At 37.3% G+C, this 1,033,579-nt stretch overlaps 1 protein-coding gene and 4 long non-coding RNA genes across 12 annotated transcripts; 3 read left to right on the top strand and 2 right to left on the bottom strand.

Annotated features, from left to right (window-relative positions):
- Positions 1 to 15,992: 15,992 nt before the first annotated feature.
- LOC146768324 (uncharacterized) lies at positions 15,993 to 35,848 on the top strand. Its single transcript, XR_014953375.1, has 2 exons — positions 15,993 to 18,026; positions 18,676 to 35,848. It is a non-coding gene; the product is annotated as an uncharacterized LOC146768324 (long non-coding RNA).
- Positions 35,849 to 83,594: 47,746 nt separating this feature from the next.
- Positions 83,595 to 727,659, bottom strand: CTNND2 (catenin delta 2). 8 transcript variants are annotated; one of them, XM_085573606.1, is made up of 24 exons: positions 727,339 to 727,659; positions 611,356 to 611,489; positions 483,809 to 483,921; positions 396,024 to 396,058; positions 395,430 to 395,546; positions 373,162 to 373,334; positions 363,697 to 364,267; positions 338,185 to 338,379; positions 318,828 to 319,080; positions 249,858 to 249,990; positions 230,154 to 230,367; positions 214,334 to 214,517; positions 183,681 to 183,798; positions 180,446 to 180,631; positions 170,437 to 170,610; positions 158,356 to 158,506; positions 122,401 to 122,611; positions 119,081 to 119,165; positions 113,818 to 113,943; positions 99,954 to 100,080; positions 95,785 to 95,916; positions 91,623 to 91,700; positions 88,546 to 88,619; positions 83,595 to 87,164 (listed from the first exon to the last, which is right to left on the bottom strand). In XM_085573606.1, the coding sequence occupies exons 1-24, from the start codon at positions 727,373 to 727,375 to the stop codon at positions 86,904 to 86,906; spliced, it is 3,882 nt and encodes a 1,293-aa protein (XP_085429732.1). In that variant the 5' UTR covers positions 727,376 to 727,659; the 3' UTR covers positions 83,595 to 86,903. The 8 variants fall into 8 exon arrangements, with proteins under 8 accessions (XP_085429732.1, XP_031359827.3, XP_031359825.3 ...); XM_031503967.3 differs by lacking the exons at positions 91,623 to 91,700; positions 113,818 to 113,943 and having other exon boundaries at positions 95,824 to 95,916; positions 727,339 to 727,652; XM_031503965.3 differs by lacking the exons at positions 91,623 to 91,700; positions 113,818 to 113,943 and having other exon boundaries at positions 727,339 to 727,651.
- Positions 515,501 to 529,297, top strand: LOC110469821 (uncharacterized). Its single transcript, XR_002465320.3, has 2 exons — positions 515,501 to 515,675; positions 521,169 to 529,297. It is a non-coding gene; the product is annotated as an uncharacterized LOC110469821 (long non-coding RNA).
- A 36,398-nt stretch (positions 727,660 to 764,057) lies between the features above and the next one.
- On the bottom strand, positions 764,058 to 769,752 carry LOC146768323 (uncharacterized). Its single transcript, XR_014952787.1, has 2 exons — positions 768,975 to 769,752; positions 764,058 to 764,236 (listed from the first exon to the last, which is right to left on the bottom strand). It is a non-coding gene; the product is annotated as an uncharacterized LOC146768323 (long non-coding RNA).
- A 4-nt stretch (positions 769,753 to 769,756) lies between these two features.
- LOC146768322 (uncharacterized) lies at positions 769,757 to 787,470 on the top strand. The gene is made up of 2 exons (XR_014952788.1): positions 769,757 to 778,950; positions 779,529 to 787,470. It is a non-coding gene; the product is annotated as an uncharacterized LOC146768322 (long non-coding RNA).
- Positions 787,471 to 1,033,579: the final 246,109 nt, after the last annotated feature.

The raw sequence follows: 1,033,579 nt of genomic DNA, 5'->3' as shown, positions 1-1,033,579 counted from the left end.
GCATTCATGGCACTTTTGACAGTAATACCAGGTCCTTATTTATCGTCCTTTGCAGCCCAACGTATGTTCTGTAAGTAATTATTTTTAAAAAATAAACAGTCTCTTGACTTATGATTAGGACACAATTTTTGTCAGTTTTAAAAATGCTCACCAGTACTAAACAGATGGCTGTAGTTTTTGGTGCTTTCACGTGGAGCCTGCAGCAAAATTTTGTGTTCTTTCTGAAAATAGTGCCACACATAGAAAAGCAATTTTTGGGTTCAAGTCAACAGGAAATTATAATAGTGCAACCTAGGGTCACTCAGCATTTAAAAGACAGCTACCTGCTTTGCCACATGACTTCTGCTATCATTTCCAGCACACATATGTACATGCACCTGGGAAGTACAATAATCTGCTCTGTTTAGCTACAGGGTAGGCAAAGCTCTTCCAGTGAACAGGATTTTGCCCAATTTATAGACAGGCATCAAGTCAATGAAAACTACCAGCTGATTTTGATAATGCATCCAAGACAGTTTTGCCTGAAAGCAAGTAGTTGTTTATTTCAACAATATGTTTTAAAATTTTGCTATTTTAAACGTTAAAAACCATGGGGAAATGATTTTTTTTTTTTTTGAGCGATATGCGGAATAAATAAATAGACTCCACAAGTTGGGGTAGTTATGAAGTGGGTATGTATTGTCAGCGCCTGGCACAAGTGAGATCGCTCTCCAAGACTTCTGCCCTGAGGCTTAGTCTGACCCGTATCTTTATTCCCAAAGGTGTTCCATACGCAATACATTACACAACTTTTTTATGCATATTCAACCCCTGGCCCTGCCTGTCCTCGCATCTCATGCTAAGTAGGTCCATGCCCTTTTAGGCATGCCTGGTTTGCCGTGGTGATCACACAGGAGTCCCTGGTGGTCTCTGAGGCTGAAGACTGTGGTCTTCCTCATGGTTGAACTTCTGAACTTTTCTCCTTTGTGCGTGTGCTTTTGGTCCTTTGGTGCTTATCTGAGTTCCATCTGTCAGTCTCAGTAGGCTTAGAGATAGAGGTGCCTCTTTATCTGGGTTCTTTTAATCTTTGGTCCTTTCTGGTATTGTTCTTTATGCAAGAAGCTTCAGAAATTTGCATTTTCTTATGCCCTTTTGTACCTTGGCAGAGGTTTCTTAAATAATAGGTTAAAATACAACACAACACTCTACAAGCTAGAATATAAATGCTTAATTCATTTTGTTAAGTGAACTCCAAAAATCTCTGTTTCATTTTTATCTTCTTATTTTTCTTTCTTTTCTCCCCTGTCAGTTATTAAAAATATCAGGTATCCACATAACTGTAGCCCTTTGTGACATTTTTAGGGTGCCTTAATTTCTGAGAAATTATAAAACAAACCAAAGGGTTTACTTAGGAATTTGATCCTTCTCTTTGACTTTTTGAGTTTGCAGATCTTTATTTGTATATGTTGCTGCTCACTACTTAAAAGAATGGGCTTAGTCTGACGCAGTTGGGAAAATTCCTTGCTTTTTTACTTATGTTGAAGTGTGTAAAGCTTTTAGCAAAAGTTAAATAATGTCATTTTAGTTCCATCTCACTTATATGCAAGACTGAGGAAAGAGTGCTGGGTTTAGGACTATGGTTTGTTAGGAAATTTTCAGAGATTGTGTGGAATGCCGCTTAAAAAGGTGATTTTATTTTAATGTGCAGACTTGGGAAAATAATTGTTGTAACAGAACAAGCAAATAAATTTGGTGCAAGGAGTAATTTGCTTTAGTAATAATTTTCTACCCATTTCTTACCAATTGTCATTGCATAGACTCATTAAAATCACTTAGGTTGCAGTGTTTGCTGGTTTCTCTGTATCTTGATGATCTGATTAATTCCATGTTGTTATTCTAATTGTACTCTTATTCTGACAAGGAACTCAAATTAATTTGCTTTCTTGATTTACTAATTCAGTTTTCCAGGAAAACCTATATAGTTAATTATTTTTTTCTTTAGAATTAGAATAAGTTTCCATTGGGTCAAACATAAATTTTTTGAGTGTTAAAAGTTTCTGAATTGAATCACAATGTAATTGTAAGTCTCAAATGCTCTTTTTTTCTTAGTGTTTTATTAGATTTTCTTGGAAATATTTCTGATAAAAAGTATGCTACAGGTTTTCTTCACAAGAAAGGTAGAATGATGATGCTTTCAGAAAGAAATGTTGCAATGTTACATTGCCACTCTTATATTGTCATGGATTTCAGACTTCTAAGCTGTTATCAAATATTAAATCAGCATGAAAAGCAATTTCTCAGTATGATGGATTACTACTGAGATATGAATCAAATTCAGGAGGCTTGTAGCAAATAAAGAAATTGTTCTCTATGCCTTTTTCACAAAAGCAGTCTGTTACTCTGTTAATATCTATCTTAGCTATGACTACTTTTTATATTTGCTCCTCCCCATTCTAAAATATTATTTTAGCTCTTAAGTTCTAGACATGGTGCATGCTTGAGTGACATAATTTGTTGTAGGTTTCTTTTCTTTCAAGAACAGGTTGCTGTTTGCCATATAGCTGAAGTAAACATTTATATTGAGTTCACATGAGAATTCTGCCTTTAAGAAAAACTCAAATGGAAACTGCCGTCACAATACATCCTCATATTAAGCTAAAATTTATTGCTTTTCATTAAATGAAAATAAAATTATGTAAAAATGGCTTTACCAGTATATACTAAAAGGAAAATAAAAATAATAAATGTGTGTGAGTTTCCAGAGGCTTTGCCTTGCAAAATATTAATTCTTCCTCCAATGCAGTGCACTGCAGTTCTGCTTTAAAACGCTGCTCATGATGATCCTACCACAGAATCCTATCACATTCTGATATGGAAAATTACCAAAGAAATTTATAGATTCAATGGAAGAAAGGTAGAAAATGGGGAGGAGGAAGAGGAAAGAAGAAAGACAGTGGTGAAGAGAAGGAAAGTAAGGAGGGATATGTCTGCTTCAACAGCAAAAGTAAATTTCATCTTTTAGGGTTTTTTTTATCCAAAAAGACCAGTGTTCTGCATAAAGGCCATAATTTTCATTATCCACTGCCTCAGAATGCGTAAGCAGAAAAACAGAAAAGTAAGTTGCCAAGACTGACGTAGTGGCAGAAATGAAAACAGAAGGCACTGCCAGTGCCCCTTGGCGCATAGTTCTATCACCATTGTCTCATTAATCTGGGATTTACTAAAGAAAGCGTATTTTATCACGATAGAAAATGGACACATCAGTGCTGCCCACTTAGAGAGGATCTTGTTCTTCTAGCTCTGTGGATGACAAGGCTTCCCTCCACCTAAGATAAATGTGCAGAGCCTCTTGCAGTTTTGGACTTTCATCACAGCCTCAGGATCAGTGTGTGTGGGGACTGTGATTGCTCCTGGGAGTTACTGGTGTTCATATCAAATGAGGCTCAAGAGATTTAGATGTTGCACTCTTAAGTGGGTCTTACCCACTCCTCTCTTCCTTTCTTTCCCATCCCATTCTGTCTTACTGATTTGGACCTCTGCAATCTGTGCTTTTTCAAAAAAGGACAGAATTAATGTTGGTTCAAAAGTGAAAATGAAAAAAAATCAAGCTGTTTTAACTTCTTAGTGTTTACAAACACTTTGGATTTGGTGGGGGTTTTTCTACATTTTATTTCTGAAAACAGTTAACATCAGAATGTGGGGGTTTTGTGGTTGTGATGCAAACTAAGAACCTGGCTAACATAAAGCCTTGCAGAAAGCACTTAGTACAGAACTGATGGTTGCTTACTGTCCATAATTCATATTTAAAGTCAGATACCATGGTAAATAACATCAAACTTCATTGATTTCAGTATCTTCGTGTTCTTTCTAATCTGTGGAGTTGCGTTATTTGTATGTTTTATTATCTCTGTATTATGTATTGGTTTATTCCTTTGTACCCCCATGTACAACTTGGTTTATCCCCAGTTTTCCCACCTTGTCCTCCCTTCCTGCCTTTCCAGTATCTATCCATCACCCTGGAAGAGGCACTTTACCCCTCCCTGGTGCCTTGTCTGTCACTCGGTGTCCCTTCCTATCCATCCAGAAGCTTCCACCTTGGGCACCGGGTGATTGGGCGAGGGCCTGGGGCCCCTCTCATATCCTTCCCCCATTAGACCACGTTGTATCACCCCATCCCGGGGCCACTCCCTACCTCTATCCCCATTGGTTACTGGTCTTCCCCTCCCTTACAGTTTATAAGCCGGTGCAAGCACCTTGTGCTTGTTCCTGTTGGCAGGCACCGTTCTGGAATATTTGGCCCCGTTGGGCTACAATAAACTTGGACTTAGCCCCCAACAGGATCCGCTCTTCATTTACCACCGCGAGGCTTGCCAGTGCTGCTCGGAACCCACAAAGGCACTCTCCAAACCCCAGCTGGGACCAGCGGAGGGTGCCTCAATTGCCCGCCCTCGCCCCAGGACGAGAGCTAGCCGGGGCTGAGAACAGGGATCTGGGGCGGGAGCACGGCAGCTGGCGCCCAACGTGGGGCCCTTTTCGCGCGTTGGACCCCTCGTCTGAGGATTTTTAGGGTCGCGCAGACCCGAAGACTCGTCTTCCTGGCCGTCAGCTACCCTGGCAGGAGCAGACCCACGTTTTAGTGGGTGGCGCTCCCAGGGACAGGACCGGCAGCTCCGGAAGGCACGTCCGGAGTTGGTCCTCTCGTGGTGAGGTTTTACGATTGGGCTTTTCGTTTCTTCCCTACCCTCCCGGACCCCCCGGTTGGTAATTATAGGGGTCCCTGGCGCTTTCCCTGTCCTTTTTGGTTAGGGGTTTGTCCCTTTTCGGTGGGTTTCTTTCTCCCTGGGATTCGGGGAAAAGATCCCGGTTTTTGGTGCTCCCTGGCGAGCTTCCGGTGCTTCCCTTCCCGGGCGGGAAGCTATAAGGACTTGGGAAAGAGCAGGTGGAGCAGTCTTCTGTTTTTCGTTTTCGTTTCCCCAATCGTAAACTTTGCGGCACCTTTTAACATCAGACAGCATGGGTGCAAGGCTGTCCGTGCCGCAGAAGAGCGTCTATTCCCAGGTTGTGGGTATCCTTTTAACGGGGGGTATAAAGGTTAAAAAATCACAAGTTAAACAGTTTGTCCGGTGGCTGTCGCAAACCTTCCCGGACATTTCGACAGCTAAATTATACCAAGTGCCCTTCTGGGACCAGGTAGGGAGGGAGATCCTGCGACAGTCGGATCTCTCTCTCTCCAAATTCACCCATTTGGCTCTCCAAATTCAGGATATTATTAAAAATCATTACGAAAGTCTGCCACAGCCAGCCGCAAACAAACCGATCCCCAGTTCGGCTGTTAGTTCGAATAACCCTACTCCGCTTCCCTCTCCCTCTCTCCCGAAGTCGGGTATTCTCAGACAGGCATCCCGGCGTTGCCCGCAGGCAGATTCTGGCCCCTCTGAGAATATCCTTGACTCCCCGCAGGACGGTGCAGGCACTGTCTCTGCTTCTACCTGTTCCCCTTCTTTCCTGCGCTGTACAGCCCCGTCCCGTGGAAACTCTGTTCGTTTTAAATTGTTCCAGACCCCCGAAGATCCCTCATCCCCCATCCTCCATCCCCAAACCCCACAAAATGGCTCCCCTTCTTCCCCCTTCCCCAGGACACAAGATGGTGGACGCCACATGGCTTTTCCCGCCACTTGTGCTTCTTCTTCCCCTGATCCCTATCCTCCCCCCTCCCAAAACCCCTTCCGGCAGACCAACCCTTTCCAGTCCCACGACTTCTCCGCCCATCTCCCTCCTCCACCCCCTGCAGACTCCTCCTGCCTTGAATTATTCAACATCCCATCCCTCAGCTCCACCCCCGGGGAGGGGAGTCCCCAACATACCACTCCCCCTGCTCCAGACCATGCCTCGTCCCCTGGTTCCCACGACCCCACTTCCAGTTCCCACACTTTCGGTTCCGGGGGGGGGAGCGTGGGAACCCCGATCCACCCCAATCCCTGCCTGCCTTCTCGGCTGTCACCTGTCACCTGTACCCCGCGGCGGGGGGGTAGGCCCCTTGCACAGTGGTCCCCCATCCCCCAGCAGACCATCAAGGAGCTCTGCAAGGCCCAGAAAGAATTTGGTAGGGAAAGCAAATATTTTAGAGGCTTATTGAAGGCAACCCTCTCCTCCAAAGAATATGTCCCCGCGGACATTCGGACTCTCTTCTCCTGCCTTATCACCCCCGGAGAATTTTTAATCTGGGAATCCGAATGGAAGCGGGAGATCAAGGAGGTGTTGCCTGACCTCTGGGCCAATGCAGATAGCTCTAGGGATGAAGATGGGGCAATAATATCCGTAGACCACTTGTGCGGGGAGGGGGATTGGAAAATGGGGACCAAGCAGGCAGAAAAAATACCTCGAGAGGCGCTGCAGGTCGGCACCAGGGCGGCAGAGAAGGCGTTTTTTAAGTTAAGACCCAGCAGTATGGCTATTAACTTCTTGTCCCTAAAGCAGGAACCCCTAGAACCTTTTGTCACGTTCGTGGATCGCTTGCACCACGCGATGGAGGCTCAGGTCCCGGATGAGAAACTGAGAGAGGGGATGCTTGCTATGGTAGCAAGGCAGAATGCAAACGACGCTTGCAGGCAAGCAATCCTCAGTCTGCCCCTGGACCCTGAGCCTACCCTTCAAAGCATGCTGCAGGTCTGTGCGAGGAAAGTGACGGTTCCTGCTAAGGACATTCCAAGGACTCCTAAACCACCAACAAGGAGAGTGGCTTTTGCTGCAGCCGTGACGCCGCCAACCACCCCTTCTCCAGACCGCCACCCCACAGGAGCACCCCCGAGGAGTAACCCGCAACATCAGGCTTGCAATTTGTGTAGGCAGAAGGGACATTGGGCTTCCCAATGCCCGCTGAGGGACGAGTTTTTTAAGTTTAGGCAGCAACATCAGGGGAGGAGTGCCCCCAACCCTGGGGGAAAACAAAAAAACTGAGTCATCAGCGCAGTCCCTCCCTGCACGAGGACATAAATATGGTGGGCTATATAACACCAGAGGAGGGGAGGGACAAACACCTGCAATGCCCACCTGAGGACATTTCACCAGACTGGACACATCAGACTATGGCTGACAAACCAGCCTATATGAGGGAGGACGTGGATTTCATATCCACCGCTTGGCTGGGTCGAGACCCGAACCAGCCCAAGCCGATACTTAACATTGTATCTGATTTCTCCCCATATAGGTTGGCCCTGACCGAGGCTCTACATCTAAGGGACAGCAACTGGCATTCCATCGCCGTCGACACCGAGAACCCAGGAACCTGGAGGAACCTCCACAGTAAGTACATCGTTCTTGGGGACACAAAGTTCACGCCTCTCGAAGTCACCATTGCACCATCCCTGACATCCAAGAACACCGAGCAATTAGTGGTGTGGCTGCACTGCTCCCATCCTCCGGTCTTCCTTCCCAAGGGCCAAGTCATCGCCCAAGCTATTCCAGTACCTGGGCCTCCGACACACCCTGAGGATCTATGGAAGAAATCAGCAAAGAAGAGTTACCAGGTGTGCCAGGCCCAGGTCATAGGGAAGGAAAGACCAAAACTTTCCTGTTACATGTGGAAGGATGGGGAGTACAAACACCTAAGCGGTCTCCTGGATACAGGGGCAGACGTGACAGTCATTCCTTCACGAGATTGGCCGTCACGCTGGGAATTGCAAAATGTGGCGGGAAAAATTCAAGGCGTAGGGGGTTCTCAATTGGCTAAACAATCAAAAAACATTGTAAAATTTGAGGGGCTGAACGGGCAATCAGCCTATTTACGCCCATTCGTATTAGATTACACGGAACCCTTGTGGGGGAGAGACCTGATGGCCCAGTGGGGGGTCACAATTGACATCCCGACCCTCCAGGTTTTTCAGGCAACGGTCACTGAGGAGCATCCTACCCGGAAACTTAATTGGCTCACAGACACACCAGTGTGGGTAGAGCAGTGGCCGCTCAATAAACAAAAATTAAAAGCGCTCCGAGAGCTCGTGAAGGAGCAACTCGCCAAAGGGAATATCCAGGAAACAACATCTCCCTGGAATTCCCCCGTCTTTGTCCTGAAAAAACCTGGCAAAGACGAGTGGCACCTCCTCCACGACCTTTGTGCCATCAACAATGTAATAGAAGACATGGGTCCTCTCCAGCCAGGGATGCCGTCCCCCACGATGTTACCCAAAAATTGGTAATTAGCCATAATTGACATCAAGAATTGTTTCTTTCAAATTCCCCTACACCCTGATGACACGCCACGGTTCGCCTTCTCGGTTCCTTCCATCAACCGAGAAGCCCCAATGAAGAGATACCACTGGAAATGTCTCCCCCAAGGCATGAACAACAGCCCAACCATTTGCCAGTGGTACGTCTCTTCATTGCTGTCCCCTGTGCGTGCAGCCACCGAGGGCGTGATCATCCGGCATTATATGGATGATATTCTTATTTGTGCCCCCAACAACGATTTACTTACACACGCGCTTGAACTGACAACCAGTGCGTTGGTTGCTGTAGGGTTCGAGCTGCGAGAAGATAAGATTCAAAAGATGCCACCTTGGAAGTACCTGGGTTTGGAAATAAACAAGCGGACCATTGTTCTGCAGAAATTGGCCATAAAAAATTCAATTCGGACTCTAGCCGACGTGCAGCAGCTGTGTGGGTCTTTAAACTGGGTGAGACCCTGGTTAGGTATTAACAACGAAGACCTAGCCCCTCTTTTCAATTTATTGAAAGGGGGGGAAGAGCCCAGTTCTCCCAGGGAACTCACTCCAGAGGCCAAAGCCACTTTGCAGAAGGTTCAGGAGGCAATGTCTGCCAGGCAGGCCCACAGGTACGATCCGGGCCTGCCCTTCAGATTTATCATACTGGGCAGACTGCCACACCTCCACAGAGTCATCTTTCAATGGGCAGACCCCCTAGGAAAGGGCAAGGATCAGGACAAAAGGGACCCACTCTCCATCATAGAGTGGGTATTCCTGAGTCATTCACGATCCAAAAGAATGACACTGTCACAAGAGCTGGTGGCAGAGCTAATCCGCAAAGCGAGAACGCGGATTCGGGAGCTGGCGGGGTGTGACTTTGAGTACATCCATATTCCTTTGAAATTGAAATCGGGCCAATTCACAAAGGCAATGTTGGAACACCTGCTGCAAGAAAACGAATCATTGCAGTTTGCACTGGACAGCTACACCGGAAAAATTTCCGTTTTGAGACCGGCCCACAAAATTTTCAATTCAGAAATCCAATTCACTTTGTCAATGAAACAGATTCAGAGCAAAAAACCCTTAAAGGCTCTAACAGTTTTTACGGACACGTCCAGAGGGTCCCACAAGTCAGTAGTGACTTGGAAAGATCCTCAAACTCAGCGGTGGGAGGCAGATGTTGTTGAGGTGGAAGGATCCCCTCAAGTAGCTGAGTTGGCCGCAGTCGTTAGAGCTTTTGAGCGGTTCTCTGAACCTTTTAATTTGGTTACCGATTCGGCCTATGTAGCAGGTGTAGTGTCTAGAGCACAGGATGCAATCCTGCAAGGTGTTTCCAACGATGCCCTCAACAGGTTGCTCTCAAAGCTGATAAGGCTAGTCTCCCACCGAGAGCACCCATTCTACATGATGCACATCAGGTCACACACCGACCTGCCGGGGTTCTTGGCCGAGGGCAATCGGCGTGCCGATTCCCTCGCTGCCGCCCCCGCACAGCTGGCGCCGCTCCCAGACAAGTTCCAGCAAGCGAAGATCAGCCACCAGCTCTACCATCAGAATGCACCCGGCCTGGTGAGACAATTCCACCTCACCCGTGACCAGGCCCGGGCCATTATGGCCACATGCCCGTCCTGTAAGTCGCTCCCACTACCATCGGTGAGCGCAGGGGCTAATCCTAGGGGTCTGAGGTCCTGTGAGGTGTGGCAGATGGATGTTACTCACGTCCCCTCCTTCGGGAGGATGAAGTACGTCCATGTCTCCGTGGACACCTTCTCTGGAGCAGTTTTCGCCTCTGCCCACACGGGGGAGAAGGCCAAGGACGTGGAGAAACACCTGATACAAGCCTTCTCCATGCTGGGCGTCCCAAAACTGATAAAAACAGACAATGCCCCTGGGTACAAGTCCAAAGAATTCGCAGGCTTCCTACAGCAATGGGGAATAGAACATAAAACTGGCATCGCCTATTCCCCATCAGGTCAAGCCGTGGTGGAGAGGACTCATCAGAGCATTAAAAGAATGCTCAAACAACAACAAGTGTCATCCAAGAATGAGTCCCCCCAGGTTCAGCTGGCGCGGGCCCTTTTTACACTAAATTTTTTAAACTGTTCCTTTGAGTGCTTCAACCCCCCCATCGCGAGGCACTTCAATTCATATGAGCCAAGCAAGGTCAGGGAGAAGCCGCTGGTTCTCATTAAAGACCCTGAGACCTGGCGGCAGGAGGGACCCTATGACTTGGTCACCTGGGGACGGGGGTACGCTTGCGTTTCCACGCCCTCAGGCCTGAGATGGGTCCCTTCCAAATTCGTCAGACCATACGTCCCTAAGACCAAGAAGAGAGAACCAGACAGTCCTCAGGTTAGGCACGCCGCCCTCAGATGGCGGAGAAGGTCCCCCTCACCTGATCCCCCCTCTTCCCTCTCTGGCTCCTGGGATTCTCTGTTCCCCTTTGAATTGGACCTCCCCTACCTCGAATATTAATTTATATTTCAGTTGTTTTCTAGAAAAACAGGACTTTTGCTGCTGCTGGGACTCATTGTGTTTATTATAAGCTTTAGCGTAGTGATGAACTGGAACCCTTGAACAAGGAAGGGTTCCAAGAAGAAGAATTTCCAGAAGAAGGAAATATCTGCTTTCAAAATGAGCCCAGAGACTGTGAAGCCCCTGTTTAAATACCTATTTTACCCTCTTCCCCTCTCTTTCTTTTTAAACAAAAAAGGAGGAGATGTGGAGTTGCGTTATTTGTATGTTTTATTATCCCTGTATTATGTATTGGTTTATTCCTTTGTACCCCCATGTACAACTTGGTTTATCCCCAGTTTTCCCGCCTTGTCCTCCCTTCCTGCCTTTCCAGTATCTATCCATCACCCTGGAAGAGGCACTTTACCCCTCCCTGGTGCCTTGTCTGTCACTCGGTGTCCCTTCCCATCCATCCAGAAGCTTCCACCTTGGGCACCGGGTGATTGGGCGAGGGCCTGGGGCCCCTCTCATATCCTTCCCCCATTAGACCACGTTGTATCACCCCATCCCGGAGCCACTCCCTACCTCTATCCCCATTGGTTACCGGTCTTCCCCTCCCTTACAGTTTATAAGCCGGTGCAAGCACCTTGTGCTCGTTCCTGTTGGCAGGCACCGTTCTGGAATATTTGGCCCCGTTGGGCTACAATAAACTTGGACTTAGCCCCCAACAGGATCCGCTCTTCATTTACCACCGCGAGGCTTGCCAGCGCTGCCCGGAACCCACAAAGACACTCTCCAAACCCCAGCTGGGACCAGCGGAGGGTGCCTCAATTGCCCGCCCTCGCCCCAGGACGAGAGCTAGCCAGGGCTGAGAACAGGGATCTGGGGCGGGAGCGCGGCACTAATCTTTCACCAAAACTTTGCTGGCCTTAGGGGCAGTTTTGTACCTACACAAGTAAGTTGCTGCTAGCTTCTAGGAAATAAGATTGTGGGTTTGACTGCTGCTGGTGCTAAAGAGCTGCCATTAACACAGCTCATCACAGAACATCATCTTTCAGTACCTGACAGCATAGTGTCTTTTAGCTTAGATACAAACAGCCACTCCTAAGGCAGGAGTGAAGTGGTACTGTTTCCCACAGCATCGATACCTGACACAGGCTTTGCCTGTCTCTGCTTTATCCTTCTGATACATCCAGATCTATTCTAAAAGACACTTTTTCTTCTGAAAGAACCTTAGTGCCTTGGTTGCAGACCTAAGATTTCTCTTAACTTTGCAGCAAACATATAAATTGCAAAGTTCTGGTCTACACTCTGTTATTTATTTATGTTCCTTCCAGAGAACGTTAAGTAATATACAACAAGAAATTATATATTGTGGTGTATATTTAGTCGAAATGTATCTTTGTCTAGAGTAATGTAGTCATTTTTTAATCTTTGAACTGATCTGAACACATACCTCAATTGTAAATTTACCCAATAATTTTCCTTTAGAAACATTACTTTATGTTTCAGAGAGAACTAATTGCTAAACAACAAAATCCCTTTTCAGTTGAATTCTAGATGCCAGATTTCCAACTATAATTCTTCACTCTTATTAGAATGAGTCTCAGTGTGTCAACATTCTTATTGATGTTTTCTGCTGAATGCTTTGTTATATACTGAACATAATTAAATGTAGTAAACTGGTATTTCATCACAGTTCAAGGGTATAAGGCTAACACTTTTTTTTTTCTGTTATCTCTCCAGTCCTCTTTCTTCTTACATGAAAAGAATGCAAAGTATCAACATTCTTTAAGTTTGGGAAGTTTTATGACCTCTCCTTAGGAAGCTGCAGCATTTGAACAATGGTGGAAGGGCTGTTTTGCTTTTCAGTTGTGTCCCAGAATTATGTCAGTTTTAATGAGTGTATTTTCAAAGTATTTGCTGGCTGAGATATAAAGGCTATAAGATATTTTTAATGTATGTATCTATATTTTATTTTCTCTTTGCACAAAGGTTCAGTTTGTTTAGCAGTTTTCATTTTTTCTTGCTGTCCAGATTAAATCATTTAAATTCTTATTTATTTTTGGATTTGTGAGCAAAGCAGTGTTAACTCTGTCTTGGCTGTTGCTGAGCAGTGCTTGCACCAGCATCAAGGCTTTCTCTATTTCCCGCTCTGTGCCCCTCAGTAAGTGGGGAAAGGGAAGTGAGCGGGTGTGTGGGTGCTCTGCTGTTGTCGTGGGTCATCCCACCAGAGTGCAGCCCGTGGGAAGATGAGTGACAGCTTCACCATGTTTTAGGAGTGGCTGCTTGTGCCAGAGATGATTGCCCTGTCAGGTAATGAAAGGTGCTGGCCTATGATGAGCCTGTGTTCATGGCAGCTCTTTAGCACCTGTAACAGTCAACCCTACAGTCCTAAAAGGCTTCCAGGAAAATTTGTTCCTCAACTTCTCCATAGGGGGCTGAGTGGTCTGTTTTCTCCAGTCTTCCTTCTTGCCCCTCCTGAAGAGGGATGTGAAATTTACTTTCTTCTGTCTTCAGAAACCTACTTGTGAATGCCACACCCTTTCAAATGTGATAAAGAACTTGCAATGACAGCAGACAGCTGTCCCAGTACTATTGAATGCACCCCATCAAGTCTCATATGCTGGTTTAAGTGATTCCTAGCTCTGCTAGTTAACCCCCGTTACCATCAGTAATGCTTAAGTTCCTGGCATACCTGAGAGAAGCACATGTCAGTAAAAACTGACGAAAAAAGAGCATTAAGTGCCTCACCTTCTTTATATCCTTTGTCAGTGCCTTCCACCACATTTTTGTGTAACACAGTTCTTTCTTCTCTCCCTTTCCAGCTAAAACCTGAGGACAGTAAGATGCCAGAGACTTTCCACTTCCCATTTCAGTGCCTGTGTTGTACTGTGATGAATTATCAGAGGCAGTACCAGCCACCAGGCAACACATTGACATTGCTTTCTTGAAGAAATACTATTCCCTGAGTCTTGAATCCCAGCAAAATTGGAATAATGATGTTGGTCTGGTAATAGCTAAAGTACCAGTTTGGTGTTACAATTTGCAAGCCATATTACAAGGCCATGGGGAAAAATGGCTATTACTGCCAGATCAAGGAAAATGTGTATCAACAAGCACTTTGAGGGTCACTACCATCATTTATGGACACTGTGCAAGGGTAAGAGGTGGGCTGAATGGATCATTCTGAATTCATCACATTCTTTTGTCAATATCGGTAATAGAGGACTAAAGGGTCTCATAGTCCTCTTTTCAGAGACCTCATTATTATTTTTATAGGCCATTTCTTTCTAATTCTACTGATTTTAAATTCTTAGCTGTTACAGTATTCCTGGTTCTCCCTGAAGGACAAGTCTGCTAGAAATAGTCTCTTGGAGTCATCCTGAAATAGCCTCAAGTTTACACAGGTTACCTGGGAAAGTTCTGCCTTCCCAAACTACCTCATCCTTCTGTCCAAAGGTTAGTGCTCCTTCCTTGCCCTTATCATCTACTCCTTATCCTGCTTGCCCTCTTTCATGGCACAAACTTATCTTGGTTTCCAAACTTGTGTCTAACACAAGTTTGAGAGTTTATAACCCTAAAAGAGAGTGCTCTGCACTGAAACTGACCTGCACATCTGCTATCATTAGCAGCAGCCATAAATCACGTTCATGTTACCGTCCCCTGTACATCAGTTAATTCCAGTTTAAATTCAATTGCAGGTTAAAAATGCATGCTTCAAAACCATCTATTAGGCATGCCTCTGCTTCTGTAATGCCTGTTGCTGCCTCTGGCCTCTCCTTTCTGTGCTCTGTTGCTATCTGTTTCCAGTGCAACAATGAAAATAGCTCCATGTGGTCCTCTTTCAAATATCTTTATAGAAGATTAGCCAGTCCTCCATGTTGCTACTAGTTCCAAATACCTGATGAAAATCTCTTCACCAACAGGTTGTTCAGGAAGAAATGCCCTATTTCTTTGCCCTCCTCAGCCCCATATGGCACATCGTTTTGCCTGCTTCTGTTCACATAACCTTGGATTTTGTAGACAATCCTGGAATAAAGCTCTGCTGCATCAAACTCACCCTCAGCAAATTAAATATATATTATAACAATACAGCTGCTTTTTAGTCTCATGGACATTTATAATATCTCATTTTCTGTAAGGAAAAATAAAAACCCAATATTAAAAATACCAAACAAAAAGATCTTACACAATCCCCAAATGCTTGCACTCTGTCTCTTGGAGTGGTTTTTATGGCCTGTTACTCATACATCTTGTTCCACATGGGCATTTCTGCTGTCCCTTCAGCTCTGTGAATGCTGAGAATCCAGCAAAGGTAACCTATGCCTGGGGAAGTTTCATCTGTTCCTGCAGTGGCTTTGAGTGCTGTGGCAATGTCTCAAGTGCTGTGTGAGAGCCTACATGCTGCACTGATCACAGTTAGCTGCATCATGGACCTGAAATGAATCAAACCCTGTGCTACAAGTATGTGTCAGCTGGGGAAACTCTTCAGACATCCCATGCCTGACTTACTCTGTGACTTCCCTAAGCACAGTTACATCAGGGATTATATCTGACAGACAGACGTGGCACAGTCCATTGTTATGTTTGTACAAAACATGGGTGAAGTCTTAGGTGAAATGAAACTTTCTTATTAAAGTGTTAATATACACTGACTTCCAGAAGTATTTTCAGTTTTGATCAGGTAGGAAGAGATGTGCATTAGCTGGTGATAAACTCATTAACAGTTTGCTAATACTGAAGCCAATCAGATGACTATGTCATCTGTTTGCCAGAAAGAAAACAGCATTTTCAAAGGGGCATGTGAAGTTAACACTCAAGAAAAAGGTCCAAAGTAAAGGAGCACTTTTCAGTTATGAAGTGAAAGTTAAAAATTTTGTGGGAAGATATGAGAAAATAACTGAGGGTAAAAAGATAATGGCATGGAAGTTTTAGGGAAACGTGCAATTGCTACTCCCCATATGGAATGTGGCCAGCATGTCTGACCTCCCCCACACAATACAATCCAAGGGGGACTAAGGAGATGATGGAGCAGAGCTGTACCTAAATGGAAAGAAATAGTGTAAAAGATAAGAGAGAGAAGTGGCGGAAGACTCCAGCTGGGATCAGCTGAGAAGCTGAACCTGTCTTCTCCCCGATAGAAATGCCTTTCTGGTAAAGAACTGTGTTCTTTTCATGCTGAATGATCATCTTGAGCCAGCTTTTACGGGGGATTAGTGATTCTTACTATGTTGCTTTGAATTACTATATAGCTTTGAGTATATATTTGCAGTCAGATATTATCACCAGCAATTTGAACCTTAAATTCTCACAATTTCATTTATGAAGAGTGTTATTCTGTAAACTGTTAATGTGAGTATTTCAAGGGTTGTGGCAGTCACTGGCAGTGGGTAAAGGTGTGGAGACCCATGAGGGGTTTCTCTGTTTGGTGCGTGACCCTGAACAAGTCAGTCTCTGATCTAGTGAACTGATCACTGAAGGGTGCCCCTAAGGGGAGGCTGGTTGGGCACGAGGGTCTGAGCATTCCTGAGTCTTGGCTTTCCTTGACTAGTCAAACACAAAGAGTTTGGGTAAATCTCTCTTTTTCATCTGGTAGAAAAGAAATTTTGTCCTCAAAATGTGTTTAATGTTATGAAAGGTAATTGTCCTAGGTTGACTGTATGATGCCTTTATCCCCAGTCGTCTGCCCTGTTTATGTTGAATGATAAGTTCCACACCTTTAAGACTTGTTCCAGGAGTGAAAGAGGGGGGAAGAAGCGCGGAGTTTGTTTTCAAGAACTGCACTCCCTCCTCCACATTCCTGCCCCCGGACTGAGTGTCTGCGGACGGACAGACAACGAGACAGAGCTCTCCTTTATTTTTTTCCTAGTTAGTTTTAGCTAGCTGAGGCAAAGAAGTTCCCTGGACTGTGGTTTTTTCCCTTTCTCTGGACCTGCTCTGAACTGAACACCAGGAGAGCAGCAGCAGCTCACACCTGTGGCCCAGCAGCCGGACCTGGGCCATGGCATTTCCAGCGCCGGAGGGACGGATCAGAGACTGAGTGAGCCCAGCTGCAACCCGGGGATTTCTCTGAGTTTGTCTCTCTCTTGGAGTGGCAAGAAGTTTTATTGTTTACTATTGTTTAAGTTTGCTAGTTTAATAAACAGGTTTTTTCCACTTTTTTCTCCAAAGAGGGATCTTTCCTGAACTGGTTGGGGGAGGGGCCAATTGAATCTGCTTTCCTGAAAGAACCCTTTTGGGGCTCTTTCCCCAAATTTGCCCTGAACCAGGACAGTAATATTCTTTCCTGAGCCAAGATCCCCTTCCATGACCTCAGCCTGAGGATGTTTTTAGGTTTTTCAAGACTGAATCCTCTGTCAAGAGGATGTGAATTTCTAGTCTCAGCCGCCTCATGATGGGTGAGAAGAAACTTTAGAGCCAACATAAATAATGACTAAAGATCTGCATGCATTTTCGGTTTCCTTTTAGCACTCAGATGTCAGAAAATTCTGCAAGCACCTATTTTAAATTCTGTAAGCAAGTATTTTTTTGCCTTTTAGTTTAGGCTTCAATTAAGGGCGATTTCAAGGTAAATACCTAATGACTTAATCCCATATGTGCAGCTAACTTTAGAACCAGTTTAGTGTAATATCCTTGCAATACCCAGCAGCCTGTACTTTTTTTTTTTTTTTTTTTTTTTTTTTTTTTTTTTCCATTTTAGAGCTTGTCAGACAGGGATTTAAGTGGAAGAAACATTGTCTGGTGACTTTAGTTAGTCAGAATAGTGGAGGAGAATATTTGACCTAAGAATTCTGTCAGTTTCAGTGTCAAAGCATTTCCTAAAATGGAATGAAAATAATTTTTTAAATGTCGAGTTTCAGAAAGTGAAAGGCATGCAGTACTGGGAGAAGCAGTAGGAAAATGGTCTGTTATAAATATTTGAACTCTTGCTGAGGTACCTTTTCTCCTTTGTCCTCCCTGGTATAGCTAAAACTAACATCTCTATTCAGCTTAAAGAACCAGGTCAATCAACTGTTGAACACAGAGTGTTTGTCATCTAGGGAAATGAATAATTAATGTAGCCTCACTAATCTGATATCAAAGGGATGGAAATGTAATAGCAAATAAGCCTATGTGTAAGGGGAAAAAAAAAAGGAAATAGCAACATTCTATCAGCTCTGCTTAAGTGATTCACACACATGAACCTGAGCTGAGGGTGCAAACTGAAATGCTTAGTGAAAATAGGCTGACTGAAAAACCAGAATAATTTATTTTGCTAGGAAAAAAAAGTGAGATGAAGAAAGAAAATGTTTCTGAGCCTGTTCAGAAGAAAGCAAGGAAAGTATTTTCAGCTGAAGACTTTGGAATTAGAGATGAAATCACTGCTGCTAAGCTTGGCTATTCTCTAAGGTAATGAAAGATTCATCCTGCTTGTATTTCTGTAACTTCTTCAGTATATCCTGCCTCTGAATGTAACTTAATCAAATCTAGAGGTATAAATCCATTTCATTTTCTATTCACTGTCAGGATATTTCTTTTTAATGGTTCTTTCTCTATTAAAAGGTAAGAATGTGTTGGGGGGGTGGTGGGAGGATATTCCGAAAATATTCCTAGAAGCTTGGTTAAATTTTTGAAAGGCGATGCTGTATTCCAAATGTTCAAAATTGTTTTAGTCAGTACAATTCACAGAGAAAGTGTGGAAAAAAAAGGGTAAAAAAGGAAACAGGAGCTGGTGAACAGGAAGTATAACCACAAGAACATTTCTTGAGATCATTGATGTCCCCAAAATCTGCAATGAAATTTATGCAAGTTTCTGTTTTATGAAACAACAGAAAAACTAAGCTTCCAATCAGAAGTGTGGAAAGGATGGGGAACTCAGAGTATAGTGGGAAGAATACTCTAGGGAACTGTATATACTTTTTTCTCATCTTGCTATGTATATTTTAAAACCTTTTCTCCATGAGAAAGTTGCACCAGTCTGTTTGGGTGTGCAGTTTTAAATAAATATTATAGATATTCCTAATTAAGCTGAAACTGATTTCTTCTCTCTTTAATTCAGGACAATGAAAAATATGCATAAGTTATATAGAGTAAGAAGGTCTACACGAGAACCTACATTTGTTAAACAAGGTTGGTTTAAAACCTGATTTACATTGAATTAGTGTATTTTTCTGTTGTGAGGAAGGCTTCCTGCATGTGTATTGTCCCCATCAGAGACCAACCTGATACAAGTATTTCACAGCTGTTGAGAGACACCATTTTTCAGAGAAGTACTTTGAAAAAGAAACAGGAAATAATAAAATTTTTCTGTCTCATAAAAACAATGGCAACAAAAAAAAAGTCAAATATCAGCATCTCAAACAAACAGGAAAGTCCATATACAGCACAAAATTGGATGAAAAAATTAGAAATTAAATATATTGATAGACAGAAAGGCCTGTTTGCCAAACAGCTTTAAGGAAAGCGGGATCATTCATAGAGTCAGAGGAGAATCACATTTAGTTTGGTGAAGGAACCAACTGACAAATTCAGAGAATTCAAAGCATGTCATGTTTATCTCTCTGAAAGGTGAAAGAAGAGTTAGTGGCACATCTTTGTTTTTAACAGGCTGAAGCTAAGTCAGAAAGGCTGCTGTGTTTGCACATCATAGGCAAAGGGCACATGCAAAGTCATGTTCATCCCTGCTCAGTTCAGCACATAAGAGAGCTGCAATCTGGACTTCAAAAAGATCAGTGTTGCATTCTGCTGTGAGGTGGGTGGACCATAGGAAATCTGTTATGAGAGAAGAAAACTGAATTCCTTTCTCAAAATGTTGATATGGAGATTTTCTCTTCTCCAGTGGTTCATATATCTTTGTGAAAGCATAGTAAGCAGTAGAAGGGAATCTGTCTAGAAGATACATTTCTCAGATCTAGGAAATAAAGCAAAATAAAGAATTTGAGAAGAAATAGATGACAAATTTTGCAATATTTTTAACAAAAAATTTCCTCCTTTTACAACCATCTGTATGTAGCAATGAGGTGACCACGAGAGAATTATGAAAAGATAAAGTAGATGAGATTCTTTCAATAACACAGAATGGCAGTGAAGGGAGAAAAGCAATTGTGATAATAAATGTAAGCTAGGGAAAGAAAGAAGGCATAGCTAAGAAATAAAAGAATCCATGAACTAAAAATACCTAGTGGTAGTAGTAGGAGACCATTACATGGCTGACTGCAGACTAATTGCATTTGTTCAGTCATTGTGAAAATGGATACAGATGGGATGCACAAGTTTGGAAATATCCTAGTGCTAAAGAGAAAATAAAGCACATGTTACGTGATAAGCCATTACCTAAGATGATGTTGGAGAGAACTCAGAAGATCATATGACTAAAGTATTCTTTTCTGCTTAGCAGCTCTTTTAATTAAATTTACTAGTTCTTTTTTCTCAACAAAAAGAAATGGAGGATGGTGATTGGGTGAGAAAAAGGAGGCCAGTCTTAACTAGTGAGATAGGTTTTTTAGTCTGCCGCTGAGTAAAGCTTCCTTGCTTGAAACTGAACTTGGTTTTCTTAAAGTGTTAGAATTGTTTGTAGAGATTCAGTGGCTCAATGAGTGTTTTGCATTTTCTTCACTGCTGTGGAATTGCAAGTTCTTAGTGGGATGCCTTTGGAGGCACAGTCCAGATTTTACAAGATTTTCCAAGTAGAAATATCTGGAGAAACAGCTGATATCAAACTTAAAAATTCCTCAGAGGCTTGAATACATTCCAGATTAAAAAGGAGAAAAAAAAAAAAAGCCCAGACCTATCTATCTTTTGTATCTGATTTTCATATATACTGATAATACAGCTAGTGGCAACTGAAACTCACAGCTGTTATTCCTGACTGCTCTGATTTTATTAAATGGTTCCTGGAAAGTTATTTTGAGTCCCAGCAAATTTAGTATTGGTCAGAGGGAAAGCATAAAGTATAAAAAACTCTGTCTCCAGCTGCATAAACAGCACAGTGGAGTCTTAGTTCTCAAAATAGTACGAGACGGCTGATGTATACCAGGGAGGAAATCTGCCTTGCCAGTTAGTGCCCATCATTTCCCACAGTTCAGACAGATTTGCCACTCAGAGATACCAGACAGCCTTTGATCCAGATGGCTGGCACATCATTCTCTGCAGCTGAGGAAGAACACGTGGTACCCTTCTCTGGAGGAATCATGAGAGGCACAGGGCACTGTGTTTCTCTGAGCAGGGTGACTGTGACATTTAGCATGAGTCTCTTGAAGAGCTTCTTCACTCTTCATCACTGCATTGCAGGTAAATCAGCTTTACTGCATGCACTTTTCACTTTATTTGTCTCTTAGAACATCCTAACACAAAACTTGTACATGGGGGTTTTTTGTGGTTTTTTTTTTTTTTTTTTTTTTTTTTTTTTTTTTTTTTTGCAAACTGCTTTGAGGCTGCTGGATAAAAGCAGAAAGAAAATGCTAAAGACATTTTCTGAATAGATTTAAGTCTGAAGACTAAAATACTTCTGTGTGATGAGCAACTCTGAGGTATTTATGGTACTTCTTTAGGCTCTCTCAATTACCCAAATAAAGAGGAAGTGTGAGCCCTTGAGCTCTGGTAATTTAGCACAAATTTTCATTAATTTTGACTAAATTGCTACGAACTTACACAAGCCACATTAAGCCTGAAGAACAGGAAACAGCAGCAGGAAGGACCTGTCAGAGAAGACCTTATGGCCTTTGAAAAAAATCCCAGAAAAGATAGAAAAGATTAAAATTGCATCACAGAAACTCAGAAAATTGAATTCCAGGGGGAAAAGAGCTTCTGAAGAAAGGAACAATAGGGAGGGGAGACTGAGCCTGTGATAGTATTTCAATGTTATTTAGAAGAAAGAGGAGGTCAAACAGAGCAGTATACACCAAAGAATTGTGTCTGGAACTTCACAAATCAGAAGGAAGAGCTCTCATACTTGCTAACAATAATCCACTTTTTACACATTTAGCTGAGAGCAACAAGGAAGACTGAAAAAGCACTCCTGTGGGTACATAACTGAGAAAGTTTAGAGAGCATTGCTATTCACTCTAAGAAAGATGGATATTAAATATTTAAACAAATTTAAATGCAACTGTTCTGTTCTAAGTCAGAGAAAATCCACAAGTGCATCAAAGACGCATATGGGTTTTGGTATCAGGCTTTCCAAGGAAAGGACCTGTAAAGCAATTACCTGAAATGTAATACCTAAGCATCTGTCATGTCTGAAAACCAGGTGCTTAAGCTGGTATGACAAAGCCATTTTCCAAATATGTGGGTTGTGGCTGCAAAGGAGAGGCTCTAATTAATCTTCATTGATGTGTGTCCTATGGACTCGCAGCCTCGGCAGCCTTTGTGTGTTCCTCCATCTGAGCCTATAAAAGACTAAGCAGAGATGCCTTTAACAGGTACATTTCTAACAGTGACTCTAGCATAATGGCTGGCCAGGCCAAACAAGAGCTACACTTGCTGGTTAGACACAGGAGAGGTAGAGCAGGTTAGAGAGGTTAGAGGTTAGAGCAGCTGTGTGGATGGCATATGTGCCTACAAGTCTGGTTCCCTGTACCTTGATATCAGAGGTGGCCCTAAGCAAGTCACTTAAAAATAATAATTTGGAGAGAATCAGATGTATGCTATAATGCCTAATGTCACAGTTCTGAAGTTTGACTTACACAGTTTGATGTATTTACCTGTGTGGAAGCTTTTGCTAGGTAACAGAAATCAAAGATCCCATTTCCTCTGAAAAAAACAAGTGGAAGATTCAAATCTACATCAGTGGTTTTCTAGGAGAACATTCTCAACAATGAATAGATCTTTATCCCAGTGAAAGGGAATAGGACAGACTGCTCCTGTTGGACCATGCCTCTTGGCTATACTGGCTGGAGCACACTTAACCTAAGAGTCCATGTTATATTTAGACACAGTTGTTCACCTGCAGCTATGTCTCTATCAATGCATTAAACAGGGCTAAAGAGTTTTCTGTGGCCATGAACTTTTGTACATCTGGCATGGCTGGCTTGACCTGTGTGTATTCATGACATAGCAATTAACCTTAAGCCTCCTCCCTGGGGTGTTTCTGTGACTCCAGGATGGAAATATCACATTTCTGCCTATTTTTTATTTCACTGTCCAAGGCAAGTAGAGTGCTGAAAGGCAACTGGTTATTGCTGAAACAGAAGCCACGTGCTGCATGCATTATGATGGGGCGTGACAGTGTATAAAAATGGTTTTGATTGCACGGTCTCCTGCAAGTGCACTGAAGGGATAGTGCAGGTCAAACAGGTGTGGTACAGGTATTGTCCATGCTGCCTGGTGTTCTTAGTCTTTGGTTCCACTGTCACAGAGGCTGTGGGTAAGGTGTGGGCAAACCTGTGTTAGGGACTGTGCTAAGCAATGCAGCAGAGTCAGGCACGCACAGAGTGTTCTTGAACAAACCTCCAAATCTTGTTCTAGTAAGGTGCACAAGTACAGTCAAAAAAGGATCAGTCCATGTACAAGAGCAAAACTTCAAACATCTAAGTAGCTTGACTGCTGGAAACAAAAATGCTCAATGAAATAAAAAGGAGCTTTTAAGACTTGGGTGCTTGAATTGTTTTCTGGCCTTTGTGTACCTCAGCATATCAGCAGTGAGGGTAAGCACATGCCCGTCTGCTCAGTGTTGTGAGGATGAAAAACATATTGATTTTACAGGATTCAAATAAAAGAAAAATGAGGGCCAAAAAAGGACTTTGAGAAGATTGGCCATGAAACAGAGTTTGACTGCAGTAATATCCTTCAGTACTGAACATACTCTCAGCTCTGTCAACTGCAATTAACTGTACAATTGTAAATTTGCCATAGTATTGTGTTAAAATTTTCTAATTCCAGATACCCCTGTAGCCATTTGGATAACCACTGAAGAACTAGTACGTGCTTAAGCCAGGTTTCTCTGATCTGCACTGCTGATGAGGATACCAAAAATTGATATATGTAGTTATTCTTGCACTCCCTCTTTTCATGTGACTCTCCTACATCACTCACCAAAGTCCTCAAAGTACTGCATGTCAGCCTCCAAGGTGCATAGAAATCCTAGGTGGGTTGGGCTGTCTCTATTTCATGCTATAAGCACCATAACATCACTAGCATATAAAACCCTGTTCACCCTCCAGAGACTGGAGATTCATTGCAAAGTAGTGTGTCCTTCCCAGGCTAGGCTTAGTTCATGCTATTATATGATGCATAGAAATCTCTCTCATTTGAGTTCTGTCAGAAATCTCAATTAGTTGTTTATCCCTCTGTAGATCAGAGAAAATATTTCAGATGTCCTTTAGTGCTGTTTTTGCAGTGCCTTGAAACCTTCTGAGTTTTATGGACCCCTTCTCCTTCAGGCTTTAATGCAGTTCATGTAATCTGTTACTTGTTCCAACCACCATTCCCTGTGAAGGACACAGAGTAGAAGAACTGGGTCTTTTGCCCAAGCACATACCATGGAAATACCTTTCCCATGAGAACAGGCTGAGCGATCTGGGTCTGCTCAGCCTGGAGAAGAGAAATTTCCAGGGAGACACCTTCAAGTTCCTAAAGGACCTCTAAGAAAGATGGGAAAAACTTTTTAGTAAGGCCTGTTGTGATTGGACACATGATTTTAAGCTAAAAGAGGGTTGGTCTAAACTAGATATAAGGAAAGCATTTTTTTAGAATGGGAGTGATAAAACAGTGGAGCAGGTTGACCAGAAAAGTAGTAGGTACAATATCCTTGGAAATATTCAAGGCCAGGTTGGACATGGCTTTCAGCAACCTGATCTACTTAAAGAAGTCCCTCCCCATTGCTGGGGGCTTGGACTAGATGACCTTTACTGGTCCCTTCCAACTCAAATTATTAAGGGTTAATAACTTCAGTGACTGAACTGGAGTCAGTGGTCTGGGTTGCAGGGAAATGGGAACTCTGTTTTTGAGAGCTACAAGCTCATTTCCAAGGTGTTGTACTTTATACTTCATTTGTAAGAGTACTCTGTCCTGTTCCCTAGGGACCCTGGACCTGTTAGGAAGAACATTGCCAGCAGGTTTCCTTGAGCTCAGCACTAATGAGGCTGTGTCTGGAGTGCTGGATTTCCCAGTATGAGACATTGGCATGCTGGTGCAAAAGTGAAGAGCTACAAAGATGATGAAGGGACTGGAGTGTGTGGTCACGTGGTGAAAGGGTGAGAGAATTGGTATTTTTCACCCTGAAGAAGACAAGGCTCAAAGAGGATGTAGATTAAATGGAGCCAGATTTTTCTCAGTAGTGCCCAGGGACAGGACAAGAGGCAATGGGCAGAAACTGACACACAGGAAATTCTACTTAAACCTGTGAAGAACACTTACTTTACTGTGAAGCTGAGGGAGCACTGGAATGAGTAGTCCAGAAAGATCTTGGGCTGTCCATCCACTGAGATATCTGGACATGACCCTGAGCAACTTGCTGTAGGTGACTTTGTTTTGAGCAGAGGGTTTGGACTGGAAAGTCTTCAGAGGTCCTTCCAGTTTCAGTGATGCTGTGATTCTGTTTTATCTGTTTCCAGGGTATACCAGGGACACTACAAGAGATGATGAAGGCTGCAAAGTGCTTAAATACTTCAGTAATAGTGTGAAAAAATTACCTATAAAAGCAAGTTTTGAAAATATAGTTTTCCCTGGAGAATACTGAAGAAAGGCTGGTGATGTCTTCATGCCTAAATACATTGCTCTCTAAAGCCTGTGTAAGTTCAGGTGTTTTAAGTGCAGTCATTTGCTATTTGCTCAATTACAGAGATACAGTTCAGGCTGCCCAGGCACATTTAAGAGCTGTATCAGGAATTTAAAATGAGTCAGTAACTAAGGGTGTTCCATCTTTGTTTTTGTCTTGTTTTAGCAAACATATTGCAGGCCGCACTGCCTAGACTCAATTCTGGTACAAAGGGAATTTATTTATTGTTTTATTTATTGTAAGAGGAAATTGACTTTGGTGTATATGTTAAATAACACAACAGAAATATTCCACAGTTGGAAAAACCTAATATTAAGATACATTGTTCCATTGTTTTCCTGTCATGGCATATTTAATCGTTGCCAAGCATTCTGGTACATTTTTGTAATGCCAAGGCAGATTCTCAGTGGAATGGAGTTTTTATCTATCATGTTAATGAATGGTTTAATAATACAGTAAGAAAGACTACTCAAATAAAATGCTTTAATGATGGATGTCAGAACAGTTTCTAGAACAGATTTGTTTTAACAAAGGTAAATGTGCTTCCTCAGGCATCTGTGGGATTGCTACTAATAAAAAGAAGAAATGTCATTAAACTGGTAACATTATGTACCTATGCTTTTATCACCCTTACTTTTTTCTTTTATTACATTTTACTAAATGTTTTTGGAACATAAGTTGTAAAATATTTTTTGTCACATTGATCAGTGGAGTTGAAGAACCAGTGCTCATTGCAGTGTTCCCCACAGCATGTTCCTCTTGTAGCATGTCTTTGAATATATCTAAGCCTCACACACACAGAAGTTAGAACACTGCTATTTTGTCTATTATATTGATGTTCCTTGATTATAAATCAATAGTAAATTATGATACTATAAAAAATGAAATCATTGTTCTGTATTTGAGAAAGTGTTATAAGCATTTTTTTCTTTGACTAGCAAGTCATGGCTGCATTTTAAACCTAACAGGAATAAAGTCTCTAACAGGTAATTCAGATTATTACCCTAAAGTGGTAAGCACCTAACATTTATTACCCTAAAATACAAAGCAACAAACCTTTATTCCTAATGTTTCTGTAAAGATATCATTAGAAAAGTTATGTTAATATTTTCTGATCCCAGTAACAGAAAGAAGACAAGTATGAAAAGGAGAAGTCCTGAGTAAAAGTAGAAAAAAAAAGAACAGAATTAAGGACATAACAGATTTCTTTACAATAATGAAACTCCTTATATTATAAAATAGCAATTCTTGTTCAATTCGTTCTCCTGTAATGTCATACTAATCTCTAATATCTTGTAGAAAACTGTTTTATTTAGCAGTCAATACCTGCACAATTTGTTTTGCTTTCTGAAGTAGAAAAAAATGTTGTAGATTACATGTCTCTTTTAAAAAATATTTTTCCATGCTTTTCATGTCTTGTGTATATCCTAGGTAAAACACTGGGGAGACAATCTTTCTTCCATGCATGAAACTCTCATTAAGGAGCATAGTAAACCTCAAATTAAATTATTTACTCAGTCTCTCTGTGTTTTTGCTGCACTGGAACCATAGAGTTGCAAGCTTATATTAAATACATTTCAATTCAAGTTGGAAACTCTGCCAGTGGCCAGCACTTGGTGCATCAGATGGGAGAAGCAAGCAAACAACCTGAAATCTGATTGTGCACTACTAAACACCTAGGGTAGAAATTTCATCTTCACTCTTGTTAAGATCATTATTAGACATGAAGCATGTAACATTAAGTTCTTCTGTTCCTAATATTTGTGTCCTATTTTTGTCCAAAAAGGAATTTTTGGAAAGCTACTACACATAAAAAAATTATCTAATGTAGTATATACATATAACATGTATACATAGGTACACGTATCAGTTAAATATATGTATATATATGTAGATATATCAAGTAATACACAAGCAGAATATGATATCATTTTAGTCAGGCATAACAGATTATTCTGAGAAATTTTCCAAATATTTAGTTTCATTGATGAAAATAACATTTAAAGGTCAATTGCAAATTGTTTGTATTCTTTTTCTGTGTTTGTTGCCTTGACAGCTGTACTCTAAAGCTTTAACAAGTATCCAGGGGAACTAATGTCTGCAAATGTGACTGATAATTGAATTACACAATTTTATTTCCTAATGGTATGAAGCACAATGCACTTTCCTGAAATCTTTGTGTCTTTAAAAAGTGAGTATTTTTTTTTCAATTCTATAAAAAATATATAGTTAGTGTTCATTATTGCACAAGTTATGATTTGTTATTTTTCTACCTCTCTGGAAAGCTGGAAAAATATGTTTACATACTGGCCAACATAACTGTTTGGAAAGGATTTGGATATCTAAGCCCAACATGGCAACCAACATTATAAAGTTACCTTTTTTTTTTTTCCTTTTTTAAATATATTACTGGTGTATTTGCGCCTATGAACAAACTTAGAAGAGTCTAAGTAATTTCAGGGCAAGGCCTCTCCAAACCTATTCATGGATGGTCTCAGGTAGCAGCCATGAGACAGGTACTTGGCCACCTACTTTGCCAGAGGGACCTTGTCACAGGCACTGCCAAAATGTCTTAAATATCTCATTATTTGCTCTGTGGTCAGCACTGGCTGCCATTCTCCTTCACTGCCACTCACTTCTACTCTTCTGCTCTGTGGTTAGTGCATTTGACTCAGCAATTTGAATTTAAGTCCCTGTTTTTACTTTCCAGATGCTGGTTTTAAGAATGCAGCTTTGGCAAGACATACATTGTATGATTTGCATCTTTTCTATATTTAAAGCTTCTCCAAACTGCCTTGTTATTGACTGAATAAATTAAGCATGTCATCTTGGAAATGGGAAACTTTTAGCAGGTTTTATGATTTCCTGTTTGGTATCTTATGTATCCGGAGACTCCGAGGTTTCTTTCATCCACACAGGTTCCCCGAGAGCAGGAACTATTCCCGCTTTACTATGCTAACCTAAAAATGCTGTTTTCCTTGGGGAATGACACCTCAAACCTTGAGCTCTCAGCTACAAATATCATTATGGAGCCCAGAAGTGCTAGTCATTTTTGGAAGGCAACTTCTTAATAATAGACTGGCTGCAGGAAGCACACATATCTGCAGAGCAAACCCATCTGCATCCTCTAGGGAAGGATGGGAAGGGAAGACAGGAGGCCTGTGTTAGACATGAGAAAGCAGCAAGGTCCTAAAAGAAGTCCATAAGCCATAATTGTTGTACAAACCAAAAGCCTCTGGAGGTACAAGAAAGGTCAGTTGGTGGCAAACAAAGAAGGGTAGTGGTTGCTGCTTGGCAACTTAGGAGGCATCAGAAAAATAAGCTGATTGCAAGTTCATACAAACACATGGAGGCAATTTTCCATGCATCCTGTAGCTCACCTTCTAAATGCCTTTTCCTTAGATGGTATGAAAGCTGGAAGTTTCAATGAGTTAAGGGTCAGCTGGCAATTCTGTAGGAAAGAAAATTAACTCAAAGTTAACAAGTACCAAGTCATGAGACCTGGCTCAGGTAGTCACCAAGTCTCAAGCTCTGGAACACTGGGAGAGAATTTGCTGAAACACAGCATATTTTTGCTATCAGCATCTTGATATAGGCATTTATGTAGAATCAAGAATTTATTGCAAGCCTAGCTAATGTTTTAACAGTCTACTTTAACAGTCTACTGCAAAAATTATATAGTTTATCCTCATTAATTATGCCATTAAAATCGTTATTCAAGAAAGTTACTGATAGCTATGTATTTTCTCTGGTGTTGTGTTCATCTTTCTGGTATCACTCTAGATGTCAAAATTGAGATTCAAGTATTCCTCAAGATGAATGGTGAGTCAGAGCAAATCATCAGCATCCTCAGCTCTCAGTTGTGCACAATAATGGGGGTGTCCCTCTTTCACTCCTGGAGTTTTCCTATTATAATCACAACCTGCCTCCTTCGTTCTGCTTCCCAGCCACACAATGTGCCTTCCCACCTCCTCATTGCCCCAGGGGTCCTGTTTGTCCCACAGTGGCGACATAGGAGTGCCAGCCTCCTGTCTTGGGTGCTCTCAGAGTGAAATCAGAGCAGGGGAGGCCACAGGCACGTGGCATTGAATGATTGCTGTCACCGTTAAGAATAGCTCATGCCAAGGCAGGACATGCACATCCTAGGACCCTGCACTGCCAGCTCTAAAGCACAAGCCTCTGGCCATTTGTTTGATGGGAAAACCAAAATTTAGTGAGTTATGATATGCTCATCCTGTTTTGATCAGTTTTTCCCAGTTTTGGTCATGGTCACAGATAAGACACAGATTGCTGGACTTCTGGATAAACCTAGTACAGCTGCTTTTACTTGCCAATGCAAGACTCCTTCAACTTAGGGCTGAATATCTAAAGGAAGGAGTCATGAAGGTGCAATCAGATACAGAAAATTCACACCAGATCATTTTGTTTCTCCATCTCTAGTCAACAGATATTTGACAAATCACTTCCAGTCACTCTTGAGTCTCTGGTAGTCTCCCCCAAACAAGGTAATTTTTCTATGAAAAATGATTTTATTTCCTCAGAATGACAGCAAAATAAGTTTTCACTTCCTCTTTGCCCAGAAAAGTTCAAGTATATCTATATTTCTAAGTTTAAGGCCACATAAACTCCAAGGGGAAATAATCAGTGATCTGCTGCACTGCTTAGAAATACACAGGTCTATAGGGACAGATGGGATCCTCCAAAGGGTACTGAGGGAGTCAGTGGAAGGGCTCAGCAAGGCACTTTCCATCATTTACCAAAAGTCCTGGCTGAGTGGGAAGGTTCCAGATGACTGGAGGTTAGAAAATATGGCAGCCATCTACAAGAAGTGCCAAAAGGAGGATCTGAGGAACTACGGGCCTGTCAGCCTGACCTTGGTGCAGGGAAATGTCATGGAGCCGGGCACCTTGAATGCCATCACATGGCACATACAGGACAGCCAGGGGATCAGGCCCAGCCAGCATGGGTTTAGGAAAGGCAGGTCCTGCTTGACCAATGTGATCCCTTTCTATGGCAGGGTAGCCTGCTTAATGGATGAGGGAAAAGATGTGGGTGTTTCCTGCCTGAACACCGGTACTTTGGCATACTTTGGTACTTTATGCTTCCCGTAGCATTTTCCTGGAGCAACTGGCTGCTCATGGCTTGGATGTGCACTCTTCACTGTGTAAAATTGGCTGGATGGCCACTAGAGAATGGTGGTGAACAGAGTTAAATCAGGTTGTTTGTCAGTCACTAGTGGTGTTTCCCAGGGCTGTGGTTAGGGCCAGACCTATTTAATATCTTTACAAATGATCCGGATGAGGGGATTTAGTGATCCTTCCATCAGTTCTCAGATGACATCAAGCTGGGCTGGAGCATTGTTCTACTGGAGGGTGTCCAGAGAAAGGCAACAAGGCAGGTGGAGGGTCTGGAGCACAATCTGCTGAAGGGTGGTGAAGGAGCTGGGGTTGTTTAGGCTGGAGAAAAGGAGGCTCAAGGGTGACCTTGTTGATCTTTACAACTCCCTGAGGGTGTATGAGGTTGGGGTTGGCCTCTTCTCACAAGTAACAAGTGACAGGATGAGAGGAAACTGCCTCAAGTTATACCAGGGAAGGTTTAGATTGCATGTTAGGAAAAATTTATTCACTGAAAACATGATCAGGTGTAGGGAGGCGCTGGGATGGTTTAGATGAGTGGAGACGAGAGATCTCTGAAGGCTGCTCTTGGGGTATAAGGTTTATTAGGGATAGAGAATGGTCCTGCTTCAAGCTGCCAGATGCAGCACGTGGCGAGGCTTGAGAGGGTGGGGGAGGGGAGAGACAAAAGGATGTTCTAGGGGAGGGTGGAGGTCCTGTGAGGGGGAAGATCCAAGAGGAGGGGAAGTTCCAAGAGGGCGTCTGGCCCCTCAGAGCCCCCTTATAGAGGGGCTTCAAGGTGGGCTGGAACAAGGCTCGGGCCAATGGGGTTACAGGCACTTGATGTTTTAGGGGAGGGTTACAGATGCAGGGTGAACCATACATTTTGGGGGGTGAGATGGAACAGTGCACTTGACCCCTGGACCCATCCATAGGCAAGGGTGTTGTCCGGCTAGCAGGGAGGACCGTTCTCATCCTGGCTGTATTATTTATGAATAATTATATTTATCTATCCTCTCCAACAATCAGGTAATGGAAAAGGCTGCCTAGGGAAGTGTGGAGTCACTATCCATTGAGGTATTTAAAAGATATGTCTATGTGTCTTTTAGGGATATGGTTTTGTGGTAGGCTTAGTAGTGCTGGATTAACAATTGGATTCAATGATCTTTAAGGTCTTTTTCCATCCTAAACTATTCCATGATTTTGTGACTACTTCTGCAAAGCCTCAAGCCAGCTGTGCCTCAGGTTAGAAGTGTGGGATCCACATTATATCTTTAGTCAACAATCATCATTTATTCTACTCAAGCAAATTCCCTCAGAAATCAATGGATTGAAAGCTTTGGAATTTGCAATAGTTGTAATAAAAATTTTGGTTACTAAATAAACCTCCAGGCCATCCACAGTGCTTTCAAAAAAGGTGTGTCTTTCCTCACTATTCTAAACTTGCAGAAATATATTCTAGGGTACAGAGGGGCATATGTCAAAAGAAGACTACCACCTACCAATCTACTTCATGAGTAAAACTTTCAGAATATAAAATTTTACTAGTGCAAGAATTAGAGAAGGTAGGGAAGGGGCATCTGCCTCCTCCAATGTGCATGACAAGTCAAAATTGTCAGTGCTCCAACTTTGCTCCTCTTTAGTGTCTTTTGTCTTTGTTTTTATTCAATCAGCACAGTGTGTCGAATCCTCTAGGTGCAGAGAGATCTATAGCCACATGTCCACTACTGTTCCTGCAGGCCTCCCAGGATTCTAAGCCATGAACAATATAATGCTGCTTTGATACTATGCTTTGACTTCAGTAGTTTGCTACATTTTTCTCCAATATTTGCTATCCTTGTTTAAAATCGAATTTAAATTAAAAGTAAGGAAAAAGAATAGCTCAACTTTCTAGTTATTCCTGGACTGTTGTCTAGAGTTATGTTGTCTGACTCAGATCAATAATCACATCTGACAACTTCAAGTGAAGGTTTATTCTTGATTAAGGAGAAATAAAATAAAAGTTGGTGTAGATGAAGTTTATTTTGTAGACTGACCATTTTTCTCTATTACCCTATAGAGATATCACAGAGGTAGACTGCACAGAAGACTCTGAAGATACTAAAAAGTCCACAACGTGACAAAATGCTTAGTTATAGAGAGTTGAAATACTTCCCAAAGGTCTATCTTAACTGCAGCACCTTTTTCTTCCAGTGTAAACAGACTCTGATTTTAAAGGTAGAGGGCCACTAATATGCATTTAAGTGATCTTCTTGACTTCTCAAAGCATAATAGTTCTCTTTTTCCTTTTTTTTTTTGTTGTTTTGTTTTTAGCGGCCAACAAATACATAATTTTCAACAGACAATGTAGGCAGAAGAAAGGCTTGGGGCACAGTGCACCTGGCAGAAAGGACAGAATTTTGCTATACCATATATTTAACAGTACTGAGAAAATTTCATCAGTGAACTTCCATAAGGACAAAACTCTTTTGTTCTGTCTAGACAATTTTTCAGTCTACAAGGAGTGTGGAGAAATTAAAGTAGAATTTGAAGTGGTCTTTAGATTTTTTTCTTACAGTTAATATGTAAATTTTTCACAATAATATTCCAACAAGTCCTGCATTTTGCTAACTACAAGACATGGGAATGCTACACTTACTATCGCTCCCACTATTCAAATATTTTAACAGTTGACAAATGAAAATAATAATCCATACTCCCCATGGGGATAGTTTTGCAATGAAGAGTAGTGGTTAGGTTAAAGGGATGGTTAATGCATCTCTGGAATCAACATCTTCCTAAATGTTTTGAAAGAGCAAACACAGATACATTTCTTTTAATTATCTTTATATTTGCTGAAATTAATGCCTTGCGAAGGCTGACCTAGAACAGAGGCTAGATGGAGTTAAAGAATAAAGTAGGTATTTATTAGAAGACCTCAATGGATACACCTTGGGCAGCACAAGAGCCCAGCCAAGGCTACACCCAAGATGAACCCAAAATGGTCACAAAATGGATGACTGGCCATGGGGTCTCACCATTTTATAGGTTCTCATCCATTTGCACATTGGTGCTAATTATCCAGTTATAGCTTTAGGTTATAAAGTCCCATCCTTCTTGTTTTTCTCTCTACAGTCCACTGTTGTTTATGCTCTTGGGCCTGAGATTTGGATCATCTGTCCTTGGTCCCCAGCTAGAGAAGGAATTGTTTTGTCTAGCTACACTGTGAAGAGAGCTTACTATCCCCTAATATGAATCTCAGAAGTGTACACTAAAGCAGCACAGAATCTGAAAAATATAAAAGCTAAAACCTGAGGCATCAAAAGCCAGATACCTTTTTATTTTTTTTGAAAGCATTTTAAAGTTTTCCCGTAGTTATTTGATGTTTGTGTAAACATTAATGTTTAAAATCTCTTCCTCATTTCCAATGCATCTATATAAAACCTTTTTTAGAGCAAGTAAAATTTGTGAAATTTCATGCTTTTCCCATTCAACATGGTGAGAACCAGCTACTTTTATCAGGCATTCTGCTTGGTAACTGAGAAGAGCTGTTCCTATATCAAGAAGCAGGCAAGAATTCTTTCTTCTTTGAGGTTATTTAAAAAACAATTTATTTTTCAATCACATGCATGCACTCAAGTTAGAGTGAGGCTCCACTTTAAGGGAAGGCTTATAAAGCAGAAATATATCCTATATTCTAAAAATATTTCTAGTCTAATGCTTTAGCCACATTGAGATTTATGTTTGCACTTTAGGAGGGCCTTAATGTCAAGCAGATGGGGGAGTTCTTGCAGGATTGGACAAAGCTAAGATAAAAGCCAAAAAAACCACATAATGATCAACAGAGAGGTGGGGAAGACAGTCAGAACAAAACTGTAAGCATGTGGTAAAAGAAAACATCTGTGAGAAATAAAATGACTGGGGTTTATTTTCATTATAATTGAAAAATACCAGATATAACTTATAGAAAATGCAACAACAAGGAAAAATAAAACATTATTAATGAAAGGCATATTTCTGCTATGAGTTTTATCAAAACTAGTTACAAATAGCAGTTCTTCCTCTAACATAATTAATACTTTTGTTTTTATTTTCCAGAGTCCTGGCAGGTACACAAAGCAAATCACCACCACACTGAAAATTTATCCATTCAGGAAACCTCTTGCAAAACAGATGACATTGGAGATGCCCCAGCTAAAAGGCAGCCAGTTCAATGACTGCAGCACATTCCAATATTTGAGGCAGTCCAACTGGAAATAAACAAGGTGCTGATCCTCCATCTAAAGAATAGATTCACATCAGAAGAAAATACTTGTGCTGATAATGTCTCACTTTGGTTTACCTGTGGTAGAAAAAATTGAATTCGGTCTGGAACTGATGCTGGAGAGAATGTCTACTAGACTTATGAGAAAAGGAGAGGCTAACATACAGAAGATTATTCAGACCCTTCTTAGGAAAAGGAGTATGAATGTTGTCTAGAGACTTCAGGGTTCAGCATACATTATCAGGAGGGAAGAAGAACTACTTAAAATATTGGCCATGTAGGAGAGATATGCCCTGAAGCGTTTTACCAAGACTCAAAATAGAGCTTCAACTGCATCCCAGCACAATCTGGAGAGTGACCTGCATGTTTTTCTACCCAAGCAGGTATTCAAGTCAGTCAGTTACAGGCATGTTTATTGTCTCTCTAGTAATTTTACATGAAGTAGAGCTACTGTAACAGAAGAAACAGAATCTGCTTCACAATATTGTAAACCAGAATGTTGCAGCCTGGTCTCTTTCAAATTGTGGTATGCCCAAAAAATATGAATGCTCCATCTTCTTCCCAAGAAAAAGGTGCAAAAACATTGCTGCAGCAAAATACATTATTTTACACATCCCTCATCTCCAATGCAACACACTTTGTTTTGGTAAGACTTGTACTTATTTAGGGATTTCTGGAGCCAGATGGTCGAAATATTTTCCTTCATAAGAGGTATATCAAGAGAAAGCTCGACTGGAAGATCCCTTTTTTTTTCCCCCACCTTCCTTTTTGGTTAGGTAAGCTATCTGCCTGGCAGAGCCAGCTGTCTTGTGTGGATTCTTTAGGCATGTATCTCTCTGTCTCCATGGTTTATACAGAGAAACCAAGCCTGAAATAAACTTCTTTATTCTGCCTCATTCATGGTTTCATGACACAAGTGTGCAAGATTTAAGAGTATGAGAAAAAAGTTGTGACACGCAGATGTTAGTGAAATTGCTTCAGGATCTACTGGAAGGTCCTCTGATGACAAAAATGTAGCCTAGATAAAAAATTTCTAGATATTCATGGCAGGAACTATATAAGACTTTGGTTTTCCTTGCTTACATAAATGTACCTGGAAATGTTGCAGTCCAGTTGAGTTTATTGTGCAGAATAAATCTTTATTCTATTTTCCAATCTATCTTATATTTTTAGCATATATATCTTGTAAATTCAGTGCATGATTTTTATTGCATCAGTGTTCAGATGACTAGAGGCTAAGATGTTCTGATCTCAGTATAAACTTTTCATTATTTTGTCACAAAAACCTTGCTAATCTAAAAAGAAGACACTGAATAAGTAACACTAACTTTGCCTCAATGCTTTCTCCCCCATGCTCCATTTTTCCAAAACACATAGCAAAGTTATAAAAAATTTAAAAGTAGAACTATTAATGAGTCTCAACCATCATGAAGGTTTTTTTTCTTTTCTGTTTATCAAAGAACCACTTTTTTTTTTTTTTTTTAGCATAGCACAGTTCTTTAAAGCATCTAATCATTAAAATGTTGACTCCAATCAAGGAAAGGGAATAAAGTGTTTAGCCCAACCTGAGTCAAAACCTATTGAAAAATCTCTGCCAAAAACACAGTCTAATGCTGCACTCTTTGACCATGCTTTTTTTTCTGAGCAGTCAGCCTGTAGAGTTATCATTTCTAGCCAGATCTCACAATTCCCAGAAGATGGCTGCAGGAGCTGGTGAGCAGCTAAAATGAGCATCAAAGATAAAATTACCAACACTATAGTTGAAATGATGTGTGAAAAACTGGAATAAAAAATTATAATTAACTTTGAGACTACTGCCAGAGCAAAGTCTTCATAATGAGCTGTGCAGATTATTCAGAATTGGGGGATTTAGTTTTGTTTCTAAAATAGAATGCAGATTACCTTTTAAGTGTTTTCTTTTTACAGTCTTGTTTGTGAGTAATCCCATGAACAGCTGTTTAGCCCAACACTTTGAGCAAAGAGCCCAAATGACTGACCTGATGTAACCTCTCTCCAGCTACTACTGCTCATCTAGACTATGACCAGAGACTCCCTCTACAATGCAACAACTGCGGTTAATTAATAGATTATTTCTCTCCCCAGTTTTAGGACTTCACTGAAAAAAGATGTAGTGAATAGCTAGGCTGCTGCCAAAAGTGAAAAAGACATTGCTTCCTAAAAGGACAAACAGGAATTGATTCATTATGACTGAGATGTGCAGGACAACATTGCAAATTAAACACAAAGGATTTTACTATATGGAATTTCACATGCGTTTTACTCTTTTATACACGTACTTAAAACCTTTGGATGTTGCAATTGTGTCCTCACAGTTAAGTCAATCTTCTAGATGTTGGATTGCAAGGATATAGGCAGTAGCTACACATGTATATTTCAGAATTAATTCTGCTTTTAGTGATCAAGTCAAGCTGAAATTTGAGAGCTGTTCCAGTTTATATTATTACCAAACTCCATTATTAGATTCATTGATGTCAGGATGTAACAACAAATTTAGGCATCTGAAATGAAGCAAGTTTTAGTCTATTTATGCTACAGGTAAAGGCTTTTGAAGTGTACCAATTTCTGCCACTAAGGTAAATAGGGTATGAATATATAGACAGACGTTTCCTGGTAACCAGACAGTTTTTAGATGGATCTGCCTGGCTCTTGATCATCTTAGCAGTAGAGGGTATATATAGTTGCTCAAGAGACATGAACAGTTATCATGTGAAGACACAGCTCCCTCAGAATCCTCTTCACCTTCTGCATGTGTTTATACTGAGCTCTCGGTCACTGCTGCATGATCTGGTTTTTGTATATGGAAAATTGACACGGAAGTCTGACTTCAGTGCCATCTAATTTCCCCTGACATGCAAAGACCAAAATGAGAATGCTGTGACACTTGTATTAATAAGGACTAGGAAATAATTACTTTGGTTTTGCAGTTATTTAACCTTCTGCCCTGCTCTTCTTGTGAGTGAGTGAGTCAGTCAGTCAGTCAGTCAGTGAATGATTTTAAGGAGCTTACAAACAGCTCCATTTAGCTGAGAACCTGATCCATGAAACAGATTTCTGAATTAGCCCAGGCTAAGAAAGAACAGATGAAAGATGAATGGATGGAACTGAACAGTTGAGAAATTCTCCTTTTCCTTCATTGGCTTAATAATGGGTAATGACTACCCAGTCTGTTTCTGAACCATTTAGTAGGTTAAATATGATGGCATATTTCTAGCTAATCAGTAATCATTATCTTAATATTAATTGCAGTTCATGAAATGTAGTGGAAAACCTCGATGTGTTGATGTGTTGAAGAAACAAGGCTAAACTCTAAGACTTTGAAGCTTCAATTACTTCTTTGTTTATTTGGCATAGTATTTCTGGGCTAGGCATATAAAACAAAAATAATAGCACAGATTGATATGGCTCATCCAGGATTGCAAAGCCCACTGTATAACTGAATTTTGACACTAAATACATAATATCCTAGTAACATCCTCAAGGTGTAAAAAAAGAAAAAAAAAAGGAAAAGTGTCTTGTCAGAAAAGGAAGGAACACAGAGGAATTACTAACTTGTTCTACCCCCAGCATCTAAATGGTTTTTGTTTTCAGCCTCAATCAGTTATTAAGCAAAATCAAGTATATATTTGGTAATTCATTAGTATTGAAATTAAATTATTTTGTAATGTGTCATTAGTTGGATATTCAATATGTTGGGCATACATGAGGTTGAAGGCAGACATATATATACTAGAAGAACAAAACAGATATTAACACTTTCTAGAATCACTCACATGCATCAAAATCATAAAGACGCAAAGTTGAAGTACTCTTGAAGCTAAAATAATTTATTTTATAGATAAAGTAATACTTGAAAGATAAAAATAGTATACTATAGTGACAAAGTCTTCTTTTCTGATAAGAATTCTTTTGAGGGAAGAGTTTGTCATAGGAGATACTGGCCACTTCAACAGCACTGTGTTGACTGCTTCCTTATTTTAGATGAAATAAGTCACTGAGGTCGGACCAAGCCTGCCTGCACTCTCAGGACTCAAAGGGATGAAATATGCTGTTTAGCTGGAGTAGCCCCTGGCATTTACAGTTTTTGAAATCAACAAAGGCTACTTCTGCCAAAAAGATTACTTTCTGTAGTCTAGCTAATGCCTGAGAGCCTGTGTAGAACAATCTACATCCTGCAGTACACAAAGAAGTTGTGACTTCAATAACCCAGAGAAACCCTCTAGCACTCATGACTTAGTGAAATCTTGTTTCAAGCTAATCTGCAACCAGAATGAGATCATCATTTTCACTCTCAGATGCCCTGTTCCTGATAGAGAGTGCTAGGGACCAGACATGCACAGCTGAAGCATCTTTAGACCAATGTGCAAAATTCTCTTCTGCAGAAAATCCCTGTAATGAGAATTTAGAGACTTGCTGGACTTTCTGCTTAGAAGGATATTTTTTCTTGAAAGAATTAATTCCTTCCTTTTGAAACACTAAAGCCTCTATAATGAAGTAATCATCAGAGCTGTAAGTCAAAGTGACAGATGCTTTGACCCTATAAGTTATATATTCAAAGATATCAATGAGCGGTTCTTATTAAAGGAAAAACATAGAAACTGAAAACTTCTCATTGAGTTGATCTATTTGCTGTAGTTTTCAGAGGTTTCAAAATGGAAATTCTACTCTGCTCTTTTGAGACCCCACCTGGAGGGCTACATCCAGCCCTTGTTGCCCAATATAAGAAGGACATGGACCTGCTGGAACAAGTCCAAAGGAAGGCCACAAAGATGATCAGAGGGATGGAGCACCTGTCCTGTGAAGACAGGCTGAGAGAGTTGGGGTTGTTCTACTTGGAGAAGAAAAGATCCAGAGAGAACTTTGAGCACCTTCGAGTAGCTAAAAGTGTCTACAAGAAACTGGAGAGGGACATTTCACAAGGGCAATTTTTATGATCCGATTGTTAAGAGATGCTTCTGCCCAAATCAAGGTGCAAACAAGGTCATATGTCAAAGTCAATAATATGGATTCTATTCAACAGTGAATGTGAAGAGAGATAGAAAGATATAAGAAAATGTGGTTGGGAAAGAAAAAGGGTCAGAGATACAGAATAAGCAGAAAGGTATCACCACCCCATGGATCCAGGCAATATTCTGTTGGTCTTTCTTCTGCCCTTCACCTTCTTACAGTCCAAATTTGGTATCCACAGGATGTAGATGCCATGCCCATAACTTGGCATGGCATGTATATAAGCAGTTGCTTCCTTTCCCACAGTCTGTCACAGTGAGAAGTTTTTCTGGATGCATCAACTAGGAGGTGACAAGCAAAGCTCACCTCTGCCAGACCTGGAATCATTGCCTTCTCGCTGCACATTCCTCTCCTCCGTGCTTATCTGAAGTTCCTGCTGTGGTGGTTTATCCTATAGCAAATTCCTTCTGCAGCCTTGATAGTGTTTAAAGGCAATTGTGATCATTAAGTCTCTTACAGCATGTAGTGACAGGACAAGTGGCAATGGCTTTAAAGAGAAAAAGTGTTGGTTTAGATTTGATTAGATATTGGGAAGAAATTTTTTACTGTAAGAGTGGTGAGGCATTGAAAGAAGCGGCCAGAGAAGCTGTGGGTGTCCCATCCCTGAAGGTATTTAAAGACAGGTTGGTTGGGACTCTGAGTAACCTGGTCTAGTGGTAGATTCCCTGACCACAGCAGTAGAGTTCAAACTAGATGTTCTTTTAAGGTCTTTTCCAACCCAAATCAATCTATGATTATGTTTAAAAATGCCTTCTTACACAGTACATTCTACTTCATCATAACTGAAGAATTGTCTTGTGATTCCAGAAGCTGCAGTATTGGAGGAAGTTCAGCTATGGCACAGGGTCTTTCAAGAGCATCAGTTTGTAGGATTGAGGTTTTTCTGATCTGTCACTAAATAGAAAGATTTGAGCAGTAGTGCAAATGGTATCAGAAAAGTCTCATGTTCTTTGCTAGGATACTGAGGATTTATTTTTGTGCTCATTGCTTGGAGGACACATTTTTAGCACTCTTTGATTTGCCTGGATTTTGTCTTGCTACACAAATCTTCACTCACAAACTCTGGGGAATTCTTTTGGAGAAAAGATCTACCTAGCAAAAAGCCATCAGATCCTTGTTGCAGTTTAACTGTGAATTTATATCCATGTACTGACAGTTTTATTTAGTAGGCATTCATATATGAAGGTCTCAAAGTAACTTAAGAGTAAACCTAAGAGAAACCTAAAGAGAAATAAAAACATAGGAGAATAAACCTAAGAGAATGTGCATACCAAATCAGACAAATCTATTGTAAGGAAAAGAAATATTTTTATCCCTTTAGCTAGAAAACTCCCCCTCCCCTTACTCTTTTTTGGTGTATGTCAATCTTTCTTTTGTAGTTTAGGAATGCTATTTCCCAATTTAATATTCCCACCAAAACACTCCAAACCATGCACTGCTTTGCTCATTTCCCCTTGCCCTGCCCCATTCTCTTTCCCACTGAGGCAGGATGGAGAGGAGAATTAGAGGCACAAAAGGTAAAGATCATGGGTTGAGGTAAGAACAATTTATTGGAAACAGCAATGAGGTAAGAAAGCGAACTATATCAGCTACAACATCAATTACAAAGTGTGCAGATCGGCAAATGATTCACACACAGTTGCTTGGAAACTGTGGTACCCAACCACTCCCTTTGCCACCCTTACACACCCTGCCCCCAGCAATGATGTGAGGGAGTACACAATAACCTCTAAATCCTGGCCATGCTCCTCCTGGCTACTGCAGAAATTAACCCTGCCCTGGTGGGAACCAGGATGCTGTCAATCATAGAAGAGCTCTGCACATAGAGCTTACTGTCTTCCTAACACTTCTTCCAACTTTTCAAATTCAACAGGGCAGAAGATACGTAAGTGTATATCACCCATGTTCCTAACATACCCTTGGGGTGTGATATGTGCCATGAAGGTGCTGTAGGCTCCTTGCTCCCTGACTGTCTGCTCCTGGTGTCTCTTGAGCTGGACGCATCTTGACCCATTACACTTCCTCTGGTCTGGCTCAGTGGCTTCCAGGGAAAGAACAACATTTTGTTCCATCCAGAAGTTTCTTCTGACTCAGCCTGCAGCAGTCAGGGCAAAGCTGTGGGATAATAAAATGAATGTTACGTAGTAAACCACAAACACAGCAGATGTCAACGGCCAAAGCTACTCACTTCCTTCGCTTGTCTCTCTATTGGTTTTGTAGGTCTTTGCACAAGAAATGGCATTCATTAATAGATTTATAGAATCTTTTAGGTTGGAAAATACCTCTAAAATTATGAAGTCCAAACAATATTTTGGCACAGCCAAGTCCACCATTAAACCAGACCACCAAATGTCACATCAAAACGTCTTTTAAATGCCTCCAGGGATGGTACCTACCACTTCCTTGGGCAGTGTGGTCCAATACTAATAAATACTAAGCGTCTGTTAGAAATACTGATACTATGAACAAAGGACATCTATGCTAACACATCTGCAACAGAGACTTCATTCACAGAAAAAGAGAGGAGCAAATGTTCAAGCAAACTGTACGTAAGCATATAGAAGATAATGAAGTGGCACATCCAAAATGTACTACTTAATCCATCCAGAATTACAAATCTTGTGTATATTAAGGAAGCATCAGAATTAATATAGCTTGTGTTTCAATAGGCATTGCCTTCCATTAGTCTATAATTAAGTTAAAGAAACATGAACTGCTACATTAATTAATTTTATGCAGGGAAAAAACTGTCTAGCAAATAAGACACTGTCAGAATGGGAGATATGGAAAGCAGCATTCCAGTAAGGGTTGATCTGTGTACAGTGTTTCATAAAATTTTCATGATTAACCTGAGTCAGGAAGTTTGGGGACAGAAAGTGGGACAGTGGAAGCAACAGAGGGGAAAGTATGACTACTGAATCTGCAGATGATTTCAGACTAAAAATAACCTTAGAGAGCAAGCTTAGGATTCTGGATAATTTTGTTGAATTTGATGAATATTCTTCAAAGACGGCTGCTTACCATTAGGAATAAGAAGTCAGGACACTTAGTCAGGAAAAGTCCTTTATGTTAACATAGCAAGAGTAAGAATTGGCAAGAAATCCTTCTGTGGGGAAAAGAATTATAGTGAAGACTATAAGTCAGCAATGTCATGTTATTGCTAAAAATAAAGCAATCCTAAACCCTCTATACTGAAAGATAATTTATATTTTTATATCACTATATATGGGTAGAGAAAGAAGGGATTATATCTTAAAAGACTGAATTCCACTGCAGTCAGCATTGCCAGGGTCTCAGCAGGACATCTATGTCCACTTTTGATGACATACTTCAAAAAGGCTGAGCAAAAAGGCATTGCAGAGAGAACAATGAGAGCACTATAAAATATCACCTACAGGGAAAAGTTAAGTCAGCTGAGGCTATTTAATCTAGAGAGGAAAACATCAAGGAGAGACTTAATAACAGTCTTCAGATGTTTAAAGACATTGCCGCTAAAAGCAAGTGAATAAGCTCTTCTCTATGTCGGTAATACTCATGGGGATAAAGTACTAGGTTTAAACTCAGGAGGAAAGATTTGGGTTCCACATCTGGATATCAGGCATACTACACATTCCCACTGAAAGAAGAAAATTTAAGAAAATTGAGCTTGATTTATCTCAGCAAGGTGACTGCACATATTAGGGACTCAGGGAATGATCAAAATTTCTGCAACAATTACTGAATTTGATGCTACTCCAAGCTGTGATGTGGAGACGAGAAAGGTGAAGAGTACAGTGTAAATAACGTTGCAGAAGAAAGATTAAATAGGATCATTAGCAGGAAGCAGATGAAAGGAAGCAAAGGGAAATAAATTTAAGTGGTGAGGGGAAAGTAAGAATGCACCCAAAAGATAAAAAGTTGAGGATGGGGATGAGAAAGAGAGAATCATGCACAGAAGGTCCAGTCCTAGATGGATCCATTTAGAGGTCTGGGGTAAAGACATAGAAAAGTGGTCCAAAATATTTATTTTCTCCGAGATTCTTCTAGATAACAGTGCTTTCCAAACACTTCCACAAAGCCCTCTGTTTGCATTCTTCTGTGCTCAGGAATGACCGTAACACCACCTGGCAGTTTCATCACTTTCTTCTTCCTAGTTTTCTCATAGCAGTTCACTGCACAGCCCCAGGATTTCTCAATTCTCAGAGGCTGACACTTCAGCAAACCCAGCCCTTTTTGCGCTTGACTTTGGATACTAGGAAATAATTACTTTGGAAAGTTTAGTAACGAGCATCATGTAGAACCAGTATTCTCCAGTAGGAGTCTGGGGGATAACGTTCCATGGCACCATTCTGCTGGCTCATACCTTCTTTTTATTCTTGCAGGCTTCCTCTTTACTCACCCCATACTTCCCAAAGGCTGCGACATGGGAATCAAGGGAGCTGTAGGAAACAATGTAATTTGATGCTTGGCTACCTCTCCCATCTGCAGCCTTCAGACACCGCGTGGCAACAAAAGCCCAGGAGTTAGGCATCCAAATAATACTTCTGAGGGTCTGGCAGTAGCATCCTGGTATCTTCTACTGTTACTGTAGTATAAATATAAAATAATCATCATAAACCTACAGAGTATAGCTAACACTAGTTGAAGTAAGGATGTATAAACAGCACAGAGATGGTTGCTCCTTTTGGGCAGGTAGTTACATGCTCCCACTATTTCTGAGGCAATGGAAGGGAATCACTAGCCATGATGATTTATTTGTGAATGCTAGTGTCAGTGACAAAATAATAGCGAGAAGAACCATAAAACAGCAGGCAAGAGGGAAAAATATCTGAGCAATTTGTTTCCCATGGCACAAAGTATAATGTTGCATATTTGAACAGCCAAATATTTAAGATCACACAGAGGAGGCATTTAGAGTTGGGAAAAAAACATTCAGGATGGCTTCAGTTCATTTAAAAAATGTGTTTCCCCATTGATGTTTTCAACCACAAGTCTGTAAATCATTTATCAGCTAATTCTCTGCAGGTGCATTGTCTTAGAAGTACAACTTTTTCTCCTCTCAGCAACACTGCTTAATTTGATGAAAAATGTTGTCATGATGAGCTTCAACAAACTCCCCCTAACCAATAATTCATTGAATTACAGACAGACTAGTGTAACTTCATGAAATTAGAAAGAGCCCCCAACAAATTATTCTGTGAGAAAAGGAACTGAACACTCTGGTGATTAATTGCCTGGGAAAGGGGTAATATGGCTATGTCACCAATTTAAGCAAGTCATAGACCTGCTGCAGTTCTTGGGAGGTAGGGAAGTGTTGCTGCAAGCCAGTGTTTTTCACCATCTGAGAAAAAAAGTTATACATGAAAAATTCAGAAGGCTCCAGTTTTTATCAAGCCTTCTTCATCATGCCTGTTTTTCCTTTAAGAAATGTTTTCTAGCTGGGTTATAATTAGGATTAGTATACTTTTTAAATATAGGTGCTTTGTATTGGTAGCCATATTCATAGGGAAAAAAATCCTGATGACATTAAGATCTGTCAAGCTGAAGAGAAAGTAATGAACAAACACCAAACAAGGTAAAAAGGTCAAACTAATAACAAACAAGTAGTTTCCAAATCTTGTGTGCAATAATGTTCTCAAAGACTGAACACAAAGCTCCACTTCTGTCATTTCTGCCCTTTTTGGCCTGCTATATCCTCACTTTTAAAATTATTTTCTCATCACAAGGGAAGAGAAAATTAAACTGGCCAACCCTTAGGTCCCAGGAACCACATCCTGGACTGACACAGAATAGCATCCCTAGTGTACAAAGAAAATGTTCTAATGAACTTTTTTTCTCCCTCACTCAGACATAAAAGATAGTTTTCTTGAAGTGAAGCTGCTGTTAGAAGGTGCCATTGAAGTAAAGCAGCAGCAGGCAGCAGGTGGCCATTATTTCTGGATTCCACTGAGACAAGAGGAAATTATTTTCTTGTTTTGAACAACAGACAAAATTCAGAATTTGAAAACATATTTCAAAAGTCTTACAGTATGAATCTATGCCCCTGCTTTCACTTCATTCAGATGGTTCTCTCTGCTTTCATTTCTCTCCTAAAGAACAAACACTATTTTGATAAGGTTTCCCCACACCGGGATTCTGAAATCTCATCTCACAGTCCTCCGTCACTTTCTCAGAAGAAATTTTCAAAACAGATGAAAGTTATAGAAATTGTTTGTTGGATGTCCCAGAGTATTTCCTTCATGTCAGAAAGTGGGCAGTCTGCAGTGAGAATAAAATGTGTCTTGATTTCAACAGTATCATTGATACGTTCTCCAATGCTAACTTTTCTTTTTTTCTTTATGTTGAAATGATGATTTGTGTTTACTTTACGCAGATTCATCAATCCTTAAAAAACAAGCTATGTCTTCTACCCTTTCCCAGGAATAGAGAACTGTGTTCCATGACTGGACAAAACCAAATTACTCAAGGCTCATTGCACATAGATTGAAAGAGCAGAGTTTGAAATCCCTCAACACACTGCTTTTCATGTAATCAGACAGATTTTTACAGGGAAGATTGTTCTTGAGGGAATAAATGTGAAATAACAGTACATCAGCAACAAAATTCTTGGAAGGATGGCTAAGGGGAGCTGTGCTGCATAACTGGCTACTTAAAAGATGGGAAGCTGAGCAGTGTTGCAAGACTGGACAGTGATAGTGGACAAGAGAGTGCAGTGCTTCTACATGCCAGTGGGAAGAGAAAAGTAGGGGATGGATGAAGTGACCTGAAGTTCTGTGCCCTCTTCTTTGCCTTGGTCTTGCCAGAGGTTTCCCTGGGTAAACAACATCCAAGAGCTCCACCATTTCTCCTGGGTGTTCTGAAAACTGCTGACAAGGATGTGCCCTCAGCATGGCTTCACAATCCCTGCAGTGCACACTGGGACCTGCAATTCCTGTGACTGGATCGGGGTTTGGAATTATATACTTGCAGCTGCTGCAAAAGAGCTTTCTGACATGTGGTGGTATGGATTGCTAATGTACTGTCTTAGTGCTGTAGACCAGTTGGTGCTCTATGTGCTTCTCTTTTGGCAAGAAAAAAGGCGTATCAGGATGGCTTCAGATCACTAAGCCAGTGTTGGAATTGAGTCAGTAATTTCTGTGCATATTTGTATCTGTTATCCCACAGTTCTTTTAGATTTTGTCACTTTTTAACCTATATGACATGGTTGGTTGCCTTCATTGCCTTTTGTTATGTATTGTGTAGATGCTGAATCCTGTATATTTTACACAGTTGTACTGCTGTGCTGGACAGAAATTTGCTGGGTGCACTTAACATGCCAAAAACAATTGAGGCACTATTTCAATACTACTAAAAACCATTAAATGCAAACTGCAGGTACTGTGGAGGTTCTTGTTTGTGCAGAGATGGCTAAAAGTTTAGTATAACATGGTTTTCACGTGAAAACAAGAAATTCCTCCGATTTTGTGTGAGAGATTAAAAATATTTATAGTTTTGTTTTCTGGTTGGATGAGAATTTCTGTTGCATTTTCTTGTTGTTTTTCTCCCCTAGGTTTCACTAGAAGGTAATTTCATTCATTTAGGAGAACCAAACAAAGCAATGGTGCTGACAGCCTTTCACTATCTGGGCTGGTCAGGGGGTCTGCAGTTAGAAGGAATTGAGCTTTTATAGTCTTCAGGAGAAGAAAATAAGGAGTAATGTAATAGCTGCCAACAGTACTCCAGGGAAAGTCACAAAGATGAGGAGACAAATTCTGCATAGCAGTTACAGATGATACAGCAGGGTGAAAGAGTACCAGTTGTATCTTGGTAACTTCAGACGGAGTTTGAGGAAAAGTTTTCCACTAAGTGGTCAGTGCAACACAGGAACCACTTACCTGGGAACATGGGAAACCTTGAAGATTTTCAAGAACTGGCCTAGCAAAGCCAGAAAATGAGTGGCTGATACTTGTGCTTTGAATGACAGCAGAATAAATAATTTTTATAGGTCCCTTCCTGGCAACATGACCATGATGCTTTGATTGCTTACCAACCTGTAGTGCAAATGAAAATTTTTGTACTATTAGCAATTGAAAAAGCCATTCTAGATCACCTATCCACAGGAGGTATAAGCACAATATTAATTTCCTAGAAGAATTATGTAACATTTTGCCTGTTAAGAAACAATCCCAACAGTTCATTTTTCAATTTTACCTTCCACTTTAGACATTTTAGGCACAAGATGTCCAGAATAAGGGTGTTTTCCTGAAAAAAGGACATAATAACATTTCTGCCTTCCCAATATATAAAAGTTAATATTGGCCTTCTGTTAAAGTACTGTTGTTTTTTTGCATAATGCAGTGCCAAAACATCTTTTACCACTGTGTTTGTTGCTACCCATAGTAAGAGTGAATCATTGACATAATGAATAGGCAGCCTAGGGCAAATAATGGAAGAAAGGGAGTATATATAGTGGAAAACAGAGGAAGGAACATAAGCCATGATTCACCAAACATTGCAGAGGATGGGGGAAGATGAGCTATTAGATAAATGATGTTCTCTAAGGTCTAAGTCACTACTACTAGAATGCAAACATCTTCCAATAATTGTTAAAGCTGATGTTGGTTTTGTTTTTTCCACTAATGAACAGAGTGAAATTTTCAGAAAATTATGTTCTTCAGCCTCCCAGGGAAACTAGACACTTTCATAATGCTTTTGATAAAGTGCCCTGGGTCTCTGTCCTTGCTGCTTGCTGCACAGGCAGAGAAATTCCCAGTTCTTTCAGAAAGAACTGCAGACAAGTTTTTGCATCAGTTTTATTTCATTCACTGCCTTTGAGAGTATATACATATTGCTCAGGGCAGACACACAACTCAGTAGCAGGTTACTGAAGTCACAATTCATGTTTGGATTTTCTAACAGCAGAGTCATGCCTGACTCATTTATAAGTGGAGGAAATAATATCAGAAATAATATCAGAAACAAACAAACCTGTGGATGTAAAGCTCTCTTGCAGCATACAAATACAGGAGAGTCCCTAGTGAGTCCTGAACTAGTTTGTTTCTTGGGTTTAGCTGATCTAACAGATTATTTTTCTGCTGTTTTGTAGTTCCTGTCAGCCAAGGGTGAACATCAAGGCCAGATATCTCAAATATTGTTTCCTCCTTTAGGAATTCCAGATTGTGTTCAAAGCTGACCTCTTCACTTCTATATGTTATGGCAAAGTGCTGCCTACAAGGCACTGAAGTAAGAGCACTTCAGCTACCAGTGATAGGTGCTTTACAAATCCATCCCACACAGCTGAAGAACAGCACAGACAAAGAGTTTTGGACATTAGGAAGATCATGGTATGGATGCTGTAATAACATATACAGTCAGGTGTTCTCACACATCTTCACAATTATGGAGAAGTTTCTACAAAACTTAATGAGAATGTGGGAATTTCTCCTTGTCTATAATATGAATCAGAGCAAAATACATTTTACAAAATACACGTGCCCCAAAGCCCTTCTTCAGCTTGCCAGTTCCCATGAGATAACATATAATGTATGTCCAGCTTTGCAAGACAAGTGATCTTCATTGGTCTAAAAAGTGACAGGAAACAAGTAGCCATTCATGGCTACTAACTCCAGAAACAGCTGTTGTTGTTCAGGAAGTCCCTAGAGGGATAGCAATTTAGTTGGATGTGCTTGCACTCAGAATCTATTTACATCAGTGTCCTGATGTATTTGCTATGATCAGTATAAGGATGACCAGGGATCTCCTTCTTCTCAGCCTTGGGTGTCTTTGGAGATACTTTTATATGAAATATTATCACAGCCTGCCTTCTTCCTGTTTCCCAGATAAAGTTTGGAGAAACTGTTTGTCCCACAGTGACTACATCCCACCCTGTGCACACCCAGAACAAAGAAAATGCAGGGATGCAACAGGCACATGGCCACCAGTCAATTTGATGCCACAACTAAAACCTGTATCCTTTTACTTCTTAGTGCGAAAAATCTTATTTACAGAGTCACAACTATGAGAACACCTTAAGAAAATACTGTTATTGTTGGATGTTATCTTAGTTTATAGCCTCTTCTGTGTATGTTTGTTGTTGTCTGCTGCTGAATTGAGGGCCCCAGTGCAGACAGATGCTTGGCTTGCTCCACTGCAGCCTTCTTTATGTGTCTGTAAACAGAAGTGGAGCCAAGAGCCAGTATCCTGTTAGCTGTACATAATGACAGTGCCCCTTAGCCTTCTGAATTTTAAAAACACCACCTAAAAAGCACGTCTTTAACAGGGATGCATTGTAGTTTGTGCTTCCTTGAGTAAGAGAGTCTGACAGAACACAGGACACTGGTATATCTGAAGGAAGAAGGGCAGAATCAGTGAGATGTGAGAGAGAGTTTGCAGAGATGTGGGCATTTTTTGACAGGGTGAGGAGCATGATATGATGCTGAATGTGTGAAGAGAGGCCAGGGAATGTGAGGCTAGCACGTCACCAGGGAAAGTGAGGAGTGCTGGTAGAAAATATGGGAGAGCTGAGAGGGTGTTGAGTCCTCATGCAAACATCATCTGATATCAAGAAGAGATCCATTACACATTTTATTAAAGTCTTCAGTGTATGCCTGATTGACTCATCATAGAGTTCCTGTTTGGGTACCCAACAAGGGTTTACATCTCTCAGCTGTAGATAGATAAATGCAATCATAAATTATGTAATAAAATGATCAACTGAAAAAAGAGACTACATTATGTCCCAAATGAGTCCTTTCTTGGTGCCTGCTGAAACATGAAGGATTTTGATTAGGAGCAATGAATAATTTCAATGGTACAGGTGATGGTTTTCCTTCATTATTTGCACCTTTGCTGTAGTAGTTGTAATGCTCTTTTTAAAGCATACGTTTTAGAAGGTGATGACAACACTTGTTCCAAAACCTGAATATTCTTAGCATCTCTCTCCTTCCTTTTCCTGTGACAACATTACCAGAGTGGCCAGGCATTTTTGTCCTGCTCCATAAACAATAGTAATGTCCTTTATGGAGTAAGTGCTGACAAGTTATTATTTATTCCTTTGCTACTCTAGTAATTTATCCACAGAAAATAATTTTCATGTTGCATTTTTTCCTCTTCTACAATGCATTGTCTGGGGATGCATCCAGCACAAGAATGAGCTGGTGTAGCTCCTGTGAAATCAATTATTCAGATTTTGTGAATTTTTATTAATCTGACCCATACAGACTTTTTGATACATCATATATTAAAATTGTGTATTGAATGCAAACATTTATTTTCACAAAACAGAAAGATAAAAAACTTCTGTCTGAAAGCTTTATATGAAACATGTTATTAGGAACTTGTTGAGGTTATTGATCCAAAAAGAGCAGGGTGATAGGTCTGCATTTTTATATACTGCATATTGGATTCATAAACCAGTTCATCTAAACAATCTGCTTCAACATGGAAGCAGTGTTAACTGTTACTTTTCCTCTGTTATTAAATTACTTTCTAAATGAAGTATGTCTGATTAAATCATTTTAAAGACCAAACAAACAGTTCCAAATTTGATTAATTGCTATTCATGAGCAACACTGAAATGAGATGAGGCTTTGTTTAGCAGTAAATTGATATTAAACAATGCAGGTTCATGTTCCTTCAGTATCACTGAAAAACCAATAGAAAATATGCCTTACTTAAATAGACTGACAAATAGACTAAATAGACTTATTTATACTGACAAAGAATAGACTACCATGTAATTAATAATCACATTTACTAGCTTCTTCTTGCCTGTACTGTAAATAGGGATATTTACAGTGAAATAATTGTTATTGCTGAGATGGAAAATTTTTAATCAATAGAAGAGGGCCCATACCTGTGACAGTGTAATGCACTCAATGGTGATTTCCATGCTCACTTGAACATCTTTGTGTTTGCTTAGTGTTTGCCATAATTTTGTCCTTTTCTCCCTATGTGAATTTAGCAACATTTGGTTTTTATATGTCCATATCTAGGAAAATTATCACCCTTCATTTTATTAACCCTGTAGGGTAAGATGTAAGGTCATGCCTAGTGACTACATTGGCACTGGATAATACTATACATAGTAATGGAATTCACACTTTACCATTCTAAAATACAGATCCTTGGTTCAAGTACAGCTGTTTAAGCTCCCTTCATAGTTAACTGGAAAGAAAATAGGCATCTCCAGAAGTCAATTCATTTGATACCAAGATTAATCCCTCTTTGTTACATGGGAAATTTAAATAACTAAATAACTTAAATAACTACCTTAAATAGATGACTCATAGTAGCTGCAGCTTGATGGGATGTGTATCATCCCTTTGTGTAAAGAAGGAAAAGAGCTACAACCTCTAAAGTTTGAAGTTCAATATGATGCATATTATTCTTAGTGGTGAATACTTGAAAATGCATCACTGATAACTCACCCAGAATTGCAACAACAGGTCACTGAGGTTGCTATTTATAGTGAAGCTTACTATAATTTATCTTCCTCGTGTTGAGCGACCTTGGAATTTTTGCACATCAGACCATTGAAATTTCATTTATTGCTTAGTATCTGACAAGGAAAGGACACCATCTACATGCTCTGGTTGTTAATGTGGGCAGCCACACTGCTTGACCTCTTCATTTGGCTTTTTACCCTCGCCCCGTGACCACAGTAAAGTGTTATGACAGTCCCACTTCATGAAGGGAGGAGTTACTGAGTTTCAACCTTACACAGGTACTGCTGTCTGGAGTGTCTTCTGTCCTCTACCCACCTCTTTGTAGTTCTTCTTGTATCTTTCCATCCCAGGTACCATGAGCAAAACTTTCAAGGGTGTCACATCCCAGAATAAGAATATGAAGATATAAGTATGGAGAACATAAAACTATAGGCAGTGCTGTGAGCTCCCTTTATTCTGATCAAATACTCATAACCTCCCACTCTGTTCCACAGAGATTAACTTTTGTTGTTGTTTTCTATCCAGAAGGGTTCCTTTTCCTGCAAAATCATGCAATTTCGCACTTAGTGGAAAATCAGGTTTCCAGGCAGTTGCACATGTAGACCAACACATTGACACAGTGGTAAGCTAAGGTAACAGGGCTTAGTTGTTCTGGCTGTGGTTGGCTTAGACTGCCATGACCTCGCATGTAGGGGTTTGTAACAGCAACACTCGCAGCTGCAATAACACCTTCCTTGTGAAGGCATTGTGTGTACAACTGCCTATAGTTCTTAAAATGCCAATGCAAAAATAAGAAAACCAACATAAATAGTCCTGCCAGTGAACCACCAGTAGCATCGTAAGGTTAGACCTATTTTATCCTGAAGTTTCCCTACTTTGAGGCAATTTTTAATTTCTGGGCATTCTGTAGTCATTGATGGCTGTAGTCTCAACACACCAGTGCACAAGATGAAGTAATTCAAGCCAATTTCACATTTATATCTGACCTCCAAGTGATATATCACTTTTATACACAACTGCAGCATGCAACTGCAAAATGTCCAATTAATTCTTCTCGGGCTTATGTAGTGCTTATGATTAAAACCTAGGCCTGAAAGCCAGGCTTTACATACAAAGAGTAAGCCTTGGTTCCCAGAAGTGATTCTAATTCTCACAATCAGGGCACAAAAATCACTTTATTCCCCGAATTCTACTGTCTGATTTAAATGCCCCCTGCTTGTGCACTGCTGAGGAGAGCAGTCACTTCTAAGAAAAAAGGACAAACTTCTTCAGGGAAAACCTCAGGCTGTATCTGGCTATTTTTCACAAAGCTTTCTCCAGGATGCACAGCAGAAGACCCTTATGTTAAAAAAAAAAAAAAAAAAAAATATCACAATATACTTCCCAGCTGGCTCTTGGGTATGTGAACCTGAATCCTTACAAATACTCCAGAGAAGTTATCTGAAAACTCACTTGCTGTGAAAGGCCACTATGGTCTTATTGTTCTGTCCTGCAGCTCTGATGTCAGGATATCTGAAAGGACAACCTCGCAGAGGCTCCCCTTCCATCCAGATCACTAGCATTCCTAGGAAGTGATGTTAATATCTACACTTGCTCTCTATTCTTCACACAGATACACAGGTTAGCACACTAGACACTTACAAGTAATACTAAAAGTTTAGATTTAAAAGGGTTTTTAGTCTTTTTCATTTCACATATCACTCTGTTATTTAATACCTCAAAATTATCACTTTGCTTCTTCCCTCTTCTTCAGTTTGAAATAGATAGTGTAAAAGAAAATAAACTCTTGTTGGCTCCAGATCAACTCCTTACATTTTCCTTTGTTTATTTAAATGGAATCCTTTTCTTTGTCTTATGCACTGTGTAAATACACAGTGTCTGTGGACTCCACAAATTATTTTCTGTAATCTCTACTGAAAGGTAAACTGCTCAAAGTGCAGCATAATCTTTCCAAGACAGACTATTTCATTTTAAAAAAGCATATGTATAGATAACCAAATGGTAGGTAGCATGGGGCCTATTCATAATATAATCAGGCAGTTTCAATTTTGAAACACATTATTCCAACAGCAGCTTCCATCATTAATAAAAAAGATATTCCAGTTGCTGCTGGATATTATGCTATCCACGTTCTCTCTTCTTTGTGCATCAGTGGGGAATTCCTGACTACAGGCACTTCTTTCCTGTCCTGTGTAGTTTAGGAAGGTGTCTGTCAGCATCTTGTAGGCTGCACACAGAGAACCAAATCTTCAGATGTTAAAGTTGCTGTGTGTTCTGACGGCAGCCCTCTTGCTTTCTGCCTCTCAGGAGATCCATCCAGGACCTGGGTAGGCTGCTTCATATGTCTAAGTTGAATTAGACAGACAACAAGGTTTCCATATCTCTTGATGCTCTTCAGGTATAATTATATCTAATTCCTCTGATCATTATTTTGAAGACTTCTGTTATTTTCAAACACCCTGCAGTTATGCTCCTCTGCATCTGCAAATATGTTTCATAACAATTTCAAATATGCAGCCATGTTGGGAAGGAGCTGTGACCCTACATGGTTCTCTGTTTTCCAATGTGCCATATTCAATGACAGCTTTGAATTTTCTCACAATGACAGTGAGAGCCCAGATCCTTGATCTTTGAAAAGTCAGGAATCATGATTTGAGATGAAAGGAAATCAGTATTATAGATTGAATTTATAAATGAAGCAGACCATTTGTATTCTGTCTACTATAGTACATATGAAAAGTGTACCCTTGTCCATCTCACATGACAGCAAACATGCACCAAATTGCATAAATGCATAAATACATAAAAACCATTTCTTCACTTCTTTCCTCACTCATTTTAACCTACACTGTTGGAACTCAAAATGTCTCTCAGACATTTTTAGAGGTTCCAGGCCTTGGTCAGAAGCATTTTAGACCCTGGCAGGCAGCTGGAAACAGCTGTGATTTTGAGTTTGAGCCATGGAATGAGTTACCAACTTTGGAGGTGGAACAAGCAGTCACAAAGGCTTAGATAGCATAGTAAAAGTAGTTACAAAGTAGAGGGAAAAAATTTTAGTATTGTAGGGGGGAGTTTTAGCACCTGTACAGGGGGGTTTTTACTTTGTACATGGGGGTCAGAAGTTCTAAGATGGAGGAAAGTGGGCTGATCCTGTTCTTCCTCCTTCTTCTTCCTTGCCTCCATGTTCTTGGTGATGTTGGCACTCACAGATTGGTTTAGAGTAGAAAAGCACTTTGTAATATAGGTAGTAGGTATTGGGGGAAAACTATAAACATGTAATAGGTAATATATCATATAAAAGATAGCAGCAGCCCTGGGTGGGGGGAGAGAAGAAGAAGACAGCAGACAGAGAGGATGTCAGGGTGTGTGTGTGTCTCTGCCTGGGCCGCTGATCAAACAGCCGCAGCCCGAGAAGACAATCTTTTAGATAACTAACAATAAACTGCCTTGAGACTGAACAACAAGAGCCTGCGCAGTTTTTCTTTGGAAGCATGGGTTGCAGGAGAAATTTTACCACCAGATGAGACCCCAGAGCAAGCCTGGGGTTCTAACACTACACTTTACATGTCCTATTTTTACCCAGCTCCCAGTAGTTCACTCTAATCAGAAAAGGTCTGTGCAATTTTGGCATGCATCAACTCATCATGATATTAAGAATCATAAATGGATAGCTATTGTAATATATTAAAATGAATATTAAATATATAAACATATTAAATATATAAGGCTTTGTGTCTGCTGCTGCTGCATGTGAAAGTGAGTTCACAGCAGCAGTGGATAGCATAGATAGAGATAGGTGCTCTTTTGCAAATAAATGTGACTCTGCTACCATAAGAGAAATTACCTTTAAATTTACAGCAGCACATAACTTGTCATGGCTCCATGGCACAGATGCACATTCACATGAGACAGTTTGCAACACCTTTTCAGACCATGTCTAATCTACCTTTCTCATTAGCCAGGTTACTTGCTTGGTCATTGCAGCTCTAGAGTGATATTTTTAACTCTAAAACTTAAAAAAGTTTGATATTACTCATTGGCTTTAAATGTACATCTGATACTATTAAGAGCTGGATGATTACTGCTTGATACATGGCTCTAAAACTTCCTCTGAAGAACAGTGTAGGCATAGTGTGGGAATAGCACGCTCCAGCACGGTGTGGATGGATGGAGGCAGAGATCTCTGAAGTTTGCTCTTGGGAAAAGAGGTTTATTGGGGGTGCAGAAGGTTCTGCCTCGTGCTCCCAGGTGTAGCACGTGGCCGGGTCTGAGAGGGTGGGGGAGGGGAGAGACAAAAGGAGGGTTTAGGAGAGGGGAAGCCCCAGGAGGGGAGGAAGTTCCAAGAGGGGGGAAAAGGTTCCAAGAGGGTGTGTGGCCCCTCGAAGCCTCCTTATCAGGGGCTCTTAGGAGGGCTGGAACAAGGCTCAGGCCAATGGGGTTACAGGTACTTGATGTTTTAGGGGAGGGTACAGAGGTGTGGGATGAACCATATATCTTTTGGGGGGTGGGATGGAACAGTCCATTTCACCCCAGGACCCATCCAAAGGCAGGGGTGTCATCCGGCTAGCTGGGAGAACTGTTCTCATCCCCATGTATTATTTATAAACAATCATATTTATCTATCATCTGCAACAGCATAGTTCCAACATTAAGAGGTAAGAGGGGACATGTTTGAGAGATGTATTAGTCACATCTTGGTGTCTTGGACCATCAGCAAATTTTGTTTGGGGCTTTGGGCTTCTTCATAGCATTATGAAACTAAATTACTTTTTGCACTGCTGAAAGCCATTTTTAACCTTTTTGTTCATTTGTTTTTCTCAAGAAAGGTGTCATCTTTTAACAAGTAGGCCAACGACCACAAAGCACTTTAAAGAGAAGATACGCTACATGTCACCCAGGCAGAATGCTTAGCAGTAACGACAGTAGGTTACTAGCAGCCTGCAGAAACATTCCCATATAATAATCTGTCCAAAGACCACAAAAAAGTGGCATTTCCCTTGGAAGTAGAACTTTCAACTGTAAGTATGTTAATCATTATTCAGGAAGATTGATTGGACTTATTGTGAGTAAACTTACAGACTGACCTAACCAGTTTTCCTGTCCACCAATGTGTTATTGTATAGGTCTAAATCTACAGCAGAGAAGTTTTCAGGAGACAGCAACACAATTTGTACTCTGAGGCATCCATCACATCTGGGTCTGAGCTCTGCCTCTTGAAATATTTGCACCAGTGCCCACAGCTGCCTTCCTCATCATTGGCAACCAAATGAGCCTACCTATCAGAGTTCTGCTGCTCCAGCTGAAGGGAAAATGTGGAGTGGTAGTTAGAAGTCTTAAAATTTGTAAGCCTTCCTTCAAAGCCATCCAATTGCTAGAGAGATGATGGAAGGCACACAGCCCAGGAGCTACCCTAGAAACACTATTAGAAAGAGTTTAATGGTACTGGAGCTGCTACAATCTCAACAAACATCATATGTCATGCCTTGGTCTGTTCTTGAAGAATGAAGACGTGATAAATGAGCAGAAGATCACTGAGATGCAGCAGTGCTATTTGCCTTGCTTTTTCAAGGAACTGCCAGAAAGTTTAGAAAAGTTTCTTCCTTGGAAGTAAATAGATGTGGCTCGAAACATTTACAGAGCTGCTAAGAGCATTGATTTGTGTGTCTATTTGGTTCATGGTTAAGAGGCCTATAAATGGCAGGAATACACATCATTTTTTGGTTCTTCCTCAGAAAACTGATTAAAAACCACCAAACCTTCCTAAAATAGTCTAAAATGTTAATAAAAATATCTTTGTCGTTGTAATAGGACAGGCTATTCTTTAAGAGATTGTGAAGCTTAAAGCCAATCCCCAGTGTGCTCCATGATGTGACTTCTTTAATGTAACAAATGTTTAACAATGCCACAGGCAAGCTAGGGAAGGAAAGCCAACTGCTTATCAAAGAACAGACTCAAAGCAAAATAAAAAAGTCCAACTAACTGGACTAGCAACTACTTTTAGAGAGTTCTTCTGATTTTGGCCATTGCTATTTAGTTAGAAGAAGGCTATCAGTATTACCTCCACTCAGAGACTCCTTCAAACAAAAGAGCAACAGAGGAGTGGAAGTCAATTTGGAGAAAAACAGTGTGATGCAATGTGATTGGTTTACTCCTGAAGCAGATAGAAAATCTCTCTTGCTCAGTACCTCTTGCAAAACTGGTGTCTAAAGAATGACTTTGCATATACTTTTTAGATTTTATGAAATTTACATTTTGAATATATAATTCAAAAATATGGATGCTGAGCTTTATTTATGCTAATAAAAATATATATAGTTAACAAATATGCTATATACCAAATATGCATGATAAGAAATTACAGAGCTCAACAGAAGAACAAAAAAAAACCCCAAAACCAACCAATCAACCCACCAACTCACAAAAAAGTTCCAGCAAAACCCCAAACACATTTGACATACTTTATTTGCTTTCCAGGTTAGCATTTATCAGTGCTTTTATTGCTTTCAACCTTCCTTGGAAAACAATAGTTAAAGTTCATTACAGACCATGATTTCTAAGACTCACATAAATTCTCCTCTCTCTCATTCTCCTGACATTATTCTGTGTGGTTTTGTAATTCCATCTTCCAAAAATTTATATGGGTCCCTAGCCCTTAAAAATGTTCCTTACTTTCTTAGATAAAAAGTTGCTGCTAGGCACACTTTCATTTTTAAAAATCACTTTTTCATATTCCTACTCTGTCTTGACATACATGTTGTAGCTGGGCCAGGCTGGAGCTTCTTGGGGCAATATTTATTGAAACTTACTCATAAATTTAATGTACTTGTTCCAGCACATAATTATTTCAAGAGATACATGCTGTGATGAGTAGTGCAGTGTTTGTGAGAAGCCCTGTAATCTATAAAACCACTTCTACAGGTAAAAAGCACAGTAGAAATACATCCTTTGCTGTGGGATATCATGGAGGCAGACACAGTCAGCAGGTCCAGTGGGGAAGGGCAGTAGTGAAATTCAGGGTTTGCAGGTCCACACACACATGTCAAACAGAACAAGCAGGGCTGGCTGCACACCCTCTGGAATTTCTCACACTGTTGTCATTGATGGAAGGGCATGAGGAGGGTGGGCTGTAGATAAATAGTGGCAGCCATATCCCTCCCTCTGTGAGATTGTTAATCTGCACCCATCAGGTATTTTATATATTCTTAATACATAATGTAGTAAAAGTAATTAGGAGATCTCACCCATCAGTCAGTAAAATGTAGGGAAAGAGACACTTCATTTATTGCATATTCAACAAAGTGTAAACAAAAAAATAGAAATTGTCTTGAATACTCCAAATTAATGGAAATCACAGTGAGTGACACAGATTTAAGTAGGTCATCCAGCTCAGACATGAGCCTATCCACCAATTAGGATAACATCAAGAAGAATACTTGTCAGCTAATCCCTGAAGATAGGAAGAGATTCATTCTGTATATAATTTGTTAATCACAGTATGACTTGGGTTGGTTTGCTTGTTTTCTGGCAATGTTTCTCTTGACCTTGTAGAAGGGAATTAATTCACTGTGTATTTCTATCACTTTCTACAAGGGCAAAGACTTTAAAGAACATGCAGTGGAAGGTAACTTGCATAAATCCAAGTTCTTTTACTTCTGCTTCCATAACTGTGGCAATTAAGAACACAGGAAAGGCTGGTATCTTCAGCTCCTTCAATACACAGACTTTGGCTCACAAAAGAAAGCAGGTATACTCATGAACTTCCTGCATGTAAACGTTTTCTTGTGTGTCTCTCCACTGGTCATGTCTGCCAACTATTGCTGTTTCTTGTTATTGCCTGGCATTGTAGGGAGTAATTTTTCTTTTGCTTTTATATTAGACCAGCTTGAGGACCCAGAGCTGGGCTCTATGCTACTGAGAGACAATGAACCATGACCAGTGAAATCTTCAGTAGCACATGTGAAATCTGCAATCCAGTGATTGGAAAATATTTTATAATTACAAAACAGGAGTGAAACCCCAGGGTGTGACAGTGTATATGGTTTTGTATGAATACACTAAAATTTTCAACTTTTTACCCTGGTAGAAAACCAGGCTTTCAACAGCCAAATTTTTGGGAATTATAGGGATTTATTGCTATTTTCTTTATTATTCTAGATGTTACATTTAACAAGGTAAGGTAAGTTATAAATGGCTCTTCTAGCCACTGCATGAAAGAGAGGTATTTGGGGTGAGTTTGGTTTTTTGTTTGGTTGTCCTTTCCTTTCCTTTCCTTTCCTTTCCTTTCCTTTCCTTTCCTTTCCTTTCCTTTCCTTTCCTTTCCTTTCCTTTCCTTTCCTTTCCTTTCCTTTCCTTTCCTTTCCTTTCCTTTCCTTTCCTTTCCTTTCCTTTCCTTTCCTTTCCTTTCCTTTCCTTTCCTTTCCTTTCCTTTCCTTTCCTTTCCTTTCCCCTCCCCCTTTCCCTTTTCCCTTCCCCTTCCACTTCCTCGTCCCCTTCCCCTCTTTTCTTTTTTTTCTTTTTTTTTTCTTTTTTTTTTCTTTTTTCTTTTTTTTTTTTTTGAATTTCTAATTTAATAAAGTCTTGAAGATTTAAACATGTTTTACTGTTCTGCTTTTCCTCCTCTCTGTGTACTGAGTACTGTTAAATTAACAAGGGTACTGTACTATGAGAGGTTTTTGGTGTGGGCTTTAGAAGTTTTGCACAGTAATGCTGCTGATAGCTATTTCTAGTGCTGAAACTCCACATTGAAAGGGAGTGACTGAAAACTAACTTAACATTACTTCCAAGTGAAGTCACAACTATAAGAAATGTTTTGATGGAACTTTGTACTATAAACCTACTCTCCTACCCTAGTCAGCATCCAAAATTCTTGGGAATGTGACATGCTTTTGTGTCAGATCATGCCTAAATCATGCAACAAGACAGTTCACACATCCTTGCAGACCTTTGTAGATGCAGGTGCCTTGGATTACAGGATTAGCTCATCTATAACATCCTTTTTTTCTGGTGTCTGTGTTTGACCCATACCTCAAGATCTGACTGAGGCAGCAGAACTTAGTGATCTGACAGGGTCAGCAGTAAGTTCAAATTTTAGCATTACTTATAAAACACTGGCTTTCATCCCTATCCAAAAACTGGGGGAAATTAAATTAAACTTTCAGTTTCTCAATGACCTAATCTTCCTCATTTGTGAATGAACTTGCTTTATAAAAGAGCAGAGCATAAAGGAAAAATATCCCCACAGATACGCTTGCACAAGGCATGCTCCATGAATCTCTTTAATTAATCTCTTCTTTCCATCAGATGACAAGAGGAAAGGTTGTTCTACCTTTAAAGACATCAACTTCAAGCTCCTGTGCACAGAATCTGTCTGCATTGACAAGAAAGGGGACTGTAGCTGCAAATGTAAGGAAAAAAGAGTGGTAGCACATTCTTTAAATGGAAATAAATGGGGTTTTATCAGTGTCATACTGTTAACTTTGTCCTGCTGGAAGAAAAGGGAGACAGGAAACTTTCCTGCAAATCCTGTGGTGTATTTGTAGCAGAAAAAAAAGTATCCCTCATAACTCTAGTCTCATCAGCAGGGGAGCAAGTGGTAAATATGCCTGGCCTGGTAATGATGGATGGCTCCTCTGTATAATGCTCAGGTACATCTGAAACCTTTCAGGCAGCTCACCTCTATCAGATCTCTCCAGTGATTGCTGACCCTAGAGTGCAACTAGGGGGAAAAAGCCCAAAACAACACCAAAAAAAACCCCAAAACACCCACCTGGAAAGCATGAATAAGCACTTAAAATCTGAGGAAAACTGAATCCCTCCAGAAGCCAGGAGGACATCTTGGAGACTGAAAGCAGCCCCTTGCTCGGAGTCTGCAAGCAGCACCTGCCAACATGAATGACATAGAGGGTGCCTTCAGTTTTCCATTCTGATGGTTTTACTACTTTTCAGTTAACTAGGTAGGTTTTACTGACATGGGACTGGTATTGTCTGTGTTTACAGGAAGTACCAAAGAAGATGAAAACTAATTTGCGACTGGCTTAAGGCTAAGGGAAATATTCTGCAATGTTGGCAACAATACCAAACAGTGAAAAAAGAAGTTTACCTTGGCATCCCAGTTACTGTCATCAGCCAAGGAAAGCAGCAGAGCATATGAGCAGCACAAGCACTGCAAGGGTTCAGCCCACATGCAGTGAGATAATCACATCAGACAAAGCCATTTCACAATGCCACAATGTCACTTCCAAATTCCTGAAAGAGGGGGCAGTAAAAGTGGCTGGTTTTGCCTGATGATATTTTAGTAAAGGCTGTTGTTTTGAAATTAGAAATCCAGAACCTACTGATGTCAAAGCAGAGACCATGAAGTTCGCAATACACTACTGCACAGATTAGCCATTAGACTCTAGGTAATGCAAATATGTAAGGACATAAATTTTACAGTGTGACAGCTTTTTAATCTTAAATTGATGGATTTGGATTTGTTTCAGAGAAAAAATGAGAAGGTCTTGTCATGACTCAGTTGGAAGTGGTCACTGAGTTTTGGGGCCGCTCATACTCTGGGTGCAATGCTGTCAAAGAGAGAAAGTGCTCTCCTTGATTAACCTTCAATGCAAGTGCAAGGACGGGGACAGGCAGTGGGATGAATGTGCCTGAGAGAAATGCTGGAGACCTCCAGATATGTTTCTTGGAAGCAATGCTGCCCAGAGACACTTACAGAGCAAGGACATGTAAATTGAAGCCTAATGGGACAAAGGCCCTTCAGCATTTACCACCTTATGCTCAAAAATGCATGTGACAGGTCTCCAGATGGTGTACAAATGTGAAGAGGATTTGCCTGGACCTTTTCCTGTAGTGAATTCCCCAAGCAGCTTTTAACCTCAGAAAAGCTCAGGTTCATTACAATACTCCACTGCTCACATTTGTGAATGGAGACAGCACAAAGCTACAGATAGGGCTGCAATCTCAGACAAGGCAGAGCCAGGAAGATAGAGAAGGGTAAAGTCTTGTCAGGATTAGTGAGTATTCAATCAAATTTGTGCTGTTTTTTCAAATACCTGTAAGATTTTAGCTGTCATAATTGAGTTAGGAATATTCCTCCAGCTACTTCTCAATGTATCAGTAGTGGAGTTTATTTTTTTATAGAAAAAATTTTCTTGCTTTAATTAGTCTTGAAATTACTTCATGACTGGTTTTTAACTCCTGCCTTCATTCCATACTGCCTTTCTAACAAGATTTTCCTCCAAGCAGCTTTTATCTCCACATTGTAAGACTGTGGTAATTAGCTGGAGCTTTGCTGAGTTTATGGAGATCTTGTAAAGTGAAGTCATTATAACAGAGTTCAGTGTTTCAACCTTTGCTTTTAATTGCAAAATTATTGACTTGATAAAAGAAACAGATTTTGAGTACATGATGGCTGTGGTTTCTTGAAAATTTCTCTCCAAAATGGTCTCTTAGTTAAGTGTAGAGTACAATCCCTTATTTAAGGGCCACAGTTATATTGTGGATGGGACGTCCAGGGATACGGTGACAAGTAGGTACCATTCAGCTTAAGGAATAAAGCACACACTGATGCTAGTTATCAGGCCCCAACAGTGGCTTGGTACCCAACATGTTTGGTATCTTGTTACCACTTTTTGTGGGCTCAAAATTTCCTTTAGTCTAAAAACACACAAAATATTATTTGCCTTCTCTAGTTTATTCAGTAGTGATTTGGGTGGTGTAAGACAAATGGTATATTTGAAAAAGTGAAGAAATTCAGTGTTATTAATAAAAGCACATGCTTACAGGCCTCTAGAAATTACATCTTCAGCTCTCTCCTACAAAAAATTCTATCTCAGGAAGAAAAATCACTCCAAGGCAAACTGGGAATCTAACAATACAGCCGTCTTCATAGACTGCTTACAGTGAAATTGTTTGATAGAATAGATAATAAAGGAAGGGGCACAATGAAACCAAAGAAAAATTTGGTATGTTTGCAATAACAACCAGCTGATGGAAAAGCCAAACAAGTGCTGAGTGAGTCAGAGTCTGGCTGAGAGGCACAGCAGGTGTTAATGGCTCGTGTGACAGAAGAGACATTTGAACCAAAAGGTATGGAGAAGTCAGGCCAGGATAAGTATGGCTGCCTGCTAAACTTCCACCTTAACAATCAGCTGAAGTGGAAAGAAAAGGAAAGTTCAGCAAAGGCACCATATTGGAACAGGAAATGAAAATTAATATCTTGTAATTCCCAGTAATGCTATCCAAGGATATGTAATGGTGTTTAAATAAGAAAATCTGTAGAGCCAGCTTGTTCATCTGTCTTGCTAAGAGGGTTAATGTTGGGAACCAAAGGCAATTAATCAGTGCATCTTCTAAAACCTGTTTATTTCCCATGGCAATTGATTTCAGACTTGAAAGTCTTAGAGTCCTTATGGCTAAATAAAATAACTCAGTGCAGCATTTGAAGTACGCAAATAGTTTTATGACAATTGTAGCTCTTTTACTTTCAGAAAAGCATTTGCCAACAGGCTATGAATTTGAATTTGTTCCCAAACCAATTTCAACATAATTTTAGCATAATTTTTGTCATCTTGCCATGATGAGTATTCATTGTTTATTTGTGCCATATGAATATTCATTAAAGTTTGCAATGATGTTTCTCTCCACTGATTTGGCAACAATCACATAAGCAAATAATTCATTGAATACATGTAATTTTTAAATACATCTTTGGTCTGAAGTCTACCAAGAGCATTGCAGCACTGAGAAAGTTTTCATCCAGACACTCTCAAAAGTATTTGTGTTAATGCATTTGATGTTTGACTTTTAACAAAACTTCGTGAACCCATCATCCTCAACTTGCCACCTCAGTGCTATGGCACAGACTGCAGTCAGATTTGCATAACTGCTGAAGTTTGAACTACTGATTTAATAGTTTATTCATGGAGTGAATAACCTACAATATGCATAATTTAAGATTTTGTAAACCATTTTATGATGCCTATAGGCATGGCTGTGTCAAGTGTTATGCTTATGTAGTATACAAGTTTTCATCTAAGGCTCTTAAAGGCAAGGTTAGCAAAAGGGATTTTAAGATAATATAGCATAATGAGGATTATTTGTTGGTTATGTTTAATGCTGATTATTTTAACTATCCAATTTCCTCACAGAAAAGAAACTGATTTTCTAATGGAAATAAGAACTTTTTAGTTTTCCATTCACTTATATCTCCTTTTTTACTTCCATATTTCATTTTATATTTTAAAACAAGAGAAAAAACTAATTAAAATAATATTTGGGTGGACTATTTTTTTGGCTGCCATCACATTTTTTTTAATGTTTCCTAAGCCCACAAAAAAATCATGAGGTAATTGTGGCACTTTTCTTCTGACTATAAATTGATAATGACATGCAGAGACTCAGTCTTAAGGCAATCTTTTCAAAAATGTTTTTTGTCTGAAAAACATGCTGATAAAAAGATAATACATGCAATCCATAGGTGCTGTAAAGGGCTAGTGAACTTTCTTTGATAAAATTCTCAGGAAGCATGTTGTGAACTTCTCTGCAGTGATTCATTCCAGAGCTATTTTCCAGTTTACAGTTTCTCTGATTTAGTAGAACAAATCCTGGGAACAGAATAAAAATAAAGGAAAAGTAAAACTTTTCCACCTTGGAGTTTGGAAAATTGAGAAATTTATCATGCAACTGGAATGGCATGTTTCTGTTTTCATTATTGCTCTGTATGAGATATTTCTAAAATAGAACATTTTGGGTGCAAACCAACTTTTACAGTTGGTTTTTACAGCATTACAGTTACTATGTTATCTTTTGTCTTTGGCCCACTTTGGCTGTTTGGTAAAAGGAAAAGTCACTAAGCCTTGTGTCCATGTTCATTGCCATGCTCTGAAGATAAAAAAGGGGCAATGGGCATGGTTTTACTAATTGCTTATCTTGATTTGCCTTTTACTTGGATTAATGGAACACATTGCTTAAATTCCTGCTCAATATCCCACTTTATCCTTAAAACAGGTGGCAACTGGTACTCAAAGTATGCAGTAGGTCTGGAAATGGCAATCAGACATCTGCTGTGTGTGGAAATGAAGGGGGGTGTGTGTCTGTATATACACAAATAGCTAAATATACACACATGCATATAAAATGTGCATTCATATATGCACGTATCTGTGTATGCATGTGTGCACAAGCAAGTATGCATGCATATTTTAGATTTTCAAAATAAACCCACAAATTAACCAGCTAACACATTCTGCTTAAGAGTTTTCTCTGATTTCGCTGCTAATATTTCCATGTGGGGCTTTATGTTTTGAAAATAAACAAGTATTTTTCTGTCTGAACCTCCCCCACTCACATTATCTTCCCAGACAACAGTTTCTCTTCTTTATTTTCCATTTCATGTTCCTTCTCAAAGAAGGACCTCTGACTCCTTCTCCAAAATCACAGGGCTCTGACAGCTGTCTAGTCTTAACTGATTTTTTTTTTTTTTCTTTGAAATACAGCATTCCTGGCAGCCCTACACCCGGTACTGTAGCTGCATTGTAGTTTTAAATTCTTCCCCACCCTCCACACCCATTAGTCACATTCTCTTCCCCATGGTGGATCCCTGTGTTTATGTTATTCACCATGATAAATTTACCCTGTGCTGGTTAATGATGCACTCACAGAGTCAATTCATAAAACTAAATTAAGTATTTAATAAGAGCAGTGATGGAGAGGTGCATTTGCACCTGCCTTTTAGCAATGTGTACACAGACTTCAAATCATGCCTTCCTCAGGCTTGGACTCACCAGTTCCCATGCAGCCTGATAGTAGATTTGAAAAATAGCTTGTAATGGTTTAGATTTCTCAGTTATTCCACTATCAGCTTATCACTGTCATATCTGTATGGCACTGCTATAAAGCCACCTGTGAAGCCATGTCTATTTCATATTTTGCATTGGGGCAGTTGGCCTTGAGACAGCATCTCAAAAACATTTTTTTGGCCTGTGCAACTGGAAGGGTGTTTGCAAGATAATCTTCTAGTTAATTAGCTCTGCTAGAAATCCCATCAATGCTCCTCCTTCCAATAAAGTAAAATGTCTTGGAGGGAAGTCTTTCATCTGCTTTCTAACAGAACCAGTGAACATTTGGGCAGTATTTTATGTATGTGTAGGAAATGTGTCCTGGAGGATTTGATTGTAAAATCTGAGGAAAAACTTGCCTGAAGCGGTGGCCACCCACTTATTTCATTACAGGTACAAATTAATGAGGAAAAATACAACTGCACTTCTGACTTAATTTAGTCAGCAGTGCATGGAGCAATTAGCAATACCCAAACTCTTCCCTTCACCAAAAAGAAAAGGAAAAACCCCATCAATTTGAAATGGTCTGAGACAATTCACTGAGGGTGAGAAGTCAGTGACTTCCCCCAGTTGTCCCACATGGTTGTAACAAAAGAGACAGCAAACTGGCAGCCTGCTCAGATGGATCTTTCAGTTAAAAACCATGTAGGTTCTTTTTCTGAAAATCCAAATTATTCTATTTTACACAGTAGTTCATTCTTAAAATTGTGTGTTCAGAGCAGTTACTAAAATCTATTTCTGTGTAAATTATGTGAGACTTTTGCAAAGTGATGAAAAAATATTTAATTACAAAAGAAATCTGAGAACTCTGTCTTTTTCACAATTATATCAGAGCCTCCAGATTTTCATTTACTTAATTACTGTCAAGAAATGTTTCAACAGTTTTGAGCGGAGGGTAGAAACTAGAGATGATGATTGCCCTGTTTTGCATGTGATACTGAAATAGAGATTTTCGGAGTTCACTTGAGCTAACAAAATGAATGTATCATGAAAGAAACCTCTGCCATGGTACAAGGGACATAGGGAAATGTAAATCTTTGGAGCTTCCTGCATAAAAGAAAATACCCGGGAAAACCAGGGAATGCAAAGAACCCAGCCAAAGGCCCATCTGTCTCTGGGAAGGAAAAGAACCCAGATAAGGAGACCCCTCTGTCTCAAATTATGTCAAGGCTAACAGACATACTCAGATAAGACACCAAAGGACCAAAAGCGCATGCACAGAGGGGAAAAGTTCAAAAGTTCAGTCCAGAGGAAGACCAGGATCTTCAGCCTCAGAGACCACCAGAGACCCCTGCGGGACCACCACAGCAAACCACGCATGCCCAGAAGGGACCTATTTAGCATGAGAGGTGAAGACAGGTGGGGCCAGGGGTTGAATATGCATAGAAAAATTGTGTAATGTATTGCATATGGAACACCTTTGTGAATAAAGATGTGGGACAGACGACAGCTCAGGGCACAAGTTTTTGGAGAGCTATCTCACTTGTGCCGGGCGCTGACATACATACCCACTTCAAAACTACATTGAGTTGTGGAATCTATTTATTTATTCTGCATATCACTTCAGTACCTTGCAATAACTAACAATTTTAAGTTATGGGGAGTAAATGAGCAAGAGAAATTGAGGCTGTATCCTTTGTCAAGCAAAGGCCCTTTCTGGTGCCTGCCTCCCATCTCTTCTTATTGCTCCCATCAGAGTTTGTTCAGAAACTGATGGTGGATTTCCCCTGTCTTTGTGTGGTCCTTGTTTGGAAGGGACATCAGGAGTTGAAGCATCCTCCTGCTGTGAAACAGGAATGTGACCTGGGCCAGCAGGACTGTGGCATAGCGGAGGGTTTGTAGGTAATATTAAATGCTGTGTCCATTATTTTCTTGTTCTAGAATTGATCCTTGAAATCTTTATGGTCCAAATTTCAATCTGTGATGTTATCATGAATTTGTAGATAACATGCTTTAAGATCAAATTGGATTGGTTCATTACCAATATTAGAATTGTGCTAAGCCAGATGCTGAAATAAACACTCATGTACCAAATATGCCTACACAAACACACACACACAAACCACAAATATATATAATATATACAAATGACAATGCACAATGCTCTAATAGCACTCTTACAACATCCTGTTAATTTTATTTTCACTTTATCTCTGCATGCCAGCTTTAACTTTGGATTTCAATGTTTTGCCTTTTCTTGTTTCAAAAAAACGTACAACTTTGTTGTAATATTAACAGAGCTGGGTTTGGGGGTTAGATTTTTTTCTGCTTTTTTTTTTTTCCTTTAGAAAATAACTTTTACATTGAAAGTGAGTTTATTATTTATAGATTCCAAGCTACCAGGTGCTGTAAATAGACATCAAGATGATAATAGAAAATGGAAATAAAATTTGAGAGACCATAAACTGTTTCTGGAGAACATGAACTAAATATTTTAATTTTTTTTTTTTGAGTAATAGTAAACAAAGTTGTATGTTTGTATGTTGGTTATGTAGTCAATTTAGGACTGACTTTATGAGGAACCTGACTAAGTAATCCCCTAATAATGAAAAGTCAGTATTTCTGATCTTTGTGGGTTTTTTATAACCAAAAAACATTAGCTTTGAGACATCATTATTTCTTAAGAAGCTCTTTAATGGTTGTTGCCGAGTCAGGAGTGAAGGTGGCATAAAACCCTCCAGCTGCACAAGAGACCAGACCACAGCAACCTCGCTGCTGAGGCAGAGGTCCTTTAATGGAACTTATTGAGTGGTGCTAATTACACAATACTTACCCAAATCTTATCAGGAAACCATCTTTGGGTGACTGGGCAGAATCAGTTTCCTTCCCTGCAAGTGTCTTATGGCTTTGATTCAGGTGCTGAGTGCAGCTTCTAGTGGAAAAATCAGCAGAGCCATACCTAGAGCTGAGCAAAGTCATTTCTATAATGAATAGAAAACAGGAATGTCAATTGACCCTAACCAGATGAGTCTCACAACCTGTGAATAATTTGGAGCAAAATATTTTATTGAGATCTGTATAAAATAAAATCCCATCCTGTGGTCAAATATGTGAGAAGTCAAAACTTTCAGACGAGCAGAACTTGTGCCAAGAGGATGTTATCTGTTGTCAGTATAATATACATCAGATGTCAGAGAAGGGCCTGCTTGGTGAGCCTGAAAGCTATAAAAGTCTCAACAGAAAAATTACAAGGTGCTTTATGGAACAAGGTCCAGTAGTACAACTAAGGTAATATAGAAGCAACACAGGAAACCTCTGATACATTGATATGCACTCAGCTGAGATGTGGTGCCCTGAATTATTCCAGGCTGCATTTTTGTTGTCTCATCTCATGCTCATGCTCATGTTCATGCTCATACTCATGCTTGCTATTAGTCAGAATATTACAAAATGGGATTGTCATGGAAAAATTTTTCAGGTCTTAAATATAATATCTGGCATTTGGGCTCCAGGGAGTGTACAAAATCAGATCAACTTAAGGGAAAATAAAATAGTTTTAAGCAGAAATTCCACTGATTTATCTGGAAGTGACAGAGGAAACTGAGGCTCCTGTTCACCCTCAGGGCATGGAGGCACATTTTGCACTTCAAAGCCCAAGCAGGAAGTTAGGATTTTGATCCTGAAAATAGTGCACACTCCTGTGCAGCTTAACACCTACAAACAGTCTTGTAAAACCTTGGGTCTATTCATAAAGGTAGTGATACTCACATGCAGAAATATCTGCAGCATCAAGCCCAAATGAGAAGTGGCAGTCCCAGATGTGGTACTTGTAATTCTCATTTCTCAGGCCCAGTTCTAACCATTAGAAGACTTAAAATGAGAAGGCCTGCTGTCCTAATTGTACAGTGAGTTGTGATATTAAATTTTGTAAGATTGTTTAAATCATAATAAAAATAAAACCAGATTTATACAGCTTCCCCTCTGCCACTGAAATCCATCTTATGTTTTTCCTCACTGAAAAATGTTTAATTTTTGCCTTTTATCACAATCACTCTTTTTCAGAGAATAATACGTGTTTCAAATTAGGAAGACTTGGACAGTCCTTTCTTGCTGACTAAAACTGGAAAAGGTCAGTCTTGTCTTGGGTTCTTTAAAATTTAAGCTCTTGTCCATTTCTATTGTTATTGTTGTTAAAATATTGTAAGTATACATCCAAAATCTCCTAGAGGTGAAACAAATATCTGGTGCAGGAACTTCCATGCCAACATTTAGCCTCATGGCAATGCAAATTTAAGCCCAAATTTCAACTCAAAATTAAAAGGTGGAGGGACAGCAGGGATTCAGGATCTGTCAGGTTTTGCTTACCTGTCAGGTTTCTTTCTATCATTTGCCAACTAATTAAAGTATCCTTGTCAAAAAATTAAATTAACACTGAAGTGACATGACAGAGCTTTAGATATTCTGGTTAGAGGTTATCCCATTTCTCTCTTCTTGGCTGCAAGTAGCTGTTGCACACAGCTTTCTTCTACCCCACTGATATTACTTTCCATTGCACCACTAAGATATTGCAGAGATGATTAATCTTTCTTCTTCAGAAAGCCAACTTCTTTTTTTCTCTCTGCTTTCTTATTGAATTTAGCACACAGCAGCTAGACAAAACAACAGCTGCACAGTGGAAGGATTTTAGTCTGTAGAAACACAATATAAAGAGTGAGGATATGGTGCCCAGTTTTGCTGGCATTACTACAAGCATACTGTGCAATCCATCAGCTGTTTGGTAGAAGATGTATTTTATGAAAGAGGGTCAGGGAGAAATTTTTCAAAAGAAACTCATGCTTGCTAATGAGGCCTTCTGAAAAAATATCTGTCAATGAAAATTATGTCTGAAGCTTTAAAGTGCTGAGCATTTTATATTTTTTTTAATGCTTATTAGGTTTATCTGTATGATTTGCATTACCTTGATTCTCCATCCATGTAACTGCATTTTGCCTCTTACAGACATTTGGTGCAAAGGAATTGATTGCTGTCTAGAACACCATCACAACCTGAGAAAAATCACTGAGACAAATCCATTGTGTGGGCAAGAGAGCATCCTAGTGCACACACCTGATCTGCATTTTCCACCTCTGATATTTGTGATCTGTCAAATTCAACCAGCATAAATGGTGCAGAGTTGGAGCTATAGGTCTGTTTTCTTCTGGAAGCCCTCAGTACAAATATCAAAACTGAACTAGATAATAAAGTAGATTGTTTATGAAAAACTCAAGTAAAAGAGCCTGTTGAATTGAAAAGATTGGACCAATCACATTAGTGAAAATATGACAAGCAGAAAAGGAAGCTGAAGCAGCAGTGTCAGCTAAAAGTAGAGTTATCAGTGAATTTCATAGCTCTCCAGGGAGGAGGAAGACTCAAGACACAGAAAACAATTTTTTGCAAGCTCGTTGAGGCAGGAGAACAAATGATAAAGGATACAAACACACTTGCTTATGTAAGACGTAAATAAGGTATATTGGAAATGAATGCTGAATTAATTAGCAATACTTGGAGGAATTATTTTGTAAGAGTACCACATGAAGAGAAGGCAAGAGATCATATAAATCATATAAATCCAACTGGGATGAGATAGGCTGTATTTAGAAGGAGCAAGTCAGAAAAACAGGTAGGAATATCAAAGTAAGGAAAGTCTCTTGATGAAGTACCAATACATTTGCTGAGGTGACTTATTATGGAAGATATGTTTGATTGTTTTCCTAAGTTTAAGAAAGTACTAAACCAGTGCTGTAAAAGCTTTGCAGAGTATCTATTTAAATGTGGAAAAATGTTAAGCTCAGCACAAATTATTCAAGTGAAATGGTGCTGCAGAATATGAAGCCTTGGCATATATTACTGGAAGCATGTGTTGAGAGACTGAAATTTAGATGTGTTAGACAATTTCATGACAGGAGAAAGTGGAAAACTTGCTGTATTTATTTTCTTGAAAATGCAGAGAAAAAAGACAGCTACTGAAATGGTTCTTGTAGAAATGGAAAAGGTACCTGTAAGAGAATGAGAGCAAGCAAGCTGGTTTGGAGAACATTGTATCGGTCACCTTCACCAGAAAAGGTGCTCAAAAGAGAAAAAAATATGAAGGGAACTACCACAGAACATGATATCACATAATGAGATGCAAAAGCTTATGATGGCATTTCAGCTAAATGTTAACTATGGCAACACTTTCTTACTTAGGCATGAGTTAGGGTGATCATTGGCAAAATTGAAGTCTTGGCAGGAAGTAAAAAGCATCCTCCACAAATGACAGCAAAGGACAAGACTTTAGAGGATGCAGTTCTAATACCTCTTTCTGACCACTTTTTCAGTGTGCTTTGTCTCTCTGGTGTAAGTGCAACTCAGATTGTCTTTATTCTTTAAAGCTTGAATAGAAAATCAGTGTGCTATAATTTATGGAAATAATGCCATATAGTTGATCAAATGCTTAGCCACTCTGTGAATGGAAAAAGAAAAAAGGAAAAAAAAAAAAGAAAAAAAAAAAAAAGAAAAAAAAAAGAAGACATAAAATATTTAAGTTCAGCTCCAGACAAGCAGGGGGATTAAAAGAAAAAAAGGTTATAACTTCCTCTGGACTGTATGCACCGCAGGGTTGTATTAGCAGGACAGTCCTAAACAGGCAAAGAGACAACTGAGAGAGAGGCCACAGACTTCATATTCAGACAGGATTTAGAAACAAGAAAATTTTTAAGAGATGGTTACAGGCATGGTAAAGAATCATGCAAATGTTGCTGACTTCAACCAAGGAGAATTGTACAACAGAAGAACAGTTAGGATTTTTGCCTGTTTTCTAAAAATCTGTCATAATTCTAAAATGTTGTATTGGGAATACAAAACACAGGGGAAATGTATTTGGCATCTCGAACACAGGCAAATAACCTGTATTACAGACATGTTCAGTTTCCTATTCTTCTCACAGGACAAATGCAGTCTCTACATATGTGAAGAATATCTCTTGACAGAGAGTAGGGTGTTGGTGTCTGGCTTTCCCACCAGCCTTTGGAAGCCATCAAAAAGCTTTGTTCCAAAACCTTCAGTGCCCAAGCTTATGATCACATTGATATAATTATGGCCATCAATCAGGCTGCATGTTAAATTCTTCATAAGGCTGATTGCCTACTTTAGCACTTTTATGACTGGACAAAAGTGGCTGCAAGCTGGTTGTAAAAGCTGGACTTTGCAAATGAAGAGTCCACAGCACATAACAAATTCTCTACTTATTCTGCATACTGCCACCAAGTATTGGCTTTGGGACTCTTATTTGTTTTGGGATGTGGTTTTGTGTGTGGGTAATCCACGCCCTCCCAGCTCTGCTCTAGATACAGTGTGCTGTTCTCGTAATGATTTTCTTTTACAGACATCTGTAGGCAGATAAAAGCCTTTTGAAGCAGAGCTCTCTCTTCAAGCTGTTAACCCTGTGACTAGCTACCACCTTGTTAGTTCTCTAGTACGTTATATATTATATATTCTGTAATTATTTTCTCTAACATTAATCTAGCTTACAGTTGTCATCAAAAGCCATGGATTTTGCTCACACTGTTTTTCTGCAAGAAGAAACAATTCTTTAATATGCAAATCAGAGCAGCAAAATTAGATGAATGTAGTCAGCATGCCCTTGAAGAAAAGAAAGGCTTTCATGGAAGACTGAAGTTATGTTCCTAAGAGTGATGATAAAGCTACTTAACCCCTTAGAGCAGATAAGGGGGAAATTGTTTTCTCATGAAAAAGAAATTATTCTTGTGTAAAATATAAACAAAAATGGGAGCTAATTAGTGGAAGGGATGATACAAGGAAAAGGAACTGTCATTTTTACAAATGCTAGAGGCTTCTCTTTCTTATTTTACTGGGCGTGATGGACATTTAAGCTCTAGTCAACATCATAAAACAACCTGCCCTCATACACATACTTCAGGAATCCATCTGGAAAATATCTTCACAGAAGAAGTCTTCTTATGCTAACAGGTGTTAGATTAGGCAAATACAATTTATTTTGGTTACATCACTAGAAAAAGATTGTGAGCCATAAGATTTGAAGCTTGTCATGCAATATGGTCATACAGATTCTCTATAGTTTGCTATGCAAACCTAGGCAAGGAAGATTTTTTTAATGAGTGCAGTTTCCCTTCTGGACTGAAAAGTAATATTGACTTATTGAAATATATGAAACCCTCTTCGAGAAGTCCCTGTGCATGTGTTTTTCAGAAAACACATATCTAGATTAAAAGCTCAGCTAAAATGTATGTTTGCCTTTATTCAGAATTTCTCTTTCCTCCAGCCTATGCCACTTCTGTGAAATCCAAACCAAGAGATGTTCCCTGCAAGATAAAATGTTTACTGACTTTGACTGGATTAGTAAGTGAATCCTGGAACTAAACTTGACCCAGGACAAAAAGCTCTAGGCACCCTCTGATGTAAATCCAGTTTTAGGATCTCATTTATGCTTTTATGAAGAACCTTCAGACAGTTTTATAAAGCACAAAACTCCAATGCCTGTTGAACTTTATGACTTGATCACACTTCATTCTTAATGTTTCCTGAAAGCAATAGAAAACCAGTTATGCCTTATCTGATTATCAATGTAAGGGTTCAGTGAATTAATAGAAATTGCAGATAAATAGTCTGTTTCCAGAAAGATCAATAAAATCCATATTGTTCTACTTAGCTCTATCAACATTAAGGAAATTCAATAATAATACAAATCAATTATCAAGCACATAAAAAGAACATTCATCATTTTTTGGAACTCAAAATGTCTCTCAGACATTTTTAGAGGTTCCAGGCCTTGGTCAGAAGTGTTTTAGACCCTGACAGGCAGCTGGAAACAGCTGTGATTTTGAGTTTGAGTCATGGAATGAGTTACCAACTTTGGAGGTGGAACAAGCAGTCACAAAGGCTTAGATAGTATAGTAAAAGTAGTTACAAACTAGAGGGAAATTTTTTTTAGTATTGTACAGGGGGGTTTTAGCACCTGTACAGGGGCGTTTTCACTTTGTACATGGGGGTCAGAAGTTCTAAGATGGAGGAAAGCGGGCTGATCCTGTTCTTCCTCCTTCTTTTTCCTTACCTCCATGTTCTTGGTGATGTTGGCACTCACAGATTGGTTTAGAGTAGAAAAGCACCTTGTAACATAGGTAGTAGGTATTGGGGGAAAACTATAAACATGTAATAGGTAATATATCATATAAAAGATAGCAGCAGCCCTGGGCGGGGAGAGAAGAAGAAGACACCAGACAGTGAGGATGTCAGGGTGTGTGTGTGTCTCTGCCCAGGCCGCTGACCAAACAGCCACAGCCCGAGAAGACAATATTTTAGATAACTCGCAATAAACTGCCTTGAGACTGAACAACAAGAGCCTGCAGAGTTTTTCTTTGGAAGCACGGGTTAGAGGAGAGACTTTACCACCAGATGAGACCCCAGACAAAGCCTGGGGTTCTCACAATCATCCTTTCAGGGGACAATAATAACGACATAAAGAACACAGATGAGAACAACAGTATTTGATTTCTTCTATCTACACTGAATTCTGTCTATATTTTAAAGCATCTGTGATAATCAGAGTCAGCTACATCAGGCCATAGGAAAAGGATATTCCATTCTGCTTTCAGAAAACTGAGCTCAAGAAGAAAGGTTGGATATAGCAAAATCACCACCTGATCAAGTACAATATTTTCATTGTCTTGTGGATGTCCCCTCTGCAGTAATTAGTCTTCAACAGACCTCAACAGGACTTCTGTTCCACATACTACTGAGTCCTTTCCCATCATACTCCAGCAGGAAGGAATGCCATGTGGCATTTTCCTCTCCTGAAAGCTTTTGATTTTTTGATTTGTCCAAGGGAATGTTTCTTTTCCAGCAAAATGAAACAAAACCAGAATTGAGCAGTTCAGTTACTTTGACAGCTGAGTACTGACTGAAGCAGTACCTTATTAGAATAATTTTTGAGGTCCTCACCTATAAATTCACAGTCATAAATGCGCTAGGAAAAAGTAACTCCCCTTCTGGTTTTCATGCTGGGACAGACATGGGTGCTACACTGATTTACAGGTCTTCATGCTGCACAACAACAACTTAGCAACACTTCCTGGCTTTTGATGCAGTTTTAGCATGATCTCACACATGTGAAGAACAGGCATACATTCAGACCTAATCTCATTTTCCCTGCCTAAGCTTTCCAGGCTTGAGAAATTTCAGACTAGAGCTCCTTCTGCCCAGACCATCCTCTTCTGGTACCTCTGCACTGAGGGGAAAATGCACTATCTGCTTTACATATCTACTGCTAGCCAGTTAACATCCAGTTCCTGTTACAGGTTGCTTGGTTTGTGGGCACATCCATGCTCTTTAAGTGGTATTAGCTTGGCCTTGGATGCAGCTCATGTCCTCTTTTCCTCACTCATCACATGCGGCTCATGCCTTAAATCTGCAACTGTTTAATTGGTAATTAATCCAGTATTTGGATGAATATTTTTGCTTACGCTGACTGCTGACACCACACAATTGTGCAAGGCTAAGCAAAACCTCAGCTAAGACATACAAATACTGAGATGGCCAAAGAAAGATGGATAGCAAAAGTTTCTAGGATAATTTTTCCATATACTGCAAAAATAGGTTAAACCTCAGACAAATCTAGACAAGGTCTGGGGCTTAAGCAATTCTGTTTCTGTTATAACAATCAGAATTTACTGTAACTGTACAAATGCATGATTGCCATTAATATAATTTTGTTTGACAGCCTTTCAGACCTTGGCGTGTCTCTGTCCCATTGTCTGAGTTCAGTGAAGCCTTGGTTCACCATAGCTCTCCTTAGCTCTTGTACCTCTGCCAATGCCACCCATGCATGGGACAAGCTCTGTTGCTGTCCTGCTGTGGCCACTCAAACTGTGCCAGAGGACAAGCTGTGTAAAACCTTAAAACCTGTAAAACCCTTGGCAGTCCCATCTCTTCTGGAGAAGAGTGGCTGGTGCCTCCTGTCCTGAGCAAAAGCACTGAAATTCATGTCCAGCAAACTGCATGCCCAGCTCAGCAGGCAGCTGTGCAAGGACCTGGCAGACTCAGTGCACCTCTGCCTCTTCTGCAGGCACGTTGTCTTTCATCCTTTTCTGTGACAAAGGGACCTCTTTTTTCAGGGGGCACTTTAAACCATTTCAGGGTCTTTGCCTTGCAATTCTCCTCCATTACATCAAACTGCTTTGACTTTGTTGAGGCTCAGCTCACTTCACTTCCCAGTGGCCCAGTTTCATATCTTGCTTATTGAACCAGGAACAGGACTAGGCAAGTTTGCAAGGATGTGGGTGGCAGTAAGGGAAGCAGTGGGTACATTTAAGGAGGCTGCTAATAAAATACTGGCTTCAGCACCCTTAGAGGTGCTGAACAGAAGAAAATTAGGCTGAAAGCTTTTCTGCATACAATAAGATTAATTTCTCCCTTTGCCATGGTGCACCCTTTACCATTGCAGTACCTCCACAAAAAAAAAAAAAAAAAAAAAAAAAAAAAAAAAAAAAAAAGAGCTATGGGGCCATAAGACAGTTTTAGATGCTCCTAGTCCCATGTGGTGATTTATTTCAAATAGGCTGGGGCAGTCACATCTCCTTTCTGCTCTTCTAGCCCTGTGTGGTGGACAAAGGTCTTGGAGCAAGGATCAGGAGTTCAATTGTGACAAGATGCAAAGCTGCTGATTTGCTTCCCAAGCACCTACTGCTCTGCTGAGATTTCAGGAAAATATTGTTGGCTTTTCAGCTGGGTTCCAACAGTGCCTTGACAGATGGTCTTGTGAGAGGCAGTAAGTGCCATCAACAAGGAACAGAGTAAATCCCTGAAAGCAAGAGAGGTCACAGTTTTTCTGGGATAATTCATGATCTCTGGACATGGTATTGGAAACACAATAAAAGACAACATAGTTCATTTCCCACTTTTTACATTCCTCAGTCCAGCAGGTCAGGCTTAGTTGTGACCGAAGTTGTTCTGGTTTATAAAACTAATTTTATTTTTAAAATCAAAGTTAATACAGCAGACAAACATCATACTTAAACTATGGCATGTCAGAGGCAAGTTGAAAGACAGCCATCATCTGTCACTTTATGAAGCAGCTACACAATCCTCCTGTGTTTTAAAACCTCTTTAACCTTAATTTTGCTGATTTGAGCAGTCATTAATTAACTATGTATAGTATACACTGCTGATAGACCTGGAATTTCAGAGTGTATTAGAGTACAAAATTTGCATTTACATCACAGTGTTGTTGAACCAAATCACTATCTTAAACTACACATATACATCAAATTTTAGGAAATCAAACCAACTTGTTTACAGCTGTATATTTTCCTATTATCTTTAGTTGTGTCACTTTCATTTTTGCTTATTCAAAACATATTCCAGAGATGGTTGCATCAAAAATGTTATTGTCCTAAACCATATTAATAAAAGCAAAAAAACAAAAAACCAAAAAAAACCCAAAAAAACAACCCCAAAAAGGTCGTCAAGATCCCCAAACTACAGAGCTTAGCAGCGGGAAGGATAGCTCACACTTCATTATGTAAACAACTGTAGAGTTAAATCTCCTAGTCTATGGTTCCTAACTTTACATTCCCCTCTTGGTAACCGAAAAGCCACTACAGATGTCCATGTGCTTTTCTCCTCAGCGGGGACTGTGGTGTAACCCGTGGCGAGGGTGTCCCTGCTCGGGCAGTCTGCCAAACACCCTCCTGTGTGTGCTTGGCCAGCGCTGCGCTCAGGGCTGGGAGCTCTGCCCAGCCTTTAATGCTCCAGCAAGCCATGCATACTTACACACACCTTTATTTTGTTCAGAACATATAATCTAGGAACTAAGATTGTTTGTTTTTTTTTCTTTTTCACTATATTACAGATAAACTGTGAGTGCAAGAGCAGACTGAGCTGCTGACAGGCAAGCATTGGCTCTGCTCCTGGGTTTTGGTAATCAGAGCGGACCATAGCAACTGCTGCATTATTACAAAGACACCAAAGAGAACAAAACAAACCCAATTGGTAAGCTCTTCAACTAATTCTAACTAAAGGCAGATAGTGATGGGACAAGTGGATTGGTATTGAACTAAAAGACAGGAGATTTAGATTAGATGTTAAGAAGAAATTCTTTACCATGAGGCTGGTGAAACACTGGTGCAGGTTGCCCAGAGAAATTGTGGATGTCCCATCCCTGGAAGTGTTTAAGGCCAGGCTCAATGGTGCTCTGAGAAAACTGGCCTAGTGGAAGACATCCCTGCCCACAAGAGGGAATTTGGACTAAATTATCTTTAAGGTCCCTTCAACCATGTCATGATTTTATGAAGTATTGCATTGCTACAAAAAGAACCAGAAGAAAAAAAATCCAAAACAACCAAACAGGTCACCTCTTAAACCATTCTCACTGAAAGTAAAGCAAAAATCTGGACAGGAAAGTCCCTGGTTGAGCTGCAGAGCAGATCAAGGCAGCAGTGCCTGGTCAGCTGAGCCTCTTGAAGCTGCAGAACCCTCAGCACTCTCTGGCCAGCAGCAGCTCCTTGGCCCCAGCACATGTGCCCTGCTGAGATCCAAGACGCTTCTGCCCAATTTTGCCCATTGTGCCTGCCCTTGGGCCCCGTAGGCTGGCACAGCTTGTCCCACCCTGCCCTGTGGTGGAGGGCAGCCCACAGGCTGCTCTGAGCAGCTTTTCACAGCTCACTCCTTTCACTCTCGGCCGCTGCTCTGTGTAACAGCAGGCTGGCACTCTCTTTTTGCTTTCCCGTGATGACAAGCCTGCAGTGACAGCCAGGGTATTGGAAGTGGTGGCTGTCACATTTGGCAATGCAGTTGCTCTTTGGCATATTTTGATTTGCTTAATGCTGCTACTGGACTACAGTGGGTGGTGCTTTTGCCCATATCCACAGACCTTAGGCAGAAACAAAAGCAACACGACATAATGTTCAAATATTGCATATAGTGCAAATTTTCCTCCCTTCCTGTCACCCCAATAAAAAACTCAAACCCAGAGTTGCTTAAGGAAAAGGTTGAGAGGTTTTGGGTGTGTTTTTTTTGTTTGTTTTTGGTGCTGTTTTTCTGAGGGAAAGAGTAGAAATCTTTTTCAAAATGGACTAAAGAAGTGCTAAAGAAGATGTTAAGCTTCAAATGGTGGTAGGGACCTTTTTTCTCTCTCTCTCTCTTGATGACAGAGGTAATAATTGATAGTGTCTGCACATAACAGCCTGAATTCCACAAACTTTCTCTTCAGACTTGATGTTATTAAATAAGTTGCTGTCTTGATGTTTAGTTATCAACATTTTCTGCCTATGTAACATTAATAGAAAATAAATAAATTTTGTAAAAATCAGCCCTCATAGCCAGAGTTACGATTTTAATTGATTTTGTGAGACATAATGAATCAGCAAACCACTGCCATTTTGCTTTCCTAGGTTTAGTGGCAAGTTTCAGATTTTTCCTGCTTGGAAAAGAAAGGTATTTCAGCATTTGAAACTACTCATCCAAATACTGAAATTAACTGCAACTATCAGTCACTTTGAGAAGTTTTTATCTATGTCACTCTCAAAAAACAGTGGAAGTAAAAGTGCAGAAAGGCAAAGGCTCTAGAGTAAATTCTGACAGACAGGTACTAGCAAATAACTTTGTCCTCCTGTTAGCTATTAGAAGGTTGCAGCCTTTGATATGCTGGGAAGAGTGACCTTGATGTGCATATCCTTTGAGAAGGTTGTACCAATTCTTCACCTGTTGTCACTTGGGCCTGGTGAAGCTGATGGAAATCTTTCCAGGGACTTTCATGGGCTTTTAAATTGGATGTAAGCTAAACATTTGCAGGTTGCAAGAGGTTAGCACATGCTTTTTTATGGCAAAACAATACCAATGCTTACAGAGGAAGGAAACTGCTTCTAAAATTGCATTAAAGATACTAAAGCAAGTTTGAGAATTAGGTTTAAGACTAGTGAATTGGTATGGTGTCCTGCTAGAGCAGTGCACCTAACTAGCACCAGTACCCATGCACATGCCTTGCTGGACTTGCAGAGGGCTGAAGTGTGCTGCTCTTTTGACTGATGTGTCCCAGTTGAGATGGTGCAAAACCCAGGGGGAGCACTTGCAAGGAAGAAGTAGAAATGTTTGTGTTATGTGGAGCTGTTTGGTTTGGCCCTCAGAAGAGCAGAGCACGAGCTGGAAGCAAGTGCTCCTAACACAGGTTGTCAGAAGGTGTGTGATAGCCAGCACAGCTCTTCTCTTCTCTTCTTGCATTTCAGAACAGCCTGGAAGGTGGGGATGCCCCTCTCCTTACAGGTATCAACCACAGGCTTCAGATCCCTTGCCTAGGGATACAACTCAAATCTCTCCCTTTCAGCCTAAATGTCTGAAACTGGCTTTAGGCCACTATTTAGAAACTGTATAGTCCCTGGGAAACAGCCAGGACTGCACAGCTCTTTGGCAGATGTTGGTGCCCATCTGTCCTCCAGGGAAAAAGCTGGACATCAAATTGAAAGTGGCTGCAGCTGCTTGACAAGCTCAGCCCTGGCTCTGGCAGCGGTTAGACGCACACCTGCACCAGGTATTTTCCAGCAGAGAGAAAAGAGCCTTTGCAAGCTGGGCCCTTGGTAGGATTGCCCCCCATGTGCACCATGTACCTGCTAGAGGGATCCTCACTCTGCCATTGAGGACGGTGGGGCAAGGGGCAAGCTTGCAAAAAGTGGCTCCTATTTTAGCTGATGTTTTGACTGAGTCTGAAAGGCTTGGAACTGAAGTTCTTCCTCAAGAGTCATCCCTCTCCCATCTCCTTCACAGCAGTAAGCAGTCTCTTCTCATATGCCCAACATCTGCTGGCTGAAGCTGGAAGTGCCCAGTGGTGACCTGTGACTTCTCTCTGTTGCTCCCTCCTACTTTTCTAGAATAAAGCTTTGCATCACACTGCTACTATTAAATGTTCATTACATTAACTTGATGGTAATATTTGAAGCTCTTGCTGCATAAAATCTCGTTGGGTCAATTCTACTGTTAGTAATTATGTTGCGGATCTGTCTTCATGCACACGCTCTAAAGTGTATTTTTAGGCCTTTATGTTTCCTCCCCCTGGTTCAGATTGCCATCTCCATCTCTCCCACTCATGATACAAGCAGTAATTCTAAACTCAGGGATCTTTCTGCTGGCAAGAGAGGATGAGTAACAGTGACAAAGGAGATGAGAAAGCCTCCTGTGCCAATGTATAAAAAAAAGTCAACATTTCTGATTTGAGTTGCAAGTCTCCTGGAGAGATGCTTCTGCAAGCTCATGGAACCCAGGAAACAATTATTCTCCAGACTTTATATGCACTGTGTGCTGGGTCTTTCAGCAACGCACAAGTAAATTAATGTTTTGCTCTTTGTTTTTTGGCTGTGGTCAATGTAACCTGCGGCCAAGATCATATATTTTACAGTGGCACCAGCCTTAAGCTTTTCAGGTTCTTTCTAGGGGTGTACCGGGTGCTTTCAAAAATATCTTTTGCCTTGGCTGGTTGATGCAGTTGTGCTCATCAACCTTGTGGAGAGGGAGGGGACAGTGACTGACTTCAGAGATGAAAGTTAGGTATCCAATGAATATTTAAAATACCCACATCGCAAGGATCATTTTGCTGTGTGAAGCTGCATAGCTTCTATGAAGTCAACTTCTCAGTTTAAACATACTGCACTATGACCAGCAATTCTCCACAATACAGTAGGATTTATTAATAGAAAATACGTCAATATGAGTTTGTCTTTGTACATGTTAGCAACATGTACAGTGAAACATTTTTTTTTCTCAATCTATATTGTTATAGTTCTTTTGTGTTATCTGACATAACCATTTATATTTTGGGCTTAAATATGTTATTTGTCAAAATGAACCTTCAGTGTTAATATACCTTTAAAATCATAGTTTATCTTTCAAATATTGAATTAATATTTTTTTTTCAAATCAATATTGCTCATGTTAGTGCAAATTTGTTAAATCTTGATATAGGTTAACCATTCCTTCCAGACCATAAACATCATTTAATAAAACAGTGAGATTTATATAGCTCTACACAGCTGAACAAGATTCTAATACGAAGCTTGTAAAAAAAAAATCCGACATTTTACAGTACATCAATTGCATTTTATACATTTTTTTGGAACAGTTTTGTTTCTTCTCTATTTCTGTGTGTGATCTAGTACAAGAATGAAGGGAACAGCAATAGGTAATGATACTTTCCTCAGTATTAAAAAGAATGCATCATATATATCTTGCTCAGTTTGGCGGCAGTGTTATATTTCCAAACCTGGAAAAGAAGCCAGGTAATTCAACACCTTCTCAAAACCCAGTACAGCAAGAGTGAACGTTACCAGTCGGAGCACTTGCCACTACAGAAAAATGGAAACAAACCAACACAAAGTATAGACAAAAGGTATTTTATGCCACATCATCAATCCAGAATCTCTCACTTGAGCAATGGTCATCATTTGACTCCAAGTAATTCCTAAGAGGAGCTGAAAGAGGGCAATGTGGGCATTTCAGTAGTTTGAAGAATGGAAATATATCCAATTTACACTAATCTCCTGTCCTAAAAACTTTGAGCAGAATGATGCATCCCCTTGGCCTGTTGGCAAACCTGTGCCTGGAGAGCTGCACCAGCCTGCTGTTTGTCAGGCAGTCAAGAAGAACTTCCAGTTGCAAGTGACACTCTTTATTAAAAAAAAGTTTTTATACTGAAAATGTGCTTTGTTCAAAAGAGCACTGCAAATGTCACTTATTAAAATCAATGTAATAAATAAAATATAAACAACCTGTGTCCAAAACTATGAATAATATTTTTATCTACCTCACTATACATCTGGCCCATTGTGCCCCTCCCACCCACCCTTTCTGAAATGTTTTAAAAATTTTTTTGCATGCTATTGTTCCCCTTGTTTACTACAAAGAGCAAAGGTTACATATTGTACACTGGGAAAAGCTGCCCAAAAGATTAAACTATAGTCCTAGATTACCAATAAACCAATTCTACATCACAATACCCGCCTGCATGAACTACTTGGGCTGCGTCATATAGAGCAGGTGATGACTTGTGAGAGACTTCTCCCCCTGCACGCAGCTAGAAGTGTGCCAGGTGATGTTAAAACTATTACAGTGACTAACCACAGAAATGTCTGCAACCTAAAACAAATTCCTTATTGGCAATTTAAGCAATTTACAACCAGTCCATTAGTATTGGGTCTTATGCTCTGAAAACTGTACGCTGAACTGTTTGTTGCCTGAATCACAGAAATGAAGAAATGCTTATTTTTCTTCCTTCCAGCATTACATGAGCTACGATGAATATGCCAGCTCTTCTGGCCTCCTAGCCTATGTAGCTGTTCTTTACTTTCAGAATAAAAAAAAAAAAATTCTCTGTCCCTTACACTTTTTAGAATTTCACTTTAAATGCAAATAAATGGTCTTCATTATCATATTTGAGGAATGTGTTCTGGGTATTGGGTTTTATTTTTGGTATGGGTTAAAATAAATGATTGTCCTAATGGTTCAAGAATTGGACCCTTGCGTAGTCTAAAGAGTTTGGAGAGTCCAGATTAAAGTCTGATGGGTCTTAGTTTCTCATTCCCTCCGGGAGATGGCAAGATCAAACTCTGCCTTCCTTGAGCACTTACTGGTTGGTGACTGGAGAGTAATGAAATTTCCTCAAGAGGAGATCAAAAGATGTTATTTTAAAGGAAATGGCACCTAAGGGTGATGGCGTTGGTGATAAAAAATCAGCTACCCCTTCTTTTGTGAACATGTGGCCTAGCAGTGTTGAATTGCTGTCGATGGTTACGGAAGTGAGTAAGAGAAAGCACATACTGGAGTTTCCACTGTTTAAAAGAACTGAAAATCAAACAAAAGTTGAAGCTTAACAAGGAGAACATTGGGTGAAAAGAAGTCTTACACCACACAAACACACACACTCAAACACACGCACATGGAATACTATGCATACGTGGACACACACGAGTAAGAATGTGTATTTGTATGGTAGGTTCTTGGAAATAGACATTCTTAGCAAATATGGATGACAGATCAATTGTAATTTATTTTCTTTAAACACTGTATCATCATAAAGAAAACTGGTATAAATGAAAAAAATCTATTTCAAATATCTACATCTAAAATTTTAGGCAGTGAAAAAGCACTTTGTTGACAAGGAGTGTGGAATGATGAATGTTAGTTGTCAGAAACTGCTGAATGCCTTTTTTTTTGAGTTGCCACAAACAAAGTCACATATCAGAACAAACAATACTGCTAAATATTCCTTTTTGTTTTTTGAAATTTTTTTTTGATTTTTTTTTTTGTTAAAACGCACTGGGGAGAAGAAAACAAAAAACTGGAAATTCATACATCTTTCAAAATTTGAAATTGAAGCAATATTTAGAACCATAGATGAAGAAACACTGTGGCATTGGTGTAATATACACAATGCACCTTTTTTTTTATCTGTAATGTACATCAAATACTTTACAACAATGCATTAACAAAAGGCAAGAAACATCTTGCTGTACAGAGGAAACCCCAAATGCAACTTGAAGCCTAGATTCACAATGAATGAGGATATTAAACAAGGTGTGAGAAGCTGTTCCCCATAAAGTATGTACGCTGCTTAGTAACTTGTGCTTAACTCTTGACCCAGATACACTGTCATATTCCTCCTCCTTCCTTCAGCCACATTCAATATACAGCACTGAACTTTAGACTCTACAGGCCAACAGTAAAGTTGCCCCACACTGTAAAATATATATATATATGTGTGTGTGTATATATATATATATATATTTCTTTCTAATTACTCCCAGGTTTAGCTTACGTATCTTTTAGCCTTCTAAAAAAATCTCTTAGTTTTTTCCATACTGGTTATCTGTGCCTTCCTATGGAACAGGCTTTAACAAACTAAATTTGCAGGAAAAAAAATGTCTTGTGGTATGCATGCACATGCACAGTTCCTGGAGCTTTTGTATCTGCCCAAGTCTCAAACCCAGGAGTCGGGAGAGGCTGGATAGTGGCTTGTTTCATAGTTAAGTTCACTATACGGACGAGCAGCTGAGTAGAAGTCAACGTAGTTGCCAGTTGACTTTAGTCCCAGGTGCATGTTGTATTCGCTTGCAGGTGGACGATGATGCACTTGGTCCTCAAAGAAGGACTCGTCATAGTTTCTTGTTGAATTCTGAAATGACTGATATGGTTCATAATCTTTTCTGCTGGGCTCCTGTGGAACTGGCTGTGTTGAAACCTGAAAGACAGTAATATCCACAGCTTGTTAGATACCACTTATTGTAGGCAACCGGATGGAAGGAGTAAATCTCATGTTTCTCATGCTAAAAATAAAAGCTTGTGCATCATCTTAACTTCTGCTCAAAGCGCTGCTTTAACAGTGAATTAGTTCCACAGCTCTGCCTTGTAATATTATTTCTTCAAATTTAGTTAATAGCATTGTTATTTTCAAATATATTTATTATTTAATATTATTGCTGCAAAAGATGCTGCTTTATGTCAAAAGTAGTTCATCCAGCACAGCTTTTACTTCACTATTGTAACTACAATCTGTGTGCAATTTGCAACTGTATAATGCAAATACTGGTGACCAAAACTCAGCCTGGAAGAATTTGAATGTAATCAATTTACACTCCAAAGATGCTAAACATTTTGCAGTTGCCTTTGACTGAAGTGAAATTTAGGGGAAGAGGTGACACCATATCCTTAAAAACCATTTAGAGTCTTCAGGGCACTGACATGAGAAAAGTGCCCTGAAATGGGTTCTTCTGCTGCTGTTAAGCAGAAGCATCTTTTCAACACCTCCTCAACAATTCATAGTGACAATGTTGTGTTGTTGGTACATTCCAGCTTGTTATCTTGAAGCTGGAATGCTTATGATAAGCACAAAAGTAAATCGTAGATGGTTCTCTAACCTAAGGCTGCCATCCTTTTTTTTCAGACATCCCTAGTGAATCTCTGACTTTATAGTTGGGACTTTATTGAAATCTGAAATGTATAAACACATGCTGACTATCCTAGAAGACTATCTTCTGCTTCAGGCCATGTCTGTAAGTTGGGCAGATTTTGTGACTGCAAAGTGACGTAGCCTGTCATTCCTCAGATGGTTATCACTGGGAATACCGATGCTCAGACACCAATGTGAGAACACACTGCGGATCCTGCTCCTCTGTACATGTCAGTAATGTTCCCTCAAGTTGGCAGGAACAGTCACATTGTTATGACCCAAATTCTCGGTGTTTGTTCAGAACAAATAATTGTATTGCACTCCATGAAGGGATTGAAAAAGGCTGCCTAAGTTCACTACTCTCAGTAGTCCTACAGGTGATGTTACAAGTTTCAGCCTGATATTACAACTGCACAAAGGAGTGTAACTACTCCAGTTTCTAGTTTCTATTTCTAGAACTGTTATAGAGGAGTAACTGATCTTCAGTACCTCACTTCATTTCCTGTATTCAAACACAGATGTTTGATTTGGACACAAGAGTAAAATTCTACATGAAGCAATCAGTTTATTTGTCATGTTTTTAAATTTCTGGTGATTTTTTTCCATTTCCATATACAATATTGCACCAGTCTTTGGCCATCTGGAACAGTAACATTTTAGCCTCTGTACTTACCTGGTTATGTTTGATATCTTCAGCAGGCGCACCATATGAATTCCTGTACAAAGTTGAGATTCCAGTGTTCTGAGCTGCAGAGAGAGAAAAAGCAGATTCACCAAACATACCTCTTTGGCCTCAAAGTGGTATTAAATACATCATTAAATACATAATACAAAACCTGTTTCCCACACACCAAAGTCTTTAGAAACACCTGCAGACTTTTCCTTCCACTGAATGGTCATCATCTTTGCTTTGGTGCAAATACATGTCTTTGGTATTCATTTATGCAACAGGCTCCATGTCATGTTCATAACAATCTTGTGCACTTCTTATATGCATCAACAAAATAATTTCATATAAAGCTAGCATTTAATAATAAATTTCAGGTTATAGATGGGCTTATGTAACATGTGCAACAAACAGTAACTGTAAATATTGAGATTAAAAAACATTTCAGTTCTTTCACTTTAGTTGGACAATGTGGAGTATTAATCCTACAGTCATTTTGCTTTCTCATGAAATTATTCAAGCATAAAGTGATTAAATGTAAGTGACTAACAAGTTATGCAAAAAGTAGTATGTAGTTATACTGGAGAGGTCTGGCCAAGATAGTGTCAAATACATGACTGCCGTCACTGCTGTCACTTTCTTCTCAGATGTCTTACTACTCAAATGCACAGACAAAACTGAACTACAAGTTTGAAACTGGAAGTATTTCTAAAGAGAAGGAGGATAATATACAGTCTTGCAAAAATGTATTTCTACCCTCATCTCAAAAAACCCCAAATGAAAAGCAAAGGATTTTCCTTACAAAAATGACTCCACTGATCTGTCTGTTTTGGCAATGTAGCTGAAGCTTAGTTTGCTGGTAGGACTTGAAAAACTGTAGTTATGTCTCATATTTGAAAGACTATGAAGGTAGCATTTTGTGTGGCTGCTGAACTCTTTTCATGCATTATTAACTTTCCAGACATTAACCAATGACTGAATGCTGCTATGATGACTCTCGCTATAAAAGAACAGGCTGGAAAGTAAAAATTGAGTAGCTGTGAATCAGAGTCACGAATGGAACTGAAACATGTGGCTCATGACTACTCTCAGGTCTCTGTGAAATGGCATAAAACCTGGAGGCACCAAGAGTGGCCTTTAATACTTTCACAGCACAAAACTTTGTGATGGCAAGTGCTGAACATCAGAGCTGAAAGCTGGGTAGGGGATCCGTGCTAGGCATATCACTAGGAAGAATCATGTTACCAAAGATGTAAGCACTCTTTCTTCCTTTGGCAATGTGCAAGCACGGGAATCTGCACGTGAAATTTCCTCTACCTTTCTTCTCACCATTGCAACCTTTCTGGAGAAAGGAATGGCATGGCCTTCAGCCAAAGCTGATTGGAATCGTCAATTCTGGTCATCACATCTGCCATGGGTTCCATGCTGAGGCTATTATTTTTGTCAGTTTGATGCACTGCTCCATGTTGCTACTTTACAGATCCCAGATGTTTTTTCTTAAATATCTGAACTATGTTTGTGAAAGCAGGATAAAGCCAGGGGTTACATGGTGGCTTGATGACCTCTAACAACTGACAAAAGAGATTTTTCATTTCATAACCATTAACTGGTAGGGGTGAAACGCCTCTTGTTCCTTGAAGAGCTGGATGCAATAACTCAGAAAGTGCAGAGTCCTGTGTACGAAATGGAGAAGAGCCCTGGAAGTCTCCAAGTGCAGCATGAACCATTTTTTTAAGGTGGCAAGAATATAAACTCTAGTGATGCTGGTTGGGCTCCTCCAGTGGTAGAATTCTACCTGTATGCCTAAAGGCTGTAAAAGATAGGTGAAATGATGGAAAGTAGTGCTTGAGTAGTTTTCTTTGGTTGTCAACATTAATGCCAAAGAGTTGATCTGCAGAGGTTCTCACTGTTCTGGTTACATTTTGTCGCTTAAATGACTTTTGAGACTTGACTGTTATTTCAAGGGGCTTCTTTATATTCCAGCTGCAGCCTCTGTTGTAGTGTTTGAAAATACCCCTCCTCAAGAGTCTCTAGTATTAGAGAAGTTTGCATCAACATTGCTCTTTATGGTGCATCTCATGACAACATGACTCTCAGCAGTACAGGTGAGATATCATCTTTTTAATGCTGTTTTTCTGATTTCCTTTCTTGTCCCACAAAATGCCAGAAGAAGTTTCGTTAACATAAATTCCTCTTCTCAAGATCTAAAGATACTCAAGTGTTTCGATATCCATTTTGTAAAGTCCTAGTTTTTGAAAAAAATATTAAAGTGGCATTCAATGTATCGGACTGTCATAGATGGAGGAAGAACTTCTTGTAACCATTTTGCTTTTATGAATATATGTGCCAAGCTAAGTGGGTTTGAAGTTTCATGCATACAAGTACTGAGTTCAGACAGGTCAATGCTGTTTGTTGTTGTTCGATGTCAAGAGCAAAAGACTGGTACAAGGTGCAACTGTAATCTGAGGGTGTTATGAAGAATCTCATGAAAAATAACAAACTAGACATTTGTATGTATATTTGTACAACAAATTTGTATGTTGTTCCTTCAGGCAATTAGACATTAGGAGGGAGGTCATGACCTTTCCATATTGATATATAAAAAGATATGGTACATATGTGCTGCTATTAGCCATGACTATTATGAACTTAGAAATAGTTCAGGGTTGGTGTGTAGCTGTCCAGTGCACTACTGCAACATTTGCACTGATGTGCTCACATATGTCACATACCAGACTGCAATTTTACGGTCTCTTGCATCATGCATTCCGCAATGGAAAATGGATAGTTTCAGCTTATGAAAATAGTTGCAAATCCTGTGTTGCTGATTTCACTGCAGTGATGGGGATACAAATTCAAAAGTTTAAAATGAAAAAAAAACCAAAAAACCTCAAACCCTTAGTAATATTTTCTTAAAGCAATAAAAACAATGAGACATAAAATGCTTGAAAATAAATGCCAGGAGTTCAAGAATAAGAAATCTTGGCTAAGGCTAGCTTGGATGTTGAGGTAATTCTGATTCTGGAAGAAATGTAAGTCAAGCAATGTAGCTGCTAGCAGTGAATGCAGCCCTGCTTCAGTACCTGCTTCTGAACATGCAGATGGAATCCCTGGGAACTCCATTCCCACTCTGCCATGTTTCAGTGAGCAGTTGACTCTTGCTGTCCAAAAGTAGAGGACAAATATACAAGAAAGGAGAGAATGAGCTAGATGAATGGACAGATATTGTGTGGTTAATATCTAATTGTTCTAATTGTATATTAATGATAATAATAAAACTGTAAAACAATCAGAAAGATAAATAAATGAAATATTTTTAAAAATAAAAATAGCAAGAGAAGGGAAAGGGATGAAAGGAGTAAGAAACAGATATTTCTGCAGCTGCATTTCTTCACAGAGATGTGACAACTAGATGAAAATTAAATTAACAGAGGAGCAATCAGTGTGTGTGTTTATGTGTGTATTTTAAGCAGTCTCTAAACATCACTATATGATAATACTGAAGAGGCACTTTCTGGTAGGAAAAACTGTGAGTATTCTAAAATTAATACTATGATCAACCTGCAGTACTTTATGGTTCAATTCCATACAGGACACTACAGAAAAGCACCTTTCTTTCTCCCTTCTGTTCAGTCTTCTAGGTGATACTGGTTAAAAAAAAAAAAAAAAGTCACATAGTTCCCTATAGCAGTTTTCTTTAATGATGACAAAAACTGAAAATTATGTTATTCAGTGGTTTACGTAACAAAGATGTCATTGACCAAATTCATCCTCATATATCCCAGTCACTTGATTAATGGTTTAACATTCGGCTTTCAGATTTTGGAAGTGCTTATTCTGAACACATTTACAGACACTTTGGAATAACAAACAGGAACACAAACTGATAGTAAGAAAGCACAGCTCAGCTGGACAGGTATTCATCCTCATCTGGTATCACACAATCTGCTTTTCAGATAGCAGACTATTAGCAGCAGGTCTCCATTTAAAATAATTTAGTTCAACACAGTAAAGGAAAATGCTTCTATACCTCACAAATCTTAGATAACAGAGACCATTACCTGTCACTACAACTGCCACCTTCCTGCACAGTGAAAAATGAGGTTGAGGGCACGAGAAAAGATTACAGAGCATTATTGTTTCTGAAAGTAATAATAATAATAATAATAATAATAATAATAATAATAATAATAATAATAATAATAAACCTGAGCACCTTTAACACCTGATGGTGGTTTTTTTTGTGTTCCAAATATGCATGGACTTGCCGGTAATTTTAAATAACAAAAGTATGCTTGATTATTCTCCACAACCAAATGAAAAATAAATTAATCTGAAATTTTTTCTTCTGTTGGAAGAGAAGACACAGTATGTTGACTATGATGTACATATTAGTTCAGTGAGGGAACCAAAAAAAGTAAAAGAAAGAGAAAAAAAAGAAAGAGACCCATGATGGTACAGAGGAATCTTATCTTCCCTGTTCTGAAGGAAAACACCATGCCATAAATAACATTATCTTGTGCACTTACAGTTCCCGTTTTCCTAAATGGAATATAATAGTTTTTGTCTTAAAAATATACTTTAGGTGACAAAATTTTATAATTGGTTATTATTTTCTACAGAGAGGAGAAAAAGGACAGTACATATTAAAGGCATCATAAACCTGTGAAGAGGGCAATGAAAACTTTGATACTGTGCCTCCTTTTTTATCTATCCTCATGAAATCAATGTAAGTTATCATCTTCAGCCAAACTGTTTACTTCATAGATTCTCCATTTTCCCCAGAGGTTTCCTGACAAATCCTCAGGATAGCATGAAGCCAACATTCCTACTTCAAAAATCCATCAAAAAACCTTCATTTCAGTCCCAGCCCAAAGGTCATAAAATTTTTCGACTACAAACTGAGAAGAGCTTTGGAGAAGAGCATGGAGACAGTCATGGATAAATGAGGACTACAGCTGAGGCTCTAAACTCTGTGTAAAATCTGTAAGCCAAAGAAAGCTCTGTGTAATACATCAGCTCGGCACAAAAGTAGAAGAGCAGATCAAAATATGTGTGTGCCAGGTGGGACCTGAGAAAACCTTCATCTAAGTCCCATCCATGTGGATGTATCGGCTACAATGCACTGTCTGATACACAAAATGAAACGCAGGCATCGCAAGAAACTTGCTACATGAACTTATATTAGGCCATTCAAACAAAGTCAAAATGTCTCGCAAAATCACAAATACTGACTTTATATGTTTTTTAAAATAAAATATTTATTATTTAATAAGCTACAATTATGTTACACAAATTCTATATTGAATGTTGATGAGCAAGACTCCTTCTGTCATTTTCTTTTTTTCTTACAATGGTGCTTAATTTGAGCTCAGAGATTTGGTGATCTGAAAGACAGAAAGTTACCTGTTAATTCCATATTTATTTGTACACTGGTCATGTAAGACTGTGAAATATTACACTTTTTGATTTTAATTTGTTTGAATTTTTTCCCCCTCACTGAGCTCAGGAGCTTGACAGACTATTGATAGCTAAGCATGATGCTAAGAGTTTCAAGTTTCCTTACTAAAAGCCCACCCAAATAATTGACAGAAACAGTCAAAATACAAGACAATATTAGAGGAAAACACAATGGAAAAACCGAAGTAGAGTAAAGGTTGCTGAGGCAGTACAAACCTCACAATCTGAAAATTTTACTGTGAGAGAAAGGAAATAAGGGAAGTAGGAATCAGAGAAGAAAAACACCACAGTAAAAAAATAAAATGAAAAGGGGTGTGGAAACAGAAAAGCCCATCTTTTTAATGTGCGGACAAGCACAAGACAAGACTATATGCAAGGAAACCCAAATTTTCAGCATGGAGACACTGTATTTTGGTGAACTTTATGATAAAATTTGCTAATCTGAATTTACATATACAGTTAGAACAAAATACTACTGTTTCTGCTTTTTCCTTTTCAGCCTGATGCTCTTATTCCTGAGATTCACCCCCCTTTATGGATCCCTGACAAAATGGTTAACAAATGGTGCTGTCCTTCACAATCAGCCAAGTAAGGGCCACTGAACTCTTACAGAAAATTAGCTTGTGTAGTGACTGAAACACTCAAAACATTACAGACACATAAAATGCAGTACCTTGACTGAATCTTCTGCATTTTCCCGTAGTACCCCACAGAAGTCATTCAGGAAACTACTAATTTCTGTGGATTCCAAGTGCTCTTGACTGTCATTCTTCTCTTCAGATTTTCACCTTCAGGCAAATTAACATTCTATATTGCATTTTCACACAAGTTCTAAGGCAGCTCTTTAGGTTTTGATTACACAATCACATATAGTAGATAGAGTGTGAGTATCTTCATATCCTGAATACAGACTTGAAAGATGGATCTTATGGATGGACTGATGCTGAGTCACTGTGTTCCTGGTGAGCAACTCATTCTGCCTCTGAGCAAGACTTCTACAGAAGGCATGGGAGAAGGTAACAGGCATTCAGACCTCACTGTGATTTTTTGCCTCCCCTGAGGCAGCATTAGGAGAAGAGAAGGCTGTGATGCTTGGTACTGTATAGAAGTGACAAAAAGTTCAATAATGATTATATCTGCCTGTACAATGGTGATGGAGACCAACATGTATTTTGCAAGAGAATTCAGGAAGAGGTATAGCACTGGGAAAAGCACTCAAAATTTCCTAATTACTGAAATGCTATGAGATTAATAAGCTCACTGGGGAAGAGAGGCCTTCAGAGAAACCTGCAACAGATGCTACAACATACACAGAAAATTACTGCATTTAAATTAGTCCCTCTACAAAAGTAACATAGATAAACTTTACAAAGAGCTACAAATTTCCAGTGAATACTGACATACAAAATAAGGCAACTCATCCTGGAGAACATTCCCTGCAAAAGAGAGATCTTAGGGAGCATTGCACATGCTCAAATAGACCAATTAATTCAAAGTGATCAACCAGCTTCCTTCTGAAATGAAAATAAACATAAAATTTAAAAAGACATGCAAAATTTAATTTAGAACCTTTCTTCTGTGAAGAACCATGCTGTTCACAAACCATTTTCACACAGTCTTGTATTCATTTAAATATATCTTCAGTTGTATTCCTCAAGGTGGCTAAAACTTGGGAATTAACCAAAGCAGTTGACTCTTCCACAGTGCAGCAAGCCCAGACAATCCTATAAAATCTGTGTTCTATCACAGCTGGTTTTTATATAAGCTAAGCAAGCAAAATCTCACCTGTCATGGTGTCTTTCCTAGAAGTGTGTTCTCCCTTACCTCCATGGTAAGTGGCATTAGTTCCAGTTGATTCATAGTCTGTTTTTCTTTCTTTTAAGCTGATCATTTCCCGGGGTGAGGCTGGGGCACTTGCTAGATAACAAAAACGGATTTTTTCTTTTTTTAAACATATAGGACTGAATGTAGTGTTTAACTCTTGAGTAAGCATTTCAGTAAAGTTTGTATCTGTTAGTTTTCTAACAGGAAGCTGACTGAAGAAACCCTAGCATATTATGGAGGAAAAGAAGAGATGTGGTTATTTGAAGGGCAAGGCAAATGTATTCATTGGACAATCAACTGCAAACATAATTTTACTTCTGAATGTTAATTTTTTTTTTACTTACATCCAACATCTAAGATGATCGCTATTAAGAAAAAAAAATACAACAATTTTTTTTTTCTCCTTTTGCTTTTCAGTTTCTTTAACTTGTCAAAACTTTCTAGTATGGGCACTTCCATTTTTTCCTCAAAATAGTTACTGTATTTCCATTGAAAAGACTGTTAACTTTCAACTGTATAGGAAAAACCCTTATAAAATTGTTTTCTTCCCTTTTCTCTTGAAAATAAACAAACAAATTAAATTATTTGAATGGAAAAGGGGAGAAAAGAAAGCCTTTTTTTCCCCTAGAAAACATATATCAAAGAATGCCTAACAATTAAAGGTAACTCAAATAATTCCTCTGTCTTTAAATATCTATATCTGTGAATAACTGCCATTAAAGCAACAACTGCTACTTTAAGCTATTTTTATTAAAACTAAATCCTTCATCCCCTACACTCATGGAACAGCTAAAAGGAAGAAAGTACAGGTAACAAAAAAGAGAACTGGGCTTTATACTCGGGTCTCACACACTGGAGAATGTGGAGGTGATAACTGGCACTGATCATGAAACCTCAGATCTTGCAATGCTTCGGAAAAGGAAAAAAGCAAAGGAAAAAAATAATGGCTTTCAAGTAAACTAACCACAATATATTTACGTGTTGGTAAATAAAGTGCACTTTCCCTGTTGTGGAGGGCAGGAGGAGCACGGGGTGAGTGGCAGAGCTCCCCAGAGCCAGGTAAGGGCACAGTGGTACAAACATTACTAAAGTGCTGGTGCTTACCCCCATTCACTTCCCTGCCACCACCCATGTATTTGATATGTAAAAAGAAGCTCAAAACCAGTTACAATGCCTTTGTTCAAGAACAAGGAAAAGAAAAAAATAAAGTAAAACACTGTGAAGCTTGACCTTGAGGCATATCTTCCATCATCTCTAAATTATGTATGTTATCTTTTAGTTGAGCAACAGTGAAGTACTAGCACTCAACTATGAAATAGGGAAGCACAAGTGATGTTGAATTCTGCTTCAATTGGTTTTGCTGGCCCTGGCCTCTGAATTTACAGAGCAAATGCATGACAGATGTTCTTTCTTATGAAGCCATTAGAATTGGAGATTGTTTTTAAACTGTTTGCCAATAGTGATGTAAATCTAAAGCTGATAATCTGGTAGATATAAAGAAACATGATGTCAAACTACCAAATCAGCTAATGGCAGCTTGAGTCTAACAGGGAGCAGGCCAGAATGCAAACCTTGAAAAAGCTGGTATCAGAAAGACACATTTTGTTTCATGTACTCTGGTAATGGTTATAAACACTCTGATGCTTTGAACAAAATTGACTGATACAGATAAAATTTTCTCTCTGTGTTCCCTGTGGGAATTCCCTTGTTCTTCCCATGAGAGGAAAACTACTTTCTGGGAAGAATTAAAATGCAGAAGCAGCCCCTTTGTGAATTTTTACTGGAAGCAAAGATGAAGACTTTGGTTGATATTAGACTGAAAATTGATGTAATGTTTTTCTGCTCTAATTCTTAAAGGAAACAGAAAAGCCTGTTATCACCCAGTCCTAGGGATGGATGGAATGGTATGAGTTCATTTAGTTCAACTCTTTACCCCAAGGTAGGATCCAGTATACCAAGATCATTCTTGACAGCTTTTAATCTGGAACATAAGATCTCTAATGACAGAGCTCATGTAACTGCTCTGAACAGTGTTCCAGTGATTTTTTTCCTCACTGCTAGGAAATGTCTGACTCCTTGCTGCTCATTATTTCCATTCATCTACTGTGAAAGCAGAAAAAGTTCACACCATACCTCTTTACAGCTGGCTGTTATATGCTTGAAGACTTGGTGCATACCTCTTACCAGTGTCTCCATCTCATATCTCTTTTACTTGAGTTAAACAATTACAGTTCATTCAGTATGTTTTCATATCCTAATTTTTCCACCTTCCAATTCATGTGTGCAACTGACAAAAATCCCCAGATAATTTCTAAATAACTTTAGAAATTAGGAAATATCACCTAGTCAGACATTCTCCTTATAACTTATTTTTAAAGGATTGGTTATTTTTTTTCCTTTGAACATTATCTCCAGTTTCTCAGGATCACTTTGAATTTCAATAATGCCCATCAAAGAACATGAGTTTCTTCCAGGTTTATGTCACCCACAAAGGTAATAGATAACTTTTGCATATTATCTGGGTCATTACTAAAACTACTGAAGAGTACTGGACCCAAGTAAGGCTCTAAGCACAGATATAAACAATACCCTTTTCTTGTGAATGGTTTTCAGTAAGTCTTTTGTTTACCACACAGGGTGTTTTCTGAACTGCTGGATAGCTAGTCTTAGGCTTTTCCATAAAAATGTTGTCTGAAAGACTCTTACTGATCATAGTATATTGTACTTACTGACTTTTCATTCTGCAAATTCTTGTAGCAGGAATTCAGATGGATTTAATAAGAGCAATTGGTGTTGAATCAATGCTTGCATTTGATATGAAGACTACCAGATATACAGCAACATATGTTATTATATAGAAATAGAGTCCTAGAGTTAAGTAATATCTTATGTTCCTACTACCTTTGAGCTGTTCAGGTTCTGATTATTTGTTCCAGCAATTTTCTAGACTGACTTTGAGCTGACTGGTATGTAATGATATGAGCTCTTCTTCCTTCAGAAACAACCACTATTATTTGTGCTTTTCCAGTCTTACAATAACTGAGGATGGCAGTAAAATTTCATCCAAAATTCAGAGTAACAGAAGTGAGAGGATGGTTCTGGCAAGAGACCGAACTAGGATCTCAGGGCCAGACATTTCAAGTACCTTGCATTTACAGTCAAGATGAGATTTTAGAGAAGAAAAAAGGAACAAGAGCCCTTTATGGACTTGAGTAATGGCAGATTTAAAAAACAGAATAGCAGCTTTCACTGTAATTATGGCTACATTTTCGCATCTCCTCAGTTGTTGTTCTGCAGGACTAAGATGCAGCTTCTAGATAATTAACAAAATAATTTTCTTAAAAAACAAACTATGGCATAATGGTAATAATAAATTTGGCAATTTTAATACTAAACTCTTGGTGTACCTATGGAATGACAGCATTTGATTGAACAAGCAGCAGAAAGGCCACTGAAAGACTGACAGTGGACTCTGTTTATCTTGAAAATTTTTCACTGGGAATGGCTTTATCTAATGAAGGTATGTTTTATCTTAAAGTGAGGGAATGATTACCCGATTTCTAGATAGAAAAATTAATTTGCACTATGGCATTTGTTGAGATACTTACATTAGTTTATTGTGCAGATTATATAGAATTGATAATAGCTGGTGTAAATATGCTATCAATGTTAGGAAGATGTGTAGACAAATCTGTGAAATTACATATACATATGTATACACACATACCCAGAATAAAAGCTGACAAAAAATGTAATATGGGTTTTTAAACTTCTGCTAAGTGTGCAAAATGGTTATAAACCACATAGTGCCTTTCATGACTAACAAAGTGAGCAACAGAATTTCCTAATACTACCAATGGATGCCATTGCTCTGAGATCTAGACAGGCAATCCCCATCAAGAAAATATTTTGGGAGAATTTATGACAAAATGTTACAGAATAATCTTTCTTCTGTAAAACTTTACCAGGTGCTAATGAAAAAAAAAAAAATCCTATTTTGAACAGGTAATTTGGTGACAGTAAAGAATACGCTTCGTGCCCTTCCACCAGAGTGAGCAACAAATCCAGACGTCAGGGGAAATGGCGTTGATGGGATTTTTACTTCTGGCTTTACTTTGGCCGGGCCTTACCTGAGCGGTTGTTCGGAGACATGCGCACAGGAGAGATGGAGGGTGTGCGGGAGGAGGAGTACGGTCTTTGCCGATCCCTTTCTATTGTTGAAGATGAGGCTACGAAGTGATACTGTGACCATCCATCCTGCAACACCAAGAATCGAGACAACGGTCAGTGAAAACGCCACTGCTTTAAGCAGAGTATTTTTCTCTGGTGTTTTCACTACGGATACACCAGCAGACTGCTGTCTTCTTCCTGACACTGCATGGTAAATACAGTTAGTGGTACAGGATAGGATGTGCTGACTGTACTGACACAGCAAGATTAAAAATAAATGTAGCAAGTTGTATAAAATAACACATCTCAGAAAGACTCAAATGACTATCACTGTTTTAGGCTGTTTGTTTAAGAGCTCTGCCTTTTTTTCCAAGCCTCTATTTTCACATTGCAAACAGCATTCTGGCTTGAAATATTTTCCATTTTATAGGGAGGTTTTGGAGTAAGTAGATTGGGAAGTTCCAGGATGATCAGATTGCACATCTATTCAGCTTAGTTATACGAACCGCCCTTTTGCTCACACAGGAGAGAAAAAGAATCAATGCATTTTCCTTGTTCCAGTTTTCTTCAAGGCATATAGAATGAAATTCTATTCCTTCTATTTAAAACTATGTTCATGGTGACGTATTAAAAAAATGCAAGAAAACAATACAAATACTAGAAACAGCTAGTTCAAAAATAAAAAAGGAAAGTTTAAATAATTCATGGTTTATTTCTTGAACACAACGTAATGCAATAATCCAAAATAATGTAGTTTGCATTTTTAGAAATGTATTACATATAATCTGAAACTGTCATGAGAGCATAAACTGACTTCTTATAGTGTTCTTATTAGATGACAACATTTAAAATGTCTTCAGTATTGAAAGAGTGCAATTGTCTTTATCAGTGCTTAATGTTAAATCTAAATCAGTAACACTGAGATTTCCCAGTCTTACACAGTTTTAAAAATACCCACTTTCTCTTGGGCTCAGTGAAAATCGAGTCAAGCACCAGGCAAGGTGCTAAACAAAAGTTTTGCAATGAAAAAAAATTAAACACAATAAAACATTACCAAAAACCAGTTGGCATTTTCCTTTTGCTCACAGAAGAATAATTCATGGTTGGGGTAGTAAAGACTATTCTCATCCCCTAACTCAGCTATTCCACACATCCAGCAATGAATCCCACACATCCAGCAAAATGCCTTTGCTCAAGGTATCTGTCTGACTTCATTTTATCCATAAAAACCATGGGCACCTGGCTCTCAGAAGAGAAGATGGGTTGAAAATCCCCTTTCCACAAGACTCTTAGAAAAGAGAACTCAGCAACACTGTGACACAGCAGGAGACAGAAGATACACTTCTTGCAAAGGGAAATTTTATAAACAAATTAGGACAGCCAGAGGTGACACCTAGCTATGGGTGCTGAATGACTGTATTCCTCATGTAATGCATTTGTACAAACAGGGGTGTATCTCAGCTGCAATTTCAAAGGCAAAAATGAGGTCTGGGCTATGGCTTTTACAGTACAGTCAGGATTTCCCTGGAGTCAGCAGTGACTGTTTGTCCTCTATCGCTCATGCTTAGGACACTTCACTGAACTGCACCTCATATTTAATCACAGTCATATAAGAAAATATAAGGGAGAAATCTTGTTAATTAATAAAAAATAGTAGGAGTAACTTGAAAAAAAAAATTGATCTTTGACCACTTCCTTAAACCAAAATTTTCTAGATACAACATTTCCAATCTATATCCTGTCTCCAAACAGAAGTTTCTACACAAACCACATCCTCCAAGCTAGAGGGAGGGTTCATGATAATGGAAGAAAAAAAATCTGTGAAGCCCTAACTTCTTAATCAAATTGGAAATTACTATACATTATATGTACATATATATAAAATACATGTATTTTGAAGAAGACACAATAGTTTATAGTTAGAGCTATTATGAATAGCTTAAGTCCAATAATCTTATCCAAGACTACAAGTAACACATACAGGCTTAAGTTTTTGTCTCTGGTTGGCAGTAACTTGTGAATTCATTTCTCTCTTATGAAACTGAAGGAGCAAACATGTAAACAGCCCATGCCTTTATTCTGATGAAGAAAAATGGTTCTTCTTTCTCCTTCTCTGGGGTTAAGGATTTTTTACAAGAAAGGTGGCTATATCTCCTGCTGTTGTAGTTTTCTACAGTAGAATTTATTTCTCTTAAAAATAAATTTTCTTTTAACCAGACAGAAGAAGGGGAAGCTATGAAGAGGGCGGACTTTAGATCTGACAAAGAGAAAAAGGATGCACTATTCATTACTCTCTGCCTGCAAAAGAAGAGACATTAACCATGCTTTCATAGAGCAGGGTATAATGTTTGTATACTCTCCTTTTGCATTCTTGTTTCCCTCAAGTAAAATGCTGGCATATTGTTCAGAAGAAAGTGACAAGAGTCTTCCCATTTCTTCCTGTTGCCTATTCCACGGGTATTGTATACATTAATACCTGCAGCCTGGTTCTGATGGGAAGTAGATGAAAACAGTCAACAGTCCTTGAGACCTGCACCATCCCACAGACTCTGCAGGAATGGCACATGGCACCAGTTCGGCTGTGCAGGACATCGACAGGTATTTGTCAACATTGCTTCCTCAGACAAGCACTGCGAGCTGCCTGAGCAGCAAGGAGAGCTTCTCTGGGGCACTAGCAATCTTTTTTGCAGTGGAGGTTTTCTCCTCTTCCCTGCAAATTTTCATTTTTCTCTCTGGTAACAATCGTGCGTATAATGAGGTCTTTAAATAAAAACTCTGCTAAAAACTCTCAAGTTGGCAAGCCAAAACAGTTCAATAAGACAAGTGAGGCAAAGACCAAACCCTAAGACAAGTTTAGTACTGACTTGGCATTGCCTTTAACTAAACAAGGCATACTCCTATCACTGTATGACAACTTTCACAGTGTTTTTCAACTATGGGCAGGTCCCAGACCTCACAGTATTTCAAAATCCTAATACTACTTTCAAGTTACTTATCTTTAGCTCCCTTCTGCTGCAAGGAACAAACTACTTTCCTTGTAAAGGTAGACAGTTTGTAACAAATTTGTTAAAACTATACCCATTAACAATTCTAAAAGCTCTTAGTATTAAATATTGCAACTAATTTTTAAGAGCCTAAAGGGGGTATTTTCAATTTAATGGCTAGATAAATATCATCTGACATGATGGCTGCTTTCATTAGTTTGTTTCAGGTCTATTGCCTGTAATGAAATTTAATTAAATTGACTTGGGTACTTAAAGGTACAGTATACATCAGTGTCCTGCAGAGAAGAAAGCTAACTTAAGACCCAAGTATGTGAGGCTGAATTTAAGAAACCAATTTACTAGCCACAAATGTGATCTACAAAAGGAAGAGCAAGACAAAAGGATTTGACAAATTGGAAAGCAATTCAATGCAATTCTGTTACAGAATGGATCTATTTGTTAAATGTAATGTTAAATGTATTTTAAAAATTAATAGGTGGTAACTGCACACTATGGGAGGACAGAGAACAACCAGAGCACAGAATTACTATTATACATCCTTTCAACACATCTTCTCCTGGGCATTTGTTTACATTTTGACTATACTGAATATATCCATTATACTTCATAAATTCCAAATGTTAAAGTTTGATTTAAGTAATGTGTTTCTGACATCATCCTTTTGGACAAGCTGCAGGATTAAAATTGGGATGGGAATTGGATGATCGCTATAGAAAATGGAAGTGATATTGTAGTCTCTCTGAACACTTTTTACTGGGCTTAAGGGGTGAACAGATTCATTATCTCCCTGCTCAATTCTTAGTAATTTTGAAAATAAATCATTTTCATCAGGCCTATGTGAAAATAATTATTTTGTCAGGGTGACTAATCTTATTGCACCAAACACCTGTTGCATACATCTCATGAAAATATAATTTGTTTCCTTGATATTTATTTCCTTTTATTTCCTTGATATTCTCTTTGTTTTTAAAATGTAAGGACGAAATGGGAATCAGATTTCTATTGTGTTTGTAAGAATTTCAAATTTTCAGAAGTCACTGGTAGGGGAGTCTTTGATTTGAGGAGAAGATTTGTGGAGGTGGATGATATCAGACACACCATTTTCTCTCTTGTAGTACAGCAACATTGTGAAGACTGAATTATGTCCTGACGGGAACTGACAACACATTGACCCAACAGGGAACCAGAGCTCCTGCCTGAAGACTTGACTGACAATAGAGGAGTGAGGTGGCCAAGGAACGTCCAGGAGTCAGGAATGGTATGGTGCCTAACCTGGATACCTCACAGCATCCACTCAGAAAGAAATCCCACAAGAGTCCATGTGCTAACAGCCATGCAGCAAAAGTGAAAACAAGTCCTATTCTCTGACTGATTATGCTGATTCTATAAGAAGACACTGACTTGAAAAGCACTGAGTGCTCTAGATAAACTGTACAATATATGATGGCTGTGTGATGGCTCAATATCTTTCAATGCTGAAGAGCACAGTCTGCTCTGACTCCTAGCCACAGGTGTTTGAACGTTGCCAGGAGCAGAGAAGAGCAACTTCCTGTAAATGGAAAATTCCAACTAGAGAGAAAAAATGAAAATGATGCAAAAAATCCAATAAAAAAAGAGCTAAAGCCTGAAAAGCTATAGATGATGTTGTGCCTTGCCTTCCTTAAATTTAAAACCTTGCCAGCATGTTACTTCTTGCTTCAGGTCTGATCCTCTCTGAACCTAATTTAATAAACATTTTATAGACAATTCAAAGCACACAGGACCAGACTTGCTTTGTCATCCTACTTCCTTATACATAAGACACTTTTTACTGGTTCCAGGATATTACTTGAAGTAGTAACTGTTCTTGTAGTAGTTATAAGCTGTAGAAATGTAAAGTTTTGATAGACAACCTTTTGCAGGGATCAGTAACTAGACTCACTCTGGTGTTAGAAGTAGGTGACACAGCAGCAAGGCAAAGTGCCTGTAAGTATGTAAGTAGGGTCTACTCGCTTTGAAACTCAGCCAGACACTGCTCTGAGCTGCTGGTGGTGCTTCCTTCACAAGCCAAAGCACCACTGTCAGGTTAAATGAAACATCCTGACTGGTGTGCACCAGTGCGATGCCGTCTACAGCAAAAGATAAATCTGATGTGAATTAAGTCAAGGCTTATCAGACTTACATAGGTCTGGGCAATTCTTCAGTGGGAATTTGCTGTCACAACTCAAATGTGACAAGAAAAAAGCAGAAATTACAACTGGACCAAATAATCTACATACATTGCCATATGAAAATAACATGTACGACTGGACTGTGGTGAGACATCTGAAACGGTCACAAGGCTGGGGTGATCCATGTAAATATCTCATCGACCTCTCACATAGGATTTCCAAAATAATGTGTTTTTTACGATCACCAACAACCACCCTTACTTATTATTATGGTTTACAACCCGGGATCATATTATTTTGTTTTAATAAAAGAGAAATAATAAATACATTTCCCAATATTTCTCAAAAAAGATACAAAGTCATCCCCGTGGCAGTAAGGGAGGAAGCAAAAGTAGTCCCCACCAACAGGACCTGTGTGGTAGTGGAGGGGGTGAGAAGGAAATGTGAGCTGCTGAGGAAGAGATGGCGAGACAACCGTTCTCTCAAAAAACCCCTGCCTTTAAACTTGAAAAGTATTTACTTCGGAAGAGAGATTTCAACTAAATTCTTACAGCTTCAAAAACTCTAGAAACTCCTGGAAAACAAACTAACTAGTTTTAGATTGACTATCTAATTTAAATCCAAAGGTATTTTTAAATGTTTTCTTTGAATTTACAAATTCAAATTGAATTTACACTGTCAAATCCTATTAATAGTAAATGACTCCTTAAAGTATTGTTCTTTCTGTATTTGCTTGTGTTGTTTCCAGAAAAACTCAAAACGAGAAATGAATTCCTACGCCTTGATGTGATTTACAATGTATTACTTATACACATTATTTTACTGCCATCAGTTGCCCAACAATTCTAATGAGTATTTTTACTAGTAGGATTTTATCTTTCCTTCCAAAGAGGTAAATCAAGATATATTGTTCAAGAGAACAGACTGATCTTGGAAGATCCTGGTGTTTTTCCAGTTTACACATCTGTTTGGTTTAAATCCTTAATTCTGGAGTAATGTCAATGGCTTCAGAATGGCTACGGACTCCAAGTGTCATGTTTCCCCTCCTTTCTCAAACAGTTATGAGCATGCACCCAAAGTCAACAGACTCAAAGTGAATACATGCATCACTGAATCTCATCTTAATTTGATGAGATCACTAAAATCCTTAATTTGAGGATTTTATTATTTGTGCTTATAGTCTTATTTCCACAACTTACAGAAGCCAGAAGATTATTTTTTGTAGAGAAATTCATCAAGTTTCAGGGCTTTACATTATTACATTAATTTGGATAAAAGAGCAGGAGTTGGTGACGGGATGAGAAATTACACAAAATGCTTAAAGGAAAGCACAGCTTGCTTCCCATGCCTTTTCATGATGATGATGAAGCCAGTTGTTTGCTGGTTAAAGGTCATGCTGAGAGTACCACCCTGCTGTGAGCCCCTGAGGAAGGCCACTCCATCCCCCTCTGCACAGACCTAACTGGGGGGAGAGGATGGAGACTGCTGAGCGCCCCATGGAAGCAGTGCCATTGCTTGAGCCAAGGCAAAGCACAGCTGCAGCAAGGCCAGGCAGGGAAGGACCGGGCTGGGCAGGTGGCAGAGCTCCACAGGAGCAGCCAGCTCTCCCAGGCACCCTCAGTCCCCTATCCCAGTGCCAGATGCTGGGGCTGCCGTGTCGCTCCACAGCTGGTGCAGCTGTGTAACACACACAGTGCTTCCATCTCCTGTCCAGTGCAGTGGGCTCAACCTCAGCGCTTCTCATCTTCTTCCTCTGAATTTCAGTGTACAAATGGCTTTTACTTACAAGTGACCGTTTCTGTATCCCAGACCCAGCAGAAGTTCAATTGCTTAAGAAGCCAAAAGACAAATAGATATTGAAATACGTATTTAGGGCAGCAGGAGGCTTAAAAAAGGGCTCCTAGTCAGACAATCATTAACTGCAGCAAAACTGTCTGGCACTGGCTGAGGATTATTAAGTTTTCTGTAGGCTCTTTGAAGTGACATTTTCAGAATCGGTGGTTAAACTAATTTTTTTCAAAATGAGATACATACCTCCTAGCCTCCATCTTGGCTTCTCTGAAAGCAATGGTATTATTCTCCCACTGTCAGCATTCCACCTCAAAATAATCTAAAATATTTTCTCTCCCTGTTTTTCTCTTCCATTGCAGTACAAGGGGTACTATATTATTCTGAGATTATCATCCATTTTTTTCTTTCAAAATAACACTGATAGCCTTGATGACTTTTTATTCAAATGTACTTTTTGATGTGCATTTTTATCATCTTCTAATCACAGATCTTGCACTTTAATTTTACACCTCAACTCTTGATTTTAGCTATGAAGAGATACACGATGAGGGAGAGATAAGTGCTAATTACTTGCCAAATCTATTCAAGTGAGAAACAGCAAGGAATTATCCCTGGTGGTTTGATAAAGTGCAAGTCTTGGATGTTTTAGGCAATCAGTGAGGCATTGCTTTACCTATCCATAATTAATTATTGATTTCCTGTTGTGTGAATTGCAAAGATGACAAGACCTAATCTGATGAATAAAATAGCTGCAAGAAAAGAGAATTGTATGTGAGGCAAAGCATGAAGGACAAGACTTCGGATATGGCAGAGTTTGTTATTCATTTTGTTAAGGTTATATGCAGCCAAAGAAGAAACCTTTCAAAGCACTGCAATAAAAGGAAATAAATTCATTTCTCAAAGCATCATTTTGCCTCTTATGCAGAAAAAAAATTGTTTTAATATACATTAGAGGAAATTAAGGCAGTACTTGGCCCTTCAGCTACAATTTCTGTTCTTCTATTTTCTCCTGAATAATGTCTATAAGCGATAATTTAAACAGTTAGAATCATAAAAGAACTATTCTTGCTTGTATCTTGTATGTACAAAAAAATGAGTACAATGATTTTTGATTTGTATTGTAATTTTCAGTCCAGTAATGCAATTCCACTTATCTTAAGTTTTATATGATCTAGAAATGCAAATTCTGGCTCTTGGCCACAAAATTTCAGGAGAGAGACAGTACTACTATGTGTTTAGGGTCAGTTTCTTAAATCTACTGTCCTTCCAAAGGCTAGAAACAAATCAACACCTCTTACTTTTCATGCATTAAACCACAAAATCAACCACATACAACTCTTCTATTATACCTGTGAGTGTAAAACATGGAAGAGTTTAAGGATATCCTGCTTTGAACATGTAGCTCACCACCACACATGGACATTAATAATGCGAAATGCACATTGTTTTTTAGTGATACACCTTTAACAGTTTCTGATTCACAAAGTAAGTATTGTTAACTCAAAGAGAAACACATGATTTGACCAAAGATTACAACTCTCAATTTAGATGATCCTCAACTTTATCTAAAAGTACTCTGTTCAATTAAAAGTAATAAAACAAATCAGAAACTTCCAGGGAAACTTCTCATTTTTACTTTTTTGCAGGAAGAAGTAGCTACAGTTCTTTCATCACAACAAAAGACAAACTGTATCAGCAAGTAAGGGAGTAAAACACTCAGAACAAAGCACATATACTACAACAGAGACTCCTTTCAAAATATAAGGTTTCTTTCTTTTTTAAAGTCTGAAATTGCAGACATATTTAGGGCATTTTTGAATTCTGTTAGCATTTTTGAATTCTGTTAGCAGTTTTAGGACGAGAAGAAGGAAGAAATGAGAAGGACTTCCTAGTATATTTTCCCCACCCGTTATTAGATCATGTGGAACATCAAAGACCTGAAAGTAGGATACTGATGCAGCAACTTAATATTTCATTGACCTTTGATTGAATGAACATGTACTGGCCATACTGAGCACACATTTTTGACCTCCTTGTACAACCCAGAAGAATGAGGATGGTGATAGTGCAAGTATGGCTACACAGCCAGCATCAGCAAAGACACCAGCTGTTATACATTGACTATCCCAGCTCAACTATTTACCTCTGAGACAGAAATATGCTGTGATAGACACAGGAATTAATCGACTTCCCTCCCCTCTGTGCTCCATGAGTGTGCTATTACTGCAAGTAAGAGTTCTGCTGATTTGACTCATTTGCAAAACTGTAAGCAGCCATCCAACACCATCCAGCAATCCTGTTCAAGTCTGCTGAGAGGAACTGAGTTCCTCACCCACACTCTTAACTGCACATCTACGTTGATCTGTGCCTGATATGCAAATATTAAGCATACAAGTTAATTAAATATGACATTTTGTTCAGAATGGTAGAAATAATATTACTTTTATGAATTTTGGAGAAAAATATTGACATCAATTAAAAATAGTTTCTCTTTGCATGTATCTTTAAAACACCTTTGAAAGTCTTTAGAACAACGTCTGGATTTTTTTCAGTATTGTACATATGAATCCAGGTAAGTATTATTTGCCATTAATTAATGTTTATATTTATTTTAAAATGTTTAATACATTATTTAAAATGACTAAAAATGTTCACAGTACCAAAACATATGTAGTTAATTTTCTTAGGTCTCTATATTCTATTCTAATATTAAAATCCAATTTTATTCTGAGGTGCCATACTTTTGAAAAAACATCTGTAGATGTGACCTATGCATAACCTTCTGGATTCTGGATGCCTCCTCATAACTCTACCCTAAGGATATTTCAGAAACTTCAGTTATACAATTCCCTTTAGAAAGAGGGCTTTAAGTTAAAGATACTGACTCCTGGGCTGCATTTAAAATTTTCTTTTCTTCAGAGAAGTTCAAAGGGAGGAGTACTTTGGGGACAGACTCTACACAAGTATGAGATTAAATTTCTCTCTTCTAAATCTGTACTTAGCAACCTTAGAGTGGACTTGAGTTTATAAGTGAACAACACCTTATGAATCAGCTAGAGTTTACTATGAGACCCAGCATCAATGCTGAGGATGCTTTAGTGTCACAAATATATGGTGCATCCTAGAGAATTATTTGGATAAACTTTCTTTCTTTTCTCATTTGTTTAGCACCTCTTGAATGTAGTAGATTTTGGATGAGAATGGTGTCAGCTTCCATGCACTCCTTAGTGATTATGTGGAAGAATTACTACTTCATTTGGTTGTTGAATTCTTGCTTGCTATAATGCTCAATGCTAGAAGGAAGTACTATCATGCCCTTAGCACCCTCAGGGGAAAAGCAAGAGTCAACCATAGCTGTAGATACTTTCTAAGCACACACCTAAAACCATTAGGGCTTATTTCTTTACGCATTCCCAAAGTCTCTTTCTTTGGACATAGAATCACAGACAGAATCTCTTGATTTAGAAGGGACCTATCAGAATCATCAAGTCCAACTCTTGCACAGGACTACCCCAAAAGTCACACCAAGTGCCTGAGAGCATTGTCCAAACCCTTCTTGAGCTCTGGCAGGCTGGTGCTGTGACCACTTCCTTAATGAGCCTGTTCCAGTGCCTAACCACTCTCTGGGTGAAGAATCTTTACACAGTATCCAACCTACGGGTATTGTGGGCATCCTACTTAAAGACAGTGCCCTCCAAATCTGCTCTGTGGTTGTGTTCAAGTTTTACATCAACACAGCCTGTTTGTGTGCACATATACATAGTGGTATTTAACACCAAACACACAGATACATTGTCCAACAGACACACAAGTATTTGGAAAAAAAAAAAAACCAAAACAAAAACACCCCAAAAAACCCCAACCAACCAACCAAAAAAAAAAACCAAAAAAACCACCCAAAAAACCACCAAAAAGCCCCCCCAAAAAACCCCAAAAAAACCACCTTTAGTTTTTCTCTAATTCTGCTCAGTTATCATACATGACTTACATGACTGTTTTAAAGATGTCATTCATTACTGAAATAGTACAAGTAAGGGCAGGTCAGTCTTCATGAAAAATGACAATTGGTATTTAATTTTCAGTTCAGCCCAGACTATCTTAGATTGCTATTAATATTTTCAATATCATCATAGACATGGAAACTGTTTTAGAGAGAAATATAAATATTGAAACATAACTAATGGAATGGTAGGTGATACTGCATAGTAAAAAATCTTTGTTGAGGGCATCACAAATATTTTGACTATGCTAAATGCAAAATTATTAAAATAGCTTATAATATATAGTATATTTTGGAAATCATAAGGATAAAACATTTGAGAACATCTCCTTCCAACAACTGATGTTGAAACATGTGATTTGATACTGCTCCATGTGTTGCCATTGAGATATAGGTAAGAACATGAACATTTTGCACTGTAAAGTATTTTCTACCCTCTTTAGGCCATGCAAAGCATATTTTTATAATAGCAATCACTTGCTATCTTTCTAGTATTGTTTGAGATTTGTAATAAACTGAAAATTAGAAGGAGTACAAAAAAAATTACTTGAGATGATGAAAAAGCCAAGGAAATCAGAACATATTCACTTGACGACACAAGTAAAATGATAATTATGGGCACTAAAAGGAAATCAAAGTAACATTCAGTTTCACTTAACATTCTGTAATATTTTGGTCTTTTTAAAAATTGTTCTTCTTAAAAATGTAGCTGAAAGATTTCAAATGGTAATGCAGCTAGGTGAAAACAATATGTGTTTTGACAACTTATGAGATTTTTCTCTCTCTATTTTTAAAAATTCAGGAGTGGTTTTTACATCTTTTTTCCTTTGTGAATACTCCTGACTACTTCTGCATAAGCCAAACAGTTTGCTTCTATATGCCAGTTCAATTTATTTGCACAATATCCCCTTTAGGATTCATAATTTTTCTCATGATATGTAAATTCCTATTGTATAGACAAATAGGGTGCTATTCAAGCAGGCAATTGGCCATCAAAAAGCCAGAAATGTTAAAATTTTCTTGTCAAAGGTTTGAATGTTTTTTTTTTTAAAAAAATCCCTGGGAAGGTTTATGCAATCAAAAGAGGAAGTAATTTAAATGGTGAGTTTATATGGTGAAGCTGCCTAGGGAAAATTAGGTTGAAAAACTAACATCAAGGTAAAAATGAAGTTCCAGATTATCATAACATTGCTCACTGAAGAGGTTCTCGTGTCTCTAAGAAATAATGTGAAAAGATGATAATATCATTCTTTGCTCTGCAGAAACTACCTGTTATTTGCTGCAGAATACAAAATATGTCTTTGCTTTAATGATGAAATTCTTTGTACTTTTGCGTGCATTGGGATAGACACACCTATCTGACATAAACACTGGAAAGTAATATTCAGCATAAAATGCAGAATTAAGAATGCACACAACACACACAAATCAGTAATGCCAACTTTTTCTCTAGTAATGAATCCAATGACAATTTCAGGATTCAGTATTTCACAAGACTGCATTTAAAATGCTCAACTAAAGGCAAATCACATGTTCCTTAAGAAAGAAAAAATGAAAGTATACATTTGTAGATGATAACTATTTTGCTATATTTGTTATAGAATCTCTTTCTACTAAAATTAATCAGATGATGCATTAAGAAGGCTTGAGAGTATTTTACTTTAGCAAAAAATTTCCACATTTCCTTTACTTAAAGTCAAATTACGACTTTGCCTAGTTCCTAAATAACAAAAGAAAGTAATGTAATATCTCAGATGATGAAATGCTGGGTGTTTTAACTATATTCCTGTTAGCTAAAGATGAAAAGGATTTACCCTAACCTTGAAAGGTATTTATGTCTGGAGTATTTAAATGAGGTCTTCTCTGATGTCTTTTCTTTTCCAGGCAAACATAGTGCAAAAAACCAAAAAGATGAAAGAAATAGCATAGTTACTATGTTCTGTGGGGCCAGGAAAAACATGTACATTCCAATTTCCTCTAAATATTTTATCAGAGATAATATACAGACATATATACACACGCATAATGCACAGACATAAACACAGTCACTCCATGGGCTTACTAGGATATTGTGTGTATGTAGAAGACATTATGGTTTTGTCATAATGCCACAAAATAATATTTTATTATGGAAAAAATATTAAAAGGAAAAAAAAGAATACACTTGGTTAAGTAAATGGAATTTACTTGGTTAAGTAAATGGAATTTTAGTACCTCAAAATAAAGACTGCCTCTAATTAAAAAAAAAAAAAAAGAGACAGTCTTGCTAATTCTTATCACCTAAAATTCTGCATGAAGGAAATGTAAATTATCACTCTTAATAGAGATTTTGAAAATTAGCATTTTAAGAATTTAATTGACTCCTGGACATACTGACTTTTCTATAAATATGCCAGTTTACCTGGGGTCCTCTTATTGAAATGTCCAGCCATTGCATTTTTTTCTTAAGAGATGCTGTTGTGCCAGAAAACAAAGCAATGTGCTTGACAAATTTAAAATGCTGTTACGACATAGTGCTTATTGGCAAACTTCTTCCCCTTTGAAAGGTTGAGACAATTGGGAAAGAGATCGGAGAAATGATGGAAGGATTGTAAGGGAACTGGATACAATGCACTTATCCCTCTCACTGCTATGTGCTGTCCTCAGGAGAGAATGTGCAAGGAAGGTGTGCAGAGTTCTGCTCTCTCTAAGTGAAGTGAGGCACTTTCCATCTAGAACCTGCAGGGTTCAGTGAATTAAACTGTGCAACTTAAGAACACATTCTCCATTTAGACTTTGTTAATTTTGATTCAAAGCTCTCCTGAAGAACTTCTTTGGGTACAAATCTCAGTATGCATGAAACAACAATTCAAGACTGGCCAGCTGACAGCCAGAATACCTGAGTTGGGGAATAGATTCTGGTTTCTTGGCTCTGGGAGAGAGTATGCTGAGTGTGCCATGACCCAGCGTTGTGGGTTGGTGAAAATCCTCTGTCATCAGTCACACTGAAGCTTGGGGACGCCCACTGCCATAAACCAATCAATCAGTCAATCACTTATTATTCAGGTACTTGCATTTTCACAGTTACTATAAAAATGGACTCTAGACAATGCCTTCTCTATAATGATACTTTAGCTTCATGTTACAGAAGGGGGTTTATCTTAAATTAATTCATCCTTTTTCTAAGAGGGTGACATATTAATCTGAAAAATGCTTTTGCCAATTGTATAGAAATAAATTAAGCCCCGCTGAAAGATCGCACTGCAAAGTACATATGCTCATGAATAATCTGAACACATGAATAGTTCCTTCAAGACAAGTCACTATTTTTGAGGAATTATTATGCTCTGGATTTAGAATTTAGATCTTCAATGTAGGGTTTAAGTTCTGCACAGACCTTTTCACTAGATAAATTTAACCTAAACCAGCTTCCTTTGGTGGGATGTCTGACTGATAATAATAACCTTACCAGAAGAAAATCTAAATGATGTGTCCCAAGTTTACATGATCAGACATTGTAATTAACATTTTTAAAAGGTGAGTAGGTATTTAAGAAAAACTAGATTCTAAAAGTCCTTGAGATTAAGGTTTTGAATTTTAATGCTGTCAATTTTCATGGTGCATTTAGTCATAAAGAACTTCTCATAAAGCCATCTTCTTATTATTCTGAAAGTCACATGAAAAGCAAGTCTTTTTCTATATCCACATGGCCTTAACTGTTAAGAAGACTTCAGCCAATTATATGTGTCTTTTTCTAACCAGTGACAAATGAGGACATCTTCAGAGTGACTCCAATAAATGCCTATCACAAAGGTATTCCTGCTGTAAATGGCACAAATACAAGCTGAAGGACAACTGCCCTCAACAGCCTCCCTGGTTTCCAATATTGGGTGGTATTTTTATTCAGATGCCAGGTGAATAGGACAAACAATTCTAATATTCTGTGCAGAACAGAAATGTACCACAATAAATGGGAAATAAAAATATTTTCTACAAATTCATCATGACCTCTGTTTACATACTGGGAGACAAAGTAAGGGTAAACATAGTGATAGAATTTAAACATATTTTGTTGGAGCCTAAGTGGTTAGGCAAAGCAAACCACTTAACAGAAAGCATACTTTTCCTGACAGTTCCTCCAGCTCTTTAATACTACACACATTTAATGCTAATTAAAGCTTGTTTTTAGCTAATAAATTTTCTTTCATGTTAAACTCATTTAGTACAACACTTTTGCTCAAATTTCTTCATGTAATTTAACAAGCTATCTGTATTTAAGAGTAGTGGGCTATTTTCTTGAATACTGACATAAAGAAGAGTTTACCAGCTAATGGAAATTGGCTCTCTTATAGTCACACAGGTGTCCCCAAACATTCAACCAGTGAATATCCAAGAGATTGGAGCATGGGACAGTGATACTGAGTTAAAAATAGGTGCCTTTAAAGAAGTGACATAGTAGCTTCTTGCACCTTGCTTAAGAAGCTAAACATTAATAGGGCAGGATCTCTCTTTCTGGATGCTATAAGCAGCACTCATTTCCCCTGCTAACTCTATAATACAGGTTGCCAAGACACTTGAAGAGGAGGGATGTACCAGGAGTTTGAAGCATAGGAACAGGCTGTGGTATGGCTCATGTACCTTGTTTTTCTGATATGTTGAGCCATTGACCCACCCATGGTGCCTTGGGCCATGGGAACATTAAAGATGTTTGAAAATCAGATTTTAAGTCAATTGGAACAGACTAATGAAAACAGAGACAGATAAATGATCATTTATGAATATATATCTTGCTTGTAGAAAACAAAGAAGTTTGAAAATTATGATATTGTCTTTGGGAGACCATATTTTCTCCACCAATGTAAAATGTGATCACTTCCTTTCGAGAAATTAATCACACAAAAGAATCTACTCACTGTCTATATGTGACTGAACCTGAACATTGTTTTCCTCTTTGTGGACTTTTTCAGACTGGATTTCTGTACCAGTTATTGCTTGTAAATTAAACAGTATTTGTGATGAGCTCTTGCATGATAAAGGACCTGCAACTGTTGGGGTGGCTGGCAACTCCTTCATTTCAATACTAAATTAATTGCTTCCTCTTTGTCTGTCAGGTCTCAGTTTTTTTTTTTTTTGTTTGTTTGGTTTTTTTTTGTTTTTTTTTTTTGTTTTGATTTGTATATTTGGGGTTTTTTTTATATTTTTTTCCCCTACAGTTTTAGGACCAGAAATATTTATGCATGTTATAACTTTTCCTTGTTGGACTGTGTTAGAAGAGTGCCAACTTAACTACACTAGGGAGCAAAACTGATTTTTTCCCTCAAAGCACAAGCCTACAGACGACTATCTAACACTACTGCCTCACTCACAGATCTAAATGCTGTTTACTTTCTGTGTCTTTTCCATGCCAGCCCAGCCTAAAGAGTCTGTGTGTCCCACTAAAGCCACAACACAGCTATGACCTGGAAATCCCCAGACACTGGATAGAGCCTGCCAGTGGAGCCTACATGTTGTGGCACAGCACTGCAAACACTGCATAAGATATTGTGGACTTAAAGAACATTCACACCAATCCCCAACTCTGGATTTCTGTCAGTGCAATTTATTTCCTGCTGGCTGTAGGATGTTCCTTGCAATGTTGAGCAAAATTAGAAAAATGAAAGAGGTTTTAGTGTTTTTGCTGGTCCAGTCATACTTGGACTAAATATATTGACTGCTACTGTATCAGCAGTAAACATGTATTGCCTTCTTTTCCTATTAATAAAGAATAATGCTTCTATTATTTTTACAACTTCTTACTTTATTGTGAATGTGTAGCTCTAAAATATATCACAATTCAAACTATTTGGTTACATTGTTTCTCAAACAGAAGATAATTGCTGCTGCTTTCACTTAACTATAATGGGATGCTTGAAATTTCCTTGTATTACAATACAAAATTGTGTCTCTGTTGGCCAATTATTTGAAAGCAATTGTATAGATACTTTAGTATATGGGAGCCAATTGCTGATGGTTATGCAATGTGATTTACCTGCACTTCAAAAAAGGCTGTGCAAATGCAAGATACTACGCAGTGCTAATTGTATTACACTCTACGTTCACTTGTTTTTACTGGCACATATATATTTTAATGGGACAAACAAAGATTGCATTGATCCAGTATTTTTATATTACATAAGTAGCTGACTATTAGTATACTGCAAACTTCTCTAATTTTCCTATCATAAAACTATTGACATTGCCTTCCAAACAGTGGTTAAACTCAGACAGCCAGCATAAGAATCAGCCTATTAGAGGCAAGTTTAATAAATATTATAATTTTAGAAAATAATTGTATGTATTTTAACAAAAAAGGAGTATTTAAATTTAACTATCTAAACATTTTGATTAAAAGAAACCTTACTTATACAAGGCTTAACAGCACATATAATGGCATGTAATAAGTATACAAATACATAACAGAGACTGATCTTAATTTCAAGATTTTGTGTAGGAATTAAGTAATATAGACATAAATACAATTCTCTTCCTGTTAATATACATAATCTATCTGCTGTGAGTGTCCTGGAAGCTATGTTTAAAGCTAGCCTGCCCTATATTCCATATCAGAAGTCTGTATTTGTGGCCATGGAAAATGCTTCTGTAAGCATGTAAGGTACTTAGTACCTGAACATGCTTAGTGTGCAAATAAGTCCATCACCAGCAGTCACACCAGCAGCCAACAGTGTCCCTTAAGTAGCGGTAAACTCTGCAGCTACACAGCACAAGCATTATTACCTCCTGCACGGAGCAACCCCAGAAACTGCTTTTCCATCACGGCACATATACACAGACAGAAGGTTGGACATGAGCCAGATATTGTAAGAACCTTGAAGAGATTATGGTGCAGAACAGCTCAGCTTCTACAGTGCAGCCACCCACATACACAGAAGTCAGGCTATGCACACTTCCAGCGTGTTACTGCCTTGGATCAAGAAAAGCCTGTTCATGTTTGTTCCCACTTCTTAATGGGACAGTTGAGGACCAGCTTGTTACTTGGAATGTGTTCACATATGGTATCCCTGAGGCTGCCAAGGATGACTGAAAACACTGGAAGTGAACAATGGGAGAGACTCAATAACCATCTTCCTCACTCCTCAGACTTGACACAAGCAGGGATGAGGCATGCAAAAGAACAGCATTTCACACAGAAGGTCAGCTTCTGCCAGCTTGAGATTTGGTGCATGTATTTCAAGTAACTAAGCTATTTTCTTGTGCAAAATACAACACAGACCATACCACTGTGAACCTCCCCTACTTCACAATCCTTAAAACTCAGCCTTACCTAGGGCCTGAACTGAAGATGCCACATGAAGCCTTAGCTCTCTCTGATGAGATTCCAAATACAAATATCACTTATATAAGATGTGACATTCCAATCAAGAAGACATTGAAGAACTAAATCTGCAGGCTCACACTCACGTGGAACGTAATTAATTTTGGAAATATTGAAAAAGAATTGCTGTAAATGTTTTCATTTACTAAGTAGACACAACTTAAAAAAGATGTATAGAATGTTGTTTCACAGTGTTATATTACTCTACTGCAATTCATTTTCAAGAGGTTAGCAACCCTTTGGGAATGGCATGGTACTATGGACTCAACAGACTGAAAACCAAGTATATGATGCCACTGTATGCTGGCTGATTAGAAACAAAGCTACAGGTTTCTGCCCAGCTCCATATGTAGCTGGTCCCTAAGCACCACTCCTTCAGATACTCTTGTTTACAATCTCATGAGGAAACCTGGGAGCTGAAGGGCTGGAAATCTGATAATCTCCTCATGAAAAGGTGAGGAGGTATAAGGACTGTTCCAGTAGGAGAGCTTACATACATTCAGTGTACAGAGAATTGCACTCTCCAAGGCTGTCAGATCCAGCACCCTTTGTATGAATTTATTTCAAAATCAAATTCACATCCCATTTTCACCATCACACATATTTTCAAAGGGAATTTTTATGTTAAAAGTAGAAATTATGGAAAAAATAAGAACTCCAAGTATCTGAAATTTAAACTCCAAGTGAATTTCCAGTTACATAAACAAATATTTTGGTTTAAAGTCTCTCAGCCCCCAAATTCGGATAACACTAAGAAATATGATAAATCTAGAAAAAACTCAAGCCTTACCTTCTTGTAAAGACTTCTCAGGTCTCTGTACTGCCACATACTATTGAGGACCTGAGATGCTGCTTTCACCACTTTAGGCGAATGCCTGTTACATACATACATTAAAAAAGAAGAGAGAGAGAGAAAAAAAGAGTGAGAAAGAGACTTATATAAAGAACACCACTCATTCCAATTTTCAAATGCACTGCTATGGATTTAAACCCACAAATGAAGTGTGTTTCAAGTATACTGTAAGATCTTTTCTTGGCATCTTGGAGACCAATGTGTTTTTAAGCAAGGGCAATAGATCCTATTTCTATAGTACTAATCAATCAGTGAGGAGAAAAAACTTGTGCATCTCAGTACACACAGGGATTTCTGCTGGAAGCAGAAATAATAGTAAGATTAGGAGGTAGCAATTGGCAAAATTGTTGAGAACCCAATTGACATTATGTATATCTAAGATATGCTACAACTTTTGGCATAAAGGACAAGGAGATAGAGCATAATTTCTTTCTTTGCAAGCTGTTGAACTCTAGCTCAGGACAGTGCACTCAACTCATTTAGCACCTCTCAGCAGTGGCCAAAAGAAACTCTAGATGACTAATGAGCACTGGTTTTGAAATGCAGAGCTAAGTTGCAGAAATACAACTGATTACAAAAAGTTATGATAAATTTCATTAGGAATCCAAATGTGGACTAGGATTTTGCTCACACCATAATCCTTTAATGACAGGAATACAATGTTGTGTTGAAAACCATGTAACTTCACATGGTATTTATCTTCAGACAAGTTTTGAAAGAAGTTCTAAACTATTGTTACAATCAGCTGGTGTCATATATTACTGCTGGAATAGGTAATTAAAAAATAAATTGAGGGCATTCATCTCAGTGAAGAAGGGTCAAATAGAAAAGGACCAGGAAAATAACCCAGCCCATTAAGGAAGCATACACTGTGCAGGATCAAAAATACAAAAAAAGTAGTAGAACGCTAGAAAACCTTGCAAAGGCCAAAGTCCAGACTGAGGATTGATGGAGTTTGGGGCAGTCATTGAGGTGATTTATGTTTTACTCAGAAGAGGCATACAGTTTGAAACATCAAAGGGAAACCAGAAAACTAGCAGCAATCATAAGTTGCTGCTTTGGGCAGGGGCCAGGCTTTGGTTCATTCTGTGATTTCTGAAAAGAATCACTGATAGGCTGACTTGTAAGCTTTTGCTGATATGATACAACTGATTCAATAATACAACATTTCCCTAGTAATTTATTTGGTGCTTTTTTTCCACTTCTATTCCATTTTTCACCCAGAGTAGAGCAGTAGGTGGGTGATTGGTGAGTAAACAGGGTTTTGATAAGCCCTTTCAAGCATAATTGTTTTTATTATACTTCCAGCTGTACTGGCTAGTGGGGTGCTGGTAAGCATGGAGTAACCAGGAAAACAACTGTGCCAACCACTCCATAAGTACTGAGGAGAAGCAGGAGCCATGTGAAGATGATATGGGCTTGGCCAATATAGATAACCTTATAACCTTATGAACACCAGTTGTCTCATGCAGTCATACAGGGAGACTGTTCAAGTCCTGGGCATATTCCAAAGGTTATCAGGCCAGCACCAAACTACTGACAGTGACACATACCAGCATGCATGACCAGTTCAGTATCCTACACATTCAGAAGCAGTTGCTTCATACTGGACTAAATGACTTCATACAGAAGTGATTTACTGTACTAAAGTGAGCATGTCGAAATGTTCTATCAGTCCAACAAACAGCAATTTTGGTTTTCAAACAATGAATTATGTGTAAGAAACCAAACCAAACCAATAGCACACAGTACTGACATTTCTGAAAGATGAAAAATTGAACTTTTACTTAAGATGGGCATTTGCAGCACTGTGTGTTGACAGGTTTTCTTGTTCTAGAACTGTGTAACCTGTAAAAATAATAATACAGGACTGCAGGTCAAAGTACTTGAGAGGAGGGATGCATAATCATGACTTGGAAGGATGTTATGGAATTACTCTGCTCTAGGTTAATTAGAAATAGATGTATTCACAGTTATGAGATTTATTCAGACAGGGAATTATGCCCTTGGATCCTCCTAAAACTGCCCATGATACTTAAAAAATTCCAGACTCAACAGGTATCAGTATTTTTTTACCAGATAATACACATTCAGCTTAAGAGAAATGGATATGAACCTGCTTGCAATGTCAGATCTAGAAAATATAAATAAAAAATTTAGGTAGATTCAATAATAACAAAATACAAATATAAATAAATTGGCAGAGCATGGGGAGCTCCCACAGCTGGAATCACATACTTCGTCACACTACTTTTTACCCCTTACAATTTGAATGCAAGAATGTTTCAGTAATGAATTTGGTATGAAAGGAAAAGGGTGACAGTAGAGGAAGAGAAAGGTGATTAAATTATATTGGCAATGCTCCGATCACATAGGTGAGCATAAGTTCTCATACCAAATGTAGGGTGCATAAATCTTTCCTTCAGGTTGTGGCCTGGCTTTGTGGGGCTCTTTAAGAGCTCTGATGCTGCAGTAGGCTGTGTGATGACAGCTCCGAGTAGATGGACTGATGGGTTTTGTACACTACAGTGAAGGCTTTTTGTTTTCAAACTGCCATAGTCCCATTGCACTATACTTCATCAGGTTGACAAATATGAGAACCAGGCTATCTGTTTTAGGCAAAAGAAGGATAAAGAGTGAACTCTTCATAAAGAGTGTGCACATAGCCAAACAGACAAGATGAAACCATAGCTGTTCTGAAAATGTCATAGTTGTGTGCAAGACATTTTTTGCATCATGAAGCAGCCTAAAGGCTCTCTCAGAGCAACCAGTCAGAAAATCCATGGATTTACAACCAAGCTGGTGGCAGGGAGCTATGAAGAGGGACAGTGACTTTACATTCTTCACTCCTAGATCAAGAGAAGCTGTACCAGAATTGGGATGAGGTCCTTTTTTCAAAGGACCCCTCCACCTGCATGTCACACCTTGTGCAGGGGGCAATCCAACCACTTTGATCCCTAATGTTTATCAGGATCTTCTGCTATTGCTTAGAGGTAGGGGTTACTGTAGATAATTACTCTTCCTTAAAGTGCACATGGAGTGCATGTCCTTCGCTGTGGATGGCACATCAAAAATAAACCAAAGCAGAATTTTGGTATTGGCATTGTCTGTTTCATGTCACCCTTCACACTGGGCACATGATTTCTGTTGAAACAAAAGGATTCAACTCGCGATTGCACAGAGAAGGCAAACACATTCAGGACTAGAAACAACTACTGGGGAGGTTAGAAAGGTGCAAGGTGATTTGCAAAACATACTTGTCTCCTTTACTCTTAGATATGCCAACCAGTTTCTCAATGCCGCCTGCGTCTCGTAAGGCCTTGGCATTCTCCATGTTTTTAGTGATGACTTCATGCAGAGTGCAGCAAATGGCAGTAACGGTGTCATCAGACATGGCCTTGCTCGCTGAGCTGTTGCTGTTGTTAGTGCCTGGCAGTCGGTGGACCAGATCCCTCATGGCATACTTGCCTTTGTTGAAAGAAAACGAAGGGAGAATTCAGAAGATACAGCAATAAAGGGTGACGGAGAAGTACAGGGAAAACACGCAAGACTAATAGCACCATTTGCATCATTGCATGTAATCTGATTAGATACTGATATTAATTTGGAGCAAGCCATATTTACATGATTGCATGTTCAAGCATTTCACACATTACCGACCCTGTTAATACTTCCACACCGCATCAGTCTGAGACTTGGCTACATCACATCCATAAGAGAATGGAACTGTGATGGTAAAGGCCAAGCATATGCACAAAGATAACCTGAATAACACAGTTCACAGAGCTTGGCAAGTCCCCATCTCCCACCAAACAATTCACAGCTTGCTACCATAAATTGAATGTGCATCAATTGTTAAAACCACAACAGTGAACGCAAACCCAATGATGCTGTTACTTGTGAAAAGGTCTTCTCTGAAGACTTCTTCCCTGCATAAGGTTAATTCTATTCTACATGCAGCAATTTAATTGGGTTTAGTAGTGCTAGGTAGTATTGCTCAAGAGGATACCATTTTTTTTGCACAACCTTAGTTGTATGCACAGTTCTGACTAGAAAAGGAGCCTTTCTGACATCTATTCCAATCAGGCATTTTGCAAGAATTTACTGAAAAAACCACTAATCTCCAGAACCTAAAATCTTCCAAAATGAAAAGAATTTTTAAAATGGTCATATCAAACATTTAAATAAAAACAAATTCTGTACATTATGTTTGGGCTAGATGATATTTTTCAGTCTAAGTGATTCTAAGATTTTTATGATTTTTCATGCTTAAATAAACAGATTTCTTTTTCAAAATTGCAACTAAAAGTCATGCAGTGCTTGTGAAAATTATAAAAAAGCATCTTCTGAGAATATATATATATGGCAGGGTTAGCACCAGCACAGATGCACAAGAAGCCTCACATCAGAGGATTGCTATTAAGGCAAATGACTGCTCACTTCTTCAATGTGATAAAGAGAAGATCAGAGAAGGTGAAGGCCTGATGAAGTTATTACTGAGGTCAGTGGAACAACTCTGAATCACCTTCAGTACAGATGTGCTAGGAATTTGCATACAGCAATCACCATGAGTGTATCATGCAGGATGAAAAGGACAGGAAAATTGGGAAATATAAACATAATTAGTAATCTAATCTACATTATGTTTTGTGATGATCAGGTATGATTATTGTATATAATATGGTAATTTAATCAGATTTTTTTATAACTTAAAAATGTTTACACATAGTGTTTATGCACACTTATTAAAAATCTTATTTCTGAATTCATAAATTCAGTTGTTTGTATCCATATTTGAAAGCAGAGGCAAGAGGAACATCACATCTTTTAACTATCAGACATTGAACAATTTTTATTTCTCACAATTTTGCCTGATATGGTGGAATAACAGTCAGTCATTTGAACAGAATATTCATAATACAAATAAAAACTTAAATCTCTGTCGTGAACTGTTAAAGATTATCAAATAGATTTTATGGTAATGTGAAGTGTTAGAAAATACTCACTCTGTATTATGTAAAAATATTCCTGATTATAAAAAGCATTAGACTGCCTACAAAATGTGTACAGTAGGATTTGAATCTTTCCAGTGGGCTGCAATACAAATACAAATCCTGTCCTCAAACATTTTTACTTCTTTGAACTTAATATTTAATTTACTTGCACTGTTACAATTTTAAGCAATATTATTAATATCTGATGTAAAACAGTTGTTAGCACCTCTTTCTCTTTCAGATATGATTTGTTTGAGCAAACTGAAAATAATCTTTTTCCCTACACATTTATGAAACACTGTTGCAGGAAAGTTTGAAATGCTATTTTCACCTGTATCTGTCTGTTCTGTTCAACATGAACACACTAATAGCTGTATATCACTTACATTGAGTACTTCAGTCTGCAATACATATCAAATTAAGCTGGTGTTTCAAAAAATAAATTATGATTTGATGTAGCTTTTACTCCTCTAGTGCAGTGTCTGCCACTGGTCAGGAGTAAGCACAAGTAGATAAATCAGATCAGTGAGACTTTCTGCTTTACTCTGTGCACACATCCAGAATAGACCAACATTGCTTTTTCTTTTTGGACCTCACTTAAATTGCAACAGAGCATCTTAGAACCTCAGTCCTCTGGTGGAATCAGTTCATGATGATCATTTAATTAGCAGTCAAAGATTACAACCCAGAACACAGGGTGTAAGGAAATCTGGATGGCTGCCCCAAGCAGATTTCTTTCCTGGAACTGGTCTAGTATTCCAGGCAGTAGTATTCACACCAGTACACATGCCTAGAAACACAAGATGCTTCTTGCAATAATAAAGGCTTTGGAGTTATCAGGGAAAGCTCAGTTGGAAAACTAAAAAAGATACAGTCAAGCAGGTTATAAGCATTCTGGACATGCCAATGCTCAGCAGTTCTAACATTTCTGCTGTTCACACCCTTCAGCTAGGCATGAGAAAACCAAGTCAGTATTAAATACTTCAAAACATTAAAACAGGCTTTTTATACATAGCGTGTAACACTGGGATAGTACAGCATTCCCTATTCTGAGCAGTTGTAGTAATTCCAGCCCAATATTACCAATCAGTTCTTAATGAGAAGCATATTTAAAGCAAAATCTATTCTGAGTGGGTTTAGTAGGGTTTTTTAATTGCCTTCCCCTTCTTTCTCCCCCAGGAATTGCATCAAATTTATCAAGTATCAGAAAACTCACATTTTGTAGATCTAAAATCTAGTCACTGTACTTCATCTGTGGCAGCAGGGCAAGCTGGTGTCCAGTTTGGAGACCCCCCTACCAGAACCTGTAATGTCAATGCCAGGTGACGTCGCTGTTGAGGCAGGAGGGGAATGAGAAGAAGATTCTGACTCAAGGTCCCCCTGCAGGAGCTGCCTGTTGGGGTACAGGCCTCCCTCCCCGTCCCCAGGAGGCAGTGAAAGACAGAACTGCTGCTTCCAACAAAGCTGCTCACCCATGTGGGTAAAGCAACTGACCACAGTCCAACAGGCATCATGGTCAAGGACATAAAAATGTCCTTCCAGAGGTTCAAACACAGGTGGTGCACCAGCTGGAAGAAGAAGGGAAATGGCTGAGCTACAGAGTTGATCCAAGTCACTGTCTAGGTGGGTCTTAAAACCTATTAACAAGTGTAACTGTTAGCACATTTTCTGTGGTTGAAGTACTTTAAACACTGTGTTAGCTATGTGAAAATATATTGAAAAAGAAGTGAATTTGCTTTAATATAGAATTAAGCCATGGAAGTTGAAAGTCAAGGACTATTCTTTATACCGCAAGATGTTTTTCTAAAACTATACAGTTAGTTAATAAATCACCGTAGGACATTCACAGAAAAAAACTCCATCAGTTATTGGTTAATTTCTCTTATCTCAGTTATGCTCCTACTTCTTTACTACGGACATGAAGAAGAGTCATGCTTTCTAGCATAAGCTATAGAAGAAACTTTGCTCTACAGTGGTGTGAATGTGAAGTTCTCCCACAGGTAGTGTTGCTCAACACAGCTGTGATCCTTGACTTCTGCACTGGTGTGTGTTACATTCCACAGAGCATTTTCACTTTGAATTATGTTTCTCCATGTTAAGAGCCTCTTCTGAAAGCAGATTGAAATGTGTAATGGAAACCAGTGTTGGAATGTCAGCAAAATTTTATCTAGCACTGCTATTATCTAGAACCACTAGTAGGAGAGCTGGGCAATTCAGCTTGCAATACCAGAAGCCTCCCTGAATGGAAGAAGTGAGAAGTGATGAGGATGCTGGGAAGAGAGGCAGATGTGTGTGAGGATTATATTAAAAATAAATACCCTTGTTAATTTTCATTAGGGTCCATGAAGAACTACTTTAACCTACAAACAAATTGATTTTTAAAATTTATTTCCGTAATTGAACATTACACATTGTAAGATCCAAAACAGATTTGAAGCTTTTAAAGAGGATTTACATAATGTGATTAAATATAGCAAACAGCTCAACAAGGAAAAAAGAAAACTTACTTATTTGTCCAATTTTACTCTTAAAGGAAGGAAGAAAGACATAAAATAGACATAACAGGAAAAGGGTTATGTTGTGGGTGCATGGAAGAGCATTTTTCTGATACTATACATTTAAAAGTAATTTTTCTAAGATAAGACATCCATAATTTTCATATTAAGAAGATGATTCATCTAACACTATGCACTGTCTTTGACTGTAAGATGATAGCATCTGCCTATTATTTCAACAGTGAAGATTTAATGTCTTTTTCTTTGCATGATAAAAGTCTCAGCACCTTAATACCTGCCTTCATTACTTAATTCAGGAAACATTTCACATCAGAGGAACTAATAATTGTCCTAACAGAGATTCTGCCTTCAGAGCCAAACAGTAGAGCAACTATTCTTCTTGTAGATTAAACCAGAGCAAAATCATCAACAGATAAGGTTCTACTTCTGGAAATTCTTCCCTACTATTGCCTTGAGACAAATTCGCTGCTGTTGTAACATTGTTGAAACCACTTCCATTTTCACTCATCTCTGAATAATGCCTTTGACACATTGGCAAATTTATTAAATAGCTGTGACATGGTTCCTAGTTTGAGAGTACAAGATTAGGAAAACTGACCTATTAAAGAAACAAGAAACCTCAAACAGATATTAATTCCAACAAAGACCCCTGTCTGAGAGATAGATATTTTCCTATAATTGTCCACTATTTCTCCCCTCCCCAAAGATATCCATTAATTCATATAATGTAGCTAGCTAATATAAAAATGGCAAAATGCCATCATACTTTGTTATAAAGGTACAGATATCCTATTCCAGAACTACTGGTGCCTGTATGTAAGAATATGTGTGAATTTTCTTCTCTTCATGCTAACACGTGTGCTCCACTTAAGACATATTTTGGGCACTTTCACCACCCCAGTGTTTTTAATATTACTCAACATCAGTGTTTCCCACATTTATGAAAAGAATAGGACTGGGAGAGCTTTTATTATTACTTTCAATCATTACTTAATAAGTGCCAAAGCTGTCTACTTAATTTGTATGGAACAGATTTTGGTCTTAAGTCGGTGTATTATTCAACTGGTAGTCTAATAAATTAGAGTGTATTCATCACATGACAGCAGTGGCAGAAACACAGCTATATTTGATGGTTCATTCCTGCACCACGCTTTCCCTGTCAGATACCACTGTTCTAAGCTGTAATGTATTACAACTACTGGCACCTGTGTAGCACCAGGAACTGCCCTCAGGATTCAGATGTCAGTGTACCAGAGGACCGCCCTGTGTACTTTGAACACTGGAAATTTTCTAGTGTGTACTGAGATGCAAGAGGGGTGTTAGAGCCCATAAAAATAGAATGATTATGCTTATTGTAATATGTAGCAGACTCTGAACTTGGACAACACAAGTTATAGTGTAGGCATCAGAGCAGCAGTCAGCCTCATGTCATTTCAGAGGGTAAAGGTGTGTTAGTTTGCATAAGGACAATTTCTTTCACCAGTGAAAGACTCAAGAGGAAAAACCACCCTGAATTTTAAAGGCAAAATAGGCTAAGAGATAAGAAATGCTGTCATAGTGGTTCTTAGAGCCAAACACGTGTTTTTTTGTGGGGCAGAGTAGGAAGCAAGCCCAAGAAGATGAAGCAGGGTAATTCTAGAGCTGCTGAACCAGGAGTAAAGGCAGCAGAGGGAAGAAGACACAAACCTGTATCTTTGAAAGCAAAAAAGACTGCAGTACTGAGGTTGAGACACTTGACCCACTGAGTAAATGATTACTCCTCAGACTTTGGGGAGCAGCAGGAAAGGTGAATGAAGAGTAAGAAAAAATCCACCTTATGAGGTAATGTTTGTTTATAAAGGTTTGTATATGTTGGTTTGTAACCTTTTCAAAGAAGGTTTATAAAAGACAGAGAAGCACAACCTGAAATAAATGTCATCAGCCAGTACAGAGTTTAATGCCCTCTTGCTCACCACTAAATGACATGAGTGCCTCCAGACAGGCTTTCTGCTGCAAACACCGAGCCTGTGACTTTGCTCTCCACCAGACTCCAAAAGATATATTCTGCAGCAGTGCCTACTGCAGGGTACCTTGCATGTGAGGAACTGCAAGTCCCACAGCTTGCATACAGCAATGCTCTCTTCCCTCTTGCTGGGGCCCCTCATTTGACATAACTTCAGCTGTGGACAGAGCAGGTTTGTCATACTCCAAGCTAGTGTCTGCTGTCAAAGCCCCATGGCCTGGCCTGTGCTGGCTCATGGTCTTTGATTTTGCTCATCACAACACATCTGTTTCTTATTCCTAAGACCACTGTGCATGAATTGTTACTAGAAGAAGAAAGTGGAAAAATCCTGGAACTGTAGGACTGAAGAGCATGCCCCAAACAGCATGAGCCCCACCACATCTAGTAAGTGTCAGAAAAATGGATGATTCTGGGTCACTTTGGGATGGAAGTGTAAGAAAAAAAAAAAAAAGATTAAACCATTTTCAGGTAAATAGGGGGAAATTCACCCCAAACAGATGGGGGCAACATGGTTTCAAATTCCCTTGAATACTTGAGATACCTTCACAGTTAGATCTATGGAAGACACACAGGCTTCTGGAAAAGCAGATGTAAACAAAATTGGATATCCTTTGGTCCTTAAAGTTTAATGCTTATCTCTAGGCACCTAGATATCATTCTCAATGTTTGGCCAAAAATGTTGATTAGGTACTCAGGTCCTTTTACTTCTTATGACATGCACAAACATTTGTAACCTCTGGCACTTCAAAATAAAATATGTATTGCACTACATAATGGTAATTGACTATAGTATTGCAATTATCCCTATCCAAAAAAACTCACCTCAGCTCAATCATTTATACAGGAAAGAGTAATGAGTTAACTTAAACTAGTTTTGTAGGCAGCTCAAGCCTCATGGGCTGGAAGTCACTGTGTTAGCTACTTCACATTAAGAATAACTTGCCAATCAAGATGGGATAATGAGTACTTTGAGCAAGAGAACAATACCAGATATAATTTCCTTGCAGTTTTTTTTTAAATTAAATTTTAAGACTCTGTAGAGTAAGTTATTTTTTGAGACTAAAGAAAGAATAAAAACCATTACACACACATGACCTCCTGTGCCCCCAAGGATCCAGGTGCACTTTGCTTATGGCTGCTGAGACTGAACAAAGAATCAGGTGGAGGTCTCAGATTCCCTCTTCACTTCAGATAAATGATACACACTTTCAGTTTTTCATCATCTCTGATGACAGGCAGCAAGATTTCCAGACATAAGATTGGTATTTGGTATGGACCTCAACAAAGAGGAACAGTATCTTCCCTGATGCATTATATGTGATGTGCCAGTCATTGATTTTCTTTTTTAAAAATCTTTTTTATCAAGAATAAATTCAGCCATCAGCAGTGTAGCATATAAAGCCCCACAGGGAGCAGGAACAGTAATCTTTTACAGTTTTACGGAAGAAACCCTTAAACTACCATAGAGTGATGAAAGCATGTAAAATGCCAATAACTGTGTTGCAATGTCAGCTGAGATTTGCTTGTGAAAGAATCAAATATCTAAAAAAGTAACCAATATAGAAGCTTTTATCTTTTGAAAAAGATTAAAGATGTTAGTTCTATATTTTGCAAAAGGTACAAGGAGAACAAGGAATGACAAAGGGCACTTCCATAACAAGGATGAAAGAGCAGTATGTATAGAAACTATTAGCATTACACAAAGACAAAAGAGAAGCATTTTGGTATTTTGAACCTGAACATGTCATGGGAAATCACAACTGGGTGCAATGCAATCACCACTTACCAGCAATATGCTTTCTCAGACCCTTCACACATTTTCTTTCCTGTAACAACACTTTAACCCAGTTACCCTTCTCCTTCAGCCTCTCTGAAGCTTCCCTTTCTGCTTCCAGAAACGTAACTTTTCCATTTCATGTTTCCTGCCTCCCTCTGGCTGATTACTTTCCTTGTGTTCAACTCATCAGGGCTACCCCCTCTCCCCTCTACTACATGACTAATAATTTTTCTTCCTTGAGCTGCATCCCCTCAAACCTTTGGGTATTATTTGTGAAGTTTTCATTGTCCTTTGCCACATCTTGTAAACCTGTGCATCTGCCTTGTTTGCCAAGCTTTTCCAATCACTCCTCATTTTGGTTTAAATACCTACACTTTGATGGCCAGCTAGACACTGCTTTTGTCACACCCTTGCATTCCCAGTTCCACCCCTAACCATCACAGACCCACCTTTTTTAATGTTCTGAATTAAAGGATATTTTAGCTAGTTTGCAAGCACAGATTTTAGACTCAAAAGTACCAGATGCTATTGCTCTTGTACTACTCTTGTTGGACTCCTGTCTATCTTAATTCCACAGACAGCTACTGCTGTTACTTCTAATACTGATTTTTCTCCTCTCTCAATGAAGTCCTTCATATTCTGGTTGTCTTTCATGCAGTGAGACTCCATATATTCAGACTGTATACCAGCAGTTACTGTAAAATCTACAGATGAAGAACTTCAGGGTTCCTGCTAATTCATGTTCTAACACGAGCTTTAAATGCTAGATGCATGTCTGTACTTTGCACCTCTGTTGGAGGTAATGTCAAGGGTAGAAGCACTGTATGGAGACCCTGCTGAGCATCTCTGCATCTTTGTTGCTGTCCTTTTGGCAATTTTCATGGGATGCATGCTGCCTGCCATGTGAATTTCTGGAGAAACCAGATGTTCTTCAGGGGTGTATATGTTTGCAGCAAAACAGTCAGAAGTCTAATACTGAAATGAATTTATGTGCACCATGGCCAAACAGATTATCTATTTCGTAACAACACCTCTCACCCAACACAGTGGATGGTTTCTGCTTTCAATGTTCATCCATGTATCAGCAATCCTCCCTCTCTCATTCTAGAGAAACGAAGCAACCATGAAACACAACCCAACTCAAGGATGTACTCTCTGACTTTCAATCTGGTTTATGAAGATGAATTTGGGAAGAGGTGCAAACATTAATTTGTTGACTGTTTCACCCATGCTGAGACTATAAAAATGATTCAGTTCAAGTTCAGCTTGACCTGCCTAATTATCTGCTGACCTGGTATGTCAAACAACTGCTGGGTCCACAGAAGGAGAAAAATCTACACTAATAAGATTCTATTTGTCACCCTCAGCAGTGAAGAAATCAGCATTTTTAAAGGCAAACATTCAGAGGTATTGCTACTCTTCTGCTGCTTCTGCTCTCTTGGCCAGAAAAAATTATTTGAGTGGTGGTTTTGGCTGTCTCCCTTGCAGACTTAGCTCTGGAGGGCTGTCTGAGAACAAAAATGACAACCTAAGGCTTAATTGCTGCTGGATCCAAGGAATTAATTTTTGCATGTCTGGGTTTTATATCCAGAATGGATAGAGTCCATGTGTGCAGTAACTCAAATAATTTCCTTTATAATTAATTTTGAGTGCATTTCCTGCCAGGTATACAAACTAGAAAGCATGTAGAAAGGAGTTGTGAGCCTACCTATTGATCCAGGTAGTGCGAATATATCCAATAAACCAGCTCCTTTAAAAGTCAACAGATTAGTTTCTTTTTTAGACTGCACTGTCATCTTTCCTTTCATCTTTCCAGTAGCTCAAGGTAAGAAAGATTCTGCAAGGGAAGTGATTCCTCAGTTTAAATGCTGCAGGCCAATTTTTCTGATTACTGGAGTTGGTATTAGTCCCTCGCTATGCTCTTCTCTGCTCCCTGCAGAGAACAGATTTTGGAAGGCTGAATTTTTAAAAAAATATAGTAGTTTAATTAATGCTATGATTAATCAGTGATGCTAAAATGCTTTGAAGAGGAAAAGTGCTATGTGAGTGTTGAGTGGAATTAGGGCATAATGAAGAAATACAAATGCAATCTATTTTTGGAAAAGCAAGTTTAGGATTCCAGATCTATAGCCTGATCCAACACCTACTGAAATTAATGAGCGTGTCTACCAATGTTAAAAGGTATGAAATTGAATGCAGAAAAAAGTAGCTTTTCTTTTTGAATTTGGTTTTTATTTTGTATCCAAAACAGAGCATGATTCTGACAGGGGTAGTCAGAGGAAATTGCAACTAGACATTATCCTGTTTTAAGTGTCCATGAAGGAATTGCAATTTATTTGCTACTCTTTTCTGCTTCTTTACTTGTGCTAGAATATTGCCTGAAACTCAAGAAGAAATTTGTCCCCATAGTATGGTCTGAAAGACTGATTTTGCACGCTTTTATATATAACACCATGGTGAAAACATGAAGATTCTTCTTCTTCATATTAAGAGAAATAAAACAGATCCTCATGATCTACTCTGTTATCAAAGGTCAAATAAAAAGCATAGATGTAAATGCATTAGCTGAATAAAAAAAAAGTCCTGGTAATGTGGTAGTGTGCTTTGAAAACATGTCTTTCAACAGACATCAAAACCACTTCAAGTCATACTGAAATGTTCATCTATTCTGTAATTACTTCAGTGTTCAAATATTTCTTAAGTCATCACCATGAAAAAGCTATATGGAATAGTTAGGATAATTAATCTGTGCATGATAGCTTAATACTGAGGATATGTATCAGCATTTCACATTGCTTTATTGTGCAACATAAAATAATTTATATTTCAGTTACAAAACACTGGTTAGTTACTAAGGCTCACTGAAATCATACACTAACCTTACAGACTTCAGTGGTTGGGAGAAGGACATAAGGGAAAAGAACAAGTAAAAGAACAGCGTCAGAAAAAGTGATGGGTGTTAAAAAATATTTTTGAAAACTTTAAAGACAATTAATCCACAAATGGGTAAGAATATAATACAGTATTTGATTTTTCCCCCCGCTATTTGCAATTGTTAGCAAATATCTCATGGAAACAGTGTTCATCTGTTAAACTACTAATGTATCACTATAACTAAACCAGACCATCCTGGTCTGCTGCAGTAATGAAGCTATAAGTACATTTATTAGAAACATGGCCTCTCACATTAGTCATGCAGAAAGTGGGCATGTAGTTGGTTCTACAGGTAATTTTTAGAGGTCAATTAATTCTGCAAATATTACTAATGTTCTGACTCAGTTAAATTCCTGTTCCCTACAGTGTTTTGTCTTCTTAGCAACACAGCCACTGGAAAAGAGGAAACTATATTGTAGTTCTATATTTTAAATCACCTAAAGCTACTACAATATAAGACCTGAACACAGTAAGTATGTAAGAAAGAGTATGTATGATGCAGAGTCAAAGTAAATTCTATTTTCTCATAGGAAGAGCAAAAATGCATCCAATAACCTTCTTTAACACATGAGTAGTATATTATTGTTTTGACTACAACACTACCAGTTCTTACATTTCTCATAAAAAACTTTCTCAGCTCTTCTAAGGCATATAGCTCATTATTAGATGTCGTTAAAGAAACTGTGTCAAATGAATCCTAGTCCCAGCTGATCCATCAGAGTTCAGATCTACTGGAGCACAGTTCTGTTTGTGTTTCCTCAGGAGGTGGGAGTCAAATAGTCTACAACATGACTTGGTTTTGGGTTGTGCTACTGCTGATCCTTTCAAAGTAGCAGCTCCAGGTGTCACCTTCAGGCTAGTAGCTGATCAAGTCCTCTCCAGTGGCCCTCAAAGAAACCTTGCCTCCAGACATTCATTTGAGGTTGCCCAGTGTCATTAAATTGTTGTTTTTTTTAACCCAAGTCCCAGTTGTTCACCTGTAACTTAGTAACACATGGCAGGAGGAATCTCAGGACTGTGTACCTACTCAGTTTCCTTTTCTTACCTCCATGGAGATGCATGGCAAGAGTCAGAGAATCCATGTGTTAAACTTGTTATGCTGGGCTTCATCTCCTTCTTAGAGATAGGCTGGACAGAGGAGACCAGCTTAAGGCAAAGACCATAACCTCTTAGATCCTTCAAGTTCATTGGCTTCTGCAACATTGGCTGATCTCAGTTACTTCCAAAGAGAGGGGGAGAATTGGGCAAATACTGCAAAAGTTTTCTTCCCCCTCCAGATTTATGGAAAAGACAAATCTGGCAGAGAGCAGCTGGCTCCCAGGCTCCAGTGCCTTATTTTAAATTACCAGATGCTCTGAATGACTAGGGAGGAGTCAGAGTGAAAATTTTACATGTACTCAGCAGCCTCGCTACTTCCCTGAGATGTGGTAGAACATAGACTACACTCTGCATTGCAGGGGAGGGATGGGAGATCAGGCTTGGAGGGCTGGAAAAGATTTGACATAACAACAGAAAAACAAGGCTGAAAAATAAATGCTCTCAGCTAAATAAAACAGGTAACAGGTCAGATACAATACTGACCTCCTAATCACAGGAGATTCAGAGGACAATATTACTAAATGTAAAATATTTCTTGATAGACAGCTCCTCTGAAAACTAAATCTGCAGAATGTCACATTCCCTTTTTGAGAGCAACCTCTGTTGTCAGTGTCACCTTGAAAAACTTTATACACAAATATATGACTTTGCATATTCTCCCTAATAGAAGCATTTTCCTCTAATTAAAATTAGCACTGATGATTTGCTAAAATAATCCTGAGTTATGAAATCCAACTAATGTATAAAACATATCACTTTAAGAGCACCCTGAGTAGCATACAATCTAACAGATCCTGTAACTTTTCTCCTGAGAGGAGTAAGTAATGAGACAATTCATTTTTCTCATATTGCACATTAGATCCACCAAAGAGCCTATGAACTCTGAACACCACCATGGCATATTCTTTTGGTACACAGAGCTTATGCTGCAAAATCTGTAAATTTGGACTAGAAGCATTTTTTTCTTTCTTAAGGTTGCAGTGAACTTCTCAAAATAAAAGGTTACAGCCTCTACCTTGAATAATACAAGAACAGCCATAAAATAGCAGAGTGACTCACTGATTAATTAATTGACTAAGCTTCCTATGTTAGAAAGACTAGCCCATCTCTGTTTATATTCCCCAAAGGACTAAGTGGATAAAACTGAAATGCAACCATGAATGAATGAGACCCCTAGCACAGTCACATTTGATTGTGGACCTTGACACTTCTAGCAAAAATTAAATAAAAATTTATGCAAATAATTTCCTTATGAATATTTTTTGAAATTATTAATAATTTCCTTATGAGTCCTTATGAACAATCAAGGTTGCCAGGACTCTCTAAAGATAATCTAGTTTAACCCCTCTGCTCAATGCAGGTTCAGCTCAGTGTTCTCTTATAACGAGATGGAATTACCCGTATTTCAATTTGTGCTGATGAACTCTTGTCCTGACACTGGGTATCACCAAAAAGAGTCTGGCTCTGTCTTCTTTACACCTGCCCATCAGGCATTTAAACAATGTATAAGATCTCACAGAGCCTCCTCCTCTCTGGGCAACAGAAAGGTACAGTCCCTGACCCCTGAGGCATCTCAGGGGAAATGCTCCAGGCCCATAATTATTCTTAGGGCCCTTTACTGAACTTTCTCCAGTATGTCTGTCTCTCCTCTTGCACAGGTGAGCCCCAGAACAGGACCTGGTGCTCCATGTGTGGCCCACTCTGCTGCTGGGGCATGCTGCTGACTCCAGGACTTTTTTAGATTTGTCTTGATGATGAAAGTGATGGCAATGTAGTGGGCACAGCAAATACAAGAACACACTTTTTAAGCCCTTACCCAACTCTGGCCACTAACACAAAACCCGTGTAACCTGACCCCTAAACCTTACCCCAGCACCCTTCACTAAAGCCTAACCCCAAGCTCTATCACAAAGGCCAACAACCAAACCCGAAACCCTTTCTCTTATCCCTACCCCACATCCTTGTTCTGACAGCAGACCGGCTGTTCCTAATCCTAATCCTAATCCTAGCTCTCACTGTGACTCTCACCTCCAACCTAACCCCAACTGCTTATCAAAAACTCTTCACGGAATTCCAAACTCAGACCCAAAGCCCTTTAGTAACTCTAAAGGCTAATCTCTCTCCCTAAAAAGCAGGCTCAACCCCCAGCTCTAGACCCACACAGGTTGCTAAAGTCTAAACCCTCCTTCTTGACCCTGCACATTCAGCCCCTCTTCTGAGCCCGGCTTTCAGGTGACTGTGCCCAGGAGGTGGGAGATGGGCAGAGGCCAAGGAGGACAGAATGCTTCAGCTGGATCCCTGTTGGTCCTCATGCCTCAGTACTTCAATAGGCAGGACCTAGATGCTGGCATGTGAAGCTCACACAAAGGGTATGAGCTGGGCCAGTGAGGAAGGTTGATTTTGTGGCTGTGAGCGGGCTTTGGATGTTGGACCATGCTTGATAAGCCTTTACACTAACTCTGACCATTAACCCCAAACCTGATTCCTACCTCCTACCCCAATCCCAAAATCTAATCCTTGACTCCAACAGCACAAATATCTTCTGGATCTATAACAAAACCCAAAACGAAGCAAGCCGGTAAAAGTAGAAAATAAGCTGACACAAATGTTTACAATTGTCAAAAAATAAACCAGTTTTTTTGGTATGTTCTTGCTCTCATAAAGTTGGGTAGGAGCAATAAGGTAAGGTTTCATTAATCACTGTCTCAAGCAAACATTAGATTTCACTATGTGAGAAAATTAATGATTTTACTCCTGTTAGCCCTGCTTTGCCTGCAGCTCAAGCTGGTTGCCAGCCTGATTTAACAGAAACACCCAATTAAAATTCCTGCCTATGATGCAATGCGCTAGCAAGTGACAATGGTCTTCCCTTTAACAATTATGCTAAATACTCCATTTAAATGGCACCATTAAACTAAATGGATCTAAATTATCATAGTGCTACTCCCCAAAAAAATCCACTCAGTTAAATGAAACTTTTGTGAAAAAACACAAGAGAAGGAGATATTAGCATTGACATATCAGCTTTTGAGTGAGACACAGTTAACAGCAATATTGTACAGCCATGCATTCATTTAAACACGAGCTCCTTATCTAATATAAACAGCAATACAAAGCACATTTGCAGTCACATTTTTGATACATTTGTATAAAATTTATAACAGACAAAGCATACTGAAAAGTTCTTTAAAGATCATTAATATAAAATACTCTCTTACCGATTATGAGATATTCTACTGGGTAGCTCTTAGCTTCCGGATTTATCAACACACATATTCTTATGTTTGAAAGTGTCTGAAATATATCCTTAGTACATATTTATTTCAAATATTAAAGGTAAATATACTGAAGAATAGCTTGGAATCTGGCCCACTTTTGACCTACGAAAACGTCTTCTGAAAGCAAATTAAAGTAGATAGATCTGTAATTTATGTTCAAGTTCTCTTTATCCTGGAATTACTTCTCCTTTCAGAAACTGAGTCTGATAATGCTGTCCTTACAATTCATAGAAGTATTTTACTTTATGTAGATACACATGAAAAATTATTTTCATTAATATCAAGTAAATTTAAAAATTACATGTAGAACCAGAATAACTGAGGTTGGAAAGGACTTTGGGAGTTTCTCTAACCTAACCTCCCTGCCCAAAAGAAATGCAAAACCAAAATGCAATGCAAAACTATCATGAGACCACTGCAGATCAACAGAAAATTGTTAAAAAAACATGTATTATCTCATATGTTTGACATAATACACTAGATGGCACACATAGCCCCTCTGCTGCTCTCCTGTAAAAAAGATTATTATTCATAATGGAAGAAATGTTTAAATATGATAAATGTGTGTCTTCATGTGTGCACAATTGTTTAGTCTCTTCTCTCAGTACAAATTTTAACCACAATTTTAACTACATAAAGATGACAATGGACTGCATTCTTTTTGATATTAATATATTTTGGGATATGAAGGCAGAAAGAGTATGCAAGAAGAAAGATTAACTAATACAGAGGGGATATTGACAGAATTGGGATGGAAACTAAGATGGAACTGGTGCAAATAGGATGAAAAAAATGTTTGGATAGTGCTACTCAGAATAGGTACTAATGGTTCATCATTGAAATATAAACATTTACCAAAAGAATTCCATAGAAAATGTATGAATTGATTTCTGTAGAGAAACTTCTGTCCTGGGTCTGTATCTATCCTGTGTCGCAGTCAGTTGTATGGGTAGAGACAAGGACAGAGGGTGAAAAATATTTGAGGACTGGTTTAGATTTCAGTTATATTGATTTTGGATGATGGAATTCATTAAAGTCAAATGGATAATATTATTACACAGAAGCAGGAGATGATTATCTGCAGAAATACAGACTGAGGAAGAATTTACTGAGTCGCAATTCTGGAAGAAAGGATCAGGAAGCCAGAGAAGATCATAAGACAGGCATTACATCATAAGACAGGTGCTACAAGATAGGTTGCTGTTGACAAAGGCAGCTATTCAGGAGTATATTAACAACTATTCCTGGCAGACATACAGATGACATGTTCCTCTGTGCAGAGCTTATGGAGAAATACCACAGCTAGTCTGAATGGCAGACTTCAGGAAAGACAGGGACAACCAGAATGACTCCAAATGAAAGCCAAAAGAGTAGCTAAGAAGACAGACTGAACTGACTGCCATCTCAGGTTTAACTGTGTATTCAGCTACTCTGCCCCTTCAACCTGCAAACAAGGAACAAATCTGTGCTCTTTATGGTAATGTACTGCAGTGGCACCATTCTTACTCAGTGTCTTCATACACAACATACATGGCAGAGGAGGCTGCTACTGGAGACTGCAGGTCACCAAGAGATAGCAGAAAAAGAACACTCCGTGGACATATGGCCCTACTGCATGTTTACGGTGAGTTATTTCATATGATATACTTAAAGTACTAGAACAAAGAAAATTGTAAGTCAAATGTCCAAAATGGGAAGAAAGAACTGGTTCATATTATAAATGTTATTGTTACTGAATTTATGTTTGCAAGCTGCTCTCACTGGCCATGAAATAGAGTGGTTCACCTTATATGTGAGGTCAATCTCAGTTTCCCATTTTTTTTTACTGATCTAACTTCATATTTATAAAGGGTCAATTAGGACTGAGAAACAGTTTCCTTTAATGAGATAGTCTGGATCCCCAGGAAGGGACTTGTTCTGGCAGGTTTTGGGGTCACAGGACAACAAGCACAGCTCCACTGATTTTAGGAATGTTAACTCATGAAGCCCTGACATTACTGAGGGGCTAAGAAGCATTTTACTTTTCTCTTTGACCAAGAGTGGAAGGGTTGTTTTTGCAGACTTTGAAACAGATTTCTTGCACTAGTCCATCTGGAATATACCCTGCATTACAAAAATACTAACTCCAACCCCTATTGAGCTGAACACACCACCATAGCTGTTAAATACTCCTCTTGCTTTGGCTGCAACAGCGTGTCTGTGGTCTTCTTTCTCATCCTTTATTGCTGAAGGGCTTATAGGAATGGCTTTATGAACAGCATCAACATTACTGGCTTGATACTTAGGATTGCTGAATCTGTTCACTGAAAGTATTGTATCCATTCCACTGTCAAACTTGGGAAGCTGCAATAAGCTGTGTGCTTTTGAAACTGGTTGTGGGAGAATTGGGAGATTTTGATGGTGACTGACTTATGTTGAACTTCATATATCAAGAGATCGAATTTGGGTTTAGGACTTTCAAACTTGTGCTCACGGGGCCTTGCAGCACCAGGTCAGGTTTTATTGTAAAGCAGTTTTAAGAAGGAGTGAGCGTTTTCTGAATCTGTTAGTTCCTTTAACAGGGCCTTTGTCAGGGAAGCTTTTCTGAGGATAAAAAGTGAACCACACCATGTCCTCTCTAGAGGATGTGAAAATTGCTGGCTTATTTGAGGTGGAGGAGGGTTAGGCACAGAGTTAACTTTAGAAAGTGGAGGCTTGTGATGTGCTGGGAGAGACAGGACAGGACTATCAATTGACTGAGGCTGTGTATGCTGTATTTTGAAGGAGTAAGAGGAGCTGTAGCTTGATGGATTGGCTTATAGTGCTTTGTACTGACAGGTCTATCAACTGATACAGCATCAGTTGTTTTCCCTATAAAATAACTGGTGAATCTCAACTGATTCTGCAAATGAATTGGTTTAGTGGGCTCAGAATGATGGCTGGCAAGAACCTGCACATAGAGCTTGTTTTCAAAACTCCTGCAGTCAAAATATGATATCTGCTTTTGATAATACTCTGCATCTTCTTCAGGGTCATAATGGCTTGAGACCTTTGCTTGAAGGCTCTGTGATTCAGGGCCCTGTAAATATACTTCTTAGATGAAGTATCCTTTTAGCTTGTCAATGAATGCAATACTTGTTGGATAATAATAGGACCTTGCAAAAGGAATGGACCGCTTAACTTCCTGGTATCTGGAAGATAGGGAAAAAAAAGAGATCCAAGACAAAAATCTAGATGAACATATTCAGGTCTCTGAATATTTTCCTTACATTTTGTAATTGCACAATTCCTTGAGTATATTTGACCACCATCCTTCTTTTCTTGCTCGTTGTTGTCTGCTCCCTTTCTTTCAGAATCAGGCAAAACAGAAAGCTGAGACATCTTATCTTCCTCCACTCCTCTTATTAATCCGGGGAATATTCTTTCTCTTTGTTCACAGCCTTCAGGTGACTTGGCTCCTGCGTCAGCTGCTGCCATGGCGAGATGGCCAAGTGCCTAAGTCACCCATCCTGCAAGAGTTATGCACACACTAACGGGCCAATACTCAAAAGCACTACTCTTTCCAGGAATATTAGTGTGAATAGCTCACCTTGGATGCTTTCTCCTGGGTTCCCCCACTGCAACTTAATCTAGGCTGTGCCCCAGGACTTTGTAACTTTGGTTACAAAGCCATCCTAACTTTCAAATTAGTACCACTGCTTTTGGAAATACTTCCATCAGTTTTGTAATATGATGTGCTTTTTAGAATTCCTTTTAGTGGGTGATGTCTAGACATTTTCTGCACACTAATTGTCTCTCCCTATGACAATGCCATATGTGATTATTCACTCACAGTTACAGAAACCAAGGCAAGATAGGCCAATGTACAACTCAAGAAGCCACCTAAGACTTAGAGTTTTTCTCCTCAGGAATGATAGAAGCAAATGAACTCTTCCAGCTTCAAGATTAGGTTTTTTAGTATTTGCTTTATGTTGGAACTCAATATGTCTCTCAGACATTTTTAGAGGTTCCAGGCCTTGGTCAGAAGCATTTTAGACCCTGACAGGCAGCTGGAAATAGCTGTGATTTTGAGTTTGAGCCATGGAATGAGTTACCAACTTTGGAGGTGGAACAAGCAGTCACAAAGGATTAGATAGCATAGTAGTTACAAAACAGAGGGGAAATTTTTTTAGTATTGTACAGGGGGGTTTTAGCACCTGTACAGGGGGTTTTTACTTTGTACATGGGGGTCAGAAGTTCTAAGATGGAGGAAAGTGGGCTGATCCTGTTCTTCCTCCTTCTTCCTTCTTTGTTCTTGGTGATGTTGGCACTCACAGATTGGTTTAGAGTAGAAAAGCACTCTGTACTATAGGTAGTAGGTATTGGGGGAAAACTATAAACATGTAATAGGTAATATATCATATAAAAGATAGCAGCAGCCCTGGGTGGGGAGAGAGAGAAGAAGACAGCAGACAGAGAGGATGTCAGTGTGTGTGTGTGCCTCTGCCTGAGCTGCTGACCAAACAGCCACAGCCCCAGAAGACAATCTTTTAGATAACTAGCAATAAACTGCCTTGAGACTGAACAGCAAGAGCCTGCGGAGTTTTTCTTTGAAAGCACGGGTTGGAGGAGAAATTTCACTACCACATGGGACCTCAGAGCAAGCCTGGGGTTCCCACAGCTTTGTAAATAATTTCCTTCTCTTACTTTGTTTACTTTGGTGGCAACTCTACAACTAATCTTTATCCACAGGGTTCCAAAGTGCAGCTTTTTAATAATATTGCCAGACTAATTGTTAATGATCTCTTAAGTTTTAAGTAGACTTTAGAATAAAATGGGGAAGGAAAGAGACAACATTTAATTTTCATGAGAATGTGGGAAGGGTTGCAGTGAAGCTAATCTCTGACTCAATCGATTTTTGTATCATTTGAAGATTGAACTAGAGGTGCAGTTCTTTTCTCTCTCTTTTAATAACTTTGCCTCAGCTTTGAAGTTTCTGTAAGCTGAGCACAGCTTATCAGAAAAGTCCTAGTGAATGAAAGATGCTTGAACAGGGCCACAACTGAATGAGACGAATTTCAGTCTCCCTAGGAAGAAGCTGAGCCTTTCAGTATAAGGCATATACATATTCAATCCCAAGGAGAAGAATGGATTTAACTACAGTGGATAATGCACAGAAATCCATCCTTAGAACCTCCCGCCTCAAAGGCTTTGCTTATGATTTACTTGGTATTTCAGATTGTTAGTGGCTCACAAGAGAGCAGGAGACATGGCTTTTTCTTTGGAACTTGATTTAGACATTGTGGTACAGAATTGTACAGTACAGCATAACACCTTTAGCTGCTGAAGATTTAATACCAATGTAGAGAAATTATACATGCCAGCTTGTCAACCTATCTGATAACCATTATATTCCAAAGGACCCTCCCTGCTTTTGTCTGTCCAAGGAACACAGCTTATCTGTTTTGCTATTCTAATTTTCCAGTAAGACATGAAGGAATTCCAAAAACTGGTTGTTTTGTTCTGTTTCATTTTGTTTTGGGAGGGAGGGAAGGAGGGAGGGAAGAAGGGGGAAGATGGGTTTTTAGTAAAGCAACAGTTTACAGTGGTGCAATAATACTAAGATAGGCTTTGTAGTAGCTGGATTCTAACAAAATAAAACAACTTTCAGGGTGTGGGAGACCTCCAGTATGCAAGTGTGAAAATTTATCATTTTGAGCTGCATAAAGACTACTGGGGCAAGTCTGAGTTTTTCACATCTCAGGTCAGCTGCTCACCTGACTCATTTGAGTTTGTTGTGTTTAATTAAATTTGCCTGTAAAAGGAAACAGTAATCTTTGTGCTCCCCCACCTAATTTTGATAGATTAGTCAAGCAGTGCTGATTCAATGTAATGAGGTGCTGAATAGAGCCTAGAAACAGGACGATATTGTGGTCACTGACTTCGTCACAAGGAATTACCATGTGTTAGGTTAGGGAACTGTAGTTTCTTAAATATGCTAAGTCAATCAGCTGAGAACCCATAATTTTCAGAGTGAAAAGAAATTCCACTATTAAAAATTGAACTGTATTATATAATATATTTAGCATTAATTTATTTCTATTAAATATACTTAATGGGGTAAGTACAACATTTTCAAAGGATCAAAGTGAATTAATTGGCATACAACTCTGTTTTTCATCATAATGTATTAGTCCTTTAAAACAGTCCATTTAATGCCTATGTCATGACTGAAAACAGGAATTCAGTTCTTAATTTACCATCAGGCACCGAAGAATTTTACCCAGATGTTATTAACATGGCAAGAACCGCTTGCACTTTCACTTTACTCTCATATTCAATTAATTGAGTTAAAGTAGATTTTATCATTGTTTGGCATTATATGGTGATTAGTACCTATGCAGCCTACTCACTCTACCTTAAGGATGCTGCTTTGGTACTCTGAGTTGAATCCTGCTTCTCAGGAACTTGATGGAAAAATTCCTTCTAGCTTCCATGAGATTAGTAAGTTGACAGCAACAAGATTTTTTTCTAGTTGTTGTAATTGTATGCCATAACACAATGTGTGTTTTACATGAAGGGAGTAATTTTCTATATGCACGTGTACTCCTTAGCACAGCTTCTCTTCCTCTTTGGTGCAGGTTAGAGGCTGGAATAAAACCTACCTAAATACATATAGAAACACACTACCACAGACATATAAAATGTTGTAGTGTGTATATATTAATATAAATAAAAATTACATTAAAGGCACTCTACATTGATTTACTATGCGGATACTTTTGCAGGTGATATTCAGAGGTGAATTTGAAGTAAGATATTATAAAAGACAGAATAAAAATGCCTTTGTACATAGAAATGTTCTGATTACATTTCTTACAACCATTTTTTTCCATGAGTCTGAAATATTTTAAGATTCCTGTTATTGCTACACGATTGAATTATGTATCAGATCAGAATCTATTAGTCTACATGTGGTTAGTTTAATAATAGGCATCACTGTTGAAGAGTAGAAAAATTACCCTTATTTTCACTGATTTGAAAGTAATCAATTCCAAAGACAAAGTTAAATGTTAGGAAAAGATTTTTCACCCAGAGGGTGGTTGGGCACTGGAACAGATTCCCCAGAGAAGTGATCACAGCATCAAACTTGACAAAGTTCAAGAAGTGTTTGGATAATGCCCTCAGGCACATGGTGTCTCATGGGGATCATCCTGTTCAGGGCCAGGAGCTGGACTCAAGGATCCTTGCAGGTCTCTTCTAACTCAGGATATTCTATGACATTCCACAGTATTTCCTTTTTAAAATCTGCAAGTACAGTGCCTTACTAAAAATGCAACAAATGGAGCTACTATTACAATTCCCTCTAGTAAATAAAGCAAACGTCTGTGTTTAAGTGAATTTAGTTACAATTATCCTATTAGGGCCCTGATTCCACAATAAGATCGTTATTCCCTGAAGTTTATATACTGTCACAATGAAACTGTGGTTTAAAATTTGGTGAACCTTGTCCTGAAGTACCTTAAGTATCTGCAATGATGTCACTGAGGTTAAAGACATTCAAACTGCATTTATCCACTTCTAATTTAGCAATTACAGATTTTACTCTACACTGCTTGAAATAACAAAAGTGCCAATTTACCCTTACTCTATGTAGTGTCCTTACTGAGATCATCTACATAAAAGTAGATGATATGGTGGGCAGAAAACTGGCCAGACAAAACGGCTTCATTGCCAGTATGAAATCCAACTGGCAGATGGTTACTTAGAGGTGCCCTACAGGTGGTGGTACTGGGGGCAAGACTGTTTTACATCTTCATTAACAGCAGAAGGACAGGACAGAAAGAAAGACTGTGGACAATGTGTTGTTGGGAGGAGTAGTCAATACACTGGAGCACAGGACTGCTATTCAGATGGACAGCTAAGCAGCAAACACAAAATTCAACACAGGCAAATGCACTCAAGATTTAATAAGATCCTGTACCAGCACACAGATGGGTGTCAACTGGTTAGAAAGCAAGTTTTAAAAAAAACTCTGAAACCTAGAAGTGCTGGTAGACAAGTTGAGCACAAGTCCAGAATGTGCCCTTGCAGCACAGAAGGCCAATGACATCCTGGGTTTTATTACATGGAGTCTAGCCAGCCCAACAAAAATATGATTCTTCCTCTCACTCAAACAATTCTGCATCTACACTACACGTAGAGTGTCAGATGCAGGTTTTCTTTTTTCCTGACAAAAAAGGCATTGTAAAATACTGGAACAAGTTCAGTGGAGTACCACAAAGACAGCTGGGGGACTGGAACACATGGCAGACAAGAACTGCATCATCTAGGCCTTAAAGGAAGGTTATGGAGAGATCTTGCTATTGTTTTCTTCTACTTAATGGAATGGTGTGGAGAAGAAGGGGTCAGGATTGTCTTAAAGAGACCCAGAGTCTAAGAAAAATAAGCAAAAGGCATGCTGGAACACAGTAAATTCCAACTGATAAAAAGAAGATTAATTTTGCTATGGTGGTGGTCAAATGACAGAACAGGTTGCTCAGGGAGGTTGATGAATCTCCATCTCATCAGCTGGATAATGTCCCAAGCAACCTTCTGTTACTGGACCAGCTTGACCTTTGGAGGCCCCTTCCAAGCCAGATATAGTAATACCAAATTTTGTCTTTATTGCACCTGCAGACTGAAGCCTTCCCTACAACATGAAAAAGTTACTTTATTTTTAAGTGTATTTTCCAAAATTACCCAGTTTACTTAATTTTCTAGGCTTATGTGGACTAAAGGAAGTAAACTGGAACAGTATCATCTAGTGACCAAAGGAATTTCATAGTATGTGTATCCCAGACTGTTAGCAATTACTTAACAGCTGAGCCCACAAAGACAAGCAATTTTGAAATTCATTGTTGTTTTTTTCCCTACACATTGATCAAGGTTTATAAACCACCAGCAACAAAGTAGGTTTTATTTCCATTTCTTTTTGTAAGGTAGGGCTTATCAATCTACTGACAATTCTCAAAATGATCTCTTTAAAAGTGATGCTCTTATTATGTTTGTTTAAAATCATCATTCTGGAATATTGGAGCAATTCTATCAATTATCTAGTTACTTTTATTAAAAAATAAAAGCCTTCAATTTTAAGTGCTAACAACATGCTGTTTTCTTTTATCTTAACCTGGTCTTTCAAAACTGCACTACTCATATTACATATCTTTACAAAAAACATGGATTTAAGCATTAATGCATCTTAATGCTTTCTTACGTAAATTCCTGAAGTCCAATCCATCATTATAAAATACCATACATTCTACATATATAAAATGACTAACTCTAGGGGGTAGTAATTGAATCTTTTTCATTCTCACACAACCTCTTGCATAACACAGCCACAAGAGGAAGCAAAAGGAAAATGGAAAACACAGTAACACTGAAGATTGTATCAGTAATACCAGATTTCAAGTAATTTTATAGAGATGCAATGGAGAGATCAATGGGACTTTGAAGCTGATTCTGAAGGTTCTCTAGGCTTTCCTTGGGAGGAAAACTACATTTCTTGACTTTTGTTTAATTGAGCCCATTGAGATATTAAGTAGCAATATCACAGTCTTACCTTATGGAATTATGATAATAAGGCCCCTCAGCAAATTGATTATTCCCTCACTTATCTCAGATGATGAGAATTTGTTACCCTTTTAATATTTTGTGTGTATTAAAAAACTGCTGCTGTTCAATCCCATTAGTTACAAGTATGAAACAGCAGATTTTGATTTTTTAAAATACTGCTTGTTAAGTTGGGGTAGAAGTGGATTTTTTCTGAAACTTATTTAACCAATAAAAAAAACAAGAGCCCATTAATGACCAGAAACTAAGACATAGTGACAGTGCTTCCAGCCAGTCCCAGCCAGTACCTTTTGAGAAGCACTACATGTGCATAAAGGTACAATATTCATAGGAAACACAAGCATTCATTTGCAAAGGCTGCAGCAAAAGACCATTATTCTACTTTCTGTAATTAAGAGGATATTGGAAGTTTTTACTAATGTTATCTGAAACAATGGCCTTTAACACCAAAACCTGTAATAAATTATGGAAACAACCAGGGTATAACTTGGTTCTTACAAGCGGAAAAATCCTACATTGAAGTACTTAATGAAGGTCAAACTGTCAGAAAACAGAAGCCTCAACAAGTATTGTGACTGACTGCCTTTTTTATATCTGTCAAAGATTAAACCAACACATGTACATAGGCATTTAGGCACAGAGTGCATATAAGCCAACAAAGAACTACCATCACCTTCTGCCCCTACTGGGCAAGTGCTAAGAATCTGGAATATTGTGTAAGCATCTAATGGTCAGGAATCCAAAGAGTAAAAATTAACTGCACTCAGACATTCACAATCATTCCTAATTCTGCATTCTTTGAACACTAACTTTCTGGTATCTTCTACCTTTGCAGTCCTAGTTTCAGTCAAGGACAGAGTTAATTTTTTATAGTAGCTTAGATGGGGCTGTGTGGGTGTGGCCAAGATATGGTACTATTAGATACTATCACTGTATTGGGCTTGAGGGAAAAAGCAAGCATGGACATGCACAGCCTGTCCACTGTTTTGTTCACTGTCCTGGTTGGACAGCAATTTTTGCCTGTATGACATCTGCTTCTTATATCAATTCTGTATCTTTTTGTTATCAACTTTGTTGTTCCTGTTACTGTCCTCTTCTTATCTCATTGTGGTTTCCAGTAAATTGCTCTTATCTCAGCTTGGTAGGTCTGCCATTTGTCTCTCACTGGAGGGGATGGAGACAGGGAAGCAGCTTGTGGATTTTCAATTTAGTGGGAGCACTAAATTAAGGAATACCATTTCTAAAGCCTGACAGTCACATTTTTATCCACTGAAAATGAGACTTTTTATGGTGCATTTTTTGATCTAATAAATGATGACAAACATACGGGTACCTGCATATTTGCAGGTATTTTATTTCTGTGTTAGCCTACAATTAGTCCTCCTGTGCATGGACATAGCTTAGGTCCCTGCAATCAGAATTTTCTATCAGTGTTACCTTTGTGAACGGTGTTCGGGTTTTGTCCTTAACATTTTTCCTTTTCAAGCACTCTTAAAACATGAAGAAAACAACTTTGGGGACACTAAAATAGAAGTGGAAGTATCTCTCAAAAGCCACATGAGATGAGAGGAACATTCTGTACTGTTCACTTCACCTGCTAACATCTAACTTGGGAACGAGGACTGAATCAGATTTTGCAGGAAAAACTGCACTAATTTAGTGAGTGCAAGGATGTAGATGCACAGAGAAAATTACTGTTAATATGATTGAAAGCCATCTGTAGCTAGTTTAAATTTAATCAATACACATTTATCCTTCCTTTTCTTACTGGTTTAAACCTTTTCCATTTCTCAGATCTACCTTCAACATCTTTTAAAACTACACTGCACCTGACCCATTCTCAGGGTCTTCACACGTGAGAAGAAAACAACATTCCTTTATCAAATGCTAATTTCTGCCATGTTCTACTCTCTTGCACTGATATGTGTCATGAATGGGAATTTGAATTTCTTAAAAGAAAAGGGCTTTTAGTAAAAAAATGCCATATATGCCACTTTTATAATTTAAAAGTCAATTAAGATGGTATGTATTTCGGGGAAAAACACTATTTTGAATCTTACAGAGAATAAAACTAGCTCTCTGATTCATCAATTGAAGTTGATACAGAATAGGCTGGAAACATGTTTTGATACAATTATCTGTTACTGTAAGGCTGTCACAAAACTTGGATTTTCAAAATTGCTTTTCCATTCTCATGGATTTAAAAGTGCTTTTAAAATTACTTTGGCAGTTTCTGAAATTTGCATTTCTACCTTTGTATATTTCATGTGACTAAATTATACGCACTTTTTAGATCAGAACTCCAAATTTTCAAAAGGTAAGTGTCACTTCTCAGCATGAACATACTGAAAAATAGAGACAAAAATTGATATTAAATTGTTTGGAATGTCAATCTTCTGAGTGAGAAAAGCAGATATAGTTACAGTTTAATTGCTTGCTACCATGTGCAGGAGAACAGAAATTGTTTATTTCAAACAAAATGTAAGGCGCAGGTCAGGGCACTTTCTTATGTGTGAAATGCACATCAGTGAAGTGAAAAGGCACATCCCTTGGCTGTTTTTGGAGGTGGTAGTGTTTTTGGCAGTCAGAATTAATCTAGGCTTTCTCGTGCCACCTCTACCAGATTTTGCAACTTTTATGACTTTCACTCAGAATTCAATCTTAAGTAATACTGAATGCGGATACAAAATGATAAAACCTGTAATAAAGACTTCAAGGTTTATAAACCTTAAAGCACTATATGGCATCATTTAGCATTACCATCATCATCTAGAGAAGCTGTCATGGTGCAATAATGAAGATGATACTCTTGATTCCAGCACTTAAAATAGAAATACAGGCATTTTACAGGCATTTCCCCACAGTTTATTCTACTAGAAAGAATAGCTGACCTATGGTTGAGCTGTGGTCACAATTTGTGAAGCATCTTGACCTTACTATGACGGACATAAAATGATTATTTGACTTCGAATTACAAGGAAAAATGATTTGTGAAAGTAGTATCCCCCATTTTTCTAGATTTGAAGCTGCATGCAGTTATTTCTGCTGTTTTGGGTGACAATAAAAACTGTAGAGCTTTTTCACTAATTGCCCTTGTTGAGCCTAATGCCCTAATTAAAGGGGAGCAGGACAGTGTGGAGCTGCGTTATTGCATGCTTTGTTATTCTTTCGCAATATAATGGTTTGTTCTTATGTACCCCCCATATTCAACTTGGTTTGTCCCTAGTTTTCCCTCCTTACCCCATGTGTCAATCCTCCCCTAAAATGCCGAGTCATTCCCTTGTCCCCTCCCAGGCACCCTGTCAGTCACTTGGTGTCCCTTCCCATACATCCAGAAGCTTCCATCCTGGGTGCCGGGTGATTGGGCAAGCGCCTGGGGCCCCTCCCATGTCCATCCCTCATTGGATCCCATATGTGTCTGTCTATACAAGAGCCACTCCTCCTTGTACTCCCATTGGCTGACCAATTCCCCTCCCTCTCAGTATATAAGATGTTGCAAGCACCCTGCTGGTGCTCTTCTTAGCTGACATTATTCAGGTGTTGTTGGGCCCTGCTGGGCTACAATAGACTTTGGATTCAGCCCCTAACAAGAGACTCTCTTCTTTGTTACGCTGTGGGATTCAGCTGCGTCTTTCGGACCTACAAGGCACTCTCCAAAGCCCTGCTGGGCTCAGTGGACAGTGCTTCCATTTGCCCTTCTCACTCCATTGGAGAGATAGCCAGGGCAGAAAGAGATTCGGAACTGAAACTTGGGACGAGAGCGCGGCAGGACAGTGCTTAGTCTGTTATTACCAAAACAACTTCTGATGGGATACTACTTCCCTATCTTCAGTTACACTAAGTGGCCACTGGCCACTTCTCTAGGTTCTCACAGAGGACACATTAGACTGTGAGAGCAAACATTTTATGTGATAGATATAAGTGGGATGAACACCTACAGGTGCCATTTTCTTTCTACTGTTCAGAAGCCCAGTTGACTACTTGAAATACCATTTTTTACAGATATTTCATAGAAGAGAAAAATCCCTACAAATTCAAGTAGGTGTACTTAGGCAATAGGAAAGTTCGGATGCAGAAGAATTGATGTAATTCTGAAAGGGCTTGATCTTGAATTTGATAGTAAAAAAAAAGAATTCAGTTTTACCAATGCTAGTTTTCTTCCTAAATCTCTTCACGCGAGAGTGTTATTTAATAAGAAATGACTGAGGTTGAAAACCTTTTCTGAAAACCTTTTCTAATCTTCATAACTACCAGGTCTACTTGTCAGAAATATATTTGAGGAAACATAGAGCAAAAAGCAACATGCATGTGGCTAAGGCACTTGAAAAGTCAACATCTCCTTGACACAAGGCCTTTACATCGCAATGGAAAAACTACTTTAAATATTTATCAGGTTAAATTCTCAGCGAACTTATTTATACAACACTAGAAACCAGGGAGTCCAGATGTTGCTAAACAGGTGATATGAAACATATTATGTTTTATTATTATTATTAATAGTTTAAGTACTCCTTTACTAAGTTAACTAGTCTCTTTCTCTTCATTGATGCAGAGTAAGGAGCACCAGTTATTAATGTACGACAATACATTTAATTTTGTAAATCAACTTCCTCAACTTCTTGATGACAGCCTGCTCTCATTCAGGTATCTGTTTATTGTTTTGCACAGCTCAATTATCAAACATGAAAAATGAAGTGCAATAAAAACTGATACAAATTTAAAAATTGCAGGATATATTATGTCTTCACCTTCCTCTGAATGCATGCCTGATTAGTGCTTTCTGGAATCTTCTGTATTGCGAATTAATGTCAATTTAACATTCAAGTGACTAAGATACTTTATACGTCAATTAAAAATTCAATAAAAAAATTCAGTTTCTCTCATTGTCAGCAGATGCATGTGTGAGAAATTCAGAAATGCGCACATCTAAAAATAATAGAAAGCTTCATGTAGGCACTCTTAAGAGGGATGAAAGTTGCATGTTTGATTTAATCATCTCCTAACACATCGCCACATTCCCTATGTTCATTACTAGGACTTAGCTGTTGTTCTTTCAACTACAAAATTGGAAACTCTTTTCACTTGGATTTATTACTAATTCTGAAACTAAATGCAACCATGCTCTAAGATAGGAGGATCCCATGTAGCTGTTAATACACCGGAAGAGCCATGTTCTGCTCTGAGAATGCAAATACTTTATTCTGATGCATTTTCAGTCTCACAGCTGAAAAGCAATCTTTCCAAACATTGATAACACACTTTGAAATAACATACCTGACCTTTCTTTGAGTGTAAAGCTGGGCAAGGTGACCTTGTGATGTTCCTTCTAACATTAATTATTCTGCAAATCTAACAATTCATTAGAGTTGTGAACTCCTGATATATCATTCAGTCAAACTTTCTCAAGTTTAGCAGTAAAAATTTGAAACAAAACACCAGGCACTCAAACAGAGTCACAGATTGTAAGACATACACTGACAAGTTACACACTTAGATGGTTTTCATCACTGAACAACAGTGATATGGTAATACAGGGTAACTTCCATCTTATCACATTTTAGACAAAACAAGTCACTTTCTGTGAGTCTCTCAGTCACCTATGAAGGCATCCAATACAGGTACCTTATCTTAGACAATGAACTTCTAGACACTTAGCAAAAGTAAGCAGTTTCCAGCACCCATTAGGTAATAATTTAATTGATGTGCCACTGTTTAATTTTGCATATATAACTGCATTACTGGCAGACAAACAGTGAAAAGAGGATAATTCAGTACTGACACACAGTCCCCAGCTCAGGAATGATTATTTAAAAATGACCCCCACTACAGGCCCTGTTTTGAGGCCTAATTCAAAACCTTGCGAAAGCAGAAGAAATCATACCACTAACTTTACTAATCTGAATCAAGTGTCTACAATGATAGCCACAACAAGAATGTTTTAATTATTACAATGCTTCAATTTATCCCATCAAACTCCATAGAATCTAGAGCCCTGAACAGATGCCTGGATTCTCTAAACATTTTAAGGGCATAGATATGCAAGGACTTCTTTTCTACAGTAGAAGAAATCAACAACCTTTAAGTGGAACTGTCCTCCTTTTTTCCAAGGTTGAGTGATTAAAATACTACCAGTCTCTAAAAAAGGAAAAAAAAAAATTAACTACAAAAGTGAAGACCAAGAGGCTAAGAAAAAGAATAGTGGTGCTTTTCAATTACTAGTACAGTATTCCTCTTAATCAACACTGACCCAGAATGGCATTAGAAACCACTGTCAGGATAAAATGAAAATGACAGGAAGACTTAAAGCACAAAACTGTGCATTTAAGTTTTATACGTTTTACCTCCAGCTCTGCTTTTTCTCCAAAGAGCGTACTCTGTGGGCTTACCACTGAACAGTAGTAATACAAATTCTAAATTTTCCTTCTAGAGGAAAAATCCTGTATTGCCCATAGTTTGCCATACATGAATAGTGACAAATTTCTCATCTGGGGCAGCTAGAAAAATCAGCTTGTTTGAAAGACTGCCTACTGCACTTTAAAATACCACAGCAATTGCCATTTAAAATAAAAGGCAAAAGTTGTACATGCACAAGAACAAGGAAAATCCAGATTTTGGGGATCATCATCCTTCAAAATTTTCAGACAGGGCTGGTCTGTACCTGCTTGTTAAGGCAGAATAACAAGTCACATCATTTTCAATTAACTGTACAATGCATAATCTCTTTTGTTAAAGAGGTCATGGATAGCAGCAGAGAGGAAAATGCCGTCTGTCCTTCAGATAAAAGAAAGATGAATTTGGCTTGTTTGCCAGGACTGAATGGGGAATCCTGAATTGGAAACCTTCTCACATGCAGAGTGGGAAGAGGGAATAGCAGTAAGGGAGGCTGCTGCACCAGTGCTGGCTGGGAGACTCCTAAGGACACAAGTGTACAGTGCAGGTTCAGGTAGCTCACAGAAAGTTCCCTAAAAGTCCAGAGGACTGCGTGGAAGGTGTTTGAACCAGAAAGCCATTGAAGGTTGCTGAGACAGACTGCAAGGAAATAATTCATCCTGCAAAGATGCTGTTTAGAGGACGTGGGTTTACATTCAAGCTTTTCTGTCCCATCCAGCTGATCCAAGTTTCTTCTGATTAAAGAAAATAAATGGCATTGAGTTAGCTATTTATGAACAAAATGTGACTTTAGAGAATGGAAGTTTGTAGGTGCACTCACTGTAGGCAAGACAGTGGGACAGCTTTGGCGTGAGGCACTGGTCTCACTGGCACTGCCAGAAGCAAGAGGTCTGCAGGTAATCCTCAAGTTAAAAACTGCATTTCCAGGAGAAAAAGAGTGTCATATCCTCAAACTAAGACACCAGTATAGTCCTGAGGAACACAGACAGAACAGTGGGTTTGTTATTCTACTTCCCCTTACTCTCCTTTTTCTTGAGTGAAATGGGCAGATGAAGAAGAGGGAAAGAACATGAGGATGACATAACTGCACAGAGGTCATCAACACAGCTTTCAGGGGACCTGAGGGATAAAAGTGATTTTCTTTTGCCCACGTCAAAGTCAAAAGCAAGTCAAAGTGATTTTTGTCAACTTAGTGACATCTACTGGGGCTGGGGGGAGAAGCTAAGGGACCCATGGAGAAGTTTAGCAGAGACAGAACCTGCTTCAAGGAAGGGTTAGGGTTAGGGTTAGGGTTAGGGTTAGGGTTAGGGTTAGGAAAATACTGAACACATGAATAGAAGTGGAAAAATGCACCAGAGGGACACAGGGGTGCTCTGCAGCCTAGATCACTGAAACCAAGGAAGAACAAAACAGGCAATATCAGCAGTGGATCTTTCCCTCAGCTGGGAAAGAGAAAAGGCTGATAAACCTTTCCCATGGGTGCTCTCTTGGGAAGCAACAAAGACTGTGTACTATTTTAAGGGTCCTGGAAGTCAAATGAAAATGAATGTGATCTAACCTGTGACCAGGAATACACCTGGGCAGTGTGTTCAAGGAGAGAAAACTGGGTGTTGTATTATATACTGCAGTACTAAGTAGGCTAGATGTCCTAGGTTAACTATATAATGCCTTTATCCCCAATTGTCTGCCCTGTTTATGTTGAATAATAAGTTCTACACCTTTAAGACTTGTTCCGGGAGTGAAGGGGCGGGGGGGGGGGAGGGAAGGAGCGCGGAGTTTGTTTTCAAGAACTGCACTCCCATCTCCACATTCCTGCTCCTGGACTGAGTTGTCTGCAGACGGACAGACACCAAGACAGAGCTCTCCTTTGTTTTTTTTCCTAGTTAGTTTTAGCTAGCTGAGGCAAAGTTCCCTGGACTGTGGTTTTTTCCCTTTCTCTGGACCTGCTCTGGATGAACACCAGGAGAGCAGCAGCAGCTCACACCTGTGGCCCAGCAGCCGGACCTGGGCCATGGCATTTCCAGCGCCGGAGGGACGGATCAGAGACTGAGTGAGCCCAGCTGCAACCCGGGGATTTCTCTGAGTTTGTCTCTCTCTTGGAGTGGCAAGAAGTTTTATTGTTTAATATTGTTTAAGTTTGCTAGTTTAATAAACAGGTTTTTTTTGACTTTTTCTCCAAAGAAGTATCTTTCCCAAACTGGTTGAGGGGAGGGGCCAATTAAAACTGTTTTCCTGAAAAAATTCTTTTAGGGTTCTTTCCCCAAATTTGCCCTGAACCAAGACACCAGATTTACCATGTTTTTGAGTGCAGTTTAATTTTAGGAAGGAGAAGGATGAATATGTCCGCTGTCTCGGCCAAGGGACACATTGCACAAGCAATGAAAAAGGAGAAAAAAGAAAGTCCTTTTGAAGACATGGAGCATGCCTGAAATGAAACCAGGAAGAAGACCTCACTATAAATAAAGAAAATGTTGTTATGGGGATAAATTATAAGAGAAGCCTCACAGCATTCTTTAGCAATATAACATCATAGTTGATGGATTTGTGTGAAAAACAAAAAAGATTGGTCAATTCAATGAAGTCTAGTATGAAACTTCTGGCCACTGAGAAAACGGTCTTTTTGTTTTTTTTGTAGCACAGAACAGGTAAGTCTGGAATTTAGCAAGCTTTCTAATATATTTTCCAGGTGTCTCAATACTGATTTATGGGCTGCTTGACAGCAGTAGAATTAAATACATTATTCTCTGGCACATTTCTGTAAAAAAAGTCAGCTGGGAATGGAATGACTGTGCCACTGAAAAGAAAGTTTTATAAAGGCTTCAAACCCCCTCAACCAACTCAATTCTAGCTATGTAACTGCATATATATACAGATGGAAAATTCTCCTTAAAAAAAAGGTTATTTTACAGGGAAAATTTCAGCTTGTGAGGCAGAGTGTGTCACCACAAGAACCTGATGCAAAAAAAATCAGAAAGAGAAAAGATAAATAGCATGTTGATTTTGCCTAGGCAGAAGGATGTTTGAGAAACTACACGAGCTCCTTTTGAGGCTTCCTTTGCATAACAACAGCTAAGGCATCCTGCAACACATATAAAATACACAGGAGTTCAATTTCACAAAAATGGATGGACTACAACATGACTTGAAATCCTTGACCACTGCTGATGTTTAGCATTTCTAAAACTCAGCTCTATGATAGGCTCTATTTGCTAAAAAATACTAGAGAACAAGAGCAGTAATGACTGCTATTACTGTTCTTTGAAGTTCAATGATGAAAGCCAAATAAATGAACATACAAAGATCACAGCTAAAATGGTTCAAGAATTATAATCGTAACTCCCCTGTCATATTGGCATGTTTGGACTGTTTTAAAGATGCAACAAATTACTATTGCAATTTCGAAGTACAGTTTCTCAGAATAACCCTACAAATAACATAAAACAGAACAGCATTCTACAACTTTTATTAGCTGGCTACGTAAATAAATGCATTAGGCTGCTATTTTCAACATACAGTTCCCTCAGTTTTTAAATATATCTTTGCTTTTATGATGTGTTATTTAAAAATTTTAAAAAAAATACTAAAATGTTGAGGTTGTGAAAATTTACTATCCATAATTTTACCAGTATTTTGAATGACACATCAGAGTAAGCTTAATTTTAAATGCATAGTGTTACATTCCTAAATGAAATTTGCAGATCTAGGAACATTAGTACAATGAGACACTCCTTCCAGTATGAGAGGACTTATTGCTTTGTTTTAACAAGTTGCAGAGCACTGCTATAAAGAAGCATTAACCCCAAGATAGCACTGGATGCAAATAATAAACATTATGATTATAGTATCTATTTATAAAATTCTGTAATTAAGGGCAGGGAAGAAATATGCTGTAATGATAACAAATTAACAAATTAGAAAAAATTACAGAAAATATGCTCCTAATGTACAGAAGTAAAAATAATTTGGTTATGATTGTTGAAAGTGATTATTTTTCAAAGACAGAACATGAAAATAAAAGCTCAATGACCCACAGTGTTTGGATGAATTTCAGCTAAAAAAACCACCAAATGCCTGAACAAAATAAAACCCCCATATGTGTGCTTACTGTACGATCAGAATTCAGGGGTAATAATGATTTACGTAAATTATTGTCCTTTTCCTTATCAGCGTATTTGTTTGTGAAGCAAGAATCTCCCAGTTCTCTTTCTGGAGATACTAATCTGCCCACTAAATTCCTGTAACCTTCTTAAAATTTTTATGACTTGTTACTTCATGACTCCAAAGTTACTTGCAATAGGTAATCTGAGAATCAGGAGGAGTGTGCTCTGCTTAGATCCTTGATCTGGAAGATGCAAGTGCTACTGCCAGCCTAAGAATGAAACGCTAAAGGAGAACAAAGTCATTGCTTTTCATACAGAGATTACAGCCTGAAAGATCAAGAAACATTGCATGATGTTTAATTAATTTAGCAAGTCCTTGATATATACCAGCAAGCTGTCACATAAAATCTGAATATGACACGCTAGAGAAAGAATTAAAGAAATTGTTCTAGAAACGTGAGAATAATTTTCATTGTGCTCATTCTGCTGCAAACTGGAAAAAGAAATCCCCAAATCCACAGTACATATAGATTGTTTGGAAAGAACATACCTATTAACTCTTTATTTCTGACATCTAAGGCCATGTTTCGTAAAGCTGTAGCAACTGCACATACCACCCGGTCATTGTCTATCCGGAGCAGCTCCACCAGGATGGGCAATCCTTTCTCTTTGCGGACGGCAGCACGGATGTACACTGACCACTGCAAAGACACAGGGGAGAAAGAGTGGGAACAAAGTGAGGAATCCACCACAGGCAGTGAGGCACCTGGGCTCACAACAGAGTAAGGGCTAACAGAAGCATCTGCATGGAAAACTCAAAGGAGTGAAAATAATTGCATAGATGATGCTAGGCAACCACTTGATTTGGCAATCAGCACTCAGTTTTTTTTATTGTGACAGAGAAATTAAATGATGAATTGACTTTTCTCCCAGCACCTGGTTACATTTTCAGGGCCCAAGTCTGCAGACAACTTACTTTTCAGCAGCGTTTTGTATGCAACATCTAATAATACTTGTTTACTGCTAAACTAACAATATTTGTTTTACAAAATACATATCACAAAGCAAGTTCAAGAGGTCTGAGTATTCTTTATTGTTGGCATAAGAATTATTCATTCTACAAACGTGAAAACACTATTATCATTTCTCTTGTGATTGTTAACTTGTTCAGAAGGAAAACTGAGGATAATTACATGCCTGGTTTTGGCAGCTGTAGTGATCTAACTGGAATACTACTGTACATTGAAGTGTTAGCCATTTCCTCAAGAGCTGACCTGAGGGCAGTGTGTGCCTGTGCTGTGCCTGGCTGCAGGTATCACGTGGCTGCAGGATAAAGCCAGTGGATGATTCTAGCATAGAAGCATGTAGATATCTCCCACGTGATAGCTGGTCATGACACCACTGGCACAGCCTTGTCTTTGTATCAAAGCGAGCAGTATGTTCTCATGTAAACATCCTTTTTATTTGACAGCAGAAATGATGAATGGAGTTGTTTACTTCTAAAAAACCCTTTAGGAGCTCTAAAGATTATCATACCAGTGAACAAGGGATCTGTGCAGTGTGCTGTGAGTAGGAGATCCATCCAGAGCTGCACAACTTGGGGTTCCCAGCTCATAAAGGGGTGAAAGATGAGCTATACCACCCTGTTTTCTATTCTGCTGCTATGTCCAGCAGCTGTAAAACATGTAAACAGGACAGCAGATGTGACCTTGTGGGTTTAAAGTATAGGGGTACTGCCAAAGTTAAGTCGTTTGGACACCTATGGATGTACAGATCTCAGCACAGCCCACTTCAAGACAAGCCATCCAAAGGCACACATTCCTTTCACTTCATGATCTCTTCTCTGCAATATTCATAAAGTTCACATTCATGCTTCTTGTAATGACAGTTGAAAGGAAATTATTGAAGCAGAATGTCTCCTTCCTTTCAGCAGTGCCGTGGCATGGACCTTATCTTGCCATTGTACCTGGAAGGTGAAGACAAGTTCTGGAAGGCCTTTGCTTTTGAAGTATTTCAAATATTTCAGAAACTAGGATGATAAGTCTTAGGATTTTCAGATCTAGATGGCTCTTCTCTTTTGACAAATACATCCCACTGTAAAGAATAATTACATTCACTGTCAGCAGACCATGCTTAACCCCTGCATATGGCCTCTACTTGCCGCAGCTGAGCTCACTTTAAAAGCATCTTTATATAAGATACACACCCTTTATATAAGATACATGTCCTGAATAGCAAAAAACAGAATATATATTTATGACAAAAACAGTATATGTGGAGATATACAAGAACTACAGTGCTGCAATGTCTGTAGAGCAAATTCTTTTCAGGTGATATGATTCTGGGGAAATTGGGAAAAAGGAATACAAACCAGAATTTAAAGAGTATTTTTAAATTAATTTTCCTCTGTAGTAACTATGCATAACAAAAGCCAGTTGGTTGGACTTTGCTGAAGATGAAAGTGATAACAGTTATGATAAGCTTTGTAGTCAGTTAAGCTGGACAAGGGGTTCTCAGCTTCCCTGGGCATCATAATGTGTCAAAACATAAATGTGCTGACATTTTGTGCTGCAAAGCAAACAGCTTAGGAGAGATGAGCAAGACTCTTAGTTGATCTTACTCTATGCTCTCTCCTCCTGTGTATTCTCTAGAACCAGTGTACAGGATGATCATCAGATAAAGAACTAAAACAGATCTTAAGGATCAATGAGTTTAACAGGAAGTATTCTGTGAAAAAGTTTCTTTCCTATACATTAATTTTAATGGGATAATAAATATAAAGGATGCTATGGAAACAATAAATGGATATTTCTAACCTTCCTGGCTTAATAAATATTTATTTACCTGCCAGTTAGATGCATTCTCACCTGCAGCTGGGAAATGAGCAATACCTGCTTGCACTTTAAAAATGCTGTATTTTGTACATCTCTCCCAGGGGAAGCATCTGTTGTGTCTGCTGTGATTACAAGGTGACTGCCAGCTTGAGAGTTCAAGACAGCAGTGACAATATTCTGAGAAAGAAGTGAGCCTGTGTGTTTGAGGTGAGAGTTCAGGCTAGTTGAGAGTATTCTGAAAGATGTTGTTGTTCATTGCAGAAGTACATCACAGATGTAGCATTTCCAGAATGGGATACACAGGCAACCAGTGGGAGTTTTGAGAGAAAAAAAAACTTATCTATGTCAATTCAATGCCAAGGAAAATAAAAAATAATCCTTTAGATTATTCTCTATATTTTAAAAACCTCCATACTAAAACCTCAGTAAACAGTTTTCCTTTGATTTTTTTTTAGTCACCTACTAAGAAAAAGCATAACCACTTGTTTCATAATGCCAGGTTTACAACAGACTTCTTGGGATGTAGTATTTTCATAATCCATTCCAACACAAAATTTTAAGAGGAACAAATTAGGGAATGTTTTGCTTTTAAGCCTAGGGAGAGCAGGAGACATTGTAGGAAAAACACTGAAATAACTCAGTATGAAAAAAAAAGAAAAAATATAAACCTCCTTACTAAAAAAATGACATGCAAGCCTTCAGGATCTCTAATTAACTAATTAATTTAATTACAACAGTAAAAAATAGAGCTCCAGAGCTTTCACAGGGCAAATATCCAGATATAATGTTTTACAGATGCACATATGCACACATACATATAAAACAATGGGAGGAGGACTACAGAAAAATTATGTAGGAAACCTCTCCTCTCCCCTGTGTACTCCTCTCCTTGTCTTTTTCCAGAGGATGAAATCCACTTTGGAAAAAGTTCACAGACTCCTCAACATGTGATTTGCTATCATTTCATCTGCTATTTCAAGTCATGAACCTTTGGCAGAAAGAGAGAAATGCTTTTAATTGTTTCAAGGGTCTCTGGAGAACTTTCCACGTGGAAACTGGTATGAACTGCCTGGTTTTCTTTCCTTAAGCTGCCAATTAGGATAAGTCTCTGCAAGCAATTACGCTGTGCTGTGTGGATTTCAGGAAAGCTCAAATTGAGGTACCTCAAAAGGCTATTTCTTTCTTGCAGAGGATGGAAAAATTGATTTAGCCTTGTGTATACTGATGATCCTTCCATTTGCCTAAAGCCATCGTGCAGTGGCTGCATTTCCACATTGTGGGTCAATTGCTAATATGAGCTCAGAGAAGTATAAAAGTGAAGAGATGAAAAATCATAAAAAAGAAAAGAGACAAAGGGTTTGTTGTGTATCAGTAAGAAAATGAGGCACTCTGCTAATATGCTTAATCATCCTGTTACTGCACAAATCAGTGGCAGTGTCAACGATCAAATAGCTGTTCAGTTTGTAAAGCAAAAGCATTCCTGTGGGAACAGCAAACACTTTAGCAGGAACAAGCAACTAGAAAATAAAATAAAATCATTGCTGCTGCATCAGGTTACCAGAGACAAGCACAGGAGCAACAGTCTGTGCATGAATAAATGCACTTTACCAATAATGGAATTTGGGGGCTATAAGTACTACACATCACTTTGAAGGTACACAGTAGAGCTCTATGTCCACTTTCATTAGTAGCACCCTTTTAATTTTTATCACAGTAATTAGGTAGAAAAATAGAGTAAACCTGCAAATTATTTTTTTGTTTGTCTGATACCGTCTGCACAAGTGAATGCCTCTAGGGATTTAGGATTATATTAGGCTGAAATTCAAGGAAAGAATAATTACTCTAGATAAAACTCATTTATATTTTTCAGAAAAATTGAAAAGCACTTATTCACTTAACTCCTTTTTTGATGTTTGATGTAATTTTCTTTATTTCCCTGTGAAGCAGCAACACAGGAGACCAAACTGAACAATGAAGAAATTTCCATCATAAAATGAGAAAGAAAAAAACTACCAAAATCAATTCCCCACTAAAATGCAAGAAATACCAACAACTGTATGCACTTGACATTTTGAATGGGTTCACTTTCCTGCCATTGACATCAGTGTTCCCAAAGTATCTGCAGAATATTTTGTTCCATACTTCAGCTTTGACTAGAATTTGGATTGTACTGGTACATTTCAATACTGGACCCAAAAGACTATTACATTACTGAATACTAAAGGGAACTACTGAGACACAGATTACAACAGGAAAGCTAAATCAGGGGAGCAGTCATGACAAAGCAAACTAAATTATTCAGCAAACTAGAGGACCAGGAAGATTAGAGGGACTTGAGGTCTGCTAGGAAAGGCTTAGAAAGAGTCCATGCTAACAGCAGTAAAATTGCAGACCATGAAAGAGAACTGCATGTTTAATAATCAAAGATCAATGAGCAATTCAAGATTAACATTCCTCTGTCTGATCAGACTCAATGTAATATACCTATCAAGAAAACAAGAAAATATTTTTATGTTTGAAAATTACAGATCTACCTTAGTCAAATAACTCTATTGGGATCCCTAAGAAGTCACATGATGTGACAGAGAGCAAAGCTCTGAAATCTGTGTTAATTTTCTGCAGTTTCTGAAGAGAGCAGAAAGAAACATCCCATGGATTTTCTGACCCCTGATTGCAGTGTTCTGTTCTCAGAAATGATCCTATCTGGTATACTACCAGCAAGTTCTCTATATCTTTGGGCAAGAGAAGAGTATTAACTGGTTACTATTCTCTTGCTCCACAACCTTAGTCAAGCTTAAAGAGAAAGGAAAAAAAATCCAGTGGGTAAAGATACAAAGTTAAATAAATAAACAAGATAAAATAAAACAGTGTTAACAGATGTTATCTTAAACAGGAATGCAAAACTGGTAAGGAACTGCCCTTGCACCTCATCATTCTTGGTTCTGCAGTAGAAGTAGGTATCATGTTTCCAAAATGATCTGAGAACTGTTATGATTAGTTTTCCAAACATTGTAACTAACATAATTTAAAAAGAAAAGATTTGGGACAAAAGTGGGAAGTTCTCACAGGAAGAAAACTGTTTATAATAAGGGATTACCTTGAACACGAAGCCACTATGAACTACTGTGCTCCCATTTTGCACACAGATATGGCCATGCTAATTTCCTCATGGTGTCTGTGATACAAGTGTTTGCAGCAGAAGGTCTTGCTTTTTAAATATCATCCTGTTCCTTCAATTTTGTCTTCTGTCCTCTAGATCTCCCTTTAAGAATTGATACTGCCTCATTTATGAGGTGTTTCTACCCAGGTAAGAATTCCTGACAGAACAAAGCATTGGAATTCCTGACAGAATAAAGCATTGCTTACTTAAAAAGTTGACTTTGTTGATTACATAGTATGTTATAAGTGGTCTTCTGCATTCCATCACATAAAGATTCATAACACTACTATTTTGGAGAAAATGAAAGCAAGCCTTTTCACTGTAATCCAAGAAAACTTTCTCCTGGAACAGTCTGATGAAATTGCAAAGGGTTAATACATAAATAACTGGAGTAATCAAAACGGTCTGGCAAGGAACCCACAATATGTCCTTGCCTGATAAGAGAAGATTGATAACCTAGATGTCTGCTGCTTTAGAAAATAATTACTCATTATCTTCAAGTGTCTGGATGGTAAAGGAGCTTGAAACTCTTTCTTATACTACTCTTTGAAGCAGCTGCACTGACCTTGTGTCTAAAATGGTCCCTTTTATGTTTTCAGTTTCCTTATCTAATAATTTACTTAATGGAGCTCTTGCTCCTATGAGAGTCAGATTTCCCTTGCATGGAATTAACAAAATAAATGTGGTTGCTTGTCTGAGGAACAAAGATCGAGATAGCATCTATCCTATCTCCAAAGATCGTGCCAATAACCCATAAACACCATTCACATGGGTACTGTACCTGTATATTAGGGATCAAAGGCAGGGACATTCAGCAGTCTAACCAAAGAGCCTTCTCATTCCCTGCGGAGTATGATCAAACATGGAACAGAAAGGAGAGGTGCTAGAAAGAACCAGCTAAGGAATGCTATAGTTTCATGAGACTGATACTGACCTCAACAGAGCAGCACTTGCTCCTCACATTACAGGCAAAGGATAAGAAAGGAGGAGGATCAGCAGAACTGCTACCTTGGGCTTGCAGAGGACAAACTTTGGGCTGTGTAGGAGACTGGCTCACAGGGTACCTCGGGAGACAGTACTGAAGGGCAAAGAAGTCCAGGAAGGCTAGACATTGTTTAAGTAGGAAATCTTAAAAGCTTGTTCCAGTTGTTGAGAAGAACAAGTCATTCCTGCATGTTAGAAGATGAGCTGGCAGGGAAAAGCAGCAGCCTGGCTGAACAAAGCTGGAGCTCAGGAAAAAAGTGAGCTGAGTTTTTCCCTCCCCTTCAGAAGAAAGGAGCTCAGGATGTACATATATGTTCTGAAGTTTCAGGGAGAAAATTAGAAGGGCCAAAGTCCAGGTAGAACTTAATCTGGCTACTGCTGTAAAAGACAACAAAAGTGTTTCTATAAAAACAGCACCAACAAAAATAAGGCTAAGGAGAATCTCAATCCTTTACTGGATGCAGGGGGAAACACAGTGATAGGGGATGAGGAAAAGGCTGGGGTATCTAATGCTTCTTGCCCTTGGATCACAACAACCCCAGGCAGTGCTGCAGGCTGAGGCAGAGTGGCTGGAAAGCAGCCCAATGAACAAGGACCTGGGGTTGCTTCTGGAACATGAGCCAGCGTGTGTCCAGGTGGCCAAGAAGGCCAAGGGCATCCTGGCCTGTATCAGCAATAGTGAGGAAAAGGAAGTTGGCCATGCTGTCATTAAACCAGATGAGGGAGTTCATAAAAGTCTGTAAAGCAACTGTGACAGAAAACTGGGTGCACAGAAGGGACTAAGGCCCAGAGAAGCTGTGCTGTCTGTTCCGATGTAAGCCATTGTGTTGCCAGAAGAAATATCTCCTTTCCTGGTTTTAAAAGATAGGTATTGCCTATGTATGTAATGATAGTATTTTTTTTCAAGGCTCATATGAATGAAGAAATTATTTTTAAGGGTTTGACAAAACTAAGGAAATGCCACTTGTGGTGACAACACTGTGTCACCAGCTGCATGTAATAGCAAAGGTAATGTAGGACCAGAGGCAATGGCCAATAACTGAAACACAGAACTTTTGCAGAACAACAGGAATTGCTTTTTATCACTTGTGAAGGGGACTGAGCATTGGCACAGGTTGCCCAGAGAGGTTGTAGAGTCTCCAGCCTTAGAGACATTCAGAAGACCATCTGGACATGGTCCCAGACAACTGCCTCTAGGTGGCCTTGCTTAAGCAGGGGGTTGGACGACATGACCTCCAGAGGTCCCTGCCAACCTAAGATCTTCTGTGATTCTATGAGCTCAGGGCAACAGGTCTTGCAATATTCCAGTAAGGTCTGGTAGATAAACTGACATCAGCCTAAATTCAGCTGTCAGAAACATACATACAGACACAGTAACAAGCAGATATCCTAATACTTTCTTTCTTCCTGAGAGGGTAATTTTATTCAGAAGGGACAGAACCTTGGATGCTTGACACTGTTCACTTGAGGACATTCTGCATATATCTTTTTACAGGCTCAGGAGATTAAATGTGTTAATAGCCAATTGACCAAGGTGAAAACTAAAAAGAACTTGCCACTTTTATTTTCACCATCTAAGGAGAAGTACTAATGCCAGACTACATATAAAAAGATCATCTTTTACAGGATCACTCTTGTAATTTTAAACTATGTAATTTTTTCAATCCAAGGCATTAAAATAAAACATATATATATATATGAGGTTGCAGAAAGAACTTCTGGTTTGAAGAGTTATAGTGGGAGAGAATATTAATAAGCAGGCAAGTGTCTTCAGAATAGAACTGAGAGAGTCAGAAAGTCACCTTTTTTCTTATTCTACATTTTTGCACAAATTTAGTTAAACACAAATTAAGTGGCAAAACAAAATAACAGAGCTCCCAGTGAAAGTTAATACCTAATGGGAAATAAAGAGTTTGCACTGCTTCCAAAGGCATGTCTCAAACCTTATTTGTTCAGGGAAAACTCCAGCTAAGATTGATGAGGAAAGTGTTACCCTAGTTTTATTATTTCATATTTCTAAGCAGCTTTAATATTCAAGTTTGCATCAAGTATAATTACAAAAAGCCTATTTGGAAAAACAAAATCAGAGAGTGCCAGTGAGAGGAAGCAAAGCCTAACCTAACGGCCAGGCTTTTCACATGTTGCTCCTTCTGCCTGCAGGATGTTTAGGATATCATGAGACTACCATGGTTATAATCTGATGAGTTAAAATGCTTTGGGAAGCAATGACATCTCTAAAACAGCAACTCTTCCAGTCCCATGTAGCAGCTGAACTCAGCAGAAGGTGGTAGATGGGTGCAGATCCAGGGCTGACAAACTGCCCCATTGCTGTGCTTGGAGTGTGCATTACTGGCAGGCACCAACCCTGTCAGGAGGTGTCACAGGGGTCACAGGTCATTGTGCAGGGCAGCAGCTGGACCTTAGGCAATGTGACATCCTGGCAGTGATGTGGAAAATCTTAATTTGTCCAGTCTTTCCAAAAGTCTTATGTATTGGCTGTCTCCACAGATATTATTCCAGAAGGGCCAATCCTGTTTTTCATAGATGCATCAAGTAAGCACATGAACAAAAAAGATGTATCTGTGGAGATAATTTTCCATGACAGAGATGGTTCTTTTCCTTCAGATTCCAACACCAGTGTCCTCCTTAAGTGATGACATCCTGATGCAGAACAGTGAGATGAACAAATGTCCATGTTTATTTGAAATAGTCTCTTCCAAAATGAGTTCTGCTTTGTATATAAGCTGTCAATCTTTTTCAAAACCAGAATATACACCACAATCAAGATACACAGTCATAGATTATGCCAGGTTAAATTTTCACATCAAAAATATTCTTCCTCCTACATCAAAATCAGTACCCTGTTTTATTGATAAACCTTCATTTGGATCTTTTAATGTGTTTGGCACCAAGAGACTCCTTTTCTGTTTTTTTACAGACTGTGCTTGGTGTAATAATAATTGCACTGACCAAATATTTTGTTAGTCATTAAAAAAAACTCCCAAGTTTTACTCTGCAGATGGGTAATATATATCAAGACTTTAGTCCTAAGCATTTCATTTTGACATAGAAAAATCGTCTGTAAATATCAGTATGTCCCACTTTTTTCTTTTATGTTAGTACTTATTAGGCTTTAGAAGGAATCCCTGCAACTGAAGCAGTGCTAAAATTGTCCTACAGATGATGTTTCACCATGTGCATGTGTTGATTTTATGTGTATGTATCCCTGAGAAACTATACTCCTTGAAATAATGAAAACTTTCAGCCTTTCTGAGCTATTAATTCTTAAAGCTACATACATACTGCGTTCTTTTTGTGCCTGAAATGCTCCAAAGCAGTCTAGGGGATTTAGACACATATTGTCTGTTAATTCTAGTGGTAGACATTTATCTAAATCCCCTACATAACTTTTTATTTTTTAAAAATTACTCAGGCTTCCTTTTATCTGCTCACTTTCCCTCTGTAATAGCACTGGCTAAGCACTGCCTGTGTTAAAAATATTCCCTATTGGCCACCCAAGAGGATTAGACAGCTTTGTACCAGAGGAACTAAAAGGGTGAAACAGCTAGGAAAGAATTGTCCAAGTGTATCAATTGCATTGATTTTTTTTCCAAAGAGACTGTATCTTCAGTAGTGTGTAAGCACACTTGGTAGGCTGGGTGCTTTATAGAGTCTGTGATTCTTCTGGCATTAAAATAATGCTAATTGGAAAAAGTCCACATCTGCTATTGCTATTAATATTAATAGCAACATCGTTGTTTATCTTTAAACAGTTTACTCTTCTTTCAGTCCATCATAAAGTTCTTCCTGAAAGAATTCAAGTAAAAAAAAATTTCCATTCTGTATACAATTACCATTTGTTGAAGGAACAAAAAAATTAAAATCTCCCTTAGGAATAACCTTTTCTTTTATTTCAGTCATTTTATATCTGGACTGCAGCAGCGGAAAGGAGAGGTCAAAAGGTGGAAACATCAATGCTTATGTAATCCCCAAAGAGGATTACTCCACTCACAAAAATGGCTAGTATGACATGTGAAATTAAGGATATTCATTCTGTCTGCACATCCCTTGTAATAGAATTGGTGAATCTTTAGAAAAATAGAGCAATATGAGAACAACACAGCTTTTCCTGTGGTATCAGCACAGATAGTATTAAAGTCCAAAACCAGTTTTTCTAAGCCAGCATTCATCAAAGAGCTCTGCAGAACCTCCCTTCCTCTCACTGTACACTTCTGCCAACTAAAGGATGACAGGTATACAGATTTATTAGAAATGGGAGAAGGGACACCATTTGGATTTTAGCACTTCTATTAGTAGTGGCAAACGTGCATGCATTGTTTTCTCATTTGGACCAGGGCTACACCCATTCCCACATGGATAGACCACATTTATTGCATTTTGCTGCCAGGATTACACCATCTGAAGCACTCTACAACATGAAAATAATAAAACCATAATGATTTTCAGGCACAGTGCTTACACAGGATAAAAATCACTGAACAGCTACTTTATTAAATCATTTTACATGCCACTGAATGTAACAGTCAATGACATATTATACGTCTGGTGGAACACCATTATAAAAAAACCCCAAAAACAAAATATGCCTTGGAAAAGCTAGCGAGTGTGACAAACCAACTTCCAATAAAACTTTATGTGGAAAAGAAAGCAATTTCTTAGTGTCAGTACTAATATTTCAACATGAATGCCTAATTAAATTGGTATTTACATATCACATATGAATGCCCAACTACTTAAAACCCAACAGGATACCTTCTGAGACATAACTTTGATCAGTGCATTTCCCTGTACATGACTGCTTTCACTGTAAATGAGAAAAATTCCTGCTGAGAGTTAATTTAAAAGCAATGCATTATAGTTACACCATAGGATTACACAGTTAGTACTTTCACCCAATTAAACCAGTTTACCATCAGGAAAGTTGCCCTAATAAGTAAACAAAGTTCAATGTTGAATTTTACCGATCTGTTCTAAATCTGAAAGCATTTTCTTAAATTTTCTACTTGACATACTGCAAGTAATACATAAAAGAAAAATGGTGCTTTTGAATATAATTGAAAAATAAGATTAGCTGTAGAGTGTCTTGATTGCACATTACCTTACTCATTGTATATAATTAATCATATTATGAATGTATTTTAACAATGCCTAATTTTAAAAAAAAACTATATGCAAAGATTACTTGTGTTGGTGTCACATCATTTATATCTTGCTCTGCCGTGCCCTGCCTTCTCCTAACGTACAGAATGTCAACCAGTTTCTGCAGTGACAAAACAAAATGGTTTCATTTGATTGCCACTGGTGGCATCTTTGGCTCATTTTTCATGGCACTGTCGCCCAGGTTCATAAAAAACTGCTTCTCCTCATTCTCCATATTTGGATATTGGTTTTCAGTAGCAATTTTTCATACTTGACTTGGCTGATGTGATCTTTGCTGTTGTATGCTGACATTTGCTATGATATGACTACTTAGGATTTGAAATACTGTCTTAGACTTGACTTCAGATAGTTCTATGAGAACAGAAAGTTATTCAACTACCAGAAGCAATTAGATACATTTATATCACCAACCTGCTGTCAGCTGTAGGGTGGTTTCAGAACTGAAGAGGAAATATTGGGTTAATATTCCTACCTTCCAACTCCCAGCAGCCAAGTTCTGCAGTGCCCCCGCTGCCCCCTCCAGCGTGTCTGGATTTGAGCACTCAGAAAGAAGTGTGAGGTAGGGTTTGACTATTGAAGGGTGCCACAGCATCTGGATTCCTTTGGGTGGTTCTGCACAGTCTGGGAGAGGTCCTACGCCATCCCACTGTTGGAAAGCACAAATCAGATTGTCAGCAAGGAATAGTGAAATAATTTGAGAATTGCCTCAGTTGAAACTATAACATCTGTGAAGGCATCTGCCCATAAGCAGATGCTCTCAATTTTTTGCACATCATGTGATTGTTCATGGAGGAACCAAATTTCCTACTCGGCATTCCATACAAATGAGCTGTAAGATTGGCAGAAATAACACTGTTTTAGCTAGGTGAAATAACAAAACACTTTTCACTATTTGTGAAAAGTATGCATGTATGTATTATTTTTTGTGTGGGAACAGAAGCCCAGTGAATGTTAAGAGGCAAATCTAGAACTTGCATGGGGAACAGAGATTTTCTTTTCACATCTTTCTCAGTTCTCCACATTCTCTCTCTTCCCATGAGAAGAAAAACAACAGAGAATGCCACTATGGAAAATGAAATCATTCAAGGCCATAAGCCCTCCATCCCATGAAAGGTACAAGTGTGATAAGTCTTCCTCAAAGGCACGACTTCTGGCTTCTCACAATGAGAGTGCAGGAGGTATTCAGCCGGCCAGCTGTGTCGTCTGAGACTCCAATGCAATTGGTAGAACCAGCCCTCACAAAACACACTGTTCCTCTCATCACATACAGGTTTTTGCCATGAAAAACAACACAAGTCTGATATTGAAGATGTGAAATATTTAAACCTGAACAACTGGCAAGTTATTGCACAAAACCCACTCTTACCAGAAATAACTACTTTATTTCAGGAGGATAGGGATTCTCCTTTCCAGTGGAGCACACAACAATTGCACCTATGTATGAAATATCTCAAAGGAAAAGAAACAGACTTTCTTTTTTACTTTTAAACAAAAGTAGAATGTGGAATGCACTTTCACTAAAATTTTAAATGGAAATCTACTTGTGTATTTATTGCATATTTTGTTTTGTTCAGATAAAGAGATTTCAATAATTCATGGCACTAGTGCAACTGTTAGGAAGAAGCCTTAACTTTTTAATAAAATATCTTTTCTAACACTTCTGACATGTCCATATTGTGTAACAGAATAAAAAGTAAACCTTTTAGTCCCTTGGGTGAGGGGCTACTTTGTCCATATAAACAAAAAATCTCTACCATAACATTAAATGTCTACTAAACTGATAGTGTACGTCAAATTAACTCTTGGTTCAAATCTGCAACAGTTAATTTAACTAGTTATGTGTGTACAATAATACTTGCACTGAGAAAGACCTAGAACCTCTTGTTTTCAGAAAGTATCAACCATAATTTTATTTACACTAACTGTAAAAATAAAATATATATATTTTAAGGGACAATCAATCAAGTCTTTCCTAATAACAACTAACTGAATTTCAACAAGTTTTTGTGTGATTAATACCTTTAGGAATTCTTTTCTACATTAAATCAGAACAAACACCAAAGTGGAAAGCTAGAGGAACCATTTCATACACATGAGCAGTTATCAGAAAGAAGCTCAGATGTGAAACTCACTACACTGGACAAATGTTATCAGTTTAAAAGAACTGGCATGGCAATGCCCAGTGATCGTTGAGAAAGTAGAGGAAAAATGCCTTTTGGAGAAACAATGCCTTCAAATGACACTATTATGGGGCTGTGTCTTTGAAATTTTTAATGCATTTCTGCCGTTAAACCAATAGATTGTTTTCAGTGCATGTGACTCAGTTCTTCTTTTTCCGCCTTATAAATCACCACCCTTGCTAGAAATGAGTTCTTTTCAGCTCATAAAAATTACATTAAAGTCTGCTTCTTATTTTAACTCTCAGAATTCAATCATTCACACTGTCAGACTTTTTTTGAAAACAAATGAGAGACATATCTTACAGATAAAATCTGACTTCACACCAAGTTTAGGTTTTGCACCTTAGTAAGTTCACTAACGAATGACTTGTGATGTCCAAGGGCACCAGTTCAAGTCTTCACTAGTCTCATTCCAACTTGTACCAATTATACATTATGCAAGTAAAGAGTGTTTGCACAGGGTGTGTTATTTCAAGGACAAAGCACATGAAACACATCAAATGTATCAGATCTACCCATATGAGGGGGTATGATTTTTTTTAATGTACAGCTATTTACCCTCATATGATCCCAAGGAGTACTGAAAATCAGCCAAGTAGACATAAGTAGAGCTCTATATAAATGTTCATGCTGTGCTGGTATATATAAAGCACTAGAAATTATCTAGCAGATAAATTAATATTTAATGTTGTTTTGCCATTCTGCCCAGTAATGAGAAAACATAAAAAAAAAAAAAAAAACCAAAAAAAACCCAAAACTGAGACAAATGACTGCATTTCCTTGCCCTTCTTGCAACTCACTTTCAGCATGATTGCATTAATTTATCATCAACTGTGAGTAAAAAACCTTTTTCCCAAGATGCTGTGATGCCTCAGAGTCCATGCAATAATGATGAAAATCTTTGGTACCACACATACATGTGCAGTGAAAGCACAGGAAATTCATTGACCCTGGAAAATGTCCTGAAGTGTTTGTCACATGTGGTCTATGTGCCCAGAGCAGCAGAGTGGCTGCAAAGGAGGGTGTCACTGTTCACCATACGGTGCTGGTTTTGGCTGGGGTAATTACCTTCACAGTAGTTGGTATGGGGTCATGTTTTGAATTGGTGCTGGAAACAGCACTGAGAACCCAGGGATGTTTTAGTCACAGCTGAGTAACACTGACAAAGCCTTTTCTGCACCTCATCCCACCCCATGAGTGAGGAGAATGGGGATGCACAGAGCTGGGAGGCAATACAGTCAGGACAGCTGACTCCAGCTGACCAAGGGGACATTCCATACCACATGGTGTCATACTCAGAATATAAAGCTATGGGGAAGAAGAAGGAAGGGAAGACATTTGGAGGGATGGGGCTTGTTTACCGAAATAATTGTTATATATCATGGAGCTCTGCTTTCCTGGGGATGGCTGAAGATGGGTAGTGTTCTTGCCTGCCCATGGGAAGCCGTGAATGAATTCCTTTCTTTGCTTTGCTTGCATGTGGGGCTTTTACTTTCCTCATTAAACTGCTTTTACCTCAACACATGCATCTCCTCGCTTTCACTCTTCTTTGCCCCCGCCCCACTGAGTGAAGGCTGTTTGGTTTGGTTGCTGACTGGGGTTAAACCGCAACATCTGCTGAGTCTGTGGCAGCCTCTTCACTGCAGGGCTTAGTGGCTTCTGGTATCTTTTGTGTAGCTGAGACCAGTGCCTGAACCTGTACAGCCCAACTGCTGCAGGGCATGCAGAAGTGAGACAGGAAAGCAAAGAAGCTATTACAAAGGAGATTTGCCTGATCTTCATTCATTTATTTTGTACTTCATAAACATCAATCGCCTGAGCAAAAAAAAAAAAAAAAAAAAACACAACAAAAAACCCCACAAAAAAACCAAACCAAACCAAACCAAACCAAAACCTCCCCAAAAAAACCAAAAAAAAAACCCCACCAAAAAAAATTTCCCCAAGCGGTATTAGAGTCAATATCTAAAATAGTGGTTTAAGCATGGCAGAAGTTGCTTTGCAGTTTGCATTGCTAAATATTAATGAGCTGAGGCAGCATCCTCACCCAGTAAACACCTCCACCCAGTAAATGATTGGAAGAGTTACTGTACTGTTGCAGCCCATCAGGAATGATCACGAAGGTCTATTTGAAACAGAGTGAGGCTGCAGTAGTAGCCTCTGAAAAAGAGGACAACATGCAATTACTCTTCCTAGCTTATACGAAAAAAAGAAAAAAAAGTAATAAATACATATTCCTTCCAGGCTTCCCTCCTTCAGCTGAAATTACCCACATATATTGTGGTTGAAGCTGACAAACTGCTTGTTACGTGGGTGAGATTCAAATCTCTCATTTCCCGAGACTGGTGCAAAAAAAGGATTAAAGTCAAGAAAAATAAAGCCAAATACTAAGATCTTTTAAGAATAACAGACAGATAGTAAGAGTACCCTAATAAAATTTCAAAATTTTCATAATTGTAAAAAACTTTGATAGGAGAAAAATATCACTCATCAAGATGCTTTCCTGTGCTGCACAATAGATTATCTACCACCACCTTTCTCATTTTAATGAAAGTAAATCCATATTTATTGTGCAATTCTACTAAATATGTGGGAAGGCTTCGACTCAGAGAAGTATACTCTGCAGATTTTGGTATTTATACTAAGAACCTCAAATTGGTGGGGTTTGCTTTTAAATAGGTATCACATGACAACAGGTTTTCCTCTGATAACAAAAAACCAGCATTTTATTTTAATCTATTACATATGAAAACTTCCTTTACCCCAGTCTGTACGAAGTATCACTACTAAAATATCCAGGAAAAAATTAAAACAAGCCCCAGCAATGTCTAAAACCATCTAGACCTCTCTCCAATGATCCTAGACATTTGGGAAAGCCTGGTAATACTGTAGCTATGCTCCTTGAAGCAGCAGTGACAAAATTCATATGAGTAATTACATGGTGCTTACTAAAACCATTTCTGAAATGCCAAAGACTTTTAAATTAACATGTCCCCTCAGAAGATCCTGATATCTCATCCTGCATGTCTCAGTAGCTGTGGCAATCTCTGCCAGCTCTCCCTAGACATGCCAGTCCAATAACCTCTTTTGGACACCTTCGTCCAAGAGGTGAATTGGCCAATACTGTCAAGAGTAGAAATCAGAAATTCAGCAACAAAAATCACCCAAGTCAGAGAGCTTAATTTCAGAATCCATGCAGCCGACACTAAGCAGGCAAGAATACCACTGTTTACATCAAGTCGAACTGCAGTTTAGATATTCAGGCCTAAATAAAGATGGTGAATATAAAAGCAGGTGTTAACTGACATAGAGACTACAGGAGCATGGTGGGAGAGAGCAGACCTCATTGCATAAATAATGGTACCTCTCCCAGTTTGATGCAACAACATTTATAATTACAGGAAAAGTGTTTGAAATGCTTTCCAAATATTTCAATGTATTGAATCATTATAGTTAATCTCAGATATTAATAAATCTAAACTGTACTTTACATTGTACATTACACTCTTAAAATAAGTCCTTTATTGAACTTCTGTTGTCAATGCCTTTATTCTACTTTTTAATATTATCCTTAATATTACCTAAGAAAAAAATATTAATTCAATTTGTACATTTCCTCTTTGCTTAAAAACAGACCCTTCCCAAATGAAGGGGGATGGAGTTAAAACTGCATGCCCTTCTCCTCTCCACAGAAGGCTGAAGCTAATTGGCTTTGCAGTATGTTCCACAAATGGACAAATACAAATTGTATTTAATAATCCTGCAGTTTTGACTTTGAAAACAAATTGGCTGTACATGACACTGAGAGGCTCACAGAGTATCTGGGAAGATGCAGTGTTGGCAAACAAGAAAGGAGAAATGGTTTTCAAAATGCTCTGTAAGGAATTGCTCAAGACAGTTGATTCTTGCTACTCAGTATTTGACATAATCACCTGGTGCAAGACAAGGAAGCAACAAGTGGAAATAATATTATTTCTGAGCAAGAATATATTGGTAACACATCCTTTCATCCCTAATTACAGTTCACATTATTGGTTAAACCCAGGACTTGCCACCAATGCTCTGTTTCTGTGCTTATTAGCTTGGTATGGCTTGGTAGAAGATGAACATAATTGGTAAAACACTGGGCTCACCACATGAAAAGACGTATCTGGTGGGTTTATTTATTTTTTATGCTTTTTGAAATATTATTGCCTTAAACCTTCTATTTCACATAGATAGAAGAATTTATAGGCCATTTAGCAAGCATGCTAAAGAGGTGTGCCAGTCAATTCTTAATTATATATAACTTGAAATGTTGCTCTTATACACCTTAAGGCTTCTGACAGAAGGCGAAAAAGAAGGTCAGGCTCATTTCAGAAGTGTCACTTCCAATCAAAAAACAGACTTTGGGCTAGATTCTGGTTTGACAAGAATGATCACAAAAGGGGAACTTGAGATGAGCATGAAGCCAAGAAGTCAACCTGTTTCTCTTAGAGAAGAAAGGAAAATAAATGAAATTGCACCACATGTATACATAATGGGCCATAAGGATTAATAACAACTACCTGGAGTTTTTTTTTTTTTTTTACTGAAGTTGCACCACACACCTGATTTGCCCTAACTGCTTTTTGTCATCATCCTAATTTCTCATACAAGTCAAAGTATAAACCTGTAAGCAGTGCGCATGCCAGCTGCATGAACAGCATTTCCAACAGTGGGAGAATCTGTTTCCATTTGAAGAGTGGCACAATACATGGCAGAAAGGTTGATGTCTACAAGGTCCTAGTCAGAGATGAAGGGGAGTGAGGCTGGAGAGCTTACTGGGGTGAGGGTTCAGTACCAGCTGATCACAGGTAAGCAGCAGAGAAAAACTAACAAAACAGCAAAGAATTACGGTCCTAGAGGTTTGAGACAGAAGCCAAGTGAGTTTCACTTATTTTTTCTGAGGCCTTAACAGAAGTTTTGCTTTCTGTGTTTCCAACCAGTGCTGTACCTATATTTTACCACAAACCTTCAGAAGGTTTGGGCCTCTTCTAACATTTAACTTGTGCGACAAAGCAGATGCCTCAAGAACCTCTCTCAGCTCTGGCAAAACGATTGTGTGTTCTTTTAATACCACCCACCTTTATTCCAAAATGTGAAGAACACTTGTTTCCTGTGATCCTAAGGGAACTCCTTAAGTAAAGCAATTTGAAAGGTGCCATTACACCTATGATCTGAACAAAGACACATCTCCTACTTGATTCCAAGATGCACAGAAGGTGCCATTATAGACAACTGATAGACAACTGATGTCATTAATAAAAAATAAATTCCAGTTGGTTCTTGAAAGGCCTTTGAAAGAAGCCACATTTTATACTATCACTCAACCCTGTTTTTTCTTTCAAGTAATTTACATGTGACTATACCTGAAACATTACTTAGAAAAATTGGGATACTCCCTAAATCATAAAATAAAGAAATTAACTTGTACTTTCACTGTAGGAAAATCCATGAGAAAGTGACTTTAATATCAAGCTTCTCCTGTTTTATGGCTTAAGAAACAAACTCCCCTGATCTGTAAGGATTTTTTTAAATACAGAAAACTGCATCTTCATCCAATCTTTGTTTAAAATTATACATCTGTTTTTCTTTTGCAACTACGATAGTTTTGCTACTTTTTTAGTAACACTTTTATCCAAAAATTAAAGACTACCTCATAAATGCACAAATAGAGTTTAAGAAAATACACACAATAATGAAGAAACTAAGTTACAGCAATAGGGTAATAGGAAAATTTCAAAATTACATTCACTAAAATCTGAACCATTTACCCCCACACTGTTTTGTACATTTTATATTCTGAGAAGGAGTGAAACAGCAATTTTGTTTACCCAAAAATCCCACAGGCTGCCAAAAAAAGGGAAAAAAATCCTATACCCTGAATACATATCTTCTGGAGACGTAAAATGTAGCAACCATAGACTGGATATGACTCCTCTGTACTGAGGTGTTACAACTGACAGAGATGTGCCTGTGCCCTGGGCTTTGCCTGAAAAGACAAAACTCTCAAGTATTAAAGGAACCACAAAGACAAAGAAGCAGAAGGAACATGTCTTTTTACACAATTGGACAATTATGTCCATACTGGACAAGCACCTCTGAACACACTTCTGTACAAATGGACAGAAAAGTAACATTTACCCTTATCACAGTTTGAGTTATTTTATGCTACTAATCTAAATGTGGTTACATAAAAAAATGTTGCTTTTCTTTTCCATTTTTAAGGGTAAGTTGGGAGAGCTGTTTCTGGCACAGTGGATCTTGCTGCTATTGTTTTTAGTGGCACTCCAGTTAATTTGATAATATATTAACTTGATAATATACTTCAAATAATTTGAAATGTTCAACCACAGTTGAGGATTATGGGGTGAAAATAACCTGCAGAAGGCTCGCAAGGCCCCTTTAAAATTCCTGAACTGAATAATATCCACATGTGAGACCCTGAATATGGCAAGATGAAGTAGCATGTCTGGATTTAAAGGAAATTAGATGAAATAAGAAAACACAATTAGAAAAATGTTTCTAATACTTGTAATACAAAGCAGTCCTGTGTACAACAGAATCAGTTCTGGAAAGAGTAAATTTATGTCCTTGACACAGAAAAGCCTAGTGATCATAAACCCGAAAATATGTGTGTAGTTTTATTACTCTTTGGATTTAAAAGATTATATGAAAGTCTTCCATGAGGCCAACACTAACAGTTCTGAGGAGACTTTTACCATGCAACATACCAATAACAAACACTCATTGAAACAGACAAAAAATATCTAAGAGCAGGCAAAAGCATGCACATTGTAAAGGTGATCGGCCAAAAGAGCTCAGCTCTTTGGTCTGGAGGAGCAAAAAAAGTTCTTAAGGGAACCCTTGCAGTACAGAGAGACCCTATGGGAATACTGAAGGAGTCAACAGTACAGAGTTAAAAGTATGACTCTCTGATCCAAAAGTCACAGAAGAAATAGAAGAGGAAGACTTAAAAAAGCCTTTAGATAGTGTGTGCATGTGTTAGTAAACAGAGCATCAAAGAGCAAGCCAAGTTGCAGTGTGATGCATGCATACACCAGACACCCTATTTTTTGCTCCTGCCCTTTGAATAACTGAAAGCACAGTGTGTGAGAATTGTTAATTCAGTAACAGGGATGATGACTACTTCATGGGGTAAAATTAGTTTGCTTCAACACTTCTAATCTCACTGTAGCCTAACACAAGAATCCCAACAAAAGGCTGTAACAAATTCAAGTTATCTGATGGTAGGGTGTTTAACCACAACAGTAAGTGAAATAGAAGTCTTACTAGTAATGAGTGCTGCATTTTTTCAGTATCCAATTTTTAGCTTAGTAATGTTGCTATAACTTTCTACATTAACACAATTTGGCTTTAGGAACTCAGGAATATTTTCAGTACTGGTTGACATAATTTATTCCCCTGTGCACTTAATTGCTTACTCAAAAATATTTTCTTTGAGCAATCTACAACAGAAATAAACTACAATGCAAAAAAAGTGAGTAAGTGTTGGAAGAGGTGGAAAACTACTGCTGCCAGCACAGGTTGTCTGAAAAAGCCCATAAATCAGTAGCCATTCTTATTGCTATTTGCTGTGTGTACAGATACAACAGTGTCTTTCTCTGTAATATAATTTTCAGTATTCTCCAAATTATAAGTTCTTAATGGAATAAAAAAGGAGAAAAATACACTCTAAAAATCAACCCACCCAAAATTATAACCTGTCAAACAACTTGAGGAAGCAATCAAGACTTTGGTTTTCAATTTTTCTTTGGCAACAACATTAAATATATCAAAATACGAATGTTTTTTTAACATTTACTTGTATTACTTGATTCAGTCCTGTACAGCTTTCTCTCAACAGTACAAGACTAACTTTGAAGCAAATGAGTGTATATATACAAGCCTGATGTTTGTTTGCATTAAAGCCTTTTTACAAACTCGTGGTTCTGTGGAAGTACAGTCTAAAGTATATGCAGATTACACTTTTCATTAGAAATGGTCTCCTTTCAAAGAGCATTTTACAGTATTTATGGCATTCATAGTGTACCCATCACTACAGTTTCCAGGTGCACCACATAATGTACAATTTCTCAAGCAAACATATTTTATTACTCCAGAGTCATATTCTACTTTAAGCTCTCAGCTAACTAACAAGGACAACAGTTTTGTATATTATGCGTCATGCATTTAATTTCTAATACAGTGCATTAATTATTTATATTTTAAATTATGGCCACTTCAACTACTCACAACACAGCTGCAAATAACTTTCATTACCTGATCTTGTGATTTCTTTTTCTTCTTTTTCTTTCCCCAGCACCCTGAACTCTCTGCATCTTTTCCATTGGCATCACCACAGAGTAATCCATCAAGTTCATCTGTTCCCATCTGCTGTCCCTGAGATGTTTCTGCAGCTAGCCTGTATGAGAGGTTCCTCAAAATGCACACACAGTTTTCAACGGTCTGAAAAATATGTCAAAAAGAAAAATACAGAAAACAAAACCAGAAAAGTATTAAAATTCTCCCCTTGCTCACTCTGAATACAAAGCAGAAGGAATATAATCTATCTTTGCATGTGCATTTTCTCAGCACACTTCTTATGTGAACATTTCTGAGTGCTCCCCAGTTAATCACAGGTTAAGAGATTCAGAAATGTTTATGGTAACAAATCAGTAGTCTTCTTGACAATACTTTTTGGTGAGTTTTTTTATTGTTCTGAATTCCACACTTGAGCCCCATGTGAAACAGATGTCAAGGTAAAAAGTGATCAAGAGAACCTGAACACTCCAAATGTCAGGAAACTCCCACTTCAGTGAACAGAAAATGCTACAAACAAAAAATGGCCATAGATCCCGGGTTTTGTCCTTTTGAAACCAGAAATAACCTTTTTTTCTGGCAAAAAATCTATGTAAATTGCCATAAAATTGGGATCTGAGCTCCATTTCACAAGTACTTGTGGCATAAATAGATGATGTTTCTCCAGTCCCAGAAGTAGAACTAGAAATCTGTCGTGCAGCTTTTACTGCTTCTAGCCAGGCTGCAGACAGATACCTTGTGTGCAGCCTTTCCCTTTCATCCATTTATCCTCCTAATAGGTTGAGCCTTCTGTAGAAGATGCAAGCAGGAATCCATAAATGGATGAGACCCAGGGGAGGAAAATTCACTTGTAATTCAACCCAATTTCTCCAAGTCTAAAAGAAGTTCAGTTTAGACGTGAAACTTACTCATTTAATTGGTTCAATTTGGTTTGACTATCCCTAATAAGAAGGATATGAGCTTAATTTTCTGCACACAAGGAAAGCATGGTTAAAAAATCCATTCTCTATCTATTTTTATTTATTTCAACTGTTCCTAATGCTCTATGGAGATAAAAAGCAATAGCCACTACATCTCAGCTCTTTTGCTCCATTAACCTAGAATGAAATGACTGTGAGGCTTTCAGCTCTACCATATTCTGCCATATTCACCAGTGAGGCAAACAGATGGGGCTTGGTTTACTTTCACATATGGAATGAGCTTCTGCCAGGTATGCACTCAGCACACATTTTTTGTGATGACACAAAGCTCCAGAGGCGACATCGCATTCAGATTCATCTATACAGGAAAATTTATACATCTGTTTTTTAACATAGATGAAATGTCACAATTTTGCAATACACTTGTACTAATTTGAAATTTCTGCCAAATATATAAACACATCTAGAAATATGTATGTGCGTGTGTCTGTGTCTAGAAAGTGTTCTCAGTGCACCTTTCATAGCTGAAAGCTTTGCAAACATTACAGTGACCAGAATTATTCTTCAAAATTTGCTGCCTCTTTGTTTTTTTTTTTTATCATGAATTTTATTCACTTTTGGTATAGTATGCTGAAGTTGAAGCTTTGCATTTGTTGATTAGAATACTAAACGCTAATTTTCCTTTTAAGAAATCATAGTTTTTGCATTTAAAATGATCATTTTGTGGAAAACATAAGCTGAGCCGTCATGAGGACAATGCTACCTTAAACTAAAAACTGATAAGCAAACTTCCAAGGCTCAAATTCAATCAACATGTTCTCTATTAAGGTGAACTCCTACAAGCCAAGAAAGCTGGTTCTAACCACACAGCTGGACAAACTTCACTCCTCCTTGACTTTCAAGGATCCTTGAATTCCTTATTCTATTCTATGTTTCATCATGAGGGGGCTAAGTATAAGCTCACTAGTTTTTCTACTCTAGCTACTTTTAAGCTATTCTGAAGCTAATGAAGTTAAAAACACCCCTGTGTTTGGGGGCTGCTCTGCAGGAAGTGGGGTAGTGGGGGCTGGCAACAGCCAAGTTTCCCCCAAACCTTGCTGTCAGGCATTGTGCCTGCCTTGTGGGTTGGTATCCTTTTAGCATCCCTCTACTAAACTTCTATTAATGGAAATTTGGTTACAGGGTAATGGGCTGTGAGATTTTTTTGGGTGTTTTGACGATTTTTTTTTTCCTTTACTTAAAAAAAAAAACAAAGCCATGCTGTTAGCCAAGCACCTCATGCTATGAACGTCTCTTAATTCCCCTCTCTGTCCCCAGAATTCACAGGCAAATTTCACCCATTTGAGTCAGATGGTAACCAAAGACTCCTGGAGATTATTCCTCTCAAATCTATAAACCCATGGGGATCCACAGACAACTCTGTGAAGAATTATTTGGAAATACAAGCCCAGTGAGCTTTGAAACCTTGCTGCATAAAAGGCTGCTCTCCTGAAATTCCTAGGGGTTTGCAAATGGACCAAGGTTGCCCTAGAGCAGCAACTGTAATTAATTTAGCACCATATACTGAAAGCAAAAGAAACTGTCCCTTTTCTTCTTCTCTGGAATACTTTAATGCATTACAAATCTTCAATTTGTAAATGCTTGGAGTCTTTATAATTAGGGAGTGCCTTTCACCTCTGGAGAAGCTTGTTCATATCCTAGCATTTTAAAAGAAGCAAAGTTGACATAATGAGGCATCTTAACACAGTTGTTATTGAAAGCATTCATTGATCCTCTTCAAAGAAGAAGTAACGTTGGTTTTACTGCAAAACTGCCTATTAACTGCCCAATAATTCTTTAGCTTGTTTGCCATCTCAGCCTATCTCACTCTCATTAGCTCTCATACTGGATACTAAGAATCAATTTGAAGGTAAAACTGGCAAAGCAATGTAAGGAACTTTACATGGAATATGATGTATTCGCTCTTCTCAAACCAGTATCACATTTTTTCCTCCAATAATTTAATGGAGAGGATGACATGCCTACCTGTGCACAATACACAGGTACAAATACAATGCTTAGCACACTAAAATAATAAAATATTTTTTTTCTACTGAGCACTTCTGCAAAGCTCAGCAGAAAAAAAAAAAAAAAGGGAAAAAATGGGCTATATTATGCTTTGCTAAGACATTCCTCACAATGCATTAAAAAAAGAATATAATGAAAAATTGCCTATTTATAGTCCCCATGTACCCTGAATACCTGTATTTCCTGCTGAAAAGACAAAGACGACAAACCTTACTATCAATTTCACTGCTCCCCAGAGCAGACTGGATCACGTACAGCAATGCATCTGTCAGGCCATCACACTCCCTCATTCTTCTGCGGGCCTCCTCTCCAGCAGAGCTGACATTCCTGCAAGGCAACAGCAAGGGTCACTATCTCCATGGCTCCCTGCCCACTGCCCACCTGAAACCTTCTCACAGACAGATAAAATGTTTTCTTTCTTCCTCTCATCACTTCAGAGCTGTGAATAATGGAGACAGCTGTGAATGAGCTCAGGAAATGTAACACAGAGGGGAACAAATGGAAGACATCAGCTGCTCCACAGGATGGGGCTGAGTGGCCAAGCAGCATGCGCCCACCTGCATAGGGAGACTCATGGCCCACTAAAATTTGGAGAAGGGCTGATAATTGCTTTCCTGCCTGCCTGCCTCTTTCCCTCCCCTCTTTCCCTCCTTTTTAAAATATGCATATCCACATATAAACCAGGATTTAAAGAGTCTAGATGTTTTGCCAAATACATCTCCTAGGAATTGAAGATCCCAGTAGTTAGGGTTCTTAACTTGAGAGAAAATATTATCAGAGCATAATATAAAACACCTGCTGTTCCTTGCTTCTCATTTTACAGGAGTGTTTCCTTTTCTCTTTCATTTTGAGAGAACATTAATGCCTCAATCTTCTCTTTACGTAGTTCATTTTACATTGCAAAACTTAAGGCCTCAGATTATTATAATAATATTGTAATTCTTGTGTTCCTTAGATGGGCCCATATGGCCTTCTGAACACATTTATACAAATCCAATTAAAACAAAATTCACTGCATAACATATTGTGACATAAAGTTTAAAGTACTGATACACAAAGAAACAAATATGTATGAATAAGCATTTACAAACAGAATCTATATTTTTCTCCCAGAGAAAAACTGCATGCAAATTTGCATAGCAAGTTTGATTTGGAAATGGGTGAATTAGCAATCTCAAGAAGGGGTAAAACTTTTCAGAGTCTCCTTCAGTAGGGGAAGATAAGCCTTTGCTGATGTGGCTTGTTTGTAGCTCTTCTCTCCCCAGTACTAAAGTTTATACAAGGAAAGAACATAACAAGCACACACACCAGACCTGCGTATTCAATGCTAATGTGTGGAAATGGAAGGGAGGACATTGGCCCTTGAATTTGGGAAGAAGGTAAGGCACCTTCTATCTTTTATACCATTTTCAATGACCTCTGCATTAGAAGTGGAAAAACCACAGGAATCTTGGGAAGGGGGAAAGAATTTCAGATGGAGGAAGATGAGAGGACTTAGGGCTACATTTCCTGTCGATTCTTTTTCTGCTCTATCTACTTCATCCTGTTCTGTCTCCTGAGAATCTAAAAAAACCCACCATTTTCATTGCCTCAAAGCAACAAGGAGTCTTATAACTGGACAATCCCCCAGCCCTTCCAGTGCAGGTTCCTAATTTACTCTGCCCCCTAAACATATCATATATGATTTACCATCTAGACTTGCATCCCCACACAGTCCTAATTTGGCTGCTCTCCCACACACAAACTGGCCCAATTAATTCAATACTGCTCCCTTCACCCCAGCAGACAGCTTGACAGAAAACATATAGCCCTGGAGCACTAGAATGAATTATTGTATCTCTCTAGCAAACAAATTCACTCTCCTTGAAACCCCTCATTTTTTTGCCACATTACACATCAGAAGCCTGCCCTTCATAACAGCTTGCAAGTTTTGTGTTGTCTGGTTCCTCTGGTCCTTAAACTCCAATGCCTCCTCCTCTCTCTCTGCTGCTGTAAGATCAGCAGGTAAGGGGTTTTCCTCCACTTCAGAGGGAAACTTTCTTCTGTAATCTAGGAAGTAGGGTCTGGACAACATCAATTGGAAAATCTCTCTCCCTTTGAAGTGATGGAAACTTCTGACTTACCTTTGTGTGGCAGAAATAAGAAGGTAAAAATATAGAGTATGTTTTTCCCCAAACAGTGCCTGTGCCCTATATTTGCAGGGCTGGGGACTCCACCTAAAGTAGAACAAACCACCCCCTTTTAAAGGCAAAAGCTCTACTGATATTCCAAAAGGGAAGCACATGTAGGAAAACCAGAATCATGGACTCATGGAAAAGCTCATTGTGGGGTATATAGTGAGGACAAGAAGATTATTTGACTTCTTTCTGAAATTTCATTCTGTTACCCTCTAGGCAGATAAAGTCAGCAGTAGGTAGATAAATATAGATTGAGAGAGGGTATTGAGGCACTGGTGCAGGTTACCCAAAGAAGTTGCAGATGTCCCATTCCTGGCTAGTGCTCAAGGCCAGGCTGGATGGGGGCTTTGAGCAATCTGGTCTAGTGGAAGATGTTGCTGTCCATAGTAAGGTGTTAAAATTCAATAGTTTCTTAGATGCCTTCCAACCCAACCATTTTAGGATCCTATGACTCTATGATGAAGTAAGAAAGCCCTACAAGAGCAACTGCACAAATTTTAATAGAAGGATGCTGAGGAAGAGTTCTCAGCACAGCTTTGCACCTTTCTTTGCACCACTACAAAAAAACCAAAAACAAACAAACAAACAAACAAACAAACAAACCCCAAACAAACAGACAAAAAAAACCCTGAAATATTCCTGAATCCTTTTAAACAGAGATAGCTCTTCAAGTCTGTACTAGAATAATGTGTCCAGGCACTTTTATATACTGAGTGCAAGCTTTCAAAATAGACTGATTTAGACACCAGTAGAAAGACATACAGTCTCCCTGATCTTCTTACTGAGGTGATTTTTCCTTCTCTCTATCACAGCCAACTGCACATCACCTTGACTGTCCAAAGCCTGCAGAGACTGTCAGCCTCTCAGCTCCTCTCCAAGTTCACCAGAAACTCCTCCTCACCAAGACAGCAATGTAGACAACCTTATAGTCCCTGAGCTGTGAACTATCTGCCTCATTCATTTCCAGCAAACAAAGAATATGAGGCCTTTGCACAAAGCAATACAGACACACCAGGGGCACATCTTGCACAGACAATGCATTTCCTGGCTCTGTATGGAGGAGCTGTCAAGTTGGGTTCTTCTTTTTATCATCCTTTCTCATTATGCTCCAATTGCTCCTGTAATCAAGAGATGGATATTTTTAATTCCCATGACTGCCTTTCCTTTTCTTACAAAAGTCAATGTTTTCTTTCTGCACTGACTCGTAGCTACTACAGCCCTCACCAAGATATGGTGCATTTATTTACACGGGAAATAGCTGAAAAACAAGACAAATCTAAAACTTGCATCAGCGTTTTGGCATAAAAAAATCAGTTGATTACTTCACACTAAGTACATCCCAATATCTAGCTAGTCTCATGTCACCTCTACTGAAGTAATCACTGTTAATCATTCACAGATCATTCACAGAGGGTCTTTAATATCACCATGGTCAGGCTATATAGTTCTGCAAAAGAGAAACAAGTTCCAGATTAAATGAGTGGTCAAAGAAAACACGTTGTCATCTTAATTTTACTTCTCATCATTAACTTGGACATGCTGTAGCTGTCAATGTGACAAGAAATAACACATGATTTGTCATTTCTAATTTACAGGTCACTGGGAAGATGTTAAATTGGAACATTAGTAGTATCTACTGATAGTAAGATGTCCCACTAAGTCAGTGCATATTTTTCCACTGTCATTTCTCAAACAGGTGAAATTTTTGTTTTCTGGATGTGTTACAGGATGTGGAGATACGATGCACAAGTTTTCAGGGAAAAAATACTTCTCCATTCTAAATGCAGCCCAGCTTGATCACTCTGTATATTTTAATTCTTTGTGTCAACTCTACTCATGGTATATGTAAGCCATAAACTGTCATTTTGAATCTAACAGGGCAAGGAGTCCTTCAGCCTGCCATAAACCAGTAAAATTAATTTCAAATAGAATCCAGTCACACAGGAATACCAAGAATACAGAGGTGTGAAGAATAACTCTCAGTTTAGTTAGAAGTTCCTGGTTAGACCTCTAAAACCCAGTTAATGTAAACATCTTTTTCTCATGACAGGAACACTAGGAACAGATAGTCAGAGCAAGAGCTCAAACCCATGGCTCATCAAACTGCTTTTCTGAGTAAATGGCAGATTGACTTTGCTAATTACCTAGGAGTGGAATTAAAATAATCCAGCTTCAGCTTCATGGGAAAATGTGCCAACTATCATATAATCACCTGAAAACTATTATCAGGCATGATCCTCCATACCTAGGGCATGTCAATTCAAGGCTCTAGGAATATGAAGGGTGTGTTATAAGGATTGCACTGTGCAGAACACACCTGACTCCTGTCAGTTGTCACTTGTTATTAGTTATTAAATTTAATATTTTTTGATTTTTTTGATTTTGATTTTGATTTATTTATTCAATGCAATTGTCAGGCTTTGAGGTAGGGGAAGATGGGTGTTGCCAAGCAATTTCTTTCTGGTTTAGGGTCATTTTCTATACACTCATACAAACAGTGGCAGGTTCAGAGCAATGTCCTTATGATTCTAGGATAACTAAAATCATCTGCCTTATACAGGGGACAGACATGGATTTCTATGGAAAGATCATCCAGAAGGCAAGCCACCTCTGTCTGGATATGAGAATATTTAGCAAGTTGTTGACACTACTCCCAGTGGCAGTTTTATCCATCTCAAAGACAGAATTAAAGCATCTGCACCTGCCCTCCCTAAGCATGCTCGGGTCTCGCCAAGTAGTATGACCTTCCCTGTAGCAGCTACCAGTCTGCAGATTGCAGATCTCATTGCAGTCATGCCAGATAATGGCTGAAAAAAATAATCTGCACTTAGGAAAGGTGAAATTGAGACAGGTATTCCTCAAAGCCCCATGATAAAAAGAGAAAGTATGTTTAATATCTAGTATATGTAATATTTTTGCGATGGACTGATATAAGAAAGAACAGACACAGGAAGGATAATATCCTAAATTAGCTGGAAAGCACAAGTTACCTTCAGCGTGAAACTTCAGGGGCCTTCCAAGTATATAATTATTCCAAGAAGTTTTGTGTAAGAGGGACTAATCATAAAAGCCTCAATCTTTTTCATCTTTCTACATGTTGTAATAGTCACTATAAAAAGATTTTTCACAGCAAAGGGGAAAGGTTTACATAAATCAAGAACTACACCAACACCATTAAAATTATAGCAACTGTTATTATGTTTACCTGAGGATACCTAGCAAGGGAAAAGCCCTCAGAATACTGAATTACAACTGGCACACTAGATAATTTTCTTTAAATTAAAAACCCAAACAAACAATACCCCACCCTGAAACTGACCTCCTCTAGATGTGCTCTTTTATATGCTGCCTCTTTCTATTTCTGTCTGATTGAGCATTTCTGTTTCAGGGACCAAGCCTTGTCTCTGGGGCAAGCTCCCCAGTCCCATCAGATGGTGCCCTGGTGATGATCCTCTGAGCTGGCCTGCCATGTAACACATGATCCCCTAAGAGCTATTGCTTTTTCTGCACACTCCCAGCTATTTCTGTCAGCATTCAGGCTCTTTGCTGCAAGGGTCTATTACAGTGACACAGACAGCAAAATGAAGCAATTAACACCATGCATATATCCATCAAGTGTGCCTAGTGTTGTCAGCAGACCTGTGGGACCGTACAATTTGAGGGACTTTTTATAGTGGAGTAGACCTCAAGTCACATTGGCTTATCTGTAAGTACTCTGTGCAGCCTTTAGACATAAAATAAATAGGTTGGCTGCAGTAGTTCTGCTTACTACTCTAACTTTTACACAAATTCTGATTATTTATCATTTGTACAGTAAGAGTTTTAAAAATCATCTCTTATTGCTGATAAGACTAGCTATTTCTCAGACAAAATAGAAATTTAAACAAGGCAGTGAGACAAAACCTAAGAAAACACAAGATGATTCATTCTTCATTATTAAGAGTTTTTAAGTGTTAGGTTTTCAGTGATTATAAAATCAGCTTATAGTTTGAAAGTAAAAAATAAATTAAAATAGATTTTTCAGTCACTGCCACAGATATCCCTTTAATTTTTCCTGATTTGAATGACAGGTCAGTGCAGTATCAACAAAATCAGTAAGATTTCTTTTTGCTAAGTATTCTTAGCCCCACTTAAAGATTTCTTTATCTATAAACGGCTGTCAGAATTTAGCAATCCTGCATGTGGACTAAGTATAACATAGGTTTTGGAGCAAACTGTCTTGTATTAATTTAAAATAGCTCAACTGCAGTTAAATAAAACTATTCTATATCAACAAGGAATTTAGCCTAAATGAGATCTCTCTCTCATAGGTATCACTTTCACTTTAAAAGAATACTTTGCAATTAGACAAGCATCTGACAGTCTAATGTGGATACAGTCTTGGTTATTAACCTTTCTTTCAAATGCTATGACAATGTTATTTAGCTTTGGTTATTCAGTTGTACCTGTTGTTTTCAAAGCATCAGAGCAATCAGGCTACCAAGTCATGCACTCAACAGTGCTGCTGTTTACTACTGTGCTTCTGAATGTCCAATCCTAAGGCTAAATGCATTGTTTTTAATGACTGCTCTGTGTGATCTGTCAAACAGTTGAGTCCCAAAATAATTTTTTGCTATTTTTATAGTTTTGAAAGATACACAATAAGAAAACACGTGAACTGCAATAAACATCTGAAAAGAAACTGTCTCTGTAAAACAAACCCAAAACCACCTTGAATTTTCTGGCATGAATAATTTTGATAAGATTTCATGGTATAATCAACCATAGCTTCATCTGAAAAAAAAATTCTAACTACCCCTCTCCTTTTTTGTTGTGTTTTTATGTGATGTGCAATTCTATTTAACTACAATACACAGAATTAGACATAGTGTATTGAGGGAATCTTTTAAATTATGGTATAAAAAAATTCCTCTCTGCATCAAATTTCTGTTTTGCATCAATTTTTTATTTTCTGATATTTAATTTCTCTGACGTAATATTTAGCTTCATAAAAATCACTGCACTCATTAATGCTGATCTGTTTATACAGCTTTTAATAGACTACCCATTCATTCATTATGAGCTGAAATATTGTGTCTCTTACTGCCCTTGCGAAAACCTGCTGTGGTACAGACTCTGACGGTCGTAATGGGAATAGTTTAAATATGTCAGGGTCAAGACACTTTTCTCCATTTACAATTATCTTGTCACTAAATGGGGCTCTAGATGTGTTGAAGACTGCAAGAATGTAAATGCAACAGCATCAGCTTTTGATGATGCAACATTAAATACCAGCATCAGGCACTTCTGTCCTACAGAGGACTCTGCAGCTCTTACTCCTGGCATGGACTGAGGAGCAACAGAACAGGTTTGTGGAGAAGGATGGCACTGAGGCAGACAAATAGACAAATGCAACACTTATGTGGCCAGTGGGAGCATGCCCTGAGGAAGTATTACTGGTCTCATTTAGTATTTATTTCCTGGCTACCTACTCTAGTCACTGTGAAAACTCAAAATTACTGTGTCAGATGCTTCAGCAATGGAAAGTACTCTATTTTCATTTTTCTATTCAGCTTATCTTATTGAGAACAAAACTGATCAGACATAAATGGTTTTCAATTAACCTCATTCTACCTATTGTGTTTCAGGTTATTTTCTTCAAATGCTTATATATTGGTCTATTTTGATGTTCTTAATTGCCTTTCTCTGCATTAACTATTCAAGCAATCTCTGAAGTATTATAATTCAGATTATCTGTACATCATTACTATGTCTACTTTTCTTCGCCACTAAAAGATGAAGCCTCTATTTGTCCTGTTTATGACTGTGGGAAAGTCTTTGACTTGCATGAGCTGCCCTAGCAAAAATACTGCCAAAAGAATAAAATATCCCCTATTTTATTTTTTGTAGGCTACAGTCTCAGGAAAAACTTGGCATTATGACTGCATTCTTAAGAACAATTGAAAAGCAGCAGACGAAATGCTTTAGAGTTCGGAGTAAGCATCAAAGAAATATACTATCTGTAAAAGGCAGTAATTTACTGTGTCTACAATATTATTCTGTGTACCAGCATGCTTTACACTGCTGAGATCTCTTTATAAAATTGTTTGAATGTTATTTCTCTAATATAATTTTAGCTGTAAAGAAAAATCACTCTCCTTCAGTCAAAATTGTAACATGCAACAGCTGGGGAAGGGATTTTCATTTGTACCTGAAACTTGGAAAAGGAATTTAGCCAACTTCTCACAGTGTGTGAAGTTTCCTGTCATCCTTTGATGTATGTAGTTGTGTTTGCACTGTATATCCCTCATAATGGTTTGTCCCTCCATATCCCCTCTCTGTACCTGTTTGGTTCATTCCAGCTTTCCCATCAGAACCTGCATGTCCATCAAACCCCAACCCATCCCCCTGTCTCCTCCCAGGTGATGTGTCCATCACCTGGTGACCCTTCCCCTTTGTCCAGATCCTTTCCCCAGGATCACCAGGTAACTGGACCCTGGCTGGGACTCCTCCCAGACCCCCTCCTCAGTGGTCACTCTGAGGCCTTGCCCCCCGAGAGCCGCTCCCATGTCCTTCCCCACTGGCCGTTCGGTTTTCCCCGCCCCCCCTATATCTGGCAGCTCTGGGCCGGGAGACCCTTTCTCTTGCTCTGGAGGTCCTTCAAAGTCAGATGTGGCCTGGGATCTCTCCAGGCCCTCATTAAACTTTGGAACTAATCCTGAGGGAGAGCACCTCTTTCCTTTGCTTGTGGGACCAGCTCATCTTTGGACTCACGAGGGAGCTTCTCCAAGCCCCCCGGGATCCAAGGAGAAGTTCCTTCCCTCTGCCCGCCTCGCCCCACTGCCCAGCTGGCCGGGCTCCACAGGGGATCTGTTCCCATGGATTTGAGGGGGAGACTATTTGAAGAACAACTAGTACTAACAAACAAACAAACAAAGTCTTAGTTTTGACAGCTCTTTCCCCTTGACTTAATCCCAGTGTAGCTCTAGTGCTTTTCAGGAATACATGCAAGCCTCTTTTCTATGCACTCAGAAATATTTCAGTGCCTGAGTGGTCATGACAAAAGTGCAACTTCAGAAACAAACATACGCCAAAATACATTCCTGACCTGGAATTTCAGGTTTTACCTGCAATTGGTTAGTACTAGTGGGCATGTTCTACCTACAGAAGACATATTTGACTATAGTAATAGAAAAGGACCAGACCACCACATAAAATTAATAGTTAATTAAAAATATAATTATGATCTTTCTCTAGCAGACCAGTTTGCTTATTTAATGAAACTTCTAAACAAAAACAAAAACAAAATCTATGAAATAGTTTCACAAGTATAGTTTCTGTAATCAGAAAAAAACCCACCGAAATCTAAGAGCAAAACCTACGACAAACAGACTTTGGGTTACATTTTTTTAAAGCTTATTTGCTAAATATCTTGCAGTCTTAAAAGACTAATTTGTGCATCCTTTCTCCCCTCTCTCAAGTAATGATGAACTCAGCACTAGAGATTTGGTATCCTCTGGAGCCATCCTCTGCTCTATTCTAATAAGGCATTTAGAACTGGGTCTCCAGCACACTCAAGTCTTTGTGTAAAGAATGTCATTGCACTAGCTCTTAGAAGGAAAAAAAGAAGTGATTTGAAGCCAAATATCTCTGCATTAAAACTTTCTCAGTCATTTGAGTGTCTTGCATTGCAGTGAGTCCTGCTGTCCCTAAATTCTCTTAACTGACTACTATGAACGAAAGAAGTGCTTTAATGCATAAATTGTAGGTCCCTGTCTTTGTCTCCTTTGTGGCTCACACACACAAATGGAACAGTAAGAAGTCAGTTTGTCAGAAAAACCAGCCCATTTAAATATCTAGTGAATGTCTGTTACATGGAAAACAGTCCATATACCACATAGACCCACTGGCCATACAAATTCAGTTTAAGAGCAATCGAACACATGTAGTAAAAAACAAAGTGCCACAACTGTCAAACTCCTTCTATCACATAATGCAAGAAGAGAAATCTATGATTCAGGTATAAACCCAGTAATTTTACATTTCCAAATAAACAGACACTTTGAAAGGATGGGAAGCTGAAATGAGTCCTCCTAGTTTGATGATAAAGGGATGTGAATCTGTTTCTAGACAAACACAAAAGCTAAATCTTGAAAAAAAAGAAAAAAAAATAGAGCTTATTTCAGACATAGCAACTCAGGAGAGCATCTGTATGAGGAAAAACTACTTTAAAACATGGGACGGGATACCATGACACTGTCATTTTGTTTTCTCACTCTGTTAAAATAATTATTCTACTTGGGCTAGATGAGAGCTTAGATGTGACTTTCTAGTTCTATAAATATGAGAATAAATAATGGTATTAGAGATGAATTTTGGATTCCATTTTGACATAAGACTCTACTTTTTATGCTCTGATTTTCATTTTTCCATTGGGTATGCTGATTTTAAAGTTTAAACTGTTGTTACTAAACCAAACCTGAAAGTTTTGGATGAGGTATTACAACATATTTCATATTCTTTTTATATACTTTGGTAGACAAGCTCGGTAAGTCTGTTTGCCTCTGCCCTTAAGTTTGAAACATTAAAAACATTATCAGGAATGCAGTTCTTCTCAGGTCTTATAAATCAAAGTACTGGAAAGTTATTCTACTCTCTTGCTTTGGTTTTAGAACTCAGTGAAAAGGATAATTCCAAAAATAAGACCAGAAACAATGTAAATAGGTATATTTAACAAAGTTACCACTCTAAAAATTCTATGAATAAAGATTAGGTTCCAGAAAAAACACAAGCAATATGCAATCCTATCAAGCTGGAGGAAAAAACAAATAGGATCGTGATTACTCAAGTAAGATGATTCCCTTAACCTACAAAGCAATCTCCCTGGCACATCTGAGTTTCAAGTGCCTTCCTGCATCTATTTTGCAGTCTTGAAAAGCCATTATCAGTGCAGTGCCTTGAGAAGAAAGGAGGGTAAATCAGCTTTGGTTGTTGACTAATCAGATGAGCACAATTATTACAACACAAATCAATTAATAATCTCTTTTTGATCATCTACTTAGAAACTTTAATACAGAGGATAAGAAGTCACAAAGCAGAACACTTATTAGAGTATCAGAAGTATGAAATGCTGCTATGAAACAAATTAAGTTATAGCACAGCACAGCAAAGTAGAAGACATGCTTTTCATTTGTGTGATTGCCCATGTTCTCAGTGAATTGACTTCTATGGACATTTCTCTGGCTGGAGTCTCTCTCCAAATCTGAGAAGTGTCTTTCTCCCCTACCAAACTAAAAATCTTTAGAAATGCTGCTGATTTGCCATTTTCCCCTAGTTCTAAACTAGTTTGTAGTATGTAAGTTCTTTTACTGTCATAATCCTGTCACGTTTACCAGCTCCTCCTTCCGAATTTTCAGTTAGGCACCTCAAAATTAATTTATTATTTGCTCATATTATTTCTTTCTAGTCACATAATTAAACTATACTGTTCCTGTGAAATGACATTTTCTTATTTCTAGAACAATCTCTACCCTCAATTTTGTTTTCTTTATGCTTTAACTTCATTAAAGACATCAAGGTATCTATGCTGCTTCCCAGTAATAGCATCTCAGGGTGCTATGAATTTTTGAGCTAAATACCTGTAAAAAAATCTCATTATCATAAATTGCCTAATTCTAAAAAAAATATAATGTGATGAATAATAAATTACAATTCTTATGCTGTGTCCAAATGCACTGTCAGCATAAGAAATAAATATGTATGTTCGTGTCCTATTTTCATGACACTTAACCTGATATTGCCAGTGAGCATCCTACCTCAAATTATGTCGCATCATCCCATCTCCAAATGGCTTTATGTGTACACTGAGGGATGGTAAAAGAACTGACCCTCTTGAGTGCCCTTCAGCCTAATGAGTCACTGTGCATCACTGCTGCTTAGCACCGTGCTCTAACCAACAGTGCTAATCTCAGGGCCAACCTGTGAAAAAAGAAGGGGATCACTCTACTACACCCTACTTACCCCCACCTAGTTCCATGCCATACAGAACTATGAACAAATTCTGCTGTGAGAGTTACTGTCCATGCTCTGCACCCCTTCAGCTGATATCCCAGGGATGGCATCTGAAAACCTGGATCTTCTGCCTCAACAAACTTCTTACAAGACTCTACAAAAACTGCCCTGTTTTGATGCCTGACTCTCTTTTATGCCACGGGAACTGCTCAGGAGGCAGATATTACTTACAGTAAGAGATTTAATTTTTCCCTTTTCATTTTAACACATACCCTTTGAATCAATTTGCTCATTCCTGTTAAACTAAATGCCAAATTCAAACTTTGCATTGGTGCCTTTAGATGCTTGTGAAACTCTTGCATGTGTAACAGACTCTTTACTTTGTTATTTGCTTGGCCTTGAATTATACTATTCTGGTTCAGATATTTCCCCCTCCCATCTACAAAGACATGCATGTAACACATTACTGTATTTGTCTCATCCTGATTCTTCCTATAAATTGCACCATAACACTTGTATGTCGTGAAAGAAGAGGACACCTCACCCTCAACCTTTCCTCTCCCCCAAAAATATAGTTTGCAGGAGCTGTGTGTATCTGATTGAATGAAGTTTTCTGCAGAATCACCATCTCCTTTCTCTCATGATGCACCTTTGTCCATCCTATTTCCATCAAGTTTAACCTTACATAAGAGGACATGTACATAGATACATGTTTCTTGGGCCAAGAGACAGAATGTATTGTGTTCTAGAAACCCACAATTCACCAACAATAAAAAAAAGAGTGGGGAAAAAATTATGCAAACTGAATAACCAGAAAAAGTTGAGAGCTGGTTTCAAGTACAAAGTTACTGGTGCTGTGACAAACTTCAGCCTCGGTCTGTAGTTAATTATTCCTACGCTGAGGAATTTCTGTTTTTACTTTTCAGTTGACAATAAGAATTCCCTGAGCAAGAGATACTCAGCACCATCCCTACTTGCTGCCATGTGACCTGCTTTTACAACAAACCTCTCCTCTAACAGTGCTCTGACTGCAGCGGTGCTATGCAGGGGAAAAGAATCATCTTCTGTATGATTCATTTGCCAGTCAGACCAAATTAGCAGAAAGATAATTACAGCTTATAAAGGTGCCTGTTCTTTTGTGAATAAACACTCATTCTAATTTTGTAATTATTATTTTACCATTCTCAGTTAATCGTCAGTTACTCGAAAATATAGCTTCCTCTGAAACAGTGCAAACACAATTCCCTGAATTACAGTGAAATTTCCTGTATTAGGTATAAAGATTGCAAATTACTTAATAGAACTTTAGCAAACTTAGTACTTATTTCTCAGCTCAGAGAAGATTTCCATTGCCAAAACCTTGGTGAAATAAATATGTTAGTACCAAATATTTTTTCTTCCTTTCTTAGCAGGTGGCTCTGGTAAAATGACACTCCATCAAGATAGTAAGCGTATGAATCGAGTATTGCAATATTCCTGTTCCTTGTTCTTGATTTATCTTTCTGCCCAGAGCAGATTGTCTCCATGTCCTTCCTCTGGACTTGCTCCAACAGGCCCATGACCATTTTGGGGGCCCCAGAGCTGGATGCAACTTCCAGCTGCTCTCTCAGGAGAGTAGTGCAGGAGAGCCACGTCTCTCCATTTCTTGGCTATGCTGCTTTTGATGCAGCCCAGGATAGCACTGGGCTGTAAGCACACACTCTTGGCTCATGTCCAGCTGCTCACCCACCAGAACTCCCAAGTGTTTCTTGGCAGGGCTGTTCTCAGTGGCTTCTCCCAGTCTGCACTCACCTCTGTGATTTGGCCTGACCCAGGTGTGGCACCTTGCTGTTTTGACTTAACTTCATGAGGTTCTCATGGGCCCACTTCTCAAGTTTGTTCCTGTCTCCTCTGAATGAGGCCCATTCCTTCTGTTGTGTCAACTACACTGCTCAGCTTCACATCATCTTCAAACTTACTGAGGGTGCATTTGATCACTGATATTGAAGAGCCCCAAGACAGAGCCTTGAGTGGCACCACTCATCACCAGTCTCCCTCTAAAGACAGAGCCACTGACCACAACTCTCTGTCTGCATCCATCCAGCCACCATGTGAGGCAGAGGTACTGGAGGGGCCTCTGCTGGGGCTCACCCTCTCCTGCTTACTGCAATCAGAATCAGATAGTGATTGCACTTTGCTGGGCACAAGTGCCACTCCCTGTATCCTTGGGCTCTAGCAGCAGGTATCTCTGATCACAGCTCTGGGAACTTAGCTGTATAAAACCATCAGGGTTTAGGAAGGAAAAAACTGCACACCCATACTTCAGAAACACCCCTGACACCAATGGGTGCCACTGAACACTTCAGGAACATTAATATGGACTCTTCTTTACTGGAGGAAGCTTTGGAAAAGTTATTTGTATTTCATATGCAGTATTTATCCTGCACTAACTTCCTCTGGAGACACAGGATCTATCCTGAGAGTATTCACTGGGAGAATTACTGAGAAACAATGATTCTGTAGTTCTTTGCCTTCTGCTCTTCCACAGTGTAGTCAAATCCCTAAAACAAAACTCTTGGTAGTAATCCATACCCGGCTTCAATTTAATCTGCTTAATCTGCCTGCTTCTCACCAAACATACTTCACTCTTCCCTCACCACTTTACCTAAAATGTTGCTTTCAGTATCATGGTATTAAGCCACACAACATCACTGTCATCCATGTAATTTGTTCTCTTGACAATCTCCATGGAAAGCAGCACCCTGGCAGATGGAAAACACAAACTTCAGTGTTTTCCCACACTTCTGGATATGTGCTGGGCTTCTCCAAATCCTTTGTGGGCTGGGCAGTGGTACTGCTGTGATGGCTGCAGCCAAAGCCACTCACATGCGTGTAAGTGAATGCCTGAAATTCAATCCACACCATGAAATATTTTCTCAAAATACACCTAATTAAACGGAGCTGTTAAACATTCCTAATTCAGGCAGCAAAACCTCATACACCTGTCTTTGCTATCCGTTATAGGGTCCTACAGGAATCTCGTCATGACTATCAATATGCCTCCTGCCCTCTTTCCCCAGATAAAAGTTATACCACTTAGGTCTTCAATTTACACATTTATATCCCAAAGTCCACTTGGAAACTCGCACTATAACCTGTCTCAGAAGATTCAGGCAGTCTGCTAGGCTGTAAATTTGATTTACAAATCTGCCCTGTTAACTGAACAAAACATGACAGCCAAAAAAAAAAAAAAAAAAAAAAGCAATGCCAGAGAAGTTGACCACTACTATAACACCAGAAAGAAAGCAGTAACAAGTATAAACTCTCAAAGTTTACTTTAAAGATTAAGTGCAACCATCTTTATTTATTTAGACCAATGGTGAAGTCACTCTGAACAAACAGCAGAAAGTTCTAGAAATATTTCAGTATAGAAGTTCAGAGAACTCCAAAAAAATATGTTAGTATCAATGAGATTGAAAAATAAGACCTAAATGTCCCAAAACTGTATTAGTTGGGTAAAGTAATTAACAAAAAAAATCTACTGTACTTCGTCTATGTCCAGTTCTTAAAAAATTGTAGTATTAATATTTTGCATAGAATTTTAAAGTTTGGTTGCAATTTCAAGGGCATTTAACTGAATTTAGAGACTTACAAATGGCAAAACACTGTGAATGTAATGGTCAATACTTCTCTGCAATTTCATCTTGATGTAAAGAATACAAAAAGCAGCTTGCACCTGCAATTCTGAAAGTGTCTATTTAAATTAACATTAATTAAAAATATCCAATATTGTAACTGCACATATCAATTTAAAGTACCATCAAAATACCACTTATTTGCTTATTTATTATGAGAACCCAAATTAACACTTACTAGCCTATGTGACCATAATTGAAAACAGATTTTCAGATACAAATCCTTCTCAAGCTGTTTGGCTGACATTTGAAAGTAATCATACTTGCAATTGCTAATCAGCTCATCGTGGTAACATGCTTTACAGACCATTACAGTTAGAAAGTCAAGCACTGAAAGCTCACATAATACCTAAATTAAGTTTGCTTCTGCATCCTTCATACAACCCCCTTTAATAGAATGGTTGTGATATGTTGTTTACAGTAACTTTTCACCCCTGTAGGACTCACTGTGTATGAAGGAATCCACCACACACAATAGATTTATTTGATGTGAATGACAGTTTCGCTTAGAAGGGTTTGTTGGGATTGTTTTCCATTAGCCTGCTCACCTCTGTCAGCAAGTGCTCCATGATCAATGCAAGGAAAGATGAATAATGGCCCTGACATGAGAAAGGAGGCAAGGGAATTTTGTTCTTTTCCAGATTTTGTCTCAGAGCTTGTACTTCCTGTATTCCCAGTTTTCCAGGGGTTTGACGTGAAACTCTGGAGTCATTAGCATAATATTAGAATTGCTGGTTGGAAGAACCATTGGGAAGTAATCAGAGTCCAACCTGCTGCCAATAGAAGGATTATCAAGACCAGATAAGGTCAGCAGTTTTGCTGAAGAGCCTTGAAGTGATCAAGGGATGGACATTCCACCACCTCTCTGTTCCAGTGTTGCACTGCCTACCTGCTAAAGAGCAACATCCAATCTGAACTGTGCTGCTTTTGCCAGGATTTACAGCCTGTGCTAATCAAACAGTAGGAATAGTATATTTCATCAGCGCTCTCCTTTCATCCACATGGACAAACACTTTATCACAGAAGGCAATCATGCTCACTAAACATGATTTGCCAGTGGTAAATCCATGCTGACTGTTCCTCCATCATATGCTTTGAAATGGATTAATAAAAAGTCACAGTTTGTTTTTTTTTCTGTGGTTTCTCAGACTATTTCTGTTCTCCTAAAAGCCAAATTTTTAGCCTTTCTCTAGTTCTCAGTACCTCCCCGAAACACCATGTGATAAATGCGCCACAATTGCACAAATCAGCTTTTTTTGCAATACCCTTGGGTAAATTCCGTCCAGTGTCATGGATCCAAATACATACAAACACACACATATATATGTACATTCTTCAAATAGCCCTTATCCTGTTGATGCCCATGGCTGCTATCTTGATCTTCTTAAAATACACTGAAATGTACAGGAGTCCAGGATTTGACTGATAAAACTGTGGCACAACAGGTGTTGAGTTCTTCAGTCTTTTCCCTTTTATCCACCACTAATTTGTCTTCCCCGTGCATTAATGGACTTCTATTTTCTCAACTTCTTTCTCCTTTTAGGATACATATGCCTGTAAAATCCCCTGCTGTGACCCTTTATATCCCAAGTTACCCCCCACTGGTCTTTGATCTTCTTCATTTTATCTCCAAATGCAGCTTTTCACATTCCTTTGTTGTTCTGGTTTCCATTCTGGTTTCTTCTTGTGCTTCAGGAGACTTTCTGTTTACCACCAAGTGAATGGTTCTGCCATAATTTCCCGTTTTCCTGTATAGCAGCATTATTTGCTCCTAAGTTCCCAGCAAGCTGATTGCTTTTTGTCTGGGGGTTTGGCTGGTTTTGGGGTTTTTTGTTTGTTTGTTTTTGGTTTGGTTTTGTTTTTTTTTAAATTCATGCCCAACTTTTCCCTCTGAAATGGATTCACAAAGGATTCAAAATCCACAGAGTGTGTGACTGCCATGGAATTCTTGATGCTGTGGTCAGGAGGAATGATCAAATACCTATGCAGGTACGTTTAACAACCAAACTTCAACTTGGAAGTATGCCACTAGAGTTGAGAATAAAAACCTAAATGTATAGTACAGGCCCACAGGATGTTGATATCAAATGAAATAGTCTGTACTGCTGGCTGAACGTGCTGATGTGAGCCTGCTGCAGGGCACACATACCCAGTGCTGCAAGTTGCCTTCCACTTGCACTGCCAACATCATTCCTGTTTCCTGCCTGGGTATCAAGGACTGCAACAGGAGTACTGCTTCAGGTGAGGAAGTAGCAGGAACTGTGCTGAGGCCCCTAACTTCATTTCACATTAACTATGAAAAGAAGCAGAGTAAACTTCCAAATGGCATCTGCTGGAAACCATTCTATTTCTCATTGCAGATATTAAACACGAACAAATATTAATTATTGATAAAATAGATTAATAATTTGTTTCTTAGTGAATACATGAACTTGAAAGAATGAACAGCACAAGGACATACCTCCAGCAGAGAGGAGTAAATGTAAAATGATTAAACAGGAAAGGCATAAATAAGCTTAGATGCCTGCCAAGAGACTCATTCCCAATACTGCTGCATGTCTGCAGAATTGAAAATTCCAAGTATTCAGATGTCACTATAAACATGATCAATCTTTTTCTTTCCTTATCTAAGAATAAGAAGTAAGGAAAGAAAGAATGAAAAGTTATTATTAGTCCTATTCTAAACCAAGAAGAAAACAGGTGGGTAGTTTCACTGTTATCCTCATAACACATTCCTGCACTTGATTTAAGAATGAGGGCTATCAGGTTAATTTAGATTACAAGGAACAATAGAAATCAATTACTGTTACTGTATGGCAGCTACCTGCTTTGATAGATTAAGGTCAGTACATGACAGTTACCACAGTATTAAATAAACTACAGTTCCTGCATATTTTTTAAAATCTATTGCATCTGATACAAGCTGTGGTTTGCATTAGAATCCCCCAAACTGTACTAAACGGAAAATACCTGAAGTACCCTCATACAAAGTAAAATATATTTACTTTGCTAAAGTATGATCAGTTGAAGCTCTCCATATTTGTAGGGGAGGAATTATAAATAGTATCTAAGGATTATGCTACTTTCATTTTGTAAACTCTAATCTTTTTAGTTTGTAATATAAAGATAAGTTACTATAATGGTCTACCCGAACTGTTGAAGAATGGCTGACTACATAACACATCCACTAGCAATAAAACATAATGATATGGCTCATGCTATGAAAACCTAACATTTGTTTACATAAATTTGCCCCTATTTAGTAATTATACTGCATGTCTGCCATAAGGTCAGGCAAAATGTAACCCTGGCAGAAGCGACACTGTAAGCATTACAATCTAGACAGAGATATGTTGGAGAATTATGGGGGATAATTAATCAGTTAATGCTTTCCATGGTGTTTCATGATATGTGGAGCCTTGATTCTCAGACAAAATATTTGTGCTAATGCAATCACTTCCCACTGCCTTAAAACAAATTCTACCAACCCCATTATTCAGACCAAAGAGTACCAAAAAAAAAAAAAAAAAAATATAAATACATAAAATCCCCTCTAGAGATGCACGTCTTCCTGTTTTATTAGCAAGTAATTATGCATTTTCATTAAAGATAATAATACTGGCAAAGTGCTTGAAGTACTTACATATTCAGGGGAAAAATTATAAACCAAACTGATTATTTACAAATCATTGTATACACAAATGTGACATACATATATCACTAGTATGTCACTAAACAACCAGTAACTCATTTAGGTCTCTAGTTAAATAAGACACCTAAAACAAGTCCTAAATCACTTTTATAATCAAAGGAAGACAATTTGTTTTCCTGAAGTCTTTCAAGGTGGAAACACTGCCTATTTATGTACTCCAGGTTTTTTGATTACAGCCCAAACAGAATAATAATAATTAAAAAAATCTTGGAAATCTTTGAGTAATTCAGTGCCTAAGGACTCTTTTATCTGACTCTTCTATAACCTAGCTGAAGGCAAAAACAAAACTAACAATTCTCTAAAAGGTAAATGATACAAAAAAGCAAACACATGGTTCTTGTAAAAACAATTAAAAATTCCCATGTCATTTCTGTATAAAATTTCAGTTCCGAAAACGGTATCATTCATGTGAATTTCCCTCTTCCCCGTTTCAGTGCTGGTAATTCCGGTAGCAGCAACATTCCTGCTGATTTTGCAGGTGTATCTTGCGTCTGGACCAGGTGTCCTCTGTAACCTCTGCAACCTAGTGACAGGAAAGGGTGACATGGTTCTATCTAAGAGTGGGCTAAGGAGGACTACATTATTTCCAAACCAGATATCTATAACAGAAGATACTAGCCTAGTTACATCACCATCCTTGATGTTAAATTAATAAAGCTGCACCCTCCTTCTTGAACTTGTCTCAGTTGGTTCTTCTCTTAAATGTCCCAGTTAATCCTTCTATTGTGCACAGCAAATATTCATAATAACTCACAAATGTTTTGTTTTTGGTCATGCTCTTGGTGAATACAAACAGAAACATTACTCTCTGCTCTGCTCCCTTTATCACATCGGCTATAAAAAGGAAAACCTCCCAGTGTGTTTATTAACTAAAAATAAGATTGTCCTTATTTCTGAGGATTTATGAAACTTAAATACTTCTGAGGTCATAAGCTGTGCCCAAGGCCAGGCAGCTGTAGATCTCTCTCCTCACTGACGGCAAGTGCAGACTGCAAGCACAGACAGCTGACTCTAATGCTTAAGTAACTACCATGAGTGCAAACAACATTGTGCATTTTACCATATTGCATTGATTAGGAGACATTCCTTAACATGAAGTCTGGCAACCAAACACAGCAGGTATCAAAATTAACTGAAGTCAATCAATTTGACTAATCAAGTAAAAAACTTCCTCAGCACAAATCAATTATAGAAAGCAAATACATGGAATAAAGTAATATTTTTGTAAATAACTATTTTTATCATCCATCCTAATAAGTGTTTTTACTTCATTATGGTTTTAAAAGAACCCTAAGCTCAAATTTGTGTGGGCACAATACATATATTGTGCCCTTACATGACCATCTTTTTTGAAACACTTTCCAAATATTGTTCGTTTGTACACAGTAAATCCAATACAAAGATGGATTAATGACAGCAGGGGGAAAAGAGGAGGTGTTTCACAATACTACTGTCCTTCAAGAGGAAACACTGAAGCTGGAACCAACTAACTGTAATAAATTACTACCTGACAAAAAGAAATTAGTTGTGAATGTAAAAATGCTACACTAGGACAAATAATTCAAAATTACTTTGTCACAGAAATAGTCTAGCTAAAAATACTATTATAGAATCATAAAATGGTCTGGGTTGGAAGGGGTCTTACAGAACATCTGGCTGCAGTCTCCCTGCCATGGGCAGGGACACTTTCCACTATCCCAGGGTGCTCAAAGTTCCATCCAGCCTGGCCTTGAACACTTCAGGGATGGGGCATACACAACTTCTCTGGACAACCAGTTCCAGTACCTTATCCCCCTCACAGTAAAGAATTTCCTTCTAACATCTAATCTAAATCTACTCTGTTTGAAACCATTTCTCCCTGTCACTATATGCTCTTGTAAAAGGACATCTATCAGGCAGATGTTAAATGTTTCCCCAGCACATGCTTATGCATTTTAAATACTGGATTTTAAATTTTTTTTACTGAATGTACATTCTTTCCCAAGAAAACTTTCCCATCACTAATAAAGATGTTGAAAATACTGTATGTGAAGCTAATATAGGGAAGACAGTAGGAAATAAACAGCTGAAATACAAACCCCCCAGTATCTTTAACTGATTTTTGAAGAGGGCAGTGTGCCACCTTGTTTTTTGTATTAGACTGAAACTTTACACAGACTTTGTGGGCAGAACACACAAAATCCTCTCCTTTTGTGCTGCTGTTGCCTTTCTGAGATAGTGTTTGCAAGGCTGTGTGTGTCTCAGTAAGCTGTAGCTGGAAATCAGCACCACCTTGCCCAAGCTTTACATCATCTCATTTCACTTGTGTGTTAGTTTGTATTATGACTGCGGGGGTTTGTAATTTTCCCTTCTTCTCCCCATTCCCCCTCCCCCCTTCCCGTGTGTTCCCCCTCCCTCCCGCGGTCCTCTGTTCCCCTCGCCATGCGGTCTGCCCCCCCCCCCCCCCCACCTTTCCCATCGCTGTCCCCGGGGTTTCTCTGCCCCTCTCCCCTGCCTCCCATCCCATTAGCCGTGGCTCAGGTTCCCCCCGCCCCGGCACGGGGTATAACCAGCCCCCGGTCGGTGTCCCGGTGTCTCAGGAACACGCTCCCACAATAAACACGTGTCTGCACCCGAGCCCCGTGTGCCATTTTGTCTGTTCCCGTGCTAGAACTGAGCCTCGCAGAGCCGAAGGGGAAAAGCGGCGCCGCCTCTCCCCTCCTCCCGCTGTGTCCCACTGGCCCCTGCCTGGAGCCGGTCTCGCACGGCAACAAATGACCACAGGAATGTTCAAATTAGATAAAATCAATGAAATTTAACTGAATTAGTGAAAAGCATCACTTGCTTTTTACTTCTATTTTTATAGAAGCATAAATTTACCCTCAAATTAACTGTCCACATTACTAATCCTCTCAGAAAGGGGGGAATCCATTCTATTGCTAGTGGTCTTCATTTCTCAATGTGCTCTTACTAGATTTCCCTCTCTTCATCAAAAGAGATCAATGAAAAATCTTCCAAAGTGCTAAAACTCCTCTATGGAGATTTGCAGTGATTATAACAAGAATACTTTCTCAACACTCACTAGGCAATGTTTCACAAAATATGATATTCTGAAATGTCATCTGCTTTTCTGGGTTCAGCTCAGACATACTCAGTGGACTGCAAACTAAGCAGGCCTGGCAGTCTCCAGCCTGTTTCATCACATCCCTCAGGAGCTGTATTTTTATTTATTTACTTACTTCATCAAGAGAGTTCTTGGGAAAATATTTCCCAAAGAGATAAAAGTTGCGAAGCTTGTGAATGTGATTAGTAGGGACAGCAGCTCTTAGGGCTTCAGTGCTACACTTACTGCTGAGAGCATTTCTCACCAGCTCTCAGTAGCTCACCAACTTGCAGACACGGGGAATGCCATGAAAGCCTTCTCTCAGAAAAAGATTTGAGCACTGCTTTAACTTGGGTTGCTGGCATTAATTACTCCTTGTGCCTGAAGTCCACCAGTTCACATGCCCACAACATTTTGAAAGGAGGTGATAAAATGCTAACTCTGTGATGTTAGCTGGCTTATCCAGAAGGCTGAAGCAAGCTCAGCATACTTCAAATACATCTCTCTACTGCAAATCCTCAGACTGAGAAGAGACCAAATGATCTTCCATTCCTAGGCAAAGTTTCTTCAGATTTGAAGCCATTTATCAAGAGACAAAAAGGGAAAGTACACACTGCCTTTCCTTCACTATTCAGAGCCATGTGTTTTCACATGTTCCTTTTTCACATTGCCTAGTAAAGCAAATAGTTTTAGGAGGAGAAAATCTATTCAATATAGAAATCATGCAATAAGCACCAAAGAACCCAAACTTATTGAGTGTTATTTTATTATCTTTGGTGAAATTGAGTGGGCATACAAACTCTGAATGACTGTGTTTCTCATCTTTCTTGGGTAAATAAAACATCATCCTCTATCATCAATCACCGTGACCATGAGTGGTGCCACAAAATAGTCACAATCAGCTTTTCTCTCATGCTGAGATAAATAATATTTTCTGTGGAGCCAGACTAGATGAGTTTTTCAAAGTATCCATTCAAAAAGAACTACTTAGGATTTTTGATGGTCAGCAAAGCCACCACAGAGGTACACCTTGATTCCCAGTGACACTTGTGGTTATTCTTCTCAATGGGCCCAGACAGCCAAGAAAAGATTGGCTCCATCTCTTTATCTTCTCAAACAGTGACGTTATGGATAAGCTCTAAAATACATGTGGTACCACACAGGCTTAGGGGGCTCTTCCCAAAAAGAAAACATCTGTGGCATTGTGATACGCAGCTCTGCAGCGGGACAGAGTCAGCTAGAATCAAGTCAGCAGGACACTGAGACTCAAATCATACTGTATTACAGTGTCTGGCAAGCTAACACTTGTTACTGCATAAATAAAAACTGTTTTGAAATGACAAAAAACTCAACAAAGTTGAAGCCATTTCACAAAATAAACTATTTACTTTCTTCAAAGCATTCACATCCACAAGGCTTAAACCTTTTTGCAGAAGGAAATGTAAATTAACACTACCTAACTATGCAAATAAGAGTGGACATTTAATTTTCACAGTAGGCACTAGTTAACAGTAGGAATTAAAGGAAAGGAATTAAAAGCATCAAAAACTGGAAAAACAGTCAGTCCTTGAAAATATACTTGAGATATTTAACAGCCCCCACATTTAAGGCTAGGGTACATCATAGGCCATTCAGCCTTGGAAATAACATTTATAATTTTGTTATTATTTCTAAGTCTAAGAATATCATAGAATACAAAAGGAATATTCATTATTTTCACATGTAGGTCTATAATTTCCAGAAACAGTAAATTATTTAAATACAGGAAGAACACACTCCTGCCATAGCAATAAGTAAATACTTCTAATTGTATGACACTCAGTTAAGCTGTGGACTTTTTTCCTTGAAATAATCCACATACATTCATATTAAAGAGAATAAAATATGTCAGTTGAAGAATAAGAACTACATTTCAGCTAGGTCCTCAACTCTCAACATACAGGTGCGAGTATTTCTATTTGGTATCCAAACATGAAGCCCCACTGACCTGTAAGTGAGTTTCTTTGTTTGCCCAGGAACAACTTAGTATTTTGAAGAGGTGTGTTGACAGGTCATGCTTAGGCTAACCCTGTGCAAAATCAGCACACTGGGAGTTTGTTCTGTGTTTGAAGGCAGAACAGCCCTCAATTGCAGAGCAGTCCAGCATTTCTTTTGTCAGATACAATGATGCAGGAAGAAGATATACCACCAAAGCTTCTAGGTTTTTAAGTACAGAAAAGTAAAAAGTGGCTGGAATTATGTTGTATTATTTTTCAGACCAAAAAAGAATACAAAGGGCATTCCATAATACCAGTTTAAAAATCAAAATTTATATTCTAGGATTTTTTTTAGCTTGAGTCCAGAATAAACTTCCAGAGCTATATAGAATTTGAAGCATCAATTTGATATGTTGAAATGATGCTTTTACAAAGAATGCTGAAGAAGCATTAAAAGCACTATGCTTGACAGTATTATTTTAATGCCACTGCTATAATTAATACAGTATGACCTTGTATAAACCTTATAAATTACTACATGAATATGCAAATTAGGAATAACTACACTGTGAAGAAAAAGTGGGGTCCTTAAATATCTGACACAACTACACATTTAATTCTGTTGGTACTTTTCCCTTGAGTATCTTCTGAATAAAAATATTACAGTAGTAATCAGAGGACACTGATCTATTCCTACTAAAATCTCTCTCTCTCCCTGAGTCTTAAAATTAGACTTTTATTTCAGCTGCATTTCTGAACAATTGCTGCATTCAGGAAGAAACAATCTCTTTAATATCTTGCAGAAATTCACCTTCAAAACTTTAGGCTTAACTGGGATGCAATTGTTGTGGCCTCTCAATTGATTTGTGACTCTTTTCTAGGCTGGAACCTAGATTCTTGAAAAGGTGAAATGCACATTTTCCTGCAGACTGACTTTTTTTACTTCCCGTGCTTTTTTCCATTTTGGCTTGTGGGAACTGCTTGTAGTAACAGTCTCTCCCTTGAGTAGGTTGTCTGTGGAAATACACAATTCATTTGAGTTTTGTCCTAACTTTCCATTCTGACAGGCTTCTTTCTGACAGAAAACATGAGCTTCCTGATGGGCAAAATTGCATGGTCAGAGCCTGAGAAGAGCTCCTGGGTCCTAGAAAAGCATGGAAAGTACTGAAGTGGGTTGGTGAGTCCAAAATCTCTATATCCACCACAGTTATCAACACAGACAGACAAAACATGACTGCTCTGTTAACAGGAGAAGAATCACAAAATCAGCAACAACAGTCCTCGTCCTGCTGTAAGAAGCCAGCTGCATTTATACTCAACAGCAGATAGTCAGAGCTTGCAGCAGTCAGTAAAGACAGAAAGGTATTACAGCTTCCATAATCATCCTTTCTATATCTGAATGTATAAAACACAAACACACCTACATCTATGCACATACATACTTATATCAATTTAGTTTCAAACATGTTTCACATACATGTATCTACATATATATTTCTCTAGAAACTGAACAGATGACAAATAATACAGTCTGTGTAATTTATTTGATGCTCCCATGATGATGTAATTTATTGATGTTCCCACGTCTTATTTTGTCAGTATGTAGCACAATGTTCTATTGAAAAGAGTACAGCAGTTCCTAAGAACAGGAGTGAACAGACTTTGGATATTTAGAATAGAACTGGAGAAGAAATAAGATAGTGAGACAAATACATTGGATGTAAATATTAGTGAGATACATCACTCATCTGCAAACCAGTTGAAAACATTTGATATTCAGGTTTCACACATAACAAAAATTGTTTTAACAGGGCAATTTGTTCCTTCCAAAAGCTGATCTATCCAAAAAATACTACTGGGTCAGTTAATTCAAGTCATGTTTTAAAAGCACTTTTCCCCTTTACTCTTCTACTTTGAGAGCTTGTTACATGTTTATTCAGTTGAATAATAATTAAAGGTATTTTGTTAAAGGTTTTACAAGTAAGAAAGTATGAAGTATGAAACTTGCAAAGATATGAAGCTTTCTAAATACATAACATCTTGAATGATACTTCCATAAAATTTCTAATGGACTAATGGAGTGAAGATAAATATTTTAACAGGTCTTTGATTTTCACAATTGCCCCTCTACTTTCAGTGTATCATTAAAGATTAAATACAACATGGAAGAAATAAAAATAATTTCATAATTTTGTGTCTAAACCCACATTAGTATTTTAAAACAATAAAGTATTAAAAATCTTTAAAGTCCTCAGCTGTTATTATTTTAACTTAAACTCATTTCAAATTAATAGAAGAACAGGGTTCTAGATTGTACATGAGGCAAAAATTCTTGATTTTTTTTTTCACTGCAATTATTTTTCAAATAAATTTCTGGACAGGGATTTATAGTTTTGTAATAAGTAACCTTGATATTTCAGGTTAAGACAACATTATCCAATGTCCCTGCAGCTGATTTTTAAATTTCAGATTGTGGATTGCAAACCCCCTCCCATTAACAACCAGGATTACAAATTCAGTTTTCACCTGTCTATCCCTAATAAGTTTAAGTGAATCAGAAACTATAAATCAATGATACAGTATTTCCCTAACACAAGTAGAAGAGCTAAAATACAAAAGGAAAAAAAAGAAATCTAACTTTACCAGAGCTTAATGATTTAAGGTACTAGTATCTCAATGGGGAGGCAACTAAATTGGGTGATTACTCCAACATGTCACACTGAGGCAATTTATGAAAGCTGAATATTTAGATTAAATTTGTAAGTGATAGCCATAATGCTATGTTTAGATCTTTGAATTATTGAAACAATTTCAAAGTGTTCCAGTTATTAATTTGTTCCAAAATTAATTTGTACAACATTGCATTAGAAGTACTTTATTTTTTCAAATCAGAAAAGTATTCAAAGTGCAGTTTGTAAATAACTGCACTTAATCTATAAGGAAAAGTGAAAATAGGAGAAGGCCTGATATTGCTGCTGCTCTTTATGCAATTTCAGCTGCATTACTGGGTGACTGGAGTTATAGGCATAAGAATGTGGTTAAGAAAGATATGATTAAGCATGAGTACTAAAAACTGTAGGTAATAACCAACTTTTAAATTGAAAAATCATAAGAAATTATCATCAAAAAACTGAGAAAAGCAAAGATAAGCAGGAAAAAAAATTCATATGCTGCTGTGATAAAAACACAAAAAAAGGATCTGACTATTCCTGTATAATGGCCATTGCAAGATACTTATTAGCATTGTATATGGGATGGATTACATTACATCACCTTTCAGATACTATTGAACGTTTTCAGCAGTGAATACACCAGACAACCAAAGTCATATAAGACTGAAAAAACCCTCAAACCCAAATCCTCCTGTCATATTTGTTAGTATTAAATTATGTAATACAACCTGAAGTCTCTAAAATCTGCCAACATTAGATATTCAGAATTTCTCAAGTATCCTGAACATCACTGCTCTTCCTCTGATACTGAGCACAGTCACTGATAATCCTTATGCAAGTGAGTTTTAACTGTCCTCTCAAAATAAGCTCAAGCAAAAACAGAAAAAGAAAAGAGCAGAGGACAACCAAACCAGAATCTTAGAAGAAATTCTCCCATGGAAGATGACAATGGACTTTCCATTTAGCAGATAAGCACAGCACAACCTCAGGCAGCAACCACATTACATCTTGTTGATTTACCTCCCTTATTCACTGAGATCTTGAAATGAAAATACAGGCCTTGTAACTAGACTCAAGTGGAAAGTGTGAAAGCTGTTCAGTTTATTCAGGGTGGTGGGTATTTCACCTGAACAGAGCAAGACTCCAATCATCTTCACAGAATTTTCTAATCTTTTCATTCTGACACTTGCTGTTTCCTCCAGCCTACAGTCCCAGTATATTACATGACTTCAACAGAAGAAACCAGCTACCTTCTCAGCGGTGAGCTTGCACTTTTCTCTATTGCACAATCTCAGATTTGACATTTTGTATAGAAGAGAGATATTTTCAAAAGTGGGGAAAAGTAAGCAAGAAAAGTTACCACTGGTGTGAAGTAGGTCTCAACCCTCTCCAAATGTTCTTGCTCTGCCAAAGGGCATCCACACAGTCTCAGTGGGATGGAACTATCTAAAGAAGATGGATGGAGGCCAAAAAAATATCTGAAGCCATTAGATAGGATAGAAAGATGCATTTGGGAAATAGTGAGGGTTTGATATCAGAAAGCTATTGTAAAGCTGTACTATGATTGAAGGGCTTAGAAGGAAGACCAAGCTGCTCAGGACAGCAGTTTGAGCTGCTGCTACAGCTACCTGGGAAGGATTCCGGAGTTATAATATGCACAGTCTTTTGCAGGCAGATATGAACTTATTTTGCACGAGCTGACCAGAAGCCATTCTGCTATGACAGCATCCCATCAAGTGCTTGGTAGTAAGCCTTGCTGCAAAGCAGTGTGTATTCCATCAGGCAACATACCCTTCTCACGTGGCCTCAGTCCTCAGGCTGACCCAGAGTGCAGGCTACAGTAAGCTCACATCAGTTTGCAAATGGGCGTGCATACACACTCACAAGAAAAAAAAAAAAAAAAAAAAGAAAGAAGAAAGATTTCAAGACCAGTGTGCAATGAATCCATCAACTAAGAGGTAGGAAAAACTGAAGTTTGCAGGATCAGGATGAGCATTGGTTCCTGAGAAGCAGATGAGAAAAATTAACAGGGAGATGGAGCTTATGGTGAGGGGAGATCAACACCGGACATTCTCACTCAGAGAGGGGACATTGTGAAGCCCCAAATTTGTAACAGAAGTTTCTTTCAGAGGCAGCACTTTAACTGAAACTTTTAATGTAGTGAAGGTCTCACTTAACACCTTCTGTCACCTCCTAGCGATTATGGAAACATTTTACTGCTAGTGATTTGAATGCAATGCAACACAATTATATCATAAACTCTTTTCAAAAGAAGTCAAAACAACTCAGGTACAAACACCTGGCTTCAGTCACGTACCCCAAGATAACTGGTATTCAGAAAATCACACCTGAGTAGAAGTCCAGTACTCCAATACTGCATTTAATTCCATATTTGCAATATAGAAGTTATTATCTCCTATCTTTTATTCTCTTCTGATTTCATATAAACCGTCAATAATATGTATTACTTTTTCCCTTAAACTTTTCAAATATAATTTTGGAAAGGGAGACATTTCATTTGCTGAAAGAGCACAAAGACAAAAAGGTGCTTGCTACAGATACATAAAAATATTGCTATTTTACTTTGCCTCCTATCACTTTCTTTTTTGTTTAGCTCTTTAATGTATATCTGCTTTGGATGCGGCATACAACATAGACTGCCTTACTGACACACACTATTCACTATGTTATTTTCTGTAATGCATGTAAAAATATTAACTAATCTATTTTCATGTCTCTGGGATAAATTACTGATTATTTTCTCCAATATAGCTGGAGGAAAAAAAACCCTGCACGTAAAAGAACCTGCCTATTATCTCAAAACATTTCATGAAAATGATATGCATTGGAATTCAGAAATTGCTATGACTCCATCCTTTAGTAAGAGTTTGTCAGAACTGAACCTCTTCTTACAAGTTCTATTTTCATTCTCACATCTACAATCACTTTTAGGAATGGACAGAACAAATTGCACATATTCATATAAATGCGTCTTTGCATTGCATATACAAGTTTGGCATAGAAACACTTATATAAATAGTTATCATATTTGCTAATGATCTATTTAAGTCTTTTGGTTGAAAAATGTTAAATTGCTTCATTTCTTATTGAAATTCTCATTTTCCCAGAGCATTAAAAAATCTACTTTATATATATATATATTTATCACAACTCCAGCAATGGCTGGAACTTTTAAGACGTATTACTTCTTATGAACATCGTTATTTTATGTACTGATTAAATTGGATATAATAGTGAGAACATAACGACTTTATTTAAGCAATTGAGGAAATAGGACAAATCTACAAGGGAGAAAATATTTGTAATATACAAGCTTGGACGAAAACAGCTAAGACAAGAAAAATAGAAAAACCCCAAAAGATCTTCTAAAGATTGTTTTTTAATGACCTGAAGCTTATATTCTAATTAATTTCCAGCGTTAGGTTTACATCACTGAAAGTCATCATCTTTGCTGACAGACAAACCAATTATTTAGTTTATAGGTGACTAAGAATGAGGAATACCAATTCAAACAAAAGCAAGATGATTAAGGTAAAGCAAAGGTTTGGAAGTACTCACCTTAGGCACCCAGTGGCATTGCGCAGCACCTGTGATGAATGGAGCTGTATTTTATGATCATCCTGGAGTGGAGAGTTTTCCCATCCAGAGTGAGGGATGATCACTGCATTGGTCAACACTGCAAGGGCATCCTGGATGATTGGCATTTTCAGTGCATCACAGGAGGATAGATTCCAGAGAACTCCTACAAAAAGTAAAATGACTAATAATTATTAGTCCTCTAAAATAACTCTTCAAAACAATCCTCCAAAATAAGTTTAAATGTTGTTTTGTCTAAAAAAACCCAATCCAAACCAATGTATTTCACAGCACTGATGTGTTTAATTTATCTGTTTCTGTCAAAAATAAAACAGACTACAGTGTAGATGGGGCTGAATGACACTTGCAAACTTTTGCAGTGGGAATACAGCTTTAAATAGGAAACATGTAGTCACAGCAGCACTGGAAATTTCTCAGAGCTCTGCCTAAAAATCGAGCAGCTGGTTATGATAGAGGCCTACACAGGCTGTAAAGCACACATGGAATGAAGGGGTATTAGCAAGAATATTTTAGGGCTTGGTCTTCAGAGATCTTCCTTCTAAGTAAACGAATAAAAACCAGTAGCAGAAAACAGGATCTGTTTTACACTAAAATTTTCACAGTTGAGAGATACACACTGAGAGAAAAAAACCTCAGCCTTGTGATGTTCACTGCAATGGAAGTAACTGTCTAGGCTTGTTGGTACTACAAGCAAAAATACTTCCTCCACAATCTGATACAGTAGTACTTTCAGCAAGTAATATTATATTTTGTAAATATTCAGCTACACAAAGTTAGAAAATACTGTAATTTTTACATGGAAACAGCAAGCTTAATGGTGCAACTGACAAGGAGATTTACCAGAGTTTAAAAAAACCAAAATCTCTTCCGTTTCAACTCATAATGTGCCAAGGAAAAAGAAGACAAATCAAGAGCCAAAGTTTTCTAAGCACATCTGAAAAGATCAAGGTCACTGCAATTTTGACACACAGAAGGCAGGCAAGAAATCGTTAGGAGCAAAAGACATGCTGCTTTCCATTCCCATATTTACGTATTTGTGGTTTTGCAGGAAAAGCACATGCAACTTTTGTGCTATGCCAAGCATCTGCTGCTGCCAGGCAGCTCTTATTGCTGGGGGAAGCGGGAGGACAATTTGCTGTTCTGAAGAACCAGTGCTCCTTATTTTAGCTCAGTACCCTTCCAGGAGTAGCTGGAAGAGGAAGCTTGCCTCATCATGCCCCTGCCCATGCCAACATGCATCCTCTTCTGTAGAATCCAATCCTACTCCTCCCTACTCTCCTTCCCAAAGGACAGTAGGCCTCACATCTGACCTTGAGTGGCAAAATTGAGTTTTGGTTTCACATCTACCGAAGTTTTCAACCAAAAGAGAGCTACTACCATCTGATCATTGTATATAGGTTACAAATACAAACACCACAAAAAATCCAAGTGAGTGTTGTGGGAAGAAAACGCTGAAGGAAGGCCTTAGGAACACAGACTCAGATATTTATAAATACAAGCAACAAGAACACTACTTGCTCAAGATTTTCCTTAGCATTCTGTGCTTTGACAGAGCAGTGTAATTAACAGCAATCAACTTACATTTTTGGACTTCCCTTTAAAATTAATTACCTCTATGGGGAGACTGTTTCCATTATACCATTTCATGTTTAAATTGTTTTATATGTAACTGTCTGCAAAGATAGTTACACAGTTTAACATAAAATTTTGATCAGTATGCTAGTAAAAAAACCCCATTAACATGATCTGCATGAGGCAGACAAAAAAAAAACCAGAAATAAGAAAAATGTTCATTTTAATAATGTTCATTTTTTCATTAAGAATTGCTACTTCAAAGGGAAAAGAGTCTTTGTTTGAATTCTGTTCTGAATGTCTTTATGAAAAGGAATTCCATTTTTAAAGCAATAAAGACCTTCATAAGGATATTTATATTTGCTTTTCTATGTGTTCTTGTTCTTGGCAAGCTTTAATGGCACACCTACTGTTCTTGAAATACCTAGCATTTTGCTGGGTTTTGTCAGTAAAAACAACAATATGGTTGCTTTTTTTTTTGTTTTACATTTATCTAGACAGGTGTAAATGATGTGCATGGTATAAAAGCAGAGAATCAGAATGCAAATCTTTTCCCCTTTAAGGTTCAATTTTTCTTCTTATTCATGACAGTGCACTGTAACTTTGTGAAGAAGTCCTATTTTAAAAGTGAAGAGAGTGTTTTGATGGCAACAAAACAATACTTTGGGTTTCAAGAAGTAGTCATGAACTGGAAAAGCAAGCAAACGTAAAAGCCCTGTCTAGCAAAATGCTTAAAAACATGTATGTCAAAACTATTTTCTATTCTCTACAACTAGTTTCTTGCTAATTTAAAGTAAACTCATATAACCATAATAGTAGTCAGCAATAGTTGAGCCTAGAAATAGTCTTTAAACCCTCTTTCTCTCTGATTTCTCTAACTGGAAAATTAAACCTTCAGAGCAAGAGGATGATGGGACCACCAGGCTAAAATGGCTTTTACACCTTCTCCTAAAATGATTTTAAACCAAGGCAGAAGCGAGCAAAATTTAAGTCAAGGCAGAAGCATTGCCCAGTAAGTCTGATGCCTTCTTCCAAATTTTTACTCCTCAAAGTCTTAAAGAATGAAATAATCCTCTTCCACCCCAGAACAATGTGTTTTATCTCATTGTGAGACTGAATACTAACAACCACATGAACCAAAAATTTTCTACTGACATGTTAAAATTTATTCTCACAAGCAGTGCAGTCTGCTACATGCTGAGGTTGGCATTTTATACGCCTCCTTGTAACCTTCTTAATTAAGAATTGCAATTATAAAAAGGCACTGGCAATTCATTTCTCACTGTTTTTGCTGAGGATAACCTGGAGCTACATTTATGTGGGGTCTGAGAAGAAGATCCATTGCCTGGACTTCACAAGGGAGAATGACAATAAAATAAATCCTTTACCTGATACACCTTCCATTACAGAGTCACCTTTTCATCACATGATTCCAAACATACTTTCCAAGCGTGTATTCATGACATGACCTTTAGGGCTACTGTAAGAAACTTTCAGAATACTCTGAAAGCCCTGCTTGAACTGGGTTTCTGCCAAGAAGCAACCCTGCAATAGCCTCAGGGGCGCCTTGGCTGACCCCTGGAGAATTTGCATTGTCATCAGCTGCCCACAGGAAGGTAAGGGACTGGACTCACCAGTGGCCGATGCCAAAAAGTGGGATCCACCCAACAACTTAACAGTCCAACTCAACTGTTTACCATCCATTGACTGACTCTTGTGAGAGGTATGAAATAAAGAACTAATCAGTGCTGAACATCTCTTAATCACTTTCATTCATATTTTATCTCATTCTTGCTTTTAAAGCTTGGAGGCATTCAGCTTAATCATTTTGTGTCCCTATTTTCAGATCACTTTTGGTTATATCGGAACACTTGTAGAAAGACAAAAACAGTTACACCAGACTGAACAAGTCTTTTTGCAGGTTGAGGTTTTTCACTCTTACACATAAAAAATGGAAATATGTTGAAAATGTATCTTGCAATCACATTTTAAGTTTAAAACTGAGGAGAAACTGGTATTGAAAATACTCAGTTGATTCCAGTTAGAAGATGAATTTTGGGTCTGAGTATTAGTCTAGCAGACATCAGATGAAGGATTCTTAGAGAAGACTACAGGAATGCTTATTCTGGACAGCTTACTGTATCAAGTTGCATCTTCTGGAGCAGTTTATCAGAGGCCATGCAACTGCTATGGTCAGTGGGTTGCTCAATTTATTTCACTCTGACTGAGTAAAAGCACCATAATCTCTGAATCAGACTGCAGCTCAAACTCATGCTGATTAAACACTTCAGTGCATTTTTGTGCTGGTGTTTCAGTTAGAACTGGTATATGTGTATCTATAGTAAGATATAACTCAAGACCTGATAAGCCACATGCTATCCTTATTCCATTCAAAGTTAAGAAAAAGGACAGCACATGCAAAAAATACCATCATAGCAAAAGAACATATGCAAAACCAGGGAAATCTAATCAACTATTTAGCTCATGATTTAATGAGGCCTCAAATTATGACATATATAAAAAACAAACCTCTCAGAACAACTGAGACTACAAATAAAAATAGAAATCAAGAAACTGGTAGAGTCTTTTCCAAAAAGCATTGCCCCTGCAACTATGTTTTTAAAAATAAATTATATGGTAACAAGATTGTAAGTAAATAAATACTGTTTGGAGAAATGAGACTTTGATTCTTCTCAATATGGGATGTTTAAGTCAACTTGCAATTATATTAAGATTTTGCTTATTTCATATTCTCTGTAAAAATAAAGATTCAAAAGGATTCTAATACATCCAGGTTCTCCTTTTCCATGATAATTTAATAGTTTGGTCATGGAGTGATGCACAAAACCATATGATAGTGCTGAGAGACTGCAACCCACAACTAGAGACCAAAGCATTGGTAGGCATTATTTTTTTATAAGCTGAAGGCTCAGAAATACTACTGGCAGTTTCTCTCATGAACATGACAGTTAAGACTGAAATCTGAGTGCTAAATACCCTGCACAGAAGCCAAGCACAAGGGATCTTTTCCTGGAATCCTTAGGAAAAGCAGTTTCTACCCCAAGCTCCCAAGTGCTAGAAAAGTAATTTGCTGGCTGCTGCTTGGAGCCCCTGCTGTAATTGCAAGGCTACTCTGCAGAGCTGGATCTGCTCCCTGGCAGCAGATGTGGGCTCCTGATAGATTACAGCAGTTCTGCTGCAGAGATGCTGAGTATCAACCACAACATTTCTTAATAAAAAGTGCAGTAAGACTTCACAACTAGCTCAACCATCAAGGTGAGAAACTGGCTTGGTAACAGACTTTCTGCAGGAAAGAAAAAGTGGCTGATTTGAAAAGCTCTGGCACTTGAACAAAGCACAGCTTAGAAGGAATCTCCTTAAAAGCACACTGTGAAAGTCAGTTTAAAATTAGCATAACAGATGAGGAACTTTCAGCAATTTTCTTGAAATATTGATCTGGTTTGTAAATGAGTACCTATGCATACATTGTTGTAATTCACTGGTTGGTGTGCACAGAGGTGGTTTGCTATCTGTGTATAAGCTGATGTAGGAAAAGTCTGCGCTGAGAAATACTGAGTTTCAGTAAAAGCCATGAGCAGGCAGGAGCTTATTGAATGCTAAGCAAAGTTGCAGCAATAATTTTTTTGCCTTAGCATCCACTCATAGCCTTATGAGGGAGAAGCTTCATCAGAGGAGAAGAATTATTATGGTGTGATTTTTTTTTTCTGTGTTATTACAAAAAATACAGCTGATCTTGACTACATAAAAGTACAAAACTACATAGAGTATAAAAAGTATAAATATTTCCTTTGAAAAACTACTTCTTTCTTTCTCAATTGCTTGCTCTTTCCATTCCAAAATTATATATTTTATTAACACAAAATGGAGGGGGCAATTTTAGTATTGATTAAGACCAAATTCCACCCAAATGCAATCACATTAACAAAAGAGTCTGTATTTCTCTCATGGGACTGAATTTTGACATAAGGTTGCTCCTCTTTTTCTGCTGTACACTGCAAATTAACACATAACTGTGGAAGGGAAGAAGTGTCAGCCAAGAATGTTAGAGTTCTTAACCTTCCTGTTAAACAGTAGATGAAATACTAGAAGAGTTGACCAAGACTACTGCAGAAAGATCAGTGGTTTCTGCTTAACTTCCCTTCCTGACTGATGAAATTCAATGAGTGTTAAACACTGAAGCCAAACCAAAACCAATTCATTCTAAGAGACAGAAACACAGAAAAAAAATATATCAACTGCTTTCAAAAAAGTTTTATCCTAACACATGACTATTGGGCAATGTAATTTCAAATTAAATATTTTATTAGAAAATATGGGAATATAACAAGGATGGATATATTTGAATGGCAAGATGTTTTTCAGTGCTTACACCTGTACTAGCACCCACAATCAAAACATATGTTTGATAACAGAACATAATACAGAGAATAAAAATGTTATAACTAAAGCTGAACATTATATTACAGCTCTAAACACCAAACTACTTTCTAAAAAGAACCAGTTAGCAAGTTAGTCCTACCTGTAAAATTGCATCTATGTGCAAAATTAAAGGCTCAGTGTATAGTTGCTAAAAAAAGAAAAAAAGAAGCAAACATTTACTACCGAAATTGTTCTCTGAGAACAAGAGAACACTGGAAATAACATTAAATGTAAATAGCATTTGGGAGGGAAGAAGGGAAATTGGCCTTTGAACTTAAAAACAATAAATAAAATTAAAAAAAAAAGTAAAAAATAATGCAATTACTGGGTATAGTAAAAATACTAATTTGACCACAGAATGAACATGTTTCACCATAACATCAAACTTTCATTTTGTAAGTGAAATATTCTGATTTTTTCTAAACAAAAAACTATTTTCAAACTAAAATTTAACTACTTGGTGTGGCAAATCTCAAGCATTTCAAACTACAAATTAGTTTTAAACTACAAGCATTTTAATACTCCATCATTCAGGCAGGCCCATCAAAATTGTATGTCCAGCTGACTTTTTCAGAAGAATTACTACTTGCTGTAAAAGTTCAATGCAGCTCTTATGTCAAACCCTATGCTGCAACAGATGTCCTCTATTTATCATTCCAGATTACCCTGTTTGATATTTCCTCTTAAACTTAAAATCTGACTGAAGTAAAAAACAAAAAAAAAAAAGAGAAAATTATTTATGTAGTATATCAACAAGCAAATTATGAAATCAGTTTCACTGCTCCATGAATTGAAACATGGGCAAAACATGAATGTATTTTCCATAGAAGATGCATCTCACTGTACAAGAGAAAAACAGCTACTTTCCACTTAGAAGGAAAGGAGAACAAGGGACCACCTTGGGTTTTGTGTTGGTATTGAGGGTAGTAAATGCAGGCCATGTGAGTGTGAATTTGCCTGGGAAGTAGGGAAAAGGAAGCAGGCTCTGACGGGAAAATGGATGAAACCACCCCCAAGCAGACCCATAAGAGAGAGGAGAGCGACTCCCCTACCAGGAGCACTGCACTGTTCCCAGCAAAGACCCCAGCACCCAGTGACTTCTCCTCTGCCACATTCACCTCCAGGGAAACAGGCACTGCAAGCCTGAGGAAGGTTTTGTATTGCTGTGTAACAGTACATTCCCTTCTACCTATAAAAATTCTTTGGATTTAACATCTTACACAATAAAACAATGCCCCAGTCTGTTGCTAAGAAAGCAGGATGGAAGATTTGAGAAAGTATCTATTTAAACACATCTCCTTATTTAACTGAGAGCAGCAGGGGGTGAAGAAGTTAATCTGATGATTCAGAAAAAGTTGAGAATAACTCTTCATGAAGACAACAGATTCTATCAGTGGGTTTTCCCATTTTCAGAGCCAAAATAGTGATAGCATATTGAGAAAGGGGGCAAAGATTGTTTTATAATTAGGCAGTAAAATTGTAATAGATATGGTATAAAATGATCCAGTTGAACTGTCAACATTGTTTGCCTAAGTGTTATTTGTTAAGACAGCATCATTTCTGAAGAAAAATTACACACTTTATTAAATTATTTTTAGATTTGTTGGTACATATGAACTATAAATAGTATGTGTTTTGAATGACTCTGGAATTTCTTGAAGATGTCACAGTCTATAGACTGGAAATCAGTTTCCCAACATCATATGAGTGTAAACTGTAAAACCTTTTACCTTCCTGTTTTGCAAGGAAAATGACTACAAAGATCTGGTATTTTGGTGAGTGGTTCCACACTGGGTTCATATGAAAACTTCATAAAATGCCAATTAATTCCTGCTCTGAATTTGCTCAAAAATCTCTTCCCCATTTCCATAAATGATGACAGTATTTTCTGTAGGTGATACTAAAATCTAAAATTTAAACTCTGCCACACTGTAGAATCATACTGTAAAGTACAACACACAGCTGTGCCTGGCCATAGCACATCCACTGACTATGAAATGTCAGCCTATTAGTCTGGAGAAGTACAAATAGTACAAAATACAAGTTTTAAGTATTTTATGAAAATTATGATGACACAATAGTGATTTTTGGAGACTATCTATAAAACCTTAAAGTAACTGATGACTGGGGTGGAAAAACAGAGTTGCCATGCAGTCCACTAATCCTGCCACAGGTTTTGTACTACCTTGGTGGAGCTGTTTGAAGTTGTGTGGGGCACTTAGACCTTCAGTGAGATTACCCTAAGCAGCTGCTTCTGCAGACCACATGCCTTCATTTATTTTGCTTTTGCTTAGCTTTCATAATGGTCTGTATTTAGCCAAATTTTATCAAGATAGTAGTAAGTACCAAGTAGTAAGTAAGTAGACCAAGTAGTATTTTTGAGTTTAACAAACCTTTGGTTTTCTTTTGTCCCCCCACAAGATTTAGATGTAACAAGATAAAATGATAAACTAGACTGTGCAAAGTTTTGGCTTTGAGATGAAACACATTGTTTCAAAAGCAAGATGAGACTTGCAGGGGATTTGAATGAGTGTGACTTTTTTTTTTAAATTCTCAGTGGTTCACAGAACTCAGGGTGGAGGTTGAAGTGAGGAGGTTTGCTAAAAGTATCTCAAGCAAAGGAGGGAGTCAGATTACTATGTAACCTCTGGGAACTTAAAAGACTCTTGAATAAGGAAATACTGAAGAAACTACAATATGTAATTCCTTATTCAACCACTGGCTTGGATCCAGAGTAAACAGACAGGAATGTTCATTACACAAATAATCTTCTTCTTGTTGAAAACAGCTTTTATTTAAAACACCTAATTAGAAGTAAATTACTCCATAAGCTTTAATCAACTTTTAAAATTGATTGTGGTAGGATATTGTACTTGTAATTACATCCATTTAACACAAGTGTAGGAAAGGTTTGTTATAGCTAATAACCTTTAAATCTCTGTTTTGAATAAAAATAATTTTAAAAATACAATCAAACTTTAGTGCCTAGGCGAGTAGATTTGAAATTCGTTAATCTTATCCTAAATCTGTCATCGGAAAAATAATTCAAGTCTGTAAGGCACCTGCCTTTGTGCTTGGCAGAGTTCCTCAAAACACTTCTTTGAACTTACTAAAGAGAATTAGCTTATGTGCAGAGCAGACACTAAGCAATAAATGAATGAACATATTTTCCTGCCAAAATCAAAATCATCACTTCTGAAAGCAGTGTTCTGTGCTAGCAGTTATATAACTCCATCCTTAACCTTTCTAATTTCCTTGACTTGACAGGACACAGATAATGGAGGCGGAGGAGCTGCATTGTAAGAGGCACTTGTGTACTTTCTGCATTTAGCCCCCATCTCCATATTGTTTTTCTACATAGAGTTATGGGCCTCAAAGAATATGTGGCAGTCTTGCTCTCTTAGCTAAGCATATATTGAACCAGAGCTATGTCAACCTTGTAGCAGCAGTCTTAGTGCATGATTGTGTCATCGTGACAATTTAATCACACATATATGGCTTTTCATGTAATCTGTTTGAAAAGCCTGTGATAGGCAGGATATGTACCTGAACCTAAAACATGTATTTTTATAATCTGATTTTCAGTCTGTGTAATGCTGAAATAATCTCTTTGGTTCCAAGAGCAAGCCACTTTGTACATTTCTCTTCCTACCTATCTTTTTACATTACATATCAAAACCTGCTAATTAATTAGGCCTTTCTCTGGTCAGGCTTCCTTATACTTGCATTGCTCCATTACAGAATTTGAATACAGTTAAGAAATTGTATACTTAATATGAGCAATTCCAGAGCAACACCTAATATAAACCAGCAAAGGAAAAGGGATATAATAGAAAAGGGATATAATAGAGATTTAAGGAACTACATCAAGGTGAAATACTGTAAGAATACAGAACACATAGAAGAGTTTGGTTCTTCTTTACTTGAAGCTGCGGGAAAGTCATCTCAGAATGGGATAAAAGAGACTTTATTCATTTTCAAGTCAAATTTCCGGAGAGCAATAAGGTTACAAATAGGTGCCACCTCCAAATTTCACATCTGTGTTTACACACTCCAGTAACTAAGGTAATGTCAAGGGCACTTTTGCAGAAAACTATTAAATTATTAAATTAAACTGCATCGCATCAAGATCCTAAGTACTAAACAGTCAAATCTTTGCCATAATATTAAATAAGATTTAGTATACAAAAAAATCACAAGTGTAATACCTTACAAAGTCCAATTAGAAAATAACATTTGTAGGATGTGATTTTGACTTTGGGAAACCCCAAAAGAAGAATTGCCATTGTATTAGGAAGTTAAAAATTCTAAATAATTGGCCAGAATTACTTTAAAAAATGAAATCTAATTAAATCTTCCACTGATGTGAGCTAAAAAAGTCCATTTAAATAGAATACTCCCTTAACCATGATTTACATATCATTGCAGGCTCACTAACTTACAGCTGCACAGATTAGTAAAGGCAGATACAGGGCTCAAAGGGGCCTTCTGGAGGGACTGGACCAATCTGCCAATATTTTATGCACATGCTAAGAAGCAGCATGCAATCCAAAGGAGGTTTCACCTGCAGTACTTAACTCAGACCAGATAGATCTACGGTGAACAGTATGTAATTGCTTTCAGTGACACAGAGAGACTATCCATAAGGTTATAAACTCCTCCTTATAAACATATGGCAGCTACTAAAACTGAAACAGGACTATGTAATAATATTGCATAACATGGGGTGAAAATAGGGGACCAACTAGGCCAAAACACAAACTGGCCACAGCTGAAATTAAAGACAACACTAATGAATACTGGAATCCAAAGTCTGGGAAGTAAATGAAATTTCTCCCTGTCCAGCTTGACTAAGTGGGCTAAGGACACTGGGAGACCTAGTGCTTCTTTGAAAGAAACATGTTACACACAGTATCTTGTAATGTTTTGTAAGAATGGAATATATGCCATTTGATTCATGAATAAAAATGTGAACGAAATACACAGAGCCAGTATCTACCTATCAATATTTAGTATATATGTATAGTGTTAGATAGCTTCTGCTTTATAAATTTTTTATGTGATAATTTTTAAAACTTATATATTTTCAGTAGACATTAGTTAAATCTCTGACACTTTACTGTCAACCAAAATAAGCAGGAGACTGTTAGCACAGAAAAAAACAGTTTCTCCTGACTATTTATAGCTGCAGCTCTTTATCATCATGTACTTTCTAAAAGTGGATTATCCACTTTTACCTTTCAATCAGAAATTGTATTTACAGATTGTAAACAGGTGATGCAGTCATACAAGGACCTGCTTTAAAAGGAGTTTTTTTAATCCAGCTACCTTGTTCTTCATAGGCAGAAACTGTCTTTCTAGCTGTGAAGGATCCTTTTTGTTGAAACTGAGAAGAATAGCAGCTTAAATAATTTCATCTGAGACAGGTACCCAGTTAACCCATCAAGATGATGGAAGAAAGAGCAAGCATAAATTGAATCACAGAATCATAGAATGGCCTGAGTTGGAAAGGATCTAGCAACAGCTGCTTGACCTCACCTTTTGCACAAGGCATCCATGGGATTCCTCTGTTATCCTTGCTAAAATGTCAGATTTTTCCATGTTTTTTTTTTTTTTTCCCTGACAGTAAAACAAATAGAAAAAATTATAAAATAGAATTTTGTGGAAGGGTTCATAATTAACTTGTTACAGGTAAGAAAATCAGAAATCAGTTACTCATTGTCATTATTATTAAGTGAAAACATTTCTTTCTACCATCTGCAGGATCTGTGCTAATTTTGTACTGTGTTCCTCTCTATTTATATTTATTAGAAAAGTGTTAACATTTAATTATTTTAAAATAGAAGTGCTGGGGTAAAAGATGGCTAAGTTAAGTGTGCATTCAGCTTACACCTATTTCTTTCATTTACAGATTTACATTGTGACTCAGGTTCTCCTTGAGTCTCTGGAAATTACCAGAGGCTGTAGGCCATGCTAACATCTCTATTTCTATCAGAGTATTTAACTTTTGCACAAATGTATATATTCATGGGTATACCTAATTTTATCCATGTTCTTCTAGTGAAAACCTGTAACTGTGGAAATGTTTCTGTATGAATAATCTTTCCATATCTTAGGAAATATTTCCTGGGCATTAATGCAATTTAATTTCATAACAGCCAGGCAGCACACTTCCCTCAGAGCTTTTTCATGGGAGCCTGCACTGAAACCATTTCCTTGACATAAGACAGCCTTGAAGCTCTAACACTTTGCTACAAGGTCATGTTTGTGCAATCCAAAAATTTGAGCATGGTAAGGTTTTCCAGTATTAGCCCAAGACCTCTACTGCTGAGGAGGAGAAAGAAAAGATAAGGGAAAAAGTGAAAAAAAAATCTGTTTTGGAGAGATTATGGCAGAGAGAAATCTCTAGAAAAGAGGACAAGCCACAAATGGTGCCAAAGGCAATCCTGACAATCAAGGAGTTACTAGGCTAGAAAGCTGGTCTGCAGGTTTAAATACCCTTCCAAAACCAGTCTTGAGATTGCCAGAAATTGAAGTTATAATCTACTTAGAAAAGAGCAACAAGAAGGAAGAGAATGTGCATGTTTGAGGAGGAAACTAATATTAGAACTTTCACTCTGCTGGGCAAGTGCTTCACCGTACTAGGGGCAGGCAATGAATGCTTCACTACTGGCAGACAAACTGAGCTGCTAAAAATCCTCTCCAGGCCATATTTCTCCCCTTGCAGCTGGGTGCTTACTCAAGAGTGATTCACACATTCATCTTGCCAGATTTCTGGACAGGTCATTTACACCTGATAGGCTCAGCTCCCATCTGCAGGACAGAGATAATGTGATACTTCCCCACCTAAGAGAAGTGCTCTGCAGACAAATGTGGATGAGTACTTAGGGGCAGCCATGTCACAGCCTGTATGAATTCCTAGGGCATGAACTTTGTGTCCACTCTATAAGTAGCAAACAAGAGCAGCTTTTATATAGACAGGATGCACAATGAACATGAGCTGGAAAGGCTCAAGGTATTATGTTTACTCCCAAAACAGACATTTATTATGATTTTCTCTGCATGTCCTCCAGTCAGCCCCTAATTAAATAATTACCTTCCTGCCACCTCAGTTCAGGAAGGCTGATGGAAACCATGAGGAACTTTTTATTTTTCCTTATCCTGTCTGTTGGGAAGGATAAGGGTTATATTATAAAAGGGATAAATATAATTATTCATAAATAATACAGCCAGGATGAGAACGGTCCTCCCTGCTAGCCGGACAATGCCCTTGCCTACGGATGGGTCCAGGGGTCAAGTGCACTGTTCCATCTCACCCCCCAAAAGATGTATGGTTCACCCTGCACCTGTAACCCTCCCCTAAAACATCAAGTGCCTGTAACCCCATTGGCCCGAGCCTTGTTCCAGCCCACCTTCCAGCCCCTGAAAAGGGGGCTCCGAGGGGCCACACCCTCTCTTGGATCTTCCCCCCTCTTAGGACCTCCACCCTTTCCTAGAGCATCCTCTTGTCTCTCCCTTCCCCCATCCCCTCAAGCCTCACCACGTGCTGTGTCTGGCAGCTCGAAGCAGGACCTTTCTCCATCCCTAATAAACCTTATATCCCAAGAACAGCCTTCAGAGATCTCTCGTCTCCATTCACCTAAACCGTCCTGGAGCACAGCTCGCCCAACACCTGCCACCAAGTCAAATCTTCTCATTACCAAGGGAGATGCTGCAGGAGCTACCTTTCATTCCCCAGAAAGGACAGAAAGAAGGAATTCAGCTGTCACACTACAAAACTTTACCAAAATAAAAAGGAAAGGAGAACTGATTCAGATGCATTACTTTAGCCTGTTTCCTAAGAGATGCAAGATTAGAGCTGCAGCTACAAGCCTTGCTTGGAAAGGAAGCTTTGCAGAACACTACCACAAAGAAATCTGCATTTAGAAAGCAAGGGCCAGTGATCTATCTGCATTCTGAAAGGCACAAAACATCTGCCTTTCAGAAAACATGGCACTGTGTGCCAGGGCAAGCAGTGGTCTTCTGAGATGTAGTGGCTATTAAAAACAAACAAAAAACTGCAGTACAAAAAAAGGTTCAGGAAAAAAAAAGTAAATATCACTGACTTTGATTCCATTCCTCAGGGTCACCATCTTGGTCTTCTCCCCTTTCATACACGTCCAGTACTCCTGATGCTTACCATCCCTGGGAGCTGCATCTACCTGTACAAAGGCAGGTTACTGCCCACCACTGGTGGTCAATACCTACTCCTCTTGTAATAACACTTTGAGGGCAAATTCTGTGGGAATTTGGGAATATTTAACTGCATACTGTGAAATGGAACCAGTATATATTTTTAAATGACCTAATGACATTGTGTGTTCCATCTACAGATGGCATGGGAAGTGCCACGGTGACTGCTGAGGTGTATTAGCATTTTTCCACTTACTACTCAGAATAAATAGGCAGAATGTTCCCCGGAGCCAGGATACTGACAACATAACCAAGAGACAAACAAGTATGCTGAATATGAAATAGTGGTTACACTTTATTAGATCTGTCAGTAATTCTGTCACTCCACAGGAGGCACGATCCGAGCTCATGTAACCTGTATCTCTGCCCCATTAATCCTGACTAACAAGTAGGAGGTGACAACTGTTGTAACCAAGAAACAAAATCAAATATAAAAAAATCTACATTGAATAAACACCATGCAATTTATTCATACACCCTCAAGGAAGGAACCTGGACCCAACAAAAGGATGATAATCTTATCAACTGTATCCTAAATGAGGCCTGACTGTACAAGGGTAGTAATTTCTGCACATACATAGATGGTAACATGTACTCTGATGATTTGTGACAGAAATGACAAATCTTCTTACATATTTTAGTAGGAAAGTCATAATGAAAATACAACTGAAAACTGGAAAGAAGATAATGAAAATATTTTTGGTTTATAGTGTTAAATAATCACCAAATAGAATGAAATCACAAAGTGAAAAAAAAAATCTACCTCACTTCTTTTTTACATATTAAATACACTAGCTTAAGGGCAAGGTAGGAAAAAACCCTCCAAATATTTAATATCAGTCCTGTTTGACAGCATTCCTGTATTCCTGAACACTACCACCCCTCCCCTCCCTCTTGAATTTCAGAAAGGAAAAAATCCACACAATCTTGAGAAGACCAGATTCTCCTCCATCAAGAAAAGAAATAAACTATCACTACCTGCATGCTCTGTGTAAAACACATCATATAGCATGCTAACAAATTTCAGACAAAAGGCTTCAGAAGATAACATCCACCTCTCCAACACAGTTTTCCACTTTCCTATCAGAACCCCGAGAAAGGCAGAAAACCCCTGAACAAATCCTCCCTCTCACAACATCACTACATGGGATATAAAAGCAATGAGTAACAGTTTGTAAGTAAATTCAGTGAAATATGGCTTCTGCCTGGCCAGCCCTACACCACACAGGAGGGAGAGCAGAGTATTCCTACCACAGCATATCCATGTGTGGAACACATCTCCCACAAGAGCACTCACAGCTAACCAAGAGCAAAGGGAACCAGCAACGACAGGCATAAACCATACCTATATCTGTAAACTGCATGATATTAAAAGCCATTCATACATCACATAAATCCAAAGGGTTTGAAAGCTTTTTGTTATGGCAAATAAGATGGCAATTAAATTGTTACTGACTGAAGCAAGTGGCATGCGGCACAGAACTGTGCTTGCAAGACTGCCAGAGAGTTTGAACAAAAAATATTGAAAAATTCAAACCTGTGACCAGTTCTCTGATTTCCAAATCTGTAGTCTTGCGGAGTAACCGTACTAATGCTGGGATACCACCACAGTTTTTCAGAGCTATTTTGTTGTCATCATTTGCCTTCCCATATACCAAGTTTCTCAAAGCTCCACAGGCACTACGGTGGACTTCTGTCATCCGATGGTCCAATAGGTCCACCAGTAATTGTATTCCGCCTTGTCTTCTTATCTGAAACAGGCCAAAGTTATAATCATACAGTTAGGCAATGAACACTAGTATGAATAAATGCTGTTCAATGTAATTAAGCTGTGTTTTATGCAAGCTGTAGGCCAGCAAAGGTGTGCTGGTAGCACCACAGAGCTGCTACATTTCACTGCCTTGATTACTAGTATTATTTCAGTAGCAACATAACTGTACACTGACAAACTAGATCTTCTGTAAAAGCAGCCAAAATTAGTCAAGAGTGTTGCCTTATTAAGGTTTCTCATGGTTTGTCAAGGTTTGCCTTGGCAAGAGTTTCTTCTGTGCTGGAGAAACGTCGCCTCCTTCAGACTGTAACACATTGCAAGCTGGAGAAAAAAAACACAAGGCTACAGCAAACAAAAAAAAAAGCACTTAATGTCATCAAGTTTTTAGGAGTCCTGCCTTTACATTTAATTACTGGGAATGGGAACAACTACAATAGTCACAGTAAAAATATTATATCAACTAAATTGGGATGAACAATAATGAAAGGAAAAGGAGGAATCACCAGAAACATAAAGATAAGATGAGAAATAACTCGTGGTAAGCTTGTTCTAACAATATTGAGGGAGACCCTTAAGTGATGCAGGAATAGAAGTTTTATGCATACCCAAGGTAGCATAAAAAATAAATTTCTAATGTGGTATCTCATGTAAAAATCATTGTAAAAAACCACAAAAATATTTGAGACAAATGATCAAGAAGGTCAGGAATACCAAGTACAATTTATTATGAAATCACTTCAAACAAATGCTTCTTTATTGTTCTGTGGTACTATTTGTTCCTCATAGAGTAATCAGTCTTGGATCTATTTTTAAGAAACCACACAGGCTCATAACTAACATTTGATCAGTACAATGCTTTAGCTTCAAATTACACAGACAGCTCTGAAAAAGTCAAGAAGTTTCCCTGTATGTGTAGCTCACTAAGGCCCAAAACAAGCCAGGCATTTCAGCTGGCCATTTCACATTTAGGACGACAAAAATTTTGAAATATGTGTGAACCAGTTTTTGCACGGCCATGTGTTCTTGGGGCTCTACAGGGGGAAGTCTTGGAAGAATGCAACAGCTGAAGTACAGTAAAATCAATTAGGAATTCAAGCTTCATTTACTAACTTCAAACCTTTATGTAGAACCAATTTATGGCATTTCATGGATCCAACACAAGCTTAAACAAGGTGAAGTGCTGGGTCTTGTGTTACTGTCACAACAAGCCCATGCAATGCTACAGGCTTTCGGGAGAGTGGTTGGAAAGCTGGCTATTGGAAAAAGAACTGATAGTAAGAGTTTCAAAATCATGGGGATTAAGGGCTAAAAGGAAAAATAAGCTTAGTAGGCCCTGGAAAAATAAACACCCTAAGCACATGGAGAACTAGTACTTGCTAGAACTGCACCTGTGTAGCTAGTACATGATAAATTATATAATTGTTAGATGTGATGATTGTTTAGTAATTAAATATAATTACTGCTTAATCATAAGAATAATCATGAGAAACTGTGGTCAGGGACCTAAGAAAGATCACGAGAAACTCAATGTATACAATAGAACAATATAAGTTTAATAATTAATATGTAAGTTATATAATGATAGAATATAAAATACGTTCAGCTCGAAAGCCATGTTGGGGTCAGATTTGCGTTTGTACCCCTACTCCCAGAGCTCTTAGTAAAAGCACCTGCATATAATCATATCCTGTGATTATGTATGTTCCTGAACACTAACAGAACTGTCTACAGCAAGATGAACATGAGCCAGCAGTGTGCCCAGGTGGCCAAGAAGGCCAATGGCATCCTGGCCTGTATCAGCAGTAGTGTGGCCAGCAGCAATAGGGCAGTGATCCTCCCCCTCTGCTTGGCATTGGTGAGTACTCAAATCCTGTGCTCAGCTCTGGGCCCCTCACTACAAGAAGGACATTGAGGTGCTGGAGCAAGTTCAGAGAAGGGCAATGGATTAGGGAAGGGTCTGGAGCACAAGTCCTGAGAGAAGCAGCTGAAGGAGCTGGGGTTTACCCTGGAAGAAAGAAGGCTCAGGGGAGACTTTATCACTCTCTCCAGCTGTCTGAAACAAGTCTGTAACCAGGTGGGAGTTGGTCTCTTCTCTCAAGCAACAAGTGGTAGGACAATGGCCTCATGTTATGTCAGGGGAGGTTTAGGTTAAGTATTATGAAAAAATTGTTCACCAAAAAGCTTAGCAAGCACTGGAATATGTTCCCCAGGGAAATGCTGGAGTCACCATTCCTGAAGATATTTAAAAAGTTTGCAGATTTGGCACTTATTGGTGGAATTTGCAGTGCTGAGTTAATGGTTGGACTAGATTATCTTGATTGCTTCCAAACTAAATGATTATGTGAATCTATGATTCACTTCAAATAAAGACTGAAAAGTGATTCAGGCCTTAGAGTTCGAAAATTGAGCTATATGAAATTTCTTACTGCTAAACCAGAAGTTCCCCCTTTCTTCTTCAAGTTTATCTGGCATAGTCTTATTCTTTGAATAACAACAAAAGCAAAAAATAGAACAGCTGTGTTATCAAAAATCATATACACCATGATGTTACAGTGTTGAATTAAGATGTTTTAATATCTATACAGTTAGCACACAGCTTTGGTCTAAATGCCAAAGTAATAGTGTTTAAAGATAAACTAGGATATTTTTCCTTAAGTAGGCATTATATCAGTACTCACATGCAACTTTCTGAGTATAATGCAGGTCACCTCAAAGAATACGGCAGCTGGCACTACATTATGCATGAAGAGATATGAATGGACATTAGTAAAATATATGAATTTCAGGCAGAAAAGTTCACCAATTTGTTGAGTTTATGCTTCTGCTGCTCAGAGAAACCATGACATCTTTCAGTTTAGAAATGAGAAAAGCAGGCCAAAGAGAAAATGTGCTGCAAAATATATCACTAGTCAAATATTTTCCATGTGAACACGATGACTTGCAATTGAATAATTAGCTCATTTCTAAGCCATAAAAAAATTTACCAAGTCAATCTGGCAGAGGTGGGGGGTGAAGCTTGTTTGTTTTGTTTGCTTGGGTTTACAATCCATTACCATTTGACCTTCATATAAAAATATATTTGCTTCCCCTACTAACCAGATTTTAAAAACCAAGCATGCTACATGAAGAGCCAACTATATGACAAAACAGATGACATTTACTAAAGAGACTAGGAACAAAAATTTATGCATCAGTTCTACAAAAGGTGAATCAACCACAGAGCTTCACTCTTCAACATCGGAAAAGAAAAAAGATCTGATAGAAGAAAGAATACAGTTAAAAAATACCTGAGTTGCCTGGTGTGATGAGTAATATCAGGAACGACAGAATGAAAACATGCCTGCTGATCTTTATGAATTATATTTTTAAACCACAATATGTTGAATGAATATTTTAATTGCTTTGCTGCTAAAAAAACCACAAAAAACTAAGAATGAGAAAAAGTATTACTTTGTAGAAAAGATCATTCTGTGTGCTACAATTAAGCTAAAGACTCGGAGGGCTCTGTCTCCATTCAAAGGGACTCTGTGCCTATGCTGCTTTTCCCATTCTTTCCCTTGCACACCAACAAGTGGCACTGAATGTTCCTCAGCAATTTATCCTGTGGATGCTCTAAGGTGATAGGTTTTGCTATCTTCTGCTCATTTCTAAAGGGAAATGTGTGGCTCTGCTACACAGAGACAGTATTCCTGAGCTGCACCTTGCCTTTCCAGTCATGGTAGCTGACAGCACAGTAGTGGTCAGCTCATGAAGCTCCTCCAGGAACCTGAAGCCAGCAGCAGACTGAAGTGATTCAAAGATACTTTCTTAAAAGCAAAGGCATTAAATATTAATCTAAAATGCATTTCTGTCAGAAAAAAAAAAAGGGTAATACAACAGAAATGAAACGATTGTTACATAACACTTTACGTAACTTGACAACATTTCTTAAATTTTACTGAAGGAAGAACCTATTCTTACCTGGGAAGTAAAAGATTTTTTTTATGAACTTTCTTTGAATTTCCAAGCTCAGATATTTGGCAGAGTAACTGTCATGCAGAGAGAGGTAGAGCTGATTGTTCCCAACTGGGAGCCCAGTTGCTGATGCTGTTTTTTATCTGGACTACTCTCTTGCTTTGTTGGTGGCTTTTTTTTTTTTTTTACAACAGGCCTTTATTCACCACAAGTCTTACCCCATCTTTGTGCTTCTATCAAACATCTATACAGATGTTTAACACTATACTCCAGCAGGTTTAAGTATGCCTGACAAATTGTGAGACTGAGATGGATGTTATCAGGATCTATTTAAATGTATGGAAATAGAGGCAAAGGAAATGAAATTATTTGTTCAAGTCATTTAGGGAGCTAAAAGCCACAGCCTGGAAGACAATTCAGACCTAGTCTCGTGGGGCAGATCTCAGCTAAGTTAGGCACAGCTCCAGTGAATTCAGTACTGCTACTGTCAAATGTCTTTGTCATGAATGCTGGGATGGATGAATAAGCAACTATTTGCACCAATGGGGAATCAAATCCCAGATCCCAGTTTGAAACTTCTGTCTCTTTCCTAACTTAAGATGAAGAAAACATTCCTTAATATAATATTTATTGACATATCAGTGGCTGCTGCTTTGTTACATCTAGGAGGAAAAGAGAGTATGTCAGAGTCTGTTTGCCTAGTAAAAAAAACAGTGGAAAACAAACTTTTCAGGAGATACAGAGGACCAACTCTATTCTCAAACAGACCAGCCCCAAAGTAGCCAGTTCTGAACTCAAAATAATGAGTTTCAACTCTCCAGCATGACTGAGTATGCACAGTTGCAAATACCTGTGTCTTGAATGCATTGTCTCCTTTTTACACCATCTTTTCTCAAAAGGAGGATCAGAGGAGAAGGATTAACTATATAAACAAAGGCTGAGTGAATCCCTGCTGTGTTGTTTCTCATGACTCTCTTAATCTATGGATACCAGTAATTTCTGTAAGTTATTTTCTTTCCTTTTGCTCACTGGAAATATTTTGTCTTTGGAAGACACTGTTAAGAGAGCTGTTAAATACAGAGCTGCGATTAGAAATCTATGCCAATCAAAGTGAAAACCGAAAGAACAGAGATTACATAAATTTTGAAAAAAAAATTATTTCTATGGAAGAATGCTCAGAGCTTCTTTCATCTGTGGAATCATGTGGGGTTTTTTTAGCAGGGTATTTTCAAACTCTCCTTTAAATTTGGCTCTCTGCCATTAATGTCCCTGTCTACTTGCTGGCCACAAGCACTTGACCATCCCCATTGATGCCAAACACAGGCAGACAGGACAGGAATAGGTGCCAGACTCTCTAGTACAGAGATGGATAAAAGTGCACTCGTGTTAGCTTGATGACAGAGTCTTCTCCTCTGGCATAGTATGAAGTTTTTTTGCATTACATCTGAGAATATGCATTTGTTTCCACACTACGAAAATAAAATTTAGATTCAAGAAGGGCTTCAGGCTGCTACTGGAGGCAGTGAAAGATGTCAGTTATGTTCCTAGTAAGGACAGCTTCTATACCTCATGCCAAGAGCCTATGAGAAATTAATGTACCTGTTTCAATGCTTATCTTTGACTCAGTGGTGTTTATCCCAAGAGTGGACTGTCAGACACTTAATCTACCAGGACTTACATATGACCAGCCTGAAGAATATGTAGTGGTAAAAACAAGTCAATAAGATGTCGATAATATGTCTGAAACTATATCAATATATCTAAATATAGATCATCTATATATATCTGTATATCTTGATTACTGTAAGGTTTTAGCATATGAATTCTTAATAGCTTGCTTCCCCAATTCAATACAACAGATTGTCTGGATGTGTGGAAGAAAATGAAATGTAGGATGTGAAGTGCATGTAGATACTTGGAATGTACAAGCACCTGTTTTGTGAGGGTATCTGCTCAATGGCTGTCCAGCATATAAACAGAGATGAGGCAGGAAAAGTAATAAATCACACTGATGTACACAAACCCTGCAGAGGAAGGGACAATACCAAAGACCAGGTCTGGGAGGTCACTGCTCAATGGGCTGCTGAAGGAACCACTCCAAGGCTTGCAGAGGGGTTCAGCCTGAGCTTCATTAATAGGCAAAGTGGGCACACAGGGAGGAATGAATGGAAAGGTCCTATGGCAAAGAGCATGCTGATGGAATTGTGGCAGTGTGCCAGACTCACAGGATGCTTAGCAGAAGGGCAAGTATAGGAAAAGGGGGATGTTCCAAATGCATGGAGGAGGAAAAACATGAGAAAATAGAAAAGGGCATAATGAAAGGGATTGGTCATCTGTAAATAAATTGTGCTTCAGCATACTTGTCTGGCCACACCCCTCATTTGATCACTGCACCCTGTTTCATCTTTTTATTAATCCTAAGTGTTAACAATGGCATAACACTAGTGAACCTTTAGCTGGAATAGCTAAGAACAGGAGATGAGGGAAAGAGCTATCAGAGACACTGATGGTGGATATTAAGGATAGATACTGGTGAGACCAGAGTGAACAAAATGTAGGTGAGCGACCTCTCTTCATATCAAGCTATGAGAAATCTGGCTCTGGAACCTGGCTATTGCTTATGGCTTTGCAACAACAGAAGCAAAGCTAAAGCAAATAGATACTATCTGTTTTGACTCCCACTAAGGTTTTGAACCCTATTTTGAAATAAATTCTTTGAAATCTGTGGAGTGAAAATTATTCTATTCCTCCCAGCAGCAAAGAGAAGAAGCAAAACCCTTTCTTTCAATCACTACATAATAGAAATCGCCTCTTGCGTCCCTTGAAAGGCTACAGAAAGTAGAGCTAGAGATACAAAAAGAAAGAAAAGTGAAGCTTCAAGTTTTAAACAGTTTAGTCAAAGACTGTTAGATAATGAAGTATTCCAAAACAGCCTAAAAATACTTCTGTGACAGAAACCAAAACACCCTTCCTCTTCTATTTATACTAAGCAAGTGGGTATCTAAGATATTGTTCAAATTTTGCCAATAGGTATAACTGAAACATCCTTTTCTGCATTTAATTCTCAGTACCCTGCCTTACAAAGTAAAATATATTGGAAACAGAAGAAAAGTAGGAATAGGTAAGAAAAACCTGTTAGACTGACAGAGTGATAAAGTGTGCTGCTAAAATAACACAATCTCTTCTTCCCAGTAAGACATTAAATGTTCCACTATTAACAGCTCCACATTCCTAATTAAAAGATTAATTCCTGGTTAGATGCTTACTTTCCACATTTTTCTTAATAATCACTATTGAGTAGCTCTTCATCCAAAGGAGGTGAAAGAAATCTAACAACAATCCATTTTTTTCTACACATGATAGATATTAATTGCCAGTTTAATTGATGTAGAACACTGCATCATCTGCCACTTATTCTGTGACATTTCTGCTATTAAGAAAGCATGTTTTAGTATATCAAAATACAAATATTTAAACACAGAGAATTATTTTTAATGCCAGTCTGTTACACATAGAACAGAACTAAAACACAGCTGGCTGCTAGCACAGGTGATGCTATGTATCCAATAAATACCAAATTAAAAGGACAACTAGTTTTAAGTCTGCTTCTGGAAATAATTAGTAAGAATTGGTTTTAATGTTGTTAGATACTTTTTTTTTTTCAACCAGCAGGGCAAGCGCTAACTACTTCACATGTCAATGGATTTTGAGCAACTCCACTCCACCAGTGTTGGAAGGAGAAACTGCAAGAGCCAAACCAAATTCCCAAGAATTTTTAAATGGCAGCAGGATGTGTAGTGAGACACTCTGACTAAAGCCACCCTGCTCTTCTCAGGCTCATGGTGTGAGCTGGCTGGTTTGCCCACATGGACCAGGGCACTGCAGCAAAGGCCAAGACACAGCAACTTGACTGCACTGACTGTTTATCCACAGTATCCATGAAATTATTGTATTTCTTCACGTTTTTACTGCAGTTACGAATTCTTTCAGTTATTTATCTTTGCCTTGTTTACATTACTAAAATGACTTCCGTCTAAGAGGGAAAGAACCACACTATTTTTTTGGAGAAGGGTTTGCAAGACAAGCAGCCCCACTGCTAGCTAGTTTCAGAGGCCTGACTCCTGGAACTTGAAATGGATATGAAGGGGAGAAAAAAACTCATCATAACAGAATAAGGGAATAATATTTAGTGCAGCACATATCTTAAGACAAATATACTGGTTCAAACTTTAAGTTCTCTCCATTATCTCTTCTGATGTGCCTATGGAACAGCAGGTAGACAATGCAAAATCTGTACATTGCAGATGCACATGAAATTTATTACACACAAATTTACCTGTAACATCAGAAGGTAATTTAGCCTCATTAGTGAAGTAATTTGCTACAAGTTTAAAAAAGTGCTGAGCAATTTCAGCTGAAAATAGAGCAGAATATTATGTAAATTGCTGCATTAACTCCAAGGTCTAATTTGTTTAAGGTATCTAAATCAGGGTGTGGATGTAGGTCCCATTTAAGAATGGCTTTCTCATTAGGACTGTTTAGAGCAAATACAAAGGGTAACTTAAAGCTGTGAACAGGCATAATGTGAATAAATTCAACTACCAGCATATATACATTGTTCTGCTTAAAATTAAATAAGAAATGTTCCCTCTGTGTTAAACTGCACTGCGTGGAGAAGGATGGGGATCTTTTTTTCTGCATCTATAGAAACCAGGTGGGTGTTCGGTGGACAGGTTGTGTGACGTGAGGATGAAAAGCATGGGATCATACTCAGGAGCTTTTTTTTCAGGAGTAGGTATCTTATTTCTGTTACTGAGTACAGATTTTTTTCCCCTGTGTCTCTTAAGTGACCTCTTTAGATCTTGGGATCTATGTCTGGGGTTGACAGAGGGTGAAAACCATTTTCTGAGCAGAAAGAGATTGAAAACCATGTTCTAAAATTGCCCTGAGAAGGAATGAATAAATGTGTTGCTTTCTCAGCCAGTAAGCCTTAATGTATTCTGCTCAGTGACACATTTTGTTTTTCATACTTGGTAGGAAGGCTATACCTATTATAAATCAAAGTTTTCATGTGATCTGAGATTTCACAAAAAAAAAAAAAATCCCTGAGTAGACATGAGTTACCTGTAATTGTAAAGCACTTTAATACTTTCAAAATCCATTACATTTGAAGGACTACACAAGTATCCTACTCTAATAATGAAGGGCTAGTGGGATCTTCCAAATAACTCTTCTAACTGAAAGCACAGAGCTGACCTTTAGTGCTTGTCTGACTGAGAAGGCATCAGAAAAGCAATTTTCAATCCCACTGTTGAAAGCAGTATCTCCTAAAATTAACATATTGTCACTGACCTACATTATAAACTGAGGAACACATAAATATGATAAAATACACACATGTCAAAGCCCTCAATAGGTATTGTAACTACTTGATATTGATTCAGGGTCTTTGTTTTTCAAAAAATGCACAATGCTAAAGAAGGTTCAGCAGTATGTACTTCATAGACAGTGCAATAGCAATATTAATTTAGGATGCAAAGACATTGGCATTACTCAACCAATCTAATGATTTAATACTGTCTGACATTAAATGAAAAATTATGATTAACACCAACAATTTGGATCATTTATTTCCTGGTATTTAAAAATGATTAAGTATCTATTAGAGAATGAAAGTTTACATTTATTATTGATGAAAAGAACTGACATATATACTTCAACTAAAAACATACTGGTATTCTTATAACCAGATGCCTAGTGAAGTTTAACAAGATAAAGAAAATACAATTTTTTAAAATGTGAAGCAAAAGCAAGTTTTTTAGAGATAGCAGTATGTCATTTCTTCAAAGATTTTAACAGCAATAGAGGACATCACCTCAATGATGTACAAAAATTTCTGAAGCTGTTGTTCACTCTATTCAGTTAAGGATATCATAAATGGGATTTAGTCAATGTGAACACAAATATTATCTGATGGTCACCAGTAAGACCAAAGATATTTTTTTTCAGTCATTTAAGCCCAAACAACAAAACAACTCTGACATTTCAGCTCTAATTGGAAATTCACTAAGTTCCTTTTTTGATGCTTGGCTGTAGTTATCTCAGTTTCCCTCACAAAATTAACAAAAGGCCTCTTCTCAGATTAAAACTACATTTACAGTTTGTTACATTGAGCATCATACATGATGATCTCTGTTCACAGGATATTCTGTACTGTGATTTGAATGTGAGGTGTTCTCTTCTTATAAATTATGCATTATCCTTCAAAGAATCTCTCAGTCACATAAGAATTTTCTGTCCTGAAGTCTTTTGGGAGCAAGCTGTTCCCTCAAGAGCTAATGAACACATTCTAACAACATCCCTCCTTGGTAGGAAGTTTTGCTAAAAGGACTCCATGCCCATAGAATTTAAATTCTTGTCTAAGTTCACAAAGGCAGGCTATGACCTGCAGTTTAAGAGTTTCAGTGAAGCAGAAAGCTGCACTGCAGAATGTTTCCCCAATCTCCCCATTTACATGAGTTTTATAAATGAAGTAAAAGTCAGCACAAGTAAACACTTGCCTCATAGCTAACACACTTTGTATTACCCACAGATCAACATGCAAAATTTTATATATATATGTATTAAATAATAAATTAGTGTGTGTGTGTGTGTGCACATAAATACATATCTAAATATGTACTGGTTTCAAGGTGGCAATTCTATTTTAGAGCCTTAGGTCTTCTTATGACTACAAACCCGTGTCTTCCGCTGTCACCATTCTCAGTAGCTTACTAATAGCCATCTCTTTGTATTTTTAAACACATTTTGAAGATTAACTGCTGGTCTTTACCTTAAAAGTTTGGCAGGTCTTTTTGGCAGGACTAGGATTTTCCTTATTGAAATAATTTTTCTGCCAACCTTTTTAGTAGAGAAAGTTGAGAAAGCACCAAATTACAGATATTGATATCAATCTAGGTGATTTTATTTCTATATATAGTGTGCAAAGTCTTACTTTGGCTTGCTGGATGATGAGAACAGTAATAAAAAATATGCTCTACAATAGGAAAGTGATCCTCTGCATTCACATATCAGCCTAATAAATCAGAGAAGTAATTGGCAGGAGAGTTATGAATAGAAAGAAATCCATGGCATACAGAGTAGAGCACTATACTGCTTGAAAAAGCTGCAAATGTATTTATTACCCATTCGAAATGTCATACTGCCTATGTCAAATGGCACTGTCTTTCAGTGAATTACCCTTCTTTCCATACAATTGAATATTTTCAAATACAAAAGATAAAGCTCTTGTAAATGTTTTGATACAGCTACAACATGCTTTCCTCAGACCAGTGGAGAGAGGAACAGTACAGTGTAATGCTCTTTCTGTGTCTGCTGCATAGAGAGGCATTAATCTTGCAGAAATAATACTGCTTTTTTTTTCCTCTTTTAACTGCATGAAAAGCATTTTCACCAGATATTCACATCTGATTTTTTTTGCTTATCAAATTCATTGCCTGAAATTCTCTTCTAGGTGCTTATTCTGGCTGGCCAGAGATGAAAAAGATAGAAACCTTTAGCCAGTATTCCCATCTCCAGAGGATTAGAAGACAAGAACTGGCCCCAGAAATCTGCCACTACTTTGTTATGCAATCTTCAGTTAACTTCAGAACTTAATATCCTAAATCTGCCTTTATCCCTTGTAAGCAAATGTTACTCTTGCGGGGCTTGTCATTAATCCATTTATTGAACAAATGGAACATTTTCCTACTCTTAAATCAAGTGAAATATATGCCAGGTACACAATAAATCATTATTATAATTCAGGCACAGAATCTTGATGATGAAATCAAGAACAACTCTGGTTTAACGATCCCAGAGTATAAAATGCCACTTTAGTGCTACAGAAAGCAGGTATTATGGGGACGCAGCACAGCACTCGGTGACAATCATTAATACTCAATCAGTGTAAGGACTGCACACAAAACAGAGATGCACCCCTCTCTTCAGAAAAGAGAAATATCACTAAATGGTATTGTGTAAGTAAGATGGCAAAACTAAACACAGAAATGCATTCACAATTGCTTTTGAAAGCAAGACTGTCAGCGAAAGATTTAAATACCAGATAGAAGGTACTCTTTTATGCTTTTTTTCTGGGAAAAAGTGAAAAGGCCTACCACTTTATCATTTTTTCTGGAAGTTACTACCAAAATAAAGACAATACATTAGCAAGAAAAAATTAGAGTGATATACTTCCATAAATATTCTTTAGTAACTCACTGTTGGTCTCTAGACTAAGAAACATAATTACAATACTTTAAGTGAAGTGAAACTGGATTTTTATTAGCACTGTAATTAAGAACACTCATATTTAGATGGTCTTAACAGAGTTAGCATAGACTATTGTGTCAAGACCAATGTAGCCATTTCTGCCTCACCTGTTCTAGTCAATATTAAAGAGGAAAAATTTTCAGCCACAGGCTTGTACTATATGTAAAACTGAAAGAGGGGAGAGGGTATCACGGAGATGGCATAAAGGGACATCCAGAGCAGACATATGAGACACTTCAAACTGGCACTGTGGTTGCTGAAATGCTCTCATATAAACTCTCTTGTACACCTGTCAATAGAGAAGAGCTTGAAGTGCAGGTATCACTGCTTTGCTCAGGAGAAACAAATAATTTATATCAGCCTGTTTTAACAGAGAAAGAATTCAAGCTACTGACTACTGGAATGAATAAAATAGAAGGGAGCAGAGTGATCACAAGTGATTATTTAGTGCAGAAGATGGGATCAAAAAAAAAAAAAAAAGAAGAAGAATGTGAAAACCAAGTAGCAGTAGTACAAAACAAGGGCTACTCTACTACTAAATTTTCTAAAAAAATTCTGTGGAAAGAAGTGTGACAAGCCATAGTTAGTGTATCCAAGTGATGGGATTTTGATCATGTGAGAATAAAAGGATATAATTTCTATTTCAAACAAAAAGTGGACTCATTTTTCAGCTGTCTCAGGTGTTTTAGAGATCTTCCAATAGTATAGGGGGAAAGATAACTTCAGCCCTTATATCCCACTTCAAATTAGTGGGAGTGCAAGAATACCACAAGATGCATAATGCCAGGCAAACTGCCTGCTCATACAAAGTGATGGAATAGGAAATTCCTTGTTTTGCTGTGACAAATGAATTCCTTGGTTTGCTTTCCTAGTGTGTGTAGCTTTTGCTCTCCTCATTAAACTGCCTTTATCACATCATTTGAGTTTTTTCACTTTTCACTTTTTTCACTCCTCCGTCCCACTGTGGGGAAGTGAGTGAGTGGCTGCGTGGGGTTTAGCTGCTGGTTGGGGTTAAACCATGACGAAGGAACAGCCCTCACAAATGTTTTCATCCTGAAGCCACGTAGGAGCTGATATTGACATGTTGTTGCCAACTTAGAACCCTTAGGAAGAATAAAAGGAAATAATAATAATTAAAAAAAAAAGAAATAACATCTCCATTTACAAGAGTGCCCATCATCATGCAGGACTAAAAATGGACCACGGGTTTGAAACTTAGTCAAATGCTTTCACTATAAACCCTTTTTATTTCAAGCACATTTATGTGTACAGCTTTTACTTAACATGTTCATTATTTGTGACAGTCTCACACATTTACCCCTTTCTCTTCTCTGTCTGAAGATAATGAAACATAAATATGTGTTTTGTTTTGTTTTTTTTTTTTTTTCATGTCACAGCATAATAGGACTGTATTTGAGTCACAGGTATGCTAGAGAAAGCTACAACAATGGATACTCAAATTAATCGTTCATGTCACAGTTTGGTTTTGCAATTATCAACTGCCCAGTTGACCAAATGTCATTTAGTAATTACAGGTCAGTTATTTTACACTCAAAGTTACTTCTCATGTAAGGCACATACAGTACACCAGAAATACTGTAACAGTGCAGCCTCTCTTGGGTGAAATACATTCTTTAAATAGTTCAAAAGCTGTTTGGAAAGCCAACATTAAAATATAAATAAATTTTGAGGTAGAATGAAAAATGGCATTTCTCATGTAAAGAAAAAAACCCTTGATCACATGGGACAAGAAGTAATCATATATCTATTTGTATGCCTTGTCTTCCTTGTCTTACTGTGAAGAGTGAGATTCCCTAGTGTTGTTGATGGTTCTGAGTGGAAGTTACACCTAACTTTCTCTCAGTGTAAAATCATATCCTTGATAACAAGATGTCAAGAGTGGAAAGCCTTGTTGCAGAAACTATTTCCACAGTACAAACTAAGACAATTTACGAAAGACAAATCAAAGGATCATTTCCAAAAATGCTTTGAGAGTGAAGTATAAAAAACCCCAAACAAGCAGTATTTTGTCTTTGAATATTTGACAGTAAATAATCCATCAATAAAATCTCCTACCTTTTACTGCAAAACTGTATACCATCTGTTGATTGACTTCTTAAAAAACAAACCAGTGATCAGTAAGAACCTGAAAGGTAAGTCTTGTAAAATTGTCAATGAGGCTTTAGAAAAAAAAAAAAAAAAAAAAAAAATTCAAAGATGTTTCTGGGTCTGCCACTGGGTGCTGCTTTACTTCATTTAAGTAATTCCTACCAGTAGAAACTACACAGAAAGTGTATTGAAAATGGATTGCTCGACGTCTGCCTGCAGAGATGAATACAGCTGTCCAGGAGATAGGGGCACAGATCCAAACTGTACTGCAGTAATCCAAACACAGGTAAGCAAAAGCATGAACATCTGTTCATTTTAGTAATCAGGTGCAGGCAAGCATCTTTTAATATAAAAAACCATCACTACAATAAGAAATTCCTTGTGAAGCCATTGGGAGAAGTAATTTCTCAAGTTTTGAGATTTTACCAATGGAGTTATTTTAAAATATGAAAATTATGGTTACCAAAGTACTAAGAAAATGTTTATGACCAAACAGGGAAGTAAAATTTCTCAAAAGGTATACAGGTGTTGTCTGCACTAAAATGCACTCTCAACAAACGCTGCACAGTCTCTCTGCAATTACTATGTTACTTTTCAGTATCACCTGTGAAATACTTCTTTCATTTAAATTAAATACTATGTCTATATCTTCTTGTATGCAGAGATTAAAGGAGTTCTCATAATATGTTCAATGGAAAACTGACCAGTGTACAAGTCTTTAACTGAAGAAATTTTAGAAGTAAAAGGAGAAGAGCAAGGCTATGTACGGGAAGGTGAATCCAGAACTATAATTCTTATGCAAACAGATAGGGAAAAAAAAGAACATAAAGTCATTGTGTTAGAAAAGAGCTTTAAGATCAAGTCGAACCATTAACCCAGCATTGCCAAATCCACCACCAAACTATGTCCCCTAAGTGCCACATCTACATGACCAGCCCCTCAGCAGCTCTGCTGCCCTTCTCTAGACACGCTCCAGCAGTTTGATGTCCTGGCAGTGAAGGGCCCCACATGGACTCAGGTGCAGCCTCACCAGTGCTGAGTACAGGGGGACAATCATTGCCCTGCTCCTGCTGGCCACACTATTGCTGGTACAGGCCAGGATGCCACTGGCCTTCTTGGCCAGCTGGGCACATGCTGGGTCATGTTCAGTTGCTATTGACCAGCACCACGCATATGGGTGCTTTCCTGCTGGGCAGCATTCCAGCTTTTCCAGTAACTCTCTTCCCCAAGCCTTCAGCATGGTAAAATAATCTGTTTTATCTGACTATCCTTATGGAAACAGAGAGGAATCTTGCAGAACACTGTAAAATTCAAATCAAGGTACCCTCTGAGGATGATGTGAGCACTTCCAATCACCCTTCCGGATCCTTCAAATACTATGAAGATTTCTGTCGGTCAGCATGTCTAAAAGCAACCTTATGGACTGTTTCTCCATCACCCCATACTAAGTGCAAGTATTCCCTGGGAGAAAACTATGCTAGAAGCAGGCATGTACGTATCCTTGATTTTCAGGAATCTAATAGTGCAATGGGTGACATCAAAGTTACTACAATGATGCAACTCTGCATATTATAAAGAAGATAAACAAGAGACTAATGAAGTTCATGTCCACTGCCTGATATGTGAACAAGTAGGGTACTGTGCTGAAAGGGTGCTGGGCACAGTCTAAAGAACCCACAGAAGAAGATGTAGAAACACCTTTAGTTTAATGACAAAATGAATGTGAATGATGGGCTTCAGCGAGATGGGAAAATAGATGCTTTCAGCGTGCAGTCACCCAGTTTTTACAACTCCATGTGATAGTGTCTGGACTGATCCTTTTCTTCTGAATGGAGTTTATAGAAATGCTCTCCAAAATAAAGAGGACACTGTCCAATTCAGCAGTATTTATTAAGGATGCAAGGGAAGGCTTCAGGCAGAACAGTGCAGCAGTTGCAGTTCTTTTATTTGGCATCTTTGAATTATTTTCAAGACGAGAATCTCAACTGTTGTGACTTTGCTGGCAAAAATTAATTTCCTAGCTTGAGGAAGGGAATCATTGGTGCCAAAACCCCCGAATGACCTGTTACACCTCTGTAGCTGATGGCAGGCTGCCATTTTCCATAAGAGCAAAATGGTGTTGGCTTGTGAAACTGCACAATTCAATCCTTTTATATGGTGACCTCATACAAAGGAGGAAAATGTCATTATAGGAAGAAAAAAAATGCTGTGGAAGAATGAATCCTGTGTTTAATAGAATGTGCTCTTTTAAAGAAATGTTCTCTGCAGAGTATTTTAAAATGCTTCTCCTTTCCTATATCCCCTGTCTGTTCCTTCTTGGCATCCAGGAGCAGCTACTCTGGCTCTGCTCACAATCTCACCATTGTGGGTGTAAAAGCCTCTCCTGAGGAGAAAAATGCCATCTGAAAGGGTCTTCTTGTGCTCTTCTGCCTGATAGGCTTTTCATTTGCTTTCAAATATCTGATCAAAACTTCTTCCCTCCTTCCCTTCTGCTTTTTTGTTACATTCTTCACTGTCACCAGTGAAAGAATAATTTATATAAGAACTTACTGAAGTATTCTGAGATTCTCAATTTTCTCAGCTATTCTTTACTTACACGTATTTATGTTTGTCCTTTCTCTAGGATTTGAAAGACCACCAAGATAGTTTCTTATCTTTAGCCCAAGTCCTTTGCTATATTAAAGCTAGGTATTTTGTCAAAGAACAGTTTTCTCTGCTTCAAAAGAATTTTTTTGATTTTTTTTTTGCTCTGTAATCTCAATAAGAGATTGTAAGGAAAATATGCTGTATCCTGGTGCTTTTTTCCTTTTATCAGAGCTGGCAAGATTCCTTGCAATTATGTGCAGCAGGACTGGAATGCTGCTATCATGAAGAAGAAATTCAGTATTAAATGTGGTCATTCTCAGACAGAGGAGAACTGGCCACAACACACTTTGCAGAAAAGAGAATTTTGGTATCAGTTTCTATTATTTAGTTGTTAATTCAACTCATAATTCAGACACATCCTTAACAGTTATCACAGGAGTTGTCCTGGGCAGGTTTAAAAGGACTGCTCACGTTCCTCTGTCTAGATATATACCTTATGAAGAACCTGAGCTATCTGTTGTGTTATCTCCTTATCAACAGGATTATGAACTCTCACAAAAAGGCTCCTTGAGAAACTGATTCAATGGAAGGTCGAGCAGGCCCTAGGCACACTACTGAGCCATTTGGGTAGACCCTGATCCCAACAAGAAAACACAGAAACTGTTTCAAGTGCTCTGCTGAGACATGACCTAAACACAGCAGGACTTACAACAGAGGTTGGTATATAGATAGATACAGACAAAGATAAAATAGTTTGATAATGTTGGGTGCTTTAAGCTGAAAAGCTCCACAAAGCATTAGAAAAGTATACAATACGTCCCATTATTTTGTTGTCTCAAAAAAATCCAAAGTACCAGACATTTCAAAGTATATTCTTAGATGAGCTGTTTTAAGAAAGATACTTTGGTTTGCTTCCATAGCAGTTTATGTAATTACATAGTGAGGGGTATATAGAAGTCCTGAATAATAAAAAATGAAATGGGGGAATCCTTGTTTTATCTGCTATCCTTTCTCACAGAAGAAGCTCATTACACTGCCTAGTGCTCTACTGTTGTATTTAGCTCCCTTCACCCTTCCAGCTCATGAGCCTGAAGCTTACAAAGGCTGATGTCCAAAGCCTGCAGGGATGGGTGACATTGACAACCAGACACCTTTTCTCCTATATGGTTAGCAACAGAAATGAAACCATCTCCCTCAAATGGGACAGCTACTTGAGGGGGTCTCAATCTATGGCTAACAGGAGACAACAGAGATTGTGTAATGAGTAAATGGATCTAGTAATTTAACTGCCTGTCTCAGAGATTTATCAGTTCTTTTACTGAAAAACTTATTTCTGAGTACTTATTTCCGAACTTATTTCTCTCGAGTACAGAGAGAGCACACAGTTAAAATTTTCAGTGATACCTGTACCAGAGTTCTCGTCTCCACTGCACAAACATTCCTCACTTTACATTCATGCAAATATTTTTTTTTTTACTATATCTAAGATGTTTGAAGTGTTGTTTACAACCAGTGCAGTTCTGCCAGTACCAGCAGACTATATGCTTACTCACTAAGGAATTTCCTGAGCATGAAAAAGCTGCAAGGGAAGGTTCTATAGTGGGACAGATCCATGGAGTGGGTTGTGCTGAGAGTGAGGAAGATAAAGTACTGGCAAGTCAGCATCACTGCACAGCTCCTGACAAATAAGCAGTAGCAGATCTTGATCTCAGTTTACCTTTACATGCCAGGCTAAAATGGGCCAGTACAGGCACAGATTTATGTGCACACCACATGTCCCTGATTAGCAGTGTCTCTGAGAGGGTGAGGGGAAGCAGCTGGGGCTGGTAACAGCTTCACTCATTCAATTTTAATTGCCTGCTGTGTGTTTGTCAGACCCCTCAGAGCTGCCTCCCTTCTGTTTAACTTGTGCCAAAAGCTGTGCTGGTCCCATTAACCACAGGGAACAAACAAGAAAGAAGTACCTGTCAGCTGCAGGTACAGAACAAGCTCTATACTGATGTCTAAATTACATTTTAGATACAATCTGCACTGAATTCCAAGATCATAGACAAATGAGCACCATTCAAGCTGCAAACACAGCCAAATTAAACCTATTTATACAATTATGCATTAAAGGATGATTTGATTTAGAAATTTCTTAATTTTCATATTCTGTGTTTGTATTTAGTGTCTAGATGCCTCTCAGAGAACCCTAAGGAAATGCTCATGTGTTTCACAGAGATCAAGACTACATCACTAGCTGATTACTGAACAACTATAATACAGTGTTTAAATGGTATGCAATCAATCAAACTATTCCAAAGAAAATAAACAATGGCTTACAACAGTATTTTATGCTTTTTTTCTTTCATTTTGTAACAGTAACAAATTACTTAAGTGAAAGCTTTAGTAAAATGGTCCAGGTCCATCCATGATGACTCTTTTAAGTTTTTTAAAGCACACATAAATAATTGTTGAACATAAATAGCAGACAGCAACAGTGCTAGAAAAAGAGTTTATAAATCTTACCTCTGCTTTTATTTTATTGTCTCCGAAACAGAGGTGTTGTAAGTAGGCTGCAGCATTTGACTGTACTGAGGGAAATTGATGCTGTAACATCTGTATAACTTCTGGAAGCTCTGGATCCCGCCATCCAAACTCTCTGTGCGAAAGCAAATATAAAAGATTCATCAAAAAATCTGCTATTAGTAGATAAATGTGCCAACACTTAGGTCAACAAAGAAGACCTTCATATTTAAAAATGTCTAAATAAAATCTTTTCTGACCCATTATTATCAAAGCGAACATTAAAATCAAATATGAACCTATTTGTCATTTTAAACTGTACTCCTCTGGAAAAAGAATTATAGAAAGTATAACTAGAAGAAGTAACTTTGTGGAATTAGTTCTCTTAACTGATTAAGTTTTCTAAATAAAAAGGCTATATGAAATCTTAGTATAAGAAAAGAAAGAAAATACATGCTCATATCATTTGATATGAGCTATGAAATGTTAATTTGTAAAAAAGTAGTTTATACTTATTGCTATCTCTATGCAATACCAATTGCTATCTTATGTAGAAAGCAATGACCAATTCTGTCTTTTGTTTGGGTTTTTTTTTCCCAGATACAGTCAACGTAAAACTCTTACATATTTCTGGCCCTACTTGAGCACTTAAGTCTTTGCACGTTACTTGAATCCTACAAAATATGAAATGCCATTAGCATCACATAAAAGAATGAATTCAAGGATGCTGAACAAGTCCTGGTATGTATTATCCAGCTTCCAGACCTGAACTTAAAATCAATCTGTCACAATTTTTCCCCTCTGGGTTTACATAGAAAATCATTAATGGAAATGGCTTTGGACTTTGTGTCCCTAAAACCAGAGATACACACAGCCTCTCTACATGATATACTTAGTTATCATATGCCTTTTCCCCAAGAGCTTATATTTTGTGTCATATAAATATTTTGACCATCTTCCATGTAGTGGTACATTTTTAACCTAAAAGAGGGAAATTAGGGAAATTACAAAAAAGAGGTAACTTACAAAAGAGTTCTCTGTTGCTGTTACCATGATAATTGTCAAAAAAAACCCTGGTAGACCTGTTTCACACTCCACCTATAATATTTGGACCAAATAATACTGATCACTAGTCTCCTTCCTAAATTATAAGGACTTTTCTGCACTGAGGACAAGTATATGTCACTAGAGGAATTCACAGCATCTCTCCAATCTGTCCGAAGCACACTTTAAATACTACAATTCTGCATGACAGTTCAGGGAAGGAAGACTTATTTTACAATAATAATGAATTGCTACAGAGCAGAGGGATTGTCTGTTCTCTTCTCATACGTGATGTTTGTCAGACTGAGAGTTGTCACTACAGTTATATCTTTATGGAGATTCAGAATATAAATATGAGATGTAAAAAAAACACTCAGAATTTCATTGGTTATCTGTCCTCTGACAAAATGTAAGTTAATTCACAAATATTAGAATTCACATTAAACATTTAATACAAAGAAACCATAAAGATGTAGTAATAAATCACATATGGACTATTTGAATTAATTTTTAGATAACACAGACTGTTGGAAATCTCTGCAAGAGATATCTTCATAGGTTCAAGAAGATTTTAACATTTAATTGATATTTAGAGATGTTAGAGAACATCGTAAAAGGTATCAGGAAAGGCTACAAACACCAGTAGCCAAAGATTGTGAACATCACACTTCCAGCTTACCATGAGTGTCAACTGGTGAAAAGGAAGGGATTCGCTGGGTGCACTTTTTTTATGTTTGAATTGCTAGAGACCATAGAAGCAATGTTATCTGACAGGATAGCTTCCTCTTACGTTTGCTTTCTTTCGATAAACAATATTAACACTTCTCAACAGGTTCTTCAAACCTATTAGACCTGCATTCCATAGAAACAGCTCTAAACAAACCAAAGACATCTTCCAAATTTTTTGTTTAAACAAAAATAAGAAATGAAAGCAAAATCTAATCACCTAAGTGAAGACAAATTATAACCTAAGTGAAGACAAATTAATTATCCTATCTTCATTTCTAATTTATTCTCATTTTCAATCTTAGATGCCAAATGCAGGTGGTGAGTATTTTGGAGATCACACAAAATATCGGTAGAAAACAGCTTGAATGACAAGACTACACTACATGTTGACATGTGGGAACTTCTACCGATAAATTCTCTTGGAAATTTCCTCCTTTTCAACATGCATGCTACTTAATCCATCCAAAACCAAACTAAACAAAAGGCCCATTATATGCAGTAGTACATTATGGGCTCTAACCATCTGCTCAGGTTTTTCTTCCTCACGTTCTGTGATCCAGAACAGAACAGTCAATGAAGGAGCAAAAGGAAAAAGGTCCCTTCATCAAAGGAATAGTTAATTGTTCCGAGGGACTGAAGTCTCTGCCTGAAGTCTCTACATCTGAAGTCTCTTTGCTTAAGTAAAAACCTTGTTAAGTATGAAAACAAGGCTTTCCCTACTTTTACCCTCTGATCTCCCAAAGCAGTCAGCATGTGAGTGAGGTATGAATAGTTGTTGCAAATGGATATGTGCACATTGGATGCAAGTAGAAAATCCATTCAGAATAGAAGCCCTTAGCACTGAATACTGAGTTTGTTAAGTAACCAGTTTTTAGAGAGATAATGAACAAAGCAGGAAAAGAAGTTTAAAAATTTATCCCTAGTATGCACTGTCATTTTAAGCAGATGGTCTCTAAGATCATTGTATTTTTAGTAGTTTCTAAATGAAATACAGTAGCTACATAAAATAAACAAAAACTTCTGTCAACAGTTAGGGCTGTCTGGATAATTGTGATGATTTCAGCTGCCTTCAGGGCAAGAAAGAGTAGTTTCCAGGAGCCTAAATTTTTGATTTTACTTATATAAGTGCTTTATAGGTGGAAAAAAGTGAGAATGAGAAAGAGGATTTTTCTTTTAAGAACATCAAGTTTGCAGCTCTATTAACATTTATTTAAAAAACTTAAATATGTTGGTTTTTTTTTTTTTTTAAATTTAGCCTTATTATGAAAAGTCAGAAAGGCTACTTAATGAAGTCATCTGGCGGACACCTGGAGAAGGAAGGAGGACTGGTATTCCTTAAAGACAAAGTAACAAAATGTATGTAGAACAATTTGCATAGATGTGGGGGAACATCCAGGCCATGCATCCAAGCATGCATACCTAAATGACAAATAAATATGTATTAAAATACAGAGCCAAACAAAAAGTAACAAGTAGTAGGAAAGAGCTAGAATTAAGTGATCTTTTACTCCCTACCAACAAAAAGCAGTAAAGTCAGTATTTGACACAGATAAGACTAAAAGAAAGTAGAAGGTAAATGAAAATCCAATCTACCTGATTTCTGTGAAACATCTGATACTGTGCCACATGCAAATTGAAAAAACTCACATTTAGTAAAATTATAAAGTGGAATTAAGCGGAATTTGAAATCAGTGAACATCCTAAACAAACACTATCTAAGCCTATGTCCCTAATTAAAACATCACCATGCTTGCAAAATCTGAGTGAGGCAACCCACACAGATGGTGAAACAAGCTGAATGGCTAGAGTAAATCTGAGGAGATGCATGGCATTTTGAGAATGTTAACGAAGTATCTGTGTGGTTGATCCAAAAATGAAGAGTAATGTAGTAGCTGTACATGCAAGATCTTTTGCTAATCTGACACTCGCCTGATTTCCTTGGAATAAAAACACTAATCCACTTAGGTCAGCCAAAGGCTTCAGGTGGCAGTGAGTTTGTTCACAAGAGAATCCCAGCTGTGCAAGAACTTCACAGTTTGTCTGGAAAGCAGCATTTGCTGTGGACTCAAAATACTTTGGCAGGTTCTGAAAGTACATTTTTTTCTAGGAAGTATCCTCATCTGTGGAGACTGACTGGAACACACCAATGTGTTCTAACCTTCCTTCTTTGATGGAAACTGCCCTCTAGGATTGTAGGATTGATCTAATTTTGAATCCTGTAGAAGGTTTTAGCTTGAAGTGGTGACTAAGACAGATGTTCCAAGGATTACACCAGACTACTGCTCCTGCAGTGGAAGAGGATCCAAAGGGGAACTCAAAGCTCTATGCAAACTGGCAATATATATGCCTAGAGTTATCACAAAAGGCTACATCATACTATGAACAATGGAAAACAATCAACAAGGTGTTCTACACAAGACACAACAACTCTGACATAGAAGCAGTAGCACCTAGGAATCCAGGCTGACTTGGGTAGTGCAAGTAAGGCACTGATAACAAGTCCTGCTCCTGCTACCGTATCACACACATGCGCCAGGAAGTAAAAGGGATGCAAACTTAAAAGAGATTGTTTGTAATACATATGGGTGCATTGGCTCTGTGGGTTCACTTAGAGGTGCTGTTGAACACAGAGGATGTACTGCATCTGAATATTTGCTTCAATTATGCCATAATTTTCTTCTTCAGCTACTGAAAATATTGATGGTACAGAGAAAAGCAAAACTAAAAATCCTGTTACGTGTATATCTGCACTGATTTTAAAAAGGCTCCTAAGTGAGTTTTTAAAACACAGGTCTCCAGCTGGTAACTAAGGATACTGATTGCTTCTGCAAAGCATTGGAAGAACAAGTGTGATGGCTCTGTCTACTCTCCAGCCATTGGTCATAGTGAATCTCACGAGAGCTTGGGTTCTTATTTCTGATTTATATTATTAGAGCAGAACATTCACATCTGATCAGCCAGTTGGCATAGGCAAGCACTGACACCCAGAGCTATTCCTGTCTCGGCAGCATTCCCCAAAGGCAGCGCTGTGAAGACGCCCGCTATAAGGAACCATATGCTTGACAGAGACTGAACTACCACCAAGCATTTACCACAGAAAGAGAATGCACAATTTTTTATTACAAGACTGCTTAAACCAAACTCATCTGTGTGTTCCTGGTTGTCTTAATATGCACGTGAAACAGTCTTAAGGAAAGGTTTTCACACATGAAGTGGTGCTCAGAGGCAAAGGCAATTCAATCTGTGCTAAGAATATTTCCTCAATTTTTACCTCACATACATTGTGCATTGCTAACGCCAGTCTAAAAGACTTCCTGTTGAATTTATGCCTACAGGCATAGACCCTTCTCTTTGTTTCTTCCCTCAATTCAATAAATAAAGTCTGAAAGTCTCTTTTCCCTCATTTCAGAAAGGAGATCTGTGAAAATGGTTTTCTAGTAGTACTAAAAGAGAACAAACTACATGTAGCTCAGGATCAAACACAAGGAGAACTAATAAAAAACCCAAGAGAAGATCAAAGAACTAGCTTCTGTGTTTAAAGGGAGAAATTAACTTCTATTAAAATATTTAGAAGGCAATATACCAATACTACAAGAATCTCTGTCTAAGGATTTTTCTTGGTACATTTAAAAAAAAACAAAGATAAGACGTTAAACCCAGCTAGCAGAAGAAATCAAGAATACTTAAACATAATCCACAGAAAATGAATATGATATAAAGAGGAAGGAGCCATCTAACAGCTCATTTCCTCATTTTCTTTCTGTGGTGCTCTGACAGTTGGTCAAACACAAAAGAATGAAGACTTGTTTCACTTAATTTATTGTGAGTTAAATTTGAAGTGATTCCTTGAAGTACTTTCTCTTTTTCAAACAGTTCTCCATATATATGCACACACATAGCCAGAGACTGCCAGCCCGCTCTGAATGATCTCCTACAGTTTAAGAGGAAGCAGAACCACTATACTTGCTTTGAAAATGGAACATATGAATACTGGCTAGCTTCAGCACTCAATTTTAGAAAACAAAATAGATATGTCAATCTCTCTTCCTCTCACCTTGGAAAACCCTCAAACCCTTTAGCATACTCACTTCCCTAATCAAACTTGATCCAAGGAATGTACTATAACAAGCAATTGATCATCATCCTCAGACCCATGGTGACATAAACAACACATAACCAACTACAAGATATAGTACTAGCCTGTTGGGTCTAATGCAAACCCTTTAGGACAGAAATGAACCCTTATCAGCAGACAGCTCCCTATGTTTCTCTTTTTGTCCTTTCAAATTAGATAAACCAAACCTTACTGGAAAAGGAACAAAATAATCTGACATAGTTTAGTCTAAATTTGGAAGCACCAGAAGGATGACAGAGAAAAGGCACTGAAGATGTATCTTCTATGAATAAAAATGTTAAGTTCTTATGAAACAAAGGAATATGTTATTGTTTATTCCAGCCTGAAAACTGTAGCCTGTGTGGTGTGCTCCCTAAGGCTGATCACAGGTAATCCACAATCATACAAACTAATGAACATCTAACCAAACCTGTGATTCTGAAATCATGCAAATCTTTATAATTTTTTTCTTCCTCTAAAAGAGCTCTTTACATTTTCTGAAAAGCTGCTCTTGTTAGAGCTTTTCAAATTTAACATAATTGTATGTAAAACAGCTGTAAAAGTATCTGGCACTCCTGCCAAAAACTTGGATGTTGTTCTTGGGTTATGACATTTTCCTTGGTTTATGCTTTCATGCAGCCTAAACTAAAACTGCCATGCAGTAGTGCTTACACAGATTCAGCACAATGTGGATTTTACAATATATTTGTGTCTGCTACTGAGGTGCAGAGAAGGATGTGATATATCAGATGCACAGGATTCTTGCCCAGCTCTGCCAAGCAGCAGTGGAGATACTCAGCATGTCCCAGGTCCTTTACACAACCATAAACCTGGGGTCTCAGGGTTAATCCAGTACTTCAAAAAATTACATCTTGAATACAGCAAAGGGCTAAACCTGACTTGTACAATGGCAGATATACCCTCCTGCAGTTCTGCCTTTGTAGCCTTTACATTTCCTCTGATAAGGCATCACTCTTCTGCTATTTAGATTTTAGAATTAAAAATACTCTAAGTGAACATGTGAAGAGGCAAGATGAGAACTACTTCAACGTAACAAATGGCCTGGAGCTGAACCGTCTTTAGATTTTGTGAACATTTAATTTATAGGAAAAAAATTTAAATATGATTCAGTTGAGTAAAGATTATCTAATGACAATGGACCATGTGTTACTGTTTATAGCTCCAGGTTACTGCCTTCAATACAACATGATTATATACAGAGGAATAAGTATTATCTACTGAAGGTTCTAATTTCATTTACAAATGTCTTTTTAATGAAAATGTTTTTATGAACATTTATGAAATATTTTTTCACTCTATATTGATACTGATCTATATATAAATTCTATCACACTTGTGAGGGAGCTTTCATTTCTTATTCTTATGAAAAAAGTTGCCTGTACTGTGAGGTAACTATACCCTCAGCACCTGGTACAATGTTATCTCTCCTCTGGACTATGTTTGGAGCAGGGACTTCAGTGCTTTAGACTATCTCTTACTTTCCCATTTGTATTACTTGGTTTGTTTAGTTTGTTTTAGTGGTATTTGTCTTTTGGGGCTGTGGAGCTGAAAGTCTTGAAAAACTTGTTTTCTCTGTTCCTCTGCAGGTATTTGCATATACAGGGACTGCCTCTAGGAAAGCAAGGGGCAAATTAGCTAAGCTATCAAGATGCCTTTAAGCTGCCTAATTTTTCTTCTTCTTCCCTGTGATGAATAACATTTTTCTGACCTCCAACTACCAAAGGGCCTTACAGTAGCTTAATATATTGCAGCTGTGAAAATATGCCATGTTAACCCTTCCCTGGGAGACCAGCTTACACTTGGACTCCCTCCATCTACATGAGTTCACACATCACAGGGCAGATTCCAGGAGATTGTGAAATGTTATTCACTGGCAGCACTGCTGCTACAGATGCACATATGCTTTCCTCATAGATCAGAAAGGTGGAAATATAGGCAGGAGATTAGAACAGTACACAGACCTAGGGGATTCCAGCCTTGACTCTGTCATTGACTTACACTGTCAGACAGAATTATTTACTTTAATGCCTTTCTCTGAGGTTTCAGAGGTTTTCCAACTCCACAGACCCATAACTCAAAGCTGTCTCCTTTTCTGGAACTACTGTTCCCACTCAGAGGCTCCTAAACTGTTCTGTATTTCAACAACAGGAGAAAAAAAGGCTTTTGAGACCCTGCTCCTATAGTCTCATACAGAGAGATACCCATAAAGAACTGTATCCTTTCTAAGGAACAAATGGTAATCCACAAACCCCTGATTTCCCTAGGAAAATGGGAGAAGCATTATAGAGAGGAAGATATTTATTTTATTTCCCTACATGTATGATAACATCTAAACATTGCAGCTACAAAAAGAGAAAGTGACAAAAACCAACAGGAGCATTTAAATATTAGCCTAACAGCACCAGTGTTAATGATTTAAACCACACTCATCTGCAGGAGGGGAAGCTGGCACACATAATATTCCCTGACAGGCTCAAGGCATCTACATTGTTTTTTGAAATAACCAGAACCACAAAGGTTCCTGAAAGGTTTTGAGGCATTCCACCTCTCTCCAGTCAAAGATTTTCAATGTTGTGCTATTAAGCAGAATGAGTTTCACAATAAGGGACGTGACAACACATGGTTTGTCTCTCCCTGCTGCTCTCTTTGCCTGATCAAGCTTCTGGCTCCAGATCACAAGTTCGATGGCAGTGACAGGAAAACTGCTTCTACCCTTTTTCAGCAGGGATGACAAAGTCAAACTTTTTACAGTTTAGGCAAATCAAGAAACAATTAAACTTTCTCTTATGTTTCTCTTATGTTCTCAAATGTAAGGCTTGGACCTACCACTGCCTGGGTAACCTGGAGTCTGCCACAGGGAAAGCAGAGACCACCAATACTAGAAACTGGGTGTTTTCTGTGTGTGCGAACAGCAGAAAACAGGAAATTCCAACAGAGCATACAGTTTAGCACAAACTGGGGTGGGGCACCAGGAAAAGGTGTTAATCTAAACTAACAGAAGGTCTTAATCCTAAATATCATGTTATCTCAGTCCTTAAATGATTACTCCACTGAGTGCACTATTGCCTTGTTTTCTTGTTGCACAATAGAAATCCAAACCATTCTCATCTCCACACATACATACATACATACATACCAGGCATCTTCTTATCTATGCGACATTTACCAGCACTCCCTGTTTCCCTCAGCACAGTCAACTGTTTGTAATAGGCATTCATCTGATGTTTAATAATGAATATTAAACAGTAAAACTTAACAGTGACTCATGATATTGATAAAAAGACTATGACTTGGTAAGGCCAGAATTTGTCCTGAAACACCAACTCTGGAAAGCTAAGGAAAAAAAACTTACATAAATTTCTAATACTGAATTTTAAAAAAGAGAAGCAACAAACAGTATTAATTTTCTTTTCTTACAACTAGACTCCTATTCAGTCTTTTGGAAAAACTGAGGAATTAATTCTGTTCACTAAAGTTGCAAGCTGTAGAATACTATAAATGCACTTGACATTGCTTTTCTTGTCAAAGGGAAATACAGACTAGTGGTTTTCCTGTGCTGCCTTTATTTCAGTTTCCATTACGCATGGAAAAACTGATCTCCTGAATGTACCTTAATGTACAACCACCAAAGCAATGCAATAGTGCAAGACATACTTGACATTCACAAGACAGAAAGTTCATGGAATCTACAACAGAGGAGTTAAATTGTTAAAAAATTGCTCAAATAAAAGCTGTTGGATTGAAGAAAAAATATCCAACAACAATGAGTAGTGATATTCAAATACTATTCCTACTTCCCATCACATGCTTTTAATCTTCAAAACTTTGTAGAAATTCGAGGGAACTCTTCTAATGCACTACATAGGTATCATCATCTTCATGCCAAGCATGGGTAAAGAGAGACAGTGCTTACATGACTTTCTGATAGAGGGGGAAAAAAAAGGCAAAAGCTAAAATGGCTGCTATTAAATCCTCAGTCCTGGTTTTCAACTCCTGGGACCCAGAGAAACTGATACACTTAGCTAACTGCAAAAGGTTTCCAAGTATATAAAAAATGGAGAGAATCTGGACAGTACTTCAGGAGAGTGCAGGACAAGAAGAGACCTTCTGGGCTACAAAAGCCAACCTCTGACTGTGACCCTCCTGCTCTTTGGCATGGATGCTGCCACATCCATTGCTTAAACTAAGGATGGCTTTTTGTAGCCATCAATTGGCTTGAATTTAAATCAGTCTTGGATTCTGTTGATATAAACTAACAACAGTTTCAGTTTACAAATAATAACAACAATGAAAGAAGATCTGTCACATATTCTTTCAGAAAAAGTGCTTTTTTGTTATTGGTATTGCTGTTGCTAACTGGGTATTTCAATTTCGTCCTATTCTACACAAAGCATCAATATGCATAATACATGTCCCACTTTTCTGAATACTGAGAAAACAAGGCTGTACTTCAGCACTTAAAGGGGGAAATAAATGGAGAAAGGATGATTTCTAGCTGCCTATCTAGGGTGGTAGTGTCTTTGATCTCTGTTTGGGCTACAGTATAACCCAGAGTCTTCACAATGACTCAAAAGCCAGCAGAAGAATGATGAGTTTGTCAGTGGTTAAAGTACTACCAAGTGCTTGTCAACACCAGAGAAACCCACAACCCTGAACTTATGTATCAGCAACAAAAGCAGACTAAGAACAATTAATCCCAGCTGAAACCAGGAAGTATCTTACTAAAATTAATGCAAAAGCTGAATCAGAAAAAAAAAATTACAGGGACAATATTCAGAGTTTAGCGCAGAAGTAGGCTGCATCTTTTAAAAGAACCTAAAATAAACATCTCACATGTATATTTGATAGTTTTACCTGAGTAAAATCCAGCTCACAGAAAAACACTCTTTGAATGAGGAAAAGTAGCTCCTCCCTTAATTGCCATCCTGTCAGGATACAATGGGGACGTAACTCTTCTATCCTTGAGTAAAAGAATGAGGCTGCAGAATTTCCTGTACAGCATTTCTACAGAAACGTTTCCAGCTGAACTGTTAAACACTGCATGTATCTAATAAACCCACTGGAGACAATAATAATGGTACTGACTCAAGGCAATTGCCCTTATTAACGAATGACAGATATACTGCCAAGGATCTGTCATTTGGAAATCAGAATCAATATCTTAAAGGGGCCTTTGAAACCTGAATATATTAAAGGAAAATATGTGCCTCAATCTATCAAAAAGCTTTCCTCAGCCAGTGGAAGTACAGCTATTGACAGAAAAAGAATGAGTTACTCATGTTTTACTCAGTTGCTACTTATATGGTGCTTATTTCCATGTAACATGTTTCAGGTGGATTTTTCATCTGCTATACTAAATTCCAGTGCCCATTACTTTCACTGATCCAACAACTTAGTTGGTGAGTGACACCTTGCAATATATTTTGCCAGCAGCAAGAAGTACAGAGTATGAATTGTATGCTGATTTCTTCCAGACTTTGCTAATCTTTGCCTCCACATTTCCTTATTGGAACTGGAAGGACAACACCACTCCTTCAAACTTTGAAACTCTTCCCTCTCTGCTCAACTGATAGCATCAACTGCATCTATAAAATCCTTCAAGCAGAAAAAAAAAAATGTTTTTTACACATATTTCATCCTTCATTTTACATTTTTGGTCATGTTAGGAAAAATATATATGATTTGGAAATTCATATTGCAAATTCTTGTTGCAAATTACAAAGTTAATTTCAAACATGACAAAGTTCACAGATTTTCATCTGTGCTGTTTGTATGAGGGAGACTGGAATTTGGAAAAGTCTGAGATAATTTAGGTTTGTGTCAATACTTGCTGTTCATAAGTTTTGTTCTAACGGCAAATACAAATTCAAATAGGAGTTAGTGTTCTTGATATAACTTGATAAAAATGAAACTGATATCCAGTGTCATTAAAACTCACTGTGGAAAAGCCATGGAACTGTACTGCAACAGAGGATATTATATCTGGTATTATTTATTTATTAGGGGAGAAATCACTATATAGGCTATTGAAATTATTTTTCTCTGTTTCATAAAAATATGGCCCTCTTCTGTGTTTTTTCATTTCAGCATAAAGAAAGATGATCATACATTAAAGCCCTGCAGGCAAGACAGCACATGAAGTTCAGAGCACACCAGACTTCAGTTTGATATTGCATTTTTTAATCACTACTTTAATTTACTGGAGTCTCTTTCACTCTGAAGTCAATGGAAGGAATATTATGCTCAGAGGTGGATTAGAAAAAAAAATATATATAAATTTATATGCACAAATCAAATTACTGTATTAGATTTTCCCAGAAGCTGATACTTATATACATTAAGGAGAATGTTCTGCAGCCTTCATTTCACACTTGTGAACACCTGAGACATACAGATATAAAGAGTATTTTTGGAACAAATAAAATTATATGTTTGTTTGCAAACACCTCAAGGCCTTCAGTCTTTTAGATGGGGGTCAAGTAATTCTGCCTTCTTTGTTCTCAGTACTGTACCATGAATACACATTGCAGTAATATAAGAGGTATTTAGTGGATGTATCTGAGCATGAAAGAACTTTGTTCTTTCCTTCCTAAAGCCGTGCTAAAGACTAATGTGAGCTGGCTGACAAATACAAAAATTAAAGTTAGATATACACAGAAAATATAGTCTCTAGTTTAATTTGCTACACAAATTAAGATTTTCTACACAAATTAAGAGATCCAAAATAACTTAACTTTTGTGGAGAGTACAAGATACTGCTTTAGTATGAGTTGCAGATACATAACTGTCAAACTGGCAACCACTCATTTTGGTTGCATAATATATATCTTAAATAGAAATAAAGTTTGTTAATTAGCTAGTTGTGTCCATTGCAAGTTAAGAATAGGAAAACTAAGAAAAAATTCTAGCAAAACAATAATTAAAGAGAGATTCGGAATATGGTCCCCATTGGCTTTGCAATATATTCATTTCTCAAGCTCTTGTATAACTGATTACATCTTTTTTTTTAATTTTTACAAGTAAATAGCAAAACTAATTAGCTTCACACTATTAAGTTAATGCACATTTATCTACAACAATTCAATTCTGACTGTGAAATAATCTTTCTAGCTCATAATTACACTCCAGCTTAATTAGCATAATTTCTGCAGCACATTCTTTAATAAAGAAGATGACATAAGGGTTGTTCTTAAACACCAAGGATATTCTAGACAAGTAGAAAAAGGGAGACGGGCAGAGCCGCATTAAACACCTATTATGTTGCCAAGCTAGTACATATAAAACAAGAGTATGAATTCAATACTATCTGTACCACCACAAGCATCTCAGGATACTTTCGCTAAAGATAAGCAAAATACTTGAAGGATTTGAGATGTCTCTTGTCCACTTCACTAGAAGTGGTTCCATATCCTTCACAGCTCCTTCCTCCCCCATCACTGCATCTCATTTCCCTCACCAAGGGCAGCTTGCAGATTATTCATTCTCCCATTCTGTGTATTAGTTTCTTTCAGAAAGAAAATGCATACTGTCTGGCATTTCTTACACTAACTTAAGCACAGTCAATCTATATCCACTGATGAGAGTCACTGTAGGTGAAACACAAATCAGTCTCCGGGCTCATTTAATCTTTGGTTTCCTAGTGAGGATTTAGCAACTGGGACTCTTATGGACAGCTACTTCCCTGGTACTACCACACCAAACTCATTTTCTATGGCAAATTCAGACAATACATATGTGGACAATGGTACCCGAGTACTGCTGTGCTTGATATTAACACTGAGTTTGGAGGAGAGGCTCTGCCTCCCTCAGCAACCCTCTGATACAACTTGTTCTTCTCCTGCCAAAGCCCATGATGTGCTGGGTGTCAGTTATATATCTGGGCTGCAAAATGTAATCTTAACCATAACACAAACAGTCATGAAGTCTCTCCTGACAGCAAAGAACTAAAATTAAAAAAAAAAAAAAGAAAACCCAAAGAAACTTTCTTGTGTTTTAACCTGTTTCTAAATAATGGTAATTTTAAATGAATTGTTATCAGAAGTGCTCTTTGGTTCTGTGAAAAATTTGACTAAATATATGCTGCTGGGTGAGGATGTCCTTGTACTCCTCCATAGCTACAAGTGGTGAATTTCACCTGCAAAGGATTGCCATTTATTGTGCGAGATGAGTAAAGAGTCTAAGATTTTCAAAATCAGCAAGATGATTTAAAGCCAAAGGTCTATGTTCATGTAACTTGATAAAGGATTTTAATTTAATCAGGTTTCCAAATGCCTAAGACTCTCCTGAAAAAACATAGACTTCATCTTTTAAATCACACAGGCACTTTTAATAACTTCACTTGCTCTAATTAACTTTTTATTTTGAGGTTAGTACTATTAGGCAAGACCAGGACCAAAATGATCTCTGCATACTAATCAGTCATGGACTGCTGCTGCTGGAACATAGGAGGAGATGTCCTAGAAATTCAACAAAAATTCAGAGCAACTGATAAAACAGGTCTTGGAGAAAAACAAATCAGCAGTATCTATTTCAACTAACTGCTTTCTTCAGAATACATACAACTAGGCAAATTCTGCCTGATTAGAATTTAAGATAAGGAAATACATCCTAAATTAGGATAATAAAAGGATTTTTATTCAGACATATAAATGATGCATCAGCTACTGTCTTGACACTATATAAACACTGCCTGTTCAGGTTTCGAAAGTGCAAGGAAAACGGAAGATGCCCTGCGAAGCTGCCCTGTCTCAGAAATGATGCAGTCCAATACTGAGGGAGCCCTTTCTTTGGCAGAAGCAGGGAGGGAGGGAGGGAGACCATGGCTAACTAGTTCTGAGCCTGCAAAATCTGCTTGACCTTCAGGCCCAGGGCTGCTTAGGAGGATGCTCCTGGGACAGGCTTGGGTCTAATCCAGCACCAGCCAGGTTTGCTTACAGCTGCAGCTGTGCAGCTCCCATCAGTCTGCATTGCAAAGCCAACAACAGCTGAGCCTTCTGTTCTGTTCCCTTTGAACTGGAGTTCCACACAGCAGAAATTAAAAGCTGGCATGTCAGAAGACAAGTATTACCCTTTTTTTGAAGGTAAACTTTTCTTGTTATAATTAAGATTAGAACATATGAACAATAAAAATAGTCATATTTTTCAACAGACTGAATTACCTTTGGTAATAAAATTTTACTTTAGCCAGCTGTTTAAAATCAGGCTATCTATAAAGATAGCATGGTAGCCAAGTTTATTAAAAGATGCTAACGGTTTTGGCTGCCAAATTACAAGGGCCTGGCTGTGAGTCTTTGTTTGTCAACTGCACATCCAAAATGAATGCACCTAAAATTACCAGCCAATTTTGAAAACCTTGATCTGCTAGGTTTGTCTTGTTCTTTCTCTTTGACAGTTATTTACCTCTGCCAAATTTTCTTTGCAGAACATCAGAGCACTGAGAAAAGAAGAAAGCAAATCAGCTTTGCCTTCAGTCCCGCAGCTTTGAGTTAGGAGATAAAGAGTTATGGCTTGAAGACATGAGATAAAAGCAAAGCAATATACTCATAGCCACAAACTCCATGAATTAAACTAGGATAAAACCCCTGTAGGTCAGGCAGAGATCATGCAGAGTAAGCACAGCAAGAGTCAAGGAAATGGGAGGCATAAATATATTGTTATTTTTTCCTTGTCAGTGCATATCTTTATACATCTGGTTTGCTACCTATTAAAAACAGCCCTTCTGAAAGGCTCTTCTGAAATATTTTTGAGACCTTGCCATAAAAATCACTGACTCCAGGGCAAAATGTTATTATCAATGCTTCCACAGAAGTGCAGAGTAGTCACTAGACCGAAATGGTTTTAAAGAGGGTGAAGATATAAGACAAAAAAACCCCATCAAGAGGCAGATTATTGACTACCATTTGTTAAGCAAGCACTGTGCAAAAAGAAAATGAGAGAAACTTAGTAAAATGCAGTTTGTTTCACATGCCTAAAGAAGTTCTGTTTCTCATTTACATTGTTCTGCCCCAAAACTTAAACTTACTTGGAATAGAATCCTCATATCCTAGTTCTGAGAACTGATACTGATTGGAGAATATAGGCACAATATATATCTAAAGAGAAGCTTAAGAAAAAATTCTTCACCGTATTAAAAATAGTCCCAGTGTATGCAGCTGCAAAATGGTAAATTATAAATACTCACTAAGGACAGCCATTAATAAAATCACACCTCAGGTCAGCATTTTACCTCATCTGTTACCACATTGTTGACAAAATGCATGAATGACTCTAACAGCTGCATAATTGAAACTGGGTGGTTTCATGACTGTTTTAGCAAGTTAGACTTACTCTTGATTTTTCCTGTGATAATGGAATTATGCAGCAATACAGAGGCTGAAAACTTGGAGTTTGCTTTACATACACTAAAGAGCAATTTAATGACAAATCTTGAACAGACCTGGGAGACACACACAGTATAGCTGAGTATTTATGTGATACCAATCACCAGACTCGCCAATACATATCAGCCTTTACTGCCATCTGTTCAGCAGTCTCAATCATTTACCAACTGGGAAACATCTAAATACTACTCCCACCCTACCATCTTCCTTAAAAATACTTTCATCATCCACTACAACCAGATAAGAAGCTTACATGTCTAGAGAATGCTGCTGGCCTTGGAACTGATTTCCTTCTGTATCAATAAGGGGTAACATTTTGAAGAGTCAAAATTTTACTTATCAATATGATTTCTCAGCACTAGATTTTCTTTTCAGACATTTTGATTTTTATATTGTAGACATATACTTAGATGGCATCTTTTATTTCATTCTAAGTGAAAGCAAAATTAAAGTATCAAATAGTTTCTTTGTTAAATGATGTTCACTGCTATATATTTTATTAATCGCTATTTATGTGTTAATAGCTTGGCATTGCATTTTATCCAATGTTCTTTTTCTCATAAATGGTATCTACAACCATGCAAAGCACAGCATCAGACTCTCAGGGGGCTGCTTTATGAGGAAAGTCAAACGTGAATGAGATAGAACAAGAAACATGACAAGCAATTTTCCATTATCCTGGAGAAGACTTTTGAGAGTTGGAGATCAAATAAGCTGTGTGACTATTTAATGAGTAATTAACTGACCTTGGAAGGAGGACAAAAGTTTTATACAAATGCCATGGGGTATCAATCGAGAGGTAACACTCACCTAGGAAATAAGAAACTGAACTAATCAAGCCATTTCCAAACTTTTATTTGCAGTCGTGTTGAGTAATCGTTAAGAACACATTTATTACCACATTAAACCTTCTATGTCTTTCCAAGACTATCTTGGGTGCACCGTAAAACTCATGAGCCAAATGTTTCTTTAAGAGTTTATTGACATACTGCAGACCTACTTTCTTCCTCACTTCTACACATTTCAAAATAAGGACTTTAAAGGAAAACCTGCTTGTAACTTCACCGTTTGGGCAGTGAAGGCACGAGCCTTGCCCGTGTAAAACACACCCCCTGGCTGTTCCTTTGGTAGGCAGACAACTGCCCACGAGCTCCAGGTGCGACTGGACTGACTGATGAGCATTTTCTTACACATCCGAGTGTTCTATCAAAGAACTGTATCACAATTCATTGTGATGATTTGGCATGAATCAAAGACTCCAAAGCCCTGTTTAAACTCATGAGCAGGCAACAGTAAGATAAATAATCCTCTGTGACAACCACATATCATATGAACCTCAGAGAAGAGGGTGGCTCAGCCAGGAGCCTGACCAAGCTACTCAGCATTCCTTTGGAAGGAAACCTGTATCTGTCCACTTGGACTGTGACTGGATCAGGCTGTCCAGCCCTTGGAAATGCACTGACTGAAGTAGCTGCTGAAATGACCGGTACTGTTTCAGCAAAACCCACATTGTAGAGGTAATAGCTCATGGATTTTTAAAAAACAAAAGATTTTTAATATTTGCAATGAAATCCAGAAGCTGAAAGTTTGTGATAATTCAAGCACTGCCTAGAGCAGTAATGGACGTAAAAACCAATAATTATCAATATTTTCATGTGATCCATTTTGAACAAGAATGCATAATGATGTTTTAAGCTTCACTATTGCTGAAATTCAGATGGGGCCTCAGAAGTGAGTAAGATCATCCAGCACACAGCTCAGTGACAAGGACAGTGATACAGTTAAAAAAACCTTATGGTTCTCTGTGAGATTCATTTGACAGTGCTGGAAGTTAAGGACCAGCCAAAGGAATATACAGAAAAACGAAATAATTACTTGCTTTCTGCAAAGACTTGGTTTAAGGTATATTCAGAGCAAACTGGCCTTCAAGTATCTGTTGATATCTTAATTTCCATTTCAAAGGTGTGCACAGACATGGTAAGTAGACAAAAGAATTTCCAGCTATTCTCTCTTCCCTAACAGAAAGCAAAACCCTTATATAACTATCTGCTCAAAGAATGTTGTCCTAGCACTGGTAGATAAAGGGACATGGAAAATATAACAATCCATCAGTGCAGAGCAGGGAGTTACCAGATTTAAACTCAGCAAGATCCAGTGAGAGAAGCAGCAATTAGATGTGGAACACTGCAGTCAGGGTACAGCTTTCTGAGCTGAGGATGCACACATGCATCCACAGGATGGCAAGGCTGTACCAGCAGCTCCTAAGACACAAGAAAGTGATGCCATAAAAAACCCACAAGGAGCACTGAAATGTGCAGTCAGGCTTGAAAATGTGTGCTGCTCAAAGCTTTGTTCACTTAATCACTAGGATTTCTGCATTTCCCTATGACCTTATATTCTAGCTTTTATTCTTTAAACAAAATATTCACTTTCCATATAGAAGATCTGCTACTATTTCAGTAAAAGATGTGAAAGTAGCAGGGATGAGTTTTCTTCTCTTTTAAATAGTGATGAATCCTAGGTACCGATCCAGAAATCCTTAGAAGTTACAGACACTTTTCCCTTTCTAAAATTTCTCCATGCACATTAAAACTGACAATTAATAGTGCTAGATCTTGTGGAATACACTAGAAGATAATGAGGTCCAGCTGTCCAGACACAGAAATAGGGGAAAAAATAAACAATCACCAGCTTTAGCATCCATTAACTTCGAAAAAGCAAAAATATATACAATGGAGGTTAAGCAAAAGAAGTACAAAACCAGAAGATGCCTTCTGCACCATTCAACTGGACCCTGAAATCAGGTTTTTCTAGCATATATTTAACATGCCTTTTCTATTTTAGAGGGAAAAAAAAAAAAAAAACATTTCATTTTGTTTATAAATGATACTGATGCTCAAATACTTTGCATATTTTTAAGCTAAATCAAGAACAGAATTATCTGAAGTAGCTGGAAAACTGACAGCTAATACATACAACAGTCTTTACATTTTCAAACACGGCCATTTAAAAAATATTTTTGCAAAAGGAAGGAGGTCAAGCTGACACTGCCACTGCACTGAAGAGCTGTCTCCATACAAAGCCTTCTAACATAGGCTGTTGACATTTGGGAACAAGTGAGCTGTGTCCTGCTCACAAAACAAGTGAGCTAAGAACAGCCAATTTTTAGAAGGACAGCACAGCCTTGTATTTGCACTATCTATTAGAGAGTTTTCTGAATTTTGGAATATATCAACTGCCTGTTGTTGATACCACACGTGCTTATGTGAGTTTTCATTTATCACAAGTGAAACAAGATGGACAGTGTATGCAATTACATCTCTATATGTAAACTTTTGTTTTAGATTTAGATTCACTTACATTCCTGTGACCATGAATTCAAATCAGGTTTAAGAAACTTGCACAAGGAGCTATTTAGCTCTAAAATGCTTCTTAGCCCTGGCTATATATGAATCAAAAATCTGCAAACACTTGCAGTTCTTCACAATAAAATCAAAAATCTGCCCATGAAACTTCTGCTTTCCTTCTCACTGTACCAGAAAATATAGAAAACTGACACAATTAATGCTTTAGTTATTCAGAAAAAAAAAAAAAACCCAAACTTTTAAGGTTTTTAAAACACTGTAATTAAGCATAATACAGAATATATCAACATAATTATTTAAATCTGTGAGATAGCATCAATTAGCCACAGTGAGACAGCCACTGAACTTGGCAGATTCTAAGCTTCTGACAGGTTACCAGGTATTTTTCTTCATTTTCTTCAGTTCAATTGTTTGGCCATACAGCTCTCTGACCACCCAGTGCCACAGAAAAATTGGGATGAGTGTATATATTACACAGAAGCCCCCAGTGGGGTAGCTGCTGGCATTCTGGCTTAATAGGGAAACATGGGTATTTCAACTGCCAGAGCGACTCAACTCTGAGCACATGCCATTCCTGCACAATGACATTCTGTCAGCAAACTGCACCACTGAGCAATCCCAACATTATTAGATTCTTAAATCCTAATTTTTTTCAGGTTGACATGACATAGTATGTTTCAGCTCCTGCTGTTAGTGTTATTGTTGCAATGAAGGAAAAAAACCCATCTGTATCTTCCCACACAGTCAATGACTGTGAGAATCTGTGTGCTAATGGATTTTTTTTCTGCTCTGGAGTGTGAAGACATTAAAATATATCTCTACGACAAATAGCGTGAATGAGTATTTAGATCTTCTAGTAGGCTTGTTGGTGTTTTTTTTTGGTTTTGCTGTTTGGGAAGGCATGGGGTAGCGTACAAATGTACATTTTTTTTTTAAGAAATTATGTTTTTCCAAAATCTTCAGTTTTATCCACAGTTTTAATTTTTGAACAGTGCTTTGGATTGTGTAGCTGAGTCACTGTATTTGTTAATAAATGGTATGTTTTAAATTAGACTGGCATTGTTAGGACAGAACAGAAAATGGCAGTTGGTCGTCGAGACCCACAGACATGATTTAAAAGTCAGTTTGGGTCACACTTCTCAACATCATTTATGACTCACAAAGCAAAAGATGACTGATGTAGGGCTAGCACTTCCTTAGAAGAAAGGACAGCATGTGGTAAATCTGAATAATTATATTTAATAAAAATGGTCTAATTTTATGAGTTGGAGGAAAGATCCTTTAGTAAAAAAAAAGTATTTCACTGGTGGGGTAGATTTTAAGAAGACTGTGAAGAATTGCATGTGGACTAAAACCTTTTACTCCACCAGAAATTAAAGTTTATAGTAGCTCTGACAATAACTGTAGCAGAAGACTGGGCTCTCTCTGAGTCTTGATGCATGATATGAAACCGTAATTTTTCATTTGTATCTAAAAAGTAGTACAGAATGCATAAATTAATTCTCTGCTTATGCTACTTGAAAATGGCAATATCAACCCACATTATGTTTTGAATGGTTCAATGGTTATCATCTGGGTTTTTGGCCTGAAGAACTGTGTTAGTTCATCAAAACCAAGGTCTCTGACTGCTTATTCTTTGAAAGTTTTCAGCAGGAAGTTCTGATGAAGATAAACAGATCTGAAACAGGCAGATGCTACTGGAAAATTTGGGAAGCAATTCAGGACTGACTATCTCAAATGGCAATGAACTTGCAAAGCTAAACCAAAGTTGTCAAAAATGCCACTCTGAGTTATATGCTACAAAGTAGGAAAACCAGTTCTGGTTTGAACTACCAGGTTATCTCAGGCACTTCTTGTCAGCATCTTGTTACTGACCACTAAACAATCATTTCACAGAATTCACAGAATGACTACGTTGGAAGAGAACTTAAAGATCATCAAGTCCAACCCTTGCCCCAACACCTCAACTAAACCATGGTACCGAGTGCCACATCCAGTCTTTTCTTAAACACATCCAGGGATGATGATTCCACCACCTCCCCGGGAAGACCATTCCAGAACTTTACCACCCTTTCTGTAAAAAACTTCTTCCTAATATCCAACCTATATTTCCCTTGATGCAGCTTGAGACTGTGTCCTCTGGCTCTGTCAGTTGTTGGCTGGAGAAAGAGACCAACCCCCACCTGACTACTGCCACCTTTCAGGGAGCTGTAGAGAGTGATAAGCTCACCTCTGAGTCTCCTTTTCTCCAGCCAAACAATGCCAGCTCCCTCAGCCTTTCCTCACAGGGCTTGTGTTCCAAGCCCTCCACCAACCTAGTTGCCCTCCTCTGGATGCGCTCAAGCATCTCATCGTACTTCCCAATTTGAATGGAATGATCCTGTTTTCACCACAAGATCCTCTTCATGCCTCATACTGGCTTACAATGCATCATATGTCTATGTGAAGTCATGATTTTTCCATATACATCACTTCATACTCACCCCAAATCAATTTTAACTGATTTCAGTGTGGTATCACAATTTCTTTCTTAAAAACTCTATGTTTTTTCTCTCACACCACATTGTATTAGTATATGAGCTATCAGTTCTGCTCTTGATTGACTTTTCTATTAGTCTGATGCAAATGTGATACAGATCTGAGCTGCCTAGACCTACTTGGAAGCCCATCTGGAACACATGCATCCTATTAGACATTTTGTGGGGGCTAAAAGAGATACACTATAGCCTTCAGTTTAGCTCTTTTGTTTCTGAGTGTTCTTGCTACTCTCGGATGAACTTTATCTAGTCCTGGCAATCTGTTATTCCTAATTTAGTGTTTGTTCCCCAATTTTGCCATTGATACATTTTGAGATACTTCCTATGATAATTTCTTTTTCTCTTCTCTCAGAAATGCTTCTCAGGAGAGAAAGCCAAAGCTTTTCACTTGCTCTTCAGTGAGCAAGAGCTGGCAGGGAAATTCAGGAAGAAATAAATGTTCCTCTAGTGTAACAAACACTGTGATTCACAGGCTGAACTAACTATTGGCAAAGTCTGCACAAGCAATCTGACACGGAGGGGATTTTCACTGAACTGTTTTATTACATTCTTCTTGCTCCCATGCAAGCTCTTGTCATTTCTATGCTTTGTCTACCATGACTTCAGAATGTCCGACTCCAGAACAGAACAACATTCTACGTGATGACAAGGGGTAGCTTTCCTGGTTAAAAGCTAGCCATCAATTGGGAATGGGCATATACATCTGCACCGTTAAGATTTGCGAGAATCGAATCCAAGGCAGTGCAGGCTAAGGGGATGAGCTGCTCAACAGGTAGCATGTAAAAATGTGTCTCAAAGCTACATGACCAAATGTCTCATCATCTCCTACGCAGCAGAGGAAATCCAGAAATTTCCTTGGCAAACCACAATGACCAAGATTACCCTGTCAATCTTCATAATGAGAAATGGAATAAAATGAGATTGGCAGATGCTGTGAGCAGGCTTGGAAACTTCTATACTGCATTAGGGACGATAGCATGTAAAACCCCACACCAGACTCACTGAATCTAGCAGGTTTAGCACCTTATGTTTTGGACAATCCCTGATTTAAGAACAGCAATTTCATTCATGGCACTGTATATAAGAGAAAAAAAAGATCAAATTTAATGCAGTATCTCAAAAATTAAATTTATCAACATTTTAAATGAAAAATTTAGAACAAAATTTAAGGCTAATTGTTAGATAGTGAAACTTTAAATTCTAAACACAATGAATCAGAACTTCTCACTAAGCCAGAACTCCATACCAACCTTTTTCCTTCTTGTGCTTCTTCATATAAAATTTGTAATAGTTACAGGGAAGGAGGAAAAAATATGCAAGCTGGGTTGACACACTCTCAGCTTTCCATGTTCTTCTGTCTCCTCAAGGAATTATGTAGACACAGATCAAATTCAGCATGCAATTCTTGGCAAACTTTGATGTATTAATAAGAAGCAGATTCTTTCCTGATAGCAGGTATAATTTGAATTAACCACAAGATGGGAAAAAAAAAATAAAAACAACTAGCTATGAGAACACATATACAAGACTAAACACTTTGGTAGTTTCTGGAACAACCTATTAAAAGAAAAAAAATATCTGTTTTTCAGAGGAGCTACAGTCCCAGTGCTGAGCTGTGCATGCATGTGGCACTTCTGGAATGCAATTCCCTTTAAATGTATTGATCATCTCTATTCTGTAGTAGTTGACTTTAATACATTGAACTTTGGCTTTGTTTTTCCTGCTTTTGCTGTTTCATTGAAAAGATGTCATAAACTGGATTGTGACAAGGTAAATTACAAAAGTAATTCCAATTACATATTTTAATATTAATTTTAGGTTAATGAGAAACTTCATAAATTTCTTTTCCCCAGCAATAAAATTTATGTGATCTGCTTCTTCATTATTTTTAGATTTTGCAATTTGCTTCTCCAATGAAGAGTAAAATTTGATTTAGATAAACACAATTATTTACATTTTTTCAGCAAATGCTTCTCAGATGAACTAGAAAACAATTGAAAACAATTACACTCTGCATGCCTAAAGGAATAGCAAAATTCTTGCAAACAGCATCCCATACAGAAAAATTTAATTAGCTTTTTCTTTCCTGTATTAAATTTAACACAGGTGCCTGTCCATCTTCTGACTAATTCTGAAGAAAACCTTCCTGCATGTTATCCTGGTTAGCTTTCAAGTCATAAATTTCTTTGCAGTTAACCATAGAAGAGTCTTGTAAACTACTGTATCTCAAACATCATACTTCTAAAATATCTGATTTGCCATTCACTCTCGTCCTTCATAAGTTTTTCTTAATAATCTTTTTCAAACAAATTATCAGTTTGAATGTAAACACAAGGATTTTATTTATTGACTTTTCTAGGTTTTTCATGTTTCCCTGTTTTTCTGAGGTATTGTAAGGCAGGCTTCTAAATAAGAACTGCTTATGGCTTTTATTGTTATGCTTCCTCACTCCTTCTTTGGCTTTTTTAATATAAACATCTCACTTAGAATGATCAGGCACAGATATTATTTCAAAAAATATACATTTTTCTACAAGCTAAGCCAAAAGATTTAATAATCATGACTAATCTAAAGCCTTTAACAAGCTCTTGGAATAGATGACAACATTCAAACTGAAAATATGCAAATTAATTTGAGACATATTTAATGTGACACAGTATAAAATGCAAACCTAAATCCTAACAAATTTCATATAAACTCCCCAAAATACTAATTAAAATTACTATAAGAAACACCAAAACTACAGATGTCTATTCAGTTTTATGTAGTACAAAAAAAACCCACAACAGGACAATTAAAACGAAACAATGATCATAGAAGATTTATGGCTGCTGGAAATTTATAATTGAAGTTTGAAGCAGACCTTTAGGAAAACATCCAGGCTACAAAAGAATAAATACAGCAAGAGAAAACAGGAATAAGTGAATGAATCAATGCTGTAAGTCTTGTGCACTGGAAAAGCTCATGTCATTTACACATCTATATGTCAAAGCCTGTTCCCTTGGAACACTGCTGAATCACTCAGTGTTAAGCAGCTACGTATCCTCCCTTACGCAAAACTCATTCTGACACAAAGTATCTCTGAAAACACAAGTCATCTATCCTGCATAAACAGAAACAGAATAATGTATTTTTATATTGCAACCAAACACAGATATGCAGTCACAGTAATGAGAAATAAAATATGACTATGTAAGATCAGGAACAGTTTCTGTGAAATACCTGAAGGACCACAATAGCTACTCACAGATTAGGATGCTTCAAGTCAATTGCAGAACAAACTCACAGAACTGCCATTAGATAAACCAGGAATTTCTTGGAATAATGGAGTGTGCATTCACTTTGCTTATTTCTGTTGAGGATGATGCACTTCTGCTCCAGCGGTCCTAAGTGATTAAAGCTATTCAGCCCAGTGAGACTCAGCTCACCATTTCTGGGATCAATCTACTGTCCACACAGAGAGCTAATACAGGAATGCTTTGTTTGGATTTTTGTTGGCATTGGTCCAGTCAACAACATGATGCACTTGCTAACAACTTATTTAAGAATTCTGGTGTCAGTTCAGATAAAATCATGGGAAACGGCTAGGGACCAAATCTGGAGATACCCCAAAGAAGGTGAACACACCCAAGCCTTGCCAACTCCAAGAAAGACCTCAAAAAATGGGGAGACCATGGAACAATACCCACGTTATGCATAAGGGCCACAAGGTAACCTCAAGCTGTGACCCGACTCTCCCTTGAGTATGCCTGATTTCTAATCAAAGGATGTAGCTAGGTTTGGTGTAATTTCCCTAAACTAGGAAAGTCATAGAAAATAGATGAATGGAAAACTTTCTATGTTTTACTATTCTGTGCATTTTATAACTGATGCTCAAAGTCAGGTCCCGAATACAATTCCCCCCAGTAAACTTATTTTTTAAATTGAAATAAAAACTGTCAGAAATTCTGTTTTGATCATGGCATATTGTTTAGTGCTCTTCCTATTTTTCAAAGACAGAATCTAGGTTTTTCTCTGGCAATTTAAAATATTTATATTTATATTTAAAATATTTTGCTTTCTGCAAAAAGTATTTACATGTTTTTGCTTTGGCCCTCTTGCATTAATAAGAAATCAGTCAAATTTTTGTGAGTAAGATCAAGAAGAGATTTTTACTCAGTAATGCACTGCATGTGGCAGGAAGAAGGAAGAGAAGGAAGATGCAGCCAAAAATCTGAAATTAGAAACGGGGCCCTTACTGAAGGTAACATGAGTCCTAGTATATGTTGGAGTCCAGGGCATCCCTCTGGCTGGCCTGGCAGATCTTGAGACTGACTAGCAGGGATCTCAGAGACCCTGGCAAGAAGTCAAAAACATCTGTGGCTTCAATTTTAGCCCATGGAAAACTGCCAGCTTTGTATGACGAATTACAAGTCACAACCGTTTGTGACGACCATTGTAACTTGTAATTCCTCATACAGAGAAATTTGATATTTGAACTAACACAGGGTAAAAAAAATAGAATTTTGGGGTTTTTAAGATAAGGAGTTCAGGGGACAAGATGGAGGGATTTGGGTATGTCCTGACCTTCTTCTTGCTCTTCTTGTCCTCCATGTCTTGCTGTGATAGTGACACTTTTCTATTAGTTTAGGATAGGGACACACTGAGAGCTGAGGTATTGGTAGGGGAACTGTAAACATGGTACACATAATTTTGAGTATATAATGTGGGAGCTGTCCAGGACTCGAGGCCAGACTCCTATGGTTTCTATACTAGGCAGACCTCGGCAGGACAGAGAGAAAATATTATAGATAAGAAGAAATAAACAACCTTGAAAAAGCACAATTGGAAGCATTAAGCTGCGCTTGGGCTAGGGAAGCAAAGACTCTTTTTGGATCCCTCTTGGGGTCACCGTGACACTCAGGAACCCCGAGAGAGAAATCCACAAGTATAGAGTGAGCAGAGCTGCTGGAAACAACAGAGGTGAGCTGAGAAGATAAATGGACACTTGGATCCAGGGGCAATTCAGCAACATCTGGAAATGTGCCAGTCAAGTGAATTGCTGTGATACAGAAACAATTTTAAAGAACTGCTGTTACCCATCCAGAAAGAAAAATAAAGACAGCACTCCAGCAGGTAGATGTCTGTTGAACATCTCATGTGCAAATACCTGAACCATAGGAAAACAGCCTTGATGCATCATGATGAAGACAGATCTCTGGGACCTTTTCTGAGGGGGCTGGACCAAAGGAACTCAAGAGAAACACAATCCATGTGTTAGAGGCAGTATTTACAGAGACACTGGTGAGCAATCTGCTCTCCAAACACAGAAACCAAGTTTTCCGAGAAAGAGGATGATCAGCCTGGTCAGAAGATTTTCAGGAAGTTTAGGAAACAAGATCCAAGTGCAGGCTAAAGCCCATACCATCACATGGCAGGACATGGCAATAGACCACTGATGGCTGTGCTGAGGCCTTTCTATCCAAAGACCAAGTATCCTTCTGTTCTGGAACCAGGGACCTATGATGAAGGGAAAAGTGGGACTGAGGAACTAGAGGTTTTCAAAACCACACAGCAGCACATAGTCTGGGAGCAAAGGTCATATGAGGGGTACAAAGGTTGTGGATCACCAGGGAAGGAGCACTGGGTCTGTGAAGCCTCATGTCTGCTTTCCATGGTTGCCAGTAGCACAGGGAAAAGGCAAAGGAAAAATTTTAGACAGAAAATCTAGGGATCTACAAGGGAAGCTGGAATCAAGGTCTTCCATGTAATTATGTACTTGTATACCATACAGGAGTGCAAATGTACAAATGTGCAAGGATGCTTGGCTAAAAAGGTAGGGTTTCCTATTCATTATGGAGTGAATTCTCCTTTGTATGAGACATTTGAAGCTAGACGCAAGAAGCTCATTTAAATCTTAAGGGAATCAACCTGTTAGCACTTCAAATCCAGAAGGTCATGAATGAGCTAAGTAAGAACTGACTAGCAGGGGCTGGTGGAAGGAGGGGTAAAAGATGGAGGGTATGGAATAACACATGGTCAAGGATGGGTCTTCTCCTGATGAAGACAAACAGTAAAACTCCTGCATAATGAGTCCATAACAGAAAGTGCAATTCTTGCCTCTGATGACGTGTAAGCTCTTGTTTGAGCACCTGAAGATACATTCCATAAGTGACTACAATGTTCTTTGGTTCGCAATCCCAATGAAACATGAAGGCCAAAATATCCTCTAGTCTCACTGAACTTCAGAGGAGGGAGCTACAGAAGAAAGAAAAGTTTGCCTTCATAAAAGGAGTAGTGAAGATACTTAATGCAAGATCAATGTTTCCTTACAACAGCCTAAGAAAAATACAATAGTAGCATGAATCACCCAGAAAAAAGAGCCTGACAATAGGGGGAAAATGAGCAAAAAAGATGAGGAAAGTTCATTTATAAGATGTGCTTCTGAGATCTTGAAAACACAAGCCAGTGAAGTTGAAGAATGAAGATGAATCAATAGCAGGCTTAGCTCTTCAGCTCACTACAGGCATTTTGAAATGATGTTGTTCTATCTACATTGATTGCATCACATCCATGAGATGTGTCAGCAATGAAAGAAGCGTTTGCATAGAGGTCAAGGATAACAGCAATGTAGTAGTGAAACTGTTTTACAATGTGCCAAGTCAAAAAGAACCTATGAATGGAGATTCTGAACGATTTTTGTGCTGTTCTCATTTCATCCCAAGAGGTGAAAGTAAAAATCAATTTACTGAGATGGATAAAATATCTGGTTTAAGAATGAAGTCACATCTGAAATGAGACTTAACAGGTACCTAACACAGTTTCCAAATGCTCAGAAAGAACACATCATTATTTCAGCGTAAGGCTAGAAGAGGAGCTAGGTAACTATCTCACTGGAGGAGTAAATAAGACTAGACTCTGCCAATGAGGAAAGGCCCTTTGATATTCTCTCTTTGCTGGCACTCTCCTACCATCACTCTGGGCTCTGAAGCTGACCCAAAAGGCAAAGCTACCTTGACCTGCTGCCTTCCCAGCATCATTCAAAGGTTGTAATTGAATGTCCTTCTGGCACACACCTCCAAAAGTGATAAAATGTGAAGATACGGAAGCACAAGCTGGAAGGAGGAGGAAGCAAGACTACAAGCTCAGGTAAGAGACACATTTAGAAGTCTTTGCTGAGCTAATAATTACCTTCTGATCTTTGTTGCGTAAGTATATATAGAGAATGACTCTACAGACAGTGATTAATGAATACGTGCTATTTGTTACAAAAGCAGCAATTGTCAAATCTTTAAAACAAATGATTTACAAAAGCTGAAGATTATGAAACCTTTGAAAAATCTTTTCACTGCTGTGAAAAAAAAACAAGGCGAAAGGGACAAATATGGGAAATTAAAAGAATAACAAGAAACTCTAAAGTAGTAAGTAATTTATGGAATTTAGCCTCTGTATACTTTTCCTTTGGAGATTTTTTTATGGCTTGTATGATCTGTAGACTGCTGAACTAGACTTGTTCCTCAAGAGTCTTAGGGCCAAGTAACAGTACCTAAATTCACCCAAATATGTTAAAAATAGCTTGAAACACTTAAAACCTGTAATTGAGATTATTATAGCTAGTGACTGTGTTTAGTAAAATGAGATCAGTGGCATATGTAATTTAGTGAATAGAACTTAGAAAAAGGCTTAAACAAATGTCTACTGACCATCATCAATGACCAGTAGCAATAGCATTTTAGCTACTTTTTCAACCCTCTAGTAACTAGTTTTTATTGAAATCATGCCCGTATATTTTGTGAAACTCAAATATCTGCTTCCATGCAAATTACTAAGCCATTGTGGATTTCCAGCACTGATGATACATCTATCAAGTTGATGTTCACTAACATCAGTTCAAAGCGAGACAAAAAACAGCAAAATGTGTGATTTTGAAACGTGAGTGCCATCTCTCGTACTGCAGCTGAGTTAATTCAGGCAATACCTGGAACCCTCAGTACAGAGCTGGCACACAGTTTCAGAGTAGAAAAGCCTTATTAAGTCAAAAGACTTGGACCTTTTTGATACAGAACTTGATCTTCTGTATTTTAGTCTACTTTAGTGAAGTTTGTGGAAATTAACTGCACATATGTAAGCAAGTAAATCCAAGCTAAATTTTCAAGACTTTCTATTGCACAGAAGCACCATGGCTGCGTGATGCTTGGTTGCCACCCTGGGTGAAACCACATCTTAGCATATTTTTATTTTTACCCCAGGTAAATCACTAGAAACCAGAGAAGTAATTCTAACCTGGGTCATTGTTTGGACTGTTATTACTCCTTTTCTGTTGAATCAAGATGGTATGATCTGATGTCCAACCATACAAACTGTGGAGAGGAGACTCTTGACAACCCCAGAGAAAATATTGCAATACAAAAATTCACTCATTACAATATTAGAGAGAACACTGGGTCCCTGCTATTATTTGAACTGTCTGGACAATCTCATCCTGAAGGGTAAAAATCTTACTGATACTTTAACATTTTCATAGTGACAGAGCAGTACTGGCTTGAGGCATTTTGAGAGACAACTAAAGAGATTACAGAAAAAGTCAAACTAAGAGAGTGAAAGCAAGCATTTTATCAAGGAAGTTTCTTAATTTGACTGGAGAAAAATAATTTTTTAAAGCTGACCTCACAAACTGTAAAACTAATGAAGAGAAATCTCAAGATTATCTGGATAATATTTGAAAAGAAATATTAATATCTTCATTAATCAATGCATGTGAAACTTGTCTTTCCAATAATTATTTGTCTATTGTAATTGAAGCTGATAAATTTCTTTCACTTATTTACCATAGTGCTAGTTTTTTTAGGTACATTTTCCAACTTGCTCATGTATTATCCCCACTTAGATAAAAACACAGCAAGATGCTTTAAGATGCCAAGCAAAAGCTCCTTAAAGAGCAGTTTCATGATTTCAAGCTATGCAGGATTGTATGTAGTGAAAATGAAATCACATCAGAAATTTATTATTAAATCTGTAATTTAAATGTGTTTTCCTAGATATACACTTCTGAACATGTAACTACATGTATTGTGAATTAATTTTTAAGTGAATGGTTATTATTCCAGAGTAATCCCTCTATGCAGTGACTCACATAAATGCTATGTTACATATACTATGTAAACATCTGTACAGCTTACTATGCAGTCACTGTTTATTGAAAAAAAATCTTCAGAAGAAACTGTAACAGGAACACTGTAATGACTGGAATTTTCCTGCATAATTCACTAGAAATAACAGAAACAGTTTGGTATTAACAATGGCATTATATCTTCATTTTCTGAATTTTCTATTTATTACCATTAATTTAACATTTAGTGAATTCATCCTTATAAAATATAAAGCTAGCATTACCTGCTAAATGCTAGAAGTACTTTTTCAGTATGTATTATAGAAGCAAAATTTTAAGATACTGTAGAGACTAAAACCAGCAAGATACACTAGCAAATATCAAGCAAATGTCAAGCATAATCCCATATGCAGCAGAGGACATTACTTAAATATTCTCTTTTTTTGGAGACGGGTTGAACAGAAATTTTAAAAGAAATACATGAAAACACAGGTGAAGAAAATAAATCTCAGTGTTTCAGCTCTGAAATTATTCTACTATTTTTTAAATTGTTATTAAAGCATAAAACACAAACCGCTGTTCCACACCGAATGAAAGCAATAAGGAAGAACGTCAGTCATGAAGATACCTGTTGCTGAAATAAATTTCCCTTCCCAAATAGCAGATGGTAGAGAAATGCTGGTTTATTTTCTATCTATTCATTCACTGTTGGCAGTACTTGCTGAAGGAGTATCAGTGCAAGAAACACACTTGGCATTCTTAGCTGCTGTTAAACAACTCCAGTTTTGCTGCTCCTGTGCTTGTGCTGATGAACTTCTGCATGACAGATTTTTCTGTTTTTCTGATAACTGTTTATGTTTTTGAATGTATTCAGATGGCATTTTCACACTGCAAATGGCCAATTTAATGGCTGCCTGTAGCCTCTGTTCTGCTTAAGAATCCATAATACTTTAACCATGCTCCCAAGCTTTCCAGAACATCCTAGTGACAGATAAAGCCATATGCCAGGTTTCTTTTTTCCCTGTGAAGTTTTAACTCAGCCCTCAACTTGTGATTTATTTAAGTGCAGAACTGATTACTCAATTTACTGATTATAAATGACTAAAAGCAAAAGGTCCACACTTGCTCAACACTGTCACAGATTCTAGTAGTTTTCCTTAAATCCCAATTTGACCTGTTTTCCCTCTCTCTGCCAAATAGCAACACATCTTTGCAGGAAAGGGCAGCTCCTTCTCCCCTCATCCATGAGTGGAAGCCTTTGAAATACAGCTCTCTGCATTCCCATTCTGCTGCCAGGGAGAAGGCATGCCAAGGGTCTCTTGTAGCACCATTATTTCCTACATGAGTGTCTCCTTCTTTAAATAAATAAATAAATAGATCTCATTTCCCATTAATTACATTAGTTTGTAATTTCCAAGTCAAATACTATTCTGATTTTTTTCCCCCCCCAATAAAAAAACCATTGTGCCAAATCACATTGTGCTCTGTCCTGGCTGGTAAGGTGCAAGATTATTAAATTCATAAGGTTCCATTTATGCAAAGAAAAATATAAAATAAAACTTAACATATGTTTGCATTCTTTCCAAATTAATAATGAAGATAGAGAGTGGGAATGTTCCCAGCATCAAGCTCCTGGCACCATATGCTTTGCTGTCTATCCATACATCACTATCTTACCTTCTAAACTGTGTTTAGCTTATTTTTCCTTATGAGATCCAGCTTTTACTTTAGCTGCTTTGAATTTGTGACAGGGAGTATCAATTATTACACAGACACACAAAGGCTACATCTCCTCTGTCCAATTTCTTCCAGAGAGGACATATTTTTCTAATTTTTCTCAGGATTAAAGACTACATTGATAGTCTTCAATTTTACAGTAAATTAATGTTACTTGCATGAACTTTACACTAAGTATGGTTGAATTTCAGTTTCATGGGAAACATAGCTGAAGCTTCTCAGAAAATTCCAGACCTGTATTCTAAATACTGATTTATTTGTAAAACTAATTCAAATGAAGAAAATTAAGGCTAATTAACTGATTCATTTTTAGCATTTTATCCTCAGCTTTTGTCACAGGACAAAGGTTGCATCAATCAGAAAAAAACCCAAGTTTTAGTACTGAACAGACCACAAGCCAAGATTATTTATGTTAGTGTACCAAATAAAAAATTTGAGGAACTCACCACTAAGCTGCAGTATAGCAAGAACGGGTACATGGGATGCAAGTGAGGACAGGATGTGGAAGGAGGAAAGCAGAAATACTGCCTGAACACACATGGGTGCTGTTAAGAAAGCTAAAAATTAGCTTAAATTGAGATGTGCAAGCAATGTCAAAGGCAATGTAAACAGCTCTTACTGAAACATTAACACAAGAAAATGAACAATGGAACCACAAATTTGTTGCTAAACCAGTAATCAGAGGCATGGAGAAGATCAAGATACTTGATACCTTCTGTGTTAGTCTTCCCCAACAAAGTCTCACAGGGTTTTATGTCTGAAGAGTTCCAAGAGAAGAGACACTGTTTGCAAATAGCGAAATACATGACAAATCTGATGCATGTGATGGTGCTGAGAGCCTGCTAGTGACCCTGAAAGTCTGTCATTTGGCATGGAATGGGTATTGGCTGAGGTCCTCAGTAACAGAAGAAAAACTCAACTATACTGGTATTTAAAAATGGCAAGGTGATAGGATAGCAAGTCTTTCTTTGGCACCTGGAGAAATAATGGAGCAAGTTGGCCTGAAAGTCACTTCTAGGTACATGGATCAGAAAAATAAATCTTCGCACTTAATCCAAAATTCCTCTGTCCCAACTAGTGTCTGCTGCCTCTTCTCCTATCTGGGAGCAACTTTGAGAGCTGTGCAGACAAACCTGAGGTCAGACTGGAGGAACAGACCAGCGGGAACCTCATGACATACAAAATAGACAAATGCAAAGTTCTGCTTCTAGGAATAAACACTTGCAATGGTACAGGGTGAAAAATAACTGCCTGGGGAGCAGGACCTAACAGCAACCTTTCTTAATGTAAGAGGAGGTTACACCAAAGGTTGACGTAAGCTCTTTACTGAGATCTGTGGAAGAAGCATAAAAGGCCATGGTCAAAAATTAAAATGAGAGGAGCTCTGACTTGGCATAAAGAAAGGAATGTTCAAAATCAGAATTAAGCACTATAAAACATTGCCTAAGAAGGCAGTATAATCTCTGTTCCTGGAGATTCTCAAGGCACACATAGACAAAGCCTTCAGCCATCCTGTCTAAATTTGGTGTTGACTTTGTCCTGAGAAGACCACTGGATCAGAGTTTCCCAAGAGGTTACAGGGTGAGAGTTTCTGCAATCTAACTAGCTCTTTTCAGGAAAACACTAACCTGGCAACTAAAAACAAAGAAAAAACACACCACACCCCACAAACCAAACTAAACCAAACAAAACCAAAGCAAAGAAAACTCAAGCAAAGCAAAGCAAAGCAAAACAAAACAAACCACAACAATTAAAAAATCACCACCAGTAGCATAGCCACCTTCTATTTGGCTTATATAATGTTTTCCTAGCTAGTTAGAATTAACACCAGATTTACAGTCTTAGTGTTCATACATTGCAGATTTTTCAAAACAGTACTAAGTTGTTTCCACTTTAATGATTCAAGAAGTTAATAATGTTTACTTCATGAGATAGAAAACATTTACTTCTTTCTATGATGGTGCATAATTTCTCCAGCAACATGCAAATAGCAAACTCAGCTCTTAACCTTTTTAGATGTAAATACAGTGGCAATAATGACACTTTTTCTGCTCAAAATGACAGATACAAAACAATGTTTTGGGGTTTTTTTGTGTAAGATAACGGAAGATTTTCTTACTGTAGATGGTCTGTGCAACCATATCACAATGTAACCATATATATGCTTCTAGTTTCTTGGCCAGCACTGGTACAGAAATAAAACTCATTAAATGTGTTTTGTTTACTCTCAGTTTCAGAGAAGCATGTCCACCAATTCCAAAATCATTATTAATGAGCCTTAGCAGAAGCAAATCTCTTGAACTGATAATGACTAGTTGTGTAAGAAAGGACTATTCCCATGAGAAATGAACACCAAATACTTCCCATGTCAAATATTATACCTTAAGTACATTTATTGTGTCTTTACATGGTGACTGAACAGGAAAAGATTTAATTTGAATTCCTCTTTCATAGTTAAGCTACACGCTAAGCAACACAAACTACTTTTTCATACTAAAAATAATTTTAACAATGTAACCAACTTCAACCATAAAGCTAATGAGAAACTCTAATTACAACTACTCATAACTCTTAAGTGACCTGTTGAAAGGGATTAGAGGGGCAAATGAAAACATTAAATAGTTTAAAAATGTTTCTGCCGTAACAAGTACTCCTTTCTGAAGGACTCTCTGACCTCCTAAAAAAAAAATCTGCAGTGATTAATACTTGCCTATTCTCATATAAATAAGAATGAAAACAAGATATATAAGATGATTAAGTCTTTCATTAGGAATATTTAAGTTCTGAAGTATTAATAAAACAGCCTGACTTTATGATGTTTGAGGGGAATAAAATACCAACATGTAAATTTTGCTTCAAATTAGGGCAAAATTCCTATTATGAATGTTCTTTGATTAGTGCCAGCATGAACATACAGGACACAATAAAATTAGAAACAAATTATCTTTCCATAATGAATTGTTGTAAGTGATTTATTTTAGAAACTCATAATGTGCATTAAATATTAACTCAAATAAACAATGCAAACTGATTATTTATTTTTTTTAATTCAACCAGAACGTTACTCAGAGGTTTCATACAACATAGCTACATATTTTTAGCTCCTGAAGCTAAAACATGCATGTAGAGATAGAGATACACACAATACTCTATTTTAAAATTTGTATTTAGTAGTGCTTGTCCTTAAAATTACTTTTTAAATGGTAAAACATTAATTATTTTTATGATATTTACCCTTAACTACTAAATCCCTTATGAAATACTTAGCAGCTTTATGTTAGATGCTTATACAATACTAAAGCCACCAAAGTGCTTTGAACATGTAAACTATGATGAAATAATAATATTCTTCAACTTAATTTTGATTTCTCGCTAGTATCTGTCCCACATTACTGCAATAATAAAGAACCCAAAACAGTTTTCTAAACAGTTTACGAATTTTTATGTCAAAACTGTGACCAATTTCATAATTTATGAATGATGAAGGAATAGAATGTGAATTATGAAATGCCACCATATGACAAACAAGTCTGGGACTGTCAGCTACAGAAACAACTACTTTTTCCTATGTGCCTTACATGTTTTCCCTACTTTGCTCCCTAGAGAGAAAAAGATTATCAAGGATTTGCAGTTCTGTAGATTTACAGAATCAAAGAATATGCTAAGTTGGAAAAGACCTTCAAGGATTATTGAGGCCAACTCCTTGTGCTATGCAGGACATCCCAAAAGTCACACAATGTGCCTAAGAGCATTGTCCAAATTTCTTTTGAACTCTGTTAGGCTCGGTGTTGTGACCATTTCCCTGGGGAGCCTGTTCCAGTGCCCAAGGACCCTGTGGGTGAAGATATCCATCCTAAACCTGCCCTGACTCAGCTTCTTGTAATTTCTTCCAGTCCTACCACTGGTCATGAGAGTGAAAAAGATCAGTGTCTGCCCTTCCACTTCCCATCATGAGGAAGTTCCACACTGCAATGAGGTCTCCCTTCAGTCTTCTCCAGGCTGAACAGACCAAGTGACCTCAGCTGCTCCTCATATGTCTTCCCCTCAAGGCCCCTAACCATCTTTGTGACCTTCCACACCTTGCATACTGTCTGGTAGTTTAATGTCACTTTTATACTGTGGGACCCTAATCTGCACGCAGGATTTGATATTGAGGCTGTCCCAGCTCAGAGCAGAGCAGGACAATCCCCTCCCTTGCCCAGCTGGTGATGCTGTGCCTGATGCCCCCAGGACAGGACTGGCCCTCCTGGCTGCCAGGGCACTGCCTGCTCACGTTCAACTTGCCACTGACCAAGACACCCAGGTCCCTTTCAGCAGCACTGCATTTAGTTGCTGAAAGTTTACTTTAAAGAAACTTGCCTCTCTTCATTCCCTAAATCCCTAAAAATAGTATTTCAGAATAAACAACTAGAAACAGTAAAGCAAACATGAATGGAAGGACAGCAGTTATTTGCTAAATGTGAATACTAACTTCACAGCATGTTTCTCTAGGAAAAACATATATCCTACATATAATAATATATGTGCATATAAATGCATAACTGTATGTATATTAAAATATATGTATTCAACTATATGTTAATATATGAATATATGTAGGCACATACATAAATATACACAACTTCTTGCAGTACTTTGTTTTAAGAGGAGCAGAGTCATCACACCCTGTGGTATTTATGCATCTGTTTACTCTTTTACTATGTAAAAATTGGATTGCTTGACTTGATCCCTTTCCTTTCAAATGCCATTAGGATTCATGCACTAAATTAAATTTGTATAGTTTTTATAAATACAAGATTTTTAACAGGTGATAATTATTTGCCACAGTCCACAAGTAGAAGGGGAAAAAAACCGACACCTCTATAAGGAAAGAAATGTGTTTTGATACTGAGTCCAGAGCATACACCAGATTTTGAAAATTGCTGTGATTTGGCCCCACAATCAGATTAAGTTTGCATTGAATTAAAAGCCCCATTTCTAAGGAAAACCAAATGTTGTGATCCTAGAGGAAGGTAATACATCTCTAGCTGAAACAGCAGAAAGGTTTATTGTATCTTTGTTTGAAGTGCTGATCACAGCTGCTGAGACTTGTCTTGCATTGAACACACAAGAGTCCTTTAGGCTGGACAACAAAAATTGGGTTATCTTCTACAAGACTAAATGCTACAAGAAATAATTATTAATGCCGGCAGAAATGTTTTGCTTGCTATTTTTTTTTTTTTCAGAGGGGTCCACCTACTCTGATTGAGCATTTTTTGATTCATAGTCATATTCTTTCTATTAAAGGAAAACTGTGATTCACATATTGATCCATATATCCACACATTCCTTCACAGATGTTAGACTTCCAATACTTTGATAAACTAGAAGGTGCAATTTCTCTGAAGTGAATACTATGTTGTGAAATAACTACCATACAAACTGTTAGATAAATACTTGAGATGGGCTCTCAAATAGACTGGCCATGACTACATATGAGACCAACAAATCCTGACAAAAACTGCAGTGGAATAAAGACATCTGTAAATGGTGCATTAAATCTCAGTTAATCTTAATTCTGTGGAGACCAAATGGAGATTTGGCTTTTTCAACTGATGTTAATGTCAGCACAGAGTGGAAATTACCTTTCATTCTTAAAAATTACAGCTGATTCCTACCTCTTTTGGTCATCCTGTAGTTCCTGTGACAAATGTCTGAGTGGCAATCCTGAATGGTGACATTCTCACTAAGATGCAGGGGAAAAAGCTGTCTCTGGTCTTCCAAACTTGACCTGGAGGAACCAAATCTACAGCTCAGTGGGCAGTTCAGAAACCACATCCAGTCACCTCTTTTATGTTTTCCTGTCCATTATTTGGAACTGATCACCTATTGTAGGCTCCAAATACAGCTCAAACCATTGGAAAGAAGCTGTGATTCTTGACATTGTGCTAGGCTTCCCATACCATCACCAGCAAGAGAGAGTGGAACATAGCAGTGCTGTGGCCAATTCCCCATCAGTTCAAATGCTCGAGCATAGAGCTGTACATCCAACAAGTCAAAGCACTGGTGGCAATTCTTGTCATGGGACACTGACTCTATATGAAGAAAGTCCTCCCTACCCCTGCCAACATTAAAGATAAACTTTAAGAAATATAACACCAAAAACTATTTCACTGAAAAGCATGACATAGTCTGTATGCAAATAACCAGATGGAGAAAGGAGGCAACTTTCATTTGCATAATGACTTTAATTGGAAATGCTTTACAAACACAGCATTAACAGCGTGTACTCTATCATTGTTATTACAGTGGCATACCCAAATGGCACCAATGGGATCTAGGCCTCGTTAGAAGATGCGCTCTATAAATGTGTATGTAGAGACATAAACCATACTTTTAAAAAACCCTTATTCTATTATGGAACATCATCTACCCCAACTGATTACAATGCAAGGAAAGGCAACAGATGGTTCAGATGGCAACTGTAAACAAATTTTACAGACAACTAAACTGCTCCTAAATATATCAGTTTTGAGATCTCCGGTCGCACCTTCACAATTCATAGTGTGTAGCCCCCTTAACCTCTCTATAAAAGTAACTACAGACTCCCTGCTTCTAGTTCATCACTTTGTCAACTGGAGTTTATCCTTGCTCTCTTTATTATTCCACCAGAAGGAATGGAAAAGGTATGGAAGTTATGGAAAGATATGGAAAAGTGTTTCCCTTAGCTACTGCCTGAACTAGGAAAAGCCTGGACAAAATAGCAGGTCAAGCAAAATTCACACTAGGGGTAAGGCAATGTTTCTATGGGGTTTTGCCTCCTTGTGTAATAGTATCTGGTAGGGTCTTGACCAGCCTCTCAAAGGGCCAAGGAACTGGAGCCTCAGGTCACTGAGACAAGTCTGTTGCCATGGATAAGGGTGGCAGAAAGGCACCAATCTCCTTGTCTCCTCATTTGGATATCACTGCTCCTGATGCCCCATTTTAGTGGACAGTTCCTGGTTAATTATGATAAACTATTTAAGCTCTCATTATTTTCATTGCTTCTCTTTACAAAAGAGTATCTAAAGCTAATTACTATCTTGTAGAGGGAAAAAAAAGGATCTTTTGTTACCTAAAAGAAGTATTTCTAGATGGTCACCATGAGAAAAGTGCAGAAAAGCACCATTCAATTTTGAGAGCTTGAGTTTGTTCTTAGCTTCTAGAAAACTGAATGTCTAACTACTGCCTCATATATTGTGGTTGTAAGCCTAGGATTCATGCTCTTTTTCTCCAGAAAAAAGGAATATGCATGCTAACAGGAAACACACATGTGGATGGAAGGTGTAAATATGCTCCTTTCTGTCCTGAAAGTCACCTCTTCCTTGCAGCATGGAAGCATATCACCAGTTACATGTAAAAAAGAGAAAGAGCACATACACCCTACGTCCAAATGGTGTCCTGAAACAAGATTATGCAGAACTCATTCACTCTTATACCTAAAGGAGGACTGCAACTCAGTTTGGTTAATAATGTTCAGTCTAGTTTAACAATTGAAGGTTTTATTTTATTTATCATTGTGAAAGTGTACACAATTTAAATCCTACTTTTAATTCTGAAATGTTTCATGAAGTAAGAGTTTGTTTCCTTTAAGTTCAAGTTATAGTTGTAATATCTGTAATTTAATTTTCATCCCTGTGTTCTAGCAGTATTTTTAAACTGATATGTTACACTGATGGAAATATTCAACACAGATTCCTTGGGAGAAACACAAGCAGCCCAGCCTAAATTAAACAGGTACATTAGGGAAAAGGTGCTCAACAATCTTAAGGCAAGCAGAACAAAAAAGTGCCATTCCTATACACCAGCACTTGTGTTAGGCTTATTTGATTTCTTAGCAGCCCTATTTGGAATTCTATATACCTGAATTGAGTTTTAAACCTAGTAAATCATTAAAAATTTCATCAAAACCTCAGTAGCTTTGGGCAACATTTTCTTCCAGGGGAAGCATTGTAAAGAGCTGACTCCGCCTCAGGGACTATTTGTCTTCCTGTGCCAGCCTTCCTAATGACTTGGGTTCAGACTGCAGCAAGGTGCATTCAAAGTCACCTGAAATTTAAACTGCTTTAACCTCCAGCTAATTAGAAAAAAACTAAAATAATGGATATAAACCGGGAATTCAGATGGTATTTTAAAAGTGTTGAAAAATAATGATCCAGTGGGGAATAGAATGCTTTCACAAAGATTAATCACAACACCAGGAACTCTGTAAGGACCAAATGACAGCTACTGATGTTCAAAGTGAGCTCTTGGTATGCTTGCCCACCGCTTGCTACTCCCAAGCTTTCCAATTTGTTCTTCTTTTGAAGAAAACATGCCCTGCCTTTGAGTACTCCATATAACAATACAGAATACAGCAAAGACACCTTTGGTCATGGAACAGTAAGTTAGTAACCACTCTTTAGCAACAAATTGTAATATCCAGAAGAAACTGGTCTATTTCATATAACCCACACTACTTTCATTTCTAACTCTAAAAAAACATTAATTAATCTCAAATTCTTCATGTATGTGTATGTGCACAACACACATACACACACAAACTTGTAATTTTTTTCTGAAGGTTTAGTCAGCTGGCAAGAATGAATGGTCATCCTTGGATGAGTTTGTAAACAAACTCAGAAAGTTTAGGTTAGAAGTGACAACCGAAGATCACCTCCTCCCATCTCCTGTTCAGAACAGGGTAAGCTTCAGACTAGATGGCCCAGGGTTTAAACTTGTCAGGTTTCATGTTTTGAAAATCTTAAGGATAAAAACCACTGCACCTCTGAGAGCAACCTCTTCCCAGCTTGAGCCTCCATGTGGTAATAAAGAATTTCTATACAAGGTCTACATCTCTCCTTTTTAGTATTTGCATTCCTCCTGTCCTTTTTTTTTCACAACACTGTGAAAATGCTTCTCAAAAACATCCTGCTATGCACCAGAAAAGACACCACCAAAGCCTTCTCCAAGAGCTCCATTCTCTCAGGCTCTCCTCAGCTCCCTGCTCATCTTTGGGGTTCCCTTCACCAAAGCCACTTTGTTTTGCTGATGTCTCTCCTGTAACAGGTGGGGGGATGTGCACAGTAACTTACATGTGACTTAACAAGGACTGGCCAGGGACAGATCATTACTTCTCTTGCTGTGCTGGCTGTGCCCCTGTTGACACAGCCCAGGGTGCAGCTGGCTGTCCCTGAAGTCAGGATACATTGCTGGCTCCTGCCCAGCTTGTACCTGCCAAGGTCCCATGTCCCTTGCTGCAGCGCTGCTCCCAACCACTCAGGCACCAGCCAGAGTCACTGCATGGCCTTATTCCTTGTCAGATGCAGGACTTGACATCCGTCCACCTGAAATTCCTAAGGTTCCTCTGCAGACCCATTTCCACAGCCTCCCTAAGTCTCTCTGGATGGTGGCCTTGCCCTCAAGAGTATCAACTGGTCACCCTAATCTGGTGTCATCTACAAACTTGAATACAGTGTTCTCTATTATTTCTAGCAGGTATTGATAAAGAAATTAAGCAGGACAGATCCCATGATACTTCACTTGCTACTGCCCTTCAGGTATAGGATGTCCTTCAATTAGCCTCAGAGTGTGATCATAAACGCACCTTTCCATACCCTGAGCTTTTGTCCCATAAACACCATAATATTCTAGTGTGGAAAAACGAATACTGTGGGAGTAAAGCCTTGCTGAAGACAATTACATGAGCTATTCTTCCTGAAATCCTGAAATCTAGTCAGTTTATCAGAGAAGCCAACTGGGCTGGTCAGGCATAATTCACCCTAAGTAAATCTACAGTGACTGTTTCCAATCATCTTTTCTTTCATATGCCCATTAACTTATACCAGAAAAACTTACTACACTGGACATTCACTATACAGTTCCATTTAATTAACTCCATGGGTACATTAATTTTAAAAATGTCTAATCTTAAAAATAAAAATAAATTAATATTTCTGATGTCATTGGATATTCTATATGGTGAACACTCACCCCAAATAAATCTACTGTTAAAATTATTTTTTAGACATTGGTACAGATACTGCATGGAAGGGCTCTAATCTTAACTAATCCATTCAAGGAAAGTAATGCCTGTGCTGGTCCTCACTTGTGCAAAGGTCTAGTTCCCAGCATTGCAGTATATAAACCAGCCTAAGAGATCATAAAGAATACACAGATAAAACATCTTTGTTGGAGCAAAACCCCAAAGAAAATCCTATAGTTGTCTTTGATTTCAAGGAGAGAAATCATATTAGAATGAAGCAGCTTGCTAAAAGGAAGTTGGGTAGGGCAGCTAAATGGTCTCTCTATCATCGGTCAAGGTTTAGCAATATTTAGTACACTATACTTAAATCTGAGAAAAATTAATAAACCCTAAAAAGAAGTTAACATGGCTAAAGAGCAGCAAAAAGGGTATAATTTGGGATTAAGAAAGAAGTTTTCAGAAAATTTGGGATTGTGCTTAAATGAGGAAACTAAAGTATCATGATATGGGAAAATGACTCAGGGTAAATTAGAAAAAAAATGGGAAGTTATATTCACACTCTAACAGAGGTTATAAGAATACAGACCTTATAGGGTGAAATGAAGTTTCCACTCCCTGGATGGGCTGCAGTCAGCATGCCTGACTTCCTGCACACAGTACATGCCACAGGGAACAAAATGAAGGGTGGCGTGGAGTGGAGACACCGTGGCCAGGCTCTGTGGAAATCCTTGCAATGGAGGCAACTTGGTGGTAACTTGTAGCTGGTAATTCACATAGCAGCTGGCAAGCATGAGAGCAAAAATATGTATTGCTGTTGAAACAGCAACCATGGGCTGATCCCAAATGTAATAACCCACCCCAAGCTATCTGCCTCCAAAATACCACCACCCCTCACAGAGCATGTGCTCTATATTTCACTGACTATGCCTTAGAATTTACACCAATCAGTGATAAAATTACATATTACTAGAGTCACTCAAGCTCCACCTGGAACACAAAGTAATAGTAGAAAAGTAATTTGAAAGTGGGGAGAAGTTGGGGAAAACTCCATCCTAACTTCTGGGCTGAACCTATGCTCTCTTCCTTAGGAATGCCTACTGGATAAGAGCCAGTAATTCATGTGCACTGATTGATTATCTTAAGATAGTTTTTGTTAAGAATTAATCTGTGTATTGCTTTGTGTAAGTTTTTGCAGCCAGGTATTATCACTGTCAATCTTCAAACCTTAAGCTGTCCCAATTTTCTATTATATAGAGAGGTACTGTGTAAACTGTTGGTGTGAGTCCTTCAAGGTAAGATACTCAACTGTGGACATCTGGGAGAGGGCTTATTTTATGCTGTTGATGTGTGTGTCCCTGAACAAGACATTTGACCCACCCCCCGACTCAGAGGGACTGTTCAGTGACATGTCCCCATAATGCCACAGGTCAGACATAAAGGTCTTGGCTTTCCTGGGGTGCTGACACACTGATGAAACATAAAGGGCTTGAGAAGATCTCCCCTTTGCACATGACACGTTAAATAAAAGGTAAAACAATGAAAATTAGGTAGGTCAAAGGAATGGCCAAATCAGTAGGTGAAGAAATACCTTCACACATATAAAAGCCAATGCTAAATGTTTTTTAGAAGCACATATCAAGATCTGAAAACATCCCTGAGAAGTATGTGAAGGAATTGGATGTTGCCCAGCCAGTCTCCATGATTTTTGAAAAGTCATAGCAGTCAGATGGAGTCCCAGCTGACTGGAAAAACGGAAACATGACACCCATTCAAAAAAAAAAAGGGTAGAAAGGAGGTCCTTGGGAACTACTGAACTGTCAGTCGCACTTCTGTGTCTGGAAAAATCATGGAACAGAACCTCCTAGAAACTATGCTAAGACAAATTGAAGACAGAGACATGATTTGATAAAATCAGCATGACTTCACCAAAGGCAAGACCTACCTGACCAATTGAATGGCCTTTTATGACGGAGAAAATACATTAATAGACAAGGAAAGGGCTCCAGATGTCATTTATCCGGACTGCTTTAAGGCCTTTGACATGGTCCACCACAACACCCTTTTCTATAACTTAGAGTGATATGGATTTGATCAATGGAGTGTTTAGTGGATGAAGAATTGGCTGGTTGCCAACTGGATGGTTGCCTCCATGTGGCAACAGTCAAGAGCCTGCTGTCCAAATAGAGCTTGATGATGAGTGGTGTCCTTCAGGGGTCCATCTTGAGACCAGTCCTGACTAGTACCTTCATGAACGACACAGACAGTGGAATCGGCTGCATCTTCAGCAAGTTTGCAGATGACACCAAGCTCAGTGGTACAGCTGGCATGCCTGAAGTATGGAGTGCCATCCAGAGGGACCTAGACACCCTTGAGTAGTGCTCCCATGGGAACCTCATGAGGTTTAATAAAGCCAAGAGCAAGAAGTGCTGACCCTGAGTTGGGGCAACCCCAGTATTGATACAGATTAGAGGATGAACGGATTGAGAGCAGTCCTGCCAAGCTGGACTTGGGTATCCTGCTGGATAAAAGGCTGGATATGAGTCAGCAATGTGCACTCCCAGCCCAAGAAGCCAACCGTAACCTGGGCTCCATCCAAATCAGAGTGGTCAGCAGGGTGAAGAAGGGGATTCTGCTTCTCTGCTCTGCTCTGGTGAGACCCCACCTGCAATGCTGCATCCAGCTCTGGGGGCCCAGATGACAGAAAGGAACTGCTGGAATGAGACAAGGGGCACAGGAATGATTAGAGTTCTGGATCACTTCTATGTGGAAATGCTGAGAGAGCTGGAGTTTAGGACCTCTTATTGTGGTCTTTCAGTACTTCAAGTGGGTGTCTCAGAAAGCTGGGGACGAAGATTTTAGCAGCATCTGTGGCAACAGAACAAGGGGAATTGTTTTAAACTGAAGGAGGGTAGTCTGAGACAAGATCAAAGGAAGACATTTTTAGATGTCTTCCAGATGAGGGTGGTGAAACACTGGAACTGGCTGCCCAGGTAGATGCCCCATCCCTGGAAACATTCAAGGTCAGGCTGCATGGGACTCTGAGCAACCTGGTCTATTTGAAGATCCCTGACCATTGCAGGGGAGGTAGATGGCCTTTAAAGGTCCCTTCCAACTCCAACTATTCTGTGATGGCATACACAATGAAAGAAATGCAAGAATGAAATAAGAGAACCTCGAGCTAAATTGTGCAACCTCCTGTTTAAAATTTTATGTGCATTAAGTAATTGGGGGGGGGGAATTTTTAGAAACTATTTTTAAAAACTGAATTAATGAGCACATGCAACCACATGAGCCACTGGAAGCTTGTGGAGAAGCCACGGAGTGCATTGTTTTTCAAAAAATAAAAAAAGAAAACTTGGATTATAACAATTTTAGGAAAGTATCAGCTTCATACTGTGAAACATCTGTGAAATCAATATGTGATTACGAAAACAATGTAAGACAAAGGCACCATTGTCATTATCTTTACTTCCATATCTGTGGTACACACCTTGAATGCCTGGTTCTAACCTCCCTCTTGCAAAAATAATTAAGTAAACTGTAATAGAAATAGAAAAGACTGTAAGGCTACACTAATAATTAATGAGCAGCTTCCATACTATATACTTCTAAATATAGAGAGAATGCTTCAACTTATAAAAGATGTGGTAGAGATCCACACAATTATGACTACTATGGAGAAGAGGAACATGGATCTCTTTTTTAAAGCTGTATTCAGTACAAGAACTGATAGACATCTAATTAAAATATCAAGTGCAAGTTTCCCAAAAGATCTTCAAAGAAGGTGCATAGAATCTGAAAAACTCCTTGAACACAACATGGATGCAAAAACATTTTGCATAGTAACAGCAGGCTTGTTCTGTTGTCTTCCCTGAGTGACAGCCTCTGTCAGAGGGGATACAGAACTCAAAAGCCCTTTGAGCTAACTAAGAATCAGAATTTCGAAATTTCATTGCTCGCTCTTCCAGAATGTGGAGTGTACAGACCTTATTTAAAATCTCAGATCAAAGTCAACAGGAATTTAAGAAAAGGGGAAAAATATTTATATGTCCCCTGCATGCTTAATAGTGGTATTAATAAATAAAAGAGCATGGCGACTTCAGAGCAGAAAATAAGCTAAGACATCTCCATTGAGGTGTGTTATGAATGCCTTTGAAATGCTCCCTCTTAAGTCAAGGGGGGCATTTAGCCAACTTAAGGTAGATGATGATACGACCTTGTTTCAGACAGACTATCAGCCTGCAAGGATAGGCTCACCTCCTGTATTGCTGCAAAATATTATTTTTAGTCAGTAATATCCTTCCTTCAATCAGCTACAAAAGTACAGAAGCATCTGCCTTTGCATAAAAACTGTGTATTTAGGTCAACTATCTCTGTTTCCCTGAACTGAATGAAAAAACAGACACAAAACAAATGCTTTGAAGCACAAATTTCTTTCATTTTTCTTCATTTTTAATAGCACTTAACAAACCTAGGCTTCAACAAGTTGCACCATCCAGCATTTCCTGACCAGACTTTTTTTCTTTAGTGGCAGTAGCATTTCTGTCTGCATCTGAACTCCCTAGGACAAGGAGTGTTTTGGACATTGAATAAAGTATGTTATGCCATTATTCTACTCTTATATTTTACCTGACTAAATCTAACTAAAGGATAGTAATAATTTTAGAAAAAAAAAAAAAAAACCAAAACACCCTCAAGAATGTTTGGCCTAAAGAGTATGGGGTTCATTGCTATTGAATTATGGAATCAAGATAGGCAGTCTAGAAATAAATGACATATTAGAAAAACTGAAGTAACTATAAAAAGGATTTTCTAGCATCATCTTGTAATAAGAAGAGAGGAGGCCACATAGCTAACAAGCTTCATAAGCAATATCAATCTAAAAACCACTTTCCAGGTTGTACAGCTTGATAAAAATAACTGGTGTTTTTGAAGTTTATAAACTACTTTAACCTATATAAGGTAAGAAATGCTCAGAATCTACACAAGCTGTCTCCCTTTTGGATTTTATGTAAGTGAAGTCTGTAAGCAGAGCACAAAAAAATATTATAGTAGGAGGGTGTAAAAAACATGACGGGGAAGCCCCTCCTAGGGAAGTTGATTTTAATACAGATCTTGCATTGTACTCTAGAATATCACAGTGTTAAGAAAAAATAGTGCATTGTTTTATCATCTAAAAGCCCAGATGGCCACCAAGGAGCTGTTATTCAGTTAATCTCTAGCATCCCAGAGGATTTCCAGTTTAGTAATATAAAGTCAATTATGCATCTGAAAAATTTTGGCAACACTTTTTTCCTCTCAAGTCTAGTTCATCTTTTTTAATGTATGGAGAGATATGGGCAGCAGTAAAAATTAGCACAGTACAACTCTCATGGATAATTTCCAATGTGCCAAATCTGTAAGTGTCGTGATGTCTGCTTTTCAAATGAGATTATATTCCCCTGCTCTACAGAAAATGTTCTCAAGCATGTAACAGGAAAACAACGAAAAATGCTAGTTTAGGTTGTGGTTTGTTTTTATTTCTTTTTAAATTCAAATCACTGTGCTTAGCCTTCTTATGTTTAGAATTTTCTTCTAATAGTAAAACAGTACTTGCATCTCTACATTTAACCTCTGGCCAAAATGAGAGGTATATAATGAACCCAAGAGGGTTTTTGTGGAAGCTGGGCAACAAGATATGCATTGCAATTGCTTTTTCACCAGATGATCCTATGATCACACATGGCTGAACAATGAAACTACAATCTGGAAGGCTACTCACAACTCATTTGTAAAAAAGGTGGTATTCTTACTCCCAAACCTTTATGGAGACATAAAGCAGGTATTCAGTCACTATAAAGCAAAGCAGACACAGCTGATAATTAAACTCTGTCAAGTAATCTAGAAAACTCCAAAAACCCAAACAAACACAAAAATTCCCTAAGAAAAAATGTTTAAGAAGCCATGTTCAGTCATTGTAAATGAACCCCAAACAAAATACTCCAGGTCAACCCCCTTATCCCATTTCTCTAAACACTATCTACACAACTACAGTATGAGTTCACCCTTTATTCTCCAGTTAAAGTTCTATACATGAACCAGAAATATGAGATAATATTACTACCTGTTAGAATTAATTAGGAAAACAGTACCTCAAGAAGTTTCCAAGGATTATTTTCAATTAGCAGATAAAAGGATTAAGGAGAGTAAGTAAATACCTCTGGGCCTGAGGCAACTGGCAATACAATAAATACGATCACAGCTTTGCATGCACGGCTGTAGAACAAATACCAAGAGCACATGAAAGGGATCATGTGAAAACCTGATTTCTCTCAAAGTAGTGGAAAACAGAACTACAATCTGTGTCCAAAATTAGTGCTTATAACTGAGAAAAGCAACATTTTGCTTCATGGGTAAGGCTGAAACAATACAGTTTCAATTCAGGAAAATACCTGAACAATTCAGGAAAATACCTGAACAAAAACTATTACATACTAAATCATGACTGTTTCCACAAGCCAAACTGGACCAATATATGCTGGAGCTGCACAGCCACTGTGACAGCCATCCTGTGACATGACACAGCCTGTGTTCTGTACTAGACAGTGTAAATATAAGAGAAGGGATGTCACATACTTTTTTTATTCCCACTTCTCCTTCTCTGTAACTACTATCCATCACACCTTTTATTGGATTTTAAAAGATTAAGCCTGTTTCTGTGATATGCAAGCAGCTACACATGTATCACCTCCCTTAAGACAATCCACGTTCAACTTGAAGATGACAGTGGACAGTAAGGTGGGTAAAATTTGTAGAATCAGAAGCAACCCAAGCTAGAAATGATGTACTCTGTAAACACTGTAATGCATTAAAATACTCTGGAAGTCCCAGGGATGGGTATCTTTTGTTCACATCAACAAACAGATTTTCTTGACAACCTGTGACAATTTTTGTTGGATAATTCAGTTATTTCACTGTATGTACAAGCTAGGCAGAGTTTATGCTGACAATTCAAACTAGCTTTCAGTTATAGCTGCCTCACTCACCCACTGAGATAGCAAAGGATAGCCTCATTTCTTGGATTGCTTTGCAGAATAATCTTGGTTCTGTACATTGTTATCAATACCCAGGCTGCCTGGCTCAGGTTTGCAATATATTATTTATGCTGCCTGTTTAAAACTAACAGTACTGTACATACACCTTTAGAGACAAGGCATCACCTTCAACACTAAGAACTTACAGGGGTTGCAAATAGCGTATTTTAGAAATTTATTGTGAATCATATACTATACCTTCTGTTAGAGATTAGTTAAGACCAAGTGTCCAAACAAAAAAGGTTAATTAAGGTAAATAAAATTAAGAAAGTGCTTCATGTGAGTGCATTGAAAAATTTCCTCCTCTCAGTATTTTATACTCCAGATACTCCTCTGATACTCCCTATACTCAAATTCTATTAAACAAAAACTTAATTCATGTATTTGAAAGCATAACTTTGTATCTTAGAATGCAAAGACTAAAATGCAATTTTATGCCTCCTTTATTGACAGAAAGCTCAAGAAAGGCACTTTCTGAAGGCATCTATATGCTTCTTTAACCACATAAAAATAAAAAGCAAAAATACAGAAAAAATTGAAATCTGTCTGAAATAATTTAGAATATTTAAACTGTTTTGTAAATTCAGAATGAAGGCACAAAGACAATTCACATAAAAACGCATTAAAATAACTAAACCAGCAAACATTTAGTAATGCCATATTTTAGTACTTCACAGGTTCATATTATCATCAACTTCACTAATCTGTTGGAACTAGAACCCTCAGACACCTCAGCCTTTTCTGTGGGGACACCTCAGCCTTTTCTGTGGGGAAAGACAGACTTCATCCCTTGTTCTTGTTTTCTTGCTGCAGTTACTGAGGCCATTGATATTACCTGCAAGTAACTGCACCAAGTCATAGCTTTCAGGTCAGCCTTAATTCTGAAAATACTCATCAGCTATCCAGAAAATTCTTGATCCTTACTTCCCCCCTCATATGGCATTCCATATGGCACACCATAAATTGCACTGCTGCAGTCTAACTACAACGTGTGGAGGAGACAGGGTCATGGAGGAAGGCAAAAAAGGCACACTCCTCTATGTGCCTCCAACTAGCTTGAAAAGCAAGAGGGTAAGTTTTTTCAATTATGCAATACACGTCCAGTAACTTTGAAAAATGAATTCCAGACCTGCTTTCCAGTGTTGTTTCTGGAAGTCCGATGTACACAAAAGGCTCCTACCATTAACTAATTAATATATAATTTCTCAGCAGCAGCTTTCTATCAACTCTCAGAGCATCTTCTACCAACTCCAACCAACACAGTTGTGCTTATTAGACCTGTTCTTATCAGGCATCTTATCTTTATCAGACACTGCCAGCTAGAGAACTGCCAATGACAATCCAAATACAAACTTATTATTTGACTAAACAATAAGTCAAATTGATATAGCCTAGGCATACTGTGTACAGTACAGCAAAGAATAAGCCCCTCAGAGAGTATGTGTCTCTTCCACCACCAAATTTAAGTTGTAATTTGCCCTATAAGTTATTCTGAATGATGAGGCATGAAAGCCTTACATTTCACAGCTGAAGCATCGCCACACTGTCTCTTCTACCCTTCCTAGCATGTAAACAAATAAGAGCTCAGCTTCACTCTCTCAGCTACTCACACCACTTTCTGTAAGCATCATAAAATTCTGCTCTGAATTTTTCCTCATTCAGCAGAGAACTTAGGAGTTATCCCAATAAAAAATTGGCCAGCATCCTGCTCTACGAGGAGAAAAAAGAAAGGTGTGTGCATGAAACAGAATTCCCACTTGCATCAGGGACCACTTTAGAGTCAAAATTCACATGAGATGAGACTGCTGCACACTCTGGCATACAGCACATCACTAGAGGCTCTAAAATTGTTTTTTTGAAAAAAGAGAAATAAGGAAAGAGACCAACTGCCATTCCAAGGGAGTGTTATTTGACAGGACATACGCACACTACATTTCCCAAAAACATTAAGAGAGGAAATCCTGAATGATGTCTTACACATCATACTTCAAATTTGAAGATTCAGAAGCCCAGGAGCCAGAAATGCCTCCTGGGATGAAAATAAGTAGGAAACAAATTCGCAATTAGGATATTGTTCTTGGAGTTCACAAGCAAGTCTACTTTACTGTAGGTCTTAAAAAGTTTTTCTGCTTCACCCTTTGAAAAATTTAGAAGAAACACATCCATGCCAATCTTCTGACCATTTTAATTCATACTAGTTTTATATCTGGAACTCTCCTAAGTATTTTTAGCTACTTGTTAAAAATCCCTCAGCTCTATCTAGTTCAAGTGTCAAACAGAACAAGAAAGGAAGAAAGTACCTATTCTAAGGACTTCAGAGACTCAAATGCTTGGCTTGGAAGTGAGGTAACACATGAGGGGCATTTTTCACTTGACTCTTACTAGATTTGTATTCTTGCAATGTTTCTGAGATGCCCTAGCAATACAAAAATAACTGAACAAAAAACGCAAAAAAAGCCAGACAATTTATTACTTTCCCTAATTTCTTGAGGTTCCATGGAGACCAGTCTTATGTAATAAGCTATAAAAGGTAAAGCTCTATTAAGCACATAGAGAATCTGCTTCTTACCCAAAAGAAGGAAGCATCATCTTATTTAATGTAACATACAATAATTTAAAATTATTTTACAGGTCCTCAGCAAATGCAATTTTGAGTCTGAAAATTAAAACACTATTCAGGGATAAATGTTCTAATAAATTTTTTAATAAAATGCAAACAAATAAACAATACCACATCAGCCAATAATTAAATCTCATTTGAAAACAAACAACTTTGTTGTCCTAAATGGCAAACTTATCTTTTTACAACAAATAATTTGGTCACATATATGTGAAATATGTAATAAATATATATATACTTATTTAATATGAATATTATTATTATAACTCTATAAAAACTAATACCTGTTGGGGAGGATGAATAAATATGATTGCCTAGCAAAAGATTTACAATAGTACAGCCAGGATGAAAACAATCCCCCCTACTGGTTGGATAATGCCCTTACCTACAGGTAGGTCCAAAAGTCAAATGGACTGTTCTATCTCAACCCCCAAAATGTATGGCTCATCCCACACCTGTAACCCTCCCCTGAAGCATCAGGTGTCTGTGACCCCATTGGCCCAAGTCTTGTTCCAGCCCACCTTGAAGCCCCCTGATAAAGGGTCTCCGAGGGGCCAGACGCTCTCTTGGAACTTCCCCTCTCTTAGAACCTCCACCCTCTTAGAACTTCCACCCTCTCCTGTAGCATCCTCCTGTCTCCCTCTACCCCTTGTCTCTCCCCTCCCCCATTCCCTCAAGCCTTGCCACGTGCTGCATCTGGCAGCTCCAAGCAAGACCCTTCACCATCTATAATAAACCTTATATTCTAAGAGCAGCCTTCAGAGATCTCTCGTCTCCATTAATCCAAGCCGTCCTGGAGCACAGTTTCCCCACAAATACCCTTAAATAGTACTAGTACTCTTTACGTTTAGGAAAATACAGGTCTCAGTCATGCATCTTCCAGGAAGAGTAACATCTCCTAGCAAGCAAATAAGCTAGGACTTTATCAAATCCTACTTATTCCTTTACCTCTTTTGAACTGGAAAGCTTCTTTCCATCACAAACTTAGCCATGAAACAGAGAACTTCAGTCTCACAGATTGGTTCCCCTGAAGGAGAGCCTCCAAATATCACACCCCTAGTAAGCCACCAGTCTTTCCTAGACATACCAGCTGATACAAACCAAGTCAGAACTCCTGTCACTTCAGGATTACACTACCTTGTCACATATTTTGGTTCTTCATATAATATGCCTGTAGATGTAATTTGGTGCAGCATGTTTCAGTCTAGTTAACCACTGAACTGGATTTGTGTTATTATCTCAGGTAAAGTTTTAAGCTACAGCAACTCATTAATGTGAAACCCAGGCAATATATTGCTCTTTTTTGAATACTCAGATTATTTTCATTTCTTTTTGACAAAGCATCCATATTAACTCTGTATTACAAACCATGGAAATAAAAGAGATTCTCTGTAACTTGCCTGTAACCTAAACACTGAAAATGACTGTGAATGTTCCTTGAACTGTCAGTGAAAACCATCACAAATATCTGAAATAAAATGATACTGCAGTTTCCACTTTATAATCAAGGATATCCCAAGGAATAAATAAAACTAGCTGCTGCAATTGAATTTGCATATGTAAATTTGTACTTCTTGAGCTTGTAATTTCAGATAACAGAGAAGATACTTTGGACAGACCAGCATGAAGACCATAAAGGATATGGGTTTTGACTCCACCTTAAGTAGAGGACACAATGAACATGCATCCTTTCTAAAAGTGACACAGGACATACCATGTCCTTTAAACGTAAGGGATCTATGTGAAGAATGCTGGAGAGGCTGGGGTCTACATCAGGCCAAACGCTTATCAGCATTTCACAGAATCATAGCATCACTGAATGGTTTGGGTTGGAACAGATCTACCAGTTCCACTCCCCCAGGACCACGGGCTATGACCTTTCATTAGATCATGCTGCTCAAAGCCCCATCTCATCAAGCCTTGGTTTGGGCATCCCCAGCTTCTCCTGGCAACCTGTTCCAGCACCTCACCACCCTCACAATGAAAAACTTCCTTCCTAATGTCTAAGCTGAACATACTCTCTTTAAGTTTGATTACACAAGGAATTTCAGCAGCAGCTAAGGAGATTCCACTTGTGCTGTTCTGATCCTACCATTTCTTATAAACCAAAGTAATCTAACATGTCTTTGAATAAAAATCACACCCTGCTCCTGAGCTCCATATCCCCACCTATACACACATGCTGTTAGCATACAGATTCAAGCCAGACAAACATGGATTATGGTTTCTACATATGCATACCTACATATATAAATTGTATTTATTCTATATACAGAAAAACTGAAGTTTCCACAGGAGATCTTCCACTGTCCTGTTGTTGATAAAATTCCTGTACTCTGTGCTTTTTCTTTTCAAGCCATTCCATTGCCAGCATGTGCTCAAGCTAAAACCCTTACTTAATACTACATACATAGACATATACACAAAAATATATGTATATATAATAAGCTAAGATTAGTAAATACCAATGCGGAGTAGTAAAGAAAACAGATGTTTTTTTTCCAAGTTAGTTAACAAGACTTAATAGTTCTACAGTTAAATTGCTACTCTATTTCAAAGATGTGGGTTTTTCGTTCCAGTAATCAAGCTTTCAAAGCAATTTTGATATTTACAATGGTATCATGAGACTGTTGAATATAGTTGGGTACATTTTCCACATAGTTTTCATAGATGTCCAAGGTTCTTCAGAGTTCTGCCCTTCGCTGCAGTCTTTGAAAAGTTCCTTTAACAACAACCTTGAACATGTATTTGCCCACATTTTCCAAAAATATTTTTGCAATTTTCAGATGGCATCCTTCCTACAGGCTTTCACAGCAGACCTGTCCAGAAAGAAACTACTGATTCTTAATCCTTGGCATAACTAAACAATTTAACTGCTCTTGTTTTTAATCCTGCCTTTCTTTCTGTTGTTCTTCATCAGTCCAGCTTTTCACATCTCATTTCAAATTGAACATAAGCTTTTTGAAACTGAACATGTACAGCAAAATGAAACCACTGGACCATTAAAATGCTAGCAAGACGTGCAGAAACAGTGGCATCAATCCATATTTTTACTTTTGGTTTGCATATTAAAAGGCGACGCTGGCCAGTAATTCTCGAGGCAGTTTTCACAGCCTCCATTCCAACTTGCATCTTCTTAAGAGAGTTGCATTGCTATCACAGGCACATCTTGAGATACATAAATCTTCACACCAGTCTCTTTTTCAATGGGATCCTAAGAGAATTCAGTATTACAAAGCCTAAATTTTACACGGGTGTGGGGAGAATGAGGAAGAAAATGTTCTTTGCCAAAATGTTCTTTCCCTAAGGTAAAAGAAACAAAGGCAGAGATCATATTTTTTACAATATTACAACACTCATGTAAAAGCAGCCATCTTTCTTCCCTCTGAGCTTTCTAAATACTCAATCAGTCTTTAATTTCCAAGAAAACATAAAAGCTGCATTTATTAATTTTAGCTTTTATTCTTTTTTCCTGGCTTTTATTTCAAAAGAGCGTATTTTTTTTCTGTATTTTCTAAATAAAACCAAACACACATGAAAATCTTACTTGCTCTATTAAAAGTTTATTTGCTTTACTTTTTTACCACTGAGAGGTCAATCTTTAGGTCTTACAAGAAAATCTAAAACATGTCTCTCCAGAAATTTAAATTTTTTTAAGCAGGATGCCTGACATCCCAACTGAAACAAAATTCTTACTCTAGAGAGATGCTGACAGTAAAAAATACTTCTCTTCTTACACTGACATCTTACCATTTGAGTGATAAGTTATTAGACAGTTATTATCCAAGAAATGTTATTTTTCTTGTTTAAATAAAGCAGCTTTATTAGTCTGAAAGTATGAAAAAAAACTCCATCCCTGAACTGCTTCTGGTTGTTGTGAACTTGCTGAGAGGCTCAGTTGTTATAAGAGAGCTACAGGGAAACCACATGTAAGAGTATGTAGTAACTACTTACATAAGAGAGGTACAGGGAAACTACAAAACCATTTTAAAGGAAAGAGGATAAAAATGGTTTCTCCACACATTTCTCATTGCACGTATTTTGTGAACTTTACAACAGCGCCTTTTAAACATTTTCTCTCCCACATACAAGGTTCATGAAGTGGAGAAAAATATACTGATAAAACTCCAGACTCTGCTTGTACTGTGAACAAATACTGAGCTTCAAACTATCATCACCAAATTCTCAAACCTCACTAGTTTACACTGTAATCTAACAGAATGTTACATGATAGTTTTATCCTCTTATCCTCTTATTTTTTTCCTCCAAAACAAAAAAATTGCCTCTTAACCACTGATGATCAAAACTCATGGTCAATATTCAAGTAGAATAGAAGTTTCTTTGAATGGTTGCACTTACTCCATTCAAAGTCATGTTACAAGTAAATGAAATTTCCTTTTTAAAAAGACTGCAGGATTTAGCTTATATTATTTATATTCAGCACAACTGGGAGCACTGTAAGTTTAGCTTTCCCAAGAAGCCTGCAACAGAAAGGAACTAAATCAACAACACATGCAGAGAATTGCATTTTCCAAAGAAGTTTAAAATGTTCGAGACATGAGCTCATATATAGTTTTTCTTTCAAATGTTTCTGAAAACTACTTTGTGTATTTAATTATCCTTCAGGCTATGCCGAAGTTCTCAATACAAGTGTAACAGGCTACCTTCACTATTCTGAATGTATCAGCTGTCACTTACCAGCTCTATCATTTCTCTGCCACTAATTCTATTCTTAATGGTAGAGAGGCAAAAGAAAGAAAGAGTGCTCTGAAATAAATTTTAGTAAGATTGATATATTTTTTCCTGACAAACTCTCTTTTGAAGGAAAACAGCTCCATCAGTTCTTCCCTTCACCCTTCCAAAACACCTTTTTTTTTTCCTTTTAGCACTGAAGTGTGCACTGTTTCTCATTACATGTTCTTGGAAAACAGCTGAGAAGCTAATGACTCCTACTCCATTCTTAGTGCTAACTAGAAAAAAAAAAACAAAACAAAAAAAGTCCGCAATACAAACACTGAATTTTAGTTATGTTTAATATTAATAAATAATAAAATCTAAACCAAAATCTGATTTTATTTTAGAACAACAAAAACAAAGAAGATGTAAGGTCAGTATCAGACAGCTTTATGTTGATGAATATGAAATGAAACAGGAACAAGGCTTCTGCATTCACACTGCAGTTATTAAGTTATTCTGAGAAGCTGTCTGCATTATTATTATGAGACAAATCTGGCTTAGTAATAAACCTACTGTGGATTAGGAACTATTAGGCTCAGTTCCACTGCACCCATGTGTACAACTGAAATGATTACAGGCATATAGGAGGTGATAAACAGGCTTCTCAATGAACGTATTTCCACTTAGCTGAGTTGAAAACTGATCAGCTTAAACTGAACTGGAAAGGAAAAGGTGGAGAGGTGTTCAGTGTGCATTTCTCCTGAATTCTTCTGTGGAAGTCATGCACACACACTTTTAAATGAGAAAATTTCATGCACACCATTTCCCCCTATGAAAAAGCCCCTTCCTCCTGTGAAGCATAACCAAATTGCTCAAAGCCTCTCTTATCAGACCCAAGAACTGGTCTCCCACATTTACTGAAGTAATTTATATAATCTTATATACTTCAAACGAAGCTTTTGTGCAAAATTTCTCTATGTTTTTTTGGGGCTTTTTTTTTGTTTTGTTTTGTTTTGTTTTTGTTTGTTTATTTTTTGTTTTTTTCTTTTTTAGGAGGGGAAATTCTGGTGTGTAAATAAGCAGAAAGGTAACAGATGGTTGCTGGAGTCATGCCACAGAAAAAGCAGTGGCTGACAGGATCTGTTATCCCTTCACAGCTGCAGATAAAACCTTGACAGTTTAGGATAAAATTTCATTTTAAAAAATGTAGCTGCTGACAAATGAAAAAAACATCCACTGGAGAAGACTGTGCAAAGAAGATTTCAAGCTGCAGAGATGATTTCACGCATTTAAAAGAATTTCTAAATACATGAGAGAGGAAATGCCTTGCTGAAACAGACATTCTGCAATTTGGCCAACCATGGCAAACTCAGGTAAAGGCACAGGAGAAATCAAATTCCTTTCTCCCATTTTTTTCTGAAAAAGCTAACAACAAAACATCTAAAAGATTCCCCTGTGTGCCCATTTGTGTGCAGCCAGAGCTTTTCAAGACATTTGACAGCTATTCTCATGCAGAAAAATGTCAAGCTTTCTCTATAAAAAGGTATTGGATGGAATCAGAACTATACAGAAACCTAAAAAGCCATAAAAAAGGTAAGCCCTTAAAGGTCAATTTCTTGCAGGATGAAAACAAATTCCTTTTAAGGCCATAAATAGCTATGGTGTAATATAATACAGACTATGTATGTAATTACCAGATCATTTCACCAAAAAAGAGAGGCTGCTTCTCGCTGTGAACCGTTGGACATGAATTACAACTGACTAGAACAGTTCAAATATTTTGTGTCTTCAGCTTCAGTAAACTTCACTGGCAGCAAAGCCCCTGTTGTGAGCGGGCTCTCTGCAAGCAGGGAACTCCTGCTTCAGATCTGCAGCTCCAAGTTCTGAACCAGAACTGGCACAGCAGTAATATCACACAGCTAACAGGAAAGTACCAATACCTCTGAAAAACAAATACCTCTAGATTGCTCCAGGCTCACCCTTTGCCTACTCCTAGCAGCCATCTCCTGGTCAAGAAAAAGGACCACTTTTCACAATAGCAACAAGAGCTGGAGTAAGTGAGCTGATGGATCAGCACAGATTCTGAGTGAGAGTCACAATGAAATATTATGCAGCCCTGGCTAACAGGAGTTGCTTTTACTAAGAAACCTGTTACACCTGTGTTTTCTGTACTCATTCCTCTCACCAACACACACACACACACACACACACACACACACACACACACACACACACACACACACACACACACACACACACGCACACACACACACACGACCACTCTTCTTAAGCTGCAGCGATTAGGCCCAAACTTTCAAACCAAGTTTTTACACTCCAGATGCCCAAATTCAGGTAGGTAGAAAGAAAAACATAGCATCAAACAGAATAAAATCAAAAATCAGCCCTCCTCTTCAAAAAGAAATCTATGAAATAAATACGTCATGTCCTCACATGGAACAAATCAAGTTAACTTCAAACGATTTCTAAAGACTAAAAAACTACATAAAAATACTTTTCTTATGCCTGTGTAGCTTTTGGTCATTTCCTGACAAAAATTATTTGTTTTATTTTGGAACAGAATTTACACAGCTGTTCCTTTCTCCACATGTGCCTTCCTTCTCCACACTTTCACTTTTGGTATGCTCAGGAAACCTAGACATGTCACTCTTAGCCCTCCTTTGGGCTAAGAAAACCTGTCCATTTCATTCCAGATCTTCAGCTATCCAGATCCTTCCACTTCATTAAACAGTGAAGACAAACATGACCACCAAATTATTAATGGTAAATGGCAAGCTAAGCAGCAAGTGGTCCCACTGTTGCTACAATGTCTAAAAGAAACGGACCAAAATCAGACAAGTAAAAACCCCAATTATTTCACAGTAAGTTTAGAGACTAGGAGTTTCCCTGGCAACAACAGCTGCAGTTTTCTATGGGATCAGTGGTATCTTTTGCTTCCTAGGAAACCACTTGCCTAATGCTAAGAACTCAGGTGAATCTGTGAACCTCACTTGTTCACTGAGCTCCTGGAGTGGGGCAGTGGAGTAGGCTGAGAAAGAACAATATAAATGAAGGGTGGTGGAGATTGCCAGGGAAACAGCGATGCACCAGAAAAAATAAAAGCTGGAGGCTGGACTTCTCATCAGGGTCTGATCCCGCAAGAGGGCTATGAAGATGGTGAAGCGCTTTAAGGGGAATCCATATGAGGAGTGGCTGAGGTCACTTGGTCTGTTCAGCCTAAAGAAGAAGAGACTGAGCTGAGACCTCATTGCAGTTACAAATTCTTCATGACAGGCAGAAGAGGGGCAGACTCTGCTCTGCGGTGACCAGGGACAGAACCTGAGGCAATGGCCTGAGTTGCATCAGAGAAGGTTTAGTTTAGATATCAGGAAAAGGTTCTTCATCCAGAGGTTGGGCACTGGAACAGGCTCCACAGGGACCTCCACAGGACACAGCACCAAGCCTGAGAGAGTTCAAGAAGCATTTGAACAATGCACATAGGCAGAGTGTGACTTCTGGTGTATCCTGTGCAGGGACCATTCTACTTCAGTGATCCGTATAGGCCCCTTCTGGCTCAGAATATTCTGAGTTTTTGTGATCTTGAGAGAGCTGGCAGAGATACGTCTTTTACCATCTAACATTTTAAATCTACATAGACCTGAAGTTCTTAAATTCAAGTTTTTAATTTATAAAAGCTAAAAAATTCTGCTAGAAACTAATAAAAGTTGTCGACCATTCTTTCCTTTCAAACATTTTAGTTCTGCTCTACACTAGAGATATTTTTTAGCAAATGCTTGATGTTACTATCTTGCAGAGTGGTATGCACTCTCAATGTTAGCTCTTGTTTCCTGCTTATGAAATACCTATGGTATATGACACTGAGGTCCAGCTTCTGAAATTAACAATATCTGCATGGCAATTTATTTCACAATTGAGGATGACTTTCAGTTGCTTGTTTTCATGAAAAAAATTGAGACTATGCGTCCTGATCTTATATCACTTCCTTAAATTTTCCCCCATTCATCTTCTCCATCTATTTCCCTCTTCTCACTCCTATCATATTTCCCATGAAAGTAAAAGCAAGATTATCCTTTGAACTTCAATGCACCTTAAAAATTTAACTTATTCTCAATGTCTCTGTAAAAAGTGAGATCATGATTATCCATTGGACTGATGAGATGTCCAAGAGCTACGACTGAGAAGCTTCCTATGTCTTTTATCTTGCCAGAAGATCTTAACAGCTTACATGAGCCCAGTAAAGCTTGAAAGTACAATTCTTCTCCTTGTTTTTAATGTCTGGTTGGAAAATACAACATTTCCTGGCTCTTATAGTCTGTCATCACAGAAAGGCACCACACAGATTTTGCATCTGTCAAAGTTTGCAAATGAGCCACACGATGCTGAGCAAAACGTGTGGCAAACAAAGGCAAAAACTGCACTGAAACATATATTTGCTATTAGAAGCTCAGTAGTGCCATGCAAAAACCAGAAATGAGCTATGAACAGTATGAAGTACAGTTTCTTCTTGGATGAATGAGGCCATTAAAATACACAACACATGAAGAGAGAAAGAGAGGTAAGTGCTTTGTTGCTGTTCTTCAAGTGGCAGACCAGCACTGGGGAGGAAGGAAGGTTAGAAATAACAAATCTTCAAAAAGGAAACATCAGTCTAATCTCCCTTGAGCTATCAGAAGTACATTTACCACACTATGTGGCTCTCCTGCCAGAATCCTCCTGAACACCCTGCCTCAGTCAGAAGTACCTAAGGAGCCTTTCACTTCCCTCCCTTCAGCATAATGGAAAGGAATTGCTTTCTGGTAGAGGAAGAGGATTGGAAGAGCTAAACTTGCAGATCAAAACAAGAGACAAGGTATAATCTCTCTCAAAATTATACCCTGCATACTGCTAAACAACCTGACAAATAAAATGACTACACATAATCTCTTCTACTCTGCTCATAGGTTAGGAACTGTAAGCTCTCCTGGACATACTCATCAATCAAACTGCATGGACCAGCACCATCCATGTTACTGTAATATCCTGAAAGTGTGATGTTCCATGAGCACAACAGAGAAGATTTTCTAATGATAGGATTGGATTTCTTGAAAGACAGGATGGCAACATTACAGAGTGGCCTTCTGCACTGTCACTAAAATGGTACCAGTCAAAAGGGAGAGAAAGAGGGTAGTAAGAACTTCATGAGCTAAAAGCAGAGTAATTTCATTCCTGCAGACTACAGTTCTAAAAAGATTTGCTTCAAATTTTCCGTTTCTTTGGTTCAGTTTGGTTGTGGGTTTTTTTTTTACTACCAAGCATTTATCCTAGAGAAAAAAGGTTGCTAAAGAATGTAGGGCAAATTCCAGTGAGAAAAAATAGCAAATACAGGTGGATAATTCTGCACATACAGAATTGCATTTGCTGTGCTGTGAGATGGCTCCAACTGTGCCCAACGCCTCCCCAGCCATTTATAAACCACCTCAATGTAAACAGTGGAAAGACAGGAACTGTTGGCACATAATGCAATGTGCTCAAATACACACAAAAATAAGTTTTACAAGTTCTGGGTATCAATTCTTTACCTCACCATAAGTTGACACATGCAAGGACCTGTTAGATGCTTGTTTATTTTGCCATGCTCAAGCTGGAATGTAATACTCTCTGGGAAAATCTTTTCCAGACAAGGTTTCCAGCTAGGTCCCGAAATCCCAAATTAACAGACTGTAGGATGTCTATGGATTCCATCTTCACCTATTTTAAGGAACCAAGATTTAACCTTAATTATCTTCATCAGGAAAGGAAAACAGATTGCTGTTTATTTTATCATAGCTGCTATGTTTTTTAAAAACTAACTTGTGCACAAAGTAAAAATTTCCACCTTCTGTGTAGAAGACACCTGTATGAAGAATTGCAATGTGCTTTAGACTTGCTATTTTTAAATTGAGCATATTTTTTTGCTATTTAGACTCTTCAAATTTATTCTTCTGGGGTCAGTTTTTCACACTGAGGAGGAGTATAGATTAAATCCTGAGAGACTGTATGATTTTTGTTTAGGGAAAGTAAACCTGGTATTTCCTTTCTGTATGAAAGAAATATATAAACACAGACCATTGGTTCTGCCAACACAAGGGGCATGGCTTGAGTAAATCTGATGAAAAAAAAAAAACCACAAAAAAACAAACAAAAGCAAAAACCCCCCAAAAACTTAGGGTGTTCACAGGACCTAGAAAGTTGAACCATTTACTTCTGGAGATAAGCCCACACTGCCAAAATTTGTATTCTTTAATTCACTAAAAGTGCGTTTCCCATGGCTATCCTTACTACCACCACCTCTGGAGAAACCTTCCCCTTTACCCTTAATTTCAGGTATGGGTAAGAGGGACCAATTAAGAGAAAAGGAGAGCTGCCTATCATGCCTTGTGTCACATAAAACCAGGAAGAGTATCTGTAAACTCTGTTCTGTTTCATCCAGACTGGGAATGTCAAAGTCAGTGTTCTACACCTTGCATTAGAGAGTTAGGCCAGAAACCCATGGATGCCACCATTAGTCCCTCGGGATTCTGAAAATCCCACCCCGTGTCTCAGGCTTGAAAACAGCAGTATTGCACAGTGCTGTCACTAGCTATACCACAGTCACAGCAATGCCTTCCATCTCACCAGAAGTTTCTTTCTGAAGGTGACAACCCTTCCCAAAGAACTACCAGAAACGTTCCCAGCAACGTCCCACCCATGCAGGATTACACTGTTATGTTCTTAATTCTTTAGACTCTAAGAGTGCCTGGCTGCTATTCAGACTTACAGCAGACTAACACTATTAATACCGAGACAATCCTTTAACAAAGTGAGATTAAGTATTTGGAGAAGACTCCTGCAGAAACATTTAATAGGCCATGCTCCAAACTCTGTGTGCTAATCTCATAAGCAGTTTTACATGAGCACATAAATTAAACTAGAGTTTATTTTACTTCTGTCATTTTTCCTACAGAAAAAAGAATATTTTCTACCTTGTATTTTGCAAATGAAATATATTTCTGTGGAAAAAAAAAGAGAAAAAAGATGAGTTTTGAAACTTACAGTTCACACAAAATGTTCTGATCTAGTTTATATCCTCTCATAAGTGAAAAGAAAGCCAGTTTAAAAGTTTAGAAGACAGCACTACTGTTTTCTGCTTAGGAGGAAATTAAGGTCAGCAGAGGTAATGAAATGAGAACTTGATTCTGAAAATGCAAAACTGACCAGAAACGTTTCAGGACATTACAGTTAAATCATGCATTTCCTGAAAAACTTTTGTCCCTGTGCTGACTTACACCCAGACAGTTCTAAAGGTGAGAACTGGTACAGATAACTGGGTTTTATTTCTTTTTTTTTCTTATGAAGTTGCAACATGATTCTCTAATGATAATATTTTTTTCTTTTTAAACAAGAGCCCAATTAGTATTGCAGTCTATTCTATAATGAATAATGGCCCTTTTACAGTTTAATTCACCAAATTATCCCATTTTTTCTGAATAAATAGTTCTAAAGGTTCTGAAACACATGGAAAGTAAAGCCATAATGGAAAGTTTTAAGCGCAGATCAATATAATTGAAGGCAATATGAAAATGGACAGTGAGCTCTGAACATCACTTTGGTACTCATGGTGGTGTGTATTCCACATAATTCTTATTGTTACTTCATCTTTTTGCCAGCTTCTTTGCAGGAGATGACCTGTTTATATGTGTGTAAATAAAAACAGGTGGGAAGTCACACAACAATGAAGAACAACTGGTGACTGGACAAATCAAACCACACAGTTTGAGTTCATAAACCAGCAAAAACACTGCAACCACAAAACCTCATTGGTATGTATTTAAATGGAGGATATGAAAATGTTCTATTTTGCATCTGTTGTGTAACAAAAGTAACTTAGCTGCAGCAGTACATGTACAGGGTTTCTTACTAGGTTAAAACTTCAAAAATTAAGTAATTTGTACACATTTGGCAAGTTCAGAATTTGGAATAAAATCTGGAAGACACACATACTGACAACTGGAGCCCAACATTTCTATTTCTAGGATTCCCCAGTTCTCCTAAAATTTAGAAACAGACAAAACAAAACTGAAGAAAAAACCCCAAAATAATAACAATAATAATAAATATACACAAGCCACAGATAATTTGCTGGTGCCAACAGACACATTAATCTTCCTTCATGAAAATAGGCTGGAAAATATCACATTAACATGTATTTCTGATACTTTAAAATACTCAAGACTTCTCCCATTCACAGTTCAGAAGAAACCAAATAATTTTAAAATAAATATTATGCTCTTTCCCTCCTTATACCACACCTTCATATATGAGATTATGGCATGAAACAGTTGATATCACAGCCCTAGTGCATATTTATTTTCCTTTTTTTTTTAATGGAGTAAACATAAAAGAATGTTCTAAAAAATTGGTCTGTAACGATATGAACTTTTCCATTTCCCATATGCAGAACTTCAGTATTATTTCTGACAGTAATGTGGGACTTATTTCCTTTTTAAACAACGAAGTCTCACTCTCCAACAGTATAGATATGTAAAGTTTTTACTACCTGTATATAAGCTCCTATGAACTAACAGTCTACCTGCATAAATTAAAAATTATCCCCTGCCACAAACTTGATTGTAAACATCTTAATCCCATTTTTTAAAAAGTTTTTGTCCTAAAATTTAAGTTAATGAACATTGAACTGCATTTTATGACAGCTGGATGATGCAGAGCAGATGTTGAGCTAAAATTTCATTCGCCAAATGTCAGCTCAGAACACGTATTTAAAGTTGAGTATCAGTAAGACAAACTACACAATGAAAACAATGGAAAAACAAGTCAATTACATCAGTGCCTGCCAACCATTTTTCTGGGCCTCCAGACAGAAATTGTCTGAATTGAAGATTCCAGAATATTATGTTCAATTTTAGGAATGGCAATTGCTTATTAGGGTGAGTAAAATCTCTTCTAGATAGCTACTTTTTCATCTTGAGCTGAATGACGTATATAGGAAGTACTAATCAAAAGCCTGCAAATAGTGTGCTGTTGTCTTGCGGATTTTCCTCTGCCACTGAGTATTTTTTTGGACCTCCGGTTAGGCAGGTAGGTTTGGTGTCTGAAAATGATGCCTACTATTGCCCCCTACAATTTGTGACAGTCATAAAACAACCAATCGGCCAACAAAAGCAGCAATATGTCTGTAAGGACACTTGTGACATCTCAGTTGACAAAATGCAGCTGCTGTCGAACTTGCGTACTTTTTTCTTGCTGTCTAACATATAACTGGTAAGCCTCTGAGGCATACAGCACAACTCAATACAGCCACTGAAAGTCTACATTGCATTTGGCTAGTTTTCCTTTTCCTCGTTGTATCTCCCACATTCTACCCAAAGTAATTTCTATCCTTCAATATTATTTTTTTAAGTATCTGGAAAGTCGTTCATTTTATCACTTGCACACTTGTAATATATTGGCATTTTTGTAATCTATTCAAATAAATCAACATGTTAAAAGCATTCTGATTGCTTTTGTTACTTTTCTCCAAACTCTTTTCAAATGTTCAATGTCTTTCCAATAGCTGAATGATCAGTAACTGCTGTAGGCCACAGATGGTTTTACAAGTCAGTCTGCCTCAGTGGAGTATGGTTTCTGGGAATTAAGGCATAACATAATCAAGTGTGTTTCTGATATTTCTTTATCAGAAATATTCAAACCAAAATGCAAGGGTGGAAATACTAATATATACCACACACAACCTATGGATCAAATAAATAAAATCAAGAGTAATGCAAATCTATTTACAAAAGTTTTGCACAAATTTCCAATCCTTCGGACAGTAATCAGTAGTAATATTTAATGAACCTCTCTAAAGAGTTTACAAAGTTCATTTTATACTTAGATGTCTCCTTGATCCTATTTTACCTACAGAAATCAACACTCATGAATGTACAAATGGCACTACAAAGAAAGAACAAAAAAGAAGCAAATGCAAATGCAAAATACTAACATATATCCTATACATTAACAGTAGCAAAGTGATAGCAAAGGAATTGAACAGGAATAACATTTTCTTAAAAAGATATTATGTCTAAGACCTGTAGAGATACTGTAAATATGTCTTTCCTGTTTATAGGGAATAGCATTTTCAAAACCATCATGCTTCTTCTACAAACATTTCATATAGATTAGTCATTTCTCAGCTGATCTAGTGCACTCCTAATGTAACTTTCTGTAACTTTCAATGTAACACAATTACAGAGCAAAGCACTTTTTTCTACATGGGCTCATATATTCTGGAATAGAAATGTAATACCACCGTTTCAGAAAAATACTTTTCCCCTCTCGTTACTAATAGTTGCTTTGGCACACGGGGAAGAAGGGGACCAATGAAATAGAATTTTTTTTCAAATTTCTGCAGTTAATGCTAACAGGAACAAAAAAAAAGCTTGAAGACCAAAGTGTTCTCAACAAGTGAAACCCTGAAAGCAGTGATGTTTCTGATGTGCTGTTTAAATATTATCTGCTGTTCTATTCCTGGGTGGAGAGAGAGAAAGAACTGCTATAATGCTAAACAAGTCAAGAATCAGTTTATGAATTAAATTTTTTTGTTAACTTTAGGAATGAAGTTTCTTCAAAGTGTTACTTAAAGACCTCCAGCATTTTTGTTGCAGGAAAAGTTTTTGACTCTCCTATCATGAAATTACACATTACAACCAACAAACAAATAAATCACACCATCTGCAAAAGAAAAACATTGGTATCAACTAACACTTTCAACAACTTTAAACTCAAGTTACCCAAGAGAATTGATTCCTTTTCCCTCAGAAAACTGAACAGAATCACAAAGCGCGTTGAGGATTCCAGGTAGCATTTCTGTTGCTGTTATCATGGAAGTCAAATAATTTCCCAGAAAATTCTCTCTCTAATCAATGTGCCTGCTTGGTCTGTAAAGTTTCCGCCTTGCACCTTCCCTAAGTAGATTAGGATGGTCACTAGCAATCTTAAAAATTGTGCTAAATATATGAAAAGCATACACAGAAATAACCATTTCTGCAAAGCTGTAATCACACATTCTGTTACCACATACGGGCACTGCAAGCCTATACAACACATGGGATGAAACACAACCCTGGTTACATGTTGCTTTCACATTGCTCAGTCTCACTGCACAACACCGAAATAACCTTTTCTGCAGCATTTATAAACATTGCATATAGACAAGCCAAGAACTGCAACAACTTCTGTCCAAAAAGCAACTTGAAAATTCAATGCACAATGGCTAGAGAGTCAACAGACACTCCGCTCCTCCCATTTCCAGAGAAAATTACCATTCTTAAGCTTTTGAGAGGTGGCACTACCGAAAGCAGGCTAAACATACACACAATCAAGGCCACACCTATGATTTCATTGCACATAACAACTCATGAGAGCTTTCCAGGGTGAAGTATTAGGACAATGCTGTCATGCAAATAAAGTCTTCCATGTACCACCACAGGTGTTTTTTTTTTATATCCAACAGCAGAAACATGCAAAGCAAACCTCAATTACAAACCTCAGTGCAAGCAGGAAATAAAAGACAATGAAGAAGGTTTCACCCACCTGGGGTCTTTCTGAATGCTATCAATGGAAGGTGACCTAGCCAAGGTCCCTTCGGGTGGGATGGCTGGCCCAGATTTGCTGTATGGTGATTCAACAGAAGGACAATACTGCAGCTGTCGGTAGGGGTCTGCGTAATTGGAGGCAGGGCCGGCCGCATAGCTGGCCCTCTGGAAGGTCGCGGTTGCGTTCTGTGTGCCGTGTTGACTGCCTGTGCGCTGTAAGGGTACGGAGTCGACACCAGGGGAAGATGGGGCTACGACAGGAAAGTAGGGACAAAGTAAAAAATTGAGGACCTGTTCACAGAAATGGTTAACCAGGTCTAGGCAGAGGAAAAAATAAAACACACACATATAAAACGAGGGTTCAAAAAGAATGAGACAAAAAAAAACCAAACAAAAAGAAACAAGCAATATTGTAATTTTCCAAACCTTAGAAGGAAATAACCATCAAACAAATTTCTAAATGACATGCCAGTTCCGGACTAGAAGATCTTAATTCCAATTAAACAGACCGGAGAAATATTTTCACCTGGGGTTCTAACTGCACTAACACACGAAATGAAGTGCAGAAGCATCATGGGAATATTCAAGCTAAGGTTCACAGCCACCACTAAGTTAGGCTTTTGCAGTTCTTACAGCGCTGGAAGTCAGTCAGATCCACCAACAGAAGGAGGATCAAAGCAGGCTCAAGAGTCCAGACTGAGACAGGTGGGTCTCCAGCAGAAGAAATACCCAGCCATCCCAGATTTGTAGCCCTGGTATCCATTAAGCAGGTAAAACCAGACACCTGCTACTGAGAATCACTGCATATGCTTTGTTAACCCATCTCCTGGAAATTCACCTTATGACTTAGGAGAGTGTTATTGCTAACTCAGTCTGAAAAAGAGCTAAGCACAAGGTGGCTGTGTAGATGTCTTAATGCATGCCAGCAGTGGCTGTGCTCATAAACCACAGCTCAAGATTAATACATTACCAGTTCTGAGCAGCTTAACCAATAGCTTTAAACTGGCTTAATGCTTTTGCGACTCAAAAATCTTATTAATCTCTCTTGTAGCCCATTATCTTTCTGTTATAGCACTGGGTAGTGGAGATCCAGTCCACTGGATTAAACATGCAGTATTTTTGAACCAAAGTCCAGTTAATGGAAAATGGATTATCACTGTAAGGGCAAGAGGACCAATACCCACATGATCTTTGGCCTGGAGACAGATACAAATTAAATGCTGGCTCTACTCAGAAGAAAATTTGGACTGTTTGAAGTGGCACATGAACTCATGGTGGTTGTCATTTCCTCCTGTCCCAAGACAACAAGAATGCATTTGCCAAAAGGAGTGGCCCAAATCCAGAGCTATTTTTAGCTGGGTGAAATTCATATGCTAAACTGCAGACAAAACCACAAACTGAAGAGACAGGTTTTTATAACAGTTTTCTCAATCATTTTTCATTGGCATGCACATTTAAAATAAACATTTAATGCATTATACGTCCATGAAAGGGATTTTAAGCATTTTATCTCAAAGTGTCAGCAAATGAAATACAATAAGCTTTAAATACAATTACCATGGCTTTGTATGACCTTGTACTTGTCAAAATTACAACACCTGAAAATTTTTAATTTATATTGAATTTTTTTACTTATTTTATTTTTTTTTCTTATGGTTCTAAAGTATTTAATTTTACAATAGCAAATATCTACTTCATTCCAAACATAAGAAAGTGGGATCACCCACTTATGTATTATGCCATTGCTGGAAGTGCTCAATGTCAGGTTGAATGGAACTTGAGCAACCTGATATTGTTGAAAGGGTCCCTGCTCACTGCAGGAGGATGAAACTGGATGACCCTAAAGGTCCCTTCCAACCCAAACCACTCTATGATTTTGCAATCACATTTACTCACATATATAGCAACATTTTACATGTATTGTTTTAGTTTAATTACTACTGTATATATATATATATATATATATATATATACACATACAGCTTTTAAGAAATAATTAAGACACACAAACCTTTTCATAAAACTGCATCAGTTCAAATACATTAACAGTATCAGAATATTTATATATCCCATGCACAAATCATGCTAATTTCAGTGTTAGAAAGAAAGACAAACATCACGTTTTAATAGAAAATACAGAGTTCAAAACCAAATCAGGTACCTTGTGAGAAAAAGAGTAACAAAACAAGTTAGAGAAAATACTAGAAATATTTTCAAATGAAAAAGAGAAAATGTATACTGACATAGCATACTATTAAGCACTGTCATTCCCTAGAATATGCTACTACCTTTTAACAATTTGTATGGGGAATTGCAATAAACTCTACAACACCAATACTGCTGAAAACAAGAACTTCATTGTAATGTTTATTGCTTTGCAAAATATTCCACTGTATTTCCTTCATCTTCTTTGCAAAACAGTTCAATGAAAATTGTTTTTGTTTTATAAATTATTTGGAAAGTTTTATTTGTATTTTCTCCTTTGTCTCATTATCAAAATAGGTATTTATATAAACTGAAACTGGCTGTCATCCTAACACCTACAAGCTTATCAAGTCATTCTGATTCATTTCTCAAATTACCTTCCTAGCAGACTGTCACTTCCTTTTGAATTTTATCACAATGAACACAGAAATGTCATATTCAGAATATGAGAATGAGACAAATCTATCACTTAAGCATTCACCATTGTGTTTATTTGGACAGTGTTAGCCAGATAAATTAAAAGAGAAACAAAAACCCAAACAACTACACGTTAGAAAAACTTCTACATCTAACTTGACTACATCCACTGTCATTGGCTGTGAAAGGGTTATACTTTAGCAGACATTTTTACAAAAACAAGTATATGTAAAACTGAAGCAAAGTCATCTTCTACCAACACACTTCCCTTGCTTAAACAATCCCTCTGGCAGCCAAACCTACTGAGTGAACTATGGCTCTTTTAGGCTATGGCAAACTATTGAGATCTCCCCTCTATTTAGCTATTCAAACAGCAAAGACAGAGTGATTATGTCTAATGAAATAGATTTAAAAGTCAATTCCTCATCCAGCATAATAAATCTTCTCTGAGCACAGGGCATCCAGCAGACACATACCTGGACTGAGCCAGAAAGCATTCATGTACAAAGTACATTTGCATATGATCATGTAACCTTTTAACCTGTTTTTCAATTGAAGACACTTAGCCCTTTCTCTAACTTTTGCATTTGACTGTCCTGTTAAATCCAAGCCAGCTACACTTTGACCAGAACCAAATCAATTTAGGCAAGATTACAAGGATAGGGTGTTTGCCCCAGCAAGGGAAGAGAGGAACAAAAAGTAATTGCAACAGAGCTGTTTCTGGAGAAATGGGCTGCTTTTCCCTCTCCCACCAGCCTGAGATCTGTCCTGGTTGAAGCAGAATCATAATCAAGTGACGTTGTTTCCCTGGGTCTACTGCTGACCCTATTCTACCTCTACATAGAGGTAAAACCAAAACCAAAACTCATAACTACACTGTGAAAAACTCATAACCGCACTATTTAGTTTTGTGAAGCTTGAAGGTAAAGTTGTCCACAAAACCAGACCTTCCTCTGGTCTTCAAAGTCCCAAAACTCACAAGGAGGTCAAGATTAAAATCAAATAAGCAGAAGGACTCAAAACCTCATTTATCCTGTATTGTGTCTTACATAAGTGACCACCCATGACAACACTGCTTTCAATAGTGACTGCTCCCCTCACTTTTTAGGAATTTACCTGGATATTCAGTGGATTCTGAATGCCACGTAAATTTCTGAAGCTCTGCTTGCTTCTTCTATATTGGTTGGCCTCCCCACGGTTCCTGCTCAGCACAGTGGCTTTGCAGAGACAAAAGGAGAGGGTGACTGGCACCCAATCTCCCCTCCAAAGTGTCCACTCCAGACACGTAGGAGGGGCTTGCACAGTCCATGACCTGCAGCTGAAGCTGGTTCATGCTGGAGCGAGAGCCATAGCACACACTCTGTGCTGCAGATAGCAAAGACCCAGTATAAAAAATTACACACTCAGTTGTAGGCCAGTAAATCTCTATATATTATCAATATTTTAAACTTCAATGTAATAACTGTCCTTGAAAAGGAGAATTTTAATTTTGGGTTGAGAGAAGGGTTTCACTGAGAATTTCTGTAATTAGAATTTTCCAAGTGAGCATTTCACACTGTGCAAATCAAGCACTACTGTCTCAGGGATCTCAGTCTGTCCCCTAAACATTTAAGATCTTGCTTGAATTTGTCATGCCATTAATACCTAAAAGATACTGTATCATCTCAGCCCCTCACTACTCCAACCAAAATCACATACCCAGCAAATAGAGTTTATGGGGTACCACAAAGACATTTAGTATGTTCTCAGAAATGTTTGTCTAAGAGAAAGAAAGGCCCCTGTTAAATATAATGAAAACTCTCTGAAAACCTGATATATGCCTCTTGATTGCAAAAGTAGCATGTAGAAAAGCTAGTCTTTATAATTTTCTTTGGCTTTTACATATTATTAACAAAGATATCACAACTTTTCTATTAATGTTGATAATTTAGGTGTATCCCTAAATATGCTCATAATGTGATACTCAGAAGCTGAGTAGCTTTTGCATGTTCTTCTCTTATCTAGGGCAGATGTTAGAAATCACTAATGTAAAAAACAAGAATGCCTTGATCTAGGCAGGGATACTATTGCACTATACCCAAGGATCTTAGGGAGATCAAGTTTGTATATGAACTGCCAAAAATGTCAGACTTTCTATAAGCCAGAGGACATTTTGCCAAGTTAACATAAGAAAGATCAGACCTTCAGAAATTATAAACTCATTAGTGAGAACTATCTTGCTATAACCTCTTGCTGAAAATTACCTCACTGATGCTGCTGTTTGATTTGCAGGTATTACCTTGTAAAATCTTCCTCTTATTATTTGATATTAGACATTCAATTCCTGTACTAACCTTCTCCTAGTTTCAAAATTATTTCTTTGTTTTCTCTCTTTGTTTTCTTCACAAATTTACACTTGCAGTTGATTTACATACTGTCATGAAAGTTGAAAATTGGATCCCAGTGAGATATCTTTTCAGTGCAAAGTATGTCCACCATCCTTTCATGAGTTCATGAACTATATAAATATAGTTCGTTCTGTTGGCAACAAATTTATAGGAGGATTTATAAAGAAGATCCTTTTCCAATCTAATATACTATAAAAATAAAACAATGCATTCTCTGTCAATTATGAAAAAAAAATTCATCAAGCTTGGGACATACAAAGACTTTAACTCAAAATGCTGAAATGAGTGTTTTAAGGCATGTACCAGCCTTTTTGCCATAGAAATTTAAGAAAATAGGTGTCAATCAAGCTAGTAGCGAACTGGCAATCCAAAGGAACAAGCATAAACAGTCAATTTTGATACTGTTCAATATGCATAGTATTACATATGAAAATAATAAATATTACTAATAATAATTTGCTTTGATATTACTATTAGAAGCATTTTTCCACATGGGAAGTATAAAATTTTAAAGAAATACATGGTTGAGGAAAACTGAAAATATTTCCTGAAAGAGGAGAAAAATCTCTCCCCGTAATTTGTATTAGCAACTACTTCTAATGCTGTCAAGATCTGATAAAGGCACTATCATATCTTCTGCTCAAAATACACATTCACAAGGAATTTTGTACTTCAGACATGCAAAGTGATAATTGAACAAAACAAAAAAAAAAAGCAAACACTACAGGATTTCAAGGTTCAAAGCTTCAGTTTAGATTTAAAATATTTAGGACCTTCTGCAAATACCAATACCACAAGAATTCTGTGGAGATTGACATCTTTGCTATGTGACTTCTCATACTCAAACCAGAAAAAACACCATGAAAACTACTACAACTTTCTGTTTCTCTCGTTTTCCATTTGCTCTCCCACACTTTTCTGCATTCTTTATTTTGTTCTATCTAGTTTTTCTTGCAATCCAGTCTCCCGATTCTTAGCCAGAAACAAATGAAAAGGACTTTTCAGCAAATCTTCCTTTGCATCCTCATAAGATAGGCTCTTCACCAGCCAGCCAGCCAGCTAGCCTTTGATTTCGAACACATCAACCCTTCAGGGTTTCCAGGATTGTTCTGCCTAATTCATTCTGTGGGCTCCAGTTTTCTCCAGATGCTCCTATTCTGTGTAAATCGGGGGAAATACAACCTCCTTCCCTCCAGTCAGCTTCCCCATGCTCAGCTCTGTTCTTTAAGCAGCTGGTCAAGGCAAAAGGTCTCCCTGCTGTACAAGGCATATCTTTTAAGGGAACACAGCACAATGTAAGGGGAAATGCAAGCAAACTAAAGAAACTGATACAGAACAGGATGGTGCATCACAAAAAAAGCCTCTTTTCCACCCACAAACATCTTAGTCACAATTTCCTCAAGTACTGGTTATACCTAGCTGTCACACCTACTTATAATTACTATGTCTACAAGATGGTGCAAGTAGGTATTCAGTAATATTTTAATCATCAGATGTTTTCATGACATGGTGAGCAGAAAGCCTTTTTATCAAGGCAACATCGCTGTCTACCAGACACCATCACAGGAGATTTATCTTTTTCTCACTTTTCCATCCCGTCTTCAAAACCACAGCTGGCTGTTTAGCTGCTATGCTCCTATGGCTATGGGAAATACTCAGGGCCTCTCAGAATTATTTAATAGGCTCATTGCCATTGCTGGTAGCTGTAAAGTACTACTCCTAATGAAGGTCACAAACATATTTAACGTGCATGTACACTCCAACCAATCATCTCCTTACCACTGCAATATCTACATGCCATTCTTTTGCAGAAGAATTCCTTGTTTCAGAGAAACCAAGAAAACATCACTTGTGCTCTGTATATTGTGTTCAATGAGTCTTTCAATACAAAAACTGACAATCTTTGAAGGCCGAAGAACTGAACTTGTTACTGCACTGAGATGTCCTTTCAGTTCCATTTTCTAAGAGTGCTCTTTAGATCTAACACTAATTGTAACACTAAGGCTGAACATTCCTTTGTTTCAAAACTGATGCTTTTTCTATAATGCAGAGTCAGTAAAAAAAAATACTGCTTCCTTGGTTTCTGAGCTATTCCTCTATTTACATTACAGCTATTACCTGGTCACTTTGAAGGCTTTTGTCTGTCTTGTTCCACTTCAGTTTGCCCACTCTGACATTGTGTCTTAGTTCCTTTTTTTTTCCTATCAGGGAAAGTTGTATAACTGCCACTGCCTAACCCTCAGCATGGAAAATCATGGAATGGTTTTCTTCATCACCGATTTATACTTCACATTTCTTTACTACTAATTATTTTACTTATGGGTTCATTAGGTGATTAGCTTGTGTCAATTTGAAATCACCTGGCGCCATCAGGGTTGGCAATGGTAGCAAATGACTTTATGAATGAAGTAATCTATAAAGATTTTTGTACTTCAAAGCAAATGTTAATGCAGAAACAGGTAGATGAAGTAATTCAGTGAGCACCAATGGTGATAGAATTTGTATTTTAGAAAACTGTATTTCAGTTCAACAGATATAGTGGCTGAGATGAGTGAGTTCTTGCCCAAGCTAATTTTTTAACAGTGCTTAAATCAGTCTTCAGGGAAGCCTAAAGTCCAAACCTGAATGCAGGCTCTTCCACAACCAGGTTTGTCACAGACATCACTGCTGTGCCCCATCTCACCTCCCCACCACACCTATAACCTTCTCCAATTCTACATCCTTCCCTCCACTCATTTACCACCATGAGGTTCCAGAGTTAGTGTCCAACACAGCCTGCATCTCAAAGGCTGTATCTCAAAAGCACATACAGTTAAAGAATAATTTTAAAATCCACCTAGTCCAAGTGGACACCACGGTTTTATGCAGATACTAGAATTTCAACTATATAGTTTCCTTGATTGCAGATTTCCAACTCAAGACTGGAATGACATTCTTCCTTGTTTACAACCAAATAGAGGAGAAGCCTCATTTTTCAAGCTGTCAATATTAAGAAATACAACACTCCTTTCTACGTCCAGGAACTGACTGCATTTTAAATCTGCCAGATTTTAATCTCACTAATATATGCAACTTTCATTCTCAGGTTCGGCTTCTACCATGTTTTAGTGATGCTGCTCTGCAAGTAAAAAATGGTGTGTACACACAATGTGATAATCAGATGCCAACTTTGGCTGCTGAAGATGTTATTGCAAAAATCTTTTCTCAGATTGTGTCTTCTCTCTCTGAGCTGCATCCCTCAGTTTAGGAAGAAAATGCAGTTTAATTCATTTGTTACATGAGCATTTAAACAGTGAAATCAACAACTGCCCTTCCAGAATTTGACATACTAAAATTCATCATGGGAATTTCCTCACTAGAGATAAAATTAAACCCTGATCAATGGCACAATATAGGAGATATATTTATCACTTTGCTCCTCTTTGCAGTAATACATGATTTCACATTCTGTGTGTGGAACAAAATGACCCAATCACAGCAAATCCACACAGACCACACTGCTAAATCTCTGCTTTTGCTCCTAAAACAACCTTCTCTTGAAATTTCTGAAGTTTCCTGTCCATCTGGCAGCATAAAGCTGAACACATGGACAAAAGTCACAGTTAATATATAAAATTATATATAAATAGTATGAGACAATAACAGATTAACAGACTGTTCTGCATCATGCTACAGCCATCAAGCACAGAGACTTCTTCTCCTTCAGATTTTGACTTTTCCTTATTTAGGGCACTATAATCATAAGTAGCAAAGTGGCTACTAAATGGTATTTCTTAGAACACCCTAATAAACTTCAGCTATTTTAATTAGTAGTTTCCACTCTGAATAGACAGTTGTTTTGTTATTAAGGTAATCACCTCATCCGGCACTGGTGCTCCAGTGCCAGACCACATGATAGGGTAGTAACCTTAAACATTAACCTAACCTCTGCAAATGATAGTTTAAAAGTTGTTGAACACATTTAAGTAAAAACTACTCTATTTGTATACTTGTATACTACTCTATTTTGTATACTCATAAAATTCACATGTGAACTGCTGAAATTACAACAAAGGGATGGTTCTAAAAGTAGTCAGTCTTCTATTAAGAAAAAAGGAAGAGTACAGCTTGAGAAAAAAAAATAATGGGCCAGTGATTTTTAAGAGCGCCTTTAAATGCAATACTACAGAAGGAATGATCCTCTAACAAAAGATTTAGTCATCTTAAAGACATGAACTGGGTAGTTACTTGAGGCACAGCAGTGTTTTTGTTCAGCAAAGATTTACAAGAACGAGATTTATGAAAGGTGTTTGAATTGAATTTTTATTTTGTGAATGACAACCTTGCATTTCTTTGCAACACTGAAGCATATAAATTAAAATGGATGTCCTGCATCACTAAAATCTAATGTGATGAATCTTTAAACAGAAAATACACCTGTACAGTAAATAAGTGATAAATACACCTACAGTTTCTGGCACACTGTATTGCCTCAGAAGTGGCAGAGTGGGTGAGATTTACAGAGTTATGTACTGCCCTGAGCAAGATTTTATAATCACAGATCTCCCTCAATAGATGGCAAAAGTCAAGGTGCATCTGAGAAATGCTAAGACATGTTACAAGTCATTTTTCTATTAAAAAAAGAGGACAGAAGAATTAGAAAATATATAGAACAAAACACAACCCTCTGGAGGTATCCTGCTCATAGGACACAGGAAAGAGGTCACGGACACTAACCATTCTAAAAGGTTTCTATTCTGAGTGGTAAAATCTTGACTGTATTCATATGCGTGCAATTCCTCAATGGAACCCAATCATGGGCTCAGTATTTTGAAAGTACAACTATTTTACTTTGAGAAATGCTTCTGCACTATAAGGGAGGATATTGCTTTCAGATTACAAAGTGAATTCTGAAGGGTTTTAGCCTCCAGCCACCTCCCTCTCCATTCCTGTCCACAGGATACTGCTGAAGTTGAAAACAATGTATTTTGTTATTCCCCTGACAATTTTTTAATAGAAAGGAAATAAAACAGAAAATTCTTTCTCACAGAAGAAAAAAAAAAATTCACCTAAAAGCATATATACAAGACTATAACACAAATAAGACTATATGAGTGAACTTGAATCTGACAAATTAAATGGGATTATGACTTTGTATTGCTTTGAAGTGATTTGTTATTCTTTATGCAGATTACTAAGGTATTTTCTGCTCAATTTGCTTTGTACTGAAGATTTGTTCCCTGCTTGCTTCCTATAATTCTCTCTCCCAAAACAATGTTATCAAGTGGATGTCAGTTAGAAGTACAGGTCTATTCAACATTACCAAACTGAAAGAGATGCAGTTGTAGGAATAATTTTTCTTTTTAATTTCTCTGAAAACATTATGTCCTATAGCCAGAACTCCATGCTGTGTGATTTATCAGCATGATCCTCAATTAATCTGCAGCTGTGCCATCACAGCAGATCCATGTACAGCAGCTTGTAACACAACAAAACAACCTGTCCCCCAGCCAGAAAAAAAGCAGAAAGAAGCAACATTTGGTATTTATAATCTAACTCTTGTAGATCAGAAAGAATGAAAAAATAAATAGAGATTTGAGATGCAGCATAAAGGATGAAGTGTTTACTAAATGGGGCAAGTGAAAGTTGATATTTCTGTTGCGCCTCCTTTTCCCCCGAATTGATAATTTTAGAGACAAATAAAGAAAAAAAATATATTTGAAAACAAAGTTCCCTTTTTATTTTAAATCAAATATTTGTAATACAGGAAAGAGCATGTAACAGATAACTTTTCATTAACAGCTAGATGACATTCTGAAATTAATTACTATATCAATGTACTCATTGGTGCTCCCTGTAAGAGCCTGACAATATCTAACTCCATGTATAACTGACTTTTTTTCTCCTCTAAGCCCCTTTAGATTCCTTTTACTCATTAATCTGAGGTCTATGGAATTAGAAGTGATACATCTGGTTAACTAAATTCCAGTTCCCTGCTGAAAAGCTATACTTAACCTGAGAAAGGGTAACTGTCCATTAAGTGGGATATAAAGTGCTCTTTGGGAACTGCCACTGGTGATATGCATGGATCAGACCTCTGATTCCCAAAGCTGAAGTTATGTTTGCACACCTTACAGGTGCACAAAACTATGAACTAAGCTCTCTGTATGTGATTCATCATGACATTAAAATTGCAGTCCCTCAATGTAATTTTACATAGTCTCATTTTATTTCATGCTGTGTTAATTTTTTTCAGCATGTTTAAATTATAAGATGGCTTCAGTGATTTGAAAGAGCTAATAACAAACAAGTTACTAAGGGACCATCAAAAAGATGTATTTCCAAATAAAGTTCAAAAAATCTCACTTGTAATTGTTTCAGATATCATCTGAATGTTGAGTGTCAAATGCAAGGTGCAGAAAACCTGTGGTACCAATACAGGTTGGGAGATGAAGGAGTTAAGAGCAGCCTTGACAAGAAGGACTTGGGGATGGGTAAGAGGCTGGACATGACCCAGCCATGGGCACTCACAGCCCAGAAACCAAACGTATCCTGGGCTGCATCCAAGGCAGTGTGGGCATCAGGGTGAGGGAGGGGATTCTGCCCATCTACACTGCTCTGGTGAGACCCCGACCTAGAGTGCTGCAGCCAGCTCAGCACAAGAAAGACATAGACATGTTAGAGCTGGTCCATAGCAATGGTAAGAGGGCTGGAGCAGCTCCCTATGATGGAAGGCTGAGAGAGTTGGGGTTGTTTAGCCTGGAAAAGAGAAAGCTTCAAGGAGACTTGAAAGGGTACCTGAAGGGGGACTGAAATGAAGCTGGAGAGGAACCTTTTAGCAGGATTGTTGCAACAGAACAAGAGGCAATGGTGTTAAACAGAGAGGTTAGAAAGAAGGAAGTTTTATTTTTACAATGAAGGTGGTAAGGAGCAACTGGAACAGGCTGCCCAGAGAGGTGGTAGATGCCCCATCCCTGGAGGCATTCAAGATCAGGTTGGACAGGACTCTGAGAAATCTGGTCTGGTTGAAGATGTCCCTGTCTACTGCAGAAGGTTTGGACTACAGAATCTTTGTAGGCCCCTTGCAACTCAATCTATTCTATGACTATCATTCTGTTTTAAACTATTTCATAACCATTAAAAAATCCAAACAAATTTCAAAGGTCAAAAGATTAAGGTTTAAAACCTTAAACTTTATTCAAAAACAGTTTATCTGTAAAAGCAGACAGAAAAACACAATCTGTTTGTGATAAAACACAACTACAATAAAGTAGCTTAATTGTTCTTGAAAGAAGAGTAAATCACTTTAAATGATTCGGACATCTAAATTTTTCGTATGTCAAATTTTTGAGTATTGGAGAATTGCTTCACAATAAGTAAAAAATGCACATTGAAATAATGACTTCTAAAAATTTCAAAGATATTCACTACTTTATTACATACCAAGACAAATATTTACAGTCTTGTGAAGATTATGTGCTTTGGCTCATTTCATGCATCCTTTGTATCCTCATTCTCCTTTTGCATGGGACAACAAAGGAGATAAAAGATATGACAAAATGTTGAGAACCAAAGAAAGGTTAAGCTGGACCAGCATAAAAAACATGCAGCAAATCAAGCCCTTTGGTATTTTAAAGCAGCATTAAAAGCCCAGGCAACACCCTCCTCTATCCTTGCTGTAAAAATCTGTTTAAAAAATTCCTTGGACCTACTCAGAAATTACTGTTCCCACAGACCTCTGGCTCCCTTGCTGGCAAGGCAGGGCCATCAGGCAGCAGAGCAGCACTCCCTCCCAGGACAAGGCAAGGTCTCTGCTCCACCATGCCAGCTGCAAAGGGAGGGCAGGACAGAGGCAAGGAGATAGATGGTGGCCCGTGCAGCTTTCCAGAAGCCATTCCACAATGCCAGACTTCTGTCTATCAGGTCAGTGAGATGGAAGTTTGAAGAGGTCAGGCCTTTCATACAGGGAGGGAGCCCCCAGAGAGCAGGGGCAAATGACGTATGAGCCTGGCTCTGAGAGCCTGGACTGCCCCGTTTCACTTGTGCAAAGCAAATGAGAAGAGGAGGAACCATTTGAACACCCCACCCCCAAGAACCAAAAGTAGCAATGTCCCTTCTCCACAAAAAAAAAGCCAAACCCAAAGGAAGAGTACAATTCATTTTGTATGGGCTGTTCCTGCCTGGGGTGGAAGAAAAATGGGCATTTGGCTTCTCCCTCCTACTTCTCCTTTAGGTCATGGGTAAAGATATGATCCTCACCACGGACACCTCATCAGACAGAGCAAAAAGACAGCTCAGTCACACTGTGAGAAAGCCATCAGCCCAGGACAAAAGAAGGACTAGGTTTTCTTGTACACCTTTCTCCTTGAACACTGCTCAAACTCCAGGCCAGCAAAAGCCCAGGCCAAGTGCAGCAGGCATGAAGCAGCAAATGCTGCCACTACCACCTGGCTCCTCTTCCCATCCCTCCAGCAGTGTCTAGTCCATGAACAAAGACTGCACTCCAGAAACAAACACTGCTTCTACCCTACTAAAGCAAACCACACGTCACAGGAGAAATGCAACTGAATACGAGGCAGGAGTGGGACGGAAGGTGGCGAAGAGGACAAGACCATCTGTCCAGATACACAATGACAATTCTCACCTTCGGCAGTTTTTCCTGAGCTACGTCACAGGACAATGAAATATTGTGCTTTTCCCTGCCACTGGCAAATGGCCAGGAGCAACAGATAACTCTTTCCTTTGAAAAGCAGCTGCCTTGGCTGTTAACTGCTCTCCAGTCAGCATTCTTCCTCCACACAGAAACCCAGCTTGCAAATAGACACATTTCTGCTTTGCATCTGCCATCACAAATTCCACAGGCCTCTTCTCTTGGATTGTACTCAGTGCCATGGTGCCCAGGATGTGGTGCAGCCTATGGCAGCACAGCTTTTGGGAAGAGATATCTTCAGAGGTGCTGGTGTACTGGTGGAAGCACTCAAGCATCAGTGGGAGGAATCTCAGGGAGATGGACCTGGCCTGAAGGAATGGAGGCCATCAGAGAAGCCTGAGGGCAGCCTGGCAACTGCCTGCACACACAGAGGCATAGGACAGCTCTGAGGGTAGCAAAGGAAGTGCTGCAGGTGTGCACCTGCCACAAATACATTTCCTGATAGGTAACCCATTGCAAGAGCATGCCGGATAAGCCCTGCATATCCCCCCCCAAGCAACTCTTTGGAGACAATACAAACTTTTACTGCTTAGCCTTCTACTATCCAACCTCCTCTCAATAAATCCTTCCTTTCAGGGTTCTCTTTAAACTTCAGCAGATCAATCACAGACTCCCCATTCTCCTAATGCTCTCAGAATGGTCTTTGCAGTACCTTTCATGCCCAGTCTTCATCAAGGAGGCAGCTCAGCTCCATGCACCCAGCACTCCAACGAGCACCAAGTGGTTGTGCAACGACACAAAGCTGATGGACTTTGAAGTCCATTCAACTACGACTGAAATGCATCACAACACCTTCCCCATGGTGACTTTCTGGAGACTGAGACAGAGATGATTCTCGGGCTGTGCGTTCTAGGACCATTCCTAAGCTTTTATCCAGGCTGCCAAGGTTCCCCTGACACCAGCAAGATGCATGTACCCTTCACAGAGCTGAGGAGGACAGGTTCACTCCTCTAGTGCATCCTTCTCACTTTTTTAAGGTTGGAGTCAAAAGTATTTGCCCGCAGCCCCTGAAACCAGTGAGTGCTCTTAAAGCACGAGTACTCTGCAGGTTTTAGAATCTAAATTCTCACAGTTCACCAGCAGCTCTTACACAGCAACACTTACTTCATCTGATTACTCTTTGCACAGCTCTCCCATTTCTCATCCCTCCTGCCCAGACCACTGTGGACAGTACTCTTTCAAGACTTTTACAAACTTTATCTGGAAATTACATACTTTTTACAGAAGAGGGCTCATCTTTTTCTCTGAGGGATCACAAAAGAAGCATGAGCTTCCAGACAGTGATGCCAGCCTCTGGAGGGTGATGGACAACTGTTCATACAGACCCCAGAGCTGCCAAAACTGTGCTCCTGAGCTGCAGCTCAGCACTGACAGCCCACAACTAGAACAGTGAGGATGCTTTGTCCTCAAGGCAGCTACAGAAATCCAGGCTTGAAAAATAGTGTGAGTTTGCCTGTTTTGCCTGGTTTCATGTTTGATGTGGATTAAATGTCAATAACTATAGACTAAACCTCTAGTTCAAAATTCTAATTCTGCAAATAAGCAAACAATCATTGATTCCATGTGCCACTCTGGCTGAAAGGCAACCCTTCCTCCCTCTTAATTAACAGCCCTCTTCAAATTCCATCAGTGTTCATGTAAACATCCCATCAAATAAGCTTATCTTTACTATATGAATAATTCAAAACCTTTAGGTTTATGAGAAAAATCAGTAACAAACCTGCCTGAACAAAAATTATTAGTGTTATTTAGTTGGGTTACAAATACAAGCTATAAGTTTCTAGTCAGTAAATAAATTAATCTGCTTTTTGTATTGTGTCTGAGTACTCCCTCCAAGCACATCCTTTGAGGGTTCCCATTTCAAAAGGAAAATTTCACACTTAGTGCTTTTAGTGCAAAAGTTTGGGCTGGTACTTTTTATATGAGAGAAAGCATTACCCTTTGAAGAGCAAAAGGGATTGTTAAGTAAAAGCGTAACAACCAAAATAACTTTTACAGCTACTGCTATCAAATTTGACACAATATTTTCAGCTTAGATCGCATGACGGTAACACACCCAGTTATAATTACATCACAGGTACAGGTTGGCTGGAGAAAGGAACAAGACTAGATGTGGGGAGACAAACTTGGGAGTGTTTGTGGTTGAAAAGCTCAGCATGACCTGGCAATTTGTGCAGTCCAGAAATACAACCACATCCTGGGCTGCATCCAAAGCAGCTTGTCCAGGAAGGCCAGGGAGAGGATTCTGTCCCTCTGCTCTGGTGAGACCCCACTTGCAGTGCTGCATCCAGCTTTGGTGTCCTCTGCACAGGAAGGACAGGGAGCAAGTCCAGAGGAGGCTACCAAGATGACCAGAGGGCTGGAACACCTCTCCTGCGAGGCCAGGCTGAGAGTTGCAGCTGTTCAGCCTGGAGAAGGCTCCAGGGAGACCTTAGAGCAGCCTTACAGTACCTGAAGAGGACCTACAAGAGCTGGAGAATGACTTTTCACAAGAGCACTAAGTGATAGGGAATAGACTTAAACTAAAGAAGGACAGGTTTAGAAAAGCATCAGAAAGAAAATCTTTACTGTGAAGGTGGTGAAGCAGCAGAACAGGTTATCTAGAGAAGCTGTGCGCTCCCCATCCATGGAAATGCTCAAGACCAGGTTGGATGGGGCTGTGAGCAACCTGGTCTAGTGAAAGGTTTGCTGGCAGTGACAGAGAAGAAGGAATGTGATGATCTTTAAGGTCCCTTCCTACACAAACCATTCTGTCATTCTATGAAGAATTCATCCTATCTAAAGCTATAAGGGGAAATGTTCAGACATGTTTTGTACCTTCAGCAGTATGTAGTGCAGAACTATCACCATGCATTTCATTCTCAAGTGAAATACAAAGAAAATACTAAAGTTAAGAACAAAAACATCACCCAAAAACCAGTGAGTAGAGCAAACTTAATTTAGTTCACCCCATTGAGAAATTTGAAGTTATTGAATTTTGCTTAGGGAAGATTAATTTACCTAGCAGATAAAAAACTCTTGCGAGGGCTTTATCCTCAGTTGTGTAAACATACTTGAATGTAATATGTATTCAAGGGCTCATAAAAGAGAAAGAGGTGATGCCTATAGTAAGTAACCATTCTTGGTTACTTTTCCAAAGAAGGTGAAATTTTCAAATTTGGGAATAATGTTCTTTAAAACCAAACAAAAACCCCATAAAAATCCCCTCAAACCCCACAAAGTACAACAAAACTAAAAAAAAAAAAAACAAAAACAAAAAAACCCAACAAAAAAACCCCAAAAAACCAAAAAACCCAAACAAAACCAAAAACAAACAACCCACTAAAATTTTTTAAATGGTTTTCAAGTAGAACTAACTTAAATTTTATTTCCAATGGGCAGTGTTAACTGCAGACAAAAAAATTCAGGTGTTGGACAACATCTTTAAGTTTGCATTCCTTTTTCTTTTTGTCACATGTTGAAATGCATGCATCATCTTCATGATTAAAGCTATTTTTGTCGTACATAAAGGGTATGAACTATGGTGTACAAAGGAGTGTACTCAAGTCTTAAAGCTCCTCACTCTGCCATGACTCATGCACATAGAATATACAGGCCATGAATCCTAGGCACGTATCTTCATGGACTACACAGTAATCTACATCCGTCCTATCTTACACTAAATAGAAATCTAATCCTAAAATAAAAAAAACCACAACCAATAAATGCTTAAGAAAGCCCAATAAAGAAAAAGAAGATTTATGTACAAAGTTGAACTCCTTTCCCTCCTTTCTGTTAATTTGAAAAAAAATTGTATGGATATGTTCCTATTGGTATCTGTGCTAGAGGCAAGAGTCTGAGAGCTGATCCAATCCAGCTCAAAATTCCCTCTGAGCACTGACAGCTCTTCAGCCTGGCTGTGTGAAAGGCTGACAGCATCTGTGGCTGATAGCTACCAAGAGAGCAACAGAGTGATTGGACTGGCACACATCCATCTACTTTCATTTCCCCTGACCGTGATGATAGGGATGCAGAGTGGAAGGCATGGCAGGATCAACCCAACACAAAGCTGGACTGACAGGGTCTTTCTTCAGAGTGAGCCTGCACCAACATTCAAATTCACATCCCAAGTGGGAAAATAAAACTCACCTTCACAGGGCATGTTTCTACTACCCATATGACTGTGGGTTTGTTTTTTCTTTTTTTTCCTCTTTCCTTTTGAAAACCCATCTCCATGTGTAACCAACTAACATCCCGTGTCCCAGTTTAATTCACCCTAATTGTTATCTGTGTTGATTAGGTTTCCTTCCTTACTGAGGTGCTTTGAACAGTACAGTCATAAGATAGCCTGCTACTTCAGCACAGAGAACCAAAGGGATATTTTGCAAGCAAAACAAGAAACCCTATTCAGGGCATGTCTGGGAAAGAGAGCATCATATAGTCAATATGATGCAGCTACAGGTGGAACAGAAGGCTTAAAGTTCAATAGAAACAGTAATTTCACTCACTGATTAAGCAGAGGTTTTTCTCCCTTTCATAAAAAGAATAGTAATTTTTCCTCATATCCATGTGCGACTCTATACAAAACATGAGACTGTGATAGTTTCTTTAACAGAAGGGCAATGGTGCAATGGTGCTCTTCAAAAAAGCATAAAGCTGTTACAGGCATTTTGCGAGATAATTCTCTGGCTAAATTTCCTTTTTAAGACCTCCTCTTGTACTCTGAACTCCCAAACTTGCGTAATGTGGTAGGACATGCAAAAACTGCCAGATTTTCCCTTGGGGAAATAGATTTTTTAAAGAAGTTTAAAAAAATATAGTTTTAAAAGAAAGCGAAGTATTTTGCTCTGAAAAGTGCACTTAACTTTTTCTTAATGAAAACAGGCATGATCTGAAAATGGACATAATCTTCCCTCTTTGATCAACGCAGCAAAGATGAAGCACCAGAAATACTTATAATTCCTAAGCCAAGTACATCTACATCTGCTTTAGGCTATTTTGGCTCTAGCATTTATATACTCTAATTATTTTGTGCATTAAATACTATAAATACCCCTGTTGATTTTTGATCTATTTGTGGGTTCCAACATACAGCTGTATTTCATTTCTTCAAGTAGAACTTGTACACCAATGCATTTGCGTACAAGGGACAATCATTATTATGCTACCAGCTTTTCTCTATGTTATCATTCAGTTTTATGTCTGTGTACCTACACCAAAGCATACCTCTGTGGAACAGAGGAAGAAAATTTACTTATAATTTACTCTGAAAGCAAGTGAACAATCACTTAGCTTTATGTAGCAGGAACTTTGCAGTCCATTTGCAACACAAAAAGTACCTTTCTAAGCAAAAGAAATCCTAGCAATTTCTTCAAAGACAACAGATCTTTCTCCAAGACAATACACTTGATTAAAGTAGTATTTTCTCTCTCTTTATCAGTAAGCTCCCTCCCCAAATTAGCTTAATCTACTGTACATGTAGCACAACATTAAGTATTTCTCTTGTATGCATGTATCTGGGATTCTATTGATAGCTGCCATCTGCAAAAGGTATTTTATTTGACTGGCATGCACAGAATACATTTGGTTAAGCACATAAGGAAGATAAGAAGAGTTAGTAGCAGAGAGTAAGTTACATATCTCATAGAAAGACAATAATGCAGGTTACATCCACCTACCTGTACTAGTGCGATATGTGCCTGTGTGTGCTGGTTGCAGAGGGTCCCCCTGACTCTGGCTGAGACTCCTCATAGGGGGTTTCTGATAAACTCTGTCTTCGTAAATAGGATCTATATGGTGTTCTGGAGACTGCAGTGTCCTTAATTCGGAACCCAGGTGGCTGTGCTGGCTGCTGTAAGATGCCCGAGACCCAGCTGCAAACAGATTTACAAGAGACGTTTAAGAGGGAGAAAACAAGAGACAAATACAGGATCTGACTATTAAAATTTTACTTGAAAGTAGCATTTAAACAAAAAAAAAAATCCTCAAAGCTTAGTAGTAAGTGTTTTCAACATACAAATAGAAGTAGCAAACAAGGGCAGCTACAGCCTCACTTAATCTCTTTTAGCTGCATCATTCAGCTGCCTGCATCTACACAAAATATCCCATTTCTTCCAAGGAAACTACGTATTTTGGTGAGATAGGTATCATTATTATCTGTGGGATTTGTAATTTTCTCTTCTTCCCTCCCCATTCCCCCTCCCCCCTTCCTGCATGTTCCCCCTGTGTCCTGTGACCCAGCCCATCCCTCACCCTCCACCCGCAGTCCCTTGTCCTGACCCCTCGTTCCCTTATCACTCCCCCTCCTCCATGGTCCCTTGTCCTGATCTATGTTCCCTTATCACTCCTCCTCACCACGCAGTCTGTTCCTCCCCCCCCCCCCCCCCCCCCGCCTTTCCCATCGCCGTTCCTGCCTCCCCAGGGCCTCTGGGGTTTCCCTGCCCCTCTCCCCTGCCTCCCGTCCCATTGGCCGCTGCTCAGGTTCCCCCCGCCCCTGGTACGGGATATAACCAGCCCCCGGTCGGTGTCCCGGTGTCTCGGGGACACGCTCCCACAATAAACACGTGTCTGCACCCGAGCCCCGTGTCGCCATTTTGTCTGTTCCCGCGCTAGAACTGAGCCTCGCAGAGCCGAAGGGGAAAAGCGGCCGCCACCTCTCCCCTCCTCCTGCCGTGCTCCACAGGTGCCCGCCCGGAGCCGGTCTCACACAGCAACAAATGGTAGCAGAAGATGGTTATTTCCATCAATTTGTGAAAGGGGGGAGAGAGAAAGGCATTCTGCCACCATAAGAACTCTGCAGACGCTAAGAGGAGTTGATGTACCGGGTGGAAAACAAACCTGAAGCTCTGGGGACCCTCTTCCATCCTTGCCAGAGTGCTGTCTATCCTGCCCGGGAGCAGCTGCACTGTGGGCGCAGCTGGACTGCAGGGGCCGGGAGCCGGGTAGACTTACCCAAGGAAAAAGAGGAGAGTTTGGCAGTGGCTCAATGGACTGAGCTCGAAGAGTGGCCTGTCAGAGGACGGCATTTGAATGGAGACCAGAGACTGACAGTGGCCAAACCCAAAGTTACAGGGACAAGCTCTGGTTAATGGGAACACCCAGGTCTCTGGGAGAGCCAAACTACGAAAGAATACGTCCTCAGTTCAGCGTGATTTTCCACCACCGAGGGGAGAGATAGAGATTTCACTGCCCGAGCCCGGAGGGTAAGTTGGGTCAGAGCAGGGTGGGACCCTGGCAGGTGGCTGAGCTACCTTTTTTCTTTTCTGAGTTTTAACCACTGTCCGTATCCAGATGGGGGCTGTAGGCTTGCATGTCCCTGGTGGCCAGGAGGCTTTTTCTTTTCCGATAAGGACGCAGCCTCGCTCAGTCTTTTTTGGGGTAACTCATACTGGAAAGCTCCTTCTCTTTCTCGGAAAGCTGCCTTTTCTACCCTCTCCTCCCCATTCTGGGCTATGGGGGCAGGGGGGCTTGAAAGGACACCAATGGGACAGAATTGTAAATGGTGACACATCAGCTATGGGAGAATTGTTAACATCCTAAGAGAGGCCCTTCACATCCACACATTTTGTCAGCTTCCAGCCGTGTCAGGCTCCTCTCCTGTAGTTTTCCTCTTCAGCTTCTGCTAAGCCCTCCCTTCCCTTTTCCCTACGGACTTCCCCAAACCTTCTCCCTTGGGGATGGCAGCGGCCGAGCCTCCCCAAACACCCTGCCAGACACTGTTATCCTCCCTTAGGGGTGGCATTGGCCGTGCCTCCCCGGGCGAGATGCAGTGCACCCGGCACCCCCTCCCAAGATGGCACTGGCCACGCTACAGGGATCCCATTTTCCTGCCTTGATCCTTCTCTTCCGCCCACGTTTTCCTGCCAGCCCCACCCCTCCCCCAATTGCCCTGCACCATCCTGCAGGGAGGCCAGCCCCTACTGGGGGGGAGGCAAGATTGGATTAATCCCTCAGTCCTTCTTCTGGCCCCCCTCTGATGGGAGAGATTGCCGGAGGGGCCCCTCCGTTAGAGGACCTCCCTTTGTAAGAGAGCTTTCCCCTTTGCTGTGGTGGGGGCCCCCTTTGAAGGGAGTGGAGCTGGAAGCCTGGACCAGAGCTCCACTGTTTTTTTTTCCCCTGAAACAGTGGTGCCCAAGTTCACCCTTTATCCCATCTTCTAAATGTACCTTGCCCAAAGTTCCCTTATTATTTCAATACAAGTTTTCCCCATTGCTTGTGATAATTTGGAAATAACTTCTTGGATTGAGTTATATCTTATAGAAGGAAAGACCATCCTCTCTAATTACTGCCCGCAATGCTATGCCAAATTCGCAATCAAATAATCAAATTGGAGAAACCACGTTGCTGTTCGCTGCCTGATTCTGCCCTGCTAGAATTCAAAAACTACAAGCTTTGAGTCAAGAATCCTGATTTCATCCTTGATACAGAATGTGTTTATGATAATTTTGTACTCTTTATCTTAAATTGTAATGTGGAAAAGATTTTTGCCCCATTCATTGTAACTATGGTTTATCACTTTCTGATGTCTCTCGATTTACGTTTTCTCAGTAATTTGTAACGTTACTAATTTGTTTTTACCCTTTCCTTTATGTAAATTCAAAAGATTGAGTTGCGGGATTTGTAATTTTCTCTTCTTCCCCTCCTCATTCCCCCTCCCCCCTTCCCGCGTGTTCCCCCTTTGTCCTGCGACCCAGCCTGTCCCTCCATCCTCCCCCCGCGGTCCCTTGTCCCGACCCTTTGTTCCCTTATCACTCGCCCTCGCCACGTGGTCTGGTCCCCGCCCCTGCCTGCCTCCCCAGGGCCTCCAGGGTTTCCCTGCCCCTCTCCACTGCCTCCCATCCCATTGGCCGTGGCTCATGTTCCCCGCCCCTGACACGGGGTATAACCAACCCTCGGTCGGTGTCCCGGTGTCTCGGGAACACGCTCCCACAATAAACACGTGTCTGCACCCGAGTCCCGTGTCGCCATTTTGTCTGTTCCCGCGCTAGAACTGAGCCTCGCAGAGCCAAAGGGGAAAAGCGGCCGCTGCTTCTCCCCTCCTCCTGCCGTGCTCCCACAGGCGCCCGCCCGGTGCCCGTCTCACATGGCAACAATTATCATCTCTTCTTAAACAGAGAGCAAAGAACCCACCACTTCCTCTCAAAAAAAAAAAAAAAAAAAAAAAAGGAAAAAAACCCCCACCTCTCCCCCCGTCAAAAAACAAAAAGAAAAATATCCCAAAATCAAATTAAGCCCAAACCCATACCCCCCCAATAAAACAACTCAAAACAAACAAAAACGAACAAACAAGAAAAGGCAAAAGCTCTACAACTCAGGAATGTCCTCCACTCAACAGGTCCAGGACTCGGGGAGGTAGGAGGGTTGGGGAGAAAAAAGCAGCAGCAGTCAGAACGAGTTTCACATGTTATGCCCATATCTGAAGATCTATAGATTAAATAAGCTGGAGCTGATGAATTGATGTAGTCTTACATGAAGGCTGATCTTTTGAATGCTTCTCAAAATTGCAATAGAATGGTGTGCCTTATCAACATTTTTTCTTTAACACTTTGAAAAAAAATCAATTTGCTAAGACTTCTGAGAATGAATAAATTAAACACGCCCCCTAAAAAAACATTTTAAGGATATAGCTTGTTTATTTTTTTGGTAAATAACAAGATCAAATGCGATTTTATAAAAACATCTTATTCTACTATTAAAAACAGATTATATTAGAATATTTAAAAAGGAGACTTGTATATTTCCATCTGTAACTGAAGTTGTCACTTCAACCCTTTTGCCACTCAGGTACTTCATCTCTGTGGTCTGTTTTTAAGATTGGCAAGAAGAGTCATGGGGATGCTGTACAAACATTACACATTTTGAAGGTAAGAATAAAGTAAAGTAGGCAATAAGTATGCAAATGACACTTTGCAAATGTCAGATCTATATCACAAAGTGGTAACATGCTACTTAAGTGTTCAGAAAAGGAACAAAGATACAACTGTTCAGGTCCTTGCTGCTAGTTCTGTGAGGTTGAAATCCTGGATGGAGGGAATGCTCCACTTTCTGATCTTGTACTGCTCAGACTATGGGTATAGCCATTGCTGCTGAAAGCCTCTGCCACAATCATTGTGTTTGCAGTGGTTTTGTTGCATAAACAGACGCTACTTGTAAAATGCAAAGCACAGATATAAAGTAAGGTGAGATAGCAACATCAGATGGAAATAAGGCTGACACATTACTTAAATTTTAATACAAATTGTCTGGAGAAGAGAATAAATTATTCTCTTTCCTTCTTCTAATCAACTTGTGCCATATACATATTTTCTTCTGAATTTTTCAACTCCGTGCATGTTTTTAGTGGAATGCCCTATTTGCATGTTTTTCCCTTCAAACATTTTTCAGTTTGACTTGCCATTAGCACATTGCTGAAAGTAATTCTGTTGCTCCCCTTACAGGAAAGTCTGCCAAGAATCCCAAATATTTTATCTCTAACGACAGCAATTATCCACACAGTTGATATTACTATTACAGAATTGAATTCATCATGGTCTACATTTTTGAAGGGCGCTTTAGCCCTGCACCCTTGAGACCAATTTTCAGAACAGCTGAACTGCTCCCCCCAGGTTCTAGTATCCTTCAGAGTGGCCTGAAAAACAGCCTGTTGTGATTATGTCCAAATTTCAATGCATATTTGGCTCAATCTGTATCAGAGAAAAACATACAGAAAAAATAGAGGAGAGCATTTCAGACATTTAACAGTGCATCAACAAATCAGACTTGCTGCAGAATAAAGAATTACAACCTATTTTAGAAACAGTATGGTTCTTTTGCCCACATACAAATTAATGGTGGTTTTCAAACAATAAATTTTCTTCCTAACTCAGCTTCCTGTAAGCCAAAAGATTTTTCCCATTGAACTCAGTAGCAGTATAACCCAGATAGCAGCATGTTATGATAATCTTCTGGTGAGGTGGGCTTAATTCATACTCTACCAACAGTTCTGCACTTGCAAGTGATGATACTAGTCTAAACAGAAGCTTAATATTAGTTTATTATGATAATATTGAACAGAGATTTATTTGCAAATTATACACCTAATTAAGACTTTAACACTACTGTACTAAACAGTAAGTACATGCATAATCAGAGAAACTTCTTGACCAAAACATTTAACTAACCTGATTTGACTGAAAAGAGTTAAGTGGCAATCTAAAAACAACTTCAACGTACCTGAGTAACAACATTATGACTGAGCATCCCCCCCAGGAATTTCAAGAATTAAAACCCTATCAGGGAGTAACTGTCACTATCCCTCTAACACTTCAGAAAAATGAAGATTTCTACAGGTAACTAAAATATTTCCATCTTAGAAATTAAACCACTCTCAAATCTCAGAAATTAAGGCCATTTTAAAATCATGTCTCTTAAACACTTTAAGTTTTCAGCAAAAATGATACTTTTCTGTATGCAATTTCCAAATTACACTATTTCCAAATTACACTATTTCCAAATTATCACATATCAATATTTAAGCACAAAAACTACCACCCTTGAAGGTTCCTAAATCCAGTTAAAAAGACAATAAATAAGAAGATTTATGAAAAGATTTAACACCATCATACTTTTTAATGTTTCTATTAAGTTGTTATTTAAAAAACTAGAACAGCAAGTTGATTTAAAATTTCTTTTCAGTTGCTCCTAGAAGTTTTCCACGTATTAATTTATTAAAGTCTCAACTGAGGAGCAACACGTTTTTATTGCATATTTTATTTAAATATTAAAATCAACTAGTAGCTGTCATACCAAGAGTTCTATCCAGGAAAGGTCACACAGTTAACTTGGGGTTTTCAGACAACTGAATACCACCTCATCTACACAATCAGCCTTCCACCCTATTCTGCTCCTTAGGAAGGCACTGGACAGACAGTTGAGATAGCTGATCAAAACAAAGACCATGAACTCAAAGAACTGATGTTACTGAGAAGGAGAGGTGTACCCCGGGTTAGCAGCCAACAGCTACATCCTTTTCTACTCAAAGCCGCATGCCAATCTGCATCACTGCCTTCAAAAACTCTTGCATTAAAGCAGTTTGAAGCTCAGAATGGTTGGAAAAGCAACCAGGTCAGAGTGGAAAAGCAGCAACCAATATACTACCAGGATGCAATAGAAGATAAGATCGGCAAGGCCCACAAGCAGTCTCACATTAAGGAGGCTCACCGCTCTCAGAAGTGGTTTCCTCAAACCTAGAGGTTTGAATGTGGGCTCCCCCCAAACTGTACTCGTCAAGGCCAGTTCTTATCCAGCTGCCAGCCCTTCAACCCACTAATAGCACTGCACCTCTCCAGGTTGCCTGAAATCAAACCAGTGATGTGCTTCAAGGACACGCACCTTTCTCCTACATATTCTGAAATGGACTCAGCCCTACTCCCTGACCAGCCCGCCCTGACAGCAGCACTGTGTTCCTTTCAGAGACCTAATCACGCATCAAGCCCATTCGCAGGCAGGTCTGTGCTCAAGTTCAAAGAGTCATTATTAAACTCTCAGTCCTGCTAGTCGTTATTTACAGATGATGTATTCAGCACCAGAGCATAGCTAGAACTCTCATGATCATGGTGGTCAAAAAGTGGGGTAGTAGATTAATTTAAAAAGCCCGAACAAACCGAACCAAACCACCAAGAACTAAACCATTATTTAGAGGCTCAAGAAACCATCCATTAAACAATTTTTCCAATAGTCCAATCTTGTTTGACAAAAGACTAAGAAATTATTTGATTGCAACGCCAGAGATGAATCACAGCAAAAGGTATATAGACTATACAGCTCTAAAATAACTGTGAGAGGCACCAAATTAAGAAAAAAAAAGTTAATTTTTTTTTTTAACAGAAACTGATTAACTATATGAACAACAGCATATAGTAAGGAGAGTCTTCTCTGTCTTCTGAAACCTCCAAGACTGAAACCTGAAAGCAAGTGGAACATCCTATTTTCTGCATCACTGTGGAGCTTTTACGAGTCATCTGTGGCCAGGTTCCACCGGGGTATCACATGAGCACCCAGCCAGCTGAACTGGATTAGGACAACAAGGATAACCTAGAACTGTCCAGATGAAAATACACATTCCTACATGTGGTATTTCCTCTCTTCCCACATTCAAGAGGGGCAATAGAAAGAACACATGAAAAGTGCATTCCTATCAAATTGGATCAAAAAGTCAATCCCCACTCTTTACACTTGAAAAATGCCCACCCTAATAGCTAAATTTTTCCACATTAGTTAGATACATTCCTCAGCAGTATAGAGAAATAATTGTTTCCTAAGAAAATACTCTTTTTTGACAAAGACTCACTTCCCACAGGAAGATAAATACAGTAATCAGATAAGTGTAAAATGAGAGAAATACACCAAATAATCCCTAATTGCTCTTCAGAACTGGTGCAGGCTGTCAAGAAAATAAATACAACTGACATGTCTGAGTGACACTGCTGATCTAATAGTTTAGGTCAATAAAGGAAACCAATATATTGGCATTTGTCATTGCAAGAAATTAAAGACACTAAAATTACTGAAATTAATGGAGCATGGGAATTGCATATGCTCTAATAAATCTTGGACAGTTTTTATTTGTGCCTGCTTTGAAAGGCTTTATAACTTGTCATTCTGCCTTGCTGTAGCTTTAAGAAGTCCTCCAAAGTCATGATACTCTCTAAACATCTCTAATAGCAAGAGCATATGGTACTGTCCTCCTGTCCAGGATTTAAGAGCTCCTTGGAAACACAAAATATGCAAGTGATAATCTCAGTGTTAAAAAAACCCGTTAAGATTTGACCAGATATACCATTCAGCCCTCATTCAGAACCTTGATCATTAAATACATTGATCAAGACTCCTGTTAAACAATTGCCTTATGTATATGATGGAGGAACACCATTAGTGACACACGAGCTGAAGATCAACAACCGTTGTATTACCCCTTATCAGTTACATGTTAACAACTTAATTAATTAAACTTTGTTGCAACCCCACACCTTTCAACACACAGCAGACCTCTGGCTACTTGAGCATCTAAGTACCAAAATCAGACTGAACACACTACAACACTTTGTACTTAGAAGATGCATCTTTTTGACAAGGAAGATTAAAGATGCACAGCTGGCTGCATGAATCTTAATTTTAAATATAATGACAATATGGCTTACACTACAAGTTTAAAAAAACCCAAAACATCAAACAACAAGCAACCCCAGACTATGGTAAAATTGCAATAAGCCCATCATTGAGGTAAGAGCTTGCAGGCACAGAATCTGAAAAAGAATCATAGGAATTTTGTGGCTTTGACATGTTGCATGATTTTCAGAGGACTGAAAGAACTTTTTAATTTAAACAGCACATCATGGCTGAAAACCCTTTTTGATATATGTTTCTCTTAGATGCTTGTCCTGAAATGCTACTATGAAATAAATAGCAGCATAATAATAATGCTACTTAGTAAATAAATATATATATATACAGTAGATCAGGTCATAGCTTCACTGCAATTCTGAAAACGCAACATGTGAGAAGCATATGAACAGTGGGATTTTCACTCTGAACTCATATGTTATGAAACCTGTTTTACAGACACTAACCTATTTTAATTTACATAGTAAAGAAATTGATGTGAACATAAGTGCAGAATTAGAAGTGAACAGGAGGAGAAGTGGAGTCACACATTCACAGCTCAAGTTTTGATACTGACTTTGTTTTGTGCCAGAAATTTAAGCAGAAACATCTCCAAAATGCCTGCCTGAATGTATGCATCTTCTAATCATAACATGGGAAAAGGAAAGTATGATCTACAAATAATATGACTATAAATAAACCTAATAGAACTCAGATAAGGGAAATGTAACAGCAATCTATGATGAAAATTACCAAAAGAGAAGAAAAGTACCAAAGAGAAGAATACCCTTTTAACCTGACTACTGAAAGTGAATACAAATTGTTAAGACATGACAGATGGTTAAATTAACCAGTAAGACATGACAGGCCATATGGCAGTTCCAGCTAATGCACACCTTTGTACATCAGCTTGGGCCCCTAGCACACCAAAATCTGCAGTCACTAGAACCAGGATGGTCCCCAGTGAATTCTTTTTAACTGAGTTTACGGATTTTTAAAACACAGGATTCTCACCTGTTTAGATTTTACTACACACACAAATGTATCAATTTTTTCAGTCCCAAAATACTAGAATGGAAGATTAACTAATGAAAGCTCTGAATTAAAACTTATTTTTGTTTTTACACTTTTTCCATTCTCACTACATCATTCTCTCTCTGATTCAGAACTATTTGTACAGATACAGGAAGAAATAATGCCCTCAGTGAATTGACTAATTACACATGACATCTTTCAACTGATATCAAACTCTGGATGCCTGAAAAAAACCCCACAGATATACTACTTTGGCATCCTCAGCCCACACTACAGAAGCTCACCACCAAACAAAAAATCTGCCTCGATATTCAAGTCCCCAGAACTAAAAGAACAGCCTTGCCTCACCTGTCAGTATCTTAGATTGTTTTTCCTCTGGTTTTCTCCTTAAAATACTGAAGTGCAATATGATGCTTGGTCTGCAGAGCTCCTTGCAAACTCTAACTGCACTGTCAAACCTATTAGCAGTGTCACCGTCAGGATACTGTCACGTTCAGCTCACACTGTGGAACTTCCCAGACATAATTTGTCCATTAACCAGATTAAGTATCTTAGAAAAGTCTCCTCAAAACAGATTGGCTTTGGCTGCTTAAGGGACACCACAAAATCAACATCTGGACTAAGGCCAGCAGTTTTCACATTAGTGCTAAAAATAGAGAAGGGAAGGAGGAAAAAAGGGATTACACTTTTATAAGTGTAATAAACAGGCCCCAAATAAAATTTAAAGATCATTCAAAAAAGTTTATTGTGTCTTATAAGAGTACTCACATTTATCCCATTTAAACTAACCAAATATTAAGTTAATATGGTTTTAACCAAATATTGGCATCCATTATACCTCTCAGAATGTTTAAAAGAAAACTAAAGGTAGAAATATCTTTAAATAGTCTGTGATTTTAGCCATGCAAACTAATTTCACCGTAAAGTATTGTATCAGTTACAATTATTCTAAGAATATACAGAAAACGGAAGGACAACACTATAAATTTGTACCTCATCCCAAGCATTTTCTTCTTTCTGCTACTGCCTTCATTCTGTTGAAAAGCACTCACCTGCTTACAACATTTTATCAAAAATAAATTGCTAGTGGAAAAGAAAGGTTTGACTGGGAGAAAAGATATAAGAGGCAAATGTAGCCAGGAAGAAATAGCAGATTAAATGTGACAGACAAGTTTAGGGAGATAATTCCTATTTCATTTCTCATCTAGGGTACTGTCAATGAAGAAAAAACTAAAAACAGAAACTGCTCCAAAGCAACTACCACTATACATCAACAATATGCCTTCAGCTGGGAAGGAAGTAAAAGATTTTTTTTTTTTTTAAACCATTCAGCAAATGATCATACTGGGTGTTACTTTGTGTTTGGTTTTTTTTCACTCTCCTCTCTTAAGTTCTGCCTCCTCCATGCCCCTCAGCCCTGCCAATTTTACAAGAAAAGGGGAAAGAAGTCCCATGCACAAATGGGAACAGATGCTGCTATATGGTTATACAAATCACTGTTCTTAACTTTTCTGCTTGCTACCCACTTTGAGTGAGGGCTGAGTGCTGAGCAATAGGATGATGTTACTAAGCAACACGGCCAAGCAGCTCTGCAGAAGCTCTTTGGATAGATCACCACAGCTACATGACAATTGAAAAAAGTATTAGGCCTCTGTAGCAGCAGAGATCTTTGAAGTTTTGCTTATCTTGATCTTAGAAAAGATTAAAAAAATATTATTTCAAATTCTAACTCTAATAGTTTGTGTTGCACCATGGGCTCTAGGCTGATGCAGGGGCTGTGGCAATGCATTCAACTCACCAAGCAAAGGAATTAAATACTGGTGTACTTTGATGAGACATGCCCCAAAAGCAAATATCCAGAAAAAAAAACCCTCCATGGGATAGACTATGAAGCCTCACAGTGAATGCTTCAATGACAAGAACTGCAAACCAAAGGGAAGTAACAGTGCATCCTTAATTCCCAAAGGCTGTGTCTTCCTTCTTTCACAAAGCTGTACTTAAGCAAACTTGGAGATCCAATTTCTGCTGATTAAGCAGCAGTATAGGCTAAACATCCAAAACCCCAAAAGTCTTTGGAGGGCTAGAGACCACTTCCAGCATCATGAGTGGTTTGCTAAGAAGCACTGCTGCCTCCAGCAAAACAAATCAGGCACTATTGTACTAATGCTTGCTGGTGAAAATTTAGCTTTCTGATCATGTTTAACACTGTGGAAAAGCACAGCAGCTAAAAACCCCAGCAATTCTGAAACCTTCCCCCAAACCAAGCATCAGCTCAGTCAACCTTAAATGGAGCAAATTCTCACAGCAGCTCTGGTGCAGGGGGAAGGGGAAAACCTTTCCACATCAACTCCTCCCTGCACAGGGAACAGAAAGAATATCTAGAGTTTAAATCCAACTCGAAGTGAAATTCTCAAGATTTTTAGAGAATTTTTTAAGGAAGGTGCTTTTTGGAACAGTGGCTCCCAAACAAAAAAAAAAAAAACAAACAAACAGTCACTGTGCAACACTCTGGAAAATGTAACAAGAGAAAACAAAACTCAAATGGGTAATGAAGTGTCAAGTCTACCCAACTACAGTATTCCTCAACTGGCTTTTGCTGGGCAACCTGAATTCTTTATCTAATTGTAATGTCCTTCCTAGAAGTTCACCGGTCCAAGAGGTTGGGTCGTTTTCCTGCTAACAGGGAAAAGGCAAACATAGTTCTAACGAATCTTGATCACACATGCACCTTTTAAAAAGTTACAGTTAACTTACTGTGAATATTCTCGTTTTGAAAACCTGTGCTCCAGTTTCTGGCAGACACAGCTGAAATTTCAGACACTGCATCTGGAGTTTGCTCACAGAAAAGTGTTGGCAACTTATCTTTTTTAATTCCTCTTACAAGAAGATTACACATTATTAGAGGTCTGAACAATACTAACTTTTGGAAATTTTATCTGTAACTCTTTGTATATTCAAACTTGCCTTTTAGTAAGAGAATAGAGAAAAGTATTGGTAGTATTTGTCCTTTCATGTACGGTCATCTTTGATAGAATGTTAAACACTTTCTCCTCACAGAGGCTTTCTCCTCAGTGAATACTTACTTGAAGTCCGTGGTTTCTAGACTTCACACCAAGACATGAGGTATGTGATGTTCCAGGAGAAAAAAATGGTGTTTATTATATTGATCTTTTTCTCAATGCCAAATTCAAGTAAGGGAAGTTATCACTGGATATTCTGTGAATACTCTATTACTCATCAAGTTTTCACTATCCATTTGAGACTCATTGCATTTAAAATATGAGAGTTAAACATGGACATTTTATTTAAATGTTTACATAATCAATTTGAATACAATCTAACTAAAGAATTTATTTATGCCTGTAAAGAAGTTTAGACCAACAATTACCCACTTTTAGAATTATGCTCAAAAGATTATTGTACCATTATTCAAGATGGTTTTAGGTTGTTTCTATTATGTACCTATTGAGACTTCTGCTAAAAAATTTAAAATAATCTATTACTAAAGACATTATAATTTGAAGCAATTCTAACAGGGATGCTCTAAATAAAAGAAATGCTGAATGTAAAGACAAAGAAAAGGAATACTGTTAACACCAAAACACGAGTAGCTCAAGGACTTAAAATTTATGCTGACATAATCATTGCATCCCATAAAATAAAGTTCTCTTTTATTTCATTATTCTTACTAATGTAAAAATCACTCAATAGCATGCATTTAGTATCCAACTTCCAAAGACTGAGAAAAATACCATAAGTATAACCTTCCACAATAAGCAACAAGCAAAGGAGGAAATGGACAGCTACAGATTTATTTTAGCAGTAACTTATTATAAGGGAAAAAAAAAAAAAAGGAAAAAAGAGATCAGAGAAAAAAAGAAAAAAAAACACAGCAAAACAGACTTTGCAATTAACCTCACAAACTCAGATTACTGCTGAAAAGCATGGCCAGAAAAGGACCTTAGGCTGAAAGAGTGCTGTCACTCCAGCAGAGAGTCCATGATAAAATGAAACGGCCATGACAAATGCTGCAGGTGACAAATGGTGAAAGAAGGTCACTGGCAAAAGGAAAGCAGATCTAAGATACAAAATGTAAGAAATGTGTTCACAGCAGTTTACAATAAACTACTGGGAGTGTTCAGCTTCAAGAACGGCTTTAACAGTAATTTCAATTAGAAGAAGGCGATTCATGTAGTCCAAAGGTGACAAGCACTTGAGGCATTCTGAAGTGTCACACCATTAGTTACTGGTTATTCATAAATGCAAATTGACACTATTTGCATGTCAAATGGTTGCCCTGCCTGTGAAGCCAACACGTCCATGGCCATATGGCTGGCTGAAGACATGTGCATCAAGTTTTGCCTGATTTTACAAAAGTGGTCCAAAATCTACTGCTGACTGAAAAAAGCAGTGACATGCAATCCAACCTTGATAAACTTCAGATAAAAAAGGTTTTTCAGCTAAAACAGTTAATTCTGGATTCACAAGATAAGATCTTAAGTATAGTAGAACACAAACTAGATCACTTTGGAGGAGATGCTCAGTTATGTTCAGCATTAGCTGATTCTTGCCAAAGGCATCTCAAGATGCAACACAGACAAGGATGACATGAGCAACACAGGAACTACAACTTCAGACAGAAAGAAATGCAAAATTTCAATGAATAAACCTTGAAAACTTTGAAGTTTGGTCAGAGACCAGACAAAGTGCAATCATGGCTCGGGGGGTCACTGTATTCACTAGGGCTATTGGGTTCAAATCTTTTGAGGGAAAATGGAGAAGCACTAGTGACAAAGATGCTCCAGTCAAACACATCATGGATAGTTAGTTAAAGCCCTAAAATCAAAGGCTGATGGTAAAAAGCCACTCAGAAGATACCTTTAGCTCTCACTCCCTCCTTGGTCAGATGAATTATAGAAATATAGAAAGACTTGGGTTGGAAGGAACTTTAAAAATCATCTCGTTTCAAACACCCCTCACCATGGGCAGAGATGAACTATCCTACAAGCTGCAGGGACTCAACTAATCATGTCTTTTTTTCAAATAAAGTGACTCCATCAAATTAATTAGTCTTACCAGGATTCAACACTCTTAGCAAATAATCTCTATTTACTGTGAGAAGCTATGTAATCTAGCAGCCTCTTCTCTGTTAAGAAATGGAGGAAACATGTTAAGTCAGGTCTGTGTACAACAACCTTCTTTATTTCTTGATAATCCATGCAGGACAGTTCAGAAGAAATGAAGGCTAGAAAGTGTCTCTTGCCTACAGAGGGTCATAGCTGTGTGCAGTTCACTGGATGAAGTCCTAACCCTGTGTAATGCTCCCAATTTTGCTTGTTATGTGAGGCCGTGAAATATTCTATTATGTTCCTAATACAGGTGGCTGAGATATGTTGTACTCAACCAGGTCACATAGGTATTTTCCTACTCTTCAGCCAAAGATGCCAAACATGTAACTACCTATTAAGTGTATTACTACCTCAGCTCCAATTCAGTTCTTTCCCTTCCATACTTCCAACTTCCATCTTTCTACACAGGATTTATCTTCCTCTCTTCAGAAAATGCCTCCTAATATTCCAATATCAAGAAGTTTCCTTGTTTTATTTTGTGATTTTATGCCAAGATAATAAAATGAAAAAGTATTTTTCAAGTAGACAAGAGTTCTCCCTGTGGAACTTTATTAGGAGTACCCTTCCTTTCCATTACTTCAATCTTCAAAATAACAAACTGAAAATGTTCCTTTACCCAGGTCCCTGCCCAGCTACACTCTTGGAAGAATATCCATCTTCTCTAGCTTAACTAAACATTTCCCAAGTGGCACTACAGAAAATCCACACTCAAAGCCCTGACAGGAAATAGAAAGACATCAAGTATCATCTAAGAAAAGGTCAGTAAGCAGGTCATTCCAGCACAATCTGTTTTTGGAGAACTCCTGTTACAAATTATCCCATTAACCATTTACTACCTTAATGTCTTCTATTTTCCTTTTTATCGGTTGATGTTGTAATGTCCAAAGAGCACTGTGATTAGCAGGTCTGTAATTTTTCTTTCACTCAGTCCTCCCTTTCTCCACAGTATATTAGCCCCAATACAGAGGGATGTCATTTTGTCCCCTTCCACCATCTTTTCCCCCACAACTATCTGAAAGAGTCCATCTCACCCTCCTTTTACAGACCATGCTCCCAGGACTTTGAAGAGCTCACTACACCTTTTGGTGATCAAATGTAAACATGACTGCATTCCCACTGAACCAGGATGCTCAGGAAAGTAGTGGGGTAGGGAAAGACCCCATGGAGAGGTGTCATTTTGCTCTCCAGTGACAGGAAATCTACCCTAGTATCAGAGGGTCACAGCTCCTTCTCCACCCTTACTTTCCTCCCAGGCAACACTCTTTAAACCCAGGGACAGCTTTAGCTGGATGATCAAAAGCTTTTACTGCCTGAGAGCAGCACAGCTGGCTAGCTGACAAAAGGGATGCTTTGCACCTGGATGGACTGAAAGGTTAAGGGGCCATAAGGCAAGACATAGACATACACTGCCAAACCATATGCAAAAATTTCCTCAGTAAAGGGAGGATTGCATGAGATTTCAATCCACTTCTATTCAAACTAATATAGCACTTTCCTATTAGAGCATTGTAGAATGGTTTGGGTTGGAAGGGACTTTAAAGATTAGTTTCAACCCCTGTCATGGGCAGTGTCGTGGTTTGACATGGAAAAAGAATTTTTTCCAGAAGGAAGAGGTCAATTTGGATGTTGACCAATTGAAGGTGGACACGCCTCTGAGAACACAGAGGGGTTAAAAGCAGAATTCCCAGGAGAACTCGCTCTCTTTGGTTCCGGTCAGCGCGCAGTGCAAACCTCCCCTGCCCAGCCGTGGCTGGGTGGGGAGGGGAAGCCCCATGGCCTGACTGAGGTGATCCCAAGGGTGGAGGGGACTGGAACCGGGCTGGCCCCTGCAGATGGAAGGGTGGAGAAATCTGGGATGTCTCCGTTCCCCCCCCCCCCCCCCCAGAGTTTCTCTCCCGAGAGGGAGAGAGAAAGAGACAGCGGCAGTTTTATCAGCAATTCACCACGGGGAAGGAGGAGTAGTGGGGGGCTGCAAGGTGCCCAGTGCGTTGGAGCTAGAGTCTGGTCATCGAGCCATCCGGGGAGTCCAGACTTTTAACCCTTCCTTAAGAAATGAAAGCTTTGTGAATTTTTTTTCCCCCTCCTTGGTTTGAAAGAGAGGAAGAGGGACACCTTGGACCCTGGGATGTTAGAAGGAGGAATTCTAGATGGGAGGGGGACAAGGAGTGGCTTTTGGCTGGACTTTTCCATGTTGGCCACAAACTGAACCAATCTTCTCCTCCAAGAGAGACTGTGTTTTGGGAGGATGCCAGAGCAAAGTCAAGAGACCTGCTTCAGCTGGGAAAAGACAGAAGTGGAGTGAACAGAGGAAAATTAGGGGGTTTGTGGTGGTGTGCCCTGTCCTCAGAGAAGGAGAAGATCTCTGTTCTTGGACCCTTGGCCCCGGGGGGGGGGACTGTGGTCCCAAAAAATGAAAGACTGAACTGTTGTTTTCTCCCCTCTTGGCAGGACATCCTTGAAATGAAAAATCCTAAAAGCAGTCTGTCCATCCATGCATTGGTGGTGAGAGCACTGTGCATGGAAAGGAGAGGGTCACCATGGCAAACTTTTTCTCCGGGCGGTGCCATGTGTGACATGGAAGCACAGGATGTGGCAGCTGTGTTTACTTGGCGGGTCTGTGGCACAGGAGAGACTCTGTTCCCTCGATGGACTGAGTATCAATTGTTTGGAGGGTGGAAACCTGATTGGGGTCCAGGTTGTGTCTCACTGTGGTTTGTTGGAGTTGGGTGGTGGGAGGAGGAATGCTTTGCAAGGTTTTCATTTTGATATCTGTGTGTGGGTTTTTTTTCCTTCCTTTCTTTCTTTTATAGTAGTAGCTTAATAAAGTTTTTTCCTGTTATTAAGCTTGGGCCTGCTTTGCTCTGTTCTCGATTCCATTTCACAGCATTCAATTGAGAGATTACATTTTCATGGGGGCACTGGCATTGTGCCGGTGTCAAACCATGACAGGCAGGGACACTTCTTCACTAACACACTGTAAGTTGCAACTTGATGTACTTATTAAAAATCCCTGTGATCCAACTGGCAGTTTCATATGCTATGCCTTATAATTGTAAGACTAGTCATCCCTTGGTCCTTTTCATTTCAGCATATTGAATTGTGACTTTTGCTTCTAACCACTTAAGATAATGTACAGCTCCATGAATTCATTATCATTAGAAAATATCTCTCTTTCCTCTCCAATATCACTTTTATAAAACCAAAAGGTATTCCACATCTATGTGATCTTCAAATTTGACCCCGTGATTACTGAAAAATTGCCTCATTTATCTCCCATGATTGCTTATAGAGCATTTTTGGCCCAGTGTAGCTTCTGGCAGCTGTTACCACTGACAAGTAACATGTTTCACCCATGAGCATTCTGCATATGGCGCAGGCAGACATGGGCAACCTCTCCAACCAAGCTTTGGCCTTAAATAAGGGGCCTTCCATAACTGCCTATTCGCCACCTTCTTTCTGCCATGATTAATTACTCTTGATCAGAGGCACCTCCACTGCTTTGAAGAGAGTGTGTGCACACAGCAAACACAAAGCCATTAGATATGCCAACAAATGAATGCTTACTTTATTGATGACCTGCATACTGACTTTCTAAATCTCAGCATCTACTCCTAACAGTTTCTGTGCCACAGCAACTAGAAAGGATGATGTTTTCCACCACAGTAAAAACAAAGGGCTTGTTCTCACATCCCTTAAATACCGAAAAACCATGATGAACATCAGATATCTGTAATTTTTTATCAATACTTTTGCAACAAACAATTCCAGGTTACTTGGCCTTGCAACAGGGTTTGAGACTTAGGAAGCTGCAGGTTTCACATGTGTCTTCTTTGCCCAGTGCACAAGAAAGACAAACATTCATCCCATTTTAGACCCTACAGCAGAAATAAATCTTTTCACTGATGCCACATAAGACTGAGTATCAGAAATTTAATAGAAGGGGACCTTGCCTTTGCTTATACTCCCAATCCCATGCAACAGCATTCTCCTCTGCTCTCAAGGAGTGAGTTTGAGGCTGAAGACCTACAGCACAAAATCACGCACCTGGCAACTGAAGAGGACAAGAGGTATCTGAGGTCACCACTGAGACCTGAAGGCAAAAATGGGTTGTAATAGGCAAGGATGAGACTTAGCTTCACTAGCACACCCTTAAGACCCAAAAGTTTGGATGTATAATTGTTTATGAGGCCCTATTATCTTCCTATAATGTCATACTAAAAGAACACAGATCAATATAAGCAAGACAAGCATATGAACTGTAGTGCCAACACTGGTTAATGTATTTCCATTGCTCTAACCTAAGTTCCATAAAGTCAGGTTCCCAAAACACTGCTCTTTGACTTCATACATTCCATTGGATTTCAGTAGCCAATAAAAATAGGCAAATTCCAGCTTCTTTGTTTAACCATCCTTCTGCTAGGGACTGAGACTCTTCTCTGTTAGCTTTTTGTCAACTTCACCTCCTTCTTGTCCTCCTGCTCAGCAGGTATGTAAGCAGAGACATTTCAAATTCTGCTCTGATGCTTAAGAAATTTCTTTTAGTGATTTGCACGCTTAAATTTGAATCCTGGCCTTCTTGGGTACACTGCTAAAGTTCAGGACCAGAGGCCAGAAACCACATTTGTGGTAACCAAGCAACAGCACAGGCCTCAGTAGTCTCTAGAAGCATGTCTGATGTTACATTCATCAAAAATCCCAGAAACAGCCACTGCCATACAGTTTTCCAATCATTTGGTTAAAATACTTGCAGCTTTATATAAGTTGAACCCATTTTCAGCAGTACTGCAGATTGGTGCTCTTTGCCCAAAAAGCTTGTTAGTCTGCAATATTATTTGATTTACCATCCCTCTGAAAGATCATTGGAAGGATCAGCCAAATAATGTCCCTTATCAAGAATGGGAAGCAAAGGGAAAGGTGGTGACCAGTGAAAGAACAGGACCCAAGTTTAGACATATTTATTGTGTTTGCTCACCCTGGGAGCCAACATCAAGTTCATTAGCTCCAAGTTGCATATGGGGCTTCTGTATTTGGCTCTTGTCAATTATTCCTCCCCTACTAACAAATTAATTTAATGTGATCTAAATCTGAAAGATACAGGAGCAAAAATCACGGCATTATGAACATATTTCAAAGTCATCCACCTTATTCCTTCTGCTTTCTTGCTGTATACTGTCTATTGTGGATATACCTTTTCCAAACTGGAATTAAGCATCATTGTAAAGGTTTCAGTTGTAACAATTAGAAACATAACTGTTGCTAGAGAAATAGGTAGAATAAATGACAAATAAAAGCAAAGTGAACATTGAATTGTATATTTTTACCAACTCCAAAGCAACACCAGCATATCTAACCTCCAGGCTGCAATGTGGAAACAAGTAATTTTGTATCAGAAAGACACCAAATTCCATGTTCTGATTAATATCTGAAATATTGCTGGATATTACTCAAAATCATCCACTTCATTTTCTTATCTGAAAGAAAGAGTCTCAAAACAAACAAGAGTAAAAGGAGAAGAAAAATCCCCTAAGACTGCAGTGCCTGTCCCAGAACAAAAGAGCATTAACAGTGTTCTCATGTGTAAAGGCTCTGGCAGTAGATAAACGAATTTTCTAGCTAATAATAACAAAGGAAAAAAAAAACCTTATAAATTCTATGGAAAACTACTTTGGTTTAAATTAATGAAGCAATTTGGTTCTCCCTATAAAAGAGATACTCACAGGATTCTTTAAAAATACAGAATAGTTATGGGAAATGACTGAGTGTCCTTTCTGTTAAGATAAATCATATAGATGGTCCAAGAGCTTATCTTAAAGAAAAAAAAAAAAAAAAATCTAATTTTTTTTCTTCCTTGCCTACCCAAAAAAATACAATGTCATATCACACCTAGACTATGTTATTAGCTCAGCCCTGTGTCTCAGGTGGGGATTTAAATGTACAGGGAACTTTCAATTCTGGGGTGATTTAGATTCACTTTGGCTGTAAATTAACAGTAATGCAGCTCTTCTAGCACAAAAATAAGTACAGTGTGATTTACTGGAGACCTCTAACACTTAACAAGATAATTTTTTAAAGATGGCAATGAACTAGTGATATATAGACGATCCAGTACCTTCATGCAATCGAAAGGAAACATCAATCCATGCTAGTAGTAATGTACATCAGTTATCCCATACCAAGTTGCTTAAGCTGTTCTGTTCCCCTATAATTGCACACTGACATGCTTTAACATGTCAACACTCACCATCAAACAGAAGTCCTGCCATAAGCCCCAACAGGAAACCAAGGTTCAACATGTCATATACAGCGAAAAGCTTACAGAAGGAGAAAGGGTAAAGGAAAATCCTCAGCAAAGAGAGAGATGAGCGAGGCAAAGCATACGAAGGAGCAGAAGGAGCCAATTAAGACTCTGATAAATTTAGAACTCTTTGCTCAATAAGGAGTGGAAAGCATATTTTTTGTATTAACCCATGCCACATTTTTATAAACTCATGTTATTTTTATGTTAGTACTACACTTGCATACAAACAGTCCTACTCAGAAAGGAAAAATTCTTTTCCATTTTGATTTTACTTGAAAGTTGATTGTAAACACCAGGCTGAGCACTGAAGTTTTCAACACTGGTAGGAGCAGGGCTGTCTAGAGGAATGCTGCAGCACTTGTTTCAGTGGAATGTGTCACCACTACATGAAAGAGAGCTGTGTAATCTTTCCATCTAACATTACATCAAGTGATTCACACCAACATTCATTTATTAAACTTAACCTTTTAGTACAGCTTATGAAACATGGTGTGGTCTTCAAGCAGGATTATTATCCTTTGAGTTTTCTGCAATAAAAGGTAATGCATAAAACTACTTTCTATTGCTTTACATGTCCCTAGTCTTTCCTAAACCCTATGTAGAGGCAGGAGTGCCTTTGTAACATTGAAGCTGCTCCCAGCCACATAACCTCAGGCACAAACCACCGAACAACACACTTTGACTGCCTCCTTTCCCTTTGCTCTTAAATAAACTCAGTACTCCTCTAGTACTGTCTGATTCTGCCCACCAGGAGATGCTTCAGAAGAGCATGCAGAGTGGGCACGTGTGCCATGACCTGCCTCCTAAAAGAGTTTTCCCATGTTTCTGCTGCTTGCTGTCCTATACACTCCTTGCAGGCAAAATGGGCTGCTTTGGTGAGTTTGGCTCCCAGCAGCACTCCAAAGCTCAGTCCAGGTGTGGAAAATGCAAGAAGGTATTTACAAACTGTGCTTTCTGGATTTGGATTGCTGCTTAAACAGACGGTTGGATATTCTTTGGAGCACTGCAGAACAGAAACTACTTCTAAAACAGTAATTGCAGATCATAGCAATGAAGCAGCTAGACTAAGAATAAACACAGCAAATGTACACTCACCAGAGCCACTATATACACATGTACACACACACCCATACACACACACACTTGGCAGTGGCAGCAGCTCAAATATAACTAGACTAAAAGCCATTTCTGAAGATGTTTCTAAGGTTACTCGGTTAAAACTGAGTCATTGCACACTGTTGGATGTCTCATTTGAAATTCAGGATGAAGTCTAAGAATTGCCATTTTTAAAATTTCAAGTTGTTTCATAATCAAATTTGTAGGAAATTAATATAAATAATGCCGTATCTTCAGTTAAGTCTCACACAGATTATGTTTTAGGTCATCCATGTAACTTTTTACTTGATTTTTTTTTTTTTTAAATGGATCTTATCTGAATGTGTTCACTTTTAAATATCTAAGTCTGGCACTGATCCAGTTTGGCTTGTTCAGCACACTGAAACCCAGTAGTATTCATGAACTAGATAGCTCCAGGACAAATTTCTAGTATAATGCAAAAATAATTAAAACAAATGCATTATTTGTGTTTCTAGTAATTACTACAAATAGTTATTTTTTATTGCCGGATATAAAAAGATTACTTAGTATAACATCATCCCTGTGATGACACATACATACCAATGCAACTTCACATTAATCACAGCAGGCAAGCCATCAATCAGTGCAATGTGACAACTGTTCTCCATTCCTCCTCCTCCTCTCTCTCTCTCTCTCAAAAACCCCAAAAAACTTCAACGCATCTTTGGATGTTTTGAACAAGAAGTTTTGGATGTTATTGAACATTAGCATTTCAAAATACAATTGCTTGCTCTGCTTCTCAGTGGGTTTGATTTCTAACACAATGACTGAAAAACTCCTACAAAAATACAATATACTTAGAGCTGAAATTCCAAACCTATTCTGAGCAAAAATACAGAAAAAAAGGAAAAAATTAAGATTGCCTTAGTAGTATCTGTAACATCTGATCCTGGCTAACTCTAAAGCATATGCTAATTTTAAGCCTCTGAGTAGTCCCTTAGCTACAATGAATCCAGTGAAAGTCTAGAAGATTAGTCAGGCACTTAACACTGCTAGCAAATGTGTAACTCTGGGATGGCAGTGAGGCCACGGGGAACATGCATAAGAATGGCAGTGGAAAATAAGGGGTAGGAGCACACAACAGGAAACCTCTGCAAAAGAATGGATCATGTGACAGAGCTCCTTTCAAGGACCACTTGAAAGGCATGTCAGCACTGTGGGGAAAAAAAAAGGGTATTTACTAACACACTGTTGCTTACACTGAGTCTTTGAAGTAACAACACTTTCTCTCTCCAAGTCTGACATCTAATACTTACTCAAGTTACACGATTTTCCATTTGTTATAAAATAAGACATATCTTAAAATCAAATCCCTCAGGGATGAGTGACCTGGTAGATTGTTATGTTTGTTCTGATCAGCACAGCACATGGCAAAGTTAGCATTGTTTTATCAATTTTTACAAACTCAACAGCAAACTCAAATGGTCAATCACTACTTCCCTCCCATAGGAAAATCCAAACAAAAATACAACAGCCATTTCTGAAATGCATGTATCACCTATAGGCTTTTTCTTTCACCAAAGTCATAAATCAGTAAATCAGGCAACGCCCTCCAGCAGGCTTTAAACATATGCAGGCTATGCAAGATGCAGAAGTCTTATCAAAAGCTTTTATTTAAAAGTAATCCAAGAAAATTAATGTCAGTTCCTTAACTTTTATTCAAAACAAAGTAGAAAATTCTATTAGGAATGTCTATAAAAGCATTATTGGTCAAGAAGGCCAAAAGAGCCTTAAGGTCTAGCTTAGGACAAACAGCTTCTGTAGGACTTCAGAATTATTATGCTGCACCTTAATCCCTAAATAAAAAAAACGTTTTGGGCTAAACTATCATCATAGATTTGATGCTGCAGTGCTATAGAGATGCCGTCTTAAAAAAAAACAAACCACCAAACCAAAACCAAACCCCTAATACAACACAAATGTCAATGCTAACAGTCCATAAACTGGAAAAAGTACTGTGCCTGTTAGAAACTTCCAAAGCAAAGACTTTTATCCTAGAATAAAGGTAAGAAAAATAAGGTAAATACTAATAGCTCATAGCCACAGGTATGTAAGTTTAAAATCTATTTTTTTCTCCGTTCCCTTGACGCTGACAGTTCCACCCATGCCTCCTTAGACTCAAACTCTTGCTATATAATGAAGTTAGAAAACTCCTAAAACACAAAGTCTGTGGCAATTCTAAATTTCCACTGTACAAAGGTAGTATTTAGTACTTGTAGCCAAAAGTGTGCTGGACTATAGCAGGAAGTTGTATTAATATAAATTGTAAATAAACCGCTTTGTATTGCGAGACTCAGTATTTGACAATAGGTTTAATATAAACATACCAAGATCTTGAATTTCACCTTAATTTAATGATACTGTCACTTTACTCATTCAGAAATTAAAATGTGGTGTTATATATATATATACAAAGATATAAAGTTTTTAAATCCCTGCCCTTTAAATAGGGAAAAAATCCAGCAAATACTTATTACAAGGAGATAGGTCAAAACTGCATTTTATTATTAGTTAATTCCATCTGTGTGTTTAGACACACAGGAATTATATAGGATGCTGACAACAGCTGGAGTGGGGGAGGGGAGGTGGGTGAGAGGAGAAAGGGGGGTGAGGTTTTCACTTCAGTAAGAGACTTGTGTACCTGACTGATAAAATCAGCCTAACTTCTTTATGGATCGTATTTATCTTCAAATCTATTTATGTCACACAAGAGAACATATGAGCATAGCAGCTGTTACTATAGCAATGAAACAGAAAATTTTGAGAACACAAAAAACCCACCCCTGAAGGATGCTCAGTTTAGCAAAGAGATGATTTAGAGAACAGCGCACCAGTATCTCACTTCTTGGATCTACTCAAAGTCTGCACTTACAGAGACATTAAATCAGCTGTAACAGCCTGTTCCCCAAAGAGCACTCGGAGCCAAATCACCGCTGCCTCTTACTCGGCACGACTTGGTACACTAGGCGTTCCTGCTAAGTAACCCCAAACTTGTCAAGTACGCCTGAGCCGCCTGTAAATCCGGGGAAGAGCTATTCCCTGCAAAAGGCTCAGAGGTTCTGATGGCGGCAGAGAAGAGATTCGCCATAGTAACAAACCCCCACCCGCACCGCGGGTCACAGCGGGGAGCGCGGCGAGCCCCGCACCCCGGCAGCTCGCACACCTGCCCGGCGCCGGGAGGGCGGGACGAGCCGGGAGAACTCAGGTACATTGCTGGAGCAGCGGCAGGCAGCATCTCCGGGCACGACTCGGGATGCACCCCACCCGCAATTCTCCCAAGTGCCGTCTTCTGCCAAACGCCCCCCACTCCTTCCCTCTTGTCCCCGACCGGCGGCCCTGCCGCCCACCTCTGGCCGTCCCTCGCCCTCCGCCGCCTCCCTCCGCGGGCGCGGCGGCACCGCGCAGCCCCGTCCCCCGCCGCGGACCCGAGGCGCTGCCGGCCGCGGTCTTACCTGCGAGGGAGCCGGGCCTCTGCAGGGTGGCGGTGGCGTACAGCTCCTGGGAGTGCTTGCTGTACTGATCGGCAGCGTGAACAAGCCGCTTGGTAGGCGACAGGGTGGCGTAAGTGCCGATGGTGGAGCTTAACTGGTGGATAGGAGAGGAGGAAATGTTAGACTGGACGGTGGGCGGGGAGGTCACTCGGATGGGGGACGGCGACAGTCCCGCCGAGGAGACGACGATGTTGATGGGCGAGCTGGTGCTGTAGGACTTGGCCAGGCGGCTGGGGGACTGCTTCGGGGAGGAGAGGCGCTGCGCGGTGGCGTAGGCGGCGCCCTCGGCGGCGGAGCCGGCCCGCGGCAGCTTGGTGGGGGAGCCGCCGGGCTGGGCGGGCAGCGGCGAGCTCACCCGCTGCGCCGGCAGCGTGGAGCTGGCGTAGTAGAGCGCGGCGGCGTGCTGGGGCTCGGGCAGGTGGAAGGCGCTGCCGTGGCTGGGCGCGAAGGGCTCCCGCGGCTGCGGGGCGGCGGGCGGCTGCGGCGGCGGCTCCGGGCCGCCCGGGTGGGCGCCGCGGCCCCCCGGGCCCTGCTGCGGGAAGGAAAGGCAGAGGCGTCAGCGGCGGCGGGCGCCCGGCTCCCCCGGCCCTGCGCGGGGCCGTGCGGGCCCTCCGGCCGCACGCATCCCCCTAACTGACCTCGGACCAGGCATCCGGCGCCCGCGGGATTACGGGAGTTGGCAATCTGCTAAAGCAGTCCCGGCCTTTCAGGGGAAAAACAGCCGCCGGTTCGGGCCGAGAGGCGTCGAAACTCCTCCCGACGGCCGAAGCCGGCGCCCGGCCGTGGGGCACAGCGCTCCGGGGCGCCGCTTCCGCAACGCGCTCGCCTGCCAACCCCTAAACCAGGCAGGCTATAGACTCGCTCAAATACTGTGTGTACATATGTATGTACATATACACAGATAAAGACACCCGCGCCCCTTTATTCTGCACACATCAGAGAACAGCGGCCGAAGCCTCGGAAAAGCCTTTAATCGAGTAACTTTCCTGGGTTTCCAGCAATCTGTGTTCCTACGACGAGAGGCACCGCTCCAGGCGCCGCTGCCCACCGCGGTCCCGAGCTGGGTGACGGGGCGCAGGGAGGGGCGGCCCGGGCCGCGGCACGCCGAGCCCCTGGCAGCACTGCCAGCGGCCGCCTCGGACTCAGTTACGCGGCACGAAGGGGCGGGGGGTACGGGAGGAGCTGCCGGGACCGGGCGCTTCCCTGGGCCGCATCCAGCGGGGAATCTGCACAGAGAAGGAGGGACAGACCTCCCTGCACCGACCCGCTAGCCGCGGGTAAGGCAGCACTGAGTTCCCTCTAAGACCAGTAAATGAGAGGGACTGGGAAGAGGGAGCGAGAGAAAATCCTTGGGAGATGCTGCCTATGAGATATTTCGGTTCTGTGCCTGAGCCGCTTCTGAAGCCGCAGAGGATGGAGCTCGCCCTCACACACAGGCGGCTCCTCTTTTTTTTTTTTTTAATCGGGGATCTTAGTCTCAAGAGATCATCTGTGAGTCTGGCAACGTTAAAAGCCTCTCATAACTGCACCCCACAGTGAGTGAGAGCTCAGCACTCTGTTGGAAGATGCACTGTTGGATTCAGATACTATTTTCTTTCTGGTTAGGCAGGGGATTTACTTGAAACCTCAGAAAGTACTCTGGATCCTCGGAGTTGACAGCATAGTTTGAATCGGTCTGACTGATGCTTTGCCCAAACACAGGCATACGCCTGTCAGCTACTGATTTTCTTATCCAGAAGAAGCTTTAAAATGTGAATAATGAATTTTGTGACTCAATTCAAAGAGGTGTTGTGAATGCCAACAGTAGACATTGTTACAAATCGAATAGCAATGTGGTTTTCCAGTAGTATCCTACAAAAAAAACTAGTGGGCAAAAGAACCATGTTCCTGGTAATAAATTTGATTTATTTGCACAAGGATATTCAAAAAAGGATTTGGTCAGGAGCTGAGGACGATATAACTAATTGAAGCAGAAAATAAACAAGATTCAAAATATCAGAAACCTGTACTTCTTCCTATGTTCGCCCACTGGAAATGTTTGTCTTTTTTTTAGTTTTGGATCCTGCCCTTCATCTTAAATGCTTTGTGTCCGCAGGAAGACTATATACTTTCCTAGACAGAGGCAAGAAACAAAGTTTTGGAGAAGCTCTTCCTGGAGCTTTGCTCCCAGTTGTTAGTAGCATGGAAGAAGCTACCAGCACTGACATTGTTCAGGCTTCTTAAGAAAGCACTGCCAGACCCAAACATTCCTGGCTTTGTGGTTTTGCACCTCACAGAGCAATGGCTTTACACATAAATGAAATGTAAACTGTTCCACTCCAGGTGCTCTGTATGGTGACTGCCAGGTGTGTTCACAGCTGGAAGTAGCTGCTCTCTTTTGAGCTGGACTGTTTGAATTGCAGCAGCAAGTAACAAACACCACAGCTTCAAGTACAAGCACTGACAGTCTCAAAAATGGTCAACAAGCTCAAGTTGCTCATTTGAAAGGCTCCTAAGAAAAACCAGGAAGGATAACTGTGGGAACATCAGTGCACTTTTAAAAGCTACTTTCACGCTGAGCTACTTACCGTATATGCTTTAAAGTGGAAAGAAGGGCTAATCTTCAGCTGACTGTCCAATAATGTATTTGACAGGAGTACAGTTTTCATTTTCCAGGTTTAGACTATATGGTAACAACTTTCATTAAACAAAAACAGGTTGGCATGATTTAAGACAGCATGGACAGAACAAATTTTGCACTTAACACAATGTCATTCAAACTACCTACATTATCAATTGATATTTGTTAATAAATTTTACTTTTTGGACTGTTAAGTAGCATAATAATAATAATAATAATAATAATAATAATAATTGTAATAAACAGTGTTCCAAAATACAGTCTTCTGCAGTATTACCAGTGCACCAGTTACTTCTTCAGTGCACTGGTAATGCACTGGTAACTTTAAGAGTTTGCTGCTGATCCTCAGGGTTTTAGGCAAGCACTGTCATCATGTATACAAAATTTCTTTTTGTAATCTACTTCTACACTGCTTAATGTGTCAAGGATTTAGAGTAATTAATTTAAAGTAAACCAGTATTATCCCATATTCCTAATAAATCTCTATAAAGCTGGGGGCATTCTGCAAGCACTAATTCAAAAAAACCTCAAAAATCCCATTTCATGATGACTTGTGATCAGGAACAAGGTGTAGTGGTGGGACACAATAATTAAATGCTTAATTAAAAATGCAGTATATAGCACTTCCTAAAAAGCTAAGAATTTGCTCTGTGTGAAGGAGAGAACTTATGGATGAACAGATTGCAATGACAACACTAGCATGCAATATTTTCTAGGATGTGACTAAGCTCAGACCTGTCTTAAATGTACCGTGAGGTTCTTAGGTTTTTTCAAAGGGCCAAGTGTGCAGTAACATTCTCCAGACATCTCTTCAGAGACAAATTGTGGTTTTTCATTGTGTTTCTCCCTGTCTGTGGCTTAAGACAGACATAAAGACACGTCATTGTTCACCCTGCAATGTGACATATTTCATACAGAAGAATAAAATATAACGGTATTTTCCCCTTATTTTTTTCCATTTATCCATTATTTTTTGTCAACCTGATAACAAAACTGTGTTTAAGCAAATAAACTAAGAGTAAATTTGCATCTCAGTAATTATATTCTCTATCATCATCCTATTTCATAGGTGTGAATAAAAATCAAGGACTTTCTTACTACAGCCGTATGAATGTCTATTCCAAGAAACTGGGATTTAATTTCCCTGGCATCCCAATGAAAAGTAGCCTTGCTTATTTGGATTCAATATATGGATTCTGGTATATCCTTTTTAGAAACAGGAATGTGTGAAAAAAACATGAGAACATTAACACAGCTATAAAAATATTTTCTTTCCCATTTAATGTTGCTAAGATAACTTTCTACTGATTCCAAACAGTATCCTTAGCACTTCATACAGAAAATTATTGGGGATATACAGTTAGGTTATAGGAGACTAGAGAACAGTCTAACTCTTGTTTGCCTGTTCATTCAAGCATTTAATGCCCTAAATTCCAGGAAATTAGTTTTTTGGGGGTTGGTTTTTTTTGATTTTTTTTTTGTTTGTTTGTTTGCTTGTTATTGTGTGGGGATTTTTTTGATGTTGTTGTTTGGTTGTTTTGGGGGGTTTTTGTTTGTTTGGTTAGTTGGTTTTTTACAATCCAATTGATAGTTTAAATTGGAACTTCAACCAAGAAAGAGTAAATAAAAGACTGCAATATAAAATTTCTGTTCCATAGAGTAGAATTGAGAGGGGCAAATAACTGTGTTGACTTATTTATTCTGCAGAAAATTTTTCATGGATAAGGAAATACAAAATGGCTAGACAACTTTAAGTGAAACGTTGGGGACGGATTTTAATTATCAATCAGTATATTGATTCTTGAAGATTGCTCCCAGAGGTTTGAGTAAGTCTACATGCTCATCTTAGGTCTGGATGAACTTTAGTTTAGCAGTAAATGCCAGTACCAGTTTTCAGCTCATTTTGTTCTCTGGATCTCTCTGCCTTTAGAATCTCAAACAAGTCACATCTGATGAATAATAACATAGTCAAATACAGTACACTGTGGTCCATTAGGAGAGCCTTTCTCTTGATTTTAGGGAGGATTTTTCAAGTTGTGTAGAAAACCTCCCTCCAGGCACCTTTGGCTTTTAAATATTGGTGTGTGCTGGTAGCTTTAGGCAGAAAACTCATTCATCCTGACTAGGGTTTTCTAGAGACATTCCACGAGTGCAGCTCCATTTCAGTCTCAGTGATGTTCTGAGCTTTTTCAGAGACTGCTACACTTGCCAGTCTGTTGAGGGCTACTTTTTTTCCTGTAAGCCCAAAGAACCTTCTATACGGCTTCACTCAAGGCATCACTCTGCTGTGGTCTAACACCTCAATCAACACTTTTACAAAGGGTAGAAGAAGGCATGGAAATTGCATAACATTCTCTAGTCTTGGAATGCACCCTTCAGTCTGTCCAGGACCTATAGAATGGCCTTTCTTCTGCAGGACTGCTTTAATGTAATTTCTAAGTTCCTGACCTGACTAGGAAGATGCTAACTATGTTCATATGCTCTATTACAATAAAAGATGCCCGACTATACCTCTTATTCCCTCAAATATGGCCTATTCCATCTCTTTCTCCTGACGTTTTTCCATTGTTCCATTCCAAAATTCCAATACTTTTAAGAAAATTTGTCAGCCTACCTGATCCTGCCCTCAAAGATCACACATATAGATGAAGTTAGGTAATTGTAGTCTTCTACATCCACAAACAGAATTATGTGAGATCTTTTCAGAGTATCCAAAGATGGATACTGCTGTATCCAGAGATGCAGCAGTGAATGCTACAGTCATTACCTATTGTAGAATCAAAGCAGGATTGCAGATTTCCACTGCCATAATATCTACTAGTGTATTCTCCAAGTGCCATAGTAAGACCAATCCATCTTAAGATTTCATCTTGTTTCCTTTATAAAAAAAAAAAGTTCTTATGTTTATATTTGGAATCTGGCCGTTGTCATTGGCCATACCTACCAGAAAGGAAACCTTTATTTTAACTTTTGTCTGGGTAGGTCATCAAGCAGCCTGTTACCTTGTGGCCAGTATACAGTTTCTGCTTAAAAACTTAACACATTCTAGCACTCATTTGCTAATGAGGTGTGGTGGTCTTATGAATTACAAACTTAAAACTTGTTTATAGGAAAAAGGAGACAAGTTAGAACACTAACTGTAAAATGGGTTTTCAAGACTTTTTAAACACCTTTAATTTCCATTTACTTTTTTGTTTTTAAGGTTTTCCAATTCTGTGCCAACCTATTCAGTCCAAAAGCATCAGGTGCACAGGATAATACACAGTAGGGTTTTACCTGTGTTGCTGCCACAGTCTCTGAAAAGACTGCAACATTACCAACAGCTAAACATGTCCTCACCCAGAATGTAAATTTCCTTTCCTGTCCCCTTGCAAGCACATGGCAGAGCATGCAAAAAATCACTCTTTTTAGTACATGCTATGCTTTATACTCCTTTGATATCATGATACGATGATCATTCTCAAGGTTGCACTAAGTTGGACACTGAGTTTGAAAAGCAGTTTTTAGTGAGGAAGCAGAGTAATTCCCTGCCAGAGGAGCAGTTTTTGCTAAGAAATCCTATCCCAATAGTATTTAGAAGATAAAAGTTCTGTGTTATAAAGTAGGCAAAGCACTGGAAAAACTCTATGATCTATAATGAACTCCACCAAATTGACAAAAATGTTAGATTGCACTTTGCAACACTATACAGGAAGTCCCAAGACTAATTAGTTTCTCTTTTTTATACAATTGCATTTTCACAAATTGTTCTTGCTGTCACAGCTGGCCTTGGGACTATTTACATTTTTTTTTGCAAGCATTTGGACTATAATTCATGTTGAAAGATAGCTATATTTCTTGCACACAAATACCAAAGGAAATTATCACAATCTGAGAAGCTTCAGCTCCTGAGGCTTGTTTTAATTATAATAGGTATACCAAAACAATTCTTAGGATTGACTTTTTCTTTTCTCTGTAATTGTGGGATCAGCAATGGTCATATTCAGAATTTTTTAATTTTGACTTTGGAGTTTCCACTTCCTGTTTACCTCTGTTAAAACCCCTTTTATATACTTCTAATGGTATTAATTAATAGTTTACATGGCATTTTGTTAGTACTTTCAAAATATACTTTAATTCATCTGAAGTTGTCAGGCATCCTTTGCAGCATCATGGCGTAAAAAATGATTAAATTCTCTGAATTATTTTCCTTTGGGAATATCTATCCTACAATGTAGAGGAAAGTAAAAAGAAAATCTATATTCTGTCCTGTCATACCAAGAAAAACAAAGGCTAGGAAATGTTGCCTTTCTAACTTACTAATTACCTTTCTGAAGGAAACCAGTTCTCGCTGAAGTTGATGGTTCATGAGAGCTTCTCAGATCTAAGCAATGTCTGATCAGTGTAATTTCAATGAAAAGTAAATCTAGATCACTAATTTTCCCCCCCCATATATTCATCTTTTTCTGTCGATGAGTATAGTAGAATTTATATTAAGAATATATCTACTTCTAACCTTACAAATCTGCATGATTTTCCTTCCTGCCTTTTAAAAAAAAAAAAAAAAGTTTTTTTTCTCCTTCACCTATCATTTCTACTTTGTTTTTGTTTCTGTTGCTTTTATAACCTGCTCCATTTCTATGATTTTATTTTTCCAGCCTCTTTAAAGACTGTATCACAGTCTTTCAGGCTAACTCCCAGGGTATGTTGCTTTTCAAAAAGCATAATTCCAGATGATGCTATTTTCCACAAGATTCACCTGGAGAAAGTGGTAGTTGACGGCATGGCTAGGTGCACTCTTCTCTAGGTACAATACTGGCTGGGTGACCAGGCCTAGGGGATGGTGGTGAAAGGTTGCATCAAGTGAGTGGCCTGCCACAAGCAAAATTTCCCAGGGATCCGTGCTATTTAATATCTTTATCAATGACCTCGACAAGGGGATGGAGTGCACCCTCAGTGAGTTTCCAGAAAAAAACAAGCTGGCTGGTAGTGTTAATCTGCTTGAGGTTAGGCAGGTTCTGCAGAGAGATCTGGATCAGGCAGGATCAATGGGCCAAGGCCAGCTGGATGAAGTCCAACAAGGTGGAGTGCCAGGCCCTGCACTTTGGCCACAACAGCCTCATGCAGCTCTGCAGGTTGGGGAAAGAGTGGCTGGAAAGTTGCCAATGGAAAAGGACATGGAAGGGCTGTTTGACAGCTGGCGGAACATGATTTAGGAGTGTATCCAGGTGGCCAAGGGCATCCTGGCCTAGACCAGCAATAGTGTGGCCAGCAGGACCAGAGCAGTGATTGCCATCCTGTACTCAACTCTGGTGAGGCTGCATCTCTTATCATGTGTCCAGTTTTGGATCTCTCAATGCAAGAAAGACCTTGAGGTGCAGGAGCAGGTCCAGAGAAGGGCAGCAGAGCTGGTGAAGAGTCTGGAGCACAAGTCCTGTGAGGAGCAGCTGAGGGAGCTGGGGTTGTGTAGCCTGGAGAAAGAGAGGCTCAGGGGAGACCTCATTGCTCTCTACAACTGCCAGAAAGGAGACTGTAGCTGGGTGGAGGTTGGTCTCTTCTCCCAGGCAACCACCAACAGGACAAGAGGAAATGGCCTCAAACTGCACCAGGTGAGGTTCAGCTTGGACATTGGGAAGAATTTTTTTAATTGAAAGAGTTGTCAAGTCACATGTCTAAGGGCATTTAGAAGATATGCAGATGTGGCAGTTGGGGACATGATTCACTGATAGCCAGTGAAAGGTTAATATTTGGACTCTGTTCTTAGAAGTCTTTTTCAGTGTAAAAGAGTCTATTAAAAAGAAAAGGAAAAAAAATACCTACCAAATTTGAAAATTAATTTAACTGTGCTTTATTTCAGTCTCAGAGAATAGGGAGCTTTGCTGAGAAAATTGAGAGAATAGAATATTGTATGTCTCTCAGTATCTCACAAACTGTGCAATGACTCTAATACTTGAAATCTCTTAGCAATTTAAGGCTTTGAAATTCTCTTCCACAGAATCCTGAACTTCAAAATGTCCTGGTATCACACTGAGATGATCTGCTTTGCTAGAATGTTTAGCATCTAAACAGAGAAAATAACCTGTGCTGACCGACACAACCCAGTTTGACTTTGTTTAGGTACAGAGGCATGAACACGTCTTGAAATTTGTGTCTAAACTGAAGCTTAACTTTCTACTGAGAGGCTCTGACACCACAGTGAAAAGTACAGAAGGTGAGAGGGTTACATGTCAGAGCCAGGAGAGATGCTTTAGCCAGGTAGAGGGTTTTACAAAGTTCTCATGAATATCTGAGACAATCTTTCAAAATCTTTCAAATGTAGAGGCGACTTCCTACAATATGTGGTTAAAAACGTATTTCCTACACTTGAGATGAGGCCATAGCACCATGTGATGCATGGCATCCCAGGCAGGTTTCACATCTGATGTCAGCCTGGCTTTGTTTCTTTTTCCTGGCACTTACCACTTTCAGTAATGTGGCAATGCTGGCAGGTCCTAGACTTTAGGATGGACTCCTAATCAGCACAGGCACAGAAATTTGCTTTGAAAATTAAATGCTTGAACATGCTACTACCAAAATATATATGCAAGCAAGTATATTAATCTGGCATGTAGATCTCCTTGTTAATCAGGATTATTTATTACTATGCAAGTCAACCCATCAGAAATTTACAAAAATCAAGATGGTAACTCCACCCTGCTGCAGCTGTGTTGAACAAGACACAAAGTAAAGGCAGAAATTCAGGTGTGGGAAGCACTGAACAGCTCTTTCCTGGGAGCTACTCCACACAATTTCAGGTGTGAGAGACCATGATTGCTTAGGACACATACCTGGTTGTAGCTCTGGATGGCACCTCTGGCCTGATTGCTGCGGGATGCGAGCTGGGCAGATGCTGTTCCACCCAGGGCGAGGGTCTGGTTGCTGTGGTAGTTGGCTGAGTACTGGAAGGATCCTTCAGGTTTGGGACTGAGCTGGAGTGCACTCTGGGAGAGGAGGCTGGGCCCTGTGGGGACAGGATTTGAGAGCAGTCAGAAACCCTCAGTGAAAGAGTATACCTGTATTATCTGTCAAGTGAGTTTTGAAATTATCAGATGTATCTGGCTTCAGATTTTCAGATTTTGACTTTTCAGCAATAAAAATGCATGCATTACTTGGTTTCCTTACCACTCAGTCATCATGTTCAAGCAACAGACCTCATTGTTTTCTTTGCAAGAAATGTATGGTTTTCACTGGTGAAGCAATTCTATGCCTGAACAAATCCAACCATACTATTTGGTAGAGAAGTCCTGCTTTTCAACTCAGAATAGTTGATGAGGGTTTCTTCCCCTTAAGGATAAGCCTTGTTTATTTCTCTTAATTATATCGAGTTGTTCTGCCAGGGAAATGCTAACCTGTCCCTCCCTAAGCCCTCAGCACATTAGATCTATTGATTACTGCCACTGTCCTGTACACAGAGTGATGTAATACTTTGGTGCCTGTAGGGATGGATGGCAGCCTTTGAAATATTAATTGCTCTTCTCATCATGCAGGACACACCCTGATCTCAGTGACTCTTTGACAACTATTTTTCAGCTATCTTATCTTCCCCACCACAGCACTGCACAGCAGGAGAGCCAAGTGCAGGCAGCAAGCCTAAACTGGGCCTGCCAGGCTGAAGGCATGTCAGGACCATGAATACTTTCCACCTCGTTTAGTAGTTCTGTGAAACTGAAACGTTCTAATCTTCATTAGGTTCACATACAAGTGATTTAGCTTACCACATGCACATAGCAAATTTCACAGTTTTTCCACACAGGAATCAAGTACACCTGCAGCAAATTTGCAGGTGACACCAAGCTGAGTGGTGCAGTTGCTACATCTGAAGGATGGGATGGCATCCAGAGGGACCTGGACAAGCTTGAGAAGTCCAGGGAGCATGGGAATTCAACAGGAATCATGAGATTGCCATTCAAGAATGGCAATCTCGTGAGGTTTAACAAGACCAAGTGCAAGATGCTACTCCTGGGTCAGGATAAACTGTGGTATCAACCCAGGCTGGGGGATGAATAGATCAGAGCAGCCCTGCCCAGAAGGACTGGGGGGTGCTGGAATGGCTGGACGTGACCCAGCCATGTGCACTCACAGCCCAGAGAGCCAAACATGTCCTGGGCTGCATCCAAGGCAGCACAAGCAGCAGGGAGAGGGAGGGGATTCTGCCCCACTGCTCTGCTCTTCTGAGACCCCACCTGCAGTGCTGCATCCAGCTCTGAGATCCCAGCACAGGAAGAACATCTGTTAGGACAAGTTCAGAGGAGGGCCACTAAGTTAGATGGAGCACCTCTCCTATGATGAAAGGCTAAAAGAATTTGGATTGTTCATTCTGGAAAAGTAAAAGCTTTAGGGTGACCTAACAGTGGCTTTCCACCACCTGAAGGGAACCTACAAGAAAGACGGAGAAAGACTTTTTATAAAGGCATGTAGTGACAGCACAATGGCTTCACGTTGACATAGTAGCTTTAAATTAGCTGTTAGGAAAAAAAAATCTTCCCTGTGGCGGTGAGACAATGGCACAAGTTGTCCAAAGAAGATGTGGATAATCCATCTCTGTAGGTGCTCAAGGCCAGGCGGGATGGAGTCCTGAGCAACCCAGTCTAGATGAAGATATCCCAATCCACAGCTGGGGGTTTGGAACCAGATCATCCTAAAGATTGTTTCTGACCCAAGCCATTCTGTCATTCCATGATTCTATGATACACAGAGAGCTACATTAAAGAATACACACTTAATCCTCTCTCCGTCTTCACTGGTGTTAGTCTCTTTCAGTGTCTGGGTCCAGGAAGTGAGATACAAGAGGAGGAAAAAGGGTTATACCTTGGCCATTGCATAGGTTACCTTCAACCCAACAGCTGTCATCTGTAGCACACTCAGTGGCTCCACAGGGATGACAGGTTCATCTTCTGGTTAGCACTAACAAGCTCATGAGAGCACAGGTGACACAAGCCTTAAGAGATGTGAAATGATTACAGTGATTTTGCTCCTACAGAACATGTGGTAAGTTCAGTTTTAAACAGACTCACAATGGAAAAATTCCAATGAATTTACCAGAAATAACTTCCAGTACATTCCTGGTACAAAGGCAGTTTTTATGACATTTAAGTCTTTGCTATGAGGATGTAAAGCTGTTCCAAAAAGATTTCCACTTAGAAAACATGCAAACAACCCAACCCCCGAATTACACAGAGAGTATTTTTTCCTCTAGCCTATTTCTCAGAAATGGCAGAACCATGACTGCTATTTTCCAAATCCAACCTGAACTGCTCATATTATAAACAAATCGTAGTAGCCTATGTAAAAAGGAAGTGTTTGCATCTAAATATAGACTGGGATTTTGACACTATTTTACATATCAACACAATTTATAGTGCAAAATCAACTGCATTCATCAGAACTTTTGAGATACAGGACAAATTTAGAACTTAAGTTCTGGTCCCTATATTTTCCTTACAAGTACAGGAGGAGGTAGTGCTCTATGTATGCTGTGAGGCCAGTAAAATGTATCACATCCATAGGAGAGCTGAATTTAATCCTCTATGGGTGCTTATAAATCCAGCCTTTGGTACTTTCTATTCCCTAGCTCTGCAAATAAGGTTTATTTAGCATTTTCCATTTAACTGGTTTTGCTGCAAAATTTCTTCTTTAATGAAAGAAATACTTCCACTTTTTTTTTTTTTTTATTTTAAGAGCATAAAGAAAATACATGCTTAGTTCTAAAGAGATCTGTAGGATTTATTTCAATCTTTTGGATTTTGAATTTTCACTGAGAATTTTTCTGTGATCAAGTGATGAACAAGATCAAGTTCAGAAATTTCACAAAGGCATAACTTTCTCATGAGAAGCAAAAGTTGCAAGAAGAAAGCAATTTTTGTGCATGAAAGTATTTGTACTCATTCTGAAAGTAATTATGCTGTGACATTTCTAAAGCTTAAATAATGATTAAACTATCACATGCTATGAATGCAATATGCTTAAATTTTCATTGCATCTGGCTTTCAAGTGCTGCTTTCATATTACTGTGGCTCACTAGGGGATTTACATTGCCAGCTAGAAACACATACATGGGTTCTCTGCACCATTTAGTTTAAACACTTCCATGCACTTAAAAAAACTTATCCAACCTCTTGAAAAAAAGAATGTAAAAGGTTTGGCATGCATAGTTTGAAGTTCACTAAAATACGTGTTTTAATTAGCAATTTTTATTTTTTACCTTAACATGCAGTAATGAACAATTAAAACATATATATATATATATATATATATATATATATATATCAATAATTACAAAGTAATTTCAGAGATACAGATCTTTTAAATAAGCCTAGAATTTTAAATAAGCCCAAGCAAGTGTAGAATAGAGTAAACAGCAAAGCCCTAAATCAAGCATACAAACTAGAAGATACATTTGAGATCAATCAAAGTGACCATGAAAAAACACGAGTTCGTTTTTCAGGGACTACAAGCAGTCCCGCCTTGTCTGATAGGGAAAAGATGGATTGTTTTTCTCCTTAACATTCTTGATATTTCAATCTGAAGGTAAAACCAAACCTTCTAAAGAGCCTGCAGTTCACTCAGAAGAGGAGTTTGTGTCCTGTACACTGACAGCTCTTGACAATAATCTGTTATTTCTTCCAGCCTAGAATTTAAACTCTGTTCATCCAACAGTTTTTCATTTGCTTTCAGAAGAGTTAAGGCAACTGGAAATTCTCTATTTTCAGCTATGCACTGGAAATCACTAGTTAACTGTTAGCACAATTCAGTCTTAGCAGTTCCCTTAATGAGATATAATTACTGCAATTGTTCCATTTAAAATAAACACTTCAGGCTTCATAAGATTTAGTGTAGCAGATACCGATGATCTGTAGTATTGCTTTAAAATTTTGTATTGTTTGGTTTCTATTTGAGGGTATGTGGAAGATATAAATACCTGTTCTCCCTTACGCTTTCACCACCACATTAAAATAAATACTTGTGAAAGAATATCGATTTTGGATTATTCAGAGTTGATAGTACCAATTTTTTACTCATTCAGTTAGTGCTCAGTAGAGGTAAGAGTGAAAATTCAGGAAATTGAGTCAGAGCCATCATACTGCAAGAGACACCTCTGTAGACTGACTTCAAATGATGGAGCAGGCTAGAGCAATCAACTCTTTAACTTGTCTCCAGTTTGGAGGACAGATACTGCACACAATACCTTCCGCTTCCTCTTAACCTTGAGCAGAGCACTGAGCAAGCCTCCCTGTGTTGCTCACCTTGGCCTCTGTAAGCCAGCTCAGAAAGGAGCTGGAAGGAGAGGGAGAGGGTGGTGTCTTGCTTGGGACACAAAGTGCACTTAAGTGGGGGAAAGCTGCTGGAGCAGAGAAGACCAGGCAAAAAGAGAACAGATGTAGATGGAGGATATGCTTAAATCAGGGAGCCAACCCACAAAGAAACTTCAGAGGTGATGGAAAGCAGAGGACTTTTCTAGGAATCCGAGAAGGGAAACAGGAATTTCTTCTGTGGTTTGGAGGCCCAGGTGCTGGCAGGCATTGACAGGATTAGAGGAAAATTACTCTCTCATTCAGGCAGTGAGGAGAGAGGGCTTTCTCTGAAGGCCTTTCTCTTAGTTTATATTACCCACCCCTCCTACTGCCAGTTATTCTGGTTATTATATGACTACTATTTTTTTGTATTTCAAGACTTACTAGTTTAAGACATATGGTGCCTGAGAGTACCTTGCACACTTCCAGCCAAATGGGGAAGAGGAGCAGAAGCAGTGCTCTCTTACTAAAGAGAGCAGCACTGAAGCAGACACTTGCCGTCTTCCTGCTACACTGCATTTGACCAAACAGTCTGCCATTGCACTGACCAGCCTGGTTCTTGGCACTGAGAACACTGCATGTGGCATCAGTGTAAGCTGGTGAGCTCCAGACTCCAGACAAGCCACAGCAGAGGAGAGCTTCCACAGCATCTGTCTGCTTCTGCCAAGGGGGAACTGAGGGAAGCAGGAGGCCAGGGTTGTAGGGTGAGCCCCATGGCACAGCTGGGGCTGTGCTGTGCCCCCTGGCCTGGGAGGGCAGGGATCTGCCCTGGCAGGATTCCTTCAGGGCCACTGCTTCTCCTTCTGAAAATACAATGCACAATGCTGCAATAAGATGCAGTGTAGCTATTTAAAAACCAAACTAAGGAAGTGAGTGGTCTTAAATTATGAGACTATTATTAATTCAAGGACCTCACAGTAAGAGTTGATTACGGGAAGCAACATGATGCAAAGAATCCAGGCTACTATTATAATTAATGACTGGGTCAAAAGTGAGGAAAAAAAGAAATTATGAAAACATTTGTCTTTTTAATTTTCAAGAGCAATATTGTCTTTGAAAATAAAATATTTTGCATATCATTTCTGCTCTCTTCAGACCATATCCTCTTCCCTTCTTACGTCATTCAGGGTAAAAAAAAAAAAATCAAACCTAGGAAACAACACCACAATCTAAAAATCTAATTTTTAATTTCTATTTTAAATATATTATTCTTGAATGGCAAGTGTTTGCAAGCAAAAATATTTTAAATGCAGAACAGCAAAATAGTATATATATATATACTGTTCTAGCTAAAAAATACAAATCAAACCAAAACCAACAAAGACCAAAGTGCATCAACACATTAAATTTTGATTCAATGAAAAGGCATTAATGCTGACTGAGGCTTCATTGAGAGATTACAAAAATTTAGCATCAGAACCAACAGCAGTTGAAAAGACAGGAATTTTGTTTGGGAGTCAGAGCTGGTGAGTCATCAAATGTTTTCTTCCCTTCCACCTGAGGGTAAGAACTTGTCTAGTGACCACACAAGTAGCAGAGCTGACCTGAATCATAGCCCACGGTGGTTCTTAAGCAGAAGAGTGTCTCATAAGCAGAAAGCCAGTAGGAACCTGGGCTCCAAGGAGCTTTTCAATGTCAGAAGAGAAGCAATTTTCTAAGTGCTGACAAACTGTTTCAGTACACTGACATTGATTAGAGATGGGGGACAATGAAGCTCATCTTATTAAATCTGTAATATTTGTAATACTACCAGATCATGAGTGAGGTTTCAAAAACAAACACATGATAAAATAATAGAATTCTTAAGGTTGAAAAAGACCTCCAGGATCATCGAGTCCAACCTTTGACTGAACACCACTTTGTCAACTAAACCACAGTACTAAATGCCATTTCCAGTAATTTCTTGAATGGTTCCAGGGATCTTGACTCCAACATCTCCCTGGGAAGCTTCTTCCAGCTTAACAACCCCCTCAGTGAAAAAAAATTTCCCAATGTCCAAGCTGAACCTCACCTGGTGCAGTTTGAGGCCATTTCCTCTTGTCCTGTTGGTGGTTGCCTGGGAGAAGAGACCAACCTCCACCCAGCTACAGTCTCCTTTCTGGCAGTTGTAGAGAGCAATGAGGTCTCCCCTGAGCCTCTCTTTCTCCAGGCTACACAACCCCAGCTCCCTCAGCTGCTCCTCACAGGACTTGTGCTCCAGACTCTTCACCAGCTCTGCTGCCCTTCTCTGGACCTGCTCCTGCACCTCAAGGTCTTTCTTGCATTGAGAGATCCAAAACTGGACACATGATAAGAGATGCAGCCTCACCAGAGTTGAGTACAGGATGGCAATCACTGCTCTGGTCCTGCTGGCCACACTATTGCTGGTCTAGGCCAGGATGCCCTTGGCCACCTGGATACACTCCTAAATCATGTTCCGCCAGCTGTCAAACAGCCCCTCCATGTCCTTTTCCATTGGCAACTTTCCAGCCACTCTTTCCCCAGCCTGCAGAGCTGCATGAGGCTGTTGTGGCCAAAGTGCAGGGCCTGGCACTCCACCTTGTTGGACTTCATCCAGCTGGCCTTGGCCCATTGATCCTGCCTGATCCAGATCCCTCTGTAGAGCCTGCATAGTCTCTAGCAAATTAACACTCCTGCCCAAATTGTCAACCATGAACTTGCTGAGGGTGTACTCCATCCCCTTGTCCAGATTGTTGATAAAGATATTAAATAGGACTGGCTCCAATCCTGGCCACAACTGAGTGGCCACCAACTGGATGCAGCAACATTCACCACCACTCTGGTTCTGGCCATTATTCCAGTTTTTAACCCAGGGAAGAGTGCACCAGTCCAAGCCATAGGCTGCCAGTTCTTCCAGGAGAATGCTGAGGGAGAGTGTATCAAAAGTTTTACTGAAGTCCAGGTAGATTAAATCCTCAGTCCTTCCCTCATCATCAAGGTAAGTCACATGGCCATAGAAGGAAATCAGGGTGATGAACAGGACTTGTCTTTCCTAAAACCTGTGGCAGCTGGGCTTGATCCCCTGATTGTCCAGTATGTGCCGTGTGATCACACTCAGGATAATCTGATCCATAATCTTCCCCAGCACCAAGGCTGGGCTGATAGTCCTGCAGCTCCTCCTTCCAACACTTCTTGTAGAGTGGTATCACATCTGCCAACCTCCTTTTGTCTGGGACCTCCCTGGTCAACCATCATGATAACTGATGGTAAATGATGGAGAGTGACTTGGCGAGCTCTTCTGCCAGCTCCCTCAGCACCCTCTGGTGAATCCCATCCTGCCCCACATAGACTTCTGAATGTCTAAGTGGCACAATAGGTCACTCTAAACTTCCTCCTGCATTGCAGAAGGTCTGTTCTGCTCCCCATGACTGTCTACCAGCTCAGGGATCTGCTTTTCCTGAGGATAACTGGTCTTTCTGATAAAGACTCAGGGAAAGAAGACATTAAATACCTCAGCCTTTTCCTCATGCTTGGTGACAAAGTTCCCCATCCTGCCCAAATCCAATAATGGATGGAGATTTTCCTTGGCCCTCCTTTTTTTTTTTTTTTAATACGTATTCATAAAACCAGATTTCATTATCTTTCACAGCAGTTAACAGATTGAGATCTAGCTGAGCTTTTGCCTTTCTCATTTTCTCTCTGCATGACCAAATGACATCTTTGTGGTCTTCCTGAGTTGCCTACCCCTTCTTCCAAAGGTCATAAACTCTCCTTTTCCCCCTCAGTTCCAGCAAAAGCTCCTTCTTCAGCCAGGTTGGTCTTCTTCTTCATCAGCTCATCTTTTGGCATATAGGGATGTCCTACTCCAGAGCCATTAAGATTTCCTTCTTAAAGAGTGTCCAGCTTTGCAGGACCCCTTTTTTCTTAAGGACAGTTTCCCAAGGAAATGTCTGGTAAGATTTAAGTACAATCAGTATTTGTGATACATATTTAAACTACAGGAGAGTAAGTTAAGATTGCAGGAGTGTGGATTAACTCTATTACATACTCACACATCTTTATAGTTTTTCTGTCTCACATTGTAGCACCATTCCTGTGTCACAAAGCTATATAGGTCAGATGAATGGATTTCTTGTAAAGGAGGAACTCCCAAAAAGAAACAACAGAAATTGCTCTCTTGGGGTTACCACTGACAATATCCCTAGTGTCTGCTTGTCAAACATCTGAAAAGTTGCTCCTGTTTCCTAATCCTTAGACCACAGTATCTTAGGGAATACTTGAAACATTTTAGCTTCGCAGTATCTTTTGAATTGTTAATTCAAGATAATACTATAGCAATAGTATGGTCAATCTCCAAAACAAACAAACAAAACAAATAAAAAGGCTGATTTACGAAATAGAATTCATGTATTACACTACAGAGTAGAATTTAGTGTGGAACAAGTATTCAATTATACATTATCTGGTAGTTGTTCCATTAGAAAATAAATATCAGATAATAACAAGTTACGTGCAGTGCTATATTATTGCAAAATAATGATATGATTAATTCAGTATTCCAAATCTATGCAATAATTACCTTTGAATTGGCTAAAATAATTACAGTTCAAACAACAGAAACATCTACCTAGTCACCCTCCATGAGGTAATTGCATGTTTGTTACCTGAGTTTTTCATATGAAATTACAAACAAAAATAGCAGGCAAGTGAAAGGAGAAGGGTTTTTTTCTTCTTGAGATTTAAAGTCAGTTAGCTTCCCATTTGCTTCTCCAAGTAAGTAGTAAAGTGTAGCACTACTTGTGCTATACATCTCCATTTGGTCAGTCATCTATTACAATGCCAGTTCTAATTGACAAAGGAAATAGACCAAAACATGCTCGAACGACCATTTAATTAGCTCCCATACCAATTATAAACAACACTTCACTCACCTTCGATCAACTGACAAAAGTAGTAATGATAAATTATAGAGTAAGTGTAAATAAAGTGTTTTTAATTAGAGTAATTAATCACTTCACACATTCTTCAACCTGCTTTGTTCATTTGGATAACAGTTGAAAGAAAAATAGTGGCAAAACTCCTTTAATATCCTTTAAACATTCATTTACAGAGTTAATAGGTTGAGGTGCCTCACATCCCATCAAGAGGAGCCAACTTCTAACTGTTAGTATATGCCTAATTAAAGATCTCAAATACCAAAAAGTCACCACTTCCTTGTTTCTTCTGCCTCCCAGGTCATTTAGTTTGAATGCAGAATATTGATTCCTACCATACAACCTACTTTTTTGTTAGTTCATTAAAGTGTCTGTACTCCAAGTGAGCAGTTGCCAACCCTTCCTAAACCCGAGTTCTATTTGTTGCCCAGTTTTGCAAAGGAATGGATAATTTAAAAAGAACAGCATAACAAGAGAGAGCTTCTGATGGCAACCTGCTGGTGTCCTTCCACAGTATCTGACATTAGAGAAGAAGTGATGATAGTTGATGACAAGGTGGACAGGCTTATTCCTGGTAATACCAAATTCTTTGGCATCTCATCCTGTTTTCTAAGTCCTGCTCCCAGAATTAAACTACTCCATCTGGAATGAGGAGTAAACTTTCCTTCCAAATCAGAAGGGTAAGGAACATTTATCTGTCTGTTTTAACCCCCTCCATTGCACTATATGCTATTTTTGAGGTAATCTGAAACATTCTTTGAAGAAACTCTTCATCTCTTGCCAAGATGATTTGGGATGGTTTTGGAAAGCAGAGGAATTGAGTGAGCAGAAGGGAGCCCCTGCAAGTACCACAGAGAGCAACAAAAAGCAGCGACAATGCCACATAGGTACAGACCACCTCCATTTTCCGGTCTCCAGGAAAGTTGTGAGAAATGCAGAGGCATGGGACAATAAGGAAAGTCCTTGGGAACTAGATGATGGAACTTTGTGGCAATCATAAAAAGACATTTTCTTAATTAGAAAAGGGAGAGATTAAACCAAGACAAAACTTAAGATCTGCAGTTGAAAACACAACTTGTCAGCTGCAATTGGTCAAACAAATTCTGTAGGAAAAGAAGGGTTTCCAAGGCACCTGCTAGTCTGACCTCAAAGAGAAGATAACAAGCAGCTCTCCTATAACAACAGTAATAACTATGACACCCATTCTCCCTCCAAATCTTAGACTAGAACTAGAATAGGTCTAGGAAAATATTTCAAAATCTACCTTCTAGGAGATATTAAACATTAAATATATCAGTAGCTTTATATTACAAGAAAAAATGCCAAGGCTGCAATATAGCAAAGGAATTCAATACCCCAGAAATGAAGAAAATTGAAGGGCAAAAAAGGCAGGGGGAGGGCAAAAGCAGGGACACCATCTACATGCTTAAAATGAAGAATTAATGGTAATACTTTAAATGCTTAATCACAAGAAGCTCCCTTGTTGTGAACCAAACACATCTCTTTAGATGAGAGGCAGCAAATCTTAAATGGGTACACTGAAAACAAACTTGTTTCACAGAAAAGGAAAGTAATTTATATGCAATGCAATGCTCTACCAGCATTAAGAGGGCTATGTTCTACCTATAAATACAGAAAGGGTCTTTAGTACTGCTATAGAACATATTCTTAGGTACTGGAAAATAGGATTTTCTGGAATGAGTTTACAAGTATGGAATATGTTCATTTTCATCAAAGAATTCTATAAATTATATATATATATATATACATATATACACATGTGTGTGTGTGTGTGTGTGGAGAAATGATGCAAAGAACTAGGTTGATACCATTATATAAGTGAACAATACAACTTTATCCCTTATAACTCCCCTCCTGACCTAATTACTATTGGAAAGAAATATGAAAAACACTTTATTTCAACAGTAAGTGAACTGGAAATAGAAACTAGTTTCATTAGATTCTGATTATCTTATGCTTTATACACAAGGTAACACTTCTGCCAATATTTTAAGAAGAAAACAGAGGCATCTTCTAGGATTTGAAATAATATATCTCTATTCCAAGGGATAGCAAAGCACCATAAATGTCCACAAGAAGTAGTAGAAAAGTGTAATACTTGAAGGGCATAAGAAAAAAAAAAGTTGCATTAGATCGTAACAGTAAATACTTCTTTTTTGATTCCTGGAAGATTTTTTTTTTTTTTAAACCTCATAGAATAAGGTAACATAGCAAAGCTTAAGTAATCCTGACATGATAGGGTAACTTCAGATAGTGTGTATTTGCTTTTTATACTATATAATGCATAGCATTACTTCAGATGTTTGTATGAAATGTAAAACCAGACAGATCTTCTTTCATCAGCAATACTGGGTAATGTTTGACAGCAGGAAAAATCTGGAGTTCCATTACTAATGATAGAAATTCTTGAAGATGCTGCAGATCAGGACTGAAATACATGCACTGAGCAAGAATAGATCTGTACATATTTAAGCTTAGAATACAGAAGCTGGCCTTGTCTTTGTTTTTCTTCTGTTTGTTTGGTTTGGTTTTTTAATAAAAATCTATCCTCAACTGAGTTTAAAATAAGGATAACCCTATTTATGCAAGTTTTTAATTGACCCCAAGATTAAAACAAATTTTTTTGGTAGAAGATTAATCATATTTTATGAAACTATTTGCTAATCCCTGCAGGTATTGAAAACAGGTAGTCTCTGAACAAGATAATTTATCACTGGCCATTAGGACAATGAGCTTTATTTGAGCAATAGATAAATAATACAAGAACAAGTTGGGCAGCAAGGATAACTAAATTACATTTCTGCATTAAAAAAAACCCAAAGAGGAAACATAGTGTCCTCAAGCCTTTCGATGCTGTTTCTGTGAAACTTTGCAACACTAGGAGTGGTGGAACACTTCACTGCAACAGAAGCTTGCTCTCTATTAAAATATCACTGTGGAACCACAGAACAATACTTGAGTGGGGCTCCTTAATGGGATTAGATACATTTGGAATGTGACCAGAATGAGAAATTTGTGTACAGGAGGAGGCACTGCATGTTGCAACACAGACAGGAAACTCCAACTTGGAAGGAACTGCCATGTTTCCATTTGAGAAACACTGGGTTTTGGTATTAAAAATTGCAATTTTTTAATTTGTGTTTTCATTATCAGTCTCCCATTTTTAAAGGAATAACTACATTTAAAATGGTGTGTGGGCTTTGTTTACAGGAAAAAAAGAGCTGACCATATTTTGCATTATTAAATCTTAATTTTTTGAAGTGTTTTCTACCTGTGAAAACCAGCTGCAAGCATCAAGTGTTTCTAGTCACCCTCTGTGCCTAGCACAGCCTAAAATTGCTATCAATAGTACTAAACTAATGTATTCCCTTTTTATTACTAGGAAATAAAATCAGATGTTTATAGATATCACACAAACATGATGCACGTGGAAGCTGAATGCATTATCTGAAAAGAAAATGAACAGACAAATCTCCTCTGATAGACCTAAATTAGACTGCTGAAAAAAAAAAAAGTGCCCAACAACTTCTGATTATAAAAGCCTATAAAAGCCTCACAGATATATGGATCTAATAAAAAAGATATCAGCAGATCTATTACACTATTATGTTGTTCAATGAACTTAATTACTAGCACAAAACAGGTTTCCTCTTCTTGTGCAGAGCAAAACTCCATTTTTTCCAGACCTCTGACAGGCTTAAATCCTGGATCTTTTCTGTCCACAAAAGAAAATTACTATTTGGTCTCTGAGGTGAGGCAGTTCAGAATGTGTTTAGCTCTGCCTCAGAAGTCAATTAAAAAGTAAGTCAAAAAGGTCAACATTTTATTACAATCTTTTTCAAATCTGTCAAAACCTCCTCTGCCATAAACACAAAACTATACCCTTCTGCTTTCTTTCTCTTGTCCACACAAATGTGCACCACTCGCTGCTCTCACACTGTCCTGAGAAAATGCATTTCTCCATCTATAAGGCCAGAATGGAAAAAATGGAAGCAGCTCTCTAATCTACATTACCACAGAAGTCACAAAAATCCTACTTGATTGAGAGCTGTGTAAACTGCATTAAGCACAACAGAAATCAAACCCAAATCCATACCTGCCAAAGTTTTATCTTCCACATACATCATTTTACATAGGCTAACAAGCCAACCACCTCTTTTTTCCAGGGCTGCATCTCCACAATGCTTATGCCCACAAGCTGGCATCAGCAGATCCCAGAATTCGATGGCACTCCTGGCACTCGTGACTGTGCCGAGTATGCAGGCACTGGCATTGCCACTGAGGCAGGAGTAGGGTGAGTGGTTTATCAGTCTCTTGTGGGGATGTGGGTGCATTTGTTTCCTGGCCCATACTATAGGCACAATATTTAATGATGTTCTTTTGCACTGTAGGTTCAGATGCCAAAAGCCTTCCTTTGTTCTGCTCCTACAGATGCTACTATAAGTCACTGTCATTTCCTAACGAGTTTCAGTAGCTGCTTCCTGCAGTAGATGAGGAAACACCTGGTTGCTTGTAGAGGATTTGTGTTTGACACAGACTAAGCATTACAAACTGATCATTACCTCCTATCCATCTTTGATGTTGCTACTAATTGTTCCTGCTTTCCTGGTCTTGACTCTCATCTTTCCATTTCCCCCTTCCATGTATGTTTTACCTGCTGTTACTTCTTTTTTTTTTTCTTCACTATTTTGTACTACAGTACTAAAGCTGGATTGTGAGTGGTTGTTTTCCTTAGGCATGGATTGCAAGTCAGCTGCACAGCATTAAATGACACTAGATACCAAAATCAAATTAATCACAGGACAAGTTCAGAGATTTGAAGTAATATTGTGGTATCAGTATGGAATTTATATATAAACATATATTTCATCTTACAGATATAAGTAAACCATGAAAATCCATGTTACAGGTCAAACCACATTGAAACAAAAATTCAGCATGTAGGCTGCTGTGCAGAAATTGAGGGAAATTAGAAATTCTTTAGTTGCAATGTTCTCATAGTGTTACCTCAGGACTACCAACATGACACAACAATGCACATTCTGGGTTCACTTCTAGTTAGTTAATGGTAAAACATGTGAAAAGTCAGGACAGCAAGGTCACTTATATGCAGAAAATATGTGTGGGTTTTGATGAATTATTTTTTTTTGTCTCTGAAGATGAATGATCATCTGTTTTGGGGACAAGCACTGAGGCTGTATTGCATGCCATGTGAAAAAAAAAAATTAAAAAAATATAAAGGAAGAAAATAAAATAAAATATGGGAATTGAAACAAGAAAGTACACAAAAGAAAAGGATGTGGTAAGACAGAAATGGGTGGTTTAGGGAAAGGAAGTGCATTAAAGAAAGGCAAGACAGCATAGAAAGGGAGAAGGCTGGACGTTAAAATGGTGTGAGTGTCTCAAGCTGGAGAACTTCCTGAGGAGAGGAAATTGCAAGAGGCAGCCTACAGAAGTTTAAGTACAAAAATAAGGGCATGTACTGGGCTATCAGTTCTGAACAGCACTTTTGCCAGTGGCTTCTAGTGCTTTCCCCCTAGAAGCCTATAAACACATGCAGGCATCTACCAATCTACAGAAGGGCTGCAGAAGAATTGAGATGATTGGAGCCCTGCACAGGAGGGTGCCCAGAGCAACTTCTGTGCCACCTCTGAGGAAACCAGGGAAAGCATAAACTGCTTCCCTGAACACTGATGGTTCATTCAGCCTTCACCAGGCTTCCTGCTTGCAACAACTACACATGGACTTGAAGACAGGCAGCAAACCAAAGAGAAACAAGATCAGCTGGACTTGAGTCCATCCCGAAGTAGATACCAAAGTCTGTCAGGAATCCTGGTGGAGAAAGCCCATACTGTGACTCTACTCCTAAGTTTGGTCTCCTCCGGCCTGCATAAGGGAAGCAGCCAAAAAGGGAAACTTCACTCATGCTCTTAAAGTAAGAGCACTGACATGAATTTACCAAGATGTGATATGTCAGGAGCAGATGTGCCTGTTATACCATCATGATACCCAGAAGGGCAGAGGTGACGGAGTACTGCATGACAGCGTTTGAGCTATATCTCTTCTTCTGGTGCTATTCTCAATGCCTTTGAGCTCTGCCTGTGACAGAGAATGAAAACAAGAGTCCAAGCTCAGGATGCTTTGTGCTGATGGAGCATTTCCTGAGGCAGCACTGGCTGTAAACACTTAGGCTGAGATGTAAGAGCCAGCTCTCAGCAGCACTAGAGCCAGCTTTATTTCATCAAATTCTAATGTCTTAGTGGGATGTAGCAATGAATCTACAGAAGCTTTTCATGGTCAGCTATTTTGTAAAGACTTTCATCTCCTGCTGAGGATTGCCCCTGGAAAGCAGGTCTCTGTTTGTGATAAGCCAGTGGTTACTGCAATGTTAAATGCCTTAACAGTTATTTAATGCTCACACTTAGGGTGACTAGGACAGAAAGAGGAGATGGGTAAAGGAAACATCCCCATTTCTAAGAAATCTACATATTTAACAACTACTTCAAAAGGCTGAATTTGACTTGCAGTTGAGACAATTCCTTTCTAACTTTCTATGTGAGAACATACCATGAACAACTGTGAAATCACCCTTTGAAAAATGGTGTCCCCCTTTCAGAGATTTACTCCACTACAAATTAGGCAAAGATGACTTCTAAACCCCAAAGTTTTGAAGTGAAGATTGGCCAAAGGCTTGTTTTAGAAAAGATTAATGGTGTAAAGAGAGGCGCCCAAACTATCCAACCATAAATATTTATCCTAAATTTATTATGACATTGACAAAAGTTTCCACAATAAATCAAAATTTCATCAGACTTCATACTCTGAGAGATTTATCTGGAGCTATGAACTGTTGAGTCAGACACTGCTGGGTTTGCATTAATGCAGCAGACAGAAAGATACCCTGTGTTAGGCACTTATGCCACTTCTACCCTAAAGACTCTGATCCTGAAATGGAGGAGGGGCATGTACACTTCCTAGGGCTTTTTCAGCTTGGAAACATACTCAAAGAGCACATGATTTTATTAGTGTGCATGTTTACCAGGAGATCCCAAAAGAACACCTCTGTTGTGTGCACAGAGAATGACTAAGGTGGATAACCCTGGCTCTCAGAGCAGACGATGAAATGGAAATAACTTCATCTGTCAAAAAATTGTGATGTCCGCTGTTGCCAAATTTCATCTCATTGAGCATGTCCAGCCATCTGACAGGTGGCAATTTCACAAAGCAAGAGCTATGGGATGGAAAAGACATAAACAGACATCCTTTTACAAATTCATTGTGTAAATAGTGCCTATTTGTTTCAATATATTTTCACTATCTATGAAAAAATCAGCTATGATAAAAGTTGAAAATCATACAGGTTGAATAAGGAGTGCTTTTTTCAAGGTGAAATATCTGCTTTCCCACTGGGTAATGAAGATCTCTCTTATTACAAAAAAATTGCTGAAACAAAAGTGAATTAAGAGAATAAAATAAGAGTTTAGCCTACCTTTCCAGCCTCATAATTAGACCAGGGTTTTAAGTGAGATCCACATCTGTCTAATGCAACATCTGTATATAATTTCATGTGGTAAAATATTCTTGTAACATAATTCTTCAGAGGGAAAAAATCCCAGCATCTAAATGATACTGCTATCTATTTGTGCTACATTTGGGGCAAATAGTTTCAAATTACTAAAAGAGTTGATATATTCTGGGATTGAGAGCAGAGTGGTAAACCATTATTTTTCTTCCCCAGAAGAACTTGGACACTCTTAACTGCCTGCATTTCTGTCAATATGTAACATCTGTGAAGTGCATTACAAAATGACCTTAGCTGAGAAGATGACGTTATTAAATCTCCATTGTATTTATTCCCTTATCAGTGCTCTGAATTCTGCAATTAATCCTGAGCACCAGGACAACAGGGTCACAAATATAAATAAAAATATGTATCCAGAAAATGTGGGGGAAAAAAAATCTCCATAAATCTGGAGTACTTGCAGTGTGGTGTGGGAATAACTGCAATCCTAATAGAAACCTCTTTTTCTAAAAATTAAAAACTGAAATTAAAAATTATCAAGACAATTGGGAGAACTATCCAGAAAGTTTTCTGCTCCATGTCAATGAGAGCTCTGTTCCTACAGTCTGTGCTGTTGATTTAGAGAGCAAATGAGGAAGGTTGCCAAATGAAGTGATGAAGCAAGTGAAAAAATAATGAAATTATTCGGTTTCAGTTAGAAATATAAACACTGAAAGTTACATAAATCTGCCCCGTAATCCTTTAAAGACCAGTCCTATGGTCATTTTGTGGAGGATGAAGCAAAGGAAAAAGCTTGGAAGATTTAAGAATAGATAAATTAAAATTAGAGACTTCTGTATTAGCAGATATTAGAGCCTGTGGTTTAAGTTAGGAAGAAAGTGCCAATGGATTTGCTCAGTAATCTTAGAAGTCTTCTAACCCTCCTTTTGCTAATGCCATGACAGAAGGAAAAACCACTGCCTGTCTCCACTGCTGTAGCCTGCAAGGATGCAGTGTATTTTGTAAAGACTCAGTGAGCTTCAGCTAATTGTCTCAGAAATTGTTTTGATGACGGTTGCATGTCAATCCTCTAATATGGCATGCTAATGACCCACAGGAATAGGGTGACAGAGAAACAAATAGAAGGGAAAGAAATATAGAACCAGCTTTTCCACTTGTTCCACTTTTACCTTACACTACCCATCTATAAACTACAAATTTACAATCATCAGGAAGATGTAGTTAGGTCTCAACAACTGCTTAGAGGACTCCAGCTTCTCTTTCACAGAGGATGGATATCTAGGGGCCTCAGGCAGTTCATCAGGATCCTTCCCACTCATCTGCAGGCCAGACTGCAATCTTATTAAACCTTAATGACAAATGTCCTTAGCAACCAATCTTCTTAAATCAGACAGCTAGATATCTGTGTTTACTCTCCTTCCTTCCATGCAGCTTTCCACCTTTTCAACTGTTCTTACATATGATGTGAATGGGGAAAAAAGGAGAAAAACAAAATAAAACCAAAAAAGAAGGTGCATTGACAAGGCAGTAAAAGGAATGGATCTGAAGTAGTTGTGCGATTTTGAGACAGTGGTGCAGTGATGAGGAGAGGAAATAATGTCTTGCTTCTTTTTCCCACATTTTTCCAAGATTTCTAGTCAGAAATACTAATATTTTGTCTCCGCAGTGCATATTCAGCCCTCACAAAATTTATTTTCACATGCCTTTCCTCACTAGATTAAACCATTCTGCCATGAAAATACTTTTCCTGAGCTACATTCACTGACCAGTACTGCTGTGTCTCCTGAAACATTCCTAATGAGATAACTCTGTCCTGAATAAATTTCGTTCCTCTGCATGTTTCCTCACCCAGTGATTTCAGGTCCTGCACTTACTGTGCATTCCCATCCCTCTTCCATGACTCGTTTCCAGCATCTTATATGTGATTACACTGACTTTCACATATCTGGTCTTTCCCCTGACCCTATTTAAGGTGACAGTTACTTATCTTCATTTATGCAAAAGCAGTACTTTTGAGTTCCCATTAGAAAAAGGTAATGGCAGAAGGAAGAAATGTTTTCAGAAAGGAGCAGCCAGGCAAGCTGGGTGTTACAGCAATGTAGAGCAGAGAGGAGGATGGATTGAGTGCCCTCAGGGTGACCCCTGGACCCTCTGTAGTTGATGGCTACTGACACTAGCAGTAGCCTGTATGTGGCTTCCCTCAGGGACTGAGAGGATGTGTGGAACACTGTTGTTCTGCTGATGATCCCCAGGAACACTCAGGACAGGCTGAATGCCCCTGTGAGGCCACAAAACTATGACATGTTTGATGTAAACTGGAGTGACATAGTCTTGACAGATCTAGAGCTACACAGAGATAATGAGAAATCACTGCAGTATGGGGAACTGGGCCATAGAGATGCAGGCTCAGGGTTCCAGTCAGATGCAGTTTCTTGCATAATTCTGGAAATTTCCTGACTTTTTGTCTGTCAATTGTAGCTGGAAGCACATGGTTTGAGGAACACAACAAAAAACTGAGTTGGGACAGAAGAAAGAGGTGGGCAATGGTGCAGGAGCACCCCTTGGCTGCATATAACCTTGTCCCAGGGTCAGCTCCACCATAGGAAGCTTGTATGAGAGCTTGCTGCAGTTACGAATCTGCTTGTCTGATAATAATTACTTTAAAGCCAGTGATCATACTGCTTTCATTTAACCAAAGAAAGAAGTTTTATATACTTAAGGTTTTTCACAGTTGCTGATTCACACTCAATAGAGATAATTAGAGCATCTCTATTAGCAATACAGAGCCCCTCCTGTGTAAAACCCTTTCATGTGACTTGTCCTATTAGCCTTTTTTTCCTGGTTTTTATTTGCTCCTAAGGGAATAGCACATGTGAAGTGATGTTTGGGATTTAGAGTATTATAACAGCTCACTGTGTCACTATGTGACGACTTTTTAAAACTAAGTCTGAGAAAATCAGAGTGTGTGAAACCAAATTGTAAAGATTCTGAGTAGAGACACACTAATCCTCTACAAAGGCAGGGCTACTGATAGATGAAGTCATTAGACTAGATGCACACAGTTCAGAAAAGGAAGCTGTGGTCATATCACTGGGCAGGCTTTCATATGATGATTTAAAAAAATCTGTTTCAAAGGCATGGCAGGCAGGAAATGCTTTCCTCAGAGTCAGTCTTGTTACTTAAAATACAGTTTTGCAGTCAAATTGCAGAGAAGTAAACATAAGTAAAATTGTCAAACTGGGAGCTCAAAAGTTAGAAAATGCCAGACCAAGTCTCCTTTTCTGAGTCATTGCTCTTCCCCTCCTTCTTTGCCTTATGGCCAGTGCACACAATGCAAAATGGTTTTTACTGCATCATGTCAGGTCTCCACTGAAGAATGTTTAATACAAAGGAAAAAAAAAGTAGCACCCTGGTGGATAATTCTACAGCACTCAACGTTTACTTCAGATACATCACAAATGGTGATTTTTGGAATACCTGTAAAGTGAGACATTTATATAGAACTAATTTCCTATTTCAAGATTGAAAGTATTAAGAACTATAGTGTCTAGGAAATGCAAATACTATGTTTGAGACATTACAGAGTGGGCTTTAAACTTCCTTTTTGTATCATGCTTCAAATATTTGAGATTGTGCTCCCACAGGGTTCTGTTACAGCAGTTTCTTCTCAGCACACCTAACTGGGAACACTCAAAACTATGTATCAGCAGAAAATACTTTAAATGATTTCACAACTATAATCGGAAAGCTTTAGAATACAAAGGAGGGACAGAATAAAATTTTACGTAAATATGAGACTTTTGTTTTCGTTGTGCATGTGTGTTCTACTTGTTGCTTACAGATGTCAGAAGCATTCTCCCCTCTAGTGTGCTGTTGCAATTTGAGCCTCTCTTTGGGGTAAATGAGGCATGGACAGAAAATGTACAAAATAGGGCATGATAATAACTGTTTTCTAATGCATTCATAAGAAATTTAAATTATGATGTACAGACAATCTTGATTTTTGTACTTTTGATGTTTAAAACACAGTAACATTTTACCTGTCTGATATGCTTGCAACATTTTACTTGAAATTCAAAAAAGACCCCCCATACCAGAAAAAAAAACAAAAAAAACCCAAAAAAACAGTATATGACATCCTAATTGTATTTATGAGTGATTAGCAGAGCTGCAACTGTTAGCTCTGGCATATAGATCTGATTCTTAATGAAACCCATAAATGGCAAACAGCAATCTAGTTTTATTACAACTAAGCTCAGAGCAGAGGAATAAGGGCACTGTGACAAAAGGCTTTATAAATATTTCCTGACAATGCAGATGATCAAGCATGCAGCTCTGTGGTGAAGCCTGCTTCCTTGTAAGCACATGCACCTGCCTGTTCTCTCCAAACCTATGTTTCTTAGGGACAGCTTCTATCCTGTCCATAATGATACCACTTTTCCTTTTCTTGGCTGTCATTCTCATCACCCTGTTGTTCCCTGTCTTTGCACCTAACTCTTGCTCCCACAAACAGATCATCCAGCCAAGAAAACTCAGCTTTCAATATTCTGTATGGATCTCCTGCTTCAACGAACCTTGGATCCTCTCCTGATGATCCTCTACAAATCTATGTCTATTGCTCCTCTTCTCCATCACTGTTTTCCATTTGCCCATGTTCTTTAGTCTTCGATCTACTTTCTTCTACATTCTTCTTTCTACCTGCATTCCTATTTATATTTTAGATTATTGTGATTCTCCCTAGACATGTCTTTAGTATTAGTTTTCTTCATATACACAGACTTCACTCCATGTACTATCTTTATCTTTCTCTACCATTTTTCTTAGTTTCCATCTCTTAAGCCAATTTCTGGTTGCTTCTAGCCAACAATCTATCCACTCACTGCACAGCTCTGCAGACAGAATGGCTGGTAAGTGACCAGTCAGCCAACCTTGGAGAAAAGACTTCATCTTTTTTGCTCCAGCTGCTATTCTGCGCATCATCTTTAAGTTCACTTATTTCTATCTGTGTATCCACAAGAAAGTTTTAGTTGTAAGGTGTTACCAGCTACCTGGCAAAGTGGTTACAATCAGACATCAGACTTCCCCACAGCCACCCAGTATGTTTCATTTTATTACCTTTGGATAGTGAAAAAGGGCTGTTTGAATGTTGTTTTTATGGAGGTGATGCTGAAGTTTTGTAACATGACCTTATAGTATAGTACAGCAGCATTGCAATTAGAAAATATTTTCCTTTAAAATATATTTCAAGTGCTTGTTTTTTCCCAAAAAAACTAGCAGCACTTACAGACATGCATTCAATTTCAAAGCATAAAAGTTTTGGATTCTAGAAAACATTTCTAGCAACTTACTTTCACTGGCTGAATAGTCCTGTGGGTCGAGTATCCCTGATTCCTGCAACGATCTAATACAGGAGTCCACCAGCTCCAGACCAGTGGTGAGTTCATCTTCTATATCCTTCTGACCATCTGTAATGACATTAACAACATAAAAACATAAAAGAAGGGCAAAAAGGTAAAGCCATTTACAAGACAAAAGCTAAAACCAGTTGTATGCAACTAAGCATTCACAGCTGATGAAGGAATGGAGGCCACACACTCCCAGGACATGGCCATACTAAAAATTGTGCCATCCTTTGAAAGCGTGGCCATGGATTAATACAAGCAAAATGAGACTATTTAGGTCTAGTAGTAAAAAAAGCCAGAGAAATATTTAGCAATGCCCCTTCTCAAAACTCTACATTAGTTTCAGTGTACTTTTTGTCAACCCTAACAACTTTTGCCAAATCTTGTCACTTTTTAAGTACAGTTTTCACACACTAGCAATGAGAAAAAAAACAAAAAAACCTCCACATATATCAATGTGCTTGTCCCTTCCATCTTCTTTAGGTAAAAATTATCTTTCTGGGAGAGAATGTAATACATACATATAGATAGGTATATTACCTTGTGTTTGCCAGTGAAACTGCTCTTCTGTTGAACTGGAAAAAGAAAGAAAAAAGTAATTATTTTTAATCAAACTGGTTTGTACTGTGCCATGAATATTCAGATATAAATCTATTCTTAATGAACTGATTTAAGAGAAGAACACACTTAAGAATAAAACCTTATTTGAGTACATAATTTTATATGTATTTTAAATTAATTACTTAATTACTTAAATTAATTACAGCATTCATCCAGCTGGAGGGTAGCATCTTTATTTCTTCCTCAAGCAATCTGAATCATACATATAGAAATTGGCCTCTTGGTCTTGATATACAAACTACACTATTTCAAAGCAAAAACATAAGCATTCTTCAACTTTTTGGATCCTTCCATTTGTCTGACTCTCCATGTTTATCAAGAAAATTGTAAATTGCTTTCTCAAGTGAATAGTTACATATGATTTCTGCAAGAAATTATGAGTATGAGTCCTGGTTCTACTGATCATCATGTGCATTTTTATATTATTCAAATGTGCAGCTAAGTTAATTCAATTGGCCTACACAGGAGAGAAAATTTAGATGTGTTTGTGCTTCTATGTACAAGCACTCAAGCAACAGAAGGTCTTAATTTTAAAATAATGAGCATGCACACTAGAGGATGGGTTAGGTAGGGTTTGTTGTTTTTTTTTTTTCCCAATAAAATGAAAGATTCATTCAAATGAATGATAAAATAAATTGTATATTCAATTAGGCAATGACTACACTTTACTCCAAGGCATGTTCTGTTTATGCTGCAATATACGTCTTTCTCACATGGCAAGAATATAAAAAGGATTGAAGTTACTTGGTTCTACCTATTCTTTTGATAACAGTGAACTGATTATTACACCCATGACTGAAAGATTGTTCTGTACATTACATGATTTAAATCTCTAATTATTTTCCCTTTTCCCAACAGATCCTTGATCATTTATGAATATATCAGTATACCTCCTACTATCTATGTTCTGAACAACAGTAATGTAAATGAAATCAAGTATTTTCTTGTGGATGTTTATTTTTACAGTAAAGAACTTGTGTAAATTATTTACCAGTTTTTCAAGTGTTTAAAAAAGAAAAAATAATTATTGTCTAACAGTTCTAAAAGGACTTTTAATTTCTACCTGGCATAATAAATGTTAACCTGGAAAGTTCAAATGTATACATCATCATAAATTTCCTTATACAACTTATGGTTTATATTGACTCACTGTAATGAGATGTTATAGATTAAGAAGACAGTCCTTTGATGAGATAGTGAACTAAAACTCTTGCATTCAAGTCCACTGAAATTAAGAATATTGAAGAGAAGTGTTGCCAGAGTCCTCAAACAATAATCATTGCAAAATGCTGAACTGGATGAAATTATTTAAATTACCTTTTGAAAGGAAGTCCTAGTAGTGACTAGGGACAGTGACTCTTTTTGAAATAACACTTTTTCCAATTTTACATTCCTTTTTTCTGATTTTCAGATTTACTAAATAACTGCAGCTTCATCTGAAACACTGGGACTTGAGAGCAATCTTCCTTTCTGTAATTAGCAGAATCCATAATAAGTAATATACTACTTTCCACTCTAGAGTCCTTCCAGTATCCAGATTTCTTAGTGATAGATATCACCTCACCAGCCAGAAAAAAATAATATCTCAGGTGGCATTCTTGCTGGCAGAATGAATTACTAGACATTGGTGGCAAGGACATGATGATGTGAAAGCCTATGCCACCTTATCCAAATAAGTCAGAAAAGAAAATCAAACTCATGCATAAAGAGTGAATAGCCACTTACAGGAATTCAAGCCTAGTCCTTTTTAAGTAGCAAACTTGTACAAAATGTAACAAAGGTCATTATGTTCAATGAATCACTTGTGGCTGATTTGCAGTAATCCCCAATATCACTTATCTGACTTCCACAGAAACAATGTACAGTATACATATAAATCTCAGGATCACAATGAATTTTCACTACATTTTGACTTTTCCAATTTTAGTAATTTTCTCCTCACCAGTACAGTAATAGTCTTTCAATAAATAATGTCACATTTAGAGTCATGATGGCATAGAGTCATGATCCACCATCAGAATTTTTATCCTAATGCTACTGTCTTATTCAACATGTGGAACATGAACCAGGCGGAGCAGGGCAGTGGTGAGTCCCCATCCCTGAAGGTGTTTTAAAACATGCATAGGTGTGACACAAGGGGACATGGTTTAGTAGTTGACTTGGCAGTGCTGGATTAATGCTTGACCTCAATGGTCACAAAGGTCTTTTCCGACATAAAAGATATTATGATTCCCTATTAAAGTTTTATTTGTTCCTACAAAGAAATCAGTATATTCTGGTATAGAAAGAGTGCTGTTTTCTTTAGTTAAATTCATGTTCTTTAGCTTTTAACAATCCAGTATAGCTGGACATTGAAGCTGCCATTTCTTGGGTGCAATCCAGTGCCAGAGCCTTGCAAACAAACATTTAAAAGATTTCACTAGAAAACTTTATTAGAATTTGCCATAGTTTTAATCTAAATACTCTTTATTTTTCCTTTTCCCCCTTTTTTAACTGAGCTTCCCCTGTTTTTGGTCTGAAAAAGATTCCTGACTAAAGCAACCTGACTTGTTTGTGCAGGAAACTTTTAGACTATCACACAACTGCTTGAGTCGTGTGATTTGTCACACAAATCTGCTTGAGTGAATAAAAGGGAACACTTTTCTGTCCTTTTCTTTCAGGTGTTTCCCAGCTGCAAGAGATCAGTTCAATTGACTGTATAGTTACGTCAAATACATGAAAAGACAAAAACCCAATATTTAACAGTAGTATTGTCTTAATAAAATTTTCAGCATGTTCAGCAAAACGTATTTTGCTTCATTTTTCTTTCTAAAGAAAAAAATGCATTAGCAAACCACTTTTCTGAATATTCCTGTGCCTCATTATGTAAGTTTGCAAATGTTAGTGTCTTTGACTGAGGAAGATGAGCAATAAAATTCTTTATGAAGCTGTTCTGAGCTATGGTAACTTGAGCCCCACCTTCAGAGTTTGAGGAAGGGATTTTAACCAGAACTATATCAGTATAGCATTAGAAAATCCTGGCATAAAAAATGACGACCTGAGAACTCAAGCAGATAGAATTACTACACCCCTTCACCAAAACTCATAAGAATAATTGTGATTTATTTATTCTTCTTTTATTTTTGGTAGTCATTGCATCCTGTGTATATTTCAAATGTTCTAGGTACAAATAAGACTACTGCTCTACTTAATTCTACCTGACTTACAGAAAGAATCCTCCATTACTATTCAGCTATGCAAAACTTGATTCTTCTATGCATATATTGTCTTTGGAAAATTCAATGTATTGAAGGAAAATCACAAGGAAGCTGAATAATTTAAGAATGAGAAGACAATGCTAAACCCCAAACAAATGAACAAAAAAACACTTGACTAAACAAATGAAGAATACTGTTATATGTTTAGCTCTTGATGTTAAAGTTTAAGCTAATGAATTTATCTTCTGTAAGGATGCACTAGCTTTAATGGATGTTTTACCTTTAATAACTACCTAGGAAAGGAAATATTCCAGTAAAAATGTTTTACCTCCCTAGGCAAGAATGAACAAAGTAAGTCCACAGAGCAGTCATCTTGATTCCAGCTGAACTCACACGTTCCCATTTCTGCACACATGCCATAAAAGCACCATAGCAGTGAGAACCCTCTGTGTGTGACCTTGCATATGGGGAGGGTGAAAGGCAAATGAGCACAGCATGCTGCAGGGAGCTCACTTTGGGGAGCATCACCTGGGGAGCTCTACCTGCCTCTGCACAGTGAGGGAACAGCAGCAGCACAGAGCATTGCAAAAATGCAATTTTCTGCAGCCAGCTGAGGATGTCTATTACCAGCAGCTCTTACATCAAGTTTATCCCTTTTCAGGCACAAAAAGAAAAATCCCAGACTGACCTACATTTTGTCCATAAACACACAACAAACCAGCCTTTAGGGAACCTTCATTTTTCCCTGTGCCTCAAGTCAAGTTCAACAAGAAGTGGGTGCCCCTTCATGATGGACTTGATAAGAATTCACCATGATAAGATCAGCCAGCACTTGCACAGCAAGGTGAGTTACAGAATTACTCCCAGCAATTTACAGGAGTCAAAACCAGTTTTGGTGGTGTAGCAGTGAATGCTCCATATGACACCAAAATAATACTTTCCTGGACAACATTCACCAGCCATATTTCTATAAAAGCAGCCATATCCTTAAGGGAGGTAACCCAGAGGTGGGGAATGCTATTCAATACTATGGCAGAAGAAAAGCTGCCTGAGACATCCTCAGACTGTGTTGCTATTAGGGCCTATACAAACACCCAAAGATTCACTTCCAAAGCAGGTGCTGGGAAGCAGCAAGGGCACCTTGGTCTCAGCTGAACTCCTAGAAGGTGGATGTGGGCCTGTGGCACTGGCATCAGGAACAATGACAGGCAAAGGTAAGTTACACCAAACTCCAGCCCAAGACACATTTTGCTCATTGCCACAGCAGTACTTGCAGCATCACTTGGGTTTAGTTTTAGATATTACATGGCCTAATGTGAGACCAGGCCTGCTTCAGAGGAATGCGTTGATAGGTTTAGAACCATTCAGTGCAAGGAGGAGCTCCACTGCCCTGTACACACTTCTCCAGCAATAATATTTACTATGAAGCCTGCAGAAATTCATTGTTCTTATCACATGCACCAAAATACACCAGTGCACAGGCACAGCAGGCCAAAGCATTCATTGCCTTGCTGCTACCCAGAAGAACACCACAGCAGTCTCACTTCTTGTTGGGAAGGGAGGTAGGTTTTCATTCATTCACTGTTTCTGGCACATGCCTTGCTTTATCACTGAGCCTGCATACAGGCTGACAGGGCAAATTCACACTTTTGTATTCCTCTAATTATCCAAGAAATGTTTGTGTGCCTCTCCTTTGTGTGAAGTCATTTACTTACAGTTGTCACTCATTTTTTTAAAAAGTGCTGTATCTATCTGCTACACCAAAATATTTTTCTTGTCTTCTAAAACAATTAATGAAATTATATCTAAAACAATTAATGAAATTATATATAACACTGCTGTAGAAAAGCTATGAAAGGATTTTACAAGGAGTTGTACCAGCACCTGATCTTTTAAATTATATCTACAATGGAGCTACAAAAACATTGTAGTATATAATTACAGGCAGATACTGTCTCCCTGATTTTTTAATTGTTTTTTTGTTGTGGAAGGTGGAAGAAAAAATATCCAGAAGCATTTCACAAAAAGCAAAGAGGCTGAAAAATTAATATTCCATCTAAAGCAAAGGAAAAGTAGATTTTAAATCAGCAGAACATTTCAGGTTATCTGCATAATAGTAAACAACTTTTAGTATCAACTATCTGGTGGGGGAAAAAAACCAAACAACATAAGAACAAATTTTATGAAGCTGAAAAAAAGTACTAGCCCTTCAATTAATTGCCATAGCAAAAAACAATCCTCAAGAGCAACTTTTGGGTTTTGAGGCTGATTTAAAAAAAACATTAAAATCTATGATACTGGTAGTCACTCCCTTCACCTCTATAAATGTGACACTGTAGGCTTTCTCAAATATCGAATAGCAGCACTCTATTAGTCAGCTATGGTATCAACTTGGCTACCCTATCAAGAAGTCCTTTTTTTTGATGTTCCAACAAACCTCATACAATTTCCTACAATGATCCTGGAAAATGTAAAAAAAAAAAAGTCCAACAAACCAAAATAAATAAGCAACACCCCCAAAAATTCACACATATTTTACTGATGGCTGCTGTCTTGTACGTTGTAAATTTCAAACTGACTTTTAAAATTATGACAAAGTTCTTAGCTGTAAATGCCAGGAAGCCATTCAGGTGGTTATTTCCCACCTTTATTAGAACAGCCTTGCTTCAAGTTCCTGCAGGGAAAGAAAATGGTCTAATTTTTTTTCACAGAAAAATTATTGTTATTTCCTAGGTTTTATGAAATCAATAGCAGAACTTTGTGGCTGTGCTGGTAAAGTTTTGTCTTTCTTTCCAATGATGCAGGGAAATATTTGCAGGCAAATTTCCAAACAGGTCTCAAAAATCAATGTTTTCCTCTACATTTAGTACTTGCAGAAATTTGCAGACATGATTTGCCTTTAAAAACAAGTTTTAATCTGCTCCAGTCCTATTTATATTCAATTTCCCTATGCTGATTGTCCTTCATAAAATCATTCTGTTTCTTCTTATTTAAATATGATTTAAAGTTCAGGTGCTATAGCACTAAGAACGCTGTTTAAATACACAGCATGCATGGAAAGGCACCAGCAGCCTTGCATTCCATACAGTGCACTGCTTAAAGGCTTGCAAAGCAAGTGCCAGAGGCTGTTATTTAATGGACAAAGAATCACACAAACTGTTTTCTTGTAGCTTTTGATCATCACTCCTGAAATGGTCTACAAGAGCATCAATTATGGTAAATTTTATTTTGTTACTGAATTAATTTCACACAGACCAACCCCGAATACCTATTTACTTCAGTTTTGAATGAACTTGGTCACCTAGGGAGAGAACACTTGGTACTACACTTGCAACTAGCCAGTTTCCTTTAGCTTCAGTTCTGCAGACAGACCTGGCATGACAGTGAACATAGAGAATTCCTTCCTAGTGGAAGCCTTCAAAGCTCTGCTGTTCTAAGGAAAAGAATTTAGAGTGCAATAGGTACTTCGTGTATTTATTTAACTTTAAATTTGGACACAATAACAACATTAGGGAAACAAGTACCATGTGATTGCCCTGTTCTCACTCTTCCCCTGATATCCCTTTCATGCCCTTCTGCATTCCAGACAGGATACTGGGCTAGATAGACCCCAGTTCTGAATCAATACAGCCACTCTTCTGTTCTTATTTAGAGAAGGCAAAATCAAACCAAATTACTTAATTTTGTAATTTCCCATTATTAATTAATTAAGAAAAAGGATGATGGTACACAAAAAGAAGGAATTAACTCAAGGCTGGATTTCTGCTAATACTGTTAGTTATTCTTGTTTTTCTTCAAATCTATTTTTATTTGAGAAAAGAGCTCATTTCCCAAACTGAACATAGCTACACAGGAACACATTTAGACGAGAATAGAATTAGAATATTTCAATTGCAAGGGACTTACAATGACCACTGAGTGCAAATACCTGACCATTTCAGGGCAGACTGAGGGCTATACAGCAGGTTATTAAGGTTGTTGTCCAAAAGCTTCTTAAACACTGACAGTTTTGGGGCCTCAACCACCTCTCTAGGAGCTTGCTCCAGTATTTGGCCACCCTCTTGTTAAAGAAATGCTTCTTCATGCCCAGTCTGAATCTTAAATTTTAAATTTTGCCGCTTCTACACAGCAGAGCAGTTTAGATAGCAGTGTACTGTGATAGTCCTTCAGTCCCAGTGATGGTATTTGGATCTGATCCAAAACCAACAAGCATCTAAAATAGAATTAGAAATGGCAAATTAGAGAAATCAATAGTGGAGAGATAGAATCATCTCTGCCCTAAGGCAACAGAGCAGTCTGGTGCCTAAATCACACCACAGCCTAACAGTACCCATAAAACTGTGTTCTTCAAGCATGCTTTATTGACAACATTGCATAAAAAGTAGGATAGTGGTTGCCATGCTTTAAAGAAAACAGTACCATGACCTAAAAGATAAAGTGAGGTCCAGTTTCTTCATTCCCTTCTCCCTCTTATTCCAAAAGTTCAGCTATTAAAGCACTTATGCACAATGTGATGGATTCAATTATAATATTTTGTGAGAAATCAAAGCAGTGCCTAAGTTCATTGTAACTATCGGACTATTCCCTGTCTTTCCTATTGAAACCTCTGTTCTCTACAGGAAACAATACATTATTTTGGTTAAGAAACTCCATTATAAAAGACACCACCACAGCTACATTTCCTTGACACCAAGTTTTGAAAGATGCCTTCAGGGAAAATGTGCAGACAGTAGCACTGAGGAAAAGGTATTTTCCCAGTAGAGCAGAAAAAGGTATTGAAGAACAAGGACTGAGAGTGAATTTCTTGTAAGGTGCCTGAAACAACCTGTGTTTTGATGCTGGGTAAGAAACATTCAGTGAATATGAGATCGATTTTTTTCTGAGGCACATAGATCCCTTTTCATTGTATGAGCACTGTGGTTTGAGTGTTAACTCAAATCATGGATGCGTGGAGACAATCACCTAAAAATAAGAAATACAACACATTTTTTCAGTGTATTTTTGGTTCTGGCCCTTGGTACTGTAACATTCATATCCAAATAAATATGGTGTAATGTAAATGAAATTCCTTTAAGGAAACCTACTTCTGTAAATGAAGATATTGCAATATTTTTTTTCCTAGGGACAGCTAACTGCTAGAGCAGGTAAAAAAGACACAGCACTAGTAACATGAAGCTCCTCATCTTCTCAAAACCAACAAATTGCACAAAGATATCTCTTCTACAGAAGACATAATCCTTAACATGAAGATCAAGTCGAAAGTCTCATGCTGACCATTGTTTTAGGTAAATTATGTAAAGTATGATCACACTTTATATTACTATTTCAGCTACAATATTTGTTCTGTGTTGTCCTTGGTAAATAATAGAAAGGGATTTTCTCGATGTTTTGAGGGGATGACTCATTTTAAATTCAGTACTTCCTTAGGGAAATAAAGCAGACAGAAGCCAGATGGCCTCTACCTTGAAGAAAGTGTATTCCATGCAGGAAATTCCCAATACACACAGACAAAGCTTGTCACTGTGTGAAATCACACATCACAGCTCTTCCCAGTTCTTCTCCCTTACAGCCTCTTCACATTAGCTTCACTCAGGTGCTTCCAAGAAACCTCCCTTCACAGGGCTCCTCACCTTCTCCTCTTTTGTTGTAAACAATTCTTTCCCTTTTTCTGCATTCCTTTTCTCCTCTACAGAAGAAAATACAGAACCAGGATGTTTCTTCTTTTTATTTAGCTACTTCCTTCCCTGCAGCTTATGCCTGTTGGAGCCAAGAAGCAAACTCCAACTGTGACTCCACAGTGGTCAGAAAGCCCCTGTAACTAACAAAGAATAGTCTCAATGTCAATATAGTGTCTGAATTTGGGACTGAAGAGACTGCATAGTGGTCACCTATACCTTATAGGTTGTCTTTTGTTTCCATATTCTCCACCAGACGTATGAACGTGAAACACTCCCATGAAACAGAAGCAGATTCTGCAGGAAGCAGGAAAGATTTTTGTTGATCTTTTTTTACAGGAGAATTTGGCAACATTTGGTCCAGTCCCCACTTAAAGCTGAGCTACTTTCAAAGTACTGTCCTGGATATAATGTAGCAAGGGATGTGGGAGACCCCATCAGTATTCTGCTGTTCAGCATTTGTTCAGTTAATTATCTTTTTTTAATAGAGAAAATAAAGACTGATAAAAGGTGAAATTAGAAGAGTTTGGTGAATTTAGATGAGTGGAGAACACCTGGCTTTTATAATTTAGCAAGTCTGATGAACAGGAGAAAAAGAAATAGTCATAGGAACCACATATGGGACAAGGCCAAACAAGTTCAAGCTGGTCACTAAAATTTTTGATGGAATTTAAAAAAAGGTATTAAAACATCATGGAAGCAGCCAATCCCATGCAAACTGAGTTGAGGTGTCAAATCTATACTCACTCTGCTCTTAGAAGGTTGGTTGGTAAATTTATTAGAAAGAGCTGGTATTAGTTCCAGCTTCAAGGAACTGAAAGACAACCCAGGATGGTGCCTCCAGTTTTGTATTTGAAATAACCTTAATCTGCGATGCTGGCAAACTGATGATTGTTACAGAGCAGTATCCACACATAACTGATACCACCAAAACTACCAGGCAATGGAGTTTTCTAGAAGCGGCCAGTACCAAGAATAACGTAACAACTGATGAGTGGTACATTTACATTTCAGTAGATGAACATAAAGGCAACAGAAAAATACTTTCTAACCTAAAATGTTAGATGAATGTAAAGGTAATTTGGTCTGTTAGGTGGGTGATAAGCAGCTGGATCAACCCATGAAAAATTGCTATTGGTTTATAATTTTAACAACAGGAGTGAAAGCTCTTATTTGTAAACTGTCTGTTTGTATATAGAGTTGTCAAATTATCCAAATAACTAAAATGGCACATGGTAATAACAGCTATTTAGCTATATGGATAACCTTTAATCACACATTTGTTACTGAAAATGACTAAAATTATATTAATGTAAACTGACAAAAAGCAAATGTAACCTTTAGACAGATTGGGAGCATTGCTGTAAGCACAGAGTCTTTTTATTCTGGCTTTTTCCACCACTAAGGTGCAGAGGGGAAAACAAGAATCAGTTCCCTATGAAAATAATATTTCTTCCATTATTCATTGCCTACCAGAATAAATACAATGCAGGAGACATGACACAAGTAAAACCAGGTTCATAGGTCAAACATTTACCAAAGACATATGTAAGAAGTATGCTGTACTTACTAGACAACTAAACCAATCCTTTGAAATTTTGTTTTGTTGACAAAAGGATGAAATCACTTTTCTACTCATATATTTTTTACATCCATAATGTGAAGTCTCACAAGATAGTTAAATATTGAATCTTTTAATTTTCTATATAACCTACACATTTCAATACTGAACTACTTCTGTTGCAATTGTTTTGCAACAGAACTCTATGTCCTGATCCAGTCCCAAAGGTCTGTCAACCAGGTGAACAATGAAGGGATGTACTCTAGTAGCCAGAGTTGGACTAAAAGTCTGACCAGATCCAAAAACAACTTTGGAAATTCTGCACACAACTTCTTTGTTCTTTTTTGCTTTTTTATAACCCCTCTATTACTCACTGTCTGCATTGAAGCAAGTACCAAATTCCCTGTCTGCACCTATTACCATGCAGCTGATATTACTGCAGCTGAATTACGATTTTTTTCCTAACACTTCTGGCCTGTTTTGGGCAATCTTACCAATACTCATGAAAACAAAAACATACCCTTGAATTCCAAAATATTGTTCCGTCAAGCTGCAAAAAAAGACCATCTTTCTCTCCACAAAATGGGGAGACCAAAGCAGAGTGTAAATTGGACAAGTAGTGAAAGCCGCCTATTACTTATTTATTGCAATTTTTTCCAACGCAAATGTGGCAAATACTAAAAAAGTGATGATATTCCCAAATATTACAGATTCATGTTGCATTGAAAAAAAATACAGGAGGCTTATCTATATGCTTTTATCACTTGTAAATATTTAAGAGACCAATTAGTCTGTCACTTATGGTAGCACTGAGTTCATATCTAAGAACCTTCTAATAAAATAATTCAATTGCTGAGATAGCTTGGTTGATAAAACAAAATTCTACCTTATGCAGTCATCAAAGCACTCCAAATTTGAAAGTTGTAAAATTTTAAAGTATTAAGACAAGGCAGTGGTCCTCATCCTGTGCACAGGACTTTATTTTCTGTAAAGTCTGCACAATTATGCAGAAAAATGTTAAACTGTATTTGGTTAAAAAAAAGCACTATTTTTTTTCTGCTGACTCCACTGAAACAGCAGACATGGGAAATGAAACACAGATCTCAAGTAACTAGCTGAGCTTTACATTGACAGATACAATTCTTTGAAAGTCCTTTGTTTTGGTGAAAAGGTTACTACTGAACAATAAGAAAATTGAGTTCTTGGCTACCTAAGCAAATTTCTCTCTAGGATGCCTCAACATCACTTATTCAAAACAATTAATTACAATTCTTTCTTTCTCATGCCTCTTAGATCCAGAATCCAGTTAGTTTTCACTAAAGCTCATGCCACTAAGTAATATTTTTTTCTTTGTGCTTAGCTAAATCACCATGTTCCATGTTCAGAAATACTACATATACATAGAAGTTACCAGCTTTGTATTTATTTTAGCTTTGTTTTCTTTAATTATCCTAAATTAAATTTCAAGGGATTTTCAACTGAGTTATGCCATCATTCACTAACTCTCTTAGCTTCTTTCTCTTTGAATATCTTAATCTAGACTTAAAAGCTGATTGTAAAATTGAGATTTTCTATTACTTATTCAGCGCATCTTGGAAATAGTCCAATCAAAAAGCTAAATCTTTTCTCACTGCAAAACAGAGCTAATATGAAAAGTAAGGAATATTTTTTTCTCTCTGAATATGAATCACATAAAATCTGTTATAGACTTCAGAAAATTAATTTTTCACAGTGCAGAAATGCTAAAGCTAAGAGTTGAAAACAATAATTTTGCTTTAGAATGCAACGAGTTTTGTGGCCATTTTGAGATAGAACAGTATTTGCAAGTTAGCTTCAGAGCTGTCAGTGTCAAGAGCAGTGACAAATTTTTACTGCCCATCATGTAGCAAAAGCTCTGCTCAAAGCCAGATCAATGAGTGCTGGCTGGGATGTATTCCTAGCCTTCCATTGTTAAAAATTGTATCCAGATCCTAATGCTTTTTTTTTTGTTTGTTTGTTTGGGTTTTTTTTGTTTGTTTGTTTTTTTAAAAAAAAAAACAGTGAGTAAGCAAAAAGTTTATAAAGAAAACATGAAAAGACCCACTGATAAAATTCTAAGAATCTCAATTTCAACAATTTCTTGTGTTGAGAAATATAGTTCAATACAACCCTGTGTGCAACAACTGGATAGTTTTGACTTCAATATAAAACAGCTTTGCTGTTAGGATGGACTAGAATAGAAATGACCTATACAGAGAAGAAAATTATATCTGGCCTGTTTTCAACAAGAATGGTGTTCTACTCAAGGATACTGGTAAGGAGAAATTGAATAATATGGTATACTCTATGTCCCATGATGAACTATATTGTGTCCAGTCCATAAGTGAAATAAGCAGATGTAATCACAGATTTTGTTACTCCATCAAGCTGGGGATGGCAATTTCTAAAGAGACATAACAAAGGACCGTATCTGTTTAAGAAAGGAGGAAAAAATCAAAAGTAACAACTCAAGCCTAGGCTGGCTTCCAAAATTAAAAATTGCTAGTAAGACAAAAGGAAAAGAAAAAAATGCACTTGATTTTATTAAGGTTTCACAGGGCACAATTTCTTTCATGGAGTAAAAAAAAAAAAAAAAAAAAAAAAAAAAAAAAAAAAAAAAAAGCAAAATAGATCTTACACATCTGCATCTGCAATTCCACTGGACATTTAACCCATTATCAGATGACATTGCCAAGTTAATAGCTTCAAAAAGAAAGTGGGAAACAGTACAAGATTCAAACACTGCACATAAAAAGAGCCAGACAAGAGACAATTGGAAGTGTTAAACTGAAGCTGAGCACGTGAGACACAACCCAGCACTCCACAAAAGTCAGTCTTGGGGGAATATAGTTTTCCACAGAAGTATGTAAGACAAATTCAGGCAGTTTGAAAATGAGGCAAGATCAGTACCTGAAATGTATTAAAACAGTCCTTTGGTATTAGATAAGACTGGACTTCTTGACCTCTGTCTAAAATTAAATACTACTAAAAACTGCATGTGAAATGTCAGTGATACATGCTAATAGTGGCCAAAAGTTTTCTGTCCTATTTTTCTAGTCATTGTTTTCACCACTGAAGAAAAGAAAAATTTAAAAACACATTCTTCTGCAGCACTGTGAGCCCATAACACCTTTAAGATTTCCATATTACATGCAAAGGCTGCCTTCTCAAGATTGACATATTCATATGAAGTCCTCTTTACAAGAGCAGAAGTGCTTTTGACAAGTAATACACAAAGAACCTACACAAGAATCCAGGTTGCACTCCATCACCAAGTGACTCCCGTGTGCCAGGTCAGCTCCAAGCAGCTGCAGAGCACAGAGCTGGGGACACTGACAAGAGGTGACCTTGGTGTGACAGCCAGCACCCTCACCTGCCTTTTCACAGGGTGAGCTAACCTGGTGCTGGGCAGAATCTAGAAATACCAAAGTGCATGAGTGAGCACATCACCAGTAGTAGGAGAAAAGGATTGAGGATTACCTGGTATATCTACATGAGGAAACACTCCTATGGCACATGGTGTTTGTACACATGGTGGGTGGCCTGACTGCCTAGTTAATTCCTTTCCATTCCAACACAAAACTTCAATGTTGCTGCTACCCAGCACCTGTACTCAAAGAGCTGTATTTCTGAAAACCTTTAACATTAATTACTTGTGGGTTTTTTTAGATATTGGTGTTTCCTTTTTTTCAGAATTATTCATCTCCTCCCATCTCCTGCCTATTACAATAGCATTAATGGAACCTATGACAAGACCAAGCACAATGGAATCTCAAATACTATTTATCCAGTGAATAAATATATTAATTGAAAACACTTAATGGCTCCTTTTATTTCTTCCTAAGCAGATTTCAGATTCAGATTTTACGCAGATTAGTAGGAGTTGAAGAAGGTAGATTACTCTGCAAGTGAGGTTGTCCATAAAACATGAGATTAAAAATGTTGGTATATTAAGTAACTTGATTCCAAGTATATAAAGCAGGTATATTTGCACATGTCAGTACTTGGATCCAACACATAGATTTTCCTGTAAACTCAGAGCCAATGCTGCTTAGAAAAAGCAGGTGGGTTTGTTCTGGCTTGTACAGTGTGCTTGGTATTCTTGCCAGTGTCCTCCTAATCAGGACATCCTATGTAAGAAGGTCTGGCTGCATTTAAAATCCCATCTCAAATTGCATTGCAGACAGGGAAAAGAGAAGGTGAATGCAATCCCCATGTTTGCTTTGAAACTGTGAAAGTATAACCTGGAGTCACTGGGACAGCAGAAACAGCAGGCCATGATACCATTTTCTCAGGGCTGAGCTACATTTTCAGAAACGTATTTGAAAGTAAAGGATTCTTTCAACAACTTCTTCAGCCAAGGCCAATGAGACATATGTGGCATCACCTGAAAACCAACCGAAACTTGTGACCAGAAGCCTGATATAATGGAAATTCACTCCTTAGAGTGCTGATACAAGATGTGCATGTGACAGATAGGGCCACCTTTCTCACAGCTGCAGAACAACCTGCTAAGTAAGAGTGTGGCATTAACTAAGTGAAGTGCTATCTGACATAAGATGGGCACCTTCCCCTTTCTCCTTCAAGCCCTTTGTAAGCGTGCATTTGAGCAAAGAACAAGCTCTTACTTCTGGAAAAAAAAAAAATAATTCCTTGTCAGTGTATAACTAGTTCAGGATGCTTGACATAATTACTATGTGTGTCAAATTCAGCTTTATGGGAGCAGCTGACCACACAGTTATTCTGTAGTTTTGACTTTCTTCCACGAGGCTCAAGCTTTTCTGTTAATCCAAATAAATTTGCAATATCAGCCCCATTATTTTATGAAAGCCTTAACCACCTGAATGAGTCCTTAAAAAGCCAGGCCCTACGATGATGTGGATTACACCTGCCCTGAACTCAGCCTTCTTTCTCTATATCCCCCAGTGCCGCAGTCTTATTTTATATCTTAAATGCCTCGGCAGGAATGCCCATCATTCAGATTCCATATTGCTCCACTGCAGTGTATGTCACCCATGTATAACTTACTGTATCAGAGCCATCAGCCAAGGGTGACCACAGCTCAGACACTCCACTATTGCCACTATACTTTTTTGAGCCTATCACACTGATTTCAAGTGCATTTCCATTTCCTTCTGTCCTGGTTTGTAAGATAAGCTTGTATTCTATTTGCCATCTGTTGGAGGTTGGGCAGGTTTGTTATCTCTTCCAAGAACAATGGTTTGCTCCGAAGAGGCAATGGTTTGTTAATGGGCCATTGACTGACTCACTGCAGGGCTGGTAAGGTAACACCATCCAATTGTGAGATGCTCCACCCAGAGGGGGAAGCCAAGCACTCTTTTATTGTATAAAGGGGTACCTTTTGGGGAGATGAAGCAGCTCTCTCTTTGCGGGATTTCCCAGAGAAGCAGCTCCTTCGGCAGGACTCCCGAGAGAAGCAGCTCCTTCGGCAGAATTCCCAGAGAAGCGGCTGGAGCGTGGTGAGGCGGCGGCGGCAGAGCTCAGAGGCAACCCCGGCGCAGAGGAAGACCGGCCCCACTGCCACCAGATCTTCAGAGAAAACTATACCCTTCTAAAGATCACCATTTCAGCTGCAATTCATCAGCCACTGCCAGAGGAGCAGCTGTCTTTTCAACCGGACTGCTACCAACACCCCGAATCCTCAGGTTGTGGACTTTATCACTGGTTTTGTTTGTACCAATTGCATTTGCCTTTTTAAATTGTTATCTAGTTTTCTCCTAGTAAAGAATTGCTACTCCCATTCCCATATCTTTACCTGAGAGCCTTTTAATTTAAAAATCCTGGTAATTCGGAGGGAGGGGGTTTACCTTCTCCATTGCACAGGAGGCTTTTGCCCTCCTCCACAGACTCCTGTCTTGTCAAACCAAGACACCTTCCTGCTCAGTGATAAACTAAACGTGGTTAAAATGCTTAGGAGTACAAACTCCTCTCAACTTCTCAGGCAAACAGACTAGTCAGGGTCAGCATACCTTGTTGGTGTCACTCATGCCACCAGCAGGTGATCCACTTGACAGCCACACTGGCTATGGAAGTCGCAGGCTATGAGACCTGTCAGACAGCTACTTCCCCTACAAACTGGCCATGTCTATGTAGCAAGTTCTAGACATACAGCAGCAAAAATATTTGAATAATTCTATAAGACTAGAATATGGCCCAGTCAGTAGCTAAGAGGTTTATTTTTGTCTTATTTATTTATTTAATTAATGAAGCTATGCTCACTCCTCACGTCACAGTGTGAATCACATTTAAAATTAATTTAACCTTATAAATATTCCAGTCATAAACATTTTTTTCTATCCTTCTCTGACTTCCATGTTTAAATCCTATTGCACCATTTTATCAATTTTCAGTTTTAATATTGTGAGTAATACTTTGATTTTTATACAAATGGATTACTTGATCCACAGCTGTCAGTACAATTATGGCCAAGAACTTTGTAGCCTAAACAAAACTACAGAAACATTTAAATATAACCTATTTAAATGAATAACTAATAAACCAATATTCCTGGTAAAAATAACATATTTCAAGGGAGACAGTTATTGTCCATCAAGTATGAACTTTGAAATTGTGAACTAATATGTATAGACATACATAGAATACAGATTAGGTACCACAGCAGTAGTTTCATCATATTATTATGTCCTAAAAATTTGATAAAGCAATACATAAAGAGACGTTTAAACAGAATGAGATAGTGCTTAAGGACTGAATACAGATAACAGTAAATTTAGGAGATGTTACATGTGTAAGGTAGAAGAGGTATATAGTGAAAATCAGAAACATGTGCTAGAGGTTATTTCCCTTTCAGTGAGCCAGACCCAAAATTAATACATTTGGTGCCCAAAATGAAGTCAAAATGAGGCCTTGCATCTGAAAATCCTGAATTTCTATAGTATTCATAACTAGACTTGCCTTAGTTGCCAAGTCCAATATCCTTTGCATTTGAACAGTCGTTTTGTAGCCCCTTGTGAGGCTACAAGAAATTAAGAAATGGTCTTTTGTTGTTTGTATACATATATACATATATCCCTAACATATACTGCCTCTTCAGCAATACAAGGGAAAGGCAGCTGGGTGAAAGTATCACTGAATTCTATCAGAGTGGGGATGAGCATTTTGAGCATCATAATTTAACTGTGTAGATAATAGGACAGAGTGCAGCCTCAGAAAGTTTAGACATGAAGCAAAATTTTGAGAAGTGTTTGGGAGACCAGGGAATCAGAGAGATCTCAACAGACTGAAGAAATGGGCTGACAGAAACATCACAAGATTTGAAAAGGGGTTAAGGAGGAACAATCCCACCAGTGCAGGCTGGCATCTAACCAGCTAGAAAGAATCTTTGCAGAGAAGTCCTCTGGGTAATAAGTAGCACACAAACCAACACTGTGACTGCAGTAAAACGTGGCCAACAGGACCCAGAGCTCTATTAAGACAATCATTGCCAGTGAGCTGAGGGCTGAGGGAGGTGATCCTTCCCCTCTGCTCACATGGGTGAGGCCACACATTGTGCACAGTTCTGGGCTCCCCAGGACATAAGTACAGAAACATGGAGTGAGTCCAGTGAGAGGCCACGATGATGACAACTGCACTTCGGTATCTGCCACGCAAGGAAAGGCTGAGCATGCTGCAAAGCCTTTAAGAAGGAAAGGTTTGAGGGATCTTACCAATTTATGTAAGAACCTGATGGAAGGGAGCAAAGAAGAGCCAGGCCTCTCAGTGGTACTGAGAGGACAAGTGGCAATGAGCGCAAATTAAGACTGAAGAAAATGCATTAAAAACATGATGAAAATTGTTTTACATTTAGTAACCAGAACAGGTTCGTCAAAGAAGTTGTGAAGCCAACCCCCACTGAATGCAAACTTGAGAAACCTGCTCTAGTTGACCCTGCTAGCACCAGATACTTCCACAGGTGCCCTGCAATCTTGACTGTACACTGGTTTTACACCAGAATGTCAAAAAGACGAAGCATATTGGGATCTCAATGTGATTTTAAAAATACTCATGATTTGTAAAGGAACAGGGAGAAAATGAAACCAATTTCTAGATTACCTTAAGACAATGTTTCCAAGATCAGATAAATTACAAACCAGAATTTAAATCCAGACATGATGAAAACTGCAAAATAAGTAAAATAACAAAAATGCTAAAAGATCATTGTCTTCAACCTTTACATGCAACACTGTGGCCTCAGAGAAAGCATGAACTTTCTTGGTTGAGAAAGTAAACCGTGAACTTGAAGTGCAGCCCTCAGCCCTTAACCACAGTGGTTCCCCTGGCTGAAGTGTTGTCTGTTCCACCCAATATGTACCTGGCTTTACATAAGAAGGAATTACTGAAAATAAAATGCACCTGCTTTTGGAATAGAAGGATGACACCAGCAGGTACAGCACTCTCTCACTGCTTAACAATATGGCTTCATTTTAATCTAGACTTGAGGATGCATACATGGGATAAAATGTCATGTAAGTTAATCTTGCATGCCTCCTCCCCTGCAGCTTGCTATCACAATCAGAGACCTAATTAAGGAGACTGTACCATTATTTTTGAAATTAAATTAAAAGTATTTTGAAGACAACATAGACACATTTTTCAGAAGACAGAAAGTGATGTTCCTATTTGCCAAAGAAAGTACAACCACAAACAAATTTTTAAAAAGAATCTTAGCAGAACCCCACTGTCCGGGAACTCAGGTTCTTTTAAGTTTCAGAACTCAAATTGATTATTGTCCCATCATCTTATGGTCAGCTGGAAGGAACTGAGATTTGATATAAAACTGAAAAGACATCCTGAAAATAAGAAATGTTTGCAGCTCCCAAAGCCCCTTGCCAGCACATATCAATTTAGCTGGATCATAGGCAAGCATCGGAAATACCACTTCTATTTTCAGAACCATGCATCCAGGATGAAAGCTGGGTTCCTCCCACATCTAAATGGCTCAGTAAATCTTATATTTCAAGAACAGTCTCATGATAAATGTCAATTTTGTGCTAACTGCATTCTGCAAATATTTAACTTGAGATGTGTACAAAAAAACAGATATGGTTTTTAGAACTCAGGATACACCTTAACCAAGCAAGAAAAACATTTAAGCCATGTTTTTGTATACCCTTAAGATGAGTTATATTTATAACTTTTCATACAAGTGGAATGATTAAATATGAAGGTATGTGATACTACAAAATAATTACAGTTAGAACTTAGGGAAAAAATTAATAGACAGATGGTCTCCACTTACTCTGAAAAGTTAAAAAAATTATTATTCTAATCCCTGCACAGCTAACTATTTTTAAATTCCAGGTTTTTGTGATGTATTAATAAATAATCTGTTCAAATCAGATAGACATGGAAAATGAAAGCCTTGTTCAAATTTTCTGCCAATGTTGATCTCAGTTAAAATTATCATTACCTGACACTTGAACTATTAGAAATCTTTTTTTCATGGAAAGTGTGACACCAGTACTCCTTCTAATTAGAACAGGGATTGCAACTAAATAGCATCTTTTATATATGAGTTATATCAGTATAGGAAAAAAAGAAATTACAACTCTGAGACAAACTAGCTTATTCAAAAGAATCAAAATATTCCATTATTGGGTTCTAAATCTCAGAACTGAATAAATACATACCATTACTACATCTCTAAAACTGCCTGATTTTTTATATTTATGTTCTTCTAAGCACTCAGCAGAGGACAGGCAGATGATAGGATAAAGATCTCTTTTTTATTGTCTAAATTGGATTCCCAATTGGAAAGATGGTGTCCCTGGCTAGCTGGTGGTCTGTGGATTAAAACTGAGTGGATAGTTTCAGTTCAATTTTTCCACAGACAAACCAATAATAACTAAAGAAAGACAGCTTGGTTATCAATCTTAGTGCAGTACAAGGCAGGCCTGGAGATAATCAGTATCTCTATAATATGATATCCTAACAAGTATTCTTGAAAATAGGCCTAAAAATTAATACCTGAATATTCAGAGCATTTTAGTCTTTCCTCTAGTTAAAAACCTCTTTATTAAGTCAATATATTTTACTTGTTTCTGGATATTGGTAATGCATTAAGAGAAATCAGAGCCCCCTTATAGCAGGTACCATCTATGCAAAATTCTGAGGTTGTAGCTGTATCAAATAAATAACAAAGGCTGAAATCTGAGCAGTACAGAGTAAGCATTGCTGCTAGAAAGGCATCTCTAAGAAGTTTGGATGAAGCTACTGAAGATGCAAATACTGACTTTCACTTGCTTGCAAAATATTGTCAAATCATTATGACAGTGCATGCACAGCTGTACATAAATGTTTAGTAATGATGATGGTATCCATGCAAGAAATGAAAGAATATGGAGAGAATAAGTGGCTCCAGAGTCAATTTGACAGAAAAAAAAAGCTTCTTCTGCAGAGATCTATAGATAGTAAATAATATAACTGGTTACTGAAAGCTGTTTTATTTTTAAAATATTTGAAGACATTTTATAGTGTTATCATTATGAAAAGGCCAAAGAAAATTTTGGCTAAAAAAATTCAAACTGCATAATCAAGTAGAGAATAATATACATAGATTGAAGGAATGTTTCTAAACGGAAACATCATGGGAATATATTTTGAATAACATTACTCACTACCCAATATTTCTTAAGCTCCAGCTGCAAAAATCTGTAACATTTTTATTTAATAGCAGAAGCTATTGCATTTTACTTGCTCTACAGAATTCATGTCTCTCCTTGGTTGTCATTTCCAGGAGTAAAAGATTAAGCTAAATATTTGTATTGGAAATAAATGTTTCAACGGGCAATTGTGAACAGAGTATGAATCTTGCACTTCCCTATCAGCTAGAGAGAGCAAACTCCTAAAAGATGCCTGAAGTAGATCAAAATTTTGAAGAGAAGGAGCCAAACTCTGCCAGTGCTCAGAAGTGGCAGAACAGTGAGATATAGTCCCACCGTATGGCACATTGGCAAAAGTCACAAAATTGACATGTAAGAGAAACTTCATGTTTGACCAAGGCAAAAGGCCATTCACTGGACAGTTAAAAGTAAGCAGACACTGAAGGAAGGGAACTGTTTTCTCTTTCTCCTAACTCTGAATATTACATACTTTTGAATTACTCATTATGAATACCATATAACTTAATCAGGCTGATCACCAACGAGTGTTGCCAAGTGCTGTGATGCTTTATTGTTCTTCCTTGTGAGCACATTTGCCAGGAAAAATGAAAGTGATTACATGTAAAGCTCACAGCAATATGAACTATATGCAAGCACAAATACTTTAATTTTCGTATTGTATTTTTGCTAGGACTATAACATTGACACATGCATTATCTACATGCTCCTGGTTCCTTAAGAGTTTTGGACAATTTCACATAAAAATAAGAATGCCACCTCATCCTGTAAAATTGACAAAATTATGATGCAAATTTTTTTGATTCTAGACAAAAGAATTTAATTGAGAAAGGAGAACAAAAAGGTCTTAGCTTTATTATGAATGACTGTAACAACTGTTAATGTCAAATACAGCGTCACTCAGGAGAAGTGGCAAAGACATGTTAATCTTTGTATTTACTATTTGAGGGGATCATCCACCCTGTCAGCAGGCTCCCAGGGCAGTCCAGGTACCCTTTCATCTCTGTATCTTACACTGTGTGGTAATCCAAGCCATATGGCTCCTACCTACATCTCCTCAGTTGAACCCCTGAACAGAACAGTCAAGTAAGGAGTTGCTGAACTCACTGCTGTGGCAAGCACATTTCTCTTACTCTCAGGATTTTTCATAGAGGTGCACAGAGAGAAATGAAAGAGAAAACAATTTCTATTTCTGCTCCTTGTTTTTCCTATGTGGAATGTGTTTGGAGAATTGTTTACCTGGAGTGAGTGCTTGATTGGATTCTGGTGAGAATTGCTTGAGCCTGATGGCCAATCCAATCCACCATGTCTGCACTCTCGAGAGAGGGTCACGAGGTGTGTTAAGAGTTAGAGAAAGTAGTATGTAGTTTTAGTATCTTCCTTTTAATATAGTATATGAATGTATTTTAGCATAGTTATAATAAAGAAATCATTCAGCCTTCTGCATTGAGTCAGACATCATAATTTCTTCCCATTGGGTTCGCCTGCATTTACAATACACTGTTGTGCCTCTGCCAAGACTAGTGTAGAAAGTAAGGTCTGATAATTTGTCTCATGGTTTAAAAAAAAAAAAAAAATGGCAAAAGGCAAGCTGCCCCCCTTTCCCCTCAGAACTGGGTATTGTCACAAACATTTTGACAAACTGCACACCTACAGGCATATTAAAAGCTACAGAAACAGATTTGTTTCAACTGAAAAGTAATCTTGACACTGCTGTGATTCAAATGTGAGAATCTAATATATTATACAGTCTAAACTGCTTAACAATATGAATAATGGAAAAGAGGATTGTGGGTTTTTAATGGGAAAAAAAATTAATACAGAAAACCCTACATTCAGTTAATAAGTTAATTTATTCCTGGATCCTATACAAAGAATGGTGAATTATTTACAACAGATAGCAAATGCAACACCTTACAAAGCACATGAAGGGCAGTTACAACAATTCCAATACCAGTTAATTTGCCCATGATCTCAAATGCTGTTTCCAAAACCCTTCTGTCTCAATGAATTTAAAAAAGGTCAAAGTTAATCTCTTGCACAATTTACACTTAGAAAATGATAAGATTCACAATGAAATTTAAGTCACACATTCTAGTTAGCAACTTGTATTTAAGCCTGTATTCTGGTAAGACAATTGTAAACATACTGACTGGCTGGACTATGCACGAACATTCAGGTACTATTACTACTTATTTTCAAGAATACACTGATTACTAGATTATGTATCTGCTTTCTTCACATGATATGTATCTATCTATTTCATATCACAGCCAAGTTATCAGACTATATGTTGGTTCAAACTGCAAATTGCTTTAGAGAACTCTGGTATATTATTCTAAGCATAAAATAGTAAATTAACCATGCCTGAGTAACAATCATGGAAGCTTAAATTCTTTTGAGGGGTTCTACAGCAAGAGTGAGGAGAAAAAAACTTTATGAAAAGTCTTTTTACGATTTCTGCTTTAGTGTACCTTATTCTTCCACTTGTTGAATCAACTGGTGGGACTATTAAGTCCCACCAATTTTCTCTTTGCAGTGACCAAGAGCTGGTCCCAAATACCAGTCAATAACAGTTTACCAAGAATAGTTATTATCAAACCAATTTGATTGCCTTCCTAGATCTAAAGGTTCACATTTTTAAACTAATGGTAGATACAGTTTTCACAATGCCATTCTGAATAATATTTTCAGATAGAAAATAGGATTGGGCAGAATCAAAGCACACACATAGAAAAATGGCTGACAATTTCTGTAGCAAATGAGGACAGTATGTAGGATAGCTAACACTATTTTCCCTGATGAGCAGGAAGAAAGTATTACAATGACTTTATAAAGCTTGCTGATGACTGGAATTGGCAATATTATTAGATGTGAAGGAAACAAGTGGAAAGAAAAATTGTCATTACTGTCTTAGGTATAAATGTGTTTTATTACAGTCAAAAGAAGAGTAATTCATTAAACAATAAGGAATTATGTTTTTTCCTGAAAAATGGAGAATGTATCTTGGAAAAAACAGTTAATGAGGATTTCTGGTGTCATGGCTAAATATCTATCTAGTTAAGCAATATGCTGTGGCAAGAAGAGCAAATTTAAAAACCTTGGATGTAAAAAGAGCATAAATATAGTGGAGAAAATTATATTTCGGCTAAAGGATTCCAGAAATATTCTTGATATTCAAATATTGCTTAGAGAGATCAAATTCAAAAGGGGTCATTGAAAGAACTGGAGAAAAAATTAAAGAATAATACAAATTAAATGGATGAAAATGCCTCTCTATGACCTATATGATTAATAGGCTTCTTTTGATCAGTTAATCAAGAAGATTGAGAGGGTTTCTGATTATAATATATGAAACTTTCTCCCAGTCAAAGCATTAGACTTTTCTCCTGGTACAGAAAGCATAACAGGAGAACATTACAAGAGCAAATTCTTCCTTTGAATAATCTGATAGAAATATTCATGAAGGTACATAACCACTAGAGCTGCAAACTACCAAGGGCACTTATAGACTCTCCATTCCTTAATGCCTATAAACCAAGAGTTTACATTTATCTGAAAATTATGTGAGGTAAACACATGTTATTCAAATACATATAAACTGGCTGAAATGAAATGGCTTAAGATAAGTGAGAAGTCAGATCTGAACACACACAGGGACATTTCTGTCCATTATACTTTTAAAGACTGCACCCAATTTTTATCTCCGTAACAGGGAAAGTAGTCAAATCCATACACAGAAGATAGTGATTATGTCAAAAACCAGAAAACCAATGGCAAAAGTCAGACATAGTTCTTGAACTCCAGTGGCATCTATAATGTCCTGATAGCCATGGCCTAGACTTCACATTCAACTTTTCTCCAGCTGCTCCTCTACCCTCTCAGAATTCTGCTCCACTTGAAAAACCAAGAGTGTGAAACTCTGTCTTTAGAACCAATTGTATAAGAAAGGCAATTAGTGTGTACAGCATAGTTCCCAAGTGCTCTACGAATGCCAAAACAAGCTAGACTTAGTTTATATGAAAAGCCAATTTCTGCTCTATAAAGTATCCAAATAATATGATGATGGGTGAAGAGGTAGAAGAAAAATGGGTGCCCTGAAGTGGCCTTTCTTATGTCACATGGGCTATCTTCCAGTTCTGACAGCCTTCCAGTTCTCAGTATCAACCTGCTCTGTAACTATCATAGAATGCTTTCAGTTTTATTCAGTGATTGTGACAGAGTATATACCTAACTTTTACAGCCCCCCTCACAAACACGTAAGATATCTGATCCGACAACTAGATGAGCTGAAAATTGACTTTGGACCTTAACAATCAACTCATTCTACTCCTCTGTAAAAGTCTCACACAAACATTTTTAAAGGATGAAAGTGCAACAATGCATGTGTCAGAATAATTTAGGTCTTGTATGCATTTGCTTAAGAGGTTCAGACTATTTACATCAAGTTTTCTTAATTCTCAGCCAGATATAGCATGAATAAATGTTTTCAACTGCCATAGGCAATCATGAATTGATGGGAAATCGGGAAATAATGAACAAATGAGGTCCTGAAATTCATAGCGGCAGATTAAGTGTTTATTCTTTATTTCTGATTTCACCTAAAGCATTATTATAATCACAAACACACATGTATGCTTTCCTTGTTGCTTATGAAATTGCCTGGATGATTACAAAGATATAAAGATGAAGTGCACTACAACAGATTATTCTAACATTTGATAGGTTTCAGATAGCTGCAGGGCTTTGACAGCTGATACTTGGCAGATGTGCTTCCATTTTAATACTGTTTATCTCCAAGTGATCTACTTCAAGGCATTTGATCTTTTATTTGGAATGTGTGTTTGTCTTCAGCAGGATCAGGCTAACCCTATGTAACCACTGGACTGTATGAACTGAACTAGAACTTTTAACTGTACAAAAAAGTGTACACTTAGCTTGTAAAATCTTAGAAACAGGATTCATAAGGATAATTAATCTTTTGACATCTACCTCAAATGCTAAGCTTAATATTTTACTAGCTTTGTTTCTCTCTGTTCATGCTAGAGATTTCTGTGCTGTCACATTAGCAATTAATTGAACTTTGATGTTCTTTCTGTGAGAGCTACTACTAACTTGTGGTTATACCTCTTCTCAATGTAGAAAAAGCTGGTGGGAGAAGGAAATTACCATTCCTACTCATCAGCCTTCTGCCCTCTTAAACAACTGAAATAATTTCTTAGCTAACTTATATTTACAACCAACACAGAGCTAGGTATACTTGCAGCTAATGGGAACAGCTCTTCTGGATTTCAATAGAAGATGTGATTGTCTAAGTTACAGTTCTCTTTTTTTTTTCCTCCCTAAGGTTCACAATACCACTGGGATATTCTCAAAAGAGAAGTACTCAAGTATGACATTTTTGCGTGTCACCAACAGCACAGTAGCAGTGATGTGTAAGAAAGATCATGCCCACCGCTCCATGAGTGCTGATTAAAAAAAAATTTGATGGATACTTCCACCTCCCTGTGACATTCTTACTGAACAACCTTCAACAATTTCAGTTACACAAACTGTTTTCTCACCTTCTCATAACAAAAGATCCACTGCTTTTTTTAACACCAACAAGCAGAGAAATGACATCTTTCTATTTATGCTATTGCATTTGTTTACCTCAAAAAAAAAATCACTCTTAGCAAATGTGGCATGTGGTGGTGATAAAGGGAAAAACTAGAAATAAAAGCTTTATGTTTTAAAGGCTGATATTTCAGTCCATGAAACCACAGCACAGAAATAGTCCTGGAACCACAGATGGAAATGCAGGTACTTCCCCAGCTGCCAGAATAATGTTCTTTGACCTCTTTCCACTCTAATGAATCTTCAGTTCTGTGCATAGTAGAACAGCCATCATAGGAAGTATAAAAATAAATCTCAGCCAAAATAATTTATATTTCTTGTCACTAGAAAATTCTCCCTTTTGGCTGGGGAAATGAATTGAACTTAGTTTTCATACATTTTCTACCTAGAGCATTGAACATTTTTTCTGGGAGTCTTTTGGACATGACTGGAAGATACTTGGTACATTTTTATATATACCAGAAAATATTTAGGCCAGCATGCCTTAGCTGGACAGAGCTGACCTCCTGAAGCTTGCAGTGATGGACTGAAAGCGTGACTAGATGTGTACAGCTGTGTTCTAATATGCTGTTGATTCAGGTGGTGCCACATACAGATGGCTGTTCCACATTACACTGACAAGCTCTTAATGTGGTTGAGCTCACAGAAACAGTAAATTGAAGACAAGTTATGTCTACTGTAGCCAGCATTTAAAATCTTTGGTGCACAGTGCACTTGAGAAAAACTCCAGGCATACCAAAGGACACTCAGCAAATGTCTGGGAGTGCAGTAACTTCACTGCTCTATGCATCTGCCTGTCCAAACCATGAATGCCAGAGATTGGTTCACAAAGCCTTACACACATGAAATTGAAGGTAACAACATAAACATGAGCTACAAGCAAATGTAACCATACTAAAAGCTATGTATCTTTCCAGGATTATCCAAAAGATAGGTTATGATTATTACTATGTTGACCTTAAAACTATTTGGCTACAGGTCTCATGATAATAACTCATCCTTATTTTGAATTACCCTATTTTTCTGGACACCGAGATCCACAAGGAATGTGTTTTAATATCCTTCAAGCATTTCCTGATAAATCTCAAAGCCAAAACTCCATTTCTACAGAGCTAAAATTCCAGTCATTCCCAAAGATTTCATCAAAGCTGTAGGATTTGACTGTGAGATAACAGATGTCAGAAGAGATATATGCACAGATTTTCATCACAGGAAAATAAGACAGGTATGTCCATGTTGGCTAGGCAAGACCAAAAAAAGCGGATTGTCCCTTAATATTTCACAATGAAAAAAGAAAGAAAAAAACTTTTATTTTGCTTTATCCTACAAGTTATTAAACATTATGCTTAACTTTATGAGCACTACACATTCAAGAATCATACATTTTGTCTCAAACTTGTGTGCTCTATCAGTGTGACAGTTCTTACATCTGCTGCTTACTGTTTTTACCTTTCTGTGTCAAAGGAGTATTTAGATACCAGAAGATCGGTCATTCAATTTATGCTAATGGAAATGCTGGGGAGAGTCAGTGCATCTGATTTCATTATTCCAAGCCAGTATTTTGCTATTATTATATATATTTTGGATAACACATTATTTTTTTATCTAAAATTTCTTTACAGGTGGATCCTCTACCATTTTCACTTGATTTTCTAGTGTGGTAGCAATGCTATTTAGATTTAAATCTGTAGCAGCTTTGGCAGTCTAGACTAAAGAACTTTTTTCTTTCTGAAACATAAATGCATGAATATGACATACTGTGATTTTAGTCTTCAGCACACAAGTATCCAAAGGTCCTGCACTTGAAATGGCGTTAAAAACTGCTGTGAATTTCAAATCTCCTGTTGATTACAGATGGTTGAATGTAGATAATGAATATTTGATTCCTATTTAATGCTTTATACTAGGCATTCACCTGATGCTCAGTTATTTTATTTCTGCCAAAATTATGCTTCATAATATTACCCCCAAACTGAAGTAATAGAAACCTTAAAGCAATTACTAAAGCTGCTATAACTTCTGTGTTTGCTATAAAAATTAAAAGTTGTTATTTATCTGTTCTCTTAAGTAAACATGTAGGAAAGTTAATACTAGGAACTAGTGGTTACTTAGTATTAAAATGAACTTATAACTAAGACTTTGCTTTAGTTAAAGATTATTTTTTTTCAAAGAGAGAATAAAAAAATGGATTTGAAATTATAACTTCCAAGGGATGTGCCAGAGGATTTTTTTTTGTGTGTCTTTTTTGTTTTTGTTTTTGTTTGGTTTTCTGTTTGTTTGTTTGTTTTTTTGCTTTGGTCATGAGAAAAGTCACTCAGATGTACTTTAGCTAAATGCAAACAACAACTTCACCTCAAAGAATCCATTATTTGTCTCCTTGCATGTAAGTTTTAGAGAAAAACACTGGACTGGACCTTTGACAAAAAAGAGCAAAAAATACCCATAAGCATATTGCCCTCTATACTTCAGCTGAACTTGAAAGTTTATTTCCAACAAACTTTCTTACATCCTTCCTCATCTTGCATGATTTAGACCCGATCTTATCTCTACATCTATAATTAATGTATAACTGTTGTACCAAATCTTTTTAGGATTAAGACAAAAAGCATCAATATAGACATTTTACTATTTTTTCTTATCTGTAAAGATCTAAATTGTAATAGAATATAATTGCACCTTTCTGCTTCTCACCAATTTACAATACAGAGTAATGTAAGAAAATCATTCAATACGATAAAGTATATCAAGGATAGGGCTTCCATAATTTTCAACATTTGAAAAATGCACCTTTCTATATAATAAATTAATAAGAAAATATTTAAAATTTAAAAACGCTACTATATTGAATAGAGAATTAAGCTTTTTTTTTATGCAGTAGTTTTTGTGTCCTAGATAGCTGGATTTATAGGACCATAGAGCAGGATTGTTGAAATTGGCTTGTAGTAACAGTCAAATAATGCCAACCTGATCCACTTCCCTAAATTAGTTACCATCTTGCCACATTACAAAAGATAAAGGTTTAAAAAAATGTTTATAGCTAATATTTCTCACAGAAAAACAAGACCACAAATAGAAAGCTTGATTGGTATGTACCAGCAAGGTTTTTGTTTTTGTCCCTTCTAATAATAGCACAGTGGCCTAGCATTCTTATGTCTTCTCCTGGAAAGTCACTATTCCCAAAATACTTTAAGCATTTACTCACTCATCAACTGCTGTTCTCATCAATTGAAAATCAGATCTGAGAGCACATCTCCTTTGACTTTAAAAGGACAGCATTCAGACACAGCAGAACACAGTTTCCCATTTATTGGCTTATTCAAAGAATAAGAATAGGTGACAACTGTACCTTAAACCCAGTGCAACATTTTTCATTAGAGAAGCAAAGTAATTTCCAACCAAAAAGCTTTTGGCAGCACAGATTTTGTACTGCGTGCTAGGCGGTGGTTTCTTCTATTAATGCAAGGGACATATACAGGCATAGCCATGAATATGCAGCGTTCAATCTCAACCATTTATATACTTTAAGAAATGGAGATTCCTATCCCATTTGTAAACAAACTACTGTCTGTGGAAGGGAAAACAAGAAATCATAACTTCTTTCCTTCATGCATTTTCCTAACACACATCAGTGCTTGCCTCAGAAAGTGAAGGAGTGACATACACTGCAGCAAAATAGAGCTGGCAAACCTTACAGCAGTAAGCTTTTGTGTTGTGGTGCAACTGTTTTCCCCTCCCCTTTAACAAATGCTTCTTGGTGTCGCATGTCATCAGCCTGGCACTGCCATCACAGTATTAACAAAAGCTGCAGCCCAAGGAAAAAAAGTAACAGAAAGAACAAAAGCTGACAATGCAAAAAAGCCACAAGAAGTGTGGCCTAGATAATTAACTGTTGAAAGTACATGTATGAAATATGGGGTCACAAGGATCAGACAATTAGTAAAATTCAGATCATGTTTAAGTACCAAACAAGGTGGCATCAATTTGAAATACATGTTCATAATTGCAGAGGGAGAGAAAACGCAGTATTGAGGTTCTACAGCTTTTTAAAGTCATTACTCTGACAAATACAGTATTCTGTGACTCAGCAGCCCTGCTAACTGTATGTCTAAGCTTGAAGAAAGAAATTATTCATGGCATATCTCAATATTATGTACCAAGTGATGTACCTACCTAAGTAAAATCTACTAAGAATGGAAAGTATGAATGGAAAGCAGTAGTAGTTCAGGAAGCTTCAGAAATCATATCCTAAGTGAGTAACTATGCAATCATCTTTTAGGGTAAGAGATGAAAAGACTCCCATGGAAGGCATAAGAACATCAGCTTTTGTGTCATTTTTAACCTAAATGTCATCCTCTAAACCATTCAGATCCTACAATGCCTGGTTTTATGCATTGCAGCAAGGCATGCTTTGAGAGGAGGGGCAATTTACCAGGACAGCCATTGCAGATAGCACAGAAGCCCCTTTTTCAAATTCTACACTACCACAACCATTTCTTTTTCTTCAAATAACTTTTCATGTTCCTGGTAGCATTACTAGTTAATGAGTTTTAAAATTGCCAACATAATTTCAGTTGTGGACTGGATGATTTCACTGGCAGAACTTTCAGATCAGAACAGAAGTATACTGTTGGAACTCAAAATGTCTCTCAGACATTTTTAGAGGTTCCAGGCCTTGGTCAGAAGCATTTTAGACCCTGGCAGGCAGCTGGAAACAGCTGTGATTTTGAGTTTGAGCCATGGAATGAGTTACCAACTTTGGAGGTGGAACAAGCAGTTCACAAAGGGTTAGACAGTGTAGTAAAAGTAGTTACAAAGTAGAGGGGAATTTTTTTTAGTATTGTACAGGGGGGTTTTAGCACCTGTACAGGGGGGTTTTACTTTGTACATGGGGGTCAGAAGTTCTAAGATGGAGGAAAGTGGGCTGATCCTGTTCTTCCTCCTTCTTTTTCCTTGCCTCCATGTTCTTTGTGATGTTGGCACTCATAGATTGGTTTAGAGTAGAAAAGCACTTTGTAATATAGGTAGTAGGTATTGGGGGGAAACTATAAACATGTAATAGGTAATATACTATATAAAAGATAGCAGCAGCCCTGGGCGAGGAGAGAGAAGAAGACAGCAGACAGAGAGGATGTCAGGGTGTGTGTGTGTCTCTGCCTGAGCTGCTGACCAAACAGCTGCAGCCTGAGAAGACAATCTTTTAGATAACTAACAATAAACTGCCTTGAGACTGAACAGCTAAAGCCTGCGGAGTTTTCCTTTGGAAGCACGGGTTGGAGGAGAGACTTTACCACCACATGAGACCCCAGACTAAGCCTGGGGTTCTCACAATATACAAGAGATCTTAGATGGTATTCACATTATTTGACATTTCAGCCCTTAAAATTGGATTTAAACAGTAAAATTCTATGGAAAATAATTTTGGGAAAGTCCAAAGTCTTCCACCAGCTTTTTTAGACCAGATAGAAAATTGTTTTTAAGTAAATAAAGACTAGGAACGCTTGAATTTCCATGCCAACTGGCTTTGAAGATATACTAATGTTAATCAGAAAATCAAGACTTAAGACTAAATCACACTTTAATATATAAAAACCAATGAAAAACCCAATAACTTGCTTACTGCTAATCAATGTTCAAATTTCAGAACAATTTTTCCATAGTGTAAGGATGAAATGCAGTTATCTTGAGGGAAGCTGGCAAGGGGTAAATGCACTCCATTGAAACTTGAAATGCACTCTTGTTTATTGAAAGAATATAGTTCTTTAATTTTTAACACAATACACTTCAGTTTGGGAACTGAGTACATCACTAACCATGATTATAACCAGTGATCATCTGTGATTGAGCATGACTGCAACTATTATAAATGGTGATATATTTGCTAAAAGACAAAAAAATATTTGAATAGAAAGTTTGTATTTTCATCTATGGCTGAATAAAAAGTGAAGGAGTATCTGTTGCTCAGTTTACTAATAAATCTGAGACACTGAAATGCAATACTCTGAGGAAGTGATGAGTAGTCATAACAGTATCAAATCATGTAGCAAGCAACTTTACTACTACTAAATTGATTAAGATTAATAATTCTTAATAATACTTAATAATACTGCACTCACATTGACTTATTTAATTAGTTGTACGAGCAACTATTACAGTCAGTAGGATCTCCCAGCCCACTAAAATAATTCCTTTTAAATGTTTCTTTCAGTATTTGCATATAAATTACAGGAAAGAGAACAGATGTTTTCACTTTGTAACAATTTCTGGATATTAAAACTTGTAGAATATCTTGATAGTTGTATTGCAGATACAATGTTACTGATGTTGTGAAGTCTACTTAATTACATGCTTCTTACAGTTTTTTCACTGATTTTAAAGCATTTCTATGCAAACTTAGTGTTTCCTCTATCTTCATTTTCCATAAATTCCTTGTTCTCAAATGATTTTTATTTTCATTATTTTAACAACTTAATAGCCCTGGGATTGATTAGTGCTTCAGGAAGCATCCACACCTGTGGCCAGATACAGGATTTAAAGCCAGTGTCCTTAGCTAAGGACACTGTCCTTTAGACAGTCAATGATGAACTTTCATTAGGAAAGGTAAACTGGATTATGGATTATCTAATCTCCTTCAGGACTAGCCCATTTTATTTCCATAGTGAACAGATCAGCAATGCTTCCTTTAGCCTCACTCCTCCAGTTCAATTAGGCCAAATTAAAAGTGGAAATTACACCATCAAACAATTTGTCACCTAAAGTAATACAGGATTCAAAAAAATTCCTATTGAGAGACTAAAGCTGCGTGAGGTTTAGTGGGCTGTTTGTTCTTCTGCTTTCTATCCTGTTTTCAGAGCAGCAACAGAATGGAAACGGTGTAGCAACACAAACTGCTACCTGCGCCAGAAAGACATTTCCCTTGGTCAGAGGCTTCCAGGAAACTCTAGGGAAAGCCTTACAGGCTGCCACCTTCAATGCTTTAGGGAAATGTGCACAGGTCTTCACATTAAACTAAGGCCTCAAATCTTTGACCAGCTCTTTCCCTGGATGGATAGTACCATTTCAGTATTCATCTTCTGTCTGCCCCAAGAGATGCCTTACATCTCTTTGTGGACATACCGTGTTACAAATAAATCTGCAGCTTATCACTTTCTCCTGTAAGACTCTTAATTTCTACCTTGGCTTGCACCCCCATCCCAGGCTCTCCCCTCAGAAGCTTCCTGTTAGACCAAAACACAAGGATAACTTATTGTATCAACATGACTTTATTCAGGACACCACTTCCTACATCCCTCACTGAATGCAACGCAGGAGAACCCATGGCAGTTGCTATGTCAACTTGAAAGCCAAGTGAGAAAAAAAAAATAGCTTGGGAATTTCAGGTTAAAAATTAATGCAATAATTTTTTAGAATTATTTGGTTACAGATGAATTTCTTACTTTTTTTTTTTTTTTTTTTTTGCAATAAGGAGATGAATTATATATACAATACATGTGCATGTGAGTGTAACTGCATGTTTTCAAGGCCTGCAGTGAAAAATATGCCAAGCAAACACTGCTCCATAAAACACCAAGAACCTATATTCAATTAATTTCACTCTTTGTTAAGGCTTCACAGCTGAGTTACAGTAGATCAGTAGATGTAGGACATCACACAGATCTAATTCAAAGCTACTTAAACAAAAACTTTGATAAGCCAGGAAGGAGTAGACAGAGCTACATAAAAGCCTTAATTTGGTGGAGACATGCTTTCTGCTATTAGCTTTTCCCATTCCTCTCAAAGATGTAGACACACCCACTGAGTCCTGCCTTTGCATCTATCTTGTCCCTACAAAGGTCACAGCTTACAGCTGTAGTGAACAACAGCAATGCCTACTGAAGGATTGCTACTAGACAATCCAAAATAGTGTGCACCCCAGCAACTCTACCTATTTTATGATCATGAAAAAAAGACCAAGACCCTAAAAACATCTTTCATGATGACAGACATCATTCCCTGAATCGGACATGCAGCAGCTCAATACAAGATGCCTCAATTTTTTTTTTTACTGGAGTCAATAACAAGGCTTTTCAAAATGTGCAAGTCTGCATAAAGATAAGGAAATCACAGCACATCTTTGTATTCTGAAAGATTTTGCAACTTACCATATTTTTCTCACAATTATTTCCCTTCAATCATGGCAGCTATTTAACTTAAGATAAATGGACTTTGTGATTCCAAATCAGCAGTATCTAATTTTCACGTAGCTATCTGCCATGAAATTCAAACATTAACTATTTGTGACACCACTGAGGAGAGTGACCGTTTATGTATTTCAGAAATAAAAGACATGCACATGTATCAATTAAAATACTAACTTCTGTATCTCACATCAGAGAATTTTTTCTCTTCACAGTTTAGGTATAATCCATACTGAATTCTTAACTAAGTTCTGCAAAGAAGCCCTAGAGCTGCAAGAGAGAGTATGGTGACTTCTTCCAAATACAACAAATTAAGTGCCTGAAAAGAAAATGTATACACTAGGAATAAAAGGCTGCTTGTAAGAAAAATCCAAGATCATAAATACATAATACAGAGTTCTTTGCATTCACAGAAACTGCACTATTAAGATTTATGCTTTGCAAATAAATACTATTAGAGATTCTGAGTAAGTAGCCATAAACATAAAAAAAAAAGGGGAGCAATCATTCCAACTTATCACTGTTCCTCATATAGGTGACATACAATTTTTGGGACTTGCAGTGAGAAAACATGAATTGGAAATCACACAGTTGGTAAAGAGACACTCGAGAACATGACTTCTCTAAAAAGCATTTGTATTATGGCTGATTTAACACATAAGATTATGTTTAGATATGTTACTATATCTTTGTTTTAATTATAATTATTTATTTTTAGATTGTCTGGCCAAAAATTGCAAGGAGTGCCTGGGAGACAGAAGGAAGTGTGGCAATTCCAAAGGCATCCAATAAGCTTTTTTTCTCTCAAATGGCATAGTTCTGCTAAAGTGAATAGTACAGCACAACTGGATTAATAAAATTTTAATATATCTTACAATTAAATAACATATATTGAAGCTACATTGTGGATAAATATATTTCCCACTGACTTCAGCATCAGTTTATGCTGAAATTTCTTTAGCCTAGTGACATTTGAAAGCAGCAAGTTTTATTTCTAAGAGAAATTGCCTGAGCTTACTCTATTATGACTTGACATTTACATCGCAGTCACAGCCTACAGGTCCAGCCAAGATCAAACCCTCACTGTTCATGCCCATATAAACGTATGGTCCCTGCTCCAGGGAATTTAAATCTGAGGTCATCTGCTAATCCAGCTACAGAAAACCAGAGAATCTAAATAAAAACTACTAACATATCTATTTAGACAACTATAACCCTGAGGTTACAGTTACTGACATACAAAAAGATCTTTGTTACCCAAAGCAAAACTACTTTTTGCATGCAGCCCACATAATCTGGGTAAATATGCTTTCTACGATGGCAACCAAACAACATGGATTTGTGTGGTCTAGTATTTGAATATAGCAGCTTTCCTTGTGCATTAACATCATGCTATGCTTCAAACCACTGAGAAAGAGTCATTAATTTAGAATTCAATTTATTTTACTTGTACATGAAAGGTTTTCCTTACCAATTTTTATTGAAGGGTTTTATTATGCTTGTTCAGATGAAGGCCTACTTCTTAGAGTTTCATTTTCCATTTAAAAAAGCAGACCTTGTTAAAGTCTACATTTGGGTCTTACATTTGATTGTGAAATGTGCATTAATTTGATTTTTATGTTACCAAAACACGACAAATATTGAAGGGCTAGCTGCAAGTCAAAGACCTGGACTTTTCTCTTTATGCAAGGCAACTAAACAATGCACTGTTTAGCTCTACTTCTGTATTAGTTGCTCTTAATCCCTTCTAAGATTCCTTTTTCAACTCCTGCCCTATAATACTCACACCTATATTAAAAAATCAAATTCAAATATAGATCATTAAATACATATCAAACACATAGCTTCTAATGCTTAACCCTTTAAGTTATTTTACCTGGCCTAAAGTCAACTGCTCAATGTAACTGTGCAGCCTGTCAGTGAACTGTGAGCAGTTGGCATCCAAAATTCAATTTTATCCTATTTAGGAAGGTCACACAGCGGGACATTGATGAGATTTCTCAACCCTCTCTCATTCTGTCTCCCCTGCATAGGTGTCTTTAGCTAGAAATTCTCTGGTGTCAGATAAAACACCTTCAGGCACTAATACCATTACAGAGACAGGGCTTTTTCAATCAGTGTTGCAGCAATTGCTGGTGACCCAGCCTGTTGTAATTCTGCAAATAAAGACCCATTCTTTCTTACATGACATTTCCTTAAGTGCGCTCATAAAAGATTTGTTGTCTCAAACACTTTTTTTAGGCAAAACATATAGAATTTATTGCTTCTTTCCTTGAAAACATTCTCCATAGTTCTCTACAGTGTGTTTCCAACTGTTCAAGACCCCAAGAGTGCCACTATAGCCAGTTGCTTCTATGCTCAGCTAGTTGTTTACATGTGAAAGGTAGTGAGCTTTTTTCATAACTGTACTAATCTTTCGTAATTTATTTGCAAACTAATTCTCTGAATACTTAGGAAAAAAAAAAAAACACTTGGTTTTCATGGCTGGAGAGTTTTCAATTTAATTTTTTCTGAGTAACTGCTTTCATATACTGTATTTAACATTCCTTCATCGCTTTGGATTCAATGGAGGAAAATTTAAAAGGCAGATATTTTGCTCAAATATAATTTTGTAGGGGTTTACAATTTTCTGTTGGGAAGAAGTATAAATATTAGAGCTGAATCTTAGTAGCTATAAAGCCTAAAAGACTAAAAACTTTACACAGTAGAATACACAATGTGAATTTCATTATTAGAATTTCTTTTTCCTCAACTAAGTTTTCAGATTTTCTGTTAAAAGTATGCTTTCTTGTTAATCCAAATCTGAGTTACATTCTTGAGTTAACTTTTACTATTACACTTGGAATACTTTTTGCAATGCTATTTAAATTCTTTTACTGCATGACTGCATATCTCTGTTATGAAGAACTTTATTGGTTTGCTGGACATATTTCAAGTCCTGTTAAAGATTACTCAGGATTTTGTTTCACTAGTTATTTTCCCATCAGTGAACACAAACTATTTTGTTGCACCTTTCACCAATCTTGATTTGATCACTTTTATGCTTTCAAGGTTTTTTTCAAGTCATTTGCCAATAAAGTTGCTCAAATACCTTATTTATTAAAAGTGGCTGCATCTTCTGCTTAGTTAGCAATGGTGGATGAACCTATTACAAATACTTAATGAATTAAAACAATGACTGAGGTTTTAACTATTATTATAATTTTCTCTGTTTGGGATTATATCAACATTAATATTATTCATAGTGGTATCCTTTGAACTCTGAAGGTGATGAAGAAACTGAGATACCACTTTCAAGTTAATGAAGTTCTGAAAGTTTTTAGGCTTCATGAGGAATTTAAAATCCAGTATTACTGTTACAAAGCTCTTTTACTATATGGTTTGGATACATTTCAAACAGAGCCACTGACAGAACACGTCTCTGTCCCTGGCCCAGCCTATAGACAGACCTGTTCACCATCATTCAGATAAACACTTTCCAGTGTGCTCCCACTTGTCTTCATTTGTCAAAGTCTGCTGGACTGTGAAGTCCTTCAAAAGGTTGGAATTCTGCCAGGGCTTCTACTTCATTAATGACAGCACCCTCCCAGTCACAGAAGAGGAAAGGGGGACTTCAAGAACAAAGTGATGGAAAAGACAGCATCCGTCCATCCCAACTTCAAACAATTATTTTTTTGAAAATACATCCATTTTGAAAAAAGAAAATACAGGTCAATAAGGAAACCAAAGTTGCTCACTTCAGCTGGCTAATGCTATCCCTGTGATTTACTCCACTGGACTCAACACAAATCCATAGAAATGCTAAGTCACAGTGATCTTTCTTTAGTGTTGCCACTTACCACTACTGATTGCATAATAAAGTTTTTGCTTCATTTTCTCCTGTAGCTTTTGAAGGTATGTCTAAGGTGTACAAACATTTGATTGCAAAGACTGTAATATCTACTTGCAGCTGTTTGGGATGTCCATTTTGTTTTCCCTCCCCTACAAGTTGCTGCCAATAAAGACTCCTATTATCATGAGTGGTCAATTCATGAGCTGCCCAGACATGTCAGGAACTCATCAGGCCTTGCAGTCCTTGCCCAGTCTTCCTTGGTGCTCCCCAAACCTAGTCACAGCTCAGGACCCCATGTCAGTCACCTAGGGCTGTCCAGTCTCTGCATCAGGGCCTGTCTCCAGCTCCCCCAGCCCTGCACAGCCCAGGCATGGGCCCAAGTCCCAACCTGACCTTACCTCATCCCAAGGGAGGTGCCCAATGCCAGGGCTGGAGCTCCTCCTGTGCCTCCCTCAGCTGCCCTGCTTGATCTGACAACTTCTAAGTTCAACAGCAGCCCTAAACCATTGCCTTTTTTGCTCCCAGCACAAATCCAAGCCTGCCACAAGCAGCTCATGCACACTGTGCCTCTCCTCACAGTTTGTGTCAATGGAAACACCCACAATGCAGCAAGGCACAGGCGCTAGCAATCAGTTATTCAAAAAACAACCCAAAACTTGATAATTTATGTGCTTTGCCTGGTGTAACACTCCCACACACACACAGATTTCACACAGAGCATGGCCAGTTGTTGCCTGAGTGGCAGCAGCAGCCTCTGCATGCACCCCTGCCGCAGTGGCCATGCAACCTGGGCAAGATCTCCAGACTCTTCTGCTGGATTCCCACCACCTATCTGTCCCTGAACCATGTCTCCTAACTGTCTTACCTCCTGGCATCACCATTTCTGAATCCAAAGAAACAGCTTACAATGGATCATTTAAAATTACCCACATGCAGTTTGGAAAATTTGCTGCTTGAAGACTCCTGGTGATGGCCACTTCCAGAGCAGCTGCAAAGAGAAATGCTGAAATAACACAACTCTAATTCTGAATATGGATAATTATTTTGGGTTATATAGTTTCCATAAAAGAAAAAAACCAAAGTGCTTGTTTTAAAATAATGATGGTCTATTCCATTCAGCAGCACTACTGTAAGAGCAACCCAGGTGAATACTGGAAGATTAGCAATGCCAGAAATAGTATCATTTTCTCATGACAACACTGATTTCTTAGCAGAAACATAGCAAGCTATTTTATCAAATATTGCAAAAAACCCGCAAAGTTCAGGCCCATCAGCTTTTGCCTTTTTTTCTGAATGTTTAGGCACATATGCATAAGAAATTCTAGATCACTCTGAATCATCTAATGGTTTTGGGCTGGAAGATATATGTAGTCTACATGTTATGGAGTCTTTCTTGGCACAACCGAAGGCTTTAAAATGCTAATCACAACCCACAAAACTCAAATATCAAGCAGCACATTACCAACTAACAATAAGAGGTGATCTGAAAGTCAGTTTGCTAGAAACAGATGTTGATTCTAGGAGGGTCAAACTAAATTTTCTTGCTTTTCAACATGACCAAATCATTTTGATACTGCAGCCATATACATGTTATTGACTTCTTTAAATACAAAATGAAAAATGCTCACATTTATATGCGGTGTATCAAACCTCATATTGTATCACAACCTATTTCATTTAATATTCAAATACTCAATTTGTAGTTTCAATCACCACATTTATACTCTGTCATCTTGTAGAGATGTTTAGTTCCTCAAAAAATCTTTTAAAATACAGTATGAAAAGAAAAATAGTTCATTACATTTTTTTGAGTCTTTGTATACACGTAGTGACATAATGTGACCATCACAGTGCAAGAAACAAAGTGACTCTATATAGCCTATGAACAATTACTGAAATGCTAATAATCTCCTGACAATGTTAACAATTCTTTGATGGCTATGTCCCCTTGAGGCTTTCTTTGGATTAAAATGAAGCGACTGATGTTCACTTGAGAAGGGTAGAAGGGATTTAAGCATACTGGCAAGAAGAAACCACTAAACATGGGCAGTTAAGTTCAGTTTCCTATATTCCGAAACACCTGGCCTGATGAAAATAATTATTTTCTGGAATAAAAAATGAAACAGAAATCATTGCAAGGCAAAATGAAAATGATGAAGCAAGATTGTTCAGCCACACTGACCAAAGCCCTTAAATATTCCCTGGAGTTCCTGTGTCTGTTAGGCTTTTCCTGCCAAAGAGGTGAGACAGCATTATGCAAATTTGCAGTGGGAAAAGACAATAGCAGTAAGGCCACTAATTTTAACAGGTCTTCTGTAAAGAAAGAACTACTCACTAAGTGGTGAAAGCATGTGCCAGGTACAAAGGGAAAAGTTCAAAAGTGTTACTGACAGATGTACCACTTAGTGCAGATGGCGCGCACAGAATATTAAAAGCAGTGCTGCCATCTCTTGGTTGCTTTTGGCTGTAGTAAATACTGTATTCCGCACACATGAACAAAACAGTGAAAATGCAGAAATGAATGCCACAAAGCAACACTGTTAAGCAATGTTCAAATGACAGGACATGAAAGAGTGACATTCAAATATTTCAGTAAATGGGGCTACCCCTACAGATTAAGCTTGTGCCTCCATATTTGCCACACAGGAGACATATATACAGTGGTGGATGTTTTTCCCCTTTCTCTTTTTGCCTTTGCGGTAATTAGAGTTCTTGAGAAAAGATCATATTTGGGTTAGACAGAAGCAACATATCTCAGGGAATATTTGGGAAGTTACCTGTTAAATCGTAAGCCTATAAGTGTATGAATCCTACAGGGAAGCTTTCTCCTGGGTTTCATTTTTTAGTCAAGAGAACACGTGTTCTATTTTTTTATATGTATGCATATAGATTTTTGCATATATACAAGAATATATACGCAATACAGTGGCCTTGTTACCTTGGAGGAATTAAAATCCATTTATCAATACTGCACAGATGTTTGGTCTTGCCCTTCTGGCAGAACCCAAAAGGCAAAAATTCCCAATGAAACATCAGAGTCATAGCCCTGTTTTCTCTTTCTATCCACATGTCAACTCCCTTGATTTGCAAACAAGGATTGTATTATATTTCTTTCTATAGGGAAAAATACAATAAATCATGGCACAAGAGAAATCTACATCCTGTCTCTCTTATGAAGTAACACTCCTAATATTCTTATTATTCCTAATATGCTTATTGCCATGACCCTATTCACCTAAGTTTTGCTTGGATATCAATTTTTGAGACCCTGAAAATAGTCCTGTCTAACCTACTTTTTAAGACACTCCAATGAAACAGAACTTGTGTATATATAATACTGATGTGGAGTATTTCCTTCCTACAACTCCAGCCTTTCATAAGGCCCCAGCTGAAAATCTAAAACTTGAGTCAATCACTAGCTATCCTAAAAACCAGGTTAAAATGTTGTCCAGAGTAAATTCACTAGACATAGTGAAAGTAACAAAATTCAAAAGGACTTCCTGAAAAATTTGTCTCGTTTGACTTTATTTAGATTGAAAATTATATACATGAAAGAAAAAAATCATTTGTTATTCCAAATTCAACAATGAAGTTGTTTCATTAGGTACTTTCCGTTACCCTTGCAGGGCTCACCCTGGCTTATCATGAAACTATAGAGAAATTAGGGTTACAAAGGACCTCTGAAGACCATTTAGCCCAGCTCTCTGCCCAGAGCAATTCCAAGTAGATCAGGTTCTCAGGGCTATATTTGTGTGAGGATTCAATATAGATGAGGATGAAATTCCACAACCAAAGTGTGCACCTGTTCCCAAACCTGACTGCTCTTGTGGTGAAAATAAAAAAATCCACAATATTTAATCAGAATTGGCTGTGCTGCAGTTTGTGACTGTTGTCTTTCATTCTGTCAATGCTGGCTCATATCTGCTGTACACCAGGACCCCTGAGCTGTTTCCACCCAGGCAGCCCCAGCCCTGCTTTTGGATGGGATTATTCCATTTCAGATGCACAACTTAAATTGTGTGTAAAATGGAGAGAACTGGAGGACATGAGACAATTGTCATAAGTGATTAAATTAAGTAGAGGGTTGAAAGATAATAATGAAAAGTATTTTTTTAATAAGTATCCACCTCTGGGGTTAGTTTTGTTTTGGGATTTTTAGCTTGTTTTCTGTTTGTTTTGGTTTGGTTTTGTTTTGTTTTACAGCAGCTATTTGGCAGCTAATTTCTTTGTCACCAGGGTACAGGTGCAGGATGGGAAAGGCATCAGATTATCAATTATCTGATGTAGCAGGACAGCCAAGTAGGGAATTGCAATTTATAATAGAACTCTGTCACACACAGCTTCCTGCTGCTTTGTTCCTGCATGGGTAACACATGACAATTCAGCTGCCTTTCGATTTGAATGCAGGTAAGCACTCTGTGGCATTGGGGCCCCTCTGTAAGTAGTATGGGAAGAAAAGAAGAAAAATGAGAAGCCAAAACATAGAAATGAAAAAAACCTAACCATGATAAATAGAATTTAAAATCTGCCATAGATCAAACTAAGACATTCTGCCTAGAGCTGCAAAAGTATGCTAGTAATTAATATGTCAGGTAACACAAGAGAAGAAGAGAAATGCTCTGGTACTAAGCTGAATGGAAACAAAACCAAAGAGTACACTGTACAAACTTCAATACACTGTACAAACTTAACTGACTAAAATTATCTCAGTATCAGGAAATCCTGTATTATATATCAATATTGATAGAGGCAAACAATTCAAATGCTGCACTCAGACATTTATATTTTTTTTCTTTCAATATCCCAGCATTATATCTAAGGGGATATAAGCAAAAAAAACTTTTACATGAAGAAACTTATACTTAAGACTAAATGTATATCCTCATCTACTTAGCTGCAGTTTTGACCTGATGTGTCAAAAACAAAAGAGAATCCTTAAATCCAAAGTGTGCTTAATTATTTAAAATTGGAGAAGTTGCAATAAAAATCAAGAACCACTAGGATATACCATTCTGAGCCTTCTTTCCTTATATTGCTGAAACAAATTTTCAACACTAAAAATTATAAATGGTCTTTCATCAGATTATATTGACTAGTCACACACATGACGAGAAACAGACAAGCGGTGGGAGATGTAATATTATATTAAGCTACAAACAAATTTTAGGTCTCAGTGATACTAAGAATACAGAATCACCTTTTGTACTCAAATAATGCTGGTTAGAATTGTTTAAAATAATTTCTAAAGAAACCACAAATAATGTTAAAGAGATATGCCTCTTGCAGTATTTTACCATATAATTCAAGCATCATTTGCCTTGCAAACAGTGTTTCAAATTGACTAGAGGCATCCAAAGTGCATCTTGCAGCATGGAAGTCATCAGATGTAAGAGCTGGGACTGCTCAGCCTGGGGAAGAGAACACTCAGAGGGGATTCTTATTAATGGCTATAAATGCCTGAAGGGAGGTGCAAAAAAGATGGAGCCAGACTATTTGCAAGTGGTGACCAGGGACAGAACAAAAGCCAATGGACACAAGGTGAAACACAGAAAGTACAGCATGAACATCAGGAGACACTTTTGTACTGGTCAAGTAATGACACAGCTTGCCCATGGAGTTTGCAGCATTTCCATCCCTGAAGACATTCAAGAGCTGCCTGGACGTAGTTATGAACAAGTAGATTTAGGTGGTTCTGCTTGAGAAGTCTCTTCCAACACCAACTCTTCCATGAGACCAAGTAGGCATGAGAATAACTGTCACATAATACAGCACTGCTGTCACAGTACCAAAAGCAATCATCCTGTACCAACTGTAGGAGCCAACAATCACTTATATCTATCAAAATATTTGAAGACATTCTTCGAGGTCTAAAGCATTATTTCTGTATGACAGTTGCTTAAGTAGTTTTCCAGGGCATTGTGTTTATTACTTTCAATAGCATTTAGGTAATAAATTAACCACTTTTCTGCAGACAATGTATTAACAGGAATGGTAATTATTACAGTGTTTTATGCACTATTGACCTTCCATAAGTATATAATCTACATAACTATGAATTTTTATAACGGCATCAGTCTCTGACAAGACTTTTGTCACTTCTTTAGTTACAGTATCTAACCCTGGTAGTTTATCTGATGGATCCAACAATAATCTGGAACCAGGTTATCTACTTTTTCATGAGACACCTTTACTCTCATCAGTGCAGCAATGTACTGTCTTTATTGTGACTGATGGACATTATATGGGTGGGACAGTGGAACAGAGGCTAATGCCATAATCACCTGTAACTTTTTTTCAGTACCATTCCTATGGATTTTCCAGGCTGCACTATAGGAATGCTTGGTAGTTAGTATTAATTACTATTTTCACTGAACCTTGTTTCTTTTTAAGTATTTTCTTAGGAATCTTACTGACACCATTTCCTACTTAAATTAGAAAAAATAAGAAAAATTAGGACCGACCCTAACTCGAGGGATATTTTCAGAAACTAAATAAGCAGATTTATTTATATAAGGCAAACAATAATACAGGCTGGGGGCAGAACTGTTAAGAATGAAATTAAACTCTTTTACTGCTGTTTATTTCACAACAGGTACTACCTCAGTGCTCTTTACTAATATACATGCATGGTTTTCTTATCTACTTGAACTCTAATTGCCTTGAACAACATATAAAGTTTAATTAATGATGGTTTTGTCTCATATATGCTCAGAGAGAATATTGCTCTTCCTAAATAAATATGTCAATAGCAGTGAGTTTAAAGGCTTAAAGACAGCAGCACTTTAATCATTCACAAAGTGGCCAATAATAGTGGCTTAGTTATTGAATTTATTAACACATATGAGAGAAGAGACAGAATGTTATCTTCATGAAAAACATCCTTAGTGCAGCCCTTTTCTCACCTTAAATTCACAAAATGTCCTATTTCAGAAAACTAGCATGACTTCCAGCATTCAACACAGCTCTTGGCTATCCACACGCAGCCTCTGAAACCTCTGCATCCTCCAGTGTCATGTCACACAGGAATTCAGGTACTATCAGTTCCTCCTAACTGTCTGTTAACTGTAAGACTTGCCTTAAAAAGAAATCAGTTGGTGTGGAAACAGCTATTGAAAGGAAAAATCTCAAATTTGTATCCTTTCATATTGCCAGTAAAAAGATAATAGACAGCAGTACATTCTGCACTATTTATCTTCTTCTATTAATTTCTCACAAGAGAGCTCCCTAGCTATAATGAAGAAAAAAATAAAAGAGGTGCTCCTAGAAATTCCAAGATCAAGGAGTTTGTTATTAAATTTCCTTCAGTTTCCAATGTTAACCCATTGAAATGTACTATGTGAGGTCAATTCACTTTCCTAGAATATCTGTGAAGCACATTCCACAGTTAGAAACCTTTTACAGACAAGTTTCCACAGGCTCACCACCTTTAGGGATGAGCCATAAGCTTAAGGGCTCATGTTATCCACAGCTGTGATAAGGATAAAAGCAAACTTTCTAACAGACAGGTACCAGTCTTTGATAGTGGCCTAGTGGCAGATTTTCTCCTAGGGCCTCATTTGAAAAAAGATCTGAGTCGGTCTCAGACAAGGTTGTTAGCTGAAAGCCAAAGAAGAAAACCTACAAGGAGGGAACTGAAAACATTTTCAGGAGGGTAAATGAGTCTCATTTTATGGCAACATGTGCATCCTTCATCCTCCAGGACAGAGAGAAGTGTTTGCCATGGATGTGGCAGTGATTTCAACATATCAATGCATTTTCAATGTTTTTCTTCTACATCTGTCCTATACTACTTTCTTACAATGCTAATGTAGGATGTGCATTTTTCAGGAAGGAATATGTGTCCAGATATATGAAGCTTAAATTCTGTCATGGCTGGGTATCAGGGATTTATGTGTGCACATCCAGGATGTCAACCTTCAGTTCCCTGGGTGGACCAAGACCTGCCCATGCTTGGGTGAACACAAGTGGAACCCTGGACTGATCTGAGCCACTGGACTAAGTGATCTCCACACTGGCTGTTTTTCAATAAACAGCCTATCAATGAGCACACACTCTGTGCAACAAATATATCCAGCTGATCAGACTCTTTGAAATCAAGGAGAAATGTTTCTCAGTTAGGGTGAAAATTGATAAAGGTTATTTTCCCTGCCCTTACACCACCTTTCCTAAAGAGCAGAATGTGATTAAGATTACTTAACAGAGATATATTACCATGTTCAACCAATGGTTTGTCCCTTACTACTTACACCCTGCACAGAAAAAAAAAATATTTCTCAGATGAAAAGACTGCCCAGGGTATTGCTGAAAGAGCTCTCTGACTATCCAGGGGGAACTTCAAAGCATCACATGGTGGAGACTTTTTCATTAATCAGAAGGAAATTGATCAATAAAACATAGCACAATCACATTAGGTTTGATTTTTAGAAAATCACAGTACTTCTTAAAACATGTGTTTATCTAAGAATTCAAGTCTCCACAAGTCCAATGCAGATTCACATCCTTAAATGTAAATTGGGAGTCGAGGTAGAATCAGGAACAGTTGTTCTTCACTGAGGAACTGGAATGTAAGCTGGTCAATTCAAGTACACTTCAATACAAGAAATCTATAGCAAAACAGCTGTCCACACAGAAGTTAAAGAGCTACTTGAGGAGTCTCAGCCTATAATTTCCTTAAATAGGTTTGTTCAGTCAAAGCAACACTGGTGAAAAATAAAACCTAAACTATAAGACAGCAAATATTATGTGTACACATTTTGTCCAGAAGGAATTGAACTAAGGCTGTTTGACAAGTCGTATCTGCCACCAAAATGGCCAAATAATCAGTGGAGAGATAAAATCATGTCATAGCCATTAATGAGAAGAGGTTAAAAGAACATCTGGACTGGTAAACTTTCCTACATGCAGCTTAAGTTGTGTTTGTAGCATTATTAGGTATTAACCTACAACTTTGTGTAGTTAGTTTGTGTAGTTAGTGTAGTGTAACTAACCTTTGTGTAGGTTAGTGCCTAAGAGATCCTCATTTGTGTCATCCTTCACTGTGTCAAAAGCTATTATATCTTGCATGTCTTTAATAGGTATTGTAATCATAGGAGTCTTCATTTTATTTCTAAAATTCTAAAGGGTGTGTTTATAATAATCTATAGTGAACCTATAATGAAACAACTTTCTTTAAAAAACACTTCCATTTCAATTTCTAATAAACCATATTTCTTTCATGCTTTACTACTTACCCAACATCCTGGATCAGGTGAGATCATTCTACATCAATTGACCTTGGCATAACATCCACCTCAGAAAAAAATTCAGTGAATGAAATTATGTTTAGCTATATGTGAAAGACCTAGACAGTTCTGATGAGAGAGTATACAGTTTAATAGAGGTCCAGGCTTTGGGAATTGCATTACCACTTGCATCAGCCTAAATGATCCTATAACAACCATCTCACATTGACACAGCTTGCAGATTTATACACTATGTAGCAAAGAGCCAGCCTTATCACAGCTCATTCACGAACAAGTGCTTGGAAAAGATAAGAATTCATTTGCGTTTTTAATGATGTTTCAATGTCTTGACTTCTCTGCAGATGCTACACAGACAAATATAAATTATAACTGCAAAAATTTACTTCCTCTAGGCTTACTACATGTGTTTTGGGGATGTATTTCTTCAATAAGGATGAAATACTTGTATAGTACCAACTGACACAGGTAAGTAATTATGCAGTGTTTAAAGCTATATTAATTATTTGATGGAGTATTTTAATATAACCTACAACTTCCTGGATCAGAGGACTGCAAACCTTATTTGCATTCCAAGTCCACCCTTTCAGTAGGAGAAATCACAAAAAAGGGTTGCCAATTGAAATACACAACACAGAAATTTTTTCCATCCCTTTTCTGCCCTCATCAGAAGAATATGCATGGAAGATTGAAATAAATCAGTCAGTCACATTCATTTGCTAAATTACCTAGTTATTAATGATAGGCATTGGGCAGATTTTGATAGAGTTTCTCCTTTGCTTCGTTTTAACAAATATCCTTCGTTTCACCAATGTCCTTCCTCAAAAAAGTATAATAAATGAATGTATGATATCCTGATAGTACAACATTCACAAAAAGACAATCTAAGATACTGTTAATGAGCTATGCACCATCCATTTGACTTTAAGATCAGCATATGACCTTCTTACTACAAAAAGGTTTTAAAAAAGTGATGTAGATCTCTTGAGAAGATATGCTGAGATGAAGAAGAATTAGCAAGCATAACATAAACCACGTTGCAAACCATTTAATTGTTTAGTTCTGATACATTTATAGGAATGTACACTGAGTTTATATGATTTCTTAAGTCTGTATCCATAATTCTGTATACTCTGAATCAAACACTAATCACTCACTTTCAAGATGTTAACTCCTTATACTGTGTGATTATGGCACGTTAACCATCCCTGCTCAAATCTCAATTGATTAACAAAATGGCAGCTTATCTTTTGAGGGATTTGGTAGGCATGGTAGAGAAAGACATTTAGATAAATTCCATGCTGACATACATGATGTACAGCTTCAATGAAGGATTTGTACTTAAATCAGCTGAAGCATCTTGTATCATCATCACATGCATTTTAGAGCAGCTATTTAAAACATTCAACAGCAACTTCCTGGGGGAGCTTTCACAGGAAACAGCAACAGAAGAGGGAGGTTGCAGAGTGCTTCTTCCACAGGGTTCAGTTATTTACAATTCCATCATACACTGGAACATGATATAGCATGTTCCACTGTAGTGACAGTTATATGCAATTTCTCAACTAATGCTTTGGTTATATACAAAAGATAGAAAAAGTGGAAGTAAATCACTGGTGACAGTGAATACACTGTAGGAGACTCAAATATGTTTTACTGTAACAGTGATGGATGGACTGTTCAGTGGATAAGGAATTGCTCAGATGGTCATATCCAGAGAGTAATGGTCAATGGCTCAATAACTGAACAGAGATCAGTGACGAGCAGTGTCCGTCCCTCAGGGGTTTGTACTGGGACCAGAACTGCTTAACGTCTCCATCCAGAACTGCTTAACGTCTCCATCAAGGACACAGACAGAGGAATTGAGAGCACGCCCAGCAGGCCTGCAGGTGACACCAAGCTGCATGGTGCAGTTGACATGCATGAGAAACAAGATGCCATCCAGAGGGACCTGCACAAACCTGAGAAGTGGGTGCATGGGAATCTCATGAGGTTCAACAATGCCAAGTGCAAGGTTGTGTGCCTGAGTCAGGCTAACCCCTGGGATCAAGAGAGGCTGAGAGATGAAGGGACTTGAAAGCAGCCCTGCCAAGAAAGACTTGGGGTTGCTGATGAATGAAAAGCTGGACATGAGTCAACAATGCATACTTGCAGCCCAGAAAGCCAACTGTATCCTGGGCTGTATCCAAAGAAACTTGGGCAGCAGGTTCTGCCCCTCTGCTCCTGCTGCTGGTGAGACCCTGCTTGGAGAACTCCATCCAACTCTGCTATCTTCAGCACAGAATAGACATAAAATGGGTTCACAAGATAGTTACAAAGCTGATTACAGGACAGGCTGAGAAACTTGGGTTTCTCCAGATTGGAGAGGAAAGGGTCCAAGAAGATCTCGTTGTGTCCTTTCAGTACTTACCGGGTGCTTCTAAGAAAAATGAAGACAGACTTTTTAGTAGAGCCTGTTGTAATAGGAGAGGGAATAAAGGTTTCAAAGTGAAAGAGGATAGATTTAGATTAGACGTAAGGATGACATTTTTAATTATGAGGCTGGTGAAACATTAAAGTGATTTCACAGAGAGCTGGTAGATGCCCCATCCCTGGAAATATTAATGGTCAGGTTAGGTGGGTTTCTGAGCAACTTGATCTAGATGAAGATGTCCCTGCTCTTTGCTTGGAGTTTGGACTAATGATCTTTAAAGGTCCCTTCCAACACAAACTATTCTATGATTCCATAACAATGGAAAACTAACAGCTGGATTTAACTCCTGAAATTTAAGAAATTTTCTCAAGATGTGTCTGAAAATACAAGCACATATTACAATTTTATTACAGTATGAAACCACAATATTATTACAGTATGAAACTTCTTCTCAGTATTACCTATTCTGTTATTAAACACAATACTTTCAGCAGCAAATACATAGCCAAATGTAAAACTTGGCAACACACAGTCAGGCTAATCAATGTGTATCCATCAAGAGATGATAAAAACAAGTATGTATTTGTTGGACTGTATATTTAACAATTTTGTTAGCAAACAACACACTTGTTTTCTCAGACTTCTATCTCTTAATTACTAGGTTTTTATTCAGAAGTTAAATATATGACTTCTATTTTATACGCTTTCATCCTACAATGTAATTTCAGTTATGATTTTATTTGCACTCTCAGACATTCATGTTTTACATTAGAAACTTAATATTTGTACAAGTATTTTGATTTATTTTCACATGAAGAAATAATTTGCATTTGGTAAAGCAAATTCTTCCACTTTGAAAGAGATTTAAAGTAATTAGGCCTGCAACTCTTCCTTAAAACCAACAGGAATTCTTAACTTTATCAAGAGTTCTTTGAAAATCTTAACCAGAAGATCAACTAGTTTTACTAGTTTTTAATTTCTTTCTTCATTTACCTAATGTACCTTGTATATACAATTTTAAATTCTTGTTCACATTAGCCATAATATTTTCCCCCATATTTTTACAACTCTTTATTTCTATTTTACATAATTTTCTCTTCGTGCTTTCATATCTTTGCTATGTTCATATTTCACTTAGGCCCAAGACATAAGGGCAAGCGTAGCTGCTACTTGTGTATGCACCACATGTGTGTACCTGTGTGAGGCACAGAATATGCTCATGCCATTTAGGATAACTGAGAGAAGCATTTTTTGGCTCAGTGCTCTCAGCTCCACAACAAATGAAATCACAATCTAAGTCTCTACCCTTCTAAATCTCTACCCTTCTACCTCTTGCAAGCAATTACTGGATATAAAACTTATTGCTGTAATGAAAAATGTTTCATCCACAGGCACCCTGCAAAGAAAAGAAAGAACAATAAAAAGGGAAATACTACCCCAGGCCCATGGTGAGTTACAGACTTGGCATTGCAAAACTGAAGTCAAACTGCAAAGTTAATTCCAAGTTAATTTCAAAGTTAAAATTCAAAAGTTAAGGTAAATTCAAAGTTAATTTCACAAGTTAAATCTTGTGAAACCAATGAAGCAACCTCAGGCATTTTCTTCAGTCTCACACTCAGTCCTCTCACCCTTTAGACATCTATCCTGCTAGTTCATATATTCTTGGTTGCTTTTTATCACCAATGCACTTAATTTTACTAATTTAGTGAAGTCTGAGATTTTTTCTATTGGTAATTTTTGCATCCCTTTAGCCGGATGTTAAACAAAGATTACAGTATAGTACATGTTAATGTATGCATCAGAAAATTTTATCTGTAAGGTAAATTATTCACAATACACTACAGACCATGTAAAATAAATCTGAATCAATGCAGCAATACTAGCTCCTAATTTTGGTGAAAATATTTCCATGCAACATTTGAACTATTTCAAAAATTCCATCAAAGAAGTCTCTCCATGTATGGTGAAAACCCTGGGCTTTTAGCAAAATACAGATGTAGTCATCCACTGCTGCTTATCTGACCTGACAGGCAACAAAATTCCACATAGCTCTGGTGTTCCAGCACCCCTTTATAAGAAAAAGGTTGCCTTCTTCTGCTGAAGACTCCACACCTGACACTTCATTAACTCATAGGTTTAAACAGGATTAGTTCCTACCTTCCAGGAACTCTGAATTAATTCAATTTTCTCCCTTTGACCTCTATAACAGAGCATTAGTAATTCTGCAGGTGGTAAGACAAAATATTAGTATTACTCATTGATTTTTTTTTTTAAAGCAATATTAGATAGGCAACCTTAAGACTGCAGTAGTTCATCTTTTTGCATTCAAATACAAATACTGTACACAAGCACTAACTAAATACATTGATGGGATGGGATAAAATTTGACATTTTGGAATAGAGGAATGCTACTAAATCAAATTTTTAGAGTGGTATAAAATTCTCATTTTATTAGAAGGAATCAATCAACCAGTGCATATTCTGATCTCTGCATGCTGTGCAGCACAGCATCTGCGCACAAACTAGAGTTTTATTGGGAAACAAGGAGCAATTTTCAGTAAACACAAACAGTTGGGAATATGAAAACTGCTCACAGAGAAAGGGAATATACACAACCTCAAACCATTAAAAACGTGATAGAAATGAGGTATCCCTCATAGTTCTTAGCAGTAATCTGATTGACACGGTTTCAAGGTAGCAAACTCAATAGCAGATGTATGGAAGACAACATTCTCTCAGATAAATCATGAATATCAGCTTAAGTTTCCAAGAATTTAAAAGTCCTTGAAAAAAACTTCATCATTTTTCTTGTCATGTTCTTCCCCTACTCCCTGATATAGTATTTCAGAATTTAAACTGAGATGTAAAATAGATATGTACAGTTAACTAGTTTTACTCATGTACATCCTCTAGAAGAAGAGTAAAATTTCAAAAGAGATGCAGATATGACAAAGCAAGGGAAAGGATAAAATAATGAAGTAACAGGATAATAAACAGTCTTCTTTTCTCCACGCTCTTTACAGCCTTTACAAATTTGAGATAGGTTAAGAGTCCACAATGGACCAGTTTTCTATGTCAATCCTTCAGATTCTCAAAAGGAATGTTTGTTACCTGCAAAGCTATGATTTTCAAATAAAAATCCTGGCAGTCAGGGAATTCATGCTGAGCACATACACACCAGTGCTGAAGTTTTGATTAACTGATCCAGAAAAGGGCTCCTAAGCAGGTCAAAATAACTCACCCTGTCTGATGAATTTACCTGAAGGCTATAGATTCAATGACTGTCAACACATTTAATGTCAATATTTCAATGTTTTGGAACAGACTCCCAGATTCACTGTCATCAAATGAAATCCTCAGATTTCCATTCAGTTTTCTGTGATAAATTTGTTACCTAAAAGGAGGAAGTGACTGTTGAAACATGACTGAGTTTTGCAATGTCCATAATTTATGACATTTATGTGCCAGCAAAACCACAAAGTGGGATTACACAGTAAATAACATCACAAAAACTAAATACTGCTCATGGTGGTGGAACCTCTATGTACAGAGAACAGTGACAAACTGAAGTCAAACAGTCGTGTGAAATTTTACTGTAGCTGATTTCTCAGGAATTGAAGTTTTCATCTTTCTTCTCAGCACAAACACATTGCTTCCATTACAGTCCATGCTCACACCTTACACTTGCCTTCTCTTCAGAAGTAGACAGAAAATGTCTTTAATTAGTTTATGGATTAAAAAAAAAAAAAAAAAAAGTGAAAAAAAAGAACCAGGAGATCTAAAAGTCCTTATTCTTAAATGCTTGGCAGTTCTGGAAGTCACTGCTTTCAAATAATTGTTCATTCCACTCAAGGCACATGAGCTGAAGACCGCAACTTTGCCTTGTCATCCTGTAGCCTCCGAAGTTGTTATTGAAAGAGTTCCAACTTTTGTTTGATTGTAATTGCAGGGTTAAACCAGGAAAGGTCCAGTGCAGAAGCAGCAGTGAAAAATATGCTTAACTTGAAACAAATGTTATTAGCTCTTATCTTGAATCAAGGCCTTACTGTTCTGCTCCTCAGTTACAGAAAGGATTAAATTCAAGTCCTTTTCCTGTATCTACAGTCCTGAAATGTTTCTTGTCAGTTACTAGTAACAGAAGAAAAACAAGCAGCAGTTAATCTTTAAAGAAAGCAAAGCTTGTCAAGATCTAAAGGCATTCTCCATAAATACTCATTTCTCCTTCTCTTCCTTCTTTGTGGAAGCACCTCAAGTTGTGTGACTTAGGAAGTTATTCAAGCTGTTTTACAGTATCAATGTCACACATAGAAAAAACATACAGATATAGGAAGCATAACTCAGGGATTTTATCTGATGTTATACTGTAGCTGTTTTCAGTTTTTTCTCCTCCTAACATATAATTGGAGTAGTCATCTATAAATATTAGAGCTATCTGTTTGAACATGAAATACAGACATGCACTACTATCCCAATATTTGTTCTTTTGAACTAGATAATTTTAATGAACTTTTTTTTTCTCTCAAGTCAGAAAAAATACTAAAAAGAACAAGCATAACCTACAAAGTAGATAATTGCAACCCTTGTCACTTGACAAGATGGTTTTCAGTCAAAGATATCATCTTCATGTCATAGAATTGTTTGGGTTGGAAGGCACTTTTAAAAATCTTCTAATTTCAATTATGCAACAATGAGATAGACTAGATGTCCAAACTGATGACAACTACTACTGTCAAAATTATATACCTGGATATTTGAAAATATTTAAAAAAAAAAAAATAAAATTAGTAATATTGCCAAAATAAGAATTCTTTAAAAACTGGCCATCTTTTTTCAAATTTTCCTTTCAATTTTGCTTGTGTACCTCTTTATTTACATATTTTTCCTTTTCTGCCTCAGTTTTGGTTTGAATGTTGGTTTTTTTTTTTTTTTTTCCCTGCATATATAAGTTCCAATACAATTAAATAATGAGGTTTATTGACATACATGACCAGATGAAGTGGTCATCTTGGCAGGTATTGTCAAACAGAAGCCAACCGTTTAAAAAAAAAAAATTACCACTCTTCATAAAGGTGAAATGCTGCAGATTATATGCATGAGAGCCTCCCTGAACCTCTAGAGGCATAGAAGAAAACATCAGCACTGGAATTAAAATGGTAGGTCAAACCTTCTGAACTATTGTCATGGGGTGACACACATTAGTTACTTCTAACAGGACCCTTTTTTTTTCTACATGTCTGTAAGCACTGATGTTTTTCTCTGAAAAAAGGTTCAGAACCCCAGTTTAAGATGATGAATCTGATTTCCTGGATGTTTACAGTAGATGTTTGCTTAAAAATCCAAACGGCTTCACCTGTTCAGGGTCTTTTGAAAAGACAGGCTCCACTACACAAGGCGTAGAGTGCAGACTAGACTTCATGTACTGGGGATAGATACCATGTCTGACCTCCTCTGGATGAAAAGACGATAATGCTAAGTAAACATAGGCTCAGTCACTGAAGCACAAAAACCATGAAATGTGCATTCTGTAAGAAACAGCATTATCTTTTCCAAATTAATGTAGAACTCTTTTTATTCATGAAGTTAAAGAGAGTGTGCAAAAATAATGAAAATTAAAAAGATGCAAAAAGTAGCAAATTTAAATGCTTCAAACCTATCACTGAAACACTTGATAAAACCTCTTCTGCCCTTTGAATTGTAGTATGCCTTAATCTTTGCTTTAATTTAAATATTGGATTTTAATATCTTTGAATCTTAAGTGATTCCTGACCCTACTACAGGGTTACAGTGAATATTTAGTTATTAGTTATTTAAATGTTATTATACCATGGATGACCATTTGTTCAAATAAAAGTGGTACCAAATAACCTTGTTGCACCTTTCCAAATTGGTGACTAAAGTGTAGACATTCCAGTCGACAACTATTTGCCAATGGACTTAATCTATACCAGAGGATGCTGTCATCTCAGAAGACAAAGATTTTCAAAAAGCAAAGACTGCTTTGGTAATAAAGCAGGACAAGGGAAAAAAAAGCTGGGTAGAAGTGGCCTAGTAACCCATGCTATTATGTACAAAGCCCAAGGGCTCAAAGCCGATCTGTACAGTGGGAAAAGGTTAATTTCTTCTGTATATTTTGTATTCCATTTTTTCCTGGTCTAGTTTCAGAAATCACCTCAGAAAATCTGAGCTCTAATTTTTTAAAGTACAGTTGTTACTTTCAAAGAGTTGGTGTCTTAGTTTCCATTTGGCCACTTACAAATACCTGTATACTTTCTTAAATTTCTAGTTAAAAACATTATCAAATAGCTGCTAAAAAAAAAACAACAGAAAAATCTTTCAATCTATCACTTGTTCCAATTATGTAGCTATATATAATTTATCTTGAACTCAAGAAACCCTTTCTCTTGTACCTTGTTTTTAAATAAGCTGGAATTACCTTATTTTCAGCAAGACATTGTAAACTAAATATAAAAAGAGACCATTAGTTTTAATCTGCTTTTGTATTCCTCTATTTTGCTCAAGATTTTATGCATATAAATATTATATTTTAGCAGAGGAAAGAAAAAAAAGTTACAGAAATTTAAACAAAAAAAATTGCATATTTTTCTTATAGTTTTCTACTTAGCTTTGTTCCCCTTTCTTTGCCCATTCTTCTGCACTTGGAGAGTTCAGCTGAAGCTTCTTTTTATCATTTCATACTTTAAACCTTGGTGATGGGAATCCCAAAATATTTTGCCAAGTAAGAAAAAAGTAAATCTACTACTCTGCAGTCCCTACAGCCATTCAGTGTTTCTGCCTGCTCTGGTGTGACACTTGGAAAAGTCACTTAAGCAACCATTTAGTAAAGGGCACATTCTCTGTGCTGTTTTCTTAGTAATCTGGAATTTTTCTGTATTTAAAACTAAGTTTTCTACCTTCTGTTTTTTTCCCTCTGCCCCTTCTGCACTTAAGAACCCTTTTCATCTTCTTTGGGGACATTTGGCTGATATTTTTATATTTTGCTGATATTTTTAGGAGGAAGACTAGGCTTGCTCATCTCACTTGAGATCTTATCATAATCTCTCACATCTAGCAGTAAGGTAACTTCAATAAGGTTCTGGTCTGAGGAATGGTTTTCAAGCCAGCTACCACATAATTTTTGCCTTAGTGCCTTTTCCTCTAAGAAGTCATAGATACAAAGATAGGGTGATGGATTCTTCTGAAACAGAAGTTGGAGTACTGGAATGGTATCATCTCATTGTCAGAAAGACTTAAAAGACTATATTCTGTATATGTATTTCAGATCAATTATCATTGACAAAAAACTACTATGTCTATAAATCATTTTGGTTTCTAACACTTTCAGATTTTGTAGCATTTTTCCAAAGATAATTGAGGCTTCATATCCCTTTTCACAAATTAAATTCCAGACAATGTTCTTTATTAATTGTACTAAACCAGGAATTTGGCAGCATTGCTTGAATGCACTCACCATTTCAAAATAAAACTTTCCAAGTGTACTTAAGTTGAACAGTTTAAAAGACCACACATAGCAAAAATATTTTAATTTTGCATATACCATTCAGAACAACAACCTACAAAACAATTTTACAGCCACAAGTAAGTTTTCCTCATGCTTTTCTTTGTCTCTGGGAAAAAAATGTTTTCCAAATTTTATTCCTGACATGTATTAACTTAAGTACCAAAGTAAATTTTACTTTATAAATATCTTGAAACTATTTTACTACAAAATATCCAGCTTGCTTACTCCTTTCCAGTGCATCATTAATCTAGTCAGAAAAATAAACAAATACAAATGGGTAAACAAAAATTACCGAGCCACCAAATGCAGCCTTCCCTAAACATACAGACAGTTTTGATTTAAAGGACTCTGTGATTTTCCTGAATCACTTTGTGCTGTGTCATTGTTCTGTGCTCCTTTTGGCTGTTTCTCACTACCTTTCTACATGGCAGAAAATAGATCCTGACACCTGTCAGAGTTCCTGTTGATCACAGAAGTTCAACAATGTCCCAGAACATTACCAGAATAACCAGAAATCTCTCATTAAGTTAATTATTTAATTGCAGAGAAACAAAAGCAGAGAAGGTAAGAAAAAAACAAGCCTTAATAGCAGCTGGTGCCTTTAGCTGGGGTGAATGCCAGAGAAACTTTGAAGCACAAAAAACCTTCAGCAGTTCCCTGCAGACTCCCCATTATGCACAGAAATCTCTGCATAGGCTTTACATGAAACACTGTCCTGATTTGAGTAATGAAAACCACAAAAATGTAACACTAAATATCTATCCTGGTATATTCTGCAGGCAGGTCACAGTTGTCAGCAAGTGCCAGAAGAGACAACTTTACACTTCCTAAAGTCCGCCCACTAAATTGTGCCCAGGATCCCATAAATCTTTAGCCAGGAGAGCTAAGAGCATAAGTTCATAGGAACTGTGAGCCCGCTCCATCAGGGAAAAAATACCCCATGCTTCATGGCTATGGAAAGGGGAAAACCCTTCCCAATGGTAGTGAGCAGAAGAAATTGCACAGAAGGCACAGCCTGCTCACAAAACTGCAAGGCATCACAGCTACCTTGCCTTGCTCTAAATAGCCAGGAGACAGTTGCTAAAAAATATTTCCTGGAGCTTTTGCTGCTTCACAAAATTTGACATTACAATGTTGGACGTGAGAGGCTAATCCTAAAAGAAAGAAAATGGAGGGAGCCTTCATTTATCATTTTATTATACTCTTTAAGACCACATGAATGATGCTGTCACTTATGCTGACCATAAGGTTAGTAGCTGTGCCAGGTAAAGTAAATTCAGTATTTGAGCTCCTGTTAATGATTTACAGGAACTTTTTTGTTGGAAGTATGTGGAATGCAAATAAGGAGAAAGCTCCCTAAGCTGAGCTTTCCTGGGTTGACATGACCTCCATGAGTCAGGAAAGTGATGAACAGAGGCCCTCACAGAGACCACCTAGCTTGCCTCCTATCATTCCCCACCCACTACCTTCCTCATGGCAGAAGAGGAAGGAATAGTCTATGGATGTGACTTTCACTTTCTGTAAGAAAATTAGATACTCTTTTGCTGATAAAAGCACATCCAGGGGGCTGAAGATGTTAAAATTATTTTCCTTAGATTTGCTCTGTGGCAGGGGTAAGCTACTCTGCCTACAGGTACTTGAAAGAAAGTGTCAGTCTCTGAAAGCAGACTTTCATGTCTGCCTCATCACTAGTTGACAAGTACGGTCTGCCTCCAACATCATACAGAGCAAAAATTAAATGTCATAGATCTGTAGTATGAACAAGTAGTCCGATACTGTTTAATTTTTTTGATAATTCTTGACCATTCCATGTCCTATGGAAGATATCCCAGTAGGTTGTCCTTGGATGTGTATCAGAAATGTTTTTACTTTGTTAAACATTGATCAAAAGAGTATTTTCATATCACTGTCATACAGGAGACAGAGGTGAGATTTCCCAGTGATTTTCTAGATTCCAACATGCTCCAGCCCAGCTTTGTGTAGCGAAAGCCAGTGCTAAAACATCCTGGCAAGCCTGAAATAGCTTTTCCCTGCCCTTTGTGCAGGAATGGCTGCAGAGCTGAGGTTGCCACACTTGACCACAGACCACATGAGCTATGCTGCCACCATACTGCAGGTGTCTGTGCCTGGCCACCGACCCCATTGACCCAGACCCAGACTGACTTCCCAGTCTGACACAGGAACTGCCTCATCCCTGGGATCCCACCTGGTGATCCCTGCACTGCGGCTGACCCAGCTATGGCGTCTGGGCCTGCCTTGAGCAGGAGTCACTGACTGGTGTTCCGGGCTTCACCTCAGCCCTACCTCATCACCAGGAGCTTGTCTGACCTCTTCACTGAACCTGGGGTGAACTCCTTTCTTCTCTGAACCTTACTTCTGTCTCCAGACCCACCCTGCTTGGATCCTGAGGGAGGGGGGTGAGCCCCCATGCTGCCAGGTTTGTCAGCAGGCTCTGCCCCGACTCCCTGGTGCTGATGGCCACCCACCCCTTGCTGGAGCTGGCGGTCACGCTGGAACTGGGAGTACAGACCGGATGCCCACAAAATAAAGGTCTGGCACCGTGTTAGAGCCCTGCTCAGTTGGAAAGAGAATCCAAGAGCATCCTGTTAAGTAGTAAAAAATACTATTTTGTACTAAACACTGTAGCCTTTGTGAGGGATGCTGGCACAGAAGCAAAGCAAAACCTCTCAAACAGTCATTTCAAAAGCAGAATTTATACTCCTTCAGCCTGACATTGGTCAAAAGAGAACCTCAGATCCCCACAACAGTTTGTGGTGTGGGATGATCCCACACCACAGGAAGAGATTGCCAATGTGCTGACTAGTCTGATCACATGGGAAGTCTTCTGGCCATGAAATTTTAGTGCTGGGCCAGTTAAACAGCAATTGAACATAACCAGTTAATTACAGTATCACACTCTAGTGATATTTAAAGCTAAGTCACATACACGAGAAAACTGTACAAGATTTCTGGTACCGTAACTGAAGTATAACATTAATGAGAAAATACACTATTTTTGAAAAAGAAACAAGTGGTATGCTGTAATACATATACAGACATGAAGACAATCTCCAAAATGCGCAAATGTTCCATTCAATCTACATATTCAGAGCACTATAAGTTCTTAACAGTTTTTTTAGATAGAGTCATCTAGAGTCAGCATGATCCTGAGGATCAACTGAGAACACTCAGTTCTGTGCTGTATCTAACAGTTATTGTAGATTATAACCTATATCTTGACACTGATATTTGACAAGTGAGGAATTTTATAAATTTGCATTGTCTGATCCTGAATTGCCAATTTTAAAGTTGTCCCATACAAGAATAATAGAATACATTCTTTTCTTCCTTCTGTTGGTTCACAAGTTAAAATAATATCATCCATCAAATCCTGATATTTGACCCGGCCATCAAAACTTGCATTTCCCAAAAGTGGTGCACCAAGTTCTAAGAACCATGGCCTGACAAAAGAAGGATAAAATTAAGGAAAATAGAAGCCAACTAATTGTCCTTCATATTTTTCCACTGCAATGCATTTAAGCTCATTAAATGCAATGGTTAAACCACTCCAGCTACATGAAATGAGTCAGAGCCACAGGTGCAGAACCCTGCAGACAGTTGTTGCTGAACTGATTTTGTAACCTGCTTCTATCACTGCCCTCCCAGAATAGTCTGTGTTTTCTCCTCTAGCGCTGCACACAACCGCAAGTACAGCAAAACACAGCACAGAGAAATCCAACCTCGCTGAGTGTCTCTATAGTTAGGAAAGAGATGAGAAAGCCCAGCTAGCTCACATAAAATGCACAGTAGTCACCTGGGTAAGGTGGCCCCTCAGTCCCTAAAACATAAGCAGTTCAAGCTCTTGGGCAGCAGGTCAGCAAAAAGGAATGTCTGCAAACACTGCCACAATAGATTTTGAGTTGTAATTTAAACTCTCTCCTTCCCCCAGTCTTGGCATTGCAATTGCAGCTCAATAGGAACTTTTTTTTCCCTGCAATTCCAGATCTGAATTAGCCTGTCTGTATTTTCCATGCCCAGAGCAAAAAGACCTAGACAGGGGATGACCCAGTATGTGCAATGTATATGCTCTCTTTGGAATTAAGTATTGAGTTTGAGCAGTGATCCCTGAATCACTTACTCTGCCACAATAAGAATCCTTGAGATTAATCAAACCATCGAAAGAAAGCTGTGTATGCACCTGGCTTTCTTCCCAAAAGGCACAGCCATGACCTTTTTCCAAAAAATAAAAATCAAAAATTACAAAGCCTCCCCATTAGTGACACATTTCTTGGTATGTTCAAGAGACCTAAAATATATGTGGGTACTGAGTCGTACTTACTGAGCTCAATTTACCAATAAATTAGATTGATGACTGGGTTGAAAAATGAATCTTTTCTGAAAGATAATCGAAATACATCTAAGCTGAGCACTTACTTTACTGTACTGATATCAAACAAAATTGCTATTGCTTTTGCTTGCCATTTAATACAGTGGGACAAAAATCCCTGCACTATAGCCTCAACCCACAACTTGATTGTCTCATTATAAATATATATTTTGGCTTCATCCTCATCTACTGTTTTTGTTGATAAATTCTTCTGTTCCTAGAAAGGAGAAAGCAGGCTATTGTCAAAGACTGAATATCCAATTCAACTGTGTTCTCTTAAGTGTATCCAAAATATAATAAAAGCACAGATTATGTATGTTTTTCCATTAGACTGCAACTGGCACCTTGACATGATACAACAAAACCATTACTGCAAGTGAACAGAAGTGGAGAAGTCTGCATGCTTTCAGAGGTATATATTGTGTGTGTGTAAATAGATATATGTATATATATATACACATATAATTAGGAACTTATTTTTGAGAATATTGAGTATAATACAACCCATTTAAATATATTTATCTTTACTTTTTAATACCTCAAACTACATAATAATGGTGAACCATTCTGAGAGCTGATTCATCCTGTTTGCAGAATGACACAAATGATTGTAGAAAAATAGTCCTGATCACCCTCTTAAGCATAGTAACTTAAAATGTATAAAATACTATTAACTTAGAGGATCTTCAACACAGATACAACCTATTGCACAGTTTTCTCTATAAATATGGCATCATGCTGAGTTCCATGCAGATCAATAGTTTGATGAGATTTCTGAATTGGTTTTGCATTCTGTATTAAATGAGTAGTTGGCAGATTGGAAGGCTGGTATACTTTGCCTTTAACAAAACTGGACATACTTCCCAATAGACACTTGCTGACAGCAAAGAATGCAAACATGCAGGATCAATTCTGAACTCAAACCCACTTTTCTGGAGGACGTTAGCTCCTACTCCATAAGGCTACCTTTTCTCCAAACTTGAGCTCCTCTGCTTTATAGCCCCAAGCTTTTTTGCCAAGTCCTGTATCCACAAGTACTCCATAAACATAACTCTGGAATCCCTTTCTTGGGTTGGAGGGAGTCAGACTCCATCTCCCTATACAAAGACATGTAGGTTCACTTCCTCCAGTTTGATTAAAACTCCAGCATCTTTTGTCTTTTCCATCAGCCTTTCCCTCTTAGCAATGTAAATACAGTTTTGGCTATCACTACCACAAGGTCAGAGGCTAGTTGTTCAGTCAGCAGCACAGGATCTTTGGATGTGTCTGGCTCTGCTTTGGTGGGAGCTGCTTTTAGCTGTGGCAGCAGCTGTCTGATGGCCACATGCCTGTGCTTCCCTAACAATGGCTTCTGTCTGGGGGCACCCAGGGCAGGGGGCTGGCACTCTTACATAATCATTGTGTAACAAACAGCCCCTCCGGCATAATGGGACTTGAGGAGGCAGTGTGCAGCTCCCCAACTTGGAAAGCAGGGGGAAGACAGGCTGTGGTAATGTTACATAAAAATATCTCCAAAAGAGAGCCAAGACTGAGGAGAAAGGGGCTGCCACCATGAACCTTGCTCAGCAAAGCCCTCACACTGCTGAAAACTTGTTCTAATTGCCCCATTTCCTCTTCAGAAACACTGAAACTTTCAGCTTCAAAATTCAGAGGAACACTGAAAGAAAACGCACAGCAGCAGGGTGAAGGGGCAGCTACTTGAAAGTGTCTCTTGTATTTAAAATTTAAAAGCTATTCCCAACAAGATTTTCCTTTCTTTAAAATTATTTAAACTTTTAGACAATTTAAGTATTTATCTGCATTGTAGAGTTCTTCTTTACATATCTACATGGTGTGTACCTTTTTGTTGATAATAAGATTTTGAGTCTATCATAATTTTGTGCTGAAACAGGTTTTCCTTATCTTAAAACAGCCACTTCCTTTGGCTCCCATCGACCTAGCCTAGTTCCTTTTATAATCTCATGTTACTCTTTTTTAAGTTATAGTACACCATTGCCTTCCTGTGTTTGCTCCTCCAGTCCAGCTAACCACTCACCCTCTCCTGCTCTTAACTTACTCTCCTTATCTTGCTACTAAATTCCTAAGCCTCTCACCATTAAACATCCATTTAAATTTCTCTGCCACCCCCTCATTTTTTAGAGATTTCACTCTGTTCTGTTCCTACCTTCTCCTTTTCTCATAAAATAGTAGCAAAGCACAAGGAGAACCTTATGAATACAAAAGGAAGAGGTCTGTAGGCTTATACTCTGCACAGAGTGGACCCTTCTGAAGGCCAGAAGAGTTAGGGGCTGTATCCACCATCCTCAGATTTCTCAAGGACATGCAGAGAGAAGGCACATTTGCCAGCTTCTTTCAAGATGCCACACCTATTCATGTGGAGGTCAAACAGCTGAGGGAAAAGAGAAACTGACTTGTTTGCTTAGGTGAGATGTACAAAGGACATAGGACCAAGGAATTCACCAATTCTGTCTCATAAGTTTTTAAAAGATGAAATTTAAAGAATCATGGAATATTCTGAGGTGGAAGGGACTCACAAGGATCACCGAGTCCAGTTCTTAGCCCTGCACAATAACTCCCCAGAATCACACTATGTGCCTGAGAGCATTATCCAAAATGCCTCTTAACCTCTTGTGGTTTTGGTGCTGTGACAACTTCCCTGTGGAGCCTGTTCCAGTGCCCAACCACCCTCTGGGTGAAGAATCTTATTCTAATACCAAATCTAAACCTCCCATGACACAACTTCAGGCCATTCCTTTGGGTCCTGCCACTGGTCACCACAGAGAAGGGATCAGTGTTTGCTCCTCCTCTTCATCTCATGAGGAAATTAGAACTGCAATGGGGTCTCCCCTCAGTCTCTTCCAGGCTGAACATACCATGTGACCTCATACAGTCCTCTTGCAGCTTCCCCTCAAGGCCTTTCACCATCCCCGTGGCTCTCCCTTGGATGCTAAGAGCTCAGTGTCTGTTTTATATTGTGGCACCCAAACCTGCCACCAGCACTCGAGGTGAGGCTGCCCCAGAGCAGAGCAGAGCAGGACAGTCCATTCACTTGCCCGGCTGGCGACGCTGTGCCTGATGTCCCCAGCACAGGGTTGGCCTGCTGGCTGCCAGGGAAAATTAACTGAGACTCAACTTGCCATCAACCAAAACCCCCAAGTCCCTTTCCACAGCACTGCTTTCCAGCTTCTCATTCCACAGTCCGACTGAACATCCAGGGTTGTCCTATCCCAGGTGCAGACTCTAGCTAGCACTTGCCCTTATTAAACTTCATATGGTTGTGCCTTAGATTAGTTTTTGTCGTGGACTATTCTTGACTTCCTTATGTTGCTTTTTCAGTTGAATGAAACTCAGAAGTGCAACCAGAAGAGACACAATAGTTTTACCCAACATTACGGGGACAAACAGGTTCCTTGGGGATCATAGGCAGAATTATGAAGGTACCAGGGGTCAGGAGCAGAGAGTACCTGTGAATAATAGATGTGTGTGCCCCTTGAGGTCAGCAAAATTTGTGAAAAAATGTCATGTATGCAAGTTCTCTGTAAATGATGACGCTAAAGCTTGTTCTAGCACAATCCTTAAGCACTCTCCAGAAGCAATACCTTTGTAATTTCTGCCTAAATCTCCAACATACAGACTTACATACTTCAATATATCCTGTTGCAACCTTGCTGGACATACTCACATGTGTATTTTTCTCATCAGAAAAATAATTTTTGTTTAATGACTAGTAACCATGGAATTGTCAGTTCAGCCAAGTTCTCCCAAGCTAGATTTTTTTATCATGCCTCACTTTCCCAAAGCATACTTAATGTAATGGATATAATAATATTCAGATACCTTAAAATTGTTCAACCATTCAGTTGTAGTCATTTGACATACATGTAGTGCTAAATCTAGACTGTCCTAGCTACGGGTTTACAACAACTGCAGGATTTAACTAAGGCCAAAGGATCTTCCTTGGTATCTGCTTCCTTCATAATTTAACAGTGTTGGGCAAATTGTGCTGTTGAATGGGATGTACAAACATTATCTGCTATTATTGCTAAAAGTGTGTGTGGTCAGCTATCTTTCCTGGCTGCTGCACTCAGAACAATTATCCAGAGGGAAGAGGAAGGGCTTCCAGGATGAGGCTGAAAGGCAGAAATGCCCAGAAGGGTGAGGCTCTACTGAGAGCAGAAAGCAGACGTCAGCCATACTGCAGAGGGATCTCTGGGGGAAAAAAATGCCCAGACCCTTAAGAGCCTAGGAGGAGATGTGTGGTACCTACTGAATCCGGAAAAGTCTCTGAAAGCTGCTAGTGTACAAAAACAGAAATAAACAACTTGCAGTACAAGACTACAAAAGTGAGATTTTATTTTAGAACTTCCACCTTAATCTGCCTATACATCAGCACTGAGACTTCCCAATTTCCACAGCTAACATGCTCTAATTAGATAACCTTATTTCTAACAAAATGTATATTTAGGGAACAGAATACTCTGCCACTGTTTCCATTCAGTTTAGTTCAAAGTGAGCTGAGAGTAGTTCCAGCAGGAGGCTCAAAGTTAAATCCTAGACTGAGTGGTATGTTAATATGGCATTTTAAGGAGGGTAGTTGGTGGTGGTTTTTTTCTTAGAAAAAGATAAATAGATTGGAAAGAAAGCAGATGTGAGTTTTGTAAATTATAGGTAGAAAAATAGAATATAAAATTTTTATCTTTATCATCATCCATGTACAGATACACAAAACCATATTAAAATTTGGAAAAATACTGACCCCATATGTAAACAGATTTTGGAAAGATGAATAAAAGAAGCATGATATTAGTGGTGCATTAGGTACTGTATCTGCCTGTGAATATCATACTGATTATAACATTTTGCTATTACTTTCTGCAATTTTTTCATTTTTCTGAGAAGGTCAGAATAAAAGAAGAAAACCAAACACATATCCACTGTTTTTTCATTCATCAAGACCTCCACAAGATATCTGACAATGTTTATTATCTGCTGAAAAAAATCTCAGGGATTTGGGAAATTCCACCACATTTTTTAAACAGTCAATCTTCAGCTGTGTGAATTCTCAACCAGCAGCATCAAACTCACATGCTTCTCCTTCAGGGTGTATTTTCATATTCAACTTAATTCAATCTAACAGCAGGCGGAGGCCAGAGGGGGTAGACCCACTTTCTCCCTGCTTTTCTGACTCTTCCCTTGAGTTAAATTTAGTAATTGTGCAACTCTCTAGTGGCCCTCCTCAGCTTTCCCTCCGAGCAGGGAACATTTAGTGTGACAAGTAGAACTCAGGAAGCAGAAGGAGCATGAGACAACCATTGCTCCTTTCAGCGGCAGTCAGTCATCATAAGATGAACCCATATCCTAAGGTTGCATCTATGGTACTCTTTTCAGTCTTAAGCAGTTGTATCATTTTGAAGCAAACTCATGAAGTAAAGACCCTTTGGAAGGACAGTTCAGTTTGCAGAATTGGTAACAGTGCATGCTAACTACAGCCTTTTAGGAGAAAACTTAGCTGAAAACATTGTTCCAGAGGTACACCAAATACTCACTAATGATTCATATGCCATCCAAAAGGCTCTTGAAACACTTAGGGGCTCAGAGCTACTCTCTAGTGTTTCCTATAATACACTGCAATGTGTGAGCTGACCAGGTGCTGCACTGTCTTCATGAAGATGAAGACCTTAGTCTTGGAAGACCCTAAACCACAACCAGACTTTGAGGGTAGCAAAACAGATGTGTATATTACAGAAATTCTGAGCTCATTTTCACATGGAAACACAGCACTTGAGCTTTGCGCTCATTTGGATACCCCATGCACAGAACCAGGATCATCACATGGGAGAATCCTTCAGGACAGAAATCTTCAAGACCTCAAGTACAGAAGACCCTTGTGAATAAATATCCAGGAACACATCACTGGTCTGCTCAGTGCCCTACACTGTGCTGTGTGGATCAACTCATCATTCCTGCCAAGGAATTGAGCAGACAGGGTGGTGTTATCAGTCTACATACAGCTCCCGAAACAGTGAAGCAACTGATTGGGTCTAGAAGCCATCCAGGGGCTTGAGTCACAAGCATCCAGAGACAGGGCTGGGAACAGACCTGAATACAAGCTGTAGTGCATGTCCAAGAGATCCAGGAGAGAAGTTACCCATAACATATATTCACAGTCCACCCAGGTGACACAGCAATGCACAAGGCTGAAGACACGGCTACTTACAATGGACATTCACTGCTCATCAAGGAAATGGGACTGGAAAACGCACACCTATAAACTGGCTCTGTGCCCTTAGGAAAATGACATTTGGTCTCCATGTCATACATTTCCTGGCTGAAAGCTAGTCCACAGGACACACATGGAAAATTTTCTATAAACTTGAGCATTATTAGTGCACCACTCTGTAAATTCATCTTGCTAGGGAGGCAAGGATTCTCACACTCTTCATTTATTTTCCATTGGCCCCTGAATGCCTTACCAATACTATGTTGACAGCAGACAAAGAATGCTATCACAGATAACTTAAACTGCTCTGGGTAGGGTAATGAAATGGAAATGACATTAAAGATACCAGTGTATAGCAAAGTAATGGTGACACACTCATTTCAAGCATGACCTGCCTATATGTTTATGGAGTAATGTAAGCAAACTGAAAAGCAAGTTCTGTGACACTGTCACTCTCACAGCCAGTCAGCAAGTGCAGTCATCTTGTACATATCTCAGAGAGTGCAAATATATTGCTACTTGGCTGCAATACTTGGTAAAACTGACTTCATCTATCAGAGAAGCAGTATACATTTTCTGTAGGTGAAGCACTGGAATACATTCAGAAAGGATTTTCAGGTATAATCATTTCAGAGAATTCATAAATAGTTCCCATTAAGTAATTCCTGGCCTTTTCATTTGATACAGCTCTTTTCCTTTACAGATACTCTCTAAAAATGTCTGTAAAAGCCCTATGTATATATTTATTTTATAGCTTTCACTGGAATGGGATGGTTCCTTAACACCATTTACATTTTATTACAGTTATCTTGTGTACAGGGGAGCAATGACAGGTGCCTTGCTACAGTACATCAACTGTCCCTGCTATGTCATTACCATGACACAAGAGCAAGCACAAATTTAAAGTTTCAAGTGCAAAACAGATTAAAACAATGAAAAATTCATAAGTGAACTAAGAACCATAAGGCATAGCTGGCTTCCAGTTGAAAAGAACTTGGCTAAACAGACAGCGATAGAGCTAGAACCAGACACGCAGAACTCCATGACTGGACAAGTGGTGGCCAAGTGCACACAGAGCCAGACACTACAGAAACCTTAAAGTTGCCTTTATTCCCTAAGTACCAGTAGAACAACTCATAGTATCCAAAGTATCACAATTCTCTGAATGTATTTGAGCACTATCTTTAATAGTTATAAACTATTTGGAACACTTGAGCTTTTCAGTTTTTTACTTACAACATGTTTAAAATTTCATAGAAAATCTGGAAACCAGTGAAGGACTCACAATAGACTTTTAAAGAATTGCCTGATATTATTTTCATTAATTGGAAACATAATTTTGATTCTGAGAAAAAAACCACAGATATTTACATAAAATATATTTCCTGTAGTAAATATTCTACAGCTCATTAATTTAGATGAAATATGAAAATAATCATATGCTGCAATGTTGAAAAAATTAATCTGAGCAGTAAGGCATTTCTTTTCTATGGTAATAGTTGGAAATCTCTATGGTTGCCATAACTTCTAATAACGTAGTGATCTATCTTGTTTAAACATATTTTACAAAATATATTTTGGGAAAATAATAACACTATATGGAATACCCGGTACAGTTAAAAACTGGCATTTGAAGGCATTTTGAGCTGCATTCAGAAAATAAGCCATTTTAGATGCTATATTTCCCATAGGAGGCTGTGTGTCCTCATGTATTTGAATCTTTTTCTCTTAATGTTAATAGCTTTGCCCCCTAATGCTATCTAAAGGCCGTCATGACGACAGTGGAAAAGATAAGAAAAGTCACACTAACTGTGCTTATTGTTCTATCAAAAAAGTCAAGTAACTTTATACCACATTCACTGCTTCTCCCCTCTGTTGCCATTTCTTTCACTGCAAGTTTTCTGCTCAAAGAGAACGGCCAAGCCTTTCCAGGCAGTAGTTTGTGGTGAATCCTTCCCATCAGGCTTCATGCTATCACACTGCAAAACCACAGACCAAAAAGATTCTAGTTTTAGAAAGTCCTCAACTTTAAAATAAAGGAGGTATCACAGTGTGACAATCTTGGCAGAGTACTGATGCCAGAGAAGAGAATGACTGCCTTGGCAGAACTGAATGCTTCATTCAATCTCTGCCCTTCCTTCATGCAAATAAAGCTCATTTTTCCTTTTTTTTTTTTTTTTTTTTTTTTTTTTAATTATTTTTTTTTCATTTCTTCTTCTTTTCCTTTTCTTTTTTCCCATGTCCCTGCACATGGGAACAAAAGAATTGAAAGAAGGAAATCAACCTGTCTCCACAGGGTACAGCACCTAGGTACCGTCCTTTTAAAAAGAAGCATGACAATTCAGCAGAGAAGTAAAACTTCGATATTTTTATCTGTTCAAATTGTGTTATAAAAAGCCGTGGGAACTCAAAATGTCTCTCAGAAATTTTTAGAGGTTCCAGGCCTTGGTCAGAGGCATTCTAGACTCTGGCAGACAGCTGAAAAACAGCTGTGATTTTGAGTTTGAGCCATGGAATGAGTTACCAACTTTGGAGGTGGAACAAGCAGTCACAAAAGGTTAGATAGTATAGTAAAAGTAGTTACAAAACGGAGGGGAATTTTTTTTACTATTGTACAGGGGGGTTTTAGCACCTGTAAAGGGGGGGTTTTACTTTGTACATGGGGGTCAGAAGTTCTAAGATGGAGGAAAGTGGGCTGATCCTGTTCCTCCTTCTTCTTCCTTGCCTCCATGTTCTTGGTGATGTTGGCACTCACAGATTGGTTTAGAGTAGAAAAGCACTTTGTAATATAGGTAGTAGGTATTGGAGGAAAACTATAAACATGTAATAGGTAATATACTATATAAAAGATAGCAGCAGCCCTGGGTGGGGGGAGAGAAGAAGAAGACAGCAGATAGAGAGGATGCCAGGGTGTGTGTGTGTCTCTGCCTGGGCCGCTGACCAAACAGCCGCAGCCCGAGAACATAATCTGTTAGATAACTAGCAATAAACTGCCTTGAGATGGAACAACAAGAGACTGTGGAGTTTTCCTTTGGAAGCACGGGTTGGAGGAGGAATTTCACCACCACATGGGAACCCAGAATAAGGCCGGGGTTCCCACAAAAAGCAATTAAGATTTCACCTTGGACCATAAAAATGGTCCATTAGAAAATAACCTTGAATTTCTGTCCTGATGCTCTTTATAATCTTATTCCTACAGATATTCAGGGGTCTCAAGTTCCAAAAGCAATCTTGTAATTTAATACATACTGTTTAAATTTAACTGTGACTGTATAGGTTGTTTTGAAGCCTCTGGTTTCTCTTGCAACTCCATCTTGCGAGAAGAACCAATGTCAATGCAGTGCTGTAAGGTGGGGGTTTTATTTGTTTTTTTTCTGTTTTGTTTTTCTTTGAGATTAACCCTTAACTATGATACAGTAAGTTAAAGTAAATACAGAAGCAAATCTACAGAATGTACTTTCAATATGGATTTACTACTTTTTGTTCTACTTCCACAGTTCTTTTCCATAAGAATGATGCAACATTTAAACAAGCAAAATCAAAGGTAATTTTCTAACTTCTTTACCCAAGCAATACCATTGAAACTGATGAACAGTCAATGACTTGAAGACTGTCTGCAAGATTTGTATCTTCCACTAAAAGGCTTGCTGCCTGCTTACAAGTCACATTGCATGGTATCCCGATTTGAGGTTTGTCTACAATAAAATTAAACATCAGTCAAATTAATTTAATGGATTAGTTTTAAATAGATTACTTGAAAACTTTAACAACATTAGTGGAAGACTTTCAAACTGAGCAGTTCAAAGGAACCAAGGCAGGAAGGCAAGCACATTTCATTAAACGTCATAAAATTTTAGCTGCAATAAGTGCATGTGTTTGCATATAATATTCTATTTATAGTGACTATCAAGAAATGTAGCATGTAGTGCTTCTGACAGACCTTCATGAAAGTACGTTTTTTCAGTCACACCGCCAGTATCAATGAAAGCATTACCATTTTTTCCAAACTACACTACCTCTTTGTCTTGTGTCCCCTGATTCTGACCCAGGAACCGTTATTGAATTGACTACATTAGTAAGACATAGAGGGGCCCATCGTTGTCATGAAGTGATGGAAAAGCTTAAGGGGACAAAGCAATTGATTGTTCTTGCAGAAGCAAATTACAAGATACCTCTGAAGCCAAAAGAGGAAGTTGTATGGAGATTCTAAAGAAAGTAGATTGGAAAATCCTGTATCTCCTCCTAGATTAGTTGAGAGCCAGAGATGATCAACAGAGAAAAAAATCTCTGTCCTTTTAGATACACCTTGTTTTTCAGAGTGGGTTAATTGGTAAGGATTTGAGGGCATTAAGACTTCAGGGCCCTTGGGTCTTGAAACTCATGAATATGACACCAGTCCAGTAAAATAAATTGTTTATCTCATCAGACATTTCAGAGAGGCAAAATCATTGAATCATACAGAACAGATCACTGCTCAACAAAAGACCTACACCTTTATAACATCAATAAATGAGAAAAGGAGAGCAAGAAGAAACTTATAAATATGACAAAAAAGCTAAATCGGAACTGAAATGTTAAGAAAAATACAGAAGGGATTGAAAATATGACATTTCAAAAAGTACAAAAATTACATTAAGAATATTGTTGTAGTTTCTTTAATGAGATCTGCTGTATCTCACAAGTTAATTCAAGTCATTTGAACTCTGAACAGCAATAGTAACATCAAAACAACTCATTCCTGTGTATAATTAAAAAAAAAAGCAAAATAAACCTTTAAAATCCTATCTTAATAATTGGATTAGATTAAGAATATTTAGCATTATTACTGCTTAGCATCCCTTAATATAGCTTTAAATCTTAACATGATAGAGTAAAAAAATAATTTAGATCCAAAATACTGTACCCGAGGCCAGCTGCACTCTTAAGTAAGCATGTGTTGCTATCAAAACATTCAGTAAATGTAGTACTGGTTTTCACTAAAGTCAACATTATTGCACAAAGCTGTACAATAACTATAATATCTTTCTAAATGACTAGCCACAATTGCATCTCTTTACTATGTGTATCCTACATTATTTTAAACAAAATAAAAGTAATTCATAACCTACATCTTCAGTAAATGCTTTAAATAATCAAACCTTGACAAGGGTTATATTATACATGTTACCAGGGCCTTCTTTAACGTTTATTCATCAAGGGATAAAAATTATGCTTATTGAAATATCCTTGATGTTAGGCGGTTCCTGTCACAGATTATTTTGATAGCATGAAAAAGGGCATTTACTGTTATTACATCAATATCCTTTTTTTGTTGTTGGGGTCTTTTTTCTAAGCTGAATATAAACTGTCATCTAAATTCACTGCAAAGGAGTAAAGCAACATAGTACCAGTGTCTTGCTGCAGAAAGAGAAATTAATATTGAAACAGTTGTTTATTCCAAAGCCATTAAAATGAATCTATTTTTAGATTTTATTAGTAGAGTTGGCTATAGCAAGAGTTACACGGATTTTAAAAACAGCTCAAAATCAGAACAAGCGACTTGTAGTACAATTAGATTCTTATAGTGGTAAGGAGGGTAGTGCACAATGACCTCTTCAGATTAGTGCCAAAAATAAAGACTCAAAGAAGGTGAAAGTCTCAAAGTCTTTCTCTTCAAGTATAAATACAGTGCCTTCTTAATTATGGCACTAATTGATAACACTATGAGGATGTAAGTTGAGAGGAAAGGGATGGAGAAGAGGTGGATGAGACAATACCCAATAATAAAAGTACGAGCCTTCCAACATCTAAATTGACATATTTTTTAAATTGCAAACAAAAGCTGGGAAACATAAATGCTGCTACAGAAGCTGTTTCAGATTGACTTCTGGAATCTACTGCATGAGGTACACTTCCTTTTTCAAGAGCAGATTTTAAAACACCATTATGTATAGATAAGCTGCATCTCTGGCTAATTTCTTTAACACAGATGAAGGAAATCAGAAAGCTTTTTGCAAAAGCCTTTCATAAATATACAGAGTTCCTTATGCCCTTATGTTTACACATCCCTAGGAAGCAACACGTAATATATTGTGATGCAATATATTTAGCAGGCTAAGAAAGAAAGTGGAGATGATGCTTACTTCAAATTATTAATAGGGTCTTCGGTTCTCATCAGGAATTTGCAATGATTATTTCATCCTAACAGCTACATTTATCCATTTACATACAATATATTTCATTGACAAATTATTTGGCCATGAGCTTCCAAAGATGTGCCAGAGCTTTCAGCGAATCAACAAGAAGGGGAAAATTGGATAGCTGAACTACAAAGCACTGATTATAACTGAATGGGTCCTATGAGTGTAATAAAGAAAATTCTTGTAATGTTCTCTATCTACTAGTCTGGTGTTCTGACTAAAAGTGGCTCCATATAGACTAACACTGCCAGATCAATGTTGCTGAAATGCTGTTACTGTGTTAGCTTCAAGTGGTTGAAATGGATTTAGATTTAAATACTACTTACAAATGGTTTTTAGGATAAACAAATTTCTTCATGAGTGATATAAAAATGAAAAGGCATGGCGTAATAGCACCCCAACTATACATGCCTCAGTTTACAGAAGGGAACTAATCCCAATTCAGGCAATACATACCTTTAAGGCCAAGACCCCTTAAATACTGGGACCTACATGCAAAGGGTGCAATGAAACTACTGTAAATATAACTCTGCGCATATCCATAAACCTAGGCCAAAAATTAAAATATTAATTATATCTCTCTTCAACACTCCAAGAATGGGGTAAAAGGCAGTGGAAGAAGGGGGAGAAGAAGAAAACTACAATTTCAATGTGGTTGCTGTTGCTGCTGCATTCCCTACACAGTGCCTGATACTGTGAAAGGAAGACTGCAGTTCTCACATGGCTTAGGTGAGGGGGAAACTCCCATCTGCCCATCTACAGCTCTCTTGCCAACTTGACTGCTTCTAAAAGGCTTCAGACTCCTCATCAGAAAAGTTATTACCACTCTGAGATTAGTCCTCTATCCCAGCAGTCTCTAAAGTGGGTTGCAGATACTCCAGGCATTCCATGAGACAAGTCACTGGAGTACAAGAAAAATTATTTTTGTACCATTAATACATAAAATAAACATAATTATTTTTTAAAATTGTGTTTAATTAATTTTTATCTCATACTTTTTTTAATTTCTGGGGGTTTTAGGGTTTATAAGGTTCATAATATATTAATAGAATAGTACACAAATTTAATTGGTAAATAAATAACCATATATTGTGGGTGCATGCTCAAAAATGTTTTACTGATAGGGGCTCATGAACAAAAAGGTTTGGAGAGCATTCCTCAAACCCAGAAGAGAGCCTGGAAATACTGGCCAGAATCCATAGAACCAAGTTAATCTTCTTGAAACTGTGGATTCACAGGGGCGAGAAATACCATTGCAGTGAAGCTTGTTGAAGTCCCCCTGAAACTAAAACTTTTCTACCAGCTACTGGTGCCCTGTAATTTTTTAAATGCTTTTTCTGATAAGCTTTGAAGAAAGCATTCTTATCTAAGCTAAAGATATTCCTTTCAGATTAGCCACTGGCTCCTGCTAGCCATTAATGAATACAGTCAAAAAAGTTAGCAGCTCTATTGGGAACATTTAAGGTAATGTTCATAGGATATTAAAAATTAGGCAAACTTCACACTGTACTCAGTTTGATATGAATCCTATTACAGCTGCACTCACAGCTATCTTTGTGATAACATGTATGTTGAAGACTTTCAAGAAAACATTCAGAAAGTAGATTTAAATGAAAATAAAATACAACTATATAATCTTGATCTAGTTGAGATAATAGAACAGACATAAATGCAACATTTGTATTTGTTTTCCTTCTTTTTGCCTGGGGAGTTGGGGTATATTGCTCTATAGAGAGTGAAGAAGCAGTGAGTTGATGTGTGCAAAAGTTTTTGGGTTCTGTTTTGGTTTGGTTTTGGTTCTTTTGGTTGGTTGGTTTTGGTCTTTGGGTTTTTACATCACTTGTTTGTACAAGCAATTAGGGTAGAGAACAATGTAAAAATAGAAAGGGTAAAGGAAAGCCAGCAGGAGGAACAGTATTTATTCACCATTAGTAATAGTTGAGAGTACATCTATGACTTGAAAGCATGAGGGATTTAAAAGCCCCTCTAAATTTAACATATTAAAGTCTATAAAATATTCCTTAGCTGCTGAAGTGGCAACATGCCTAGAAAGTATCTAAAATTAGCCATTCAACTTATGCTGCTATCCAGCTCTGAGATGCCAGTGGAATAGAACTGTGTCCATTCATGCCTTTCATGGAATCCAACTAAATATACTAGTAATACTTCTTGAGCACTTGAGTATCAAAGAATGCATAGCTCAGTTTCCACTACAAAACAATCACAGTTGTAGCAGCACCATTAAAAAGTTCATGTCAATCCAACAGAAAAGTATACAGACAACACAAAGGATAATCGGGATCAATTATCACATATGAGAAAAGAGAGAATACCTAATAATTACGAGCAATAGAACAGTCAATTTCTAAATTTAGGATAAAAGGACAGAAAATAGCCCTCACCCCCAAATTTTTTTCTAAGTGAATTGGTAAGTTTTACATTTTCTGCATCAAACACCACAGCTAAATAGAACAAAATTAATTTTTTTTTTATCAAGACAAATAATGGCAAGATAGAAGATCTACTTTTGCTCTGACTGCAGAAATTAGTACTATAAAGAGGAGTGTATCTTTGAAAGCTATGAACATTGGGAAGCCTGTAACTTCCACCAATACATTTTTATTGAAAATCAGTTTCTTAAGATTGCATTGGAAAAAAACCAATGCTTTTATTAAAATCAAGAATCTAAACAAAGCCACCTCAACAGAAAAATAACTTCATCATTTGCTAGGGATAGATAAAGTAGCCAGGATGAGAGTTTGGCTGGAAACTTAAGTAACTGTTCTCACATCTACACTAAAAGGTAAGCAGGACTTGCCCAAGCAAGGAAGCACTGAGAACATGAGGTAAGAGCTTCATTTTGTCAAATAACAGTGTCTAGTGATTTAGGTGGAACTTAAATTTCGTCAGTGGAGAACAAGAAAGATATCACAAAATTGAATGCTCAATACATAGTTCAAGGTTGTCTACACAAGGTCAAATAGTGAAAAGCAGAAGGTAGGGGTAGTAAACGGAGGGAAATTACCATGCCTAATTGCACCAGTTATATTAAATATTTATTTGAAACTCAACATCAGATTTATTTTTTTTCTTCCTGAAGAAAGCAATAACATAGGCTTTGCTTTCACTGGTGAAACACACACATGGAAAAAAAGGTATCTCTGGAATTCTGGGATGCCTTCAGCTGGCTGCATTTTGACTTAGTCCTTGTACAAATGCATTGCTACACAACTTCTGTTTCATGACCACTTCATTTCTAAACTGCTCGAGGGATAAGTGGAGGGACACTGTTGTTTACAGGACCAATAGATTTCACAATTTCCAAAATGTGCATTAGGAGAAGAACTATCTGTCTGCTTGTAATAGCTGAAGGCAATCCAGTGGAGTTGTACCTGTGGAATTCTTCTGCTGCCTAAAGTTGCTACTGTAAAGATTCATTTGAATCCCTGTCAGATATTCATTGCTTCTTATTCCTCTGTACAGCCTTGCAGACACACAGGGATCTTAATAACCAGATCAGGAACTGATACACGGATGTGATGACTGCTTATAGCAGCAAATGAAGCCAATAAGATCTCTTCATTAATTACTCTGAGATTTCTCAGACTGAGCAGCCAGGATAAATGGCTATTTGCAAGTTTAGTCTTTGATCCTCCAGCTGTAAGGAAAGAACATAGCTCCCTGACTCCTCTGCCCTATCCGCCTCTTCTGCTCATCTCTAGACTTTGCCCTTGTTTTTTCCTCATCCTTCCTCAATCCACTCTTCAGTTCTCAAGTCTCCAATTTTGACCAATCTACACTTTATAGACTGAATCTGCATTCTACCAGATGCCTCATACACATTTTGAACAATGGTTCCTCCCTTCTAACTTTCTACCATACATGCAATTAACTGGGATGTTAAATGCAGCTGGAAATCTGCTTCTTAATCTCTTGCCACTGGACTCAAAGGACACCTCCTTATCCTGACAACATGGAAAGAAGGATGGAGTAACACTGAGGAGACTTCCCTCCAAGCTCCAGTATTCTGCAACATCATCACCATATTAGGTAGAAGGCAAAAAGCACTATAGGAAAATAGGAATTATCTCCATAACTCCGTGCAAGGTATGTTTAATTCCTCTGATAACAGCAATGTGTTTTGGTGCAAATTTATAAAAACAGCAAGATAGTTGCTTAGCTGAAATTCCCTTCAAAACCTCAGTATGTGCATTTTGAACAGGAAATACTAGAAGGTGCAGCTTATCAAAACAAGGAACAACTGAAATCCTAGTTTTATACAAAGCAGCAGGCAACTTTAACAAGAGCACTTTGGTCTCTGTCCACAGTTTCTCAGAACACACTCGTTGAAGCACCTTGGATACTTCTGTTTCAGTGTTTGATGCCAATTGCCCATGGCCATTTTTATTGGCACCATATTGCAGGATTTGTTCTCAGCTGTATTCTACATCTAAGGTATCACAAAATCACTAATACCTTTGACTCACAAGCAGTAAGCACTAAAAATTAATATTCCTGGAGAAGTTTTATCAAACTTGCCTGCAAACACTCTAAATTAATGAACTTTTAATAATAAGGCCCTTTCTCTCAGTATATCCTCAATTTCTTCTTCCTCCTAACCTATCCAAAACCACTTTGACATACAATAAGGAAGGATGGAGACAAAAAGAATGTTGTCGAATTATTAGTGTCCAGCAAGGAGAGCTGGAAGGGCTGTAGAGAAATAGACTTGTCACTCGTGCCCCATTTTTGATAGATATTCTACATATCCTTAAGTTTCAAATGATAGTTTTTATTATTGTGTCGTTGGGCAAGCTACTACAGTGCTTATCAACCTTTTATGACAAACTGAATTGCCCTGACTTTTCAAAAAACAGCTTGTGAACAGCAGGCTGAACACAGAACTTCATTTTGTAAGACATAACCAAATTTTACATTAACAATATGTTTCCTAAGATGAGCAGTTCCATGCCTATTTCAAATTAGCCATACCCAAGTGTCAGGCTTTCAAAAACACATTTAAATTGTAAATGCAAAATTTGGAAACAGTTTTCAAATAACTTAGTAGTATGCCAAAAGTGCACTAAGGTAGAGAATTTACTATTAAGTAGTCTTCATTGGCTCACATATCAGTAAAAGTTGATATGTAAAGTATAAGCTTTTTCTGCTCTCATTCCGCTTTTTTGTGGTTTCTGTTCAAGTTCTTTTTCTTGTGTTATTCCTGTATGTTCTGTATTAATAAAACAGAAGACATAATGAAAAACTTGAGAGAATTTAAGTGACAATTGGCAGCCCCATATAAGGCTTTCAGACTTTACAACCCTTTCTTATGGCAGAAAAACATCCATATCCTTACTGACATAGCTTCTCTTTAATGCGATTAAACTAAAATCTGATATTGATTTCATCAACATGCCAGTGTAATGAGTTTGGCAATGCTGAATATTATCTGTGTTACTCCTCTCATGGAGATGGTCTCTCTGGAGGGTATTCAGCAAGCAGAAAAAGAGGGAGAATATCTTGTAGAAGGGGTATTTTAAAAGTCCTGTTGGAGTTTGAGCTTTCAGAGACATATTCTGGGAATCATACAATCCACACTACTGATGTAAAAGATATGGATGTACTGTAAAAAACAAAATTATACCAAACATGATTGTTTGGACATATGCTGGAAACTTGCCTTACAGAAACAGAAGCTTATCTGCTCCAGAACTATGAAACGAGTGTAGTTTTCGGCAAAGGATAACAGGACTAATCTAATAAATGTTTTCTTGATATGTCTTATTGTGGAGAACCAGCACAAAGAAGCTGCAAATATTCTAGTAATGTAAATACAAAAAAAAAATAAAAAAATTGTACAACCTTTGACTTCATCTCATTTTTTTGCTCTTGTACCTATTTCTTATCTCAGTATTTTTTACACCATTTCCTTCAACACTGGACATACAATAGACTGAGTACAAACAAGCTCAAATTTAATCTGAGATCAGATTGTTTGGAATGATCAGATCACAAGTCTGATACTTTAATCCAATAAAATGTCATTCTTCAGAATATAATTGAGTAGGCCCGTTACTAATATTAATTGTGCCAACTGTTCCAGCCATAATTTATTTCTAGAGTGACATTTTCTTCAAATCTTCTTCTATTGGTGGATCCAAACAAATTTATTGACCAAGTCTAATGTTTATCACATTTCAGGTCTCTAAGTCTCACAATCAAAAGATCAAAAGATACCAAGTACAAAAGTATTGAAAATATTATCCTCAGTATTTCCCTGGGTTCTTAAACCTTTTTTCTGACTCGAACACTCTTACATATGGACAACACCAGGAACATCAACTATTGATGCCAAACTGCAGGAAATTAGGCCTGGTACAATGTAACAGTTATGACAATAAGCAGAATCTGCCCATTCTACTTCTGGACAACCTATTATATTCCAAAAAATCCTGATTTCCAAGATTTCAGAATCAGAGAAACATAGAATATTCTGAGTTGGAAGCGACCCACAAAGATCAAGTCTCCCAATTCCTGGCCCAGAGCAGGACACCTCAATAGTCAAAATATGTGCCTGAGAGCATTGTTCAAACACTTTTTGAACTCTTGGTGATGTGACCACTTCCCTGGGGAGTCTATTCCAGCACCCAACCACACACTGGGTGAAAAGCTTTTTCCTGATATTAAACTTAAACCTCCCTTGGCTCAGCTTCTTGTTTCGAGCCCTATCACTGCTCACAAGAGTGAAAAGATCAGCACCCACCCCTCCAGCTTCCCATCATGAGAAGTGCCTAAATGCTGTGATTGGGCATGGCAATCAGTACCCCAATTTTCAGAAGTGCTCCCAGCTGTTTTCAGAATGATTCCAGCTATTACCAGGCTGGGCACACATTAGCACAGTGACTAGCAACCATCAGGTAGCAATCCTAGCAACCCAACAAAGTCACAAACATTTTTTGTGGTAGCTCAGTCGATTATTGGAAAAAATGAATGGTACAGGGAAGAATCCCTCAATGACTTAGTTAAGCTATAGGCTGAAAGCTGACATGGGAAAAACAAACTAAACAAACATCAAAACAACAAAACAAATAAAATCAACCTTTTAAAAAGTGGCAAGCATTAAACCCACATTGTTAATTCTTAATTATGTTCTGACAAAGGCTGTTTCAATTTCTATTCTTCTGAGATAATACAAATGAACTCCTTCAGGATTCTGAATGTAAGAAAAATACCATCTTTTCAACTTTTTATAAGAAAATCTCTGCGTTTTGCAGTTTTGTTTTGGATTTTTTTTGGCAGTGGTGTTGTTTTTTAAAGGCATTTTTTTGGATTCATGCCTTCCAGAGATAGCAAAGAACTCAAATAATGCAAAGACTTCATTGAAAACCTTCTGGTACAACAAACTCTTGCACATTTTCCCATTGTTTTGTTCTAATTGAATGCTTCCTTCCAGCTAATTTCATTTTCATTCTGTCTTTCATTCTATTTTCATTCTATTTGGTATTATAACCAAAACTAGGTTTCCTAGCAAAGAATGGTAGGATCATTTTAATCTCTTCACCTTGAAACCCACAACATATTTTTACTAGGATGTTTTGCTTTATCACAAACCCACAAATTATAAGCTTTGCACAAGTTCTAGAAATCTATCTGATAGTATCATGCTTAACATTGACAAAACTCTCTTCAGGAGTAGAGCAATCTGCATATTTTTGAAAGGTTCCCCTTGACCTGGTCACTTATAGCAATATATAATCATTTTGAGACAAAGTGGTGGTGGGGGGGAAGACACAACAAAAAATGCCTACAAAATGTTATAACAGCAAATTAATTCTGACTTTTAGAATTTGTGACAAATATTTTCAGAATCTTACATTTTCAAAAATCTGCATGCTTTTATTGCAATTTTTAACTTTATTTCAGTTAAACTTTTTTCTTAATTCAGTTGACAAAAGTTCATCCAGGTATGAATTGTTAAGCTTTACACAATCCACAATGATGAACAACAGTGTGTGAAAAAGCTTATTAGCTTCTGAACTACTAAGCAAACACATTGCAGAATGAGATTAATTTTGAGCTACAGCATATGCTGACAGAAGTTTAGCAAAATCTTCTATTCCCACTGGTGAAATGCCCATCTCTTTAAAGAACATCACTTTAAAATTCTGTTAAAAATAGCCATGCTATTGTCTTGTTTTAAAAAAATAAGTACAAACATTATAATTGGCATTTTCATAGGTAATGATAGAACACTGATCCTTTTTAATTCTGCTCTGCAATAATTGTTGACTGAATTTTTTTTAAAAAAGTTAGCTTTCTAATTTACATTTAATTAAAAGGATTTTTTAATTATTGTTTTCAAGTTAGAAGCTTCCTAGTAGCATTTGGAGGTATTACTGTAAGCAAACCAATGTGAAAAAATTTAACATATAATTTAACTGATAAATCTTGAGTTGACAACGAACCACAATGCAGTCTAAACTATTTTCTAATATGTATCAAAATGTATGTTCTATATGTATGATGGTGTATAAATTTTACTTGAAACTTGCAGTGTATTTTATACAGGACTGTTGATCAAACTCTTTGCATTAAAAAAACCTCTGTCCTGTCCTCATAATATGACAAACATACCTTTGCCTTTTGGCTCATATTTTGCTCCAGAATCCATACTAGCCATGTATTTTTCAACTTCATTTTAATATCTATATTCTTATTTTAATATACACATTCACAGCAAAAGCAAACACATTCACCAGTTCAGATAATAGAGGTTTTTTTTCTGAAATACTTGAGTAGAATCATAGAATATACTGAGTCAAAGAGACCCACAAAGATCATCAACTCCTGGCCCTGCACAGGACAGCCCCAAGAATCTGACCATGTGCCTGACTTATCTAAAGGCTTCTTGCATTCTGGCAGCCTTGATGCTATGACGACTATGGGGAGCCTGTAATTTGATGGGGGAAAAAAAGAATACTAGAATACTAATATAACTCTATTCCCTGGATTTATGAAGAAATACTAATAAAAAACACAGAAAAATTTAGATGGGAACAAAAAGTCATTATTATTTCTACAGATGGAAACTCTAGAATCTACCAGTGCAACCTGTGACAATGTTTAACCAAATTGATTCTGAAAAACACCTTATACCTAATTAGAATGTTCTGTGTTCCAGCTTCCATCTGTCATCTATCATTCCAGCCCAATGCACCTCTGAGAACACTCTTGTCCCATCTTCTGTACATGCTGCCTTTACCTGGTTGCAATCAGAAGCTGGCCCCACCTGACCCTTCTCTTGTTGTAGCTAAATCCCCTTGTTTCCTCAGCCTGTTTTCACACCCCAGGTGTTCTCTAGCTACCTGCCTTCCTGGCAGTCCTGCAAAGAACCAGCTCCAGCATGCTGATGTCTTCCTTGTAGTGGGATGCCCAAAACTGGATAGGGCACTCAAGGTGTATCCCCAAGAGCTTCAAATAGAAGGGATGAATCACTTGCCCTGATCTGTTGGCCACACCTTTGCTACTGCAGCCCAAGTTGCAGGTGGCCTTTGCTGCAAGGGCACACTGCTGACTCAGAGAAGTATCACAGTAATTCAGAGAATCATTTAGGTTGGAAAAGACCTCCAAGGTTCTGAAGGTCTTTTTCTGCAAAGCTGTTTTCTATCCCTGTCTGTGTTGTAAGAAGGGGATACTCCATCCCAGATGCATTTGCAAATCATTTATGAATTTCAACTTGATGTAGTTCCATTCAGCCCATTTCTCTACTCCGTGCAGGTCTAGGCTCCAGCAGCCTCACCTCTTATAAGGCTACTGGATTTGTCAATCCTTAAAATTAAATATCTACAAAGACTACTATATATCCTTTCACAATAAGTCACCTAAATTACATCCAACACCAATAGCTGTACAGGAGAATTGTAATTGCAATTTTATTTACTTGACCAATACAGCAGCAGCAGCTGCCTAACTATGTCACAATGCATCCCAGCTATTTCTTCAATTTTCTTGAAATTAAGGATTTTATAGGTTTATCAATTAGATTTCCTGTACTTTCATTTTCAGTGAATTTGCAAAAATTCTATCTACTTAGGGAAAACATAAGTTTCCTGGTAATAAAGTGTGAATAATATAGGAATTTCTAAGGGAGAGAGCTTTATTGAAAAAAAGTATATACAAAGCAGGTATGTTTTCCACATTATTCAGTTTCTTCGGCTGTATTTTTGCTACTTGTAGGATACAGAAACTTCAGTATTGGTTCAGGCACTCAGGCACAAATGCCAGTCTATTCAAGAGACTTTAATAAATGGCACATCACTTCTACCAATTGCAGTAGCAAGTGGAAATTCAGTTGAGAAAAAGTCTATTGCCTGACCAATTTGCAAATGCTGTGTTCAAAGAAGAAAAGTATGCTAGGCTTGAGCTATGCTCCTCAATTTGAACACGAAGGCTTTTTAAAAAAAAAAATCCCAAAGCAAAAAAAAAAAAAAAACAAACCCAAAGTAACTGCTCAAAACAGTGATAAAGACTATGAAACAGAAACTTAAAAGTTTTAAGGATTTGCTAACAGTGCATTTCTTTAATATGTGCTTAAAATTATCAGAGACTGAAGAACTCTAAAGATATGCTGGCATCTAATTGTCCCCACACCCATACCAAAGGGAGTGACAGACTGATAGGTCTGGCCCAGAAGGAATAAGCACTTCAGCTGGAGGAAGGGAGCAGCATAGAACATGACTTGTCTCCTTATGGAATGTATCATGAAATTTTAATACTAAGCAGGCTAAGTAATGAACTGCTCAGTCTGCCAACAGGGAAACTGGGGAAGGGAAGAGTTTACAAGTTTTGTCCTAACTCTAAGCATTTTATTTGGTTTTATCAGAAGAGGCTGATTCTGCCTTTGGTTCACAGCCAAGTACCTGTTCCTAAAAAGAATGTGCTCAAGTCCTTTTCAGCAAAATTGCTATTGAATACAAACCCAGTCCCCTAAAAATATTACTACAGATCAAGTATATGTCAAAGAATAGAATGCTAAAGAAACTTTCTCAAATCTGGATAACCACTGGAAAGTCAGCACAGCAATCAGAAAGATCCTTGACTTCATTTTGTATTTGTGTTAGTTCTAAGCCCCTCTAATAAGGATTTAGAATTTTTTGGACAGAAGATTACTCATTGAATACATATAGGATAAAAACAACCCAAAAAACCCCAATATTAGATTATTATTTATTTCCTCTTTACATCACTTGCCAAGTCTAAGGACAGTTCTCTAACTTGTAAGCTTTCAATGTTATCATCTGCAAAACAGTATTTCAGGTATTTCCTATGTTTTTAGTTGAAATGCTAGAAACTGCATACGTAAAACATTTCAAGGGCAAATTAAAGATGTCAAAAATTTGCATAAAATTTATTCTGTTATCCTAAGCCATTATTCTTCTGTTATTCACAGACAGATTAGCAGTCCAGTTATTCAACTTGAATAATTGGAGTCTCAGAACCCATTCTGAGTCATCTGACCTTGATATCACTGATAACTCAAAAGTATAAATTATCAATAAGAATAAAGTTCACCAAGGAAACATCTCCTGCCCAACAAGAAATTTCCCAACCTTAATATCACTGACTGGAATAATCCTAAAATAATAGCATTATTTAAACATACCTCAGTATTACTCAAACGTATGTCAGATAACTTTCTTAAAATGCAGTCATAACATATGTAAAATTTAAATTGCTAGAGAAGCACACATGAAATGCCAATATAGGCCATGCTTAAATAATTTTAAGTAACATAGTTTCTTTATCAAGTCTAGATATCTAGTGACAAACATATAAAATATTAGTTTATCTCTAGGAGTTATTTCTCATCTGATGTATTAAGAATGCTTTCATTTAAGTCAATTTCACATACAGCTTCTGCTGAATGAGTGGAAGATTTTTCTGACTTCTGCCATTTTAATTGAACTTGCATTCCATATTTTTGTTACATTTTTGGCATTCTACTGAATAATTATTTCTTACTTATGGAAAAATCATTCACTTGATTGAAGGGTAGTTTGAATTGTTTAAACTGAGGAAGTGATCAATGGTTTTTGTATTTTTGATCAATGCTTTTTGTATTATCACACAAAACTTTGCACTAAGCTTGGCATGTTATACTTAATATTATCTTTTCATACTTCCACTGATAAAAAAACCCACATGCCTATACAACTTATTTTGCTCAATTCTTGAAACTCAAGAACCATTATATTACATTTATTAGGGTCACTGAGAAAACAAAGAAACACACTTATCAAGAAGCTAAAAAATGTAAAGTCATTACTGCCACTAAATTCACCAAGAGATCAGTTTCCTTTTGTTACAATTTCTTAAATAAATTTGTCATCCTCCAAACAACATACCAGAACAATTTCTTAAAGTAAACCAATGTTTACACAAAGAGAGGGACTTATATCTCCTCATGAAGGTATAAGATACACCTGACATTTTGAAGACAGCTCAGCAGCTTTACATAATTCATTCTAAACCTTTTAATACCCTGAATGATAAAATTATGGTTAAACAGGTTCACAAAACTTATCAACACATCTCTGCAATTAGAAACCTAAAAATCTTCAGCTGAAAATTACAGCTGTATTGGTGGTAGAAAAAAGTTATAATAATAATATTATTATTATATTATAATTCTTAATTATAATTATATTATAATTATAATAATATAATATATTATTACATTACAATAATATTATATTAATTTAATATATTTATTTGATAATCCATTCAAACACCAGCAAATCTATGAATTCTAAATGTGACTACTATTTTGTTACTGAACAAAGAAGATACAAAATTGCAATAAATTTTCTTTTTAAAAAGCAGGTCATATTGCAAATTTTCAAACTCTACTGAAATCTCATGCTCCCTAGTATATATTATTTTTACAAAAAAATAAATCAAACTTATTTTTGGTGATAATTCATAACAGCAACAAAATTTACTAACTCTAAAAATATCAGCAATTTGTACATTACCTAATGCTGCTCATGCTTCCAGTTTCTGATCCAAGCTTACATCGCTCCAGCTGGGTTGCCACAATCTGACGTTCAGCCTCAAGTTCTCGAGTTAGTCTCTCAAATTGCAGTTCCTGAAAAAAAGTAAGTTAAACCATTTGCTTTGACTTGTCTTGAGATTAAGAAGGAACTTCAGCACATAAAAATGAAATTTGTGCAATAATTCATTTTTTCCTTTTTTAACACATTCAAAGTCCACATTTTTGTGGTGACACCTACTTGTTCCTTCATTTATTCTAATAATGTATGTTATAGAATAAGACTGTTTATCAGGAAAGGAAATTCTAAATATATTAAATAATTTAGCCTACAGAGTTCATGCAGATCTCTCAGTAACATAGACATCTTAGCAAACTGACCTAAATGTGATCACAAATAAGGACAATTTGTGCTACTTAAAAAAAAAGATACTAAGTTCTGTGTATAATCTAAGTTTCTCCACTTAAAAAGATAACCATCACAGCATACACCAGTGAAATAAACTAAACGGAAGGTGTGTTGATATGCCTTAGCACAGCCTAATTTCTGCAGTTAATGACATGCAGAAGGGAAATTCAAGTAATTTTGGACAAAAGCTGTGCTTAAATTCCTACCACTAATTTAATTTATTTTATTTTATTCTATCAAGGAAACCAAACCAGTCCTACCAGGTGAGATTTATCCACAGAGCTTATAAAGGTACTTACAAATTGAGGGTTTTTTTTAGTACACAAAATATTTATTTTGTAGTTAAAAATTAAAAAAAAAAAAAACAGAAAAACAATATAATTAACATCTCCACCATTTCTCAAAGGGCTACATTCCTCACATATTGTAGCACTAGTTTTACCAAATAAATAAATTAAATACCTTTAGGGAATTATGATTATTGTAAATTTGTCTAGTGTTGCTGCCCTTTCATTTTGATCAGTATCATTGCATCATTTTCACAGGTAAACAAAAACATCTTTCTTGCCCCTTTTATTTAGGTTGTTGAAGGCTCAAGGAGAAACATCCTGAGAATACATTTCTTAAATTATTCCCTTATCCACACAAATGAACCCATTATCTCTTTCTCCCTCTTTTTTCCCCCAAAATGACCTCCCTGTAATGCAGGGGTATGGGAGGGAGTCCCTTGAATAACTCCCCAGCAAGGTCCTGCTAGGCAGAACAGCACTGGAAATCACTGGAGTCATGACTTATGCCCAGTAAGTGACACTGAAGGACTTAGTATTTGAGAGAAATTAAGAAATGGTAGGAGTAGGATTTGTAAGTGTTCATTCAAAGTCCTACCTAAAACTTCTGACAAAGTAATCAAGGGTAAATAAAGGCATTACATTTTTCAGATCTCTGAAATGAGGCCAATGATAACTGAAATGTAAGATGGAAATGGTTAGTCACTGTTCTGCTTAATCCAGCTGGATCACTCCTCTTTGTTTCTCTTGCTATTGTCATGGAGTAACTTCTGCCTTGCAATAGGAGTAAAGGGGGTCATATACATAGGTTATATTCAGCATGAAATAGCCAGTGAATAGGTAAATGGACACTAACTATGTGACAAAGCCTGCTTAACTGGTAATTTATTATTCCAAACAAATCTATACAGAGTACAAGAATACCATTGAAAGTCAGATTGGTGTAAGACCTAAACGTCACTGCTCATTAAGTGTCAACACCGTTGTGTAGTAATCAATAGTTAATAATATTCTCTGCACATTTTTGTAGTGTGCAGAAACATCTTTTTCACCGTTGCCTGAAGATACGATTAACAAAAATCCCCTGACAGTAATCATCTATTTCATATATGCCTCCTTCACAGACAGCATTTCTGTCACCTAGAAGAATCAATTGCCTGAAAAGCTGAAGAGACAGTTTATCGGCTTTCCAAGAGTTATTATTCAAATCTGGGTCTTGTTTGCATCCTTAATGCAGAAAGGATTGTAATGGAAATATTACTAAATTGTTGAAAAATTAAAAATGAAATTGGTACAGTATTTGCCATGCCAGCATGCTTAAATCAAAGTGTGTAAGCCTGGAGAAATGTTGATAGTATAAAATACCCAAGAAAATCTAATTGAGCATTATGTTTACTTTCAAAATACAAGTAGAACTTTTAACAGTTCTTCTGTCCCACTGCATTTTTTAAGCCACTTGATTCTAATGCAACAATGCAAATTTACATGCTTAGCATAGATTTGCAGTCTGTTCAGCTCTCACCATCCCTGGTGAGGCAGGTCAGAAGTGCCCTTTGCCATGTCTCAGCACAGGTACTTGTCTTACCTGCCTAGTGAGAAGGTGCAGCTGTCCCCACAATGCTGCTAAGAGAATGTTAAGCACCAAAAGCTCAGAAACAAATGCTCCTCACTCTCTATGTTGTCCACCTGCCTTTTCCTAGACAAAAAAGTGCCGTTCCTTGTGTTCTTCAAGTCAAGTAGGAGTGCAAACAATGGTTCTCTAGTTTCTCCCTTTTGTCCATGCTATCCCAAGCAAGCTAAATAATTAAATGCCCCAAACCTATTTTACTGAACTACTTCAAAACTAAATATTATTTTGCCTTTTTTTTCTTCAGCTGTCTGGATTGTATATTTTGTCATATCTTTTCTATGCTTTACATTCCTTTGGTTAATCACTCTGGTTGACAGCTTTTCCAGAAACTTCTGCATTTCCTCAACTAATACCCTTTTACTATTACTTTGTCCCCAGAAGGTTTTTTTGCTCATTATTCTAGTCTCCAAAATATACTTTTCTACTCTTCACTCCATCATTTATATTTCTTTCCTACTTACTGCTTTCTATTTTCTTTTGCCTTCCATCTTTCTTTCATTTCCTAGCGCATTTCATGACTCATCTCTTTCAGTCCTATTACACAAAGTGCTACTCCAGCAAATGCCCTAAACTGATTGGTTTAAGGAGTTTCTTTCATTCTCTCTCCCCCTGGTTTCTTACTGAGGAAACTCTTCTGTTCTTAAGATGTACAAATTGATGTTTTCTGATTTAACTGCCCACATAATTTAAGTTGTGCCCTGCAGAGATAATTAGAAAAGGGCAGTTGTATCTTCATTACTTCTCAAGCAGGAAGCAGAGATGTACTTAATAACTTAAGAAAGAAATCATCTTGGGTTTCTAATACACCTAGAAAACGGCTAGAAAAGATGAACAGGAACTTCACCACTAGCTTTTTAATTGCTACTATTTATTTCTTAATTAACTTCTGTCAGGCGCCACCAGAAGTCAGAAATGAAAGAAAGGAAAGAAAGGTGGGGAGGTGGGATATGTGCAGAGCCAAACAATTATAACTTCAAGAACTGTCCTCTATATTGAATTTAATAAGCAGTTTTGTTTGGCATTCCCTCATGCCCATGAAAAAGGTGCAGGCCCACCAGGTTGCCTTTGGATTGAAAAAACAAAAGAAAAATTCAAGTAATATTTGTAAATCTGTTTTCCCTCCATACCAAGAAATCCTGGCAGAAAACAAATTAATAAGCTTCCTTCTGTTTGTTTGGGAAGCAGTGAGAATGACTAATATTTGAATAAATCCATATGTTTAGATTTCAAGCAGCTGTCATATTGCAGGAAGACAGAAACCAGATATAGCATTTGCTTACATTTTATAAAAATGATCACTGAACCTGACTCCATCATTTGTATTATTTGTTGCATTTACAATCATTCTCACCAGTTCACGCCACATTGTGTTATCTTCACAACTTTCTATTATTTATCTGAATCAAGCTAATCAGAACATGAAAATTAAAACCAAATTCCTACTCACTGATTATGCAAACCTGTTGTCAAGACAATTGCAGAATGAAGAACAGCAGACACTACAATGCAACATCAAAATTAATTTACATAATAATATGTTAAGAGTAGCCTCAAGGACTGTGCTGCAAAGGGCAATAATGCCAAAGCAAGTGCCCAAGCAAAGGCACTACAAAGTGCAGTGACCAGCATGGCAGTCCTTAGCACTTGGCACCAAGAGGGGATGTAGGAATGGGAAGCCACCAGAGAACAGAGATAATGATATGAGTAATCCAGAGAAATCACTCAAGAGAGCAACTTGGAAAGGGAAGAACTTCATGACAACCTTATCAAATTATTTTGAAGTGATACAAAGTATCTGCTAGGGATTGAAGTAATTTATGTTTAAAAAATTGTATTTGTCCACAACCATGGTGGCGTTTATTTTGTAAAAATAATTCATTATTCCATAGATGGGAATTCAATGTACTTTCATTATCAGCATGAGTTTTGTATTTTATCTATCCTCCACAGCCACAAAGCTTCAAGCACAATATATGACTTGAGTCAGGTCATAACATTTCACAGTAGTCTGAACAAGAAAGATGGAAATCTTCACAACCATTGGACAAGTTAGGAACTCCTGAGCTCAGGGCACACCAAACCAGAGGGTATTTTTTTTTTTTTTATGCTTTACGTCTTATTGGCTATCTACTGTATTGAGCCATTTGAATGTTGGGAAGGATAAAATAGGGCAAAAGAAGTTTGGCTGGTATTTGGAGTTGATCTCATTTTACTTTGTCCTTTACAATCTTAAAGTAATCCTTTGATCCTTTCATAAAGACATGACTATCAATGCTAAGCAAAAGACATAGCAAAATCAGTAGTGACAGTAAAAAGCAGCTAAAAAAAACCCCTAAAAAAATCTAAATTTAGGCACAAGAGGCTTGCAAAATTATTAGGCTCCTAAGAATCTTTACATCATGACATTTTAAAAGGAGAAGTGTCTAGGTTTTGATTGCAAATATGCTGTACAAAACCTAATTGAGGCACTTGGATCTTCAAATAAAGACAAATAAGGGCACTGATAATCCAGGTTGGGAATACCTGGTGATATGAATACAGGAAACCTGATTACAGCTACACAAACAAATAAATTGTCCCTGGGATTGAAGTCTTTCAGAGGAATATGTTAGAAACCACAGAACTTCAAGAAGTACACAGGTTGTAGAAGTGTACAGCATCGGCACTACCTTTTTGTAACCTGTTAAACAACAAAAAAACTCACCTCAATTAACATCACAAGTATGTGTATATTCGTTGGCACATCCTATAATATCATGCACAATTCCACATACTCCACAACTGTACACTCCACTGAACGCCACTACTCAGAGCAATGTCAGCAACAAACTATTTTTAATCTACTGCACCAAACACATGAGTAGCAAAAACTGGAGCATGTACTTCCTAAAGAAAACTGCAAAACCTAGGAAAGCCTAACTTGGCATAAATACAGGGACAGATATCATCAGACATAAACCAGACCTGACAACCCATCCTGTAAAGAGAAGGAAAACAGAGTGTCTTCATGCTTTCAAAAGAGGAAAAAAGCACCACTAGCAATGCCCTTAAACATCTGACACTAAATATTGTTCAAAAGCTTCAAAACTGGGTTTTAGAATGTACAATAAATACCTTTCACATTCTCTACACTCTCCATTGTTGGACTGCATTTTTTCATTTGTTCTGTTCTTATAATTTTTCACTGGATTGTTTCATGCTTCCATTACACTGAATAACATGGGGGTGAGAGAAAAAGCTCACAGAAAGGTAATTAGATAAGCAGAGAGGTGGCACATTCAAAAACTCAGTGGTGGGTATATACGTTCTTGCAGCATCTTAATGGAGAGATGACTACACCTATAAGCACGTCCAAGTTTCCGGGTGACCAACCTGAAGGAAGAAATTCATACACTGGAGGGCAGGACTACCTTTCAGAGGAACTTCAACAAGCTGGAAGAATAGTCCAGCAAGAGTATAATGAAGCTCATAAAAGAAAAACAAACAGTCCTGCACAGAGGATGGAATGCCATGTAGCAGCACAGCATCTCCCCGGGAAGGACCTGGGGGTGTGGTAGACACAAAGTTATGACTTAGCACATTCCTGTGGTGACAATGGCCAAGCACTCATTTCACTGCACTAACAAGAGAGCCACTAGCAGAACAAGGAAACAATTGAACTAACTATTCCCTTTTATTTGCTACTCCTTAAGCTGCATCTCGAGTACAGTGTTGGCTTTAGGCCACCAGGACAAGACATGACGAGATTCTGAAGCAAGATCACCAGAGTGCCACAAAAATGGTCAGAAGATTAAAGCACACAAGCAGAAGGTCGAGGAATTTGGTTTTAGCATGGAGAAGAGTCCATCTAGGGAGGATATATTTTATAGAATCTCTAAGGCTGGAAAATATCTCCAAGATTAAAAGTCCAATCTTTGACCAAATACTGCCATGTCAATTAGACCATAGAACTAAGTGACACATCCAGTTGTTTCTTGAACACTTCCAGGGATGACTCTGTTCCAATGCTTAACAACCCTGCCAGTGAAAAAATTCTTTCTGATGCCCAACCAAAACCTGCCCTGGCACAGTTTGTGTCTCTTTGCCCTTGTCCTCTCCTCATATAACTGATCCTCCAGAGTCTCCACAATTCTGCTGCCCTCCTCTGGATATGCTACAGCCCCTCAATGTCATTCTTGCAGGGAGTGGCCCAGAACTGATCACAGGATTTGAGGTGTGCTCTCACCAGCAGTGAATACAGGGGGACAATCACTGCCCAGGTCCTGCTGGGCACACTATTGCTGATTCAGGTCAGGATGCCATTGGCCTTCTTGGCCACCTGGGCACCTGGCTCATGTTCAGCTGCTGTCAACCAACACTCCCAGGCCCTTTTCTGCTGGGCAGCTTTCCAGATGCTCTGTCCCTGGCCTGTAGCTTGGTTGTTGCAGACTTTCACTTTAAGGCAGTTACAGTGAACACATTTCCAGGCTCTTGACAGATATATGCAGCAAGCAGACAAAAGCAATAGTGACAAGCTGCAATGAAGTAAACTCTAATTGAACAAAAGGTAAAAGAATAAACACCGACAAAAAAGTAATTTAAAAAAGAATCCAAAATGAAATGATACATCAAGGCTAGAGAAACACTAGAACAGGTTGTACGCGTAGAATCTCCATTATTGGAGATTTCAAAAGTCATCTTCACATCTGATCTAACACTGAAGTTAGACTTGCTTGGAGCAGACCTCCAGAGTATCTTCTAACCTATTTTCTCCATGATCCTAGAACTGATGAGCTCTGAATATTTTTTCAAGTCTTCATACCAAGGTTATTGATTAGATCAGAGGCTCCCAAGCTCTCTGATCATGATGAATACATAAAGACATATTTCACTTGATGTAAATCAGCCTGAATTTCTCTAGCTTATTCTTTCACCTGATTTGACTGTTTTAGTAATCCCATGCTTCTTTACAAGAGATTAGCATGGCATCTAGGCTATTATGCATATGGATTATTTATGTGATAACTAACTAGTTTCACTGATTACAGTGTTTAAAAATAAACCATTCCTTCATTTTCATGTAAGATTACTTCAAAGAAGTCCCTTTTATGCCTTTAAAAACTTTTATAGAAATAAGGCCCTGTTTTATTTTCTATGTTTAGGATCATGATACAAATACGGTGACAATTGCACTTCATGGCATTGTTTTAGCTCTCTAGGCATACTGCCCTGTTCCTCTGTGAATTGCAGGCAGGCCTTGCTTTCTGAAGGCACACTGCCCAACTGCTTGGACTTCCGTTCCTAGGGAAATTGCATTATTTCTTTTCCAATATAATTACCAAAGTTTTTTCAATTTCAAATGGTCCTTTTTTATCCCATTTTTTTTTCTCTCTGTGTTCAGCTTCAGTTTTTAAGCTAACTCTTTTCTTCTTCTCACTAGTTTTTACATCCCTTGCCAACACTCCCAATGGTTCATCATCCACCATGATTGTTGTGCTATTCTACTTCCTCTCATGCAAACTACTTCTGTCCATAAAGCAATAAACAGTTAAGTAAAAACTTTAGTGTGTTAGGACAGGATTAGGACTACTATGAGCTTTCTAATGTAAGTGCTGTGCTTCTCCACCCTCTGCAGCAGCAATTTAAGGAGAATGTAAGATTAAATTGACTTTCTACCTTACTAACTTTGACCTGCTTTAGGGCTGTTATTATTCACAAAGCTCAGTGTGAGAGCAAAACAAATCATCAAAGTGATAGGCCTTCTCCAAGGAGAGCAAAAGAAGTAGAGCTGGAGTTTAGTAACAGACCACCCAGACTCTTCAGTCTTACATTGGCCCGAGCTTGTTATTCTCATTTATTTCTCAGCTGTCCAGGCATATATCTAAGTGGAAAAGGGTAATTCCATTTCCAGTAGCAGCTCTTGAAGCCTGACTTTACATTCTCAGCAAATTTAATAAACCAGACAAAACTGTGGACTGATGGTTTTCTACCTTGATTTTCCAGTACATATCTGCAGAAAAATTTTATTGAAGATGGAAGATGCTTGATTATACATATATTTGTATAGTTTAAAGATGTGAAAAGCAAAGGAAGCTGAACAACATGGTCACAAACTGTGAAACTTCTAAAAATATTCTAGTCTTGGAAGCACTAAGAAAGCCTTTTCCAGTTCTGACAACATCCTCAGGTTCTAGTTTCCCTTTCTTATCTGGTGAGATTTGTGCTCTGTTGGGCAATGTGCCAAGATGCCAGCAATAACGGCAGAGCTGTCAGAGCACACACCAACATAGGTGCACACCACTGACACACACAACTTCTTGACCAGTCTGTCTACATGCTTAGGGATCCGAAGTCTTCTCCGGCATTTTATTCATGGAGTTCTCCAGTTCCCCATCTATATGCCTCTGGACTAGTTCTCCCACCCAAAGCTGTGAGAACACACACCATCCTAGGCACTGGGAACAGATGGAGAGCCAGCATGATAAATCATTAGATTTACACTTGTCCAAAATGGCCTACATGAGCAGCCAACTATTCCCTTTTTCTTCTTCTATTTGAATTGAGGAAATTATTCGGGTGAATAGTTTTTTCTTTTGATTTGCCTCATTTTATAAGAAAGACTTATTCTCAACACAGACATAGACTGTAAGTACAGCATATCCAAGAACACACTCCAGAATTTGCAATAATCCGTGAATTTCTGAATTAGGATTCTAGATCTGATTATTGCCATGAGTAGCTATTAAAAAGCTGGTCATTTGCAAGTTACTAAGAGATTCAAAAGTTATATAACAAAGCAAGATGGGCTTTTTTTTTTAAGACAACCTAGCACATGCAAATGAATACCCATAGGATTTTTTTTTCTTGTCTTGAGACTAACAACTTAAAAGCTTGATTTTCTGCACATTTGAGACATGCAGTTTGTTACACTGAATGTGTATGAACTTTCCAATAAACAAATGATCACATAAAAATTGTAAATTCAGCTCAAATACAGAGATGTTCATAAACAAAAATTCTAGTATTCTAGCTGACAGTACACTGATTAGTCAAATAATTAATTTATTTCTGCTACTAAGTACTATTAAGTGCTAAAGAAAAAAATTCCCAGCATGGGCTATAAAAAATTTGAACTCAAGGACTGCAAACCCTTGAGTTCTGCACATTTTCCCTCACAGATGATTCTATAGCAGTAGCAGTTAACTTTAATAGCTTTTGAATATTTCCTCTTTTATTATATCTTTTATTACAAAGAAGAGAACTAGTAAAATAATTAGGCAATTCTTTCCTTTTCTGGCTACCCTACAGAAATACCACAGTTTCAGGAATTCCCAACAGATTCATATTGTTCCTTATGAAAGAAAAAAGCAATTAGTAATGAAAATGTTAGTTTTAAGAAGTACCATTCTGATCTTAATCTAATTTCTAGTATGAATAGCTCATCTTTTGAACAAAGTAAAAAGGTTCTCATAATAAAATTATAGTCTAAAAGTCACCTGTTTGAAAACAAATAGGTAAGGAACATGTACTTCAGGGTAACACTTGTAGTATGGGCAACGATAGGAAAGAGCTTAGAATCAGTAAAACAAACAATCTCAATTAATAAAAATTCCTTTTATGGGTTGACATATGGGTTGATGCAGTATTGAGCTGGCAGAGATGCAGTTTAAAAGATGGGTACAAAATGCAATAGTTCTGGAAGTCTTTAATTACCCCAATACTTGGTACAAAAAGAAGAAATAAAGTAACATGACGATGTGGAACATAAGCTGAATTTTGGATAGTATCATACACAGATGCTTGAGTCCACAGGAAAAAATTAAATTCTTGACTTTGTCAAGCAAGGTAGTTTCACATCTGGCAGTTGAGAATCCACACTTAATGATCATTCTGTCCTTGAATCCAACATCCCCACAGAAAGCAGAGCATCTGCCAGTTAGGAGCCACATAAAAAGAGAAAATTGTAAGAAAAAATATAAAAAAATTTGCTTAAAGCTAAAAGGAAAGTATTGATAGACAGTAGGGAAACTAATTATTGGAAGTGTATAATGGCACTGTATCAAGAAAAGGTCAAGACACAGAAAGTTAGTGAGGGCAAAGAAAGTTGTTACTAAAAAAACCCTCTATTTCCAAAAGCTGAAATCATCTTCAAGTGAAGAAAATACAATAGCGTAAATGTTGACAGGTTTAACATAAGAAGACAAGACAACACAATATGATTTTAAAGGTCAAACAACCAAAAGCAACCAACAAATATTTCTCCAAATGCATCAGGAGCAAAAATCTGCCTGGAGAGTCTGTAAAACCACTGGTAAGGTTATAAAAAGGTTCACTGAAGAGAAACCAAAGGAATCCCTCATGGAAATGTTTATTATTTTATGGGAAATTCTCATGCTAAAAAATCACTGGGGGAGTCTTATCAGAGGACCTACCTGAAATTGAAGTGAATAAGTCATGAAACGAACTGACAAAACAACCTGTAGCAAATTGAAGATCAGATGGTACTTGCTCAATAGTTCTAAGAAACTAAGAAATACACAGTTTAAAAGTATAAGACATTGAATGCAATGCCAGTTTCAGGGAGATCTAGAAGACTATAGACCAGCAAGCCAGATAGTCTTACTGGGCAAATTATCAGATATGTAACATTGAACAGAATTCGTGGCCTCTAACATACACATTAACAAGTCATTTAGAAGGTTTCTGCATGGATAAGTTCTTTCTTAAATAGGAAGTCATACCAGGAAAGAAATGGTAAATTCTCCCAGCTGAAGGTATTCACCAGTGAAGTTCTGGTGCCATGTTCCACACTGCTTAATACATATAGAATGACTTGAAACAAGAAATGAACAACAGGTCAAAGTTAGGCAACAATAAAAAGTTACAGAATACAGTAGGGCTGAAGGGCAACAACATTTGACCATTCTGTATTATCAGTGGTTTGCCATTTTCTTTGTTGTTTCTTCTTGACACAGAGGCTTGGGGCCTGATATTACCCAAGAAGAGAGGCCAAGTGCCTCAGCCTTTTCTGTGCCATTTTTGATGAACTTGCTGGCCCTTATCAGCAGCAGAGCTCTACCTTTCTTGTACTTCTACTTGCCAACATACTTGCAGAAACTCTTATGTTATTATCTCTTGCTATTTTGAGTTCCAGCTGAGCTTTTGCCTTCCTAATTGCACCTCTGTCTACTGAAGCAGTACCTCTATATTCGTCTTTGGAAGCTCGTCCCCTTTTGCTCTGCTCCAGTGTTCCTTTTCTCATTTCAGCTCTTTTGGTAGCTTGGTGCCTTTCCAGCTGATTTCTTTTTATGTCTGCTCCTTTTCCTGCTTAGGGGGATAGACTGGTCTTTTGTACTTTAAGAAGCAGCTGCACTGGGAAATTGGGAAGTCCCTCAACATTTCTGAGCTTCTTTGCCACCCGAGACAGGTTCCCATTGGATCCTTCTTAGAAGTTCCCTGACTGAATTGAAATCTGCTTTTCTGAAGTTTAGGTCTTTATTTGATCACTTGTCCTCCTCAAGTCTTTGGCCTCTAGGATCTTACAGTCTCTGCAGCTGCTGTTGACATTTTTGTCTTCCAACAGGTCTTTATTGGTAAACATTCAGTCCAGGAAAGCACAGTTCCTAGTTGCTCCATCCACAGCCACATGAAGAAGCCGTTCCCAATACATCCTGGAAATGTTCCAGATTGTTATGCACCACTGTGCTCGTTTCCTGGAATGGTTGAATTCCCTCCTGAGAACCAGAGGCTGAGTCCTCTTGAAAGTGAAGGTTTGATCTACCTCTTCTTCCTCACCTAGGTCCACAGCAAGACACCATGAGATTTCTCTCAATAGCTCTGATTTTTACTCAGAAACACTCTACTGACTTAAAAACAGATGAAAGAAGATGACTATGTAACAGGCATGCTTTTTATAGTTACTAATACATAACTTCACTGGGTCATGGAAACCTGAAAACAGGTCGCTTTTGAGTATTAAAAGACAGTATCACATATTATGGCCCTGTTCTTATTCTTTAGCCAGCATATACTTAAGGTCATCAGTGAAGACAGGTCATCTGACCAACAATGGCTAGTGAAACATACATTTATTGCCACCAAACAGATACCAGAAAACATAATGTACCAGGGTTTTCTACAGAAAAATAGATTTTCATCCTTAAAATATCCATATTGGAAATCCAGGCAATTCTTTCAATAAAACACTAAACAGATTTTGCTACCAAGTTCTCAAACAATCAATCAGAAAGATTCCAGATTTGTACTACTCATTGTAAATAATGCAATGAATAGAACAGAATAGTTAAATATACTGGACTGGATTTGCAGTTATGCCTCTGGGAGATCAAACACAAAAGCAACACTTGCTGCACTCCAGAATTACTATGCCTCACTAAGACAATTGTGCTGCTTCCACAATTAAAGCACAAATTCCAGTTCAAAGACTACTTAGTTGCCACCAAAATGATGTCAAGGAAACTATCAGTAGACAAAAACAGAGAGAAGCATCTCTACAGGGATGCTCCTTACAGAAAGGAATATCAAAATTACTGCTATGATACAATTACAAAATAAGAAAGACACAGGAATCATTGTTACTTTCATTGATTCAGGGGAATGAAAAAAGAGGGAAGAGAGAGTAGAAATAATAAATGAATAAATTTGTTTTATGACTTCAATCAGAATATTTCATTGACAGAATTGTGAATGTCACCTGAAATTCAAGTTTTCATTACAGTAAAAAACAGTCATCAAAACTGCACCTATCCCTGTGGAACTGGGTTCCTGCTAGGAACCTTCTAGCAGCATTGATAACAGGTAGGTTCAAGACCTGTCTCAAACAATGCATATTACTAAAGCCCCTGATTTCAAATGCAGAACAAGCAAGGAGGAGTTGCAGCTTGCTCTTTCTTTCAGGAAAAAAAAAAAGGTTCATGTTGGGCAAAGTAAATGGAAACAAGTCATGCATGCAAAATTTCAAACTCAAAGTTTTAAGTGAACTTAATGGCAGATAGGTAATTCAAATTAATTTCCAGACATGGTTTCTAGGCTATGGTTTAGAGTCATACTGTTCTTAAATCTGACATCTCTTCCCCCACTGAGAACTTGGACTGGGTAAAGGAGACCTCTTTCCTCCCACACCTGGCAGCAGCGGAATGCCACACACATTCCCTCTTCTATGACTCTGGGCACCATTTCCATGATAACAGGAAAGCCATTCCAAACTGGTCTGGAGGGAGGGAATGATAATCACCCCTCCAAGCAAAGCTCCCTTTCACCTCCCTGGACAAGGCATTCTGAGAAACCAGGCACAAGAGTGAAGCTGATTGCACAGCCTGGGAGGGACCGAGGGCCCAGCAGCACCATGCAGCCTGAAAATATCTATTTGTGTCTGGTGAGTTGCTGAGGTTCAAGTTCATGTGATGTGGTGGATTGAAGTGCCCAGTTTTGCTGATATGCGGGAGCAGATCTGGGATGGCCAGAAAGCATTTGGCTCTCCTGCCCTCCAGGAGCACATTGACTGTAAAGCAGATGGACTTCTGGCCATTCCATGGCTGAGGGGAAGTAGAGATATGTACTTGCTATGAACTGAAGCAGCACAAAGGTAACTGTGTTTTTACTTCACAAATCAGTAATACCAAACCCACAGTACCAAAGTTTTAGCCAGATTTTTCAGCATCTCAGAACTGTGCATGTGTTGGGATTACTTCTCAAAGCCATACGATTTGCACAGTCAAACATGTCAAAGACAGAAATGAGATGCGATGTGACACTTCTGAATGATCTTCACTAGCCTGAAATAATGAGAATCTGGAATTGCAATCTCTGCTTACACAACATAACTAAGAAGCAAGGTTACTCTGTCTATTTCCAATCTCCAACCTGCTCACAAACTAGGATGTAATGCATCAGCACTAGACATATGCCCTAACCATGCATGGCAGGCACCTTTAAAAGATCACAGACGTGTGGATGTAGGCAGGGGCCTCTGGAGACCACCTTGTCCAATTCACAGAGAGCCATCCTGAGCAAGCTGTCCAGAACCATGCATAGGTAGCTTTTGAATATCTCTAAGGAAGAAGAACCTACAACCTGCCTGGGAAATCTGTTCCAGTGCTCAGTCTCCCAGTAATGGTGCATCTACTGGTGTTCATACAGCACCTTCCATGTTTCAGTTTGTGTCCACTGGTTCTGGTCCTGTCCCTGGGCACCACTGAAAAGAATCTGACTCCCTCTTCTTTGCACCCTCTGTCCTGGTGTTTGTACATATTGATGACTTCCTTCCTCAAGCCTTTTTTACCCCAGGCTGAACAGTCTCAGCTCTCAGCCTTTCCTCAACGGAGAGATGTTCCTGTCCCTTCATCATCTTAGTGGCTCTTTGCTGGACCCCCTCCAATATGTCTGTGTTCGTCTTGAACTAAGAATCCCAGAACTGGACCCAGTGCTTGAGGTGTGGCCTTACCAGTGCTGAGAAGAGGAGAAAGATCACCTACCTTGACCTGCTGGCCACACTCATCCTCCAGTCAAGGACACTGGTTACTTTCTGTGCCACAAGGGCGCATTTCTGTCTCATGCTCAACTTGGTGTCCACTAGGACCCCTCAGGGCCTTTTTAGGCAAAGCTACTTGTCAACCAGGTAGCTGCCAGCATATACTGGTGCATGGAGTTACTGGGCACAGCCCTGTCTGAAACTAACCTTACCAAGGTTACTGAGGCAAACACATCATCCCAGAAGCAGCAAAAGTTGACCAGACAGTTTTCAGGCACAGTGTACTAGGTAACTTTATTTGTGCCATCAAAATTACTCTCCATCTCAGAATACTGCTGTAGTAAAAGAGAGCTTTTCTAGAATTTTTTTTCTCCATCTAATCAGAGTGAGAGGTGTAGCTTCTTCCTAGTGTGCTAGTAATGGGTAGGATATCCAATACATATCAATATGTGAGAATATTGTTTTATTTTCTGAATTGATCATAGATGGTCCAACTTGTCTCACCTTACAAAGTTTATTCCTCTCATCTCACAGACACTCTAATTTAAACCATAACCTGTGCCATGCAAAACACTAACTTTCTCTATTCTGAGAGCTGCACTAGATACAGTCCTGAGAAGCCTCTTTGCTCAGTAAGTCCGGCTCCTTGGATTCAGACCCTTTCGAGGAGAGTATCACTGCACTGGAATACACAAGTACCAGAAACATTTGCAATGCTAAACTGTAAGAATACAAGAAAAGCTACTTAATTTTCTGGACCTGTTCTGTTGTCTGTTCCTGTGTATTTTACATTACCCAATCATGTGACAAGCAAAATGTGACATCAGACTGATTTAACAAGTGCTAAAAAATTTATATAGCAGAAATTTATTTTTTGGCTTAAAAAGGGTAAGTATATATTTAGTGTACCAAAATCAGGATTTTGAATCAAATCTCGCCTCTATTGAAGCTTTTTTAATATTGTGTTACTTTCCCATCCCTAAAGGTTGATTTCTATTTAGACTGTTTTTTCTTATTACATGGCTGGCAAAGTGTATATCCTTTCCAGAAGCAAAGTCACTGAAATCAGAATGAAAGAAATAATTTAATGGGATGCACTCTACTTCATTTACTCAAACAAAAGACTGCATTGACCAGGAAAGACATTTCTCTGGCTCATGTCCATTGCAAAGAAAAGCCAGAAAGAGAGAGACAGAGAGAAATACAGCATACCCTCCCTTGAATACATTCATGAAAAGTGGGCAGAGACCTTGCAACAATGTTTGGGATGTCTTTGACAGCACCATTGGAATATAAAGTGCCTCTAACCACTTTTTATGTCTTTTTTTGGAAGAACAAAGTCCTCCTACAGTGCAATACCACTTAGAGAGGAGGACTTTGAAAATTAAAGCCTTATAAATCAGTTTTCTTCCTTTTAAGCAGCTTCACAAACACTGCAGACAGTTTCTAACTTTTGATCCTCCAGCTCATGTTTGATACAGGAGCCCTTTTGGATCCAGTACTTGCACAGGGTACAGTCTCTACAGACAATCCTAATTGAACTTTGGCAACTGGATTATTGTCAGGACTGGACAGAGGGGGACGTAACCTGGAGGTAAGCCAAAGTGCATAGGTTTTGGGTTTTTTAGGATTTTACCTTCTTTTCCTGATTTTACAGAACACATCTCTCAAGCCAGTGACACAGGTTTTGTACCTGCTAGCGAATTTTCTGCACACCACTGCTTTGGGCATGTTTGGTGCCATGCTGGACTATCATTTTCCCAGGAAGACAGGATGACAGGTGTCTCCATAGCAACTGAGTATACATGGCTCTGGATACAGTACCTCACATAAATAACTTGCAACTATGGGTTCCCTAAAAGAAAATACTCTACAGTTAGAATTCCACTAAAATGGAAGCTACAAAATTATTTACAGTGAAACAAGCTTAAGCTTGAGAAGCAGTCATGTGAGAAATAACACTCCAAATAATGGTTAGCATAAAAACTAAGTGACCTAAATTACAATTTCAAATATTTCTAAATGAGAAAGCTTTGGATAACTCAGACAACTGCAACCACTGAAAATGCTAACTTTCTAATGACAATGACTGTATGCAAATGATCTAATTACAAACATCAACACACAATGCCTTGTTGAAAAACAGGAAGAAACATTTTGAGCAGCTTAGGAAGAAGAAAAAATTATATTTTGAAAATATTACTATGCACATGAAATAATGAGGCCTCCTAATAAATGCTGCATCTTATTTACTAAAATTTTGCTGTTTGATTCAGATGTTAATTTTGTGCTGCATTAAATGAATACCAGATAAACCATTCTTCCTTTAAATATTCACATCAGCTTCAAAATTATAGTTTAATACATTTTTTGAATTAATATTACAAAGCATAAAATTTAAATCTGCAAGCTGTGTTGATCTAAAATTTTAAGGAGTTCTAGTAGTGGGAATGAAAAGAGACAGGAGCAGATAATAGAGATAAATTGCCTTACCCATGCCAACAGGACTTCCTGATGACAGAACAGCTGGATACATCACCACTTTTAATTATACATAAATGGATCTGAAGAACAATTACTCCTAAGTTAAACATATGTCTAAATATTTTCAATAATTATTGATGCCTTTTATATTCCATAGATCAAGTTGATTCAACATTCTATTTCTGTAATTTCAGGACTAGCCATACTTCTGGCATACACAGTACAGAATATAAAAATCAAAAGTAAAAGTTATTCAGCTAGATAAACCTAGAGACTTTTTTTTTTTTTTTTCCTAAGGGTGACATTTGAAAAGTGTGTAATTTATCTTCTTCTGTCTGTGAAGGTCTGAAGTGTCCAGTCACACTGCAAGAATACCCTGTCGTACGTCAAAACCATAAGGCAATTCATCCCACTGTAGTCAAACCGAGCACTTCAATATATTTGGACAGAAAGAGTAGGGAAAAAAAAAAAAAAAAGGTTAAAAAAGGTAAAAAATTCTGCAGCTAAGGCTGCAAAATATGGCTGCTGCAACAGGTGAACTGTTTTGCAAGATTAGCGGCGTGCCATAAAATCCTTCTTTGTAAGAGAGCAAACCACAACATGACAGTAGATGAACTCCATTACAGTGAATTTAAGTACATGTAACCATGTAGACAGAATAAGCCAAACATCTGCCCACGTTTTTTCCTATACTTTGTTGATGTTGCTATCATCTGGACACATTATCCACATGTCCCCTGAAACCATGTATTGCCAATTTCCATCAAATTGCATTACACCTGCTGAAGAGGGCAGAACTGATGGACTACAGCTTCTCCTGCTGTTGAGCTCAGCCAACAAGCTGTTTCTGAATCCTGCTTATGTTTTGGTAACCTGAGCCAAAATGATGTTGTTTGTAAACCAATTTTAAATTAGTTTTCAAATTATTTATTTTTAAATACTCTTTTTCAAAGTTATATTGTGCCTTACAGGTGCATGCTTCAAAACTTCAACTAAAATCAGTATGAGGTGAATGAAAAAAATCATAATGAAAATTAATTCCTTTATACATTAAAAAAAAAAAAAATCACATCATGAACAAAGATATTCTGAAACAATAAGGATAGTGCTGCCAAACAGTAATGACTGGGCCTCCCATTCCCAAAAAAACTTTCAATCTGTTCACAATGCTTGCATTTAATGTTTTCCAAATGCCCTTTCAAATATACTGATTTTTAGATGGAAGAGTGTTTTGAGATTTTTTTAATAAACCTACTCTGCCATTCAGAAAAATCAATCATAAATGCCAAGTTCCAATGCTGACTGTCTCAAATCTGCATCTGACTTCTCCCTCTAAATAACGAAATGGCTAATTTTCTTTTAAAGCATTCCATGAATATTAACAATAAAAGTTTAAAGGAAGGAAAGACAGCAACCCACAAAAGGAGGTTGTGTAAGAGCGTGGAAAATGCACCTATGTGTAAATAGGAATTTCATTGATTTTATGGACAGCTGTTTTACAAGAGCCAGTACTAATTAAAACTTAGGTTCTCTTTCCTGACTTAAAAATGTTAAAGGATTACATTAGGAGGCCCATGTGCAATAAAAGCCTAATCACAAGGCATTTTAGAGATTGTTTAAACAGATATCCAGAGTTTATCTGAAGGTCACAGCCAGCCAAGCACTTTCTTTATCTGCTCCATCCTGCAGCTTATGCCACCTCCACCCCTATTTGTATTACTTTGTAACCCAAGGCAGTCATTTCCAGAAACAAGTGTCTGGACACTACATTTATCCAAGCTTATTTTCATTTTAAAGTATTATAACACATATTCCAAAGAACTAAAAATAAGAACAGGAAAATAGTTGAGATTATTGCTGCCAGACTTTCTGGGTTGAAGCCCCTGAACACACTACAGAAGGAAGCAGTGTAATTAGATACTAATAGAGAAATAATGTCATAGATTTTAAGTATGCAAAACTGATAGCAGGGCACAAACTAATAGTAGGATTCAATAATACCCAAGATCTTGAAATAAACAAAATAGCAAGTAAATCACATTTTGTCTGGAAAAAGAAAATCAGAAATATGCAAAACCCACTTTAATCTTCATGCATATATAGACAAAGCCTTATTCAGATGGATGCAGGTCCTATTTGTACATGTACTGCTGTTTAGGACTAAATGAGTCCACTCGTACCTAATGCTGCCTTTACCACAGCCATATATGCAATTTCTAACCATTTCAATAACTCAAAAAGAACTCAGAATTTCATTATAAAATAATTTCAGACACACAATTGTGGGAACTCAAAATGTCTCTCAGACATTTTTGGAGGTTCCAGGCCATGGTCAGGGGCAGTCTGGACCCCGGCAGGCAGCTGGATTTAGCTGTGATTTCGAGTTTGAACCATGGAATGAATTACCAACTTTGAAGGTGGAACAAGCAGTCACAAAGTGTTAGATAGTATAGTAAATGTAGTCACAAAGTAGAGGGAAACATTTTTCAGTAGTGTACAGGGGGGTTTTAGTGCATGTACAGGGGGGTTTTTACTTTGTACATGGGGGTGAGAAGTTCTAAGATGGAGGAAAGTGGGCTGAACCCGTCTGTCATGTTTGACACTGGCACAATGCCAGTGCCCCCATGAAAATGTGATCCCTCCCTTGAATGCTGTGAAGTGGAATCTAGAATAGAGCAAAACAGGCCCAAGCTTAATAACAGGGAAAAAAACTTTATTAAGCTACTACTACAAAAGGAAAAAGAAAGGAAAAAAAGGAAAAAAAAAAAAAAAAGACCACACAAAGATCAAATTAAAACCTTGCAAAGCATTCCTCCCCCCCACCACCCAACTCCAACAAACCACAGTGAGACACAATCTGGACCCCAATCAGGTTTCCACCCTCCAAACAATTGATACTCAGTCCATCGAGGGAACAGAGTCTCTCCTGTGCCACAGACCCCCCAAGAAAACACAGCTCCACATCATGTGTTTCCATGTCACACATGGCACCGCCCAGAGAAAAAGTTTGCCATGGTGACCCTTCTCCTTTCCATGCACAGTGCTCTCACCACCAAATGCATGGATGGACAGACTGCTTTTAGGATTTTCCTTTCAAGGATGCCCTGCCAAGAGGGAAGAAAACAACAGTTCAGTTTTTCATTGTTTGGGACCACAGTCCCCCCCATTTTCCCCTGGGGCCGAGGGCTCAAGAACAGAGATCTTCTTCTCTTCTCTTTCCTTTCCAGGACAAGGGGGCGCCACCACAAACCCCCTAACCTTTTCTCTGTTCACTCCACTTTTGTCTTTTTCCCAGCTGAAGCAGGTCTCTTGACTCACTGGCATCCTCCCAAAACACAGTCTCTTTTGGAGGAGAAGATTGGTTCAGGTTGTGGCTAACACGGAAAAGTCCAGCCAAAAGCCACTCCTTGTCCCCCTCCCATCTAGAATTCCTCCTTCTAACATCCCAGGGTCCAAGGTGTCCCTCTTCCTCTCTTTCAAACCAAGGAGGGGAAAGGAAAATTCACAAAGCTTTCATTTCTCAAGGAAGGGTTAAAAGTCCGAACTCCCAGGATGGCTCGATGCCTGGACATCCAGCAACTCCCACGCACTGGGCACCTTGCAGTGTACCCCCCAGCTCCTCCCTCGCGATGGAATTGCTGACAGAACTGCCGCTGTCTCTTTCTCTCTCCCTCTCGGGAGATAAACTCTGGGTGGGGGGGAACGGAGACATCCCAGATTTCTTCCACCCTTCCATCTGCAGGGGCCAGCCTGGTTCTAGTCCCTCCACCCTTCGGCCTTACCTCCATCAGGCCATGGGCCTTCCCCTTCCCCACCCAGCTCGTTGCTGGGCAGGGGAGAGGCTGCACTGCACGCTGACCGGAACCAAAGAGAGCGAGTTCCCCTGGGAATTCTGCTTTTAACCCCTCTGTGTTCTCAGAGGCGTGTCCACCTTCAATTGGTCAATATCTAAATTGACCTCTTCCTTCCGGAAAAAATTCTCTTTCCGTGTCAAACCACGACACCTTCCTTCTTCTTTCTTCTTTCTTACCTCCATGTTCTTGGTGATGTTGACACTCACAGATTGGTTTAGAGTAGAAAACCACTTGGCAACGTAGGTAATAGGTATTGGGGAATAATTGTAAACATGTTATACATAATATATCTTATAAAAGAGAGCAGCAGCCCTGGGCAGGGAGGGAGAAGAAGAAGACACCAGACAGTCAGGGTGTCAGGAGTGTGTGCTTCTCTGCCTGGGCCGCTGACCAAACAGCTGCAGCCCGAGAACATAATCTGTTAGATAACTAGCAATAAATCGTCTTGAGACCGAACAAGAAGAGGCTGCGGAGTTTTTCTTTGGGAACACGGGTTGGAGGAGAAGCTTTACCACCACTCGAGACCCCAAACCAAACCCGGGGTTGTCACACAGAATTCCTAATGAAACACAACAAATAGTTCAATATATAATATCAGACAAGAAAATTACACCCCTAACTCAGAGAATTCTTCAAGAACTTAGCATGACCCCATCATAACACATCAGTACAGAATAACAGGAGTGAACACAGACCAAAAGTTTGGGAGAAGAAAGTGGTACAGCACTGCTAGAATTACTGCTGTATTTGTCTACTCCCAATGCACCAATTATTCCTGGGGAAAAAAGGAAAGAGAAAATAATAACAAAGAAAACGTTCTGTTGCATAAGTGACAGGAGACAACTCTCAGAGCCAGGAGACCCAATGGAAGTAAGGCCATCCTGGAGCCTGCCAGAACATATGCCCTCCCAACTGCTCAAGATTTCCCCAACAGTCTGAGATCAACCAGGGAAACACTTTTAAGCACATAAACACTTAACCCCAATCTGGTTTTAACATCATCTGGCTCCCAGAAACACTGGCTGCTGAGCACACTAACCAAACTTGTCAAGTTGCTTCTGGATTTTACTCCCTAGAAAAGCACAGAAGTGCAAACTCAAGTCAGGGATGTCAATATGTTTCAGGTCAGATGCTGCCAGCTAGTCTGGAACCTGACCATCCAGGTATTAACAAGTTGCAATGTAAGGGACTGTCCTCCACTTGTGAGCCCTTGACAATGATGGGCAGCTGCTTTGTAACGTACTTGTCTACACATCATAGCAAAGTATGTAGAATTTTGCTATTATTTAAAACAGTAAGCATCTTATCCTATAAAACACCTCCACTTCTGTCTTAATGTTAGCAGTGCAGGAACATGGATGGCAAAGGAGTCACAGACAAATTTATTCCCACTATTTTTCCTCAAACATCACCAAGCACATTTACAAGATGCCTTGTGTCTTTCCAGATGGCAAGGCTATAAAATATAATTTCATATACTTGAAGTAGACTCCTGGTATTTCCAGAATATTAGTTCAGGTAACATTTTCTGCAAAGAGATAAATTCACATGTGTAATGCACGTGTTCTGAAGCAATGCTATTGTGTCTGTGTGCAAGTCATCACCAACACATGAACAAACTGGCAACATTTAAAAAAACTCTGTCATGATAGGCTACAGAAGAGAGCTTAAAGACACAAGTGTCAAGAAGCTGTTATCACAAGAGCTTATCCATTAAAGGAAATCCTGTAACTTTTAAGAAATGGTTTCAGTAATCCAGCACATAGTGTATTATCACAGTCCACAGGAAAAAGATGAATTTTGCCCATTCGAGCGTAACCCAGTCCTGAGATGCCTACAGGGACATTGCAAAGATGTTTTGGGTCTCATTCTATGCGACGGATCTAGCAATCCTTTTGCTTTAATCTTTCCTTGAAAATGTCTACACATTTTTACTGCGCTGTTAAAATAATGGCAGCTTTTCTTCTTTAGTTGGAAGGACCAATAGGTCAGCTAGATGTCTAAATGAAAAATATCATCACCTTTTAAGACTTTACTTTTGCTTCCTCTTTCCCCTTACCTGCCTCCCTGAAGCTGTGACCTAGTGTTAGCTCTTCAGCACAGAAATACAGCTACCAAGCAAATGAAGTTCTGACCTATTCCATCAACTGAATCAAGGAGCATGTGACTGATTTACAGCAAGTTCTCACTGTACAAAATTTGCAGTATAACTCATACTATATTAGAAATAACTTATTTACGATGTGCTGCACAGGTTCATTATGATAATTTAACATGAATTTTAAAATATACTTTAAACTACCATTAAACACAGTGAAAACAAAAGATTGTCAAACTAAAATATACTGTGAAAATAACAATTTTAAAAACTAATATTGTGTGAAAGGCCACTCTTCAAAGACAGACAACTTGTGCAAAGAGCACTGAGGGAGTATATAGATGCACATTCCAGGTAAAGTTCTTATTTAAATACAGAGCTAATTTGGACATGGCTAATTTTGATATCACTCTTCATGTAATTCAGTGTGTGTATCTACATGGTGTTATGTGTAGTAGATATGATTTGCGCCATTTCTAATATGATATATGTGATATTGAATATTTGTTAAGAGTATACACGTTTGTATTAGGATTTCTCCCCCACCCTCACAGGCAAGACTGGGTGTATATGAGAAACTAATTTATAAGTAAGAAAGTAGGGCTCCCCAGGAGATGAGATGGGCCATGTCTGGGGAGATACTGAAACCCCAGGTGCTGATCATCGCATAACGACCCGAGATGGATATCATGGAAATCCTCAGACAGATGCATGTGAATGCAGCATTCCCATAAATTCCATCAAGGGATTCAACAAACTCCAGACACTGAATTGTTCTCCCTCATCACCAAAAAAAGAGAATCTTATTAACATATGGACTCTGAATAGAAGAAAAGACTGATTGCTGAAATCTTGGCCTCAGGCGGAATTTTCCCTATAAAAACCGCTTGTGCCAGGATGGAGGTGTGGGCATAGAGGAAAACCTCTGCTGAGGCTGAGCTCTTTGTTGCACACCCAGGGCCGACCCCGGGCTCAGCTCTGTTCATTCCTTGTGGCTGGCTAGATAGAATTTGATTGCAAAATAAATATTTTAATTTTTCATATTAATTTGGCTGGACAAGTTTTCATTTATAACAATGGGCTTTAAAACAACCGCAGAAGCTTCTTTAAGAGGGGCAATGGCACTTGAAAAACCCCACTTATAGGTATATTAAAAAAATTACTTTTTTTGTTGCAAATGTTTATTAGAAACAAAGTACATAGGGTACCCAGAGCAATAATTACTTTACAGTTGAAAAGTGAACAATGTAGTTATTTCATCTATGAAACAAAATTTAAGCAATAGTCATAAAAACACAGACAAAAAAAACTAAACAAAAAATCATAACAACAACAAACAAAACAAACCCAAAAAACACCTACAAACAAACCAAAACAAACAAACAAAACTAAAATCAAACCAAAACCTTGGATTGCCAGCACATTACAAGAGCAGTAATGGGAGAATGGAGATATAGCATGACCTTCTCAAAAGTGGATGCAAGTAACTCATATGACAAAAATGACTGAGAAATCTATATACTCCATTATGCTACTGCAGAAGGAAAATTCTCCATCTCTAAAACTACAATTTCAATACTTTTAATATTTTGGTACTGAATACACAGTCTCTGTTATTTGTGATGAAAATCACAAATCATTGCTGGACCAGAGCATGTATAGTCTTACAGTGAACTGAGGCAGAAAAAAGAATTATTAAGAAGAAATATGATTAATGCTGGGGTTACTCAATACTAATACGTAGTATTAATCTCATACAGGAACAATTATATTAAAATAAAATTGCTCTTACTTCTTTTCTATATGTTTGTTCAATTAATAGATTAGGGAACACAAGTTATTCATCTGAACCTAGCACCAGCAAATCATTTACTGGAAACGACTTTTTAGGCATCTGTGCTTGGTTAAAATTAAACCCAAATGACATCAGTGTTTGAAACTTTATGAATGTCAAGCACACACCCTTCCAGTGCAATATCTACCCTTATGACTGTTTAGAGGGGAACAAATAGGGTGAGGATGCTGTAAAATTATTTAAGAAAGCCCAAGGGTTTTTGCAGTTTATATATTATTTTCTTTCCTCTTTTAATTACATCCTTATGAATGCATGATTCCAAATACAGTTTAAGCAGATAAAGCTGGTGACATTTCACCTCCTCCACGGGATATGCCAAGTTTTTACTATGGCTGAAGTTACTTAAAGCAGTTGTGTAGCAGTTTTAGTAAGAGCACAAAACATATGGATTCTATCAGCTCAGGCAAGTTTTCCATAACTACAAGAGCAACATAAGGGAACCCAACACAGATCCACCCCCTGATAATTAAGTCAATTTCCACTAATTTCAGCAGATCTTGATACCTGATTTTAAACCATCTGAGAACATCTGGCTTTGACTGAATATCATCAAACTCATAAGGAAAAAAAAAAATAGTACTAGAGACAGATCACTAAAAATATTTTCTGATTCAGCAGCCACGAAGTTCCCTCCCTAATGGCTCCGAATTTCACATGAGAACAGAGGAGCATCTCTCTCCCCAGCTAATGGCAGGGACTGGGCTGACAGGAGCTTTTTTGAAGGACTTTACCCACGTGACTGAGTATCAATTAGGTGGGAATTACTTAAAAAGAGCCATAGCTCAGCAGTATAGAGCTGTGAATACATAATGGCTTTGAATGCCACAGAAAGACAATGAAAAACAACAGAGCCACTGTGAAGACTGATGTGGAGAATAGCAGCACAGACCAAAGACAAAGAGGAGAACCTGCTCCTCACAGAAAGCTGTCACAGAGACATTTGCAGGCTTGACTCGAAATTCGAAATTCAACTATTCAATTTTTATCACATAAAAAGGCAACTGAGAGGGTCAACTGTGGAGCCAAAAGAAATCTAACCTGAAACCAGGGCAGGGCAGACGGGTAGCACCATAAATTTAAAAAAAAAAAACAAAAAAAAACCCAAAAAAACAACTGTTTATTTGGATTTGAAGGGTTTTGTTTGTTTGCTTAAAACTTCTGCTGTCCTTCTATTTTAATTCTGTCTTAATTGTCAACCATCTCTTGCATTAGAAGAATGTTTTAGGATTTCTAAGGTAGTTTCCAGCAACAGCCTGACTTTTTTTATTGCTTAAAGGCCATCTTGTGACACTACTTCAAGACTTAAGAAGATAAAAGCATGATTAGATGGTTCATGCTAGACTGGGCTCAGCAATAAAATACTGATCCTTCTGATCATGGCCATTAACTGAAAACAAACTACAAGTGTGTAACATTTCCTCTTCACTTTTATATTGTTTTCTACATTTTAGTAAACAACACCCCTCTGACATTATTGATGATGCAGTCATTTTAATCCTCTGAGCAAAGGATTTGTATCAGGCATGTGCCTTTTGCACATTCATGAACTCTGTCAGTTAAGAAAACTTGAAAGAGTTGGAAACACAGAAAAGCAAACTTATTAGACTTCAGATTTACTAAAATTCCAACTGTGCAGTGGGTTCACAAAACAGAAATGAGCACTGCACAACCTGTAGAGAAATGCTGTTACTTATTTATAGTATGCTGGGCCATTTAGTAAGCTGGACAAGCAGTCTGCCCTTCTCCCAGCACAAGAACTAACATCATCTTCAAGCCACCATCCATGCAAATATCACAAGGAATGGGTACCTGTGCCAGGTGAAATAGCCCTGAGCATATGCCAGAATGAGAGCCAATATATGTTAGAAAGCAAAGGCATCTTCTGTCCCCAGTTTCCAAATTTACTGCTTGGTACCACTCCATATGTAGATATCCTTATACAACACTTGTACAAAGCTAAGAAAATGACAATAATCAGTACTAATTTATTAATTTATTACACAATCAAAATATCTTAAATACAGAGTGTACACCCGCTCAGTGGTAATATTATTTAAAGTAAGTTTTCTTTAAAAAAAAAAAAAAATCAGTTTTCATCACTACCAGGAAAACTGATGCCAGAACTAGGGAAAAAACCCAAAAGTGTGATGACATCTGAGCATTGCTGATCACCAATTTAATGTAATTGCTCAACAGTTCATAAATATAATATTTCTCTGCCTTTAGTTTTAGAAGAAATTGTCAATCAATGTTTATTGCAGTCTCAATAGATTTTTACAGAATTCCTTGGCACAGAAGAGAGACACGCCCCAAGTCTTAGCTTCTCTGACAACTGCTAAATTTGCAAAATTATTAGGTAGGTTCAACATGTTGCATTCCACTGAGAATAAAATTTTTCAAGTTTATATGTATTCTCAACAGGAATTACATACAATGGTGAGAATTCCTTGGCAACATGCTAAATGTATAAATGTTTTCTTATTGACTCCCAAGTTCTGATTTGCTCCACTGTGCTGTGATAAAAGGAAGGACTTTTGCTGAGTAAGATGGCTGTGCACACTGTAATTAGAAAATGTTAGTGTTGAGCCTTACTTCAACTGACTGAAATGAGGGTTGTGCTTCTGCCTACTTTTTCTTTCACACACCTAAAACTGCATATTTTTCTAGCACTCAACACTGACAGAGACATTTTTCATGTGTTCGCAACTGGGAGGACAAAGTTTCTACTTTAATTTTCAGGTTAGCTTTTTCAAAAGCCAGTTACTGGAATGAGCATTCAGAAATTATTCATAATAGCATGAACTCCATGTTAAGGGGTCTTCTGATAAGATCTCTCTGAATCTTAAAATTAAATAGTTTAATTTGATATTAAAATTTCTACATCATCATTGTTATGAACAAAACAGCCTGGCTGGGACACTTGGCTCAAACTAAGTACTGATATTGAAATGTTAATTAGCTAATTGCTCCTGGGAATCACCTACCACCCCACCCTCACTACCATTCCAGGACTGGGATGCAAAATAGGGAGACTAGTGGAATCATGGGAGTAGTTTTGGGGATGAAAACACCCCTAAATGGAAGGCTGGGCACAGTGGAAGGGGCTGGATGGGTGTGCAGGTTGGGGAAAAGGGAACCCCATCCCTAGTCTGTGTTTGACCTGTCACCATAACCTGCAGAGGACCACACTGGACTGGGCTGTGGGAAGAAGGCACAACGAAAAGACACATTTCCTGGTGTTACCAGGAGGGCAGGAGAGGGATAGCTGCTGCTGGACCTTGGCAGCAGGCTCTGCACATCCCATCACCCTTCGACTATCAGTGTACCAGGAGGAAAGGAGAGAGGACGGTCTGCTGGGACTTCAGGTACAGACTGGACACCTCTTCACCTCCAGCTACCAGTGTGCCATGGAGACTCCAGGGACAGACTCTGCACGCCTTCTCACCCTTCGGCTACCGGGAAAGCTACAACAGCGGGGGCGAGCTCCGTGTTGAGCCCCCTGCCGAGCTGACGTTTTAATAAAGAGCTGAACACTGATAAAGACATAGACCCTGTTAATTTCAACCATTATCTACTAAAAGAAAGAAAAGAAAGAAAGAAAGAAAGAAAGAAAGAAAGAAAGCTCCCCCATAGACAATAACCTCTTTCATATACAGTTTTAGATATAGCGATAGTAGCTTCCATCAAATGCATTATATACTCTGCCATATGAATAACGTGCTCAGAATCAGCATTTTAAATCTAGTCCATGCTGACAGATCAAGGCTTTCCATTTTCTGTTACCTCTGCCATTCATTGCAAGTCAAAGCAATCACCTAGTTATTTAAAATAGAGATGTATGTACAGCTTGTGTACACGGAAGGCTGCTTAAAACATGCAGGGAGAGTTTATCATGGTACAAGGTGCGTCAATAACTTCTAAGTTTGTAGGTTATTAGCATGAACTTTTACCAATGACAGAAAGCTGGTTTATCACATCTCTGTCACTTCAGCAACTAAAACACTAACTGTGTTTTTTTTTCTCAGAAAAAGAAGAAAAAATAAATTATATCTTCTGCTTAAAATTGTCTTAATGAAGAAATGCTTAAGCTACCAAACATTAATAATTAGTGTACAAACAACTCTTACCTGTATAATAAAATCACCAAAGTAATTCCAACTTTGCCTTGGACTTCCAAAAAGCAAGAAGTACACATATGGTTGAATTAGCTCAGTTACTCAGAAATCAGTGGAGTAATACCAAGGATAGATTTGGCCCATTATCTACCTACACAGCACAAATGAATAATGCAAATCTGTATGCAAAGGACCATGAAGTATCTCAGCTTAGCAGTGCATTTAAAATGTATCCCTAACTTTCAGCTTCTTGAAATATTTATCAACCCCAGGAGGTTCCACTGAGAGCACACTGTATTAGGAACTTCACTGAATTTTTATTTCTACACCTGACTCAGAGGACTTTGGAAAAGGAGACTGGAATTAGCTGCTGTAACAACTTCAGGTACTGCTCTGACACCACAGGCTTCACGAGCACTTCGTGAGTGTTTCTAAGTCACTTTAATGTTCTTCCCACCGTTGAGACCAATTGAGGCCTTTATGCACCACATCTTAGGAGGGAGAGGAAGGAGGTATCCAGTTCCTGCACAAGACTTAATAAGCCACTGAAATTAAACTGTCTGCAATTAGAAAGCTACTGAAAGAATCCACAGTAAATGAGCACACTTTAAGACACCACAATCAACTGAAAAAGACACAAAGCAAGTTAGATTGCCTTAAAATCAGTCTAGTGGTACAAACTAGTTGAAATGACTAGTTGGATCAAGTGGGAAAAAGTTTGGATCAACTGCACTTAAAACTACTGAGCACTAGTCAAATGTTAAATTTGTTTTAAAAAACTCTTTTTTGAAATAAAATTCGGTCTTGAAGTAATTACAGAAGTTCTATTGGTCTAATAGAGATGGGAACATCTGAAGAAAGATGAATACTCTAGATTATGAGATGAAAAAGGAAAAACAAGCCAAACCCACACCACAAAACACCCCAACACTTAGCTTAACATTGAGTAGCTATACCATTTTGATCTAGAAAATCTTTTGTTTCCTACTTTAACTGATAAAAACTAACTATATCAGAAAAAAAATCCCCCAAAGTCATGTATTTCAGTCCTTGTGGACTTTGGGAGGATAAATGTTTACTCCTTTAATTGCACAAATGCAGTAACCAAGTAAACAGTATTACTCCACATTAAGGCATTCCTGCAGTGTTCTGATTCAGGAAAAATACATAAAAACAACAAACTCTAAACCCTCTCTTTTTTTATTGTTAGTAGAGAGTACTAGACATAAGGAAAGGTGGTTTGTTTTTACATTTTTTGTATTTCATTTATTCAGCCAAAAGATCAAACTTTTGAAGATCAAACTATTGAACTGTTACTTTAACAAGTATAAAGATCTGTGTCAAAGAAGGCTGTCGGGACTTTTTCCACACAACTGACTTCCACATGAAATTCATTTATTTAATCCCTTAAACCGTCAGTCACATTTCCCTGGGACTTGGGCAGCACCAGATGAAATTAGCAAGTCATAACCATGCATTATTTTTACTATCTGTAATGAATTTCAAATTACTTGATGCATCTAAAAAAATCTATCTGAAAAACTCAGCAAAGTCTGAAAGGCTAAATATAATCATAAAATATGCAAATCCCGTTCTCACCTACATAAGACTATAATCTGAAAAGAGGTATCTCTACAGTTGAGTATATGGTATTTTACTGAGAACGTCGTCTAAGTTGAAAGTACAAAGCAACAGGTCTGCAAATTCAAAAGCATGCAAAAGAAATACATTTTTGCACAACAAAGATCGGCTGGTTGAATTATTATAACTCAGTGGAATTACTTACAGCTTTGCTTTAGACGGGTCGCACCAAGAAATAACCTCGGTCAAATCAAGTGTTGATGAATAAGAACATGAGACATTTGGGGAAAATAAGATACTGAAGAGCAATATTTACTTTCTTGCCTTTCCTGTGAACTCTAAAATGTGGCCAATTTTGCTACCTATTTACTTTTGGGTAAGAGACTTGGAGCATTTTGAAGTCGAAAACCATCGGAAAGACATTCAAAAGTGACGTTTTAAGACAAGTCATAAACCTTTCCACGAAAGCTCCCATTCCATCTCACACAAGCGATCCATCTTTCAGGCTTTACCTTTTGTCGCCCACTTCTAAATTAATCGCCTGAATCAGTTCGCTGCGCCCTAGGAAGCCTCCTCGCCGCCGAGCCGACTTTCCCTCCTTTCTGGATCGGCGGCTCAAGCACCTTTACTCTTCACTTCGAACGCCCCTCCTCTCCACGAAGAGAAACTCGGGGACAGCAGCGACCGGCGGTTCCCGGGGCGGGCAGGGAGCGGCCCGACACCCCCGGCAGCCGCGGGGGCGAGCGGGCCGGAGCGCGGCCGGGCCGCCGGCGGCGGCGGCAGCTGCCGGGCCCGGGGCGGCGCGGGCGGGCCGGGGGAGGCGCTCCGCGGGCACAAAGGGCTCCATGGCAACGGCGGGACGAGCCCCCCGCGGCCCCGTCACCGCCGGACCCGCCCACGCCGCCCCCCGCCGCAGCGAGCGCCGCGGCGGCTCGGGAAAGCAGCGCTCGGCGGCACCGGCCAGGGAGCCGGGCGGAGGCTGCAGCCCCTGGCCCGGCACTGGCCAAGACACACGTCTTCAGCAATTTTTGATTTTGCGCCGGAGTGCAGATCAATCTTCACGAGGAGGTATAGTCATTTAGGTTTTCTAATTGAGGGAAGTCGATAAGCTACTAGTGAACAAATTGGAGGGCTGGGCAATCACCAACCCTGGGAAGTTTAACAAGGGGAAGTGCCGGATTTTGCAGCTGCGACGGGGCAATCCTGTGTCTAAGGGCAGACTGAGGAACCAGAGGCTAGAAATCAGCTCCAGGGAAAGGAACCTGGGGATCCTGGTCGATGGCAACTTGCATCTGAGCCAGCAGTGCCCCGGCAGCCAGCAGGGCCAGCCCTGTCCTGGGTGCATCAGGCACAGCATCACCAGCCAGGCAAGGGAGGGGATTGTCCTGCTCTGTTCTGAGCTGGGGCAGCCTCGCCTCGAGTGCTGGGGGCAGCTTTGGGTGACAAAATATAAAAAAGACTTTAAGCTTTTAGAGACCATTCAAAGGAGAGCCACAGGGATGGTGAAAGGCCTTGAGGGGAAGCTGCAAGAGGACTGTATGAGGTCACTTGGTCTATTCAGACTGGAGGAGACTGAGGAGACTCACTGCAGTCACAATTTCCTTGTGAGGGGAAGCAGAGAGGCAGACACTGATCCCTTCTCTGTGGTGACCAGTGGCAGGACCCAAAGGAATGACTTGAGGCTGTGTTAGAGGTTTAGATTGGATACTAGAATAAGGTTTTTCACCCAGAGGATTCTTGGGCACTGGAAGGCTCCTCAGGGAAGTGTCCACAGCAGCAAGCTTGACAGAGTTCAAGAACTGTTCAGACAATGCTCTCAGGCACCTGGTATGGTATCTTGGGGCTGTCCTGTGCAGGATCAGGGGTTGTAGGTCCAATCCAACTCAGATATTCTATAATTCTCTGCATAGCATAACTTCACACTGAATGGATTTAACTCCACATCAGAGTCTGACAGGTCTGACCAGTCTGTTAAATACAGAACATTACATTTTGGGGCATATATTCTTTTTTTAACTTTTCTTTTAAACTTCTGCTTTGCAGAGTGTATGACCTGAAGCTCTCAAATTTTAAAATACACAGTCATCTTTAAAATACACAGTCATCTAGAAAATAAAGCTTACTTTTAGATATGTGCACAGCACACAATTTTTAGATGTATACACAGCAATGGGTGACAAGGTCACAAGCTAAGGGTTAAGTGCCTGGCCCACCTCCAATGGGGACAACTCTGAGGCTCCAAAGCACATTGCTAGGAACAAATCCATGTAAAGCATTACTTGTCACTGAATGCAGCAAGACTTTGTGTGCACCCTGAACTCTGAGAGCTCTTGGGTCAAAAATCAAAATGCCAAAGTTGGAAATGAAACTCAATAATCATGACAAATTTCTACAACCCCAGGCAATACCCCCATAGGTGTAATTATGCCAAAAAAAGATTGGTGGTTTTTTTCTGCATGGTGCAAATGTTAAAGTGGTTCAATTATTCTGCTGAAGCCAAAAAGATTTAACTTGCTCCTAAAAGTTTCTTGGTAAACTGCCTTATTCAGTACACAGATTTCCATTGGTCAACACCTCTGTGATCTGAATGTTGATGGAAAACAACCATTCCATTATTTTGTATAGAAAGATCCTGTCAGGCAAAATAGTTGTCCCTTTCACATAAATATTAAGTTTCATACTCAAATACTTCATGTGAATAAAATGTCAGCTTAGACTCCAAACTGAGCCCTTCCCAAGGTTTTTAATGTAATTTTTATACCTATTTTAATTTTAATCTTAAATAATTCCTTGCACACAGCCTTTGTTATTTGCTGCCAAGGCTGTAGGACTGGACTGGAGGCTTGCATTTAGCCTTTCCTTAAAATTCCATATTCAATACAGATCTTAAAAAACCAGCTCCTCTCTACTTACACAGAGCCATCCCTTTCTCTGAACCAGAATGACCATGTACTTAACATCCCCTATCATTAATGTTTACCACTTTTGATTTGGAATTATAAAATTTCACTGCACACTTCAGTAGCCTTCTCTCAAAGTGTCACTTTTTTCTTGATTCAACAGGACATAGCATACATGTTGAGGAAGGAAAAACAACATATCAGGGTGGGAAGAGACCAAAAATAGCTGACTTGGCTTGGGTTTGTGTGTGCTGCCTGGGGCAGACACAGGTGCAAGGGTTGCCCTCAGCTTCCACCCAGAAGGGAGAGAAGAAACAGCACAAAGCAGGTTTGGAGGTTTAGCATTAGAAACTTATTTTAAACACCTGCTGAGGCTCAAGAAATGACAATAGTAGTAACAACTACAGTAATAATAATAGTAATCATAATAATAATATTAAAGGGCACAATCAGCTACTTATCCCAGGAACTTTTGGAAGGTGAAAATCCAACAGTTAATTGTATTTCTAAAATTTCAAGGAAGTAAAATGTTGCTGGGGGCAACGGGTAAGTCCTTTATTTTAGCTCCTGAATGGCAAACTTACCAGCTCACTTGTAACTCTGCCAAACTGTAAGTGTCATTTAAGGAGAGCAATACAACAGCTTATTGTTGTTCTCCAGCACTGCTTAGGATGTAGAAAGAAGACTGGTTTTGATACATTAAAAGTCACAAATAAATAGGAATTTAATACGAAAAAGATCTACTCTACATGTAAGAATATCTCAAAGGCATAGTTAATTACATAACAGCCTGAGCATGTTCTCTTTTATTAAAATATTGTGAATGGCCATTCTGTTTCATTTCAATGAGCTAATATACATCATGACCTCAGAAAAGCTGTATTAAAAAAAAAAAAAGAAAACAGGTACTATAAAGTTATTGCATCTATTGCAGCATTGCACAACACTCAGGCCATTTTGCAATACATTTAATAGAGAAATTTAACCAATCAATACAATTCAAAGATATTTCACTGTCATTGCCAAAATCAATGATTGGTATTAAAATGGATTGCCACATATTCATTAACGAGTTGTTCAATCATTTGAGATTTGTGCAAATTGCTATCTTAATATAGAGGGATTCTGTTTCATAAAACTGATTGATGAAAGTGGGGGAAAACTATTCCCATTTCAAACCCATATACTGTTACTGTATATGGGTAGAATACCTACTTTTTCTGACTCACAGAAACTCCTACACACTTAAAATTGATCAACTCCTTAAGTGCTCTGTTGATATTTGACTCATTGTATGCTGAAGTTGTGCAAACTTTGAGAGTTTGAACAGAGATAAACCCTATAATTTATTCCTGAACTACTGGAATAAAAGGAAAAATGCATTTTAGCTGAAATGCTGAGAAAAGAAATCAGGCGTATGATTTTTCTTTCATTGATGGAACACATGAGTAGTTATCTCTGAACCACAATTCAGTGTTTTTATGCTAACATCCACACTTCATTTTAATCTACACAAGTGCCCATTCTCCTTTTTTTCATGTTGGCTCATCAAGAATCATTTGAAACATCTCCAAACATCAAGAGTGTGGATTAATTGTAATTTGACTAGGGTGGTAATTTGACCTACATGGATTCATTGTAATTTGACTGAAAAACATCAATACTGAAATCCATGTTTTCAGAAAAGATACATCTGTAAACATTTCAATGCAGTTGTACTAAGGCCAGAGTTAAGGGTTAACTTGTGCTAGCCTTAATGTGTGTAGTGAACCAACACTCATGCACAAAATAAACTGCAGTACCTGCAAGAAATAAGACTATTTCATTTAAATGAAATAAAGTAAATAAAGATATTTACTGAGATCGTTTCTGTGATGAGTTGTAATAGAGTTTTTTTCCTCCTAAAACCTTTCTAGGGGTCTCTTTGCTTTTCTTCTGCTTGACAATCTATGCATATGCAGACAGAGATTACTCCAGAATCTCTCAACTTTCTCTACTAACATTTTCTGGTCTGGGACAGTAAGCTACCGTGAAATAGTCCTGCAAATACTGCAAAACTTCAGATGTTTTTCAGAAGCTCAGGCCTCTCTCAGAATATCTTACTATATTTTACTCATGTTTCTCCCTTGATTTGATAACCTTATGGGGATGACCACTCTAAGAATAAGCAAGGGGTTTGTGTGGTGGCCCTGCAGATCCCTACAATTTTTCTTCCATGACATACCAGGCCTAGGCAAATTGAGTAAACAGGTAATTTTGTTCTTGCATAATAATGAAGAAACCCTTTTTCATAGTCTGAATAGACAGTAATCGATAGCACTTATTTCCACCAATTTTGCTCTTTATGTTCTGTAGCATCAATGAATAGCAAGATTATTTTAAAATAATATTACAGGCTATACAGTCTTTAAGATTTACTGTTTTCCTGTTTGGGGGAATAACCAGTTCAGTAAAAGAAAGCAAGAAGAGAACATGCCTATTTGCTAGCTAGCTTTGTTAAAAGAACTACTAAGTCATTTCCTACTACTTTGTAGTAGCTTTGAGAAAAACATTATTGGTAAATGTTTTTAACACTCATCAGAAACTTCGCAGAATGTGAGCCACTTTTAAGTCATAGAGTAGAAAGCAAAACAATTTCAGAAGGCATGCTGAAGATAATCCCAGTTTTTTGGAGAGAACATGAATGAATCACCTGGGCTATGCAGAGCCTTGTCACAGAAAGCTGCTCTGAGCACTATATTAGAGAAGTGGGATGGGACAAAAAAAGGCAAAAAAGAAGTGGGTTATTCCACAGTGTAATCTGCATGTTTTTTTCCGTTGATGATTTAATCACCATCAGAACCATAGAATCTGATAGATAACCTTATTCTCAAGAAACCCATACCACTCACCTCTCATAGGTGGTGCTCAATGGTCTGTGCTATTTTGTGCTGCTTAGTACTCCTCACTATAGTAAAGATTAAATACAAGCATAAAAAGGGGGCACAGAAGCCATGACGCTGGGGAATTTTTTCCCCTAATTTTCAATTTTTGGTTGTTGACTTAGGAAGAGAATATAGGAGAAACTGAAGAAATTCTCCCTCAAAAGAATATTCTGTTTCTACCATCTATGTGCATTTATGGCTATACTGCAATGAGCACAAATGAGACTAGTTTATAGCCTGCAATTTATTTATAATATTTCATCTTGAACATCTATAGTTAAAACAGAAGAAAATTGGTGCACTGGTAGGCACTACTGCTAGGTAAGTTCCCAGAATAGCTTCATTGCCTGTTCACAACATGAGAAAAATTTACTAGATGCCCAGCAATGCAGAATACAATCCATTAGGATAAGAAGAAAGAATCACAGATTTGTAAAATAGTTTTGGTTGGAAGGGATTTTAAAGATCATGTAGTTTCAACCCTCTCCTCCATGGGCAGGGACACCTTCCACTAGACTAGGTTGCTCAGTGTCCCATCCATGTTGGACTTTGAACACTTTGAGAGATAGGATATCCACAGTCTCTCTGGGCAACCTGTTCCAGTGCTTCACCACCCACATTGTAAAAAAATTTTTCCTAATATCTAAATTAAACCTGCCATCCCTCAGCTAGGGCCATTCCCCCTTGTTCTATGACTACATGCACTTGTAACAAATCCCTCTCTTGCTTTCCTGTAGGTCTCCTTTAGGCACTGGAAGGTGCTGTAAGGTCTCCCTGAAGCCTTCTCTTCTGCAGGCTGAATAGCTCCAATCTCTCAGTCTGTCTTCATAGCAGAGGTTCTCCAGGCCTCTGAGCATCTTCGGGGCCTTCCTCTTGACTCAATCCAACAGGTGCTTGTCTTTCTTTGCGACTCCACAGCTGGATGAAGCACTGCAGCTGGGGTCTCACAAGAGCAGAACAGACAGGCAGAACCACCTCCACTGATCTGCTACTCTTGCTTCCTTTGATGCATCTCAGGATACAGTTGACCTTCTGGGCTACAAGTGCATATTGTTAACTCACCAAACTTCTTGTCCAGCAATGTCCCCAAGTCCTTTTCCACAAGCCAAGTCTCAATCCATTCTCCACACAGCCTGTATTTGTGTTTGGGATTGCCCTGACCCAGATGCAGCACCTTGCGCTTGGCCTTGCTGAACTTCATGAGGTTTGCAAAGGTCCACCTCTCAAGTTGTCCAGGTGCTGCTGGATGGTATCCCTTCCTTAGTTTGTGTTGATCACATCACTCAGTTTGGTGTCATCAGCAAATCTGCTAAGAGTGAACTCTGTCCCTGTGTCCATGTTGCCAACAAAGATGCTGAACATCACCAGTCCCAATACCAATAACCAAGGAACACTACTTGTCACCGGTCTCCACTTGGACTACCAATTCACTTCCCTCATATCAAATTGTTAGTAAAGATTTCCTGTCAAAGTTTGATTTTTTTTGGATGCCAGTTCAGAGTTCATGTTCACATCCTTCTAGGACAACTTTAACAAATGTAGGGAGGGAAGGTGCTTCTGTTACATGTGCATTCTTATTAAACTTCAACAATACAGAATCCTAGCAAACTAAATTAATGAGAAGATGTGCTCAACTGTGTAAAATCTTGGGAGAACTGGGTAATGTGGACTACTTTCACTTGAATGATAGGGTCTTTTTTAATTAGTATTTACTATTACAATAGACAAATCCTCAAAAAGTTGCTGCATTTAACCGCAAAGAAAGTCTTAAGGCTGCAATGGAAAAAGATTGATCAATATTGGAACTAACAAATGGAATGTGAAAATGTGTTATTACAGCCATGTACTCCATTGCTGGCATGGTGATCAGTGGCAGAAACAATTCATCATCACAGCACAAAGCAATGTCTGTAACGCAGCTTCACTTGTTTCGTCTTGTATGATGTATACAAGCGTCAAGGAAAGTTCAACATCTGCGATGCTGAAGCTTTGTGATAGTCAAACATTATGATGGGTTTTCTATCAAACTAAAAAGAGTTCAAGACTCAATACTTTGCACAGAACAAGTGCACAGCAGCAGCATGTGTCATATACAATCTTACACAGTCTCACTTCTTCAGCCTCCAAGTCACTTTGAACAAGTAGAAGGCTTTTGAAGTCTGACTTTGTGTCACAAGGCAAAGAAGAAATATATCCTTTTATCTGAGAATTCATCTCTGACCAGAAATAAAGACTTGCTGCTCACAACGGGTTGTTTTTCTTCTCTTTCTGAATATAAAAATACAGTATGGGTCAGGTAGCATGAGGCTGCTTTCTGCTCTCAAGAATATCTTTAAAATGAAACTACACATTTCAAGCAAACCAGAATATAAACACGTTAGGAGCTGGTAATCAAAGTAACAATGCAATAGAAATCCATAAAGGGAGTGAAGAATATTGACAAACATGCTTTTCATTAGAAAATACTTTTTCACATCAATTTTTGAATTAAGAAAATCAATCAGAAGTGAAGATGTACTGACAGCAGCATGAGGAAGCAGCAAGAGTTCAACAGAGAGTAGTGCAATCAATTTGACCTTTTTTCAGACACTTTACCAACTCCACAGAAACTGGGTATTAAGCAAGTAGCCATAAAATAGGTTGAATTATTTAGCAAGCGTGGAACTTCTAAATCAACTCAGGCCATGATCTACCTGTGTCAGCAAATCCAATTGCTCTGGAAAACTGAGTCTCCCAGGATGCAGACATTATTTGATGGGAGAGCAAGAATAAGGAGTTCTTCAGGAAAGAAAAAGCCAAAATATGTGTTCAATTCAATTAGCTAGCAGATGTAACTAAAATTTTAGATGGAAAGACAGAAGTGTTTTTAAAGTCAAACCTATGGGAGAAAAAAATTGGGGGAGTGTATCCATGAGCGTAAAAGGTATTTCAGGATTCTCTTTTCATAGTTACACAATTCCACTTTTTGGTAATTACTGCATGGTGCTGACTTCTCTTTTTTTCACATATATTTCAAATGGACATTATAAAATCATTGGGGAGAGACATAATCATGTTAACAACTCCTCTTTTTTCATGAAAAATTTCTTTGATAGCTTGGCATATAGTTAATCACTTTTTAAAAACTGAATGCACCCCAATGCAGCAGACCTAATTTTTTAATCTGTCAGCCAGAATTTGCCATTTACAAACTTTAAAATACTGATTAAATACTTTGCTTTTTTTTTTTCCTCAAGCTTGTGCCTTGTCAATGGGCTGAAGAAAATGTGTATTTCCAGCAAGATTAATGAGCAATTATTGGTTGAGATTAAACTGCAATAGAGATTTAATGGATTTCTGTTTTGGATGTAGAAGTACTCAGAATAAACTGATGAATGATTGCCACAAATGAAAACAAGTTAACCTGATCAGAAGGGAGTTGTGGAGGCTGAGGGATAAAAAGAGAACAGATAAAAAGCTGAGGATGAATCTGATGTTCAGAAAGGCGTATGAGCCACTGATACTACCAGAAAAGAGAGAGAAGCACCTGTTAATGACTGCACCCCCTATTTCTTTTGAGGTGACAGCCATACTAACCTTTCCTTGCTACAGCAGTCATATCAGGTAAAAATTAAATCTATTTCAGGGAATTCTTTTGGACAATCATGACTGCTTGACCACTGGAGTTTCAGTTTAGGTTTTTAATCTAATTAGGATAGAGGTGTAGTTTTGGTTTTGGTTTGGTGTGGTTTTGGTGTTTGGGATTTTTCCTCCTAAAAGGACACAGTGCATCTGTTCCATAGGTTTTATTACAGATACAATGATTTTGTAGAGCACGAAGTTATGAAGTATAGTCATATATTACCATAGCAAGTACTAAAGGCCTCACATTCTACCTGTTGAATATTTGTGGCAAAAAACATGAAACAACATTATGTACACCCAAGAGAAAGCAACTTGGACAATGATTAACAGACCAATTAAGTTACTTAAACTTCTGCTAACATTCTCCAGGCAATAAGGCATTCACTCTAATAACTTAACAATGCTACATTTAAATAGCATCATTTTCATACTTTGTCTTAACTCTGCAGCTCTGTATTTTTCTTCTCAGTCACTCCCTTATTCTTTCCTGCCACTTTGCTCTCCCTTACAGTAAATCAAATTCCCTTAAGGAAAGACAAAAAACTCCCAGCAACACTCAAGCACACAATTCCTTCCCTCCGTTGGCATGTTATCTCTCTGCCTGTGTCCTCAAACAGATGGAACAATATTTTGTGAAGAAATAACACCTACTGCCCTTTCAGCACACACTATTGGAGACTGTTGCTAGTTACTTATAGTGCAGTAGGCATGAGCCAGAGTTTTCTATTTTTTTAAATCAAACTTGCTTTCTAATTGCCTCTTTCCACTTCACAATATGGAAGGAGGTTATTAGCACTCCAAAAACTCCAGTGCCCCAAAAACACACAACTGTTTCAATTCAGCCTGGAAGCCAGACCCACCATTTCCTGTGCTACACCAACAGGCTGCAGGGCCAGACCTTCACTGCCCACCAAGAGCACACACCCCTGCCCATGGGTGAAGGGGCTGAATTCGAGCTCTGCTTTGAGCACCAGATGCTGGCTCCAGTGACCATCAGGGAGCAGCAGGGCTGAGCTGCACTAGAAAAGGGAGAGTCATGCCTCCACCATGGACAGGACAGTGTTCTCCGCAAGCAGGGTGCTGTCCTACAGCACCTCTTTTATTCTTTAAGTGTGACAGTCCACATAACTACCTACAATATCCTTCACCCCACCTTTATGTAACTTTGACTTAGTGGATCATTATTTTTCTGTGCACAGAGTTCTGCACCACAATATTTTCTTTTTCCTCATCAGAGATGCCAAGAGATTTTGGTCATTGCCTCTTTCCTTGCTGTGATGCAAATTTATTGTCTCCTTTCTTTTCATGGCAACACATTGTGCAAGAATTTCTGCTTGTGTCTTGGCCCATGCCGAGCTGTCTGTCAGCCTTTACACCTTGCCCACGAGTGTTACATTCAAAATCTGTTTCTAAGCTTTTTGAGTAGCTGCCCTCATGTGATATAAAAGCTAAACTGGGTAAAAAACATTAGTGGAAGCTACCGAGTGAATGTTTGGTCTAAGAACTTATATTTATGAGATGACATTGTCTCTATAAACTGGAAAGTGAAAAGTTACATTGTGTTGACTCACATTAGAGCTCAAACTCCCTACTTTCAAAATATTTGCTAGGAGTGGGCACAGAAAGCAATACATAGCAATACATTACCCAGGATGTCATAGTTGAGTAAGGAATTTAACCCTCCTAATGAGGACCTTTTTCATGGTGTCTATATTTATAAGAATTACTAAAGTCTTCCCTAACTCATGCCTCCTGAAACAACTTATAAATAGCTGACATCACCATGTCTCAGTGAAGTCTGTTTCCTTCCCTTGGCCTCCAGAGTAAAAGGGTTGTCTTTTGGGTTTGTTCAAAAACTGGTGGATAGGGCCTAGTTACTGTAAATGAAGTTGTCTTTATGCTTTGCTAGTTTTGGAATTTCTCCCAGCTAGGATGTTACGGAGATTAAAAGCAAGGGCGTGACAGAGAACAGGGGCTTTCTGCATGAATACAAGCACTTGTATCTGCCTAAAAGAATCTTGAGACCTATTCTGCAGGCATTTTTGTAAATTACAATTGAAACTTCCTTCATGATGAGGAAGGTAATGCCTACTACACTTTTCTAAACTAAAAACATCTAACTGCACAGGCACATGCTGGGTTTCTTCCTCTTAAAGACTGAGTTGTGCTCCCTGTGACCTAGGGAGAACAGTTCTTCTCAGTCACATGCAGACATACCCCATACGTGTCAGCTGGAGCTGTTTTAGAGAACAAAAGAACTGATTCTTGTAGACCTGCACGGCTTAGACAGCATCCAATTTGGCCTTTACTTATTCTAACAATAAAAATAATTGCAAATAAATGCAGAACCATGGAAGGAAGTTGCACTTGCTCATGTTGAAAGGTCTGAAACAGGTAAATGTTTATGCAACACTGGAATATGTTGCATATAGCTGCAACATAGCTGCCATATGCATCCCAGGAGTAAATCTATAAGCAGAAAGTGTTGCACCCATTTAAATAAGCTTTTCCATACTTGAAATATTTATGCAAAGGATACCTAGAGATTAGTCTGCTTAGAACTGGCAGAATATTATATTACTTATAGGTGTAGGTAGTACAGCCTTCTAGCAGGTAATATGTAGCAACCACTATGTTTTTAGAGACTGCATTAATACAGCAAGATGTACAAAATAATAATCGGAAACTTTTGGTTTTTAATGAAGAGGTTTTTCTCATATTCAATAAAACAAGTAGACTTTTCAAGCATCTAGAATTTCAAGTAGATGTAAATAAGTGATAATCATAATTGATAATCTTGTCCACCTTTCTTCTCTTTCATTTTACTGAAGCCAATGAAAAAATGAGGAATGCTTCAGTAAAAAAACAATTCATTTGCCAACTGTTTAGCACTAAGTAGTGAAATAAAGTAAGTCTGGAGATTAATTCATACTACATCATAAGCCTATACCAAATTATTTAGACTGTGGGAAGGCAATTGAAAGCTGCGAGTAAGGAGAGCGTAGAGTAAGGACAGCACAGAGCCCAGTGAGGCGATTTCCCCTGCTCTCACAGCCTGGAGGGATATTCACTTTTAGCAATAAAGCAGGAAATCACGAACAAGAGAGCCTGTGGCAGTGTGCTCATGAGTAGTCTTCCACTGAACTGGCTTGGAAACACCGTGTCAGAAGTCAGCTGTATTCCTTATACCATCCACCAATTCACACAAAACATTCTAGTTTTGGGGTACATTATGGGCTTTGAAACATTCTGGGACCTTGATAAGAAAGAGTGGATCATCCTGGGAAAAAGTATGAGCATGTAAATCTCAGTCATTCAGAAGGGCAAGGCCTTTTATGGGGTGTTTGTCTCTTGTTAACAGCTGGTACTGTTAATGAAGCCAGGAGGTGGTGAAGAGGTAGGAAGCATTTAACACTGAACACAAGGCTTCTTGCAGAAAGTGTCTGCTTGCTTGGTTTTTCTTGACTCTCTGCAACCTAACATTTAGAATTTTTCTTATTCTGCCTTTTCCAGTTTCCTTTATCCATCCCTCACCACTTTTGCTGTTTTTACTGGAGTGTCTCTCTAATTATTTTCCTCCATGCTAAAGTAATGGCAACTATACTTTTCCTTTCCTTAAATTTAAAATTGTATGAAGTTCACATGGAAAATAACCCAATTACCACTCAGTATTTTTCCTTTCAATTAAGATAACTACTTCACAAACCTACTAAATTCTATTTCACCTAAAAATGGCAGGTGATTTTTAATTCAGAATTTGCATACAACAGAGAAACTGCAAGCCTCCTACTGAGTGTTTAATTAAGGAAAAATTGGTAAGGCCTAGAAGACATGAAAAATTCTCTGTGGCCCAGACATTTTGTCATCTGCTGCTCTATCACTGGAGATGTAAGCATCAAGTACCTTCAGAATTTCTCCAATAACAAAGATGTTTTGATCTAGCTAAGTGACATATCCAAAACAAACAAAAAAAAATTATAGGAAGTACCATGTGCCAAATGTGTCATATCTCTCTCAATGTGAAGATATTTTTAGTTTGATAAACTTGCCATGACCAGTCTTATAAAATAGATGCTGTCTGTATCAAGCAATTAAAGATCACTAAGGAATTGTTTACATGTTGACATTATTATATGGCCTTATAATATGCATGACTTGTAGACTCAGTGTCAGTGTAGACACTGACTCTTTTCTGGAAAAACACATTTTAGAAATGTGAATAAGTTCATAAGTCCAGAGCATCCCTATACAGTAAGAATTAATACTTTGTCATGGAAGACTGAAACAAGTCAGAGTTATCCTTATGGGCTAAACAGAATATTGGAATATAAAATTATAAAATTATATGAAGATAAAGGCAACAATAACAAGAACTGAATATCAGCTTGGAGCATTATAAATAAAAGGAATACATAGAATTTACATAAGAAATTTTAAAGTAAAAAGAATAGCTCTTCCTTTCCATTCCACCATGATTTTATATATTTATAACCAAATGTGTGAAAAACAAACAGTATGTAATATTTTATGTAAAACTGCATCAGTGAGAGAGGAGTTAGGACTAAATGGCTGTGTAGAAGATAAGGAGTATTCACTTTTTTTCTGTTATCCAAAGTAATTTACTCCCCAAACACAAAATGCCCATGGTGACTTGGTGTCACTATAGGCATGAGGAGGTACTAACATAATTTCATGGTTTCAGTTGATATCACTAGTGCTACTTAAATGTATTTGTACAGCTCAAAAGTTAGATATCATTGCTAGGAAGAGTTACACATGTCATTGTTTTTACATTAAAGCAGTTAAAACTTTAATTCTTTCAGTGAGAAGGAATTTGGAATGAAATTACAAAATGCCAGTTAAGAAGAATAAAGGCAATAATACCCTTAAATAGCACACAATGTCTTTAACTTTGTTAAACATTTTCAAAATAATTATAGCACAGTACATGTATTATTTTAAAAATGGCTGAGATACAGCACCATAGTACTATGAGAATATGACACATGCCATGTACGGTTTTGTCTGTTAGGAAACAAAATATTTAATTTTTAAAAGAAGGTTATGTGGCTTTAGTTGTGTAATAGCCTTACAGATTGTACCTTTTGCATCAGCACTCAACCAAAATGGTACTGCCACACACTATATTTGAAACCTATTTTGTGGAAGGTTTATGAAACCAACAAACCAGAAAATCTGTTGTTTGATAAAGGAATAAAACTTTACTAGAGTATTAAACCCCCGCAAATGGTAGGTATTTGAGACTTACTCTTGGAAAGGAGAGCAAAGAATTAAAATCCCCTTGTGTATGTATCTCTTGCATAGAAAATTTGTTGCCTGAAGTCCAATGATATGAAATAAATAGAAAGGAAAATTTATTTGTATGATGAAAACAGTACTCAAGCCAACATCAAAAGAAAAGTGTATTCTGAGGCAACCATTTCCTAAAAATTCAGTCTTTCCTTTCTTCCCTTTTTTTCCTCTCACGAACTGACTTCAACATCCTTGAACTCTCTCACTCTCTCACTCTCTCAAAAGCAAACATTATAACACTGTTTATTCATATTTACAGGATCAGTGCTGCTATAAGAGATTAAGTGCTTGGTAAAACTACAGTTAATGAGCAATGTCAAAATTTGTCCTGCACGAGATACAATATTTGCACCCAATCTTTTTTTTTTTTTTTTGAGGGTCTTTGAACCTCTGCTGTTCAATCTATATACACAAATATGTCTGAGGAGGTGAACTCCACAAGGGTGATAGCACATGGCCATTCACCTGATTTGTACAATGTTTTAAAGAATCACAGACCCACAGAATCAACTATGTTGGAAAAGATCTTTGAGATCATCAAGTCCAACCTATGGACCTTGCACCACTGTGTCAACTAGACCATGCTACAGAATGCCACATTCAGTCTTTCCTTAAACACCTCCAGGGACAGTGACTCCACCACTTCCCTGGGCAGCCCATTCCAGTATCAAATCACCCTATCTGTGAAGAACTTCTTCCTACCTAAATGTCCCCTGGCACAGCTCAAGACTTATCTTACTGCTGGTTGCCTGGGAGAAGAGACTGTCCTTCACCTGGATGCATTCTAATTTCCTTGAGAGTTGTAGAGAGTGGTAAGGTCTCCCCTGAGCCTCCTTTTCCCCAGGCTAAACAGCCCCAGCTCCCTCAGTCACTCCATACAGGGTTTGTGTTCCAGACCCTTCACCGGCCTTGTTGTCCTTCTCTGGACATGTTCAAGCACCTTCCTAAGCAGGGGGGCCCAGACCTGGGCACAGCACTCAAGATGTGGCCTCACCAGTGCCAAGGAAAGGGTGGCAATCAGTGCCCTGGTCCTGCTGGCCACACTATTGCTGATACAGTCCAGGATGACATTGGCCACATGGGCACACATTGGCTCATGTTCAGCTGTCTCAACCAGCAGCTCTAGGTTCTTTTTCATTGAGAATTTTCCAGCCAGTCTCCATCCAACCTGTAGTACTGCAGGAGGTTGTTGTGGCCAAAGTGCTGGACCTGGCACTTGGTCTTGTTGACCCTCATATTGTTGGATTTGGCCCATCAATCCAGCCTGTCTGGCTCCTTTGGCAGAGCCCTCATACCATCCAGCAGATAGACACTCCCCCCTACTTGGTGTCATCTGCAACTTTGCTAATGGTAGACTCAATCCCTCATCTAGATCATTAATAAAAGTATTAAACAGGACTGGGCCCAACCCAGATCTCTGGGGGACACCGTTAGTGACTGGCCACCAGCTGGATGTGGCACCATTCACCACAGCTCTCAGGGTCTGGCCATCCAGCCAGGAGTGCTTCTGTCCAAGCTGCAGGCTGCCAGCTTTTCCAGAATTATGCTGTGGGAGACAGTGCCAAAGGTTTTGGTAACATCCAGGTATACAACATTCACAGCCTCTCCCTCACCCACCAGGTGTCTCACCTGGTCATAAAAGGAGATCAGGTTGGTCAGGTAGGACCTGCCTCTCCTAAATCCATGCTGGCTGGGTGTGACCCTAGCAACCACCCTGTAGGTGCCATGTGATGGCTCTCAAGATGATAGCTGTTCAAGTTATGAATGAAAGACTGAGATCATAATGAAGACTAAGGAAACTGGAAAAATCTATGTTCTGTGAATTTCATAAATAAAAAGCTTTATCATGAGAATGATAAGTTCTATGCTGAATAAGGGCCTCTTGCTTTTATGAACTCACATAACAAGAAAGCTGTTATTAACAATCTAATTTCAGGTTTACAGATAAATTTAGAAATTAAAATAGTTACTAGTTACCTTGCAACATTTTATTTATTTGTATCTCATACATTTTTTTTCCTTAATAGTGTTGTTTTCTGCCCTACCTAAGACAGAATGGGAAAACATGTAATATGGACTTTTCATCTCTAATCTCGAGTCCTGGTCTAGTGTCAGCCTGACTTCTCTGTACTTTAATGTATTGGTGCTTTGACTTACAGAGGTGAATAACACTAGGACAGACTCTTCGTGCAGCTTCTGCTAACTTTTTTTGCTTGGTTATTATATTTGCAGTTGAAGATGGAGAATAACACATTATTAATGTTGATGATGCTTCCAACTGGCATTGCAAGCTTTATGACTGGAGATGCTGAGCCAATTTGGACAAAGAGATTGACAGCAGAAAGGCAGTGATGCATGTACTAATCACAGAAACCAAGGGCCACACTGCCTCAAAGGCTAATTTTGCTTCCCAGCATGTCTCAGAACATTTCACTGCACAGGGTCACATAAAGAATTAGTACAGCACTGGGACCATTCCTGATGTAATTCAGCACCCCTTTGTTTTCCCCCAGAAAGGTTTTGCTTCTGTTTTAGGAGAACAAGGATACAGCTGTGGGAAAGAAAAAACATCTGAGTCAGTGTTCTAGCCCTCCATCTTCCTCAGCAGCATACACAGGAGTAGAGAGCCTTGTGATGCTACTGCTCTGTGCTGAGAGATGTTACAATCTTCAGAACTGTCACAAGACCTAGAACAGGCTAGATAGACAGAATTTAAGGCAAAGGCCATTTAAACTAATACCTCCTGAATCCAGTCCCCATAGTCTATATTTAGGTCAGAAGAAGGATTTAAAATATTTTCCATAAGAATTAATAAAACTATGGTAACACTGTGAAAATAATCAGAAAGTCATTGAGTACTGCTTCTTCAGAAGCAAAAGTACACTGGATTCAAAAGACTTTTTCTGTATAGCCCCTGTAGTATTTACTTTTGGTGCCATCTATAGGTATCCCTCACTGTAAAACATTAGTCCACTAAGGCAGTGAAATGTATAATGATCACTGATATACTTTTTTCTACCACAGAAGCTGTTAGGTTCTTAGTAAGAACAATTAAAAATTTGCTTGTTTTAAAATTACATCTAAGCATGATTAATCTAAACTCAAAACTCCAAACCATTCTCATTTATTTTCATTTTTAGAATTCACTCAAATAGCCACTGAATGTCTAAAAATTGAAATTTTCATGTGATATGAGCAGAAAGTCAAGACAGAAATCTCAGTCTAAAATAGCTATAAAAGTTGAAAACCAATTTCTTCATTCAGCATACCATACAGATCTAGTATTTTGTGCAAGCATTTTTAGGCTGATATGAGCACATAACTATTTTGGAGTTATACCTAAAACAGGAAAAGAAAACCTTCTAATATCCCCTTCCAAAACTCTTACACAGATAAAAACATCATCCTCCTCTGACCCAGCAAAATGAAAAGGGGGAAAAATGCTTTATTAGTAGACCATGAAGAAAGGAACCTAGGAAAAGAACTTCAAATGATAAAGAACTTTAATGCACTAATTTAAGATGTAGTATCTTTTTCTTGTCTTGCACACATGTACTATCATTATGGCTTAGCTCTTTTATGATGCAGGAGAGAAGAAATCTATTTTTGTATTCTAAATGCAAAACTTATATTTGCCATAACCTAAAACAAAAAAAATAATGGTTCATATACATGTGGTATGTAGCAGACTTCAATTTGTTTTATTAATTCTAAAACACTTAAAGGTAAAACTAATAATTAAATCCATGGTACTTTTTCAGTTCAGGATCATGCTTGGGTTTGGTCTCTCAGTTGAATTAGAATATTTTATACAAACCATGAACATCACCCAAACAATTTTTTTGAATTGTAACCTTTAGGAATTGCCTAATTTAAATTATTACCAGGAAGAAATAATCTGAAAAGCTTTAGCTATGGTATATAAAAAGAGTCTACATGAGAAACAAAACCTCTTTAGTTGACAGTTTAAGTAGACTTAGGTGAAGAAAAGTAAAAGAAATTGAGAAATAAGATGGAAAGCTTAAACCATAAAGGAAATAAAATTGTGGAGTAACTTTCTAGCATTGTACTGGATTATGCATTACTCTCTTTTTAGACTCTGTCTTTCTAAAACAATTCAATAGATCAGCCACAGCTTTTGAAACAAACACTAGGATTGTTGGCTGAAATCTTATAGCCTACAAAATATATCATGGACTATCAGAATGTCCCCCTTTATCCTTAAAATGTATGAAATAAAAATCTGAATGGATGACAGCAGAGATATCAAATGAAGCCATTGCTCATAATCATAAACGTAAGTATTTTTAACTTCATGTTACACCTTTAGAAGGGTATATCAGCCTTAGAATGTGAATATAGTCAATTATTGCATGTGCTCTGAAAGGTATTGATGGAAACAGTAGTTTTTTCATGTAAATGTGTAATTAATTTCATTCAAATAAAAATAATTCAAGATGTGATAGAAGTGGAAAAAGAAAACAAACCTAATAAGAAAAAGCGAAAAGAAAGGATTTTAATATTACCACCCCAAAAAATCTGAACTGATGTGTTCTTTTATATCATAACCAACAATAAATAACTTCAGTGTTTCATTATTAGAGTTGTAATGTATTTGCAAAAGATAGGCAAAGGTATAAGACATTCTTTTTCTACATGTGACAGTGTCGGCAGTGAATTGTTATTTTTACACAGTGAATGAATACCAACATTTTCATGGCTTCAACAAGCTCCGTCAAGTACCCTCCTCTGACATCCTTTCCACCTGCCATCTATTTCCTGTTTTATACTTACCTTGGAGTCCCGATCATTTAATTAGCTAATAAATGCTATCAGGAAAAGGTCTGCCTGATGCTTTTTTTGACTGTTCAACTGCATGTTATAAACTGATTATTTGTTGCCCAGTGATGCAAACTGATTACCTGAGTTAAAACCCTTAATTAAATAGCCATTCATTAAACTCACAGTTAAACAGAACACATGATACTTTGTAATTAAAACAAATTGTTGCACACAATATCTTTTAATTCAATAGATTTATGACCTGTTAACAGTATATGGAGTTTGAATACAAAAGAAGCCTTATGACTGAAGTGAAAAAAAGCATATACCACATGCTTCATATGGGAAATAACTTTATAGCAAGAAATAGTTATTATTTATTATAGCTTCTATTATTTTGTATCTCATTTAAACTAGCTCACAATTATCTCACTCACTGGGGCCACTTTTTAATACCTGTACATATACTATGCATTTTCCATGAGGTGATTGCTGGTCTCTAAATAGAGCATTTGGCTGGTGCTGCCATCTACTATTATTAGAATATAACAATTCAGGTTCTCTTTAGCAGAATATAAATAAGCACAAAATCATTCTAATTCAACATTTAAGGATTTGAATATATTTCCCTGACCTGGTAAACCAGTGTCTTTCTGAGGCTTTTCCCAATATCAACATTTGTTTTTTGAGCTCCAGCATGGCTTCCTTGCACCTCCTGACAAGACTCAGCTTTCTAACTTCACCCTTGTCCCTGCAATCCTCCTTCCTGAACTATTCCTTTCCCGTATCCTTAGCCATCTGAAGATAGTCAGGTCACCCTGCTCTTTCAGAGAGGAAGCTATTTCTTTTTCATCCTCCCAGGACAGTACAAGGACCACTTGGACTAGACTAAATGAGAGCTGGAAGGGAGGTGATTTTTATCACAGCAGGGCAAAAGGTAAGATAAAAGCAGCTTACGCAACTCCATGCAACAGAGAGAAAACCACTACAAAATATCTGGTTAACTTTGCCAGGCATATGTGTAAAAACCATGGTCTTTTTCAGGGGAAAAGTTATCTTCAAATCACAAGGCTTTTGCTGGTTTATTCTTCAACAGCTCCTTCACTGCCCTGTTGCACATAGGTAGATTTTCACCTGCTTATGGAATAAACCCAAATCAACACTGTGAATTCTGTCAGTTTTCACAGATGAAGTGGCAAAGAAAAAGAGGAGGAAGAAAATATAAGTCATTCTTCACACTCCAAGTCCTCATATAGGGAATAATGACCCAAGAAATTAAAGTATATTCTATGTGAATTTTTTATTAGATGGCCCAGGAAAAAAAAAGAAATTGAATAAAGTTTGCCCAGCATGATCTCTGTATAATACAGAGTACTTGAGTTTTTCTATATTCAAAGTAGACAAATAATTTCCTGGTTGGAAGCTTCTGAATAATGGCACTTCCCTCAATTTTGAGATCCTCTAATTTTTTTTCTTTTGTCAAATAAAAATAACTTGATAAAAATAGCTTTATAAAGAATAACTTAATAAATTGCTTATAGTTTAATCCTTTAATAAGAATCATCACATAGTACCAATTTTATTCAAGTGTATTTAAAAATCTTACCTACTTGCTGCTAAAAACTGCATTATCTGAAAGTCAAGTCAATGTCAAATTAAATCTTGCTTTCATCCTGTAAAAGAAGGCTCATGAAAATCCAAAGAGCTGCAAGATTAAGGCAGCATAACTAATAACTGAAAGCCAAGATTACTCAGTTTTACTTTCAGAGTACAGTGCTCTGTGTGCAGCATGGAATTGGCCTTGCACCTTGTCCTAAAATGTCCAGTTCTTATCAGCATATTATCAGCATATTATCTGTGCTGGGGCAAGGGCCATGACCATGAAGTACAGATCTCAATTAAGTGGTAACCCATATTTGTAACATGACAGTACAGATGAAATGGTTTTCCTCACTTGCATAAAAATGAAGGCAAATCTCAGACAAACAGTTGTAAAGCAAGGCTTACAAGCATTACAAAGTAATATTAATAGAATGGACTATTCACAATCTCTCTTGACTACTGATAACTGCTATTGAGTTGCAGGCATAGTGCAACTCAGCTTCATCAGTCATCATGAAATCTACCCTTTTCTCACCTTTAGCTGCGAACATCAGCTGAAAGGTCTTGCTATGTGCCCTTTATTTACAATATTCCAAAGCAACCTTCCAGTCCTACTGGATTACTCATCAAGGAGATACAGATCTGCAGTGATGAGACATTTGCCTGCCTAGACATCAGAGTCAATGTGAATTGAAAAGATCTGCACTCATTTTAGGAGCCTATATAATATATGTTTCTAAGTTAAAATATTTATTTCCACTGAAGATATAGTTCTCAGAATATACCAATTCTGCTAGTAATGACATATATTACTTAATAACTCCTGAAACTGTGGCCTGTGCTAAAAAAAAAAGTCCACAGTTTCAAATTAATTTGCTCTTGTGTTAGTGCTGTATTAAAAAATGGAACACACAGTACTAGCAAAATCAAACCTTCCCTGAACCCGTTTCTTCACTGTACACCATACTTTTATCACCCTATATTTTTCCTGTCTACCATTATCTCTCTCCCTCTCAGTGTTTGCCTCCATTCCATGGCCTTTCCCACTCAAATAAAACATCATCACAGAATGTCCACAATATTTCTTCTATTATTCTTGTTTGGTGTACCCCTCATGCTATGTATGCAGTGTGTGCCCACTAAACTGTTCAGGGTAAGATGGAAACTCTACAATTTTCTGTTTACCCAGTACCTAGAATGACTATGTTCAGCTTTGATTGCTTAGTCAATGTAACTAGGAAGTCAGGGATTATGATTTATGTGGAGTTAAATTATTTCTGTTACAGTAATATCTGATATCTAACCCTTTTCAATCTTTTTTTCCTCATGTACATCACTAGGCAGGAAAATGTGGAGAACTGGGGAACAAAGAAATTAAGTGTCATAAAAGCAGTAACAAGAGAAAAAAAAAATGTAAGCATCTGGCACCTATTGCCTTGTCAATTGTATCACACCACCAAAATCCATGAGAATCGTTACCTCCTCTCAGGATGAAATTAAACCTCCGTATCACCGATATCCTTTTAAGTGCTCCCATTGGTCTTGCTGTTGATGCCCTAGCATCTAAAACTCTAAATACAGGATAGTGTATCAATAACCACTCTGCCTCCAGCTATTCCAATAAATGTCACAACGAATATGAGGAGCAGCTGAATTGACCTGCATCACTACTCACTCACACAGTTATTTTATTTTCATAGCATTGGAACAAAGGCTTTGTTTGCTGTATTTTAAATCTTTGTTTTGTTAAATAACAGCAACCTTAGCATTGTATTTTCATTTATATATGCATGCAAAAGAAAAAATAAAATTCAAAGGCCTTTGTTATCTACAAACATTTTTAAAAAATTTCACTTCATTCAGTTTCCGGTCTTCTCAGACTCTGAAATATGAGTTGCCGTTCACATCTGAAATATCTCATTGGTTGTAAGTGAAAAATAAATATTATAGTGTATTAATATAGTATTCATTAGGAAAACACAGAAATCAAGCAAAAGTAATGACATAAACATGCCAACATAAAGGGGTGATTAGAGTTTTTTTCATAACATAAAGGAAAAAATACCTAAAGCATGAAAAAATAAAACATAAACATGATTAATGAGAACACTTATCTGTTTTCTTCTGGCCATATGATTCTGAGAGAGATACAAGGCCAAAAGTCCAAGAGTATAGACTAGAACAGGACTTCTTGGTAAGGTAAAAAATGAAATAGCATTCCAATACCATAACTATTCAGTAAAAAATTGTCCAATGTATTTTTAAAAAAGTTAAGGCATCTTGCTTTCCAGAATCTGACCTTTCAGGATACAATATGGACTAGAAACATGACAGCGATACAGATTATTAAAGACTTTCAAAGATGATAAACTGGATTAGGGATTAAATGACAGTTACATCATACCCAAGTCACAATTAAGTGTATTTATATGACTAACACATGTACACTGACTGAATTTTTTCAGGGTCCAAAAAATGGACCTGTAATGGGAACTGATAGTGTATTTTGATACTTAAAAAGGAATTACACCATTTTTACCACTAGATGAACTCGCAGCAGAAAGCAGATGAGAGACAGAAGACAAGAATGACTTAAAAAGTACCCTCCCACCTACACATATAGATTCTCACAAAATGCCTTCTTTGCACATTGAAAAACAAAGTTTTTGAAAGCTCTTAAATAAAGTAGCATAAATAGAACTTGTTTGGGTCCTCTGCTTTGCCCCCATTCACCACCAGAGGAAACAAACTGCTAAGGATGCACTGCTGAATCCTACTCAACTATTTTTGCCAAAACGAATTGGTTTTGTCTAGTAAGCAAAATGTGTAAATTTGCATTCTAGAAGAGCTGAGCATCTTGCCTGTTTGACAATAGATTAAGAAGGGGTGAAAAACTTGTCTTGACCAAGCAGACCTGCATTTTGACAGTCTGCTGACAATAACCTAAGCTTGTTTTTTTGTTCAGGGATTTCTTGCATAACAGTCTAAAATATTAGTAATTGTCAAGAACTAGCTGGAGTCAATTTAGCAAGCAATTTAAATAGCAGATTCTTTAAAATGATCCCAATAAAATTAATTTATAAGTTCAGTGTGATTCTAACCCATAGCAAAGTCTACAGAGCTGCAAGAGGGATGTTGATATAAAAAGTGTAAAGACACCCTAGGAATCAGTAACTGTCCAAGCCAACACACTCTGCCATGGCTGCAAAAGATGACAACAGCAATTAAAGGGATCACTCTGTGCACTCTATTAGATAATTATCCAGATAAGGTCAAGGCTCACATTCTTCTCAAGTGCTCTGATAATGGTTTATTACAGCAGCCCATTTCAAGTCACATTAGGCTGACAGCTGGTGTATGGAATACATTTCAGCACAGCTGCAACAAAACAGTCTGGAGATTAATGGTGGGGGGGACTGGCAGAAGGACAGGAATCTTATCTCCCCTCCTCCTCCCCAAGGGCTGGGAGAGTGGCACATCAGGCTGCACTTTCTGTGTCCAACAGGATACACACCCCCAGCATGTGTTACTTCCATGGTCACTGGAGACCTGGGCACTGAGCAGGCAGCTTCTGCATCCAAGGACCTCTGCTGATGGGCTTTGAAAATAAAATGTCTCTTGTGGTATTAAGAGTCCACCCCTGGGATTCTTGTTATTTGCACAAGCCCTGCAGAGATACCATAGCCAAGCCCTGGAGTAAGGTCTATTTAATTGTTTTAATGAAGTCCTCTTTTCATCTATACTTTATTTTTAAACATGAATTTTCAAAACAATATTGTAATGACTAAAAAGCGCTTTAACACTACTGTTAAAGATATAATTTTAAAATTACCCAAGTATGTATGCTCTTGCAAAGCTCTAGCTAAAATAAAGAACTTAACAAAAATATATTCTTTTTTCTTCTCCTGATGTTAATGAACTTTAAATTATGCCTATTAGTGCCACTCTTTGACTTTCAAACACCTGCTGTAGCTGCAGACTTTATTCATTTGATATTAAGCCCTGCTTACAAGAATTTATTTATGGATGAAGTCTTCAGAGAAGGCACATTATGATTTCCCTATATAATGAAAGTCCTTCTTAAATTTTTTAGTATTCTGAGAAGACAAGATAACCAAAGTTAGCTTCATAATTCCATATTTAAAGCAGCTGTTTCAGTGACCTCATTAAAAAAAAAAAAAGATAAAAAAACCAAAAACTTTGCACATTTCCTCTTAGTTTTACTGAGAGATGCTGAGTGCTCAGAACTGAAAATAAAGTTACATTTTCAGCTTCTTTACTTTGATTTAATTCATCATGCCACTGTTCAGAAAATATGGTCAGAAAGTTTTTAAATCAAATTTTCAAATGCAAGCTACAGAGGTTTTTTCACCTCCTAGATTAGAAAAGGATCTTGGCTCTCTGACATAAATGAGATTGCTCAGAAAAAAACAAATAGATTGTACTCTCTTGTGTCTTAGATTTAACATTGTCCTATTAACTCCTCTTTGAAACTCTCTCTAAATGCCAACTAATTAATCCTTGCGACACAGTGGAAAGCAAATGCTGCATTTTACAACTGGGAGAAGAGAAGCAAGAACCACACCTGCCAAAAGAAGTGTGTAACAGTGGGTAGGAAAGCTCAAAAGTTCTGTCCTCAATCCCCATTACTAGATCTGGGCATCCTGCTGTACTGTGCACACTGACCCCATAGGCTGTCTGGCTCAATCATTTATCAAGAGCAAAAAGTAAGTGGTGGCAGTGCACATGCATCAACAGTCTTGCTGTTACTGCATAATCTGTTGATTACACCACTCTGTCAAGTGACTGAAATAGCTGTCTTGAGACAGCATGCTATCTTGCAGCGCACCTTTTGAGGTCTTGTAGTAATTCCCTTTGTAAAAAGAAGATTACTCTCTCCCTCCAGTGATGGGATACTACCAGAACAGGTGGGCCAATGAAAGGGCTGGCTTCAAATAATTTCATCAGTCAGCCCTTTTCTCCTGTTGGGATTTCATGACAGATCATGACTGTTCGTTAGTTCAAAGTATGCTTTAGGCTTTTGCTCATGTGCCTACAATGCCAGCTGCCTAAACTGTGCTGATTTAAAAAAAAAGGAGTAAATATTCCATCACAAGAAATTAAGCTGCCTGGAAACAGTGGCTCCAACCATGTACAGCAGGATCTCCCCTGGATGGCAGAATGCTTGAGCCTGTCAGGGGCCTCTGGAGCTCATCTGCTCTAACCCACCTTCTCAAGCTGGGACACACAAATAAATCAGGTTGTTCAGGACTGTGTCCAGGCAGCTTTTGAATACCTCCAAAGAGGGAGACTCTGCAGCCTCTCTGGGCACTCTGTGCTAATGCTTATCCACCCTCATAGTAAAAAAGTGTTTCCAGATGTTAACAGGAAACCTTCAATGTTTCAGTTTGTGCCTATGGTCTCTGATCCTGTCACTGGCCATCAATGAAAAGAGCCTGGCTCCCTTCTTGTTCCATCCTCCATTCAGGTATTTACATACATGGACGAGATTCCCTCTGAGCTCTGTCCTTCGTCATGTAATACTTCAGCAAGCAGCAGTAAACAAAAGTAGAGGTTTCAAGTATATACATTCAGAGTGAATGCAGCATGAACGGAGGTTGATGCATGCATATATATCAAGCAGTAACGTTTTTTCTTGAAGCTTAGAAAACCTCACCCATATTTTGACTTTTTAAAAAAAATTTGGTTTCTTCCCTTATATTTATGACTGTTAAGCAATAATTCACTATCTAATTCACTAGTTGTATTTTGAATTTAAAAGCAAGAATACAAAGCTAAGCCCTTCCTGTGTTAAGCAATGCATCCAGCAGCCATGCCCATGAGGCACCATTTTGAAGATCCAATTGCACCAAATTTTTTATGCTTTTAATAAAACCTTTCTAAAATATTTAGACAATTTTTGTCTCAGATCCTACAAATGAAATATTTTGTCCTTACAACAGTGAAAGAGTGTGAAAACCAGTGTTTAAAATAACTCAAACCAAAACCTTAAAACACCTTTTAGACCAAAGTGCTTTGTATTTTCAGGGTCTCTCTCCTCACTCTATCAGCATGTACAACTCAACACATTCTCATTATAGGCACACCTTATAAAGCACACCTGCCTACCCACCAATTATGCAAAAGATGAAATGCTCCTAAGTATAGCTGCTCCCTTTTGCAACCAAGACCTTTTTAAAGAAATGGTGTACAGCAAGCCAGCTTGCCATTTAGACTTCTTATACCTTGCTCTGCATCTCACTTTTATATCTTAGTCTTCCTACAAAGATTTCCTACAAACATACTACTATTTAGTTTCCTTCCACTTCTTTAGAGCAAAACAGTAAAAAATAGTATTTTTTTCTCATATTAAATTATCTTAAGTGAATAGACTTTTATCCTGATAGGAATTCAGCACATTTCAAAGTGTTGGTTTTGTAAAACTTGATCTGTGAAGTGTTTGCAGTAATGATCCACTGTACATATAAAAAAAATTTAGTGAGAAACAAAAGCTAAGCTGCATTTTACATTGAAGATAGGTTTGAAAATACTGTTGAAAACTCCTAGCATTTCACTGTTAAAGTAAAAATTAGGGGGAAATATATGATCCAGCACATCTAATATAACATGATTATTTTTCTCTATGATAAAATTTGCTCCAAATCTTTTGCCAAAGTTAAACTCACCAGGACAGTGTTCCATAATGGTATCTGTGAAGGAAGAAACTGAATTAGGCTAGGACAAGAGTGAAGTTTAGTTTACTTGCTTTTTTATGGACAAAATATATCTTGAAGACATGGTTGCTAGGAAATGGAAGGATGGAAGGATAATGTACTTTCTCTAATTTTTCTCCTGGTAAGAAACAATTCTTTATTTGCATGTCTCCTAGCAGGCAAAATTTCAGACATTCAGTGCTATGTGGACAGAAGCTGAGAGTGAATTTGTTTATAATTATTATTATTATAGTTGTTTATAATTATTATTATTATAATTATTATAATTATTATCAGAACAATCTATTTCATACTAAAATAAATCATCTAACTTTACAGAAAACATTATGTTCAAAACCTCTCCTGATTATCATATCCCTGTATTATGTGGTCATGCTACCAACACTAAGGTTTAAATTTTAATTATTATTTCTAATTCCTGAGATTAAATACTTGCTGTTGAAGCATACACTAACCTACTTTTGTTTTTTGAGAGTCTTACATACAAGAAACTCCCTTTTTACATCACTATAAGGGATAATGTGTATCTTACTTCCCAACAGTGGGATATTGCAGGACGAATAATATCTGGTTATAAAGCTAAACTCTAAGACTGATTTTTAGACAGGAGTCTTGTGTGAGTGTAGAGAGAAGACCAGCAACAAACAAGCAAACAAACACAAAAAAACCCTAAATCCTGAAACTCATCGCTCTCTCATCTATTTTGCTAAAGTAGAAACCACACCAGATTATATGGGACTTGGACAAATGCATCAGCAGCAAGTAGGAAAGACTGCTTTTTTCCAAATTCTTATCATACTTGGAAAAGGAATGAAATTCATTGAAGTCAATTAAATTTTTGACAAGAAAATTAGCTTTGGAAATATTATGGATTATTTTATTTGTATTTAACATGTACCAAGGAAAAATTTTGCATCCCAGTGGAAGACCCTAGTTAAAATATTCTAACAAATAGCTTTTCATCTATAATTTATTACAGTTCAAACATGCTGTAAGGGTTAACTCAATTAGCAGTACCTATGACATTTCCTCACTGTAAATGCACAAAATAGATAATATTGGTTTGAGTTGTAGCAATTATAAATTTGAATGAACTGCTAAAGTGGATTTATTGCATAGATCATTGAAATGTTAAAGCAACTTTTTTCAGAGGATTAATTCAGGAAAAATTACAAGCAACGGTAAAGTAGCTCTTGGAAAATAATTACTAATTCAGTAAATGGTATAATCAATGAAGATGTAAACTTAAAATGAAGCACAGTTTCCTCCTGAATATATGGCATGTCACGTGACCTGTTCTGGTTTGTTTGGTTTTGCTCAGCCTGGTTTTTGGTGGCAGGGGGCCACAGAGGTGGCTGCAGTGAGAAGCTGCTGGAATCTTCCCACATGTCCAGCAGAGCCAATCCCTGATGGCTCTGAAGATGGACATGCTGCTGGCCAAAGCTGGACCAATTAGAGATGATGGTAATGCCCCTATGATAACATATTTAGGAAGAAAATAAAAACAAAAGCAGACACATCTTTTTGCTAGCCAGAGAAGAAGAAGAGGTGAGAACACATGAGGGAAACCACATGGACACACCAAGGTCAGTGAAGAAGGAGGGGGAGGAGGTCCTCCAGGCACCAGAGCCAAGAGTCCCCTGCAGACTGTGGTGAAGACCATGGTGAAGCAGCTGTGCCCCTGCAGCCCATGGGGATCTGTGGAGGATGCAGAGATTCAACCTCAGCCCATGGGGATCCACAGGGGATGCAGAGATCCACCCACAGCCCATGGGGAGGTGTCCATGCCAAAGCGGTGGATGCCTGGCGGAGGCTGTGATCCAGTGAGAGACCCAATGGAGAAAGGGAACATCCTGTCCTTGGAGGACTGCATCCCGTGGACAGAGAGACATGTCACAGCAGTTTTGGGAGGACTGTGTGCGCTTGGGAGGACTCAGTTTTGGGAGGACTGCTGGGCATGAGATGGGAACCACACGGAGAAGTTCACAGAGAACTGTCTCCCGTGGGAGGGGCCCCACAGTCTCACCAGGGAAAGATTCCTCTCCCTGGGCAATGAAAGCAAACCTCGGGGCATGAACTGACCAAAACCCCCACGCCACTGTCTCCCTGTCCTGTCTGTGGGAAGGAGGGTGGGGCTGGGGGGAAAAATATTTTAAAGATTTGTTTTATTTCTCATTATCCTCCTTTGATTCTGTTAGTAATAAATTCACTTTGTACCTTTAAGTTGAGCATCTTTAGCCCTTGAAATGTTTTCTCCAAATCTTTATCTCAACTCATGAACCCTTTTAAAATTATTTTTTCTCTCCACTGCCCAGCTGTGGCAGGGGAGGGTGAGTGAGCAACTTTCCTGGGTGCCTGGCATTTGGACAGCATCAAACCACAACATCACCCTAACCAACCTATGTGCAGCTCACTTGAAATCATATTTTGAGGAAAGTAAACAAACTACTACAGGAATGGTGGTACACACATCACATTTCTGCTGGAACTGCTTTAATTTAGAAAAACTGTAGCTACTCATCACTGAAATGTAGCCTCAAGACAATGAAAGACATAGAAGTAATAGGAAGGAAGAGGACACAATGTTTTAGTCATGGTAGTATCATAACTATAATACTAGCTATGAGGAAACTACTTCACTAACTAGTTCCAAATGCTCATCTATGTAAATGCTCAGACAAACTTTAAACAGCAAGAATTTGGGGCTATTTTGTAGGCTTAAAGCTAGGAGAAGACATACATGGCAGATCACATTAGCTCTTTGAGAAAAACTAGAATTTTTGGATCCATTTTATGTTACATTTAAAATCTATTTTGTTACAGATCACAGATTGCCATAGTTTAAAATCTATAGTGGCATTTTATGTTACCATCTGAATAGAGCTTGGATTCTGCCTTTCAGAATATTGCAGAGAGTTTTGAATCTCTTAACAAATCCAAAAAAGGGCAGCCCAAAGTGCTAAGGCAAAAATGCCACAACTGAAAGGCAGTTTGCAGTATTTGATTCAATACAACTGGGAGGACTAGGGGATATTGAACAGGCTGCAAGTTTATCACTTTCCAGTTGAGAGGGGTTCTGACAGGAAAACCCAGATTGCACTAGGAATCTTCTCTAGTGCCAACTGCTCTTTATCTCAGCTGGATGCCACCATCCATGTCCCTAGCTGCTGTAGCTGGTCATGCTGCAGCGTAGGGGTTACACTCAAAATGTTGTAAGTCTATTTAATGGTTTAAAAGTCTAGAGAAGCCAAGGCAGGAGAGCCACAGGCATGTGGCCACCAGACAGCAGCTACCCCTGATAAAGCCAGCTCTCCCCAAGGCAAGGCCAGACATGTCCTGAAACACTGGTCTGCACCAAGTCTGTGACCTCCTATTGTCAAAGCCAAATTTGTATTTATTTACTGGATTTCAGAGTGGGAGGGATGGAGAATTCAGCACCAGCTCCTGTAATATCTGATTTTGGTCTATTTAGCCAAAACAAGACTTGAAATCTTGTGCAAAACAGAAAAAAACATTAGTCTGATTAGTGGTTTTAATTTGAAGAGAATGCCTGGCAGAAAGTCTTCTCCCACAGCACCTTGGCTCTTGAACAAAGTGCTTAGTAGGGGCAAGGACTACAACAGCTGACTACAACCTCTGAAGGGGAATATTTTTCTGGAGGAGACACTTAAAGGACTTCCTAGGAAAACTGCCTAATGGGACTTGGAACAATCCAGAACTGAGTGCAAACAATAGGGCAGGCACTGGGTTGGGGTTTTTCCTGGCCAGAGGCATAAGACTACAAGGCTCATTTCTTCATGGACAACTCTTCAATAGCATCTCTGTCAATACTTCTTCTCACTGGAGTGAGCAACACATGTTTAGATGGAGACTGTAGCTGCTACAGAGGGGACTTCAGCATGCAGAGGCCACCTAGGCCCTGGCAGATGACAAGAGTCACAAAGAACATACTCTACAATGCCAGATGGCACAAAGGCTGGCCAACAATGACAGAATCTGAACATTGATTTTGCATATTTGGGATCTGTATGGGTCAGTCAGTTTCAGTTAAGAACAAATTTGTTAGGGTTTTTTTGGTTTTGGTTTGGTTTGATTTTTTTTTTTTTTTTTAACTCAGTTGCTCCAGTATGATTTGGCCAAGTAAATTCTGGCAAGGCATTCCTGTTATCCAAACACAATATATTACAATATGGAGCAAAAAAATAATTTGGAAACTCTGGAAAATTTGGCTCCTTTCTTTTGTCATATACAAATATATGAGAAGTTAAATCTTGCCATTTAATGTTTCTCTTTCTTCTAGGAGAAAACCAGAAGCAAAAAATGCCATAGACTTGGAAGAATAAGTGCTTTGGATGCTCTTCTCTGTAATAGGAAAACCTTCATTAATAATTAAATCACTAGATGAATCAATGAAAGACAGTAGGAATAACCTGATTAATAGAATATGGAAGTCTGACAGATTTTGAAAAACCAGAAACAGGATATACATAAAGTACCACTTCACCTAGAATGTAACCTATTTTGGGTTTACTTAGTTTCTTTCCCTGTATCAAATATGAGTATTATTTTTTTGGAACAAAATGTCTGCAGTGAGATTATCCAAAAAAAGTCCTGCTGATTTCATGAAACTTTAATTGGAACAGTATTTGAAAAGGCTTATCATATTTGAAAAGACTATTTGACTGATCCATTTATGCAGAAATTATAAAGTTCATCCTGAATTGTTGTAATAACTATTACTTACCTCTGAATCAAAACCAGGAATAAAGAGCAAGAAATATGGAAATAACTGTAGCTTAATCCATCCCTTTGAAACAGTGAATGAAAAGGTTGGGGTTTTTTAACGGACTGTTATAGCAGGATGAGATGGCACCTGTATGTTCAGCTTCTTGAATGGGTGGAAGGATTATTCATGTTTATTTAAGAAAAGACTCTGTCATCTTCATTTATCAAGGTAATTGCTTTTCTAGGCAAGTAGTCCAACTCTCTCAGCTAGGGCTTTTGTGTGGAATAAAGTATAAGACACTGAATAAAGATGGTAGGAATTGGCACAAAGTCAGCATTTTCATTTCCTTTTGTGAGGAGCCAATTGGTTTACCATATAAATTATCAACCAGTTTTTTAATATGCTTAGAAATTCATCTGATTTTTTCCTTTGAAAATCAATTGCAGCTGAACAATAACGACTGCAATAAAACTAATTTTAAGTGGAAAAGAACTTCATTGACACTTTTGAGTAAAATCTTCACAAAAACACAGTTTTACTGCAAAATACATGTTCTGTGAAACCTAACGACCTTCTAGCATAGTAAGAAGCAAACTTATTATGCATAAATTTGGAATCAATTTTCAGCACAGAATTCTTTCTCATTCTTCTAACTGAAGTTTTTCAAAGATTTAATCTAATGATCAAACACATTCCATAATCTAAATTCATTAGAGGTTTTCATTAATATTCATTCATTACATTTGAAGCACTCAGGTAGAGAACTGCAAGGACACTCAATTAGCAAGTGATCAGAAAGCAAAGAAGTTTCATTTGTGCCACATTTCAAACAGAACTGATATTCTTAAAATGAATAAAATACATTAGCTCAAATTAACCCCTGTCAGCCACTCAGGAACTGGCATTCCTAGGCTTATAGATGTGGGAGGCTGCTGGAGTGGTGACTTCCAGCTGGAGGCCAAGATACAGACTGCAACTTAGGGAGTAACGAAAAAGGCATAATGAAAAATAATTGCTGTTCTTTGAGCATTATCTTCAAAGCTGAGAAGGAAAAGTAGGAATCTTATTTCTGTTTCAGCCCTTGCAAAGTATTTTTCACTCAAGTATCTACTTCATTCTCCTTTAGAAAAGATGGTTGGTATTCACTGCTTCTAATGTACAATCAATATATAAGAAGTTCTGTTTAAAAGACTTACCATTCACTGTTAGGTTGTGCCTTGAGATATTGAAACTCTTAAGTCACTTTACCAATTAGGTGAGAGAGTATTATTTTTGCCAGTCTCTTGCTAGGTAACAAGCCCTAAATAACTCAGGAAATGCCTAATCCTAGAATGGTGTATGAGCTTTCCAGATTACATATTAGCTTGTATGTTATTTTACACATGTACAAAAATGAGTTCAACATATCAGTTGTCACAGCTGAAGTACTACAATTTATGAAAATCTGAAATAAGAATCCCTATACATAGATTTATTCCCCCTTGTTGTGGTCAGTTTACTTAGCAAGTGCATTTGAACAGCCCCACAAAAACTGAGAAATACAACAGACTGTACAGATGCATTATCTCTCTTGAAATTACTTTCTCAGACAAGCAACACTTTGACCACTTCTTACACAAGTAAAGTTATCCATTATTCTTGCTATAAAAAGGCAAGAGGTACAGTATATAATTACTAGAGTAAAAATGCAAGTTGCTAGGCAGGAAACCACTCTCCATGAGCTTCCATTCCTAGGGAAATAAAGGTAAATAAATTCTGGTTACTTTTGTATTTTGGTTTGTATTGCTGAGCCTCATAGCTGAACTTAAACCTCAGAGCTGAACTTGGTATCTCAATGATTAACACATCAAGAATATTGTCTGTTGCCATTACTGGGAAGCCAAATGAGTTTTAGACAATAAAGTGGCCTGTCATGAGGTGGGAAACTGCTTCTCAACACACAGGAAGACATTTCAAGCATGACATTTTTATTTCCATCTCTTTAGAAGTCGATCATATTTACCAAGAAAGCAACAAACATGGCACTAGTTCCACACGCTTTTCAAATACCTTTTATGATACAATTACTTTTTAAAACAAATTAGAAATTATGTTGTTGAAAACACTATTCAGTAATTTTATACCCCTCCAAGTTAATTATAGCCATGTTCCGGCAATTTATGTGATCATGTGTAAGAGGGAAATCACTAGATTTGTATTTGAAAAATATGTATTTTATAATTAGAAGCAACAGCTGAGATAATTCCAACTGAAAGGGATTTGGGGAAGACAATTTACATGAAGATATGTAGTGACTTTACATCTTACAGCTTTTTCCCACCAGGAAGGTGAACCCTCACAACCTATGCTGAAGCCTTTTTATGGAAGCAGAAAAAGAAAAATAGAAGTTATCATTTTTTTCTTTTTTAATTTAAAGAAATTAAAATGTAACTATGAGGGAATACTGTTTCAGGTAAGGACTAGTGAAATCTATGGCTCAAGTCCAACTAACAGTATGAAACAAAATCACTATTTCACAAAAGCTGTTCAAGAAAGGCATTTAAGGATGAAATTTCCTGTTTCATTTTCACAAGATACTCCAATTAAACAAATTCCCCAGGAATACAAATACTGTTACATAACATTTGAAATTATTTCTTTCTGCCCAGGAAAAAAAATGTCTTTGTGACTGACAGGTAACTGATGTCTTCCTGAAGTAGTCAGGCTGTTCATTAACCCGAGACCTATCAGAGGAATGCTACTTTACAGTCTGAGACTGCTACATTTTAAGACTCTTGTTGTGACTTCTCATGTAAGATTACCCAGTATTGCAGTGGATGGTCCAAAGCAGCCCTGTCTTTGCTCCTTGCCCCTGTAACAGGTGTGACTTGTTTATAACAACACTAACTTATTTTTAGATATTCTTGAAACTGCCACTTGTAACACCTGCAGCTGTAAACTTAGAATCCAGATTTTCAGGGGTAGCATGTAAGACTCAGATTCAAGAAAGCACTTCAGTAAATGTTTTACATCTGGTTTGAGCTTTCCTGCAATTCTTAATTGGCCCTGGAGCAGATTTCAAAAACATGTTCTTTACTAAATGAAAAACCCCACCATGTGGACATTAGCTAGCAGAAAATAGAGTTCCCCTGTGGAGTGAGAACTGCTCTTATATTAAGCTCAGCAGGAAAACTCTCAAGTTCCCTGGATTGCTGGTACATTTCTCACTTTTTGCCAATAAAATCCCATTTGAAAAAACACATAAAAATAGATCAACATTTCTAAAATAAAACATGCTAAACTGATTCCCATCATAAAAGCCCTATGACAAGGCTAGCAGTTAGGAAAATTTTGACAAATTTTTGAAGTACTGGCCTTGGTTGCAAGAACCATTCTGTGCACAGAAAATTACTGCAACAACCTATTTCCTCCTGACTACTGAAAAAAAATCACTGGTTTCAGCCACCTTGATATTCAGCAGCTGCCAAAGATTTTCCTTGTAAATAAAAATCAGTTATTCAAGTATCTACAATAAGGCTGAAGTTAACAGAAAACTTTCCTTATTTAAATGCTGGCAATGTTCTTGCACAACACATTTGAAACAAAGAGCAGAAATCTTGAAAAGAAGGTTGCATGGATATAATTTTATTGAACAGCCTCAATGCTCAGATAACAATGGGTTGCAATGACATATAACTAAATAGGTTTGAGCAGGGCCTCTGCTGGAGCCTCTGCTAGAGCACTGGTGTGTGATTACAAGCCAGAGTCTTTAGCTCAGCTCAAGCAATGCACATTGGCAACTTATATTCAGTTGACCACCAAGGGATTGTAAGCTTGTCACACTGGTTGTGCTTGTTACTTCTAAATGACCTCTTGCACATTTGAGTTGTGACATTTGCACGTCTGCTAACTTTAGCAAGCACTCATATCCAAGATGGCTCCATCTTTCTGAGCCATTGTTTACCCTACTGCCTCCCACTTGGTCCAGAGGTACACTTTCCTTCACTATATAAAAGAGGCTTCTAAGCAAGATAGAATCTTTTTACTTGGCCTAGTGACAGGATGAGGGGCACAAGTTTTAATTGAAAGAGGGTAAATTTAGATCAGATAAAAGAAACTTTTTTTTTTCCCTTTAATGATGAGAACATAAAATATGTTATGTGGGACAGGTTGTCATGAGAGGCTGTAGATATCCTGTCCTGGAAGTTCAAGGCCAGGCTGGATGGGGCTTTGAGCGACCTGGTTCATTGAAACATGTCCCTATCGATGGCAGTGGGGTTGGACTGTACAATCTTTAGAGGTCTCTTCCAACTGAAATGAAACTATGATTCTAAAATTTCATTTCTGTCTCCAAGGTATATATGATTGTAGGTCCTTCGCAGATGAAGGTTTTTAACAACACATTTATTAGCTAAGGAAGGATAGAAATGTTGACCTTGAAATGTTTTATTTTCAATTAATTTAAAAAAAAATGCACATTTGTTCAATTAATTACTGTGTGTACTCTGCAATGATGCTGAAGCCAGCTGTGCTGTCTACTCATCCAGCCTTTCTATTCTTGAGGCTTTTTAAGCAAGGGGTCAGTATCAGCTACACCTATTCATACCAATCTTAGTTTTGGTTCTCCCTTGGCATTGATAGTAATAAAGTTCAATGAAACTCTTTCCTAAAAAATATATTTGGAAGTAAATACTGTAATTACATTTTTTCTGAAATACAGCAAAATAATTTGGCTTCTTGCCTCAGGCATGAGCTAATAATTTTCTACAATCAAAATTGGTCCTGATGGGAAAAGTCATCTTCCTTTCTAATATTCCTAAAGACTTTCTCTATTAAAAAATAAAAATCCTCTTATTTTACAAAGACTCCCTAAAGGCAAATTGTCTTCTAAATTTCAAGAGTTTCTTTTATAACGCAAAGATTACATACTCAATAAAATCTTCCTTCTACACTGAGCTTCTATTCAAATAGACATATTCCATCAAGCAGACTCCAAAAATTGACTGGAGAAAAGGCCCTCTCACCTGACTGAGGTTTTCCAGCTACCAATTTCATTGCTAAAACTCATCAGGTATAACCATTTTTCTTATTTATAAAGAAAGGAAAAATACGCTCACTTTTTACAGCTTCATCCTTGAAGAGAGCTTTACTGTTTAAGCTTTAGTGTCTCATCCCCATCGGCTGCCATCATCAACCCATGTAGAAAACAACAATAAAAGGAATTCACCCATAGAGGTCATTCCTTTTGTCCTGTGATAATATGGAGACCCAGAAGCCTAGCAATGAATTCCAGAACTTTAACAACCTGAATAAATTGCAAAGTACAAACCAGAATGAATATAGGATATAACCGTCATTTCACATGAATCAGTGCACAGAGGTGCAGTCTGAAATCTGCAAAAATATCCTCTGGTTTTTATAGAGGAAAAATAAAAATGAAAGGAAATTATTGTTTTTTTAATATACTTCTTTTTCAGTAAGGCAAAATAATTTTTAAAGATGTGAAAAAAGTGCAAAAGAGTAAATGAAATACATCTGAATGAAAGCACTCGAAAATTGAAACTGAGGACCAGTAACTGACCCGAGGCTTCTTTTTATTCCACTTCCTTTCTCTCTTTCTGTCTCTACCCCTCCTCTTCTTTTCTCTTTCTCTTTCTTTGTTCCATTCCCTCCTTCCCTCTTTTCCTTCTTTCCTCCCTGCCTCCTTCCCTCCCTTTTACTTCCTTGTCCATTTTGTGATAAAACCAACAAAGCCAAACCAAATCCCAAAATCCATACCTAAAACTTGTTACTCAGCTAATTCCAGAAATAGACTTGTAATGACTCAAGCTGGATGATTACAGCACAAATACTTATTTAACAGCACTGTCTTTTGACTGAAAAAAGTTTCAGTCAAGCCTGATCATCAAAATGATGATCTGACTGACAATTTTCATTCATGGAGTTTTATCACTCTAAAATACTAGCATTACTTATGTGATAGCACAGAACTCAACATTAAAGAAACATAGAAACAGTCAAACTGTCCAAGTCCCATGATGATCTCTTGATAACTCAGCTTCAAGAACCCAAGCATGATCATCACCTTAAGGTTTTGAGATTCATATAAAGAAGTAAAAACAATGCATTTTGTAGATTCAGTAACTACAGCATGTTCAAGGCTTTCAAGTTGCTATTTCTTCCTCACAATATGACCCTACATCTGTTTTTCTTTTTTTCAAATACCTACAACTGACACCTCTGATTTATGTCTATTTCAGAAATACACATTGTTTTCTGTTTGTTCATTATTGTCAATTTGTAATTTTAGGACTGTTTGGTTGCCTCAGGGAAAAATCCATAGCAAATGTGCCTCAAAGCAAGGGAATACAGTAAATATAAGCAGTCATAATTCTAACATATATCTCAGTAGTTGTATGTTTCCTACAGATTTCTTTTTCCAGAAAATAATGTTTTATGGCTTTTGATTCCTTAGTTTATTTATTAATTCAGTTCCTGTATTAAGTAAGTCAGGTGATACATATGACACACAAATGAAAAAAATCATGCCTTGTTTAGCCTGTTATATATTGCAGTAAAATAGTATTTGGCAGGAAACAATCTCTCTCGTGAAAGAACTCGCTCAATACAGAGACAAAGCACAATTTAAATTGGGCAAATAAAGATTTTACAACAAAAGGCATAAACTAAGTGACAGTCAAGGAATAAGTATTCATGACTTAATCTCTGAAGCTTGAAGAAGAACTGATCTCTTTATTTATACTGTCAAACCCAGTGTTAACCACAACCTACAATCACATGAAATGAGGATTCTAAAGAAGTAAAAACCCCACTTTGGTTAACATGTTTGCATTTCCTGCTCATGCTGTGCTGACATAACAGCAGCAGTGTGATACAACACTTTTAATTTATGAGTTCCAAGGGGTTTCAATTAAAATCTTTGGGTTTACCAGATTCACTTTAAAGACATTTTTCTTCCAGATGTTGCATTCCAATCAGACAAAGTCTACAGACTTACTGGAAGGGACAATTACAAGAAAGTTACAAGATTTCAATCAAGTTAAGCAGAAAGATTTTAACCAACATAATAATGCTAAAAATACTGCGCTCTTCCTGACAGGACTAAACTTCAGAGAGGAAGATGATGATGTAATATCCAATAAGTTTTCCTTTGGAAATAAGAAACAGTAGCACACCCTTATTACAGAAACTGAAAGTGATTACATCACATTACCATGGGACCACTTATGCAAAATGTGCAGGAATAACAGGAGAAACAGCAATCAGAAAATGTGTCATTGAGTTTATAAAACCCAACGTTACCATTTCCTCTCTCCTCAACATGCAAAAAAGCTTGCTCTCAGCAGTGATTTTATGGCTCTTTCTAACTTCAGAATTTTAATACTATGCACTTCAAAAACTGTATCACATTATCCTTTGAAACAGAATGCTGTAAAAATTAAGTACAATAAAAGGTCATGTTGCAGGAACCTCAGACAACAATGCAAAATAAGTAGACAGCTTTGTGTGTAATTGCTCAGTGCCTCATTTCCCCATCACTGAAAGATGGAATCTATATTCTTCCACTGTAATAAGGTCTGTGCTATTAGAAACTTTTATGGAAAAGCCAATGAGGAATTTTAAAAAATCTATCTTATATCACAAGGCAAGTGGTAATAATTAATAGGACACAAGGCTGAAAGAAGGTAAAACAAATCATTAAATAGCCAAGTGAATACTAAACCCTTTATACAGTAAAGAAGGCAAATGCTGTGGACAATTGTGTTGTCATCATGTAATAGACATTCTGAGTGTGAACATAAATAGTTGCCTGACAATTATTAATCCCAATGACTCTAGTTTTGAGCAACTGATTTAATAACCTTAAGTCACTTCTGCTCTCCTGCTGCAACCATTTTAAAAATTAACTGTTGCAATATCGTATTTGGTCCTATTGTCTAAGTTTCATAAAACAGAATAACCAGGAGATTGTAGTTGAACTTCTCTGAAATTCATAAAGCATTTCCTCACTTTCAAATAATTTTTACCAGCACCTGCATTTATTTTCTCCTCCAGAGTTTTTTTCCATAGGCATTTATCTCTGATGTGAAAGCCTGTCAAATTCTTTTTGAAATGTAAGGATCCTCTAAATTTTCCTTATCTTTCCTACCACTAGTATCTTCAAAGAACTCAAACAGATTAGCTCAGCATGACCTCTGCTGCCTGAATTCATGCTGGATGTCCTTTATCAAACTGTTTTTCTAAGTGTTATTCTGTCACATCTTTCTCAAAATAGGGGCTTTGGGATATTGTGTTTTACTCTCCCTTCAGACAACTATTGTGCCATCTAAGAAATCTCAAGCATTGCATCAAATATTTAATTAATCTTCATACCAGCAAGTGAGAGTTGAGCTCAGGGTTTTTTTTTAACATTAGCTACTTTGCAGATAATAAATATATTTAATAAAGGCTGTATCTATTCTCACTGCACTGCATCTCAGGTCTGTGTACAAAATTTCTGTACCTATTTCTTGCTTGTTTTACCAGCACCATCTTGTTTCAGGTAGTAAGGAAAGTAGCCTGTTTTTGATAAATATCTAAGCCCCCTGAGACAGAATTTCTCTACATACACCTTTTAAGCAGCCAAGGATATTTGAGTTAGTGTTAAAATGGAAAAGATCCATACTCAGACAGTACCCAAAATTTTTGAAACTCTTCTCCTGAGCTGCATTTCACTACAATTATATCTGACTGATAACTATTCTTAGCTATTTCTAGCAATAATTTTAGGGCAGGAAAACTTCCTTGATATATCTCCCACCAGATGGAGAAGTACATTAGCACAAAACTGCACACAAGCAGAAAAGGTAGCATAAGCAGGAGCACAGTGAACAGAAACATGACCTCTGATCTTTTCAGAGGAGAGTGTTCCTGTGGAAAGCCAAACAACAGCAACAGATGTGATTGGTATTACGTGATTGGTATTATATAGTTCTAGTTTGCTCTTTCATTGCGTGACTTTTTCTTACATAATTTTAGTTTCTTGCCTCTCAAAACCCTTCTCACTTGCAATACATCCATATTTATCTTCTATAAGGAACAAAGCATCTCACACCATATTTTCAGCCATAATACTATACATTTAGGCCTTTTTCTGTGGTGATTAGATGATTAGGCCTGATTCTGTAGTGATTCTGTTTTTCTTAGCTTCTTCTACCAGTTAGAAATTCTTCTTTTCCTGGTTGCTGTCACCAGTTTACTGGTTCCCTCTATATCATTCTTCGTGCTTGTTCTACAGCATTACTACTAAATAATAGTGTTCAGTCACTTTCTTTACTTTGCATTTTAATATTCTCAGTGCGTTCTTAATTATAACAAGCAACATTGCTTATGTTCCTTTCTCACATATTTTAGGTTCTTGGTATGACTTTCAGGTATGGGTTACTCCACACTTACATATCTCTTTACTTTCCAGTACAGACCTTTCAGATGTTATGAAGCTTTCCTCAAATCATTCTATTTTCTCCTTTCCCTCAGAGTCCATTTTACAGAAGTCAAGTATTTTCTTACTACTGCTTGCATGACCCATTTTTGGCATAGTAAATTCGAGGTGCTCTCACACACAAATGCATTTATCATACTCATAGCCAGTAATTTTCCATGTCCAGTGTAGCTTTTGATTGTATTGATTGTTCAGCTTTCTGCATTTGACTGAAATTGCATTTGCAGCTTAGAGTTATACTGTCAAGATGTCTGGCTCCCATTTTATGAGAGGGATATCCCTACACAGGAGGAAGTAATTCTGGCCTTTTGTGCTCCCCAGGATGTGACTGCCAGAGAATTCTACTTTGATTAGCACAGAGTCGGGAAAGGACATTCATTGGCATAACTGGAGTTGAGTTCCAGACCAAACAGCAAAGCTTGTTTATCCCCCCCATCATGTTATTCTCTCATCTCTCTCTCTCAATCCTCACATTTTCTTTTCATTGCACTGTTCCTTTTGCATGCTCTTGTCTCTTAACTTCCTAGTTCCTTTTATCTATTTAAAATCAAGGAAACACTTTTCCAGCTCTTTCAGTCTGTTGGAAGAGGATGTTGTCCAGCATCCAGTACTGCTTAAGCTACTCAGTGTCCCACCTTGGATATCTTGCAGGAAGTGGAGGAGGCTGACAATGCCCTCGCACAACCCTTGGGCAGCATATTCCTGGTGCCAGCTAGACCCTGCTGTGTGTACTGAGAAGCTCCTGCTAAGCTGCTGTGCTTGTGAGATCATTTGTGGGAACACAGTGAACAAGAGTTGCTTGTCTTTGTCCCTATTCTGTATTTAGATGTCACCAATAACCTCTTTTTGTGCCAGCTGTTCAGTGTTTGAAACTATTGTTCTTTTTTCTGCTTTTGCTTCCTGCCAGATTTTTCTATTACCCTTACAATTACCTACTTGAATGAATCTTTTACTACCATTGTAAAATGGACTGGGTTAAATGAGTAAGTCATTACACAGTCCAAAGATATGGATTAAAGCTACATTTTATAATACCTGTAGTTACATTTGTTGATAATTATAGTTATGTTTCATAACATTAAAAAAAAAAAAAGAACCTTAAGAACCTCATAATAGTATCTAATACTGAAGAATGGAAGTATTATACTATTTTTCCCATCAACTTTACCTAAAACAAGTAAGTCTGGTCAACTAACCTGAATATAATGAACTGTTTTACTTGCAGGTAAAATAGGCCTTTTGGTATTATTCTCTACCCCGCTGTTTGGCAAAAAACTATAATAATAATGCATTCCTTCATTTCTTGCCTTTGTCAGGCACAAGCTCATACATTTATAACTGATAACACTGTCCTAATCCCCAACACTCCCAGTCTCCTAAACACACCTTCTTTACCCATTTAATAAGATGACACAGGCTTCTTACCACCACCACAGTGTTTTCTTCAATCACTTCTTATTTCCTTGTATTTCTGGGTTGGTATGCTGCAAATAAACTGCTGAACTAACTGAATTTATGTTCTATAGCAAAATCCAAAATTGGATCTCCACTGGGGTCAGCCTGATTAAAGGAACAATCATACTCTGATTTCAATGGCAAGCATCAATCCTCAGTTCCATAGAAATCAAAAGTATTAAAAAGCAAGCTCCCTACTATAAATGTAGATTAAATTCCTTTCCTTGTCCTTTCCTGTCCTTTTATTGAGGAATTTGAGATATTTAAACTCCCAAATTAGAAGAAAAACAATGAACCACTAAAGAGAAAACAAAAGCCATCCAACCAACAAACTAATTAAAAAAAAAAAAAAGAACCCAGGAAAAATACAACCAAAAATTCCCTAACCCTGAAAAAATCTTTTGCAGAGTCTATTAAAATTTATTGTTTGGTAATCATATGAGAAGTAAGATTGCAAAAGATAGCAAATCTTTTTAAAAAGGATTTTCTTCCTTTCTAAAGATTTACAATCTTTTTGAATGGAGAGAAACACTGTGGCAATCAGATAATTCTATGTAAAAATAAGAGTTAAAATGTAATTTTTACTAAGGTTTATTGTTTCTCTCGTAATTCATTGCATTCAAATGTAAAATTCCTAATGTACTCACTGGCTCAAACCCAGCAGTGGTTATTTATTTATTTTTCTTGTACAGGCTTGCTTGGATTTCTGTGAATAACTGCAGCAGTTTCTGAATCATACATGTAAAAAACAAAAAAAATCCCTATACTCAGTGAGCATCCACACATTCACACACACACACACACACACACAAAACCCCCCAACAAACTAAAAAACCCTACACACCAGGCTTATCACTTCTCTACCATTTACTGTGGAATGAAAAGATAAAATGTTCACTTCTATCTCAGGCAAGATTACCAATTCAGCTTATAAAATCTAAAAAAAAACTCATGTATATTTGAAGTTCTAAAGAATTATTTAAACTGCCCTTTTAATGTTCCCTCTTAGGCATTCCACATCTTTCAGACACCTTCTTGCATAAATATTGATTGCAGTAAATAAAGATGCTTTTTGTTCTTGTTCATGGTTCTTGGATTTAAATCAAAATGAAATTAAGTCACTAAATTTTAAAAGTCTTTTTCTATTTTTTCCTATTCTTCAAAAAAATTTACTTCCTTCAGTCAGTAATCACTAAGACATATTTCATTTCACTTTTAAATGGCTGAATACTGGATACTACTGCTAACTACATTTCTGCTAACTACAGAAATGAACATGAAAGTTCTTAGTGAGGTTGGGGACAAAATTAAAGGCTATCAATATATGGCTCAAGAAGTAAATGAACAATTCACTCCACTTTTAGAAAGGAAAACTGTTTAAGAAGGAGTAAAGGAGAATGACAAGTGGAATGGAAACAAATAGCAACATCAAAATCAGAAAAAAAGTATTGAAGAAAAAATCATGGAGCTTATCATGTTCAAACCAAGACATAGTAAAATTTAATGATTGAATTTTAATGCAGCTAATATAATATTACTCAATGATGAACAGCAGCCAGTGCATCGAGTGACCATAAAACGCCATAACTGAGTTTCAGAAAGGGAAAAACATCTTCTATATGACTAGAGATACATAAAACACTTGTGTTCATGACACAGACCAAGAGCTATTTTGTGCTTTTGTTGTCTTACTTTTTGAATGGCCTAAAGAGCCCTTCAGCTGTGTCTTGATCCCTTTGCTCAAGCTGAGGGGAGTGCTTTCTAGAGCCTCAGTGGCACCATTTTCTCTGCTGTTCCTATGTAATTGCCCTTGTGGTGTTACCCCTAAGGCCTTCTACCTGCTGCAGACCCCAGCAGTGTTCTCGTGGTGCTTGTCAAGGGAAGGATCTATCAGTGGTCACTCCTTCCCTTCCCTCTTTTCATTGTAGCTCTTGGTTTACATTTGGGCAATCAATATATGCATGCAGAGAGCTTAACAGCATGGGGTTCCCCCAGACTTCTCCTCCTCCTGCCTACTGGGGGACTTTATCCTTTCTCTCTCTCATTCCTCTCCTCTTCTTTTTCATCTCACCCGAAAGTAACTCACCATTAGAGTCAATATATGGCTCATTAGCCACAGATCTCTGCATCAGTATATATGAACTCTCTTGCATTCCTTTTTCTACACACATTATTATTATTATGACTCAAGACAGGACACTCGGGTGGATCTTTGCACTGGCTTAGTGTAACATTGATTATATCAAGTACAAATTGAACTGCTATAAATCAGTGAACCTAATCCTTTTGTATTATGAAGGATTACTGAGTAATAAAATTGTTTTCAACAGTGAAATTTGAGTTATTAATATATTAATTCCCAAGGGCTGGTGAAAAATATTTTGTAGTAAGTAACTATATCCACTTTGGCTTCCAAAACAAAAAGAACTTTGAAGGATTTTCTGAACTAATCATTCATAAAGTTTCTCTGAACTAAGCATTCACAGACAATAGAATAATCCTGATGGTATATATGTGATAATTCTTACAACAGTTTATCAAATCTTATTTGATCTTATTATTAACAATTTATTACCCGAGTCTGAATTTTCATACCTTCAATTTCCAAAGTTTGGATGCTTTACTTCTGGTGGACTACAGATTAACCCTGTTATCAGATATCTTTTTTCTAGGCAGGTACATTTTATCATCGCCTTGATAAACTAATCAGATCAAGTTCTGTAAATCTTGCACAAAAGAAAACTGAAGTTTTCTTCATCTTTGATCATTCTCATTCTGTAAATACTCTTAAGTTTATCAGCATCTTTTTTGAACTATTGACAAATAAAAGCTAGTTAGTAAACTCCTGTAGGACTTAAATTAAAAACAAAGACACTCTTAAAATAATAACTCCAACTAAATAATATGCTTGGCTTTAAAGTCACACTTGGAACTGTCCCATCCTGGCTTCCAATCATTTGTCCAACAAAGCTGACTACTTTAAGTATGGTCTGAAATCTTTGTGCATACAAGATACAAAGATATATCTCCATAATGATATCTATCTATCTATCTATCTATCTATCTATCTATCTATCTATCTATCTTGCATGAAATCTTTGACCCTTCTGCGATAATACTGATTAAACTGTCTGTAAGTTTGCTAGCCATGACTTCCTCCTTTACCAACAATAAGACTTTTCTAATTGTAGCATTCATCCTTAAGGTACATGCAATATCTAGCAGGTAAGCAACAATCTTAGTTTGTTATCTGGGATGCTACAAAAAAGCACTTACAGTAAAAAGAGAGTTTTTTGCTGCTGACTACACATAGCTGCATTTGAAGACTTTTTCCTGATACATCTGAAATTCATCAAAACCCTGGTTTTTATAATCATTTAATGCATGCTATTTTAATTTCTTAGGACAGAGGCAATATTAAATCAAGTATATTAGGAAAACCCATTCTAATATTTCTATAAGGTTTATTAATGTAATTTGAATTTAATTAACAAAAAGTATAATCATCTTGTTTCTTCAGTTCTTAATTAAACAGTTTCCTCTTTGAACACTGTAGTGATAATACTAATAACAATAATAAACCCCTCATTAATTAAAGTAACATTTTGACTGTTGGTATGCTGTGCAATATCAACTCCTGTTATACTTCAAAAACCATTCTTTTGTTGCCTCAACTTTCCTTATTACACTTCTTTTTATAGTTCTCATCAGCTATTTTCTAAATGTTTCAGATTCCATTACATTGTGTTTACATCCAATGGCTTGAACTTTTAATCAATTTGTGCATATATACATATTTTTAAGCTGACCTAGATTGCATTTTTCTTCATGCTGCTCTTTTCTATCCCAGTTTATTTCTAACTAGCATTATGTTCTAGCTATCTTGAAAATTAATTGCTTTCTAATTACTATTTCTTCTTCTTTCATAAATACTTCCTTCTAGATAATATGCCTTATAATGGTGAAAACTATTATAAAATCAGCTATTTAGAAACAGCACCTATAATTCCTATCAACTTACATTTTATTCTATTTCAATGCAATAAACAATAATCTGATATTTTATAGAGGTCATTTCATTAAACTTTATTTAACTGGTCAGATGCAAAAAATATCTTTCAATTATTAACTTAAGCTTAAAAAGTAACCTCTCCACACTTAGGATCTAAGAACTATAAGAATAGTCTCTCTTCCCTTTGCCAGGCACAATTTGCAGTGGCAGGATGGGTTTTTTCAGAAAATCACAACTGAAAGATTCTGGTGTATCCCACCCCATAGACCAGCAGGTTTTCGTGTAAGCAGATTATGAATTATTCACAAGAATAAGAATCACAATGGCATAATTAAGAATTTCCATTCTAGTACACACAGTTGATACAAAATGCTTCCCCATTCTGGGGACTCTACCATTAAAACAAACCCAGCTCCTAGTGGATTACTTTAACATGGAATATGCTGAATTAGAAACACCAAATGTAGAACACGTCTTGGAAACAGGTTTGTCTAAAGCATAAATAGGGAAGATGTATCAGAGAGAAGATATTTTAATATAAGAGCCACAGTCAATGGAATATCACCTCTATAACTCTATTAAAAAGAACCTCATCAAACTGAGTTAAAAATTTTATCAAAAATATAGTAATGAACAAGCGAAGTGTCTTGCTAAGGACACCATGATGGATATTATTAAGCCAACATTTTTAGGAGTATTGCAACAAGAAAAACAAAGAATAGATTATGAGAAAAGAGATGGAAATATTTCTTAAATATTTATTTTTTTCTGTAGAGTGTTGCATTCAAAAGATAGAACTGAACAGTTATTCTTCATGTGACAAATAAAAAGGATTCTTTTTATTTGAACTCTTTCACTTCTGTTTTACCACTGAAAAGAACAAAATACCTCAGGTGGTTTTTGCACTCTTCTTAAATATACTGATAAACTATTGCAATTATTGATTTTACTTCAGTTGATCATCATTATTTAAATCATGTAACTTAATAAGTATGTTTATTTTAATTTCCTGTAGCTGAAAATACTGTAAAAATCTTCCAAATCTGTGGGTAGCTTGAGAAGAGGAGGGGAAGGGAAAGCTAAAATAAGTTTAAGCAATTTTACATTTATTCCTATCTTCTAAAGGGATTTGAGATGAAAAACAGAAAATACAACGTGGGATGAAAGAAGATCAATGAAGGCTGAAAAAGGATTTAATTGATTATCATTATAAGCTGTAGTAAAATAGAGGTCAATTAAATGAATGAGTTGCAAAGAAACATACTTGTAAGATTAATATTAAGCATTTATTTAACATTTACCAGAGAAGTAATTTGCAAACAATTAAGAAGTCTATACAAAGAACAAATTACATGGACTGGGGGAGAGAAAGGTTAAGAAGGCAAGAAAGTTGTTTTAGTTCCATCTTTTCTTTTGTCTTTGCTTTAAGCAGAATTCTTTCCATTGTATTACAAAACAAGTTACCTTAGAATAGGAAGTTAAGAAGACAAGGGGAATTGACTATGGCTCAACAGGTTTGAACTACTATCTCATTTTAAAACACTTTTTGTCTCTTAGTTACTAGCTTACACCCAGCTGATACTATTTTATTTTAAAAATTGAGACATTCAAGTGTCAGAACAAAGATGTCACATATAAATGAAGTAACCTTTTAAGCTTGCAAAGAAATACTTCATGTTTGTACTGTAAACTGTTAGATAAAAAAGAGAAAAAAATTATGTAAATGTAGGTTTTTAGTCAAGCATACTATGATCTGAAACTGTGATTCAAATGTAATTGGAAGCTGTGTAAACCCATTAAACAGCTTAGATTTCTGGAAACAATACACTGAATGCAAGTGTAAAGGAAGTGAATGCAAGGGTGTTGGATGTCCCATGCTTGAACATGTATTTCAGAAAAATGATACCTGGAAAACTTAATTAAACAGAGATGTTTTGTGCTTGTTGAGCGTTTGGATTTTTTTTTTTTTTTGGGGTTTCTTTTTTTTTTTTTTAGAGGAAATGGAATTTCTCCATTATTTTGGTAGAATACAAGCATACAAGCAGAATATGCTTTTTTTGCTATTTTCCCCCCTTTTTTCAGAGAGGCTGTGAGCACATTAGCAATCCCATTTAGATAAACAGTGCACTCTCAACCCAAATTCTCTAGTTCGCTTCACTGCATTTCCTGTGTGTTTGCTCAGTTCTCAGAGTAGTTTTGAGAACAAATTAGATTTTAGAAAAATCAACTAGAAGTACTGCACCGAAGTACTCTACAACTCTGATGGGGATAATTGGGTCCAAACTCCTACAGAGCTGACACTGCCACATGTAACTTTCAGCAACACTAAAAGTTTGTAAAGCCCAGCAAACATGAGGAGGCTCCTTCACTATACCAAGTGACTGAAAGTTCTCAAATTATTCTTAAATTCTGCTATTCCTTCTTCAGTCACACACATTTTCTGCTCTGAAACCTTTATTTTCTTTACCTGTACTTTCTTCTACTGCAATCATGCCTGGTTAAACTAATTTTTGCTACTATTACCAATTATTGCTTTCTACATTTAACTATCTTCTCTGTCTTACAAGTCAATGGCCACTTCTTACCACTCTTGGAAAAAGAGAAATGGCTTTGTGAATATGATATTACCTTAGGTATCTTAACCTCTAAAAGAGGACTACAAGTGTCTTGGGCAGTGGTTCAGCTTGATGACAGCATCAGCAGGTTTGTAATTTACAGCTGTAGTCTAGTGTGAGATAAATATTCCATTAAACAAAAAAAGGTGTTTTCTCGAAAACAAGGAATAATAATCATAATACAAGTAAAACTACTTTAAGTGAGACATTTTCAGACAGGACTACATCAATGAACCCTCCAGTTTATAAAGAATGAGCTGGGCTCTGCAAGTTGTTTGAACCCTAACTTCCAGGCTTTTCATGAGGGAGAACCTGGAAAGACAACACAATCCATCACTGAAGTATTACTGCAACATACATTCCTTACATGCTTGTCCTTGGGGGTGTGGGGACAATGTGAATGACACAGGAAACACAGACCCAGGTGCATCAATGGATCGTCATGAGTTGGGAAGTGCACGGACACTCGATGAATTCCTCCTTTTAACCTAGTGGTAGGTAGGTACACCAGGGCACTTGGTCAGTACCTGCTCCTTGTATAGAACAGACTTTGGAGAATAGAAAGGTTTCTGTGTGAGGTCTGAGGTTCCTCAGACCAGTAGCATGACTTTGCATGGTGATTATCTATCCAAATGTAGAACACCCATATCAGCTCATAGCAGAGAGAGGTGATATCTCCTCAGGGTTGAATATAGTGTGGAAAGAAAGGTGGAAGCTCTTCACTCTCTAGGCAAAGAGAGACAAAAAGACTTCCTTATTGAGAGAGTTCTTTTCCACAGGCACAATTAACTAGTTCTGCCCTTGGTTTAACTCTCACCAAGAAGCTGCCCTCTCTCCCAAGCCATGGACACCACATTCACCACATTCACACCCTTTTTGAGTCCACCTTCCATTCTGTCTCGCAGTGCCTACATGCAGCACATCTGCTGAAAAGTCAGGCCTCTCCTCCTTGCTCCTAAACAGGGACTGCTGCTCCCACAGTTCCTTAGTTCACTTTGCACTCCCACCTCCTTTCCTTAGGCAGTGACTTGCAGAGATCTGAGCTAGGAACCAGCTACCTAGATCCTCTACTGATACACAGAAAGTGTAAACACAGAAACTGGGACTGTGCCAGTGGGTACTGCTGAAGCTTCACGATCTCTGCACTAAGAGGTAGGCTGCAAGGAGGGAAGGAATTGCCATCAGGTAAACGATTACTTATGTGAGCTCATCAAATCTGTAGAATCTGTTGCACTGCATCATCCAAGGCTGCTGCAGAGCTGGCTGAAAACATAAGAAAGCCAGTCAGCTCCACTTCAACCCAAGGGAAAATCATGGAGCAAGTTCTCTTGGAGCAAGTATCTGGGACATGAAGGACAAATATCTATTTCAGTAGGAGGTCAGTGTAAAACCAGTCCTTTCAGCCTGAATATCATCTGGAAAATTTACAGAGATTTATTCCACTGACAGAGTTTCCTATATAGGAAAATAAAAAGGCACTGGAGCAAGTGTCCGGAGAATGGAAGTATGACCTAACATTATAGAAAAGATTTAAATACACAAGATATATGGAGTGCACCAATGACTATAATTGATAAAAAATATTCCATGTATAAGCTCATTTTATGCAATCTTATTATCAATATGCATAAACCAAATCACAACTAGAAAGAACACATCTGCATGTAAAATGTTGGCAGGTAATATGTATGTACTGCCAAGTAATGTTAAAGCTTAGAATTTAAAAAGACCCCCAAGAGTTATAGCTTTTTATTCTTATCTTACAAGTATCAGATATTGTTCCTCATAAGCATAAATAAACCTTTTTGAGTTGAAATTTTCATTAATAGAAATGATAAGCACTGAAATTCTGCACAGGTGAGACCAGATGATAGTAGCAAGGAACACTGAGCACTTGTATAAAGCTAATATCAAGATGCTTTGAGGCTCCTGGAGACTGTGATATGACAGAATGCCACTCCTAATGAGTGTACAGACAGCTGGAGTACCATGATACCAGTCTCTAGAACCACAATTTGCACCACGGACTCTGGATGTCTGAAACAAAATGTGGAACAAAAATAATGAAGGAAGGAGAAATAGTCAGGGGGGACAAAATCCAGTAAATGTCAAACCCCTTTTTAGATTATCCAAAATAATAGCATCATGCATATTAGTAGGCTTCTCATTACCACTTCCCCACAACACTTGAAGTGGAATTACATGAAGATAAAACTGAAAAAGAAATTTTCATCTTCTTCCTTGTCCTTTCTCCAACAGTCCTACTTCGTCTTTTAGCATCCCTGTGATAACATGACTTAGGACAAGACAAAAACTCTTCTACTTTTCAGGGAAATTCCTCCTTGAATCAACAGATAAAGCTCTCTGCTTCAGCAGAATGTTTGCTTCATTTAGCAGCCCTACTCAAGAGCTTCTTATACTAACAACTCTTTTGAAAATATAAAAACTTCAACATGTCAAAATAGTTTGCTTCTTCATTTCTCATTTGGCAGTCTCATGTCATATATTTTTTCCATGTATAACTAACATATTTGCCCTGTTGAGTTTTTGGGGGCCTTCATTGGGTTTTGGGAGGTTTGATTTTTTAAATTTTGTTTTAGGTTTCTCTTCTATATGTTATCATGCCTCTCAATCTATCTTTCTGCAACCACTCTTATTGGGTTTTTTAAAATACTTTATGTTAAAAATACTACCTTTTTCTCCTTGGCATGAATACCTTCCCTTTTTCCTTTTCTTCATTTGCTAAATTCAGAATTTTTGTTTGCCTTGAGTAAATTTACAACATTTGGACAGACATCAAGGTATGTGGTTTTCTTAGTATTTTATGAAGGGTTGGGAACCAGGTGGTACTGAAACAATGGTTATTATAAGAAGCCCTGACTACTTAATTATTATGCCATTAGTAGTATTAGTATTAACATTAGTATTATTATTATCAAAAGAGCAGAACAGAAGAGCTTAGGTGCAGGATTGGAGCCGGTCTCGCACAGCAACACTTAGGTTTGGCCAAGCATCAAAAATATGAATGCTCAGGTGAATTCTGTGTTCCCCTAATAATTTATAGGAAGATATAAAGTGAGATTATATCATTCAGTGTGCTAGATGAAAATACACTTGAGGCAGAATAATTTGAAACTGCAGTACTGCTGACACTTTTACATGTGAGAAAGAGCATGCAAACTGCTTATGATTAAGTTAATCAAACATTTGAAGCAGGGAAAGTTTGAACTGAAAAATGACATTTTACTTAATGGCAACAATAATTTAAAATAACTCTACTCAAAGTAGAATTACTTCGACCTTTGGACTCTAGGGATGAACCAGATGACCTCATAGGTCTCCTCTAGCTTAATTTTTTAATGAGTCCATGAAACAAACCAAATGAAACAATGTGAAATGACAGATTATATTTATCTCTCAATGAAAAATATAAACTCTATCCAATACTGTATGGAATTATGTTACTGCAGAAAAATATATACAAACTAAATACAGTGTGAAAGCTTATAATATTAAACCTTTGCTAACAGCAGCCTCCCATACTAAAAGGAGCTATTGGGATTTCTGATGTCTGGCTATAGCATATCTGCAGGATGGGCTAAAGGAAAAATAATTACCTTCTTTTGAGAACAAGCTATCATACTACATCATATTACTTGGATATTGCAAATGAGTGTTGATGTTGGGTTCTCTAAAGAAATCCAACAAAAATAATCAAGCCTAATGCTGTGGAAATGCAAGACAAGAAAAGCTGGAAAAAAAACTGTGACCCACTGCAGCAGCTTGGGGGAAGCATTTTGACTACGGGGGAAAAAAGTGAGAAGAATTAGCTTTGTTTTAAATCAATCATTTTCCACTATTTGAAAAACCTTCTTCCATTTAAAGTCATTAGCCACAGCTAACAAGGCATCCAACTGATCATCCTCACTCAGTCTTGATGCCTTAAATTGTGATTTTCAAGAGAATAAAGTAAAAGAAAAGCCTTTAATCTACAGTAAAACATTAGTTACTTTTACTCCAGTGAAATAAAATGCATTAACAATTACTATATGCATCTGTTTGGTTCAATGTATTATGCAGAATGAGGAATTTGGGACATGTGCTTAATAATAAAGCCATATTTAAACTATGTAATCAAATGTGTGAGTGACATTTCTGAGTAAAGAATAAGAAGAATATGAGCAGTCTTCTACTGTCAGATGTTGTTTACAAAAAGCAACAATGAATTATTTAAAGAGATAAAATTTGGGTGCACCTGTTGACATTGAACAGGACTGTTTAATTCTGCTACTTGAATGAACTTGAGGGAATCTGACACAAAAGACATTCACCAGGAGAGACAGAACTGCACAGAAAGTCAATAAAAACTACTGAGTGATCAGGCTTTCTGCTGTTTTCCAGCATGGAAAATGCCCTGAAATGCACCTTGGGGAGTTTATTCTCTCATAGAGAGTTTACAAGCAGGTAGTTGAACTGTTAAAAAGAAAATTAGTTTGTGTAATTCATTTCTACATAACTGTTGAGATAAAATGGATTAAAACTATAAGACACAGTCATCAAAATACATTTTAAATTATGTAATCTTCCTAGATAGTTGCCTAGGTGTTATTTTTTATTAAAAAAAATCCATGGCTTTCTTACTCAATTATAAATTGGGTATGGATAATTCAAGTCTCTGCTATACTAATTGTAGATTTCTTCATATTCATTTGATCCTTTTTCTCATGAATTTATATGTGAAGTGCTTATCTATATGGCAGTTAGATTATAAATAGAAAAGCACACTATATGAGAATGCAATAAAGATGACAAAAAGGACAAAAATGTATTTAGTCTGTTAGACACTTGAGCTAAATTCTAGCAAAGCATTTTCTTCAAATTTTTTTTTCTGCAAGAAGCTACTCACATCCTTGTGGTGAAATGCTACATATATGGCTATAATCTCACATGTATAATGTTAATTTTGACTAGGTATTTACATACTGTCTGGAATCCTTGGTATTAAAGTAGAAATTTGGAGACTTAACAGAATTCTAACACAGTGTGCAAAGGGTTTCTTTTTCACAGTTGCCTTCTGATAATGAGTAAGTGAATAAAAAATTATGTTTAGTGTGCAAAACAGCAAGGCTGCCTCTCAGACAACTAGGTCCTAAAAGCTTGCTGGCCCCTGTGGAGGTAAACGCCATAATTATCGTCCTGGCCTTCCCACTGTTACTTAGTAATTCAATAATAGACCATCTGTAGCTCAATGCTAGTGAATCTTGCATCTTAATTTATTTTTTTGAATTATCTTTCAAGCATATGCATATCTTAAAACTGTTCTGAGATTTTTTTTTAATTTCTTTTTCTGCTTCAGGTTATTTAGAGAGGTTGGTTGTTCTTTTTCAGCAGTTCTCATAAATACATTAAAATCTTCAGAATAATAAGAGCATAAATCCTTTTCCCCTAATGATAACACATATTGTTATACTAAGGAAACACCAAAGTCCAGTGGACCCACAATACTTTGGAGAAGCAACATCTGCGGAATATAATCTGTGAAGAGAGAAAAGTCAATTTTGCTAGAGGCTGAAAATATTTAATTGGCATCCTTCTCTACCTTGCTGAACTCAGGGAGCAACTTTGTACTCACACAGGGCACACACCTCCTCTTTCTTTAACTTTTGTTACATTATTCTGGCCCTTCCCAGGGTAACAATTCCTGTGTGATTTAGGAAATCTAAAAAAATCTGGATGTTGTGACTTACCCTGAAAACTCAGTCTTGTATTCTATGTATCTCTTGTGCTTCCTATTCTGTTTCATATGCTGTAGGGATCAGCACTTTTGTCTGCCTCAGCTGTTTTTCTTCAATTCCAAGAACAAAAGGCCTCCTGACATTCATTGGAAACCTCAAAAAAGTAACATAAAATTTTCCAGTATTCACTGGCTAGGGAACAGATGCAAGTGTAAAACCACAGGGAACATGTGTGGAGAAGGCAACAGAGAATTAGTGCTCTCTCCTCCAGTAATACCAGCTTTTTTGTAATTTTTAGAGGTGCTAACAGGTAACAGCAAATGACTAAAGGGGAAAGGAAGGCTATATAGGGGAAATAACACTGCAGAGAAACTCCTGAAACAGAAGCAGCATCCAAATGGACACCAAGATCTGAAGAAGTCCATGAATACCAGGAATAATGCATGGATAATACCAGGAAATAACATGGCTTCAAGCCTTCTTGTGGAGGCTGTACTGACTGCTTACTGGGACACTGAATCTTCCACGAGTAGAAAGTGTCTTCAGCAGTTGCCTAGATTCAAAACAGTCTTCAGCTGGTGAAGCCAATGAAGACAAAAGCTCTTCAGATTCACCTTCAGCTCCAGCAGCTTTCCCACTCAGGCACTGCATGCCATATCCTCCTGCAGAGGAGGCCAGCAGAAAGACATTGGTGACAGTGACTGCCAGAGACGGGCTCAGGCACATCAAAAAGTGGAAAAGGTTAATCTCACTGAAGTAGCTGTCACTTGTATTCCACCAAGGCCAATTTTCCCTCTTGTGTGATGCAGCTCAGTGTCACTCTCAGTACCAGGACTGAACCTCCCTGCCTCCATTAGAAACTGCCACAGAATTAGATGACAAACCAGTACCTCTCTGTCTGAAGCTTCTGCAGCACATACTTTCCCTGGAGTCATACTTAGGCAGATCAGGCACTTGAAGGAATAGAATAGCAAACTGGGCACCAAAAGCAGCTGTAGGCATACTTGAGATAGCTTACCCATCACTTCTAATTTTTGTACTTTTTAAATGGAACTTTTTAAAATTGGTATTGATACACATTGCTTGAGACTTAAAAATCAAAGGTTTTTACCCACAAGATTAAAATAACTTTGCATCAACACAGAAATAAAGCAATTTTTTATGCAATTTGGCCATAGAATTAAGATACAGGCTCTTGAATTTATTGCTTCTTTTCATTATGAAATGAGGAATTAAAATATCATTCTTATCCCTACTGACTAATTATTGGATTGAGTTATGAAAGGAAAAGTAACTTCCCATAAATTTTGCAAAGTTTTAAAAAGTTGGGATTTTTTTTAAACAAAAAGAGCCCCCCACCAGGATTTGCCACTCAACAATGTGCAGGGTGCAAACTGACATATTTTGTTTTTAATCTGGCAGAGTCAATGTACAAACCAGATACTCCTCACTTATACCGTTTTCTTAACTATGGGTCTGAAATAGTAGCAGTTTCTCAAAGCTCTGCTAAGATGACACCAAAAAATTACAGTTAATTTAATGCAGAATTTCTGAAAGGTTTAATAAATTTTACCACATCTAACCTACTTTATGAGGCTTAAACACATATGAGGCTTAAATCCAGGTTTTCTTTTTTTAAAAAGTCATTTTATCAAGCCCTTCTCTTCTAAAGCTGAATTTTAAGCCACCTATAAAGTCACCCACCAAATCTTTATATTTGCATATTTAGAGAATTAAGATTTTCAAGATTGCATAATAGTAGATTTTAATAAATCTGTGGTTCTGAGATATTTTGCCTCCCACTTTGGTTTGACATTTTGCTTAGAGATGATCTGAAAAGGTATGATTTTCTCTATTGTGAAGCCTTTTTATTACCTTGTTCTATCAGTCTACTTTATCTTTTGCAATTGTATTCAGCTCTCTCCTGAATGTGTTAACATTCTTCGATGACACATGTTCCTTGTATTTTTATTAAAATCAACACACCCCATTTCTCACCTTAATACTATGTCAGGTTTTTCTAATAATTTTCATACATAAAAATTGGTAACTTCTCACAAAGTCCCTATTTATTGTTGTTATTCCCATTGTTGTTCATAGGTCAAAAGTTGACTTCAGTGTTTATAATCTGTATTTTATCTGAAGCAGTTATATTTGCAAGGGGAAGCTATATGTTAAATAATCTTGAAGTGTTTAGGATTATAATTAGTACCTAGGACAATTGTTTCTGGCAAATGATGTAAGCCTAACCCAAGAACAGGCATCACAAAGCCTTGTACATCTATGTCAACTGGTGCTCAGAAAATTTGAGGGTAATATTTAAGAAGGAAGTTTGATGGAGTGAAATTTTAGAAGATATGTTGAAGTTGAGCTATGTAAAATGTGTAAGACAAATACATACAATATGAAGTATCTAAGCCAAGATCAAAGAGTATTAAGTCACCTGATCAGAAGTTGAAAAGTGGAAGAAAATTATGACCAACAAACCTAGGTTGGACAGTATAGTCTATCAAACATCTCAAGACAAAATCTGGTTGATGCTTATAAAAAGGCCAAAAGAGAATCAAATGTTATGAAAAGCAGAACAAAAAAAAAAAAAAAAAACAACAACAAAAAAAAAAACCAAAAAAAAAACCACCAAGAATGCAACAGAAAGCTGCCTAATGAAGATGCAAAATCAGGAAAACCTTTGGCAAAATAAAAGATTTTTTTTTTTTTTTTTTAAACAAGTATCAGCAAATTCTACCAACATGAGGCTTCGGGAGAAAAAATAAATCACAGACCACCTAAAAACAAAGTGCCTTGGATTTATGAGAAGAGAATGATATGATCTCTCTGAGAAAAAAATGTTGATGTGTATCAGATTATTGGAGTGTTAAAATTAAAGCACATCTTTCAAAAGTGGAGGCAAAAAAACCAATCATCCCTAAAAACCTCCCTCATTGTTCTACACACTAAGTATTTTAATTTAAATTGAACAGGTGAAGTAGACTGTTCAATGCTGGATTTTTCCATACTTTTCCAGGTACCAGCACTACAGTTATATACATTCTGGACCTATTACAAAATAAGCTTAAGGCAGATACAAATGTTGTATTTTTCTTTCTCATCTGCTATTTTGTTAACTCCAAATTCTATGGATAATTGCTGGCACTTAGGTGTCTATTCTCCTTAACCTTCCATTACAAACAAAATCAATCTATGTTCTATAACTCCCCAGTATAATGTGGGCTACAAAATAGGTCTGCAGCAATCTATTTCTGTTGTTTAACAGACCTTTTATTTTGTTATAGGGGTTAAACATATCTCTTACTTTCCTAAGGTGTTTCACTGGACTGCTACTGGGCAAAATACTGACAAAATACAGAACCCTACACAATCAAGAGTTCTCTCCATAGGTTGTTAGAGCAATTTTTATTTGTTCACTGGGTGGCCTTTTTTTAAGACACAGAATGGCCAAGAGCGATCCTGTCTTGTAGGGTAGAGGCATATGATGTGGCTGCACTGAACATGGCATCCCAACAAAGTACTCCTGTCTCAAGAAGCTCCCTCTGAACTTCTGTTTGAAGCTTGCCAGCTGCCTTACAGCATGGTCAGATAAAAGGGAAGCTTTTCTGTGGGAAGCAACTATGCAGTGAGAATGGGAGCTTCCTTTTTAACTAGTTCTGGAACCAAAGATAGTACCAGTAAAAAAATCCAAGCTATTTGGAGTATTACTATAGAAGTGACAACAAACAGAGGGATCATGAAGACATCTCATTGAAATCAGTCATGAGCAAGATGCTTATGCACAGCACTTTTAACTTGAAAAAATTGTCTACTCCAATGACTTTGACCTATTCTTCTTGTGACGAGTTTATTCTTGTTGTGACTGTAACTGAAAAGAGAGACTATCCAGATGCCTGTACCACACATAACGAATCCCTTAAAGTCAATCAAAACAGGTTGTGCCTATTGTTTGGGTTTTTTGATCCATTTTTCATCATTAATTTAATATCATCAGGTGAGAATAAAAACATTTTGCATATTAGGCATAAACTTTGTCAATGAGAATTAAACTCATCTTACTTTGGTTCAGTAGTGGAATAGATGCACAAAATATAGGGATGTACATCATGTCTTTTTAGTTATTCAAGTAGAAAGAAAATCATATTTCCTGCCTAAAACAAGTTTCAAAGTTTATTTTATTTATTATGCTATGCCTTAGGACACTGGCTTTTTTAATTCACAGCTATTTGACAAGGACAGAGTTCAAGCGATAATTAGAATCTCTTTTATTGATTTTTTTGGCTGGTAAGTAACCAAATTAATCTTGTTGCATTCTCTCCTAACTTTGAGCTCTTTTATGATTAACTACTCTGAACACATATTTGAATTGCATAAACATAACTCATATTCCAGAGTGTAAATTAGTGTTACAATTCAGTCACTCTACTACATATGCTGAAACACTTGCTTCTAGTGTGCACAGCTCTTACAGCTACACAAGAAAGGGCACCTATAACAAAGAACATTCAAAAAGCTTTTGGGACAAAACCATTCTATCTTTCCGCTGCCTTTTACTGTTTTTATTTAAGAGAAGATTCAGACCATGCACAAACTCTTAGGATTCCCAAAAGCAGAAAGAAAAACTTTACCAGATTATTGAAATATTTTGTAAAGTGCATAGTTGACAAGGTGAAGATTGGAGTCTTGCTGCTCCAGATGTGGAGTTGCACTTCGTAACAATCCTGAGTAGAAGGAGATGAAAGATAAGCCACTGACAGCTAATAAACTCTGTTGCATGGGATTCAAACTGATACAGTAAAGGAACTGAAAAACATATCTTCATTCCCAATGAGCATCTCACATGGAAAGATGCAGCCTCTGTTTGTAGGATGGCATAGTTGCACAGAGATGGGACTCTACCAGATGATGCAAGAGCATCTGCCATACCAAACAGCGCCAACAAAAGGCAAAGGCACTGTAAGGCAAAGTCACTGTAGCCCATATGGTAAGCTTGTGTCTGTCTCACACTTGCTGTGCGATGCTCTTGGACTTCAAACCCCCAGTCATTATTTAGAAATATATGTAATCTTATACTTAAGTATAAATGTGTCATAATCTTATTAAAAGCTATCAAAATAAAGAGGGAAGAATTTTCTGAAATTATTGAAGTGCTTTCTGAATCTGCTTAAGAAGCCAGAAAGCTGAAGTGTCTGGCATTCTTGCTTAAATTAGAATGCCTCTCAGGAAAATAGTATTTACCATGCTTACATCATTACAGGCAAACTGTGTCAGCAACTAAAACCCACAACAGATAAAACCAGAAAAATTAAGAATGACACTCCTATGCAAATTTTCAAAGTTGAAAGAATTGCATCTTTTCAATTCTACGACACTGAGAAACCATTTCTAAGATAAGTGAACAAAGCAATGGAAATTACTTTTTCAATACTAACTGTATTACAGCTTACTGGCAGAAATCTTTAGAAAAATACTAAGGCTATTAATTTATCTAGGGAGAACTGACCAAAACAATTTCTGATTAATATAAGATGTATAAATAATTTAAAAATCATTCTTAGGTAGCAAAACAAATCACAGTTCAGCTACACTAAACTTTATATAGCTAGATACTGTGATGACAAAACTTGATGTAATATAAAATACAATGTGTTCTTAAATACAGCATTACTGCTGTTAGTTCGTAACATGAAATCTAAATAATTTTGAGTGGGTATTCAGTGAGGCTTCTAAAAAAATTAATTAACAAAGAAAGAAGATTATATGCCTAACTGAAATACAAAGAGGACAATATAGGTATATGATTTCATTTCCTGGTTCAGATAAATACAGGTCTTTCATAAACAAAAAAACCTAAATAACCCTCATGTTTTCATTATTGCCAAGATGAATACAAAATCTCCCAGAAACCAGATAGCATGAAACTATTTTAAATCTTTAACACAAAGACAGGTAAGACAATTCCCTTAAAAGAAACCCCTACAGAAACATCCAGTATCATCATCACTGGACATACTATTATAGCTGCATATATATTATATCCACTGTTTACCTCAAATAACCTCAGTTTGAAACTTTATATATGAAGGAAATTTATCACATTCAAACAAAGGAACAGAATAAGCCTTCTGCCTCTCAGCATCATCAGGAACTGATGTCTCAGCCTTTAAAGATAATATGTTTTAGGTGCAATACAGAAGCAAAGACCACTTAAACTTTACAGCTGAGAACATTTGTCTCCCTTTTTGGCCACAAAACAAAATATTCCTTAGTAGAAGGAGTTAAGTGATGAGGTAAATTAAACCATATTAAAATATACAATCACAAATCATGACCACTGAGGAGAAACACAATACACCAGATTAACACTTCCTCTTCATTACTGCTTATCTTGTTTCCTCACACTATGAAATCTGTCAGTCAGTGCTATAGAGGTAGGACTTACTCTTTAATCCCATTTTTCTCCAAACAATTACTCAATGCCACTCTGGGGCACATTATTTCATATCCTCCTTCCTCTCACAGAGGGTTGAAATGTTGCTGCTGAGATCCAAGCCTGCTATCCACAATAAGGCTGCAGAAGCATTTACTTAGCATCCTCCAGAATGACTGTATTCCATCTTTCACCAATGGGTAAAGTGAGTGTTCTTTGACAGATTTAAATGACATGGATCAAGACATGAAATTAAAACCTTCCATACAAAATTTTATGTCACATCTTCTTAATAACTAACCTAATTGCTCTGTGAATACTTTCAAAAATGTCTGTTGGAAATGGGAAGATGTATGTAATTACTGTCAAAATAACAAATTGCATGGGTATGCCTTTTTAAAAAAAAACAAATGTTTTTCTTTGGTTTTAACCATCCTTTAGTAAGTTAACTACAAAATCAATATATAAAGCACGAATGTAACCTTTTTCAGCTGATTTTCCCTATCAGAACACTCAGTGACACAGCAGGGATTCAGAAACTGGAAGGAAAGCCAGGAAATACCTCTACAAGAGGTATTTGTTTGTCTCATGAATCTGAAAGGAGCAGGGATCAGTGTGGGATTTAAAGAGTACATTTTATCAGAAGGTGCCTGTAGGTACACAAAGACCACAAGATATGAAAAGAATCAATATTATCTTCATCCAGAATTTTCAGAGTTTGATGTCTGAATTCAGGCTTGTAGATTTTTTTCATTCACCAAGTATATAGTTGCTTTTAAAATGTAGAGCACTTGCTGTATCCACTAATATCAATAACTTTAGAGTGTTCACTAAAAACAATATACCCCTTACTTGATGCAAATATTAAATGTCTACACAGAGGTTTAGGGCTTCAGAAACCAAGTTTTGAAATTCCCTGTTTTCCTTCAGTTTTTGCAAAACTGTATGTTCTCAGTTACATGAACATTTAATTTTGCTTTTATTCATGTAATTATATTACTTTGAATATCCAGGCTACTTCTGACTATTATGGATAACAGTTGTGTTTCTTCACCCCTCACGCAAGCTTCACCTATGTGTAGACTAGACAACAAGTTTTAGCAGAAATATGTAAAAAACATATATTTGGGTGTGCCTAAGAGAGAAATGACCAATTTACAAGCCAACATTATACTTCATGTATTGGGAATCTAAAAGGGAATTTGTGAGGCTAGACCTGTGCTCTACATTTGCACAATATTACAATTATAAATAGTCATTAATAAACTTTGAAAATATCAGAACAATAAATCTGGCTTCTTTTATATTTCAACAAATAAGAATTATTTCCTCAGGCTTTTTAATGGTACAGAGCTTCACAGCACAGAAATGGTCTTGCCTCTCCACAATATGACAGAGTTCAGGTGAATCAATTATCAACTGGATTAAAGGTATTCTACAGCTGACATGTACAGATACTCACACTTCAAGAATATTGGCATATGCACTGCAGCTCTAAAATTACTACAAGTAAATCCAAAGGGAATAGCAAGAATCTACCTACACACTTCCTTGCTTTCATGCCCACTCCTGCAATTAATATTTATAAAAATAGGCTGTGACATCCACTTGTCTGCTCAGCAGTGGAGCTGCTCAAGGCTATCAGCAGGGACACTCAGGATTCTGGAACCATTTGGTGCCATGCTGCCACTCTTCAGGTCATCCATTTCCTCAAATTAACACTTGTGTGACATTTGAGAGACACACCTCAACAAGCTCTTTGCCCTTTCTTTTACAATGTCTGTTCCATTCCTGCAGTACTCTGGTCACGTATCCCAAACCATGCAACACCTAACTCTGATAGCTGCAGATTGAAAGTGCAATCTGACTTCCAAACCTGTATTTAAAAGCATAAAAGCAGGATACCTTTTAAGTAGTATGGATGTCAATGACTTACCAAAATGTTTGCAGTTACGTAACAAGCAACTTCTAAGCCTGACATAAGCTTTGCTATGCAAAAATAGAATTATTTCTCTCTTCAAATATATTCTGCCCTGAAGATTTCAGTGAAATTGAAGTGTGCCTTTGGACAGCAGCTGTGATAAAGCACTTAAGGTTGTGTGGGCATTGGTGATAGGGCTGTTAAAGTTACATGAGTGCCCTAAGTATACATTTCCATATCACAATATGGCTCACCTAATTTTAGAAAAAACATAAATAGCTGAAACTTCATGTATCTAAATAAGGTTTGCACCTTGCCATATGTAATGGGTGTGATCTGATTCACTGAATAATTCTTCTAAATTACTACATTACTTCATAACTCCCCTTAAATTATGAATTTCGGAATATTCAGTAACATTTATTGTCCTCTCTATTTCACAACAGATAAACAACATCCTGTCTCTGTTGTGAGTGGGTAGTAACAAGACACTATCAAAAGAAAACATTTGATCATCACATGGATTATAACTGTAATCATATTGAGTATCACAAGATAGTAATTGAACATTGCTTAGATTATAATAATCATTTGGAACAGAATAACTGGTGATATTTTCAGATAGATGTGTTACTACAGTGGTAGGCAGAGACAGACTAGATAAGTAACTACACAAAAAAGATGCAGAACTGATAGTTTTCAGTGGTTCTTTTTCCTTTTTAGTATAGTCTATATTTAAGATTCAGCAATCATACAATATATAAAAGACTTGAGACTTAGTTCAAAATTGTTTTAAAAATCATATTTTCCATACAGGTTTTTTAATTTATCTCTCCTTCTGAAATCTCTTTATTTTATGTAAAATTTCCAAATAAATATCAATACCTAAAGCATTAACTGGATAAATCATTTTAAAAAATTAATTTTTTTAAAAAAATTGACCTCAAGCCAACTTCCCTGCCCATTAATACAAAACACACATATAGAAGTTTTGCAAACAGAATCCAGAAAAAGATATCTTTTTCTCCAAGATAGTTATCAGTAGACAGTTCCAAAAAGAATAGAACTATGATTCTGAATAGTTTTATTACTGCTTAAAGCACTAGTCAAATGCAACTTTTCTGTACTGCATCTATAAATAAACTGGGCCAAATTACAATCACTCCAGTGGTGCTGAGGATATATGATAACAGAAAGCAAAGATTTCACATTGTGTATATCACATCATTCCTACAGAGGCATTTCATAATGTTTTTCCACCAAGTGACTGTTATGTACAAACTGATGAGATAAAGCCCAAGTAGAAGTCTTCTGTGTACCTCTTAAAATGCAAGCTTCAACTGCTTCTATTTATATGCAGTTTCCCAGTTTTCTTACACATGCAGGGAGCATTCACATGAACTAAATATATATGGAATAAAACTCTTCCTCCGTCAGGAGATGGAAGCAGAGACAAGCTATAAAGAAGGAGTTTGAAAACACTGCCTAGGCATGCAGGGGATGGCATTAGGAAAGGCCAAAGCTGGACTATAGTAAGATTTGCAAAAGAAATGGAAGACAACAAAGAGATTGTTAAATTACTGGTAAATGTGAAACAAGGAAAACATGGGACTACAGCTGAATAGGGTGGATGATTTAATGACAGCAGACATAGATACATGTTGTGATAACTGATACCTCCTCTGCCTCCTTCTGAAGGTAAAACAACAAGGTCTCCCACTTCTTTATTTCTATATTAAAAGATAGGAAAGGAAAAGAATTGGTAGGCATGAGGGAAGATCCAACCAATGATTCCCTGAGAGATCTTGACCCACAGGTTGAACATGCCTGGCTTCACCCAAGCATGCTGAGAGCTCTCTGATATTCAGATCCAGAAGGACAGCTGGACAGTGGACCATAAATTATTGGGAAGGATACAGGGTGGATACAATTCTTGTCTTTGTGTTCATCAGAGGGTGGGGGAAAGGACTGTCTCAGACCTAACTGTGTTTGAAGACTTTTCATTTCTGCTTCAGGATCTGACTTGGATCTGAAACCCCTGCCTTCCAGAGCCATAGGTTCCTTGTTAAGTGTACTGAAAAGGCGAGCTCCTTGCCTTATCCTTCTATATTTCATGGAGCATAGCCCTGTTGTACTGTGGATGTGATTATTTCTGAGATCTGACCCTGCTCCTCTGAGCAGAGCATGAGATGCCTACTGAGGGGCATTCTGATTGGCAACTGGGATGAAACATGGAAAATGGACATGGCTGGTGCCTGAGACGGGTGTTCCCACCACTGGGACAGGTGATGTACAACCATGGAGCTAAACAAGCCTACTTATTTTCTAGGTATCTGATAACACATTCTCATCCATCTGAGAACCTTTTTGCCTCTGCCTTTATTAGAATCAAGATTATATTTAAGGAGGATTTATAAATTTTCTAAAAATTGCATGCTTACTAAAATACAAAAGGCTTGTGCCACTGATCCAAATTTGGGAGGGGTATGGTGAAGGAAGGAAAGGTAAGAGGCAACAAGAGGGGAAAGAGACCAAAAAAATTTTTCTTTGGGTTTGTAATTTTTTTACTTGTTTATTGAATTTGGAGGTCTGTGTTGTTTTATTTTACTTGAAGGCTTAATCAAAGTCTCTCATCATGTTCTAATTACTAGACACATACACTAATATGATACAGGTACTATAAGGAATGAGCATTCAACAAAGAAATATGGCCTACAAACCAGGAGGATGTAGCTATATGCAGATTTGTATTTAAGCTCTACACCGTGTTTTCCTCTCTAAGACTTTAGTATCTACCTCTGCCTTTCTTAACTCTGTTGCCATGACAATCACAATCCTTTGCAGATTTACTGAACTGAAGGAAATGGTTAGAGAGAGGAACAAATCCTAAATTTTGGTTGTGAATGGACAACTGAAGAGAAGTTAAATAAGAGAGCACAATTTAATATACAAGCTGAGCTAAATGACAAACAACTTTTTGTTGTCAACTGATACATTGTTTGCGATACAGAGGACTAAAGAAGCACAAAACAGATAAATGGCAATGTTTGAGCAGTATCAGCTTCTAAAATTATTTTAAAATGTTGTGGGTAAGGGAAAAGGTAAAAGTGATGGCCTATATGTTGAAAGAGATGAGCAATTAGGGAGTGGACCAGACTAGTTAATCAGCTTAAACTTAAGAGTTAGATGCCTAAAATTACTTTTCCCCACTGATGTCTTAAGTTGTTAAGGCTGAAATGAAAACTGTGATTTCATTCACCCGTTTGATTAAGCAGTTAAACTGAAAAAACCCAGCTTCAGCCACTCCCACAGCAGCGCAGAAAAGTGGGGAGAAGCCCTTTGCAATTGTGTATTATCCTTGTAAGTCATGGTGAGAGCAGTGTCACAGCCACTGGCTGCAATCCTCACATCTGCCCTGTGTGCTCATGGCCTTCTGAAAAAAAGTACTTGCACTACACTTTGATTAATTACAAGACACATGGTTAAATTCAAGCACACTTGACTTTGTCAGTGCTATCTGTTGTCTTTGCAAACCAAATTCAATTACTTGAATACTCAGAAATCTAGAATTCGCGACACGTCTGATAGCCAGCACTGTTCCCCTTCTCCAGAGATTGCTTCCAAACTTGCACAGTTTTACTAGAAAGCTACACTGAAATGATGACTGAAATGCCCAGCTTACTCTATATAAAGAAAATAATCTGCTTATGTTTACACTGTTTCCAGCCCACACAATCCTCCCATCATACACACAATGCCATCAACCACTACACTATTTGTACTTCGTTAGCATTTCACTTAAAAATCTAATTTAACTTTCACTTCACTGCGAAGGATCTATAAGGAAAAGGACACCTATGTCAGAATTGTAAAACAATAATTTGAGAGAAAACTTCCATGCACATTTGCTTGCTTTGTTTTTACTCTATTCTGACCAGCACAAATAGAGGTATAGCCATATTGCATTCTCCTACCAAACAAAACAAAGCTAAAAAGTATGAAAATATTGTTTAAGTGAAATAAACCACAGTAAGCAATAGAGCCCAACTATTCTAGATTTAACTCAAAATGTGAGAGTCTGTGGGTTGTGTTTTAAATCCCTGAAAGAGATAAAAGCTGAGTTTTTTTCATTCAGAAGACCTAATATGTAGGATGATATATAATTATGATGTGACAATTTTACAAAGTAAACTGTCAACAGGCTAGAAGGAACAACTTTGTAAATATTCAATGAATGTAATTTTACTAATAATTGTAGCTTTTGCCTTTCTACCACTCCTTCCTACAAAACTGAGTCTCAATAAGTAAATTAAACCTGTATCCATTACAAGTCTAACTATTTGAGTCTAACTTCTTTTACAAAAAATTACTTTTTAATGAAACAATTCAAATTTTATGGAGCTACCACTCACAATTCAATTTTGTAATAGTATTTTAGGTTCAACTCCTTTCCACAAAAAATATTTCAGCAATGTTCCCTTTACTTACAAATCAATGTAATAGGTATAGAGTTAATATCTCATAAACTACAGTGTTTTACAGGCTCAGAGTTATTGCACTAATTTTCTTTATGAGAGGATTAGTGTTTAAAGGTTTACACAGTCTATGAAGCACGGAAGGTTGAAACAAAAGTTTTATCTTTTTAGTACTGTAGTCAAAAAAAAAATCTTCTTTATTAGAAATAAAGAAGTTCAGTGTTCCTTTTTTTTTTTCCCTTTTCAAAAATATTTTTTTTTTAATTAAAACTTAATGATCTCAAGTTGAAATAGAGCCTGGAATAATTTCAGCCCCTGAAACACACTTGAAGCTACAAGCATTTAAAAATCTGTGGGTTAGGTAATGAAAACTGCATTTCAACATGACATTTTCTTATTAGCGCTGTCTTCCAGACTTTCAAAAACTGTTTAAACAGTGTCTGAGGTTTGTAGCTGTAAGCTACAGAAATGCAAATCTTCTCCTGATTCCCAGCAATGCATGAACAACTAGAAACACGGGTGAGATTTGTAGCTGTATTCTTTATGGAGATATGGACAGGTTTAGATTTTTAAAACTGTAAAGATAGGAAGCACCTTACTGAGTAATCTCAGGTATCCATGGCAGGTTTAGCTGTGTCCATCGGCACACAGCACTAAGATAAGCAGCTCTTAGTAGAGATCCACGAGAAACAAGAACAAGGTGTTGACATTCTTTAGGGCCCCTATACAAAGGTTAGCTCTGCTTCAGTGAGGCCAACATTGAAACAGAGCCAACAAAGTGACATACTCAAGCTGAGTCTTATTTAACAAGTTAGGTACTTAAATGATGAACCCATAGCTCATGTCTATAGAGATTTACCAGAAGTCTTGTTGCATGTACAGGGAGCCATTTAAGCTGAAAAGCCATATGTGAGCAAATAGACTTTTCTGCGTCACAGACCATTCATCTGTAGAGCTTTACACACAAACTAAAGAGTAAACTCAGAATTAGCCAACCCTTTTTTGTGCCTTGTTTAACACACACCATTTTGCATATGGGTGACCCTACTCCTGTGCAGCCACCAGGACATGTGTGTGCTTACGATTTCCTTGTATCTATTTCTGCAAGCTGACTTTCCAAGGGTACTGTGACACATGGTATTCCCATTGCATCAGAGGTAACAGAACACTGACTGTGCTACAGAAAACTGCATGCTCCAAAATACTGAAAAAGGCTATAAACTAGAAAAAATAGAAAATGTAACTAGGTTTAACTATATCTCTTTACTGACAGAGCAAAGAGCTGGGGTATTTTTATGGGTTACAGTAACAGGGAACATCCAGAGGTGACAGTAGATACTGATCTGATTTCTATATATACTATGTTCTTGGGGTATTACAGTCATTTGAAAAAGGTTCTAGTATATAAGAACACATAAAAAATGTGAAGCCTGCCCATATATTAAGTGGACTATAAAATTAATATCTAACATATATTTTATTTGAAATATTAGGTGATATGGATTTTCACGCAGGAATGAATTAAGTGAAAAACTGTTGTGAAATCTCAGTGTTTACAGGGATCACATGGGATCAATGCACTAATTAAGAATGAGGTGACAGTGAGAATTTCACATCCTTTCAGTCTCAGCTACCTGCAGAGCTGGCTGTGACTGAGTAAACAAAAATTGCAAACTGAATCATTCATCAAAATAAAATATCAGCTTGCTTGTATAATTTGTGTTCTATTTCAAGAAAATTACTCTTTAATAATCACTTCTAACTATTACATGGCCACAGACTTCAGCTGGAGGTAGTTTTCACTTTACTCCTTATCCTGTCATCAGAAATACTATGTGGCAAAACCATAGTATACTACACTGTTAACTCACTTGCTGAAAGGAATTTGAGACACTCCTATGCATATTGGTGCATTTAACCCACACCAAAATAATTTATTATGTAATTTTTTACAATTAGAAACACTACATTTTGCACCCCCATTTTCACTATTTGTTTCTTTGTCACACAGAAATTTTACAGTGTTATTTTTGTAATCATTTTTTTAAACAACAGAAGTTTTTATACCTCAGTGTAAATCCTAATGACTGTGATGACATGACAAATCAAGTCCTGGGATATTCTACTGCATCATCAAGACTTCTTGACGTTTACATACATTTTCATATGTATAAGTTCAGCTGGAACTAGGTATCTACTCAGCTTTCAATGTGACTTAGTGCAGAACTAGGGTCTAGAGCTGGGATAATTCCAATAACAGCTGGAGTATCCAGTACTACTTGAACACTTCCCTGAGCCAAAGAGAATCTTACACCTTCCTTCTACTCTTACCAAGCACCACCCTTACACATGCCTTGTCACTGGGGTAAAATACCACCCAATGCAATACAAATTGCTTTTAAGATGAATCAAACTGACTTTGGCTTTAACAAGAATTTAAATGCTCTCATTTTGGTGACACTCAAAAAGTGCCGTCTTCCTAATTGTGATTTTGAAGGTTGGACAGGCTGAGGTCTATCATTCCCCATAAACCAATAGCAAAGTGTCATTGGCCAAAACTACCTGTACCCATTTTCAGCTTGTTTAATTATTTTCTAGTCTATGCTGAACATGTGTCAGGTATTTTGATTTTCTGCCCATATAAAGTTCTGCCATTTTACTCAGGTTTTGAGATTTCTGCACAAGTACAATGGTAGCCAGAAAAGTAGATTAAAACCTGTACCTGTGCTGGCCTGTCAGCAATTCAAAGAAGGCTGTTTTTTAAATGCAACTTTGACAGCAAATTAAATATTAGTTTAATTTGAAATTACACTCTAAATCAAATTTTCTGTTATGGGCAGTGAATGTTTGCTACTGAGTGATGGTTTAATTTATTTCTAACAGAGGCTTAAACGATTTCTCTTGTAATTGTTACAGAAAAAAAAAAAAAGGTGGAACAAAGTGAATGAAAACCAAAGGTCTTTTGTAGGTATAGGAATTTTGGGCATTATAAAAATGGCAAGTTAAAATCTTTTAGAGACTCATAGGCCATGAAGTTGAATATCAGAATTATCTTTTGAATTATTTAAACCATTAGGGAAGAGGAAGAGATTGATCAGAAACATTTTGGGGATTGCCTTTATATTTTATTTACATGGTTCCCTGGAAATTGTAAAAAAAAAAAAAAGTTCCTCAACAGTTTCAGTCTCTGCTGCTACATACTGTTACTACAGATATAAAAAAAACTACTGTAGTCACCAAAATATTCACACATGAATTATTGGCTTCTACTGACTGATTGATGCTCAAAACAGCTGGTTTCAATATGTCCCACCACTGGATATTAGGTCATTTATTTACTCACACAAACATGAATTTGGTAGGGCAGTATCAAGATTAAAATGAAAACTAAAGCCAAATCAAAACAACAACATACAGATATACAACTTGATCCAAAAGATTTTATAATAAAGTAATGGAAGCAATAAGGCCTCATTCTTTTCCTTCCCAGAAGCCAAAACCATATTTCAAGTACACACCATTGCTCACTGCTTCTAGCTCCAAGTTTCTGCATCACAGACTCTGCACTTCAAGGATTTACAAGAATGTGATATCACTTTGACCACCTGGCATCTGGAGAATTACCTACTTGCCGCGCTCCCGCCCCTAACGCAACTCCACACCTACTGTGTTTTTAAACAATGGTGTAATTGCCAGTGTTCTGCTGATACAAATATTTAGATCAGTGATAAAAATATGTGAAGAGGGGCTGGAAAGAGTATTCTTTTACCTACTACACTGTTTATAAAAAGCACCAAAAAGTAATGGAGAGACTTGAAAACAGCTTAAAATACCAGTGGCTTCAGTGGCTGTTTTATCTTTTCTGCCCTCAACATTCTGAGAAAATTCAACAAGCAATCATAGTAATGTTGCCTTACATTATTTTTCTATTGTATTTCAAATAATATGTAGTATCCATAAAAATATCCATAACTGAGCTAAGGGTTTGGGTAGACTTGTTTGAAACCAAACTAGGAATTACTTCTTATTAGGTGCTTAATTATGTTATTGTAATACTATGAAAAAATAAGTATTACTTCTGACAAAGATTTAGAAATGCTTTGTCATTTACTCCTCATACTTTAAACTGAAGTAAATGTTAATTTTATCCTTTGTGTTTAATGTAGAGAAACAAAACTTTTCTGTGTCTTTTCCTTTTTTACAATCTATTAGTATTGTGACTCTCAAATGAACCCGAGTGGTTTACTTATAGCTCAACAATGCTTAACTTCTACTTCTAAGAAATAATTTTAATAAACACACACATTAGTGGATTGACTATATAGTATCTGCTTATTTGGTACGTCAATCATCGCAAATGGAGACAGTTATTCAGGAGTTCCAGTACTTGAGAAAGAGTAGCTAAGTTCAGACAACTTTACAGGCTGTTTCTTAGCTTAAGATGCTGTAAAAAGAGTTATTTCCCCTGAAACTTAGAATTCTCTCTGAAAAACTCTCAAGAATAATAAGAAATCCTACCAGTATTGTTCCAGAAGGGATGCAGCAAATTTTTGTTATACTTTGTCCCTACCTACTACAAAAGGTAGGTAATAAATGAAGCCTTCAGTCATTTGTTGTCATATTTCCTGAAATTTCTGCCTTTTACCAAAATATAATAAAAGGATCTTTCTTGGCCTATCTAGGAATAGTCACATGTTTGGTACTAAAAATTGTGTCTGGGGAAGCTGATATTCTCCACCATGATGCAGAAAAAGAAATCTTTACAGTCTTGTTTCTGCAAGGACCACCACAGTGGCACAAGGCAAGAGCCCATCCTGCTTCCCGTTCCTACAATGAATAGCCTTGTAGAAGTCAGAAGTTTCTCTCATTACAAGGTATAATAGTAACTTATCAGTGCCATTGAAAACATGGTCACTTTTTGAAATAAGTTTAAAAAAGTACTTTGACGTTGAAATGTTTGCATTGTCTCCCCAGCATTCTGCTTGATGTAATAGAAGAGAGATATAAAAGTATTTATTGCAACAAAAGATTAAATTAGGTGTTTCCACATGTGAACCATGATGGAAAATACTCGCTTCAACATATGTAAAAAAACTACTACCTGTGAACAATGAACCAAACCATGCAGATTCCTTAGGTATATTTTAAAACTTACTAGGACTAACAAGTTCAAGTCAAAACATTTCAATGCTTCTTATCCTGCAGACAGCCAGCAGCTTATTGATCTCTCTGGATATAGAAGGGTTGTTCCTTACAGGCTGGCCAAAGAAGAGACAGTGTTATAGGTTATGTTGGAAAAACAGGAAATGCAACCCTCAGTGCAACACCAAGTCACCAGCATGTGCCACTGTCTTGCTTCTTCTTAGTTTACTGAGAGTGTGTCAGCAACATCCAGAGGTAATGGATTTAGTGGGCAGTTAAGCATTTTAGCACATATTCCCATAGGACTTGAAGCACTATCCATGCCTTACTCCAAGACTTGAAGCAAAGAATAAAATTACAAATCAAAAAAAAAGAGGTAAAACAATATTTTTCCTCTCTTGAAACTGAAGCACATCATCTGTGTAAACTTCAATTTTTATTTATATATTCATACATTAATATTTTTTCCCCACTCTTCAAGCAAAGGAATACAACATTTTTTTTTCCTACAGTGGAATAATTTCTTATTCTAACAAAACAAACAAATAAAAATGTATTTCAGCACCTGAGAGCTTTCACCTTTTTAAAATCTGACAGGTAAAAGAAAAGAATTTTTAAAAACTGTTGGCAGATTAAGTGGAAGGAACGCAGGCACCTCAGGCAAGAACATAATAAACTGCAATCAGATAAGAAAATATAATTTGAACTTTCCTGTTTTACTAAGAGCAAAGATAAAGTATTTAGATTATTATTACTATTATTTTATTACTATTATTTTTATTATATTTATTTGTTTCACTGAAACTAACACTAAGCAGAGGAAATATAAACACATACAAAACCAAAAAACCCATTAAAAATATTGAAAATATTTGGATGGCAGATTTGTTCCTTCAATCCTCCTTTTCAGTTTCAAATCTGGAAGTGCAAGGAGGAAAGAATAAAAAGCTACTGAACTAGTTGTTTGTTTCTTAAAGTACTAAAGAAATATTCATTTATTAGTAATTTATTTATCTTGGAAATTAAAACCAAAAAGCAAGTAAGAAACTGTAATAGATTCTTTAAAAGTAAATTTATGAATGATCTGTCAGATCTGGTCTTTAATAGCATTCTGGGGAGTCTAATACAGAAATCCAAAATATATGTTAAAAAACTAATTTTAAAGCTATCTTTTACAGATTTCACACTGGCTGTCTGACTGATAAAAGCTGATTATAAAACATTAAAACTATTTTGGAATGAAGGCACGGTATTACAGTTCTGAAAAGCACTGCCCTTTAGCAGCTTTTCATTACTTTCAAGTGAGACTGGCTTTACATTAAAATCATCTTATATCCTTTTGTGCCTGTACAGACCTTTCAGTCCTCCCTGCCTGTATCAGCTAAAAGTCACTGTCCTCCTGACACACAGCCCGTCCCACCACTTCCGTTCATACACTTGCCATATCATATTGGTAGCAGCTCCTTGCAAAGCCTAACCTGCACTGTGCCTTTGTGACTCTTGGAAGAACAAGGCTGGGGCAAAGTCAGGACAGACACAGGGCCCATGTGAACGCACACGCTGCCTCTGGAGCCAGGCATGAGAGCTCCCTAACTGCAGGCTCAGGAGACAGATTGCTGCTCTCTGTTTACAACACTGCCTTGTTCTCAGCTCCTTAGGCCAACCTGCACCATTGGGAAAAATCTCAGGGCAAATCAGCTTGAAACCTTCAAGGCATAGTTTTTGTGAACCTACAGAGTAGGAATGGCAGAAAACAATCTTTAAAAAACAAACACACGCTGCACTAAATATGAATTATAAGCAGCAGTTCAACAGGTACAACCCCACTAGAGAGATGTTCCCTCACTCCAGTCTTTATGCCTGCTGTAATATTGTGAAATTACTGAACTGCAGAGTACGAAAGTGCTCATTCTGGAAGCTTAAAATACATACTTCTATGTACAAAAATTAAATGGTTTTATTTTGATAGTCAAGATCAATATTCAGGCACAGCTGTTTCTGCAACAATTACACACACTCAACTGAGTGCATTAGGATACACTTCAGTGTATCCTAATCCAGTAAGATAACTTAAATATGAGCAAACCTTTTCCATATTGGTCCAACTTTTAGAAGACAGTGGGAGCCCACACTTCTCACTGACTTGAAAAGACAAAGAATGCTAAACATCTGAGAATTAAAGAGATTATATTTCTTTCTTTATTTTTTTGGGTGGGAATTTTTTGTTTGTTTGGCTTTTTTTTGTTTGTTTTGTTATTGGTTTTTTTTAATCTCTTTTCCTTTTTTCCCCCCCAGGTTCTGTTGATTTTTTTTCCCCCCAAGATTCCCAGTGCAAAATGATTCCATTTTGAGAGAATCATTTGTATATTGGTTCTGGCAAAGTTCCTCAGATCTATAATCAAGCTCATTTTGTCCTGTTTTCATATCTGCAAGTAAGGATGATGAGGCAGTTCAGACTCATATCACTGCAGCTGTGCAACTACTTATATTTTATTTAGCTTGCAGTGATAACTAATAAAATTCAATGAACTTGCAAAGGAGTAAATGAAGACAAAATGCAAACATTCAGAGCTCTGAGAAAAAAAGACAGTAAATGCATGAGAACAAAATGGTTCACTCTCACAACTCTACTATACCAGCAGAAATAAAATAGCCTTGCAATTTGCACTAAATGCATCAGATTTTGTGCATTTAATTAATAAGATCTTTAAAAATAGTTCCGTCTTCATGTTAAATAAACAAATGTAAATTCATTTGTATCAGTAGGTTGGTAATACTTATAATCTTCACTGCTTGTCACACTGGAAATGGGTGGTGCAAGTGGTCCAGAATTGCTTTGCACACTGATTAAGTAATATTAAAGTTTTAACTTTATTTTCCTTTAGATTCCCTTTAAAACATTCTGCTGAAATATTTCCTTGTTGGAAAATGATTATTAGTCAGGAACAAGATGTTACCTTGAAAGTTGAGAGACAGGAAGCTGGGGAAAGGAAGAAAGGCAGAATATTTCAACAACTGAAATGTTTCATCTTGAGCATGTTTGGAAAATAACAGTACTTTTTTTTTTTCAGAAGAAAACAAACAAATATGATTTTGGACAATTCTTTTTTGAGACCTTGCAATAGAGAGGACAAAAATGTGCAGAGTGTAGTTCTGTATTACTATATAACAAGACAGAAAAACTAACTTTGCTAAACCAGTTAAATACTCCTCAAAACATTAATTACACTTACACATCACACCACAGTCTCCAAGTCCTCAATTGCACATTATCTAACTTTCTACTGATACAGTTATTTTTATTAATAATCTCCTAAAGATTATTAATACGGTTATATTAAGTTTATATTAACTTAATCATTTGCTTTCAAATATTTCTCTCCAGTTGAAGATATTTATTTCTGGTAATTGAAAAAAACACCAACTAAAAAAAAACACCACCACTACCACCAACCAACCAACAAGAATACCTTGAAAGACATAAAAGCAAATGTGCTTTTTACCAATAAAGAAATAACAAAAATTCTAATGAGGCATTAACTGAATTTCTCAATTTAGACTTTTTCAGCACCAGACTAGACTTTAAACATTCTACTGACCTTTTAGTATTTTAAAACATAAAGAAAATTTCCAAATTCTTGTACAAATACATAGCTCAGATATAGATGTCCTAAATTTTGAAACCTATCTCAAGTTTGAAATTCATGAAAAACTGGACAAAACCCTTCAACAAGACAAATAACTTGTTTGTTATATATTTGTTTATACAAATATATAACAAACAAATATGTCTTTGTTTATACAAATACTATAAGTTGTTAGTATAAAATATTCACATACAGGTTATTTGCTATATTTAAAACTTGTGTAATATAATGCAAATATATCCTGCTTCCTTTTAAAACAGGAAAGTAAGTTCAGACAGTAAAAAATATAGAAAGCTGTTGTAAAAAGTCATAGGATTTGGACATTATATCACTTACATTTGGAAATTTGTATGCTAGAATTGCTTTTGCATTTCCATGTAAGTATTTATTTTCAAGAATTAAACATCATTTGAGTCACAGTTTTCAAAGACATCTCTTCAAAATTAAAACCAGGATTCTACTCAAATCTCTAAGGCCTCTGACTGGCAAACAATTCATACCAGTAACTTCACCAGCTTATGATGAAGCTTATTATGATGTTTAGGTGAGCACAGTTATGCTCAAGGATCTGCAGGATTATTCCCCTTTCATTATAATATTTACCCAGAAATTGCTTGAAAATTTAACTTCTAGCTATTCATATGAATACAGCTACATCAGCACACGAGAAAGGACTTCCCAGATGCCTAAGTACAGCATGAGTATGACAGGGATGTCACATGAAGAAATTAGTAACTCCTTCCTGCCCAAAAAGTAAGATCATTTCATATTTACTATATCCAGACAAATAGATGTGCTTTATGATCTCTTTTGGTATAATTTATTTTTGTACTATTTTGTTTTCTTGTACCCCTGTAGGTGGATACCTTTAGTACCTTTCATAGCTCAGAAGACTGAACACAGCTTGGTCTAACAAAGGCAACTTTGGAGCCTGGAGAAAGTGAAGTTCAGGGAATTGAATCCCAGAAGATAGCATCATAACAAGACAAAAGTCTTGTACCTAGGGAATTGTGAGGAGATGAGAGGTCAAGAAGAGATAGGTAGAGCAGTAGTAGTCTAAAAGCCATTCAGCCCATGCTGGGATCTAGAAGCAATTAATTTATTTAGTTTTGAGACTACAAGTACTCAAAACCATGAGGAATTCTGATCCCATGAACCACTTCAGGTGTTTCTCAGCATATTAACAAATGCAATACTAGCCCTCCCAGATCCTGATGGTCTGTCAAGCCACTGAGAGAGAGCTACACCTGTATTATTTATGTTACTCCATTACACAAGTGTGCAGATAAAAAAAGTATTGTTTAAAAAATCATGCTCCTGGAGATTGTGCTAATTTACTATGAAAGTGTCCAAGATACTGAAGATTAAGGTATTCTAATTCAAAAATTACATGACAGCACCCATAGGTCCTAGCAATAGGAAAGAATTTTACGCTCTTGGGAATAAAATGCTAATGGAAAAAGTAAGCTTTTTATGCACTATGCAAGTCCCTCTTTCAATAAAATACATCACAGTAAAGAAAATTGAGATACAAACATGATAACTGCATAGGAATTCTTGTGCTGCAGAACAACAACTTTATTTGGGCTAAAGTTAACCAGCAGAAATGTAAATCCTACTGAAAAAATAATGCAACCCCAGATGATATCTGTAATCCAAAGCTAGGCAGTATTTTAGTCAGAAAGCATCTTCATTCATGTAAAACCAAGAACACTTTGCAAAATTACTTTAAATGGCCAAAATCATAGAAACTTGCTGTAGACAATAATGCTTTACAAGTTCATGAAAATGCAGAACATTTTTACTGATAGTGATGTAACACAAGGAATTGGAGAAAATAGACTTTTAACTGTGAACAGACTGCTATAGAAAATGCTTGCACATTAGACAATGTACATTAGCTGCAGCAGATTCTGCAGAAAATTTTATTATTATTATATCCCCCTTCTGGGCACTGCTCAAATACATTGGATTACAGAGTATGGCCCAGAATTGAACAACAATACTTCATAAAGAGTAGCACAAAAGGTAAAACAGCACTGTTGAATAGCATCTCAGTAAACAACAAGATGCTCACAAAAGCCCTTAAAGTACAGATTTTCTTTAAAGCACCAAGCATTTCTTAAGATTTAAGGAAGGAAGGTAGGAACAGGTATTGCTATATGTCTACTGTATAAATATCTGATAAATTAGGCAGAAATAGGCCACAATCACAATTCTGTTGCCTGAAATCCTCATCTGACATGCTGACACTGGAACTTCCTCTAAACAACCCCTAAAACAACAAGAACTGTGTCTGACTTGAAACAATAATGTATTTTCATGCCAACCAGTTCAGTATCAGAAACATAACAATCAACATACTATATCCTAAAATCCATCATTACAACAATTACATTGTATTTCTCCCTCAGCTTCAGGGAGAGTTGAACAAACACCAGGAAATATCTTGCTGAATCTGAGGATTAACACAAAGAATAGTCTCCTGCAGAACTGATCATGCATTCAGAAAGTGTTGACTGTGCTCTGTGCCACTGAGACCAAGCAGTCACAGACAGCCAGTTTATTGCAGCAACATGAAATCATTCAGTTTCCTTTATTAGCAATATCTTGTTCTGGTTTCTACCCTAATTATTTATATGCTACACACAGCCTATGAGATGATTAATTTTCCTCCTTAAGGCCTAACTGACTTGCCTGGACTTATTTTCTGTGACCTGAGGTCCAAGTCACATGGGCAGATCAAAAGTCTCTATGAATTACCTCTGAATTTTCTGAAGAGAAAGTTCAGCCCTCATGAGATAGGAATCTTTGCCATATTAAAGTGTGTAATATCATTTTCATACCTGTTTTGCTCTTCTCCAGATATTCAACCTGACATAAGCAAGTGAGAGAAAAGTGCCCTATCTCCCTTATGGGACCTATGCTGTCTTTCGTCTTATACACATACACACAAGCAGTCTGAAAAAAGGTAAATGCTAACTTTCAAAATGAAAAAAAAGAAATAAAAAAGCTAAGGCATTGTGAAAAGACTGGATCAGTCATACAAAGTATCAAATCTGAATGGAGGCTACCTTTACATTTTTGTATTATAACATCAAGAAAACACTATTTATTTCCACATGTTTATCTCTTGCAAATACTAAGTTCTGGTAGAGTTTGAGAATTAATAACTTGGGGTCTAAAACCTATTTAAAAAGATAGATAACATCTCCAGGGTAGAAAAAAACCTAAATTTTATCAAAATCTTGCAGTATTACACTCTGTGTTAGCTAATTTTTCTCTTTATCCACCTGTTCTGTTGGTTGATCTATTTCATTGCTTGCCATTTAATATAAACAGTGAAAAGTAATGAGATTATACTTCAATAATCAGCTGTCTTCAGTTTCTATCCTATTTTTAAAGCATTAAAAGCTGAGTAATGACAATGGGAGAAATGTTAAGCTACAGTGCCCTCACATTTTATTTTCCATGCTCTACATAAAAAAAATTTAAATTATAGTTTCAGTAAAATTGTATGTTATCAGAGAATCACAGAAATTTTGGCTGGAAGTCACTTAGTCTCACGTCCCACTAAAAATATGATCATTTCCAACACTAGATCAGGATTTATGTAGTTGACTGGAAAAGATCAAACTTGCAGTCTTTCCAGTCATCTCTTCCATTACTACAGTAACCTCTTCATGAAGAAAATTTTCCTGTGTCCAATTTGAACTCCACAAGATATAATTTATGGTATTACCCTCTGCTAAACTGTATACCACTAATGAGAAAAGTTTGGTGCCATCGTCTTTGTCCCTCCTTTTGATGATACTGTGAACTAACCTAAACTCACACCCTTAGCCTCTGCTTCACCTGGCCCAGCTACCTGAAAATCACAGCTTCTTAACCACTGCCATTCCATCATGTTGTCTATGCCTCCAACCAGTTTAGAATCTTAGACTCAAGATTTTGCAACATCCATTCTGTATTGGGGATTACCAAAACAAGATACTGTTATGCAATTCTTGCAGCTCCAAGTAGGGATGTGTCTTCGTTTAAAAAGACAGGAGTCTGTGAAGGAAGGCAAGAGCCTCCCGTGAAATGGAAAAGGCAAACCTCCTCCCTCTGAATTACCACAATTTCAAAATTAAAGGGCTCTCAGGCAAAGATATGGGAATGGGAATAACAGTTCTTTACTAGGAAAAAAACTAAATTTAAAAAAAAGTAATTAGTACAAACAAAACTACTGATAGAGTCAGAAACCTGACACCCTGAGGAATCAGGGTGTTGGTAATAGTCCAGTTAAATGGTGGCTTTTCCTCCTGGAGTGGAAGATGAAATGCTGCAGAAGTAGTGATCCGTAGAAGGGGGTGTAGTTTTCTCTGAAGGTCTGGATGGAGTAGATGGGCCTGGTCTTCCTCTGGGGATCCAGCAGGGAAGATGCTGCTCCTCTGGGAATCCAGCAAAGAGACTGTCCTAATGTCCCCAAAAATGCTGATTTTTTGCATGTAGGAATGCTTGGCTCCTCCCTCCGGGTGGACCATCTCACAATGGGATGATGTAATTTCACCAGTCATGCAGTGAGTCATTCAATGGTCCATTAACAGAAGATATCTCCCCGAGGGAAACATTGTTCTTGGAAGAGATAAGAAAACTGCCCAGTTTAACAGAATACACCTGCCGCACCTCCAACAGATGGCAAATAGAATACATGCTTATCTTACAAGCCAGGACTGGATGGTAACAATTTCCTTCAGTGTGCCAGTCATGTTCTTCCTTCTAATGCAGCTCAGTACATGGCGAGTTTTGTCTGCAGTGCTGGCTCCTATTCAGTTTGACATTCTTAATGATCACAGGTCCTTTTCAGCACAGCTGTGACTCAGACAGGTGCTTCCCAGCCATGGTGTTGTTCTGCCTCAGATGCAGAATTTCAATCTGTTCTTTTTTAAAATACATGGGTTTCCTATTTGCTAAGCCCTCAGTTCATTCAAGGTCTCAGAATGATTTAAGACTGAAGCTCAATCTGGCTTTCCAAGCATCACCCTAATTTAGTATCATTCATAAATTTGCTGAGGGTGCATTCTGTTCAATTCTGTCATCCAAGTCACTGCAGAATTGAGTAGCAGGAGTGCCAGAATCACCCCTTGAGGTATATTCACTTCTTACTGTCTGATAGCTGGTCAATCAGTTAGTTGATAATATTGGTTACTACTCTTTCAGTACAGTAGTCCAAACAATTTTCAGCCCACTCAACACCCAGCCCATGCTTCCTCAGCTTACTACTGACAACAGTGTGGGAGAAGGAATCAGAAGCCTTAATAAAGTTGCAGTTTACACCACACCACATGTGCTCCCCTCATTCACAGTCAAACAAAACACTGACTGCACTGCAGAAATCTGTTCTGACTCTTTCTAGGCACATTGGCCCTTCTCATGTCTAGAAAAAAGAGGATAATGATCTCCATGATCCTCCTGGAAACTGATACTGACCTGACATTGCCTGTGCATCCCTGTACCATTCTCCTTACTTTTGTGAAGGCTGCTATAAGATTAGTCTCCTAATTCTCAGGACTTTCCTCACTGACCATGTTTCCTCTTGGATGACAGCTTCCTTGCAGTATTATTACTTAAATGAGCTCTTGTTAGTCTTGGCATAGACCCCCAAGCAGCTGAATATATCCATTTTCTACTAAACAGTCCTGAACTTCTGTCTCTGCCATGGCACTGTCCCTTGTCTGGGAACCACTGAAGAAACAAAGAAAATTTCTGCTTTTTCTATGTTTCTATGTCCAGCATTAGAATGCCTCCAACATTCAACCATGGACCTGCAAATTTCATGAGGTCCTTCTGAAAAATACTTGCTGAATCTTTTCTCATTATTTTATGCATTCACATTCAGCTCCAAGTAGGCTTTAGCCTTCCTGATTTCAATTTCCTTCCTTCAGAAAAAATGAAGGAGAAATTAAAGGCACTATATGAAGCACTACAGCAAACTTGAATTCAACTTGAAGATCATAATAAGTTTGGGAACAAACTATGTATTCTTTGAAGGAATGGTGTAGGCTATATATTCTCTGACACAAGGTATCACATATAGAAACCTTTATCCAGTAGGTAATGCAGGTGAAAAAATTTCTTAGAAGTCTCAGGGAACATTGCAGAAAAAGAAATGAGTTTTTTCTCTATAAATCAACTATTCTGAGAATGTGGGGAGGGAGGAAAGAAAAGCACAGCTCATGATAAAACTGTTTAATTTACCTGTTAAAGTGAATGGAATTGAAGTAATCTTTCCCATATTATACATTTTAGTAATTAATAGAAACGTTTTAAAAATTGCATGGCAATTTTTTATCTAAACCAATTAATCTTGAACTCCAGGGAAAAAAGGCAATATTAAACCACAACTGCAAGGACACCCTGATGCCACTATTTGATGACTTTTTCAAGCACATATGAAGAAAACAAATCTTAAAAATAAACACACCCAGCTATGAAGGTCCATATCAAAAATATTCAAATTAAAATCAGAATTATTTTAATTTGAGCCACTTGTGCATCTTTGTCAATGTTAATACAAACCTTTTTAATGTTAGCCTGAAGATTTTCACTTTTCTTTAGTCTGACCATTCACACCTCACCACAACCACTGATGAAATTTTAAACAATCTGTCTATTTCTCTATTTTCAAGTAAGGAAGATTATTAATGCAGATTATCGATCAAAGAAGTCAATTTAAAAAAATCAAACAGATTTCACAATGTGGAAATCTTCAAGAATATCTAAAATACTGAATAGAACAGACACAAATTAATATTCTTTTTTAAAAGAAGTTACTTCTCTGTATGCATAGCTGTGCACTGCTACATTAAAGAAGCCATTGACTTTATCAAAAAAAACCAAGGTAAACATTGAGATGCATAAATTAGACCACAGTAAAGGGTGCAGTTTTCCTCATAAAAGTTTTTAATTATACCTATAAATCTTGCATTATGGCTACACATTCACAATCTACCTTATTAAATAAAAGGCAAAAACAACAACAAAAAATCAAGGACTCTATGCACCATTCAAATTTAGTGTAAGAAGCTATAAGATAGCTCTTTGCATGACCACAGATTAATTGAGAGGGAGTGGACAAGTTGTCAACACAAGAAAATCAGAAGCAAAACTTTATGTGGTGTGGAAAACTGAGAAGAATAAGCTTCACATGAATCTCACCATAGACAAGATGAAAAGAGGAGGAAATGCACTTGTTTCTTTTCTGACTAAACTGATGACAACCAGCCTGATTTCTTTAAATCCTTTCATTTCCAACACATAAAAGAAACTCAATTAAATATGGCCTTTGCTAACCGAAGTGCACTAAAACTAGTAATAGTGTAAAGGTTCTCTCTTGCACAAAAGCAACCTAGCAAAGACTCTAAGTATTAGACAATTTCTCATGCTAAATATGGAAATACAGCTGCATATCACTCACACAGCACTGGTGCAGAAAGTACTTTTTTACTTGTTTTTATTTTTAAAAAATGTGGAATAAGCTGTAGTTCACTTTCTAAAAATAATGGAAAGCACTTAGTGGACTTCTCATCAGCCTTTAAATATTGATGTATTACTAAATAAGTAATTTATTTAAGTTATTAACTTAGTTCTTCTGCATTTAGATAGGCATCACTGTGGCATATGCTGCCCATTAATTTATATTTCAGTGTCTGACAGTGAATCTGGCAGGTAAAGCACAGCACTGGCAGCAATGCGAATTCACAATCAGCCAACAGGGGCTGCTTCAAACCTCAGTTTTAGCGGCCATCGGATTTACCATGGACAGCTGCTCATGCTCCAGCTGTTCGGTGCCTCATGCAGCCTCAGCGTGACAAACTTCCAGGGTAGATGCTGGTGCTGCCTTTCGGCTGTGGGGGCCATTTTGGCAAATCTCTACTGCCTGTGGTCTGCACCCCTACCTACACCACTCAACTCAGTGTGCACCACAGCGGGACACCCCGTCCACTTCCAGAGACAGAGGCCTCACCTAGTGTTATACCTGGTTCCATAATACATTTGTTGTGTGCATAGGATGAAAATACATTACTAATTTAATCTTAAGAATTTATTTACTGTTTATATAGGCCTTTAAGGACTAGTACAGAATGCGAAAATGATGTAATTTTTGGATTTTTAAAGCTCCAGCTCCACATACAGTGGTCAAAGGTTTCAGAATTATGCCCATTCACTTTGCAGACAGAGCTGCTCCTAACTCCATGCCTGTGGTTGCAGCTGTACACACAACACAACCTATCCCAGGTTCTTCCATGCCTGAAAATTTTTAGCCATAGAACAGCACCTTGGAGCTGTACCATGCCGCTACCTTACTTTCTGGCAAGAATGAGTACAGTTTGGTTGGTCACTGACACAATTTGTGCTAAACTAACAAACAAAAAACTAATCGAAAGAATCATCTATTTTTACAGTACAGGCCACTGAAAGATACAGTAAGAGAAATAGTATCTTCAATTTTCTAAGGTCTGAAACAAACAGAATAGCATAAAATGTGTTGGAACAAGTTTTCTTGTGCAAGCACTGCTTTGTGAAATAAAAAAATAGAATTTTTAAAAATAGAATTAAAAAAGAGATAATTTAAGGAGTCCATTTCACCCTTCTAAAAAAATTAGTAATCCTGTATTAATTCAAGATTACTAAATTTTGGAATGTCATAATTTTGAAGATATTAATTAATTAAACATGATTATGTTACTGGATAACAGAAGAATGCAGTAGATCTTCCATTTCATCAAACCTACTACAAAGCCAAGAATTTCCAAGTGAATCTGCTGACTTATTATGAAGAATCAGTCTTATTTATAGCATCAAATGTACTTACCCTCAAGAGGTCTGCCAACAAAAGATTCAAATAATGACCTAGATTGACAGTGAGTTGAACAAAGGTGGATCTCACTATGTACAGGAAGAAAAAGGAGGGAAAAAACTCTGTAACTACTTTGAAACATTAAAAAAATATTTTCCAGGGGCACCAGCTGTAAAACCTCAAGCACTGAGCTACTTCAGAAAATAACAATACACTAAAAATATAAACATGATTTTACCAAGATGTGTTACTCTGCTAGAATCAGACAGGGAGTGAACAAAATATTTACCACATTCAAGGCAATATACAGTACAATTCTTAAACCTACTTATTTACATCAAGACTCTGAAGATTATGAAATAGATAGAAGTGAACAGATAAAGTTGGGAAATTTTCCCATTCTGCATATGTTTTTTTCTGTAATTTCATTTTTTACTGAAAAAAATCTGTTGAAAATTGCCTAGCTATGTGACTATGAACTACAATTTTTCCTGGATGAAGGGGCTGGTAATGGTATACAAATACCTCAATTTAAATTTATTTACAGTCAGGCATATAACTGCACTGTGTTACTGTTGGGGTAGATGGATAATCATGACCACGGGATAACAGTGCAACATGAATTGAAGGTTAGAGTGATGGAATACCACACTAATCAGCAAAATTTCATTCCAGATTACTCAGATCGTTATGTTGAAGGGCACTAGAAATCCAAGTAGGGAAAGATCAACACAGACAGGAGCTAGTAATGCATAAGACATGGGACTGTCTGAAAAATGTAAAGAATAATGCCTTTTGAGAAATCCAAGAAAAACAAATGTGGCAACTAAAGGAACAGAGATGAAATTTGAGAAGTACAGCTCACATTTTGAAGCAACTAAGGAAACAGACTTAAGAAACTGAGGGAATACTAACAGAAACAAAAGCATACTCTGTATGCTGTTGAGAGATAACCAGTGGCAGGTTTTTGCTTACAAAAGTTGGTGTCACAAATTATTATTATCCAAAAAGTGCATAAATTTCTGCACAGAAGAAAACAAGATTTTCCAATTATGTATTATAAAATAAGGGGCCAAAGAGCTTTGACAGATCAAAGACACCCCCTCCCCACACAGCCCGCTACACACACAGCTTAGACACCCACAATGAAGGAATGCTCTGAGAAGATAAATAGGGGCTACATGACCTGAAGGCTCAGGGGAGAATAATGGCATGATTGATCACAAACCTTGAAAAGGAAGCCAGACTCATCTCCCTGCCAAGGGAAACCCAAGGGTGCCTTTGTTTTAGACAAACTGACTGTATCAGCAAAGAATTTTGACTGTTTGCCTAAGTGACTGTCCCTGAATGAAAGGAATGTAGACCCAGAGCAAAACAAAACTAATTTCAGGGGTTAAGTTAGTTTTAGCTAGTTTTAGCTTCTGGTTGAAATAATGTAACTTCTGTATGTACTGGATCTGCTTATAAATTATGATCCTATAACTCTAATCAAGGGTATCTTTTACTCATAAAACTATAATAGGTGTTTAGATTATTGTTTTATGCTTTTCTGCAGAGCCCAGTCATGCCCTCATGTTTTGTCTGCTGTGATTCCACCTACAGTGAGTGACTGATGAAGTCCCAGTCGAACAGCAGACTCCAGGCAAGTGGGCTGAGCTGGGACATGCCTCCTGGGAGACCTGACTCACTCCCCTGTGGCTGCCAGCCTTGAGCTCCAGAAATGCAGGACAGGTATTGGACTCAGAGGATGGTGGAGGAAGGAATATGGTTCCCACGAGGGAGCTTGCTGGATAGCTTTATGTAAATTATATGGAACTCTTAATGAACCAAATAACTCCTTTCTGAACAGAGTTGAGGCCTTCAGCTGACTTCAAAAAACACATTCCTTTCTGGGGACTGGGGGATGCTCAGCACAATGATGATGAGCTAAATAATTAAATTCCATTTATATCATATCAATTGTATGGTGCAATTGCTGCACTTCACTAACTCAATTGTGATTTGAGTGAATTGTATCACTTTCAAGTCAAAATCCCCTGTAACTTCAAGTAATGTGAAATTAATTAAACTTTTTACTATATATTAAAGAGTCCTCTACATGTATCTAAAGAACATGGTCAAAAAGTATTGCACTATGACAAGGTCTCAACAAGAAAAAAAGTTTTAAGCTGCTATCATCTCATAACTACACCTTAAAAAATACAATGAAAACTCTTAGAAAATAAAAAGGACAAAAACATCTTTGGGCCTCAGGACTTGGATTTGCTCTTTGCATAGAAAAAGAAAACTCATTCATAAAAAGTAGCAAGGAATCCCCACAAAAGTCTGGCTCCACTATTAGGCATGTTAGAGGTTATACATCTAAAGCTTTCCTCCAAAACAAAGTGAGAGAAGTTTTACCTAAAATGCAATGTTAATGCTGAGGAAAAGAATTATGAATTAAGCAATTAATTTGTCTAGAACTTTACTATGAATCTTCAAAGTAATTTTTTTAAAGAATAATGTCCTTTGCTGGACTTTTACCCCTTTACATTGGAAAGATCCTCATCAGAAGCAACTAGAATTCACCAGAAATTTCAGAGATAAACACATTTTCACCTCAGAGAAGGAAAAAGAGAAGTACATGCTCCTCATGTTGAATTTGATTTATTATGTTATTCTAAACTGGTCTATTCTTATAATAACTCTGTAACTCACAGCCTAGGTTAAAGTTATTTTGGTAGTAAAGTACCTTAACTCTGGGGTAGACTTAAGTTTAAACTTAGTTCAGCATTTCCTGGGTTCTAGGTTTCATGTATGGGGATAAACAAAATTGTAGCTTATTTTATCAAAACATAACATGAATAGAATTCAGCCTACCCCTAAAACAGTTTTACCTAGAAATACCAAAGATTTAAACTACCCACATGTAGATACAGTTTCATATAGCAGAAAATGCATCTGGACTACAAAATAATAATGTGAGAGAACACATACAAACAGATGGGGAAGCACAATAGAAGTAGTAAAGTTTTCAAAATTACAAAAGAGGAACAAAAATTGCTAAAATAATTACAAAAGTCAAATCTCCTTCAAAAATCCCATATAAAATTTAAGTTTTAAGAGCAAGCTGCATTAAAAACACTGGCAAGACAACTTAAAGGAAACGGGGTCACTGTGGAATCTGGAAAGTGCTCTTTAGTAGTTCTTTTCATTTCCCAAGAAGACAGAAGAAATAAAAGCAATCACTAACTGAAACCTTCAGAGATTTGCCTTTTACAAGCAATTTTCTCTGTAATATTCTCTGTAGAAGAGGTGTGATGGTTTTGAAAGCCATAGAACTCAAGTCTAAAATATTCTCTATGCAAATGGAAATTATTGTTGATGGATATTGCCTAATTCAAGTGTAGAAAGAGGAAAATGCTGAAATCAGGTTAGATAGCTAAGCCTCATAAAGATTGTCATTTGCTTTTACAGAAGGAAGTGGAGCAGAGCTGTGGGAGACACAGCCAAAACTTCTGTCCCCCTGAAAAACTATATAGGCCTATTATGTTGGGCTTTCTCAAGAATTCCAAATATTACAGCAAAGTTGATTAAATTCATAGCCTGAAGTATGTTTATAACAGCCATGCTAAAAAAGCCCAACACTTGCAAACAAGCTGACACATTGACTCAACTGCCCTTCACCAAAAGGGACAGCAACACACTCGACCTCCAAAAACCCAAAGCTGCAATTTCATTTTTTAATATTTCCAACACACTCACCTCCCCAGCAGCAATCCCCACATGGCTGCAGAATTTTGTGTTTGCCAGTGCAACAAAGGAAGATGTGTTAGAAAGGAAAAGGCGCAACTTGACTTTTAAGCATTTTAAGCTCAGATCTACCTGTCGAGGGACTTTGAGGTGAAATAAAGACTCTCTTCCACTAAAGAAGTTAAAAAAGTTAAAAAAGTCAGGTTTAGGAGTAAAAATATTTTATGTTTAAAGAAGCCCTAATGAATGATACCAGAGAGAAAGTAATCAAAAAGTTATAAATGCAATATATTAAAATGTTAAAAATGTCATATACTAAAATTTAAATTATTTTGCATTGAGATCAATATTATTACTTTCTTAGGGTGTCTTTATTCCAAGTTTGAAATTATTCCACTACTGGCAAAAAATAAGCTAAGGCAGAAGTGCTTTTGGATTACCAAAAGCATGTTCATATACTGGCTGTCTGATAAGAAAGGATACTTTGCCTTTCTTTGTGATGGCCTTTATTAATGCTTTAAATTAGCATTAGACTGAGATGTGGCTAAGTGGTTTTCTAGCCAGCTTCTCTGAAATTCATGGCTTTGAAATATTAATTTTACAACATTACTTCAAGTCAAAATAGTGTCATATTTAACTCTAATTTTATTCTGATAATTAGCATTTTCTTCCCTCTCTTCAAAGATGGTTTTGCTGGGAGGATATGTTGCCTCAATACTATTCGATCATACTAAATCTCTGCAGAAACCTTTCGACTTCCAGCTCATTTAAAACTATCCCAAAAATATTTTGGATTAACATTGCAATCTTTTATCAGTGAAGCAATTTTTAGTTTCTTCATACTGCATCTCCTATGGCTACAGGGCCTTTGGCACAACATAAGAGCTACAGTTCTGAACATTAATAACTCTTGCTTGTTGAGTTCTCCAGTCTTGTTAACTTCTGTTTCCTGAGAAGCACAACACATATACACTCACGGTTTCTCCAAAGAGCTGTATGAAAGCAGTCCCAGACTAAATTAAGAGCCTGAGTATCTTGTGGAGCAGGCTATATTACATGATTTCCTGTCATTTTGAGACTGTTGTAACAAACAGAACAACACCATGTATTTGAGAAGGCTTCTCACTCTTATTTTTGCAGCACACTGTCTTTTTATACCTTCTCACAAAGTTTATGCCTATTTATCAGCTACAATAAATCAACATAATGTTTCTTATGGTGTAAGTTGGTCTCCACCATTGTTTTGCACTAAAATCTAACTGCAAGCCCCTTGTTCATCTCTTCTCCTCTGTTTCCACGCCAATGACCTTGATAGAACTTCTTTCAGGGAAAAAGGCAACTCTTATCAGCTTCTCTCCTTCAACTAACTCTTTCTGACTCACAGACCAGCTGTGAGCCCCCTCCACAATTTCCTTCTTCAACAGACAATGTGATGGTGTTCTTCAAAACTTCTCCACTCACGTTGCCATTTCCAGTAGTGGAGTTGTACATCTCAAAAGCAATTCCCATCAACCTGAAGATGTATCTGGGAAGCACCAGCTGTACTCCAAAGCTTCATATTTCAATAATGTGTTGATCCATTCAGCAACTTAGAAGCATGGGATCCACTGTACAGACCTGTGCTATTCTAGAGCATATCATAAAGCTGGGTCCAGTTCTTGTCTTAAATCAATATATTAATAAAAATAGAAGAGGAATATCTCTCTTGAATACTTTAAAACCCAACTGGAAACAAGGGACTTCTATAACTAAGGAAGTGAATATATTGACATGCCGCTTAAGAGAAACTATGAAAGGAATATCTATTGATTGTCTAGAATTAGCATTGGTTTGAACTTTTAAAGGCAGAAACAGAGCCTGCTGTTTGAGGGCAAGACATGACCATATCATAATTGAACCTACTTAGAAAACCTCCTGAACACTTGATACTACTAGAGTAATTAGTGGTATCCAAAAAGAAAGAATGGGGTTTTATTTTGGTGAATATTTTATATTACAATATAGCATGCATTATATTAGGGAAAACAGTAATTCTGTAATCAGACTGAGGGCCCAAAACTTGAATGACTCTATGAAATATCATGACCTACTGGTCAGACTAGATGATTTAACATCTCCTCTGGACTTAAGGCCATAAAAAAAAATAGTCTGAATTGAAACATTCATCTAGATATGGGTTTTTTTCCCTAAAACTTCAGTCATCATATAAAGACATGAGAAACACAACCTGGCAGACCAAAGAAAAAAAAAATTTTGAACTCCTACAGCCATTTCTATCTGCAGTTTTGCTTACACATACCTATATAAGATGTGCATGGCATACATAACCCTGTTTGCAAAGCATACTAACACCTAATGTAAAAGTTTACTTAAGTCAGATATATTGCACTTATTTAATACTGACATTAATGATAACACTTAGTAGTAATTGTCCTGTATGTGATTTTTAATATAGTTTCAAACCATAATTTTTTGACAAATAGTAGCTTTCTAGTGGAAAAATAGTAAATATTAAAAGCAACATAAGCCATTTTAGGAAAAAAAACCCACATCTTACAAAGACAAAAAACCCCCAAACAACCCAACCCAAAAAACCACAACCAAAAGCCACCAGCAACCATAAAAACCAGACTTCTGTATTCTCTGGAATCAGCAATATAATTTAAAGAACATATCAATCACTACTTATTTGAACAGTGTGAGAAATATTTCAAAAGGATTAGTCTAACCATTTTTCTTGAAAGAGTGAAATTAAGAAAGGTAACTGGAAACAAGTATCTTTATTTGAAATAGGTACATATAAAAAAGATTCAAAATAAATATTAAACATTGGCACAACTTCATCTTTGCATAAGTTTTCTGAAATTGAAAGCTGTTCTCTGAAACAGACTACTACTAAGATGCTAAAGGAATCTAAGCCACAAAGAAAATAAAATAGATGCATGATGATATTTCTAACTTGAAAATAGCTGTTCGTACTTCAAGATGGATCTTACTCCTAGGAAATTAATTTATCTCATCATTTCCAAGTGTTCCTATAAAAATAAAATCTGCCAAAACAAGCCTCTGCTAGGTCACTACAATTCCCCTCAGCTTCCAAGGAAGCAGTTTTCTGTATGCTAAGAACCAAGTACTGTGAATCACATATGCCTGGAGACTTCCAGGAAAAGCATCAGCTTCATTATATATTTACTCAAAAGGTTCCCCAGCAGCCATTTCCACTTTCAAAAGAACATCAACAATAGCTCTCTTCCCAGGATATTTTTTAACAGGTAGGCTCAGAAGTCTCTTTTGCAGGTGGAAATTCCCAATCAGAAGCACACCATACTTCTTGCAGAAGTAGTTGCATCTATCATATAAATTAAGAGTCCTAATATCTCACTTTTTTGTCAAAGTTTTCCCATATTTACTGATACCAAACCAAACGACAAAATGCAAAGAGAAATGGCCTTATGTTTTATAAAACCTGTGAAGCATTAGGCCAAAAGAGTTTGCCAGCATATCATAAAAAAGAAAGAAAAAACCTCCTTCTTCATACATTTCATGGAAAACTGAAATTATACCTTTATTGGTTGATTCCTCTTTAAAGAACTTGATGCTGTCTAAAAAACTCAAACAAAAACCACATGAAAAAAAAACCCAAAACAACAGCTTTCATTTTCACAGAATTATTTACTATTTCTCTTCATAAAACAGCTAAGCCAAAGGTCACTGACTGGCATCTCATGGTTTCTTAGCCATATGGTAAATACTTCTGACCTTGCCTCCAGCAGTGCTGTCTAACCTTAAGAAAGTTCACAGCAAGGGATAAAGAATGGATTCAAGTTCCATATCTATCAGTTCTGAGTAGCATTGATGAAGTCTGAAATCCAAACATGAATCAGCACACTTGACCAGAGTTACAGCACAAATGAAATGGACTATATTTTAAAGCAAGGAGTTCTGCATTTGCATTTCCCAAAATCAACCTAACTCCTCAACAGCAAAATACAGGTTTCTATTTCTCTTTTGACAGATACCCTCAGCTTGAAAAGCATGTGGCTAAATCTTCTTATTGAGTCATGACAATCATGTGTGTCACATTACATCTGACATAGCAAGCACAATTTTTTGCCCCAATAAAATTTTTTGACCAAATAAATCAGTTCTGCAAAATGTGACAGCACAGAAATATGTGTTTTTCAAAGCACAGCAAAACTTTAAATTTTCTGATACATCATATAAGTTTCACATAGGAGATTCAAGTAAAGCAAATAATTACATTTATTACCACTTCTCTGTGCCATTCATGTATCCTGCCCTCTTCAAAGATTGCAAAAGACTTTTTTCAGTATCACAGATACCACAGTTTATTACCATCACTAAGTGACAATGTTCTATTTATTTTATGAGAAGTAACACATGAAGTTACCCCAGGTGTTCCATGGGAAAAATGCAAGGAAACATTTTAAAGCTAAGCATCAGCACAGAAAAAGAAAATGTAATACACTTGATTAGTTGAAAACCATCCTAATTATGACTGATATGTTGAAAAACACCTTAATTTCTCAATATTGACAGTACTTTTGAATAATTGTATATGTGTAACTCTAGTTATAATTTTGGCTACAGTAAAAGAGCATGTAGAGCAAAATCACATACCAGACAGTAAAGTAATTCTTTCCTTCTTCTAAAATGCAGGTGGCTACCCATTTGAACAGCCAGTTAGAAACGTAACTTCATTTACTCCAATAATGGATAATCAGTGCAATGTATTTAATCTGTCTGAAGACCAGGATTGCGGCATTACCTAGAATTTTTTCAACACAGCATTAAATAATGGAAGTGTGTCAAAACGCACAATCTTGTGGGGAAAAAGAAATTTCTGGAAAGGAGGTTTGGTTGGGGGGGGGGGGTGGGGGTTTATTATTATTATTATTAGTCGTAGTAGTAGTAGTAGTACTACTTGTTTTTGAGCTTAGTACAGCCTTCCAGCTTCAAGATAGGTCTGGCTAGAGATACTGGCCAAGAAGCAAATTTCCTTAAGAGAACACCTGTTAAATTTTGATACCTCGTATAACAATAGCTCAAGACATTATCTTTTTAGTCAGCAGTACCTTAGGTTATCTGGCTAGGCTGTTCTTGGTGATAAGTGAATGCAGAACTACTTTATTACAGTCTCCTTTCTGCTGTGGTTCACAGGAATCAGAAATAACTTTGCTAAAATATTACCACTTGAAATCCTTTTCACCAATGGATTCAGCAGCAATTTCCTCTGGTACTCTATTGATTTATAGGGGCAGGAGGTTCATTTGTAAAACACATAACCAGGTATAAACTAGTGAAAATCACAACACCAAACAGAGAAGCTCTTTTCACTATTCCATACTGCAATTCACATTCCAACATGCAGATATATCTTCTTTCTCTGTAACCTCCCTGTACACTTTTTCACCATCAAAGAGTCAAAAAGTAAGGCAGGTATTTTTCTACAAAATATCCAGTGGCACAGGCTGAAACACAGGTACATGCCCAAGAAATATCATTGAGATGGAAGAGAATACAAACATCTCAACCATTGCAATTTTCAATTCCAATGATGTGCCATAAATCTCTGGACAAAACTCCACATTATAATATTTCATTTTTGCACTCCTCTCTTCAGAACAGAAAATATTACTAACTTCTACCATCCAAAAGAGAGAAGTGGCATATAACAAAAAAATTAAGGAAGAGCAATGTTATAATTTTTATAAAACCTCTAAGACTCATGAGCTATTACTCCAGTACTTAGACATATCATAAGCTGAATTAATGCATTAATTTAAATCAAGAACCAGTGAATGTCTTTGGCAGGGAAAGATCAGTACTTGATAAAGGAAGAACCAACTTAAACACCTTCAGCAAGGACAAAGCTGACTAAAAGCAGCTGATTTTAATGTCTCTCATTGGAATTCCTGTTGATGCTGTCGAACCAAAGAAGGTAGCGACAAAGACCAGTTGTTTGCATTAACTGAAATATTAACCATCTCCTAAAGTACAAAAAGGCACTAAAAGCAAAATCTCTGACATTCAGCCCACAAAAATTTACATTAAAATGTCCAAGCTTGTCTTATTAGCATCAAGCAGACCATCGCACTGAAGAACCTCTTCCTTGAAAATGTCTAATATTTTTGTTTTAATCATCCAAAACTGAGTGCCTCTTTCTATACCCAGTTTTGCCCTGAGATAATCTCACAGCAGGTTTTACACAAAACCCCCAAAAACATGTATATAAATTTTTAAATCCTAGGGCTCTTACTAATCCTTTCAAAATTTTATAATAAAACATCTTCTCCACAATCCATTTGTCTATAAGTCTTATATGCCAGTATACTGTAACTCCACATGCAGACTCCCAATAATAAAAGGAGAGATGTCAGAAAACCACCATCCACAGTAAGGTGTGAAAGTGGAGAATAAAATGAGCAATTCAATTAAACTATATTAAATTAACTGTAGGAAAGCTTACAGAAAGTATACTAAGAGATGAAGAAATTGTTAATATTCTTTGTGATAAGCATTATTCAGAAATAAATTATTCAGATATCAGCAATGAAAAATTTGTAAAAACAACCGCAGTAAATCATACTATTGTTTTCCAGCCTACAAGTGCATCACTTGCCTACCTGTTCTTTGACTGAAGCTAGAATGGCAGAGGTTGTCTCAGTTTCAGAGCCATCACCATTGGATGTGTTCAACACAGGACTAAGGGAACTTGTCTTGTCAGAAGACGAGGGCTGGTCTGGAACAGGCATAGTTTCTGCAGATCATGGAAAAATAAAACCATGAATTTGTTATCATAAACCTGATAAATATTCACATAAATACAAGAATCATAACACTCATTTAAAGTAAAATTTATAGAATATGCTTCTGTTCTGTACTGTAGAATATATCACTCATTTAAAACATAAACAGTTTCTGAATTAAAAAAAAAATATGCATTTATCTCCTAGTCTTACTATGAAATAGTTATCATCAGTACATTTGAGAGGATTCAAATAATTTATAGCTGTGATTTTTTTCAGAATTCCAGTGGCAGCTTAGAGCATAAAATTACAGTATCATGAAAGTAATGAATCATGAAACGCTTTGCAAAGAGAAAACCCAAAAATCATACATGAGAGAAATATAAACTATCTAGTGTTTCCTTGCTAACACACATTTTTATTTAATATATATTATATTTTAAGCCTAGATAACTTTCATACACTTTCTTCTAGTCTAGAAGGTGGTTTTGCCAACATTTTATCTGAGTATTTTTATGTAAAACAGCACATCAGTTGTTAAGCCACTGGTAAGATCTCTTACCAATAAAAAAAGAAAAAAAAAAAAGAAGAGTGTTAGCATTTGATGGCATTTCTAGCATTTATTTTCAGAGAGCAAAACAGTAGTGTGGCTGTGGAATGATTTATCTGTCTGATGGATAAGCTATAGTGCAGTATCTCTGTTTAAATGTCACTATAGGCACATCTCCAGAGATAGACATGTTGTGCCACATTCCAGAAGTAACGAAGCAGAGAGGCAGCTTGCATGGTGATGCACAGGCATGATAGGATAAAATTGTGTTCTTGTGGGAGCTGGCCAGAATCATTCTGTGCAAGAGAAGTGGCCCACAGGCTGCCAGCTGGGTGAGCCTCATAAAGAGCAGTGGGGATATTCAGAGTAGTCATCACTTGCATAAGAAGCAAAAGTCCTGCCTTGGCTGTATTCTGCTAAAATATATAATAATAGAGCTTTTTCTAGAAGAAGTGAGAAGACTGAAAACAGTAGAAAAGGGTAGCTGGTAAAAACAAATATAAAATTCAACACCCAGCCCAGGCATCCCTGCATCAGTATGCCATAGAAATTAGAGCTCTAAAAGAAGGGAAAATTACATTCTATAAAGCTTTGTCTCTAAAGCCACAATGCTGCCCAAAAAGACACAGCTGGCCCAGCTGGGTAGCATTTTCCCAAAGCTTCCTGAAGCTCAAGACACTGGCATACATATGCAAGACAAAAACATGAAAACAGATTATTCATAAAATAGACAGCTATTTGTTAGAAGAAAAATCTCTCTAAATCTCAGGCTAGGCTAGTTTATATATTGAAGAATGTGGTTATATATAATTTTACTTAAAGAAGCTACATATTTTCATACAGCTTACTTTTTGTAAGTAAGTCTTGTTGACAATACCAAATCTTTGGCTCTGGTAATGCCCTTGCTTCAGACACAAACATTATTTGAAGTTAAACTAGGAAACCCTGGGGGACATACCTGCCTTCTATCACAAGTGCAAGCAGACCAAACAAGCCTTGTTAATAATTCCGATACCTCAATCTAAAAGGACTTCTTGAATTATATTTTCTTGGTTTCTTTTAACAAAAGTACTGGCTTCTGTTATAGGAATTTAACTAATTTGTGACATACAATTAAACTTGCTGCTGTCTTGTAAAGTACCAGAGAAAAGACATGTAGGCACACACATATAAATCTTTCTCCTGTTATCTTGTTTTCAAACAAACTAGTTCTTTTATTTTCTTAGTAAATTAATAATTACATTATCATAGTAGAAACAAAAGTAGTTTTCTTTTTGGTATGGTAATTTACATACAAAAAAAAATTACAAATGGCTTAATAATTCATTTTATTGCCTGATAGTTAATTTTGTAGAGTGATATTTGCAGAAATCACTGTAATGCAACACTCCTTGCTATCAACTCCATTACCTGTGAAATCTGAAGGAGCCCACGGGATGTAAGCACATGAGCAAGGACCAGCGCAGCAGTCCCACCTCACAAAATGTTTGCCCTAGCATATCTAAAGTGTATTTGAGAGGGACTGCAAGGCTGCATGGCCAACAGGGAAGCCACTCTGTGAGCAAAAAGATCCTACTGGTACAACAACAACAGTTTATGTGAGCTCAAAACAATTACATCCATGAGACACAGGCAGCAACTGTCTGCTGCTATTGTTAACTTCTTTTAGGGTTACATTCAATTTTAGTAAATTTTAATTTTTACACTGTAAGTTTTTTGAAAACTCTGTTTTCACCAAAAAAATGCTTCAATAACTGCTTTAGTAATCTACATTTGCAAACATCAGTTTAAATGGAAAAAAATCTGATTACATAATCAACTACTGTCCTAAATTGTAGTTGCCTCAAATAGGTTCAATATCTGGACAGTAGCTAACATTCTGCAATCACTGCATGTTTCCATAATTTTTTTTTTTTTTTTTTTTTTAATATAGATATTAAAGGAGAAGGAAAGAAAAAGAGAAAAAAAAGGCATGCTGCACATGTCCTCTTCATCTAGAAACAGAGTAATCAAAATAAATGTCTCTGACATTAAATAAATCTTTTGTGCCCCTATTAAAATATTTCTTCTGGACAAAGAATATAATTTCAAGCATCTATCACATGAGTTCATTTATTACTACAGTTCTTCAAGGGGAAAGATTGCAGCCAATAGCATTTAGTAGGCCAGTGTCCCTGGATCTACAGGTTTGTGATATCCAGCTGAACTGTTAATATTATAGACTCTAACAGTCACTTTTTCATTATATAAATTTGTATGAGAAATACCATACAGAAAGGAAACACAGAATGAATTTTCACAAGCAACAGAAACAACTGTACTGAAGGTACAGTAGATTTAAAAAAACATGACTCAGCAACATGAAATAGAGTTTCAACAGCAAACATCAACACTCACATTTGCACACCTGCTCAGAAATGAACTTTTAATTTAGCTCAGTCTTCGGCATAACAAATTTTACATTCTCAGGTTTCAGTGGGACCTAAAACTGCTAGTACTGTGGAATTACAAAAAATATGGTCGAAATGAGTGTCTGCACCCCTAACCCACTACCAAATCTCTAGATAAGGCAGATTTTTTTTCTGTCATTTCACATATTTAACACACAGAACCAGTCCTGCACAGCCTCTCTCACTGCAGCCTCTCTTAGCCACCTCCCTCTGCACCAGGCTCCACTGGCCTTATCAGTAGAAAACTTGCTTTGCTGTTTAATATAATGTGTTGAATCTTCATTCTATCAGTTGTCTTCAGAAAAGCATTTTCCCACATAATGATAATGAACATAGTACCTTTCCTTCCTCTCTGGCTTCCCTTCTCTAAAAAAGCCACCCCAATTCTTTTTATTTTTCATCATAAAGTAAGTTGGCTGATAGCCTTTTAACCCATACTCCTGGGAACTTAGCACCAAAAACAAAGGGAACGTTACAGGGAGTAGAAGAGGAAAAATAAAAGCTGAGCAGCTTAAGAGAGTACACCATAACTGAGTTACTACTATAAATAACTTGGTTACATTTAATCTCCACAATAGCAACACTATTTTCTATCTGTGCCACAAAATCACAGATGAAATTCTGTAAGTCAGAGCATAAACAGACTCCTGAGAGAACTGAATTAAAATCTTAGGCGATCATAGACAGATGAACAGGGAAAATACTACCAGCCTTTTGGGAACATACTGGGAAGTCAGACATAAATAATTCATGGCTTCCCGTATTCCAAAGCGCTGGCAACATTCTGCCTAGAGTTTGACCCTTTAATTTTTTTTTTTTCTTCCTGTCCTTCTGAGAGCATCTAAAAACTTCATCTCACCTTAACGAAAAAAAACCTACAGCGCTGTAAATCCAGACGAGACCATCCTCTCCCCGGCTGGATGCAGCTGTCCTGGTGCCGGCTCTGCCGGGGCTGCCGGGCCGGCCCCAGCGCAGGGCACGGCTGAGCCCCTCAGCCCCGGGGAAAGCCTGGGCAAGGCAGGGCAAAACTCTGCCCGGCAGCCAGGGCTGAGCGAGGAACAGCGAGAGAGAAACAGCCCTGAGAGCCCCGAGGGGACAGCGGAAGCGGGGCCGGGACAGGAGGGAGCCGGCAGGGATGGCCCTGCAGGGATGGGCAGGAGAGATCCGGCAGGGATGGCCCTGCGGCCCCACGTTGGAACAGGGCTCATGTGAGAAGAAGCCCTGTAGAAAGCTGCCTGGCATAAATGGACCTGCCACCTGAACACAATCCCAGGTGGCCAAGAAGGTCAATGACATCCTGGCCTGTATCAGCAATAGTGTGGCCAGCAGGACCTGGGAAGTGATTGCCACACTGTGCTTGGCATCAGTGAGGGCACCACGAATCCTATGTCCAATTCTTGGCCCCTCACAGCAAGATGGACATTGAGGTGCTGGAGTGAGTCCAGAGCAGCTGAGGGGGCTGGGGTTGTTTAGCCTGGAGAAAAGGAGGCTCAGGTGAGACCTTACCGTTCTCTACAACCACCTGAAAAGAGGTTATGGTTGGTCTCTTCTTCCAAGCACCATATGATACAACATGAGGAAACAGCCCCAGGTTCTGCCAGCAGAGGTTTAGACTGGATATTAGAAACAATTCTCCACCAAAAGGGTTGTCAATAATTAGAACAGGCTGCCCAAGGAACTGATGTAATCATCATGCCTGGAAATGTTTAAAACTTACGTAGATGTGGTGCTTAAGGACATGGTTTTGTGGTGGACTCAAAGTGTTAAGGTTAATGGCTGGACTCGATCTCAGAGGACCATCAGCTTGTAACTTTGTGATTCAAATCTTTATCTCTAGATCACACAAATATCTGGCAACAGTAATAGCATGACATTCAGAACTGGAAAAATAAAAGATTGCAAGACAACATTCCTTCTGTGACCCTTGGGATGGCAGTGGATGCTGAATGGCAGACATCCTTCATTGTAGGAAGATTTCATGCCTCTTCTGAGGTAACACATCCAGTGTAGCTAATTCCAAGGTCAAATTGCAAAAGTCTGTTCAGGCTGAACTCAGGCACCTAGGTCCATTCTACACCATAAATAAATATTTAGATAAAACAAAATATTTATAGGATTTAAAAATGCATATGAAAATGGCAATGTCAGATGTTGAGATTTCACTTAAAAGTTTAATTTTGCACACACACTCTGCATAGGTTATGGGCAGAGATTTACTAACAGTGAACTAAATGAAGTATAGCCGTGAGAATGTCATTGGTGAAAGCGGTTTGGTGGCATAGTTCTCTATTTACACATTGCTAGTCTTTCTGCTCTTTCTCAGATGGGGTAGCTATGTCTGTCTTTCACTGATCTTATTCTCCTCCTCCACATCAGAATAAAACAAGCTTTATTCACAGAAAAAAATCTAGAACTGAAGAAGACATAGCATCAATGCTTAAATAAGCAGAATATTGCTTAAAGAGGCAGACTTTCAGGTTTAAATATTAGATTGAAGTTCCTCTAGAAGCAACTTTGGTAATGATGTTTATGTAGTCTAATGTTTTATCACTCTTTCATGTGTAGAAAGTGCATATAGGTTAAAAAAGCTCAAACCAACCAGCTCCACAATGTTTGAGAACACATGGCAAAAGCCAAGTCATCCACTACACTAGCAACTGCATCTAATAATGGAAATCAGAAAATCTAAATATCTTTCTTTAATAAAAAGATATTGCAGTAAGAAACATGTACATGGCAGTGAGCTCTTTCTGTACAACGAACCATTAATCAGTGAGTGCATTTATTATAAAAGTGTAAATCATGCTGTCTTACTGCACAGTAATCAAATCTGGCATATTACTGAGCTCATCTGGAAAGCCACAAATGATACTAAAGTAGCCTTGGATAAGAATCAGTCACTTAAAATAATCCAATATGCAATCATGCATCAAGAAAACTTTTTTCTTTCTTTCCTCTACCTTACACATACTGTATGACTAGAATTTAATAATAGGCATTTCTATTGTTCCTATTAGAATTGCTCCTACCTTTTTACTATTGTTTTAAATATATGAGGACTTACTGTAAAACGAAAATAATTTAATTTTTCAGGTTTTTTTTTACCTAAAACTATTCCTACACTTAAATTTACTGTTTATGATATCTAAATTAATATCATGATGTCAGAAGGGCTAATGTTGATCCTGTTTCTACCTGTTCACTGAGTCATTCTGATAAGCTAAGAATTCAGTGGGTATAAATGATGAATCAGAATGACACAGATTTATATAGGACTGGTTATTCTTGCAAATTATTATATATATCACAAGTCATATTAGGTACAGATATGGATGGGGAAAAATACCCAAAATAATATTTCTCATTATTACATATTGTAAAGTCAATTCAAATATTATCACATACGACAGGTAGACTAACAGATATGTTTATATTAGAATTTTGGAATAATATTCCTACAGGAAGAAGTAGAAATTGGTGCTACTTGAGAATTTAGATATGCAAATTATCCCTCCCAGTAGAAAGATGACCCATTATTCCTTCAGCAATCTCAACCTACGGAGGTGACTGAAGGCTCAGATAGCACTGGCTCTAGACAGCAGGACACATACCTACTACTAATGCTGCATTAAATGTTTCTGCAATGAATCGGAATCATTGTGTGATCAGCAGTTGTGTGACAGTGAAACAGGGTAGAGAGTCTGTAACCGCAGGCCCTCCCTCCTCCTGCACAAAAACCCTTTGAAATCGCAGATTTCTGTTACTGTCCTATCTTAGCTGACAATCCTGGTTCAATTTGTGTCTTGGTAAGTGTTCTTAAAAATAGGTTGATAATCTCTTGAGTCAACTGTAAGATAAGAAAAACTGCTAGAACCTGCCAAATACCTTGAAGGCAAAAATGTCTTCTGATTGCCTAAGTAGTTATCACAACACCCTAAAGCATATATCTCCTATGTTGAAATTACTAAGGCAGGAAAACAGATTAATTAAAGGAGACACGATATCTTAAAGACCTTTGAAAAGGATTAGGCTCAATTAAAGATCAGGGACATGTGGGATCAGTCAGCACTCCTCTTATTCTAGCTAACCCATCACGAGGGCTTTCCAAAGAGCAAGGGCTCTGTTTTCTTTCTGGGATTGTTCTTTGTTAACAGACTCATCCATCTCCCTGCTCACTCGGACAGATGAGCTTGGCTTTTGTCTTCTTTTGTGTCTTCAGCTTGTTGCACTCAGTTATTTCAACCATACTGTGTATGTATTGAGGTCCTCCAAGGGTGTGAAAAAGAATTCTCTGATTTAAAATTTAGTTGAGGTTCAGGTTCGTTAAATCATAAAATTTCTTTTTCTACCCTCCTGCTCTTTGCAGAAGTGTCATAGAAGACATAAAAGATCCCCACTAAAGTTAAGGATAAAGACAACTATATTCTAACACCTGACAGAAGACAACCTATACTGGAAAACTTCCTTCAATATTTTCCTTGACTTAAACTGTTCTGAAGTCTGATACATAAATATGAAATACCTAAAATTTCCTTCTCTTCCATAAATGCCTGATTCAAAAAGGCATTTCCTGAAACATTCCAAAGACTATAGTTCAAGACAAAAAATTTTCTTATCAGGAACACTCTACTTCTGCCCTGAGTCTTGATTAAAATATCTCTATTTTCCTGCTCTGCATAGAAGAAGCAAAATGAAGGGTCTTATGTACACAACAGCCAGAGGCCTCCACAGGCTGTATCAAATATTTTCCTGCCACTGTGTACATTAACCAGTGTAAGAACACTGGAAGCTGTATAAAACCTGAAGTCTTGACTTAAGCACTTGACTTAGGTGCTTAAGCCATCTGCAATGATTCTAAACTTTTTAGTTCTATATGATCCTGCTAATTTTTTTGCTCAAGTAATATGTCATAAAGCATGGCAGTTTTGCTTTTTGCTATAATGTTTACAGTTTCAAATACTTTGAATTACTTATACAGCCAGCCTCCTTAAAATTAAGCAAAAATTCTAAACCATTCCAAATTATTTTAGCAGGATAACTCAGAAGCACTTATGAGAAAAAAAGTACGGCATTTGGCCCAAAGGACCTTGAAAAAAAGGCAAACACAGTCTAATTGTACATTCTTTGTTGTTTCTTTCTTTCAAAATAGAGCCTGAACCACTACTGACCAGTACCTGAAGATTTAAAGATCAGACGCAAATCACAAAGCCAGAGCTGCATCAGTTCACTATCCCCAGCCCCCTTCCATGTCAATTTACTGTAGAAATTGAATAAGTGATTAATCAGAACAGATAAACCACATGCTGCTTCTTCCTGCTTCATTGGTCCTGAAACCACCACCCTAATCGGTAAGGATTTACCCTAACCAGCTAGCACGACCATCTGAAAACTGAGCAACCTCCTCAAATTCTTAGGAAAATATTTCATTTGGAGTTAGTAATGCAATCACATGGAGAAACCAGTATAAAAATTCATCCTTCTCTCAGTATTTTAGAGACCTCAGCATGAGGATTTACAAAAATTGATTTCAGTTTTGCTGAAAAATCTATTCACAAATCAAGCAAATTTGTTTCATTCATGGAATCCAATGAGAGAATATTGTTTGCTGCTCTTACCGAGGGAACAGGAGTTATTACTTCAGCGACAATGCCAATATCCTCAAACATAGAGAGCAAAATGCATATCTACAAACAAAAGCCAGAAACATTGTAAAAGTCCTTACAATGAATCCTTAAAATATTGTATTACGTAGATACTGTATGAGTCGGTGACACTAACATAATATTTTGTTCGGGTTTTTTTCATCAGTTTTATTTCATCAGTTGGTCATTTATTGCCTTGGAGTGAACTGAAAAAAAAAGTGACATTACATTTTGTTTGTGGTGGAATGGAGTTAATTTTCTTTACAGAAGCTCACGTGGTAATACTGTGATTAAAAAACAGTGTTTCAGCTACTGCTGAGTGGTGCTTGCAGAGAATTGTGCCTTGCCTGTTTCTCACTCTGCCCCTCAGCAGTGTAGGGATGGGACATAGCCAGGACAGCTGACCCCAAGAGATCAAAGGCATACTCCATACTGTATAATGTCATACTTAGCATATAAGCTGGGGGCAGTTTCTCCAAAGTAGCTTTTACTTGGGGGCTGTCTGGGCATCAGTCTGATTCTGGTGAGTGCTTTTGCATTGTTACTTTGTTTCCCCTTTTACTTAATTGTCTTTATCTTGACTCACTAGAGGTTTTTTCCTCACTTGTGACTGTCCAGTTCTCTCCCCCATCTTGCTGTAGTGGGTCACCAAGCAAGGGGTGAAGGCTTAGCTGCTGGCCAGAGTCAAACCCCAGCCACATCATGACTAATTCCTCCAAACACCACCATCAGTAATTAGAGGAAAAATAAGTTTGTAATGAAATGGATAGGGTCAATGGTAAAAACACCTGAGAAAACATGTTCATTACAAAAAACAGAAATAGCAAGGCAAAAGCATAGCCTTATGAGTCTGAGGCAAATAATCCACTAAGGTTCTTGCCAAATTAGACTCTTTATTACTACTACTTTAAATTTAAATTGCAGGCTGATTCATGCTGACTACTCTTCATGTCTCCCATGGCTCTGAACCTGAAGGAGCATAGACAGTTCTGGTATTGGTGTAATCTCAGGACTAATCTACTTCCTCACTAATTCCTGCAGTTAAGGAGCTTACTTATATATATCATACTGAATTGCACAATCCTCTTTGCCTCACATCTCTCTTTTATTAGAGCCAGACAGCAGAAGGCATATTTTCAAGCCCCATACCACACTCTGCAGCCTACCTCCAGACTGACCTTCAGAGACACAATATCTGGCAGGTGGGGCCACACTAGGGAACCAAGACAGCAATAACTGGGCAGTTCTTTCCATGGCTGTACCCCTTAAATAAGAGGTTGGCAGATGAGCACAGCATCTCCTCACTTGCTACACAGCATGCTGAATCTGCTGAAGGATCTGCTGATGTATGGACATATGCTTTTTTAAACCTCTGGATGCACCTCCTCAAGGCAAAGATGAGCATGACAATCAAACATTTCCTGAATGTTTCTCTGAAGAGTGCTGTACTCCTAATAGGAACTGTAGGTTCTTGTCTCCTCACTCCTTTTGATATGGACTTATGCACACAACCCAAGCCCCACAAAAAGTAGCAAATCCCAAATTAGATTCCTGTGTGAAGCTGGGATGTCATATTACTCTTGTTCTCCATATATGCATAATTTCAAGTTTATCCACATAATTTTTTTGTCATCCATTATTTTGATTTTTTGGATTCATAAACCCTTTACAATATTTTGAGAGTCTAGAACATCTCGACAAATAACACTGCAGAATAGGAAGCTCCCTAAACAGACTTTATGACAAAGAAAGTTGGAAAAAAAAACCTAAAAGTACCTAATTTAGTTTTTTTTTCCTTCACTCTCTGTAGCAATTAGCATGATTTATGTGCAGAGTGGATAGCTGTTAACATAAGCCAGTAAATGGTAAACAGCTCTGTACTGTGGCAAAAGCAGATGAAATATAGTCAGCTGTCTGTCCTGAAAAAGAGAATTGGTTTTGTGTGCTGAAGAAGACAGGTAGCCAAACTATGCACACTGCCTGATGATCTTCAAAAAGTGGAGAGACTCAGTATTGGGAACAGACTGTGAGCAGCAAGAGCAGCAAATGCAAATCAGGAAAAATCAAGATTATAAAGGATTTATCACCCATGTTATATTCCCTGCCTAGTCCTATAACTAAGGATATTTAACATGGCGGGAAACCAGAGTACAAAAGCGAGAGGTCAGAACCTCATGACTCTACAGCAAGATTAGGGACCACCTCACCAACATGCAGAAGACCTAAGAGCACCAGCGAGTGCTCTGGGGGACCCCATGACTCCACACCAGGTCTGCACACAGTCCAGCTTGAACACTGTGCTGACCCACCTGCATTCTTTCCTTGACTTCACTGTCACTCCTGCAGAAAAGAGACGTATGAAGCCACCATTGCACTAACCTGACCAGATTTTCTCCTGGACCAGATAATCTCTCAGATGGGATATCAAAACCTTGTAGCATTTCTAACTGCATAAAAGACTATAGAGTCACAAAGAGGCAAGGTATCTCACCTAAGATACAGCAGAAATCTAAAGGACATCAGAGTTGAATTCCGCTCTTCCCAGAGTCAAACATTTTCAATCTATATGACAGTATGTACAATTTAATGGAGAAAACAAACCAAAAATTCTATCAGTACAATCCTAGCCATTTTTCTAAACTCTGTACAGAGGAATACTTTATGTGCTCTCAAGTATGAAATCTGGATTTTCATAGAAATAAATACTGACAGAAATTTCTGCTGAAATAAAGTCCATTAGAAACATAGTCATAAAAAAAAAAAATTCAATGGAGTAGAAAACTGTTTCTGGAACTCTACGTGCCAGAAAGCAGAGGCAAAAGTGCTTGCGTTAATGCATAATTTCCTGCTAAGTTTACTTTACACACCCAAACCAAGTTTGAAAGTTTGGATTTAACTGAAATATACTTAAATCAACAATGATAATTTTTATAAGAATAATGATGACAACTTTCTTCAGAGTTTGTCTGAAAGCCTGGAAATTACTATCCCCCTCGCACTTAAATTGAAGCCAGTGTCCCTTCACAGTATGTAACTTCTGTTTGAATTTCTTTCTAGCCAAAAATTATATTATCTTTTATAGATAGTATATTGATAGCTTATTGACAGAAAAGAATAAAAATATGTACGTTTAAGTTGTGTAAGACTGTAACCATTTCAGTCTTCACTCTGTCTCACTAAAGGGGCATCAATTTACAGTGTTATCATCATACACATATGTTGAGAGCATTCTTAAAATATATCAGTTAAGAATACATCATTTGCAAGGCTTATAATAGACTGGCTATGTTAAGTCTGTTTTCTTCCTGTTTTCTATACATCGAGTCAGATAATCTGTTAAATACTAGTAAAAATTGCTGGGGGAGAAGTATGAGCAAACCTAAACCTTTGTAAAACTCTCTCAGAGCTAATTGTTTTACAGTTGTTTTACAGGGCAGAGCAACCAACATCGTCTCCCTGGACTTATTCAAAGTTCTTGACGCTGTCCTGCATGACATTCTTATGCCAAAATAGGAGAGACACGGATTTGATGGATGAACCACTCAGTGGACAATGAACTGTCTGGATGGCAAAGGGTTGAGTTCTGTCTTCTTGTACAAGTGGAGACCAGTTAACAGTTGTGTTCCTCAGGGGTCGGTACTGGGGCTGATTACTGTTCAGCACCTTTGTTGGTGGTATGGACAGTAGGAGCGAGTGTACCCTTAGCAAGTACAACACCAGGCTGGGTAGTGTGTTAGATGCAGGGAGGGAAGGGATGCCTTCCAGAGGAACCTTGACAGGCCAGGAAGATGGGCCAATGCTAACCTCATAAGGATCAAAAAGCCATGTGCAAGTTCCTACACTTGGGTCATGAAAATCCCAGGTACACCAACAGGCTGGGCAGAGAAGTGGTTGAAAGCAGCCCTGTGGAGAAGGAGTAGGGGGTGATGGGTGATGAAAAACTCAACATGATCCAGTAGTGTGGACACAGCCCAGAAAGCCAATGGAATCCTGGGTTGCATCAAAAGAAGCTTGGCCAGCAGGTCAAGGGAGGTGATTCTGCCCCCCTACTCTGATGCTGTGAGACCTGCCTGTAGCCAGAAAAGAGGTAATGAGTTCAAACTGAAAGAGGGGAAATTTAGGTTAGACATTAGGAAGAAATTCTTAACTGTGAGGGCTCCTTTACTGGAACAGGTTGCCCAATAAGATTGTGGATACCTCAACGCTGGCAGTGTTCAAAGCCAGGTTGGATAAGGCCTTCAGCATCTTGGTCCAGTGGGAGGTGACCCTGCTCATGGCGGGGGCATTGGGAATAGGTTCATTCCAACCCTTAACATTCTATGATTCTAAGTGCAGAGCTAGTTAATTCAATATTTTTGTTGCTAAGTGATAAAAGATGGGAAGCAGATAAGGATTCTGCTGTTGCTTAAAAAGAAATTCTCTCCAAACACAGACTGACTAAACTTGATCAGGAAAGAGGCTCAAATTGATGGTTTGAGCTGTATTTGTGAAGCATGTACGTCATGTCTTCCTTATCCATGGCCATTTTGCCTACAAGACCACAAGTGAAAAGCAACCTCACAAGGCATCAGTTTGACTAATAATTCATAAAACAGTAAAGTGTCACCATAACTTGCCCGAAGGAATGGTCCTACAGTACCATCAGAACCTTAATCAAATTCCTTATTTCTGTGCAAGGGATGTGTTGCTTGAAGAACCAAAAACTCTCCTAGAACAGAGATATTGGACCATTTTTCAGTGAGGATAAATAGTTAAATTAACATAGTAACATAAATTGAGCTTTAATTATGATTACATTTTTATTGCACCTACAAGTATTCTAGGCAAGAGAACTTGGAATAATTTTCTTTGCCAGCCTAAAGCTAGGGCCTTCTTTTACAACCCTATCATATCACTGTCTTTTATTTGGGGCCTGTTTACTTTCACAGGAATTGTCAAGAACATGTAGCAGTATAAAATTTAGTTACTAAATAATGGGACCATTATTAAAGGCTTTGCTAAAACATCAGAAACAATAATTAAGTTGCAGTGGCATTAAGCACTGGAAGAAAGCCAGCTCTCGCCTCAATAACTTGAGTTTAAACCAGCTAGCAGCACAGAACTGAAAATTGCCTGTGACTTACTTACGTGTACTTGAATTTTATTATACATTATGTAAATCTGCTTTCCTAAATCAAAGTTATTAATGGTAACAGAAAAGAAATCAATATATTCAATTCAGTACACATCCTCCAGCATCTACTTCTTCCATTTATGTAGCCCTACAAAGATACACTGCTCCTTTTTTTTCCTTAAACACTCTCATGGATTGAGAATGTATCCCAGTCTTCATGCAGATCAACTTCTTTTAATCATTCTTTCAAGAATACTATAATACTATTTTCAAACCTACACTATTGTCCAAGTCTTCAACAGAATTAAAACTAAATTACTGCTATATGTAAGTCCTTAAAATTGCCTTGCTGGGTTAAACTGGAGCTGTGTAATAATTGTTGTCCCCCATTTTCATTGTGAGGTTGATTTAAGATAGCACTGAATTCCTTTGCACTGACTGGAATAGCAGCAACATCCACTCAAAGCAGATACATTTGAGTGCAAAATGAGAGACAGACATACAATTGTTTTAAGTTATACACATTTTCCAGTGCTGATTTTGGCTGTTTACATTACCTATTTTTAATTTCCAGCATACATACTTTGAATGTATATACTGCAATCTACTTATATCCAAAGAATCTCACTTGTCTTTGTGATTCTAATTACACGCTCATCCTGTCAAATTACATCATAACAGAAAATTAAATTTCTTTACCATAAAAAACATTTGCACAAGTTAAACAAACATTATATTCAGGAATATACTGCCAGAGATATATCCCCGAGATATATGATACTGGGGAGGAGGCCAAGGATGTGGGCAGGAAGCCAAGAAAGAAGCTGCCACTCCTCCCTGTACCTTTTCTTCCTTTCCCTTCCCTTGACTGAGAGAAGAGCTGCTTCCCAAAATAAAGCTGGTGAAGAGGGGGAAGGTGAGCAATGCAGACCTGAGACATCACAGCCTCTAGGAAAGCAGTCAGCAACAGCAGGAAGTCACATTTGCTGGGAGCAATTTTTAAAAGCAGTTCTGGTGGAATTCCATGATGTAAAGCTGGTGAGGAAGTTTCATAATTTTCTTTCTGGCTGCAGACAGAGTTAACAGTGTTTAGCGCTTCTCATTTTAAGATCCTATTTTGAGCCACTTACACTTTTCACAAGCTCACTGGGCTGAAATACTCTATCCAAGCAGCTGTCTCGTAATTAAGATCACACACACACACACTCCCCCCTGTCTTTAACTGTTCAGGCAGTTCCAAGACTTGTATTTCTGGAGAGTATCTTTTTCTGTTTTCATTATAAAAAAATCTCTCAAGAAAGTGGAATCTCTCGAAGTGTCTCTGTTCTACAGGTCACAGCAGAAAAATAATAATTTATACTATAGGAATATCTAGAGCCTTCAAGTGAAAATAGAGAACCATTGGTCTGAGGGCTGTACAAATTACAAAAATACTAGAAAAAATATCATAAAAGCATAATATGCAGATCTCTACTGAATTCAATATTGTCAGTCAAGCACGGAATTTAACATATGCAGGTATTTTCTGACTAAAAAATAAATTATTCACAAGGATTATTCTTAAGTTATTTGATACTGTTATTTGATAAGATACTTGGGACTTGTTAATCCAGACATGCATAGTAAAAAAAATTCCACTGGAAGTTTACCTGTCTGCAGTAAAGCCAGCTATGAGAAACTGAGAGATTAAAAGTGACTCAAAGCTGAGGTAATTAGAACTTCATGATTTCTCTAATATAATTAAAGAAGCATTCTAAAACATTTCAAGTAAGTAGAAAATAATTAATTTATGACCAGCAAACATACAAGATTTACTGAATGAAGGTACTAAACATACTGACAGTACAAGGTTAGAAATAGCACTTCACTGGCCGTATTCATGATTATTCATTTCTTTTAATAGGGGTGTCAGAATTTACCAGAGATGTTTCTATGTACAACCCCAAAAGAACAGTCATTCTAATTAATCCACTAGACTCAACACTTATTACAATGTTTCCCACCAAAAAGAAATCTTAACAACACAGACAACTGTTTCCTGTCCTGCACCTTAAACCCTCAGATAAATTCTATATTTTGAGCTGATTTGGCATTGCTTTCATTGTTCAGCTGCAGGCAGCCTCTGAATGCTAAGCATTATTGCTGTCACCTTTAGCCCAGGAGTTCAAGATGGGCTTTTAGAAGTGCTTATCAATTACATGAGTTTTCTATGAAGTACACACAGTTCTGCTGCTAGAAGAATGAACTTGCTTTCAATTACTTTCCAAGAGAAAAGAAAGAAGTAATACTTCAGATTTCATCTGGTTTAATCTGAAGTAGATACAAACTCGTGTCTGACTTGTCCTGAAGAGGATTCATGTATTGCTAAGGGAGAAGAAAAGAGGTATGTATCCAACATCAATCTGCTTTTAAGTCCAGCTAGCAACCAAGAAAAAGAAGTATAAGAATAGGAAATTCCAGTATAGGTTTGGAGTCTTATTTCACTGACACCACTTCTAGAGTTTCCACAGTCTCCCAGTGCTACTGTGGTGGGTTGACCTTGGCTGGATGCCAGGTGACCACCAAGCTGCTCTATTACTCCCTTTCCCAGATGGACAGGGGGGAAAAAATGAGATGGAAAAAAATTCATAGGTTTAGATAAGGCCGTTTACTAAAGCAATAGCAAAAGTTTTCATGAGCACAAGCTAAGACAAAAAAAATTTGTTTTCTACTTCCCTTTAGCAGTTGTTCAGCCACTTCCCAGGAAGCAGGGCTTCAGCACACATAGTAGTTGCTCCAGAAGACAAACATTGCAAATAATAAATGCCACACCTTCCTCCTCCTTTCCTTAGCTTTTATATCTGAGCAGATGTTGCATGGTGTGGAATATCCCTTTGGATATTTTGGGTCAACTGACCTGGTGTCATCCCCTCCCAGGACCTTGCTCACACTTAGCCCCTTGATGTGGGGAATACTGAGAGACAGAGCTAATGCTGTGCCAGTGCTGCTCAGCAGTACCCAAAACACTGGTGTGTTATCAACACCTTTCCAGCCACCAAAGTCTCCATTGAGATACCCAGAGATGGGGGAAAATGAAAAAAAAATGCATACACACACACACACACATGCACAAAACCCCACAACAAGAAAACTACAACCTAAACCAAATCCAAAAACCCCAAACAAATAAGCCCCAAACCAAGCATCACCACTCCATCATGTCCTGCAGTCAACCCACTCTGTGGTACAGATGGTGCTGGCTTCATGTTTCCAATGCCTCATCAGACCAGGTATGTATCTGATCCAGATATGGGCTCCAGCTAAGTTATATTACAAAATTCTAAACCAAAATAAACATTTGCATCAGCTACCAGATGTAAGGATAGCTTAAAGCTTCTTTTCTTTTTAAGTTGGGCTCACTTCTGTTTCTTCCAAGTATTTCTATGATATTTGAGAAACAAAAAGTGACATAGGATGTCTGAATGTAGAGATTTAAAACATAAGCATATTAAACTATTTCTCCTGGAAGAGCTAGATGCCTTAAGTCCCATCCTAGTTAATAGGGTAAAACAGGTGCTTTGCAGACTGATTAATTTTATCACAAGTCAAACCTCTGAGGCAGACAGCATGACTCATGTTTGGGGATAGCAAGAATCATCTCTATTACCTGTAGCATGTGCCTAAGCAACTATTTTAAACTCAGTGACTACCTTTTCAGGTAGCTAAAATTAGGTAGATGAATTGCATCTGAGATGCATAATAAATATACCAATAAACAAGCTCATCAAGGAAACGTTATATAATCAAAAGGTTATTCAAAACTTCTTCTGGAAAGGTAAGTATAATTAGCCGGGACTTAGAAATTGTCCCTGACATAAAAACATCCCAGTCCAAGATTCTCTGTATCTTTTTTTTTTTTTTTCACACATAGAATTAGGCATCATCTGAGATTTTTAGTACAATATTTTCAGCAGAAATATATGCACATGCAGATTCAGTAAAAGATAATTATGCTAAGTACACAGCATTTACTATAGCCTTTTTTCCTTTGGAAAATGAGATAATACTCCTCCAGTGCAGAGGAGGAGATTTTATTTCAAACTAAAATCCCTTCCAAAATTGATATTAATTTTGCCCAGTTTTAAGTTATGTCTGTATATTGAAATGTAAGAACTCAATCATGTGACTGATGAATGACAATATGAACAAATCTGTTTTCCATAGTATAACTATTTTTTAAAAACATTACTTTGCTTTAAGCTAAGAAGCTAGATTTTAATAAGCATGCACGTAAAAAGGTGAATATTAAGAAAGAAGTAAGTATAAAATGAGCAATGATCATACAAAACTAATTATTCATGTTAGAAGGGACCTCAGCAGGCTTTCCAATCCAACATCCCAATTCAAACAGATCAGGAAAATCTGCTTTGGCCAGGTGATCAACATTCAAGACCAGGTTGCTTAGGCTTTGTCCAGTTGGCTCTTGAAACATCCAGGAATGAAGATTTTACAGCTTCTCTGGGAAATCTCTTCAACTGTTTAATTATACCTAGGTGAACTTTTTTTTCCTGTAAGTCAAGCCAAAATATCTCCTCTCAATTAAAGAGTCATCCTCTGTGGGAACTCAAAATGTCTTTCAGACATTTTTAGAGGTTCCAGGCCTTGGTCAGAGGCATTCTAGACCCTGGCAGACAGCTGAAAAACAGCTGTGATTTTGAGTTTGAGCCATGGAATGAATTGCCAACTTTGGAGGTGGAACAAGCAGTCACAAAAGGTTAGATAGTATAGTAAAAGTAGTTACAAAGTAGAGGGGAATTTTTTTTAGTATTGTACAGGGGGGTTTTAGCACATGTACAGGGGGGTTTTCACTTTGTACATGGGGGTCAGAAGTTCTAAGATGGAGGAAAGTGGGCTGATCCTGTTCTTCCTCCTTCTTTTTCCTTACCTCCATGTTCTTGGTGATGTTGGCACTCACAGATTGGTTTAGAGTAGAAAAACACTTGGCAACGTACGTAGTAGGTATTGGGGAATAATTGTAAACATGTTATACGTAATATATCTTATAAAAGATAGTAGCAGCCCTGGGCGGGGAGAGACGAAGAAGACAGCAGACAGAGAGGATGTCAGGGTGTGTGTGTGTCTCTGCCCAGGCCGCTGATCAAATAGCCGCAGTCCAAGAACATAATCTGTTAGATAACTAGCAATAAACTGCCTTGAGACCGAACAGCTAAAGCCTGCGGAGTTTTTCTTTGGAAGCACGGGTTGGAGGAGGAATTTCACCACCACATGAGACCCCAGAGCAAGGCCAGGGTTCTCACAATCCTCCCGCCATACATCTCAGCAGAAGAGCCTGCCTCAGTCTTCTCCATCACTTCCTCACAGATACAAGAAGCTGGCTGCTATGTTTCCCCTATACTATTGCTTTCCCAGTCTTGACAAGTCCCATTTCTGAGCCTCTTCACATAGAGCAAGTACTCCTGCCCCTGGTCATAGTGAAGGCTCTGCTGAGCTTGCCCCAGTGTCGTTCCTGTGCTGGGCTGTCCCCCATACCTAAGCATGGCAGTCTAAGCAGAGTCTAATGAGTGCTGAGTAAAAGTGAACAAACTTCTCCCTCAGTCTCCTGGCTGCGCTGCTATTAGTGAAGCCCAGGATGCAGTTGGCTGCCAAGGCATCCTGCCAGCTTATGCTCAGGCTGCTGGCTACAATGCCCTACAGGTCTGGTCCAGCAGAGCTGCTTGCCAGTGACTGCCCAGGATGTACCAATGGCCAGAGTTGGTCCACCCGAGGCTCAAGACTAAGTTATCTGCCTCATTTCACAAGGTCTCTGCCAGCTCTCTCATTGAGCCTGTGCAGGCTCCTCTGAATGGCAGCCAGGCCTCTGAGTACTTTGAGTGCACCTCACCATTTGTTGTGATCCACAAACTTGTCAACAATGCCTTGCATCTCCACATTCATGCCACTGATGAAGAACTAAAAAAGTCAAGATGCACCTCTGGTCTGATGTTCCACACAGTTTTTCATCCGTCAGTAAGATCACTCACGTGGGATGTAATGTCACAAGCCAGATAAAACAATGCTATGTCAGCCTGTGCCAAAGACTTGCTTAAGTTCTTCACTGAAAGTTTTAGGCAAACTGTAGAGATATTACACAGGATAGAAAGTTCCTTCATGAGTGACTAGTTTCCTGAAGATAAACAAAAGTAGAGAGGGCAAGCTCTTTCAGCAGACACCACAGACAAATTCCAAGAAATAGCTGGGTTGCAAGGTAGGTTTTTATACATGTTCATATTGCTCACTCCTTTTTTTGGATTACAAATGATAATGAAAGTTGCTAGTGATATGAAATTGAAATATTACAGTAAATGGGAGAATTAGGGAGAACAGCAAGGACCCTTGCAAGACCAAATGACTTGACAATAAACAGCAACTTGCATCTTGAATAGTGTGAGCAGGTCTGGCTCCCCTTTGTTAAAAGGATATAGCAGAACTGGAAAGCCAGAGAAGGGTGACAGAGACAATCAGAGGCAAGCAATGGCCCCCACATCAAGAATAAGGATGCATGTCAGAACTCTTTGGTTCAGTGAAGACAGAGTTGAGAAGATGAATGAGAAAACTCTGAAAGCCTGAAGGAAGGGTGGATTAGGAACAAACAGGGATGGCAGATGATGTGAGAGAGTGGTAAATTCCACACAGACAAAAGAAAAGCTTTTTGTACATTGCTGAGCTGTAGAAGTCCTTGTGAAATACTCCTGCAGTTGCTAAACACATACATAGTTTCGGGCGAGAAAAATGCACCGAGATTACTAAATAAACACACCAAACCACACTTTTGCTGGAAAGTGCCTGAGCTTGGCACTGTGCTAAAAAGGTAGGGAACGCACACTTGCCATGTTCAGATCTTTTTTTCCCCTGATCATTTATATTTGGCAATATTGGGGTCAGGACAGTCAGATTTCATAGAGCTGTTCTCATCCCAAAATTCAATTAAAAATAACTATATTAAAGGTAACCAACAACAGGTGTCTACTGCTGCTTGGGAGGCCTTTGGGTAACCCTGCTTGGAGTCCAGGTCACTCTCAGGAGGAGCTTCTTGTAAGCTCTGTATTGTATCTGCGGTACTGGAATGCAAAAACTGGGGCTGGCTCAAATGGCATCAACCATCTATGTTGAGGTAACTGACCTGAGACCTCCATTCCTAGATCACAGCGAAACAAGAGAAAAACACCACACAAAGAACTTAATGCAAGGAAAATGTATGTATTTTTCATGGAAAGCCATTGTTTTTGCAGGGCACACATGATGATTCAGAGAAACCAGAGTTTGCTAGAGAAACAAGACATTTGTTTTTACTCCATGCTGTGGAGCTATGGAACAGGTTTAATTCATAACCAAAGCATCACTGTAACCTCTCAGCAGTTGCAAGTTGCAGAAACTAAAGCACTGAACTATGAAAAGCTGCAAAGGCTCAAAATAAAACCTTATTAATCAATTGTGATAAAAAAGCCACATGAGCTCATGAAACAGAAGTCAAATTGAGCAATATGGATATAGTAAAATAGGAAAGGAAGCAAAACATATTCCCAAACACGCTATGACCCAAGAATCTAAGAAGTGCCAGCAAATTACTCAGAATCACTGGCAGGTAGCAGTGGAATGTGGCCAGAGCACTCACTGAGTAAACCAAAGTTGCTTCCTTCAGATGGGCTGGTGTTCAGGAGTGACAAGGCAAAGTGCCATCAGTCTGTCACATTAGACGAGCTCTCTGACTGCAACAATCACACAATATTAAGCTCGATTTGAGCTGGTGGATGTGAACTGAACTCTTTCTGTACAAAAAGTCTTTGACACAATTTTTCATAACATGTTTTATTTTTGTGTTCAGGTATAACTGTTTTGGAGTCACATATTGCAGGATGATGTATATAATTTTTAAAAAATCAAAATTAGGATAGCATTTGAATTTAGGAGTGAACACCTAGAGACTAAGGTCCAAACCAAGAAATCTCTAGGAAAACAATTGTAATTAATACTCATAATACTTAAAATTCTGCACATTTAGGATAAGCTACATATACAGAGGGTGCAAATAACAAACTGATTACACTATGTTATTGGGAATACAGATTTAATTGGTATTACAACTATAATACCAAAGATTTCCTCAGAAGTGAGGTTTTCCTTGACTATTTGCTTGAAGAATTTTTTTACTAAAAATAATAATTATCTGAGCAGGAAAGCAATGGGGCCCACATAAATTACATGGCAGGTTGTAGAAAAACAGATTCTTCTGTGTTTTACTTTAAAACTCCAGCTATATTTCCAAGCTTCTGGCTATCTGAGATAGCCCACATCCACTACAAAGGAAGTCACAGTATTCACTGGATGTGAAAACTGTGCTGTCTATCGTTAGTGAACCTGTGGCCTCTTGAACAAGATTGTAAGAAAGGTGCATCAGGATCAACAGCAGTGTACAATCTGCTTCCTGCTCTGTACTGTCTTACTCAAGCACTCATCAACATCTGCCAACTGATAAACAATGGTCAGCTGGATCTAAACTGCTGGACTGAAAATAAAACACCATTTCAGCACCATTATCAGCACTTTGAATTATTTTGTTTACAATGGAACTCTTCTCTTGCCCACAGCAGATATCTCAGTATAAAAATAAACCATTTATTGAACTGATACTACAATGATCTTCACAGCTATGGAATTTGCACTGAACAAATTATCTCTTATGGAACTAAAATTTTCCCTTTTACAGTTTAAAGTATGAAATCAGGCACATCAAACAACACATACCCAAGATGATGTACAACAAAGATGAGTAGATGCAATGAAGTTTTATCATAAATCTAGGCTTTACAAACTCGTATGTACATGTTTTGCAAAACATTTACATATTTGGAGTATTATTTTTCTTAAACAAACACAATTTGCAGTGCAACACTATAGTGTTCTGCTTCAAAACACTTTCCTTGTTTTATTGTGACTTGGTTAAGAAAAAGATAAAACACAGGTATTTTACCATGCTTTTACCATGTTTTATCATAAATCTAGACTTTATAAACTCGTGTGTACATGTTTTGCAAAACATTTACACATTTGCAGTATTATTTTTCTTAAACAAACACAATTTGCTTCAATGTTCTGCTTCAAAACACTTTCCTTTTTTTATTGTGACTTGGTTAAGAAAAAGATAAAACACAGGTATTTTACCATGCTTATTGTTTGCTTATTGGCATTAACAGTGTTTCCTTATACTTTACAAACGCAAGCCTTGAGGTCAGCTGGATAGGCAGACTACCTTGAATAGAAAAGAGAATTTCAGCAAAGTCCATACAAAAATTGTTATACTGGAAAAAGAAGGAGTGATTTTTAAATATCTTCTTTAACACTGACCATCAAATGCAACATAAAGTAGCTATTTTAGAAAAACATAAGTACCACAATGTACTGCAAATTGTGCAAAAGCCTTCTGAAGAAATTTTTCCTCAGATATCAGATTTTACTGTAAAACTGACTATAAATTTAATTTTAAATAGAAAATTCTGTGATTCTGTGAACTGACAAAGTACCACACTGAATCCTTCATATAATGTATATTTCTAAAATGCCCTTTGTCTGAAAATTTGCATCTGTAGGGAGCAGCAGTTTTTTCAGACCATTTCCAGTGTTTCTTCAATAGAGACAGGTATTTTTATGTGCAGAGTTAAAATCCCTACAAATATTATCTGAACTTCATCCACGTATTTCTGTACTAATTCTAAACTGTGCATAATATTTATATCACATAATGATTACAAACACTTTGTTGTACATGGCTGTAAGAGTAAAGCTTATGTTTAACATGAGTAACAGCAACTGGAACTCATGGAAATCAGTGTTCTTAGAGCTCAAGAAAAACAATACATAGTTCACTTGAAAACAACTAACTAATATGTATTGGCAAAGATCAGGAGATTATTAATGAAGTCAACACATATAATCACAATTCCTTCAAAAGATATGAAGATAAAAACATTACTGGATAGAAATCCATATCCTTCTGTATCTGAAACTGTACTTCAATAATTTAAAGAAGGTGCTTACTGAGTAAATTTTGGGTGAAAATCTAGCAGTCCAGAGATTGTAGAACTGTAAAGGAGTCTGCTTGGTTTGTCACATCCAGTTGGAAAATATATGCCAAATAAACCATTTACTGGAGTAATGCAGCACTTATTACTGCTGTGAGGTGACTTATGCTTAGTGTGGTCAACAGATTGTCACAAGACACAGAGAAGTAATGAAATTACTAGTGACAGCAGCCAGTCCTTTTGAACAATGCTAACAAGACCAGGCAGAGAGCAGGACTGATTAAGTCAATAAACAAGGCAAGATTTCCACCAGAGCTGACACACAGAGATACAGAAAAGTGCCTCCCTACCGAGGACAGAGCTGAACCAGAATGCTGTTGAGAAATGCAGAGGCAGCATCTGAAATCAATTCATAGATGGTTAGCCAGAGATTGAAAGACAAATCAGAGAAGGAATAGAAGCCATAGAAGATGACCTTGTCACATTGAGTCATATCCTTTCACTGCAAAGGATCCACAGACACCGAAGTTGGAGAAAATCACTGAAGAGTGGGAATTTGTCTCTGTGCCTCCAACAGTGAATAAGATACACTTTCACAAAATCATTTAGACCTTTTGCAATTTCAAAATGGTCAATATGCCAAATATTTTCTCAAGGAAAATTATGTTGGGTAGACAGGCCCCATTTCCATTCACTCTGCACTGAGAACATCATTTTCTTTTACTAAAAGCATGCTAGTTTTCATGTATTCAACTTCAAGGAATATTTAATCTCTAAGTAATGTAATCTCAATGTAAAGTAATCTCAATGAAAATAATTAACAATTGCAAAGTCTAGTGCTTTGATTTAACCTTTTTGAAACATTTAGCACTTGACACAGTTGCAAGGCAGATCTGGTGAAATGCAGTGTACAGTAATTCTATTTCAGATGGCTACAAGGAATTACTTTTCTAGCTTGTTTAATGCAATGCTAATATTTCTCTTCCCTCTATCACTAAAACTGATAAAAAGAAATAATTTTCTCTCCACCTTCTTTCACTCCCTGAGGATATAGATGAGTCATGTCATTTGCACAAAAATCCATTTTCCAAGGCACCTAGTACATACCTTATAAGGAGAGAAGCTTGGCTGGGAAAGAAATATTTTCTGCTTTTTGGGAATTACCACCAAATTATACTTCTGTCTTATGTATGTCCTATGAAATTCACTAATTATTTATTTTATTCCATGCTATCCCATGTTCTGTCTGCTGCAAACCTATGTTTTCGAGCTGCAGTTGTATTTTTACATTTTCATGACTTAGCTGCATCAGTGTCAACAATTTGCTTCATGAAGAAGTCCATTACCATGTTGTGGGCTAATAGTCCCTAATCAGTTGCACAGTGCCCTTTTACTATCTCTCTCTTGCCCTGGTTTTCAGTTTGTGAATTGTGCCTCGTCCTCAAATCTGATACATTTTCCTTGTCTCCAAAGATGACAAAAACATTTTAAATTTACCCTTAACACAAAGGATATCCTTAACACAAATTTATTTGTTTTAATGAATCATTTGTCAGATGCTTCACAGAGACAAGAAAGATCCTCAAAGGCTTTCAGATAAAATTTCCTTCTAGGGTTTTCAACAGTGGGGATGACCAAGCCTATTTATATCTTCACCAAAACAAGCTGATCTACAATGTCCCAGATCCCTGCAGTGTGGAGATTTGGGGCTGCCTTTTAGATCTGCTTCACAGCAGCACTACAATGTCATTTCCTTTTCATTTCAACAAGATTGCTTAAACATAGACCTGTCTACCATATCTTATTTCTATTTTTTTTTTCAGATGTGATGTTTACCTTTGTAATCCTCCTACATTATTTTCAGAATAGTTCTGAAGTATTGAGAACATGCATTGCTTTTCTAAATGCTTTGTTACTTCATTATGCCTTTCTATAATTCAAAGATTTTGTTTACCTTATTTACAAGCCCATGTTCATTTGCCTTTCTTATAAACCTTTCCACATAATTATTCTCAACATTTTAGCAATTAATGCCTCTCCCTTTACTTCTGCACCTTCTTCTACATCAGTTCTCTTTATGCATAAGCTTATCTAACATCTGTAACACCTTACATCTTTAAGTAAAGGCACATCCAGTGACAACACATGAAGTGGTTTCTAAAAAAAGAGAAGTATTAATACAATTTGTACTTATCCCAAGAAATAAATTTCAGCCTGATTAACATTTATTCAGAGCCTGTTTAATTTTTCTCTTGTGAAACTCAAAGGCAAGAAAAAGAGAAGTATTAACACAATTTGTACTTACCCCAAGAAATAAATTTCAGCTTGATTAAAATTTATTCGGAGCCTGTTTAACTTTTCTCCTCAAAGGCAAGAACTATGCTGTTCATTTCATTTGGAATGGCATAAGCAAGGTCTGAAATAATTTCTGCTTTGACTTCAGTATTCTTTTTCCAAAACATTTCACTGGTATTACATGCAGTAGTGTGATGGGTCTTCGCTGGTGGGTGGCTTTAAAATTACTTTGGCACTACTCTCTTATTTTCTGACTACAAGTGGGTAAGAGAATACATGATATCCGTGTCTTATATAACTACAGATACTTTTTATAGGCTAACAACTTTATTATCCTTAGCATAAATTTTATCCATGAGCTGTGGTTCAAGAAAAACAGACATGATGTCCTACTTACGTTAAAATCAACTTGAATATTGCTTATTGGTGCAAGCACAAACAAATATTTCAGGAAGACATTGCATTAAAAAAAACTAACTTCAAAATCAATCAGTATTATGGATCTTAATATACCCAGTACTATCAAACATATTTAAAGGGCAGTGTCTCACATACAATGGATAGCAATGATCCCTTCCAGAGGCATGTGCAAAAGTGGAGAGGAAAGGAAAAGAAAAAAAATCTTTCTTTAGACACACTCTCAATTGAAGTAGAGAATGTCAGAGACTTTGCCTTCATTTTCTACTTTGTGTAACTCCAAGTCTCTTTACTGCCCTTGTCCAAACTCCAATGAACATTAAGTTTTGATTTCTGCATAATTTCCTATTTCTATGCAAATTCTCAAATAATCAGATACATAATTTGCTTTTCTGATGTACATGATGTTCTCTTTCCAGCAAACCCCTAAAATTTGCTTCACTAAGCTAATTTGAATAAATTTGTATTTCAGCCTTTTCCAAAACCATCTATGAATTTATTCCATGAGATTAGAAATACTCTGCTCAGTGCATAACATCCTACACTGGTTCTGCTAGGGAATAAAAATTTTATGAAATTACAGGTAAAAATAAAAATGTGACACATGATAATGCTGCACACAAAGTTGCTTTCTTAATAATACTGAATTTAAGACTCTGACAAAGCATTTTGAACTGCAGGTATTAAGTACACATACCCAAGCAATTTAATTTTTTACAAATTAAAAAAATAACTCACTAATTACTGCAGAAGGCTAAACAACCTTCTTTTCTCTTTTTCTTTTGCATTTCCACTTGCTTCACCTTTCCTTCTCCCAGTTTTAATTTTCCTTCTCTCTTGCTGCCTGATGCTGAATTTACACATTCTCACCCACAACAGAGAAGGTACCTATCAACCTCCATTTGCAAGGGTGGCTCAGAGCTTTGATTTAATGCAGTAATGATTACAATGCTGTAACTCAAAGCACAGTGAGGCAGGCAGCTGACAAGCTGAAGTATCTTGACATCAAGAGAATTACTTGAGCGCTGGTTAAGCTTTTACATCTACAAGGCCATGGTGAGAATCACCTCTAAACAACGGGAGGTTATGACACTTCAGGCAGATAAAGTAATAATTTTCTTTAGATGCAGTGGAAACAGCACTTACTGTTCACATGTAGAATAAACTTTACCATGGCTTTTCAGCAATAGCTCCAGGTAGGTATAAAAATAATGTAAAAAGAAGAATGCCTAAATCTACATTTTGAGACACAAGTGATGAAAAATATTCTTGAATACTCCTGCCCTAAGTTCAAAATAAGGCACTGAAAACCCAGTTCCCAGAAAGAGGACATCTAAGTGAAAACTGGTAGGGGACTGGCATGACACATGGACACGCAGGGACAGGCCACAAAAAAAGCAAAAAAAAATACTGGAACTTCAGAAGATTGGTCATATATATTGCATCCACTGAGGTAAATTATGAACCCACAATTATTCATGAATTAGCACAAGTCTATTTTCTGCAAATCAAAAATACACCTTAAAGCCTGGCACAAAATTCTAACAAACAAAAAGCAAGTATCATCAGATTTTTAACATATCTTAAGAATAATTTGCTTTGTGTATATTTCTGTACCAGTGTGAGAAGAGATGTAGCTACAAATGCTGGACAAAATCATTCCTATCACAAGAGTAGCCAAACTGGGATCTTTAAACTGCCTCTCACTTGGATACTACACAAACATGCAAGACATAGTCAAATTCTCTCTCAGGAACTTGAGCAAGGATAGAAACCAGTATCAAAGGAAATTTCAAAAGCAAAATGAAAAATTCCCCAGCAATCAGGTTTCCTTTCTTACAAAAGCAATTTTTATGTTCTGTATCACTGTGCCAGATGGTAACTGGACTAGATGGACAGCGTTACAAAGGCATCTCATTTCCATAACATTAAAATTCCAGTGGATATATTGGAAGTTTACATCCAGTTCATTTTTAAATTAATTTTGAATTAATTTTGAATTTTCTTCCAGTTGAGAGGCTCAAAATAGATGAAGAAACTATTATCTATGACCACATAAAGAAGAAAGAGGATGTTCTAGGAGGATGGAGAAGGGAAAACACAACTATTACTTAAATAAAAGCAATAAATGGAAGATTTTGCTAAGCAGTTTTTTTTAAAACTCTGTGTAGGTGACTCAGTAAGGGCCCTAACTGGTATGGTTACTTTGCATCAATTTCTGACTGATGATAAAAAAAAAAGCAGTACTCTGATAGATGTCAGAGTCAATCCTAATGAAGAAACTGCAGGTTTATAACAGCACATCTGAAGGCAGAAGAATAGCGTTTAAAATTCAAATTTTGAATTGACAAGCTCAATTCTGAACGAGATGTGTGTACAGAAGGGCACAGTCACTGTCATTCATTTCAAAGGGCGAGAGGGGGAAGAAAAAAAAGGAATATTAAGAGTAACATTCTTTCAATTTCATTTATTCTATTGGTTTAAATGTCATAATGTTATTTTGAAGCTTCCACAAAAAGAATACCTGTTGCAGCATGCACATTTTAGCACAAAATAAAACTGCCTCTCCAAGGCAATTATTTTGAATGAGAACCACAATTTCAACTTTTCATCTGGCACATATATTTACAGAATATAAAAACAGAAACAAATTGGGGGTATGCAGATTCTTTTGCCCCTTTTAGACAGGATATTGTAGCAAAAAACAGTGAACTAAAGCCTACTGTTCCTCTGGCCTTGCCACCTAAGCTGACATTTGCAGTATGCATATGCAGTACTAATAGGATAAAAGCATCACACATGCACCATTAATTCATAAAGGCATCACTTAAAAAAAAGAGAAGTGGAAAAACGAGGGAAATTGTTTCAAAGCAGTGGATAGTCCCAGCCTGATTACAATTTGGCAGGGATTCCCTCCCCAGTTCTGCTTCAGTTACGCAGTAAATTTGCAGTATTTCAACCAGCCATGTCAGTCTGTCAAGAAACAGATGCCTCTCTTTTCAATTACTTCCACAGAGTTTGAAGAACTTTGAGAAAAAAAATATTTTGAAAGTCAGGGTACTTACAGTAAAAAACTGCTGGAGGAGAAAAACTCAACCACTCCTTTTTTTCTCCTGTTTTGACCAGAGAGAATTTCTCAGACATATAAATGCTGGTACAGCAGGACTCTATCGGGAAGCCCAGCATGGCCACCATCCACAGTGTGCAACAGGTTTCACTTAATGTTCAGGCTTCATTTGGCTGCCTGTTCTTTTCTTTCTGCTTCTTCAACTACCAAACTCCATGGCAACATTCAGCAACAGCACAATGATGGCTTGCTAAGTGGAAGAGATTTTAGTATGACGTACAGCAGAATGTTTTCACATAATCAGATTTCCTTCTGATCATGGCCGTAGCTACTATGCTTAATATCATTAATAAATTAAAAGCCATGGGCTTATATACTTTAAATAGATATACATTTACAGTACACTATCAAGCCTTTGCTTTCTCCTTCCAGTTTTTTCTTTTAACAATATAAATTAAAAAGTAAAATTAGCTCTGCAGTTCTTTTCAAATATGTACTCTAGATAATTAGTTCTCTAAAATAAGATCTCCCATTGATATTACTTGAATTTATTGCTTGGCAAGTGTATATTTATTTTTAAAATAAATCTAAAATGCTTTAATTTAAAGAAATGCATATTTAAATTGTGTGTGATTATAGATTTTGTTGCTGTAATAACTGTAAAAAGGAAATTAAACTTAGTACAGTTGATCAACCTACTTCATTCACTATTTGAGGAACAAAAGAATTTTCCAAGATCATTAGCATCCAAAATTTGTCAAATACTGTGATGATGAACAACTTCCCTATGAAGAAGTGCTGAGAGAATTGGTGTGGTTCAGCCCAAACAGGGAAAGGCTCAAAGAAAACCTTACTACAGCCATCCATTATTGAAAAGCTTTTAATAAAAAGGGAGGTAGGACTTTCAGCAATTTCTGAAGGGATTGAAAAAAGATTAAGATTAGATATTAGGATGTAGATTTAGATCCCTCACTGTGAGGGTGGTGAGGCACTGGAACAATTTGTCCAGAGAAGCTGTGAATGCCTCTTCCCTCTAAGTGTTCAAGGCCAAGCTGGATGAAGCTCTGAGCAAGGTATCCCTGCCCCTGGCAGGGGATTGGAACTGGATGATCTTTAAGGTTCCTTTCAACCCAAATCATCCTATGATTCTATGACAACATGACCCTGTTTTTTCTCTGAGCTATAACCTCTGCTGTACAAAAATAAAAAACAAATTATGGACTTACAGCTTTCCACAAGAGCAAGTATTTTTCCTAGCATTTATCCTGAACATATACCTCTCAGTGCACAACAATTTTTGAATTATATTCATACCTTCAGGTAGCAGACAAGCACTCCAACCTTTGCCCTCTCTAGTATTTTTTTTTCTTAAAATTGAAAATGGAACAGTCCATGCTTTAGTTTCAGGAGCTAGCTCTCTCATTCCAGCTTCTGTGTTTTAGTTGAGACAACGTATGGAACGAAGGCGGCTGTTTCCACTCCTCTTGGTGTACAAGAATTTCATAACCATTCAAAGCTAATCCTTCTGCTGGTGGCTCTCTGCCACCTTCGATTACCTGGTCATTCCAATACTCCAGTGGAAGTACTTTATATGCTGAATAAGCTTCATCTAGAATGCACTCTTTTAGGACTAGCTACATCTTAAAACCAAATACCAAATGAATGCCTCATGGTCACAGAACAGCACTAAGAAAGCCACAAGAGAAAACAAGCATTTTCTAATTTGATGCATATCCAAGCTCTTGAATTACCAAGGAAAAAGAAAAAAAGTAGGCAACAAAAGAAACAGAAGGTGAAAATGTATTGTTTTCTAAAAGACAAAGGAGACAAAAGGAGGTGGTATATCTACAGGGATTGCTTAGGTTCTGAGCCTGGGAGCATATGAGGGAAGCCTGCTTCAAGTATTTCAGATTGTGGATTTATGAGTTTTAAGTGTTTTTCAAGAAGCAAATTCCCCACAAGGTCTAGTGTTTCTTCCCTAGATAGTCTAAAACACAGTCAGCCTAGTGACATGGGATCTTCCAGGACAGCCCACCTTGCCACACCCCGTGAAACACATATGGATGATGGCATCAGCAGCACTTCAAACCTCATTCTCCCTGCATGACAGGGAATGCAGTGGAATGCTGAAGTAACTTTCAAGTATGAGACAACTACTAAAGATGGGAGACAAAAAGCATTGACAAAGAACTGAAGAAATACTCTTCACCGGCCCAGCACAACGTTTCACATTCTGCCACGAGCAGAACTCGACCAGTTTTAGCATGAGAACTTCTGGAGACACTGCTGATGAAAAAGATAAACAAACAACATTTTTATAAAAAGTAATCAATCCATAACAGCAAGATGTACGTTAAGTTGCTTCAAAGAACTCTCTGGACAGTCAGAAATAACACAGAGAATAAGAACACAAAGAAGAGTATGCAGTATCACCCACAAGAAATATCTGGCAGCAAGAATAGCTTTCTTTCTGAGTTACTCTATATGAGGGTGAATAAAATGCAGACACAGAAGTGAAACAGGAAGGAGTGTTCGAAGTAGCTCACCAGCTAGCAAATCACAACAGAATTTTGTTTAAAAATGTACTGTAGTATGTCTGGTCAGCTTATATGGGAGGAAAGGGAAGACACTCATAGCTGAAACACATGTAGAAGAACACAAAATTTTGCCAGACCTTTCCAAGACAATTAATTAAGAGAGAAGGATTTTTCCCTATTAGGAAAAGCATCATTCTTTTTCCTGTCTGGAAACAAATGCTCTCAATAAATGAGACTGCTGAGTGCTTTAGATGTACATTATATATATTCTTGCACATAAACATTAAATGAACTGCTAAAATATAGGATGCCAGTTGATCATGCTCAATAATATTTTAATATCTTATAAGGAAGAAAGTTGTTACAAGTAGTTTTATTGGTGGTGCTCTTAAAAGTAAACTCAGTAATGAAGTTATTGATCACTTCCATGTAAAGATAACAGTTGTAAAAAAGTCTTACAGCAGATGGGAGTCTCTCTAAAAACATGTTTCTGATGAAAAATGTGTAAACAAACGTTCTCGTAATATAAGAATTACAGAAATTTGAACCTAACTCCAAAAATAGAATGTGAAGTCCCACTTCTGTTTCTGTCTAAAGTTCAAACTTTTGGTTCCACCAAAGCTTTCCCCTGTTTAAAGAAAAGCTTTTGCCTAGGTTTGAGGCATACTGCAAATACTCACTATTCCAGATGCCTTTCTACTCTTGCCACTCCTATATTCAGAAGTCCTCTACTTTTCCCAGAGTTGCAGAATCAGAGAATGAGCTGAGTTGGAAGGGGCCCATAGGGATCATTGAATCCAACTCCCATAAGCCATCCTGATTGTTGATTTATATCACACTAATTCTTTCAATAGGTAAGAGTATGGAAGGAAGCTGGGCTGACCATGAATGTTATAGACATTGGAATTGTAACATCTATATCATTCAGACTTCCATGATGATTCTGAAAACAATCTTCAGCACAAGTAAATTGCATACTATATAGTATTTACTCAAGATAAGCTAATTTTCTTTTATTTTGTCTTCTTTTTCACTATTTCCTTAGAATTTATATATCAGCAAGCTTAAGGCCATTTTAACACAGGCTCTAAAAATAATACTTGGTATGGGGAGATATTGAAGCACTTCACAAATTATTCCAAGCACACATTAATCACATGCAAAGGCTGTTCAAATATATTCTTTATTCGGTGACTACCCTTGTCCCAAAAGTGAATGATCAATAAAAGAAAGTCAAGACCAGAAAAAATCCACTTCGTAACACTAAATCAACAGTCATTCAACCCACTTTGCATACGTTCATTTATTCAAAATCTTGCTTGCTTGTATAACTTAATGAATTCACATTTTTGGTATCTTCCTCTACAGGTGAACAGCAGTCAATAGCACAGCAGCCCTGCCAGAGCACACACTGAGATGATGCCCTAGACCATGACTTAGAGGAATGGAAACACAATGAACGAAGATTTTGAATGCACAAGAAAGGGGAGTAAAGGCAAGACATGGGGTTTTGGAAAACAAGCAGGAGTTGCTAGGAGTCCCTTGGTGAGGGATGTTCTGCCAGGCAATCTTGAGGAGCAAAGAAAGCAAGCAGATAAAAGAAAGCAACTTAGTGTCGCTGTTCTGAGCCAAATCTCAAAGCAAGAAAATTCACATTGTACCTGAATTTTCTTACGAGGCCTAGAGAGGGCTCTTTTCTTCTTATGAGCTCACCAACTTGCTGCAAGACAGCTTCCATTATTCTATGGAACCAAATCTCCTAGGGTCTGCAGAAGGAAAAGCTTTTTTTTTCTCTTCTAACTCCACTAACAGCTGAGGACTTATGCAGCTTCCCACAGAAAGCACTAATCATCAACAGAGGGAGAAGTTTGAAAGTTTTCCCAAAAGAAGGGTTGGGCACAGCGTAACAACAACCAAAAAAATTTACAAGCCTGTCCAAGCTGAACATAAGATAAAGTTTAGACATCAAATTCAGTGTGTCCTGTTTACTGAAAGAGCACAACACTGATAATTATACTTCCATTTTTTAAATCTTAAATGTCAAGGAATTTAAGTTCTGCTTATCATGCACTACTCACAGCCTCCTTAACTACAGAAGCAACAGATACTGTGGCTTTTAAACTAAATAATATCTGCCATTTTAGAAATATTTCAGGTACTGTTTGAGAAGATAACATTTCTTTGGCAAATGAAGAAATAGAAGCACTATTTAAAGTCAATTTAGTAAAGCAATTATCACTGCCAAATAGACTACCAGTTTTGTTACTACAGAGAGAAGAACAAGTAGTCCAAACTCATATCTACATATAACATTAAGGAGAAAAGTTTTATATTTAGAAGTGTTTTATAAGGCACTTTGAATACTAATAGAATACAGCCAAATTCACAACAAAAATCATTGCCCAAACATAAGAAAAACTTAGAAAATATCAGGATATTGATTCACTGCTCTTGAAAGCTTCCACATACTGCTTTTATAACTGATTTTTTTCCTCTTCTCGCTAAAGCCAAATCTGTCTCCCCTACCTTAAGAAGGAAGGCAGTGGATGAAAAATCAAGCATCACTCCATCCTTGGTGATTATTCTTCAAGTACCTGGAATTTCAAAAATTTCTTATACATTTGAGAAGAGTGTTTGACAGAAATTTGTTGTTTAGAGTGTGAAAATACCGACAGAAAACTGAATTTGTCCAGCCTAGATATATATATATATTTTAAATAGCAAAATATAAAAAACTGCATAATATCAGTAAGTTGTGGATGACATTTTTGTTTGTTTGTATTTTTGGTACACACAGAAGTCAGTGAAATGTTCCAATGTTCTAGACTAGGACTTCACTATAAAAACCTGCATCATACTTTCCATAATATGGTATTGGGTGGGAGGTGAAAGCACTATACATGATTTAGGCTGTGCTGCTGCTCTGTGGCAGCTGGCAATATTCTGTGTGAAATGCCCAGTGCTGGGCAGTCAGTCCAACTGGCAATTCCCTGGATGCGATGCTTTTTTGAAGACTCACTGTCTACCTTTCTGTAACCCAACCACACAAAGTTTGACGGGTTCCAAGCATTCCTGTTTTATGCACCCAGAAGGAAGGAATTCTTGGCAGATGCTACCTATCTCTGGGGTTTGCTACTGGCAGAAATTAAATTAAGAGCAAACTTGGCTATAATTGGAATGAATCACAAGACTTCTCTTCCCTGGGTTTCCTTCTGACTAGAGGCCATGACAAGCTACATTCACTGAACAGATGCTACTCACGTCCCCATACTTCAAGTGTAGGCAATGTGGGCAGTATCTTAATTTTTCTCTTTTTACAGAAACTATTAACACCTCAAATATGTAACACTGAGGGGTTTACACTATTAGTGTGGTGCCTGTAATGTTCTAAACATATCCAGTACACATCACCTTATGAGATATTAACTCTTATGAAATGTCTCCCAAAGATCCAATTATCTACTTACATTATACATCACAGATTGAAATAAGAGAGAAGCATGGTTACTTCCAGAAAAGTACTTCATCTAAATTAAATTCTGCCTCCAAGGAAAAACATTAATGCTTTGCAAAACAATTTCACTGTTCAGAAAAGAAAAACAAACCACAAACAAAACTAGCAGAAAACCAAACACCAAAAAGAAAACACACTAAAAAAATCCTGAACCAAACACAAAAAAAATATCAAAACCAAACACCTCCATCCTCCATAAACCACACTAAAGATTAAAATAGCTAGACTGCATGTTAAACACGTTTCACTTTTTCCTGTTTGGTGTAAGCCAAGACAATTAAGGTAGTTATTTCGGACTATTAAAAGATTCAAAAAATGAACTTCAAAACTTAATTTTATATGGCAATATTGTCCAACAAAACCCCATGGAAATCAAACATATACTGTAAATGTCAATTATAATTCTTTTGAAACATAGAAATGTTGCTCCAAACGGGGTCTTGGGAAGTAATTCATACAGACAGTATTCTTACACAATGGCCTGTAAAACTCTTAACATTCTATTTTTTAAGTTTACCTTGAACTGCAGGAAGGATATCTCTGAGAACACTTAAGTAAACTAATAAGAAACAAAGCTGTTTTGCTAGGACAGGCCTTCCCAAAAAATCATGTTTTATAACACAGACATGTTGTTAAAGATATTTAAGTCACATTATGAAAAAAAGCCCTTTCCCCCTTAAATCTGATTGATCAGATTATGAAATTACTAGAATTTATTTTCAACCAAGAATATCACTATTACTTCAAAACTGTATTTTGTAATGCCTATTAATGGTGAAATATTGTCACAGTGGTTTATAAGCCAAAAGCTTCCAGCTTTTAATCAGACCTTTGACTTTCATGAAAACTGCCAATCCTACACTACCACCTCATTTTCTTCTCAGTTTGGCTGCCAGCAGAGGATGTAAATTTTTATGGAAGACCTGTACTTTTATGATATGTAAGTCTTTTGCCATGTGCACAATGCACTTTAAGCATGATTCAGAGTCTACACAAGTATCAAAATTCTCCCATCACGTTTGTACTGGCAACACCAGGCTGTACTGCCCAGAGAAACCAATGGTCTCACCTGCGTCTGGCAACCACACAGCTTTAGAAGAGAATTTCAGCTTCTTTAATCATGAAGGCAAAAAGAGAAAGTATCTCCAAAATATCCTCCCCTAAGGTGCTTAAGAAATCACCATCCTAACATGCTTTACCTCAAAGCAAAAATAAGCACCTTCCATGCTCCTGACGAAATAATTTTTTGATCAATATGAACATCAGCTGAGGCCTAATATTTGTTTTTTTATAAGTGTTTCATATTCTAATGACATTTATCTGGGAGCATCATTATCTATAGTAGCATCTTTATCAAGCAGGAATCATTATGTTGCTACAACATTCTTTTTTGCAGGTCAGCATTTTGTGTGATAGCCATAGCAAAGAGTACAGCCTGCTAATTTTATATTTGTGGTATTTGAATGTTTATTAAGGGGTTGTTTTAATTTAGATGAAGAAGACTGAAAAACCACAGTAGCTAAAATGACATCAGAGCTTAGGTGAGAGAACCCCCAAAGTAAAAATATTGAGAGAAGAGGTGCTATGTTAGACAAACCCAGACTCTTCTCTTTTTATAAAACCACTTCAGTAATAAGGACATATTTAACTTAGGAAAGGGTTTCAAGTAGTGGAAATACTTAATTACTTAACTACTTGATTTTTCAAAATCCAGCAAACACAGTGCAGCAAAGAGGAAGCATTGCTTGGGAACTCATTGCTAAACCCACCCCAAAGTTTAGCTTCTGCAGAGTTTGTTCCCTTCAGCTCATGCTTGGTAATATCATCATGAGTACCTCCTTTTCAGTTTCACACCCACTAATGAAATCTGAATTCAGTTCAAACAGAGATTGAATTTTTCTAAACTAATTTCTTTTTCCTCTTCTTGGGAAACTGTTTCTTAACTTTGTTTCTATCAGCAGTATATCAGCAGTCCCTCAAGAGTCATATATCAGCAGTCACTCAAGAGCAAACATAAAAGCTATTTAAAACTCTAAGGAAGTAACACTGTCTTACAAGGGCAAAATATAAATGGACATGTTCACAACATCACCTAGAAAGACACACAGTTCAGGAACTGTTTTCATTTGTTCTTGCAATGAATTGCAGGATTTGGCAAGATTCAGGTTTATTTAGCTATACCCTTAAGTGGAACCCTTCATTGTGGAAGGTGTTTTATTATAGCATAGCTTTAACAGAAAAAAAAATCAATTTTTTGTTTCTTCTATAAAAACAAACCTCTCAAGAAAATATCCAAGAACTGCCTACTTGATATCCATGGTGTTGCCAGGAGCTGAAAAAATCCCAAATAAATGAGAAGATAAAAAGTAAAATAAATGCAAAATCACAGTAAGTTCATTATCACTTCTACTAAGAAAAGCTTGTTTTATTTATAATCTGCCATGAAAACAACAGATATTCTCTGTTCTTTTGCTGGTCTCAGAGCAAACGTAGCCTAATTAATGCATTAAAAGCACTATTGTTTGAGGTAAAAAAAAAACTTCATAATTTCATTTCCTATTTTAAATTACATAACAATAAGGTGTCATACCAACATATATGCAGATGACAAATTTGCTACAAGCTGCAATTACTGGATTTCAACATTATGACAATTTTATTTCATATGTAATAAGATGTCATTATAGTATATACATAGAGTTAGTACTTTTAAAATTTTCCTAAGGAAACATAACAGGTTCATCTATCATTGTACAGAGGAAAACTGAGAAAATGAAGAGTATATATTAGTGATTGGACTTTGAATTAAGTATCAAATTTTCAATAAGTGACTCTTTCTTTGGGGCTTGTTTTCAAGCCACGTTAGCTTTTTACTATTACATTTAAAAAATACATAATATTTATTACAGGAAACAAAGAAACAAAAATGCCGTAAAAAATAAAAAAAGCTCCTGAAAAAAAGGAAGGGTAACTGCTGCCAGATTTCAAATAAGCATTTTTAGGAAGTCTGGGCAGGGGAGGAGAAGAGCTTGGCAGGTACACAAAGGCCATTTTTCTCTCTAGCTTTCAAATGAGCAATAAACTAAAAGCTATTCACTTCCATCTCTCATTTAACATAGAACAGTCAAAGCAATGATTTCTTTGCTCAGATGAAATGCCCTTTAAGCATGCCCTAGATTTACAATGAATTCAGTGTGATTTTAGCTATACAACTTCCCCTGACTTAAATGGAAAATGCATGACAAAAAAGCCAAGCAATTGTATATAGAACTCCTTGAGATGATCACTACACTCATAAGTCAGGTTTTGGAAACCTTAAGGAGATCTCTTTTTTTTCCAGTTCATACCACCAGCAAATTTTAACACGTGGCTTTTTAATTTAAGTACATGTAAATTAAAGAATTACAGTAACTGTACTTCATCTACAATAAATACACACATTTAGATGATTAAATAAGACGAGATACTTTTATTAACTAGCCAAGTAGTTTGATCAATTTATTATGTAAAATTAGATCTGAAAAATTAGCTTCCCTTTTTAAAATTTAATTCTATAGAAATACACAATAAAATATGGTATACATAACACAGAAGTGGTTTCTTGCATAGATCCCAAGAAAGAAGCTTTAAAATCCATCCTGAACAGCTAACACCACATTGATGAAATGCCTCTATATTACTTTGTTTTTCTGTTTATTCTTTTCAGGAACTATGATTACTTCAGTGAAAATACAGAAGCTTAAATAAAGGTAAAGGAAAAATAAGTTAAATTTGGGTTGTTTGATTGTCCTTTTTTCTTTTTTTAAGTAACACATGTAGAGAAATTATTTAAAATTAATAATACCATCTGTTTGGTACAGTTCAGCTGAAGTTGAAGAAGACTTTGATGAGAAGCACTGGCAAAGTCAATCAAATTCCATGCATGAATGAGAGCAGTATAATCAGCTAAAGTAGATCCTTTATTATAATTTTTTATACTTTTTCATAAGGTCAAACACTAACTACTACTATTTAATATTTTAAGAAATACATTAAATACAAATTTTTTTTTTCAAAGCTATTGCAGCAGTGGAAGGCAAGCCTTTGTTCACTGCTGAAGCATTAAGAAATCTTAAAACTTCCCCTAACTTCCTTATCTTTTACAAAGTTTCCCATCAGAAATGGACATACTTTAAGACTGAGAGCAAAACCTTAACTGAAGATGAAGAATAATTTTTCATAACTATTATGTAAATGTATATGTCCAATACTATTTTGTCTAACTTTTTTTAAGAGTTAGATTGAAAATAATGAAGATACCATACATCTGCAGATCAACACCTCAGTCTTGCTGTCATGGCTGTCAGTGTTACCTTTGAATTTCTGATGGTAGAAAATCCAATGGGAATTGTACAACTAATGCTTTAGAAGAAAACTATGAAAGCGTCCCTTTATCTGTTAAAAGATGGAACAACATAATGAGAAATATTCCTTCTTTTTTCATCGCTTCAGCTTTGTACTTAGAATACTAAAACACCAGGTTGGAAGAAACCTCAAGGATAATCTGGCCCAGCCTTTCCTGGCAAAAGCACAGTCTAGTCAAGATGGCCCAGCACCCTGTCCAGCTGGCTCTTTTAAATGTTTGACATTTGGGAATCCACCACTTCCCTAGGAAATTATTCCAATGCGTAATTGTTTCCATTGTGAAAAAGTTTCCTTTTATGTTCAACCAGATTCTCCATGGAGAAACTTGGATGCATTACCCCTCATGTTTTCCATGTGATTCCTGGTAAAAATGGAGTCTCCATATTCTTTTTAGCCAGTCTTTAAATACTGGAAGATAGTGATAAGCATCCTTTTCTCCGGGCTGAACAAACCCAGTTCTCTCAACCTTTCCTCACATGGCACACTTCCCAGTCCTTTGATCATATTTGTGGCCCTTCTGTGGATCCTCTCCAGCTTGTGCACACTTTTTTTGTATAGCAGAAATCAAAACTGAACACAGTACACAAGTGTGGGTGCTGAGCAGATATATAGCTTGTTTCTGTAAATACTAGCAAGCATGAAAATATAGTAACTAAGAGACAAATACTAGCAGGTGTAAAAATACAATAACTAAGAGACAAAAAAAGTCTCAGGAAGGACAAGACTGCGTATTCATTAAGCAAGAGGGTTTTCAGTTTAAATGAAAATACATATCTGTAAATACACCCTACATTTTACAGCCATATTTATTTGTGCATACATATGCATACATGCCTGCATATTTACTTTAAAGCACTCATGATATAGTAATCCATATCCTGTGACCCTTATGTGACATAGATTCATGGGAGCCCTTCATTGCAAGCTGCTTCTTTCTGCACAGTGGGACAAATTCAAATAGATATCTATTAATAACTACAAAAATCTTTGAATTTCACTGTTCCACAGAAAGAAGGACACTGTGAGAAAGGACTACTGTGAGAAAGGAGTATCTCTCACAAATGAGTGGGACATCTCATCTAGGTAACTATGGGTTAAGAAAATAGTGGTTTGGAAAACTGCAGTACTGGTGTCCCAAATCTCACAAGCATGTTGACAGGCAGCACTTTGCTCTTCAGAAGCTGTAGGACCACACTTGAATTCCTCAGTAAAAAATGCAGGTCACTGGGAAAATAACTGTGAGGGAATGGTTATCAGAGGCTACATTGCTCCTTTAATCAACATGCTGGCAGATTTACTTTCTTCCTGTATCTACTTTCAGGAATAAAATACTATGAAAACCATAGGGATACTGGTCTTAAAATAATAGCTGTGGAAGTTTTCAAAAGGCATTGGGGCACATGTTCTCTACTAGAACCAGAAATATGGGGAGAACACTGCAAGTGTGTTTCTCTCAGTACAACAATGTAAAGCAAATTACTTTCAGTAGCAAAATATCATTAAATTTAAGAGGTAAGACCCATGCCTATTAAGGTTTTCTCCTGTGTCATGCCAGGTGCTAAACTCACCTGGATGAATTAACTTTTTACAAGTTCTTTGGAAAAAACTTTTCAGTCATAGAAGAGCTGACATCCTGGGCTTTCATATTATGAATATCCTATGGTAGACTGGGTCACTTTTAGTTTCCACTTCATTTTCTAATCATACTGTAGCCCAGTTTTCAGCCTAACACTAAGGACTTCATGTCTCTGCCTAGAGAGCAATGAAGCTGATGAAATCTCTTCCAGAAGGGATCAGATCAAGTGAAACTAACTGGAAGCCTAAGTAAGAGCTCACTCTTTGCCTGCATTAATAGGTCCCTATAGTCAGGCTATAGGGAATCTGTTGATATGAATCTGATTCATTTTGAATGCTGAGTCCGAACAAGCCTAAATTCTAAAACATATGGAGAGAGTTCAAAATAATTTTTGCACTTTCTGAAGTACACAGATTTCTAATTTTTGCACATTTCCTGACTAGTAAAAAGAGTGTGTGGCTGCATCCACAGTGCAGTGTGTACTTCAAACAAGAACACAGCTCGTGCTTGCAAGGCAAATAGAGCACATGTTGTGTGCAAGTGAGAGTTAAATCATTCCATGTCATTTTGGGAGGTTTTTCTCGTACATGTAACAAATGTATATCCTATCTTTAGAGTGAGTAACAAAATAAAGAGGGGAAAGTATTGCTTAAATGCAGCCAACTTGCAGATTCAGAATAAGAAAGGGAAAAATGCAAGGACAACAAAGAAAAGCAAAGGAGAAGAAAAGAAGATACAGTTCATTGAGTAATTTCTTCTTAAAGCATAGTGCTGAGAGAAAATGCTAAAGAAAAATGTGGGTTTTTTTTTTTAATCAATGTACAGTTTACCACAACCATTCTTGGATTTGAACTGCAAGTCCTTCCTTAGTCCCTGGCTCAATTCATTGGTGCTGGAAAACAAGAAGGCCAATTCCTTAGGGCCCAGATTACCAAAGACATAAAAGAAATGCCTCAAAACAAGAGCTCTGCAGATAGCACAAGCAGTGAGCTGAAGAGGATGAAAGCTGTTTGATCCCCTCTAGGATGAGGGAAGGAACTAGCCAGGAATAGGGCATATTGGTGAGACTGCTGGACAAAGATAACACTGGCTGTGGTCTTTCCGCAGAGAAAAACAATACAAACCAAATAAGCAAACCAATGTTCTTTCAAGACACATCCTCTGTCCTCTACCTCTCAGATTATTAAAGTCAGCTGGAAAAACAACTTGAAAAGAAATTAAGGAGACCGCTTTAACTTTATAAATTTCACAGTGACTGCAAGCAATTTTAAATATATGAATTCAGGGCAAAATGCCTGCTCAATGCCCACCTTGCCATTTCCTACTAGCACCTGTACCATTACCTGTAACCATTACTTTAAAAAAAAAGAAGTTACTATTTGAAATGCAGTCTCTGCTCTTGAGAGTGTTGTGAAAACTGAGTGGACATCAATTAGTCATCCCAAACACACAAGCATATGCTGCAAATTTCAAAACAATGTGTAATTAAAGAGTCTGTTTTAAATTTTTCACATATGGTGCTGCAGTTCACCTCTAAGGAAAAGTCAACAATTTTCAGCCTCTTGGTTTTAAACATTATGTTTTCTCCTCTTCCTCCTTGAAGACACGTGTTTCCACAGTCATGTAATTCTCTGACCTGTTTACAAATCCCTAATACAGGATGAAAACCTAAAACTCTGAACTTTATTATGCTTAAATAAAACAGACCCATGCACAATAGAATATCACATAAAGACAGACCTGATTTCAGGATGATAGTAACATTTTAGCATCAAAAGAGAGCATCTGAAAAATTGCTATTTTCTAGTTGTCCCAAATTATTGAATCATAGAATGGCTTCAGTTGGAAGGCACGTTAAAAGTAATTTAATTCCAACTCTTCTGCTGTTAGACTAGTTTATTCGAAGTCCCATCTAATTTGGCCTTGAACACTGTGAGGGATGGGAAATTCAAAGCTGCTCTTAACATCACATTCCAGTGTTTCACCGCCCTTCTTACAAAGAATTTCTTCCTAGTATCTAATCTACATCTACCTTCTCCAGCTTGATGCCATTCCCCCATACATGTCCTTGTAAAAAGTCCTTCTTTGTCTTTCTTGTAACCCTCCTTTAGATACTGGAAGTCTTCTATAAGGTTTTCCCAGAGCCTTCTCCGCCAGAACAAACCAACCTAATTCTCAGCCTTTCCTCACAGGAGAGCTGTTCCATCTCTCTGACCATCTCAGTAGCCTTCTCTAGACTTGCTTCTACAGTTCCCTGTCCTACCTGTGCTGGGGTGCCCAGAGCTGGATGCAGCACTCCAAATGGGGTCCCACCAGACCAGAGTAGAGGTGGCAGAATCCCCTCCCTCCCCTGCTGCCACGTTGCTTTGGGTGCAGCCCAGGACATGTTTGGCTCTCTGGGCTGGGAGTGCACATGGCTGGGTCATGTCCAGCCATTCCAACACCCCCAAATCCTTCTGGGCAGGGCTGCTCTGATCTGTTCATCCTCCAGCCTGGGTTGGTACCAGGGGTTGCCCTGACCCAGGAGCAGCACCTTGCACTTGGTCTTGTTGGACCTCATGAGATTCCCATGATAAAAGCTTCCAACTAGAGACACTTCAGTCACAACTTGTGTGGTTTTCCCCAGGTATCAAGTATTAAATTAAGCAATTTTCCCCCCACAATTAAGGCTGTTTTGTTATCTCCAGACCCCAAAAATTTTTAAGGTGAAATGAATGTATTGACATTTTTTTTTTATAATTTGGAAGCTCCTTTAGAATACAACCAGCATTTTTGCATTTCAGAAGGGTTCAATAGACACCAGTGTCCTTAATGATTAAATAAACTGGAATATGAAATTGCATTATGGTTTAGAAACAGAATTTAAGGCCCTGCTGAAAGGAACTCTGGCATCCTTTTCTCATCTCCCTAGTATCTTAATGATACCTTAATGAAGCTTTGAGATAGGACTAGTTCTATTTAATTAAAACTAACATTGCTTGAAAGAGAATTTGATTAAGAATAAGGAAGGTCATATGGGTGGGACTACAGACACTTGGGTCCTTTAACTAACCACCTTAATTCACCTTGAGTCAATAACATTTTCTTTTCTCTTATCCATTTCCCTGTTTGTAAACCTGGGAATTAAAGAAAAGAAAGAAAAACATATACTGGCCACTGCAACAAAATGAACAATAAAAATATTTTTTTTTCTTTTAAATGATAAAGACATGGACATTTCAGATAACATGGGTCAGAATGGATTTTAGCTACATTAACTTGTATATCTAACTACTAACATATGCATTAACATATGAACATTTAAATCAATGTTATCAACAAGCATAGTGCAAGGTTGAGTTCCATTCAATGTAAGCTTAAAGCCATTCAAACCATTTTGGAGGTGCTCCCCTTATTTTCCTGTTCTGTGCTGAAATCTGCATGTTGTATACCACACAAATCCATTTTCTTTTCTCTGTCTTCAATATTAATTACTTTTTTTTAATTGGAGGTAAAATTTACATTTTCCACAACTGGAAATAAAACTACTGGCTTTGTATTCTCTTCATAATGGATGGAATGTAATGACCTGAAAATAATTTTTTTTTACAGTGACATTAAATACTGCACAAAAATACAGATAGATCAACTTCATTGTCATTGTAAAAAGTGCTATAATTAGAAAGCAAGTTTTATTGAAATAGACAGTAAACTGTAGTACTGAGTCAACTAGTGAAGAGGTCCAAATCCCCACTGGTTTTTTAATTTAAAAGAATTTTATATTTATTTATTTATTTTCTTAATGAAGAAACGTAGTTATTAAAACCTTCTGCAGTGCTGAAAAAGATCTTTCCCCCAGACAGTGCATTCTGCTGGCCTTGCTCTATACAACAACCACAAATCATGATTCAGATGTGAAAATGGTACCCTTGGCAGAAACCTTAAACTTTGCACTAGATGAAATCTGATCATCAAAGTCCGGCTGTTGCCCCTGGAAATCTCACCAGCTGTTTAACCACACTAGTTTCAATATCCAATTTAAAATATCATTTCACTGTCCAGTAGGATCTAGTACATCTACTGAAATCCTCATAGTCCTGGATGACTATATAAGCTAAATACTTCAATTAGCATGTCCTGTAAGTGATAGTGTGCAATCTTGTTATATTTATTCATTTGTTCAAAAGCCATGTCTGAGCAATGCAATGTATCTTTGCCACTAATTAAATGAAAAAGTCTGTTTCATTAAAGGATATTTTGCACAAGCAACTCTTAACTTCATGTAATAAAAATTACAGCAAAATAGTATTGAAATTTCAAACTGGAAAACCTTTACACCTTCTCTATAAGGGCACCTTCACAAAAATAGCACAATGGGCTTGGGTCAGTCCGTATCATTTTCCCATTAAGATTCTGAATTGATTCCATAATCATATAAAACCAAGTTCAATACACAAGTAGAGCAATTGCCCTTGAAACTAAAATGCACACAGTAATTTGTAAAGAAAAAGAAAAAACAATTTTTTCTTTTCTTTTCTGAGGTTCACTTCTTAGAAAGGTATTTTCTACAGTGACATTTCTCAGCATAATTCTGAGAATTAATCAGATTGGTTTCAAGAAAATGTCAAACCATTGCCCGAAGCAATGTTCTGAAAATTAAACATACATTTCATTCCGTTCAAAAGAAATTAACTCCTTTTTTCTAATGAACGCTTTTCTTTATATTAAAAATGAGCATATTTGCTGCTTAATATAAATATGCTTTCAATTACAATCAGCTTTACTGTCTTGGATATCTGCAATGTCATAAACCAGGAACTTTGATTCTAATGTTCCACATAACAGGCAAGCAACAAACATATTTCTCATACTGTTGCATTTAAAGAATAAAAAAAAGGGTCTTTTACTTGATAGACAATTTGGATGAGCTCATTTTCATATGAATTGATAGCTTTGCTATAAATTCTGCTCAGCACTTCAGAAGGACAAGACCAGAGACAAACTTACATGTATTTTGAGCACGCTCAATGAGCTAGAGACCTCAAGTGGCAATATTGTACATCAGAGAAGACAGGGCAAACCAAACAGATATTTTACTCTCCCCTCACAACAAAAATGGAGTTAGCATCAAGTGTGGAATAGGGAGAAAAAAATGGGATGTGACCAGATCCCATGCAGACAACTGTCAGATTCCAGCTGATAAACTAATAATAAAACTAATTTCACAAAAATGAGAAAGAAACAGCAGAAGAGAAATCAGCCCTGCAAAGAAAGGTCAAGTAGCTACCAGGAGAATCTGTGCTCAATTCAGGTATCAGTCTCTTCTCCCATGTCACAAGGAACAGGGCAAGAAGAAATGGCCTAAAGTTGCACCAGGGGAAGTTTAGTTTGCATATTTGGAAAAATTTCTTCACTGAAAGGGTTGTCAAGAATTGGCACAGGCTACTCAGGGAAGTGGTGAATTCACCATCCTTGAAGACATTTAGCAGATGTGTAGATGTGGCACTGAGAGACACAGTTCAGTGGTGAACTTGGCAGTGCTGGGTAATGTTTTGGACTTGATGATCTTAGCAGTCTTTTCTAACCTAATGATTCCATAAAATTCATTCATATGAAAACATCGTGCTGATGTGTACAGGCAACAGTACAGCTACCTCACTTGCTTCTCAGACCAGTAAATTGTCAGCTGGAAACATAAATATTGCCAGCGGCGTTACCCTGTGCACCACTAGCAGGCCAGGATGAAGGTCTACTAGTGGGAAAACCATGCTGTGCAACTCTCCAGTAACTGACCTGACATTCCCAGTCTGCCCTGTCTCTCGCATCTGAATCCTCTTGTCTCCAGTGGGTTTATGCACAGACACTGCCACGCCCCCTGTCTCTCTGGAAGTTTGTCTGGAACCCTCTGGTCACACCAGCAGCCAACTCCTGATGCCTAGCACACCTGCTTCCCAAAGCCCTCAACCTCCTCACCAGCTGGAGTAATCTTGAAATGCCCTTCCATTGTAGCCATTTTTCCCCATATCCTTGGGCAGTGAGTGCACATAGACACTGCAATGGATGCTCACAGAAATGTGTGTTAACCCTAAGCCATTAGGCTGAAATAATAGGGTTTCCCACTCTTACTTCACACACATGAAGATGTGTATTTTCTTATATAAGTTCCTATTTTGAAATAGAGTAATCAGATAAAGAACTGTAAGAATGTATATGAAAAAGTGAAGCATGGAATAACAATTCTTGTGTGTCTTTACTGGTATGAAGTATTGAATATCTAGAACCAAGTATGAGGTAAAAAACACAGTTGCACTTTATTCTGTATTTAAATGTTTCTAAATACTTAATCCATTGTTTCTTCTAGCAAGTCAGTCTACTGAAGAAAATGCAGTTTTCATGGTTTTCAAGTTCAGATTTGCTAGGAACCAAAGGTATTTCTTCCCCCTCTTCATCAGTTCTCAGCCCACCCCATTCCAGACTAAAGTATTGGCAGCTCTCATGTTCTTGTTTTTTATTTTTTTTTTTTTTGTTTCATTTGTTTATTTTGTTTAGGGAAGGGAAGGAAAGATCAGTGCCCAGAGACATGTGTTACTCTAGCAGAACCTTTATTTGCTCCGTTTTTCTGGGGCTCTAAAGCATAGGTCTGAAATATTTTCAATGACAAATAGGAAGTAAGAAATGTAAGATGCCTGCTAAGTTGTAGCCTCCAACATTTTCATGTCAGGGCTGAATTCACTTCCCAAAAGGAATTGCAATGGAATGAAGAATACTCCAAGAATTTTTATGTCACTATCCAAGGCTTAGCTACATAAGCAAACAATTCATTTCCATACACAGACTTCCTCTCTTCTAGTACTTAGACTCAAATATTCTGGCCATTCAGTTTTAAACACCTTAGTGTTTAAAAAGTTAAAATTCTTCTCAATCCACCAAAGATAACTCTTATTACTTGACATGGAATTCCACAAACTGAAATACTTCAATATCTCTCATTAATGTGCTCTAAATTAAAAACAAAAATTTAAAATATCATTGTGTTGTTTTACAAGAAGCTTGAAAGTCCTTTCACACAACTGCTAGGGAAATCCAACTAGGGCTTATGAGAAGCATGACACTATATACAAATATGCATCTTTTTTTATCCTAGCCAGTTGCATATTACTCTTTTTAATATGCAACAAAAAACGATCAAATATTTTCTCATCTGAGCAATGAAAAACTTTATCCAAATTGCAAATATGAAGAGACTATTTTCTCTTCTCTGATAAAGGACAGCATATTAGGAACCACACCAGGAGTTTCTAGCAAATAGGTTAGACAGCTCATTACCTTGAGAAGCTAAATGAAGTACACAGTTGCTAGATTACCTTATCCTATTTGATTGATCTCACTACTTCAGGTAGTAAAATATTCTGAAAATCCTCTGGTGGTTCTATATTGTGCAATAAATATAAAGGCCCTTAAGAAGTATACACACAGACTGATAGGAACTGTCAAAAGTGAAGCCTGAGTTAAGACTGAGACTAGACATCAGGATTTATCCTCTGAGAACTTAGAAGTTCTATGGTAATTTGCTCAGAAATACACAGCATTCTGCTGGCAAGCACAAAAGTACCTTCACATTCCCAAGGAACACAAGCACCAGAGTTATGGGATGGAGCAAGACAAGGGGCTATGTACCACTCTGTGCACAGCAGCAGCTGGCACCCCCCAGACTGTGAGGGGAAAAGAAAACAGGACAGCTTTTGGGTTATGGGGATTTCTTAGCACCCTTCCTACTCACAAAATTCTTCAAGTGTCCCAATAGCTGTTGGGGGGCAGGGTGAAGGGAAGAATGTGGAGAAATAAAAAAACCCAGTATGTCCTGTTTTTCTCCTGTCATTCTATACCCTACCAGACCAAGGCTACCACAAACACTATATTAAGAGCAGTAATGATTTTACTAAAAACAAAGGCAATTATGATCAACAAAAAGCAAAAACACACATTCAAACCACTGGAAACTCTTCATTGCCTATGCAAATGGCCTTAAAAATTTAAATAAAAGAATGTGAAGTCATTTGTTTTAAAGACCTATTATGCATATTGGCATTCATGCCAAGGAAAATTAAGTAAAGTTTTACACTATTCTAAATATTCTTTAGCCCAAGATCCAACTGCTCTCCTGTTTGTAAGAGAAAGGCTTGGTGCTAGACTGCAAGGCCAGTAAAAGTAACCTGTAAACAGTGCACATAAGGAAAATTAAACAAGAATTGCTAAAAACAGTATTTAAAGATCTCAGAAAGTAACTCCATTCATACCAAATAGTCAAGTGATTTTCCAGGCCTTTTCTGGACATCATTCTGCAGCAAGCCCTTTGAGTCCAGTACATCTCTTCTTAATATATAAAAACCCATCACCTTCCTTCACCTATATCTCAATTCCTATCTGTTTCGAGTACAGAACACATTTTTTCACTAGAGATCTGCAAAGACAAACCATGACCACCTATGACCAGCTATCCTTTCAGAAACTGGGAATCAATAAACTCCATATATTTGCCTAATATAATGCAACATTTTGGGGCTATCAAACTTTCTTGATATCAAAAGGCAATGAAAAAAATCTAAACATTCAGGCATTCGTGTTTTCCTGCACTAAGCATTAAATCTTGTTTCTTTCACTATCTTTATACAAAGTATGACTGATTAAAGGAGACCTTTAAGTGCTACAACACAGCTATTTCACTTTCAGTAGCAGCAGTTGACTTCAACTGTTTTTCATAGAATCAAAGACTAAATGATGTTGGAGAGTGTCTCAGAAAATCATCCAAGCAAACCTCCTCAAACAACATCAGCCACGAAATCTGACCAAGTTGCTCATGGCTTCATCCATCTGGGTCTGGAATACCCCCAGGGTTAGGAGGCTGCCTAACCTCTCTGGGCAACCTGATCCAGCCCCTGTCTGTTCTCACGGTCAATTTCTTTTTCACCAGAAATAAAATTTCCCTAAACTGTGTAAAGCTGGATTTAATATTTGTGTTCACAGTGTATAATGCCAATTATTTTTCAGTAAGATTTTTATAAAATAGTTCATTTTAAAAATTTTCTTTTATCTGATTTCAAAGAGTATTAAACTTCATTATTCAAGCTATTCATCTTTAGGTGACCAAAAATAATACCTTGTTTAGAAGCTCTTGTTGAGAAAACAAATCTGTCACTATCATGGGATAATTTTATGGAAAGTTCTAAAAATGCCAAATGTAAGATAAGTTGGAAGACAGAGAGATATCTTAGTAATGCTTTAGCACATGCATTCCTCTGTGCAAGGTACCATCATACAAATGAGCTTGAAAACAGTGTTTAATGTACAGCTCAAGAAGAACCTCCAAGAGCAGCCTAAACCAAGCAAAGGCTGGAAAGGAATCAGTAAAAAATGAAATTTCTACAGCTACAGAGGCAGGGGAAACACTTAGAAAGCATCAGTTTTAAAGGTTGTGTCTCATGCTTGTAACCATCTGGACTCATAACATCCTATAACAGAAATCACCCACAGGAGAAAGGAAATACTGAAAAAAATTATGTATGCAGCTTGAGAACAGGACAGCCGTTCACTAACACAGGTCTGTCATTCCACAAGTTTATCTGAATTCTTCACTCCTACCAGCCAAATGAAAAACCAAAATCAAACAGAATCAGAATAATCCAAAATACAATATCTCATCTATCTTGCTAAAAATACATTACTTCAGTGTTAGCCACTAGATTTGTGCACCTGAATAAAAAATGCAGCAAATAAAATTAAAGAGCAAATCCTTCTATTTATTAAAATGTTTTCATTGGATTATGTATTGTAACTAGTAAAAAATAAAAATCAGAAAATATTAGGTCATTTATTTTGAGTAATTTATTCACAAGGACAGAAAAAGCACCTGCAAAAAAAGACTAGAAAAAAAAATATAAGTCCCATCACTGTGAAAATGTTTGCTGCTGCATTTATTACTCTCTACCCTCGTTTATTTGTGGCAAGGTCAAATGTCACTTTGTGGCTGTGGTAGTGATCTCTTCACACTAAATAATTGCTGAGAAGATTTCTACTGCCATAGCAAAAAAAGGTCAGTGAATGACCAAAATCTGAAAAAAAAAAAAAAAAAAAAATCATTCATTAGGAAGAAAAAAGTAAATGAAAAAGGGCACTTTGTGTTTGGAAGATTCATAGATTTCATTGTAGACTACAAATCGGCCACAGAATGATTAAACATCATGTCTGATATCATTAAAAAAGTTTAAGGGACAAAGGTTAGAAGAATGCATAGTGTCACGATTTCCCCCCTCCCAAAAAGTGGGTAGAAAAATATATGCTAAAAATACGTGCTTCAGCTGTAATTTTGGCTAGCCATTTAAACAGAATGTGCAGTAAAATTCTCAGAGACCTGAAGACCTTTATGCTACGAATATTTGTCAAAATGAGGATTTCTTTGATTTAAAAAGGTAGTTCAGGAAAGCTAAGATACATCCAGGAAAATTTATTAAAAATTCATAACCTGGAATGAGAACATACATATCTAAGAATATACAAATGCTCTGAAGAAAAAAAAATATTATAAATCACATTATGCATGCAGATATGAATAGGTATATGTCCTGATCTATGGAAACAGATTTTTCTTCCAAATTATATAATGACTATTGTTTGTCTCATTTATAACCAAATAAAATGAGAAATATGGCCTTAACTAGCACATTTTTTGCCTTTTTTGTTTTTCCCTATAGCCATTCAGAATATAGATTGGCACACAGTCAGGGTCCCATTTAGGATATGGATTTGGAACTCTCTCAGTTTAAATTATGGAATAAGGTTGACACCCACAATTTGATTTCAGTGATTTTAGTGTCTTTTCATTTGAATGTCCTCCAGAATACTGATGTGGACAATTTAATTATACTTAGACCTAAACACCTTGCAAAGAGGGGATTACTTTTCATACTTACAAAATGTGACTAGCAATGTGAGTAGTAATAACTAGCGATATGAGTAGCAATAACCATAATTAGCAGTCTCAGTTTACAAATGAAACATTGTACAAAACTTCCAGGTTATAACCTTCACTACAAACTGTATTGATTTAAACCTTGCAGATGTAAGCAGCCAACTTAAATATGTGCAGGACTGAGGTACATCACAGGCAAGGGGGAGCATGCCAGATTTACAGAAGCATTTACATACCTTAATTACTAGCATGGGAAGAATTATGTACAATTTTAACCCCTCCAAAGCCAGGACAGATCACCTCTCATAGTGGAGGCTGCCTGCCTTCATACCCTGAGGTAACTCTGAACACAGACCCAAATCTCTACCTGCAATTGTAATGCAGAGTGATCTTAGTGCAGCATACCTGTTCCATATAATAGATCAATCCATAAAAAAAACAAGAATAGCTGAGTAAGTTGATATGCACAAGTTAAAATGCCACTTAGAATTCTTCCCTGATAGCAGATTATATTTTACTTTGCAAGAGAACTGTTCTTAAAATATTAAGTAGGCTGAATAAAAAGAATACCCCCTGTAAATGCTCTATTGATAAAATAATTAAAGCAATTATGTGTCTATCAAGATAACACTTTATATTAAACAAGAAACAGAACAAGGAAGGACAATTTTCCTCTGATGAAAGCAGTAGTAATGTTGGCCTTCTTCTCTTAGGGCACGTCTTTATGTACATTTAAATATTCCATAAATGGATCCCCATGGTACACACTGAATTGATATATACAGGTATGTACAAATGAGAAATTTTCTGTTCAGTGGGAAAGAACACAGATGGCACCCATGAACTGAAATGACAGTGGAAAGACAGTTAATAAATCCAAACACATGATAACTATGTTAGGTTCTGATATCCATAATACAAAGAAGGTACACTGAGAGAGAACCAAGACAACACTTCCATACTGGGAAAAAAAAACAACCCTTATGTTTAAGATCAATTATCAATAACCTGGTAGGTTACAGAAAAAACTTGATTTCTGTAAATATATGGGAAGATATAAACTAGACAGAAATATTACCCTTATGTGCTAGACCAAGATGTGGATCTCAAGGACTGCTAGATTGATATTCTGAATGCATTTCAAGTCTTTAATGAAAAAGCTAATCATCTACAGCAGCAGTTTAGCAAGGATATTTATTTACAGTGGACATCTTGCTTTACAGGTAAAATACTGCCTAATTTTTCTGAAAATGAAAGTTTTCAGAATTTTTTTTTTCAGGGAAAAGGACAGTTATACTGAAAGACAAGTGAACTTAGTTTTCCTTCACTGGATTGAATTCATTTCCTGAAAATATTTCCTGCAAAAGATTTTTCCAGTTTCTTTAGTCTACTGCTGCACTTCAAAATAAGAAGGGGAGTTTAAATTAATGAATTTTTTAAAAAAATCTAGACTACCAAATGTCCCAGATATTCACTTTATTTAAAGAATTTTATAAAAAATAATAAGAAATAAAAAAGCCAAAACAAAACAAACAAACAAACAAAAAAAACACCAAAAAGACACAAAACAAACAAAACCAACAACAACAAAAAAACCCAAACCCAAACAAACAAAATTGAGGACCAAGTGAGACTATGCCCAAAGATACAAAAATTTGGGTCTGTGCAGTGCCCTTGGAGGAATTAGAACATAAGTATCAAAATTTTGTGAGCAGGACACACAGCTTCCTGGGCAAAATAAATGCATTTTAATGAAGGATTACACTATTACTCAAGCTGAAAATATTTCCCCCTCAAGGTACATCAAATAGTCGTTGCTTTAATAAAAAACAAAAGTTCCCTCTTTTGTAATTATAATATTTCAGTTGATCTTAGGGCTGACCAATAAAAGTTAAGATATCCACACAGCCTTAAAAAAATCAGCAAGAGCCAAGAAAGTGAAATGATTACATTGAAGTCTATTTCATTCTCTCTCTGCATTTCTAATGTGGTGTGCAATCCCATTAAGGCATATTCTTGGAAGAGATCTGAGGTACTGATTAAATGAGATCAAGGATAAAAAGAAGGATAAAATGTAGGCCTTTTTGAGGTGTGGTTCCAGGGTTTTTTCATTCCCGCTATTGAGCTTATTTGTTTGGTTTTTAAAGCAAGCATGCATCATATTGTTTCATCTATACCTACCACCTGAATGAACAATTCATTTTCCCAAAACCAAGTATTTTAGGATTATTATCAATGCAAACATACATTAAAATAATTTTTGCACCACAAAAAGCAGATTATGGAAAACCGTTATACTCTACTATTGAACAGAAAGAAATTTGTGCAAATTCTTTTGGGTCTTTATTACTCAGAGGCCACTGATTCAGTGCAGGTGTTTCAGATATTTATCCATTTATTCACTCTTTGAATAATATAGTTTACATTTTAATTTTTATTTTCTGAGAAATTACAGTGATTTACTCTATTTAGCTGGATTCAAGTTCACCTAGTGCAACAACAAACAAGACATGTTTATCTTAGAGACACTAGAGTAAAAAAATGTTTGTTGGTTGGTTGATTTAAGGAAAAAAGGGCTACCTAGTAACACTTTTGTTTCCTTCAACCATAAATTCTAAGTTAAACCATCTACAAGGTGCCAGGCAACATTCCAAGAAATCCTCTGAAGTACAAAGCATAGTATCTTTCTCGTAGCTGTTAAGTCACAGGCCATTCTGAAAGTTTAGAACAGATCACATCCTGGTCAAGCAATCTATGTTTCTGGTCTAGTCTGTTCCTTCATTTAACCAGTAATTATAAAAATCCTATGTCGTGGTCAAGAACATTTAACTTCATGTTTCTCTCAGAGCAAGGGTATATGCCTGAAGCCATCATATAAGACAACTGAAATCTTACATAAACTGCTTAACATGCAAAAAGACAAACCAGAATCCCCATCACTCCATTTTCCAAGGATCTCTTAGTACTATTTTGTTTTTTTCTTTCCCTGTAAACACCAGCTAATACAATTGTGATGTTTTCATATTGTGTTCAGTCTCAGGAAAGGATAGCATAATTCCAGATGCTTTGTTCTGGTGCTTAATGCATTTTGTATCATCCTCTAACTGCTACCTTTGATTTTTCACATTCAGTGCATCCAGTCTTGAAAAGAAAAACAAAAACCCACACAACCACAGTTTGGAAATTTGGAATAACAGCTATGATTTTTTATAGACCATAAGGCTGCTGAAACAGTGAAAACACAGATACTCCTTAAAATACATTCTGACATTTTTGTGTACACACTCATAAAAAGAATGAATAATTTTTCTAACTTGAAATTCTTCTGTGTTTTTAAAGTAGAAAACACAATTGTTTTCGAGGGTGAATCAAGGGGAAGAGGGAACAAATCAACCTCTTTCCATACTAATATTTGAGAATATTATCCTGAAATTTAAACTAAATTGAGCATGAATACTATTCAGCCCACTATCACACAAATTTGATGAAAGCACTGATTCAATATGAGTGTTGTGTTTTCTCCTAAAAAGGTATCTGTATTTGGTACTCATTCTTCTGAAACTTGTCATCAATAGGGAAGGAGAGTAAAATTTTGAAACCAAGTCCATGCTGCAATAGGAGAAGAAATAAGAAGAGAAAAAAATTGGACAAGATGATGTTCACTATATCAGCAACATTCACTTTGAATTTGAATCTTCATCACATAAAAGCAAAGTCTGGAAAGTTTTACTTTTAATACAGAGTTATTCCTGTCATCTTGTAATTAGCCTTTGAGCTGCTTTTATGCATCCAAGATCCTTAAACTGACATTAGATAGAAGTAAAGAATGAAATTATCTCCATCACCCCTATACCCAATTCTTTTGACATCCCTTGCTCCCTCCTCCAATAACAGTTCTGAAAACATTGAAGCAAGCGTTGTCCTGAAAACCATCATAGAGAAAGATTTGCAAGGGCATCCTTTTAAAAATGGAATCCCTATTACTTCCTTTTTTAGAGCTAGAAAGCCTTCAATACTGCATTGTCTGGCATCCTCTTCTTCCCCCTTTTGTTATCTATTATCACTTTGACTGATACTCCTGCATCTTGTCCCCTTTGCTCTTGATTTATTTGCTCATGGTCAACACAGTGTCCACTAGAACCCCATGTCCTTTCCAGAAAAGCTTTTTTTGAGCTGGGTGTCCCCCAACATGTACTGGTGCTTATGGCTGCCTTTCCTGTGAGTTACTTAGCCAGGAGACATTTGTGAAGTCACACAACAGCCTGCTCAAAACATGACTCAAGCTAACTGTAATGGTCTTCAGGCAGTAACTGTGGAGTGATGAACCAGAGATTAACTGCATTGTTCTTGATTAATATCTCAGCTTCTGTTATAGCTTAGCAAGTCCTATTTCATTTTCATCTAATAAATAGGGTGCCTACAGTAACAGGTAGCCCTAGCTATGCATTCCTCAATGAATTCCTCTTTCTACTTGCCCTTGATGCTTTCCTTCTTAATACTTCCACCCTTCCACTGCATTTATGCTGGCACTTAAGGTAATGTAAGCATCTTGTCCTCCATTAGAATAACTTTTCAGTTGGAGGGAAATGTTATTACTATGAAACAGGACATAGAAAAATAGACATGCCACTAAACCCAAAACACAATCTGTGGAGAATGCATCAATGTTCAAAGCAGAGCAGCTTTCCACTTCCCCAAAAGAACTCACAGGATTTGTCATAGCAGATCACATTGATGCTCTGTAAAATCCAGCGTGCTGCCTCCAGCATTGACTGATACCTGATGCTACACAGAAAGGTGAGTAGCAGGATAGTGCACCTGGCTAATCTTGAGAGATTAGTTCTTTAATTGCTAAGCAAAGCAGAAAAAAAAAAGATGCGCTGAACTTCCTCTTGGGCTATGTAAGTCATTCTGCTCATTTAAATTTAGCAATATAGACACTTTCAGGTGACACTGCATTAAATGCAGTCAATTAGAATTAGCTTCTTGCATTTCTTTGATAGAGCCAATTTAGATAAATGTTCAAGTAGCTACAAATAATATAGCTCTGTCTCCCATAAAAGCTAACTTACTAATGTGACGTTCCTATTCACTACATGAACAGGTAATGCTCAGGAATTTGTTTCATATTTCTTCTCCCCACAAACAAAAGGAAGGGTGCATTCCACAGGCACCCAGGACTGCTAAAATTGTGATCTGGGCTAGTATAAAATTACTGACCTTAACAGTAAGGAGGTTAGACTAATTCCAAAACTCAAAAAAATATTTCCATGAATAATACTGCAGAAAATAACAACCATAACAAAAAAAATCATTAAGGGTTATCATATCTGGCGGTGCAAAATTTATCTCACCTGTTTATTGTTGCCTTTCTTGCCCCCTCCATCCCCACATTGCCCCCACTCCTTCTTATCTTCTATTTCTGGCTCTACCAGAGAAAACTCTGAACAGATAAATTTCCACAGAAAATATAACTCAGTGAATCCTGAAATAATACTCAGGCAGTGATAAGAAACAATGAGGACAGAGGAGCCACATTTTTGTAGTGAATGGTTACAACAACTATCTCTGACAACACAATATGAAAGTCATTTATTCAACCCAACACCAACATAATGGTTTCATGGAAAAAAAATGAGAACCCTTCATAAATTACTTCTTATGACTAAATTATGCCACATTCAACTCACATTTTTCTCAAGTTATCTCATTTGCTTTACAGATTGATGATGGTCTTCATCCCTAAGCCTCCATATTCTACAGGATAAACATTTTCAACCTACTCATCAATCTGTCACATTCCTCACATTTTATGACCCTCTTCAATTTAGTCAGACTACTTTTGTTGGCAGAGTAGGGTACAGTGCAATTGGTTTTCTCACCATTTGAGATAAACAAGATGGACTTTAGCCTTCTTTTCTCAAGTCTTTCAAACACTTTTGTACAGACATGATTTTGGTCTTGGAAGGCTGCTTGTTTTTGTTTCTTTTCCTATGACAAGCTTTGATAAGTTTTAAATGGGCAATAAATAAATTTGAAGCCAAAGGAAAGCAAATAAAATTTAATATATTTTTTCAGGTCAATGCCACTACATATTTCCTCATACAATTAGCCCCTTACTATAAAAAAATCTGCTTCAGGTGGACCACTTCAGCTGAGATCCTTAGACTCAGGAAAGCAAAATTCAAAGTATTTAAAATACTATGGACTGTCTTTAGTTTTCTGATATTGGCATCAGAAGAGGTTACTGGCATAGAAAACTCTGAGAATGCCTACTAGCTTAGGGCAAAGTTATCATACTATGATCTTCCCCAGCAAGGAAGTAGCAGATAGTAAGTGTCCAGATAAAAAGGGATTACTATTTAGCATTGGTGGGTTTATTCTCCTCACTGGTAACATTGTCTTAGTTGTCAAACTACTTGCTTATTTTTTTCCATCATGTTTCTGAAAAAGCCATTTATTCTTTTATTTGTCATGTAGCAATCACATATTGTCCAACCCTTTTAGATGTTTGCAATCAACTGAGGACTTTATATACAGCCCATTACAGAAACAAGAGCTACTTATTTTATATACAAAAGCTCTCAATTGTAAATGCTTTTATCTACTAAATGTTGCTCTAAGAGACAACAAGATACTTGAATACACAGAGGAAAACTGAAGAAATTTCCAGGAATCTCTCTCATCCCCTCCAATACAGGGAATTTGAAAGGAGGATATGGTACTTAGAAGAATCAGAACATTTTGAATAACCTGAAACACCTTTGGCTCTAGGTTTTTTTTTAACTTTAAAGTGAAGAATTTCAAAAGTTTCATATTCATCTCATTTAGTGAAATAAGAGCTACATGTAAAAATCAAACCAAACTAAGAAGTCACAATGAAATTGCTAAATGTTAATCCTCACATCTTCACAGATGTCAAGATTGTTTGCAGAAATCATACAGTTTGTGCTCTTCACCTTAATAAATTGGTGAGTAGCAATGCTGTACAAGCCAAGGTAACTAACTAGCCTTTCTAAGATGATGTCCATCCAGCATAACTAGAACATGTTTAAGTGCACAAGAGTAGAAACTTAGTAGTATAGTCTAATGGCTAGAGATATATTTGGGTTGGAAATACATTTTTTTTGGCTGACAAAAATCATAGAATCATAGAGTTTTTCAAGTTGGAAGGAATCCATAAGGATCCTTGAATTGAGAATCTCACTGAACTCTGTCAGGCTTGGTGACCCAACTTCTTCCCTGGGAAGCCTGCTCCAGGGGCTGACCACACGTTCAGTAAAGAGCCTTTTCCCAGTGTCCAATCTGAACCTCCCCTGAGAGAGCTCAGATATTATAATGTGATGTGAGTAGACAAATTCTTACACCTGTCTAAAACCCACATGACATGTGGTTTTTGTCATAATCTTGTGTCATCGGGTAGAAATGTATAGACTTTATCTGCCAGGAGTCTATAACACACCACAGTAGTTATACTGACAATCAAATATTCCAAACCAGTGGTGTTTCAATACAGTGCTCAACATGGCTCAGTCTGTCTTCAACAGGCTCAGGCAAATTACAGCTTTACACTGCTGAATTTCCCCTTCTCCTACAGTCCTTCTGACCTGCAGAAAGAAAGACAACTACATTTCAACATTTCCAGCAAACTTCATTCCCCAGCATCATTGTTCTGCTATTTTCCTTTACGGCCATACCCATCTCCTTAAACTGATGTTGTCAGTTTGGCTGTCAGCACTGATCTTGTCAGATGCCCTAGAAATGGGTGCATTCAATAATGGTGAAAAATACAATGTTACAAGATGGGATACTACAAGAAAAGGACTGCATTACATTTATATTCTAGGAAATAGAATCCTGAATGTAAACATTCAAAATTTGCCTCTGAAGCTGTAGTGTATCAGACTTCAAGTAATCCTTGTTTAGAAGTGTGAGGAGATCAGAATTTGGTGGCACAGCTTGATGTCAAGTAGGATCAGCACTGCTAACCAGATGGGAAGCCACATTTATCATGCCTCTGCAGTGGAAAGTTACTAAAGTACAATGCTTTTGAAAATATGTTCACTTTTCAGATTAAAGAGTTGCTTAAAGCATGAGGCTAATTAATATTTTAGAGGGGCAGGGGATGGAGGAGATCAAACACTGTCAGCAGTGTTGTTTACAGGCTTGATTCCAGCAGCCAGGTGACTGGTCCAAGACTGACCACTCTTTTGCACAACAAACCTGAACTAGTTCCAGTGGGACTATGCTATTTATGTTAAGGCTATAGCACAAAAATGCAACACCACATTTTGCAGCAAAGTGTAATTAATCATGACATATTACAAGAAAAATTTAGAAACATGAAATCCAGTGAAAAATTGCCACTGCATTTCTTAACCTGGAGACAGGCAAAGGACAAAGAAAAATCTGATCATGGTTATACAAAATATGATGACAAGATAAACCCTTTTAATGTATCTAATGTTTTCTCCCTATGATGACAAGATAAACCCTTTTAATGTATCTAATGTTTTCTCCCATCTACTGTACTACATAACTAAAATTGTACAGACTTCTACACAGCATTCAGGAAGTTTTTTGCTTTCTAGTTACATATCTTGTCATATTCATTAATTCATATAAAAGGACAAAGAATACTGACAGGGATAAAAAAAAAAACAACCCTAAAATCGTATCCATCCTAAGTTCTTCTGCCAACAGAAGAGAGGAACATGCCATACTTGAGCACCTCTGCAACTGCACAGCTATCAAGGAACGATCACCATGACACAAGCAGCAGGAGCTGTAAGGCCACTCTAAATTAAGCCAAGGACTGAAGATGTCTGTGATACAGATGTGTTACAAAACCATGCAGTACTTTCCCTATTGTCCTTCATCATCATTCTAGAGTTCTCAGCCTTGGAGGCACTCATGTTCAGGATAAGTGAGACACAGGCTTCCTCTCCTCCCATTGGGCTGAAAAAGTAATTATGGGATGCATTTTGAGTAATCAGGATTTCACACTATGCATGGGCAGCTTCTCAGACAACTGATTCTTAATTCTGCTACACATAGTTCAAACTGTCAGACTTGACCTTCACCTTTCACTTTCAAGTTCCCACCCTGTTTTATTCCTCTTGTATATTCTCCTTTTATAGATAGATTTGTAGTTTTCCATATCATGGTTATTCAGCAATTTAACAGCTTCTTAAAAGCTAATTTAGGATTAAATACCTCTTCTGACATGTGTTACATAACATTTCCTATTTAAAGGCAGTATCAGTGCCAAGTAATTTATGATTTCAGATTATTAACACTTCGAAAAAATGTCACCATTAAATTCCAAACTTACAAGCTTCCGATAAACTTGCTACAGATAACCTGGAGTTCTCTTCTGGATGGTAGCAGAAAAGAGTCCTTTTTCCTCATTTTATATGACTGTCTTACATAATTTTTTAGAGGTGGTCCCTGTGTTGGTACTGATGGCATGAAAATGTGAAATTTGACATCAATGCTGTTATCCATGGGATAGAGCCCAGTAGCCAAACTGTTAACAGGAAAAATGTAGTCATTTATGGGGTAAATAATTTTTAATTTACTCTTTTTGGGTAAATAAAACTCAAATAGCCCAAGGCTCCATGAAGGTATGCATGAATAGGCCAATGTTCTGCCACCAGCTACCACACTAACCTCAGCTGACAGATACATGTCACTGCAGCAGACCATATTCAGTAAGTCCTTTACCCTAGATTAATTCCTTTTTCACTGCCATGACATATGTGGACAGTTCCTAAACAGAATCAGAGCCATGTTCACACTAACATCTTTTACAACCACAGGTTATTTCTACTATCTGACAAAACTGTAGCAACAAACTGCTGACAGTGTAGCAGGAGTTACACAGGCAGAGTTGTGGGTTTGACAGTGTTACTTATTCCACAAAGGAATATGAAATAAAACTCCAGCCTATAATAGACTTGCCAGCTATGTTCCACTGCTAGAGTCATATCACAAAGCTTCCTCAGCTTAGACATATCCTTAGGATTTTAGCTCAAAAATCACAATATAGGTGGTAGTCATACCCAAGCCCCTTAGTAATTTTTACTTTTCTTCATCCCAAAATAAGGGCAGTGACTTTGAAACTCAGTTGTTTTCAGAAGGCTTTTTTTGCAGGTGGGCTTTTTTGGGAGGTGGCTGCTTGGGGTTTTTTCGATGTTACTTGTGTCTCATGTAAATTAATTTTGGAAACAACAAAAACAATTTAGCAGAAATGTGTCACTTGATGGTGTAACATGTTCTGGCCGCTTGCTTGTGGTGTGATGGGGAAGTTCGAAGGAGGAAGGAAAAGAAGTATACTGAAAAGTAGACTGAACATGTAACTCCAATAATTTAGGAATAAACATTTTTTAATCAAAACATGATAGTGCTTATATTCAGTTCTGATTTTGGAATTCCGGGAAGTGTGATACTATACTGGAACAAGTTAAAAAAAATATTCACGTTTAGCTTCACCTATCAAGAATAAAGTTTATGCTTAATAAAGGCATGTGCATAATAGGCAAAGACTCAGAATTTCTTAATACCATACTTCAAAGGCATTTAAAATAATCATTCTGGTAACAAGTGTGAGATTCTGGGTGGGAAATGATTTTCCAGCTTATTTAGAGATGTTCATTAACCATCACAATTAACACTTCATTCTGAAGTTGGGTTGGGGTTTTTGTCTTTTAATTGAAGAATTTAAGCCTCAGAGACTCTGCCCAATCCCAGTATTTTTCATTATCTTAATCAGTTCTGGGTTTCAACCTCTGAAAAATATTTATCATTTCAAGCCTTCTATTAGTGTTCCTTAATTTTTCTTTCCTTTGACTGACTGGTTGCAAATATACATTCCATACCTACACTCATGCATCACCATAAAATCCTAAACATAGCAAAATAACTTTTTTTTTTTTTAATTATGTTTAAAGCTTTGCAAAGGTATGGTATTAGAGCAAACTGACTGGAAGGACACACATTCCCTTGGAGGAGTTAGGGTAATGTCAGTTTTCCAAGGTTCTTGACAAAGAAGAGGGAAATGGACTTGATTCTATCTGTGTACTACATAAGGACATTTTTACATACCTTGGGGGGAGTAGATATAAAATTTTGGGTACTTCAATTGGGGGAGGGTAATTTTAAATTAGACATTAGGAAGACCTTGATATTTTGATATTTAAAGAATACCTGTTTGTTATTATTCTGTTTGTTTAAACAAATAGAATCAAAACTGGATCTAAGCTGAAAATCTATTGAGTGCTAGTAAGCTAAGGTAATTATTCCATGTGCATAAAGTAATGCAAATACTCCTTAGATAAGTCTAATTTGGAGCATAAACTTGAAAGTTACTAATTTACAAATTTACTGGCTAATTTGTGGTTAAATGATGAGCCAATTAAATAAAGATCCTTGACTATTTTTTAAAGAGCAATACTTCCAAGTCAGAGTGTTAAAGCAATCTGGGATGGGAACTAATGAGGTTCAGCATCTCAATAATGCTTAAGTGACTTCTGAAGGAAAAAGTACAGCTGTTTTCCTGGTCAGAAAATCAGGCAGACAGCTATAGGCTGTATGTATTAAATGTGTACAGTAACATCTTTGAGCTTTTTTTACACTTTAATTATTGTACAGTTGCATAGGGAAAGATACCCAAAACGTACTGCCTAGTCGGAATGAACAGCTGAAGCAGTACAAACTACATGCAGGGATTTCTGTATTTAACCTTCAACAACATTTAAAGCTTTCCAAGATGTAGAAGAGTTTGCACTCATCCCTCATGACTAACAACTCCATAACTGCTGCAATATGTACCTGAAGCAACACTTGGTCAGATCCACAAGCCTTGGGAGACCCAGCTGTTGGCTGGAAGTCTAGCTATTATTGACAGAGGCTTAAATGATCTTTTTCTCTAATTTTTCCCTGCAAGTGTCAACACACACTGACTGAGATGTCCTGAGAGGTATCTGACCTCGCAGACAAAAAACTGCTATTGAAAGCCTTGCCACTGCAGGGCTGACCAAGTGACACATCAATAGAAAAAAACAGCTTGTTATCAATAAAATTATGCATTTCCCTGAGAAACATCCCATCAACTGTATGCCCATGACAGAACTGAGCTTATCTTTCAAAAGCATTTGTAAAGGCAGCTGTAAGGGGTTACAAATACCACTCTGTATGTCTCACACCTGCAACCAGCAGTACAGTCTGATTACTTGTGAGAACCCCCAGAATGGGCCCTGGGTCTACACCTGAGAGAGATAACTCCTGTCCCAGTAAGATAACAAGGTAATTTCCTTGAAAACTTTAAAATTAAGAAACAGGATAGCTTTGCAGGGAAGACAGAGAATAAGAGCAATAGCAATCCAACCAGCTCATTATACAAGGATTAGAGATTATACATCGAGTAGTGCTTATATGAATTATATGTTGGGCTGCTCTGCAGCAACATCCTGACACCTCTCAACCTCTCATTTTCATAGGTCTCTTAAACGGGAGAGGGCAAATGTTTTCAACTGGGCCCTTTTAAAATAAAATCTTAAAATTAACAGAATACAGCTGATACAGAGACTTATGCAGGCTTTTAAAAGACAGCTTATTTTAAAATTAACAGGCAAAAAAGTGGTATCAGATACTTCAATGAGATATGGAGACTGAAAGAAATAAGACCAGGGAGGGGGTGATTAATATAGTCTACTCACATTAACCTTTATTTAAGACACATTTCATTAGGGATACTGTCTCATTTTCATATTTCAGCTCCATAGACTATTTTTCCCTCAGTAGTGGATCTGAGGAGGAGGGGACAAAAAGATTTAACAGGGTTTTCCAAGATTTGGAAATTCATTAAAGTAGACTATTGTTACAATTTAGAGCTCTAAACTGCTGAATCAAGCTTGCTACACAAGATTAAGTTGACAGATATTTGAAAAAAAAAAATTGTTAATGCCTAAAATGCATTGGGTTAGAGAAATAAAGCTTAGATACAGATTTGGTTGTACTCTCTAAAAAATAGAGAAGGAAGAATATATTTCTCAAAGAACAAATATTAGTCAATATTAAGTCATGGCACTGACAAACATTTTTCCTCTATCACATTTGTACGGAGCTCCAATTAAAGACTTATTTAAAGCAAAAGATCTTATTAATGGGTTGTTACTTTCTATAAAATCAATTTCAGTTCAGTAGACCTGATTAAGTCTCAATTTATAAAAGTGGAAGGAGACCAACACAGAAAATCGGTGTAACTCCCTAACAACATAGATTTTGTTTTAGAGCAATTCTGAAATAGATTACAAAGCCTTCTAATGAAAATCAATGACATTTTAAAGCTAAAGAGCAATCAAAGATTTCAAATGCCAAAAATGGAAACATGTGCTTAAACTCTGATTTTTTTTCTTGTGTGCTGAAATTGGCTTGGTTAATTCATAAGCTTAAGGCAAAATAGACTTTTTGAACTGCCACTATCCAACATAGGGTAAAGCAAGGTCTCCATAGACCCATGTGTGGAGTGATGGGTAGCATCTTCTGATAGACAGTCCATGGCTGATGTGAAGCTGTACTTTGTTTGCACCCACCCTCAAAATCCTCTCCTTGGTTCACATGACATTCATGCCCACCCCACAGTGTTCTTCTCCCCTGGACCTGCAGCACCAGCAATAGGCATCAGAGCCCATCAGGAGCTTCACACTACTGGCCCTGGGGCTTGACCAGAGAATGCTTTAAATGGCTATGGGTCTGCTTTAGCTGTAACTGCAAATATTGATAAAGGTCAGGAAAGGATGGGAATATTGTTTCCTAGAAATGGACAGTGACTCTGGATATTAAGAACAGTCCTGAGGAGAAAGTCTTGGAGGTCTTGGTGGACAAGAAGCTTGACATGAGCCAGCAATATGTACTTGGAATCTAGAAGGCCAATAGTGTCCTAGGCTCCATCCAAAGTAGCGTGGCCAGCAGAGCCAGGGAGGGGATTCTGCCGCTCTGCTCTGCTCTGGTGAGACCCCACCTGCAGAGCTGCACCCAGCTCTGGAGTCCCCAGCACAAGAAGGATGTGGAATTGCTGAAGCAAGACCAGAGGAGGACCACAAAGATGATCAGAGGGATGGAGAACTTCTCCTATGAAGGCAGGCTGAGGGTTTTGGGGTTCTTCAGCCTGGAGATGAGAAAGTTCCAGGGCGAATGTGTAGCAGCATTCCAGTACCTAATGGAGAAAGCTGGACAGGAACATTTTACACAAGGGCATGTAGGGATAGGACATGGGGTAATGGCCCTAAGCTGGGGGAGGGTAAGTTTAAATTAGACATTAGGAAGAAATATTTTATAATGAGGTTGGTGAGACACTGGACCTGGTTTCCCAGAGAAAGCTGTGGATGCCTCATCCCTGGCAGTGTTCAAGATCAGGTTGGATGGTGCTCTGTGCAACCTGGTCTATTGGAAGGTGTCCTTGCCCACATCCGGGAGGTTGGAACTATCTTATTTTTCAGGTATCTTCCAACCCAAACCATTCCATGATACAATGACTCTACAAAGACCTGTTTTCTAGGAGACAGGAAATTGCTTTGTGCTAACTACCATGATGTGCTTTAACCTTGTGTTGTGATAAGGGTTTGAGTGAATCCTTGTGCAACCGCCCTTTGAGTAATTTAGAATAGAAAGTGGCTGAACAGACAGCAAATATATAAAGGCAAACCTAAACAGACCTGAGACCAAGGGGAAAGCTTGCCTGTTATGCAGACAGTATCTCACCACTCCCAGAGAAGGGCCAAGGACATCAGTGCAGCACTGACCCCTGTCCTCAATGCCACTGACCTCAGGACCCAGGCAATGTTACATGAGCGTGACACAAAAGTAGTCGATTCAAGGACACTTATGAACAGCTTTAAATATAATGTTAATGAGGTTTTCCGAGTCCAAGATAACCTGGTATTATTAGTCCAATTAAAATGACACTTCTTGATTAGACTGCTACAATTTCAATTAGACTAACAATAAATTCCTGTCTTTGTGTGTAAGGTGTGCTTCTTTGACCTACAAAAATATATCAGGTGTAGTGCAACACTGTACACTTCTGAGCATGATTGCTTAACTTCTGCTTTCTGTGTTCATGAAGAGCACAAAGCCCTATTCTCCCCAATAGTGCTCCTCTTACCTGCTCTCCCTTCATAGTGGTAGAATGGATGGCTTAAGGTTTTGGCTTTTGTATGTTTCAAATCCTGTACTGCATAAGTGCACAGCTCTAAAACTCCATATAATGTGTAGTTAACTGTCTTCACATTTTGGTTAGACCAAACAATCCCTCTAGGCCTATGATCCAAGGACACACCACAGCATCAGGCCCCAAAAAGTGAATTGGGAGGGGAGGAAGCAAACTGGAGATATATGACTTCATTACCTGAAGCTGTAATTGAAAAATTAACACCTGATATACAAATAAACCAGTCTTATATCTGAAAACCTGACTTATGTCTAAAAAACCCATGACCATTGTCCATCTTGGGTGTAGCCTCTGCAAGGCTTTTGACTGCCCAAGGTATATCTATGAAGGCCTTTAATAAAAACCCACATTACTCTCTTAACTCTGTCTAGTCTCTGCTCTAAGTAGCCAGCCCAAGGCATCAGAATAACTGGCACAGTAGCCACAGTGTCTTCTCTGTGCCTCCCCTCTATCTGTTGGCCAGAAAGACCAACCAATTAAAACAAAAAACTCACACCTCCTCCACCACCATGCATTTTTCCATCCACAGCTAGCACAAGCACTGATCCAACAAGGTGCTGTCCAACAAAACTTTACCGGGGAAGAAGGGATGGGTGCACACTGCATTAAGGCAGCCAAATGCAACACAGGGGTGCAGTGTGTGTTAACAGTCGAGATGCTTTATTGATGCTTCACTGCATGGAAAACATCTGTGCTTGCCTGCTCTGGATAAACACACTAAGTCCATATCATGAGTTCTCATCATTCTGAATGAATAAATGAATGAATGAATACCAAAATGAAGAAAAAATACTAACAGCGCATGGAAAATTAACTTTCAGGAATCACTTTTACATCAATATAGGAAACTTTATGCAGAATGCTGCATTCTTTAGGGCTTCCTTTTCAGAATTACAAATCTGAGGGATCAAGTAAAATGTGTTAGCATAGGAACACCATTCTTCATGTATCATAGGAGATCAGTAACATTAGTCTATCAGCCTGAGATAGAAGCAGTTTTTAATCTCTACGAAATCTCCCACCTGCAGAAATAATTAACATTTTTGAGCTTTATATCACAGATTGAATTCGTATGAATTCAAAGGTACTCTTCTCTGTATAATTTAATAATTTCCTTTTCTTTTTGACAACTTAATGTAAAGCAGTGTTATTTTATACACAATGTATTGTGTCCATTACCAAATGGAATTATGTATCCAATACCACTAAATTAAGTTAAATTTCCTTCTGCTTACTCAACCTGTTCACACACATACATGTCAATGTCTGAAAGTACACTACATGAAATTTCACCTTCCAAAGATGATAATTTATATGTCTACAAAATATTTTAAGTACAAGCTTATGAAAGGGTAACAAATAAAATCCTGAAGCATATAGAAAATGCTTTAGAAAATAAAGACCACAAACACCCTTGCTCTAAGTCCAAAAAATCAAGACAATTCCCAGAACAGAAAGAGGCAGGAGAAAGAGCAGAAGGACAAAGTATATTGAGTAATGACCTCAGCACCTTCTCCACCAAAAAGAGAGGAAAGGAGATGACAGAGGAAGGGAGAGGAAGGGAGGGGAGGATATAGTTCATTTTAAGGGACCTACAGTCCAACTGCCTGACCATGTCAGGGCTGACCAAGAAGTGAAACCCATTATTAAGGGCATAACCAAATGCCAAGTATTTCTTTTTTTAAGGCACTGACAGACATGGGGCATCAATCACCCCTCAGGAAACCTGTTCCAATGTCCAGTCACTGAACTTTGGTCAGCTATAGAGTGATCAGGTGATCACTACAAGTCCCTGGCATCTGGAAGAATTTTATAGTATGGTATGCTATTTGTTGTGTTCATATAGAAGACAACCTTTCAATTTTCCTACAGAGAGAGTTTATCTAAAACTATGGAGTTCATATTCCACAGTCTTCACATGAAGCTGAGCAATTTCAGCACTGTGTATCTGTTTTCAGAATAGAAATTCCTACTGAATTTCTCCACCACTTAGACAAAGAAGTCATGCATATTTGCATTTTCTGAAAAATGTGATCTACTTTAGGCTGAGGAAAAAGCAAAACAATTCAAGAAACTCAATTTGACTAAAATATTTGATAATTAATACTTTGGGATTTTTTTTCCTATGTGTGTCCTTATTTGCAATATTTTCTTGTTCACCAAATAAGTTACTAAATTAAATGGAAATTTCTCATAGATGCTCAACCTGCCAATTGTGCAGCACTGATTTTTCTCTCTACAACTACATTTCACAGAAAAAATGTTTTGTTTTACCATTTAATTTCTATTATAGTAGCAACGAGGAAATATTAATTATACATTCCCATTGCAACTATGAAATTTAAGCTCTTCTATTCTTTCACAGTCAAATGCTCCCTTTTCCAGGTGGATAAAACATTTTTAAAGTATTTTACAAGCTGTTAGTTCTAGAATAAACGCCTCTGTAATGGTTTTTACAAAAGAAAAGCAAGTTTCACAGTCATTGTGTATCTTTCATTGGGCACTGGGAAGTCTGAGTCAGGTAAAAAGGACAGAACAAAACACTAATTACCAAAGCAATCCTTTCTGTTTCCTCAGAAAGGAACTATACAATCTCAGCCAACTATACAATCTCTTCACCTGCTCTTTGTCTCACTATGCCATCTGTCAAACAAAGTAAAAAATTCCACTAAACAACAAGATGGTTTTTGTCATACCTGTGCAGTTATTGGCAACTTAAATCAAGATATTTCTGATTAGGACAAAAGTCCTACAGCAGTATGTGCTAAATATATACAAATGCAAAGCATGATTATCTAATAATGAGGAACAGAAAACCACTTAAAGATGTGATTGTTGACAAAAGAACAAGAATTTTGCCACATCTTTAGTGAGGGAAAGCAGGCAAAAGAGCAAAAAGTGAATTAGTTTCTGAATATAAATTTCCAAGATTTTTATCTATTGTATTATTTAAAGGTCTGTTCCAGCAGGTCGTTCTCATGTCAGCAATCCCACTGTTTCTTTTTAATGCCTCAGTTAATGAAAACAATTCCTCAAATGTGGTTTAACAAAGTAGGAAGCAAAGAAAAAAAACTACAAAGAGAAACAGACTGGAAAATGGAAACTCACTGTATGCAAATTACAGGTAAGTGAATGGAACTAAGAAATTTAACCATTTATATTATTCCTTGATATGAGAAACCAAAGATTCTTGTGTGGTACACCTAAAGTACTCTGCTTATGCCATCAGAACATATCTTACCAGTAAAACAAAAAAGTTGCTGTCAAGATTGAAGGAGTGACAAAAAAAGAGAATAATTTCCAGTTCGCCTGTGACATTTTGAAGATCTTGCATTGAAATCTTGAAGTATTCCTTTAACCATATTTCTGCAATAAGTCACTGTTTTCACAGTCATATTTGACATCAAGGATGGAGCTGAAAAATAAGCTGAAGCCCTGATAAAACAGCAGCTTATGAGGTCAAATATGAATATTCTCATGTAAGTAGCTTTGAAGTTTCATAAAATTATGAAACAACATATTTTCATGTTTAACAGTGAATGCATTTTTAATAATTTTGTTCAGCTGATAGTTGTACATATCCTAAAGAGCTTTTGAAATGACAAAATAAATTGGCATAATCTGATCTAGGCAGGACGTTCTACCTCCACCATTTTCAAATGCAAACCTTTTAGGGGTCCCATTCTAAAACACCTCTAAACAAATCCAGCAGCTGATAGAAGTTCTGATGTAAGCATAGGAGTACCACACACAGTTCTTCTCTCCTTGTGACTGACGTATTCACTGTAACACAAAAATTCAACCCATACCACCAAAGGACTTCAAACCATGTCTGCTTTGCTTTGACCTGAATGGTCTCAGAGAGCCAGTTCTCAGTTCTCACAATTAAAATAATAGGCTCCTGTAAAATGGATATGGCCAGGCAGCTGCATGTACCATGATCATTTTGCAAATTAGGAAAAAAGCTTGCAACACAAATAGAATTTCTGAGTCCTCTAGCAACTAATTTCTAAATGTGAACCAAAATATGTTTAATGAGTGCCCCAGTACCTACTGTTTATCTTGTCTCATTGACTCTTTTCCAGAAATGGGTGTTAAAAAACTCCAAACAACTGCTATGGGCATCCAGAATGACAGTTTTCTTCCAGTATAACAATGACTTTGTCTATGTTATTGAAACTGGTCATGCTTCTGACAATCAGTAAATACAGAATCATTGCACTGACTCATCAACATCATCGTTAAGCAATTGCTTCACCATGCCTTCCCCTGCATTCTAGAGCAGCACTTACGTTATTTGGGACTACTTTAACATAAATTAATAGGCCCTGAAAACAAACTAGATTTGCTTGAGTTAGAAGTCATCTTCCTGCACACAGTGATGCCATTTTTGATCCATGCTAATAAATTATAATAACGATATTTTTGTCACCTGTTAACATACCAGCAACACTCAGGAGTTTGGTAGCTATTTTGCCATTTAGCACATGTACAAAATATGAGCTGGTTTAGAAGTAGTCACTAAGCACATCTGACATTACCTGTCTGTCACAAACATCAACTCCATTCTGATACTATTTCATTATCCCCAGAAATGTTTCAAAACAAGCATTTGATCATTCAACATTAACAGACTGCATATGTGAAACACGACATTGTTCAGAATACTTAATTTTCCTTCTCTAAACAGTTTCAGAGTATTCCCACAAATTCCCATTACATCATTCAGGCTACTTATTAAATTCTTATTTTTGCTGCTTGTGTGTGTGTATATGTGTTTTGTGTTTGCTGGGGGACTTCTGTTTGTTTGGTCTTTTTAATAAAAACAATTCTAATTGATGCAAACAAATAAAACAGGACCATCTGAGTTGAAACACTTGACATTACATGCGGAGGTTAGGGACCACCAATATAGAGACAGATAAAAGTAATCCAAAAACTTTAACACATTCTTTTATCACTCAGCTGCATAAAGGATGCCAAAATTAGAAATGAGTAGAGTGTTTGCCAGTTGATTATTCATAGCTGAACACAAGCATCTGAGCTTACAGATTTAGGAAATAACATTTTTATACCATTTTTTTTTGTTGTTTTAAATAAAAGAGGATACAATGTACATTGAATATTTTGTTTCACTGTGAGTGTTTTCAACTAGCATAAAGTAAACAAAATTAAATAACTGTATTTAGATGTTCTTAATTATATATAAAAATAAAAATTTTTTAGTTATGAACTTCTGTGATAAAGTAATAGACATAATCCATTGTTGCTGACTAGGTCTCTGGGTTTTTAAATGAATGATTAAGTACGTAAGACTAAAACCAGCAGAACAAAAGAGTGTATTTGCTTAATAGCATCACATTTTTGCTTTTATAGTATACACCCCAAGGTACTTGTTTCTTCCAAGTGTTGTTTCTTCTGTTTAAAATACAATATATCATTGCTTTTTGCCATGCCATGTAAAGACTATACTAAGAGTAGTTTTGAGGATAGTTTAAAACTTGCAGATACAGATATGCTTTCTGGCTTTTCCAGATGAGCTCAGTGCAAAGAATGAAGCACGTGGAAACAACAGTCTTCCAACTACAGGCACACTGTGGTGACTATTAACGTTTGTTTCTGCACTGAAGGGAAGATGAGAACTGCGTGTCAAACACCAGCAAAGAGCATGCCACGACATAGCATATGCTCACTTGGAAAAGTTCATATGGAATATAATCCCTGTTTCAAGTTTTTGTTTTATAAAACATGTTCCTGGCAGATGTAGTCAGGGGCATACTTCCCTTTCACTGTCCTCTGCATCCCCCCCACCCACTTCTCCAAGGCTGGATACTGTTCCCACAAAACAGATTCAATGTACATCAAATCTGAAGTGAAAGAGTGCATAAAGCTCTGGAAGTTAATTAGTATTTCTGGAGTTCTGTTCCTACATCTGAAGCAGTTGTCACATATTTGCTATTAACATAAATTTATTCAAATATGAGGAAGCTGTTACAGCAATTCTCTATCTGCAGTTCTTGAAACATGTTGTGATGATTAAAAATCCCACACGCATTGAGAAAAATTTACAGTGCATAAATTTGTTGCAATAGCCTCATACCCTATGCTCATTTGAAGCACCCAAAGCACACTATGTTACATTACACACTCTTGACTCTGTACTGGGTATTTTCTATGGACTATTGCATCTTGCCAGAAACTACACTGGTAAGAAGTTTACTAACTTGAAAAGTTCACCTTCATGGCATTTGGACTTCAGTTGCCTACACGGATTGTCCAGCGAAGTCTGGATTTTGAGTATTATTGAATGTGATTAAACATTGGATACTTTGTATGTGTATGCACACATTCCGTTCCTGCTTGATGTGTTGCCAAAGGAAAAAGTAGTCCAAGTATTATTTTTTTGCTGTCTGAAATAGTTTCCTTCTGACCTTATTATATCAAAGTACCATAAAGTTACCGCTCTAAATACCTCTACATATATGATATGTCTATTGACATCTTCAAAGGACGGGTTTTTTTCTTGACCAGAGGAAAATCAGCTTACAAGAGGATGAAAACTATGTGGAAAATATCCAATGATAAAACACTTTTTCCCAGACTTAATGATGAACAGTTTCTGAATATCAACAAAATCAGCAGCAAGGAGGAAACTCTGTGTCCTCTTTCAGTAAAAAACATTTTCTTAATTTCATGCCTTTATAACCATTCTAGGTTTTCAGACCACTGGTATTAATCAATTATTGATCAGTTGTCAGACTGTGACATGATATAATTTTAAGGTTTCCAAGTATAGGAAATTCTGAGCTGATACAATTCACACTTAGGTAATAGATAATTCCTTAGACTGCTTTGATTAGAGCAAAGCAGCGCTAATATTAAGGTACAGAGTCCTCTCCTGTCTCCATGTTTGTCAAAACTAGGTTTTTTCTCTCACATACTCTTGTCAAGTCTATGGTAGACTACCACAGATTACTGTAACTGATTTTTTTATCTTCCATTATTTTTTCCATTTTTTAAAAACATATTTAAGGTTATTTATTTATTGACTTATTTTTAAAGTTATGGCTGCAGCAAGCAGTCACACCCAACTCCCTTTATTAGGTGCGAACGACTGGCTTGTACTTTCAACCTGTTTCTTGTTTGCTGCATTCGATGACCACATTTGCCTACTAGTGGAAGAGAGACAAGAGCTCTAAATTCATATCCTGCATATATCCTGTGATTTACCTTACACTTGTTCAGTTATCCATTCTCTAGACTGTAGATCCCAAACATACACCACACTCCTCTCAGGGAAGTTGTGCCCTACCCTGATAATTATTTCAACTTTCTGTACTTTCTTGATCACTGCTATACTTTTGGAATACTGCATATTTCTGGGGGTCAGAGGGATGAGTCTCTCAAAAACCTAAAATATGGCCTCTTGAAAAACATTTGAAATCTTTTTCTTGATCAGCTACAAGGAAGTAGGCCTATCTTCTAAAAATCATTATCTTTGACAGCAAATATTCTTCCCAGGATCATCCTTGGTGATCTTCATTACTTTATAAAATCAAATTATAAGTTGGAAAGGAATTAGGTGGTCATCTACAGAAAGCAGAGTCAACTCTGAATTCAGATCAGGTTGCTCAGGGCTTTGTCAGGCAGGACTTGAAAAATCTCAAGGACAGAGATTCCACAGTCTTGCTAGGCAGCCTCTCAGTGCTTAATTATCATCACAGTGAATGGACATTTCTCCTTAAGACTGAGCCTCTCATGTCAATTATGTACACGGTGTCTCATCTTCTGGCCAAGCACCTTACTGAAGAGCCCAGCTCTACTCATTTGATTGCTTCCTTATCTATCATGGAAGGCTGCCATCGGTATCCTCCCTTTGAAACATCTCCTCCAGGCTGAACAAGCTCCATTCTCTCATCTTCGCAAAGGATGTACACTTCAGTTTCCAACTGTTTTGGTCACCCTCCATTGAATATATTCCAGACATTCCATGTCTGTCTTGAACTGGGCTGGCAGAAAGAGGGGAGGTGGTGTTGAAATCTTAACACAGTATCGCAGGTGGGTTCTGACAAGTGCTGACAAAAAGGGGAATCAGTGTACTGTCTAACACAGTCCAGGATGCTGTCAGCTTTCACTGCTGCCAGGGGACGGACACTGCAAGACACTACATTTGTCTACTGAACTTTAAACAAATTTGCTCATCCCTGGTACACCTCTGATGATGCATGTGGTGCAGTTCCATGGAAAAGCTTATCTCTTTCTTATGTGTTTGTAACACTATCCTGAACTTGACCTCCCAGGTGCCATCACAAAATCAATTGCTATTGCAAAAAATGAATTAAAATTTCTCCTATCTCAGTTCATCTTCCACAACCACATCTGAAGTATTGGGGAATGGCTCAACTTGATCATTAAGGAAAGAGAACTCACAGCCATTTTTTAATGGCCGTTTTTTAAAAAACTCCCTCCCTCACCACAAGAGCAATCCTACTTTTTTTCCCTACAATGATGGGGAAGTAATTCTACTGTTCATGAGACTGAGAAAAATTAGATTGTAGAAATTTGATTCTGGCTCTGGCAGGTATTTGATTGGGGTGATTATAGGCTCTAAAATGTTTGGAATAGAGATTGTGCTTCAGCATTGCCTATGCTTAGGGAATATGTTTGCCAGACTGTAAACACTACAGAAGAAGAAAATCATACCTAAATAAAATAATAATTTAAATAGCAGAGATGCTTGTCTGAAATTTTTGTCAAAAATGCAATTGCTCACTATAGTCTGACACGATAGAGGCTAAGTTCTTTTGCTTGAACTGTTCTTGACAGATTTTAATGTTAATTGGTTTGGGGAAGATGCCAGGCAATCTAAGACATTTGCTGCAAAACAAATGTGAAGGAAATATGGCTTGGGTGCAGAGTCTCACAATTCACAACTGCAGACAACAAGCACCATTCTCTACAGAGAATGATGGAGTGAGACAAAGAAAAAACTAATTTTAAGAAGTGGCAAGTAACAAGCAACTGTGCCACAAGATTTACATGCTGTACATTAAGCAGCAATAAAACATTAATTTCACTATAGTAAAAATGCTGACTATAAACTCCAGCAAGGTCTCAGCAAAAGTACAAAGCATTTGCAGTCAGCAGGAACTTTTCTGTACACAAATTACCTTTTATGGCTAGCAAAAAGAAAATACTCATAAAGGTAAAAGTAATGGAAATTGAATTGTGAAGAAGTCCCTCAAAGAGATGGCAACAAAGGTTGTCTCATGCCACATCCTAGCTCAAGGCACTCATCCCCCCTGCTCATTTCCCATGCCACAGCTGCAAATCCTAAGCTAAAACAACTGAACTACAGACCACCCACTTTTATTTTGGGATCTAGCAATGTTATTGTACCTCAGTACAATTAACAATTAACAGAGCAACAGGGCCACTATTTCCAAAAGAAGGGACCTTTGAACTGCATTGGCATGCAATACTTCTTGTGCTGGTTGTGGAGCAAGTGGAACCTCAGATTTCTCAGGGCACATTCAACCAGCAGATTTGAAATTTCAGGAGAACCCCTTCTCAAACAAGACAACCATGTCTTAAACGTTGCAGAAGGACTTAACATCACAACGTGAATTGAAGTGGGGGAGGGTCTTTGAATCACAAAGTAGTCTGGATGCCCAGTTCTGGTAAATTTTCATTAACAGAGTGTACACTTGTCTACTTAACAGTCTTACAAACTGATGAAAAGTTGAAAAAACATCTTTGAGTAAAGCTGCAGAGACATGGAGGTTAGCCAAGCAGATTTGTCCATCTGGATGCAGACCTGCTTCCCAGATCCATTAAGGAAACATGAGCACATGCAGTCTGCTGCCTGTTCTTTGTGTAACAGAATTTTAATTCTGCATAGTCTCCACTTGCTCTTCTGTCTGCTTCTAAACACCAGCAAGAGTGCACTTTTCCTTCAAAATGAATGGGTAAAATACTTCAGTATTTACCAAAGTACCAAAAGTGCCAAAAAAGGGGAAGGAGAGGAGGAGAATGAGAGTCTTCATGTAGTACTTTTGAGTAACAGCTAAACTAACTCTATTTCTCCAATGAGTAATCAATAAATCAACATAAAGAGAGCTCTGGCCAAAAAGAGAAAGAAAATCTCATTTGTGCTGAGTGCAGGAGCAGTGAAACACAGACATAACCAACTGCAAAATACCATCCTTCTCTTTCAGAAGAACAAATAGGCTACAACAACTATCAATCTCTCTACCATTTACAAAGAAACCCCAACTATTTATCCAAACACAAAGGTTCAAAGGCAACCCAATGTCGAGCAGATAAAGGAAACGGAGAGATAACAGAAAAGGAAAAATAATTTTGTAACAGCAGAGAATATAAACAAAAGTGAAAGGCATTATTTCTCTTAACAACAATTAAGGATCCAATGAAAAAACCCAATGAAATTCTTCCATATATCTATTTTTTTTAAATTAATAGATATTCCAGTAAAAGTAGCTTGTAGTAAACATTTGCTGAATTAATTATCTATGTATACAATTCCTACATTTATTTGAAAGCTAAAATTTATCATTAAAAAGTTGCTAATTTTTTATCCTTTGAAGTTATTACCATCTTTAAAATCAGTGTATTTTTTAAGCCATTAAATTAAAATTTAAGTTAAAAAAATAGCAGGTGGAGAATTTTGCACAGAACTACTGACATCATGCCACCTTGTATTTTTAAAAAAAGTTTATTTATGAAATTGCAGTGATGATTTTCTAAAGACTAGTACAGGTCATACTTCTGTAATTTATTCTTTATATAGTACCAATTAAGCATTACTACTTGTCATTATAATGAAATGGCATCTAAGCATTGTAAGATCTTCTTTATCATAGAAAAAAGTTTTACATACAGCTTACTTCATGAGACTGCTACTAATGAGCTATTATGAACTACTGCAAATTCATTAATGCTATTAATTCCCCCTGCCCTTCAACACTGCAGCAGAGACACACCTGACCTTTTCTTCCAGGACCATATCCTCAGAAAAGGCATCTTCCATTTAACAGGGAACTAAATGCCTGGGGCCAAATCAAGAAAATACCAGCTTGGACAACATACTCTTCCATAAAAAATCTCCACTACCACCCATTTCAGGCTGGTCTGCAGGAACTGGTCTGAAATGTTAAGCAAGCTTACCTGTGAGATACAATTATTAAATATAATGGTTATTTAGCTCTACATTTTCATTAGAAGAATGTTTCCAGATAACAGTATCAAGCCAAACAAATCATGTCTTCTAGTGGAGATGTAAAGAGGATCTATTCTGTTCATGATTTTTCAGAAGAGAGACTAGAACACACAAGGATCCTTTTCATTATTTTCCCTTTTCTGGATGCAATTGCTACACAGCTACTACAGAAGCTTGTAAAAGAATTAGCAGGTCTCATATTCTTGAAGACATACACACATATTATATTGTGACAACATTTAACTTTGTGCCCTGACACATGAGGTTGAACAACTGGGCTGGCCCATATGTTGCCAAGCTTGCAAATGTTTCACAAAACCATGCTAGAAAACCAGAAAGCAGCACTTCTAGAATTATGTAGAGACAGCTGCTTCAGACAGGTCTCTGATCAGGTTGGGAATTCAGCCTATTAACCATGGCATTCTTAATGCTCTGATTTGCATGAAAATTATGAAAATCCAGGTGTTCTTTCACCTACAGGAAAAAACCTCTGGACTAGAGAGGCAGAAGCCTGAAAGAATCTAGTCTATCTCTGGAAGGGCAGGTGGGCAGCAATTGTTTCATTTCCTATACCCTGAGACTGCAAACCAATAGAAAATAACCCCCCACACACCTTCAGCAAAGTGACCTAATACCTTTCAGGCCTTTTTAAGAAGCCATTGTAAGAAATACAGCGCCATATTTGAGGCTGCTATAAGAAACCTGACAAAACAATGATTAATACAACCAGCAGCCTAGAGACAAAAGCTATGTCCATTTTAAAGAAATATTCATTGAACATATTGTAAAACCAAATTTTTCAGCAGGTGAAATCTGATTATGATAATAAAGCTCCCTGAAATCTCCTAAACTAGAAGAAATACAAACAAAATACTTCATACCATTGACAAACACAATTTTACAATCCAAAGATTTTACACTCTCAATTCAATGTAGGCTTTTTATTTTTATTTCTTTTTTTTTTATGTCAATTTTTTGTGTTCACTTATTTTCAAAGAAATTAGAAAAACTATACTTAAATGTTGTGACCCTCCCCTGCCCCCAGCACAAGAATCCTCTTAGTATTTATAGGCTTCCACGAAAGCAATACTTCTATCCAAGATTCAGTTCAGATATGCTTTTTCTCAGCCAGCTAGTCTAGTCTGCCAAGGCTAAGCAATTTCTGTCAGCCTTGGGTTTCACTAAGGAAAGTGTTTATTGCATGTGCAGTTAGTCAGTGCCATTCTCTACAATTAGGGTTGACTGCCACAGGGGGACAGGCATGCTTTACATGTCAGTGGTGTATCCACCCTTCTAAAAAGTCTGTACTTGAAGCAATGGAACACCAGTAAAATGTTGTCAGAAATTGTTACCATGCAGACTTCGTCCTAAAAGAGAGTAAGAATTTTTTAGGTATGGTATGGGTATGGTAACAGCAGACTCTCTCCCAGTTAGTATCCATGAAGCTCAAGGAGATACTTGATGTCTGAGGCAGAACAGCTCCTAGCATGTCCCTTGTGAAGGGCAAATAGATGCTTTGCCTAGAATTGGTTTTCATTGTAGTTTTTTCATTGTGGTTTTGGGGTGTTGGTGGGGTTTTTTTGAGTTTTGTAGTTTTGGGAGCTTTTTTGGAGAGGACAGTAGTTTGCTTGCTTTATTTTGGTTTTGAACTTTTAAGTTGTTGAAGTAGGGATCTAACAGAACTGTTTCAACTACTTCACTTGAATAGGACTGATTGGCCCATGGATTTAGATTCTGTTATTTAGCATATGGCCATGTCAGCATAAATCTCTTGTGCCTTGATCTCCCAGATTTTCTGTCTTGGATATGGGCTCCATAATTGATCAGAGGGGAATTCAAGAGCAAAATTAGTTTCAATCAACTACCTCACAAGAAATATTACTGTAATTGACTCCTGTATAGGATATATTCTTGACTGGGCTCTAAAGTTTATTCAACACTAGGCAAGTATATTATTTAATAAACCATGCTGATGCATCACATGTTCAGCATTTCTGTAATTGAGATATTCTACCCAGGTAAGAACCAAAGTTCAAAGCCCCATTGAAGCCAGGCTCAATGGCTCTAATTAGTCTGTATGAAATAAGTCAGCAGTGCTGAATAGCATGAAAGCTACACTGCTTTAGGTAACACACATCATTCATAGAAACTGCCATGCCTTTCCATTCAAAGGTATCACACCATTTTTTAATTTAAGGATTTTGTAGAGGTATAAATTATATTTCATCAATTATTTCAAAACAGCCAAATGGAGGAATTAGAGTAAAAGGATTCTTAGCATTTGTTGTTTATTTTGGATAGCAAAATGCAAAGATAATTGCTTGTGGTTCCTTTTTTTTTTTTAAATACCAACTGTGTTTCAGGCAATTTACAAACATTAGGATTGTTTTAAAATGAAATGACCTAACATTTGCCAGATTTCCACTGCCAGAAAAAATAATTATGAGCAAAAAAGGTTTGAGAGATTATTATTAAAGCCTGTAACAGTCACAGCATTAAAAGAGTCCAAACACTGCTCAATGTTTTGCAACACAGCATTAAATAACAAATGGGAAAAAAAAATACCACACAGTAACAAAGACACTATCACAGCTTTCTGATTCTGAAAACACATCATATACTCAGAGCTTCATAACACTACTTAGCAAAAAAGGTATTCCATAAGAGAGGCGAAACACTAACAAAGAAATGCTAATGAGTTTCACATAAACTATGAGAACAGCTCAACTCACACAGCCACCTAGTACATCCAAGCTCAGCAAGAGTCCAGCTGGACCAAGAGTCCAGCACATAAATAAAATCTCCAGGTCCAAAAAACTGCAATAGCAAGGCAGTATCTGTGCAATGTACAGTCACTGTTCAGCCCCCCAGAACATGAAAAGTAAAGAATATAAAGCATGGAAGAATCACAAGCAAGAGCAAGAATTAAGGACGTTAATACTTCTGTCCATAAACACATATTTGTAATAGAGAGATTTATGTGTTCTAAGAATCAAAAAGACAGGATTTATTTTAAGTAGTATTTCACATAAAACTCCCAATTAATAAGGCCAAATATGCTATTTTCTGCACAAAGCAAGGCCAAGAATTACATTTGTGGAGTCTCTAAAATCCAAAACTATTTTATTTTTCTCCCCACTGTGATGTATCTAGGCTTACATCTTACACCTTTAGCAAAAGTAAACACAATTTAAAAACAGTTTAATTAAATTAAACTAGATTAATTAAATTCAAAAGTGAATGAAATCAAGCGTATCAAAAGTCTGGCAGCACATAATGTTTTCCACCATATTTGGAACTCATTTTGCACATCATTTGATAAGCATCACCACAGAGTAAGATATTTTTCTCATCTGCAGCTTTTACTCAGTATCAGTCAGTGCAGAGAGTCAGACATTTACTTAAGGTCTCCTGCAGGAAGACACAAACCAATAAACACCCTCCCTCCTCACACCCCACTCACACCCACCAGAAAGCACCACTGACACAAGCAGCACTCCAGGACCAATGCACTGAAGATGCATAACAACATCTTGCTGATTGAGTTTCTCGGTGTGTGTTTTTCTGCTTTCATTTGGGTTTCTAAGTGTTTTTCCAGTACTTAACTGCTCACAGATGGGATATTTGCAAAAAACATATGCAACACCCCACTGAGACCCCATAAGACTGCCATAATCTTTAGTTACGTCAGGAGAAATGCATGCAAAGGTTCACTGGCGAGCAGATGCCAGTTGCTATGTAGGGAACATTGCTCCATTATCGCAGTGTTCCTGCAGCAAAACTTACAGGCTAATAAGGTGGGTTTGCTTTTAGCTGCCTTCACTCACTCACACTCTTGCTTTCATACCCAAATATTCACCAGCACCACAAAACACACTGGTCTGAACAGCCTGCCCAGTGGTGAGGCTGCAGGGTCAGAGTGCCACTGGCATCCATCCGCAGCCTCCCAGGATGATCTGGGAGCCAAGGTGCTCGCAGGACAAGTCCTCTTCCTGTTGGGATGGCAACCATAGGCAGCTATCTTTCCATCCTGACAGCCACCAGAGCCTAATCATTGCCCCCTAACCCAGGACTCAGGAAAAGCTGCATTTAGACTTGTCTCTTCCTATAGCCCCCTTCCTGCAGTTTATTCCTCCTGATGCTTTCATACCCATGCAAATAACAGCCAATCACAGGTTTTTCTTCCTAATCCCTTTGTAGTTCACAGACACCCTAAATTATAAGGTCATACTTTCTGTCTTAATCCCATATAAGGAAACTTTTTTTGTACTTACAGTTTTTTAAGGCCTGGTAATCTTTTTACTCTCCTTTTTTTTTACAGAAGTTTATAGCCAATTATTTAATCCTCATATAAATATGTTAATCAGCCTTTTATTATATGAGATGGGACTTAACATTATAAGGTCCATTATTTTTTTCCAGAAAGATATCAGCCAGGGATAAGAGCAGAGAGACTTCCCCAATCCCATGCACACAAATCTGACTCCCGCTGCATTCACTGCTTGCAGCCTACTTACTGCACATTAGGGAGTGGAGGCAGAACAGTGCATTACACTGAAGAGGCAGCAGCTTTATATTGAAAGTTTTATCACCATCTGCAAATTTAGCTATGTATGTATTTTGGCTTACTTGATTCTTTTCCAAGCATTCCTTGATATAATTCAGAATCAGCCTTCCAGCTGAACTGGTTTCTTGTGCAGCAATAAGTGATGCATTTATTCATTAGCTTTGGTAAAGCCCTAGGCGCAGTGACAGCATGAATAATATACAAAGTAAAGCCCAATATGCTCTAGAAACACCACAGTTTATTACAGAAAGCAAATGAAATGGGGATGGGGAAGTTGGGTCTCTTCCCCCTTTCTCTTTTTAATAAATATGTACAATCTACAGTCTCAATAGGCAGAATAAGCAAGTTCCTTACTTTTCCCTAGATGTGTGTACATTGGAATATGAATGAGCTGAAATACGTATGGCATGTTCTATTCAAACACTCCCATAAAACTGCATAGACTTCTATTAACTTAAATTTAGAGAAATAAACTACTTGCATTTTAGTTCTAAAGTTTATTAATTTTCTGTGATCTCCAATAATTTTGCTCATAACTCATACAGAGGAAAGGAGGTCACACAAACCTTGTCAAAATATAATTGGAAGCAATAGTCTAAATTCATTAGTCATATAAAAATTTAATTTAATCCTCCAATACAATACAAGACTCCAATACAAGATAAGAATATACATATTCTTATCAAGCTGAAACACCTCTAAAACTTTCAGCCAAATATCTTTCATGCATAGTGGGGCTTATCCTCTAAACTAAATAAAAAGAATCCTCACCTGTAAGACCTTCTCTACCCACTCCTTTGCCTCATACAGAAGTTTCAGTAAACTTCAGGTTGTATGGTCATTGCAGCAGTATGAATTTGGTGAGGTTAGGGGTAGCAGATGCTTTGGGGTGGATGTTAGTGTGCTAACATTTAACTCTCATTTAAGGGAGAGGAAAAAGGCTGCCAGGCTATTTCATCTTCTCACTAATGCCTCAATAAAATTAAAGATATATTTAATATAAAGAATAATATCTTAATAAAATTTAAATATGCAAAATCCCTTACTAAAACCTAAAACAATATATAAAAGGTTCTGTAAAGTTATAAAGAAACACAGTGTTCTTTCCTTTTATTTTTAAATTAGTAAAGAGAAACATTTTTTACACAGATCATGTAATATGCCAAATAATTCACAGAATTTCCTACTTCCCTTGAGACTTACGTTCATTGTAAAATTACTTTTAAATAAATATTACACCATGATTCTTCACTATTTATATTATGGTGTTACTTTAGTCAGCACTGTATAACATTCAATTTAAGAAGTGCACAGCAGGGTTAAGTACTTAGCAAGAAAATTAAGAATCTTGATGACCTCCTTACCACAGTGTTTCACAGGTCCCCACTGGACACTGAAATCACTGACAAATAAGCATTATATTTTTCTGACGTTCACAATGGGAATAGAATAAAATCAATGCACATAATAAGTGATGAAGCTGGTGATTGAACCAGCTATTTCAAGTTATATTTTAGTATTTTTATGCTAGCTTTTATATATCTGAACATTGTGTAGTCATCTCAATATGCAGGTTTTTTCCTCCATAATATATTATGTAGGTTTTTTTGATTTTTAAAAAACATTTGCAGAGCAAATAGCAACACCCATGATTAAACTGAATTGCCTGAGATCAGTAGGCACGATATACACAGTCACTCCTTCATTAGCTCTCTCTTTGAGTAAATAACAATGCAAGTTATTTTCAGATGCTAAAAATCAGCAGCAGACACTCTTTACTTACTAAAAAGTGGTACCATAAAAATAACCGTACAATTGCAAACAGGAGAAACATTACAAAAAAACTGGAAAGAATGCAGTAAAGAAAAAAAAAAAAAAAACCCAACACAACAGCAAAACCCCACACCAAGCTACTAAAACATCTAGTAGGAAAAAAAATTAAATATGCAATTTTACCACAGATCAAAAAGCTGGTTCCTTATTTGGCCTCATAACATCCTGTCTGAGCTAATCCAGTGCTCAGACATTTAGTAATGACCTATCAGGCATTACCTATCCTATCCTGAAGATCCTTATGACAAACGGTATTTCTTCCAGGATTGTAGAATGGAAAAATCCTCCCCAAATCAAATGGGTCTATGCAGTTTGCTGCCATGACAGCTATGCCCAGCCACAAGGGCTCTCCCTGCCAGGGCACATTTGAACAAAAGTTACTCACAGTCCTCCTCTTATATTCCTGTCTCCCACCCATCACTTAGCTTTTTTTAAGCATGGAAGTATCTTCCCCCCAGTAAAACCTGATGCTTTCTTAATGTAAAAATCATTCAGACTTCTCTGGGGACCTCCTGAGAGGGGAAAGTCCAGAGAGCTGTATGTCAAAACTTCTTGTCACTCAGAGCAAAATGGTCAGAGCAGGCACTTTCACTCAACTTCATGCGTTTTCCTCACTGGTTTCATCCCACATGAACAAAGAGCTAAGGCTCCTGGATTCACTGTAGGTAAAAGCATGCTCACAGCAGATCATGCCTACTTTGGAGGTGCCAGAATTGCAAGGATACATACAGAAACCACTTCCACCATCAGCAACAACCTGGGAGCCTCCAGCAACCAAAATGCTTCCATCTCATACCTGAGTGCTGCCTGCAGTGGAACAGGACATGGAACTGGGAAGCTGGAGACAGAAGCCAGAGAATGTCCAAAATCTGGCAGTAATCTAGTACAACACATGGGTAATTAATAGATAAGACCACCAGCTCAAAGAAAAACTCATTTCATCAAATCCTAAAGAGAGCCCATACCACTGGAACCTAGCACAAGAGGATGACAACCAGCACATTCTTTTCAGCTACAGCATAGTATTATTTCCATAGAATGGTTTAGGTTGGAAGGAATGTTAAAAACTATCTAGTGCCAGCCTCCCCACCATGGGCAGATATACCTTCGAATAGATTAGGCTGCTCAGAGCTCCATCTAACCTGGCCTTGAAGGCTTCCAGGGATGGAACATCCACAGTTTCTTTCAGCAATCTGTTCCAGTGCCTCACCACCCTCATTGTAAAGCATTTAATCCTATATTCTTTCAATTTAAAGACATAATCCCTTGTTCTGTCACTAAAGTACCTTAGAAAAAGTCCCCCTCCAGCTTTCTTGTAGGTCCTCATTGTTATGGAATGCTGTGATAGTATCTGTCTAGAGCCTTCTCCAGGCAGAACAATCCCAATTCTCTCAGCCTGTCTTCATAGGAGAGGTACTCCATCCCTCTGATCATCTTTGCAGTCCTCCTCTGGACTTGTTCCAATGGGTCAATGTCCTTCTTATATTGGGGGCCCCAGAGCTGGGTGCAGCACTGCAGGTGGGGTCCCAGCAGAGTAGAGGTGGCATAATCCCCCCCTGCCCTACTCTGTTGGCCACGCTGCTTTGGATGCAGCCCAGGACACCGTTGGCCTTCTGCGCTGTGACTGCATTTTGCTGGATTATGTCAGATAATGACTCATGTAATTGCTGGCTCTTGTCCTCCCCAAGTCTTTCTCCACAGGGCTGCTCTCAAACCATTCTCCACCCAGCCCATATTTGTGCTTGGGATTGCCCTGACACAGGTGAATTTTGTTTGCAATATTTAAAAATTCAAAGACTCTTGTTTACACCAACTATATACATCCTCCAACACAACCTGAAAAACCATATTACTATTATGACACCTTTCACACTCAAAGTGAAATACACCTCAGCCAACAGGCTCAGTGGAGAGCTGGTACTTCACATCAGCCCTTGTAAAGCCTTAAAATATTAGAAAGTTAGGATCCATACGATCCATGCACTTTCTGCTGAACATATGGAAAGGGCACAGCTAACAGCAGAAATCCAAGCTCCTCACATCAGCAAAAAATGCCCAGCAAAATACAGAAACACAGAGCTGGCCTTAGCTGGAGTCAGCAAGCAAAGATGCCTGGTTGCATAGATGGACCATATAATAGGCTTGAGGCTTTGATGAATATTCACCCTTACGGACCTTTTCTTCCCCTTCTCAGACAGTTTCCAAAATTACCATAGGAAGTTGTTTGCAGCACAGTGCCTTTCCTTGGCCAAAGCTTTCTAAAACACTAAAGCCAAATATAATATTTTGAGTGGGGGAAAATCTAGACAATGGTGAAATATCCCACTCAAGGGAGAAGTGCAGAATAAAACAATGTTTCAATAGGATTTTTTCACCACATTAAAATTCATTCAATATATAAGATGCAATGCCTCTACAATTGAAACAGAATGTTTCATTTAACTTAAATTTTCTATTTTATCAAAATCTAAGCAACTCCACATCTCAAAAGTTTGCCCCTAATATAAATGTTATTCCTTTCCAGCATTTGTGATACTTAAGATTACTAAAAAATAACAAGTTAATATCTGGTAAAGATCATTTTAATTTACAAAAGGTTGAAGGTTGTGAATGAGTAAATTTATTTAAAGATATACTTGAAAATTCACATTGACATTTGAACGTGAGTTTATTCTGTTCACACCAAAATAGCTTGGCTCTTTTACCTAGACACCTGAGAAATCACACACTTCTAAATAACAGCAAGCAGATGGAGTAATTTCTAATTTCCCAAAATTAGCTGCAGAAGCTTATTAAAGCCCTGTAGTAAATGTGCAACTTCATGTTCTTCCTCAAGCTTCAAGATAAATATGACATTAAATGAAAGGACACATTTTAATATAACATTTAGGAACAAATTTTGGCTAATTTTAACTGACTTCTGAACAGTGTCTGAACTGGATGCAAATGACAAATAGTTGGCGTTTATCTGCAAGTGTTGTTCCTGCATCATAGATATACTCATCTGAGCCTGAAAAAATACACTCCATCTCTTCGCAGAGTGGAAGCAGCTGCAATGACAACTCATTTTTGGCAACTTTAGTCCCTATCTACTTGTAGATAGCAGAAGCAACCACATATTAAAACTAATTAACAAACCCACTAAACTACACCACAGCAAATACAGATGCCAGCTTCATCAGCAAGAGCAAATACCTAACATTTACACTGCATTTCCACAACAATTTTGCAGGAATTTTATGGCAGAGGTTAGGAGGCCTGTCTATCTCAGCTCTTCACATGGATTTCTCACCCCATATTTTTAAATTCATTGCAAAGGCAGGTAATCTGGACTGTGTGTATTAGACCATGGTCTTAAAGTAAAACAGAATTAATTATTGCAGAAGGAGCATTACAATTCAGCATATGCCACAATACTGAAAATAAGATTACATATCTGTGCAGTGCTGCACAAGGGAGATTTATGCATTTTCTTCCAAACTTCATGCTAGACAGGAGAATTTTCTGTGTTCATTACAAGAGAGCACACTGTGATTGAGACACCACAATAGGAGCAGAAGAGTGAAGTGCTGTAACAGCAGCACTAGCAGTACAAAGCAAGCCATGGTAAAACAAATCCTTTGCATGTGACTTTATTGCCTCGATAGTGGAGGGACTTAAGAAGAACAGGGTTGAACAAATCCTGGTTCGCAAGGAATAAAAAATTAAAATCTTTTCTAGTGGATCTGAAACTCATTACATCTTGAAATACCCAAAATCAACGAATTTTGGTCAGTCAGCATGGAATGCTCCAAAAGCATGTTAAAAATGAGGCAACCACTGTGCAGTGAGACATCCTTGAAAATCCTGCTCAGACTTTTTCTTTTGTATCCTTTCTCCCACTAAGAAGGGAAATATGGTGCAAGAAAAAGCCAAGATGTCCTGACATGAATGAAACAAGTCCTGAAACCTGAGAGTGCAATAATCTGGAAAGGAAAGACCTTTGCTAAACCACCAGCAGCAGTTCTGAGGATCCCATACAGAGAACAGCAGAGAAGCCAGTGCTGCTACAAAGACACAGCAAAAGCAACCCCTATTCTCAGGAGCGGACTTGAGAAGGACCACAACGTTTTCCTTTACCATGGACCAGCAACAGCATGTATACACTCATTGCTTAAAAAAAGAAACATCCTTTGGAATGTTTAAATTAAACTAATGTGGCTCAGATGCAAAAGGAGCTTTTTCTTGATTCATGCCCTATTGTATTTGGGATTACCATTAGCACCACCACCCTAAACCCTCTTATCCTGGTAGGAATCAGACAAAACACTTACATAGATCAGAATAAACAACAAAAAAATGTTCTTAAATTTATATGTTACGTTGGCAATTATCAAGAGATAAAACCTCACAAAGCAAGCAAAGCAGTCTAGAAGCTTTCCTGTTTCAAATTATTCAATAATAATAATAATAATAATAGTAAAAATAAGAAGTCCTACTACATATAAAATGAATATATAGTAAACCTAAACTTTGTAATGCAAAGTGCTGTAATGCTGTACCAAGCCAGCAGACGAAAAGCTGAATTAATCTCTGCTGTTACACATGGGCTTGTTAAACCGCAGCAGAATGAAAACAAAAAGACCATGTTATTATTGCTCAGCGCTGCCACTGAGAGCCCAGTGGGGAGCCACAACACCTCACATGAACCATGCTTATTTCACAGTGCTGCTGTTGGCAAGACCCTGTGAAGAGCATCTGAAACAAGTGGTGCAGTTATTCATGAGCTAAATGGATGCCAGAAACACCACAAAGAAGATAAAGGCATAGTGAAAGAAATTTGCAGCTCTCTTTTCGTCAGGCAGAACCAGTAGGTGGAAGAGACAGATCTGTTTCTCTCTATCTTAATGTCTACATTGGCACAGAGGTTTTGGCCAAACCAGGAAACAGCCTTGGCTCTCACATTCACTCTAAAACTGGGCTTGAAAATATTCCCAGTGCCAGAAGATAAAGAAGGAAGCTGAGGACTTTTCCTACAGCTCCACAGATCAATGCATGTATCCTCTAAATGATGAAAAACAAGCTGCATAAACTGGAGCAGAGTCATTATACAGGATATATCCTTACAGCAGGGATAGAGTGGAGAGACTTTCTGTAACAGTGACCTAGACAGATATTAAACTAGCAGGTGTCACATACATCTGGGAGACAAAGTACTATTAATCTCAAAGAAAATAATGCAGTGTGATAACATGACATCTGGTCATGCACAATAAACACACTATAAAGCATTTATTCCTCCCTATTTGCTATGTAAGCAATGATTCTTAGTTATCCACATCAAATCCATGTTCAAAAGATGGAAATGAAAACATTTGAAACATCTGGAAAATGCTTACACAAGTATTTTATACTTAGTAAAAAAGGGTGTTAGTGCTTGTGGACCTGATTATGTCCATGTTTATCAAGTTTCCCTCTAGAAGTCAATGGTTATCTGTGCACAGGAGAGAGCACAGTTTTTAAGCAGGATTCTAATTTCAAATCATGTTTGAATCTGCCTTTGTTCTTTTGTTCTTCACTTGAGCATTTCTGTATCCTTTTTGTGAGTTGCCTGGTTTTAGTCCATTCAAAAAAGAGATGGTCTTAAAATGTCTTTAAAAATAAAAAAAATCACAAGATTCAATGACACCTTCCAACTGCACAGAGCAAGTACCAATGTGGAATTAAGCATGTTTGGTCACCAAGAACATAAATATTAATTGTTCCGAGGACAGAAGCAGTTTCTCTTAAAGTATGCTAAAAAAAAAAAAATCAACACCACCTAAACCAAACAAAACAAGCCCACATAAACCCCACCCCAACACTCCCATCCTAGTCAAGTTACAATGCCTTTCTGAACTAGTCTGAACTCTACAAATAGCTAAATATTACACATATAGGTGTTTATTTAGAAGTAGCAATTGGGTTCCTTAGACAGCCTTGAAAATAATTCAAATTATTTTTATAGTGTATCATGCTCTCCTTGCTGAATTTTATACTATATCTCCAAATGCTGACAAAACCCTGCTTAATGTGTTCTGCAAGTCAATGTATTTCACCAGTTTCAGGAACAAGTCTTACTCTCACATTGTTACACACATTCTCACATACTCTCACATTGAAACACATTGTTTCACTCTGAAGTAAAGCTGGTACTATCACATTAGCTGCTAATGACTAAGTCCACTCCTCCTTCTGTTAAAACGGAGTGAAATTTAATTGATTTACCATTTAATTGATTTACCATGGTGGGGGTGGTTTAGAAAGCAAACTGTCAGCAAACTGGACTGAATCTTGTCCTGATTACTTCAGTTTGGAGATGTTTCAAGACCCATTACATAATGCTCTTTTATTTCACCTGACATCGCAATTGCTCTTTCAAGCATGATTTATATAAATCGAGAAAGCATCTTGAGCTCTCCTTTCTGAAAGCCTTATCTTCAACACAGCAGTTCCACCCCCTGCTTCAGAGTGACAGTTCTAGGCCCAGATCATGGTGCAAAGCTGGTCCCTGCAGCTGTCCAAAGACCCAATTCATTTAGAACACACAGCCCAACAGCAGTATAAAACCCATGTTTCTCTTGACAAAGCCCAAAGGAATGGCTCAAGGAAAGGCTCACACACCGTTTGAGTGACTTCACAATTTACCCAGTGCTTAGGAGAGAACCTTTGATGCTTTAGCCAAAGCCTTCAGAGAACACTGTAAGAGGCAACAGAGAGAACAAAAGCTTGGCTTTGACACAACCAGTTGCTGCTCAAGGTCCACCAGTAAAAGTGGTATTTATGAAAGATTGTGAAACTTCACCTCTGCCTCGAGGCACTAGGAGATCATTCTCATAATTTCCTCCAAACTCTCTGAAACAAATACTAATACTAGAAAAAAAAACATCTATTATCTCTGGATTTTAAGAGGCCAACAATCCAACAAAGTGATTACTGGACAGCATTAAAAGGATCCTATGAACAAAGACTGCTTGAGTAACCTAATACAACTGAAGGCAATGCCTCATCTCTCCAGGCAAAAAAGAAGAAGTCATGCACTGAAACATGGAAGAAATAGACCAAAGTGAAAACAGACTCAGAATTTCATTCTTGTGATAAATAGCCTAATGTATTTTTTAAAACCCCAAGAGCAGTAGTGCCTTTTAGCCAGGCTTCTAATTAGCCACACATAATTGAAATATGCAGCTGTTAAAACTCTGAGGATAAAAATAAGCACAAGAATAATTTTCTATTTGCATGTGCATTTCTCTGTCAATTAGTTATGAGAGGCTCTATTTCTGAATGCCTAAGTTCACTAAAGATCTGTTACTACCATGATTGAGGGAAAACAGAAAGAATTCCCATTATAATCTGACCCATTTCAATTTATAAGTGGAAATTTTTTTTTTTTTTTAAAGTGACAGTTTTCATCATTAAACTCTTACAAGAATTACCTTGTTCTGAACTATGCATCATCATATAACAAATAATTTCCAAACCATTTGAAGATGTCTAGGTTGCACTGGTCATCACTCTTCAGAGAAAACATCATCACAAATTGTCATTATATTTTGAGAGAAACCAGGATTTAAAAGACTTATGCGTGTTGTCTTGGAATGAGCTGGACACAGGCAGTCATGGAGCCCATATGTTTCCTTTATTTAGGAAGCAGTAAAACGCAACATGTTACAAAAAATAAGTTGTTTGCCAAACTCCCCATTTTTCATAATGGCAACTATAATTTCCCAATAAACATTCCTAACACATTTTACTAAATGCCCAGAAAAGTAACAAGTCTCACACTTAGCAGGTAACAAAATAACCTGTTCTTGATATAAATACTGGGAAATGGACAAGAGGGTAGATACAAAACATTACATATTAATCAGCACTACCAAGAGAAGGCTGGGATACACTGGGATGCATGCCAGGATATATGGCTTTAACAGTAGACTGATATGACAGAAATGCATGAGAAGGAGTATCACTTTCTGTTGCTAATACATCTAGCTCTGTGAGTAAAAATTGATACAAATTACCCTTAATTATCTATCATTAAGAACAAAAAACCAGTGGTATACTACATAATGCATCAAGGTTCGGAAAAGTGGAACCTTAAAACTCAAAATTGAAAACTAAACTTGTAGGTGTCTGCACTGTTAAAACAAAAAGCTACTCAGTAGTTAGCTGGATTTTATAAAGGTTATCTGTAGTTTTTACTGCAATCTTAGGAAGAGATCTTTTTTTATTTATGCAAGAAATTTGGAGAAGAACAAGCTAGAAATATCAATACCTTTTTTTTCCTCTTTAAAACATAAACAAATGCTCTCTTGCTCTTCATAACACGGTTAAGGCATTTAAAATTGATAAAGTTCAATTAGCACACCTGTGAAGCCTAAATTAAATTTCAGAAGTGCCAGTCAGGTAAGACATCAGCTGCAGGAGAAACATGCTTACTCTCAAATTGCAAACACATTTCAAAGGCGCTGGTAACTTGTGTTCTACACACATAGAAGAGTGTAAGCCTCATAACTCTAGTTCCTTAAAATATTGGTAAGAAACTAACTGGCACATACCTTTTTAAGTATTTGGATATTCAGATATTGTCAAGTGCCAAAATACTCAGTAAGTCTGTTTTGATTGTAGAGTCAGGTTTAGGAACCAGATATGGAGTTATGACTAAGAAGGTTCCCAAAAGGCCAGCACGACCAGGGCAGGACTGACCCTCTGTACTCAGCCCTCGTGAGAGCACATCTCAAATCCTGTGTTCAGTTTTGGGTCCCTCTCTGCAAGAAAGACATTGAGATGCTGGAGCGTATCCAGAGAAGGGCAACTAGGCTGGTGAAAGGTCTGGAACACAAGTCTGATGAGAAGCAGCTGAGAAAACTGAGGTTGTTTAGCCTGGAAGAAAGGAGACTCAAGGGAGACCTTATCATTCTCTACAGTCACCTGAAAGGAGTCTGTAGCCAGGTGGAGGTCGGCCTCTTGTCCCAAGTAACAACCAACAGAACAAGAACAAATGGCCTCAAGTTGCACCAGGGGATGTTTAGCCTGGAAAAAAGTCTTCACAGAAAGACTTATCAAGCATCAGAACAAACTGCACAGGGAAGTGGTGGAGTCACCATCCCTGGAGGTATTTAGAAGATGTCTAGATGTGCTGATGTCTGATGGGGACATGGGTTAGTGCTTCACATGGTTAGGGCTTCACATTGCAGGGCTGACAGCTGGACTCAATGATCCTAAAGGTCTTTTCCAACCTGAATAATTCTATGATTCTGTACCAGAAATGCCCTATACAGAGAAATCCTTATGAAAAATGCAGAGGTATTTGCATTTCTTTCTGAACAGAATGTCATCATTTTAAGGCTACCTCACCAAAGCAGTTCGCTTTAGAAAATTATCATATAACAAAATTAGCAAACAACTGTAGCAGAGACAAAATCAACTCCATCTCCTGCAAATTCTGTTACCAGTTAACACTTTTTTAGTTTGCTTTCTAAAAAACCCACATTCATTATGCAGAAAGTCAATTAGCCAAGATTTGGAACAGACATTTATGACCCTTATTATTCTAAGACAAAGTTCAAACCAAAGAGACAGGCAAACTAAAGACCAACACAGAGAATCATCAATAGCCTACATCCAGTATATTTTACTGTGTATTAACAAGAATCATATTGAAACTAAAATCTCCCTTGTGCTTTTGAGAAGTAGATAGAAGTAAGAACCTGAAAACACTGAAAAAAGGTAATTAAATGCTATTATTTGCCTTCTGGTGCTAGTTTTGTGGACTATTTCAACAGTAAGATGGAAACCAGGTAGTTAATGAATTTCAGATGGTGAAGGAAGCAGGTCCTTAGAACGGCACAAGAGATTTTGTTCATGATTTTTAATTTAATAAGGTTCTTACATTCCACCATCATGAAATGAAAACAAATTAAACCAGGGTTTATTCTACCTATAAATATATTGTTCTCCTGGAATAATCCCAGAACCAATGGTAAAAGAAGCAATAATATCAAAATTTTAACCAGTAGTATTACCTTTGGTGATTTAAGTAGAAATAAATGAGCCTCAAGTGTTCTTTCAAAAGGAAGGATGCAATATGCAACCAGCACACTGGACTAGTGAGAAACTGAGAACAATTTAAAGAATAACTTCTGAAGTGCATTAACTCATTAATGAATTCAGTAGTAAGCCACAATATATATCATTTTATATCCACAACAGAATAGTTTAGCAATCAGACTATTTATGTATTTTAAATATATATATAGCATTCAGGAAATATATCCAGACAACTATGATTTGATGGTTTTATTTCCATTATTAACTACAACAAGTATTAAAAGTCTAAATTAATTTCTAAAATAGATTTGTTCATATTAGCCACCAACGCCAAATCTCATTATTTGCTACAAAATCAAAAAACCATCCAACAGAAACCACTTTCCTGGGAGGTACTAGGAGTCTGCAATAACTTGATTCATCTGGCAAAGGAAAACAGCTTGAGCTTCTTTATCATCTTCTCCAGGTATGCTTTCTCGATCATGATTCACTCCAGAAAGACCCTGTCAATACACTTGCAGTGTCTCATCTGACTGCACTGAAGGGTGAGAGTCCTTAAACTTTTGCTGTTGTTTTTTTTGGTTTGGGTTTTTTTTTTATGAGATTGTTCAATTAATTTTTAAACTAATAAACAGCATGTGATTTTGACTGGGACAGACTCATCACTGCTCCTTTTTTCTTAATCCCCAAGTTTTGCTCTTCCCTAGAAATTATATCAGACTTTCTCTGATGTCTCTCTCCACTATTAACTTCATAAAAACAACCTTTTTGGTAAAACCAATTGATTTTGTCAGTTGTGCCCATTAGCCTTACCATTCTAACAAGTCAATATTTTACTGGGACAATCTTTATCTTAACTAGCCTTTTCATCATATTTTTTCAGCACCCTATTCAAAATGAGCATGTCCAGTTACGAATATACGCTACCCTTTTTTTAAAGATAAGTTCTTTTCAGGCTCCTAAGTCTGCAATGTTCTTAAAGTCCTCTTTAGGCAGGTCATATAATTGATTTACGTGCAGCACAATTTCTGTAGACTAAATATTGTTCTTGATCAAGAACTGTAAATGTTGTTAATACATGCATACTATTAAATTCCTTTGGAGATTATATAATCTGGGGCAAATCCCATTGGTTTTACTCATGTAAAGAGTTCCACTGATGTCAATAGAATTTTGAGAGTAATTATGAACAGGTCTTGCTTGTGTTGACCAAAACACATCTTACATACCTTGAAGGGTGTGGGCAATGGTCCTAGGTCATACACAAATCCCCTAAACAATCATATCTTACAGCAGAACCTTCCAAATCCCTACAAATCTCTTGAGAACATCCTTCCCCAATATTTAGTTTGTGCTGATGGCTGAAAAGGCACATCATTACTGTCTATAACTTCTACTACTGTGGAGGTTGTGTATAAGGCTGCCATCGAGAAGAATTCCTAGCAATATTTCAACCTAAAATACATGAGCACACTCAGGTATTTTTGGCACACCTACACAGAGAGAGACAAGAAACAAAGCATATGTCATGTCTCTTACAAGGTGCAGCAGGCACAAATAAAAGCCAATGGCTTCTGATAGTGTCCTCATTGCCCCTAGCTGCAGATGATTGGCATTGATGCAGCTTGATACATTGTTCAGTTGGCAATACTTTGTCATGTACATATTTAACTGCTAGAAAACAGTGTCTCTTAGGGAAAAAAAACTGATCTAGTTATTCTTAAATTGCAGCTACATGACAGGAAGTCAATTAGAAGTAACTACTAAGAGAATCTGTTCCTGGAGCTTCTACCCTGCACCAATCTCCACTACTGAGCTCCTCCCCTTCCTCCCTGTTCTGTTTTGGACCGAGGGGGAGGTTAGGTTGGTTTTGCTTTTGTTTTGCTTCCCTTTAAAATGCAGTGTGTTCTTAATGCTAGCTGGACCTTTTTAAAGCCTGACAATGGTGAAAGGCAAGATTAAGAGTCACAAAGGAATGGGAAAATTTACAATTTGTAGACATATAGAGCCTGCTGGTACAAGAAACCTTGGTCAAATAAAAACTACTTATCTTAGTGTATGCTCTGTGTGACATTAGAAACATGATGCATGATTCCCATCTGGAGTAATTATAACCAAAGATCAACCAAGCTTTTCTAAAAAAAATTCCAATGCCGGTCCTGTCAATCATACAGTTAGTGCCTAGTAAAAATAAAGCATACAAAAAAGATTATTATCACAGAGAAGAAAGACTTCAGAATCAAATTTAAAGGAGCAGAGATTTTAAAGGTGCCTGAATTACTGGAAGCAGGAAGAGCTTCCAGGGCCTGATCTGTGACCTGCACTTCTCTACTTCTGACCTTAGTAGTGAAGGACCCAACAGCTTCTTTAACCAAAACCAGTTTTTGGCACCCTCTAGAGGTTTTGCTCCCACAAAGAAACAATTCAGAAGATAGATCCTTATAATAAAATCTAGAAGAGCTTACAACACAGAACTCAAGCCTTGAACCAGTGAAGTTTTTTATGAAAAGGTTTTTGCAAGAATGCAAAGCTAATACATCATAAAATCAATTCTAGTTTCATTCTTTGTGATCAGATTTCTCATCTCAGTCCACATGTAGAATAACTAGAAAAACAGATGCCAATTAATTTTCCCCTGTTAAAACATAGGGAATCACCACATAACTGTGTCTTTATAAAAAATAATGTTTCTCTTAGTTTATGAGAAAATTAACCAACCTGGAAGACAGCTAGCAAAACAATTGATCACCCATATATGCAACACTGTAAAATAATATTCCAAACCTCTAATGTCACATGGATATATTTCTAGAAAGTGGAAGTTAAATTTTGTTCATGTTCTCTGAATAAAAGCAGAATTAATAGCCCATTTTGCCAACATTTTTCCAGACACCTTCCTACAAAATCCTGTCCATACAAAATATGAAGGAAAAAGAGCTTTCTATTGCAAAACTGCCTTCTGACTTCTTGACCAAGTTAGTGTTAGGATGCCATTATCTATACAATATAAATAGTATAACTAGTTCTATACTATATAACTGTTCAGATCTCAGTAGATCACACTCTTCAGGTCCAACACAAGTATGATTAGGAATGAAGCATTAATTTTCTTCTATCATCACTTTATATCTAAAAATAAAGAGTATTTCAAGCAGATATACACAAAGCAGAAAGCATTAGCTCATTTTAGATGCTTATGGAAAATAAAAAAAAAATCATTCTGCAATCTGAATATTGAAGAAGCATTTCTCATCATCAATTATATCACAGAAATTCTGAGTGTGAAGTGTCTATTTCTGGAATAATTTGAAATTGCAAGTCATTAATCCAGAGCTTTCCAACCATTGGTCTTTCACTGCAAATATTTCGCCTAGATTTTCTTAAGAAAGTAAATTTTAAAAATCCCAGAACACACATATTAGGGTGTGCAGGGTATCTTAGCAGTAAAAGAAAAAAGGAATGCTATATCCTTGGTCCAGCTCTTTTCAACATGTTCATCAAGCATCTGGACGCAGGATCCAAAAGAATACTAAATAAGCTTGCTGATGACACTAAATGGTGAGGAGCTCTCAACTCCCTTGTTGAGAGATGGCAGAGAAACTCTGCAGAGAGACCTTGACAATCACCAACTGTATTGAAGTTCAACAAGGAAACATGCTGGGTTCTGCACCTGGGATGAGACAACCATGGATGTATGGACAGACTGATTGGAAATGAGGTGCTGGAAAGCAGTGCTGTGGAAAGGGACCTGGGGTTCCTGGTCAGTGGCAAGCTGAACATGAGCCACTAGTGCTGTGACAGCCAGGAGGGCAAACTCTATCCTGGAGTTCATCAGGGACAGCACTGCCAGCCGGGCAAGGGAGGGGATTGTCCCACTCTTCTCCACACTGGAGCAGCCTCACCTTGAGTGCTGGGGGCAGGTTTGGGTGCCACCATATAAGAAAGGCATTAAGCTCTTACAAAGTATCCAAAAGACAGCCACATGGATGGTGAAGGGTTTGGAGGGGAAGCCATAGGAGGAGCAGCTGAAGTCACTTGGTCTTTTAGCTGGGAGAAGAGGAGACTTGAGGGGAAACCTCATTGCAGTCACAACTTCCTCATGAGTGGAAGAATAGGAGCAGGTATCAACCTCTTCACTCTCTTGACTAGTGATATGACTCAAGGAAACAGCATGAAACTGTGTCAGAGAATATTTAGCTCAGATATCAGGAGATAGGTTTTTACCCACGTTGACTGGGCACTAGAAAAGGCTCCCCAGGGAAGTGGTCACAGCATCAAGACAGTCTGAGTTCAAGAAGCACAAGGGAAATGCTCTCAGAAACACGGTGTGATCCTTGTGGTGCCCTCTGCACAGGGCCAGCAGTTGAACTCGATGATCCAGACAGATTCCTTCCAATGTAGCATATGCATTTTCTATGATTCTATGCATATACTTCTTCAGTTCCAGTATCAGACTAATTTGAGATATACTTATCACTTTATTTGAATTAGACTGCTGTATCAGTGACTGGTGAAATGAAATGAAGACCAATTGTTAACAAAAATCATACAGCATCTGCTTCATACAAAATTGTAATGAGACTCTTGAAACATCCTGATGATGGCTCCTAAGGGACACAGGTCTAGCTACTGTGAATTCTGAATTTCAGGAGACTGGCTCTTGAATGCAGAAAAGGCAGTCTCAGACAAGGCTGAATCATTCTGCACAGGCACACCTCCTGCAGTCTTTTGGCTCTGCTGGAAATCATGCAAAGCTCCTTTACATCCTGAAATGTCTAAGTCTTCAGGCAGCATTAGAGTATTTCCTTTACATCTGTCTGTCAAAAATCAAGCCATGGTAATGCAAGTGACATCCTTGGGATGACCACCACATTCAATGAACAATCTGAAGACTGCACAGATTCCCACTTGCAGAGAAACTAGTTGTGTACTGTGTTAAAAGCAAGCATCAATTGAAACACATCTGGCCCACACCCAAAATTCTTCTAAACAGCTTCCATTCCTGATTTAAAGCCTTGTTCTACATCCATTAATATCTGTATTTTTTTGAGACAATGGAGATATCGACGCGTAAGTCAAAGAATGTGAATTATGAAATACAGCAGAACTTTGCACGGTTGTCCAGACATGGCTTCATCAGTAATGATAGAATGAAAATGTCATTTCCCTCTGAAGCCCAGGAAGCTGTTGTATCTTTTCTGCCATGAGAGCACACTGCTGCTATCCACCAGGAATTTTCAGATCCTTCTCTGCAAAGCTGCTTTCCAGCCAGTGGGCCCCAGCATATAACTGGCACAAGAGGTTATTCCATCCCAGGTGCAAAATTTGGCATTTTGGCTTCATTGAACTTCACAAGATTTCCTTCTTCTCTTTTCTCCAACCTGCTAACATGTTTCTGAATAGCAGCACAATCCTCTGGTGTATCAGCCACATACATCATATTAGCAATCTGGTGTTTCCTCTGAAATTTCTATCAGCTGCAAACTTGCTGAATGCAGCTCAGTGTCTCATCACTGACATTGGGAACAAAGATGTTCAACAATACAGGACACAAGAGAAATCCCTGCTGTATACCGGTAGTGCCTCCAGCTGGATGTCATGTTGCTGACAGCAATCCTTGGGCCCAGCAGATCTGACAGTTTTCAGTCCATGTTACTGTTCATTTATTTCTTCCATACTTTTAAAGATTGAGTATGAATAGATTATGGAATACTGTCAAAAGTCTCCCATAAAATAAATTATACTTGTTGTTCTTCCTTCATCCCCCAAGGTCATCATATCTCACCATAAAAGGTCATCAGACTGGCAAAGTTTGCCTTCTCCTTCATAAATCAATTATGACTAATCCCAGTCACCTTCTTGTCCTTCATATGTTTGGAAATTGTTTTCAGGAGGATTTTCTCCATCACTTTCCCAAGGACAAAGGTGGGGCTGACTTGCCTGTAGTTCTCCAGATCATCCTTCTTGACAGCAGGGATGATGTCTGCTTTCCTCCAGTCCTCAGGAAACTCCCATGATAGCCATGACCTTTCAAAGATAATTATTAGAGATTTTAAATCTCATATAATTAGTAGGTAAGAAGGATTTTTAAAGTAGATGATGGGCAGATGCCATGATAAAAACGATTGGTATAAACTCCTCCGCTTTTCAGTGAGCAAATATGACAGAAATGCATGAGAAAGAGAGAAATATCACTTTCCGTTGCTGGAAGAAACTATTGTCTAGAAGATAATTCTGAAGCCCAAATCAGCTGTTTATTAGCCTTTGATCAGATATGTTCTTGCATCTGTAACAGAGTCCACTCCAGAATAAAAGGAAAGGCCCTACTTGAAACATCCTGAGACAGCTTGATAGTCACAGATCAGTAATGAGATGCCAAAGAATTTCATGTTACCACAGTCATGATGAGTGAGCTCAGGTCTTCTGTCACTAACAGCAGCCTGTGCCCTAAGTCAGGAAAAGCAGAATCCAGAACAAGTTAGCTAGTAGCTGAAAACATAGGAAATAAAGCCTAGAGTAAAGCTAATGAGATGAAACACTAAGTGATGTCAGGGAAAGGTGCTGAACTGTGGAACAGTCTATTGGAAGTCGAAAAAAAACAAAGATTTGTGGTCTAACCATTCTCTGAGTACATAAAAAATACCTATACCACGGATAAAGGAGGTAATGTACTCTACTATATTCACAAACAGGGGTAAACAAACTAATGTCATAAGAACTATGGGTTTTACACTGAATTTTCTCTTCAGATTTTATCAGTAGGAAACACTGTTGTCATTCGTGCTGTAGTTACCCTTTTGAAGCATAAGTTGTTTGTTAACTCCACAAGCCTTGCTGAATGTAATCTGACAACCTAGAGGAACAATGGATAAGAAAAACAAAGACATGCTTTGAGCAGCTCCTAGAACAGAAATGCATAAAACCATAAGGAGTAATTGCCTTATGTACATGCTTTTAGGATAGTGATATTTAGAATAATTAGGAGGCAGATGTTCTAAAATTCACTGTGAATTTCAATAGACCATTCTATCAAGGCTGACTACAAGTATATAAATGGATCAGAGTTGAGTAAATTAGATTTCTCCAGTAAATTAAATTAATTTTGCTCAGCAAACCTTCTTTAATTATTACTTTGACTGAAAGAGCAGTAGCTACAAAAGTTACAGCTAAAGTTTCATGGAATTTGTTAGGTTTAACACAAACTGTTTCAAATTAATACCGCATTAATTATGGTTTTGAGAATGTATTATATTGCTACCTGTAAATTATTCCAGAACAATAAATATAATATATAGTATGTCCCAAAATATTATATATTCTTCCAATCAAAGTCATTACCTATATTTTTGAGATATTTTACTTTATTTAAAATTAATGAAGTCATAAAGGCAACTTTTATCTAATAAACCAACTACAAAGAAAAATCTGTGGTTACCTCCTGATCCACTGAGCCAAAGCCTAGAGTGCTTAGCCACCTTGGCCCCTTCCCTTTCTCTTTCCTTTTTGTTTCTTATGTATTTTGTTTATTTCTCCTTACAAAATGAACACCAAGAAATATTGCATCAGAAAAGACCACTTGTGATAAATGATCTTAAAAACACTGAGATCTTTTCAGACAAATATTAGAATAGTATTAATGTTTCATTAAAATGAAGAAAAAGATTGAAAGATTGTTCAAATATGTTAGTGTGATTCTCTTACCTGTGCTAGTTATTTTGCTGAAACAATCTCTAATCACTCCAACATCAACCTGACCCTTGTTAAAAGAAGAAAAACTACAGATGCAGGGAATTCAAACATTTGCTCCCCATCTTCCTCTCTGAAATGGCTCCTTTTTGCTTGAAACAATGAAGGACTGAAAAGACTAAATTGGTACCATAGCAAGGCTTGAGCAGAAGTTGTCTGTCCACTTCTCTCTTAGTACATAATGAAACAATAGCAACCTTTGCCTATAAATGAGTATAATGCCATTCCTTACACACTCTGTTAATACAATAGAAGTAACAGTGTAGTAAGGGACCAGCAGCAGGGTATTTGCTGATGCTTTCTAGGCTTCATTATTCTTGCCAAAGCAAGTTCTGGTTTTGTTCTTTAAAATTCTTTAAAATACAAAGAAGGGATCTAGCGCAATTTACTTCTCCCCACAACCTCCAAATCACTCTCTTTTTGCTTATTTTCATTTTCTTAAAGATATAAAAACAGCTCACTAATGACATTTTCTGTTTTGGAAAAAAAGCCTCTTACATCACATAAAATATGTTGTTTTGGAGAAAAACAGCTGAAGTCAAACAGCTGTTAACTTTTATGCCACCCCTGCATGGGGATCAGTGTAGCAAGAGCTTTTTGCTTAAGCAACATGGAAAGGGCTACATGCTCTAGGAGACAGAGTACATAAGCAACCAGGATCCTATTTCCATGCTTGCTCCTGACCTATTATCAGCCTCTCTTGACTTGTTTTCCCTTCAGCAGTCTCATTAGACAGTTTTTTTAACTTTTCAGCATGAGGACCATCTGCGAGTATGTTTTGGACAGCACAGGTTCAACAGGGCTGTGATCTAAGTATGGTTGTCAAAACACTGATGCAATACAAAATAAGTTTGATTGCTTAGATGAGTCCAGTCTGTTCCTCCATCTGCATTCTTGCATATTGTCTCTCATACATGGTGCAGTTAATGAAGCTGCAGCACACACTTCTCTAAATGTGCCCCGGGAGGGAATTGGTTCACACCACTCTGCAGAGGCAGAGAGTGCTGGAGCACAGTCCAGCCTGTGGTTCTGTTTTTTACTGTAGAGTCACAGATTGAGGAGTGTTGAGCTCACTCTGTATTTCATCATGGGAAACACTGGGATATTTGCAGCTAGCTTCAAGGTCCTGCTCTAATTTAGGGCTAAGGTCCAGTTCCATAACAAAATTAGCCTACTGAAACAGTATCAATAAGAAGCAAATAGTTTTCCACTCAAACACTGGGAAGTTTGGCTTCCTGTAGGCATAATGGTAAGAAAGTTTGAAACAACAGCTGCAAACAGGAATATTGATGGAGTCTCCTGAGGCTTCCACTGTGATCTAGCCTGCATCTAGAAGTAGCAGCTTCAGGCCCTTCACAATATCTTTTTGCACCATAAAATTATTTCAGGGGTAAAGTAGTATCACAGGCTGTAGAGCTTATTAAAATAGCAAAAAAAAAAATTTAAAAGGCAAGAACAGAATTCACAAGGCTGCAGCAATTTCCATTATATTCTATTTAACCCATTAGCGACTGTTTCAAGAAAACCAAATAAAAAAGTCTACTCAAAAGAAGGACACCCGCCTGGCAGAAATAAATAATAAAGAGAAAGTATTGCTTTATATGCCTGTTACATTTTGGGTAATATTTGAATGTCATATTTTGGTACTACTAAAAGCTCTGCATACATCTTCAAACTTCAGAAGCTTTGGATGTATAAATGCTCAGACTTTAAATTGCAAGTCCCTTTTATTCTTCTCTTCTACACATATATGAAAAATGTGAAGATTAAAACATCATAAATATTGAACAATGTTCTATAAATTCATTCAGCAAGGTAAGTCACCTTTTGGAAGGAGCTTCAGAAGGATTCATCTGCAAAAAAGAAAAAGCTTTGTGCTGGCCTTCCTTTCTTCAGCTGTTCCTGTGAAATGCAGATGTATAGCTGTGCCTCTGAAATACACTTTGTATCTAAAACCTGGCATTGTGAAATCAATCACAAGTCTCTAACCCTTTCCTTTCACAGACTATAGACAGAAGCACAAGCTTTGGATACTGATAATACAATCAGAAATAACCATTCATCTCCATGCTTCTTGAATGTATTTATTTCTGGGATATTGCTATTCAAATAAAAGCTTTAGAATAAAAATGAGAGAGAATTTGGACTCTATAAATTTCCCATCATGTTGTTAGGAAGTGTGGTAGCCACATGAAACTCAGATTAGAGGAAGTTCTTTGCTGGTTGTTAAGCAAAAAATGTTTGTTTTCTTACAGTGAAACACCAAGACTCCAACTACTGTACAACCACTTAAGTAGATGGTAAAAGAGAGACAGACATCCATCAGGGTCTGTATCAAGGTGTAGAAACATACTTAAAGGTATAAAAGTCTACATAGAAGTGGTACAAGTTTTCAGTGGCTGTTCCCATTCAAACAAAAAATCAGCCTCAGCAGTAAGTAGTAGTGACAGCAGCTCAGCTCACCTGTAAAATTCATCGAGAACCTTCCATGTTGGAATGATATGACTTGAGATGTGTTTTGGGTCAGCTAATGGAAGCAATATCACTGCAATAAACCTTCTACTATTTCCATGAAGTTAGAGGATGGCTAAAATAATTTTATTTCTGCATCCTATTCCCTTAAATGTGCAACTCACTGTAGCTGATGCAAGTTAGAGAGCCACAATATAATTCACAATACTAGGTTTTAGACACAACATTTATTTCTGAAGCCCAGCTATATATCCACATTTCAAGACCGTGCCACTTTTCCATTTGTCCCATTCCTCCTGGTCATCTTTTTAATACCCACCACTCATTCTCTTTTGTTTAGCAAAAACATGAATGCATTGCACAGTATATACAAATTAGACACTCCCAAACAAAACTATATGACCAAAAATCCCCTTGTTTTTGGCCATCTGCCAATACTATTTACTTATTAAATTCAAGGTGGAACCAAAAGACCATATTTAAGTAAAGATTTATTAGAAAAGTATTTGAAAAACATGGATACTTGAATGTTATGATGAGAATATTAAGCCCTTCAAAAACCAGGAGTCCTTGCTTCCTTATTACAGTATTTTACTGGAGGCATGCTAAATACCTTATGAAAAAGTGAATTTTAAAACTGCAGAAGGGGAAGAATAAATTGCTTTATTCCCAAGAATGTGTAGTTCCATAAACTCAGTCACTTGTTTTAGGAGATCTGTACAATTTCCTAGAGAGCAATTCCATTTGATGACTAGCATACTACACTATCAGGTAAACAAACCTTATACTTCTAGAATTATATTGTTCTACAGATCAGGAAGAATCTTTCAGTAAAATAAGTTAGGTAAACCAACTTATACTCTGATCTTTTTCTTCTCTTTTGCACTTCTCCACCATTTTTGCCCCCTCCTGTAATTCATATATTGAACAAACAGTATATAAACAATTAACTGCTACTGAGTTTACTTGTCATGCCTGTGTTATGATAACAGTGTAATAAGCGTAATTTTCTTTTAAAAAAATCCAAAAACCAACAAAAACCTCCACCAAACAAAGAAAAAGCTCAACCAACAAACCAACCAACCAAAAAACCAAACCAAAACCACAAAAAAAAAAGCGGCTGAAAAAGGTCACCCCAACTGTTACATGAAAAACATTATCTTGTGGAATTACTAGAGTCAAGTGAAAGAAGGTGGATAAATAGATAATATTTTTACTAAGGGACATTTAATAAAACACAGGGGTTCCATGGAATTAGTTAATTTCTGTTACCAAATTCAGCAAGAGTACAGCTCAGTTTTGCCTGGGGGAGATGACATCATTACATTGCTTTTGAGATTAATATGCAAGTTATGTAATGTGCATGCCAAAGAGGAATTTTTACATTTGACAGAGGTGCAACTAATTCCATATGTGTCTAATACACAAAAATAAAATATATGCATGCATACATTTCTTAAACATGTTCAAACTCAATTTTGCTTATCTGTGCAAGGTGTTCTGTTAGAACTGATGCACTTTAGTAAATAAAACACTCTAAAAAATGTATTTCTAAAAGTATTTGCTAGAAATCATAATGGATCAACTACCTGTGTTGAGATTGAATTAGCATCTCCTATTCATTGACAACATAACATGACGACATAGCGGTTATGCCTTCCAGTCTGTCTCTCTGTCCCCACATTCCCATCCAGCCTTTTTTTGGCCTGCTATAATCAGTATCTCAGATCTCCTCCTTTGCTTTGGACACTATGTACAGTAAAAACAAACAAAAAAACCCCCAAATGAAAACGAAACAAAACAAACTCCAAAATGTAAAAGCAATTATATTGCAGACTCTTTGGCTCCTTGACAAACATTGTTGCTCCAAGTCTACTCTGTCAATAGATCACCAACAATCTGTCATTTGCGGACCTGAAATATTTCCATCACCACTGATCAAAAGCCAAGTAGTCCCTCCCTGGATATTTTTAGAGGGAAGAGGGCCTCAGGCAGAGCAATCTATCAGCAATGTCAGCCTGAGGACTCCAGTGGGCAGAACACAGCTGTAAAGAAAAACCTGCTCCCCCTCACTGGCCAGCTCTCTGAGTGAGGGACTCCACACACAAACAGGAAAATCAGGTGCTTTGAAATGGCTTTGTTTAGCCAGCTTTCTAATGAAATGTCACCAGCATGTTCAGGAGTCAGATATGCTCAAAAATCCAAGATGTCCCAAAATCCTAAGAGTAGGTCAAGTTTATGTTGCACTTAAGTGTCACTGTCAGGTATGGCGTATTTCTCAAGTACCAGTGTTGCACTTGCTCACCAAAAAAAAAAAAAAAAAAAAAAAAAAAAAAAAAAAAAAATTATTAAGTACATAAATTTTATTCTGTGTAAAATTTTATCCACTCTAAGCTAAATTGAAGGCATTAAACATGATCAGAACATGGAATTTTGTTTTTACCACACAAAACCAGATGTCTCCTCTGCTGAGTTCAAATATTGTTTTTCTAAGACACATGAAATAGAAGAAATATTTATTACTCACAACAAAAAATTCACATTCTTACTGACTGGAAAAAACCCACAAAACAAAACAGCAAGACCTATACATGCTATCTCCAAGACTTAAGGATATAAAAGTAAGAATTAATAAACAGATTACTCTTGGCTACTTTTAATTATAAGGTATTTGTAGAGAGGGAACACACAAGTCAACTAATCAAAACTCAACCTCAAGAAAAGAAAGAAGAAATGTAAAAGTTACAGTTTACACCATAGCTTTCCACTTCATCCACATACAGCACTTGCTGAACAGATCTATGCTACACAAGATACATAGAATATAAGGAAATTATTGTTCCTTGATGAAATGAGGATTATCAGCCATCCTTTGGGTGCTCATTAGGAGAGTCTGCATTGAGAATTAAGTGCAAAGGATCCCAGTGGAAACACTCAGGGGCTAACGAACTTCCATAGTTTGACCAGAATTGCATGCTTTGGAATTTTTTTATTGAAAAAACTCTATAATGACACATATAAGGAAGGCCTATGCATCTGAGAGTATTAAACAATTGCTTATCAGAATACTGCACTATGCTTCACAAATATACCATGGCTTCATGATAACAAAGATTTTTTGGTGTGAGTCTGTTTTTAATGCCAGTTCTTAAAACTAGTGATTCTAAATTTACCCTTTGATTAGACATGCATGTTTCTAATTAAGCTCAACCTGTCCATTCTTCTTTGAAGAGATTAAAGTCAGAGTCCCCTAAGACTCCTGCGGCTCTGTGCAATAATTTACTTGTTCTTGGTAAAGGCAATAGAAGTCAGAAGTGAAAAATAAGTGCAATAAGCTGCCAAGCTTGTCAGAAACACTTTCAACCAAAAATACATACTACTGAACCTATAAGGGACTATCACGTTTATTATAGCTTTAAAAGAGAAATTGGTGTTGCCTATCTCCTACATATTCAATTGTAGGATGCTGTAAGTCATCAGTAAAACAAATGTATATGTAGTAGCTAATCCTCAAGGTCTGTGGCAGCCCCCTTTTTTTCCCCCAGAATGGGCCAAATTTTATCATCTGAAAATCACACAAGCATAGCTGAGAAGGATCTGGAACTAACCTAGTGAGCTCTAAGCAGGACAGGACTACCAAACCTTTTACTCAAAATCCTTCAGTTGGGAAGGTTAGCACAGTTAAATGTCAGAAATAAAGAAAACAGAAGCCAACAGTCCTCTATTGCTTTAAGGGTAATGAAAATTTTGAGAATGCATTCTATATTTTTGACACTTACAAAGATGTCTGGCAGCAGCTCTCTGACCACAGAGAAAAAGACAACTTTCCTAGGCATGGTTCTGGGAAAAGGCTGTGAGAAGATCAGAGAAAAGAATACGAAACAATTCTTATCTCAACTTGCTGCACCTGGTATTGTGAACATGTGGAATGTGTTATGGAGATTTGTTTACCAATGGGCAGTTTCTTAATTAGCCAATGGTGATGGTGTTTTAATTAAAGGACCAATCAAGTACACCTGTAGTGAACTAAGATATAAAAGAGGAATGGATTTCTTAACAATAATATAATAAAGAGATTAATCAGCTTTCTGTAATACATGGAGTCTATGTGAGCTATTACTCAGCCGGGGGCCCCCTGCAGCAATCGAGATGCACTATCACACTTCCAAGTTTTGCCCTTTGTACCAGCAGATGACATAGATCAGCACTGCAGCAGAAATCCACATGTAAAATCACATTATTCTTGTAACTCAGGCTTCAAAACCATTTGCAGCAAGAATTCTATGACTTATCAATTACTGTCAACCTCCTTCATTAAAACACAAACTTTTTAAAATACCCAGAACTTTTTTGGTTCTAGTCACTGCATTTCTAAGCACACTAGGTCAGACAAGGTTAGACACTGAACTGAAGGTTCACATTACCATCATGTGGCGATCAAGGATACAGGTGTTTTATCAGAAGTACTCAGAAAGTATCAAATATGACTAATAATTTAGTTAAAATTTTTCAAAATGCTCACAGACTAACCTGGATTTTGATTTGTAGGAATTCACAAGATGTACCACTCTATATTTTGTACCTACACTTTTTAGCAGCCCCAACTCCAACTTCCCATGAGACTTCAATTTCTCGATCACACAGAATCTCACCTACTACGGTATTATGCCATGCACAAATTAGATGAAGCCATTAGGCACGTTCAAAACTTGTCCTAAAGCTTGGTTGGCATATGAAATGTGAGGAAGTGATGGTGTAATTAATGTTTCCAAGTACCTGGTTATTCAAAGAAATGACTCTACAAATTCTGGCATACAAGACAACAAGGTTTCTACATGCAAGATTTCCGTGTTTAATCCTGAGGCATTGCTGAAAACCCTTAACTTGCTGTTTCGTTTGATAATAATTCTCTGACCTAGCCTTCTGCCTTCTCACTCTGCTTTTCACTGAATATGAACATCCATATCTAATGTCATGACATTTTTCACACAAACAAAAAGAAGCATGAAAAAGCTTTTGCCTTCTCATATGCCAAACAAGTAAAGCAACAGTCAACCTCTTGTCAAGAACAATTTTTTTTGAACAAGAAAATTTGACTGGGACAACAACAACCCGCTTTTGAAGAAACCTGATTACTACCCAGCCAACATGCCAGGACTTGATTAATTTATGCCATCTTCAGAAAAGTTACACTCTTCACTCACATAAATTTAAAAGAATGTATGCATTAAAAAAAAAAACACCAACAAAAAAACCAAACTGAAACAAACAAAACCCCAAACAAACCCCACCCTAAACAAACAAACAAAAAAACAGAGCCACTTATAGCATTTAGGTGGTAAACTGTTAAGAAGAACTAAAAAGTTCACATGTTCTGTTTATAACATCCAGTGTATGTTTTCTTGCTTTTTAGACACCCAGCTTCAAAAATTGTAGAAGTCTCTTGGGAAGTAGGAACTAAAATACCTTCAAACTCATTGGAGCCTTGAGTTACCTCTCAGACCATCCTTGCCAGTCACCCTTCCAAACTGCTTACTGATTCTGACAGAAAGCACATGCTTTTACAGGATGAAGATTACATCCAATAGCCATCCTAGCAGAGCTAGGTACAACAATTTTCTACCACCAGACTGAAACTTACTCCTAATTATTTTCCCAAGCATATTAGTAATTTGAATGAAACTACATAATAGAAATCTGAAATAAATGAACGTGTAAGGGTTAAGTCTTATTCAGTGGGTTTAAAACAATCAAAAATCCCGTCAGAATATATATTTACACTACCTGTTTATTTCCTTTGGCTCCCTTCAAAAATTCAGCCTTAAAGGGATATCTTGGCTACTTAATTGAATATCAACTGACAGTATTTGAATAGGAGAATGTGCCCATAGCTGAAAAAAGAAGATATTTATGTTACATTAAGCAGGGAAATTTAAGTTACACTGTCAGTAAAAGTAATTATCTTGACCAAAAGGAAGTTGCTCTACTGTGAAGATTTTTGGAAGATGATGAAATCAATTGTAAATTTGACAAGGAAAAAAGAGTGGAAGTCAAAAACATTGAAAACATAGGAGGGGAAAATGCAAAATCCTCTTCTACAGAATGTTTTATATAAAGCCCTTTTGGGTCTCAGATATTCTTGATTTTGGATGCTACAAGTTAGGCTCTACATATTTGTGGCTTCTTAAAATTAATTAAAACAAGTAGTAAATAAAAGTTCATTATATAGTAGAATTGATACAATTAACACAATAAACCAAAACAAAATGCAACATCAAACAGAGTTATTTTACATATTAATTTTAGAGAGTTAATACCATTTTGGCAGCTCTGAGAAGTACAAAGTTTAAAAGCTTCATTAGAAACCTGGAGGGTTTCTTGGGGGAGTTTACATTGGGTGGTTTTTTTGTTTGTTTTTGTTGGGGTTTTTTTCAGAAGCTTCAATTAAATAGGCAGCAACCAAAAGGACAAGACAATTTATTCTGTTCTATGCTTTATGTGTCTTGAAGTTATTGCTTATTACTATACTAGAGTTTTGTAAAGTAGAATAGGCAGATTAAGAGCCAGTAGAATGCACTAGAAGTTACCATGCCGAGAGCAATTTAAATAAATATTAAATGCTTTCTCTCATAGATAATGAAATGTTTCTCTCTTTCTTAGTTCTAGACTAAACTGACAGTTTATATAAGAAAAAAAAAAATGTACTGACATGGCAACTGGCTTACATAGAAACAAATAACATATTTCCTTTTCAATACTATTGAATTTAAATTTGTCCAGCATAACGCCAGACAATCTGGTCGGGCAATCTGCTTTTACAACCCATTTACTACATGAAGTTAGCACATCCCAAGGGGATAGAAGAAATTGTTTCAGTGTATCATGGTCCATTCAGATTTCTTTCCAGGTGAACCTAACTACCAAGAAGCCATTTAGCCAAAGGGTCATGTGGTTCTGCAGTGTGTGAGCAGAGGACTACTTACTTGTCCTGCATGGAGACTTCCTATTCATATGAGAGAAAATACTTTTCCTGATATATTTGCATTAAAAAAGGCCAAAAATGCAATGTTTTTCCTGGTATAATATCTTCTGTCATGACAAAAGCAATATCTTCTTTAAGAGCAAATGTGGTTTAGCCCAATTTGAGAGTCATTCTGTCAAGAAATAAATGTTCTAAATTTAAAACTGCTGCCTCCATTAAGGTATGTTGTTTACTTGTATCTTATTAATAATTCTACTACTAAACTTAATATTGTGCAGGCAAATAAGCATCCAAAATTCATCCTCTAATAGGATCTTAGTGAGAACTTCAAAGAGAAAAAACAATCACTTTCATTTTTGTTAAATCTCAGGTGTAACTTCAAATGTCAAACTCTTAATGACTTACAAGCACAGCCAATGGGCATTAAAACCACAGGTCCTTATTTAAGTGAAGGGTACTGTAATAATGTATTTTCCTTATCTTGCTGATACTCCTGAAAACAGCTGCTTTTGGGATAGAAACATATGCTTGAAATCCAACAAAAATATGCTGAAATTTCCACAAGTAATCAGCTTTAAAAATCGTATCACACTGAACCATGAAATAGAAAATGTACCTGAAATTTAGTGCAAAATTTAACACTTATGAGTTCCACTGATTCTGTTATCTGCTCCATTTACATGCCAATCTACACCCCTACTTAAAAAGGTTTCTCTTAAAACCCTTAAAATAATCTGCTCCAGCACTTCTTTTATAGCACAAGTTGATTTTACACGTGTCTTGAGCAATAATTACTCAACACCAAATCATAGTCATTAAATTGCTACCATCCATCAGCAAAGGTAAATTATACAAATCAGAATTATGCAAAAATCTTTTTTCTAGTTGCTATTATTTCTATATTGTTCAACTCTCTATTAGATTTCATTATGTGAGGATGAAATTATCTTGGTGTTATTATCAAAAAAACCCCACAGCAAAAGACAGTGGCTTGTGTCACTGATGAGCTATTTGTTGCTTTTAACATTTATTAAGGCACCTGAAAAACAGAACGCAAGAATTGTAGCTGGAATCCTCTCTCCCAAAAAAAGCATTTTTCTTACAATCCATGAAAAGTCATGCAACTGGCATTTGGAAATAAATACTTAGCTTCCTACTAGCAGCTTTGGGATGTATTTCCCTCAGTAGGTATACATAGCACAGCCTGCTACTCCTTTTTTTTCCAAGCCTCTCTTATATAAGACTGCAAAAACCATCTCTGAACAACGTGATCAAGATGTGATCTTCTCTTTTGGAACTACAGTATTCAACATAATCACATTCAACCCAGTCCCAAGCTATTAATCAACTTCTTACCAATGACAATGATCAATCGCAAGTTCTCTGCAGTTTTGCAGCTGATAGTCAGTCAAGGCTCCCAAAGGATCATGTCATTCACAGACCCAAATGAGACAGCGTCACCAGCCCTGCTCAGAAATTAGTCTTACAAGGCTATTTGATCATGATATAATGTTTTGCTTAAATATCACAGTCATTCCAGGTGTTTGGGTTTAGTGTTGGGGCTCCTCCCCAGACAACCTGTGTAAAGGCAACAACAAAAGCCCTAAAGCCACTTGAGTCTCAGAGGCCCACAAGTAGGATATACAGCAGCTTTCTTTGGAGACCTGCCCTTAACCCCTTTATGCCATATCATTTTTACATTGCTAACTAGGCTGTCTGAAAAAGATAAGCCCAGCCTACAAAAGTTACATAATCAGTTGATTTTTTAAGACAGGATGAATATATCCTGAAGTACAGAATGATTAAAGATTTTTTTTCCCTCTCTTGATTTTGCAAAAGACACAACAGACTTACATAAACTCCATATAATTCTGGGTTGTCCTCCCTATGTCTTGAGGTACCTAAGTCTTGACGTACCCTATGGAAAGGTTTGCTACAAAGCAAAGCTCAGGTTGACTCACTGTTTTCACCTTACATATAGGCTACCTATAAAGACTTTGAAAATAAACCCACCACGTGAAGTTTTTACCTTGTTATTGCCAATAAAAAGGCATGTTTTAAGGGACCCATATCAGTTACTACAGTCACTAAAGTTAAGAGCTGGGTGCTCAATAAAGGAGCCTCTTCATTTCTAAATATTTCTTCCAAGTTTTGGGTTTTTCTTTTCTGTAAAGCATAGGGTTAACTGTGACACCCTGAATCCAAACAAAGCACACACTAACAAAGTATAAGAAAATGTAACAGCACAAGATACTGTAGCACACTCTTCTGTGTATTCATCCTTCCAGTCCCTCCAGGGGAAATTTACCATGGTTTCCAAAATTATCCCTCTAACGGTTTTTTTTTTTTCGTTTTTTTCAAAGATCCCTGGCCAGATGAATTTGTGTATTACATGTACTGCCTGTGCCACTGCACCTCCTTCCTCTGTGGTGACTTGATTCAGCTGAAGCTACGATTTGACCGATCGATGCAAGCACATTACACACCAGAATAAGAGTAAGGTAAGGGTAAAGGAAAGAAAAGCATCTCTCCTTTCAGCCATTAAATACAGATTAACGAAACATCACAGCGCACATCGCGGCTCCCCTCCCCACCCCCTCCGCCCGCTCCTCGAGCGCAGGATTTCGCAGACGGTGGCTTCAAAAGAGGAGCACACACCCCACACTCCCCTCCGCACACACACACACACAGACACACGCACAGACACACAGACACTCGCAGCAGCGGGCGCAGGCTTCGCGCAGGGCCGGGCGCTGTCCCCGCCCGCGGGTCCCCGAGCCCCTTCATCTTTCTCCTCTTCTTCCTCCTTCTTCTCCCTGGGCCCATGACTTCACCGCCGTAACGAGAACGTTAGTGCAGGGCGTCGGGAGGCACGGTATCGCGGATGCCCTACATAAGAAGCGACTAACGTAGCAAGAAAGGGAGGAAAGCGATGGAGGGGGAGGCCCGGGAGAAAGAGCCATGAGAAAATAACGCACTTTGTTACCTTTCGGCTGAGGGCATAAACACCGCTCCTTGCAGCCCAACCCAGCCCGGCTGCCTCGCCGAGGGGAGCAGCACAGGACCCCGCACCAAGAAGAAATATCACGCAGGCGGGAAGGGTGTGTGGGGGGAGGGGGACGGACCTGGCACCATTACGGTGCCTGTCGTACTCACCGATCGGCGCCGATTCAGCCTGCTTGCTCCCAAACATATACCAAAACCCAACAGCAAATCCTCAGTCCGCCAAGCGAGAATGAAGCGGGGTAGCGGCGGGGGGGGCGGGGGGGGGGGGCGTGCGACGGCTCCGGGCTTCACCGCAAGGTCCTGACCTTGCCCAGCTGCAGCATCTTCGGCTTGCCCCCCCCCAGGGCGTGCATGTGCGCCCGTGTGTCCCCGCGTCCGTGCGAGCGCGCCGATCCGGCTCCGAGGGACTCGGCCGCAGGACAGCTGCCCGCTGGCTGCCGGGGCGAGGAGGGCTCGGCATCCACCGCCCCGCCGCTGGGGCGAGGCGCGGGGCCGCTGCGGCCGCGGCGGTGGCGGCTGGGGCAGGCTGCGCAGCGGCGCCGTAGCGCAGCGCGCCGGGCGGGCACACCGGCCGCGGGATGTGGCCGAAGGAGACACAGCCGCCGCCGCAGCATCTGCCGCCGCCGCGCTCCCGCCCGCCCTGCCTCCCTCCCTCCCGCCTGCCTCCGCCCCTCCCGGCCCGTCCCCTCCCCAGCAGGAGCGCGCCCGCCGCGGCCGAGCAGCCGGCGCTGGGGAGAACAGAGGGGGGCGGGCGGCCCCGCTACCGATGAGGCGCTGCCGCCTGTGCCGGGCGGGGCTGAGGTAGGGCCGGGCCGGGTCGCCCAGCCTCGCCCCAGAGGGGCGCGTCCCCGTGTTTCCTCAAAGCCCCGCGGCCGGGGCGGCTCTGATTTACTGTGGAAGGGGAGGCAGGGCAGAGGGCGCAGGTGTGGGAGCGCACTCTGGGCGGGGGTCGTAGATGGGGAGCAGCCCCTTGGCAGTAACCGCGGTTCCTGCTGTCATGGGTTGGGAACTTGAGGTCGACCTGCCAAAACGGTGACAACAACAGGGAAGCCAGAGCTCGTGCCCTGGCTCGCGCCTACCTCGGGTCTCTCTTCCCATGCTTGGGAAACCTAGGTGGAAATCCTACTGTGTTTTCAGAAATCTTCTTGCGAACAAATAGGGTAAGGAATATGGAAGTCATGTTTTATTCCTGCGCACGCTTAACCCTTCGTTGAGAAACTTGTGTGGAATGCAATTGCAGCACTCACCTGAAAGTTACCACTCCATAGCTCCTTTCAACTCGCCGCTCGGAGTTTTGGTACCTAAACAAAACCACCCAATTTTTGGGGGTTGTTTCCCAGGGTAACCTCTGCTAATTCACTCTTGCAGCAGGCTGAGCCATCAGCACGGCACTGGGGACAACCGCGGCCGAGGCGCCCGGCCAGGGCCTACAGCCGGTCATTTATTGCCCGAAATCGCGGTCCCAGCACCTGCCCCGCAGAGAGGGATCCGCGTGTCCCTGGGCCATGGCCCGGCTCCCGCGGGACACGGCGTTCCCATCCCTCCTCCCCGCGCCCCTCCAGCCCCACACCGCCGGGTAAGTCATGCCGGGCCCCGCAGCGGTACCTGCGGCCGGGCTGAGCCGAGGCGACAGCGGAACGGCCCGAGCGCCGCCACCGGGCTGCACGGCGACTCGCTGCTGCCACCTCTCGCTTGGCGTTCTCGCGGCTTCCCCAAACTGCTGCGAGCAGGAGATTCACCTGACCGGGGGTCCCACTTCTCACCGTTGGGTGGTTGCGGTGACTACCCCTCCCTTAATGTCACGGGAAGGCCGGAGGCTGCGTCTTCTCAGTGCCAGAATGCTTTATTTTAGGCCTGAGGTCACTTTTTGGAGGAACAAGGGGGGTTTATTACCATATGTTTTGGACCATATAGATGACTAGTATGTGTCCTTTCCCTGAGTTGGGTGAAGGTGGCCTACCCACCTGTGACAAAATCAGTAAGTTACAGCTGAGGGTGATTCAGCCTGGCAGCACCCCGCAATGCCAATCCAGATTTTGCCCAACTAATAGGACTTGTAAGAAGTGCACCTCTGGGCTCAAGTCTAGAGTAAACCCAAAACCTCATTGTCAGCTTGCAGTCTGGCATGTCTTGATACCTACTGAGTTGCAACTATAGAGGGGAGCTGGCTGGTGGCAAAACACAGTGGCCAATCCAGTCGTGACTCGATTAGAGAAGCTACCAACTAGCCCATTGTCCGAACTTTTGGTTGGACCAAAAGTTCATTTTTTCTGCAAAGTGCAAGCCCCTGGGTTTGTGATTCCCAGCCTGAGACAGACATGTAACTCTGAACTGAAAGTAGTGGATCACTCAGTAGTTGCCTGGAGTCACTGTCATACAGTTAATCTTCAAGATGTACTTGATAATTAAATTACTGGGTGCTACAGTATCATAGATATGCTATAGCATCATGTGATCCACCTTCTGCAGCCCAGGCTCTTTTTCAGAGCCGAAATGTCTTTCTGTCTATAAAGGTAAAGGAGATTGAAAGACTAGAAGTAGGCTGTGTCCTCCTTCCATTCCCCCTCAAATATTCCCATGTAATACGGACAGTTCATGGCCCTGGGGACTGTACACATCTGACCTAATTGTAGGATAAGCAGTGTGGGCTAGTGAAGAATGAACCTAAGACATCTGATTCTCCCCACACTGCAAAGGTTACCCAGCTGGCTATACTGACCTGACTAGTTAGTATGGAAGCTGAAATGTAGACTCTCTGTAGGGAAAGTGAGGCCTGGAGACAGAAGGGTTTTGCAAGAATCTGGGAAGTGTCTGAAATCGGTTTTTCTCTCACAAAGTTTCCTCCTTTCACATCACAGTTTTGCATGAGAGGGATTTCATCTCAAGATGTTGCAAGATTCAAAAAGCTTCTCCTTTTCCTGTCACTTTCCTCTCTGATTCTCCCTGCTGCATCACATTTCAATGTTCCCTGATACCAGGTGAGGTCAGAGAAGGGGTCAGGACCAAGCCCTGCTTATGGATGTGGAGAAACATAACAAGGGAATTAAATCAGGGTTCAATATTACTTTTTTACTGCTGTTGCTGCTGTCACGGAGGAAGAGTAAGGCAGATCAGTGAGGGTTAAGAATGTGGAAAGCAGTGAGATCCACTTCTGGAAGAGGTTGCATTCCACACAACTTCTGGAAGAGGTCTGCCAACTTTATTCTCAGACTAAACCTCTTCTGACAAGCCAAAAGCTTATGTAGGTGGAAGCTCTTCACTTTTTTGGTCAGTGCCAGACTTCTTGGATATAGACAGTCTGTTTTCTCAGGCTTCTCAGGTCTGTACGTAGAAGTGGGGTATCTGTCCTTATCTTTGGTTAACTTCCCTAAGTGTTTGTTCAAGTTGGAGATTTTTTATTTTTTTCCTTGAAAAAGATGGAAAAATAAAAGGAAATTATCATATCAAGGTGGATATTTTCTAGCATGGGAGCTGTAAAAGCATCTTTGCCATTTATATTTACCTGTTAGATTTACAAAGGTTCTTGAGCCTCCCATTTCTATTTGATCAAAGAAATGGCAAGTAAAAATTTTAGAAAACAGAAAAAAAGAAGTCGTAATATGAATAGAATTAAATGGAGTAGTAGAATTTTCAGATAATTAGTCCTCCAAATGACTGTATTATGAAAAACAATAGCAGTAACCAATTTTTCAAGTTTAGGCTCAAGGGTTCCATCTTGGAATACCTGGTTACCAGTGATAATTTTCCCATCCTGCTAACTAAAAATATGTATTTTTCTTTGTGAAAAAGTTAATCATGAGGTAAAGGATGAAGCTAGCAGTGGAGGTACCCAAGGAGAAGTCCATTAGTCAACAGTTGCGTCAACAGTCAGGACGAGTCCTCTAAAATATGGGATATCTATATACTAGTTGTGTCTGCATGTTCTGTCTTAAATCATATTTAATTTTTGTTTGATTCTTCTTGGAATGGAGTTTGGAAGCTTGAATTTTTGGACAGAAAGGAAAACATTTCTTTTCTGTTTTGACTTTCTTTAAGATTATGTTTGAATCTAAATGTATAATTCATGTGAAGATTGTTGAGGTCCTCTGTCATGGACCAGGTCCAACAACTTCTTTTTTCATGCTGAAGTCAATGGGAACTTTCCATACTAAAATGTAACTGAAGTGAAACTAGGTATATGTAATAGTAGCATGTTTCAGACAATCTTTAGGCAATCTAGAATAAAGTTGGGAAAACTTGGTTTTGCTCTTTTTAATAAACTGAAAAATCAGTCAAGTATAAATAGTTTTTTAGTTTACAGCTATATTTCAAAGAAGTTCTTGCAATTACTGTCTTATCCCTTTCTAAGAATTATTTCAAGGTGAAATTATTAAAAAAATGTTGACAACATCCACTGAAATACATTTCAGATAGGAAAGAACATGTTTCTTGAGTCACACAGTATGGTATCTTAATGAAACTAAGCTGGTAATGAATTAAAATAATTGGTCCAAATTTCTTCTCTTTTATTTGACTTTGATGTTATCTTTAAAAAGTCAAATCGTCCTTGAATGATAGTAATACTATGTGTATTTTCCATTTCTCCTAAATTGTTGCAAAATATTGTATAACAACAAAGTACCTGTAAATCCTGGGATGAAGATGATTTTCTATGCCACAATGATGACATGAAAAGAGAAGGTTTGCATGATTGTATTTGCAAAGCTTGCATTCTTATCTCATGAAAATATTTTTTAAACAGAAGTCTCCTAAATAAATAGAAGGTATTTTCAATTCTGAGGCACAGCTGGCTTTGACTCAGTCTGATTATGAGTAAATTATTGTTGAAGTGCTAAGCTTGACTGGCAATAGGAAGATACAATTGAATTTGTAGTACCTGCAGATTTAGTAAATGAATGTGTACTTGCATTGGAGAGTTGATTTTTTATGTACTGAAGACAATTCACAGCCTTAGGACCCAACTGAGATTTTCTTATTCCCAGCTTCATCCATTGATGACCAAATAGGCAGTAATGAACAGAATCTCTCTGAAACAGCTGTATTAAAATACTTTTGGACCTACCTTACTTAAAAAAATAATTGTAAAAATTATTGTCTAGTGAATAGCTGCCATTGGTTTCCTAAACAATTTAGCATTTTGAGCATGTCAGATTTTCACATGAAATTATACAAAAGGTAAAAATTTCAATTTAATTCAATGGTGTGTGTCAGTCACGATCAATCAGAGCTCCTATTCAAGGTATAGTGAGAGAACTACATTTTTTAATAACAAAACTTCATTTAAGTGTTCCAGATTAAGGAGCTACTTGGAGTTTTACTTAACTTCACAGAAAAACTTAGTGAAAATATTAAGAAGGTAACAGACAATGTAAGTGCTTTTTCCTATCAATTAAAGAGATCTGATTGAAAGAAGACTTGAGGTTTTCAGTTTGTGGAGTTTTTGGGGGTTTTTTGGGTTTTTTTTTTTTTTTGGGGGGGGTGGGTTTGTTTTTGTTTTGGGTTTTTTTTTTATATTGTTATTTGGAAGATTGAAGGCCAGAAGTTAAAATGACAATTAATGTAGTGTAAAAATTGTTCTTTTCAGCATCCAGTAAAACAAAGTTTACTGTAGTAAATTCATATACCCTGTATTAATAGGTTATATAAAGAGCGGGTCTGAAATAATTTGTAAACATTAACCCCATGAAAGAAAGTAATTTCATTCTGCCTTTATGTTGCCTGCTATTACTAGCAGTACAATGTCAACTTGGCTGCAAATTGTAATATATAGATTGTATATCAAGATGTTTATCTCTATTATTGTCAACTGAAATGACAAGCAATTCCCAGGATACATCCTTTAATATATTTAGAGCTATAAAAGCATTAGGATTAAGGTATAACACTTACAAAACTATACTGTATGTTGGATTATTTTTTCTCTTTTCTGTATTTGTATATTGAATAAGTCCATCTCAACAAAAAAGACCATCCTGCAAAAAGTCATGCAGAAATTTTTGACACAGATTCAGAAAATTATGCTGTTTGAATAAAAGTTAGTGAAACCTTGTTACAATTATTATCCTATTATTTAATCAATTTATGCCAGGGTTTTACTTTGTATCTTTCCACTGTGTCAAAGACTGTCAAAGTTCAAGGAACCAGTAGATTGATTATCTAGTTGGACCTCATATTGCATAAGGCTGAGCTATTACCTACCCTGAACTCAAAACTGATGACTTGGCATTATGGAATTATGGAATGCTAGGTCACTTTATAATCTGTGTTCTATTATATTTAGTAAGTATCAGCAAAGATGAAGCTAGTTTTACTTCAGTGTTATACTCCATGAACACCATGCTCCAAAAGTGACACACATTTACCTTTTCCAACAAGTGTGATTTTAATTTTCTGGAGAGTCTTGGTGTGTTTTTTCAGTGCTTAGGAGAGCTTCTTGTCTTGTTTTCAGAACCATACTCTAAATTTAATTTGATAGTTTCACTAACAACTCTTATGAAAACCCACACCTCTGAAGCTCCATGGATATACAATTTTTAGCAAAGATAACTTACAAGAATTGTCTTCTTATGAGGAATGCACAAGTGTTTCAGTGTACAGGAAGACACCTGGTAATAGTCCCCATACCTGAAGTTTCTTGAGTATGCTACGGGTGCATTCAAAATGTTTGCCCCACCAGTGGCACCAAGGCTGAAGTCACAGCAGGGGCTGTCTGGAGAGCACTGATGGCAGTGTGGACACAAGGCTCTCCAGCATATCCTGTACATTGTGAGGCCCACAATACTTCATTTCCTTTTGTTTCTCAGCTGAAATGTTCTGTACTTCATAGCTGTGAAGCAGATCACCTTACACTTTGACCTGATAATTCTCTCTGTCAGGCCTCAATTCACCTCAAAAAAGCTTGGACTGTGTCAGGTGTTTTGATTCATGCCTGCTACCCAGTTTTACCACTTTTTGCTACAGGCTATCTTGCATAATTGCCTATTTCTGGTCCTATACATGGTTTGTAAAGAGGTGTGTTTGTCATCATCCCATAGAATTTTCAGTAGCAAGCTTACCCCTACAAACTTAGTTTAGAAAGAATAAATTTCAGCAACCAGTTGCTGCAGTTTAAATGCAGTTTAAATTCATGTAAGAGTTGAAAGGCTGACTGTGCAATGGATGAGTACAATACTGAATTTTTCCTATGAAAGTTTTCAACATAATGGCTTTCTATCCAGGAAATTAGATTTTCACAATGTTGTTTTAAAAATGGAAATAGTGAATAATCTGTGACACAGCATTTAAACAATTATAAATTGTTCAGCTTGGTACCATTCTTAAAGTCTATTTCTGTCTCATGCAGTTCTTTGAGATAGTTCTCAGCACATCTTTTAAGTGCATCAAGAAAATATGTGGTGCACAAGGGACAGGATGTGTATTTCCTCATTTTCCGTTCTACCCCTGCTCTTTCAATTTCAGGGTAACAGATTTTGAAGGAAAACTTGACTTTCTTACCCTATGCTTTTTCAGCAGAAAAACTAACTGCTTATTTTCATGTAATCCTGTTATGTAAATCTCTGTATTACAGCACACCTGACCTCCCCTGTGGTATTTTTAATTTAGTGGAAAACAGAAAAATATGTTTTATCAGCACCACCCGCTAAAATTACAAAGGAAAAGATAACTGTGTTTAGTATTTTCTTACCTTTTATGAAAAAAGAAATAAATGAAAGTAATAAGCTGTAAAGTAGTACCAAATTCTAAGAGAGAAATAAGATGTTTTATGATTCTAATGTAAAAAAAAATTATTATCACTATTATTATTTATCAAATACTTATTAAAATGTATTTTTATCAATTTATGTAGTCAGTAATTTTTGCTAAATTTTGAAATTTCCACAACTTCTACTGTGGCTATATGTTATGGAATCAACTGTTCAAAGGTAGCATAGTCAGTCCCAGCATAGTCCTTTTGGAGACACTGAAAATATGCTGTGACAGCTCTGATGACTCAACAGCAAGAACCCATTTAAGGGGTAAAGCCCTTTAACTGAGTTAAAAAAGATCTTTGACATTTCCCATGTCAACTCTGTCCCTAAAGTTACTTTTGTCACATACAGAGTTCAGATGGTAAATCTACTTCTTTTTTACTCTAGGATATCAATTTAGAAATTTGTATTAGATTCAGTGACCTTTAGTTATATTTAAGTTATTTGTGATGCCTGTGAGATTATAAAGCAGCTGAGAATGGTACTGTGGTTTTGGAAGTTTGAACATATTCTGTAGGAAAATACAGGTGAGCAATTATCCATATTTGAATTCTTTTTTCCTGTTGTTTATTCTAATGAGTGATTGACAATGTAGTTGCCAATTTAACCTAATACTGCCTCAAGCAATTGTGTGGCACACTGTAGGCTTTGATCTTCATAAACTTAGCATGAATTTTATGGCTAAACTGTACTTGCATTCTGTCAAAGTAGCTGTTTCTTGTAAAAAAATGATTAAACCACAAAATAAAATGTAAGAGATGTCAATATGCTGTTATTTCAGTAGTAGTGGCTAATCTCCCTCACTTTTCAAAAGCTACAGTTTTCGTTTTCGTACACAGAGCTCAAAAAAGAAGAATCATAGAATCGCAGAATGTTAAGAAGTGGAAGGTACATTAAAGATCATCTAGTCCCAGCCCCTCTGCCATTCACCTCCCAGTGAGAGATCAGGTTGCTCAAGGCCTTATCCAGCCTGGCCTTGAACACTTCCAGGGATGACACACCCAAAGTTTCTCTGGGCAACCTGCTCCAATATCTCACCATCCTCACAGTAAAGACTTTCTTCCTAATATCTAGTCTAAATTTCCCCTTTCACTTTGTTCTCATTACTCCTTGCTTCTTTATAGAATGCATTGTGGGCTTATAATGGCAAGCATTAATTTCAACAATTTGTAAATTTTATCCTTTGCTTAGGTTTTATGTGTAGAAGTCAGTGTATTACAGTGAAGAAAAATACTTTTATCTGTAAAACATATTTCATCAGTGGTTATTTAGCAACTTGTTCTTCAGATATAATATTACATTAGTCTATTATAAAAATTGTGATCTGGAATTTTTACAGATGTAATAATCTCAAAATTGCCACAGTCATAGGGATAGCAGACAATTAAATTTAAATTTGTGAATTTAATTTATTTAATTTATATATATATATATATACATATATATATACATACATATATATATATATATTATATATATATATATTATATATATATATATATATATATATATATATATATATATATATATATATATATATATATATATATATCTCATGGTCATTAAAACAGATGGCTGAGGGTCAGGATAATCTGTTACAGATCCTCACTGAGGCAGGGTGGGTCTGTAGCTTCCACACAATGGGTTTCTATAGTTTCACTTATTGAATGGGGGTATCAAACTTGTTAGACTAGACTGAGGTTTTTGGATGAGGAACAACATATAAGCATGATAGAAAAACGGCAGTGTACTCCACAATGGGCAAGTACAAAGAGCCACCACAGAACAAATGTCTGTGAAAGGCAGACTGCCTGACTGTGACTGTTTCACAGGCTTTGCCTCTCCCACTGGTTTGTCAGGGGGGTTCATTTTTCCCCCTTATGAGTAACTGGTAAATAAATATGATGTTACTGGAAGAGGGGAAGCTGCCCACCAGATGCTGCAGATATTTTTTTATGAAGAATGACATGAACTAGGTATTCCTGACTATTTTAGTAAAAGTCCTGATTGCTCTTTCTGCTCAGACAGGCAGTGGGTGTTCATCGTGCTTCCAGAGCAAGGGGGAAGGCTATTCCACTTATACACCAAAGGTGCCTTGTTTGCTCTTAATTTCTTGACTCTATAGATCTATGATCACCTGATTTCACTTCAATGTTGTCTATGTCAGCCAACTCTGTCAACATTTGTTTTGAATCCCCTAGCATTCTATAGTCAGTTTCATCCATTGCTTTAAAGACTCTTAAAGATTCTGAAAACATTTATTCTTTTCTGAGAGACCCTCTCCACATCCCTTCTTATCACTTACAAAAACCTTGAACCTCTTCAAGGCCTTGAGTGATTTGTTCAGTTGTGTTCCCTCAATCTGTGAGCTGAGAGATCTGGTCATAGATATTTGTCTCTGTTATCTCTTTTTTTGGTGGGTGTGTGTATTGAGGTGGGGTTTATTACTTTTTCTGGTCTTCTTTTTGTTTTGTTTTGTTGTTTCTTTTTTTAAATAATATTATAAAAAAATGTCATTAAATTACAAATGTCACATATCCATTATACTTCACACAGCTTTTAACTTCCACCTATCCTTACAGTACTTATCAATATTAACACAAAGTTTGACCAACTGGAGCCCATCTTCTTAGGAGAACTGATCTAGATAAAAAAAAAATAAGTCAGTTGTTTTTGTTCTAATCATTTGTTAAGGGGATTCTGAAAGTAACATCACCTGGTACTCTTTCAAGCAACACACTACACTTTTTGCAGACTCTGAAGAGAGCAACAGCTAGAGAAAATTACTTTGATTTTTACAAAGTATTTTACTGTTAGAAAAAGTGCACTGATATTAAAAGAAAAACACCCCTGGTAATAACAAATAACTAGCCACTTGGATTATATAATAATTTAACATGAAGACTCAAAAACAACTCCAGCACTATAAGCTTTTAAAATACCCAATAATCTTCAGATCTTTTAGTGCTGCTTTGACAGCTTTTTTACAACAGCAGCTGAGACAGTCTGCATATTCTGCACAGAACTCCCAGTATTCAGCAAAAGCTGATAAGCCAAAATATTTTAGCTGCAACCTTCTACTTTTCCCATTGTATTTTCCTGGGCTCTTTCTAGGTAATTTCCCTGCTCTGGTGTGTTATGTGAGAACTTGCTCATGTGACTTCATTTCATTTAATGTTTTTTAGCTGTGAAGCAGAAATTATTGAAAAAGTTTAGTTTTACAATAATTATCTTTCCCTATTGAGAGAGAATACTTGAAGAACATAAACCATTACATGAAGGAAAATGGAAAAAACAAAAGAACTGGACAAATTAATCTAAATTTTGATTGATTGAAAAATTTTGACCTATTGTAGACAACTTGTCAAGATATTCCATGTACCCCAACCCCTTCCCAGAGGAAGTTTACCTTTTCTTCTTGTGTCTCCAAGTGACACAAACCAGAGTTGTACTCACCTTAAGGTGTTCAGACTTTTGAATGAGCCACAAATTTGATAGACTTCTTTGATCTAGAGCTCTACATAGTGAAAGATTTGGGAGGTGGGAGTTAAAGCCATTTTGGCCTTTCCAAGAATTATGTCAGGAAAGCATCCTACATCCTAGATATAGGAAAATACATAGATGAATAAAAATAGTTTCTGAATAACATGGCATAGACTTTTACAGTCTACAAACATTTAAAACTCCTGTGAAAAGAATTGATATTGCATATTACATAGTATAATACAAAAATAATATCTTCCTAGAAGCTGGTGATGATATTATTTATTGCAGATTCCTAAGAATTCACAGACTGAGGTAATTTCCCTCTAAATTTGATCCTCATATGCTGAGCCAGCCAGCTAACCTAGAGACTAAATATCCACCAGGTCTACTGCAGATACATTTCAAAAACTCAGGGAAGGAATGGTTGCTTCTGGAGGCAATAGTAAAGAATTATTGTCTAGATAACTATAGTTTTCTGGCATGGTTTTACCTATAGAGTGGATATCATCCTTTTCTGAAGTGTATTTAAAACCAATAAATTACCCAAATTAGATCTTACCTTACCTAAAATATTCAGTTTACATAGATGATATTAATTTTTCTTCTTTATTATTGGTACATGGACAACAGGACTATGTAACAGGCACAGTGCAAACACATGAATGGCATAAAACTGTTCTGTCTTTCAAAAATGATCCTCTGAGAGTAACCTTTTCATGTTTACATAGTTTATTTCTTCCCATAGGACTGACTTCTGACAGGTTGCTTTTTGCCTTTTACTTGCACAACTGCACACTGCATTTCTAACCATTACATTTTTTAAATTGTGGGATCATCTGCAATTTATCAAAGTAATTTTGAATTCTAAGTTTATGTTTCAACATGCTTGCAGTCTCACTTGATTTTCCGTCATCTGTGCATTTAATAAGCTTGTTTTTATTTTAATATCAAATTCATCCATTACAAGATTGAAGTAAAACCAAATTCTGAGCAGTCCTCTTCTACTGTGGGCAGTAATTCATTGATGGATACTTTTCTAATTACAAATTTACAAAAATATTTACACCCACACTGTAGCAGATTTATCCAGATCATCCTGTAATAAATTTTATCTACATCACGTCTCCCTAACCTGCTTATAGAGTATCACATAGGACACTGACGTTCCCCCCCTCACACAGCCCCCTGAATATCAGGCTAGCCCAGAGATCCGAGGCTGTGAGGGGAGGAATATCAGGAGATGGCAAAGATTTCCAAAAGAGGCTCTTACCCCAATATATGTTGGTTCAGCTCTCTTTATTCTGTGATGCCCATGTGGAGAGCGGGGCAAAAGAGGACGAACAGGAATTGTCAGGGGTCTATATAGACTTTGGACAGGGTGGGCTTCCCTGGCTCTCTGCCAACCCCGCTGGGGCAGGAAGGAGGGGTCCAGGGTTATCTTGATCAGAGTCACAGGGTCTCGGGGAAGGGGGCACAGAGTGCCCATGAGCTCACTGTAACAGGGCACCATTAAAAGTTTTTATTATTCTTGTGATATAAAACATATATCATGTTCCTGTGTTTCCATTCTATCCACAAGTTTCATCATCCCACTGTAGGATTTGACACATTTTATTTTTTTTTGCAAATCCACATTAGCTGCTGTTAATCTTTTAATCTTTCAGTTTCTTGTCTGCCTGGAAATTGTTTAGTTGCTTGCATCAGGGTTACTCAGGGTTCACAACAAAGCTGAAAAATCTGCAAAATCCCCATGAAATTGTCCAGCTAATTTCTTTTTACTGTTCTTAGGGTTAATCTGCACTGAGGCCACCTTTCGTCCCTATACACTTTCAAAAATAACTGTTCAAAAATGTGTTTATTTCAGCAATTTTCTAGAAATATTTTAGAATTAAATGTATCAGGCCCAGCTGACTTCCAAACAGTTACCTTACCTAAATGTATTCACATCTCTTTTCCCTTTGTTCTAGGCTAAGATCTTATCCCATTGATGTAATCAATTGTGAAAGCCAGTGATAATTGATGGGGAAATTTGGAAAGGCAAGTTTCATAAAGGGCATGAAATTCATGGGTTTTCTTCACTGTTGGGTAACGAGCAGGGATTTTTTTTACTACTCTTCTGCTAGCAAGCTGTGCATATGTTATGGGGATATGTCTTGTCAGTTTCATGGGGTTTATACTTTGGTCTTTTGTTTCCATATGCTCATGTATGCTGTTTTGCATTAATCTTTAGCAACATGATTTTGTCTTCACTTCCTGGATTCATCTTTTGTTTGAAGTAAGTGAAGAAGTCATTAGTTACATCGATCGCTTCTTATCCTTCCCCTTCACTGCACTACAAAATTGTGTGAAAATATGACTATGGTTTAAAAGTCATGTGTGACGTGACATTCTTCAGAAGAGGTGATGCCTACTCAGAAGTGAATGTGGTGAATAAAAATTTATCAGAGGGAGATATACAGTTAATAAAGTGCGAATCAGCTTTTTCTAAATCAGACATACATTTAATTTGCATAGCATGCAGAGGCATTGGAATTGTTGTAGTTTACCAGTCATGTATTTTAAGATTATTATAAACATATTGCCTAGGAGAGAATTAATGCCTTTTTTGGTTTTCACCTGTTTTTACAAAGCTTGTTTTATAATCCTACAAGTCTGTTTTGCAAACAATGCTAATACCAGTCAATTATGCTGGCTGGCATTTGACAAGACCTACAAATACCTAACAAATTACCAACTGAGTCACTACACAAGCAGGAATTTACAGCTATGAACAATGCTACTATTTCTATTTATAGGTGTTTCTGACTGATTTTGTTTTGATTACTTACACACACATGCACATAAGTGGAGTTCATCAGCTCATTGTGGCCTCACAGTTGACTCAGTCTGGCAGCTGATGCATCTACAGCAGATCAGCTGCTCCTTTGTCAAAAGCTGTCACTACAGCCTGTAAGAATTATTATAATTCACATTGCAGAATTCAGTATCTCTGGACAAGGGTGGATGCCCTGATACTGAATTTAATGCTTTTATACTGAAAGCATTAAATAGTGTCACTGTTTACATAATAAATTACATCTGACAAGGCACAGTATCTTGGTCCTTTATATTTAAAAATACTAATTATATATATAATACATAGTCTATTATATAATATTAATAATATTTTCAATTAATTCTGGAGAAAATATGACCTCTCACTCTATGAAAATAAATGGTATAAAAATAATATGAAAAGAAAGAAAATATATTTGTGCTGTCATACATGCAATCAGCAACGAACAATGGAATGTCTGCATTACACACCTCAGGCTGTAAAAATATTGCCACTTTTTGGGTTTTTTTGAGAAGAAGGGCTTTTAGGGTTCATTTGACCTCCCATTCTTTTTTTGTGATGTCATCAGAAGAGGACTCATCAAACCTCTGTGTCCTGAGATCCACAGTGAAACACCCAGAGCACCTGCTTGTAGCCAACAATTTCTTTTACTCTATCTTTAGACTCAAAACCTTTTATACCTTTTATTTTTTCTATTGGATTCATCTCTGATGTGCTTGATTCAAGGGGTGCAGTTGCTCTTGTGCAGAGAAATTCTTTACCAATTCAGGACAACATGCCATTGCACTAAACAGCTCTCTACCACACTCCAGCTCCTACTTCATGAAGCTTTTCCCATGCTGAGAAGAACATAAAGTACTGTTATAATACTGAAGGTCGAATATGTGTTTCAAATTCACAGAGCTTAGCTTTATAGAGTGTAATACTCCCACAGGCAGTGACTGAGAGGAATAATGAGCCAAGTTTAACTTCTAGTCTTTTTTACACACCTAAAGGAAATGCAGGGGAAGCTAGTCACTAGCTAGTCCCTGCTTTGCTTTTGGGAGTCAGAGCAGAGGTGGTGCTCCAGGTTGCTGCCTGTAGCACCTACGTTGCCGGCTACTGTCAGAAGCTATTGCTATCACAGGGCAGAGGAAAAGGGTGAGTCAAGGAAGGCTAGAAATGTCCATCCATTGACCTCTTCTGTCCTACTGGTGATGAAGGAAGCCATGAGAAGGGCTCAAAAAGGCAACACATTTCCCCAGGAAAACTGGGGAATGCCCAGCACTTAAAAAGCCCCCATCTCTGTGAGAACTGGACCTCACATGGGCACTCTGACTGTAACTGCAGGAAGATAAATGAGCTATGACTGGCCACCAGAAGAGCTGGGATGGAAAAATTGGCAGCACATGCTTTGGACACAGTCAGATGGTGAGGAGTATGCAGCATTCAAAAGAGCTGCTCTCACCCTTGTTCTAAGGCCTTTCCCCCTCTTGTCTGCCTAATTTTTGAGGTAGTGGCCAGACTTGGCTCTGATTGCATTAGAACAGACATTTTTGTGTTGCAGGATACACTCAGGTATCATTTTGGACACCATTTGGCAGCTCCTAGAAAACAAATACACATTTTCAACCTAGACACAAAAATGAAGCAAGCATTATTTTCAAAGGCAAAAACTGCTGGAAAGGTTTTTCATTTTATGTTTGAAAACCATCTTATCAGAATGTACCAGTGGTTAATTTTCCTAACATTTTTTTGTGTGTAACACGAAGGGAAAATAAAACATTGGGAAAGGTAAAAACAATCAGAGGTTGTAGACCATATGGTGAGGGCAGATCTAGAAGAACAATAAAGTCATCATCCTCTGGCCTTTAATGTTCATTTGTTTTCTCGTTGTTTGTAATGTGCCCTGTGACAGCATTATAAATCTTCTTCCTGTGTAATAGCTCTTACTACTTCTTTTCTTGCAATTACAAAAGGTGTTTTATTTTTATCAGCCATTCCAGACAACACAGATCCTATCTAACGTATATCTGGAGCAGTAAAAAATTGAATGTATAAGTGTCTCATGTAGTGTGATACATAAAATCAAACATTAATAAAGGTTTTTGACAACCTCCATCTGTTTGATCTTCACACTTCTCTCTCTTCTTTTTTAAAAGATAAAGTCTTGAAGTATTTCAGCATTTCCTCTAACTCATCTAGTGCGGTGGTGTGTCTCTTTAATTTGATATTTGTTCAATATCTGTTCCCCCCATCCCTAATCTCCACCTCTTCCCAGTTGTCAATCTTCCCTAGCTCTTCCCTAACCGCCTCATCTCCAACTTGTCAATCCTCCCTTTCCCTACCCCTTTCCCTGGAACCTTCCCTGTCATTCATCCTAGCTCCCTCCTCTGCTTCCAGAGCATTCCCTGTCTATTTAGTGAGGCTCAACACCCTATTGCTTATTCTGTGTTATTCCACTCCCCTGCTTCCCCTGATAGGTTTCTGATGGGTTAATTCTGCCCTAAACTCCTCCCCTGCTATTCCCTTATTGGTTACTGTTCCTACACCCGTCTTCCTGAGTTCTTGTATAAAACCTTTGCCCCCTCTCCTAAGGGGGTCTTGGGGCTCACTGAATAAAACCATCCTGTTCACCCCCAAGTCCTGTGTCGCCTCCGTCTGTTCCCGCACCACCGACTGGGACTGCAGAGCTTCGCAGGGGGAGCGGCCGCCTGTTCTCTTCCCTCTCGCCGCCCAGCACGCTTCCGCTCGGGGAATCGCGGCGAGAGGAGCTTACTGTGATACAGCAATCTAGTCTGCCAATTTTTTGCAGCAACTTCTCAGTTGGTTAGTCCTATGACCAAATCAGAAAACACTGTTTTTGTTGGGGTCATAGGTGTTACTTTTGTGTCTCTGGAAAACGCACAGAAAATATCTTGGTGCACTTCTGAATCTGAGGATGAGCTGCTGCAAAGCGCTGACTGTGGGGTCATGGAAAGTGTGACTACATGTATCGAGATCTAGGAGTAAAAAAGATTGAGAAATTCTTGAATAGAGTTTTATCCAGTTATAAAGATACACTTGAGTTGAAAAAAGACGATTTCCTTGTTTCAAGCATCAACTATCAGGATAAGTTTGCTTGATGCATTTTGGTGAATGTCCATGTCAGTAGCTAAAGCATAGGAAATGCAGATCTTGATCACAAGAATTCTCTTATCACTAGTTCAGTCTTCTTGTGCTCAAGTTAGATCCAGAAAATTAAAAGTACCCAGATTGGTAGTTCTGTCACTATACTTAGACCTTCTGACACTGCAACTATATTTTATAATCCTGTCCTGGAGATCAAGCTAAAATCAAAATTTACCAGGCTTAAAAAAATCCCATCACCAACAATAAAAAAACCAATCTTAAACATAGCCCCAAAATCAGGAAGTATGAATCCATAGGCTGAAAATGAGCAGGTTCTTGCATGTCTTCCACATATGACTTGGTGCTTTCCTGTAAGCACAAACATTAGGCTGCAGTTTCATGCTCTCAATGAGTCTAATGTAGGTGAAATATATCTAAGATTCATACACAAGAAAAAAAATTAAAACTATATATTTTGATGTGTGAGGAAATAGTCTGACAATTAAACACATCTCAAGAATTTTCATATAAACTAGGTAAGTCCTTGAAAAAATTTAACCCTTTCCTTGTGTGTTTTGTTAAATGTAATTATTTTCTTTCATTTGCTAAAAGTGATAACATTCTATTTTGAAAGATGATATAAAAATGAAAAAAAATTATCAAAACTTGTACATATCATACTAGGAGAAACCATTTAGTGATATTATAATGGCCTTATCCTAATTAAAAATTTCTTCTTCATGCAGATGTATTCTCAAGTACCATGGAGATGAAAAAACACTTAAATGATTGTTCTTTGCTGTGCTTTCATAGGTGATATGTTGTAAAGAAAATATTTGTACCAATTTTAATATTTAGTAGATCTTAATTCTAACATATGCAAGCAAGGGGAAATATGTTTTAAGAAGAAATAATAGAAGAAATATGTTTTAAGAAGATAATATAAGAAGTTAAATCTATCTGTAGAATAAATGTATTATGAACTCCTTTTCATATAATCAAATTATTTCCTAAGTTTTCACAATGTAGCACAGCACTTCTTAAGAACATCAAAACCAAGTAGGACCAAAACAAACATCTGCCTGGTACTTAAGAATAAGAATCAAGCAATCTTGTATTTGTTAATTTCCTCAAGGAAGAACTGCTTCAGTAAAATTTTAGCCCATGATTGTACCAATTAAAATGTAAGAAAATACTTACCAGTGGACTTTGAGTTGATGTCAGTGCAGGAATCACATTTTGCTAAAATAGAAGCTATGGATATTTCTGTAATTTCAAAAGGAGCTCCACTAAAGACTCTATAGTTAAAAAAAAAAAGTCAGGTCGAACAGAATGTTTCTCCCACCACACCAATTGTTTAACACTGATACAAAACCAAATATAGTCAGAAGAACCAGTTAAATTATTCTCACTTCCTAGACTGGAACAATATCATTGAAGTTCTGTTAAAATTATATCCTTTGGAAAATTCCTGAGGAATATTCTTGGTGAAGTATCTCTGAGGTAGTCTTTTCCTGAATCAATGCAGAAATAAATGGCCAAGGAGTTTTCACAGGACTTTTACTATATCCCAAATGTCTCAAATAGTTTAAAGAGGTTTTCAAGAGCTGGCTGGACAAAGCAGTCTGGTCTGTGTTGAACACTGACTGTGCTTTAATAGGAGAGTTGGGAATAAATTAACTCCTAGGGTCCTTTCCTAAACTTATTAGTGACTTCAGTGTGATTTTTGAAATGTCTATTTATGATAAACTAAGCTAATACGTGATAAATATTCCATTACTTGTGAAGTAAAATTAGTTTTAGCAGCATTATTCACTTTTATCACATAGTTTAAAAAGTGACTTCTGGACCAGATGTGATGTTGTGACTGATTGCTGGACACCTACAGAAGTGTGAGTAACAAGTGCTCAAAGAAATCAGTGCCATTAAAACACCGAAATACCTCCATATGTATTTGATTTATTTTTCTTCTGTATAGCAGACTGTCTCTTCTCTCTCTCTTATTTTTTTAAATATGATGTATTCTAAGGTCTTTTGTTCTGAGGTGATGTTTCCATATATTCTGCTAGGTCAAATTTAATTTTCTAGTTCTACTGTATTATGATCTTTGAAAGTCTTTCATTTTTTAATGATTGTAAAGAAATTGGAATATTGTCATTCTCTCTTAGAAACTGTATGTCCTAGTTTAGGGCAAATTTGGGGAAAACCCTCTGGAAGGAGCCCCTAGAAAACAGACCCCCACAGCCCCTCCCCACCCACCTGGTTCGGGAAAAACAAATTTCTCTGAGAGAAGTGGAAAAGAACCTGTTTATTTAACAAACAAAGCACTCCCCAGCACCAAAGAAAATAACAACACCAGATGACAACAAAACTCTTTCACCACTCTGAAGAGATGAACAAATCCAGAAAGTCTTTCCTGGGGGTGGTCGCCCGGGTCTGGACGCTGGGGATTGCTCTCCTTCACTGGGGATGGCTGCTGCAGATCACAAAATGCAGGCTCTGGGTGTTCCTCGGTGTTTCCAGATCCCAGTCCGGAGCAGGTTGGATGGTATTAAGGAAAAGGAAAGGAAAGGAAACTGTCCAGGGAAAGAATTGGACTGCTTATCTATACTAACTAGGAAGCAAAGGCAAGACCAAAAGCAAGTAAAGCAAGCAAAGCAAGCAAGCAAGCCAAGCAAGCAAGCAAGCAAGCAAACAAGCAAGCATCAGCCTTTTCTAGGCAGCAGACCATGGTGGGAGGTGAACCAGCTGATAACAAGGCAAAAGAAACCTTCACTTTCAGAGTCAGGTCTGAAAGCACAGAACAGAATATCAAACATAAACAGAACACACAATTGGAGATACAAACACCATAACGTCACCCTAGGACACTTTATTACATTACATTTCCTTTACATTCTAGATCTGCATATTTTTATATCTGCTAGGACAAAAATTTTACAGTAAAATGATGGTTGAAAAATATGTGGAACCATGTGTTACTATAATACAGACAAAAATATTGTTCAAACAGATTTTGCTTGTTTTCATGCACAATTTTGGTTGTAATGTAAAAAATGTAAGCTCTGGGGAGCAGGATTGAGAAAGGGGGAGCTTAAAATTCAGAGGTATTTAATGAGGTCATGTGCTAAAGCCTCAGATAGTATTCTGAGCTCCCATCCTTTTTCCATACATAGACTGGCATTGATCAAACTATTTTTCTTGTGGAGTAAATGATATGTGCTAGCACTTCTATAAAGCCACAAGGAATTCTCGTGGTATCAAGATCATTTCCCCACAAGACGATGGAACTTCATATGCACTTTGTTAATTGTCTTTCTGAATAGTCCTCCCAAATAATAACAAAAAAAAACAAAGTAGAGAAGGACCTTCTTACATTGTCTGGACAGGCTCTTAGTGAGAGTAAATGCATGTGACAACACACAAAAGGGTCCCTATTCTATCATCCTTGGCACTTTTACCATCATGCTTTGGTACAGGGCTCACAAGTGCACTTTGCTGTACAACCCACTCCTTACTGTTACTTATTTCCTTCTGTGTACCTCATTTTCTATGATTTTTAGAAAGACCTCATGGCCACATTCTTCCTCCCAATCCTTTCCTAACAAATAGCACAGGATAACTCTTCTTATTTTTTTTAGACATCTTCAGACTAAGCAAAGAGCCTCTCCAGTCCTTTCTTCCTGTTTTCTTATAATTACTAATTCCATGATTTGTTAGAAGTTCCTTTTTGTACTACCATTCCCAAGAGTGCTTAGAATATGAGTACTCCTGACTTACCTGAAATCAATCTGGAATTATTTGTAAATGGACCAGCATGAACAGATGTGTGAATATTTGTGCATACATACGTATGTCTTTGTGTTAGAGGTATAGAGAAAGAGGAGTTTCCATTCTCGTGGGACCAACAGCACTGCAAAGTTCTTAAAAATGGAGAAAACAGAATTATTGACAATTTTCCTGAGAAAAAATAAAAAGGTACCCTTTTTTATTTTAATTAATACTACGTTTTGTGTAGAATCCCTATCTGCAAAAAGATAATAATCTCCTGCTAATTGCTAATCATTAATCACTTTCTTGTCTTTAAAACAAAAAGAAGACTAGGAATAAAACAAGTAACTATCACAGAAGAGTTTTTCTGTGTGAATGGTATATTTCTGCTCCATCTATACTCTTTTTTCAGATTCAGACAGCCTGTATCACAGTCTGAATTTTATTACAAAAAACTGCATAAATCCCCTCAGTGTTTAAGCAGCTGGTTGCTGCTTTACCTTTTTTCTTACACATGATGCTTTGTCAATTATAATATCCATTTTGGTCAGATGGATGCAAGTCTGAGGATCCCTATCCATGAATGTTTGCCTACAGCACCATCACTTGAGTGAACTGCTGAATCAATAATGATAATTCCTAAGGGGAATCAATATGTTGTTTCATTTGATCTCAGATACCACCTTAGTTTCCATTTATGTAAACCTCAACGGTTTCTGGAGATTACTTTGTACAACTATTTTCTTCAGAATATAATGAAAAATTAATTTAAACTGGCAAGCATTGTTGGGAACAAAAATCTGTAGATTTTTATGTATAGAAGAGAATATTGTAAATAAACTCCAGGTATGAGTGTGGCTGGTCATTCTGCAAAGAATGATTTTTCTTTATTTTCATTCTACTTAATTAATTAGACTCCACCGTATCTTGCAAGTATAGTGTACTGAAGAAAAACAGGTTTAAAATAAAAATTCAGAACCAATATAAAGCATTTAATAAGGAATCTGGTTCTTTAAAGAATATAATACATTTTGAGCATTAGAGGCTAAAAGGGAATATGGAATAATTTCAGTGCAAAAACATTACAAAAGAAACAATTCACAGTTGGCTAGCACTTGCATTTTACAGTACTACATAGCTTCTAACCAAATCACCTTAGTTTCAGCATACAAATATACTAGTAATTAAATGTATTATAGTTCCAGTTGGCAAGAAAATAATTTATATCCAGCTTTGGGAAGGTTTAATAATCAATAAACATCTGTACTATTTCACTGTGATGAACAACCAGCCAATGGAACTCCCTTCAACCATATAGTAAGCCATCACAAAGCAGATACCTTTATTTAAATACTTGCTAACTCAGGATTTAAATAATAAAGAGAAACCTACATTAATATAAACCAGTATGTGATATTATACTGGGTGATATATAAATTACCAAGTGATGCATCTGACTCAAAACTCTCAAACTTTACCTTCTGAAATATAATTACAGTCTTGAGTCGAGTCATATGCCCTAGAATGAATTCTGTCTAAAATGAAGCATAATAAATATTTGAATGAGGTAAGAAATAAGACTGTGGCAAGACCATGGGAAGTGCATGATAGTGCAAAAGAAAGGTGAAATAACCTGAATCATGTAGGCAATAGAGAACATGTCTAAGTAACAGCAAGTTGTAAATAATTAATGGAGAAATTTCCTAAGTGTTAAAAAGATCATATCATTTCAGAATAATTTCATTTTGGGTTGTGCTGGGAATGCAGTCCCACTTCATATGTAAAAAAGAGGAATTTTTCATATTCTGTGATAACATTTCACACTGCAAAATTGGACATCTCCTTTACTCATAGAAGTTATTGTTCAGACATTATCAGGAAGACCCTTGGTGTTTTGCAATAGCAGATATAAAACACATAGTTGTCCACAAGCCTCCCCACCTGTTTATCAAATTAAACTATATTTTAAGCTATCATAGGGCTGTTTAAAGAGAGCTTGTATTTCAAATACATTCTCTATCAATAGCCATGGGGGGAGCATAGTGTCCGTGGTTCACTTACAGCAAAACATGGTTATTCTGAGCAGCATTCATTAATCAGCCGCAGCAGCTATATTCTGGCAAGGAAAGCAAGGACAAAAACTTATCCAGGAATGGATGAATGTGGATTGGACAACATCAGCTGCAGTGTGAACAGTGCTCTTTGTTTCTGTGGTCCAAGGTCCTCTTATTTCTTATCCAGGTCTCAGCTCTTCGGTCCTTCTGCCACAGCCCACAAAAGGGAGTTTGTTTGATGGCATGACTGAGCAGGTCTGGAGTCACTAGGGATTGCTCAGTTATACTTGAGCTTCAGCACAACTACCTTTATTCAAAAAGGATAAATAAGCATAGTGAATTATGAATATTGATATAACAACTCTGTTGTACAACTCCATTGTAACAGTGTGTCAAACAGTAAACAAATTTTAAGTAGATGTACTTACTGTTTCAAAGAATCTAGAAAATACATGTTAAAATAAGAAATAATTATTTACAAGGAAAAAAAAAAGGAAAATAATATCACACCTGATTACAAAACTGAAAACTATGGTCAAAGATCTCCAGAGAGCCTTTTTTAGTGTCAGGATCTGGCAGTAAAAATAATTTGTAGCTGTTGGGACATATTTCATAGGGAAAGCAAGGCTATTTCTGTCTTTCAGTTCTTTGAAAGATGGTAGTTTTCTTCTTATTTTTTTAAAGGAAACAAGCACAAAATAAGGAAAATTATATCTGGTAACAGAGGAGAGCTCTGATCTAATTTTCTTTTTTTTCCCTGTTTTTTTAGTGCATGTTACTGACCGAGGCTGGAGCTCAATCACCTTAAATTCTATCACTAAATTCATTCCCCTGAGTCCTGGGCAGATAACAGGGAAGGAAGACTTCACACTAATCAGGAAGGGGATTTTGTTAACTTTATAATGAGCTAATCTGGGAACGCCCTTAGGGAGATGAGTTCAGCGATCAAAATCAAAGGCTGAAGTTCTGGAGTGAAAAAAAGTTATTTGCATTCTTGATGGTTGGGTTTTGTGTCCACCTGTTCTTTTCAAAGTGCCTCTTTAAAGACCATTAAAAAGGCAGTGATTAAGGGCAGATGTTGAACAGACTGTGTTTCCAGAACAACAGTTTGGGTTAATTCATTTCTTTGCTGCTTTTTTTCTAGCTAAAGATGGTTTCAGTGCAGTCCTTTTATCATATCCACAGACAGATATAATTTGTAATTTTTTATTTTTTTTTCTCTTTTCTCTCTCTTTGGTAACTTTTACCCCTCAGTTTATGTTACTAACAGCTATCAAAACATTTTTTAAACTTCCATTGACTTTGCAACCCTTCTGCTCACAGCCAGAACAGACCTCATGAACCACAGTTATTACAGTAGACAGAAATAGATCCATTATTTTCTCAGTGTAAAGCTGATTCAAACTACAGTTAACAAAATTGAAAAAAATGAAAGTACTCACTGCTGCATCACTGGGCTTGACATTTCTAAATAATCTTAGCGTTTCCCTTGTCATTTCCACCATGGCTCAAAGATCCAGGCTCTGGGAAATTTTTCAGGAAATTGCACCATTTTGCAGGAGACTACATAGAGTGAATAAGGGTAAAACCTTGACCAAAAAAAAACTTCCAATAAAAAGTAAACATTGAAGGTTATCTCTGTGGTATTGCATAAATATAAAACTCAACATTATAACTCATGAATGCAAGTTGTGTTTGCTGATGACTAAACTCTTAAGTTAGAAATAAGACTTTGGTGAAACTCTGGAATAGTGCCTGGCACTGGAATTTTGCTGAGTCTTAGCAAGGTAATGCCCTCATCTCTTTTTGAAACAGAACTGATCCAGTAATGTAGTCATGTTGCTTCTATATGAAACCCTAGAGAATTAACAAGTTGTTTAAGAATGCTTATTGCAGATGGTGTGGGAATCAGTCCAGATACAAAGGAGATGAAACTCAGCTATTACTTCTCTTGAACTCTACAAAGAAAAAGTTGTAGAAAAGTCACTTTGAAAACTCAGCAGGAGGCTTACCTGACTAAAGCCTGCACTCTTAGGCCAGTAATTGCATAAATGTTAATTAAATTAGACAACTAATGAGAACTGACTGACAGGAGCTAAGCAGAAGTAAAGAGGAGCTGCTTTTTGGAATTCTGCCACATGTAGTCTTCATCCCACTCCAGCAACAATTCCCCATATTTCCCTCTCTTCTCTACTGAATACAGGCTCAAACCAATATCCTGCCTGGCTTGGCTAATTCCAAGATAAACAAGTATTTTTGTTCCCTGAGGAACAAGTATAGCTGTGCTGAGGAATAAGGTAAGAGGCAGAGTGACAAGGACAAAGAGAAAGAAGATTCTTTCTATGAGAGCAAAGAGGAAAATGAGAGTGGATGGGGGCAGTAATGTCCCCAAAAGGTGAATGGTGCCAAAGAGACTGTAAGAGAAAACTGAAAGTGTAATATTTGGCAAATACAAGGGGCTGCTACAAATATCACAAATCTGTTTGGATTTTTACTAGTGGGGACTGCTGTTAAAGAACTTCCAGTCCTAAATCCAAAGAAGAACCAGAGAATGGAAAAATGAATTTCCTGCCATATGGAATGAGAAAAGTAGATGCAAGGTTAAAAAAAAAGAGATGCTTATAAAAACAAACAAAAAAAATTGTTATTCTTGAGGAAAAATATTCCCACTGAAATAGCCCAACCATAACTGAGCTATCTGTGGAGGAAGAGAAGAGCAGAGGCACTGAAACAATATATTAATCAATTTCAGGAAAGGATTGTAACCAATTAGTACCACTGCAAAAACATAAATATATTCTAAAGATTCAAAGAACTTTAATCTGTGGGTCTTTATCTTGTAAATAATACAAGTATTTATATTTCTTGCTTACCAGACTTTAAATTTCCTAGATATGGATAACACAAAAAATTATTGCGAAGAATAACAATGCCATTTCTGTTTGAAAAATCCAAACAATTTTGTCATTCAAGAGTGATACAATGTCAAGAAATAAAGTTATTCTGAAGGGCTGATAAGTGCTAAGTACACAAACCAGTATCTTGGAGTTGTTTGGCTTAAATCAAAAAGAAGTTTAAAAATCCAGGCTACTACATAATTCTTTATAGTTCAAAATCACAGATTTGAGTTTTACAAAGGAATTTTGAGGTCAAATTGAGAGGATTAATGTGTCCAAGGCTCTGGAAGGATGTGAGGGAAACATTTACAGTACTTGGAGTTTTTTGCCAAACACAAAAGAAATTCTGTAGGGCTCTAGATTTAGTTGAATACCTGTAGGGAACACTGCTGGCTCCAGGATGGTTTAGGTGAATGGAGACAAGAGATCTCTGATGGCTGCTCTTGGGATATAAGGTTTATTAGGGATGGGGAAAGGTCCTGCCTCGAGCTGCCAGACATAGCACATGGCGAGGTTTGAGAGGATGGGGGAGGGGAGAGACAAAAGGGTGCTCTATGAGAGGGGAAGTTCTAAGAGGAGGGGAAGTTCCAAGAGAGTGTGTGGCCCCTCCAAGACCCCTTATCAGGGGCTTCAAGTTGGGCTGGAACAAGGCTCGGGCCAATGGGGTTACAGGCACTTGATGTCTTAGGGGAGGGTTACAGGTGCGGGGTGAACCATACATCTTTTGGGGGTGAGATGGAACAGTGCACTTGACCCCTGGACCCATCCGTAGGCAAGGGCATTGTCTGGCTAGCAGAGAGGACTGTTCTCATCCTGGCTGTATTATTTATGGATAATTATATTTATCCATCCTTCCTAACAAATACCAAGGCATTGGAAACAAGATGGTAATAAAAACCTGGAAAATTGGATTAGAAAAAATCCTGAGAAAATATTGATCATCAAAGAATCCTATCAGGAAGATCAGAAATTTAAGGAAGAAAATGATTAAACAAAGTTGAGCTCATCCTGGTCAGTGATGAAGGGTCAAAATAACTACAGGGGTGACTAAGTTAAAGCAGCATTCTGCTTCTCTTTGCAAAAGATGGGAAATCACTGTTGAATAAATAGCAGGAGTAAGATGACTATGAGAAGGATGGTATGGAAGTGGAAATTGCGACATATGAAATGCCAGGAGAAATTAAGGAGGTCAGATCCTCCCAATGGGCATCTCCTCAGTGGAGGAAGAGGAGTGGCCTACCTGGTAGGATATTTTGCCCCTAATTTTTAGATTTCTAAGTACAGAAACATAGTAAAGTGTGCAAGTGGGTCTAGTAGAAATGATTTTTACTAAAAACTCAATTTTTTAAGGTATCAAAAACAGTTCTTGAAGCAGTAACTTTTCAAAAGGAATATGTTATCTAGGCAGCTGCAAATAGATGGCTTTGACCTCTACAGTATGTGAGACTTGGAATATATTGTCAAATAAAAAGCAATTAGGACTAGAAAGGCAAATAGGAATTGGTATAAAATGCAAGAACAAGAAGGTCTTGCTACTATGGACGGATAAAAGAATTTTCTTCTATAAATGGAAGGTTCATGAAAAGGAAATGACAGTGGAAAAGAAAAGTTTGAGTTCATCAAGATGAGTCATAAGTTATCAGTGTGATGTGGTCCAGAGAAAGGAAATATAATTAAATATATCAGAAGAATTGGCAGGAGACTAAGAAATATTAATAAAGTCCTAGAAGAAAATTATCATGAAGAGTCCTACATACATTGTGATCATCCACATTCAGGAAAAAGAAATTTGCATTAAAAGGAGTACGGAGACTACTCAGAGAAAGGGCAAAACTTCCTGCAAACAGTGACTAACAGAATTTGGTTTAATAAGCTCACTAAACAAAGACTGAATGACACACATTTAATCCCTCTGTGAGTGACCTTCACTTACCTCTCTACTTTCTGGACCAAAAACCATGGAGGAGTTTGTTAAGCCAGAAGAAAATATTAATACAGGAAAAATAAAAAAGCTCTATGCTGTGCACAAGTAAGTTTAGATTAAAATTAACAATATATTCATTAACAAAATGAGACTTTGAACTATTATTCCAGAAAGAAGTAGGGTGAGAAAATTAAACAGTTGTAAGATAGACTTGGTTGTTTTATGATACAATTAAACCCAAGCTGCTTGGCATAGTTGAAGATTCATGATATTATCCTTGTGATGTTTTTATGACCTGCTTTTTATTGTACAAACAAGTAAATTGTGTGCTATATTTATTAATTAATTGAATTCTCATAGGTCATCAATTAATGAAAAGAAATAGAAAAACATATCCAGCAATATATGTTTATTAAACTGTCTGTTACATACATAGATAGAGGTATACTAATTAATATATGCATCTAGAAAAATTCTTTTGCTGTACCTTGCTATCAGGAGTCACACATTTATCATGAACATTCTGACAGTTATAGAAAAAAGTGTCTAGGTGGCAATGAGATTTTTACTAAGACTTTTTCCTAAGCAGTAATAAAGACTGTCTGTTGTGTCAATGGTGAGCATAAGAAAGATGCATTCCTCGCTCAAAAAAATGAAATGAAGTATGCTATAGCTGTGCTTAACATCTTCCATTCCCCAGAAGGCACTTTCAGTTGTTCCAACAAATCCTGGTGATATTGCTTCTATCAAATAGTGAAAATAAGTTCAGAAGCCAAACTTGACATAATGCACTTCTTATTGTAACCTGTACACATGATGGAGAGAAGCATTTTAGATGCAGTGTGTCTTTCATTTTTTCTTTTGACAACCAAGCACTTGGGCCTCTGCATCTGGTGGCTGGGCTTCTGCCTTGGCCCTCACAGCTCATTAGAAGGAGGTGGCCAGATATGTAAAGAGTCCAACACTAACAGGTCAGTAGCTGTGTGCTCAGCAAGGAGGCTCCTGGAGCAATACCCCTGTCTCAGTGGGGAGCAGATGTATGTACACACAGTATTTACATATGCCCACATATGTACAGACAGTACCCCTGTGGATATAGACACCACCATTCAGCCAGAGGTGGAGAATTGTCTGGAGGTGCTCCAAACCACCAAAATACTCACTGAAAAAGTACTTTCAGATAGTATTGGTGTTACCCAGGGTCTGAAGCAGCCAACTCTTCACTTGCAGCAGTATCCTACACATCTAAACACATTGTGAAGCACTGACTGCTTTTTAAGCACACCTGCAAATGGATTATAAACCATTTTCTTCCTTTCTGAGTTCTTGTTTGCTCAGATCAAGACCTGAGTCATAACTTAAATGTTTAGCCAGACAGGATTAGGTATGTTTTTTGAGAACTTTCAAGTTAAAAACAAGCAGAAAGAAAGCTCCAGCAAGCTTTGCTTGCCTCAAAAGCTATTTGGTCACACGGGTAGCAGACACGTACAAGGGTAAATTCAAATCTGAACTGCATTATGAAAAAGAATACTTAAAAATGAGTGAAAATATATACCTTCCCCCCCCCCCTTTTAACTTGTTGTTAATTTACATCCATCACAAGGAATTTATTACAGAAATCTTGCATTTTTTTTCTCTTCCTGGTTAGTGAAATAAACTATAAAGAAAAATAAGGCAAAAATAATTGAAAATTAGTAGAAATTGGAAGTAAACATCTGAAAAATAAATGTACAATAATTTTTATATATTTTTTTCACAGAATATTATTAATTTAATATACTTCGTAAGAAATATCACAACTGTTTATTGAAACAAAACCAGTCTCAGGGGCAGATGCATTTTTAGATCTGAAAGAATTTATGTCAGCTGGGACTTATACTGTGTTTTTAACATGGGATATGTTGACTCTTCTATCTGTAGTTGTTCTGACATACGAATTCATGGAAAGACCAACTTCATTAAAACTTTCAAGTCTTTCAAGATGACAGATTAGAAACCTCATGGTATTTAGTGTGGAGATGTAGGCAAAAAATGCTCTGCTCTAATTAGGCAGAAGAATTTGTAGCAACTATAAAGTAGAGCGGCTTTTGCATTGCTCAAGCCCTAGATTTTATTTTGTACATGTGTGTTTTTTGGGATTGTATCCCTACCTGACTTCAGTGGCTGGCTAAGATATGTTGGCCACACCTCTTTTAGGGAAGAAGCTATTTTTCAGTGCTTCCAGTAGTCTCTCTCTGCCACATCCATAGATATGCCTTAATGATATATTCTGCCCTGCAGTGCTGCAGCCTTCAAAACCTGAATTTTGACATAATAGTTGTTAATATTAGAATCTGCTCTGTGCTACATTGAATCCTCTTACATTTTACTGCATATCTTTTTCTACGGTATCTCTTATTGGGGTGGCTAATTTTAATTTAACACATTTATCCAAAACAAAGAGTGGCATAAATAAAAATGAAAAACAGAGAGACATATTTATAAAAAAAATTAGATAATGTTTGCAAAGCACTTCAAATGTGGTTTGCTAAATCAGCACTACATTTTATCAACCTGAAATAATTAAATCATAAATAACTAGGTTTTCTTTAATTCTGCTTCACATTTTTTAGCCTGGCAAATTGTCAAGAACCATGACTGATTCCAGCTCTTCACCAAAGCAAGGCATATTCTGTTCAGCAGGAAATTAAGTTTTGTCTATTTTTCACCCTCAAGTGGTACTCTGAATTTCTATAGTCCTTAAAATATTCATATTGTAATATGTCTTTTACTTCATGTGGAAGTTACTTTTAGAGAATCTACTTAGAAATTCAACTTTTTTCTTTTGTTAGCAAATTTAAATTACTATCTACTGAAAGAAAAAAGAATTTAAAAAGGTTCTCATATATATATATATATATATATTTACTCTGAAATATTACCGTTTTGCTGGAATTTTTATGGGTCCTTCAAAGTATTTTTCCCTGCTGCTAAGCACAGCTAGATAATCCATCTGGTTATGATCAGCTGTCCAGTCTTTAATGTCCCCGCTTTTCCCTGGACAATCATATTGTATCTGGTCCAGACTCATACAGATTATGAACCCTCCCTACTTTGTTCAGTTACAGAGTGCCTATTATCTGAAAACAGCATGATATTAAGAACTAAAAGATGTCCAATTCAAAACTTACCATTTATATTCATTAGGTACAGCATGCAGTGGGAAATAACAAATAACAAAGTAGAAACCTGAACTAGAAATCAAAGGTGAGAATAAATGGAATTTCAGTTTTGATGTAAATTGAGAGTAGACAATATGACATTCTGAATGATGATACTCTGGAAAGTGTTCCAACTTTGATGTTACAAACTCAGGAGCATTTGAAAATGCCAACTGAAGTAAAATTATGCAAGGAATGAATGTTTTATACTGACAGGTCACTCATGAGGAAAAATAGTTTAAATGGACCTTGTCCAAAATAAAATTCTTGTAATTCAGGACAGGGGCTCATACTGCTCATCACACTTACATCAAGAAGTTAGTACACTCCCTTGGTTCCATAAATTTCAAGGTTAGGTAGTCAAGAAGGCGTGTGCATTCAGATGGATTTTTTTACTGACCTTTGCTTCCATGAATTTTGGGATTTCAGGTGGAGACAATCATTCATAGGCACAGAATGATGAAGCATACAACATTTTTGCAGTCCTTCAGAACAGATTTTTGTTGAAACTGGATCATATTTTAGAATTGAAAAGAGTAGGATGAATGTAAACTAAAGAAAAAGTAAGCCAAACTTGTAACATTACATGCTTGATTTATTGTTACTTTACAGACCATTCCATGTTTTATAAGTCATTGTATTACTGGGTAAACTAAAGAGATTCTCAATAGTATTCTGTTTATGAGATTTCATCTTTTATTTTAGACAATCATGTGATAGACAATTCATTAATTCTGTCATTAACCCTAATATATAAAGTAGAGATGTTCAAGAAATTTCTTTCTAAGAATATGATGGTCATTATACTTGTGTTCTGCAGTGCAATAATTAAGGTACATGACAAAGCTCTTATACACAAACAGATCCCCTTCTAGCTCTCAAAGTGTCTAAGTCTGAATTTAGAGATCATGGGCTCTATTTTCAGTGTATGTATAATCACTGAGTTAAATGCTTGTGCATTAGGTTGCATCACAATTATTTAACTTTAATATTTGCAGTCTGCTTGTCTAAGTTTGTTGCAGGAGGAGAATCTAGTTCATGCCAGATCTACATGAATCTTTCAGAGATAATGAAGTGTTCGGTGATTCATGGAATCAGGGTAGACTTGGTATATGCTTAAATACTAAAGAAACTGTCTTAAGTTTCAGGCAACCTGGGGCAATCTTTTTTGTTTCTGTTGCATGTGATGTCTAATATGTGATACATAGCATCTTCATACAATGCAGTCTAGAAAAGTGTACTACTTTGAAAAAAACTGTGGGTTTAAAAGCTGAGGATTTGTATTGCTGAATCAGTCTTACTCTTTTTGATCTTTTCGGTACGTTTTCATTTTTCATTGGATAGCAATGTGCATTGCTAAAAAAAGGAAGGAAAACACTGATATCTACAAAAATGTACTCTAGTTTATCTGCAGCTGATCCTTGATATCACATGGCATGGTTACTCGTAATGATTAGAAAACTTTGGGTTCCTGTCAGCAACATCTACTATGTGCTTTCAGATAATATGAATGCATTTTCAGACTTGTACCTACTGTATGCAGCATATAACAGACTATCTGCTTGGAAATCAGATGGTTAGCTGAGTTCTCACCTTGTTTCCAGTCTCCTTTGTTGTCTGTATTGCCAGGTTTCATGAGGATACTGTGATTTTCAAGCTGTTACTTCATTCCTGCTCTCTCAGTCCAAGCTGGAAGACATCTGTTTTAGCGGATGTTTCATAAAGGGAGATCTTTCAAGGCAAACAGCAGCTGAGAATCAAGATTCCCTGTAATGACTAAGATCTCATATGTAGTTTCATGAGGATGGTGTAGAGAACTTCAGAAAGAAAAGGAAAAGCACACTTCAACAGAGTGGTGGCATCTAAATCTCTCACGTACTGAGTGTCAGTACCGAACAATGAAGGGCAAATTAACTGAGGGAAAGGCCTGCTTTGGTTTTCCTGTATTGATTCCAGTTAACTCCAGTAATTTTGGTATCTGTGTCTGTATTTCATTATATCTTAGAATGTGACATTTGATAGATGCGACCAAGTCAAAGCTCTGGTGTATTTTTTTGTTTGGTTGGTGTTTTTTAATCTTTTTTTCTGTCCAGGTTGTCCAATTGATACAATTGCCTTAACTATTCAGCAAGACTTTTTGTAAAATGTCTTTGAAATACTATTTCTGTTAAAATAAACACACATTGAGTTACTACTTTTGGCAGATAGAAGTACCTGCAGCCAACTAACGATGGCTCGTGAAATGAACTTTTATTTTCACTATCTCTTTTTTTGAATTTGAATTTTCCTGAAAAAGTAAAGTTATTTTTCTCTGAGTTTTTAAGTTGCTCTTGGTTCCTCTTCCTTACACATCCCTGAATATCCTTGACAATGCTGCAGCTCTTTTACCAAACTTTTGTTTCTTTTTAAGAAAATATCTTTTGAGAAGCACAATATTTTTTATATTCAGGTGTAATTGTAGTCCATATAGCCAAAAACAATGTTAGATGAATCCTCATGCATTTCCCAAAAATATTTGTATCAACATTAGTCTGAAAATTGTATAATCAAAAATATGCAGGAACCAAGAGGTAATAAAACCTTGAATCCTTGAACATGCAGACTATATCTCTGTTCTGTAACATATATATGCTGTTCTGTAACAAATACCATTTTGTAAGTTCAGTGTTTGACCAGGTTTTCTTGAACTCTTTTTATCAAGTGGATTAAAGAATAACAAAACCAGTCTTGGTTGGTTAGTTGGTGCAGTTTTTGTTTTTTTCTCATGGAGGAAAATCTATTTCAGAACTTGTTGAAGTTTATCAACATATATTCCAGAAAATTTGGAAAATTACCCACCAACAAACTTCTTGATAGTAGACCTAAGTACCAGACATTGTCTTAGAAAAGATCTTGAAGAAAAGTGAAAAGGGAAAAGCGAGAAATGCAATTCCACCTTTTGAGGTTTTTTTAATATTTTCAGTTTCTTAGAGAAGGGATCTAATCCAAAGAATGTCTAGGTTTAGCATCTATATGTGACTTCTGTACATTAAAAAAAGGAGGTATGGATGACAGAGTTTGCTAGGGAATTGTGAGGTGGATAAAAAGAGCTGGAGGAAAAGGGACAGTTTAACAGTTGTCAGAAAGGAGAGGGGTCATTTTTTGGTGACACTTGGGAATGGGATCCTGTTGAATAGATGCAGTAGTGACCACCAAATATGGGCTGCCATGGATTCATTTCATCAGGGAAACAAAAGCTGGAGAGGATTGTCACTATTGTGGAGACATAGGAATAGAATGGTATTAAACAATGAAAACTCAGGCACAGAGGGAGCCATAAACAGCTGCTGTAGTTTGATCACTTGTCCAAAAGGAGACAACAGATGACAAGGGGAATCTCTGTGCACAGTCATCTGGGAGAGGCATCTGAGCTGTCCCCATGAGTCATGTGTGAGAAGTGCTGCTGTTTTTAGATAAGTTTGGCAAAACAGGGCAGCAGAGAATTTTGAGAGAAAACTGTCATCTGATGGGAATATGGAATTATTGGAATTCTTATTTGAGACAATGTCAGGACTTCCTCAGAAATAATATATAATGCTTAGATTAGCCTTTTTCATGTAACAAAATTCTTATCTGAAAGCAGCCTGTGGTTTACTAGATTAATCAAAGGAGAAGACTATCCTAAGAAAGTGGAATTAAAAGTAGTTGACTTGTTTTGATTAGTGGAACAGAGTCTGAAGGGGTTGTTGATCACTTATTAAAATAAACAAGTATATTTCAGGTGAGAAAAATAGCCATAGAAATACAAAAATAAACTCCATTGTCAGCATCATCGTTGTCATTGTCATCGTCACTGTCTTCTTTCTTCTTCCTTCTTTCTTCCTCCTCCTTTCTTCTTTTTTATAGGTTTATGCTCAAAAAAATCTTCCAAAACAGCAAAACAATGAAGAATCATCAGAACATGTCAAGTTCATGGAAAAGATGACAGAATAATTGAAAAGTGAAGCAGAATTTCTGCCTGTCTGATATATTGATATTTTAGGAGAGGATTGTTCTTTTTATGTGCCATAAATGGATAGTTATATTAATATGCTTCAGAAATTTTGTCTGTTGCCAAATAAGACCAGCTTAGTTTTTTATTCCATGAATAATGTGGGGTGCTTTTGTGTTTGTGTTTTGTTGCTTCTTGGGGACTTTTTTCCTCCTGGAAGTATTTTCTTGATTGAACACAGTGGCAGACTGGAAATTTGTGTTCACTAGTACTCTCAGGATCATCAGTTTATCAGGTACTATGTTTTTGAGCCTGGATCACATGCTCAGGGTTGGGCTGGATACCATACTTGAAATCAGCAAGACTGTTTTCTTGCAGATCACATAGAGCATTTATTTTCTTTTTTTTCTTCTTCTTTTCCCCCCTTCTTTTGTACAATGCTGTGTTTTCCTTTTTTTTTTTTTTTCTTTAGTTTGAAATCCTTTTTTTTTTTCTTTTTTTTTTCTGTAGTAGTCATTACAGTTCTGGCTACTGATTATTGAGATCGAGATTATTAGATTCTTCATAGGTTTCTGTGAATTACTGTTTTCTGAGAAACTTGCTGAAATGAATTATTTCATTGCTCAGCTGCTATGGTAGTAGAGTGGAACTGACTACAGAGGTGATTTTCTCCAATTCTGCTTGAAATCTCAGGCAGGGTTGAGGTAGGCACCAAAGTTTTAGACATGTCACAAATTTGTTGTATTTAATAAGTGACACTCGTGTAATAGCACAGTGTTATTTTATAATAGCAAAAGAACTGAGGCTCTTAGAAACATTTCATTGACAGCACTGGAGAATCATCAGAAATTATAGAGACATTTATTTAAATTGGATTCTCAATATCTTGTAAGAAAAGTTAGGTTCCAGGTTTCCAGTACTGAAATTTTATAATATCATAAATTGCCTTTATTGTAAAATGTGTAAAAATTTCTCTAGTGCAAATAGAGAAAAATAACCAAGTCAAAAAAAGTGAAAAATGGGAGCAACAATATCTAGAATATACTCATACTTTCACAAAAACATGGTCGTAGCATTTTAAATTCTTTCCCCTATTCTGTAGTGTTTGGGTATTTGTAGCTGTGGTTTCACATGTCAGTCCTTCAACCCTTTTTGTTATCTTGAACAATCTGGATATTTTTTCTGTGATATGTATTGTTTTTCCATTATTCTACCCTCTCTTTTCTTCCTTGACTCTAATATCATGTTTTGGTTGTGCTTCGTTATTTTTGGCTTTATTAATGTCTTTTTAGTCTGCAGTACACTGATTTTACAGTTTCTGTTTACTCCTTGCTTTTTGGCTAAGGAGAACACTAGTGTCATTTTAATTTTCTTTGCAAGATCTAGGTCCACAGTAGGCTGTTGGCCTTTTCCAAATCTTTAAATTCCCAAGAGGTAGAAAAGTGCTATATTTCAATGTCTATATTTGCATGCTCTGTTTTTACTCCTAATTTCTGTAGGAACTGCTTATTCATCTCAGGAAGTCTGTAACCCTTTCAAGGTTCTAGTTAGTAATGAATTTTTCCCCCTGAACTTCAAGCTAATGTATTGGACTCAACAGGTTTCTGTATATTCTTCAGTTTCAGGTTCTTGAACTTATCATTCTAGGCAAATTTGATAGAAAATTTCCATTATTTCTCAAAGTTTGTTCTTCTGAAATTTTAACTGAATTTATTGACTCAAATTATAAACTAAAGTTTCCTATTACTTTGGTAAGATGTATGTCACTAAAAATAAAACTAGTATCATATTTTATTGCTTTGTCTTCAATATTTAACAAAGAAATATATTTTGGTGGTTTCTTATCATACCAAGTGCGCTGGTTTGAAAGCAAAACCAGTGAGAGACTCCAAGTCAGAAATACAATTTATTGGTAAAAGGGTAAAGAGACATGCAATAATACAAAAGGAAGACCACTGACAAAGCCAGATACAACCTGACACCCCTTTGGCCAGCATGTTGGTAGCAGTCCAAATTGGAGTGGCTGCAGTCCTCTGGGAGTGGCAGATGTGGTTTCTGTTTGTGCAGTGGTCCTGTGGAAAAGGTGTAGTCGGTCTAGTGGAAGACCCCAGTGGTGTCCTCTTGGAAAACTATGGGAAGGTTGCCCCTCTGTCTAAAAATCCCAGGATATATCTAGGTGGGAATGCTTAGCTCCTCCCCCCCGGCAGAGCATCTCACAATGGGCTGATGTCATTCTGAGTCACGAGGTGGGTCCTTGACCATCTGTTAAACAGAAAATGGCTCCTGGAGGGAGTTATCTCTGAGCCATGTGGCAAGACATTGATGGGCCCATTAACAGGAGATAAGGAAAAGTACCCAGAGAGCAACTGCTACACAGATGGCAATCTTGCGTCTCAATCTCGGACACCAAGAAATGTGATATCTGGTAATAGCCTTGCATGAATCTTCTAGAAGTAGGTTTACAGAATTAAAATTACTTAATAGGCTACCATTTAACTGTTTATCTTCTAATTTTATAAACATTTCTAACCCAAGACTCAGTTTTCTATAGCAAATGTTATGAATAAATTTCATGTCTAACCCTTTGTCTGTTTACCTCCTCACAGTTTGGAAGTTCTCTTGTTCATGTATTTGTTAGTTCCACCCCTATGTATTTGCCCCTATACCCAGTTTACGCCCCCAGTTAACTCCCCGAGCCTCTGTACCCCTTCCTGCTGTTGACACCTTTGTTAAAATCCTTTGTAGAAGAAATCCTACCTGTTTGTTTTGCTGTTTCTAGTAGTTTGAAGCCCCTTCTGTCCTTTACACTGTGTCAGGTAGTTCAGAAGCTGCTCCCAGGAAACTGCTCCCAGGGAAGACTTCCTGTTTCCCAGAGGGCCTAGTGTCTACTGTATATTAATTACTGGATCTCAACATAAACCAGAATGGACCCAGACAATGAGCCAAGAGCAGAGACTGCAAAATTATCTACTCCTACGTGCAGGGGAAGTTTCAAGGAGCTGGAGAGGGCCCCCAGCATTTCTGAAGACAATTGTTGTAACCACAGGAGCCAGAGCGAGGTAAACCCCCTAGACCAACGAGCTACAGCAGAGTCTTTTGACATATCCTATGAGGGTGAAGACTCCGATCCTGCCGTGACTGACGGGCTTGTCTACCCCTCCTCTGGGACGTTGACTCACCTGGGAGCAGCGTCGTCGTCGCGAACCCCGAGCCCCCACCCCCATAGGCTATCCTATTAATAAAGGCCTTATCAAGAAAGGAGCACAAGGTCTCCTGGCATGTTTATTTACGTCAGCACACACTAACTTTTGGGAGATTTTTACCATTTCTCATCAAAAAGTACTAATTTTGTACACACCTTAAATTCAAAGGCATTTAAAATCATTTATCATTTACACAAAATATCACTTTGACTCTATTTTCATTTAAACCTATGTCTTTCCATAAAGATGGTACAGGCATAGGTTTGTGTTATACAGATCATAGACCTGCTTTCTGTCTTGGCTGGAAAAGAACTATTTTTATATGCCAGTGTTATTTATTTAGGACATTTTGCATGCATTTAGGACATTGACTTGCATTGTATTGTGGTGTACAAGAGCATGAAATAGACTGCCCGACATATATTAAGAGCTTAGGCTAAAAATGAGATTTAAACAAAATATTACAATTAAATTTTTCTTTCCCTATTTAACTTTTTTTTTTTTTTTTTTTTTTTTTTACTTAGTTGAGGCTGTTACTTCTATGTCTATTAAAACTAGGTGTCAAATACTCAGAAAATCCTGGTTTAGCAATGCTCAGAGATCCCTGATTTTAGCTACTGAAAATAACATTAGTTAAACTCAGTATGATCTCATTAATCTACCAAGTCAGTCAAACCTGTTGCTGTACTCACGTCTCTCTCTCCCTGTAATTTTAATTTCCTTTGCAAGAGCTTTTTCTTTAAATTTCCCTATCTGAAAGCATTAAGAAGGAAGGAATGTTTTGCTGTTTTGCCCCTCTTAAAGTAAAAAATTCTGGCACTGTTGCTGTCACTAAAATTTTATAATTGGCTTGTCTGAAGTAGCAGGGGCTGAGCACTGATATAATTTTCCTTTAGGATTAATGTTCTATGATACATTTGTCTTGTGGGACCTTGAGAACTCAGGCCTGTACCTAAGGAGGGGTAAAAGATAATTATCCAGCAACCTAAACAATATTCTTAGCAGAAATTAAGAATATAAAAGGAAATATTATGTAATTCATTACAGCTTTTTTTTTTTTTAACAAGCAAGATCTTGCCTCTAATGGAGAGTCAGTAAAAGTTCAACTAACAAAAGTCTACCACCACATAGTAATTTATAAGTATTAAATATGTGTATGACTAAGTAAAGATACAGTAGAATACAGAAGATTATAATCCACTGCATATTCTAATATTCTAAGGAAAATGCACAAGAAAAACAAAGCACATATAATGCATAGAGTGAAATCAAGGACCTAATAGAATAATTTTACATAATGCTAATATGAAAGAGAGACTGAAACTGATCATATGGTTAAAACAAGAGATGAGGTGGGCAATATTTTTTTTACCTGCTTGGTGTATGAACCAGGGGAAATGAAATGTATCTTTTATTTTCCAGGTGTTTGAGTTTTCAGTTGCTTTTCAACTTTCAAAATGCAGTGCTCACATCAGTTGAGTTTGTCAAAGGTATTTATATATATTTAAGCTTAATGGAGCTAACATGATAAACCATATTTATCTCCTTCAAATGTTTTATTCTATGTATGTATGGCTGTAGAGTATCATATATACATATATTTGAAGTAATTTGCCAATAGCTTCAGTTATTCCTGGATAGTTACAGTATTTGAAAAGTAGTTTAAATTAAAAATAGAAGTATGAATTTTTAATTTATACTACTATTAAAAATAGTAGTATGAATTAAAAATATTCTTTATTCACATTTGGGAATGGAGTAAGTTCTCTTTTCCTTTTCTTTTTTAAAAATAATTTTTGTCATGGATTCCACCACCATTCATCTGGGATTGCAATAAATCACATATATGTTACCATGGATGCTCAATTACCAGCTTGCATAAGTCAGCTTTATGAAGGAGAATACCAACCTTGCCATTGAACCTAGCAATTTGAAGCCTTTAATTCACTATATATTTGCCTAGTCCTTGTCAATTACATTTAAACAAACAAACAAACAAACAAACAAAAGAAAAATCTGCTCTGTACTGAAACTTGTGGTTCCTGCCTGCCTGCTGTGTCTGCAACCTCTAGCTTTTTTTTCAATACTCTTCCTTAGATCACTGGGGAGTAGAACCCATTTAAAGAATGAAACAACATATTCTTTTGTTTTCCTTTTTCCAAGAGGGGGAAAAGGGAGCCTGAAGTAGGATAAAGGCAGAAGGAAGAATGAGGAGGCCAGATAAACATAGCTGAAAAATTAAGTTTAAGCAGTCTGTATGATGAAAAACGGGAAAAAGTGTGGTTAATCTTTGTGCGTCAGCAGTTGTAAATAACAAATGAGCATTTTAGCTCATGTGATAACAGAATCTGTTATCTTATGCAGGTGATGTCCAACCATCTCATGTGACAGGAGAGGGTAACCTGCTGAAATATGGAGCATTCTTTCAGACAAAATTGCAAATGACAAGATAGTCTCTATCCATTCCATGGAAGACTTTTGTTGGACCTTGAGAGCAGAATCCTTGCTATGCTATATCTCCACAGTGAGGATAATGGAAGGGAATGGGGCAGGAAAGAGCCAAGACTGACACCCATATGAACAGGCTAGAGAGATGTGGGTGTAGTGGAAGGAAAATTGCTGGCAGGCAATTCTCCCTAGGGCAATTGGGCAACACACACTCCCTCCCCCAGTCCCTCACACCCAGACACCCCCGACCAAAGGAAGGCACACGTTGTGCATTTCAGACAGCAATGAGTGCTATATGTTTTATATTGTCAGCACTGGTGGCACTTAAATTACTTTATTTTTTAAAGGTTCAGAATAATACTTTGCCATGTGATCAGTGCTAGTGCTCACAGCCAAAAATTTTATATCTAGTAGTTTACATATTTGGGTTTGCTGAACTGATTTTTTTTGTTCTTGTTTTCTCACAAAGAAATTAGGGAGTTGGTTATTCAGGTACCTGAAGGTGGGTTTCTGTGCCATTTTAGTACAGGGTATGCTGTTGGAGCTGCCACTCTAGAAGAAAAAAAGGCCCTGTACTTACCCCTGTCTGTCTCATCTATATTTTTCAGATACACCATGTCATATTAAAGGGGCTAGATCTCCAGTACAAAAATATCTCCTTATTACCTGTCTCCAGGATAGGCCAAGATTATTTGTCAAGTCCCTTATCAAGCAAATTGTGTATTTATTAAATGCTAATTTTGCTTTTTTCAAGAATCAGAGTTACTATGAGAAAACCAAAATATGTGGTACTGCAGTTCCTTCACAAACCTGTATATATTAGTATACTCAGGCACATGCCCATTTCACCCTGAAGTGACATCCAGCATGGTTAGTCTCCTGTGAAATAAAGGAGTCCAATATCATTTACAGGTCATGTAAATATCAGGCTCAGCAGTTCCCTCTATTATGAAGTAGGCTGGGTTAGATTTACTGCTCCAGTGGGAGACCTCTGCATGCTCTGCTGGTGCAAAATAATCTACTGCAACTGGTTTATAGCAGATAAAATGGAATGGGAGATACACAGCTTGCCCAGTACCAGGAGCTGCAGGCTGCTTTCCCCACTTTTTTGTTATAACACCCATCCATAACACTTTAGGGTTTTTGGAATTAAACAAACCTTTTGTCTGTCTCCTCTGGGCACTGTCTGTATGTCTTTGCCATATGGTGCAATGTGAGGCTGGAAGTGGACATCTGTTCAACCTTGGCTTCCTTCCTCTGCTGGGTGAGTCCAAAGTGATAGAGCATGTATCCACACATTTTTGACTGTTTAGGGCATGCTTTGTTCTGCTAAAGACACAACATGGATAAGATGAGCAACCTGGCTTACAATTTTCTTTTGCTGACAGTTTTTAGTTCTTACTGAGGTTTTTATTTGATGAAGAGTGTGATTTACTTTCTCATTAATGTCTTTATCTGGTCACAAATGGAAACTTTCCCCTTCTAGTGTTGTATTTTCTGAATCTCTGTGCTTCTTTATTCAAAAAATGCCCCTAAATTTGTCTTTCAAGACATTGATCAAAGAATTCAACAGAACTTAGTCATGCCAATACTTCCTAACAAAGATTTCATAATTTCTTCATTCAGAAAGTCACATTCTAATCTGGTTGTTTGCTGTGCAGAAGTGATGAAAATGGCTATCTTTTAACTTTATTCTTGTAAGATCTGACTTATAGTTGTTGTCTATTCCAGGTCATAATGCTTATTTGAGCCCAACAAGTTCCAAGACATTATCAGAGAAGAAAAATTTATTTGAATTACTAGTTGGTGATAAGTAACAGACAAAAACATATCTATAGGCAATACATGCTAATTTATACTGTGAAATGAAAAAAAAAATCCATGAGAAGGTCCTTCTAATCTCATTACATTTCTTCAGTTCAAAAGCTGCAATGAGGCGATTTACTGTGAAATCAGCCTCATGCTCTGCAGATCATAGGATTTTAGTTTCTGAATCTTATTAATGCTAATGCAACATTTTCCATTTGCTTAGTGAGCTTTCAATGAACCCAGAAGCATCAGTTCAACAAATCACTCCAGTACAAGCTTCATTCTGATCAGGCCCAAAGAACATGTTTTTTTGTCCATGCAGTTGGGCTATGTGGAGAATAAGGCCATGCTTCTATGGCCTTTGCTACATCAGAGTCCACACACATTTAGCTGGCCTCCATTTCTGGTCACCTAGTAAAGCTGTTTTCCCTTTGGGAGCTACACAAACGTGGTTTCTGCTCAGTGCTCGACAGAAGTTTTAAAAATGTTAATCCTGCTCTGAGATGTTATTTATGCCCTGGGAAATTTCAACCTGAGATGTACTGGACAGTAGCTCATCTTTCAGCTTAGCCCTTTCCTATCCCATTGTAATTTTGCAGACAGGCTGAAGCCTGGCACAGCTGCAAGTTGGTTGTGTGACTCTGTAGCTTTACAAAGAATGAAATGTAAACCAAAGTGCTGTTCCTTCCCTTCCCTTCCACATACTCCACCCACCCCACCCCAAGTCCTACCAGCTATGGTTTTACTGTGCCAAAAAAAAAAAAAAAAAAAAAAAAAAAAAAACCCCCAAAAAAAAAACAAAACGGAAAAAAAGAGGAAGAACTTTATCCTCTGATTGTAAAATAAAACTAAGAAAACATTGGCAATACAGCCAATACAGAAAATATGTAGTTTTTAAAAGGATTTTCCTTCCATTAGGTGACACACCTGCCATTTAGAATATGCTTTTCATGAAGCATTTTTCAAGAAAAGCAGTCCACACCATGTGACTGAAACCCTCCTGCTCATCTTTGCATCTGCTGGTTTGTAAGAATACTGCACATAAAAGGATAGCAAGCATAGGAACGTTTAGTTCAAACCTGGAGGCTGTTAAACAAAATGTTTGATTTCAGAAATATTTTTGTAAGAAACCCCAGAAGTATTAACATATGAATCAAACATTGAAAGAAGAAAACTCCTTAACAGGGTACCATTCAGAAATCCCATTTCAGAAATAATGGTTACAGAACAAACCAATTTTCCTCTTCCATTTGCTAATAATTTAGATTGTGATTTGCTTAATTTTCCTAATATTTATTTAAATGCTTTTGTTTGCTATCTAAACACTAAATATTATAATTTTAAAGTGAACTATTTTTCCATACTGTTGTCTAATTTTGTGTTTCTATTTCTAGTGTGGACATTTATTATTATTATTATTATTATTATTATTATTATTATTATTATTATTATTTTCTTGTAATGTTACTTGTATAAATGAAAATCTACTTTCCCAGAGAAATTAAGATACACAAATAAAATCAGTATTTGGAGGTATTCCTAAGAAAACAATAATTTAATAAATGCTCATAAAGAATTAACATAGTGTGATATAAAAGGCATCAAAGTTATCACAATAAAGATGCTCTAAAGAACAGTCAAAAATGGGAATTAGGCAGTTATGTCTTCCTAGCCTTAAATATCCAGACATCTTTGCTAATTTTAAAGGTTAGAATATTTTCCATTGCCTAGAACTTTTCCTGAAAACCTATGCTACTGATCTCTGTTGAAATCATATAATACATTTTCCATACGTAATTATTTTATGCTTATCATATTACAGGGACATAATTAGTGCTGTTCATTAACCTCATTTCTTGTGATTATAAATCTGAAATTAATTCTATTTTATTCATTTTGGACATGTATAACATAATTGTGATCCTGCACATTACTTTTAATCTGTTACTGTAATTCTTTATAGATATCACCCTTATTTGTTCTGCATACAGATATCAGAAGGAGAAAGAATTTGTTCGCTGAGAGAAAATGAAGATGAAAAGCACTTGTAATGGAACTGTTAATGCCCAAGAACACACAGACACTTTGCCCTGGAACAGTGGTGCTGTCATGCTTGACAAAAATTTTATTGTGTAGATACATATGTTATAGTAAAGTTTTGCACAAGGTCTTGTGGGGTGGCCATCTGATTTAAGACCTTTTCCATCAGAGATTCTCCTACTTCCTTATGTCAATCTGAATGTCCACAATGTTTCAAGGGTTAGAAATCCTACAAGTGAATTTTAAAATGAATCAAGAATCTCATGGAATAAAGGAATGCAAAAAAAAAAAGGCTTAAAGACCAAAACTGATAAAGTTAGAACTAGTATTTAAGAGTACTATATTTGTCTTGATTTAAAAAAAAAATCTACTGGGTATGATCCATAAAGTCTCCTTTCTTTACTTCCAGAAGCAAAACAACAGTCCTGATTTTCCAACAGAGAGAAGAAAAAGCAATTTTCCATACAGTGCCTTTAAAGACATGGTAGTACAGGAAAGAAAAAGAAGGCATGTGGAGTAAACAGACAAAAAAAGTCATAGACAAAGGAGCTCTACTCTTATGAAAAAAAGCAAAACAACAGTTAAAAATGCATAAAAGGATCTCAGCTTCTATTAGCTAGAAAAGAAACCTAAATTAGAAGAAAAAAGAAAACAGATTTTCCTAATAGCTTCTCAGATGCAAGGCTTTGAGGATTCCTGAGTTACCAGAAGATTATATGCATGTTCAAAAATTTTCATTGACCTCTTCATTTTTGTGGACCTAATTTTTTACCTAACTGTAAAAAATATGAATTTTGTTTTCTAATTTCTGCATTCTTCAGGCTCTTGTTTTTTTAAATACACAAAGGATCTACCTAAGTGGAAATACCATTCACCATTCTGCAGCGGGGTAGGGCACCTTTTGCCCTGTCTGTTTACCTCCCTTCTTTTTGTTTTGTAAGGAAAATGTGTTTTGTCACATTCATGAATTGCAGATCAGTTTCTTGTGAACTGGCAGGACTGATAGCAATAGTTCCTCTTCTCAGCAGTCTAAAATTCCACTTCTTTCTCATTGTTTGTCTTTTATGTTTCCCCCTTATGTATTACTTTCTCCTTTATTTATGGGCAAAGCTGCCTGAAGTACTACTGCAATTACGTTCTGCAGTAGATTTCTGTAAATTGGTTTACTTTTCAAGCACTTATAGGCAAAATTATTTTTGCTGAGAGAACATCAACTTAGGGAAGAAGAAACGTGTATAGTATTTACATGGAAGAATACACAGGCTCAAGATTAGAATGTGCCAATACTATTTACATTTGTTAGATACTGTTATTCATCTTTGCTATTTAAAGGTATTTTTAGCAGTCTTATATTTCAAGGCATAATTTTATAGCTAGTGCTTTTTTTCCACTTAATCTAGTTGTCCTCTTGTTTACTCTGTGTTTAACTATCTTATTTTTCTTCATTTTTAGCTGCAATAAAATATGACAAAAAGATTTCTAAAAATGCTCAATCTAGGTTTGTAATTGGTAAATCTGAAAGAGGTTGTACAAAAGTGAGCATCTTGGGAAATCTCATTTATAAATTTATTGAGGTTTCATCCCAAAGAACCAAAGAGTTCTTGCTTCACTGTAATTGTCACTTAATGGATCATGAAATAATAGAACCATGGAATGTTTATGGAAAGGATCTCTATGGATCATCCAGTCCAGACACCCTGCCATAGGCCAGGACAACTTCTGTCAGATGAGATTACTCAAAGCTCCACACAACTCGACCTTGAACACTTCCAGAAATGAAACATACACAACTCTTCCAGTCTTTGTTCACATTGTAAAAAACGTCTTTCTTATACCCTCTTTCAATTTAAAACCATTGTCCCTGTCCAATTAGTACAGATCTTCATAAAAAGTGTCCCTCCATCTTTCTTGTAAGCCCCATTTTACATAGTGAAAGGCTGCAATAAGATCTTCCATGAGTCTTCTCTTTTCCAGGCTGGACAACTCTGGCTTCAACAACTCTCTCAGCTTTTCTTCACAGGAGAGGTGCTCCAGCCCTCTGGTCATTGGTGTGGCCCTCCTCTGGATCAACTCTAACATGTCCATGTCTTTGTGGAACCCCAGACCTGGACTCAGCACTCCAAATGTGGTCTCACAAGAGCAGAGGAGCAGAATCCCATTCCTCACCCTGATGCCCTGGCTTCTTTGGATGCAGCCCTGGTTACAGCAGGCTTTCTGGGCTGCAAGTGCACATTGCTGGCCCATATGCAATCAGTATTCTGAAGTCTTTCACGGAAGGGCTGCTTTCCATCCATTCTCCACCCAGCCTGTAGTTGTGCTTAGGATTGCCCTGACACAGGAACAGGATCTTGCACTTGGGTTTGTAGGACTTCACAAGGTTCACGTACACTCATTTTGCAAGCCTGTCCAAGCTCCTCTGGTTGGCATCGCTTCCCTGAAGCGCATCAGCAGATAACACCAAGCTCCTCACCACTGGGCTCGGTGTTATCTGCAGACTTGGTGAGAGTGAACTCAAACTCACTGTCTGTGCAACTGGTGAAGATATTAAATAGTATTAATTCCAGTATGGACCATTGAACGACACCACTCATTACTAATTTCCACTTGTCTATTGAGCTGATAACAGTGACTGAACTTCAGGCATAGTCATCCAACAAAGTCCTTATCCAACTAAAAGTGCATTCATCAAACCCATATGTCTCCAATTTATCAAGAAGAATATTGGGCAGGGAGGACATGTCAAAGGCCTTACAGAAGTCCAGACTGATGATGCCCATAGTTCTTCTCTTGTCCACTGATGCAGTCACTCCATCATAAGAGGCCACTATCTTAGTCAGCTAATTGCCTCAAGACCCTGAGATGCATCTCATCAGGTCACATGGGCTTATGTACATTCAAGTTTCTCAGGTGGTCTTGAAACAGATCTTCTAGAACCAGAAAGATTGCTCCCTCATCCCCTCTCTTGAGGTTTAGGGATTTGAGAGGTGTGGGAAGAGAGATTAAAACTGAAAATTGAAAGAGAAAAATATTTTAAGTACCTCAAGTCTTCTTCATGCTTGTTGCCCTGTCTTATTTATCAGTTCAGGTACTTTTCTTTTTATCTTCCTTTTCATATCAACAAACATATAGAAATCCTTATTCTTTTTTGCATTCCTTGTTTAATTAAGCTCTAACTGAACCATATCTTTCCTGATCTCAGCCTTATATATCTAGGCAACTTGCTATATTATAATCAGGAAACCTCCCCTTGTTCTGTTGCTTGTGCTTTTCTTATACTTAATTTGACCAGGAGGTTCTTGCTCAGCCACACTTATCTCCTTGCTTTCTGTACCTGATTTCCTAAAAAGGGAAATTGAAAGTTGTGCTGTGAGAAAAATATTCTTTAAGCTCTGTTCAATCCTTTATCCCTGAGGGCAGTTTCTGGGCGGTCACATCCACTAACTCCTTCAACAGCTGAAAGTTTGCTGACAGCACTCTTGACCTCTCTAATTAGTTAATCTATATTCAGATTACTCACAATACGTAAAACAATCATGAGATATTACAAGAAAATATGCTTCTAGAAGCTCTGAACATCTTAAATAATAGCATACACTCAGAAGCTTTTACCAATAACAGTAGTCAACTAAACTAACAGTATACATGTTAGAAGAATTAATATTTGACATTCCAATTTAAAATTAGCAAAAGTAATAGAGCACCCTTTATTTTTAAAATTATTGAGCAGCTTAATATTTTCTTTAATACCCGAGGCCCATCAAAATGTTGTCCAATATTTACTAATTTATTTGGAGAAAATGAAATTAGATTACTAAAAATAAACAATATTGCAGTTTTAAAGTTTAAACTCCTCTTTTGAAATTTCCAGTATTTCCCCTAGATCAGGTGTTTCTCTGTGGTATCTGCTGGATTTGACAGACAGTCTGAGTTGAAGAACTATCATTCATGACATTGACAAATTCATAAAACTGAAAGATATTTTAAAAGTAAGCTGATTATTTTGGGATGATGGCCTCTACTATTTTTGCATTATATTTCAGGAAATTTATCTAAGTTAGATACTGATAGTTTAGTTCAAGTTTTGCAAAACTATAACTGATGTATTTTTCAGTGAAGAAAAAAAGAGATGAAGCGGTAACTGATAAAAATATTATTTTAATTTTATTTATGACATATATTTATTTTGTCATCTTAAATCAACTTCTCATGTGTCCCCTTTAATAATTATAAATTTTATAAAGGCTGCGAATAAAATTATACAAATTGATAAGACCAATGAAAAGTTGAAGTACTAACATTTTATCATATTAAATGCAAGACAACCAGCCATTTTTTAAGGTTGCAATACCTTAAAACTCTGTGATAGAAGCTTGAAAAGGTACCTGGAGTACTGACATGATGGTCAAACACTCTTAAAGTTGCAAAAACCTTCAAGAGATGCAATTAATTCCATAATCAATTATAGTGAGATTGTCAAAACCTCAAGACTGAATTCAGTGGCCCTGCTAACTTTTCTTAAAATTATTTTATATTACTTATTAATGTTAATGGATGATTCATTTTTTTTATCTGTTTAACTTTTTTTCTCAAGAGCTACAGAAATGATTTTATCACATATAGTCAGACTCAATGACCCTAAAGATCTTTTCCAACCTAATTGATTCTATGATTCTATAAATCTTGATGATTTTAGTGTTTGTAATTTTAAAATAAGAGAAAGTACTGTGTATCTCTGCTACAGATGGGGAACCAGTGTATCCTATGTTTTGTGTATCACCTAAAAATCTGAAAGAGGAGTTAATTAAGAATTACCTAAAATTTATCTACATCTCTGAAGAGAGAGAGGTAAGATTAGAAAAGAAACTAGAGAGGACCAAAAAATCATTATACTACAGCTACTTTGCTACTGGAAACAGGAAAAACACCTGCAACCAATCACATGCATAATGCAGACAAAACTGAAAGGATATAAAAAATAGAAAATGAAAAATTTCTCACTATAAGAAGAGAATCTACTTCTTCTATCAATCCCAGGAAAACAAAACAATAGAAAAATATGCATGAACAACCGTTTCTATGATGTCATATGTCAGGAACAAAGTGCCCTGGGGAAGAATATGTAGAAAAGTTTCTCAGGTTTATCTTTGGGATACTTTTACTTTAGGTTTTGTTCATTACTTTATGATATGTATTAGGTTCTCTAACTCTTGGTCTGGCTTTATAAAGCAGTTGTAATATATTTATTTTAAAAGATCATTAAAAGTTGCAATAGCTTCATAGTAATTGACACATTATTTCTGGATCTTTACATTGGAAACAAATATCAAATGGTTTATCTGCTTGTAAAATAAAATTAAATCATAATATTACATCAGAAGTTTTCATAGATAGATTTTATTTAATAGAACATAAATCAGATGTCTAATTCTCTTCCATTCAGTCTGAAACCTGAAAATCAAGGGAACAATATCCACAAACTCAAAGATGTAATTTATAAATACTGATTTTGAACTGAAACAGTATTTTAGAAAGTTCTCTAAAGCTACTATATTCTTTCTGAAATGGGTTGATGACTTTAGTTTTATATTTACCTTCTGTAAATTTCATTTATCAAAAGATTAATTAAAGCACAATGAAGGTAATAAAGTGGGCTTCTGCTTTCTCCTTTACATTCATCCACCATTGTCACCCAGTCAGTCACTACTAGGAAGTTTTTTTGTGTTTTTCACAGCCACTGGTCATATGTACTGTACCAAATAATTTATTAACTTTGACAGACTTTTCCACCTCACTGCTTAGCATCTTTTCAAGATCATTAAAGACTAAATTAAGAATTATGGAGTCAAGTGCAAATCACTAAGGAATAATTCTGATAATCTTCCTCCCCTGTGAAATCTAACTATTTTTGCCACTTATTTTCTACCTCTTAATAAGGAATTTATTTATTCATTTTAGTCACTTCTCCACAGTCATCTTCATCTGTTTTAGACCTTGTTAGAAGACCTTGTTCAATACCTTTTCAAGGTCAAGGTGCACTTTATCAGCCTTCTTGCGCCATTCTGGAAGTGTGCTGATTACTTTAGAGAACTGTACATTTGTAAAAACCATTATTCATTTGCAAAAGCCATATTGCTCTTCCCTAATTATTCATATTTATGAACCATAATTGTTTGCATTTATTCAGATGCACATTAATCTCATTTTTCAGGCAGTTTCAACTAATTAACATGGTGGATACATTGAGCTGCTGGTCAGTCCTCTGGTTCCCCTGCAGCTTTCTGAAATAATTGATGTCATATGCGTCAGTCCTCTGCTTCCACACTGTATGTGAGACAGAGGTTTGAGATTTTTGTGTTTCATCTTGAAGTCTCCCTAGAGCCTAAAGAGAAATATTAATCAGACTTGCAAATTTTGTATTTTTAATGCTATTACTTCAATAACTTCTGTTGACAGTCAAGAGTATCCTTTAATGAGTCTATAGCTAAAAAACATGCTTCAGCTCAGAAATCTCCCTGAATTCACCCAAGTTAATCAGGGGTATAAACAAGTAATTTTTCTTCTCTGTTGTGGCCTCCTTTCCTCTGCATGCTCTTTTCATGCTTTGATTCATTTCTGTGTGCTGAAGATTCCCTAGAAAGCTTCCCCTTCATCCGTCTTTCACATAAAATTACCCTTAAACCTGCGATTTCCTTTTGTTGAGACAAAACTGCTTTGACTTTTCTTTGGGTGGGGGGGGGGAGGCTATGGTTGTTGTTGTTTTGGGGGTGTTTTGTTTGTTTGTTTGTTTTTTCAGTTACCCATATTGATTCATCTCCTCTTTGATAACAAAAAGTCTACAAAAGCCTAGTAGAACAAAATATAAAATAGTAATCTTGGAATCAAGGGGGAGTTTTAAGGGAAATGCTCCCAATGTCTTACAATTTATGTTTCCATTATATTAAAACTATTTGTGCTTACTAATTTAGTCCCTGCAAAACTTGCAGCTGCCACACTTCCCTTACCTTTGCTATACAGTGCACAAGTACAGAGATATAACGTAGCATCTCTTATAGCATCTCTTATCTCCTATTAACCTTTGAAGAGTTAATAAATTAATTGCTGCTGCAGAGCAAACACTTCTCTTTTTTCCCCTTACAGCTGTGTCTTTCTTCATTCACTGGTTTCAGATGAATAACCTTTCAGCTGAAGTTTCTGTGAAATTTCCAGGGAATTTACAATTCCCAAAGGATGGCTGTAAGAACAATATCAGCTATGCTATTACAATTATTTTCTCACTAACTTTAAAGGTAAGGGTTTTTTTGTTGTTGTTGTTTGTTTAGTTTTGGGGTTTTTTGGGGGGGGTTGGTTTGGGTTTTTTAGGGTTTTTTTTTTGGTGTATGTGGATTTCAATACTTGTTGCTGATTGCTTCAGGTCCCAGAGAGGGCTAAGCTACTTTGTGCTAGATTAATTCCTTGGCAGTTTCTTTTGTCTTAAAGAGAATTATGGCTAAGACAGAGTGCTGCATTGACAGGCACAGCCTTTCCGGAGTTGCATGATGACACAAAGCCCCACCAGAGAGATGCAAACTCTTTTAACAAATGGTTAAAACCACATATGTATACTCTGGGCTATGATTGGAAGAATGATAAATTCATATCATCTCCATAGGAATTTCATGTAGACAATGCTTATCATTATTTCTTGATATTTGTTTACAAGGCCAGTTACTTTTGTAGGGGAACAACACCAAAGATTTTGATGGGAGGGATTATAAAAATATAAATTCACTAAAGAGGAAAAAAATATTTTTTTTCCCCCTTCATTATATTTAATTTTTCCTTCCCTTTTCTTTCAAAACATGATACTGGCCACCTGTGAATGCAGGAAAAATCCCAGAGAAGACAGCATTAGCGTTCAGATGGCATCAGTAAAACCAGTGACTCAAAATGTCAGCTGTATTGTTCTTATGCTGTCCTGGAAGAAATCTGAATCAGATGGATATGAGAACAAAACCACACCACTCAGTGACACAGTTAGATTTATGTAATAAGGTAAAAAAGGTGAGTAATAAGTTCTATTCTAAGATTTCTGTTCCACAGCATCCAAGTAATTTTCACATAATTGAGGCCCTGCAGTGAAGGTCTGACAAACACTACAGGTCTGGGGCAGCATGACACTGGTCTAATTTCTCAACATGTGGCAGGTGTCCTGATCCCTAACACAGTGGTTTCACCTTGGACTTAGTCTTCACAGTGTCTGTGTTTGAGTTCCCCTTGTCTCCCCAGAATTGTCTTCACTATTTAGTGTTTTCTAAAATAGATTTGATAAGCTGCTAATCATGTAGACCAAACCAATTTCCTTGAGTTTCCTTATAGTGAAGGCCTTTTAATGTTCTTTTGTCTTGATTTCTGGGTCTCTTGCCCCCCAGAATGTTAAAAAGTTGTGAATTTGGCAGGAGCAATTTAAAGTTTATCTGGTCTTTTTTGTCTTCTAGTGTCTATAATGGATTGATACAGTCAGTCAGGGCTGTGAAGATACAAACAGGATCTTGTTTCCCTGAGCAATGCTTTCAGGTAAGTTTCATCCCATAAGACAGACTCTGTGAAACAATACTTGCTGGCTTTGAAGTGAGGAAGAACTTTTCTTCCTAGTCAGACTGCCTGAGACTTTGGCTTTTTGTTTACGTTCCTCTGTGGTATTGAGCAGTGGCTGTTGCCAACGCCTGTCAATGAAAGCCTGTTTCTCTAAATGATTTCTGCTGGAGCATAAGCCAGGGATGTGCTCTTGCCCTCCCTCCTTCTAACAGGGCCTCTGGAAAACTCTCTTGTTTGTGCCATGATAGTCTGCACTGCTGAGACTAGAGCAAGATCTGGGATCCTTTCACATTTCTGAAAAATATTAAGCTTAAAGGATTCCAAAGAGCCAGAGGAAATGGTGCAGAAAATGACTAGAACCCTGGGGCAGGAAGGTTTGGCTTGCTTTTTGGGGAAACATAATAATCTCTAGGTATTCTTATTTGCTTTCCCAAGCTGAAATAATTAATTGGAAAATAAATGGCTTTTGCAGAGATGACAGCTCCTCCTTATGGTAAAATATGGCAAATAACCCTGGTAAAAATCAATATGGGAAAGCTATTAAACCCCAAACTATATTTCATATTTTAATATTTTTTTAATTATTATTGAAGCCTTCTCCCTTGACCACACTGTCACTTAAAATATCACTGTAATACAGGAGAAATATGGTTTTTCTATAGTATTGACTGTGCTCTGCATGAGTATAAATGGTATCACCAGATGGAAGGAAGATCAATAGGTCAGAACTTACTGATGATATAAAAATTCTTCCAGGTTTCAAAATAAACACATAAATACTTTCAGGTGTGGTTGTAAAAAACTGCCCATTTTATTTTTAATGTTGTCTTTAAGAATTAGATAACAGTTACTTACCTTGCAGTTTATTCTGCTATGGCAGTTTTATTGTTTTCTTTCTGGTATGTGATGGAAAGGGTATGTATTTTCAGCATGGAAAGGTTTAAGATACGAAAACACTAAGCCCTGAATAGCCCTTCATCAAAAAGAAAATCTCACATGCAAGGTCTTTTAAGCGAAACAAAACACTGAGGTGCCATTGGAGCAAATGGATGCATTCAAGTAAGAGATGAATTAGATATTTAAAAAAAGACACATAACTCTTCTACCTAGTCCAGTAGTGAAAACTGTCTCCACCTCAAGTTCAGCATCTTGCCTCTTATTTGAACTTAGTAGCAAAATCATCCCAAAACATTAGATGAACAGTGTTAGATACAGGCTGCATATCATAGCTCTGTAATCAAGAAAGGCAATGTGATGATAAATACTGAGGGCTGGCTTTAGGCATAAGGTCAGCTCACTGGTAGAGCATTATTTTTAGACTTTGCCCAGAAAGGATCATTATGTTCCAATGATTTAAAAACGTCTTTGTTCAGTATTCTAACTTTCTGTTTGTTATGAGAGAGACTAGACCAGCTCAGGTGACAAGGGCAGAACGTTTGAATCACATATTATTCTAGGCAATGGTTGCCAAGCCATTATATGGGGCATCAGCAAATTAAAAAAAAAAAATCTTTTGAGCTAATGGACAGGCATCAGTAATAAAGAGATGAAAAAACAATCACAAAAAAGTAAGAATAGTAAGTGATAATAAGTAAAAATGGCCAATGCCATTTTAACTAAATGAAGAGCGTGATTAACAAATCTATTTCCTTTTTTTTCACCAGTACTCTCCTCCCAGGTCAGCTGTTCTGTGCCTGACAATTGCAAGAAAAGAGAAAACAGATCAAAAACCTCAAGCATGTATGACTTCTATTGATGAGAATAGATATCTTACCATAAGAGTAAAGAACAAGATTGGACCCCTTTTCTAGTTTATGGCTATATTACTGAAAAACATGAGATACAGAACTCAAAATCATTACTTAGTATTTGATCAAAAACATTAATTTAACGTTAAAGTGTGGCAATGTTTGCCCAAATTGTGCCCAGATTGTAATTTCAATGCCAGTAATGGATTCTAAATCACTATAGCTTAACTTCAAACTTCCAGCAGGGTCTTCATCTCCCTGAAAAAACAAACACTAAGCAAATCCATATTTGGGTAAGTTGTCACAAGCCTTTCTTTTAAAACAGTAAATAATCTAATCAGATCAAGTATCTGTAAGTTTCTAGAAAGGTAACTTGCTTTGTTGAATACTTCATACATCATAATCTTGATAATTTCATCAGAACGGGTTATTTTTACAGGCAAATATTCTTCTGCATCTAGATAAATGCCTATCTGTTTACTGAAAATAACAATTGGAATGCAGCAAAGGTGGATTTTAAAAATTGAAGTGGGTGAAGTAAACCACTTCATGATCTGAATAAATGTTAATTTGAGGGGCACAGTTTACTTCAATGGCTTTTTGTGTTCCATTAAATGACCAAAATGACCTCTAGCTTTTTCTGATATACTTCAGAATCAAGTATTCACTTGATTCTCAAAAAGTGGCATCATAGAATATTTGCAAGTGACTTGTAAAAGAAGAGCAACAAGGCTGGTGAAGTGTCTAAATAAGTCCTATGAGAGTTACAGAGGGAACTGGGGTTCTTTAGCCTAGAGAAAAGAAGGGTCAGAGAGGACTTTTTGCTCTCTTACAGCTACTTGAAAGGTAGGTGTCAGTCTTCTTTCCCAATAAACAAGTGACCATACAAAAGAAAGCAGCCTTAGATTGTGCCAGAGAAGGTTTAATCTGTGTATTAGGGAAAATATTGTCCACCAAAAGAGCTGTCAAGCATTTGAACAGACTGCCTATAGAAGTGGTGGAGTCACTATCTCTGGAAGTATTTAAAATATATGACAATGTCATGCTTGGGGAAACAGTTTAGTCATGGCTGTGGCAATGCTGGGTTAACAGTTGTACTCAATGACCTTAAAGATCTTTTCCAACCTAAACCATTCTAAATAGTTCAGTTCTCTTGGATTGAACTACCCAGCATCACTCATCATGCTCCCAGCTGAATTAATAGCTTTTGTTTACAGACCTAGGTGGAGACAACTCTAAATGAATATTGAGATTTTTGTTTTGTTGTGTTATTTGTTTCTTCCAGCTACAGTCAGTTGGTAGCACATATTCAACAATAAAAATTGTTAAACAGCCATTAGGAATGAGTGGCATGAAGCAATTTTACAGGTAGTCAGACAAGAATAACAGTTATAACCATTACATACCTTCAAACAGCCTTTGAAGTATAGTACTATAATTATGGAAGCTTTCTTAGTGATTCCAGAAGTCTACTGAGTGTTATAATAAAGGGAGTTTATTTTTATCCTGGTTTCCTAAAAAGAAAAGTTTTATGCAATCATGTTGTCCATGGCCATTTATCTGTCTGTCAGTCTGTCCGTCTACCCAACAACGTTCAAACAAGGTATCCAGTTTTAACCAAATTTGAAGGCACAGCTGAGAACTCAAAGTTTTCAAGTTACTATGAGCTTCATAGTAGTAAACTATTGCAGAGAACTGGAAGGTTCATGTTAGTGGTGCCTTGAGTGAAAGATCACAGTCTCAGTACAAGATGCCTGTTTGACAACTGGCCCATTAGCATCTTCATTCAAATCCTCTGTAATGACTGTTACTGCACTTGCTGGCCATATCAAGTTATTTTAGTGAGAAAAAGAGAAATGTCCCTGTCTCTTAAAAAAAAAAAAAAAAAGGAAATAACCTGCTTCCCTGCTTTTGTGTCTTGATTCTAATAAAGAATTAAGAATTTATGTCAGTCAATAGTTCTAGCATGTCATTTATATCAGCCTGTTCCCTATCTTGAAATAAATTAGCCTTTTTTTATTTTTCCCCAAGCTGAAACCTGATCTACAGCTATAACTCATGGAATTGTCTTTTCATTTGCTGCAGATTAATTTCATGTTTATTATGGTAAAAAAGGGGCTGTTGTGATCTGAGATCATCATAGAAATACAGTTCAGAAATTTGAAAAATGCTTGGGAGACAATTATTAATGAACTATAATGATAACCATAGTCTGATAATTCTGTGTTTGATATTTAACAGTGTGAAAGAAAGCTGAATCTAGAAAAACTGGCATGATACAAGCACCTTTGACATTTTGTTCTGAAGTGTCAGTTTACAAACCTTGCTGCTTTAAAATTCTCTCTAGGATTTAACTACAGAAGTATTCACCAACTGTGTCAGCATCAAACTCCCTTCCCCTTTCAGCTTAAAACTTTCTCCTGGTGCTATTTTGTGGCAATGAGTTCTTTCAGTGAATGACACACAGTAGTACCGGATTAGCTACCATTTTTTGTCTCCTAAAAGAAATGGCAAAGGGACTTACTGTTTTCTGCCATTTTCTCTCTCTGGAATTTATTGGGGTGTTTTATACCAAAAGGCATATTTTTATTTTTCTTTTTTATTCTTCTCTAAGATAAACTTAGATATTTCAGAAAAAACCTTATTTTTGGCATTTTCACTGCTTCTGCTTATTCACATTGACTCTTACTAAATCTGATCATTATGTTCTAGTTCTCTTTCTGATTAAGATGACCAAAATTGAACACTGCACTGCAGCTGAGCTGTGTAACTGGTACCCAGTTCCTTTCCCTACATAGGTGTGCCTGAGTAATTGTATCTACACCACAGTGTTCACAAGCAGCTCAGCAATTCATCTTAACTCTTGCATTGCTTTGTGCTTGCTAACTTTATTTTTGCATGAACAATACTGCATAATATATTGTGTTTACATAGTTGCCCTAAAAACCTTTAGAATGTATTCTGCTGCTGCAGGACCAAACTCTTTTTAATCATGTAAGAAGTTACATTTTTCCTGATTATACTCATTTCTACATCATTAATTACTGCACTGAGTTCTTCTAGAGCTGGCTTGAAAATTTGTGCCTTTCCACAGACAGAAGATACTACAAATATTTAACATTTCTTATTTTTCCCAGACTGGAATTTGCGTACATAGTTATTTGATAATTAGTGGTCATTATGTAAATTAGTTATCAGAAAATGACATTCAATCAACTTTAATGGCAAAGCTAATAGGTGTGAGGTGAAACTGGATTACTCTGCAGCTGTATCCAGGACTTCACAGAAACAGAGAAAGTTAAGGCATCAGAACAGACCTGAAAGATCATCAAGTTCCAGCCCCCTGTTATGGGAAGCTGTATGTATGTATGGGAAGCCTCCCAGTAGACTAAGTGGTTTGAGGCCTTATCCAGACTGGCTTTGAACACTGCTAGGGTTGTTGCATCCACAGCCTTCCTGGGCAACCTCTTCTAATCTCTCACCACTCACAGTAAAGAATTTCCTCCTAATATTTAACCCAAATTTTCCCTTTCGGTTTGTACCTATTCTCCCTTGTCCTATCCCTAAAGTTCCTGAAGAGTCCCTGTTCAACTTTCCTGGAGGCTCCCATCTGATACTGGAAGTTTGCTATGAGATTTTCACACAATCTCCTCCAGGATGAGCAGCCACAACTTTCTCAATTTAGGGTAAAATGCTCTAATCCATTTATTGACTTCATGACCCTCCTCGGGACTTCCTCCAACAGTTCCATGTCCTTCTTATGTTTAAGACACCAGAACTGGAAGAAGTACTACAGGTGGGGTCTCACAGAGTGAAGTAGAGGGGCAGAATCACCTTCCTTGACCTGCAGGCCAAGACCCTTTGGATGCGGCCCAGGCTTCCATTGGCTTTTTGGGTTGTGAGTGCACACTGCCGGCTCAGGTTGAATTTTTCATCAGCTATCATCCCTAAGGCCTTCTCCACAGGGCTGCTCTCAATAATTTCTCCTTCCAGCCTGCAGGTATTCCTGGGATTGCCACAAACCACTTGTAGGACCTTGCACTTGGCTTTGTTTCTTGCTCTCACTGCCATTGCAAAGCTCCAGAAGTTTCATTTCTATCCTGCAATGAGGCATAGCAGGCAGAAGAAGTTACCCCAGTACTTTACTCATGGCATGTACCATCAGAAAGTCATCTCTTTGTAGCCTTTACTCCTGTTCAGATGCACCTTGATGGGAGCAATGGAATTACCCTGGAGATCCTGTTCCTGCATGCCTGGACTCATGACCTTGTAATTTGCTTTGAAGTACAAGGATGTGGTGTGAACTCTTCTTTCTCCTACTGTGCTTAATCACAGTTCAATTATTTGAGTTTATATTGATAAAACTTTAGCTAAGTTTCCATAGCAACCATAATGATCAGAACATTGTAATGTGGTATACAAAACAGTTAGTTTTGGAAACTTAAAATGAGATGAAACCAAGTAAAGAGCACAGAATCAGTGGTTTACATTCACTAATTTAGAATTGGATACATCTTCCTGACCTTTACTTCAGCACCAAGTATTCATGGATCTTTAGACTACCTTTACATCTCATGGGAAGAGACAGGACGTTTCAAAGAATGATTCTTTTCTCTCTAAAGTAGCTTAGATCTGATATATGAAGTTAAGCAACATCCAGTCTCAAAAATTTTTCATCTCATTGATAAATATCCTCATTTTTCACACTGCTGCATCCTTTGAATTCTAAATAATACTGCTACCAGACATCTACCTCCTTGAAATTGGACTTCTGTTCTACGACCCATAGCTAATGACATGCAAACAAATATTCAGTTTTCCCATATCGTAAATTATTACAAAGGAAAAAGGAGGGTAATTGCTATATTTGAGGGAAGAGGAACACAAGATCCCAGTAGGATCCTATTTGAGAATAATAATCTCAAATGTTAAGTGATTATATTAACATAGCTTATATAAATATTAAAATTTATGTTAGATCTTCATTAGCTCTTGCCATCTCAGTTTTCCATTCTAGTGGGTTAGACTGGAGGAAGTTGTCAAAGCCACAGTGTCTTTATTTAATATTAGTCTACAAGCCTTTTTCTTAGTTGCCCTTTTCAATTCAGTTAAAACAAAACTACATTTGTAGTTTACTTTAGCATAAATACAACCAAAGAAATTACATTCATAGTTTTATGTACAATTGCTCATCTTTTTGTGTCAATTGAGATTCCTCCCATGTGGATATTCTCAGTTCAGTCAGAGAGAAAGCAGGGGGTTTCTAACCAGGCAGGAGCCTGGGAAACAGTTGGGAAAGAATGTAAATAATTATTTATTTCTCTTGTTGTTCACATTGTTTATAGATAAGTTCTGCCACTGAGCGTCATTCACTGCACACTAATGGTATGAGATGCTTTTACTCTGGGACCAATGGAATTGATCTGGATGATGCTCTCTATAAAAGAGCAATGTATTTGAAATAAATAAGAGTTGTGCTCTCAAGCCTTCTGAACTGGAGTTCTTTCGTACCATCCTGCCTCAACAGTGTCACTCCCATGTTGCTCTTCTCTCTTCATGCACTCTTCATTCATATTTCTGAATTTATGACCATTTATCAACAACAAATTCTATGTTTACTCATAGATTTTCTATTCTCAATCTTTGTACTGTACTCTTTAGAAGCTTTTTATTTCCTTTAAACAAAAACATCTTTAAAGAGCACCTAGGTCTTTCTTCAAAATGCCTGTGGATGTTCAAGTTGAAAACTTGTGAATAAAGAGGAAATTAATGACAAACTTACACCTTTCTCTGTATTTTCTACCTTAGTTATACATATAACCAGTAAAAAGTCAGTCTGAATTTTTTTAATTTGAAAAATTAGAAAGGCTTTGCTAAAAGTGTTTAGCACTTAATTTCTAAAAGAAACTATTGTTTTCCTTGACTGTCCTTTCCTTTCTTAGTTTATTTTATTTTTTTGCTTGAATTGCTTTATGTGAGCATTATTTCTGATGACAAAACTAAGAATGTTTCAGGATTCTTAAGACAGAACCTGGGACTTTTGAGATGTTAGCTAGTGTCACCAGTTTGGACACTATGTTTCATAGACATATGCTCAGAATTTACATGATTTATCAGAGAAGAAAGTAAAACGTGGAAACTAAAAGATTGACATAGTTTATCAGAAAATTGAATAGGAATAAATGGAAAATTGTAGAAATGAAACAATAATTAAAGGGGTTAGAACAGATGAATTATGAACATTTTGGAGAAATTTCTATTCTAGTTTTCTAATAGTTTTGAAAACTTAGTTTGAAAATGGGTTTGAAAAACCCATTGACAATAGTGGAAAAGGATGGAAATGTTAATTGGCAACAGCAACAAGGTGTCCTGGGTTGTAAGATAAGCTTGTATTTTATTTGCCATCTGTCGAAGGTTGGGCAGGTTTGTTATCTCTCCCAAAGACAATGGTTTGCCCCGTAGAGGCAATGGTTTGTTTATGCACTATTGACTGACTCACTGCAGGGCTGGTAAATGTAACACCATCCCATTGTGAGAGGTTCCACCCAGAGGGGGAGGCCAAGCACTCCTTTATGGGATAAGGGGGTACCTTTTTGGGGACAGAGCAGCTCTTTACTTTGGGGCATTGCCAGAGAAGCAGCTCTCTTCGGCGGCACTCGCAGCGAAGCAGCCGGATCGCGCTGAGGCGGCGGCGGCGGAGCTCGGAGGCAACCCCGGCGCAGAGGAAGACCGGCCCCACTGCCACCAGATCTTCAGAGGAAAACTATACCCTTCAAAAGATCACCACTGCAGCTGCAGTTCATCAACCACTGCAAGAGGAGTAATCATCCCAGCAGGACTGCTACTGGCACCCCGAATCCTCAGGTTGTGGACTTTTTCACTAGTTTTGTTTGTACCGATTGCATTTGCCTTTTTAAATTGTTATCTAGTTTTCTCCTAGTAAAGAATTGTTACTCCCATTCCCATATCTTTGCCTGAGAGCCTTTTAATTTAAAACTCCTAGTAATTTGGAGGGAGGGGGTTTACCTTCTCCATTGCACAGGAGGCTTTAGCCCTCCTTCACAGACTCCTGTCTTGTCAAACCAAGACACAAGGCTTGACTACAACAAGGCACATATTTTGTTTAGACAATTGTAAAACATCCTGATTAGGAAATATTAACATCTGGACACTATTTGCTTATAGGAGAATGCCAAACACACAAAAATAATAATCAATAAAATGAAATATCTTGTAATTCTACCTCTCTTGCAAACAATTCCCAGTGAAAATTATGCCAGTTGAATGCTGTTTTATGTTCACTTTAGTGAAAAGAAACTAACACATTCCCTAAACTTATATAATGCAAGTTTAGCTTATAGACTTCCATGCAGAATGTTTCTGTTATAGTCCTTGTTAATTCTGCTGATAGAATGTCTTTTCCCTGTATTTTTTTTAAAGACTGGTAAATGAGATAAGATTTAGGAATGGATGTGGAGGAAGAAGATAAAACTGTATTTTACAATTTGTTCTTCGAGACAGCCAAAGAACACTTGAAAAAACATATTTACACACATATATATTTAGTTTTCCAGCAGAAGAAGAATTGGCACATCAGTCCTGGAAGACTGTCTGACATAATTTCTTCCTTTGAAAAGATGACAAAATATGTTGCTAAAAAAAAGCTAAGCAAAAAAATTAAAAAGGCAATCCATTCCTCCTCCACTAAAAAGTCAAATGAAACCATCCAAAACATGATAAGCGCAGCTGAACATTTGATCTAGCTCTAAAGACTGCTATGTGGGCATTTTGCAACTGTATTCCAAGCAAATAAAGTGTCTAAAAATGAAAGATACAGAATTCACATTTTACTTTCCTATATGATTTACATTTTGTTTCAATATAAAAACAGTTCTTATGACAAAAGCCTAGAAACATGAGGGAGTGTTGAGGCAGATTGATCACTACTATGAATGATTGCATTCTGGTTCATGCAACAACACTGGAAATATATGCACATCCCTTCATCATGGCTTTTGCATATGGTGGGAGTATCACAATTGGTTTCAGGAAGTTTTGCTTTTTTATTTGATGCAGTTCCAGTGAAACTTTGTTAAAATATACCAGAGGCATAGGAACATCAACTATTTTCTAAGCTTCCATTTACATGGTAAATCTTAAGTAAATGCATACAGGTGAAAAAGTAAATGTAAAAGTATAGGTGCAAATAAATGTTTTCACATATTAGCTAAATCTCTGTAATAGCCTTCTCTAGCATATGCAGCAAAGGCATCAACCAATATTTGACAGAATTGCCTGTATATTATATGCATTGTTTATATTTTCTATTCATGCACATTCTACTGGATGTGTTCTGTGACGATAAATCCAATTATATTTAAACTCTTAGTACATGGGGGATGAGAGAAGAAAAAACATGCAGGTTATATTTGAATAGTCTTTCTTTGAAGCACAGCTAACCATAGGAAAAACATGCACATTTTTAAGGTAGAATTAGTTTGCTTCAACAGAAATTAAATAAGTGTTCAGAGAATTAATTACACCTTATTTCTGAACTTAATTAATTGGTAGTATGTTATCCAGATCACCATGAGACTGAATGATGTTGTTGAAAATTGAATATATTCATTTCCTATGCAGGCAATCATAAAGGACTCTGAAAAAGGTACTTAGTGTCAGCACTGAAAGCTATGGTATTATTTTTAAGTAAAATATTTCTCATTTCAGAAATCATGTCATGTCTCTGCCCCTGATGTTTCAACCCTGAGAACAGATTATTGGATTTTACCTTCACCTGTTCACAAAATGTTTTGTTGTTTTGACATCTGGCCCTGGAGAAGGACAGCCATGCTTCACTGACCTCAGGCTAGACATTGGCTACATTAGTTCTGCTTATGTCTAAATGTACTATTTACTGTGGTTTCAAAGTAGTCAGATTAAAATAAGCCAAGTTGCATTTGGCCATTATACTAGAAAAACACACACAAAAATCTGATTTACCTTGATTTTTCTCTTATTAATGGGCAAGTAAGACAAAATTTTTTTACAAGTGTTTGCCTAGATTGTACTTTTGAGGACTGAAACTGTTGCACATTTTAGAATTTGTAAGCTTTTTTTTCAACACCCTTCCATAAGACTAGTTCTTGTTTGTTTTAACTTCGTCTTCAGATTTATAGTTAAGCTATTTTAATGCATTTTTCCTCTCTGAAATGTCTTTTTTGGTTCTATCATGTCTTCTCTAGTCTCACAGACCTTTGGGACCTTTGGGAGAATATTTAGCAGACTATCAAGGGAGAAATGCTCCAAAATGCTTCTTCTTAATTCTTCCTTTAAGCAGAAGAGGAGGACACTGCATGGAATATGAAATATTAGAGTTCATCTTCAAATTCATGGATATGTATGTATACATGACTCTAATATTAACCAGTTCTTCCAAGGAGCCTTCCTGAAAGTCAGGCATCAATGCAAATGTCCTGAGAGACCTTCCCTTGCACCTACTACTAGCTGATCAGACCAGATCAAAAGGCAACCTGACGTTTTCTGGACAGAGTTTGGTAGAGGATGCCTGGTAAAGAATGCAAAACTAATATAAAAACAATATTAAACTGATGCTGAACAAAATGTCCAGCACACAACTGGATAAACACATGATGGGTGATCAACTGGATCACAGGTCGGCACAAAGGTTTACAATGAATAAGGTGATTGACATCAGACTGGGAATCTGTCACCAGTGGGGTTCTGCAGGGCCCCATCCTCAGCCCTGCGCTCTTCAACATCTTCATAAACACCTTGGAGGCAGGACTGGAAAGGAAACTAAGTAAACTGGCAGATTATATAAATCTGGGATGAGCTGTTGACTCCCTCCAAGGAAGGGAGGCACTGCAGAGAGACCTCAACAAATGAGAAGGCTGAGCAATCACCAACCAGACAAAGTTCACTAGGGGAAAGTTGGATTCTACACTTATGACAGGGCAACACTGGATATATGGATGGACTGACTGAGAGTCCTGGTTGGCGGCAAGTTGAACACAAATCAGCAGTGCCCTAGCAGAGCCAAGGGTGTTCTGAGGACATCAGGCACAGCATCAACAGCCAGGCAGGGAAGGGGATTGTCCTGCTCTACTCTGCACCGGGGTGGCCTCACCTCATGTCCTGGGGGAAGTTTTGGGTGTCACAATATAAGAAGGGTATAAAGTTGTTAGAGAGCCTCTGGAGGAGGGCAACAATGGGGAAGCTGTATGAAGAGCAGCTGAGGTTACTTGGTCTGTTCAGCCTGGAGGAGACTGAAGGGAGATCTCATTACAGTTACAACTTCCTCATGAGGGGAAGTAGAGGGACAGGCACAGATCTCTTCTCTGTGGTTACCAGTAGCAGGACCCAAGGGAATGGCCTGGAGTTGTGTCAGGGGAAGTTTAGGTTGGATATTAGGAAAAGTTCTTCATCCAGAGGGTGGCTGGGCACTGGAACAGGGTTCCCAGAGAAGTAGTCAAAACACAAATAATGACAGAATTTGACAAGGATTTGGGCGGTACAGTTGGTATGTCTCCTAGGAAGGGTCCTGTGCAGGGCCAAGAATTGGACTCAATGGTCCTTATGTGTGCCTTCCAACTCAGTTTATTCTGTGACTCTCTGGCTCTCCAGTGTATCATTGTAGACCAAACAGTCTGAAACTCAGTGAAGCAGATGAAAGTTTTCAACGTTACTCTGTGAAGTCTGAAGGGTTTCTTTGTTCATTGCTCTCAAACTGTAAAGTACCAGAACAGAATTAGAAGACTGTTTTTTATGTATAATTTTATGTAATTTTCCTGTTAACCTGTTCTCAGATTTCTAGGGGCTGATGCAGTGTTAATCCAATTTTTACCGACAATAGTGCATTCATCAGAAACAGCCTCAAGTCCATATCTATCCTGGGTTTTTAGTCACATGTTTCCTATAGTTAGACTAGGAGTGTGCTGGGTAGCTGTGTGGAAGGCTGTGGTGTCATGAGACCCAGAAGGGGTGCTGAAAAGGTGACAGTAGCAGGACCGTCTGGACATTTTCCTCTAAGCATATGAAGGCATCTGGATGCCTTTGGTCCACCTAAGAGTAGAAGCACATTCACCACATTATTTATGGGCAGAATAACAGTTCTGTTTCACTGTGCTGCCCAGAGTAATCAAGCACCAAGACCACTAGCTGCTCCTCCTATATAGCTCCCATTCATCCTTGGCTGTTGCTTTCTTTCCCTTTTTTTTTCTCTCTCAGGTTTTTCCCTTTTTACTACTGTGTCCTACAAAATAAACAGTATGTCCCTAATTACTTTTCATATCATGTTATGGTACATTTATCTGTACTCTAATCTGGTATTTCTGCTGCTGTTATGAAGGTATTCTCTGCCATGTGCTACTGCTGATATGATTTTCTCAGTATCTTGGGCCTTGCAAGATTCCCTTTCCCAAAGGTCCTTTTCACCTCCTGTCAAGTTTGCCTGTTTCTTGCATACCTGCTCCTGAGCATTCAGTGAAATCCCACCATCCCCTCATGGCACTTCTGTTACTGTTGTTCGATTCCCATAAATCCATCCCATCAGGTCCAGGAGGTTCTCTTGATCATCTCGACCAGTAGTTTACCATGCCTATTCAAGTAGGTAGGTCAAGACTCAGTCAACCATCACCTTGCAGTCCCAGGAAAGTGGGGATAGCTAGAATGATAAAAAAAAAAAAAAAAAAAAATCAGAAGAAGAGGATATCTCTTCAATAAACACACAGAATATCAAAATGAGTGTCAGAAAAATTGCTTACGGATGCTAATATCTATTTTATCAAGCATGACAATGCATTTTAGACCTCTGTCTTGTTTAGAAGGAAGAATCTAATTTGTACTATGCTCATGAGAACAATTCCCACTGACAGAAAAAACAGCAGGAGGAATGATGCAGGTGTCCTTGTTCACTGAAAGGAGAGTATAAAAGCAATGTGCTCCATTTGCCTTATTCATGATGCATCACTGCCTTCACAAATAATAGCCTATGTGATTTAGTAATTAAATATCTCTACTACTTCCCACCTTATGTAATCACATTTAGTTTTAGTACAACAGTGCTCGAGAAGACCTTGTGACCCATCAAATATACCCAACTGTGAATTACAGCCATCCATTTAATAAATATCTAATCTAGAAAGGACCATGCTGACACAACCTGAATCACAAAGCACTTCAGTGCCTTAGAAATTAAGATCTTTAGTGTAAAAGTTCACAAAAATAGAAGGAAGGCAGGAACAATCAAGTGTATCAGCAATCCCCATGTCGATAGAATGGCAGATAACTTTTTAGGCGAATGGCTCTGATGAGACTGCAAAACCAATGACACATGGTGATAGAGAGGAAGGTAAAAATAACTTGGGCAACACAGCAGCAAAAAATACCACCTCATCAGAATGATGAGTTTTTCCAACAATTTTGTATCCATGTAGTTGAGTACATAGAGGTGGTTCAATAATACCATGGAAAATTATAGTATGTACCTGAAAGAGCAGAAATAAAATGATGCAAGGATTTTTAACTTGCAATTTCTTTCTTTTTAAATTTATTGCATGATCATTTTACTGCTTCTTTTAGATTTTTGCTTTTCTTAAAACTTAAGAAATTTGATGTGTTGAAAGAGATTAGAATGGTAAAGCCTCTGTAAGGGCATATTTATAAAGGCAAACATTATTTTAGAAATTCTTCTTTTTGCAGGGAAGTTTTAAATACTGCAAGCATTTTTTGACAATGTATTTGTATTTTCAAAAGAAATTCAGCACTTTGCTATTTGTAGTGCTTTCACAGCTGATATACAATATAGACATTAGCAAAATTATAAAAATAATATATATTAATTTTTCCTAAATGTTTCTGACCTCTTCTTAATGACAATTTTTTCTGTAAGTAACAATTATATTGTAATTTTGCTTACAGTTATATTTGTTTCAGTATGTCAAGCATGTAGGGGAGAACAAGAGAAGGATATAACTGTCTAAGCAACGTTTTCTGTTTGAATTTGATTTCAATGATGCTTTCATGCACGTCAATTCACGTTATAAACCTGAAGAAAAGCAGTTGCTTTGCTGTAGGTTGTATAATTTAAATGCAAATCTTCTCAATTAATTGTTAATATATAAATTGCTATAAGTAATTAAATATAACTTGTTGGTTTACATAGTGTTTTTTGAAATAGTGAATGTCTTTACAAATATTTATATATAGCAGATATTTCTCTTATCAAGAGAAATATGAATCCTCTAAGGGATCGTTAAGATCAGGAAATTTTCAATACTTTAAAGCAATGCAATTTCTTAATCTTTTTGCATTACATAGAAGATGAATCTTAACCATAAGGAATGGGATCATGGTATATTAATATATAATGGTAATCTCTGCTGTGTATTGTTTAAGGCTTTTTCAAGTGGATCTTTGGGCATTTCAAATACTATCTTGCCATACCTCACTTTAATTGTACATTTCAATTATTCTGAAGAGTTTTTAGTTAAATATATTTTGTGTGGAAAATTATTCAGATCCCTTTTTTTTTCATAAAAATAATCTGCAATTGCTGTCACCATTGTTTAGGCTTATTTTGCAAATATTTACTTAGACATGGCACCAGATGAGGAGTATTTGTTATTTGAGCTTTTACTGCAGCTTTTTGTGTTTCATAATAAGCTTTTAATGCTTCATTTCCTATTCAAGTTGAAAAGTTTTTAAATAGCTCATTTAAGAATGACAGAATCTATAATGAAAAATAAGTAATTTTACATAATTACTTTCAGGGTTACTTATTTGTCATCACTTTAACTTGCATGCTCATGCATCAGTTGACTTTAGGAAGGGAAAAATTAGATGCCTGGATTCTGTGAGTTCCTAAGATATATCCAGGTCTCATATCACAGGGTTTTTATCCAAAATATCTTTGGAAGTGAAATAAGAATTCCATTGTACAGGTTTCCTCTCTGCTCAAAAGGTGGGTTAAAATAACTGCAGTCTCAATGGTTAAATTTCCAAAGAAAAAACCTGAAGAATATGCTAAAGAAGTCTTAATGATGAATCTGAAGGTCACATACATTGCTTCTGTAGCTTTAGCAACATGCCAAAGCAACCTATCTTGTACAATCAATTTCTTCTGAATATTTAATAATGAAAGCATGGAAAAGTCACCAAACCTTACATTCAGAAATGTCTGTGCTCTCTATATCATAATACTTATCTTGCAGCCATGACAAAGTTTGTTGTGGATGAAGAGGCATGCTTTAAGCATGATGCTCTGAGAACAGTGACACCAGAATTCAGATTGGAGGTTGTTTATTCATAGTCATACTGGAAATCAGTAGTGCTGACTGGGAATTGTAGAAAGCAGTGACAAATATTCACAAGGGCGAGGAATTGGATAGTGAATATTTCCTGAACATTATGACTGCATCAAAGGTCAGCTTGTGACTCCCAGAACACGCAGTACAAACATTTAGATTCCAGAGGACTATTTAGCTTTGTCCATCTTTTGAGATATGCTTTGCAAAAACATTATGTCTCTTATGTTTTAGGAACACCTACAGCTATATGTGAGGAATGCTTTTTTAAATATAGTTAATATAGATAACAAGACATTACTTATTTCTTTTGAGAAATGAGATTTATGCAGGAAAAAAAGGAAAACTAAACATTCAAAACCTAAAAAGATTCAAGAAAAGATTTGGTCAGTGAATATCTGTATTTTTCTAAAAATGAGGCTTAGTCATTATGAATGATGAAGACTAAGCAGGTTTGAAATTTCATTTTTTTTTTTTTACTATCAATATTTACTTATAATTAATAGTTTACTAACAAAATTTAAGCATAAGATATTACAGTAAAAATAAAAACTGAACAATTACACTTGCTAAAGCATTCATTCTCTTTGCTCAGATTAGGCAGTTTCATTTCAGTAATAGAATTGGCCAGCTCTGAATGGTTTTGTCTAGGACATAAACAACCCAGACATCTCCATTACAAGATTAATTTTTTTGGCAGGTTTGATCACACTTTCAACACAAATAGAAAGAATGTGAAAATCGTACAACTTGCTCTTTCTAGATCCTCTTCATTCAAATTACTGACATACTGACATTTTGAAGAAGCAGACCTGGAAAAGCAACGTATCTCAGAGCAGAGACCTCAGTATTGTCCTTTCAAAAAAAAAAAAAAAAAGAAATTAACTCATTGCAGTCACTGTAAATAGTCCATATTACTGTATGCTCTTTGTTCTTGATGCTTTCAGGATGACTCTACAGACCTCTTAAACTATGGAACTCCATTCATAACAAACTACAGAGCATCTCCTAATCTTTAAAGTATTAATATCAATTAAGTTTGGTATTATTTAATTTAACCCTGATAATTGTCTATTACATCATATTAGCAAGATCTGTCTTACTGCAAACAAAGAAACTTGTTTTGCTCGCCCATCAAACCTATTTCTCCCTCTGCCTAGACAGGAAACATGTCATATATATACACATATCCACATGCCCCACAAAAAATTTCCTTTGAGATCAAAAGAAGCTTTGGGAAAGTAAGAAGACATATAAAAAGATTATCTATTTTCCTTGATAATGTAGAAAGTTGTTTCTTAGCAGCAGTGAGTAAAAGGAAAGAATGAGAGGGTAGCAAAGTAAACATAGCTAGGAATGAGAAAGGTCAAACAGAAAAGAAAATATTTACTTCCCTGTTTTTTTAAATAAAAGGTATTCTCTCAGTGGGGGACTGTAATGCAGGTACTCAATGCATTGAGTGCTAGAAAGAAGCAGACCAACACATACAATTCAGGCGTCAACAGGCACTAAATTTGAAACAAAAAGGTGCCATTTAGAATACAATGTGAGATGAATGCTGTTTCACTTCGTGATTCTGGTCTAATTCCAAAATAGTATGGGTGCTTAGAATTTCCTCCTCACACTATGCAAAAAGTTGGAAATTTGAAGTTCACTGCAACTGTAAAGCTGTAATCCACACCTGGTTATTACAAGTACACTGAAAAACAGACCAGAGGGAGGTATAAGGAAAACCCTGATAGCCAATAATATGAAAAGCTGCTGGTTGTATGTTTATAGGATAACTCAGGTTGGAAAGAATGTCAGAAAGTTTCTGGTTCAGATCCCTGCTAAAGCAGGGTTGGCTGTGACATCAGCTAGAATACTGACCATTTTTTCTATGATTTTGAAGGTATTCAGCAGCAGAAGTTGCATACAATCTCTGGGCAACCTGTTCCTGTCCTCAATTTTTTTTCATTTATCAGGCTGGATCCTCTCTAGTTCCTGGCTTTGTCTGTGGTCTTGTGTTCTCCTATCATACACCACTGTAAAGTGCCTGACTCCCAGAAGCAGCAAATGTTATGTTGCCAGAAAAAGATCTGTGATGCTTTCATGCTGTATATTGGCTAAAAGACTGAAAGATATTTTCTGTTTCCTCATAGTCTACACTCAACTTGAAATTGCCTTCTCATTCCTGAGAAGCCATTATCCACAGGTACAAACAAAACTTCTGTGCAAAAGCAATTCTTTTAAAAGGTCTTTATATATTTTTTTCTGCTCATCTCAGAAGAGGGATTACAGGTTGCCCATGGCTAGAAAAGTAAAAAACTAAGTTATTTTCCTTCCTAAAATTCACTAACTTTAGTAAGCAGTATATTAAATCTGTATTAATTTCAATTTTTCATTTGTAAAGGATTTGATTAAAAGTCACAGATAATGTTCTAAAGCTGTTCAAGTTGCTGATCTGCAATGACTTCAATTTTTTCTTTTTCTTCCTCTGAGGTTTAGAAGTTTGCAAGAAATGTTGGGCCAAGCCAAAAGGGCCAGAGATTAAGCTAATTCTTTCATTTGAAAGGAGATGGACGCTGTTCATTGGATCAAATTAAGAACTCGCTTTTATTGACCCTATCCAGTAGATCACCTAATTATTGTTTCTGGATTTCACTCTCCTATCCAGTTTGGACCTTCTAAATATTCAGAGCTCCTACTAGATTTAGCTTCGGCATGTTTTCAGTGCTGATATGAAAATTCGATAATTAATTTGCAATTTTTGTTGCTAATAGTTTTTAAAGGTGTTTCAAAATGTATTTTTCTAGTTGTTGTATGAATTTCAAGCCATATGGTACAATCAAAATATTGCTGAAATGAAGTTGTATCATATTTGCCATATCTTCCGTTCAGTAAGCCTCTGTTCTGGTGATGAAGTTTGAGTCTTAGTACATTCATACCTGACATTTGTTACACTTGAATTTATGTATGCACACCCCAATTACTTAAATTGTGCTAAAATCTTTCAACGTTAAATAGCCTCATATTTTCATTTTTATTTCCTCTGCTTGAAATATAGGTGTTGTGCTACAGCCCCCACACCTCCATGACCAGGCCCATCATCCTGGACCTCCCAAAGTTAAACAGCATGAACATTTCCTTGGTCGACTCTTAAACACCTTATCGTAAACCCTGAAATGTGACTATCTATCTATATCTATCCATATCTATCCATAGCTGTCCGTATCTATCTATCTGTATATCTATCTTATCTATCTATAAATGTGATTTATTTATCACATTATCAACCTATTTCCTGATTTTTTCACTGTTTCATATAATTGTCACTACTGATATGTTAAAAGGTTGGGTTGTGAATATCATTCTTCAGCTGAACATTGAAACAAGAAAAAAGACATTACAATTCTTAAGAAAAAAGGCATTAGCCCATGTCATTACAGGAAAAAAAATCAGTATCTCATTGATATAATGAAAAGCTATCTATAATTCTGATTGATAGCTACTGAAAAAGGTTCTTAAATTAGAATCCTGGTTTGAAGTAACACCACATGAAGCACTAAAGAATGAGCTTTTAGCTTACTACATCAATGAATTCAAGAGGTATATCAAATTTTTACTGAGCAACATATATTGGTTTAAAGATGCATGGTTATCATACAGATGAATAAAAAATAGTACCTGGCATATTTAAAATACATTTTTAATTTTCCAGTGTTTCCAGTAAGACATAATTCTTTCCGCTCTTTTGTTGTTGTTGTTATTGTTGTTGTTGTGTTCTGTTTTGCTATTTTTTTCCCAAAATATTCAAATGGTATGCTGGGATCTTATCTCTTAAGGAAATTCAAAAAGATCAAAATAGAATGTCCTTTTAATGAGCTTTGAAGTAAAATTAAAATTGGCTCCTCATTCCTGTGAAGTTTGAAGAAAGAAAGTAGAAATTGAAATATTGTTAACTAGGACTAAAGGATAGCATATATACAATCTTCATTTGAGTTAATACTGAAGAAATGCAAAATGCAATACAGAATAAGATTTTTCTGAAACAATGTAGAAGACTTTGCAAATGGCCTTACCTAGACATGACCAAAACCTCATTCTTTCTCACTACTATATTAAGGATTAATCAATCTGATTAACAATAATCTTCCTTCTACAGATTGTATTAATACAGGAGAATAATGTTCAATGCAAAAATAGCTATCAAATTTGTATATAAAGCTTATTTTATCATTTTCCACCTAATTCCATGCTTCTGCTATGTAATTAAAAATGTGAAGGAAAATGACATAGCTAATAAGACATTTACAGGAAATAAAGCAAATGAGTTCTTCTCTGTGAATGGTATTTAAAAGAATATCTGCTTCCAAAAATATGATAATTAAAAAAATAAGGGAAAAACCTAATGCTTTAAAGGTACCAGAGTTTTCATGTCTTAGCCTTCCCAAGATATCTCTCAGTGGCTGCTTTAGTAGAAGAATACATTTTGGAAATTGATTTTCAACCTTTTGAAAGAGGGCAGTAGCAGAGAAAAAAAAAGAATAAACATTCTATTTTGAAACAGCTTCTACAAATACTCCCCACTTTCAGACTCTGATGTACAACAATAAGGGTGTGGCAAAAATTAGGTTCTCTGGATCCATGTACTTACACAGCTTTCCTGGCTGGTGTAAAGATGGGTAGTTGCCAAGGCAATGTAAATTCCATAGAGATTTCTTATCTGATTTCCTTCTCTTTTTCATCATAAAGAAATGACATCTGGGCCACAGAAAGAATATAAACTATAGTGTTTCTTAGAGTAGATCCTGTTATCTCAGAATATGTGACTTTTTGAAAAAGTTTGTAAAATAAACACACTTTCAATTTATAAGAGAACGCAGTTTCCTTTTTCTTAGTGGAACACAGCATATCCAATTCACCCTCTTATATATGGCAATTTTTATTCCTTTTATTTTTCTAGTCAAGACCTAATTTACTGGACCCTGGAGCTATAGATGTCTCTGAAACCTTCTCTATTTTGTTGGATAGGCTATGAACAAAGAATTCTTTTGTATGTGATGCTCTAATATAATTTGAACTAAAATATTAGAGCATCAATTCAAGACTCAGCAAGCATGCAAACTAAATAACTGTCTGAATACAAAACCAAGTCCATAATTCTAACATAAACAATTGCAGTTGAATAAATAGACATCTGAGCAGTTATCAGAGCACTTCCAATAATGCATTTTTAATACTTAAAGAAAGGAGTGCAGAAAGGAACCAACATAGTCCCTCAGGCTATAAAGGGACTTTATAGTCTCTTTAAGTGGCTTTTATCTTACATCCTGTTAGATTATTACAAGTTTGTAATTATAACTATATTAATATTTCAAGGCTTCTTACTTCACAAAAGCTTCAAACAAGTAAAAATGTAAGAAAAACACATGGTAATCATAAAGAAGATTGAAAATGTTAAATTCCATTTGTAGCTTTCTGATCATACCTTTTTGTATCTTATTTTAAATGGAGACGAAGTTATGATTTTATAGTTCTATGTGCAGCGTATATGTACGGAATACAAAAGTAAAATCTGTTACTGCAGATTCAGTGCAGGCATGAGCAATATATAGGTGGCATTTAAAAATTATCAGCCTTGCTTGAATGGTTTTATGTTTGTGAAATAATCTTGGAAGTATCAATAAAAGTATGGATTAATATGACAAATACACTGTTTTTAATTCTGTTCAAGAACATGAAAAATTTGGTAACACAAGATGAATGATAATTAAAACTTGATATAAAACCCAATATTTTTAATGTGACATCAATACTTTTGAAGTCTTGTGCACATCAAACCATCACTGTCATTCCTCAAAGTTTCCTGCATGTAGCGATTGCTACAATACACAATATGCTATGCAGACAAGTAATTCTTCATTGTCACTAATGTCTTAACACTCTCCTAGAATGAGAGAAATGAATAAGAATTCAATGTCAGCTAAAATTAGTGTCTCTTGATGGCTCAGAGGACAGGGAAACTGGAAAAGATTAGTCCTGTCTCTGTGAATAGAAGGAAAATCTGATGTTAACTCTCAAGTGCTGGAACTGAATTCCCTTAATTTAGAACAAACCTAGATTCTGTTTCACTAGAGTAAAATTCAAAATCAGGCCTAGGTTAGTTCTGAACCCAAAGAGAAAGAACTTACATACGTGAAGAGGAAGAGTTTTTTGATGCTATAGTCTTATTTACATATCCAAACAAATGGTTATATTTCAGAATAGACTAGTACATCACACACTAGGTTGTTTTAAAAAATATGCCATGATGGTCTATGTGGGCACCAAGTATGGGGAAAAAATGATAGTATTTAATTGTCTGAAAGCTTTGCTGTGCTTTTTGAAAATCTGCTTCATCTGTGAGTCTTCAGCACTCTGGAAACAAAGTACTGTTTGAGTCACACTGCACTTCGTCATAGAATTAATAATACAACAAATGTGTGTTTAAAAGCATATGCTGTTCACACTTACTTCCTCGTATGAAAAAAACACTTGCATACATAAAGAGTTAAGCACCAAAGATATGAGCTATCCTTTTTTTTTTTGCCATGCCTCTTTCGCTCTGAGAATTAGTTGAGTGTGTTGTCTAGAAGCTGACATGCAGTGTGCTACATGTAGTACTTAGATTCAATACTTCTGCTGCAGCTTCTGCATATGGATTTGTCCTGCAGATTTCTGATGAACACCATGTTCATGGGAAACTAGATAAAGTATTGGATTGTATGTAGCTGGTTATCTTTTTCTGGCAAAAAATAAGTTATTTACACCTCTTTAAAGAATGTTTTAAAACACAAATGGGAATCTAACTCTGTTTAGTAACTTCCATAGAGGAAATAAAAATTTCTAAAGAAAATATGTTACTGAAAAATAAAAGTAAAATTCAAATAAATGCAAAATAAATGTGAAAATCAAAACATTTAAAAATTTCACAAGAACTTATGCTTAATTCAGCATTCATATCATACCTTAGTCTTATGTACAGGAGTTAAAGAGAATTCTATTCATTTTTAAATATGAGGAAGATGTGAGAAATACAGCGTAAGGTATGGCTAGCTAGAGTGACATTGCTTTTTTCCTTAAATGAATGAAAACTTCAGATATTGAAAATAATGGTCATAACTCAAGGCAAATCAATGACCCTCTTATTAGTATCACCAAACACTAAGAGAACATAGACTCTCTGGTTACACTGAATTCTGATCATTGCTATAGTTCCTGGCTATCCAAACCTCATCCTGGTTTCACAGAGAATTTTAGGTTTCCAAAACTAATCAGTTGTTATCCAAATTTTAATCTTATTATATTTTTATTCTGCTGACATATCAAAGGCAATATATGGTAAAATATTGATATTTACTGTTAACATATGTTAGAAAATAAGTTTTTAGTTAGAGGTGAATACAAACCATGACTTTTTAGAATATTTATTAACTCATTATTCTTTTATTATGTAAAACAGCAGCATAAACCTGACTGCATGACTAAAAATCTGTCTAGAAAGAAAGGAAATTAAAGATAAAACAGTAAATTCCTTCACAAAGTGTTCTCCAGAATTCATGAGGTTAAGAAGAAAATTTCGTGATGCATAATCCTTTGTGTAATCTCTGAGTTAAAGAAGGAGAAACAAGGTGGCTCTATTTTCTTCTGACTGAGCAAATTTACACCACTAACCTTTTTTTAATGGTAGTATTTCTGCTACAATGACAGTTTAGGGATACTGTCAATACAAAGTTTAGAAGTAGCATTAACACTTAATTTGTTACATCCACTGTGAAAAAACAGAAAAGGTTCCAAGGAAACAAATCCTTTAGATCAATGAATAGAGGGAAAAATCTGAAAACAAATCTGGGAGAAGCAATGGGAATTTAACTGGATGCATATCAGTTATACTGTTTCTGAAAGATAGTGCAGCTGCTACCTAAAAAATGGAACAATATTTGGGATGGGGGCAATAACTCCTAATTCTCAAAAAGTTCAGTTTCTAAGAGCTGAAAAAGTACCAATCTCCTAAATCAAGGATTGAGACAAGTAGTTTGTAGTCTTAGTGATCTCTAGTTTTAGACTGTGATTCTTAGTACTTAAGGAAAAAGTGCATACAGCAGGAGGCTACAAAACATATGCTCTAAATTATTGATATACATATTGGTGCTGCTCTAAAACCCTGAACTACTTTCCCTTTCTGCAGTGTAAATACTAACTATAGGACATTCCATGTTAGGTGCTTATAATTGAGATAGTTCTTGATTGTTAATTCAAAGGACTTTCAAAAAAAGGCATTGGCAACATTTTTCATAAACCTAAAAAAAACCCCCAACAAATAAGAGGACCAGTACTAGCAAAAGTATTAGCATGTCCAAAAATTATTTGTAGAGTAAACCCCAGGAAATGAGATAAAGTATTCAGCCCTTAGAATGGAGGCTGGCCAGCAGGGAGGTTCTGCAGGTAACTGTGCTAGTTAGTTTAATCTCAGATGCCCATGAAGACATTAAGCAGTGAAAGACAAAAATCTCCTAATATACTAGGTTACTCAGAACATGAAAAGTAAGGGTTGCTTGTAAAATTGCAGGAAGTAAATTGAGAGGCAAAGAATGTCACCTGAATCTCAGTGTGAATGAATATAAAAGAAAGCACATGAGGAAGGTGGTATGAAAGTGTAACTGGGAAAGGGAAATGCTGAAATGGTTCACTGATTGGCCATATGCTTCCCTCCCAAGGCAGAGGCATATCCTCAGGGAAGTTTTAGCATTGAGAGCCTGGGTGAATGACCTTGGAGAGTCTGTCTCCAAGGAAATGGGCTCTTAGCCTCTGCCAGAATGACCATGCTGAGGAGTCAGTGGGGTAATTGCTTTGGGGAAAGTATCTCCACAATGCATATCTTTATGAGTAATTCTATGGCTTCAGTCAGATACATATGATTTGCCCAATTTCTCAAGGTACTATGAAAGTACTCAACCCACCAGATGAAGTAGATTAGGTAACTTATTTTGCTCCTGCAATACCAAATAATGTCACTAGAAGTAGAGAGAAAAGAATAAAGAACAAAAAAAAAAAAAAGAAAAAAAAAAAAAAGAAAATGCCACTGAAAGTTACTAAGAATCTAAAGTTCCTATGGGATAAAAACATAGGCATAAATTCTTGAGATTGGAGATTGGTAGTATCTCTTCTCATATTTACAGCCAGTGTATTGGGTTGACCCTGGCTAGCAGCTGAGCAAGTCAGTTGTTGGCTTATTTCCTATCCAGTGGGATGGGAAAGAGAATCGGAAGATTAAAACCAAGAAAATCAAGATAAAAAATATTTTAATAGGTAAAACAAAGCTCACATGGAAACAAAGCAAAATAAGGAATATTTTCATTACTTCCCATTGGAAATCTCTTTCTCACAGATGTTATGGTTGATCATAATATCATGTGGTATGTCTCTGTGGTAAGTTTGGGTCAGATGTCCCAGCCATGTTTCCTCCTAGTTTAAACTAAAATAAAATATTCCCCAGTCTCACCATAGAGAAAATATAGAAAACAGTATGGACATTTAATTAATTGCAGGGTAAGATGGGATTTCTCTAGACACAAGGAATGGTGGAGTAACTATCACCAGGAATTTTTAAGAAACCTTGATAGGCATGTGTTAAGAGATGGGTAAGCTTGTATTCATCTTAGGTCATTTACTCTTTCCTCTACCCTCTTAATTTCATTTCTTTTGTTATGGTTCGTGATTTTACTACTGATGACCTATAGGACTGTTTTTGTCTATAGTTCAGATAAAAGAACTGTCATTGTCAGGAGTTAAAAACCAAGACATACACACACAAAAAGCTTTCCACTATCTTTGAAGTACCTACTTATAAAGTAAAATAACCTATGCAAGCACAAAGCTGCATAAGTTTGACACATGTTCTTTCGCTGTATTTCATGCCATTTGCTTTCAGGCTTTCATTCCTACATTTCATGTTCTATGTTACTTCAAATAATTGTAATTTCCCTTTCATAGGATTAATTTATCCATTGAGAGGATAACAGGTGTACTTTGTCAATTACAGCAGTAATGTAAACATGCTTTCTTGACTTTCAAACACGTGTTTGATTTGCAAATGCCAGGAAAAGGTAAAAAGATCATAAACAGTGTGATCCTTTGAGAGCTCATGAACAAGGTGCTCAATAAATCAATACAAATACAATTGTAAGCAATTAAGGTCTGGAACCTTGTTTCCTTAATCTGTTTTTGAGTCCTGGGCTGACAGATGTAAAGTTGAGCATAGCAATGACATGGCTAGGTAAAGTTCACAAGCAATTTTACATCAAAGTAGAAACTGCTGAAGTAGTGACATTATCTCTAATGCCTAGTGCAGTATATATGGTATGTTTTTTAGTACAAGGTTAAATATCTTAGCTTGAATTACTGAGTAGTAGTAACGGATTATTACTTATCACCCTTCTAATTTCTCTTCAGTGTTAAGATCCTCTTCTAACACATGCTCTTGGCATATGTTTTCTTTTTACTGCCAGGTTCAGCTATCTGACAAGCAAAGGCAAAACAGAATACTGAGCAGGAGAAAGGAGGAAACAATTGCTTTTCTTCCAGATTTTTGAGCACACCAGAGGTATAGCAAATATCATGGCACAGCAGAGTCACAGAAGGACACAGAAAAACCACTCAAGGCTCTGTGAGGCTGCTTGGAAACTATCCAAAAATGGTTTCAGCATGCTGAGGGTACATTTTTTGGTATCAACTGATACAATTGCCATTGATGCTTTGGAGACCTTTTTCCTGACAGAGCTCCCTGGGAGTTATATCCATGTTCAGCTGCAGAGTTCTGGGGAATGCCTGGTCCCAGAGATCTCTCAAGTGTGAGATGTGCTTAGTTTGAGGCACAAAGCCACTCAGTGGAGGAGCTGAAGGAATAAGTGTACAGGTTGTGTACAGGGAAAATAAAAAGGAGGTTGAGTGAGTCTGCACTGAAAATTGAACAAGACAGCAGCATGAGCCATAAAAAGCAACAAAGGAGAAACAGTCTGAGGCCATGATCAAACAAGCAGTGGAGGTTCACGCTCAAGATGGAGAAAGCTGGAAGTTTATGAGTTCTGGTTCCTTCTTCACTTGAAGATCTGCAACTTCAGAAGATTTTTTAAAAGTAGCTGTAGAAAGCCTCAGAATCATGGGTCACAATGCTTATGTGTTACTTAAACTGCTAATATATTTTCTGGAAGAGCAATACAGTGAGGTACAAGAGAGCTAGGAGATTTCTAAAATGTATAGAAGACTTTTTGAATGTAAGTAATTAGTGAACCAATTCAAATGCTTTCTTGGACCAGTTATTTACTCCCAAGGAAGTTAAAAATCGTTTAAGATATTAAGGTTAAGGACAACCTTGGCTGCAGTGACTGTGAGACTATAAAGATTAAAATCCTGAGAGAAGTAAGCAACACATATATCTGAATTTCAGCCTTGGACTTGAAAGAGCAGATGTTCAGTTCTTAGTGGACCTGCTTGGCAAGGTTCCCCAGGAATCTTGCCTGGAGTTCAAAGAGCCCGGGAAAGCTGCAACAGACTTCTCTGGGGAGGCTTCATTGACAGCTTACTTAAAGGGAAAAAATGGTCCGTTCCAACATACAGAAATTTGAGCAGTCACAGCAGAAGGCCAGTGTGGAGGAAAAAAGAAATACACAGAAGGTGGAAAGTGTCTTCTCAAAAGGAATAAAAAGTTATTGCCTCTGTGTGTAGTAATTTAGCTAAGAAAGCCAAAGGTCAGCTGGAATTGAATATAGTGATGGAAGTAGCAGAAAACAAGAAAGGGTTTTTAAAATATATTGACAGTTTAAAGAAATGTTAGGAAATGGGTCTGCTGTTCACTGGAGCAGGGGACTTAATGACAAGGGATGTGGAATACATTTTCTTTGCCTCAGCTTTCACTGGTAATATTTACTAGTGAGATATTTATCACAGTTACTCAGGTATCCCAGGTCCCTGAGCCAACTAGCAGAGTCTATAAAAGTGAAGCTCTACTCACAGTAGAGGGAGAGTCTGGAATTGCTTTAAGCCAGTTAGAAATTCAACAGCCTTGGAACCAGATGGAATGCCTCCTCCAGTGCTGATGGAGATGGCTGATGGCACTTAAGGGGTGCTCTGTGTAATTTCCAAATGGTCATGACAGCAGGGAAAAGTTCTTAATGACTGGAGAAAGGCAATAGTCACCTTAAAGATGGGCCAGAAGGGAGATTCAGTTAGCAAGCTGATCAGCCTCACATCAGTCTCATGAAAGATTTTGGAGCAAGTCCTCTTAGAAGCCACTCCCAAATATGTGAAGGACAAGAGAGCAACTAGCAACAGTAAGCTGAGATTTGCAAAGGGTAAGCCATGCTTGAACAACCTCATGATTTTTTTATGATAAGATGCCTAGTGCGACTCCCAGAAGGATGGTAATGTAAGTTTTATACTTTGACTTTATTTAACAAAGCTTCTGACACCGTCTCCCATAGTTTCCTTGTCACCACATTGGTAAAACATGTACTGGCTCTTAAGGTGAGTGGAAAAGCAGCTGGACTGCAAATCTCAGAGTTGTGATCATTGCCTAGTCCATCTGAAGGTCAGTAGCTAGTGGCCATCAGGGAATCAATACTGGAACCAGCATTGTTTAATGTCTCTATTAAATCCTGAAGCATGGGACAGAGTGCACTCTCAGTGAATTTGTGAATGATGCCAAATGAGGGAAGTGATCAGTATGTTAGAGGACATGGGCCCCTAGGCAGACTGGAGGAATGATTTGATAGCAATGTCATTAAGTTCAGTGAAAGAAAATGCAGCCTTATCTCTAGAGTGCATCCTATGCTATAGTACAAGGTGGGAACTGACTAGCAAAGAGCTCGGAAGAAAAGGACCCGTGCTGGATAACAAGCTGAGCAGGAGTCAGTAGTGAACCCTTGCATCATGGACAGTATTAGTAAGAGTGTAGCCAGAATTTTCAAGAAAGTGATTCTTCCAACTTATTCGGTACTTATCAAATTATAATTGGAGTTCTGTGTCTGGTTTTGGGCTCACCAGTGCAAGGAAGATACTGACATCATAAAGAAAATCTAGTGGGTTCCTCTAAGATTGTTAGGATCTTGGGGCACATGATGCACTAGGAAAGATTGAGACAATATTGTTATTGTCAGTTTGATATTGTTATTGTCCAGTTCAGTCTGGAGAAGAGAAGGCTGAGGGGAGACCTTATTGCCAAGTTACTTGTGAGGATACAGAGAAACTAAGCCTGACTCTTCTCAGAGAGTGACAAGTCAGGATGAATGAGGAACAACTTGGAGCATGGAAAATTCTGGTTAGATACAAGGATTATTTTTTGCTTTCCACAAGGTGAGGTAAGATGAAAGAACAACTTGTCCAGAAACTGTCCATGGAATTGTTCAAGACTTGACTAGACACAGCCCTGAGCAACATGATCTAATGAGATTTACTTTGAGCAGTGAGTTGAATGAGATGCCCTCTGCGGCTCCCTTCCAATCTAGACAATGGCATGATTCTACAATTCTACAGTTCTGTTAAAAGTAGATGCAACCAAGAAACAATCTTCAGTTGACTTGTGTAGAGGATGAAGTAGCAAGCACAAAAAGATGAGAACGGGACAACTGAGGAGAAATAAGGTACCTTACTACCAGTGGTGAGTTGTTAACTAATGGTCCTTCTGTACTTTTCAGTTCCTACTTATACACATGATGGAAACGATCATTGAGACACTTGGTGCTACAAGAAAATGTTTAGGCCACAGGCTGTTTTGTTTTTGTTTTGTTTTTTTTTTTTTTTTCCAAAAGGCAGTATGAAGCAGAATTTAAAATTGCAGATGACTGGGAGGTGATAAAATGGTATTTTTTTAAACACAACTTCAATGCAGAAAGAGCTTTGAGGTAAAATGAGAGAAGGTAAATACTGTCAGTTATCACAAACCTAAATTTTCATCTGTGTTTATGCTTAAATGCTATCTTGACTTAGCTTTCAGCTTCAAGCAATTTTTGCTGCTTCATTCTTTTTGCTTCACTTACATTTTTCTCATATATTTGTGTTTTAAAGAAGGAATAAAGGGGCATTGTTTCAATTTCCAGATTAGCTAGAGTCAGAACTTTTTTCTTTAGTAAGGAATTGCATCTTTTGCTTAACTTCTACTCTGAATGTTCATTTTGGAACCTCAAAATCAAACCCTAACTTTCCTCGAATATTAAACTTTGTCAGTGATTTAAAGGAGAAGCTCTTGCTCTGTTTACTCTGTGACCATTGAATGTATTTGCAGAAGTGATTAAGTAACGAACAAAAATTAGAATTTGTATAAAAGTCATCATTAATAAAAAGGAAAATTATTCCTTATTCCTGAGATGTTTTTGTTGAATTATTACTGGAATATGAATGGAAATTAATAATTTTTATCAGTTATTAATGGAATATGAATATGGAAAATGAAGCTGAACACCTGAGTAGACATTTTAGTGCTAAAAATTTGATGAAACTTACTTGCATGTTGAAGCCCAAGCAGATAATCTCTGTCTTTTAGTAATAGAGAATTATAACTTTCCTACCAATAAGCTTTCTATATAATGATCTCTTTCTCATCTGCCTTCTTCCTTTGAATATCTTTGTCTTTTTTCATATACTGTGGTTTTCTAGAAACAGAATAAAAATAGATTTTTTTGATGGAATAAAAATGAATTCTGCAGGGTGTTTACAAACACAGAGCAAATCTGAGCAACTTGCTACAAGCTGGCAAATGTAATCTGAGTGCAAGCCAAGAAAAATTTCAAACATGCTCACAGTGTGATTCAAATTCCTCAGATTGTTCTGATAACACTGCCAGTTGTTCTTCTCTTGCATTTTAAGTCTGCCACTTTGTGGTGCCTTCTACAGCATGATTATGGGTTACCAGAAGGCTTTAATTTTTTGTTTTTATGTAAAGTTTTTGTTCTGGAAAGTTGTACTACTAAAAATCTAAAATTATTCATGCTATCATTACAGGTTATTTTGCCCATCTGAAAGATGGAATCAGTCTGTTAGACTTAAATGACCTCTGCCAGTGGCTCACCAAGCCATTCTTCCCTTGACCTAGGACTTAAGGAGAGGAATAAAAAGGGAAGAGATTCCAGAGTTATTGTGGAGGGCAAGTTAATTTTTTTCAGACCTGTAGTGTAACTTTCCTGTCATTTCTAATCACTGCACTGTCACTGAATTTGTCTTTTCTAATCAACTTAATCAACATGATGCAAGCACTCTTCCCTGGTTCTATTCAGTTCCAGTCTCTTGACTTCCTCTCACCATCATACATATGATCACTGAAAGGATTGTTTTAGACTGCTATGTTGCTCCAGCTGGACAGGTTTCTACAAATTAAATCTAGTTAGCAAAGTCACTATTTCAGTATATCCCCCTCTTCTTCTTAACATACATTTACATTGATAACCTGTACTCTGTACTGACTTTGTTTACAAATTGTATGTTTATGAGCCTTTTTTAGATTTGTACCAACTTGTCTTATGTTGCCCCTAGGTTAAAAAAAATATTTTACTCAGTTTTGATTTACACATTGTTAATTTAAAAATCTTATGCAACTATTGTATGTAGTATCTTCAGATATCTAGAAATATATTTATATATATACAATAGATTTACTAATCCTATATCACACTTTGTAATCCTCCCCTAGGCTTAGAAATCGTACTTGCTATATGTAATTCCTATGATTAATTTACAAATTATCCCAATAATTCCTAAATTAATATGAGTAGATTTGTAAATCCTTTCTTTGCATTTGAAGTACAGAACCAGCAGATGACTTGCAAATGAGGTCTTCAAAGCTTGACAATTACAACTAAATCTATTTTTATTTATCTTCCTTCTTTACTGCCACAGCTTTCCCTGTAAATCCTGGTCATCTGCTTCTTTCATGAAATTAAGTTTTATTTAAACAAGACAAATTGTGAAAATCTTCATTTGCTTCAATTGGCTTAACCACCTTGCTGTAATCACACCACCTTCAAGCCCTCCCAACCTGAGCTGTACTGGAGAATGTGGCTTGAACTAGAGACCAAAGAGAGCATGCAGGATGTGTAAGGAAGTGGTGATGGAAATTCAGTTGAAAGCATTTTCTTCTGAAAAGGAGCACCTGCATCATGCTCCATCATGATGTTTGGTTATTCTATGACATTCCAGATTTTGTTCTAATGGCTCCCAGGGGTGTTATTCCTCCAAAATGTAACAGTTTCTGCACCAGAAATTCTGGTTTTACAGACAAATAAAACTCACATCATTTATAAACTCAAAAGGAAGACTGTCCTACTTCTGCCATACATTACACAGAATCTGAGAAACAGGGAAGAATGTTCATGTCTCTGAATGCCTCAAATGTATTATCCAAATTACTTTCCTGTGTCCTTCGGGTCCACATACATGTATAATATTGCCCACACACTTATAGAATCCCCCAGTGTCCAACTGAAAACCTGGACAGCTTCAGACTGAATGAAAGAAACAACTTTTGTGAAAATCAGGTTTGTTTACCTATCTATGCATTAAGTGGCAAAGATTCCTATGTTATTTTGTCAACATTTTTGCAGTCAAGGTTGTGTTTGAATCTTTCAACTTGTCATGCAGGGAGTGGGGAACATTTATCAACTCATTTGTGCTCTCAAGTTCTCCCTCCAGCCAATACCACCACCATAGTTTGCTAAAAAATTTCTCCCCAGAAGAAGGGTTTTCCATTACCCCTTTCTCTACAACTGCAAAGTTATTAAACACTTTGAATATCACTCAGCCCTATTCCTCTCAAAATTCAACTAACACCCTGCCATTCCATGTTGTCCTGGCTTGTAAGACAAGCATGTATTCTATTTGCCATCTGCTGGAGGTGGGGCAGGTATATTCTGTTAAGTTGGGCAGTTTTCTTATCTTTTCCAAGAACAATGTCTCCCTCTGGAAAGATATCTTCTGTTAATGGACCACTGAATGACTCACTGCATGACTGATAAAGTTACATCATCCCACTGTGAGATGCTCCACCCAGAGGGAGGAGCCAAGCATTCCTACATGCGTAAAATCAGCATTTTTTGAGACATCAGGGCAGCCTCTTTGCTGGATTCCCAGAAGAGCAGCTTATTCCCTGCTGGATCCCCAGAGGAAGGCCAGGCCCATCTACTCCATCACCAGACCTTCAGAGAAAACTACCCCCTTCTACGGATCACTGCTTCAGCAGCATTTCATTTGCCACTCCAGGAGGAGCAGCCACCATTTAACTGGACTATTACCAACACCCTGACTCCTCAGTGTGTCAGGTTTCTGACTCTATCAGTAGTTTTGTTTGTACTAATTACTTTTTTTAAAATTTAGTTTCTTTTCCTAGTAAAGAACTGTTATTCCCATTCCCATATCTTTGCCTGAGAGCCCTTTAATTTTGAAATTGTGGTAATTCAAAGGGAGGGGGTTTACCTTTTCCATTTCACGGGAGGCTCTTGCCTTCCTTCACAGACTCCTGTCTTTTCAAACCAAGACAAACGCCCAAATATCACGTTCATTTTTTGTGACCAGCTCCATGGTGTATCACTGCCTGACTGCAGGCAGCAGCGTGAAATTCCATTTTTTCTTTCTTTTCAAGTCCTATAGCCTGTCCTGCACAGATCCCTTTGTATTCCTCTGCAGGGTTTTCTTGCCTTTATTTCTGATTTCAGAGAAGCAATTCAAGGAGCTCAAGGAGACAGCATGGTCCCTAACAGGCTGGAGAAAAAGTGCTTAGTAAGTTAAGGACTTTCCTAGAAGAAATAAGAGACTTTGAGAAATGTGAAAGTTCTACTTTTCAGCTTTTTTTGAGGAAATATCTATATCTACATCTACCCTTCCATGTGCATTCATATGGACAAAATGTGGCTGGGAAGCTTGTAGAATATTTTCCCTTAAGAATCTCCTTTTTCTGAAGTCCATTTCTAATTCAAGACAAATTAATTTTTAAATGTTTGTTAGGAATCATTTGACTAAAAACTGTTTTAGAAAATTTAGGATGAGTAGGTCTAAATACCAATCTTGAAAATTTATTATATGAAAGAATTATTTCACTTCTACTTTAAATAGCAGGTATCTTGTTTATATAGTCTCCTGGATAGGTTTATAATTCCTAAATTCCAAATAATGAACAGTAGAAATTTTAATATTCAGACTGAGAAATCAATTAAAACAAATGGAAATCTCTAAATTGGTACTGCAAGGCCTGTCTAGCACTTGGGGAAAAGGAATTGTTGAAGGATGTACTTTTCTCTCTTCCCCTTCTACATTAAGATTTAGTCACTTCTGTTTCAGCAACAAGCTGCTGGTGTAGATCATGCATAAAACTTTAATTAGATTAGATTTTTGCACAGGTGATGTCCTTAGACATTCTGATACCTGGAAGTTCAAACTAACTGTTGCTAACTATACTTTCAAAGGCAAAAATGTGCCTATTTCTTTACATATATGTAAAGACATGTCACATGTAACATTTTATAATTATGTTAATATATATATTTTGCATGTGTGTATATTTACACACTAATACAGAAATACTATGCTAGTAGTATAGCTTATGTTATGCTTTACTAACACATACCCTAATATATGAATCTATGTGAGTATATCTATACTCATGCATAGCAATATGTGCTGAAGCTTAATTCTCCCCGGGTGCTAGAAGAAAGTTATTACTATTTCATTGGTAATACAGGCTAGTATTAACAGCTCGTGGGGGACATAGTATTTTCTCTGGGTCTTTGTTCCTTGGATACATATAAGGAGAGGAATAGCTAGACAATATGTTTTAGCCAAGCTGTACTTTTCTGTTATCCCTTGCCTTTTCTAATCAGTTTCTAATCTCCTACATAACTTCTTAATTATACAGCTACACATTTGTATCCCCTTTTACATCTTCTATTCCTCTTCTTGCTGAGCTGTCTTCAAGAACACTTGTGACAGAAGCTTTCTCTGTAAGTAATCAGTCTCTTTGCAACATATACATAGGGATGGAGAGAACTTTTAGCAGGTAGCCAGCTTCTCTGCAAAGGGGGTGGCAACACCATGTCCAAAAAAGTGAAAAAGAAAATAAATCAGTCCTACAAACCTAAGATTAAATCCATTCAGATGTTTTTTTAACAATGGAAGAAGCAGCTAAAAGAGAAACCATAAACTAAGTTTAAAATCTTGCCTGCAGTTTCAGGAAAGAAGCCTTTATTTTCCATAAAGAAAGTTTATCAGGTGAAAAGGAGAGTAATAGATTAAAAGAAAAAAACACTTTTTGTCTTTTTACATAAAAAGGAGAGGAAACAATTTCCTGACAAAGCTACAGAACAATTAAAGAGAATGTTTAGATAGAAGTGTAATGTACAAATACTTAATTATTCAATTAATACTTAATTACTTATATGAAGCAGATTATTTTACATTGATGGCTGCCCCAACATCTTGATCATAGATAAGTGTCCTAGGTTGACTGTATGATGCTTTTATCCCCAGTCGTCTGCCCTGTTTATGTTGAATGATAAGTTTTACACCTTTAAGGCTTGTTCCAGGAGTGAAGGGCTGGGGAGGAAGAAGCGCGGAGTTTGTTTTCAAGAACTGCACTCCCTCCTCCACATTCCTGCTCCTGGACTGTGTTGTCTGCGGATGGACAGACAGTGAGACAGAGCTCTCCTTTGCTTTTCTAGTTAGTTTTAGCTAGCTGAGGCAAAGAAGTTCCCTGGACTGTGGTTTTTTCCCTTTCTCTGGACCTGCTCTGGATGAACACCAGGAGAGCAGCAGCAGCTCACACCTGTGGCCCAGCAGCCGGACCTGGGCCGCGGCATTTCCAGCGCCGGAGGGACGGATCAGAGACTGAGTGAGCCCAGCTGCAACCCGGGGATTTCTCTGAGTTTGTCTCTCTCTTGGAGTGGCAAGAAGTTTTATTGTTTACTATTGTTTAGGTTTGCTTGTTTAATAAACATGTTTTTCCCACTTTTCTCCAAGGAAGTATCTTTCCCAAACTGGTTGGGGGGAGGGGCCAATTAAATCTGCTTCCTAGAGGAACCCTTTGGGAGTTCTTTCTCAAATTTCACCTGAAGCAAGACAATAAGAAAGAATATTAGTATTACAGTATAATTATAGTTCCCAAATAACTGCAAGAATATCCCATTTTGTTTCTTCTATAGTTTTCCATAGTTTTGTTATACAGTTTTCCAAGTAGAAAACCTTAAAACCCAATTCTGACCTGAAAAGAGATGACACCTTCATCATTATATCTGAAATTTTGTATCTGTGGTTTACCAGATCTTTTGAGTGGCATTACACTTAAAAGTGAAAACTTAATTGAATGATGAAAAGTGAAATTCATTTGAATCTAGTGAATTATCCTATTTATAATGCTGCATTGGCCTATGCTAAAATCATCCCAACCTAAAGAAGAAAAAACCTCTGCCCACCATAACGACCAAAGTCACAGTAATTAGTCCAACTCAATTTTATAATGAATTTGCTGTTACTATAACCACAAATTATAGTTTATTGCACCTTTGTCCTTGTTACTGACATTCATAATTGTTAAAATTCTTTCAACTCAGTCAGTAATATTAATCCTGAGGCAGGAGAACCTAATTCCTCTTATTCTAATGATTTTGTAGCTGCTTTGACAAAGGACAGAAAGACACCTTGCTAAGGCAAAAGATATTATGTAATAACCCAATCTATTAAAGGAAAAAATACCTCTGAAAGAGAAAAGACGATTTTTAGAATTCAATTGGAATTCTAGCTATCTTTCTCCATGTTCTTCCTGTCAATATCATTATTTTATACAAACTCATGATTTTAATATTCTAGGGACTGTAAAAATATATCAACCATCCCAGACTTTCTTTTATTTCTGATTTACTAGTTTTCTGTTTATTTCTGATTAACAGAAGCAAGCTCAACATTAAGGATTATTAAAAAAATATTTGAAAACATTCCAAGGAAATGAAAGACATTCATTAGCATGTACAATTTCTAGACAGAAGGTCAAAAATTCATTGTAAACACTAGCAAATGAAGAGAAGATAGTAAAAGTAAGAACCCTGGATTCATCCTCCCTCCTGCAGCCTTGGCTGTTGGAGCTCAGGGCCAGCTCAGAGGTAATGCAGCTGAGGCTTGCCCCCTCCCTGATCAAGTCACTGATGAGAGCATTTCCAGGCCCATTTAACTTCCTACATGCTTCCAACTTGTCCCCAGAGAGTGACCCGGTACTAGAACTAGAACTGGAAATAGAGCTGCCTGTGGTGCCCTCCACCCTTCCCTTGCCATGCTCATTAAACTCTCCAACATGCTTCTGTTTTGGTGTAGAACCATTTCATGACCTATGCTTGGAGAAAAATATTGCACAATTTGAAAGGGAGAGAGGTTAAAGCTAAAAGTAAACAAAGATTATGTCTTAATACCAATGACTGATGTGTGTGAAGGAATTTCCCACTTTTGTACCCATCACATCAAATGTGCTTCCCTCAAATAAATGTATGCATTCATAAGAGGGTCAGACATTATCTTTGTAATTAATAAGCTGCTTAACACAGGAAGCTTATACAGGAAAAAAATCAGATCTTTGTATAAAAAATTCACTTGCAGATGCTATTCTACTTTCCTGGGATGATTGATCAGAAATGTGGAGGAAACTAGATTGAGATCCATGCACCTGGAGAGAGGCTTAACACAACCAGAGACAAAGCACTGAAATCTTCCCTGAAACTTGGAATGAGGCTGTGGTGTTCCCAAGACATTTGGCTTCTCCCACACTCTTTTTAACTGTCTCTTTCTAAATGCTTGTACAGAGAAAGGAAGGTGCATGCGAACCATATGGACTCCACATTTCCCCAGTCTTTTTCAGCTCAATTAGTCCTGTTATCTGCTTAGTCATTTTGTATCTAATTAATCTCAAGCCATTCCTAAATTACATTCCACCCTTCTCGCTTCTAGAGCAGTCTAACCACTGTTATGTTGCCTACTCTGAATGCCCTCTGCAAACCCCTTGGCATTCTGTATTCTCCACCTTGACTGCTGACTTGTTTTCTATATGTACTGATGTCAGTGGAACAAAAGAAAGGTGTTTGAAATGGCAAACTGAGATGGTAGTTCCTTATTACTTTCCTGAGAAACCAAAATATTCTACTTCTTTTATTGAGCAGCAGGAAATATTAGGTATATATTCAGATGGAAAACCTTTGACAGCAAAGCAAAGGTGTCACACCACATTTTTAGCAATTTACATACACTGGAGTGAAAGCTGTCATTGCATCATGTCATGAAACACTAACCATCTTTATGAATCCTTTTGTCATAGTCAAGAGTTTGCATTACTTCAGAATATTATTAATGCTTTTGAATATAAACTACTTGGCAATAAATCACAATTGTTAAGAGTCTCATAAGTATTTGCAATTATCTTTCAAGTCAAGTGGATCTTCAGATTACTTTACACTGCTGCTTAGCTTTCAAAATTGAGTGTCACATAAAAAAGACAACACTTTAGTGTTTCAGTCAACTGTGAATCCATGGGACACAATTGTAGTGTGTATTTATGTTCTCATATAAAAATAAAATGAAGAATCCATTCAGTACTTTTATGCCCCAGTCACAAATGAATAAAAGAGAAATAGAAGTAACTAGTGAATGAACAGTAAATTCAGCTCTTTTTCTCTGGAAGGCAATGCAAATCTATGGATAAACAAGAATTATCACTCTAACAGCACAGTTAACCTGGACATCATGTACCAGTCTTCCTATCTAGGCATTTTAAAAGTCCTAGCTCTAGCTATGAAATTGGTGTGGAATTACTTAAGTTTAAAACAATAAAATATTAGGGAAAGACTACATCTGCATCCATTCTTACTGCTGACCTGGCAGCAGGATATGAAGCAGCCAGTCTCCCTAAACATAAGTTTTTCTCATAAATAGAAATGGTCTTGGGTCATGTCCTGATTGTCTTCATGCACATTTACAGAGATGGTCCTTTCCTATGACTGTCATAGAAAGTATTTCAAATTTTTGAAACCTGAAAACTCAGCTTTTACTTTACTAGCCTGAAGCATTTCAGTATTCAAATTTACTGAGAGTGAGGTTAAATTTGAATCATGGCTAAAACTGCAGTAGTGGGTGTCAAAACTGCTGCTTACTCTAAAATAGGAAGCATATTCTGATGGGCTGGTATTATGCCTTGTACCACATGGGAATAGCACAGCTGAAACTTTTCCTCTCACTTCCATCAGTAGATGGTAACTCTAGGTATATACACCACCAAGAACTGAGATATGGAATTCATGAGTGGAAGAAACACAGTCAGTTATAAACTTTGAGGTCTGGAACCCAGACAAAGGCTTTTGAATAGGCCAGGGACAGTTCTCGGGTTCTGGAGTCAATAAGGAAATCCACACTTCCCAGGTGCCCTTCCTGGGAAGCCTTATACAAAATGTGAACCGGAAAGAGTTCTTGGTTCACACCATGCCATGAACTGGGCATTGACACAGACAATGCTAGCTGACACAAGCCAAAACAATCTCAAGGAATGTGCTAGAAATTAAACAATGAAGGTTATTTCATGCCATTCTTTCACTTTTCCCCTGGAAATTTCTGCTGTAAGTATAGATGGAGGAGTAGGAGTGGGATTTTGAAAGATCTAGAGTTGTCCCATCTTAGAAGAAGAGAGACAAGGACTTCTTATCAAAGTAGACTCACAACATGTCCAATATTTCAAAGAGCAAAGCAGGTCTGTGTTTCACTGCTGGTTATTAATGCCCTCTAGTTCTCCTGATGCCACTCATGCAACTGCAGATAAATTAGTTGGTTCTTTTCCTTAAGTAAAAGGATACAAGTCCACATATCAAATTTTATACAAGAATGCTCTAAGTAAATAATATTATGGTTGTTGTGTTCTGGAGATATTTTCCAGCAATATTATGGGTGATTTGACATTTGTGTAGATAATCCAAGGTCTCTTTGGCCAGAGACCAATCACAAATGGAAAGTCAGACCAAATGTTTTAGAAAAGGGTACTGTTTTCTGATTCAGGAAGTTCATATTCTACCTTTTTACACTTCATTAAACATTCATATTAAATTAATGAATGTTAAGTTTTCCAGTCATGTCCTCCTGAGGTGTTTCAATACACATGAAGTAAAGTATATAAAATATGATGCCTAACTGTGAGAAGAGGCTTCAGAACTTTCAGACAAACCTCGTAGTTGTGAATTCAGATGGACATCCATGAAGGAATTCTGTGTTCCTGTATTTGCAACAATTTGAGAAGGGCTTGAAAAACTCCAGATTTTGGACTTAAATTTTAATAATTTGAATATCTAAATTGTTTTTTGATTCCAATAACCACAGAGAGTTTTATTCTGTGCTAATGTTTTCAGCTGGTGATGCTCTTCGTGTACTTACCCAAGCCCTTGTTGAACTGCCATTCTCTAATACCTTCTATTTCATAAATAAAACAGAATTTTTTGATTTGTCACAAGTAAACCCCAACCAAAACAATCCAAAAAAAGGGTTCATTCCTGTTCCTCCTTCTTCTGGCAGGAATGTGGACAAAATAGAAATCTGTACACTGGTCTGGGCTGTGGCATGCTGCTATAGTAATAAATACAATGCATGGAAAATACTTTATCCTTCAATTCCATTTGTAGCAAAACACTTCTAATAAATAATTTAGACATAAATGAACGTTATTCTAAAATTCTAAAGTAAGCCTATTAAAAATTTTCTAATGAGCTTAAAAAAGTCCTTGTCAGACAACCTGTTTGGTTAACTAATTTGTTAGATTGTGTCCCTTGGTAAGTTATGTATGGATTCCTCAGAAAACTCTGTTTATTCATCTGGTTTACCTCGCGAGAATTCTTACAAGAAGGAAAACAAACACCCAGGAAACAAAGAGACAACTAACAAAAAGTTTCAATTTTTTTCAGAAAGCAAAGATGCCAGAAGCTGCTGCAGTTTAGAGTCTTGCCTGGTAAGATACCTAGATGTTCACCTGACCTTTTGCTTTATACAGCCAACATTGTTCAAGAAATCAGTCTAAGACTGTCTTAATAATGTCACATAGATTTACTTGGTTTGCATTTAGTTTTGCTTCCATTTGAACATTAATTACTCCAGGGAAAACGTTGCTTCGAGAATAAGGTAAAACAGTTCAATTATTTAATTGAATTGCTGATACAGGTGCAGGCACCAGTAGATATCATAATTTTTTATTGCATAAAGTTATTGCCTAACCTTGAAAGAACTCTGTGTTTTAGGGTTCCAACTGGGAATAAATTTTGACTGCCAAGTGTATTCAACTTGAATCTCAGTTTGAAACTCAGATCTTTTTTTTTTCTTGGACTTTCTGTGAGTACAGGAGAAAAGTTAGCTGTGATGAAAAGAGGGAAGGAGCAGCTTTTCAATTTACTTTGGGAGTTTGGCTATAAAATATTTTCAGGGACCTGGAAAGACATTTCAAATATAATTTTTTTAGCTAGAGTTCAATAAATGTCTGGTATCAGAGAATACTATTGTAAGTGTAGGTGATAAAGTCACTTACATGTTTTCCTGATAAGCAACCATTTGCAGTAGGCTACAACTCGATTGAATTCAAGGTTTTGGAGTTAATTTTTATTTCCTGTGTTTTCATCTACCTTTCATTTCCACGTATTTGCTTTAATTTAATTGATGAGATTTCTGCAGCTAAGGAAAACAGGAGCATATGCCATTCAACAGCTGTCATTCCTGAGAGGAAAAGTATCTTATCCTCAGCTGTTATGCTACCACACTGACTGTTGTTTTTAGGTCCTATGATCCTCCCTATAATGTTAGGACTTTCCTGGCAAGTTGTAGGACTCTTACAAGACTAAGTTTCCTCAGACTTAAATGAACTTAAATGTTAGCAGTTAAAATTTTCTGCAACCCATCTTCAGTGGGAAGGTGCTCTATGCCTTTCTACCTAATATTGATGACAAAGGTTATTTAAACTTCCTGGCCTTCACTGAAAAAGTATTTATTAAAAAAGACACTTAGGAAGAAGGGGTTGAATAAGTCTTTTTGTTTGAGTTCTGTAAACAAAGGATAAACTTTTCAATTTGTTAAAAAAAAAAAAGGATATTTCCTTTTTTCCAAGGTCTACCAAGACTTAAGTCTTTCCAAGGCTGTTTGCTTAGCAGTTGTAGCTATTCTTTCTGAATGACATGATTCACTATGTTTACCATATTTAGCAGAGTTATAGCACAGTCAGACTTCTATCAGGTGATTATTTTTCTCAGATAAAGTAAATATTCTTTATGTTCACTTATGTTATTTTTCATTTGAGAAAAAATTACATTCTTGATAAACATTGGAACCTCATTTGAAAAGAAAGATATAACATTCACCTAAGGTATAGGAGACATGAGTGGACAGAAACTGTCTGCTATAATGTAGTCTTGAAGTAAAATTTCATACGCTCTATCATGATAATAAAAAGCTGCTTACAGATAAGAAGCAGACATGTTTTTGTAACAAATTCAAAAGGAAAATTCTTTACTATGCCAACTACTACTGCTGGTTTTCATATCTCACATGGCCTAGTCAAAACTTCATTACAGTGTGATATTTTCTTTCTTAACCCAGATAAAACTAAACCCTCAAAACAAAAACAATTATTCATAATTTAAAAATGTAATTTTGGGACTATTTTCTGTTAACAACAATGCCCAAAATTAAATTGCATCTAGTATTTCCTGGACAGAAACAGAGAGATATTTTGAGACACCTTTCTAGTATACTTCCTTCAGGTTCTGCAACATGTAATGTTTCTGTAAACTGAACTAATAAAATCTGGGGATTTGACAAGATTTTGATACTTCACTATCTGAAAAGCCTTTCCATTATTCCTCTAAAGGTAATACCCTGAAAAATAAAAAATGTTAAATTGAAATGAAATTATACAGTTGTATGGTTTTAAAGAAGAAATTAATAGACTGATCATCTATTCAGGTCCAAATAAGTATGTGATTCGGTTTGTCTTAAAATTATTCACAGCAGTAGTACCGGAAAAAAAAAAATCTTAAATTATGAAAGCACAATTGACTTAAAATTAGATGAAAATCTACTTTATACAATAAAAGAAAATGTATTCCTTAGCCACAAAACAATTATTATTCTATTTGGATCTGACTTCAGTTTGCCACATGGCAATGTGGATTTCTGTCCCATTAAAGTGTGCAATAGAGGATTCTTGCAGCTGAATCCATAGCAATTTTTAGATCTTTAGGCATCCTCAGTAAGATGCAATATGTGATACTATAATTTTTAATTTGTTATCCTAGTACGGAAATAGCATTGAATAAGCATTTGACAGAAACATTTTCTAGTTCTAACTGAGATTTATACTCATTGACTAAATAAAACTCCAGTCTCCATAGACAGAACAGAAAGGAAATGCTTGCTCAGAAATTAATATTACAAGAAGTGCTGGTTTTTCCTGTTGAATTTCAAGGGATGATGTCACTTATAAATAGAGGAACTTAGAAAGTTGACAGTAGGAAAAAGCTATTAAAATGAAAATTTGAGATGGTGTGGATGGCATTCTGTAATACACAAGCCCTATCTACTCGTGAATTATTTAAATGCAACATTATTGAACAGTTGCAGCTTACAGAAAGCAATTAATTATTGTTTTTCAATATTCCTAGTTCTCCGTGGTCAATATCCCATGTAAAAAATCCTGTAAGGCCACAGAACAGCAGAAGGCTACTGTGTTAGGACTATAAATGATATACAAGAAGCCAGGCAATCAGTCAATGGTAAGATCAAAAAGAAGATGGTGAACTAAAGGAGGATCCTAATAGTCTGCAATATATTAGGAGCCTAAAAGACCAAATTATTATGGTGAAACCGTGCAAGTGAAAAAACCTTTTAAGATGTCACTGGCCAAATTTTCTTTCCCCACTAAGGAATACTTTATATAATTGGCCTAATCAGAGAGGCAGAAAAGGAAATCAGACTTTAAAATTAGAAAACTGGCAGTCCTGGATGAAAAAATAGATACTGTTTGCATATTAATGACTTGGGACTGTAGCAGGCATAACAAGCGCTAGGAGTGGTGTCATGGTCTTTTTGAACCTCTTAAATTTAAAGGACAATATACTCTGTAAATTAAACTCTACTTTGTGAGAAAAGGAAAACAAACACTCAACCTTACTTGTTGTATAGGCTAGCCTAATGTGAATTCACTTCAGTAGTTCGTGATCCACAAGTTCTTTAGCTTTGAACTCACATGCCAATGACAAAACCCCTTACCTTGCAAAGGATGGGAGTGCTCATTCTTCCTCCTCCCTAAGAGCAGACGTATCCCCTGTGTCACACAGGAAAGAATGAAAGCCTCAGCAGTCTGGTTGCTATGGGATCTGCTTCAAAATCCCCTGAGGTAAGATGATGTATTTATAACCTCAGGCTTGAAAATTTGGTCTATGTCATTTCCATAAATTAATGGACACAGAAGAAACTTCAGACAATTAATATGCAAGGATGGAAGAGACAATGGCTGGAGGAGACAGCAAGCAGCAGGTGATAACAGCTGCGTGATGACCTTTGTGCTGTCCTATCCATCCTGTCCTGCCTACACGTGGCTCTCTTGCTGACCTAATGGTGCTGCTTCCAGCACACAGCAGGTCTTAGTGTGAACTGTGTACTAGGCCAAAACCCAGGCAGGAGCTGAGTGATCAGTCAGAGGGAAGAGATTTAGATTTATATTTCTTTAGGGAATAGACTACTCCTAAGCAAGACAGGCACTTACATCTCATTTTAATTTTTATTGTAATGTTGCTATCACGAGTAAACAGTGCTTTTCTTGGAGAGATCTCACTGATCATTAACTGAACTTATCAGTGTTCTCTCAAAGGAAAAGTGCAAGTACCAATCTGAAACTAGATTTGTTGAGACGATTATAGCATATTGCAAGAGAAAATTAAATCATGCATTTCCCCATTTTCTCTGCTGAAGGCTGACCCCAGCTATACTACAAAATACAGCTCTATCTGATTCTGAAATCATGAAGCTTATTAAAAACTTATTTTTTCCTATATCTGTGATTTTGCATTGAAATGCTTTGGGTCTTTCTGCCCTTTGATGAGGGTACCATATGCAGTCCTCAGCCTTTCTGGCTGTCAGACTCCATAGAATAATGCAGGGCATCCCTGATTTGCATCTGCACTCCAAAGCCTGTGTTTTAATATGTGAATATGTGGAGCTTGGTCTGAAGAAATGAAACAAGTGCATTTGTTTGTTTGTTTGATCTTTTTTTTTGTTTTGTTTTGTGAGAAGGCTTTGGATTTATGCACTTCGGCTTTTGCTTAGAACTCAGAGAGCATTTATCTGATTACAAAAGCATTCAGATATTCCTGCTGTGACAAAGATCCTGCAGATGGGTAAGGTCTCTATGCCCAAGCAGGCCCAGCCTAGGCAGTCACAGAGAGTCTAAGCTTAAGAGAGACCTCATCCAAGGAACATCAATCACTATGTTGTGCTGTATGCTTTGAATTGCTACAAGTCAGAACTCAGCACTACCTCTCTACTGGTTGAATAATGGAGCATTAACATCTAATATGCCCTAAATCCACATTCTAGTTTTTCATCCAAACATCAGTGAATTGCTTTCACTGAACAATTCCTTTTTTTTTTCTCCAGCCAATTGTCCACAACATGCAAAATTTTCCTTGCATTACTTGTGGTTTAGTCACAGCAATGGCAATACTTTGCAGGATTGCAATAACCATGCTTTTTAGTCTTTGAGTTTTCAGATTTTTTTTCAATGTGCTTATATTTCAAGTGTGCAGACCCTGTGGGCACTGGGGACTTGTAGTATATATATATTTAAAAAAAATTGTCTCTCCTGCTATAAAAATATGCTATATTAATTTTTGTCATACTAACTGGTCCTACAAGTAAGTTTATCTAGGTTAGGTACAAATGAAATACAACAGTATCAAATGAAGCTGTTCTTACAAAATACCAGACATAAATGATTTATTACTATTTTCCTCATTTTAACCAAATGGCTGTGTTGGTGACATTTTGCCTCCTAAAGGACCTCTTAAAATGCCACACACACATTCAAAAGTGACTCCTACATGCTGTTTAGCAACTGATTTTAACATTTAGAGGAAATTAGAAATTTTATGGTGGTAGAGGTTTGAGAAAAAAAATACAGATGTTGTGAAGAGATCTGCATGCCATGCTATGCAGAGAAAGAACCAGATAAGAAAAGGTCAATGATGCAGGAAAACAAAAAGAGGATTGAAAAAGACATTGCTAAAAACAAATATTGGCAAGTAAATATATTAAGACAAAGATACAAAATACTATAAATACTCCTGTAACCAACTTCCAGGAAGTCAGAAAGAGTTGCTGATTGCTGGAAACAGTTAAACATCTTTTAAAACATTTGAATTTGTCAGGTGCAAGAGGTGTAATTTCCAAAGCTTTTGCTAACTCCTAGTATATAGAGCACTCATCTAGATAAAAATCAAGTTTTCATGGCTCTCAGCTTTCACACAAATCATCTATCAAAGTAATTCTTCTTAATTCTGTTATTTTTTTTAATGTAACATATTCTCAGTCTCAGATGGTTTACAGAGAAGTATTAATATGTGCATTGGCAAAAGAGTGAGAGTGTTAGGTAGACTCTGAGACAGGAGTAAGTTAAACTTTCCATCTGGTATTTTTAAAGGTTTAACAATATGCTCCTTCTCATCCCAGTCACTGAATTATGGGACACTGATTATGATGAAGTGTTTTATTTCTTGCATCTAGACTAATCTATCTTCTTTTAAGGGACACCATGAAGTACAGTGCTTGACAAGTACACCTCTACTGGTGATTTTTCTGAATTAAAATTGAAGGCACTAGGCAGAACTTGCTATAGAACCTTACCCTGGTCCCTGCCTAAATAACAGAATGCCAGCCCTGTGGATTTTTTGTTTCAATACTCTTATAGGTTTGCTTTAGTAAGCAGTGGCATTCAGCTATTAAGAACCCTTGGTAGCTCTCAGTTATAAAGAATTCACGGGTTTTGAAGCAGAAAAATAAGGAAAAATATACTCCACACTTGATTTTCTTTTCACTTTGCTTTGCAAAACACTTAATTGGTGTAGGAAATGTCAGTCATTGCAATAACAGGAAGATACAACTTGTGCACTGGCCATCATTCTGTACTGTTATATCTTTTCTGCCTCTATACAGTAGATTTCAAATGGAAAAAAAAAAAATCTGATATACCTACTTTGCCTTTTCTGGGACAAACATTTACCTCAACACTGCACATCAACCTGAGTCATGGAAATATAAGTGCAAAGTTTGCCTTACTAGTTTGTCAGTGCTTCTGTTTTCAAAGGCTCACACAGAATTACAGACCAGTGCTAATGTCATTCAGAATGGTTCTTCTCTCCAAATGTGCCACATCCTTATTTTAAACAGCAATACACTGCTCTGTGGCAACTTTCTTATGGCTGGTGCTTTATGAAATGAATGTACTGGAAGATCAAGAGAGACAGTTCACACTTCAGGACTGGTTCCTGGCTCCTGCAGTTGTAACTGTGTAAGTTTTGAACTACTGGCTGTACAGGTTGAGCAGCCAAGGAAGCTCTGTTATCTGAGGAGTTTTAACTATTGGTAGACCAAACAGGCCTTATTGAATTTAAATTCTGTGTTTATAGTGTATTTTTATGTATAAAATGCATTTCACATCTGAGAGGAGGTGTTATTTTGTCCCTTTTTTTCTCAGATGTGGATCTGAAGACCATTTTCATCATAAAATATAATTAAAGGCTGACTTGAAGCATCCAAATAAGGCATAGGACATTCTTCCTTTGAAAGTTTGTCCCAAACAATAATAAAGTTGTCAAATGGCTTTACGCTGTGAAAAAATGTATGTAAAATATGGAAGCACAGGGGATTCTGGCACATGTGAATGAACATCCTAATGAAATAGATGAATATTGCATAAGTAAATATCGATTTTTATCCTTAAAATTCATAATATACACTAACATAACAAATGCACAATTTTGGGGTTCTTTTTGACCACAGACAGTGAAGGAAGTCAGGATAATCACCTATTAATTCAAAGAGGATAATGCAGAAATGCATACCAAATCTACGAGCAGTAAATTTTATTATGGTGCAATAAAAATATAATGCGTGAATATAAGCAAAATGTAAATGTGCACCCTTGTAAAAATGAAATTTGATGGAAAGCAATAATGCATTTACAGCAGCTGGAAAAACTGAAGAATGTCCTCCCTACTTTAAGAAAGAAAAAAAGTGAGACACTGAGAATTTTCAAGGTATCAGAATGATTAATTTCACTCCAAATGGAATCAGTTGAAGTTGCTCTATTTCATTACAACATTAGGTTGACTGCTTGTAGAAGTATTTTTATCTGCAGCTTCACATTTTTAAATTTTCCAGCAAATAAAAAATAATAGGAGATTATAAAATGTATTCTTTAGAGAGATGGAAAACAAAGCAAGGAAGAAAAAGAAATAGTTTTACAAGAAATGGAGAAGCAATCAACCCACCGAGTAAATAAAAGCAGATAGAAAATCAGCAAAAACTAAATATCCCTAAAGTTAAGTTGTAGTGATTTTGAAGGAAAAAAACAGCAAGGATTAAATCAGATTTAATTATTTAAATGCAAAAAGAAAACAGCAAGACTATTATATATTAAAACTTGCTTCTCCCACACCTTGACTTTTTCATTAGCCCTTGCTGAAGGTAGTTTGTCTTGTGTCTTCTAGAGAAGAAATTAAGAACTGTAAAATCATGTGATAAAAATGACATTCTGATGGATGTATTATGTGCTAAGAGAATGTGATGACTGCTGCTTGTACCTGTCATTATCTTGATGTACTGCATCTGCAATAGTGAGAAAACTGTTCTTTACTATGAAATCAAATAGATTTCCAGAAAAATAATGAATTGAGAGAGGCATAAATTGTAAATAAGGTCTAACTTGCACATATTATGTAAAACAAGTAGTAGCTAAGCAATACTGAAATAAATATGTTTTCAGCATCTATGATTTCCAGATCTTTAAGGTGCATGCTCAGAAGGAAGTTTAAACTTCAGCTTTTGTCTTAGGCCAACAGAACAAGTTTCCAATGAAAAACTCATTTTAAGTCTACTCAAAAATCTGATGTTGTCTTCGCATGCATCTATATAAAATATTAAGGTTTTAAAAAAATGAAAATGTAATTATATTTAAAAGACCAAAGAACACTTTACGCTGCCAAGCACCATCTCTCATTTTCATCAAATTCATTTTGGTAGAAGTTCATTACCAAATTAAACCGTACCTGTCACAGTAAATCTTGAAAAGTTCAAAGCTATGCCACTCCATTATTACTAAGACTCGACCTGTAACTGCAGCCTGACTTCAACATTTAGGAATTGTTGGCTAAAAGTTAAGTCTTCTTCTTGTCTTTCATTTAATGTATATGAACCCCAATAATTAATAAACCCAAGAGCTCTTTGAATGGAAAAAAAAAAAACAAAACAACAAAACCAACACTACTCTGTGTATTATTGAAAAAATACTCACTTTCTTAAGTATCTGGAAGTGTCTATAAGCACGCTGAAGATAAGATACCTGATAGTCACTCAAAAGACATGATTGGATACTTCATGCTCTGTACAACTCAGCAAGTCCTTCTGTCACCACTGAAATGAAAATTTGTTTCCAGACCAAGTCTGTTCTTCAAAATTATGATTGTATATATTCAATGGTGTTTTTATTTAGATATTCCTAATTTCCTGCTGGGTGGAATAGATATTGGTGTACTCCATGGTGGGGTAAATATAACTTTTGCAGCGTGCCATATCCCGAATCACAAGTCATGGTGAACAGAGAGAATTATTGATCATGTAAGAGTGTGCTGAGATGTCTTCATGATGTTTTAGAGGTAATGGTTACAGAAAGTTTGTAATTTAGAAAGAGAAGGTTTCTCCATTGCTTATGGTTGTCAAAATGCCATCAAATTTTCATTGGAGTTTGTGATGCAATACATTAATAGTGCAAACTGTGTAACTAATTTTTTCAAAGCAGTTTGAAACAGTGGCAGGGGGGGGAAGTCCTCAACAGCAATGGTTTTCATTACCAGAAGCAATACTGAGACTGAAATATCCAGATCTTTAGCTCAGTTCTTTCACTTCCTCATGGTGAAGGTGCTGACCTTTCAGGAAAACACAAATCTAATTTAAAGTTTTCACTTAAGCAACAGCAACAAAAGTGTACAAAAATTGACTGTGTGCAGAAATTATAAACTTAATGGTTTAAATCACCAGAAAATTACAAGGAATGGCTTATGTATTTGTGGTTCAAATTATTTAGAATTTTTGAGGTTTAAACATGGCTTGTGGCTGCTAGAAATTATCACCAGTTCTGATCCTGCATAGAGAAATATTTTAATTTCAGAAACAGAATTGTTTAGATAGATATAGTGTTTTAGGAGATTCCTAGAATAATAAAAAGGAAAGAAATTAGTCTTTGCTATTGACTCTATTTAAATAGAAAGATTGGAAAGATACAGCAGTAACAAAAATTGACCTCAAGTATTACTTGTTTGAAATTGATGCCTGATGCACTGTGATCTACTCAAAGGAAATAACATGCTGAGTATCTTTGAAATTAACAAAACCAATCATAAATAAAGGGAAATGAAAACATTCCAGTTTCGTCATATTAAAAGAAAGACAGAATCTATATTCTTGTTGATTTGGGTCTAATAAAATCAGAAACAACTCTGAAAAACTATTAAGAACTCTTTTGTTTGAGGATTTTTTTTGGCCTTGAAAACAATCTTAAAATATCTCTGATTCTGGATTATAAATGTAAGCTATATGCTCCTGCAATACAAAAGAGTCTTAAGATCTGACTTTAAAACAAGTTATTTAATGATGATCTGGGTGTAGCACAACATGGAATTTTCACACAGACTGAGGAAAAAAGAGAAAAATCTAGAGGAATTTCAAATACATTTACATCAAAGACACCTTTAGAAGGTCCACCCAGTCTATCCTATATGAAGGCAAATAATATTTGAAACCCTGTCTTGAAAGGTGTTTGGCTACTTCCCTCTCCCAAAAATCTGCAGTGGAAAGGATTTTATAAACTCACTAAGAAAACCCTTTTTCCTATTTATAATTAGCCTTGCAGGTTATATGCAGGTTACCCGGGGATCTTGTGGATGCCCCATCCCTGGAAGTGTTCAAAGACCCATGGGATAAGGCCTTGAGCAAGCTGGTCTAGTGGGAGATGTCCCTGCTCCACGGCAGGGGGGTTGGAACTAGAGGGTCCTAAAAGTCCCTTCTAGCCCTTAACATTCTATGAAAACTTCTCTTAGTAACCAATCACCTTTGATAAATATCTATTACCAGTCCTCTCTCTAAACAAAACAACCAACCAACAACAGAGAAAAACTGACTGATCACTTTCAGGAATATTTTCTTCTCTCTCTCTTTTTTTTTTTTTTTTTTTTAAGTATAAAACTTGATCTTTTGACACAGACTTTACAAGACAGTGTAGCAAATATTTTACATTGCTGCTTATGCTCTTTTTTATTCTCTTTGCTGTCAGGCTCTATATTCTAACCAATCTAGACATGGTATTTTGGCAAGATGTCAGCATTGAAAAGTAGAGGAAACAGATTATTCCATGCTGTTAATACTTTATGAAAGTCCAGGTGTATTTTTTCCCCAATCTTCTCATTAATCAAACACTTGAGTATATGGGGCAGTGCAGTATGAATATTTCCCAATTTCAACTTGCAGAGTCCCAAGTGCCTAAGAACGTGAAGAAGATGTGGACAAAAATAAACAATATGTGCAGGGATAAAATGTTTAAAATTCCCAGTTACTTTTCCACTTTGAATGCTTGTCTGTGTATGGATTCTTACTGTAGTGGTTATTTTTCTTTTTTCTTTTTCTTTTTTTTTCTTTTTCTTTTTCTTTCTTTTTCTTTTTCTTTTTCTTTTTCTTTTTCTTTTTCTTTTTCTTTTTCTTTTTCTTTTTCATTTTCTTTTTCTTTTTCTTTTTCTTTTTCTTTTTCTTTTTAATTTTTTTTTCTTTCTTTTTATTTTTTTCTTTTCTTTTTCTCTTTTTCCCTTTTCCTTTTCCTTTTCCTTTCATTTTTCTTTTCTATGGAAAATATGCTAGTAGAGATATCACTCATCAAGGCACATGCAATAATATTGGCTTTGTCAGAATATACTTTGATCAATGAAGGCAGATCTACTTGGGTCTTAGATATTTTAACAAAGTCTCTGATCCAGAATCTATTTTTGCAGAGATCTCTAACTATTAATCCAAATGGCCATTGAGGTTTTTCAGAACATTCAACACATTTGCAATAGGAGATAATTCCTACCTTTAATACCTGTAATCAAGCAGATATTTCTTTGTTGGCAATGGAAGAGTAAACAACAGACTTACAAAGGGTTTATTTAAAAAATAATACAGGAACTCTGTGCAGTCAACAGGTTGTAGCTCATCAATCAGCTGATGCTTACAACAGATAGCTAAACCATCTTTGGATGGTTGGGCTTTATGGAATTATTTTCTTATAGCCTCTTCTTGCTGCATTTCAGGCAAATCTTTTTGTCACGCTTCTTAATTAGAAAACTTTTTACCTGGCAGGTAAATACATTTACATTGATCCTCCTTAGCAAGATATGGTCTGCCCTATTGACCTTTACTGATAATTAGTGAAATATACTATTGGACATTGGGTGTACTCTATCCACTCAGTCCAAACAGCATGAGAAAAATATCAGTGTCTTATTTCAATTTTGGAACAAAAAATGTCTCTTGTTGAATTCTACTTCTCACAAGTACAATTTTGGTACAACCTTTTTCACTATCAGCCACTCAAGAAAAAGTGTGGAAATTTGTTGTATTGACACAGAAGACTGAGTCTATGCAGCAAAAAGCAACCCTTGAGCCCATAAATATAAAACTAGGAAAAAAAAAACTGTTTTCAATCATGTTAGTAACAAGTCACTTTTCCACCTTAGGTAGAACCTTAGATAAGCTGTGACAGAGGTCTCATTCATCTAAGAAATAATGTAAGAAGGATTAGTGGATCTCCTACTAACTAGCAGAAAAAATATCCTTAAGTAAAACTGTCCTCACAGATGGAAAGAGTAAAGAGGAATTTGTGACTATATAAAATATCAAGTTTAATTCTGTGCAGAAATAAGTTTTGTGGTTAGTAGGATTAGATTCACAAATCTCTAAAAATACAGTGAGAATAATATTGGAATAAAATGAGGAAAGAAAGGAAAAGGAAATGGCTGACACAGAATTCATACTTCTACCCTGAACTCAATTGTAGCATTTGAAGGCAGATGTCTGTGTCAATTAGAAGGCTATACCAGCTACCAGGTATTAAAAAAATGAGTGGTGCTGATCTTCCCCCTGGCTGGTCCAGTGGATAGTTATTTTGACTAGGATTTAGAACATCTAAATTGGTATTGTGACCCCTTTTATGGTACTACAGGCAGAACCTCTGGAAATGGTCGTGGGTTGTTATTGATAACAAAGGGAGGAACTGAATCAAATCTGCAATTACACTGCTCTACTCCTGAGCCAAATCGACCCTTTCCTCTAGCAACCAAGATCCTCACAATGAAAAAATCTCCAGCATCTTTTCAGAGAGACACAGACAACTCACAGTTACCTTTCTTCAACGAGAGCGGATATTAAAATCAAATAGGAGCATGCATGTAATTATCTCATTTCAGTATAGATAACCATTACTCTGGACCTAACTTTTCAGTGGTTAAGAAGAAATTGGTTGCATACTCAGAAAACTTTGCCTTCTGGGGCCTTTTTCCAACCTCTTACTGCCCTGTGGATATTTCATTCACCCATGCTATTAAGAAAGAAAAAAAGAAACATAGATTGTGCCTGTAAAAGGAGTAAAACCTTCTTATTGTTCTTCCTGCTGTTGCAGGGGTTTGGATGTGCTGGATTGTTAACCTCTTTTTTAAGTAAAAAAAAGGATTATTTTATCTCCAGTAAAAAAATGAAGGCTAGCCATGTAAATGGACTGGCTTTGTAACTTAACCCTCTATTCTAAGGTTGGAGCTGTCTTCAAGTAATTTTGCAAAACTTGGGAGGATTTTTTTCCAGACAAGAGGCACTGAATTTGCAACCCTGAGCAACCTGTGTGGTATAAAGAAAACAAACAGTTCCTTTCTAGGGAAAATATATAAAAGCTTACAAAAACTAACAAATAATGTCCATGTGTTTCTAGTTTTCATTCAGCAGTTGGACTTAGATGCCCAAAAAAGATTCTGTTTGAGACAGTGTAAGATTATTTTTTGACATCTCAGCTGAACAGTGTCTTGTCTTAAAATCTGCCTTCTTCAAAGTTTCAAACAATAAGAACAAATAAACCTTGCCTTTTCAGAGGAGGAGAAACTCTAATAGGAGATAGATTTCTTACTACATCCAGCCCTGGAAAAGCAGAGTGAGATTTTGCAACTCAGAAAGACATAGTAGGAAACAATGAACTTAGTGTCCTGTACTGGAGATGGGAGCCTCTGAGCCTCTGATACCTTATTAACAAGAATCAGAGAAGATTTTCATTTACACTTCCTCTCTTTGACTTTTATAAGCAAGTCACCCTCACTGCACTTGGAGTTGGCACCAGAGTCATTGAAGGGTTCTCCCCGGCATTAACAGGAAAGTGTTCCTGCTGTTTGCATTCATAGGGGTCTCCATCAGCAGAAATGCACAGAGCTCAGTGCCGGCTGGAGATCAGACTCTTGTCTCAGATAGACTGTCTGATGTCTTCTTTTTAGCAAAGTACTGGTTGCTTTTAATTTATTTTGATCTTGTGAACATCAGATGTGTTTTGAATAATTTTGTTCTTTGAACTAGAAATTCCTCTTAGACTGGCACTTTGTGCAAATCTTACAAACATAACCTTGATTATTTCTTTCTTTAAAGCCATTAATGAAAATATCATTTAGAACTTGGCTGAAGCCAGAACCCTACAGTTATCCATCTGGAAAATCTCCTCAGCTCTTTAGTGAACCATCACTATCCACTCTTAAGAGCTCACACCGACATGGGAATTTGGCTTATGCCCAGAGTATATAACCTGGCCTTCATTATTTTCAAAATGCCATGTGACTAGTGCCAGAAAGATTACTGAGGTAATAATATATCTCAAGTATTACGTCATCCTTATCTTCTAGGCCACTCATATTACCAAAAAATAATAGCAGTGATCAGAAACAGTACATGTTTTATGCTGTTTTCATTCAGTTGCTTACAAATTGATAACTCAATGAATTCAGAAGGCAAGTTGACGCCCTAAATCTATAATTTATCAATTATACCTTTTTTCCATTGATACAGTTCCCTTTGAAGAGTAAATTTCCTGATGTAGACACCCTAACTATTTCTTCAAGAATAACTTTGATATGGTGTCTATTACTTTTGAGGTACTCCAGAAAGAATTTTATCATTCTCTGAACATTTGAACCTCTCTAACATACCCTATGCAAAGTTCCCTTCCACACATTTTGTTGGACTGTGCCCTACATACTCCTTTCCAATAAATAATTAAGTACTTAATCCCACACTGTATTCTTCCTTTGGTTGCTGTTGTTGCTTGATCAAAAATTTCATCTGCAACTTCTTTTTGATAGGAGCTTTTGTTTTGTTATTTCTCCTTTTATCTTCACCTAGAGAAATATAACAAATTTGCCTCTCACCTTATTTTCAACTTCAGAGAGTGACTTCAAAGCATTCTTGATCTACAGTATAATATTGGTCTCCTTTTCTCCTGTTCATGCTTCCTGAATAAACTGTTTCTGTTTTACAAGACTTCCAATTCTACTAATTTGTTTTACCAGCTTTCTGTGTTGTTGATTAACCAAGTTTTTTTGGTTACAAAGCAATATTTCAGATCTTTTCTCTACGGTTTCTCTGCTGTTTTGAGTTTCTGCTTATAGTTACATAGAAAATCCCTAGGTCAGCACATCAGGAAGGAGTATGCTTCAAAATAAATGCTGCATGTGAAATGTTTTATAGTGGAAGTAGTTTTGATGATTTCATTGACTGTAGCTGTATATCATCATGCATCCCAGTCTGTTGTGTGTACCTGCATGTGAAAGACACACCTTAAAGATCCAAATGAAAACCATATCTATGGCAAGTCTCTGGAAACATCATGAAGTAGTGAGTGTCTTTAAGTCTCACTAAAATGAGTGCTAAGGATATCAATATATTTTTTTATATCAGATATTTAGTTCTTTGTTTTGTTTATTTCACAGGCAATGGTTTCTGTGAGAGGTTTTACTATATCTTCTAGCTTTTATAAAATGTGAGTTTGAAAGTTTTATTTAGTAGGATAGTGATCACTGGATAAAAGTCCTGAGAGATATCAGAGAAAAGTGTGTCCCTCAGGAGTCCATACTGAGACCTGTGATATTTAATATATTCATTAATGGCATAGAGGGATCAAGTGCACTCTCAGCATATTTGCAGATGACAACAAACTCAGTTGGCGCACCTGAAGAAAGGATGATATCCAGAGGGACCTGGACAATCTCTAGAAGTGGCCCATGGGAATCTCATGAGGTGTAACAAGAACAAGTGAAAGGTGCTGCTGATCAGTACCAACACAGGCTGGGAGATGAAATTATAGGGAGCAGCCCTGCCAAGGACTTCGGGGTGCTGTAGAGGCTGAACATGACTCAGCCATGGGCACTCATAGCCCAGAGAGCGAAATGTATCCAAAGCAGCGTGGCCAGCAGGGCCAGGGAGGGAATTCTACCCCTCTGCTCTGCTCTGGTGAGACCCCACCTGCAGTGCTGCATCCAGCTCTGGGGTGCCCAGAACAGAGCTGTTGGAGTGAGTCAACAGGCACCAGGGTGATTAGAAGGATGGAACACCTCTCCTGTGAGAAAAGGCTGAGACAACTGGGATTGGTCCCACGTGGAAATGAGGCAGCTTTGGGTGACCTAATTGTGGTCTTCCAGAAGCTGAAGGGAGCGTACAAGAAAAATGGAGAGGAACTTTATCCAAAAAGCAGGTAGTAATGGGACTGAGGAATGGATTCAAACAGAAAGAAAAAAGGTTTTAGTTAGCTATTAGGAAAAAAATTCCTTACTCTGAGGGTGGTGAGGCATAGGAACAGCTCCCAGAGAAGCTCTGGTTGCCCCATACTTTGAAGTGATCAAGGCCAGGTTGGACGTGTCCCTGAGCAACCTGGTCCAGTGAAAGGTATCCCTGCCCATGGCAGGGGTTTAGAACTAGATGATTTTTAAGATGCCTTCCAACACAAACCATTCTGTGACTTCGATGTAGAATTGAAAGTGAAGACTTGAGATACATGTCTGTGGTCACAACTCCATGGAAACTCAAAATATGATTTACAACTCCCTGACTTCTGAATATTTGGCACCAGAATTTCAACTGCCACAGGTGAAGCTTTGTTTTTAAGTGCTTAAACCTGCAACTGTGGTGCTAGTGTTACACTTGTTTCAAGTTTATTTTAGATCAGGAAGTTGTGCCATCATTGTGTGAACCCGGACCCTAAATTGGAATTCTCTGTACTGTACAGAGCAATTTTAAGATCTATTTTGACCTCTAAAATTTTTGTAACATATTTCACACCCTTAATATAAATGAAGTGATAGAAATTTTAGACCTAAATGCAATGCAGCTTAAAACATTTCAGTGGCAATCTTTGGTGCCAGAATAGAAACAGAAAACCTAGCATGCCTCAAACAGATGGAGATATCCATCAAGTTGTTTAAATATTTATACTAAAATACATATAAAATCTATGTGTATGTTAGAAAACAGTAGTTAGGGAATGCAGTTTAATTTAAGAGCTGTGTAAGGCAGAGGTTCAGTTTGATAGATCTCTGACTAATGAGTTGTTTTCATATCATTCTGGTTTTCTAGCTTATATACTTAAAAAAACCCCTAAAACCTTATAAAATGAATCTATCTCTATAAATTATATAATTAACTTCAAGCTGATTCTTTTCAGGTGCCACTTTCTTTCAGTGTAAATAGCAGTGAAGATTTTGTGTAGCAGTTTGGAAGGTCAATAACTGATAAAACTACATGTAAATCCTAGTCTAACCTGTGGCACAGACATGCATTTCTTTTTGTCTACAACATAAGCAATTAAAAAAAAAAATCTTAGATTGAGCTAAGAAATCCAGGTATAATCCATAGTTTGGATATTATACCCAATACCACCACTTCACAGGTGTGCCTCTTTTTGCATTGACATTTTGCTCTATTGGTGTGTTTCATTCTACAAGCTGCCTGCTTAAAATTGTTTGTCACATCCTCTTCTTTTCTCAGTCACACAGGAAAGCAGACAGAGATCCACCAAAGCCTTGGGCCACTAGTAAAGCGAAAGCAGATTTTGCCAGCCCACAAGCAGATTTCCCACTAAGTGTGAATATAACAACTCTTTAAATTGCTGGGGAAAAAACCATCAAATGAGCAAAAACATTGTGACTTTAGCATTTGCCCAAGGGCTTATGCTTACCTGAGCTGGAACAAGTTTGAGCTCTCACTTCTAAAGACAAATTCCACTGTTTCTGGGAAGCTCAGAATTTCAGACTGCTTCACAGCAGCAGCTGTGCTACTGCTGGGAACAGGGAGTTTTCAAGATTCATGGCATCAGACAGAATAATGGCCATGAGAGCCTGCATCTCTAAACTAATAATGAAGCAACTTGCTATTGCAATTTGCATTAAGTAGTTACTGACTAAAAATGAAATTAAAATAGAGAATGCTCCTAAGTTACATCTGCTTCAAATTCTTGATGAGAAGAGAGGTTGTTTCCAACATGGTACAAAGGATAGGCAGAGGTAATCAGGTCTTTTTGATTCTTTTTAAGAAGAAAAAAAGTTAACACCATTCAGATATGTTTTCCAGGTTAGAATTTGAACATGATTGTAGTTTAAATTCTTCCCTAGGATTTTAGAATAAGGTATTGAAAACTCCTAACTTGCAAGGATGTGGAAGCCCTTCTCTGTCAGTGATGCTATGTTCATACCAAACGCTACAACATAGTTCTGTATTTTATGTGTATATTATCTTATAATAGAAAAATTATATAAAACCTTATCCTTATTCCTACTGAACATGTGTGTATGTAAGTATTAGTTATATATATATATATATATATATATATATATCTCAGCTAGAGAACCATCATGATGCAACTGTTTTGAAGAGTGGAAAATCAAGCCAACTTTAGAGTTTGTTTATTAGTAGCAGATTTGTTAAGGTCAGATTTTAGTACTAATCATCAACAATATATACACAAAATTCTTTTGAGAATCCCACTCTAAATTAGCTGTCACTATATAATACCATGGCGCACATGCCATATAGTTACTATCAATGGGTGGAGCCCTTGATGGGTTTTAATTGCAGACATCCCACTGATCAGGCTTGGAAGTTATTCAACAAGAGAAGTCAGAAATGAAATGAGCTTGTCTTCCTTCTCTTTCTCCCGTTTTCCAGTTCTAATCACTTGTGTTCCATGTGCTTGTGCTAGTGCTGTCCTATCACAAGACGAAAGGCAGTTTTATCCCATAACTTTTATCTTGCCAGTCATCTGTGAGTATTTGGAAGGATGTGCCTTATGCTTATCTTTTTCTTGCTCTGGCAGCTTTAGTTGTCAAGATGATTTTTATATGCAACCACACCTAGCTTTTTTTGACTATTTGGTGAATATATTACTCAAATATTTTAGCAAAGTTCTATCTGGATATGCTGTCACAGTATTATAATTACATACTACAGTTAATTATAGCATTTAATTGTTTCATATTTTATAGTGTAGTTAATGTTGATTATATCTTCTTTAGTCCATTTATAGTTTATTGGTGTCACAGGCCTCTGCATTGGCTAAAATCTTATTTGTCTTGATTTATTTATTGTCAGGTTTTTTTTTATTTTTTTTATTTTTTTTTTCATTCTACTGTGAAAAGTATGTGGCACAAACCTTTTGGACCAAGACAGCTCTTATGCTGTCACAGTATTATAATTACATACTACAGTTAATTATAGCATTTAATTGTTTCATATTTTATAGTGTAGTTAATGTTGATTATATCTTCTTTAGTCCATTTATAGTTTATTGGTGTCACAGGCCTCTGCATTGGCTAAAATCTTATTTGTCTTGATTTATTTATTGTCAGTTTTTTTTTTTTTTTTTTCATTCTACTGTGAAAAGTATGTGGCACAAATCTTTTGGACCAAGACAGCTCTTATGGAAAAAAAAAATCTACTTTCTGACTGTCTGCAGAGATGACTCAGCCTCTTTTACACAGTGAGCTTGCCATGGCAGAACAGCTTTGCTTCTCCTGTCACTGTGACACCTGAATACAAAGATGCCATTTCCCATCTACTAAGTGATTGTATCATTGTCTGTATAGACAGAAGTATTAAGTTCCCACCAGGATCAGCATGTTCAATATTAATGCCTCTAATGCTGAAGTGGTTTACTTATGTCTTTAATCAAACAGCCAAGAGAAAACATAATTATAATAGTACAAGCGTGAATTGCAAATTAATAAAACCTCTTTAAAGTTCTGATTTTGCAGCTTTAATTTTGCCTGCTGTAGCTTAAAAACCTTTTGCCAAGTACTTAAGGTGCTCAAAATTTACAAACCAAGAAGGATGTGATTTTTTTTGGCAAATGTCCTCTGTATCTACTTCATATATTTCTCTTAACTGTCACTCCAGAGTAGCAGTGCTTTGCTAGTTCTCACAGTACATGTTTTATGACCAGAGAAGAAATGCAGTTAGTAATTTCTCAGTCTAGATGTATTTTCTCCTGACCTGATCTGAGTTGTTAAATTGAAGTGAATAATGAAGGCTATCCTAAGCAAGGACTCAGTAAAAACTGCAAAGTAAATTAAAGTTTGGTTCTGTTTAATAAATGGTTACTCAGCAAGAACAAGGAAACAAGTCCCTTCTGTAAATACTACTCATTTGTTCAAGTGCAGCTTTCTCACTGCAGCCCCCCACCCCTTGATCCTGACACATAGACTGCTCAAATAACAAGTTGTTATGGAGCCATTGATCATGTGTGTGTATTTTATGATAACCCAAAAGCATTTATTTGGACTTTACCCAGTTCACCTCAACAGAAATTTTACATTGGGAGAAAATTAATATCTCCCAGGAGGCTCTTTTTAAAACCAGTCCTAAGTGACATTTTTAAAAAGCAAACTGAGGGAATGTCAACAAAGTAGTCAGTCTGGAATCAACCCACCAACCCTGACTCACCTTCTGTGTCAAGGCAGGAAAGTGAATGTGTCTGCCCCAGAAAGGAGAATTAGCCTTCACTGAGGTTGTTGTAGACACCATTTAAAATTCAAAATAGTTAAAAAATGGCTTGGAAATCTGCCCATTGGTGCCTGCAGAGTGAGACTGCAGGTGACTATTGACTCATCCTCTCCTCTCATCTCCCTCTGGTCCTCATCACTTTCAATATTTAGATTAAAATAGGGAACCTTTTGTCTACAAAGCCTTCCAGGTGCCTTTCTACAAGCAACTCAGTCTTCATTTTGGTATTGCTTTTTTTTTTCTTGTTTTGTCTGTCTCTATGCAAAGACAGACAGAAGAAATTAATAGCAAATCCAATCTAAATTAGCATTAATCTGAATGAAATTAATGCTATTCCTGCTTTCACCATACTCTAAGAAAATAATACAAATTGAAAATTTGAAGTCTGGGTGTTAGGCATAACAGAGTTACCTCAGGGTTCTTTTTCTTCTTTTAGCTCTCTCTGTGCAACAAAAATTATGGAAATGGCATGGAAAGGATACATTAGTAATTTTATTAGTGTAGAACATATATCATTTAGCAAGGGTCAGCACCTTGCACAGGTTAACACCAAAGTACTGAAAAATCAGAGTGATTAGTAGGATAATGCTTTAAAAATGAATCTTTTTATCAAAAATATCCCTAACATTCATCTGTAAAACAAGATTTGAACAATATAGTTTCTATTAGTCTCCAGCAAAAAGTTTCTTGAAATGAGTATTTCAGATAAATAAGCTTCATATAAATGAGGTCAAGCTGAAGTCAACAGGTAACTTATTGCACTACAAATGTCATATCTCATGCTGGGTTGGCAAGAAAAGATGGGACAAGAACAACACACAGTGACTTTTTTTTCCAAAAAACAGAACATTCCCCCATTATTTCAGGGGAAAAGAGTCAACAAGGAGAAACATCCATAAAATTCTCAATAACCTGGTGCTCCATAGTTACACAGCATAGAGCTCAAGTGTGAAGGCAGTCATGGAACAGGTAAAATGAAAGGGTGGTTGCAATATATCAGGGTCCAGAAATGGTATTCATACCAATTTGGAATATACCAGGAATGGAAAGAGACCCAGGTTCACTTCTGTAGTCATGTGAACTGTGGAGACTTCCTTCTACAGTGCTCAGGGGACCTATCCCTGTTTTATCAGGGATAAGAAACAGAATTAAAAACTGTGAGACAGCGAAAGATCCAAATTTCTTTTTAGATGGGCTGCGCCATAACCTACTGTAATAGGTAAAATAAAATATGGAGATGTGAGAAGAGGTCTGTAATGAAAGTGCCTTAGCCTTTCCTCGTGTTGTGATCCTCTTTCAGAAAACCCCAAAGGGAAATGAGACCCAGTACACGTTCTCTGCTAATCTGCTTAATTGTGTACTCATGCATTTCAGTGAGACTGCTATGCTTCACAGGCTTGCTGCAGTTATACAACAAAGCAAACAAATCACTTTAAACTTTTCTCTTTAATATCACCTTTTTTCCTACTCAACTATAACATATAGTGTTTGGCAAGAATAATTTTTCCCTGATGGAACAGCACAACAAATTTTTTGTTCAGGGCTTGCAAATCTGGCACAATACCCACCTTCGCCTTTTGCACTACATTTGTCACTGCAAAGGGACTACTGAAGTGAAACAAAACTAGATCTTCATATCACCTTTTGCAGTCTCATTGAAATAAACCCAATGCTTTCTTCCACAAAAATGTGAATAATTCTTTCTCTCAAGCAGCACAATGTAATATTCATGTGATGAAAACTATCTTAGTCTACTCATCAAAAGTATAACTACAGCAGGGAAAGGGACTTTTCATTATTTACATAACAATGAAGACATTAATTTGTGTCTTTCATTTATCTATTATACTCTACTAATGAATAAATGACTAAATTGAGTACCTCATTCTCTAACTGCAATTAAAAAAAAGAAGTCATCACTCTGGGATACTACCAGAATTAACCTTCTTCTGTGATTAATTTAAACATATGCCGTACAAATAATCTTACTTGAAGCAGATGGACAGCTCAGAAACATTCATTCTGTTTACCAAGAAAGATCTTGAGATACAAATTCACAAATGTATTTATTTCAGGTTCTGCTCTAGCTAAATTGGGAACTTGTACTTCTTTCATATTTTAAAATTATATTTATTTTCTATTTCTGCAATCAATAACAAAGGGTAAATAAATACATTGATCTAAAACACATAGAGGCAAAAAAATATTTTTAGAACATAAAAGGGAAATTTATTTTAAAGTAAAAAATAATATATTTGGGATAAAGCATTAATGAAAAAAACAGAAAAAAATGTAATTCATGTTTTTTTCCTAGAAAATCGTGTTGCAGATCAAAGTTCAATCCCTGCACAGTTCACATTGTTCTTTTCTTGCTCACTGCACAGTAAAAGTCCCAGACCTCACAGTTTGGATTTATATTGGAAACGGAATTCCAATGGCTCAGGTGATGATAAAACCAAGTGACCACTACTGTTCTTCTTGTATAGCAAATCAGTTTATGAAAAGAAATCACTGAGGCCCAAGTAATATCACAGGAAGACCCATGGCAAGCACTAATTTAAATTACTCGATCAGTTACCAAATGTACTTGGAACTAGGGAGCAAGGCTAGGCTTCCTCTCCAAGTGAGGAGTTTAATAAGTAAATATGGCAATGTAGGGTTTTAGATTTCATGAGCACAAACTTTGTGTCCCTGTCTAAGCTGCTGAGTGAGATTCTTTGCTGTGGAAGAGCAGAGCTTTAGCAGGAGCAGAGGGATTCCCTGATGCATTGTGCACCTCAGACACTCCCTCCACCAGCAAAAGAGAGGGGCAAGGCTACTGAAATTAAATAAAAGGGAAGTGAGGAGGGATGATAGTAAACTCACTTCTGTTAGCTCAGCACTGACATATGCTGACTTCAAGTGCACACAACTGTTGTGCAGTATGTCAACATGGATTTAAGGGTTTGAGTCTTTGTCATCAGGTCAGCTAAGGTTTTCACATTCCTACCCTAGTGAAAATATTGTTTTCCAAGTAAGACATATTCCTTGCTGTTTTTTCTTTTTTTTTTTTTTTTTTTTTCCAAGTGATGTGGTTTTGTTTGCTTGCTCTTTAGTTTTGACATCTTTTTAAGGTTTCTTTTTAACTTCCAAAGCACTAATAGATTATTTCTTATTTCATATAAAACACAATATGCATAACAAATTTGATATAGTTGTCAATGTATCTCCCTTTACCCACAGCTGTATCTTTCTAATTTAAGAATGAACAATGAGGGTAACTTTAATCCCCTAGAAATCAATTAGTTTATCATGTGGCATAATGTATTTGAAACTAATAGTGTATCCTCAAACAAGAGAGCTTCTCAAAATTTTATTCTTTTTCCTTCTAGCAAGTGTCTTCAATTCTGTCATTGTCTCTCTGTATCATAATGTCCACATGCTGTATGTTGAATTTGCATTCAGGTCATATTTCAAATTGGAATATGGACTGGCATAAAGTAAGTATAAAAAAAATTACAGTTTAAGCTGACCCAGAATTTCTCCAAGTGAAAGAAAAGATCAGTGCTGACACACAGCAATCTAGTATTTCCCCTTCTTAGAGATTAGATCTGTATAAAGCATAATGCCCACTGATGTCCAGATGAACAAATTTTCTCTCAGTGAAGTATTTTAAGCTTTCATTCAAGATCAAAATGAAATACTTTTTATTTCTGGACCCTGATTCTGGAGTTTTTGATTGTGGACTTTGTAAAAATATTTGAAATTAGCAAATTTAATTGTGCATATATAATAATCTTACAGACAGTAAGGAAAATAAAGGTATTCATGACCCACCAAAGGTAAAGCACAATTCATCTATTAATGAAGTCTTAATAGATATTAACAGATCTTAATAGAAAGATCTTTAATCTTTCTATTAAGTATTTCCCTATCACCTGCAATCTTGCACAAAAAATTCCATACATGACATGTAACATTAACAGAAATATGTCAGTAACTTAAAAAAAATTCCTGTGATAATCTCAATTTTAGCATTTTAATACTGGATTTCTTAAAGAACACAGTGATATAAGCATTGTAATATACTTTTCAGTAATGGATTTTGTCATATTTGAATAAACACCCTTACTGATGCTAAAATCTAATCTACTATCTATAACCTGCAAAGATGGCATTTTCATCAGCAAAAATATTAAAATATCTTTACAGGCCTATAGCTTACATGCATATTACAACTTGTAGAATATAGGCTATATGGTGAGGGAACAATTTCTTTGAACAGGTTTCTCATTCTTAGTTACTAGAGCCTGCATTTTTAATCTGGAAAATACTTACAATTATATAATGTTTTACAATCACTGAGTATGCCACAATATTTTTTAATCAGATGGAAAATGTGGTGCAAATCTGCAACCTCTAAAGCTGTGCAAGAAAAGAGAAGGTGGAAGATTCTGCTGAACTGAATATTGAAACAAGATGTAATGGATGATCAGTGATATATTTCACACACAGCTCTAATTTCTTAGCACCTTTAGATTGACATGACCTGTAGCTTAGAATAAGGACATTACTTTTTTTTTAAACAGGTGTATCAGGGATCAAAGAAGAATGAGATCTTTCAAATCAAAAGATTGTTTTTAAGTTAAGCCAGTGAAGTTACTTTCTCTATAGAGATGCAGCAACTGTGCTTCTTCTTACAGCAGTCTGATGAAGCCTTGTGTCTTCTTATGAACTAATTTAATAGAGACTAAAAAATTGCTTTTCTTAGTTTTCTTTTGTGAGTTTTTTTTTGTTTGGTTGGTTGTTTTTTGGGGGTGGTTGTTTTTGTTTGGGAGGGTGTTTTTTTTGTGTTTTTTAAATGTCCATTTCTTGTTTAAGGATTTATGCAGAAGCCTTGGGAAGGGAGTAATAATGGCAAGCAGGGCAGCTGCTTCTACTTCTAAACAACTAGAAAAGCATTTCATATGACCAGGGGCTGCTACAGCATGCTCTGTCAGACTGCAAAATAATCTGAAATGTATGCACAATCTCCTGAACAAAAGCCTGACAGAGAGGCCTTTCAAATTCTCTGTTGTAAGTGTTCAAAGCTAAGCTTCCAGGAAAGCTATTGCAGTATGCTTTGGTTGAAAAGCATCCTTAAAATATACAAAATTCAGAGGGCTTTAATATACAGCTGGCTGTGACTTAAAACACAACTAAAGGTAAAAAGCAGGTTTAAAAATATTCAATTTTTCTAATAGGTATTACAAAGGGCCGCATATGACCAATGTGTCCTAAAAAGATATTGTTGCTGGTTCTGTAGTCAGAACTGAAGTTTGCATTTCATCTTGGAATTCCGTTGCAGAATATTTTCTCTAAAATTAAATTTCTCACTGTCTATATATAAAATACTTACTGTATTGACATTAATTCTAATTTCTCAGTGACTATCAAAGTATTTTAATTAGACCCTTTAAGAAATAGAGCCTGTTGTAGGAATGCTTTTTTATAAATGATAGTAATTGACTGCCAGAGGCATGTAAACTTGATACAGAGCACAATACAATTATGCAAATTTTAAAAAATCAAGGAAATAATGAGGAGAACAAATATTTTATTGGGGTAAACTAATTTATTGAAAAATATTTTTCAGCTAAGAAAGGATTCTGAAAATAATTGGAGGTTTTCCACCAATTTTGTTAAATTATTCTGAAGAGCTATGATAACTTTGAATAAAGTCATAATTAATACATAATCATATGCTAAAATGCAGTGAAAGGATAGTAACTGTTCTAAACACCTTAGCTAATTAGGATGGAATTATAAGCAGTTTGGGATGAAATTTAAAAATTTTGAATAATTTCTAAACAGGCTTTTATTTTCCTCCAAATCCATTCCAAAAGAACATGTGACAAGTTTTGCTGACCTGAATTTTATTTTTCAGTGACAGTTTTTTGACTGTCTGCAAAATTTAAATGAATTTCTTATGTGCTAGCCACAAATGACATCTTGCTTTTGTAAGAGTGTTTTTTGTGCATTTTTTTTATTTTTCATTTTTATGAAAGGAGTAGGGCATATGAATTTGTTGCTTTTAAAACCTGAAAGATCAAAAATAATTATAAACCTCATTCCTATGAAGTACTTTGCACAGCAAAATACAGAAATATTTTTCTTACCTATTCCTTATTGTGTTTTGCTTTTATACTTATAATTTCTTAGGAATACCCACATAATTCTTGTAAAGTATCCACTCACCAATAAAAAAATCCCATGTTATGACAATCTGAAAAAAACTTCCTTATAATCTAGGAAAAATAAGCATAGGGACAATGTTCTTTTATTTTGTTGTTGGATTTTACACTCAAATATTTTTATGAAAAAAATGAATCAATTAGAAAACAAAAAAAATTTATTATATATGTCATTAAGAAGTACAAAAAAGTTAAAACCCTGAATAATAATACTACTAAATTATACTTCATCACTGTTGGAACTTGTTCCTAATTTTTCTTTTGAAATTCAATTACAAGAAATTTCATCTCAAGGGAAGATGTATGATAGATTGAGCAGTATCTGGCAGGTCTTCATCATCTTTCACCCATCTTTTGGACTTATTTTGGCACAGTTCAGTTGGATTACTTCTGAATTCCCCATGTAAATAACAAGTTATTTCCTTCCTGCTTAACAAGTTTAGAATGTGTTCCATGCTTTTGATTTTACTGACTTTTTCCAGTCCTTTTATATCAGAATAAACAGGACTGTGCACAGCTATGAGAAAAGATGGTACTCATTTTTACTCCATAGTTAATTTACTAATTTCATATTCAGAGAATGAAATTAATTAAATAGTGGCTCTGATAAAAAAGTGCATTTAGGAAACCAGTCTTTAGATTTTTTTGCTACTGTCATTTGCCTAATGTCTTTCTTCCCCCTCTAAAAGCTATTGGCATGTCTGGTGTCTCGGACTGGCATGTCTAATAACTGAATAAGACGTCTGTCTTTCCCAGTAACATCAGCTGAGCTAATAAAAGGTATAACTTTTCTCCACAAATTTTGTTGCATTCAGCTATACTGAGGAAAACACATCACTACAGAAGAAGAAACACATTTAATTTTTTATTTTAAAACATATGTATATGTATTTATAACACTCTTCTGGTTACTATACTTGAAATATTCTATGCAGCAATACATAATTCAAATGATCAGGCTCCTAAACAACCACAGTCTGAGGTCTCTAATATTATGGAAATCCATGCAATTTATGTTTTTAAAAGTACACTGAATTTAAAATCACCTTCATTAATGGCACAATTTCATTCCAACTGCTTTTTATATTTTGCAAGAGTGATTAATATTTCTGCCCACTAGAAAAACTTCTTATAGCCATTCAATGAAACCAATTTGAAATGCAAAGATTCAGTTATACAGGAAGAAGAATTTCACCAAAATGGTAAATACTCAAAGAATAGATTTTTGAATATTAGAGTTTCTATATTATGTCACGTTTTTCTCTGCATAACTGGTTATTCACTTACAATGACTCCTATGTCTTGCAACAAAACACATTGATAAAATGTGTCCATGATGGAAATACACAAAGCCATCTATTGCAACATCAATGGCTGTAGTCTATAGGGAGAAACCTGAGGGGTGCTCAGACAATGGCCTGTAGTGTCGTGGATGGCTTTATTGGGTTTCAAAGCAATAAAACTTACTAGGAAAATGTCTTCATTTGGTAGAAGATCTTATTACTGTTCTGACAAAGACTCATTAGTTCAGAAATAGTGAATTTGGGTAAAAGTAAATAAGGTCTGTGAAAAATTCAGAATTTCTGGCACTTAATGGTACTTTCTTGCTTTAGAGTTTAGGAAAAAAAGAACATAAAACAGCAGAAGACATTTTATTTTTCTTTTTAATTTATTTATGTACTAAATCTCCATGCTTTTGTCCCACACATCTACTTTGTGATATGAATTTGCAAATTACATGAATTTGCCCGAAACATGTCCACTTAAGTGTTCTTAATTAAGGTATTCTTGATTTTACAGCATTTTCACTGTTATACTTATGTTAGAAGAGTTTTCTGAAGTCTACTGTGATCCTTCTGATACAAAAACGTCTACTATGCCACCAAAACTACAATCCTCTTAGCTTTAACTGCAGGTATTGTGAGATAAGACAGCCACTTGCCAACAATCGTCAGACTAAGTCTCTATTTTTCTAGAAACTTCAAAGCAGATATTTGATACCGGCAATGTCCTGGGTTTGTCTCATAACAAATATTGAGGGCCTTACATCAAGTACAGCTGAGTGCCATAATAGGTAATTTTGCCGCTGTGTTTTGCTGATAACCCAGCTGCCACGGTTTCTGGATGAGTATCAAAACTCTGAAATTCTGCATTGTTTTGTCATTATTTTGGCTTGACAGCTGGGATAGTGTCTGAACCAGGTTGATACAGCCCCCTTTCCAGGACTTCAAATACATTTGCTCTTTTATCTGAAAGAAAGCTGCTTCTTTGCCTTATGTATATGAAGTGGATCAAATGGGAGCGCTCAGGGAATGTGGGAGACTCAGGAGAGTTGTGACTCCTTGAAGAGGCACTTCTTCACACATTGATGTGGACAGAAAGGCTGCAGAAGCCTGAATATTGTCAAAAAAGGTAGTGCCAAATCTTGATGCTGCTGCCAGAGCCTCCTGCCAGCACTTGCACTTGCAGTACATCTCTCTGCTCTGACCTGTTTAGAACAAGATTTGAAAACAGCTACAATATTTCCTTTTTCTGAACAGTTTTGAAATACCACAGCTTAGAGGGTGTGATAGCTTCAAACAGCTTCTTGAGTTTTATATAGTAGCTGGCCCCTTGTAACAACTGTGGGTACCAAGGGCTCTGTTCAGCTAAATAAAAATAGCACAAGGAACACCACTGAGGCAATTTTTTAAAATTTTATTTTTATTTTTAAGCCATTTCAGCCCTATCACTTCTGTACGTTGAATATGCCCCAAGAACACCTCTTGCAACTCTTTCAGGGGTCATCATTTTGTGTGATACTATTAAGATATTTGCTGAGAGTTTGATTTCAGGGAGACATCATACATCATGCATCTTACCCAGTCAAACTTAAACTCGCTGTCAGCCACACATTGGTGTCTCCACTGTGTTATCCGATTACCTGTATAATTGAAAAGCTGCAGAAAAGCTACACCTCACTATACTGTCTCCACAGACTACTGCATGAGACATTCTTTGAAACAGACTTTTAATATCAGCGTAAGTGGCTAAATCTTCTAAATGGTCATCTCAGTGAATGCTTTCCTCCTCTATATGCAATTTTGTTTAGACAATCCTCTTAGCCAATTATGGTTCCTCATTTTACTGTTTTATAAAACCCCAATATTATTTCTGTATATCATAGTACAAGAAAACTTTAATTCACAATAAATTGCAGGACCAAATGGCTCATTCTCCACCAGTGAAGTTTCGCGTTTTATTGCAGTAATTCTTTAAAATTTTTGAGAAATCCTAATGGTTCCTACTTTGAAATCTCTTCATATCCAAGGAATGTATCTTCATTTATTAAAATTATCTGCTTCAGAGTTTGTTTCATTTTTTATATATTTATTTCATATATTTGATTTCTCTTTGTACTTTGTGTGATTTTACAATCTTAGTTATTATATGGATTAACATTTTGCAACTTCAGCTGGAACATTAGGAAGTATACTGATGTCCTAGATTGCAAGGCAAGATGTATCCTATTTGCCATCTGTTGGAGGTGTGGCAGTTATCTTCTGTTAATTGGTCAGTTTTCTTTATCTCTTCCACAAACCAATCCTCCCCCACGGAGAGACATCTGCTCTTAATGGCCTATTGAATGTCACTGCATGACTGATAAAAGTTACAGCATTCCATTGTGAGATGCTCTGCCCAGAGGGAGGAGCCAAGCATTCCTAACTGGATATAATCTGAGTTTTTGGGATATCAGACTCAGCCTTTTCAAAAAGGTACAGCTGGGTTTTTCCACTGGATCTTCAAAGGAAAACTACACCCTTCTACAGGATCACTGCTCTGACAGAACCACATCTGCCACTCTAGGAAGACTGCAGCCATTCCAATTTGGACTGCTACCAACACCCTGACCAAAAGGGTGTCAGGTTATATTCTGACTCTGTCAGTGGTTTTTCTTTGGTATTCTTGCATGTGTTTTGTTTCTTTTCCCTTTTCCTAATAAGCTGTATTTCTGACTTGGAGTCTCTCACTGGTTTTGCTTTCAAACCAGAACAACTAAACAAAGATACTTGGGCTGCTTAGAGTATCTTATAACCTATTATCTCTATTGCATGAGTCACATGCTAGGGAAGAAAGTTTCTAATCACATTTCTAGTCACAACCTGAAAAATCATGTAGGAGAGGAAAAGCTGGTTTATCCAGAGTATAATGGACAAACAACCCACAAACTTCAGTCTTCTTTTCCTGCCTGAGCCCCACAACATTTTCTTCTAAAACTTGCTATAACTTAGTGATCCCATGACTTCAAAAAAAGCTGTAAAAACACGTGTCTCTCATGCTGGAAAACAGTCTCCTGCAGAGCACTTTGTTAGTTCTTACACCTCCCACAGAAGAGAAAGAAGATGTTGTAATCCCAGCCCTAAAAACACAGAATGATAACCTGGGGACTGGAATCAATTGAATTTTTAGTCTGATTATGCTGGAAGAAGAGTTGCTGCCTGGAGAATTTCCCAGTAGGAACACCTGGAGAAACATGGTTGAATAACTTTTGACAGAAACATAGATTAGTGCTGTTTCAGGGAAAGGAAAGCTGGTGGAATGAAGGTCAAGACAAAAGCCACTAGCCAGGGAATATTTGTACTCATATTGTAGTGTTGCCTAAAACTTCATCTGAAAAGACACCAATGTGCAGCAATGTTCACAGGTACACTGGGTGTTGTGAGGCAAATGAAGACAGTCTTCAGTCTTGGTCAGCATCAAAATCTGGATCTGAACACAATGAAATGGACAGTGAACCCCATTCCAGTGACAATGTTTTAATTTTTTGCACCTCCCTTCTCTGGCTTCTTGACAGTGTTTGTCAAAGCAACTTATCACAACTTGTCCTTAGCAGCTCAGAGGAAACCTGGCAAAAATAGTCTATGACTGCTTCTGGAGAAAATCAATAATAAGTGGTCCTTAAAAGAAATATGTACCCAGTCTGTATGTGGAAGCACACGTACAGCACTCCTACCCTTTCCAGTATCTTACAGACCTTATGGTACTACAACCAAAAAAAGCCATGTACTGTGCAAGGTGCTGCCACAGTGACATGCCAAACTAACAGATCCTACACATTACGGATAGCAATGATATTGTCAAAACTAATCTCTCAGGTGTAGAAATTCCATTTCAACATGCAGTGATATGTCTCAGCCACAATTCCAACCATAGATCTAAAACTGTGTAGGGTATACCAGCTGCCCACCTGGATAACAGCCTATAGGCCAGCAAACATCTGACTGACAGCCATGATAGCAGTAGGATGTTAATTCCCAGGCTTGTCTGGTGCTCTCTCAGAGGAGGCCCTTACATTTACACAGCAAGAACAGTGTGGTAGGGGACTTGGGAAAAGCCCCCCTGAGTATGCCTTGGGAGGAGGCTGTTGTATAGATTCCCGCCTCCAAGCTGCCCATCAAATCTACCACTCCCCTTATGTTATGTAACTGTCAGTTATGCCCATCTTTATGTCAATCACTTTTGTACTTGCCCTTAGTTCTAGAATGTTCCTAAGTTCTTTGTCTGTAATTGGTTCTTCCCCGGTTACCGCCCCCTTCCCTCATCCCCATTTGCTGTACCCCAATTATTCCATCCCAACTCCTCCTCCGAACCCCATTCCTATTGGACCCTTTGTACCCTCCTACTTGCCCCCTGTTATAAGCCCTACCCCGCCCCTTATTCGGGGCTCTCGGAGCCTGCTCCCTTGCCGAGTGGACGGGTTGCGGATCCTCCCTGACACCCAGCCCTCAGCGAATAAAGCAGCGCCTGAGAGACAACCTGCCGTGGTGCAAGTCTTTTATTACCACCGTGTCGGATGGGCTACCATACCAGAGCCCCGACGACACAGAAGTAATGACGTAATATGCAATAGAGTAAATTGCCTCAGGAGATATGGCAGCAGGACTAAGATTAAGTTTCCAAAGTACAAATTTTATTTATATATAATTCTGCAATGACATGACAGGGTATGTAAACTGGCAATTGTAGAACAGTGTAAAGAGACTTCCATTATGTGATTGCAAGGGCCAACCTAATTAACATGTTTTGAAATGTATGCAATTTAGCAATGATCAGTTGTAGGGCATTGACACTGGCTAGATGCCAGGCACTCACCCGAACTCCTCTATCACTCCACTTCTCAGCCAGGCAATAAAGAGAAAAAATAGCAAAATATTCATGGGTTGAAATAAGGATTGGGAGAGACCACTCACCAGATATCATCATGGGCATAACAGACTCAGCCTGAGGATATTAACTGAATTTATTCCTAACAAGATCAGAGCAGGACAATGAGAAGTAAAATAAATCTTAAAAACACCTTCCCCCCATCTCTCCCTCTTCCCCAGTTCTATCTCCTCTGCTGCAGTGGCACCGGGAGATAGGAAATGGAGGTTATGGTCAGTTCATGAAATATTTTTCCTGACACTTCTCAGGGAGAGGAGCCCTTTCCCTGCTTCAACGTGGTGTCCCCCCGATAAGAGACCGTCCTCCATGAACTTCTCTAGTGTGAGTCCATCCCAAGGGCAATAGTTCTCCATGAACTGTTATACCATGGATCCCTCCTCTGTGGGGTCAGTAGTTCAAGAACAATCTGCTAAAGAGTGGATGCTACACGGCCCCACAAGTCCTACCAGGAAATCTGCTCTGGTGTGGACTCCTCTCTCCATGGGTTTGCAGGTCCCTGCCAGAACTGTGTTCCACCACAGCCTCCACTTAGGCATCCACGTGCTGTGGCTTGGGGTCCTTTATGGGCTGCAGGTAGATCTCTGCATCCTCATGGTCTTCCATGGGCTGCAGAGGCACAGCTTTTTCAATATGGTCTGCACCAGAGTCTGCAGGGAAATCTTGGCTCCAGCATCTGGAGCATCTCCCACTCCTCCTTCTGCACTGACCTTGGTGTCCGCAGAGTGATTTTTCTGACACATTCTCACTCCACTGTTCTCTGGCTGAAATTAGCTTTGCACAATATTTTCTGTTTTTCTTTTTGAAAATTTTATCACAAAGGCAATATTATTCCTGATTGACTCAGCCTTGATAAGAGGTGGTCCATCTCAAAAACTGTTGACAACTGCTCTTTCAAGCATGGGGAAAGTATCTGGCAGCTTCTCACAGAGGTCACCTGTGTAGCCCCTCTGCTATTAAAGCATGGCCACACACCCAATTCACCAATTCAGTCCCCTGTGTTGCTTTAAAACATGAAGAAAAAAATTAAGTATAAACAGCCTAATCTATTTCTCATCCTAATTTCCAGCAACACTCAACAACTTCAAAAGGTCTTATAAACAACTTTGTCTCCAAGTCAAAGGTCAGGAAAAAACATTGTTTAGAATCTCAGTTGTTAACTTCTTCAGTTTTGTGCATTTATTGAAATACTCCCTATAAGAATGCATTTCACACAATTCAGACTATAGATTCCTCTTTCACAGTTTTTCAAATAATAAATCAATAAATAGAGAAATCACACAGGATACACTTAATCTCTCAAATATATTCCCACTTGGAATTCCAAAAAGGGATTTCTTCTTGGTTCTATAAGAGCATATATACTATTATATACTCAATTAGAGATCTAGCAGGTACTTCAGTTTAGCTTAGGGTGGAGTGGGGAGAAATACTTCAAGGCAAAATATATTGTATTGTATTGTGAAAGTAATATTTTTCTGCTAATCACCACAACACCACATGCTTAATCTCTCTAGGCCTTGCCTTGCCCAGAACCTGCTGTCCTTGTGTTAACCTTTCTCCATCTTTGACTTTCCATGGGTCTAGACATATCACTGGAACAGAAGCAGAGTCCTTGGGGAGTGAGAACATTGCAGACCTGGAGTGGGGTTAGAGACACAAAGCTGTTCCCTGTGGCTCACTGAAAATCCTTGAGAAAGCAAAACATCTTTAAAAAGCTTAGACTCTGCCATCCACCAGAGCACTACTGGATTTCGCTGGACAGTAATTAATAGGAGAATTTAACCTTTATTTTATGACACTATAAGTTGTGTCATAAAATAGGTGGAGTCAAAAACAACCATCATGGAAGAACCATGATCTGTAAGTTGACATCTAAGTCACTGCTTCTCTGTAACACACCCAGAAATGTTAAAGTTTAGTGGAATAGGGAAACATCTACTGAATTAGAAGTGGAAAGGTTTTTGTCTTCCCAAAAGAAAAGCAGCAGTGCAAAGTTTTACTGGTTTGCAACATTACCCTGTGTCAGTGCATCACCGTGTTCTGAAAAGTGTTCTGCTGACAGATATCCTTGCTGCAAAACAATGTACCTTGCAGGGAGCTTAAGGGTGTGCAAGTCCACTGTTTGGTCACTAATATTCTCATAGCTCCAGGCTCCATTTCCACAGTCCCTCTTTACCCATCTTGCAATTTAATACAAAAAAAGTCCCATAGTTCATCAGTCCTTTTTTTCTTGCTGTCATTCTGCTGTCAAATCCACAGATCCATCAAGTACTTATCTCAGCCTTTACAGACATGCTCCACAGAAAACATAATAAAAGAGTTATTGAAATAGGTTAGATCTGAGATTTTTAATTATCTTCTCTTCTATGCTTTCAATCCCTGCCTTAAGTAAATTCTTGCACTGTTCCCACTGTCTCCCTCTGGAAGCTTTCCAGAATTTAACTAGACAATGTGTCCTTTCTCTGGAGGGTTTGAGGAGGTCTTTTAACTGTTGTACTCTAGGCACTATGATGAAATTTAGCTTTTTTTATTTTCTTTTTTTTTTTTTTTTCCAGAAGCTCCTAGTGATCCTGCTGGACTTTAGGATGAATGAATAGGGAAGGGAGAGAAAAAAGTTTTAAATAGGGCCAGGTTTATTTTATAGTCTACCTGAAAGGACCAAGCCCGTGAAAAAAGTCATGGAAGATCTGGAAATTACTCAGCAGCTCTCTATCACACATTTGAAGACTATATAATATATTAGTAAATTAGAACCTGTTTATATGATACATTATGAAATGAATATTGAAAAAATTATTTCGTTTTCACAACATTTTATACAAATCTAGATTAATTTTGATTTTCACTAAGCTCTGAAATGTTTGAATCTGCTTTAGGAAAGTATTTGTGTGGATATGTTCTCAGTAGAGATATAAATTATTTTCTGTGTTACTCTAATCTCATGTATTTTTAATGTATTCAACTTCAGGATCTTTTTTGCTAAGTGCATTGTTCATACTCTTTGTAGGAATTAATAAGAATTTTGTAGTTCAAACCAAGTTCTTCCTTTATCCAAAGGAACTTTAAAATTTACCAGCTAGAAGAACTTCCATTGCAGAACAGAAATGTAATTGGAGAACAGTGGATATATAAACAGATGTGTATAGTAACATAAGCATCAGGTTTCAGCAAACAAAAACCTAGGTACCTGAGATAATTCCCAATAGACAGCAATTTTTGAATATCCTTTGGTTTTCTATAACAAGAAATAAACAGCCAATTCTACATTTAAAAAGATTGCTACTAAACACGGTAACAGTTTAGATGATATTGAATAAAAAAAATTAAAGAACTTCAAATTTTGAATTCTCCTGGACTGGGTATAGAACTTGTAAAATTTGAAGAGTGGCACTAAAAACAAAAACACAGGCTTTAGCTCAAACAGACCTCAAAATACAGAAGTTTAACTAAAGAATCATATAATATCCTGAGGAAGGGACCCCCAAGGATCACTGAGTCTCCAAGTCTTTGCCTTATGCAGGACATCCCAAGACACCATGTGCCTGAGAGTGTTGTCCAAATGCTTCTAGAACTCTGTCAGGCTGGTGCTGTGACCACTTCCCTGAGGAACCTGTTTCAGTGCCCAAACAACCTCTGATTTCTGACCTAATCCTCCCCTGGCACAACCTGAGGCTCTCATTCTGTTACTGGGCACTAGAAAGAAAAGTTCTTGCCCCTTTGCTTCCCCTTGCGAGGAAGCTGTAGACTTCTATGGCATCTTCCTTCAGTCTCCTCTTCTCCAGGCTGGATAAGTCAGGTGACCTCAGCCATTCTTTGTATGGCTTCCCCACAAATATTTAGTTTTCAGTCTTAGTCTATGATTTAATGGGCATATATGACCTGAAGTCCCTTCCAGATTGCATTATTCTGTGTTGTCAATCTCCACCTTTGAGAAGATGCCAAATCAGAAAAGTTTGGATTTTCCAGCTCCAGTTGGAGACCCCATAAGCTAAAAGAATTAACACATAACTATGACTTAACTGAATCAGCAAAAAAAATTTTAGAAAAAAATCAAGCATTGGGAATTTTTTTTTGATACAGAAAATTTATCAGAGTTAAAATAAAAGAGACGATTGGTGCTTGAAGTTACACAGCTTATAGCTGCATCTTTGTTAAACTTTTGTAAAAGTAACATAAAAGAGTAGAACTTTCAGAGAATTTGAGGATGAAGCAGGTATTGGAGTCTCAAAACTTTTTCTTCCAAAAATTTTTGAAGAGGCACAAAAGTTATAGTGAAAAAGAGACAACTGTTATCTCTCCAAGGAAAAGTTGGAGAAATCAAGCCTGATAGCATAGGAAAAAGTCAGTCTTTCCTATGTAACAAATATTGGTACCTGTGAGATGGATAAAAGCTGTTATCTTATGATATGTTCTTATGAGATAGAAAATCTGTGTCTTTACTAAATAGCTTCTGAGCATATCATTTTCTTACCATGCAGGGTTAATACAAGTTTTGAAGTTTATCTTCTCTTTGTTTACCTGATAAAAGGTACCTTCTCTCATTTTACCTCTAAATGGTCTCAGTTCTAGCACATAGTGAATATAAAATATTACTTTAGTTTGAGCAAGAAATGTGCTGAAATTGAAATTGTAAATAAAAGAAATGAAAAAAACAAAGGGGACCTGCTCATTATGGTAAAACAAGAAATCACAGCATGTATTTTTCATGTTGCTTTTTCTTGGGATAAGATAGATAAAAGGCTCACTTACTACTGGCAAGATACAAGAAAAGCTCACACTGGGCTGTTCCTGATCATCCAATAGCCACTTAAGACTCTGAGAAGGAAAACACAAAGTGCACAGCTAAAACCCCCCTCTGATTTACATCGGTATTGGAGTTTATATTTTCAGCAAGGGTTCTTCTTTAATTCAGTGTTGCACAACATCAAGAAGATGCTGACTTTCCACCAAAGAGATCTTGATCAGGCTGTTCACTGTTGTAATTTACTAGCTATGGTTGTTACTGGAGAGCTTCATGTAACTGATGGTGGTATTTGAACTAAAAGATTATTGATGTACAATGAGTGATCTTTAAAAAATATCTCTGACTGCAGCGAGCAAGCTCTTCAAAGACAGAAATGTTTTCTCTTTCTCCTTAATACATTATTCATTAATAAATCTGAGTGTATTAATTGGCTTATAATTTTGAAATAACCATAGACTTTATTTTAATTATAGGCCACTGTGATCTTCATATCACTGACATTTATAATTAGTGAAAGGGCTTAGATTTTCTTCTGACTTGTGACTAGTTCTTGAGTATTTAGTTAGTCATCAGACATATCTGCTCTGAAAGAATGAAGGAAACACTGAAGACAAGAAAGGCCAATGAAGTCTTCTGTGTGAATATAACTTTTTATAATTTTTTTTTAAGTTCAGAAAAAATTGAGTGCCATTTTCATAGATGAAAATTATGGCTTAAGAGAAGACTGTTGAAAAAGAATCACGAATTCAGCATAAATCAGCACTCTGGCATTTTTAAAATTGAAAAAATTTGTAAAGATTTAATGCATTTTACAGTGTCAGGTAAAGAATATAATGTCATCAATACTGAGGAAAAAGGTTGAAAAATGATATCTGAATATCTTTTAGCTACTTAATCTGATGTCATTATTACTATATGACATAATTCCTCAATACATAGTGAGATTTTACTTCATCATACTGATGCGAGGGACTATTTGAAAAGAATGTTCTATGTTGCCAAAAAGCTAAAAGTTTTGTGTTAACACAATTACAAAGAAATTAAACAAAAAAGAAATTGAAGAAGGTGGGTACAGCCAAAGCAAGGAGAGAACAGGACAATGATATGTAGCATTTTTAAGGCAGCTTCAATTAATTATGGCTTGCAAAAAGCCAGCTAGGAGATTTCTATATTGACTTACATTATTTGAAACTTGTGAGATATGAACTTTTCAGTCACATAATCCAATGCAAAGGAGGTAAAGTATGTTTTTAAATAGTTTTAACCTCAGATACTTTGGAAGCAAATAATTTTATTGAGTGCAGGTGTCAAGGTTTTGGTGGCAGAGAGTGGCTGCAAGGGTAGTATCAGTGGTGGGGGACAATGAGGGGTGAGAGAAAAAGTGTGATAAATGGCCCTTTGAGACCTGAGGTGAAAGCAATAGGAGCAGAGGAGGTGCTCTGGGTGCCTCAGCAGACATGTCCTTGTGATCCCTGCAGAATCTCTGGTGGAGGAGATGGTGTCTTGTAGCTCCTGGAGAGGCCCCATGATGGACAGGGTATCCACACTGAAGTGTCTGGAAAACCCCAGTGTATGGGTGGACATTCCCTGAAAGAACATGGCTCATGTAGTCCATGCTGGAGGACTTACTAAACCTTCCATGGGTCTTAGTAGAGAACTTGCTAAACTTTTGGATCTATCCTTAAAGCTTGCAGCTGATGAAAAGTATCTTGATTCTCACATCAAAGGCCTAAATAGCACATCATGGTGTTACCAGTGTTTAAGAAAGGAAGAATATAACTCAGTCATACTTTTGGTATGACTGCAGTAGCTTTAAGCAGAAAATGAAAAATCATTCCTTACACACTTTCTCTATATTCATTATTTCATTACAACCATCTGTTTTCAGCTTTTTAAAGAGAAGTACTGCAGTTGCTTACTCATCTTCTGCAGAAAGCACTTCTGACCCCCATTGTCTTCTCTGTAGTCCTGGTCAAAGGGGAAAATAGGTAATCAAGAAGTACAAGCAGTACAAAAGTTGTAGCAGCAATGAATTTACTTAGTGGGATACCATTCTTTCTGTTATTTTCACTGCAATTATTTGAGCATTCTGTGAAGAGTGAGATGAATACAATGATTACAATCTCTTTCTTAAGCAGTGGCAACTACTTCTGAACCATAATAACCTGTGTATGATGTTGTCTATGTTCCCATGTTTCATTTTTCTCATGTGGATATGAAATTCTATTTGCAAATTTATTCTGCATTATAAGATCCTGATGCAGTTCTCCAGAGAGTTTTAGTTTGGACTGACACAAGGTTGATTTTTCTTTACTTCAAACTTCATATCTTTATTACCTACCCTCTTTTTCAAGCACTTGTGGGTATATTGACTGGACAATTTTCTTCTTTTCCCTCACTATCTTTGCTCCTCTATGAGTCAACCTTTCCAGCTTAACCAGGGCCTAAAGACAAGAGTAAATCCTTACTATGGAAGGCACATTAGATTATTTCTGGAAAAGCGTGAATTGCTCCAATGCACTCTGATAAGACAATGAAATATCTACAGATATTTCAGACAGTGAAAAGACTATGGATGTTGTCCTGCACTTCTTAAGACTGTAAGATGTTATGCACACATCAGGATTCCAAATATGCAAGGTATAACATTTTTATGAAGCAATTAAACATTGTTAGAATTTATTCTTTATTCACACTCAGAAAAGTATAAATAATATTTCACTGTTTGGATACAGTGGTGATACAGATAACCATCAAGAGAAATAAAGCAGCATTTTTTATTCATATCTTAGAGGGATCCTTAAGTCAAGTACCACTAGGATGAAAGCTAATAGAATTAAAATACAGAACTTAAACACATATGGTAATGAAGGAAATACTTGAGAGACAGCATTGGAAATCAAAACCTGCCAGACTAAATACAGTTACAATATATGAAATATCTAAAGTAAAAACATTCAGTTACTTTTCTACTGGACTATGATCTATGCAGGGAAAGGATGAGACTTAACAGCTCCCCTTCTTACAAGATTGCCTCTGTCAGTTTAAACCCTGCACTCTGAAATTCACTTAATATCAGCCAGTCTCCAGGAATCCTCCTTCAAAGGAAACCTTAGGGCTTTCTTTAAATCCAAAGAAAACCCCAGGAGATTGCTACATTTCTTTTCCAGGTAGAACCAAAGAGTTGCAAGAAGAATCTGTTTATATTGCAGAATCTCTTTATATAGCAGAAAAGCTCCACATTGTTTTAAAACCCCAAATATTAATAATGTCATAATATGAGCTACTTAATAAACTTATTAATATAGTGTGCCATTCCAAATAATGTTGTGCTCTATCCCTAGATTTAATGGAATAGCATTCAGTGAAGGACACAAAAATACTTCACTCTTTCTTTCCTACTCTCATTCATCCCAGAGATAAATTTGACCAGATAATGAAATGTTTGTCCAACAGTAAGGCAGAATTATTTTGAAGAAAATGAGGTTCTCCAAAGATTAAGGAACCTTTCATATCCAGGGTGATTCTGGATCATGACATTTACCTGACTATATTGCACATAATTTCATTCAGTGTTCTACACAAGGAGAAGATTTCCAGTGTCGTTGCCAATCCTAAACCTAGATGCTTTTTTATCTTCCCTGGTATGCCTTTTTTCTGAATTTCTGTATTAATAATTTATGTAGTATTTCTCTATAACTAAAACAATTAAAAAGACTGAGGGAACACCTAGGAAGAATTTAAATTATTTCAAATTTAAATGCTTGACAGAATAATTTGGACTCCACATGAATGGCACACGCTTTGGTAACTCATGCTACAAGGGGATAATGCAGTTGTGAAAATTTGATTCCAGGTGAGAATCCATGGCTTTGAGCTGTTAATCAAAACAAGATTTCAGTAATTTTAAAGAGCAAGTATTTAAAAGAGAATTTATAAAGACAAGGTTTAGAATTTTAATAAATAACAAAATAAAAAAAGGAGAAAAATAACAGAAGAAATAATGTACATTATAATATACAAAAATACAAGAATATTATGTGGAGCTATCTAGGTAGATAAAAAAACCACACCTGGTCAGTTACAATGTCTTTAAACCCAGTAATTTAGAGATCAAATGAAACAAAAATTCCACTCTTATATTTTACAGTAGGTTATTAATCTCAAGGGACTTTCTGTATGTCAGAGAAACAACCCCAACTGTAAAAGCTTAGTGTTCTAAATCTAAATTATTTTTATAATTCCTGATTTAGGATCTAGCTGTCAGGCTAAATTTTATTTTCCAAAAGAAATCCTATCATATGTTTTTATCTTTAAAGATATATTTTCCCTATCAAAAGATATTCATTCACACCTAACAGAGGACTGGGACTAACAGGCATAACTGAATATATGTATATGATTTACTGAAACATGTTCAGAGTTATTTTTAGAGCTTTATTGAATCACAGTCCAAAGTCCAAGCTGTTGAATTACCCCCTCATATTAGTATCATGTTAAAAAAAATGCAGTATATATCCTACCCTTGGGGCAGAATACTAGCATGAAAGTTAAAAACAAATTTCTGAATTGCTCATCTAAATGCATCCATTTTAAAATACTGATGTAGAAATTTAAAAAAAAAATCACATAATGAAATATATATTCTATTTGAAATCTCCAGGAATGGTGCAATTTTGTTCCACTTGTAAATCACCCCCTAAAATTCCGTAGGGGGGTTAAACCATTCTTTTTGATTCTCTGCATTCTGGACAGACAGTAAGTCATATGATCTCAGGTACTGTTGTGCTGTCATATGACATGATGATGATCTGCCCACAAGAAAATATACCCATCATGCAAGTGACTCTCAGTACCAAGAGTCACTTGTGAGAAATGATTTACAGATATATTCATCTGTATACTAAGAGAATAAGGGGAAAAAGTTCAGACTCTTAAACTGGAGAGGTTTTTTTTTTTTAAATCATGAAAAATGAGCAATTTTTTTTAACATGAACTGAAAATGTTGTGTGAAGATCTGTTATTTTTATCTCCCCTAGACTTAGAAGAAATTGGAATTTTCTTAGAAAAGTTTGATAATTTGACAAGCTAATTGCTTCATAAGAAATCTGATTTTCTCCTCAATGCAATAATGCCTGGTGGAACAATTGATTTCCTTGTTTCTTAAACCTTCTCTTCTCCAGGATGAAGTTTTCTCTTCCTTCCTGTAAACAGGATTCTGAGTCCTGGATACACCACAATCACCTCAGAAATACAAGTACCTTTAATTTAATCTCTTTTGGATAAAAGTTCTTCACAATTCATCAACGTCTGCATGAAAGAAAGAACAGTGCTATTTCAATGGAAAAAAAGTAACAATGATATTATATGACATCTGTATATAGAGTTCTGAAGGTAATAATTGAAAACTGCTGGTGATAAGATATAACCTGCATCATTAGACACTCTCATAAACAGTAAATTTGGGAAATGACATCTATAACAGCATTCAGTTGGGATAATCACTCTAGTTTTGATGATCTGCTTTCAGTAAATTTAAACTTTCATCCTAAGAAGTCTACATTACTTAAGCCAAGGTCATTAGTAAATGTTAAATAAATTAGTATACGGAGTGTGTAAGGATTCCTCAGTGTCTATGATTTCCAGTGAAGCAATTCATAGCTCTGGTTTAGACACTCCAGGACTATCATTGTCAAAAAAATGCTCTCCTGTTTGCAATGGTGAGCAAAGCAAAACTTTTCTAAAATCTCATCAGGTCTCTTTGTCTGTACAGGCTATTTCCTATTAGCATTTTTTTTCCACTAGAATGACAACAGGCATGCTTTTTCCAAGGTGTTCTATGTCCTTCCAGAGTAGCCATCCAAAGACAACCAATATCATCTAACAACTTTGCAAATCCCAAGAATTAATGATGTAAGTTTATTTCACATTTAATTTAGCAACTAAAATAATTGGGGTAGTAAAAGCCTACAAATAAGGAGAGACTTAACATTCTCTTTCCTAGTACTTAGGAAAGCACAAAATGAAAGTAGCAGTGATAGGACTTAATAGACCAGAACTGCTGACACAGATTCATTAAAAAAACCTAAACACAAAAAACCAAAACCAAAACAAAAAACCCCACAAATAAACAAAGCAAACAAACAAAAAAAAAAAACAAAAAACACCATTCCCAAGTAAAAAGTAAAAAACAAACACTAAACATGTTGGTTTACATCACCAAGGTTTGCATGGATTGCTCATGTGTATTATGTTCAGAGAAATATATTTCAGTTGTTAATGTCCATAAGTTTTGGGATAATTTAATCACAAATACTGTCAAAAAAGTTACAGCACCCTAAAGTGGCATGTCCAAAGCAAATAAAATATTTTTTGAAATGCAATAGTTCAGTTCCTTAACATTTTCTTTCTGGCTCCAAAATAAAAGAAATGTATATTTCATAGTTTCAATTATTTCAATGCCACTAAAGCATCAGTATCTGCTTCCACAACTGCTGAATTAACCTAAAACAGAAAACATTTGTTCTAAATATAATGACTGCTAAATTTCCACTCTTTATTACCCATAACAATCACTTGTAACTCCTGTGTTCCACTTTGAGACCTAAATTACCATGCATTTAAACATAGGTTAATAGTTTTTTTCACAGCATCTAATCCTGATGGGTTTATTTTCTTCTGATTTTACTTAGTCAGAAAATACTGTTGATTAAATCCTGAAGTACCACAAAATAAGAGTGAGTCTTATTCAATGTAACTTCTTTGACTTTTAAATTGTTTGCAGCTCTGTTAATGGCTTTATGTTGAACACACTGTTGCTGTGTGGGCAGGCTCAAGAAACAGAACATTTCCAGTAAAAGCTTGGAAGTTTTGCAGGGATTTAAGAGTTTCGTAGCAGAACTAACTTTGCAGTTCCAAGTTTAAGGTGACCAGAAAGGTCAGAGCTGAATGGCACTTACACAATGCACTGGTAACAGCACTGCAATGGGCATTAGCCACTTGCAGGCTCATTGGGAAGAACTGGCTCCTAAGCAGGGAGCCAGTCCTGCTGTCAACAACAGAAACGTCTGGAGAAGGATACCACAGGAGAAGCCTCAGTTAAAAGGTAGGAAAGGGATGAAGACAGTGAAGAAAATGGAAGAGAGTTGCACATCTACAACCATTTAGCAAAGGAAATACCAAGCCACCGATTTTACATATGGGAGCTGGACGTTCTCCCATTATAAAGGGATCATTCCTACTCAGATGGGGGAGTGTGTATGGGGAAGAGGGTGGTGAGATAGAAGGAGGAGAGAAGGAAGGGAGAAAGCTGTCTAATAAACCTTACAAGTTAGCTTCCTAACTCCCAAATTTTGGATAAGTCTGAGAATGCACTGTGGGAAATGGTGACAAACAAGGAGCTGATGGGAAATCCCCCAACTAAGTCTCCAGAAGTGGCACAGTCATGAGTGCAGTAGGTTTTATCATCTCTGTCAAAACCAAACAGCAGGCAAGTGAGAGTGGGAAGTGTTGGGCAGGATGCATTTGAGCAGTGGGTTTATTCTACACATGGTACCCAGATGTCTATTGGTTTTGTTATGTGTTTTTTTGTTTTGTTTTTGTTTGTTTGTTTTTGTTTGTTTGTTTTTCTGAATTGCAGAATCCAAGTAAGAAAAAAAGACAAAGAAAATGTGAAGTTTAACTAATTTCTTTTTTGTGCTGCAGGTGTCCTGATCTTAAAATTGTGTTGTTGACTGTTTTTGCTGCCACATTCTTAATGGTTATATTCTAGGAAAAAAATAAAATCTCCTCAGATTTCCTTTATTAATAATTTTTTAAATTGACTAATGTGAACTGAGAATTTTCATGGATTCAACTATATGTCCTAAATAGTTTGAGGCATAAAGGCTATAATGAGAACATTGCATAATAGCCTAGATGATTATTTTAAAATGTAATGTAAAAGATATTCAAGGCAATGTCTGTGTCTCCAGTCCTATGTGGATATGGGATTATTTTATAAATTGCTGTAATAATTATTAACTGATAGACGGGGAAGATACTTTCATTTCAATTTTACTGGTAACACAAATTTACCAGAAATAAATTTCTCTCAAGGGTTTATCAACAAAAATGCATGATAACTTCTTGAATTTTGCTCATCATATGACTATTTAAAAATTTTTAAAGTAAAAATTGGTACTTTACTGTCATGGTTTGACACTGGCACAATGCCAGTGCCCCCATGAAAATGCAATCTCTCAAGTGAAGGCTGTGAAACGCGATCAAGAACTGAGTAAAGCAGACCCAAGCTTAATAACAGGGAAAAAAACTTTATTAAGCTACTACTACTATACTACTATAAAAGGAAAAAGAAGGAAAAAAAACGCCACACAAAATTCAAAATTAAAACCTTCCAAAGCATTCCTCCTCCCACCACCCAACTCCAACAAACCACAGTGAGACACAACCTGGACCCCAACCAGGTTTCCACCCTCCAGACAATTGATACTCAGTCCATCGAGGGAGAGAGGAGTCTCTCCTGTGCCACAGATCCCCCCAAGAAACACACCTGACATATCCTGTGTTTCCATGTCACACATGGCACTGCCTGGAGAAAAAAGTTTGCCAATGGTGGCCCTCTCCTTTCCATGCTCGGTGCTCTCACCACCAATGCATGGATGGTCAGACTGCTTTTAGGATTTTTTCCTTTCAAGGATGCCCTGCCAAGAGGGGGAAAAAAACAACAGTTCAGTTTTTCATTTTTGGGACCACAGACCCCCACATTTTCTCCTGGGGCCAAGGGTCCAAGAACAGAAATCTTCTTCTCTTCTTCTTCTCTGAAGACAGGGGGCACCACCACAAACCTCCCTAACTTTTCTCTGTTTGCTCCACTTCTGTCTTTTTCCCAGCTGAAGCAGGTCTCTTTGGCTCACCGGCATCCTCCTAAAATACAGTCTCTCTTGAAGGAGAAGATTGGTTCAGTTTGTGGCTACCAAGAAAAAGTCCAGCCAAAAGCCACTCCATCATCTCCTCCCACCTAGAATTTCTCCTTCCAATATCCCAGGGTCCAAGCTGTCTCTCTTTCTTTCAAACCAAGTAGGAGAAAAATTTCACAAAGCTTTCATTTCTCAAGGAAGTGTTAAAAGTCCCGACTCCCAAGGATGGCTCGATGCCCAGGCTCCAGCTCCCACGCACTGGGCACCTTGCGGCCCCCCCGACTCTTCTCCTTCCCCACAGTGGAATTGCTGACAAAACTGCTGCTGTCTCTTTCTCTCTCCCTCTCTCTCTCTCGACTCTGGTGGGGGGGGTGGGGGGGTGGGGAATGGAGACATTCCAGATTTTCTCCACCCTTCCATCTGCAGGGGGGTTCCAGTCCCTCCACCCTTGGGCCCACCTCAGTCAGGCCATGGGGCTTCCCCTCCCCACCCAGCCACGGCCAGGCAGGGGAGGTTTGCACTGCGCGCTGACCGGAACCAAAGAGAGCGAGTTCCCCTGGGAATTCTGCTTTTAACCCCTTTTTGTTCTCAGAGGCGTGTCCACCTTCAATTGGTCAATATCCAAATTGACCTCTTCCTTCCTAGAAAATTCTTTTTCCGCGTCAAACCACGACATTTACGAGACTCTCATATTTAAACATAAGCACAGAAAATATATGTGTTTGTATAAAGAGACCTGTTATATCATATCCATAGGATATAAGTGAGATGTATACAGTTCCTTTGCACATAAATATCACATGCACATATCATTTTGAACATATGTTACACATAATACTTGCAGTATACATAAAGTAAGTACTATTTGTAAAAATGTTTTGGTTATCCATTTAAAAAATCAGAATTTCAAGTTCTTTATACAATGAAAAATACACACATTTAACATGTATATGTTTTATATGGTTTCCAAACTTCCTACTAGTTATGGTTTGCAAACTTCTCCTAGTTACTCATACAATTGCATGCTCTATTTTTTATTCTCCTAAAAGACCTCTATATTTGTTCATGTACAATTATTCATAACTAGAACTTGAGCTTTTAGAAATAGCTATTATAACAAATTTAAACATTAATTGAAAGCTAATATTGCAATTTATGTTCTCATTGCTGTGCTCTCTGGTATCTTGTTTTCTTGTTATTTATTCTAACTGACCATTTCTGATAGCTACTTTAAAGAATTGCAATACAAAATGTATAAAAAATGTAAATCAAAGGGCAATTCTAAGCAATTTTCCACACCAATAAATATTTTATATATATATATAAGTACAAGTACAGTATCTAATACTTGTATAAAAATATTTTGAATTATTTCCTCTCCTCATGTGTGGCATAAGTGAGTAGCTGTCTAATGGGATACAACCCCACTAATTATTCAGGCTTCCTGCAGAGAACATTTCAGTGAAAACTTTGAAAAAAAATATTACAGAAAACTTCTGTCCTACTATTTGTGATGAGACACTCCCCATCAATGAGCCTGAATGCTGGACTCTTTCAGGAGTTTCTTTTTTCAGAAGAATGCCAAACCAGGCAGGTCAGAGCCCTCCAATGCCTTTGGGCACTGGATCTAAGCTGTTCTCTGAGTGATGAGGGGGTTCAGATGATGCCCAGATGTCCCAAGCAACCTGTTGTCCTGTCCCCTTTCATTTTAGCAAGTAGAATCACCAAGGCCTCTATTCAGTGTCTCTTTGGAGAGGCCCCAGAATTAGCTGCTGAGCTGGAGACTGGGAAAAACCTAGCAAATACAGAAAATCTTTACAATTACTGATATAAACTACTTAGAATTGTGAGAGACAAGTCATCAGAAAGGAAACAACTTTGTCAGTGCAGCACTGGCAAAACACAAGCAGCTGCTCATCAGTAAATAGATGTATCCACAATAAATGACTCTGTGTAGTGATAACACATCAACCAACTCTTTTGCCTTTTGTATTTGACATAGCATCAGACTCTCACACAATTATTTTTGTCTGAACAGGAAGCCATCACACACATTGTATATATACTAAAAACAATTGTTTAGTGGTGGACTAGGAAGTGCTGGGTTAATGGTTGAACTTAATGATTTGGATTTTTTTTCCAGCCTAAACAATTTTAGGATTCACTGGGACATAAAAATACAAGATAAAGAGTGCAATGCAAACCTTTTCATACACAGACTGTGTATGAAGCTTTGGCTTTGCAATGCAAGGAACTGAGGTAAAGGCAGATAAGGGAGTACACATCTGCACTCTGTGTACACTCTTCTGTTTCCAGATATTCAGGAAGAACAAACCCCTTTTATGTCTCACCCCAAATATACTCCAAGAAATGCCAGTAGCGTCATTCCCTTTCAGACTAAAAAAGTCTGAACTTGTGCAATATCCTGTGGGCTGGAAAGGAGGAGGAGAAACCTTTGCAGGAGAGTGTAGTTCATCTACTGGAACAAAGTCCATTGCCCAGAGCCTGTGCAGGAATTGAGTGGAATTCTACCCTTGTAGGATTTTTCTAGTGTAACTGTTCTTGAAACACAAAGGAATTTGGGACTGACATCTTCTGTGGAAGGTGTTTATCCCATGATCCTTTTGCAGAACCTTCTGCATTTGCCACACTTGTGATGGTAATGTGCCCACAATAATCAAAAACCTCCCCCTGTGTGACTAGTGAAAAGGCTACTGTCCTGGAGTTCTGACAAGTTCTGACTATTAGATCTTACCTCAGTGCTACAGTGCTACCAGTCACTCTGACCAAGATCAGAAATATGGCCAGGGTCTGGAAAATTGGTGGTGGTACCTTTGTTGTTGATATTTTTGATTTTTTTTTGATTATTTAAATAATTTTACAAGAAAAAGCTGTTGTCTTATTCCCTTTTATTTTAGCAAGTAGAATCTATAATGTGTGAATATTCCATCAAACTCAGCATATGTTTGTGCAGTTCATCAGTCCCAGTGCTAATATTTTGAGTTGAGAAGGCAGTCAGGACTGAATCCCAACTACAAAATTATATGTGAAAAGATGTATGTGCAACAGCTTTGACACTTCTAGTTAGGAAAAGAATTAATGGATTTTTCCAAGCTCCTGGCCTCTGCAGAGTACATACACTGAGATAAAGGACAAAATTCAGAAAACAGCATGACACTGAGAGGAGTGCTTTTAAAAGGCAAACAGTAGGTGTGAAAACAAAGGCATGTGGTCTGTCAGAAGCCTGGAGGGGAGACATAGTAGGGTAATATGCTTTCCAAGCTAGGAGAGAAAAGTTGGAAGTAAAGCAGATTTATTTGTTGATTGGATTTTTTGTTGTTTGGGGTTTGTTTCTTGTTTATTGGTTTGGGTTTTTACCAGATAGCTCAGTTATTACACTGATTGAGGTGTCTGCGCTGAGCAGATGAATGTCATTGAAATTTCATCTTTGCATGGTCTTTGATAGCGTGGCTGAGAGGTCAGTTGTGATTTTTTAAGTATGGACCATTGCTATGTAGAAAAGAATATCCAGGTACCAAATGGGGTAGCAGATTTCAATTTTCTACAAGGTTAAGAAAAAAAAGGTAAAATATCAAAGGAGTCAGTTTTCTGGTTGGACTGACTCAGCTGGATTTATGTTGAATAGTGATAGAAAGGGTTTTGCTTCTTTTGGGAATATCCAGAGGAAAAAAATCTCTGAAAACATGCCTAGGAAAAAAAATTATAAGGAAAATAGAATTTAAAAAAAAAATTATTTTTATTTTCCTCTACATTCTGGACGGCTTCTTAACATGTCCTAAGTTAGAGATTCTGGCTTTAATTAAAAAAAATGCTGAAAGATTGATAGCAGTTTTCTCTGATCGACCAGTTGGGGCTTCCAAAAACTTTCGGTAAATAGCATGATGTACTGCTATTCTTACATAGCACAATTACTATAAAGTGAGTACCGGAAAGTTGTAAAAACTGTTTGAATTCAATAATAGCTAAACCAGAACTTTTTCTATTATTATAACACCACACATAAAGTTTTGCAGAAAGGGCTTATTTTTAATTGATTATGATGAATCTCATTCTTAGTACAATGCAATTTCTTGGAGATAAATTGAAGAGCTGGAAAGTTAGGTGGAAAGAGATGGCTTTCTTAAGGTGCTAAAAGACAATGAAGATAATTTTAAGGTTTAGTAATTGTAATGAAATTGTGTTAGAAAAAAAAATCTATTATTGAATTATTGGATGCTTATGATTTTGAAGGAGTATTAAGATTTCTGCTTTTTCATATACTAATAATTTGTAATTATACCTTCACCTTACTTCATAGAAATATTTCAAGACAGAGTATACTGTCAGAGAAATGTTAGCTCTGAATGAACTTAATTCTTAAGCTATTAAAGTGAGTTGAACTGTGCCATTGACCCTTGTATGTGTTATTTTTTTCCCAAAGAGTGAGTCAAAAAGATTGTTTAGGAATCTTGTTTAAAAAAACATTGAGATAAAAGTTTATAATTTTCTAGTAGACTGTTTAAGAAAAGCCCCTCTTATTTATTAATAAAACAACCTATTGCATCTCATCTGCATTTCAAATTTAGGCTGCCTTTTTAAAAGTTTTACCTTTTTCAGATAATATTTTCTTTTAAAGACCTCCTCTCTTTCATGCTACCTGCCATCAAGGTACTTGCCAAGTATTTCAGTTTTAGAGAATCTTGTAGATACAGAATTGTTTTTAAGGCCCAGATCTAATTTTCACCTTACATTGCAGGTGTCCAGCATGCTGAGAGGAGGGAAGTGACATTTTCATGTAGCTTAAAGGAAAAATATTCTTCTTTCAACAAGTCAATCTTTCCAAAAGTTCACACATTAAGAATAATTTGTCATCTGAGACATAGGATGATATTAAAAAAAAGGTGCTTAACATCAGTTGGCATTGTTGAACAGCTATTTTGTAGAGAAATAATCTGTGTGATACAACTCACTGGAAGAAGCCACACAAAATTTTCTAGCATTATTTTCCTTATGTCTTTAACTGAATTAAAAAGCAGTTAATTAAATTAATAATTAATTTAATAATAAAAAACCAGTTAATTAAATTAATAATTTTCTTTCCTATTACAGTTTATTGTGTAATAATTGTCAGTGAAGTTTCTACATGCTCCTCTGAAGCAGTGATGTAGACAAGGGGCTAGACTGGACAGCTGCCTGGTAACATTTAGAATCACCCCATATATCTGTAAAAAAAAGCCAACTTTCTTGGGAAAAGATCAGGACCAAACACATAACATTACATCATCCCCCCATTCATTTTTCATGTTGCATAAAGAAGTGAGTTGTCACTAAGATCTGTGGCAAACATCTTTTGAGTGGGGGTGATGCAAGGAAGATTTTGAAAAAGTTAAAATTCGAGTGATTTAACTGCAATATAATTTAAAAATTAATTTCAACTGTCTTCAGACTATCCCCAAATTGTGAAATAGCCTGAAGTCTGATCTTATACGGTATTTTTCGATGTGGCTTTACATCATATCTGTAATTGTGCTCTCTTTTCTGTTCTGATGCAGAATTTTGATTCATCTAAAAATTACACCCCACTTAACAGGTAAAATTCTCCCCTCCTCCCTCCAGTCAAGCTATGATATATATGTGAAGTTTTATTTTGAAGCATTACTGCTTCTGAGAATATTGAAGAGAAATTAACTGAAAAAATAGAGTGATTTCACTGGAACACAGATTTATAGCTCTCTTAAATCTGGCTAGTGCACAAAGCATAGTTTTTAAAATTTGCATTTAGATATACAATAAAGTTCTTTGGTTTAAAAAACTTTGACCTTAACTAATCAATTTATTTGTTGTCCAGAAGCATAAATTCAGGAGACATAGAAAGGAATTCTAGAGAAAATAATTAAAAAGATAATATCTTTGAAAGGAAAAGAAAGGTTATTAGCAGGATTAAGAGGCTGGGAAAGCAACTGGCTTGATATAATGGGAAACTGTAAAAGAGAAATGAAGTGTCAGAGATAGATGTGTGATCTGTGGTAGGGTTATGTGGGTGAAAGAAGCAAAAGCATCAGCACTGAATGGCGAGATGTGGATAGTAGAAATATCAAGTTAAAAATAAGGTAGGAAAAAGAACTTCTAAGAACTTTCACCTGAAACAGAGAAGGATAAGAGACTAGTGACTATGGCATGTTGTAATTTATTCCTGAACTCTAAAACTCTACTCTTCCCATGGAAAAATGATTTTATTCTCATATTTTTGTCAACAAACATTCAAACACATTTGACAAAATATTCCAAACATGTATGTTTATCAGTAGCTGACAAAGAAAAATTTTTATTTAACTGTTAAACCTTTTTTGTTTTCTTCTCAAATGGTTCATGAATCTCCACCCACGTTTTTATGACAGGCTACATTATTCTACAATGTATTATTGTTTTGAGCACTACTCTGCTTTATCAACCATGTCAACATTTTCAGAAATTAGTATCTCCAGAGAGTATTCTGAGCTAATATTTATCCTGAAAGTTTTCAAGGAAATACTGAACCCTTTGTAGTTGTTTTCAAAGAGTAGCTCCCTGCAAAGCCAAAAAAAAAAAAAAAACCACCAAAAAAAAGGAGTAAAAAATAAAGAATCAGAAAGACAGTGGCATTGCTCCTAAGGAAGTTAAATGATACTATTTTTAGAACTCCTGTTTGAAACTAACATTTTATATGCTTATATATAGATACACATATATACGTCTGCATGTTTTCAGTAAGTGTGCTTGACAATTGTTACAAAGGTTTAAGTTTTGATTGCAAACTTAAATCTCAGCTGCGATATATGAAAGATAGACACTAACTATTTGATAATCTTTTTTTTTTTTGTTAATAGGAATATAATTTTTTCACCCATGTTTTGGGCATTCATCACATGTGCTGCTATCACATCTGCGTGACTGCTGCACTTAAAGTTAATGAACTAGTTTCAAGGCATGGTGCTTTATAGATATAAATTGGAAACATTTAAATAGGACAGGCAGAAATCATTCTGTTGTGAGAAATAAACCACGACAGAAGCCTAAGGGTCTTGGCTGCAATGAGTCAGCCAATACTGTCAAGGGACACTTGCCACGGCACTACTGGTGGTTCAGAAATTCAGAGTAGCTCAGAAGAAGCAACACATTAGAGATATTATTTTTAATTAAAATAAAATTTAACTTAAGCAGTGCTGAAAGGTTTAATGGCATCTAGAGTAGTTCAGAGCAGCAGATTCCTGTAGTGTGGCATATGATCACTGTGTCTTCTGTCCACTCAGAAATGGTACCATAAAAAGTCCATTTCTTGGAAGTATTTATATTGTATCCTTTTGTTTGGGGAGCTTTCAAAGGTTTCTTACCTATCCTGTGCCTCTGCACTTCTCAGAAGATGTTTATGGTATTGTATTTCAGTCAGTTTTCTGTATTCCCTCTGTTGAAGTTTCAGAACTTGCCTCAACTATTTTACAGAAGCAAGATCTTGAGATGAAATGTTCCTATGACATTTGACTCAGTTCAGGCAGTGAACTCTATGGAAGAGCTGAAAATATATCTGAAAGATTTCATCTTCATATCTGATATGTACATCAATAGGATGTTTGTTGTCTGGAATCTCTGTTTCCTTAGTATTTTTCACCATACTGAACACCAAGAAAGACACACCTGGAGGCTGACCTCCTGTTCTCGTGACCTGTATGTGAAAGATCTAGCACACTCAATTTTAACAACATACATTTCAGTGTATTTGTTAATCCAAGTTTCTAAACAATTCAGAAGATAATCACAGTGTGGATTATTATATTCACTTCAAACATGAGTGAATTTACCTGTGTTTCTTTTCCAAAAGTGGTTGTGATTAGTTGATAAACAAAGAGCACTGGTAAATTAATAAAAACCAAAAATCTTAATGTTATTTGCTAAACATGTGGATTCTTTCTGGTCATTTACATGGCATTCTGCTGACGCTTTGATTATGCAATTGAAAATTATTGGCAGTAGAGAAAACTGTGCAAGTACATACAAATCTGCACATGGTTTGTACTTTAGCATGTAGAATTAAACCATCAGCCACTCACTACAAAACCTAATGATTTCAGTGTAAAATGATGTTTACATGTCACTATCAGAAATGTATTAAGTTTTCATAATCCTACCCATTGGTTGCTATTTGGTTATACATCTTCTGGATTTGAGATTAAAGTCGAACATAGCATTGTTTTTCATAAATAGTGTGTCCACTTGAGAAAGTTCCACACATTTTCTGAAATTTTATGTTCTTTCCATTAGATCAGCATGTGGGCAGAAGGGAACAAAAACCTTCAGGAAAAAGTGGCAGCAAACTAGCATATATTATGAAGTATAAGTGGAATGAGAGTTAAAAAAATGCTGAGCATTGAAAGCAAGTTAAAAGATATTCTTAAATTTCTTCAGAATCAAAGCAGCAAAAAATATATGTGTTGTAAATAAAAAAAGAACCATTACAAATCAGAGCAGCTCAAAAAGAAACACTCAAAACATAACAATAAAACTGAGCATTATTCTGACATTTTAGTTTTTTGTGTGATAGTGGCGTGAATCTGGAAGCATATTTGGCAAAAATTTGGACCAAGATTTCTGATATGAGAGTTTTTTCAGAACTTTGAGCACAGATATTGCAACATGCCTGACTATCAAAATAACAGTTTAATTATAGTCAGTTCATTTCCATGTGTGTTTTTGCCAATATTGATATTTAGCTTTACAGCTTCATTCCTAAGAGCTTCACTTACAACACATACGTCTTTTCAATATTCATTCTGCTCATACAAACAAGTTGTGCTGTTTTACCAGAATCCTCTCCAAGTATGAATTCCCCATTCTCCTGATGTTCCTTGTGCTCTTATATATAGCTCTTCTCTTTTCAATTTCTTTTCTTGAATATGGCTTCCTAGAACAGTTTTCCAGATGAGTTTGGTGTGGGACCTCGAACAACGGCACAAAAATTTCCTTACTTCTTTTGGAAATGTTTGCCCTGGAGCATCTTAGAATTGGATTTGCCTTCTTCACAGATGCATCACATTATTTCAGGAATTTGATTCCACTGAAAAGAAAAATTAAATTAAAATGACATTGAAATAAACTCATTCTCACCCTGTTGTTATATTGACTCAGTAAACAAAGTACATTTTTTGCAGGCATCTTTCCCTCATTATATATCAGATTCCATCTTTTCATCATAAAATCAGACTTTCCAGTTTAATAGTTTTATTTTTCCCAATAGATCTAACATGATAATCCTCCATATGTGAAATTTAAACGTGGTTTGAACAAAAATGTTTAGAAAGCATAAAATAAATTTTTATGGAGCCAATGCAGTCTGTTCCAAAACATTATGCTGGATGTGTCTCCTCTTTGGAAAGTACAGTTTTCAGAAATACACTGCAAATTACTTTAGGCTGATAAGAATATATTGAAAAACCAAAAGAGGTTTCTGTTGATCAATTTTATTATAGGAAACCATAAGAAGAGATCTCCTTTGAAAGTACATAAATACCCTATATAGTTTCTTTAAATCTGTTAAAAATATTAAAATACTTTTTGGACTATATTAACATTTTAAAGTGCATACATATCCATTAAAATCCAGTGAAATTTCACTAATGTGGAAGAGAAATAGTACTGAAATGACTTATTTTAATAAAATGGACAAAAAATACATAAATTTAAATTACATGATGATAGACAAACATATGCAGACAAAACAAAAATGCAAATTGCAGAAGAAATTCCTAGAAACCAATACTATTAAAATAGGACAAGGATTACAGATTTATTAAAATACCAAATATGTTGGGCTATATAACAATATTGGTGTCAGAGAAAACAAAGACTACTTAGACTGCAGACAAATTGAGAGAGGAAAGCAACTACTACATGAGTCTTTAACAAAATAAAGACTACTTTTAATGGTTAATGTCTCCTTCTGAAATATTCAAATTTCTGATAATTTTATTATGATATTGTGATAAAAAACTTCTTATTAAAATGATCATCATCGTAAATTTAGGTATAGCTAATTTGAAAGAATCAGGACAGAGGGAAAAAACTCAACTCAAAGTAGGTAAATACATTTAAATGTACAGTTTAATACATTAATTTGTCGGCAAATAATTTCTCCTTCAACACACTACAGAAAACAGTACTGAATTAAGGAAATCCATCAGACGACTCAATATTTTATTGAAATATTAGGGAATATCACCTCACTGTTTTGATTGTCATTTGTGTCATTGCATCGATGTATCTATACATTATGAAAAATGAAAATCTTGTTAACAGTTCAATATGAAGTGTAATGATATAAAACAGTAGATAGAAATGCAAGAACTTCTAACAGAGCTTTTTGTTCTTGATTTAAACAATAAATAAATGAAAATAAGATCCAGAAGGGTTTGCATTATGGTTAAAATTAATTAACCAAGAGAACTACTAACAAGTAGAAAGAAAAGGAAACATGATTTTTATGGGAGATTGTAACCGGAAAAAGCAACAAGAGGGAAGCAATGACCGAGGGAGTGCAGTACAACATATATTTAAACTATGTCAGCAATTTACTGTGAATAATAGGACAGATGCAGAAAATGGGAAAAAAGAAAAAATGGAAATCAACAGGTAATATATAAATTTGTGTTTATGTATGTTTATTTTCGAACAATTAAATGCACAGTGACTGTCTTGGTTTGAAAAGACAGGTGTCTGTCAAGGAAGGCACAAGCCTTCCCTGAAATAGAAAATGTAAACCCCTCCCTCTGAACGGTTTATAATTTTGAAATTAAGGGTGCTCTCAGGCAAAGGTATGGGAGAAGAAATAACAGTTCTTTATTAAGGAAGAAAATAAAAATAATGCAGTAATACAAAACAACACTGACAGAGTCAGAATATGACCTGACATCCTGTAGATCAGGGGGTGTTGCAGCCAGAATTGCTGCTAGTAAAGTCCAAGGTAAGGAAGCAGAAAGGGCCTTTGCATGTTATCCACGGATGTTGAATTCAGCTGCGTGGTGAGATGTTCAGAGTCCCAGACATACACACATGGAGGTTCCTGGTCTTTCTCCTTCCTGAGGAGCCAGAGGTGACCCTGGTCTTAGGGAAGCACAAAGATAAAAGACAATGAAGGAATAGGGAGGGAGTGGCTCAGGGACATAGGAACAAGGGAAGGAGACAGTGGGGTCTTAACAGCTTAACTCCCACTTTCGATATTATTAGCAAGCTTCTCGGAAGGGTCAACTGAATCAACATAAAATGACAAAAACAATTAAAAGCACCCATAAGACAATTTTCAAAATGCTAACAATTCTGAGTTCCTAATGTCCAAACAGATTTTCCTAGAGCTGGCAGGATGGATGCAGGGTTTTCTTAGTATGGTTTATCAGGAAACCAAGTCAGGAGAAGGTTCCTTCAGCAGGGATTGGTTCTCTGCCACCTGTGGCAGTGCTATTGGCTGCGATTAGCTCTGTAGGAGGTAGTGTAGGTGGTGGTGTGCCTGCTGGAAACTTTAAATAGAAATCATTAACTTTTAAGAAAAAGATGGTTGCTTTAGGGAAACTTTCCTTTCTTTCCTTCTCAGTCACCCTCCCTCTGGTATTACAAAGGAGCTCTGGGGGAAGGGATTAGTGCAGGGAGGCCATGGGAAGGGGGTAAACTGGTAATTATTTGTGGGAACATAAGTAGTAGTAATTTGTGGGAAAATAAAAAAGGGGTAGTAGGACAATGGAAAAGAAAAGGGGAAAGTGGGAGGGGGGCAGGGGGGGCCACAGGAGTTGGTGAAGGGTATTAGAAGAAGTAGGACTTATCGGACTGGAAGGTTCTTTCATTATTAAGGCAGACTTTTGGATGCAGGACAGCTCATTGGCATTCTGTGCTCTTCGTGCTTTTAGGCTGTTACTGAGGCTTGATGGTTGTTTGTTTTGGGTTCTATTTCCTTGGCAGGTGTGTGGAGGATTTATATGACATGGATAGTATTTCGCAGGCTTGCAGTTTCATGTATGTTTACTACTTTGCACTTGGAACTCCACCATGTCCTGTTGCATTACAAGAAAATTAATGTTAAATAGAATACATCTCATTCATGATAAACTTCATTATTGCATGTCTGTTCAGCAAGTAAGAAAATCCATAAGAGTACTTTTACTGCCTGAGTGTATATTTAAAAAGTGTCATCTTTAAAAAGGGCAGTTTGTAGTGACCTAATGATATTCTAGGATCAGGAATATCAATTTTGTAAATTAAAGTGAGGTTTATTAACACCAATGGAATACCCAGCTACAGATTTTTACTATCTTGGCTATTTCACACATTTTCCATAGATGTACATTAAAATGAACTGACCTTTCTGAGTTACTGAACAACTTTTACTTACTGGTCTGTAAAAAACCCAATCAATCAGAAAAGGCCTGAAGATATGTGGCTAGGCATATCAACCACTTGTAACAGGTACCTGCATAACCAGGGAAAATATTTACACATTTGCCTTACTTAGCTTCAGAGTTCTGCCCCTTATTCTCTTTTCTAAGACAGAAGATCCTGTTTAGTGCAGACAAATAAAATCACCTTTCTCAGCACAGCCCATTCAGCCTGCAGGCCTCTCTGTTGAATGTGTCAACACACACACTTTTGTCAATGTAAGTGCTCTCCCACTGGGAGCTGTTCTGAGTTGTACACAGAAAACAGACAGTGCTGTACAATATAAAATCATAAGACACTTCAGCAAGTCACACAGGAATGATTTATATCAAGGATTTCTCCACCTAAGAATCTTCCTTCCAGCCGCGTCCATCAGCCAGCTCCCCAGACTGTTTCCAGGGAGTAGAGGTGCTGCTGGGGTTGTCCCTGTTTTTCAGGTTATCTTCTGGGTTCCTCATTTCTCCACTTCTGAGCCTATGACTTTCAGTTTATTCTGTTCCCCACTCCCACCAAATTTGTGGTCTTGAAGCCTTCTTCCCCCCACCCTTCCAATATCTTTTAGTAACCGCATTCTCAGGGAGGGCTTTAAATACTTATTAGAGATTTAGGTTCTTTCAATGTGCAAAAGAAAACTAGTAAGCAGAATAGGTCTGTGCTAATGATTCAGAAAGAATAAACATTGGGCAAGAGTACAAGATGTTTCCTTTTAATATCTTCCAACCTTTCAAGTGTCATGAACCTAGTGCCCTGATAGGATTTTTCTTCCTGTGAATGACTCTTTAGAACTAATGTAATAGTCTTATTTTCACAACAACCTTTGGAACGGTTGCTAAATGTTGCATGAAGACTCACCTCCTTGCTTGTTTTGACTTGACTCCTAATGGCTTTATTAATTGGATCTGAAAGGATGAGTAACAGCAGGAAAAATTCTTATGCTATTACCTTCAGCTCTTCTTTAAAAGTGAAATGTTTATCACAGGCTTCTTTCCCCGCAAGATAAGTTTTAGTTTGCACTAGTTTAATAGTCATAACAATGTCCTGACTTATCTCCTGAACTTGATTCTTCCTTTTCAATGAACAGCATTTCAATTCTGAGCAATATGTCACATTGCCTGGTTACACCTCTGTTTCATAGTGCTAGACTGGCATAAAAGAAAAGCCAATTTATAGTTAATCATAAATACCAAAAATCAATCAAGGAAAAGCTATATTTATTCTGTTTAGGATTATTTCTAGACCAATTATCAGTAGGAGTGATATGGGATGGTGCACTGATTTTTTTGTCTTGCACATTTACTTGTACAATGCTCATCTATTATACACTTTCAGGTTAATGTCTTTGAAAGAGGTTTCGTTATCTTGAACTGAAAAGAAAGCATGTGTTACTTCTCTATTGAAATGTGTTACTGGTACTTTAAATTGTGGAAATTATTAAAGTATAGTAATGACATTTTATTTTAATTTATTACTGATTTTTTTTTTTAAATTTGTGCTACCTAATTTGGTTATTGTGGAAGCTGTGGTACTACTGTTTAAAATGTACTTCATAATACAGAATGTAAGTAATAACCATTAAAGAAGTAAAAACTTTTTTTGTTTAAGAAAGGAACAACAATTGACATTGGTTTATTGCAATTGTTTTCTGTCTAGAAAAAAATTAAATAATGAACATATTGTCAGAACAACAGTGTGAGAAAATTCATGGTGTTTTAGCTGCATCAGTGGGATTCCTTGAACTGCTTAACTCCTATCCACTCTGGCCCACAATTCTGTGAGACTTCTCAACGTGCATTATTTATTGCTAATAATTTCCTTAAACAATGTACAAAACATCTCCTAACTACTTAGCTGCACAGGGGCCATTTATTTGCACTTCTAGAGCAATATATTCTGACTCTTTACAAGTCTCTAACCTATATGGGGCCAATAGTAACATCAGAAACTGTGAATCTCTGGGTGGGATGTGTATCTCTAGGATGGCCAGATTCTCCACCTAGATGTTAATTTACATGCTGAAATGTGCCCATTGGTTAAGGTACAGCAGGAGCTGCGTGAGATGGATCTCTAGGGCAGTCAGAGAGATCGTAGCAACTGCTCAAGTACATAATTATGGAGGTGGCTAGGGGTTCAATTATTTGGTCTGATTTTTGTCCATTGTGCAAATTACTCCATTGCCTCATATATGCATATGAATAATTGGGAAGTTGCTAACTTGAGGACTTAATGGCTTTAGTGGACTATACGTGAAGATAAGTACAACACTGACACAGCTATGACATAGTTAGACTGAGAGGAAAAATTTTAATTTCATTGTTAAAACTGATTTCCAACTTAAGTTCCTGTTGCACAGGACTAAACCACAATGTATGACTAAATCACTCTGTGCATGTGTGCTTACTATATATGGCACTTGATCTCCTGGCTGTATTTGCAGTCATAATTTGCATACACCATTATGAACCTTCATACACTGCAGCAGTGCAGATGGACCTGTTGAGGTAGCAGGTTTTTTGAGTCCTACAACTAATGAGCTATAATGAGTATAAATAAGAAGATGGAGAAATAGAAAATATCAGAATAGTCAGAATATTTTCTCCACAATAAATAGATCCTCATAATCCAACTGAATTTAACCTTGCTCTAATACCATAGGAAGTAAGAGTGTTATGAGATTTATTTGTACCTTTAATTTCCATCAAACTACTCCTAACGAGTAATGAAAATTGAGCAACTTAGCATGATTGGCAGTCTCACCACTCTCACCATAGCCCAACAAAAGGTCTTTAACTGCATATTGAACCAAGTAGTACATCAGAAAATTTGGCTGAAATTAGTGTTTAAGAAATAAGGTTTATACATACTTAGTCCACTCTCTTGAAAGCAGTTTTGTATCAGCCACTGAACTTTCTGAAAATAAATGATTTATTAATTCACATAAAATGCAGTCAGAAGTGGAAATTAAAATGTGCTTGGCATGTATGAAATACTTTCTTTAGTCACACCTACATATCTTCATGCACGCACATATTATAGTCTGCTTTGACTGATATTCTTATTCATATTGTCTTCTGCCAACAGCCAATGAAATCTCTTCCAATTTTAGAACAGAACTTAAATGCGGAGCTCATGGAACTTAAGAATATCACAGAATGAAAACATAGATGAAAGAGATTCTGAGCAAGGACTTTATTTTTAACTCCCTCTACCTATACACTTGTATCTAAGAGACTCTCATTTTAAACTTAATCAGGCAAAAGATCATGTCAGAACACAAGTGAATATTTCACCTCTAATGTTTTTTAATAAATAAATGGCAACTACAATGAAATTCTCAGGCTGTTTTTTTTTCCACCTGAGCAGTCCATTTGGTATCAATATCTTACACCATCGGTTTCCATGGTGCTTTAAAAATAGGTATAGAAAATTATTCAGAAAGTAATTTATCTCAAAAACAGTGTAGTCAATGTAAAACTCTTCCACTGTAATATTATATGTGATGGGCACTCCTGTATCTGTATCTCCCATAGCATTTTGATTCTGCAGTCTTTTCACAGAGTTTGGGTTCTGATCAATAAACTGATGTAATTTGCCAGTGCATTCTCTCTACTTTAAAGAACATAAAAAAAAAAAAAGAATATGTGTCAGAGAGTTGCATTTTTGCCATCGTAAAATTAATCTGATAAAGGTTAGATACTAGCACAGTCACAATTAAGTGAGTCACATTTGCAACTGACACGAATGAAGGATGGGAGGAAAAGATCAAATACATCCTCATGCCTTCATAGGCAAGCTTTGGTTTAAGTATTTGTTACTTCTTTAAGGTTTATGTGTTTTCTACCACATGAATAGGGACCAGGTCAGAGAATCATAGATTCATAGAATAGTTTGGGCTTGAAGACACCTTAAAGATCACCTAGTTTCACACCCAGTGCCATGAACAGAGACACTTTTTGAAAAGTGTCAAAAGTCCCATTGAGACTGGCCTTGAATGCTTCTAGGAATAAAGCATCCAAAGTTTCTCTGGGAAATCTGTTCCACTGCCTCTCCAAGCTCATAGTAAAGAATTTCTTTCTAATATTTAATCTAAACCTAATGTCCTTCAGTTTAAAGCCATTCCTACTTGTCCCATCACTACATTTCTTTAGGTCCTCTTTCGGTATTGAAAGGTTTTATTAGTTCTCCAAAGAGTTTTCTCTTCTCCAGGCTGAACAACCCCAGTGCTTAAACTTTCTTCACAGTAGAAGTGCTCCAGCACTCAGATCCTTGAGTAAATTAATTTTACAGCCATTTTATGACAGCTACAGCACAGGTATGGGGTTCAGAATTTGCAAAATTGGAAAGTGGATTATGGGAGGTGATTTTCTAATCCATGCTTTGTTATTCCTGCTGCAGGATAGGATTTGGATATTTGAAGGAAGGTAGTTCAGGGATTTTGACTTGAAGTTGTCTACACTGGTTTTCAGCTTCACTTCAGCTCCCAGTAATTTCTTTTTCTGGTTTTTTTTACAGCTGGAAATTGTCTTTACAATCCTGAATATCTTAACAGAATCAGCAACTTTGTCATTTCCCTTTTCCAGAATCCATGTGAATATGATGAGCTCCAAGGAACACAGCATAGATACCTATGGACTTTCTGCACTGAATTGTCTTTCACTGCAAGTGTAGTTATTCATTTATTCATGTCCTATGTTTCCTAAGTTTTTATTAGCCTTTACCCTTAAAAGTACTTCTGTTTAGTTTTTTGGAAGACCTTTGGTGATGTACACAAATGAAAGCACCCTGCAAATTCATAGGAATAGTATTCAGACCTCCTTTATCTAAATGCCTCTTAATATTTTCAAAGAATCCTAGTAGTTTTGTGACTTCTCATTTGCATCCATATGTTCCTTAATTCCAGTTTTTATCCATCTGTGGTTCCTCTGAAGTCCTTTTTCAAAAATTGGCATTGTTGGAGCCACTTTCCTGTCCTTTATCAAGGACTCAGTTTTTTACACAACACGTCTTATAGTTTGGCTATTTCACACTCAGACTCCTTTACAGCTGTGGGGCAGAAGCCACCTGATCCTGGTGATTTCTTACTGCTCACATCATCTCCTTGATCCACTCACCTTTTCTGCCAATACTTCAATTTTAAACAAAACCTCTGACACTCTGTAAAGAAGGGTCTCTGTTTCTACACTTTAAACTCCTCCATAGTTAACACAGATGGGGACAAAAAAAATCAGTGTTATAACACAGATGGGGACAAAAAAATCAATGTTATAACCATTGTTAACTTAGGGTATTCTTTCTATATTTTAGTTATTCTATTAGCTCTTAAGATTCCCCTGGAAAGCTTCTGCTTCCTGTTGTGTGCAAAAAAAAAAAAAAATACAGTAATTTAAAATGCCTTTTTAATGTCTTAGCTTTCATTGCCGTTTACCTATTTCTCCTTATAATTTCTTAAGTCTTTACTGGTATGTGTCATGCTTTTTCTCTGTGGCTCCAATATAATTCTTATACTGCCTCTGAATATTCTTTTTTGCCTGCTCCTCCTAGCTTTATGTTTTTATTGTAGATCCGCTTTGAAAAACTGTGTACAGCTTCTGAATTTCTCTTTTTGTTAACTTAATGAAGAAGTTGCGATGTGCATCTACAACTTCAGCCTTATGATCATGCTTCAGCCTCACACTCCTCCAATTTGTAGCGAGGTAAGTTAACTCCTCAACTGATACTGTGCTTCCTGTTTTCATTTGCCTCTTTGACTTTTTCAGCATGTTATTGGCACTACCATCAGGCTAGAAAGAAACACCTCATATTCCTTTTCTCAGATTTTTGGGTGTGTCTGAGGTAGCTAAGGGTAGAACTCAAAAATCAAGAAACATAATAATCTGTTCAGCTCAGCTGCAACTTTTTGCATATGCTTCATGTTGTTTCTTAAATACACTGACATTTTCACGTGTGGACTCATTACTAAACAGAACCTAGGTCAGATTCTCGTATCTTCTTTCCCTATACAGCAAATGGAAGCTTTCCCTTCCTGTCTCCTTATCCAGCCTTATCCTCCACATCAACACCCATTCCTTTTCTTCCACGACACCCTTCCCCACATATGGTTCCTCTTTCTCAGTCTCATTTTCTTCCCAGCTTTATTGCAGATGTTGTGAAACTATAAATTCAATATACAGAAGTATTCAGATGCCATAGTTGTAATTTGTTGTTCAAACCAATGTGCATGGATGTAAATGTTTAAATATTTGCAAACCCCTTGAGCTGAAATAAATCAGAACATTTCATAATTCTGTGTCAATGGGTTGATATTTATCACTGCAATATTATATTGCAATATTGCAATGATAGGTCATACTGCAGTTTTCTTCCATTTTTAATGCTCTTCTTCAGAGACTTTCATATATGCTCTTTGAATTAATGAGTATGACCCTCACTAACTGCAAGATGTGATATGCAAGATAAAACAATTTTTTTGCACATTTCTTTCACATTTTTCCAAACCAAATACAAGGTCCAAAATAAAGCAATCTGAATGTTTTCCTCTCCTCTTTTATTTATATTAGCTTCATATTCATTAGCCTTCTCAAACACTGTTCCCAAATACGTCCTGTCAAGTTAGAATTGAACACAAAATATACATACAGTCTATAATGCCCAGGTAATTATTACCCAGCAACAAGAATGATACTTTATGCTCCAGATGTAAACAAACTCCTAGTGTGAATGACAGCTGCTGTCCATCTGTCCTAGGAAGACTATCACTTACAAGCCTCAACTACAGTAATTTAATTTTAGGGATGGAATAAAACTCCTGGATTAATCCACTCTAAATTTTTGCAGGAAACAATGATGTAGAAGTTTAATTCACATAAAGCTTCAACCACCAAGATGAAGGAAAAATCAGAGATGCTGCCACAAGGAGCTGGATTACAGGAATTGGACAACATGCTACTGAAAGATTATATGAAACTCTAAGCTCTGTCAACAGAAGAAGCCAATGAAGGGTTTTGCTGGTGGTTGGGATATGTTTTGATGGTGAAACACAACATTTGAGTAGACTTTTGGGGTGACCCTGAAAAGAAACCAAAAACAGTTTGTAAAATCAGCATGCTTCATCAATGAATGCTATTATCTGAGGTGCACACCGTACAGTGCCAGGAATTTGTGAAAACCTTTGTGAATCAAAAACCAGACATCCTAAGCATAGTTTTGTCTTAAAGTGAATAGCAAGGTGTTTCATGTTCTTTGTTTGGTTTTTTTTTTGTTTGTTTGTTCTGGTTTTTTTTTAAATGATCTTATTTTTTTCTTAATGTAGATTTCTAAATTTGATTATTATTGTGGAGGGTTTAGATTAATACCTACACTTATATTTTACCTTATTTAATTTAACTTAAGGATGATTTTCTGGTCAATATCCAGCCATTTGTCACAAATGGATATGTTAAGTAAACATGGAGTATTTAAACAGCTATAGAAATGCTCTAATCCCAGCATGAATTTCCATGAACAGGAAGAAAAACTATGGTTGAGAATGATTTGATATTGTAGAAATCAGATGTATCTTCTTGTGATCATCAGCCTCCCATGTAGGAAGGTAACATGCAGAGTTGATGAGACCCCAACAGTTTTAGCAACACACATTAAAAAACACTTGAGAGACATTCATCTAAGATCCTGGGCCATCATCCAGCTGTCCAATTTTACTACAATTCTAGCACTTCAAATCATGAGATAGAAATGCAAAAATCAAGAAAGGCATCAAGAGAGAGAAGTAGCCCACATCTAATCTCAAAAGGCATGTCAATGCCTGTGGTTGGAGTATTTATTAATTTTTATATTATTTTTGTGACTTGTGTGCTTTTTTTCCATGAATCTTCAAACAGCTTTGCTAGTTTTAATACTTGAAGTTCTGGAAGTTTGGGTTTTCTCACAATAACTTTTAAATCCTTAGAACTGGCATAACACCTGTTTATAAGAAGCAAGTGTAAGTCTTTATTCTGACAAACAGCCAATGATCAGCATGATGTGAATATGCCTCCACAATGGCCATGTCAACAGTCTCTTCTAATATGACAAAGCTATCTGTTATTATATTTTTCATCCTTTCAGTTTAAGTTCATACTGAGCTTCCATTAGTTCATACATTTCTCTTTTTCTGCAAGCAATATTTTTATTAAAAATGGCTCCAACAACTCAATTTCTTTTCCTCATGAACACATTTTAATTGTTATCTTTCGGAATTTACTTGGCCTTAATTATTGCTTCCAAGCATCCCAAAGAGCCTTTTCAGTATATCAACCTCATGAATGCTATTCAATTTCAAATACATTTCCCCAAGATCTGACCTTAGCATTTGCAACGTCTAGCTTTTGATAGCAAAAGGCAGGAGGTAAGCAGGATTAGAAATGGCTGTAGCAGTACTGGCCTATACCTCTACTCTTCTACAATCTTTTCAATTGTGGTGGGCACTAGTCAAGAGGGAAAAACTTTGAGAAAAACAGCTGACAGCCCAGTAGTTCAACAGACATTTCCTTGTCTGCCTTAGGAATCACTTCTCACGTAATGTGACTGAATATTTAAACAGATTTATAAGAGTGGTGCAGCCAGCACAAAATATTAAAGCCAAAGTTGTATTTACTTGCTGTAATTTCTGTATCTTAATAGGCAATTGGTATTTACTTTAAACACCACTCTCTCTTAGGATAAAACATTCCTCAAAAGGATTTATCACCTAGAAAAACAGGGCAGTTTTCACTTTTGTCTAAGTTACCTTATGTTATTGCATACAAATTTTGAAAAGAGAATCTGCATTTCTGTGGAAACTTTGAATAAATCTTGAATAGCTGCTGGGAAGGAGAAAGGCTACTTCTTAGGTTACATTTCTGTCCCAATGTACTGCCTCTTGAGGTGAGGGCATCTGCTTAGGCTTTTTGGCAAGCAGAATAAACTTCAGCTTAGTAGCCAAGGGCAGCTCTTATAAACCTAAGAAAGGGGACTGTGATGAGCCCAGCAGCTCTCCTGATCTATCAATTCACTTTCACTCTGAGGAGATGCTTCCCCCACTCTCCCTGCAGTGCACAGTCTTGGGGGAAGAGAAGTCCTTCTGGTTTCTCCATAAGTGTGTGGAGAATAGTATAAGGAAAAAATGGTCAGGCTAGGCAGAATGTATCAAGACAGGATTGTGAAGCAGATGTGGAATGAAACCCAGTATGAGGCATGAGGCAACAGAAGCGATCTTCATCAGAGAATAGATTGTTGAGGGAGTGAGCTGTTGTAGAACTGATGTTTCAACTCCTTAGGCAAGATGAAAATAATAATGATTATGAAACACATTAAATCTGGGTGAGAATGGAGAGTACCGAAAGAAAAATGAGGAAGACTGAAACTGAAAATATAATCTGCTGAAGAATGTGCAGTATTCCAATCTAGTGATCAAGAGATTAATTTTTCATCTACTAAGAAGGGGCTTCTTATGTCATACATACTGCATTATTGAAGCTTACAAATGTGTGATTAATGAAAATAATTTATGAAGTTCTAATGGAAAAAGTAAGGATTTGTGAATGAAACAAACCAATACTAAAATAAAAATGAAAAGAGTAATGTGAAGGACTGTAAAGATGCAACATCATCCATTTACAGCACAACAAGGTCTTCAGAAATTAGTGCTATCATGAACAGAGCAAATGCAAAATACAAATCTAACGTACATTTTAGGTAGGAAATAATTGTTCCCTTTTCTTCTCTCATATAAACCTTTGATCAGTTAACCTTGGCTGTCTGCCAGATGCTCACCAAACTGTTGCCTCACCTCCTTCCTCAGCAGAAAAGAAAGAAAAGAAATGAAGATCATATTTTAATATAAGGACAGAGAAATCGTTCAACAATTATTCTCATGGGCAAAACGGTTGGATGTGGGGAAGATTAATTTATTTCTAATTAAAAACTGAGTCCTTTCCATGTGGTACTCCATGTATTCCTCCAAGAATGGCTGCAGCATTGTGCCAGAAAAGATGTGTGTGGGCTCTGCTCCATTGAATGCAGTTCCTGCCAGAAATTTGCTCCTGCATGGGATCTCCATGGTCTGCAGCTTCCTTCAGGGCATAACCACCTGCTCCAGCATGGTCTCTCCATTGGATGCAGTGTATTTTCTTCAGTATGGCCTTTCCGTGAACTTCTGAGAAACACCTTTTCCTCCACAACTTCAGGAGTTGTCAGAAAATCTCTGCTCAGGTGCCTGGAGCACTTCCTCTCTCTCTTCCTTCTCTCACCTTGATGTCTGCAGGGCTGCTTTATTTTCCTTATTCCTCTCTCTGTCACAGCAGCTTTGTAGCATTTTTCACCCTTTCCTAAATACATTATCACAAAAGCTATGCTAGAGTTGCTGGTGAGCTCAGATTTAGGCCAGTGGTGGGTCTGGTTTGGAACCAGCTGTAATTGGCTGTTTCTGACAAGGTACAGGAGGCTAAATGGAGGCTCCTTTAAAAAACCTCAACCAAGAAAACAAAAGTTGCAAACAAGAAATCCTGTGTCTTCCAGTAATCATTCATTGTGCATTTTAGGAAGTACATTTTTTATCTGTAACAGCTGGAGTGTTTACAAGAAAGGTAAGAAAATTTGCATTTATTAGAATTTATCAGTCTCTTTGTACTCAAGCTTCACTGGAAAAAATTTAATGTCATAAAATCATAGAATGGTTTGAGTTGGAAAGGATCTTTAAAGATCATCTAATAGTACTTCTCTGCCATGGTTAGGGTCATCTCTAAGATCAGGTGTCGCAGTGCCTCCTTTGGTCTGCGGCTGGCTCAGTGTTCGGCACACTTGACAACAAAGGCCACCCCCTATGATCACTGCGGGTGAGGGGTCTGATCTGTGAGTTCTGCTCTGCCAGACCAGTAAAGGACCCTATGCAATGGTGACAAAGACATGGGAGTCGTCCTTCTTGGCTGCTCCAAGTTTATTGGTAGTCTGAGGGAACAACCTCAGCTTGACCATTCATTTGAGGTATGCCCCAAAAGGCAACTGGGTAGAGCTTGCAGGGGATTATAACCGGGGGTGGCAACATGGGGAGGGAACAACAGGGAACCAATGGGGAATAACCAGGGAGTGGTGAAGGGAATGACAATCAAAGGAGGTATCCAATAAGGTGACAGGGAAGGAGGGGTCCCCAGGGATCAGCCTATCACCTGAGGCCCTGGCTGGAAGGTTCTGGATAGAAGGGAGAGGCCTCAGGGTGACAGACAAGCCCCGGGGTGGGGTCAGGGGAATGACTCATCACAAAGTTATATAACTGGGGTGGGGAGAGGGAAGACTGACAGCTGAAAGGGGAGGAGGATAAGGAGGGAACAGACCGTTTAACATAAAGGGGGAGAGAGGGAGCAGCCATAACATGGGGGAACTTAAAACACACCCCAACAATCAGGTTGCTCAAAGCCCTGTCCAATCTGACCTTGAACACTCCCAGAGGTGATGCCTACAACCTGTTCCACTGTTTCATCCCTCTCATTGCAAAACAAAATTCTTTCATAAGTCTAATGTAAATCCACCCTCTTTCACTTTAAAACCATTACCTTTATCCTGTCACTACCTGCTGTGGTGAAGTCTCTCTACACCTTTCTTATAGACCTGCTTTTTGAAAATACATAGAAAGGCCACAATAAGGTCTCATGGTAGCCTTCTCTTCTCCAGATTGAAGAATCAAGAACTCTCTCAGCCTGTCTTCAAATGAGAGTTTCTCCAGCACTCTTGATCATTTTTGTGGCCGTGAGGGAAAGAAACACAGCAAAGTATGCTTAGCTTGTGGATTAAAAAAAGATAACAATTGTAAATCTTAAACACATTAAAAGTTTAGATTGTGTTTAGGAGGTTTTGAGGGTTCATTTTGCGTGTGGGTATGTTGTTTTTTTGATTGGTTTCCCCTGACCCTTAAATTTTGAACTTCTTTCTAAAAGACTTTAAAAACAATGTGATTTTATGATTCCAAGTTTACAGAGTCTTAGAACATAAGTACCTGGACATCTTTACAGCCCAGGTTTTTATCTGGTTACTTTTGCTTAATTGTGGAATTATCTACTATTTCTCTCCCTATCCTAAATTATTGTTGCTAGGCTTTTAAACTCATTCTTTAATTTGTTTAGAAGTACTTTTAATTTTATAGTCCATCTGAAAAAATAAGCTAGTGAAAATTGTCACATATCAAGAGCAGAGAGCTATCCCATTGGACCGTTTCTTGATCGTATTTGCTTTATCTCCTAGGCTGTTTTTTTTTTTCCTCCTATTTGTTAGTGGAAGAGCTTAAGCCAAATACAGAGGCTGGAGCGATTTTACTTCGCTTTGTTTTTTATTTCAGAGTGATATTGACTAAAGAGAAATTTTAGTATTGTAACAGAGAGAGAAATGAAACTTTCTTGTTTTAACTTCATTTTTTTGTCATGGTATGTATTTCAAGAACCCAATGTTCCTAACTGCGCCTCATACCTAAATCATATATTCTTAGCAAGGCATGAAGACCCAAACATAGAAGTCATATGAGTGGTCATAGTTTTCATGAATTAACTTGATCACTCAATGAAATATTTTATTTCATGCATTTTTTACTTAAAACATACTATTTAAATAGTCATTTCAACTTTAAAAAATTATTTTCCTTAAATAAAGGCTTTATATTAGCAAATTTAAATTATCTATGTAAAATCTCCAGAACAAAATTTTCAGTCAATATGAATTTTAGTTGATTGCTTTTTGATTTTTTTTAAATGAAAATATCCTAGTCACATTAGGACATTTAAATAGCTTCACATTTCTGCCTTACCCTCATAAAGCTGGCTGAATTTTTTTTAGCTACAGGAAAAGAGTCTATTTTTTAACATGCATCTGAAATGTATGTTTGCATTGGGATCTAAAGCTGCTTAATACCTGATGCTGGAGGAACCACATAAAGTATTAAACAAGCATATGCATTCTAGTGATAAAAACCATACTGTTCCTTCCTGAATGACATAATACTTAAGAGAAAAGCCTCTTCTTTTTCTTGACACTTTTACAGAGAGATGAAACTACTGAACAGATTTAAAAACAAGGAGAGCTAGAACTGGATATCAGTGTAACTTGCAGTATAGGTCTATTTTTTCATAGAGTCACTGGAATTACTTTGACAAACATGAGAAACAGAAAGTTTAAAGGGGCCCTGAAGTCCAAGTACAGCTAAAAAATCCTGCTATTGTAATCAAATTTATTTATGATGCATCATAATTGCCATTTGCAGGAGATATATTTGGTGTGTGTTTTCGGGATATACTATGTCTATAACTCTGGAACATGTTGAAGAAGTCCTAGGGAAAAAATGGTAAAATATCAGAAAGTAGAAATAAATAATATATTTTATTTATTTCACCTGTGTCAATTTAGCTGAGATTAGAGGTTATTTCATTACTTCTTTGTAAGGGGAATGTTTATTCACAGCCATAATTTATTTGAGTTATAGGAAAGACAGACAGGTGTTTTAGACAGAATGAGAAAATTAGAATGAAGAAAATGCAAAATATAAACCAAAAAATCAATGGAAAAAATTTAGATACAAGAATGAACTTGAAAAATTAAATAGCATCCCCTCTCCAGTAAAATATAAAAATATGCTGAAACAGTACTCCTTGTCCTTCAGGAGAAAATTGTAATACTTTAGTCAAAAAGTTAATATCACTTGAGGCCCCTAGTTATAGTATACAGGTGTCTGAGGAAATCCCAAGTGTGCCTTATAGTAGTATGTTCCATGAAGAGATCCATTTGCATTAAACATTTTCTTCATTTGAAAGACATAAAGCACTATTTTAAGAGGAACAGATGATACATTTAAAATGTTTCTCTCCTGTGGATTCAGCTAGCTCTGACATAGAAATAAAAAACTCTTAAGTCTTCAGCATAATATCTTCTCCTCCCAAAAGCAAATAGTTGGTATGTTGATAATGTTTAAAGGCTTTAAAGATGCTATAATATAGGCCAGCAGACCGTCAGCAAGTCTGCAGTTAAATTTAATAGAGACTAGAAGCACTGCAATGTTTACCTAATAGCATGCTCCACGCCACGAGAGAGCAGTACTTTCCCTTAGGCAGAGTACAAAGAGCAAAACTGTCTTGTCACAGCTATTACTGAGATAGCTGCAATTTTAACAATAGCTATGTATTGGTTTGTTTATCCTATTTGAGAAGATTTCTGTTAAACTGCAAAATATTTATTATTGTTTGCTTATTAATTATGGTAATAAGTTACAGAAATTTGATCCTCACTAAGAACTCTGGCTAATCACCACTACATCACATATGGAAAATTTCCTAGATGCTCCTTTCCCAGTGCAGGATCAATTTCTTGAAAGGGTAGTAAACAGAATTAAGAAAAAGAACACATGTTTAATGCCTTCTCTGCTCTTTTGTGCACACTTGCACCAGTACTGGTTCATGACCATCATCAGGTGTTTATCTGTGGCAAATGGTCAGACTTCCCACAGTCAGATACTTAAATTTGAGGTTTAAGTCAGAGAAGAATTGATGAGGCTGTTTGAGAAAAATATGAACTAGGTCCCTCATCCTGCATCTGCCTCAAGCAGGACCTAATGACTGAAAAATGTTTGCAATGAAGCAGAGGACTCATGGCCTGATGTTGTTTCAGCAAGAGACAAAAGCCATTAGTCTCAGTCCCCCTTTACTGTGCATACCAAGACTTTCTGTAAATCTGGTCCATTAAGGAGAAAAAGATAAGCTCAAAGACCCTCTGGGGTCAACAGTCTTTACTGCCACCAAAACAGGTGGAGGCAGAACTAAGCCTTTATTTTATCTTTTGAATCAACTGTAAAGTCTGATCGAAAGAAACAAAGAACCTCATGATCACCATTTCTTATTAACTTTCTTACCCATAAGAATGGAAATGAAGAGAATATGCCTTACATGTATGACCATGGTTTCCAAAGCCCCAACTATAAGACACACAATTGTTCCACTCCTTTGGGAAGAGCCAAAAATTATAGTATTAAAAGAAAGCGAATTCCAGAAAAAAAAAGAAGAGCAAAAGGGGAAGCACTTCTGTTTGCTTGAGATGAGAAGACAGACTGTGTATATATATGTATATAGTACTAATGCATCTCTGTTGCTGTACCTTCTGTAGTGGTACATATTAACAGTCACTAATGAGTGAATTTATCACAGGCAGTTCTGAACCTGTTGCCCTGTTGTTTCAATAAAGTGTACTTTTAGTGAATTTGGATTGTGAAAATTCTTACAGAACTCAGCCAGGCTCACAGTATTGGATTGGTTAAACTGTGCTATTTGTGAATCTGAGCTCATGAACACTATTGTTGAACATGGGTGACCAGACTTATTGTGTTGAATTGGTTATAATCAGAAATTAATCCAGACACACCCAGCCCCTTTAATCCCTGAGGCCCATCTGGAAAGCAAGAGGGTTTATTTTCCAAATGTCTGTACCCCTCCTCCCATCAGTGGTCTGGGTAAAGAGATGTTACCCTTTCCTTGGAAGCTACACTTGACTTACTATCAGCCTATGCTTAGACAATTAGCATTTTGAACAGATACTCTTGCTTCCTAAGTGTAAGGTCTGTTGCAGAAAAAACTGGAATTTGTCATACTGTCAGATCAAAAAAGAAATTTATTCCTGTAGCTGAGGGAGAGAGCCTGGGACAGCAGATCCAGGCTCCACTAGGACCAGCTCTGCCTGCATGGAACAGTGATAGAACTTGCACACCTTTAGGTTACACAACACATTCTTCTTCAAACTTCTTCAAAACTGGGTCAGATACACAGGCTATGGTAAGTAACAGCAGATATCAAAGTCTTTCAGACACTGAGGGTCCATACAGAGCATTCTTTTACAAATAATTCACTCCTTTGATAGATTGTGAAGACCATCATCTGCAAATGTTTTTTGGCTAGTGAGGCCTGCAAAAGGTCTAACTAACAAAGGTCTGACTAACAAAGGTCTAACTAACAAAGCTATTCAACTGATAACTGCTTTGCATCCACAGGACATGTGCTGGAAATTACAAGAACAACCCAAAAATGTGTCTTCAGTGAAAGGAACCAGGCTAATTGACATCCATATCTGAATTTTTGTATAGTCTCATTTCTTTGATTAAATGCCAGACAAGAAAATAATCAGTGATGGTTCTATGATTTCATTCTATTGTATAATTAACTGTCATATTAGGGCATCAAAATTCTTAGATACATGACTAGTTACAATTTTATGTCAAAATCCCAAATGAATTAATTATTAGCACTTGTCCACAAAAACTGTTGTTCTTTCAATATGCAAGCACATGATGCATATTTGTATGCTGTCAAGACTCAGGAAAAATAGAAATTTAGAAGAAAGAGGAGACAGTTTGCCATAGAATATGTAAGGATGTTCTTCAGTCTTCCTTCCTAATTTCTAGCCTTAGAAAAGCAAAAGACAGAGAAGATAGAAGTAAATGACTGAAAGTCTTTGCCTGCAGTCCAGGAGCGAATTACATTTGTCCATGCCCTGATGTATAAGGAATTAGGGAAAATTAGCAAGCCAGTCCACCTTCTCTATCAAAGAAGAATAAAACTTGTGCTTGAAAAATTAATGTACTTTCTGTAGAAATTTGCAAATTTCTAATTGTTGTAGTAATTCATGTCTTTACAGTCAAGGAGCAAAAGAATGGAGAAGAAAATGAAAGCCAGTGGTTAATTTAGGAATTACATTTATATATAGATATAGATAGATAGATAGATAGATAGATAGATATGTATATAAATGCCCCTCCATTACAGAATCTAAAATGTACAGTGATCTCAAAGTGTTTTCTCAAAATTTAAAGGTATAAAAAATGTTCCTGCTTACCAAAGAGTATTTTTGATTCCAGAAGAGGAGAGAAAAATTCCTTCCTTTTGCCACTGATTTTTAAAACAGGAATGTAAACTTGTCCAAATTAATTTACAGATTTCATTACATATTTATGTCCTCTTCTTTTGTTTCTTTGAAGGGGAAAGAACATATAGAGGAATTGTTTAGCTGAGTTGCTTTTTAAAAAAGGAAGGTTTCTTTCCCTAATGCTTTCATTTTGAGAGCAAAGAAAAAAAAAGCAAAGCCTTTTCTTTTGTTAGTATTTCAAGATACTATGCTAAAAATGTTTATAAAATATTAAATATATTATTTAAATACATTTTTTCAAATATATTTAACTTTATTTTTGGAAACAAAGAAAATCTCTGAAATATTTGAAGATTCCTAGGTAGTCTGTAATCTAAATATGGAAGAAAAACATATGATGTAACACGGTTCAGGGATGTTCAAGTGTTATCCAAAGAATACGAGCACATAACAGTTTTTTTTTTGTTTTTTTTTTTTTAATAACAACAGACAAACTGGCTTTTTTTAAAGACAGGTACCACCTGCAACAAGTGCTGTAACATCCCTGGTCAGCTTTCAATTCAGGGTCAAGTTAAATTCAGATGTGAAAAGCATTTCTGAAGTAAACCATGTTGTCCCTGTTTGTTCTACTTCAGTTTCAAGTCAGCAAACTCACTTTTTGCAATATTTGGATCGCAACAAAAATAGGACCATGCTCCAGGAGCACACCAACTCTTTTTGTGTAAGCACCTGTTCTTCCACATGATTTGTTAAACTAAACATAATTTGAGAGTCCCATGATTCTGAAAGTCAAAATGTTATGAACAGTCCTTGCCATGACAGTTTCCCAGTCACAGGACTGTGGCAAATCTGCACTGTGTAGCAGAACTCTTCTTCTCACTTGTCTTATTTCTCACCACTTCAAGTTTTGTCCAACAGTTTTCATGAAGATTTTTTCTGGTTTGAGAATGGAAAGGAAGATTCAATTATGGACCTAATGGATGATAAGGAATGGATAGAATATTTGTAATATTTTTCCCCCTAAATTCCTTAAAGATATTACATACAATAAAATCTTCATAGAGTTTGAAGAGAGAGATTTAGGTAAATACTTTTCATGTAGAACATGTTTGCATTTTTTAATGTGCTTGGAAAACATTTGAGAATAATTTGACATAAGAATTTTATAGCCCAATGCAAAAGTGCAGCAAGATGCTAGCTGAGTTTATTAATGTTAATAAATTGTGCCTGAGAAACTCACAGCTACATGCTGAAATGAAGTGTCCCAGGCCCCAGTGGGCCACAGGTGTGAGCTCCTGGTGCTCTTCTGGGTTTTCAGTCCAGAGCAGGTTCAAACAGTTCCAAGAAGATGAAAAACTACAGACTAGGGAACTTCACTGTCTCAGCTAGCAAAAAACTAACTAAAAGTGGAGAGCTCTCTCTTGCTCTCCATTCCACAGACAACACAGTCCAGGAGAAGGATGAAGGGTAGAAAGTGCAGTCCCTGATAACAAGCTCCACTTTCTTCTCTCCTGCTTTGCTCTCAGAACCAGTCTTAAAGGTGCAGAATTTAATATCCAGCATAAACAGAACAGATGACTGGGGATACAAGAATCATAAAGTCACCCCAGGACATTCTAATTATGAGACATTGACAGCCCCAAAATTAGGCAGAATGGGATTTTCTGCCCACCTTTCCTCCAGTTGCAAAGTGTAACTAAATAAACTTAAAAAGAAGTGTTTGCTATATGCCATATGAGAAAGGCTGAGCTGTGGCTATCTCTAACATCCAAATCAAAGTTCTTCCACAGGCAGACATGTCATCAGGAAATTCTCCCTTTTCAGAACATGGATCTGGGTTGTAAATCACATCTCAATCTTTGCTCTTAAAAAGAAATGAAATAAAAAAATATAGCATTTCTGTGATAGTATTGTTAAAGGAAAGCACCCTGTACAGCAATCTCCTCATTTAATAACTACTCACAACTTGCCCCATTCTAGGCCTGCTTGCCTCTAGGTCTAGCGAGAAGAATTAAGTACTATTGCAGACCAGAAATTAGCCCTTCCATTTTCTCTTCTCCACACAAGTAAGGTAATGCCACTCAAAGGCATAAATGCTAGTTGAAGAAGTGTGGCTGCATGTACACAAAAGGGTGCATGGAAAGCCCTTCAGGAAGTGCATTTTCTACAGTGATAGGCACTTATATTGGCACAAAATTGGTTAAGCATGTTAATAACACAACTTGAAATATACTGCAAAACAAAAGCTGTCTCTGTGAACTGACTGGAAAAAACAGTGGAGCAGCACAGACCTGTAATCATCGCAGATCACGCCATACTCCGCTGATCGTTGCCGTGGCAACAGATGGTGTTTCATGACGTCACCGAAATCGAGGGGGGATAAGCAACAAGGGCAGACAGATACTAAACAATTTCTGGAAGGAAAAAATTTGAGCATATGCACTGAGCTACCTGCAATGTGACAAAAACCAAAGGGTAAAGGAAGCAGGAAAACAGAGCACAAGATGCACACAGAGAAATTTCCAATGAACAAACAGGCTTTGTTGTAACCTTACAATTTTACCATGGAAATGGCATTTGTGTTGAGCATCTTTAGTCTTCTCTGATATTTTTCAGTAATGTGATATGGGACAATCTGTAAAACAAGTTCTCCAGGGAAGTTAAGAAAAGAGCAAACCCTTTTTATTTGTTTTACATTAGGGATGAGAAAAAAAGAGGAGAAACACTCTTACAGGGGGAGACATATCTTCAGTGAATAAAGAACAAGTAAATAAATGTTGTGGGGAATTGGAACCAAAACACTGCTGAGACTGTGAGAGTCAGCTGGCATGACAGCTTGCTGCAATCCAAAGAATTATGCTCTTACAGAACTTATCATCATTGAAGTCTAAGTATTTTCATGGAATTCTAATTATTTTGTACCTTCCTAAAAAAATGAGTACTTTGACCTTCAAGATATGCAAAAAAACCCAGCTTATGAAATCATCCAACCTCAGATTTCCCAGGTTACCAGTACTTTTCTGCTGTTCTGTAGGGCTAAATTACATGAGTAAGCCTATATAATAATTTAAGTAGATTCTTATTTTCAAATTTGTTTCCCAAACCAGATATTTTTTTGCTGATTACTTCTTGATAGCTTTTTTCATGTACTGATAGAATTTGACATTGCTGTTTGATGTTATATTTTTGCATAGTCTCGCACAAATTGAATAAAATAACTGACCAGTTATCAATAAAAAGAAGAGTTAAAAGAAAAAGTCCATGAAACAAGAAAGGATGATGAATAAGAACAAAATACCTTCAGTAGCAAGAATTCGGTGGAGAATGAAGTAGCTTTAGTTCATAAAGATGAATACTGTCTCATAGAAACTTACTTGAATTTAGCCATTTAATTTTTTCATTGCTTCTACATCTTCCATAAAGCAAAATATAGGAGTGCAATTCAGCCAAGGCAGAATTAATCAAATAAAGAGAAATATAAAAGAAAACAGGTGAACAAGAGTTTTTAAAAAGTGCTTGAATACTTATATGAATACTTATATGAATAACAACATATAATAATTAGTTGTGGATATACAAAATTTCAAAATATGTCAGTTGTGACAGAAGAAACATGTTTCTTCTTAGTGAAGAAACTTTTTCAACAGTTACTCAGGTTCATAAGCTTTTTTTTAACACATACCTAGATATATATAATCTAAGTTTACTTTTATTTTAAAGCATTTGTACAAAAAGACTACTAATCATGATGAAAAATCAGAGAATACATTATTTCCAAGGTGTAAAAATGCAAAGCTAATGGTCCACCTTTTAAATTAGGCTTCTATAGAGAAACAGGATTAGCATTACCGAGGGAATTCATTTGTGTCAGGCTGACAATATAATAATGTAATGGCATACTAATATGATGACATTCTTCTTTACATAGAAAACTGAAGTTTCATAATTTTAGAAGAAATTAAACTGTGGAATTAGAGATGGAGTAACTTGGTCTCCTCTTACAAAATAAAACGGAAGTTCCAGTTATGCTTAAAATAGGATATAAATTTTCTTTTGATTATGAATCAAGCTTGAAAATATTTATGTACTATAAATAGTCAAAAGTCATATAATTGAGATTTCATATCTATTAATAGTACTTTAATTTAAGACTGATATTGTGCTTCCACTTCAGGGCACTCTCAATATGAATTAATTAAATACAGTGTAGTTCATGCATCAGACATTTTTTATGGAGCTGACAAAGCCTTTTAAATTCAATTGGCATGTGCAAACTATTCATGTGTCCCCTCTTTAATTTCAGAGATACGTTCTTTACAGACTGAAGAAACAATAAAGATGAAAGTACAAAAATAAGATATAAATAATATTCCAAAACCATCTCAAATACTATCATCACAACAGACGCTCATGAAGCCTTATTTTCTTTATTTTAAGGGAGGAAAAAAAACCAATGTCAAGTTTTCTCCAGAGCAAAATAATTTATTTCCTTGTTTTTTTCTGATTATTCCATTACAGTATGCCAGCAGGAAGGATTTTTTTGCTACTTTAGAGCAGTTTTTGTCTCTATGCATGTGTTAGTAAGCTATAGGCAACATTTCTAAGGAATCTTAAAAAGGAAATCTCAAATGATTAGTTATGTACAAATACATAAGTACCAAGTAGACATTAGCAAAACCCATAACAATGGGCTTTAATTAATGTGTCAGCAGTAGCAAATTTCTTATCAAGAAGAAATTATTAATGCTACAGGAGAGGGGAGGTTACTCTTTTACTGCTGTACTGGAAGACCCTAGAACTTCACAGAAGCTCTCTCAAAGTGCTGTGCTCATACTAATCTTGTCACAAATATCCCTACTGAATAATGTCACAGCTCACACGGTTAGCACTTATTCAGAAGGAATGCAACCCAGCTCTAGGAAAACCTCAAAAAAGCAACTCCTGAACATTCAGTCCATACCTCCACAGTGCTCACAGCAATGCCTGCACAGGGCTGAACTTCACTGAAATGAATATAAACAAAGTTGTTTATCAGGTTGCAGCAGTAGTGCACTATCATTTATGTGCTCTGGTTTCTAAAGAAAAAGAAAAATAAATTAAGGTAAATCCATTCAAGTCTAAAGAAATTTCATTTTATTTACTTTGCTTTTACAAAATAGTGTGTTTCCATAAAGAACAAAGCTGCAATTATTAAAGCAAACAACTTATCTTTTAAAATAACCCTACAAGGAAATTACCTGTAAAGAGGATCAATTCTGAGCACCTGCCCACCCATGCGAAGTGGTGAATGAAATCCTTGTTTTGCTTTGCTTGTGTGCATGGCTTTTACTTTCCATATTGAAATGTCTTTATCTCATCCCACAAATTTTCTACTTTTACTCTTCCAATTCTCTCTCTCATCATGTTGTTGGGGGAGTGAGCAAGCAGCTCAGTGGGGCCTACTTGTCAATCTTATTTTTTTAGTATTTTTTTAATAAATTGAAAATTAATTTAATCAATTAAAAAATATCCTGATTTACTGATTGGAGCCCTTAAACATTGTGTCCTTTCTATAAAACTGGAAAACAGAAAAGTATAGATTTTTATTAATGCAACCTGAATACCATATTCTTTCCTTTGAGATTTTTCACACAACAGGAAGAACAGTTTCAGGAAGAACAATAGTCTCCATAAAGTCAGTTGATTCTATTTGGCTATCATGAAAATATTTGTAACTAAAATCCCAAGTATATGACAAGATTGCAACCACTCTTAAGCTGGCTGGTTTCATTCCTTCACCTGAGATATTTAATTACCAATTAGAATGCAAAAGGCAACTGTTGTAAAATGTCTTGATCCCCACTATTTGTTCTCTGCTATCCAGCTTTTAAAATTGTTTTTCAAATTTCCCATATGACCTGAAGGTTTATAAAATTGTCTTTTGTGGTCCAAAATACAACTGAGATTGCTGAGACAAACCAGCCAATCCAATGTGAATTTTTCACCAAGGACTGACCTTGGTGAAGCCATGCTTGGTTAAAATGCCTCTGTTTGTTATCAATACAGTAAAAACTTAATATCTATAAATTTGAATCTGCACTTGAAAGAAGAAAAGCTTCCCATAGGAGGCTCCCAGGGGAAAAAAATCCAAAAGTATTCTGGTCATAGGGAGATCTTAGAAGTGGTTTTTAGAAGTGGGCTGATTGCTTTTGAAGAATATGTGTAGGTGTAGTGCCTCTGGTGTCTCTGATAGAGTTTTCTTAGTGGTGTGGATGCAATTATTTCTTAGAAAAATTTAGACCTCTTTAAAGACTTTAAAGAACCATATCTGCATCTAATGTAGAATTATTAGTATTTCAAATCATGAAAAACTCCAAATAGAAGCAAACAAAAAATACTCTCCCTGCCTGACAGAAGTGAACTTATTTTCCTGTTATGTTAAAACTAAAGGTTTAATCATCTTCAAAAGGGTTTCAAAATCTTGTGTCCATTAAGAGCAGGAGTGATATTTGTACTTACAATTATCTCTGAGTGGTAGCACACAGCAAGGACACAGTGTGCCGCAGACTGACAACATCTAAGCAGAGTAAGTGGAGCCTTCAGTAATGGCCCAGCAATTTGCTTCCTTTTGCTGCTGCCTCATTCTTGCCAACCCATGCTGTGTTTTCACATTTTGTACTCACTCATTCTAGGAGGGGTTTTCTTGTATGGTAGGTCTGTACAATGGCCAAGAAAATTAGATTCTGACAGGTACCTGTGGATACAATCCCTGTGCAAGTTATAAATAACAATGGCCAGTAATCTGAAAGCACAGGTTTATTTGATTGACATACTAAAAACACACTAAATGCTAATTTCCTTATTGGAAGTGTCAGGTAACAGATGTACAATAGCCACATCAAAGCTTTTGGCATGGCATAACAAAGTTTTACAGGTTCTGTACATATAATATTAGGCCACAGAAAGAGATATTCCTGTGAGGACAGAGCTGCAGAGGACATTCTGAGGGATGATTTCAGTTCCATTACCCAACTTCAGGAGGGTACCACTGTTTTTAAGTACTCTAGAGGGCTTGGATTTCTGGGTAGCTCCATATGTTGGTCAGACTTTTCTCCTTCATTCCTTTCCACAGAAGGAAATGGGGGAAGCAGGAGAACCATAGTATCAGCAAGAATGCCTCCTGCCTGGTTGAATCACCATGATGCTGACACCCACTGGGTGTTCACTCACAGGTCAAGGTTAAGCCCTGTCTACAGAATTAGGTGCATCTAACAAACTGAAAGAGCTAAGTTACTGTGTTACAGCAAACAGCTAGGAAATGTGTCATGGCTGAAGGTTTGCACTTTAAAGAGGAACAAAAAGACACCTGAGAGCTAGAAATTAGCTTCCTATATAAAATGTATTGTGTTTTAACCTACCCTGTGTCTCATACCAGCTCATGACTAATTTAATCCTCAGTCTGTTGGAAGTGGATTTTTATTGTAATGAAATGTGCTTAGTAAATGGGGCCATTAGTTTATCTAATGGAGTGTCCACATTCACATCTGCAGGTGCAAGCTGCCTTCATTTTTGTTGCAGGGTAAGGCTATAAGAAAACCTAACAGTACGTAGAAGATTGATGTGTTTCACTAGACAAAGAATGGCTTCTCAGGCTCTGAAATCTTTCAAAAACTGATTTAGACTAAGAAAGGAATAACTGTTCTCAAACTTGCCTGATCAAAATCAGTACCAAATGTTCAGCTGTTAGCTTCAAAAACCTATTTGATGAGTTATTACAGAGAAAACTGAATCAATTTTTACCATTGTGTATTAATGGCTTCCTACTGATTTTTACGTTAATATTTCCTCATCTGTCTGCCTAAACATCAGTTACTTCAAATGCACATTGATTTTTTGTAAAAACAAGTAGATGTTAATCCAACTTCTGTGACTTTTCCTGCCTTATTTAAGAGCCATATGTTCCATAAAATCCAATACAAAGCAGTCATAAAAATACCTTCCTGCCTCCAATAGTGTGAATTGTTTTATGTTTGGTGACAATAACCTACTTCTGAAGGAGTGCTTGGAAGTGCTAATTAAGCACAACTAGGCAAAGATAGCAATATGCTTCAAAAAGTTATAGTACATACAAACACAGATTATCTATTTAAATGTAAAAAAAAAATCATCCAAAAAGACAGAACTGTTTTACATGCTATTTTATGAAATTATAAGCTTTTAGTTTCCTCTATTTCTGTCTGGAAACCACAGGATATCATATCGGGGAAGTGAAGTTAAGGACCACAAGAAATACGGGTCTATGATTAGACCTTATAATTCCCACTCATCTATCATGTTGTTTTTGCCACAGGCAAAATGACAGGAAAATCCTTCCAGAGGTCAGTGTTTAGGCTTTCCTGATAACAGCTATGGGCTACGTTATCCTGGTGTATGTCCTGTTCCATTCCAGGACAGGGTTAATTTTTGCAGTGGCCAGAAGGGGCATGGCCAGGACCCAGAGATTATTTCCTACCACCTCACCTCATTTTCCACATACAGAGGAAGTGGTTTTTATTTTTATCTTATTGAAATTTTAATCAAATTTTTATATGAAAACTAATATCAGCACATGCAATTTACATAGGAAATTAAAAATTATTTATAATGTTTCCTAACATTTACAAGAAAATAAGCCTTAAACAATGCTATGTCTTATTTTGAAAGCCAAAGGTTTATTGTAGGAATCTAATTTTTGGTCAGTGGGATCTGTTACCTACAAAAATAATTACTGAGAGAATGCTAGTTCCTAAATTACAGTCAAAGTCAAGAGGTATTGAACCAGAGGCAGGAGCAAAGTGATAGCTAAAAGTGTGGGAAATGTGCAGATCATCCTGAGAGACTGTACCTATTATTACAAATGAGCATGTTCACAAAAGATAACATATACTTCCCTAGGTGTAGGGTAGGGGAGCCCAGGATTGAGTGTTCACCAAGCACTGCATCTGGAGGCAATAGGGATGGCTGAGAGAAGCAAACAACAGAAACAAATCAAAATTAGAGAGGTGATGAAAAAAAAAAAAATAAACTTTTTATGGAGACTTAAAGAGGGCTTTAAAGAGTTTGCTGAAACCCAAAGCTAAAAAAAAAATTGTAGATGTTCTTGACTAAGAGTAAGCTTGAAAGAAAAGAACTGGCCTTACTCATGTTCCATTTCATTCCGTTTAGTCTATTTACAAAACTTAGGAGGTTTGCCTCACATCGAAATACAAATTGGTTTTACAGGTTTTGATCGAAATATAAAAGTCTACTCATACCCATCTGAAACTCAGGTCAGTTCTGTCTTGTCACACATAGATAGCAGTGAAAGTTACTCTGTAAAAGAGCCAAGTTTGACCAGTCTGTTTGGGTGGCTGCAAAAAAATAACATAAAAAAAGTGACCTCTTCCCTTTCCCTCTTTCAAAACAAATGTCAAAACACAAAATCAGTATTCCTGCTGAAATCCTTTTTTGGCATCCAGTAAACATGACAAATGATATCCTATGACCTATAAATGAAATTTGCCAGACATTCTAGAGATGTAACAAAACTTTCTAATCTTTCTAATTGCTAGCATGACAATATGTACTATTAATTTTCAATTTCATTGACCTCTAATACTCAGAATGATCCAAATTAATTTAAACTCCTCCTGCACCCTAATTTAGTTTCAACAAATATTTTAGTAAATACTGTGACTGAAAGAAGTGAAACAGCTACTATATTGCTTCCCATACTTCATTCCTTTCACAGTTATACTTTGCAATTTAGAATTAAGTGAATTTCACCAAGCAGAAAAATTTTTAATCTGGGGACCAGAATCATCATGGAGGTTCTAGGTCATCACAGAATTACAGAACATGCTGCATTGGAAAGGACCCACAATGATCATGAAGTTCAAGTTCTGGGCCTGCACAGAACACTCCAAGAATCACACCATGTGCCCAAGAGTATTGTCCAAAGGTTTCTGAGTGAAGAAGATTTTTCTAATATCCAACCTAAACCTTCTTCCCTCAGGTCCTGTCACTGATAACCACAGAGAAGAGATCAGTTCCTTCTCTTCCTCTCAGGAAGAAGCTGTAACTGCAATGAAGTCTTCCCTCAGTCTCTCCTTCTCCAGGCTGAACAGACCAAGTAACCTCAGCTGTTCCTCATATGGCTTCCCCTCAAGGCCCTTCACCATCGGTGCTGCCATCCTTTGGATGCTCTCTAATAACTTAATATCTTTCTTATATTGTGGTGATGCCTTAAGTTTTAGCTTTTATATTTTTCAGATCCTGTACTGCATTAGTGCATAACTCTGATCTCCCTATAGAGTGTTAGTAAATTCTCTTCATATTTTGGTCAGACAAAATAACCCTTCTGAGCCTGACAACCAAGGATATCCTTCGCTTCAGGCCCCAAAAAGTATACAAAACAAAAGTGAATTAGGGAGAGGAAGCAAACAGGGGTTATATGACTTCATTACCTGAAGCTGTAGTAGGAAAATTAACCTCTGATATGCAAATAGACCAAACTTATATATGTATGAAAAACTCGTGACTATTGTCCATGCTGACTGTAGCCTATGTGAGGCTTTTGCAGTGCCCAAGGTGTATCTATTGAAAGCATTTAATAAATACCCACTTTAACTCCATCTAGCCTCTGTTTAAGGTACCCAGTCCAAGGCACCCAGTCCAAGGCATCAGTGGAACCCAAAATTGCCCCCAGCATTTGAGGTGAGGCTGCCCCAGTGAAGAGCAGAGCAGAGCAGGACAATCCCCTCCCTTGCCTGGCTGGTGATGCTGTGTCTGATGCCCCACAGGACACTCTCTGCTCCTTGGCTGCCAGGACACTGCAGGCTCATGTTCAACTTTCTGTTGACCGGGACCACCAGGTCCCTTTCTGTGGCACTGCTTTCCAGCTTCTCATTCCCCAGTCTGTCTATACATCCAGGGGCACCCCATCCCAGGTGCAGGATCTGACACTTTATGTTGGTGAGCTTCATGTAGCTGCTGACTGCCCAGCCCTCTAATTTTTCTAGGTCTCTCAGCAGGGCCTCTCTGTCCTCAAGAGAGTCAACAGCTCCTCCCTCCCAGTTTTGTATCATCTATGAACCTGCTTAATATCCCTCCCAGCCCTGCTTCCAAGTCATTTATGAAGATGTTGAAGAGCACAAGGCCGAGGATGGGGCCCTGAGGAACCCCACTTGTGACAGATCCCCAGTCTGATGTCACTCACCCCATTCTCTGTAACCCTCTGTGCCTGACCCGTGAGCCAATTGCTCATCCATTGCATGATGTCTGTATGCAGCTGAATGCTGGGCATTTTGTCCAGAAGGATCTGTGGTGAGACAGTATTGAAAGCTTTACTGAAATCCCAAAATATTACATCAACTGATCAAAATATTACATCAACCTTGATCAACTAGGTGAATTACCATGTTGCAAAAGGAAATCAGGTTTGATAAGCAGGACTTTCCTCTCATGCAGCTGTGCTGGCTGTGACCAACGACTGCATTGCCTTTCAGGTAATTTTCAATACCTCCAAAACAATTTTCTCAATGACTTTCCCAGGCATTGATATGAGACTATGGGCCATTCTCACAGCAATACCAATTGCTGGCCAGGTCACTGCCCTTACTAGTAAGTGCTCACTGGTGTTAGTCAGCTTCATTGTAGAAAGCCTTGCAAACATAGGACAATGTTTAAAGAAATATGAATCAGCTCTTTTTGTGGTAACAAATGAAGAGTAACATTGTTACTATAATAAATTAGACTTCCTTTATAGTACAGGTGCACAGATTCTCCCCACTTGGTATTTTCCCATGACACAAAAAATTCACAAGCTCCAGACTTCTGCCTGCATATATGGTGAGCAAGAAGCTATTGAAAATTTCTTCTTATGTGGGTAGACAGTTGTGGGCTGCATTTCCAAGCCTGCAGTAGGAGAAGGATGAAGAAGGAGAGAAAAAAAGATACAGGCTGAAGTGGTAAATTGAGATAACTGGGACTGATTCAAACAGATAATTGAAGATAATTAAAAAAAAAAAGTAGATAATTCAAATATAAACATCTTCATGTATTTCTGTGTCTCAATTAGGTCAAATAACACAAAGTTATTTAGACTTACTAAAAGGAAATTTTACTTCGGCTGTCAAGAAAATCATGTGAAATTACGTGACACCAATGAGAAAGTCTGAGTTGAGTTGCAATGAAAGTTTCAGTGTAACAGTTGGTCATAGAGAAATAGAAATATAAATAAAACTGTCTTGGTGTCTACCCATGTTGGAGCTGAACACATTAAGATTTAGGTGGAGGAACAGAAAATTGAGTAGATACTCTATCATTCTTTCTAGTGTACAAAACACTGTATGTTTCTCAAGACAGAATTCAGAGCTGCTTAAGCTGCTTAGACCAGAAGCGATGACTTTGTTACTGCTGCATAACTTCACAGGGAGTGCTTAAGTAAAATGCCATGGGGCTGGATGTAAGAGGCAGCATGGCTCAGAAGGTGAAGTATCTGGCATGGGTTAAGTGAGAGCTTTTGGTGTTATCAACGTAGGTTATGAATGTGTCCAGTCATACAAATATAAAGCACCTCTAAAGGAACTTTTCTGATGATGCTTCATGTTTCTGCAGTGCAGTCCAGTATCATAAAACAGATCCTTATTTACTTGCACAGTGCAGGGTTGCATATAGAAACCGTAAGGAAAACAGCTAAATCAGTTCTGTACTGCTTGCAACCTCAGAGATAACCTTTTGGTGTTTGCCTCAGGATCTTTGATCTAGATCATGCTGTACAATACAAGCATGCTCCTGATTCTCTAGGGAATTTAGAAGCAGGGAAGAAGATGGTTTGAGTAGTTATCTTTTCAACTTGCTGCTCATCTTGATTTACGGACCTAGTCTAATGAACAGATTTTTGCCTGACACAAAGTATGTTGTCCCAAAATGTTCATAAATTTTAAAATCAATCAAGATTTTGTGTACTCTTTACATTTCTTCCCTTTTTTTTTTGCTGATGAATAGAAAATGTAAATGTGGATTGCTATGCTTGTTTTGGCTGTACTTTCACTATCATTAAAAAATAAATATGCTTTCTCACTGCAACACGTTCTTTTAGCAGCCAGTAACAAACACAATAAGGTCCAGGAATACTATTCCTCCTCAGACTGCCTTTCTCATCTCCACCTATCTGGAGTATTTTCCACTATTGTCAACTATTACAGGATAAGGCAAGTTCAAACAATCATTATTGCATAAACCTGAATGACTGCCTGATGAATTTTGGAATGATGCCTTTGTGTGAATCCCTATTTACAGTATTGTGACAAAATTAGGGCAATAGTATCTTTCCCAGAAAATCAATTTGCTTCTTTACAAGAAGGGGCGAGTTTGATGTCACAAGAGTTCACAGTTGTGATATGAAATGTATACGATAAATACATAGAAATAAATATACTTAAAATCGCTGCACAAAACACTGCATATAACTCTGAAGTTCATGTCCAGTGTGTGTGATAAGAAATTGCTATGCATGAATTTACATTTTGATTCACAAAAGGTGCTGAGCTAAAAAATATGCCTAAATGTTTGAGAACAGTAAGAAAGGGCAAACACACAGTTAACTAATGTGATAGGTTTTAAGTGTAAACCAAAATCATGTATATCTGAGTAATTCCTTACCTTTTAAACTCCCTATCATTCTTGATCTCAGTGGGATTAATTAAAAGGTTTTTCTATAAAAGTCTTTTATTCAAGGTAAAGATACACTAATATTTTTATATTATATTGGTGTAAAATAATGAAGTCCTAAAAGAAAGAAGTATTTTATCTCTATTGTCTAGAATAGGGACACTTAGTAAGCACAAAATAAATCCATATTGGTTTAATGTCTTCATATTTCCTTAAACATATAAAATGTAAAAAAGATTAGGATTAAGTAGACAATAGTTCATAGGTTATGTAACATAATGCTGACAATTTTTAAAGTATCTATCAAATGAGTCAAAAGCTGTTTCATTAATTAACTCACCAGACTTATTCAGAGAAGGTTTACTACACTTAGCAACAAGTGTAACAAGAATAATTTTCCATGTCAGCTTCCTATGCAAAGACCCAACACTTCTAAATTATTTAAAACAAACAGAACTAACCTACCAGCAGATATAATATTACAGGTCAGGATTTTTTTGCTTTATAAAATCTATAAGAGTATTTTTATTTTGTACAGTTTTCATTTATTACTATGCATAGCAAAGTTTTATTGTTCAACTTTTAAAAAAGATGAGAATATTTGTAAAACTAAAATAATCCAAGCCCCTCATAATGCTTCAGATATTTTGCTGATCAAAAGAACCCAACAGTGAAAAATCCCTTTCAAATAATGACTTTGGGGTTTTATGGTTGTTAATTTTGGTTTCAGTTTGGTGTGGTTTTTTTTAAAATTTTAAATTCTCTGACATTTGTCTTTTTTTAAGTAGTAGTTGGGGAATATGGCTGGGTCAGTTAGGCTGCAATAGTCTTTGTGACAGAAAGTTCAAGAGACATTTAGAACTTCTAACAGTATGGAAACCAAGAAATCTCTAACTGTACAATGAAAGAAAATGACAAGAAACATTAGCAATTTCTAACCTAAATATAGACCTTTTTTATGTACTAAGAGGTTCTCACAGTCTTCAACAATTTGTTTGAGTGATAGACTGTCAAATATTCAAAGCACATGCACTGGTTAGGCCAAAAGAAGTCAATATAAACAGTTATTTACTTAAATCTATGGATTTTACACATTGTTGGTGTTGTTGGAGTAATTGTTTTGTAATCAGTCGTACACCTCTTCAACAGATGCCATTCTCAAAACTGTCACAAACTATCAAAGCCATGCTTGCCAAACTATTAAAATTTTGAGGAGAGAGTAGGAAAATATTTCTAAAATTTATAGCACTAAATGTCTATTGCCTTATGGAATGCAGCTCTTCAAGAAAATTGTGGAAATATACAAATAATTATCAAAGAGTTATGATTGAAAGAAAAAGTACTGCAGATTGCATCACCCTTTATGGAAAGATCTTTGTCGCAGCTAGTTCCACATGAAATAAAGAAAAGCTGGCCTTTCATTGAATGAACAAAACTGAACAGAATGATCTGTGCCCACTCCTGGCTTTGCATGGCAGGCATAGCAGAATGCAGGGGAATAAGTTTTGTCAATATCATGAGACATAATAGCGCCATTTTTAAAATATGCATCAACTTAAAACCAAAATTATATTGTGGCAGTAACAAGATCATTGCAGAGAATACATTTCAGAAAGTACAGCCAGTTAAGAGAAAATTTATGAGACAATAATAACTGCCTCAATAGCAAACCTGTACTTTTATGAGCATGTTTATTCTGCTTTAAATGCCAAGGCTGGTGGATTAATTTAGATAGACAGAAACTACTGTGTTCAATACAACTGATCCACAGCACAATAAAACATTTAAGAAGGCATCCCTTCAGTAGCATGAACATTATTAAAATTGACAAAACTATCTGTTTTCTGGAAGCTGAGTTTCCCCAGCTGTGACAAGGATGTATACAGTAGCAGCACCTATTTTATCCCAGCCTTTAAACTATTTGTTTTTCCTTCTCAAAACAAGACTTATGTCTGTGAATTGCTCTGGTCTTTGAAGAAGTACAATACAGTAGCTCATCTATGCTTCTCCATATTAGGACTGCAATCTTCATACTCAAATTAGTTACCAACAGTCAGGAAGGCAAAATCATTTTAGGAATTTTGCCTGGAAATAATTAATCATTAGACAGATTTTAATTGAACTGTAGACTTCAGAAAACATACATAGGCTTTCCTCTTTGGTTAATTTAAAGATCAGTTATTAATGGTTCAGCTTCTCTGTCCCCAGATTAGACAGACAGCTGATTAATCAGCAGCGTGCCCAGGCATCCAAAAAGGCCGGTAACATTCTGGCTTCCATCAGCAATAGTGTGTCCAGCAGGACCAGGGCAGTGATTGTCTCTCTGTACTCGGCAGTGGTGAGGCCACACCCGGAATCCTGTGTTCAGTTCTGGGCTCCTCATTACAAGAGCAGAGATGCCGAAGTGAAGAGCAACGGAACTGGGAAAGGATCTGAAGCACAAGTCTGATGAGGAGCAGCTGAGGGAACTGGGGTTGTTTAACCTGGAGAAAAGGAGTCTGAAGAGGGGTCTTATCACTCTACAAATACTTGAAAGGAGGCTAGAGCCAGGTGGGAGTCAGCTTATTCTCCTAGGTAACAAGTGACAGAACAAGAGGAAAAGGCTTCCAGTTGTGACAGGGGAGGTTTAGTTTAGATATCAGGAAAAACTTCTTGACTTAAAGGTCATCAAGCATTGGAATAAACCACCCAAGGAACTGGTGAAGTCACTATCCCTGAAGGTATTTAAAAGTATAGATCTGACACCTGGAGACACAGTTTACTGGCAGATTTGTCAGTACTGAGTTAATGGTTGGACTTGATTATCTTAAAGCTCTTTCCCAACCTAAATTGTTCCAACTCTAGCACATAGCTAAAGGAGAGACTCCAGCCTGACTTTGGCCAGACTCCACCTAGAAGTACACAAATCAAGGGTAGTCTTTGGCCTTCCCCAGTTCATGGACACTGATAAAAAGCTCAAGAGCTGGTTGAGAATATTTTTTGCTCAAGAGCCCAATGATGACAGAGCTTCAAGAAGTGTTTATGCCATTAAGTACTTTCATTCTTTTCTTTTCAAAGCTTTATTAGTACTGAAGGCTTGACCCTACAACCCTTGTTCAATCAAAACTCCCATAGCTTTAATCAAAGTAGTGACTAGAATATGAGGTTGTACAGTAGTGAAATCTGTTCATGGTTCTTCAATTTTCAAACATCCTTGAAGAATATCTAGCTCACTTGAACTTGGCATGGGAAAAAGCAATATCTGATCAATTTTAAGGGCTTCACTATGGTCTATTTTTTATTTCTCAGGGTAGGGAAGGTCATGAATATGTCCGATACTATTTAATAGTCTGTCTTAGCCTCAACTTTCCCAAGAGGCATCTGGAATATGCATTTTATACATTGCAAGGCAACCTGATACAAATCTAAACAGTTAGTGGGAAGGCAATATTTCTCATGAAATATGAAATTTGAGTATTACTAAATACTCAAAGGATGATTGCCTACTGATAATTTTTAACTCAGAGCATCACAGACACTAAGGATAAGTCCACCAAGCTTTCAAAGTGCTTTCAAATGATCTTGAAATTGTTTTAATCAGGAGAATACCACAAAAGAATAGTAAAAAAAAACCCCTAGTGAGTAATGAAAAGAGCACAAAAAAAAAATCTTCCAAAGAACTTAGCTGACTTTATAAGAAAGTTGTACATATTCTGTGAAAATTTAGCTATTCAGCTGTGACACAAATGGGGAAAATTTTTACTTATTATACAGTCTATAAAGAGGACTTATTAAAAGATAAGCATAGGTGCAGACTAAGGGATGGCTGTAATCTTGGTGGGAAAAATTTAAAAAAATGAAAAACCAAAACAAACCCACAACCTGAGACATCTAAGAAAAACAAATTAGCCTGAAACATCATCTGAATCATATCAAATACAAGGCTGGAGAAAACTGAAGAAATATCCTCAGAAACTACTGAAAAAAAAAAAAAAAGCTATTTTAATTCCTTTTAATGAAACAGGATTATAAAACCATACTGCTAATCTAAAATCAAACTTTCCCAGATAGTGTAAATTACTATGGTCTTTATTTCCAGATACATGTCAATTATCTGCTACTTGTGTTACCATTTTAGTCAGAGGGTTAAGAGCACCAATACGGAAATATGCTAGATTTTATTTAATTAGCTCAGTCAGATGACAAAATCAACTGAGGTAAACAAGAGTTAGGTTAGGTTTATTTTAACTATAATGGGTCTCTGGAAGAGAATCAAACTCACAATTCTGTAATTAGGCACAGAAAGACACATAACCCTTCAGTGGAGTAAATCTAACTGATTTAGTCACCTTTTCTTTTTGATCTTATAATGCTGGAATAACAGATAATAGCTTTTCCATCAAAAGTGAAGATAACTGTCAATTGAGCTCTACAGTTCTTTGAAAATAAAAAAACAGGCAAGTAAACAGTGAAAGAAACAGGTAATTTTAGTTCATTTCCCATGGAATTACACCTTGCCCCTGAAAAACTCCAAACCCACAAAAAAGCATAGAGCGTTTACACTTGGCAGTCAAATACACATTTGGCGTCTTCTAAGAAAATGTGGCACTGAAGGGAAAGGAAGAGTTTGAGGAATTTAGGGATGTTAAGAAAATAAAGCATTCCACAAGTACTATCCTTCTATTTTTCTGCATGGTTAATGACAGAGTTGTTTTACAGAGTAAGAATTGTTATTCCTTTCTCTAGTCACATTTCACATTGCTCAGAACACAATCAAGACTGAGATCCTATAGGCTGAAAAAAATAAAAGACATTTTCTGGGAGAAATAAACTGAAAGAAGAAAAAAATATGCAAGATAGATCCGTCACAAGGGCAGACTACAAAAAAAAAAAAAAAAAAATTATGTGCACAATATATTACAGGAAAAACCAACATTCCAAAGTAAAATTTTCTGATATGGATTTAAAGTCCAGCGACAATGCTAAAATGAAAATGTGCACCCTGAGAATGAGACTTCTGATGGAATATGTTCCTTCCATTAAAATGAATTTAAAATTCAAACTTGTTTCTTTATTCCCAAAATGATTTTGTGGTGAACAGTTTCTTGGTTTATGTGCTGCCATCTTCTTTTTCAATTCTCAAGAAATTCCCTTTTACTGCAATAAAAATTATCCTGTTCAAATGGAAATCATAAGGACTAGTATTGTCAAATGTGTCAAACTTAATAGCTTTTCTTCTCACAGCATAATCTACCCAGTATTTCTTACACACTACTGGGGTGTTGATTTTTCCTTCCACTTCAGCACTGCAGAAACTTTACTGCCAATTTAACAATTTTCTTTCTAAGAAGTAACCTTGCTTTTGCTGATATTCTCTTCCTGGTTTTGTGGCAAGCTCTTTCTAAAATCACAAATAAATGGGCAACCAATTTGGAAACCACAATGAAAACCCTTCTGAAAACTCAATATTGCTGTAGAAATTCTCCACAGAGGTACACGGCTTATGTCTCATGATTGCTCATTCTTGGAGCATTTATGAATATCTTTATTTCTTTATGTTTTATAATTTTATTACATATTGTTTATAAAATTGTTTAAAGTAAAGAAAAAACCATATTTTTAATGTCTAGCATTGCTGTAAACAACTTATGATGAGGACTTCTAGAGCAGAAAAATAAAATTAAATACGATCCTTGAATCCTTGATTCTACATATTAAAATGCAAATAGAGTTGGTTTATTTCATGTTTGTAAGGCAGATATTGTTTCCAAGGACAGCCCATGTTGGAAGGTTCTAAACCAATAATAATTTAGAAAAATGTTTAGGGTTTCACTTGAATATACTTTATTTTGCTATCCTCTTTTTTTCCTCAATTGAATAATATGAATTTTTTTTCTGAGATGAAAGGTGCTACATAAATTAAAAAGCATTATGAAGTGTTATGTCTAATAATACACTACTTTTTAAAAGCCGAGTGCTCTTACTTCTTGTCACTTGGCATATGTCATTTAAATTAACCCAGCTTTTAGGTTTTCATTTTCCTTCTGGTCTATTGGAAAATGTGTATTACAGTTCGTGAGAGTTGTTTGTTGTGTAAGTCCCAATGTGTAAATGAGGTCTGTAGAAAATTTCAGGCTTCGGCATGGTGTAGGTGGATAGAGGCAAGAGATCTCTGAAGTTTGCTCTTGGGGAAAGAGGTTTATTGAGAGTGCAGAAGGTTCTGCCTCGTGCTCCCAGGTGTAGCACGTGGCCGGCCTGAGAGGGTGGGAGAGGGGAGAGACAAAAGGATGCTCAAGGAGAGGGGAAACTCCAAGAGAGGGGAGAAAGTTCCAAGAGGAGGGAGGAGGTTCCAAGAGAGCATGTGGTCCCTTGAATCCTTTTCAAGGATGTTCAAGGTGGGCTGGAACAAGGCTCGGGCCAATGGGGTTACAGGCACTTGATATTTTAGGGAGGGTTACAGGTGCGGGGTGAACCATACATCTTTTGGGGGTGAGATGGAACAGTCCATTTGACCCCAGGACCCATCCGTAGGCTAGCTGGGAGAACTGTTCTTATCCTGCCTGTATTATTTATGGATAGTTATATTTATCTATTTTCCACAACAGAGGTCTTGAATTTCAATTCCTTACTCTAAAGCAGGGTCAGCTGTACCTACAGATACCACTACGAAACCTCATCTTAAAGATCTTGAATGATGGAGAATTCTCCCTCTCTGCAAACATGATTTTATTTTCTATTCCTCTCTGCTAACATGATTTTATTTTCTATTCCATTCTATTTCCTTTTCTAATTCTTGTTGTGCAAATTGAACTGTGCTTGCTACAATATGAAGAAATTCTTTGTGTTCCTTATGAAGTCAGTTAAATAGTCACAAATAGTAAGTGGATAATTTGTGTAATATGACTATATTTATTTGTCTACCCTGTACATTAAGCGTACCTGAAAGTATTCAACAGAGGAATTAAATACTCTGGGGTCCTGTCTTCTAAACTAAGTTCTGTTGTAAAACTTGTCAACGTCCTTGTATAAATAATAATACAGGATTTTTAAATGCTGGAGAGCTCTCTTGAAGTGCCTTCTTTGCCTAGGGTGAAGACTAACTTCTTATTCCTCACTGGAATAAATTGTAACATTCTCTGGTTTACAGGCTTGCCACGCCCTGGAATATCACGTTGTTCTTAAATTGCCTTAAATCACCATTATGAAGAAAGAGGTGGTTTGGTACACTTTAAATAATCACCTTCAAATGTATTGGCAAAAGCAGGTTTTAATAAGAACTTGTGAGACTTTGAGTTTGATGCCAATGTTCACGCTACCATTTATTACATATATGAAACATACATAAGAAAATTGGGTTAGAATCAATTTAGAACAACTTAATAGAGACTGAGTACAAGCCTTAGATGGCACCATAATTTCTTTTTCTGCTTTTCTATTTTTACCCAGAAGAATATTTTCATCCAGGTGAACATTTTCTTATTTATAATAAACTCTATGTTTTAGAAAATGCTGAAGGGTGGATGTAAATAATTTTCTTCCCTTCTAATTATTTTTAAATACAAAAAAATACTTTATGCCCCATGTAACTTAGTCAGTAACATTTTTCAAACCACTTTTAAATTAATTTTAATTTAAGTTATTCATTTGCTTTTTCTTAACTTGAGTTTAATTTGACTTTTTTTTTTTTTTTGGCAAGGAATTAAAAGATTCAGATTGGACAGGGTATAATGTCTTTAATCAGTAAGGCATGAAGAAAAAATGGCATCCCCCAAACTGAGATATTGCTCTATCAGAGAAATTAAACCTGAATAAGGAAAAAAAATTATTTGGGTAGCATTGAATATTGAAAACTTACTCAATTTTTTTGTTGTAAATGAGAAGTTTAGACATTGAGAAAGCAGAAAAAATTAATTCTGCCAGTAGTGCTCTCATTCCCTAGGAAATTAATCTTGAGAAATCAGGAAGAAAAATACTAAGGTATAGGATGTTTTAAATTAACATTTTTAATTCACATCTTTAGCTATTTAGCACATATATGTATGTGTGTATAAAAATAGTTATGACATTACTAATTATGATTTACTGATATAATTAATTTCAATTTTTTGCAAATGGAACATTAACAGAGAGAAATCAAATGCTTTATAAAGAAATCAGTGTGCCAGAGTCTCATCTTTTCTGGCCATGTGCTTTTGGACATTTGCTGAATGGAAGATACAAAGTTTAGCATCACATTTACTGCATGATAGTTGATATCAAATAGAATTTCTCATTTAGCAGAGTCATACAAAATATACTGGAAAAAATGACACAAATGAAAGTTACACTTACAAAAAAAAAACCCAAAAACCAACAAAAAACCAATTGGGGTAAAGGGTTTAATCACAACACCAATGAAGTCCCAGTTATCAGGTTCTGCAACACACTCATCATCACGATTCTGGGTGTCCCCAGTTGCTGGAAAGGAGAAGATGGGTTAAAAACAGCTCATGCTCGTTGCTCTCTTTGAAATATCTTTGTTAATAATTTAGCTTTCACCTCTGAGTTTGGCTGGGCCAAGTATTTACTTTCTTCACCCTGGTCTGGCTAACACCAGGAGAAATTCAGGGTCATTTAAGGGGAAAAAATATTTATACTGCAGGTTGATGCACTGAGCTGTTAGCAGCTGTTAATCTAAAACTTCCACTGGTCCCCACTTTGTCAAGATACAGAAAACTGTGCAACAGGTATTGTCAGTCATACCCTGCAGTACTCCCTGAGCTTCTTGGGCCTTCTTCCATTGTAGGGTATTATTGGTTAGTGACTCAGTGGTATAAAAGATATTATTTACTAGTAACATTTAAAACTCTGCAAATTAAACATCCCAATGATCTCAACATGGATTCTGGCTTCTAAATTAAATATTTTTGGCTTACACAATACAAAGAAGTTAATAAAATTAAAGGTAAAAAAAACTAGAAAGGCTTTGATGAAAGAAGATCTACATCACATGAACTGCATTTTTATGCATTCATGAAATTATATTTAAATGACAAGCTGGTCTAGAACTTTACCTTTATTTTATTGGTTAGTTCCAGAAAATAATTTTCTGCTACTGTTTACATAACATTTTTGTTGTTATTAAGAGCCAAATCCTAAGATTGTAATGTACTTTTTGAAAAGAGTTGGTTAAATAATTTCTATAAAAGCTGTGAGACATATCTTGCATCCAGTGAATGGTAACATCCATTAAAAACATCATCAATACCATTGACAGTCTATTAAACATTTGCAACTGGTAGATTTTGCCCTTTTTCAGAAGGATATTAGAAGTATTAGAACTGCTGTGCTGCTGCAAGACTATTCAATTCCAGCTCTGAGGATAATGTCTAGAACACTGTTGCAGAATATTAAAGCTCCACTCAGTCTAGTATTCCTTTTAGGAAGAAGAGTTTTCCTTTCTCTTGTTCACCATCCACAGATTTTCTTAAAAAAACTTTGGGTTTTTTGTTCTTTAGCCTAGCTTATGCATTGTCTGACAAATCCTAAAAGTCAGCAATCAATGATTGTGTCTCAGTTTTGAAGCTGAAGCTTTCCTGTTCAGAAAATGGACAAATAATTTGTGAATTGTTTACATCATCCAAAACTGATCTAAATACAGATGTTCAGGAACACAGGTGAATAAAACACATGTAAGTACAGATAGAAATACAATAGCAGTGAAAATCCTAAAGACAGGTTCAGTCTAGGGAGTTTCATTTACCAACAGTTGTGTACAGTCAAAGCTGACCTATGCTTGCATATCTTTCTGCTATTCTTTATCCTCAGCTCGATAAATATCCATCCAATGTACGAGTTCAATCCAGATATAATTAAAACACATTTTAAATACCTGAAAGATATAAACTTCATTTATTTTATTCCCATAGTTCAGCAGTTGCTTTGGCTGCATACATCTCTCCTTACCCCCATGACCAAATTCATGTCACTGTGTCAGATCTAAGACAAAGAAACATATCTAAATACACAGATGTCAAGGGAGTGATTTACCTAGCAACAGTAACTATGTGAAAGTTTTTCAGAAATGTCTGTGCATGTAAAGGTACCTTAATGGCTTGCATTTAAGAGGTTTGAAGAAATGGCTGGGAGGATTCTAGCAAAGCCAAGCATCAAAGACATGCAATGCACATACATTCCAGGAAATATAATGCCATCAGTTGACAAAGAAATTTAGGCTCATGCTTTCAATAAATATTGTAAAGATTTTGCTCATAAATCTACAGTTAGAAAAACATTATTTTACTCTGTGCTACATTGGATAGAAAAAAAATGTGTGAGCAGAGGAATCATGTTAAGATAAATGTTTCTCTGTTCTAATAGCCATCATTTTTTAAAAGCAAACCACCATATAAAGAATTATCTGAAGTGTTACAACAATAACCCTGAGAATAAGGAGAGGTAAAAAGCTGAGATGGCACTGTGATATATCAACTATCTACTGCTGTGTCAGTAATGCACACTGCTGACTGATGGCCCAGGGGATCAAACCCTAATGTACAGTGAACATCTTTCTCTTAAACAAAGAGATTTTATAGATCCCACTAAAAGAAAAGTGTGTTCCCATCAATTCAGCATAGTAACAGATGAGAACAAGTTAAAATATTTCAAATCCAGAATAATCCAACTGAGGTCTTAATCAAAGTCATTGTGCATAAGGATCCATGCTATTTAAATTCTATGTAGAATTTAAAACAGAGTATCCAGGTGAGGTCATAGCTCAGCAAAAAAAAATTCTCTATTTTTTCTTTTCTATTCCTACCTATCCCCTCTCTTCCCACAGACATTTGTCTTCCATTCCTGTAAATGCAGCGTCTTTTTAAAAGACAGTTTAACCTGAGTCACCAAAACTTTAATGTAGATACCCTGTTGTGAGCTCCCAATGAAGACTAGAAAGGTTAAACTCAGAAAAATCAGCTTTTATTATAGAAAAGTAATTAACTTTTTGACTAGGAAAAGTTCAAATTAGATCAGATTGAACAGAAATAATGAAGAGCTTGCATCTTATCCTGACCTCCATGCCTTTGCTTCCAGGTGTGGTTTAGGCAACTTTCCAAACTGTAACAAACTCAGCATGTTTCAGATTGGCCCTCCAGTCATCTCCGAAGGTATGTGATGTTCCTCTGAGGAGGGTCTCCTCTTCTTTCCCTGCTGAAAGCCCTAAACATTTTACAAACTGAAAATGAACCAACTCAGTTTCAAGCAGTGACTCTGTATCTTTCTAAGACAGAAACTCCCAGCTGAGAAAAAAAACAGCATGAAACACCACATGAGTGATGCTAGCCATATTTCTTTGCTTCATCTTCTTCTAAGACACGTTTCTTTTTCTGGCAATATTTATTGTATTTTTCCTCTACTATAGCCTTCTTCAACCTGGCTTCTTAGAACCAATTTTATGCCTTCCTTTCCCACAAATGTATTTCTTAACTTTGAGTCTTTGCATGCAGTCTCATTCCTTCTCTTCCCTAACAATGATTCTAACAACTCATCTTTCCCCTTCCCTTATCTTCAAGACTGAAGAGCTGTTCCTCTACCTCAACTAGTTTCTTCTATCAGACTCTCTCATCCCTTAATGCTCCTTCCATTCATCTTCCCACATCAACAGTCACTTCTTCTCCCTTTTCAGAGTCTTCCACTGATCTTAAAATGACAGAACATTGTAACAATAAAATTATAATATCAGGATCACAGAATTAACTATGTTGGAAAATACCTTTGAGATCATCAAGTCAATCTATGACCTAATACCACCTTACCAAATAAACCATGGCACTGAGTGACACATCCAGGTTTATTTTTAAACCCCTCCAGGAGTGGTGACTCTACCACCTCACTGGGCCATTCTAGTGCCCAAACACTCTTTCAATAAAGTATTTTTTTTGTAATTTCCAGCCTAAACTATCATTCCTACAGCTTAAGACTTTATCCTCTCTTTTTTTCAGTGTTTGCCTGGGAGTAGAGACTGACCCCTACCTGGCTGCAACCACCTTTTAGGAAGTTGTAGAGAATTACAAGGTCTCCCCTGAGCCTCCTTTTTTTCCAGACTAAACACCCCAGCTCCCTCAGCCATTCTTCTTATGGCTTGTGTTCCAAGTTCTTCATCAGCCTTGTTACATTTCTCTGGACATGTCCTTCAATCCTGGTTTGTAAGATAAGCTTGTATTCTATTTGCCATCTGTTGGAGGTTGGGCAGGTTTGTTATCTCTTCCAAGAACAATGGTTTGCTCCGAAGAGGTAATGATTTGTTAATGGGCCATTGACTGACTCACTGCAGGGCTGGTAAGGTAACACCATCCCATTGTGAGATGCTCCACCCAGAGGGGGAAGGCAATCACTCTTTTATTGTATAAAGGGGTACCTTTTGGGAGACAGAGCAGCTCTCTCTTTGCGGGATTCCCAGGGAAGCAGCTCCTTTGGCGGGATTCCCAGAGAAGCGGCTGGAGCACGGTGAGGCGGCTCTGGCGCAGAGGAAGACCGGCCCAACTGCCACCAGATCTTCAGAGAAAACGATGCCCTTCTAAAGATCACCACTTCAGCTGCAATTCATCATCCACTGCAAGAGGAGCAGCTGTCATTTCAACCGGACTGCTACCAACACCCCGAATCCTCAGGTTGTGGACTTTATCACTAGTTTTGTTTGTACCGATTACATTTGCCTTTTTAAGTTGTTATCTAGTTTTCTCCTAGTAAAGAATTGTTACTCCCATTCCCATATATTTGCCTGAGAGCCTTTTAATTTAAAAATCCTGGTAATTTGGAGGGAGGGGGTTTACCTTCTCCATTGCACAGGAGGCTTTTGCCCTCTTTCACAGACTCCTGTCTTGTCAAACCAAGACACCTTCCTAGACTGAGGGTCCTAGAACTGGACACAGCATTCAAGGTGCAGCCTCACCAGTGCCAAGTACAGGCAAAATGTACATATATGACTCAATTCTTGATAATTTTACAAGTGACAGGAGAATGTGACTGTCGCTGTTTTCAAAGGAAATAACTACAGATTGAGAGACTCTCAGAGAAAGAGGCCAATGCCATTGGAAGTTCTATCAAGCAAATCAATCCTAAACACCAAAACAAAAGCATTTTATCTAAATTTAACTATATTCAGTTAGCAAGGTTCTGTGAACAGCTCCAGTAACCTTGTTATTCCATTAAATTCTTCCTGAAGAAATATTTACAACCATGTATTTTAAAGCCATCCAGATTTTCACTTTCCAGAGAATTGGTTGCTTCAAAATTCTGCTTTACCAACTGTAGCTGAAGTGCTGTGATTTGTGTTATTTGGACGTTGACTTATCTTCTTTCCTTGTCCCCTGTGATATATTTTGCTTATTTAGTTCCAGTACGTCTGTGGCTGGTTCTAGCCACAGACTTGCTACTACCATTTGTTTTATTGGCAAGAAGCAGTAAGTGACCATAAATGAGGTCCATGTTATGTGCTAAGAGATCTGTGATTAGGCAGTCTGGATGTAGTCTAGCCTTAGCACTCCCACCATGCAATCTCTTTCTTTTTCCTGCTGGTGTTTTCTACCCTGAGATATTATTCTCTCTATAGAGACAGACTATATATTATAATATATATAATATTCTCTCCCTGTAGCAGGTGTGCAGGCCACATGAACTCACCTTGTTAGCCTGGATACTCCACCTCATCTGACTAGCAGCAGAGGTTAAGTACTAGTTTGACAGGGCGCTTGGGCTCTTATCTGAATAATACTTCCTCTTCTCTTTCTCACACCAAACTAATTAAATCCAGGCTTTTCTCTGTATCTAAACCAAGAAAATCACACACAGTCTTCTTGTTGTTCCTTTAGCTGACAAATGCCTTGACTGGATGTTAACAAGGTGTCTTAGAAAAAAGATACAAACAAAGAAATCCACAGGAAAAAAAAAATACCACCTTTAGGGTCATCTAGTACTATTTCCCATGCTAGCAATGTACTCACCTGTTAGTAAATATTGGTATTTTGGGAAATAACACAGATGTAACACCTACTTTCCTTGTAGTGAAGAAGGCAGGAGGAGAGGCAATAATATGACCTTGGTTCTTAGACAGTTTAGAGAAGATTCTTAACACAATGGACAATTACTTGCTCTTGTTGAGAAATACTCTAATTTCAAATTTCTACCAAGACAGAAATTGATAGCCACAGATGAAATGGATCTCCACTGAACCATGTGTTCATGGGCAACACGAAGTCAGTTTGACGATGTCCCAGATCTTAAAAGTCATAGTACATGTGTTTTGTCAAGGTTAATGGTGTTGTGGTTTGAAACAGAAAAATAATTTTTCTTGGAAGGAAGAGGTCAATTTGGATTTGACCAATTGAAGGTGGACACACCTCAGAGAACACAGAGGGGTTAAAAGCAGAGTTCCCAGGAGAACTCGCTCTCTTTGGTTCCAGTCAGCGTGCAGTGCAGCCTCTCCCCTGCCTGGCGACGAGCTGTGTGGGGGAGGGGAAAAGCCATGTGGCCTTCGGAGGTAGGCTGAAGGGTGGAGGGACTGGAACCGGGCCTGGCCCCTGGCAGATGGAAGGGTGGAGAAATCTGGGATGTCTCCATTCCCCTCCCAGAGTCTCTCTCTCTCTTGAGAGAAAGAGACAGCGGCAGTTTTGTCAGCAACATAATGCAGGGAAGGAGAAGAGCTGGGGGGGCCGCAAGGTGCCCAGCCGCCTGTGGGAGCTGGAGCCTGGGCAGTGAGCCATCCTTGGGAATTGGGACTTTTAACCCTTCCTTGAGAAATGAAAGCTTTGTGAAATTTTTCTCCTCCTCGGTTTGAAAGAGAGGAAGAGAGACAGCTTGGACCCTGGGATGTTAGAAGGAGAAATTCTAGGTGGGAGGAGATGATGGAGTGGCTTTTGGCTGGATTTTTTCTTGGTAGCCACAGACTGAACCAATCTTCTCCTCCAAGAGAGACTGTATTTTAGGAGGATGCCGGTGAGCCAAAGAGACCATGCTTCAGCTGGGAAAAGACAGAAGTGGAGCAAACAGAGAAAAGTTAGGGAGGTTTGTGGTGGTGCCCCTGTCTTCAGAGAAGAAGAAGAGAAGAAGATCTCTGTTCTTGGACCCTTGGCCCCAGAGGAAAATGGGGGGGACTGTGGTCCCAAAAATGAAAAACTGAACTGTTGTTTTTTTTCTCCTCTTGGCAGGGCATCCTTGAAAGGAAAAAATCCTAAAAGCAGTCTGTCCATCCATGCATTGGTGGTGAGAGCACCGAGCATGGAAAGGAGAGGGCCACCAGTGGCAAACTTTTTTCTCCGGGCAGTGCCACGTGTGACATGGAAACACAGAATATGTCAGCTGTGTTGGGGGGTCTGTGGCACAGGAGGGGGTCCTCTTCCCTCGATGGACTGAGTATCAATTGTCTGGAGGGTGGAAACCTGATTTGGGTCAAGATTGTGTCTCGTTGTGGTTTGTTGGAGTTGGGTGGTTGGAGGAGGAATGCTTTGCAAGTTTTGCATTTTGAATTTTGTGTGGTTTTTTTCCTTCTTTTTCCTTTTATAGTAGTATAGTAGTAGTAGCTTAATAAAGTTTTTTTCCCTGTTACTAAGCTTGGGTCTGCTTTACTCAGTTCTCGATCGCGTTTCACAGCCTTCAATTGAGAGATTGCATTTTCATGGGGGCACTGGCATTGTGTCAGTGTCAAACCATGACAAATGGAAAACCCGTTTTTGAAATATTATTTCTGGACTACAGTTTTGAGACCTTGAATAAGAGTATTCTAATTCTCCATGGACCATCTCTTCATAGCACAAATGTATTAAAAAAAAAAAACAAACAAAGAAAACCCAGTAAAATTAAAAATAAAAATAGAGCACTGCAGATCTTCATAGATTTATTTTCTCCATTAAACTTGTATGCTATCTGTGCACTTCATTTTACTTCAATTTTTTGTCAGTCATTGGAAAGTACTGTATATTCCTTTTCATGTACCCATCACTCAATTTATAATAAAAATTTCAGTGCACATTAAAAACTTCAATATTTTATAGAAATTTGTTGTGACAGATTTAAACTGTATGAAATTTTACAGTATTTGTAGAACTCTTAAAGTAATTTATTTTGTTTCCATCAAAACAACTTCTTTCTGAAGTACAAAGAATGCTCTATACATCTCTTCAATAATGTACAGGGTATTTCAACAAAAGTTTTTTGGGAAACAATAGAGTATACAGTCTTGTAAAAATAACATATTTTAAAATGGCATAGCATATATGACACAAGGTTGTGTCATAAATTTAAAGAGAAAAATTAAATGGGCCAGATGGCTCTTTTTATGCTTGGTTACCAATTTTATATGTATAGTTATGGGATTCATAGTAGGGTTTAATCTTTATTGGTAGCTTTTAGTGGTTATACTTTCCAAGAAAAATAATTTTGGCTCAGTGATTAAAATAAGGTTTCCACGTGTTTTTTATTAAATTTATTATGCAAGCTTATCTTTTACAAGTATATTTAGTTGCGATCCCTGGTTGAAATCTATTTCTTGTCTTCAAGTTAGAAACCTCAATACCTGACAGAGGGGGTGAAGATCTGTCCACTACTGCACAAAACCCCCTTCTGCTTGCTAAGATTTAATTATTGCAACAGGAGTCAGCTTTGGCTTCAGCTTTGGTAATGTTTGTAGTTTGAGAAGTTACTCTTTCCTGTGAGAGCATTTGTGGTATGGAAGTTTTGCTTATAGTGGACCACTGATTTAACCAGATATAAATAACAACATAGATTTTTAATAAAATTATTGGTCCTTTTGACTATCATGGCACATCTAGTTTGATAAGCCTTTATATATTTCCTATGAGAATGAAGTTTACTGCTATACATATAGAGTGAGGTGAATGACAAAATTTGACCTTCTTCTTACATGGATGGTAAACCTAACAAGAATTTCTCTTTTCTCATGGTACATGCATTCCTCTGCATGGCTTACAATTTGATTATTTATATTAAAGCTTTCATATAGTAGTTTTCAAATAAGAACATTCTTTTAACATTCAAATAGTTTGGATGATACCTACAGTATTGTGTATTCTGGAAATTCATGTAATAAAAACAATGTCTGTAGATATAACTTCATGACACTCTGAGAATTACTTAACTGGAGCATTTTTTTTTGTTCACAACATGATGTACCATTTAAATAATTTTACAGAACTAAATTTTGAATAACTGGGGAATGGGAATGGTGTGCTCTGTACCTTGATTTTCAAATTTCTGAATGAGAAATAATAATCTTGAAATCTGCATGATCTCTATTGCACAGCATGTGAAACTGACAAAAACATTTTTCTATCTTCTCTAATGGATTATGAAGCACTTGACTTTTTGCCAGAATATTTCCTAATTACTAGTTCAGCTCAGAAAAATCCCTCATCATCCACCCAGCACTTCTGTATAAATTATCAATAGAGGAATCATCAGCATGGAAGTTAAAGTTCTGTAAAGTGTAGAAAACACTAAGATTTTAAAAAATCCTGCTATTTTCACAGAAACTAAAAGAAAAAGCTCCCACTCATTTGTAATAGTATTGGCATCTCTTGTGTTTATGCCATAAGATGACGGTTTCAGTGAAAAAGGTTTATAAGTTTGACTGACAGTTCAGCAGAGATAAAGCCTTGAAGGTGGCACAGCTAGTTATTGTAGGATTGATATTGTAACATGACTTGAATAAATGGAACTGAAGAACAAAAGATAACAAAAAAAGTCACTTTGTTCATCAGTTCATCATTTCCAGTCCAACCTGCTGCAAATAGCACAAAACCAAAACTCTGAAAGCTTGCTTCCTGTAAGAAGCTCAGTCATTGCAGCTCCTCTGGCTGCTAATAAGTGTTTCTCTCCACAAACACTTCCAGTTTAAATGATATGTTGTAATACTTGGGAAAGTGGTTCACCTAAGACATACAGAGACAAAAATAATTTCCAGGCTACAAAGTAAAAACCTAACTAAGAATTAAGAGGTTTGGCTACAAAACAAGAAAGAAATGTACCATGGTTCTGTATTTCAGGTAAGAGAGAGGATCGGTTAGTGCATGAACTATAAAAAAAATCACACAGACCTGATACTTGTAAAATGCCATGTTCTCCCAGACAATCTGGGATCTAAAGCCAAAATGACCAACGAAGTCCTACATCTTCAGAAGGGGCTCAGTATCTAGAATGATTATGGTTAGTGTGGTTAGAAGAAAAAAGCCATGGTAGCTAAACACAAAATAACTTAAATCACTTGTATGTGTGACATTAGAGCATGAATAATTCAGCTGAAATCTAGTGCATGTTAACATTCTGGTAATTTTCACCTGCAATGATTCCTTTCAAAACCTGTAAAATAATTTGATAATCAAAACCAAGCAAACAAAAAAAAAAAAAAAAGGAATTTCACTCAGGCTTTCTGTTTAAATTATCATTACACTGTAATTTTTTCTGTTGAATAAAAGCACCTTTAGTTTCTTGTGCTTTGACCATTTATTAAGTGAGGTACTTTGAATACACAAGGAACCCTTTAATAATGCCATTAAAATCTTGTGCCTTTGCAGTGAGATAATGGATTTATTAAATTGATTCTTTGACATATTTCAGGAAGCTTGTGGTTGGCAGCTGCTTCTGCATCTTCAGGGCAGTGATGGAGCAAAGGACAATATAAAGACTCTACGTTAAGAGATGCACAGCATTATCCTTCATGCAGTTTAACTGGTAATGACTGGAATAAAAAAAATCTTAATATCTATAATGTTTTAGTGGTTGACTCCATTCTGTTGTAAACTTTCTAAGAAACATGAAACACAAAACACGAATAATGGATTGTAATTGAGATCAAGTTATGCCACAGCTAGCATGTTCACGTAAGAGCTAGGAAGCATGAATGTTAGCTGTATTTCCTGCTGTAGTCACTACTTCAAGTGATTTGCAGAATTTTAATAATCTGGTTTGATCTGGTAAGATTCCTACCACTGGAGAAAGGAATAAGCTACTTAATACACTTTAAAACCTACTTGCTGGTATTGTTAGTAGAAGGATCTTCAAAACATTCTTTCTTTGGGAAAGAATGTTTCTGCTGAAACAAAGCAGAAATAAAAATTAGTAATCAATCTGTAATGAAAATTTTTGATGTCTTAGTTTTCTTTTGTCCTGGCAAATTTAACAGGAAGATGTCTGTGTTCCACTTCATGCACAAAAAAACCTGTTATTATGAGGAAGAAAAGTATCATCTACTCATGTGGACTACATGATGAGGGGGTGAATTTGTTTTCAACTACCTTACTCTCTTCTGGTAACAGCTTGAGTTCCACCTTTATGCTATATTACTCCTGAATTTCATTACTTTTTAAAGACCATCTATTCACAGATTAGTCACTGCAGAATTGTATCTCTATTGGGTGTTTCTGGAAAATAGGCTTACAGCTGTTGGGTCCTCAAAGAGAACAATATAGCAGAAAACTTTGGATGGATATTGTGAGATATGGTTCTCTTAATATCATGGATATATCTTATATTACACTGACACTGCAATTCTTGTTTGAATCACAAAGTTGTAGAATTCCATGTGAATTGATTCCAAATGAAGAAGTTTCTGAAAATTCATAGAGAGTACTAGCAAAGTTTTTTCTCTTTTTCTTTCTCTTCTGATCCATCTGGGCAATTCCTTATTTTTCCATCTCCATGTACAGAAAACACCTTGATAGATAATTTGGCATATATTTCAAAGTGTTAAATTTTCTTTAGCTCTTGTTACCTTTCTCTCCATTGTACTGACTAAACAAATTACACAAAAATAAGGATTTCTTGCAATCACAAAAATATTTGGTGCATTGTGGATAACCAAAGTATCTTTAAAAAACAAGTTTATTGAAGTTAGGTGAATGCACCTTTTGCACACTGTAGCTATGAAACGAATACCATTTTCTATAAACAAGCAAGGTTGAGTGACAAGTGTTCACTAAGCTCATGTCTCTCTGCATTTAAGGGTTGGTTTAAGCTTTGTCCTTCAGAGCATTCAAAGCAAAACACACTAAGCTAGAATGCCATGGTTTGACATAGCTTGGTTTTTAGTTAAGGAATAGACATTAAGCACCAAACCCAACACCTAGGGATTCGTCATTTATTTAGTAAGTTGTTTCCTCCTTTCTTCATTTATGAGTACACATGCTGAATATGTGCTTTTTTTCAGAGGTGAGGATGGGCAGTCCATGGCATGCACTGTGACTATTTTGCACATAGAGTTGGAGGGCAGAATGAACCATATAGTCCAGGAGAGAGGGAAAGCCAATTGCTGAAAGAGAGCAGAGCGGGAGGGGCAGCACACCCAAAGATAAAGGACATCGTCCCATGGTACACAAGGGAGAAGAGCAGCTCCAGTGATTTGGTTCAGTGGAACATTCAGATCACCAGGACAACTTACAGCCAGAAGGCAGCTCCAAGACCAAGCTGGAAAGTCATGAAAGTCAAATCCACACATCAGGAACAGTGAGATGCACAGGTGACTACAGGAACAGGCAAAGCTGTAATATAACTCTGGCAAAGACAAGTCTAAGCATCTTGGCCTAAAAACATTTCTTGTACAAAGAGGAATGGGATGCTAAAAAGGCTTCTCACAGCCCTTTCCATCCAAGTTGTTTTCCCAGCATTCCAACTCTCATATCCACAGCTGCACCAAATCAGAGCTGGCCTTGAGCACAGCCAAACCCCAGAGGGGAAGCAGGAGAAAACTCAGGACTCTGACAAATAATTAGAAATGTTAATTTTTGCAACTGCATGCTATACCTGGTGTGAACAGTTACTACCAGCTGTCATAAATTGAATAAATTAATAATGCAGAATTATTTTTATCTCCAGCATGCAGATGTAGTTTGTCTCTGAAAAAGAAATCCTAAACTCAACAGTAATTTGACCTCAATGAATGAGGCCAGAATTTCCTCCAAATAATTCAAATGAGTTTCCAAAGATCACAAATGGTTCCTAAAGTCCCTCTTGTATGTTATTGAAGAAGTTCTCATGACAGTTAATAGGCTTGCATTGCCTTTATTTTTCACTTGTGTTATGAACTCAGTCTACACTTGTAGCAAAAACAAGTATAAGAATGACAATCTATTTACCTGAGGTTTCCAATTTGATTTGAAAATGGTACTTGCTTTTAAAGTACATCCTTTCTAATACAATATATTTTTTACCTTCTTGAACTTGATGGGACAAAGAATGTAGCACGTACATTCTTATCATATAATTTTGGCTGGGGTAGAGTTAAATTTCTTCACAATAGATGGTATGAGCCATGCTCTGTATTTGTGCTGAAAACAGCATTGATAACTCAGAGATTTATTTGTTACTTATGAGTGGCACTTACACAGTGACAAGACCTTTTTCTGCTCCTCACCCCACCAAACCAGCAATGGTACTGGGGATGCAGAAATACTTGGAAGGGGCAAAGCTGGGACAGCTGACCCTCAACTGACCAAAGGGAAATTCCATGTCATGTTATGCTCAGTATGTAAAGCTGGGCAGAGAAGAAGGAAGGGGAGCATGGCATTCATGGTGATGGCATGTGTCACCTAGTCACTTCTACAAGTGAGGGAGCCCTGCTTTCCTGGGAATGGCCTACACATGGGAATGAATGAATGAATGAATGAATGAATGAATGAATGAATGAATGATTTAATTCCTTGTTCTGAATTTTTGTGTGCAGAGGTTTTACTTTCCCTATTTAAGCATCTTTATCTCAATCCATGAGTTTGTTTATACTTTTCTGATTCTCTCTCCCATCCCACAAGGGGACAGTGAGCGAGAAGCTCTACAGGGCTTTGTCACAGACTGAGCTTAAGACATAACAGCATAAACCCAGAGATTTTGTGATTTCTGAAGTATGGATTAAAATATTTCATGGGACTACATCGAGATGAACTTCTGCTTAAGCTGACTCACAGTGTGTCTCTAGTTTTATATCATGTGAGACCCGGCACATTTTTTTCCAAAAGCTTAAGAGCTTTTGACAATGTTTTTCTATCTTTATTGTCAACAGTTTTACTTTTGGTTTTTATTTAGTGTTTAGTCATTTATTCTCAGAATTGCTCTAGACTTTTCCTTCTTGTGCATTTTCAGTTCTTTCACAGAATAGTAGAATGGTTTGTATCGGCAGGGACAGCTTCCGCTAGGCCAGGTTGCTTAAAGCTCCTCCAAATTTACTTTGAATATTTCTAGTGTCCTCAACTTCTCTGGGCAACCTCTTCCAGCGACTTACCATCCTCACCTTTCTTCCTTCTGTCTTATATAAAAGTAACCTTTTTCAGATTAAAATCTGATATAAATCTGCCTTCTTCCTGCTTGTTTGAAACCATTGTCCTGTCAGCCTAAAGTCCTATCAGGCCAAAAGTGTTTTTCCAATTTTCTTTTAAGTTTCTTTTAGATATGGACAGGTTCTATAAGGTCTCCCCAAAGCCTTCTTTATTCTAGGTCAAAGAACCCCAACTCTCTCAGTCTTCCCAAGCATTAAAAATATTCCAGCCTTCTGATCATTTTTTGAAGCCCTTCTCTGGATCTGTTCCAAGAGGTCTATGTCTTTCTTGGTCCAAGGACTTTGTCCAGAGCTGGATGTACCACTCCAGGTGGGGTCTCACAACAGTGAAGTTGAGGCACAGAACCAGTTCCCTTGAACTGCAGGACATGTCTCTGTCTATGCATCAAAGGATACAGTTGGCTCTATGGGCTGTGAGAGCACGTTGTTGGCTCACGTCCAGCTTTTCATCCACCAGCACCCTCAAGCCATTTTCCAAAGGGCTGCTCAGAAACCCTTCATCCATCAGACTATATCAAAGCTGGGGATTATTCTGTTTCAGGTTCAGGGTCTTGCATTTGGACTTGTTGAATTTCATGAGGTTTTCATGGGTCGCTCCTTCAGGCATATCAGGTTCAGCACTCAACTTTTGCATGACATGCAAAGTTGCTGAGGTTGTACTCAATCCTGCATTCTCTGTAACTGATGACTGGTCCCTCTACCCACCTTTGAGGGACACAGCTCAGAAGGGACTTTCATTCTGAATGGTGAAAGCTCAAAGTAAAGTGTTAAAAAGATGTTCCATATGATTCTCACATTTTCTAGGTGGTCTTGATGACACATGCTGTTATGTAAACTGCTGTAACAGCAGGTGTGCTCAAGATCTGTGAACTCAGTACCCGTAATTACTGAGATAACTAGAGACAGTGATTTACCTTAACTACTCCCTACCTTTATGAGGACCCATAATCCCATCAGGCCAGGAACTGACCCTGCTTTTAAGGGTTGTTATTTTATGGTTGGTTGGTTGATTGGGTTTTTGTTTTGCTTTTTTTTGTTAGTTTGTTTGTTTGTTTATTTGTTTTAAATTTATAGATGGCATTTTTTTTTGTGCGTTCTGGGACATAAAACACTTCCATGTTTTCTTCAGCTCTGTTTTCCTGTTTATTTTTTTCTATAATAAATAAGGCAAAATATTATTTAGAAATTAAGTACTGTAAGATGATGAAAATAGAAGAATAGTGATAAGCAAATCAGTAAAGGACCTCACAGAAATTGCTAAGAAACAACTGAAGCAACTGAATTTCCTAGCATAGAGATCAGTCTGAGTAAGAAACCTTTATAAGAAAAGAATAAAACTAGTATTAAACAAGCTATTTATCTGGCCATGTAGTGTTACATTGTGGATTAAAATTGAATGTTGAAAATGAAATTTGCTGTACTATGTTCTTGCTGACCTGTTTGGTCACATGACAGAAATTCAGCAGCTCTCCATGGTGCCCACCTCCAGTCTTCTCAAACAAATAAAATCGAAAGAATCAGATCCTATTATCATTAAGGGAGTGGAGAAGGTTATAAAGGGAAAATAATAAAAGATGGCCAACTGTCCACACTGCAAATTAGAATCACTTCACAACCAGGTCAGGACACAGCAGCACTTTAATCAAATTCTATACAGTTCATGTTTGCAGTATTGACAAATCCTAATTGTTATGAAATACTATTTGTTCCCTGGTGTTGAATGTTTCTGTAATGACTATAGTGTTTTGAGCCAACTGGGCATATAATTCACTTTCTTGGTTGAGACTTAATAGTTAAAAGTGAAAGCAATAGAAGAGAGGTGGAAAAGAGGATAAGTATAGGTCAGATGCAAACAGAGATGTTGAAAAGTCCTTTAAAACATTTCTCTCCATAAAGCCTGTCATTTATTTTAACATCGGATTTTTATCCAAAGGTACTCTTGAAACTGCAATGCAAACTCAAAATGGTACACGCATGATGACATTACTACCTCTTGAAAACATTCATTAATATTTATTTTATTAAGAGAGACTTGTTTTTCTTTATGTAGTCACTATAAGATTACTTGGATCACTGCAAAAATGTGTATCTTGTCTGTTGACCCTTGAACAGTTGCACTTTGGTATTTCGAACTTCGGAGGTTATCTTAGTAGTCATCAGTATGATGCTCCAACAGAAATGCTTGAAAAATTATTCAGTAGCATCATTCAAGTGTTAATAGACTCATAAAAGGTAGTACAATTAGACAATTTTATAAGCTTGCATTCTAAGTTTTTACATGTTCAGAGCTTTTGTTAACATCCTTAGAAAAAAGGTATTCCATGTATAGTTGCAGTCAGGTTAAAGGGATAGGTGTGGGATGAACTACCAGGAAATGGTAGGCTGTAGTCTAATCTTCCACAAGATTAGAAACAACTAAACAATGAAACAATTAAAATACTGTTTAGTCTATGGCAATGATAAAGGATCACAGAAGCATTAATTGTTTTAAAAATTAAAATTTTTTCTCACAACAAATATGAAATTCATATCCCATTTTTGCTTCTGTTTAACTTTTCTATCAAGACCTTTCTTGCCTGGCTCCTTACTTGCCCTTGAAAGTTCTAAAATGTGAAGGTACATTTTAAGAAAAAGAAAACCAGGAAAAGAGTATTTTGTCACATAACAATGAAAGTTTAAAAAAGAAAAATTCATTTAAAAAATAAAAATTTTCAAATGTGTTCTCTAACATCTGGATACAAATAGAAAGTTGTTGAAGGAGTTTGCATTGTTGTTGTTCAGGGCAGAGATCATCTGAGACAAGAAAAATGATCCCACAACAAAATAATTATTAAAAATAAAAATTAAACCTAGAGTAACATAAATAATTGATTATAGATGTCAATAAAATAATGATAAATAAAATTAATGATACATATTTATACAAGAGATACTGAAGAAAAAGAAATCAAGAGCAGAAGGCTGAGGCAGAGGTAACAAAAAGGCAGCAAAATTACTTAAGGATTGACAAGGAAAAATTACTTTCCCAAGACTAAAGAAATGGGAACATGGCCTCTAAAGGAATAAGGCCAGGCCTGGAGTTTCAAAACATGGGAAAGCACAGAGATGCAGGGAAAAAAAAAAAAATACTAACAAACCACCAAAACCACATAGTTCAGAGCTATAGAGCTTTCCTTTACATTTGCCATATACAATATCACTAAAATGAAAAATACCTCCCCTTTACAGGATTTGAACAGTATCCATAGTGCTCACTGCTGTCAAGAGTATGAACACGTTTTCTCACATAGCTCATGAAAATACTCTTTGGACTGTATATTTACTGTAAGAAAGGCATTATACTCAGGAACATTGTTTTATTACACTAGTCTCACAGTTCTTATAGCCAGGTATAAAGTCCTAACAGAAACAGCCACATGAATTTTATTTTGAAGATAGGTTGTAATCTGTATACTTTTTGGTAATACTTAGTCTCAGTTTAGAGAGATGCTATATAGTTCCATGAAATTTGATAGATTTACACCTCACTGGCTGAATAAAAAATAAACACTAGGATCTCTTTTGCTTACTAACTTTTACACATAAAGAAGTTTCAGATTATCATGATAACAGCTGATTTTGTGTACTATTCCTCCTGCTCTCATATCGTCTGCAGGGGAGCAGGACACTCATTCATTGAATTTTGTAGATACACAGTGAAGTAAAGAACTATGTTGTCAAGTGTCAAGGAAAGGAGTATGCTGTGTAGTTCAGAATGGTTCACACTTGACATAGCAACAGTGGCTTGCATTTCCCAGGGATTTTCTGTGTGCATATACAGGAAGGAGTTTGTTTCTCTCTACCTTGTTCTTACCCTATGATTACAATCGTAACCCTAGGCCCTGTGAAGGCATCAGTGCAAAAAGCAGAACAAGAGCTGTTTCTCCTCAACTCCTCAAAGGAAATCTGACAAAAGAAGATGTATTTTGTATGGCAGTCAAAATTTGGAACATTTTGTCACAATCTGGATTCAAGTATAGGAGGAATCCTTTTATACTGTTTTTGGTCTTTAACCTGAACAAACTTGGAAAAGCATAAATGAGTAATACTGAGTGGCAACTATTCACAAAGGAGATCGAGAACAAACTGACATTATATTCTCTCTTTGGGTCACCAACCTCAAATTCTCCTGTGATCTGTAAAACAACATTTACACTGTGAACTTACACATTACTACCAATGATATGATTTTACTTTTTAATGATGAATAGCTCTAAACTAAAAGCTGGGCAAGTTTCAGAGTCGCACAAGAGTTATGAAAGTATATTAATTCAGAGGGTTCAAAATGATAAAAGATTTTGAATCCAACATTATTACATTGAATATTTTTTACATATTTTAGCTGATGCTATGGCTTGATGTGTGGGGCAACCAGAATGATTTCTGAATGCTTGTGCTAGCACTGCAGTATTATGTCATTCATGCTGCTGCCTGTCTAACAGGAAGATCTTTAGGTGAAGACAGGTTTGGCACAAAGTTAGGTTCTCTGGTTTCGTTTTTTCTTTTTTGAGTGTTTTTATCCTTCTTTACTGCCTCTATAGGAAAATTTGCATAGTAGTTAAGCAGAATCCTAGTCTAAGCCTTTACTTCATGCCAATCCTTTCTGTTGCTAAGAACTGTTAGAGACACCCTCATATTTTGCTGACACTTGGGAATAGTCTGTATATGGATCATGCAGCTGTTTAAATAGCACAATGTGTAAGCAGAATTGAGTGAAAAGTTACATAAAATAAGTCAAGAACTGAATTCTGTCTGAAATTTTTTTTAGCTTACCTAAGTGAACAGCTAAGCATAGCAGACTGACTCACAATGTTCTTTGTTCAAACAATTGCAGTCATGTTGAAATTGGGAATTGGCTGTTATCTTCTCAGAAACATCAGAAATTTCCTCTGTCTTCACTTTGAGATACATTAAAAGTTTTCAGATTAACTATGCTTTCTTTCCTACCTTGTTTCTCTTCCCTGCCTCCTCTTGGCTCATTTTCCTGACTTCCAGATCAGGTAATCTTGCAACATCATGAATCTTGTTTGAAATAAGAACATATTTCAGCTGTAGCTCTAACACAGAACAAAATATATGGTTATTGGCTTCTCACTGAATCAGACAGAAAAAGTAGAACATTGATGAAACAATTAAAAATCTGCTGCAAGTGCTGTTGGGAGTCCACACACTTCTAGTAGCTCAGTAAAGCACTTTGTGTTGCACCTATTGCAGGCATTTCTAACATTTTTGATATTGCATGAAGTTTCAGATAGGCAGAAGTGAATGGACAGGTGGAAACCAAGGATCTTCTCTGTTATCAAGCTGTCTCCTTATCATCTGATATAACACAACTGGAGAAATATACAATAGAATATCCCCATACTTGCTTCCAACCTTTACCATAAAGGGAAAAAATGGTTCCTCCTGCCTTACACATAATCTTGGCATAGCCTTAAGGTTAAATATTTCCCCACTGGTTTGTGATCTAGGTGGTTTGTGAATGGTAAAAATTAAGTGAGGAATACAAACTTGACTAGACTGTAAAAATGAACTCTGGATAAAAATTAAGACTTTTGTAGGCTTATTTCCAAACATCATCCAGTATGATGTCACAGATATTGTACAAACCGCAAAAGAAGCACTTTTTATTTTTTTAATGACGAAGGTGCCACTGAAAATTGAAAGGGGATTTATGCTTGTATATAACAGCTAGCATGTTTCTGTAACTTCAGCATGCTTGAAAAGCTAATTTTTCAGCTTCAGCAATAAGTTAATAATGTCCCTGAATGGTGGCAGCAATGAATCTCCAACACACATCACTTGAATTTTGATATGATTGGTTCCAGGCTTTGAGAGCACAATGATGTTTTTCAGTTTTTGTAAAGAAATAGGTGCAGAAATGCTTTTGGATTCCTGCTTTTGTTTACTTTCTTTTGTAATATTGTGGTGCTGTTGTAGCCAGCCTGTGTGACCTTCCAGTAGACTAAGTTTGCTTTAATATCCCAAAGAGCCTGCAAGTTGTAGTTCAGTGTTTGCAAATAGTTTTTCTCACTGAAGCTATATCCTGATGTCAACATTGTTCTATCCCACAGGTTAAAAACATGGCTACCAACATGGCAGATGGGTAGAAATGTGCAGTTGTGAATTTCAGGCATTTTTCTTTGCTTTCCTAACCACATATGCTTGATGAAAAAAAAAGTTGCAACCATCAGCTAATCTTATCCATCACAGAAGGTAACATGAGTCTTCTCTCTCTGTGGATCTTTTTTATTTTTTTAAAACAGATTTTTATGGTCTCCACTCTTGTAAAAGGACTCAGGGCAGCACATACTCAAGGCCCCTCAAGCTCATGTGATTTTTTTTACTATGAGTTAATAAGAGATACACACTTATTACAATCAAGCTTCAGAGACTTCCTTTCCATCCCTCCACTCTAAAAATGAATGTGCTAATTTAACACTGTTAAATCTTTCTTGCTCTTGTGAGGGAGTCTATTGAAACTATTAAGTTGCACTTCTGTTTTCCTATTAGATATATAGTTGCCTTTCACAAGAAGACAGAGGCCAAGGTCATGAAAAATCTTTGGCCTCATGAATGAAACTCATGCTGTTACTCTTGCAGCCTGAGATAATATCCTTCTAGGATAAAAGTGATGTTATCATAGCAATGTATCATTATCAGATAAATAAAAAATAACTCTCTCATTGTTATATAAACTTAATCTAATGGATGACAGTCTATTATCATGAGGTAGAGAGGAAACTATGTGTAGTAAAATAGCTGGTGTCTGGAAAGTGTTGATTTTTCAAATATTTGCTTATGATCTTTCTTATCAAAGCAAATGGACTTTGGAGAATAAGATAAAATGACAATAAATGCTGTCTTAGGGTGATATAACCATGTGTTAACTCAGTGCCTTTGATAAAAATACACACACTCAAAGTAAATGTTTTTGACCATGGAGTAAGAAAACAGGATTATAGATTTATTCTGTCATAAATAGCATCACTCTGTAGATATTTTTGAATTTGTGGCTCACTATACATTGCATTATGTAGTATAAAAGTACCACACTCTCTTCTTTTTCAAGACAAACGAAATCTGATTCTGTTGTGGCTTTAGCTCCTATTCCATACTAAATGAGCACTGGGAGACAGAAAAAAAAGATTTTAAAGGGTAAAACCAAGGGAATACAGGAGTGTTTTTCAGCTCAGCATCCAGAGAATTGTAGCCACTAAAGTCTGTAATATGATTATTTATGATGTTAACAGAGTGCTTGTATCTTTAACTGTTCCAAACATATATCTAAAGTCATTATGTATACTGAAAGAGATAATCTGACATGTAAGATCAGAATCTGTTCTTGCTGTCGCAAGAAAAATGGTCTACATTTTTTTGGGTCTGGTGCAAAACATCACTACTCCTTTATGCAAATCTTTACCATTTCAAGGAAAAATAGTTTTGATGAGTTCTAAATACTCACCAGTAATGGCACCATTTTACTACAAATTATGCTGCAAGTGATTTCCAGAACAAGCCCATAAAGGTTTTACAATCTATTGCGGGACTGAGATTGTTTCAGCAGGAAAATCAAACCTTTGTGTATTCCAGAGAAAATTTTGTCTTCAATCACTATGTTAAATTTTGTCTTCAATCACTATGTTAAAATGAAATTGAGTAAGATTTATTTTTCCAAGAAAGCTTGACCAATAAATAGAAAAAATAATTTTAGCCTATTAATTCAGTGTTGTGGACTTGTAGAGCTATAAATAAATAAATGCCATCTCCCCGCTAACACCATTATGGGTAGGAAATCATATCAAATTTTATGTCTTGAAACACAGGATGGAAAGGAAGGTTTCTGTAACAAAAAACAGACAAAAAATAGTAGAAACTCCACATTTTCATGTGGTTCTAAAGAAGACCTTTTGACACTAAGGGGTCTACTTCTCCAACTGCATTGTATTTCTCAAGTGAACATATGCACCATTTAGAGGAGCACCAAATATCTGTTTTAGTATAAGGCCTTTCTGCATGATGGAAGAAGGCATGATCATTTTTCCTAAATATTTTTACCATTACTTGGGTTCTCTCTTCAAATTTAGTCCCTTACTATGGTTTTGTTTCTTTAATAATACCTGTTCTCACAACCAAATACTGAGTTGCCCCTTTGCTTACTTTAAAAAGCTGATCCTTTGAAAAAATCAAGTAGCTGATATTGCTAGTTGCCTTTCTTCAGCAAACTAAGGTATCTGATTACAGCAATTTCACTTTTTCCATTAGATTAAAAAATTGACTTTCGTTGATCCATTACAGCTTCTTTGGCAGCTATTAGAATTCTTGGTAGTTCTCAGTCCATGTCATAACAAGGACTAATTTTTTTTATATCTGCCTGAACTTCCACCTCCCTAAAAGTGATAGACTGGTTAAATATTCAGAATTATCATTTCATCCCATACAATGTATAGCTCAGTTGCATTTTTCTAATTTGAAAATGAATCCTTTACCTGATTCTCGGAATATATGTGTCAGCAAGTATCAAGTGTTTTTATCGGTATACTGTGGGCATTTATTTGACAGGATTTAAGACCATCAGTTTTCTCAAGCTGAGTCTCAAACAGTTTCATGAAACTTGTGACTACTTAGTAGAAGTTAACCTCTTTTGTATCTGCTAAGCAGCTATCTAGTTTAATCTGAAGTCATAAACCTAAGGTGTCCTTTCAAATTTGAAGTTTCAAAAGGTAGCTTTGATACTTCTTGTCTTTAGATTTTTCAGCACACTGAGAGATATTGCCAGTATGTCCACACCAAGTGGAACAATAGAAATGGTTTTATTTCTGGTTACAATTTCTCTCTACTTCTGTCTCTCTCTTTCCTTCATAACTTCTGTAATCAATGTACTCTGTGGAAGTTTCCATGATAAAAACTAAGGCATTTTATTAATTTCTTCCATCCAGCCTTTGGGGTTTTTCTCTAATTCTTCTTCATCCTTTAATTGCATAAGTTAGAGCAGCTATCAAAATGTAACTCGGCATTAGGAATATGTTACTAACAAGTGGCTTTGTGCCATGTGTATTCAATCATATTAGCCCCTTATTACATCTGTGCTGATTCAAATAAGGTCAGATTTAAACATATCTTTTTTTTTCATAAGAAATGATTCCTACATAAAGGAAGTAATTTTTTTTTTTCAATATTAGATTCAGAAGATAGCATTGTGGGAAACACAAGTGACAGTGTGTTGACTTTCACAATACAGCCCCAACATCAGCCTTGCAGGATCACGGTAGAAGAAGGAATGCAGGCTTTTGTGTTGAGGTCCATGTCAATTTTCCCTACATTGAAGATTATTCTGACAATAACAGTTTTTAAGTATCTCTTGTAAAAGCTAACACATAAGTAGTTTGTATGATGAACAATACCCTCTGTAGACTTCAATGGCTTATAAGAGACTTCTACTATTAAGTCCAAATCTATCAAAATTGATCAGTACGTGTTGGCAGGTGCCCTGAAAAAAAAATATAGATTTTTTTAATATCTAAAAAAAAATATCAAAATAATGTTAATGCATGCATGTAATAATGTAGTAATGGCAGTGAAATGATGAGGAAGATGAACCTTGGTTTACTGCTAGTATACTGAAAATGTAAAATTTGCTTTTTTTTCCTAGTGAATCCTTCTATTTTTTGGGTTGTTCTGGTTGCTTTTGTACTATTTTCTACAATCTTTTCTTAGCAAACTGATAATCCTACTTGAAGCTCTTACAGAGTTTAGGAATTTCTGTGGTTGTCCAGATCTAATAAATTTCTTTTTAAGATCATTTTGGCATTGGAATTAGGTCTTAGCTTTGTTCTTTCTGTAAGGTGTTATAGGGTCTCTTGGGAAGGAGAAGATAAAGAGAGAGTGTGTTAAAGAATTTCTAGCAAAACAGTCAGTGTTAACAGTCAAAATCTCTTGATAAATTCTCTTTTTTTCCTCCTTTTTTGTTTCTTCCACTAACAAGCTGAAAATAGTGGCAATTCATCACACTTAAGAACAAAAGCAATAATCTGTCCTGTTTTTTTTCTGTTTCTCTATCAACTTCTATCAGATCAAATCTCCTAGGATCCTTCTCACCAAAGAATAAAACCGCTTGTGCACTCTTCTTTTGCAGAGAAGCTTGTTTAAATCAGGCAGCTGAGAATTATGGCTCTGGTCTGAGACCCAGTGTATGTGCCTAATTGTCTTGTATACTGGAACAGACCATTACTTTGCATTCCTTGAAAGATTGCATACATGCCTTTATTGCATCTATTGCATCACCAATACACTTAGCTGTTTAGTGATTTCTATCAAATCACATGAACAGTTTTTACTTTCAATATGTTGCTCAATTTTAATGCTCTTGCTAGTAATTTATATTGAATACGTGCTGATAATTTTATCAAAAGATCTCAAAGAATATGGAAAGCACACTTAGGTCTTACTGGCCTTAGTTTAAAGAAGATGGATTCATCTCCAAGCTCCCATGTCCAATATTCATCTTCTCTATATCTATTTACAAAGTTAGTGTTTAGCTTCCCAGAAGTCATGATCTGCCTTAGTATCTGCCTTATGCATGATCTGCCTTAGTATCTATTTCCCCAGTTCCGTACCTTCTTATTTCCACATAAATGTTGAGCTCTATTCAGACTATAATGATAAACAGATAAACCAGACTATAAAATTTTTGTATTTTAAAAAATACATTATATAGTTTTTACTCAACCTGCAAAGGACTCAGATTTTCTTCTGAGTGTTTTGTCTTAGCAGAGCTTTTCAGCTGTGCATTATAGCTATGCTTGATAGCTTATATCTTTTACAAGCACTGCTTCCATCAATATCTAAAGGAATTTTACCCTTCAGACCAAGATTAATAAAATTACCTTTGTTTATATCTTAAATTATAAAAATTATTCAAAACCAAATGACTGTTATCATTCTAAACTAAAACTCCTAAACCAGTGGATTTTCACTATGCCTGTATTTTATGTTCATATCTGTAGGGCACAAGCTGTTGTCTCCTTGAAGTGACAAAGGTGAATTCTTTTAAACTGTGCTCATTTCAAGTTTCCTATCCCCAGCTTCCTGAATGCTTTCAAAGGAATGACTTCTAAAGGTAATAGAGGTTCCACAGGCTGAACAATAGCTCAAATCTGTTTTGACATGATTGAAGGGATTATGGTCTCAGCAAGTTTTTCCTTCTCATTCACTAACTTGACCCTTCTCAGCTTCAAGTTTCTGTTTGACCTTCGATGACAAGGCTCACTGGTTTGAGAGAGGCATCACCTGCCCTGTATTAACATGTGCACAATGACACTCATAAACATAACATGGAGGAAGGCATCAAATTAATTGCTTTTTTCAGCAACCTCTTTGTTTTCCTGTTTCATGCACTAGTTCCTTCTATCAGACATCAAAGGAAGGAAAGTACATTTATTCCCCTGAAACAATTAACACATTGTATTGTCTAATTTACCAAACTGTCTACAAAAGGGTGGCCTTACATTTTGTATAATGATGACATTGACAGAAAAGGTCAGAGGCTCTGGCTGAAGTAGGTAAGGGATTTTAACACATGGTAGAAAGTTCTGGAGAGAAGACTGCAGGCATGAACAGTCTTCTCTGGAAATGACTACAATAACTAAAATTTTTTGGTGCTATCTTATGTGTCAGATATGTCTGTGCCTTAATAATGTCCCATTCTTACTAAGTTTCCATTAGCGTAAAATAATGACATTACATGCATCTAGACTATTCCCTCTACATAAAGGCACATGTACAAACATATTTCATCTTAATATAGTCAAGCCTTCTGTGCAGTAGCAAAATCTTTTCTGAGTAGTAGGCACGGTTACTAGAAATCACAGTTTCTTCTTTTACCCAGCTCTTTGCAATATCAGTCATTCCAGTTAGTGGAGGAGATACTGTACAAAATAAGGACAACTGAGCAAGCAAGACTCCAGTGTTGATTAAGAGTCTTACAGGCATGTAGTTAGATGCAGCCTGAACCAGACTGCAGCCTTCCTGATTCTCTGGTTCTGCCACAAGGGATGACCATAAAATACACTTTAAAGATGCACTGAGGGATGTAGAAAGGCTAAGCAGAGATTGCCTACCTCTGGTTCTGGCCCTATATATTCCTCTTTTTTGCTGTAAGGCCAGGTCTGTTAAATTCATAGTAAATTGATTAGTTGTGTAATTTTTTTGTTGGCTTTTTTTTTTCATAACCTTATGTTGTGTTCTCTGTGTCATGTCTCCTAGAAAAGTGGCCTTAGCACTGTTTACTATTGTATGTACAATGTGTCACAACACATGACTTATGGGACAGCAGAAACAGGCATCTAGTCCTTTTAAATAGAAGTCTGGCTGCCAAACATGAGCTCTTGACTAAGAGATGTTTCCTTCACTGAGCCTTTCTGGGCATCCATTACCATTCTGGTGTCTAAGTTCATATGCCGATATTAGAGCTGCCTGGAAATTTTCAAATGGAAAATATGGCTGCACCTCTAGTTTTCTTATCAAAACATAAAATATAAAACTTTGGCTTCTTCTGTGAAGTGAAAAATTTATTGCTTGTCAGCTCGGATTGCTAGAATGCCTCTCCAAATATCCCTGGAGGAGGTGTGAGTGGGTGATGTATGTCTTATGCTTTTTCTCATTTTTCCACACAAAGGGAATAAAAACTCTCCCCTCAGGAATGTTTGGTCACCTAACTTTATAGAACTGTCATTCTTTGAAAGAAAGCTCTATTTTCATTTTGCTGAACTCAGTTACTAATAATGCATAAAAAAAGTATTTTTAGGAAATAAGCAATCTGACTGCTATATTATCCACTCTGTAGAAAGAATTACATTCTATAATTTCAGAATTATAGAGTGATTTGGGTTGGAAAGGATCTTAAAGATCATATAATCCCCTGCCATGAGCAGGGAGACCTTCCACTAGACCAGGCTTTTTAAAGCCCCATCCAACCTGGCCTTGAATACTTCCAGGGATGAGGCATCCACAGCTTCTCTGGGCAATCTTTCCCAGTGCCTAAGCATCTGCACAGTAAAGAATTTCTTCCTAATACCTGGTTGCAGCCTACTTTCTTTCAGTTTGAAACTTTTCCCCCTTGTCCTGTCACTACATACCCTTCTAAAGAGTCCTTCTCAAGATCTCTTGTAGGCTTCCCTGGAGTTTTCTCTTCTGCAGGCTAAACAATACCAATTCTCTAGCCCATCTTCACAGGAGAGGTGCTTCAGGACTCTGATCATCTTGGTGGCTCTGCTCTGAACTCGCTCCAGCAGGTTCTGTCTTATGTTAGGTGGTCCAAAAATTGATGCAGCACTCCAGGTGGGGTCTCATGAAAGTGAAGTAAAAGTGGAGAACCACATCTCTCAATCTGTTGGCCATGCTTCTTGTGATGCATCCCAGATACGATTTACATATATTGTAATTATTTCCAAAAAAAAGGTTATAATTTTATATTTCTATGTAATTTTCCACTGAATCCCAAAGATTTGCTATAAATGTAGATCAGAATTTAGTCTGTCTCCACTGACAAACAATTTAGGAGAATGTTTGAGGAAATGTCTTGAGCTACAGCACAATGGGGTTGCAAGCAAGTAGAAGTAAAGAAGAGAAGGCATGTGGTTTATATTTGCAATGATAAATTAAGCTATTCAGGAACAGCCTCTGTCACTGATGCCACCAGCATGGAACAATCTTTTCTATGAGATTATAACTTCTTGTATCATAAAACAAATCAGCCTTGATCAGACTGAAAACTAACTGACACAGGTCCTGACACAGAACATATTCCACAGGCTTTAGAGAATGTTTGGAGCTACGATCTTCTAGTACAACATGCCTGCCATGTTCTGCTGTTGTCTGCTGTTATCACACCTTCTTTATTAAGAAACAGCCTTCCCCCACCCTCCCTCTTCCAATCAGATATAGGAAAAAAGTACATTCAGTATAATTAAGAACTGGAGTCAGTTGCCCCAAGAGACTGTACAATCTTCAGCTCTGGAGGCTTCCAAAACCCAACTGGACAAAAAACCAAAGCAAAGCTGTATGTTGAACAGGTTTTGAGCAGGAGGTTGGACTGAATGACTTCTCAAGATCTCTTCTGTGAGGTATTTTCACAGTCTGCCCTTGGCAAATGGTCCAGATAACAGCATCTGCTGTGGATAAGAACATGAAACTATTTAATGCATGTGTTGGGCTGAGCATGCCAAACTGGAAAAAATTTGCCCAGAAAACATTGTACTAAATTGAAAGGCAACTATAAGTTCCCAAATATAAAAGGGAAATACATAAATCGTCTGAAAATGAATAAGCAAGGAATTATACAAGGACTTTTTGAAAAGAAACAGGAATCATGAAAAAGTTATCAAAGAAGCATCACATGCTGTAAGATGTGAGAAGAGACATTGGAGGCAGCACAGCAGTAGTAAAATCCTGTTTTGACACTGCTAGAAGTGATTGCACTGGCACCACACTTGTTCTGTGGCCAGACAAAGCAGCCTGATCAGATACCATAAGCTGGTTCTCTCTGATCAGGAGTACCAGCAGGGATTACTGCAAAGAGAGCCCCACACATCACAGGATGCATGTGAGATCAGGGGTATCACCTCACGAGATGCAGGGAGCATCAAGGGGGCCCACAAGGAGAGAGCACGCACAACTCTTGAAGGATGAGGGTACAAGCAGGGGAGCACATAGCCCCGGACAGGACGGGGTGTACTTGTAATAAACAAGTTGTTAGAGGGTGGGGTGTGTTTGTACCATGTGTGTTTGATTAGAACTATTGGGGATTAGTTATAGAGTTATATTTAGAATTGTGTATGGTTTTATTAATATTTTAGTTTTAACTGTAGGATTAGCAATAATCAACCTTGTTATGGTTTGACACTGCCACAATGCCAGTGCCCTTATGAAAATGTGATCTTTACCTTGAATGCTGTGAAGTGGAATTTAGAATAGAGCAAAGCAGGCTTAAGCTTAATAACAGGAAAAAACTTTTATTAAACTACTACTATAAAAGAAAAGAGAAAACTAAAGAAGGAAAAAAAAAACTACATAAAGATCTAAATGAAAACTTTGCAAAACATTCCTCCCCCCCACCACCCAACTCTAATAAACTACAGTGAGACACAATCTGGACCCCAATCAGGTTTCTACCCTCTAAACAACCGATACTCAGTCTATCGAGGGAACAGAGTCTCTCCTGTGCCACAGACCCCCCAAGAAACACAGCTCCACATCCTGTGTTTCCATGTCACACATGGCACTGCCCGGAGAAAAAGTTTGCCATGGTGACCCTTCTTCTTTCCATGCACAGTGCTCTCACCACTAATGTATGGATGGTCAGACTGCTTTTAGGATTTTTCTTTTTAAGGATGCTCTGCCAAGAGGGGAGAAAACAACAGTTCAGTTTTTCATTGTTTGGGACCACAGTCCCCCCCCATTTTCCCCTGGGGCCGAGGGCTCAAGAACAGAGATCTTCTTCTCTTCTCTTTCCTTTCCAGGGCAAGGGGGCGCCACCACAAACCCCCTAACCTTTTCTCTGTTCACTCCACTTTTTGTCTTTTTCTCAGCTGAAGCAGGTCTCTTGACTCACTGGCATCCTCCCAAAACACAGTCCCTCTTGACGGAGAAGATTTGGTTCAGGTTGTGGCTAACACGGAAAAGTCCAGCCAAAAGCCACTTCTTGTCCCCCTCCCATCCAGAATTCTTCCTTCCAACATCCCATCCCAGGGTCTAAGGTGTCCCTCTTCCTCTCTTTCAAACCGAGGAGGGGAAAGGAAAATTTACAAAGCTTTCATTTCTCAAGGAAGGGTTAAAAGTCCGAACTCCCAGGATGGCTCAATGCCCGGACATCCAGCAACTCCTACACAGCTGGGCACCTTGCAGCTCCCCCCGCTCCTCCTTCCTCGCGGCTTTCTCTCTCCCTCTCGGGAGAGGAACTCTGGGGGGGGGGATATGGAGACATCCCAGATTTCTTCCACCCTTCCATCTGCAGGGGCCAGCCCGGTTCCAGTCCCTCCACCACCCTTGGGGCCTACCTTTCTCAGGCCATGGGGGCTTCCCCTCCCCCACCCGGCTCGTGGCTGGGCAGGGGAGAGGCTGCACTGCACGCTGACCAGAACCAAAGAGAGCGAGTTCCCCTGGGAATTCTGCTTTCAACCCCTCTGTGTTCTCAGAGGCGTGTCTACTTTCAATTGGTCAATATCTAAATTGACCTCTTCCTTCCGGGAAAAATTATCTTTCCGTATCAAACCACGACAAACCTGCATGTATAGATCATTGATTGCTGGTTAATTACATGTTGTTAGCAAACTAATAAACCATTTCAGACCTGTTCTTGGTTTAAACTATGCAAAATGAATTGTCTGTCTTTGTGAGACCTTCTAACATGAATGATTCTCTGATTTTATTCTGTGATAACATTTTAATTGTCAAAATGTTCTTGGGATTTCTATGGTAAGGCAGTAGTTAGCACAGGTCAAATTCATGTCCAAAACCTTTTGTGTGAGTCCTTGAATTCACCAGTACAGAAGCAGGTAGTTACTTGCTTCATGCATCATGCAAATATGGGGAACAATCTGATCTCTTAAGTCTTCCTGGGTATTTTAACCCAGTTTGCCTAGACAGTACTTAGATTTTATAATTTTTTATTTGTTTTGGAATAACAGGACAGGTGAAAGGAAACAAAGGCAGAATTGCAGCCCCACAGGACTTGGCCCTTTCTTAAAAATTCTTAGAAACAAGCCTATCATTACTCCTTAAGGAGCCATGCTACTGTGTTTCTCCTTCATGTTTTTAAGACACAATCCAGCTTTAGTACAAAGTCAAATTGAGATTATTATTGCACCCTCTCATGAGCATATGCATGTCTTTTGGTTGTAAGAGCAGACACATCAGATATATTCTTGAGCTGAAGAGGCTCAGTCTTGCATAACCACTCCTATGCTTATTTGTCTTTACATGGGAAAAAGAGAAGTGTTGTGATAAAATCTGAAGTCTCAATCTCCAGATCGCATTGCTTTTCAAACATCATTACACTTTGCATCTTTATATAGGCTACAGGACACTATATTTTAGACTTGTCAACAGAGCTAAGAATCATAGCCGACACAAGAAAAGATTTAAATTCCTGGCAGTATTGGATGTTGCAGGAGCCAAAAGATTCATGGAGAAATGAAAAGATTAAGTAATCGACTTTTTAGAAAATAGAGATAAAAATTTGGGTCAGGATAAAGACAAACGTAAAATGAAACAAGCATTTAGGGAAAGAAACTGCTATGTTTAGTATAAGGGGAACACATCTTTACACAGACAGGTCACAAGCCCTTATAAGCTGGTTTTTCTACCTTCCCTTCTTGTGAGTTTTTTCTCTTTCTTGTCTTTGACCTTTCCTTGTCTTACAGCATCATATAAGTAAATTCTCACAATTACATCTAATCCCCATTGAAAAGATGTAAAGTATCTAAATGAAAAAGTCCCTGAAAAAGAGAAGATTGGCTGAAGCAGAAACATGACTATTATTTTAGTATCACTGCTACATTTTATCAGCTAGGACAACAGCAGAGGAGATAATCTGACTAAATCTAGCAGTTAAGAAATTTTATGCACTGGAAGAAAAAATCAGTCTTGCACCAGAGACTATGGGAATATATAGTAAATATGGAGACCCAAACTATAGATTAACTCCCACATCTTTAAGCCACTGATACTTCTGGAAAGCCTGTGGACAGTATCACTGGAAAGTAAAGAGCATGAGATGAATTGATAAGCCAAAATAAAGTAGAATTTATGGAGAAAACACTGGACAGTAGTTTAATACTTGCTTCAGGATTCTGAGCAATGCTTTGCAACATCAGTGCAATCAGTATGTAATAAAGGTCATGCAAGATAAGCAGAAGAATCTGTTTCTATATCATAGGTCACAAGTATAAAAGTCCAAATGGTGGTTACCTTGTCATTTGCATCTGAAAAAGAGAATGAAACTCCAAAACAAGATATGTGAAAAATTCAAAAACTTCTTGCTTACTGAAAATTGGTTTGAACTAACCATTATTTTTCCTGTCCCAAAAGGGTTTGCTTTTCAGATTCCATCCCTGAAATTTCCTTATTTTTCTTCTGAAATGTCTTTATCATTCTGAATATAGATACTTTTAGTTCCAGCAGATATTTCTCTAGTAAGCTTCAGTGAGTATGGCTTATGTGCCCTTGGTGAGACAGTTATCTGGTTACATTTCTAAAATTTATTGTTTAAATGTCTACCTATACTGATATATCAGTGAAATTCTTTCCCTCTTTTTCTTATCAACTTGTCCATCAAAACTGAATAAATGTTCCTGGAATTAAAACCTTCAGGGAAACAGTTCTGGTGGTGAATGGACTATAAAATCTAATTCTGCTCTGAGACTAAAAAAATATCTGAATTTTTTCATTTAATGTAATTTTTTTTTTTTAAATACATCAGAAGAAATTTCATCAGTAAGGCACAGTTTCCATTTAAAAAATATTTTGCAAAGATGACTGCTGAGAGGGAACAATCCAGACTATTTCCTTATGGATTCAATTTATTAATGTAGAATGCTATTAGCAGCTATTTCACTACATCAGAAAATCCATCTTGTAGAATGTATGGATATCATCAAATCTGATTGCTCTGTAAGAAAAAAAAAATCTTTAGAAGTGTTTTGTTGAACTCCTCCCAAAATTGTGGAGTCTCCAGAAAGTAATTTAAAAGTAAGTGTATTGTTTTCATTTTTGCATTCTTGAAGGAGTGTTTTTTAATAACAATGAATGACCAGTTTTGATTTTGTCATCTAAATGGAACAGAGACAGCAGTTGTGGCTGTGCTAAAATATTAGTCAGTTGAAAGTCTTTTATTTTTACAGGATTCTGTTTATGTATAAAACACCTAATAATGAAAAAAGAATCCTGTATCTGGCTCTACAAGACTGATTGATTTATGTACCACTAAAAACAGAGAAAAGGCTCTAGCTGCTTTATATGTGTAGGAACATCACTCATTTCAATCACTGCATTGTCACTTTTAAAGACAAGTTTGTTATCCTTTCATTTTTATTGTTAAATTTACTGGCATCAGGGGAAAAAAGCATTTTATAGAGGCTGCTCTCTAGAATAAGTAAGTACTCTAAAGTTCACCTTTAGACTATTTTTTAAAATGTTTTCTGCATGGCTAATTTAGCATTCTTGTTATATCATAGCTTTTGGCACTGACAGTTCAAAAATACAGATCAAAAAGAAGTTGAATAAGACTTTAATGCAACTTATATACTTCTCTTTTCATTCCTTTCTCACTTTTTAAGACCATAAGAATAGAGATATTACCCTAAGTAATGGCAAGCTCTTAGAAAAAAATGCATGTAACTAACGTAAACATCACCACATGTGCCATAATCTTTCCTAATATTCTGCATAAACTGCTTCACTTTTAACTACAGGCAGTATTTAGAGGTGTATATTGACAGTGAAAGGTCAAATTAATAAATTTTATTTTCCTTTCCTATATTTCATAAAAAAAAATTGGACTGATCATCAATATTGCCAGGTAAGGAATATATTATTTAATAAAGTTTTCTCTATATGATCTGTGCTGTCCATAAAGATTTTATATCTACCTATATTTTTTTGTCTGCCTGCCTCCAATAACAGCAAAGTCAGTGTAGATTAATCAAATTATAAAAAATTAGAACAGATCAAAACCTGAACATCACCATAAAAATGGTCTGTAAGCACCTAAATGACTCTCCCCAGGTAGAGATTTTCAGTCAGAATTCCAATTGCAGAGATCCCTTTAGGGATCTGAAAGTAGAAGAATTATTTTTTTCTATATATCTGCTCCTTTCTTTCCTTGGCAAGCACTCTCATTGACAGAAGACAGCTCCTTCTTAAGGCAAATTAAGTAAAGGCAGCTGACAGTGCATGATTCAGACAATCTGGGGTCTTGCAGCGGTTCTGAGAGGTTCTTCTACAGAACAGAATGATGATTTTGGGTAGAGGGTGTATTGATAGGCCCATCATAGTTGGTACACAATATTATCATATTAATAAAAACAGAAACCTTCCCCTCTTTATCTGTTCAATAGCCTACTGCCAAAGAACAGAACACATCAAAAATAGTGACAGTATATAAAGAGAAATAAAATTATTGAGGCAAATAATGACTACACATTTTATGCAAAGGATTGATTAATTATTACCAATTATTAAGATGATAAATATCACATTGCTGGGATTTATAAAAGGGAGATTGTTGTAAACAACAGGGTTTTTATGGCATATCAGAGCTAAATAAGGATATTTTATGAAGAAATAAGGAAAAAAGTGTTTTTCATAGAATTTTACTGTCAGTGCCATTTTTGCACGAAGGATGTTTTCTTCATCATAAACTGAAGAATGTAAGCCATTTTATATGATATATTGTTCTAAAGAGTCAAATATTTTTCCACATCTGTAACTGACTTGGAAGGCCAGAAACTGTGGGAGTAATTTCAGGAACATTTTTCTGAAGATGCATTTTGGAGTGCTTCCTTAAAAGTATTTTTTAAAATTAGATTCTAACATGAATCCTGTCAAATGGACAGTATCTAAAGATAAAAGTCAAAGTACAAATGTAGAAGAGCTTGCCTTGACTTGAAGTTCCTTCTCTCTTGTTCAGTGGATTTTGAGTGAGTACCTGTGCTTTTGATAACCTTTGCTGCTATATTAACTTTACTCACAAGAGAATAGGAATAAATATAAAGGGTTGAAGGGGTCTAATGTGAAATGATAAATGAACATTATTAAATTAGAATGATAACATTCAAGTTGTGGTGTTCTAATAATACAACTAAGACAAAATTTATGGGTAAAACATTGACTATAGCATTTCTTCTCATGCATGGAATATCTATTCACAAGTCATGGTCACAAAAAATCTACATGAACAATCCAAATAAAAGTGACATGCAAGATAGCTGTCAAACACTAAAATAACATACTAATTCTGGGAAACAGCAAACTAGTCACGTTTATTGTGGAAGTTGAGGGAAAAGACCTGTGAATTATTTATTGAGCTCTGTTTCTGGGGAGCAGTGAATCCACTTGACTACCACAGGGTGGCATTATCCTTAACAATTAGTTTAGGATTTAAACTGTTAAGTCAAAATTCCTCCTTTCCCTGAGACAAGAAGGATGGCAAATTTCAGATAGTGTACAGCTTCTATAAATCGATACCACTTAATCAGTGGTATTGACCAAGAAGATGGAAAGTTAAGCCATAACTATGCCCAGTGCCAGTGCCTTGCCAGAGATCCAATCTTAAGTGTGAGTAGCAGGCAGAAATCCAAATTTATTCATGTGTACTTGAAAAAATAAAATAGGGCTTTTGTAGCTCCCTGATTCGTTGCCAAATCAAATTTAAGTCTACTCCCTTTGGTCACTTTGTCACTATCAAAATGAACAACAGCACCCTGTTATATTATTTGCACTAACAGCATTATTTGAAAAATCTCTAAATAAATGTTTCTGTATATCTGTCTGCATTTTGTGAAAACTGAGTTGCAAATCCAGTTGAAATAATTTTCTTGTATGCAATAGTTAATTTTATGCCTTCTTATTTGACACACAAATCTTTACAGTTGTTCTACTCTTCTGCATTCTAACCAGGGCAACCACAAAGGGATATACATGAAAAAAATAATTCTTGAAACCAAAAAAAGAGAGCTTTTTATTTTTCTGTTCAGCAAAATTATGGTTTGATATCAACATGAAAAAAGCAAGAGTCCTTTTAAGAAAATATGTACTACTATTTGCTGACATTTTGTCAGGTAAATAGTAAATGTTATCTTGAAGAAAACAGAAAAAAAAACTACAAATATTTTAAGAGAGAGCACTGTAAATATAAAAGCCAACAATAGACTAGCAAAAACCTAGTTTTCATGGTGGAACACATACTGTACATAAGTGAGATGACGATGGCTGTCAATATCCTTACAGCAAAAGGTCACTTTACAGTACAATAGTGTCACTTAACTTCCTTTTGTCTGAAGATGTCAGCAGAAGATAAATGCTTACATCCACCCCAATCCCAGCATGAGTTTTATCCTGTGATGAAATGCTTGCCAAAAACATTTATTGAAGCTTTACCTAGGTAAAGACGCTGAAAAAAATTACCTGGTTTAGTTTCTAGATGACTTAAACAATGAAAAACTCTTAAATAGAAGCAGTAATTTAGGACCAGAATGGATGTAATTTTGTTTAATTTATTCTTATTTTCAGTCTAAGGGAAACTGAATCATGCCTCTGAATGAAGTTAGGCAAACATACAAGCTACAAGTACTAGTTCTATCCCCACGCCACTGAGTGGCAAAATTTCAGTCAAGTGTAATAGGAATATTAGTTCTTAATGTAAGTTCCATCTTCTAAGTCAAAGTGATGGATCTCTCTTGTGTCATTCAGATCTTTGCAAAACTGCAATCCAAGATGAATCATTAGGTATGGCATCTATGAATTCTCCATGCACTTGGACAAATTAAAGTCACAACCTAATAGACTTATTCTTTTTTATTCATGGCCTAGTGGGAGTCAAGAATACCACCATGCTTTTTAATGTGCTGTCTTCAAAATTCTAAGAACTTAGATGGCCTGTGTGAAGCCTTAGACTGGTATGTCTGAAAGGTTTCTATTGATGGAGCTGGCAGATACCTTTGCCTCATGACACGCTGATGTTTTTTGAAGCAATCTTGGAAGTCTTCAGAGTGCAAGGCCCTTCTGCTGTAAACTGCAGTCACAACTTAGCTATGTAGTTATCCTACTCCACCTCCTACAACAGATCAGGAGATATGATTAATTCTCTCCTTCCCACCAGCACATGATGCCCTGCCACTTTCTAGAAAGTAGAGTATCACTATGACTGGTATTTGTTTTAGAAGACAAACACTTTAATAAGGAATTTCCCACCTCTTCCTCCTTTCTCTTAGCTTTTATTACTGAAGATGATCTCATAAGGTATGGACTAACCCTTTGGTAAATTTGGGTCAAATGTTCTGTCTACATTCCCTCCTAATTTCTTGCCCACCATCAGCATGCTAACGTTTTGGGTGTTTCTGGTGTTGAAAGGTATGGATTTCTCTGATAGGGAACAGAAGTGCAGAAAAGACAATAACATCTCAAAAGTTTCATACAATTTTGAAGTCTCCAGAAGAAAAGCAAGATTGTATGCTTTCACCAAATTCCAATACAATCAAACCTTATGAGGTCATGGCAGTGTGGTTGTCACTGAAGGAAATTCCAATAAATTATAAAAGTTTTCTGGAAACAACAGTTATCTCTGCAGCAGCATTTCAGTTTGAAAGCATTCCCCTCTGTTTCTCTAAAACTGTTGAAATTATTGAGTACCAGCTGTCTAAGGCTGTCCCTCATATTGCAGTATAATTTATTTTTAAAGGATATTATCTTGATGGTGCATGTTGCAGTGAACAGTTACTGTGAAAAAAGTATCCATGCCACAAAAAATTGAAAAAAAATTATGAATATGAACTCCATAGCTCTCATCCTACTGGATATCTGGGTCTGTTTACACCTTAAGATAAAAAAAAGATCTGTTAGCCTTTGGCACCACGTGCATATTTTCTTCATGTAGGGTCCCTCCACATACTACTTCCACAAAATAACAGGTTATATTAACCTGAGGCAGAGAGAAACTTTTACCTGCTACAATAGAGAATAGTAAGTGTCATTTGACAAGAAACCATGAGACTTTTAATTTCCATTTCTCCTGGGTCATGTGATATCTTTTCCATGAAGTTGAGCTATGTAGATTTCACTGTTCAATTAAAAAAAAAAAAAAATCACAGCTAGATGCTGTTATATTTTCCTGGGTTTTGTACAGTACATTGTTAAGTACTGTGGTAAAGAATTTTTGTCATTTGGAGTAAATGTGCATTTCCATGTGAACCTCTATAACAGTACTGAATAATCACATTGTTTCAGCCATCTTCTTTAGTGCTATTTCCCTATATTGTTTCTCTGTCTTTATTTGGACTCTGAAATATGGAGAAGACTTCTTCCAGAAGAAACTGCAATCTTGCTTCTTAAAATTAGTTGCTGAAAAATTGATTTAAAAAGTAAAGGCTTTCCTGGTCAATTGCTATGATAATACTGTCAAAATTCTTCTATTGTTATATCTTGATAGAGGAATTATTTCTTTGTTTTTAGTTATGAAAAATATCTGCTAATATTCGAAGCACAGAAGAGCAGATAAATAAAGATTATCTTCACTTGATTATATCTACATTTTCAAGGCCTGTTTTAATTACCAACATAAAAAGAAAACTTTTAGTATACTGCCTTAACATTCTGAGAACCCTGCTATTGGCATTTTGATTTTTTTTTTCCTAGACTTCAATTTAAATACTTGTAATAGGAACCCTTTTGAACAATTCAAAGCATTTTTCACCCATCTGACAAGGTATATAAATTTCAGACTGTATATTTGTTCACAAAGCAAGCTTATTTGCTCTTTTGGGGCTCAGAAGACAGTAATTGCTCCACTTCAGTTTTCATTTTAAATCCTGGTGGAGGATTGTTTCTTTATGCAAATGGATAGAGAAACCTCCAAATCTACAATAAGAATTACAGCTTTCTATGCAGGAAATCCTATGCAGCAGTACTCAAACTGCTGTTTCACATCTACTTTTTCCATGGTCAAGAAAACCAATAAATAGGTATTAAAATATGGTGTATGGGAAAGGAATCTTAAGTCCTCCATTTGGCTCATTTTCCTTTTTTATCTATTTACTGTGGAATTCAAGAGTGCAGTTGCTTCTAATTCTTTGTCAAAAGGAGAGAAAGTTGTAAAAGCCATCAACAGGACTATGCAAAGATGTAGAAAAATATGTCTGTGTGAAAGAGTAGGATGTATGAGAAAAATCTTGGGTTTGTTTGTTTGTTTCAATCATCTAACCCACCCCCACTCCCATTTTCAATTTAGATAGTCATAGGTTTTGCTTTAAAATCTTAAAAACTTGGAATTTTTTACTTTATTTCAGTTAGATGCAAAATTTATTGATGGTGTCAAGTATCTCAGATGTGATCACAATTATTGATAGACAACTGACAGAGTGATCTGAATAACAGAGAAATCAAATTAGTGTTTTTTTGGTTTTGTATGAGGTTTTTTTCTCCTTTTGTTTCTCTTTCTGGCTTGTAGTAATTCTTCACTGCCCTGTCTCCACTGAAAGGAAGAAAGAGACTTGTAGATGTGGTAAAGTTCCTAACGTGGACAAGTTTACAGCCGGTGGAAGAGGCTGTGTGACAGGTAAAAAGGACAAAACCCACCCAATACTTATTTGAATCTTTCAGGGCATAACCTGACACAAATGCATCGGTATCAGCGTCTGAGATAAAGACAGCCGCCTCCAAAACAGTTCTTAGAACATAACTAGAAATTAAATGGGCCCATTTAAGGTCCTCAGAAAATCTCATTAGAGGGAAACCACCTGCTGTTGGGGGAAATGTAATTTCCTCTAGGTTTTTTTCCTATACCCTTGCTGACTGCTGGAGGCTGATATATCTACATCTGTGCACAAAATGCAGGGAAACTAAAGCAGACAGGGAAATGTATCTAGCACTTCAGCAGGGCAAGTTATGGTCTTCTTGCAGCCATGCTTTACCATTAGCTGTATCTAATTTGCTGCTCACTGTCACCCTTGAGGAAGGTTTGGGATGTTATGTTTTCTTCCTTTCCTCTGACTGTGTATAGTTCAGACTAGCTATTACAACTATAATCAAGTGCTATTTCTTCCTTCAATGCCAAGTATAGGTAATCAGGGTTTTTTCAGACAAAATGTAAATCTTCAAATTCTCATGATGTGAAGAGAGGCAAGATTTCACCTTTAAAAAATTTTATACGAATTATAAAAACATTATTTCAGCAATGTTTTATTATAAAATTAGATTTTCTGTTTTATAAGGAAAAAATAACATAGATGTTTCAAACAATAAAAATATGGTTTCTTTGATCTTCTGGTGCACATAGGTTCTTTTCTCTCAGGCACAAATCAGTAACTCTCCAATCTTGGCTCTCTAATCTAGATAGCACTCAAACCCAAGAAGTATAAATACTGTATTTCATAATCTGTCTTTCTGCAGTTAGCCACAGCTGAAGTAAACTGATGCCTATTCTTTAGAAGACAGAAGAAGATGAGCAACATATAAGTATGTAAGACATGCTGTACTTAGAGCTGTTAAAAATCTGGCATAATGCTAATATGAATGCTGCTACACATTGTCTAGCACTCCTTATATCTGAGGTAGGATGCACTATCATCTCCATCAACTATAAAGTCACTCATTTGGAAAAAAAATGGGTTGTTTCTTGATTTGTTTTAGCTGAGAGATTGTCTAATGTAACAGGCAATTTCTCAAGAAATAGTGTCTGTGTCTGCATTAGAAAGAATTAAAAAAGAAATGGAGCAAATATTACCACTCCAGTTGATACTTATGAATGCAGAAAGAATAAAGATTGATTGTACTAAAGAAAAGAATGCATTGTATTTTGAAAATCCATTGTTGACTGGTATGCTGATAACGTCACCAAACATTTCTGCTATTCCTAAAATCAAATTAAGTGTCCTGGAAAATATAGAGCAGTGAAAACTCTCCTGATAGTATGCTCAACTCCTTAATGTACAACAATGTACATAAAAATGTACTGTACTCTATCTCACATATGAAGGTGTCTTGCCAGCTTGCTGACACAAGTGAAAACAAAGAATCTTTGTTTCCAATTTTAAGCACATTGATCTACTATGAACAGACTAAAGTGCAAAGAAAATAAGTTGGTTAAGAAACAATGATTGTGTTCTTCTTTTGTAATAGGCAGAATAACCTTTAGAGTATCCTATGATTCATTAGTGAATATGTCAAGAACCTATAAATAACACTTGAAGCTTGAGCTTTTTTTTCTCTTAATTAAACTAACAGTGGAACTCTTACCTCTTGAGGCATATGTTGCTGCCCTGAATATTTTAAGCAATATTTCATTCCTTGCAGTTGTTTTCACTCTAAACATGAAGGTGAATTAAACAAGTAATAAAATTCTGTTCAAACTAAAAACTACCAGATTAAACATCTTTAATATATCAAATCTGCTTGGCCTACACCCAAGGATCAGACCTTTCTGATTTTTCTAGAGCATAGTTTATTTTATATTCATTGATATACATAGTCTCATCTACAGTGGTTTAGTAGCTCCAGTCATGGAGCAAAATGAGCTTTTTGCCTTTTTATAAAATAATGAAGCTGTAGTTAAATTTTGATCTGAATTTCAGCACCTCCTTTCCCCTAAAGAGAGATTTACATGACTCTTGATAATTTTGGTGTAGTTCTATTAATTCCTCTTCATGTGACTCATCATTCATCATACAAACATAACTATTGGCATGCAGGATTCCTCCTCCCTTTCCTGCATTTACTTCCACTTTCCATTCTCAATTCCAGCATGCTCTCCATCGTTTATTGACCAAGTTTGTGGAAATTCCAATATTCCAATATTTAGTCTATGCACAAGGTGGGAAGGGAAGCTAACTAAATTCTTCCCCCATCTCCTTACAAATGCAGAATTAACTGGATTAACTATTATTTTATTTTAACTGGCTTTAAAAATTCCAACCAGAGCACTTTGAGTGCAATCAAAAGCTTATTTGAGGAAATTGGAAGATATCAGATGTACATTAAGACCTTGGATCAAGTAATTGTTATTTGGTAATCTCTTATTTTTCTCAGTAACAAAATCAGTTATGACTATCTCCCAACTTTAAACTTCAACCAGTGAGTACTTTGTTATGATAAAGGGAAAAGATCATCAGAGTCCTTAACGTGCCCCATCAGTACACAGATAACTTCATTTTCACCATGAGAAAGCAAGGAGCTACTTTAAATCTCATTGCTTCCTGCAATGGTCATTGCCTGTTCCATGGTGGTCAAGAAACAGCCAAATCAGTGAAACATAATATTTCAGGGTCAGATTTTACTAAGCCCTGTTTAAAGATGCAATGTCTTTCTTATCCTCTCAGACTGCAAGCAAAATACCCTTTCTTGACTTAAATATGCCCTCATGTAATCATAAAAGTAGCAAGACATTTTCCTAAAGAAAATTCATCTTTGCCTTTCTTTTCCACATCAATTATATGCTGACTACTCATTTTATCATGAAAACACAATAGAAAGTGAGAAGCTTTAAAATACTTTGAATTCAGACAGCTACCATATACGCATAATAATAGATTCAAAGGGAAAGTCAAACCAGTAAAACAATTAATAGACATACAAGAGGCCATAATGTGAAAATTTTGAAGTATTTTGAAGCTTTTCATAAAACAGGGGAAGAATTTAATGACAAATATTTTTAAGATATTTTTGAGGAATGTGAGGTACTGGATCAGATTTCCCAGAGAAGCTATAGATGTCCCATCCCGAGCAATGTTCAAGGAAATTTGGTTGAGGCTTTGGGCAATCTAGTGTAGTGAAAGGTGTTCCTCCCCATAACAGAGGGATTGAAACTAGGTGATCTTCAAGGTCCCTTTCAACCAAAGCCATTCTATCATTCTGTAAAGAAAAATACCTTAGCTGGAGTCAAAACCACAACAGTAAGGTATGAACTACTTCAGACAACCCAGAAAGCACAGCCTCATTTATACAAATATAGAAGATGTTGCTGAAGTGTCCCATGTTCCAAACGCACTTTAGAAACCCAAGAGCAATACTAAGAAACAGGTTCCTCTTCACCAGTAAGCTCCTAGCCTTTTCTAAATTATTTCTATAAATGGTACCATCGACAACCTTATTTACATACTACAAGAGCAGACTGAAAAATAACTCATAAGAGTGAATTTTCCTGGTTTCTATATCTATGTAGTAGACGTGTAAGGAAGTTGATCTGAAATATTTTCAGTTTGAACCCCATTGTCACTTGATTTACCATTTGTGTTTGCCATGACTAGACCTGCATAAGCTTTATGAGCATCAGTATCAAAAATTAGAACACAAATTTGTTTTATAATTTACACAAATACAATATAATTGTATTTATACTCCGATTTTCAGTGACTTAAGTGAACCCAATTATTTGTATTTTGTCTTCTTCATGGAACATTCAATCTATCTAATTTACATGTAAAATTTTATTTCAGTTTTGAATCTCTGTAATTCATTAACCTTGTGCATCTTGTCTCTCAAATCACACTGATTTAAACTGTCTCATTTTTTTCTCATTTTTAATACTGACATCAGTGAATAATAGCAGTGCAAAAATCCACAAGTGAATTTGCATCTCTTTCAATCTATATATAGAATGTGAGATATGATACATTACTGTCTCAGAGATGGGATTTGTGACACATTCCCTGTGGTCATTAGCCTTCTTGTGACAGCTGTTAGACAGTGGTAAGATTTTGGAGCAACAAAATATTTAGATGCTGCTGAAACTCTGGTTTTCCTGCAGTAAGCAACCATTCATCCTTTGCTGATGATATTGACCCCCTGCCTGGTAAAGATAAAGCTCATTGTTTTTGGGAAATGTTTAGGCTTTTCTTTAGCACTGAGCCATTGTCTCATGCTGTTCCTCTTCCTGCCTGGCTGATCTTGAGCCTGGGATAATTGCTGGAGAGGTCATAGACTTGCAAATGAAAATAAAATGTCTATTTCTGTGGTCCTAGATAAGCACTGTTTGTTGGCAAAGGAGTTACTAAGCTGATGTATTACATGGTATACCTAAACAGGTATTGCCCTTATTTTATCATGAAATATGGCAGCCTGTAGTACAGCAGAGGAGGGGAAGAATGAGCTGTAAAACATGTAAATAACTTTCACCTGATGAAAGGCCGGAGTATACCTGGCAATGAACACATTTTGTCTTTAGACACCTACATCTATCAAGGACAAGACAAGTTATAGGACAAGGATTCAAAAGACAATGAAGCTAGTGAAGCAAACCTAATTAATACTAATAGGATATTAAATCTATGCTACGTCACTGACTCCTTGTATCCATCTAAAGGTGATATCCAATTGTATTGTGTAGCATGGCCTACACAACCTTTCTAAGTCTGCAGTGCAAATTTTTTAATGTGAATTAGGTATTAAATACATCACCTGAGGTAAGAAATGTTTCAGGGTTCCTTAGGTAGAGACAGATAAAAATTTTTAGATTAAAAATTCACTTTTGTGGTTTCCTTAAATTACAGAAGTCAAAAGAACTATGTATTGTGGCTTAACTATGAGAAGTTTATGATACCTACAAGACAGAGCTACAAGCCAGTATTACCTATAACCTGTTGCAAATGATGGTTAGAATATTCATCCTTAAAAGAGAGTAATGATTTTTTTTTCCTAGCTGAATTATTCTAGGAGCCAAAAATGATTATCACTTGAGTATTTCTGAGTGCTGCTAAGAATATAGCTTGAAAGGCATAACACATGACAGAAAATGGAAATGGAGTGGTTGTAGTTCTCTGTAATTGTCTATTTCCAGAAAAATTAGAAAACAAGAAAAAACTTTTAACTTCTCAAACTGAAAAATAAGAAGAGTGAATGTATCTTTCAGTAAATATGGTGAATTAATATATACAGGAATTTTGTTTATTTCTTTGGGATCTTGAGGGTGTTTTATTTTTTTTTTTTTCACTAAGAAAGTAAGAACTTCTTACAAGTAGTCTATCAAAAAGCAGTGTATTTTGTTATGTTTCAGAAGAAAATGTAGACCATGTTAGTGTTTTTAGCATTAACTCATGGCAGTGCTTTCAATTTATTTTTATATCTGAAATGGTGAGAGACTTGTTTGTCATTGCTTTGATGACAGGTAAACACTCAAACTTGGATGCACAGAGCAGTGGTGCAGTCTCCAGGAGGTATAAAGACATGACTGGATAAATCTCTTAGCAACTAAGCCTGACCTCATAACTTACCCTATTTTGAGTAAGAGCTAAGACAGGATGACCGCCTGAGATACCTTCCAAGCTTGAGCTGCTCTGTGATTGCATAAGTCTTGGAATGTGTCTGCAATTTTTACCATGACGTGCTTTGCTATCTGTGGCAGATGACAATTGTTTTATTTACTGCCTAAAGGAGTTGTAAAAGGAATGTCCCTGTCCTCATATCCAGGCTGCTTCTTCTTCATGTGTGATCACAGAAGACAAGGTAGCAAGAACCTTTTTTCATCATTATAAAGAATGTGGAAGACAGCTGGAATTAGGAGTTAAATCCCAGTTAAACCAGTAAGACTATAGCAAGAGTGTCCTCAGGCACTGATCGCTGAAACTCACTGGAGTTCTACTCTTCTTCCTCTACCCATATGAAGGTACATGCCCCAAAAACCCTTACGCAGTGGAAGCTTTTATTGGAACTTTGACTCCTCATGCTTTAAAGGAACTTTGCTTATATATTTGTTTAAACTCACATTGGCGCAACCTTCTGAGTGCTCTCCCAGCTGCCACTCAAAAAACCACACGATTGGTTTTGGCTTACAGTGTAAAATCAAAGATTTCCCTACATCATGTATACAGACAATGTATTTCAAAGAGCAGCAGTTTTGTGATGTAAGCATCTTTGTTTACTTAGTCATAAAATTTCCAGTTTTGATGACTGAGGAAGTGGCCTCAGGATGTCGTGCACATATCTTGAGAAGAGCTGACAATCAAGTTGAAGATTTTGCAGTCTGACAATCTAAGTATAGGCAAATAACATGACTTCTCAGTAAATACAGCTCATTGGTACCAACTTGAGAAGGTAATATTTCAATTAATCAAGAAACCAAAATTAATTAAGAAACCCTTATTCCAGAAAATCTCTTGATGTCTGAGTAGCACTTTCTGTAAAGCCTAGAATATGTTTTCTAAGCAAAAATGCTTGATTCATAATATTTTATAAGATTAATCTTATTCATAAACAGGTCATAAAAAAATTTCTGCTACAATTTTACAAGAGAATATGTATTACTTGTGTTACAATCAGAAAAAAATATTTATCATGTATCAAAAATACGTTTATTGTATAAAATTAAATATAAACATTAAATATAAACTGCATTTATTTCAGTTGTCATCAGGTCATATAACTTGTACCTTATTTTATCTTTTTAACTACATAGATTATTATAATACACTGTTTTACTTTCTGCTTGGAAGATTATAGAAGATAGTGTCCTATAAGAAGAAAGATAATATTAGCTGAATGAATCATAATTGCCTGCAGCATTCTAAGCAGATGCAATTTGATGTCAAAATCTCTATAAAAATGTCTCCACATTTCAAAATAAGTGTTTCATATTTTGTTCTAAAAAATGATCCTCAACCTTTGTACAAACTAGGAAGGCATTTCTAATTCTATTATTTTGCATTTAAAATATACAATGCTTCTAAACAATGCCATATTTTTCTACAAGGTAGAGGAAAAAAATCTCAAAACCAAGGTCCATAATTTACACTGCAGTTCAGCATGAGATCTCACCTCTCATCTCTTTCTCATCCTCCCTTCCACCTAAGAAAGAGGGTTTCATTCTTCAGGTGGTACCAGCCTGGTTTTTTCACTGTTCCTTATACATCTTAACTTTATTATATTGCTAAGGACTGAGTTTTCCCACTCTACAGCCTTCAAGCTCGGTACCTCTTCATGCAATTGTGACAGTGTTTTACCAAAATTTTTCTCATGCTGTTGTTTTGTTTCTATTATTCCCATGGCCTGGCTCCCACAGGCTCAGTGGTGTTGCTACTTTCGTTACTTTTGGGAAGCTATTGCCATTATTATAAGAAAGATCCTTCTTTACCATTGTTCTGCCTGCTGCCCAAGTTGTGCTAGTGGACACAATAATATGCACCCAGAAAGGTCAGCAGACAGGTAGCGTGCAGCACCTGTCCTGGTACCCTCAGCAACTGAGGCATCACCAGCAGGAGCAACTAGCTGGGAGGTTGAGCAATTTCTGTTGGAAACTGTGTAGCTGCTAAAGTATTACAGGGAAAAACAGCCAGCTGTATCAGAGAAAACATACAGGGAGAATGTTTGTCTAGGAATTCCTGTGCTTTCTTTAAGAACTGTACCCTAGGAAGAGTTTTCCCTTTCCTCTATCTCTCTCTGTCTCTTTCTCTCTCTCCCTCCTCTTTCACTTTTCTTTCATATTTTTTCTTTATGCCTCAAAGCAGCATCTGCCACAGATAGAATGGCTGTTTGCCATCAGCTGCAGACTGTTGTGTTAATTTTTTGTGAATTTAAACCTGTCCCAACATCCTTTTCACAACACTATGTACTTCTGGAATGGGTACTCTAGCTAACCTCTCTGACAACTTTGCTCCTGTGTTATAAGAACACAAAAAAACAGCTTTTACTATGTCTGAATGTGATGCTGCTAATTTTCCTTATAGTACCTTGTATGATGCTGTGCTTTTGATTTTGAGCAGCTGCGTGGGGCTTAGCTGCCTACAGGGTTAGGTCACAACACTGATGAGAGTTTTAGGTGGTCATCATGTTATTATAAAGTATAATATATAAAATATATATTTAATGCATAATATTAAATATAATTACGTGTATATATATATATATATATATATATATATATATAATATAAAGTATTGTACTTTAAAGTCTTGACCTACAGATATATAATTTCAACTATCACAATGAGAAAATTGAGAAGAAACAGAGGCATAGATACTTTCAGATACTAAATATATGTTCCTATGTAAATATGTAAATACAAATTAATAAATAAATGGGAATATATAAATACATAGATATAAATAGATATATAAAAGTTAGAAGGATTCATTAAAAAAAAATTAAAAATTGTTTTCTCTACATCCTTAGAAGTTTCAGGGGGAAAAAAAGCATTCCTATGATATTAGCACAGTATTAGAAAGAAGAGTTGATAGTAAACTCATATAATCTATGAAGTCATTATGCCTTATATAGTCACAGTATTTCAATTGTTGTTGAAAAATTATCCAGGAAAAATACCCTTCTCTGAATAAGTATCATCTCCAAAGAAAAAATTACAAGATGTTTTATGTAAAATTAATGGCTCTACATAAGAGAGAGCGATCTCTTAAAAAAACTTTCAGAGAAGATTAAATTTGAAAAGAAACAATAATTAATAGACTCTTGATAACTTTAAGATCTCTTCCTCAACAGAGTAATAGTTCCTGTTTATCTTTAAGAAAAAGTATTTCCAGAGGGGGGAAAAAAAAAAAAAGGTTTTTGTTATATAGGATAGCAAAGCTAATTTTCAAAAAGCAATTGAGCTACAGCAGCAGGAAACTCAGACAGGAAATCTCCACTGCATTTCCTACACCAAATGGGTCAAGAACTGCAAAGCATTTAGAACAAAAGCACTAAATCTTCAGTTTTTGAAATATAGTATGTTTGAACATAGGCTGTAGTCATTGCATATTTATGAACAATTACCTGAAAGATTGATTCAAGGCATAAAAAGAAGGAGTATGTATGAACAGATAATTCTGGCTCTGTTAAGAGGATGAGAAACTATTTTCCTTTAGAAGTATATGTATGTTATTATCATTTTCATAACTCCCAACATTTTTCGTCCTTATTCAAAAACCTCCTGCTGCTGCTAAAGGTAAGCTTCCAGCCTTCTTTTACTTTTATTTAAAAAAAGCATAAAAAAATGCAGAGTCCTCTGGGAAAGAGGACAGAAATCCCTCATTTCTAGTTAGCCGTCTTCTGTAATCTGGCATTCTAATTCAAATTAATGGAACTTGGCTGTTTTCCATAAACCAAGGAAATATCTTTATTTGCATTTCATAATGTGTGACATTAAATTCTGTGCTCTCATAATTTCAAATTCAGAGAATTTAAATTTCACTAATTTTATTGTGCCCATAAGAGATCATGAGACATCTATTGTTTATATGTGCATCTAGGCAAAAACTTACATGTGGTATTGGAGGTTCTTAGAACCTAGAAGCCTTACTAGTTCTAGAAAGTGTTTTCTAACCTGCAGGATTATGTCTCTGAACACATATTTTGTAAAAAAATGTTCAGTCAAGGCATTCTAGATTCCTTTCCTGAATAGTATCAAATTCTTAGCTTATTTTCAAAGGTGACCTTCAGTTTCTGTCAGTTGCAGACATGTTACTGATAGAAGGTGAATACTGATATTGTATAATTTTCATGCATTAATATAAAAGTGTCTAGTAATAACCAGTGTGAGAACCCCAGCCTTGCTCTGGGGTCTCATAAGGTGGTGAAATTTCTCCTCCAACCCGTGCTTCCAAAGGAAAACTCTGCAGGCTTTAGCTGTTCGGTCTCAAGGCAGTTTATTGCGAGCTATCTAAAAGATTGTCTTCTCGGGCTGTGGCTGCTTGGTCAGCGGCCCAGGCAGAGACACACACACACCCTGACATCCTCTCTGTCTGCTGTCTTCTTCTTCTCTCCCCGCCCAGGGCTGCTGCTATCTTTTATATGATATATTACATATTACATTTTATAGTTTTCCCCCAATACCTACTACCTATATTACAAAGTGCTTTTCTACTCTAAACCAATCTGTGAGTGCCAACATCACCAAGAACATGGAGGCAAGGAAAAAGAAGGAGGAAGAACAGGATCAGCCCACTTTCCTCCATCTTAGAACTTCTGACCCCCATGTACAAAGTAAAACCCACACTGTACATGTGATAAAACCCCACTGTACAATACTAAAAAAATTTCCCCTCTACTTTGTAATTACTTTTACTATACTATCTAACCTTTTGTGACTGTTCCACCTCCAAAGTTGGTAACTCATTCCATGACTCAAACTCAAAATCACAGCTGTTTCTAGCTGTCTGCCAGGGTCTAAAATGCTTCTGACCAAGGCCTGGAACCTCTAAAAATGTCTGAGAGACATTTTGAGTTCCCACAAACTAGATACCATCAATGTCAAAGAACAGAAAGTAGCCTAAGATGACAGATCATGGGATATAATCATTAGTAACTAAGCTATGGAATCATCTGTCTGATACACTCCCTCAAGGCTAAATGGCCAAACCTGAGTCTCTGAGATACGAATCAAGCCAAGAGATTCTCAGGTTTCAAAGACCATAAAGAAATTCAAATTTCTTTTCAGGTGCTTACATAAACATGTAATATTCAGGCAAAGTCAAGATGGTTTTGTTGCTTTAGAAAAAATTGATAGGACGATGTACCAGAAATGTGTAGTGCCATCGAAAAACCAGCTGCTGTCTCCTATTTGAAAAAAAAAAAAGCTATCTAGAATGAGCCTTGACTTTTTCTTCACAATACAATGTGTTTTTAATTAAAATTATCCTGGAAATTTATTGTGATATTAGTAAAAACAGTGTTCTGATGGTTTTGTGGTTGTGCACTGCTTACCTCTTTCAGAAGCAAGGTCTGAGTAGCTCCGAGTAACAGCTATTGACAGAAATACAAAACTAACAACCAAAATAAGCCCAGAAACACCCCAAACAAACAAAACAACAAAAAACCCAGAACAAAACACCACCTCCACATGCACTCAATTGAGCTTTAATGGGTAAAATACCAAGGAATTAAAAAACTATACAATCACAGCTATGCTACAAAAAGTAAAAAAGCTAAGAACTTATGCAACCAGGCTTGACCAATGGTTTATTTTTATGTAAGTTTCCTTTCATTTCACTGCAACAGTGAGCAGCTGCTAGCTGGATTAAAATTATAATAAAATAAAGATTGCATGCTTTTCTCCACTGTCAAAGGAAGAATAGCAGCTCTTTTTATTTTTCATGACAAGCTGTCTTTCTCCTTCTGAAAGGGCAAAAAATTAAATAATCAATGAGTTTCATCTTTATTTAGAAGTGAGCTTGTACATTATCTACAAGTCAGCAATGTATTCACACCTGTTAAGCTGAAATTGAGCAAAAAGGAATGAAATCTAATGAAAATTATTTTTTGGCATTAATCCCTTCATTTCTGTTGGGTTGGTGTTTAACTAAACCTAGGGCCTCAAACCCCTCTAAATCTGTATTTATTTTTGGGTAACTATCTATGCCTTCCTGGGTTAATCTTGTTCAAGTTCAGGTGTAGCTCAAAACAAAAAAAAATTTCTTATGCAGCTAAAATATTCATGTCCTGCAGGAAAGCAGAGCTTTTTCTATTAATAGTACCAATAAAAGAAAAATTACTGCCTATTGGACTTTGCATTGAAATGGAGTGGTTACACTTTGCATCAGTCTCTGTCATCTCTAGCTAGTGGTGTGTGTACTCCTACTCTTTTCATCACTAACTCCAGTGAGTTCAGCTATACTGTTTTGTCAATATTCTGTTTGATTTTGTACTGGAAGGGAAGAGGTAGCCTGACAGAATCACTTACAGTCAAGAGGAATTTCATTTGTTCCTCATCACCTCTCAGTCAATAAATTGAGATTGATAGCTGATATTTTGTTTTGATTCATGAGTGTTATAATGCAGAAATCCATATGGCATTTAGCAAAAAAGTTTCAGTTTGACTTCTGGGGAACATTCCAGACTTAATTAGAATATACAGTAGAGATACCAGCAGGAAACCCAGCAGTTTGGTTGACTCTTAAACTAGGGTTCTATGATGGCAAAATGAATCAGCTCTGTGAACACAGTGATGGAAATTTAGGAAGAACAACAACATCTAGTGAAGTTATTTCCAAAGTTGGAGTATAAAGCCATAGCCAAGCATATGGTTGCATTTATATAGTCTGTCAAATTTTAATGGAGACTACTCTGTTAGTAAAAAGAAATATTCAGTAGTTATTTCCTAAGAGTTTTTTCATGTGAAAAGAACAATACACTTTTTCTAAGTTTCTTTTATTCCTTCCTTCATCAGAAAATTCACAGTAGAGCAGAATACCAGATTTTTCTGTCTTTTTGTTACTCCACACCATAAGGCTTCATTAGATAATTTTAAGAGAGTCTAGAATCTACAAATACATTTATTTTACTCCAGCTAAATTTTGTTGGGAAGCAATAGCTAGATTGGTGTTTTAATATGTTCATTTATTGGAGGCTTTCTACTGTAGACAGAAATTGTTTTCTCTAGTTGCAAGACAGTCTTCCTTCAGAGCTAATAAATCATGTTAAGAAGTGAACTCATCGTAATAGGTATAGTTTTTCAGTTGTTTGCCTTCTGCAAATTCTCCTCAATATATTTTAATTACATATTTATGTTAACATTTATATTATTTAAAACAAACCTACTTTAGCTTTGATTTTCATCCTGTGCAGGAAAGTATTTTTCTGCAGACTGAATCTACCCTTTGTTTTTTATTGAGAACTGACCTTGACAATGGGCCTGATATCATCTTGAATGAGAATTGCTGCCAGGCAACTCATCATTCCTCTCCAGGGTGAGTGAGATGCTACAATATTATGAGTGCTCTACTGACTGCTGTGAACAAGCTAGAACTAAATATATCCATTGGATAATGACAGATAACATTAAGGACCTTCAACAAATGAAAAACAAAGAATGGATAGATGAGATAGAAAGGGAAAAAAATCTCTTGCCTTTCTGGGGACTTCATTTGGCTAATAAAAAAACCTAATAATTCCTTTATAGCAATACATACATACAGATTTACCAAACTATGAGTTAAAATAGTAACAGATATTATAGTTAAAAATTAAGAGATTTTTTCAATCCATAGATCTAACTTATTGGCATAAAAGCAAATTAATACTGAAAAAGTTAATAGAGGTGTCAATTATGAAAAATTGAAAAGCAACATTTGTAAATAGCGCTAAACTAACTGGATGTCTGGAGACTAAAAAACCATACTTTAATTTTGACTATTACAAGTCATATCTGATGTACACAAACAATAGATCATTTGCCCAATGCATCCTATATATATAAACCAGAACAAATGAATATTCTACAAATGAAAGTGCACAATTTAATTACATCTATGTAATCAAATTTCTAGTTTGAATTAGAAAATAATCCATGTGTATATATAATATAGTACATCATTGTACATTTGGTACTACAGCTAAATGACATCTACCTTGTAGACCTTGATTCAGTGTACAGCAGTATGCAAACTCATCTAGACACAAAATCAGCTTCAAACCCCATCTGTTTTCTCTACTCTGAAAGAAGAAATGGAGAAAGAACTCCAGCAAAATAAAGTGGGTATGAATTTTATAGCTAGCATCTTTCTGAAAAGATAGTATACATCTATGCATAATACAAACCACTTATAGCATCAGAGAACATTTTATCTCCTGAGAGCAGAGTAGCTGTACTGAAGAAGTTCACTCACTAAATTTAAGAACACCCTTGAGCAGATTATTCTTAAAAAGCAAACAGTCCTCTCTGCTGAGAAAGGCAGAAGAGCTTTGTAGATATCTTTAAGAATATCACACAGCAGAATGAAAGTATAACCAGCAGTCTTATTTTCTGTGAGGACACCAAACTGAAAGAAAGGGGAGGTATCAGAGTGATTAAAAAAAAAAAAACAACCAAAAAAAACATGGCCATATGGCCATTTAATCTCTTGCACAAAGCAAATCTCTTAGGAATCAGAAACCCAAGCTTTAAAGCAGTACTTTAGTGGTAGAAGATGCTGTTTCAATCCAATCGACAACCTCTTATCCTACTCCCAAAGAATACTGCATAGTGATTTGTCTGTTGATTATAGAAGAGCCTAATCTCTTAGGAAGTCTGGATCCATCCTAGAAATATCTGGAGAAAAGATAACAACCCCATTTTGCATGGATACTGCTGACAGATAAGACCAAGAGAGAATCTGAAAGCAAATTTGGATAATTCAGAAGAAAGATGAAGCACAGCTGTGTCAGTGAAAAGTTCCTAAGAAGTTGAGGAATCTGAGTGTCAGGCTAAGAAAGTGCAAGGAGTAAGAACTTGTATTCATCAGAAACCACGTTTTATTCATCCAACCACAGCTGAGTGAAGAACATCTATTAGGAAGGAAGGGATTTTAACTCAATGATAGAACTAGGTTTCTCATGCTTGAAATAAAGAGCAATAGTTAAGTTATGGAAGAAGACATGCACACTCAAGCAGAGGAATTAGGAATGGTTGGGTGCTCTTCATACAGGATGTTCTCATGGTTTAGGAATGGTAGTCCACAATTAAGGGAAACACTCCAAACCTCTTGACACTCAATCACTTCCCCTGACCTCTTCTTGCAGCAGGCTGGAGAGAAGAATTGGAGGAACAAAAAGTGAAGACCATGGGTTGAGATAAGAACAGTTTACTAGAAAGAAAAATGAAATTAAAAATTAACATCAACAGGTACAATGTTAACAAAAGTGTGTACAAGAGGTGAATGATTCACATGCAAGTGCTCACCACATGGGAAGCATGAATGACTGCTCCACCACCCTACCCGACCACAGGGACCCTTTTCCCCCAACCCCTGCACATGATGAGATGTGGTATAGAATAACTTTAGGGTCCTCAGGGTCCATACCCCTCCCTGGTTACTGATACTATTAACCCTGTCCTGGCCAGAAAAAGGGCAGATGCAAAGACAAGAACAAAAGCAGCAGTATTTATGTTTCTGCATCAAAGTTGGAAGCTTAAGAAATTGTGTGGATGTTCCTAGTCTAGCCCTAAATGAAGACATCTAATAGAATGCAGAATATTTATTTAATCAGTGGGAGACTGTGTCTAGGTTACACAATGTACAAGACTAATGCTGAAATATATACGAAACATTGCTTGCCTCAGAAGTTAACAGAGCCCAAATAGATTGAACTTTCCAGTCTCAGATAGGAAGAGTATATTTTTTGATGTATTTTTCTGATACCACATGATGGCTGTAATCTGTTTATAGAGATTAGAGGCAGGAAATACAGCAAACATGGTAATCTTGATTCCATTTAAACTAGAAAAATATCATATAAGGCTCTAATGCAGAGACAACAATGTTTTATACACTGTCAATGACTAGTACCTGGCTGGAAGCTTCACAAGGAAACTGAAGATGAAAGCATGTTATTCCAGGGGTGCAACAGGTTTCTGGGTTGACCCACTAATAGCAGTCCACCTCAAAATCCTGGGCCAAGAACTGTTCTGCTGCTGATCATGTAGCATCACTACAAGGTTTCTCTCAAACCTTCACACACCCCTAACAGTCATTATGTTCCTTAATATGTTGCTATTGTCTTGCTCTATTTACAGACAGTACTTGTCAACTAGTCAAGCTATTTCTCATCTGATTGTAAACATATTTTATAGTAGTATATCTTATACATGTTGTTTGTTTAGGTAAACTAATCTCCTTTTGGAAACTCACATTTATGGAAATAAAACTGTAGTTTACAATAATGGGAACATCTCTGATCCCTGGAATCCATCCATACTAGCAAATATTTTTATAAATATTGGATATTAGTTCAAAATCAGGAAGGTAACTTCCACCTTAGTTTAATTAGTTGTATAGTCACCAAGTACTACTTCACACAGTAGATCAGAACAGAGGCCTAAGCTACATGGAGACAAATATATATTTAATAATTTAAAATTCTCCATTGAGAAAGAAATTTAATTCAAATATTTTTGAAAAGTGACACTAACTTTATAACAATTTAAAATTCTGTTCCACAAAAGTTGGATTGTCCCCTGATTTCATATAAAATCTATGTACTTCAGCAACAGAAAGAAATGAACTGAAAAATTACAGATGTGTTGACATACGGGAGTGCAATGATAAACCAATGAGAATATATGCTTAGTGTAGATATAATCACTTGAAAGAGTAATCATAATCTCCTGTAAAATTTCTACAATTACTTTTTAACACAATATTTACTCCTTTCCACATCCCACAATGCATATCCCAAAATATCTAAGCATTTTTCCTTTGTTTCAGAAAATGAGCAAACCATGCCTTATCTGTTAAGATTATGATGGTCTAATACCTGAGTTTAAAGAAATCTCTTAAAAGTATGCTTTCATAAGATGCATTTTGATCCTTTCATTTTTTTTTAGAGGAAGTTTATATGTGCCTGCTACAAGAAGTAGTTTCTATTTTTACATTCTACAGTTTTGAAGGTTGTAAAAAATGCATGTTTTAATTACTTGTGTTCTTATAATTCTACGTGAACAACATGGCTTAGACCATTTTCTTGTCAAGACTACTTTGTATATTGCCCTGTTGCTTTGGCTGAAGAAAAGCATGGTTGAAAATTACTGAATTTTTTTGCGAAATTGCACTAATCTGACCAAATGCTGGTCATAAGGTTTAAGAAAAATTTGCTTTCTGCTAACAAAAATATTTTTCCAGAAATGGGCTGGATAAGCTGTTTCTAAATAAGCAACATATTAAGAGAAAAAAATTCTTGAGAAGACCAAGTATCCCATTTAGGTTAAAATTTATTCACTTCTACTCAGGGTTACATAGCATTTACCTAGGTATCTAGTCCTTGTTAAAGAGGAAGACAGATTCTACAGACCTATACATTTGATTTAGTAAATATTCTCATATGAGTATGATTTAATTTGAACTAAATACCTGGTATTAAAAATTATAAATCACTTTATTAAGCTGATGGCTTACTATCAAAAAAGTTGCAAGATTTTGTTTTCTAGACTTAACACCAAAGTTGGTACATGTTGGAGTCTATTCTAAGAAATTTTTTGTGTAAAAGGTACTTTTGTTTTATGTGCTACAAATAAACTAGAGCAAACTCTGCAGCTGCATTTTTGTTGTTGTTATTTTTGGGTTTTTTTTTTGTTTTGTTTAGGCCAGGTATTACTGGCATGGCTGTTAAACCTGATGCATCCTTTTAATTTGAATTTCAAACATCACTCCACAAGGATGTAAAAAGATTCATTTGTTTTCTTTGCTTTCTACTGTAAGTATTTTGAAGCACCCCTATTCTTGCTCAAAACTGGTGTCTCAACCGAAAAATCTACTCTTCATTTCCTAAATAAGGTTCCACACATTGAAGAAAAAGGAAAATGCTAGTTGTAAGTGTGATGTATACATGTTTATAGTTTATAAGTATTTGAAAATCTGGATTCTTTTTGTCAGATTCCTGTGCCACTTAACTGATATCAAACTGAATTCTGCTATTAAGAAAAGGGAATTTCCAGTTTTTACCATAATTAGGCTAAATATATATATATTTAAAAGTGTATTTGTGCACACTTCATTCTTGTTTGAATGTATAAATACCTTTTTATGTTCAGCTCTTAGTCTTAATTCGCTATAATAGTATATAATTCATTGCATGCATACAGAAACATAATTCTCCCATGGGGATTCCATGACAGAAGAGCGAAATACCAGAGCGTGAATAGTATTGTTTTAAATTGTTTGTAATTTGAAGTCACAGTGCCATTTAACAAGTGGAGAAGTGATTCACAGAGCATAAATTGTACTTGTAAAATGAATGGTACAGTAAGGAGAAAGTGTTTTCTATTCATTTTGATGCTGTCTACTGCTAACATCAATATAAAAAACATATTTTAGTAAAAGTTTAAGTCTGGGTAGGATGTTAGTAAGGCAAGTCACCTATGGGACTTTAAAAATTATTCATTAAAATGAATAGCTCTCATACTTTCACTCTATTGATTTCACATCCAATATCCCCATTTATTTTGTGTAAGTCACAATTTCAAGTATGCCACTGAAGAACTGAGCTTAATAACTAGCATTATTTAGATGCATAAATGAGAAGAAAAATGTAAAAAATCATACTGGCAAGTGCCATTTTCAGAGCATTTAAGAAAAAGGCTGTAGCACAAAAAAGGCCAAGAATGAAGTTTGCCGATTGTCTTAGTTGCAATTTTCTGAGTTAGAAAGTACAAGCACACAGTGCTCCTACAAATCTAAAGATCTGAATAGTAGTGATAATGCTTAGATATAATTCATGTTTTGTTCATAAAAAAATCTTACTTTTTTTAAACTTAACAGGTATCCAAAACAAAATTGTATTATGAGCTGGGTTGCACTTAACAGATATTCATCTGACTTGTTCTGAAAATCCCTCCAGAGAGCTCTCAATGTGATATTTTCCTTTTCCCAAGCTTTCTGTAGTGTCTTAGTGTGTGTGCATACACAGGGATATGCAGAAATTGGAGCTTACTACTGACATTTTCTATTCTTATCCAAGAATATCTTATGGTCTTTAGAATTTTTTCCATGAATGTTTTTATTGTTCTTAATCCATTTGTTAAATGAATTTTAAAAGCTTCTTTCATCTACTTTCAGAAAGAATGAAAGGATTTTAGCCATACATGGCATCATGTACACTTAAGTGAACACTTAAGAAATGAGAAGGTTAATATTAAATCTCTGATGTACCCTACTAACTTTGCAACTCCACCCATCACGCCCAACATAATATTTTATAATTCACAATCTTGCAGCTTCTAATACCTGCTCTCTTTTCAAGTAGTCCACCTACTTTTTTTCCCCTAAAGTTACAGAAGTATTAGCTTAAAATTAAAGACAAATTTTGATGTTCTTTAAGTCCATTTTCCAACTTAAAAAAGCATGACATCAACACTGCATCAGGTAAGACATGGCTTTATATAACTGAGTCTTAAAAATCACCCTGGACAGAGAATCTGCAGCCTCTTTTGGTATTGAATTACTCTTTTGGTGAAAAGAGATTTCCTGCTGGCTAAACTGAAGAGCTCTTTCAACTTTCATATTCCTTACTTTAAACTTTCATTATTCCTCAGTATTTTCTTTTGCTAGTACTTCCTCCTTAGACTCTAATTTCTTTCAATTTTAACAAGATCATCTTCCCACCTTAGAGATGTCTCTGTTGTGCCTCAGCTGAACAGGTTTTTTCAGACTCTTAATTTATTTAGTGTATAGTAGTTGAAAGGTGCAGATTTGACAAGCTCATTGGTCTATTCCAAATTCACCAATCCTGATTCTGTAAATTCAAGTAAACTCAAGCTACTGCGAGAAGCTACATATATCTCATTCCTGGAAGGGTTCAACGCCAGGATGGATGGGGCTTTAAGCAACCTAGTCTAGAGGAAAATATCCCTGCCAACAAAAGTGGTGGTTAGAACTAGATTATGTTTAATGTACCTCCCAACTCAAACTATTCAGTGATTCTATGTTTCTATGATTCTATGAGATTTTGAGGGAATTAAAATTCCTAGTAATTTTCTTGTCCACCAAGTGACACAAAAATATTGGTTCTCTCCTTTTTTGTGGGTCTTGAGAATATTGAATGCACATGATTTTCTCTTTGAATAAAAAGTTGTAAAATACTTCAATACCATGTTATCCAAAAGATTTATTACAGTATTAAAAATAAAATTATTAAAACTGTAAGGAAGAAAGCACAGAAAATCATGAGTAAGGAAAAAGAAAATACATTGTCAGCAGTACAACCATGTGACTTTGCTGTCACGAGGCAGGGGTAATGTGTGCTTTAAATTAGATATCTATGTATGTCAAGTTTATGCAGTTAGAAGAAGGATTTCGTGGGTGTTGAAGATTTGCTATGGTTAGAGGCTTTATAACTTTTCCTTGTATATTTAAATATTCAGTTGAATTGGTCTTTGCTTGAGGCTGACTGGGCAGAACACAGACCTGCAGCACATATTAGGCATCTAGAATATTAAAGATTAGGAATTCTCCTGGCATCACGTCATCCAATGAGAATATTAGTTTTCATCTTGTGTCAAAGCAGAAGTATTCCCAAGACAAATGACTTAGTTCATCTAGCTGGCTAGACTGACTTGACAGAATCCTTGTGAAAGTGCTTCAGTTAATTACCTTTGGGATGACAGCAGGACAGAAATCATAGTTTATGAGGCAGACGAGAGAAGACAGAGATCAGACAAATGATTCTGCTTTATTTTTCATAGTCTATGGTTGTTCTAAACAAATATAGTTCATCTTATTCTATCATCTAACTGCAACTGTGGGAATATCAGGGTTTCTGCCCAAAGACATGTCCCAATATTTTCTAAAGATACTTTTTGGTTCACTTTAGAAAGTGTGTTTCCTTACAAAGTGAAGGTAGGAACAAAAAGGTAGTTCACATTCTCATTAACATCTTTAAAGCTTCCTTTATCAAAAAAGAATCTAATCTAATCTGAAGAGTGTTGAGCTAGCAAATTAAGTTCTCTGACTTTCAAGAAAAAACACTCTATAAAGATATAAGATACTCGACTATAGCTCTACTAAAAATTTTACTATAAACTTTGCCAAGGACAGTTTGCACATAGAATGTCCCTACCTTGTACAGAGCAGATGAAGAAGCAAGTTGCAAACCTTGAGAATTATAATCATCACTGTACCTGAGGACTTGACCCTGTTGCTAAGGAACACTGAAGAATTTCTAATATCTTACAAATCCACAATGTTGTACGGGTGGACAAAGCAGTCAAGAAAGAATCTGTCTGATGTGTAGACTCAACTACACATTAGCCACATTTGTTGGCATAAATATCTTTGTCATGTGAAGATCAACAATAAACAAAATCTGTAACTAAATAAACTGCAAAGGGATTTTTAACATGGAGTAAATGAAGCAACAACAGGAGAATGAAGTCTAAAAGGCCTTTTGTAACTTGGGACAGAAATTTAGAAAGGAAAGTCAGCCATCTTAGCTAGGTACCTTAGGCTACTTACAGTAATACCTCTTCATTTGAAATAGGTAAAATGAACACTTAGAAATCTTTCAAGAGGATAGATTTCCAAGTTAACTGAATTAAGTATCAGATGTAGTATTGGTGGGGTAAAAAATGCTACAGACTTGTAAATTATGCAGGCTGCTTATGCTCCCTTGAGGTAACTATCTAAGTTATCTAACCTTAAGACCAGATTACTGCTTGAAGGAGTTTGAGGAAATTGAAATTTTCATGACTCAAAAGTTTGCAGAGATCATTATGCAAGCATCCCTTTAAGATTCCTCTTTAATCTTAAAAACATTATCTTCTTCAAAGGAAAATCCAGACCTAGATAAGAAAAAAAACAATTTTGAGATATTACTGTCTCCTTGGCCACATAGGGGACAATGACAACAATATGCAAAAGAGATCAGGTATTCTTTGAGATTAGGGCATACAAGAGCTATGGCAGACTTGACTTACCTTATTTAAACCAGGGAAAGACCATAGAAGTTCTCATAAGAGGTAGGGTAATGTTTTATTTGGTCCTCACCAGCACAAGAATGTGATTCTAAAACCTGATGCTTGAGGCCAATTCAATTACAATGACTGATTTTTGTAATTCAGTATTTATAGAATTACAGAGTGTCCTTATTTGGAAGAGACAAAAATCATCTAAGAGACAAAAATCACCCTGCAGAGGGCATCCCCAAGAGTTACACTGCGTGCCTCAGAGCATTGTCCAAGTGCTCCTTGAACTCTGGCAGTTTTGTGCCATGACCACTTCCCTGGGGAGCTTTTTCTGGTGCCCAACCACTGTCTGGGTGAAGAAGCGTTTCATAATATCTAAACTAAGCCTCTCCTGACACAGACTGAGACCCTTCCCTCAGTCCTGACACCAATCACCAGTGAGAAGGGATCACTGCTTCCCATGTGAATAAACTGTGGGCCACCAAGAGATCTTTTCTCAGAGTCCTCTTCTCCTGGCTGGATAAGCCAAGAGACCTCAGCTTCAAATGGCTTCCTCTAGGATCGTCAGAATTTCTGTAGTCCTTTTTCTGTAGCAACAAAAGCAAACATTCACTAGAGCTGCAGTCAATTTAAAAAGGTGAGCAACATAGAAATGAACAAATTTCTTGGAAAAAAGGAAGAAGAAAAAGATACAAAGTGAAAGTCTTCTCAGGTAGCATGGAAGTTACTTCTGGACTACATTGGAAACAAAAAATTATTGTGTGCTTCTCAGAAGTAAAAATCTCTTGAATCCTTATTGACAGGGAATTTACACTGTGATAAGCAAAGTGGTTAAAAAAGTAAAGACTTTGTAGATTAGATCAGAAATCTGACTGTAATTCCAAATAAAATGCCTAGCAGTTGAGCATTCACATGTAAGAAATAATTCCTAAATCTCATGTTAAGGACAGATTGCCTCTTCTCCAAGAAAAACAGCAAAGCCACATTAATCACACACAGGTCTACAGTGATACATAAAGAATAATTACTATGTACTCTCTGTCTATCCTTCAAATATTTTTTAAAGATTTTGTAAATATATGCATCTACAAGCATACAAAGTTGTACATATATACACATGCGGATTTTTGGAGAATAAATTGATTTCATTATTTTCTTAATATTTTATACACAGTGTACATTTTACTCTTGAGAAATTTTATCTAAAATCTCTTTCTTTCATGTTATTTCAAAGATAAATTTCCAATAGCTTTGTTGTTTCCACTGTTTTTTTTTTTTTTTAATTTTCTGGAATTGTATTTGCGAATAAGCTTAGTAAGAAAAATGTTCTTAAATTGCAAATTTTAAAAAGAAGGAAGAAAAAGTAATTCTGCATGTAAATACAACATTTTCACAATTAGATTCTAAGTTGCTTTCACCCAAACAAGTAAGCAGGAAAAAAATCCTTATGGTTTATGTTGCCACAGTGATGCTGTTTAGATTTTGCCTTTTTTTTCTAAGTTCTCTATATTCTTCACACATATATTTGTAGCTCTGTAGCCTCTTGTATTAGTGCCTAGTTTTCCCAGTACTTTTCCATTGCCCTTCTCTAGGCAGAAAGACAAACTCCAGAGCTGCAAGCCCCAGGGGGTACAAGGCCCAGTGCTATCTTGGTTCTTCCTGGGAACCAAGGCCAAGAATAACTCTTCAAGATACGTTTCATGGACAAATACTGCTAGTGCCCAGGTGGGAACTCCAGAGAAGGGGCTTGACTTGGGGGTGAATTGCATCAGCACTTGTCCTCCTGATTGGTGCTTTTTACCAATTATGCTGATTTTCTGAAATCTATAAATGTATACTAATCCATTTAGGGGTGGACATCTTTCCATAACTGCTTCTGAAGGCATTCAAATAAAGATCCCCTTTTATATTACCTCCTTATTAAAATTATCTTGAGTTTCATTTCCAGGTTGGGAAAAAAGGCAACAGTAAGAATCAAATAATTCTGCATACAAATGCAGTTAATTACTTTGGAAAGTTGCTTAGACCTGCAAATCACAATACAGAGTATTCCTGAAATTATCTGAGGTAGTAACTAAATCTGAGAGGGGATGTGGAGAAATCAGAGATCATACTCAATTAAAGGGGAAGACCCACTTAGGAGTCACAAAGTGGAAAGACCTGCTGAGGGGTCTCCTTTATGCTGTTGGTGTGTGTCCCTGAACAAGTCAGCCAAATGACTCTCCATTCCAGTGAGCTGCTCAGTGAAGAGTCCCCTTAATAAGATGCTGACAGACTGGTTGAACACAAGGTGTCAGCTTTCCTAGAACACTGACAGACAAACCAAATACTAAGAGTCAAGGAAATCTCCCCTCTTCATGTGATAAGAGAAAAAGGAGTGCATTTAGCTTTCTTGATGGGACAAGCTGCAGTCTGCAGCAAACACCATTAACTTGTTATTTGAATGTTAGAAATTGTGTACAGTTGTCAGTTTAATGAAACCAAACTGACAACTGCTGAAAAATGACAATTGCAACAAGTTTCACTGATGTTGAAGAGTACAAGCATCACTGGTGACAAACTGAAGGTAAACACTAAACTAGCCAAACAGCTTGTAAACTTGCTTGGTCAGATGTATAAATCACACCATTTCTTGTAGTAGCTCTGAATCTGAGAAATTAAATTCTGTCCTGTTAGTGTGATGCATATGGATTACCTACAATGAATCTTTTTTGTTGTTGTTGTTGTTGTTTTTTAACTCATAAACATTACTCAGCCATTATCTGTCCAAACTGGAATGGTACAGAAGGATATGTGGGATCAGATGTCTAGATTCATAATCCATACTGTTCAGAGTACCATCAAAAAGACATTCAGAGGAAGGTCTGTAGAATATAAAATGCCTCTGTATGACTTTCTGTTTGAAATCAAAGTGGCCTTTTCCTATCTTAGAGAAGGTGAAAGTCATGTAATTGCTAGATGACATGAGAGCAGAACATCCAGGGCTCTCCATTGTTTTTTCACTGTATTGCCTTAAAAGCATGCCATTCAGCAGCAACTATTTTTTATAATTATCCTAAGTAGAATTTTTCCTGATTTTTTTAGTTAGTGTGGGTGATATAATCTTAAAATACTAGTTTGGGTTTTCCAATAATTAATATCTATAGATGATGACAGATAACAGCATTTAAAAATCTAAATCTCCAGATTATTGTAGCTTTTTTTCCCTGTGTATATACAATACAAACACACACAGAAACACACACACACACAGAAACACAGGCATGCATTTTGAAACCATGTAGAAATGATACTTGCATATTTTTCTAGCCTGCAGGGAAAATCGTTACAGCTTTTATCATTGAGGGTATGAAAAATTCAACATTAAATCATTTTGAATTAATGGGAATTTTTCTCTTAGGGCAGAAATAATTCTGTGTGGTACCTTCTGGAAGCCAAATAAGATTATTTCAGTGTCTTGGGAGGTGGTATAACAGTTTCACAGAAGAAGCCTTTTGACTGACTTGCATTTAATTCCCAGTAGGTGTTTCATTTTCTCTTAAAGACTTAGTCATTATTTTCCCTTTTTATTCAGAATAAACATCTTTCTCTTCAGTTACAATAAAAAGGATCAAAACTCAAAAAGCTTACTTTTTCATAAAATATAGGACATGCACATTTTATTTCTAGATGTAGTTTTCTGATTCATCTGAATAATGAACTAGTACTGATGAATGAAAGAGAAGAATTAAATGTATATTTCTGCAGGTCAAATGAAAATAGGAAATGTTAAAAGATAAATATATGGATAAGAAAAAAATCAATTTTCAACCCAGCTTATCTATTTTGACATATAACATTCCACAGATTAGAGTACTAACTGAAAAAAAAATAAAATCTAAAGTGTTACAGTGAGCTCATGGGCACTGTGCTCTTCCTCGAGACCCTGTAACTCTGATCAAGATAACCCTGGACCCCTCCTTCCTGCCCCAATGGGGTTGGCAGAGAGCCAGGGAAGCCCACCCTGTCCAAAGTCTATATAGACCCCTGACTATTCCTGTTCATCCTCTTTTGCCCCGCTCTCCACATGGACATCACAGAATAAAGAGAGCTGAACCAACATATATCGGGGTAAGAGCCTCTTTTGGAAATCTTTGCCATCTCCTGATATTCCTCTCCTCACAGCCTCGGAACTCTGGGCTAGCCTGATTATTCAGGGGGCTGTGTGAGGGGGGGAATGTCACTAAAGTGGAAGCAGAATTGTTGCATGTTTATGTTTTCAGAATTGCAAGGAATGTAAAATGCTCCACAGGAGAAATATTAACAACATTATTAAGGGAGTAAGAGAGGGGAGAGAATAAAAAAAAAAAAAAATGGCAAAAACGTGGACTCTACCAGATGCAAGTAGATGCTTGCAGGAGAAAAAGTGGAGATACTTTAGGTAGACATAGACTGAGAAGTTCTAAAACCAGAATTCACCTTCTCTACAACATTAAACACACTAATAAGATTACCACATTTCAGATAATCATATTACAAACTTAAGTTTTAAAAACTGTTCACTCATCGAAATGTTGGTACAAATGTATAGTCATCTTTCATGTCTTCTCCCTCAGCAAAATCTGTACAAGCTATCCTTTCTTTTCCACATATATTAATAATACCAAGTTTATATCCCATTCTGCATTTCTCAAGAAACATTAACATCATATTTTATGTTCTTTCATTGTAAGAATAATAACCTATACAGAAAAGTATTTTAGCATTCTCTGGTTTGTTTTTTTTTTCTTTCAAGCAGAAGGCAAAAAAAATTGATGCAGCTAAGCCAAAGAATAAGAATGCATATGCTCTAGGAAGTGCTGTAAAATTTCTCTATGTCACCTGACATGAACAAAATGCATCTAGGTGGAGAAAGGTGCAAGCAAGTGTGCAATCAGCAACCAGTTCAAACTCATGAAAAGTGGGAAGCAGAACCACAGGAATTTCAAGGGCTGTCATCCCGCCATTGAGAGGAAGCCTTTTAGTGCTATCCAGCTCCTGAGGACCTGACCCTGTGGCATGCCTGGAGGTCATAGGACCCAGGCGCGTCAGGCTGCTGCTGCAAAATCTGAGCTAAAGGGTTAATTATGATGTTTATCATACATATGACTAAACAGAAACTGCAAACTTAAATCTTGTTATAGCTTTTGGTTATTTTTGAGATCACCTCCTGAATCACAAGCCACATTTGTTTCTTAGATAAGTGCCTTTTCCTGAAATATGCAAAATACCTACAGAGTTAATAACAGGCCATAAAAATTTATATTGCAATCAGATATTAGACTGTAGAGTTTGCCATGAAACAAACACAGCAGATAGTCTATTCATTTTATACTGTCTTTTCAGAAATAGAAAAGAAACCAAAGAAGAAAAGAAAACAAAACAAACCCAAACAACAAAAACAGACAAACAAAACCAAAACCAACTAATCAAACAAATCAACACCACCCCCTCATACCTCCTCCCCACAAAAAAAATAAAAAAAAAAAAAAAAAAAAGGACTTGCCAAGTAAGAATATCCTAAAGGACGTGCCAAGTTAGAATACCCCGAACTACAAAATGTTTCTAGTGTGTGTTTTAAACTCTGGAAATTATGATCCCAGCTACCATCACTGATAGTATTTTGCTGTGTTTTTCATATTTTGTCAAATGTAGCTGTTAACCAACTCAGAAATCCCTGTGATTTGAAATGTTTTCTTGTTCATGCTTGTGACAAACTGTATAAGTTGAAAGAAAAAGAAAAAAACTTTTTGGGTGGTTGCTGGTTTTCTTTTTCCCTAAATGGGCTTCTGTTTAACATTTTTTATGTTTGACAGCTTAACATGGCATGGAGAATATTGCAACTCATCTTTCTGCAATTAGATAGCCTGTTTTCTAAATCAAGAATGCCAGCTTCCATGAGCTTATTCCCCTTAATAGATTCTACATTCAGTAAGAAGCGGATGACTACACAAATTTGTAAAACAGGCAGTATTTGTCACCAAATTTCAAGTGGCAGACATGACTAAAAAAGAAAGTAATTAATGGCTGCAATTTCTGATTTAAGAAAGTACTAAGAACATTTTTGCTTATATATTTATTTATTCAGAAATTTGTCTACCCCTTGAAGTCAGAAGGTAATTAATACAACATATCACCAATTCTTATCCAAAAATTAACAGTTATCTCTGTCTTCTCAAAAAAAAAAAAAAAAAGCTATTTAAGAAAACATATTCACTGATTCTCTCACTGTGAATATTCCAGACTGATCCATGCCATGATACATGGATTAAAGTGTTGGTGCTGAGTAAGTATAATCTAACAAGTGCTGCCCTTCTACCAGAGAGTTAATTCAATATCTTCCTTTCTTCAAAGAAAAGTTCAGGGAAAAAACCAAACCAGCAACACAGTCTACCTACACTACCTAAGTTACTTAATAAATTGTAAGAAAATATGTTAGTCTTTGCCTATTAAATTTTTGCCAGCTTCTTGCTATTAGGAAATACTGTATTTGTTTTAAATGCCTCACATAGGGTAAATAACATTTAAACAGCAGATGCATACTATTATATAATAAAGAACGCCTGTTCTTTCCCTTTTTTCAATATAGATACTGTGTTATGACAGCACCCAGTTTTAACACAAGCCCTAACTAAATAAACATTTACATGTTTCTTTCATTCATTCTCACTTTGTAATATTGAAAACCCTTTTTATCACAATGCAACAATCCTCCATAAATTTCTTCTTCTGATCAAAGTCTCGGTTCTATACACAATAATCCACCAAAATGAAGAAGCCTTTTTGTCCCTAAACATGGAATGAAAATCATTTTAAAAACCCTAATACAACAAAACCAAAAAATACCCCAAACTGTAAATGTGACTCACTAGTGAGGAGGGAAATTTTGTGTCTGCTATTTTTTACTTTAGAATCTTACTACCTAAATCTGTTACCAGGAACAATTAGAAAATGTATAATCGGCAGAGTCATTTCCAGTTTTAATCAACATGAAAAATAGAAATTAAATGAATCCATGGCTTCTTATTCCTGGGAAAAAATATACATATAGTCTTTTACAATAAACAATTTCCCAATATATTGAAGAGGAAAACACAAACTTACAAATATATAGATGGTCAAAATAATAACCATATAACCCTACTTGTATTAATGGCCACACAATCCACTAGTCAGTCACTAATAACAGGCTGATTTTATTAGAAGACAAATACTGTTGGGACACATTGTAGTAGAAGAAAATGAATGGCTTCTTACTTCTATATCACTGAACTGATAAATAAATAAAAGTCTAGCCTGTTGTTTCACACACAAAATGCAAAAAATTTGAAGTGTAACTATACAGCATGAAGAGGTTGCATCACTGGGTAGTCATAAGATAAATAAAAGCTAGAGTCCTTCTACTTGGGGTACATTTAAAATGCAGAAGTCTACTGATTTCAGATTGTTCTATGGACACCAAGGAAAATAAATTCTACTTAAATGGTAATTACTGAAAAATTAGGTCTTCAGTACAGAGGATAATAAATTGCCTTTATAACAAAATCTCTACAGATGGATATGATTTAGAAAAATTCCTTCTCCCTAGACAAATAATAGATGAAGTAAATTTTTAGAAATTAGTCCAAGAAAGAAGTTAATTATTTTCCAATAGCTCATCACACAGTATAAACCGAACTTAAATTACAATGCAAAATACAAGCAATGAATTTAAAAAGTAAATATTTGAAGTTGCTAAGCAACAGTCTTTGTTTATGATATTGGTTCTGAAATGAAAGCAATAGAAACATAAAACAAAGAAAACAAATGTACAATAATATAATCTATTTCATACTCAACATAAAAAATCTCTTTTGTTTACAGAATATAAATTAATAAATATTCTTTACAACAACTTGATCTATGGTTCAATGAAATTTTCCTCTATGTATTGTTAATGTTATTTTTACTTCATTTTCAAAACATTAGCAAAAAAGACATAACTAAGAAGTAAAAGGCTGCAGAAAAATTGTTATATTGAACACAATTTCTGGGATATGCTAAAAATAAAATCATTGTATATCTGAGTGTGAACACAGACTGATAGAAACAAGTAATATTAATTTAGAATAAAAATATATCCGCATATAAACTTCATTGTCCAAATGTATTTATTTAATCTCACTTTAAGACATATGTTTATTTCTTAAAAAACAACATTTTTAATGAACATGTCTCCTTATAAAATAGTTGATCAAAACCAGGTTGAATGGGGCTTTGAGAAATCTGGTCTAGAAGATGGTATTCCTGTCCATGGCAGGAGTGTTGGGACTAGGTGAACTTTAAGGTCCCTTGTCATCCAAATTCTTTTATGAATCTACAAAACAAAAGAGGGTTTTATTCTTCCTGTTTCTGAACCACTAAGGCTACAAAATATCATGTTTGCAACTGTGTATTAGGGGACTGTGTTGTGGATCAGTGTAGCCACAATGAAGGAATAGCTGCTTCCCAAATATGTTGATGCAATTGCTGAAGGTTAACCATTCTCCCTCTGAAACACTTTCTTCTTGTGAAAAATCCCTTGCAGTGAGTGGGGAGAAGGGAAGCAAAGTCACTCTGTGAAAAGGAGTGTCCTATCCTCATGATGTTTCTCAGCTGGAGAAGTGCCACTAGACCCTGTCTGACTTAGTGCTTGAAATCTGAAATTGAACTGCCTAATATGTTTGCCCTACAACTACCTGCATTTTCTCTGTTTGTATCATCATTTCAGTTCTTAAAAAGATGTGTGGTTCTCTTTTACAGCTTTCAGGTTTTTTATTAGTGTAAGTAAATGAGGTCAAGGTTTTCTATAAATGAGACAGATGACCAGCTAGGAGAGGTGACATTTGCCATCTTGTAATGTGCCTGACTGCAGCTCTTGGGGCTGAGATTTGATATACTGCTGAAGTGGATGAGGCCTCACTTACCCCACAAAGCAAACTTCAGACTCAATATATAATAGAATTGTAAAATATGCTGAGTTGGAAGGATCCACCAGGACCATCGAACCCTATGCCTGAACTTGTGTAGGACACTCCAAGAGTCACACCATGGACCATGGAGTATTGCCCAAACACTCCTTGAGCTCTGTCAGGCTTGTTGCTGTGACCACCTTCCTGGGGAGCCTGTTCCGGTATCCAGCCACACTGTAGGGGAAGAATCTGTTCCTGATATCCAACCTAAATTTCCCCTGACTCAGCTTCACATTGTTTCCTTGAGTCCTCTCAATGGTCATGAAAGTGAAGAGATCAGTGCCTGCCCTTCGTCTTCCCCTCGTATGGTTGTTGAAGACCTCTATGAGGTCTCCTCTCAGTCTTCTCCAGGCTGAACAGGCCAAGTGCCCTCAGCCAGCCTTCATAAGGCTTCCCCTCCAAACTGTTTACCATCCTCTTGGCCTGCTTTTTGATGTTCTCTTACAGCTTAATGTCTTTTTTATGTTTTAGTTCCCAAAGTGTCAATGTTTCACCTTTCATTATTAGCAGTGCATGTCAGGTTTTTTAGGGTAGCTTTCTGACTGTGTGGAAAAATTCTTGGACTTCTGTCAGTACTTTCAGATCTTTGAGAAGATATTTCTTTGATCTATCCTCCCTTTTCAAGTACAGTTAACTTTTACCTCAGTAAATGTTGCCATATGTAAATAAGCATGGATATGTACCATGGCAATGGAAATGCTGGTATTTTATCTCATGATCCTCAGACGCCTTTATCCCAGATGACCTGGAGTAGTCCTTCAAGATGAACATCTGAAATAATTTATGCTTTTGGGATATATATATATATATGTTTTAGAAAACAGAAAATGTTATGATGAGACTTTTTCCCTTGAATAAACACAAAACCAACACAGCAAGAAAACCAACCCCATTTTTCTATGTACTTTATAATGCCCTATATATTTTATTAAGACAAGAGAAATTCAAGGAACAGTTATCGCTCACATTCAATTCTCTTTAAGTATCCAAAAGTATTGGATTTAAGGTTTGTTTTTTTGTTGTTTTGTTTGGTTTCGGTATTGGGTTTTTTGTGGGGAGGAGTGGTTGTATGTCAGCAAAATTAATAAAGCCAAGTGCTTAAGGTGGCAAATGAAATTTCAAATGCATCATTTTTTAAGTATTAACAAGGTATTTTTTAAGCTTACTCTTATTCTTCTAAGATTGCAAGAAAAACTATCTCTCTTTAGCGTTTTATTTTTCAATAAGGATTTCTCTCTGAATATTTTTTTAAGAAAATAGAGCTTACTTGTCTCAGTCACTCTTTGGCCTCTGGAATAAATTGTTCATTCTGATGCTTTAGCTGCATACTGGGAACAAGGCTCAACCAGCTGAGCAGATATTTCTTAAGATAATCAGTGACTATAAGAAGAAAAATCCAAACTAAATAAAAACAAATAAATGTAAAAATATTTCCATTAAAATAGGAAAATGCACTTACTCTTTAACTTTTTAGTCTTCCTTTGAAAAATGGGGAAATTGTCAATGGTTTGGAAAATACAGAGGAGAAAGGAATAATTTTATATTAATGTCCTCTGTGAAGGTGTGCCATGTATCCAAACACACATCAGCTTTAAAACTCTGGTACTAAAATACAGTACTGATCTGCAAAGAGCTGAGTACCATTAGAGACAACAAGACTGTCCTCTTCTCTAATGAATGTTAGTGAATAGCATGATAAGTACTTGCAAAAACACATCCTTAAGACTGAGCTTTGTTGTATGTGATATGTATCCTTTTCTCATAGAATGTTGAGCTCTCAATGTAAACACACATTTTGATAACCATAAATGCAATGTGATACTATAAAATACCATAAGAAACTGTAGACCTGTCTTCTTACAGCTCCCACGTGCCGTTCAACAACTATTCCTTAAGGTTTAAAGGAATGGCTTAATAAGCACCACCAGGAAAATAAGTTCCTTATTTTAGTAATGATGATCAAAATCACTGCTAAAAATGGAACCAAAAAACCCTCCACCTGAATGCCAAAAAAAAGAGTCTGTAAATCTATAAAGTTTATTTCACAGAACACTTATTGGTTTCTTAATCAACAAGTTAAGTTATTAACCTATGAGTCAATTACAAATTTGGAGGCAGCCAAGCATTAGGAAACGATAAATGGGAAGTGGGTTCAAGGCAATTCTGTTTACAAGTTCTATTTCTATGAACACAGTAGGAAGCTGTCAGCAAGGACACCATGTTTGTTAACAATTAGCAACATTTTTCCAGTTGGTATGGAGCCACAGGTACCATTAACTAATTTCCCTGCTTTTGCAATGGCATTCTTGACTTTTTGCTTGCTTACTGTGTGGATTTTTTGTTGCATAGCTAAAAAAAAAATCTGTCTCCTCCTTCACCTTGTAAAAACCATGATTGCCAGAACACTTCCCCCACCCTGTGTAAATTCTCAGTCATTCTTGAGCAGTGTTATCCACTACCTAGGTTGAGAAGTAGTACACAGTTTTGCCCCTTTTGAAGGTCTCTTCCACTTCAACTGGACAAGACCTTAAAAGTAATAGCAACACAGACACTTAATACTGCCTAACAAAAGATAAAAATATTTGAGGGAAATTGCTTAAGCCTATACTTGATATTCAAAATACTTCCCCAATTCCATTGAAAGGACACAACACAGCTGAACAGGTAGCAAATGTGATGCCTTTTTCTTTCTGCAAGTGTTTTTCAAGCTATTTCCAAGGAAAACTTTTACAACAGTTAGCCATAATGAACAGTGTGTAAACTTATGGTTCCTTGTCTTAATTCCAAATCCTGAGAGGAAAATGTTGACAACAAATTCCTTATCATCACAAGCATCACTTCTTAGGAAAATATATTACCATTAAATTCCCTACACAGAGGGATATGGAACTATATGAATTATACTTTTTATTCATTAAGTTTTTGCCTGTTTCATCAGCAGTGTTTCTGGCTGCCCAGCATAATTCATCTCTCATTATCAGGATGAATATGGAATAAAGCAAACAAACTTTCTACTTTAAAATGGTTGTTGGCAGCATTTAACATTTACATACATGGAATATTAGCACAAGGGATACAAAGTCATTATAAACTAATGCTTTACAAAGTGGAAAGACAATATCCTCAGCATCACTCTGTACTGCATTTCAAATGGCACATTTCAGGCGATTTATGCTAATTTCCATCATTTACAGAACAAAATTATACAAATCTGTTAGATTTCATAACAACAGCCTCTAAGTGTTTAGAACTATGAAGGACATGGTGATGGTCTCATTAACTGTAAGTCGAGAATCAAATTTCCATTTCTAGGCAGAACTGTTTGTTATTGCTTTACTCATGTTCCACAACACTTCATGTTTCACAAGTTATAACAGCACTGGTCAACTCCATTTCTTTCCCTTAGTGGACTCACTGAGTAACCCCAAAGCAATAAAGAGAGAGCAATTTATACTGATCTTACCTGAAGTAACTTGTTGACTACTTTCTGGCTGATATTAGCTTGACAAAGGACAGTGATATCCACTTTCCCTTGGTGCTCTTAGGAGCATTAAGTATATACAGGGTTCATAGCTTAAGCCATTGATATATTGAAAGAAGAAGGCAATAGCCCAGCAAATATTTGCCTTTCAATCTGACATTATAGTGAGAAGGATAATGAAAACTGTGTTCATAAGAAAAAGTATAGCTAAAGCAAGCAAAAAGCCATTATTTCTGAAGTACATGAATACTGGGAGGTATTAGGAGAAAAAGGTCAAGTGAGTCTCCAAAGCCTATAAAAAAGGTTAGTTACATCAAACAGTGCAGCCAAGATATGTCCTGGATCAACAGCGGAAATACTTGTCTATTTATTCCTTCTTCTCATCCTCAAAAATTTTTATCAGTAACTTTGAGTCGAATATTGAAAAGAACAATGATGAGTTGAATAGAAACAAATTTTTCCCAGGTTATATTTAAGCACATTGGATTTATCCCATCACACTGACAAGGCGATGTACAGTTACTGACCCATAACTGTAGATATATCACAATTATATAATTTCCTAAACTTTTATTTGCTAAGGGGAAAAATGTACATAATGAATGTTCACATCAAAGTCAATAATGATAAGCTGTTTTTCAAAGTTTTATCTTCTGAAACATTACTATCCTACAACTGCAGGAATTTGTGTTGTAGCTGTTATAAATATAAAAGCATAACGTAAATTAAGTACTTATATACAATGATCAATCATTATACATAAAAATAGCTTTCCACAGATTTGCATTTGGAGCAGAGAAATGACTCAGCAGCTGTATCAGTGACTTGTCTGATAGTTATTTGATCAGATACACTGTATCTAGAAGAATAACAATCAAAAATAAATTCTTTCAACTTCTTAAATAAGCAAATTCTTAAGCGTTATTTCTACATAAAAGAGGAAAACAGAGAAAATGTTTAGGTTCCCCAAGACTCTAAAGGTAATTTATTATAGTAAGCATCATGTACGAACACACTGTAGAAATTGAAGGTATTGCAGTGTAGCAGAGATTAAATATCCTCCATCATGTCTGTAGCAGATCATTTTCCATTAGTAGCAGTACTGCTACTAGTATTTCCAATAGTATTGGTGTCAATAAGACACCAAAGGTGCAATGCCACAAGATATTACAGACTTAGAAGTGTATAAATGCAACACTTAAAATTTAGAGAAATTGAAAAAGTATGTACTGGGACTCATTTAGGTACTAACACTATACATATTGGTTTACCCAAATTGCAGAAATTTGATCATGAGCAGTATAAACAGTGGGAAAACTATCAATAATTAAATAATTAAAAGATTTTACTTCTCTTCTTACTAGCCCAAAAGACTATGTAGGTACAAGAAAGGCTGTGAAGTGTATTATCCCATAACCCTTGGAACATTCTTTCTCTCTCTTGATTCCTTTTCATTAAATCACTTCTACACAAACAGACACACATACTGGCCTTCTATCTGCCATGTGCACTACTGGTAACCCTACTGAGCTGTGGCAAAGTGTTCTACAGTTTAACTCTGTGTTAGTAAAATCAGTTTTTTTCTTGGAACAGAAAGTGAACAGTTTTTCTATATTCATATTCCACAGCCTGTCATAATCTTAGGGATATCTGCATCAATCCTCCAGCATGACTTCACTGTGACTGGTTTCTACATGAAGTTGAACTATTTATTATCAGCTAGTTCCCTGTCTTTTAACTTGTCTGGTGTACTGCATCTATCCACTAGCTCCGCGGTTTATTTTCGTTTTTACTAACGTGCTCAGTAAATATGTCAGTTTTATTGAGGCATTCACTGTCCAGATTGCACCAGGAATGTGCTGAAAATTAAAGGTAATTGCCAATCAGCTTCCAATTTCTACCTTCTATATCTTAGTTACTATATTTCTTTACGTTTTAGAGTGGAGATCTTCTCATCTGTGACAACAGAGAGAAACTCAAGACTCTTTGTCATTCATTATCTGTACAAACATATTACTGAATCATCTTTTTAACACTGAAGAGAAAGAAACAGAAAGATTATGTTGATTTTAACAATGATGTAATGAATGTAATAAATAATTATGTCTTAATAAGGCTATAAATAAAATAAATGATGCAAAAAGGATATTATGAAGTCAGTAATGACAGATTCTATATTAAAATATTTATAGCTGAAAACTTTCCATTTGAGAGTTTTCAAGTCAATCTGCTATGACTTCTTTGCAATTATTTAGTTAAATCCTTCCCATTGATAGTTTATGTATCAGGATTATTTGACTGAAAAGTACTGTTAATATTTTTTTTTTACCTAATTCACTATGAATTCTGTGTCACCTTTAATTTACTAGATAAAAATATATTAATTTGAAAGACAGGATAAATATAGAAGTAGCGCTTAAAAATATTTTTAAGAGGAAAAGATGCAAAAATGGATTGACTTTTTAAAGGTAGATGCTATCAAAGACTTAGTGAATCTTAGTTACAGTTTTGTAGATACCACAATACTTATGGATTTTTTAAATCTTCAGTGTAATCTAAACTCTGAAATAGGAAATCTCTGAAACAGGAGAACACTGAAAACACTGAAATATAAACACTGAATTTGCAAGAAAAGTCAACTCACAATGTAGCCATTGCAGTATAAAACTGACATTATAAAAACAATATTTTCTGGTGCATAATGCTTACATAAATGAAAGACTTAATTTATTTTTTAATGTTATCCAACTTGCAAGCGTGGGCAAATTATACATTGGAAAGCTGAAAGAGAAGAAAAAGAAAAATATTTTTTGGTATCCTTAAAGTTTCAATCCGACTCCCTTTCAAAATTTAAGAGGATTAAACCTTAATGTCAATAATATCAAGAAGGACAATTCTTCACTTTATTACTTTTTTGAACGCTGGTTTCTTTGTGAGTAAAACTCATGTTTAGGAGAAGCACACTGATAATCAAAGGCATACATGAAAAACAGTCATAACAAGTTAGGAGAGAGAGCACCTGTTTATTATTGTCATCTGCTTTTGGGTACAACTTGCTATCAGCAACCCTTTTGGAATAATAAATTGATTTCTACATACACTTTCAATTTAAACTGATACACTTAAACTTGCATTCAAATACCAAAATATTATTTGTAGTCTTGTAGATTGATGCCTTCAGTTCACACTTAAGCATATGGAAAAAGAAAGCCGAAGGCAAATAACTGCAAATAAGCCTCTTCAGAAAGACTAATATCGCTCTTATGCAGTCTAGACTGTATGAAGTGCAAGGAGTTCACAGGGCAAAGAACTAAACAGTGAGACGAAGAAAATTGCAACTTTTCATGCATCTTGTTTTGTTCTTCCTCTTTACACCACAGCGAATTTTAAGTAAAGTGCAAACCTGCTAAAAGTTGGAAACTCGTGGTGGTAAAAATTTTTGATATATGTTACTTGTTAGGATTGGAAGCAGAACCAGCACTGACTTACAGAAAACTCCAAAAATAAAGACTTCCCAAATTTTAATACTATTCCTTTGTAAGCAATTTTTCAAATTAATATATCAAATATGATATATTAATATATCAAATATAAATTCAACTTATATATTTTTCTAGTTTCACTTTGAGTTGTCATTGACTGTTACAATCAAGATTTTGTTCTTAACTCTGTCATTATTATGCTTAAAAAATTCTCTTTACCTCTGTCTGATGGAACATGTTTATTTATTATGACCTGAAGTAGTAGTCAATAAAAGGATCATGATTTAAAAATAAAAAAGAAGGAAAATCGATTGCTTCCTAGATAATTTAAAAAAAACATTAACAACAAAACCAATTTCTAATTTGCCCATAAAACATTGCTAAATTTTTCGATTTTTTAATTAATGTTGAATTTTTACATTTAGTGTCACCTAACAATCTGAACAGTCACACTACTCCAGCACTTACTCTTTAGAGAGTGATCCCTCCTTCTGCTCTAGTAAATTTCTGAGTCTCTTGCAAGGTGGCTCATTTAATGGCCTATGCTGATTACTTTAGGTGTGCCTTCAAAATGAAAAATCTATCTGAAATGTGGATTTCCTTAAATTTGGTTTGGTGTTGGGGAATCAACACCAGCTGCACTAGCAATGATTTGGGCTTTTCTTCCTTCCTCTGAAACACCTGATCTTGTGAATGGAATGGGACATGTCTGAGACTGTAAAATTGAACTTTGGGAAAGGACTCCTGTGGCACTGAAGGGCATAAAAGGAAGGACAGGGGTGAACTGGAGGAGGCATGATGGCTGATGCTAGAAAAGTGCTTCATGTTAAAAAAGTTCTTTTTCTGGCTCTAAAACAAAAATCCAATAATGTCCTCTGTCTTGCAGCAGTAAAGTAATAAAAATCATTTGTTGAAAACAAACCTAAATAAATGTTAAATTTTAGATGAGAGAGGCCACACCCTGTATTACTATGTACAAACAACAACATAATTAGATTATGAACGATGTATTGGTACAGAAGATTCAGATGCCTTCATCTCAAGTTAGGAGACCTACAGAAAGACTCTCTGTGTAGGAAAAAAGTAATTACTTTAACAAATTAAAGTACAATAAGAAACCAAGCCTATTGAGATGTGAATAGAAAAAAGACTAGTCTGTACCACAGAATGTCATGAAGAGAAAGAGATTGAAACACTTTGTTATTATTTAAACAAAACATGCACAGGCTGCAAAACTGTGCAGCTGGTGACTTAGGCCTCAGTGCATCAGTCAGGGCATCTTGAGAGACCTAAAATGACTGAGATATAAATGATGAATCTAGTGAATAATTGTCCATGGAACCACCCCATCAGGTTCTCCTAAGAACAGTTCATCTTTGGATGTGGTTTTATGAGACAAAGAAGATTTATCCTAATTGATGCAGCAGGCTTAAAGGATTTAAATACAAATTGATTAAATAGAGATAAACCCGGCAATCTAAAAAATGAGAAAAAAATCTTGTACAAAATAAAAGATATATAAATTGATAAGTGCTAAGTGAAAAGTCAGTTTATTTTCTGTCACTAGGAAAAACAACTACCACAAACATTTAAAAATATAGCATAGGAGTAGCAATACCATGTTTCTAGGAAAAAAAAAAGTTTACCTCAGTCCAGGGCAAGGTTATGGAAGAGATCAACCTGAGTGACATTGCATGGCACATGCAAGACAATGAGGCCCTACCGTATGGATTTATGAAAGTCCTTCTTAACCAACCTGATCTTCTTCAACATTGAGATGACCTGCTCAGTAGATGAGGGAAAAGATGTGGATGTTGTCTATCCTGACTTCAGTAAAACATTGGATGCCATCACCCACAGCATGCTCCTAGAGAAAATGGCAGCTCGCAGCTTGGATGGGTGACTGTGGTGGGTAGAAAACTGTCTGGATGGGCAGCCCCAGGGAATTGTGGTGAATGGAGTTAAATCCTCTTGGCACCCAGTCACCAGTGGTATGCTGTGGGTCCCCATGGCTCAATTTTGGGGCTGGTCCAGTTTAGTATCTTTATTGATGATCTGGATGTGGTGATCGAGTGCACCCTCAGTAAATGTGCAGATGATATCAAGTTGATCTGCTCAAGGGTAGAAAGGGTCTACAGAGAGACCTGGACAAACTTGTCCAATGAGTAAGGACAGCAGTATGAAGGTCAATAAGGCAAGGCCCCTGTGCTTGGGTGACAGAATTCTTAGTTGAAGTGGCCTCTGGATATCCTTTAGTGCACACCCTGCCAAGGCAGGGTCGCCTAGAGCAGGGGACACAGGAACACATCCAGGTGGGTTGCAGCAGTCCAGCATAGTCAGGCTTGGAGAGCAGTGGCTAGAAAACTGCTCAGCAAATTGAGCCTGGGGGCAGCTGGCTGGCAGCTGGCTGAAAATGAGCCAGCATATGCCCAGGTGGTCAAGAAGGCCAATGACATCCTGGTGTCCATCAAGAATAGTGTGGCCAGCAGGACCAGGGGAATGATTTTCTCCCTGTACTCAGCACAGATGGGGCTGCACCTTGAGTACTGCATTCAGTTTTGGGCTCTTTGCTTCAAAAAGGACATTGTGGTGCTGGAGCATGTCCAGAACGGGGCAACAAGGTATATGACGGGTTTAGAAAACATGTCTGATGGAAATGGCTGAGGGAGCTGTTTGTTCAGTCTTTAGAAGAGGAGGCTCAGTGGGTACCTCATTGCTCTCTAGAACTGAAAGAATGTTATAGTGTGGTGAGGGCCAACCTCTTCTTCTGTACCCACAGAGAGAAGACCAGAGGAAATGATCATAAAATGAGACAGGGGTGATTCAGATTAGATGCTAATTTTTTTTTTTTACTTTCAAGGTGATCAGGCACTGGAATAGGTTTCCCATTGCCTACTAGAGAGGTGGTGGAGTCACCATCCCTAGAGATGTTTAAGAGGTTTCTGGATCTGGCATTGATGGTTTGGTGGCTTAGGGGTTGTAGTGGTAGAGCTGGATGAATGGTTGGACTAAAGGATCTTGAAGGTCCCTTTCAACCTTGATGATTATAGGATTCTATGATTCTGAGCCTTAGTGTGTCTAGTAACTGGTAGTGCTGGTAACTGGTCAGTACTGGTTTATTTTTGTGTGAATGTGTGCATAAGAAAGCTCATTACTGAGTTATTTTAAGCCACATCAAACCTGGCACAGATAAGAACTCAAGCATTCAGGTTCTCAGGCAGAGAAGTTTACCTTAAGTTCTCTCATATTTGTGCCTGGTTTGCATACTTAGATGAAATGTCCTACTCATTTTTCTCTCATACAGTATAATGAGTCATTAGAACAGCGCTAACTGCTCTGAAATATGTCTGCAGTCACAGATAGCATTTTGCTCACATTGTCCTGCTGCTCACATTCAACTGGGAAATTGCTGTGCACTATCCCTTGGTGTAAGGCTACATATTGTTGTTCTAGTGCAACTGTGCCAGAAGTAGCCCAGTTTCAAATTTCCCAAACTTGCTGGTTTTGACAAAGAATAGACCTTAACACTAACCTTATTTATGTAGGAAATACCTATAGGAAGGACACTGACATTTTAATGAGGGATCATGGGTAATTATCAAAGAAATCACCTTAGTGTATTCAGATATTTCTGAAATCATGACCATTCACTTGGTGTACAGCATGTCTCTTTTGAAACCATTTTGTACCAGCTAATTCCAAGTGCAACTGGCCCTGATGTCACCAGCTATGCTTTGAGAGTATGAAATATCATCATCACCTGAAATTATGACTATAAATTGGTCTAAGAATAAACTGCTATACTGGTAATATATACTGGGAATATATACAGAGCTACAATTTAGTCAAATTTACATTTTACACTTGAAGTGTATATGACTCAAGTTTTCAATCAGAGAAACATGATATGTTAGTACATAGAGAGACAAATTGAACAAGTTTCTACTCCTATAAAAAATTTATAATTAGTATCTCAATGTGATAGGCTTATTTAAAACCAGACACTAGAAATTTCTTGGAAGACATAATGAGCTGCAGAATAGTTTATGGTGAATCCTTGTGGTTACACAGTCAAGAACTTTAGGAGAGAAAATTTCATCATGTTGCCATTTTGTATACCCATGTCTTTCTCTGTTTTGAAGACCATTCTTGTCTTTCCTTGTCAGGACACAGATAATACTGGAAATGGTTCAGAGAAGAGTGTCAAGGATGATGAAAGGTCTACAATGTGTTCTGTATCAACACCACTTCTCTATATAAGTGTCGTCTGTTCATTTGCTTGTTTGCTTCTAAATCTTAAAGGAGACAAAAATAAGAATGCAAAGAGGAAGATGATGGAGACTTGTAAAATTGTGAGCAGCATAGGAAAAACAATTAGGGAATATGTTTTGCTATCTTCCAGTACAGGTAATGGTAACATCAGTTAAAGCTAGGAAGTGAGGGGTTTGAAGCAGTCAGATGGAGGAACTTCCTCTGGTACATTGTAATTAAGCTGAGGAATTCTTTTCTGCAAGATGCTATGATTTTACCAGTCAATTAGATAAATTGATGAAATAAGAGTGCACTGTACAACCCAATAATTTTATAAAAGTAACACCAAAGATGTAATTTCTTATGCATGGCATCTCCAAATATTTTCTCTCTTCAGCTTGGTAAAACCTGAAGATGCATTACTTTATGCATACACTCTTGTCATCTTCATGCTTCTGTATGTGTCCACAAAATAGTTAGGCAAATTTCTTGCTTTCATGAAGTATGGGTGTCCTTATACCCTTACTTCCTCCTTTCTCTACTAGCTATGACAGTCTCCTGACTACCTTTAAGAAAAAGAATAGTTAGAAAAGAAAATAGAAGGCAGCTTTCTTTTACACTATGTTGTTCATATTGCTGTTCTTTCTTTACAGCTGATATTTGGAAATCCAGGTGTGTCCTCATTTTCAGGACTTATAGTGAATGGATAACATCTCTCTTAAGAATTTAAAATATTTTTAAAAAATTTTATTGCAGTGAAATCCAATTATCTCACTGTTATAGAGTGAGAAGGCTCTTTTTTGCATTAAGGGCTTTTGGAAAAAGTATTTTTATACTGGACAGTTTTCATACTGTTGATTTACTGTGCTCAATAGTGTGTGTAATTCCCATTTCTTCTGAAAGTTTCAGCTTTTATCTTGTGCCTTTAGTGTGTTTATGGCATTTTCATTTTATATGTAGATATAGCACATTAAGAGGTCCATTTTTGTAAGACAGTTTCTTACAGAAAAAGAAACATCTTTTGCATAAAATCCACAAAAATAAATATTTCATATTTTCATCTTCTTGCAATGCATTGCTTTAAAACATTAAACAAAACATCTGAAGGCTACTTTACCTTCACAGATTCATTGATAATGAAGTTTTCCATCAACTTCAAAAGAAAACAGGGACATGTGTTATACCACCATTCTTAAAAACCTCAGGTTATTTTTTGGCATTATACATAAAATTGTAGAATTGTTTATGTTGGAAAGTATCATTAGGATAATCATAGAATCAATAAATCATTAAGGTTGGAAAAGAGAGAATTAATTTAGGTTGGAAAAGACCTTAAAGATCAAGTCCAACCATTATCCTCGCATGGCCATGTGCACCAATAAGCTACATCTCTAAGCACACACCCTTTAAATAGCTCCGGGGGTGGTGACTCCACCACTTCCCTGAGTAGCCTGTTCCAGGGCTTAAAGACCCTTTTGGTGAAAACTCTTTTTCCAATATCCAATCTAAAAGTCCCCTGGCACAACTTGAGGCTATTTCATCTTGTCCTATCTTTTGTTACCCAGGAGAAGAGACCAATCCCCACCAGGACACAGCCTCCTGTCAGATCAATGTGAAAAGAGATAGGGATGTGCCTGAGCCTCCTTTTCTTGAGGCTGAAGAACCCCAGCTCCCTCAGCTGCTCCTCACAGGACTTGTTCTTTAAATCCTTCACCTGCTTTATTACCCATAGACAGAAAAATGCATTTCATTGAACTTAAAGAAAAAAAATTACTAAGTAGCACTTAACCCAGGGGATGCTAGTTGGTTTCAGTGGAAGTCTCAATGAGGCATGGCAGATTTGGAATTCTTACAGAGGAGAGGTATTCATAAACTATACATGAGCATAAATATTCAAATATACATAGATGTGAACATTTTCAAAACTAAATCTTTTCCTCTGCTTATAAATTATTTGCAGATAGACATTCTTTCCATTTGCAAGTTAAATGGAATTTTACAGCAAGCTTTAAATACTGGTTCATTTTTCACTATGAAAATTTTCACTATAGAATATTTGCTATTTTCTATTTTAAATTGCTATTAATGATGTGCTATTTGACTGATTGCATTAATTTAATAAAAATTGTTCTTTAAAAGAATTCTCATTCTCATAATTTCTAATGTACTGTGTCAATAATAAGACTTCCTAAAAATATGTCTAAAACCAGAAAAAATGTCATGAATTCACAAGTAATAATTTCATTTTTCCCCACTAATGCTCTTGAAAATAACACATGAGTTAGCCAACCCTTTATAAACTGAGATACTAAAACCCTAATAGATATTAGTAAAACATATTGACATTTTTATATTTCACTGAACTATTTATTAATGTATTGTATTCATTTTTGCTTTGTTTTGGTATTTAACCTACTTTCTCCCATTTTGAAACACGTTATTGCAAAACTCATTTTACAGAAATTTTTGGTCAATAAAGTAAATATTTTGCTAAGGCTACTGCTGTTCTCATACATCTGAGTCTTGACTTGGGAAAATAAAAAATAAAGTCAGTCCTGCAATACCACCTTGCTGGAGAAAAAAAACCACTTTTGCTTGTGTATTTCCACATTCATGAGTTCAATTGTTCTTTCTAACCATTACTTTTCAGCTAATCCTTTTCTTATTATTTTTTTTTAGCCCCAACTGCTAATTAAAAATACCAAAAATTAGGAAAAAAGTGTCATGTTACACAATTCAAAGCTGCAATCCATGAAAATTATAACACAAAAAATTACTGGAAAAAATAGGATTTTTAAAATTAATGCTCTGTATGAGCAGACCTTTCTGCAAATTTAATAGAAACTAAATGCTCCCCAGAAAGGTAATACCATATAATTTGCAGGGAAACCAAAAAGAGATTTCAGAGCAACAATAATGAGGTAACATTGATGCTTCCCAAAAATCACAAAAATCTTTCCTGCTCAGGAATATAGTATTTCAGTATAAATAAATTCAGAGCATGAGTAAATGTTAGAACAATTGATGAGATAACAGGGAGAATAGAGTTCTCTTCTGGGATATAGCTGATAGCAGATAGTGGGGAGCAGCTAGATTTGAAAATCATTCAGAATCAAAGTACAAATTTTTATGTGCAAAATTATTTCTTTAAATAAAGGAAGAAAAATGCAAAGAGCATGAAGGCTGTTATACTCTGAGCTCAACTTTTCCCCTTTGTTACATTGTATTTGCACCCCTACTCAGCAATGGGACCTGTAATTCTTGCTGACAACAACACAGTTAAAAGAATGCTACAGTAAAAGTGTTTCTCTGTTGGAGAAAATAAAGGTTTTTTCTTTGCTGTTTTAGGTTTTAAGAATATTAATCACTCCTATTTACATTAGCAACTGTGAGGCAGCACACGCACCAACTGTTGCATTTTCCTGAAAAATCTTTTTTACTTTATAGGAGAGTATAATTTTACTTTATTCTGGCAGTGCCATGGAAATTGCATATCCAGATGTGAAGGTTTGTCGGCTAATTATTTATGCTCTAAAAAGAGAAAATCACTGAATATGACTCATCAGTTCTCTATTATAGCACATGCAGACAGACAGCCTTTGCTTTAAACAAAACTGTGCAAAATTCAAAATAAAACCAGGAATGACAGGAAAACAGGTAAGACGATAATACTTCAAAAAATAACAGAAATGGAAAGTCCCCTGAAATTTAGGGAATAAAGAAGCAGTAGGAGACAGGCTCATGCAGACACTAGCTGTCCAAAAATAGCCACTAACCTGGGACATAAAAGTAGAAAGATCATTGTAGTAGTTGAGGGCTGAGAACAACCTTTTATTCCAGCTTTGGACTGCTAGAAACATATTCCTTAGCTCTGCATTACAATGAACACCTAAGGAGGGCGTCTCACATACTGAGTCACTTTTTGTAACTTTATTTTAGGTGAGAAACTGGAACCCAAGAGAAGTCACATAATGTCTTTCGAACTTCCACTCACTGCAAATGTCTTTTTGAGAATGACAATTAACTAATTTTCTTGAGTGTTGAATTCTCACAACCTTAAAAAAAATCACTTGAAGCTCAGCTATCCTAAGGAAGTGGAATTATTTCCCTTCATGATAATTCTGAGTAGCTTAGCCCAGATGGAAAATGCATAGCTGACTAACCTACTTGTATGGGGGTTTATTTTACTATTTTGGTTTTGGTTCTGTTTGTGAGTCATGTATAGCATCTTGCTCATTTTTCATCTTGTTCACATAAAATATAGTTGCTTCAGATGTAGAAAAATCACCAGCATGTGTACCTCTTCACAAATTTTACATTTTATCGCAAACATACAGGATAGCGTGTGCCTTTTATGTGTATCATTGAGCACTTTAAGGGCAATCTAAGCCGACAGATGCAGAACCACAGACCTATATTTCCAGTTTCCTTCTCCAATTGTACAAAATGCTTTGATGCAAAGAAGTAAAATGACTATTGACAGAATATATTTCATGCTGTGGTTAGCAGTATGATAAGAGTTATCATAGAATCATATAAAATATAAAAGCTTGTGTTAGAAAGGACCTTAAATATCATATAGTTCCAGCCCCCATACCATGGGCAGGAATGCCACCCACTAGATCATATTGCGTAGGGCCTCATCCAACCTGGCCTCAAACACTTCCAGGGATGGGCTATTCACAGCTTCTCTGGGCAACCTGTCCTAATGCCTCACTACCCAATGAGTAAATAATTTCTTCCTAACATCCAACCAAAATCTCTCATTTAAAAAAAAAACTTTAAAGTATCCCTATGATTGGACAAAATTTTATGCCTTCAGTTTTCTGGCATGTTAAGGCTGGTGTCTTGTTCTTTCTCCATTTGCACTACAATGAGCCTTAAAAAATGAAGCTTTCCTCACATCTGTGAATATAGGACTGTAGAGTTGTGTTTGCACTGTATATCCCCTCATAATGGTTTGTCCGTCCATATCCACTCTCTGTACCTGTTTGGTTCATCCCAGCTTTCCCATGAGTACCTGTATGTCCATCAAACCTCAACCCATCCCCCTGTCTCCTCTTTGGACTCACGAGGGAGCTTCTCCAAGCCCCCGGGGATCCAAGGAGAAGTTCCTTCCCTCTGCCCACCTTGCCCCACTGCCCAGCTGGCTGGGCTCCACAGGGGTTCTATCCCTGTGGATTCGAGGGAGAGATGCAGCAGCCTTGGCGCCCATCATGGAGCCTGAAAAGGCTTTTGCTGGCCCGCAAGTGAAGATTCCAGAGGTCCGAGGGACCGTGGACTTAATCTCTGGCCGTCAAGTCGCCTTCAGAGAGAGCATGTTCTGTTCTAGGAGCTGTACTCGCGGAGGAGAGATCTGGTAGCTCCTAAAGGCACCTTAGGAGTCAGATTTTCCCACAACTCCATACCACCGAGATGTTTTTTTCCCCTGCTCCTGCCTTTCCTTGGACAACTTAAGGGTAAGTGGTTTTCAGGGCGTTTTTTCTTCTGTCCCTTTTTGGTGGTTTTCCTTCTCCCTAAGGGTAGGGGAAGGTTTTCCTAATGGCAGGTCTCCTTTTCCCTAAAGGGAGGGAAAGTTTCCCTTTTAGGTGGGATTTCTTGTTCCCAATTTGGGGGGAAAAGTGTCCCAAATTTTGTGGGCTCCCCTTCCTGGGTTTCAGGGGGGTTCTCAGGACAGCTTGTTTAAAACCAGCAGCAACAGACTTTGAATTTTTTTTTTTTTCGTTTTCTCTGTGGATGGGTTTTATCTGCAGTATATTTTAACACCTTTTAGCATGGGTGCAAAGCTAACAGTACCGCAGAAGAGGCTTTATAAGCAGGTTCTTGGGATTCTCGTTGGGGAGATAAAAGGTTTAGAAAGGAGGATGTTAAAAGGTTTGCTCAGTGGCTATTGCAGTGTTTCCCAGAAATTTTGGCTTCAAAATTGTTTCAGGTCTCGTTTTGGGATCAGGTTGGCAGGGAAATTTTAAAACGGGAGACCCTTTCCTTGCAAAATGTACTTATTTGGCCCTCCAAATTTGTGGTATTATTAAAAATAATTATGAAGCACCGCCACAGCCACTGCTAGATCAAGATAGGACATCTTTGGATGCGCTAAGAGACATAACAAAGTGTTTTACTCTACTTTATGCAAACTGAGAACTGGCTATTGACTACCACCACAGACTCTTCCCTCCATCTTAGTCCAGGAGTTTCAACGAGATATTTTCTTGTATCAAGACAATTAGCTTAAACTGATTCCTTTTCCCTGGTCCCAAAAACTAAGAGCCAGACACAGTTAAGGGATAAAGGGTTTTTACCTTGGTATTTAATAAGAATCCTTATGGTGCACCGCTTTGCCTAGGTGGAATGCGCCAACTTGCACATATGAGATAGATCATGTAGACAATTTTATAGACCTTACAAATCAGCATATCTAGCAAAGATGCCCCAATGAGAGTCTTGAATTAACAGCTTTGATATCTTCCCATCCTGAGGAATTTCCCCCTGGATGGCCAAACCTTACAGGATATATTCTAGAGATGTTTCTTAAGATAGCATAGGGCTTTTTGGCCTCCAGCTGCAAGGTCTCCAGGATGTTTGGTCTCTTAACTTAACAGAATTCTAGGACTATGCTAAAAGTTAACAGACTTCAAGAATTACAAGTATGCATGCTAGGAATACTGAGGATACATAAAAAGTATATAAAAGGCAAAGAATCATCTTGGCATCAATACAATGTCTTAAAAAAGTAATCTTATAATTCAAAGACAAGCATAGATCTGATGGGTATGTCAGCATACAGTTTAAATTCATGCTGTGGCATCAGATCCCATGATGGAGCAAAGTAGGAGGCCTAGATTGTTGGATATAATAACAGATGTCTCAGTCTTAGTAAAACAACACTCCTGTTTTATCTGTGCTAAATTGATTATACAAGAAAAGATTTGCCAAGTTCTACTATAGCACCATTATTTTCTTTGCATTAGTATTTCACATAGGTTTACAGCAAAGTTATATTTACCTTATTCTTAAGCTGGTGTTACAAAAATTTTCATTTCATCTCTGTAAATGTGTGAGTTTCCATATCCACTTACTCTTCACAAACTGAGGCACATATTTATAAGTCTATCATAGGTCCATCAAAAATATTTTAACTTTTACTATTCTTAGTATTAATGACAAGAATATAAATTTATCACTGCTGTAACCTATATAGATTTATCAGATGACAAGTCAAGTCTGGCATACTAAAGCAATTTGTGCTGTTTATCCTTTGTCAAAAATGCCAGTTGTGATAAATTCAACCTAATGTTAAATATTTTATATAAGATTGTCAACTCTGCCCCTCAGTGCTCTTAGGAAGGTTGTAATCTTTCATTTTTGGTAGAGTTAGAAACCAACCACAAGTAAGAAATTGGAACGTAGCTCATTCTCTCTCTCCAGTCTCTTTTTCCTGGGTGAGCTTCCCAGATGTTCTGGCTTGTATGCAAGTATGCAATTTATGTAGGGTCCTGTAGAAACCTATACTTAATAACTAAAAGAACTAAAAAAGAGAGAGGGGGAAAGGTAGAAAGGTTTTGCTTAAACTGTTGAGAATGAATTAATTTGTGACATCAAAAAGCCATCAGTATAACTGCCCAACTAATAATGTTGCAGCTTGCAGAACAAGGCTTTAGATTGAGTCCTAAATTCTGGGAACAATATAGTTTACTATTTCTGAAGTTTTCTGAACTGCTCTGCACAACCACAGTGAAAACCTAATTAAACACTATGTCACTACAAAGTTATGCCTGTTTAACTTCAGTAGTTTCATTGACTTACCCTGATAAATCAGAACCCTGAAGAGTGTAAGCTACTATAAATGCCCATCTGTTGGACCGAATCACACCCTTTGCAGAACAATAACACCTGTTGACTACAGAAAATTAACTTCAAATATTTTGGCATTGTACTGGATTGAGTCCTGTTAAGATGTGTAATAAAGAAAATCAAGGCCTTACAAGGATGACTTTCCTGCATTATTATGTAATTGAAAAAGCAAAACAGAACCTCTGAAGAAATGAAGATGTTTGAGGATCCTGTTTTAAGACAATCGCTAGCACTGAAATTGCTTGAGAGCAAAGCACAATTAAAAAAATAAATTAATTCTTTACTGTCCTAGATGATCTTTAAAGCTCTTTCAAGATGGACTCTTCCATGATTCTATAAGCAGAATAAAATTACTATGTACCAGCATTTTGTTTCCTGGAAGTATGTAAGAAGATATAGAATAAATTAAAAGAAATTACAAATGTCACAAACATGAAAAGTCATATTATTATAGACAATTATATGAGAAACATACTTGTGCTAATGTTATATTGGTGTATGAAAGAGGGCATAAGAATCTTCAAAGCAAATTCAAGGTATTATGTGAAATATTTGTTTACAGAGTAATCACTTGAAATAGTGGCAAATAGAAATGTGCTCATTTTCATTTGAAAAATTCTAGTGGCAAGAAAGTCAAACATAATCATTAAAAAGAGCAAAAGTCTTTTATAGCACTAAATTCCACTACAACTTTAAAGACTAACAAGCGATATATATATATATATATATATATATATAAAGCAAAAGTCATTGCTTCCTTGTGTCCTCATGTGATCCCAATATTTTAGTGAGGCATGTAACAATATTTTACAGGCACATGCTGCATGAAGAAATGGTTTTTAAAATTATATATTAATTCAGGATTTTAATAATGCATAAAAGTAGACCAAATCTTGCTCTAGTTAAGTATGGTCACAAACTATAAATCCACATAACGCTATTTATATCTTTAAGTAAAATCTACAAAAAAGTTGAAATTATCTTAGGAAAAAAATTGCAATAACTGTGTGTTTTTCATCTCTTTCTCAGCATTTCCATTTAGTTCCTTCTGATATCTCTCACCAATGTAATGAGGGAGGAGTGCTAGAGGACCCTTTTAAAAGTCTGGGGCAAAGAACTATTGATATTTTTAATATTACAATATGTAGACCTCATATCAGATCTGTAACAGAAGCACCATGAGAAACCAGCAGCACATACATGGTTCATCTATGACATCAAACACACAGAGAAAACCTGATCTAGTCTTTTTGACTAACCGACTCACAAATTCAACATAAACACAAGCCCTGGAAGAAATAACTTTACAGTAAAATTAAAATAATAAGAAGTATTTCAGTCAGGACCTACAGTAGTAATCTCCAATCTTTCTTCAAGTTTATTGAGCTTTGTCCTAATCTGTACCCTGTATGTTTTGAAAAAGAAGTGTGAGAAAAAAATAAATAAACTCAGAATTTTCTATAGTTAAAGCAGTACATTCCCGATGGTGCCATCACATACACTGCCTCTGTGAAACCAAAGGTCAAGCTCACACTTGGGAGGAACAGAATCGCATGGCTGGAGATTCATGACGAGAGTGTCTTCAGGGCTGCAAAACAGAAGGCTACAACATTTCCTTCTTCATCCCTCTATTTACTGTTCAGTCTTCAGACAAAAATATCCTTGGGCTTTGCCTTGCTTTCCAGGGATTTACTGTGATCTTTCATGGACCACAGGAGGATTCTTAGTCTATCATTCTGGAAGATCAGAAAATGCCAAGGTTAGTCAGGTTCCTTAACTTGTCCTTCCAGAGTACAAGTTCTGTGTGTACAAAGGAAGACTTTGCTTTATAATTTTTAAAAGTCTGTGACAACAAGAGAGAACCAAATAACTTCTAATTATTCTTGCATTAAGTTTTGAGATGGAATTTCATAAGGCGTTTGCTGGGGGTTTTTTCTTGGCTTTACTAAATTGAAGGGTATAATGTCTTTGATTTAGTAAACTCTGCCCTTATTGTATTACTATTATACACTTAGTATTAAAAATTGAAAGAGAATTCACGTAAAAAACAAAGTAAAAACACCCCTTACTTCAAGCAGGAAAAAAAAAGCAGTTTAAGACTTTTCAAGGCAATGTTTACTTAAATACCCAGCAATGACAAGCAATGTTCAAGGGCAAGAAAATCAATACTTGAAATCAGGATTTGCCCCCAAGAATAATTTTATCTGTTTCTTGAATATAGATAAGTTAAACTTACAAAATAACATAAAGAAAATATTTTTTTTTCTGGTGCTTTGAAGTTTCTGAGACCATTCAGGAAGGATGATCACAGAATTACAGTTTTCACAGAATTTTTTATTTTCTGTCATCTGTATGGAATATTTTGGTCACAATAGCTTTTCTAATTACTTAGAATTAAAAAAAAAACAAACAGGCTTGCATATTCCCCTGTTGCTCTATTATGCAGCCTTCAGCTGCATAGTGGAGTTATCTGCAAAAGTCACTTTGAATTATACAGGATGAATAAACTTGCAGCAGTACATGTCAGTAATAGACTTACTAGCAACTTCCCTCTCCCCACAGAAATTAGGATAACTCTCTAGCTTCTGAACTGCATTGTTTGAAACTCTTAAATATAATAATAATAATAATAATAGTAAGCCTTCATTACTCTACATAGTGCCCAAAGCCATGTAGTTCTCCATCTTTGTTTGGCTAACTTCTTTTTTTCATGGAGGCTTATGCAACTAGGAAATACATAAGTTCCATGCAGAATGACTAAGAAGCCCCTACAGGGAAATAAAATTCCAAAGAAGCAAAAGAAATATTTTCAGAAGTTTTTCCTTTCTTTCCTAAGATGACTTGCTTCTTCGCACAGGACATCTGCATTGACATTTAAATGAGGAACAAAAAGGAAGAGGCAAATAGTTATTATTTGATTGACATCACTCCCAAAATTGTTGCAAATAAAACAAAACATTTTGGCATCTTATATAAGCAATTTTCCTTATGGGAAAATTGTTTTGTAAGACCCAGAACTTTACTATGTTTGAAAATGCAAATGGTGCAAATACAAACCATATTACAAAAAAATCCCAATCAAAACACAGACAAAACAAACCAAACAAACAGTAAAAACAACAAGAAAAACTTACCAAAAATTTAACACAAAGAGTATATCAGTTCTATTAAGACTGAAGTTTTAGCAGCACTTTCATACTTGCATCATCAATCTCCTCTTTAACATTTATTTGTGACTGGAACAGCAATAATTAGAAGGAAAGAAAAAGGCAATAGTTAAACCTGGTGTGACCGTCATAATTTCAAAATAATTTCTGTTTGTATTTTATATCAAAATAAAAGTATTTTTATTGTCACTACTAATATTCTGCAATTTTCTTCTTTTTGTGAAGCCTTAGACCCCATATAATTTAGTTTATTTCCATCTCATTTCTTCTGGGTTTTCCCAATTGGTCTTCAGATTTCTGAAAAGTGACTGCAAATCTACTAGAGTTGTGAAGAAATGCAATTAGCTTTTTGCTCAAAAAAACATGGTAAAAAAAAAAATAAGAAGGCCTTCTCAAGTAACATGGAGAAAATATAGTTCTGTAGGAATGAAGAATGTGAAAGAGGAAAAAAAATCATATCTTCATAGTTAACATGAAAACTTGATTTCTTATAAAGGCCATCCATAAATAAAGCCTTGTTTTTCCAAATGACAGGTGGTTGCAGGAGTATTTGCATACTTAAAAACTCACAGTTTTACAAACTGTGAGCCTATTTACAAAAGACTAAATTATGAGAAGTTATCTGGTTGTTATCTGTTGAAGAGATAATATCTCTGACTACTCCTCAGAATGCAGTGAACCTTGACTATGTAGGTCATGCTAGATGGAACTGTGTAGGCTCTTGGGTTTTGCGGAGTATTATTTATACTTTTATCAGAAAGAGAATAACATTTAGTCTTTCATCTTAATTATATTATTGACAAGACAAAGTACATGATAGTCAGCTATTGAAAAGTATATTTCTTTTAATTCTTAAAGATGCTACAATTTCCCTTATCTCTGTAACCAAAAAGTTGCACTGATATCATACATTCAATGTATTTGTTTCTGTCATGACACTACAATAGTGTTAGGCAATAGGTGAAGCTACCAGTCTCCAGAGGTTTTGCATCTATAGTAAATTGCTGTAATATATGACCACTAGAGAAAAATTAGTTTCACATGCCATTTTCCCAGTTTGTATCATGCCATGGTGTAGGAAGTTATCTTCAGCAAAGGTCTATCATAAGCAAACCTTGATGATTATATGGGAAAAATGAAAAGAGTGACATTAGAAAATTTTCACATCAGGACCTTTTACTTTCTGTATTGTTTTGCAAACTGACAGGAGTTTAGTGGTTTTCAGTATATTTATATAAATATATGTGCAAATTCCAGCAATTTAGTTTTATGAATGAGGAAAATTCAAATCTCGTTCAGTTATATAACTGAAAATCCAGATTCCTTAAAAGTGTTAAATTTTACCATAATTTTAAGATAGCTTGCAAAAAGCTGTATTTTATTGGATTTGATGCTGAATATTTTAGTTTCTTCTTTCCCCTTTTTGTTTTGAATTACAACTTTTAATTTCTCCACAGCAACTTAAGAAATGCAACATTAATATTTCCACTAAGTCTGTAGGAATACCTTAAAATTTTTTCCTGCATATTAGACACTACTTATGCATTTGACATAAGTTTATTCACAGTAAAGTGTAGACTGAATTTTAATGCTATGAAAATATACTGCAGTGCTATAATCAGAAACTGTGAGACCACAAGTGGCAATGATAATTATGGTGGGTGTCTGTAAGTCACCACTAATTTCTTTTCTGCTTACCTACGTAATTTAACCTTGATGTGACAAAGCCACCATTCTCCAAGTAATGGCAGAAAAGGAGGATGTGACAATGTTTATTACATTTTATGATTAAGACATTTGTCACATGGGAGTTCAGCTGTAATCTTCCCTGTCATTTCATTTAGGTGACCCATTAACCAACTGAAGCTGGCTGCAATGTCGTTGTATAACCTGTGAGCAGAATATGTTCTACACAGTGATTGCAGCTAACATTAGGTATTTTATTGAAGGTTGTACTAACCACAGCTAGACAGGAATTTTTCTATTATCATTCAGCAACAGACTATAAATATATGCCATCCAACCATGTTGATTTGGCTCAGTGGATTTGGCTTTGGAAACCTAAGGGCTACTTCAAGTATTTAAGATTGAGGCAGAACAAAGGCTGAAGCTGACCAGACCTTTGAACACAATCTCATCAAAATTCTACTAATATATAGCAATGGAGGGATTTTAGACATATCCCTGATTTATCCTGTAGGAGAATGCTTCTTCTCACATCTCAAATTTTCTAATCTCTAGTCAAGTAAGGAAAAGGCAGAAGGTTAGTCTGTGAGTCTGCATTTAAGTAAATCTTCATCAAAGAGATCTTGGCTTTCCTAAAACAGGATTCCTTGTGTGGTCCTCCCAGTTTGATATTTCCCACTTCCTCTCTCCTTAGAAAAGACAGTCCTGGTCTATGATACGTAGGGGAAAAAAAAAAAAGTGTTAGCTGGTAATAGAGCATAAGACCAAAGATATGATCTCCAGAATTTATTTTTACCTTCCATTATACTACCAAATGGCACAACACCAATTTTTTAGTGACCAAAACTGAAAGCCTTAACTTAGTCTTCATTAAAATTGTTGGAATATAACAGACAATATAGAAATAAGTCTTAAAGGTAATATAAAAAAAAAATTATATATTCCGTTTATTTCCTTTGATACTTTAAGCAGCTTGGTGTTCCACCAAACTAAAAGATAGAAATCTTGTTTTACACTTCCCTGAAAATGCAAGTCATCAAAAGTCAATTCTCCTCAATGAAATTTTTTATTATAGTGGGTCCAAGATTATTTTTTTCTTATAGAATATTTCAAGAGGCTTACCTTCACTGTTCTGCTCATGCATCTAAAATAGTAATTCTATGCAATTACTGTTAGGCCTTCTGATCAGTCAAACCTCTTTTATTTCTTTGTGGATCAGAAACATACATTTTTGTTTCAGGGGAGAAAAAAAATAAAGATTCTAAAAAGGCACACACAAAAGAGAGAACATATTCCAAAACCAAAAAAACACGTCACTAAAGAAGCTCATGATTATTTTCCAAATAACCTTAAATATCATGGGGGGTTTTGACTGTTTAGAGAAACTGAATTAGCATCAATTCTTCCAACTACACTTAGTTAATTTCTTAAACAATAGGCAAACAACAGAGTGTATATATACATATAGTCTATTAGTATATTTAATGGTGCCCTTAGTTATTATGAAACGGCAGTTAACCACAATTTCGAGATACTTTTTCAGTTTGTTTATATTCCAACAGTAGTAATAATTCTTAATAACCTCTCTGAAATCCTAGTGCAGTTTAAGCATTGTAATACTTACTATATCATTGTTATGAAAAGCAGTATTACACGTGTGGACAAGCTCAAAATTCTTTTTAGTCTATGTCATATTTGGTAAACTCCAACTCTGCCCTTTTTATGAAGAAGCTGCAAAAATCACTATGGTAGTAGAGTTCTGCATTACAGTATGGTAATTTAAGCTTCTCTCCTTCTGAAGAGAATCCTTGAAATTTTGCTACATATCTAATCTTTCCCTTGGTTTTGTGTGTTACACTGATAGCTGGCATGCCTACTAAAATACATTCTATATGAATTTTGTTAAGAAAATACATATTATGTATTACAGGATGTGTAATCCCTGTTGTTAGGCAATTACAGCAAATATGGAAGAAACTAGGGGCAGCAGAGCTTTAAATTATTCTTATGCTGAAAGACATTGACCTGTTCAACATGATAAATACTCATTCAGGAAGAGGTGGAAAACATGACTGCTGCATACCTTTGTCTTTATTTTAACTTGTGCTGACAGTCTTATGGAATTTGAAAACACACTGTAAAACACTAGAGCATAATAAATAATGATTGTTTAACACAAATAACTTACTGAGTCACAAGTGGTTATTTAACAAGACTTCTATAGGTGAAGAGCTGTGAAGTGATCATTGAGAGGCAGAGTTTGATATCAATTCTGTTGGTACTAAGAAAAAGAGTCAAAGGTGAACAATTGCATGAGAAATTGCTTTATTTTATTCTGCATCAGATGCCAAATTTCAAGGTTTAAGAGCTTTCCAAACATGATTGACTGCTAACTGAATTCAGAAGCTTTATTACAATTCTGGTTTGTATGTACTTGACAGTTGTCAACCAAGCTCTAAATTTGTGTTCTTCATTTCAATTCTTAATAATGGCAGAGAAAATAATCAGTCTGTTGTTTTCACCCTCTCAAATTCTTCTGAACTACTTTTTTTAAAGTTTGCTAATAAACAGCAGCTGGCTATACTCAAAGATATTCTCTCTGCTCTCCTTCCCCTTTGATCACTGAAGTGTTTTCAGACACTGTAAATTATTTATAGCTTATCTATTACTTACTTGGGCTTTCAGGGTTTTGTGATCCTGTGGTTTTCCTGTTAACTCAGCCTTACTTCAGTAGCTCTTGTCATATCCTTCCAGCAAGACCCCAAAATTTTATTTATGTTTACTTCTGTCTGCCCCACTTGTGCAGAGGTTTCTGTGCTGCCATGCCTTAAATGACTGAGGTCAGTTTCCTGTGTAGCCCTCAACCTTAATATAACCAGCTTTTTCCCCTACTAAATTTTCAGTTGGATTCTGGCTTCTCTTAGATATTTTAAATATAGGTTTTAATAAAAAAATCCTTGTATTTGATATACATTTAGCTGTCTGTTTTTCCAATTGTGAAAAGGAATTTTTCAAATTATAGGCAAGTTAGTATTAGTGGTTGCTTTTCCTTAATGTGCTCAGCATCCATCATTTCGTATTTATTCCTACTATAGGAATAAATTTATATTTTTATTTATATAGACTTTTCAGCACTGATTATTTCATTCAGGTTGCTTGTTGAATGCTTGTGCCACTTAACATGAACCACTGTGTATATCTACTTCATAAATGTTTAGTTATCTTCCAAGTATGCTAGAAAAGCTGTGCTGCACATGGCTGCATTTTTTCCCTTAGTGATTTCCTGAATTATTTATATATTTCCAAGAACATGTATGAATATAAGAGTCACATATATACATCATACCTTTGTATGCATAAAAGATTTTCTTTCTTTCATATTAATTTCCAAAATTATTTCTCTTTTTTGTTTAGCATGTATTTCTGCCCTCTGATTGGGTAGTACTTTCCCTTCTAAGAATCAAAAAATATATATATCAGCTGCAATTAAAAGAAAAATTGACCTGAATAGATAGGCAAGGTTATGTTTAACATGAAATCTTTTCAGTGCAATAAATTTCACTTTTCCTGTCAGCTGCCTTACTTATCTTTGTAGCAGGTTGCATGTTATGTAATTTAAATTTAATTTAAAACTGAAAAGAAAAGAAAAAAAGAAACAAGAAAGGAAAAAAGCCCAAAAAACAAACAAACAAAAAAGGAAACAAAACACCCCAAAAGCCAAAAAGCTCACTTAACCAAGAGCACAACTTTAAAATACAAATATCTCCTCACATCATACTATATGTCTCAGGAAGACATTTTTCCTGTCACTGTGGTTCTAGCCTCCCACTGTTGAATTAAACTGGATTATTGCCATTGATTCATCTGGAATATGTACTGAGTCACTTTAACGCAATGGGGCAGATAAAAGAGCTGTGCAGTCTATCAGATGGATTATCTTTAAAGAAGATAAACAGCTGTAGATGTTTTAGTCATAGCTATTATTAGAAGCTGATGTTGAGGTGATAATGTAATTAGTACTGTTGTGAAATATTAAACTTAACATGCTGCATATTGATGTTTCTTCCTAGGAAATCCTTGATGCTTACTGTTTCTGTCAGACAAGATAATAGACAGAAACAGCAAGTCTGCATAAGTACCTCTGGAAAACATCCAAACAGTGGAAAGGGGCCGCTAAATATTTTTAATGGTCCTCATAAAGTAAATCCATTTTGTCCAGGAGCTTTAAGACTCTGTGTGAAGACAGTCTATACTCACTTGATACAAAAATTATGGATATAATTTTGGACAGATATGGATATAATTATGGACAGATAATATACTGAAAGGGTTCATACTGGTTTCCAAAGACTGCTAACCTTCTCTGTGAGAAGTATTTAATGTATCTATTTAATGATGCTGCTGCTGAATAAATATACGAAATGAAAATGGCATATCTTTTTTAGTGCCATGTTTATGCACTGTGTTTTAATCTCTTTACTGTGGGAAAAATCAAATGTGGTCTTAACCTTAAGTTTGCACTAGGTAGCCTATGTGCTGTCACAGTCAGTCAGTACAACTACAAAAGTCCAGCTGTATTCAGTGTACTGGGTGACTTTGGTGTCCTGTAGAATCTTATTTACCTATGAGAAATAAAAGCCTTGCTCCCATGCAGCAAACATCACTTTTCAGTTTGGTATTTATAAGTCCAGCAACTGGACAACTCCTTTCCAGCCAACTTCCCACTGACTGTGGAGGTCAAGACTAAAGAATATGCTGCTGGCCACAAATTGCATAACAGTAAAATAATGGGGAGATTATGTATATTCCCTTACACTGCACACAAAATTATGAAGATGAATCCATTGAGCACCTACAAGGCTGTCTGCAATGAAATTTTAGCTTTTGCAGGAAATTCCACATTTGCATTTAGTTGCAATTTTTCTTCAAGAACTCAATATGACTCACTAATATTACAAGAAAACATGATTATGGAAAGGCATATATTTTTATCTTACTGCCCCAGAGGGGCACGGGGAGGAAATGGAATTCCCAAGTAACTGGAACAACAGACCTAGTTGCAGTGTCTTGAAATTGTTCAAGCAAGGTTCTGACACCTATATAGAAGCAAAAACTCTATTTGAGAAAGAGAATTTCAATATATAATAATATTTAGAAAGTTATGTGAAACTAAAAATGCTAATACATCTTTTAAGATTTCAGAATTATGAAATAGTGTCTAGTAAGATTAAAGATTATAAGATATCAACAGAAATATATATTATAAAGCACAAGTTTAGTAGTGCAAGTTTGCATATGCAAGAAGAATAATTTTGTTAATTTCTTACTTATATTAAATTAATGACTCAGACAGCTAGAGAACTTTGACAGAAGCCATTATAAGATATTAGACAGTGGCCAGAAACACAGAAGAGATTTCAGCACCAGATAAAGTAAGGAAAACCTATGTATTTCTGTCAAGCTGGAAAAGAAAAATAAATAAATTAATCCATGTCTAGAAAGCAGGCAATTTGTAACTATGCTCTGAAGCTGACAATCAGGAAATTGGAAGTTAATAACACAGGTGGAAGAATGAGGAATTGACTCCATAGAGCAAGAATCTGATGAAGGAGTTTGAGAGACTTCTGGTAGGCATTCTCTTCTTCTCCTGCAAACACCATGCAGAACTTAATCAGAAAAGGAATGTCCACAGTAAGCTAAATCCTTCCTCTACCAATATAATTTAGTTGGATATTTCAAATCCAGCTATACTAAAGTGTTATGCGGAGATCAGAGCAGCACAAATGCAAATAGGCAGATGAATATTTTATGTGGAAGAATTGCTATAGATTAGATAAGCAAAAAATAGCTACCATTTTCTATATTCATTCACTTTTGCGTATTTTATAAATAAATAAGTGTGATACACTTATGGTGCAAAACCAAAACTTTTCTGCTACTGAGTGCCTTATCTCATTTGATAGCTTTAGTGACTGGGCTGGAAAAATGCCAGGTTGTGCAGGCCTGACAGCAGGGTTCTGCCTCATGCTTCAATGTCAGTACAGCAAAAAGTACTGATACACAAATTTTAACACCCAGAGTAAAGAATGGTTATAGCCATAAAAACGATATGCTTGGTCAGAGGTTTCGCATATGCAAACTTCCTACACATTCAGAAGGATGTTAGACATCCATATTACCAGTGAACTTTTGATACAGAAACCAAGCAACTGCACCACACAGAGTTTGATTTTTTAATGCAATTTTTTTGTGTCTTCTTTCAGTCTGTTTTCTCATGCCTTTCATACTGATATCTAAAAGTCATTAGCTTGTTTCACATTATCAGGAAATGTTTATCAAATTAAATTTCTATGACTTTAACACCAATATGATCCAAATGTACTATATATGATTTTATTATAAGACTATTCAGTTTTTGGCAATTTCAGTATTGTTCCAAGGAACCACAGTGAGAGTCACGTAAACATCTAAACAGAGCTGTCTGCCAGTGCCCTTGCCTCCCATCCATGACTGCAATTAACAGCACTAAGTGAGGATGGGACACATTAATTCCTGTGCCCAAGAGGATGCTCTTCACAGCACATCAACACACTGTCTTATGAACCATATGACTCATTGTTCTGTGACAACTGGTATTCTCAAACCCTGAAAGATGCTCACTAACATAACTTGAGAACTGAAAATACATTTTCTTATTGGAAAAAGTGAAAATTATGCAGATTTCTCATTCCTTCCCTGCTGACAAAGTCAAAAGACCTTTCTGTCTAGTAAAGGTTCTACTAAAGGAAGCCTGAATTGGCTTTAATAGAGGAATTTAATAATCCAGGCATCTTGTAATGGTGATAAGCCTGATATATGATTGAAGTAGCATCAGCATATGTTACTCTACACTACTGTATTGGTTTCTCCCTGAGTTTTCCCACCTTTCCTCAAGTGTCGGTTTCCCTAGAAAATGCCAAGTCAGTTCCCTGCCCCCTCCCAGGTGCCTTGTCTGTCACTTGGTGCCCCTTCCCCTACCTCTAGAAACTTCCATCCAGGGCACCGAGTGATTGGATGAGGGCCTGGGACCCCTTCCCTGTCTCCCCCTCACTGGATCCCCCAGATGTCAATCCCCACAAGAGTCACTCCTGTCTGTTCCCCACTGGCTGATCGGCCCCCCTCCCTCACCCTATGTAACCTGTTGCCAGCACCCCCGAGTTGCATTTGTTGGCTGGCCCCCTCCGGTGCTGTTGGATCCACAGGACCTCAATAAACATTGGATTTTTGCCCCCAACAAGTGCCTCTCCTCATTTCCTCGCCGTTGGAATCAGCAGCAGCCTCAGGACCCACAAAGCACTCTCCAAAGCCCAGCCGGTACAGCGAAGGGTGCTTCCACTCGCCCTACTCGCCCCGCAGGAGAGCTAGCCGGGGCTGAGGACAGGGGTCTGGGGCAGGGAAGTGGCACTAGACTACTGCAGAGTAATTTTTAATCAGGTCAGGAATATCTTAAATGGCTTTAGTACATTTCCAAAGTCCCTGCTAGTGCATGTTTTTATATTGTTGACAGGCACACTGAGTGTGTGATGGAAAATAATATAAAGTTTCCATAGCACCTTGTGATATCAGGAAGGCATGTATTTGAAATCATCCTTTCTGATGATTAAACAGCCAAGACAGAAATTGTAGTCTCCAACCATAAATATATATTAATGGAGGCAAATACTTGAAGGGGGAATAAGAATTTAAAAATGGGAATGACAAATCAGTCAAGGCTGATTTTTTATAATTAGTGCTTGATATGTTCCTCTTCCTTGAATCATCTGTCCAGCTGATTTTAGTATCTCAAATATCCAGTTGGCACAATTCTGCTGTTTTAATGTCCCATTTTAGGAAAAGCAACCTCTAGCTTGTTTCAAGCCTCTTGTCTACTATTCTCATTTGGCACTCTTTATTTATTGGATCAGAAGACATACTGGATAATCTTACTAAGCAATTGCTTTACTTTTTTAGATCCTTTAAAATTCCTGTATCAGTAGAAAAATGATTTCTAAAGTTCTGTGTACAGTGAAATACTTTGTCTTAATGATAAGGAAGAATTTTTTCTCTTTTTTTTTTTTTTTTTTTTTTCACCAGAGGAGGTCAAAGAAACATTCAGCTTCAAAAGTTAAAAAAAATTTGACTTTTACACTGGCCACATAATACAATACTTGTTGTAGTCTCTGCATTCGCTCTTTTAATTTATAGTCAGAGAATTCAGTATTGTCCATTTTTAAACAAGAAATAACACACACCTAATTTATAAGAAATAAATATTTTTTTAAATGTTGAATGGTGGTCATTTCTAACAGACAGGGTTTAGCATCAAATAAAATTTAGTTACATTGACAAAAGTTACAATTTGGATACCAATTTTTCCTTAATTTTGAAACCAAACCAAACCTTAGTTCAAATATTTTGATATAAACATTAAAGAGCATCTGCATGTTTAAGGACAACATATTTATTGATTCCAAGGTATGGGTAGGGCATATATTAGACAGCTCAACATTTTGTGGTGACAAAGGATGTAAGTGGAAGCCTAATTGAACAGTGGAAAAAATGTGGGATCTTCACCACATGATTTACTGATTGTTATTGCCTATTACACTAAAATATGTCCAGAAGAACTTTTGGATATTGTAAGATGTATTTCTGTTTTACCTGAATGGACCATTATCATAATTTTGAGTTTCCTCAAAAACATATAGTATCTCCTAAAATAACAGTTTGCATATCATGATCTCTGATCATCAAAAGTCAGTCGTGGGAGACAAGGCCCCTCTGTCCTGTCCAATAGGATACTCATTTCGAGACAGAAGGAAGTATTTTTAGCAATGGAGAAATGGGCAGTCTCGGGGAATACTGCATTTGCTGAAAAAGGGAGCACATTTCATGACATTAGATAAGAGTTTGAAGAAGAGCAGCAGGAATTAAATAGGATTGCCCAGACTTTTCAGTCATCTGTTGGAAAGCAGTGTTCTAGAATTGTATTTAATTAACTGAAGGTTTCTAAATAAAACAACAAAAAACTCTTGGGAATTAGTGATAAAGAAGGCAACAAACATCTAATAAAACTCAGTTTTTGGCTGCTAGTCATATTTTGATTCTCCTTGGAAACAAGAGAGAAGACAGAACAACTGTATTGTTTAAAAAGCTAATATCCTCATGTTTGAGATACTGCTTTCTTTCTGTATTTTTCAGCATAATCCAAAATATTATATCACTATCAAGCAAAATTTTCTTTTCTTGTGACAGTACTGTTTACTGCTCCTCTTTGTCATTTTTCAGATCTCCTAGACAGAAAAAATCCTGAGCCTGTGAGGGAGCAGTATCTCATCTGTATTACCTCCCTAGTATCTTTTTTTGCTGTTTTAACTAAGTTTAATGCAGTGGGAGATGTAATTAGAGAGACCAACAAACTCTTTTACAGATTACAGATGATTTATCTACATTATTTCCTTTGACTTCTCTGCTATTTGCATTAAACTTGCAATTCCACTCTTTCAAAATATTTCCATCTTTGAGATAAGAAGGTCTTTTTAAGAATCCAGTTGTGTGGGCATGTAAAAAGTCTGAATACAAATTTCCATGTTCTAGTTTTTGACTGACTCATTTGGTCACTTTAGCTATGCATACCTAGATCCTCACCAGTAAGGCCAGTGTAATTAATGAAAATTCACTGTGAATATTAAAAATTAAGTCATATTAGCAAGTCCTTTTTAATTGAAATACCAATATGTGAGGTGATGAAAACTTAATGGCAGACTGAATTCAATGACCCACAGAAAATAAAAATTCAAAAATAGCTGACTGAGGTGCTTTCAGATGGAAAAATAAATGTGAGATGCTTTCCTTACATTTGATTAGAGGAAAATTAAAGCCCATAAAAGACATCTTCAGTATGTTTTGTGCTCTTAATGAATGTGTTGTTGAGATGGTCAATGTGCAGAAAAAGTGAGTATCCCAACCTGCATGGGGGACTGGCATTTAAGTTTCACTGGAACAAACCTACAGGATTTGGATGCAGATTGCAGATGTTCATGGACATAGCAGAAAACCAGGTGAGTTCAACCCCTTAGAAGGGTACTGTGGGCTGGCACCAGACAACTGCTGGGAAAATGGCTAGATGGACTAAAAGCATAGACTCCCCAACAAACAAACTCCAAAACAGGGAAGCTCCACAGTTAAATTTCTTGGGAAGCTGTTAAGACAAAACTGATTGGATTAAGCAGTATTTTATCACTTTTTAGTATCAAACAAATCAATATGTAGAAACAGTGATTGGATTTGTAAATCCAAATAATTTATATCAATTTTAATTAGTGTCTAAAGCAAGAACTCTTTCTATTTTTAATCCTGAATACTTCTTTTGTATTTGAGCAAATAAAAGTAGAGTCTACCTAGGGTCATAAATAAACCTGTGAAATCTTCATTGTTGCTTGAAAGCAGTAGATTTAACACACTAAGCTACACTCCAAGTACTAGCCTTGGTAATATAGAGTTAACACCTGTTGGTTTTGACAGAAATTGTATATACAAAATAAAAACCCACTTTGGGTTAGCTCTGCCTTTTGGGGCTGTATTTAATTGACCTTAGGACAAAGAGCAGGGTTATCTCTCTCATCTCATAGACCAGCTGTAGTTCTGCTTCCAGTAATGAAATACTTCAACTTTCAGGAGAGAAATCCTTCAGTAAAAGTGTGCTGTTAAATGCTTCTGGTAATATTCTGAACAGGATTGTTACTGAGTGCCCCATATGACACTGGAATTCTGTCACTGAGGAATAACTTGGTGTGAACTAAATTACTTTCACTCTATCCAGGATATCAGAACGATCTGTAGTAGCTGCCCTTGAGCAAAAGGGCAAAAAAGAAAAAGGGCATTTGATCTTAATAATGACTTACTAGTTCTCATTAATGAGCAGGATATCCTTTGTGAATTATAAAAGGAATAATGAAATGAAAGAAAAATGTATTGATAAAAAGCAATTAGAATAAATCCCAAAGAAGATCAACTCATGAGAATATGGAAGTTGGTTTGAGTTGGTAGAACAGTTATATACACTTTTTCAATTACTTCACTTTTTTACCCAGTTTCTAGATTTGTAGATAGCCATGGTATAGTTAACGGGGTCATGCTATACATTATTTTTTTTTGTTTTGTTTGAAATATCCATATCTGTAGCAGTTATTCAAATGCTTTGAGAAATTATTACTGCTTTTTTCTTTTAAATAGCTGATACAGGAAGAATTAAAGAATTTCCATAAAGCTATTCAGATTTTCTTCTGAAAGATTGAAATAGTGAATAAATATAACAAGTAATTTTAACCACATCCCATGCTACTGAGGTTTGTGCCCACAGCTGCAGACACACACACATTTGTAGATGCTTACAGCAATATTTTATTCTTATAATTCACATTTATCTAAAATGTCTTTAAATATTATTTTTGATTCTGTTAATTTTATATTTCCTAGTAATCACTCATAAATATTAAACTACGTTAAATACCACCTAAATATTAGAATGTATAAAAAAATTATCTGATAACTCATGAGAAACAGCCAGCTATACAGGAATCAAGAGTAGCTAGAACTGTTGTGTAAATAACTTTGCCAATAACATCTACAAAAACCTGAAGTATTTCTTTTTCTCTGTAGCTGAATTGGACCATGGTTGTGTTTTAGCTCTGGCAGCCAACAAGCCCCATGCTTGCTCATTGGAAGACAAAGAGTGAGAAAATTCATGGGTTGCAATAAAGAAAGTTTAGTAGGTGAAGTTAAATCTGCACATGCAGTCAAAGCAGAACAAGGAATCAATTGCCCACTTTTCATGGGCAGGCAGTGTCCAGTCACCCCCAGGAACACAGGGCCCCACCATTTGTAATGGTGATGGAATAAAACACCAGAAGACAAACACCAGTAGTTGTCCTTATGCTTTATGTTTCTTTCCCAAACTTCTGTTGCTGAGCATGATGCCATAGGGATATTCCTTTGCTCAGTTGTGATCAGCTGTCCAGCTCTGCCTCCTCTCATGCCTCCACTTGCTAAGCCCCAGTCTATTTGTCTGGAGTGAAAAATAAAGACCACAATGCTATAAAAGATAGTAAAAAAAAAGTATAAGAAATAGCAAATATAAAAGGTATTTTAAAAATCTGAAAAAATTATATGGATGAAAAAATGTTGCTTAAAAAAAATCTGTATTGCTAACCTTACCCTTTTGAAATCCTCGCTTTCAATTTTAATCTGTTAACTTGTTATTACTATTCTCAGATCAAGAATATTCTAACCATTTTGAAAAAAAATCCTTGCAAATGCCTAATCTAATAATGTTTAAAAAGTACATTAATTTTTTTAATAATTCTCATTTCAAACTGAAGTAAGTACATTTTGAAATTTGTCTAAATTGGGGAATAATTTGCATTACAGTTCTGTATTGCACTTCAATATCCAAGCTAATCAGATATTTTTTTGAGCAGTCAGACATTTCAGCTATTCACTTAGGCATATCTCAGTCAAAGGGGATTCACAAAATTGTGGATGTTATCTGTGATGTTATAGTCATGTCCACCCATGTCCACTATACTAATTTGCATTTTACTTCAGTGAAGGCAGACTTAAGATACACACAGAAGACTCAGTTATCAGGAACTTATTTATCAGGAAAATCTAACATAATATCTTTAAGTCATTACAGGCTAGGAAATCAATTCTGAAAGGTCATGCTGATGACTGCATAATCACAATCAATAAGTAGAAAATAAGAGAATCATAAGGTTAGTTCAAGATCAAATCTGGGAGGATACCTAAATTATATAATGGCTATAAGGGATTAAATCTATTAAAATGTTAAAAGCTGTATTTCTAAAGTATTGCTCACCTATTTCAAAAAAGCTTTGAAACTATTTTAAATGACAATAAGGTAGGAAATAAAAGGCCTTGTTGTTTTAGGTTTTGCAAATAAACAAATTTTATTTAATTTGTTTTTAAAAGTAGTTAATTTTGGAGCTCTTTAGTGGTAAAATTCATTGGTAACTCTTAGGCATAAGTTATTTGAAAAGTTTTAATAGATTTGTTTTATTTGCACTATTTTCTTCTTAAAACTATTTTAGATAAGGCAGATTTCAAGTCACATTCACCTTGGTAAACAAATTTTATATGTATATTTTCTTTAGATTATTTTAATGAATTATGCCCATGGGAAAAAAAAGAAGCTTCTGAAAATTAATTAATGAAAAGCTGTAGATTATAAATGTTAGCAGAGTTCTGCAATAGCTGTATTATAAACAACAATATTAATCAGCTCAGGGAGATTTATATACTGTAAAACATCCATAACAATCTGGTAGATACTTCTAAAAGATATTTTAAAATTTAATCACCTTTCAAATTTGATAATGCTGCTATTTAGCTCATCAAAATGACAGATTAAAATCCTCTTACTGCTACTTACATCATAACCATTAAAAAATGTTAACCAAATAACAATCAAACAAACAAAAAAATCCCCAAACAAACAAAAAACCCCCAAAACAAAACTCCAAAACCAACTGTGAGTGAAAAAAAAGTATTTCTGGATTTAGTATTACTAGAATTATTTGTAGATTATTGCAAAAATGTCAAATTTGAACTAAGGTTCCAGCTATGGATGCAGAAGGACAGAATGATACTAGTTTGTTCATCCATTCTTTGAAAGAGCATACCTGTTTTTTTTACAAATGAGCAAGACTGAATAATCTAAGGGGAAGAGACAAAATTAGAGTAGGACTGCATGTGAATACAAAAAGTGTTTCTTCCAATAGGGACTGACCTAAACTGGAATCTTGTGTATACCCAAAAGTTTACCAATCTCTTGCTCACTCAACCAGCTCTCTCACTCAGAGCACCTAGCTGTAACCCCCTGGTTAAAAAAAACCTTCCACACATTTCTCATCTATAGCTGATGACACCAAAGTCTGCTGAACTCCCAATTTAGTACAGATTCTTCCCCAGATCAGTAGCTTAATAATTGTACTCTCATGTCATCTGCTTTTCAGAAGCTCACTCTACTGCTTCTCAAGCTCCCCTTGAAGCTACATTCCCTGAAAAACTTGTCCTACCGTAGTGGGTTTGACATTCAGCACTATAATTCCTTACTCCTTGCCAAACCACTTCCTGATGAATAATATCCATTAACTGTCTGCCCAAAGTCTTCACAGCTGCCCTAAGTCTAACTAAAACCTTCATGCTCAATTCCTTGCTGCAAAAGAGTGGTACCTGCCTCTATATTACAATGATGCAATCCAAGGTCTCATTTCTTACAACCTCAACCAAACATTTATAACAGCCTTGATTAATAGAATACTTTTACATGGAAATTGGAAATATGGCCAGAACTGAATCTTTCTGAAAACTAAGAACACATAATTTTCTTGCTCTACAGAGAAATGCCATCGATAGTCAAAGGAGCCCAAAATCAACACATTTTAAATTTTCATTAACTGAATGCAGCTGTGAACAGTCACATCAGTGTGTTTGATCAAACACAGTTTTGAAAGGATTCTCAATGCTGGCATAACCATTGCTTGTTGAACAAAGTATAATTTTGATCTAAATTTACAGTCAAAAAAGAGTTCCTCTGTGTTTTGTTTGACGTAAAATTTGAAGTTAATTTGTATTGTTGGTTGTCTATGGGTCAGGTCAGACACCATGGGAAATTTGATTGACAATGGATGTTGTTTTGACATTCTATTGCATTCTGCTAAACAAAGAATATAGAGAATAATTCCGATTGCAGTACTTCAAAAAAACTGTTTAAATAACCAGGTTTCTTTTTCTTTTTCTTACACTTTTCTTGTGCCACATCATATTGAACCTTATTAAACCTTATTTGCTTAATAAAGTCTCCAAATAAATTGCTGTCAGAGTGTTAACGTTCAGAAACACACATAATCACAGGATATGATTATATGCAGGTGCTTTTATTAAGAGCTCTGGGAATCAGGGGTACCAACCCAAATCTGACTCCAACATGGCTTTCAAGATGAACGTATTTTATATTCTATTGTTATATAACTTACATATTAATAATTAAACTTATATTGTTCTATTGTATACATTGACATGAGTTTCTTGTGATCTTTCTTAGGTCCCTGACCACAGTTTCTCATGATTATTCTTATGATTAAACAGTAATTATATTTAATTACTAAAAAGTCATCACATCTAACAACTATATCATTTATCATGTACTAGCTACACAGGTACAGTTCTAGCAAGTACTAGTTCTTCATGTGCTTAAGGTATTTATTTTTCCAGGGCCTACTAAGCTTAATTTTCCTTTTAACCCTTAATCCCCATTATTTTAAAACCCTTTTACTATCAAGAGCATTTACAACATTTTTTAATCTTCTGAGCACTTGTAATCTACTTCATTGGCACAAAGCACTCCTAAGAACTGAGAAGCATCAAGGAAGTTGTAACTGAAGTCTCAAGCTGAAGACATCTGCTCTTCACAAATATTCCCACTCTTCATTATGTTCTTCTGCATACAATTATTCAAACACAGAATTTTATGAGTTCTTAGGATGGACTAATAGCAACAACCAAAAACCAATAAATGAAAGCACAGTCAAAATTCTAATTTCTTATGAGAGTTTATGGCAGAAAGTCTTGAGATAAAGTAAATATTTTCACTCTTAATTTCCACAAATTTATAACAGATACAACAAGGTTTGTATGGGTGCAGAATGTATAAAATAGATATGTTCAAGCATCAGAAGAAACAGCACAAAAAGGTTTTAAAAGGTAGCCTGCAATGGGAAGGAAAGGGCACCCTTCCCCAGGCACTGTTCTCTTGGGAGGTACTGAGGAAGATGTTGCTTTTGACAAGATGGCAAGGACTGCATTCTGAAAAGGTCACAGCACAGATGACTTCCTAGCTGATGACCACTACCCTCACATGGAAGAAGAAAACAAGGTTCATGCATGTAGTACACACGATCCTGTTTTTCTCCTTGCTCAAAAGAGCAGACTGTATACCCACAAGTGAGTAAAAGCATAAAATAGGCATCAGCATATTCAAAGATTTATGAAAGCATAAATAGGCAAGATTCTGAGATGTGACATCTGGTGACTCCTAAGGGGTGCGAAAGAATTGTCCAGAAACCTTTTTGTCATCTCCTGTCAAGAACTAATGCTTTTCATATTGCATGCAAGTATGTGAGTGAGTGCAAATGTGTAAAATCCCTTGCTTGAGGAATTTGTAAATAGATACCCATCACTGAGTTTTACTTCACTAAGTTTCCTACTATGCTATTGCAGTATAGAGCCACATTATCAAGCTAATCAGATCATATATTTAAAGATACAATTGCCCCAAGTGATTATAGCATATTTCTCATGTTTATTCTCACAATAAAGGAAAGAAGATGCTGTTTCAAGGCTATGTAAAAAATCACCTTACTTATAATAAATAATAAAAAGGCTTCCAGTAATTTTCTTGCCTTAGTTTCAAACATTTAATTATTTATGTTTATTGCAAATATCCTTTGGTCATATGGAACTTTTACCAAGTAAATATTTTACATTTGGTTCATTTTTTTTTAGGTAAAAAATCACCACTTAACTCTGTGCAACTTTATCTTCCAGAAATCCAATTACTTCACTCTATCTTTGGTGCAGCTGTACTCACTTCAGCACTCAAATTCACAAATATTAGCAAGAAAACAGTACAATGAATGAAGTAAATTCTCACTTGTGTAATTTCCCAGAAAAGTAGTAATCAAAGTTAACCTTCCCAGTACAATGTGACAGAAGTTCTCTGATAATAGAAATACTGCTGCTTAAGGAAGTTCTCGGGGTTTGTAGACCCAATATTTACCTTAGCTCTTCAAGAAACGTAAATAGAAGTACTTAGACATCATCATTTCAAAAACATCCCTAGGCAAAACAAAAGAGGTCAAAAATTCCACTTTCTTTCTGCTTCTTTAAAGAATAACTGAGAAATATTTCATGCTAAAGAGAATGAATGCTTTTAATAACTTAATATATTAAAGTTATATATTAAAAAAGGCAACAGTCCATCAAACGATAAAATACTAAGCATTTATGGAATATACCACCACATAAGGTAAAGCCAGTAAAACCTACAAGTCAGTTTTTTGTGTGAGCACTGTCTCACACACACACTGCTTGCTATAAAAAAAGTCATCAGCCTAAGGCCCAGACCAAAATCCATTACTGATCGGAATGCCATTCTATTCTTGTGCAATATTTTTTTTGTAATTTAAATATAGATTGGCAGGAAACATATGTTTTCTTTTTGATTCTGGAAAAAATCTGAATCTGATTTATCAAAATCTGAAAATTTCCAAAATACAAAACCAATTCTAACATGGTGAGTTTTTGTGCAAAACATTTATTTGCATTACCTAGAAATTATTACTATTATTATTATATTAATTCAGAAATTATAAACATTGGAATTAAACTGAGACTCCTCTGGGAATGAGTTCATAGCTATTGACTCTGTTTACTGGTGCTTAAATTATTGAATGTTTAGTTTTTAGGCTACAAATCATGAAAGAGGCTAGATTTATAATAGATCTCTTCCATTAAATCTATTACTCAGAAACTGTTTTTCTGCCTAAAAAAAAGAAGCCATGCATCTACAGCTCAATATATCATTACCTTTGCCAAGGACAGAAGTGGAGTTCAAAAAGGCAGGACAAAAAGAGGTGGAGAACTGTTCCAAAAAAAGCAGCTGAAACTACATAAGGACAAATGTAAGATTCTGCATTTAGTCAGATATCACAAGCTCCACAATCACTCAGGACAAAAAAAAAAAAATCTTGAAATATTAAAGGAGGTACAAAATCATTCCTCTGCTTTAAACCTAATGAAATCTCACTTGGAAAAAACACTTTTACTTTTAAAAGATCTCTTTAAAATAGATTAAGATTATTCACAAATTACCTACTGAGGAAAAAGTAACTAGTGACCACTCTGTAACAGTTTAAAAATAAAAAATAAAAATGTAACCAGACAATAGGATAGATTTTTGGTGAAGCTACAGAACTTCAGTTGCAGACTGTTTTCATCACTTCAAGTAATGCAATTTCTGCTTTAGAAATAATTTACATCCTTCTCCTTTGCTTGACTATACTCATAATGAAAAAGGTTTTCCTTCTATCCAGCGCAAAACTCTTCTCCTGTGTCAACTAACATTTCTTGCCACTTATAGTCTCACCAAATTATCATTTGTAGGTTTTTAGTCTGTCATTAAGTTTCCCTGAACTCTTCAGATTTTATTCCTTAGCCTCTCCTCAAAGGCCATGTGCTGCAACAACAGTGATCTCTGCTGCGTGATCTCTCCTTCCTGCAATACATGGCTGGAGGTGGGGGAAGCAAGGCAGCGTCCTAGATGTGGTATCCAAAATACCAGGCAGATGGGCTTAATCTCTTCTCTTGATGTACTGGCTCTGTTCCTGGGAATATTGCCTGGGATACTGCTTGAGACCTCTGTAGTAAGGGCTTTATTCAAAGGCCTGAAAGGCATATAATCCATTCTTATATCTTTGCAATGTCTGTGTATCCACATATACAAAATTAACGCTGAATTTAAAACTCATAGTACTTTTCCTTACATTCTAGCATATCAAAATCAGAGTTCCATATAAACTAATATTAAAACAAATATATTAAGGCCACATGCATTTGTACAGATATAGGCTGAATATCAGGGCACAGACTTCTCAGTGAGAAGTTACTGGTTTTGTTGAAAGTAGAGGCATGAGGCTGTCTATCAAGTCACTCTCTCAGGCTTGTGTGAGGTAAATAAAAAGCAGACTGAGTTGCATCACAGTGGAGAAGTCATGCTGCTACAAGGAAGTATTTTCTCTGTAGGAGGGCACTTTGATGCCTGGAGTATCGAGCTGGAACCTTTTTACCACTTTGAAAAGTTTTATGCTACATATACTTGGTTATGGGATGGCTACCTAGGTACACAAATACTGTCTAGCAAATGGTAACTGGAAAATAGAAATCACTGGGTACTTGCTTTGCAAATGAGAGATGCTGGTCCACAGACAAGGGAGGGAAGAGGTGGAATTAAAAGGAAGCAAATGGCAGTAACCAATATGAAAGAAATTTAATCAGTGTTGCTGAACTACTTTTGCACCCAACAGCAAAAATGAGATGAAGAGCAGAAACTGGAACTACAAAATTAGTCTGAAGATGAAAAGCAATTAAGGTTGCATATATCACTTATAACTTGCAGTGGAGTGGAGGGTTTCCATCGTGCAAGGAGTGGTTTCAAAATTTGGAAGGAAGGAAACATCAATCTTGTCATCCAGATGTAGATGGAGAAGGAGAATGTGTTGAACTATAACCTTGTTAGTCCTCATGTTGATCTTTGGAAATATGATAGATCAAATCTTTCTGGAGACCCTTTCCAAATACATTAAGGACAAGAATGTTATCAGGAATCAGCAACATGGATTTACCATAATGAAATTTTTCTTAATCCGCACAATGTGACTGACATGGTTGTTATGGGGATGGTAGTAGTTGTTATAAATTATAGAAAGGTTTTCAGCATTGTGTCCTGCTGCATCATCTAAGACAAATGAATGAACAAGAATGGGCTGAAAACTGGCTGAACTGCTGGACTCCAGCTGGAGGCCAGTCACTAGTGATGTGTTCCAGGGGTTGACCTTTTAAAATCCTTGTTAATGATCTGGAGCATGGGTCAGAGTGTACACTCAACAAGTTTGTAAGGTGTATCAAACTGAAAGGAGTGACAGATGCAGCAGAAAGTTGCTGTTATTCAGAAGGACCTTGGCAGATTGCAAAATCAGGCAGGGAGGAATCTCATGAAGTTCAGTGCAGGGAAATGCCAAGTCTTGCCTGTGGACAGGAATAACCCTGGGCAGCAGCATCCAATGGGAGCTACACAACTGAGTTCTTAGGTTCAGCATATCCCTATTCACTACCACCCAGAGAAGGCTTTTTTGTACTTTTCTTTAAGTAATAATATTTTAAAAACAGGTCACTAAATTTAAGAATTATTTTAAGGGCCAAGTTGAACTTTCAAAGATGAAAATTTATGTGCAGTATAGATGAAAGTTAGGCTTAGAGATCATAAAAAAGACACTCATTTTCCATCAAATCACTGTCACCAACACCAAAAATATTGAGGAGACTGCCAATCTTAAAAATTTAACTTCAAAAAAGTTGTGAATGTCTTAACACTTTGGAATTAACTCTTTCATTATTCTAATTTTGACACACATTTTCCCTAAAAAGCTTTAAAAAAATAGTGAAAGATATATTTCAAAATGTTCTTTGCCAAGTGTACTGGCTTTGCATGACAAGGCTTTTGGTAGCAAGGGGGTGCAGTAGTGGCTTCTGTGAGAAGTTGACAGAAGGTCCCCTCATGTCCGACAA

Source organism: Lonchura striata, chromosome 2 (assembly GCF_050655825.1).
Source record: "Lonchura striata isolate lonStrDom1 chromosome 2, ASM5065582v1, whole genome shotgun sequence".
NCBI classification, from domain to species: domain Eukaryota; kingdom Metazoa; phylum Chordata; class Aves; order Passeriformes; family Estrildidae; genus Lonchura; species Lonchura striata.
The sequence above is the reverse complement of the archived record's forward strand: the minus strand, read 5'-3'. Positions and strand labels throughout refer to the sequence as shown.

Excerpts from the sequence above, each read along its gene's own strand:
- CTNND2 (XM_085573606.1), bottom strand. The coding sequence starts at position 727,375 with ATGTTTGGGAGCAAGCAGGCTGAATCGGCGCCGATCG. Across the intron at positions 611,490-727,338 it reads GGCTGAATCGGCGCCGATCG|AAACTATGCCTGTTCCAGAC; the intron begins GTGAGTACGACA and ends CATGATCTGCAG. Across the intron at positions 396,059-483,808 it reads GGAAGCATGAGCAGCATTAG|TTCAACAGAAGAGCAGTTTC; the intron begins GTAATGTACAAA and ends TTCTTTTTCCAG.